Source organism: Bos indicus, chromosome 25, assembly GCF_029378745.1.
Source record: "Bos indicus isolate NIAB-ARS_2022 breed Sahiwal x Tharparkar chromosome 25, NIAB-ARS_B.indTharparkar_mat_pri_1.0, whole genome shotgun sequence".
Classification (NCBI taxonomy): Eukaryota; Metazoa; Chordata; class Mammalia; order Artiodactyla; family Bovidae; genus Bos; species Bos indicus.
In genome coordinates, this window is record NC_091784.1 from 17,726,942 (window position 1) to 18,880,374 (window position 1,153,433).

Below are 1,153,433 nucleotides of genomic sequence, written 5' to 3' on the forward strand. Positions count from 1 at the left end.
AACCTGACAAACCACTTTCCAAAGTGTCTGCATTCCCACCAGCAGGGAAAGAGAGATCCTGTTGCTCCACACCCTCACCACAGTTAGTGTTCTCAGGACTCTGGATTTTGGCCATTCTATTAAGTGTGGCAAGAGTGAACATCCATGTTTTAGGAAACAGTGAGCTAAAAAGGACTGGAATGGGAGAATTTAATTCAGATGACCATTATATCTACTACTGTGGGCAACAATCCCTTAGAAAAAATGGAATAGCCCTCATAGTCAACAAAAGAATCTGAAATGCAGTCCTTGGATGCAATCTCAAAAACGACAGAATGATCTGTGTTCGTTTCCAAGGCAACTCACTTTGTATCACAGTAATCCAACTCTATGTCCCAACCACTAATGCTGAAGAACCTGAAGTTCTATGGTTCTATAAAGACCTACAAGATATTCTAGAACTAACACTAACAAAAGATGTCCTTTTCCTCATAGGGGATTGGAATGCAAAAGTAGGAAGTCAAGAGATACTTGGAGTGATAGGCAAGTTTGGCCTTGGTGTACAAAATAAAGTAAGGCAAAGGCTAACAGAGTTTTGCCAAGAGAATGCACTGGTCATAGCAAACATCCTCTTCCAACAACACAAGAGACAGTTCTACACATGGACATCACCAGATGGTCAATACTGAAATCAGATTGATTATATTCTTTACAGTCGAAGATGGAGAAGCTCTAGACAGTCAGCAAAAATAAGACCAGGAGCTGACAGAGTCTCAGATCATGAACTCCTTATTGCAAAATTCAGACTTAAATTGAAGAAAGTAGGGAAAAACACTAGGCCATTCAGGTATTTCCTAAATCAAATCCCATATGATTATACAATGGAAGTAACAAATAGATTCAAAGGTTTAGATGTGATAGAGTGCCTCAAGAACTATGAACGGAGGTTTGTGACATCGTACAGGAGGCAGTGATCAAAAGCACCCTCAAGGAAAAGAAATGCAAAAAGGCAAAATGGCTGTCTGAGGAGGCCTTACAAATACCTGAGAAAAGAAGACAGGCAAAAGGCAGAGGAGAAAAGGAAAGATATACCCATCTGAATGCAGAGTGCCAAAAAATAGCAAGAAGAGATAAGAAAGCCTTCCTAAGAACAATGCAAAGAAATAGAGGAAAACAATAGGATGGGAAAGACTAGAGATCTCTTAAAAAAATTAGAGACACCAAGGGAACATTTCATGCAAAGATGGGCTCAATAAAGGACAGAAATGGTAGGGTCCTAACAGAAGCAGAAAATATTAAGAAGAGGTGGCAAGAATACACAGAAGAACTGTACAAAAAAGATCTTCATGACCCAGATAATCATGAAGGTGTGCTCACTCACCTAGAGCCAGACATCCTGGAATGCAAAGTCAAGTGGGCCTTAGGAAGCATCACTATGAACAAAGCTAGTGGAGGTGATGGAATTCCAGCTGAGCTATTTCAGATCCTAAAAGATGATGCTGTGAAAGTGCTGCACTCTATATGCCAGCAAATTTGGAAAACTCATGGCATTTGGTCCCATCACTTCATGGCAAACAGATGGGAAAACAATGGAAACAGTGACAGACTTTATTTTCTGGGGCTCCAAAATCACTGAAGATGGTGACTGCAGCCACAAAATTAAAAGATTCTTCCTCCTTTGAAGAAAAACTATGACAAACCTAGACAGCACATTAAAAAGCAGAGACATTACTTGGCCGACAAAGGTCCATCTAGCCAAAGCTATGGTTTTTCCAGTAGTCATGTATGGATGTGAGAGTTGGGCCATAAAGAAGGCTGAGCACCAAAGAATTCATGCTTTTGAGCTGTGGTGTTGGAGAAGACTCTTGAGGGTCCCTTGGACTGCAAGGAGATCAAACCAGTCAATCCCAAAGGAAATCAGTCCTGAATATTCATTGGAAGGACTGATGCTGAAGCTGAAACTTCAATACTTTGGCCACCTGATGTGAAGAGCTGACTCATTGGAAAAGACCCTGATGCTGGGAAAGATTGAAGGCAGGAGGAGAAGGGGGATGACAGAGGATGAGATGGTTGGATGGCATCACCAACTTGATGGACATGAGTTTGAGTAAACTCAGGGAGATGGTGAAGGACAGGAAAACCTGGTGTGCTGCAGTCCATGGGGTCACAAAGAGTTGGACATGATTGAGTGATTGAACAAAAACAAATTAAGTAGGTAGTGATATCTCATTATTGTTTTAATTTGTATTTCCCTCATGACACATGATGGGGATTAAGCATAATGTTTTCCAGGTTGTTTATGTTGTAACATGTATCACTACTTCATTCCTCTTTGTGGTTGAATAAAATTCTCAATTATTTTTAGTAGAAGTGAAGGAAGTAGGACCTGGGTTTTTCAAAGGGCTTCAGCAATTGTACAGGGAAAAGTAAACATCAGTCAGTTCAGTTGTTCAGTCATGTCCGACTCTTTGCAACCTCACGGATTGCAGCACACCAGGCTTCTCTGTCCATCAACTCCCGCTCAAATTCATGTCCATTGAGTCAGCGATGCCCCCCCAACTGTCTCATCTTCTGTCATCCCCCTTCTCCTCCTGCCTTCAATCTTTCCCAGCATCAGGGTCTTTTCCAATGAGTCAGCTCTTCACATCAGGTGGCCAAAGTATTGACATTTCAGCTTCAGCATTAGTCCTTTCAAAGAATATTTAGGACTGATTTCTTTAGGATTGAACTGTTTGATCTCCTTGCAGTCCAAGAGACCCTCAAGAGTCTTCTCCAACACCACAGCTCAAAAACATCAATTCTTTGGCACTCAGCTTTCTTAATAGTCCAACTCTCACATCCATATATGACTACAGGAAAAACCATAGCTTTGACTAGATGGATCTTTGTTGGCAAAGTAATATCTGCTTTTTAATATGCTGTCTAGATTGGTCATAGCTTTTCTTCCAAGAAGCAAGCGTCTTTTAATTTCATGGCTGCAGTCACCATCTGCAGTGATTTTTGGAGCCCAAGAAATAAAGTCTGTCACTGTTTCCATTGTTTCCCCATCTATTTGCTATGGAGTAATGGGACCAGATTCCATGATCTTCATTTTTTGAATGTTGAGTTTTAAGCCAGGTTTTTCACTCTCCTCTTTCACCTTCATCAAGAGGCTCTTTAGTTTCTCTTTGCTTTCTGCCATAAGGGTGGTGTTATCTGCTTATCTGAGGTTACTGCTATTTCTCCTAGCAATCTTGATTCCAGATTGTGCTTCATCCAGCCCAGCATTTTGCATGATGTAGTCTGCACATAAGTTAAACAAGCAGGGTGATAATATACAGCTTTGACAAACTCCTTTTCAAAGTTGGAGCCAGTTGATTGTTCCATGTCTGGTTCTAACTATTGCTTCTTGAGCTGCATACAGATTTCTCAGGAGGCAGGTAAGATGGTCTGGTATTCCCATTCTTTATGGATTTTCCACAGTTTGTTGTGATCCACACAGTCAAAGGCTTTAGTGTAGTCAATGAAGCAGAAGTCTATGTTTTTCTGGAATTCTCTTGCTTTTTCTATGATGCAATGGAGGTTGATAATTTGTTCTCTGGTTCCTCTGCCTTTTCTAAATCCATCTTGAACATCTATAAGTTCTTGGTTCAGGTACTGTTGAAGCTTAACTTGGAGAGTAAGTAAAAGTCACATGTGTCTAATTTTCAGGATGGTGCCATCACCTCCACTGTACAAAGCTGTTCGGTGGCTCTAATATGCTTCTGGCTAAATTAGCTCTGCTGGGAAGAAGTGATTTGGTGTTTTCCGCTTTCACTGGGCCAGTAATTTGGAGCTGACAAATTGTGGTGGATTTGTACTGTGTCAAGTTATCTGCAATGAGATGGCCTTTCTCAGAACTCCCTTTCCAGCAGAGATCCTGGTTGGCTGAGCATGGAGACACTTGTGGAAGATGTGACAGGATGTGGGGTGTCTTCTCCCTATGCAGTGGGGAAGGAGGTGGGGTGTGGGGTGTGGGTTGGAGTCTTCACAGCTATCACTCATTTGCTGTTCCCTTTTTCAAATCTCCTCCTCCTAGCTCACATTTGTTAAACTGTGTGATGAAGAGTTGCGGCTGCTCCTGCAGGACCACGCCCCCACTACCACAAACACCGAGGCCAAGGGAGACCTCCATGATCCCACCTGTCCTCGGGGCTCCAGCCTCGCAGGTTCCCATTGGTCCTTGCCCTCCTCCCCTTCACATCCACGGTCCTTTCCTGCCTGCTCGCCCTGTGGAAACAGGTTCCAGCACAAGACACACAAACAGCAGCCTCTTGTAGCTGGACTGTGTGCCCGGCTCTCAGATCCCTAATGTTAATCCCTTACGATACACATCTCTGGTGGCTTTACTTCTCTAAAGCCCTGACTGGTGTGCAGATTCCCAGACCTCTGTTAACTCATTTAGTATTTACACTCAAGTCCGGATGTAGGCAGGATGTAGGCAGGGGAAGTATCATTGTCTCCTTATTATTGGAGAATAGATAGAAGCTTGAGCAATAGGCAAAATATGCAGAACTAGTAAAGCGGTGGAAGCTGGTGAGAACAGGTTCTTTCTGACTCCCAGCCTGGGCTCCTTCTGCTATGCTCTGGGGCTTTCTCTTACCTTGCCAGGCCCACAGTCCCAAAGGCGAGGCTATGGAAACCCAGTCCATCTACCTCTTTCTGTGCTTCTGTGTTTTGCTCTGTCATAGCCAGATGGGCTTCTGTATGGGAGAACAAGAAAGACCCACACTCAGCGATGGTGAGCAGCCCTGCTGGCCAGCGGGGGCTCTGCAGGACCTCTGAAGGGCCCGACATGACTCCCTGTGGTCCTCTCCTTTGAAGAGGGTGGACATTTAACCCCTTTGCCTGATTCTTTGCTGTCTTCCTTCCTGTTTCTACTTCTCAAAGATGAACTGTCACTGATACAGATAACAAGGCGTCCATTTCTAGTGGCCACAGTCACTGTTCATTGAAAGGTGTGATCAGGGTTCTTTCTCCAGAGCAATAGAACCACAGGATGTGAGTGAAATGAATGAATGAATGAGGGGTTTTTTCTTGTTGTTTTTAAGGAACTGGCTTATCTGACTGTGGAGGCTGGCAAGTCCAAAACCTGCAGTTAAGGCTGGCAGACGGGAGACCCTGGGAAAAGCAGTTGATGTTGCAGTTCAAGTCCAAAGGCAGCCCATTCTCTCTTCCTTGGAGGAAATTGCCAACTGATTGAATGAGGCCCACCCACATAGTAGAGGTATGTTATTCAGGCTTCTCTAGAGAAAGAGAAGCAATTTGTATGTATGTGTGTAGGCATGTATGTACCTATCTCTCTCTCAACCTATCTGTTTATTATAAGGAATTGGCTCACATGATTACAGAGACCCCAAGATTTGGAGGGTGAGTTGCAAGCTGCAGATCCAGGAAGAGCTGATGTTTCAGTCTGAGTCCAAAGGCAGATAAAAAACCAATGTCCCAGCTCAAAGACAGTCAGATAGGAAGAATTCTCTCTTACTCGGGGGAGGATTAGTCTTTTTGTTCTGTTCAGGCCCTCAAGGAGTTGGCTGAGGCCCTCCCACATAAGGGAGGGCCACCTGCTTTACTCAGTCTATTGATTCAAATGTTAATCTCATCCAGAGACACCCAGACTAATGTTCGACCAAATGTCTGGGTATCAAATTGACACATAAAGTTAACCATCATGGACAGTGATGTGAATATGCCTTCTCTCTAGTCCATGTGGGATTGGTAAACAGAGACAGGCTTCTCTTAGGGCCCAACCATCACTCCTTCTTGGTGGCTAAGACGGTAAAGAGTCTGCCTGCAATGCAGGAGACCTGGGTTTGAGCCCTGGGTAGGGAATATCCCCTGGAGAAGGGAATCGCTACCCACTCCAGTAGTCTTGCTTGGAGAATTCCATGGACAGAGGAGCCTGGCAGGCTACAGGGTTGCAAAGAGTCAGACATGACTGAGTAACTAACACTAACACACATCACTCCTTATGCATGCTCACCTCACGTGGCCATTTAAAATATGGTCCCAAGATTGTTTGTCACTTCTCTCATCAGAAGATGGGATGTATGTCATCTTCCCTTGACTACCTAATGCAAAGAATGTGACAGAAACAGTGTCAGTTTCCAGGTCTAAGCCTCAAGAGATCTGAAGCTTTTATTTCCTGTCTTTTAGGATGTTTGTTCTTGGAATCCAGCCATCATGCTGTGAGAAAGTCCAAATGGCCAGTGGAGACCCTCCCACTGAGTGGAACTGACATACAATCTTAGTACTGGCTGCGAGCCCAGCTGAAAGCCAGTACCAGCTTTCCAGCCACGTGAGTGAGCCACCTTAAAGAGCCTCCAGCCCCCAGTCAAACCACTCCTGCTGATGCCTCATGGGGAAGAAACGAACTGTGCCCACTTAGAAAATAAATGATCGTTGTTTTTTAAAAATTAAGTTTCAGAGGGTTTTTTTATGCAGCAGTAGTAACAGGAATGCCTAGGAAGGCTGGCTTTGGACATCAGGAGAAAAAGAAGGCTCCCAGCCCAGTTCCATTAGAGCTCTGCCAGGGGTTATTGGTCCAGCTCATAATCAAGGGGTACTTTGACTTCCGTTCTGCTCTTGTTTGTTCTGTATTCAGCTCCCTTAGGAGCTGCGTGTGTATGGGATAACTAGAAAACTGGCGGAGCAGATGCAGGGCATAGATGCTCCTCAGGCCCCATTGCATCCCCTAGGAGCCTTTCCACCTGTTCAGTAGACCCATTATCCAGCCTCTGCAGGTGTTGCTGCTAATGTAGTTCAGTCACTCAGTCGTGTCCGACTCTTTGCAACCCCATGGACTGCAGCACTCCAGGCTTCCCTGTCCTTCACTATCTCCCAGAGTTTGCTCAAACTCATGTCCATCCAGTTGGTGATGCCATCCAACCATCTCATCCTCTGTCTTCCCTTTCTCCTCCTGCCTTCAATTTTCCCCAGCATCAGGGTCATTTCCAATAAGTTGGCTCTTCGCATCAGGTGGCCAAAGTATTAGGGCTTCAGCTTCAATGTTAGTCCTTCCAGTGACTATTCGTGGTTAATTTCCTTTAGGATTGACTGGTTTGATCTCCTTGCAGTCCAAGGGACTTTAGCTGCTAATGGCTTTTGCTATTATATTCTTGCTGCTAATGGTTCACTTGGAAAACCTTCTCCAAAAATTGCCATGGGTAACTGGAGCTGCCTTAGCTCCCTGGAGGTGCCTGGGAGTTAGGCTCTCCCTCACTAAGGAGCTATAGCCAATGGCTGGCTGGTGTGGGTTTATGGAGGCCCAGTTCCTTACCTCAAAGAAGCTTCCGTCTGGAGCTATCCATGGGGTCAGGCTGGGGCCAGGCTTTAACCTCTTGGTTAATTTCTCCCCAACCCTATCCCGCTTCTCTTCCTCCCATACAAGTCTTCCTGCGAGCACTCCGTCCATAAGTCACTCTCACAAACATCCTTGCTTTACGTCCTGCTTGTAGGATCGTGACCTAAGAAAGCACGAATTCTTGGATGCTCAGAAATCGTACCTCCTTGGTGCTGGTCTGGGGTCTTGAGTAGGTGGTAGATGATAATGACTCTTACCCATCCCTCTGTGAACAGGTGTTAATGTTTCTCAAGTGCCAAATTCTGACATATTTATGTCAGCAGGTCTACATCTATGTCATAAATCCCCCAAACCGTCATGCCCCTTAGATGTTTCTATACTAATAGGATACAGGGGGGGAAAAGTGGGGAGAGTGATGGCACCATACGGTGACTTCATCCTCCTGCCACTCATCTCAGAAAGGTATCTAGGAGCAAGACCGGGGGTGGTTGGGGGAGTGGAAGCTGGAAGCAGAAGAAATATCTGGGGTTTGCATGAACATTCCAGTGGGATAAATTTTCAATGTTGGAAGCAAATTGTGAGATCCATGCGTGGGCAGCGTCTCCGTGATATTTTGACATGTTTAAGCTTATGACTCACATACAATTAAAAAAAAACCACTTGGCTTAGAGCTGGGGTGCTGGAGGGTGATGGCTAAGGGATTTCATTTTGAGGGTAAAGTATTCTAAAAGTGATTATGGTGATAGTTGCACAAATCTGTGAATGCTCTAAAAGCCATTGAAGTATACACTTTATTTTTTTATTTATTTATTTTTATGGACCATTTTAAGTCTTTATTAAATCTTTTATAATATTGTTTTTGCTTTATGTTTTGGGTTTTTGGCCACGAGGCATGCAGGATCTTTGTTCCCTGGTGGTAGTTTTTTTTTTTTTTTTTTAATTTAACTTTACAATATTGTATTGGTTTTGCCATATTTCAAAATGAATCTGTCACAGGTATACATGTGTTCTCCATCCTGAACCCTCCTCCCTCCTCCCTCCCCATACCATCCCTCTGGGTCGTCCCAGTGCACCAGCCCCAAGCATCCAGTATCATGCATCAAACCTGGACTGGCGACTCGTTTCATATATGATTTTATACATATTTCAATGCCATTCTCCCAAATCATCCCACCCTCTCCCTCTCCCACAGAGTCCAAAAGACTGTTCTATACACCTGTGTCTCTTTTGCTGTCTTGCATACAGGGTTATTGTTACCATCTTTCTAAATTCCATATATATGCATTAGTATACTGTATTGGTGTTTTTCTTTCTGGCTTACTTCACTCTGTATAATAGGCTCCAGTTTCATCCACCTCATTAGAACTGATTCAAATGTATTCTTTTTAATGGCTGAGTAATACTCCATTGTGTATATGTACCACAGATTTCTTAGCCATTCATCTGCTGATGGACATCTAGGTTGCTTCCATGTCCTGGCTATTATAAACAGTGCTGCTATGAACACTGGGGTACACGTGTCTCTTTTAATTCTGGTTTCCTCAGTGTGTATGCCCAGCAGTGGGATTGCTGGGTCATAAGGCAGTTCTATTTCCAGTTTTTTAAGGAATCTCCACACTGTTCTCCACAGTGGCTGTACTAGTTTGCATTCCCACCAACAGTGTAAGAGGGTTCCCTTTTCTCCACACCCTCTCCAGCATTTATTGCTTGTAGACTTTTGGATTGTAGCCATTCTGACTGGCGTGAAATGGTACCTCATAGTGGTTTTGATTTGCATTTCTCTGATAATGAGTGATGTTGAGCATCTTTTCATGTGTTTGTTAGCCATCTGTATGTCTTCTTTGGAGAAATGTCTATTTAGTTCTTTGGCCCATTGTTTGATTGGGTCATTTATTTTTCTGGAATTGAGCTGTAGGAGTTGCCTGTATATTTTTGAGATTAGTTGTTTGTCAGTTGCTTCATTTGCTATTATTTTCTCCCATTTTGAAGGCTGTCTTTTCACCTTGCTGATAGTTTCCTTTGTTGTGCAGAAGCTTTTAAGTTTAATTAGGTCCCATTTGTTTATTTTTGCTTTTATTTCCAATATTCTGGGAGGTGGGTCATAGAGGATCCTGCTGTGATGTATGTTGGAGAGTGTTTTGCCTATGTTCTCCTCTAAGAGTTTTATAGTTTCTGGTCTTACGTTGAGATCTTTAATCCATTTTGAGTTTATTTTTGTGTATGGTGTTAGAAAGTGCTCTAGTTTCATTCTTTTACAAGTGGTTGACCAGTTTTCCCAGCACCACTTGTTAAAGAGATTGTCTTTAATCCATTGTATATTCTTGCCTCTTTTGTCAAAGATAAGGTGTCCATATGTGCGTGAATTTATCTCTGGGCTTTCTATTTTGTTCCATTGATCTGTATTTCTGTCTTTGTGTACCATACAAGACAGTACCATACTGTCTTGATGACTGTGGCTTTGTAGTAGAGCCTGAAGTCAGGCAGGTTGATTCCTCCAGTTCCATTCTTCTTTCTCAACATAGCTTTGGCTATTCGAGGTTTTTTGTATTTCCATACAAATTGTGAAATTATTTGTTCTAGCTCTGTGAAGAAGCTTGGTAACTTGATAGGGATTGCATTGAATCTATAGATTGCTTTGGGTAGTATACTCATTTTCACTATATTGATTCTTCTGATCCATGAACATGGTATATTTCTCCATCTATTAGTGTCCTCTTTGATTTCTTTCACCAGTGTTTTATAGTTTTCTATATATAGGTCTTTAGTTTCTTTAGGTAGGTATATTCCTAAATATTTTATTCTTTCTGTTGCAATGGTGAATGGAATTGTTTCCTTAATTTCTCTTTCTATTTTCTCATTATTAGTGTATAGGAATGCAAGGGATTTCTGTGTGTTGATTTAATGTCCTGCAACTTTACTATATTCATTGATTAGTTCTAGTAATTTTCTGGTGGCATCTTTAGGGTTTTCTATGTAGAGGATCATGTCATTTGCAAACAGTGAGAGTTTTACTTCTTCTTTTCCAATGTGGATTCCTTTTATTTCTTTTTCTGCTCTGATTGCTGTGGCCAAAACTTCCAAAACTATGTTGAATAGTAATGGTGAAAGTGGGCACCCTTGTCTTGTTCCTGACTTTAGAGGAAATGTTTTCAATTTTTCACCATTGAGGATAATGTTTGCTGTGGGTTTGTCATATATAGCTTTTATTATGTTGAGGTATGTTCCTTCTATTCCTGCTTTCTGGAGAGTTTTTATCATAAATGGATATTGAATTTTGTCAAAGGCTTTCTCTGCATCTATTGAGATAATCATATGGTTTTTATTTTTCAATTTGTTAATGTGGTGTATTACATTGATTGATTTGCAGATATTGAAGAATCCTTGCATCCCTGGGATGAAGCCCACTTGGTCATGGTGTATGATCTTTTTAATGTATTGTTGGATTCTGATTGCTAGAATTTTGTTAAGGATTTTTCTGGTCTGATGTGTTCTATCTACTGAATGTTTATTGCTGTTGTTTAGTGGCTAAGTTGTGTCCAACTCTTTAATGACCCCATGGACTGTAGCCCACCAGGCTCCTCTGTCCATGGGATTTCCTGGGCAAGAATACTGGAGTGGGTTGCTAATTCCTTTTCCAGGGAATCTTCCCCACCCAAGGATTGAACCCACATCTTCTGCATTGGCAGGCAGATTCATTATCACTGAGCACCAGGGAAACCCAAATGTTTGTGCCCTCTTTAGATTCATATGTTGAAACCTAATCCATCAATATCTCAATGTAATGGTATTTGGAGGTAGAGTCTTCAGCAGGTGATTAGGTCATGAGAATGAAGCCCTCGTGAATGGGATTAGCATCCTTATAAAAGAGACCACAGACAGCTTCCTTGCCTTCTCTACCACTTGAGGACACATCAAGAAAAGTCAGTCATCCGATTAGGATGTGGGCCCTCGCAACACTAAATCTGCCAGTGCCTTGATCCTTACAGCCTTCAGAACATTGGGAAATAAATTTCTTTTGTTTATAAGCCACCCAGTCTATGATGTTCTGTCACAGCAGCCTGAATTAAGACAGTGTATCAATTATAGCTCAGTTCAGTTCAGTTCAGTTCAGTCACTCAGTCGTGTCTGACTCTTTGCGACCCCATGAATAGCAGCACGCCAGACCTCCCTGTCCATCACCAACTCCTGGAGTTCACTCAGACTCATGTCCATTGAGTCAGTGATGCCATCCAGCCATCTCATCCTCTGTCGTCCCCTTTTCCTCCTGCCCCCAATCCCTCCTGCCCCCAATCCCTCCCAGCATCAGAGTCTTTTCCAACGAGTCAACTCTTTGCATGAGGTGGCCAAAGTACTGGAGTTTCAGCTTTAGCATCATTCCTTCCAAAGAAATCCCAGGGCTGATCTCCTTCAGAATGAACTGGTTGGATCTCCTTGCAGTCCAAGGGACTCTCAAGAGTCTTCTCCAACACCACAGTTCAAAAGTATCAATTCTTCAGCGCTCAGCTTTCTTCACAGTCTAACTCTCACATCCATACACAACCAGTGGAAAAACCATAGCCCTGACTAGACGGACCTTTGTTGGCAAAGTAATGTCTCTGCTTTTGAATATACTATCTAGGTTGGTCATGACTTTCCTTCCAAGGAGTAAGCGTCTTTTAATTTCATGGCTGCAGTCACCATCTGCAGTGATTTTGGAGCCCCCCAAAATAAAGTCTGCCACAGTTTCCACTGTTTCCCCATCTATTTCCCATGAAGTGATGGGACCACATGCCATGATCTTCGTTTTCTGAATGTTGAGCTTTAAGCCAACTTTTTCACTCTCCACTTTCACTTTCATCAAGAGGCTTTTTAGTTCCTCTTCATTTTCTGCCATAAGGGTGGTGTCATCTGCATATCTGAGGTTATTGATATTTCTCCCGGCAATCTTGATTCCAGCTTGTGTTTCTTCCAGTCCAGCTCAAATACACATAAATCTTTCTGAAAAAGAAACCCACCCAGATTTATTTCTGGCATACTCCAGTGGTGCTGGCAGCGCTGGCGTGGAGGGTGGGCCACTAAATACATGCAGTCTGTGGCTGGGAATAAATAGTGGGGAGTGTGAACTGTCCCTGAGCTACTGGAGAGCAGCTACTAAGTCTAGGACAGTCTCTATAATAATCAATATACCTAACCAACAATAATGAAATGCTACCCAATCCCTGGGCTTCCCAGGTGGCTCAGAGGTAAAGAACCTGCCTGTCAATGCAGGAGCTGCAGGAGACATGGATTCGATCCCTGGATTGGAAAGATCCCCTGTAGAAGGAAATGGCAACCTACTCCAGTATTCTTGCCTGGAGAATCCCATGAACAGAGGAACCTGGTGGGCTACAGTCCATAGGGTTGCAAAGAGTCGAATATGACTGAAGGACTGAGCACATACCCAACCCCCAACATACTCCAAAGCCATCTTGCTATCATTTGGGGCTTTGCCCCTCTCTGTCCCCTCCCCTGCAACCCTCCCCTACTCCCTGTTCTTTTAGGCTGACATATATCAACCTTCAGAGTAGCTCAGCATGCCAGCCTTTCCCCCAGTCTGTCCTATTTCCAGCAGTTCTGATTGTCCTCTGTCTGCTCAGAGTGAGAAGTCACCTTGTTTCATGAGTATCTTTCAGATCTTCAGTTCTGAAACTCTCTAGAAGGAAGCATTGTTGATCATTTCAGATCACTGTGTTTGTATAACTTAATGATCTTTGTTTTCTAAGTATTAAGAACAACTACCCAAAAGCTTGAAATAAAGTATAAAGATGACTATATAACTTTTCAGAATCAAATGAAAACAGTCTGATTAAAGGTTATCTGACTCTCTAGGAGGTTTCCCAGGTGACTCAACCTAGATAACTCAGTTGGTAGAGAATGACACTCTTAATCTCAGGGTCATGGGTTTGAGCCCCACATTGGGCACATGTTTTAGGGCTTCCCAGGTAGCTCAGTGGTAAAGATGTAGGAGAACCAGGTTCGATCCCTGGGTTGGGAAGATCCCCTGAAATAGGAAATGGCAACCCATTCCAATATTCTTGCCTGGAGAACTCCATGGACAGAGGAGCCTGGTGGGCTCCAGTCCATGGGGTTGCAGAGAGTTGGACATGACCATCGTGACTGAACATGGTGGTTGCACATGACTCTCCAGGGGATGTCACTTTGTTTGACTTTGCTATTGATTAGGTTCAGATTTGATAAAGTTAGATGTTAATGTGTAGAAAATTGATTAAGGTGCAAATAACTTTTGTCCTGTGAAGGTGCAAATGGCTTTTGTCCCGCAGAGAACAGAATCCCCAAGTATTGACATGTTATTATCCTGTCGGTAAGCTTTTCTTGTAAAGCCTCAGAGGATAAACATTCTAGGCTTTGTGGGCTATATAGTCTCTGCCCCAACTACTGAACTCTGCCGTGAACAAGCTTGCCTGAGTTCCAATAAAATTATATTTACAGACATTGAAATTTAAATTTCATGTCATTTTCACATGTTATGAAATATTGTTCTTTATTTTTCTAACTGTTGTAAAATGTAAAAAAAAAAGTTCTTAGCTTGTGGGCAAACAAAAACAGGTGATTGGTGTGATTTGATCAGCAGGTTATAGTTTGTTGATTCTTGGCCTAAAGATTTCATTGCCCTGTAGGTCATTAATTAGTTCCGTATTTAACTTGGACCCTGATTCAGCATTCTCTTTTTGCACTAAATGTGTGTGTGGATGTCGGTGTATATATGGTGGGGTGTGTGTGTGTGTTAGTTTCTTTTATCCTCTTGGAACCTGTTTTGCCATCCTGCTGATCCCTTCATTAATGAGTTAAATAGGTTTGACAGATGCTCGCCATACATTTCCAATTCACTTGAATGTGGAGGAGTTTGAGCATCTCTTTTGTTGCCTTGGCTCTCGTCCCAAGTGATTTATCAAGATGTTGTCCTAAATAAAGACAGGTCTGTTCCTAAGAGAAAGTCTCATGCCTACAGTTTTCCCTACTCTATCATTATGAGGCTCTTTTTGCAACAACATCCTCCTTCACGAGGCCCATGGCTGGGGCTGGCAGTGGGCAGGCCTGCATGGATGAAAGATAATGAGTTAATGACACTGGTGGTGTTGATGCACAGCTGGGCTTGGGTACAGCAAATATCAAGTTGCCAGGGCCCACGTGGAGGAGAACAGTGCACCCAGAGCCTCCGAGGACCCCCGCAGGGTTTCACACCATCTCTATCCTGCATCCATGATTTCAGTGCAGCTGGGGACTCGCCCCTGCGGATATATGGTATCATTAATATGGACCAGTGCTCCCTAGAAGACTTGGCTCTGACAGGGCAATGTTACTGTTGGAGTCTTTCTATTGTAAGAGGAGTAGCAATGACTCCAGTGGGTGTGGGGAAAGTATAGGTTCCTGCAGAGGAAAAGTTCACTGAGTGCCTGGTTCTTGTTTGCTTCCCTGGGAGCAGGTGTTAATTAAATAGTCCCTGGGCTGTGGGAGCTGGGCATTTCCCAGGGAGGAGGAGGTGGAAAAAAGGCACCCCTTCCCTTAGTTTAAGATGCCCAAGAGCACGGTGAAAAAATGCTCACCCTCAGTGGTTGTCAAAGAACTATTGATTGAAACAAGTAACAGCAATGAATATTATTATTTTTGTCATCTTTCCACTGATTGGGGTGGAAATTGGTTTTGCCTTCTTGAAAGCATCTTGGCAATAAGTATATTGAACATACCCGTGTTTGTCCCAATCACTGTCGCCAAGTCCAATCTAGTCCTAAAGGTTTCAGAGAGAATGGGCTGAAATTTATTTTATATTCAAAGTAGCTACATATTTTAAACTCATAATACACAAACATGTGATCATTGTAAAAAAGAAAACATTATGGATAAAACTAAAACTCTCCCTTGGGACCATCACTCCTATCTCTGAAGTTCCCAATTTTGTCAGTTTTGTGTCTGTCCAGACTTTTAATTATGCATTTTCTGATATATGTGTCTGCAGAAATATGAAGTATAATTCTGTGGGGGATAATCTAGGTATATAAATGATATAATATTTTATGCTTTTTCTTGCAACTTTTATCACTCAATAATACACCTAAAACATGTTTCATATCCATACATAAAGGCTGCATAGCATTCCACTGAGCACATATCATAGCTTATTTAACTGATCCTTATTTTATTTAGGGCAATGGGTTTTAACCTTGTTTATCTGCCATACTACTATGCCATCAATGATGGAAGATGTTCACATTTCATTACACATTCTCTAGACATGCAGCATTACACATAATAGCCAGGACCCTCTGCCCTCACTGGGCTTCCCTGGTGGCTCAGCTGGTAAAGAATCTGCCTGCAATGAGGAGACCTGGGTTCAATCCCTGGGTTGGGAAGATCCCCTGGAGAAGGGAAAGACTACTCACTCCAGTGTTCTGGTCTGGAGAATCCCATGGACTGTATAGTCCAGGGGGTCACAAAGAGTCGGACCGGACTGAGCAGCTTGCACTCACTCTGCCCTTACTCTAGCCCTTCCTTTTCCTCTTGGGAATGCACATCAGAAGGTGAGCAAAGAGTGACTGTTGCTATTATTGGGGTAAATTTGAACTCAGTCTTAAAAAGAAAAAGTAAGTTACTGACAGACCTTCCAGTTTAATTGCTATTATTGTTAAGTATCTTGGAACTTAGCTTGTAACTGGTCTCTATATGCTTGTTTTATCCCATCCAATAGGAGAAAGAGGAAAACCTCCCCTCCCACTATGAAACTGAATGCTTCCTTACATGGTAGGCTATCTGGCCATTCTGATTTAGGACTTCAGGCTCCCTCTGTATAGGAAAAAAGAAGTTTCCCAAGTTGCCCATCCCAGCTTATGGAGGTCTATGAGGGTGAGTCTTAGGATTAAGTGAGAAGGCAGTTCAGCTCATGGGGCCTGCAAACTGAGGGAGAGGAGGTGCACCCCGGCACAGGGGTGGTCAATGCTGAGGATCCAGCCGCCACCGCAGGGGTCCCTCACTGAAATGTGGAGCTGAGTCCGCACCACTTGTGGTTGAGGTTCAGGGAGAAGAGAACCGGACTGAGTGGGGCCCACGGGGGCTGAGTGCTCACAGTCTCGCTCGTTGTGGAAAGTGCCTGCCCAGAAGGCTCTGTCGAGATGAGCAGGCAGCTGCCTTGACACCAGGTGTCAGCAGAGTCGTGTGCCCAGGCCCCCACAGGTGGCAGAGGGGAAGGTGGACAGTTCAGGACCCCTGTGTTACAGCAGTGATATCAACAAGTGTCAAGAGAACCAGGATTCCGGGGCTGCTCATGGGGGTGGACAGATTTCTTTCTTTGAAGAGATAATCAATTCGATGAACATCCCTTAGAGATCACAGAGTATTACAGAAGGAAGGGGCTGTGGCAACACAGACATTCTCAAGATGCTGGGGCAAAGTCATCCAGCTTGAAAGCTAAATGCTCTTTCTTTGTCCTCACTGATGAAGCAGGACACCTCAACTACGGTAATAATGAGAGTGAACACTTTCTGAGTGTCTATCACGTGCAAACACGGAACCTCTCACTACCTTACGGGGAGCATCAGCATTCCTAACTGGCAGTGTGGAAGGCTGGAGGAGCCTGTCCAAGGTTACACCTTGCAAGTGGCGCCACTGGGATTTGAGCCATAAGTCTGACTCTGAGCTCACTTTCTCACTTTCCATGACAGGCAGAGAGCCCCTGTGAAGTTGTTGAAAGAAATAAATGAGTTTCCATGGCCAAGGTACCTGGCCCTCAGGAGATGCTAGGAGGAATTGCTGTTTGGCTAAACCTGGGTTGGAAGGGAAAGCACTGGAATCTTCTGTTAACATTTGTGTATTTGTGAGGATTGGGGAGGGAAGATACGGCTTCCTCAAGAAAACCCCCAGCTGGTCGGAGCCTTCTTAAAAAGATGGATGGTGGGCTGTTGGCTCTGAAATTTTCTTCCACATAACAGAAGGCTGACTTCCCTGGTTTTTAAATTTTTTATTATTATTATTATCTTTCAAATTGGGCAAACCACTACACTATGCCCCCAAGTGTGTTTATTTTGACAGTTGATACATCTCCTGATTCTTTTGTAGCTATACAGATAAACAACTTATAAACTGAGAACAGGAGAAAAATACTCCCTCCAAGGACTCCTGATGGCAGCAAGAGGCTGGTCCTGCCCGTCTCTGAGAAGACTGCCCTGAGGTTGCGGTTAGCCCTCCATGTTTTCAGCATTCCCTCCAGTGTGAAATTTAGAGCTGGTTCCTCGTTGCCTTTTTGTAATAGTTTTTTTTTTTTTCAAAATGACTTTCAATATTAACTCTCTTTTGATAAAACAGCACCTCCAGTTCCTTTGGGGAAGTCATCTTCCTTCAGCTTGATTGCATAGACCTGATTGGCTAAAGCAATCAGGCTCTTTTCCTGGCCGGTTGTTTGTTGTTGTTGTTCAGCTGCTAAATCATCTCCAACTCGTTGTGACCCAATGGACTGCAGCAAGCATGCTAGGCTTCCCTGTTCTTCACTATCTCCTGGAGTCTGCTCAAATTCATGTCCATTGAGTCAGAGATGCTATCTAACCATCTCATCCATTGCCACCTCCTTCTCCTTTTGCCTTCAACCTTTCCCAGCATCAGGGTCTTTTCCAATGAGCCAATCTCCCGGCCAGAGTGATTGGTTAAAAGTTGGCCAAGTAACCTGGTCCAGCCAATGAGACAAGAAGAGGTGACTGCTAGGGCTTCTGTAAAATAAACACCCCTCCTTCTCTTGAAGGGTGTAAGATCTAGAGTTACACTGGCCATTTTTGCTTCCCCAAGGGGAGAGAATGCAGCTTCAGGATCAAGCCAACAGCATGGAGGCAGAGCAGGGAGACATTGCCTTTGGTGATATCATTTAAACTCCTGGATCAAGCCGAGCCCGAAGGCAGATGACTCTGGACTTTTCAAGCATATGAGTAAATGAAAGTTCTTTTGTGTTTAAGACCGTTTGGGTTGAGTTTTCTGTCACCAGCCATTAAAACAGTCTCAGTGATGCCCTTGCCAATAGCGTGCCCCTGAGGGCTGTCGAGGGAGTTGAAGGAGTGTCCACCTGCTCATTGGTGGTTCAACTTGAAGGTGGGACCAACGTGTTGGCAAAAATGCAGGGGAAGAGGGGCTCTTGTACACCATGGGTGGAGTATAACTTAGTGCAGACTTTTGGGAGGGCCATCTGACTAAACTATATGTATTACTCTGGGTCCTTTGAGAAGCAGGTGCCAAGATAAATTAAGTGTACAAGGATTTTCTTAGAGGAAATGCCTGTGTGGGGAAAAAAAAAAGCAGGAAGGAAGCCAAGGCTGGTAAAGTCATCAGACTTGGATGCAAGTCTGACCCCCCAGTGAAGGAGAGAAGGTGGAGGCGTCCTAGACAGCCTTGCAGTCTAAGGCAAGTCCTCTCTCTCTCCTCCTTCAAATTATTCTCAGGCTTGGTTGCCTGGCTTCCCAGCCCACAGCATCTCAGTGGCAACAACCTAGAAAAGATGAGGGACTCTGTGGGCTGTCAGAGACTAGCACAGTGACACCCAGATAGGACGAAAGGAGACAAAAATATCTGAAGTTGATGCAGCCCACATGACCCAAAGTCATCAAGAAAAGACTAATCTTCTTGAGTATCTTCTGCTTAAAGGAAGCAGGAAAATGTGTAACATGGTTTAGAAAGATTTCTACCCAAAGTGGAATAAGTAGATACAGTTGTTTTAAGAATGAGATTTAGTTTGCTGGAAAAGTCCCCTATGGAGAACTCTTCATTTCCCAAAGCTGCCTGATGAATTAGTCAAAGCTGGAAGGGTCTACATCTCCATATTACAAAGGAGAAAACCGAATCAGAGAGGTTAAGGCCACTTTCAAGAGGTCACAAAGTAAGTGGCACTGGTGAGATTTGAACCAATATCTTTTTTTTTTTTTTAAGAAAACACCCTGATTATTATCTTTAAATTTATTTTAATTAATTTGCTTATTTGGGTGAGCCGGGCCTTAGCTGTGGCATGCGGGATCTAGTTCCCTGACCAGGGCCCCTTGCATTGGGAGCACGGAGTCTTAGCCACCGGACCACCAGGGAAATCCCTGAAACAATCTCTTTTTGAAAATTTGTTTTGATTGAATTGTAGCTGATTTACAATGCTGTGTCAGTTTCTGGTGTACAGCAAACTGATTCAGTTACATATATATATATAAGAATCTATATTCTTTTTCATATTCTTTTCCATTATAGTTCCTTATAGGATATTGAATACCGTTCCCTGTGCTATATGGTAGGACCTTGCTGTTTATTTATTTTATGTATAGTAGCTTGTATCTGCTAATCCCAGACTCCTAATTTATCCTTCCCTCCACCTTTCCTCTTTGGTAGTCATAGATTTGTTTTCTATGTCTATGAGCCTGCTTCTGTGCTGTAAATAAGTTCATTTATATTTTAGATCCCACATATAAGTAATATCATATGATACTTGTTTTTCTCTGTCTAGTTTACTTCACTTATTATAATAATCTCTAGGTACATCCATGTTGCTGCAAATGACATTATTTCATTCTCTTTTATGGCTGAGCAGTTTTATATATTATATTATATATATATAACACATCTTCTTTATCCATTCATCTATCGATGGGCATTTAGATTATTTCTGTGTTGACTATTGTAAATAGTGCCACTATGAACATAAGGATGCATGTATCTTTTTGAATTATAGTTTTGTTTGGATATATGCTCAGGAGCGGGATTGCTGAATCATATGCAACTCTTATTTTTAGTTTTTTTAAGGAAACTCTAGTGTTTTCCATACTGGCTACACCAGTTTACATTCCCACCAAGAGTGTAGGAGGGTTCCCTTGTCTCCATCCTCTATCTAACACTTATTATTTGTAGACTTTTTAATGATGACCATTCTGACCACCGTGAGGTGATACCCATTGTGATTTTGGTTGCATTGCTCTGATAATTAGCAGTATTGAGCATCTTTTCATGTGCCTATTGGCCATCTGTATGACTTCTTTGGAGAAATATCTATATAGGTCTTCTGCCCATTTTTTGATTGTGAACCCATGTCTTTTATATTCCAGATCTGGTAACACGGAGATGTATCACCCAGCTCTGCTGCTTCAAGGAAGTGGGTGGAGGGGCCTCCAGCTGTCAGCTCCCACAGCGTCAGCCTCAGCTGCAGAGACCTGCCTTAATCGAAGTCACATCCTTTCCAGGGAGCCCACATCAGTGATTCTTGCCTTGGAAATCTCATGGACAGAGGAGCCTGTCAGGCTACAGCCTACGGGGTCGCAAAGAGTCGGACACAACTTAGTGACTAAACCACCACCACCACCACCACATCAGTGACTGAGTGGAATATCGGGCTAAAGGTCTGGCCATTTCAGCTCTATGTGGTCCACTTTGATGGCCACTATTTGCCCCATGGCTTACCCCCAGGCTCAGTGGAGGTGGGCGGAATGACAGTCCCTGGTGTGAGGTAGTGTCCAACTGTTCAGACTTCCATGGAGTGAACTGGGAAGGTGTATGGGGAAGGGACACACTAGCAGGAGCACATATCGGGTAGTGATGGACACAGAAGAGTGCTTATAAGCATCACTAGATTGTGGCTATTGCTAAAAGACTGATTTTCTACAGAAAGTAAACAGCTAGGACAAGTATCAGGCGCTTGGTCAGGAATGAAAGTCAAGAGCCCCTTTGGTTGCAGACAAAGAAGTTCTCATCTTTTGTGGCAGGAGGCAGATGAAGCCTGAGCCTCAGAGTGTCCAAACTTCAAAGGCTGGGGCTTCCCTGGTGGCTCAGCTGGTAAAGAATCTGCCTGCAATGCAGGAGACCCCGGGTTGATGCCTAGGTTGGGATGTTCCCCTGGAGAAGGGAAAGGCTACCCACTCCAGTATTCTTGGGCTTTCCTGGTGGCTCAGACAGTAAAAGATCCACCTGCAATGCAGGAGACGTGGGTTTGATTCCTGGGTTGGGAAGATCCTGAGCTCCCTACCAAGGGAGCATGTTATGCTATAGCCAATAGCTACCAGCTGTTGTGCTACAGCTGGTTGGGACCTTGACAGTGGGGATCGGGTCATCTGGGTGCTCTCCTCAATAATGTTTCCACTTTTGGGGCTACTGTGAGTAATGCGTGTATTACTGTGAGTAATACTATGGCCATTCACATTTGAAAACCTGTTTTCAATTTTGTTGCGTACATGCTGAGAATTGGAATTGCTGGGCCCATGTGGCAATTCTGTGTTTAATTTTTTAAGGAAGTGCTGAACTGTCTTCCAGAATGGTTTCTCCATTTTACATTCCCAGCAGCAATGTATGAGTCTGGTGATATTTTCATTTTCTTTGGGGAACCACCTTCCTATTTGGGCTCATGTGGATTAGACAATATTGACCCCTCTGCCTCAGCCATGTGCATCCAAGCAGAGTCTAGCCAACCAGCATGTGCCAAAGAGACTGCTTCAAGAATGGGCATGTGCCCCAAGTCAGGGCAGTGAGATTCAACTCTGAATCTAGAACAACCCCTGGGCTTTTATTACTTGTACCAATAAATCGACCATCCTTCATGTATCAGGCCAGTCTGAGTTGGGTTTCCTGTCACTGGTGACCAACTGATTACATTGTATCTTAAGATTTGCTTGTAGAAAATCTCTGTCTGGGATATTTGTCTCCACTGTGTGTTGGACATTTATTGAGTGTCGACTTTACATCAGGTACAGCTACAAGTCCATGCTGGAGTTGGGCTCGCACCGTGAAGGTGAGAATGGATCAGTGAATAGTCAGAGCTGCGATCTTGCAGACAAAAGGGAACTTCCGGCTGCAGATGTTATCATTCCATGACCTCAGAGCTGTGGCAGAAAAAGCAGAGACTCTGTGTGAAGGTACACCTACCACAGTAAAAGTAACCCCATCATCCCACCAAAGTAAAAGTCCTCTCCCATAAGCCTGGTGTCTACACTGGCATCCCTTTCTTGCTGATGCTTGATGCGGTTGCTGTCCAGCCTTATTCTCTCTTAAGGCTAGTGTTGACTTGCTATTGTGGAGAGGCAGGACAAGCCTCACTCAGAGGCTTGACCCAGCTCTGACTCCCAGGCTCCCAGACGGCTCCCAGAATAGCAATTTGCTGTTCCATGCCTCCCTCCCCTAATCAGAAGAAGAAAAAGGAGCAGTTCAGTGTTTGGATCTGGAGTAGATATCGAAACCCAGCTCCACAAATTGCTTGCTGTGAAAACTCAAACAAACCACTTAATTTCTCTGAGCCTCAGTTTCTTCATCTATAAAGTGGAAATATTAATAATTTTTATTTCTCAAATTCGTATGAGCAGTGACGATGTTCACGATGATGGTGATGACTGCTAACAGCACATGCAAACCACTGTAGTCGCTTTACGTCCTTTATCTTCTTTTTCCTTCCCATCAACCCTGTGAATTAGGTGTCACTAGCCCGGAGAACCCCAGGGACGGGGGAGCCTGGTGGGCTGCCGTCTATGGGGTCACACAAAGTCGGACACGACTGAAGCGACTTAGCAGCAGCAGCCCCATTTTATGGATGAAGAATCTGAGGCACCAAGAAGTTGGCTACCCAATTTATAAGCGGTGGAGCTGGGGTTCAGACAAGGACATTCAACCCCACAGTCTATGCTCTTGCCACTGGGCGTATCAGCTGTATCTCCTTCAGTGCTCAGAAGAGCCCTGGGGGTAGGACTGATGATTAAATACATTTTATAGACAAGGAAAGCGAATCTCAGAGAGAATAAGCTATTGCCTCAAGGACACAGAGTTAGAACGCAACATGGCCGGGACTTCAGCCTGACTGGGCACTCTTTTCACTACTGAGCCTGCGCCCTCTTCCTGGCTTCTGTTTGTTCTAATGTCCATGAGCGCAAGCCACATTTAGTGCGTTGGTGAGCTGACATAAAAGCACCATCCTTTGGTCTCTGTGCAAGTTTCTTGCTTTCTTTCTTTTCATGCTTCTGTCTCTAATGTCTTTTCATCCAAATCACAGTTTGCATGTCAACAGCACGCCATTAAATATTATTTAAAATGCATCCACCACAGAGAATGGCCACGTCCCTAACACCCACAAGGGACCTCTGGCCACTCTCCAAGGTGTTTAACTCACAGTGCCTTGACCACCCCTGGTGCCTCCCAGCACCCCTGCAAGAACCCTGGTCTCAGGGGCACCCACCGCTGGTGGGCCGGTACCATATCTGCACGCAGTCCTCCTCTTCTGGGTCTGCATGGACGCCGTCATCCGGCTGGCTCCCATCCCAGTAGCTGTAGTCATAGGGTGAGCCGTCTGTCCATTCAAACTTCCCTTCCTGGGGGGGTCGCATCCAGAGGCAAGGAAGCAAGCCAAGGAGAGAAAGATCAGGCATTCAGGCCATGTCCAGCTTGGAGTAACATCTAATGCCTTCATACCTAACAGTGCAGAAGCCCTCACTTTTATCTGATATACTATTATTACCACCATAACTGGTAATGGTGAAACCATGTGGGCACAAAAGCCCCTCCATGTCCCCTGCCTCTTGCTTGTAGAAAAGCTGTAGTCTCCCAGGCCTCTCGTGAGTCACAGAAAAGCAGGTTCAAACAGTTAATGATTAGGACACTGGAATCACAGAATCTTTAGTTCCTCCCTGAAGATATAGATGACAATGTCCAATGCACATTCCTGAGTTGTTTTGCAACTACTGTAATTGGCACAAGAGGGGAAAAGCTGACTGCATGATGACCAGATTGAAACTCTGACAAGCTTCTCCATCCTGTGCAGTACTGGATCTATGGCTAGCACAGTACCCAGAACTGGCTTCAAGGAAACGAGGACAAACTGATCCTGGAGTTGAAGGATCAAGATGATGCTGATCTGACCACTGTGTGACAAGTTTCATGATGACTGTGGGAGCTGCTTGTGCTGTTCTGCATGCAGCCCCCTGCCTGTGCACTCCTGAAACTCCCCTTTGAAACCTTTGCCTCCTAACCAGCAACTGGGAGACAGTTTGGGGGACCCATCCGCCATCTCCCCAGGTTTTCAAAATACAGCATCTTTCTTATCCCACCAACCCTGTCTCTCCAACACTGTCCTTTTTTTTATTTTCAGGGTTTCAATTTTTTTTTTAAATTTTATTTTATTTTTAAACTTTACAATATTGTATTGGTTTTGCAAATATCGAAATGAATCCACCACAGGTATACACATGTTCCCCATCCTGAACCCTCCTCCATCCTCCCTTCCCATACCATCCCTCTGGGTCGTCCCAGTGCACCAGCCCCAAGCATCCTGTATCGTGCATCGAACCTGGACTGGCGACTCGTTTCATATATGATTTTATACATATTTCAATGCCATTCTCCCAAATCATCCCACCCTCTCCCTCTCCCACAGAGTCCAAAAGACTGTTCTATACATCAGTGTCTCTTTTGCTGTCTCATATACAGGGTTATTGTTACCATCTTTCTAAATTCCATATATATGAGTTAGTATACTGTATTGGTGTTTTTCTTTCTGGCTTACTTCACTCTGTATAATAGGCTCCAGTTTCATCCACCTTATTAGAACTGATTCAAATGTATTCTTTTTAATGGCTGAGTAATACTCCATTGTGTATATGTACCACAGCTTTCTTATCCATTCATCTGCTGATGGACATCTAGGTTGCTTCCATGTCCTGGCTATTATAAACAGTGCTGCGATGAACATTGGGGTACACGTGTCTCTTTCAATTCTAGTTTCCTCAGTGTGTATGCCCAGCAGTGGGATTGCTGGATCATAAGGCAGTTCTATTTCCAGTTTTTTAAGGAATCTCCATAATGTTCTCCATAGTGGCTGTACTAGTTTGCATTCCCACCAACAGTGTAAGAGGGTTCCCTTTTCTCCACACTTCTCCAGCATTTATTGCTTGTAGACTTTTGGATTGCAGCCATTCTGACTGGCATCAAACACTGTCTTTTGAACAATGAGCAGTCAAGCCTAAGTTTGGTTCCAGCTCTGGCTGGTAATATTACTAGCTGTTGTTTGTTGAGGGCTTATTATATATTATGACAGGTGGGCATTTTATCCTCACCATCCTGCAAAGCAGAAATTGTCATCTCCATTTTACAGATGAAAAAACTGGGACTTAGTCTACCCAAATTCACATAGTTAATAAAGCATTAGTGCCAGGATTTAAACCCGGGTTATCTGACTCCAGTACTCAAGACCCTATGCTATGCTATGCTAAGTCACTTCAGTCGTGGCCGACTCTGTGTGACCCCATAGACAGTAGCCTACCAGGCTCCCCTGTTCCTGGGATTCTCCAGGCAAGAACACTGGAGTGGGTTGCCATTTCCTTCTCCAATGCATGAAAGTGAAAAGTGAAAGGGAAGTCTCTCAGTCGTGTCTGACTCTTATCGACCCCATGGACTGCAGCCTACCAGGCTCCTCCGTCCATGGATTTTCCAGGCAAGAGTACTGGAGTGGGGCGCCATTGCCTTCTCCGCTCAAGACCCTAACTATTACATTAAAAATTTTTTTCTACCAGTGAATGGAAATCATCCTTCATCATTTTTTCTATCTGTCCAAACAGTGTGTATTTTTCTTGCCTGCTGTGGAACCACTCTGACCAATTACAAGAAAAGTCCTGTTGGGAATCTGATTGGTGTTGCAATAAATGTGCAAATTAACTGTGGAAAGAATGACTTCTTTGCAATGCCCCGGAACAAAAGTCATTTCTCCATTTATTTAAGTTTTTAGAAGAGTCTCTCCTGACGCATCAGTGATTATGGAAGCCACGTTGTATGATGGAAATTGCACACACCTTCTGGGAGAGAGCACCAGAGCCTGGGATTCCAGCTCCTCTCACTTCCTAATGCTGCAATCTAGCCAACTTACTTAACTTCTCTGAGCCTCAGTTTCCACACCTGTAAAATGGACTGAATATCTCCCTCAGAGAATTATTATGAGAACTGAATGAGGTTAAAAGCACTAAGAGACTTAACTAGTGCCTTGCATGTAGTGCCTAGGACTGAAAAGAAAAATATAAAAGCAAGTCCTTTTACTGTCTCACTTGTTATTATTCTTAAGTCTTGTAATACAAGTTCCTTAACTCTAACTGTATTCATAAGCCAACTTTAAAATTACTATTATAATGGGACATTTTGGTTCTTTTTTTAATTTACAACTTCTATACAAGTTCTTGCCAGGTCAATTCTACTGATTGTTAAACTATCTTTACTGAGCCTGGCCACTATTGTTACTTCTGCTCACTGATAGCAAGTTCGACCACCCTAAATGAGCTCTTGTGTCAAGAGAGCTTGTGTCAAGCACAGGCTAAATCTTTGACATATATTGGCCCATTTACTTTGTACAACCAGGCACTGTTATTATCACTCCATTTCATAGCTGAGAAAACTGAAGCCCAGAGATGTAAAAAAAAAAAATTCTCTCAAAGTCACCTGTGTGTGTGTGCTAAGCTGCTTCAGTCGTGTCTGACTCTTTGTGACGCTATGGACTGTAACTCACCAGGCTCCTCTGTCCATGGGATTCTCCAGGCAATAATACTGGAGTGGGTGGCCATGCCCTCCTCCAGGGGATCTTCCCAATCCAGGGATTGAACCCATGTCTCTTACATCTCCTGCATTGGCAGGTGGGTTCTTTACCACTAGCGCCACCTGGGAAGGCCCCAGAGTCTGCTGCTGCTGCTGCTGCTGCTAAGTTGCTTCAGTCATGTCCAACTCTGTGCGACTCCATAGACAGCAGCCCACCAGGCTCCCCCGTCCCTGGGATTCTCCAGGCAAGAACACTGGAGTGGCTTGCCATTTCCTCCTCCAGTGCATGAAAGTGAAAAGTGGAAGTGAAAAGTGAAAGTGAAGTCGCCCAGTCGTGTCCAACTCTTAGCGACCCCATGGACTGCAGCCTACCAGGCTCCTCCATCTATGGGATTTTTCAGGCAAGAGTACTGGAGTGGGGTGCCATTGCCTTCTCTGCCAGAGTCAGCTGCTGCTGCTGCTGCTGCTTAGTCGCTTCAGTCATGTCCGACTCTGTGCGACCCCATAGACCGCAGCCCACCAGGCTCCCCCGTCCCTGGGATTCTCCAGGCAAGAACACTGGAGTGGCTTGCCATTTCCTTCTCCAATGCATGAAAGTGAAAAGTGAAAGTGAAGTCGCCCAGTCGTGTCCAACTCTTAGCGACCCCATGGACTGCAGCCCACCAGGCTCCTCTGTCCATGGGCTTTTCCAGGCAAGAGTACTGGAGTGGGTTGCCATTGCCTTCTCCACCAGAGTCAGCTACCATAAACTAAATGGTAGAACAGGTGCTGGAAGTGGAATCCTATTCCCTGTAGTGCTCCGAGGCAGGTTTGGAGGTGTACATATAGGAGAGATGCTCAGGATGCAGCTTGCCCGGGGTAAGTCAGCAGACAAAATCTCCAGGGGGAGTCTGCTGTGATAGTGCCAGGTATGTGAGCTGGCCCAAGCCAGCCCTCTTTGGCCTTGTTCTCCCATCATCATTCCACCTACTCCTGCCCCACTGCCTCCCAGACACACTGGTCTTTAGTGTCCTTGAATGTGCTGTGACTCTCCCACCTCAAGACCTTTGCCCATGCTGTGCTCTCTGCCTGGAATGTTCTTCCTCTGACTGACTCCTATTTGTCCACTGGACATTAGCTTAAATGTTTCTTATTTAGGGAGGCTGCGGCAGCTGTAGATGTGCCCTGCTCAGAGCTCCTTCAGGAGGACCTGTTGGGGGAGCATGACTGAGTGACAGCTCCTTGGACCCAGCACTGCATTCACAGGGAGAACATGCTTCCTTCATGATCACAGGTATTAGTGCTGGCCCACTCCTGCCCAAGTGGGAGTCCTGGGATGGGCATCCTCTGCCAGGGGACATCCCATTGGCTTAGCCAAGACTTTCCAGAGTGTTCTGCAATCTGAGGCTCTCCCCATCCCGCCCTCCCCCATCTCCTTTCACAGGGCTCATCATGGGCTGAAGGTTTTCCCTCCTGCCACGTACCTGTCTTCTTTTTCTCCTTTGCAGATATTTTCCCTCAAAAGGCTCTTACCCATCTAATCAAGTTTTTGTGTCTGTTTTTTTTGAGAATCCAAACCTAAATGTAGCCCATCACTGCCCATCTGATACGTTTCCATCCTCCTCTCTTTCACAACGCTTATCGTATTCTAACTGGGGTGTCTTGGTGTCTGATTTCTCTGTATGCAGGGCATGTGGCAGGGACCAGGCACGTAGGTTCCACATGAAAAGCTGGTTAAATCAAAGTGGAATCTTGGCTGGAGCTCCCAAGAGGGCCTGATGGCCAGCACTTCCTCACCTGCCTGTGATCATGAAGCCCTGTCCAGATGTCAGCTGGGATCCCAGGAACACAGCTGTTCACAAGGTCGTACACAAAGACATTCTCCTCCCAGCTGCAAAGGTAAGAAACCCAGGTGCATGTTACTCGTTGCCTCTTGGCGCAGGATTGAGTTGCAAATTGACAGCAGCCTTTGTTAACCCTCCTGGATCAAAGTAAATAGAGGATGTGATGCAATCTGGCTTTTCTCCTTTTTCTTTTTTAACTAGGGCACCCACGTGGGCTGTCCTGTCAGGGGCATTTCTGCATTTTTTCCATGCTAGTGCAAAGCAGGACTCAGCACTGTTATTCAGCCTATAAATTTAAGTCTATCTCAAAAACACTAGTAAATAAGGTGGATTATATTGAAGAGACAAAAAAAGGAATTGACATTGTATTGCACATACCAAATAACAAAAATCTCCACTGAATGTTCTTGCTCTTTCTTAAAAGCCCCCCATACAGTGCCAGTCCTTACATAGCCTCCTCTCTCCTAATTCTTTTTCTCACAGAACGTCTTCAAAATCTTTGGGTTTGCTGAAAAATTCAGCTAGAAGCTTGAACTTGCATAGTCGACTCAGCAAAACCAAATCTTGCAATTAACTATCCACCCTCTTCAACAGGTGTCTTAGGCCATTCAGGCTGCTACAACAAAATACCACGGTCTGGGTGGTTTATGAACTATAGGAATTTATTTCTCACAGTTCTGGAGGCTGGGAAATGCAAGATCAGGGTGCCAGCATGGCCAGGTGAGTGGACCTTCTGGGTGCATACTTCTTGCTGTGCCCTCACATGGCAGCAGGGGACAGGGGAGCTCTGTGGAGCTTCTTTTATAAAGGCACTAATCCTATTCATGAGGGCATCACCCTCAGAGCTTAAGCATCTCCCAAAGGCCCCACTTTCTAACACCATCACATGGGGCATTAGAATTTCAACATATGAATCTTGTAGGGACCAAAACATTTAAAACACAGCAGAAAGCATTGGTGAAATTCTCACCTCCTATTTCAAAGAGCTTATAAAGTAATTTACCTAACAAAAGAAATTGGTGGAGGACCCTGGAAGTAGTCTGTACTGACTAAAAAAACACTCAATCCATAACTCCTTTCAAAACAGGATTATGTTGAGGTATCCTTTACGTTGCAACAAATTACATCTGCTCCTAATGGCTTCTTCTAAGTGACCACTCTCTATAGGCTGCCACCTTGTCTAGAACACCTGCCCATCAATTTCATTTTGCTTAAGGTGTTGGTAGCAAGTCAAAGCACACATAATGCTGTGCTGTGTGTGCTTAGTCATGTCTGACTCTTGCAACCCCATAGACTGTAGCCTGCCAGGCTCCTCTGTCCATGGGATTCTCCAGGCAAGAATACTGGAGTGGGTTGCCATTTCCTTCTCCAGGGGATCTTCCTGACCCAGGAATTAAACCCAGGTCTCCTGCATTGCAGGCAGACTCTTTACTGACTGAGCTATAAAGGAAGCCCTAAGCACACATAACAACTCTCCTTAATTATGTGTTTGTGGAAATCCATCCCAGAAGCACTCAGAATTCTAGTTCTCAGAATCTTTCTCAACACAGTGTTCTAGGCAGTCTCATACTAGTAGTTGCTAATCAAAATTGTTATAAATCGAATGTGCCCCTCCTCCAAACTCATATATTGAAATGCTAACTCCTGATGTCACTGTATTAAGAGGTGGGGCCCTTGGGACATGATTAGTTCATGAGGGTGAAGCCCTCATGAATGGGATTAGTGCCCTTATAAAAGAGGCCCTAGAGAGCATCCTTGCCCCTTCTGCCTTGTGAGCTTGCAGCATGAAGATGACCATCTGCAAATTGGGGAGTGAGCCCTCACCAGAACTTGACAGCACAAGGCGCTCTGATCTTGGGCTCCAGAACTGTGAGAAACACATTTCTGTTGTTTATCAGCAACCCGGTCTGTGATATTTTTGTAACAGCAGCCTAAATGGACCAAGATAGATATTATTAGAAGCAGTGGAGAGGAAAGATGGCAGGTGAGGCAAGGCTTACTTGCCCTCAGAAAGAAGATCTGATGTGGGCACACTAAGTAAGTGCTGACCTCTTGATACACCCATGATTAAGTGAAAGTGAAGTCACTCAGTTGTGTCCGACTCTCTGTGACCCCATGGACTATATATATAGCCCACCAGGCTCCTCCGTCCATGGGATTCTCCAGGCAGGAATACTGGAGTGGGGTTGCCATGTCCTTCTCCAGGGGATCTTCCCGACCCAGGGATCGAACCCGGGTCTCCCGCATTGCTTTTGTTTCTGAGCCACCAGGGTAGCCCATAATTACAATTAATAAAAATAATTAACAACTCTCACTATGAAGCATTGTATTACCTGAGTGCTTGTGCAAGAACTTCAGATCCATTATCTCCTCTAAAATCCTCAATCTTAAAAGCTCAGTGTAACTATTGATGTTTCCCAACTGAGGATTCTGACTCGGAGAGTTTATGTGATTGGGTAAGATCACCAGGTAGGAAGTGGTGGAGTGGGGACTAGCCTATGGCCGCCTAACTCTAAAGCCCTCTTAATTTCCTCCTTTATAACATCTGCTGTCCCCATCCCCTAAGCTTCCCAAACCTTCAAGATCCTGATTCAGGACTAGTTCTTCCAGGAAACATTCTGTGAGCACCCTCTGTATAATCCTTGAACACCTGTAGCAGAAAGTTTCCATGCTCCCCAGGCTGGGCTGGTTGGCTTAGTTTTCTGCTTCTTGAGGTTGTGTGTGCATGCTAAGTCACTCCAGTCCTGTCTGACTCTTTGTGACACTGTGGACCTGCCAGGCTCTTCAGTCCATAGGATTCTCCAGGCAAGAATACTGGAGTGGGTTGTCATGCCTTCCTCCAGGGGATCTTCCCAAAGCAGGGATCGAACCCGTGCCTCTTATGTCCCCTGCATTGGCAGGCGGCTTCTTTACCACTAGTGCCACCTGGGAGGCCATTTCTCAAGGTCTCTTCTCTCCAAATGGGCTGCGAGGACCACATGGACCAATCTCACACCTTATTTCTATATGGCATCTTATCTCACACCATCACCAATCTCTGTTGAGTGTTGATGTTCCAAGACCACATGTTTTGTCTAACATTAGAGTGGTATGATTTGGTGGGGGGGGACAAAGTATTCTTCAGTCCAATGTGTCTTTGCTGTTCGTCCTATCCAGCGAAGCACTGGCATCCCCATGTTCCCCTCTCATGCACAGTTCACAGTGTCCTAGATTAACTGCTGAACATGCACGGTAAGCGGCCATCTAGGGGAATGGCTGCCCTGCCATTAAAATGGCACTAGATCCACCTGGGCTGGCTGGACGGATCCAACACTGGGCTGGACAAAGCACAAGCTGGAATCAAGATTGCCAGGAGAAATATCAATAACCTCAGATATGCAGATGACACCACCCTTACAGCAGAAGGTGAAGAAGAACTAAAGAGCCTCTTGATGAAAGTGAAAGAGGAGAGTGAAAAAGTTGGCTTAGAGCTCAACATTCAGAAAACGAAGATCATGGTGTCCGGTCCCATCACTTCATGGGAAATAGATGGGGAAACAGTGGAAACAGTGTCAGACTATTTTGGGGGGCTCCAAAATCACTGTAGATGGTGATTGCAGCCATGAAATTAAAAGACGCTTACTCCTTGGAAGCAAAGTTATGACCAACCTAGACAGAATATTCAAAAGCAGAGACATTACTTTGTCAACAAAGGTCCGTCTAGTCAAGGCTGTGGTTTTTCCAGTAGTCATGTATGGATGTGAGAGTTGGACTATAAGGAAAGCTGAGCGCCAAAAAATTGATGCTTTTGAACTGTGGTGTTGGAGAAGATTCTTGAGAGTCCCTTGGACTGCAAAGAGATTCAACCAGTCCATCCTAAAGGAAATCTGTCCTGGGTGTTCATTGCAAGGACTGATGTTGAAGCTGAAACTCCAACATTTTGGCCACCTGATGTGAAGAGCTAATTCATTTGAAAAGACCCTGATGTTGGGAAAGATTGAAGGCAGGAGGAGAAGGGGATGACAGAGGATGAGATGGTTGGATGGCATCACCGACTCAATGGACATGAGTTTGGGTAAACTCCAGGAGTTGGTGATGGACAGGAGGCCTGGCGTGCTGTGGTTCATGGGGTCACAAAGAGTCAGACACAACTGAGTGACTGAAATGACAGCCACTTTTGTTCAATGGCACCTGCTTGGAAAACAATTTCAATATTTGATTGTATTTTCCCCATATGTGGTCAAAATAACTGGGAGATAGAAATGCCCGAGGTGCTACTGTTAAGTAATAAGGAGCGAAAATCAAATGAACTTAATTCAATTCAACTGTCACTTGAAGCAAAAATGGAAATTATTAGGTAAGCTGAAAGGATGAGAAACTTAAACTTTAATTAGATGCTCCATGAACATAAATTGATTGTGTGTTTAATTGTGAAGGAAAAGAACAAAATTACAAAGCATGAAAAAAAATGCCAGAATTAGAGAATTGGATTGTGTCTCAGAGACAAGATGTAATTAGAGATTTTATAATATTGTCTAGCTTTATGGGAACTGAACTTGGTTTATAACAGATGAATGTGTTGTGCAAATTCAACTTTTCTACATGTTTTCAACAAAGTATCATATGCCAGAGTGGAAAACTACCTGTATAAGAGAGGACATGCTAGCATAACATTTGGGGAACATTTATACAAGAGAAAAAAAAGAAGGATGTCAGGCGTTGAGAAGAGAGAAAGGAGGCAAGTTGAGGCAGAAAAGAACAGAATTTGAGTCAGGGGCTGTTGGAAAACCCCAAATCTACCTGGAATCCTAGTGCCTATTAAACCAAGGGCTCCATGGGGCAGGCTGGGCTGTCCTTCCTGTGGACCAGAGGGAAATCATGTGGAATCACCTTTAAATTTCCTCTTTATTACATATATTTAATTTTCCTCTGCTGCTACTGCTGCTAAGTCGCTTCAGTCGTGTCCGACTCTGTGCGACTCCATAGACAGCAGCCCACCAGGCTCCCCCGTCCCTGGGATTCTCCAGGCAAGAACACTGGAGTGGGTTGCCATTTCCTTCTCCAATGCATGAAAGTGAAAAGTGAAAGTGAAGTCGCTCAGTCATGTCCGACTCTTCGCGACCCCATGGACTGAGTTTTTGGGAATTGATTTTATCCATCTTTATACATGCCAGTCATACACTGCGCTGGACTCTGTATCACAGGAGATTTGACTCTGAACACTGCCTTGCTCAGGCTTCCACATCAGCTGCCCTCCATGCAAGGGGAGGCACTGATGGAAGCTGGGAGGGAGAGAGAAGCCAGGGTGATTCGTTCCCTCTCTGCCTGGGAAGGTGCTGTCAGGGGCTGCCTGGTTTCTGCAGCTCCAGCTCGCATAGGACTGAACTGCCCTCCAGTTAGGGGTAGAGCTAGCTTCCTGCTGGTGTGAATCTTTAGAAAAACTACTTCGTCTTTAAGTTCTCAGAGTCTATCACTTGCGAATATATGAAACTCCATGTTAAATGTTCACAGAGGTTTCTGTTTTCCTGGTCAGATGTTGATTGCCTCACTATATTCTTCAGCACCACCAAGGATATAGTGGATACACTGCTAGATGAATCAATGTGAGTATTCAAGAGGTGTTTTTTTTTTTTTTTTTTAAACTAAGATTGAGGACCCCTTCCCTGTTTGTAACAAAATTCGGCAAGCCTAAAGAACCAACCAGGGTTCTAATTTCAAGGCTTGGAGATTCTTGGAAAATCAGGCAAGATTGTAAATTTGTAGCTGTGGCAATGGAACGCATCACATCTGTCTTCAAAGAACCCACAAATCAGCAAGGAAGTCATATGTGAAAAGAAGTCATGAAAGTGATGAAGAAAGGGCTCCTGGGCAGGTGGATGTGCGTAGTCAGTTGCTACCAAGTCTGGGGTGACTTCAGTGCAGAGATGGCAGAGCTGAGTCTGGAAGGTTAAGGAAGAGTCTACCTGGAGAAGACAGGGATGGGAGTTCCCAGTGGGGGTAACAGAATGTGCAAATATGCAGGAGTAAATGGGCTAGACCACACTGGAGAATGTCAAGATGGTCAGTGTGGCTGGGGCTTGGGAGGCATGGAGGAATGTTGAAGGAGGCTTGGTGGGTGGGCTATGGAACCCAGCTGCTCAGGTTCAAATCCTGGCTCCACGATTTCATAGCAAGATACCTTCTTGGAGCCTTAGGTTCCTATCTGTGACATGAGGGTACCAACCTAATATGGTTTACAGGCACTTGATGCTTAACATGCATGCTAAGTCACTTCAGTTGCGTCTGACTCTTTGCAACCCCATGGACTGTAGCCTGCCAGGCTCCTCTGTCCATGGGATTCTCCAGGCAAGAATGCTGGAGTGGGGTGCCAGGGGATCTTCTCAACCCAGGGATCAAACCTGGATCTCTTGTGTCTCCTGCTTTGGCAGGCAGGTTCTTTACCACTAGTGCCTCCTGGAAAGCCCAAATCTTAGGAAATAAACATCAGTTATTATGCTTTATGTTATGCTATTTACATGTATGTTATATGGATTGTTTCATTGGTTCAACCCCGCTGTGATACTGAAAAAGGCATGGCATAAGTTTGGCACTTATAAAAACGGACTTTCCAGCCTGCTGTTTGCAACCCTTGCTAAATGCTTTGTCCTCTACTGCCAAGGCCAGTTTCAATGACAGTAACAGCTGAAATTACCAAAGAGAAATACCAGTGGAAGACACCATTCTCTACATCCCTTTCCAAGGGGGTGCTTGACTGGGCTACAAAGGACAGAGGAGTCCACTCACCTGTGGATGGAGGCCAGTTTGGCAGACTTCCTGCCGATGGAGAACTCCGAGCAGTAGAAGTCAGCCTCAGCCCAGGTCTTATTGAGAGGGAAAAATCTGTAGCAGTGGCCTTTGAACTCCATCCAGAACAGTGGGCACAGGGAAGCCTGGGGCAGCTCTGGCATGGCTGGGGACAGAGAGAAAACGGACTGGGAAGAAGGCTGGCCATGCAAACATTGATGCTATGGCTTATGACATCTTTTAAAGTATAAAAGTAAAAAGTGATCCCAGTATGAGTAACACAGGCATAAAATTTACAAAATAATAAAGGCAATATGTACTCATTATAGAATCAAGATTGCCGGGAGAAATATCAATAACCTCAGATATGCAGATGACACCACCCTTATGGCAGAAAGTGAAGAAGAACTAAAAAGCCCCTTGATGAAAGTGAAAGTGGAGAGTGAAAAAGTTGGCTTAAAGCTTAACATTCAGAAAACAAAGATCATGGCATCCGGTCCCATCACTTTATGGGAAATAGATGGGGAAACAGTGGAAACAGTGTCAGACTTTATTTTTATGGGCTCCAAAATCACTGCAGATGGTGACTGCAGCCATGAAATTAAAAGACACCTACTCCTTGGAAGGAAAGTTATGACCAACCTAGATAGCATATTCAAAAGCAGAGACATTACTTTGCCAACAAAGGTCCATCTAGTCAAGGCTATGGTTTTTCCTGTGGTCATGTATGGATGTGAGAGTTGGACTGTGAAGAAGGCTGAGTGCTGAAGAATTGATGGTTTTGAACTGTGGTGTTGGAGAAGACTCTTGAGAGTCCCTTGGACTGCAAGGACATCCAACCAGTCCATTCTGCAGGAAATCAGCCCTGGGATTTCTTTGGAAGGAATGATGCTAAAGCTGAAACTCCAGTACTTTGGCCACCTCATGTGAAGAGTTGACTCATTGGAAAAGACTCTGATGCTGGGAGGGATTGGGGGCAGGAGGAGAAGGGGACCACAGAGGATGAGATGGCTGGATGGCATCACTGACTCGATGGACGTGAGTCTGGGTGAACTCCGGGAGTTGGTGATGGACAGGGAGGCCTGGCGTGCTGCGATTCTTGGGGTCGCAAAGAGTCGGACACGACTGAGCGACTGATCTGATCTGATAGAATCCTTGGAAAACGTTACTGCCTTAGAGTGTTTTTCTTCTTGTCATGTTGAAGGCAGTGATTTTTTAAAATGCAATTGTGATTATATTGTCCATAAACCCCTATCTGTATTCTGATTTCTAAAAATTAGAGTATAAGCATTTTCCCTCATATCATTATAAATTTCTGTAAACATTGTTTCAAACAGCTCTTGAATACTCCCCTGAGTGTCCACCCCCCCCCAAGTTTATTTAATCATTCCCCTATTTTGGTCTAATTAGATTGTTTCCCCTTTTTAAAATAAACAATTAGACAAAGTGCTGAGATGAACAGCCTTGTCTACAAAGCTTTTGCAACATTTCTGATTTTCTGGGGAGAGATTTTTAAGGCTTTGATACAATTTGCTAAATTGCCTCCTGAAAGCAATTTCTACTCCCAAGGTGATGTCTGAGAATGCCCACCTCATCACGCCCTTGCCGGCACTGTTCCCACTTTAATGGCACTCTTTGCAAATTTTATAGGCAAAAAAATGGTATCTTATTTCAATCTGCAATTCTGGGCTCTCTGGCGAAAGTGGATATTTCCCTACATGTTTAATGACAAACAGCAGCCAAGACTATTTATATATTTAGCCTATGACTACTGGGGTTCAGGATGTGTTCTTAATTCTGAAAGGGGACAGTAAAGTTCTCCAAAGTCTCAGCCCCTCTGGGGAGCCTCTTCGTGTGGTTTGGAAAACCACGATTGAAGAAGACCAAGCCGGGGAGAAAGGCATGCTGAGAATCTGCCTGGAACTTGGATGTGTGGCTCATCTGTGAGAGCAGGTACTAGGCAGTGGTGAAATTGTTAGACTGGGGCCCAGAAGCCTGGGTCCCAGCCCCAGCTCTGCGTCTCAATGGCATATAATGCTGGCACCTTCCTTTCCTTCTCAGCGGTCAGGCTGGCACCTCTTGAGGTGCCCAGGGTGTGGATCTTTGCCTTCAAAACCACTCTGTTAGTGGGCTGGGCTCATGAATAAGGAAGTAGTGGACTTCGTTTACTGAGCATTTATGATGTGCCAAAGATTTGCTGGGGCTTCCCTGGTGGCTCAGTGGTAAAGAACTCGCCTGCCAATGCAGGAGATGCAGGTTCGATCCCTGGGTGGGGAAGATCCCCCCGAGAAGGAAATGGCAAGCCAATCCAGTAGTCTTGCCTGGGAAATCCCAAGGACAGAGGAGCCTGGTGGGCTACAGTCCGTGGGGTCACAGAGAGTTGGACACGACTGAGGCTCATGAGCACAAGCAGTGTATGTACACGTACAACTCTATGAATTTTTCGGGGAAGGAAACGGACAGTTGCTTTAATCAACAGAGCTGAGTTTCCCTGGTGGCTCAGACAGTAAGGAGTATGCCCGCAATTCAGGAGACCCAAGTTCAATCCCTGGGTCAGGAAGATCCCCTGGAGAAGGAAATGGCAACCCACTCCAGTATTCTTGCCTGGAAAATCCCATGGATGGAGGAGCCTGATGGGCTATAGTCCATGGGGTCGCAAAGAGGTGGACATGACTGAGCGGCAGCTTTCAGCTGGGGGCTATCTGTCCCTGATGAAAACCACTGGGCTTTTCTGTTTGACCAGAACCAGCCCTCCCCTCATCCCAGGCTGCTGTACTGGTCAATCCTGGCTTGTCCCACCCCTCCCCCTCCAGTCCTGGCCAATCGTCTTTCAAAGAGTGCCAGTATCCAAACTGGGGTCAGCTGATCCAAAATCTGCTCTCTTAACCCTCCCTTATATGCAAAGGGAGTTATGGTCTTAGTGGGCTCAGTACCCCTGGCTCTTCCCTGCTCCTCTCTGGACCTCGGTCTCCTCCCTTCTCAGTTGAGAGCACTGGTCTAGAAGGACATTGCCTCGATGCTGAGAGGGCTGAAGGACCCCTTGTGAGGCTGGATGTTGCTGAGCTCCCTGTGGGGACTTTGCCAGTGCCTTCCTCACAGAGAGAGGCAGCTGAATCAGCCTCTCTCAGGGGTCACCTTTTGGAGCACTTCCCCCTTTAGCAGCAGCGGCAGCAGCCCTGTTGCATGAATGAGAAGCAGCAAGTCATTTCCATCTGCTATTCACCCATCACTTATAACCAAGGACACACACTGGTGAGCACTTGGCCATGTCTGTGCAGGAGCTGGCTGGAACAACTGGCCCAAGACGATATTTGCTGATGCTAAATGACTTTCCCCACTCTCACCCACCCTACAATTATTTTACATCCTAAGTATTCATACTAGAGATGGAAGTAAAGGATATAACCATCCCAGTTTGCCCAGGACTGTCCCAGTTCTAAATCTAAAAGCGGCACATCCCAGCCCCCAACCCCCACCCCTTATTTGATCTCCTGGAGCAGTGGTTCTCAACCAGGGTGATTTCGATTCCCAGGGGACAGGAAGCAATGCCCAGAGACATTCTTGGTGGTGGGCCTATTGGTATCCAATGGGTAGAGGCCAGAAATGCTGCTAAACATCCTACAATGCCCAGGACAGCCCCCAAAACAAAGCATTTTCTCACCCGAAATGTCAATAGGGGGACTTCCTGGTGGTCCAGGGGTGGTCCACACTCCCAATCCAGGAAGCCTGGGTTCAATCCCTACTTGCCGCAACTAAATATCCTGCATGACGCAAACAAGAGCAAAGACCTTGCGTGCTGCAACTAAGAGCTGGGGCAGTCAAATAAATAAACAAACATTAAAAAAACCCAAAACCAACAACAAAATGTCAACAGAATTCCTGCCCTAGATGGAAAGCCGAATTCCAAAATGTAAAATAACCCCACGGAGCCACAACACAAAACATCACAGCAAATGTTCACACTCCTCAGCCCATCTGTAGTTTCTTCAACAGAAATGCACCAGAAAACTGGTTAGAAGTAGAGTTCAATTAGAAGTAGAGTTCGGGTTCGTTCTCTAATTTTAGAGTTAAAATGTAAAACTGTCACAAACCCGTGGCTTAAAAGCCCGGTGGCCAGAATACTGTGGTTAAATTTAACAGTACAGACTTCATGGAAGGATGGTGCAGAGGGCAAGCCTTGCTTTTCATCCCGAGTCTGAGATAAAGCAGACAAACTTCTTTGTCATCTCTCCCACGGCAGGAGGATTGCCCGCTATGGGACCCACTCCAGTACTCCTGCTTGGCGAATCCCACAGACAGAGGAGCCTGGTAGGCTGCAGTCCATGGGGTCGCTAAGAGTTGGACATGACTGAGAGACTTCCCTCTCACTTTTCACTTTCATGCATTGGAGAAGGAAATGGCAACCCACTCCAGTGTTCTTGCCTGGAGAATCCCAGGAACGGGGGAGCCTGGTGGGCTGCCGTCTATGGGGTCGCACAGAGTCGGACACGACTGAAGTGACTTAGCAGCAGCAGCAGCAGCATCCGGTGTAATCTTCCCCAGAAGGTGGAACTTTTTACCTTCTCTCTGCTCTATGAGGGGATGCCTCTCTCAATGTTCTGCTTTAAATGGCTCAGCCGTCATCCCTCCGCCCTGGGTGGATGTAAAACCCTAGCCTAGGTATTAGGGAGGCTAACTCCGCACCCGGAGTGCTGCTGCGCATGTGTCCAGTGCTTTGGTTTCTTTCTTTCGTTTCCTGCCCCTGGGCGCCCCAAACACTTTCCTGGAAGCCCAGCTTACTTTTCAGTGGATGTTTGTAAAGTTTATCCGCATATCTAGATGTCTATAGTGGAGCCATTTTCTGCTGTCCAATTTACCATAAGGTCTGATCTGGAAGTTTCCACCCTCGTTGTCCTCTCTTTTCTTTTCCTTCATTAAAAAAAAACCCACAACTTTTAATTTTGGAATAAATTTAGCTTTACAGATAAGTTGCAAAAATGGTATACAGAGTCCTTGAATATACTTCATTCAGTTTCTCCTAATGTTACCATCTTAACATTTCCATGGTACATTTGTCACAACTAAGAAATTAGTATAGATACGTACTCTTCCCAGGTGGTGCTAGTGGTAAAGAACCTGGCTGCCAATGCAGGAGACATAAGAGACTAGGGTTCGACCCCTGGGTGGAGCGGAGCCCTTGGAGGAGGGCACTGGCCACCGGCTCCAGTACTCTTGCCTGGAGAATTCCAGGGACAGAGGAACCTGGCGGACTACAGTCCCTGGGGTGACAGAGTCAGATGCGACTGAAGCAACTTAACACGCATGCACTCTTCACTAAACTACAGGTTTTATTCAGATTTCACCAGTTTTTTCTTTACCTGTTCCCAGATCCAGCCTAGGAAACCCTATATATTCACTCTACCCTTGTGTTTTATTTGATATCAACTATCTTTGATATCAAATACTATCACTATCTTGACTAAAGCAATTGTTCCTTTCTTTCTCTAGAAAAATGCACAGTGATGTGTATACACACACACACACACACACACACACACACACACACACACACACACAGAGTCTCCCCCTATTATTTTTGGCCTCACTGCGTGGCATGTAGGATCTTAGTTCCTGACCAGGCATTGAACCCTTGCCTCCTCAGCGGAAGCAAGGAGTCTTAACCACTGGACTCCCAGGCAAGTCCTATACACACACACTTTTGATTAGACAAAACTGACAACAATTGGCTGGAACTGGCCAGAACTGCCTGGCATTGTTGGATATCTTCCCCAAATCATCTTTACCTCTTCTCTTTCCCTTTCCTCGTATCCAATCAGTTTTTAAGTCTTGTTTATTCCACCTCCCAGTACCTCTCCAATTCCTTTCTCTCTCTCCTTTTTCTTCCTTCCTTCCTTCTTTCCTGTCTTCCTCCCTCCTCATTCTCCTTCCCTCCTTCTCTCTGTCTGTGTCTCTCCCTTCCACATTCTTCCTTCCCCATAGTCTCTCACAGAAACTTCCTCAACTGTCTCTTGGCTGTTCTTTCTGCCTCATCTCACCTTGTAGATCCAGAGAGATCCTTCCAACACCCTGAGCTGGTCCTCACGGACGCCCTCCAGGAGTGCCCGTTGCCTTTGGGAACAGCGCTCCCTCCTACCCCTGCAGCTTATCCCATCCCTCACAACATGTTCCAGATTTGCTTCAGCTCTTGTGTGTTCAGCTCTGCAGATACTTGCCTTGGCCTGTCTTCAGCCGATCTGAGTTTCTTCCTTGAGTCTTAGCTGTGCAGTGGCTTCTTTAGGGAAGACGAGGTAGGAGTTTCTCTGAGAGCCCCTAGAGCCCCTGCACCCACCGTTCACATGTCCCCATCAATTCTTGTTCAGTCTGGCCTCTCCCTGCTCAAGGTCTTCTGTGGTCATCCCTCTCCCTAGTGCTTTGCACATAGGAGGTAACTAGTTTTGAATGACTAAACGCATGCCAGGGAATCAAACACTGCTCCTTTGGGTCAACTGTCCCTTTGCGGGGGCGGGCAGTGGTGAGAAGGGTGTGGGCACCACCCATGTGTCCTGATGCCTCCAAACTGGTCTATCTTGACTCTAGGATGGTGTGCCTGGACTTTTCCAGCTGAGCACTGAGGGCACTGACTGACCCCAGTTTTCCATATTGTTTAGCACAGTGGCTGCTGGACAAGGGGTATCCGCCTCACCAGGGAGCTGTTAGCAATGGAGAGCCTCAGCCCCCACCTTCCCGCCCTCCTCCCCACTCCTGGTCCCTTTGATTTTCTCCACTGAGCAAGTGGTGGTTATGGATGCCTGGGGTGAAACCTACCAGAAAATGGGGCTGTGACAGGTCACTGCTCAATTAATCCCCTTTCCACCTGGGCAGGCACAGGCCTTTAATTGGGAGGACCTGGGAGACACAAATGAGCCGCTTGCCTGCACTGGAATGGTAATGAACTCCACCCTGCCTGGCATCCCACCGCTCTGCCCGCCCCCCACTTCCTTTACCTCTGGGATTTTAGAAACAATCATTAGAAGGGTTTCAGAGGACTTTCATCAACCTGCAGCTCAAAGTAGCCTTGGCTAAGCTGTGTCTCCTTTGTAAAGAGATGTCTATAGCTTTACAGCTTGACAGGGAGTGTTGGCAACATAATGACCAGGGCCCACCCTACTGAGCTTCCACCTGAGCCACACGATGTGTCAGGTATTTTGTGCATAACAATTCATTTCATCTTCCCACATCTTATAAGGTAGGTATCATGATTCCCACCCCCCCCCACCTCCCACCTTTATAGATGAAGAAACCAAAGCACAGAGTTTGAATGACTTGCCTGAGATCACACAGCACCCAAGTGGAAGACCTGCATGGCTCCAGACCTAATTTAGAGATTCCTGCTATATTGAAGCCTATTGCCCTGTCTCAAGCCTGATGGTCTGGTCATTCATTCATTCCCTTATTTGTTCAGAAAGTCTTATTTGAGCACCTATTTGGTCTCAGTAGTTGGTATGTACTGGAGATACTGTGGCATATTATATAGAGGTAACCTCTGGCCTCATGGATCTTACACTCTATGGAGACTGACCTTAAGAAAAATAAACACAGAAATAAAATGTCATTAATACATAGTTAATATGGCTTTCGGAGAAGGCAATGGCACCCCACTCCAGTACTCTTGCCTGGAAAATCCCATGGATGGAGGAGCCTGGTGGGCTGCAGTCCATGAGGTCGCTAAGAGTCGGACACAACTGAGCGACTTCACTTTCACTTTTCACTTTCATGCATTGGAGAAGGAAATGGTAAGCCACTCCAGTGTTCTTGCCTGGAGAATCCCAGGGATGGGGGAGCCTGGTGGGCTGCCATCTATGGGATCACAGAGTCGGACACGACTGAAGCGACTTAGCAGCAGCAGCAGCAGCAATATGGCTTTGTGTTGTACAGGCAAAAACTTGAGGGAGCAGCTCCAAATAATTTCAGAAATTTGTCAATTGTTTGCCCCTTTTCTCTCCCGAGTTGAACTGGGTGTCATCCCCACCCTGCCTGCATGGTGCCCACTGGTGATTACAATGACACCAGAGTGAGTCCCCTTCCTGGATGGGGAAAATGCAGGGTGTATAACACCCATTATACAGGATACAGGATCACCTGAAAGTGGTACATAACCCAGATTTAGAAACCCAGAGAGTTTCCTGGAGGGGGTGATGTGAGACCCCTACTGAGACCTGAAGGATGAGGAAGAGTCAGAAGAGTTCCAAGTGGAGGGCATAGTATGTGCAAAGGCCCAGAGGTATGAGAGAGAAGGGGGCATTTGGAGAATTGCAAATGATTCAGCCTGGCTGGGAATTTGAGAGAGGGATGAAGCTGGAGGTGATGGGGTGGGGGGGAGGGGGTTGGATGTGGGGGCGGGATGCACAAAGAAGCTTGTTGCTCTGGAAACCAAGAGGCCAAACTACATGGTATTTTACCTCAATTAGCAGCACCGAAGGCCCCCAAGGTCTCCCAGCTGGGGTGGGAGTCAAAGCTTTTGGAAGCTTTGAGCTTGTTAAGGAAAGAGGACACGCCAGCAGAGTTTGGGGCTCATTTTTTAAATCTCTCTTTTTTAAAAGAATAAATTGTCACCTTCCCACACGATCTGGCTGTTCGCTCCCCTGGCCCCAATCCAGCCTCCCACAAACACACTACCCTGCTGCCTGCTACCCAGATCAGCCTTGGGAGCCAGCCGGGAGAGAAGGGGGCTCTGGGGGCTACATTTGCCCCGCTCCACATCACTACTGGGCCCCAGATGTCCCAGGGAGTCAGAAGTGTCTCCCAGTGTCTGGGAAGCTGGCCCTTGGGAGAGCTGTCACCTTCAGCACCTCCCTGGTCCATACACCCCACCCCCAGGGGGCCTTCCCACTGAGTCCTGGCTGTGGTGTGCAGAACTACTGGCCCCAGGCCTCTCATGCCTGAGCATTGCTTTCCCTTCTCCAGGGCTGCTCTTGTGGCCATATGATAGAGGAGACAGCACTGGGTGGTTTTTTATTTTGCTCATAAGGGTGGCCATTCATTGCATGCTAAGTATACCTGTTGAGACCAAACTGGGGGTGGGTATCTGCATCATCCTCCCTTTACAGATGCAGAAACTGAGGCTCAAAGAGGTTAAGCCCCCACTGCTAAAAAGTAGCAGTGTCAGGATGAAACTCAGGTCTGAAGCACTCCAGTGCCTATAGGAAATATCTTTTTTTGGTCTTGTTTTCTCATTTGTAAGACAAACATATTAAACACCAAATTTAACAGTGTAATGGATTGAATGTTTGCACCCCACCCTCAGGTTCATATGTTGAAATCTTACCCCCTAATGTGATGGTATTTGGAGATGGAGGCCTCCAGGAAGAAATTAGGGTCATAAGATGTCATAAGGGTGGACCCCTGTGATGGGGTTAGTGCCCTTATGAGAAGAGGAGAGACAGAGCTCTCCTCTCTGTGGCCATTTGCAAGATAGGAGAAGAGCTCTCACCAGGAACTGAATTGGTCAGCACCTCAGTTTCAGAGTTCCCAGACTTTAGAACTGTGAGAAATAAATTCTGGAGTGTTAAGCCTCCCAGTCTATGGTACTAGGTTGCCAAAAAGTTCCTTTGGGTTTTTCCAAAATGTCTTATGGAAAAACATGAATGAACTTTTTGGCCAGCCCAATATTTTGTGATAGCAGCCTGAGCTGACTAAGAGCATCATAATCAAGCAAATAATTCGTTTCCTGGGTGCTTATTTGGCTTGAGGTCTGTGCCCTCAAGTCACAGTCTGGAGGCAGGAACACATGGCACACCTCGCCATGAGTCCTTACATGCTAAGGGACATTCTAGAAGTGTGTAGAGGGCTCTGTGACCATAGACGGGGGACAGGGAATAGGCTAGCATGTCCAGGTCGGGGGGCACTCTAGGATCCAACTCTATGGTCCAGGCTAGAGGGTGCAGAGGGATGTACTCTGGGAAGCAGGGACTCTCTGTTGCCCAAGCCTCTCTGTGTGCCAGCCTCAGAGCTTAGACTCTGGAGTTAGATTACTCTACTTAGAAACTCAACTCTTTGTGCCTCAGTTTTCTTCTCTGTAAAATGGGCATGATGATAGTGTCTACTTCACAGGTAAGCCAGTGTCTGACTCATCGTAGGCATTCTAGTAAACATGAGATATTATTACAGCAGAAACAGCCTCAGCCCTGGAATATTCCTGGAGCTGGGAATATTCCTGGTGCAGGAAAAGAAGACGAACCAGGCCCACTGTCAATAAGGACTGTGTTTTGGCTGTGTGCCCACCTTCATGGTCTGCACAGGCTCACCAAGACCCCAGCTAAGCGCTCTCTAGTTCCACATCAGCACACACACTCACACTTACACACCCAAACACTATTCCACAGTGCCAGCTTTTTGGCGGGGAGAGGAAGAGGCTACAGAACATAACTGATTCTCCCTCCCCAACCCTGAAGCCCTGTAGGAGCAGGCTCTGAGCATCAAAACACTTTGTTAGAATTTCCTTTGCTGTGAAAAGTTCTTGGCTCATGAGCCAAGGAAAGGAAGCTTTTTGATGGTTATGGTTGAAGAATCATAATAGCAAATGTTTTGGTAGACTTTACCAGGTGCCAGGCCCTCTTTTTGGAGAAGGCAATGGAACCCCACTCCAGTAAAATTACCTGGAAAATCCCATGGACAGAGGAGCCTGGTAGGCTGCAGTTCATGGGGTTGCTCAGAGTCGGACACAACTGAGTGACTTCACTTTCACTTTTCACTTTCATGCATTGGAGAAGGAAATGGCAAGCCACTCCAGTGTTCTTGCCTGGAGAATCTCAGGGACGGGGGAGCCTGGTGGGCTCCCGTCTATGGGGTCGCACAGAGTCGGACACAACTGAAGTGACTTAGCAGCAGCAGCAGGCCCTCTTTTAAGCACTTATTATTTGTGAATCCACATAAGGTGATCAAAGCCAGGTTCTGAGAAAGGTTTTAGGAAAAGGATCTAGTCTGGCTAAATCCTCCCAAGTCTCTCAGAATTGTCTTAAGCAGGGAGCAGGGGTCCCCAACCCCTAGACTATGGACCAGAACCAGCCTGTGGCTTGTTAAGAACCAGGCTGCACAGCAGTAGGTGAGCGGTGGGTGAGTGAGCAAAGCTTCATCTATTTACAGCCGCTCGCCATCACTCACACCACTTGAGCTCCACCTCCGGTCAGATCAGCGGCGACATTAGATCCTTATATAAGCACAAACCCAACTCTGTCTGTGAAGGATCTAAGTTTGCGCGCCCCTTATGGGAACCATCCTACCCCTCCCCAACGCTGCCTCACCACTAGTCCATGGGAAAACTGTCTTCCAGGAAACTGGTCCCTGGTGCCAAAAAGATTGGGGACCACTGGTCTAAAGGTTTGTTTCCAAAGCAGATCTAGGGGTATGGCTGAGTTGTACAATTTGCATATATTTGCATGTTCATGAAAGATCCAGAGCAGTGGGATTAAGGGGGAATTTTACACCTAAAGGTTAGGGGTGCAGGAGAAGAAGACGAACCAGGCCCACTCTCATTAAGGACGGGTTTTGGCTGTGTGCCCACCTTCATGGTCTGCATGGGTTCACCAAGACCCCAGCTAAGTGCTCTCTAGTCCCACATCAACACACACACACACTCACACTTACACACCCAAACACTTAGCTCACACATTCTCTTCCAAAATCACTTTGCTCTAGTGGATTTGTCCACTCAGGCTTGAATTGGGCTTTCCGCTGGGCTGGATGGATGATGACCTTGGCCAGATTATTTGGCTTCCATAGGCCTCAGTATGTACAACTGTAATGTGGAAGGATCAGGCTGAGTGGACTTCTGGGACCCATCCTTCCAACTCTAACTCTGAGGTCTCCAAAGTTGCTGGGTTGGCAGGGATCTCAGTCTCCCTATCAGTACAATGGGACTGAGGCATGGGGCTAGATGTCTGGAAGTGCCTTTTTGAAGGCATTTCTGTCACAGCAGAAAACTGTGTCTTTTGGCCAATTCTATCATAACATCAACAACCACAGTGGCAGAAGTAATAAGGTAAAAGCCATTTTTCAAGTGCTTACTATGTGCTAAGTTCTTCACTTGCGTGATCTCCTTGAAGATTCTCTAAAACCATTATTATCTCCACTTTCCAGAGGAGGAAACTTGAAGCTCTGAGAAAGATCCCACGGGCACAAACTAGTGAGAGAGGACTTCCCTAGTTGCTCCCACTCTCAGACTCAGCCTCAGGCCTTTGCACTTATTGCTGGGCAGAAAGGCAAGATCTTGGAACACACAAATATCCTTTGAAGATATTCTGTCCAATTTCCCTCCTGTTCACCCATTGCTCAGATGAGAAAGTTGAGGCACAAGAACAAGGATGCAAAGACACCATTATGGACTGAATGTCTGCGTGCCCTCCCAAATTCCCATGTCAAAGCCCCAACCCACAGTGTGATGGTGTTTGCAGGTGGAGCCTTTGGAAGATGATGAAGGTTAGATAGAGTCCTGGGGTCCCCATGATGGGATTAGTGGCCTTATAAGAAGAGGAAGAGAGACTAGAGCACTCTCTGTCTCTCTACCATGTGGCCACTTGCAAGCCAGGAAGAAGGCCCTCTCGAGGTAACAGATCAGGTGGCATCTTGATCTTAGACACGAAGCTTCCAGAATGCTTCTTGTAGTTGAAGCCACCCAGTCTGTGGTATTTCGTTATGGCAACCTGAGCTGACTAATACAAACACTCAGAGAGTTTATGGCAGACCAGAGCCCCTGATGCTTGCCCAAATGAACTGACCACGCTTTACATCCTTCATCACTAGGGTTGCTAGATTAAAAAATGCCCAGTAGAATTTGAATTTCAGATAAACAAGTAATTTTTAGCATAAGATATGTCCCATGCAATATTTGAGACATATTAAAAAGTGATTTATTGTTTACCTAAAATTCAAGTTTACCTGGACATCAGGTATCTATCTGGTAATCCCATCACCCTTCTATTTAGTTTCACCCCAACACTGTAACAGCTCAGTAATATGGTCTTATGGGGATCTTACGGATGTTTTATTACAGTATTAGTTCTATTTTAATAGGACAGAAATAGTATCTATGCCATAGAGTTATTGTGAGGATTAAATAATTCCATATATAAAAAGTGCTTAAAACAGTGCCTGGCATATAGGGAGGGCTACACAAGTATCAGTTGTTGTTATTGGTATTATTAATAGTTTTAAAACAATGTTTGGAAAGCACCCTCCTGGTAGAGGTGACAGGCAAGATCCTCTGCCTTGAAGGGATTAAAGGACTCAGGACTCTTCCTACCCCAGAGTCAGCACCCTGACCTCCCTATTGAGTTGAAGCCCAGTGTCCTTCAAGTGGGACACTGGGAGGCCACATGCCTGTGTCTGATGGGTCCCAATTCCAGGGGATCCAGAAAATTTGCAGAGCTGAGTGTCACTAGGCCAGGCGCCAGGGAGGTCACTAGAGGGACCCCTGTGTCCTCCTGTGTTACCAACGCTATGGCACAGCAGCAAGTCTGAAAGCTCCCTGGGAACAGCTATCACAGCCAAGGTGAGGGTGGGCAGCTCAGATGCCAAATCCCTAACAAAAACATCATTTTTAGATCTTCTTATAGTGTCAGGCATTTTCCTCACATTATCTCATCTTCCTTGCACAGTAGCCCCAGAAGGGGCCATTGTGACCACTGTTTTCTAAAGGCAACCGAGGCTCAGAGAGGTCAAGAAACTTGTGCCAGGTCACACAGTTTTCAAGATGCAATGCTGGGCTTTTTCACCAGGTCTCTTTGGGTCTGGCCCTAGGACAATGTCCATCGGCTGGAGGGAGAGGAGCTCGAGGGGGGCTGTCAGGAAGCTCGGCTTGGCCCCCCAATATTCCTTGGGTCAGGCAGGCCTGCAGCCTAGTCAGTGAGGCCTCAGTGACAACTCAAGTATTTGCAGATGTCCTCCTCTCCACCTGCTCCCTGCCCTGGCCCCAGTACTCACCTGGGCTGATGTTGATGTCCGTCTGCGGAAAGGCCTGCACAGAGAGAAGGGTCAAGACGGCCACAGTCCATAGGCCCCACTTCTGCATCCTGGGCCCCGAGAAAGCTGCCTCCCGGCTTGAGCAGGGGAAAGAGGCCCTGCCGGGTCCGATGGCTCTCCTGCCCAGAACTCAGGAGGACTGGGTAGAGAGACCCCAGTCTCCGCCCTCTCCCCTCCCCTCCTTCTCCCACCTCCCTCCTTCCCGCACACCGAGGTCAGCTCAGAGTGACAGCCCGAAGGCTGCCCCTGGCCGGCCCGCTTCGGAGAACTAAGAGGAAGCACAGTCCTGCTTCCAAGCCACGAGTGACCTTGGGCCTGGGTTTGCATCCCTTGGGACTGTAAGATGGGACAATAGCAACATGCACGTCCCAGCCTGGCACAGGAGACAAAGCATCTCGGTGCCCTCAGACAAAGTGAAAATATAAGCTCAGTCGTGTCCGACTCTTAGCAACCCCATGGACTGCAGCCCACCAGGCCCCTCCGTCCATGGGATTTTCCAGGCAAGAGTACTGGAGTGGGTTGCCATTGCCTTCCCTGCAATGGACGTGAGTTTGAGTAAACTCCGGGAGTTGATGCTGGACAGGGAGGCCTGGCGTGCTGCAGTCCATGGGGTCGCAAACAGTGGGACACGACTGAGAGACTGAACTGAACTGAACTGAGAGAGGGCGCCCCCTTCAGGCAGGGCCTCAGCACTTGGGCTCAGCCGGTCCCCACCTCATCTGCTGCTGAGCCCTGGATTCCCTGCAGCGAGGAGGAAGGCCAGGTGTGGCAACTCCTCCCCGGTCTTTCAGAGGTTAAAGAAGGCACTGGTAGAAGGTTCTTGATGTAGAGGAAGTGTTCAACAAAGAGAAGCAAATGTTATTGTTAGTGTACGGTTCTAGTGTGTTCAAACTTAAATGATGGTGTTTTATTGGAATCTTGTTGCATTTAAAAATTGATACCTCTAAAAATCAGAGTCTTCCTGTATCCACAGGCAAGTCACTCTGCCTCTCTGAGCCTCTCTTTCCTCCTTTATAAAATAGGGGATAATAACTACCTTAAAGTGTTTGTTGCTCAGTCGTGTCCAACTCTTTGCCACACTATGGACTGTAGCCCCCAGGCTCCTCTGTCCATGGGATTCTCCAGGCAAACATACTGGAGTAGGTTGCCATTTTCTTCTCCAGGGGATCTTCCTGACCCAGTGATTGAACCCAGGTCTCCTGCACTGCAGGCAGATAATCTTGACCATCTGAGCCACCAGGGAAACCCCCACTAACAGTGCCTACCTCACCAAGTTTAAATGTAATCATTTGTCTGTAATACTCAGCATAGAAGCTGGCAAATAGCAGGTGTTGAATGCATGATAGCAAATTTTGCTGTGATTGTCATTGATTCTGTGCAAGTCTTTACCTGGCCTTCTCTGAACACTACCCCCTTTCTCTCCTGAAATGCTCAGCCAGGTGCCCTGACACTTTGTGTGGCTGGCATTCACGGGCACAAACGTGTCCCAATCACTCACTTTCTCTTTGCACCACCCAGCTGTGCCTGCGAGGAATAACTTAACTCGTGCCCACATAGTGTGCTTTGCCAGCCCACGCAGGGCTGAAAGCCTGCCAAGGCCTGACTCATGCTAGGAGCACAGCCCAGGCCCGTTTTCAGCCATAGCAGAACTCTTGTCTACCCCTTGCCTCCAAGCTTTGTGGGGGTGTGCCCTGGAGCATGCACATTTATTCATTTAGAAATGACATGTTTATTATATGTGATATGCACATACAACTTACTGTACTAATATACCCTGTTATAAAACAGTCCTCCCCGAAATTGACTTATTTTAAAAGTTGATATAAAAACATAAACACGGAAGACAGTTGGGATGCTTTCTCCCCACTCTCCATCATCTGGTGTGCTGACTGTCCTTCAGGGGCCCCTGCTGTCATGTCAAACACCCTCTGTGTGAATGGACCAGGTGGACAAGGAGGGTCAGCAGACACAGGGCACCGGAAATGCTTTTGAAAAGTGAAGGGTCCTTTGATTTGGCAAATAAACCTCCTAAATGATCCGTGTTGATAATATGTGGTGGCTGGAGATTTTGGTAAATGGGATCATGACCCTGCTCTGAAGGAAACACCACAAGTATTTGTGACATGCTCAGCCCAGTGTGTGGTTCATGGAGAGCAGCAGTGGCATCTCCTGGGAGCGCATTAAATGCATAATCTCAGGCCCCAGCCCTGACCTGCTGAATTGGAACCTGCATTTTGACTAGATCCCCGGGGAGTCATATGTACATCCATGTTACCTTACTCTAGACAGGGGCAAGCAAACTTTCTTAGAAATTCTGTTTTTTTAAGAAGAATTAAGAATTCTTTTTAGAGAAGGAAATGGCAACCCACTCCAGTGTTCTTGCCTGGAGAATCCCAGGGACGGGGAAGCCTGGTGGGCTGCCGTCTATGGGGTTGCACAGAGTCGGACACGACTGAAGCGACTTAGCAGCAGCAGCAGCAGCAAGAATTCTTTTAAGAAGAATATTTAAGGTGTACAACATGATGATGTACAACATTTCACTATATATATATAGTGAAATGATACAGCAAAATAATTAACATATCATCTCCTTTTGTGTGTGCTGAGTGCACCTGAAATCTACTCTTTGCAAATTTCCAGCATTCAGGACTGTGCTGTTAACTATAACCATCACGCTGTACCTTTGACCCCTAGACTTATTCATCCTACATAACTGCAACTTAATTTTTTTCTGTAAAGAGCCAGATAGTAGTGGCTTTGCAGGCCACAACTCTGAATCTTAGGAATGAGCCTGACTGGGTTCCAGTAAAACTTTATTCACAAAAAAGAGTAGTGGGCTGGATTTGGCCTGTAGGCCATAGTTTGCACCCCCTGCTCCAGACTTCAAGTTTACTGTCTAGAACATAGACAATTTATTCACTTAACATATAGGATCTTTGCTGCCATTTGGAGGTTGTAGAGGTCTCTTCGTAACACAATATATATTTTCTGGTTTCTTAAAGGCATTACTCGCCCCTCGACCCTATACATGCACACATACACCCACTGTGCTCATGGTGACCTGTGGGTTCAGCAAAGATCTATTTCTTTCTTCCTATCATCTATCTATCATCTCCTTTAGTTTCTTACTTTTTAAAAATTGTCATTTATTTACTAGTAAGTAAAATAAAGTTCCCTGCCCCCCACCACCATTATAAAAGGGACAGTAGAAGCTGGTTTATTTCATACTTTCCAATTCAGGCATATCTGTATCTGTGTTTAAATTTCAGACGTGCTTCTGTGTGACCACACACTGATTATTTAATCCCTCTTAACTTTGGTTTCCTCATCTGAAAAATGGAAATAAATCAATACCTTCCCTCATACAAGTGCTTAGAACAATGCCTGACACTTAAGCGCTCAATATACATTAAACTACCATGAGATCACTATAGGACCCTCCAAAACACTGAATTGGAAGGTATAAAATTGTAGCAAAATGACTTCCCAAAAGATAACCCCTGCGACCTTCAGGGCAATGTCTTCCAGTCTTTTTTCTAGGCATAAGTTTAAAATTTTTGCTTAGTGGTGCTCATTCCTAATTATTTTAAATGGTATTTTTGACCCTGAAAAAAGGACAGTGATCCCATTGGCAGTGGAAGACAGGCCACCCAGAAAGGAAAGGAATCAGGAGGCGTGGACGGCTGTGACACCTGTGCTCCGCTGTTCTGTCTATAATCAGCAAGCACTGCCCGATGCGTGTCCAGTAGGAACAGCCAGCAAGTGCAGTGTGTTAAGACCTTGCCGGCATTATCCTGGCTCATCCTCATACCACCTGCAGCCTTGCGGGGTAGAAACTGCCATCCTGTTTTCAGATGAGTCAGTCCAGCACAGTGGTCAGCCACACTGGCTCTGATTTAAGTGTGTTAGGGCTGCTACAACAAAGTTCCAGAGATGGGGTGCCTCAAATAGCACAGCTTCACTGCCTCACAGTTCTGGAGGCCAGAAGTCCCAAGTCCAGGTGTTGGCAGAAGCCGTTCCCGGAAAGGCACTGTCCTTGGCCTGGGTCTCCAGGCCTCTCTCCTTGACTTGTAGATGCCGCCTTCTCCCCATGTCTCCGCACATCACCTTCCCTCAGTGTGTGTCTGTCTCTGTGTCCTCACCTCCCCTTAATGTAAGGACACCAGTTGTATTGGATCAGGGCCCACCCTGATGACTTCATTTAACCTGAATCACCTTTAAGGAGTCCCATCTCTCAACACAGTCACACGCTGAGGTCGTGGGGGTTAAGGTTTCAGTACACGAGCTTGGGGGAGCTACAATTTAGCTCATACCAGGCTCTAGAGTCAGCCAGCTAGAATGCCTGGGCTGGCATTCTATCTCCACTGCTTACTCACCACTTAATCTCATGAAGCCTCAGCCTCCTCATTTATAAGAGGGAACTAACAACATCTCCCATGTGGGTTGCTGCAGGAGGATGAAATGAGACACTTAGCACTTGGCACGGTGCTTGGTCAGCCCTCTGGTTATTGGGAACGAGGGTAGCAGGTGCTGGGGATGCCCCACTTGCAACCCTCATTACCCAAGTGCCCACGAGGCTGCCGTGGGCTGGACCACCCATGGGGACAGCTCATCTGCTCGAGCACACCCTCGTTCTCTGCCCGGGGAGTTCTCTATGCTACCCAAGTTGGCTCAGCCCAACAGGACAGTGCTAAAGTGTCCAACGCTGAATGCCAACGGGGGTACCCCTCAGGCCCTGAGCAATAAGATGCAGTAGTTAAAAAGTCCAGTTTCCCTGTAGTGGTCACTCTCAAGTGTATTCTATTAATATGTGGGTCCCCAGCATGACTGAGCCCTAGCTACTCACAATGCCAATTAAAGCAGGCTTTGATGGTGTTCCTCCTTCCCCTGACTTATCCTTCCGTTTATGATTCCTGGGGTCACCTCCCAAATAAGCCATCATACCCAAGTCCTTGCACCCAAGTCAATTCTAAAGGAAATTAGTCCTGAATATTCATTGGAAGGACTGATGCTGAAGCTGAAACTCCAATACTTTGGTCACCTGATGGGAAGAGCTACCTCGTTTGAAAAGACCCTGGTGCTGGGGAAGATTGAAGGCGGGAGGAGGGCATGACAGAGGACGAGATGATTGGATGGCATCACCAACTTGATGGATATGAGTCTGAGTAAGCTCCAGGAATTGGTGATGGACAGGGAAGCCTGGCGTGCTGCAGTCCATGAGGTCGCAAAGAGTCGGACACGACTGAGTGACTGAACTGCGCTGAACTGAACCCAAGTCCTTGCCTCAACATCAGCTTCAAAAGTGTCCCACCTGAGATAATGAGGAACCTGGGTCCCAGAGCAGCTCTGAGACTTGATGAGGGTGCAGGCAGGGAGTGCTGGGCCTGAGGTCTGAACCGTGGCTTCTCTGGCTCCAAAGCCAATCACCGTGTAACATCTCTAGTCCTGTTTTCCCTCATTCTGTTTATTCTCTCATATTTCTCTCCTCTTCTGTGCAACCATGGGCAGGAAGGTGTTTTATAAAGAAGGAAAAGCTTCTCCTTTTCTCTCCTTAGAAACATAACCTAAGGCAATCTCCCTGTCTTTCCCCCTTGACCTTCATGCCACCTCCACTCCAGAGTGGGAGGCACCAGAGGACCCACGAGGGGATCCTGGAAAGCCCAATGGGGCCAGGAGTGGACCCATCTCAGCCCACGAGGTTTACCTAGGTCAAGCCCCTTTTACTGGACATGGCCAATAGAAAGCTAAGTAGCCATGGCTCTTGTCCTGAACAAATGAACAGTTTTACAGGAAAAAACTCTTCCTTTCCTCACCTGGAAAATGGGGATAATAATAGCTCCCTTGTCAAGAGGTTGTTGTGAGAATTAAATAAGGCTGTGCTGGCATTGGGCTTAGTACGCAGTAAGGCCTTAGTTAGAGGTAGTTGTTGTTAAAAAAGTTAAACAGAAAAGCTTCTTGTGGGCAGGACAGGAAGGAGCTGTCATTTCTGTCTTGGCAATTGAACCTGGGTCTTAACGATGAGTACGAGTTGAAATTATTAAGCTGCTGGTAACCATGATGCTCCCTGAATGGGGAGAGCCTGTCCAGGAGAGCCTCTGGATCCAGCTATGCCTAAAGCCAGGACTTCCTTTGTGGCTTAAACAATTTGGTGTTAAGTTCCCGTTGCTTGGAACAGGAGGGACCTGACATAAATCCTTATCTTCTTTTACACAAGTTCTCCTGTCAGTTGTCAGATAAATATGCCTTAATGTTTTAACTGTCCTTTCTGCCTAGACCACACACAAGTCTAACCAACAATGTCCAGCATGACTGGCTGTCTGGTTACACCCACTGTGGCCCTCGAGTGTCCCAACTGAGATCCTAGGTATCATGGGGCAAGGACAAGCCATCCCTGTGCCTGGTCTGAATTCTGGACCCATGAGATCTGTGAGCATGATAAACACCAGTGCTTTGAGTTTTTACACAGAGACAGTAACTGAAATACCCTCCTACCCTCCATGCCCGTGTTCATGAAGAAAAAGATAACTCAAATGCATGGCACAAATAAACAATCTTTAATTTCAATAAACAGCTCCCCATTATACCAGACAACACGCTGTGGGAAGAGATACAGAAGCATCCAACAGAGAGAGAGAGAGATCTATTCTAACTACACTAATTTCTTAGCACAAGAGAAGTGACTTTGGTTCACACACAAAACACAGCGAGACCCTCAGAGTGTGACAAGAGGGAGACTCTTGGGTGGGGGCGTGGTGGGCGTGGTGGCCTTTTTATTCCATGTAACTGTCCTCTGCAGGTCTTCTGGGAGTCACAATCACCATGGTTTGGTCAAAAAATGTTACTTCTGCTCTATCATATTCTATTAACTTGCTATTCACACACGCTACTGTTACTGAGGTGGGGTCTTGACACACAGGAGGGTGGTGAGTGAAACTTCACTGACAGGCAAGGCAGACAGGAGGAGTGCTCAGGCCTGAGGTCCCGGCCAGTGCCTCGCGCACCAAGGGGACACACAGGCACATACACACATACACACGCTCACCTGAGGGCACACACGCCAGAACATCCACACACATATCCACGGGGAGTCCCCAGGGAGAAGCTAACACAAGGACGGCTTCAGGGAAGCCAGGAGAGGCTTCTGACACTGGACTATTTTTTGTTGCCGTTTGGTTTCTTCAGATAGTCTAATCTATGTATCACACCCACTAAAGAGAAGACAAAGTACTTACACGTTGGGGCAAAGGTAGTTTGAGGAACCTCTGGGAACAGCAGGCTGTTCGGGAGTCACCCAGTGGGTGCGCATTTTGGGTTTGGGGGGGGCGGTTAGGCCTCCCAACACTGGCCAAAGTGAAAGTGAAGTGAAAGTGTCAGTCACTCAGTCATGTCCAACTCTGAGACACTGGCCAGACTCTTGGAAAACTTCATCTCAGTGGAGGTTGGCACCCTCGGGGAGGTCTTTTCTCTGGCTTGAGGGTTGAAAGAGCATTTTAGGGCAGAAGGATCCAGGAGATTAAGCACTGCCCATAAGTCTCATGGCAGAGCCCGCTCAGCTTGCGGCTAATGGATGGATGGGGCTTCTGGAAAGTTCTCAGGCCCCACTCCTCAAGGGCGGCCAGTGTGTGATCAATAGTCAGTGTCCTCTTGGTTCTGAGAGGAGTTGGGTGTGTATGGGTGTGTGTGTGGTGTGTGTGTGCGGATGGAACAGTATACACATATGGCATTTTTTTTGTCCTAAGTTTTCTTCCTTGTTTCCACAGATGACAGCTGCCGTCCCCATGGCCCTCAGGTCACCTCCAGTGAGGCAGGGGACACGCGGTCGCACTCGGCCCGGGACCGCAGGCTGTGCCACTGCTCCACGGCCGTGCGGTGGGCGCTGAGCATCCGCCGCCAGTGGTTCGATTCCGAGGGGCCGGAGGAGTACTGGCCGATGACGATCCTCCCGATGAAGTCGTTGCTGCTCTTCATGTTGTGGCCGAACACTAACCAGAGGGGCAGGGGAGGCAGGACAGAGGCGTTAGTCTCCATACGCCTCGACGGCAGGCGCGAGTCCTTGTTTTCAGAACACTGTTTCTTTTAACCCCGGAAAATTCCCCGATTCCCTCCTCATCCTCCCGTAAGTCCCTTAGCTGCAGCTTTTGACCTCTGACCCTGCAGCCTCACCACGCTGCCCTCAGGGCATGACAGCCGGGTAGTCCCGGTGGACCCGCCCAGCCACCACTGGAGTCCCGCTGAGTGCTCGAACCAGGTTCTGAAGGCCGCACTGCTGAGGCAGGGGCTGGAAATTCTCTGTGGGGGCAGCCTGTGCGCTGTAGGCTGTCCAGCAGCACTTCAGGCCTCTACCACCAGCTGCCATTTTCACCCACAATCCCCAAATCTCCACACAGGGCCCAGTATCTCCAGGGCGTCAATTCACCCCAGATAAGAACCACCTGGTTAAGCTGTAGGTCATGAGAACAGACATCCTAGATGAATCCTAGGGCTTCCTTCATAGCTCAGTTGGTAAAGAGTCTGCCTGCAATGCAGGAGACCCTGGTTCGATTCCTGGGTCGGGAAGAGCCTTTGGAGAAGGGATAGGCTACCTACTCCAGTATTCTCGGGCTTCCCTTGTGGCTCAGCTGGTAAAGAATCCGCTGCAATGTGGGAGGCCTGGGTTCGATCCCTGGATTGGGAAGATCCCCTGGAGAAGTTTGGAAAGGCTACCCACTCCAGTATTCTGGCCTGGAGAATTCCATGGACTATACAGCCCATGGGGTCACAAAGAGTGAATCCTGGCTCTGTCATTGGACAGCTCTGGGACCCCTGAGATAAGCAAAGGAGCCCCTCTGACACTCAGTTTCCTCCTCGGTTACACGGGAATCTTAACTACCTTAGGAGCCTGCACTGAGATTCTGGCACTTAATGTTGTTCGGTTGCTAAGTTGTGTCCGACTCTTTGCAACCCCATGGACTTTAGCACACCCGACTTCCCTGTCCTTCACTGTCTCCCAGAGTTTGCTCAAATTCATGTTCATTGAGTAGGTGATGCTTTCTAACCATCTCATCCTCTGCCACCCTCTTCTTAGTAAGTGCAGCCTTGGCACTTAATAAGTACTCAACAAACACTACACTGCTCTTTCAATCCTCAATTTCTACCTGTTGACCTTTATGAAAGAGACAGGCTGCAGAGGCAAGGTTCCTGAGAGAAAGGGCTCTGGCAATTTCTTCTCCCTTTGTTGCACGGTATGTCCCTTCAGAAGGCTGTTAATTCCCATGCAAGCTTAATTCGTGTCTTTCAAGCCTAATGAGATAGCTTGATTTATCTTTCCAGCCGAGTTCTGCCTAATTCCTTATCTGCATGTGGGGAGTCAGGGCATGCCATCTCGCTGACGGGAAAGCAGGCTGTGTTTGTCTGTGTTATAAATGAAGGACTACAGAATGAGGACTATCAAAGATTCACCCAGCGTGAGCAGAGCACAGGCGAGCAGATCCCAGAAGGGGTGCCCATTATCAAACAAACCAGCTAAAATATGCAACCCAAAACAGAGACTGAACGCTAACAAATCTCTGTTCTCCTCTGTGGGATTCACATCAAGAATTCCAAATGATAAAAATAAGGGGAAAAGAAGAAAAGTGGAAAAACAAAAACCCTATCCATTGTTTTAAGCCCCAAAAGACCAGAGTGAACTGCGGTAAGTTCACTCCATCAACAGTGTCCCATACCTATCAGCTCCACGAACAAAAACTGGACCGCGTTCATTTTTCATACATCTGGTAAAGTGGCCACTATGCGTAGGTAGACCTGATTTATAGGGAAACCCCTTACAGAAGAGAAAAATTAGGACTAGTCTTTGCTTAATAAAGGAAACTGCTGAGAAGCTCTCTGATGCATCTGAAAAAACAAACAAGCACAACTTCTTTGAATAGGCAACATGCAGGACTCTTGAACCACACCTCGTAGGGAATGGAAGGTTAAACTTTCACCAAATGAAAACAAGTTACCAGAGTCCCTTTTCCTGTAGGCCTCACATCTAAAGCAAGATATCAGGAGACCATTTCAGGCCCCATTTGGGCTTTTTCCCTGGGGATAAAATGTTCTATCTTCCTCTGCCTCTGCAAAACTCAAGAATGAAAATGGAGAAACAGCCTAGTGGTTTTGCTTCTTTGGGAAGTGGTTTTAAGAAAAGAAATCTCAAATATTCTCAGGTACTGTTGGTGAAAGAGGAAGCAGTTTCATCTTTTGGGCAGAGTATCTGCTCAAAATAAGAATGTCATTGCTTAAGACCCACCAATTCTACCTCCAGAGATCTGTCCCGTAGAATTACCTGCACGAAGGGACAAAGATACACATAAAAGAATTATCCACCGTAGCAGGGGCTGACAAACTGGAGCCCTCAAGCCAAACCTGGTCTGTACCTGTTTTTTGTAAATAGAGTTTTACTGGAACCCAGTCAAATCTGTTTGTTCACACAATGCCTGCAGCTGCTTTTGTGCTACAGCAGCAGAGTTGAGTAGCTGCAAGAGGGACCGTGTGGCCTTCAACGCTGAAAATATTTACTATCTGGTCCTTTACAAAGATGTTTGCCAACCCCTCCTCTAGAACATCATTTGTGAGCATGAAAAATGGAAACAACAAAAACACTTCACGAGCAAGTGTGAGTGAGGCTGTTGATATCCTGCCCACCATGGAGGCTACCCCTAGCCTTTGTTGCTGACATCCCACGGTGAGCACCTGCTGTGCTCTGCCTGGGACATGCCAGTGTATGCTGACCACGTGACTTTCGCAGGGGCCTTGGGCCACACAAGAGCAACTTGACCTCAGAAAAGGCTGGGGACTAGGGTCAGCCACCCAGACTGTCAGCCATGCTTGCACGACTGACCCCTAAACCAAATTCTAGACACGAAGCCTTCAGTGAGCTTCCCTGGTTGGTGATCCTCCGAGCATGTTGCCACATGTCACTATTGGGAGAATGAAATGCTGTCCACGTGACATTTGTAACTCATGCCTGGTCTCTCCTGGACTCTGCCTTTTGCTGGTTTGAGTCTGTATCTTTTCACTGCAGTGAACTATAACCATGAGTATAACAGCTTTTCCAAGTTCTGTGAGTCCTGGAGGATCAATGAACCTGCCAGTGGTCCCGCCTCCCAAGCTCCAGTTACCCCCTCATGGATCATCCTTCACTCGCCTGCCTCCCTTTCTGGTCTCACTTGCCCAACCTCTTATCAGTATTTCCTGGGATCACCTTCCTAGTAGCCTGCTTGCACCCAAGTCTTGTCTTAGGATCAGCTTTGGGAGCACCCAGACAAACACTGGAGAGGACTAATAATTTCTGATGTGACAATACCATGGAAACCAGCACCATGGTTAAAAATGAGACAGACCTATATATACAAGATGGAAACGTCTCCAAGACATATTGCTAGGAGACAAAATCTAGTTGCAAAAACAGTATATGTAAACACAATCTCTTTTTGCTTAAAAAAAAAAAGAAAAAAAAAATGATATTGGGTTGGCCAAAACATTCGTTCAGATTTTTCCATAAGATCGTATGGAAAAACCCAAATGAATGTTTTGGTCAACCCAATATATAGATTAGAAAACAATATCTGGAAGACTATTCACAAAATTGTTCAGAGCAGCTCTCTCTAGGGAAGGGAAACAGAACTTTCTACTTTCTGTACTTATTATATAAGTATGTACAGTTTGAGCTTCTAACAAGAATATATAATTTTGGGGGAAAAAAAAACAAAGGAAAAAATAAGCCTCTATTAGAGAATCTACATCGAAATCAGCAGAAGGGGCAGAAGTATGAACAGAAATCTGATAGCCTACGCTTCTTATCCCAATGTGCAAAGTAACTTGGCTTGGTGAATCATTCAGCTCTTGAAGGGTGGTCGCTCTTCAGTGATTCAGCCGTTCTGACGGGAAGCAGTCGTTGCTACGGCCATCTGAGCTAATTGGCAGGCTTCGGGACTTGCAAATCACTTGGAAAAGTTATGGCAATCTTAGCAGTCTTTTAAAAGCCAAACATTTAAAATGCAAATTGTAATACCCTGAATAAAACTAATGACTTCTATCATAAACGTTGCCTGGGAGAACATCAAGTTGGCCATCTCTGTCAATTCCAGGGATTGTGTTGGTGGAGAGCATAAGGAATTACACTGGATATTGACTGAATCCAGAGAGCGGCTCAGAGACAGGAGGCTAGATATCCCTGGCCCACTCCACCCTGTACACAAGGAAGCCAAGTCACTGAGCGAGCTGGTGGCAACATGCAGTATTTGCAGCAAAAAAAAAAAAAAAAAAAAAAACAACCCTGTATATGAAGTAAATTCCTCAAAACTAGATCCCTATATTTCTCCCTTTCAAAAACAATAATATCTAGAAATTTTATTGTGAGGCACCCCAAATATCCCCACTGACTGTCATGGGGACTCATTTTACTACCATCATTAGTATATATCTTCACAATGTATATGCTCTAATTTATCCTCATCGTCTGGAGGAATTTTCTGAACAACCTGAATAATCCAGAGAGTGACAGAAAGGCGCAGATGTCAACAAGGACCTATTGTATAGCACAGGGAACTATACTCAATATCTTGAGTAACCTATAATGGAAAATAATCGAAAAGAATGTGTGTGTATGTGTATAACTGAATCATTTTGCTGTACACTTGACTTAACACAACATTGCAAATTAACCATATTCAATTTTTAAAAAGGCATAGATGTCACAAAGTCCAAGCACAAAACCTATGCAGAGGGGGCCTCACATTTTCTCTTAGATCTTATTTATTCTTCATGAATTTAGACATAATTCAAATATACTTGGTCATCGGCTTTCCCCATCTGGAGTAATTTTAATCAATTTAGTGGACCGTGACTACCAGACAGATACCAGAACTTAGAGTAGTACAGGGCCATTTGATGAAGGGGCAAACAATCCTTTCCTCCTTCACAGAGCTCGGGGATGGTCACTGTGTGATCATTTATTTATTTATTTGAACTTTTTATTTTGTGTTCGAGGATAGCCAATTAACAATGCTGTAAGTTTCAGGTGAATAGCAAATAGACTCTGTCATATATATACATGTATCCATTCTCCCCCAAACCCACCTCCCATCCAGGCTGTCACATAACACTGAGCAGAGTTCCATGTGCTATATTAATATAATATGTCCTTTTTGGTTATCCATTTTAAATACAGCTGTGTGTGCCTGTCACCATCCCTTCCAAAGATCCCTTCCACCTAGAAACTGTAAGTTCATTTTCTAAGTTTGTGAGTCTATTTCAGTTTTGTAAATAAGTTCATTTGTATCACTTTTTATTTTTTTTTTTTTTTCACTTCCAATTTTATTTTATTTTTAAACTTTACATAATTGTATTAGTTTTGCCAAATATCAAAGTGAATCCGCCACAGGTATACATGTGTTCCCCATCCCGAACCCTCCTCCCTCCTCCCTCCCCATACCATCCCTCTGGGCCGTCCCAGTGCACCAGCCCCAAGCATCCAGCGTCATGCATCGAACCTGGACTGGTAACTCGTTTCCTACATGATATTTTACATGTTTCATTGCCATTCTCCCACATCTTCCCACCCTCTCCCTCTCCCACAGAGTCTATAAGACTGTTCTATACATCAGTGTCTCTTTTGCTGTCTCGTACACCGGGTTATTGTTACCATCTTTCTAAATTCCATATATATGCGTTAGTATACTGTATTTATGTTTTTCCTTCTGGCTTACTTCACTCTGTATAATGGGCTCCAGTTTCATCCACCTCATTAGAACTGATTCAAATGAATTCTTTTTAATGGCTGAGTAATACTCCATTGTGTATATGTACCACAGCTTTCTTATCCATTCATCTGCTGATGGACATCTAGGTTGCTTCCACGTCTTGGCTATTATAAACAGTGCTGCGATGAACATTGGGGTACACGTGTCTCTTTCCCTTCTGGTTTCCTCAGTGTGTATGCCCAGCAGTGGGGTTGCTGGATCATAAGGCAGTTCTATTTCCAGTTTTTTAAGGAATCTCCACACTGTTCTCCATAGTGGCTGTACTAGTTTGCATTCCCACCAACAGTGTAAGAGGGTTCCCTTTTCTCCACAGACAAGAGATGTCCTATGGTATTTCTCCTTCTCTGTTTGACTTCATTCACTCGGTATGACTCTGATGGTTCACTGTTATGGGGGCTGCTCTGAGCCCCTTGGTCTGTCCATGGTGCTGCAAATGGCATTATTTCATTCCTTTCAATGGCTAAGTAATATTCCATTGAAAGCCTTCCTAAGAGAACAATGGAAAGAAGTAGAGGAAAACAACAGAATAGGAAAGACTAGAGATCTCTTCAAGAAAATTAGAGATACCAAGGGAACACTTCACACAAAGATGCGCACAATAAAGGACAAAAATGGTATGGATCTAACAGAAACAAAAGATATTAAGAAGAGGTGGCAAGAATACCCAGAAGAACTATACAAAAAAGATCTTAATGACCCAGATAACCACGATAGTGTGATCACTCACCTAGAGCCAGACATCCTGGAGTGTGAAGTCCCATTAGGCCTTAGGAAGCATCACTATGAACAAAGCTAATGGAGGTGATAGAATTCCAGCTGAGCTATTCCAGAATCCTAAAAGATGATTCTGTTAAAGTGCTGTAGTTAATATATCAGCAAATTTGGAAAACTCAGCAGTAGCCACAGGACTGGAAAAGGTCAGTTTTCAATCCAATCCCAGAGAAAGGCAATGCCAAAGAATGTTCAAACTACTGCACAACTGCACTCATTTCACATGCTAGCAAGGTCATGCTCAAAATCCTCCAAGCCAGGCTTCAACGTATGTGAAAGCAGAAATTCGAGAGGTACAAGCTGGATTTAGAAAAGGCAAAGGACCAGAGATCAAACTGCCAACATCTGTTGGATCACAGAAAAAGCAAGAGATTCCAGAAAAACATCTGCTTCATTGACTGTGCTAAAGCCCTTAATGGTGTGAATCACAACAAACTGTGGAAAATTCTCCAAGAGATGGGAGTACTAGACCACTTTATCTGTCTCCTGAGAAACCTGTATGCAGGTTAAGAAGCAACAGTTAGAACTGAACATGGAACAGCAGACTAGTTCAAAACTGGGAAAGAAGTATGTCAAGGCTGTATATTGTCATCCTGTTTATTTAACTTATATGCATAGCACATGTTGCAAAACGCTGGGCTGGATGAAGCACACGCTGGAATCAAGATTGCCAGGAGAAATATCAATAACCTCAGATATGCAGATGACACCACCCTATGGCAGAAAGCAAGAGGAACTAAAGAGCCTCATGATGAAGGTGAAAGAGTAGAGTGAAAAAACTGGCTTAAAACTCAGCATTCAGAAAACTAAAATCATGGCATCTGGTCCCATCACTTCATGGCAAATAGATGGGGCAACAATGGAAACAGTGACAGACTTTATTTTTTTGGGCTCCAAAATCACTGCAGATGGTGACTGCAGCCATGAAATTAAAAGACACTTGTTCCTTGGAAGAAAAGCTATGACAATCCTAGACAGCACATTAAAAGGCAGAGATATTACTTTGCTGATAAAGGTCCATATAGTCCAAGCTATGGTTTTTCCAGTAGTCGTGTATGGACCATAAAGAAGGCTGAGCGCCGAAGAATTGATGCTTTTGAACTGTGGTGTTGGAGAAGACTCTTGAGAGTCCCTTGGACTGCAAGGAGATCAAACAAGTCAATCCTAAAGAAAATCAATCCCAAATATTCATTGGAAGGACTGATGCTGAATCTGAAGCTCCAACACGTTGGCCACCTGATGTGAAGAGCTGACTCGTTAAAAAAGACCATGATGCTGGGAAAGATGGAAGGCAAGAGGAGAAGGGGACAACAGAGGACAAGATGGTTGGATGGCATCACCGACTCAATGGACATGAGTTTGAGCAAGCTTTGGGAGCTGGTGATGGACAGGGAGGCCTGGCATGCTGCAGTCCATGGTGTCGCAAAGAGTTGGACACGACTGAGAGACTGAACAACAACAAATATTCCACTGTATATATGTGCTACATCTTCTTTACCCACTCCTCTGTTGATGGACATTTAGGCTGCTTCCATGTCTTGGCTATTGTAAACAGAGCTGCAGTGAACACTGGGATGCATGTATCCTTCCAGATTATGTTTTTCTCCGACATATGCCCAGGAGTATGGTAGCTCTGTCTTTAGTTTTTTAAGAAACCTTCATACTGTTCTCCATAGTGGCTGTACCAATTTACACCCCCACCAACAGTGTAGGAGGGTTCCCTTCTCTCCACACGCTCTCCAGCATTTATAATTTGTGGCTTTTTTTCTGTTAGCTACTCTCGCTTGTGTGGGGTGATATGTCATTGTAGTTCTGATTTGCATTTCTCTAATGAATTAGTGATGTTAACATTTTTTTCATGTGCCTGTTGGTCATCTGTATGTCTTCTTTGGAGAAATATCTGTTCAGGTCTTCTGCCCACTTTCTGAGTGGGTTATTTGTTTTAATGATGTTAAGCATCATGTGATCATTTGTTTTTATAATTTAAGATTCTGAATCTGTAGGAAGGCTCAGTGTCCAGGTTAATGGGTCAAATGAAGTACAAACAGTTTTCTTTCAAACAGTTAAAACTTTAAAGCCTTTTTAAAAGTATAAATGGAAAGCATTTGGGAAGTAGAAAATTTACTCAAACCCCTTTACTTCTCCTCCCTGCCTGATTACGGGAGAGCGCCAGCTATGCCAGGAACATGCTCTGAGCTGTCACACTGCTCTCCCTCCAACCTCGACAGACCTCAAACACCCTGACAGCCACAGTCTCCGAGCATCACCCTCTGTGTGGACCAGTGAGTCACCGAAGTCCATCTCTCTCCATCCTCAGATGCAGAGCGGACACAACCGGCACATTACACTTTCTGGAATTTCTCTCTACAGAATCATCAACATATGTGCCTCTGTGGTGCCAGTCACCACGGCCATGCAGCTGAGGAAGTCCTAACTGGCAAAACCAAAGCAGGATGAGAGGCTCAAGGCTTTGAAGGAGCGTGGAGAGTACCACTTCTCTACTAAGCACCTACTGTGTACATGGCCCAGGACTAAGCACATCACATGGATTAACTCACTTAATCTTCACACCAACCCTCCAGAGTGGCATTGCCCACCCTTTGCACTGCTGACATTTGGGGCCAGATCACTCTCTGTAATGGGGGGGCTCTTCTGAGCACTGCAGGATGCCCTGTAGCGCCCCAGTCTCTGCCCACTGGATGCCACTAGCAGTCCTCTCCCAGCTGTGACAACCCAAAGCAACTCCAGACCCGGCCAAACATAATCTACCCCCTCCCCCTCCACTGAGAACCACTGCTCTAAGGCAGCTGCTGCCATCGGTCCATTTTACAGTTGGGGAGACCGAGGCCCAGAGGTGCAGAGAGATTCCTGCTCCAGTCAACATCTAGGTGCCCCGAGTGAGTCAGGGGCAAGATGAGGCTTGCACATGTTGATATTTGCTGTAAAAACGATTTTGTTCTTTCCTGAAAGAGCTAAACTCTTGGCTGCTAATTTAGTTTGCCAAGGCAGACGATTCTGGAAGGGAAGCTAGATGACTTAAGAGTGTGGGTGTGATAAACACTGCAAATGGGAAAAAAAAAATCTTGATCTTTTACCAGCAGGAGCAGACTTGGCTGCTCCCCACTTTGCATGCTTGGTTCACAAGGTGACGCCCCCATAAGCAGGGAGGGTCCCACTCATGGAACCCCACCTTGTCACTGTTACCTGAAAGCTACCTCTTGGGTGCTGAGTGGAGCTGCTCCCCTGTTTTCGAAAAAACTGCACTAAGTGACCAAAACCCATCCTCGCTGTTCCACAGTCCTCCCAAACTCTTCACTGGGGAGGGATCCTCACGCTTCATCAGGCTAATATGACTTAGCTCTTGGGGGAACCCAAAGCAGTCTACATGTCCCTGCTTCCTCTCCTTCCCCCTCCCCACGGGTCAGCACTGACACCCCACAAATGTGGTACGCATTCAACTTCTGCAAAACCTCCTCAAACTTTAGTTGGTCTCCTGCGTTTGTGGACGTGGAGGCTGAGCGTACCCACCATTTGGTATAAGGGGCCTGAGCAACCACAGAGTTTGGGATTGGAAGTGAGCCTGGAACCAACAGCCTGCAAATACCTCTTTTTTCTTCTCCCTGAGACCTAGAAGCTGTTTCAGGTTTTTCTTTAAAACCAGGTAGATCATTCTTTTCTGGAGCCTTGGTTTCTCCATTTACACAATAAGTGGGGATTTAAGGTCCCTTTCAGCTTTGAGATGTCTTTGGTTCGAAGACGTTTCATCCATGACTTAAGGATGATGTTTTTTACCCTTTCCTGGCTCATTCTGTGATTCACAGCAGCTGCTCGGACAGAACTTTTTCTCCATGTTTTCCCTTCTAACAGTCATCGTGACAATTTAGATAACAGTATTACATAATTTAAAATCAGCAATGCTGAATCCTGACTTCTTTTTACTAGGCACTGAATAAATATCAATACCTTATCGACATTTCTGACTTAACACCACCATCCTGTTAGGGAAGATGCTATTTATACCCCCGTCTTACAGATGGGGAATTAGAGGCTCACAGGGCTTAGGAGGTCGAGTGTCCAAGGTCACACAGGCAGCGTGGGCACAGAGGGAAGTGAAACTCAAAGCTCATTTCGTCTCCTCCCATCTCAGAAAGAAGAGACGTCTCACCCATTCCTCCCTTCCACGGACCCTGACACAAGACAAACACAAGATGAGGAGTGAAAACATTCACGACAGGCCCTCCAGCCAGCATGTCAAGGCCAGAGGAGCTGAGAGTCAGAATGGCCCTAAATCTCCTCATGATGGTGCCTGGTTGGAGACCTTCACACCACCTCTCTGAGGCCCAGCAGGGCCAGGTTCATCTCCAACATCTGAATGGATGGCTGCTTCTTCAGCAGCACAGCAGCCAAGGAAGTTGTCTCATGTTTAGGGACTATTGAAAAGTATAATAATAGCAGTTAACGCTTATATAGAGCTTATCATGGGCTAACCCTGTTCTACAGACTATCGATACACTAAATTACTTTGTCCACACAACTCTAGTTATAAGAAGAGGACTATTATTATCTGCTCGGGTCTAGAGGTCACACACTGGCATCATGGCCTGCCTCCCAGAAGATGGACCTGGAGAAAGCCTTAAGCAGGCTTGGGTCATGTGGGTGGAAAATTCTGGGATACCAGTCCTCTGAAGTGATCTAGAAAGGGAGATGTGGACAGCAGGTGGGGACACCTCCTGGACTCCCTAGACTCCTTGCCTTCAGACCTGTCACCCCATTTAAAGTACAAGGCCTAGGAGAGAGGCTCCTCTTGCCCAGGTGTGCAGGCGACGCTGGCTTAAAGTGTTGGATTCCTTTAATGCAGCGGTTCTCAGCTGAGGCCAATTCTGTCCCCCAAATTTGGCACTGTCAAGAGACAACTGGTTGTCACAAGTAGGGGTGAGGGGTAGCCACTGGCATCTAGAGGGCAGAAGGCAGGGGTGCTCCTAACCATCATACAATGCAAAGGACAACCCCCCAGCAAAGAACTGTGGCCAGAAGCTGGCCCAAAACATCAAGTGCAGGGGTTAAGAAACTCTGCCTTAAGGGAAAAGCATGTGTTTGAGGTTTCCTTTCTTTAAGACTGAATCCATCGACATCAAAGGAAAGTCACTGAGACCCAAGAAGCTACAAAGATCTGCAGGGAAAGAGAGCTGGGAGGGGAGATGGAGGGAGAGAAGCCACCTCATTGAGCTCAGGAGGGTTTGGGAGCTCAGCAGAGAAGAAATTTCAGAAGAAATTCAGGGAAAGAGCAAACTGGGGTGAAGGGGGAAGGTGCTGCTGAGAATGTCGCCGTGGCTTATGAATCAGATCGTCCTCCTTTCCCAAGAGAAAGAAGTCAATGTTGAGATTTGTTTGACAATTCCTTCAGACCACGGCCGGACCACTTCTTCATGCCTACGTGGAAACTGAGCCACGTGGAGCCTGCATTTACAGGGACAACATATGGGTTGGAGAATCACATTCCGATCTGTGTGTGAATCACACCGTCTAGGAGGAAGCATTTAAAAGTGTGACTATAATGTAATGTGCTTGTTTTTAACATGAACAACCAAAACTTACACATCTGAATGAGGATCATCTTTGTACATCTGTCTCAGAGATGCTGGCTCTGCTTTGGGAGAAAATGTTCACAGCAAACTGTCTTCTGAGCTAGTTACGAGACACCTGTTAAAGCTTTAGAAGATGCCCCTTGTCTTCTAAAATAATTGAGGAAATAAAGGAGAAATACCATGAACATGATAATCACTTGGAAGACTTTTAAAGAGACCAGTGCCTGGGCCTCACCCCAAGAAATTTTGTTGACTGGTTCAGGGGTGGGAGACTGGATGCCAGTGTTCTAGAACTGCTCCCCAGAGGATTCTCATGTGTGGTCAGGTTAGACACTCTGCATTAGAAGCAGATCAAAATATCCATTGGATTGGGAGCTGAACTGGGAAAAAAAAATCCCATGTTTGGTGTCAGAAATGTTGTGAGTAGGGAAAGACAGATTTTTGTTTTCACTGTGTTCCAATAAAACTTTATTAATAAAAACAGGAAGTGGGCCAGATTTGACCCAGGGGCTGTGATTTGCCCATCCCTGATCTATATGAGACAGTGATGCTCAAAGTATGGTCCCCAGACCAGCAGCTTCATCATCACCTGGAGCCTGTTAAAAATGCAAGTTCCCAGGCCCCATCATGGATCTACTGAATCAGCCCCTTGTCCTATATAATTTTTCTTATTTCCCACCAGGCACTCTTCCTTAACCTGCAATGTGGGTCAACGCAGCTTGTGTCTTGAATCCTAGAGCAAGACAAGGTATCAAATCCTAGTGACAGGTAGAGGCCCAGGTTGGATCCAGCCAGCATGACAGTGGTAGAGCTGGGGATGAACTCAGGTCCTGATGACCTCCTGGGTCTCTACTCAACTTCTCTTGGCACTTACAACATCCCAAATTATGCTTTGAAAGCCATGACACTAATTTGAATGGGCACATTCCTTTTTTTTTGCCACACCCTGGCATGTGGGATCTTAAGTTTTCTGACCAGGGATCGAACACACTCCCCCTACATTGGAAGCACAGTCTTAACCACTGAACCACCAGGGAAGTCTTAAGGGCACATTCTAGTACGTTTAAATATCACTCTACTTTTAGAATAGATACATAAATTGTTGTATAGTTATACACAAATTGGAGAAGGCAATGGCACCCTACTCCAGTACTCTTGCCTGGAAAATCCCATGGATGGAGGAGCCTAGTGGGCTGCAGTCCATCGGGTTGCTAAGAGTCAGACACGACTGAGCGACTTCCCTTTCACTTTTCACTTTCATGCATTGGAGAAGGAAATGGCAACCCACTCCAGTGTTCTTGCCTGGAGAATCCCAGGGACGGGGGAGCCTGGTGGGCTTCCGTCTATGGGGTCGCACAGAGTCGGACACGACTGAAGCGACTTAGCAGCAGTAGCAGCAGCATACACAGAAATACTATATTAAAAATGTGATGAAAAACTATAAGTACACATAATTATATGAATAAATTTCATAAGGATAATGTCAAGTGAAAGAAGTGGTGATTCCATTTCCATAAAGGTCAAAAAGCAGCAAAATGAATGTATAAGAGAAGTCATCACAGTGGTTCCCCTAGGGGAGAAAGCAGTAACTGAAAGGGGCCCAGGAAAATTTCTGGGAACATTCTCTTTCTTGATCTGAGTGCCAGTCACATGGGGTGTGTTCATTTTATAAAAATTCATGAAATGTATGCTTAAGACTGATGCACTTTTTCTACATGTATATTACACTGCAACAAAAAGTCAATTTTAAAAAACAAGAAATGGGACTAACATCTACAAGTGACCTTGAAACGCATGAAAGAAAATGAATTAAGAGACAGAGAGATGGAGATATGTGATGATAAAGCAAACAGAAATCTAGGTGGTGGGAATATGGATGTTGACTGAAACATTCTTTCAAAATTTTTAAAGTTTCTTAATAAAATGTTGAGATTAAAAAAAAAACAAAACCCAGGGACTTTCCTGGTGGTCCAGTGGCTAAGACTCCTTGCTCCCGATGCAGGGAGCCTAGGTTTGATCCCTGGTCAGGGAACTAACTAAGACCTGGTACAGCCAAATAAATTCAAAAATTAATGAAAGAATTGAAAAAAAAAACCCAAACACATAAACAGCTCAACTGTCGTACTTTTATATTTATAGCCTTTACTTGCTTCTTTAGAGCACAGAAATATCAACTTCCAGGTCTGTATGACCATGTGGTTAGTGGCTGGTCACAGGGCCTCTGGATCCTGCAGCAGAAAGGCAGTGTGGTAACTCACTGGGGACAGACGGGAGCAGGACAAGACTCCCTGGGGAGGCGGTGACACGCCCGCAGTGGGTCCTGCCAGCTTGTCCCAAAGACCACAGTAACCAGACCACACTCTGCCAGAAACACTGTCCTGCGCCTGAACTGAGGGGTCGAACCCCCTGGGGATCTGTCCACTCACACCACCAAACAAAATTCAGGTCAACTTTGGACCACTGACCACAGAGCACACCCCTGCCTTCAGTGTCTTCTTCCTTCCACATGAAAAGCTGATCCACACCACGAATCACTGGGGAACTGCAAATTAAAATCACAGCCACTGTTTCATTCAAAAAAATTACCTACGTAGAATAAAACCCATCCATTTTAAGTATATCAAGTTTTCTCCCTAGCGCTTAACATCATTCTTACTTGGCATAATTCAGCCATTTTGTTTACTGCCTGTTTGGTTTACAACATTGGAGCATTCACCTGGTGAAACTTGGATTTTTGTCCAGTTTGTTCATTGCTGCAAGTACAGCACCTGGCTCACAAGAGCGACTCCATGAATATTTGCTGAATGAATATATACATTAATATGGAAAATGTCCAAGATATATTATGTGCAAAGAGCAAGTTGCAGAAAAATATATTTATATATTCTGGATGTTAACAACAGAGGATGGAGATCTATACACACATATGTGCACACATATCACACACACACACACACACAGGTGCACACATTCCTGGAAAGAAGGCTACAGTAAATTGTTAAGAGTTGTGACCTTTAAGTGGGGGGACTGAGAGATTTTTATTCTACTGTCTCCTGTATGTTTGTATTATATACACATATGTATTATACATACATATATGTATATACATTTATACTTACATATAATAACAACATAAAAAAAACCCTGTATTGGCAAGGGAGAAAGGGAAAGATATACCCAAATGAATGCAGAGTTTCAGAGACAAGAAAGAAGGGATAAGAAGGCCTTCTTAAATGAATGATGCAAAGAAATACAGGAAAACAATAGAATGGGAAAGACTAGAGATCTTTTCAAGAAAATTGGAGCTTTCAAGGGAGTATTTCATGTAAGGATGGGCATGATAAAGGACAGAAATGATAAGGACCTAGCAGAAGCAGAAGAGATTAAGAAGAGGTGGCAGGAATACACAGAAGAACTATGCAATAAAGGTCTTCAGTTCAGTTCAGTTCAGTCGCTCAGTCATGTCCGACTCTTTGTGACCCCATGAATTGCAGCACGCCAGGCCTCCCTGTCCATCACCAACTCCTGGAGTTCACTCAAACTCATGTCCATCGAGTCAGTGATGCCATCCAGCCATCTCATCCTCTGTCGTCCCCTTCTCCTCCTGCCCCCAATCTCTCCCAGCATCAGGGTCTTTTCCAATGAGTCAACTCTTTGCATGAGGTGGCCAAAGTACTGGAGTTTCAGCTTTAGCATCATTCCTTCCAAAGAAATCCCAGGGCTGATCTCCTTCAGAATGGACTGGTTGAATCTCCTTACAGTCCAAGGGACTCTCAAGAGTCTTCTCCAACACCACAGTTCAAAAGCATCAATTCTTCGGCACTCAGCCTTCTTCATAGTCCAACTCTCACATCCATACATGACCACTGGAAAAACCATAGCCTTGACTAGATGAATCTTTGTTGGCAAAGTAATGTCTCTGCTTTTGAATATGCTATCTAGGTTGGTCATAACTTTCCTTCCAAGGAGTAAGCGTCTTTTAATTTCATGGCTGCAGTCACCATCTGCAGTGATTTTGGAGCCCAGAAAAATAAAGTCTGATACTGTTTCCCCATCTATTTCCCATGAAGTGGTGGGACCAGATGCCATGATCTTCGTTTTCTGAATGTTGAGCTTTAAGCCAACTTTTTCACTCTCCACTTTCACCTTCATCAAGAGGCTTTTTAGTTCCTCTTCACTTTCTGCCATGAGGGTGATGTCATCTGCATATCTGAGGTTATTGCTATTTCTCCCGGCAATCTTGATTCCAGCTTGTGTTTCTTCCAGTTCCCAGATAATCACAATGGTGTGGTCACTCACCTAGAGCCAGACATCCTGGAGTGTGAAGTCAAGTGGGCCTTAGGAAGCATTATGACGAACAAAGCTATTGGAGGTGACAGAATTCCAGCTGAACTATTTCAAATCCTAAAAGATGATGCTGTTAAAGTGCTCTAGTTAATATGTCAGCAAATTTAGAAAACTCAGCAATGCCAAAGGACTGGAAAAGGTCAGTTTTCATTCCAATCCCAAAGAAAGTCCAGACTACCATACAACTGTGCTCATTTCACATGCTAGCAAGGTTTGCTCAAAATCCTTCAAGCTGGGCTAAAACAGTATATGAATAGAGAACTTCCAGATGTACAAGCTGGGTTTAGAAAAGGCAGGGGAACCAGAGATCAAATTGCCAACATTCATTGGATCATGGAGAAAGCAGGGATTTCCAGAAATAGCTACTTCTGCTTCATTGACCATACTAAAGCCTTTGACTGTGTGGATCATAACAAATTGTGGAAAATTCTTAAAGAGATGGGAATACCAGACACCTTACCTGCCTCCTGAGAAACCTGTATGTAGGACAAGAAGCAACAGTTAGAACCAGATATGGAACAAGTGACTGGTTCAGAATTGGGAAAGGAGTTAAGACACTGTATATTGTTACCCTGCTTATTCAACTTATATGCAGAGTACATCATAAGAAATGCTAGGTTGGATGAATTACAAGCTGGAATCAAGATTTCCTGGAGCCGTATCAACAACCTCAGATATGCAAATAAAAGCACTCTAATGGCAGAAAGTGAAGAGGAACTAAACAGCTTCTTGATGAGGGTGAAAGAAGAGAGTGAAAAAGCTGGTTTGAAACTCAACATCCAAAAAACTAAGATCATGACCTCTGGTCCCATCACTTCATGGCAAATAGAAGGGGGAAAAGCGGAAGCAGTGACAGAGTTTCTTTTCTTGGGCTCCAAAACCCCTGCAGATGGTGGCTGTAGCCATGAAATTAAAAGAGGCTTGGTACTTGGAAGGAAAGCTATGAAAACCCTAGACAGTGTATTAAAAAGCAGAGACATCACCTTACCGACAAAGGTCTATGTAGTCAAAGCTATGATTTTTCCAGTAGTCATGTATGGGTGTAAGAGTTGGACCATAAAGAAGGCTGAGTGCTGAAGAATTGATGCTTTTGAATTGTGATGCTGGAGAAGCCTCTGGAGAGTTCCTTGGACTGCACAGAGATCAAATCAGTCAATCCTAAAGGAAATCAACTCTGAATGTTCATTGGAAGGATTAATGCTGAAGCTGAAGCTCTAATACTTTGGCCACCTGATACGAAGAGCTAATTCACTGGAAAAGACCCTGATGTTGGGAAAGACTGAAGACAAAAGGAGAAGCGGGCAGCAGAAGATGAGACGGTTAGATAGCATCACTGACTCAACAGACATGACTTTGAGCAAACTCCAGGATATAAAGGAGCCTGGCATACTGCAGTCCATGGGGTCGCAATGAGTTGTACTTAGTGACTGAACAACAACCAACAACATTCCATATCCTGTGTGACCCTGTCCCATCACCACATGAGGGTGACAGGGACCCATAAACCACAAGGTGGGGTGGAGTAGAGACCAGAGTGAAAAGTACTGCACTCATCGTCCCAGAAGGGTCACCCGGCCCCGCCTCCCACTGAGTCAGGCCACACCACCTGTGACATGGGGCTTGTTGGCAGAGTGAGATATTTCTGTCTGACCCAATGTTGATGGGCAGAAACAGGAAAGCCGTTTGCAATTACACAGATGAGCACAAATTCAGCCAACATGCTCTGCCGAGGAACTCTTCACACTCAGATGGCTAAAGCAAAACCTCAAAGAATGATGAGAGGCCACAATGCCATAAGGAGAAGAAACACGCCCCAAACAGGTGCATTACAGGAGCGGACCAGCTCCGAGTCCATGCCAACCTGCCCTTCACAGTTCCTGGAGGCCACAGCCCCACCCACAAACCCCAAGGAGACCAGCAGAGTCACTGACCTCTGCTCAGCGTGTCCCAACCTCAGCACCCCTGATCTCCTGCTCTGTTCTGTGCACTGTAGGATGTTGAGCAGAATCCATGGCCTCTGCCTCCTAGATGCCAATAGCTTCCCCCAAGTTGTGACCACCAAAACTGCCTCTGGACAGCGCCAGATGTCCCCTCAGTGGCAAAAATTAGCTCAGCTGAGAACCAGCAGTCTAACTGCTTTTCGAAGTCAGTAGGTGCCCAGGGCTAGCCAGACAAAATGTATTTGGTGAATTCAGTGCAAGAACTGCTCTTGTTAGGCTGAATTCCCCAAACCTGGAACTTGGTGGTATGGGATCTCCTGCTGACACTGACCATGAACCCAGAAGTAACACGTGGCTTAGGGAGGCAGAGGAGCAAGCTGGTTCAGGGTCTGGCTTGCTCTGTTGTTTGCCTCTTGGTTGCCTGTGGCAGAGATAGCCGTGAGGTCTCCAAAGCCTTTTCTTCCTGGACACGCAACTGGACTACATTTTCCAGCCTCCTCTGCAGGGAGCTGTAGCCAAAAGAGTCTGGGTGGAAGCGGAAGTGATAGTCGTAACTTCAAGGTCCGCCTCATAAAAATTTCCCACACAAAGCTCAATCCTCAACTCTCTCTCTCCCAATCACCAGCTGGAGATGAAACTCTCTAAGGCCTGAGAAGATGGCAGAGCCACAAGATGGAAGGAGTCTGGGTTGCTGAATCATTGCATGGAAGGCCACAGGGGAGAAGACCCACAAAGGACTTGCAAGCAAGAAATAAGGACCACAAAATCTTGGCGGCTGATCTACTGCAGCTGTTACCCTTAAGCCTTTTGAGCGGGTTACTTGAGCTCTCCAAGCTTCAGTTTCCTCCTCTGTAAAATGTGGATAATACCAGTACCTTCCTCATTTGGTTGTTGTGAAGACCAACTGAGAGAGCACTTGGGACAGTGCCTGGAGCACAGTAAGCCTTGATGTGTGCATGCTCAGTCATGTCTGATTCTTTGCAATCCCATGGCCTGTAGCCCGCCAGGCTCCTCTGTTCATGGGGATTTCCCAGGCAAGAATACCACAGTGGGTTGCCATGCCCTGCTCTAGGGGATATTCCCAATCCAGGGATCAAACCCATGTCTCCTGTGGCTCCTGCACTGGCAGGTGAATTCTTCACCACTGAGCCACCTGGGAAGCCCAAGCCTAATGATTAGTACGGAGAAGAGCCACAACTGAACTCTGGCCCCTTGCATTATCCCTTCCATGAATTCTTTTCCAAGTCATACTCAGTCACACTCCAGATCACTGGAGAATGACCTGCCCCATCTTCAAACGCCTTAGGGACACTTTGGCCTTTTAGGGACAATTCTTGGGCTTCCCTTGTAGCTCAGCTGATAAAGAATCTGCCTGTAATGCAGGAGACCTGGGTTCAATCCCTGGGTTGGGAAGATCCCCGGGAGAAGGGAAAGGCTACCCACTCCTGTATCCTGGCCTGGAGAATTCCATGGACTCTATAGTCCATGGGGTCACAAAGAGTTGGACATGACTGAGTGACTTTCAGTTTCACTTTTCTTGTAATGAGGCTAGGGACCCTCATTTTATCACGTGGTTGTCCACGCATTTCTTAAGCATCTTGGCCCCTCTGTACCAAAGGGGCCACTGAGAAGTCAACGTGACCCTGAACAAGGATGGAAGAGAACCCCACCCATGAATCATCCACAGGATGTCTCTCCTCTGCTTCTCCAGCCCCAACAAAATGAGGCAGAATAAAATCTGAAAGCAGACACATAATGGGATCTTTGGCACCAAGCCAATGGACACCCTTCCTGGATCTCTGTAACTTGGGATCCTAAAGGGAGTGGCTGAGAGTTAAGCCCCAAAGACACCCCTCCGCACCCTGCTCCTCCCCTTCTCCAGCCAGTGTAGACACCAGCTCCTGTAGACAGAGGGAAGGCTGAGCCTTTCCACCCACTCTGCCTATTCTTCACCAACTTGTGTGCTTTTTTTTCCCTGGTAAATGATGTCCTTGCCTAAGGCCATCTCTAGACATAATTGCCATTATAAGTCAACTACATTCTGTCCTGATTTAATGCAGGGGGTGGGGGTCAGGCAGACACCCAGGGAGGCAGTTTTCATGTCAACTTACAAGCAGGGAAAGAAAATTACACCCACTGTGCATCTGCTGTGTGCTAAGTGTCCTCCACTCACGTCAGCTCACCCATCCTTCGTGAAGGCAGGAGCCGTATCTGCCTTGCTCATCTCTGTGTCTCCAGTGCTACACCATCTTGGGCATGCGGGAGCTGGTCAGTAAGTACTTATCCCCTAAGCCCCCTCCCATGGCCCCTACGTATCACTGACCTCACTGCATGAGTTACTCCCCTCATTAATGTGCTCTGGTCACTTTACCTTCCTTCTTTTCTTTGAATAAGGTCATTGTTACCTCAGGGCCTTTGCATATGCCATTTCTTCTGCCTAGCATGTCCCTCTCTCCCATCTCTGCAGGGCTGGTCCTCTCTCAGCTTCCCTGGTGGTCTGGTGGCTAAGACTCTGTAGCTCCCAAAACAGGGGGTCTGGGTTCAATTCCTGGTCACGGAACTAGATCCCACATGTCACAACTAAAGATCCTGTGCGCTGCAACTAAGATCCAGCTCAGCTAACTAAATAAATATTAAAAAAATAATAATAAAGTAACGCTCCAGGTCCCCTCTGTTGCCTTCCTTTACTCTTCTTTAGGTGTGTGTTTGTTTTTTGTTTATCTCACCCCAACTAGAATGCCAGCCATGAAAGGATGGATTATTTCTATCTTTCTGTTATTTCTCTAGCAACTAAGCACAGCATTGCAGCACAGTAGGGGCTTGATAAATATTTGAGGCTATCCCAAATCACTGCAGATGGTGATTGTACCCATGAAATTAAGACGCTTACTCCTTGGAAGGAAAGTTATGACCAACATAGATAGCATATTCAAAAGCAGAGACATTACTTTGCCAACAAAGGTCCGTCTAGTCAAAGCTATGGTTGTTCCAGTGGTCATGTATGGATGTGAGAATTGGACTGTGAAGAAAGCTGAGTGCCAAAGAATTGATGCTTTTGAACTGTGGTGTTGGAGAAGACTCTTGAGAGTCCCTTGGACTGCAAGGAGATCCAACCAGTCCATCCTAAAGGAAATCAGTCCTGGGTGTTCTTTGGAAGGACTGATGCTAAAGCTGAAACTCCAGTACTTTGGCCACATCATGCAAAGAGTTGACTCATTGGAAAAGACCCTGATGCTGGGAGGGACTGGGGACAGGAGGAGAAGGGGACGACAGAGGATGAGATGGCTGGATGGCATCACCAACTCGATGGACATGAGTTTGAGTGAACTCCGGGAGTTGGTGATGGACAGGGAGGCCTGGCATGCTGCAATTCATGGGGTCGCAAAGAGTCGGACACGACTGAGCGACTGAACTGAACTGAACTGGGCAGTGGCGAGCCCAGACTCTGGATCGAGACAACCTGAGTCTGAATGCTGGCTCCAGGGTCTTGAACCTGGTGCTCATCTATCACTCAGTCTCCTCACTAACCTGATGACGACACCCACATCATAGTGTTTGCTTGAGGATTAAATAAGTTAATTCAAGTGAAAACAGTTGGAGTAGCTCCTGGCATATAGGAGATGCGATATGTGTCATTATCCTTGTTAAAAACTGAATGAACAGGGTGGGGAGGAGAGGGGTGAGGAAGAAGGCAGTCAAAAGGTACAAACTTCCAGTTGTAAGATAAATAAGTACTGGGCATGTAACGTACAACATGATGACTATAGTTAACACAGTATGATACACAGGAAAGTTAAGAGTTCTCATCACAGGGGGAAATTTTTTTCTTTTATAAAATTGTATCTGTAGGAGATGATAGATGTTAGAAGCCTATTGTGGTGATCGTTTCACAATTTATATGTAAATCAAACCATCCTGCTGTACGTCTTAAACATGCGCACTGATGGACGTCAATTACTTCCCAATAAAACTGGGGAAAAAATAAATTTAAAATAAGAAACCAGGGGGGGAAATGAACACCTCAAAGATAGTTTCTATATGCATCTGGAAAATGAAGAATGGCAGCTCAAAATCACTTAAAAGTGATACAGCAACCAAACTCTGGAATCTGGTTTTCTGATTTTGAAGACACAGCAAATAGCTCTGGAAATACCACTACAGCAAAGGCTATCCTTGAAATATAGAGAGACAGGTAACACTACAGCTTGTGCCCTGCAGGCCCTGACATTTTAAAGGTTAAGCCTTCTCCAGCTGACTGGCAGCTCTGGGTTGGCAGGGCCAGGATGAGGCAACGGACAGAAGGGATGTCTGAAAGGATACTCTCGATTTCTGCCTTTATTCCACACACAAGCCAGCCCCCTCTCCCAGTTGCTGGCCTCAGCTGCCGAGCCTGACTGCTTGCAGCTAGCACTGAGGTACAGGCGAGGCCGAACCTGGCCTCCACTGGCTCCCCTTTCTCAGGCCCTGAGGGACACGGACGACTGGATAAATCCCCAGCCCCCTGATGGTGGCCCTCATGGGGACTTGTCTGGAATGAGGCTTCATCCAAAGGCACCAAAATCATTAAACAGCCACGCAAGTGGAATAAAGGTCCCCAGGAACTCGGGCAGCTGGCCTGGTCTTCAAAGGCTGCCACTGCAACCCAAAATGAATGTTTAAGATCCAGCCAAGTTTTACCCCCTGAGTGGACTCTGGTAGCCTCAAGGAGCTCTCTGGAGGAGAGGTGAGGTGGGGGTGCTGCTGGGGGCTCCATGTTCTGCCAGGGGAGCCCCACTACGGCAGGTCTCCGCCTCCACCTCCTGATGACTTGGCCTCTACCCACGTGCAAGGTCAAAGCCACAATCCACAGAACCCCCACCAAGCACTGTGCCAAGCCTGCGGCAAACACAATTTCCTTTTGTCCCTGCATCACCCTGTGAGGTGGCAGCTGAGATCTACAAACAAGGAAATCCTAGTTCAGAGTCAAGTACCTTGCCAAGATAGGGAACTGTCCTTTACATCTAATCCACTGGTATGTTTTGTTGTCTCTGCCAACGTAATTACATCCTATCATGTCATTTCTCTGAATCCCCTCTGCCACCTCCCTGGCCCAAGCCACCTTTACCTCTCCCCTGGATCATCAGCATACAGCCTCACACATGGACTTCTCACTCCCCTACCAGCTCCCTGAAAGCCCATTCTCGACTCAACAGCTGGAATGAAACTTTAGAACATTATCCAAATCCTATCACTTCCCAGTCAAAACCCCCCCAAAGTATCGCAAAGCACCTGGAAAAAGCCGCAAGCTTCTGGCCCTACAGGTTCTATTTGATCTGCCTCCTCCTGCTTCTCCATATATTGGAGTAACGTGGGAGAACAGAGGAGGGTCTTCTTGCTATTCAGACTGTGGTCCTCATAACAGCACTGGTGCCATGCAACGTATTAGAAATATAGATGCTCAAGTCCTATCTCAGACTGGTTGGGAATCTGCATTTTAACAAGATTCCCCCAGGTGACTCATACACACATAAGTGTATGCTGAAGAGTCAGTTGGAACCAAACAGACTGAGTGGGAAGCTTGGCTCAGCCACTCACCAGCTGGGTGACTTGGCACAAGTGACTAGTGACTTGCTGTGCAATGAAGAATTCACTTACCCAAAGCGAGGTCTGGTCTATGCCCTTGGCTCCCGGGAGGTGATCTCCAAGACCCTGGGATGTCTGGCAGGCATGCCTTTGTGTGCCTGGGGGCTCTGGCTGTGGGACTAACAATGTGATTTATGATGGGAGCTTTCAGTCACTCAGTTCCGTTCAGACCCGTCATGACTGAGGCACAAGTTGGACCTCCAGGTGGTGCTGGAGATGGAAGGTCGGCCATTGGACAGAGTGTGATCAAGCCCCGGTTAAAACTCTAATCAAAGGCTCCTTCGTTGGCAATACTCTATGCACACTGTCACCCCTTGTGTCCAGGAGGAGGTACTGCCACCCATGACTCCACAGGAAGAGGATGACAGGACCCTCTGGACTCTGCCCTGAGCGTCTCTTTCCTCGGTTCAGTTCAGTTGCTCAGTCGCGTCTGACTCTTTGCGACCCCATGAACCGCAGCACACCAGGCCTCCCTGTCCATCACCAACTCCCGGAGTCTACCCAAATCCATGTCCATCGAGTTGGTGGACGGATTCTAATTTGCATCCTTTCGCTATCATAAAACTGTGGTCATAAATAGTGCTTTCCTGAGTCCTGTGTGTCATTCTGGTAAATTATTAAACCTGAGTGTGGTCACAGGGCTTGTGAATTTGTAGCCAACTGGCGTGAAGTGAAGGTGGTTCTGGGGATCCCTGAGCTGGGTGTCTGAATTGAAGACAGAACTTGTGGGGATGCTCTCTCAGTCTTTGCAGTTGATTCAACTCATCGCATTTCCCTTCTCTGAGCTTCAGTTTCCCCAACTGAAAAATAGCCATCAAAGAGATCAGACCTTATACGGTGCTGAAAGATAAGTGAGATAACGAGTACATAGGAGGCTCACGATAACCTCAAATATTACTGTTCCCATTGTTCAGACAAGAAAACTGAGGCTCGGAGAGGTAAAGCAACTTCCCTGCAGCCACACAGAGTGTGAAGCTGGATCGAGCTGACCTTGTCCACATGTAATACTGTCTACTCATGACATATTGATGCTTTCTGGGAAGGGAAGGACAGTACTGGTTCTGTTGAGCTGGAGTCACTCACCCCCATCCCAATGCTCCCCACTGTTTCTCTTCTCTCCTGAGATCCATGTGACATGAACATTAGACTTTTTAATATTTCTCCATAGGTCTTTTTTCTATTCTTTCCCTCTCCCCTGCCACCACTCAGAGAATTTTTTATTCTCTGTTGTTCAGATTGCCTAATTTCTCCTGATCTCGCTTCAAGTTCACAAACTCTTCCCTCTGTTATTTCCATTCTGCTATTGAGTCCATCCAATGAATATTTTATTTCAGTTATTGTACTTTTCAGCTCTAAATTTTCCATTTGGTTCTTTTTTATACCTTCTATTCCTGTATCTGCGGGTCTGTTGATCTTCTCTATCTTATCGTTCTTTTCAAGATGGTTCACCCTTACTTTCTGAAGCATGGTTATAATAGCTGTTTTAATGTCTTTGATAATTTCAATATCTGGGTCATCTTGTGGTTAATGTTTGTTGATTATATTAACTCTAGGAATGTGTCAAATTTTGCTCAGTCTTCATACATCAGGTAATTTGGGATTGCAACCTGGGTATTTCAAATCTTATGACAGTATAGGTGTTGTCCCAATTCTACTGAATATGTTGATCTTTTTTACTTGTAGCAGGCAGCTGATCACAGGTTAGGCTCAGAGCACAAGTTCTAACCTGCCTTCATGTGCCGTTACTCCAGTGACTGGTCAGTTTTCAAAGCCTCTGCAGTGTTATTACTCTCTGCCCGTCACGTGCGTCCCCCAGGGGCCAGCTCAGGGCCTGGTGGTCTACCCTGCGGTTCTGGTCTCAGTCTCTGATACACTGTGTGGGGTCATCTCCACTCCTGCGCAGCCTGAGGATGAGTTTAGCAGTTCACACACAAGCTCACTGCATCCCTTTTGGAGCTGCGTCCTCTCTGCATCTTTCCCACTCTGGCCCTCAGGGATCCACTTTCAAGGCCCTCTGGCTAGAAAGCCGAGGCTCTAGTTTCCCCACTCTGCTGCTCACTGCCCATGACCGGGTCTGGATGGAGCCAAGTGCCCACTGCCAGCTCCTCACATGCTTCCACCCCCAGGGCACTGCAGGCAGCACAAGCTGGCCTGGTTCTGGCGCTGAGTCCACACAGCTTTAGTGTCCAGCCCTGGTTCCCGGACACTGTAGCTTCTGGCAGATGTGGGATGCTGGTGTGTAGGTGAGGAGTCAGGTGCTGGGCTGAGCGGCTAACCTCAAAAGTGTCAGCGTTTTGATTCTCATGCACTTTGCAATGATTAGAACAGCAGGTATGAATTTCCAAGTGGTCATTTCTGGATGGACAGGTCCACAAGCTGACCTGTGTTTAATTCCCATAATAGGAATGACATGCTGGATTTTACACAAGAGAAAGCTGGGATTCAAAGAGGTGGGGTAATTTTCTTGAAGTCACACAGCTGGTTCACAGTGGGGCCAAGGTTCAAACCCAAGTCTGGGTCATTCCAGGGTCCCCTCCTCTATGGCAGATCCATCCATCTCACCATCATCATCATAATCAATCCGGTATTTATTGAGCAACACCCAAGTACAAGGCACTGCCCAAAGCTTTTTACCTGAACTGTTGAGACTGGAAGAAACAGAGGAGGAACCTGAGGCTCAGAAGAGAGATCTCAATTGCCCAAGGTCACACGCACTTGCCGAGTGGTAAAGGTGATATCTGAACCAAATTGCACACTTTAATCCATACTCTGAGCAACCATCTCTCTAGGAGGCAGAGATGGGCCTGCTGCCCAGTGAGTAGGTCCAGGAGGGGAGAAGTCAGAGCATGCAGGAGGCTGCAGAGAGGAGGCAGAGCATAGGTGGGCCAAGGCCAGATGTTGGGGAACATCTGTACCCTGGAACAAATCCATGGCATCTCGATCTCAAGGGAGTTTCTGGCTCTCACAGAATGGCTATGCCCCTCTCAGGCTGGCTTGCCCTCCTCTCCTCCACTGGAAAACCACTGCCCCACATCCCAAACCCTGACACTTTTCCAGCATGTCCTCTGGTGCCCATTCAACTCTGAGGTCTTTCCAGGCAAGAGGGTGGCACACTGTGCCCCAGACCTCCCTTCTCATTCTCCTCCACGCCTCTCTACCCGTCTCATCTCACCAGCAGATTCAATTAACCAATTTGATGCTACAGCTGCAGAAAGCCAAGCAATTATGGAAAACATACCAGGTGCCTTGGAACTCACTCTCAGAGAGGGGTCTGGGAGGCCTCCAAGCAGACAGCGGGATGGGGAGGGAGGCAGAACAGGAAGGCAAATGCTTGCCAGTCCAGACTGCACAAGAGATCCACGTGGGGAGCTTTGAAAGATACACCCACCCCATCCAAGATACAGGTGCTCCAGCTGATATAGTTGTTCCAGGCCTGGGCATCAGGATATTTTTAAGACCCCATGTAATACTAACGTACAGATGGGGTTAGAAAATCTAATGATGTGCAGAGGTTAGGATCACTGCTGGAGAGTTTGATTCTTTCTAACACAGACAGAAAGATGGTCACTCACCCTAAAGCACTTCCTGGGTCTCTATGTATCTGCTCCCCAAAGTGTGGTCTGCAGACCTCAGCATCTGCATCACTTGGGTGCTGTCAGAAATACAGAATCCCAGGCCCCACCCCAGACGGAGTCAGAATCTGCATTTTAACAAACCCCTGGTGGATGCCTGTGCATGTGAAAGTTTGAGGCACCAAGTTTTCTAGTTCTAACTACAGACGCTGAGAGTTGGTAAAAAGCTAGGAGTGTCAGTCATTGCCTGGTTTCCCTTCCCGGGTGCTGTGCAGCTGCTCAGAGCTGGTTATCACTGAAGGCTCCCTTTCTAAGCCTATGCACAGGTCAATTCCTGTAGCGGCTGCCTTGAGAAACTCTAGCAGGGTTGGGGGGTCAGCAGGGCACGGGTCTTCCCTGCTGACCCCTGGCAGCCCGTGAGCACCAGGCTGAAGTGTGAAGTCAGACTCGGTTTCTCCTCCAGCCCTGCCTGACCTCGCCTCCCTCCCTACACCCTACAGTTCCCAGCCCCCACGTTGCCTCCTCTCACTCCCCAGACTGGCTCAGGCACTCTGCAACAGGCCCTGCTCTCCGCCTCATAACCCTCAGACCAATTCACAATGAGTTTGTACTGCTGTGGCATTTGATTAATGTCCCTCTGCTAGAAGTAAGCTCCGTGAGAACATGTGTCATGAACGTCTGGTGGTCTACTGAGTAAGGAGCATCTAGCGGCAGAGGATGAGATGGTTGGATGGCATCACCGATTCAATGGACATGAATTTGAGCAAACTCCGGGAGATAGTGAAAGGCAGGGAAGCCTGGCATGCTGTAGTCCCTGGGGTCACAAAGAGTCGGACATGACATACCGACTGAACAACAACAGCACACAGAATTTGCTCAGAAAAAGTCATTCAGTGGGGACTGATGCCTAGTTAGCTCCTGGCCCAGGGAGCTGGACCCTGCCCGCCCCCAGCTCTGGCATCAGAGGCCACCTGTAGGCAGTGGTCCCTACTCCTGCTGCCCCCAGGTGCTGGGAACCTTTTCTAAGCTAACTGCCTCTTGACTACAGTCACCAGATGAGGTCGAGCTTTGAATGCTTTTCAGAAGGCCAGGCCAGAGGACCAGGACATGAACTTCAGTTACTTCTAATATAGCAAGCACCCCAAAACTTCACCTCCAAGCAGACAGACAGCCTTCTTCTGACACCAGGAAGGAGAGTGACTGGAAGAGACAATACCCAACCCAGGTAAGTCTACAAAATAAGTGCTTCCTTCCCTTTTTGAGCTTTGCACAGAATCTCAGAGTCCAAACTGATAAAGTGGCTAGAACAAAGTATTTATTTATATATAATAACCCATCTTCTTTCAGAAGCTTTAAGATGGCATCTAGCTGCATAAATTTGGTGTCTGTCTAGTAGTAATAATAGTAGCCAATACTTAAGGAGCACTTTCTCTGAGCCAAGCACCATTCTAAGCCTTCATATGTATTAATTCGTTTTGGGCTTGACCACAATCTACTGAAGTCAGGACCACTGTCCCCATTTTACAGATGAGGAAGCTGAGGCAAAGAGAAGCTGAGAAAAGTGCCAAGATCACAGAGTGAACCCTGGGAATCTTGCTCAAGGATCTGGCCCCTAACCACTGTTCTAAACCCCTTAGAGAGGACAGTCTGCGAGGCTCCGGCCTCAGCCTCCAGGAACTACTAGGAAACCCTGGGGTTCTATGGCGCTTAAGCTGCATTTCTTATCTTCTTGCTTTTTAAAATTGTGGTAAAATGCATATAACATAAAATTTACCATTGTAACCATTTTAAGGTATGCGTGCATGCACAGTTGTTTCAGTCAAGTCTGACTCTTTGCAACCCTATGGATTGCAGCCCAGCAGCCTCCTCCGTCCATGGGATTCTGCAGGCAAGAATACTGGAGTGGGTTGCCATGCCCTCCTCCAGGGGCTCTTCCTGACCCAGGGATTGAACTCGCGTCTCCTACATCTCCTGCACTGCTGGCGGACTTTTCACTGCTGAGCCATCCAGGAAGCCCCAAGGTCTACAGTGGCATTAAGACAATCCACATGGTGCAGCCATCACCACCATCCATCTCCAGAATCTTTACATGCTCCCAAACTAAAATTCTCTACCCATTAAACACTAACTTTCCATTCTCCCCTCCCCTCCACCCCTGATAACCTATGCTGCTTTCTGTCTCTTATCAGTTTGATTACTCTAAGTACCTCATATAAGGGGAATGATACAGTATTTGTCCTTTTGTATCTGGCTTATTACTTAGCAATGGCACCCACTCCAGTACTCTTGCCTGGAAAATCCCATGGACGGAGGAGCCTGGTAGGCTGCAGTCCATGGGGTCGCTAAGAGTCGGACACGACTGAGCGACTTCACTTTCACTTTCATTATTACTTAGCATAATGACCTCTAGGCTCACTCATGTTGGATCATGTATCAGTTCCCCTTGTTTTAAGGCTGAGCAACATGCCATTGTATGTATACACCACATTCTGTTTATCCATTTATGCACCGATGAGTGGACACTTAGGTTGGCCACTCCTCAACCCCCATCCCTCCTCCTCTGCTCTTTTTAGCTGTTGTGAATAAGGCTATGAACACGAGTGTGCAAATGTCTTGAATTCTGCTTTCAATTCTTTTGGGCATATACCCAGAAGCAGAAATGCTGGATCATATGGCAATTCTATTTTTAATTTTTCAAAGAGCTGTTATCAAGCTACATTTCTCTTTTTCTTTCTTTTTAGCTTCTACTTCCAATAACAGCCCAATAACCTCAGTGGCCAACTCCACTTTACTTTCTAGAAGGTCTCTGGACCACACGCTGCTGTCTCAGGAATCAAAAAGCCATTTCCCCTCTCTTTTCTTTTAAACTTCAGCTGCAAAAATTACCTGATTGAAAACTGCTGAAGAACCTCATCCCACACAGGAACGAATTGCTCAGAAAGCCCAGCCCACCGGCTAATTACAGGCTTTTACCAGGATTCTCGGCAAACGCTTAAATTGCAGATCAAGCTTCCCTTTGTTAGGAAGTGTTTGGAAACATGCTAATGGGCTGGGTTTCAGATCCTTAGCCTGGAGGTGACAGCTCTTTCCCCAGCTGATAAATAAAGCAAGTTAGAACCTCATGGATTCGAATTCCGGAGAGTCACAGTTTTGCTGAGATAGCTCCCAGCTCAATCCACATTTCTCTATTATTCCAGCCAGTGGTCTTTCTGCAAATGCCACCCCAGCGGGGATTTTCACTCAAAGCTGTGGTTCGGAACCCTGACTGAGCATTAGAAATGTCTGGGGTGCTTTAAAATACATATATTTCTAAAGAGCCCAGGACCGCAGCTAACCTAGCTGAACCAGAGTCTCTGTGGTGGGATCTGGCCACTGGCAGCAGGTGAAAACTCCCAGCTGATTCCAAAGCGCAGCCAGGCTTGAGACTCCCTCGCTTACTGCTGCTAAGTCACTTCAGTCATGTCCAACTCTGTGCGACCCCATAGACAGCAGCCTACCAGGCTTCCCCGTCCCTGGGTTTCTCCAGGCAAGAACACTGGAGTGGGTTGCCATTTCCTTCTCCAATGCATGAAAGTGAAAAGTGAAAGTGAAGTCGCTCAGTCGTGTCGGACTCTAGTGACCCCATGGACTGCAACCTACCAGGCTCCTCCGTCCATGGGATTTTCTAGGCAAAAGTACTGGCTCCCTCGCTTAGGGGGACACAGAAGTCTGCAATCCTTCCTACTCTACAAAGAAAATTTTCAATGGGCTTTTAACCTGAAAAACCTGAACTAAGGCCTTTAAAGGAGAAATGCAGGTCTTCCACGAATGGAGAGTACAGGCCTTGTCTGATGGCCACAGACGACAACAGCCCCCCGGAGCTGGGGGTGGGGGGTGTCAAAACAGGGATGCAGGGTGTGAGCTGGGGTGGGGGATGGGAGTGCCGCTACGGTTTGAGACTTCAGCCATATGGGCTTCACACATGGGACCTAAAGTACCTCAAAAAACAAATAAACTCAAGTCAATGTATGGCAAAACCAATACAATATTGTAAAGTAAAATAAACAAATAAATAAACAGAAGAAAATAAATAAATAAATAAACTCAGAACTGTATGCAATTATTTTCCGTCCTCTGGGGAGGGTCCTGCAGAGTTCCTATTACAGGCTCTGATGCTCTGTCACACACTTCCATCCCTGCTCCTTGGCTTTTTATCATAGTCTGCCACATGATGGTATATGATGTAGTTATTAAAAATAAGGACTTAGATCCATCCATATCTGCATTGACCTGGAGGGACTAAACACATCCACTGTTCCTGAAACAGGAGCAAGTTTCAGAATGATGTCCACAGAATGGTCCAGAAACTTTCACAAGAGAGCAGGGATCGCTAAATACACAGTTTTGGAATTAATGAATAACTGTTTAAAAGAACTGACTCTTCCGTATGTGGATGACATTTGTGTGAACAAGGAGAAAAGTGTGGAGTGGGATACACCAGGGCATTAAAGGTGGTGACTTCAGGGAGAAGGGCCTGGAAGGAAGTGAGGAAGAGAGTATGATTTCCTGAGGGCTGAGGGCTTGCTCTGTGCTTGACACAGTGCTTAGCAGTGATTATGAATGGATCTCTTTTAATCTAGGTAATAGTCCTTTGAGGTCTCCTTGTATGGTTTCCCTGTTTTACAGATTAGAGAACTGAACCACACAGATCTTGCCCAAGGCCACAAAGGACCCAAGCTATGCAGCGCACCCCTCTGTTCTTCTGATTCTCCATTCATACACTTCCTTCAGTTGTATCACTCACAAGCATGTGATACTTTGGTCATAAAATTTTAAGTAAAATATAAAAGTGTCAGGACTTTCCACATGGGCTCTCAATGCCCCACTCCCCCAATCCCTTCCTGATCTAAACATGCAATAGGTCCTTTATTCTCAGGAGGGAGGGAGGAATCGTATTCCATGCTTGGATCCAGTCTTGGTTCAATATGGCTCCCACTGCCTGCTCGCCACCTTTAAGGAGTCAATGGAATCCCTGTCTTCTGTCTTGACCTGAAACACTGTGGAAAGTGGGGTCCCTGTCGGTAACTCAATCTGGACAGAAGCCATCACAGGTTCTATCAGAAATCATGACCTCTGCTAGGGCAGGCGGCCCTGATTGGATGCAGACTCTCGGGGTGACAGGTCTTGACAAACCCCAGACCAGCCTGCCTGGAGGGGTCTTGGACCATGGAATATCTGCAGTCTTGTGGATGAGAGGCAATAAGGTTGTTCAGTGGAAGGACTGCATGCAAGGATTTTTCAGTTACAGCCTGCTTTCTCAGGAGACCTGTAAGCCAAGGATTCTAGACTGGATCTAAACAGATGATGGTTTCCAATTACTCTGGATCAAGACTCCTCAAAATATGAGGTCAGATCCCTAATGCCATCATGACCTTGCTGCTTGAAGAAATGCAGATCCCTTGATCTTAGGAGCCAGCAAGACCAGAGCTTGAATCCTGTCTACCAGCTGGAGCCCCTGGGTTGATTGCTCATGTTTTAAGCCTCAGCTGCTTGCCCTGTAAATTGATGAGGATGATGTTGACTTGACAGGGTGGACTATGATGAATATTAGCAATAATACAGGTGAAGTCTGTGAAAAGGACACAGGATTAGTAACCATTACTTCTTTTTTTTTTTTTTTTTACGGGAAGGAGCGTGTTGCTGTGCGCAGCTCGGGCAGCCGCCGCTCCTCCGCCTTTCACCGAGCGTTCTGGAAAGTTCCGCCATTACTTCTATTAAATCTATGTTGTGGTGGTGGATGAGGGCAGCTTCTAAATGGCTTCAGTGATCCTTACCTCCCAGTATCCACACCCTTGTACAATTCCTGCCTCTTGAATGTGAGCTGGACCTAGTGAGTTGCTTCTAATGAGTGGAATACGGCAAAAGTGATAGGTTGTCACTTCCAAGACTAGGTTACAAAAGGACTATAGCTTCCCTCTTGCTCATCCTCTCTTACCCCCTCATTTGCCCACTGTAAGCCAGTTGCCACACTGTAAGTTGTGCTATGAAGCAGACCATGTGGTAAGTAACTGGGCAAGGTCACTGGCCAACATCCAGGAAGGACCTGAGGCCCCAAGCCAACGTTCTGCAAGGAACTGAATCCTGCCAACAACTATGTTAAGAAGATTGAAAACAGATCCCCACCTGATCTTCAGGTGAGCCTTCAGATGAGACTGAAGCCCAAGCCAATACATTAACTGCAGCCCTGTCAGAGAACCTCAGCCAGAAGCACCGAGCAAAGCTATGCCTGGATTCTTGACCCAGAGCAAATATGAGATAATAAACATTGATTGTTTTGAACCACTAAAGTTTGGGGTGATTTTGCAGCAATAGATAACCAATACATCCTGGAAACAGTAGATTAAATTATACTTTGGAAACAATAGATTCAGCCAGAGTGTGGCACCTGAAGTCTTTACTTAAATGCCATGTCCTCTGGGAAGCCTTTCAAAATCCTCCTCTCTGAGTTAGGTGATCATATTTTCTTATGTTTCCCTATTAGACCATAAGCTACTTGAATCATCATATCATCAAAGCTCTCCTAGTACTTAGGATTATCTCAAAGTCATAAGTCACTTCATCTTCACAACAAACCTATGAAACAAGTACTATTATTGCCCACATTTTGTAGATGACAGAAACTGAAGCTCAGAGAGGCTAAGTAACTTGCCTAAGACTTTAGTAATTATGTGGAAGTGCCAGGAAATCTGGCTTCAAAATTCGCATTTGCAATGATTATACTTTGTGGTTCTATAAATCTTTTCCAAATTCACAAATGGCGAGTTCAAACCCAGGCAGCTAAATACCAGACATGAAGTTCTTAAATATCACCCTCTCGAGATCACCTTCTATCCCTAGGACAATATGTTGAATATGTCTCACCTGTAGTTCTCAATGTCTGGAACACCACCTACCTGTAAACACTAGGCTGGCATTTTCCAGTTCTTCTTGGGGAACTTTGAAGCTGAAGGATTCATTGTAAAAGGGATCGATTGTGCCTCTTAAGAAGGATGTCTTCTTTGTTTTCACAAGCTTGAGTCCATGTACCAGCTGAATTTTCACAAATGGGTCTGAGAATAGAGTGTTGGAGATCGTGAAACCCAATCCATCCATTCACCTAACTTTCCAACCATTCGACCCAGTGACCTACCCATTCTCTCATCTTTCATCAGTCCATCCATTCCAGGTTTCCACTCCTTCTTTCATTCATCCATTTCCCCATCTATCCACATATTTTTTTTCTTTTTCCCATCCAGCTTCTTCTCTGCTCACCCTTTTCTCTCTTTCTCTAGACATGCAAGATTTACTGAGCTCCCCGCATGTGTCAGGCATTGTGTTCATTTTACAGATGAAGAAACTGAGAACTCAAATAGGAAATGATTTGCATTAAGATAAGGCTAGTGAAAGAATAGCTAGACTCAGAGCCTGTCCTAGCTTTTCTGGCCTTAGAAGCCCATCATCATGTCAGTGAGCCCAAAGCCCATACAGGGGAAAATAGAGATGGCAGAATTATAACTATTATTCTTAGATCACTTTACAGCTTACAAAGAAATTCATGTACATTATCTAATTTTATGTTTGTATAAACAACCCAATGAGATAAATGCTGTTATCTCAATTTTTCAGATGGAGAATTGAGGTTTATAGAGGTGAAGTAACTTCCCCAAGGCCACATCATTTATAAGAAGTAGAACTAGGATTTGGTTCCAGGCAGTTTTACTCAGGAGCTCTTAATCATCCTATCATACTGACTCTCCCACTGTGGTGAATCTGAAACTCTCCAGCTTTAATACCATTCCCTCCACTGGCCCCTTCAAAATCTGTTTTTAATATGTGGTTTTTGAGAATACAAGTTGTCTTCCAAATTCAGCTGTCACTTTATAGCAAAAGTAATTTATTTTAGCTATTGCACTTAGAAAAGACTATATTTCCACCACTGAGCTGAAGAGATCCCAGCAACCATGACTGCTTTCAAGATAATATCCTTTGCTGTCATGGGAAAGCTACATAAGGAGGGAATGTAATCTGTTCTATTTCATTAAAAGACACGTTCAAATTGGTGTGTTATAGACACTTGAAATACAGCAGTGTTTTCAGAGCTGATTTATAAAGATGTATGCTACATTTGAAATGAGCTAGAAAAAGAACCTCAGAGGGTGTCCACTGGTCTCACAGACCAGAAAGCGTCGTCAGTGCTCACTACCGCCACCTGGAGCATGGTGTCTCCACTGCAGGCATAGCATCCCGAAAGTGAACATGGCTTACTCATGAACCACTCTTTGCAACCCCGTGGACTATGCAGTCCATGGAATGAATTCTCCAGGCCAGAATACTGGAGTGGGTAGCCATTCCCTTCTCCAGGGAATCTTCCCGACCCAGGAATCGAACCAGGGTCTGCTGCATTGCAGGCAGATTCTTTATCAGCTGAGCTACCAGGGAAGCATAGCATCTGGACAGGCAAGTAACTTCCTCCAGGCTGCATGTGTACAAGGAGGATCTAGAGTTCAATAGTTATCACACCTGGTCTCAATCAAACCCCCACTTCAAATGGAATGGTATCATTTACCTGCCTCATCCCAAGAGACATCTGATCATTTATTTTATCTCTTGAACTAACAGACTAGATCTGGATACTATTTTATCCTCAGAAGGTCCTATTAATTAACAGCATCCAGGATGCAGAAAAAGAAAATCAGGTCCCTTGTGTCAAACAAACATAGACGCCTTGTTAAAGCAATGGCAGAAGGAGGGGCCACACTGTACCTGAACCTTGGCTCACATCTGTCTGAAGAAGTTGCTTGGCTCGAATGACGTCAACATTCAGCCTCCCAGCACTCGGGAGATAATTCAGTGACAGAAGCAGCTCCCCGAGTTCTACCTCATTCTGTGGAGAAAGGATATAATCAGGAAGTTGCATTTTTCTTGTATTTCTTTTGCACCTCTCATGCAGGAAATTGATTCCAGCAGCTCACAAATGGACTTCTATGGGTGGATCAGCTGACAGAAGGTACCTCTTTTTCTGAGTTATTTTAGCCTCTTTCCCCAATTATTTTCTTCCATCCATCTCAGAAAGTTTGTTCTGCTTTTAGAATATTTAAGAGCAGCAACAACATAGTAAGAACAAAAGCATCAATAATGATAATAAATAAATGCCACATGCCAAGTACTCTGCTGAGTACTTTACATGAAATTATTAGTTCAATCTTCACATTTAACAGAAGAGGGAACTGAGGCTTGGAGGAGACAGAGGCTCAGAAACATGTCCCAGGCCACAGAGCTAGAAAGTGGTAGTGCTAACACTTGGACCTAGAGAGGCTGATTCCAGACTCTCTGAGCATCGTGCTATTCTGCCTCCCAGCAGGATACCGGGGAGGCAGACCACCCTGCAGGGAAACCATCCTGCAGTTTCTCATACTGTTTTGAAGTAATTCCCAGACATTATATTATTTATCTGTAATATTTTAGCAGGTTGAGAAATCTGTTCTCAACCTGCAGGCTGAGCCCACAAAAAGCCTGTGCCTCCAACCTCACCACAGCAAGCTCGGACTGTGACGTCACTTGTTGAAGATTATCTGTTCCTTTGCTGTTAATACAACCAAATTGTGGGAAGCTGTGGGAAGTTCACATACGCACCCACTGCGTGACTCCATCCTTCCAACAGTACCAAGAAACAAGAGGCCCCCACTTCTTTATCCCTGTAAACATTTTTTTAATTGTAGAAAATTTCAAATACAAGTTAAATAGTCCAGTTTAATTAATCTCCATATACCCATCACCCAATTATACCAATTATCTACACACTGCAACATGTTTCATCTTGTCTTAGTCCGTACAGGCTGCTATAATAACAAAATACCACAGACTGGGGAGCTTATAAACAACAGCAATTTCTCTCTCACAGTTCTGGACACTGGTAGATCAAGGTGCCTGCATGGTGGGGTGAGGGCCCTCTTCAGGGTGGCAGACTCCTTAGCAGAGGGCTGGGAAGCTCTCTGGAGTTTTAATAAGGGCACTAATCCTATTCATGGGGGGCTCCACCTTCATGACCTAATCACTTCCCAAAGGCTAAGCATTCTAACACCGTTACATTTCATGTTAGGATTCCAACATGTGAACTTCCCAGGGGGTGGGGGGAGTGGACCACAGACATTCAGACCATAGCACATCTATACCCTGACGTGTAAAAAACTTTAGCTGCATATTTTAAACCAAGTCCCAGACATGATGCTATTTCACCTATGTATCTTTTAGAGTGCTTTTCTGATAAGGACATTAAAACAAATATTTTGGACTTCCATCGTGGTTCAGTGGTTGAGAATCTGCCTGCTCATGCGGAGGACACGGGTTCGATCCCTAGTCCAGGAGTCCACATGCCGCAGAGCAACTAAGCCCAAGCACCACAACTACTGCAGCCTGCACCCTAGAGCCTGGGCTCTGCAACAAAAGACATCACAATGAAAAGCCCGTGCACCGCAATGAAGAGTAGCCCCCGTTTGTCTAAACTAGGGAAAGCCCATGAGCAGCAATGAGGACCCAGCACAGCCAGAAATAAATAAATAAAAACCCAAGTATTTTTAGTATGGGAAATTTCCAATCACATTTAAAAGAAAACAGAAGCGTATAAGGGGCTTCCGGATAGCACCATCACTCAACTTCAACAATTCCATCACATGGCCAATCTTGATTCACCTAAACCCTCATCCAACTCCTCATCTTATTCTGAAGTAATTCCCAAATATCATATTATTTTATCTGTAATATTCTAGCGTGTATCTCTCAATGATGAGATTGATCTATCCATCCATCCTTTGTCCACCTACACACTCGCCCAGCCCTAATCTCTATCTCTTTTGGTGTCAGTCATTTGAACAATACCAAGTGGCAGCTCTAGAACAATGCTTGGTACATGCAGATACTCAATAAACATTTGTTGACTGGATGAAGAGTCAAACCAAAATATTTCTGAACCCACTGAGTTAGTCACCAAACATGAAACAACCTTGGAAATCATCTCAGAGCATGCTGACTGGCAGCCTGTAGATATGTTTTGTTTGGTTCACATCACGTTTAAACAGATAATTTGGAGAAGGCAATGGCAACCCACTCCAGTACTCTTGCCTGGAAAATCCCATGGACAGAGGAGCCTGGTAGGCTGCGGTCCTTGGGGTCGCGAAGAGTCGGACACGACTGAGCGACTTCACTTTCACTTTTCACTTTCATGCATTGGAGAAGGAAATGGCAACCCACTCCAGTGTTCTTGCCTGGAGAATCCCAGGGATGGGGGAGCCTGGTGGGCTGATGTCTATGGGGTCGCACAGAGTCAGACATGACTGAAGCGACTTAGCAGCAGCAGCAAACAGATAATTACTTGCTAACATTTATAAAATTCAAGAAACATTTATAAAATTTTTGTGTGATGCCTTTCACACACAAAAAAGCCTAGATTTCTTGCCTTTCTTGAAAAACAGGAAGGTCTGCCAAGGCTGAGCCCACATCCCCACCTGGCAACATCTGGGCACAATGCAGTGCCCTCCAGATGGGATCTGTCTCTTCATGTCATGAGGTTCCCATGTGTCTTCCTTCACCCTTGACATTCTTGCTGTCCAGCTCTGGGCACACAAGCTTGCAGATTTTTCAAGAAATGGCCAACTCAGTGTCTTGAGTAATCAGAGACGTTCAGAGCCCTTTACACATTAGCCAAGGGTTTCCTTCTTGTTCTTGAAGGCCTGGAATACATGTTTGTCCCCAGGCAAGGAGTGCTGTGCATTATGCTGGTGCCCAGGCCAGGGATACGCCATTCGAAAGCCCTGTGGGCTTGGTTTCTCCCAGGTTTGTAAGTCAGAGTGATGCCTTCCCTGCTTCTTAAATGAACCAGCATCTCATCTCATAATGCAACTGTATACACAGGGATCAAGATTTGTAATTCAGTCAGCTGAGCTGCATAAACAGGTTCAACCAGATTTAACCAATCTAGTCATCGAAGGTAGTTTAGAGATGGGCACAATTTTGTCCCCAGGCCACATTTGCCAGTGTCTGAAGAGATCTTGGGTTGTCACAGCTATGGTGGGGGATGCTCCTGGTACACCTCCCTTTGTAGAATACCCATATCTAGTGGACAGCTACCGCCCCAAACAAAGAATGACCCAACCTCAAATGGCAACAGTGCCGAGGTTGAGAAACGCTGGGTACACAAGGGAAAGGGAGACAGCAGTCTCCTTTGCATTAACAAAAAGAGAGTAAATATTCTTTCACCCAACAGTTCCATCTCCAGCAACCTACCCTACAGACATCGTCACACAAAATGTGTCAGGATGTGAGCACACAAGGGTAGTGAGTACTTATCACGGCTTCCACTGATTGCCTGTGGGCCTACTATGTGCCTGGGCTGGAATGAGATATGATGCCTGCATCATGGAATATACATTCTAGAAGTGGAGACAGTAAACTAAAAAAAAAGTCATGAATGAGGTGATTTCAGATAATGCTGAGTACTAGGAAGAAAACTCCAGCAGGGCAAGGGAGATGCAGGCCTTTCTGGGGAAGATAGAAATATTTATATCTTGATTGTGGTAGTTGTTTCACAGGCGCACTTGCCCCCAGATCAATACACTGTATACGTCAAATGTATGTGTTTACGGCATATGGGCTTCCCTGGTGGCTCAGACGGTAAAGAATCTGCCTGCAATGCAGGAGGCTGGGGTTCAGTCCCTGGGTTAGAAAGATTCCCTGGAGAAGGAAATGGCAACCCATTCTAGTATTCTAGCCTGGAGAATTGCATGGACAGAGGAGCCTGGTGGGCTACAGTCCATGGTGCCACAAAGAACTGGACACAACTGAGTGACTAACACTTCCACTTTTCATTTATTGTATATAAATCATAACTCAGTAAAGTAGGGGGCAGAAATCTAAAGCAAGCACGCAGAGCAGAATATTAGCCCTTGTCAAGTCTGGGAGATGTTTAAGTGGGTATTATTGTATTGTTTTCTGTTAGAAATATTTCATTTAAAAACACAAATAAAAATAAACAGTAAAAAAGAAAGCAAGAAAATCAGGCAGAGATGGTGACTGATGGGGCACACACGGGGGCTGCCACATCAGCCAGGGTGGTTGGCGGGCAAGGCCTCTCTGTGAAGGGAGATTGTTCAGTTCAGTCGCTCAGTCGTGTCCAACTCTTGTGACCCCATGAACCACAGCACTCCAGGCCTCCCTGTCCATCACCAACTCCCAGAGTTTACCTAAACTCATGTCCATCGAGTCGGTGATGCCATCCAACCATCTCATCCTCTGTTGTCCCCTTCTCCTCCAGCCCTCAATCTTTCCCAGCATCAGGGTCTTTTTAAATGAGTCAACTCTTCGCATCAGGTGGCTAAAGTATTGGAGTTTCAGCTTCAACATCAGTCCTTCCAATGAATACCCAGTACTGATCTCCTTTAGGATGGACTGGTTGGATCTCCTTGCAGTCCAAGGGACTCTCAAGAGTCTTCTCCAACACCACAGTTCAAAAGCATCGATTCTTCTGCACTCAGCTTTCTTTCTAGTCCAACTCTCACATTCATACATGACTACTGGAAAAACCATAGCCTTGACTAGACGGACCTTTGTTTACAAAGTAATGTCTCTGCTTTTTAATATGCTGTCTAGGTTGGTCATAACTTTCCTTTCAAGCAGTAAGCATCTTTTAATTTCATGGCTGCAATCACCATCTGCAGTGATTTTGGAGCCCAAGAAAATAAAGTCAGCCCCTCTTTCAACTGAGGGGAGATTGGAGGCATGTTAAGTGTGGAGGGGGACACGCCAGGCAGAGAAGAACAAGTGAAAAGAGGGAGGAACAAAGCCAGTGGGTTTGAGGGTGAGAGGAGATGGATTCTGGAAGGGTCCACGGAGCCAGAGAAAGCTGCCCCGTGGCTGACCCAGTGGGACCCTGCTCATGGCCCAACTGCCAGTGCAAAGAGATGGATTAAAAGAGAAGGACCCAAGGCCAGTTCCCAGCCCTCGGCTCCTAAGAGGCCCTCAAGCCCTCTCTAAGTAGAGTGCTTCCTAGAGAGGGCTGCTCGCCTCCTCCCTGGGGCCATTGACTGAACCCTCAACAAGGCAGCTTGCTGATGTCATCACCTTTCTGAGAAGGTTGTTTTTCATCTAAAGGAAAAAAAAAGTCAAGCTCTTTTAGCCTTCACTCCATTAGTAGGATACAAGCTGGCAGCCCTCTCCTGTGCCCCCCACCCCCACCCTACACAAGCACATCAAGGTTTTCATGCTGTTTTTCCAGGAAAGCAGGTCCATTGATCTAGCCATTCTTTCTCTCTGTCTCAGGAGTGATCAACTTGCAAGACAGTTGTCTGGAACTCAGGGAACAGTTGGTAGAAATAAAAAAGGAGACTAACTGAGCAATATCGAAGGCTTGATTTATTTATTCAACATTTATTCAACAGTTACTGGGGCCTGGGCCTGGGAAGTCATGAACATGGTAATTACAGCAAACCTTTACAAAGAAAGCACCCTGGACCAGGCATTGATCTTGACAAGCTAAGGCTCAATCTCATTTCTTCCCCTAATAGCCTAGAGATTTCCATTTTACAGATGAAGAGATTCTAGCTCAGGGACACCAATGAGGAAGGACAGGAAGCAAGCTCAGTCCCTGTATTAACGCTTACATTGTGTTGATGCTAATTAAAGCATGATCCCAGCCATCAACAAGTTAGTCGGCTGGGGAAGACTAGGGAAAATATGAAAAAAAAAAAGAAAAGAATAAGTGTTGGCACAGATGTGGAGAAACTGGAACCCTGTACACTGCTGCTGGGCACGTAAAATGCCATAGCCACTCTTCTACGAAACAGTGCGGCCATTCCATGAAACATACAGATATGGTATGACCCAGCAATTTCACTCCTAGGTATATGCCCAAGAGAACAGAAAAATGTGCACGTGAGTTTCACAGTTGCACCATTCATAGTAGCCAAAGGGGGAAACAGCCCAAATGTCCATCAATGGATGAATAGATTAACAAACTATGATTCATACAGAGGTGTTATTCAGTCATGAAAATGAATGAAGTCGTGATATGTGCTTCGGTATTGTGTAGTAGAGCCTCAAAAACATGATGCCAGGTGAAAGAAGCCAGACACAAAATCACATATTGTGTGGTTCCATTTATGAGATACCCAGAATCAGTAAATCCATAGAAACAAAAATCAGATTAGTGGTTGCCAGGATCTGGGAGGAGGGGAAGATGGGAGTGACTGCTTAGTGGGTATAGGGTCTCCCCTGGAGATAGAAATGTTTTGGAATGAAAGGCGATGGTCTTACAACATCGAGAATGTACTAAGTGCCACTGAAATGTATACTTTTGGATGGTTAAACTGATGTTATGTGAATTTCACCTCAATTAAAAAATATAATATAATATGTCCTAGGTGTTAATTAATTAATTAATTAATTTCTTTGGAAAGAATGATGCTAAAGCTGAAACTCCAGTACTTTGGCCACCTCATGCAAAGAGTTGACTCATTGGAAAAGACTCTGATGCTGGGAGGGATTGGGGGCAGGAGGAGAAGGGGATGACAGAGGATGAGATGGCTGGATGGCATCACTGACTCGATGGACGTGAGTCTGAGTGAACTCTGGGAGTCAGTGATGGACAGGGAGGCCTGGCGTGCTGCGATTCATAGGGTCGCAAAGAGTCGGACATGACTGAGCGACTGAACTGAACTGAACTGAGGTGCTAATAAGCCATATGAACCAGACCAAGTACAAGACTGAAGCACAATCCACTCTGGGAAGGGGCGTGATCAGGGAAGGCTCCTTCACTCAAGATGCATTTGAGTTAATCCCTAACAGACAGGTAGGATGTGTTGACTCAGCTGATCATGGCAGTCACTTCAAAATACATGCAAAATTCTATATATGTCATCACATTGTATACCTTAAACTTACAGTGTTATATGTCAATTATATCTCAATAAAGTTAGAAAAAAGAAAGGGAAGTAGGATTTTGTCCATCAAATGATGCAGGAAGGGGCACCCCTTGCAGATAAAACAGAATGAAGGAATCCTTCACTGCAGCCCTGGCACCCTTTGCTGCTCTGGTCCTGAACAATCTTGATGTAACTAACATAAACTCCCGAGTTGTTGCTGTTGTTCAGTTGTTAAGTCATGTCCAAGTCTTTTGTGACCCCATGGACTGTAGCCCACCAGGCTCCTCTGTCCTTGGATTTCCAAGTAACTTGCTATTAATAACAAAGTAGCCAAAGAGGATTAATAATTTATATTTCTCAAATAAATTACTGAGGATTCTCTTTACAAATGGGGGCTTCCCAGGTGGCTCAGTGGGTAAAGAATCCACCTGCAATGCAGGAGACACAGATGAGGGTTTGATCCCTGTTTGGGAAGATCTCTGGAGAAGGAAATAGCAACCCACTCCAGTATTCTTGTCTAGGAAACCTCATGGACTGAGGAGCCTGGCAGGCTACAGCCTATGGGGTCACAAAGAGTCAGACACGACTAAAGCAAATGAGCATTCATTAGTGCTCACTACAGGTAATATTATCTTCATTCATTTGCATTCTTGGTTTTTGTTTGTCTGTTTTTTAAGTGGGAAAGACAATGCTGGGCTGAAGAGGTGCGCTCTGAACCCCTACAAATGGGGGATGCCCCCCATCTCCACTCCAAGTAAAAAAGACAGAAATATATTTTTTGGCAAGAATTTGATATTTCAGAAGCTATCCTGAAGTGCCCCTTGTGGGGAATTTAGACCACTGCTGGGATAAACAGTTGAGAATAACCATCTTGAACAACAAATGATGAGAGGCTCTATCATTATCTCAAGGTCAAGCCTTAACCCAGCTCTGAAAGTGGAGTGTCTTTGCTACCCTGGGGGCCTCTGCCTGTGAATGTGCCCACATATGGAGAACACGTACTGGACATCAAGTCCAAGGGCGGAATGTTCTTGGAGGGTTCCTGGAGCCAGCGTCCCCTTAGTCCCTCTTCCCTAGAAGTACTTGGTGCTAAATTTAAAAGCTGACCAGCACAGCTGGTAAGGAGCTCAGAACATGGCCACAGAAAAAGCAGGACCACCTACTTCAGTAGCTCCCCAACCTGACCCCCGCCCCGAAGGGTCATGGAATTTATAGCGATATTTGTGGACACCCATGACATACTGACTCATTAAACTTTCATCAATCTTGGGCAATTATGCCTTTCCTGCAACCTAATTCTGCCGTCCCCACAACCTCCCAAGACACCGACAGTGTCTGGAGACATTTTTGGTTATCACAATTGGGGAAAGGGTTGCTACTGACACCTAGTGGGTGGAGGCCAGCGATGCAGCTAAATATCCTACAAAAACACAGGACACCTCCCCTTTGCCCCCACCCCCACAAACACACACACAACAGAGAATGACCTGGCCCAAAATATCAATAGTGCTGAGGCTGAGAAATCATAATAAAACCTACGAACCTTGTCCTGGTTCAGATTCTTCTCTTACCCGTGATTCTAGCCTGAACAAACGTTCAGTTCAGTTCAGTTGCTCAGTCGTGTCCGACTCTGCGACCCCGTGAATCTCAGCACGCCAGGCCTCCCTGTCCATCACCAACTCCCGGAGTTCACTCAGACTCACGTCCATCGAGTCAGTGATGCCATCCAGCCATCTCATCCTCTGTCATCCCCTTCTCCTCCTGCCCCCAATCCCTCCCAGCATCAGAGTCTTTTCCAATGAGTCAACTCTTCACATGAGGTGGCCAAAGTACTGGAGTTTCAGCTTTAGCATCAGTCCTTCCAAAGAAATCCCAGGGCTGATCTCCTTCAGAATGGACTGGTTGGATCTCCTTGCAATCCAAGGGACTCTCAAGAGTCTTCTCCAACACCACAGTTCAAAAGCATCAATTCTTCGGCGCTCAGCCTTCTTCACAGTCCAACTCTCACATCCATACATGACCACAGGAAAAACCATAGCCTTGACTAGACGAACCTTTGTTGGCAAAGTAATGTCTCTGCTTTTCAATATGTTAACAGCAACTAAAGACTTTGAATTTTCCTCCAACGACTAGGAGGAAAGTCCATTCACTGTCTCTGCTGAACTTGTCTTGGGTAGTCTCTCCAGACTGGAAGATGCCACAGCACCAGCTGTAAGTCAAAGATCAAGCTACAATTCCCATCCTTTTCTTCACTGCAAGCAGAAACCCAAGCACCAGATACAAACTCCTTCTGGGAGATGTGTTCAACCAGCTCAAGGAGAATGGATTGCTTACTTTGAGGGGATCTCCAATGCTATGAAGTCTTCTTTCTCCAACTCAAATTTCATCTGATAAGGTTGGCATGTCAGAGCTGGAAGAACTGGATTCAGTTCTCTAGGTTTGTAAAAGAAAACAGAGCCAGGCCTTTCTCTCACTTCCCTGCTTAATACCTTCCATCATTCTTAGAATGAAATTCAAAATTCTTAGCCTAATCTTCAACATGATTTGTCAACCTTGGCACTACTGCCATTTGGGGAAGGATCATTCTGTGTTGATCTCCAATACGTTGGCCACCATATGCAAAAAGCCATCTCACTGGAAAAGACCCTGATGCTGAGAAACATTGAGAGCAGGAGGAGAAGAGGGCAACAGAGGATGAGATGGTTGGATGGCATCATCGACTCAATGGACATGAGTGTGAGCAAACTCCAGGAGATGTTGAAGGACAGGGAAGTCTGGCATGCTGCATCCATGGAGTCACAAAGAGTTGCACACAACTTAGCGATTCAACAATAGCAACATTCTGTGTTGTGGGGCTGTCCTGGCCACCGTAGGATGTTTATCAGCATCCCTGGTCCCCACCCACTAGATGCCAGCAGCACACCACCCCTAACTGTGATAACCCGGAATGTCCTGCTGCTGCTGCTGCTGCTAAGTCACTTCAGTCGTGTCCGACTCTGTGTGACCCCATAGACAGCAGCCCACCAGGCTCCCCCGTCCCTGGGATTCTCCAGGCAAGAACACTGGAGTGGGTTGCCATTTCCTCCTGCAATGCATGAAAGTGAAAAGTGAAAGTGAAGTCGCTTAGTTGTGTCCGACTCTTAGCGACCCCATGGACTGCAGCCCACCAGGCTCCTCCATCCATGGGGTTTTCCAGGCAAGAGTACTGGAGTGGGGCGCCATTGCCTTTTCCTTTCTAGACGCTGCTAAAGGTTCCCTCGGGGCAAAATCACCCAGTTGAGAACCACTTATCTACCAGGATCTAAATAATCCAACCGCTGCTTCTATCTCAGACCTCATCCAGTTGCCACAACTGCCTCTGCTCTACTCCTTGAAAACACAAGGCCAATCCTACCCCAAGGCTTGCTGTTCCCTCAGCCTGGGAATCTCAACTCAAATGTCACCTCCTGCTCTAGGCTTTCCATGACCACCCAGTGGACAAGAGCCCCCCGCCCCCATCAATTTCTACCGCATCACCTTGTTCTCTTTCCTTCATGGCGCTCATCCATGTCCTTCTCTCCACCACTATCTGCAGAGCACCAGGAAGAATTTGAGGCCAGAGGCCATGAGACCAAGCTGTGTGGCCCCAACAGGGAGGCCCCCTGCACCACATCCCGGACAAGAGGGGTCATCGTCACAACGTCTGTCACTGGCCCTACCCAAGAAAACTGAAACGGAGGTGGGAGAAGGAACTGGGTGACTGGTACCACACCTGCCTTCTCCCGATTCAAGGCAACATCACAAATAGGTCTCATTTCCTTTTTAAAGGGCCCGATGAGCTTCATTTGGTTGAACCACGTAGGGTGGGCTTAGGAAAATGCAAAGAGTTCATCTGTAAATTACTCAAATGAATCCAGAAGCCACCCTGCTAGCCCCCCAGAAGCCCTGCTTTCCACCCAGAGAAAAACTCTGCCTGCCTGCAACCTCTGAACACAGCTAAGTCTTCATCAATAAAAGGGAAATCAAAGAAAACCATTTGGAACAAAAGACACTTTCTGGGAAAAAACCGCGGGCTCTCCTCCTGACAGACTTCCTTTGAAGTGCTTTGAGGGCACCCTTGCTCTCACTCACCTAGCAGAGGGTATCGGATGTGTGCACACACTTTTAATGACGCCCAAACACAGCTGCTGTGTGTTCATGCCTTTGTTCCCATGAGTCAGGAGAAACCTTTTGTCTCTTAATTTACTGCACGAACAATATTAAATTAGGAATGGATTTTTTTTAAAGCAAAATTCAGCCACAATCCCAGCACATTACACATTTCATCCAAAGCTTTCTTTTCTCCACCGCCACCCTTTCAGATTCTTCTTCCAGTCCCTATCAATAATCAAAACAATATTTGCATAGCAGCATTGACAACACAGGTGAATTCTGAAATATTGCCCCTGGCCTTTTTAAAACTTAAATAGACACACACGTTTTCCAAGTTACTACCCAGACATCACAAATATCTTTTGTAATGTCTACTTAGAATATCCCATTAGGCTGAAACACTGTAATTTACTTTAACCACTTTCTATTGCTAGGTACTTGGGTTATTTTTAACGACCTAAAATAGGGCACTGTGGCACTTTTTCCTCTTTTAGATTACATCCCTCTAATAAAACCCAAGGGTGATATCACTGGGTCAAAGAATATATTAAACCAGGAAAAACGTCCAGATATTTGTCTGCTGTTCAGTATGAACCACCAGACCGTTTGTCAAAAGGGCTGAACTAACTTCACAGCCACCAGGAAAGGGAGAGGGCAGAAGTGTCTCCACAGCATCACCAGCACCGAGTATTAACATGTGACGGTAGGGTGTGGGATCAGTGTGGCCGCCAAAACAATTTTTGCTTGCGTTTCTTTGATTGACTATCTGGCCACATACTGAATTACATCTCCTCCTCTGCGTGGAAACACTGACTTTCTTTCTATGTGACTTCAGTGCTCCTCCTTGCTATGCTCATGGCATGGCTGACAACATACATTTTACACTGGATTGTATCTGTTACTGTCAGGCTTCCTAATTATTCCTGTCCATGGGATATCTTATGATGGATTCGGTTTGTATTTCTCTGCCTGCTAAAAGGACTGGGCATCTTTTCATGTTCATCAGCTATTCATCTTTTTTCCTCTTCTATGAAGACTCTGTTCATTTCTTTTGGCCCATTTTTCTATTGGCCACCTACTGATTTATAAGAAGGCCTTCAAATATTTGGAAAACTCAGCAGTGGCCACAGGACTGGAAAAGGTCAGCTTTCATTCCAATCCCAAAGAAAGGCAATGCCAAAGAATGCTCAAACTACTGCACAATTACACTCATCTCACATGCTTGCAAAGTAATGCTCAAAATTCTCCAAGTCAGATTTCAACAGTATGTGGACCATGAGCTTCCAGATGTTCAAGCTGGATTTAGAAAAGGCAGAGGAACCAGAGATCAAATTGCCAACATCCACTAGATCATAGAAAAAGCAAGAGTTCCAGAAAAACATCTACTTCTGCTTTATTGACTACACCAAAGCCTTTGACTGTGTGGATCACAACAAACTGTGGAATATTCTTAAAGAGATGGGAATACAGACCACCTGACCTGCCTCCTGAGAAATCTGTATGCAGGTCAAGAAGCAACAGTTAGAACAGGACATGAAACAACAGACTAGTTCCAAATTGGGAAAGGAGTACGTCAAGGCTGTATATTGTCAACCTGCTTATTTAATTTCTATGCAGAGTACATCATGAGAAACGCTGGGCTGGATGAAGCACAAGCTGGAATCAAGATTGCCGGGAGAAATATCAATAACCTCAGATATGCAGATGACACCACCCTTATGGTAGAAAGCAAGAGGAACTAAAGAGCTTCCTGATGAAGGTAAAAGAGTTGAGTGAAAAAGCTGGCTTAAAGCTCAGCATTCAGAAAACTAAGATCATGGCATCTGGTCCCATCACTTCATGGGAAATAGATGGAGAAACAATGTAAACAGTGACAGACTGTATTTTCTTGAGCTCCAAAATCACTGCGGATGGTGACTGCAGCCATGAAATTAAAAGACGCTTATTCCTTGGAAGAAAAGCTATGACCAACCTAGACAGCATATTAAAAAGCAGAGACCTTACTTGGTCGATAAAGGTCGGTCTAGTCAAAGCTATGGTTTTTCCTGTAGTCATGTATGGATATGAGAGTTTAACGATAAAAAAAGCTGAGCGCCGAAGAACTGATGCTTTTGAACTGTGGTGTTGGAGAAGACTCTTGAGAGTCCCTTGGACTGCAAGGAGATCAAACCAGTCAATCCTAAAGGAAATCAGTCCTGAATATTCATTGGAAGGACTGATGCTGAAACTGAAGCTCCAATACTTTGTCCACCTGATGAGAAGAACTGACTCATTGGAAAAGACCCTGATCCTGGGAAAGATTGAAGGCAGGAGGAAAAGGGGACGATAGAGGATGAGATGGCTGGATGGCATCACCGACTCAATGGACATGAGTTTGAACAAGCTCCTGGAGTTGGTGATGGACAGGGAAGCCTGGCATGCTGCAGTCCATGGGGACGCAAAGAGTCAGACATGACTGAGTGACTGAACTGAACCTCAAATATTATGACTACAAAATTTTTCACCAGTTATGGGTTGAACTGTGTCTCTTCCCAAATTCATATACTTAAGTTCCACTTCTGAGAGCCTGAGAATGTGACATTATTTGAGAATAAAGTGTGAAAGTGTTAGTCTCTCAGCCATGTCCAACTCTTTGTAACACTATGAACTGTACCCTGCCATGCTCCTCCGTCCATGGAACTCTCCAGGCAAGAATACTGGAGTGGGTAGCCATTCCCTTCTCCAGAGGATCCTCCCAACCCAAAAATCAAACCCAGGTCTCTTGCACTGTAGGCAGATTCTTCACCATCTGAGTCACAAGAGGAGAACACGGTCACTGCAGAAGTCATTGGTTAAGATGAGGTCGTACAGCAGTAGGGTGGGCCTTTAACCCAATATGACTGGTGTTCTTACAAGGAGGGGAAAGTCTGGACGCTGATATGCACACAGGGAGAATGCCATGATTCTCAAGGAACTACCATGAGCCAGGAGAGAGATCTAGGGTAGATTCTTCCTAGAAATCTTCAGAGGGAGTGACCCTGTTGACCTCTGGATCTTGAAAAATGTGCTATGGTAAATTTCTTTTGTTTAAGCCAGTGTGTGGTATTGTGTTAAAACAGCCTTAGCCAACTAATGCCTGTGTATAGTTCTCCCAGTTTGTGGTTTGTTTTTAAATTTTTTTCTACCACGTTTTCTGATGAGTAGAAGTTCATAGCTTTAAAGTGGCAGAATGCAGTCACCCTTTTCCTCTGTGGTTTACACTCTAGGACCTTTTCAGATATGCTTTGCTCTACTTTGGTCATAAAGATACTCTCCTTTTTTTCCTTCTAAAACTTGAAGCTTGGCTTTTCAAAAGTAAGTGCTTGGACCACCTGGACTTGGCTTTGGTGTGTGGTGTGAGGTAAGGCTCTGTTTTCATTTCTGAGGGAGTGCCCTTCTTTTCTCCTCTCTCTCTTCCTATCAGGTAAGTTCCTTGAAGGTAGTGATTTTATGTTACCTCCGGCCATCTCCCCAGGTACAGAACAGACCCTGAGTGAATGCAAGCCAAGAGAAACATCTGTTTATATCCTGTGTGTGAAGCTAATCCTTTCAGGGAAGATGGGAGAGAGGCTTAATCTTTTGATGTCTGAAGAACTTAAGGCTCAATGGCCATCCAAATTAGTAACCTACTTCAGATCCATTCAAGCATCTTGAAAGAATGAGATACTGACTCTCTTCCAAATTGGGCCCCCAGTGAGCATCTTGCAGCAGGGACAGCTGTTCTAGCAAAGATGGTTCCAGAATATGTAACACTATCAACCCAAACCTGAATGGCAGGCATGAGGCTACCAGAGTCTATAATGAAGGACCAACAGTGGACAGTTAGGGAGAACCGCCTCTAATAGAAGCAGCAGCAGCAGCCATGATAGGCCAGGACACTCACAAGGAAGTGGCTCTGCCAGCTAGGGGAGGGCCTCCGAGTCAGCAGGGTCCAGCCCCTAGACCTTTCTTCCATGAGCTCATTCCACTTCTACATAGAAAGCTCCCCTTTGGCTTCTCTGCATCTTAGTCACCTGATTAGACCACCCCTTACCCAACCATCCAGTCCACAGATATTTAAAGTGTCTACCACATGTTGGGCACAGGGCGAGCATACAGTAGGTGCTCAGTAATGATCTGTTGATTGGGCAGTCGTGCTAGACACAGAGGACACAGCAGTAAGCAAGACATCAAGGTCACTATAATGTAATTCCTGAGAGTAAACATTCGTCAATGAATTATTATGTAGAACTAATTCATTATAAGATGATTTAATTAGCAGTGTGGTGTGTGCCATGAAGAATTACAAGGTGCTGTGGGAACCAACCTTCCTAAAACTCTCCAGCAGAAGCAGATAGAGGGCCAAGGGGGCAGGCCCACTGAACAGTGGAGAAGACCAGCATGGGCAAGTAAAGGGGGTCCAGGGGAGGGCTGGGGCTGGGGCAAAAACAGGTCAGCTCATGCCTTGCAGCCAAGTAATGAGTCTGGATTTATCCTGACAAATAGGGAGCCACTGAAGGCTTTAGACAGTCACCAAATTAGACATGCATGTCAAAGAGATCTCTCTAGGGCACTCCACTGGTGATCCCAGAGGTTAAGACTCCATACTTTCACTGCAGGGAGTGGGTTCACATGCCCCATGGTGCGATCAAAAAATAAAATAAAACACAAGTTCTCTCTGGCTGCACTTCCTTCCTCTTCCAACAGAAGCTGTCTCTCCTTCTGACTCCCCTTTCCACTCATGTTGTTATTAGTTACTTCTCTGCATCTCGGTCACAAACTCTCTTATGAGCCTATTGTACTTTTCATCTGCTATCATTTCTCCAACGCAAGACCACACCTTCCATGTTCTCACTTACTTCTCTTTCCTACTCCAAGTATTTGGAGGTAGGAGGGTTGTTACACGTTGAACTGTATCCCTCAAAAAGATCACGGAACCAAATCTCCCTCAAGGCCTCCAGAAGCAATATGACTCTGCCGACACCTTGACTTTGGACTTCTAGCCTCCAGAACTGGGAGGGAACACATTCCTCTTGTTTTAAGCCACATGATTGGTTGTCATTTATCACAGCCACCACAGGAAACTGATGCCATGATATGCTAATCAGGACTGAGTCACGGCCCTACATCCCAATGCCAGCTCCATCATGGACCTACTGTGTGACCTTGGACATGCTGCTGAACCCCTCTGAGCCTCACTTCCTTTCCTCCTGGGGAAAATGGGGGCCAAACCACAAAGTTCTAGGGGAGACCAGCTCTTCTTTTTTTTCCTTTTCTTATAAACGTTCTTTTTTTAGAGAAATCAACCTGATGGAGTTAACCAGTCACTCCAATAAATTCTCATTTGAAATGTATTTTGAGGAACTGACATAAGCTTGTGATCATTAAATTTCAATCTAGCTTGTTTTGGCTGTTTAAGTTTTTACAAATTGTCCTTATATTTTTAACCTTGATGACTCACATCTTTTATTTTTATTTTTCAAAGTTTCTATTGGAGTATAGAGACCAGCTCTTCTTATGCTTCTGTTGCTATGCATGACAGGGTTCTCGCCTACCTTCCCTCGAAGTCTAGCTTCTGTCTCCTGGTCTTCATCATTCCTAATCCTTTTCCCTTGCCTGCAAAGGCAGTTTTTCCAAGAATTCAACTTGTGGTCCCCTTTTCTTCTCACATTATATATACAGTGTTTCTTATATAAGAATACTGTTGATGCCTAGGGTTTCAACTATCATACTTTCCATGTGTCCCAAACATGCTGATTTCTTTTGAGCTCTAGTCCTGCCTAAGCCTTATATGTTTTCTTTCCTCCTTCTCCTTTTCTTTGTCCCTTACTTGATTCTCTTCCATAAATGCTTTTATTAAACATTTATTATGTAGCAGGCACTGGAGAACCAGCAGTGAACAAGACAGAAAAAAAAAAAAAAAAAAAATCCCCATCCTCTTGATCTTCACATTGTAGAAGAAGAAAGAGACAGTAAAGAAACCAACTTGTAATGTCTGCTAGTGGTAGGTACTGTGAATAAAAATAAAGCTGCCTAAGGGGATAGAAAGTGACAGGGCTGCCCCTAAGAGGGAAGTCAAGGACGGCCTCTCTGAGATGGTGACACTGAGGCCAGAACTGAATGAAGAAAGGAGAGAGCCATGCAGGTATCTGGAGGGACAGCATTCCAAGCAGAGACAGCAAGTGCAAAGGCCCTGAGGCAGGATCATGCTTGGTGTGCTTGAGAAACCCAACAAAGTTGGTATGGCTGGAGCAGAGTGAAGGAGGCCACCAACGGGGTAAAAAGGTTGGAGGGAGGAGGGATTGGGTCTTGTTTCCATTTTTATCTTCAATGAGATGGGAAACCACTGGAAAGTTAGAAGCAAGAGAAAGACCTAAGCTGATACTCGTTTTACTAGCTTCCCCTGGCTGCTCTGTTGAGAATATATTGAGGGAAGCAAAGGGATGAAGCAGACAAACCCATAAGGAGAGTTATGATAACCCGGGTGAGAGGCGATGGTGGGTTGGAGGTGGTCAGAGTGGAGGGGACTGGAGCGGTGGGTACGGCTGGCATGGTTTGCTGATGGGTATAAGATTAGACGGAGAAGGCAATGGCACCCCACTCCAGTACTCTTGCCTGGAAAATCCCATGGACAGAGGAGCCTGGTAGGCTGCAGTCTATGGGGTCGCTAAGAGTCGGACACGACTGAGCGACTTCACTTTCACTTTTCACTTTCATGCATTGGAGAAGGAAATGGCAACCCACTCCAGTGTTCTTGCCTGGAGAATCCCAGGGATGGGGGAGCCTGGTGGGCTGCCGTCTATGGGGTCGCACAGAGTCGGACATGACTGAAGTGACTTAGCAGCAGCAGCAGCAGCATAAGATAAGACTTCTAGGTTTGACAGTAAATGGTGATATCACTGATGGATATGGAGAACATGCAGGCAGAGCAATTTAGTTCAATCTTGAATATGTTCTGAGTGAGGCACCAGCCACCATCCAGGCAGGGGACAGGCCTAGGCTTATAAAGTTCCATGTTTCCATAGCCACCCTCCTCAGAAGCGGAAAACACAGGTTTGTAGGGCCTCCTCAAACCTACTTGACCAGATTCTTCAGAAGAGGAGACTGGGAATTCATATTTTAAACAAGTGCCCAAGAAAAGCTGATAACATGGGTGTTTCTAGTGATGGGATCAGAGCTAAATCAAATCTCTTACGATTATACAGTGGAGGCGACAAATCGATTCAGAGGATTAGATCTGGTAGACAGAGTAACTGAAGAAATATGGACAGAGGTTCATAACATTGTACAGGAGGTGGTGACCAAAACCATCCCAAAGGAAAAGAAATGCAAGAAGGCAAAGCGGTTGTCTACTGAGGCTTTACAAATAGCTGAGGAAAGAAGAGAAGCAAAAAGCAAGGGAGAAAGGAGAAGATATACCCAACTGAAAGCAGAGTTTCAGAGAATAGCAAGGAGAGATAAGAAGGCTTTTAAAATAACAATGCAAAGAAATGGAAGAAAATTATAGAAAGGGAAAGACTAGAGATCTCTTCAAGAAAACTGGAGTATCAGGGGAATATTACATGCAAGGATGGGCATAGTAAAGGACAGAAACATTAAGGACCTAACAGAAGCAGAAGAGATTAAAAAGAGGTAGCAAGAATAAACAGAAGAACTTTACAAAAAAAGGGCCTAATGACCAGGATAACCACGAAGGCATGGTCACTCACCTAGAGTCAGAATTCCTGGAGTGTGAAGTCAAGTGGGCCTTAGGAGGTATTACTATGTACAAATCTAGTGGAGGTGATAGAATTCCAGCTGAGCTATTTCAAATCCTAAAAGATGATTCTGTTAAAGTGCTGAGCTTAATATGTCAGCAAATTTGGAAAACTCAGCAGTAGTCACAGAACTGGAAAAGGTCAGTTTTCATTCCAATACCAAAGAAGGGCAATGCCAAAGAATGTTCAATCTACTATACAATTGCACTTATTTCACATGTTACTAAGGTTATGCTCAAAATTCTTCAAGATAGGCTTTAGTAGTATGTGAACTGATAACTTCTAGATGTACAGGCTGTGTTTAGAAAAGGCAGAGGAACCAGAAATCAAATTGCTAACACTTGCTGCATCATAGAGAAAGCAAGGGAATTCCAGAAAAACATCTACTTCTGCTTCACTGACTACGCTAAAGCCTCTGACTGTGTGGATCACAACAAACTGTGGAAAATTCTTCAAGAGATGGGAATACCAGACCACCTTATCTGTCTCCTGAGAAACCTGTATGCAGGTCAAGAAGCAACAGTTAGAACCGGACATGGAACAGCAGATTGGTTCAAAATTGGGAAAGGAATATGTCAAGGTTGTAAATTGTCACCTTGTTTATTTAACTTATATGCAGAGTACATCATGAAAAATGCCGGGCTGGATGAATCACAGGCTGGAATCAATCCAGGAAAAACATCAACAACCTCAGATATGCAGATGATACCACCTTAAGGGCAGAAAGTGAAGAGGAACTAAAGAGCCTCCTGATATGGATAAAAGAGGAGAGTGAAAAAGCTGGCTTAAAACTCAGCATTCAAGAAACTAAGATCATGGCATCCAGTCCCATCATTTCATGGCAAATAGATGAGGAAAACTGGAAGCAGTGACAGATTTTCTTCTCTTGTTCTTCAGAATCACTGCAGATGGTGCCTGTAGCCATGAAATTAAAAGACGCTTGCTCCTTGGAAGAAAAGCTATGACAAACCTAGACAGAATATTAAAAAGCAGAGGCATTACTTTGCTGACAAAGATCTGTATAGTCTAAGCTAGGGTTTTTCCAGTAGTTATATATGGATGTGACAATTGGACATTAAAGTAGGCTGAACACTGAAGAATTCATGTTTTTGAATCGTGGTGCTGGAAAAGACTCTGGAGAGTCCCTTGGATAGCAAGATTAAACCAGTCAATCCTAAAGGAAATCAAACCTGAGTATTCATTGGAAGGACTGATGCTGAAGCTGAAGCGCCAATACTTTGGCCATCTGATGCAAAGAACTGACTCATTTGAAAAGACCCTGATGCTGGGAAAGATTGAAGGCGGGAGGAGAAGGGAGCAACAGAGGATGAGATGGTTGGATGGCATCACTGACTCAAGGGACATGAGTTTGAACAAACTCCAGGAGACAGTGAAGGACAAGGAAGCCTGGCATGCTGCAGTCCACAGGGTCACAAAGAGCTGGACGGGACTTAGCGGCTGAACAACAACAATGGAGTAACAGAAAACGAACACCGGGTACCAGGCTATGAGCTGGTGAGTGGTTGTCTAACAATAGTTAAGAGTCTATCTGAGTGATGCAGAAAGTGAAAAAGTGGGCCTGGATGACAAGGCTTGAGTCCTTGGATCCGGTTGTGCCTAAAGCTCAGGAAACTCCTGAGGTTCTTAGTTCCCTGAGCCAGAACCTCTCCTTTCATCTCCTACAAAGGACACCTGAATTGGGATTGTGTCCCTGGCGGTCCAAAGGGTCTCAACACACCTCACTAATGTCACAGCAGGCAAGTCCCAGCCCCCATTCCTGCCAGAAGATGAGGGGTGGCAGGTCTCTGTGCTACAGATAAGCAGCCTCCGTTAGCACTGTGTTGCCAACCAGAAACCAATTTCCCGTATCACGCAAGCTCGAAGTGCAGGTTGCATGATCACCTGGACCATCCAGGGGTGGTCAGGGCCACAGTGGGCCTGCTGCTGAAGGGGACCTCTGCCATGGGCCTTGAGAACATGGGAGGGGCCAACAAGAGAGCCCTGGATGGTGAGAATCAGAGCTATTCTCCAGTGGGTTCCCCCAACTGGGAGGTGCAGCCTTTCTTCCAGATGTGTTTGCAAGCTGACCTGACCTTCAGCCTCCACAAACAGACCCGTCTGCCTGGTTTAACTCCTAGGCCAGTACAGAGCCAAAAGAGCTGGAGTTACCAGCATAGGCAGAAACACTTCAGGAAGTGAATCATGTGTCCCATCTCTCCTTCTCTCCTTCCCCCCAGCACTGGATAACACACATCTTGAGGCCAAAGCAGGAATAACTTTCCAGATCAAACAGGACCATGCCTTCTGGGGGCAGCTGACAGCCCCTTATATCCAATGGTGCAGTACAGCTGCCTTCTGTATCCATGGCTTCTCATCCACAGATTCAACCAAATGGATCTGGATTTGGAATTTGTGTATATGCAGAGTTGCCTGTTTGATGATGGAGTCTTAAAGGCAGGGACCAGGTCTCACTCACATTGGTAGCCCTAGAACCTGCATCTGGATGTGTTCAACCAACTGGGACAGTCATGGAAATTTTCAGCCTCTCCCTCTTTGAACAGAGCCCCAGCATCCTTGCTAATTCTCTCTGGAGCTCACCGCCAGATGCCTGGACCACCCACCCTGCTGGCCACTCAGAGCGAGAGCCTCATCTTCTCAACGCCAGCTGGAGAGGATGGATTGCTTGGTTGGCAACAGTTACTTTAATTTCCTTGGTCAATCTGAGTTGCAGTCCTTTGGCTGGGAAGGTTTTAGCACAATCTTCATGGTAACAATGGACAGTGACATTCACTCAGTGTTAACCAGCAGTAAGTGCCAATTAACCGAGGCCCTGCCGTGTGTGGGCCTGTGTAGACAGCACAGGCGTTATCACACGCCACAATCTCTGAGCTCGGGGTTGCTGTGCCTGCCATTTTCCAAAAAAGGAAGGTGAACCTCAATGAGACAGGGTGGCGGCCAAGAGCAGATGCTGGCATCAGAATGGAGCCTCTTTTCCTCACTAACTGCACATGGCCTTGGGCAAGTTACTCAAATTTTGTCTTACTTTCTTTAACTGTTAAATGGGAATACTGATAGTCTCTGGTGGTGGTTTTCAAACTTACATGGAAAGCCCTAGAATGGTATCTGGTCTATGGGAAGCACTCAGGAAGAGTCAATGATTTCATTACCAGTGACCCTGAGTAACTGCCCAAAGTAACCCCACTGGAAGTGGCGGGACTGACTCCAGCCTGAAGATTTTTGGGGACTGCAGGGTCGTGCTCTTGACCACAACATGGCACCACTGTATACATGTGTCGGGCTCTGTGGTTTGAATCTCACGTGAACTAGCTTTATGGCTGCCCATTAAAACATAGAAGTATTACTATGATCAGTGGTATGCTGGTAAATGTTTAATTCTTTGGGGAGGGGAGTGCGAGGGGGGAGGTTCTGACTAAAATACTAGAGTATTTGTCAATATCATACACAATAGCTGATTTTCAATCTACCAACATGAAGTCAGCTGGTTTGTGAAATTCCTGAAAATTCCTCTACAAGCCAGTACAGACTAGTTCTAGCACACCACACAATCCCCATTTTATAGACAAAGAAACGGAGACTTAGAAATGATAAGTTAACTTTCCCAGGCGCCTATCTGTGGAAGGTGGCAAAGCTAGGACTTGAAGCCAGGTCTGTAAGACTTTATGGCCTGTGATCTTAGCCACCATCCCTTCTCTTGTGGGGTGAAGCAGTATGTACTGGTGGTAAGACCTCCTGCCTGGTGATCAGGTGACCTAACTCTAGTCTCCTTTCTGTCACTGAGGGCTGTGTGACCTTGGACAAGTCACTTAACCTCTCTGTGCTGCAGTTTTCTCATCTATAAACTAGGATTGGTTCAAACCATCTCTGGCTCCCCTTCTAGTTCACATTATAACTAGGAATCAAAAGCTTGTGTTAAGGCCTGAAATGTAACCTACATTTCTCTTTTTGGAGGAAGAAACAAGAAGGACCACATAGATAGAAACTTCTAGCTAATGCTACCTTGTAAGGCTCTGGACTGAGTCCAGCCCTGGCTACACAGCGTTGCCAAAAAACAGCTCTTCACCAAACCTGGGCAGGAAACCCTTTTAACAAACACACAGAGGCCAGGATTATGCCAAGAGAATCAAGACTGACAACAGCTCTGGACAAGTTAAAGACGGATTCTCATTAAAAACCTGACATCTGCTTTGTTGAGGGCCTTGCCTGTTATGGTATCAGGCGGTGTGTGTGGGTGTATGCTCAGTCATGTCTGACTCTTTGCGACCCCATGGACTGTAGCCCGCCAGGCTTCTCTGTCCATGGGATTCCTAGGCAAGAATACTGGAGTGGGTTGCCATGCCCTCTTCCAGGGGATCTTTCCAACCCAGGGATCAAACTCTCATCTTTTATGTCTCCCACATTGGCAGGCAGGGTTCTTTACCACTAGCACCATCTGGGAAGCCCCATCAGGGGGTGAGTGATCACCAAATACAGTATGCAACCAAGGGAAGCTGGGGCATGCATGGCCCCCAAGCAGATTCCAGTTACTAGGCCCAATCAACACATGACTCTGGGTGCTTCAAATCATCACCATTTTTGCTATTAAAAGATGTCCTAAATTGGCTGGAGCATGGTTAAGACCAAAGTAAATTATATACTGAAACACCAATTGGATTCTACGGCCAGTTCCTCAGAGCTCAATCTCAATTGCTTCCCAACCTCTTCTGCCTCTTTTTTGGCCTCCTCCCTCCTCAGTTCCCTCTCCCAACCTTCTGGTGCCTTAGTTCCTGGTCACTACTATTCAGTACAATAACATATGCCAGATGCTTTGTCAGCCAGATCTTGGTTTATTAAGAGGCAATGCAGTAAAGTAGCTAAGAGCACAGCCTCTGAAGTGAACCAGCATGGGTTCAAATCCCATTTCTGTGGCCTTGGGCATGTTACTCAATACATGCCTCAGTTTCCACATCCATAAAATGGGATGATGATAATAGTGACTATAACAGAAGCTTTAGCACTGTGCCTAGCACATGGTGAGTGCTCTGTAAGTCAACTCGAATTACTCTTATCGTCACAATACTCCCTCAACTCCCCTCGCAGTAGAATTATCATCCCTAATTTACTGGTGAGGAGTAGGACCCAAGTTTATGCAGCTGGTAGTGAAGCCAGGACCGTAACCAGGTCAGTCTAACTCAAAAGCTAATACTCTTTACACATGATATTTATTCAATAAAAGAAAACCTATCACGTTCCTTTAAGTTCCTTCCTATCAAGTTCCTTCTAAAAAGATACAAAGAATAAATCACAAAAGCTGATGTTACGGAGGGTCTGGCCAAGCCTTTAGCTGTACATGGACAGGATGCAGTGGGGGGTGGGTGGACTTTGCCTATTGACCGCAGAGCTGGCTGCCTGGGCCCAAAGCTGGGGACCAAGTGCCTCCCTTTGGGATTTGTAAGAGGCACAGACTGGGTCCAGCAGTTTTCAAAACCATCCCCCTTCCCCACCTCTATGAGCAGAGGGGAGACACTGGCCAAGTGGGAAGGGCTGGTGACTGTCCCCGCCCACCCACTCAAAATGGAGAGAGATGGTTACCTGGAGGGTCACTTGCAAAGGTCAGGTGCCTCCTCAAGGAGGGGAGACCAGAGCCTTTTTCTCCATGGGCATCTGCTTAGCCAGCGGTCTTGCTCACCTGCTTCACACCTTCCTGCCCAGGGCAAAGGAGAATGGAGAGGGAAGGGGGAACATGGAAGACCCTACACTCGGAGCCCTCAACATGACAAGGCCAAGTGTGGTGATACTATGGGTGCACCATGGCTCCCAGCCCTGGCCAGCCCTCAGACTCTCTGCCCATGGAGTCTCTGGATGCCAGGGTCCTCTTGAGACTGAGTCCCCCCTAAAACCGAGTTCCTCTGCTGAGTTTATGATTAGCCTCTCTATCCAAAACTTTACTTCTTTTCCTGAACCTGCTCCCCTCAAGACTGTGGAGCATCAAAGAAAAGGGGGGACTGAAACCACATAGTAGACCCAGGTCCTTGTCCTTTGAAGTCAAAGTCTCTTGCTTTAGTCTACCAGGCCTCCCCTGAGTCTCTAAAGACTGGCTCAGAAGTTGATGATTAGAAAACTGAAGATGTAGAAACCAAGAAGAGCTACTGGACTTGGAAACTGGTAACAATTTAGACTATAAATCCACAGATCAAAAAACTCTCAATTCCCTGAAAGATATGTAACAGATAAAGACTTGACACACATTCCTAAGTTGTTTTTACGGGAAGTAGACCTCTCCCCCCAGTAGATGGAAAAAGCTGACTGCAAGAACATAGATCTTAGACTGGTTGAAACCAGAAAGCCTGATGATGCTTGAAACTTCGCCTTGATGTCAACCTATCTGAGAATCGTGCACAAACTGATTATTTTCCCTGGAAGCCCCCTCCTTCACAATGCCTTTAAAACTCCTTCCCTGGAAGTCATTGGGAAGTTTGGGTCTATTGAGCATGAGCTGCCCATTCTCCTTGTTTGGTGTCCTGAAATAAAGGCTGTACTTTCCTTTACCACAACCTGATGTTAGTAGACTGCCTTTACTGCCTGTGGGCAAGTGGACCCTAGCTTGGTTCAATAACACACTCTCCTTGGGTATATGGGTTCCTGGAAGCATCCTTCAACCTGTGTCTGTTGGGTGCTGGTGAACATATGCTCCACCACCCTTACCAACCTATACCAAGAGCCCAGGAGAATCATGATCCAGATGCCCACAGTGGTAACTTGCCTGATAACACTGGTTTTTCCCGACAAGACCCCTCAAATAAAATACTTGCACTTAGAATCCTGGTCTCAGGGTCTACTTCTAGGGAACCCAACCTAGCCAAGAGATGACTCTCATAGAGGGTAGTGAGCCCCAGAGAAGGTAGCTGGGATTGGACCATCTGACCAGCACCCACCCTCTAGAGCTGCCCTTCTAGAGAACGGACCCCAACAGTAAGAGGCCATGGGGGATACTCCCAGGGCTAGGAGTCCACCTACTGCCAGGACCTTCCAAACAGCTGACAAGTGCCTGCCACCAGGGCCAGCCCTTGAACCCCAGCCTGCCAAGGTCCTTCAGTGGGGACATCGGCCAGAGAAGAGGCAACAAGAACAAAGAGAAAACTGTGGCCACGGTTGCAGAGTAAGGAGACAGTCATGCTCCTTCTCTGAAACCACAGTCCTTCTCACTTCCAGGCCTCCAAGGGCTGTGATGAGCCAGCCTCCACTGTGCATGAAGAGGGTGAGGTGAGGGGAGCCAGGCCCCTGAGAATCCTCCCTGGGACTTCTGGAACTTTACACAAGTACTGCCCAACTGGAAGGAGGTAAGCCCGGGGCAACTCGCGGCCGCTTTTGCTTCCCCAGGGGAAGTGCCCTCCTGAGAAGAAAGACAACAAAGGGCGGCAGGCTGAAGAACATTCCAGCTGAGGGCTCCTAGGACAACCAGACCCCTCAGACTCGGTGGTAGCTGGAGCTCACACAGCCAGACTTTCGTCTTTGGTGGAAGGAAGTTTGAGACAGGGTTCTGTCAGTTGTAACCAAGATTTGGAGCCATTTAAGAAAGTAAATTTATTTACTTCAGAGTCATGCAATTTTGCTTCTATTGCTCAACTGAAACAGAAGTTCCCACACTGATATTTCTCTTGGTTAACAAATCAGACTGTCCTTTGGCCATTTCCAAAGATCCAATCAGTTTGATGCCCCTAAGGACGGCCACCAGCTCACTCCTTAGACTCTGAAGGCACTTAAGAGGTTCCAAGCAAACAGGATTTTTTTAAGAAAGAAGCAAGATACATACTGAGATAAAAATCTGGGTATACTTATGAGGAATACAGTCTTATCACATTCAAGTTACACTTATCAAGTTAAGTCAGTTTTGAAAGTCCTCAGCCAGGATTTTACCCTTAATTAGATTAATTTGTAGTGGTGGGCTTGGAGTCAGTCTCTGGTTCAAGTCCCTACCACAGCTGTGCAATTTGGGGTAAGCTTCCCTGAGGCTCAGGAAAGTGAAAGTTAGTCACTCAGCCATGTCCAACTCTTTGTGACCCCGTGGACTATACAGTCCATGGAATTCACCAGCCCAGAATGCTGGAGTGGGTAGCTTTTCCCTTCTCCAGGGGATCTTCCCAACCCAGGGAATGATTGCAGGCGGATTCTTTACCAGCTGAGCCATAAGGGAAGCCCTCCTAAGGCTCAGGGTCCCCACCTATAACATGCAGGTGCCAATGGCATCTATCTGGAGGGGTATCATAAGAGTCACACTGAGCCCAGGGTCCGGCACGTGGTGAGAACCAGAACACAATTATTGCTACCACCTCTGACTTTTCTAAGCTCCAGTACTTTGACCACCTAATGAAACTGATTTATTAGAAAAGACCCTGATGCTGGGAAAGATTGAAGGAAGGAGGAGAAAGGGACGACAGAGGATGAGATGGTTGGATGGCATCACTGACTCGATGGACATGAATTTGAGCAAGCTCCGGGAGTTGGTGATGGACAGGGAAGCCTGGCATGCTGCAGTTCATGGGGTCGCAAAGAGTCAGACATGACTGAGTGACTGACTGAACTGAACTGAACTGGACTGACTTTTCTGCAGCAAAGGAAACACACACAGGCTTCACTTTCAAGGCCACGGGGCTCTGAGTTACAGGCATCGAAGATCTAAGAGGGGTTCCTTTGGATAAAACAAGTCTCACATTAAAGTAGTTTTCAAAACATAAATATCCAGCAGCCAGGTGTGCAAATATCACTTTTCACTAAGCACATTTTCTTTTAGGCTCAAAGCAAACATTCTTCCTCAGCAGGCAATCTGGCTTTCTAATAAAAGATACCACACCCCACACGAGTCAGAATTATCTCCCAAGAATGTCTAAGAACACACCACCCTGAGCCTGCTCGAATGGCTCCATAAAATACAATGGTAACAGCAGCCAGACTGGCTCATTAAACCATCATAGCAGCTGACCAGCGAGACCACACCTCAGATGTGTCTGTCCAGCTCTAACAGCCAAGCCCTTTCTGCCTTCCAATGGCCACCCAAGCGCTTCCCAGAATGAGGTCCACAGTTCACCTGCATCAGAATCTCCCAGCACGTTCACTCAAGAGCAGGTTCACTCAAGTCTTAGGAAACTGGAATCTGGGAGGCTGACATCTGGGAGCCCCACGGCCACAGCTCCTGACTGATTCTGATTGCTGGTGAAGACAACAGTGGCACCCCGTGTTTGAAAATCCCCCCTCTGCTTGAAAGCCCTCAGTAACAGCACCCCTGAAGCTGGAGTGTAAAGTCTAAAGGCTGGTTTTGGGCATCAAAGATGTTGCCTTCAAATCATCTCCCAAGCTGGCCACTTGTCTACTCCTCGCTCTCCCCGGGTCCAGCCAGCACCACCTCCCACCTGGAAGCCCGCAGCATATTACTCCTAACTGGTGTTCCCCAACATTTTCTTATGAACTTTATCAAATACAGAGAAGCTGAAATAACTATACTATGGACCTGTTTAAATACATCACCAAGACCCTAAAATGAACAGTTATTAATGTTAATTCTGCAACTAAGATTTTAAAAGCATGCTGTAATTGCTTTACGGCATATCTATTGATCTTTTTTGAGTGCATTTTAAAGTTGCAGGCACTAGGGCCCTGAACACTTCAGCAGGCATATCATTAACCAAAGCGCATTTATGGCTCTTTCATTTCCCAGATAGAATTTATATGCAACGAAGTATGTAAACCTTAAGTGATGAGTTCGAAAGTGCATACACCTATGTACCCAATGCCCTGTCACTATGAGTCCAGAAATTTCCCTTTGGCTCCTTTCCAGTCAGTCCCCTTCTCCAGTCACAACCACCATTTCAATTTTTCACCATAGATTAATTTCGTGATTCTTGAACTTTCAGTTCAGTTCAGTCCCTCAGTCGTGTCCCACTCTGCGACCCCATGAACTGCAGCACGCCAGGCCTCCCTGTCCATCACCAACTCCCAGAGTTCACTCAAACTCATGTCCATCGAGTCAGTGATGCCATCCAGCCATCTCATCCTCTGTCATCCCCTTCTCCTCCTGTCCCCAATCCCTCCCAGCATCAGAGTCTTTTCCAATGAGTCAACTCTTCGCATGAGGTGGCCAAAGTACTGGAGTTTCAGCTTTAGCGTCATTCCTTCCAAAGAAATCCCAGGGCTCATCTCCTTCAGAATGGACTGGTTGGATGTCCTTGCAGTCCAAGGGACTCTCAAGAGTCTTCTCCAACACCACAGTTCAAAAGCATCAATTCTTTGGCGCTCAGCTTTCTTCACAGTCCAACTCTCACATCCATACATGACCACTGGAAAAACCATAGCCTTGACTAGACGGACCTTTGTTGGCAAAGTAATGTCTCTGCTTTTGAATATGCTATCTAGGTTGGTCATAATTTTCCTTCCAAGGAGTAAGCATCTTTTAATTTCATGGCTGCAATCACCATCTGCAGTGATTTTGGAGCCCAAAAAATAAAGTCTGACACTGTTTCTACTGTTTCCCCATCTATTTCCCATGAAGTGATGGGACCAGATGCCATGATCTTCATTTTCTGAATGTTGAGCTTTAAGCCAACTTTTTCACTCTCCACTTTCACTTTCATCAAGAGGCTTTTTAGTTCCTCTTCACTTTCTGCCATAAGGGTGGTGTCATCTGCATAGCTGAGGTTATTGATATTTCTCCAGGCAATCTTGATTCCAGCTTGTGCTTCATCCAGCCCAGCATTTCTCATGATGTACTCTGCATATAAGTTAAATAAGCAGGGTGACAGTATACAGCCTTGACGTACTCAGCAGTGGCCACAGGACTGGAAAAGGTCAGTTTTCATTCCAATCCCAAAGAAAGGCAATGCCAAAGAATGCTCAAACTACCGCACAACTGCACTCATCTCACATGCTAGAAAAGTAATGCTCAAAATTCTCCAAGCCAGACTTCAGCAATACGTGAACCCTGAACTTCCAGATGTTCAAGCTGGTTTTAGAAAAGGCAGAGGAACCAGAGATCAAATTGCCAACATCCGCTGGATCATCGAAAAAGCAAGATAGTTCCATAAAAACATCTATTTCTGCTTTATTGACTATACCAAAGCCTTTGACTGTGTGGGTCACAATAAACTGGAAAATTCTGAAAGAGATGGGAATACCAGACCACCTGACCTGTCTCTTGAGAAACCTATATGCAGGTCAGGAAGCAACAGTTAGAACTGGATATGGAACAATAGACTGGTTCCAAATAGGAAAAGGAGTACGTCAAGGCTGCATACTGTCTTGAACTTTATATATATGCAACTTTATATATATGCAGTTCTTAAACTTTATATATATGCAAGTCATGCTCTCTTGGGTCTGGCTTCTATTTTGCATAATGGTTGTCAGCAGGACGTTCTACTTAGCATAAAGTTTGTGACATTCATCCATGCTGTGTGTATCAATACCTGTGCGTCTCCTTTTTCCTTTATTGCTGAATAATGTTTCATTATATGAATAAACAATAAATTTGTTATCCCTTACTCTGTGGATGAGCACCTGGGCGATTTCTAGTTTGGGGCTATCTATCACATATAGAGTTTTTTTGAATGTGCATGTACAAGTTTTTGTGTAGACATAACATTTTCACTTCTCTTCGGAGTGGCACTGCTGGTTCATGGAGTAGATTTGTTTTGTTTTACAAGCAACTACTAGAATCTCTTCCTAAGGGGTTATATCACACGATGTGCCCACAACACAGTCTGAGAGTTCCGGTGGCTCCACATGCTCACCAACATTGGGTGTTGTCAGTCTCTGTGATTTTAGTCATTCTGATAGGTGTGGTCTCACTAAGGTTTTAACCTGCATTTCTCTAATGGATAATGAAGCTGAGCACTTTTCCATGTGCTTTTAGATCATGTGCATGTTTCTTCTGTGAAACATCTGTTCAAAACTATTGCCCATTTAAAAACTGAACTTTGTCTTTTATTTATGAGTCATTGGAGTACTTTATATATTTTGGAAATTAAGTATGGTGTCTCCCCCAGTGACAGGTCTCTCCAGGCAGCCTGGCTGGGTCACCCCTCCTTCTCAAAACACTCCAGGGCTTCTCACACCCACAGGAATAAAATCCAAGTCTTTAACCCAGCCTACAAGGTCGATGTGATGTGGCCTTTTTTCCCAGTTCAACCTCACCTCCTGATGCTCTCCCCTCACTTACTCTCCAGCCTCACACCCTGCCTCAGGGCCTTTGCACTTTCTGTACTCACTGTTTAAATGCTCATCCCTGAACATCCCCCAGGCTCACTCCCTCAATCCTCCTGGCTCTCTACTTAAATGCCATCTCCTCACCCACCTGGAACAGCTTCCCCACTCTCACCCGGCCACCCCTCTCCAGCCCCTAATCCTGCTTTATTTTTCCTCTTGGCAGAGACAATGCCAAGAGGCATAATGATGTGTTAACTCATTCGCTCACTGCCCACCTCTGTCCACTAGACCATAAGCTCCCTGAGGTCAGCAGCTTTGTTTTGCTTTCTACAGAGAACCAGTCTAATGTCTTGGTTATGACACATCACTTTTTAAGCCAAAGGGCCTCAGTTCTACTACTGAGCATGGACAAATCACTTAACTTTTCTCTGTCTTAAGGGGCTGAGAGAACTTACTGAGGTCTGGGAGACTCACAGCCCATTTCCCCCTTTTGTAAAATGAACGCTTGTGAGATAAACAACCGATCGTGTGTAGAACATTGCCTAGCTCATAGCAGACACTCATGAGTGTAGAGTGAAATTAGTAGCCCCAGCCCCTAGAAAATGACAAGCACCCAACAAATACTCATTGACTAAATATATGGATGGTTTATGTATGTACAATACTTTTACTGCATATTTATAATGTACAGTCTATTTATAATTTTCCTTAATTTGAGGGGCTTTCACAGTCAGAAGTTAATTTCTCTTGAGAAGAGTTTACATCCCGAGAGATGCACTGCAACGGAGTGGGGAGTAGGTACCATGTCTCCACTTGACACGAGCAAACCAAGATCCATGAGGTTACATGACGCCAGTCCTAATGGAACTCGTGAAAGGGCTGGAAGAAGAACTCTGGCTCCTCCTAATGCTCTGTGAGTTTCCAGCATGTCCACGGGGCCTCTGTTCTCTCCAGCTCCCTCCTCCTTCCTTCCCCAAACAACACGATCTCTAGAGAAATGAATATCCTTCATCCTGAATTTTTTTTTCTGACTTAAAAAAACCTGAAAGAAATAACTGTACATCCATGTTCACAGGAGCATTAATCACAATAACCAAAAGGTAGAAACAACCAAGCTTCCATCAATGGATGCATGAAGAAACAATATGTGATCTACCCACACAATGGAATACTACCCAGCCTTCAAAAGGAAATCCTGCCACAGGCGACAACATGGATGAACCTTGCGAACATTATGCTACATGAAATAAATCAGCCTCAAATAGGAAATACTGTGTCATTCCACTTATAAGAAGTACCCAAAAGTAGTCAAACAGAAAGTTGAGTGGTGGCTGCCAGGGGCTGGGGCCAGCAGAATGTGGGGAGCTGCTGTTTAATGAAGACAGCTTTATTTTGTGAAATGAAGAGAGTTTGGATATGAATGGGGATGACGATGTATGTGTATGTACTCAATATCACTGAACTGTACACTTAAAAATGGATAAGATGGTTAATTTTATGTGTGTTTTGTCACAATTATTAATAATTGTTTTAAAAAGAGTTGAGACTACATGGATTTCACCTCTAAATGGCCAAAGCATCAATTCACTTCAATCCACTCGGATGAGAGAATTTCTCTCAGTGTCCAGTATAACTTCATACCACATCAATCATCCCACACACTTCATATCCCTATGTCTTCATTTCCACTATCTTTCGAGCCAACCTTCTCAATGAGGCCCAGTCTGCAGTAGTTCCAGTAGCTGCTGATTTACTGAATGCCAAGATCAAAGACACACTCGTGTCTTGTATTCAAAGGCACAAAACAGCTGAGACATTCTGCCATGAGCCAGAGGATGCCTACAAGCTGGTCCTACAACCAGCAACCCATGTCCGCATGGGGTCCCCACGGTGGAAACTGTAGGACTAACAGATCCTAGGAGGCACTCTGACCCACAAACTGTGAAGTCAGGCTGAAAACGAGAAACTGCTTCCACCCCACACGCAGCTGCATCCTCGGAGTGCTTTGCTGAAGACAGACGCCGCCTCCAGTGGACGCCAGCAGACAGACACCACCTCCAGCGGTGATGCTATGTGACTGCCTGGGCGCACAGTGTGTGGATTTGATTTTCTGTCTCCAAGGCAGGCCTATTTTGCCTGATGTGGATTTTTGTTCAAAACCATTATCTCCTTTCCCACATTTGGAATGAAAAGCAAAGCAGCTCCCTGGAGCTCTGCCCTGTGGCCTGACCCTGACCACTGTCTCTCCCTGGAAAACCCTCCTTCCCAACAGGGAACAGTCCAGCTCCCATCTCACTTTTTCATGGCAGACCCTGTTCTGTCCTCCACCCTGCACCCTCCCCTTCACCCCACAGCAGGCTTTCTGGCCCTCGGCACTACGGACCATCTGGGGCTAGACCTTCTGTGTTGTGGGGTCTGTCTTGCGCATTGCAGGCATTTAGCAGCATTCCTAATCTCCACCCACCAGAACTATCCCATCCATTAAACCCCAAATTTCTCCCAGCACTGCCAAATGTCCTGGGACCAAAACTACCCCTGTTTAGAACCACTGTTTCAAAGAAACAGAGGCTTCAGGGAGGCCCAGGGCTGCCTGGCTAAAAATCAGATTTCCCAGTCCAGTCCCCGCCAGAAACCTGTGATCAGGGCTGGATGGCTCCCTTGTCTAAAGGAAGAAATGCCACAGTGAGTCCAGGATCCAGACTTCCCCTCCCAACCACACACCAGGCAGAGGCTCAGCCTCGCGTGGCGGTCACCCTCACCTAGGCCACTGCAAAACCTGCCTTGCAGGGTTTTCTCCTGCATCCCCTTGTGAGTTGAATTGTGTCCCCTAAAAGTGACCTGACATCCCGGCCCCCAGGACCTCAGAATGTGACCTTCTTTCCAGATGTGATTAGATGAGGTCATCCTGGAACAGGGTGGCCCCTAATCCAACATGACTGATGTCCTTATAAGAAAAGACACAGAAACACACAGAGAGAAGGCCATGGGAGGAGGGAGGCAGAGATCAGAGTGATGCAGCTGTAATCCAAGATTGCCAACAACCTCTAGAAGCTGGAAAGAGGCAAGGAAGGATCCCCTCCAGGCTTCAGAGGAAGCACGGCCCCGCCAGCACCTTGATCTTGGACTCAAAACCTCCAAATTGTAAAACAATAAACTACAGTTTTAAGCCACCCAATTTGTGGTGCTTTGTCACAACAACCCTAAGGAAACTAAGCCACCTCGAAATTCTATCTCAAGCTCTGCTTCTAGACACCCCAACAGACAGCTGACGTGCCCACTCAAAAAGCATATACTCTTGCTTCCTGGGATCACCTCCTAAATTAACGACCTGCACCCACCTCCAGCCCCTGGCCCCAGCTTTCAGGAACTGCACCAGGGGAGGTGCACCCGGAACTTTCCATTTCAGCCAAGATAACACTCAGCCAAGACCTAGAGGAACCAACCTGTGGGCATGCCCAGACCCTCCCCCTCCAGGGCTCTGCCCTGACACAAAGAGTGGAATCTGGAATTCATCATGTTTGGTGGGTCTCCCTCTGTCCACATAATTTTCTTGACAGCTGAAAACCTCGATCTCAAATATCGAGGAGGATACATGACATGATCCCATATATCCTGACTGTGTGATGGGAAGGCAAACTTAGGATTACAGCAGACACTAACTACCTTCTCCCGGCCACAATCATTCCTGCCTACATGGATCTGCCAGCTCTTGTACATATTTTGCATCTGTGGATGTCAAGGGTCTCTGTACCCGCCAATGTCACAAGCCAGAAATACCAGGAAATGAACCTCCCTATCCCCCAGCCCTCGTTCAGTGACTGACAGGAGGTGGTGTATTAACACCCCAGCTCCCTCGCCTCTTGGGAGGAAAGGCTCTTAGGCTTACGTCCAACACTGGCTCCTGGCTCCCCTAGCAGGTTTCTGCTCCAGGCACCACAGTGGTGGCTGGCCTGATACCTGCATCTTTTAAATGACGTTCCTACCTGCTCTTGGTATTTCCTCCAGTGTCACCTCCCTATTAAATGACTCCCTTGCCTGAGAGTCTTCTTTTTCTTGGGGAATCCAAACTAAGAGAGTGATAGCTTTGAAGATGTGTATACACACACATACAATGTAGCAGCCCCTCCAGTCCTCATGTTTAACACGTGCATCCCAAACGTGATGCCGGATCATCAACTCCCTGGCCAGCAGAGCTCAGCTTTAGAAGCACCTTGGTGTATTCGATGCAAAGTAATCCCATTTGCGTTACAAGGATCACTGTCTGTCATGGATGGTCTTGACCAGCCTCCAACTGGGTCTTTTTCCCCTGGACTCCCCCCACATCTTTCCACCCACAGTAAATGCACTGCTGTCCTCCAGCCCACAGAATGCCCCAGGAAGGGACCCTAAAGCCCACTGGGGAGAGGGCTTGGTCCATGGGTAGCTCCCCAGGCAGCCCACTGCGTGTCACTGGGCGGGGAGAGGGAAGGAAGCTAATCTGACAATTCACCTGAAAAACAATCATCCATCATCCCGGTCTTCAGCCCTCATCTTATTTTTCCCAGATCAATTTCTGAAAGTCAAAATGACAGATAGCTTCGTACTCTGGACAATAATTCTCCTTAGTAAATAACCCAGCATCAATGACAAAAAGCTCCCAGGGGTAGTGCTGGTTACCTGAATCCATACATATGATATAATTTCATAGAACTACACACACACACACTTGCATGCACACGCACACAGGAGATGCTGGTGAAGGGACTTCCCTGGTGGTCCAGTGGCTAGGAGTCTGCACTCCCAGTGCAGGGGACCTGGGTTTGACCCTGGCCAGGGAACTAGATTCCACATGCCACAACTAAAGATCCTACATGATGCAATAAAGATTCACGATCTTGTGTGCCGCAACTAACACCCAATGCAGCCAAATAAATAAATAAACATTAAAAAAAAAAAAAAAACTGGTGAAAATTGCGTAAGGTCTAGTTTAGCTACCAACAGCAGTTTCTTGGTATCCTAGTGTACACAGATCGTATGAGATTTACCATCCAGGAAGCTGGATGAAGAACACACAGGACTCCCTGTACTGTTCTTGCAACTTCTTGGAAATCAAAAAATTATTTTAAAATTAAAAGTTTTAAAAATGCAAAAAAAAAACAAAAAACAAAAAAAACACCTCCCCAAACAAACAAAACTTAAATACTGAGATTAAAAAAATAATAATAATCGTTTTTTACAAAGCTCCCAGCAGGAGACACTGCCAACCCACCCCTTACCTGAGAACTGGGAATCAGCGCCTTCCACCAGTGTCCGCCCTTTACCAGGTCGACCTCGCACAAAGGCACAGCCACCTTGCCGATGACGCAGTGGCGTGAGAACTTATCGAAGTCCAGCACGGTCAGGAGCAGGGTCCTCCTCTGAGCCTCCAGGAAGGGGATCTCGAAAGTGTAGCGCTCCTCAAACACCGGCTTCTGGGTCTTGCGTTTGACTCCGGTCTGCTTGGAGTTCTTCTGGTCCGGCAGCAGGCAGATCTTGACGTAGGGGTTGGAGTGCGCCATGTCCTGGCGCGCGCCGTCGTGGGAGATGGGGGGCGGCAGGTCCCGGGCCTCGATCACACGCACGGTCAGGCGGTTATGCAGCAGGTCGTACTGCGTGCTGAAGTGCAGCATGCCCAGCTGGTACTTGGACAGGATCTCCGCGTCCGTCAGGAAGTCCACGTCGTCACTGTTGGAATCGAGGGAGTACAGGCGGGGCTCGAACTTTCTGAAGTAATCATCCGGCGTATAGGTCCGTCTGAGCACCGAGGGCTGGATGGGCTCTTTCTTGGCGCTGAGAACGCCGAACTCGATGGGCTTAATATCAATCAGTGGGGAGCTGGGCCGTCTGGACTCGAGACCTACACACCCAGCAGAAATAACAATTAACACCACCAAGTACTGGACTGGATCTGGGCCGATATGTGAGATCGTAGATTCTCACATTGTTTGCTCTGCTTCATAATGCTCTTTCCATGTGCTCTCCACTCCTGGAAATCCTCTTATTTACTCTATGAGAGGAAGGGCAGCGGCACAAACATCCCCATCTCCACGGCAGCTAATTGCCAGGCACTGCTCTAAATGCCCTGCATACATGGAGAAGGGAATGGTTACCCACTCCAGTATTCTTGCCTGGAGAATTCCATGGACAGAGAAGCCTGGCGGGCTACAGTCCATGGGCTTGCAAAGAGTCGGACATGACTGAGCAACTAACACTTTCACACTCACGGCCTTCACAAGGTATTAGCCAGTGACTATTACCTTCACTTTACAGATGAGGAAACAGAAACTCGAAGTAACTCACCAAAGGAGGAGTTGCCAAAGGAGGAGTTTACTTAGCACACGACTAGGAGGAGGAGGAGCCAGGATCCGAGCCCCACTATCTGGCCCCAGGGTCCGACTCTAACCATTCCCCCATACTGCCTCCACTTTCACAGAGTGGGCTCTGGGGCCCGTGTCTGGGTCAAATTCCAACCTAGCTACTTCCTCGTGAACCACGTGACTCCCTAGTAACGAGCCAAGTGACTCCAGGCACATTTTACACACTCGGTTTTCCCATCTGTAACATGGAGCCAATCATAGCAACCACATCAAAGATAGTGGTGAAAACTCACTGAGCGATGCTTGGAGAGGGCTCAGCACAGAACGTGCACATGGTGAGAGGCACTGAATGGTAACTACTATACATCTCCAAGGATCACATTCACAGCTCATCACTTTCGGGGTGCCTCTCCCCTCCCCGTTAAGCAGAAGAGTTCGCCGCTCCCAGGTTCATTGTTGCTATCTTTGCTCATCTCTCTATTCTAGCAATAACCTCACGGCACTCTTTTCTCTTTTAAAGCACTTAATTGAGGTATGACTGACACACAAGAAGTTGTCCATATTCAATCTACACAACTTGATGGCCTTGATGATAAGTATGCACCCGTGACTCCATCACCACAGTTTATGCCATAAACTATCCATCACTTTCAAAAGCTTCCTCCTGCCTTCTTTATTTACTTACTTTTGTGTGTTTGTTAAGAACATAAGATCTACTCTCTTAGCAAATGTTTAGGTACTCCACATAGTACTGTTAATTTTACACACTCTGCTGGAGTGGATTTCTAGAATTTACTCATCTGGCATAAGTGAAACCAACACCTGCCTGGTTCAAGCTCCCCAGGTAACCATGTCCTACTCTGCAGATGCTTAGGAGTCTGACTATGAGATTCCTCATGTTGTTGGGAAAATGGCATAGTATTTGTTCTTTCATGGCATCTTGTTGATTGCCCAAATACCTGCCTGTTGGCTAAAACCATGAGCCCTTGCCAGTGCACGGTTGCACCCTGATAACTGTGTGCTAAATGCAGTAATCTCTGTATAGAGCTGGAAGCAAGATTTAGGAATCATCTAGACCAGCGCTATCCAAGAGAAAATAAAACGTGAACCAGATACAGACATACAAGGCCACACTTCAGTTCAGTCACTCAGTCATGTCCAACTCTTTGTGACCCCATGGCCTGTAGCATGCCAGGCTTCCCTGTCCATCACCAACTCTCGAAGTGTGCTCAAACTCATGTCCATCGAAGCCCACGAAGGCAACTTAAAATTTTCTTGTAGCCACAATTATGTAAAAGTACAAAGAAGCAGGTGAAGTTAATTTTTATATTTTATTTAAACCAATATATCCAAAATATAATCATTTCAACATGTAACCAATATAAAAACATTTTAGTGAGACATTCTAAATTCTTTTTTCATACTGGCTTCAAAATCCAGTGGGTATGTAACACATACAGTGCATCTCAATTCAGCTACATGCCTGTGGTGGCCACTGTATTGGACAGCGGTCTGCACAGGGCAGACAGGCCCTCTTATTCTACAGTTGAAAAGACGGAGGCTACAGAAGCCAGACACCCGTTCTGTTTCACTATTTCAAGCTCTTGAAATTTACTTCTTTCTTCTTCCCCATCCACTCCCAGAAAAGATCAGAGATCTCAATCATTTCCAGCTGAGTGGATTAGTTTCATGAATTTAAGCCTTTTCCCTCTGTTAAGTGAATTTCAGACATCAGCTGCATGAGACAGAGGAGACACACTTGGCTAGTGACAAGAGGCTGGGAGACTCTAGGCTTTATCCCCCTTTCTCCTCCCCACCCAAATCACACCCTCTGGTCTACACCCAGGCTACAGTGTGTGTGTGTGTGTGTGTGCTGAGTGGCCACTCTAGAGTGGGCCAAGGGCCAAATTCAACCCAGAGATACATTCTGTTTGGGTTGAAAAGTAAGGAAGTTTCATATAAAAACCCAGACTGCCAGTTTCTCTTTAGAAAGGTCAGGTAATACAATCCCACGCGGCTACAGCTGAGTAGCAGCTGCTCCCCTTCAATGAGACACTGGCTTCCCAACTGGCCCCAGTCCCCACCCTGCCCTAGTGCCAGGCCAAGAGTCGACTGCCATTTGTCACTCACTAGGGTGATATTTATCTCCCTCCAGCCCTTGGCACTTAGCCACTGACACAATCCACCTGGCCTCTCAGGTCACTTGAATCTGCAGGCCCTGCTGTGTAACATGGTAACTAACACTTGACTTTCGGGGTCTAAAATGATATATGCTGACAATGTCATCAATTGAGCCAATTCAGTGAAACTTGTGATCAGTGTAAACAAAAATCAGTCAAAATGATTGCTTCTGCCTGAACTTGGCAGAAATCAGGTATGATGCCCTCCTCTGTCACACTGTCGTTACCTCTCTGTCATCCTGTCTCCTGGCTGTCACACCACACTCCACTCCCTCGCCAGAGGCAACCCTGTCTTTCTTGTCTCTCCCTGGGGGTGCTGTTGAGCATCTGGGAATCCCAGCTCTTTCCCTTTATCCTGGGGACCCAGATAACGGGGTTGTACTTCATGGACCCCAAGGGGCAGCTGACTTGAACCAGGACCCCCAACAGTCAGAGCAGAGAGGCTTACTTGAAATCCTCCGGGTCAGGCTGTATGTAGACTTAGATGTGTCTGAGGATGAGCATCTTCTATCTGGGGAGTTGGTCCGTGGGGTCAGCGGGACGTCACTGGCTGTGTGCACAGAGTCCCCGTCCTTGTCACTGCTCCGGCTGGCCAACCTGTAGGAGGGAAGAGGTCTCAGTGACTGTCAGAGAATCCCCAGGGACTGGCACCTCTGTCCCATGGGGGACAGACCAAGGATGAAATTGCTCTCAGGCCCAGTCTACGCAACTTGGAATAATGCAAATTTGAAATAAATTCTCAATAGCCCTTAATTCTTAATAACGTCTTGCTTTTTGCACAAAATGTGATGTGAAGTAAATTAATATTTCTCAATTAGAATGATCTGCCAAGAATTTGCATAATTTCAAAGCTGAGGCTGGGGTGGGGGAAGGGATATGTAAACTTATTCAGGATATTGCCACATGGGCACCACCTGACAAAACCAAGATCAGTTCAGTTCAGTCGCTCAGTCAAGTCTGACTCTTTGCGACTCCATGGACTGCAGCACACCAGGCCTCCCTGTTCATCACCAACTCCCAGAGTTCACTCAAACTCATGTCCATTGAGTTGGTGATGCCATCAAGATGGGACCTCTCAGTCTTCAGTCTGGAAGGAACCACGTGGCTGTTTAAATGCATTAGAACTTCTGCAAGTAATTTTTGGTAAGAATTATCTTGTAGTTTCAACAGTCACTATGTCTATAACATCTTGAAAAAACATCCTGTAACAATGTCACTCAAAGGTTCTTGGGACTTTGGTGGTGATCCAGCAGCTAAGACTTTGTGCTACAAAATGGCCCTGAGAATCAATGATTTAAGAACAACAGTTCGGTGCGTAGAAACACCAGTAAATAGCAGCAACCACAACTCAATGTTCTCCTAATAAAGATTAGAAATGCTGGAAAAATAGAAAGTACACTCTTTGTGGGTTGGGGTACAAAGTAGTACTTAAGGGCTGGCTCAAGGCAAGTCCCTCTCTCTCCCTCCATCTCCCTGTCTGTAAAATGGGACTAATAATAGTACCTGCCTTACATGGTTACTTTGAAGATCGAGCTAACATATATAAAATGATTAGAACAGTGTTTGGTATGTTCTAGGTAGGTGCTTGACTGAGTGACTTCGCTTTCACTTTCCACTTTCATGCATTGGAGAAGGAAATGGCAACCCACTCCAGTGTTCTTGCCTGGAGAATCCCATGGACACAGAAGCCTGGTAGGCTGCAGTCCATGGGGTTGCACAGAGTCGGACACGACTGAAGAGACTTAGCAGCAGCAGCAGCAGCAGGTAGGTGCTCAATACATTTTAGCTGATGTTAGCAATATTATAGCAGAGGTGGCTTTAAGATCCCCCAATACTCACATAGCTAGTGAGGATGCTGGGAGTGGGGGTAAGAGGAGGGGAGAGAGCTGGCAAAGTGGCCGTGAGATTGATGCTGTTGATAACAAGCCCCTCAGCCATCACAGCCACAGACCAGTACCTTCCAAGACTGCATCCCCCAAGTTGACATTTAAACCTGCGGAGAAACCAATCTCGAAAAATGCAAATTTCAAGTTCTGGGAGGTCAGAGGCATCCTGTGCATGACATGAAATGGATCTGATGTTCTTCCAAAACTAGGGTCACAGCTGGGACAAGCAGGCATGTTACAGGGGCAATGCCCAGTGCCTCCCACTCCTGGTCAAGAATAGGAGAACATAGCAGATGAAACGTGGGGCCGGTGGGGGCATGGAAGGGAGACAGGGTCACACTAGATCAGTCTTTCTCTCCAGTAAAGGAAAGCAGCTGCATCTCCCCAGGAAGGCAGCAAAAACATGTGATGGCCCCTGGGGCCCTCCACCTGCATGGCCTGTTTCCCGGCTGTCACACCTCATGGTGGCCACCGCCTCCAGCTGCGAACTCCCATCAGTCTTCAAGGGACAGTTTAAATGCCATTGCTTCCTGAAGCCTTGGCTGCCTCCTCTCAGACATAGTACCAGGGTATACTGGGCCACCCCTGCCTGCTCTGCCACCACCAAACCTCCACGCCCTCTGTCCCTTCTACCTGGAATGCTCGTCCTGCCCCATCACCTGTCTCGTTCCTCCTTATCATTCAGCTCTCAGCTGCAACAGCACCTCCTCAGAGAGGACCCACCAGTCCAGTCACCTCCTCCCAGCCCGTCTCCCCTTACCCCTGCACCTTTTTTTTTGTCCCCTCCAGCACATACCTCTTTTTCAGTGTGGCCTGCCTGCTTCTCCTTTGCATCTGACACTAAGCCAGAGGCCCATGCGGGCAGAGGCAGTGTCTTTTTCGTTCACCACTGCCCTCCTAGCACGGCACCTGGCACGTGTGGGGTGCTCTGATTTATTTTTTCAGTGAATGAATGAATACACATTTCTGGTGGCTTTTATCTGACTTATCTTGTGTCACAGTCACCTGAGTGCATGACTTGTCGCCCCTCCCATAACAGGCTACAAATCTTAATGTCGGCATCTGCTTTATTAGGATCAAAGGTGGCAGCAGCTACTGAGCACCTACTATGTGCCAGGCACTGTGCTAAATGCTCTATCTGAACTGTCATTTCAGGCTTGAAACAATCCAGGAGTTAGTTGTTATGAACCACCCCTACCCCTTTTACAGACAGGGAAAAGGAGCCCTGGTCAGGTGGCGGGAGGGAAGGAGAATGGATCTGCACCACTGAATGGCAGAACCCCAGTGGAATCCAGCAGCACCAGACTCTGGACTACATGCCCCACACTACCGAGCTGGGCATCCCCTAGGAGGCCTGGAAGAACCCTGCACATAGTAGGTATTCAACACATGCTTCTTGGACAAAGAAATAACCTAATTCACTCTTCAGTGGGGGTCTTTCTGGCACTGCCATAGAAGGAGCCAGTCGGATGGTACCATATGGCGAGTTGGTTTTCCTGACTCTCATCAGCCCAGTCCAGCCCAGGAAAGCTGCAGGTCCCACACGACAAAAGCGTACGTGACAATTAATGGTGTGTCCCCTCCGATCACACAGGCAAAGACCCAGCTCACCTGCCACATGCCACCCTACAGAGAGGCACGTTCTGTGGTTCCCTGCTCAAATGGCACAGTAGGAATGTACTGCAAAGCCTGTACTCTTTGACATTTCTGCTCCCTGCCTGTTTGATAACATGCAACTGCCCGCTTGGTAAATAAATCTGGGGAAAGCACAAGCTGTAAATTCTCTTTCTGGAGGATTCAACCTGCCTCCTCCTTACAGATTTTTCTTAACATTTGGTATGATGTTGATTATCAAAAATGTCCTCGGTGCTATCCAGGATTGAAGGAAGACCTGGGTCACCTTGGGAAGCACACAGGTCATATACAGCTGTTCAGACGTGCACTGCACAAGTCTAGGTGGTCTCGCTCATCATGACCACCATGTGAAGGGCGCCCCCTGAAGCTATGTGGTGAGTTGGCTGCTGGAAGTTTCCAGCTCGCTTCTCTGCTTGTAGCATAACCAAAACAAGTGTCTTCCCTGAGGGTGCTATCCCAGATAGAACCCCCTGCTTGCACAAAGGGTCAGCGACCTGAGCAAAACACAACGTCCTCCAGCTTAGTAGACACACATCTGTAACACTCACCATCTGAGGCAAACAGACTGTGATTTTCAGTGTCTATCAGGGGTCTCCTCTGGTTCAGAAGAAAATCCAAATTCCTTAATCTGGCATTTGAGACCCCACAGAACCTGAACTTGCAGGCTCCTTTTGTCTGATTCCCCCAACTGTTCCGAGATGCAGTGTCCCACCTGTGGTGTTTGTGTACGCTGGATCTAGTCACAGCATCCAAATTGTTTATTACCCAGGCCAGCAAACTTGGGGCCCACTGCCTGATTTTGTAGAAGTGTTATTGGAGCATAGCCACGCCCATTCACTAGTGAATTGCCTGTGGTTGCTTTCGCACTATAAGGATGGAAGTGAGTGGCTGCAATAAAAACTAGTCCATGAGGCTAAAATATTTACTCTCTGGCCCTTTATAGGAAAAGTCTGCCAACTCCTGTTCGACTAGCTTAGTTCATGTGTTTCAGGTAGAATAACCCTCTCCTTGGTTTCAGGTCAGGAAACCCAGACATTATCCCAGAGCTTTTTCCTCCAAGCAAAAGTGACTGGATCAAGTGATTGGCATGTGACCCAAACCAGAGCAATGAGAGCCTTTCCTGATATTTTGCTGCTGTCAAACATAATGCAAAGAAAAAAGAAGGCTTAAGAATGAGGGCAATACAGAAGAAACAGAAAGAAAGACAGAGAGAGCACATACACGCACATCCATGACATCATCTGAGCCCCTGGATCCAGTTATGCCTGAAGCCATTTTCCCAGAACTTTTCCATAACAAAATTCTATGCAGAACTGTCATATGTGTGTGCAGGATGTGAATACACAACTAATTTATTTACCTGCTTTATCTCCTATAGTAAAGTGAAAGAAAGTGAAAGTCACTCTGTTGTGTCCGACTCTTTGCAATCCCATGGACTGTACAGTCCGTGGAATTCCCCAGGCCAGCATACTGGAGTGGGTAGCTGTTCCCTTCTCCAGGGGATCTTCCCAACCCAGGGATCGAGCCCAGGTCTTCCAAATTGCAGGTGTATTCTTTACCAGCTGAGCCACAAGGGAAGTTGAAGAATACTGGAGTGGGTAACCTATCCCTTCTCCAGTGGATCTTCCCGACCCAGGAATCAAACTGGGGTCTCCTCCATTGCAGGTGGATTCTTTACCAGCTGAACTACCAGGGAAGCCCTTATCTTCTATACCAGATATTAAATCCCCTGAGCATGGGAACAGGACTCCATCTAGTCTTGTGCCTCCCGTGGTGCCTGGTACATAGGACAACCTCAAGAACTAACTACCAAAAAAACTGAGCTTAACTTTTCAACAGCATAATTGACACTTTCAGGACTCAGTTTCCGCCTTCAGGTTAATCAGCTGGTCAATAACTATTTTTTGGAATGAAAAAAAGACAGATAATTGCCGTGCCGTCACAGAGCTGGAATTCTTTTGAGCATGGCTTTAAAGACACCAGATGGGCTGAGCCAACCTCCATCACTAGAAAATGGGAACAATCCCTTGATTAATGAGCTGGTTTCACCAAACATCTCAACTCTGTGCACAACTGCAGGATTCAGTCTACAACCTGTGAGTCAGGGAAGGTTCTTTCACATAGTCGTTACATCAATTTAAAGAATCTCTCAATAACTTAATAATGATAGAGATGAATACTTACTACTGTGCTAAGCATGTTACATGCATATGTCACTATTATTAATAGCAACCCTATAAAATAAGTTCTATTACTTCCCCTACTTTACAGATGAGGAAACCCAGACCAAAATAGGGTAAAAAGAATCACTTATGTTTATGATTGCCAACAAGGTATTTTTCCATAAACAAATTTATGCAATCATCACAACAACTCTATAAGATAAATACTATTTTTTTTTATCATCCCCATTTGACAGATGGGAAATCAAGGCACAGAGAGATCAAGCAACTTGCCTGAGGTCACAGAACTGGAAAAAATTAGGAGAAGTAGGATTTGAACTCACAGATTGTAACCCAGAGCCATTCTGCTATGAAAATATTTGATACTTGCTTCTCAAAAAAAAAAAAAAATCAGAGGATTGAGGCATGACCCCCAAGGAAAAGATGGGGTGCCAGAGGCTTCTGGAATCTTAGCCCAAGGATTTACCTGAGACAGCACAGGATCCCCACTGAGGCTCCAGCTGTGGGCCCTCATACCATCTTCCTGCCTCCCTGGGCGTCCTTCTCTACATCATGGGAAGCTGCACTGGACGATTCCCAAGCCCTGGCCCTCTAGATTCAACCCAGACTCTGGCCACGCTCCTCTCCCAGCCACAGAGAGGTGGCCCAGACACGTGGCTGAAAAGCTTCAAAACTGCATTCCCAAAATATCTGAGCGACTGGCAGATGGAGATGTTGTATGCAGGCGCGGGAGGAGAACGAATTGGAAATAAAACGAAAGATGCCAGAGAGAGCATAAACAGCGTTGGAGGACACGATGGAGCCTGGAGGTGTGTTCTGCTTCCCTGTTTCTGAAGTTCTTGCTCAGATCAGCAAAGAGGCACCTGTTTGTTCATGTCATCCACACCAAACACTGAGTGTTTAGCATGAGCCGGGTGCTAGGATGGTTCATCATACTGACTTGGATGGAAAACCTTTAGGATCTGGACATCCCTTGAAGAACAGAGATGCTCACAGATCTCTTTTTCCACTTGGAACGACACTCAACATGATTAAAAGCGCCCACATGCTTAGCATTACACGGTTCGTATCTCAGAAGACCAGTTGTGAAAACCAGCTGAACCGAAGCTCCACCCCGAGCTGGTCTTACCAGCTTGCCAAACGCAATGAGGCACACAGCACAACCATCAGCGACTAAGAGGTGAATGGAAACGCAGCCTTTCCCCCCTCCATACCCCTAGTTGTCCCAGACCCCTCGCAGAAACAGAGAAAAGAAAGGTCTTAAGGTGGCTTTCCAGGAAGTTTGGAGCAGTTTTACTTACAGCCAGGGAGGAGTCTGGGCAGGGAAAGGTCCCAGAATCTCAACTTCATCCTCACTCGACTGGCAGCAGCTGGACTCATAGCACTTCTGACAGCAGTGGCGGCAAGTCCATCTGCAGAGCAGCAGGTCGGAGATTCTAGAAAGGAAACCCTGAGCCCATGGCAGGAGGTGGGCAGAGGAGAGATGGGAAGAGGAGGAAGAAGAGGAAAAACACCTACAATTACAAGCAGCCGATCCCTGATGAGAAATAACGACATTCAGGAGGTCTGTCTCCACGGCTGATCTCTTAGAACAAACTGTTTTCCATTTCTATTTACCAACTGCAGGTACGAAGATGGCAAACACCAACCAGCTCAAGCCATTAATAGCAAGCAAAACGTTTGCAGGTATTTTCCTTTGTATATGAACGTCTTTCTTGACATGTGGGTGGTTTATTCAACATCGTGAGGGCTATGCAATATGTTCGCAAAACACAATGGTTATTACTCTGTCTTCTTGAAAGCAAAGCACAAGTTTTTTTTTTTTTTAAGTAATTTCATGACATTAAAGTAAACAGAGATAATCAAATGGAATAAGTAGAGGGTGGGAAGGGAAACCTAGTCTCATTAACTAGTATCTTTTCACCGGGATCTCCCTTCCCTAGAATGGCATGGAAACCGAGCTGTTATCAACATCCGGTTGTTGTTTAATATTCAGCATCCCCACAGCCCCACAAAAGGCTCCAAAATGAAAAGCAAGCATTTCTTGATTACAAGCCAGACGAAACAAATCACTGAATTCACTCACCTCGTTTAAAGGTTCCAACTGCCCTTTTAGAGATCCACGTGAAGCCAAGGGGCACAGGGGGCGAGGGATGACACAGAGAGAGAGACAAGACCAGTTTAGCAATATTCCTGCAACTCAAAAAAAGAAAAAAAAAAAAACAAAACAAAAAACCCTGCTTCTTCCCACTTACCATCCTGGGAAGGGAGCTGACCTCCTAACAAAGTGCTGCTACCTTCAGGGCTGCTGGTAGCCTCCTGGCTAACCAACACCGAATAAATGGGAAACTTTAGCATTTCGATTTGATTTGCACCGTATGCTGTTATGAATCAGAGCGGGTGGATAGATAGTCATGCTATCCAATGCAGCCACACTTCAGGAGAGGAGCAAACCTTCCTATACAGAAATAGCCATGAAGCCAACCCAGAAGGACATGATTAGCTAACTTGCAGGCAGGCACAGCATGGATGTCACTTGGCTCCCCCGCCCTCCCAGAGGCCCTACCTTCCAATTCTGCTCCAATGGTGGGGAGCTTCATATGACCACCCACAAATAGAGGGAGCGGAAAAGAAAGCCATAGTCTGGTCCCCGGGAAGAAGGGAGGGGCTCCCTTCCATCTTCAGTCCCACCCCCACCCCAGCCTCTTCTCATCGGTTCCCAAAGCACAGGCTCACCCCACCCCCTGTCTGGGAAGGGTCTTCACAGTTTTCCAAAAGGCCAAGTAAACCAGATAGGTTAGGAGGAGTCTCCCATGGAACTCAGAACTTTGAGTCAAGGAAAAAGCTAATCATCGTTCTCAATTCTTTTGCGAGGTGAAGAAGGTCTTAATTTGGTACCACTATATGTAACATCTTTCTAACAGTTGCAAATCCCACCCCTGCCTTCCTTTTTAAACAGACAGCAGACCCCAGCTCAGAGCCCTGCAGACAGACTAGCTAGAATCCAAGAAGGTGGCATGATTCTCATTGTACTTTTCCTATTGCCTTCAGTTTCTATCAGGTGACCCTGGTTTTCTATTATGGTAGTGACATGACGTTTCCTTTTCATATTAAAGTTAAAATAAAGCACAAGTCCATTTATAGAAAAGAAATTAAGTAAATAACATCACAGGTGGTACATAGCGCGTGAAAAACTCAAAATCCTTGAAGTGACAAGGGATTTACTACAGTTTGGGGGGAAGAAGTCTTGGACACCAATCACAAGGGGCAGGGGGAGATACAAAACTGGGAAAAGAGGCACTCGTCCTGGCCTCATCAGTGGTCAGTCATGTGACTCAGGCAAGTTGGGAGTCTGAGCCTCAGCTACCTCTTTCCTTTAATGGAAGGGCTAAGCTAGGACACTATGAAAAGGCTCTGTGCTGCCTAGTACCTGCATGCTTTCTGTGGCTTATGAGAACCAGACAGTTTGTCAAGTCCAATTGGATCCTGCCAGGCACTGGGGACTGTCCTGGCCGACAGAGTGGTGAGGCGAAGAAAGCAGCAAGCAGCTATGCCCTCATGGGGCTTACATGAGAAAGTACTTTAACATGCTCACGGTAAAGTGCAGGGTTAAAGGGATGCTTTTTCACAACGATCCAGGCTCACAGGAAGGCATTTCCTGGGTATACAGTGATCAAAAGAGAACCATTTCTAAAAGCATGATGAGCAAAGGCAAAGCTACCTCAGGGGTCCTGCCTAGGTGCAAGGTGAGTGTTAGGGGGCAGAGAAACCAAGGAAGAGGAAGAGGAAAGGGAGATGCACTGAGGCTCCCAAGCGTGCTGAGTCTTTGGGCCTCAGGCTCAGGTGTTTGACCCAATGGAGGAGAACTGATTCGAGCCAGAAAAAAAAAGGAGGAAGGAAAGTCCGGATATTCTAGAACAGGGGGTGCAAGCTATGACTCAAAGACCAAATTCAGCCTGTGACCTGTTTTTCTATGACCCTCCAGCTAAGAAGGGTTTGTATATTTTTAATTGGTTGAAAAAGCTTTAAAGATGAATACTTCTTGACTCGTACAAAGTATATGAAATTCAGTTTCAGTGTCCACAAATAAAGTTTTATTTAAACATAGCCATGCTCATTCATTTACTAGTGTCTCTGTGTAGTGCCATAATAAAGAGGTGAAGTGTTGTGACACAGACCGCTCAGCCCTCGAAGAAAAACAAATATTTACTATGTAGGCCTTTACAGAAAAAGTTAAACACCTTGTTCTAGAAGAAAAGTCAACATCACCGGGCCATCCTCATACCAGATGCTTAACAAATCCCTCACCAATCCCCATCCCACCCACTTCCTAGGCCTCACCACAACCGCTAAGCCCCTGAGTGGCCTTGGGCAAGTCACTTCATTACTCGGTGCGGAAGACAGTCATTAAGAGCCCTAGAAGCCCGTTCTAACGTGGTTCAGGTCTCAGTGCGTGGTCCTTGATGGGCAGGGACCACGCCGCTTTCTCAGCTGTGTTCCCGGTGCCCACACATATTACATGTCACCCAAGTGTTTGCTGAACGTGTTCAGTGGCCACTCCCCCCAACAACATCCCCACAGTAGGTGAACAGTAAATGTGACCTTCATTGAACTTGAAAAGATGACCTAAGGATTCCATGAAAGGGAAGTCAATGGAGCGAATCTAAGGCAGGAGAGGGATGGGGCGGCTATGAGCGGATGGCAGGGCAGAGTTCCCCGGCAGGTGGAAAAGACTAAGGACAGGAGGAGGTGCGTGTGTGAGCCAAAGTGGGAGGAGGTATCAGGAGCCCCTCCAGTGGTGGGCGAGGGCAGAAGCGAGCCCAGAGGCACCCGTCTGCCTCTGGGCAGGCAGAATGTAGGAGCCCGTCGGTATCACTGCCAGGGGCAAAGGACCCAGTGCCAGAACAAGCAGCTCAGCGGGTCTGACCGCATGACCTTGGCGCTGACCCGTCGCCGCTTCCCCCCTCGTACTGAGGAGACAGGTCTCTTAGTCAAGCATGCCCTCCTCAAGAAAAGGAGCCTGGAAATTATTTCAGCCTAAGGATTCTTGCGGGGTGTCCCCAAGATGAAGGGAAGGGGGGTCCACAACTCCCAAGGCAATGGCCCAAAGTAATCGGCTGCCCCCCAACACCACCAGTGCGCCTCCGGGGTGTCCCCCACCCCTCAGCACCCAGTGCCCGGGAGAGACGATGTCCTTGTCCCTCCCGGCCGGAACAGCTGCCTCCGGCTCGCTCCGCCGGCCAATTAGCCAGAGCCGTCACCAAGGCAACGACAGCTGGCGGGCCGGGCGGCTGGCGCGCCCCGGGCCGCCCTCCCCGCGGCCCCTCCCCTGGGGTGGGGTGCCCGAGGGACGGGGTGGGGGAAGGGGGGGAAGAAAAGTCCGCCCCACCCCCAATCCTTCCCCAGGAGGTGAGGGCGCGCGTGCAGAGTCCACTTGGGGCCCTTCATCCCGGGGTGTGGGGGGTCCCCAGCCTCTTCTCCTGGGGCGCACCCCCGCTGCTGCACAGGTTGCCTTGCGCTCAGGCACCCTTTTTCTCGAGGCAAGTTTGTGGCAGCCCAGCCGTGTGCCCTCCCTTCCGCGCGCTCACAGTCAGAGGGGGCGCGGCACCCCCCCACCCCACACCGCGGACCTGGCCCCCCGGCCTCAGCCCTACCTGGATGTACGCCATTTTCGCCCGCGCGCACTCACTCCGGCCCGGGCATGGCGCCGCCACGGCCACTTTGCCCTCGCCAACCGGAGAGAGGGGAGAAAGCAAAGGGGGAAAGGAAGAAAAAGGCAGCCGGGTGGCCCCAGACGTGACTGGCGTGGCTGATGAGCGGCGCCCGCCCCTCCGCCGGCCGCCCCGTCCTTGCCTTCCCCTGCGTTCCGGCTCCGGGAGTCGGGGCCGCCTCCCAGGTTGGGAGAGCTCCGGCGCCCAGGGCCCCCGCCTCGGCCTCCCTCGCCGTCCCGCGCTCCCCCCGAGGCGCTCCCCAGGCGGGATTAAGGCCGGGGCGCCTGGGGAGGGAGCCCGGGGCAGCCGCGGGGACTGCAGCGACCCCAGCGCAGGCGGGGCCGGAGACGCTGGGGCCCGGGCGCGCCAGAGGCGGGGGAGGGGACCGGGACGGGCAAGGAGGTGGGAGGGGGCGGTGCGCGGGTCAGCCCATCCGGTCGGCACCGGGGCTGGCACCTACCGAGAGCAGGGCCCCCGGGGCGGCCGTGAAGCTGAAAGGGCACGGTCCAGCCCGCCGCAGAGTCTGGAGCCGGGAGGGTCCTCCCCATCCAGCCCTTTCCTAGACCGGGTTGGAAAAACTTTATTCCCGCCCCACCCGACGCGCCTAGAACTGTTGCGGTGAGGAATGCAGAGGCTAAGCGAATGGAAGCCTCAAGTTAAGATGGGGCCTTGGGCGCCCCGAGGGAGATGCACTGGCGAGGGCGGCAGGTGCGCGCGGAGAGACCCGAGCGTCCCTTTACCCTAAACCTGCTCGACTTGCGCCCTGGGCGCAACAGGTCTGGCGCGGGGCGGCCCAGCAGCGCCACCCAGCGTCGCGCCCAGCGTCCTGCGCGTCTCTGCCCGCTGGAAGCTCCGCGCCAGCGAGCGTGCGCCCCCGGGCGTGTCCACCCGCCAGCCTGCCTGCCCACGTGGCTGGGGCGCCCTGGGCCTGGAGGCTTCCCCCAAACCGGTCCTCCCACCCCAAAGCCACAGAGCTGGGGCTGACTCTCCACTGCGGTATCTGAGGTGGAACACTGCCCTCTGCAAGTTCTCTTTTTAAAATGTCCAGACATCTTCAGTTGCCAGTTTACCAACCATTTAACCTTCCAGCGACTCTATCTTTTCATCAATAAAAACAGCATAAAATTTGTGCCCTGCCTATCTTCCAGGACTGTTTTTGTGGGAGTAAATGAGGAAATGAACGCGGAAGTTATGAACAAAAGGTGTAATAACATATGTGTAAATATTTCGTGTAAATATCTAGCATACATATACATTTCTAAGTATGATAATATTTCATTTGTAGCACATGGCATGTAACATATGTCGAGTGCTTATAATTTCGCAGGCATCTCGCTCAAGCATTTCGTCTTGTCCTCCCCTGCCTTGCTCATTCCTGTATGTCTGGCAGAGTGCTGGTGTGTGTGGATGCTCAGTCAAGTCCTCTGTCCATGGGATTTTCCAGGCAAGAATACTGGAGTGGGCTGCCATTCCCTCCTCCAAGGGATCTTCCTGACCCAGGGGTTGAACCAGGTCTCTTGTGTCTCCTGCACTGGCAGGTGGATTCTTTACCACTGAACCCACCTAGGAAGCCCAGCAGGGTGCTTGACTCCTCTTACCTTTCTGAGGGGGGCACTGCAGCTCTCCCCAGTTTACAGATGGGGAAATTGAGAGGCACAGAGGGAAAGTCACTACCAAAGCAGGACAGGTGGCAGCTGACGGCACTGGCATTTGAACCCACGTGGTCTGCACTCCTAAAACTTGGTGCGTATCCACGATGTTTCTTTTGCAGTGATGGGAAGTGATGCTTGGTGGGGAGAGGGCTTCACAGAGGGGTTCCTCCTGGGATGGGTGCTCCCCCGGGGTACTTAAGGGAAGTGGAGGAGTTCCCCAGGTGTTCCTGTGAGGAATGGCTAAGCGTTTTGAGACTGTGCCAGTCTCAAACCTTTTAACCTTTTAAAACCTTTCACAATAAATTCAATCTTTTAATTCTCTGATAGGCTTGAGGTGGGTACTGTTACTGTTCCACTCTTTTAGATGAGAAGAAAAAAAAAAAGGAGTCACAAAGCAGTGAAGTTGCCCAGGAGCTGTACATACAGCATCAAGGAGCTAGAATTCAAATCAAGGAGCTGGAATTCAAGCCTAGACTCCCTAAACCTAGCCTTTGCCGGATATTGGGGAGAGGGGGGTGAAATCCTTAGGGTTAGTTTCATACTTTAATCTGTAAAAATTTAAAGCTGTCTCAGAATATCAAACACCCCTCTGCCAATGAAGAAGATTACTTGAAATGGGGATAAGAGAACATACCCCTGGAATTACATCAATAAAACACTTTGATGTATGTCAAGCACCTGGCAGGCAATGGATACGTAATAAATGCTTGTTGAATAAATACATCGATGGTATTATTAGCTAATGTGGGTGCCTCCGACATATGTGTCTTCACATATGTTCTTGTATAATCCTCACCAGAGCCCTACCAAGTGGGTACTGTCATCACCCATTTTACAAGTGAAGAAGTTGAAGTTCCTGGAGGAGAAGGGAGTCATCCAAAGTAAACAGGGAGAAAGTGACAGAGACAGGAGAAAAGTGCAGATCTGGTTGACTGGAAAGGTCCAACTCTTTAGGGCTGCACCGTCCTGCTTCCAGTGAAAGAAGGAACAAAGAAATGGGTCCTGCGTCGTTCAGCAGGGGACTGTCAGAAGTCACTTCAGGGTCCCCAGCTCTGCTAGCCTCTCCCTGCCCTAGAGAGGACCCACAGTCCAGCTTTGAGGTGTAGCCTGGACTCAGACCAAGGCTGAGCCTGTTTGGACAAGGCAGCTGGCACCTTCACGGATCTCAGTAAAGAAGCCCCAGACCAGGACAAATGTGTGGAATTGCATGTGACCTGTGGTGTGATGAAGGGAGGTCCAGGGGGCTATCAGGGTACTGAGTATTTGTGGCCCCAACTAGTGTGGTGAGAGTTAAAGAATGCTTCTTGAGGTGTGACCTTAAGTGTGAAGTGTTAGTCGCTCAATCATGTCCGAGTCTTTGCGACCCCATGAACTGTAGCCCGCCAGGCTCCTCTGTCCATGGAATTCTCCAGGCCAGAATACTGGAGTGGGTAGCCTTTCCCTTCTCCAGGGGATCTTCCCAACCCAGGGATCAAACCCAGGTCTCCCACATTGCAGGTGGATTCTTTACCAGCTGAGCCATAAGGGAAGCCCAAGAATACTGGAGTGGGTAGCCTATCCCTTCTCCAGTGGATCTTTACAACCCAGGAATCAAACTGGGGTTTCCTGAATTGCAGGTGGATTCTTTACCAGCTAAGCTACCAGGGAAACCCTGCCTGGGACTTTATCACCAACAGAAATCATGTATATTCCTGTCACATTACAGTTGTTGCAAATAACTTGACATTTCATTGACACTCTTTACTGTTTGAAAATTACACCCATTATTGGGCCTCCACGCTAGATCTTTCTGTTTAATGCATTAATGAAGAAGCACATGTGCTGTGCTTCATTGCTCAGTTGTGTCTGACTCTGGGACCCCATGGACTGTAGCCCACCAGGCACCTCTGTCTATGGGGATTCTCCAGGCAAGAAAACTGGAGTGGTTTGCCATGCCCTCCTCCAGGGAATCTTCCCAACCCGGGGATCGAACCCAGGTCTCCTGCAATGCAGGCAGATTCTTTACCATCAGAGCCACCAGGAAAGCCCGAGAATACTGGAGTGGGTGAAGTGAAGTGAAGTTGCTCAGTCATGTCTGACTCTTTGCAACCCCATGGACTGTAGCCTGCGAGATTCCTCCCTCCATGGGATTTTCCAGGCAAGAATACTCAAGTGGGTTGCCATTTCCTTCTCCAGGGGATCTTCCTAACCCAGGGATCGAACCCAGGTCTCCTACACTCCGCAGACTCTTTACCATCTGAGCCACCAGGGAAGCCCAAGAATACTGAAGTGGGTAGCCTGTCCCTTTTCCAGGTGATCGAACCAGGGTCTCCTGCATTGCAGGTGGCTTCTTTACCAGCTGAGCTACCAGGGAAGCCTGAAGAAGCACATATATTACCATATTTAAATTTAAATTTGGTTTTAATATTTTGATAAATATATATCAGTATAATTTCACTGTAATCCTATATACTGTCCTCTATATTGAAAAGACATTATTCCAAGGTGGCGTCTATAGACTTCAAAAGACTGGCAGGATGTCCATGGCAGAGAAAGGATTAAGAAGCCCTGGAGGTTGCTTAGAGGTCAGAGGGCAACTCTAAGGAGCTTTTTAGCTAAAGTGAGGGGAGGGAGGTGCCAGGTGAGATTTAACAAGTAGGAGGGGCCAGATGTCTGGTAGCCTTGTCAGTTACCCAGTAGAAGATCAGTATGGTGAGGTTGAGAAAGATTTTGGCATGAGTGTGTGTGTGTGTGTGTGCCTGAAGGCAGAGAGACTGATGCAGCAAACCAGGTAAGAAGCAGTGTGAGTCTAAACCAAGGTCATGGCAATGTATCAATGCCTGAAAGTGAATAGACAATGATAAGGGTGTGGAAGGCAGGAGAGGCTGGAGAAGGGCAGGTTTGCCAGGAGAGGAATTCAGGTTTTGTGTTTGAATATGTTGAACCTCAGATATGTATTGTCTAGGGTTCCTGAAAGAAACCCAGTTCAATTCAACTTGAGCTAAAAAGAACTTACGGGCTCATTAACTTGGAAGGCCAAGGGCAAATCCCAGTCACGGCTGGATTTAGGGCTGCAATGAAATCACTTTCTCTCCATATCTCACCTCTTCACAGCTTCTCTTGGAACTCTGGATTTTTTGCCCCCTGAAGTAGGTTTGATTCACATGGCAGAAAAATGGCTACTCATGCTTTGAGCTTATATTTTGACAGTTTATGCTCCAAAGGGAAGAGAGACTTTGTATGCAATCTTAGGGAAAAACTCTAATTGGTCCTGCTTAGGTCACGTGCTTACCTCTGGACCAAGCACCGTGTCTGGAGGATCCAGCACTGTGTCTGAGTCAGCCTGGACCAGGTGACCGGATATGTGTGGGTATCATGAGCCAGCATGACCTCACAAGGACCCAGAGAGGAGGAGAAGCAGTTCTCTAAGAAAGATTCTGGGAGACAAAACAACAACAAAAAACGCCCATAATGATATGCAGTGGAATATCAGATGGAGACGCCAATGGGCAGGAGATGCCAATGGTTCATGTTCAGCCCCTCCTAACACAGAAGGACAGAGTCGAAGATCAGGAGACGAGGCTTCAGTCACCTCCTGGTGGCACTCCTGGGCTCATCTCTAACTACAGGGTCTAAAAGGAACCTGGCCTCTCACCTTCTTCCCTCAGAGACCCAGCTCTGGATGGCAGAGGCAGGCACATAATAATGATTTTTTCTTTATGATCCCTAAGAAGGTAGTGAGAGGTGGCACTGCAAACCACAGACCTCAGGATACCTATTATAATCAAAAGCACCAGAACAAAAGCAGTCAGTGGCATCCATATGGGCAACACACATCCTGGTTAGGTGACTTTCTATTTCTGCCCTACGGGCTGACGGCATCATCTCCCAAGTCAGTTTTAATTATACAGCTTCCAGAACATGCCATTTAGCGCCAACCCTGGGCAGTGTTTCTGAACACCGTGGAAATAAGAAGTCTCTGGGCTAATTAAACAGCTGGTCTGGAAATAGGAAGGGCGGCCCCAGGGCTGACATCCCAGAGTAACCCTCTGAGGAACCCTGCGTAGGAGTCAGACCTCTTTCATCCCTATCCTCAGCAGGGACAGTATAGTCTGAAAGCTTTGAGTCTAACCTCACCCACAAAATAACTGTGTGGCCTCAGGCAAGCCATTTAATCCCTGGGGAACCTTAGTTTTCCTCTCCTGCAGAATGGGTGTAATGCTTCTCTCCCAGGGAAGATATGAGATGAGGCCAATGAGAAAAATGCATATGAAACACTAGCACATAATTCAAAACTAGTGGCTTCTTTCCCCCATCAGATCACATCAGATCAGTCGCTCAGTCGTGTCCGACTCTTTGCGACCCCATGAATCTCAGCACGCCAGGCCTCCCTGTCCATCACCAACTCCCGGAGTTCACTGAGACTCACGTCCATCGAGTCAGTGATGCCATCCAGCCATCTCATCCTCTGTCGTCCCCTTCTCCTCCTGCCCCCAATCTCTCCCAGCATCAGAGTCTTTTCCAATGAGTCAACTCTTTGCATGAGGTGACCAAAGTACTGGAGTTTCGGCTTTAGCATCATTCCTTCCAAAGAAATCCCAGGGCTGATCTCCTTCAGAATGGACTGGTTGGATCTCCTTGCATCTGCAACCATGGTGCCTCTTCCTGTTTTACAGTTGGAAGGGAAGAGTGTGTTAGGGAGGAGGAAGGGATAACTTGGAGGTTAAAGTCCTCACTTCTGGGGGCAGGTGGACCTGGGTCTAAGTCATACCACTTGCCACTTAGCAGCTGTGTGATTTCACACCTTCTGAGCACCTCCACTCCCTCCTCTGTGAATGGGATGCTAAGAGTCACTGTTTCCTGGAGACGAGGATTCTACAGGCCACCTTCTTTTCATTCCTTAGTACAGTGCCTGCCACCAAGGAAGGTCTCAAGAAATGCTGTTGCTACTTTTTACTTTCAAAATATATACACACCACACAAACAAGTCACTCTATTATTACTAGTCGTTGTACTAGATGTTTTGTCTACCCTGAACCATCGTTGTCCTTTTCTGTTCATGGCCAAGAAAGGGAAGAGAGGGAGCCGGATCACATGCTAGGACATTTGTTCTCAAACCTGACTGCACGGAAGAGTAGGGGAGTGGCTTTCTTGTTAATTTCCCCATTCTTAGACTCCTCACACGAAATTCTGGTGCAGTGGAGTCTGGGGAATGTGCATTTCCTCACAAGCCTCTTAGGGTACGCTGATGCAGGTGGTCCAAAGATTGACCTTGACCTCTGCACACTAGAACAGTATCTTTATGAAGGTCACACACTTCCACTGAAGATGTTCACCATCAGCCAGGCTACCCCGGGAGCGTTGTTACATTGGCTTCAAAGGATCAGTGTGGGAGGTTGCATGGAGGCCTGATGGTGCCCATAAGCCCTGAAGATGTTTGACTCACCAGTGATGCTTGACCTCCAGCTGATCCCTGCATCCCACTGAACATCTCCTTATCTTGCCTGCTGCCTGCTGGCATCACTTCTCAGGCTCTTGCTCAGATGAAGGAGTCTGAAGGTCTAGCCTTTGAAACCCCGCTGAAGCCCCCACCCTGTATCACCTCCAGCCCCCACATGGGTTCAGGAATTTCTACCACATACGCTCCTAACTGAAGCTGGTAGCTATAGTCAGCCCAACCCTCTCCGCCCCATGATTCAGAGAAGGGTAATTATTTAGCCTTCAAGAAGGAAAATCTGAGGGCGATTTAATAATGGGCTGCAAACATATGAAGGGTTGTTAGCAGGGAGCTAGTGACCACCTGTTCCCTCTCTCCGCTGTGACTAGGACACACAGAGATGGGATTTAACTACAGAAATGAAACAGGACGCCAGGGTAAGCATGAGCCTACATCACTGATGTGATTTCAAGGGGCAGCATATAAAATCTACCTTCCTGGAATTTATGGCAGGGAAGGAGCTTTGGATCTGATGTATCATCTCCCTCCCAGAGGCTGGAGAAAGACCTGGGGCTGTGAGCCACGTCAAGACAGGGATTTTATCTTACTTGTCCCTGGGCCCTGGCACTGGGCACATGTAGACCAGCGGTTCTAAAGAAGGACCCCTGGCCTGGCAGCATCAGCATCATCTGGGCTCTTGCTACAAGTGCAGAATTGCAGATCCCACCCCCATCTACTAAATCAGAAACTCGGGGAGTTAGGGGGACCAGCAAGCTGCAGTTCAACAACCGCTCCAGGTGATTCTGACACCACTACTATGCATTCCACTCACCTGGGGCTCTTGTTAAATACAGTTTCTGATGCAGTTGGCCTGGGGTGGGGCTGAGATTCTGCATCGCTAGTGAGCTTTAGTGGGCTTCCCTGGTGGCTCAGTGCTAAGGACCCCGCCTGCCAATGTGGGAGACCCAGGTTCAATCCCTGGGTTGGGAAGATCCCCTGGAGAAGGAAATGGCAACCTGATCCAGTATTCCTGCCTGGGAAATCCCATGGACAGAGGAGCCTGGTGGGCTACAGTCCACGGGGTTGTGAGAGTCGGACACGACTGAATGACTGAACAACAGCAATGCAATGAGCTTTAAGTGATGCCGATGCTACTAGTCCCTGGACCAAAGTTTTGAGTATTGAGGATCCAGAACAATGCCAGCTCATGTCATTGCCCTGCTTCAAATCCTCCAGTGACTCCCTTCTCATTTAAAGTAAAAGTCAAGAGGTCCCATGTAACCTGGCCCCCATTATCTACCCGCTGTGCTCATCTCTGTTCCCCTACCCTTTTCTCACTATACTTCAGCCACACTGGCCTCCTTGCTGTTCCTTGAACACCCCAGCAAGCTCCCACCCAGGACTTTTGTATTTATTCCTTCTGCCTGTAACACTCCTCCACCTGGGCTCCACCGTGGCTCACTCTTTCAGCTCTATGACAGGGAGCTTCTCGGATGGTCCACTGTTACTCTGCCTCCTGCTATTGACACCTTCTCCTCATCTCCTAACCACTGAGTGTGAGTGGGATCTATCATAGGCCTGGAGATGTCAATTCTGTGATTAGGTTACATAAAGCAGTAATTTCTACCTTGGTAGCAGACACTTTTCCTGGCTGGCTTTGATGACAAAAGTTCCCACGTGAGGACTGACGCTGAAGCTCCAATAATTTGCCCATCTGATACGAAGAGCTGACTCATTGGAAAAGACCCTGATGCTGGCAAAGACTGAGGGCAGGAGAAGGGGGCAACAGAGCATGAGATGGTTGGGTGTGGCTTCATTGACTCAATGGACATGAATTTGAGCAAACTCCAGAAGATAGTGAAGGACGGGGAAGCCTGGTGTGCTGCAGTCCATGGGGTCACAAAGTGTCAAACAAAATTGACCAACTGAACAACGACAACAACCTATGTCAGAGAGACCCACGTGACAAGGAAATAAGGGTGATTAGGAAGGAATTAAGACCCTCAGTCCAATTCCCAAGAGGAACTGAAATTCTGACAACAACCATGTGAACTTTGAAGCAGATCCTTCCCCAGCTGAGCTTTTGAGTGAGACCCCCAACCCCATTAGACATTTTGATTAAAGACTTGTAAGAGACCCTGAAGCGGAGGGTCCAGCTAAGCCATGCTCAGCCCCCTGACACATAGAAACTGTGAGATTCAAAATAAATGTTGTTTGAAAGCAGCTTGAGGCTGTGGTAATTTGTTAGCATTAGATACCTTCAGGTTTGGCTCAGATGTCTCCATTTCAGTTGAATCTTCCTGACTTTCCTCTTTATAATAGCAACCTCCACTTTCTGCCAAGAACACCCTATTCCTTTTCACCACTTAATTTTCCCCCATAATACATATCACCATGTGATAGAGCTTATATTTTTCATATTTTTATGGCCTGTCTCTCCCACTGGAAGTAAGCTTTCTGATCTCAGGGTTTGTTTTTTTGTTTGTTTGTTTTCTGTCTTTCTCTCCCATACTCATATCCCTATATCCCTAGTACCTAGAGTAGCGCCTGGCATGTAGAAAGCACTCAGTAATATTGCTGAATGAATGAATGAATTCAGCTGACTGTCTTCCTCCACACAGTGGGGGAAGCCTTACAGTTTTTCACTATAGCAACCCGGTGAAGAAGGAGGTTTTTCCAGACATCTGTACACAGTAGTCCTCCCTTATCTGCAGTTTCAGTTACAGGGGTCAACTGTGTTTCAAAAATATTAAATGAAAAATTCCAGAAATAAACAATCCATCTGTTTCCAATTGCATGCTCTTCCGAGAAGCGTGATGAAATCTTGTGCCGTCACACTCCGTCCTCCTGGGCCAAGAACCATCCCTTTGTCCAGCATCTCCTACCCACTGGTCACTTAGAGGCAGCTCAGTTATCAGGTGGACTGTTGCTGTATGTCAGTGCTTGTGCTCCAGTAACTCTTCTTTTACTTAATAATAATCCCCAAAGCGCCCTTCAAGTCCCCAAAGCCCTGTTGTGGTGAATAGGCTTGCATAACTCAGTGAAGCTATGAGCCATGCCATGCAGGGTCAGCCAAAATAGATCATAGTGAAGAGTTCTGACAAAATGTGGTCCGCTGGAGGAGGAAGTGGCCACCCACTCCAGTATTCTTGCCTGGAGAGCCCCAAGAACAGTAGGAAAAGTTATGACGCCGGAAGATGAGCCCCCCAGGTTGGAAGGTGTCCAGTATGCTACTGGGGAAGAACGGAAGGCAATTACTAATAACTCCAGAAAGAATGAAGTAGCTGAGCCAAAGCAGAAAAAAAGCTCAGCTATGGATGTGTCTGGTGGTGAAAGTAAAGCCTCTTGCTATAAAGAACAATATTGCATAGGCACCTTGAATTTTAGGCCCATGAATCAATTTTAGGTCCATGATATAGTCAAGCAGGAGATGGCAAGGTTGAGTATCAACATTTTAGGAATCAGTGAACTAAAATGGATAGGAATGGGTGAATTTAATTCAGATGACCATTATATCTACTACTGTGGGCAAGAATCCCTTAGAAGAAATGGAGTAGCCCTCATTGTCCACAAAAAAAATATGAAATGTGAAATGTAGTACTTGGGTGCAATCTCGAAAACAACAGAATCATTTCAGTTCCTTCCCAAGGCAAACCATTCAACATCCCAGTAATCCAAGTCTATGCCCCAGCCACTGATGTCAAAGAAGCTGAAGTTGGCCTTGGAGTACAAAATGAAGCAGGGCAAAGGCTAACAGAGTTTTGTCAAGAGAACATGCTGGTCATAGTAAACACCATTTTCAAACAACACACAGGACGACTCTACACATGGACATCACCACACGGTAAATACCGAAATCAGATTATGTCTTTGCAGCTGAAGATGGAGAAGTTCTGTATAGTCAGTAAAATGCAAGACCTGGAGCTGACTATAGCTCAGACCATGACCTCCTTAACGCAAAATATTGGCTTAAATTGAAGAAAGTAGGGAAAACCACAAGGTCATTCAGGTATGACCTAAGTCAAATCTCTTATGATTATATAGTGGAGGGGAAGAATAGATTCAAGGGGTTAGATCTGGTAGACAGAGTGCATGAAGAACTATGGATAGGGTTTTATAACATTGTACAGGAGGCAGTGACCAAAACCATCCCAAAGTTAAAGAAATACAGGAATGCAAAGCGGTTGTCATGAGATGGTTGGATGGCATCACCGACTCGATGGGCGTTAGTTTGAGCAAGCTCTGGGAGTTAGTGATGGACAGGGAAACCTGGCATGCTGCAGTCCATGGGGTTGCAAAGAGTTGGACACTACTGACTGACTGAACTGAACTGATACCCAAATGAATGCACAGTTCCAGAGGAAAGCAAGGAGTGAAGAGAAGGTCTTAAAAAGAATAGTGCAAATAAATACAGGAAAATGATAGAATGGGAATGACTAGAGAGCTCTTCAAGAAAATTGGAGATATCAAGGAAACATTTCATGCAAAGATGGGCATAATAAAGGACAGAAACAGCAAGGACCTAACAGAAGCAGAAAATATTAAGAAGTGGCAAGAATATATAGAAGAATTGTACAAAAAAGGTCTTAATGACCTGAATAACCATGATGGTGTGATCACTCACCTAGAGCCAGACATCCTGGAGTGTGAAGCCAAGTGGACCTTAGGAAGCATTACTACGAACAAAGCTAGTGGAGGCAATGGAATTCCAGCTGAGCAATTTCAAATCCTAAAAAATAATGCTGTGAAAGTGCTGCAAATCAGGAAAACTCAGCAGTGGCCATAGGACTGGAAAAGGTCAGTTTTCATTCCAATCCCAAAGAAGGGCAATGCCAAAGAATATTCAATCTACTGTAAAATTGCATTCATTGCACATGCTACCAAGGTCATGCTCAAAATTCTTCAAGCTAGGCTGTAGCAGTTTGTGAACCAAGAACTTTTAGATGTACAAACTGGTTTCAAAAAGGGAGCAGAACCAGAAATCAAATTGCCAACATCTGTTGAATCATAGAAAAAGCAAGAGAATTTCAGAAAAATATCTATTGCTGCTTCATTGACTGCACTAAAGCCTTTGACTGTGTGGATCACAACAAACTGGAAAATTCTTAAAGAGATGGGAATACCAGACCACATTATCTGTCTCCTGAAAAACCTGTATACAGGTCAAGAAGCAACAGTTAGAACTGGATATGGAAAAACAGACTGGCTCCAAATTGGAAAAGAAGTACATCAAGGCTGTATTTTGTCACCCGCTTATTTAACTTATATGCAGAGTACCTCGTGCAAAATGCTGGGCTGGATGAATCACAAGCTGGAATCAAGATTACTAGGAGAAATACCAATAATCTCAAATAGCAGATGATATCACTCTAATGGCAGAAAGTGAAAAGGAATTAAAGAGCCTCTTAATGAGACTGAAAGAGCAGAGTGAAAAAGCTGACTTAAATCTCGATATTTAAAAAAATTAAGATTATGGCATCCAGTCCCGTGTTTTTTGGAAGTTAGTTCTAGAAGGTCCTGTAGGTCTTCATAGAATCATTCAGCTTCAGCTTTTTCAGCATTACTGATTGAGGCATAGACTTGGATTACTGTGATATTGAATGGTTTGTCTTAGAAACAGATATCATTCTGCCGTTATTGAGACTTCATTCAAGTACTGCATTTTGGACTTTTTGTTGACTATAAGGGCCACTCCATTTCTTCTAAGGGATTCGTGCTCACAGTAGTAGATATAATTTTTTTTTTTAATGTTCTTTTCATTATAGGGGACTGGAATGCAAAAGTAGGAAGTCAAGAGATACCTGGAGTAACAGGCAAATTTGGCCTTGGAGTACAGAATGAAGCAGGGCAAAGGTTAAAATAATTTTGCCAAGAGAATGCACTGGTCACAGCAAACACCCTCTTCCAAAAACACAAGAGATGACTCTACACATGGACATCACCAGATGGTCAATACTGAAATCAGATTGATTATATTTTTTGCAGCTGAAGACGGAGAAGCTGTATACAGTCAGGAAAAAACAAGACTGGGAGCTGACAGTGGCTCAGATCATGAGCTCCTTATTGCAAAATTCAGACTTAAACTGGAGAAAGTAGGGAAAACCACTAGACCATTCATGTATGACCTAAATCAAATCCCTTACAATTATACAGTGGAAGTGAGAAATAGATTCAAGGGATTAGATCTGATAGATAGAGTGCCTGAAGAACTATGGATGGAGGTTCATGACATTGTACAGGAGGCAGTGATCAAGACCATCCCCAAGGAAAAGAAATACAAAAAAGGCCAAATGGTTATCTGATGAGGCCTTACACATAGCTAAGAAAAGAAGAGAAGCTAAAGGCAAAGGAGAAAAGGAAAGACATACCCATCTGAATGCAGAATTCCAAAGAATAGCAAGGAGAGATAAGAAAGCCTTTCTCAGTGATCAGGGCAAAGAAATAGAGAAAAACAACAGAATGGGGAAGACTAGAGATCTCTTCAAGAAAATTAGAGATACCAAGGGAACATTTCATGCAAAGATGGGCATAATAAAGGACAGAAATGGTATGACCTAACAGAGGCAGAAGAGATTAAGAAGAGGTGGCAAGAATACACAGAACTATACAAAAAAGATCTTCATGACTCAGGTTACCAGGATGGTGTGATCACTGACCTAGAGCCAGACATCCTGGAGGGTGAAGTGGGCCTTAGGAAGCATCACTATGAACAAAGCTAGTGGAGGTGATGGAATTCCAGCTGAGCTATTTCAAATCCTGAAAGATGATGCTGTGAAAGTGCTGCACTCAATATGCCAGCAAATTTGGAAAACTCAGCAGTGGCCACAGGAGTGGAAAAGGTCAGTTTTCATTCCAGTCCCAAAGAAAGGCAATGCCAAAGAATGTTCAAACTATCACACAATTGCACTCATCTCATATGCTAGCAAGGAGAAGGCAATGGCAACCCACTCCAGTATTCTTACCTGGAAAATCCCAGGGACGGGGGAGCCTGGTGGGCTGCCATCTATGGGGTCTCACAGAGTCGGACATGACTGAAGTGACTTAGCAGCAGCAGCAGCAGCATATGCTAGCAAAGTAATGCTCAAAATTCTCCAAGCAAGGCTTCAACAGTACATGAACTGTGAATTTCCAGATGTTCAAGCTGAATTTAAAAAAGGCAGAGGAACCAGAGATCAAATTGCCAACATCCGTTGGATTATCAAAAAACCAAGAATTCCAGAAAAGTATCTTCTTCTGCTTTATTGACTGTGTGGATCACAACAAACTGTGGAAAATTCTTAAAGAGATGGGAATACCAGACCACCTGACCTGCCTCTTGAGAAATCTGTATGCAGATCAAGAAGCAACAGTTAGAATCAAACATGGAACAACAGACTGGTTCCAAATCAGGAAAAGAGTAGATCAAGGCTGTATATTGTCACCCTGCTTATTTAACTTCTATGCAGAGTACGTCATGTGAAATGCTGGGCTGGAAGAAGCACAAGCTGGAATCAAGATTGCTGGGAGAAATATCAATAACCTCAGATATGCAGATGACACCACCCTGATGGCAGAACGCAAAGAAGAATTAAAGAGCCTCTTGATGAAAGTGAAAAAGGAGAGTGAAAAAGTTGGCTTAAAATTCACCATTCAGAAAACTAAAATCATGGCATCCAGTCCCATCACTTCATGGCAAATAGATGGGGAAACAATGGAAACAGTGAGAGACTTTATTTTGGGGGGCTCCAAAATCACTACAGATGGTGACTGCAGCCATGAAATTAAAAGATGCTTTCTCCTTGGAAGAAAACCTATGACCAACCTTGACAGCATATTACAAAGTAAAGACATTACTTTCCTGACAAAAGTCTGTCTAGTCAAAGGTATAGTTTTTCTAGTAGTCATATATGGGTGTGACAGTTGGACATTAAATAAAGCTGAACACTGAGGAATTCTTGTTTTTGAATTGTGGTGCTGGAGACTTTTGAGAGTCCCTTGGATCAAGGAGATCAAATCAGTCACTCCTAAGGTAAATCAACCCTGAATGTTGGAAGAACTGTTGCTGAAGCTGAAACTCCAATTCTTTGGCCACCTAATGAGAAGAGCTGATTCATTGGAAAAGACCCTGAAGCTGGGAAAGATTGAAGGCAGGAGGAGAACAGGATGACAGAGGATGAGATGGTTGGATGGCATCACTGACTCTAAGGACATGAGTTTGAGCAAGCTTCAGGAGTTGATAATGGACAGGGAAGCCTGGCGTGCAGTCCATGGTGTTGCAAAGAGTCAGACACCACTGAGCAACTGAACTGAACTGATCAGGTCCCATCATGGCAAATAGAAGTGGAAGCAGTGACAGATTTTCTTTGGTTGGGCTCCCGAATCACTGCGGACAGTGACTGCAGGCATGAAATTCAAGGACACTTGCTCCTTGGAAGGAAAGATATGACAAACCTAGACAGCATATTAAAAAGCAGAGACATCACATTGCTCACAAAGATCTGTATAGTCAGAGCTATGTTTTTCCAGTAGTCATGTATGGATGTTAGAGTCGGACCATAAAGAAGGCTGAGCGCTGAAGAATTCATGCTTTTAAACTGTGGTGCTGGAGAAGACTCTTGAGAGTCCCTTGATTTTGAGAGATCAAATCAGTCAATCCTAAAGAAAATCAACCCTGATTATTCATTGCAAGGACTGTTGCTGAAGGTGAAGCTCCAACACTTTGGCCATCTGATTCAAAGTGCCAACTCATCAGAAAAGACCCTGCTGCTGGGAAAGATCGATGGCAAAAAGAGAAGGCAGAAGATGAGATGGTTAGATAGCATCATTGATTCAAACAAAATGAATTTGTGCAAACTCTAGGAGATTTGAAGGACAGGGGAGCCTGGAGTGCTGCCATCCACAGGGTCGAAAAGAGTTGGACATGACTTAGCAAGTGGACAACAACCACAAATCCTCAAAAAACAATTCATGATGTTGGCGACTGGGATATACCAAAGAGCAGCTGTAAGTGCTTCGTTTAAGAGGAAAGGCGAAAGTCCTTGACTTAACAAGAGAAGAAAAAAAAAATCGTATGGCTAGATTGCTAAGATCCACAGTAAGAATGAATCTTCTCTCCGTGAAATTGTAAAGAAGGAAACAGAAATCTGCTAGTTTTGCTGTCGTACCCCAAACTAAAAAAGTTATGCCACAATGTATAATAAATGCTTAACTAAGGTGTGAAAGGCATTATATTTGTACAATAAGATATTTTGAGAGAGATTAGCCACATTCACATGACTCATTATACTGTATTGTTAAACTTTTTTGTTTCATTATGACTGTTATTAATCTCTTACTGTGCCTAATTCATAAATTACTTATCATATGTATACATAGGAAAAACAGTATACAAAGGGTTTGGTGCTATCTGTGGTTTCAGGGGAATGTACCCCACCCTGCTGACAAGACGGGACGACTGGGTGTTGATCCAGGAAAGGACTAATTGGACCCACCCGGCTTTGGTCCCGCCTTGTTGAGGGAAACATGGCAAAATCTCCTGTACGGTGCCTAAGACCTTCTGACATCTCAGGCACCGTGCATCAGTCTGCCTTCTCAGAAGCAGAGGATCATAACACTCTGCCCATCATTGTCGAGCAAGGCTCACCCAGAGGTCTGGGTATGTTCTCTTCTAAAAAAGAGCTTGCATCTCTGAGGTGAGGAAGGAGAGCTCTCATGGTCTACAGAGCCCTTGTCCTGCACGAAGACTTGTAGGTGGACATTCAGAGCGGCACTCTTCATAATTGCCCCAAAGTGGGAACACTCCGAATACCACTTAGTGGCTGAGTGGGGAAGTAAAGTGAGGGTTAGCCATTCAGTGGCTAACCTTATGGCAATAAAAAGAAAGAGCAAACGACAACATGGATCACCTCAAAAGCATTTTACTAAGGGAAAGAAGCCAGACAAAAATGACCATGTACTGCCTGACTCCATTTATATGAGATGTCCAGACAGGCCACGCCTGCAGAGACAGGAGGGAGATTAGAGGCTGCCTGGGGCAGGCGGTGGGGATGGAAAATGAATGCAGATACAGGGGGAGAGCGAGGGCAGCAGTGATGGAAATGTTCTCAAAGCATATTGTGGTGGTAGTTATATGACTCAGTGAATTCCTAGAAATCACTGAATTTATCCTTAAAAATAAATGGATTTTATGGCATGTCCATCAACAAAGCTTTTTTTTTTTTTTGGCTGAACTGCATCTTCACTACGGCACGTGGTCTTAGCTGCTCCTTGGCATGTGGGATCTTCGATCCCCGAGTGGGGATGGAACTCATGTGCCCTGTATTGAAAGATGGATTCTCAACCATTGGACCACCAGGGAAGTCCTGGCAAAGCTCTTTTTAAGAAGAAAATAAAATGAAAAGCCCTTGAAATCATTTTTTTTTTTTGGTTCAATCTCTAAAGAAACTCCTCTCAAATTCTCTTTGAGAATTACACTTCCCTCACTTTTTAGATGACTGTTTCTATGAAAGGTCAGTGAAAATCCCCGCACTGGTGTCGTAAGTCATATAAATGAAAATAATAAATAATCAGGCCTTGTTTCTGCCCTGAGGCAATAAAAAGGTCATAACATTCAGACCCTTTGAAGTGGTTTTCTGACCATGTGTGCAGACCTTTGTCCACTGACCCTGTCACTGGGTGAACTGTGCCAGCTCCGGGGATCTGTGCCCATCGAGCAACTGAAGAATCCAGATTCACATAGGAACAGGAACAGCACAGTAAAGTCTTCCATTGTGATTACAGGAGACTGATGAGAAAGAGTGAAATACTCCGATTAGTCTGTCTCGGTGACCTGCAATTTCCATCTCAATGCAATCAGAGGACAGAGGTACCTTCGACTTTGGCAGCAAGTGCAGATACAAGGGGGATGTAGCCCTAGGTCTGGCCCAGCCTGGGTCCAGTGCCCATGCCTGCCCTGGGGAGAGCTCACCATGAATGGCAGCCCACTGGAAACACAAGGAAAAGTGAAGGGACGTTCCCACAAAGGAAATAAAGATGGTAGGAAGGTAGAAACACCAGATAGCCGTGGTATTCCTCCTATGTGCTGAAAAATTGTTTTTCAGAGACAGCACAAGATGTCCTCTGAGCAGGGGAACCCAGTGCGGACTTCAGAGAGCACAGATCTAACTGCTGCTCACAGGGAAATGCCCTCCTGGTTATATTCAGATCCACCTCGATCCGGGGCAGCTAGATTTTCCTTTCTTAGAGCCAGCCCCATATGTGTCCAGATCCTCTCTCTCCATTCAAGGGACTTACAAGTGTTGAGGATTCTGGGATAGCCCGTGGTCCAGAGGAGATGGTCTCTGGATGATCCACACAGGCAGTGTGAAAACAGAAGCCCACATCAAAGCATTTATATGAAAAAACAGAATAGGGTGGGACGAACTGAGAAAGTAGCACTGATGTATATACACTACAAAATAGACAGCCAGTGGGAGGCTGCTATAGAACGCGGGGAGCCCGGCCCTAGTTATGACTGATTCATGATACCGTAGGGCAGAAACCAGCACAACATTGTAAAGCTGTTATCGTCGGATTAAAAATTTAAAAAACAAATAAAATAAAATCGAGAGACCAGAAGGGGGCGCTCTCATGCACTGCTGGTCCGTGTCAATTGCCTGCCCCACAGAAAGAAGGCACCTTGCTCTGTGCAACAGGAGACGTCAAGGAAGAATTTCTCCTTGCTCAGCAACCGCCCAGCCAGAGAAGTGTTGCGGCTCAGCTAATGAAAAGCCATCACCGCCCTGAACTCCTGAAAGTGAAAGTGTTAGTCGTGTCCAACTCTTTGCAACCTCATGGGGCTCCTCTGTCCATGGGATACTCCAGGCAAGAATACTAGAGTGGGTTGCCAGAACTCCTACCTTTCCTCCAGTGAATTTTACTTAGAACAGCCTCTTCCAACTCCCCCTGCTCCCCTTTCCCCTTATTTTGTTCTTTGGACATGCTTATGTTTTATCAAAGATTGCATGTCCCCAATCACAATTCTTTGCTGTTCCCAGATAAAGTTGCTTTGCTGGCAAAATAACTTGCTGTTTTAATAATTTAATCTCAAAGATTTTCAAGGTCCACAGCAGACAGCTCAGTGTCTACTGAGTCCCTTCCACCTTTACAGTTATGCAGGACTGGCTATGTATATACTTTTCAGGGCTCAGTGCGAAATGAAAATGAGGGGCCCCTTGACCAAAAATATTAACAATTTTAAGACAATGACCAGCAGAACATGAACGCAAGCACAGGGTCTTTCTGAGCATGGGATCTGTGCCACTGCCATCAAAGCTAACTCTGTCCTTATGACATAAATGTCTTCTTCCTTGTCCTGCTTAGAAGACTCCAGTACTGCCCCACCCCACAAGTCCCACTCATCCTAGTCACTTGTGACCCCCCTCCTCCTTTACCCCAGCCTCACTGTTATCTATTTTGAAAACATATTAAAAAAACAATAAAAACAAAACCAAACACCCACCTCCCCAGTGAGTTTAAATCCAAGTATCTCTGAGGCTAGAGAGCTCTGCCAAGAGAAAGAGTTTTGCATGTTGAGTACCTCTAAGTGTGTGTCTTGCAGTGTTTTTCTTCATCCTTGCCCGGAAACGGCCCTAGCATTTTTCGTGGGCCTCAGGTTGAAAATGGGTAGCTACCTGAATGGAATCCCAATCAGCAGGGCCGTCACCACTTGGTGACGTTTAATAACTACTTCCAGGCTTCCCTGGTGGCTCAGCGGTAAAGAATCCGCTTGCCAATGCAAGAGACCCGGGTTCGATCCCTGATCCAGGAAGATCCCACATGTAGCAGAGCAATTAAGCCCATGCGCCACAACTGTTCACTGTCTGGGGGACCACCTTTTGCATTCCTGACCACCAGAGCCACAGACCTCCCTGAAGAGACCAGAGGCCCCGTCACAGTCCCAGAGTGGATGATATCTGACACATAAGCCTACATGCCCATTGACTGGGGGTATATGATCAGGCCACCCAAGATGGCCACTCTCCTGTTCTCCGTACACCCCCTGCTCCATCAGTCCCTGCTTCACCTACACCCCACTCATAGGACTGACTTTCCCTCTTACCCATGGAGCCTAATTAGAAGATGCCAGCATCCTTGCTCTGACCCCAGCCTGTAATCATTCTGATCTTCAGATGAGAGCTGTCTCCACTATGATAGTCAAAGAGGCGTGCCCCTCTGCTGGTTTGCCTGGCAACTGATGAGCCAAGCTGATTCCAATTCCCTCTATAATGGTAACCACTTCCCTCCCCTCCGCTGCCCCCATAGCAAAGGCTGCTGCTATGTCCTGAACCACTGTGCACCACGCATAGCGGGGTGTCACTCCAGGCCCTTGCTTCAGACCTGTATGATCCCCCATCCATTAAACCACTGAGGTCTCTGTCACTGACTCTGGGCACTTTCTTCAGTCTTGAGGCTGGGCAAAAACAGTAATGTTCAGTCCATAATTTAGGCTTTTCCCTGGATCCAGCAAGACTCAGAGATCGTCCCTGCCACTGCAGGGCCCTCCCTCTCCAAAGAAAATGCTGCTGACTGAGTGAGTAATGAAGTAGTTCCTGAGAGGGCTGGTCTGCTTAATCCAGACCTGCTCTCACACTGGGTGTTCAGCCAGTTTCTCAGAGAGGCGCGTGCACCCCACTATCGCCCCACCTTGCTCAGGCATGTCTGAGCCTCCCAGCAAACCCCTTACCCAAGTCTTCTGAGGATCAAACTCTTTCTTGCCTCAGACAAATTTTCATTTGTCAAAACCTGTTTTCGCAATTACAAAACATTTTTTAAATTGAAGTATCGTTGACGTGGGCTTCTCAGCTGGCGCTAGTGGTAAAGAACTCGCCTGCCAATGCAGGAGAAGGTAAGAGACTTGGGTTCAATCCCTGGGTTGGGAAGATCCCCTGGAAGAGGGCATGGCAACCCACTCCAGTATTCTTGCCTGGAGAACCCATGGACAGAGGAGGCTGGCGGGCTACAGTCCATACCATCCCAAAGAGTTGGACATGACTAAATTAACTAAGCAGGCACCCACGCATAATTGACTTGCAATGCTGCAGCTGTGGGACCTCAGTTTAGCAGGGGTCTCACCTCCCCCCTTGTGTTTGTGTGGGGCCTGGTGTTACAGTGAGCGCTGACCCTGCACTTGAACTACCCTTGAACTTTGGGTACTAAAGTGCCTCCCTTGCTTGACTCTAGTCTTAGCCCTGCTTTGCTCAGCAGCCTCTCTTCTTGCTGCTGTCCTCTGAGGGGTAGCCCATCTACACTCGCCTGGACTGTGCTGTTTCCTAGATTTTGTGCTGGAACCAATGACTGAGAGCTCTGCTTCTGTTTCCATCATCCTGTTCCTGTGGTTGCATCTTTACAATTCCAAGCTTTGTCAACCACAGTGACCTCTGTACCCCCAAGGCTGGGGGGTGGGGGAGGATGTTGTAAACCTTTGGAATGGAGGGAGTTTCTGCAGTGGTCCAGACCCTGGGAGGCCACCCTCAAGTTCACCTTCACCCCGGGTCCTCCTCAATCTTTGTCAATCTACCATTCCAGAGCCACCTTGAGTTAGATTCCCTGTACCAAAGCAGGTTTCTCTTTGGAGACTTATGATCTCCCTAGGCTGTGTCATGGAGAGCTGGTTTCTCTCAGATCTCCCACAGCCTTTCTGGAGACCTCAACAACTCACTGGCCTTTGCCACTTCTTCCAGGAAGTGAGGAGTGAGGACTCTTTGTTCTCTTACCTCACTTCCTTTCTCTCTGTCCCTTCCTCCTCCCAGGGTATTCTACTTCCCCATTCTGTCTGGTAGGAATCTTCTTTCATCATTACCTCATAGTTCTTTTCTTCCTGTGGTCCCAGACCAGCAGCAGCAGCATCTGAGAACTTGTAAAAAACAAAAGGAAAAAAAAAAAAAAAAAAAAACGCAAGTGATTAGGACCCAATCCAAACCTTCTAAATCATAAACTCTGAGAGTGGGACCCAGAAATCTATATTTTAATAAGCGCTCCAGGGAATTCTGCTGCATGTTCAAGTCTGAGAACTACTACTTTAGGGTCTAAATCAATAGTTCTCCATCCTGGTTGCATTAGGACCTCTAAGCCCCATCTGCAGGCCAACTAAATCCCAGGCCCATAAAAAGACCAGATCAAAGTCAGCCCAGCCAGGTGTAAATCAACAGAACTGCCCAACTGACCCACAAACAATAATAACAGGTTTCAGCATTAATAATGGGTCTTGTTTAGGCAACTAGGTTTGGGAGTAGTTTGTTACGCAGCAGTAGCTAACTGACACACAGAACATTGTGAACTTCTGGTGGAAAGGCGATTGATCTCCTTACTTTCCCTAATCCAGCCCTCATTTCTGTTCCATATCTATTTTCCTAGCTGCCCCAGTCGCTGGGATGATCAGATCAGATCAGTCGCTCAGTCGTGTCCGACTCTTTGCGACCCCATGAATCACAGCATGCCAGGCCTCCCTGTCCATCACCAACTCCTGGAGTTCACTAAGACTCACGTCCATCAAGTCAGTGATGCCATCCAACCATCTCATCCTCTGTCGTCCCCTTCTCCTCTTGCCCCCAATCCCTCCCAGCATCAGAGTCTTTTCCAATGAGTCAGCTCTTCACATGAGGTGGCCAAAGTACTGGAGTTTCAGCTTTAGCATCATTCCTTCCAAAGAAATCTCAGGGCTGATCTCCTTCAGAATGGACTGGTTGGATCTCCTTGCAGTCCAAGGGACTCTAAAGAGTCTTCTCCAACACCACAGTTCAAAAGCATCAATCCTTCAGCGCACAGGCTTCTTCACAGTCCAACTCTCACATCCATACATGACCACTGGAAAAACCGTAGCCTTGACTAGACGAATCTTTGTTGGCAAAGTAATGTCTCTGCTTTTGAATATGCTATCTAGGTTGGTCATAACTTTCCTTCCAAGGAGTAAGCGTCTTTTAATTTCATGGCTGCAATCACCATCTGCAGTGATTTTGGAGCCCAGAAAAATAAAGTCTGACACTGTTTCCACTGTTTCCCCATCTATTTCCCATGAAGTGGTGGGACCGGATGCCATGATCTTCGTTTTCTGAATGTTGAGCTTTAAGCCAACTTTTTCACTCTCCACTTTCACTTTCATCAAGAGGCTTTTTAATTCCTCTTCACTTTCTGCCATAAGGGTGGTGTCATCTGCATATCTGAGGTTATTGATATTTCTCCCGGCAATCTTGATTCCAGCTTGTGTTTCTTCCAGTCCAGCGTTTCTCATGATGTATTCTGCACATACGTTAAATAAACAGGGTGACAATATACAGCCTTGACGAACTCCTTTTCCTATTTGGAACCAGTCTGTTGTTCCATGTCCAGTTCTAATTGTTGCTTCCTGACCTGCATACAAATTTCTCAAGAGGCAGATCAGGTGGTCTGGTATTCCCATCTCTTTCAGAATTTTCCACAGCTGGGATGATACCTTATCCTAGACCCCAAGTTGGACCTCCCCACTCACCCTCCCCCAGTCTCAACAAGGCAACCAATCAGGACCAGATGGAGGCTCCAAAACAATAAAAATATAAAATAAGACACATTTAATTTTATATTTGCTACTAGCCACTTTCCTACTCTTAGTTTTCTTTTTTTGGCTGTGCTGGGTCTTTGTTGTGGCATGTGGGCTCTTCTTCGTGGCGCACAGGCTTTTTCATTGTGGCACTCGGACTTAGTTGCAAGTGGGATCTCAGTTCCCCAACCAGAGACTGAACCTATGTCCCTTGCACTGGAAGGCAGATTCTTCCCTCTGGACCACCAGAGAAGTCCCTAGCCACATTTTCTAAAATGGTAAAAGGAAACAGTGGAATTAATTTTAATAATGTATCTTGTTACATATTTTCTTATATAGTTCCTTTAACCCAGTGTATCCAAAATGTTGTCATTTCAACATCTGGCACTAGGCACATTGCAAATGTTGACCAGCCACATACAGCTAGTGTTTTGGACAGAGCAGCTCCATGCTGACCCCTACTCATGTCCCTTCCAGAGCAACAGTCCCAGCAGGAATGAGTAAGAAGCAGAGGAAGTAGAAAGAGCAGAGCCTCCACCAATCCCACGTCACTCTGAATCTTGACCAAAGAACAATTGAGCCCAGCACATTGCCACGTATAAGACATCTGCTCATGCTATCCCCCTGCCCTACACTTCTTCCCATTCTGCCCAACAGCTCACATGTCCCCGTCTCCGTGAAGCCTTCCTTGAATGCCAGTAGCTCTAACTTCAGAATTCTAAAACAGTTCTTAAAGACATACAAATGGCCAATAGGCACATGAAAATTACACTCAACATTGTTAATGATTAGAGAAATGCAAATCAAAACTACAATGAGGTACAACCTCACACTGGTCAGAATGGTTATCATTAAAAAGTCTGGAGCTGGAGCAGAGCCCTCCTATATTGTTGGTGGGAATGCAAACTGGTGCAGCCACTATGGAGAACAGTATGGAGGTTCCTCAAAAAACTGAAAATAGAGTTGCCATATGATCTAGCAATCCCATTCCTGGGCATATATCCAGTCAAAACTATAATTTAAAAAGATACATGCACCCCTATGTTCATAGTAGCACTATTCACAATAGCCAAGACCTGGAAATGACCTAAACGTCCATCAACAGATGAACAGATAAAGAAGACGTGGTACAAATATCCGATGGAATACTACTCAGCCATCAAAAAGAATGAACTAGTGCTATTTCCAGCAACATGGATGGACCTAGACATTATCGTACTAAGTGAAGTCAGCCAGACAAAGACAAATGCCATACAATGTTACATGTGGAATCCAAAATATGACACAGATTAACTTATGAAACAGAAACAGACCCACAGACATAGAAAACAAGACTTGTGGTTGCCAAGGGAAAGAGTGGTAGTAGAGGGGTGGATTGGGAGTGTGGGATTAGCAGATGCAGACTGTTATATGTAGAATGGATAAACGACAAGGTCCTACTGGATAACACAGGGAACTACACTCACTATTCTGTGATAAGCCATAATGAAAAAGATTATATATGTATAACTGAGTCACTTTGTGCTACAGCAGAAAGTAATGCAACATAATAAATCAACTATATTTCAATAAAATGGTTTAAAAATTAAGAATTCTACAAAATGCACAGAAAATTAATTAAAGAGTTCCTGATCGCCTTTCCCAATAACAGCTACGATATAGCGAGCGCTTTATTGTTGCTGTTCAGTCGCTCAGTCATGTCTGACTCTTTGCGACCCCATGGACTGCAGCACGCCAGGCTTCCCTGTCCTTCACTATCACCCAGAGTTTGCCCAAACTCATGTCCATTGAGTCAATGATGCCATTCAACCATCTCATCCTCTGTCATTCCCTTCTCCAGCCCTCAATCTTCCCCAGCATCAGGGTGTTTTCCAGTGAGTCAGCTCTTTGCATCAGGTGGCCAAAATATTGGAGTTTCAGCATCAGTCCTTCCAATGAATATTCAGGACTGATTTCCTTTAGGACGGACTAGTTTGATCTCCCTGCTGTCCAAGGGACTCTCAAGAGTCTTCTCCAGCACCACAGTACAAAAATATCAATTCTTCAGTGCTCGGCTTTCTTTATGGCCCAACTCTCACATCCATATACACTGCTGGAAAAACCATAGCTTTGACTAAACGGACCTTTGTTGGCCAAGTAATGTCTCTGCTTTGTCATATGCTGTCTAGGTTTGTCGTAGCTTTTCTTCCAAGGAGCAAGTGTCTTTTAATTTCGTGGCTGCAGTCACTGTCTGCAGTGATTTTGGAGCCCAAGAAAATAAAATCTGTCACTGTTTCTACTTTTCCCCATCTATTTGCCATGAAGTGATGGGATTGGATGCCATGACCAATTGGATGCTATGACCAGTTTTTGAGTGCTGAGTTTTAAGCCAGCTTTTTCACTCTCCTCTTTCACCTTCATCGAGAGGCTCTTTAGTTCCTCTTTGCCTTCTGTACTTATTGTGCACCAGGTACTGGGCTGAGCTCTTAACCTGAATTATATGATTTGATGCTGACACGACACCCTGAGTAGGAATTATCATCTTCACACAGAAGAGGAAACTGAGGTTTAGGGAGCTAAAGGAACTTCCCCAAACTCACTCAGCTGGTAAGCAGAGGAGTCAGGATTTGAATCCATTTGAGTTAGGCTCCAGACATGATACTTCAAGTGCCTGGCCCCTTGCTAATCAACGTGTGGTCTTTAGCTTGGCAGCAGCAGTAGCATCACCTGGGAGCATGTGAGAAATGCAGATCTCAGGCTCTTTCCCAAATCTACTTCTCAGAGTCTGCATTTTCGGAAGAACCCAGGTATTTCATGTGAATGTTAAATTATGAGAGGTGCTGGCCAAAGCTAGTCAGTATTTTAGCTACTTGTTTTTATGTCTGTTTCATCTCTAGGTCACCAGCCCTGCAAGGACAAACCCGCACCTCTTCCACTTCTGTTTCCTGAACGCCTGTTACAGAACTTGGCACAGTTAACTCCTGGGACCACCTACTTTCTATTAAGTAGATTGTGCATGCTCAGGCATGTCCAACTCTTTGTGACCCCTTGCCAGGCTCCTCTGTCCATGGAATTTTTCAGGGAAGAATACTGGGAGTGAGTTGCCATTTCCTTCTTCAGGGGATCTTTCCCACCCAAGGACTGAACCCACATCTCCTGTCTTACAAGTGGATTCTTAAGCCACCTGGGGTGGCTACTTCCTTTTTTTTTCTTCTTCAAATCCTGCCCAGGGAAAAAGAACAAGAATCTGAATCACAGGGCCGATTTACAACATCTACGTGTGTCCTCAGCAGTAGCCTGTTCCGCTTTAAAAAGCATGACAATGCCCTGGGGTCCCTGGTTGCGGAACTAACCCCACCCCACCCCCCACCCCCGCTAAAGGTGTTGGAAGGCAAGACTCAGCTATATCACTTGGATGTCTGCTTTTGAGGAACGTAGTTTTTCAGAATGGAACCCATTCCGCTCCTTTTGGAAGTGAAAATCTTTGGAGACTCCTCAGCAGAGGTAGCCCCGGGATTTTTATGGAAGGAGAGGAGTTAGGACGCTGGTGGAAAGGAGGTTTGACGATAAGGATGTTGAATGGCACAGTGGATTAAGAAAACGTCAGCTGCCCATATTAAAGAGTGGTGGATGGATGGAAACTGAAGGATGGGGAAAACGAAACTCCCCCCAGTACACACACACACACATATAATGCTGTCCCCTGGGAACCACCAATGGTATTTGGGTCTTAGGAATGGAAACCACAAACCATTGGAAAGATAGCTATTTGGGATTCAGGGTTGATCTCAAATCAATCTAGAAGGATTTTAGGATCTTCACATTATCAGAGCTGACTGGGTCATGGCAAAAGATAAGTGTTTCAGAAATATTTCTTAAAAGTTCAGCGGTGTTTGTGAAACTCGGCCTCTGTTTACCAATGCTGAATAGTAACGCAGAGACAGAGTTTTGGATGAAGTAGAAAAGAACAGCTTTATCGCTTTGCCAGGCAAAGCGGGCCACAGTGGGCTAATGCCCTCAAAACTGTGTGTCCCCTCCTGGAGGGAGTAGTGAAGAGTGTGTTGCAGTGTTCCAGGGGCAGGGTGTGATCAGTTCGTGGACATTCTTCTGATTGGTTAGTGGTGAGGTCATCAGGAGTCAGCACTGTCAACCTTCTAGTTCCAACCGGTCTGGAGTCTACGTGCTTGTGGGCAACACAGTTAACTTATTGCACCTGGTGGGGGTTCGGTATCTAGGAAACAGCTCAAAGGACATGGCTCAGAATATTATCTGTAGCTCTTGAGGGAGACCTAAAGGTCCTTGACTTGGTTTAATGGCTAAAGTATTATTATTTTTTGTCTTGCTTGACAGTTTTCCTTTCTTTCTGCATTTTATCGCTTCTCTGATTGAAGTTTTTCTTTGACTCAAGTTTTCCTACAGACAAAACACAGGCAGTGGACATGGGTGGGGGTATATTCTGGGAAGGCCTCATAGGGTCCTACTTGGTCACAGTAAGTTGAGATTTTGCTCATCTTGTATATGCTATAGAGCCCAGGGATCCAGGAAAGCCTAAATCTTCCCCCTGTCAATCTCCTTTTACCACCCCTCCTCTCCTCCCCGTCCCTCTCAAAGTTACTTAGGAAGCTGCTGTGAAAGTGTTAGTCGCTCAGTCATGTTCGACACTGCGACCCCATGGACTGTAGCCCGACAGGCCCCTCTGTCCGTGGAATTCTCCAGGCAAGAATACTGGAGTGGGTAGCCATTCCCTTCTCCAGGGGATCTTCCCAATACAGGGACTGAACCTGGGTCTCCTACATTGCAGGCAGATTCTTTAGTGTTTGAGCCCCCAGGGAAACCCAGCACTTCTTTACTATAGAGAGTCACAAGCACTTCTTTATTAATAGTTGAACGTAGACCTAATAATCATCAATGTAAAATTTCCTTTAAATATGGCACAAATAAACCTACCTACAAAAGAGAAAAAGACTCACAGACATAGAAGAATAGACATGTGATGGCCAAGGTAGGGGAGAGTGGAGAGGGAGAGGGATGGACTGAGAGTCTGGGGTTGGTAGATGCAAACTATCACATTTCGAATGGATAAGCAACAAGGTCCTACTGTGCAGCATAGGGAATTATATCCAATCACTTGGGATAAACCATAATGCAAAAGAAAATTTAAAAGAAAGTATATATGTGTATAACACTTTGCTGTACAGCAGAAATTAGCATAACATTGTAAATTAACTATATACTTCAATTTTTAAAAAAGGAATAAAAAATTTCCTCTAAAATTTAGATTAGAGCACTCAGTTTAAGCTCTAGAATAAATGGGCTTCTTAATCCCCTATCCCCATTCATGAATATAAATCTTGGAGCTGGCTCAGCCTCAGGGAGCGGGGATAGAGCAGAAGTGCAGCCATTGCCCCACAGTGACCTCTCCCACTAGTGACACATGGCCCAGGGAGTCTTGGATTCTTGGGGAGCTGGCTAGCATCTTCCCCTCATAGAGGGGCTAAAATGGTAATGGGTAGTAGGGCCAGGCAAGGAGTCTGAAGACTGCTTTCTGAAATGAAGTGAACTGAAAGTTGCTCAGTCATGTCCGACTCTTTATGATCCCATGGACTATACAGTCCATGGAATGCTCCAGGCCAGAATACTGGAGTGGGTAGCCTTTCCCTTCTCCAGGGGATCTTTCCAACCCAGGGATCGAACCCAGGTCTCCTTCACTGCAGGCGGATTCTTTACCAGCTGAGCCACAAGGGAAGCCTGTTCTCTGAAGACTTAAATAAATCAATAACCTCTTAGGCACCAAACCCCTTCACTTTGCATGAGAAAACCGAGATCCCCAAAGGAAAAGTGGCTAGCCCAGGGTCACACAACAGGACCCCTGGCACAGCTGGAGTGAGAACTTGCGTTTCTGATTTCTGATTCAGAGCTTGGCAGATGGATTCTCCCAGCTGGCCACAGCCTCCGAGACCTATCAAGTCTATGAAAGAATGAAAGGGGCTCAGGTGTCATCAAATCCCCTGGAAATGAACGCTGCCCTCTCCTCGGCCAAAACAGGATCATCCAGATACCCTTGGGTGCAAAAGAATCTGGGACAGCAGGAAGTAGCATTTCCTGATTGATTTACTGATCCATAGTTCAGGATGAGCCCACTCCTACCTGGAACAAATTCAGAGTAGGCAAAAAAGTAGAAGGATGGATAACTTGTAGGTAACCTTGTCCATGTTACAAATGAATAACCTAATATTACAGAAGTATTCATAAACTGATTTGCCCAAGGTCACAACAAATTAATGATCAAATTACATTTCTCCCTTGATTCCCGAGTCTGAGCTCTTAGTTGCAATGGGATCCTGACTTTCAGAAAGAAAGCAAAAATAATGAGACTCTTAAAAAATTTGAGATTCTAATCTTCTTTAAATCAAGTCAGTTCAAAGATACCTGAAATTTACACACATTTTTCATTCAAAGCAACAGGAGACCATTTTTTCCTCACGATGGAAGGATGTAGGACAATGGAACCATACACCTCCAGGAGGTGCTACTCATGGGGCCTGCGTCATTAACACTGAGTTGTGCAGTGCACAGCCTGCCTGGCCACAGATATTAAATGTTGCTTAATTCAATCTGGACTCCAATTTCCTCATCTGTAAATTAAGCTGGTCATTCTAGAATGATCCTGAGGCCCCTTCTGAGACCTTATGATACTGTGATAAACCATGTGCAGTCACACGGGAGAATAAAAAATAGGCCAATACACGAAGGGGTCTTATGCTTTCCCGGGAGGCCTTCCTGGTACTTTGACAAATGGTAATGCAGAGATGTTTCTGATTTCCCCATATTGCCCATAATACAGTCCTGTTGGTTGTAAAACACCCTCATCAACAACCCAGAACTCTCTGGAGTTTAATTTATCAGAAACAAAGTAAGTCCCTACAGTCACACAAAAGTGATGCCTCTTCCTTGTCAGAACAGCAGGGAGTAGGATGCTGATTCCTGAAGGAATGGTGCCCACTATGAATTGACATGACCTTTCCCCCTCATTTCTGTCTAGTCCCTAAAGGGACAGGCCCTCTTATTACATTTTCTCAGCCTGAAGTTTAGCTCCACAGGCAACCTCCTGTGATTTGTTTGTCTAAAGGGTATTGTTTCTTCTGAAAATCTAGCTAGGATCTTTTTAAAGGGTTCAGCCTGGGTGTGAGGGAATTAAGTATGACTCAGAGTGTGTGCTTTCCAAAGCCAGGTGAAAAGTTAGATGATCATTCGTTTGATTTATTCGTGTATTTATTCAATCCACAAGCCCTGACAATGTACCTTTCATTGTGCCAATCTCTGCTGGGAGTCAGGCAAGTGGATAAAAGGGAATAATTTGTCTCCACCTCGGCACTGTTTAGCCACATATGACAAGGACTCCGCTTAAAGGAAACTAATTTAAACACGTGGCGCGTAACGCCACGGATCCACCAAGTGGTCTTTTTGTTCCCTCTTTTTGGACAGATAAAGGAAGTTAACATTTCACAGCCTCTCTGCAGCTAAGAGAGGCAATGTAATTCTTTCTAGCCAAAACACATAACAGAAATGACCAGTGTCATTTCTGGTGCAACCAGAAGCAGGGTGCAACCTTCCATTCTCTGGTTCTCTGGCCTGGGGACCAAGAATGCAGAGATGGAGGCCTGAACGTCGGTCAGCCTGAGCCTCCATGAGTGACAGAATGGAGCAGAGCTACACCCCTGCTTCCTCTACCCAAATTCATACACCAAGCAGGAATGAGAAAGAAACATTCGTTTTCTTAAGCTACTGAGATTCAGGGACTCACTTATTACCCCTACATAACTTAGCCTTACTTGACTAATTTAAAATCTAAACTTTTAAACCAGTTAAACTGGTGGTGAGGGGCTTGGGGAGAACAATGATATACCTCCTTTATTTGCTAAATGTGTACAGAGCACAGACTATATGCCACATACTATGTCATGGTTCCAAAAACAAGTAAAGGATTGTCTCTGTCCTCATGGGGCTCATGATTTGATCATAATCATAACTTCACAGTTCAATTGCTCAGTCACATCCAACTCTTTGCGACCCCATGGACTGCAGCACGCCAGGCCTCCCTGTCCATCACCAACTCCTGGAGCTTGCTCAAACTCATGTCCATTGAGTCAGTGATGGCATCTAACCATCTCATCCTCTGTTGTCCCCTTCTCCTCCTGCCTTCCATTTTTCCCAGCATCCAGGTCTTTTCCAAGGAGTCAGTTCTTTGCATCAGGGGGCCAACGTATTGAAGCTTGAGCTTCAGCATCAGTCCTTCCAATGAATATTCGGATTGATTCCCTTTAGGATTGACTGGTTTGATCTCCTTGATGTCCAAGGGACTCTCAAGAGTCTTCTCCAACACGACAGTTGAAATGTATCAACTCTTCAGCACTCAGCCTTCTTAATGGTCCAACTCTCACATCCATACATGACTACTGGAAAAACCATAGCTTGAACTAGACGGACCTTTGTTGGTAAAGTCATGTTTCTGCTTTTCAATATGCTGTCTAGGTTTGTCATAGCTTTTCTTCCAAGGAGCACATAGTAATTGCTCAATAAATAATATTATTACTGTTAATATAATTGAAGCTCAGATGTAAAGAGATTCACTCATGAAATGTACTCCCACCAGCATGCCCAGATTGTAACCAAATGAAGATGTATGAGAAAGTAATCTGTGCCTTAGATTATGTTCTTCCTTTAAAGAAAACAATATTTATTTGTTTGGCTGAGCCAGGTCCTAGCTGCGGCAGGCAGGATCTTTAATTGTAACATGTTGGATCTAGTTTCCTGACCGGGGATCAAACCTGGACCCCACGCACTGGGGGTGGGGAGTCTTAACCACGGGACCACCAGGGAAGTCCCCTACCCTTCTCTTTGCTGAGCTTCTCCTATACACATTTCGTCAGCCTGTGAAAACTTAATCATTTTTTTTAAATCATAGAAAGTTGCCCTTATATAAGAAAAGGCAGATAAACACACTCAACCTCACTTCCAAAAACATACAACTTTAAAAGAAAACCAGAGTTATTAAATATGGTGTGTTGCACTCGATTGGATCCTGGAACAGAAAAGGAACATCCGTGGAAAACTTGGTACAATCTGAATAAAGTCTGGAGGTTAGTGAAAACCACTGTGCCAATGTGAATTTTTCAGTTTTGACAAATGCACTATGATTTTGGAAAATTTAATACTGGGGAGCTAGGTGAAGGGTATACTGGAACTTGCTATGCTGTCTTTGCAGCTTTCCATAAATATAAAATTATTACAAAAGATTTTTTAAAACAAGTGATGTTTCCCCAGGTTTGTATTTTACAGGTGATAAAAGCGAGGTGAGTCTGTGTGTAGGGTAGCCAGAAAAAAAATGCAGGAAGCTCAGCTAAACTTTAATTTCAGAAAAACACTGATTTTTAGTATAAATACTCCCCAAATATTGCATGGGGCAATAAATACATTTTTTAAAGTATTCATTGTTCATCTGAAATTCAAATTCGCCTGAATTTTTATTTGCTAAATCTAGCAACGATATCCAGATGTAACATTGATGAAGATGTAGAAATAAACCTTATTATTAAAATGTGTGTGCGTGTTCAGTTGTGTCCAACTCTTTGCAACTCCATCCATGGACTATAGCCTGCCAGGCTCCTCTGTCCATGGGCTTCTCCAGGCAAGACACTGGAGTGGGTTGTCATTTCCTTCTCCAATTATTTAAAATGATAGCACATAAACTGTAGATTCTAACACATGATTATTAATATGAAAAAGTATTCTTCCTTGTTTCATTGTCTGATATTAATTATAACAGTGAGGTATTCTGGTGATTAAAGGAGTTAGTGAAAGAAAGACTGGAAGGAGGAAGAAAGGAAAGAGGCAAGAAAGAGACAAGAATAGGTGAATAAATAAGTAAATGAGTGAGTGAGTGGATTGAATGGGTAGTATGTGTCCCCAAATTCCAAAAGAAAAAAGTTTATAGATGTTAAAAATATGATAAGCTTTCTAAAATATTTAATATATTTAATATTTAATATTAATATACATGTGGGGAACACATGTATACCTGTGGTGGATTCATTTTGATATTTGGCAAAACTAATACAATTATGTAAAGTTTAAAAATAAAATAAAATTAATTTAAAAAATAAATAAATAAAATATTTAATACCTGCAACCCACTTTATAAATTGGGAGAGATTGGGATGAATTGGGAGTCACAGTTCTATTTACAATGGCGCCAAAGATCCAACAGTTTCCTCAAGAAGGAAAAAGAAGGGCTTCCCTGGTGATCCAGTGGTTTAGAATCCACCTGCCAGTGCAGGGGACAAAGGCTCGATTCCTGGTCCAGGAAAATTCCACAGGTCACAGAACAACTAAGCCCGTGCACCCTGGAATCCATGCTTTGCAAAAAGAGAGGCCACTGCAATGAGAAGACTGCACACTGAAACTAGAGAAAGCCCCATGCAGCAACCAAGACCCAGCACAATTGAAAAAAGAGAAATAATTAAAAATACGAAAGGAAAATAAATCAGGAGCTTGGTGAAAACTTTTCTGAAAATGGTACTTCAAGGAACCTGTGTACCCTTCTCCTCAGAAAAGGAGAGAGTGCCTTGCTTATGATTTTTATTCTCCAAAATTTAAAATAAAAATTTCTGAACATACCAAGAAGCCTAAAGAATCTTACAGTGATCACATAAACTCAGCCTTTAGTATTTTATTCCATGTGCTTCATCTTGAATCTGTCCATCTCACTTTCCATCTCTTAATCCATCATGAGTGCTGTCGATACATTTCAGAGGAAGTTGCAGATATCAGTTCACTTCTTCCTAAAGACTTTTCAGCAAGATTATCATTCCCCAGAATCCAGTATTTGTGTATAGGTAAAATTCCAAATGGTAGTTTGCACAGATCTTAAGTACACCCCTTAATGGGTTTTGACAAAGGTACACAGCTGTGTAACCCCAACCCCTATTGAGATACAGAACATCTCTATCACCCTAGAAAGTGCTTTTATGTGCTGCTTTTCTCATCCATGCTGAACTTCCACCTTTGTAAAAATATCTAAATGGGTAAAATTAAAGACAAGTGCATACAATTCTAGAAGAGCAGCTCAAAGTACTGCAAGCCATGGATGGCAAGCCAGGAGGATAAGGGGCGCAGCTTATAGAACATCTTCTGTGAATAAGGCACTGTGAAAGCAGCAGTGAACCAAACAGATAAAAAGAATCCCTGCCTTCATTATGTTTATATCTAAGTGTGTAGGGGGTGGGTGGTGGCAATAGAAATAAGCAAATACATGGGATTCCAGATAGTGGTAAGTGCCACAGAGAACAATGAAGCAGAAAAGGGAACTGATGAGTGTGAAGCAAAGGAATGCGGAGCTGCAGTTTTAAAGAGGGTAGTCAGGAAACCTTGATGAATGACAGCTAAGCAGAGACCTGCAGGGGGCAAGGTGTGTAGGAAAGTATGATGAGGGAATATGTGAACGCATTACTCTGCTGGGACCTCCACAACAAAATCCCAGAGACTGGGGGTCTTACGCAACTAACGTTTTGTTCTGAAAGTTCTGGAAGTCCAAGACCATAGTGTCACCAGGTTCCTCCTGAGGCCTCTCTCTTTAGCTTGCAGATGGCCACCTTCCCGCTGTGCCCTTGCGTGGTCCCCTCTCCATCCGTGTGTTGTCCGTGTCCTCATCTTCTTTCCCTGTAAGGACACCAGTCCTATTGTATTAGGTGCCCCCGCCCCGCATCTGATCTCACTTCACCTTCATTCTCTCTTTAAAGGTCCTCTCTCCAAATGGCAGACACATTCTGATGTACTGGGCGTTAGGAACTTCAACTCAGTTCAGTCATAACACTGAGTGAATGAATGGATGAACCAATGAACCAGTCTACCGCTTTGCTTCTGGGTAGGAGAATGAAGACACATGAAGACTGCAGAAACGGGGGACATGGAGCAAGCATCCACATTAGGAGGAGAGCCAAGGATTTGACATGTGTTGTTTTTCAAATCCCTCTTGGCCAATTCAAAATGTGCTTTTTTCTGGCTCTGGCTCCTAACTATTTCCAGAAGTGGTTTTTATTAACTGCTGGCCTGCAGCAGGAAGTGGTAGAGGAAAACCCCGACCTTGGAACCAGAATAACTGGGTTCTGTATCCACTCTATTGAGTGACCTTGAAAAAGCCACTTAACCCTCTCTTTCACTTCATCTATGCAATGGGGATGAGAACCTGGCCCCTTCACAGAACTGCCAGAGAAGTGAAGTGAGGCAGTCGAGGGCAGATGAGGGCGTGTAGCAATAACGCTTAGTAAACAGGGAAATGTAATACAAATAAAAGCAGAGGTATTACTGCGAGGCTTGCAGTGAAAACCACTGCAGACAGCTCAGAGCTGGGGCCTCCTGGTCATTTCAAGGGGAGTTTATTAAACCGTAGTCCTTGTCCTGGTTGCTTCCACTTCGGTCCCCAGGGCAATTACATAGCTGGAGGAGTGCAGGCCAGGGAAAGGAAAGGCTTATAAAATTGAAAAGAGAGGTTGACCCCATCTCAGGCCCAGAACTGGCCATTTCTGCCTCACCAAGGATTCTTTATACACATATATAAAGTTGTAGGTGTTCAATGTATACAACGAGGTGTGTTTGGAGACAAGTATATACCTATGAAACCATCATCACCGTCAATGCCATAAGTGTATTCATCACCTCCAAAAGTTCCTCCTGCCCCTTTGTTTTTTTCTCTTTTATGGTTAAGAGCGCTTAACATAAGATCTATCCTCTCAATGGATTTTGAAGTATATTATACAACACTGTTAGTCATCAGCCCTATGTTGTACAGCAGATCTCCAGAACTTTATTTTGCATAACTGAAGCCCTTGGCCCGCCACCTCCCAGGCCCTGGCAACCACCATTCTACTCTCTGCTTCAATGAATTTGACTATGTCTAAGTCCGCTTATGAATGAGATCATGCTGTATTTGACTTTCTGTGGTCTGGCTTATTTCACTCAGCATAATATCCTTAAGTTTCATCCATGTTGTTATATATGATAACCTTTCCTTCTTTTTTATAAGGCTAAATAGTAGTCCATCATACGTTTATACCACATTTTCTTTATCATCAAAGACTCTTGGTATCAAAAGTTGATAATGATGAGCACCCTCCTTACCGCTACTGCTGCGAAGTCGCTTCAGTCGTGTCTGAACTCTATGTGACCCCATAGACGGCAGCCCTCCAGGCTCCCCCGTCCCTGGGATTGTCCAGGCAAGAACACTGGAGTGGGTTGCCATTTCCTTCTCCAATGCATGAAAGTGAAAAGTGAAAGTGAAATTGAAGTTGCTCAGTCTCGTCCGACTCCACGACCCCATGGACTGCAGCCTACCAGGCTCCTCCACCCATGGGATTTTCCAGGCAAGAGTACTGGAGTGGGGTGCCATTGCCTTCTCCCTCCTTGCCGCATTTAGTACTAAATCCTCTCCAGGCATAAATTCATGGAATCTGGACAATACCTCCTGATGCTGGGGCTATTATTTACCTATTTTTTAGATGAAGAAACTGAGGCTCAATGGAGTTAAATAATTTGCCCAGATCATATGGCTATTTTTTTAAATTTATTTATTTTTGGTTGCAACAGATTTCAGTTGCCACGCAAGGGCCCAGCTGCCCTGCAACATGTGGAATCTTAGATGCCCAACCAGAGATCAAACCCATGTCCCCCAACCAGGAGATGGACTCCCAACAACTGGACCACCAGGGAAGTCCCTTACAATGCTGTTAAGAGGCAGAACTGAACCCAAATCAACTTCCACCTACATCCCATTACGATTACACAAAATGTGCTAAAGATATTTAAGGCATCTCAATTCTGCTTGAATTCCAGCTCTGACACTTTCCAGCCGTGTGACTTTGGACAAGTAATTTACCTTCCAGAGGACACCCTGCCGACCTGTTACCTCCAGGGCTGGCCAAATGCGAGTTGAGGGTTGTTCCTTAGTTTCTTGTAGACTCAGTTCCTTTACCTGTAAAATAGGGGCAATAACAGCTCATATTCCCAGTGAAAAGCACCTAGCCCAGTACCTGGCAGCAATCATTTTGTGATAGCAAAATGGTGCCTCTACACCAAATTGGGAGAAGGAAGAAGAGCAAAGATAGAAACACAAACAGAAAGAATAAATTTAAAATTTTCACATCCAGCCTGTTTAGAACTTAGGATCAAAAAGTAATTATCTCAGCTAAAGGTGTGTAATTTTCCTTTGATTCAGTTCAGTTCAATCGCTCAGTCGTGACCGACTCTTTGCAACCCCATGGACTGCAGCATGCCAGGCTTCCCTGTCTGTCACCAAATCCCAGAGCTTGCTCAAACTCACCTGCATCTAGTTGGTGATGCCATTCAACCATCTCATCCTCTGTCATCCCCTTCTCCTCCTGCCTTCAACTTTTCCCAGCATCAGAGTCTTTTCAAATGACTCAGTTCTTTGCATCAGGTAGCCAAAGTATTGTAGTTTCAGCTTCAGCATCAGTCCTTACAATGAGTATTCAGGACTGAATTCCTTTAGGGTTGAATTGTTTAATCTCCTTGCAGTCCAAGGGACTCTCAAGAGTCTTCTCCAACACCACAGTTCAAAAGCATCATCTCTTCGGAGCTCAGCTTTCTTTATAGTCCAACTCTCACATCCATACATGACATACTGGAAAAACCATAACTGACTAGACGGACCTTTGTCGGCAAAGTAATGTCTCTGCTTTTTATTGTGCTATCTAGGTTGGTCATAGCTTTTCTCCCAAGGAGCAAGTGTCTTTTAATTTCATGGCTGCAGTCACCATCTGCAGTGATTTTGGAGCCCAAGAAAATAAGGTCTGTCACTCTTTCCATTGTTTCCCCATCTATTTACCATGAAGTGATGGGACCCTATGCCATGATCTTAGTTTTTTGAATGTTGAGTTTAAAACCAGTTTTTTCACTCTCCTCTTTCACTTTCATCAAGAGGCTCTTTAGTTCCTCTTGCTTTTTGCCATAAGGGTGATGTCATCTGTGTATTTGAGGTGGTTGATATTTCTCCCAGCAATCTTGATTGCAGCTTGTGCTTCATCCAGCCTGGCATTTTTCATGATGTACTCTGCGTAGAAGTTAAATAAGCAGGGTGACAGTATACAGCCTTGACATACTCCTTTCCCAAATTGGAACCAGTCTGTTGTTCCATGTCTGGTTCTAATTGTTGCTTCTTGACCTGCATACAGATTTCTCAGAAGGCAGGTCAAGTGATCTGTTATTCCCATCTCTTGAAGAATTTTCCACAGTTTGTTGTGATCCACACAGTCAAGGCTTTGGCATAGTCAATAAAACAGAAGTGGATGCTTTTCTAGAACTCTCTTGCTTTTTCAATGATCCAATGGATGTTGGCAATTTGATCTCTGGTTCCTCTGCCTTTTCTAAATCCAGCTTGAATATCTGGAAATTCTTGGTTCATGTACTGTTGAAGCCTGGCTTGGAGAGCATTGGAAGCCTGGCTGGTTTTGAGCATTACTTTGCTAGCGTATAAGATGAGTGCAATTGTGTGGTAGTTTGAACATTCTTTGCCATTGCCTTTTTTGGGTATTGGAATGAAAACTGACCTTTTCCAGTCCTGTGACCACTGCTGAGTTTTCCAAATTTGTTGGCATATTGAGTGCAGCACCTTCACAGCATCATCTTTTAGGATTTGAAATAGCTCAAATGGAATTCCATCACTTTCACTAGCTTTGTTTGAAGTGATGCTTAAGGGCCACTTGATTTTGCATTCCAGGATGTCTGGCTCTAGGTGAGTGATCACACCATCATGGTTATCTGGGTCATTAAGATCTTTTGTGTACAGTTCTTCTGTGTATTCTTGCCACCTCTTTTTAATATCTTCTGCTTCTGTTAGGTCTATATCATTTCTTTCCTTCATTGTGCCCATCTTTGCATGAAGTGCTCCCTTGGTTTCTCTAATTCTCCTGAAGAGATCTCTAGTCTTTCCCATTCTATTGTGGGTGTGACTGGTGATGGAAGTAAAGTCCGATGCTGTAAAGAACAACACTGCAGAGGAACTTTGAGTGTTAGGTCCATGAATCAAGGTAAACAGGAGATGGCAAGAGTGAACATCAACATTTCAGGAATCACTGAACTAAAATGGACTGGAATGGGTGAATTTAACTCAGATGACCATTATATCTACTACTGTGGGCAAGAATCCCTTAGAAGAAATGGAGTAGACTTCATAGTCAACAAAACAGTTGAAATGCAGTATTTGGGTGCAATCTCAAAACAACAGAATGTCTCTGTTTGTTTCCAAAGCAAACCATTCAATATCACAGTAATCCAAGTCTATGCCCCAACCACTAATGCCAAAGAAGCTGAAGTTGAACAGTTCTATGATGGCCTACAATGCCTTGTAGAATTAGCACCAAAAAAAAAAAAAAAAAAAGATGGCCTTTTCATCATAGGGGACTGTAATGCAAAAGTAGGAAGTCAAGTAGGAAGTCAAAACCTAGAGTAACAGGCAAGTTTAGCCTTGGAGTACAAAACGAAGCAGGGCAAAGGCTAACAACGTTTTGCCAAGAGAACTCACTGGTCATAGCAAACACCCTCTTCCAAGAACACAAGAGACAACTCTACACATGGACATCACCAGATGGTCAATACCAAAATCAGATTGATTATATTCTTTGCAGCCAAAGATGGAGAAGCTCTATACAGTCAGCAAAAACAAGACCGAGATCTGACTATAGCTCAGATCATGAACTCCTTATTGCAAAATTCCCTTGATAAGAAAACAAGAAATTGTGTGAAGTGTGTGTTTCCCTTTTTGCTTTGGCTACCAGAAAATTCAGAGCTAAATTCCATTCCTATTAACAGTACCAGACAGAATAGAATCTAGGCTTAGTCTTCCTTTATGCTATATGCATTAAAAATTTTTTGTTCTATTAACTTTATTGTCCTATGACATTTACTGTCAAAATAATTGTTAATCCAGCTGCTTGAAAAGTAGGTAAAAATAATCAAGACATTTAATATAGTTATTATGAAAATGAATTTCATATTATAAATGAAATCAGTCTGAATATTCATTGGAAGGACTGATGCTGAAGCTGAAACTCCAATATTTTGGCCACCTGATTCAAAGAACTGACTCATTGGAAAAGACCCTGATGCTGGGAAAGATTGAGAGCAGGAGGAGAAGGAGGTGACAGAGGATGAGATGATTGGATGGCATCACCAACTTGATGGACATGAGTTTGAGTAAGCTTCAGGAGTTGGTGATGGACATGGAAGTTTGGCATGCTGCAATCCATGGGATCACAAAGAGTTGGACAGGACTGAGGGACTGAACTGAACTGAATATAGTTACAGGTTGCTGATACTGATACGTCGCTTCAGTCGTGTCCGACTGTGTGACCCCATAGACTGCAGCCCACCAGGTTCCGCTGTCCCTGGGATTCTCCAGGCAAGAACACTGGAATGGGTTGCCATTTCCTTCTCCAATGCATGAAAGTGAAAAGTGAAAGTGAAGTCACTCAGTCGTGTCCAAGAGTACTGGAGTGGGGTGCCATTGCCTTCTCCAAGTTACAGGTTAAGGCAGTGCATTTGAAATCAAAGCATTATCTATTACTTGAATTTTAGACAAAGATAGAAGGCACTGAGAAGCTAGAGATTAATTTAGAAGTGGAATTAGTTCAGATGAAACATTTATGGGAAAAACAATTTGTAAATGATTCCCAGAGTAGGTCAATCCTATTTGCAGGCAGAGAGAAGGGTCAGTTCTGAGTCCCCTGGGCCACCCGGGCTGGCACTCAGCTTTTTCAGATCCCACTTCTTGGAGGAGCAGAGGCCTGCCCTGTTTCCCACACCGTCAGGGGTTTCCTGTTTTCTTTCCAGATCGTGGGTCCACATGCACAAGATGTGAATCCATGGCAGAAGCCAAAATGATTTACATTTCTGTCAGTTCAGTGTCAAACATGCTGGGAGGAAGGAAATTTATATTTAGATGGGAAGAAGGAAATTTAATTTAAATTAAACTAAAATTAAACTAATTTAAATTTAAATTTAATTTAAATATAAAGTTCAGTTGTGTTCCCATTGTACAGAGTCTCCCGAAAAAGTAAATATGTGTGTGTGAGAAAGAGTGGGTATTTGCATTCAAACATGATATTCTCTCAAAGTGACAAAGGGTTGTCATTTCTGGCATTGGTATATTGGCCAAAAGATTGGAAACAATGTAAAGGTAATCAGTGGGACCTGGTAAAATGACCTGCCCATGGGATGAAAGAGGAAGATGCGTGTTTAATAAAGAATGAAGACACAGCCACTTTAGAACTAGTTTGACAAGGTCCGATTACAATGAACTCACAGCAACTCAGGATTTCCTCAACTTCAGTCACTATCAGAATAAAATTCAAAGTTCTCAGCCTGGCCTACAACAGGTTTTTCTCACCATGAGCACTGTTGACGCTTTCGGCCGAATATTCTATGTGTGTGGTGGTGGAAGAGCTGTCTGGTGAGTGCTAGGATATTTATGGGCATTCCTGGGCCTCATCCAGAAATGCCAACATCACCCCCATCCCCAAAAGCCGTGACAGCCAAAAATATCTTCAGACATCGCCAAAATACTGCATGGATAAATCTCACAAACAAAAACACACGTACACACAAAGAGTACATATGGGGAATTCCCTGGTGATTCAGTGATTACGACTTCATGGTTCCATTGCAGGGTCACGAGTTTAATCTCTGGTCTGAGATCTAAAGTCCCGCATGCTGGGTGGTGGAGCCAAAAAAAAAAAAAAAAAAAATGAGAACATATTATTATAAACCTATTTGGGTTGGGAGAAGGAAGACGCAGGCAAGGGGCTTCTGGGATGAGGCTAACAGTCTGTTTTTGGATTGACGTACTGACTACTCGGGTGTTTTAAACTCTGAAAATTCATCATGTTGTGCACTTTTTCATTATTATAATTCAATAAAAATGGTTTTTAAAAAATGAGGCACATCTACACAGTTTGATATGGAAAACTCTCCAGTATACACGGTTAATGGGGGAAAAAAGTTGACTACGAATATTGTAATTCTATGTATAAAGTATTTCCAGAAGCACAGGAAAGCACACGCACTACTGATGGGAGTGTAAGTTGTGAACCACTTCAGAGCGCCCTCACTAACGCTGAAGCTGCCCACACTCCACGACTTGGCACCTATGGACTTCAGGGTGTGCTCTAGGGAAACTCCTGCCCATTGTCCAAGGAGACTCAGACAGGGAATGTACATCATGTGATGACTGAGCCCCAGACAGTTAAGGAACTTGCTGAAGATCACACCGTTTGTGAATCAGAAAGCCAGGATCTGATCCCAGGTGGCTGAGGGCCGCTAGGCGCTCTAACTCTCCAGCACTTCCGCTGGTCCTGCGTGTGGATGAAGGGTCCTGGCTAAGTGTCCTCAGGCAGAGCGGCAGGTATTCACAGGAGGCAGGCTTCGCAGTGAGGAGGTGAGGGCAGCGTCACTACGCAGGGTGCCAGCCCATCCCTACCCCCAGAAGGCACCACAAAATGCCCCCCTTTTATCGTCCCCTCCTTGGAGGTGCCAGCCTTGGGGAAAAGAGGACAGAAAGGAAAAGCCCCTCTCTCCTCCATGCTGTGGGTTAACCTGGAATGGCCCTCCCTCAAGGGGCCTGGCAGCCTTGCCCGCAGCCCCAACCAAGCCAGGAGTGACGGCAGATGGCCCCGGGCTGGCAGATCCCACTGCCTGGTGGCAGGAAGCCAAAGGTGGCTCTTGCCCTTTGGAAGGGAGAAGCTGTGAGCTGACTCAAGAGATCAAAGGCGGCTCCATTCTTTTCAGCTGAAATGAGCTGCTAACACTTTTAAAGAGAGAGCATAAGTAAACATGGGAAAATACCCCTGGGTGAAAAAGGAGTCACATCAGAGACACTCTTGCTAGAATCTGAGGTATTCTCCTGCTTTCTCTTCTCCTGATATGCGATCATCCATAAGAATGAGAGGCTTCCCAGGCAGTGCTGTGGTGAAGAATCCTCTTCCCAATGCAGGAGACGCGAGAGACGCAGGATTGATCCTTGGGTCTGGAAGACTTTCTGGAGGAGGGCATGGCAACCCACTCCCGTATTCTTGCCTGGGAAACCCCATGGACAGAGGAGACCGGTGGGCTACAGCCCAAAAGGTCACAAAGAGTCGGGCACAACTGAGTGCACTCACAACACCAGAAAGTCAAATTCTTTCCCATACTGGTGGTGGTGATGAAGACAGTAACTCGTGAATATAAGTGCTTTACATCTAGTAATTCGTCCAATCCTCCCACTTCCCAAAAGCCTAAGAAAGAGGTTCAGTTAGCCCAGATGAGCCACTCAGGAAACAGAGACAAGTGCCAGCTCCAGGCCAAACCATTTCCAACTCAGCTGATGTCAGAATCCTAAGTTGAAAGTCCGCTTCCCGCCATTGTTTCCGACACTTTGACCTCGAGGCAGGAGATGATGTCATGGGAACTGCTATTTTGGTGGAAAGGGAGAGGCTAGGCTGGGGGAAGGGCCCCCGAGGGCAGCCCTTCTCTCCCCTCCTGGTGGCTCATGGGAGTGTTCAAAGATCTTCCTCACATGCTTCTGTGTTATTTGAACTCTTTACAGTGAGCATGTATTATTTCTAGGATCAAAAATAAACAAGAATTCTATTTTCATTTTGAAAAAAACAACCCAGCGCCAGTGCACTTTTTTAGATCTCCAGGGTCAGTTTCCGACCTATGTGGGTCACTTGCTCATTGGCCTGGCTCTCTGTGAAAATAATCTAACAGACTGGGAGCCGCTTTCTACTTCCTTCAACTGCAGACTGCTCTGAAGTGAGAACACTAGCTGCTTCCGAGACTCAGACGAGTGAGTCACAGACTAAGGACTATCTGGCACAGAGCCGAGTACCTAATGATCACTCAATAAATGCCCCCTTCATTATTATTCATGAGTCTTAACTATGTTCCATGCCAAATACCTTGCTTGCATCCTTGGTTGAGAGACAGGTTCTCACTTCAAACGGATGAGGAAACTGAGGTTCCGAGAGACAAAAGGATGTTCCCAAAGTACTGAAATCAAACCACATTGCACCTGCTGCCTGGCACATCTTTCCGTCAAGCCTGAATTCAGTCCAGCGTCACTTCCCTGAGTGGTCCCTCTATGAGGGACTGATTCTCAATTACCTGGCCGAGGGCTCTTTGCCCCTGGCTTCACATGTGAATCATCTGGGAAGCTTTTAAAAATCCTGTTTCCTAGTTGTTTCTGTATCAATGACATCAGAATCTTCAAGGATGTAAAAGTAACTTGGGGGTATGGTAGAGTATAATACTGGAGGCCTGGCAATAATATTTATTAGCACTCCACCCACTCCAGTATTCTGGCCTGGAGAATTCCACAGACTATATAGTCCACGGGGTCACAAAGAGTCGGACACGACTGAGCGACTTTCACTTTCAGATGTTTCAACATATAGCTAAGATGACTTCCCTGGTAGCTCAGGTGGTAAAGAATCTGCCTACAATGCAGGAGACCTGGGTTCGATCCCTGGGTTGGGAAGATCCCCTAGAGAAGGGAATGGCTACCCACTCCAGTATTCTGGCCTGGAGAATCCCATAGACAGAAGAGCCAGCAGGCTACAGTCCTTGGGGTTGCAGAGTTGGACATAACTGAGCAATTAATAATGAGATTGAGAACTGGTGTTTTAGAGGGATCCATTCACCTGTCTTAACTTTCTTGTAAAAAGAACCAAAGTAGGTTGAATAACTGTTCTGTTTGCCTGGAACCAAGGGTGTTCCAGGGACATGTTATTTTCAGAGCTAAAACTTTCAATGGGCAAACTGAGATGTGTTGATTACTTTGGCCAAAGCCAGGTCCCACTGGTGGTAAAACCAAACATCTCCAGGTATCGAGCCACCTAAATGCGTGAAGTTGCCTGTGATGGGCAGTAGGAGATGGTGTTTAAGAGCAAACAAATGAAGAGAGTGTGTCTGGCTGAGACCCTACACATACTAAACAATGCTGCCCTATCAGACCAGACCCACTTGTTTTAATCTTCCAACAGGCAACCTTCAGCTTCTACTCTGGAGCCATCAGAACCATCGTGTGTCTGCAATAGAGTCTGGTGTGATCTCAGGTGGTCTTGGCCTGCAGCAGCTTGAAGCGGGGTTTTGGTTCCAGCCAAACATTGAAGTCTAGGCCTCGGTGAGAGGGCTGAATCCTAGCCACTAGACCACCAGGGACAGTGGCCAGTGACAAGGCCCTGGCCTGTCAACTGTGTAGAAATGAATTTCCATATAGAGATGGAAAGTAGAGAAGAAAGAAGAAAGTGTTAGTCGCTCAGTCGTGTCCAATTCTTTGCAATCCCATGGACTGCAGCCTGCCAGGCTCCTCTGTCCATGGGAATTCCCAGGCAAGAATACAGAAGTGGGTTGCCATTCCCTTCTCCAGGGGATTTTCCCAACCCAAGGATGGAACCCAGGTCTCCCAAATTGCAGGCAGATTCTTTACCATCTGAGCTACAGGGAAGTTTATTAGAAGGAAAAAGAGTATGTGTGGATAGACACATTGACAGGCTCAGAGAGAGTCATGCCCTTCTGGCAGTTTGAATCGCTTATATGGGGCATCTCTTCTGGGTTTCCTTTGGCCAGTCATCTTGCTTTGCTTGGTTCTGAGTCTGTATTTGGTTTACTTCAGGGTCCTCCCCTGTATGCACATGCATCTCTTAGCCAAGATGGATTCTAGCGAAGCTTATTGGTAGTTGACATCACTTACTCTGGGGTGGTGCCCCCTCCCTTTTTGACCTTGAAGGAGCCTTTCTGTGCGTGTGTAGCTGGTTAGTCGGGAAGGTGTCCTGACTTTTCAAAGAAGGAATATGCAGTCTTTTATCTCTTATCTTGGCAGGACTGAGCTTCCCCTGACTCCTGCTATTTTGGAGCATCCGTCCACAGGGGAAAAAGCCCAGCTGCTCAGCCTGGGGCCCATCTGTCTCCTGCCTCAGGTGGACCTGTAGTTCTCAAGCTTACTTTGCACTTACCTGGTTGGTGCATGGGGGGCTTTAACAAAATCCTGATGCTCAGACCCCACCCCAGAACAATTGATTTATAGTCTCTGTGGGTGGGACCCAGGCCTTGGTATATTTTTGAATCTCCCCAGGTCACTGTAGTGTCTGGCTTGGGCTAAAGATGGATGTAGTGGGTGACTGAATGAAGGCGGAAAGTGGGACGTTTCTTCTTTACACTTGATGTGTCTCTAAAACATCCTTGGTGTCTACTTATAAGATTTGAAGACCTTTTCTATTCTACCTTCTCTGGACAACCACTAATAAAAATCAATTCTGAGGCAACAAAGATGTCCTGCAGTAGGTGAATCAGCTGTGGTACATCCAGATGAAATATTTTTCCACGCTAAAAGGAAATGAGCCATCAAGTCATGAAAAGACTTGGAGGAAACTTCAGTTCAGTTCATTTCAGTCGCTCAGTCGTGTCCGACTCTGCAGCCCCATGAATCACAGCACGCCAGGCCTCCCTGTCCATCACCAACTCCCAGAGTTTACCCAAACTCATGTCCATCGAGTTGATGATACCATCCAGCCATCTCATCTTCTGTCGTCCCCTTCTCCTCCTGCCCCCAATCCCTCCCAGCATCAGAGTCTTTTCCAATGAGTCAACTCTTCGCATGAGGTGGCCAAAGTACTGGAGTTTCGGCTTCAGCATCAGTCCTCCCAATGAACACCCAGGACTGATCTCCTTGCAGTCCAAGGGACTCTCAAGAGTCTTCTCCAACACCACAGTTCAAAAGCATCAATTCTTTGGTGCTCAGCTTTCTTCACAGTCCAACTCTCACATCCATAAATGACCACTGGAAAAACCATAGCCTTGACTAGATGGACCTTTGTTGGCAAAGTAATGTCTCTGCTTTTGAATATGCTATCTACATTGGTCATAACTTTTCTTCCAAGGAGTAAGCGTCTTTTAATTTCATGGCTGCAATCACCATCTGCAGTGATTTTGGAGCCAAAAAAAATAAAGGCTGACACTGTTTCCACTGTGTCCTCATCTATTTCCCATGAAGTGATGGGACCAGATGCCATGATCTTCGTTTTCTGAATGTTGAGCTTTAAGCCGACTTTTACACTCTCCTCTTTCACTTTCATCAAGAGGCTTTTGAGTTCCTCTTCACTTTCTGCCATAAGGGTGGTGTCAGCTGCATATCTGAGGTTATTGATATTTCTCCCAGCAATCTTGATTCCAGCTTGTGCTTCTTCCAACCCAGCGTTTCTCATGATGTACTCTGCATAGAAGTTAAATAAGCAGGGTGACAATATACAGCCTTGATGTACTCCTTTTCCTATTTGGAACCAGTCTGTTGTTCCATGTCCAGTTCTAACTGTTGCTTCCTGACCTGCATATAGGTTTCTCAAGAGGCAGGTCAGGTGGTCTGGTATTCCCATCTCTTTCAGAATTTTCCACAGTTTATTGTGATCCACACTGTCAAAGGCTTTGGCATAGTCAATAAAGCAGAAATGGATGTTTTTCTGGAACTCTCTTGCTTTTCCATGATCCAGCGGATGTTGGCAATTTGATCTCTGATTCCTCTGCCTTTTCTAAAACCAGCTTGAACATCTGGGAGGAAACTTAGGTGCATATTATTAATATAACATGGGAAAAGTCAATCAGAAAAGGCCACATACTGTATAATTCCAACTATAAGACATTCTGGAAAAGGCAAAATATGGAGACAGTAAAAAGATCAGGTGTTGGGGAGGGGAGAGTGATCAACGGGTGGACCACAGAGGAACTTCAGGTCAATGGACATACTCCGTATGCTATAGAATGGTGGGTACACATCGTTAGGCATTTGTCCAAATCCAAAGGATGTACAACCCAAGAGTGAACCCTGATGTAGATTTTGGGTGATAGTGATGTGTCAGTGTAAGTTATGAAATGGAGTATCCCTGCCATATGGTTAAACAAGGATGTCACAGCCATCCTTGGTTCTGGTGCTCCAAATGTGAATTTCTGAGCCCAGGAAGAACAATCGCTGCTATGTGGCAGCCATGGAGCTGCCACCACAAGCCGAGCCACTCCCTATGATGAACAAGGAACTAAGGATGTGAATCATCAAATCGCAGATGCTGGCCCCAGGTAGCTGTTCAGTTCAGTTGCTCAGTCATGTCTGACTCTGCGGTCCCATGAATCACAGCACACCAGGCCTCCCTGTCCATCACCAACTCCCGGAGTTTATCCAAACTCATGTCCATCGAGTCGGTGAAGCCATCCAACCATCTCATCCTCTGTCGTCCCCTTCTCCTCATGCCTTCAATCTTTCCCAGCACTAGGGTGTTTTCAAATGAGTAGCTGAGATACATGTAAAAGGAATGAATGCAGAAAGCCCAGACCCTTGCATCTTCTCATGCATAGAAAAGTGCTAAATTCTTCAAAATATCTGGTTTTCCTTAATTAACAATAATCTTTTGATGTTCAGACTATCTGTCCCTTGCTGCAACTTCTGCATAACCTGACTCCTCCCCCCACCTCCTCAGAACGGTTCTCTCAGGGTCACTTGAGATGCTGCCTCCGGGGCTTGAAGTCCTGAAAATTCCCACCAAATAAAACATAACTCTAAGTCTCTAGGTTGTGACTATTTTTGAAGTTGACAAAGTCCATCAATTGTAACAAATGTACCATCTGGTGAGGGATGTTGATGATGAGGGGGCAGTGGGTACATGGGAATCTCTATAGCATTCAGTCAATTCTGTTGTGTTCCAAAAGAACAAAGTATTTAAAAAACAAAAACAACACTGAACAAGCGCTTCCAATGCAGTCACTCATCAGGCGCCACTGAACCCCAGTGTCTGACCCAACTGCATGCTGGGAGGTCAGGGTGTGCTGCGGGGGGAAGGGGGGATGGCTTCTGCTGTGTGACCCCAGGCTATGTACTTTGCTTTCCTGTTTCTCAGTGATTTCCTCCACATCGAACATCAGCTTGAGGCACCTGGGTCTCAAGTCCTATGGCCACTGCAAGTAGGGCTGGGGACCGAAGGTCCCAGGGCCATAGGCCTTGCTGTGGTAGAGTTAGATTTTGCACAATGGTGGGAAGGCACAGGGCTTTCTGGCATGTGGACAATACCCTGTGCAGAAATGGGGAGGAAAAAGTCCTCTGAATCACTGAAGGAAGTTACTATGGTCAGCGGAGAGGGAGGAAGCTCTGTGTGTGTGTGTGTGTGTGTGTGTGTGTGTGTGGATAGGTGTGATTATGTAAGTGAGATTGGGGGATGGAATCTGTGAGGGGGGGTGTGTGCCAGGAGTGTGTGTATATGAATGTCTGTGCAAATATGAATGTGTGTGTATATGAATTTGCACAAGAATTTGGTGAGAGAATTAGAATGTTTCCTGCCATATCAATAAATATAGATGTTGTAGTTGTCACAGTGGAATCAATGATTCCAGCCCTCTGATCTGAGTTTCTGAGCCCTAAGGGCACGCAGGAAGGGGAAGAATACTTGCGATTCACTCCCTACAGTGAGCCCCAAGGGAGCTCAGGAAGTGAAAAACACAGCATACTGGCCCAGGATAGCCAAGATAAGTGTGAAAGGAATGATCTCAGTGAGCCCACTTTTACATCTTCCCATACATAGAACAGCGCTAAATTCCTTAACTTGTGATGTCTGTTTTTCTTAATTAACAATAATCTTTTGATGTTCAGACTACCTGCCCTTTGTTACAAAACTTCTATATAACCTGGCTCCTCCCCTTGCCTCCTCAGAGCAGTTCTCTCAGGGTTACTTGACATACTGTCTCCCCAGCTTGAAGTTCTAAAAATTCCCACCAGATAAAACATAACTCTCAACTTATAGGCTGTGATTATTTTTCAAGTCGACAGTCTATATGAGGATGTAATTGTGTGCATGTACATGAATTGTGGATACATGTGGTGGATATATGTATGATGTGTGACTATGTATGTACCTCCATATATGTGTGAGTGGGCATGTATGAGGGTGTGTTATGAGCTGGGTGTTGGTGGGCAAGTTACTTAACCTATCTGTGCTTCAGTTTCCCTATGTCTAAAATGAAGATAAGTAATTACTGTGGCGGGTAGAAGGTGGCCACAACTCTTTACCATCCTGGAGAATTCCATGGACAAAGGAGCCTGGCAGGCTACAGTCCATAGGGTCGCAAAGAGTAAGACACGACTGAGCAACTCTCATGCACTCAATCAATTCTAATATTTATGACATTTATTATATGCACTTTTCACTTTCATGCATTGGAGAAGGAAATAGCAACCCACTCCAGTGTTCTTGCCTGGAGAATCCCAGGGACAGGGCAGCCTGGTGGGCTGCCATCCATGGGGTCACCATCCCTGCCATTGACAGGTGGAATCCACATCACTTCCCTTGACCTGGGCTGGACCTGTGGTTTGTTCTGACCTATAGAATCAGAACCAGACCTGCAGTTCTGCATTTGCACACACGGAACTCTTCCGCTCGGAGTCCAGTGGCCTAGTCACGAGAAGCTAGAGCCAAATGGTGAAGCCACATGGAAGGAAACTGAGGCATGCCCGTCCAGTGGATGGGCCTGGATGGCCCTGTGGCCCCAGTTGACGTTACAAGGAGCAGAACTGAACCTGAGAAGTGATCTTGGTGAGGCAGCAGTGAGCAGTGGCATGAAGCAAGATCTTAATTCCCTGCCCAGGAATTGTACCTGCAATGGCACCCCACTCCAGTACTCTTGCCTGGAAAATCCCATGGATGGAGGAGCCTGGTGGGCTGCAGTCCGTGGGGTCTCGAAGAGTCGGACACGACTGAGCGACTTCACTTTCACCTTTCACTTTCATGCATCAGAGAAGGAAATGGCAACCCACTCCAGTGTTCTTGCCTGAAGAGTCCCAGAGATGGGGGAGCCTGGTGGGCTGCCATCTATGGGGTCGCACAGAGTCGGACACGACTGAAGCGACTTAGCGGCAGTAGCAGCCTGGATGAAAGCCAGGAATCCTAGCCTCCAGACCAGCAAGGGTTATAGGCTTTAGAAGCTAATTTTCCCTGGATCTTTGCCCCTGTGAAAAATCCATCTATCACAGAGGCAGAAACTGTAAAGGCAGGTACAGTTTATTGTTAGACATAGTACAACAAGTGGGAGAGCACACAGAGGAACAGTTTAGTTGAGATGGAAGCAAGGCAGGGATGCACACCCATTGAGAAAAGGTGTAGGTGTCCCTCCTAGTGAGGAGGAGTGTAGTAAAGAGGCGGTTAAGTCATATATGTAGGTCAGTCCTTCCCAGTCTTTGTCTCTTTTCAGGCCAATTATCTGGTTTCTTTTTCCACACCTGACCTACCCGAGGGCCCTCTCCTAGGGTGCGCACACACCTCTCAGCCAAGATGGATCTCGAAGTGAAGGTTTCTGGGAGGAGCAAGACTCATTATGGCCTGGAGTTATCCCCTGACTTGACTCTGAGAAGCCTTTCTGCGCCTGTGTAGTGTCTCCCTTATCCTTTACTCAGACAGGGTTTTTGCCTCTCTTAGTCCTTGCCATGATTATTCTCTTGAGATGTTTATAAGAGACAAAGACTGGCTATTTACCCTGCTTCTGTTGTTACTTCCAACAGGGGGCTGGTTGTGAATTCCTCAGCTGGAGTCCACCTGTGTCTTGCCTCAGGAAATGCAAAGAGGAGGCTGATGGATTGTAAAAGTCCAACCTGGAGCCCAGTCTATCTCCTACCTCAGAAGGACTCTGCAGGGCCCTCCTGGGTACAACCCCTTCCACTTCTTGTTTGTAGAAAAAGCTTTAGTCTCTTAGGCTTTCCCTGGGTTCCAAAGAGCGGACTGGAACAGTTAATGATCAGAGAAGGGAGGACAATATGGTTACAGGATTCCTTGTTCCTCCTGAAGGAGTGTAGATAACATTCTGATGCATATCTTTGATGTGTTTTACAGAAACTAAGATACCGCCCACCAGCCTGACGGAGGACGGTGACTGCATGCTGACCACAAGCATGCAGACCCCAGACTGGTTGGAGCCAGAAGGCCCTAAAACACTTCCCTGTTACCTCACTACCAATCAATCAGAAGAAAGTCCACCAGCTGACCACACACCCTGCAACCTTCACTCCTAATACTGTCTTTAAAAACCCTCATCTGAAAGCTGTTGAGGAGCTTTGGCCTTTGAGCACAAACCGCCCATTCTCTTCTCTTGATGTCTTGCAATAAACGTTGCACTTTCCTTCACCACAGCCTGGTGTGGCTTTGCTGTGCTGTGGACCCGAGTTCCGTTCTATAACAGAGCTCAGTTAACAACAGACTCCTGAGAGATAATAATGGTAGTGGCTATTTTTAAACTACTTAGTTTTAGGGTGGTTAGTTATGCAGCAATAGATAAATTTACTTCATAGAGTTTTCAAACACTTAGAACATGGGATCAGCAAACTTTTCCTGTGAAGGGCCAGGTAATAAATATTTTAGATTTGGGGGCCATATAGTCACTGTCAAAACGACTCAGCACTGCTGCTGTGGTGCAAAAGCAACCAAGACAGTGCATTAGTGACCAGGGTGGCTGTGTTCTGATAAAACTTTATTTATACAAACAAACTGGATTTGGCCCAAGGGCAATTGTTGGCCCAGACCCAGAAAACTGCCTAGACATAAAAAGTATCAGCTATGAGTACATGTGTGTAAGGTCAAGTGTGTATGTCTGTGTGTACATGTGAAGCATAATATAAAAGTACATGATATAAACGTATACTTTGTATGTCTGTGTACCCGTGTGTCTTCATGTGAAGCATGCATCTAGATGAGTGGAAATGTGTGTGCAATCTGTTTAGTCCTGTAAAAACACATCAACAAGCTGTAACAGCTGATGTTTCAACGACTGCTCCCCACCCCTCCTTCCTGCTTCTATTCTGAGGAGAAAAGGGAGCATGGGAGAAAATCAAGAGAACAGAAAGAGCTGGCCGGTCCCATCATTTGCATCTGGGCTGAGTTTGGAGGGAAGCCATCGCGGCTGGGCTACTGTAGGGCGGAGTCCACGGCTTCCTGTTGGCGGAAAGGAAAATGAAGTCAGTCCCCTGGGGGGCGGGGCGGGGCAGCGGGGGAGGTGCCGTAGAAATGAAAAAGGAACTCTAGAGCTTTAAGGAGGGGCTTGGGGGTGGTTGTGGGGAGAAAGCTATCCCCCTCCTGCAGCGGGTGGCTCTTCCAGGCAACTTGTAAACATCTGCCTGCTGGTTTCATTTTGATCCCCCACTGTGGGACTCCAGAGGGGCTACTTCCTGCCTGACTAACCTTGGCTCAGTTTGCCGGTGGCCAGAAATGCATCAAGTGTTAGCTTGGGAGCCAGTAGATGTGGGTTCCAATCCCTGTCTGCATTTACTTACTAAGTGGCATCGGGGCGATCAGCCTTCCTTACCGGTATAACGGGGATGCTATTAGCATCACCTCCTAGGACTGTTGCAACGATCAAATGAGGATACTGTGCATCTAGCCTTTGACAAGGAGCTTCCCACACAGTAAATGCTCTGAAAGGTGACACTCTGAGACAAACCCCATGGGTTCCAGTGCTGGGCTCCAAGATTTCCAGTTTGTCTTCCCTAATCCCCACCAGGGCTGCCTTAAACTCCTGATTTATGGAGTCATAGAAACCTGTTTCTTTCCTTCAAAATTGCTACCTCTATTAGTTACGCAGCACTCACTGGCAGGCTTATTTGATAAGCGTCTGTCTCCTCCAGCAGACTGAAAGCTGCAGCCAAATGAGATGGTGTCTGCTTTGCTAGCCACTCTGTCCCGAGAGCCAGTACAGGGCCTGGCACACAGTTGGCACTCGATAATTAGTTACTGAATGAGTGAATGGAGATGCAAAACTTCACAATTTGGGATTATCTGGGGCCTGTGAAGAAAGCTGAGCGCCGAAGAATTGATGCTTTTGAACTGTGGTGTTGGAGAAGACTCTTGAGAGTCCCTTGGACTGCAAGGAGATCCAACCAGTCCATTCTGAAGGAGATCAGCCCTGGGATTTCTTTGGAAGGAATGATGCTAAAGCTGAAACTCCAGTACTTTGGCCACCTCATGTGAAGAGTTGACTCATTGGAAAAGACCCTGATGCTGGGAGGGATTGGGGGCAAGAGGAGAAGGGGACGACAGAGGATGAGATGGCTGGATGGCATCACCGACTCGATGGACATGAGTTTGAGTAAACTCTGGGAGTTGGTGATGGACAGGGAGGCCTGGCGTGCTGTGATTCATGGGGTCGCAAAGAGTCGGACATGACTGAGCCACTGAACTGAACTGAACTGAGGGAAGAACAGCTCCTCATTTTTAATCAACGCATGAATTTGAAAGGCTTTCAATGGGGTCTTCTAAAACGGGGTTAGGCCAGAACAGCCGCTTGTGTTAGTTAAGTCAGGCTGGGCTACGCTGCTGAAACCATGAACCTTGATATTTCCTTTCAGAGGCCCAACATCACAAAGGTGGATTTCTCACTCAAAGCATGAATCAGGTGTCTGGCAAGAGCAGTTGTTCTCAGTTCCTCTCGTGCTGCTGGCTTCTTCATGTGTGGCCTTCACCGCCTCTGCAGGATCACGACCAGTCCCTTCTGCTCCCTGCTCAATGGTCAGAGCCAGCTGCTCAGCCCAGTCAACCTGCCGGGGGCACTGGGAGATACTGGGCTGCTCAGGGATGCTCAGCTAGCAGCAGAAGAGTCTCCGCCACAAATAGGAAAGGCTCAGACTTCCTGGCCGTTCTCACAGGTCTGGGTTTCATGTGAGGATGTCTGAATGCATTTTGAAGGCTTGGAAAGTGGAGATTCCTACTGATTAGACTGCTTTTGAAAATCAGGTATTTATCAGAGGAAGAAAAATAACCAGTCATCACAAATCCTTTGCTTAAAATATTGCACAATGTTTTCAGTGCAGTTTCTTGCTGTACAAGACCCTGAAGGCCCATCTTAAAATGTCACAATCATTTTTCTCCATGGTTGAAATAATTTTTAAAAATATTTTTATTGGAGTACAGTTGTTTTACATTGTTGTGTTAGCTTCTACTGTACAGCAAAGTGAATCCTCTATATGTATACATATATCCCCTCTTTTTTGGATTCCATTCTCCTTTAGGTCACCACAGAGCACTGAGTACAGTTTCCTGTGCTATACTGAAATAGGTTTTAATGGTTTCACTTTGATAAGGATCAACAGCCACCCATCAGAGGCTTAGCTCCGAATTCGAGGAGACCAATAATTCAATAAACCATAAAGATAAACATCTTTTGATAAGGTCCTTAAAAGCTTTTAGTTTGAATCTGCCACATAGTGGGACTCCTAATATTTTTTTTGATGATTGGATGGACTGTGATTGTTCTTCAGTGCTGGCTCAAAGTCACTGCATCCAAGGTGGCAGAGAGGGAGGGGAGACACTGAGACGAAGTGCAGGCAAAACCACTGACTATTCAGGAAAAGAGCCAGCATTTTGTGAACGCAGGCTGTGTATGATGTATGCTCTCTCCAGGCTAGAAGACAAAGAGGATGAGGGAACTATCCCTTCTATTAAAGAGGCATTTCTTCGCGAGAAGTTTCAGGGTGACTCTGATGCCTTTTTAAAAAATATTTCCATATCCCTGGGGTTGTAGATAAAGGGAACTGCTAGTGGCGTTAAATCCTGTGCCCGTTTAGTGATATTCTGCCTTGTACATTCCAGTCGTAGAGTTCTGTCCTTGGGTTTTATTCCCGCACCACCACCTCCACCCTTTCAGCTGCCTATCTCTGTCACAAAGCAAGCCTCACAGATACCAGCTGGTGGCTCCACAGTAGCTGGTGGGGAGATCCCAGTTGCTCTACTGAAAGGTTTCAGAGGAGCCATCTGACCCAAGTCAGTGGTTCACAACCCTGGCTGCATTCTAGAATCATCCGCAGAGTTGTATCCGTGCCTGGGCTGCACCTGGGGGAGTCTCTGATATCACTGGGTCAGGATGGAGTCCTGAGTGTGGATAATTTTACAAAGCCCCTTGTGTAGCCAGGGCCAGGCCTGAGAACTACTAGCCAGAGCTTTCCACCAGGACTCAAATTTCATTTAAGGAATGAAGTGGGGAGAAGCCTTAGAAGATGACACAATTCAGAAGAAAGAGATATAGGTATGGATGGATCTCTCACTGGATGTCCTCTTTTCTAGGAATATGTATAACAAATATTCACAAGTGCACTCACATCATCAAGGAAGCTTGATGATGGGGAGGCAAGAATTCTACCACCAAACCACCAATGCAGAAGTTTGGAATTGGGGAGGCTCTGGGCAGAATGCCTCAGGGTGGCCCCCTCCCTTAAGATATGGATTCACCTTCCTGGGGTACCACTCCTAGGATACAGTAGCTAACATTTGGTAGTATTTCTCAATCCCACATGCATTACTCTTTGATTCTTCCAATAAGCCAATAAAAGGAGGGATTATCAACCTCATTTTGCAAATGAGGAAACTGATGTTCAGACAAGTTGATGGACTTGTCTAAAAGATTATAAGCAGGGAATGGTAAAGCTGGGACTTCTATCCTAATTGGAGAAGGAAATGGCAACCCACTCCAGTATTCTTGCCTGGAGAATTTCATGGACAAAGGAGCCTGGCAGGCTACAGTCCATAGGGTCGCAAAGAGTCAGATACGACTGAGCAACTCTCATGCACTCACTCAATTCTAATATTTATGACCTTTATTATATGCACTTTTCACTTTCATGCATTGGAGAAGGCAATGGCAACCCACTGCAGTGTTCTTGCCTGGAGAATCCCAGGGACAGGGGGGCCTAGTGGGCTGCCGTCCATGGGGTCGCACAGAGTTGGACACTACTAAAGCGACTTAGCAGCAGCAGCAGGCCTCCAGATGGGCATAGATTATATAATTATGGAATTATATGTTCCCCAGCTACTTCTCATTTCATTGACACAATCTTCTGCTATTTGTTTCTAGCATTTCTGTGTCAGAATCTTATTTGTTCACTAATACCCATCCTTCTTTCATATTTTGCTCAGGGCTGCTAAATGCCAGGCTGTTTCCAGCTTCCCTTGCAGCTAAGAGTGGTCATATGACACCATTCTGGCCAATGAGATGTCAGGGAAGTCTACTGCCTTCCTTAACCCAGGCTCTCTTCTCCGTGGCTGAAGTAGCCATTGTGGCAGCTTGAAGAACAGGAATGAGGATAAAAGTGAAAATATCCAGAATGGCAGAGCAAAGAGATGCCTGGGTCCCTGATTCCCTGAACTCCTGGCTGCCTACCTCCAGGCTTCTAGATGATGAGAAAAAATAATTTAAGTCACAATAGGTTAAGTTTTTATAGGTTGTGGCCAAATGTCTTCCTACGTGATAGTTTCCCAACATGCTTTTTATCACTGTTATTGTTTTTTCCTTTACAATTGAACATACCACCCCAAAGTTCAACACCAGCCAGCATCTGACTGAAGCTGAAGCTTAATCATGAGGGGACACTGAATGAGTGTCAGTTGCGTTACTTTTGAGACCTACAGCATGTTGTCACCTGAATCAACATTTGCATTTTCCAGCTTCCATTTGCTTTTCCGAGAGGAGGGCAAATGCAGGGACACAAACAACCGTGTAAACATGCCCCCCAAAAGACGGTGACACTGCCACGACTCAGCCCACCCTCACTGGGCTTCAGCAGATGAGGGAAACCTGGATTCACTGTGGGAAGGTGGTTTCTAGCAAAGTCTGGCTGTCTGAAGGTCAAATGCATAAAAGTCAAGGCTGCCTGTTTACTCCACTGGCAGCCCCTCTTTCCCAATTTTTTTTTTTTTTTTTAGCTTCCAACTCATTCAGGTATTGCTAAGCTACAAACTACCACTAACTCAGCAGCTTAAAACAACGTGTTCAGTTTTGCTTGGTGGCTATAGGCCAGCTGGGCAGTCTTGCTGATCTGGGCTGGTGGCTGGGCTCGGCTGGTCAATTGCTTCAGTCATTCTGTTGTCTGCTTGGTTGTGGGCGGGAAGGGAAAGCTCATCTGGAATGGCCTCCATCACATCTTGAAGGTGGCGGTCACCTCTGGCGACAGGGCCACATGGTCCCTCATTCCCCAGCAGGCCAGTCATTCACATGTTCCAAGAGAACAACTGGAACCAGACAGGCCTAGGCTGGGAATTAGCAAAATGCCCCTTCTACCACATTCTACTGACTAAAGTCACAAAGCTGTTCCAGTTTCAAGCGGTGGGTGAAAAGGCTTCCTTCTGGATGGCAGAGAATGCAGTCACTTCGCCAGGGGCCGAGGGATAGGGAGCTTTGGAGAACAGGGGCGACTTTTATAAGCAGGCTACCATGGTACCTGAGTAACAGCTTTCCCTAGAGGGGAACACCATGGGCATCCAGGAGCAGGAAGAACAAAATCTGGGAGCAGAAATATGGCCAGGTGGACCCTGCTGAGGAGGAAGAATGAGCCCAAAGGGAGCAGACGAAGAAGTTGGAGACAGACTAAAGGGAAATTCCATTCAATAATTAGTTCCACACTGGGTGCTGAATATGTGGCAAGTCCTTTATAGACACAATCAAGTTAATCTCACTCACTCCTATGAGGGAGGTTCTATTACTAATACCATTTTACAGATGAGGGAATTGAGGTTCAGACAGGATTGGATAACTTGCAGACACACAGAGGAGAAGAACAAGACGCAAGACTTGAAGACAGGCCTCTTGAAGATAAAGCCCTGGCCTGAACGTGACACTGGTCTGTCTTCAGAATAACTTGTGTCTCTGTCCCCACCCCTCTGCCTGGCTTGGACCGCTGCAGCATCGGATGACTTCCAGCCAGCGTTTTTTGTAAGAGGCCAGAGAGTGATTCTTTTCAGTGCTGTGTTGCAATTCTCAACCCTGCTGATGGAGAATGGAAGCAGCCAGAGACGGTATGTACATGAATGTGTATGGCCGTGTTCCCATAAAACTTTATTTATAAAAACGGATGAATTGCCACCCTCTTCATTCTCTGCCTTGCAATTCAGAGTGAGTCAAACTCAAATGTGACCCTGCCATTCCTGCCTAAGGTGGATTGCCAGTATCTTGGGGGTCAGTCCAGACTTTCAGTGTGGTTTCCGACCTTGCAATCAAAGTGCAGTGCCTGCATCAGCAGCTTAGCCATCATCTGTGAGGAAAGTGGGCTTTCAGGTTGCACCCAGACCTGTGGAATTAAGAACTTACATTCAAACAAGATGCCCAGGTGGTTTGCACAATGCAGTTTGAGAAGCTCAGGCTTCCGAAGCCCCTGTGCCCTGGTGCCTTCCTACCTCTCCCACCTCATCCTTTGCCCCTGGAGCCCCCTTGCTCCCACCCACCCTCACTTTCCAGCCAAACTGACTGCTCCTGTCACCTCTGTGTCTGAAGCTTTGCTCTCCAGCCCAACTCCCTTTAATCAGCGAATTCCTGTCTATCTTTGGATCTCAACTGCAAATCGCTTCGTTCAAGCAGCCCTCCCTGAAACTTCTTCTGTGCACCCAGGCCCTCCTCCCACCTAGCACCCACCACACTGCATGGAAATGACTTCTTTAAGTGACTGCCTCTCACGGCATCTTGTGAATTCATGAGAGAGACCCTATCTGTTACCTCTGTATGTCCTCACCCCCTGGGGACAGGAGCCACCCAAGAACTAACTGCTGAAAACTAATCAAAACACACCCCTTTCCCTTAGGCAAGTGTTCTACACAACCACTGTTTAACTAGCCAACTTCCACCTGGTTCTAAAGACTTTGAAGAGTCCTAGCGGCCTCTGAGATTCCATCTCTCACAAAGCCTGGTGGTTTTTCTTATTAGCTAATGTTTACCATTTGGAGAGGGCCTGGGGTGGGGGTGGGGGGGCGCTAAGAAATTTCTGGGCAAAATTCTTAAGCTACAAATTAGCCACAGGCCAAGACTTGAGTTGTGTTTGGTGTGTGAGAGGCGAACTGAGGGTAGAGGCGGGTGGAGGTGGGAGGCAGAGAGGAGGGACAGGGCCAGAAGCTTCTTGCTAAAAAAGTTACTTGAAGGCAAGACCCCACGCTGCCCACAGAGCCATGAACTGGCATCCTTCCCCACCTGTGCACGATGTCAATTCTGTACAATGTCCCAGCTTTGCTATGTGGAAAAGCGTCCCATACACCCACTCGCTGAAAGCAGGTGGCCTGTGTAAGGAATCACAAGCCATTATAGCCACACGCTACCCTCCCGGAATATGAGAACTCTCTCTAAATCTGATATTCAGTCCAGAGGTTTCTATAAGTTCCTTTATTAATAAAGCAAAGTATGAAAGAACAACGTCCCCAATGACCCATATGATTAAAAGTGCAAATTTACTTCAACCTGAAATAGAAAACAAATGGCTGGCCTCGACTGTTTGGACCATGGGAATTTGGTGTGATTAAAGCACCTTTTAATCACACAACTGTAGCAGCTGAACCATATCTGATCACCTCTTTGGTCTCTGTTATTGGAACAAAACATATGCTATGACCGCAGCCGATAGACAGCATCATAATACACAGTTTAGGGTCAAAATCCACACTAAAAATAACAATAAAATAAGAGGAATGTTTTAAAGTCAAGTGACTGAATCAAGGCACTTAAAAAAAAAAGTAAACGGTGCTCACAATATTCCTGAATATCTGATACTTAAAAAACGAGATTACATGTGATTTAGCTGCACGTTTTAGTCCATTCTCTCTGTACAGATGATCACATATATCTTCATCCTCTCCCAACGTATACTTGCTCTATTCCCACTGAATCATGTGCTATGAAAGTATAAAAAAAATTAACAGTAGTGTCTAGGAAACAGACAAGCAATTAAAAAAAAAAAATTAACAAATGCCACAATGATAACACTGAACTTTTTTCCCTCCCAAGGGATAATGGAAATGTCCATGAAGTTTATTTTTTCCACCACTGGGGAGGGATAATAATAATCTTCCTCCCCATGTATATGATCAATTAAATCATCATCAAGGTCAAAAGCCACATTTTATAGAAAAAGTGACTGACTTCTTGAGGCTAAAGGAAACACTTTGGAAAGCTATTAGTTTAATTCCTCCAGCTAGGATGTCACTTTTGGTGGGAGCCATTGAGTCCGAAAGAGATAGGAACATCTGATCAGAACAGTGCTCTTAATAGTGGGGCTGGTAACAAGCCTAAGAAGCTTGGCAGGGAGGCCCTGGCATGCTTCTCTGGTGTTCACTGCCACCAACTATCATCCCAAAGGCTAGGAAACGACTAAAAAACAAAACTTAATTTAAAAATAAGAATAACACACAAATAAAGAAGAAACAAGTTATTCTACAATCCTTCCTGATTACTCATCTGCAGACTCTGATAGAGCCAAGGAATTCAGGCCCAACTCACCACGAAGGAAATGCCAAGAGCTGGTCCCCAGGGGCCTGATATCCAGTCTGACTCTTTCGGCTCTAGGATGGAGAATCCTCCTGGGAATTTTAAGTTAAGTGTTACCTGTGGCAGTGTTAATTTGGGGGATTTGTTTCTACAATAAAGCTTAGTTCTGAGAGAGAAAGTAGACTTGAAATATCACCCCCAACCACATAGTACAACATCATACCCATAACAATAAATATAACCTTATTCATACTTGAGGGGTTAACTGTGTAAGGCAGGGATCGCAAACTGGTAGCCCCCAGGCTCATCCAAATGTATTTTTGGCCCACATGTGTTCTGGATTTTTTAAAATTATGTTGTTTAAAAATCAGAAAGCTTCCTTTTTAAAAAACAATCCTGACCTTTTTTATTTCCAGCCGCACCCTACCCTCTTCCCTGCATAGAACTGAGCAATGTGCCCCATGAAGATGGGCAGAGTACCCCCCCACCCCTCCCCTATTTACCTCCCTGTCTTGCTTCTGCAGGCTGCTGAGTTTGCGACCCCTGGTTTGAAATAGCACATATCTAAACAACGTGTTTCCTAACCCAAACCTCTCTCACACCCTCATGTGATTTCACCCCATGGAGTGAATTCTTCTGCCCAGCTCTTCCTTTCACATCCATCTTAAGTCCTCCTTCCTGAAATCTTCAGATTTCTCTTCGTTCGCTCACATTTTCCCTTCTTTCAGCTTCAGTTTCATTTTGCAAAAAAAAAAAAAAATCTCCGTCTCTCAGCCCACAAGCGTTTCGACATGGCTCCCAAGACTGGTCAGTGGGAGTTACTAAAGTGTGTCTTACGGCAAAAAGGCTGAGTCATCTCCCCAAAATATTTTCTTCAGACACTGGCTGGACAGTTAATCTTTTTTTTCAGAGCATGAACAATTTTGAGCCTTCTGGAATGAGAATATTTGCATTTATGAATCTCCAGTACCAAGTATACACCAAAAATGTATATATTTCAGATCAAGGACATGATGGAGCCCTAATAAAATAGAGAATTGAGCTTAATTTAAGTGCCATGGGCAACCATCACACCTGGCTAACATGCCATATTATTTCGTTTGTACACAGTACATGTTTTGGATTACTAAACATTGATCAAAATTGATCGAAATCTCCAAGTTTTTGGTTACCATGTACAGAGAACAATTGTTCAGCATGGCATTTAAATAAAACATTAATAGTTTAAAAATTCACAAACACAACGCCCCATTAATTAAAAAAAATAAAATTTAAAAATCTTGAGGATGGATGAGGCTTTGGGTAATTAACCTAAAAAAAAAAAACAAAACAAAGAAACTACAAGAACAGTAAGTGTGTTACTAGATTCAAACATCAAAATGCTATTCGAAAAAGGAACCTATCAACTTAACTAGAAATATTTGGAAAATTCAGCTTTTAAAGCTTTATAATACCCACCCCCAATAGCCTCGCTTTCCCCTATTCCAACTACAGGGGAAATTGTAGCTGAGTATGGAAACATTATAAATATATATTTATATAAAGATCTACTTACTCTTGAAATTTATTTAAAAAGTAATTAAAAAAAAAAAAACACTGTGCAGTTTATATCTTTGCAGGAAGTTGGTAGACTGATTCCTTTGCTAAATGCAGTACCTTACGACCTAACACTGACCTCAAAAACTAGGAATGACTTTGTGGTATCCAGGGGAAACGTCCCCAGCGCAACCCCAAAGAGACAGCACAACATTTGCAACTGTTTCTCTTGTAGTCCAAGGTTGCAAAGGACTAAGAAATCTCTGCAGTTCTGATGAGAAGGATTCCCTATAAGTCATCTATTCACAACGATTTCCCCACAGTGGCCAAGTAGGGCCCCTAAAAAGTTTTAAAAGTTCCCTCCAAATAGCTCAGAAATTAAACAATGGCCCAATTCACGTGACTACTTCTGTCTTCCAAGTTTTACCTTTAAAAGTCTCTGTTAAAAAAAGAAAAAGTTAAAAAACCTAAAGTGTATCACTGGAACTGGTTGTATTTTCTATTCAGCAGATGATGGCCCATTCTAAACGTCAAGTGAGTTTCATGTTGACTGATGCAATTGAGAGCTATTAGAAAATTGGGAGGACAGAGGGATTTCAGAATGGACGGCCTGCAAAATACACTCAGCCTGGTGATGTTTATGCTCAAAGAGAAGAAAGAGGGTACAGCTGACAAGGGCTGTCTCCCTCCATCTCCCCTTAGCTTGCCCTCCCCTGCTGTCTTTCTCCTGTTGACGGACTGAGAAATAACTGATCTTCAAGCATAGAGCCCAGAGATGCTGAACTCTAAGTGAAATGCATCGCAAGACCTGTGCTGAACCAACTGCTTCTCAAAGGTGGCCTTTGGGCCGCTAAAAGGCTGCTTAGGCAATCAGAGCAAAACGTCCCAACCACGAAGGATCACTGAGATTGGCTGAGAGCAGGCACTGCCTCTTCACTATCTCATTAAACTCAGAAAGAAAAGGAGTTTGCTAAAAAGACTTTAAAACAAAAATGAACAAACAAAAACAGGTTTCTCCCTCTAGCCAGCAGCAAGCCCTGGCGAGTCACCTTGCTAGGCAGAGTGAACTTCATCTTTTTCGAGACTCAACATGTTTTCTGCCCTCACCAGTGCTGTCTGAAGCATTGTCACTCCGCCCTGAGCATGGCTCACAGCAGGGGCTGATGAGCGCTCATCCCAGCGCCTGCCTGGAGCTGTGTTGAGCAAGCCTGCTTTTCAAGACTGCACCTCCCTTCATAGCAAATGTAACTGGCCTCCCTTTCCAATGCCACACGTGGCACTAGCAATTACCCCAAAATGAAAGAACTGATCAATAAAGTGCTGTTTGCTCTGAAAGTTTCGCTAACCAGCTCTTGACTGAGGCTCAACACCTGTGACTTAATCCTTCACAATCCTGTCAAACACCCTTGATGGAACCCTTTAAAAAGACCTTAATATTTATCTGAACAGTGGAAACTACCTCAGAACATGAATTACAGTTCCAGTTGTAGAGAAAGGTCCAGATTTTTAAAAAGACAACCAGGAAACCAGGACCTACCAAGTAGTTATGTAAAAAACAAAACAAAAACAAAAACCATTAGCTTCTTTAAACTGGGGGGCAAGAGAGATCTTCTAAATAACTGGCAGAGGGAACTTTTTCTGCAGCTAGTTCTTGCTTTATTGAACCTCCCTAAAAGCTAAATCTTTCTACAGAATCATTCCACACAAACCAACATTTGGACCAACTCTCAGTTGCCCATGGTGGCTGTCTTTCCATAGCTCATCCAGGACACTCTGGTGGGTGTGAAGATGCCATGATTATCTGGATGGTGGAGCCGGGGTGATGTTTAAGCTGCCAGATGCCACTGCTCTGAATATTCCAACCCCTTCTGCAGGTCATCTTCCTTGACTTAAACAGGCTTCACTGCCATCCCCGCCCCACCTGTGGAGTGGGGCTGCAGGAGCACTGGGCCAGGTGGGGGCTCTAACAGGGTTTATGGTTCATCTTCAGGGAACCCTTGGGTGCGCTGACTCCGGGGTGGCGGACACCTGACGAGGTAGCGGGGACCGCCATAAGCGCGGAGAAGCTGGGGCAGCCTTCGCCACGTGGACAGCAACCGCGCCGCTGCGAGTTCCCGAACCTGCCGGTCGAAAGCCGCCAGGAGGTCAACTGGGGCAGCTTCACGCAGTACCTTGGGTAGCGGGCCCACCTCGGTGGCCGCCCCTCCAGGGCCCAGGACGCAGTGGAAGAGCGTCCGGCGTCGCAGCAGGCAGTCCCTGAGGAACTGCACTAATTCCTCCAGGCGGTCGCCCAGGTGCGCCTCGTCCCAGCCTGGTGCCGGAGCCCCCTCGCGCTGCAGCACCGCCAGCAGCGCCGACTTGAGCACGTATGAGGAGAGGATGCGTCCCCACTGCGCGGCGGCCGTCGGGTCCAGCCCGCGGGCGCCCAGGTCTCGCAGAGCTTTAAGCAACTGCAGGCACTTGAGGTAGCAGGCACCTGGAGGGGCCCTTTCCTGCAGCCAACTCAGCAGCTTCTGCTCCTGGCGCGCTGTGTTCAGCCCCCACAGGGCATCGGCACGCAGGCCTTCCGGGAGCTCCGACAGGGGCCCGGCAGGTGAGGGTGGCGGTGGTGGCGCCACCAGGAAGACGCTGTCGCCCAAATGGACGGCAGGGATGAGTCGCACGGCCATGGAAAGGCGGCAGCAGCCGTAATCGGTGCGGCAGGGCAAGATGTGTAGGGTGGGCGGCTGCTCCAGACCGCCCGGGGTCAGGCTGACCCGACAACGCCCCTCCAGGCTGTAGCGCACGGTGGCCAGGGAGCGCTGCAGGTGCGCCTGGAACCAGCGCAGTACCAGCGTGGCCGAGAGGAGGCGCCGCCCGCGGACATCCACGCAGAAGCCGTCGGAGAAGGGTTTGCAGTCCCGGAGCCAGTGGCTGCCGGAAGCCCCTGGCGGCGCCTTGAGTGCACACACGAAGCAGCCGTGGAAGGCTGGAGCCAGCTCGGGCTCTGAGCCCAGGCTCCGAGGCTCCAGCGCCACCAGGGGAGGGAGGCGCAGCGGCACGAGCACGTCGAAGCCGTCGGGCCGGCGGATTTTATGCTGCTCATAGGCGCTCCCTACCTGGATGAAGTCTCCGCGGAAGGCCAAGGCCAGCGCTCCCCCAGGTATGGGGCCTGGGGACCCTCGGGCACGGCCAGCCCGCACCAACTCGCCCACAATGCGGCTCACGTGTGCCTTGCTGTGGCCCAGCACGTGCGGCGACAGGCGCACCTCGTGTTCGTAGTAACTCTCCAGCAAGATGTCTAGGCTGGGCTCGGGGAAGTGTTTAGCCGAGAAGGTGGAGTGGCCCCCCATGCGGGGAGGCCCGGGCAGAAAGCGCTGTCGGACAGCGTGGCGACAGCGCAGGAGGATGTAGCCAAGGAGGAGTAGGACCGCCACCTTGAGCAGCGGGAAGCCGCCGTCCGCGCCGTCTGGGGGCTCGGTTCGGGCACCCGCGTTTCCCCGCAGAACATGGTAGAGGCACACGAGGGCGGTGCACAGGCCGGTCACCAGGGGCCAGAAGACGCGCAGATTGAGGGTGTAGTGCACCGACATGCCGGGCGCGGGGGGCAGCGACGGCGGAGCAGCCCAGGGCGCGAGCCCCGGCGGCGCCCCCGGCCCAGCATGCGCGCAGCGCCCGGGCAACCCCACTGTCCCGGTCTCCTTCGCCTCCGCGGCGGCTCCCCCGTCGCCGGGCCGGGGAAAGCCGCCCTCCAGCTCGGCCTCCTCTCCCAGCTCAAGCGCTCCTTCCAGCAGCGGCCGGCCCCGCCCGCCCCGGCTCCCGGCCGCGCCCTGTGCCGACTGTGCGCGGCGTCCGGCCCGGCGGCCCTCCCCGCCCCGCCCGCGGCCAGCTTCTGGTCCCGCCGCGCTCGCCGCCTACCCGGGGCTGCCCGCCCGGAGCTGCGGGGCACCGGCTCAGAGATCCCTCGCCGCTCCCCTCCGCGCTTGTTCCCGTTACTCGGCCCCAGGAGTTTCCTCTTCCGAGGGGAGGCGAGACCACGCCAGCTAGCGGGGAGGAAATGCCGGAGTCTGGAAACCGCGCGCCGAGCCGGCGGGCGGGGTCGGCCCCCTCCGGGGCCTCCGCCTTCAAGCGACGCGGGACGGCGGGAGGGACTTCGGGACGCGCTGGCAGCTGGCCTCCCCGGTCCTCCCTGCCCGAAGGCAGATAGGAAGGCTCTGATTGCGGGGCGGTCGCCTGTCCGGGGAGCTTTCTGGAGTTGTGTTCACACAGAGTTGCACTGAGACGTTGAAAGGAAGGAGGTGGAGACGGCGCAGAGGAGCCCGTCCACCCCCCGCCCTCCCCCCGAAACCGCCCCCCTCACCCCAGCAAGCTGCGGCGGCGGGGTGTTGGTGGCGTGGCAGGTCCTGGAGCGGAAGCGGCCCCTGCCAGCGTGCCGCCGGCCTTTATTCAAACCGATACCTCCTGAGCACCTACTGTGTGCCCGGCAGACCAGGGGCTGGTGAAACGGCAGTTGGCGAAATAGATTAGGCTAATGATGCCCTTCCTAAAGCTTAACGGCCTTTTTTAAAAGAGGAAAACAAAAAAAAAAAAAAAAAAAGGAGGCGTCCACAGCAGAAAAATGCTCTGAAAAGGAATAAAACTGTGTGAGGGAGTGACAATGTGGGGGCTGCCCCGCGGAAGCTGGAGGCTCTCTGTGGGGGGTGACGGTGGGTTCCCCAGAGCCGGAATTGAGGAGGAGCCAGCCTTGGAGGGACAATCACAGCCTTTACACAGGTCACACACGCTGGCTCCTCACGTCCTCCTATGAAAGGGGCACTATTATTTCCCGCATTTTTCAGATGAGGAAACTAGGGCACAGACAAAGTTCAGCCCTTGCCCAGGGTCACACAGCTTTTAGCAGAGCTGTGCTTTGAATATCAGCACCTGGCTCCAGGGAAGCAGGACCTGGGAGGCCGTGCCTTCCTGAGAAGGGTCCTTTGTCAGGGCCTACGCTGGCCCCCCAGCCCAGGAATCCTTTTGTTTCATAACAGGGAGCACTCCCTGAAGTTATCAGCATTTATTTAATTATCTGAACTTATAATTTTTAAACAACTTATTTACACTCATTACACCTTCCTTGTTCCCACCACCAGTAAAGGAGAGCAAGGGTAGATATATTAAAAATGTCAGAACTCAAAAGTCATCTGGGAATCAGGACTCAGAGGATGGCTCCTGACTTAAGCCCCAAGATTCCTCCCAGGAAAGCCTCTCAGAGATAAGCAGAACTGTACTCAGATACCTGTCTTCACCTCCTATTAACTTTAACCATGAGATCAAAGTCTATTAAGTCAGGAGTCTTTGAGTTGCAAGTGACAGACATGCAGCTTTAAAAGCATTTATTGTCCATTTATTGTCAGGTTAATTGAGACGTCCTTTAAGATCCTAGAATACTTCAGTATGGCTGGATCTAGGTTTTCTCAAACCACTCCTTAGCTCTGCTTTCTTCTAAGTGGGCTGCGCTCTCTGCCAATCTGTCTGGAGAGGCCCCTGGCTGCTCTAATTTGACCTTGTCCTCATCGCAAAGGAAAAGAAGATTTTGGTTGCCTGAAAGTTGCAGCAAATGTCATGCCTAGGGATAACCCTGAGTCCTATGCTAGAAGTGACCAAGCAAGAGAATGCAGTGGTAAAGAATCCGCCTGCCAAGGAGATGCCAGAGACGCAGGTTCAATCTCTTGGACCGGAAGAGCCCCTGGAGGAGGAAATGGCAACCCACTCCAGTATTCTTGCCTGGAAACGTCCATGGACAGAGGAGCCTGGTGGGCTGCAGTCCATGAGGTTGCTAGAGTCAGACACCACTGAGCGATTGTGCACACGCACAGAAGAGAATGCAATGATTAACCTGGACTGGGGTGGTGCCATAGACTGAAATGTGTGTCCTCAAAATTCACGTGTTGAAGCCCCTTTGTCCCTAAATTAAGTGCATATTCACAGGTTTCAGGGTTAGGATGTGGACAAGTCTTTTGGGGGAGCCACCCTCAGTAAATGATGTACTGTATTACTCTGTGTGTGTGTGTGTGTGTGTGTGTGTGTGTGTGTGTGTGTTAAGTTACTTGGTCATGTCTGACTCCTTGTGACCCTATAGACTGTAGCCCACCAGGGTCCTTGGTCCATGGGATTTAACTGGAGTGGGTTTCCATTTCCTCCTCCAGGGGATCTTCCCACATACAGAGATTGAACCCATGTCTCCCTCATCTCCTGCGTTGTAGAATATTACCATTACTATCATCTTTTCTGCCTATAATCAGTTTCCATAGCTCATTTCCTCCAGAGAGTTCAAGGTACAGACTTTGGAAATTTGCCCTTGGAAAAATCTACTGCATGTTTCAGATCAAATACAAATTCATTTTTTCCTTAATTTATTACCCAACATACAATGTGCCAGGCAGAAGGGGACATGCAGTAAAAGAGTAGGGGCTCTCTACTTACGGACTAATGCTACATGGTGTGGGTAGATTCAGAAAACTGCCACTGTTTCATCAACTTTTGACCATTATTTCATTAAAAATCTTTAATGTTTAATTTTTGACAAAGGCCGCTCTTTTTTTTTTTTTTTCTAATGCTCAGCAAATATATATACACATTTCTGATTCCCTAGAGGTGTGTCCTGTGAAGAAAGAATGGCAGTGACTCACTTCCCAGGAAGGGCCCAGGGAAGGCGCCTGGAGTGGGGAGGAGGGTGACACCCCATCAGGCTTTGGTGGCTGGGAAAGGACAGTGTGTTTGATAATATGTCTGGTGTTTCTGCTGCAGACATTTTCACTGCATACCTAATTGGCCTTCAGGCAATGTTGCTGTAAAAGATAAAATAGTGAAAAATAAAAAAGGGGCATTAAAGGAAATAATGAAACATGAGAAATAAATAACAAAATTTAAAAGACTTTATGGCAAAATACAAATGTATTTGAATACATTTAAAATGTGTGTCAATTTATGGCAATACTTCACAGATAATTGATTCTATTTTGTAGATTGTACCTAAAATCACTGCAGATGGTGACTGCAGCCATGAAATTAAACGACACTTGCTCCTTGGAAGAAAAGTTATGACCAACCTAGACAGCATATTAAAAAGTAGACACATTACTTTGCCAACAAAGGTCCATCTAGTCAAAGCTATGGTTTTTCCAGTAGTCATGTATGGATGTGAGAGTTGGACTATAAAGAAAGCTGAGCACTGAAGAATTGATGCTTTTGAACTGTGGTGTTGGAGAAGACTCTTGAGAGTCCCCTGGACAGCAAGGAGATCAACCCAGTCAATCCTAAAGGAAATCAATTTGAATATTCATTGGAAGGACTAATGCTGAAGCTGAAACTCCAAAAATTTGGTCATCTGATGTGAAGAACTGACTCATTTGAAAAGAGCCTGATGCTGGGAAAGATTAAAGGTGGGAGGGGAAAGGGATGACGGAGGATGAGATGGTTGGATGGCATCACCAACTCAATGGACATGAGTTTGAATAAACCCTGGGAGTTGGTGATAGACAGGGAGGCCTGGCATGCTGCAGTCCATGGGGTCGCAAAGAGTCGGACATGACTGAGTGACTGAACTGAGCTGAAGCATGTGTCCTCCAAGTCTTTTGTTCTTAGTATTTTAAAGGTTTCTTTTGCTTTTGTCTCACCTGCCTGTTCAGCTTTGCTTTTTCTCTAAAATTTCTTTTGTCTTTAAGAGAGGCATCAGCTTCCAAATACTAGGATGCATATTTGTACCTGAGCTTTGTGTCGTGTTAGGAAAGCTGTTTGTTCTTGGCAGGTTGTCACATGTCCCCTGATAGACGTTCCAAAGTTCTGCGGAAGGTGTGGGTTCAACTCTGTGTCTTCAAATCACCAAAGGATCTGCAGACTGACATGTTATCATGTTCTAGTGCAGTCTGGTGGTTTAGTCGCTAAGTCGTGTCCGACTCTTGAGACCCCATGGACTGTAGCCTGCCAGGCTCCTCTGTCCATGGGATTTCCCAGACAAGATTATAAGAGTGGGTTGCCATTTCCTTCAGGGGGTCTTCCCAGGGATCGAACCTGGGTCTCCTACATTGCAGGCCAAGTCTTTACCAACTGAGCCATACAGTACATGCTCTGACTTACTCTCTTACTTCACACTTGCAGTACATTTTATCACCATATTTTCTATCAAGTCCATATACATAGTTGTCATCATCCTCTATTTTAAGACCGCCACGCCTGCTCGTCCCTGTACAGATCATCATGAGGGCTGAGATTGACGGGATGGAAGGACAGTTCTGTGTCAATGGAGAAATGAAACCCAACTGTCAACCAGTTGAAAGCCGCCAGTCAAACCCAACTGTCAACCAGTTATTTTATCTTTTACAGCAAGATTGCCTCATGACCAATTAATTTTGCAGTGAAAATGCTTGTGGAAAAGATGTCTATGCAAAGATGCTTGAGGTTCGAGTACCCAGAGCCCTTCGATAAATACCATGTGCCTCCTGGACTCGGCTCTTGCCCTGTGGTTTCTGCAGAGAAGCTCAGAACCAGCCCAGCTATCAATGCCATTTCACATACGGGCAGAGCAAGGCAGCGACAGGATAAGAAAGTCACACCACTGGTAAGGCTGACTCTGGAGCTGGACTCTGAACCCCTCTGCTTCGCTCCCTTTCACATTGTAAAAGGTTTTATAGGCACACCTTTTATGGCACTTTGCTTTACTTTGCCTCATGGATATTGGGGTTTTTTTTTTTTTGTTTTTTTAAACAAATTGAATGTTTATGGTCACTCTGTGAGCAAGTTTATCAGTGCCTTTTTTTTTCAACAGCATTTCCTCACTTGGTATCTCTGTCACATGTTGGTAATTATCTTAATATCTCAAGCTGTATTATTACTGTTATATTTGTTATGGTGATCTGTGATCCTAAATTTGGTGTTACTCCTTTGACTTACTGAAGGCTAGGATGATGATCAGCAATCAAGTATTTTTAAGCTACGGTGTATACATTGTTTATTTAGACCTAATGTCATCGCACACTTAATAGGCTACAGTATAGTGTGAACATAACTTTTATGTGCACTGGGAAAGCAAAAATAGTTTTGTGACTCACTTTATTGTGATATTTGCTTTATTGCAGTGGGTTGGAACTGAGCCTGCAATATCTCTCGGGTGTGTCTGTGTAGCACAGAAAGGGCACATTCTGGGAAGGCAGGTTAATTTATGGTTGTCTCCAGTTGCCAAGTGCTGACCAGGTTCTGCTGTGTGGCTTCAAAACCTTTTCTGGAAGTTGAGCTCAGAGCCCTTTCCTGCAACTTTTCCAGTGATTCTCAGAGTATCTGTGATAAATGATCTATTGTTGTTTTTCTAAAGCTTTCCTGGGGGTTCTCCCGTGTACTGGACACAGCTCATGGCACACAGCTCAGAATACCCACACGAGAGACACACCTATCAGTCACTTTGGTGAACATCACAGGAAAGTCAAGTTGATGCAAATGTGTCTGAACACTTACTCTCAAGTGACTGGGCCAGGGCAGCCATAACATGGGGGCCTGACACCCAGCTTTGCCAACAGTGTCCCCCCCAGTACTTGATGGTGACCCAGGGACCCAAACCTATCTTCTCTCTTGGGGAGTCTGAATGGGACACAGAAGCCATGAGGAAGCCGAGTTCAGAATTAAACTGAAGCCATGTGTATTTGGGCTTCCCTTGTGGCTCAGCTGGTAAAGAATCGCCTGCAATATGGGAGACCTGGGTTTGACCTGTGGGTTGGGAAGATCCCCTGGAGAAGGGAAAGGCTACCCACTCCAGTATTCTGGCCTGGAGAATTCCATGGACCATATAGTCCATGGGGTAGCAAAAAGTCGGACATGACTGAGCGACATTCACTTCACTTCACTTTGTGTATAAGCAGAAGGATGGAACAGGCAGAGGCCTTAAGGAAACAGAAACCATTTCAGTTCCGAGGAGGGTAAGAAGTCAGGAGAGAGTGCAGCTGACCCAAGAATGGTGGGTATCAGAGTTGATACAGGGGAATTAGAGCTGCCCAGATAAAATTCCAGGCCCCCTTCCTGTTTTAGGAGCAGCTGCCTCAGTTCCCATGAGTCTGATAATACTCCCCACTTGTGAAATACTTGCTATCCCCACTGGGCTCTGAGATCATATGAGTGTGTCTGTTCCCTGCAACCCAGACTCAGGGGTGGAGAGGAGTTTTACCCTGGTTCCCTGAAAAACAGAATCTAAGAGTATAGCTTGCATATGAATGTGTTACTGGGAGTGCAAAACCTAGGAAGCAAGAGTGAGGGCAAAGGGGAAGTGAAGCAGGGAAGGAAGGGGAACAGAGTACGAGGCATACAGAGCTGGTCACAGCACTGCTGCAAACACAACAGGCTCCTCAGCCACCAACGAGGCTGCACAGAGCCCCTTCACAATATCTTCAGTTCAGTTCAGTCCAGTCGCTCAGTCATGTCCGACTCTTTGTGACCCCGGGGACTGCAGCACACCAGGCCTCCCTGTCCATCGCCAACTCCCAGAGTTTACTCAAACTCATGTCCATTGAGTTGGTGATGCCATCTAACTATCTCATCCTCTGTTGTCCCCTTCTCCTCCTGCCTTCAATCTTTCCCAGCATCAGGGTCTTTTCAAACGAGTCAGTTCTTCACATCAGGTGGCCAAAGTATTAGAGTTTCAGCTTCAGCATCAGTCCTTCCAATAAATATTCAGGACTGATGGACTGGTTGGATCTCCTTGGGAGGAAAAAGTCAGACAATTGAAGGGATGGCTCCTTCCCATTACCTGCCCCTCAACTGTGAGAGTATGCCCGTGGGGCACTAGCCACACTTCCCCACCGTGTCATGGGGCTGTTAGAGCAGCCAGGGTCTCTGTGGGTCTTGCCTAATCTGAGCACAGGTGGGCAGTCTTTCCTCAGTCGGCACCGTGCAAAGGAAGTCCGTGGTTGGTGGCAGTGACAGGAACCAGTTCTTTCCAACAGTGAGGATGGAGTGAGTCGTGGCAAGGGCTGTTCTGGGCAAGAAGCGAGGCTGAGGCCCAGGTGTGCAGACAGGGCTGAATGAATCTGGGGAAACTGGGGTCTAGTAAGAAGTCTCCTTGGGGGAAGCATCTGCTAAGCTGATTCTGGAGGATGAATTGATCATTGCCTGATAAAGGGATGGAGGAAGCCAACGGCGCAGAAGTCCCTTCATGTATGGAATCCTGCAGAAATGAAAGCAGGATTTTGATTCCAGTAAGTCTGAAGTTTGGGGCTGAGAAGAGAAATGTTGAGAGATAAGACTGGAGAGCTGGTCACAGCCTTGTGTACCAGGCTATTTGGTTAAAATGTCCTTGGTTACTGGTAACAGAAGACCCCAGTTCAGTTGATTTATTCATAAATATCTAGGGAGAAAAGGGGGCAGACAATTGAAGGGATGGCTCTTTCCCATCTCCTGCCCCTCTTCTGTGAGAGTGTGCCCACAGGGCACTACCTGGCCACACTTCCCCACTGGCTGATAGAGCGTTGGGTCCCCATGGGTTGGCAAGGACGTGTTACCACCTCACAAACTGGAAGTCTGAAGGTGGAATGGCTCTAGGCTCACGTAGTTTACTGACTCAGTCATGCCATCAGATTCCTTCCAGCTACAGGCTAGCTCTCCTCCTGGTTACTAAATAACTGCCACAGATCCAAGAATCATAACCAGATACAATAGCATCCATCAAAAGACGGATCTAACACCCTGCCTGGTACTTTATAGAGGTGGCCGTCTCCCTTGGATCTCTATTTTAGAACAAGGAAAATTTCACAGAAATCCCCCAGGAGAACTTTTGGCAATTTACATGGCCTAGAATTGCATCTTGTCAAGGCCAAGAATTACATCTTGTCCAGGCCCATTGCCCTGATTGGTTTATATTAACAAGGATTTACCTCTGAGTTAGGGGTACAGTCATCTGTGTTAAGAGTTGATCCTTGAATAAATTTGGGGCTGTCTTAATAAGGAAGAAGGGGACTGGGTGATAGATCAATGTATTAGGATGTAAGTTCTGCTGGTGTCACAGAAAAACCTGAAATGACCATGCCTGAAGCAAAATAGCAGTTTGTCTCTCCTGAAACAGTCACGGGGTTGGGAGCCAGACTGCCTCCATCTCACTGACCCACCACACCCAGGCGCTACCCTGACTGCTCTGTGCACCCCCGCCTGTATTCCAGCCCACGGGAAAAAGCAGAAGGACAAAGAGAGGGCATGCTCTTCCTTTTAAGAGCATGACATAAAATTGCACGTGCTGCTTCTGCACATTACCTTGGCCAGGACTTAGACACATGTGTGATATTGTGACTTAGAATAAGAAATATATATTTGGGCTTCATCTCTGGCACAGAGCTCCTAAAATCCTTGGAATATCCTAAGTGATGGAAGCGGCAAAGGTGTCCCGTGTTGTCAGCGAGGCGACTTTTAGAAGCACCTGAGTATGGGAGCTGGTTGCCAGAACCGACCACCTGGTTAGAGCGATGGAACGTTTGGTCCCCCCCCTTGACCTCCACGGAGAGGAGGGGGCTGGAGATTGAGCTCAACCACTAGCGGCCAATGATTCAATCAATTGTGCCTATGTAATAGTTCAGTTCAGTTCAGTCACTCAGTCATGTCTGACTCTTTGCAACCCCATGGACTGCAGCACGCCAGGCCTCCCTGTCCATCACCAACTCCCAGAGCCTACTCAAACTCATGTCCATTGAGTCGGTGATGCCATCCAACCATCTCATCCTCTGTCGTCCCCTTCTTCTCCCGCCTTCAATCTTTCCCAGCACCAGGGCCTGTGTAATCAGGTCTTCATAAAAACTCAAAAGGATGGGGTTTAGAGTTTCCAGCTGAGGAACACATGGAGGTGCAGAGAGCATGGTGTGCTGGGAGGGGGCATGGGAGCTCCGGCCCACACACCCTGCCCTGTGCATCCCTTCCATCTAGCTGTCCCAGAGTTACCGCCTTTTAAATAAGGCACTTCTGGCGAGTAAAAGCTTTCTCTGAGTTCCATGAATTGCTCTAGGAAGCTGACCAAACCCAAAATGGGGATGGGAGTTGTTGGAACATCCGATCCATAGCCAGTCAGTCAGAAGCACAGGTGATAACTTGGACTTGCAACTGGTATCTGATGGGGGAGAGGCAGGGGAAAACTGAGTCCTTAACCTGTGAGATCCAGCACTGTCTCCAGGCAGGTGTCAGAACTGAGTTGAATTGTAGGACATCCAACTGGTGTCTCAAAATTTCTTACAAGTGTGTGTGTGGGGGGGGAAATCCCTCCACACATTAAAATTGTTCCCAGAAAATTCACTGGTGGTCCAGTGGCTAAGACTCCAAGCTCCCAATGCAGGGGACCCAGGTTGGATCCCTGGTCAGGGAACAAATCCTGCATGCCATAACTAAGACCTGGTGCAGTCAAATAAATAAATATTTTTTAAAAAATAAATTAGTCCCAGAATTGTACATGGCCACATATAGCAGCAGAGGAGGCTGGGAAATGTTGTCATTATCATAGAAAGCATCTTGCTAAAAATAAATGTTTCATTATTATGGAAAAGAAAGAATAAATGCTCTGAGACAGTCATCAGACTTTGCCATAGTAGGCAAGCAACAGTATCTGATCAATGGGCTCCATCCTAATTGTGATTCACTATTTGTGTGATTACGAATTACATGTTTATATTTCTAAATATATCCTGAGGTTTTTTTGTGAGCAGGTACTACATCTGTCCAGTTCACTGCCCAGTACTGACACTGAAAACAAGTCAATCTATTTCAGAAGTGCAGCAAAGGAATTCCATACTGATAAAGAGCTTTTCACCAGAAAATGTTCTTTCCTGATCTCCATTTTCAAAGCCTCTGTTGATATAAGAGAGTAGTGAATAATGAAACCAACATCCGTCAAAGGGAAGCTTCTGTCTTGCAGAGATGAAGGGCTAGGAGAGAGCTACTGAGTCTGTAATACAATTTGGTGCCAATAAAATGGTGCAATATTAAATTCAAGGCCGTCGGATTTACACTATAAATCCCACCCAATTAGAGAGCAAGCAACCAACCCCCACCTGCCACAGTTCCTCTAGTTTGAGTCATTTTACGAACACAGACTTCCCCGGACATTGCCTGGTGATGTCATAGAGAGAATTTTGACAGTCATTACATTTCTGGCTGGAGGGCCAAGGAGGCCAAGGAGACTCGGAGCTGAGTGGAACATAAAATGACTGGGTTCAAAAGGCACAAAGTCAATTGTCTATAAAGTTAATGAGTTGGCTGCAGGCCTCTCGTCCCTGCTGCCTGCTCGCAGGGTGGTGATGAGGGTCAGCCTGTCCTGAGAGTTCACCCTTCAGCAGGGGATGTTCTCATTAGGACTTTGCATGATTTAACCCCATTCAGCCTCCACCACACAGAACAACCTGATGAGAGACGGTCTATTTTTACCCACAGTCCCTGGGGAAACTGAGGTGTAGCCATAGGATACATACTTTGCCCAAGGTCATAGAGCTGCTGCTGCTGCTGCTAAGTCGCTTCAGTCGTGTCCGACTCTGTGCGACCCCATAAATGGCAGCCCACCAGGCTCCCCCATCCCTGGGATTCTCCAAGCAAGAACACTGGAGTGGGTTGCCATTTCCTTCTCCAATGCATGAAAGTGAAAAGTGAAAGTGAAGTCGCTTAGTCGTGTCCGACTCTTAGCGACCCCATGGACTGCAGCCCACCAGGCTCTTCCGTCCATGGGATTTTCCAGGCAAGAGTACTGGAGTGGGCTGCCATAGGTCATAGAGCTAGAAAGTAGCAAAGATGAGATTCAAACCCACGCTTCCTGTGCTGGTATTTTTGCCCACCCTACCACCCCCATATGCAAACTGCCTCTTGTTTTCAAATGGGCATGTTTTCCTGGATCTGGGGCAACAGAGCAAAATAAGACATATGGAGGGAATTTTTCATAAAGCTCAATTCACAGGGGACTCTCAACTCATTTGAAAATCAGCACACGGCAAAAGAAAGTCAAATTTAGTTCAAAGTAGATCGGCATAGGGGCTTGGATCACACTTGCATCAAAATTCATTAAGTGATCCTCTTCAAGTTTGGGCATTTCGCTGTATCTAAATTTTGCCTCCAAGAAATCACATACACACACATCAGATTCTAGTAAGTGATACACCTGCTGAAGTGTGCTGCCTCAGCAATTGCCTTTGAAATGTAACAAAAATAAGACGGGGACCTCCCCAGCAGTCCAGTGGTTGAGACTCCGAGCCTCCAATGCAGGGGGCACGCACGGCTCTGGTTCCTGATTGGGGGACTAAGGTCCCCCATGCTGGGTGGTACAGCCCCCAATTTTTTTTCTCAAAAAGCTGAAAAAAATAAGATAGATGGAGAGAGGGATGGAGGAATATACAAATGTGAGAAAGCCATCAAGCTAAACAGTAATGGTAGAACAGAAGAACGGAGAAGGCAATGGCACCCCACTCCAGTACCCTTGCCTGGAAAATCCATGGACGGAGGAGCCTGGTAGGCTGCAGTCCGTGGGGTCGCTAAGAGTCGGACACAACTGAGTGACTTCCATTTCACTTTTCACTTTCATGCATTGGAGAAGGAAATGGCAACCCACTCCAGTGTTCTTGCCTGGAGAATCCCAGGGACAGGGGAGCCTGGTAGGGTCGCTAAGAATCAGACATGACTGAAGCGACTTAGCAGCAGCAGCAGCAGAACAGAAGAAGTGGGTATATCAGTGTTCTTTGTACAGTTCTCTCAATTTCTCTGTGTATTTGAAGATATTTTTAATATAATATTTTTAATATAATGTTGAGAGAGAAAAGGAATATTTGAAAATCTGTTAGGAGGTTGCTGTTGTGGAAACTGATACTCTGTCCCCTGTTGGCCATCACAGTCAGAGTTTTCTCCAGCATTAAAAACCAAATTTTAGTGGTTGAGCACCTGATGAAGCGGTTGGTTTGAGTTTATGGGCCAAGTTGTGGCAATCATATGTATCTTTGGGCACTCGGCTTGAATTAAAGTGATGAACAGGACAGTCCATGCTATTTAAAGAACTTTCTGCCACACCCTGAAGCATTTTTACGTAGCTGTGAACTAAAATTCATATTGTACTGCAAGACAGGAAAAACTTAAACATAAAAGTTTTCTCTGCCCTTTGGCCTCCTCTCTGCCCGCACTGTGCATTGTATATCTGCGTTATTCATCGACCAAACCTCCCCATTGGCAGAAACACCTACTCAGTTCTAAAAAGCAGTATTCTCCCAACATCAACAGGACAACTCCCGAGGAGATAACTTCCCTTCTTGATCCTGTAAGGCGCCATGATGACCCAAGACCCACTACTGTACTGCTAAATTGTGAAGCTGTTGTTATCATTGAAGGTACTTCCCTCTGTCTCAAAAACTTTTATAACCATGCTTGACCTCCAACCAAGAGAACAATTCTTGGAGTTTTCTGAGAGGCTGTTCCTAGGTTATAATCCTCAATCTGGCTCAAATAAAACTTTCCATTTCTTTTTTTTTCCTTTTTAATTATTGTCTTTATTTTTTTTTTAATATAAATTCATTTATTTTAATTGGAGGCTAATTACTTTACAATATTGTATGTTTTCCCATACATCAACATGAATCCACCACAGGTGTTCACGTGTTCCCCATCCTGAACCACCCCCCCCACCTCCCTCCCCCTCCCCTCCCTCTGGGTCATCCCAGTGCACCAGCCCCCAGCATCCTGTATCATGCATTGAACCTGGACTGGCAATTCATTTCACATATGATTTTATACATGTTTCAATTTCTTTCTTACATCAGCTGATTGATTTTTTTGGTCATAGCTGAATCCCAACAATTTAAATTTTCATATGATATGGTTCTAATACAGTCATTTAAAAAGTCTGTCCTTTAAGAGTATGTCCTTCCACTCTGTTCCAGGTTTAAGTAGCCATTTTCTTCTGAGGAGAAATGGATAGAAATGATATTCACAAGAAGGATTTCTTTCTTGAAGTGCTAAGAGCAAAGTGAAAACTCAGCGATCCCAGGCCTCTCAAATGTGGGCACGGCTTTTATCTGCTTCATGCCCCGTTATCTCCCCAGTGCCTGGCACAAGAATCACTCACTGAATAAATATTTGTTGAATTCACTTCACAGGCCTGTGAAATCTGAAGGGCTGGGGAGAATAAAAGCCTGCAGCAAGATACGAGAAGTCCTTACTGACCCCATGGACTGCATGGTACCTGGCCCCAAACAGGTGTCCTGTGATCATCTGCTCAGGACACGGTTGTCAAGGCATTCCCACCAACAGGAGCAGACGGCAACCTGGCAGGGATGCCCCAGGGTCATCCCCCGCTCCGTAAACTTCACTTGGGACATCTTTCCCACAAGGACGGAAAGCATGTGATGCCCCTCGAAAGCCAAGAGGAACTGTGTGTTTTGACCCCCAAGGGAGGGACACTATGGCTTTGCATCTCTGTTGGATGAGGAAAAAAAGACACCAAAAAGAAACAAAGCAGAGAGGAGCCCAGAACTGCCAAGGGTACAGGGTCTTTCAGAAAAGACATCAAGGGTGCTGTAGCTACTGACTTAATGATGAGCCGGTCTGGTGGAACCTTCCGACCTGGAAAAGATGCCCGGTTTTTAATACTGGTCTCTTTTTGGTGGTATCTTAACCCCTCCACAGGCATCCAAATCTCTACCATTTAGTTTTCTTATCAGAGTTGAACAGCAAAGCCCCATCCCTAAACTGAACCTCACAAAGCTTAGAATTTGGCTATTTGTACCTCTAAGATGGTTCAGGAGAATGTACTTGGAAATGAAGTTAAGATATATGGAAATGGGTGGAAACTGTTCAGGTCTGGAATACAGTTGGAGTGCTTTTAATTTATGTGAATTTTGCAGGTAACCTGCCCATCTATGCTTGAGTCTGGAGCACATGCCCCCATCTTGGTGCGTATGAGATGGAAGCTGGTAATCTGCTGTCCCCTTCAACATGGCCCCAAGAAACAACCCCTTACAGTGCTCAACCAGAGAACACAGTGGTGGGATCCAGCTTTGGAAAAAATAAGCTAGGTGTACAGAGAGACTGTACAGGCTTCTCAGGTGGCTCAGTGGTAAAGAATCCGCCTGCAATGCAGGAGACACAGGAGACGCAGGTTCGATCCCTGGGTGGGAAGATCCCTTGGAGGAGGAAATGGCAACCGACTCTAGTGTTCTTGCCTGGGAAATCCCACAGACAGAGGAACCCCAGACGGCCACAGTCCATGGGTTTGCAAAGAGTCAGACACAACTTACTGACTGAGCACATGCAGACAATACAGTGCTGTATATTCCAGGAATTTAAGAAACTAGTCCAAAGGTATCTTTGCCAGTACGTGGATTTCATCGTCCCTGCTGATGCCGGAACCTGCCCTATTGCATCCCCACACGGGAAAGGATGGGGAGAATGAACACACAGCCCATTTTCTGTGAAACTTGCAGCAACTCTCATCCTCTGGGACGTTTTGGTCAATTGCAGCTTGGGGTGCTCTCGTTGGTGGGTCTGGTGGTCTTTGTCTGACCCTATGAACACACCATAGGCGTACATGTGATTTCTGAGTCTTTGAAAGCTGGCATCACCAGTGACCTTGGGAGCAGCCTTCCCAAATGCCTCCTCGGCTCAGTCTGCTGGTGCTGGGGATGGGCATGAAAGGATGCCCCCCCGTACTCCCTGCTGTTGGGCCCTCCCCGACCACACCGGGCTGCCCTGAGCCTGGGCAGCAGCTTGTTTGTGGCAGGGCACTCTGGCCATCAGCTTCACAAAATGCCGAGCTGCTTTTGTGCTCCTTCCACAGAAACAGAGGCCCTTCACTTTCCTCCTTTGTTAAAGGCGCCTGGAGAGGAAAGCAACAGTGAATTAGGCCATCTTTTTATAGCCTCTCCAAAGGTCAGGCTTTCTTCTGCGGCTGAAAGTGGCCCATGACACACTGCGGGCATCAAAGGGATGGATTATCAGCCTGGCCTTCATGTCAGGGCTGTGCTGAGCACATACTCTACCTCGCTTTTCTTTGGCCAAGCCACCCAGGGCTCAGTTTGATGTGTTTCATTTCTGCTCCTGCGTGACACAGCCCACCAACACCCCCAGCCTGTAGGAGGCCTTGAACAATACTCACGCCCTTCCTCTGGGGCGAGCCATCAGGACCATGCCAGATGTGAAGTGGGTGATTCAGTCCCATGAATCAAGTCCCAAATCCAAACTGGGTCCAGCTTGTCACAGCACAGAGAGGGACCAAGAGCCCGGCATCCATGCATGTCCAGTCATTTTACAGGACAGTCCTCATGCTGCGGTGTGGCTTTTGATCACTTGCAGGTGGGTTACTGATGATTCACTTACCATCCATTGACTCAGAACAGACTTATTGACCACCTACTATGTGCCATGCTCTTCTGTAAGTGCCAGAGATGCACTCAGTGGACAAAACACAGATCTCAGCCATCCTGGGCTGACATTGTAGAGAAGATCCTGGAATTTATTGACTCAGACACTCTTGAGGGAAAATGTTGCCACAGATAAGTAGGCAGGGCAACAGGCACTGACCAGGGCATCCTGGCAAACCACAGGGGACATATGTGGTGTTATAAGAGCTTGCTTGTAGTGGACACAGTCAGGTGCTCCTATAGTGGGAAGAACAGGCATTCTGGAGGTAAGCCGTGCTGGGTTTCAGTCCCCACTCAGCGACTTTCTCACTGGGTCTCATCAACTCTGTGTCTCTTGTTTTCTGGTCTTCAGGTTCCCTGGGTAGTAGGATTAAGTGAAGAAACACATGGAGGGCACTTTGCACATGGGTTGGAGTTTAGAATCTATTGGTTTCCCCTAACTCAATTCAATGCCACCCACCCCCCAAACACACACACAACACACCTACACACATGTGTAAATCTAATAAGTCACTCTTGAATACCTAAAGTCGTTCACTTAGATTTGCATGAACCTTTGTTTCTGCTAGAGGAAAAGGAGGATAAGATCAGTGAGAAAATCATAATAAGCACTATATTCATTGAAGGTTTTCTACAAACGCTAAGTGGTTTTCATGTTCATTGTGTTTCATAATCCTTACAATCTCTGTGAAGCAGGTCATGTTTTTGTTGACCCATTTTAAAGATAAGGACAGTAAGGTCTACATCAGGGGTCAGCAAATATTTTCTGTAAAGGGCCAGCCAGAGAGTTAAGTATTTTGGGTTTTGAGGGTCCAACTATTCATTTTGCATGGTACCAAGAAAGCAGTCATGTTTAACTTATATGCAGAGTACATCATGAGAAATGCTGGGCTGGATGAGGCACAAGATGAAATCGAGATTTCCGGGAAATATCAATAACCTCAGATATGCAGATGACACCACCCTTACAGCAGAAAGTGAAGAAGAACTAAAGAGCCTCTTGATGAAAGTGAAAGAGGAGAGTGGAAAAGTTGGCTTAAAACTCAACATTCAGAAAACTAAGATCATGGTACCTGGTGCCATCACTTCATGGCAAATAGATGGGAAAGCAAGGGAAACAAAATCACTGAAGATGGTGACTGCAGCCATGAAATTAAAAGACACTTGCTCCTTGGAATAAAAGTTATGACCAACCTAGACCGCATATTAAAAAGCAGAGACATTACCTTGCTAACAAAGGTCCATCTAGTCAAAGCTTTGGTTTTTCCAGTAGTCATGTATGGATGTGAGAGTTGGACTATAAAGAAAGCTGAGCACTGAAGCATTGGTGCTTTTGAACTGTGGTGTTGGAGAAGACTCTTGAGAGTCCCTTGGACTGCAAGGAGATCCAACCAGTCCATCCTAAAGGAAATCAGTCCTGAATATTCATTGGAAGAACTGATGTTGAAGATGAAACTCCAGTACTTTGGCCACCTGATGTGAATAACTGACTCATTGGAAAAGACCCTGATGCTGGGAAAGATTGAAGGCAGGAGAAGGGGACAACAGAGGATGAGATGGTTGGGTGGCATCACCAACTCAATGGACGTGAAATTGAGTGAACTCCGGGAGTTGGTGATGGACAGGGAGGCCTCCATGGGTTTGCAAAGAGTCAGACACGACTGAGCGACTGAACTGAACTGAACTGAACTGAACTGAAGCAAAAGGTGTGACTGGACTGTGATCCAATAAAACTTTATTTATAACAACAGCTACTCCAGCTCAAGATGGCGGTATAGAAGGATGTGGGCTCATCTCCTCCTGCAAGAGCACAAAAATTGCAGCTAGCTATTGAACAACCATCGACAGGAGGATGCTGGAACCCACCAGAAAAAGATACCGCACATCCAAAGACAAAGAAGAAGCTGCAGCAAGATGGTAGGAGGGGTGCAATCATGATAAAATCAAATCCTATACCCACCAGGTGGGTGACCTACAGACTGAAGAACAATAATACCAAAGAAATTCTCACACTGCTGTGAAGGTTCTGAACCCCACGTCAGGCTTCCCAGCCTGGAGATTTGACAAAGAGACTGGGATTCTCCAGGGAATCTGGCCTTGAGGGCCAGGGGGATTTGATTGTAGGACTTCCAGAAGACTGGGGGAAACAGAGTTTTGTCTTGGAGGGTGCAAACAAAATTTTGCACACACCAAGACCCAGAGAAGAAGAGCAATGACCTCACAGAAGACTGAATCAAAACTACCTGCTAGTGTTGGAGGGCTTCCTGCTGAGGCACGGGTGGGCAGGGGCTCACCACAGAGACAGGCACTTGGCATAAACCCTCTTGGAGTTCACCATTAACCCTACTATAGAGCCTGTAGACCCTAGGGCTGGGTTGCCTCAGGCCAAACAACTACCAGGGAGGGAGAGCAACCCCACTCATCAGCAGATAATTGGATTAAAGCTTTACTGAGCAAGGACCTGCCCACCAGAGCAAGACCCAGTTTTCCCCAGTTACTCCCACTGGGCTTCCCCAGTGTCTCAGCGGTAAAGAATCTGCCTGCAGTGTAGGAGATGCAGTAGAATCAGGTTCGATCCCTGGGTTGGGAAGATCCCTAGAGAAGGAAATGGCAACCTACTCCAGTATTCTTGCCTGGAAAATCCCATGGACAGAGGAGCCTGGTGGGCTACAGTCCATAGGGTGGCGAAGAGTCGGACATGACTGAAGCGACTTAGCATGCACGCATGCAGTCACTCCCATCAAGAACCTTACACAAGCCTCTTAGCCTCAGCCATCAGAGGGCATACAGAAGGAGCAAAGAGAAGCATAGTCTCACAGCGGCTAAAACAAAAACCATATTACAGAAAGTTAATCACGATGAAAAGCAGAAAGTTATATCCCAGATGAAAGGACAAGATAAAACCCCAGAAAAACAACTAAATGTGGTGATAGGCAATCTTCCAGAAAAGGAGTTCAGAATAATGATAATGAAGATGATCCAGGATCTCAGGAAAAGAATGGAGGCAAAGACTGAGAAGATGCAAGAAATGTTTACCAAAGACCTACAAGAACTAAAGAACGAACAAACAGAGATGAATAATACACTAGAAGCTATCAATAGCAGAATAACTGAGGCAGAAGAACAGATAAATGACCTGGAGGATAGAATGGTGGGAATCACTGCTGCAGAACAGAATATAGAAAAAAGAATTAAAAGAAATGAAGACAGCCTAAGAGACCTCTGGGACAACATTAAATACACCAACATTTGCATTATAGGGGTTCCAGAAGGAGAAGAGAGAGAGAGAACCTGAGAAAATATTCAAAGAGATAATAGCCGAAAACTTCCCTATCATGGGAAAGGAAATAGTCAACCAAGTCCAGGAAGCACAGAGAGTGCCAGGCAGGATAAAGCCAAGGAGGAACACACTGAGACACATAGTAATCAAACTAACAAAAATTAAAGACAAAGATAAAATGTTAAAAGCATCAAGGGAAGAAGGACAAATAACACAAGGGAACTCCTGTTAGGCTGTTCAGAGGATTTATCAACAGAAATGCTACAAGGCAGAAGGCAATGGCATGAAATATTTAAAGTGATGAAAGGGAAGAACCTGCAACCAAGAACACTCTACCCAGAAAGACTCCCCTTAAGATTTGATAGAGAAATCAAAAGCTTTCCAGACAAGCAAAAATTAAGAGAATTCAGCACCACCAAACTAGCTTTACAGAAAATGCTAAAGGGACTTCTCTAGGTGGAAACACAAGAGAAAGAAAAGACCTACAGAAAATAAACCCAAAACAATTATGAAAACAAATGGTAATAGGATCATACATATCAATCACTATTTTAAATGTAAATGGATTAAATGCACCTATCAAAATACACAGACTGCCTGAGTGGGTGAAAATTTGTGCATGTATGCACTTCCACTTACCACATCACTCTGCCTAAACCCCCAAATTGTATGTAATTATTTTATATTTTAAGTCAATCATGTTCCCATTATGGCTTGCAATTATAAATATATTTTTAAGTTTATATTTATATATATTTTATTTATATTTTATATTTATATTTTATACTTTTGATTGTAAAAACTGATAAACATCTTTTACTATTGTGATTATAGAGCTATTACTCACTTAATACCATTGTATCATGACTGGTCAACAGAAAAATAATAGAATTCCATATCACCAAAACTAGGATCTAATAGAAAAACCTGCAATCATTTCTTAAAATCCAGATGTATATCATAATTATCTGAGAATCTTTTGAGAAATACAAATGCCCAGGTATTGTTTTTTTTTTTTCTCCAGCACTCCAGTATGTTTCTAATGAACAGTCATGTTGAGAAACCACTGGACTATATGATGATCTTTTACTTTTATCTAGTTTGTTTCTCTTTTTCTATTTCATATTCAGTGCTCCCATTTCATTTAGGTCATGTTCAATTTCTCCATCTCTTCCTTTTTTTATTTTTGATGTTCTTCCTCAAGGTTTATCAAGCATTGTAGAAAAGCTTCTGTATACATATATATATATATATATATATATATAAATATAAAATACATTTTACAAAACATGAATTTTTGCCTAACTAAAAAAATTATGACATTTGGATTCTATTTGTTTGACAGTATGAATAGAATGCTGCTGCTGCTAAGTCGCTTCAGTCATGCCTGACTCTGTGTGACTCCAGAGACGGAAGCCCACCAGGTTCCCCCGTCCCTGGGATTCTCCAGGCAAGAACACTGAAGTGCGTTGCCATTTCCTTCTCCAATGCATGAAAGTGAAAAATGAAAGGGAAGTCGTTCAGTCGTGTCCGACTCTTAGCGACCCCATGGACCACAGCCTACCAGGCTCCTCCATCCATGGGATTTTCCAGGCAAGAGTACTGGAGTGGGGTGCCATTGCCTTCTCTGGGACAGAATGCTAGATTTCTAATTAAAAATAGATATGCAACAAGCAACAATGGTTTACTGTATAGCATAGGGAACTACATTCAATATCTTGTAATAACTTATGATGGAAAATAATTTCAAAAATAATATATGTGTATTTGTATAACTGAATTACCTTGCTGTGTACTTGAAGCATTGTAAGTCAACTATACTTCAATAAATTACATATATATTTAAAAAAAAAAGCTAGATCTGGCTTTTTGGCCATAGTTTGTGGAAACCTTTGACCTACACATGTGACTTCCAGCTCAAGCTCGTCAGGCTGGTGGAGGATGAACAACATTGATACACACTGTTCTGCGTCTTGGTTTTGCTCCACTACTGTGTTTTTTGGGATATGTTTCCATATCACATTAAACAGCCATCTCATTCTTTTTAATTGCTGCAGAGCAATCCCTGGCAGTTAAATCATGGTTTGTTTAGTTGATCCTCTTCTAATCAATGGATGAAGTTCTACCTTCTGGTCTGGAGGTAGGTTACATTTTTTGCTAACACAAATATGATGACACAAATCTTTCACAAAGTCATTTTGCTCCAGGGGAACTGTATCTTCAGAGTAGATTTCTAGGAGGGGGATTGGGGCTTCCAGCTTCTAAGACATGTTGCAGGAAACTAGACTCTTGTGAAGAAGCCGTGTGAAGACGGGCGATCCAAGAACTGTAGAACCTTCCTTCATCCCATGCTTAGCTTGCTGAGCTCCCATGCTGGCAAGCACCAAACACCATGATTAGCCTCCAGATAAAGGTAACTCTAGGAGTCAATGAATTACTAAATTACTATACTGGGACAGGTGAACTTTTATCAATTCTGCCTTCTTGATCTTGAAACTAATTTCTTCACAAATGGCAACCCACTCCAGTATTTTGCCTGGAGAATCCCATGGACAGAGGAGCCTGGCGGGCTACAGTCCACAGGGTCACAAAGAGTCGGACACGACTGAGTGACTTCACACACACACATTCATCTAAAGCAGAAATCTAAACTGTGAGCTTCCTGAGAAAAGAGACTGTCTTAGTCCACAGTGAGTGCCTGATTCATCCATTCATTCACAGATATGTATCAAGTACCCACAATGGGTCCTATGCTGTGCTAGATCAGGGACTACAGTGATAACAGGAGAGACAAGGTCCCTGGTCTTGGGAGGCTAAAGCCTGGTGGGGCTTGGAGACAAGGCTGTGATAAGCACTTTGACATAGGACAGATAGAGCATTACAGGAACCCATAGAAGGGAATTCAGGTGGAGGGTTGGCAATCAGAGAAAGCCTTCTTGAAAAAGGAGGTCTACCCTAAGACTTGAAGCCATTCACTAAAAGTGTCAGTTAGGGTTGATAACTTTCGGCTGCTATTAGCAGAAACCAAAAGTAACAATAGCTTAAACATGATAAGCCATGTTTATAAGCCTGAAAGTCCACCTTTCAGGTCAGAAGGTGGACTGTCCAGAAATGGTGGTGGCAGTATTGTGGTCACCGGGGATCTAGAAGTCTTCTATCTTTTGGGGTTGTCATCCTTAGCCAGGGCTTTCATCCCCAACAATGCCTCATAGTTCACAATAACTTCTGGAGTAAGCCATCATATCCATATTCCAGGCTGGAAGCAAGAGTTAGGAGCAGGTAAAAAGGACCAGGTCCAGCTGTCTGCTCCATTCCTAAGGAGCTTTCTGAAAGTCTCACCTAAGAACTTCTGTTTATATTTCACTGACCTCTGCATAGACCCTGGGCACATCCAGGTGCACTGTAGAGAGAGACAACATCCTTTGCGTTGAGCCCATTAAAGAGACAGTGACATCAGGTAAGAGATGATGGTGGCCACTCCTTGTGAAGAGGTGATGGTGGTGCAGAGAAAATGGAATGGTTTTGCATTTTTTAAAACCTGATAAAACTTCCAGATAATCTCCAGCTTTGCTCAAGTCTACTTAGGAATCAATACCAAAGGCAGAGTCTCCTTTTTAGAGTGATTAATTCCCTCCCTTATCTCTGTTTAGAAGACAAAGAAGGAAATGGAGAAGAGGAAGACAAGACTTCCTGCCACTGGAGAATGGATGACCCCAACCGCTGACCCAAGGTGATTTAATAGTCTGAATGCCCCCCCGGGCTCCTAGGGATGGGTAAACATGATGCTCTATGGAACTGCAAGGAGGCAACCATGGCCCAAGTTGTCCCTTCTTCGAGTGGCTTTCTTAAGATCCCCTTCCCTCAGATGGGAATAAAACATGAGGTAGGGAGTGACCCTTAGGAGTCAGGACTCAGCCTTAGCTGATTCCAGGATGGGTGTCTTTTTCTCCCTGTCTGAAGAGGCTTTCTCTCCCCTTCCCATCTTTTCTATACTTTAGGCCCTGCTTTCCTTAATGGCATTATATTGGAAAATGTAGATAATTTTCCCTTGAATACTATCTTATCCTCCCCAATAAACACTTAACACTGTTAGTATTTAGCACCCTTATCCCCTTGACTTGCTTGGGACTGCAAAAATACTTTATGTCAGTACACCTTGATCAATACCAATAACTTTCTATTTTCTAATTTCATATACAGTAACTCTTCAAATACCTCAAATATTTCCATGGTCCTCCTGAACCTTAAATCGTTATTAAATGTCGTGGATTTTAAAAAGATGGGTGAAAGTGAAGCTGAAAGTGTTAGTTGTTCAGTCGTGTCCAACTCTTTGTGACCCCATGGACTGTAGCCGGCCAGGCTCCTCTGTCCATATAATCCTCCAGGCAAGAATACTGGAGCAGGGTGCCACGCCCTTCTCCGGGGAACCTCCTTGACCCAGGGATGGAACCTGTGTCTCCTGTGGTTCCCGCATTGGCAGGCAGGTTCTTTACCATCGAGAACCACCAAGGGATGGTGATTCCAATGAGAGGCCTCTCCACCTGCCAAGGAAAGGGAGCCAAGAGCAATTCGAGGAGGTTAAATTATACATCTTGAGATTCATTCCATGTTGAGGCTGAGGCTGAAGACAGAGGCAAGGACAGATTTGGCCTCTGATTTTGGCAACTGGTGGAGCTTTTAATCTCCAACAACTGTCACTTTATCTGGCACAGGGCAGACGCTGAATTCGTATTTGTGAATGAAAGAAAACTTCACAAACCAGTCTCTTCCTTGATTTGATTTCCTTATTTTTGTCCTATATTCTGATTGGTTTCCTAGTCATCCAGCCCGAAACTCCCCACTGACTCATCTTTCTTTTCGGTTCTGTGTTAGTCAGGGTTCTCCAGGGAAGCAGAACCAAGAGGACACATAGCAAGAAAGGAAGAGACTCATGTGATTGGGGAGGCTGACGAGGGCCAGGATCTGCAGATAGCAAGTCAGAGACCCGGGAGAGCCAATGGCGCGGTTCTCTGTCGAGTCTGGTGACTCCAGACCCAAGAAGGGCCAGTGTTTCCATCTGAGTCCGAAGGCAGAAGGTTGCTGTCCCAGCTCAGCAGCCAGGCAGGAGGAGTTTCCTCCTTCATTTGGGAGGGTCAGCCTGTTGTTCTAATCAGGCTTTCAGCTGATTGGATGAAGCCCACACACAGGAGGGTGGGCACCTGCTTCACTCATCCAAGTGTTAATCTCAACCAAAAGACCCCTCACAGACACACCCAGAATCACATCTGACCAAATGTCTGGGCACCCCGAGACCCACTCAAGTGGGCACATAAAGTTGACCATCGAGAATCCTTTCTGATTAGCCAACAAGTCCTGCCCTTCTTCTTTCCACGCCGTCGTATCCTGCCAGGAAAGAGGCACACATATTGGTGGAGTGAGAGAAGGGACTGAACGACGGGACTGTTCAGAAAAGTGAGGACCAGACGAAGGGAATTCAGGATGGTGATGCGCCAGGGACCCGGGAGCGTCAGAGTTGCCATGACCTCTGGGATCGTGCCGGTAGAGCAGGTGTGACTGGAACTGCTCAAAACACGTGACACGTATTATCTTTAAAAACCTCCATGGTTGCTTTTATTCACATACCATACAATTCACAGATAAAAGATGTACAATTCACTGACTTTTGGTAGACTCACAGTTGTACAACCATCACCATGATCAATTTTAGAATATTTTCATTACCCGCACTCCCCCCAGCCCCAAGCAATCATGAATCTACCTTCTGTCTTTGTAAATACGCCTATTCTGGACATTTCATGTAAGTGGATCACATATTCTGTGGCCTTTGCGATTGGTTCCTTCCACTTAGCATATTGTTTTCATATTTATCCATGATACCCCCAGTGCCATCTTTTACGAGGGGGAAATTAAGGCCCAAAGAGGTTAGGTAATACTTGGTAAGTGACAGAGCCAGAATTCAGACCCGGGTGGTGCAGACCAGCTTTCTAGGCCGCCTGGCACCCCACAGCCCTGACCCAGGTCCTCGTTCACTGTCAAGGGGAGGTTATCATCATGTTCCCTGGGTCTCAGCCTTCCACCGCATCTGGAACCCTCTGCCCCACTTGCATCCACTTAAGACCTGTCTCCATCACAACTTCCTGGGCTCAGGGGACATCAGGCCTTTTTGTCTGCCCCATATCTGTTCTCCCTTCTGGTGAGGGGACTCTGGTTTCCTTTGGGGGAACCACCTTACCCACTCTTGACCCACGTGGCTTGGCTGGAATTGTCCCCACTCCACTTGCTGCAGGAGCAAGCGTGTAACCAGGCATGGCCAATGAGATTAGTCACAATCCCCCAGGCCAGGTTGAGGGCCAGGAATGTGATCTGATTGGAGAGAAATGAAGCTAGAGGTGGGGGAGGGCTATGCTTTAGATTCTGGGAAAACAAAAATTTCTCCCTCTTCTGCAGAAGCTAGAGGAACAGACCCTCATCCTTCTTTTGGATCGAAAAGTGTTAGGAGGTGATGTATGAAAGTGCTCATGATAACAATATGATCATACTTGAAGAAGACCCCAGGGGCTGCTCTGTCTAATGTCAACACTGTGGAAGCAGAGACAGGAGAGAGAGAAGACAAGTACTTGGTTTGAGCTCCTGGATCAAACCATACCTGAACAAAACATGCTATGGATTTTCCATTTAGCAGAACAAACAACTTCCTACTAAAGCAAACGTGAGATGTTTTGTGTCTCTTCTAAATAATATAAAAACGGAGTATGAATTTCATATCCTAAATTTAGGATATTCCACAGCACTTAGAATAATATGCTACCTTAAAGTATCCAGATAACTGAGATAATTATTCTTTTTAATGCCCATGTTGTCTTATTTAAACGCACATACAGAGAGCGTCAGGAGGTCAGTGTAACAGGTGGCATCTCCATGCAATTTTTTCAGACTGTTTCAATAAAGCCAGCTGGGAGTTAGGCATGGAAAATACCACACAAATGCCACTTACCCAGCAGAACAGGGAGCACGGCTGCTCAGCATTGTTCCCACCTGATGAGGACAACTTGATCTAGAATGTGTTTCCAACTGTCATGGCACTGAATGGGCTGGAGAATACTGCAATTACAAGTCACATCTTAGCAGAAGGCAGTGCAGGAGAAGTGGGACAGAGTAGAAATCCTGAAGCAGCCCAGAAAAGGAGGATGGAAAACGCAGGGAAAGCCCCCTTTGGAGGCAGGTTTAAAATAAAGTCCTTGTGGAATCAAACCACTGATCCTTAACCACGGCTGAGAATCAGAGCCCCTGTATGAATTTTAAAATTATATTTCTCCCTTAGGCCCTTGGAGTGGAAAGTGGCAACCCACTCTGGTGTTCTGGTCTAGAAAGTCCCATGGACAGAGGAGCCTGGTAGGCTCTAGTCCACAGGGTCACAGTCAGACGTGACTGAGCACACACACATTTAGGCCCAGCCCAGAAGTTTCTGCTTCAGCCCAGTTTTCTGCTTCTGGGCAGAGCAGGAACATCTGTAGATTTTTTTTTTTTTTTTAATCTCAAGAGTTTATTCTGATGCACATGTCCAGTTAAAAACTCCAGGATTAAGAAGTAGGAAATTCTGTACAACCTTGGAAATATTGGAGTTGAACCAAAGGGGAAAAAAAAAAGGAAAAATATATAAATGTATCATGAAAAGGACTCCTCAAAAAAAAAAAAAAAAAAAAAAAAAGACAGAGGAATGTATAAAAAGCATTTCAAAAGAGTAGAGACATGGTCACGCATTAAATGTTTGCCAGGTTTTGGGGGTGCAGATGGACAAGAATACTGACTAAAGGGCACTCACTCACAAGCTTGGCCCTCCCTCCCTGTTTCACACTTTCATCCAGAAGTTTCTAGGTGTGTGCATATTGAGATCAGGAGGCTCATTTGTCAATCCTTGTAATTGCTTTTGTTCCATTCCATATGCTTGTTAAAGTTTAGATTAGCTTATCAAAAACATTGACTGAGGGCAAGCTAAACTTCAGGTGTTGGGGTAGCCCTTGACTTTGGGGAGCTCGTGCCAGCTTGGAGAGATGGTAGGGAAGCATTAACGCTGGGGTGCAAGAAGCTGAGGGGCTGGGATGGGAGAGGCCCTGAGGGATGATTTCACCTACGAGATGCAGATGCGGGTTTAGAAGGGCAAACAGCCTTCATCAGGGAAAGCGCTGAGCGTGTGGACCGAAGGGAGGCTTGCGTCCAGCAAGCAGCACTAACTAATGAATAAATAGTCATGACACCCCTCGGACACTGCTTGACGCTTGAAGCCGGTTTCATCGTGTGTTTCCCCTAGAGAGAGGATAATCGACCACCCCTGTGTTTTCCTCTCTCTCTTTTCTGAAACAGAAATTGCATCCTCCTGGTTAAGGACGCTCCCCTCGCAGACCGCAGTGGCCAGGTGTGTCAGCCCACACCTCGCAGTGTGTGAAAGAGACGTGCCACTCCCGTCTGACAGCGGAGTTCACGAGGCCGGATTATCACCATCCGTAGCAAAGACCTGGGAAAGACTGAAGGCAGGAGGAGAAGGGACGACAGAGGATGAGATGGCTGGATGGCATCACCGACTCGATGGACCTGGATTTGAGTAAGCTCCGGGAGTTGGTGATGGACAGGGAGGCCTGGTGTGCTGCAGTCCTTGAGGTCGCAAAGAGTTGGACACGACTGAGCGACTGAGCTGAACTGTGGCAATGACCTGGCCTTGCCCGCCGGGCGTGTCCCGAGACTTCAGGCAGGGCCCGGCGGGCTGGCGGCGGCTGGCGGACTCGGATCGCCGGGGCGAGGGCGCCCTCTGGCGGCGGCAGGTGGCGCGCGCCCTTGCTCGCCCTTGGCGCGCCCAGCGGATCGTCCTCGGCGATCCGGATCAAAGGACCGGGAGGTCCTTTGGCAGAGCCCTGCAGGGCTGCCATTTCGGGAACTGGAGTGGGAGGGATCACGTCCTCGAAGGCAAAAGGAGCCTTTTAAACCTTTGGAAACATTCAGTAGAAAAGTGCTTTGTGTTCCCGTAGAGCCGGAAAGAACGATTTTTGAGGGAAGCTTTCTTTTGTTCCTCGCGATGGGGAAAGGTCATGTTTTCTCAAATCACCCGGATTGACAGGCCTAAAGGAGGCACAGGGGTGAGGGTCCAGAGCTTTTATCATATTGGCAAAGAAGTCTGGGGTCTCCAGAAGGCTTAAGGACGCCAAGGTCCCTCCTCTGGAAATTCCAGAGACTTGTGTTCAGGGGTGGTCCCCGCAGGAAAAGTCCCCCAATTCTGTGTTAATAACCCAGATGCCCCCCGCTGGCGGAAGCGAGGACCTAAGAGGTCTCGGGGAAGAGAGAACAGAAGAGACCTAAGTGGTTAAGTTCCAGCCTCCCCTGCACGGAGCGTCTCCTCCTCTGCTGAGCGGGGATGCGGAGCGTAGTGCAGGCTGCGGGGCGCGTGGTGGCGGTGGCCCTGCTGGGAACTAGCAGCCAGCTGGAGGGATGAGGTGGACCCGTAGGCTGGATCCACAGATTGGAAAGGCAGATATCCCTCACGAAGTCAAAAATGTACACATCAGATCAGGATGCACAGTTTATTATTCCGTTTGAGGAACAACAAACCCCAAGCTGTACAAATATGGATAGAAGATTTTTTGAGTCTGGAAATGAAGGCAGTGAACCAGTAACAGTGGTTACTTTTAGGTAATGGAGCGCTTCCCTGGTGGCTCAGACTATAAAGAATCTGCCTGCAATGGTGAACACGTGGTTTCACTCCCTGGCTCAGGAAAATCACCTGGAGAAGGAAATGGCTACCCACTCCAGGATTCTTGCCTGGAGAACTCCATGGACAGATGAGACTGGCGGGCTATATAGTCCATGGGGTTGCAGAGATTAAGACATGACTGAGCATGTATTATCCTTCATAGTTGCTGAGAGTCGGGTGTGACTCAGCCCGGTGGTTCTGGCTCTCAGCCTCTCATGAGGTTGCAGTCAGGATGTTGGCTTGACTGAGACTGAGGATTCCCTTTAGAGATGTTTCACAACATGACTGTTGGCAGGGGCCTCAGTTCTTGGCCATGTGACCCACTCCACAGGTTAACTGTTCTCACCACAAGGCAGCTGGCTTCCTGGAGAGGGAGAGAGCGATCCTAGAGAGAAATGTGGAGCCTGCAAGGTCTTTTATGACTTAGCAGCCTTGCAGGTCACACTTCACCACTTCTGCCACACTATTTGTTATAAAAAAGTCACTAAGGACAGCCCATACTCAAGACAAGGAGAATTAGGCTCCACCAAACAGAGAAATGGGCTTCCCTGGTAGCTTAGCTGGTAAAGAATCCTCGTGCAATGCAGGAGACCCTGGTTTGATTCCTAGGTTGGGAAGATCTCCTGGAGAAAGGAATGGCAACCCACTCCAGTAGTCTGGCCTGGAGAATTCCACGGACTGTATATAGTCCATGGGGTCGCAAGGAGTTGGACAGGACTGAGTGACTTTCACTTTCACTTTTCAAATGAACACTTGGACTTTCCAGGTGGCTCAGTGGTAAAGAATCCGCCTGCCAGTGTAGGAGCTGAGGGTTTAATCCCTGGGTCAGGAAGATCCCCTGGAGAGGGAAATGGCAACCCACTCCAGTGTTCTTGCCTGGAAAATCCCATGGACAGAGGAGCCTGATGGGCTACAGTCCAAGGGGTCACAAAGAGTTGGACAAACTGAGCGACTAAAACAACCAACAACAAAACAGAGAAATATCAAGGAATCTACAGACATACTTTAAAACCACCAAATCTTGTTAAAATGCAGATTCTGATTAGGCAGGTCCTGGGAGGATTCCCCAAATTCTGCATTTCTAACAAGTTCGCAGGTTACCACTGCTACTGGTCTGTGGACCACTTCTGAGTAGAGAAGGAATCAAAAACACGCAAATAACTATAGCTCAGATGACATCTTTGGGAAGTGGACTGCTTGCAAGAATAATATCCTTCGTCATCCTGGCATCATCTTTGGATGGTGCCCAAATCTAAAGTCACATTTCCCCTGAAAGGTCAGAGCAGTAAAGTAAGAGAAAGACAAGATTACCTTGTTAGTACAGAGGACAAGCTGTAATGGAATTAAAACAATCAAAGGGGGATTCGGCCAAGCTCTCTAGCCTTATATTCAAGAAGCTCTCAGAAAGCACAAAACGTCAGCCATCAATTCTGAAGGGGATGCTAAACAAACAGTAGCAAATCTGGGCTTCCAATAAGGATTGTACAAAATGCCTTCATAGGACTAAGACTACTGACTGCAGTACTTACAAAATTCACTTTGATACAGGAAGGCAAGAAGCAGCATCAGCATCTCAGAAGATCAAGACTTCCACATGCTCTGCTGGCTTGAAGGCTTGTACGTTAAATAAATCATTTCCCATTCAATTGCCTGGACTGAAATTTGCTTTCAAATATAGCATAAAATTGCTATGTGACTCAGATGTAAAGAATCTGCCTGCAAAACAGAAGACTTGGGTTCGATCCCTGGGTCAGGAAGATCCCCTGGAGAAAGTAATGGCTACCCACTCCAGTATTTTTGCCTGGAGAATTCCATGAACAGAGGGGCCTGGTGAGCTACAGTCCATAGGGTCACAAAGAATAGGACACGACTGAGCAACTAACACACACAGCATAAAACTACAAATCCTGTATTTTTTTTAATTGCTATGATTCATACCATAAAATTCACCTTTTTAAAAACCACCTTTCAGTGGTTTTTAGCATGTTCATAGGTTATGCAACCATCACCACCATCTAATTCTAGAACATTCATCACCCCCAAAAAGAAACCCTAAATCCATTAGCAGCAACTCCCCATTCCATCTCTTGTAGTCCTAGGCAACTAGCAGGCTATTCTTTGTCTCTAGATTTGCCTGTTCTGCACATTTCATATAAGTGAGCTCAAAAATTATTGCTGTAAAATATATGTAACCATTTACCATCTTAACCATTTCCATGTGCAGAGTTCAGCGGTATTAAGCATTTTCATATTGTTGTGCAACTATTACCACCATCCCTCTCCAGATCTGTTTTCATCTTCCCATACTGAAACCCTGTAACCAAACATCAAGTTTGTAAGTTTCCCCAATGCTACAACAGGCATCAGTACTTCCTTCCTTTTTACAGGTGACTAACAGAGTCCCTTGGACTGCAAGGAGACCCAACCAGTCCATTCTAAAGGAGATCAGCCCTGGGATTTCTTTGGAAAGAATGATGCTAAAGCTGAAACTCCAGTACTTTGGCCACCTCATGTGAAGAGTTGACTCATTGGAAAAGACTCTGATGCTGGGAGGGATTGGGGGCAAGAGGAGAAGGGGACGACAGAGGATGAGATGGCTGGATGGCATCACTGACTTGATGGATGTGAGTCTGAGTGAATTCGGGGAGTTGGTGATGGACAGGGAGGCCTGGCGTGCTGTGATTCATGGGGTCACAAAGAGTCAGACACGACTGAGTGACTGATCTGATCTGATCTGAACCCACTCCAGCGCTCAAAATTCTCCAAGCCAGGCTTCAGCAATACATGAACTGTAAACTTCCAGAAGTTCAAGCTGGTTTTAGAAAAGGCAGAGGAACCAGAGATCAAATTGCCAACATCCGCTGGATCATCGAAAAAGCAAGAGAGTTCCAGAAAAACATCTATTTATACTTTATGGACTATGCCAAAGCCTTTGACTGTGTAGATCACAATAAACTGTGGAAAATTCTGAGAGATGGGAATACCAGAACACCTGACCTGCCTCTTGAGAAACCTATATGCAGGTCAGGAAGCAACAGTTAGAACTGGACATGGAACAACAGACTGGTTCCAAATAGGAAAAGGAGTACGTCAAGGCTATATATTGTCACCCTGCTTATTTAACTTCTATGCAGAGTACATCATGAGAAATGCTGGGCTGGAGGAAGCACAAGGTGGAATCAAGATTGCCGGGATAAATATCTATAACCTCAGATATGCAGATGACACCACCCTTATGGCAGAAAGTGAAGAGGAACTAAAAAGCCTCTTGATGAAAGTGAAAGAGGAGAGTGAAAAAGTTGACTTAAAGCTCAACATTCAGAAAACTAAGATCATGGCATCTGGTCCCACCACTTCATGGGAAATAGATGGGGAAACAGTGAAAAGAGTGTCAGACTTTATTTTTTGGGGGCTCCAAAATCACTGCAGATGGTGATTGCAGCCATGAAATTAAAAGATGCTTACTCCTTGGAAGGAAAGTTATGACCAACCTAGATAGCATATTGAAAAGCAGAGACATTACTTTGCCAACAAAGGTCCGTCTAGTCAAGGCTATAGATTTTCCAGCAGTCATGTATGGATGTGAGAGTTGGACTGTGAAGAAAGCTGAGCGCCAAAGAATTGATGCTTTTGAACTGTGGTGTTGGAGAAGACTCTTGAGATTCCATCCTCGGACTGCAAGGAGATCCAACCAGTCCATTCTGAAGGAGATCAGCCCTGGGATTTCTTGGAAGGAATGATGCTAAAGCTGAAACTCCAGTACTTTGGCCACCTCATGCGAAGAGTTGACTCATTGGAAAAGACTCTGATGCTGGGAGCGATTGGGGGCAGCAGGAGAAGGGGACGACAGAGGATGAGATGGCTGAATGGCATCACCGACTCTATGGACGTGAGTTTGAGTGAACTCCGGAAGTTGGTGATGGACAGGGAGGCCTGGCGTGCGGCAATTCATGGGGTCGCAGAGAGTCGGACACGACTGAAGCGACTTAGCAGCAGCAGCAGCAGCATTCCATTGTATAGATATACCGCATTTAGTTTATCCATTTATCAGCTGATGGACACTTGGGTTGTTTCTACTTTCTGGCTATCACAATGTTATTAATACTATGAATACAATGTTATTAATACTATGTATATTCATATCCAATTACTTATTTGTATACATTTTCACTTCTTTTAAGTTTATATCTGGGAGAGGAGTTACTGTAGCACAGTAATTCTATGTATAACTACCTGAGGAGATGTCAGACTGTTTTCCAAAGGGGCTGCACCATTCTACAGTCCCACCAGCCCTGTGAGAGGGTTACAATTTCTCCACATCCTCACCAACACTTTTTATTCTCCATGTTTTTGATTGTAGCCATCCTAATGGGTGTGAAGGGGTATCTCGTTGTGGTTTTCTGTAATGACGAACGATGTGGGGCCTTTCTATTCCCCAAATGCTAATTGGCCCTTTGTATATCTTCTTTGGAGACATGTTTGCCTATTTTTAATTAATTTGTCTTAGAGTTGTAAGAGTTCTTCATATTCTAGATACAAATCCTTTGTCAGATACACGATTTGCAAATATTTTCTCCCATTCTGTTGGTTGTCTTCTCACTTTCATGATAGTGTTCTTCCAAGAACAAAAGTTTGTATTTTGATGAAGTTCAGTTTATCTATTTTTTTCTTTCATTGCTTGTGCTTTTGGTGTCATAATTAGACAACTGTTGGCCTAATCCAAAGTCACACAGATTTACTCTTATGTTTTCTTCTAAGAGCTTTAGAAATTTAGCAGTGTGTTTTGAGTTAATTTTTTTATGTGCTGTTAAGTACAGATCTAAATTCATTCTATTGTATGTGAATTCATAGCCAAAACTCCAGTCTTTGTTTTTTTAAATCATCAGCAAGAAACACAGACAAGGGCCTTCCTTTGGTTTCCCGGTACCATCTCCCTATCCCCACCTTCTCTGCATCCGCTGGCTGAAAGATTTTGAATTTTACAGCAAAACAATTTGTACAGACCAGGGCCAGGGGCCCAGTGCAGTTTGGTAGAATCTTTTCAATAAATCTCCACTGAATTTTGCTGGGATGCAAACAGGAGTAGTTCTGACTTACCAGTTATCTGAAAATAACTTCTAATAAGGGAGAACAATTTCTTCATCCAATTCCATCAACTAGTTATGTGTTAGTGATTAAAACAAAGATTTCTACCCTATAGAGCTTATATTCTTGTGGGAGAAAACAGACAAGAAACAGAAGAAGTAAGTACCTTATATAATATGCTAAAGGGTAGTAGTGCTCTGGGGGAAGTGCAGAACAGAGCAAGAGGCATGAGGTTATGTGGTGGGGTGGGCTCTGCAACCTTTTGGAAAGAGGTGTTCAGAGTTGGTGTCCTTTCAAAACTGACATTTGAACAAAACCTTAGGAGTTGGTGAGGGATTTGACCATGGAGATATCTGGGGGAAAGGATTCCGGGCCGAGAGAATAGCCATTGCAAAGGCCACAAGGCAAAAATATGCCTCAGTATTTCAAGGAATAGGAAGGGAGCCAGTGTGACTAGAAGAGTGAGGAAAGGGAAGCTGTCACGGAGGCGAGATTATGTAGGTCTCATAAGCCATCTTGGGGACCATGACCTTTAACCTGTGATAACTGGGAAAAGCCACAGTGAGGTTCTGAGCTGAGCAATAGTACTGGGATCTGACTGACAGTTCAAAGTACGCTCTGGCTGCTGGGTTGAGAAGGGATTGTGGGCAGGAGTAAGGCAGGAAGAATAGTTAAAAGGCTTCTAAAATAGCCTCGGTGAGAGATGGGGGGAAGGGGGAGAGAGACTTGAGTGACGGCCGTTGAGACAGTGAAGAGGATCTGGTAGAGCCCAAAGGATGTCCTGGTTGATGGGAGTGTAACAGAGGCAGGTGTCAAAAGGGACCGTAGAGTTTTTGGCCTGAGAACCAGAAAGGAGTTGCCATTCCCTGTGACGGGGAGGCCACTGGGGAAGCAAGACTAGGGGTGGGAGGGCAGGGAGCTCAGCTTGGGGTGTGTGGAACTTGGGACTTTCTTGACTTCCAAGTGGAGGATCTTGTAGGCAGATAGCTATTTGAAAATGAGAAATCCAGGCTGGAGATATAAATGTGAAGGAGTCAGCCTCAAGGCAGGATGAGATACCAAGAAGAAAATGATGGACAGAACAGGGCCAGGGATGGTACCCTGGGCGCCTCTGGCACTGAGATCCAGAGGAGATGAAGAACACCCACGGAGGCTGTTTTCCTAGCAGTTTGGTAGCTACTTAAGTACATTTTGTCCCTCCCTTCCTTTTCTAATCTCCTTTCCTCCCCTCCCTTTTAATGGGCACCTACTGTGTACTAGGAACTAGAAAAGATGTTTAGCCCTCAATAAACTCATTGTCTTTACAGGAAATAAAATGCATATTTATAAGATAATGGAGATGTGCAACAACTGAGTAGAAACTTGGCCTTTCAACAGACATCTGTTTGTAACCTAGTGCAAGAATTTAGAATTCAGTTGTCTTCAACCCTTCTCTCCCATGTTTAATTTATTGCAACTGGAACCAGAAGACTGATTCACTTGCTCACATAAGATTAAATGCATGTTCGGTTTAGGAAAAAAGAGAGGTCATAGAAGACTAATCCAAACTATCCCAGTGTTGCTGTCCTTCAAAACAGAACGCCCTGAAGCAAGGCGGCGATTAAACACAGGGCGCTAGGCAGGAGGCAAAGACCCAAGGACGTGATTCTTCACCACAAGAAGCGGACAATCTAGTACTCAGCCTAGAATCACCTGGGAGCTTTTGAAACCATTGTGATCCTGGGCTCCCCGCTAATTAAGTCAGAATTTTTGGTTCACAATCCGAAAAATTCTAAAAGGCTCTTTAGGGACCCTAATGTGCAGCCAGAGAAGAGAACCACTAATCTAGGTGTTTTTTTTTTTTCCACAAATTATTTTAAAATTTGTAAATCATAAAGGATTTCAACCAAGTATGAGAATTATAGTTCATTTGGTCTATTCTTTAGGGAACAGACCTAAAGGAAATGATTATAATTCAACTTCACAAATAATCCACAATTTAGTATATTCTCTGATGGGAGTAACCTGCTCTCAAACCACATTTCACAATAAAAAGAATGTCAGTCTTCTGCTTACCTGATGGGCTAGACAGTCTTGCTTTGTCAATTTTAAACATCACTATTTTAAATTACTTTGTGATACCGGTAAACTCATTTTTTTTTCTCTCAAAGATATGTTATCTTTCTTAATGATTCATACTTGTTGCTTTAGAAAAAAATGTATAGACCAAATGAGAACCAGTTTCATTTGCTGTCATCTGAACACACCTGGTAAACTGTCAGCCTTATGGCCATAAAGCAGCACAGAGAACAACCAACACTGGAGAATTTTATTAACGAAAAAACCTCTCATAATTTATTAACAAAGTCACAGGACAATAACTGTACATTTCCTTCTCTGCCACTGTCACCTGTTAAATTACTATTATCTTTACACACAAGGAAAAGTGGACATACTTTAAAGTCTTTCTGATAAATATATCGCCACTTTGCATCCTGCCTGGATAACGCTCTTCAGAACGACATATGCTGGAGCCTGTTTAAAAAAAACAACAGTAAGCAAACCAAAGAAATCCGTTCTATATTCACTTTCCATTGTAAGGCACAAGTCTAGCATGGCAGGGTTGGGACTTCTCTGGATAAATAATAAGATCTAAGAAATGATTTTAACAGGGGGAAAAAAAAATACTTGTCAAAAGATTAGAATGCCTTTGCTACAGCCAAAACATCTGACCCAACCAGCTTCTCACCGGAAACAGCGAATGTGCTGGGGAAAAGGATAAGGAAGCAAGAAATGATTCCCAGCTGGGAGCAAGGCTTTTGCTTGCTTTCTGTCAAGCAGTTCTATTAATGCTCACTTGTGAATGCAACTGGTGATGGAACTAAAGTCGAATGCTGTAAAGAACAGTCTTGCATAGGAACCTGGAAAGCTAGGTCCATGAATCAAGGTAAATGGGAAGCAGTCAAATAGGAGATGGCATTTAGGAATCAGTGAACTAAAATGGACCGGAATGGGCGAATTTAACTCAGATGACCATTATATCTATTACTGTGGGCAAGAATCCCTTAGCAGAAATGGAGTAGCCCTCATAGTCAACAAAAGCGTCTGAAACGTAGTACTTGGGTGCAATCTCAAAAACGATAGAATGATCTCTGTTCATTTCCAAGGCAAACCATTCAATATCGCAGTAATCCAAGCCTTTGCCCCAATCACTAATGCATAAGAATCTGAAGTTGAATGGTTCTATGAAGACCTACAAGACTTTGTAGAACTAACACCAAAAAAAGATGTCCTCTTCATCACAGGGGATTGGAATGCAAAAGTAGGAAGTCAAGAGATACCTAGAGTAACAGGCAAATTTGGCCTTGGAGTACAAAATGAAGCAGGGCAAAGGCTAACAGAGTTTTGCCAAGAGAACACACTGGTTATAGCAAACACTCTCTTCCAACAACACAAGAGACAACTCTACACATGGACATCACCAGATGGTCAATACCGAAATCAGACTGATTATATTCTTTGCAGCCAAAGATGGAGAAGCTCTACACAGTCAGCAAAAACAAGACTGGGAGCTGACTGTGGGTCAGATCATGAACTCCTTATTGCCAAATTCAGACTTAAATTGAAGAAAGCAGGGAAAACTACTAGACCATTCAGGTATGACCTAAATCAAATCTCTTATGATTACACAGTGGAAGTGACAAACAGATTCAAGGGACTAGATCTGATAGACAGAGTGCCTGAAGAACTATGGACGGAGGTTCGTGACATTGTACAGGAGGCAGTGATCAAGACCATCCCCAAGAAAAAGAAATGCAAAAAGGCAAAATAGTTGTCTGAGGATGCCTCACAAATAGCTTAGAAAAGAAGAGAAGTGAAAGGCAAAGGAGAAAAGGAAAGATATTCCCATCTGAATGCAGAATTCCAAAGAATAGCAAGGAGAGATAAGAAAGGCTTTCTCAGTGATCAATGAAAAGAAATAAAGGAAAACAATAGAATGGGAAAGACTAGAGATCTCTTCAAGAAAATCAGAGATACCAAGGGAATATTTCATGCAAAGATGGGCACAATAAAGGACAGAAACGGTATGGATCTAACTGATGCAGAAGATATTAAGAAGAGGTGGCAAGGAGAACTATACACAGAACTATACAAAAAAGATTTTCATGACCCAGATAACCACGATGGTGTGATCACTCACCTAGATCCAGACACCCTGGAATGCGAAGTCAAGTGGGCCTTAGGATACATCACTATGAACAAAGTTAGTGGAGGTGATGGAATTCCAGTTGAGCTATTTCAAATCCTAAAAGATGATGCTTTTAAAGTGCTGTACTCAACATGCCAGCACATTTGGATAACTCAGCAGTGGCCACAGGACTGGAAAAGGTTAGTTTTCATTCCAATCTCAAAGAAACACAATACCAAAGAATGCTCAAACTACCACACAATTGCATTTATCTCACATACTAGCAAAGTGATGCTCAAAATTCACCAAGCCAGGCTTCAACAGTACATGAACCGAGAACTTCCAGATGTTCAAGCTGGATTAAGAAAAGGCAGAGGAACCAAAGATCAAATTGCCAACAGCCGTTGGATCATCGAAAAAGCAAAAGAATTCCAGAAAAACATCTATTTCTGCTTTACTGACTATGCCAAAGCCTTTGGCTGTGTGGATCACAATAAACTGTGGAAAATTCTTCAAGAGATGGGAATACCAGACCACGTGACCTGCCTCCTAAGAAATCTGTATGCAGGTCAGGAAGCAACAGTTAGAACCGGACATAGAACACAGACTGGTTCCAGTTTGGGAAAGGAGTACATCAAGGCTGTATATTGTTACCCTGCTTATTTAACTTATATACAGAGTACATCATGTGAAATGCCAGGCTGAATGAAGCACAAGCTGGAATCAAGATTGCTGGGAGAAATATCAATAACCTCAGATATGCATATGACACCACCCTTATGGCAGAAAACAAAGAAGAACTAAACAGCCTCTTGATGAAAGTGAAAGAGGACAATGAAAAAGCTGGCTTAAAACTCAAGATTCAGAAAACTAAAATCATGGCACCCGGTCCTATCCTGTCATGGCAAATAGATGGGGAAACAATGGAAACAGTGATAGAGTTTATTTTGGGGGGCTCCAAAATCACTGCAGATGGGGAGTGCAGCCGTGAAATTAAAAGATGCTTGTTCCTTGGAAGAAAAGCTATGACCAACCTAAGTAGCATATTAAAAAGTAGAGACAGTACTTTGCCAACAAAGGTCCATCTGGTCAAAGCTATGGTTTTTCCAGTAGTCATGTACGGATGTGAGAGTTGGACTATAAAGAAAGCTGAGCATTGAAGAATTGATGCTTTTGAACTGTGGTGTTGGAGAAGACTCTTGAGAGTCCCTTGGACTGCAAGGAGATCCAACCAGTCCATTCTGAAGGAGATCACTTTGTGGGTGTTCTTTGGAAGGAATGATGCTAAAGCTGAAACTCCAATACTTTGGCTACCTGATGTGAAGAATGATTCTTTGGAAAAGACCCTGATGCTTGATGATGACTGAAGGTGAGAGGAGAAGTGGACGACAGAGGGTGAGATGACTGGATGCCATCACGGCCTGGACATCAATGGACCTGAGCTGAGCACGCTCCGGGAGCTGGTGATGGACAGGGAGGCCTGGCGTGCTGCAGTCCATGGGGTCGCAAAGAGTGGGCACAACTGAGCGACTGAAGTGAACTGACCGATATGGGTTCTCTTTCTCTGACGGTGGTTTTATAACTTTCTGGAAACAGAAATGTTCCTGTGCCTCAACCTTCCAAATAAAGTACCACTACAAGCAAACAGTAAAGATGGGTCCCTACCAGTTCTGCGTCATGTTCGAGGCCTATGTCATGGTGCTCAAGCTCTTCATCCCGAAATTTCTTGATCACCTGGTTAAATAAAAAGAAATTGAAACAAATCAGCCTTCCAACTCCCCACTGTTCAAACTTACTCTGGTGGCCAAAGCCTCATGCTGCCATCTAAGACACGGGTAGGCAGACTTTTCCTGCAAAGGGCCAGAGGCAGTACTTCAGGTTTCTCGGGCTATAAGGTCCCTGTCACAATGACTCAACTCTGCCACCCTAGAGGGGACAACAGCCATGGACACACAGACAAATGAGTGCAGCTGTGTTCCAGAAAAACTTATTTACAGAGACAGGTGGGTGGCCACTGACTTAGACTTAAAAAAAAATTAAACAGTTCCCTTATTTTCTGTAGAAAATTTCTGAGGATATTTACTTATTATTCTGAGTACATTCGTTTATTTAATCTGAAGGATCTGTGCTCATGGCCTTCGCTCAGGATCCAACAATGACCCAGAGGCAGAGAGAATACAGGTGTGGGCTCAGGAAACTCGGGTTTCAGTACCAGCTCCGCCCGAGCACGTGACACGGCCCATAGCTTCAGCTGCCTCAGTGTGCACGCCCTTCAAATGAGGTGCTGCCTCAAGTTTCTAAGGCAGTGCTAGTCCCTAACATTCCATTTTGTTCCTCTTACCAAACTGCGTATCTGCCCTTTCCCCCTGGCAGTCCCTTCCAGAGCGTGGTCCGATACCTGCAGAAGCTCCTCGTATTTTTCAGGCTCCTTCTCCATCAGCGTCCTGATCTGGTTGTTGTAGTGGTGTGCGATGGACTCTTCCACGGCCACTGTGCAGGCCATGGCGCCCTCCTTCCCAAGCAGGGCAGTTCCGGCGCCTGGAATGGTCAGATCCAGAAGGTAAAGGATGGGGTTGATACCACTGGGGATGGAGACCAGGTCAGGGTTTGTCGCCTGGCACCCTGGGGCTGGGCAATTCCTTGTTGTGCAGGAGTGTCCTGAACGTGGTAGGATGCTTAGCGGGATCCCTGACATTTACCCACTAGGTGCCAGTGGCATCCCCAGTTGCAACAACCAAAACTGTCTCTAGATGTTGCCAAGTGTCCTCAGGAGCAACCTGCCATCCTTGAAAACCATGGTGCCAGATGACAGTGTAAGAATGTTCTTTGAGTGCTTTTTCTAACCTTCTGATAATGGCAGGAGCGAGTCTTCACTGGGGTTCTTGGGTTCTTCTGTATCACTGACTCTCCCTTTTTATTTTTGTGTTTTTTTTTTTTTTCTTTTGGCTGTGCCTCAGGGCTTGTGGGATCTTCGTTCCCCAACCAGGGCTGGAACCTGGGCCCTCAGCAATGAAAGCGCTGAGTCCTAACCACTGAACTGCCAGGGAGTTCCCTGACTCTCTTTTTAAGAGTGAGCAGATCCCAAGTTTAGAACCTTCATCAGGGAACTTCATCTGGCCAGTCAAATTACTCTAGCCTTTTCCCTCTCTGTTGTAGTTATTTTCAATGTATCTTCTATTTATAAAAGTACTGATTTTAAGGTTCTATCTTAAATAAATTTAAGCAAAAAAAAATCAATTTAACTTTAGAAAAATATTAAGTAAACTTAAAGGTTGTAAGGGGACACAGCAAGAATTGTAGAGGGGTTATTTAGTGATTCAGCCATCCCAGATCCCTAAGCTCACACGGGCTCTCCGAGATAGACACGCACCCAGCGCAAACCCCACCACGTTCCAAAAGGGCATGAGAACGGTCGGCCGCACCCTGAATGCAACCATCAGCTCATTGAACTTTTTCAAGTGGTCCTTTTCTTGATCCCACATTTTCTGTAAGAAACATAAAAACAAAGACATTTCAGAGAGACCACCTGCTACGTAATAAGGAAGCCACATGCTGTGTTCACGTGGGTAAAGGAAGCACAATGGGGAGAATGATGGGAACTGCTACTTCCCCCAGTCCCCTTGAATCATCAAAGGAAAAGCCCTAAACATCAGATTACGGGGAAGAGAGACAGCAAACCAAGAGAAGTGTCTGTTATCTCCATTCCAGACAAGCAGAGTCCGAACCGCAGAGCCGGCAGAAGCAGCTCAGATCCACAGTGCGCCTATTCAAGGACAAGGGGCCACACCCCAAAGACATGAGATGCGTAGCCCATTTCAGAATTTAGGAGGGCAGAATATTACCCTTTATATGATTTCCTTTCAGACAGCCAGAAATGTATCATTTACATCAAAGGAAAAAGGAAGAATGATCGTAAGAGCTAACACGTAAGAGTATGTCCCATAGCCAGGTACTATCAAATAGCTTTGTGAAGGACAAACTATCATTATCCTCACTATACAGATGAAAGAAGTGAGGCACAGAGAGGTTAGGTAATTTGCCCGAGTACTCAGAGCAGGCCATTTAACTTGTGCTAAGTGGCTACTACATGCCAGGCATGGTATTCGCTGCTCTACACCAGCTCATTTACTCTTCACCAAAACTGAATGACGTTTTGTCAGCTCATTTTGCAGACACGGAACACGTCATGGGACTTCCTCAAGCTCACAGAGGTAGGAGGTGGGACAGAGCTGGAATGGGAACTTCGCTCTGTGTGACTATGAAGCCCAGGCCTGTCCGATCTGCCCCTCAGTATAAAATATCAAATATCCCCACTGGGCTCCACTAGGGGTGGGACCCCAAGGTCTTACAACCGGTGTTTTGAGTTGATGCAGTGACTCTTAGTCCTTTTTTATTGCTCCCCGCCACAAAATTTTAATACTACAGCAAGAGTGTGTATTTGTTTATGTACTATAAATCTGCTTATGTCTGTCTGCGGTTTATAAAAAAGAATATACGCTTTTTACTCCTCCACCGCCATCCCACAACCAATTTTTCCTCTCTTGGGGACAACAGTACCTCCCTTGACATTGCATGACCCGATGTGATTCATCACTGAGATAAAGACGTGCCCACCTGAATGACCGGCCCGACGCTTGTCCGACCCAGGACGGCCATCTGCCCTGCATAGATGCGGTTCGCTCCATATTCACCTGCATGATCCACCCGGATTATTCGATCCACAGCTTTCCTATTGATATTGTCTAAGGTCATTCCCGAACTGCAAAATCTGACACTGATTCTTCTTCCATAAGCTGCAATGCAAGTGTTTATTCTCCGTTACTCTCAGGTAAAATTGAGATGATTCCTTTCATAGAAGAAAGAGGCATCTTACAGCAAAGGTCACAAATAAGCTCCCCATGGAGAGGGCAATGGCACCCCACTTCGGTGCTCTTGCCTGGAAAATCCCATGGACAGAGGGGCCTGGTGGGCTGCAGTCCATGGGGTTGCTGAAAGTCGGACAGGACTGAGTGACTTCAGTTTTATTTTTCTCTTTCATGCATTGGAGAAGGAAATAGCAACCCACTCCAGTGTTCTTGCCTGGAGAATCTCGGGGATGGTGGAGCCTGGTGGGCTGCCGTCTATGGGGTCATACGGAGTCGGACATGACTGAAGCGACTTAGCATAGCATAGCATAGCATAGCATAGCATAGGTTGGGGAAGCCTACAAATGGACTCTGTTTAACCTGCAGTGATTTGTAGCTTTGTTTTTTAAACTTCTTATTTTGTACTGGGGTATAGCCCATTATCAAAAAATGTGATACTTTCAGGTGAACGGGGAAGGGACTCAGCCATACATACACATGTAACCATTCTCCCCCAAACGCCCCACCATCCAGGCTGCCACATAACACTGAGCAGAATTCCATGTGCTATACAGTAGGTCTTTGTGAGTTATCCATTTTAAGTACAGCAGTGTGTAGGTTTTCTTTTTTTTTTTTTAAAGTAAATTAATTACCAGTATTTAAAACACAGAAGATTTAACTAAAGATCTGGAGCCTGGCTTCAGTTGAAGTGTATGTCAATCTAGAAATACTGACGGTGTCTTTTCACCAGACAGCTAACACGGCAGCTGTCTCTGGATGGGCATGTTTCCCCACTTCATACACCTGCTTCTTTTCCAACTCTGGCTGCACACAACCCCTAGGGGGCTCTCAGAATCATGGATGCTCCTCCCCAGTTGATCCCTGGGAGATGATGCTTTTAAAAAGTTCTGTGCACAAATGTTCTCTGCAGCCAAGGTTAAGAACTGTAGATTTAATTTCTCTTATTAAAAGTAACTGTGCCAGTGAGCATCTGACTTTGAGAATTTAGCCTAGCACTTACATTTCATCTCATTCTGGTACTTCATTCAACTGAACTCTTTTTGCTTTCAAAACGTGAATTCTTCAGGATAGATTAGATTTTGTCTTTTAAAAAAATCTCCAAATAGTTAACACCTTGACTATAATCTCTGAGGCTTGTATTAGAGCATTCCCAAAGTTCTCTCCCCTAAGAGAAGAGTTTTATAACATGTTTAGATGTATAAGGTGTTAACTCATTTTGCAGATATGGAAGTAAAGACTTAGACCATTTAGTTGGTAATGTGAACTCTGACTGTATTGGTATCATCTCAAGATGTGTTTCAGGGCTCTTATGTATGACTACCATCTGTTGAATAGATACCTTTCATTTAGGCTAAGGAATACCCACAAAATGTGTAGAAAGTTTCATTCTGATACATCTATAGCCTTTTTTTCCCCCCATTAAAAAAGGCTTGAGTGTTTTGGACACAAAGTGATCGGGTAGGCCTGATGAAATCTGAGATGTGCATTTGAACTTTTCAGGCTGAGGATTTTAAATGCCTCACTCTAGACAAAGGAGCAGTGGATATGGGGGTCTGAAGCATGGTGTCCCAGCTTTGAGCCATTCTTCCACAGAACCTGCTCCATCTCACTGAGCATGCCTGACTTAACTGGGTGGATTCCAAGTTCTGCCAGGTGTAAGGTACCACTCAGATCTATGTCATCAGACAGCAGGTCACTGTGGTCCACGGCCTTTTGCTTTGTTTTGGCCACGCTGCATGCAGGATCTTAGTTCCCCTACTAGGCTTCGAACCTGCGCCCCCTGCAGTGGAAGTGCACAGTCTTAACTGCCAGGGAAGTCCCTCTATGACCATGTTTCCATGTGGAGAACAATTTGAGACATTTGACAAAATCGAGGTAACCTGTCCCAAGTTTTTCCAAGTCCAAGGCCTGGCCTCCTTGTAGAAAGATGTGGTCCAAAAGTTAAAATTAAAAATGATGAGATGGGACTTTCCCTGGCGGTCCAGTGGTTAAGAATCCGTCTGCCAATGCAGGGGACATGGGTTCGATCTCTGGTTCTGGAAAATCCCACGCACCACAGGGCAACTAAGCCTGTGCGTCACAACTACTGAGCCTGCGCTCTAGAGCCTACAAGTCACAGTACTGAAGCCCACCCGCCTACAGCTTGTGTCCACAGCACGAAAAGCCACTGCAGCGAGAAGCCCTCAAACTGCGGTAAGAGCAGCCCCCGCGCTGCGGTGAGAGGAAGCCTGTGCAAAGCAACAGAGACCCAGTACAGCCACGAATAAATAAATAATGAGATGACTCAACTTCTTAAAATAACCTTGTTCTCTCATTTTGTTACTCCAACCACAAAATGTGTTAATAAGAAAGAACTTTTAAAACAACACAATACTCCTTTCTTTTTTTTGTCCAAGCTGAGTGGCTTGTGGGATCTTAATTCCCAGACCAGGGACTGAACCATTGAACTGGGCCCTCACCAGTGAAAGTGCAAAGTTCTAACCACTGAACCATTGGGAAATTCCTCAATATTAATTTTTAAGAAATCATTTACTGAGAAATAGCAAGGGGTTAAGTGCATGAGTTCAAACACACAGCTGACTTTTGATGGGTAGAGTTATAATTCCTATTAAAAACATATTTGACTTTTCCCTAACACTGCAACACTTTTCCAGATTCAGGCACCTAATAAATGCCTTTTTTGAGGTATATATGGAGGGTGAGGTATAGTAATATTTGCCATCCCTATCTTGTTACAACATCTGCAAGGTGGCTTTAAAAAGTATTGGATGGATGCTTTTTAGATTGCAAAGATATCATTTAAATGGCCATACTATCCAAAGTAATCTACAGATTTAATGTGACCCCTATCAAATTACCCATGACATTTTTCACAGAACTAGAAAAAATAATCATGAAATTTGTATGGAACCATAAAGACTTAGAATTGCCAAAGCAAGCCTGAGAAAAAAGAATAAAGCTGGAAGAATAATCCTCCCGGATTTCAGACAATACTCCAAAGCTACAGTAATCAAAAAAATGTGGCACTGGCACAAAAAGAGACAAATGGATCAACTGAACAGAACAGAGAGCCCAGAAATAAACCCACACACCTAGCCAGTTAATCTTTGATAAAGGAGGCAAGACTATACAATGAGAAAAAAACAGTCTCTCCAGCAAGTAGTGTTGGGAAAGCTGGACAGCCACATATAAATCAAGTTAGAACATGCTCTCATAGCATACACAAAAATAACTCAAAATGTAAGTTATAAATAAATAAGACAGGACACCACAAAACTCGTAAAAGAGAAAATAGGCAAAACATTCTCTGATATAAACAGTACCAATGTTTTCTTAGATCAGTCTCCCAAGGCAATAGAAATGAAAGCAAAAACAAATAGGACCTAATCAAACTTATAAGCTTTTGCACAGCAAAGGAAAATGCAAAGACAACCTTCAGACAGAAAATATTTGCAAACAATGCAGCCAACAAGGGCTTAATTTCCAAATTATACCAACAATTCATACAACTCAAAAAAAACACACACACAAAAAAAAAAAAAAAAAACCAAACAACCCACTAAAAAAAACAGGTAGAAGATCTAAATAGACATTTCTCCGAAGAAGATATTACAAATAGCCAATAGACACATGAAAAGACGCTCAACACTGCTAATTAGAAAAACGCAAATCAAAACTACAATGAGGTACTACCTCATACCAGTCAGTCAGAATGGCCATCATTAAAAAGTCTACAAATAACAAATGCTGGAGAGGGTGTGGAAAAAAGGGAACCCTGGTACACTGTTGGTTAAGAATGTAAACTGGTAGAGCCACTATGGAGAACAGTATGCTGGTTCCTCAAAAAACTAAAAACAGTTGCCATATGATCCAGTAATACCACTTCTGGGCATATACCTGGACAAAACTATAACTGGAAAAGACACACGCACCCCAATGTTCAAAGCAGACTATTCACAACAGCCAAGAGATGGAAGCATACTAAACGTCCATTGACAGATGAATGGACAAAGAAGATGTGGTCTATCTACACACACTCACACACACACAATGGAACACTGCTCACTCATAAAGAGTGAAATAATGCCATTTGCAGCAACATGCATGGATCTAGAGATTATCATACTAAATGAAGGCAGAGAAACACAAATACCAGGTGATACCACTTATGTGTGGAATCTAAAATGAGAACTAAGAAATTTACAAAAGAACTTATTTAAGAAACAGACTCACGTAGAAAACAAACTTTTGGTTACCAAAGGGGAGATGGGGTGGGGGAAGGATAAATTAGGAATCTGGAATTAACAGATACAAGCTACTCTCTATAAAATAGATAAGGGCCTTCCCTAGTGGGCCAGTGGTTAAAACTCTGCCTTCCAGTGCAGGGGTGTGGGTTTGAACTCTGGTCAGGGATTTAAGATCTCACATTCCTTCCGCCAAAAACCAAAACATAAGGCAGAAACAATATTGCAACAAATTCAATAAAGACGTAAAAAATGGTCCACACTAAAAAGAATAGATAAACAAGGTCCTACTATATAGCACAGGAAACTATATTCAATATCTAGTAATAAATCATAATGGAAAAAAAAAAGTATGAGATGGACCATAGACAGGGCACAGAACTAGAATCAGAAAATACCTATCTTGTCTCTAACACAGACTTTTGACAATTCCGAATTGCCATTTCTTACATATAAAATTGGGAACAATGTGGTTATATTCTTTTTTGGGGAAACACAATAACAATACCTTTCTGAGTTATCATGAAGATAAAAAGATACAGGACGCAAGTAACTACAAGTGAAAAAGAATGAAGGAGCATTAAAATTCATCTTCAACAATCCTGAGTTTTGCCTGCACTGTCACACACTTTAAAACTGAGAAATAATAAAATTGAGGCCCAGTGCTAAAAGCTCTCAAGTGCATCATTTTCTATTTGTGATTTCCTAAAATGTGAAACATATACCAGTGATGACACCTACGAGATTTCAATTTGTATATGAAAAGATCTTAAGTTGCTATGATTATCTTCCATACACATATAGAAACCTATATGCAGGTCAAGAAGCAACAGTTAGAACTGGACATGGAATAACAGACTGGTTCCAAATTGGGAAAGAAGTATGTCAAGGCTGTATATTGTCACTCTGCTCATTTAACTTAAATGCAGAGTACATTATGCGAAATGCCAGGATGGATGAAGCACAAGCTGGAATCAAGATTGCCAGGAGAAATATCAATAAACTCAGATACACAGACGACACCACCCTTATGGCAGAAAGCAAAGAACTAAAGAGCCTCTTGATGAAAGTGAAAGAGAAGAGTGAAAAAGCTGGCTTAAAACTCAACATTCAGAAAACTAAGATCATGGTTTCTGGTCCCATCACTTCATGGCAAACAGATGTGGAAACAATGGAAACACTGAAAGACTTTATTTTCATGGGCTCCAAAACAACTGCAGATGGTGACTGCAGCCATGAAATTAAAAGACACTTGCTCCTTGGAAGGAAAGCTATGACCAACCTAGACAGCATATTAAAAAGCAGAGAAGTTACCCTGCCAACAAAGGTCTGTCTAGTCAAAGGTATGGTTCTTCCAGTAGTCATGTATGGATGTGAGAGTTGGACCATAAAGAAAGCTGAGCGCTGAAGAATTGATGCTTTTGAACTGTGGTGTTGGAGAAGACTTTTGAGAGTCCCTTGGACTGCAAGGAGATCCAACCAGTCCATCCTAAAGGAAATCAGTAGTGAATATTCATTGGAAGGACAGATGCTGAAGCTGAAACTCCACAATACTTTGGCCACATGATGTGAAGAACTGATTCACTGGAAAGGACCCTGACGCTGGGAAAGACTGAAGGCAGAAGGGGACGACAGAGGATGAGATGATTGGATAACATCACTGACTCAATGGACATGAGTCTAAGCAATCTCCCGGAGTTGGTGATGGACAGGGGAAGCCTGGTGTGCTGCAGTCCATGGGGTCGCAAAGAGTCGCACACACGACTGAGCAACTTAACTGACTCTCTTCCAACTCTTTTGATTTTATCAAGGAGACTGTCTCAGTTTACAGCTGACATATCTTAAAATCTTCCTAACACTTGTTAATTTTCCTTTCTTTCGAGAAAAAAGATGGGCTTGAGTTCAAACCTTGGTAGACAACAGTATCTAATACAATAACTTGTTTTCAGCGTACTTTTATGATTTTTTTCTTGGGACAAGAAATACAGGTTTTCCGTTTACCTAGGGATCTAGTTTCCAGTGTTCTGATTTTAAAAAGGAATATGGTCTAGGGAAATTAAAAAAAAAAAAAAAAAAACACTCTAGTAGTATCAGTGGTAAAATATCAATGGTACAGTTATTAAGCAAAAATCCTGAAGGTGGTACACGCATGGTTTAACTTTGAGAAAATGACCTCACAATTTTCTGAGGCAGCTCAGATAAATGAGGAAAAGACGAGTCAGAATCTAAGCCCAAGTCTCCCTACTCCAATTCGATGCTCCTTCCAACATTCCGGTGCTTCTCTAACTTGCAAATGCACACGAGTCATTCCAAGGTCTTGTTAAGATCCGGTAGGTTAGAGGAGCGATCTGAGAATCTGCGTTTCTAACCGGCTCCGGAGTGGGGCGGGCGTACGGGAGGAAACCCACTCTGCCGGTCGTAGGGCCACCTACAAGGTCATAAGCGAAAGCTACGAGGACTACCCCCCCCCCCCCCACCCCCGCCCTAGGAAACTAAACTTTCAAGGTTGCCAACTCTCCTCAATTCGGAACGCCTACCACACCTGCAGTGACGTCACAGAACAGGCGCGAAATTGCGTCATCCCCCAAACGCACGGACGCCGAATGGGCTCGCCAGAAAACTGAGGAAAACCCACCCCCTTTCCGTCCGGCGGGCTCCGCGGCCGACTGCAGGCCTCGCGCCGCTTTTCCAGCCGCGCAGTCGCCCTCCGTCGCAGCCCTGTGACGTATGAACGTCTGCCCCCCGTGACCTCTACGACCTAAGCCTAAGGCGAAAATTCCTGGGCTCCTCAGCCCCGCGCGCAGTCGCGCTCAGGCTTCCCCTTTACCTGAGAGGGGCTGCAGGGCGCCTGTGCGCAGCCGCCACAGGCAGCAAGCCGCCAACGCCCGGGCACAACTCATTGCCGCGGAAGCAGCACTACTTCTCCTTAAACGGAGGGGGTCAACGGTACCCTTGGCGTAGACTGATGACGCACGGCCTACGGAAGGCAGATGCGGTTGGCTCTCGCACCGGTGGAAACGCCCCTAATCCCCCGCTTCCACTCGATTGGTTGGAAATGTCAAATGAAAAGACTCTAGTGGATGCGGTCGCTATCAATCACTACGTAAAGAGTTGCCATAGAGACGAGAATGCTAACGTGCTCTTTCAAAAATCCAAACAGGTAAAATATTACTCACCTCAATTCCTGAGGAAAAGGACAATGAGGGAATTGTTTACCGGCATAGCCATTGTATTTTGTGCTTTGCCAGTACAGGAAATTTCTATCTGTAGGCTCTTTAAAATAGTAGAAATTACAGTCTGAAATTCAATTCACCACGTGAAAAGTGTTGACTCTAGTTATTGGGATTGACAAACTAAATTTCTTCCTACTCCTTTTCTTTATTTTTAGATTTTCTACAAAGAACATTTATTATTGCTATCCTTATTTGTCCTTTACTGTTAGTGAGAGAGTGTGTTAGTCCCTCAGTTGTGCGGGACACTTTGTGACCCCCATGGGCTGTAGTGTGCCAGGCTCCTCTGTCCATAGAATTCTCCAGGCAAGAATATTGGAGTAGGTAGCGATTCACTTCTCCAGGGGATCTTCCCCAGCCAGGGATCCAATGTGGGTCTCCTTGAGGGGAAGGTTGGGATGAGTAGATTTAGCAACATATTCCATACTTTTGAGTCTGTATCCAGTCTGTCAGGGCAGACTCATTAATTGTAACAAATCGCTGTTCAGGAGGCTGTGTATGTGTGGAGGCATGTTTAATAATGGTAACTTCAGAGTTGAAATTGTGAGAAGGTGACTTTCATTTTTTACTTTACATTCTTGGATTATATATCTTTTATCCATCACTTTTATCCATATTTAAGATAGACTGCTATTGTAAAATAATGTTGCTAGTTGTTTTAAAATTTAACGCACTTTTTTGCTGAAAGTTTTACTTTCAGGTTGGAAGGACTCATTAACACAAGAAACCACATGGTATTACATACATAAACAATTTCAAATTTTTATGAAAGATTATTTGACAATTTCAACATACAGTAATTAAAAGAAGAGAAATAGAAACAATAGAGAGAATTAACAACACATACACCACCAAATTGGTGGTGTCTACATCTAGACTACATCTAGTCTACATTTAGACTTGAACAGGCTGGAAGTCCCTTGTTAACAGCAATCTGGAGTCTCTACTGGGAAAGGGTCCTGGGCTGTGTATCCACCCCAAGGGTGAGACTTCATATTGCAGTTTCAGGGGCTCTTGTTTATAATCCTAGACTGCAGACTGGTATCATTAACAGTTTGCATGAAGAAATGCAGCTCTGTTTTCACTTTCACCTTTTTACAATGCTGTTTGTTTCACTTTGTGAGCCATAGGATTTCGTTGACCCTGCGGGGTTAGCCAGATCTCCAGGGGCTCAAGAATTCTAAGACCCACTCCTTTTCTTATCTAAAGTGCTGCCTGACTTGCTGTGCTTACACACACAGAGTCTGGGTGGTGTCAAGGCTCGTCCAAAGCAGATCAGAGGCCTGCTCTCCTGCTTCTGAAGCCTGAACAAGACTTCCTTCATTTTACTTTCCCTAAAAGCTGGGCTCAGGATTGTTTAGGCTGAAATGCATAGGAATAAGGCAAGATAACACAAGTAGGCTTCTTCATTCTATAAGTCACATAACAATTCCAGATAGTCAATAGAAATAAAGTGATCAAAGAAACAAGTAATGGGTTAAGCAATGCAGGAAATACTTTTTGAGCAGTAGGGGACTTAGTAAAGAAGAAGTTCCACCATGAATGAGAAGTATATTTTGGTACATCAACTCCTACATCCATTAACTTATTGGTAGCAATAGTAGTAACAACAGAATGTTCTATCAAGGTCTGATTACCTGTATCTATGAAATTTTGTAACTCTTTCAGTTCAGTTCAGTGACTCAGTAGTGTCCAACTCTTTGTGATCCCATGAACTGCAGCACGCCAGGCCTCCCTGTCCATCACCAGTTCCTGGAGTTTACTCAAACTTATGTCCATTGAGTCGGTGATGCCATCCAACCATCTCATCCTGTCGTCCCTTTCTCCTCCCACCTTCAATCTTTCCCAGCATCAGGGTCTTTTCAAAGGAGTCAGGTCTTTGCATCAGGTGGCCAAAGTATTGGAGTTTCAGCTTCAGTATCAGTCCTTCCAATGAATATTCAGGACTGATTTCCTTTAGGATTGACTGGTTGGATCTCCTTGCAGTCCAGGCGACTCTTAAGAGTCTTCTCCAACACCACAGTTCAAAAAGTGTCAATTCTTTGGCGCTCAGCTTTCTTCACAGTCCAACTCTCACATCCATACATGACTACTGGAAAAACCATAGCTTTGACTAGATGGACCTTTGTTGGCAAAGTAATGTCTCTGCTTTTTAATATGCTGTCTAGGTTGATCATAACTTTTCTTCCAAGGAGCAAGCATCTTTTAATTTCATGGCTGAAACCCCATGGACTATATATATATATATATATATACAGTGCATGGAATTCTCCAGGCCAGAATATTGGAGTGGGTAGCTTTCCCCTTCTCCAGGAGATCTTCCCAACCCAGGGATCGAACCCAGGTCTCCCGCATTGCAGGTGGATCCTTTACCAGCTGAGCCACAAGGGAAGCCCGTGTAACTCTTTGGTTCCTTGCAAAATCTTTCATAAGGGTTCTAAGGGAAAGCTAATATTGGGAACAGAAAGAATATGGAATAACATTCGAGTCCACAATACCTGAGTTCTCATGGGGAAAGTAATAGGTGGTCCCCTTCCAATATAAATGATTAACATGTGTTAGGCATCTGGAAAAAGGGGTTCCTAACTGATACATGGAAATTGTTTCTACATAATGGGTTACACTACATACAAATTGAGGGCAATCTGAAAAACATACTTCAGGATTTAGGGAAGATAGTCCATTCACAATAGTTAATAGAGTTCTCCAATAAGCAGGATTCCCAAATGCCAGATGTTGGTCCACATAGCAGTCCTTTGGTAGCCTTTCCACAGTTGTATCAGTAAGTGGGTATGATTATTCAAGTCCAAATAATTTCCAGTAAAATGTGGTAATCAATACTCTTCCCCAAATACAATGGGTAACACATGAAGCTGGTATAATCTAGCAGACAGATAAATTTTATCCATAGAAAGTCAAAGTTAAGAAAGGCCAGAACTTGTTTGCAGGGCAGGTGAAATTATCTTGAGTTCAGATCTGTTTCACATTTCTCTAGCTGAAAGTTCTCTGATGATTTCCAATGGCCAGGGGTTGAGGCATGGATGACAATCCACATTATGGTCAAACTTCCAAGAAAAATCTATTCGCAAGAATGACAGTGAGTTAATGGCACGTATTTCCATTTTTCCTGTCTGGTGATCATTACTAATATGGTATTATCCTTCCCCTGCACAGTGACATCAGTAGGTATGGGAGGACCGTTAGCCTCCTTCACCCAGACTTTAGCTCCAATTGCATGTATTTCATTTGTGGATCCAAACCCTCCATCACCTCTATCTGTTAATTAGGTGGGAGGTTCTCCTTTTTGTACTTTGTCAGTTACACACGGATGAATCAGCAATTTGGCAATTCAGTCGTTTATTAATAAATAATTATCTTTTCCTTGATTTTGTAGAATTACTTGATTTCTCCTTGGTAGTCTGGGTCTATAACTTCCCCACAAACACAGATCCCTTTTAATGCTAAACTGGAGTATTCTTTGATTAATCCAAAGTGTCCAGAAGGCATTTTAATTCCAATACCAGTTGAAACAGTACATATCGATCTTTTAGTAAGTCTGTGTTCAGATATAGAGCACAAATTCAGTCCAGCAGCCTCAGGAGGAGCTCCGAAAGGAGCTAGTGCCCCTGGGCTAATTTCCCAATACTCAGTTGTTTAAAGATGGAAGTTGATGTTATGAATTTGTAAATTTGGCATAGTCATTCTCATCAAAGAAATTTCTGATTCTCCTGTAGGTCTGTTATTTGAAATATTCAGGACAGTATTAAAGAATAGTTCTCCAGTTTTTAAGAGTCCTTTCCAAATTATTAATTGCTGTTTAAGCAGACCATTCATTCTCTCAAACAGCAGCTTGAGATAAGGAATATGAAAGGTCCATTGTACATTATGTTCTGGGGTAAACTCTTGTATTAACTTAGCTTTAAAATGTGACCCATTGTCACTCGGACTTTGAAGTGGAACATCATATTAGTTATCTTCAATGTTTTAATAGTATTAGTCTGATCAGATCTGGCTTTCCTGAAGAGAATGGGCACTAAGTATCCAGAATACGTGTCCATAGCAGTACTCACATATTGGCATCCTTTGTTTCAAATGAATGGATGAATATAATCAATTTGCCATATTTTCCTAGGCAGCTTGCCACATGCCAATTGTCCTTTGACTAGCTGTGGCAAGATTCTGGGCTTCCCTGATAGCTCAGTTGGTAAAGAATCCACCTGCAATGCAGGAGACCCTGGTTTGATTTCTGGGTTGGGAAGATTCCCCTGGAGAAGTGAAAGGCTACCCACTCCAGTATTCTGGCCTGGAGAATTACATGGACTGTATAGTCCATGGGGTCGCAAAGCGTCAGACAGGGCAAGCTTCTGTGCTTAATATGTTGACAAGCTGGACACTAAAACAACAGTTTTAATGACATCCATAGTTAAGGAAATAGCTCAGTCCTGGGCCCACCTGTACTTTGCTTTTCCTCCCAGGTGGCTACATTTTTTGTGTACCCACAAAGTCAAACCTTTTATGTCGCAGGAGTCTGGATCGACTTCTGCTTGGATTTGTGTTTGTTCCTTTGTAATAGGTGGCACAGTGATAAAGAACCCACCTGCCAATGCAGGAGTCATGAGAGACATGGGTCTGATCCCTGGGTCGGGAAGATACCTTGGAGTAGAAAATGGCAAGTCACTCCAGTATTCTTGCCTGGAGAATTCTATAGCAGAGGAGCCTGGTGGGCTAGTCCATGGGGTCACAAAGAGTTGGGCATGACTGAGTGACTAACACACACACACATACTGCATATAATTCAGCAAATTGATTACTCTTATTATAATTTTTCCAGCCTCTGGAAATTTCCTATTCCAGAAAGTCAAGGTTAGTGTTTTGTTGTTTTTTCCATAAACTCCAATTACCATACAGTTCACTGATAGATACATGTAATTTTATGATCCCTGGTTGTAGCTAATGGGTATCTAATCTCTATCCAAATATAGATCACTGAAATAAGCTTTAGAATAATTCAGTTAACTTTTTAGCAATAAACATAATAGCAAGAAACTATCTGGGAAGTTCAGTTCAGTTCAGTCGCTCAGTTGTGTCCAACTCTTTGCAACCCCATGGACTGCAGCATGCCAGGCCTCCCTGTCCATCACCAATTCCCGGAGTTTACTCAAACTCATGTCTGCTGAGTCAGTGATGCCATCCATCATCTCATCCTCTGTCATCCCCTTCTCCCACCCTCAATCTTTCCCAGCATCAGGGTCTTTTCAAAGGAGTCAGCTCTTTGCATCAGGTGGCCAAAGTATTGGAGTTTCAACTTCAGTATCAGTCCTTCCAATGAATATTCAGGACTGATTTCCTTTAGGGTGGACTGGTTGGATCTCCTTGCAGTCCAAGGGACTCTCAAGAGTCTTTTCCAACATCACAGTTCAAAAGCATCAATTCTTTGGCGCTCAGCTTTCTTCACAGTCCATCCATACATGACTACTGGAAAAACCATAGCCTTGACTAGACAGACCTTTATTGGCAAAGTAACATCTCTGCTTTTTAATATGCTGTCTAGGTTGGTCATAACTTTCCTTCCAAGGAGTAAGCGTCTTTTAATTTCATGGCTGCATTCACCATCTGCAGTGATTTTGGAGCCTCCTAAAATAATATCTGCCACTGTTTCCACTGTCACCCCATCTATTTGCCATGAAGTGATGGGACCTGATGCCATGTTCTTTGTTTTCTGAATGTTGAGCTTTAAGCCAACTTTTTCACTCTCCTCTTTCACTTTCATCAAGAGGCTCTTTGTTTCTTCTTCACTTTCTGCCATAAGGGTGGTGTCATCTGCATATCTGAGGTTATTGAAATTTCTCTTGGCAATCTTGATTCCAGCTTGTGCTTCATCCAGCCCAGCGTTTCTCATGATGTACTCTGTCTATAAGTTAGTCTTGGTCAACGTCTCAATTAACAAAACCAGAATTTAATATCAGTGAAACATAAAATTTGTCTGTATGTGTTTGTGTGTGTAAGGGTATTAACCCTGCAGCCAAGGGAGACTTTATCCCATCAAATAAAAAGTGAGGTTTGTAAGGGGACTGGGAAAAGCCAAGTGGCCATCTTGGATTTCCTATAGCCTACACTGTTTGATTTATAGCTATTTTAAATAGCTATTTTACATTCTTTGATTGAGAAGTAGACTGTGCCTTGTCCTAAGGACATCAGGATAGCAAAGGTCTGACAATGAGGGGTTAATTTTTTGTAGAAGCAGAATGAGTTTTATTTATGTGTGCCACAATCTTCACAGATGACTGTGAAATAATATTTATTTACTTTCAGTTCAGTTCAGTCGCTCAGTCATGTCCGACTCTTTGCGACCCCATGAATCGCAGCACGCCAGGCCTCCCTGGCCACCACCAACTCCCAGAGTTCACTCAAACTCATGTCCATTGAGTCAGTGATGGTATCCAGCCATCTCATCCTTTGTCATCCCCTTTTTCTCCTGCCCCCAATCCCTCCCAGCATCAGAGTCTTTTCCAATAAGTCAACTCTTCACATGAGGTGGCCAAAGTATTGGAGTTTCAGCTTCAGCATCAGTCCTTCCGAAGAACACCCAGGACTGATCTCCTTTAGAATGGACTGGTTGGATCTCCTTGCAGTCCAAGGGACTCTCAAGAGTCTTCTCCAACACCACAGTTCAAAAGCATCAATTCTTTGGCGCTCAGCTTTCTTCATGCTCCAACTCTCACATCCATATGCATGACTACTGGAAAAACCATAGCCTTGACTAGATGGACCTTTGTTGGCAAAGTAATGTCTCTGCTTTTTAACATGCTGTCTAGGTTGGTCATAACTTTTCTTCCAAGGAGTAAGCGTCTTTTAATTTCATGGCTGCAATCATCATCTGCAGTGATTTTGGAGCCCCCAAAAATAAAGTCTGACACTGTTTCCGCTGTTTCCCCATCTATTTCCCATGAAGTGTTGGGACCAGATGCCATGATCTTAGTTTTTTGAATGTTGAGCTTTAAGCCAACTTTTTCACTCTCCTCTTTCACTTTCATCAAGAGGCTTTTTTTTTTTTTAGTTCCTCTTCACTTTCTGCCATAAGGGTGGTGTCATCTGCATATCTGAGGTTATTGATATTTCTCCCAGCAATCTTGATTCCAGCTTGTGCTTCTTCCAGCCCAGCGTTTCTCATGATGTACTCTGCATATAAGTTAAATAAGCAGGGTGACAATATACAGCCTTGACATACTTCTTTTCCTATTTGGAACCAGTCTGTTGTTCCATGTCCAGTTCTAACTGTTGTTCCATGTCCAGTTCTAACTGTTGCTTCCTGACCTGCATATAGGTTTCTCAAGAGGCAGGTCAGGTGGTCTGGTATTCCCATCTCTTTCAGAATTTTCCACAGTTTATTATTATTCCCTAATTCAATCCTCAAAAATAAAAGTGAATTCAGTTATTTTTTCATTTTAAAAATGAGGGTACTAAAAAAAAATGAGGGTACTTTATCCCAGAAAGGTAAGGAAACCTGTAAAAACTTATGCAACTAAGCAAGTTAGAAAGCCACTCTATAGTCCCAAGCACATCCCATGTTTTGGAAAGAAAATATACCAAATGAAATTTACTAATAAAGTAACACCCTATATAAAGAAGACACATTAAAAAGTTCTATCTTCCTAGAGATCAGACCTTGCTGTGCCATCCCTTTAATTCCTTTCTTCTGCTCTGCTCTTATTAGTCTCTCAGTCGTATCCAACTCTTGCAACCCCATGAACTGTATGTAGCCCGCCAGGCTCCTGACTATGGGGATTCTCTAGGCAAGACTACTGGAGTGGGTTGCCATGCCCTTCTCCAGGGGATCTTCCCAACCCAGATATCAAACCCAGGTCTCCCGCATAGCAGGCAGATTCTTTACTGACTGAGCCTCCAGGAAAGCCCTCTCCAATACTTACTCAAGTGAGTATCTGCAATCAGACATGTAGCTGCAGAAATTTACTTTGCTAACAGAGTTAATACAAATTAAAGACCTGTGTAACTGGATTCTTCTCTATGAGAATATTTTGTGATTGCAAGGAAGTGCAAGGCTGTCTTGATAAAGAACAAGAACCTGAAGCTGGGGTGGGGGGTTGGAAGGGAGGTTTTAAGGTCGGGGGATATATATACACTTATGGTTGATTCACGTTGTTTAACGGCAGAAACCGACACAGCAGTGTAAAGAAACTATCCTCCAATTAAAAATTAAAAAAAGAAAAAAAGAATGTTGAACTCTTAATAAATGCATTATATGTTAAAAAAAAAAAAAAAAAAAAAAAGAACCTGAAGCCAAATGGGGTAGAACAAAGAAAAGAGAAATGTTTGCATGGACTTTCAAAATTCCAATTCCCAGTGTTTATAATGAGGTGTGTGGGGTCAGGGAGGGGGTAGTGACTGAAAACTAAGTATCCAGCACTTGTAAATGATTATGAAAGTATACAATGACATATGGAAGAATGCCATGTTCTTCAAGATATTATTAAGGAGGAAAAAAGGAGAAGCTCAGAAATAAATAAATATCATGCATACAACTACAGATACATATTTGCTTGAATATATATTATATAATTTTCTGGGAGAATAAAATTCCTCTGGGAGGTGGGATAGGGAATGCTTGAAATAACTATGTCTTTTAAGTTTAAAACACACACACACACACACACATCCCTCCTTGGCTTAAAATAGAGTCTTAATTGCACTCATTTGATGACTTTCTAAAATTAAATCTTTCTTCTCTCTGATTCTAGGAAAAGGCAAAGAGTAACCTTACAAACTGTTATAGTTTTCTATGGTCACTAGATTGCTGACAAGACCCCTCCAATCACACACAATCACATTTTAAAACCTTCAAGATACAGTTTAATCAGTAGTTTTAATGCACATTTGTTAGAGAGAGCTGCACTTTAACAATTATACAGACATCTCCTGCAGTTATTAAAATTATCAAAATATAAAAAAAAAATTCAAGTACAAAGTATGCAAATTAGCAGCATTTACCTAAGATGAATATATTAGCATATTTCAGTATAATAACAGGAAAGAAAACAGAGCTTCCAACACACACACACACACACACACACACACACACACACACACACACGCTGCACAGAATACTTGACTGTTCTCAGAAGCATGCTGAAGGCAAGAATGCGCTACATATAAATTCTTTAGGCAAAAATGCCAACAATTTAGAATTTTTTAAGTGAGGATGGAATGAACTTTCATTTGTTCAAAATTCCATACTAGTTATTAGACTTAAATATTCATAAACCTTAAAAAGGTATGAAAAGCTTGAAAAGCTCATCAGTTTTATAGTTTTTAAAAATACCCTGTATGAATACTAACTGTAGAAGAGCAAAAAAAAAAAGTCTGGCAAAGGGACAAGTAGATAGACTTGTGTTAACTGTGGTGAGCTTGCTTTGTTTCTAAGAGCAAGGAGTGAATCATTTTTGAGTAATGGGAGAGTCCTGGGGGTGGGAAATAGTCTTCATAACAGCAGCTTTCTAAAACCTGCACCCACCTTTAAATGCGAGGCAAACCCAAGGAAAGGTTTAACGAGCCAGTGAAAGGAAGGAAAACAGGAGGAGGGCACAGACAGTCCATTACAAAACTACAGTACTTTGGAAAAGATTCTGAAGGTATTAGAATGAAAACTGATTAAACTATAATCAAGGCTTATGTGAAAAGGTTTAAAGCTATTAATTTCAGGTAAGCTTATACTGAGGTATTCATTGCATAAGGTTTTTATGGTAATAGAAGTCTTAAGAGATATCTACATGTTTTGTAAAATGAAATTAAAAATTTTAAGCACAAGAAAAACAAGAGCCTTTAAAACTATGAATATGTACATTTAAAAGCTCCAGCATTCGGTCTAGTTGGGTACACCGCCAAAGGCTGGCCTGATGCTGCAGCCCATGTGCCCCCAACACTCAAACACTCAACAGCCCCTTCCAGCCTGGCTCCGAACCGTGAAGTGCCATTCAGAGAGCTCAGTGCAGGAAGGGACGCGGCCTTTGGCAGAGCGAGATGCACTCTGCCTCTTAATCTTGATGGCACAGAACCCTCTGCCAAATCTCCAAACCCAGGACTAGAAGGGAATGGAAGGTTGTGACTATCCAGGCCCTTAAAGCAGCTTCCCCTGAGTAATGAGGCTGTAGCAACATGCCCAGGAAGCTACGAAATCCAGGCTACCAAGCTGTGGCTGCTCCCCCATCACGGGCTCAATCCAAGGCCCTCGGAGCCTTCCTTATTCACACGGCAGGAAGGGCTTTTCTCTGTCATACAGTATTACTCTCATATTACATATTACCACATAGCTGAAATTACATAACCATCCTCTCCATGCTCCACCACCTGTTTCAAACATCATGATTCCAGGGTTTCTGCATTTTAAGTATACAGAACCATTCACAAGAGTCACTGCTTCTTAAGGGAACACCTCTCAGCCTAAATCCCCAGAACCTGGTTCAAAAGAACGAACCCAGGCTCATGGACTGATGACTTCCACAGTTAACTTTAAAAGACGATACAAGTGAGCTTGTAAAAACATGAGTGGTCTCTCCTCAATTTCAGTTGAAAAGCTTCAAAGTCAGTGTTTTGGTTAAGTTGCCCCTGAGCTGCTGGGTTACAGGCAGAAGACATGGTTTTGAACCTGCTTTACTAATGCCCTAAGGACAGGGACCTGTTAATGTAAACACGGCCACTGGAGCTGCACATTTGGAGCCACTTTCAGGAAAGGCCCAAACTCCAGAAAAATATATTTTAAAATTTCCGCTAAAATCCCCGACGGATATTGTAGGCTGGCAGGTCACCAGGCCAGCCTGTAAGCCACAGGCAGCAGCACTTCCCCGTCAGTCTAGCCGGTTCCTCAGATCCCTCTGGGCTTCTGTGAGTTTCTGGATTAGATAACGCTTGTCACGGCTTTCCTAAAAAAAAAAAAAAAATAGGTTCAACAGCACAGTCAATATATTTGGAAACAAATATTATTTCAACCCAAGAAATTACCTATCAGATTCAAGGCCAAGGATCCAAACTACTGGACCTCCAGTGACCTCCAAACTGTCTTTTTACTCTTGTCCCCCAGACCCCCCCACCCCAGCCCCTGGTCCACAAAGCAGCCTTGTAAAAATGTTCTTTTAAAAATGAACATCAGACTTGGACAACACCCTCCAGTGGCTTCTTATCACACTCAGAATTAAACCCAGACTTCTCACCAGCACCCTCAGGCAGTGCTGTGACTCAAGCTCGCCTTGCCTTTCCCATCATGCACCCTCCGTGCAGAATGCCCTTCCTCCTGGGCCCAGACCTCGCTGTTGTCTCTGCCTGTTACTCTCATACCCAAGACCTCCCATAACTGGCTCCTTCTCATCATTCAAGTCTTGGCTCCATCATCACTTCCTGCTGAAATGGCTGCTATCTCAGCAGCAGATGGTCCACCAGGCACCCTCTAACTAGCTCATCTACGCCATCTTTACAGCAGTTATCGCAGTCGGAATGTATCTCTTTCCTTTAGCCTCTGAGCAGTCCGTCTCCCTTCTTGACCTCTGCATCCCAGCACAGTATGAGGATGGAGCTGCAGGAGTCCAGGCCTGAAGGCAGAGTTCTGGGGGAGTGGTGATGCAGTGTCCCACTCTCTCTCCCCAGGAGAAACTCCCATTCCTTTCCGTGTCCTGCCATAAACATCCCTGGCCCTGACTCCCAGGACCGGAGCTTTCTTACCAGGTTCAGCTGCTCTCGGAGCTGGACGACCACCCGCTTGTGCGCTCCGGCCAGGGCGATGAAGTAAAACATAATGAGGCTGCAACATAAGGCGAGAGGTCACTAGGGAGTTTGTACCATCTGAAGGTCACTGCAAAACGACCCGACCCACTTGGCCTGGAACAGTTTTACTTTTGTTTGAACAGAAGAAAAAAAGAAAACCCACCCCTCTCCCAAGCAGAGAGCATCAGAAATAGCCAGAGAGGTTTTATTTGGCAATGGCAGCAGAGACCGATTCCTACCTTGCTTTCTAAGTTAATACTAAAGCTCTTGAATCTCCGCTGGCACACACAAGAGAGGGGAGAGAGGAGATGGGCCAGAAGCTCAGCTCAACACAGAATAAAGTGACTGTGGATGATCACTGTGGAGCCTCTCTGGCCTCAGCCCCCTCATCTGTAAAATGGGGATAACAGAGTAAAACCCAGTGATAACAAGCCTAACATAATACAATTCTGAGTAAAAGCAGCTGGCAATTGCTCCTGTTTTCTGTGCAGCCCCAGACCTCAATTATGGGTGGTTGAAATTATTATCTTTGAGAAGACGGACAAGTGAAGTGAAGGGCAAGTGCCCAGGTAAACAGCAGGCAACATCATCCATGAAGGGGAGGTGGCTGCCTATTTAATCTCCCCAGAGAAGGCTGAGGAAGTGAGGGACACTGGAATCAGGGATGTCAGTCTTCTCTTCTGGAAGTCCCCATGGCCAAGGTCGAGAGTGACCCCCAATGATGTGGAAGCCAGATCAGGTAACCACCCCAGATGGCGGCAGCCAGACCACAGCTGGAGTGAACCAACAACGATGGAGCCGCTGGATTCCAGGATCCACGGAATTCCAGGCTAATGGGCTACAACTCCCACATCATTGTATTAATATCAACGGTATCTTACCTTTAACAAATAAATTTTTTAACCCTTTTCTTGCATCATTGTGGGATTTTACTGTAGTAATATCTACCTCATAGGATAACTGATGACTGCAGGAGTTAGAACAGGTAAGCTACAATCAACTCAGTGATTTGTGGTAGTTCTATAGGTTCCAGGAAACTGAACCAGTGAATTCTGAAACAATGGTCCCAAAGGAAATACAGAACAGGTTCCTTTGTGCCTCTGGTCACAACATTTTTGTCAGCTGATTGATAGTTTCTTTTATGTTTCTTTTTTTTTTTTTTTTAAAGCTAGAGATTTATTGTTATTTTGTGATTAATAAATTGTCAAACTGGTTATGACACTACCCCACACTGTATACCACCAATTGCTAGTACAAAAGTTTTAAAACCATACTGAGGCATAAGGCAGAGAGAGCAGAGACACACAAATATCATCCTTAACAAGTTCCTCTTAGTCATGCCTCCATCTTAATTAACCTTTGTACCTGTTTTATTCCAGGGGACAGTGTCAAAACAGTGCACGGAATGGTGGGCAACCTGCCTCTTCACCTTTTTAATAGCAAGCAACTTACAGAAGTAATGGAATTCAACTTATATTTCCCTTGATTTTACTGGTCTGAATTAATTTTAGTTACTTTAACATTTTAATTTCCCTTAACTGTACATGAGAGAATATAATGACCTAAGAGAATACTGAACCAGAGTCAGCCAAATATATTACTGACCCCAAAGTTAGGTTTTAATTGGTCCTAAAGGAATGTACCACCCCAATAGTTTGAGAGTTAGGCAAACAGAATTTCCTTGGGGAGGGAAGAAAAAAGCTGTAGAACAGCCAAATGTACTCAACATTGTTAAAACGGCTCTTTGTTTTCACCCCTGAATGATACTTCTTTACTACACTATACGCACAGAAATCCTAACAGAATCTTGGTTGCCAGTATTATTTAGGCTGGCCCAATCCAGGACAGAACCCCACCCCACCCCCAAAATTCCCCTTCTCTCAGGCTCTGAAAGGCACAATATTTAACTATTTCTTAATAGAACTACCAAAACACTTCAGAAACAAGTGGCTCACAAATCATTTTAAATTCGTGTATTGCCTGTGCATGAGAAAACTGATAAATCCTGAAGATAGTTCTATTTTTATATGGCGATTAAAAATAACTGAAACATCAAGACACTTTCAGTGAAAGCAACATTTCAATTACAAATTGTAATGCCTGTTAAACTACCTATGGGAGAAGCTGCAAGTCCTAGGCAAATGCACTTTGGGGTTACACTACAGTGCTCCTTCAGTCTGCACAAAGATTAAGGTAATTTACAGTCAATCTGTGAATGCTGAGACAGTGTTACATCATCTTGTCTGTACAATTAATACGTCCTTAAAGAGATAACCAGAATCAGTTTTTCTACTGTATTTTCAACAAGCCTCACTAACCAGTACTTTTGCTGAGATGTTCATCAAAGATGCTGTAAGATTCTACACAATTAAGAAATACTCTGCTTTGAAGTATTTCCTTATCTTTATTTTTTCCATTACAGATATTTTGCTCAGATGATCTACTGTAGTATGTTTCTAGAGATGCTGTCCCAAATGTGCATACATACATTGTATACAAATAAAGCAAAAACTGTCAGTAGTATAAATCTTACAGCATTTTTGTTTGCAAAAATACATGCCAAAGTCACGATAAGCAATGTTGTATCACAAATTATAAAGCGCAAATGATTTGCTTCTTTTTAATGCTTTTATTCTACATAAATTACTACCAGAGACTAATGTTTAAAAAGCAAATAAACTGGACAGATGCAGGACAAAAATCTGTTCACCCAACTATAAAAGGTAATATGTTTTGTAAAAATTACAATAAATGCAGAAGTGTTTGACGCATGCAGTAGCCTTAAATGAAAAAGCATTGATTCCCACTGTTCCAGGAAAACAAAAAACAAACAAACACAGTGAAACCCACACATCTTACTGCACTCCACCTTAAAATGTATCATATATTGGGTTTGTTTATAACAGCACAGAATTCCAAGAGTCAAAATGAAATAAAGCGGGTATTTTAAAGATTTAAGAGCCGTTATCAAAAATAAATTACATTTTTTTCAAGATACAGAAATGCTGCTATGATGGCTGAGAGCCCAGTAACCTTTCAATAGCCGCATTGATATCCCTCCTGTGGCTATTAGCGCTTGCAAGTTTGCTTCACGGTTCAAAAATCCCATTGCACTGAGCTGTTCCAGTTGCTGCTGAAATCTAACTTCTGGATTCTGTAGCTGAGGATTCACTCCAGCAAGAGCCTGCAGCATTTGTTGGATAAACTGCTGGTGTCCAGGTTCGGTGGTTCCTACTGTGGGACTTGGGTTTTCGCTAGATGTAGAAGTAGAGCCATTGGTTCCTGAAGAGCCTCCAGTACTTCCTAATGCCCCCAGGCCAGGAGTAAACCCTGGGATGAGGCCGGGGGGCTTCAGTTGCTAAGGTCTCTAAACCCTGCTGAATCTGTAATAAGGCCTGCATTGCTCTAGGGTTTGACATAGCCGATAACGTATCAGGATTCTGCATCTGTGCAGCAAGGTCAGGGTTCTGGCTTAGTGACTGCATCATGCTTCTCATGTAGGGGGCAGACAACATGTTTTGCATAAGTTGTGGGTTTTCAGTTATTTGCTGCAACAAGCTCTGCATTCCTGGTGTATTGAACATACTGGCTCCTACTCCAGGTCCCAAATTTGGCGCAGCAGAACTCTGCCCAGCAGTACCACCAGCAGCACTACCACTAGTGCCCCCCACTGAGCTGGTGGTGCCACTGGAAGCTGATGAACTCTGAGAAGCCTGTGGAGCCCACGGATTGGGTAATGGATCTCTATTTTCTGTACGGGAAGGCTGACTACCTTCACCTGACAATGTATTGCTCACTAACGAAGCAAACGGATTACCACCAAACTGTTCTTGTGCAGCACTCAACATGGGTTCCTGAATATCTGTGTACATGCGCCGTAAAGCATTGTATCCCCCTGGGATGCTTTCCAGGTTGCTCAAGGCTCGGTCCTGGTTTCTCATCATTTCCTGCATCATTGCCGGATTCCTAGCAAGTTCCAATGTTTGTCTCATAATATCTGGATTATTTAGCATATGACTAATTTCTGGATTTCTCTGTATCAACTGTTGCATTTGTGGATTGGCCATAATTAACTGCCTCATCAGGTCAGGATTTGAAAGCATGCTCTGGACAAAGGGATTCTCCATGATCTGGACCATCATTTCAGGATTGGACATAAGTTGCCGCTGCATCTGGCTCTGTAGTTCAGAGAAGTTGGTAGTATTCAAACCCAAGCTACTCAGACCTGCAAGTCCTCCAAGGCCACCTAAACCAAAAGGGCTGCTAGTGGCAGAACCAGATGTGGAGTTACTACTAGGAGCTGATGATGTGGTAGCACTGGTTCCACTGGCATTTGTTTGTTGAGCTGAATGATCCTGAGGCCTGTTTTGTGTTTTGATGACAAGGTGAACAGTAAGTCCATCGTGAATTCCATGCTGACTCAAAGTATCTTGATCTTTTAAAATTTTTCCCGCAAATATCAACACAAGTTGGTCGGTATGTGATTTGAAACGTTTCGAGATTTCTTCCTTGAACTGCTGGACGGAGCTGTTCTCGGGCACTGCGAACTCCTCCTTCTCCTTCGGGGTCTTCACGGTGAGTTTCATGATCTTGGGTTCCGTGGAGGCGGTGGCGGCAGGGGCGCCGGCACCTTCGGCCGCGGCGGCGTTGTCCTGGGAACTCGGAGGGCCGCCGCTTTCACTATTCTCGGCCATGGCGGCGGCGGTGACTCAGGCGCAAAGGAGGGAGCGGGTGAGCGAGCGGGAGCCAGGCAACGCCAGAGCCGGCCTGGCCTGGCCGGGCAGCGGAGAATGTGGGGCGCGCTACCTCAGTGACAACTGGCTCAGGGCCGCCCTGGTGGGCGAGGAGCCGCGGAGCTTGGCGTGGGCTCCGGCGCAGGCCCTGGTCGGGTGCTCAGCAGCCGCTGTGTGTTCAGACGGCGATGAGTCGCAGCGACCGTTTCTTTTATGTTTCTTGAGAAACAAAGTTATTAATACACAATAACTGTTTCTATTTAAAGACACCTTATTTAATATCACTGAACTCACAGCCAACAGCACCATGATGTGTGCCCGAATGAAGCTTATCTAACAAGCACAGTTCAGTCGCTCAGTTGTGTCTGACTCTTTGCGACCCCATGAATCGCAGCACGCCAGGCCTCCCTGTCCATCACCAACTCCCGGAGTTCACTCAGACTCACGTCCATCGAGTCAGTGATGCCATCCAGCCATCTCATCCTCTGTCGTCCCCTTCTCCTCCTGCCCCCAATCCCTCCCAGCATCACAGTCTTTTCCAATGAGTCAACTCTTCACATGAGGTGGCCAAAGTACTGGAGTTTCAGTTTTAGCATCATTCCTTCCAAAGAACACCCAGGGCTGATCTCCTTCAGAATGGACTGGTTGGATCTCCTTGCAGTCCAACGGAATCTCAAGAGTCTTCTCCAACACCACAGTTCAAAAGCATCAATTCTTCGGTGCTCAGCTTTCTTCACAGTCCAACTCTCACATCCATACATGACCACTGGAAAAACCATAGCCTTGACTAGACGGACATTTGTTGGCAAAGTAATGTCTCTGCTTTTGAATATGCTATCTAGGTTGGTCATAACTTTCCTTCCAAGGAGTAAGCGTCTTTTAATTTCATGGCTGCAGTCACCATCTGCAGTGATTTTGGAGCCCCCCAAAATAAAGGCTGACACTGTTTCCACTGTTTCCCCATCTATTTCCCATGAAGTGATGGGACCACATGCCATGATCTTAGTTTTCTGAATGTTGAGTTTTAAGCCAACTTTTTCACTCTCCTCTTTTACCTTCATCAAGAGGCTTTTTAGTTCCTCTTCACTTTCTGCCATAAGGGTGGTGTCATCTGCATATCTGAGGTTATTGATATTTCTCCCAGCAATCTTGATTCCAGATTGTGCTTCCTCCAGCCCAGCGTTTCTCATGATGTACTCTTCATATAAGTTAAATAAGCAGAGTGACAATATATAGCCTTGACGTACTCCTTTTCCTATTTGGAACCAGTCAGTTGTTCCATGTCCAGTTCTAACTGTTGCTTCCTGACCTGCATATAGGTTTCTCAAGAGGCAGGTCAGGTGTTCTGGTATTCCCATCTCTTTCAGAATTTTCCACAGTTTATTGTGATCCACACAGTCAAAGGCTTTGGCATAGTCCATAAAGCAGAAATAGATGTTTTTCTGGAACTCTCTTGCTTTTTCCATGATCCAGCGGATGTTGGCAATTTGATCTCTGGTTCCTCTGCCTTTTCTAAAACCAGCTTGAACATCTGGAAGTTCACGGTTCACATATTGCTGAAGCCTGGCTTGGAGAATTTTGAGCATTACTTTACTAGCATGTGAGATGATCTGAGCATTCTTTGGCATTGCCTTTCTTTGGGACTGGAATGAAAACTGACCTTTTCCAGTCCTGTGGCCACTGCTGAGTTATCCAAATTTGCTGGCATATTGAGTGCAGCACTTTCACAGCATCCTCTTTCAGGATTTGAAATAGCTCAACTGGAATTCCATCACCTCCACTAGCTTTGTTCATAGTGATGCTTTCTAAGGCCCACTTGACTTCACATTCCAGGATGTCTGGCTCTAGGTCAGTGATCACACCATCGTGATTATCTGGGTTGTGAAGATCTTTTTTGTACAGTTCTTCTGTGTATTCTTGCCACCTCTTCTTAATATCTTCTGCTTCTGTTAGGTCCATACCATTTCTGTCCTTTATCGAGCCCATCTTTGCATGTAATGTTCCCTTGGTATCTCTAATTTTCTTGAAGAGATCTCTAGTCTTTCCCATTCTGTTGTTTTCCTTTATTTCTTTTCACTGATCAGTGAGGAAGGCTTTCTTATCTCTTCTTGCTATTCTTTGGAACTCTGCATTCAGATGCTTATATCTTTCCTTTTCTCCTTTGCTTCACTTCTCTTCTTTTCACAGCTATTTGTAAGGCCTCCCCAGACAGCCATTTTGCTTTTTTGCATTTCTTTTCCATGGGGATGGTCTTGATCCCTGTCTTCTGTACAATGTCACGAACCTCAGTCCATAGTTCATCAGGTACTCTATCTATCAGATCTAGTCCCTTAAATCTATTTCTCACTTTCACTGTATAATCATAAGGGATTTGATTTAGGTCATACCTGAATGGTCTAGTGGTTTTCCCTACTTTCTTCAATTTAAGTCTGAATTTGGCAACAAGGAGTTCATGATCTGAGCCACAGTCAGCTCCTGGTCTTGTTTTTGTTGACTGTATAGAGCTTCTCCATCTTTGGCTGCAAAGAATATAATTAATCTGATTTCGGTGTTGATCATCTGGTGATGTCCATGTGTAGAGTCTTCTCTTGTGTTGTTGGAAGAGGGTGTTTGCTATGACCAGTGCATTTTCTTGGCAAAACTCTATTAGTCTTTGCCCTGCTTCATTCCATATTCCAAGGCCAAATTTGCCTGTTACTCCAGGTGTTTCTTGACTTCCTGCTTTTGCATTTCAGTCCCCTATAATGAAAAGGACATCTTTTTTGGGTGTTAGTTCTAAAAGGTCTTGTAGGTCTTCATAGAACTGTTCAACTTCAGCTTCTTCAGCGTTACTTGGGGCAAAACTTGGATTACTGTGATACTGAATGGTTTGCCTTGGAAACAAAGAGAGATCATTCTGTCGTTTTTGAGACTGCATCCAAGTACTGCATTTCGGACTCTTTTGTTGACCATGATGGCTACTCCATTTCTTCTGAGGGATTCCTGCCCGCAGTAGTAGATATAATGGTCATCAGAGTTAAATTCACCCACTCCAGTCCATTTTAGTTCGCTGATTCTAACAAGCACAGTCTCTGCATAAAACACATTCCAGCCTTCGTGCACTTAGAAAACCCTAGAAAACACTTCATGTCTGCATGAACAGCAAAATCACCCACCACCAAAAGCATGAAATGCAAGAAACATGGCACTATAAACAGATGATAAAAATTTAGGATACTTAGTTACAGTCTGAGCTATGGTTTGAATACTGCGTCCTGCCAAAGTTCATATAAGTCCTAATCCCAAGGTGATGGTATTAGACAGTAGGCCTGTGGGAGGTGATTAGGTCATGAGGATAAAGCCCTCACAAATGAGACTAGTGCCCCTATTAAAGAGACATCAGAGCGTTCCCTAGCCCCTTCTGCCATTACAGAATACAAGAAGTCTGTAGAGGATCTTCATCTGACCATATTGGAATCTTGATCCCAGACTTCCAGGCTCCAGAACCATGAGAAACAATATTTAGCGACCCAGTCTATGATATTCCACTACAGCAGTGGAATAATAAATACACTGAGACACTGTATGTCAAGGCAACTCATTTTTTGTTACTCAATGCATGAGTAACACACTCCATAAATACCCACAAAAAAGCATCACTAGTATCGACTTTTTGGTTACAAAAATGTTTTAGCTAGTAAGCATTTTTACAATACATAAAAAATATGGAATTTATGAATAATGAGAATGGACAGTAATTAGAACAGTGCCTAATACAAAGTAAGCCCTCAACACACATTTGTGATTAGAATTACTTTAACACGCAAAATGAATCTCTGCACAAAAGCCCTCATCGCCTCTGCACCCAACCCTTGTCATTTACTGAGCCTTCACCATGGGCCGGGTCCTCTGCTAATCACTTCACACGTGTCACCATGTGTCCTTCTTCTTACAGCCCTACAAGGTATGTGCCATTTTTATTCCCATTTTCCAGGTGGGGAAATCAAGACTCAGAGAGGAAATCTGATGACCTGAGGCCACACAGCTTATAAATAGTAGAGCCAGGATTCAAGGGCATGCTCCTACACTGGTACTCTTCTCTCAGCCCAGTTATCAATTCCTTTTCTGAAGAGCAACTAATTTTGTGATACTAATAATATGCAGTAATACTAATAATATGCAGTGTTTATTGGGTTATATTTTATAAGTCCACCATCTGGCTAAGTGCCTTATATTTGGGATCTCCCTGAACCTGTTCAACAATATCCTGAAAGAATTACTATTATTACAACATTTTAGGGATTAGGTAAAGTACAGCCCAGAGAGGTTCAGTAGCACACCAGTGTCTCAGGTAACCTCCATTTCCCAGCGGAGAGCAGCCCACCAGTCTCGATGGAAAACACTTGCAGAGCCCAGGTGGTTCTCACTTACCAGATGATCATGAAAAAAGGCACTGCGAAGGCTTCCGAAGTGATGCCATAAACCAGCGTCTGCAGCGAGTTGGGGAAGGTGCTCACTGTCTTGGGGACCACTTCCCAGGTGGTGTTGAAGTTGGTGAATGGCCCGCAGGCTTTGGAGGACGGGATGCTGCCAGGACACAAAGCATGGGGCTCAGCCCAGGCCTGCAGCACAGGCTGAGCAGCCTCCTCTGCACGCCTGCAAAACTGCATTAACAGGACCCACAAGGAACTGCCTGACCACATGGGCCTTCGGGAAAACCCCAGTCAAAAATGCTTACCCTGAAGTCTCAAGTCCCTAGACTTGATTTCCAGTTTACAAGAAATTGAGGACAGAAGGTCGAGTTAAAAAATAGAGCTACCATATATGATCCTGCACTCTTACTCCTGGGCATATATCCAGAGAAAACTTTAATTTGAATAGATACATGCACCCCAGTGTTCAGTGCACGGAAGCAACCTAAGTATCCATCGAGAGATGAATGAATAGGAAGATGTGGCACACACACACACACAATGGAGTATTACTCAGCCAGAAAAAAGAATGAAACAATACCATTTGCTGCAAATAGATGGACCTAAAGATTATCATATTAAGTGAAATAAGCCAAACAGAGAAATGGTATGTGTAATCTAAAAAATTTAATGAACTTTTTTTACAAAACATAAATAGACCCACAGACATAGAAAACAAACTTATGGTTACCAAAGGAGAAGGTGATGAGTGGGTAGGGATAAATTAGAAGTTTGGGATTAACATATACATACTACTTACATATAAAACAGATAATCAACAAGGACCCATTGTACAGCACAGAGAACTATACTCAGTATTTTATAATAACCTATAAAGGAAAAGAATCTGAAAAAGAATATATTTATATAACTAAATCACTTTGCTGTATACCTGAAACTAACACAACACTGAAAATCAACTATACTTCAGTTAAAAAAAAAAGAATCTGTTACTCAAAGATAGATACTCTGGTGATATTCTAGAACAGCAGTAAATTGAGCATCAGAAATTAAAAAAAAAAGATCAAGATAAATGACACTGTGAGAAAACAGACAGCTCTAGAATGTGGGGAGACCACTCTTCAGCCTATTAATTTAGAGGTGAGGAAACTGGTCTCGACTTTTTTAAGATTAAAAAAGACTAAGGAAACATGGTAACCAAAAGTAATGAGTAAAACCTGAAAAAGAGCCTCATTTACAAAATAAAGCTCTAAAAGACTATTTGCGGACAACTGGAGAAACTTGGCAATGGCGGGAACATGATATTGGCGTTATTTTTCTTAGGTGTGATAATGTTATTGTGGATATATAGGAAGAATGTCCTTACCTTTAGGAAGTGAAGGTTTAGGTATTTAGGAATGAAATGTTATGATGCCTACAAACATGGTGTGGTTCATCTGCACACACACAAAAGGTATGAACAGAGACAGAGTAGACAAATGGAGCAGGATGCAACAGTTGGGACATCCAGGTAAAGGGTATATAAGCTGTCACTGCTGCTATTTTTTTCAACTTTTCCATAGATTTGAAAATTGTTTAAATAAAAAGGGAAAAATAAAATTACAATGGGAAAAAAAATTAAGGCTTACAAGAATTGGCTATAGTCACATCACAAAGTTCTGTGTAGGAAATTTTCTACTGCAGCCCTATTTTACGGATAAAAATTGATTCCTGGAAACAACCTAAATGTTGTTTAAGAAAATGGATGAGCAATTTGTGATCCATTCATACACTGGAATAAAGAACCACCTAGAGGGACACACACATATAGATATGACTGGCTTAGATAGAAGCTAAGTAGCCGGAAACAGAACTGGAGCATGAATTTCCACCACATACTCGTCTATACTTTTCCAAATCTATGCCATGTGAATGCATTTCTTATTTTAAAAATCCAAAGTTAAAAAATTAAAACAACAAGAGTTCTGTATGTGCTGGCCTGGAAAAGGACATAATATAAAAGTGAAACAAATTAAGTTGCCAAACACTATTATTCCATATGCATTTAAAAAATACATTTTTCATAATAAATCTCTTTAATTTATACTCTTTTCTGTACTACTTGAATTTTTCAATGTATAACATACTACCATTACAATAAACATACATAGACTTTGGCCACCTGATGCGAAGAACTGACTCACTGGAAAAGACCCTGATGCTGGGAAAGATGGAAGGCAGGCAAAGAAGGGGATGACAGAGGATGAGATGGTTGGTTGGCATCACCAACTTCATGGACATGAGTCTGAGCAAGCTCTGGGAGTTGGTGATGGACAGGGAATCCGTGCTGCACTCCATGGGGTCACAAAGAGTTAGATACGACTGAGCAACTGAACTGAACTGAACTGACACAGACTCAAATTAGTTTAAAAAATAATAAAACCTGAGAGAGGAATTCAAAGTTCTAGGCTTTTCAATTAAAGATGAAGAAATGTGGCGCAGTGGTAAAGAATCCACCTGCCAACGCAGGAGGTGCAAGAGACGTGGGTTCGATCCCTGGGTCAGGAAGATCCCCTGGTACTGGAAATGGCAACTCACTCCAGTATAAGAAAAAAAAAATGAAGAAATGGGACAAAATAGGATACATAAAATAAAGAAACGGAATTCCATGAGACTAAGTCAAGGGGTGGCAAACTACAGCCCATAGACCAAATCTGGTCCACAGTCTATTTTTCATAAAGTTTTACCGGAACATAGTCTTGCCTACTGGCTTATATACATAGATGCAACATAGGCTGCATAGGTTGCAACATAGATGATATGTAATCAGTTGAGCCAAATAAGTGCTACAGAAACCATATAGCTTGCAAAGGCTAAGTCGTTTACTCTCTTTCCAGAGTCGGTATAAATGGTTATAACAGAAAAAGTGGCACCCCTGGGTTTGGAACCCTCAATTTCTCATCCTCAGGACTGAACATTTCCCTTCTTTCCAAATTCCACACTAGATGACACGCTCCCCCGTGCCGTGTCTGAGTTGTCTTTATACCCTCAGCACCTAGAACAGTGCCTGGTACACAGAAGACACGCCAAATCTTCTCAGTGACCACGCATTATCTTTACAATCAGAAACAAACAATCCCAAAGGCGACCAGAAGAGAGGTCCTAGGAAAAGGGATCGGGTGGAACAGACCCAAACAACACTCTCAAAACCAACGGGAAACCTGCAAGTTCAAGTTCAGAAGTGGACTAAGATATTTCAGCATCCAGAGGGTGATTCCAAAACAAAGGTGGACTTGACACCCAGGAGTAACTTACTGACCTCTGCTGGTGCCAATAAAGAATGCAAAGAAGGCTTTAACACAAAAGAGGGACAAGTCAAGGAGGGAATGTTCTAGAAAGAAAGTCATATTTACCGTGCCATGCTGATTGTCAGAGGTATAATTGCCAAGCACAGTCCAATCAGCAACACCAACAGGAAGAAGAAATTAGAATTGGATGCTCTGAACTGCCTCGGAGAGGGTCTGCAGGTATAAAGAAGACTTATCTAAGGAGAGAAAGGAAGAAAGAGGAAAAATGAAGAGCACTGCTTCTCTGAGGATAAATGAGCACAGTCATGCATTACAGTGGGAATATAAATTGGCTATAACCTTTCTAGAGGGTAGTCAGCAATACAGACCATAGTGAAAAAAATGGCCAAAACACACGCATATGGTATTTACTGCTACAGTTGTTGATAACAGGGAATAACTGAAAGCAACCAAAAAAAAAAAAAAAAAAGGAAGTCGCTCAGTCGTGTCCGACTCTTAGCGATCCCATGGACTACAGCCCACCAGGCTCCTCCATCCATGGGATTTTCCAGGCAAGAGTACTGGAGTGGGGTGCCCATTGCCTTCTCCGGAAAGCAACCAAAGCAGCTATCAATGTAAGCAGCTATCAATGTAGTTCCTTAAAGGTTAAAGTGATTCATACGATGGAAAACCACCTAGCCCTTAGAAAAAACAAGAGAGCTTTACATCGTATAAGGCACTGTCAAATAAAAAGTTGGGACGTCAAAACTTTGTACTGTATGATCTCATTTGTTTTTTAAAAATATGTATTTTTAAACACTTTACCATAAATTTCCTTTCTCAGCTTTACTGAGGTATAATTGACAAATAAAATTATAAGGTAGAGTATACAACGTGATATATTTACAGTACACAGCATGAAGATTTGAAAAGATTCAAAAAGTATTCTCCTTAGGGGTTTAAATATGTATTAAATATATACATACCAGAATAGGAGATACTTTGCTTGCATTTTTACGTGAACATGGATTTTTCCTATATAGTAAGTCTTTACTGAATTTGTTCCAATACTGTTTCTGTTTTTATGCTTTTGGTTTTTTTGGCTATGATACATGGGATTTCAGGCTCTCTGACAGGGGACTGAAACATCACCCTCTGCACTGGACCCCCAGTGCTTAAGTTCCTTTCCTATATATTAAAAATAAATATTTCCAATGAGGTTAAGACTTGAAGGGGAGATCAGGTGGGGAGTGGGGGAGAAAGAGGCATATACTTCCTCCTGAGTATTGCAGAAAGCTATAGTCTCAGGAGCATCAAGCTCCTGTGACCACAGCAGTCAGAGCATCTTGTGAGCCGAGGGACCCTCGTGTCTGGTCAGGGTGTCTGGGGGCAGCTGGCCAGTCAAGCTGGGGTGTCAGAACTCAGTCCAGTGCCTGTGACCCATTCTATTACCCCCACGCTGTCTCTACTGAGCTACACGCTGGGAAGCCACTGCCTGATACTTTCTGGAAGAAGAAAAAGTTCCTACGAGCTTTCTCGTATCCACTTCTCCTGTGGTGACTTCAGCCAACTGAGTTTTCAAATGAAAGCACTGGAACATTCTTCAAAGACCAAAACAGCTGGGTAGAAAGTATGACCCAATGAAAGGCCCGGCCTACTGGATTAAGAGCATAGGCTCTGGAGTGAGGTAAACTTGGGTTCACATCTCAGGAGTCACTGATAAGCTGTGTGATCTTGGATCAGTTACTTAGCCTCTCTGAACTTCAGCTTCCTAATTTATAAAATATGGTTACTAGCAGTACCTACTTTAAAGGATTACATGATCATCTATATAGTGGTTCAGCAGAGTGGGAGGACACAGTATTATTATCACCTGTTAGTACTGTTGTACTTATTAATAATACTATTATTACTTCCATTTTTTAATTCCTAGGGCCTGGTATATTAGGTGCTCAATTATGTTGGGCTTATTAACAGATATATATAAATATATATATATATATATATATATATATATGTATATCTAGAAGAAGGGATGGAATACATACCTGCACTGTTTAAATGTTTAACAGTGAGCATATATTGCATCTATAATTTTAAAAAGTTTGATTAACAAGCCAAGATAAATTAGTCATCTGTAGGGCTACTTCACCCATTGAGCCCTTAGTTCAGGTACAACGCCTACAATCTGTGAGCTGTTTGAGAAGCTACGTAAATAACTGATAACTGAAAATAAATGCACCAGCTCCAAAAGCCAAGCAGAAAATTAAATAATTTTAAGTAATAAACCTTTTCTTAAAATCACCAAAATGAACCACTGTAGATGCTTACTCCTTGGAAGGAAAGTTATGACCAACCTAGATAGCATATTGAAAAGCAGAGATATTACTTTGGCAACTCAACTCTTAGCTACATACAAAAACATTTAAACCATAGGAGCAAGACCATTCTTCAACTCTCAAAATGATAAAAATGTGAAAACCCATTCAAAGTTTTTTTTTTTTTCACAATAAAAAAAATACATATATCAAATAAGGGATGCAATTGTGATACATCTGATGGGATCTGGGTGGGCTCCAGGCATGTGTGTGCTGAATGTCCTGCAAGATCAAGAATGGTCCGGGTTATCGACCCCTCAACCCCACCTCTCCTTACCTCTTTCACGTAAAAGATGATAATGAACTTTAAGGTTGCAATTGCAGGAAGAAGGGGTGAGAAAAAGGCTCCGATCCAGCAAATGGTTTGCCCGTAAACAATCCCCAGAACATTATCAGGGATGGCAAACTCCTGCTCTCCCCAGCACTGAAAAAGCTTCCAGGAGGAACAGTAGGTCACCAGGATCCTGCAAACAAACAGGACAGCTTACCGCCTGGACTACCAGGGTCGGCCGAGGCACAGAACCACATCCACACAATTAGGGCTGTTTCCATGCATACTTCTCATGCAAACTGTTCGTCATATGTCTAGAAGATGCAACATACAGTGAACTCTGGAGTCATTAAGACTAGGGTACAAGTCTCAGATCTATAGTTTACCAGCCAACTAACATTAGACAAGGCTCATTTTTCTCATCTGAAACATAGGGGGATTATAACACAGCTTACTGCACTGCATAGACAGTAAATGACCTGCAGTCTCTGTGTGCTGGCGTGCCACTCAATTCAAAAAGTACAGCGCTATCGTTCATCCACACAGATAATGGCTTACGAGGGACCTATTGCCCTGTATGCCACTCCTGGAATCCTAGAAGCTTCCTACAGAAACCCTAGGACCAGGGGCCTGAGATAAATACACACAGCTATTCACTGTAGCATTATCACATATTAGCAAAAATACTGGGTAACAACCCAAGTGCCCATCAGCAGGGGCTTCATCATCAAATTAGAAGCAATGTGTACAGCAGACTATTACACAGTCTTTAAAACATCTTTAAAACATATGAGGAAAATATATGTGTCCTGACATGTAAAGTCATGGTATTTTGCTTGTGTAGGGGAAAAAGCAAGCTGTGCTGCTACTGCTAAGGCACTTCAGTCGTGTCCGACTCTGTGTGACCCCATAGACGGCAGCCCAACAGGCTGCCCCGTCCCTGGGATTCTCCAGGCAAGAACACTGAGTGGGTTGCCATTTCCTTCTCCAACGCATGAAAGTGAAAAGTGAAAGTGAAGTCGCTCAGTCGTGTCTGACCCTCAGCGACCCCATGGACTGCAGCCTTCCAGGCTCCTCCCGTCCATAGGATTTTCCAGGCAGGAGTACTGGAGTGGGGTGCCATTGCCTTCTCCGAAGCAAGCTGTGGACCCACGTAGATGTAACATGATCCCGTTTGTGGGCGAGAAAAGGACACTTTCAGCAAGACTGTGTGTTTACTTACATGTGTATTTATGCAAATATGCTTTTGTTTTCTTTTTAAGGATGGCTGGATCTACCCGCAGATGTTAACAATGGCCACCTCCGAGGAGTGGGGTGGGTCTGGGGAATTAGGGGTAAGGTAACAAGAGGGCTCTCACTATTCTCAGAATTTCTATATTTATTTAAATATTTAAAAACTGTAATATAAACATTCACATCATATTTGTGTAATTTTTTTAAAAGGACAGTTTCTTTTTTAATGTTTACTTTTATGGGTTTATTGAACTTCTGGCATATGCCAGGAGACTTTGTACATGTGAGTAAAGAAGAATTTGTACATGTGATTAAGTGAACAGTTTCACTTAAGACTCAAGAAGATGCTGAGAAAAAAAAATTTTAATGATGGCATAGTAATGACAGTCCTGATGGTGACAGTTAATGTTTTGTTGAGTTTTGTGGCATGGAGTGTTCTTAGTACTTTTATCTGCATTTTGTCATTTAATCTTCACCAAAGGGGTATGAGATGGGTACTGCCAGTATTCCCATTTCATAGGTAGGAAAACAGGCACAGAGCTTAAGTAATTTGCCCAAGGTCATGTGATGAGGAAATGGGCAGTGCTGGGCTTGAACACAGATTAGGAAATGCAGTGTCCACTGCAGCCTGGAGGACCTCCACTAACAGGGCCCGTGGCTGTGACATGGCAAGAAGTCACCCCGAGGGCATCCCCCAGAAAGCAGCCTCATTTCTGCTCTTTGTGCTGCCTTTCAATGGGGCGCATAATGGACTCAGGATGATGGCCTGGAGCTGTCTGAAAGGCGCCAGTGGTTGTCAAGTGGTTTCCAGGATGTGGAATCATCCAGTACTTAGTGAAGAGCAGCTGTGATGGGGACCTGTTGGGGAGGATGAGGGGTCAGGGGAGATAAGAAGGGTACCCCTCACACTTACTTTCTAGGAAAATCCACAAAAAGTGTCACAGCCAGGATGATGATGAGGTCAAAGATCATCAGCTTGTACATTTCCTGCCCAACTTGGGTCTCCCAGCACTGAAACCAAGAGAGAAATAAGCCTGACTTGGAGCAGCAAAAGCCAGGTTCTACTGAGGTCATTTCCAGCCCCCGATCCTGTGCCTCTGGAGGCCACCAGTCAACACTCCCCTGAGCTCCAGCACAGACTTGGGTTTTCAAACCCTTAGGAGTTCCTGGTGTGACAGATTCAGCTACAGAGCAAGAAAGAGGATCACCTGGGATTCACACCCTTGGCTCCACGGGCTGTTCTCTCGACCTTAATGCTACCGCGCCCCCCCGCCCCCGCCAAATGACCCACCTCGTAGGACGCCCTTCCCCCCAGCCTCACCGGGTAGAGTTTCTGGTTGTAGCCACAGAGCTCACACAAGTAGTTGTCACAGGATGTAATCTTGGAGCCCAGGGTGAACACCAGCACACAGATGGTGGCCAGCCGCATGAAGACGCACCTGCGGGGGAGAGGGGAGGCGGGGAACATGGGATGAGAAGGGCTTGGGGCAAGCTGGCCCCTCGGAACAGGGCTGGGTGCAGAGAAGTGGCCTTTCTTAACAGCAAACCCACAGGTGGGCACCGGGCTTCAGTTTGGGATGATGAGCAGGTTCTGGAAACGGCAGCAGTGATGGTAGTACAACACTGAGTAAGTACTTTGTGCCACTGAATTACACACTTACAAGTGGCTAGGATGGTAACTTTCATGTTATATATATATTTTATCACATTTTTTTAAATGCAAAAGAAAAAAAAATATCAGAAAGCTGGGAAGTCCTGAGTCCATGACGATGTAGCCATGCTCAGAACAACTCCTGAAAAGAACTAACTGAATTTTCTAAGTATCAGTTTTGAGAGATGGCTTAGGATATATTGAGAAGTGGGAAAAAAAAATACATGGCAGAGTCTCAGGTAGAAACAATCCTATTTTTAAAAGAAAACAAAACGTGTGAATATTGGCATGAACAACAGGAACCATGTAGATAAGGGCTGCTGGGGGGAAGTGGATTCAAGACAGGAGGGCAGAGGGCTCGTTTTCTACGAAGATGGTTCATTTATTGTTTGGTTTATAATTTTTAAAAATTAAATGAAATAGAAACATTAAAAGTGTGTGAGTTGGCGGGCAAACCTATACCATCCATCTGATATTCTGTGCTCCTGGGAGATGTGAGTACCCAGCATTGCCAGGGAGGCTTCCATAACTCAAAACTCATTTGGAATCTAACTAAAAAGTCTGAATCCACAGTCATTATTGGTGATGAGGGGATATAGAAAAACAAAAGACACAAACAGCAACAATGATCTAAATCCAAATAAAGAACATTATATAAGACAAATGCCCCAGCTTCTCTCACAAACCAATGGCATAACACAAGGGAAGGGGGATTTTTGAAAGGACAAAAGGGATTTAAGAAACATTAACAACCCAAACCAGCAGGGGGCCTTTCTCTGGATCTTGATTTGAACAAACCAAGACCAACCAATCACAGAAAGCTCTCTGCAGCTCCACCAGGGACCTGACAATTCTATGAGGCATGATGATGGCTATGTTTAAAAAGAAAAGTTCCTGTCACTTTAGAGATACACTGAGCTTTTACAGGTGAAACATGTTGCCTGAAATTTGCTTAAAATATTCCACCAGAGTAGGGGAACCGCATGAAAGAAGACTAGCAAAATGTTTACCGCAGCACTGTTTATAATAGCCAGGACATGGAAGCAACCTAGATGTCCATCAGCAGATGAATGGATAAGAAAGCTGTGGCACATATACACAATGGAGTATTACTCAGCCATTAAAAAGAATACATTTGAATCAGTTCTAATGAGGTGGATGAAACTGGAGCCTATTATACAGAGTGAAGTAAGCCAGAAAGAAAAACACCAATACAGTATACTAACGCATATATATGGAATTTAGAAAGACGGTAACAATAACCCTGTATACGAGACAGCAAAAGAGACACTGATGTATAGAACAGTCTTTTGGACTCTGTGGGAGAGGGAGAGGGTGGGATGATTTGGGAGGATGGCATTGAAACATGTATATTATCATATGTGAAACGAATCGCCAGTCCAGGTTCGATGCATGATTCAGGATGCTCGGGGCTGGTGCACTGGGATGACCCAGAGGGATGGGATGGGGAGGGAGGTGGGAGGGGGGTTCAGGATGGGGAACACACGTACACCCGTGGCAGATTCATGTCAATGTATGTCAAAACCAATACAATATTGTAAAGTAATTAGCCTCCAATTAAAATAAACAAATTTATATTAAAAAAAATTTTTTTAAAGACTAGAAAAATGTTGGTAAATAGTTGAAACTAAGTGATGGACACACATAGGGGGTCACCATACTTTCCTATTTGAAAATTTCCAAAAAAAAAAAACCTTTTTTTTAAAAGATGCAAATACCACCTGAGGCATTTGAGAAGCAGAAAGAAAACGTTCCAGTTTCATACAGCCCCCACCTGGTCCTCCTTAACTCATGTGTGTTAACTTGGGTCCAGCTTTACCTTTGGCATTTTTTTTTTATGAAACTGAATATTTTTCAGTATGAGAAGAGAGATTACAACAAATTCTAAAAAGGCAACAGTAGCACACACAGTCGGTATCTGGGCCACATTTTTCTCAGCATTCACTCCAGCAAAAGTCTCAGGTTCCTACTGCAAGTTCCTAGTGTAACTCTCTTCCCAAGGCCCACGCGCTGGGGCCATGGGATGGAACTTGTGGGGGAGTTAATGCCCTTGGGACTCGGCCACTCTTAGGCAGGGGAGGGTGAACATTTGTTGAAGGACAAACACTCTACTGAGTGGGAAAACCCTAAGATATTTTCCATGCAAACTCCCTGAGCTGTCCCGCAGAACCGAGCCCCAGTTACAACTTCCCAAACAGCATACCCTTTATTAGCTGCCTTCCCTTCTCTCCCACTTCCTCACTCTCCTGCTGGCATACACGTGTCCTTCTAACATCTCCAGAGCAGCATTCCTCCAAGGACCCACCCTATGCCCTCAGCTGTCAGGGTGCTAATACATGACTGAAAATACACCGCAGCCGAGTAGACACTTAAGAGATTTCTCTGCATGTGAAAACTCTGAGTCATTTGTGGAGACTATCTGAAGGCTGAAGAGGATTTCTGACCCAGCAGGGAAAAAGGTACCACAATTGATTAGCAATGTCTGCTGTGGGCAGGGGAGGTGACAAGTGGTGACCTGTTTGCCATGCCTAGGCATTACCTAAGGATTGTCAGCCGGATCTCAAAACCTGGGGAATAATCCTCATAGTGGATGATCTTGGCAAAGATTATCGGGGTGATAAAATTGGCCAGCGTGATCACAATAGAAGGCAGGTACAGAATCAAGAGGTTCTCTCCAAAAACCATCTTGTCAATTTCCTATGAAGATAACAAAACTGGTCAGGAGTATAATAAATTGCATCACAAATGAATTGACCTTAAGAGAACACAACTATACATATGTCAAATCATCATGCTCAACACCTTAAACTCACACAGTGTTGAATGTTAATTATATCTCATTAAACTGTAAGGGGGAAAAACACCCAAACACATTCAGCAAATGAAACAAAACATTTTTTCATTCAACATGGCACCTAAAACTAAGCAATCTTCTCCCTTGGGTGTTCAAACAGAGGAACCATGATCTAGTACCATACTGAAAGAAAAACAAGCTCTACTGGATTTATTAAGGTGAAATATTAAAAAACCCATGCATTCTGGATCAACGGGTAATTTACAGAATTTTCAAGGCTGTAATTTTATTTTTATTCCAGATAGCCATATATGTCATCGAAATTCTATTATGAAAGGAGAGAATGGCTATTCCAGGTCAATTAGTACTAATTGAACATGCTGTAAACTACCCATTGATACACAATCTGTCTCCCTAGGTAAATGGCTATCTATCTGACTAAATTTTGGCCAAAGGCATATAAGTAGAAGTTTTCCATGCAACCTCCATGTGCTGCCCCCCATCTCCTTTACTTCCTCCCCACTGGCTGGTGGGCTACCCTGTGCCATACAGGAGAAGGCCACATCCTAAGGAAGGCAGGGCTGTAAGATGGAAGGAACCTGGGCCCCTGATGGCTGATTTCATGAAGCAGAGCCACTAGACCAACTAGGATTTTTAAAACTACTGTTATTTTAGGTAAACTGAGTCCCCTTTACCTACTTACTAAAGTAGTACAGCTGGGGCTTAAATCCAGGCAGTCCAGCCTAGACGTGAATACTGTAAATTCCAGGAGGAGTAGGTACCCCAAACACACTATTTTGGATGCTTTTTTCCCTACTGAAAATAAAAAACTGGTTGGTTTGATCTTAGTTTTTTTGTCATATCAGCCAAATGTATATTCCCATATGTAAAACAGAATGATGACAGTATCTCCCTTGCAGGTTTGCAATACACTTAGCATACATAACGCCCTACCGGAGTAAAAGTTAAATTAACTTTCACGAAGCACTTACTTTTTTCATGTGTTCTTGAGAGAATATAGTCGCTTTGTAGATTGCATAAAAACATGCTGCTAAAACAGCCAGCACAATACAGTTCAAAAATAGTCTCAAAGAGTAAATTCGTATCGTTTCTTCCGAAGTCCTTTCTGCTATTTTTTGCCGTATTCTTTCCTCCTCCAGATCTGCCTGAGAACCAAAGAAAACTCATTTGTGAGCACTGGGATGAAAGGATATTTAGGGGTGGAAACTGTGACTCATCGTCATACCCTCCCTCTCGATCTTTACAGTTTCCTTTAATACTCATCTCCCCCAGGATACCCTCTCAGACCAAGCCCAACCAGTTTCCAAGTCTACTAAAAGCTTAAGTGAAGGCAGAACTTCCTATTAAGACTGCAATTCCACTTTGCACTATATGTGAAAACTGAACTATAACCCATTCAGGACATTATCTAATGTAGTAATTATGTAGTAGGCATTGTGGGGCTTTCCTGGTGGCTCAGCTGGCAAAGAATTCACCTGCAATGCAGGAGACCTTGGTTAAATTCCTGGGTCAGGAGGATCCCCTAGAGGAGAGCATGGCAACTCACTCCAGTATTCTTGTCTGGAATATTCCCATGGACAGAGAAGCCTGGTGGGCTTCAGGCCATGGGATCACATAGAGTCGGACACAATTGGGTGACTAAGCAGCACAGCAGGCATTATTTCTTTAAACAAATAATACACCTGGTTTGACTCCTTCCATCTCATGTTGTTAATCTTTTGATATCATCTGTCTCTCCTCCTTTTTGGGCAGGTTTGATAAAGATGATATTTGTTACTCCTTTTATCCTAATTAATTTGGAACTTCTGCATTTTCATATTCTCTGCATCCACCTTATCATCATAGCATTCTTAGTTCTATTTGTCCTGTTTTACGTTCTATTTCTCCTGGTTTATGACAGGTTCTCATCAAGTGGAAAATTAAGTACAAACCAACAAGGACCTGCTGTATAACACATGGAACTCTACTCAGTATTCTGTGATAATCTATATTAGAAAATAATCTAAAAGAGAATGGACATATGTAATAACTGAATCACACTGCCATACATCTGAAACTAACACAACTTGGTAAATCAACTATACTCCAACAACTTTTTTTTAAAAAAGAATCAGTTTTCTTCAACTAGGATTAAAATAAGTTTCCTAAATTAAAAAAAAAAAGTTCTGAGAAGGGAAGATACCATCTCTTTCCCCAGCTCCAGTTCACCAGCTTTATGCTTGGAGGTAAAGTGATCAACCTCAGGAAGTGGTTCTTCAAAACGCTCTTGAAAACCTCACAGGGGAAGGTACCTAAGCAGGACAGCCCGCCCCCCACTCGCTCCTCTGCAGGCTGCAACCCCAGCTCCCACCAAGAGAAAGCCGAGCAGCACTCACCCGGAGCTCATAGCGCAGGCTGCTGTGCTTCAGGTCCGCCATGCTGCGGTTGGTGATGCAGAAGTCCCAGCCGGCAAAGACCTTGTTGCAGTAACTCTGGAAGTGCTCCTCACTCCGGATCAGGTTGATTTTGAACCCTTCCACCGACCTGACCCCAAAACATGATTATCCATTTTATTACAACAACAAAACACAGGCCTGTGGATTGGCTTTGTCTAAAATTAAAAGGATATACACGTGACTGCATCTTCCACCGATTTTGACATGCATGGCCCAGCTCTGGACCATTCTAAATATGGAGCAGACAATCAGGCATCTCAGTGTTGAAAATTGGTCCCTTTATCCATTTCAATGACCTTGTTCCACAGCTGGAATATAATCCAAACTCAACACACTTTAGAGTCCTACATGATCCTGCATGGCACCATCTTTCCTCCCAGAGAGCCACTCTGCTGTAATGACAATAGCTTTTTTTCTTTTCCATAAACACCCAAACCTCTCCTGCAGCCTCAGGGCCTCTGCACTTGCAGTTCTCTCTGCCCTCCCCTCTTCCTATGGCTGCCTTCTTATTCCCTGGGGTTTCACTCAAATATCCCTGTATTCCATAGATTCTCCCACTATCCCATCTAAAGTTGTGGTTTCCGACTTCAAGTCAGTCTCTTTACTTTCCCTAACAGCAATAACCTAACCTACAATCATGTTATTTAACGTGTTCACTGTGTTTGTAAGTCCTTATCCTGACTAAATTTTAAATTCCTTGACAAGTACCCTGGCTGTCTTGCTACCTTTATATCCAGAGGGCCTGGATATAATTATAGCCACTATCCATCTGATGAATAAATGTATGAATAAATGACTTAAACAGTAAAATAACCAAATATTTAGTGAGCACCTGCTTAAGTCAGACACAACTCTGTTGCACAAGTTCATAATCAATACTCATTCAAATGCTTTTCTGGAAAACATACTCTGGCACTTGACATAGCAATAAATACATCAAATGCCACACACTCTGTAGACAAACCAGGGTATTTTTAGGATTCACTACTGAGTTGTGAACACAAATAGAAGTGGAAGGAATTATAGCAATCAGTCATTCTGCCAAAGGTTCATAGCAAGGCATTTATGTCAGAACCACCTGGGCTGCTTTTCCAGTGATTCCACATGGAAGCACTCCCAGGTGATTCCATATCCTGAGATTTTTAATTCAGTATGTCTCATGGAGGGTAGTGCATCCAGAATTATGCTATTCATAAAGCTCCATGGTGATTCTGAGGTCCCACTCCAGTTGAACTGGTCTGATTTAGACCAAACCTACATTTTACAGATGAGAAAACTAAGATCTAGAGAAGGGAAAAATTATTTCCTAGGTCCAGAGAGCTAGAGGCAGAACTGGGGCTAGTTGAGTGGTGATGATGATGGTGATAATGATTTTAACATCTACAAGGTGCCAAGCCCAGTGCTAAGTTCTTTACCTGCCCTGTTTCGGTTAATCCTCGCAACAACCCTTCTAGGTGTGCGCATCTCACAGATGAAGAAAATGAGGTCCAAAGAGGTGGAGTGACATTTGAACCTTGGTCTCTGGACCCCAAGTCCACCCTCTTCGCTAACCTATAGCACTTCCTCCCGCCTGGGGAGGCCGCTTCCCATGGGCGCCCTCTCTGCAGGCCTTACCGTTAGGTGAAAGAGCTCAGTCAAGACCTGCAGGTGGATTCACTGTTCAGCTAATAAAGCTTCTTCTTCAGGGCCCCTTTCAAGGCCCCGGAAGCACCTCTAGCAGCATGTTCATGAGGTCTTGTTTTTATTTTGTATAACATGCAAAAGATATTCCCATGCTCTTTGTCTTACAGAAGTTCCCTCCATACTGTCTACACAGAAGGTCCATAAAACTTGGGTCTGCCCCTACCACGAGCACAGACAGCAAAGCCAGAGCCCCACTCAACCAACATTTCTTTACCAAGCATCTTTACGCCCTCAAGAAGAGCAGAAATGACTGCTCTTTCCTGTCAGTACTGTCTGTCTGGTGGGGGATAGACACACATCAGTTCATTTTCATCTCATAGATTCTGACTCAGGACACAAGTACCTAGCTGGGCTCTGGGGTTTTCTCTGTGGTGGCGAACCCTGATCTCCATGGAGGACAAACTCAGACTCTAACAGCCTGGTCTCTTTTATATCTGTAATAAGGAGCTTCACAGCCCCATGGCTTACAGCACTGCCTGGCTCTTATAGGGACAATGAAGTGGGTAAGAGAGGTGTTCATCCAAGCTTCCCACTTGGGCTGGAGACAGTAAGCCATCCATCAGGAACGTGCGGTTCTCCTTCCATAGCGTAGCACAAGTGCTGGGAAGTGGCTGCCAGCCAAGGACAACAGTTCTCAGCCTCCCCTGCAGTGAGTTGTGGTCATGTGACTAAGCTATACTGACGGAATGACAGTGAAGTCCATTCCTCTCAGGCTGAGCCCAGAAACACCTTCCGTGTGATTCTCCTCCAAGGTCGTTTTCCCTTCCAGCCCTTAAGAGGAACAGCAAAGCCACACATGCAGACGACGGCTAAGCTTCAGTCAGCCTGAGCTCTGGCAGGACTGAGAAGGAGTCTTCTACACTAACCTGTGCCCATTAAGAACTCCATGTAAGGAAGTTCACGTATGACTTTCATCGTGTTGGGCCACTGTACTTTCGGGGACAGTTATTTGTTAAAGTAATTTAAAAATAATTAATATTCCTCATTTTTCTTGGAATTGACATCTCCCACTAAAATATCTGTCCACCATGGGAAATGCCACAATCACATATGACCCTAACCCACTGGCCACAACTGAAGGGTCAGGATTGGGCGCCTGAATGAAGCAGAGCCAATGAGTTCTTCAAAGGATTTCTGAGCTTGTGACCCTGGGACTCCACACAAGGAAGCTGCCACCAGCAGAATCAGAAATGCAGGAGCCCGTGCTTTGAGTTGTTTTGAATCCATCTTTGTCCTTCCTGTAATGTGGAGTTTCCTCTCTTCCTTGGTTCTCTCAGCCACTCAATCCCCCTTTATCCCAGTTGTCAGAGTTGGGATTCTGCCACTTGCAACCCAATAGAGACCTGTTAGCATACACACCAGATCAAAGACAATGCTGGGGGAATGTATTCAGTAGTGATTGACTGAAAACTCCAGGCTGCTACTCCAGCTCCCAATTGCTGCCTCCATTTCCTCCAGGTCTCCACAGCTGCCAGCACATTCACAAATCTTGTTTTCCATAAAGCCCACCCTTGGATTCTTCTCATCCTTTGGGCAATGGCTCTCAGAGTCCACAGACCTCCAAGAGACTCCAACCATCAACAGTAATTCAAAAAGAACAAAACGATAAGATAAACTGTACCTTTTCACTATCCAAACAAGGCTCAGAGCCAGGTAGGCAATTGTGCTTAACAAATAAGCCAGAGGCAGATCATAGGTGAAATTCTGAAATTTCACCCCATCAATGGTGTAATGTCCATAAAAGAGGTAGGTATCTTCCAGGAAACCCTGAAATAAAGCCAAGGGCATGGGGTCAGATTGCTGAACTGACTGCAGGAAACCAGTCTCCACCTCAAGGAATTCACATTCCAGTGTCATTGTTCATCCCTGAATTCCCAGAGACTGGAAAAATTCCAGATCTGTAGCAACATGGATACAACTAGAGATTATCAAACTAAGTGAAGTCAGAAAGTCAAATCCCATATGATATCACTTATATGTGGGAGTCTAAAATATGACACAAATAGAAACAGAATCATGAATATAGAGAACAAACTGGTGGTCAAAGATGAGGATGTTGGGAGTTAGCATATGTAAGCTTTTATATAAAAAATGGATAAACAAGCTCTGTGCTGTACAGTAGGAGTATATTATAAAAAAAAATAATGTACTGGACTTCCCTCGTGGTCCAGTTCTTAAGACTCCACACTTTCAACACAGGAGGCGTGGGTTCAATCCCTGGTCAGGGAACTAAGATCTCACATGCTATACAATGTGATTAAAAAAAAAGATATATATACACATATATACAAATATACATATAACTGAATCACTTTGCTGCACAGCAGTAATTAACAACACTGTAAATCAACTAATACTTCAACTTTAAAAAATTAATTTAAAAATTTAGACCAATTCAAAAAAAATTCCAGAAGTATACAGCTGCTCAATTAGGGTTTGGGAAATAAAGCACAGATAAAGTCTGAGCATTAAAAATACATAAGGGTACAATCCAAAAATGAAATTAAGGAAACAATCCCATATGCAATAACAGCAAAAATAATGACATCCTTAGAACAGATTAACAAATCAAGTATAAACCTTATGTTCTTAAAACCATAAAATATTGTTTTAAAAATTAAATAAGAACTAAGTAAATGGGAAAACATCCCTTGTTCATGGATCACGAGATCCATGCCAACATTCCCCAAACTGGTCTACATAATCAATACATCGCTATCGGAATCCCAGCTGACTTCTGTGAGAAACTGCTAAGATAATCCTAAAATTCATATAGAATTGCAGGGGTCTCAGAATACCAAAATAATCTTGAATAAGAAAAATAAAGTTGTTAAGACTGCTACTGCTACTGCTGCCACGTCGCTTCAGTCATGTCCGACCTGTGCGACCCCATAGACGGCAGCCCACTAGGCTCCCCTGTCCCTGGGATTCTCCAGGCAAGAATACTGGAGTGGGTTGCCATTTCCTTCTCCAGTTGTAAGACTAACACATCCCAATTTCAAAACTTACAACAAAACAACACTAACCAAAACAATGTGATATTAGTGTAAGAATAGATGTATAGGTAAATGGAATAGAACTGAGTCCAAAAATGAAACCCATACATCCACGGTCAACTGATTTTTGATAAGGGCAAAAAGAAACAGTGCTGAGATAACTGGACATGCACGCATGCTCAGTTGCTCAGTCGTGTCCAACTCTTTGCAATCTGCCAGGTTCCTCTCTGGATAGCCACATGCAAAAAATAAAATAAAGCTGAGCCCCTGCTGCTGCTGCTGCTGCTGCTAAGTTGCTTCAGTCGTGTCCGACTCTGTGCGACCCCATAGACAGCAGCCCACCAGGCTCCCCCGTCCCTGGGATTCCCCAGGCAAGAACACTGGGGTGGGTTGCCACTTCCTTCTCCAATGCATGAAAGTGAAAAGTGAAAGTGAAGTCGCTTAGTCGTGTCTGACCCTCAGCAACCCAACGGACTGCAGCCTTCCAGCCTCCTCCATCCATAGGATTTTCCAGGCAAGAGTACTGGAGTGGGGTGCCATTGCCTTCTCTGAGCCCCTACCTTACCCTATATGTAAATTTTAACCTAAAATAGACTGCAGGCCTAAATGTAAAAACTAAAGCTATAAAACTCTTAGAAGAGGATAGAGAGTTAAATCCGCATGATTTTGAATCTGGCAATGGATTATTAGATATGACACCAAAAGCACAAGCAATAACAGAAAAAAGAAACTGGACTTCATAAAAAATAAAAACTTTTGTGCTTCTAAGGACACTATCAAGAAAGTGAGAAGACAATCCAGAGAAGGGGAGAAAATATTTATAAATCATATACATGATAAAGTATTTGTATCTATAATATTTGGAGAAGGAAATGGCAACCCACTCCAGTATTCTTGCCTGGCAAGTTCTTTGGACAGAGGAGCCTGGAGGGCTACAGTCCATGGGGTGGCAAAGAGTCAGCCATGACTGAGTGACTGAGCACAGCACATGTAGAATATTGAAAAAAAACTCTTATAACTCAACAATAGAAACACAGATAATCCAATTAACACTAAAAAGAGAATCCAAACAGACATTTATTCTAAGAAGATACACAAAAGACCAATAAGCACATGATCAACACTATTCATTAGAGAAATGCAAATCAAACCACAAAGAAATTCCACCCCACAAACTAGGGTGACTATAATCAAAAGGCCAGGTAACAGTGAGTACTGGCAAGGATGTAGTAGATACATCAGAAGACTTATTCAGTGCTAGTGAAGATGGAAAGCATACAGCCACTGTGGAAAAGTTTGGTAGTCCCTCAAAAAGTTAAACATCTGACCTGGTGATTTCCACTCCTCAAAGAAGTGAAAAGATATATGCACACAAAATCTCGAACATGAATATTTTTAGCATCACATAATAGGAGAAGGCAATGGCAACTCAGTCCAGTACTCTTGCCTGGAAAATGCCATGGACGGAGGAGCCTGGTAGGCTGCAGTCCATGGGGTCTCACAGAGTCAGACACGACTGAAGCGACTTAGCAGCAGCATTCATAACAGACAAAAGGTGAAAACCATCCCGATGTCCATGATGACTGTATAAACAAAACGCAGTATTTCCACACAATGTGCTCTTACTTGGCCACAAGGAATCAAAGACTGACAGATGCTCCAACATGCATGAACCTTAAAAATTTGCCAAGAAGTTAGAGACAAAAGATCTTATATTATACGATTCCACTTACAAGAAATGTCATGAATAAGCATTTCATAGAGACAGAAAGTAGATTAGTGGTTGCTTAGCATTGATTAGCGGAATTGGTAGGTGAGAATGGGTACAGGTTTCTTTTTGAGGTGATAAAAATATTTTAAAATTGATTGTGGCAATGGCTGCATAACTCTATGAATATACTAAAAACCACTGAATTGTACACTTTAAATTGGTGAATTGTACAATATGTGACTTGTACCTCAATAAAGCTATTATCAGAGAAAAATAAAACAAAACAACACCCCACCTCGAAGCCCAAAGGAACCCTATGAGAAAATACAGCAGAGAAAAGTCCATGACTCTTACTGTGGGAATAAATGAGTTCACCTCAGACTCCTCCCTGAATAGCAGGGGTAGCCCATCCTAGGAGAGTGCAGAAGGAAACATACAGAGAACAGAAATAGTATACGCAGCAACTAGATGTTCACTACAGTATTGTTTAGAAAGGGGAAGATGGAAACAATCTGAATGTTCATCAATCAGAGACTGGCTAGATCATGAAAAATCCATATTGTAGAATATTAAGAAGCCCATATAAGTGCATAAGAAAGGTCGAGAAAGCAATGAACCATGGTGTGAAGGGATTAGTGGTCTCTGGGAAGAAGTAATTTTATTTTTCACTCATTAAGTCTTATATTTCTTATGAAAACCATGTATTCTTATACTGAATAGTTCAGTAAATTTTTAATAGGAAAATAAAAGATGTAGAAACACAAGACTCCATCTTTTTTTTGTAACTCTGAGGCACACAGGCCATAAAAACTTGCCCAAGTACACAAAGCCTGTCTTTATTGCCCTGGGTTGGTATCAGGACTGTCCTCAATCAAGTAGCGTAACAGGACAAAGGTCCACTGGGCCCGGAAAATAATTTCTCTGGTGTGATCATGAGCTTGGCTCAATTGTTTTCAGCAAAGACAAGCCACTGCTTAATCTCTGTGGCCAGCTCCCTCCTGGGCCTATTTAAATTTAAATTTACATGTGACACGATAAAGGTTACTAGCTAAAACTACTGTAGTCATCATATAATAATATATAAATGTATCCAAAGGTTGTACATTCTCAAGTGCATACAACACTATGTCAATCAGATCTTAATTTTTAAAACACACACACAATAGATGTAAGAATGCTACTTACTTGCTATGTTGAAAACTGCGTTTTTTAGTGACTAAATGTGACAGGCATACTCTACTACATTAGTGAAGATTTTAAAACCACAGGACAAAAGATGGTTGTCAAAGTGCTACATGCTCAATATGTTCAGAATACTTTTATTTTAGTCAACGCAGGGGATGTCAATTCTGTAATGCGTGTAGAAAACTTTTTAAAAGTCAGTGTGAGAGAAGTTTGTAAGACTGCTACAGACTTGCAACACACATGGAGAAATGAATCCCAGTATTTCCACGAGTGGACGTGACAGTCGTTTTGTAATACATATAGAAATGTTAAAAAACACTTATAAGAAATATGTTAAAGTAGCATGTGCTTACTACATAGAAAATCCTGTAGCACGAGTGGATGCTCTGCTCATTCCATAAACACGAACAGAAGTGTTTAAAAACACATGGAAACTATGTGTAAGTGTGCTACTCGCTTGCATAGTGAGAACAGTGACATCACAGGGAATGTATGTGATGGCCATTCTGTAATGTGTGTAGAATGGTTTTTAAAACACCTATTGAAAACAAATACATTGCAATTGAAATGAACAATAAAATTGAATTAAAATTCAATTTCTTGGTCACAGTAGCCACGTAACTCAAGTACTTAAGAGTTAGTGGCTGTTGAATTTCACAGCATAGATTCAGAACCTTCTCATGGCTATAGAAACTTCATTCTTTGGGGCAGGGCTATTTTTCATCATGCGTAATTTACTGAGCATTTATGATCAAGTGCATCTAAGTCTCCTATCAAGTCTTTTCTATGATGAAGATGATCATGGTGTGCGGAGCTCCACAAGGAGAAACTTCTCTTGTGGGATATGAGCAAACCAAATGGGGTTAACCGCAGTTCTGGGATGTGATCTCACCCGCATTTACCCCAGGTGAGTCACTGACTTGCCTCTCTCTTTGTATAGTTTGCAAGTTTCAGCTTTCCAATTTGCACAGTGGACGTTTTAACACCCACCTGACAATTCCTCTCAGTTGTTCTAAGGAGAACATGAAAGCAGAGATGTAAGAACCACGTTTTCAAAATTGAACGCAGTGGGCAAATGCGAAGCTTTCTATTTGTTAATTTAGAAATGTTTGATGACATGGCATTTTATACCAGTAACCTTCTGAAAGACATTTTAATATAGTTGTGCTTTCCATGGGGTCGCAAAAGACACGACAATTATATATTGTCCACTTAGTGACTAAACAACAGTTTTTAAAAACAGGTAAAGGAGTGGTTCTGAACCTGGGGCAATTCTGTGCCCCAGGACACATCTGGCAATGTCTGGAGGCATGTCTGGTTGTCACAGCTGTAGGGCTGCTACTGGCACTGAGTGGAGGGAAGGCAGGATGCTGTAATGCCCCCCAGGGCACAGGACAAGCCTGTAATACAGGAGTATCAGGTAAGGCTTGAGAAACCCTCATCCAGAAGGCAGAGACAGCCACTTCTCATGGGCACTCTAATTTGCTGAAAAAAAAAATGGGATTAAAAAAATGAAAGCACACACAAAAAATCATTTTTTAGAGTCAAGAATAAAAAGAAAAGAAAACCTTTGGAACTATCATAGGAAGGATGACATTAATTCCATTTCAGAGCATCAGAGTTAACATGGGATTAACAGTCTTTCAGGGCTTCCCTAGTAGTTCAGCTGGTAAAGAATCTGCCTGCAATGCAGGAGACCTGGGTTTGATCCCTGGGTTGGGAAGATTCCCTGGAGGAGGGCATGGCAACCCACTCCAGTACTCGTGCCTGGAGAATCCCCATGGACAGAGAAGCCTGGCGGGCTACAGTTCATAGGGTCACAAAGAGTCGGACACAACTGAGCGACTAAGCACACATCACAACAGTCTTTTAAGAGATTCCATGGAACGTGTATGCGTGTGCACAGTTGTGTGTGTGCGTGCATGTATGTTGTACACGTGTGCGCCACAAATCCTTGTGTGTGTAATTTCTGGGGAGAAGAGTCATAGCTTTCATCCAGGTGGTCTAGGACTACAAAATCTTAAGGGTTTTCAATGTCAGAGAAGTTAAACACATTCTATCTGGGTTTATATTCACTGAAGCTTCCGTCTATGGGGGATCTCAGATTTTGTTACAGGTCAATAAGAAGGCGGCAGGCATTAGGCAAAAGCCAAGGGCTGAAAATGACAAAGCACTTTTCCTGAATATCTAAGCAGGGGTGGATGAACATCATCCTCGCCAAGAAGGTCACTGCAAATACTGTTTTTTCAACCAGTACTTGTGTCAACACTCATGTTTGACTCTCACTGCAGACATTCAGAAACCTATTTCACTGAGGATCCAAATCCAGAATTATGTTAAATACTTACAGTGCCAGAAAGTAAGTCTATGACATAACTGTAAAAGTAAATGAGTCCAGAACTACTTATTGGATACACTGTGCATTGAATATCTGTAAAAAACAAAAACAAGAACATCAGTGGAAACCGCCTCAGTCTTTAGAACCTTATCATAATTTGTGTACATATGCATGTACACGTAGTCATATACAGTTACGTATGGCTGTGTTTATGAATCTATTTGCAACCCAAACCCCAGGGTACCAAGTACAATACCATTTTCCCCTTTCACTATCCTAAGTATCTAGGGATATACGTTTTTCTATACATTTTGTATTATAAGGGTCTATTACAGTACAAGTTTTCTGACTATATTGGCATTTTACGTTTTGGAATTCATGTTTGCACATGTTTTGGAAGATGTGGCTGATATAATTATTATTGCATCTTAAGCATATCCAATTTTAAAAGATCTCTACATGTACGTAAATTAACAAGCTGTTTCACTCTAAAAAAACACATATTTACCTACATAAAACTGATCAAGAAATTTTTTGAACACCAATTTTAGTGACACTACATTGTGCTTGATCAACTAATTCACTTGCTTTGTATCAGTCAGCTACTGCTGTGTAATAAATAGCCCCAAGTCTCAGTGACTTAACCTCCAAATATTTATTTTCTCCTTCATGGTCTGCAGTTTGAGAACATGAAGCTCATTCAGGATAAGCCAGGATGGACACCAGGCTCTCAGTTACATGGAGGCCTTCTCTCTCTGACTCCACTCAGGGGACAGACTGGAGATGCAATGGCTATCTGGGGGGATGCTCTCTTCATGACTCTTCTTATAAGGCAGGACAACCACATAAAGCCATTTCAAGCTAAAATTCCACTGGACAAAACAAGTCACATAGCCAAGTGCAATATCAGTGGGGTCAGAAAGTATTCTTGGCCCGCAGTGGGAGGCTCTGCAAGTCACAATTACAGGAGAGTGAAAAACTGGGGAAAATAATTCAATCTACTACCCCTTCTCTGGGCCTTAGTTTCCCCTTTGTTAAAATAAGAGAGTTGAATCAGTTTCTCCAAGGCCAATCCCAGCTTTTCTATTTTATAATTCTAATGTGAGTGTTTATTTATTCATTCAACAAACATTTCTTAGTTACTATGCATCAGGTAGATGTTGGAGATAAAATGATGAGTAAGTAGAAGTTACTGCCTTTGAAAAGCTTACCATCTAGCACTAGAAAAGGCAAGTAGGAGTCAGGTATGTGTAAGGTGCTCAATGGTTTATGAATACAGTATTAGAGGTAAAGAGGAGGGAGATAGTCACTCTGTTTGGGAGTAGAGTCAGGAAGATGGAATGAGACAGCTGCTTCTCTGCTCATCACCCTGTCAAGCCTAGACATCAGCAAACTGTGGCCCGAGGGCCAAATTTGGCCAGCTGCCTCTTTTTGTCAGTACCGTGTTATCAGAACACAGCCGTGCTCATTCAGGACATCTGTCCACGGCCACTTTCATGCCATCATGGCAGCACTGAGTAGTTGCAACAAAGACCGTATAGCCTACCAATCCTAAAATATTGACTATCCGGCCCTTCCCAGGAAGTGTGCCCACGTCACGATAGGCTTCTCATGTCTCCAGTATGCTGAGTTATTCTCATCTCTGAACCTCTGCAACTGCTGTTCGTCTGCATGAAGATGCTTCCCCAAGTTCTCCAGTGGCTCCTTGTCCTGCTGGGCTCACCTGTCTTCACAGAGGGCTCGGGGACCCCTCCAGAGTCCTGGTGTCCAACCTCTCAGTACCTTATCCTTTCCCCTCCCCACAGGCAAATTCATCCTTCATACGCCTCTTCATGCGATCCCCTCCTAACCCCCACCCTTTGCTAGAGGGCACTACATGGACTCAGCTGTGGTAGCTCCTGCCAGGACCTGAATTAAGGGCTGGCACACAGCAGGTACTCAATAAGCACTGAAAGAATGAAAAAGGGAAGGTAGGTAAGAAAAGGAAGAGAGGGACTTCTGATCCTTTCCTGAAGGAACGAAGTCTAGTAGGTAAGTAAAAAAAAAAGCATGCATGGGAGGACCATGTAGTCAAAGGAAATAATGAGAAAGCAGAGACTCGTGGCATCCACGCTCAGAGTCCAGCTCCATTTCCTCCAAGAGGGTGGCCTCCCTCTGCCCAAGGCCCTGCTCACAGCTGAACGGACCACTGAACAGGCAGTGGTGCCCAGCAAGACAGAATGGTTTTCAGTTCTTCTAGAAAGAAATAATACTAAATAAATAAATAACAGCTGCCATTTATTAAGCACTTTCCATGGGCAAAGTACTGTATTATCTTAATACTCATTTAAAAATTATGAGTATGGCTTAAATAATCATTACTTATACTTAAAATTTTTTCCATATTAAATAATATACTTTATATTATTGTTTTTAATTATTTATAATCTCAATAGTAAACATTTTTTAATGGCCCAAGTATTAAATAGTGTAGTTATTATCTGAATAATGAAACAACTATCTCACTATTTATATCATCACTTTCCACAAATAAGGAAAATGAGGCTCAGACAGTCTAACCAACTAGTGGAGGTGGGCCTTGAAACTGAACCCAGAGTCCTCCCACAGCAGCAGGTGATATTCATCCGTGAAATGGACATATTAGGAAATGAGAATTCAGCATCGGGCATACAGTAGGCACTCAAAGAGTCAGGATTTCCACGTTACTCTCATTTGATTTTTAAGTGTAATAGAACTAAAACAAAACCAAATGTGATGAAAAGGAATGCTGAGGGCCACAGAAGTGACTCTAGAGGGAGTTTTTCTGGGGAAGGAGTCATATGATAGAAGCAAAACATGTTGAGCATTCAGTAAGAAAACACAGGCCCATTACTGCCACAGAGTCTGGCAAATTACTAGTGTTTAATGAATGGCAGCCTGAGCATCACCATTATGGGAGATAAAAGCCTTGAAATAAAAGCCTGAAATAAAGTCACTGGAGTAGATTGTATTATGTTTACTAAGTATTCCACTTTCTACCCTTCACTGCTTCTCCCAAATGCCTTGCTGAATCCAGGAGTGGCGAGTGACTTGCACTGGCTAAAAAGGATGTGTGTCATCTCCAGGCAGAAGCATTAGGAGCCAGCACATGTTTGCCACGACTCTTTTTTCTCTGGACATCGTGACTGCCAGTGGTCCGAAGAGAGGCTGCTCCATCAGCCTGGGCTCCAGAGAGAAGACAATGTGGAACAAAGGCACCACCAAACCATGATGGACACACAGTGTGAATAAGAAAGAACTTGGTGCTTATTAGACACTGTGCTATGGGGTCATTTGTTTCCGCAAACAGCCTAGCCTATCCTAATGCAGTCACCCAAGACTTGGATTATAAAGACCGCTAAAAAAGCAGCACTGAACTAGGTACACAATGAAAAGAACACTCTTCGTGGCAAGCCAGGCCTCTTACACTCACCCACGTCTTGAGATGGAATGAGAATAAAGCTGCTGTTGGTGATCTTGTATCTGGTGAGCAAGACTGGGAGCAAAACCACCATAAAGATGATCAGAAATATTACCAAATTCAGCAACACCAGAAATCGTAAGAAGGAGAAGTAGGACTGAATCCCAGTGCCAAATTTCCCTGGAAAAAAAGAAATTCAGAAATCACTGACCAGGAGTATGGCCCCAGCACCCACTGCAGGTTCAGTCAGCCACGGAGGACCGAACTGAAATTGGAGGATCTTGGTGGGGGAAGGAAGAATCATTTTATATTCTCCATTGTTGGCTTCAAGGCTCTATTTCCTAGTGATTTAAACTTTCACATGTAAATCTACAGTCAATTATAAATTACTAATTTGAAATGGTGTGAGGGAGGGGTCAATATTTACATTTTCTCATAGGAATATCTAATTAACTCAGCACCATTTATTGAACAGGTGATCTTTTCCCTAGTGAACTGCAGTAGTACTTTTGTAATTGACTATATACTTATGAAGGCTTCCCAAGTGGCTCAGTGATAAAGAAACCACCTGTCAAGCAGATGACATGGGTTCGATCCCTGGGTTGGGAAGGTCCCCTGGAGAAGGAAATAGTAGCCCACTCCAGTATTGTTGCCTGGGAAATCCATGGACAGAGGAGCCTGGTGGGCTACAGTAATGGGGTCGCAAAAGAGTCAGACATGAATTAGTGACTAAACAACAACAAATATATTCATGGACCTGTTCCTAAATTCTCTCTTCTGTTCAGTTGGTCTGTTTGTCTATCCTAGGACCAACACCAGACGGTCTCATCACTGCAGACTTAAAATAATATTTGATATATGGTGCTCTAAGTCTTAAAGCTCTCTTCTTCCTCAGGCATCCTTGGTTCTCTGCATTTCTATATAAATATTAAAATCAGCATATTTGTTTTGCACACATACATATGTGTGCAAAATGTGCTGATCTTCTTACCGAGATTATATGGAATATATAGGTCAGTTTGAGAACAAGTGACATCTTTATAATATTGAGCCTTTGAGCCATGAACATGGTATATATATAAGTTAATTTCTCTCAACAACATTTTATAGTTTTCTGTGCACAATTATTTCACACAGTTCTTTAGATGTATTCCTAGGTATAATGACACTATTGTGTAACTTATTTTTTAAATGTTTGTTGTTGGTATATAGGGAAGCCCTGGTGGCTCAGTGGTAAAGAATCCACTTGCCAATGCAGGAGATGCAGGCTCTGTGTCTGGGTTGGGAAGATCCCCTGGAGGAGGAAATGGCAACCCACTCCAGTATTCTTGCCTGGAGAATCCCATGGACAGAAGAGCCTGATGGGCAACAATCCATGGGGTCACAAAGAGTCGAACATAGTGACCAAGCACACACGCTGGTATATAGAAATACAATTGGTTTTATATACAGCTGTTACAACTAGCAACATTGCTAAATTCACATCAGTGCTAATAATTTGTTTTCTACAAATAAATCATGTAACCTGGAAAAAAAAAAGACAAGTTATTTCTTCCTTTCTGGTCATTGTGCCTTTTTAATTTTTTCCCCAATCATTGTACATTAGCTAGGACTTCTGAGATGATGAATAGAATCTGTGATAATTATCAACCTGTTCTTCATTCTCAATCTTAAGAGAAAAGCTTTCAATATCTCACCATTCATAGATCAGCTGGTAAAGAATCTGCCCGCAATGCAGGAGACCCTGGTTCAATTCCTGGGTAGGGAAGATCTGGAGAACGGATAGGCTACCCATTCCAGTATTCTTGGGCTTTCCTTGTGGTTCAGCTGGTAAAGAATCCGCCTGCAATGCGGGAGACCTGGGTTCGATCCCTGGGTTGGGAAGATCCCCTGGAGAAGGGAAAGGCTACCCACTCCAGTATTCTGGCCTGGAGAATTCCATGGACTGTATAGTCCATGGGGTTGCAAAGAGTCGGACACAACTGAGTGACTTTCACGTTCACTTCATTTCACCATTATATATGATGAAAATCTCCAGAAAGGTGGCCCCTTAACAGGAGAGGAAGCTGGGCATGGTGGCAAAAACCTTGGGCTCTGAAGCTTCATTGCCTGGGCTCAAATTCTGGATTTGCCTTATCTTAGAGAATGAACCAGGGCAAGTATTTTAACCTGAGACACACAGATGATAAATGCCGACAGTACTTTTTAATTAAGGTATATACATTATTTTTTAGATACAGTGCTATTGTGCCATAACAGACTACAGTATAGTGTAATCACAACTTTTATATGCACTGGGAAACCGACAAATTGTGTGACTCACTTTATTACTACATTCACTTTATTGATAGTCTGGAACCAAACCCGCAATGACTCCTAGGTCTGCCTGGGCTGTGCTTAGTCACTCAGTCATGTCCGACTCTTTGTGACTCCATGGACTGTAGCCCGCCAGGTTCCTCTGTCCATGGGATTCTCCAGGCAAGAATACTGGAGTGGGTTGCCATTTCCTTCTCCAGGGATCTTCCTGACCCAGGGATCAAACCTGGGTCTCCTGCATTGCAAGCAGATTCTACACCAACTGAGCTACTGGCAAAGCCTGGTCTGTCTGTACTTCATCCCAATTCTGACCATTATGGGGAAGTAAGTGTGTTCAGGGCCATGGCTGCCTCTGCAATCTGATAAGTCCTATTGAACCCCATCTTGCAATAATACTCTTAAATGCACAAAATACAAATGGTTATTTGTCCATATGATATCACAATATTACAAACTAAATTGGCAATAGATTAATACACGAATATCTTCATTAGTATTCAAAAATAAGACCTAGTGGCAGATCTAATCACTGCTGTAATTGCAAAGCCAAGATGAGCACACGACCTATTCCCGGACAACTGCAACACGTAGAAGGGACGGGAAGACACCTCGTGATTTTCCTGGTGATGAAGACACAGGCTCTATTAGCCCTAACTGTGGTGTGCTGCTCGCATTCCCCATGGAAGGAAAGATGACATTTCAGCTGAAGGTGGGTGAGAACAAAGCCGTACTTTCTCTAACGGCAGGCTACTTCTGCAGAGGAGCACAGGCAGTGTGGGCTGCGGTACCTTCTATGCTGCGAATGTCCTCCCGCCACAGCTCCAGGTGGGTCGTCATCTCTCGAGCCTTCTCTATGAACCTCTTCCAAGACTTGCTGCTATATCGTTTCCACTGGTCCCACTCAGACAGGTACTTCATTTGGGTCTCCTGAATGTCCCTGCATTAATAAACAAGCATGAGAATGGCAGGGTCCCCAGCTTCAGCATCAGATAAAGCCCCGACCGAGAGGATGTGGAAAACCTGGAGCCCTCATACACTGCTGGTGGGAATGCAAAACAGTGCGACCACAAGGCAAAAGTTTGACAGCTCCTCAAAAAGTTAAACAAAGAATTGCCATACGACCCAGCAATTCTAGGTAGACACTCCAGAAGAATTGAAAACAAGGTCCAAACAAAAACTTGTACACAAATATTCAGTGCAGCACTAATCACAGTAGCCAGAAGATGCTAACAACTTAAATTTCTATCAAAGGATAAATGAATAAACAAACTGATATAGCCACACAATAGAATATTATTCAGTCATAAAAAGGAAGTACCGATACATGCTACAACTTCGATGAACCTTAAAAACATGCAGCTAAGTGAAAGAAGTCAGACACAAAAGGTCCTGTATTATACGATTGAATTTACATGAAATATCCAGAATGGCAAATCTACAGAGATAGAGAGTAGAATACTGGTTGGCAGGAGCTGGGGGTTAGGGGTGCCTGTAGAAAGCAATGTGGCTTTGGAGGTTGCAGAGCCGTAAGACAGAAAGAGCCTGGGTCCCTGAGTGACTGCAAAGTCTCCCCTTGACCTCAGCCCAGGACCTTTATGTGAGCAAGAAATAAATTTCTAGTACACTGAGATTTTATGTGTGTGGGTATCTTTGTCATAGCAGCTTAGCTTATCCCAAGTAATAAACTTAATTATGTGAACTCGTCAGGAAATGTATTTTATGCCTAAAAGGCCCCCTTTCCCAAAACATACATCATATGCCCTCCAGATGGCGACCGGACAAACCTTAGTCTCCGCTTCTCAGAAATGTTCAGTGCATATTTTCGAATGGATTGGCTATCAAGGTCTTCAGTGAGTTCTCCCTCCAGTTGGAAATTGTAAGAGTCTGTTGGCTTCAGCAAAGTGCCACTTTGCTTGTCCCGGGAAAGGATGGTTGTCCTCTTACGGGCAATGGAGCGGTAACTTGGCAATTCTTGAAGGAAATTCACAGGTGGAGAAGAAAAGCAACTGGAGTCCAAAGAGAGGCTCTCTGGGTAAGAAAGAAGAAAACCATCATTCTCCCCAGTGAACCTGGGAGCCAAAAGCCAAAACTACATAGGACACTTGGATCTCAGAGACCCTAACTAAACCTCACAGACACTCAGGAGCCTAGGGCGCTGACCAAAGGACTCCTTAATTATTTTATTTACCAGGATGGTACTCAAGCTCAGGACAATAAAATCATCTGCAAAAGGGTTCACTTTAAGCAGACGTGTTTGCAAACATACTTTACATTACATGATACTTGCATTCTAGTGTTTGGCTGCAGCCACTTGCTAAGTGTGAGGTTTGGAGTAACCCAACCTGCTTTTCATTTGTCAAATGGGATGCATAGTGACAAGAACATCATCGTCAACAACAACAACACCAACAATAATAATAGGGTTTATGGAGCATTTCCTATGCACCAGGCACTGTGTTAAGAGATTCACACGCACTCATGGGATGTGGACTGGCCTTATGATCTGCCTGGACCGACAGAATGCAACAAAATTGATGCAGTGTCAGTTCTAAGTCCAGCCTCAGGAGGCCTTGCCGGCTTCAGCTGCTCTCTGGACCAGCTGCTGCTTTGTGAACAAGCTGGAGCTAACCTGCTGGAGGTGGAGACCAGGCAGAGAGGGGATGATTGCTCCAGGCCAGCCTACATAGCCTACAGTTGCTCAACTGACCACTGATCCCTCACACATAGGGAGGCAGGTACTATTATCATCCCCATTTTACAGATGAGAAAACAAAGTCACTCATGGTTCCCCAACCCCTTGCCCAAGTCCTCAAAGCCCTGCACAATCTGACTCCTGCCTGCCTGCCAGCTCCTCAGGCCCTGTGCCCTCCAAACTACATTTCTTAGGACCCTTCATACACTAAACTGGGCCTGATCCCTCCTCCTCAGGGCCTTTGCACATGCTGTTCCCTCTGCCTGGACAGAATCTGCTCCATCTCTTAGCTCCTACTTGAAAGTCTCTTCCTCGAGGAAACCATCCCTGCCTCACTGTACTTCTACTGTTACATATTTTCCCATACACAGTAAGCCCTTGACAGCACTTACCACAATCTATAACCTTGTATTTATTTGTATGGCTATGTGAGCACGTCCGTCTTGCCCCGTGGACTCTTGGAGGGTAGGGACCGTGATGATTTCCTCACCACTGCGACCCAGGACCCAGTGTAGTAGTTCAAGAAAATACTTGGCTCAGAGCAGTTCAACACTCACTCACTGATAGATGGATGAGAGGATGACATCTGTACTTTGCCTGTGCTTAGAAAGCGTGTTGGTGGGGAGGGGAGCTGCAAACAGAGCCAGGTCTGCCTACTCAAGACTCTTCACGCTGCTCCATCAGGTCATGGCTGGAGGCCAAGTTTTGCCGCGCCCTGTACAGCAGTCCACAGAGGGAGAGCTTTCCTTTTGGAGGTGAGGAATGAACACCACCATCAGGGTGGATTTTATGCCTGATCTGATCCTAACTGGGGAAGACCATCCTGAATGGAGACAGGACATAGAAGGAGGAGGTAGGAGGCAGCTGTAATAATAAGCAATTCCCCCGACAGGCAGCAAAGCTTCCTTGGATTTGAATCCAGGCTCTGTCAATTACCAGCTGCGTCTCTGGGAAAGTTACTTAAATCTCTCTGAGCTTCAGTTGCCTCACCTCAAAAAGAATTCATTCACCAAGTATACCTATCGTGTGTCAGATGTGGAGCAAGGGATACTGAAGTGAACAAAGTAAACATCTGACTCACACGACACTTGTTTTCTAAGGAGGGGGCATAGCAAGATCAGACAACACACATGCAATAAATATGCCAGGAAGTGTGTGCGTGCTCAGTCACTCAGTCGTGTCTGACTCTTTGCAACCCCATGGACTGTAGCCCGTTATGCTCCTCTGTCCATGGGATTTCCCAGGCAAGAATATTGGAGTGGGTAGTCATTTCCTCCTCCAGGGGATCTTCCTGACTCAGGGATCGAACCCTCATCTCTTGTGCTTCCTACATTGGCAGGTGGGTTCTTTACCACTAGTGCCAGCTCAGAAGCCCATGCCAGGAAGTAATGAGTGCAAAAAAAAAAAAAAAGAATCAGGTAAGGGCACAGAGGTAACAGGCAGGGTACACTGTTTTTTATAAGATCGAGTCAGGTATGGCTTCTCTACTAAGGTAGCATTTAAGCTGAGGCTAAATGGAGGGGTGGTATGTATACCCTGTGGATACTGGTGAAGGGAATTCTGGGAGAGGGAAACAAGTGCAAAAGTCCTGAATCAGGGGTGTGTGCGATGTGTTTGAATTAGAGCACAGAGGCCTGGGTGGCTGGGGAAGAGTGATTGAATGGGAGCCTCGTAGGGTCTTTTGTTGATGGCCCCCAAAGAGCTACACCAGCCCTCTGGGGTCCCCTCCCCTTGAATCTGGGCTGGATCTGTGACTTGCTTTCACCAAAGCTGCAACAGAGGTGACACTCTGCCAGTTCCAGACTCAAGCCTTAAAAAGCCTGGAAGCTTCTACCTCAGATGGTAAAGAATGTGCCTGCAATGCAGGAGACTCTGTTCGATCCTTGGATCAGGAAGATCCCCTGGAGAAGGGAATGGCTACCCACTCCAGCATTCTTGCCTGGAGAATTCCAAGGACAGAGGAGCCTGGTGAGCTATAGACCATGGGGTCACAAAGAATTGGACATGACTGAGCAGCTAACATTTTCACCTGTGCTGCTGGGAGCCTGGGGCTGCTGTGTAAGTTCACCTGTGCTGCGGGCACAACCACGTGGAGAGAAAGAAGCTGCAAGCCTCCAAGGAAGACAGCCAAGGAACTGGATGACAGCGAGAACCAAGGTCCTGGCTTATGAACCCAGTGAGCCAGGGTCCCCAGCCCTCCGGGTCATCCCCGCCATGGGCATGAAAAGGCCACTGGATGCTCAGAGCCAGCAGACATGACACACAGCTGGGCAAACTGTCTCCTCTGTAGCCTGTTCAGTTCCGGATGCATAGGATCAGCAGAAAGATTACAATGGCTTAAGCTATCACGTGTGGCGCAATCTATTAAGCAACAATAGGGAGCTGGGACAGAAAGAGTAGAAAGCAGGGGTCAGAGGTGGCCAGGCCAGACCAGGTCAGACTCTGTGGGCTGGGCTATGACCTTTCGATGTGGCAGATGGGCAGTCACCCAGGGTTCTGGGCCAAAGCATGTTGTGATCTGACCACATTTCAAAGGGTCACTCTGTAGGTTTTGAGGCTAAGGACAAGACCCATCACAGGAGAGCCAGCTTATGAGAATCAAAGGCGATCATGCAGATAGAAACACTGAGCACAGCCCGGCACGCAGCAGGCTCCGTAAATGTACTTATAGAGAGCAGGGCACTGAGAGCGGGGGACTGGCCAAGGCTTGATCCAAGCTGGAGTCTAATGGTGCAGAGCTGTAATCGTCACCTCTCTGATGGGCGTGTTCACACGGTGTAGCAGCTGACCCATTGATGATGACACAGACACGCGTCTGGAGCCCTGCCAGTCGCCAAGTATAAGCCTGTGAATCCCACTCAACCTTTCACTCCCAGGCCCCCGCACTCCCTGAGGGTATGACAGACTTCCATAAACTTCCATTGGTAATGTGGTCCCTAAGCAAACACAAGGGGCGGGGAGGGAGTGGACTGAAGGCTATGGAGTCCAAGCCCAGCTGGAGGCTGCTTCTCCCTCTGGCCAGCAACAAAGGGCTGTTATTAACCAGAACAAAGGTCTTTGCATCTGGAGGGGCAAATTCACTTTATATTCAGTGACCACGAGGTCAGGGACCCAGGGCTGGAGCTGGAAGCTGGCACCCCAGTGGAGACAAAGACCGTCTCTGAGTCACTTGTTTCTCATCTCAGAAACAGGGGATATAATACCCTGATCTCATCAACGTGATCATGAGGACACATTTACCACCAGGATAAATAATACTGGCTGGGAAGATTTGAACTATTTGAAGTACACAGTATGCATCACCACACTCAATTTTCTGAGCTGCTCTTTGAACAGAATTGTCCTATTTTACAGACGAAGAAACTGAGGCTCAGAAGGCTAGGTGTTTTGCCACTCACACAGCTGGAAGTGCTGAAACTAGGAACCTATCACGTGGCAAAGCTATAGGCTTTACTATAATTTGAAAATACTTCATAGACACTACAATGCCATACAAATTAACTATTGGATTATTCTTGCATCCACACCGCAGGAAGGATACATCCTGTCCACATTTCCCAACAACAGTCTCTTGTGGAAAATTCTATTTTCAAAATGGCCAGTGATTCCCACTGGCCAGTGGTCCTCAGAATAGGACCCCGAGCTTCTACTGCAGGGGGCACAGGTTTGATCCCTGGACAGGGAACTAAGATCCCGCATGCCGCAATGTGACCCTCCCCCACAAAGAAAATCCAAAACGGCCATCATTGAAGAGGAATGCTTTTTTCTTTTCAGACATCCCTGGAAGTTCTCCATCTTCAAGTAAAAAAAAAAAAAAAAAAAAATTCACAACCTTTGGACACAGGCATCATTTTTATAGCTGATCTACCTCCAACCCTATGTATCTAGGACCACACACTTTCTACAGCATGATGTCACTGAATTTCTTATGCCAACCTGGGGGAGGTGCCCTGGCTTTCTTCAGGGACCTGAGGCCCAGAGAGATGGCAGCTTGCCCAAGGCTTTGATGCCAAGACAGACTCCTGGTTCTACCGCTTCTTAGAAAGGCAGGTAGCATCACCTCTCCTAGCCGTGGATTTCTCGTTTGAGAGGACAAGAATGTCTCATGAATGTCAGATGTTCTCTTGAGCTGATCATTTAAGCCTGTGGTGTGTGGGCTCCTTGATGACCATTTGCCTGGGAGGCAGGGGCATGTCTCAGATACTGGGGTGCCCCCATCTAGGAAGCTCTAGAATCTATTAGCCACTGGAGCCAGATTTCAGCAAGTAGGTGGTTACTTAGGTGGGAGGACGGCCAGATAATTACAGGAGATATGGAGGCAGGGGAAGGTATAACAATGCTGCCCTTCCAGGTTAAGAACAAAGTTAGCCTCTTTGAAGCTTCAGAGCAATGTCGTGCTCACAGAAAGCCCTCCATCTGAAGAATGAATGAATGAATGGGCAGAGACAGGCACATCTAGAGAGCATCTTCAGGTCCCAATTTCCCTGGCAGCTCTTTCCACAGGACACCAACTCCTACACCAAAGGGCACAAACATTCCCAGAATGTGGGCACAGGCCAAAAGGCACTAAAACCACCACCACCTCCCTCACGAGCTTGCCAAAAACCTAGCCCGACTGGATGGGTGCTGGCTTCCCTTCAGGGTTTTTCTTCCCTCAAAGAATCGTGGGAACTCTAGGAAAGAAGGGACCTTCTGGGTCATCTGGTCCAGGCAACCTGCCAGTTGCTGTGGGAATCAGTTCTGTTTGATACCTTGTATGGGGTCCCTCTCTGGGTGGGACCCTGGGCTGGAGCCCAAGGCTCTGGAGACGATGAAGGTTTGCAGACTTGCTTCCTGCCTGCAAGAGCTTTCCCTCCCTCCTCCAACCAGCACGTGTCTCCTAAGTGTCCAGCCTACTACATCCCTGTCATTATCCCATCCTCCTCCCTAAGGATTTACCTGCATAGTCTCTGACCCTTTCCCTCCACCATTAGACTGTGACCTTCATGAGCAAAGGGACCTCATCTCTCTCCTTTACCACTGAGTCCCCAGGTTCTAGCACAGAGCCTGACTCACAGTGGATGCTTAATAAAAATCTGTTAAATTAATGAACGCAAGCATCAATTGTGAATAAATGAATTTGGTGCTGAGGATACAGGCAACACTGGCTCACCCATCAGGCAGATCAAAGTAAATATTTAGCACACCACCAACACACGGGCACCAAAATTGAGAAAAAGATCTAAGGAATTTAAGCACTTAATATTATTTTCTTTAGACATGATTTTTTTTTCACAACTGAAAAAGTTAGCAAAAAGTATTGAGATGTTGGCCACACACTGCTGGCTGCTGCTATTTAGTCACTAAGTCATGTCTGATTCTTTGCAACCCCATGGACTGTAACCCACCCGGCTTCTCTGTCCATGACATTTCCCAGGCAAGAATACTGGAGTGGGTTAGCCAGTGATCAAACCCGCGTCTCCTGCATTGGCAGGCAGATTCTTTACCACTGAGCCACCTGGGGGGCCCCTGACCATATATTACATCCTTTTCTATTTCAGGTACTTTACATAAGCCAACCCTATTAGACACGTGCATATACACTCAGTTTGACGTTACCAATAAGACAATGTAGACAACAATTTCAGGGTTTCTTAGACTTATTTCCACTTATGTCTATGTGTGTGACATTGTTTTTATTTTGGATGCTAACTGGGGCTAGGCATCTGGATAATCTGCCCAATAACTGGCCAGCTGCCAAAGGTTCTTAATGCAGGGGCTCACGGTCCAGGGGGTCTGGTCAAAGCTGCTATGACATCTCCACCAAGTGCTCAAAAACCTCCGATGCCAGGGACTCATCATGGCCCTACTTCTGGCAAGGCCACCCACCCACCCACCCACCCATCAAGCCATTCACTCACTCACTCACTCAAAAAGATTTACTGAGCAATTGCTATGTGACATGCACTGTTCGAGGACTAGGACGCAGCCTTGAAGATGACCTTAAAAACTCTCCCTGCCTCTGGAGGAAACAGACAATAAAATTTAGTAAGTGTATTTCAAATGGTGATAGATGAATGGAGAAAAATAAAGATGGGCAAGGTAGAGATAGACAGAGAAGAGCAAGTATAAAGGGCCTGGTGGTCCAGTGGTTAAGAATCTGCCTTTCAATGCAAGTGGACACAGGTTCGATCCTGGTCGGGGAACTAAGATTTCACATGCCATCGGGCAACCAAGTCTGTGTGCTGCAATGAAAGATCTTGCATGACGCAATGAAGATCCTGCATGCTGCAACTAAGACCCAACACAGCCAAATAAATACATAAACATTAAAAAAAAAAAAAAAAAAGTTTACAAGGGCCCTGGGGCAGGACCGTGGCTAGTAATTTCAAGGAACAAGAAAGGAGGCCAATGTAGCTGAAGGAGAGTCTGCAAAAAGAGAGGAATGGGGTAGGAGGTTGGGAAAAACAAGTTTGGCCACATAGGGCCTATGGGGAATGGTGTTAACATACTTCGGTGAAGGTAGGAACTGAGGGGGATTCTGAGCAGAAGAATGACATCATCTGACTCAGATTTAACAGAAGAATGACATCATCTGACTCAGGATCTCTCTGAGCAGCCCTGTGGCTATTTTTGTCCTTGAGCTACACAGGTCAGTCTGGCTGTATCCCATGGCAGAACATCACGTATCAGGTCACATTGTCCTGCAGTGATGGAAATGTTCTATAATTGTACCGTTTGATATGGTAACCACGAGTGGCCACTGCATAACTGAAATGTGGCTGGTGAGACTAAGGAAATGAATTTTTAATTTTATCAGACTTTATTCAATTTACACTTTACAGCCACATATAGCTAGTATCTGGGCTTCCCTTGTGGCTCAGCTGGTAAAGAATCCACCCTCAATGCGGAAGACCTGTGTTCAATCCCTGGGCTGGGAAGATCCCCTGGAGAAGGGAAAGGCCAACCCACTCCAGTATTCTGGCCTGGAGAATTTCATGAACTGTATAGTCCATGGGGTTGCAAAGAGTCGGACACGACTGAGTGACTTTCACTTCACTTCACTTCATAGCTAGTAGCTACCGTATTGAACAACACAGAGGGGCCTCGTTCATAGGAGTCCAGAGTCTAGTCCGAGAGGGGAGGAGCCAGGGCCTTGAGAGCTTCCTCCGTCTGCCAGACTTGAGAACTGCAGGGCAGGGAGGACCTGCATGAGTCACACCACTGGGCACCTGGGTGGGGCACCTGGGGAATGACTGGGTCCAAGGCTTTATGACCAGACAAGCAAAAAGCCTTCAGGAGCAGTGACTAACTGCTCAGGGCAATCGGAGTCATGCAGGCCCCAGAACCCAGGTCTCCTGGTTTCCAAGCTTGTAGAGCATCCAGTGGGCTGTCCACAGAGCAGTTACTGTGATCCTGTCTGTCTAAGGAGGTGACAAGACCACCTGGTGGTTAAGTGCACTGGCTCCATAGCCTGCTGCCTGGATTCTAACCCCAGCTCCACTTGCTACCTGTGTGACCTGGCAAGTTTCTTGACCATTCCATGCCTCAGTTTTCCCACCTGTAAAATAGGGGCAGCAGTTCCCACCTCACATAGCCATCTTAAGGATTAAATGGCTATTGTATGTCAAGTGCTTAGAAAAGAGGACAGCAAACCTTTTCTGTAAAGAACCAGATAGTAAATACTATTCACCACACAGTTTCTGCTACAACTATTCAACCTGCCACTGCAGCAGCCATAATCCATAAATGAATGTGCATGACTGTTTTCTAATGAAACTTCATAAAAACAGATGGTGGTTCAGACTAGGCCCATGGGTTGCAGGAGACTCAGGTTCAATTCCTGGGTCAGGAAGATCCTCTAGAGATGGAAATGGCAACCTACTCCAGTGTTCTTGCCTGGGAAATCCCATGGACAGAGAACATCGACGGGCTATAGTTCATGGGGTCGCAGAGTCAGAAATGACTTAGCAACTAAACAACACAACAACAGTAGTTTGCAGACCCCGAGCTGAGAGCAGTGCCCAGCATACTGTGCTATGTACTTGAAGCCAGGACTCTGGTTATTTACTGATGAATTTAACGTAATCTGCAGTTGGGGGAGGAGGTCTTCTTGCTAAGGATTCCCTATGTGGAATTTATCTTCCTTGGCTAGGACCTCTCCAAAAATGATTTCCAACATTCCTGGAAGTGACAATAACCACATTCGCCTTTACTGAGCATTTACCACGTGCCATGATTATGTCAAACCCTTGACATAGTTATCTCCTGTGACCCTCAGGATGGGCTTTTCTTACATTTTGCTCTCATTTTGCAATACAGAAAGTTCAGAGAAGACAAGAGCTTTGTCCAAGGCTGACTTAAGGTCTGAACCATGAGGGCAAAGACCTCAGCAGGTCTTACTCACCCTTATACCCCTGGTGATTAGCATGGGGTTGGCTAAAAAAACATGTCACAGATACACAGATACAGCAGCTCTAGATTTGCAGCATTAACTTCCTTCTGCTTCAGTAGCTTGCCAAGTAACTTCTCAGGGCCTCAGTTTCCAGGGAGGTAAAATGGGCAAGTAATACCACCTACTCGATGGCATCACCGACTCAATGGCATCACCGACTCGATGGACATGAGTTTGAGCAAGCTCCGGGAGTTGCTGATGGACAGGGAGGCCTGGCGTGCTGAAGTCCATGGTGTTGCAAAGAGTCAGATACGACTGAGCGACTCAACTGAAACTGAATACCACCTACGTTGAGTGGCTGTAAGGAATTCCAGAAAGTTATACATGCGAGTCCCAAATTCAACTGCTAAGGGAGTCTGCCAGACCTTCAGGAACTGGTTCCAGCTTGCTGCGCTCATCCCATCTCTTCTCCAAGCTCCAGCCCGAGGCCTCCTCAGATGCACGCAGGTCCTCCCCACCTCTGCCCTCTGCTCCCCTCACTGCCCCTCTTGAACGCTCTTCCCACCTGTTCTTCCCACTCACCTGCACTGGCTCCTCCGAATCCCTGGACCTCAGCTCAGTGGTCCCTCCTGGAGAGTCAGCAGGCAGCCGCTCTCCTCTCTATACCATCACCTGTTTATCTTCTTCTCAGCAGCTATGCTTAGCTGTCTCTGATCCTATTTCCCTCTGTTTAGGGTCTCCCGTGTTGGATTAGAAGCTTCATGAAAGCACGTCCCTCGCCCGCCTCTTTCATCACTGGGCTCACGCCTGGTACATGCTTTTGGCTCAGAGTCAGTTTCTGGCCTCCTCCTGGGAGGAGGGTGGGGGCGGCCCCACAGAAGGACTGGGTGGTCCCACAGCCAAACAATGCTCCTTTTAAAAGCAAGCCAGACTGCAACAAAGTTTACAGCACTGAAAAGTCATTTCCCCCTTTTATACCTTAAATTCTTTACTTCCTGCAAAAAACAAACCAAAAAAAGCCACTGAGGGTGGCCTTTGGGCCTAATCTGGGCCTGAGCTGCTGGGCAGACGGAGCTCTCGGCCTCTCCTAGACAGAGGGGGGAAAAATCACTCAGGTCAGATGGCTGGCTCACCAGAGAACCAACCACTTCAGTCTGTGTCCAGACCTGAACAAGAGTCCTCAGACCCAGGACACCTTTGAGGAGTGACCTGGATGAATGGACCTAGCAGATAAAGTAAAAACATAAAACCAGAAAAACCACTACAGGTCAAATGGTTACTTGTCTTCAAATTTCATACAATCTGTCAGACTAAAATAGCCCACAGAATAGCTGTTTAACTACATAAGTGTCTATCAGGTAATGCTAGAACACCTGCAGTCATCAAACCTTATAATAAGGGGCTAGAAAAGGCCCTAATAAGCGTAATGATAACATGCTAATAATCAAACCAAGAGCTACCATTCAACCCCATTTGACAAGCTTATCTCATTAAATCCTTTCAGTGACACTAGCAGACCAGGGTATGAAGCCATTTTGGAATTAGAGGTGTGATGGTTGTTTCATATTTTGAATGCACTACAAGGTGCTAAATTGCACACTTCAAATTGGGTGATTTTGTTACATGAATTATACCTCCATCCTCCCCTAAAGAAGGCACTGCATGCATGCTAGCTGAAGGACTCCTGACTGGAACAGCATGCAGTTACCCTACACATACTGCACACCTCATTTACTGGCTGGTATGGAGTCGGACATGACTGAGCGACTGAACCGAACGGAATGAAGTCCTGATGGGCTGGAACAGTCTCTCTGGGCATATGTGGTTAGAGTAATTCTGAGTCATGAGAGAGGAAAGGGGAAGGAGCCGTTATGGCTTATTGTAATTTTAGAGGGTCTAAAATATTTGGGAAAAGCTTCTGAGATAGACTTTATGGGACACTGTCTAAACTTCATGGAACAGAGGGAATTTCATAACATGGCCTAAGACTCTCCAGGCCAACCATCCTTTTTCGTTTCGATTATCCCAGAATCATAGTGTCCACTAAAATAAGGGACGCCCAAACAAACCACTATACATACAACTGACTACCAACAAGGATGCAAAACGTGAAGACTCTGGATGTTTGTCATCTTGTAGGAACACAAAGGGACTTCCCAGGTGACCTTAGTGGTAAAGAATCTACCTGCAATGCAGGAGATGTGGGTTTGATCCCTGAGCCAGGAAGATCCTCTGGAGGAGGAAATGGCAACCCAGGCCAGTATTCCTGCCTGGGAAATCCCATGGACAGAGGAGCCTGGCAGGTTACAGTCCATGGGGTTGCAGAGAGTCAGACACAACTGAGGAACTGAACACAGGGGAACAGAGACATCATAACAACAGTTAATGCTTACATGGTCACAGCAGTCAGTCCCCAGAATGCACTCCCTCCCCCCAGGAAGAGTACAATATTCTCCTCCCAACATTCATGCCTTTAAACAGGCCCCACTCACACTGAACAGGGCTGACCCATGGGAACCAAACAAGTAACAGAGTGATTTCTAAGACCAGCTCGTATAAGACACCACAGGTTCCACCTTGCTCTCTCTTGGATCATCTGCTCTGGAAGAAGCCAGCCACTGTGTCTCGAGGACACTTAAGACAGCCCTCTGTGAGGTCCACATGGAGAGGAACTGAGGCCTCCTGTCAACAGCCAGTGTCCGCCCATCCATGTGAGCAAGTCATCCTGGAAGGGATCCGTCAGCCCCAGGCAAGCGTTCAGGTGACTGAGTGGCTACACTGGCTGACCCCACAACTGCAACTTCACAAGAGACTCTGGGCCAGGAAATCTGAGACAGGTCATTTCCCAATTCCTGACCCACAGAAACTGGGAGATACGTGATTATTATTGTTTTAAGCTTCTAAACGTAGGGATAATTTGTTACACAGCATAGATAAATGATATAAGTACTTATTTATGTAAATTATCTGAATCCTTGAAATGACTCCTGAAGTAGGTTTTATCATTATTTAATCCATAAGGAAACTGAGGCACCAAGCACTTACGTGCCTTTCTCAAGGACAAAACCAGTAAACGGGAAAAAGAGGATGGGCATCTGGGAGTCCAAAGTCTAGACTCAAAACCAACTACACTACAGCTCCCATTGTGGCTGCAGGTATGAGGCAGGAGATGGGCCCTAGGCTAGGCATTTACAACTAGCCTCCTGTTCAACCTCCTGGCATAAGAAGATGAACTCCAGTCCCGTTTATATCTCCCAAAGCAAGAGACAATCAGGCTCCAGGACTACCTATTTATGACTAGACTCCTGTCTATATTTCGAGATCTACACCTTGATATAGAAAGCAGCAACTGGAATAGGGTTAATAACCAGACATTAGTCATTTTTGTGGCAGGGACAGAGTGAGATTAAATGCTTTAAAGGGTCATATATTTCCCATCCCTGGGGCAAGGGAGACATTGGGGGTCAAAAAGGAGGAGACATCACCCCATAATATGTGATGCTAAGGGTGTCACATAGGCCTCTGGGCTGAAATCCATCTTGGAAAAAAGTTGCAGACCTATGTAGGGGAGGTCTATATAATGACTTAACCACCTCTTTTCTGCATTCCTCCTCACTAGGGGGGATGTCCAAACCCTTTCTCTATGGGTGTGCATCTCTGCTTTTCTTCCGTCTTAACTAAACCATTTCTCTCTGTTCTCTCCCTCTTGTGGTTGTGATGTATCTCTAATATTAAACATTATACCTGCATTTACAGTTTTTGCCTCTGTGAGAAAAGAATTTCCCCTGGGGGCAAAGATCCAGGGAAAAACAGCTTTTAGCCTCTAGCCCTTGCAGGTCTGGTGGCGGCTAGGATTCCTGGTATTCATCCAGGCTACCCAGGTTCAATTCCTGGGCAGAGAATTAAGATCATGCTTCATGCTACCACTCACTGCTGCCTCAGAGAAATCAGGTACAGCCCATCATTCATTTATTCAATGAATGTTCAGCAGGTACCATGTGCCGGATGCTGTTCTACATCCCAGAGGAACAAGAAAAAGCCTCTGCTTCTCATATCACCCACAGTCTAGAAGGGACAAGAGCTAAATAAATGAGGAAATGTTCAAACCAGATGACTTCAGATGGTGCTAAGTGCTTTTGAAGGCATAAGCAAGGTAACTGGTCAGGGTAAGAGGGATGGGCCACTTCTGCAGACAACAAGACTCCAGAGGTCTGTCTCTCTGATGTGACAAGTGAGCAGAGACCTGGCAGGAAGCAGAAAGAGGTGCCATATGAAGATCAAAGAGAAATGTACTCCAGGCAAAGAGCAGCAGAAGTAAAGGTCCTGAGGCAGAAATGACATTGATATGCTGGAGGAATGACAAGGCAGTCAGCGTAACTGGAGCGAGATGGGCTAAGGTAAGGCTGGAGGTGATGAGAGCCTGCAGAGGTGTGCTAGGGTCCTTGTTGGAGGCCGTAAATTTATTCTCAGAGCAGTGGGAAGCCACTGTAAAGTTTTAATTAAGAAAGGAAGTACTGTTGTTTAGTCACTAAGTGAAAGTTAAGTGAAAGTGTTAGTTGCTCGGTCATGTCTGACTCTGCAGCCCCATGGACAGTAGCCCATCAAGCTCCTCTGCCCATGGAATTCTCCAGACAAGAATAGTGGAGTGGGTAGCCATTCCCTTCTCCAGGGGATCTTCCAGACCCAGGGATCAAAACTGGGTCTCCTGCATTGCAGGCAGATTCTTTACTGTCCAAGCCACTAGGGAAGCCCTGTTTAGCCACCAAGTTGTATCCAGCTCTTTTTCGATCCCATGGACTGTAGACCAATAGGCTCCTCTGTCCATGGGATTTCCCAGGCAGGAATACTGGAGTGAGTTGTCATTCCCTTCTCCAGGGGACCTTCGAGACCCAAGGATCAAACCCTGGTCTTGTGCACTGGCAGGCGAATTCTTTACCACTGAGCCGATCAAGTATATTGTTTATTCAACTATAAGAAAGAAAGAAAGAATGCCATTTGCAGCCACACATATGGACCTAGAGATCATCATACTAAGTGAGGTAAGTCAGAAAAAGAAAGACAAATACCATACAATATAACTTATATGTAGAATCTAAAATACGACACAAACTTACCTATGAAACAGAAACAGATTCACAGACATTGAGAACAGACTTGGGGCTGCCAAAGGGAAAGAGTTTGGGGGAATGATGGATTGGGAGTTTGGGATTAGCAGATGCAAAATATTATATACAGAACGGATAAACAACAGGATCCTTCTGTATAATACAGGAAACTATATTCAATGTAATAAACCATGAGAAAAAAATAAGGCAAGCATTGTGATCTGTTTTATCATTAAGAAGGATACACATTTCCCATTTCTATAAACCAGATGCCCCTTTGTCTCCTGCCTCCCTCCAGCTGTCCTCCCATGATGCTCATACAGTGCGTCATGGCTTACAAAGTGCAACAAAGTTATAAACACAGTCCCTTCTGAGTCCCCCACTCGTGCTTGTGGGTACAAGGTCATAAAATATCATCTGTTCAAGCTAAGGGAAAGTGAAAGTTGCTCAGTTGTGTCTGACTCTTTGCGACCCCTTGGACTATACAGTCCATGGAATTCTCTAGGCCAGAACACTGGAGTGGGTAGCCTTTCCCTTCTCCAGGGGAATCTTGGACTACACAGTCCATGGGATTCTCCAGGCCAGAACACTGGAGTGGGTAGCCGTTCCCTTCTCCAGGGGATCTTCCCAACCCAGGAATCGAACCGTGGTCTCCTGCATTGCAGGCAGAGGGAAGAATCTTTTAATCAGAGGTGCTAGTTATAATACTCATGAAAAGATGCTTAGAGACCCCTGTGAACACCCAGCAAAGATATAAAAAAGATGAATCTCATGCCTTCTGTATGGGAAACCAGTGTTGGCATCTTAAATGTGATGAATTGTGACAAAATAAGAGCAATAAAAAATCAAGTGGAAAGTACTTGAATAGCTATTACTGAAAGGCTGAAATTGAGCTCATAACAACACTATTAATAATGCATTATGTTTGGACGTGAGTCTGAGTGAACTCCAGGAGTTGGTGATGGACAGGGAGGCCTGGCGTGCTTCAATTCATGGGGTCGCAAAGACTCAGACACGACTGAGCAACTGAACTGAACTGAACTGGACTGATGTTATATATATATGCCTCAGTCGTGTCTGACTCTCTGCGACCCCATGGACTGTAGCCCGCCAGGCTTCTCTGTCCATGGGATTCTCCAGGCAAGAATACTGGAGTGGATTGCTGTTCCCTTCTCCAAAGGATCTTCCCAACCCAGGGAGCCAACATTGATCTCCTTCATTTCAGATTCTTAACCATTTGAGCTACAGGGAAGTCATTATAATGCATTAGAAAATGATTAACGTCAATTCCAGGCTGACTTCTTTATTCTGATTCCTGAGCAAGTTCCCAGAGTTTGGGTCTCTCAAGGTGTTTTTCTCTTTTTTTTCTTCTAAATGTTGAGATCAATCCAATTAGAAGGGTCCAATGCCCAAATGCAGCAGCAGCAATGCCCAAATCTACACATATATTTTACTGTAAATCCTTGTAACAAAATCTCTGTTCTCAAACTAAAAGAGAAAAAACGCTGCAGATAAAACTTCACAGTGGGGTCTTGCATTTTGTTAAGGGCAAATATACAAATGCTGGAAGGAAGCCTGCTGGGTGCTGAAAACATCACTGTCTTGACTGAGTAGCAGTTCTACACATTTATGCAAAAATTCACAGAGCTATACACTTTCTTAACTTTTACCTAAGGGAAAAAGGAAAAGCATATAATACGTGGCTGGCTACCACTGATCGTGTCTTTCTTGTATCAAGCACTGCGCTAGGCACTTCACACATTTTTGTCTCAACCAATCCTACCAACAGCTTATTCCCATTTTACTGAAGGAAGCTGAGGTTCAGAGAGGGTAAGTCACTTACCAAAGATCACACAGCGATCAACAGCCCAGGGAGAATTCAGTTCTAAGCCCATCTAATGGTAAAGCCTCATGTGTTTGGGAGGCAGTCACCTCGTATTCCAGTACTCTTGCCTGGAAAGTCCAATGGACGGAGGAGCCTGGTGGGCTGCTGTCCATGGGGTCGCTAAGAGTCGGACACGACTGAGCGACTTCCCTTTCACTTTTCACTTTCATGCATTGGAGAAGGAAATGGCAACCCACTCCAGTGTTCTTGCCTGGAGAATCCCAGGGACAGTGGAGCCTGGTGGGCTGCCGTCTATGGCGTCACACAGAGTCGGACACTACTGAAGCGACTTAACAGCAGCACCTCGTATTAGAATGTGAGGACTAGCTGGGCTCTCATAATCTTTTCGTTTAATTTATAGGATGATTTTGAGGCTAGCTGGTGGCTCCTCGACCAGCTCTGGGAAGACAAACTCACAGCGATCGGGACTCCCACTCCAGTGCTCCTTTTGGCAGAGAGGTCTCTAAATGGGGTCAGGATGGGTTGGAGGAGCGAGAGCAGGAATAAGAAAGATCCGCTTTCCTCCAAGCCGGGAGGTGGGGAGGGGACCCGGCCCGCGCGGAGCTCCCAGCACCGCGCGCCCGGGTGCCCGCGTGCCCGCCCGCCGCCTGGCGCCCGGTCCCCGCCGCCCTACCTTGGTGGATGAAGGGCTGCCTGCTGGGCCTGCCGGGCGGGAGCGCACTGATACTGGATTCGCTCATGACTGCGCCCCGCGCCCCCGAGAGACCGCCAGAGACCCGCTCCGGCAGCTGTCGCCGCCTCCCGGCCTTCCCTCCGGGAGCCGGGATTCCAGGTTCCGGCGCCGACGTCATAGAGGCGGGGGCGGGGCGCCGGCGCCCTTCCCACGCCCGCCGCGCGGGACCCCCGGAGCCGCGCAGAACAGGGTCGCGAGGTACCGGCCAGGATCCGACGGAGGGTGCAGCCCCGCGGCGTCCAGGACCTGGAATGGGAGACGCGGGTGGAGAGCCGGAAGAACCGGGAACGGGCTCCATCCAGCGGCCGCGATAAAGGGCTAACTCCCGGATTTTTAAAAGTGTAATAAAAATAACCAGGACTCAGAACAAGTGTATCTAGTAAGTTACTGTTTGGGTACAAAAAAAAAAAAAAAAAACGAAGAAGAAGGAATATCTTTGTACATATTTATAAACACATAAGATGACTCTCGAGAGGGGAGCTGGGAGGCTGGGTGAGAAAGGTTCAAGGAAAGATTTTTCAGTTTACCTCGTTTATCTTTGAACTTTATCCACGTTTCCTCTCTGCCTCTATCCGTGGATAGTTTAAAAGATAAAATGAAAACGAATTACGAAATATAAATGCCAAATAAAGAAATGTAATCGTATATGCAGAGTTCCGAAGAATAGCAAGGAGAGATTAAAAGAGCCTTCCTCAGTAATCATTGCAAAGAAATAGAGGAAAACAATAGAATGGGAAAGACTAAAGATTGCTTCAAGAAAATTAGAGATACCAAGAGAATATTTCAGGCAAAAATGCGCACAATAAAAGACAGAAGTGGTATGGACCTAACAGAAGCAGAAGATATTAAGAAGAGGTGGCAAGAATACACAGAAGAACTGTACAAAAAAGATCTTCATGATCCAGATAACCACGATGGTGTGATCACTCACCTAGAGCCAGACATCCTGGAATGTGAAGTCAAGTGGGCCTTAGGCAGCATCATTAGGAACAAAGCTAGTGGAGGTGATGGAATTCCAGTTGAGCTATTTCAAATCCTAAAAGATGATGCTGTGAAAGTGCTACACTCAATATGCCAGCAAATTTGGAACACTCAGCAGCGGTCACAGGACTGGAAAAGGTCAGTTTTCATTCCAATTCCAGAGAAAGGCAATGCCAAAGATTGTTCAGACTACCGCACAACCGCACTCATCTCACATGCTAGCAAAGTAATGCTCAAAATTCTCCAAGCCAGGCTTCAACAGCATGCGAACCGAGAACTTCCAGATGTTCAAGCCGGATTTAGAAAAGGCAGAGAAACCAGAGATCAAATTGCAAACATCTGTTGGATCATAGATGAAGAGAGTTACAGAAAAACATCGACTGCTTTATTGACTACTCCAAAGCCTTTGACTGTGGATCACAACAAACTGTGGAAAATTCTGAAAGAGATGGGAATACCAGACCACCTGACACCTCTCCTGAGAAATCTGTATGCAGGTCAAGTAGCAACAACTAGAACTGGACATGGAACGACAGACTGGCTCCATATCAGGAAAGGAGTACATCAAGGCTATATATTGTCACCCTGCTTCTTTAACTTATATGCAGAGTACATCATGCAAAATGCCAGGATGGATGAAGCACAAGCTGGGATCAAGATTGCTGGGAGAAATATCAATAAGCTCAGATATGCAGATGACACTACCCTTATGGCAGAAAGTGAAGAAGAACTAAAGAGCCTCTTGATGAAAGTGAAAGAGGAGAGTGAAAAAATTGGCTTAAAACTCAACATTCGGCAAACTAAGATCAGGGCATCTGGTCCTATCACTTCATGGCAAATAGATGGGGAAACAATGGAAACAATGACAGAGTTTATTTTCTTGGGTCCAAAATCACTGTGGATGGTGACTGCAGCCATGAAATTAAAAGACACTTGCTCCTTGAAAGAAAAACTGTGACCAACCTAGACAGCATATTAAAAAATAGAGACATTACCTTGCCAAAAAGGTCTGTCTAGTCAAAGCTATGGTTTTTCCAGTAGTCAGGTATGGATGTGAGAGTTGGACCATAAAGAAAGCTGAGCACCGAAGAACTGATGCTTTTGAACTGTGGTGTTGGAGAAGACTCTTGAGAGTCCCTTGGACTGCAAGGAGATCTAACCAGTCCATCCCAAAGGAAATCAGTCATGAATATTCCTTGAAAAGACTGATGCTAAAGCTGAAACTCCAGTCCTTCGGCCACCTGATGCGAAGAACTGACTCCTTGGAAAAGACCCTGATGCTGGGAAAGATTGAAGGCGGGAAGAGAAGGGGATGACAGAGGATGAGATGGTTGGATGGCATCACCGACTCGAAGGACACAAGTTTGAGCAAGCTCTGGGAGTTGGTGATGGACAGGGAAGCCTGGTGTGTTGCAGTCCATGGGGTCGCAGAGTGGGACACGACTGAGTGACTGAACTGAATTGAATCATATATAGGTTTGTGTGGGGCTTCCTGGGTGGCACTAGTGGTAGATAATCTACTTGCCAATGCAGGAGACATAACAGACCCGAGTTTGATCCACTCAGCACATAGCACACATACGTTTGTATATAATACAGGTAACTGCCAAATTAAATAAATGGGAAAGTGAAAGTGAAGGTCTCTCAGTCATGTCCGACTCTTTGTGACCCCTTGGACTATACAGTCCATGGAATTCTCTAGACCAGAATACTGGAACGGGTAGCTTTTCCCTTCTCCAGGGGAATCTTCCCGACCAAGGGATCGAACCCAGGTCTTCTGCATTGTGGGAGGATTCTTTACCAGCTGAGCCACAAGGAAGCTCCAGAATACTGGAGTGGGTAGCCTATCCATTCTCCAGTGGATCTTCCCGACCCAGGAATCAAACCGGGGTCTCCTGCATTGCAGGCGGATTCTTTATCAACTGAGCTATGAGGGAAGCCTAAATGGAAAGTGAGGTAAACTGCCTATGCAGAAGAATTCTAATAAGTTATGCAGATACGTCAAGGAGGTGGAGTGTGGCTACCCAGTCTTTAAGTGTGGGCTACACACAGGGCTCCCTTCCAAGGAGGATTATGGAAAGGGAGGGCGGGTTACGGCAAGTAACTACCTGCAAAATACCTGATAAACACTTCCTCAGAGAGATGATCAAGGTCAACATCAACAGCTGACATCTTCCCTTCCTCCCTAGAGTCCACTTCTCAGCCCCTGATCCCAGCCCACAGATTTAGAAGTAGATGGATGGAGGCTCCCAACTCCGGGTACTGTCTTCCTCCTATGTCTCACCTGGCACATGGTCCTGGCTTGGTCTGCATCCTAAGCCAGGAGAGGCCCTGGGTTCTCTCTGGGGCAGGGCAATGAGCCCCGATCCTGAAGGAGTGTGCAACTCATTAGTGTCTGACTCATTAGAAAACACCCTGATGCTGGGAAAGATTGAGGGCAGGAGGAGAAGGGGACTACAGAGGATGAGATGGTTGGATGACATCACCAACTCAATGGACATGAGTTTGAGCAAGCTCGGGGAGATGGTGAAGGACAGAGAAGCCTGGCGTGCTGCAGTCCATGGGGTCGCAAAGAGTCGGACACGACTGAGCAACTGAAAAACAACAACAATCCTGAAGGAGACTCATTCCTTTCAGGTGATCACTGATTTTACAGGAACAGAAATAGGGTAGTTCATTGGGAAAAGGTCACAGAACTCTCCTGTTGGGAGGAAGTAGAAGGGGGAGAAAGGCTGGTAGCCGGAAAAATGGAAATTCAGACGGAAGGATGGCAAGTAGGACAGAAAGGAGAATCCAACATGGAATTCTTGATTCCCTGTCAGTTCAGATCAGTCACTCAGTCGTGTCCAACTCTTTGCGACCCCAGCAACTGCAACACACCAGGCCTCCCTGTCCATCACCAACTCCTGGAGGTTGCTCAAACTCATGTCCACCAAGTCCAAATCTCACATCCATACATGACTACTGGAAAAACCACAGCTTTGGACGGACCTTTGTTGGCAAAGTAATGTCTCTGCTTTTTAATATGCTGTCTAGGTTGGTCATACCTATTCTTCCAAGGAGCAAGCATCTTTTAATTCCCCTTTCAGTTCAGTTCAGTTCAGTTGCTCAGTCATGTCCGACTCTTTGTGACCCTGTGAATCACAGCACGCCAGGCCTCCCTGTCCATTACCAATACCCGGAGTTCATTCAAACTCATGTCCATCGAGTCAGAGATGCCATCCAGCTATCTCATCCTCTGTCGTCCCCTTCTCCTCCTGCCCCCAATCCCTCCCAGCATCAGGGTCTTTTCCAATGAGTCAACTCTTCGAATGAGGTGGCCAAAGTATTGGAGTTTCAGCTTCAGCATCAGTCCTTCCAATGAACACCCAGGACTGATCTCCTTTAGAATGGACTGGTTGGATCTCCTTGCAGTCCAAGGGACTCTCAAGAGTCTTCCTCAACACCACAGTTCAAAAGTATCAATTCTTTGGTGCTCAGCTTTATTCACAGTCCAACTCTCACATCCATACATGACTCCTGGAAAAACTACAGCCTTGACTAGATGGACCTTTGTTGGCAAAGTAAAGTCTCTGCTTTTGAATATGCTATCTAGGTTGGTCATAACTTTCCTTCCAAAGAGTAAGCGTCTTTTAATTTCATGGCTACAGTCACCATCTGCAGTGATTTTGGAGCCCAAAAAAATAAAGTCTGACACTGTTTCCACATCTATTTGCCATGAAGTGATGGAACCAGATGCCATGATCTTCATTTTCTGAGTGTTGAGCTTTAAGCCAACTTTTGCACTCTCCTCTTTCACTCTCATCAAGAGGCTTTTGAGTTCCTCTTCACTTTCTGCCATAAGGGGGGTGTCATCTCTCCCGGCAATCTTGATCCCAGCTTGTGCTTCTTCCAGCCCAGCATTTCTCATGATGTACTCTGCGTAGAAGTTAAATAAGCAGGGTGACAATACACAGGCTTCATGACTCCTTTTCCTATTTGGAACCAGTCTGTTGTTCCATATCCAGTTCTAACTGTTGCTTCCTGACCTGCATATAGGTTTCTCAAGAAGTAGGTCAGTTGGTCTGGTATTCCCATCTCTTTCAGAATTTTCCACAGTTTATTGTGATCCACACAGTCAAAGGCTTTGTTTGGCATAGTCAATAAAGCAGAAATCGATGTTTTTCTGGAACTCTCATGCTTTTTCCATGATCCAGCGGATGTTGGCAATTTGATCTCTGGTTCCTCTGCCTTTTCTAAAACCAGCTTGAACATCTGGAAGTGCACGGTTCACGTACTGCTGAAGCCTGGCTTGGAGAATTTTGAGATTACTTCACTAGCGTGTGAAATGAGTGCAATTGTGCAGTAGTTTGAGCATTCTTTGGCATTGCCTTTCTTTGGGATTGGAATGAAAACTGACCTTTTCCAGTCCTGTGGCCACTGCTGAGTTTTCCAAATTTGCTGGCATATTGAGTGCAGCACTTTCACAGCATCATCTAGCACTTTATTTTTACTACTTGTTTTGTTTCTCACACTAGAATACAATGTGAATAAAACTATGGTGAGGTCTCTCTCTTATTATTAGAATAATAGTAATAAGTGCTGCTTATCGGGGACTTACTCTGTATCAAACTTTTATCATTCATTACCTCATTTAGCTTTCATCTTCCCTAAGAAGACAGGAGGAACCTTCAGTCTCCCTTTTTAGAAAAAAGAACCATGGTGTAGAGAGGCAGAGTGGAATCGGCCCACTGCCCTCCTTCCCCACCAGTGATCACCTAACCCAAAGCACCACCACCTCTACCAAGTCAAGGACTACCTCCTGACTGTCTCCCTGTCTTGTCCAAGCCTTGGTCACCCAGCAGTCAGAGCCAACTTCTCAGAAAGGAACTTGATCTTGTGATTTTCCTGCTTTAACATTCCCTTCTCTGGTTTCCTCTTGCTTGTTAGAACCTGCACTCTCCTTATCATGTGTGGAGCAGGCTTTGCAGGACCTGTCCAGCCCCACTTCCCACCATCACTACTATGGCTGACTTCTGTTCTACTCCTGTCTGTTCCTGCCTACAAGGTTATTTGCTGTTTCCCTCTTCCAGGAGCCACACCTCACACGTGCCCCTGATTTTGTCTGTTTCTGCCTTCACATAGCAAAAGATGGCCACATGGCAGCCCCAGGTTGACATAAAGGCTGAAAAGATTGGTTAGAGATCTCCGAGTCCCCAAATTCTGGCAAGGACAGCCTGATGTGTTTGACTTGAATAAAAAGTAAATTCCTGACCTCGTTGACCATGTTCTTAGTCTAGATTGTCTTGGTGAATCCTGTTCCCTTTCCCCCTTCTTTCCATCCCCAATGACTGTCATTCCACAAATGATCTACTACGACAAGAGAAATGCTTTGTAAACTGCACATCTCTAAATAAATGTTAATATGGTAACTGTGGCTGTGTAAGCCCTAACTGTGGAGTTGCATAATGGGACCAAAAGGAGGGCATTTTGTATATCATAGATGCATGCAAATAAAGCTTTTTTAGTTCATTTATAGAAAAAGAATCAGCCAATACCTTTGCTACTCTGAATTTTCATGGAGAATTTGAGTTTGCTGTTGGTTTGCTTTTTTTTTTTTTAACTCATTTGGATGATTTGTCTAAACAAAGCCTTTAGCAAAACATTTTCCTCATCTTCTAATGTGTTCTCTGTCTTGCACCAAAGTTCTGGCACCTGCTGATTAAAGAAAGGTTATTGTAAGGATCACAGCTCCTGTATTTGCCAATGATGATAACCCAGTCTGTTCTGTCAAGGGATAATGAGAATTTATTAAAAGAATACTGGGCAGGATGTAACTGACCCTCAGAAGAGGATAGGAACCAAGGACTGGAGGGAACCCAGAAAGACCATTCTCTCTCCTCTTTTCTGATTCCGAGGCTGCTTGTTCCTTCTCACACTGCGTCCCAGCTCTCCACCAGCAGGGGTGGAAGATGACTAGCGGTAGCTGTTGGAGCCAACAGATCTTCGTTGTTGCTGTCTCTCTCTACTTTTCTGATTAATTTCCAAATCAGGAATTAAATGTGACACCAGCCTCATTTTAAATCAAGTTTGGGAGATATTTTCATGGAGGACTGTAGAATTTTCCCACATGTATCACCTCAGGAGGAGAAGACAGCTGTGGGTGCAGGTGTCCATTACCATGGACAGAAGAGGGAAGCGTTTGTTGTAAGCTTGTAGAGCTTGCTAAGCCTACAAACTTGTTGTTGTTGCTAAGCCTTGGCCCTACCAGGGATCTTCCTCTGAGAGAGGCTGGAACAGAGCAGTACGTGTTGAAGTGTTGTGGCATACATTTGAGTCCAGGACTTGCTTTTTCTTCTTTGTAAGAAGCGTGTTCAGTAATTGCAAAACAAGTAAACATAAAAATAACAAAATTAGGTATATATTATTCTAAGGAGCCTGTATTAAGAATGTTTTCATTTGCAAGTAACAGAATGCCCATCTTAACCTTTAAGGGCATTTTTAGTTATTTAATAAGATATCTCAAGATGAGTTTGGTAGATCATCAATGCCATCAGAACTTATATTCTATTTTTCTGCTTTGTCCATAGCATGTTTGCTTTTTGTCTTCATGGTTGCAAGATGGCTGCCACAACTCTGAACATCTCATTGATGTTAAAGGTGGTAGAGAGGGATAAAAGACAAAGCCAGCATCAGTTCAGTTCAGTTCAGTTGCTCAGTCATGTCCGACTCTTTGCGACCCTGTGAATCACAGCACGCCAGGCCTCCCTGTCCATCACCAACTTCCAGAGTTCACTCAAACTCACGTCCATCGAGTCAGTGATGCCATCCAGCCATCTCATCCTCTGTCATCCCCTTCTCCTCCTGCCCCCAATCCCTCCCAGCATCAGAGTCTTTTCCAATGAGTCAACTCTTCACATGAGGTGGCCAAAGTATTGGAGTTTCAGCTTTAGCATCATTCCTTCCAAAGAAATCCCAGGGCTGATCTCCTTCAGAATGGACTGGTTGGATCTCCTTACAATCCAAGGGACTCTCAAGAGTCTTCTCCAACACCACAGTTCAAAAGCATCAATTCTTCGGTGCTCTATACTGTCACCCTGCTTATTTAACTTCTATGCAGAGTACATCATGAGAAATGCTGGGCTGGAAGAAGCACAAGCTGGAATCAAGATTGCTGGGAGAAATATCAATAACCTCAGATATGCAGATGACACCCCCCTTATGGCAGAAAGTGAAGAGGAACTCAAAAGCCTCTTGATGAGAGTGAAATAGGAGAGTGAAAAAGTTGGCTTAAAGCTCAACATTCAGAAAGCCAGCATAGTTTGGCATTATGACCACCCTTAGTGTCTAGGAGGATTGGGGAAGTGAGGATCTGGTTTTTTACCTTCTAGAATGGGGTTAGGAATAACTATTGGGTGGTCCAGCCAACATTGTCTTCTCTAGCTCTTCTTCAAAAAAAGTACTACAGGTGTTCATAAGAGGCGGTGATTGCATTAAACCATCTCTGCCCTGACTCCTCTTTTCAATCCTCTCACTTCCTGTTCCTAGAGGAGATGGGAAATCTTGGCATAAAGCAGTTTAAAAGGTTTCCTGGGCAGCAGGCCCTCTCACACTGACTGTGTTTTCTCTGAGGTCACTCTTTCTGGGACGTGCTAGAAACAGTGCTTCCGCTCCTTCTTTTCCTTATTGTGGGATCTTGAAGATGTTCTAGGGTGGTGAATGTAGAATTCCAGGGTGAAACAACCTTGGTACTATTCATGAACATCCGTGTCTGGTAGAACAGAAGCCAGGCTAATGTGGAAGAACATGAGCTCAAAAATACATCTCCAGAACATGTAGATCACTCACAGGGGCCATAGCAGGAAAAGTCAACTCTCCAGCTTGTAATAATTATGATAAATCTCAATTGCTGATCATATCACCAGAGAATATAAAAAGTCCTGTTAGCCTGTTCACTTTATTTTTAGAAATTTGCCTTAAGAAAACATAATGCATGTTCACAAAGAGTTACAAGGAGGAGGAGGATGGTGGCAATGACGGCAATGAAGCCACATTGAGTGACTCTGTTCTGAAGGCTAGACATCATTGTATGTACTTTGTGTGACTAATCCATTTAATCCTTGTAATAGTCCAGTGAGGTAGGGACTTCCGCAATCCCATTTCCAGATGAGAAAAAGGAGCTCCCAGAAGTTAAGTATCCTTTCCAAACTTCTGTAAGGAAGTGATAGAATTGAGCTTGGATCCCAGGAAGTCTGAATCCAGAATTCATAGTCAACCACTGTGTTTTTATGATGATCCCATTTAAAACAGAGAACTCTCTGGAAGCCCAGTGGCTAGGACTCTGTGCTTTCACCACTAAAGGTCCAGGTTCAATCCTTTGTTGGAGAACTAAGACCCCAAAGCCACAAGATTCAGCCAATATCAGTTCAGTTCAGTCACTCAGTCATGTCCGACTCTGCAACCCCACGGACTGCAGCACACCAGGCTTCCCTGTCTGTCACCAACTCCCAGAGCTTGTTCAAACTCTTGTCCATTGAGTCGGTGATGCTATCCAACCATCTAATCCTCTGTCGTCCCCTTTTCCTCTTGCCTTCAGTCTTTCCCAGCATCAGGGTCTTTTCCAATGAGTCAGCTCTTCACATCAGGTGGCCAAAGTATTGAAGTTTCAGCTTCAGCATCAGTCCTTCCAATGAACACCCAGGACTGATCTCCTTTAGAATGGACTGGTTGGATCTCCTTGCAGTCCAAGGGACTCTCAAGAGTCTTCCTCAACACCACAGTTCAAAAGTATCAATTCTTTGGTGCTCAGCTTTATTCACAGTCCAACTCTCACATCCATACATGACTCCTGGAAAAACTACAGCCTTGACTAGATGGACCTTTGTTGGCAAAGTAAAGTCTCTGCTTTTGAATATGCTATCTAGGTTGGTCATAACTTTCCTTCCAAAGAGTAAGCGTCTTTTAATTTCATGGCTACAGTCACCATCTGCAGTGATTTTGGAGCCCAAAAAAATAAAGTCTGACACTGTTTCCACATCTATTTGCCATGAAGTGATGGAACCAGATGCCATGATCTTCATTTTCTGAGTGTTGAGCTTTAAGCCAACTTTTGCACTCTCCTCTTTCACTCTCATCAAGAGGCTTTTGAGTTCCTCTTCACTTTCTGCCATAAGGGGGGTGTCATCTGCATATCTGAGGTTATTGATATTTCTCCCGGCAATCTTGATCCCAGCTTGTGCTTCTTCCAGCCCAGCATTTCTCATGATGTACTCTGCATAGAAGTTAAATAAGCAGGGTGACAATACACAGGCTTCATGACTCCTTTTCCTATTTGGAACCAGTCTGTTGTTCCATATCCAGTTCTAACTGTTGCTTCCTGACCTGCATATAGGTTTCTCAAGAAGTAGGTCAGTTGGTCTGGTATTCCCATCTCTTTCAGAATTTTCCACAGTTTATTGTGATCCACACAGTCAAAGGCTTTGTTTGGCATAGTCCATAAAGCAGAAATCGATGTTTTTCTGGAACTCTCATGCTTTTTCCATGATCCAGCGGATGTTGGCAATTTGATCCCTGGTTCCTCTGCCTTTTCTAAAACCAGCTTGAACATCTGGAAGTGCACGGTTCACGTACTGCTGAAGCCTGGCTTGGAGAATTTTGAGATTACTTCACTAGCGTGTGAAATGAGTGCAATTGTGCAGTAGTTTGAGCATTCTTTGGCATTGCCTTTCTTTGGGATTGGAATGAAAACTGACCTTTTCCAGTCCTGTGGCCACTGCTGAGTTTTCCAAATTTGCTGGCATATTGAGTGCAGCACTTTCACAGCATCATCTAGCACTTTATTTTTACTACTTGTTTTGTTTCTCACACTAGAATACAATGTGAATAAAACTATGGTGAGGTCTCTCTCTTATTATTAGAATAATAGTAATAAGTGCTGCTTATCGGGGACTTACTCTGTATCAAACTTTTATCATTCATTACCTCATTTAGCTTTCATCTTCCCTAAGAAGACAGGAGGAACCTTCAGTCTCCCTTTTTAGAAAAAAGAACCATGGTGTAGAGAGGCAGAGTGGAATCGGCCCACTGCCCTCCTTCCCCACCAGTGATCACCTAACCCAAAGCACCACCACCTCTACCAAGTCAAGGACTACCTCCTGACTGTCTCCCTGTCTTGTCCAAGCCTTGGTCACCCAGCAGTCAGAGCCAACTTCTCAGAAAGGAACTTAATCTTGTGATTTTCCTGCTTTAACATCCCCTTCTCTGGTTTCCTCTTGCTTGTTAGAACCTGCACTCTCCTTATCATGTGTGGAGCAGGCTTTGCAGGACCTGTCCAGCCCCACTTCCCACCATCACTACTATGGCTGACCTCTGTTCTACTCCTGTCTGTTCCTGCCTACAAGGTTATTTGCTGTTTCCCTCTTCCAGGAGCCACACCTCACACGTGCCCCTGATTTTGTCTGTTTCTGCCTTCACATAGCAAAAGATGGCCACATGGCAGCCCCAGATTGACATAAAGGCTGAAAAGATTGGTAAGAGGTCTCCGAGTCCCCACATTCTGGCAAGGACAGCCTGATGTGTTTGACTTGAATAAAAAGTAAATTCCTGGCCTCGTTGACCATGTTCTCAGTCTAGATTGTCTTGGTGCATCCTGTTCCCTTTCCCCCTTCTTTCCATCCCCACTGACTGTCATTCCACAAATGATCTATTATGACAACAGAAATGCTTTGTAAACTGCAAATCTCTAAATAAATGTTAATATGGTAACTGTGGCTATGTAAGCCCTAACTGTGGAGTTGCATAATGGGACCAAAAGGAGGGCATTTTGTATATCATAGATGCATGCAAATAAAGTTCATTTTTAGTTCATTTATAGAAAAAGAATCAGCCAATACCTTTGCTACTCTGAATTTTCATGGAGAATTTGAGTTTGCTGTTGGTTTGCCTTTTTTTTTTTTTTTTAACTCATTTGGATGATTTGTCTAAACAAAGCCTTTAGCAAAACATTTTCCTCATCTTCTAATGTGTTCTCTGTCTTGCACCAAAGTTCTGGCACCTGCTGATTAAAGAAAGGTTATTGTAAGGATCACAGCTCCTGTATTTGCCAATGATGATAACCCAGTCTGTTCTGTCAAGGGATAATGAGAATTTATTAGAAGAATACTGGGCAGGATGTGATTGACCCTCAGGATAGGAACCAAGGGCTGGAGGGAACCCAGAAAGACCATTCTCTCTCCTCTTTTCTGATTCCGAGGCTGCTTGTTCCTTCTCACACTACGCCCCAGCTCTCCACCAGCAGGGGTGGAAGATGACTAGCGGTAGCTGTTGGAGCCAACAGATCTTCGTTGTTGCTGTCTCTCTCTACTTTTCTGATTAATTTCCAAATCAGGAATTAAATGTGACACCAGCCTCATTTTAAATCAAGTTTGGGAGATATTTTCATGGAGGACTGTAGAATTTTCCCACATGTATCACCTCAGGAGGAGAAGACAGCTGTGGGTGCAGGTGTCCATTACCATGGACAGAAGAGGGAAGCGTTTGTTGTAAGCTTGTAGAGCTTGCTAAGCCTACAAGCTTGTTGTTGTTGCTAAGCCTTGGCCCTACCAGGGATCTTCCTCTGAGAGAGGCTGGAACAGAGCAGTACGTGTTGAAGTGTTGTGGCATACATTTGAGTCCAGGACTTGCTTTTTCTTCTTTGTAAGAAGCGTGTTCAGTAATTGCAAAACAAGTAAACATAAAAATAACAAAATTAGGTATATATTATTCTAAGGAGCCTGTATTAAGAATGTTTTCATTTGCAAGTAACAGAATGCCCATCTTAACCTTTAAGGGCATTTTTAGTTATTTAATAAGATATCTCAAGATGAGTTTGGTAGATCATCAATGCCATCAGAACTTATATTCTATTTTTCTGCTTTGTCCATAGCATGTTTGCTTTTTGTCTTCATGGTTGCAAGATGGTTGCCACAACTCCGAACATCTCATTGATGTTAAAGGTGGTAGAGAGGGATAAAAGACAAAGCCAGCATCAGTTCAGTTCAGTTCAGTTGCTCAGTCATGTCTGACTCTTTGCGACCCTGTGAATCACAGCACGCCAGGCCTCCCTGTCCATCACCAACTTCCAGAGTTCACTCAAACTCACGTCCATCGAGTCGGTGATGCCATCCAGCCATCTCATCCTCTGTCATCCCCTTCTCCTCCTGCCCCCAATCCCTCCCAGCATCAGAGTCTTTTCCAATGAGTCAACCCTTCACATGAGGTGGCCAAAGTATTGGAGTTTCAGCTTTAGCATCATTCCTTCCAAAGAAATCCCAGGGCTGATCTCCTTCAGAATGGACTGGTTGGATCTCCTTACAATCCAAGGGACTCTCAAGAGTCTTCTCCAACACCACAGTTCAAAAGCATCAATTCTTCAGTGCTCTATACTGTCACCCTGCTTATTTAACTTCTATGCAGAGTACATCATGAGAAATGCTGGGCTGGAAGAAGCACAAGCTGGAATCAAGATTGCTGGGAGAAATATCAATAACCTCAGATATGCAGATGACACCCCCCTTATGGCAGAAAGTGAAGAGGAACTCAAAAGCCTCTTGATGAGAGTGAAATAGGAGAGTGAAAAAGTTGGCTTAAAGCTCAACATTCAGAAAGCCAGCATAGTTTGGCATTATGACCACCCTTAGTGTCTAGGAGGGTTGGGGAAGTGAGGATCTGGTTTTTTACCTCTAGAACAGGGTTAGGAATGACTATTGGGTGGTCCAGCCAACATTGTCTTCTCTAGCTCTTCTTCAATAAAAAGTACTACAGATGTTCATAAGAGGCGGTGATTGCATTAAACCATCTCTGCCCTGACTCCTCTTTTCAATCCTCTCACTTCCTGTTCCTAGAGGAGATGGGAAATCTTGGCATAAAGCAGTTTAAAAGGTTTCCTGGGCAGCAGGCCCTCTCACACTGACTGTGTTTTCTCTGAGGTCACTCTTTCTGGGACGTGCTAGAAACAGTGCTTCCGCTCCTTCTTTTCCTTCTTGTGGGATCTTGAAGATGTTCTAGGGTGGTGAATGTAGAATTCCAGGGTGAAACAACCTTGGTACTATTCATGAACATCCGTGTCTAGTAGAACAGAAGCCAGGCTAATGTGGAAGAACATGAGCTCAAAAATACATCTCCAGAACATGTAGATCACTCACAGGGGCCATAGCAGGAAAAGTCAACTCTCCAGCTTGTAATAATTACGATAAATCTCAATTGCTGATCATATCACCAGAGAATATAAAAAGTCCTGTTAGCCTGTTCACTTTATTTTTAGAAATTTGCCTTAAGAAAACATAATGCATGTTCACAAAGAGTTACAAGGAGGAGGAGGATGGTGGCAATGACGGCAATGAAGCCACATTGAGTGATTCTGTTCTGAAGGCTAGAGATCATTGTATGTACTTTGTGTTACTAATCCATTTAATCCTTATAATAGTACAGTGAGGTAGGGACTTCCGCAATCCCATTTCCAGATGAGAAAAAGGAGCTCCCGGAAGTTAAGTATCCTTTCCAAACTTCTGTAAGGAAGTGATAGAATTGAGTTGGATCCCAGGAAGTCTGAATCCAGAGTTCACATAGTCAACCACTGTGTTTTTATGATGATCCCATTTAAAACAGAGAACTCTCTGGAAGCCCAGTGGCTAGGACTCTGTGTTTTCACCACTGAAGGTCCAGGTTCCATCCTTTGTTGGAGAACTAAGATCCCAAAGCCACAAGATTCAGCCAATATCAGTTCAGTTCAGTCACTCAGTCATGTCCGACTCTTTGCAACCCCACGGACTGCAGCACACCAGGCTTCCCTGTCCGTCACCAACTCCCAGAGCTTGTTCAAACTCTTGTCCATTGAGTCGGTGATGCTATCCAACCATCTCATCCTCTGTCGTCCCCTTCTCCTCCTGCCTTCAGTCTTTCCCAGCATCAGGGTCTTTTCCAATGAGTCAGTTCTTTGAATCAGGTGGCCAAAGTACTGGAGCTTCAGCATCAGTCCTTCCAATGAATATTCAGGACTGATTTCCTTTAGAATTGACTGGTTGGATCTCCATGCAGTCCAAGAGACTCTCAAGAGTCTTCTCCAACACCACAGTTCAAAAACATCAACTCTTCAGCACTTAGCTTTCCTTATGGTCCAACACTCACATCCATACATGACTAGTGGAAAAACCATAGCTTTGACTAGACAGACCTTTGTCAGCAAAGTAACATCTCTGCTTTTTAATATGCAAGCGTCTTTTGATTTCATGGCTGCAGTCACCATCTGCAGTGATTTTGGAGCCCAAGAAAATAAAGTCTGTCACAGTTTCCAGTGTTTCTCCATCTAAGTCTTCCCAAGTGGTGTTAGAACCTGCCTGCCAATGCAGGAGACATAAGAGACCCGGGTTCAATCCCTGGGTTGGAAAGATCCCCTGGAGGAGGGCATGGCAACCCACTCCAGTATGCATGCCTGGAGAATCCCATGGACAAAGGAGCATGGCAGGTTACTGTACCTAGGGCCACAAAAAGTCAGACAGGACTGAATCAACTTAGTACACACACACACACACACACACACACACACACACACACACATGTATAACAAAAAAGAATGTCCAATAGATCAGTTGGATCAATTATCCTTTGAAAGGAATACTAACCAATCCTTAACAATGATATTTTAAAAGAATTCACATAATGAGGTGAAAAAAAAATTTCACAGTATTTAAGTGAAAAAAAAAAGGAAACCAAATATAAAAAGAAATAAAGACTATAAAAGATATAATCCTATTTTAGTAAAAATGTGTGTGTGTACATGTTTGTATATAAATTAGAACAACCACACCAATACATTAGCAGTTATTTTTAGTAGAAGTCATTTTTTTCTTATTGCTTTTCTGTATTTTCTAACTTTCCTACAAAATTGCATTCATAGTCAAGAATTGAAAGTTATTTTGAAACATATTATTGGACACCTGTGCTTTTAGCCCTATGTTTCATCTTGGATCATACTCGTAATAGAAAAACATGAAAATACTGAACATGTTTTTTTCCTCCCAGTTTTATTGAGATAAATTGACATACAGCACTGTATAAGCTCAAAGTGTACAACATAAGGGTTTGGCTTATATACATCATAAATGATTACAATAGGTTTAGGGCACATCCATCATCTCATATAGATACAGAATTTTAAAAATAGGACAAAAAATTTTTCCTTCCGATGAGAACACTTAGAACTTACTCTCTTAACAACTTGCATTTATGGTATGTACTTGTGTGCTTGCTAAGTCACTTCAGTTGTGTCAGACTCTGCGACCCTATGGACTTTAGCCAGCCAGGTTCCTCTGTCCATGGGATTCTCCAGGCAAGAATACTGGAGTGGGTAGCCTTGTCCTTCTCCAGGGGATCTTCCCAGCCCAGGGATGGAACCCAGGTTTCCCACATTGCAGGCAGATTCTTTACCAGCTGAGCTCCCAGGGAAGCCTAAGAATACTGGAGTGGGTAGCCTATCCCTTCTCCAGTGGATCTTCCCCACCCAGGGATTGAACCAGGGTCTCCTGCATTGCAGACAGATTCTTTGCCAGCTGAGCTACCAGGAAAGCCCCATACTGACTAAATTACTATTGTTTTTGTCCTGTTTGACTGCTTTTCTTTGTCTCTGCATTTCTTACTTCTCTGATTAAACTTATTCCTTGGTTAAAGTTTTTTTCACAGACAAAATGTGGGTTGAGAACATAGGGGCAAGAACCATAAGGTCCTGTTCCTTTTCATTGCCATTTGTAAGATAATAATCTTTCAATCTTTAACTTAGGATGCCCCTCAGAAACATCTGGATTTTCAGCTTAATATTGCCTTTTATTTATTATTTTTTTAATATAAATTTATTTTAATTGGAGGTTAATTACTTTACAATATTGTATTATATCAACATGAATCTTCCATGGGTGTACACATGTTCCCCATCCTGAACCCCCCTCCCACCTCCCTCCCCATACCATCTCTCTGGGTCGTCCCAGTGCACCAGCCCCAAGCATCCTGTATCTGCATTGAACCTGGCAATTCGTTTCATATATGATGTTATACATGTTTCAATGCCATTCTCCCAAATCATTCCACCCTCTCCCTCTCCCACAGAGTCCAAAAGACTGTTCTATACACCTGTGTCTCTTTTGCTGTCTCACATACAGGGTTATTGTTAACATCTTTCTAAATTCCATATATATGTGTTAGTATACTGTATTGGTGTTTTTCTTTCTGGCTTACTTCACTCTGTACAATAGGCTCCAGTTTCATCCACCTCATTAGAACTGATTCAAATGTATTCTTTTTAATGGCTGAGTAATACTCCATTGTGTATATGTACCACAGCTTTCTTATCCATTCATCTGCTGATGGACATCTAGGTTGCTTCCATGTCCTGGCTATTATAAACAGTGCTGCAATGAACATTGGGGTAATATTGCCTTTTAAAATAAAACTGTCTTTTGAATTTATAAAAATAATAATGCTTGTTCATGGACTTCCCTGGTGGCCCAGTGGTAAAGCCTCTGTGCTTTCAAAGCAGAGGACATGGATTCAGTCTCTGGTCCGGGAACTGAGATCCCGCATGCAGTGTGGAGCAGCCAAAAAAAAAAAAGAAAAGAATGTTTGTTCAACTTTTCAGAAATATGTATAAACATACTTGTTTCCAATGACACAGAAACAAGAATAAAAACTAACATCCCTCTTCATACCCTATCCTGTTTCCCTCTCCAGAAGTAACCACTTTTAAGCTTGTGTTCTTCTGACCACTTTATCTTAACTTACACACATGTTATTGTTGTTGTTGTTGTTTAGTTGATAAGTCCTGTCCAACTCCTTGCAACCCCATGGATTGTAGCCCCCCAGGCTCCTCTGTCCATGAGATTTCCCAGGCAAGAATACTGGAGTGAGTTGCCATTTCCTTCTCCAGGGGATCGTCCAGACCCAGGGACTGACTCGTGTCTCCTGATTGGCAGGCAAATTCTTTACCACTGAGCCACCATGCTGGTTTTAAGAAGATGGGATTCTAGTGTATATAAGTCAGTGGTTTAGAAATTGGTGGAACAGTTTATCTTGGAAATCATGCATGTTATGTCAGTGCATTCAGACATCCGTTAGTCTGCTGCTGCTGCTGCTGCTGCTGCTAAGTCACTTCAGTCGTGTCTGACTCTGTGCAACCCCATAGACGGCAGCCCACCAGGCTCCCCCGTCCCTGGGATTCTCCAGGCAAGAACACTGGAGTGGCTTGACATTTCCTTCTCCAATGCATGAAAGTGAAAAGTGAAAGTGAGGTCGCTCTGTCGTGTCTGACTCTTAGCGACCCCATGGACTGCAGCCTACCAGGCTCCTCCGTCCATAGCATTTTCCAGGCAAGAGTACTGGAGTGGGTTGCCATTGCCTAGTCTCATTCTATTCCCTAGTGTCTGACCACTAGGGGATTTTTTTTTCTAGGGATTGGGGGGATGTTTTCATAATTTATGATTCCGTGTGCGATAGAATAATGAAATCGTGACAAAGTTTGATGCCCAAACAGATCACTTGGTTTGACTCCATTTCAAGGCATTGATGTGAGTATTGGGGGAAATCTGTAAGTTCCAAGGTCAAGACAAGCCTGGATTTGAACACTGGCTCTGCTGTTTACTAGTAATGTGTCTTTGGGCAAGTTTCATTTCTCTTTGCATTCCTTCTCTATCCCTCAATCTCCATCTATTTAAAGCTACCTCATGGAGATGTTAAATGGGATCATGAGAGCATGAGTGCTAAGTCACTTCAGTCGTATCTGACTCTTTGTAACCCTATGGACTGTAGCTTGCCAGGCTTCTCTGTCCATGGGAATTCTCCAGGCAAGAATACCGGAGTGGGTTTTCAGCTCCTCTTCCAGGGAATCTTCCCTACCCAGGGATCGAACCTGGGTCTCCTGCACTGGCAGGCAAACACTTTACCACTAGTGCCACCTGGGAAGCCCAAATGAAGTCACACCTGACCTCAAGTGCCTGGTGGGCTCTCAGCCTGAGAAAAGCAGTCTAGGTTGGTTCCCTTTCCCCCGCAGCACCTTCTGGACAGACTGCCGGGACTGCCCACAAGGGGGCACAGGTGAACGAAAGGGAGCGAATAGCAGCCCTTGCGCTGAGCACAGACCTGCTTCTGGAGACTCCCTGCTTCTCTATTCACTGGAAACATCCCTGCAGTGTGTAAACACCTTCCTCTCTGGAGACGGCAGAATAAAATCATGTCTTGGACATAATGAGTGCTCTGGAGGTGGGGTGGGGGAGGGTTGGCGGGCAACAGCTCTGCTTTGACCCTGGGGAGCCTGCCTTCTGGTTCCTATGGAAGTTTCACAGCCACTCTCCCCAAAGCACTGAATCAAATCCCTTTTGTGACCAGGAGGCTTAGTTTCACCACTTTTAAAATAGACGGTGTCATACATTCCAGTCCCTTCCTATCAGATTAGCTGAAGAAATCTGGGCACAGTTGGGGGCAATTCAGAAAAGTACTTGAAGGGACACAAAATAACATGCTTACATTAAAAAAAAAAAAAAAAAAAAACTAGCTAATCATAACATTCCAGATCTCATCCTATTCAACCCACAGAACAACCTTATGAGGCAGGTACTCTTATTAGCCCATTTGGTGATTGAGAAAATGGAGACACAGAGAGGGTTAGCAACTTTCCCAATGTCATACAGCTAGACAGTGTCGGAGGCAAGTTTCAAAGTCTTTTCTGTCCTAACTCCACAGCTTGCAGGTCTAACTCCTGCACACATAGCCTTTCTACTTGAGATGAAGATGCCTTTATCAGAGTTAGAAGACATAGCTGAATCACAGTTCTTTTCTACTGAGTAAATTGGTCCTGAGCAAATCCCCTTGTTTTATCTATTTCTCCATCAGAAATTGGAGTGGAGACAATTTCCACTCCTGGATATGTATCTGAAAAACCAAAACACTAATTTGAAAAGATTCGTGCGCTCCAGTGTTGTAGCAGCATTATTTATAATTGCCAAGATACAGAAGCAAATTAACTGTCCATCAATAGCTGAATGGATAAGAAGATGTGAAATATGCACACACACACCACACACAATGGAATACTACTTGGCCATAAAAAAGAATGAAATTTTGCCATTTGTAGCAACATGGACGGACCTAGAGGGCATTATGCTAAGTGAAATAAGTCAGACAAAGATAGACAAATACTGTATGATATCACTTATATGTGGAGAAGGAAATGGCAACCCACTCCAATGTTCTTGCCTGGAGAATCCCAGGGACAGGGGAGCCTGGTGGGCTGCCGTCTATGGGGTCACAGAGTCAGACACGAATGAAGGGACTTAGCAGCAGCAGCAGCATCACTTATATGTGGAACCTAAAAAACACAACAAACCAGTGACTATAAAATGAAAGAAACAGACTCACAGATTTAGAGAACAAACTAGTGGTTATCAGTGGGGAACAGGAAAGGGGAGGAGCAAGATGCAGCAAAGGAGTAAGAGGTACAAACTATTAGGTATAAAATGAGCTACAAGGATCTGTTGCATAGCATGGGGAATATAGCCAAAATTTTATAACACAAATGAAGTATAACCTTTAAAAATTGTGAATCACTGTATTGTACAGCAACTATACTTCAATTAAAAATATAAAGAAAAACAAAAGGAAATTGGGGCCTGGGGGTAGTGTGACCCCCAGTCCACTAATATCCCTCTCATGGGATTGTGTGTAGGTATCAAATGTGATAAAGGGTGTGAAAGTGCTTTGCAGACTGTAAAGCGATGTAAGGGGCATGCTCACAAAGTTAAAGATGATGATGGTGAGCAAACAATTAATCATGGGCTGCAGGGTCCTTATTGCATTTGGGGGCTAGTTTATTTCCATCTGCAAGATGTAGATGTAACTAGAGGGACAAGGAAGACGGATTTTCGAGTCTGTCGTGAGAGTTGAGGGTGTTGGTGATGTAGATCTCTGCGGAAATGTTGCCTTAGGCAAGGAAACAATGAGTGCAACAGCCCTGTGGCAATCTGGTGCTGGAATGATCAAGAGCAAGGAGGTGCTGGACAGCGCTCTCCAACAGGAAAGGCCACTGTGATGGAGTTGATGAGCCAAGTGGGGAACAGTGGGGGATGAGGTGAGAGGGGTGATGGGTCAGAGCACCGGGGGCCTCTCAGGCCATTGTAGGGACTTTGGTATTTGCTCTGGGTCAGGTGGGAGCCACTACAGGAGTGAGCAGAAGAGGGGCAGGACCTAACTGTGCCTTTGCAGCAGCACTCTGACTGCTGGCTTGAGAACAGACTGTGGAGGATAAGGGTAGTCACAGGGAGACCATGGAGAGGTCGGTGCAGTGATCAAGAGATGATGGCGGCTGGACCAAGGAGGCAGCAGTATGGAAAGAGTGGGAAGCGGTCAGATTCTGACACCACTTAAAGCTGGGCCACCCTGACAGAGCAGATGCTTTTGGTGCTTTAGTTGCTCAGTCATGTCCATCTTGCAACCTCATGCACTATAGCCCACCAGGCTCCTCTGTCCATGGGATTTCCCAGGCAAGAATACTGGAGTGAGTTGCCATTTCCTTCTCCAAACAGAGCAGAAGTGGGGAGCAAAAATTGGAAAGACATAGATGGAGGGGTGATTGAGGAAAGAACATGGTTGAGGAGAGAACTGCAGGGATCGGTGTTCGCTCTGTTGAGCTCAGGATATGCCATACTTTTCTAATTTTTAAAATTAACTTATTTATTTTAATTGGAGGCAAATTACTTTACAATATTACAGTGGTTTTTGCCATACATTGACATGAATTAGCCATAGATGTACATGTGTGCCCCATCCTGAACCCCCTTCCCACTCACCTGAAGCAGTTCTAATGAGGTAGATTAAACTGGAGCCTAGTATACAGAGTGAAGTACGTCAGAAAGAAAAACACCAATACAGTATATTAACACATATATATGGAATTTAGAAAGATGGTAATGATGACCCTATATGCGAGACAGCGAAAGAGGTACAAGTGTAAACAACAGATTTTTGGACTCTGTGGGAGAAAGCAAGGGTGGGATGATTTGAGAGACTAGCATCGAAACATGTATACTACCATATGTGAGATAGATCATCAGTCTAAGTTCGATGCACCCTACTTTTGATTCTGATTCTGAAAGGTCACATTGCAAAAGACTATGCTTATAGGGATGGGAGGAATTAATGACCTTTTTTTTTGCAATGTATCACAGTATGTAAATAAATTTTATTTAACAAGCACTTATATAGCTCTTACTTAGGATACAGTGGGCACTGTATATATACCATAACTTATTATATGTGCTCCCTCATTAGATCCTGGGAAATCCCATGGACAGAAGGAGCCTGGTGGGCTACAGTCATGGGGTGGCAAAAGAGTTGGACATGACTTAGCAGCTAAACCAAGAACAAAAAACTTACTGAATTAGCCACCTTAACCATTTAAAAGTGTATAGTTCAGCAGAGTTAAGTATATTCATATTGTTTAGCAACAGATTTCTGGAACTTTTTCATCTTGTGAAACTGAAAGTCTATACCCGCCAAACTCTATAATTTTCCTTCTCCCCTCCTCTGTCTTCCCAGCACTTTCTACTTTGTTTCTATGATTTGGACTACTGTAGATACTTCATGTGAGGGGAATGATACACTATTTGTCCTTTTGTAACTGGTTTATTTTTTTTTCAATCAGAATAGTGTCCTTGAGGTTCATAAATGTTGTAGCATGTACTAGACTTTCCTTTTTTTTTTCTTTTCTTCATATTTTTTTAATCTAGGGATAACTGATTTACAGTGCTCCAGGTATAGAGCAAAATGATTCATTTATATGTGTGTGTGTGTGTGTGTGCACGTGTATTCTTTTTCAGATTCTTTTTCCATTATAGATTATTAAAGATATTGAATATCATTTCCTCCTTTCTTAAGGAGGAAATGCATAATACTTCATTGTGTGTATATAACACATTTTCTTTATCCATTCATCTGTTGGTGGACATTTGGTTTGCTTCTACCTCTGGCTATTATGAATAAGTGAACATGTGTGTGCAAATACCTCTTTGAAATCCTGCCTTGACTTTTAGATGTGTACCCAGAAGTGAGATTGATGGATCATATGGTAGTTCTACTTTTAATTTTTTAAGGAACTTCTGTGCATGCGTGCTGTGTGCCAAGTCGCTTCAGTCATGTTTGACTCTTTGCGACCCTATGGATTGTAGCACGCCAGGCTCCTCTGTCCTTAGGATTATTCAGGCAAGAATACAGGAGTGGGTTGCCATGCCCTCCTTCAGGGGATCTTCTTGACCCAGGGATTGAACCCACATCGCTTACATCTCCTGCATTGGAAGGCGAGTTCTTTACCACTAGCACCACCTGGGAAACCAAGGAGCTCCCATACAGGTTTCCAAATGCTGCGCCATTTTACATTCTCAGTAACAGTGCACAAGGGCTTTGATTTCTCCATGTCTGACTCAATGGACATGAGTTTGAGCAAGCTCCAGGAGATGGTGAAGGAAAGGGAAGCCTGGCATGCTGCAGTTGTACATGCATGAGTTGGACATGACTGAGCAACTGACCAACAACATCCTCACCAACACTTTTAATTTTCATTCTTTTTTTTTTTTTAACAGTGGCTGTCCTAATAGATACGAGGTGATATCTCATTGTGGTTTTGATTTGCATTTCTTAATGATTAGTGATGTTGAACATACGGCTATTGGCCATTTGTACATCTTCTTCAAACAAATGCCTATCCAAGCTTCTGTCCATTTTTAAATCTGGTTATTTGTTTTTTGTTGTGGTAGTGGTAGTGGTGGTTGAGTTGTAGGACTTCTTTATATGTTCTTGATATTAACTCTTTATCAGGGATATGATTTGCAAATATTTCCCCCACTACTTAGCTTGTCCTTTCCAGTCACTGTGCATTTTATTTGCCAGCCCTCTCTCATCTGACTTGGCAGTCAGCTCTATGAGGCCATTGGTAGCATCTGTTTTGTTCACTACTCTGTTCCTCCAGTGTCTGGCTGTTGGAGGAGGCCACGGAGAGGATGTGATGACTAGATGACCAGAGAGCTGGACCGGACAGTTGGAGGCTTCTCACTTCCCCAGCCCCTGCCACCCTCCCTGCCATCCTTGGAATGAACATTCTGCCTGCCCTTCCCATGGTAGGAGCTGGTTTCAAGAAGGCAACATTGACAGAATACGATGCTGTTGAGACCATCGGGACAGTGCACCTGACTGAAGCTGGTTGAGATTTTTCTATAAACCACTGAGATTCTCGCAGGTACCTGTGGAGATCTTGCAGCGGCCAAGACAATCCTCTATCCACTAAAAAGATAGTCACAACCTAAAAGTTGAGAATTATGTTCTATTTGGTGGGAAATTTTAGGACTTCAAGCTTGGGGACAACATCTCAAGTGACTCTGGAAGAATTGCTCTGAGGAGGCTGGGGGTGGGGGGAAAGGGGGTCAGTTCATACAGAAGTTTGCAACAAAGGGCAGGTAGTCTGAACATCAAAAGTGGTTTTGTGAAGTAAAGAAAACCAGATATCCCAAGTTAAGGAATTTAGCACTTTTCTATGTTTTGGACCATGCAAGTGTCTGGGCTTATTGAAATCACTCCTTTCATATGCATCTCAGCTATCTGGGGCCAGTACCCTGTTTAGCCTGCATTTTTCCTCAGTGCTCACCACGGGGAGTGGCTGCAGCCCAATGGCCTCTGGATTACAGGTATGCTTCTCCAGCCCTGGAGGGCTGGAATCACCGATGACTGTGACAGCCTTATTAGCCTGGCAGGAAATACTCCATTTCTCACCTTCATAGGTGGGTTCTCCTGCTCGTTAGGCCTGCCTGTTTCTCTGGCCTTCTCTTGCCTCTGTGTACCAGGACCAGTTTCAGATTTCACCCTGGAAACTCCTGAGTTTGTGAATCAACACAAGCTTCATGCTTGGTACACACTAGATTTCCCCCATGTGTTTCCTGGAGGAAATAAGGAAGGGCTGAATAAATTCTAGAAGGGAAAATTGGGACAGGTTATTTGGGAACATGCTGTGGAGTCCTGCCCCAGATCAGGATTATCCAATAGAAGTATAATAGGAGACACAGAATTCTAAATATTCAAGCAGCTGTAGTTTATAAAAGGGGAAACAGGTGAGATTAGTAATAATTTCATTTAAAAAACTATATCCAAAATATTATGATTTTAACATTGAATTTAACACTTGTTAATGAGTTGCCTTTTTTTTTTAAACCTCTTTTTTTTTTTTTTGGTCCTACGTCTTAAACACGTCTCTGTTCTTGGAGCCACAATTTCACGTGCTCTATAACCACATGTGGCGAATGGCCAACGTTCTGGAGAGCGGAGCCCTAGCCAGCACACCCTCCGGGTCCCCTGGGTGCCTGAAGCACGCGCGGCATCTGGTGGGCGCTCCGTAAGGTTTGCTCAATGGAAGCAAAGAATAAATGCAGACTCAGGGCAGTGAATAGAGGTTTCGGATACCATCAGGTGTGCTAACCCAGCGCTCAGAAGAACCTGGCTCAATTCCAGGAAAAAAAGTAGTCGGCCCTCCAGGAGGAAGTTCGGCGAGGGTGCAGGGACACACACCCTACCCGCTGCCCGCGGGTCACTCACGCTCCTCGCGGCTGAGCCAACCCGGCGGCGGGAGCGCCGGGCGCAGGGGACGCGAACGCCGGTGGGAGGTGAGGCCAGCTCTCCAGGGCGCGGGGCGGACGCTGGGGCTGCCTTCCCAGGTATCCGCCGAGTCGGGCGGCGTGGAGGAGCCCTCTTCCCGTCTCCGACAGGAGGTAGCCCTCTCCCCAGTGGGGCGTGTCCCTAACGCGGGGCTGCGGCGGCTAGGGCCACAGGTGCAGCCGCGGCGGGGAGAAGGGAGAGAGCTGGGGTGGGATACGAGAAAGGGGAACCATCCGGGGACGGGAACTGGCAGTAGGGACTCAAGACAGTGGCTCTAGCTCCAGGCAGCCGCGCGCGGACTTCCGCGGTAGCAAAGTTTCCCAGGGATCACACTGTTTATGCGCTGTGCGCCTTTAGTTAAATCAGTTACTGTCTCTGCGCGTCTGTTTCCATCTCAGTTTAAAAAAAAAAAAGACGGCCTTCTGCGTGTTGAGAACCCCGTGAACACTTATGAAAAGGCTTCCTAAATAGACTTCATTGTTTCCCCTCGGATAATCTCGCGAGTTAGGATCTCCTGGTTCCATTTTTCCCAGAAGGAGGTTTGGGCTCTGAGAGATTTAGAAGCTTGCCCACAGCCGTGAGATGGAAATAGCAGGATTCGAAGCCAGGAAATCAAACTCCAGAGGCTGGACTTTAAGGTCTAATCCAGGTCCCACTATTTCCTAGAAGGATGAAGTGGAGGTGGGGATAAATGCTTCTGAGACCCCTTCTCGCTGTCTGTGAAATGGGCATAATAGTACCTAACCTATGGGGTTATTGTGAGGATTAACTGAGCTAACATGTAAGTGCCTCCCTGCTAAAGTGTGCATGCCACAGGGGTAGGACTTTCTCCCCCCTGTTTTGTTTGCAGGTACAGCCCTAGTGCCTGGCACACAGTAGATGCTAAATAAACATTTGTCCCATGAGTAAGGAACACATATTACTTTTTATCCTTTACCATAATCCTTGGTGTCCCCATATTCCTGATGAGGATACCGAGGTTCAGGGAGGTTAGGCAACTTAGGGAATGTCAAGCCAGTGGCTGGTAGAGGAGTCAACATTTGAACCCAGGTCTGTTTGATCATAAAGTCTCTGTAGTTCTGATGCCCAGTCCAGGTTCCATCACTTTCTAATAAGGTGAGTGTGGCAAGTTATTTAATTCTTCTCTGCCTCAGTTTCCTTATTCACAAAATAGGAACAATGATGATACCTATCCCATATCGTTTTTGTCTGGATTAAATGAAGATAAAACTGTCAGAATAATGCCTGGCGCTTAACAGGGACTCAATAAACATCTGTTACTGGACAGGGAGGGGTCGCGAAGAGTCGGACACAACTGAGTGACTGAACTGAACTGAACTGAACAGTACATGCTATGTTTGCCCACTAGGGAGTGGGAAGGAGAGTCAGGGGGGCGAGGTTACCAAGGAGCTTTCCTGCCTTCTGTGTGATCCACAGAGTCAGGCTCCTGTTTGCCCTCTGGAATATTCCTGAGAAGCCCCTTTGCTCAGTGCAGAGGGAAAGGTGTCACCTGGCATCCCGCTGCCCATCTAGTATTCAAAGAGACAAAGGCAGGATCTGTTACCATTTTTGTTACACAAAGGGGTGCTGAGTCCTTCCTGCTTCAGTTGATTCCCATGGCAGCAGATGGGCTTTGGGGAGGATTTCAGGTAGCAAGAACAGTTATGTGGTGGTTGTTCTAGCTAGAGCTGCATTCAAATATCATCTTAAAGTGATTTCCAGCTCTGGGACTTTGGCAAGTCACTTTGCGAGCCTCAGTTCCATCATCTGTAGAATGGGCACAATAATAGGACCTCATAGAGTTGTTGAAAGGATAATCTGAACTGTCTCAAAAACATTTTGCACAGTGTCTTGCACATGATAAATGCCAGCTGTTGCTCCTATTATTGGATGTGTGGTGCTCTTTTCTATTCCTAGCCTTAGGATCTGCTGATGTGCAGGTAAAACTCTTCAAGGAAGAATAAATAAAGTGCCCTTTCCTTGACCCCTTCTCATCTTGAGAGTCTCCTGGGATTTTCACCCATCAGATCCTTGAAGAGCTTTTTATTCTGATAGATCAGGTGTTTCCCTTAAGTGTTCCAGGGCAGTTTCTGGGGACAGGAAAGCTGGCATATGATGGGAAGACCACTGTGCTCTCTGCCTGGGGAACTCCATCCTTTGATGTGGGCACTTGGCGGGGGCGGGGATCCTAGCCTTTTGGTATAATCAGTCATCCTTTTATAATCAGAGTCATTAATTTGTTCTGTGCTAGACACTGTGCTAAGCCCCAGCTCTAGTCATCGATGGAACCTGGGCTCCAAAGCCAGCCTGTCTGGGTTCCAGTCCTGCCTCTGACATTTTCTAGCTCTGTGACCTCTGGCCAAGCTACTTGAACACTCTACTTTGGCCACCTGATGTGAAGAGCCAACTCATTGGAAAAGACCTGATGCTGGGAAAAATTGAGAGCAGGGGGAGAAGGGGGCGACAGAGGATGAGATGGTTGGATGGTATCATTGACTCAATGGACATGAGTATGAACAAACTCTGGGAGATAGTGAAGGACAGGGAAGCCTGGTGTGCTTCGGTCCATGGAGTTGCAAAGAGTTGGACATGACTGAACAACAATAACTTCAAAAGATTCATCTGTAAAATGGGATGATTTTAATATACATAAATCACAGGGCTGCCATGAGGATTAAATATAATTAACATATGTAGGATAAAACCAATGTGATAATAAATGTTAGTCCCTTATATAGTTATAATTATCTCATTTTATAGCAAAAGAAACTGAGGGAAATTAATAAAGGGTCAGACAAGACTGAAGGGACTGAGCACGACCTAAAGAATTACTGATTTGTCCTTCTTTTACTTAGTCCAAATTCACTCTGCTTGCTGCACAACAGGCCGATGAATCCGAGAGATGAGATGTTGAGGCAAGGAATACGACTTTATTCAGAAAGCCAGCTGACAGAGAAGATGGCAGACTAATGTCTCATAATAGCCATCTTGTTGGGGTCTGGATACCAAGTTCTTTTGTAGAACCAGAGAGAGAAGTGGTGAAGAACAAAAGTCAAAAGGCGGAATAGAGAGGGAGAGACAGTAAGGAAGTAAAAAGGGCCATCAGTCTTGCAGAGCATCTCCAGGAATGGCCAGCCTTTGGAAGGCACGTGTTAATCTCTTCTTTATTTCAGCCTGTGAGCTGAACAAAGGCACTTTAGTCCAATAGTCAGGCAGAGGGGCACAGTCCTCAGAGGCAAGCCATTATGTATGATTATAATAACAACAGCAGGGAAAAGTGAGTCAAAGAAACAGTTCCATAATGGAGTCAAAATTGGCTCTTCTCTGCAATACTTTCGTCCCGGACTCCAATTTGCTTCAGCTCTATACTGCCTGGCAGGAGCCTGCAGTCCAGTTCTTCCTTGAGTCACATGCTGCCAGGTACTGTCCCTTACCCTAGGAATGAGGGTTCTGGAACAAATAAAGCCCTCTTCCTGGAGATCACCACCTAGCTTCTCTCATTTTTAGTCCTTTCCTCGATCAGACAATTTGTAAAGCCTGTCTCTCTCTAAACAGGAGAAAATTCTCCTTGTCTTTGGAGAGCCATTATTTTGTATTTATTGGGGGGGATGTTAATAACATATCAAAAGCTGGAACCAGTAGCTATGGTCCCCCAATTCCCTTGTGAATTATAAAAACAGGACTTTCTTTTTTTCTTTTAAATGATTCAGATTCAGATACCATAGGAAACTTGTTATGGCATTTGTAAAAATATGGAGATCTTACCCAGCCCTGGATCATTTACTTCTTTCTTTCTTTCCATATGAATAAAGAGTCTCCCTTTTACACCTGGGGTTTCCCTTGTGGCTCAGCTGGTAAAGAATCTGCCTGAAATGCTGGAGACCTGGGTTCAATCCCTGGGTTGGGAAGATCCCTTGGAGAAGGGAAAGGCTACCCACTCCAGTATTCTGGCCTGGAAAATTCCATGGACTGTATAGTCCATGGGGTCCCTAAGAGTTGGACACAACTGAGCGACTTTCATTTTCACTTTCACTGTCTAGACCTGACTGTTCCTGGAGGGTTAGCATTCCTGTGGTGGGAGTTTCTTTGTGGGAACTTGAACCTTCAGTGGCTGTTGCTAACTTGACTATTAAAATGGTCTAGCCTTTCTCAAAGATTAACCCATTAGTGAAAGTGAAAATTTGTCGCTCGGTCATGTCCGATTCTTTCATGGATTGTAGCCCACCAGGCTCCAGGCAAGAATACTGGAGTGGGTAGCCATTCCTTTCTCCAAGGAATCTCCTTGACTCAGGGACTGAACCTGGGTCTCCTGCATTGCAGGCGGATTCTTTACTGTCTGAGCCACCAGGGAAACCCTTAACCCATTTAGGTCTTACCACACTTTCGGGGGTAGATTATATTGTCCCCATTCTGAAGATAAGACAGGGGAAATTGAGTTTCAGAAGGATACACTTGGTTCAGAGTGGGTAGAGTCATAAAGTGCTGGAGTCAAGATGTGATTCAAGTCTGCCTTGAGTGTGAGCTGGTTCCACACTACTCTATGTCCCTGAAAGTCAGACCATCATAATTACGAAGTTAAACCTGTAAGGTCTGAATATATTGCCCCAGGGGCTGAATCTACAGGACAGAGTGGCCAGTGCCTGAGGGTGCCTAGTGGAGCAGTCTGTTCCAGAATGACCTTCTTATAAAAATGAAAAGCTAAGCTTTCTGGGGAAAAAACCAAAACCAAAAACAAACAAACAAAAAAACTAACTTCCTTATAGTGTCCAAGAAATCAAATAACGTGTAGGAAGAACTTTGATCTTTTATTGCACTGATGCTGAAAGAACATTAATGAGAGGGTGGGGCTGGCATTCAGGAAGAAATAAATACACAAAGGCCCTGAGTTAGGGCTCTCCCCACCTTCTCCTCAAACCCAGCTCACAGAGGCCATGGTGCAGCCATGAAGTTGGAAGTCAAGGACTGATCTGTATGTAATGGGTGAGACCCAGTTATCCATTGGCTGACAAGGGGGGAGAAAATAACCAGGGTGGCATAAAACTGCCATAAGCTGGTAGGCCATCCTCTCCCTGGGAGCTCAGAGGCATGACCAAGAGAGCAAGCAGGGCTATGTTTAAGGCAGAAAAAGATGGGTCTTATGAGTTAGTAAGAAAAGAGGACCCTCACTGTCTTTGCAGATTAGAGAGGAAATGCCTGCCTATTCCTGAAAGATGGGGCGCAGGTAAGAGAGGGCACTTTGAAGAAGGGTTGGGGGTGGGTCACAGAAATGATGTGGAATGCTTGGGAACGAGTCTTGGGAGGGGCCAAAACTGGGGCTGTTCTGTTGCTTAGCACCAGATGCTGTGTACAGAATAAATGCACAATAAATATTTGTGAGAGGAAAGAATCACTATGGAGAAGTGGGAGGCAAAGCAGTGTGCTGGCTAAAGAGAAAACTCTAGAGCTGTCTGCCTGCACTGGAATCCCGGCTTCCGGGGTCCTCACTGGGAGACGCTGGGGGAGGTGGACCTTTCTGGCTTCAGCTTGCTTGTCTGTAGGGTGAGTAGTGTGTTCAGAGCTCCCACTCCCATGTGGGGCTGTCAGGGCTAATCGGAACATAGGGGGCCCTGTCGGCACTCAGTAAATGTTACCTCTGACTCTTCCTTCTCATCCTTCCCTTCTTCCTCTGATAACAACGATGATGATGATGATGATTAAAATTCAGGCAGAAAGGAAAGAGTTTGAATTTCATTCTATCTGTAAAAGTGTGACCTTGAGCGAATTACTTAACTTCTCTGGGTCTCGATGTAATCATCATAAAATAGAGATAATAGTACCTCTTCATAGGTTGCTTGAGAATTCAGTTACAAATGCATAGCATGGTGCCTGGTGCTGAGTTAAGCTCTCAACAAAGGGTGCTGTCTTGATGTGTTTTATTAGTTATTGTTGCTATTTTACTAGATTGCTTCTGCACAGATTGGCAAACGGACCTCCAATGGAGTTGGATGTCAAGGGTGGGGTTTAGAGTCCTCTTATGCCAGGAACGGTTCTCTCCTTAGAGGCAGGGTCAGGTTGAACTTTCTGACAGTTCAGTGAGTCATATGATAGATCACGTTTGACAAGAGGTCCCGGAATAGAGTAAAAGGAGACTGTACTGCTCAGGTTATTCCCAGCCGCTGAAGGTTCAATGTTCCCAGAGACACCTACACGCTGATGGAATGCTAATTGTTAGGCAAGGTCATTTCTAGGAAAGACACTTTATTTGTAGGGAAAGAAGAGACTGGGTAAGTCTTCTGGATTTTTTACAAGCCCAAACAAACAAGTTCTGCTTTCTATGGCATTTGAATCAGGGTGGATGGTTTTTAAAAGAAGGAAAGAATGTCCTATTTCTATAATTCAACAGAAGAACTGGGGACAATAGTTACTGCTTCCAATACTTCCTGTTTTTGCATCCCCAATAAATGCCAAATAATGACAAGGCAGACTTTTCTCCTGTGGTGGAGGGTTGACTTAGAATTGTCTGATGAGGGGAAAGACCTTAAAAAGAGAGGAGCTAGGTGGTGATCTCCAGTAAGATGACTTTCTTTGCCCCTAGAACCTCCATTCCTGGGGTGAGACGATGATATGTGGGAGTGTAACTCAGGGATTGTGGGCTCCTGCCTGCCAGGCAGTCCGTACTCAGCCAAATGGGAGCCAGAGGACAATTTAGTAATCCTGACCTGTCTTTACTGAAAATGTTGATTTTTAGTTCATCATGGATTCTTGTATTTTTCCTACTTGAAAAAATATTGCATTAAAATGTTATTGATCCTGCTTACTGGATCTTTTGAACTTTTGGATACCCCTTGAACCTTAGATATGCAGATGACACCACCCTTATGGCAGAAAGTAAAGAGGAACTAAAAAGCCTTTTGAAGAGAGTGAAAGAGGAGAGTGAAAAAGTTGGCTTAAAGCTCAACATTCAGAAAACGAAGATCATGGCATCTGGTCCCATCACTTCATGGGAACTAGATGGGGAAACAGTGGAAACAGTGTCAGACTTTATTTTGGGGGGCTCCAAAATCACTGCATATGGTGACTGCAGCCATGAAATTAAAAGACGCTTACTCCTTGGAAGAAAAGTTATGACCAACCTAGATAGCATATTCAAAAGCAGAGACATTACTTTGCCAACAAAGGTCCATCTAGTCAAGGCTATGGTTCTTCCAGTGGTCATGTATGGATATGAGAGTTGGACTGTGAAGAAAGCTGAGTGCTGAAGAATTGATGCTTTTGAACTGTGGTGTTGAAGAAGACTCTTGAGAGTCCCTTGGACTGCAAGGAGATCCAACCAGTCCATTCTAAAGAAGATCAGCCTTGGGTGTTCTTTGGAAGGAATGATGCTAAAGCTGAAACTCCAGTACTTTGGCCACCTCATGAGAAGAGCTGACTCATTGGAAAAGACTCTGATGCTGGGAGGGATTGGGGGCAGGAGGAAAGGGGGACGACAGAGGATGAGATGGCTGGATGGCATCACCAACTCCATGGACGTGAGTTTGAGTGAACTCCGGGAGATGGTGATGGACAGGCAGGCCTGGCGTGCTGCGATTCATGGGGTCGCAAAGAGTCGGACATGACTGAGTGACTGAACTGACCTGAACTGACCTGAACTGAATGTGTATCCCAGGCCCGGATCTTATTCCCTCACCCGGCTCCTGGCCCTGCTGCAAATTGACCTGAATCTAGAAACTTCCCACGTGTAACTTCATACTTACTCAGCATGGGCAAATAGATGACCATATTCAAAATGTGAATGCTGGACAAGCAAGTTGAAAAAGAGGATTCTCTTCCCTAAGAGGAAGGGCCGTTTATGATACTGCACTTCACTCTGTATTGGCTGTGTTTCTTGGCCAAGTTACTTAGCCTCTCTGTGCCTTTGTGTCCTTCTCAGTAGAATAAGGATAATAATAGCATCTATTACTAAGGCTATGGTGGGGATTTAATGGGTTAACACCTGTGAAGTTCTCATAACATGTCTGGCATATACGTACTTGTTGTTTTGTTCTCATTGGTTTCAGTTTCTCTTTTCCTGTCTGCAAATCTGGAATAATACTTAGATTGTGTTATATAATGTTTGTTTAAATAGGCCTTATAATAGGACTGTTATATTATACAAATCTGAATTAGTCTAAGAAGTAAGCTTCTAGTGCCAAAGGTGGATGAAGCTCAACCTTTACTGGCCCCTCCTGCCTTTCTGACACCCAGTGGTAGAGAAGAGGAAGATCCCCAGCCTCAGAGGGGAGAGGCACCAAGTGTTAGCGGAAGGAGAGCGTGGAGACCTTTCCTCCTGTGGGCCTCAGCTCTTGGTAAGGGGCAAAGCAGAATATAAGGTCTTACCCACCACAAGAAAGTTTATTAATAATGACCAAAGAAAGAACAGGTCAGAAAGGATCGGACATGACTGAGCGACTGAGCTGCACACAAAGAAAGAACAGAGAGAACACCTCAAGAGAGGTGGGCTAGGCCAAGGGAGGCAAATGGCCCTGGAGGACTGGGGTGCCTAGTTGTTAAGGCAGGGTCATTTGCATAATCCAGAGGGGTCATTGATTGACAGCCTTGACTCACAGCTGCAGGTTATATAACAAGATCCTCTAGCATGCCTGGCCTTGCCATAGTTCTGTCTGTTATAATTAGATGTATGTATTCATGGAATATTTATGAGCAGTTAATGAGTCCAATAGCCACCAAAGGTTACTTTTGTACTGGATTAGTGGAAGGTGTGCGCATGTGCTAGAGTAAGGAAAGTCCTCCAGTCCACTGGTAGGGGGTTTTCTCAGCCCCCTCACTATTTTTGGAGTACTGGTGGGGGCATGTGAGGGGCTGGGCTGGTACACTGCTTGGTGGGATTGGGTGGCTATTGGGCGGTTAGCTGAAGGGGTGGCCTCCCATTGCTCTCAGCCAGCTTCCTGGCTGTCACTTAAGTTTATCATTTTTCCCTGCTCTGGGCAGGATTCTGAGCACATTGACAGTAGGGGAGGGGAAGAGGCGGGGTCTCCAAGAAGTGGGGTCCCTCTTTGGGCAGCAGAATCACCCACTCCTCCCAGTGGGTCTTTGCAGGTATAGGAGCCATGGTGGCTCCTTGTGTTGGGTCCAGCTCTCCCAGAAAGGGATCCTTGTTCTTCTGGGAAGGGCTGGGGCAGTCAGCCAGGCAGGAAGGCATGCAACTCTCAAACATCTCCTTTTCTCCTTCCACCTCTCTGCCTGCTCCTTGCTGATCCGTTCCCTGGCTAATTCACAGTGATTCTCAAACCTTCGTGCACGGAACCTGATAAAAAGGCAGCTTCCTAGGTCCCACCCCAGACCCACTGAATCAAAACTTCTGGGGATGGGACCCGAACTAGGGTGGTCTTCCTGGGACTGGCAGGTTTCCAGAACATGGAACTTTCAGTGCTAAAACTGAGAATGTCCTGGGGAAACTTGGATAAGTTGATCACCTGATGATCCACGGGTCCCCATCTCCCTTAGGCTCCTGGGTGACTCTCCTGGGCATCCAGCTTGATGGTCCCCAAAACACACAGATCAGCGATGCTTTAAATGTTGAAGTTCCTTTAGGCTCTATGCTTCACTGTCTTTTCCTTCCCTAGACTTGCACTGGTAATCCCATAATCACTCATGGTTATCTACATTAAAGTTAATGAAGGGTTAGTCACTCAGTCATGTCTCTTTGACCCCATGGATGGTAGCCTGCCAGGCTCCTCAGTCCATGGAATTCTCCAGGCAAGAATACTGGAGTGGGTTGCCATTCCCTTCTCCAGAGGATCTTCCCGACCTAGTGATTGAACCCAGGTCTCTTGCATTGCAGGCATATTCTCTACCATCTGAATAAAATTAAAAATTCAGTTCCTCAGTTGCACAGTTGCACTAGCCACATTTTAAGTACTTGCTAGATACGTGTGGTCAGTGGTTGCTCTATTTGACAGTGTAATATAGAACTATTCCATCATCATAAAAAGTTCTACAAGCACACCTCAATTTATATTGTGTTTTTTTTTACAAATTGAAGGTTTGTGATCACGCTGTATCAAGCAAGTCTATTGGTACTGTTTTTCCAACAGCATTTGCTGACTTTGTGTCTCTGTGTCACATTTTGGTAATTCTTGCATATTTTAAACTTTTTCACTGTTATTTTGTTATGGTGATCTGTGAACAGTGATCTTTGATGTTAGTATTGCAAAAAGATTGACTTGTTGGAGGCTCAGATAACAGTTCCCATTTTTAGCAACTAAATATTTTTAAATTAAAATGTATCCATTGTTTTTAAAGACATAATACTATTGCATACTTAATAGACCACAATATATATAAACATAAATTTTATAGGCACTGGAAAACAAAAAAAATTCACATGACTCACTTTATTGTAATATTCACTTGGTTGCAATGGTCTGGGACTGAACTCAGAAAGTATTAGTCTCTCAGTCGTGTCTGACTCTTTGCAACCCATGGACTGTAGCCCGCCAGACTCCTCTGTCCATGGGATTCTCCAGGCAAGAATACTGGAGTGGATCGCTAGTCCCTTCTCCAGGGCTACCTCAGTGCTACATGTAGCCCGCTAGACCATTCTTTGGATAGATTTTTGCCATGTCACGGTGATGTCCTTCATAGGATGAAAATTCACGTTCATTTTCTAGTCTTTGACACTTTCTTATGTGCTTAACAAGCTAAAAATCTTACATTCTTTTGGGATTCATAAAATACAACCACTGTTCCTTGGGAATTAAGTAAATCTTTTAAAATTTAGTAAATTCCTTGTTGAAAACTTGAAAAAATACAAGATGTTTTGTTATTTTTTTTTTTTCCCCTTCTATTCATAGCAAACCAAATCTTATATTCTAAGGGCTCCAGTGTGTGGTCTTGAATGTGCCTGAGGCAAAGGCAGAAACAGTTTCTAAAATAATTTAGTTCCGGGAGAAGACTCTCATGGGGTGCTAGCTAACAGATATTTAGTTCCGGGATGAATTAGTTAAACGGGTGACTGAAGGATTTTTCCCTCACATGCTTTAAAGAGATTGATTTCCTTGGTTTTATTTCCTTGTTCTGCGCTTTCCCCGCAGATAAAGGATTCTAAGATATTTGTTTACAGTGGCTTCAATGATGACAGCCAAAGTAATCATTAAGCTAACATGACCAGCCCAGAAGAACAACAAGGCACTTGTGAGCAAATAAGATCTACGTCTCTGCTGATACGTGGATGTGTTTGAGCGTGTGGCCTCATGCCTGGACAACCGCTCTCAGACATGTGGCGGTCTTCGTTCTTTGTGTGGGAATTGACTTCCCAAGATCAGGTTCCTGAAAGGAATCGAAGCTTCTAGAACTGCGATTATGAGGGTTTGGCTCAAAAGAGATGCCTGGGAATGAGCAGTGTCTTCTTTTTGAATTCCTTTTCCTTCCCTTTCAGGAATTCTTAGAATTATGGCTGGTATTTCGAATGCATGTGGAGGGAAAGACGAGAGTATGTAATTATATTATTTGTATAATGTCCATTGTTTCCCTAAATATTGTCATTTGCATTCCACCTTCATACTTGTTACCCCCATTTTGTACTATGAATGTTATTATTTATCTTTTTTTTAACTTAATAGATTTATTTTAAAAGGAAATATGTCATTATTGTAAATGGAAAATTTGTATCACTTGCTTGTAGATATAGGTGACTATATAGTCATATTTATTTTATGAACATTATTATATTTATTTACCTTTATATGTATTTATAGACATATATGAAAAAAGTGAAAAGTGTTAGTTGCTCAGTCATGTCCAAGTCTTTGCAGCTGCATGGACTGTAGCCTGCTAGGCTCCTCTGTCCATGGAATTCTCCAGACAAGAGTACTAGAGGGGGAAGTCATTCCCTTCTCCAGCGAATCTTTCTGACCCAGGGATCGAACCCAGGTATCCTGCATTACAAACAGATTCTTTACTGTCTGAGCCACCAGGGAAGCCCATAGACATACATACACAGAAGGAAAACCAAACCATGTTATTAAATTCTAGATTGTGAAAGAAGCATCTCAAAAGCTACATTCTGTATGATTTCATTTATATGACATTTTGAAAAATGCAAAACTATTGGGATGGAGAACAGACGCTTCTTGGGCTAAGGATGGGAGGAGGGGTGATTTCAGGGAATGGCAGAGGGGAGTTTAAGGTGATGAAACTGTCTGTATCCTGACTGTGTGGTTGTGCATGGGCTCACAGAACTATATATCCCAAATATTTTGTTGCTTGTTAATTTAAAAGTGAAATTGTTAGAGTCTAGTCATAAGTTGTAGCCTCATAAAGGTTCTAACTTGAGTTTTGCTCTCTCCTCGTTGAAAAAGAGACAATGGCCCATTCAGAGAGTTGTTGAAGAATCATTAGCACTAATGGAGATGATGTAGTTATTAACCTGAATCATTGAACAAGAAATAAAAAGGAAGGAGCTATCGCTGGGAAATAATAAATAATAAAATCTTGTTATTTTCCATGAGGAAATTTCTCCTTTCTAGAATCCCTGTGATGATCTGAAACCCTCAGTTTATAAATGGAATGTGTTTGTGGCCACAGGGGACCCAGGCCTGAGAAGGTCTGAGTGAACCTTTCCCCACTCCCCACTCTCCCAGGATGGTCCAGCAGATCCCAGTTAGATTGGTTTGCCCTCCCACTGGCTGCCAACAAGATAGGCTCCAGACAATGCATGTGATGAATGAGAACTTTGTGAGACAACCTTCCTTCATTCCTTCAACAAATATTGAGTGTCTCCTTTGTCTCCTGTGTGCCAGGCGTGGTGCTAGATCCTGGGGAGATACTGAACAAAATAGAACAACTCCGACCCTCACAGAGCTCTCAGTCAATGGAAGACACATTTTGAACAATAAGTGCACACAATGAATATATAATTACAAATTGGTAAGTCCTGTGGAAAAGGGGGCAGGATGCTATTAGAGAAACACAAGGAGAATTGTTTGGATGAGGAGGAATAAGGAAGGCCTTTCTGTGAAGGCAGATTTGAAGCTGGCTCCTTAAGGATGAGGAGTTAACCAGACCAGGAGTGGAGGGAAAAGCATTCTAGGTGGAGGGAGCAACATGTACGAAGGTCATGACCCAGGAAAACAGGCCAGGGTGTTTATAAAAGTTTGGCAAACTACCCTCCATAAATGCAACCCCTGTAATTGAGAATGATTTTAAATTATTGAAAAAAAGAAGATTGAGCACTGAAGAATTGATGCTTTTGAACTGTGGTGCTGGAGAAGACTCTTGAGAGTCCCTTGGACAGCAAGGATATCAAACCAGTCAATCCTAAAGGAAATCACCCTGAGTGTTCATTGGAAGGACAGATGCTGAAGCTGAAGCTCCAGTACTCTGGCCACCTGATGCGAAGAGCTGACTCACTGGAAAAGACCCGGAAGCTGGGCAAGACTGAGGGCAAGAGGAAAAGGGGGGCGACAGAGGATGAGATGGTTGGATGGCATTGCTGACTAATGGACTTGAGTTTGAGCAAACTCAGGGAGATAGTGAAGGACAGGGAAGCCTGGTGTGCTGTAGTTCATGGGGTCACAAAGAGTCGGACGCGACTTAGTGAGAACAACAAGAAAATGAGAGCATGAAGAGTCCCCCCGCCAAAACAAGTGAAGACTGAGCGAGCGTATGCCCCTGCTGCCTGGCTCCCAGCAGGCAGGTGGTATTATGTCTCAGAAGTATTGATACATCCCTTCACTTCCTAATCATACAAAATGTCCACTTCTTCCTCTTTAATGAAAAGATCTCACCTCTGTTTCCCTTTCTTTTCCTTTTTTCCTGCAAATTTTTCTTTATATCATGAACTTAGAGAGCTGGAAAAGCCCTTTTTTAGATCTCCTGTGTTAATATCAGTTTAACTCAGCCATTCTCAAACTCAGGGATGAGGTGGGGAGGAGGAACGGCTGATTTATTTCCCAGTGGACTTTGACAATGCCTGACAAGGTACCACAGACTGGGTGGCTTACCAGAAATGTATTGTCTCACAGTTTGCGGGCTGGAAGTCTGAAACCAAGGTGTTGGGAGGGTAATGGTCCCTCCTATACTTATAGTGGAAGGATCCTTGCTTGCCTCTTCCAACTTCTAGTAATCCTTGGCCTGAGGCAGAAGAACACCAATCTTCATGGCATCCTCCAAGTGTCTCTTCACACACTCTTCCCTGTGTGCATGGCTGTGTCCAAAGTTCCCCTGCTAACAAGGACAACAGTCATACTGGACCTCAATGACCTCATTCTAACTTGATTACCTGTTAGATCCTATGTCCTAATAAGGTCACAAACTGGGATACCAAAGGTTAAGTACTTCCGTATATCTTTTATTAGGGACATAATTCAACCCCTAATAGCGGTCAACATATAAACAATATGAAGTGGAAAATCACCAACCAAATTTAGAATCGTGCTGGCTTCTGGACAGAGAAAGGGGGAGGGGGATAGTGGTGGAAAACTGGGTTGAGGGGAAGCTTGAGAGCTTCCATTTTACCAGTCATGCTTTATTTCCTTGAGAAAATAAGCACAAATCTGGAATTAACATGAAAAAGATTAGTATCTGGTAGTATTTATTCTTTCGCTCTCTGTACTTGATTGTTGTCCATTTTTTAAAAGTCGTAAGAGGAAAGAAAATAAGAAGGCATTGAACTAGCGTGTCCTTCCTTCACAGGCACCGGTAAGGGGTGTGGTGTGACACCATCTCTTATAGAAGTCAAAGTCCTGTGTCATCTGATTTTCAGGATATATGGCCTGCAGTCAGCAGCTGGGAATTTTCAGACTTCAGACTCACGTTAAGGACTATAACCTTCTGGAAATCGTCCCGGATCCAGCTTCTATCAACAGCCAGTGGGAGAGAAAACACACATCCATCCAACCCTGTAGTTCCAACAGCATCTGCACGCCAAGTCGCTGTGTGTGAAATTTGCACTCGTTTGGGACAAAGTGAGAAAAACAAGGATAGAGACGTAAGTTTTTAAGAAGGTTAATCTATTCGATGAAATGGACTGTTCTTCCTTTTTAGATTGGGATTTTTTTCCTTTTAAAAACTGTCTATACAATGTTTTATGAAATAACAGTGATCGTAGGTCATGGTAGCTGTTGTTGCTTTTAATGTCTTTAGTTAGCAAAATAAAATGTAGCACCCCACCACCGCCCCAAAAAATAAAAACCTGAAAAATTCGGTTGATCTAAATCAAAATGATGGTGGTTCTTTGGAACTAATTAAAAATTTCTACAGACTCACTTTTTAATAACTTTGGGGATCTTAAATTTGTATGTACTATATACCATTTATAAGCACGTCAGTTTCATTTAGGTTGAAAGGTTGTCTTGTGTTTAAACAACAAAATTCACCTCATTAGAAGACAGAACATGCAGCTGAAATGAGAATTTGTGGCCTCATTTTGCCCCTAATGGGGTGATGTCCTGCATTTGGTGGTGGTCAAGTTAACTTTTACAAGGCTCTGTCCTCTCTTCCCTTGTCTTTCAGGTAATAACTGGCCTTATTAGCAAAATTAACCTTTGTGCAGTTTACGACTGCCTCGTGATTCTAGCGTGGGGTTGGGCAGGAGACGGGAAAAGGAGATTAGAGAGAAGAGCCGTACAAAGCTGGCTGTCTTCTGCTGGAACATGGAGATCTAGAGCATTCCTTTTTAGCTCCATGATATTCCATTATGCAGGTGTGCTGTCACCGATTTGATCCATCCCTTGTTGATGGGTTTTTGGATTGTTTCCATTTTTTCTCATTACACATAAAGCTTGGCCTTAATGACTCCATGTCACTGTTTTGTGAGGTCATTTTGGTGGCTGCAGAACAAAGATCGTGGGTGACTTGCTGTGGCTTATGCTGGTTTAAGTCTGGGAAATATAAGAGGCAGTAGAGATCCAAATACATAGCCTGCCTGTGACCTTATCAAGATTCTAGGATTTAGTTTATCCTTTGAACATTATTGGACTAGCTAAATGCAAGGTTGTTATGATCATCCATTCAAATCAGGAGACTTGCAAGATCAAATAGGGAGCCTGCAATTAACAGATTCAAAAGACATATAATTGTGTGGGAATGTGACTGAAAACCAATGAAATAGTGAAGTAGGAAAACCTAAATAGATGTCAAAAGGAGGACTCAGAATTGATGAATCAATGGCCCTTATTGGGAAGATACTAGAGCAACAAAACTTAGAGGCAAAAAAATATATAATATACTCTATAAAATCTAAAACCCATATTTTATAATAACTATAAATGCAGTATAACAATTAAAATTGTACACCTGTAACTTACATAACTATAACTACATCAACTATATTTCAATAAAAAGGAAAATGTATATGTATTTGAGCTTCTTCCAAGGCACAAAGAGAAATTTTTCCTTGGAAAAGACAAGATGTTTGTACCTCTAATAGTCAGTAGGAAACTATGAGTAAATTTCTCAGAAGACCACTCCCACTTAATTTCCCTGTCAGCTCAAGACTATTTCCTTATAGTTATTTCCTCCTCTCTCTTTCCTTTGAGTCATTTTCTGTGGCTTATCTCTTTGCTTCCTTAGGGATTTGAGGTTACAGCACATTGGTGCCTGGTCTGTGAAAAAGACAAGCACACTGACAAACTCCTGTCAAATGACGTCAGTAGAACAGAGAATTGTACCAGCAGATTGAAACTCATTATTGGCTGATCACATATAGTGTCTATCTATCCATATTTGTGTTATATGAATATATTCATGAACTTACATATTCATAAATACATTCATGAATACATATATTACATATTCATAAATACATTCATGAATACATATATTAAATGTATGTGTTGTATGAATAAGTATGTTCATACAATACATATGCACAAACACACAGAGATAAACAGGTAAATAAGTGAATGATTGATAGATAAGTAGACGGATGTTATATGTGATCAGCCAACAGTTCATTCATTCATGAATATATTCACAAATATATGTATTCATATACTAAACAAAGATATATTTGTCAAAGATTCTAAATGATCTTGTATTGTCAGGCTAGGCTAGACTCTGCTGCATTAAGAAACAAACTCAAAATCTCAATGGCTTAACTTCTGAAAGTTTATCTCTTGCCCATGAAATGCTATTATGGGTTACTGGGGGTGGGTTGTGCCCCATTTAGTCACGCAGTCTATGGGTGAAGAGTGGGTCTCCATCTGAAATGTCACTGGTTGCCATGGCAGCAGAAAGGCACTAAAAGGTTGTGTTTTTGACTCTTAAATTCTTTTGCTTGGAAGTAACACATGCTAACAAAAATAGCCCAATGCCACTGCCTTTATGGAAGGGGGTTGCTCATCTCACAGTGACCTGCAGGGACTCCAGACCTCCCCCCAACTCTCCCCACCCCCAGCCCCAGCAGCTCGTCCTGGAGTTGCTGGAGGGTCTGAGCTCTTTGCTGGTGACCCTGAGCTGTATTTTGTGGTCATCTGATCCCTTTAGAAGGTCCTCCTGACACATTTTTTTTTTTTCCAGAAATTCATCCTGGGGAGAAGCATGGACTTCTTGGAAAACTGACATACTTCCTTTTTTCCCAAGAAATGAGTATCACGTAACTTGTATGATTCTCTTTCAGTCTGCACTAAAAAGAAGCTCACACCAAAATTTAGTTCTCATTTACAGTCACTATGTCAACTGAGGAATTTGCTAGAATTTCTTTTCCTTCTACTTTATTATAAAGGATTTCTATTTTTAAAAATGTCCTAGTTGAATGCCTGAATTTTTAAAAATTGATGTATAAGTTGCTTCACAACATTTTATTAGTTTCTATATATGAATTCATACACACACACACACACACACACACATCAGTTCAGTTCTGTCGCTCAGTCATGTCCAACTCTTTGCGACTCCGTGGACTGCAGCACACCAGGCCTCCCTGTCCATCACCAACTCCTGGAGTTTATTCAAACTCATGTCCATTGAGTCAGTGATGCCACCCAATCATCTCATCCTCTGTCGTCCCCTTCTCCTCCTGCCCTCAATCTTCCCCAGCATCAGGGTCTTTTCAAATGAGTCAGTTCTTGCATTGGGTGGCCAAAGTACTGAAGTTTCAGCTTTCAGCATCAGTCCTTCCAATGAATAATCAGGACTGATTTCCTTTAGGATGTACAGGTTGGATCTCCTTGCAGTCCAAGGGACTCTCAGAGTCTTCTCCAACACCACATTTCAAATGCATCAATTCTTCTGTGCTCAGCTTTCTTTATAGTCCAACTCTCACATCCATACATGACCACTGGAAAAACCATAGCCTTGACTAGATGGACCTTTGCTGGCAAAGTAATGTCTCTGCTTTTTAATATGTTGTCTAGGTTGGTCTCACACACACACACACACACATATTCTGTTTCAGATTCTTTTCAACTATATGTAGCCTATACATATAATGAATAAAGTGGAGTTGCTCAGTTGTGTCTGACTCTTTGCGACCCTATGGACTGTAGCCCACCAGGCCCCCTCATCCATGGGATGTACCAGGCAAGAATACTGGAGTGGGTTGCCATTTTCTTCCCCAGAGGGTCTCCTTGGGTCCAGGGATCAAACTCGGGTCTCCCGCATTGAAGGCAGACTCTTTTACCATCTGAGCCACCAGGGAATTCCATGTAGCTTATTATAAAGATATTAACATAGTTCCCTGTGCTATACAGTAAGACCTTGTCATTTATCTATTTTATACATAGTATTTTGTATCTGCCAATCCCAACTCCTAGTTTATCTTTCCCCCATACCTTTCCCCTTTGGTAACCATAAATTTCTCTGTATCTGTGGGTCTGTTTCTGTTTTGCAAATAAGTTCCTTTGTATCATTTTTTTTTTAGATTCCACATGTAAGTAACATCACATTTGTCTGTCTCTGTTTGACTTACTTCACTTAGTATGATAATCTCTAGGTCCATCCATGGAATGAACTTTTGTTGTCCACCAAGCCTTCTTTCTTGTGAAACCTGCCAGGGTTTTCATTACACATAAATCAAAATAGTGGTAAATAATATCTTCTATTCAGTGAATGTTTCCTTGATGCCAGTTCTTTATGTGCCCCATATTGTTCACTCCTTCCAACTCTATGAGGCATTATTAGTCAGCATTGGATAGATGAGCAAATAGAATCAAAGAGATTAAGTGATTTGCCCAAGTCCACACAGCTAGCAGATAGAAACTAAACCCGATGCCAAGGGCTTGATTCCTAACCATTTCATTGCACAGCATCACATAGTCAAATCTCTTATGATTATGTAGTGGGAGTGACAAACAGACTCAATGGGTTAGATCTGATAGACAGAGTGCCTGACGAACTATGGTTGGAGGTTCGTGACATTGTACAGGAGGCAGTGATCAAGACCATCCCCAAGAAAAAGAAATGCAAGAACACAAAATGCTTGAGCAGGCCTTACAAATAGCTGAGAAAAGAAGAGAAGCAAAAGGTAAAGGAGAAAAGGAAAGATATACTTGTCTGAATGCAGAGTTCCAAAGAATAGCAAGGAGAGGTAAGAAAGCCTTCCTTGGTAATCAATGCAAAGAAATAGAAGAAAACAATAGAATAGAAAGGACTAGAGATCTCTTCAAGAAAATTAGAGATACCAAGGGACAATTTCATGCAAAGATGGGCACAATAAAGGACAGGAATGGTGTTGACCTAACAGAAGCAGAAGATATTAAGAAGAGATGGCAAGAATACACAGAAGAACTGTACAAAAAAGATCTTCATGATCCAGATAACCATGATGGTGTGATCACTCGCTTAGAGCCAGACATCCTGGAATGTGAAGTCAAGTGGGCCTTAGGAAGCATCACTACGAACAAAGCTAGTGGAGGTGATGGAATTCCAGTTGAGCTATTCCAAATCCTGAAAGATGTTGCTGTGAAAGTGCTGCACTCAATATGCCAGCAAATTTGGAAAACTCAGCAGTGGCCACAGGACTGGAAAAGGTCGGTTTTCATTCCAATCCCAAAGAAAGGCAATGCCAAATAATGTTCAAACTACCGCACAACTGCATTCATCTCACATGCTAGCAAAGTAATGCTCAAAATCCTTCAAGTGAGGCTTCAACAGTACGTAAACCAAGACCTTCCAGATATTTCTAAAGCTGAATTTAGAAAAGGCAGAAGAACCAGAGATCAAATTACCAACCTCCACTGGATAATCGAAAAAGCAAGAGAGTTCCAGCAAAACATCTACTTCTGCTTTACTGACTATGTCAAAGCCTTTGACTGTGTGGATTACAACAAACTGTGGAAAAATCTTCAAGAGATGGGAATACCAGACCACCTGACTTGCCTCCCGAGAAATCTATATGCAGGTCAAGAAGCCACTGTTAGAACTGGACATGGAACAATGGACTGGTTCTAAGTTGGGAAAGGAGTACATCAAGGCTGTATGTTGTCACCTTGCTTATTTAACTTATATGAAGAGTACATCATGAGAAATGCTGGGATGGATGAAGCACAAGCTGGAATCAAGATTGCTGGGAGAAATATCAATAACCTCAGATATGCAGATGACACCACCCTTATGGCAGAAAGCAAAGAAGAACTGAAGAATTTCTTGATGAAAGTGAAAGAGGAAAGTGAAAAAGTTGGCTTAAAACTCAATTTAGAAAACTAAGATCATGGCATCCGGTCCCATCACTTCATGGCAAATAGTTGGGGAAACAATGGAAACACTGAGAGACTTTATTTTCCTGGGTTCCAAAATCACTGCAGATGGTGACTGCAGCCACGAAATTAAAAGACGATTGCTCCTTGGAAGAAAAGCTATGACCAACCTAGACAGCATATTAAAAAACAGACGTTACTTTGCCAACAAAGGTCCGTCTAGTCAAGGCTATCGTTTTTCCAGTGGTCATGTACGGATGTGAGAGTTGGACCATAAAGAAAACTGGGCACTGAAGAATTGATGCTTTTGAACTGTGGTGTTGGAGAAGACTCTTGAGAGTCTCCTGGACTGCAAGGATATCCAACCAGTCCATCCTAAAGAAATCAGTCCTGAATATTCATTGGAAGGACTGATGCTGAAGCTGAAACTCCAATACTTTGGCCACCTGATGCAAAGAACTGACTCATTTGAAAAGACCCTGATGCTGGGAAAGACTGAAGACAGGAGGAGAAGGGGAAGACAGAGGGTGAGTTATTTGGATGGCATCACCGACCCGATGGGCATGAGTTTGAGCAGGCTCTGGGCATTGCTGATTGGCAGGGGGGCGGGGCTTGTTGCAGTTCATGGGGTCACAAAGAGTTGGACATGACTGAGGGACTGAACTGAACTGACAACAGATGATTCAATTCAGATAACGTGTCCTGTCCTCGCCTAGTTTTTGCTTTCATCCACTCAGATGTTCTGTGATGCATATGTGAGAAAACTGGTAATGTTTGTGAGCTAGAGCCATTCATTTATTTTCAGCTAGTATAATTAGAAGGAAATAGAAGGGGAAATAGAAAGTTTCACGTTATGGTTTCTGGTTTAGAGCTTTCTCATTTTCTTTTTCTTTTTAAGAGTAAGAGGTTGTATATTTATAGAGAGGTACACAGTTCTTACTACAGTCCATGAGGTTGCAAAGAGTTGGACACAACTGAGCAACCAAGCATGCACGCATCCACACAGTTCTTATGTGTCCTTGATGTGCACACACATGCCACCATGTAGCCACCACCCAGATCAAGAGGAGGACATTTCTAGAATCCCAGAGGCTTGCTCACTCATCTTGTTTCCTGTCTCCTCCCTTCCCCAAGGTAATCGCTATTCTGACTTCTAGTTCCATTATTTAGTTTGCCTGCTCTTGAACTTTGTATAAATGTTATACAGTCTGTAGTCTTTTGTATCTGAATTGCAATCATCATTGCCTCTGTGAGATGAATCCATGTCATTGCATGTCACAGAAGTTCCATCTTTGTTACTGCTGTATAGCGTTTCATTGTATGAATATGCCACAATTCATTTACTTATTCTACTGTTAGCTTGTTTGCAATTTCTGACTCTTATGTAAGAAAAGCATCTATGAGCACTCTCATTACCTCTTGGTGGACATACTTCTTTCTCTTAGGCTGGTATCATACCAGGTTTTATTTTCTTAGATTTAGTAGGCACATTTAGTTTGTTAGATGTAATAGTAATAGCTAAGGTTTTAGTAGGGCACAGAAATCCTAAATCTTAAATATATATTAATTTCCAGTCTTACAATATAAGTAAATCAATGAGTTCATTTTCCATGTAATGAAAAATAAGTTGCCATAAAGCCCAGCATTTAGCCTTTCTAGCACTCAATTTGTGTGAATGTTTCTGTTTGTAAAACTCAGCATATTCATTGAAATTCTCTTTCATTTGTGTACGAGAAAAACCCAACTCAAACAACTGTAAGTCAAAAGGAGAATGTAATGACTCAAGCATCCAGTGGCTGGCTGCCTTCACGCATGGCTGGATTCAGGTGCTTAAACGATGTCGTAGCATTTGATCCTTCTCTCTGTTTATCTCTTGGTTCTGTTGTCTTTGCTGTGGGCACTACTCTCAGGCAGGCCTCCTTCCCTGGTGACCTCTGGCAGCTTCAGGCTTATAACTTTCTAAGTCCCAAGTCCAACCAAAAGAGAGAGCTCTTTTTCAACATTTCTGATAAAACTCCCAGAATTGAGTCTTACTGGCTCTGACTCAATCACTGTGGCCAAGAAGCAAATAATTCTGATTGGGTCACACACTTACACCTGGCTGACATGAATTGAGAGGGAAAATGTTACTACAAAAGAGACAGGTGGATGCTGGACAGGGACACAAATAATGAAAAACTTTCTGCTATGCTGAAAAGGTTGTAGATGACAGTGGCAGAAGGTTAATTCTTTAGCTCTGATTACTCAAAAAAAGTCTAACCCTTTTCGTTTTTATATATAGAGAAATCTGTAAACATTGGCTGAACTTTAAAAGTGGTCTACTTGCTTCTTTCAAAAGTATCACCATTTATCTAATCATGCTGGCTCAAACTGTGAAGTTTATTTCTGATTTTTCCTTAGCTCTCACCCTTCCCATATTAGGTCAGTCCACAAATCCTATTAATCCTTTCTTTAAATTTTCTCCCCTCCTTGTACTGGAGTTTCAGTTTCAGCATCAGTCTTTCCAATGAACATTCAGGGTTGATTTCTTTTAGGATTGACTGACTTGACCTCCTTGTAGTCCAAGGGACTCTCAAGGGTCTTCTCCAGCACCAAGAATTGAAATCATCAATTCTTTGGCCCTCAGGCTTCACATCCATACATGACTACTGGAAAAAAACCATAGCTTTGACTAGACGGACCTTTGTCAGCCTAGTGATGTCTCTGCTTTTTAATACGCTGTCTAGGTTTGTCATAGCTTTCCTTCCAAGGAGCAAGCATCTTTTGATTTCATGGCTGCAGTCATCATCCACAGATGGTCCAAATGGCACCCCATCATTTCCACATTCCAGTCCACGGAAGTGGGAAGACTGAGAAAGGGAGGAATACCCCTACTCTTTTACAGCACAGCCCAGAAGGAATATACACCGCTTCTGCCCACATCTCATTGCCCACTCTCATGGCTGCACCTAGAGGCACAGGGGGTTGGGAGATATAGTCTCTATTTTGGACAGTTGTGTACCTAACTAGGAAGGGAAAAAGAACAGATACTGCAAGGTAACCATCAATTATTGCAGGGAAGACAGGGACAAAAATCTGACGTTTTGTTCCTTTTGTTTTTCAGATAAAGAAAGAGATTGCTGAATAAATGCAGATGCATTTTAATGCTCCAGAGTAAACATGTCTGCCTACAGGAATAGCGCTTATGAGGAAGACCCAGATTACCCTGACTATTCTGGGTCTCAAAACCATACTCAGAGGTATTTGAAATCTCCAGGTCCTCTGAACAACTCAGATGAACCCAGCACCAGGAGCAACCCATACCCAGCAGAGTCCAGAACAAGTCCAGACTATCTTGGGTCTCTAGCAGAACCAGATTATCCTGGATCTCAGAGTAATCCAGACTACCCTGGCACCAGGAGCCATCCATACTCTGCAGGGACAGACTATCCCAAACCTTTGGCAGAACCAGAGTATGTTGGATCTCGGAGGAATCCATACCAACCAGGCTCATCTGGAGACCCAGACTACTCTCAGTTTCAACGAAATCCTGATTTTCCTGGTTCCAAAGGCAGTGGAAACTACACAGGCTCCAGAATAAATCCAGATTATCTCGACTCCTTGGGAGAACCAGACTACCCTGGAGCTCAGGAAAACTTGAACTCTTCTGGCCCCAGGGCCAGTTCAAACCATCCAGGCTCCAGAAGGAATCCGGAGCATGCTAGCCCCAGAGTCAAGGCATACATAGACTCTCTGGGAGAGCCTGATTATCCAGGTGCTGAGAGTCAATCTAACCATCCACACTTTTTTGGAGAACCAGACTATCTGGGTGCTGAAGACCATCGGAACTCTCCAAACTTTTGGGGAGAGCCTGATTACCCAGGTGCTGAGAATGGTCATGATTATGGCTCTTCAGAGGACCCGGAAATGGCCAGGCAGTAAGTGCTGGAATCTCCTTCCAGTGGGGATGGGAGATGAAGGTTAGATCATTAAGTCAATTAATGTTTAACTTAATTGGGATAAGGACACATATGATGATGATTTCCATGATCTGGATTTATGGTGAAACTTTCACGCCTACCTGTATACCTCACCTGGGCCTTGGATTCTCAGCCTGAGGCTTCATGCTCTTAACTGATAATCTTTCATCACTTCTTGCTTGAATAACATCCTTCCCAGTCTCTTATCTCTTCCTGCCTAGTCCCTGCAAAACATTTAGATCGCACTGTTTTGACCCTGCTACTTCACCAATGAGATTAGGGTTAAGGTGATAATTATGAACCCAAACCTTTTAACCAGAACTATATCAACAGGAATGCACTTTAATCAAGAAAATCTTTTGAAAAATCTACCATGGAATCCATTTAACCCAATTATTTTTATACAAGGTGATTGAGCCACTTCTGACTTTTTCTACTTTCATCTTTATTTTGCTGAAATTATTGCCAGAATTGACCACTTTCCATGTGTAGAGCAGATTTGGCTCCTTGATCTTCTCCATTGCTGTTGCTTTCATCAAGTTTTATTGATTATAGTTTTTGCCATTGTTAGGATTCCTCTAAGGAAGTTTCTTTAAGTCTAATTTTTCCTGATTCAGATTCTGTAGATCTAAATTTTGTCAAAAAGATTTTAATCTTCCAACAGTTTTAGTCATTGACAAATTTTATTAGGTACAGTTTGGGCCATTAACAGTGTTAACCTTGGGTGACAGTTCTACCAAATCTAATTTTTCCTGCTTTAAGTTTCTCAACGTTCATGTTGCCAACAGCATGTGATTATTTATTTATTTTTCAGGCTATTTTTGACCTGTAACAAATTTACTATGTGAAATTCTAACCAATGTGAGTTTTATTTTGTATGTACTATTTCTACTAGTAATATTTATGAATTCAACATAAATCCTTCAGGATAGGCTTGAACAGTATGTGAACCGAGAGCTTCCAGATGTACAAGCTGGATTTAGAAAAGGCAGAAGAACCAGAGATCAAATTGCCAACATCCGTTGAATCCAAAAAAAGCAAGGGAATTCTAGAAAAACATTTACTTCTGCTTCATTGACTATGCTAAAGCCTTTGACTGTGTGGCTCACAGTACAGTGTGGAAAATTCTTAAAGAGATGGGAATACCAGACTACCTTCTCCTGAGAAACCTGTATGCAGGTCAAGAAGCAACAGTTAGAACCAGACATGGAACAAGGGACTGGTTCCAAATCAGGAAAGGAGTACATCAAGGCTGTATGTTGTCACCCTGCTTATTTAACTTCTATGCAGAGTACATCATGAGAAACGCTGGGCTGGATGAAGCACAAGCTGGAATCAAGATTACCAGGAGAAATATCAACAACCTCAGATATGCAGATGACACCACCCTTATGGCAGAAAGCGAAGACGAAGAGGCCCAAAAACCAAAATATTAAAAAAACCTAGAAGCAATATTGTAACAAATTCAATAATTACTTTAAAAATATATTCAACATTCAAAAAACTAAGATCATCGCATCTGGTCCCATCACTTCCTGGCAAATAGAAGGGGAAAAAGTGAAAATAGTGACAGATTTTATTTTCTTGGACTCCAAAATCACTGCAGATTCTGGCTGCAGCTACGAAATTAAAAGACACTTAGTCCTTGGAAGGAAAGCTATGACAAACCTAGACAGAATATTAAAAAGCAAAGACATTTCTTTGCTGACAGAGGTCCATCTAGTCAAAGCTATGGTTTTTCCAGTAGGCATGTATGGATGTGAGAGTTGGACCATAAAGAAGGCTGAGTGCCTAAGAATTGATGCTTTTGAATTGTGGTGTTGGAGAAGACTCTTGAGAGTCCCTTGGACTGCAGGGAGATCTAACCAGTCAATCCTAAAGAAAATCAACCCTAAATATTCATTGGAAGAACTGATGCTGAAGCTGAAACTCCAATACTTTGGCCACCTGGTGTGAAGAGCCGACTCACTGGAAAAGACCCTTATGCTGGGATAGATTGAGGACAGGAGGACAAGGGGTGACAGAGGATGAGATGGTTGGATGGCATCACCGTCTCAGTGGACATGAATCTGAGCAAGCTCTGGGAGATAATAAAGGATAGGAAAGCCTGGAATGCTGCAGTCCACAGGGTTGCAAACAGTTAGACATGACTTAGTGACTGAACAACCAGAAACAAAACTATGGGATTTGGGTGTGTAGTGGGATCAAATGTGTTCAGAACCTAAAAAGGAGGATTAAAAGGACTAGGCCAAAATGTCCTCCTTGGTCTTATCCCCCACTGCCTGATTCATTATTGAAAATATACCTTTGACCTGTCACTCCCTTGTTCATTACCCTCCATAGTTCTCCATAATCTTTGGGAGAAGGACTCCGCCACTTCACTTACGATATCCTAAGAATGAGGATGTGCTGGGCCAATGTAAGATGCCAGCCAGAGCCCAGGCTGACTGGCCTCCTCCCGCTTCTGCTATCCCCTCCCTGTTGTTGTTGTTTAGTTGCTAAGTCGTGTCTGACTCTTCTGCGACCCCATGGACTCTAGCCTGCCAGGCTCCTCTGTCCATAGGATTTCCCAGGCAAGAATACTGGAGTGGGTTGCTATTTCTTGTCCAGGGAATCTCCCCAACCCAGGGATCGAACCCACATCTCCTGCACTGGTAGGCAGGTTCTTTACCACTGAGCCACCTGGGAAGCCCATCCTCTCCCTATCTCAACCCTATACTGTAGGTCAGTGGTTCTTAACCTTGGCTGATGCTTATAATTACCTAACTACCTGGGAGGCCTTAAAAATCATACAAATACCTGGGCCCAACTTTCAAAGCTTCTATTTAGTTGTTTGGGGTGAGGCCTGGGAATTGATATATACATAAAATTGAGAATCTTTGTTCCAGGTTAATTGACTTCCATAGCATTCCTTTTATATGTTCAGCACTTTCTGGTCAGCACTTTACTTGTGCTGTTCTTCATCTTTGGATGCCCTACTCCTAACTCTTTATGTATGGATTTATCCTTCCAATCCCAGGGCAGCTGTCTCTTTTCCATGTAGACTCCCTTCAAACTCTCAGCCCAAATTTTCTCTTTCCTGTGAACTCATTGGACCTGACTTCTTATATTCACCAGTTGCTACTTGTATTGTAATTGCTTATGGTTGTGTTTAAGAAGCTCAACCAGACTGTATGGAGGGTCAACAACCCATGTCTTTGTCTTTGTGTTCTCTTCCCCTCGCCCATGCATGGTTGGCATTCAGTGGAATGAATGGATGGGTGGATGGGTGGATGGATGACTGTCCTTACTGTGCTACCAGATGAATACTGATTCATCATTTTGGGATTGCAGAATGCTCAGCAGAACATCTTCAGTCCAGCCCCCGTTTCACTATGAGAGTGTCAGCCCCTTGGGCGTCCTTGGGAGAGAAGATGTTGATTATCCTGAAAGCATTGAAATGAAATCTGTGGGGATGGCAAATCCGTATCCAGGTGCTCCTGGCAATGGCTATGGTAAGCATTTGTTAAGAAGAGGATCATTTCCTGGGAAGAAAATAAAATTCACTGGGCTTGGGACCAGTCATTAAAGATCAGTGAGGGAAGTGGTTTACCCCTCTTCCTTCAAACACCCACTTTACAAGGGCTGAACCCTGAGGGTGTCGAGAAGAGAAGCAGTATCATCATTTATCTGAGCACTTTGGGCAGGAGTGGTGCCCGTGTGTGGAGGCTGATGGTCAGGTTCAAGCCCATGGTGGTTATGTGAGAAAGATGGTCTTAGTATGGCCAGATCCTCAGATTTTTCTAGAGAAGCCAGAAATCTGGGTTTTTACATGTTTCAAAATAACTTTTAAAATGAATAAATAAAATTCCTGTGCTGAGCAAACAAAACAACTGGTAGACTAGATTCAGTTTGCTTGGCTGCCAGTGGGCAGCTTTAGTTAAGCCCCTCCTAAAGGTGTTCACATGGTCAGCATTTGTATTTTTGGAACCTGCTAGGGACATGGAGAGTTAGAAGCAGCTCTGTCCTCATGGTACTTAAAGCCTAGATGAGGAGGTGACAAGAGCACATGAAGACTAAAGAAAATGAGCAAACAGATGGATAATATGTGAAAAATCACATCATTCTCAGAATCTGCTGTGTGTAAAGGTTTAGCTCTGGGAGGTAAAGATGATTCTACCAGTCTTCTGAGAGGAAAAAGGGGGACTTTTCTGATAGAGAAAGCCAGCTCGTGGCACAAGTCGACGTTATAGGAATTCAGAGCTGGAGAAGGGAGTGCTCAGCCTTGAACAGAGCATTGGGTCCAAGTGCTGGTTGGTGCATATGAAAGACTGCTCAGCCCTGACTGGTAGGGAAGAGATTGAAGAAGACGGGGAGGAGGAGATGGGATGCATTGCCACACACTCAGGAAAAATGCGGACTGTTACACATTTGCAGAGAAAACATTCAGCTGGGCTATTCCAAACCTTCATACCAGGCATTCTCAGTGGGGCATGTGTATCTCAAGGGGTGAAAATGTATTGAAAAGGCCAGAAAAAAACCTTCCTCTTTTTATGTATAAAGAAGATACACAAACACGTAGTTATACAGTATAACTATGGTATTAAAATGTCACGGGGGGACTTCCCTGTTGGTCCAGTGTTTAAGAATCCACCTGCCAGTACAAGAGACACAGGTTCAATCCCTGGTCCGTGAAGATCCCACATTCCACTGGCAACTAAGCCCAGGTGCCACAGTACTGAAACCCATGCACCTGGAGCCCACGCCCCACCACAAAAGAAGCCACTGCAATGAGAAGCCTGCAGATCGCAACTGGAGCAGCCCCCACTTGCCACAACTATAGAAAGCCAACTACAGCAGCAACGAAGACCCAGTGCAGCCAAAAATAAATAAATCAATAATGTCGTGAGGAAGGGCAATGAGGAAGAAATATCTTAAAAGACTCCTTAGGCGGCTGGTAATGAAAAAAAAATGGATTGAGAAACACTGCCCCCTCTAATGCAAGCAGAGCTAATAACTGGTTGGGAGTGTTTCCCATGCTCTGCAGACTCTGCTAAGCACTTTACTTTTACAATCTTGTTTTCTCTGCAGCAGACACTACTGTTCTCCCTGTTTACAGAAGGGAAAACTGAGGTTCAGAGAGAAACGTGCTCAAAGTTACCTAGCTACTAAATCAAAAGAGCCTGTATCAGCCAATCTCTCTGACTCCACTTTACTGCTGGGTAGAAGCAGGGAAAATATGGATTGTTGACCACCAAGCTCCACAGAACACTGGAATTAAAAAGCTGTTTTTAAAAGTGGCCACATAAAGTGTGGCTTCATTCTCTGGGCTCCTTTTAGGACCAAGGTTGTAGCCCCAGCGTTCTCTTGTCCAGGGCTATACCATCTTGTTAGACTATGCACTTCTTAAGGAGAACCCATTTCATCTATGCATCTTCCAAGGCTCCATGTGATTTTCCTAATGCTTGGCACACAGTAGGTGCTTGAGCAATGCTAACTGAATTAAAAGCAATAGCTGTAAGGGATGTACCAGTGAGCTGTTGCCACAGGAATGCTGCGTAACAAACAACTCTAAAACCCAGCGTTGCACAATAAGCATCATTTATTTCTCACCCACACATCTGTGGGTTTGCTTGGAGTTTAACTGAACCACATTGGGTTTGGTTGTGTCTGATTTGAGTTCACAGACTCTGTCTAGGCATAGTGTCCTTCTTGACCCAGTGAACTAACCTGGGCCATTTTCATCCCATGGCATAAGCTGGAAACACACAAAGTGGCGAGCAGAAACATATGATGTCTCTGAGTCCTTGGTTTGGAACTAGCAAACTGTCGTTTCTGCTGTGTTTCACGGGTAAAGGCAAGTCACATGACCAGTCCAACCTCAGTGGAGGTGTCCAAAGTGGAGGAAGTGTAATGTTTGCTGAAAACCAACTGGTTTACCACAATAGTATGTATTAAGAGTTTGTGGTGTTCTGGGATTTGTTTCAAGCACTTTTATACATAGTTATATCAGTTACACGTATTAACTGACTCAGTTTCCCCAACAAAAATTAACTGCTTCAGTTTCCTCAACAATCCTATGTGAAGGCCTATTATTATCCTGATTTACAGACTAAGATATTGAAACTCAGACTATTAAGTAACATATGCCAGAGAGCACACAGTTAATAAAGCAGCAAAGCTGGGAACTGATCCTTGGCAAGAAGTTCCAGAACCTCCCACAGTATAATTTCGTACATTTCCATCAAAATGTGCTCCAATTTTTCTGTTATGGAGTTCATTGTTTATCATGAGTTGAATTAGACTTCATTGTTTATCATGAGTTGAATAAAAATATATTGAAATGTGACACTGTCATGTAGATGTCAAAAGTAGACTCTGTCCCTAAGAAAATCATGCCAAATTCCAGATTTATTCATGTGTCATCATAAAAGGCTACAACTAAAAGGAAGCTTTGTAATCATCTCAACAAAATTTCTTTAATTTTTAAAAGCAGGATTTTTTTATAACAGAAGTTTTAGGTTCACAGTAACATCGAGGAAAAGGTGACAGAGTTCTCAACGACCCTGTGCCCCACACGTGCGTGCGTGTGTGCTCAGTCACTCAGTTGTGTCTGACTCCCTGAGACTCCTTGGACCATAGCCCGCCAGGCCCCTCCGTCCATGGAACCCTCCAAGCAAGAACACTGGAATGGATTGCCATTTCTTACTCCAGGGAACACGTGCATGGCCTCACTCATTATCAGGGTCCCCCACCACAGTGGGACATTTGTTACAACTGAACCTACATTGATATATCATTATCACCCAAAGTCCTTAGCTTACATTAAGTTTCACCCTGGGTGGTACATTCTATGGGTTTCAACAAATATATAATGACTTGTATCCATCATAAGGGTATCCTACCGAGTATTTTCACTGTCCTAAACTCCTCTGAAGCTTCCCAGGTGGCACTAGAGGTAAAGAACCTGTCTACCAATGCTGGAGACAGAGACGTGGGTTTGATTGCTGGGTCAGCAAGATTCCTTGGAGGAGGAAACGGCAACTCACTCCAGTATCTTTGCCTGGAGAATCCCATGGACAGAGGAGCCTAGTGGGCTACAGTCCATGGGGTCACAAACAGTGGGACATAACTGAAGCAACTTAGCACACAAACCCCTCTGAGCTCCATCTATTCATCCCTCCAGACAAGTATTTTTCAAACTCTGAGTTATGGCCCACTAACAAGGTCCTGCTGACCATTGTGTGCTCAGTAGTAACTAGTGTGGGATTAATTGTCTTGTCTCTTCATTCCAGTGAATCCTGCTTATGTGGGTGATGAAGGTCCTGGCCCAGCTTATGGAGACCCACCCTTGTCTGGACATGATTGGCTCAGTTCACCCCAAGGTAAGGCTTCAGTGGACAGTGACCAAAAGCATCCGTCCTGCAGAAGGAGCCTGTTCAAGGCAATGCAGACATTGCCACTGCCTCTTGGCCTCTGGTGTAGTAACTGATGCAGCACTTCCTTAATTTATCACAATAGGTTTTATTCTAAACATGCAGAGTTTTTTTCTCCTTTAGATATCAAGGTGTCTTCGCTAGGACTCTTCTGGTTGCAAGTGACAGAAAGCCAGCTCACCCAGGCCCAAGGCTTGTGCTGTGGGAAGGATGTGGGTAAACAAAGAAGAGAAGGTAGAATTACCTTCCAGCACTTTAGTACAGAGCCTGGCATGGCACATAGCAGGTGCTCAGACGTATTTGTTGGATGAGTTACAGGAACCAGGGCCTCTGGGTCTGAAGCCAGGAGCTCAGGGCCATCTGGACTCTCTTTTTCTCCATCTATCTCACAGACAGCTTCTCTTTAAGCTTCACCTCATTCATCTCAACTAGTCAGGCCTTCTCTGCAGCCAGGGAGCTTGACAGGAGACACACACACAGCTCAGCGGTCTCGGGGGAAATCTTCCTTTCTTTCCAGGCCTGTCGGTCATTATTGAGGAACCTCTCTCCAGCCCCATTTGGGACACATGTCTACACATGAACCAGTCACTTTTACGTAGGAAAGAAGGCTGGGTCACATGTCCATCCCATGGCTAATACATGTATTGGTGAGGTGGCATTGCCTTGATCAAAATTTTTCTGAATAATCATAGAATTATTATGATAGTGGAGGATAGGGGCAATCAGCTTGAAGAAGGCTTTGAAATCAGTTAGGAAGCTCTGTAAGGATCGCTGTGTGCTGTGAGGAAGGTCTGATCAGAGGCAGAGGCCTAGGAAATAAAAAAGCATCAGAGGAGAGAGGCCAGGGAATGCTGGAAGCTAGAGGCAAACCTGTGAATACCAAGGAATAAATCAAAGACATCCTCTGTGTAACAACACATATTGTCGGGGCCCGTGACTTGAAACCATCTCTCACCTTCTGACACCCGACCCTGTAGCTTCACTCTTTAAGAGGCTTCTTAAGAAGGCCTGTATCTTTCAAGAGGTTGGTGTTGCCACTTGGGAGAGAAAACCATGGGGATATAAACAATCATGCTCTCTGTCTGTCTTCCACAAGAGCAGGGAATGGCTTTAACTACTGGGGAAAAGAAATGCCTTCACACCTCTTAAGATGCTCTGTGGCCAATATGAAGATGAGTGCCTCTAGGTGGACGAGGAGTCCCCAGAAGGCAGAGAGAAGTAAGGAAATAGAGGACCCAGAGATGAACCTGGGTTTCTCTACCATTTCGCTTTACTAATTCTGATTCTCAAATCATTTACAATTAATTGATGGACAGTCTTCTGATAGAGTGTCCCTTTGGTGGATCATGCTAGCAGCTAGGAAGTGCCTGGTGCGTAGTAGGTACTCACAAATATTCATTTATGAATGAAGGATGTAGTGAATGATACATCAGCATCTGCTTACAGGAAACGACCAGGGTGAAGTAATTAAGGCACTGTGCTTTGGGACCAGACAGACTTCGGTTTGATCCTGAGTTCTTCTACTTGCTGGTTTTGTGGCCTTAAGCAAATTACGTTTTTGGGCCTCAGTTTTCTTAGTTACAAAATAGGGTTTATTACAGTACTTACTTCATGGGGTGATTGTGAAAATCAAACAATATATTCTATTTAAAGTAGTTGGCCTGCAGGTACTGTTACTGATAGTTATCATTTATTGTTTTTTACAAGGAACTTTTTTTTGCAGCTACGCTGGGTCTTTGTAGGTGTGTTCAGGCTTTCTCTAGTTGCGGCCGGGGGGCACAGCTCTCTAGTTCTGGTGCACAGGCTCAGTTGCTGCACGGCATGTGGCATCTTCCTGGACTAGGGATTGAACCCATGTCCCCTGCATTAGCAGGCAGATTCCCAGTACGAGTAATTATCATTGGTGTGGGGAGAAGGAAAGAGTTCTATTATTAGTCCAGTCCTGCCATTTAATGAGAGTATGATTAGGAGGGAGTTTATTCATTCCTTTGCACCTCAATTTCTCCAAATATTAAATAAACGGCACGGTGATTTCCAGATCAGGTCTGCTGGGTAGGGACTGCGTCCAGGTGCCCAGCACTGACATAGGACAGTGGTTTAGCAATAAAGGGATTTATTTTCCTCTTGTGACAAGAAGTATGCCAGGAACGAGTCCAGAGTTTTTATGGCACCTCTGCCTATGATACTGTCAACGCCCGGAGCTCCTTCTGAAGCATCTTTTCCCATGACCCTTGGCTGGTGAACGTTTTACCCTCTTGTTTTCCAAATGGCTGTATCTGGTCAGGAAGAAGGTGAAATGGTGAAATGCCAAAGGTTAAATCAGGCAAACTTTCACCCATTAAAGAGCGTTAATGGAAGCCACAACCTTGTTGACTAGAATGGGGTCACAGATCCATCCTAGGCTGCAAACGGAGCCACCCTTTGCCACGAAGGAAGCTGGGAGAGTTTTAACTGAGCACAGTGGCTGCACAGCAAAGAAGGCATCTGCTGATGTGAGAGAAAGAGAGAATGGGTGTGGGAAGCAGACAGACAGCAGTGGGGCCACCCAGGCAGTCAGGAGAGAGCAGCTGTTTCTCTCCTGGATTTATATAGGCACATAAAACCAAAAATATAACATAAGTCTTGGACCAGAGGCACCAGTTAAAGTGAAGACCTTGCCCTTTGACTGAATCATTTAGAAGAATCTCTGCCTTCTGTTTCTAGAATCCTATTGCTTTAATAAAGAATTCTGTTTCTGGCCTTTTACCTAGCTACTGGGACAGAATCTGCACAGGAAAACAACTCCTCTTCTCAGGGATCCCCCTCTGGTGTAGATGTGGGGAGCTGTACTGTGATTTGTGGGGGACTGGTTTTGTCCATCTCATCCTGGCATTAAAAACTGTGAATGGGGCAGCTCTCTGTGACTGTCATCACTTTTCTGGGCGGTCCCCAACAATGCCAGTGTGACTGCTATGTGAGGTCTTGGGAAGCTCACCTTGGTGGGACCTAAGGCTTGGGGGAACGAGAGATGCTTTCTGGTGGTCAAGTGAATGAAATCATTGTCGAGGTTGAGCATGTCCCTTCTGGGATCCAAAGCCATCCATCTTCAAGTCAGATTGTTCCAGAAAAGACACCGGTGAACTCAAACTCCATCCTGGTCTCCTCCATTTCTGACAGTGATGTGACAGACTCTCAGATTTTCAGCAATCGGAATGACAAAAAGGGCAAGCAGTTATTACAATTTGCAACACCTTTGAAGGAATCGTTTGCTCTGACCCTTCATAACTCAGAAAACACAGGCTTAGATACCCCTCATACTTCACACGAGAACATCCAAGGTGAGACCCTGGGGCAAAGGAGTTAGGATGGGAGCAACCCCTTCCGAGTTGCCCACAAGGCTGTGGTTTTAAAACACTGAATAGGGCAAAGGCTTGGTAGATGACCTGAGGGTGCTTGGGACTCGGAAGGGGTCACTTTGAGAGGATCTGACACCTAAGAAGGAGTTTTACCTTGATCGAGCTCATTTCATGTGCCTGGTGTTCTGCCTTTTTGTTATCCATCGAATTTAGTTTTATTTGCCTGCCACTCTCTGCCCGTGTGATAGAGGCACACCTGTCATTTCCATTTGCTGAGAGACTGAGGCTCAAGGAAATTAAAGATCTGGGGTCAAATGCAGGTCTGCCTGATTCCCAAGCCTGACACCTTAACCACTGTCCCGAACTGCTTTGCACCCAATCCCTAGGTTCAAGTATCATGGGATGCCTCTATTTATCAAGTCCTCCGTGAAACCAGGTCTTAACTGAGACCCTCCCTTGCCTTGCAGCTCCTAACATCAAACACTGGTTTCCCAGATGCTGTTTCTCTTTCATCCCATAATACTCCAGGCATGAAGTCCAGCCATTCTCAGTGACTTCTAAGAAGGGAGGGAAAAAAAAATCTATTCACACCAAAGCATTTTATGAGTTTGGCTCCTTTGTTGAAAGATGGGGCGTCTCTTGTCACATTGCTGTCTCCCCGAATTTCTGGGCTTTTTTCCTCCTTCACCTTTATTCCTCTATCTGTCCCCTTTTCCCTCTCAGGAGACGCTCAAATTCCTCATCTTCAGCCAAGTGATGTGGAGGCCCTCTTCTGGGAATTCTCCCTCTGCCTCAGCTGTGTCATTGAGAGGAGGAGAGGTTCCATGCAGCTCAACAACAGGGCCGGGAGCCAGCTGCTCCTGCCATGGGCCCAGTGACCCCCGCTGCTCCCTCCTGTTATGGATGGGGCACAGTGCCATGCAGACACAACCCACCCAGAGGGAGAAGGCACTGCCTTTTCCTTGTTTTTTGAGTCTTGCTTTTTTGAGGAGGAAGAAACCTTTTTCATGCAACCCCTCAGCAGACCACCTCCCATGTTTGCCAATGTTTCACATGCCTGGAGCTAAACAGGTCGCCTGCTGGGGGCTGGGGCCATCGAGATAGGCTCAGACTCACAGGGACCTGCCTGCTGCAGATGGGCCCTGGAGATGAGAACCTGGAGATGGACCCCACCCTGCAGAAGCCCAGGACCGTGGGAGGGAGGTGGGTAGATGCCTAACCTGAATTGGGATCCTATTAAAAAAGGAGAGATGACTGTGGGGTAGGTGATCACAGCATCTGCCATGTGGACCCAAAGTGTGAATCTGAGTTCTCAGGAGAAGGGAGGAGGACATTCCAGGGTGAAAGAGCAGAAGATAACAGTCAAGAAGAGTAAAGAAGATGCTTGGGCCTGGAGCTCAGAGGGGCAAGAGAAAGCTGTGCAGAAAATTACAGAGAGAAAAGAACCAGGCTGACCACACGTTCTGGCTTTGCTGAATGTACCGTGTCATAGGAAAAAGGAAAACATGGAGCTGGAATTGCATACGAACTGTCACGTGCTTTGGCTTTGCGATGTCACATGTATATGCACCATCTTCTTGTTTTTATTTGTGACTTTTTGGCTCACATATTCTGCATATTCTTTCCTGTGCACTCATAAAAACATGCTCTAGATCTTTAGCACCATATTTTCAAAAGCTATTATTCTGTTAAAATAAAAAAAATTAATCTCCATTTTTTTTTTTCCTGCAGGACAAAAGTTAATCGAGTCTCTGATAACCATGACATCTAGAGACAGAATTAAAGCCATTAGGAATCAGCCAAGGACCATGGAAGAAAAAAGGAACCTTAGGTATGGACCAAATGGTTTTTTCCTTGCACAGATTTCATGGAAATCTTAGTCTTCTACCTTTGTCTCATGTCAGAAAGATAAGAAATAAACGCAAGGGAAGAGGCAATCTTCCTACCGAAGAATTCCACGTAATGGGAGTTGGTCACCTGGACTGTGCGCTGTGCTTAGTCACCTGCTTCTAGAGAGTGGAGGATGGAAAGAGGGGGACATTGATTTCTGGGGTGAAGTCTGGCTAATCCCACCTGGGCCAGATGCTCAAGGCTAACATCCCCGGAGATAAGTCATGTGATCAAAGAGTCACCTCTGTGTGTGTGCGTGCATGCGTGCTTAGTCATGTCTGACTCTTTGTGACCCCATGGACTGTAGCCCACCAGGCTCCTCTGTCCATGAAATTCTCCAGGCAAGAATATTGGAATGTGTTGCCATTTCCTTCTCCAGAGGATCTTTCCAACCCAGGGACTGAACCTGTGTCTCTGCATCTCCTGAATTGGCAGGCGTGTTCTTTGCCAGCTGAGCCACCTGGGAAGCCCCCCACCCCCGTGTACTCTCTCCTAAAACCCACAACCCTAGTCCAACCAGAGGAAAAAAGCAGAGAAACCCTAATCAAGGGACAGTCTTCATAGTATCTGAGCAGTATTCTTCAAAACTGTCAAGGTCATCAAAAAGAAGGAAAGTTTGAGACAAGGTCAGACTGGAGGGTTCTAAAGAGACATGACTACTAATGCGATGTGGTGTCCTGGATGGGTCCTGGAATAGAAAATGGAAACGGAAAAACCAGTCAAGTCAGAACAGTCTGGACTTTAGGTAAAAGTTACACACCAATGTTGGTTCCTTAGTTGCAACTAACCTACCTTGGAAATGTAAGATGTTAGCAGAGGAAATGGTGAGTAGGAGATGGGGGTTTTCTGTATTGTTTTTGTAACTTCTCTGTAAATTTTAAACTCCTCTTAGAAAAAAGGTGTGTGTAAGGGAAGAGTTCCCTGGTGAGCCGGTGGTTAGGACTTGGCACTTTGACTGCTGTGACCTGGGTTCAGTGCCTGGTAGGGGAACTAAGATCCTGCAAGCCACGCTGTAGCAGGCAGGGGCAGGGGTGGAGGTTGGGGTTACAGAAAACTAAAACAAACAAAACCTCAGAAGCTTTCTAAGCCCAGGGGTTCAAAAGCAAGAGCGAGGGCTATTTAAGTCTTCAGCCCTTCTTACATTTATCACTTCTCAGAATTTTACTTTTTGCAATTTGTTGGAGTTGACAGGGCTTCCCAAGTAGTAAAGAATTCGCCTGCCAGTGCAGGAGACAAAAGAGAAAAAGTTTCATTCCCTGGATCGGGAAGATCCTTTGGAGAAGGAAATGGCAACCCACTCCAGTATTCTTGCCTCGAAAATTTCATGGATAGAGGAGCCTGGCGGGCTACAGTCAATGGAGTCACAAAGATTGGACATGGCTGAACACGAGCACAAGGAGCTGGTAGTAGAGTAGATGCAATTGCTAATAAATAATTGTATATATGTAAATAAATGATGCAATTGTTCTGAGGTCCAGAGTCTGGCAGGGAAAGTAGATTGGTCAACAAGTAACTTATAAATGATAGAAAGAATATCAGGCCAAATCAAGGGAGAAGGAGATTGCAGGGGGAGGACTAGGAGATAACAGGACTAGAGATAACGGTCCACTTGGGCAAAGTAGAGGACGTCTGTGAACTGAGCTTTGAAAGATGGTGTTGTGGGGGTGGGCCTTTGGCTGGGCCAAAGAAAAGAGCCCAGAGCAAAGAAGATGTAATGAGTTCATGGAAAAGTAAAGAGAACAACTGCAGCTGGATCTTTTTGAAAATACCCTTACATTTCAAACTCTGCTTGGCTCTGTCTGTCACACAGTGAGGGCCTTGTGGTGATCCAAAAGACTTCACAGCAGGATTTTCAATCTGACATTTGAGTTGGGATTATTCTATGTTTGGGGGGCTGTCCTGTTCACTCTAGGGTATACAGCAGCATCCCTGGTCTCTAGATGTCAGTGCCACTCCCAACCCCCAATCTGACAACCAAAAAAGTCTGCAGACATACCCAAATATCTGTTGAGGCCAAAAAATCTTCCTGGTTGAGAACCACTGACTTATAAGACCCCAGCCACCTACTCACGGTTATCACTCACACTCTCCACCCTTCCCCTGCTCATTTCTGCCCATCTCAGCCTCCTTGGGGCTTCGAGTTGGCTGTTTCCTGTGCTTGGATAGTCCCTTATCCACAGACTAACCCCCTCTTCTCCTTCCAGACTTTGTGCAAATAAGGAGCTATTCAAATCATAACAGGGTCTTCATCCCAGCATTTCCCGCCTCCTTACTCTGCTCTGTTTCCCCCTTCTCTTTCCCATAGTACCACTCACCTTCTATTATCTTATATTGTTTACCTATGTTATGATTACATTTCTTATTTATTTTCTTTCTCTCCCCACTAAGGTGCCAGCTTCATGAGCTGGGGACATCTGTGTCTCACCACCTGGGACTGTGCCTGGCACGTGGCAGGCACTCAAGAAATGTCAAGGGGATGAATGCATTACCACATTGGTGTCTCACTTTCTTCTGCCCTTTGCCACAGGAAAATGGTTGACAAAGAGAAAAGTAAGAAGTCCCGTCGTATCCTGGAGCTCAACTGCTGTGCTCAGTGTCTGAACTCCATTTCACTGGTAAGTTGGTCTTTACTGAGGTCAGTAAATGGGCACAGAGTAGGGTGAAACCAGGGAGCGGGGAGAGTGGTGGTAACAGGGGACTCACAGGAAAGAAAAACCAAAATTCAGGGCTGTTTCCTTGAAAGAACGTAGAAATTGGGTCAGTTTAGGTGTGGGGAAAACATGGGCATAGGAAGGTCTAAGGAGGTGCAGAGTTATTTAGTTATTTGGGCAACCTAGCTACTGTGAGTGTCACCTTCAACAGCAAACCTAGGAAGGTAATAAATAATAGTGATACCGACCTGGGTTCTTGGCCTTCCTTGATCAATAGAAATTGATAAGAGGCCAGACAAGAAAGTCAGGCAAGTCTTTACTAAGGCCACTGCAAAAACAAGTAGCAGGTTCTCTTGCTTGCTCCCCAAGTGGGGGCAGGCTGGTTCCTAATATGGGCTGAGAGTAGGGATATGTCCAGGGGAGGGGCGGTGATGGTGATGCTATCCAACCATCCCATCCTGTCGCCTCCTTCTCCTCCTGCCCTCAGTCTTTCCCAGCATCAGGGTCTTTTCCAATGAGTCAGCTCTTTGCATCAGGTGGTCAAAGTACTGGAGCGTCAGCATCAGCATCTGTCCTTCCAATGAATATTCAGGGTTGATTTCCTTTAGGATGGACTGGCTTGATGTCCAGGGGACTTAGAAGCGGTGGCCTGTTGCTACTGTCAGGCCTGCTCAGTAGATATTTGTTGAGGGGCCGTCCAGCCATGCGCTTTGTGTCTACTCGCAGGCCTACCGAAGGTTCAAGAACAACCTGTCGGAACTGCTCAATTCCATCAGCCTGTGGCAGAAGACACTCAAGGTCATCGGAGGCAAGTTCGGCACCAGCGTCCTCTCCTATTTCAACTTTCTGAGGTGGCTTTTGAAGTTCAACATCTTCTCGTTCATTGTGACCTTCAGTTTCATCATAATCCCTCAGCTAACTGTGATGGAGAAGAACCACCTCCAATTCACGGGACTGGAATTTCTAACCGGGGCGGTAAGTGCTCCCCCCACACCTGGAGTTCATACTTGGAAACCCAGGACATTCCTGCTCGTGCCCGTCCAGGCCTCTCGTTTGCCTGAGAGTCAACTGATGCGAAAGTAGGTGTTTAAAATGCTTTCTCTTTTTCTCCAAAGTGACACACACACAATTTCGGGAGAATTTCTGTCTCCTGAGGTGACCATGTTAACGGTTTCCGTTGTCCAGAATCCTCTTCTCTGCACACCTTTGGGCATGTTATGCACAGACATACACTTCTTATTTTTTTCCAAACAAAAGATGAATTATTCATATAGACTTCCTGTGACTTGCTTCCTTCCACCATCTTATTGGTGTTCATAGATCTACCTTTTCCTTTTTTTTTTTTAATTTTCTTTCTACAAAATACAGTGCTTCTTTAAAAAAAATTTCCTAGTGTAGAAGAGAACAAATTAAGAAAAAGTCTATTTCACCCTTGCTCTTTTGTCTACCTCTCTAGTTTGGAGTGTATCTTTATCCACCATTTTTCTTCCTATACAGTCATAGATACATAGATACACAAGTCGATAATACTAAAGTATTTTTTTAAATAAAAAGAGGGTGAGATAATACAAGTCTTGCTTTGCAACTTTTTTTTGGCTCTACCGTGTATGTTGAGCATGGATATACATTCATGTTATTCTCTTTATTAACAACCACAGTGTATCTACCAAGCTCTCTATTGGAGCACATAGCTCCCACCTTGTGAATTTACTTTCTAGAGGAGGTTTCTGCCACTGAGATTCTATGGATAGACAAGAGCCAAATCTGGCTCACCGCCTGTTTCTACATAGCCTGCAAAATAAGACTGGTTTCCACATTTTTAAATGGTTGGAAAAAAATAAAATAAAAAAATAAAAAGGATAATATTTTTAATTGGAATATAATTGCTTTACAATGTGTTAGTTTCTGCTGTACAATGAAGTGAATCAGTTATATGTATACATATATCCCCTCCCCCGTGGACTTCCCTCTCACCCCCACTGCCATCCTATGCATCTAGGTCATCACGGAGCACTGAGCTGGGCTCCCTGTGCTATACAGCAGTTCCCCACTAGCGGTCTGTTTTATACATTGCAGTGCATACATCTGGAGAAGGCAGTGGCACCCCACTCCAGTACTCTTGCCTGGAAAATCCCATGGATGGAGAAGCCTGGTAGGCTGTAGTCCATGGGGTCGCTAAGAGTCGGACATGACTGAGTGACTTCCTTTTCACTTTTCACTTTCATGCATTGGAGAAGGAAATGGCAACCCACTCCAGTGTTCTTGCCTGGAGAATCCCAGGGATGGGGGAGCCTGGTGGGCTGCAGTCCATGGGGTCGCAGAGAGTCAGACACGACTGAAGCAACGCAGCAACAACAAAGTGTATACATTGGAGAAGGCGATGGCACCCCACTCCAGTACTCTTGCCTGGAAAATCCCATGGACGGAGGAGCCTGGTGGGCTGCAGTCCATGGGGTCGCACAGAGTCGGACACGACTGGTGACTTAGCAGGAGCGGCAGCAGCAGTGTATACTTGTCAATCGTACTCTCCCAATTCATCTCGCCTTCCTCTCCTCTACCCTCATGTCCACATGTCTGTTCTGTATATCTGCCTGTGTATTCTTGCACTGCTAACAAGTTCATCTGTACCATTTTTCTAGATTCCACATATATGCATTAATATACAATATTTGCTCTTCTCTTTCTGACTTACTTCATTCACCCTGTATGACAGACTATATCGATCCACATCTGTACAAATGACCCAATTTTGTTCCGTTTTCTGGCTGAGTAATATTCCATTGTATATATGTACCACATCTTAATCATTCATCTGTTGATGGACATTTGGGTTATTTCCGTATTCTGGTTATTGTAAATAGTGCTGCAATGAACAATGGGGTATATGTATCTTTTTGAATTATGGTTTTCTCAGGGTATATGCCCAGTAGTGGGATTTCTGGGTAATATGGTAGTTCTGTTTTTAGTTTTTTAAGGAAATAAGGGGCCTGTATAAATTAGAGGAACAAATTAGACAGACCCAGAGGAAACAATTAGACAATTGTAGAAGGTAGAACATTGGAATGTACATGTAATTGTTGAATTGTTTCTTCCGGGTCTCTCTAATTTGTTCCTCTGATTTGCACAGGCACCTTATTTCCTATAAATTGAAGTTTAAACCTAAAGACTTGGTTTGTTTCATTTTAAACGTTATACCATAATACTTAATAGATGACAGAGGCACGTAACAGCTAGCTATCCTGCTTTTAGTCACGCTTGGCTTGCTCACTGGGTCCAGGTGGTGATTACTGGGCCCCTCCATTGTAAAGTTGTGCTGCTTTGCAATTCCTTTCCACCTCTAAGAGCCTTGTGATAAGACATCTAGGTTCTCACTGGCCTTGTTTGCCTCTTTCCTGGCAAACAAATGGTCTAAACTGACCAGTGCAGGCTTCTTATATACGGAAAAAGGAAACTCTGCCGCCCATCGTCATTCATTGCTTTCTTGGGAGATCCACCTGACCTGGGATTTATTGTTCTTTTCAGGGTTATTTTACTAACACAGTGATGTACTACGGCTTTTACACCAATTCTACGATCCAGCATGACAACAGCGGGGCCTCCTACAACATGCAGCTGGCCTACATCTTTACAATTGGAGGCTGTTTGGTCGTCTGCTTTTTTAGTTTGCTCTTCAGGTATGGAATGTTTGCATTTTCTGATTCTAAGCTCTTTACAGTTTTAGGAAAAATTTTAGAGACTCAAAAGTTACCGGGAGAATAGTTTCTCCGCAATTTCAACTTTCTACTCCTGTCCAATCCTTTCTTGTCCTAGAACGTAAAGTGTAAGTTTGGACAGAAGAAGAGAAATTTTCATGTGCTTTTAAAGAAATTGGTCGGTCTGAAAATAAGGATGCAATGACTCAGGTAGTTTTGATGAATGGTTGTAAATTGACAGTTGTCAAATGTTCAGTGTTAAACCTGTTCATCTATTAGGTCTTGTAACAAAGTACCACAGACTAGGGGGCTTAATCAACAATTTTTTTTTTTTTTTTTCTCAAATTCCGGATGCTAGAAATCCAAGTTCAAGATGTTTCAGCAGGGTTGGTTTCTCCTGACGCTTCTCTCGCCAGCTTGCTGACAGCCACCTTCCCACTCTGTCCTCATATGATCTACCCTCCATGCATATCTGAGTCCTAATATCCCTTCTTATAAGAACACCAGCCATGTTGGATTGGGCCCACTGAAATGATCTCACTTTAATTTAACTACCTCTGTACAGATCCTATCTCAAAACCCAGTCTATTTCTGAGGTACTAGGGGTTGTGTGTATGTTAGTCTCTCGGTCATGTCTGACTCTGACTTTAGCCCTCCAGGCCCCTCTGTCCATGGGATTCTCCAGGCAAGAATACTGGAGTGGGTAGCCATTCCCTTCTCCAGGGGATCATCACAACCCAAGGATCAAACCCAGGTCTCTTGCACTGTAGTCATAGGACTTCAAAATATTAATTTTTAAGGAATACAGTTCAGCCCATAACAACCTCACTGCCAGCATGATAATCCAAAATAAAACAAGATTTTGTTTTGTCCTATCGAACTAGGAAATGTTTCTGTTTCTTAAGCTGTTATTACTTGATGGTGGCAAACTTTACAAAGGTAGTGTCCATTTTGCTCGGAATTTTTTCACATGCCAGGCTTAGTGCTAAGTGCTTCCTGGACCCAATTTCAATGAATCCTAGACATCTCCATGATAATTACAGCTGCCTTTATTGAGTGCTTACTGTGCTAAGGGCTACATTGACTCTTGCTGTGGGCTGAATAATGCTCCCTCTTCAAAGATGTCCATGATCTAATCCCCAGAAACTGTGACTATGGTGCCTTATCTGGCAAAAGGAATTTTCCAGAAGTGATTAAGTTAAATATCTTAAAATGGGCCATTGCAATCACAAGGGTCCTTTAAAGAGGGAAGCAGGAGAGTCAAAGTCAGGGAAAGAGCAGAAGGTGCTATCTTCTGGCTTTGAAGATGAAGGAGCCACAAGCCAGGGAATGCAGGCAGCATCTAGAAGGTGGAAAAGGCAGGGAAACAGATTCTCCTCTAAAGTCTCCAAAAGGAACATGACTCTGCCAATGCCTTGATTGTTGACCCATTTTCTGATTTCTGACCTCTAGTAAGAAATTGAAAAAAGTGGACAAAACCACTAGACCATTCAGGTATGACCTAAATCAAATCCCTTATGACTATACAGTGGAAGTGAGAAATAAATTTAAGGGACTAGATCTGATAGACAGAGTGCCTGATGAACTATGGATGGAGGTTCGTGACATTGTACAGGAGACAGGAATCAAGATCATCACCAAGAAAAAGAAATGCAAAAAAGCAAAATGGCTGTCTGAGGAGGCCTTACAAATAGCTGTGAAAAGAAGGGAAGCGAAAAGCAAAGGAGAAAAGGAAAAATATACCCATTTGAATGCAGAGTTCCAAAGAATAGCAAGGAGAGATAAGAAAGCCTTCCTCAGCAATCAATGCAAAGAAATAGAGGGAAACAATAGAACGGGAAACACTAGAGATCTCTTCAAGAAAATTAGAGATACCAAGAGAACATTTCATGCAAAGATGGGCTCAATAAAGGACAGAAATGGTATGGACCTAACAGAAGCAGAAGATATTAAGAAGAGGTGGCAAGAATACACAGAAGAACTGTACAAAAAAAGATCTTCATGACCCAGATAACCACGATGGTGTGGTCACTCACCTAGAGCCTGACATCCTGGAATGTGAAGTCAAGTGGGCCTTAGGAAGCATTACTATGAACAAAGCTAGTGGAGGTGATGGAATTCCAGTTGAGCTATTTCAAATCCTGAAAGATGACGCTGTGAAAGTGCTGCACTCAATATGCCAGCAAATTTGGAAAACTCAGCAGTGGCCACAGGACTGGAAAAGGTCAGTTTTCATTCCAATCCCAAAGAAAGGCAATGCCAAAGAATGCTCAAACTACCGCACAATTGCACTCATCTCACACGCTAGTAAAGTAATGCTTAAAATTCTTCAAGCCAGGCTTCAGCAATAAGTGAACCATGAACTTCCAGATGTTCAAGCTGGTTTTAGAAAAGGCAGAGGAACCAGAGATCAAATTGCCAACATCCTCTGGATCATGGAAAAAGCAAGAAAGTTCCAGAAAAACATCTATTTCTGCTTTACTGACTATGCCAAAGCCTTTGACTGTGTGGATCACAATAAACTGTGGAAAATTCTTCAAAAGATGGGGGTACCAGACCACCTGACCTGCCTCTTGAGAAATTTGTGTGCAGGTCAGGAAGCAACAGTTAGAACTGGACATGGAACAACAGACTGGTTCCAAATAAGAAAAGGAGTACGTCAAGGCTGTATATTGTCACCCTGCTTATTTAACTTATATGCAGAGTACATCATGAGAAATGCTGTCCTGGAAGAGTAACAAGCTGGAATCAAGATTTCCAGGAGAAATATCAATAACTTCAGATATGTAGATGACACCACCTTTATGGCAGAAAGTGAAGAGGAACTAAAGAGCTTCTTGATGAAAGTGAAAGTGGAGAGTGAAAAAGTTGGCTTGAAGCTCAACATTCAGAAAACTAAGATCATGGCATCTGGTCCCATCACTTCATGGCAGATAGATGGGGAAACAGTGGAAACAGTGGCTGACTTTATTTTTCTGGGCTCCAAAATCACTGCAGATGGTGATTGCAGCCATGAAATTAAAAGACGCTTACTCCTTGGAAGAAAAGTTATGACCAACTTAGACAGTATATTCAAAAGCAGAGATATTATTTTGCCAACAAAGGTCTGTCTAGTCAAGGCTATGGTTTTTCCAGTGGTCATGTATGGATGTCAGAGTTGGACTATAAAGAAAGCTAAGCGCCGAAGAATTGATGGTTTGGAACTGTGGTGTTGGAGAAGACTCTTGAGAGTCCCTTGTACTGCAAGGAAATCCAACCAGTCCATCCTAAAGGAAATCAGTCCTGGGTGTTCATTGGAAGGACTTATGTTGAGGCTGAAACTCCAATACTTTGGCCACCTGATGCAGAGCTGACTCATTGGAAAAGACCCTGATGTTGGGAAAGATTGAGGGCAGGAGGATAATGGGACGACAGAGGATTAGATGGTTGGATGGCATCATGAACTCGATGGACATGGGTTTGGGTGGACTCCGGGAGTTGGTGATGGACAGGGAGGCCTGTCGTGCTGTGGTTCATGGGATCGCAAAGAGTCGGACACGACTGAGGGACTGAACTGAACTGAAGTAAGAATACATGTTGTTTTAAGCCAGTAAGTTTAGGGCAATTTGTTATAGCAGCAAGAGGAAACTAATACAACTCTCATAGTGAACTAGTATTATCCCCATTATACAGATGTGGAAACTGAGGATTAGGACCCTTAAAATGACAAAATCCCCCAGTTGACAATCAAAGATTGCAAAGTCAGATTGCAAAGTCAGTGCTGCTGACTATCATGTTTGCTGTTGCCCTGTTCGAACTTCAGGCTAACTCGTCCATGCTGCCTTTCACCATTAATGATGAAACTGTTCTTTGTTATAATCCCTGCACCCCCAGTGTCTGCCCCAGTAACGCTTGGGTATTTTGGTTTCTGCCTTTCCTAGTATGGCCAGGTATTTCCGGAACAACTTCATTAACCCCCACATTTACTCCAGAGGGATCGCCAAGCTCATTTTTTGCTGGGACTTCACTGTCACTCATGAAAGTGCAGTAAAGCTGAAACAGAAGAATCTGAGCACTGAAATAAGGGTAAGCAGAGCTAGCTTTAAACCCCTTCCCATGGCCAGTCCTCTTTCCTCCTTCAACATGCCTGTAACTTTTCTTAAAGTAATAACGTTTTATTTTTTATTCTCCACGATATTGGCAAAAAAGAAAAAAAAAACACCCTAAAACTATTTTAAATGCCCAGTGCTGGTGATGGTGTAGGGAAATGAACATTTTCACACAATGTGGTGACTTTGTTATTGACATAAGCTTGCTAAAGGGCAGTTTAACAATTTATGACAAGATGTTAAATACTTATTGACCTCACAGTTCTAGGTTTAAAATGTTATCCAGTGGTTTTTGACTCGAGGCAGATTTGCCCCAGAGACACAGACCAATGTCTGGAGGCTTTTTTGATTGTTGCTGCAGAGGAGTGTGTATTACCAGCATCTAGTGGGTAGAGGCTCAACATCCCACGGTGCACAGGACAAGCCCTCAACACAGATTTATCAACTCTGAATGACAATAGAGCTAAGGTTGACAAACCATGATCTATAGAAAAGTATTTAAGAGAAAAAAAGAGCAAGCAGAATTTATAAACTAATGGGCTTTGACAAGAGGGTTGCAGAGGGATCCTCAGCCTTATTCTTCAAGAAGGCCCTATGGCCTCAGTGTATTCTCTCAAGATCATGGTCCCAATCTCTTTCCCTCTGAGATGGAAAAGGTATTCAATGAAGCGATGGGGGGTTCTTGCCCATTAGAGATTTTCCTAGTGGTCTCCTAATCCAAGCTCATGGTGCTTTTTCCCACTCTCTCGCCTGTGGGTTTGTGTCTCTTTGAGAGCACCAAAGCCTAGGGTGGTCATCTTTGCTGACAGTGTAGGGGTTCTGCGAGTGAACTTGACTTCCTTGTGTTTACAGGAGAACCTGTCAGAAATCCTTCAGGAGAACGTCAAGTTAACATTCAATCAGCAGTTTATCCGCTTCTCTGCCCACGTGGCAGCCTGGGTTGTCTCTTCTGGAGTGGCCATCACCTGCTGTGCAGCCGTTTATTACCTGGCTGAGAACAATTTACAGGTAACCAGAGAGGCCAGAGATCCAGGGTCCAGAGCACAGAGAAGCAGGTGAAGGGACAAGATACAGGAGGGGGTGGGTGGGGTCCTGGTCACCACTCAAAACGAAGTCGTGGCCAGCAGCATCGCCACCAGGAGGAAGTTTGTTTAAAAGTGCAAAATCCTGGGTCCCTCTCTTGGTCCATGGACCCATAATCTGCATCATAAAAACATCCCCAGGGGATGTGTGCGCACAGCTCAGGGTGGAGGCTCTGGGCTAGTGGAGAGATGGGAACTTTGGCCCCAGACCTGGGATCAGGTTCTGGTGTCCTCCTTTATCATTATATCCCTAATGCCTTTTTGGCACCAATTAGACACTTAATAAATATTATGAACCAGTGGAATTTGGCTAGTGATTTACTCTTCCCATGGGCTTCCCTGGTGGCTCAGAGGGTAAAGAATCTGCTGGCAACCCAGGAGACTGAGATTTGATCCATGGGTCTGGAAGATCCCCTGGAGAAGGAAATGGCAACCCACTCCAGTATTCTTGCTTGGAGAATCCATGGATAGAGGAGCCTGGCAGGCTACAGTCCATAGGGTTGCAAAGAGTTGGACATGATTGAGTGACTAACACTTTCACTTTAGTCTTCCCAAGCCCCTAATTCCTTATCTATAAATTGGAATGCCTGTTTTGTAGGTGTGTGGTCTGGACTAGAGAAAAGTTATGTGAAGAGTTTACTTAGTACCTGGACTGTGGGTGATAAAGGAATGTTAGCTTTTTTTTTTTTTTTTTTGATATGAACTCTGAGACTAATTAGCTGGTGGGTGGAAAAGTACTGTTTCTCTGTGATTTTCAGTTACTCTTCTGTAAATAGGGCTAATTGTAGCTGATTTTGCAGACCCCTAGAATTGTGGTACAGGTTGGTCTGATTGTGTCTCTTTCTTTATTGTCTTCTCAGTACTCTAAATATAAAACCTATCCTCCATGGCACGATTGATAGATCTTTTGTGATGTGGCCCCTGCCCATATCTTTAGTCTCAATACCCCACAACCTCCTGTATACCACACCGGCAACACTAAATGATGTGCCCCTAGTTCCCTGAACACACCAGGTTTTCCCTTATCTCTAGATGGGAAACACGCAGTTCATTCTACACTGCCACCCCTCCCCTTCATCTGGCAAACTCCTCCTTTTCTCCATGAGTGACACATCCCCCAGGAAATCTTTTCTCACCATCACCTCTCTTACTAGACTGAATTAGGTGCACCTGACTCTGTAGTCTTTCCCTGTGTGCTTGCCACATGCAGCTTTGAAAATGCTTGTTTACACATTTGCTTCTTCAAAAGAATAGCCAGGCACCTGGCCCAACTCCTGATACATAGTAGGTGCTCAACCCAGTGGAGGAGGAGCCAGCAAGAAATGGGTGTGAAATGGTACAAACCTAAGGGTTCCTATTAAGGTTTGCCCTGAAAGATGAAACTGAGTCCCAGTGCTCCAGGGCCTGGCACTGCCTACCTGGGTTGGAAGCTGTGGCAGGGCAGCTGTAAGTATAAAGATGACTTCTGACTTTCTCCTTGACTCTGAAGGTTTTCTTCACACTCACCTGAAGTGAACGAGGTAGTGAAGGAGGAGGAGAAGAATCATTCCCATTGTTTGAACATCTGTGCCAGACGGGATCAACCCTCTGCACAGCTCGAGGAGGCACGTTCATTGGCAGCTACAATTTCACACGAATGGTGCCCCCAGCTGTGTCATTTAGCCACTCTGCAACTGGACCTTTCCTTATTTGAAAGTGAAAGTGGCTCGGTTGTGTCTGACTCTTTGCAACCCCATGGACTATGCAGTCCATGGAATTCTCTAGGCCAGAATATTGGAGTGAGTAGCCTTTCCCTTCTCCAAGGGATCTTCCCAACCCAGGGATTGAATCCAGGTCACCTGCATTGCAGGTGGATTCTTTACCAGCTGAGCCACCAGAGAAGCCAAGAATACTTGAGTGGATAACCTATCCCTTCTCCAGCAGATCTTCCCAACCCAGGAATCGAACTGGGGTCTCCTGCATTGCAGGAGGATTCTTTACCAACTGAGCTACCAGGGAAGCCCCTTATGCGGTCTCACTTAATTCTTACAGTGTCTCTGTGGGTTATATGATAATCTCCCCATCAGGCAGACTAGGAAAGAGGCTCAGAGAAGCTATGCTTATAGTTCCAAAGCTTCAGCTTATAAGCACAGGGAGGTCGCAGCATTTGACCCTAAATTAATCTGGCTCTAACTGCTGCTGCTACTGCTGCTAAGTCGCTTCAGTCGTGCCCGACTCTGTGCGACCCCATAGACGGCAGCCCACCAGGCTTCCCAGTCCCTGGGATTCTCCAGGCAAGAACAGTGGAGTGGGTTGCCATTTCCTTCTCCAATGCATGAAAGTGAAAAGTGAAAAGTGAAAAGTGAGAGTGAAGTCGCTCAGTCATGTCCGACTCTATCGACCCCATGGACTGCAGCCTACCAGGCTCCTCCATCCATGGGATTTTCTAGGCAAAAGTACTGGAGTGGGGTGCCATTGCCCTCTCCGATCTGGCTCCAAAGATACTGTGAAAGTGCAAGTGGTGTTTTCAAAGCTATCCAGAGGTAAATAGAGGCAGAGTCAGGCTTCAGGGTGGGAAATGAGGGAACTTTCAGACATCAGATAAATCCATTAGAATCTCTTACTCCAAGAGGGGCGGCATAGGCTTCACTCCAGACAAATGCCAGGGTGGTGTCCCCACAAAGGCAGGGGCACCCCTCTGACCCTCATAGAAAAGAGCAGCATGGGCTAGCAGAGGCTCCCTTGCCCCTAATTCAGCACCCAAGGACAGGCAAAGCTTGGTGAAATGAACAAGGGCACGCAGGAGAGCGGAGGAGAAATTCCCTTGAGTTGTAGCTTTGGTAACTCAAGCTTTTCATCCAGCAGCCTGGAGCACATTCTCATGTTTCCAAATCTCTTGGTGAGGAAAGTAAAGTCACAGAATGGCTGTTGGGCCATAGGTCCCTGAGTCTGATAGACCTGGGTTCAAATCTGCCAATTCCTAGCTGGGGAACCCTGGGTAAGCATCTTTGCCTCTCTGAGCCTCAGGTTGTCCATCAGTTAAGTCTATGAACACCCATCTATTGGGCTATAGTGGGAATTAAAGCATCATGTGAGTAATTCTTGGCCAAGGGCAAGTGCTTGGTAAGTGGTCCTTTAATAGCTAATCAGAGGAGCTACTTCTGGGGTTTTCCCACCTTGGGGGATCTTCTGAGTCAGGCAGAGAGGGGTCCAGTGTACGGTCAGCAACTTGATTCTCTCCCTCCATCCCCCTGCAGTTCCTGGCGAACCACAGTAACCCTGGGGCAGTGCTTTTACTGCCTTTCGTCGTGTCCTGCATCAACCTGGTCGTGCCTCGCTTCTACTCCATGTTCAGGCTGGTGGAGCGCTACGAGATGCCGAGGCACGAAGTCTATACCCTCCTGATCCGGTAGGTGTGGCTGTCACTTTTCACTCCAGCCTCAATTTTCACAGAGGGAAATGGGATGGAAACTAGAAAGGGTTACACTCAAGTATCACAGTTCTGTTTTCCAGAAAGAATTTCAAGAGTAGATTATGTTTTTATGGTATGAGTTACTAGCCATAAAGTCCAAAGAGCCCCGAAGAAATACAGTAATTGGGTACATCTGCCCTTTGCTTAAAGTAATGGCTTTTCTTTCCCAGATAAACTTTCCCAGTAATGGCTTATCTTTCCCAGATAAGCTTTCCCAGTAATGGCTTATCTTGCTGCCAGCTTGAGGAGCATGGTTCTCAGTTATGAGATGTATGGGTGAGTAGGTTATGCACTGCACAGACGTTCTTGGCTAAGAAGTCACGTGGGAACTGATCATCCAGAGTTCCATGAGTCTGACTGTGAGGCTGAGTACCCACTGAATCAGCCAGGAGGAACAGGTTCATTTCTGTCATTTAACCATCCAAATGGTTGGTTGGAGGGGGAGGTTGAAGTTGAGGGGATGCTTTTGGCAATTCATTGGCTGGGAAAGGATCCCTTTTTGTGATTCCCAGAAAGGCATTGTATGTGCTGGAAGTGACCCCACAGTCTTGATAAAGTATAAAGCTACCCAAATTGTTTTCTTTATTGCTTCTTCCTGGCTAGTACCCTGACCATTTCCTGGTTATGGTGGTGTTTATAGTGATGAGGCTGAACTACCAGATTGACTTTTTTTTACTGATCAATTTCAGAGTCCTTACTTTACCATTGCCTCTGAGATCTGGCTCCTGGTCAGTTCTTCAGTTTTATTTTCTACCTCTTTCCCCTTCCTCAGTGACCCCAGCCCCCAGCCTCACTCGCCTTCTCATTGTTCACAAACTGTATGCCCACCTCAGCACCTTTGCACTGGCCATTCCTTCTTCCTGGAATAGCAAATCTATACTTCTGTTTATGCTTATAGTTTCTTCACACAAATCTTAAGCATTTCTGTTACCCTTAAATTTGTAACAAGCATATTTTAAAACACACACACACACACATATATATGAAAGTTGAAAAAGTTAAGTCACTCAGTCATGTCCGACTCTTTGCAACCCTGTGGAAAGTAGCCTACCAGGCTCCTCCGTCCATGGGATTCTCCAGGCAAGAATACTGGAGTGGGTTGCCATTTCCTTCTCCAGGGGATCTTCCCAACCCAGGGATCGAACCCAGGTCTCCCACGTTGCAGGCAGACGCTTTAACCTCTGAGCCACCAGCGAAGCGTATATATGTATATATATATATATACTTATTATTTTAGATCAGGAGTTAGCAAACAGCAGCCTGCAGGCCCAGCCTGCCTCCCATTTTCATAAATAAAGTCTCACTGGAATGCAACCATGTCCACTGGTGACATATTATCTATGACTCCTTTCCTGCTACAACTGCAGAGTTGGGACACAAACTGTATGGTTTGCCAGGCCAAAAATATTTACTGTCTGGCCCTTCACAGAAAATGTTGAATGACTTCAGGTTAATGTTTAGGGTTATGTGTATATGTATTTGATATATAGGTCCAGAGTTCATCTTTATTTGAAGAGCTATGAAACATAAGGAATAGAAGATGATGTGTGCGTGCTAAGTCACCATATTCATGTCTGACTCTTTGCAACCCTATGGACTGTAGCCCTTCGGGCTTCTCTGTCCATGGGATTCTCCAGGCAAGATTACTGGAGTGGGTTGCCACGCCTTTCCTCAAGGGCATGTAGGAAATGGCACTCCATTCCAGTATACTCTTGCCTGGAAAACTCCATGGATGGAGGAGCCTGGTGGGCTACAGCCCTTAGGGTTGCAGAGTTGGACATGACGGAGCCACTGAGCACACATAGATACAAGTATCATTTTCCTGAAGAAAAAAATTTTAGAAAGCCTTCCTTTCTACCCACACTACACCTCTGGGCGCCTCCTCTCAATGGTTAGAAACAATCAGGGTTTTTTTTTATTGAGATTAAAAAAAAATTTAAACCATTTTCAGTGCACAGTTCAGCAGCACACTGGCGTCTTTGCTCAGTGTCTGTTAAATGTATCCTACTTACAATGTCCTCCTTTTGTGAGAGAAGATAAGACGTTATTTTAGAGTAGATCTTGGGGTGGTCAACTTTTTAACTACTTCCACGTTCCCACATATTTTTTATTTTGCCTTTCGATTTGAATGTGGATTTGCATAGGCCAAGGACTCCATATTCTAACTACCTCTTCTGAGGCCTACAGGTATGGCTTTGAGGGTTTCTGACATCTGGCATCACCAAACAATCACCCCGTTGTTCTTTCCAGACCCTTTGTATCTGCTGTCTCTAAGTTCCAGGCACTTTCAGAACTACCACCACCTCTGAGGCAGTCTTCTCCCAAATTTGTTTTAAATTGGGTTTTCTCCAGTCTTCTTCACTGACCCCTTTTCATATTTTAATCTTTGCGTCCTTTATTTCTGCTTTCTATTTTCCGTAAATTCCTCTATATTTCTGGTCTGTTCATGATGACTTTTTTGTTTCCCACTGCTTTATGGATCTTTTAGCTTTTGACTTTTTTTTTTCTTTCATCATTTCAGTAGAATGTGGATGTAGAGGTGATAGGTTCAGTATGATAGGTAATAGGCTCCAATGCTCAGCGTGTCATTTTGATCTAATCACTTTATTTAATTTGCATTTTTCTGATCCCAAGAGAAATTTACTCTTTTAATATATATTAGCCCTAGGTATTGCTTCACAAAATATTCAAAATCTTCTCTATATGCAGAGAAAATAAGAAAGCTCAAAAATAGGTTTAACCTGGAGTTACACTGCAGTTAATGTATTTAAGTTCTGACACCAGTTCCAACATGTGGGTTTTCCCACACCACCAAGCCATTCTCCAATACACACAGATGGGTGTCCTACAATTTATTTCAACTCTGACACTATGTACCTGAAGGCAGTGTCAGAATCCCACAGGTAAGGCTCAGCCCCACAGGACTGCCCCCACCCTCCCTTCTGGTACCAGTCGCAAATCCACATTGTCACCTGGGCTTCTGACGGACCAACTATAGCTTGGAGGTTCCAGTGACCCCCTGCTCGAGTTTGAGAATTTGCTAGAACAGCTCACGTGACTCAGAGAAACACTTTACTTATGAGATTACTGCTTTATTATAAAAAGCTATAACTCAAGAACAGCCAGGTAGAAGAGATGTGTAGGGCAAAGTCTGTGTATGTAGAGCTTCATTGCCCTTTCTGAGATTTTCAGTCTTCCAAATACCATCCTGTCACCAAGCCAGAAGCTCACCGAACCCGCCTCCTTTTGAGTTTTTGTGGAGGCTTCATCACGTATGCATGACTAGTTAAATGGCCACTGGTTCTGTGTTTTATCTCAGTTGTGTCTGCCTCTTTGCAACCCCATGGACTGTATGTAGCCTGCCAGGCTTCTCTGTCTATGGGGATTCTCCAGACAAGAATACTGGAGTGGGTTGCCCTGCCCTCCAGGGCATCTTCCCAACCCAGGGATCGAACCCAGGTCTCCTGCATTGCAGGCAAATTCTTTACCCATTGAGCCATCAGAGAAGCCCAATAAATTCAATCTCCAGCCCCTCTCTCCTCCCTGGAGTCTGCAATAGGCATGCTGAGTTCAGATCCTCTAAATCACAGGATTGGTTGTCAAGGCAACCAGCCCCTAACCTTAGTAGACCTAGGGGCTTCCCAACAGTCACATTAATATAACAAAAGACAACTTGATAGCTCTCCTCACTTAGGATATTCCAAAGGTTTCAGGAGCTCAGTGCCAGAAAAGGACAAGAAGACCAAATGTATATTTCTTATCATAAATGACAGTATCACTGTACAGTAAGGCATTAATCCAGTAGATACTGAGAGTCTATTATAGGCTAGGCACTGGATAAGAGATTTGGGATCTAGTGTTGAAAAAGGCAAATCCTGTCTCTTCCTTCACTGTGTTGTTTTGTCTAATGGTTGGTTCTCAACCTTTAACCTGCACCAGAATTGCTGGGCCCTATACTAGAGTGTCTGATTCAGAAGATCTGGGAGAGGGCCAGAAAGTTTGCCTTTCTAACAAGATTACAGATGCTACTGCTGGTCTGCGGACCATACTTTGAAAACGACTGGTGTAGTGGTACATGGTTCTTGGCACATCAATGTTGAAGACCTCTTAGAACCAGCAGTTACTGATTTGGGCAAAGTGACTAGGTTTAAGAACTCAGGCTGTTAAATCAGGTGGTCCTTGTTTTCAACCTTTGTCACGCCCCTAAGCAATCCGTGTGATCTTGTGCAAGTTATTTCATCTCTCTGTGCTTCAGTTTCCTCATCAGTAAGACAGGCATAAAATACTATCTACCTGATGGTAGAGCTGGAATGATTAAGAGGGATGATTCGAAAAAGTGTGTAGCATGTTTTCTGTCCCTGGTGGACCTGATGAATAGTATGTATGTGTACTACCATTACAGGGAGAAGTGAAATCAGGTAGTTTGGATATGCCCAAAAGAGAGTGTATCAGTCAGAATAAATGAGGTTAAACTGTGGTAACAAACATCCCTGCAACCCCCAACCCCCACTCCAAATTCACAGTGGTTTAGAACACAAGTATTTATTTCTTGTTCACGTTGCATGCCCTGTGTGGATTGGCAGGGAAATTTTGCTTACGTTAGTCACTCAGGGATTCAGGCTGATTGTCCTTCCAGAGGGAAGATGGTGAGTCTCACTGGCATTTAAATACTCTAGTCTAGAAGTGACACAAGATAACACACATTGTTTATGTTCACAGCCCATTTGCCAGAACTAGTCATATGCGCCCGGCCCCCACCAACCACAGGGGGCTTCCTTGGTGGCTCAGAGAGTAAAGAATCTGCCTGCAACATGGGAGACCTGGGTTCAATCCCCGGGTCGGGAAGATCCCCTGGAGGAGAAAATGGCAACTCATTCCAGTGTTCTTGCCTGGAGAATCCCCATGGACGGAGGAGCCTGGCAGGCTGCAGTTCATGGGGTCGCAAAGAGTTGGGCACAACCGAGCAACTAGAAGCACATAACTACAGGGGGCAGGAATTTCCATCCTACCATGTGCCCCAAATGAAATATTAGCAAGCATCTCCCATGACTGCCATGGAAGTAATGATAGTTGTTTTCTCTTCATTTTTTAGAAATATCTTTCTGAAAATATCAATCATTGGAATTCTGTGTTACTATTGGCTCAACACTGTGGCCCTGAATAGTGAAGAGGTAAGATTTCTATGCCGTTTTGCTTTAAGCTTGGCTTTGACCATCAGGGAGGAAGTGAGTTTCTCAACAGTTTCTGCCTATGATATTAGAGTAGATACCATGTTATTTTTCCCATCCATCTGTCCATCTACTTATCCATCTATTCATCTATCCATCTATCCATCCATTCACCCTTCCATCCATCCTTGGGCTTCCTACAGAAGTAACTAACTTCAAAAACTGACCATGTCGACCTTCCTGTTTATGCCAATCTGCTAAACCTCTAGGCCACTTTCTTAATCAAGAAGATATAAATTATTTTAAAATTATTGAAAGACACCAAACCATAGAAACAGGAAGCTCAAAGAACACTGAGCAAGAAAACACCCAAAGAAAGAAGTAAATTAAATTAAAAATTTTTAAAAACTCCAACTTGGCACATCAGATAGCATTACAGAAAACTAAAAACAAGGAGTAAGCCTTAAAAAAAACTAGACTATTTTTTAAAACTTTACCTATAGAGGATAAAGAATAGGAAAATGCAGGGGGTTACTTTTCATAGTACTCAAAAATTATTTTTTGAGAGTCTAGGACAATTCTTAAGTGTTGAAATAAAAAATACACCAACCAAGATTTCCATATTTGGTTAAATTATCCCTCAAAAGTGAAAGAAAAATAAAGACCTTCTCAGAAAAACAAATACTGCGGGAAATCATTTCCAGCAGACCTTCCACAAAAGAAAAGTTTAAAGAAGTCCTATAGACAGAGAAAAAATGATATAAATCAGAAGCTTCAATATAAAGAAAAATATAAAGAAAAGAAACATGTCAGAGAAGTATACATAAAAGTAAAATGAAATTAAAAAAATTTTTTAAGATATTGATTTTTCACAAGGTTAATAAGCAAAAGGAATGGAGGCATTATTAGCCATTGACACCTCCTGCTCTTCTTGGCTAAAAAACAGGATCCAGAAGGCATAGGACAAAGTGTTAAAGGGGAGAGGTAGTGAGACAGGAAAGTCTGGGTACATGAGGAGGGCAAGCCTTAATGGAGGAAGAAGGCGCACAGAAAGAGAATAAACACTCAGAAATAAACTCAGCCTAGAGATGCATTTCTGATGAGGGTGGGTCTGCTTTTCTGGGCACTCCAAGGCTCGATCAAACTAAGCTGCCAACTCCATTCTTATGAGACCAGGGGGGCAGCAACAGATGGCAACAGCCTCCTCCCGCATCCCAACCTCTCATTTGCCTTTGCTTTCCAGTGTTGGGAAACCCTCATTGGCCAAGAAATCTACCGGCTCCTGCTGATGGATTTTGTGTTCTCTTTAGCTGATTCCTTGCTGGGGGAGTTCCTGAGAAGGTAAATATTTGTCTGTCTTGAGTAATTAGTACCTGCTGCTGTAACTGAAGCCATAGCATTGGCTGAGCAGGAAGTATGGGTCCCTTCTGTACTCTAAGTGTACATTGTCCTAAGTCTGCCTATTGTCCTTAGGAATATTGTTTTCTTCTGAAGTAACTGAAATTTCACCTTGACAGTTCTGTTGTCAAAGTTCATTTAATTCAAGTGGCCCTTTATAATCTCCTGAGAAAGAAAGTTCTATAAATGAAACACAGAAACGGAGTCGTTTGAAATCGTATCCACCATAGATCATTTTAATCTTCTAGTGTATGTATATTCTTCCGGATTTTCTGTGCATGTCCTGCTCTGTGTGTGTGTGCATGTTTGCGTGCTAAGTTGCAAAACTGCTGTGGAGTTGGTACAGTGAGAATACCTTGTCATCTTTCCATGTTTGTACCTATAGATTTATCTCATTGTTTTCATTGAATTTAATTAATAAATTAATTTTTAATTTAGACCCCAAGTGTGCAGGATTGGGGCAATATCATCATTGGCCCATGTATGGTCCTCTTTTATTTATTTACTCATGTATTTTATAATAATATTATGAGCATCTCATTCCTAATAGACATTTACTTATTTCACAAGCTGCCTTAGTAATAAGATGGCATGACGTAATGCTGATTCCTTCCTCAGTGGGTTGAATGCCAAATTTCCTCACTCAGTCTACCCTAACTCACTTTTAGTTCAGTCTCTGTCCAGAGTCTGGACATAAAGGTGAGAAAGTTTTGTTGTTATTTTTTTGTCTTTTATAGCAGTTTTTTTTTTTTTTTTTGGCAATTCTTCTGTATGAAAAAAAAATCAAAATGGTCTCAACTTTCTTCAGAATAAATGGGGACCTAGGTTTCCTCCTTGTGGATTTAGAAAACAGAAACACCATTAACTCAATAGCTGTAACTGGAAGCTGAGAATTTTTCAGTTTATTTGGGTTCAGAGGTGCTGAGTTTAAATATAGATTTAAACTATATTAAAATAAAGGTTTAAAAGAAAGATTTAAAAGCAAAAAGTGGTATAAAGAAGATAATAGGGTAATTTAAATAATCTCATTTAAATAATACCTATTTTAGTAAACCTATTAATAATTAGTTATCTGTTTAAGTAGTAGGTGGGATAATTTAAATAATGTTCTCTAGAAATTTTTGAACCACTTTAGCAGTATCTCCATTTGAATCCTTTGTGTTAATTCCATTTTCCCTTGATTCCCTCAATTATTTCTTCTAAAACATGCTCATACTTGGAACTTTTCGAAAACTTGCAAGGGTAATCATAACTTTATTCCAAACTGGTGAAAGCTTGTTCTCCTTTGTTGATTGTGGGGAATCTTTTGAAGGAGGGAGTTCATGGTTTGTGTACTAACCTCATCATATTTTCACAGAATCATTGGGATGCGGCTTATCACAAGTCTTGGCTTACAGGAGTTTGATATTGCCAGAAATGTGTTAGAACTCATCTATGCACAAACTCTGGTGTGGTAAGTTTTGAAATTCTTGGTTTGCTCAGTGGTTCCCACCTGACTGTGAACTTGGAGTTTTGGTGGCAATGCCCAGAACCTGTTGTTTTTCAAAGCTGCACAGATGATACCAAATTCAGCCAGTCTGAGGACCATGCATTCATGTCCCAGAGTGTTCTCTTCCTTTATGAGGACTTCAGCCAAGAATTGACACAGAGCAGGGACCCCAACCTGAAGGGCAACCTGGATAAACTTGGATTGTGGGGTTGGCTCTTCTACTCATTGAGGTCACTGAACTCTGAACCTCAGTCTCCTCATCTGTCAAATGCACATAGTAAGAGCTGCCTTCGACTTAGTGGATGATTAAGTCAGGTGATATAAGAAATCTGCTCTTCAATCTCAAATAGGCCATACAACTGTAAAGCACCTTATTTCCCAACTCTTTAAAGTTGCCCTGGGTGATTTGGCTATATGCAAATAACTCAGTAATGTCAATGAATTTATTTTTGGGGATGGTGAAGACTTTTTCTTTATGTAGCTTAGGTGGTACGTTTGCTTACTGCCAAGACGCCACTGGCAACTGGACAGTTTACAAAGTCCTTTTACCCAATGAACAGGATGCCACTGGGCAAGTTATATATAAACTCTCGCTAAACCTTCATTTTCTAATCTGCTAATGGGGGAAATAGTAGCACCTACTTTATAGACTTTTGGTGAGGATTAAATGAGAAAATGCATGCATTAAATGCTTGGCGAGTAACTGACTCAGAAAGGTTTATTATATGACTGTTGTCATCCTTTTAAGGGCTCTTTTTTAAAATTTGTAGTACAAAACACATAACCTAAAATTTACCATCTTAACCAGCCTTCCTGTTTTGTTTGGCTTGTCTATCACTGGACTGTTTTTGACTTTATATTCTCTTTTATGTTGTTTGCTTTTTATAAACTTAAATACATTTAAATGAGTCTTTATCATCATCAATGGAAAATCATGTCATTTGACTTGAAATTCCAAGTCATTTGAAAAATAAAATCAAACCCATCATAAAAAGTAAAACTCTAGCTAGATGCTGCTATCAAGGCTCTCAATCTAAAGACTACCTGTTTTTTTTTGTTTTTTTTTTAAGGAGGTTGGCAAGTGTTAGGATTTAAAGACACCAGCACCCAAGCTGATATTTTCTTCCTTTGGCCTCAGCATTGGGGAGAATTAAAGAGCGAGGGCCCTTCTCCTTTGTAACAATGCAGTTTAATGCTTGTCCTGGCAGGACGTCAGGCCTTCTCGAATGCCAGATGAGTAGGCGGAGTTCACGTCCCGCATTTGGGACACCTGGGCGAGGCCTGCCCGAAGGCCATCTGGTGGTTTAACTAATTGCCAAGTGGGTAACGTTCTCTGCAGAATCTCTTTCCTAGAACTGTGGATTCTGGATATGGTGGGGATTTGCCGGGTTTGCCATATTGGAAGCAGTCCCCCTCTGTATGAGTTTTCTAGCGCTTTGATAATAAAGTACCACAGGTACTTTAAATGGTGGCTATTTATTAAATAATAAACCGCACGAATTTATTTTCTCACAATTCCGGAGGCTTGAAATCCCAGATCAAGGTGTTGGCAGGGTTGACTTCGCCTGAGGCTCCAACCTTGGCCTGTAGATGGCGCCTTCACCCTGGACCCTCACATGTCCTCTTCCCTCTGTGTGTCAGTTAGGGCCCACAGGAGGTGAGTGACCTCATTTTACCTTAATTGTCTCTTTCAAGGCCCTATCTCCAAACACATTCTGAGGTATTGGGGTTACGACTTCAACAAATGAGTTTGGAGGGACACAGTGCAGCCTGTAACACCCTCTCCCTTCCCCCCACACCCGTCGTTAACCCATTCCCTGCACCTTCCCTCCCCACTCTCTCATAGGATTGGAACCTTCTTCTGTCCTCTGCTGCCCTTTATCCAAATGATTACTCTTTTCATCATGTTCTACGTCAAAAATGTGAGTCAGTCTGAAGTTAGAACCAATTGGCTTTGCAGTCCCATATGACCCAGTGGTGGTTGAAATTGGGTGAGGGGGTGGTGGTGCTGGGAAGGGTATCAGGCAACTGGTGTCTAGCTGGAGTCCCCTTGGCCTGCTCCTCTGGCCGCACAAGAGAGGTGACTGCATCTCTTTCTTCAGATCAGCCTGATGATGAATTTCCAGCCTCCGAGCAAAGCATGGCGGGCCTCGCAGATGATGACTTTCTTCATCTTTCTGCTTTTCTTCCCATCCTTCACTGGGGTCCTGTGCACCCTGGCCATCACCATCTGGAGGTAGGAGATGGCAGCCTTGGAGGAGCGGGTGTTTTAAAATGTAGGTTTTTATCATTCTTCAGATATAGTGAGACCAACAGATCAGAAGGCCACTGCCACTGAAAAAATAATTGGTCAAGAAGCAACAGTTAGAACCAGACATGGAACAATGAACTGGTTCAAAATTGGGAAAGGAGTCCATCAAGGCTGTATATTGTTACCTTGTTTGTTTAACTTATATGCAGAGTACATCATGTGAAATGCTGGACTGGATGAATCACAAGCTGGAATCTTAGCCATCTTATTTAAAAGTGTATAGTTCAGTAGAGTTAAATATATTTACATTGTTTAGCTACAGATTTCTGGAACTTCTTCATCTTATGAAATTGAAAGTCTATACTTGCCGAACTCTGTAATTTTCCCTCTCCCCTCCTCTGTCCTCCCAGCACTTTCTACTTTGTTTCAATGATTTGGACTACTTTAGATATGTCAGTGCAGAGTACATCATGAGAAACGCTGGGCTGGATGAAGCACAAGCTGGAATCAAGATTGCCAGGAGAAATATCAATAACTTCAGATAGGCAGATGACACCACCCTTATGGCAGAAAGAGAAGAACTAAAGAGCCGAAAGAGGAGAGTGAAAAAGTTGGCTTAAAACTCAGCATTCAGAAAACTAAGATCATGGCATCTGGTCCCATCACTTCATGGCAAATAGATGGGGAAACAATGGAAACAGTGACAGATTTTATTTTCTGGGCTCCAAAATCACTGCAGTTGGTAACTGCAGCCATGAATTAGAAGATAGTTGCTCCTGGAAAGAAAAGCTATGACCAACCTAGACAGCAAATTAAAAAGCAGAGATATTACATTGTGACAAAAGTCCATGTAGTCAAAGCTATGATTTTTCCAGTAGTCATCTATGGATGTGGGAGTTGGACCATAAAGAATGCTGAACACTGAGGAACTGATGATTTTGAACTGTGTTCCTGGAGAAGACTCTTGAGAGTCCCTTGGACAGCCTCTCTCTTTCTGCCATTAGGGTGGTGTCATCTGCATACCAAGTCCCCTTGGTAGCCAACAGATGCTATGATCTAGGGATTAATACATCCCAGTTTGGTCACCACCTGACAGGTGCCCAGTCTTGACTGGCACAGCCCCCTCACTTCCTCCAGGTCATGCAGGTTCCCAGCTGGGGAGAATCCAGGTCTCCACACAGAGAACAGAACGTCCTCTAATGAACTGAAAGGTCCGTCTGGTCAGGCTTCTTCTTACCCCTCCAACCTCACTTTCACTTTCTTGATGAGAGCTATAACCAACCTCAGTTCAGTCCAGTTCAGTCGCTCAGTCGTGTCCAACTCTTTGTGACCCCACGGACTGCAGCACATGAGGCTTCCCTGTCCATCACCAACTTTCAGAGCTTGCTCAAACTCATGTCCATCAGGTCGGTGATGCCATCCAACCATCCTCTGTCATCCCTTTCTCCTCCTGCCTTCAATCTTTCCCAGCATCGAGGTCTTTACCAATGAGTCAGTTCTTCCCATCAGGTGGCCAAAGTATTGGAGTTTCAGCTTCAACTTCAGTCCTTCCAATGAATATTCAGGACTGATTTCCTTTAGGATTGACTGGTTTGATCTCCTTGCTGTCCAAGGGACTCTCAAGAGTCTTCTCCAACACCACAGTTCAAAAGCATCAATTTTTCAGTACTCAGCTTTCTTTATAGTCCAGTTCTTACATTCATACGTGACTACTGGAAAACCCATAGCTTTGACTAGATGGACCTTTGTTGGTAAAGTAATGTCTCTGCTTTTTATTATGCTGTCTGGTTTTGTCATAGCTTTTCTTCCAAAGAGCAAGCGTCTTTTAATTTCACGGCTGCAGTCATCATCTGCAGTGATTATGGAGCCCCCCCCCCCAAAAAAAAATAAAGTCTCTCACTGTTTCCATTGTTTAGACAGCAAACAATGAGTCCCTTGGACTGGAAGGAGATCCAACCAGTCAATCCTAAAGGAAATCAGTCCTGAATATTCATTGGACGGACTGATGCTGGAGCTGAATCTCCAATACTTTGGCCACCTGATGCGAAGAACTGATTCATTGGTAAAGACCTTGATGCTGGGAAAGATTGAAGGCAGGAGGAGAAGGGGACGACAGAGGATGTGATGGTTGGATGGCATTACCGACCTGATGGATATGAGTATGAGCAAGCTCTGGGAGTTGGTGAAGGACAGGGAAGCCTGGTGTGCTGCAGTCCATGGGGTTGCAAAAAGTTAGACATGACTGAGCGACCAAACTGACTGACTGCACAGCAAAGAGTCAAACCAGTCAATCCTAAAGGAAATCAACTCTGAATATTCATTGGAAGGACTGATGCTTAAGCAGAAGCTCCAATATTTTGGCCACCTGATGTGAAGAGCCGACTCATTGGAAAAGACCCTGATGCTGAGAAAGATTTAAGGCAGGAGGAGAAAGGGATGACAGAGGATGAGATGGTTGGATGGCATCACCGACTCAATGGACATGAGTTTGAGCAAACTCCAGGAGATAATGAAGGACAGGGAAGCCTGGCGTGCTGCAGTCCATGGGGTTGCAAGGAATCGGATGTGGCCGAGCCACTGAACAACAGCAACAATAAATACAGATCCCAAAGGAGGGGACCTGTCCCACCATGGGGGCCACGTGGGGAGGAGGCACCGGCATCTGTCAGAGGCAGAGAGAGAGAGTAGTAAATGTGGGCAGAAGTCTTTACTGTGGTTTCAGTGGGAGGAGAAGGCAAGGCAGGGTCAGCAGGCTTAGGAGGGGCAAATGTGAATAATCTCATTGGGCTCTGGGGTGTAGGGGCCATCTGGGGTAGTCTGGTACCTGGCACTGGTGGTGGGGGCAGAGGAACAATGGCCCAGAGTGTGAAAGCTTGAGAGAGGAGGTGGGGTGGGATGTGGGGTGGGTGTTGGTTTGCATATGAAAGACGTGCTTTGTAGGCTAGCCCTGGGAAAGGCAGTCTCTCTAGCATCAGTAAGGCCCCAGATGTTACAGATCAGAATAAAAAGACATGCTTCATTCAGTGTTTAGCCCAAGTTCCCTTGGTAACCAACAGATGCTATCACCAAGGGAGGAATACATCCGAGTTTGGTCACCACCTGTCAGGTGCCCCATCTTGACTGGCACAGGCCCCTCACTTCCTCCAGGTCCTGCACGTTCCCAGCTGGGGAGAAGCCTGGTCTCCGCACAGAGAACAGAACTTCCTCTAATGAACTGAAAGGCCCCATCTGGTCAGGCTCCCTTTCACCCCTGCAACCTCACTTCCCATGGCTCCATCCTTCCCCAGTCTCTCAGTCTGTTCAGGGTCATCTGTTTGAAGTGCTCTCCCTGCTCTCTTTGCTTGACCTCTCCTCTCTCAGCTCAAAAGTCGTGTTGAAGATCTGCCCTTCGTGACCATCCCCATCTTCTGTGCATTCCCTTCTCCTCCCTTTCTCTCTCAGGGTGGTTTCCTTTCTTCATTTCCTAGTTCACGCCAGAAATGCCTTTGAATCTTTGTTTAGTTGTACCCTCACTGCTTGACCATCTTTCCCATTAGAACCTGGGAGGCAGGTATCATGTCTGTCCTGTTTACTGTGGGCTCGCCAGGGCTTAGTATCTAGCACAGTCCCCACTACTGATCTCGAGGAGACAGCAGTGAGTGGTGGCTTGAAGCAGGATCGTAGTTCCCTGCCCAGGAATTGAACCTGGGTAGCCTGGGTGAAAAGCAGGAATCTTAGCTGCTAGACCAGGAAGGGCTAGAAGCTAGAAGAAAAATTTCCCTGGCTCTTACCATGCTTGAAAGCAAGAGTGTTTTAAGGAGGCAAAAACTGTAAAACTACAGTTTTTTTCCCCTACAAAAAAAAAAACTGTACAAAGTTTATTATTAGAGATGCAGTACAGTAAGTGGGTGAGCACACAGAGAAACAATTTTTTTTAATTTAAGACAAAGGCAAGACAGAGATACACACATGGAGAGAAAGGGTGTGAGCTTCCTCCAGTAAAGAGGATAAATCATTTATCTAGGGCATTTTTTCTGGGTCTTTGTTTACCTTTGGCCAATATCTTGTTTTTCCACAAAATACCTGCCCTGGAAACTTTCTCCAACATGCATGCTCACCTTTTAGCCAAGATGGATTCTAGCACAGAGGTGTGTGGGAGGCTTGGCATCACCTATTATAGGGTGGTGCCCCCTCCTTTTTAACCCCAAGGAGCCTTCTACAGATGTGTAGTTGGGGAGGTCTTCTTGACCTCAAGAATGAGAAAATGTGGTCTCTTTATCTTTTATCTGGGCAAGACTCAGCTCCTCTCTCCCTCTGCCATTGCGGGTGTGCTGTCACTTCAGTCGTGTCCGACTCTTTTGGGATCCCACGGACTGTAGCCCGCCAGGCTTCTCTGTCCATGGGGATTCTCCAGGTGAGAGTACTGGAGTTGGGTTGCCATTTTCTTTTCCAGCCCTTACCATTACTGTTCTCTCAAGTGTCCACTGGAGACAAAGTCCAGCTATTTACCCTGTTCCTGTGGTTATTTCTACCTGGATGTGTAAACAGAAGGCTGAGTGTAAATGTCTCACCTGGAGCCCATCTATGTCTTGCCTCGAGAAATATAAACAGGAGGCTAGTTGTAAATGTCTGGTCTGGAGCCCATCTATCTCCTGCCTCAGTTACAAGTTCAGTGGGCCTTTGTCAAATGAATGAGCAAATGAATGAGCAAATGAATGCACAAGGAAGTTGACTTTTTAGAATACTTGCAGAACTGGAACTTGGCAGCTTCAGGGCAGGCTCCTCAGTTGCAAGATGTTCTCAGTTGTCTCACCGCGTTGGCTCTTTTCTCTCTTCCTATTCAGTTCTTGGTGCCTTCTAGTTTCTGCTTGTTCACAACTGACTTCATGTGGCCATTATTACAGCTCTAGCTTCCCTAGATTACAGCCTCCCCTCTTTGTATTTCCTAGTTCAAGTTCCTAAGGAAGAGAGTCCTATCGCCCCAGTTCATTTCTTTGTGCCAGGACACAGCTAAGGTCACAACCTGGTCTTTGGATTGGATCAAGTTGGATCCAAGTTGGATTAGATCAGTTGGATCAAGTGATCCTGCTGTCCAAAAGCTGGTCCTCAGAATACAGGTCATGAGTACAAAACACACCAGCTGGGCCTGTGAGTGAAAGGGTTTCCTTTGGAAGGGGATATGGATGGAGCAGGCAAGGATCACTGGTTCCAGGTTAAGAGCCCAGAAAGGACTGGGCTAGTCTAGAAAAACTATACCTGAGTCTGGCGCTAGAGATGTTTCCCTGTCCCTTGTTTTATCAGATTGAAACCTTCAGCTGACTGTGGTCCGTTTCGAGGTCTGTCCTTCTTCATTGAGTCCATCTACAGGTGGATCAACACCCTGAATCAAACGCCCAGCTACCTGTGGGTTGTTTGGATCTACAAGAACCTCATCGGGAGCGTGCACTTCTTCTTCATCCTCACCCTCATTGTCTTGTAAGTGGGGTTCTTCGGAAGACTAGAGGGGGAAATACCAACTCAACTCAGCATGCGGGCGGCTAGGCTTGGGAGGGGCGGGTGTTCGGTGGGAAGGCGAAGACTGCAGCACGGCTCAGTGTTCTGCGTCATCCCAACTCTGCTCTTGAATTTTTCTAGGAGTTATTTAATATCTTGTCCTTTTTGGGGGGTCTGTTTATGAATAAAGGAACACCTGCTCTGCTCCCTCTTAAGATTTAACATGAAAACAAAAAGAAAAAAACTGGGTGTGAGAATGCTTAGGGAAATTACTATGTGATTCTTTTTGAGGTTGTGACTATCTTAAAGTGGATTGGGCATTATTGATATATGGGTTAGTGTACTTTCATTTTCAAACTTTAAAATGATTTCTAACTTCTTATGAAAAAGCGGAAGATCTGCCAAGACTGGACTCCTTTTCCTGCAGGAACAGTAGGTCTGCTGACGGCTGCTCCTCTTTAGACCGAGAAGGCAATGGCACCCCACTCCAGTACTCTTGCCTGGAAAATCCCATGGACGGAGGAGCCTGGTAGGCTGCAGTCCATGGGCTCGCTAAGAGTCGGACACGACTAAGCGACTTCACTTTCACTTCTCACTTTCATGCATTGGAGAAGGAAATGGCAACCCACTCCAGTGTTCTTGCCTGGAGAATCCCAGGGACGGGGGAGCCTGGTGGGCTGCCGTCTATGGGGTCGCACAGAGTTGGACACGACTGAAGTGACTTAGCAGCAGCAGCAGCTCCTCTTTAGAAGCCAAATTCTGATGGCTGAGCTTGTCCGTCCTCACACAGAGACACAACTCAACAGCACAGCCTAGTGGAGCCAGCTGATGCCAATTGTTGAGTGACCCCTGGATTTTACAGGTGGAAGTGCTAAGACTTGCAGAGACAGGGATAGTTCCCATGCTGTAGAGTCTATTTATTGTAGAGGAGGCTGGAATCTGGGTCTCCTAGCTCTTGGTCATGCTCTCCCTCCCAACACTGGTTTGCCTTTGGCCTCCTTACTTAAAACCGGAAGTTCTTCTGTCTTGCTCTTCCAAACTTCTAATTCCCTGGGGAGCTTGTGAGAAATGCAAACTCTCAGCCCTACCCTGACCTATTGCATCTGCTTTTTAACAAAATCCCAGTAAGTCTATATCACACGGAAGTTTGAATAGCACTGTCCATATTCCCAAACTCTGGCTACACATTAGAAGCATATACACTGAAAAAATACTGCTCGGGAGTTCCCTGGTAGCCTAGTGGTAGGGATTTTGGGTTTTCACTGCTGTGCCCAGGTTCAGTCCCAGCTCTGAGAACTGAAATCCCACAAGCCAAGAGGCCAAAAAATAAATAAATAAAATAAGTTAAAAATACTGTTAAGGACTTCCCTGGTGGTCCAATGGTTGGGAATCTGCCTGCTAATTCAGGAGACACAGCTTTGATCCCTGGTCTGGGAAGATTCCAAATGCCTTGGGGCAACTAAGCCTGTGTACCACAACTACTGAGATTCGTACTCTGCAACAAGAGAAGCCGTTGCAATGAGAAGCTTGTGCACCGCAACTAGAGAGAAAGCCTTGTGCCGCAACCAAGACCTAACGCAGCCAAAAATAAATAAATGTGTTGTTGTTTGTTGTTTGGTCCCTAAGTTGTGTCTGACTCTTTTGTGACCCAGGGGACGGTAGCCCATGAGGCTTCTCCGTCCATGGGATTTCCCAGGCAAGAATACTGGAGTGGGTTGCAATTTCCTTCCCCAGGCGATTGTCTGGATCCAGGGATTGAACCAGGTCTCCTGCTTGACCAGCAGATTCTTTACCACTGAGCCACCAGGGAAGCCCCCAAATAAATAAATAATAATAAAAATACTGTTAAATGTTTTCAGCACAGAAAAAGAAATAATAATCATGTGACATGAGGGAGTGTTAGCTAACACCATGATAGTAATCATATTGCAATATATAAAGGTGTCAAATCAACACCTTAAGCGTACTCAATGTTGTATATCAATTCTATCTCAATTTAAAAAATTAAAGTAAAACTAGATTGGGGTAAAATTTGCATAACTATATGAAGTAACTAAAACTCATTGAATTACACTCAAAATGAGTACATTTTGTAGTATGTCAACCATGCCTCAACAAAGCTATAAAAAGAAGAAAAGATACTGATGCCTGCCCTCGTGCTCAAAAAAGCTCAATTAATTGATCTGAGGAGGGGCCACGGCAGGAGTCTTTTCTCCACTTCTCAGGTGATTTATGTGTAGAATCCTGAGGACTATTGCTATAATGAAGTTAACCTCTAAGTCACCCAGATACAACTTTGCAGGAACACTGGCTGGGCCAACATCCATCTGTACGCAAATATACGCATTCCTATGTACCCAATTGAAATTAGGAGCCTGCAAAGCATTGGAGAGAGCGTCTGCCATTCTTTCTTTTCTTCTCTTCCAGAATCATCACTTACCTTTACTGGCAGATCACAGAGGGAAGGAAGATTATGATAAGACTACTCCATGAACAGATCATTAATGTAAGTCCCATTGGACCCCTTTTTTACCCTCCCCACCTTTAACATTCTGTAATGAAAATTTTCAAACATCATCCAATCTAGAGTATAGTAGAATGAACCTTCCCACCACCCAGCCCTGACCACCATCAACATTTGTGCACTCTTATGTCCTCTACACTGTCCCTTTGCTGTAAATCTCTGGGTTATTTTCAAGCAAATCCTGGCCTTTATATCATTTTATCTATAGACTCTTTCATATTCTTTTAAAAAACATAACCACAGTACCAATCATCACACCTAAAAAAATTAATAATACCTTACTATCATCTTATAGTCAGTCAAAGGCCAGATTTCCCCAGCTGTCCAGTTAATGTCTTTTTACAGCAGGATTACTCAAGTAAAAAATCTGGAAAAGTGTCACATGTTGCATTTGGTTGATGTGTCTTTACCGTTTCTTTCAATCTCTAACTGTTCACACCTCCTTCTTCTCTTGCCACTTATTGTTGAAGAAACCAGGTCATTTGTCCTGCAGTAGTTCCCTCATTCTGGATATATCTGAGTTTCAACTCTGCAGTGGTGTTTAATAGGTTTTTTTTTTTTTATTTCCTGTAAATGAATGGTGAAATTCAAAGACCTGATTAAGTCCAGATTAAATTTTTTAGCCAGAATAATTCTGGCTTTAAGTCAATATTTCTCATGGGATTATCTCATAACATAAAATGTCTGATCGTCTTCTTTTTTGTATCTTAAGAACAATCAGTGGGTCCATGCTTGGTCAGCTAACCTATCCATCATAAAGCTTCCCAGCAGTCTTTCAGCTAATGGATTTAGCAGCCTTTGATGAGTATAGTCCATAGGGTTGCAAAGAGTCAGACACGACTGAAGTGACTCAGCATGCCCACATGCCTTTTTATTCATTGTCCATTTATTTCATTAGGGATTGCAAAATAGTGGTACTCTAATTCTAGAATTTATTCTGCATTTATTAGCTGGAATTCTTCTATAAAAGAAGAATTTTTACTCATCAACTGTTAGAGCACCTTCAAATACCTTCAGGAGAGGAAAGATGAGGTTAAATACATGACTCCCTTTATTTACCTGTTTTCCAAATGATGATTCAGTCCTCCAGTGTATTTGTTTGCTAGGGCTGCAAAGCAAGTACCATAAATGTGGCAGCTTAAAACAACAGAGATGTATTGCTTCACAGTTCTGGAGGCCGGAAGTCCAAAGCCAAGTTGTCAGCAGGGTTGCTTCCTTCCGAAGCTCAGAGCAAGAGTCTCCTCCCTACCTCTCTCATTTTTTCTGGTGGCTGCTGACTAACCTTTGCGTTTCTTGGCATAACTTCATAACTCCCATCTCTGCCTTCATCTTCACAGGGTCTCTTTCTCTCTTTGTCTGTTTCTCCTTCTCGCCTAAGAACTTCTCACTGAATTTAAGGTTCATCCTCATCCACGATGATCTCATTTAAAAAAAAAAAAAAAAAAACTTTAATTTAATTACATCTGCAAAGACTCTATTTCCAATAAAACTATATTCACAGGTGGTGGGGTTTGAATAAGAATAACTTAAACATATCTTTTAAAAGGAAGACACTATTCAACTCACTAAACCTAGAACCTCCAAATATGGCCAATGAGAAGTTATTATGAATTAATAGATTTAAGTATGTGTTGGCATCTTTCAATTGTAACCATTTGTTTATGCTTAAAATAGTCTCATCCTTTGCTAGAAGAAATCCTTTTGAATTAGCTCCTCAGTTCTTTTGACATGATCCCAGGAGTCTTGGGTTGCTTCCTTGTTCTCTGGAAAGATAAGATGGTCTGGACTCATCTTGTTCATTTCCTGTCCCAGAATAGAAATTAGGCATTTCTTCAAGGAGTCCTGATCAAATGGTATTTAGAGATCAAAGTCTGGACACGGAGAGATGGTCATTGCTACTGGGCTAGTTCCCTTTTCTTCTAAATACCAATGTAACTGTGAGCACTTATGTCTGAAAATATGAGGAAGAAGCAGGACACTATAGGAGTCTATCTGCTTGAATCTTTGGGGCTTCAGATTACTTGAGTTGGCACATTTCATGTTGTAAAGAAAGAGTATTGGTTAGTTGTTGATGTTGGCCAGTCGCTAAGTTGTGTCCCACTCCTGGCAACCCCATGAACTGCAGCATACTAGGCTTCCCTGTCTTTCACTATCTCCTGAAGTTTGCTCAAATTCTTGTCTATTGACTCACTGATGCTATCTAACCATCTCATCCTCTGCTGCTCTCTTCTCCTTTTGTCTTCAATCTTTCCCAGCATCAGGGTCTTTTCCAATGAGTTGGCTCTTCATATCAGGTGGCCAAAGTATTGGAGCTTAAACTTCAGCATCAGTCCTTCCAATGAATATTCAGGGTTGATTTTCCTTTAGGACTGGCTGGTTTGCAAGAAGACTTGTGGTCCAAGGGACTCTCAAGGGTCTTCTCCAACACCACAATTTGAAAGCATCAATTCTTAGGGGCTCAGCCTTCTTCATGGTCCAACTCTCACATCCATACATGACTAGTGGAAAAACCATGGCTTTGACTGTATGGACCTTTGTTGGCAAAATGATGTATCTGCTCTTTAATATGCTGTCTAAGTTTGTCATGGGGCTTCTCAGGTGGCTCTAGTGGTAAAGAACCTGCCTGCCAATACAGGAGAGACATAAGAGATTGAGGTTTGATCCCTGGGTCAGGAAGATCCCCTGGAGGAGGGCATGGAAACCCACTCCAGTGATCTTGCCTGGAGAATCCCATGGACAGAGGAGCCTGGTGGGATATGGTTCATGGATCACAGAGTCAGTCACAACTGAGCCTGCACACATGCTAGATTTGTCGTTCCTTTCCTCCCAAGAAGCAAGCGTCTTTTAATTTCATGGATGCACCCAACATCCACGGTCATTTTGGAGCCCAAGAAAATGAAATCTGTCACTGTTTCAACTTTTTCACCTTCTATTTGCCATGAAGTGATGGGAACCAGATGCCATGATCTTAGTATTTTTGATGGGTTAGTTAGCTAAGCTCTTTCCCACCTATCCCCAGAAGCATTACCCATAGTTTTCTGATGCAACATTGAATGTTTGGGGCAAGTCTTATGATGATTTCAATGTGGGAGGGATTTGATGTTAAAGCTTTCTGTTGTAAGAGTAGTGTCAGGTAAACTCAGGAGTTACTGGGATGACATCATTTCAGGAAGGCACCATAGACATCATGCAGATCTGCCTGCCTGGGAGTCTTGCCCGGAATGTGGACCACAAAGATGGGGTTGCTGTCTCTAAAAGAACTCAAAGAGACTGGGAATAGGCTCAGGAACAGTCCTTTCAAAACTCCTGGTTCCTTGTTAAAATTGCAAATTCTTATTACCCTTCCTTCCTCCAAGCAATAGAGGCAACAGATAACATTTTGTTGAGCACTGATTGATGCCTGGCATTGTGCTAAGTGATGAACAAAGATTCTTATTTAATTTTTACTACTCACTTTATAGCACATTCATTTCTTTAACCTCTATTTTTAAATTAAGGAAATGGATGCTTATAGAGTGAAGCAACCTTCCCAAAGTCACAGGGCTAGTAATAGTGGGATTTGAATCAGGCAGCTCCTAAGTTTATGCTCTCAGCTACAGTGCAACTTTGCCTCCTGAGTCAAAATTCTGTTGGGCAAAGCCTATGAGTTTGTAGTCTTGCAATCTCTCCAGGTAATTCTAATTCACACTTGAGTAAGAAAACAGTTGCTACAGACCAGAGATTTTCAAACAAGTTGGCCACATCCAAGACAGCTGGGGAACTTGTTAAAAGTACCAATTACCATGGACAGCTCTTTCTTACAGAAGAATTCAATTACTAAATATAGAAAGAATCAGGGAAATAGAAGGCCATTATAAACCAAATATCACAGTAATAATTGTTGCAAGCAAGATCCACGGGTGGATGCTAAAATGAGTGGGTGAAAGTTTAGGAAGAAACAAGGGCATGGAAAATGGGATTGACCTAGACTGGACAGACCATGAGGTGAGTGCTAGCTCATCTCAGCACTCTCTTATCTGTAATAGACTCATAGGAAAGTGATTCCCCTCCCTGGGGAAGGCATACCCCATTCCTTTGTTCTCTTTCCCAATTCAGGAATTATTTGTCAGGGTCTACTTCGTTAACACAGATAACTTAAAAAATTTTTTTAATATATTTATTTATTTTTGGCTGTGCTGGGTCTTCACTGATGTGTGGGATTTTCTCTAGTTGCCCGGAGCAGGGGCTACCCTCTTGCTGCTGTGTACGGGCTTCTCATTGCGGTGGGTTCTCTTTTTGTGACTCCCAGTGAAAGGCTGTTGCTGAACCATGAAAGATGCCAGGATTCTTGGCCTCTGGAGGAGAATTCAATCTGGGGCCAGAGATGAGGCTTTATCACTCAGACCTTTTGTGTAATAAAGTTTTATTCAAGTATAAAAGGGATAGAGAAAGCTTCTGACATAGACATCAGAAGGGGGCAGAAAGAGTGCCCCCTCGCTAATGTTAGCAATGGAGTTATATATATTTTTAATTACTTATTACAGTGAATCAAAAGAATGGAGGTTGTAAAGACCTTACTAGCTGCTGCTGCTGCTGCTGCTAAGTTGCTTCAGTTGTGTCCGACTCTGTGCGACCCCATAGACGGCAGCCCACGAGGCTCCCCCATCCCTGGGATTCTCCAGGCGAGAACACTGGAGTGGGTTGCCATTTCCTTCTCCAATGCATGAAAGTGAAAAGTGAAAGTGAAGACGCTCAGTCGTATCCAAATCTGGTCCCACTCCCATAATTGACATTTTAAGAAAACAGGATTAGCAAGGTTTTTTCCAGAGACCATCCTCAAGCAGGATACATTATTGTTATATAATCCTAAGGAATGTGGAGGAAAAAAAGTTTGTCCTTTCTTCCTCCTTGAGAATTCCAGACCCCTCTCTCCTTGGGGACCGCTGGACTTCTTATCAACCTGCCTAGGAACTGACTCTCTCACCAGGCTCTAGAGCACAGGCGCAATAGTTGTGGTGCATGGGCCTAGTTGCTCCATGGCACGTGGGATATTCCCGGGTCGAGGATCGAACCTGCGTTTGCTGCATTGGCAGGTGGATTCTTTATCACTGAGCCACCAGGGATGCCCTAACACAGATAACTTTGACAAATAAAATATATTTGATATTCTTCACTGCAGAGCTATAAGCTTTGACATTCTCAGTGGAAGGACAGGGCAGACCCAGGCAATGCTGGGTGCCCAGAGAGTGCTCCAGGGCAAAGGGCATGCCAAGAGGAGGGATACTATAAACCGTTTGTCCTGGGCCGTCTGACAATGGTGTGTAGGTTGCTTCTCGCGGCAGACTAGAGAAAGCTACTACTCAGCCTGCTAGGATAATTGCTTTAGAGGAGAATATTACAGTTTAGGAAGGCTATGGGGGTTAATTTGGTTTTGCTGTGAGATATTTCTTTTCTCTCATCAATAGTAAACATGGCAGCAGTCTCCAGCCTCCACAGGGTCCAGGACCCTGTGCTGTGTGCTGTGCTTAGATGCTCAGTCATGTCTGACTCTTTGTGACCCCATGGACTGTAGCCCGCCAGGCTCCCCTGTCCATGTGGCTTCTCTAGGCAAGAATCCTGGAGTGGGTTGCCGTGTCCTCCTCCAGGGGATCTTCCCAACCTAGGGATCGAACCCAGGTCTCCCACATTGCAGGTGGATTCTTTACCGTTTGAGCCACCGGGGAAGCCCAAGAACACTGGAGTGGGTAGCCTATCCCTGCTCCAGGGAATCTTCCCAAGATTGAACTGGGGTCTCCTGCACTGCAGGCAGATTCTTTACCAGCTGAGCTCCCAGGGAAGCCCGTCCAGGACCCTACCTGCCTAAAAATCAACATTTCCACCATTTGCTTCTCAACCCCACACCATCATCCATTCTCCATATTTTTGTTTTTGTTTTCCTTCTTGGCAGGAGGGCAAAGACAAAATGTTCCTGATAGATAAGTTGATCAAGCTGCAAGGTATGGAAAAGAGAGCAAACCCCACCTTATTTACGCTGGAAAGAAGAGATTTGGAGGTGAGGCTGCAGGCTGCCTTGGGATCCCTGTGACACGGATGTGCCCTCCTGTGAAAAGTGCATCAGGAGCTAGAATCACATCTGGGCCCTTCACTTTCTGTGTTTTAACATTTCTTTACTTTTATTTAAAAATACAGTATGCATTCACCATATTCTATGCCTGGCCATGTTCTAGGTAATGTAATATCATGGTAATATCGTGGCAACACAGTAAGGCCCTTCCCTCCTGGAGCTTGCATACATCTTCCTATTACCCAGCCATACAGAAGTGTCCCACTGGGATGAAAAATGCCTTGAAACTTCACCCCACTAGGTTAATGCTTCAGTGTATAGTCTTCCAGATCTTTCCCCCAGGCATCTGCATGCATCCATACATCTACTAACATTCTTGTTTATTTATTTATTACAAAAATGGGCTATATTTTATACATAACTTCCCCTCTCCCTGCTTAATACTGTATCTCAAACATTCTTTCAGTTTGTACATACTTGGACATTTGGGTTGCTCCCAGTTTTTTTTTTTTAATACTAAAGACAACGTGTAATGAAACTTTTTTGTTATAGTTTTTGTACGTGAGTGTTTTATCTGCCTCAGGCATATGCATGATAATGTTAATAGATATTGCCATATCATGCTCTTAAAAAGGTTTCGCAAATTTTATTCTTACCAAAAGGGTTTGAGAGATCCCTAGAACCCTGCTCTAGTACCAAAGCCTGCACTGACTTCACTGGTATCCTAGAAAATGTGGATAAACAGTAAACCCATGTTAATTCAAATGCTACTACTTTTGGAAGTTATGATCTTGTCCAAAGAGACTGCCAGGTTGTTTATTGTCTGTGCAAATTAATACCACCAGCACAATACGGGTAAGGGACTTAGAGGCCCAGCTCAAAATTCTATCACCGCAGGGACCATGAATATACCTTTGCAGCCACAGGTCCTAATATATTACCCAGTGTGTTGTAAATGTTCAGTAAATATCTGTGAAATGAAAGATTAAATGAATGGAATCACTGTCCATAGAAAATAGAACATGTTTGATATTTTTGTGACTGAATCTTGACCTTAATCTGTCACCTCTTAATTTTAAAATGGTGGGGCTCGCAAGTCTTATCACCTATGCAGCAGGATCTGAGGTCAACACAATTTTCTAGTGATGAGATTTCTTGTTTTCTTCTTTTTTAGCAATGGGGCCCTCAGCGTGTCAGGCAACATGATGCTCCTCGAGGTGAGTACCTGACTGGCACTGATGAAGGTCTGATTCATCCAGATGATAGATCCCAAGACAGAGGGTCAAAACTACTTCTAGATTAAGTCATCCAGTTGTAAGAACTGACCCAAACTGGCTTCAGCAAAAACTTGAGAATACTTCTTGCCTTAGGCATAGCCAGAAGCACGGACTCACAGGATGTCACAAGACCTGGTTTCCTTCTGTTCAGTTCTCCATGTTATTTCCTTTCTCAAATGATCTCTTGATATTACAAGACAACTTTATTAGCTTCTTGTATCTTTGCAGATTCAAGTCTAGTGGTCAGGAGACCCAGAATTCTCTTTATGTTTCATTTGATCTGAATGGGTGATATACTCATCCATGAATCAGTTGCTGTGATCAAGATACTGTGATGACTTCATTGGCCAGATCTGAGTCACAGGCCTCATCTTTAGGTATAGGCAGTACAACATAGAGACCACAGGGACTGAGAGAATGGATAAAGGTAGTTTTCCAAAGAAAACCTGTGACTGATGCCAGAACAGGAATGAATATTGGGGAGGAAATGGACAAACAAATAAACCCACTCATCTTTTTGGAATAGCATTTCTGATACCTCCGATGGTGGGAATTCAAGGGGCAAAGTTGAAGAAACTTAGAAGGAGGAAGCAGGGAAAGCCTGAGAAGCTGTGGGATCTTGAAAGCCACTTTGGTCTTTCCAGTGGAGATATGGGCCAGTGTGCATCTGTGCTAACATCTCTTCTCTTGTATCAAACCCAGACCTGAGATTCAGGCAATCATTTCAAGAAGATAATCCAAAGGCCTGATAATTATCGTGGCACCCAGACGCCAACCAAAGAAGGGAAGAAGATAAAGATGGAGCATCTTCCTCCGTGCCACCTGGGCCTTTAGGTGCTTCCCAGATGGGGAATTCAAACCTTTAGCCAGAAGTGGAAACTGACTACAATGGAAATACTGAAGTAAAATTGGGCATTCCCTGTTGGGTTTTTTATACCTGAATTGCTGATTTTTCCAGACAAAATATTTTAGATTTTCCAATAAAGACAGTTGTAGTATTTGAACTAGTTCACAAAAACCTGGGAAGAGTTACAGTTTCTCTTTAAGAGCTATGTAATGAATTCTTGGTCCTTAGAAATCTCCCCTCCCAGTACTCCCAGACCTGGCAAAGGTTTGGAGACTGGTGCTAAGACAAGAGGTCCAGCCTGAATAAAAATGTGATCCTCAGTCAAGGATGTGAAGCCTCTAAATTGTGGAACCTGCATTTTTTCATGACTTGGAACTAAAAATAACCCCATGTTACCCCAAAGTGAAAGACAACCAGAGGTCTCATCTATGAACTTTGTTGCGTATTGAGTACATGAGTCTTTCAGATTGGACTGGGGTGGGGATGTGTGGACAGGGATTCTGTCCCTGTGAGGTTTTATACATGATCATCAGAGTCTTAGGTTGAACCAAACATGAAATCAGTGGTGATGTGTGGAATGTACGTGTATGTATATGTGTGTACATAGGAATGCATATTCATTGGAAGGACTGATGCTGAAGCTGAAACTCCAAAGCTTTGGTCACCTGATGCAAAGAACTGACTCATTGGAAAAGACCCTGATGCTGGGAAAGATTGAAGGCAGGAGAAGGGGGTGACAGAGGATGAGATGATTGGATGGCATCACTGAGTTGATGGACATGAGTTTGAGTAAGCTCTGGGAGTTGGTGATGGACAGGGAAGCCTGGCATGCTGCAGTCCATGGGGTAGCAGAGTCAGACATGCTTGAGCAACTGAACTGAATTGAACTGAATGAATGCATATACATATGAAGCATTCTTTTGCATATGCCAAATAATTCACAAGGCATGTGAACTTTACCTAAAACTGAAGGGCCCAGGAGAAAAGAGCAATTACCAAATTACTCCAGAGGAAAAATCTCTTGAGTGATCACTGTCATGAAATCCAAATGGAACTGAATTTAGAAAAAATTTAAGATGAATTTGAAATAAAACATCCAGTCAGTGCTCAATCATTGGTTCACATCATTGACTTATTTGTTCAGTAAGTCATTCATGAGTTTAATTAAGCTCTTTTAGTATCATCTTTGCTAGTGGTTGCTGTAAGTGTTCATTCATTTGTTCCACAAGGATGTGCCAAGTGGTGGTGAACAAGATGCTGCACAAGTCAAGACACAGTCTCCACCCTCACATGCTTATTGTCTAGCAGATCACTTTAATTTTAATTAATTAAACAATAATTATAGCAGGTGTCATGAAGGAGAAGCCCAGGGAATTATGGGAGACAACCTGTCCGTGGGGTCAGTGAAGGCAGTCTGTGGAATTGATATTTGAAGGGATTTTCCCTCTATGTGTTATCCTAATGCTGCTTGTGCCTCTTTGGCTTTTACACTGAAATGTGAACTCCCTCGGAAGCATCATTTTTGCTTACTTCCCATATGCTCAGGGCTTGTATCGGAACTTCTTCTCCATCCACCTCTTGTCTCCACTTCAATGTGGCCCCACTTCTCCTGGAAATTCAAGCCCGGGAGTGTTGTGTGTGCAGGTCTCACACATGGAGTTGAGTGTGCAATATCCTCACACCCATGGTCTCGAGATACATTTGGGGGATACATGAGTTCGCTAGGGCTGCCATAACCTGTACCACAGACTGGAGGTTTCAACAACACACGTTCATTTTTTCCCACAGTTCCAGAGGCTGGAAGTCTAAGATCAAGGCGTCCACAGTTGGTGTCCACAGTTTGGGTTTCCCGCTGAGGCCTCTCCCCTTGGCCTGTAGATGGCCACCTTCTTGCTCTGTCCTCATGTGGTCTTTCCTCTGTGTGCACACATCCTGGTGTGCCTTTGGGTCCCAATTTCCTTTTCTTATAAGGACACCAGTCAGATGGGATGAGGACCCACCTTGATGGCTTCACTTTAACTAACTCACACGTTTAAAGGATTTCTCTCCAAATGTGGTTCATTCTGAGGCACTGGAGGTTAGGTCTTCACGTATGAATTTTGCATCAACACAGTTCAGCCCTCCTGGGGCAACTTGCCCCTGCCAGGCAGGAATTCTCATCAGGCAGCTGGGCTCTCAATGCTGGCTGAGCTCAGGGTCACACAGGGAGCTGGCTGTTCCAATAGCCGGGCCCAGGCCTTGTGCCAGACCAGCTCAGTCAGGCATCAGTGTGTGCTGTGCTAAGTCGCTCAGTCATATCTGACTCTGTGTGACCCTATGGGCTGTAGCCTGCCAGACTCCTCTGCCATAGGATTCTCCAGGCAAGAATACTGGAGAGGGTTGTCATGCCCTCCTCCAGGGGATGGTCCCCATTTTTCCCTTAAAGCTCTCCAGATGGTGTCAGTGGGAACCCAGGGCTGAGAACAACTGAGCTAGGATCTAGAGTAGTTCTGTCTGAACTTGACTGACCATAGAAGTCACCTGAGGCACCTATTAAACATTTAAACAGTGAACTTAGAATATTGCATCAAATATTTCTGGGACCATTGCCCATCTTCCTCTTGCAAAACTTGTCTTAATTAGCTCAAAATGATCAAAGTAACATATGCTTTCCAAGAGTTACCTGAAAGCTGGATAATCCCTGAGGTTTTAAGTATTCAAAAAAGATTGTCTGTCTTGAATTTCTACAGGTTCTGATCCTTCAAATGTCCACAGTGAATCACCCAATTCATTTTTTTACAAGGCAATGAGATGACTTTGTGTGAAGTTCAATTATAAGGATTAAAAAAACCATGACTGACATGTTTTTATAATCTTTGAATTGAGGACAGGTGGTAAGAATTAAACTCATAAATAGGAATTGTCTCAATAGGTAGCACTTGATGGTACCTCCTTAAATTCCCACAGTGTGAACTTTTTCATAGTATTTATGTATCTGATCAGGGCTTCCCTGGTGTCTCAGATGGTAAAGAATCTGTCTGCAATGCAGGAGATCCTGGTTTGATCCCTGGGTCAGAAAGATCCCATGGAGTAGGAAATGGGAACTCACTCCAGTACTCTTGCCAGGAAAATCCCGTGGACAGAGGAGCCTGGTGAGCTACAATCCATGGGGTCGCAAAGAGTCAGACATGACTGAGCAACTGAGACACACATGTGTCTGATCGACAGTGAGACATGGACCACTGGGAGGAGCTCAGGTGTGGAGCAGAGCGGGGCCCTCTATTTCCTTCATGACTACACCTGCCTGATGCAGGTAACACCTTACACCTGTGTGGTGGTCTGATCCATCCAGTGCTTTCCCCATTTCAATCACCCAGGGATCTTGTTATACAGCTTATTCTAGGGAATCCCCTGGTGGTCCCTAGGGACTCGGTTGGGACTTGGCATTCTCACTGCAGGGCCCTAGGTTCTGTCCTTGGTTGGAAAACTAAGATCCTACATGCCTTGCAGTGTGGCAAAAAAAAAAAAAAAAAAAGCAGATTCTAATCTGTGAGTTCAGGGATGAGGCCCAAGAGCCTGCATTTCTATCTAGTGCTGTGGGTCTGAGGTCTACACCCTGAGTATGGTTTTATGGCTCCTCCATACTTTAAAAACTTTTTTCTTTGTAACAACAGTATTATACTGTTGACACATTTCTCAAAACACATTAACATTTTTTCCCTCATTCAAATCTCTTAACATTATTGCTATAGGACAATTGGTACAAGTTTTATAATCTCCATTTGACAGATGGAAACTTAGGCGCACACAGGTTCAGTGATTTTTCTGACGTCTCATAGCAGGTTACTGGCAGAATTGAGCACTTTGTTTTCTTTGGCCCAGTGGTCCACAGACTTCAGCAAAGATCATAACCAACTGGAGAACTTGTTAAAACACATACTGTGAGCCTGACCCAGAGTTTCAGGTTCTAATTGAATGGGCTCTAAGAATTTGCATTTCTAGCAAGTTTCCCTTTAGGCTGATGTTGAATAACTGTCTCCATGATATTGTGATTTATACGAAATGTATAAATATATATCATCTGAATGACCAATATATATACTTGGTCATTCAGATGACCAAAATTTGTCTCATGTCCATATAATCAAAGCTATGGTTTTTCCAGTAGTCTAGCCATGTATGGACGTGAGTTGCACCATCAAGAAGGCTGAGTACTGAAGAATTAATGTTTTTGAACTGTGGTGCTGGATAAGACTTTTGAGAGTCCCTTGGACAGCAAGGAGATCAAACCAGTAAATCCTAAAGGAAATCAACCCTGAATATATATTGGAAGGACAGATGCTGAAGCTGAAACTCCAATACTTTGGTCACTTTATTTGAAGAGCTCACTCATTGGAAAAGACTCTGATGCTGGGAAAGATTGAGGGCAGGAGGAGAAGGGGACAACAGAAGATGAGATGGTTGGATAGCATCACTAGCTCAAATGGACATGAGTTTGAGCAAACTCTGAGAGATAGTGAAGGACAGGGAAGCCTGGCATGCTGCAGTTCTAGCGTCATGAAGAATCGGACATGACTTAGCGACTGACTGAACAACAACAACATTTGGCCTTTGTCTATAGTTTCTGGCTTCAGTCTCCCCAAACTCTTGGAATCTCCTGAGCACTGAGTAATAATATCTTTTTGCTCTGTGAATGAGGTGACTTTTGGAAAGCACCTATGGTTGGGGTTCAGTTGGTCAATGGAGCCAACCACATGATTAGAGAGTTGGAATTTTCACTCCTGACCCCCTTGATTGCTGGGGAGGGGAGAGGAGCTTGAGGTTGAATCAACTGCATTGGCCAGTGATTTAGTCAAACATTGGGCTTCCCAGGTGGCTCAGCAGTAAAGAATCCGCCTGCAGTGCAGGAGACGCGGGTTTGATCCTGGGCTGGGAAGATCCCCTGGACGAGGTCATAGCAACCCACTCCAGTATTCTTGTCTGGAGAATCCCATGGACAGAGAAGCCTTGCAGGCTACGGTCCATAGGGTTGCAGAGTCAAACACGACTGAAGGAGCTGAGCATGCACACATGCAGCTATGTTATGAGCTTGTCTTAGAAACCCAAAAGGATAGCTTTTTGGCCTTCTTTTTGGAGAGCTTCCATGTGAGGGAAACAGAACACTTCTGTGTGCCCCCATGCCTGGCCCCAAGCTCTGCGAGGACAGAAGCTCTTTTGTGGAGGACTTTGCCGGATGTAGCTCTTCATCTGTATCCTTTAACATCCTTTCATAATAAATCCGTGATCTAATGAGTAAGCAAGTTTTCCTGATCATGTGAACCATTCTAGCAAATTAATCAAACCCAAGGAGGGGATCCTGGGAAGGCCTCATTATAGCCAGTCAGTCAGAAGTGCAGGTAACAACCTATGCTTGCAACTGGTGTCTGAAGTGGATGGAGGGTGGTCTTCTGGGACTGAGCCCTTTACCTGTGGAATCTGATTCTGTCTCTGGGTAGACTGTGTCAGAACTGAGTTGAATTCTGGAGGATCCTGCCTGCGACTGAAAACTGTTGCTGATGTGGGAAACTCTCCACACACGTAACACATTGGAGTTGGGTCCAGGAACCCTTTTCAGTCTCAGAGGACAGCATTCTTTGGGAACCCTCTGTCCAGCTGATAACCATCCTCTTAACACCTGGTTTCTGCTGTTAGCGTTTGAGAATGAAGTTAGATAAAGGAACACACAGGGTCATTAATCTTCAGTATTTTTGATCAAAGAAATCAAATAACTTTGACCCACAAGTGGGACAGTGGTAAAGAATCCACCTGCCAAACAGGAGATGCAGGCGGGGCATGGCAGCCCACTCCAGTATTCTTGCCTGGGAAAACCCATGGACAGAGGAGCCTGGAGGGCTAGTCCTTGGGGTTGCAAAAGAACCAGACATGACAACTTAGCAACTCAACGATACATCACTCCATGCTAAAAGCTTGAGTGAACTTAACTTCCACCCTTCTTTGTCCTCAAAGCTGTGGTTAATTGTCCTATTGAAGCATTAGTCCCACTTTAGGAAACAATGTTATTTAGAAATTCATGTCTAATAAAGAGTATTTATGACTTAGTGAAATTCTTGTCAAGATGACTGAAGACACTAATTTCCAAATAAGAAAATGAATAGTTTTATGAAATAAGCAGTGTTTCTCAAGTCTTTTGAAGTAACCCTTCTATGTTATCTGTCTCCAGCATCCAAGGCAGTCCAATGAACAGCAGGGGGTGTGATTTTTATCCCTACTGATTTTCTTGGAAAGTGCTATATTTTGATGGCTCATTGTCAACCCTGATGAATCATTACACTCCCAAATCTTTACCTAACTCTAGCCCTGTTTCCAGTTTCCTAAAGGAAGTTTCCACTTGGGACATTCCACAAACCATTCAACTTTTATTGTCTACTGCGATAGGCACTGTTGGAGTGCTGGGAATGTTTCTCATGATTGAACTCTTGCTAAGAGCCAGACAGGATGATAAACCTGGGTTTAGAGTGGGGGCTCTGGAATTATATAATCTGAGCCCAAATCCTTTTTCTAGTACTGTTGTATGACTCTAAGCAAGTTACTTAACTTCCTGCACAACAGGATTGTAATGGTACTGACCTCATGGTGTTCTAATAGACACACAGAAAGGATCTGAAATAGTGTCTAGTAGATGGTAAGTCAATAAATCCCAGTCATCAGCACTTTACTTGCACTCTTTAATCACACCTACTCCCTGGCACAGTACTAATACTGCCCCTATTTTAGAGATGAAATTAAGACACTAGCTATGTAACTTGCAGAGGTCATATACCCAGTGACTAGAAATTCAGATTTATCTGAGGCCAAATCCTTTTGTTAATCCCTTTACTAAGCTTTCCAAACTTAACACCTTTCTTCATCAGAATTCTCCATTCTTCAAGGCCCATGAACACCTTAAGTAGGCCTGAAGTGCAATACGGATTCGGGCCAAAGTCAAGACAGGAAACTTTGACTCTCAAAGGGTCTTCACACCACAGAAGCGATGCTGTGAACCCTGTACTGCCCCAAGATAATTCCTTCCCTGTCAGTTGCTGTGTGGTCTCTGCAGGTAGGCCAAAGGGGAAATTCAGCCCACAGATGTCTTCTTTGGCCCCCTTCTCATCACTCCAGTCATAACTTGGCATGTGGATCATGCAGCTTAGATATGTTCCAGTCATTGGATCTTTGTTATTTTAAAATTCAAGAAAAATCATTTGTAAACATCCCAAGTGTGATTTACTGCCCTCCTGCCAACACCAACTATAGCAATCATCAGTCTGCTTCTCACCATCTAGCTGTGTGGGCTGATGGCCTTGCTGCTGCATGTGTGAGGCTGGGGACCCATTAGGATTCAGGAGGGAAGTCATGACGAAGCTGTGGGCCTGTGATCAAGGCTGATGGAGCTGAAAGGGGGGTGGAGTGGGGGACGGAGGTAGAGAGAGAACTTTGCAATTTTCACTCAACTTCATTTTAAATATTGCTACTTAAGTTCACAATGTGACGCCTGGGAGCTCTATGTTATAAAGGTAGACAGAGTGACTGGTTCTCTGAACTGACTGACCTGGATTTGAATAGCAGTTACACCAAGGAATGTGAGATGCGGGTAAGTGCCTCAGTTTTTTAACTTCGTAGTGCCTCAATTTCCTTTTCAGTAAAAAGAGGTTAATCTCTCTTAAGATTTTTGTGAAGGCTAATTAAAATAATGCACATTAAACCACTAAAATTACTCACAAATAATAAGCAAGGAATTTTATCATGAGATCAGGCTCTACGTCACCAGCTGTCATTTCTGGGACCCTTCCCTTCCACAGATTTTACTTTTCTCATCTGTAAAATGAGGCTAAGCCTAGATGTTCCTGAAGTTTCTTCAAGTTCTGTCTGAACAGCTGTTGTAGAGTAGCTTGAAAGGGTACAACTCTGCCCCCTAGTGGTTTGAAGCTCTTATTTCTAGATACCATCAACAATCCCTCAGACTGGTGTCAAGACTTCCCTACCATTTTCATTTTCTTCCCTATCATTTGGCTTCCCTTGTAGCTCAGGCAGTAAAGAATCTACCTGCAATGCAGGAGACCTGGGTTTGATTCCTGGGTTTGGAAGATTCCCTAGAGAAGGAAATGGCAACCCACTCCAGGATTCTTGCCGGGAGCATCCCACGGACAGAGGAGCCATAGGGTTCCAATAGTCTGAGAAGACTCAGCAACTGAACAACAATGTCTCATCAGCAGCCCTGGTCACTGGACTGACAATAGCAGCTCCCCTAAATTTTCCAGGTCAGGATATGATGCTTGGTACACGGTTTTCCCTTAGTGCTCCTTTTAATGATTTTATTAGTATGGTCACAAGTTTGATGTCTACAGTACATTGATAATGTAGCTAGATACAAACATCTTAAATAAGCAAATTACATAAGTGTGTCAAGTTTTAAAATGTCTACTCCGAGTGATCATGCATTTCCCATGCATTTGCATCTGCACCCCCAAATTGCACAATACAATCTGTGCTTATCTTCACTGGGTCTTGAAGTGTGCCTCCTCTAAGTCAGGGCAGGAGTGTTGTGCCTTTTGCAGACCCAGACTTTGAAGAGCATCACTTTTGAACTCAGGCATTCCATGGAGCACGGTGGCTACACTGGGTTTTGCTTTGGTTCAGGTGAAAACCCAGTTACGACTATTGCTTATGTGAGCCACCCGATCCCTCAAGGGCTTGGGCTTGTTGATATCCCTGCGTGAGGCCCACAGACAGTTTCTGTAACTGTGTTTCCTCCCTGCGGGGGAAGTCTAGAATTCAGGTGTGCAGTCTTCCAACATGCTGTCAGTGATATAGCTGGAACCAAGATGAGATTCGTAGTAATTTTTTTCATCAAAAGTATTAACAGTCCAAGCAACAACCTGAATGCCTTTAGCTGACCACTTCTTCACATAGTCCCTGGAGAAAGAGGAAAAATCAACCATTAGAATAATGCCAACTGTCTCAGAAATCTCTAATGGTCTCTAAGTATGATGTTCACGGAGGACTAACAGCACCCAGGAGCCTCTTAACCGGCCTCTGCACTGCAGCCAGACTGTTCCAAGCCCAGCATGAGCGCCTCCCCAACACTGCCGCAGCTTTAAACACTTCAGCCACCTCCTAAAAACAATTCCTTGAGGCCACGTGCCCCTACTGGAGGCTGTAAGCAGTGGCCTAGCCCCACCTGTTTCTTTGGCCTCATCTTACGCCACATTCCCTCTTTCTTTTCTGTGTGTGAACTGATTTTTCATGCAATTCCTTGCAAACAACAGGCTCTTTCCTGTCACAACACTTTGGCATGTGTTTTCCTCTGACTTGGATCTCGACCCCTACCCTCCTCAATTCCCTTCAGATCTTAGCTTAGTTGTTTAGCTGTTACTTCCGTAGGGATGTTTTCCCTGACTCCTTTACTAGGAGAAATTGAACAGTATACATGTACTCGTTTCTCCTATATAGCATTTATCTTAGCTGTAATTTAATATTTATTGGGTCGCTTTTTGATTAGCATCTCTCTTTTCCTCTTGACTATAAACTCCATGAGGGCAGGCCATGGCTTCCTTTTTTTCACCACAGCCATCATCAGCTTCTTAATACAGGACCTTGTAATACCATAGGCATACACCAAATATCTACTGAACTGAATGCATGCATGCCTGAAATAATATAAAACTTAAAAACTATAACCACCTGAAATACACAGCCGTAAAATTGCCAAAACAGATTCAGAGAATGCTGACAGTTTAGGGAATGGCAAGTTTCTCAGAAGCAATGAAGTGGAGCCTGTAGGAAAGCTAGGAGATGAGGCAGGCGCCCACAAGACGTCTTCCCTGGATCCTGTGTTGGTTTTTAAAGGCAGCCAATCACAAGGAAATACAATTTCTCTGTTTCTGTTGTCAGAGTTTGACACTACTTCTTTAAAATGCGCTAAAAAACAAGAATAATTGATCAGTATCTTTTGGAGACAGTGAAATAGGCCTGAACTCTTTCCACCTAAGCAGCTATTAGCATTCCAAATTAATAAAGGCATGGCTTGCTCTGTGGGTGGGAACCAATGCAGGTGTCCACTGTTAATCCTCCAAGAAGAACATTCAGGAAATTTGTCAGGAGAAGATAAAATCTTCCAACTTACGGGGATATAAAGTCCTTTTGTGCGAGGAAAGCTGAAACTCCACACAGGTACCACAAGATATTATGCATACTCCAATCGAGCAAAATGTCCAAGGCCACAAACATGGACTGTTTCCAGAAAGATTCAAAGCGTGGTTTCCCATCTCCTGTGTGGCTAAGGCTCCAGGGTCTATGAATTAAAGCCGTTACTACATTCTGATCTGTTTGTCTCATCTGAAAAGAAATTTGGGGAAAGAAAGCCATCATCACATCTTAACTCTAATACCTCTCATTTGCTCTTTAGATTTAGCCAATGTACTCATTCTGAACGAGGAGGTCACGGGTGGTATGCTGCCCCCATGTCTACTAAATACTCTATCATACATCCTTTGAGAAAATAATGTGTGAGATGTAAAGACGTAAATATACAATATAGACAAGAACACTTCCTCCACAATCCTAAAAGAATTGCAATCCTATCTTTAAAATGAGAACATTACAATTTCAGGGTCAAATTTTAACAATGTCACAAAGAGTAACTTTTAATTGGATATGGATTTAAATTATGGCTAGAGATAATCAGAATGCAATTAGGATGAAACCATGACCATGTCAAGATGGGCTGGTTAGTTTTTGATCCTTTTTAGAGAAAATGGCTAAAAAAAGGTGTGGGGTTGGGGAAACTGGCTGAGAGAAGAGAAAAGAGAGCAGTGGGGATAGGGATGAAGACAAAGCAATGGGATGCAGTAGAATTCTTTAGTCTGTGCTCTATGCTGCTCTGGAAAACGTATCACACATTTTAAAGGTCTGCGGTTAAGGAAGTTTGGGAAACGCCGATTCAAATGTCTGAAAGCCCCATTACACTATTCATCTCAATGACACTGTATCTCAGTAGGCGCCACCCTTACTGTAAAATTTTAAATATATGCTATGTTGGCCATTGTTGAGGAACCAACTCTTTGTTTTGGAAACTGGTGAACAAAGGGCAAAATTAAGCATTTATTTGCTACTGAGGAGCTAAATCATAGATGAGAGTGCCTTTCTACAGAAGAATTCTACCTAGCTAATGTGCTTAGTTGCTCAGCCGTGTCTGACTCTTTACGACCCTGTGGACTGTATGTAGCCTGCCAGGCTCCTCTGTCCATGGGGATTCTCCAGGCAAGAATACTGAAGTGGGCTGCCATGCCCTCCTCCAGGGGATCTTCACAATCCAGGGATTGAACCCAGGTCTTCCACATTGCAGGCGCCACCAGGGAAGCCCATGAATACTGGAGTGGGTAGTCTATCCATTCTCCAGGGTATCTTCCCGACACAGGAATCGAACGGGGGTCTCCTGCATTGCAGGCAGATTCTTTACCAGCTGAGCTAACAGGGAAGCCCCTAATCTAGCTATACATGAAGAATATATGACAGACTTAAAATACTGATATTTTACAACTGCTAGTAAATTGCCAGAACTGGCCACTGGCATCAACAGCAGCTGCTGACAACACAAGTCAGTAAGACATTATGTACCTCCTGATGGAAAAAGACCCTCATTTAAGAAATTACCTTGCCAAGAATAATTAAACCTAATCTGATTTATAGCCATCACTACCAACTTAAAGGAAATATACAGAGGAGACAATGTGTTCAATTGTATCATGGCATAATTAGCAAAATTCAGACTTTGGTAAATAAACTCTACAAAACAGTCTGGTTTCTGCAACAAATATATCATGGGGGCGGGGGGGATAAAATTTACAGGTTTTAAGATTTAAATTCTAACATGAAGTTCTTATTTGGGTCCTGATTCAAATTAATAATTTGTAAAAAAAAAACAAAACAAAATAAAAAACTATGATATTTGTGAGACAAATGAAAATTTATACATTGGATATCTGATGATCTTAAGTACTTCCTGTTAATGGTTTTAGATGGGATAATGATATTGTGATTATGTTTTTTAAAGATATTTAATACAATTTTTATGGATGAAATGTCTGGAATCTGCTTCCAAATAACACTGGGGATAAATGGGATTATGGATGAAACAAGGATTATTATTAAGGGAGGGCTCGCTCTACCATCTACATATTTCAAATTAAGGCATCTTTTAAATTGTCTAAGTAATTGACTTATTTTTTAAAAAGGTCTATTCTGCTGTTACTTAGTAAGATGCAGAGATATATAATTCTTTCTGTTCTGAGAATGCTTATCAAAGTAATCTGAATGAGTTATAAACATAAAGTGAAAGTGAAGTCACTCAGTCGTGTCTGACTCTTTGCGACCTCATGGACTGTAGCCCACCAGGCTCCTCCATCCATGGGATTCTCCAGGCAAGAGTACTGGAGTGGGCTGCCATTCCCTTCTCCAGGGGATCTTCCCGATCCAAGGATCGAACCCAGGTCTCCCACATTGCAGGTAGACACTTTAACCTCTGAGCCACCAGGGAAGCCCTTATAAACATAAACACACACACACACACACACACAGAAGTCGCTCAGTCGAGACCGACTCTTTGCGACCCCATGGATTGTAGCCCACCAGGCTCCTCGGTCCATGGGATTTTCCAGGCATGAATACTGGAGTGGGTTGCCATTTCCTTCTCCATATAAACATAAAAGGAGGAGCTAAAAAGGAATCAAGGTACCTTAAAATGGGGTCCAAGTACCCTCCCCTTCCCAAATTTTTGTTACTTTAAAAGAGGGGTTTCTTTAATTGATTCAGTTCACTTTAATAGGCATCTATCTTATACTTATTTAGTCCACTGCTATTATCACCACCAACTAACAAAATATTACATACAACAAAAACCCAGAATTTTACCTTATAGATAACTTCTGGCAAGAAAGAGCAGACGATACTATTATTGTATAGTTTAGGAAATTCCATGTATACTTTTTTTAGAGCATCAGTAGCCTGTAAAACAGAGAGATTCATGTATTTAAAATCTATTACAATGTAGTCCCAGCCAGTAGCTACTGTATTATTAAGTACAACTCTATTAACTACATCAGAAGTTTACTAATATATGGGGATGTTCAAAGGAGTATTGGTAGGTTGCATTATCCACTAGGATGCATTTTAAACTCATACCAGCAGATAAGTAAGCAGCTGGGGTACTGCTGCTTTACTATTTTGTTGAGAGGCTCACCTCCTTCTGTCATACTTTGGAAAACTATGGCAGACTACAGGCCAGTGGAGGCTGCAAGCAAAATTTTAAAAGTCTTTTCCTTATATCCCAGTTTAGCCACTAGGAAAGGTCCTTTTATTCCTACAACTCTATCACGCTCTGCCTTTCCTGGCTGAAGCAGGAGTCAACCAATCTGGGAACTAGAAAGGATAGATTTTCTCAGTCCACAGAGAGAGGAAACGTCTGAGAGGAAATGTCACCCATCACCAGCATGGAGGGAGAAGCAATGGGACAGGGAGAAACTGGGGAGAGCTGGAAGTCTTCCAACTCCTCCCAGGATGAGCAGAAGTTTCTTTTTGTAGCAGTCCAGCTACTAAATGACAAGAAATGACACAAGTAAAATACTGGCATTGTGTAACCTTTATTGAATTAAGAGATCTGGCCATGGAACAACCGTAGCAGCTAACAACAGAGGTGTCCAGATGTTAAGTGGACTGTAATGTTGTTACATCGTAATTGTTGAAATACCCCTAAGTTTTGGAAAATCACATTTAACCTATAACCAAATATAAGCAATGAAATGCAATAAAAAAATAAGAAAGAAATTATTCATGTCATGCTTCCCCTCACTAATACCACAAAGTGCTAGAGAGTTGAGGTCATTTTCAACCAACACGCACTGTGTGTGATGTTTCATCTAGATTCTTTATCTAATTCTCATAATGACCTTACATGGTCATTTCTTATGTTGTTCCCTCTTTGCCCACCAGGAAATTGAACCCGATCAAGGTTAACATTACACTGTAGGAAGCGACAGTTTAGTCATATCTCCATCGCCCGTGATCTCGCTCCTGCACTGCATCTCCAACTGGCTGCTGACACCTGTTGCTTTATATTCCCGTCTTGGTGAATCAGATCACTATGTTCTATCCAAAGCTGCCCAAACCATCTATGAACACCCAGCCAGAAAGCTCAAATGGCAATACCTGGATTAAAAGACAAAATTTCTTCTCCTCCCTCATCTTAGTCTAAGAAAATAAGCAAGGTCAGTACACTGTGGGTGAAACGTAGGGCCTATCAGGGTTTCCAAACGTGGGCCATATCATCAATAAAACCTAAGGTGCCCATTAAAAATAATACATGTTCCTTGAGCCCACAACCTGAGCCATTTTTAGGATTTAATCTCTGAGTGGGATGGCCTAGGAATTTGTATTTTCAATATGTATTCCTGGTGATTCGGATGCAGACTGACTGAAAAACCTAGATATAGAGAACCATCAGTTTACCAAAATAATAAATTAGCCAGAGCACCCTTCTCCTCTTTCTTCAAAAATGGGAGTTTATTGTACTTAAGTTAGAAGTTTATATTTCAGGTTTTAACAATTATTTTCAGTCTTAAACAAAAATTGTTTTCAACATTTTTTATTTTTAATAAAAGTTGGTATCATTAGAACTCTCCAGGATTTTACAGGCAAGGATAATGGAGTAGGTTGCCATTTCCTTCTCCAGGGGATCTTCCTGACCCAGTGATCAAACCTGTGTCTCCTGCTTTGGCAGGTGGATTCTTTACCACTGAGCCACCTGGGAAGCCCCTAGTTGGTCGTAACTGATCATAATCATCACTGGGGGAAAATACCCCAGAATAAATGCAGAAAAATGTATTTGTCCTTGAAAAGTTAAGAGAACAAACATAATATGAACCATATTTTCCCACTGATTTCCACTGCAATAATGTGTTTTTATGTATAAAAGTATATGTTCTAAAAGTTATGCAAATCTCATTTGAAATGTAATATCATATTTAAAAAAATTATAGTAAATAAGTACAACTATTCAAGTCACAGAATAAAAAACTGTATGTAAGGGGGACTTCCCTGGTGGTCCAGAGGTTAAGACCGCCTGTCAATGCAGGGGACATAGTCCACCATCTTCCCTGGCCCAAGAAGATCCCACAGGCTACTGAGCAACTAAGCCTGTGCACCTAGAACCTGTGCTCTGCAGCGAGAGAAGCCACTGCAATGAGAAGTCCGAGTACCGCAATGAAGAGTAGCCCCTGCTCGCTGCAACTAGAGAAAGCCTGTACGCAGTAACGAAGACCGAGTACAGCCAATTAAAAAAAAAAAAAAACTATACATAAGGGACAGAAATCATACAAAAGGGGCAAATCTTTGTAGAAGATAAATATCCTCTTAGCTATCAGAAGCTTTAAATACAGGAGCTTTCTTTAAATTCAGTCCACAGCTCTCTATCTAAGACTCTTATTAGCCAGATCCAACTGGTCTCGTGTTCAACTTCTGAAATTCTTTTTATGAGGTTACTGCTAAGTTGCTTCAGTCGTGTCTGACTCTGTGCGACCCCGTAGATGGCAGCCCACCAGGCTCCCCCGTCCCTGGGATTCTCCAGGCAAGAACACTGGAGTGGGTTGCCATTTCCTTCTCCAATACATGAAAGTGAAAAGTGCAAGTGAAGTCGCTCAGTCGTGTCCGACCCTTAGCGACCCCATGGACTGCAGCCTACCAGGCTCCTCCATCCATGGTATTTTCCAGGCAAGAGTACTGGAGTGGGGTGCCATTGCCTTCTTGCCTCTTTACTATTTATTTAATATCTTTGGTGAATGTTTTATCCAAGTAAGAGAAACCTGACTCTTCCAATTCATGCTAGTTGTTGAGTATGAGGAATTAAACAGTTCCATCAAAGTTTAAAAAGTTAAAAGATTCCATACTTTACTGCTTCCTTGAAGATGTGGATTTTTGCTTTGTAAACTTGCATTACGCAAATAGAATTTGTAAAAATAATTTAAGAAGAAAATATAAATAAGAAAATATACAATTAATTTTCAAACAGACTAGCAAATAAAGAGGTATTTTCAAAAGAGAAGCCTATGGAATAAACTGTACCTTATATGCATGGCCCTTGACATCAAAGAAGATTGTGAGGTTATGGTTTAGGCACTCTGCAACGGCTTCTCTTAGGGTAGGGATCTTTTCATTAGGGAAATCATTCCTACAAGAGAGGGTAAAGGAATAGTACAATGTAGGAAAAAAGAAAAGATAAAAATTAAATGAAACAGACATCTGACAAATGTCTCCCAACCAAAGGAAGAGTGTTTTCACCAACTTCCTTTCTCTAACCACCCCAAAGTCCAAGGACAATTTACGATATCTTAAACCAAATTAAAGATATGCTAGGCCAAAGATCAGCAACAATAAAAATCATTCACTTTTCAGGCATTCACTGGATTTGTAATTAGTAACTTTAAAGGTCAGAGTATATGCCATCTTTGGAGAACTCAGACTTAATTTTAAGATTGTGACTTCCCCAATAGAGTCTTAGGCAGGAGAAATTCCTAGCAATACATATACATCTGTTAACTGTATTGTTGTACATTTAAGTGCAACTTTAAAAAATAATTTTCTAATACATAATTCTTAAAAGAAAAGGAAATTAAGTGCCTGACACACAAGAAACCAGCTTTTCTCACATAATGAAATTTCAGTCTACATGATTTAACGTATGCTAATTCAACCACATTATTCCAGCGTTAAGATCTTGGTTTTAAAAAAGATAAAGATAACTTATCTAAGCATTTTTGCTTTAAGTGTTGACTTTGAACTTTACATCTTAATAGCTGCTGCTGCTGCTGCTAAGTTGCTTCAGTCATGTCCGACTCTGTGCCACCCCAGAGACGGCAGCCCACCAGGCTCCCCCGTCCCTGGGATTTTCCAGGCAAGAACACTAGAGTGGGTTGCCATTTCCTTCTCCAATGCATGAAAGGGAGAAGTGAAAGTGAAGTTGCTCAGTTGTGTCCGACTCTTAGCGACCCCACGGACTGCAGCCCACCAGGCTCCTCTGTCCATGGGATTTTCCAGGCAAGAGTACTGGAGTGGGGTGCCATTGCCTTCTCCACATCTTAATAGCTACATCACTGTAATATGGAAACCAGCCTTTCCCTCCCCTTTGGCAGAGCCATCAAGTAACTGTACTAGTAGACAGCAATTTCAGCAGCCCTGACTCAGAACTTTCAAATGTTATCTCCTTTCTAAAGTATGACTTCCTTTGGCTGACTTTTCCTTTCAGTTCCAAGGAAAACAAAGTCCAAGCCATCTTGTGGGGAGGACTATAACTTAATCACTGGGTCAAATAAATTGACCAGAGAACTGATATAACATGAATTACAGTAAGAACACATTTTTCAGTATTACAAAGACAAGAGGAGAGGGATTTAAATAGTCACATTACAAAGTATATTATCCAGTATACCAATTCCAAGGTTTTTATATAGCTGTTAATGGTGGGATGGGCATGGGTTCTGTGGTCATATACATTTGAGAAACACTAAATTAAAGGTAAGAATTGACTGACAGGGATACACTGACAGATGTATCCCTAAGGGAAACATCTAAAGTATTTGATCTTATTTGATCATAGAACCCTTTTCTTCTGGAACATCTTACAGAACTAGCTCTGATATACATACATACACACACACATATATAAATTTATGACAGTACAAAGTAATTGCCATGTTAGAGTATTGTCTTGAGAACAATTCTGAATCAAATCTGGCCTCAGTGGGAAAAGATGAATAACATCTTATTTCTGTTGTTCCTGGCACGTGCTTGTTACTTGGGAAACCTGTATATAGTAGAAAACAAAACATAACAAAACAACGCTTCCTGGAGCAGAATCAGAAGGTGCCAGTGTCTTTATGTGATCTCCAACACAAGCTGAAAGATATGTTTAGGCGACAGTACACCACTTACCTTAATCTGTGATTTGCTGCAGGATTAAGCTTCCTAATTTGTTCAAATGTCAAATCACACAATCGACCGGTGCCGTCAGTCGTCCTATCTACTGTGCTATCGTGCATTAAGACAGGAATCCCGTCAGCAGTAAACTCAAGGTCCAGTTCCACGCCTGCTGCTCCGTTCTTAGCTGCCTTAACAAAAACACCGACGATTTTACTGTCAAGTGGCCACAGGCGTCATTTTGCAATCTAAGCACTCAAGATGACCGTCAGGGCTGGCTGAGCAGACTGTTTCCTTTACTGATTCTAGTCCCTTCCTATACCAAATAGCAACCCACCCTGTTTTTTTCATGGATGTTAACCTTACTTCAATACAAGTAAGGTTAGGTGGTGCTAGTGGTAAAGAACCCGGCTGTCAAGGCAGGAGACTTAAAGACCAGTCTGGGTCAGGAAGATCCCCTGTAGGAGGGTATGGCAACCCACTCCGGTATTCTACCCAAAGGCTCTCAAGGACAGAGGAGCCTGGCGGGCTACAGTCCATGGGTCACACAGAGTCGGACACGACTTAATGACTTAGTACGGCACAGCACACGTTAAAAATGTCAATGTAAGTAATCCATAAAAACTTTGACTTCCCCACTTTTCTCATACTCAGACTGGCAAATGGGGAGAGTTTTGGAATTTGTTTTCTCTGCTTGCTTTAACTATATGGGCCATTAATGGCTTACAATTACAAATATTTAGTCAAATTTCACTGTTTACCCACACTCTCTGGTATAGACTCTCTGATGATTCCTCTGTGTTTGTTGATTAGTTGGCTACTGCTTTTTTCTTGGTCCATCCTCTAGAGCAGAAACACCTAGCCTGCTTCTAGGAGACACTACATTTGTTAATGTGAGCAGCACTGGCTGTTGGCCAACAAGTTGGTGAGCCAATAAGGCACAGAAGAATTTATCTAAAAATAGAACACGAACATAAAGTTTGAGGGGCCACGCTCCTCTGAGACGCACTGTCCAACATTTGCTTCCTTGGCTTCTTTGAGACAATGAAGATATGAAATGTTCAGTATGATGAAGACCTTAAAGTTAAAATAAATTTCTGTAACTATGCAAAAACATGGAGTAACTTTTTTTAATTAGGCAAAAAAGACTAAATGGATATTAAAATTTTGCCATATTTGCTTCAACCTCTTCTGCCCTAAAACAATAATATGTATTATTTTTAGTCACTATTCTAACTGCTTTAAATGTATTAACTCATTTGCTCATCACAACCCTTTAGAAGGTACTATTAACAGGTTATTTAACTTATACACAGAGTACATCAATGCGCAGTGCTGGACTGGATGAAGCACAAACAGGAATCAAGACCGCCGGGAGAAGCATCAGTAACCTCAGATATGCGATGACACCCTTATGGCGTTAACTGAAGATGAACTAAAGAACCTCTTGATGAAAGTGAAAGAGGAGAGTGAAAAAGCTGGCTTAAAACTCAACATTCAAGAAACTAAGATCATGGCATCCGGTCCCATCACTTCATGGCAAAGACGGGGAAACAATGGAAACAGTGATAGACTTTACTTTCTTGGGCTTCAAAATCACTGCAGATGGTGACTGCAGCCATGAAATTAAAAGATGCTTGCTCCTTGGAAGAAAAGCTATGACAAACCTAGACAGCATATTAAAAAGCAGAGACATTACTATGCTGACAAAGGTCCGTATAGTCAAAGCTATGGTTTTTCCAGTAGCCATGTATGGATATGAGAGTTGGACCATAAAGAAAGCTAAGCGCTGAAGAAGTGATGCTTTTGAACTGTGGTGTTGGAGAAGACTCTTGAGAGTCCCTCGGACTGCAAGGAGATCCAACCAGTCAATCCTAAAGGAAATCAACCCTGAATATTCACTGGAAGGATTGATGCTGAAGCTGAAACTTCAATACCTTAGCCACCTGATGCAAAGAACTGACCAACTGGAAAAGACCCTGATGCTGGGAAAGACTGAACGCAGGAGGAGAAGGGGACGACAGAGGATGAGATGGTTGGAGACCATCACTTGGTGGACATGAGTTTGCACAAGCTCTGGGAATTGCTAATGGACAAGGAAGCGTGGCGTGCTGCAATCCGTGGGGTCGCAAAGAGTCAGACACGACTGAGCAACTGAACTGATTAATAGGCTCATTTTCAGATGAGGAAAACTGACAGATATTAAGAAACTTGCTCTGGGTTACACAAACAAGGATGTGGTAGAGGCTGCACTTTCTTTCTTTTGAAAAAATATTTATTTACTTATTTGACTCCACCAGGTCTTAGGTGTGGCACATGGAATCTTCATCTTCACTGTGGCAATGTTAACTCTTAGCTGTGAGGCATGTGGGATCTAGTTTCCTGACCAAGGATTGAACCTGAGCCCCTTGAATTGGGAGCATGGAATCTTAACCACTGGACTACCAGCAAAGTCCCGAGGCTACACTCTTAACCACATGACCTTACTATCATACTACAGATACAACTAGGCAACCCACTCAAGTACTCTCGCCTGGAAAATCCCATGGACAGAGGAGCCTGGTAGCTACAGTCCATGGGGTCACAAAGAGTCGGATACGACTGAGTGACTTCACTTTCACAGCTAAATTTCTACCCTCTTTTTCTCAAAAGGTAACTGCCAAGTGGATGTGCATTATTTCCATATCAATCCCTTATAGGTCTTTATATATTTACTACACACTTAAGTATAAATAAAAATATATGGCGCTGCAGTAGTGCATAGTAGACGTTCAATAAATATTAGCTATGGTTATGATGTTCTTTTTAATGACTATAGTTGTAATACAGTCAAATTTATTATGTCCTTTATAGGTGGAGATTTGTCTATTTTACTTAAATCCTTTCTTACTTAACCTCACTTATAAAGATAAATAACTGTTTTTTTTTTTAGGCTTCAAAGGTTGATTTTCACATATATTACTAAGTTTTCCCACTCTAAAAATTCCAATCCCAACACTAACTGGCTATGTCATCTAATTACTTACATTACTCTGGCCTGTTTCATCATTTTCATGATGATGCTTTTCTAAGGATCTTAAGAGTTGTTCTGAGAATTTAGAAATAATGCATGTAAATAACCAAGCTTGGTGCCTGGCTCAGAGACAGCACTCGATAAAAGCTATTATGACTAGAAAAACACTTATGCCTCAGCGAAAAAGTCATTATTTAAGATGTAATGCTTCAGTTCAGTTCAGTTCAGTCGCTCAGTCGTGTCTGACTCTTTGCGACCCCAAGAATCACAGCACGCCAGGCCTCCCTGTCCATCACCAACTCCCGGAGTTCACTCAAACTCACGTCAATTGAGTCAGTGATGCCATCCAGACATCTCATCCTCTGTCATCCCCTTTTCCTCCTGCCCCCAATTCCTCCCAGCATCAGAGTCTTTTCCAATGAGTCAGCTCTTCGCATCAGGTGGCCAAAGTACTGGAGTTTCGCTTTAGCATCATTCCTTCCAAAGAAATCTCAAGGCTGATTTCCTTTAGAATGGACTGGTTGGATCTCCCTGCAGTCCAAGGGACTCTCAAGAGTCTTCTCCAACACCACAGTTCAAAATTCTTCTGCGCTCAGCTTTCTTCACAGTCCAACTCTCACATCCACACATGACCACTGGAAAAACCATAGCCTTGACTAGACGGACCTTTGTTAGCAAAGTAATGTCTCTGCTTTTCAATATGCTATCTAGGTTGGTCATAACTTTCCTTCCAAGGAGTAAGCGTCTTTTAATTTCATGGCTGCAGTCACCATCTGCAGTGATTTTGGAGCCCCCCAAAATAAAGTCTGACACTGTTTCCACTGTTTCCCCACCAACTGTACACTAATTAAAGGTACATCTTTTTATAAAAGTGTACCTTTTCTAAGTTAAAGATATTTATTATGCACTGGTAAATCAACACTGGTTACATATTTTATAACATAAAACAAGAACACATTTCCAGTATTCACAGTGCATCTCTCTCACTGTAACACAAATGTTAACCTCATTCTTTGAGGCTAGTAATTAGGTTCAATTATACTTTTATTCATTACGGGCATTTTTATTTGGCTACCACACAAAAAATAACAATGGTGAGAGACTAGTACAGTGTAGTATAGTAACTGATAAATAACCATATAATACAAATTCTTGTATTTTAGCAATAACAATTAATAATAGAATAGTATAGCACAGTATAGTAACAGAAATCAGATCAATGATTGCCTTAGGGCAGAGGCAGGAGTCGAGGTTGACTCCAAAGAGAACACATATGGACATTCTAGGGTGATGGAAATGAACCGAAGTGGTGCCTGCCCAGCTATATGTTTATCAGAAGTCATAGAAGTGTATACTGAAATATACCTTTAATTGTATATAAATTATGCTTGGACCAAACTGACTTTAAAGTATCTGCTTTAATAAAGTCATTGTATCTATTTATTGACCATGCCGTGCAGCTTGTGGGATCTTAGTTCCCCAACGTCCTGTGTTGGAAGCCTGAAGTCTTAACCACTGGACTGCCAAGGAAGTTCCAGTCATCAATATTCATATGGCTTTTGAGATACTATTCACATACCATAAAATTAATCCATTTAAAGTATACAATTCAATTTTTTAAAGCATATTTGCAATTGTGCCACCATCACCACAATGAATTTCCAAACTTCCTCATCACCCCTGCTAAAAAATAAACCATACCCATTAGCAGTCAGTCCCTACTTCCCTCTCCAACCCTCCCAGTCCCTGGCAACTACTAATCTACTTCTCTCTCTGTGGCTTTGCCTACTCTAGACATTTTCTAAATATAGAATTCTAAAATATGCAATATTCTGTGACTAGGTTCTTATACTTAGCATACTGTTTTCAAGGTTCATTAATGTTATAAGTGTATGAGGACTTCATTCCTTTTCCCTGTGAAACAATATTCCATTGTGTGGATACAGCACATTTTATTCACCCTTTCATCAGCTGATGGACATTTCTGTTGTTTCCATTTTTTTGCTATTATGAATAATGCTGTGAACATTTTTTGTGTGTGTGAACATTCTTGTATGTAAAAATGTACGCACATTTTTACACGGTGCATGTTTTCAACTCTTTTGAATATATACCTAGGAGTGGGACCGCTGCTTCATATGGTAATTCTATACTTAACTTTCTGAGGAACTGCCAGACTAGTTTCCCATCATCAGTGTATGAAGGTTCCAACTTCTCCATAATCTTGTCAATACTTCTAGTCTTTTTGCTTATACCTGTCCTAGTAGGTATGACAGGGAAAGGTACACCCAACTAAATGCAGAGTTCCAGAGAATAGCAAGGAGACACAAGAAGGCATTCTTCCATGAACGATGTAAAGAAAGACAGGAAAACAACAGAAGGGGAAACACCAGAGATTTCTTCAAGAAAACTGGAAAAATCCAAGGAGTATTTCATCCAAAGATGGGCACAATAAAGGACAGAAACAGTCAAGACCTAACAGAAGCAGATGAGACCAAGAAGAAATGGAAAGAATACAAAGAAGAACTGTACAAAAAAGATCGTAATGACCCAGATAACCACGATGGTGTGGTCACTCACCCAGAGCCACACATCCTGGAGCATGAAGTCAAGCGGGCCTGAGGAAGCACTGCTGCCAATAAAGCTAGTGGAGGTGATGGGATTCCAGCAGAGCTATTTAAAATCCTAAAAGATGGGAGTGGCAGCTGTGAGACACTGGAGCGACTTTAAGATGTCACAGCACCCCCAGTACCGGAGCTCCAAGTTCCGCCACATCTTTGGCAAACCAGCCAACAAGAACTGCTACGACTCTGTGCCCATCACCCACAGCGTCCCAGACAATCATTTCTGTGCTGTGAACCCCAATTTCATTGCAGTCGTGACTGAGTGTACTGGTGGGGGTGCCTTCCTCGTCATCCCCTTGCACCGGACAGGAAAGTTGGACCCTGACTACCTGAAGGTCTGCGGGCACAGAGGGAATGTCTTAGATGTCAGATGGAACCCTTTCAATGATTTTGAGATCACCTCCTGTTCTGAAGATGCCACGACTAAAATCTGGGGCATCTCCAAATGGCTGCTGACCAAGAACCTCACAGCCTTCAGGAAGGAGCTGGTGGGCCATGCCTGCAGAGAGGGCCTGGTGGAGTGGCACCCCATGGCTACCAACATCCTCTTCAGCTCTGGCTACGACTACAAGATGATGGTCTGGAACCTGGATTCAAAGAAGTCTGTAATCATGAGCCCCATGAAGACAATTAACTGTCACCAAGACGTGATCCTCTCCATGTCCTTCAACACTAATGGCAGCCTGCTGGCCACTGCCTATAAAGACAGCAAGATTCGGGTTCAGGACCCCCGAGCAGGGGCCATCCTCCAGGAAGCCAACTATAAAGGGCACCGGGCCAACAAAGTGCTCTTTCTGGGGAACCTGAAGAAGCTGCTGTCCACAGGCACATCCCGAGGGAGTAACCGGCAGATGGCCCGATGGGACCAGGACGACCTCTCTGTGCCTGTCACAGAAGAGGACCTCGACGGCTCCTCGGCCGCGCTGTTTCCCTTCTATGACGCGGACACCAACATGCTCTAGGTGGTGGGTAAGGGAGAGAGAAACATCCGCTACTATGAGATCAGTGCCAACAAACCTCACCTGAACTACCCAATGGAATACCACTCCATAACCCACAGAAGGGGGTCGGGGTTGTGCCAAAGAGAGGTCTCGACGTGTCCTCCTGTGAGATCTTCCGTTTCTACAAGCTGATCACAACCAAAAGCCTCATCGAGCCCGGATCCATGATTGTATGCAGGCAGTCAGAATCCTACCAAGAGGACATCTACCCGCCTACGGCCAGTGCCCAGCCCTCTCTGACAGCCCAGGAGTGGCTCAGCGGGATGAATAGAACCCGTCCTGATGTCCCTTAGGCCTGGTGCAGAGCTGATGAGCCCACAGCCTCTGCCCTCAGAGAGACCCCTCTCTGTCCCCATGGCCCCCACCTCGCCTCTTCAACCAGACAGAAAGGCTGGTTGCAGAGGATGGCCGGAGGCCCTTCTCCCTGCTAGAGGAGAAGGTGCCAAGGTGGGCGGCAGAACACACACTGGAGAAGAAAACCTGGCTCACAGATGGCTTTGACATCTTCGAATGCCCCCCACCAGAGACAGAGAACGGGCTGCTGCAGATATTCTATTGGCTTTAAGATGAGATCCAAAGGCTCTGGAAGCTGCTGACACAGGACAAGGTCCAGGCCAAACAGCTGGAACTGGAGATCAGAAACTTGTGGGTGAGCTCACAGAGGCTCTGAGCAGAGTCCTCTGCCCTCCTCACCCTCAGGGACACCAATTGGTTCCATGGGGAGGTCCAGAACCAAACCACAGGTCCTCTGAGAACACCTACTGTTTCTATAATTTTTTACTAGAAATGAAACTCTTGGTCACTGAAAGATTCCAGTGGGACCTGCTGCTGATTTTCCATTTGCCTTCTTGAAACAATGGTGTCTGAACTGACTCTCTTTAGATGATACCTGGTAGCTCAGATGGTAAAGCGTCTGCTTACAATGTGGAAGACCCGGGTTCAATCCCTGGGTTTGGAAGATCTGCTGGAGAAGGAAATGGCAACCCACTCCAGTACTCTTGCCTGGAAAATCCCATGGACAGAGGAGGGTGGTAGGCTACAGTCCATGGGGTCACAAAGAATCGGACACGACTGAGCAACGTCACTCACTCACTCACTCACTGCCTTCGGTTTACTTGTTTTGAACGGTCCACGATAACTTCTGAAGGGGAAGACAATACTGTAGAAAGTTAGAGCTGGAAGGACCTAGGGGGTGAAGCCGCCTCTGGTTTTCAAGTTGTGGTTCACAGCAAGGCGGGGTGGGGAAGGTTAAGCCAGGAGGGCTGTTTTGTAATATTGGCTTCTATGAATACATAATTCTGCTACTACAAATTAGAAGTTTGCAAAGCAAATAAATAAATAAATAATCCTAAAAGATGATGCTATTAAAGTGCTGCACTCAATATGTTAGCAAATTTGGAAAACCCAGTAGTGGCCACAGGACAGGAAAAGGTCAGTTTTCAATCCAATTCCAAAGAAAGGCAAAGCCAAAGAATGTTCAAATTACCCTACAATTGCACTCATTTCACATGCTAGCAAGATTATGCTTAAAATCTTTCAAGTTAGGCTTCAGCAGTATGTGGACAGAGAACTTCCAGATATACACTCCGGATTTAGAAAACGCAGAGGAACCAGAAGTCAAGTTGCTGACATCCGCTGGGTCACTGAAAAAGCAAGGGAGTTCCAAAAAAACATCTACTCTTGCTTCACTGACTACACTCAAGCCTTTGACTGTGTGGATCACAGCAAACTGGAAAATTTTTGAAGAGACGGGAATACCAGACCACCTTACCTGCCCCCTGAGAATTCTGTATGCAGGTCAGGAAGCAACAGTTAGAACTGGACATGGAACAACAAACTGGTTCCAAATAGGGAAAGGAGTACATCAAGGCTGTATATTGTACAGCCTTATTATTTAACTTATTTAAATAATATATAACTTATTTAACTTATTTATAAATAAGTTATTATTTATAAATAAGTTTAAATAACATATAACTTATTTAACTTATGTGCAGAGTATATAAGTTAAATCATGAGAAATGCTGGGCTGGAAGAAGCACAAGCTGGAATCAAGATTGCTGGGAGAAATATCAATAACCTTGGATATGCAGATGACACCACTCTAATGGCAGAAAGTGAAGAGGAACTAAAGAGCCTCTTGATGAAAGTGAAAGGGGAGAGTGAAAAGTCTGGCTTAAAACTCAGTATTAAAAAAACTAAGATCATGGCATCAGGTCCCATCACTTCATGACAAATAGAAGGGGAAAAGGTGGAAGCAGCGACAAATTTCCTCTTCTTGAGCTCTAAAATCACTGCGGATGGTGACTGTAGACAGGAAGTTAGAAGACGATTGCTTCTTGGCAAGAAAGCTATGACAGACCCAGACAGTGTGTTAATAAAAAGCAAAGGCATCACTTTGCCAACAAAGGTCCGTATAGTCAAGGCTATGGTCTTTCCAGGAGTCACGTATGGATGCGAGAGCTGGGTCATAAAGAAGGCAGAGCACCGAAGATGCTTTCGAACTGTGGTGCTGGAGAAGACACTTGAGAGTCCCTTGGACAGCAAGGAGATCAAACCAGTTGATCTTAAAGGAAATCAACCCTGAATACTCACTGGAAGGAGATACTGAAGCTGAAACTCCAGTATTTTGGTCATCTGACACGAACAGCTGACTCACTGAAAAAGACCCTGATGCTGGCAAAGACTGATGGCAGAAGGAAGAGAGGGCAACAGGGGATGAGATGGTTGGATGGCATCACCGATTCAATGGCCATCTCCAGATGGTGAGGGACAGAGAAGCCTGGTATGCTGCAGTCCATGGGGCCACAAAGAGTTGGACATGACTTGGCGACTGAACGACAACAAAGGGTGTGTGAAGTAGTATTTCACTGTGGTTTTGATTTGCATTTTTCTGATGGCTGACTCTGTTGATTATCTTTTTTGATGGGCTACTTGTATACCACAATTCTTCCAACAAATGTCAATATTTATCGAGTGCCTACTACGTATCAGGCACTGTTCTAGGTAGTGAGATTGGTGAGCAATGAAAAAAAGGAACATGGATCTTACATTTTAGTGGGGAGAAAGAGATTATCAACATGTTACATGTCCTATGGTAGTGATAAAAGTTTGAAGAAGAAAATGGAGGGTAATGTGAGAGTTAAGGCAGGCAGGAGTCACTAGACAAGACAATCAGGGAAGGCCTGTTTAATATGGTATCTGAGAACAAGACAGAAAGCCCAGAGATAAACCCACACACCTATAGGCATCTTATCTTTGACAAAGGAGGCGAGAACATACAATGGGGCAAAGACAGTCTCTTCTATAAGTGGTACTGGGAAAACTAGACAGCTACATGCAAAAGAATGAAACTAGATAAATCAAAATGGATTAAAGACCTAAATGTATGATCAGAGACTATAAAACTCACAGGCAAAACATTCTATGACATAAATAACAGCAGGATCTTCTATGATCCACCTTCTATAGTAATGGAAATAAAAACAGAAATAAACAGGTGGGACCTAGTGAAACTTAAAAGCTTTTACACAGCAAAGGAAACTATAAACAAGGTGAAAAGACAATCCTCAGAATGAGAAAAAATAACAGCAAATGAAACAACTGACAAAGGATTAATTTCCAAAACAGACAAGCAGCTCATGCAACTCAATACCAGAAAAACAACCCAATCAAAAACGGGCAAAGGCCCTAAACAGACATTTCTCCAGAGAAGACGAACTGCTGGCAATTAAACACAAGAAAAGATGCTGAACATCACTCACTATTAGAGAAATGCAAATCAAAACTACAATGAGACATCACCTTCCATGTTCAGAATGGCCATCATCAAAAAACTCTACAAACAATAAATGCTGGAGAGGGTGTGGAGATAAGGGAACTCTCTTGCACTACTGGTGGGAAATGTAAACTGATTACAGCCAAAATGGAAGACAGCATGGAGATTCCTTAAAAAAACTAGGAATAAAACTACTATATGACCCAATTATCCCACTACTGGGCCTATTCCCTGAGAAAACCATAACTGAAAAAAATACATGTACCCCAAACTTCACTGCAGTACTATTTACTAGGAGTACTAGGACACAGAAGCAACCTAGATGTCCACTGACAGATGAACGGATAAAGAAGCTGTGGTAGATATATACAATGGACTACTGCTAAGCCAGAAAAGAAATGATGTGAGTCAGTGCTAATGAGGTGGATGAACCTAGAGCCTGTTATACAAAATGAAGCTGTTACAGAAACTGTGGTGGCGGAAAGAGACAAGTGGCACTTGGAGATGAAGAACAGGGTTTATTCAGCACCAGTGCGGGCTCAGCAGTCACCTCTAAACTCCCCCCACCCCCGCCTGCTCCCCTGTTCCCCCCAACCCTGGGCTCCACCCCAGGCAGAAGCAATGGGCAAGCAAGATTACAGAAGTAGAGGTGGTGAGTGGTGAGCAAAAGCTGTTTAAGCAAGATAACAGGCAGAAGGCAGAAAGTTGTTAGTCTCGATGGGGGTTGGTATTCCAGTTGAGGGTTCCCACCTCAAACCAAGTCAGAAAGAGAAAAGCAAATATCATATATTAATATATATATATATGTGGAAACTAGAAAAATGGTACAGATGAACCTATTTGCAGGGCAGCAATGGAGATGCAGACACAGAGAAGAGACTTATGGACACTCTGGGTAGTTGGGGAAAGGAAGAGGGTGGGATGAATGGAGAGAGTAGCATGGAAATATATACACTCCCATATGTAAAATCGATAGCCAATGGGAATTTGCTGTATGACTCTGGAACTCCAACCAGGGCTCTGTGACAACCTAGAGGGGTGGGATGGGATGGGAGGTGGGAGGGATGTTCAAGAGGGAGGGGACATGTGTATACCTATGGTTGATTCATGTTGATGTATGGCAGAAACTCACACAATATTGTAAAGCAATTATCCTTCAATTAAAAATAGATAAATTAAGAAAAAAAAGAATATGACATCTGAGCTGAGACTTTAGTGATAAAAGTCAACAATACAAAGATCCAGGAAAAGTTTTCTAAGTAAAAGAAATAGCGAGTATGATACAAACGCCACAAGGTAGAAAGGAGCCACAAAGTACCGACTGCCTACAGGGATCTGTTCCTCTTCTTCTTCCCTGCTATTACCAATCCCTCCTCGGGTGTGTGTGCGCGCGTGTGGGAGACAGAAAGACTGACAGAGAGTGACTGACTTCTGGAAAGACTTATGCAAGAGGGAGTGCAGTCTTTTCTTGAGGTCAGATGGTGATCCATAAGAATATGAGGCCTGGGGTTACAATGGTCACCTGGCAACTATCAATACAATGAGGGCTATCAATATAGTACAAATATGCTACAGGTGGCAGAGCAGACAGAGCTAGAAACTGAGTCCTCCACAATCACAAACTGCACAGCTGAATAAACCATCCTAGAAGTTCTCTCTCCCAGACGTACCTCTTATGGAATAAAGTCCGCTTATTGTTTGAAATATTTGAAGTTAGACTTTCTATTGCATGAAGCTAAAAGCATCATTAATAAACACCCAAGGTAGTTTAACCAGAAAGGTCCGAAATATAAAGTTGTTTTGATTTTACCTAAGTGCAATAGAAAGACAACTGGAGGGTTTCCAAAACTGGCAGGATTTAACTTGAATTATACTTTTAAAGCTTCACTCTGGTCCCTCTGTGGAGACTCAACTGCAGGTTTAATTTCATGCTTCAGTCACTGGTTGTAATTGTGAATCTTTCTGGAATGCATTCATTTCACCTCTCTCAAGTTTCTCCTTCTCTAGCTATTCTATAACCTACCAGAAATTCTACCACTGTCAAAATGTCTTCCCTGAATTTTTACATATTGGAATGTTTAATATAAATTATGAGCTGCAAACAAGCACAGGGAGGAAGAACAGGACAAAAAACAACCCTGAAGGGAATAAACTACATACTTCTTTTGAAGTCAAGAGGGATGTCTTCTGCAGTCTGTAGTAGCTGTCTTCAGCAGCTAAATTCTATCGCGGCTAAACTGTTCACTGACAATGACCTCAAGCTAAGTGACATCTCATTTCCTCTTAAACCAGGAATCAGCTTGGAACAATGTTATTTAATTATAATTACATAAAGACATGTTCAACCTAAACACATAAGGTATGAATGGAATTTAGCTGTAATTCCCTTGCAACACAACAGGATATGACACCCTATCCATGTATGTGTATTTTGCATACACATATTTCCACATTTAATATGGTTTATATTTAGTTGACATGTTCCTGGCCAAACCATGACATCCATTGGTAAATACTTATGAATACCTTCTGTGCTCAACTAACACTGAGTTATACTTTAAGGCATGGACATGAACTTGGGCAAACTCCGGGAGATGGTGAGGGACAGGGAAGCCTAGTGTGCTGTAGTCCATGGGGTTGTGAAGAGTCAGCTATGACTTGGTGACTGAACAACAACATACTTTAAGGCAATTTACATAAAGGTAAGTTGAAATGAAAGCCTGTAACAATTAATTTTTTTTCTATAGTAATTATTCCTTTTCATGACAATTTTATCTGTGTAGTTATGTTACTTCATCCAACCTTTCAGTTTGTTTAGAATGAGAAATACATCCTTCACCATCTTTAGACTTATTTTTGAAATTTATTTCAATTGGAGAATAATTACTTTACAATATTGTGATGGTTTTTGCCATACATTAGCATGAACTGGCCACAGGTACACATGTGTCCCCTCCCTGCTGAACGCCCATCCCACCTCACTCCCCACCTCATCCTTACAGGTTGTTAGAGCTCTGGCTTTGGGTTCCCTGCATCATACATCAACCTCCCACTGGCCTTCTATTTCACATATGGCAATGTATATGTTTCAATGCTATTTTCTCAAATCATCCACCTTCTCCTTCTCCTTCTCCCACTGTGTCCCAAAATCTGTTCTTTCTTTCTTTATTTTTAATTATTTTTGCTTGTTTTTTTTTTTTATTGTTTTAGTTTGTTATGTTTTTATACTTATTTTTAAGCAGAATGCTGAAAGAGCTGCTCTGTCTCCCTTCTGTCACAAAGAACTAAAGGCAAAGAAGCATAAAAGACACAACTTGGTTTATAAACAGATGCCCTTCACCAAATTAAAACTGCCTTCTGACCCTCTTCCTTCTTCAGACTTAAAACTTTTTACCTTTACTCTGTCTTTAGATTCTTGGCCCAAAGAGCTAACATTTGTGGAATCTTATCTTGGGCCGAGCACTTTATGTCGACTACTTTACTGAATCACAACTGATTAGGCGGATATTAACATCATTCCCACTTGACAAATGAGGAAACTAAGGTCAGAGCTAGGATCAGAGTTAGGCAAGGTATGCTATGCTTGCTACATCCTACCCGTGACTCTGACTGGGACACAGAGCACTTAAGCAACTCGCTCACCACACAAAACTGTCTGTCCCCTAGCTGGACAAAGAAAGGTCAGTCCAAATTCAACATCCTGGAACATGGATATTCTAATCTACAACAAAGAGCACTGGGGCTTGGAATCAGAAGGTGATACCACGCAGGGCCCTGTGGAGCTCGTGGGCACAAAGACTTATCTGAGTCCCCCCACTTCTTGTAATCCAGGAAACAGCTTTCAGTCTGCCTCCGTGACCTTCCCTGAGTTCCAAAGGGCAGATTCAAGCAGTTGTTAATCAGGGAAGGGAGTGGATGTGAGACCAGGGGGAAACAGTCAAGAGAAGTCTTGGGGCAAGGTCCTGTTTCCCTATCAACAGATAAATACAGCAGTATCTTTGAGCTATTTACAGGTACTGAAACCCCCTCCAGGTGGGAGCATTTATGATTAATGACAGTATGCTGCCCAGAAGCATGTAGACCCCAGACCAGTTGGACCTGAAGGTTGAAGATGTTGACTCCCACTTACCTCACCACCAACCCATCAGAAGAATGTCCACGAGCTGATCATGCCCTCTTTGAACAATTACTATAAAACTTCTCACTATCTTCCCAAAGTGGGGACACATGGTTTTGAGGGCATTAGCCCACTATGGCTCCCTTTCTCTTTCTACTTCACCCAAAACTCTGCCTCTGAGATTTCACTTGGCACCGGTGTATAGAGAAGCTGAGCTAACAGAATCAAAGGCTGAATTCGAGAAAGAGCTGTGTGTGTTTGAGCCAGTTTTCCTGACTCAATGTTAAAATGTTTCAGAGAAATGAGAGGATCAGATATATTTTCACAGATGCAATAGTGCCTAGACAACTGCAAAGCTCTCTTACTAAGCAAGCTATCATTATGATGAAGTCTGGAGACTGCCAAGAGAAAAGGAGAGGCAGAAATCATCAGGTGTCCTGCTGCCAGGGTTGTCTGACCATGGGGATCCTGATAAGGAGACGACCTGGATACTTTGGAGGACAAATAAAGACAGCCCCTGTGAAAGTGATCCACTTAGAATATATAAGCTAACCACTGACCAAGACTCTCCTTAACCAGGCCAGATTTCCTGCTTCATTCACACACCAGCCTCTGTTTAGCCCCTTGAAGTTAGGCCATATACTATTCTGTTCCCTAAGGATCCCAACATCATTCCCACCTCAGTACCTTTGCACTTGCTGTTTCCATTTCCTGGAGCACTTTTCCCCCAGATTCATGGGTGGCTCTTCATAATTACAGTTTCAGTTCAAAGGTCACTTTCCAACAGGATTTCTGTCTACAGTAGCCTGACTTCTCCATCTAGTCATTCCTTATTGCGCTAGCCTACTTCTTCATTGCACTCATTGCTCTCTTAAAAGTACCTCATTTATGTACTTACTTGTTTAAGGCCTGTCTCCCCTACTCCAACGCCAAGCTCTGTGAAAGCAGGGACCCCTTCTGTCTTGTTCATGACCATCCTCAGTACCTGGCATATAGCAAATACACAGGTATTTGCAGTGTTCCATAAATACTTGGAAGTCCGGAGATTTTCCGGCATTCAGAAGGATTGATGGCCACTTGAACGTATTCTTTGTGGACGAATGGGGAATGCTAAGACCATCATGAAGAGGCTGGGGAACCTTCGGAAAGGCAGGCAAAAAGTCCAAGCTCCCAGGAGGGGCGCAGGGGAGGGAGGCGTGGGGGACTCACCTGCCGAATGGCCGCCAGCGTGTTCTCGGGAGCGTCGTGGCTGCCTCCCCGGTGGGCGATAGCGGAAACGCGGTCCCGGGGCTTGAGCACCTGCATAGCCCTGCGGGAGGGCACTGGCTCAAAGCTGAAGAGGCGCAACAGGAGGTAGAGGCTGCCAGTGAAGAGGCAGGCATTGAAGGGACTGCGCGTTAGCAGCAGCAGCACCAGCAGCAGGAAGGAGAAGGGGCCCATGAGGCCCCCCTGTTCCTCCCACAGCCACATGCCGGCGCCCGCACCGGCACAGATGGGAGGCCCGGACCCGCCGGGCTCCCAGGACAGGAGAACGAGAAACTAAGACGAGAGCCCAAAGCGCCGGCTGCAGCCAGCACCCTTTGAGTGGACCAGCGCCGCACAATGGCGGCGGCCGCTACTTCCGGAGAAGGACACCGAGGCCCAGCCAATCAGGGCCGAGGATATCCAGAGCTCTGGGCGGAGCCGCTGCCACGGCAACGGAGGCGAGCTCAGTCTCCCGGCTGGCATTCCAAAGTGGCTTGGGGTTAATCTGCAGTCCGGACTTTTATCAAGGCTTTCAAACTCTAGAAAGAAGGGGAGGGATATAAGAGCAGTCTTAAGGTCGTAAGATTAGAAAAGATCTTAATGACTCCATTTTGCCATCAAGGGACCTGCCCAGGGTTCCTTTGAAGGGGCACGACGCTTAGACTATTAGTTTAAGATATGCAAACACCGGGGCTTCCCTTGTGACTCAGCTGGTAAAGAATCCGCCTGCAATGCGGGAGACCTGGGTTCCATCCCTAAGTTGGGAAGAGCCCCTGGAGAAGGGAAAGGCTACCCACTCTGGCCTTGGAGAATTCCATGGACTGCATAGTCCATGGGGTCGCAAACAGCCAGACACGACTGAGTGACTTTCACTTCACTTCATGCAAACACCAGTCCAGATGCTCAGGGCAACAGCAAGTGAACAGGACCGGCAGGGTCCTTGCTCTCAATGGTGCTTACATTCTCGTGGGGGAAAATAATAGAGTGTACAGCTAACATTTATAGAGCACATAACCATGTTATATGTTCCATTCCTGCAAGTGCTTTATGTATTATTTATTCTCACAACAGCTTCAGTTGTGTATTTTCTCTGGAGACTGAATTCAGTCGACTTTAGAAGGATGTTTCAGATTCAAAGGGAATAAAAGAACATGGCAAAGTAAACTACTGCAAAGTTGCATTCATTTCATATGCCCGTAAGGTTATGCTCAAAATCCTTCAAGTTAGGCTTCAGCAGTACGTGAACTGAGAACTTCCAGATATACAAACTGGGCTTAGAAAAGGCAGAGGAACCAGAGAGCAAATTGTCAACATCTGTTGGATCATAGAGAAAGCAAGGCAATTCCAGAAAACCATGTACTTCTGCTTCATTGACTATGCTAAATCCTTTGTGTGGATCACAATAAGCTGTGGAAAATTCTTAAAAGAGGTGGGAATACCAGAAAATCTTACCTGTCCTTTGAGAAACTTGTATGCAGGCCAAAAAACAACAGTTAAAACTGGACATAGGACAACGGACTGGTTCCAAATTGGGAAAGGAGTACATCAAGGCTGTATACTGTCACCCTTATTTAACTTATATGTAAAGTATATCACGCAAAATGCCAGGCTGGATGAATCGCAAGCTGGGATCAAGATTACCAGGAGAAACATCAACAACCTTCAGATCAGATCAGATCAGTCGCTCAGTCATGTCTGACTCTTTGTGACCCCATGAATCGCAGCACGCCAGGCCTCCCTGTCCATCACTAACTCCCGGAGTTCACTCAGACTCATGTCCATCGAGTCAGTGATAACATCCAGCCATCTCATCCTCTGTGATCCCCTTCTCCTCTTGCCCCCAATCCCTCCCAGCATCAGAGTCTTTTCCAATGAGTCAACTCTTCTCATGAGGTGGCCGAAGTACTGGAGTTTCAGCTTTAGCATCATTCCTTCCAAAGAAATCCCAGGGCTGATCTGTAGAATGGACTGGTTGGATCTCCTTGCAGTCCAAGGGACTCTCAAGAGTCTTCTCCAACACCACAGTTCAAAAGCATCAATTCTTCGGCACTCAGCTTTCTTTATAGTCCAACTCTCACATCCATACATGACCACAGGAAAAACCATAGCCTTGACTAGAGGGACCTTTGTTGGCAAAGTAATGTCTCTGCTTTTGAATATGCTATCTAGGTTGGTCATAACTTTCCTTCCAAGGAGTAAGTGTCTTTTAATTTCATGGCTGCAATCACCATCTGCAGTGATTTTGGAGCCCCCAAAAATAAAGTCTGACACTGTTTCCACTGTTTCCCCATCTATTTCCCATGAAGTGATGGGACCAGATGCCATGATCTTCGTTTTCTGAATAGATATGCAGATGATACCACTCTAATGGCAGAAAAAGAGCCTCTTAAGAGAGTAAAAAGGGAAAGTAAAAAATGCCGGGAGCCGGCATATTGCATATTGAGTGCATATTGCATATTGAGTGCAGCACTTTTCAGGATCTGGAATAGCTCAACTGGAATTCTATCACTGCCGGTAGCCAGCGTGAGGAACTCCGCCCATGACAAAGGTCATGAGGAAGGAGGCTCGGCATACGCAAAGGCGGGATCGAGCTTCAGGAGTCCCCCTGGAAATTCTCGAGCATATACCCCCAAAACCAGAGTCTGCCTACTTTCTGCTTTGTGTTTTCACCTACACCTCTGACTTTACGGGGGGCTGTCCCCCACTACCTCTCTGAAAAAAGTTAGCTTACAGCTCCAGTTAATAATTCCTGGGTGTGACAGTGTTTAACCTACAAACTCCTTTGGAAATCCTCCAGCCTACCTGAATAGGTTTTTCCGGCCACATGTGATTGTTCAGAGCCTCCCAACTGTGAGAGGCAGGAGATGTTCTAAACTGTCTAAACACAGATTCTTTTGAGTAGTTAAAAGATTGATTAGAAATTGTATTGGTGAAGGGATTTTTACTTGTTGGGCCAATGTGTGCTGCTAAGTTTCCATATCCCTTACCTGCTGTGTCCCTGGCAGTGTATTGATTAATATAATTGGTGTAAGTAGTATCTTTAATGTTTGTAACCTGGGACCCTTGAGTTAATTCTTTTTCTTGTTATAGCCCACCACACCTTTGCGCTGTAGGAATGCAACTTTATCTAATGCTTTTGGAGGGTGGCTCCTGACCAATCACCTTTAGAGAAAAATACGTTTTCTGAAGAAAAGGTCTTAAAATGTTAACAGGCCTCCGGGCCAGAAGATGATGCAAATCACCTAAGCTTTTGCATATGATAAGTTTGCAGGAAGAAAGCCTGGTTTGCTGCAAGACTCTACCCCTTCCCCCATTATCCTCTATGCATAACTTAAGGTATAAAAACTACTTTGGAAAATAAAGTGCGGGCCTTGTTCACCGAAACTTGGTCTCACCATGTCGTTCTTTCTCTTACCTTCTGGCTGAATTATTCAGCCTCTTTTCTCCACTGAATTTCCTCACTGAGCTATCCTTATTTCAGCCTCTTTTCTTCACTGAATTTTACTGAGCTATCCTCATTCTATTACTCTTTATATCCTTAATTAACGTTTAATTAAGCAATTGTTTCCTGATCTTCGCCTACGCCATCTCTCCTTCGAATACCCTGGATCAGCCGGGGCTGGTCCCCGGCAAAAAAAGTTGGCTTAAAACTCAACATTGTAAAAACTAAGATCACGGCATCTGGTCCCATTCAGTTCAGTTCAGTCTCTCAGTCGTGTCCGACTCTTTGAGACCCCATGAATCGCAGCACGCCAGGCCTCCCTGTCCATCACCAACTCCCATTACTTGAAATCAAATAGAAGGAGAAAAAGTAAAAACTGCGGCAGATTTTTGTTTTCTTGGGCTCCAAAATCACTGCACATGGTGACTGCAGCCATGAAATTAAAAGATTCTTGCTCCTTGGAAGGAAAATTATGACAAACCTGGACAGTATATTAAAAAGCAGAGGCATCACTTTGCCGACAAAGTTCTCAATAGTCAAAGCTATGGTTTTTCCATAGTCGTGTACAGAAGTGAGAGTTTCTTCTCACAAAGAAGATTGAGTGCTGAAGAGCTGATGCTTTCAAACTGTGGTGCTGGCAAAGACTCTTGAGAGTGTCTTGGACAGCAAGGAGCTCAAACCAGTCAATCCAAAAGGAAATCAAGCCTGAATATTCATTGGAAGGACTGATGCTGAAGCTGAAACTCCAATTTTTGGCCACCTGATGCAAACAGCTGACTCACTGGAAAAGTCTTTGATGCTGGGAAAGACTAGGCAAAAGGAGAAGGGGGCAGCAGAAGATGAGATGGTTAGATATGCATCACCAATTCAATGAACATGAATTTGAGCAAACTCTGGGAGATGGTGGACAGAGGATCCTGGTGTGCTGCATGCAGTTCATGGGGCTGCAAAGAGTTGGGCAGGATTCAAGGACTGAACAATAACGAAACTGTAAAGCAGGTATAATCAGATTATAAAGCTGGAAGGGATTTCAATAACACCTTCCTTTGATAGACGAGGAAACTGAGGCCAGGAAAAGTGAAATGAAATGAGCTGATAATGGCAGAGTCAGGACTAGCATCATGCTGCCCAGTTTTATGCCATGAAATTTTTACTGCTACTCCTCCTAACCGTACTTCTTCTCCTGCTAACTGCTAAGTCACTTCAGTCGTGTCCGACTCTGTGTGACCCCATAGATGGCAGCCCACCAGGCTCTGCCGTCCCTGGGATTCTCCAGGCAAGAACACTGGAGTGGGTTGCCATTTCCTTCTCCAATGCATGAAAGTGAAAAGTCAAAGTGAAGTCGCTCAGTCGTGTCCGACTCTGTGGGACCCCATGGACTGCAGCCTCCCAGGCTCCTCCGTCCATGGGAGTTTCCAGGCAAGAGTACTGGAGTGGGGTGCCATTGCCTTCTCCAACTTCTTTTCCTACTAAGGTCTGATGATGGGGCTTCTGTACAAGGAACTGCAAGAATTATCTCAAGTATTCCTTACAAGTACTCTTGTGATAGGCACGTTTAAATCTTTTATACATGAGAAAATTGGCATGGGAAAGTGGGTAAAGAGAGGCAGATGGTAAGGCCAATTTAGGAAAGGGGCTAGCTGCTAAATCATATTTTGAAAATGCCAACAAAAATTGGCAGTTGCCTTTGCCTCTGTAAGGGTTAAATTATTAGCCACTGAAGCCACTGACCTTCAACACATCCTGAAAGGAGTTCAGGGTGGAGATCAGGAATAAGGCACTTTGTGCTCCGGGAAAAACTAGGTATTTTCAGATTTTATGAGCCCAATTCTTACATCTACTCCTATCTAGAAAAGCACTAAGATCATTAATGTTGACATCAGCTCCTCGTGACCAGCTGGAAGCCTCTGGCAAAACGTGTGCTTGACTTCACGTATCCCTTTTCGCTAAAATCGTATGTAATACTGACCTCTCCCTGCCTCTCTGGGGGCAGTTTCTCAGAACTATCTGAATTGCTGTCGTCTCCTGAGTAATAGTCCTCATTTTTGTCCCAAATAAAACTTAACCTACAACTCTCATGGTTTTTTTTTAAGTTGACAGAAAACTGGCAATATGTTTGGACAGAGAACTTTGGCAAAACATTCTGAGCTTTTCCTGCCATTCTGAACCTGCTGCCTTCCTTTCTTGGAGGTATTTTCCCTGTGATTTGCAAGAGTAGGGAAGTGTTGAAGCTTAAAATTGTGGCATCTAGGATTCAATCATTTTTTTATTTTAGAGAGAAAAAAATTTTAGTGCCTACTGTATGTATTCCAAGGATTGTACAGAAAGAAGTTATCTCTTTACAAATAAGTGAAAAATAGCAGCTTCAAGGAACATTTCTCGAGGCTTCAGTTCCTAAGGAAATAAAATTTGAAAGCTGTCAGTGAGGACTACGCTTCCCGGCGTGCACCGCGCCTCCCATAGGAAAAACGCCTTCTATCGCTGGGCGGGGACGCGTACCCAGGGGCGCACAGCAGCTCGGGGATTGTAGTTTTCTGAAGGCCCAACCGGTCCAATGGACCCGGAAGCAGCCACCGGAAGTTCCGGCCCTAAGAGGTGGAGTCCGGAGGTGGGGGTGCGGCTGCGGCGGCGGTGGCGGCGGCGGTTGCCAGGAGCCCGCGTTGCCGCCAGAGTACCGTAATATGGCGGGGAGGAGGAGGAGAAGGCGGCGGCGAACGGAGCTGTTTTCAGTCAGTACCAATTGAGCAGTTTGCTTCCTACCAAGGCCAGGAGCTAGGGGAGGAAATCTGCCGGGGCCGTGGGAGAACAGGTGTGTGCCTGAGAGTGGGCTTGACTCAGCGGGTCTCGGCTGCGAGGCCGCAGGGCGGGCTGAATTGGCGCGCTGAGGAGCTGAAAGGAACCCGAGCGCAGGGGCTTCCGGACCTCGAGCCCCTGGAAAGACTCAGGCTGTGTGGAGGCGGGTGCCCCGGGGGCCGGCGGCTTCGGTCGCGGAGGTGATGTTCAGATGCTGGCACCGCCTGGTGGGTCCTCGGGATGGAGCTTTATCAGAGGAGCTGGGGAAGGTGGGCTTGGGGCGCTGGGGAGACGGCAGAGGGTCCCCAGTAAATAAAATCGGACCAGAACTGGGGAACCATCTCCTGTTGATAGAACTGGTTGGGCCATTTTTTTTTTTTTTCCCTGGCAAGGGGAGCGTCCCAGGGTGTGCACTGGCCATTTCTGAATGCCAGTTATCACCAGCTAAAGGGCCTAGGCGCATTCTTCACCCTGCGTTTGTGACTCTCTGGGGGCATAAGGAAAAGGATAAAAAAGCAAATTATCTTTATTGGCCCTCATGCTACTAGGTGGTTTCCACCCTTTGCTTCTACCTGGTTATAACCCCAGTTCCCTGCTCCTAGTTTAAGCAAATGGCAGGCGCCTAGAGTTTGACTTAATGGGGAGGGGTATAAACGCAGCAAAATGAGGAAGCTGAGGTCCCCCTTTCCACGTTTTTTAAAAAAATTTAGTTTTTAATTGAAGGATAATTGCTTTACAGAATTTTGTTGTTTTCTGTCAAACCTCAACATGAATCAGCCATAGGTATACATATGTCCCCTCCCTCTTCAACCCCCACGTTTTTAAGTTCAATTTGAATCTTATCAGAAACCAACTGCCCTCTAGGAATTCATAAACTAGTGGAAAAAAAATAGTCTTCATCATTCTCTTCCTAATGAAAGTTGCTCCCATTCGTTGCTTTCTGCATGTCCTACTAATGAATCCACACAGAATCTCGTCAAAGCGATACTATGATTATACCTATTTTACAGGAAACTGAGGCATAGAGATGGTAAGTGAATTGCCAAGAACATACAGCTCGTGTGTGCCTGAAAAAGAAAGCTTCCCCGTTTTTTTGCCCCTTTGAAAAGACTGATGGGTAAACAAGTAGCTAGGATGTGTAAACAGGACATGTTCTGTGTTCTTTTAACATTCCCTTCAGTGACATTTCTGATGGAGCACTGATGAGCAGGTAGCAGAGTTGTAAGTCTATGGGGTTTGCAAAGAGGCTCATTTGGAGAAGGATCCGAGTTTAAATGGAGAAGACAGGTCATGTCTGAACTTGATGCAGCCAACAAATTATTAATTAAAGTGGACCAGTAATGCCTAGTGATAAAGTATGGGGCAGTAGGTTTGTGGTTGCAGTGGCCTTGTAATCAATGCTCCCTTAAAATAAAACCCTGTTGACAGAGGTAATTGTGGCATGAGAAACGGAGTTCCCTGTTGCTTAATTGTATAGGATTCCGGCTCTCAATTTTTGAATGGTTGCTTTGCAGTTTAGAGGTACCATTTTCTCTGGGAATAGGGTCATCTATGAAACTCCCATTCTCTAAATTCCATTCTTCCTTGCTAGCTTCTTTGCAGTATAGTCCACTGTCTTCTTTTTTCTGATTTACTTTATTGTTTGAGCTAACTATTCTGTTTATTCAATATTTTTATGAAGTGCCTCCTGTGTACAGACTTTGTCCTATGTAATGGGGATTCAGTGGTGAGCAAGACTGAGAAGGTACCTGTGCTTATGGAGATTACATTTTGGTGGAGGAAGACAGACAAAACCCAAGGAAATACACAAGATAATTTCAGATAGGGGTAAGTGCTATGAAAGTTGGGAAACAGCAGGATAGTGTGATAGTGAATGATGCAGGGTTCATGCTGTAGGGTCACTTGGTTATTTTCATCATCATGATATTAGACTTGTATTTGGATGTTTAATGCATTATTATAGGCCATGTTATGCGGAAATGAAAATATATTGCTGTATGACTGCAGTGTGTATGGCAAACATATACTGTTTAAGGGATGTGAATTTAACTTTCTGTAGCAATGGGGCATATTTATATGATGTTGAAAGAAATATAAAGCTATTACCATAAAGATATTTTATTTCCTTAAATTTCCCAGACCTTCCATGCTTTGCTTGTATATCCATTGGAAGTATATTACATTCATTGTATGAATAATCTATTTTTGTTTCTTGTAATGCTGGATGCGTGGGTTGTGTTAAAAATTCTTTTGAAGTATTTTAGTAGAGAGGGGATCATTTAACTTGCTCATATCTTAGCTTCTGCCTATTCTAATTTTTAATATATAATATGGGTTGAAGCCTAGACTAAATGAGGCCTGCTTTGGTTATCATGCAGTAAGCTGTTTTGTATTTTATTTTCTTGTTTTATGAATTTAAGTTTGCAAGATAATCTCATTTATACGCTAGAGAACCATTTCTTTGAAATTAAGCTCAATTTGCATAAATGAATATAGAAATAATTAGAATTGATGGGATGATAGGAAGAAGTTTTGCTATTAATAAGACTACCAGTTTGTCAAAACTAGCAATAGATCTTATTTTCTCATAATGTAGTCATAATTTCATATATGATTTTCCTTCATTTCCATTTGTGCTATTGTTTGTTCCGGATACGTTATAGTACTAAATTTTTAAGTGCCTTGAGGCTTAGGGCAGTATCATATTGTATCTTATTTCATCTTTGCATATCCCACGTCATGAATTGAATTTCACTTCCCTCTCTTTTTTTTGTTGTTAATTGTTTAAAAATGAACACTTAAAGGAATATTATCGTATTAGTTTTTCAGTTTTCACAGTTCATATCCTTGTTGGTTATGAGTCCAGTGATAGCTCTCTTTCCCTTTCCCTTGCTTATTTAGGAAACAATGCCAGACATAATACTGTGAAAACAGGCAATCACATATTTAACACATGCTGGATGAATGAATTGTTAGCTAATCCTTCCTGGTTACCTTATATTTTCATAGCCACCATCACAGTTTTCCAGAAATTGTGAAATTACTGGACTGATTGTTGTAAGTAGTTTGGTGATGGTTCCATTTTTCAACTATAAAGTAGAATTAATATGAGGGCCAATAGATTCTGTTTTTCACTTCTGATTTGGCCAGTTATCATGGAGTCAAATTATATTCTTAAAGATATGCAAGTGATAGACTGGACTTTGTGGTAGAAGAATTTTTGAAAGTAAATATCTTTCTTATTTATCTAGCCCCCACCCCCCTTTTTTGTTTTGCTAAGGATTCCTACCTTTGTATTATATAGTTTTTCCTGTGATGTATAGATAAGTCCTGCTGAAGAAAAGATAATATTGTTTTAAAGTCTAAAGTTAGTTAGGTTGCATAGCGTTTCTTTTCAGAAGGTTTCATTGCTGAATTTTTTGTGCCTTTCTAAATTAATCACATTTAAAGATTGACTATATACAAATCTTCAGAAATATTTAGTACATGAAGCCAGGCTTAATTGGGCAGGGTCTTGAGGTCTTTTTTGTGCCCAAGAATTAGCTCCTGATCAGGAAAACAATTCTGGGAAGCCCAGTTCTAGAAATTGTGAATTCTAGAAATATTTCAGTGCCCTACAGATTTGCCAAATAAACTAAGATCAGCACATTAAAAATGGCTTTTTTCCCCTGCTGTAGTGTGATTGTGGGAAGATGGAGGAGTATGAGAAGTTTTGTGAGAAAAGTCTGTCCAGAATCCAAGAAGCATCATTATCCACAGAGAGCTTTCTACCTGTCCAGTCTGAAAGCATCTCACTTATTCGCTTCCATGGAGTGGCTGTGCTTTCTCCACTGGTAAATGTTCTTTGATTTTAAATAATTTTTTTTTTTTAAATCGTGAATCAGTAGGGTTGTTTACAGAAAAATAAAAGAAAGGCTTATAAATATCTAAAAGATGCCTAACCCTTTTCAAAAGGAGAGACATGTTCACAGAAAAATAAATGAAAGGCTTATAAATACCTAAAAGATGCTTAACCCTTTTCAAAAGGAGAGACATAGCTTTTTTTTTTTTGAGTTCTGATATATGGCATCCATTTAGAACTCACACCAATACAGAACATTTTCATCACCACAGAAAGATCTCACATCTTTAATCCCAGTTATCAACCCCAACCATGGTTCAGATTTCTTTCACTGTAGATAGTTTTACCTGTTGCACACATCTTTAATCATTCTGGTTCAGAACTTCCTGAATTTATGATATTTTTACATTTAAGAGAAGTAATTACATATTTATGATGTTTTTCAGCTTAATATTGAGAAAAGAAAGGAAATGCAACAAGAAAAGCAGAAAGCACTTGATGTCGAAGCAAGAAGGCAGGTTAATAGGAAGAAAGCTTTACTGTCTCGTGTCCAAGAGATTCTTGAAAATGTTCAGGTGTGTAATATAAGCTCTTTTAAATTATAATTAAGAAATCATGAGGTAAGCATTGATGATATTTTTCAGAAATATATTTGCTTTAGTGGTTAATTACCAATATGCAGTTGTGTTTGAGAAGCTTCGTAATTTGCAATATTCCATTTCAGTTACTCTAAAGAAAATTCATTTGCTTGTTAGTGATGCTCAGTACTTGAATCAGAGGGTATTTAGACAGTGGACCCACACACTGAGTATAGTTGCTTATTGTCTGTGTCTTATGACTCTAAAAACATTGAATTCTCAGTGACAAAATGATAGAATTGGCCATTGTAGTTTACCTCTGAACTAATCAGTCTATTGACTCAGTGATCTTATTCTCATTCTCTGCTAAAGTAAATAACAGCTTCCAATATTTTTGGTGAAAATTCTGATCTTAGGTATACAAATGCAATTTAGATTACATAACAAAATTTTCTTGATGCATTTTAGATATAAATTGAAACTATTTAAACCACACGTCTTTACCTTTTGCAGTTACTTTAGATTTGTATAAACAATTGGTTTTAAGTTCTGGATCGTTTCATACTAAGAAGAAAAACTGAGTAATTTAATTTCTGCCATATGTAGCACTGTTTTTCTGGTTACATCTTTTAATTCTTTTATAATCTTAGAGGTTTGTGGTTCATGTAATTCATGCTAGATGATATTTCCCACTAACTCTACCTTCCTTTCGCTGTGGGTAGTTGATCTTAATTTGTAAAGTATAATTACTCCTCATATTGAATTTAAAAACTATAATGAGTAGCACAACAAGGGTGGGTTTTTGATTTATTACATATTTCCTATTTTTGGAACAAAACTAGCATATTATTCTTGGTCCATTGAGGGAACAATTCAAATATATTACTAATGGGATTATCGTTGAGTTTAAAAACTTTCTCTGCATGTACAATATAGAGTAATGAATTAATTATGCAGTTAGAGAAATTTTATCTTACACAAGAAGCTTTCTAAGGTCTGTTTTACCTGTAAAATCTGTGATTTTGTGGTAGATTGTTTTTGTTGTTGTTATTTAAATTGTATAATCAAAGGCTTATATTAGTGATGTATAAAAAGGATGGGTGCTGAATATCACAGATGTGTAATGTTTAGCTATTTTGAGGAAATAATTTTACTTAAACCTGTGAACACGTGTCCTGAGTATGTATTCCTTTTATTTTATTTCAGTTGTGAAGTTGTAAGTATATCTCATTGTATTGTTTATTGCAGAGTACCTGGAAACAATTGCATGTCTTGGGATTTGTAAGCTAAAATAGGAGTGCCATGTTGTCTGAGGAAAAAAAAACACAAAAACAGCTTAAAAATCTTTTAAAATTCAGGATTCTGGAGTCTGTATTCATAAGATAATATGGTGATGATTTTTGCCAGTTTCATGTATGCTTGTATAATCTTTAGAATTATGCTCCGGGAGTTGGTGATGGACAGGGAAGCCTAGTGTGCTGCAGTCCATGGGGTTGCAAAGAGTTGGACCCAACTGAGCCAACTGAACTGAATCTTTAGAAAACATCCTAGTTGACTTTTTACTTAAAAATAATAGATCCAAAATGTAATTTTATTTTTTTTTTCTGTTGAATCTTGTGTATACAATTGTTCTCTTTAAGTTTTTTTTTTTATTAAGTTTTTAACTTTGCTTGTTCAAAAACTCATTCGCAGGCAGTTGTTTTAAGTCATCAGTTAATCAAATTGGAATTTGCTTTAATGTATTGAGTTTTAAGTTTTTATTTTTCAAGCATTAAACTGCATAGCTGAGCTATCATTTACCACAAATTTGTCTCAACATACAGAGGGTTTTAGTTAAAATTGGGAGCAAGCATATGGGAGGCAAGAGTCTTGGTACTGGATTAATGTTGCTTAATCAATATCCTGGGCAAGTTAGTCTTTCTTAAAGAGGAATCATTTAAGTAAGGAATTTAATTACTTGCTATTTATCTTACACATTGTTATCCTTAGATGATAGTTCTCATAGGAGAAGCAGTTGGTGATGTTAATAACATATAACCAGAAGAAAGTTATGGAAAATACTTCTATTCCAAGATTAAATTGCACACTGGTATATGAATATATATGTGTGTGTGTATAGATGTGTACATACATTCATAATTTTATTAGATTATTTAGATGTTACTTTTTTCCTTATAATTTTTTAATAAATAGTCCAGCATGACCAGTAGATGCTTTTTATAGTAATTTGTGCTCCATATGATACAGAATACCATGGAAAATGTCATCTGAGCTTTTGTTTGTGTTTTTAAATATTAGAATTCTGAATCTTCAGTTTCAGTTTTGCTTTAGAAAACAATGAAATCAAAGGCTTTTTGTGTAGTGATGAAATGTTAATTTTTATATTTCCTTTTTCAGGTTAGAAAAGCACCTGATGCCAGTGATTTTCATCAGTGGGAGACTGAAACAGTTTACTCTAATTCAGAAGTCAGAAACTTGAATGTTCCTGCTATACTTCCAAATATCTTGCCAAGCCCTACTGAACACTCTACTTTAGCAAAGTTTGAAAAGATAACTGGAATTTTGCCATTGAATAATGAGGATCGATTTAAATCTAATGGAATAGACTTAGCTAGGGACTCGGAAGAATTGAGTTATCTGAAGCAATGTGATAGTTCAAATATTAGCCAGGCAGAAAATGAAGCTTCTTTAAAGACTTCCTCAACAGCAGCACAGGAGACACTTACTTCTGATGTTCTCTTTCCAACAAATGAAGAACAAGATCCATCACTTTTGGAGGAAGTTACTCCGGATCCCTACATAATGAGTCTTCAGAACCTGATGAAAAAGTCAAAGGAATATATAGAAAGGGAGCAGTCTAGACGTAGTCTGAGAAGTAGTGTAAAGAGGAGTGTTAATGAGAGTCATTCAGACAAAGAAAATGATGCTGTTAAAGTGACTGACAATGGAAAGGAGAAGTCCCCGTTGATAGGCAAACACTGTGGTTCAGTTATTCCTGACAAACCAAGCCTTAATAAATCAAATGTTCTTCTCCAAGGTGCTTTCACTCAAGCAAGCAGCATGAATACATCTGTTTTAGGTAACTTTTCTAAAGTGGACATATCTATACGAACTGGGCATACCACTGTTTTAGAGACTGATTCTAATTTCCAAGGCATTCCCACTTTTGTTACTGAAAATAATGTTATCAAAAGTCTTACTGGTTCATATGCCAAAATACCTAGCCCAGAGCCAAGCCTAAGTCCTAAAATGCATCGAAGGCGTTCTAGGCCATCATCAGCATGTCATATACTTATAAATAACCCAATAAATGCTTCAGAATTAAGTCCTAAAGGGAAAGAACAGGCAGTAGAGTTAGTTGTTCAAGAAACTGATGAAAAAACAAATGTACCTGAAACTGTGCCAAAGTTACCAGTTGATTTATCAGGAGTTTGTTCAAGTAAGGTTTATGTCAGCAAAAATACAGAAGCCATACAGGAAATGGTTTTAGGTAAATCAAATCAGGTATGTCAACCTTCAGGTAATCAATTAGAAAATAAAGTTATTCATGGACTTGCTATCATGGAAGGTCAGTTAATATCTGATGCGAGAGGACCGCACAGAGTGGACAGTACATGTACTGCAGGGGAAAGATTGCATGAGCCATATGCCACCAGAGAGTGTGTTCTGAGTCAAAACTTTGGTAGTGTGAGTGGAGTCAAGTCAACCAATGTGTTAGAGAAAAACTCCTGCAACTTACAGATGGAACTGAATAAGTCTTATGATGTAAAAAACCCATCTCCTTTACTGATGCAGAACCAGAATACCAGACAGCAGATGGATACCCCTACAGTGTCCTGTGGAAAAGAACAATTTTTGGATAACAGTTTTGGGAAAGTTAAACGGAGACTTGATTTAGATATTGATAATTTGCAAAAAGAAAACTACCCTTATGTTGTAACAACTGGAATAGCTGAACAGGAGAGGCAACATTTGCCAGAAAAAAGATATTCTAAAGGATCTGTCTACATCAAGAATAAGATGTTAGAAAGTAGTTCCAAAGGTAAGAAGGCTTTGAAGTGTTTAATATCTGCCAAACAGATGGCATCTTTAATACTTTTAATTGACAATATGCAGAATAATAATAATTGTCTTCACCTGTTCAGGTTACTTTCATTTATCAGAGAGCATAATTAGCTACAGTGTATTACCACTTGATAGGCTTTCTTAAAGGATTTTCTTATTTAAATTATAAATCTTTCATAGTCCATTTAGTATTAATAGAGAATATTGTTAATGACTGAAGGAAAAAGTTCTTGCATGAAGCATCATTCATAGTTTTAATCCATTGTATTGCTGTTATGTCTTCCTTTATTTTCACCAATATTCCTTCCAGTATTTTCACCAGTTTGCCCTTTGATTTGTAATGAGATGCTTATGCAGTTGGCCCTTTGAAAAGTGAAAGTGTAGTTGCTCAGTCGTCTCTGATCTTCGTGACCCCATATGGACTGTATCCCACCAGGCTCCTCTGATCATGGAATTCTCTCTGCAAGAATACTGGAGTGGATTGCCATTTCCTTCTCCAGGAGATCTTCCTGACCCGGTGATTGAACTTGGGTCTCCCGTCTTGCAGGCAGATTGTTTACTGTCTGAGCCACAAGTTGGCCCTTCAGTAAACACTTTAACATCAAATTATTAGAGAAAATAGCACTGATAAGGCTCGGTATATTTAGTAGTGAAAATTATTTCAAAATTTCTGTTGCATCTAGTGTTATATTAACAGCAACTTGTTAAAACAAGTCTTATTACACCTTACTTTGTTGTTATGATTCATAATTCTTCATTACTGATAGTAAAGACTTATAAATCAAGTAAATTAACTTTTTAGACACAGACATTTTAACTAATGTGATATATAGCCTCCTGAAAAAAAACTATATTCTGTAAAATTGCACACTAAAAATAACAAAGTTTATCAGAAAAATAGAGTTGGATTGGGGCAGATCCTTTAATGCATGTGCAGCTTTATCAGAACTCTAATAAAGAAAACAGTTGATACTTGAGAAGCTGGCTTGGCTTCTCTAAATAGATGACACAACAGGCTAAGGCTGTCTTGGTGAATACCAAAAGTACAGGGACTAACTAAGTGGCAATTTTGGCATAAGAGGAAGGCCATGTGTGGGAGATCAGGCTGGTCATGGAGGCAGCTGGGTTGTTGTGGTGGTGGGCATGGGAGGCAGCACAGTGTGCTGAGAGCTGCCCATAGCTTGGCTGTCTTCCTTGGGACACCTCCCAAAGAGGGAGCCCCTGGACAGGCGCTCATTTATAAGTTTTTAAGGTAGAGCTGAACGGACTCCTGCTATTGGCTGAGTGGTTAAGTGGAGAGCCTTTTTCCTTTCTTGCTGAGAGTTAACTATTCTACTGCTTTTCCAGCTCCCCCTGTCAACCTATAAAAAATTGCCCATGTACAAATGCCAATTGTTACAGCTGAATAAAATGGATTTAGGAACAAATTATTGGAATACTACAGGAGTAAGACAAATATAATTATTTTCAATGAAAATCATTGTGTATTTGAAAAGAAGGATTCTTTGAATTTAGGGGAATTACAGTGGATCCCTGAATATCTGTACTACGTCTGTGTAATACTTGGTATTTCAACATTTCAGAGTATCTCACCACTTTCTGTTCAGTAAGTTGCATAGTCATACTGATTTAATATATTTTTTAGTAATTATATGGAATTTTAGTATTTAATCTTTTTTGGAACTTTATACTGAGTAGCTTTACACTATCAAAGCATTTATTTAAAAGAAAAAGCACAGGCTAAGCTATAATACTAGAGACCCTGGAAAAGGACAAGAGTGAAGAGAATAAATGGAGGTGAGGTGCACACGAGAACCACATCTTGAAGTTCATTGGAGTAAGGAGAGTCTGGATGGAACATACAGTCTTGTCTCCATCAGTTCAGATCATGAAGGGATCTGTTGAATAATTGGGTGAGGGTGATAAGATACAGACCTTTAGTAACCTGAAATGAAAGGAGAACAAAAGAGAATGTGGTTCAGAATGGTGATCTGGCTGTATCTTGATTGTACTATATTGGATCCAGGAATATTCTCTGGTTAGAAGCGTAATTGATGGTATAAATCATCAGATATTACTAAATTTTCTAAATTTGAGGGGACATGTTTTTTTTCCAGAAGGCGAGGAGATACTAAAAAGCAAGATACTAGCTTTTGAAGAAATGCGGAAGAGACTAGAAGAACAGCATGCCCAGCAGTTATCACTACTCATAGCTGAGCAGGAAAGGGAACAGGAAAGACTGCAAAAGGTGAGGAATTAAAATGTAGAGATATAGGGCTGGTGAGTGGAATTTTGGTCATGTAGAGGATATTTGTAATTGTTACTTATGTGTATCTTACTCTAAGGGGGTCATTGATTTTGTTACATGGATGGTATTTTTATTGCCAAAGTATGAGTTACAATATTTAGATGCTTATCTAAAAGTAAATGCATAGTTTATCAAAAGGATACTTAATTGAATCCTTGATTCAAAATTTTTAATATTTTAAAAGGTATTTTATAAGTAGATGCTGAAATATGCCTTCTGTAAGGGTGTATTAGAAGAGGAAGGACACTTGTTTTAAGATTATTACATTTTAGAATCAGTTAAACAAATTGTCAATTTTATTTGAGGGAGGAAAACCTAAAGTAATAATTTGCTGATAATCATACATACTTTTAGCTAAGCCTAAAATGATACTCTTTGGAGATGTAATTAAACAAAAGAGCCTACCACATTGTAATAAACTTAATCTGCAGGACATAGAAGAACAGGAGAAAATGTTAAAAGAGAAGACAATAATTACAGCAGAAGCCTCTGAATTGGACATTAGCAATGCTGTGGACTTTGGATGGAGAAAGATAAGTGACTCTGGTTTACTAGACACAGTGCTGTCTCAAGTGGACTCACTCCATACTTCGAATTCAAATAGTTCTGGTAAATATTAAAAAATCATTTAACGTTTAAGAAAATTATCTTATACTAAGATATTTTGTTTGGCACACTTTAAAATTGTACCTCCTTTCTATTAGTCATCGAATGTCCAACCCGCTGCTATTTGCCAGCTGCTTACTAATTGATGAAAAATGAAATGATAGCAGCAAAGACCAGTGAGCAGGTGTTCATGAAGAAAAGCCACCTTAGCAAGGAAAATATCAGGAAATTTGACTCAGAGCCCAGTCTTTGTTCACTCATGCAGCAGGTGATATTCTTCAAGGGAAAACTCAGTTTGCTATCTCCTGGGTGATGTTGAATTACATCTCATTTCCCAGCCCCAGTAAGAGCTTATCTTCAATTATCCTGAAATGCTCTTTGTGTTGAAAAGATCCATCTGGTGTATAAGCTTGAAGTCCATAAATATTTTAAGTCTTCATGTGGATCAATTTCAGAGGAGTTGTTATTCTTAATGAGTGTCATGTTTATTTGGATGTTCTGTGTATTCTAATTGTTTTGACATCAAATACAATACTATGTGTATGTTTCTCAAGGTTTCACAAGTTCTGCCCTACAACATAGCTTTGCTTCTGCAAATGAAGTACCATTCTACCTCTGGGGATCATCAAGTAGTGGCTTGACCAAACTCTCAGTAACAAGGCCTTTTGGAAGGGCCAAAACTAAGTGGTCTCAGGTGGGCAAACTTAATGATATATGCATGCATGTCTGTCTGTCTTTTTAATTTTATTTTGTTTTTGGCTGTACCATATGGCATGTGGGATCTGGCATGCAGGATCTTGTTTCCCTGACCAGGGATTGAACCCAGGCCCCCTGCAGTGGAGGCACAGAATATTAACCACTGGACTGCCAGGGAAGTCCCTAATCTATCTTTTTTAAAGAGCTACATTATCTTAGGTTCTACAAGTGAACCATAAATATTTTGTGATACATCAGAAGCTTAGCTTTTATTAGATATTAAACAACACAGCAAACACATATAGAAGAATTTCATATGTACAAACTATTCATTGTAATAGATAAGAAAACAGTCTTGAGTATAATGTTCAGGTTATTAAATTGTTGTGTCTATACTATTTCTAGGTTTTCAGTCCAGAAGTACAAGCAAAATTGAACAAAGTAACTGCAGTGGCAAAAGGATTCCTTACTCGTAGGCTTATGCAGACAGATAAGCTGAAACAACTTCGACAAACTGTGAAAGTAAGAGGATTGTGTACAAGAAATTGATTAATCTCATTCAGATAATTTTTAAAAATAGGTGAATGAAGTAGGTTGTGCATTTTTTGTCTCACTTTAAAGAGAGTGCTGTTTGACTTCTGATGTAATAGTTTTATTTGCGTACTTACATTTGTTTTGACTGAAAAAAAGAACACAAACTCCAGTGATCGTGAAATCTTCCTAGAAAAATGAAGGAGCATTTCTTTTTTCAGGATACTATGGAATTTATAAGAAGTTTTCAGTCAGAAGCACCTTTAAAGAGAGGAGTTGTTTCAGCACAAGATGCTTCTCTTCAGGAAAGAGTGTTAGCTCAGGTAATGCATGTGTCCTCAAGGCTCTTAGGAGATGGAAATGTTTTATTCTCTCCCTTGATTGAACCACTGAGAGTAGGTTTCAGTTAAAACTTTAACCTTTTTCTTTAAGAGTACATAATATTACTGACCTCTAACCTCATCTTTTTTAAATTGGTATAATATTTTCTTCTTTTGAACTTAGTTGCGAGCTGCCCTGTATGGCATTCATGACATATTCTTTGTAATGGATGCAGCTGAAAGAATGTCTATTCTACATCATGATCGAGAAGTTCGCAAAGAGAAAATGCTCAGGCAAATGGTATGTTTCATGGGTTTTAAATTAGTGAATGATGAAAACACATTGCTTTCCTTTACACTCACAAGATACTTCTCATAGCAAATATGTGAGTTTTCCTCCCACACCAGATCTCTGACACCAGCTGGGTGTCCTATGATTCAGTTCAGTTCTGATACCATCTACCTGGTGTCAGTGTCAGATGCTACAAGATAGGGAGACATTCATATAAGACTGCGCCCCTCTTGAGATGCCAATCTCAGGTTCCATGTTGTATTTCTGACCAGTTGGCTATAAATTGGGGTTCCCATGAACACTTTCTGTACTCTGGTTTGAAGATTTTTCTAGAATGGCTTACAGAACACAGGGAAACCTTTGCTTACATTTAATGGTTTATTATATAATAAAGGATACAGTAACAGAGATGAAGAGCCAGAAGGAGAAATGCACAGGGTGCGGGGTGGAAGGGTCTTGAGAGCAGGAGCTTCCATCCTGTGGAGGCTGTGCGCCACCTTCTCAGCATAGGGACGTGTATTTTGGGTTTTTATGGAGGGTTCATCATGAAGGCATGATTGATTATTGACTCAATTTCTAGCCTCAGTCCTGCCCCAGATGATAGGGGGTGAGACTGAAAGTTCTAAGGCTGTAATCATGTTGGTGTTTCTGGTGACTAGCCCTTATCCAGAGACCCTCAGGTTTGTCTTATTAGAACAGAAGGTGCTTTGGGAAATTCCCTGGCAACCCAGTGGTTAGGGCTTGGTGCTTTTACTGTCAGATCCCAGGTTTGAAAAAAAGGAAAAAAAGAGGATGCTTCTGTCACCCAGGAAATTCCAAAAGATACAGGAGCTCTGTGTCAAGAACCAAAGTCCAAGATTGAGCATTAGGAAAAAAGATGATCCTGTCACTCAGGATATTTGATTACAAGAGTTTTAGGAGCTTTGTGTCAGGAACTGGGTTCAAAGACCAAATATTAATAGGAACTAGGGGTATATTTATTTATCTATCTATAATTACTTCACAATGAGGTTCTTCTGGGTTTGGAGTAATTGATACTAAATATCATTCTTTATTGATTTTAGCACCCTTCCTACAATTCTTAAAACAGAGTTCTCAGGATTACCAAAAATAGTTAAATCTGTAGACAAATTGAAAAGAAACTGGTAAAAGGATTATATACTGTTTTGTGATTAGGTTTTTGAATTAAGCATGGCATGCTGCTTGGATGACTCATTAAAAAACTATTGACTGTTCTTGATTAAATATCCTTGAAACTATCATGTGCATAGTTCCTCTTTTATAAATGAGAATTAGAAAACAGGCTCCAAATTAATTTGAAATACAGTTGCTCCTTGAACAATGTGGGGGTTTAGGGGTGGCCCACTGGCAAAAATCTGAGTATAACTTTTGACTTCCCAACAACTTAACTACTTAATAGCCTACTGTTGATCAGAAGCCTCACCACTAGCATGAACAATCAACACGTATTTTGTATATTATATGTCTTATATACTGTATCCTTACAGTAAAATAAGCTAAAGAAAATAATAAAGAGAACGTATATTTACCATACTGTACTGTATCAATACCATAAATTTATGTTGTTTGTTTACAAGATGAATCCTGTCTTGCAGTACCTACAGCAGTATTGTCTTTTATGATACAAAACACTGAAGATGCTATATGTATTACTAACATTAGACATAAAAAATGAAAAGATAACATGTAACATGAAGAAGAAATTCATGTTTATTTACAGGTATAATGATTCATGCATTGATAATGAAGAGACAGCAATATGTTTGATTTCTGGGAGCCTAGTATAAGCACTGTGATTACTTCATAGTAGACTGGCCTGTGCACTAAATAATGTGCTGCTGTGCTGTGCTAAGTCGCTTCAGTTGTGTCCGACTCTTTGCGACCCCATGGACTATAATCTACCAGGCTTCTCTGTCCATGGGAGTCTCCAGGCAAGAATACTAGAGTGGGTTGTCTTTGCTGTCTTCCAGGGGATCTTCTCAACCCAGGGATCAAACCTGAGTCTCTTATGTCTCCTGCAGTGGCAAGTAGGTTCTTTACCACTAGCACCACCTGGGAAGCCCACACTAAAGAATAAATCGTTATAATTATGACCTACAGTGTTACAGCTATGTTCATAATACAGTATTGGAAACTGTTAGCCTTTTTCTTTTTTAACACCATTTACCTGTTATGATATGCTGCAGTTGAAAGAGAAGAGAGCAGGAGGGAGGGATAAAGAGAGAGAGGCTGGCATATTATATGGTAATGTAACTTTGAAAGCAAAGTTATAAAACAGAAAATAAACATTGATTTTATGTGAAATAGTCACACCTTATGCTTATAAGGATAGACCAGTAGATACATATATTTTATGCATTAATGACATACTTAATTTTTTTGGACATTTCTAGGTTATACAGTTCATCTTTGAATTTTTAAAAATTATCACAAATCTCAAAAAAATTTCCAATACATTTGTTGAAAAAATTCTGGATATATGTCACCTGGGCAGTTTAAACCTGTGTTGTTCAAGGGTCAGCTGTATATTAGAGTGTTGGAAATCTGTGGTTTGAATCAGTGATCTTAGTGGGGTTGGCAAAAGAGAAACAAGCCAAATTTATATTATTGGGAAAAATAATTTTAATTAATTTTGAAAAATCAGATTGTTTCAATTGTAAAGACTAGGTTAAAGTTCAAAATGTTAATAAGAGAAGTCTTTCCATACAATTTGAGATCATCCTATACTATAATACAGTGGTATTACTGATACCACTAGAGCTTCATGTTACTTTTGTCTTAAAGGATAAAATGAAAAGTCCACGAGTGGCTCTTTCAGCTGCAACACAGAAGTCTCTTGATAGGAAGAAGTACATGAAGTAAGTTTTTCATGCCTTGTCACATTCTAATTTCATTATTATCAGGCCAATTGATTTTAAGCATCTGTTGGTTTGTATTTTCAAATTAGAAATAAAGAACAATTGACTCTTCTTCAACTAGGGTGATAGAAGTTCCCTTGTATAGAGAGTTTTATTAAAATCAGGTGGGAAAATCTGGTTTTATCTGTAGATAAATGTATTAATAAAGTATGTCAACGTCAGCTTGTATAATTGATAGCTAGTCAAATAATCTTAAAAATACTTAATCCTTATGTTCAATGTTAATTTTATCTTTTAAATACATTCTTTTTCAAATATTCTAAAGACTTCATAGTGGGAAAAACTTAATGCAAAGAATATTCTGAAACTATCCTATTAAAACTCTTCTTTCTTAAAATTTGTCTTTAATATGCTTATTATAGGTCTTCCAGTAGTATACTGACTTTGAAATGATTTGTTTCTGTCATCCTGTATCACATTTGTAATCATGTATTTTCTCCCTTTCTAAAAACATTATTTGTATGTCCTTATTTTTATATTGTGTTAGGGCTGCAGAAATGGGAATGCCAAGTAAGAAATTTCTGGTTAAGCAAAATCCTTCTGAAACAAGGTGAGAAAAATCACAGTCTCACTGAGAGACTATTTTTTAACTATTAAGGAGAAGAAAATTTTATAAATCCCAAGCTTTTTATTAGCTTTGTTCTCCTTTACATCAGTAAATCTCTCCCTGTTGAGTTGGAGGCCGAGAGGATCAGAATCCACAGTAATACCTGATCATGTGCAAGGTCATGTGTCAGACCAGATGTTCCTGGAGCTTTCTGTAGGACATAGAAATTTGAGCCCCATATGTCTTTGAGTTCAGTTTGCAGTCTCAGGGATCTTGGATATTTACTTTAAAACCTTAGAAGGTTAAACTTAATTGTGACCTGTTTTGTGCTCTTTGTTTTATTTCTCAGATGTTTGAAAGGAAAAATTGGCTTTTGTAAAGTACACAAATAAATTATCTAAAAGCACAGGGTTAATACTTATGTTAGATATCTCCTGATAAAAAAACCAAGGTTTGGCCTCTTGGTGAGCATTTAGGCACCATATTAATATGCTTTAATCACTTCGTTTTCCTTTGTGGTAAAGTATAGGCCAGATCATTGCATAGTTGACTTCTTCCTCACTGTTTCTTTCATCTATTGAAAGATAATAGGAGAAAAACTGAATTTATCCTGTTGATTAATTTTTATTTACTTTGTCAACAGAGTCCTTCAGCCAAATCAAGGACAGAATGCACCTGTTCATAGGCTACTGAGTAGACAAGGGTAAGAATTCAACACACATGGGTATTTAAAAATATTCAAATCGAGATTAGATCTGAGAGGGAAAAATAACGTAGTGCTTTTTATGTAAAAGATAATTATTTTAAAATATGGTCTTTTTATAGCATTAGGAAGAGCTTTTAATGTTTTGTTCAAAGATAACCCTTTGGTGTACTGTTGTGTATTATATTTTAATTATCATCTTTTGTTGGTGTGTTTTTACTTTTCATTTCATACCATTTTGCTCATTAAATATTGTAAACATCCATATAGTACGTTCAGCATCACCAAAGTGATTCTCCAACAAAGCATAAGCTATAGTTTAGTGGTTATTGTCTCCTGCTGAAGCAAAAGTATAGTTTTCTTACTGTGCGCATGCATGAGACTTAAATTCTCTTCAAGCTTATTTGTGCTTTGAACAGTTGATGCAGTATGGTTGCTTTTTTTGAATGTTGAACATTTAGAACTTAATACAAGTGACTTATTAATTTTTTTATATTCAATTAGAACCCCTAAGACATCAGTGAAGGGGGTTGTGCAAAATAGACAGAAGTCTTCACAGAGCAGAGTGCCTAGCAGAGCGCCTGTTTCAGGTGTGTAACCAATTCCTGAAACCTGTTCGATAGAAAGACGTGCACAAGCTGCCCCGTAACGCAGGCCATACCAGGGGGATGCGGTGTCTTTCCTTGCCACCATGATTTTGGCATATTCACAGTCGTTCCTACTGGTGATCATTTCTATTAGTATCTTATGGCAGCAGGAGGTCTGAGTAAAATGGTGGTTCAGTGTAAATTCCATGAAGATACTATGTATTTTTTAATTTGAAAAATTTGTAGAATTATACACACTTAATTCAGAAGAGTTTTTATAAATGAGTAAAATATAATGATCTATCCAAATCTGTGCATGTCTATTCAGTTTTGGGGCAGTGCATCCCCCAGGAATATTTGTATCTGCACATAAGGGGAAGAATTTTTCCCTCTGACTACAGGGTCACATGTGAATATGCCAAGTGCGAGGGGGTAAGGGCTTAATCTTTTGCTCAATAAGAAGCTTGAGCTAAATGTCTTTATATTCATTACTTGAGAATTATTTAAGGATTAAACAAAAAAATGTGTTTTGAAATCCTATTTATGGTGGCAGAAAGACAAATTCGTTGTTGAGCTAATGCAAAACCTTTAAGCTAATGTTTTAATATTTTTAGCTACCTTTGTTAAGACACTATGATAAGCTCACCAAAAATTATGTGATCCATTAAAAATACTTTCAAACTGTTTTGCTTTAACTAGACTGCTTTCTAAACTTTTAAAAGACATCTAATCACCAGGCAAGGAAAATTAAATCTTTAACAGTTCTAATCTTCCTCTTAATATATTTTAGAGCTTTTATTGCTGAGTGATTTCCTCCAAATTAGGAGGGAACAAGCAACAAATTTTTTCATGTTATTCACATAAGTTCAAAGAAGGAACAAGATATTGATCACAACTTTGAATTGATTGCTCACCTTTTGCATGTATAATAGTTTAATTCATAATGTTGAATATGTAGATAATTTAAAAGGTCATCTTTTGGAATTCACTGCGAGTGACAGTCAATGGAGCTGTTTTAAAGGGATTAGAGAGTTGAAAATCCTGCTTATTCCAGAGGTTGATCAGCTTGTTTGAAAGATAACCATTTGGACCAAACACCAGATCTGTTGCTTGTGAAGTTTTGTGAAATTTTAAGACATTTTCAGTTTTTTATCATGTTAGCATTAAATAATTTGATAAATCTAGCTAGTTGGCAAGTTATTGAAGAATAAGTTTTGTTTTGCTTAGTATTATCTATTCCCACAGTGACTACTTTCCATATTCTTTTCTCATGCATTTCATCTCCACTATTTGTCACTTGTGAACCTATAAGAAAAATAGCAACTACTGTTTTCTTTTCAGTAATACGCAACAGTATAAGGGATGAAAAGAAAGTCATTGCAGTTAATGTGTACAATGAAGTTCAGTACTTAGAACTATTGTGGTTTAAGTGCATTGCAACATAATTATTAATAAAAATATACTTAACCCTTAATTATACATGTTCATTCAAACATGTATAATTAATATGTATCTAACAAGTACAAAAATTCTTTCCTATTTTTTCCTAAAGATTTATTTATACAAGAGTGCATATTTAGACAATTGAAAAAGACTAAAGAATTTTATCCTTTTAAAATTTCTGTTATGACTGACTAAAATTCTGTGAATCTCAACACAGGGATCCGTAGTTGCTTTTGAAAAGACTATTCTGTCTTCCTTAAATTTTTAATGGCCTGGATTATGTTTCAAGGAAATTTGAAATTATGCATTGATTTTACCTACATTACATGTTCTAATAAAAGAACATACCTTTTATTAAGCATTTTACAGAAAGTTCAGTTTTGTTAGACTATCAATCTCTCAGCTTGAAGTAGAGTTCTGAGGTGTTTGAACTGCAGTTTGCTGCAAAGCAGTTAAAGTTGTTTATAGTTTTTACAAACTAAATTGCAATCTCTGATCTCACATATTTTAAGACATAATTGTTTTTTGTCTTGTGCTTTAGAGTTTACACTGAAATTCAAAAACTGATTAGAGTAGGAGACAGTAATGCAAAATGGTTAAATAAAATAATGAATCAGGTGGAATTGGGTTCTCAGAGTTTCTACTTCTTATTCTGTTGTTTATACAAGTGACTGGTACCCTTAAAATAGTATAACAATTTTGACCTCATGATTATTTTACATAAGGATTAAATATGTTAATGTATTTTGCTTAGTTCAGTGCCTGGTACATAGTGAGCAGTCATTAAATGGTATCATTATAGAAAAACCGACATTGAGAAATAATATTAGTTTTGCTCTGTTTCCAGGAGTATATGCAGGAAAAATCCAAAGAAAGCGGCCAAATGTTGCGACAATTTAAGAAGACAACATTCATTAGGATAAAAACGGGGGGAAAGGTTAGGATTCGTATTATTTTTCCTGCTCATGATTTTTTATTTAACTCTGGCCTCTGTTTACACAGGCAAAGTGATGTCAAAGGGCTGAGAAATCATCTGGATATTTTGGTCTCTTTCTAACCACCTCCCCCCACCCCCCCCACCCCACCTCAAATTTTCCTCTTAGTATCAGTTTTTTGTTGTTGTTCAGGCACAAAGTTGCGTCTGGCTCCTTGAGACCCTGTGGAATATACCCCCCAGGCTTCCCTGTCCTTCACTGTCTCCTGGAGTTTGCTCAAATTCATGTCCATTGAGTCAGTGATGCCATCCAACCATCTTACCCTTTGTCTCCTCCTCCTGCCCTCAGTCTTTTCCCACATCAGGGTCTTTTCCAATGAGTCTGCTCTTCAGTTTTGGGTGAAGACAAATTAGTGCTTAGTAACTGACTCATTTTTGTCCTTAACCTGTATAAGTTTATTTTATTACTCAGGTGTCTGTTGAGAACCTTTTTGTAAACTCAAAGGACATTTGGGTTTATTTCTATAAAATATTGAAAAGGTGTGATAAATTATAAATAAGTTCTGAAATACAAAGTTCATTCATCTTAGCACACTATTTGATAAATTAGATACTGTTCTGTTTAAGAGGAAATTATTGCAGAAGAATGTTTTTCTTTTGTTTTATTACTGCAAAAACTGATTAATCTCTCATATTCTTGGATTTATGATGTAATCTCATAGGATAACACACTTGCCTGCCTATTGTGGTCTACCTAAAATGTACCACAGAAGTAGCTGGGTGTCATCATTTTGGTCACAAGTGTACATTCTTCTCAAAAACTAGTTGTCTTACAGAAATGTTAGGCTTAATGTACGTTACCCCAGTAATATCAGAAACATTTCTACTAAACTATGAAATCTGTTGAGGGTAACAAATTTGGGGAAGATAGCACAATCTTGAATGTAGTAGTGCTTAGGAATGAATGCATTATTAAATCTATTTCTGTAAAATAGAATAACATGTTGCATGCAGTTACATTTTCTATTTAGTCTGTTTATTTCTTCATACTCTGCTTTTTTTTTTAGCATGCTTGATTTAGGAGAGGAATAAAGGGCTATCTAATATGATAAATTCAGATTTTCAAATGGGATGATAATACTCTAGTTGAAAGGCTGCATTACATGAGACACTTATATTTAAGGTTTTTCATCACTAACATATTCATTTAAAATATAAACCAAAAAAGGTTACCAAGGGAACATGACTTTATAAAAAGAATATCGTTGTTAATTTATCAAGCTATTTCCAAAAGGGCTTTGTGCTTCTCACGTAAAATTGGGAACATTTATGTGTGCATTTAATCTTTCTGACTTGAATATTAAAAAGATACTGGTATTTTGAAAATGCAGACTGTATGTATTCTTAGTATTCTCTTAAGGATTTTGAGATAAGGATGGTTTTCTTCGATTTTCCACTCCTTTTAAAATTTAACTTTTCCATCCAACTGTAGACAGAAAATTGTAATCTACTCTGGGTGAAAACTTGATTTTCTTTATTGAAATGTATCATTTATTTAAGGAGTGAATCAGAAAATTAGAAATAGAACACAGTCAAAAACGTCTGAATTACCAATTTATATTTTTGGGCAAAGTATATCAAAATGATCTTAATATGATAAATTGTGCTTTATCATTCTGAAAACTCAGGATACAGATTACTTATTATCATTGTGGGTCTTTCCAGTATGAAAGATAGATGCTAAATGTTTTGTGTACAGTAATGCAGATTGGCTATAACAAATAGTGTGTTTCAGAGAAAGTTAAAACTAGTTTTGGATTAAGGATGCAGAACTTGAGTTTTTTTTTTTAAGGGTAAAGCTTGCATGTTTTACGAATTTTTTAATGTTCACAGCTTTTTCTCATAAAAGTGCCAGACATTGTTTTGTGCTTTTAATGTGCTTTTTATTTATATATATTATTTTTATTATTTTTACTTTGAGTGGAATGTCCATTAATGTAAATTATATTTATTTTTATACTTTAATTTTCACTAGTTTTGCTTCTAGGCAAAAGGCAAAATAAATTTTTCATTGTAAAAGAAATTTGGTGTGATTTTTTTTTTTTTTTATTACCAAAGAAAGGACTTTTGAAAAGTATGTGACCAAGACATTAATACTTTAATACGATGATTTTTTACAAGACCCGTGAAAAATATGTCACACTGTTTAATATGTAACCTGTAACAGTGCTTAGCCCAGCATCTGATTTTACATGAATTGGACTTCACAGAGGGCAGAAGTTTACTGGAGCTGGAAATGTCTTCAGCTGGAGCTGAGCCAGTGGGAGAGAACGCTAAGGTTGAAGCTCACATCAAGCTGCTAATTTTGCAGTGTTAAGACTCCAGCTCCTGATGCTGCCTGACTGTCTAATGTGAGGATAATCCAATGGTCCTTGTTTTTACCTCTTATTGAGGAGATACTGTGATAACCTGCATGGCAGTGTGAGAAGAGCCCCTCCCTTTTCCTATGGCTACCCTTTATTGTTTATTTCATATATTGGGAATAATGAGATGGCTGGGAACTCTTTATTATTCATATTGAGCTGAAAACAAGGATCCATTTTGGAGATGAAGATCTTTTTTTTGTTAGGTGTCACTGTCCCATGAACAACCACACACAACTCCCCTTCTTTCCCTGAAATGAAGAGTAGTAGTTATAAAAAAAAAAAAAGTGAAGTTGGAAAGGTATTCCTAACAGACCATAGTGAGCATACATATAGGTTTAAAAATAATTTTGAAAAACAAAGGAGACTTTCAGTCATGGAATACAGCAAATCAGATTGGGATATGGTACAGTGGTGTCACATTGGTTAGGTTTTAAAAACAGGTCTGAGAACAAATGGTTAGGTTTTAAAAACAGCTCTGAGAACAAACACATTTAACCAAAGTTATACTTAACAGTAAAATAATACCTTTTCATTTGTTTAATCTGTTTTTCGTCAGTTTCTTGAGGTGGTACATAGTGTAGCCACCAGAACTATGGTTTTGCTTCTCACCTACAGTGGGAAAAACCTCTCATTCACATTTTACATAACAGCCTGTTTCAGGATTACTTCCATTATTTGTGTAATACACTTGATAAAACAGGGTTAAGATTCAGTGATTGAATATGCTAAGGAGCAAATGATGTTGGTCTGCTCTACTGCCTCCTGAGTTATATGCTGCCCCTCTCAGCCCCCCACCCCACAACTTAGAGTCCCTTCTGTATCGAGAGACCAGCAGCAGGGCCATGTGGGGACTTGTTAGAAATGTAGAAGCCAAAGCACTGCTCCAGACCTGAATTAGAACCTGCATTTAACAAGATGCCCAGGTGAATCTGTGCAATTCAAATGGGAGAAGCTCTGCTTTATGATACACTGCATAGTCTGCTGCCATGAAAAGTAAAGCTCTGAAGACAGGAAGGTCACAGAAGGTACAATAAGATTTTTTAGCCTCCAAGTGAGTGATGTACTGCTTAACTGAGTGCTGATCATTTATTTGCTGGGCATTTTATAATCGTTTCCCTTCACCTCGGTCAGAATTATCATAATTTCAAATATGAAGAAACTAGGACTCAGCGTGGTAAACAACATATTCCGTTAGAGGGTTAGGGGTATGTTCTATTGTGTTTTCCTGAGGAGGTTTTTGAGAATGTAGTTTTCTGACCTCTTTATGTCAGAAAAGGACAAAAACTTGAAAAGGGAAAGTGAGGATCTGTTGCTGCCTTGTGATTAACCAACTGTTAACCAACAGTCTCCCCCATTAGATCTCTGTTAGATTAAACTAGTAGTCAGGTTTGGAGTCAGGTCAAATCCCAGTTGGGGCACTTAGTAACCATACTAGGTCATTCAATCAGTTCAGTTACTCAGTCACGTCTGACTCTTTGGGACCCCGTGGACTGCAGCACTCCAGGATTCCCTGTCCATCACCAACTCCCAGAGCTTGCTCAAACTCATGTTCATCGAGTCGGTGATGCCATCCAAACATCTCATCTGTCATCCCCTTCTCCTCCTGCCTTCAAGCTTTCCCAGCATCAGGGTCTTTTCCAGTGACTCAGTTCTTCCCATCAGGTGGCCAAAGGATTGGAGCTTCAGCATCAGTCCTTCCAATGAATATTCAGGGTTGATTTCCTTTAGGTTTGACTGGTTTGATCTTGCTGTCCAAAGGACCGACTCTTAAGTGTCTTCTCCAACACCACAGTTCAAAAGCATCAATTCTGTGCTCAGCTTTATGGTCCAAATCTCACATCCATACATGACTACTGGAAAAACCATAGCTTTGCATATATGGACATTTGCCAGCAAAGTAATGTCTGTAATACGCTGTCTAGGTTTGTCATAGCTTTTCTTCAAAGGAGCGTCTTCTAATTTCATGGTTCAGTCACCATCTGCAGTGATTTTGGAGCCCAAGAAAATAGTCTCTCACTGTTTCCATTTTTTCCCCATATATTTGCTGTGAAGTGATGGGACCAGGTGATAATGGTGTTTGTTTCAGAGGTTTCAGTTCAGTTGCTCAGTCATGTCCGACTCTTTTTGACCCCATGAATCGCAGCATGCCAGGCCTCCCTGTCCATCACCAACTCCCGGAGTTCACCCAAACTCATGGCAGCCCTTAGAGACGCACGTTATTATTCCTGGGAGGGAGCAGAATATCGGAAGTGCCTAACTTTTTTGGTGCACGGAGCGGGGCGTGGTTGGCTGGCAGAGGGGGCGTGGCTTAGCCAGCCAAATAGAATTAGCCTCAAAAGCCAGCCTAGGGGCACCTTCCCATCCTCTGCTGGGGTTACCATCTTCCCTCGGTCAGTCGCTCAGTCGTGTCTGACTCTTGGCGACCCCACTGACTGCAGCATGCCAGGCTCCCCTGTCCTCCACAAACTTATGTCCATTGAATCCCTGATGCCATCCAACCATCTAGTCCTCTCTTTTGTCCCTTTCCCAGTTCAGTTCAGTCGCTCAGTCGTGTCCGACTCTTTGCGACCCCATGAATCGCAGTACGCCAGGCCTCCCTGTCCATCACCAACTCCCGGAGTTCACTCAGACTCACGTCCATCGAGTCAGTGATGCCATCCAGCCATCTCATCCTCTGTCATCCCCTTCTCCTCTTGCCCCCAATCCCTCCCAGCATCAGAGTCTTTTCCAATGAGTCAACTCTTCACATGAGGTGGCCAAAGTACTGGAGTTTCAGCTTCAGCATCAGTCCTTCCAAAGAAATCCCAGGGCTGATCTCCTTCTGAATGGACTGGTTGGATCTCCTTGCAGTCCAAGGGACTCTCAAGAGTCTTCTCCAACACCACAGTTCAAAAGCATCAATTCTTCGGCGCTCAGCTTTCTTCACAGTCCAACTCTCACATCCATACATGACCACAGGAAAAACCATAGCCTTGACTAGACGGACCTTTGTTGGCAAAGTAATGTTTCTGCTTTTCAATATGCTATCTAGGTTGGTCACAACTTTTCTTCCAAGGAGTAAGCGTCTTTTAATTTCATGGCTGCAGTCACCATCTGCAGTAGGCGTCTGGATTCTTCACCGCCTCCAGAGGGCGCTGCGGACCAGACGTTCACCTGCCACAAAAGTCCCCACTGACGTCAGCGCAACTTCGGCGGCCCCGGCGCGTCAGGAGTGAGCCGGCCCCTCGCAAACATGGCGGCTGGGAGGGGCGGGGTCTGAGAGGGTGAATTGGGCGGGCGGTTTCAGACCCACCGGTCATGTGACTGGGAAGATGGCCGCCTTTCCCTGGTAAGGAAGAAGCGGCGAGTGGGCTTTAGGGAGGTAGTGGCCTTGGTTGTCTTTCGGACTCTTGTTTCTGGGTGTGTGTCTCCGCGAGGGAGTGTATGAACTGTTCTCCGTTGGGTTTGGTGAAGTCTCCCACCCAGTCTCCGGGTGGGGCGGCTATCCGGATTCAGAGGACATTCCTAATGCCGGACCGGTGGGGTCCTGGTCCTCTCCTCCTATCGCCCTCCCCGCTCCTTTCTCCACTCGTTTTCTTAAAAAAAACTCAAGTTCCCCGGCTTCCGCTTTCCCAGAAGTTGCCGTGGGTTCTGGGGGCGCGGATGCAGAGAATGGTGGACTCAGTTCTGGTCTGGACAACTCGGAGGGCCTGGCTGTGTTCTGAATGACTGGCTTCTTGTACAGGAGACTTGCCATTCATCCGATTCTGTGTAGGGCTCTCTCCCTGCACCGGGCGGGTGCAGAACTCGAGGATACAGAACCCTTAGATATACTCCTTGGATTCAAGGAGCTGCTGTTTAGCGGAGCAGATACGCAGAATAGAAGAATGACCAAAGAAGGCTTTGGGATGAGGCACACCTGACGGCTTGGGGAAGGCTTGAGAGAGGAAGAGTCATAGATTTGAGTTTTGCAGGATGAGTAGGAGTTCATCGAGAAGGAGCTGTGGGCGTGTGCGTAGGCTAATGAGTCCGTAGGGGCCGTTCTGGCTGGAGTAGCTAGGAGAAATTGGCGCTTCAGCAGTAGCTGAAGCCTTATGGCTCCTCTCTTTGTAAAGTGATATATGTATATAGTTTAGTCACTAAGTGTCAACAACTAGTTCCTAGGACAGTTATGTGAAGAACTGGAGCAAGTTGTGATAGTGGTGCAATCACATGGGCACGTGAGCTCTCCTCTACGTCTCAGAAAGGGAAATTACTTTCTAATCTTTCTCTGCAAGTTATGGGAAGTGGTTTACGTTAAATGAGCGAGTAAGTGAACAAATGAAAAAATACACAGCCCTGGACCTTAGAAATAATCAGATACATACTTCTGGTTTGTATTTCCTTCACCTGGATAACTCTTTAAAGAGCCTTCCTTCAAAGGCTTGGTACACTAAATTAGAATTAGATGACAGTGAGTCCTTATACGTCCTGCCCTGAGTTTTCTTTGACCTGGTCACGCAAAAGTCCTTTTAGGGAATTCAGTTCAGTTCAGTCGCTCAGTCGTGTCCGACTCTTTGCGACCCCATGAATCGCAGCACGCCAGGCCTCCCTGTCCATCACCAACTCCCGGAGTTCACTCAGACTCACGTCCATCGAGTCAGTGATGCCATCCAGCCATCTCATCCTCTGTCGTCCCCTTCTCCTCCTGCCCCCAATCCCTCCCAGCATCAGAGTCTTTTCCAATGAGTCAACTCTTCGCATGAGGTGGCCAAAGTACTGGAGTTTCAGCTTTAGCATTATTCCTTCCAAAGAAATCCCAGGGCTGATCTCCTTCTGAATGGACTGGTTGGATCTCCTTGCAGTCCAAGGGACTCTCAAGAGTCTTCTCCAACACCACAGTTCAAAAGCATCAATTCTTTGGCGCTCAGCTTTCTTCACAGTCCAACTCTCACATCCATACATGACCACAGGAAAAACCATAGCCTTGACTAGAGGGACCTTTGTTGGCAAAGTAAGGTCTCTGCTTTTCAATATGCTATCTAGGTTGGTCAAAGCTTTTCTTATTACTAAGACTTAAATGCCATAACATAAGGCTTCAGTGAACTTAGTTGGCTGGGGTTTTGTAATTAGAAGTTCCAGGAAGATGCTGTTTAATTTCAGAGCATTTTTACCTTTGGTAGATTTTACGTTGGGGCTTCCCAGGTGGCTCAGTGGTAAAGAATCTGCCTGCCAATGCAAGAGTTCGATCCCTGGGTCAGGAAGATCCCCTGGAGAGGGAAATAGCAACCCATTCCAGTATTCTTCATTAGAACTGACTCAAATACATGCCTTTTTATACCTAATATTCCATTGTGTATACGTACCACAACTTCCTTTTCCATTCATCTGCCAGTGGACATCTGTGTTGCTTCCATGTCCTAGCTACTGTAGTTAGTCTGCAATGAACATCGGGATACATGTGTCTTTTTCAGTTCTGGTTTCCTCAGGGTGTATGCCCAGTAGTGGGATTGCTGTGTCATATGGTAGATTTATCAGTCCTGTGATCTTAATCATTATTGTCAGCTGGTCCTTCAGCCTAGGTCGTGGGCTGAGGTTCTTGGGTTGTGCGGCTCCTGAATTCTGCTGTGTTGTCATGGGTCTCCCCAGAATACCTCTTTTTACCCACACTTTTTGTTACCACTGACTTCACTTGTGAGATGTCCAGTGCACTGTGGATGGCATTTCCTGTTCAATGCTGTGGTCATAGCACTGTTAAAAATACTGTTCTTTGGAGTCAGAATTTTTACATCATTTTAAGACTGTTAGGGAAGGGGAGTACGTTGTAATTGGGGGATAAAAAGCTGTGTGGCCAGATTATGTCATTAGCAATTTAAAAATCACTTGAGAATTAAAATGCAGTTAGTTGGAGCTTCTGTGATCTTTCAGTGTTGAAGAATCCACCTGCCAGTGCAGGAGACATGGGTTCAATCCCCGATCCAGGAGGATCCCACATAGCTTGGAGCAACTAAGCCTGTGTGCCACACAACTGTTGAGCCTGTGCTCTAGAGCCCGGGAGCTGCAACTGCTGAGCCCACAACTACCCAAGCCCGCGACACGAGAAGCCACCACATTGAGAAGCCTGAGCACCAAAACTAGAGAGTAACCCCTGCTTGCTGCAACTAGAGAAAAGCCAGAGCAGCAGCAAAGACCCAGCACTGCCAAAAATAAATAATTAAATAAAATTATTAAAAAAAAAAGGAGTTAGTGGATTTTACTGTTTCCAGTATAAGGAGATTCATTTAGTAACTGGTAATAGGATTTATATGCATTCATGTTATTCATTGTAAATAATTTAAAAACAGGGCAGTGTTAATCTTTAATGTGCATTTAAATCACTTGGGCATTTTGGTGAAATACAGACCCTGATTCTGTAGGTCGGGATATTTTAACACTCCCCAGTGAAGCCCTTGCTGATGATCTGTGGGCCGTACTTGGAGTAGCCAGAGGTCTGACCAAGCTCAGAGTGGAGATATGAAATGTTGGCCTTTTTTCTGCGGCAGTGCCAAAGAACCTGACTAACTTTTTGCATTGCTGGGAGCTGGGATTTGGGGGGATTTTAACAGTTTATCAGGTGCATTCACAGGAAGAAGAAAAGCAAGGCTTTTTGAGAAAATGCCCACTAGAGGTCACTGTGAGCCTTATCAAAGGCCTAGGCTTTGGAGAAAACGCTTTTGTAGGAAATGGCAACCCACTCCAGTATTCTTGCCTGGAAAATTCCGTGAACAGAGGCGCCTGGTGGGCTGCAGTCCATGTGGCAACAAAGAGTCACACACGACTAAGTGCACATGCACGCATGCGCGCACACACACGCGCAGAAGGAACTGAGAGCAAAGCTGAGGACATGATGGAAGTAACAGAAGATGTGATTGAAAAATCAAAATAGCAACTTGACATGGACTTTCAGGAAGGGTAAATGTTTCTTCTCCTTTTTTTTTTTTAAAGATTTTGTTTTCATCAGAAGCAGTATTTTTTCCCTGAAAGAATCCTTCCCTCAAACTTAAAAAAAAAAATCATTTCAAAGCTCAATCCTTAAAATGACAATTGCTTTTTCAGATTCTCAAGGTGACCTGTGGATGATCTATAGAACTGCTGAATCCTAGAGGCAGGCTGCCTCTATATACATCTGTCTTTGTCACATGCTCACCTGTCCCAAGTTAACCAACAGCATCAGCTTCTCCATCTGAGAAATGGACGTAATCATAGTGCCTACCTCATAAAGTTGATTAAATGTGGTTCAGTTCAGTTGCTCAGTCGTGTCCGATTCTTTGCGACCCCATGAACCGCAGCACGCCAGGCCTGCCTGTCCGTCACCAACTCCCGGAGTCCACCCAAACCCATTTCCATCAAGTCGGTGATGCCATCCAGCCATCTCATCCTCTGTCGTCCCCTTCTCCTCCTGCCCTCAATCTTTCCCAGCATCAGGGTCTTTTCCAGTGAGTCAGCTCTTCGCATCAGGTGGCCAAAGTATTAAATGTGGTAATAGAGGTTAAGGGCCTTGGCCTGCATCCTGATGTATAGTGTCAGGGAGGGGAAATCCCCCTCTGCCCCCACTCTCTTGATTTCTTGTGGCTGCACTAATAAAACTGACACAAGATAAATCAATGGGAGAAAAGTTTTAATTTATGTGTCTTGGAGGTCTCATAGAAATGAGACCTAAGAAGTGGTCACAATAGGCAGCTCTTATAGTTTTTTAGACAAAGAAACTATAAACTTGTGAGGAATTGACAGAACAAAGAAAGTTAGGCTTTCAGTCAGTTCAGTTCAGTCGCTCAGTCTTGTCAGACTCTTTGTGACCCCATGGACTGCAGCATGCCAGGCATCCCTGTCCATCACCAACTCCTGGAGCCTACTCAAATGCATTTCCATTGCGTCGGTGATGCCATCCAACCATCTCATCCTCTGTTGTCCCCTTCTCTTCCTGCCTTCAGTCTTTACCAGCCTCAGGGTCTTTTCCAATGAGTTGGTTCTTGTCATCAGGTGGCCAAAATATTGGACTTTAAGCTTCAGCATCAGTCCTTCCAATGAATATTCAGTACTGATTTCCTTTAGGATTGACTGGTTGGATCTCCTTGCAGTCCAAGGGACTCTCAAGGGTCTTCTCCAACACCACAGTTCAGAAGCATTAATTCTTCAGCACTCAGCTTTCTTTATAGTCCAACTCTGATTTCCATACATGACTACTGGAAAAACCATAGCCTTGACTAGATGGACCTTTGTTGGCAAAGTAATGTCTCTGCTTTTTAATATGCTGTCTAGGTTGGTCACAGCTTTTCTTCCAAGGGGCAAGTGTCTTTTAATTTCATGGCTGCAGTCACCATCTGCAGTGATTTTGGAGCCCAGGAAAATAAAGTCTGTCACTGTTTCCATTGTTTCCCCGTCTATTTGCAATGAAGTGATGGGACCAGATGCCATGATCTTTGTTTTCTGAATGTTGAGTTTTAAGCCAACTTTTTCACTCTCCTCTTTCACTTTCATCAAGAGACTCTTTAGTTCTTCGCTTTCTGCCATAAGGGTGATGTCATCTGCGCATCTGAGGTTATTGATATTTCTTCTGGCAATCTTGACTCCAGCTTGTGTTTCATCCAGCCCAGCATTTCACATGATGTACACTGCATAGAAGTTAAATAAGTAGGGTAACAATATATAGCCTTGATGTACTCCTTTCTCGATTTGGAACCAGTCTGTTGTTTCATGTCCAGTTCTAACTGTTGCTTCTTGAACTGAATATAGATTTCTCAGGAGGCAGGTCAGGTCGTCTGGTATTCACATCTCTTGAAGAATTTTCCACAGTTTGTTGTGATCCACATAGTCAAAGGCTTTGGCATCATCAGTAAAGCAGAAGTAGATGTTTTTCTGGAACTGTCTTGCTTTTTCGATGATCCAGCGGATGTTGGCAATTTGATCTCTGGTTCCTCTGCCTTTTCTAAATCCAGCTTGAATATTGGAAGTTCATGGTTCACGTACTGTTGAAGCCTGGCTTGGAGAATTTTGAACAATGCTTTGCTAGCATGTGAGATGAGTGCAGTTGTGTGGTAGTCTGAGAATTCTTTGTCATTGCCTTTCTTTGGGATTAGAATGAAAACTAACCTTTTCCAGTCCTGTGGCCACTGCTGAGTTTTCCAAATTTGCTGACATGTTGCGTGCGGCACTTTCACAGCATCATCTTTTAGGATTTGAAGTAGCTCAACTGGAAATTCATCATCTCCACTAGCTTTGTAGTGACTAAGGGTCACTTGACTTCGCATTCCAGGATGTCTGGCTCTAGGTGAGTGATCATACCATCGTGATTATCTTGGTTGTGAAGATCTTTTTTGTACAGTTCTTCTGTGTATTCTTGCCACCTCTTCTTAATATCTTCTGCTTCTGTTAGGTCCATACCATTTCTCTCCTTTATTGTGCTCATCTTTGCATGAAATATTCCCTTGATATCTTTAATTTTCTTGAAGAGATCTCTAGCCTTTCCTAGTTAGGAAGGAAGAAAGATTAGTTCTCTAGTCTTTCCAAGTTAGGCTTTGGGTGCTTAATTAGTGAAGAATCTAAACAGCAGACCTGTGGTAGTAAAGAGATAATGAGGTTCATTTTATACACTGGAGAAGGGGACGACAGAGGATGAGATGGCTGGATGGCATCACTGACTCGATGGACATGAGTCTGAGTGAACTCTGGGATTTGGTGATGGACAGGGAGGCCTGGCGTGCTGCGATTCATGGGGTCACGAAGAGTTGGACACGACTGAGCAACTGAAGTGAACTGAACTGGCCCTGAATTCCCTGTCTCTGATGACAAGGGTGTCCTTCTACCTTCAGATTCAGGGAGAGCACTTCTCACATGGGAGACTTATTTCCTGCTTTCAGGAAGACAGAGAGGAGGGTCAAACTGTCCCTTTTTATATCATCTTTTTCTTAAGTAACTGTAATTCAAAATAATCAATATGCCATATTTTGGGGTGGCCTACTGTGGGCCCCAACATTAATAAGCACATAATAAATGAGAACAGATATTTAGTTGTATATCACATCATCTTGTTGTTTTGACTTTGTGCTTTTTGCAGCTGTTGATTTGCTAATAATTATTATAGAGGTGAAAAACACATTTGCAGTTAAATTTCAGGTCAGATTATATTTCTACTCATTCAATTAGCTTTGCAGAATTCTACTGATAAAGTTAAGAGTGATCTGAAAGGAGGAAAAGTATAATTTGATTTTTAAAACTGCATTAGGGCTGTTGATGACTAGTCTTCCAATTTATTCTTCAGGGTTTTGTTTGTTTTATTAATCAAGACTTGGTTGGTGGCATATTAAAAGGAGCTTGGAAGACTATTTCAGCAATGAATTCATCTGCAGTATTTTTGGAAGATGAAGGCAGTATATGATTAGTAAATGTGACCCAAAGGAACTAGGCAGTATATTGTGGTAGGAGTTTTCGTTTAAAAACAAAAACAAGCAGAGGCTGGTCTGTATTGTTCACTAGTTTTTCTCCTTTCCTACACCCAAAGTGAAATTTATTTGGAAAGGGATAGAAGTGAAATGACATGGGGTTTCATTTCTTTGGTACTGTGTTAGATTTCTGGGTTGGTGGGGCTTACTAAGTAAAGCCAGTTAACTGCTGACTAGATTTGGGGTTCATACAAATATTAATAAAGTTAAGAAGCTGCGAATGGGGGTGGGTTTGAGGGGGGAGGGATGAATTCAAGGCATTTGGAGGCCAAGGAAACAAAGAGGCCGGCTTCCTGTGCTGTGACAATTTTCTGAGTTTTTAAGTAGTATCTCTTCTGCCTTTTATGTTCTAGTTGTCATGCATTCTTACTCTGTGTATACTGTAAACACCATAAGAAGTTATTTTTTGTAGTTGATTTAGTTTTACCTGTACCTTGATCTTTTGTGCTCTTTTGTACATATTGCATATATGCATTGTTGTTGTTGTTCAGAAGCTCAGCCGTGTGCAACTCTTTGTGACCCCATGAACTGTAGCACACCAGCCCTCCCTGTCCATCACCAACTCCTGGAGCTTGCTTAAACTCATGTCCATCAAGTCAGTGATGCCATCCAACCATCTCATCCTCTCTTGTCCCCTTTCTCCTCCTGCCTTTAATCTGTCCCAGCATCAGGGTCTTTTCCAGTTAGTCGGTTCTTCGCATTAGGTGGCCAAAGTATTGGAGCTTCAGCTTCAGCATCAGTCCTTCCGATGAATATTCAGGACCGATTCATTTTATATATATATACATATATATATATATAAACACATATACATGTGTATCAGATATGCAGATAACACCACCCTTATGGCAGAAAGAGAAGAGAAACTAAAGAGCTTCTTGAAAGTGAAAGAGGAGAGAGAAAAAGCTGGCTTAAAACTCAACATTCAGTAAACTAAGATAATGGTATCCAGTCCCATCACTTCATGGCAAATAAATGGGGAAACAGGGGAAACAGTGACAGACTTTATTTTCTTGGGCTGCAAAATCACTGCAGATGGTGATTGCAGCTATGAAATTAAAAGATGTGCACTTCTTGGAAGAAAAGCTATGACCAACCTAGACAGCATATTAAAAAGCAGAGATATTACTTGGCCAACAAAGGTCTGTCTAGTCAAAGCTATGGTTTTTCCAGTAGTCATGTATGGATGCAGTCCATGGGGTCACAAAGAGTCGGACATGACTCAGTGACTGAACTGAACTGAAATACATATTGTTGCTAAGTCACTTCAGTCGTGTCCGACTCTGTGCGACCCCATGGATGGCAGCCCACCAGGCTCCTCCGTCCCTGGGATTCTCCAGGCAAGAACACTGGAGTGGGTTGCCATTTCCTTCTCCAATGCATGAAAGTGAAAAATGAAAGTGATGTCTCTCAGTTGTGTCCGACTCTGTGGGACCCCATGGACTGCAGCCTACGAGGCTCCTCCATCCATGGGATTTGCCAGGCAGGAGTACTGGAGTGGGGTGCCATTTCCTTCTCCAGAAATACATACACACATGCATATTTTTTGCTTTCAGCTGGGATAATTTTCCTTCTACTTTCAGCATTTAAAAAAAAATGTTTGGTTCTGCTACTGCTGCTTTTCTCCCTTTTCTTTGACGGGAAACTTCTTTGTTTTGCTATAATGTTTGCAAGATAGTTTAACTAGGTCTAAAATTCTTGGTTAGCAATTATTTTCTTTCAGTACTGTAATACTCCAGTATCCCTTTTCTGGATCCTTGTTCTGGATCCTTATTCTGGATCTCATTTTATGCAGAGATAATAATCTTAGTGTTGTCCTTTGGTAATAACGTATCTTTATTTCTCTTAAGAAATTCTCATTTTAGTTTTTAGCCATTTTACTATGAAGGCCCTAAGTATGGTTGTTTTTTGTTTTGTTTTTATACTCGTCTTGCTTGGGGCACAAGTGTTTCTTGAATCTCAGAATTGATGTCTTTAGTTTGGGAATATTATCTGTTCAAATGCTGCTTCTGCCTGTTCTTTCTCTCTCCTTCAAGATTCAGATATGTGTGTTAGGCGTTTCTTCGTGTCATTTTCGTCTTTTCCACTCTTTGGTGCTTTTCATGTTTTCTCCTTTCCGTGCCTCAATGTGAATAATCTCTCCCCCTTTATTTTTCTTTTCACTAATCCCTTCACTTGTTGGTTCTCCACCAGACTGATGAAACTGTCTGCTCTTCATCTATTTGGCCTCTTCCTCTTGCTCCATACAGCTTAACTGGTGACTACTTTGAAGGGAAACCAGGACCAAATCTCTCACTTCTCAGCCTTCCCTTTTCTTCAGAAGCTCTTCCATTAAGCCCTGGCTGTCTCCATAGCCCTGAACCCCAGTTTCTGTCTCCAGCCTTGTGAGTTTTCCTTAAAGCTCTTTGGCTGCTCTGCCTCCTAGCAGCCGCCCTCTGCCTGGCTTCAGCCTCACGTCCCATGTCAAGAATCAACAGTGCCCAGCCAGAGATAGCCAGCAAGAAGTTGGCTTCACCTCACTGAGCTTCCCTTTGTTCTGGTGTCTGGCCTCATGGGTTTTGTTTGCCTTGGCAGCTCTTTATACCTTCAAACCATTAAAAAATTAAAAAAAATTTACCATTACTTACTGGTCTTGGTAGAAATACTGTTCCACTGTCAATTGTCTCATCAAAAACAATTTTTTTTTTTTTTTAGCAAAAAGTTTTTAATATGTATGCATCTCCAACTAAATTGGTTTCTGGGTTTTGCTGTTTACCAGGCATTCCAGGAATAGGAACTACAAGGCTGAGTTTGCGTCATGCCGATTGGAGGCTGTACCGCTGGAGTTTGGGGACTATCACCCACTGAAACCAATAACGGTAAGTTTTGTCAAGGGTCCCCCTGTGACATTCCTGTTCCATAAAATTACAGACAGCGTTCCTGGTTCTTTCTCATTTTGTCAGCGGTAGCTGATTTTGGATTTTTAAATCTACCAGTTTGTTCTCTGCCCCATTTTTTTGTGGAGGTTTCACCCACCATCATTTTGATTCCCTTTGTCATGTTAGTGAGGTGGTCACGAGTGTGGGATGCCTTTGTTCCTGATTTGGAGGCTCCTATTTAAGTATTGAGGTCACTGTAATTACTGTTACCTCCATTGTACGGGTGTACCATATTTTGTTTATCCAGTCACCCAACTGACGTTTTTGACTATTTGTACTTTTTTGACTGACGTTTTTGACTATTTGTACTTTTTGCTTTTTTAAAAAAGTTCATTTATTTAGTTTTTGGTTGCACTGAGTCTTCGTTGCTTTGTGCCAGCTTTCTCTGGTTGTGGTGAGTGGGGGCTGCTCTAGTTTTGGCGCACAGGCTTCTTATTGCAGTGGTTTCTCTTCTTGTGGGGCACAGGCTCTCGGTGCACAGGCTTCAGTAGTTACAGCGTGTTGGCTTCAGAAGTTCCAGCACATTGGCTCAGTACTTTTGGTCCACAGGCTTTGGTGTTCTGCGGCATGTGGAATCTTCCCGGAGCAGGGATTGAACCCACGTCCCCTGCATTGGATTCTTATCCACTGTACTACCAGGGAAGTTTCTGTTTATAGTTTTTTATTATTATGAATAATGCTGCTGTAAACATTCATTATGTCTTAATTTCTTTCAGGCAGGTTTATGGGAGAGATCAGAAAGTTGTAAAAGTTTTGATTCCTCCTGCTGTTAGTTTTCTAGCAATAAGTTGTTTATTTATTTCACTAAATGAAGCTAGGGTGCCAGTAGGGGTTTTGAGGCAAGGAATATGGTTAGGCTTCATATTCTAAGGGAAGTGGGAAAGAGAGCAGACCAAGGGCTTGTAAAAGGAATGTTAAGTGGCATACAGATGCCTGCTGAAATTGGAGACCCTTGGATCTTTGTGGTTGTGAGATATTCTTAGATGCACTAGCTGCCTGGTGGAAGAAGCAGAGAAGTCTCTGAGCTCAGAGAACAGATTTGGTCAGAGTGAGAGTGTGAGAGCTGGAAGCGAAGGAAATTGTGATCAGAATATTATATTGTTGTTAAGATTCTGACAGGGTACAGTTTTGGGGTTGAAAATGTTGTGAATTTGTCATATGGACATTATTTAACTGAGGCTTCTTTTTGCAGAGTCGCAAAGAGTAGGATAAAGCATGGAAAATTAGATAAATGTCCAGAGCAAAAATAAGGCAGGTAGTAGAGGAAATAACCACATGTCATTGGCAAGGCAGATCAGTCAGTCAGAGGCCAAGTCAGGCAACAGAAACGATAGAAGATTTTTGAACAGAGAAATTTAAAGAATTGTTAATTAGTAAAAGATAGTTAATTACTATAAAGGATGAAACAGGGCTAAAGCAGGAGTTGGCATTATTACAGCCAGTAGCCCAGTTTTGTAAATAAAGTTTTATTGGAACACAGCCATAATCATTCATTTATATATTATCTGTTTTCATGCAGAGTTGAATTTGGACAGATTGTTTGGCCCACAAAGCCTAAAATATTTGCCTTATAACAGTGCCAGCCTTGTTGTAAGAGGCCCAAAAGTACCAGGTACAAAGATGCAGACGTCAACTCCAGGTTGAGGAACAGTGGCTAGTGAAGGAACTTTGAGGACTTATGATAGAGCCTCTCCCCCAACCCCAGGCTGAAATTCAGCATCGTTGAAGAGGGTATGGCTGTCACAGGAACACGCAGGTTGCCTATGTCAAAGAAACTTGATAGAGCTGTCAGATGGGAAGAGCGTGGCCTGAGGGTACAGCTGGAACTGGTCTTTGAGGACCACTGGGCTTCTATACTGAATTTTAAAATGGAGGACTGGAACCCTGATGAGAATATCTTCCTGCTGCTGTTGCCTTTGAGTGCCCTCTATTCACGAAATCTAACACTGTGCTAGCTGGCAAGGAGGAATGTTTATAAGGTCTAGTTCTAGTATCACAACGTACAGCAAAGGGTGGATTTGGAACTGATACACAATAAATTGATAACTGGTGCATAAAAATGATGAACAGTATAGGAGAATGGCATGAGCCTCAAAGGTTTTTGCGTGAAAGTGGAAGGATAAAAGAAAGCAGAAACATAAGTAAGTAAAAATGGGGAGCTTCAGGATCTGAGGACTACAAGGTAATTAGGTGTTTGAGAAAATGAGGTGGTTTCATTTAAGCATGAACATAAGAGAAAGAATATTTGGTTTATGGTAGCTAAGCCTCAAAGGTGAAAAATTTAAAAATTTTAAGGGATTGTACAGTACTGAATTTCAGCCCTTCCTTGCAGTACTTGGCGTTTAAGTTTGGTGTAATACTTGATGAATTAATTAATTATATAAACACTTGCCAGGTGATGCTAGTGGTAAAGAACCGGCCTGCCAACGCAGGAGACGTTAGAGGTGTGGGTCAAACCCTGGGTCGTGAGATCCCTGGAAGAGGGCATGGCAACCGGCTCCGGTATTCTTGCCTGGAGAATCCCCTGGCAGGCTACAGTCCATAGGGTCACAAAGAGTGGGACGTGACTGAAGTGACTTAGCACAAACACTAATTACTAATATGGAGTGCTGTCTTAAATAGCATCTTAGTCTATTTGTGAGTTTATTTAAAAAACAAAACAAAAAGCAGGCAAGAGATATAGATGGTCCCTCTTGGGTTAGCACTTTTTTTATTAGCAAGTAATAGATGCCGTGTGGTTGTCATCTTGGGTGGGATGAGGTTGACAGATGCCAGTGGATATTAAGGACGTTAAGTTTCTGAATGACAGAGAACCTGAAAACGTGGGCGTGATTCCATAAAGCAGGCGATCATAAGACTGAGCTTCAACCTCACAGGGCCCTCAAATCCCCATGGGCTTATGTGGCTGCAGCTGACCCACCAGTGAGTTGGTTCCAATCTCAGGAGCTCAAACCCAGCAGCAAGGAGAGTCTTCTCTGCGGTTTCTGTGTGCTCAGTTGGGATACATGTCCTTCCCCGAATCAACCCTGGTGACTGGGGTGTAGAATATGCTGGTTGATTGGGTTGGGGCTCGTGCCCACCATGGGAACCGGGAGTCCACTCCACCAGGCCTGTAAGAGCTGAGAGTCAGTTAGGGCTACTTTCATTTCCAAAGAAAATCGAGACTGTTGAGCCTGGGAGATGGGGGAATGGATGCCAGGCAGGCAGGAACTACAGACACGCCCCAGTGGAGGTACTTCACCCGACTCCCTGCAGTTAGACCACAGGGTTAGGGCAGGGCCTTCAGTCAAGCAGCCCTAGCTTCAGACTCCAGCAGCAAATTTGGGGGTCCCTTGGCCACCCACACTTCTGATCAACTGGCTCCAAATCCATGGTTTCTGGAGATCTCCCTTTTTTTTATGAGTCAACTTTTCATTTCCCTGACCAATACTTCCAGTTGTGTCTCTGATGCTGTGTTTAAAATCTTTAGAGTCCCTCAAAACAGCATTCAGGCTTCCTGTATCCAGAGACAGGGACCCAGAGGCAAAAATGGTTGGGCTCCAGGCTGTTTTCAGGTGGGACAGTGGCAGACATTCCTGTGCAAGTCTGTGTCAGCTTTTAACTGAAATGCCTTTAAGTTCTCCATCCCGAAAGTCTTCTGTGGCATCTGTGACAGAAATACACCATCCTCATATACACAGCTCCGTGGGGGTGGGGGCAAGGTGCGGGCATTACATCAGTACCAGCCAGACTTCTTATTCAGCTGGAAACTGGACTTCTGGTTCAATTTAATAACAAGAAGATGTGCAAAACTGTGGTGAGTATCCTGGCTCTTCCTCGAGCTAGAGCTCAGTGTGAATGGAAGCACTACCCACGATAAACGTGAATTAGGCTCTATTAAAAAAAATAAAAATAAAGTTGCTGCTGTCTCTGTGAGTACTTCTAAAAATCCAGGGATGCCACATCTCATTCCTCATCCAGATGTGGCCAGTTCCTCAGGCAAAGCTACATGGGAAGCATAAAAACCTTTTGTTAACTTTTGAGGGATATAGATTTTTTTTTTTTTTTTAATTATTTAGTTAGCCGTACTGGGTCTTAGTTTCGGCATATGGGATCTTTTATCTTTAGTTGCAGCATGTGGAATCTAGTTCCCTGACCAGGGATCGAACCCCAGGCCCCCGGCATTGGAAGCATGGAGACCTCACCACTGGACCACCCGGGAAGTCCCTATAGGAAGGATTTTTTATTCCCCCAACCAACAAAAATTATGTATCCACACACACACTCAGACACATACATATCCATATTTAAGGAAGGTTTTCTTCCATGAGTTCAGGACTCCAGAATCTGGCCTCCCCCAGGCCGAGAGACACTGCCTATTAACTGCACAGATCCGATAAACTAACGTACTGTATGTGGCTCCTCACAACTGAGAGGGCAGGGGCAAAGAGAGTGGCTACTTCTGGGGGACTTGCTTTTTGTCTGAAATCCAGTCTGCTCAGCAACACTCCAGGGTCTGGGAGAGGTTCTGTGGGTGTGAGATGGTGGATGACCTGATGGTCCCAGCCCACTGTGATTGGGTACCAAGTAGCATCTCTCACAAAGTCTCTGTGGACTTGGCTTCTAAACACTCTGGAAAGGCCTCAGTCCATAGCGAGTGAGCAGTGCTCACTGACAAAAGCTAGGAAGGAGAACCGAGTGGGGAGAACACCAGCCCAGTGACACCCTGGGAGTGCGCAGCTAGCTGAGGGCACAGCTCGCACTCTTGGTGTCTGCAAGGGAGACAGTCCCATTCTCAGCACCGAAGACAACTTCGTTCTGCTGAGGAGGCCCAGCCAGCGAGGTAGGAAGGTAGCCAGAGGCACTGCAGTCCTTCTGTGGTGCTGGCTTGAGACAGCCGGTATCCTGCAGTAAAATTCCATTGTCCTCACCACCTGGAAGAATCCTTGTGGGGAGAGGCAGCAGCGCAGGTGACCTGCCCAGAGTGAGCTCGGAATGAATTCAAAACTTTGATGCAGAAGTCTTCTACTGCGGACTTTTCTGCTGTGTGCTAGAACTCAGGTCACTGACTGTAGACACAGTGTCATCGTGCTCACACTTGCAGAACTTGCTGACAACAAGTGTCTCCTTCTCATCCAGCTCCTCCAGTTCAACAGTGCCTGAATCAGAAGCCACTAGGATACCCCTGTCCTGTACCCAAGTGAGGCCAGCCTCCCTGGCCTCCGTTTGGGGGTTTGGGGGTGAGGTTTCCTTCCTCATCTCCACAATTCCAACTCCAACCTAGAGTCAGACTGGATGCCCATTGGAGATTCAGCTCTGTGACCCCCGTGTCCCTCAGGTTTGATAATTTTCTAGAACAACTCACAGAACTGAGACAAGTGCAGTACTTACGCTTACAGTTTTGTTATAAAAGATGCACATGAGGACTAACCAAATATAGGGCAAGGTCTGGCAGGGTCCCAAACACAGAGCTTCCGTGCCTTCTGCCTGTGCAGTCAGGGTGCATCACCTCCCAGCACATCATCTACTTGACTGGGAAGCTCCACTGAGCTTTGGTGTCCAAACTTTCTGTTGGGGTTTTGTTTACATAGGCATGATTGGCTGATTCCTTGGCCGCATGATCGAACTTTATCTCCAGCTTCCCCCAGCCTCCACTGGGGTGGGGCTTGGGAGTCTACATAAGCCACCAGGTGCAATGGATGCTGCTTGTCCAGAGACCACACTTTTGAGTAAGAAGGCCCCATGAAAAATCAGTTATATCATCACCTCCTAATCTACAGAGGCCCCGTCTCTCCCTTCCTAATCCTAGCTTCTCAGCTTCTCTTCCTCAACAGCTGGGATTCTGAGTCATGTCAGCTTTTCATGAAAAATAAGGGTCTCTGCTGCAAAGGAATGGTCAGTTCATAATGAAACAAGGGAAAACCCATTTGAGTATCTCATTGGGAGAAGTCATAGGAGACTTCCATTTTACCTCCCCAATTTTTCTCCACAGGTCACAGAGTCAAAGACAAAGAAAGTGAGCCGGAAGGGAAGCACTTCTTCCACATCCTCTTCATCCTCCAGCTCCGTGGTGGACCCGCTGAGCAGCGTCCTGGATGGGACTGACCCCCTCTCCATGTTTGCAGCCTCTGCTGACCCTGCAACCCTGGCGGCTGCCATGGTAACGCTGTCAGCTGGATGGGTCCTGTGGGTGCCAGGATGGGGGTTTTCATTCAACAAGTAATGCGCAGCAGAGTCTGATGGCACTGCTGCTGAGAGGCCAGAGTAGATCCTGGAAACTACTGCAACTGCTTTTTTTTAAAGTGTTTAAAATTCTTCATTTCACTCTTTTTATGTTCTTTCCTTTGGATTTTATGTAATTATATGAGTAATTCACTAATTTTTCATTTAAAAAATCAAATATTATCAGTGAAGTCAACCCATCCTCACTCTGTTCTCCACTCTGGAGGTCAGCAGTATTACCAGTGTAAATGCATATCATTAAACTTTTTGTTTGTATTTTCATAGATATTTATGACAGTAGTTTCTGAGCATTTACATACATACTCATATATAAATAATAGCCACAACAGTAATAACAGTATCGGCTAACAGCATGGCTGGAGTTTTACAGTAAATTCCAAGTTTAGTTCCCATGCTGCCTTGTGCAAGAGGTATTATAAGCCTCATTTAAAGAGGACCACACAGAGGAACAAATAAGTTAAGTCACATCCAAGCTAGAATTCAAGTCCTGGCCTGACTTCACCATCACTCTTTGCTGGCATTGCATACATCTGTTTACTTTCTTTTTCTTTTTTAACATATATATATATTTTTTTAACTTGACCACATGTCTTGGAGAACTTTCTATATTAGTACTTATAGAACAACTTTCTTATTTTGAATCCGGCATTGTATCATAAGGAGCAGGACATGCTTTAATTTGCCACGATGGACACGTCAACTGTGCATGTGGTGTTTGGTGGTACAGGCAGTGGTGCATTGGTCCTTGAACGGACGTAGATCTTGGTGCCCACGCACAAGGGTTTCTATAGGGTAACTTGTTAGGAGTTCATTACTGGGTTAAGGCAATGTGTGTATAAGATTTTGATGGCTACTGCCAGATTGTTCTCCAGAAAGGGCTTACCAGTTTACACTTTCATTAGCATAGCAGTATTTTGGAGTGCCTGTCCCCTGTATCCTTGCCAACTAGGATTATTATGAGTCATTGAAAACCTTGTTTTTAAATCTTTGGCCACACCTTGTGGCATGCGGAACTTCCCTGACCAGGGATCGAACCTGCACCTTCTGCCATGGAAATGTGGAGTCTTAACCCCTGGACCACCTGCAAAGTCCTAAATCTTGCCATTCTGATTGTTGAAAAATAATCTCTTTTACTTTGCCTTTCCTTCATTCTTAATGAGTTTGAGCATCTGTTGATAGGTTTGTTGGCCTTTTGTGGTGAATTAACTTGAAAATTTTTTATCATAGTAAACCTTTAGATATATCTATTATCAGTTCAGTTTAGTTGCTCATTCATGTCCGACTCCTTGTGACCCCATGAACTGCAGCACGCCAGGCTTCCCTGTCCTACACCAACTCTCTTGCTCAAACTCATGTCTATTGAGTCAGGGATGCCATCCAATCATCTTATCCTCTGTGGTCCCCTCCTTCTGCTTTCAATCTTTCCTAGCATCAGGGCCTTCAAATGAGTCAATTCTTCCCATCATGTAGTCAAAGTATTGAAGTTTCAGCTTCAGCATCAGTACTTCCAATGAATATTTGGGACTGATTTCCTTTAGGATTGACTGGTTGGATCTCCTTGCAGTCCAAGGGACTCTCAAGAATCTTCTCCAGTACCACAATTCAAAAGCATCAATTCTTCGGCGCTCAGCTTTCTTCACAGTCCAACTCTCACATCCATACATGACTACTGGAAAAACCATAGCTTTGACTATAGGGACCTTTGTTGACAAAATAATGTCTCTGCTTTTTCATATGCTGTCTAGCTTAGTCATAGCTTTTCTTCTAAGGAGCAAGCTTTTTTTTAATTTGATGACTGCAGTCACCGTCTGTAGTGATTTTGGAGCCCCCCCAAAATAAAGTCTCTCACTGTTTCCATTGTTTCCCCATCTGTTTGCCATGAAGTGATGGGACCAGATGCCACTATCTTAGTTTTCTTAATGCTGAGTTTTAAGCCAACTTTTTGACTTTCCTATTTCACTTTCATCAAGAGACTGTTTAGTTCTTCTTTGCTTTCTGCCATCAGGGTGGTGTCATCTATGTATCTGAGGTTATTGATATTTCTCCCAGCAGTCTTGATTCTAGCTTGTGCTTCATCCAGCCTGGCATTTCACATGATGTACTCTGCATATAAGTCACATCAGCAGGGTGACAATATACAGCCTTGACATACTCCTTTCCCAATTTGAAACCAGTCTGTTATTCCATGTCCAGTTCTAACAATTGCTTCTTGACCTGCATACAGATTTCTCAAGAGGCAGGTCAAGTGGTCTGGTATTCCCATCTCTTTCAGAATTTTCCACAATTTGTTGTTATCCACACATTCAAAGGCTTTGGCATAGTCAGTAAAGCAAAAGTAGATGTTTTTCTGGAACTCTTGCTTTTTCAACGATCCAACAGATATTGGCAATTTGATCTCTGGTTCCTCTGCCTTTTCTAAATCCAGCTTGAGCATTTGGACATTCACTGTTCACATATTTTTGAAGCCTGACTTGAAGAATTTTGAGCACTACTTTGCTAGCGTGTGAGATGAGTGCAATTGTGTGGTAGTTTGAGCACTCTTTGGCATTGCCCTTCTTTGGGATTGAAATGAACACTGACCTTTTCCAGTCCTGTGGCTACCTTTGAGTTTTCCACATTTGCTGGCATATTGAGTGTAGCACTTTCACAGCATCATCTTTTAGGATGTGAAATAGCTCAACTGGAATTCTATCACCTCCACTAGCTTTGTTCATTGTGATGTTTCCTAAGGCCCACTTGACTTCATACTCCAGGATGTCTGGCTCTAGGTGGATGATCACACTGTTGTGATTACCTGGGTCACGAAGGTCTGTTTTGTCTAGTTTTTCTGTGTACTCTTGCCACCTCTTCTAATATCTTCTGCTTCTGTTAGGTCCATAACCATTTCTGTCCTTTATTATGCCCATCTTTGCATGAAATATTCCCTTGGTATCTCTAATTTTCTTGAAGCGATCTCTAGTCTTTCCCATTCTATTGTTTTCCTATATTTGCATTGATCACTGAGGAAGACTTTCTTATCTCTCCTTGCTACTCTTTGGAACTTTGCATTCAAATGGTTATATCTTTCCTTTTCTCCTTCACCTTTCTCTTCTTTTCTCAGCTATATGTAAGGCTTCCTCACAAATAAGGAGGTCTCCTCCTTGTAAGGCTCAGAGGGTAAAGTGTCTGCCTGCAATGTGGGAGACCCAGGTTCGATCCCTGGGTTGGGAAGATCCCCTGGAGAAGGAAATGGCAGCCCACTCCAGTACTCTTGCCTGGAAAATCCCATGGACGGAAGAGCCTGGTAGGCTACAGTCCATGGGGTCACAAAGAGTTGGACACGACTGAGTGACTTCACTTTCACTTTCTTTCCTCCTTGTAAGGATCTATTATATTCTACAGTAAAGGACTATCTGCCTTCTGTTCATGCCTTTTTTTTTTTTTTTAACCTTGTTGAGGCATAATTGACAAATAAAATTGAAATGTATTTAAAATAGCCAGTGTGATGGTTTGATACACATATACATTGTGAAAACATTCCGTACATTGAGTTAACTTGTCTATCACCTCACATATTTACCCTTTGGTTTTTTTTATGAGAACATTTAAGTTCTACTGTCTTAGCAAATTTCAGTTATCCAATACTGTTATCAACTATTATCACCATGGTTACTTATACTTTTTAAGACAATTGCTACTGAAGAGATTGTCTTGCCTTTCCTTAGGACAGCTCCAGAAAGAAACGTGACAGGGATGATAACTCCATTGTAGGATCAGATTTTGAGCCTTGGGCCAGCAAACGAGGAGAAATCCTTGCCCGGTACACTACCACGGAAAAGCTCTCTATTGTAAGTACCAGTACACTTTTCTCCCAGTGTCTACTTCAGATGTAGTAGTCATTTCTTTTTGTTACTACGATTCTACGCCTGATTCCAGCATATAGGTTCCCAGTCCTCTGCCCCTGACCCCGCCAGCAATTCTTCAGTACAGCTCAGTGTCCTGTAAATCAACTCAATTGTGATCCTGGAGAAGGCAATGGATCCCACAGGTTAAGGGCTCAGTCCCACATCCGACTCCAGTCAAAAGTCCATGTTGTTACTCTGCTTCTGACCAACTAGCTATAAATCAGAGGTTCCCATGACCACCCTTTGGGTTCACTTATTATTAATTCCCTAATGATTCAGATGGTAAAGTATCTGTCCAATCCCTGGGTTGGGAAGATCCCCTGGAGAAGGGAATGGCAACCCACTCCAGTTTTCTTGCCTGGAGAATTCCATGGACAGAGGAGCCTAGTTGGGCTAAAGTCCCTGGAGTTGCAAAGAGTTGGACACAACTGAGCATCTAACACTTTGGGCTTCCCTGAAGGCTCAGTGGGTAAAGAATCTACCTGCAGTGCAGAAGATACAGGAGTGGTGGGTTTGATCCCTTGGTTGGGAAGATCCCCTGGAGGAGGGAAATGCCAATGCATTCTTGTATTCTTGCCTGAAAAATCCCATGGACAAGAAGAGCCTGGTGGGCTACTGTCCAAAGGGTCGCAAAGACCCAGACACAAGGACTAACCACACAATAATTTGTTAGAATGTCTCACAGAACTGAGAAATCGGTTGATTCACTAGATTACTGGTTTATTACTAGGAATATTAAAGGATATGAGCCAATAAGCAGACGAGGAGATAACCTAGAGTGAGGTCCTGAACAAAGGAGCATCTGTTCACATGGAGTTTGGGGTGCAGCATGGCAGCATGTGGGTGTGTTCTGGTTCACCAACCTGGAAGCTCTCTGAACCCCATCTTTCTGGGTTTCTATGGAGGCTTCATTACATAGGAGGATTTGTTAAGTTGTTGGCCACTGGTAATTGCCCCTAGTCCCTCTCTCCTTTTGGGAAATCAGGGAGGTGGGACTGAAAGGTTGCTTCCCCTGATAAACAGCCCTCATCTTTTGGTGCTGCAATAAACCCACCTCATTAACATAACAAAAGACTCCTGGATTGTTCTCATCTAGGAAATTCCAAGGATTAGGAGTTTTGTGCCAGGTATCTAGACAAAGACTAAGCATGTGTTTCTTATTATAAGTCACAGTATTCTTATTATAAATTATCTCTCTTCATAACTCGTCTGGTTATTGGTTCATATCTTTTAATATCCTTAGTAATAAACCAGTCATCTAGTGAGTCAACTGATTTCTCAGTTCTGTGAGCCGTTGTAACAAATTAATTTCTTTTTTTTTGCCTAGTTTCTTTTTCTTTTTGCCTAGTTTCTTTTTCAGTTGGTATGTCATTATTAGTTAGGAAAAACATGTTGATTGGTTGCTCAAAAAATGTGTTAAGAATTAGGTATCAGGCACAGTTCAGAAAAAGAATTGGAGTCACACAGTCCCATCTCGGGGGGAGGTGAGAGTTATGAAGGGTGGAGAGAGCCATCCTGAAGGTTAACTTCTTACTGTTCTTCATAGAGTCCCACTGGTGGATTTTCTGCCAGGGCCAGAAGTTCACTGTTTCTTTAGATGATGGCCACTGGGTCAAGTTGTTGGCTCGTGACCGGAGTTTACCCCGTACTCTGCAAGTTGCTCAACTGGGGTAAGCAGGTTAATGCTTACGTACTTGAGGACTAGATTGTAACTTAAGCCTTCCCTAAGGCTTCATCTCTCTCCACACTGGAAAGATGCCTGCAGGCTGGTGGTCCAGGGCTGTGTGGCACCTCTGAAGTCATTAGGAACCCGACTCTTTCTGTCTTGCTGCTCTGTCTTGTTCAGTGTCACCTCATGTCCAAATTGTTAGACAGTGGAAGGGAAGAAGTGGGATGCACCCTCTCACATTCAGGAACACTTCCTGAGTTCACTCAACACGTCCAGTTACATTTGTCTTGAAGGTCGTCATGGGCTGTTCACAGTGCATCCATCAGAAATTGGGTCTGTGAGCAGGGAGGAAGGGGTGAACTCAGCAGCTAGGACGGTTCAAGTCCCTTCTTCCAGAGTCTGTACTTGTTAAAAAGAATGGTGGCAGAATTGCTGGTCTATTTAAAATTTTTTCTTACTGTTTTCTGATAGCATTGAGTTAATGTAGAGCCATGATTCTTAACCAGGTGACATGTGGCAATGTCTGGAGACATTTTGGTTGTCATAGCCATGGCGTGCTACTGGTATCTATGTGGAGAAAACAGAGATCATGCTAAACATCCTGCAGTGCGCAGGACAGCCCCCCCACAACAGTTTTCCACCCATTAGCGTCAGTATTGCCAAGGTTATGAAACCTTGATTTATTAGAGTGCGCTGAAGGCTGTCACGTGCCACCATTGTTCTCAAAATCTTGCTCTTTGTTGTCTCGCTTTGAGAGTCTTGAATTGACTAGAAATTTGAATCTCTAGTAGTTTCTAGTGAGCAGTATTTTCTTCCTTTGAATGAATATTTCTGTTTTTCATTTGGATAAGTAAATGGTTTTATCACATAATGATGACTCCTGTGGAATAATTTTTTTTTTTTTTTTTTTTTTGCCTCTGCAGAATCTTTTTATGGGATCTGAAAAAGGTGAGTTTTTGATGTTGTTACTGTTTTGGTGGAGAATTCTCCCATTACCTTTGAAATAGCTTTCCAAAGAAAAAAAGTTTGTAGTATCCAATCCTGATGTTTAATTCAGTTCAAGCTATTATTTCCTAGATTATATATAAAGCAGTAGAATTGAAATACATACTTAGATGATGAATGAAAGAAAAAAAGACCAAAGAAGCTACTACTAGGAGTAAAACAGAAACCTTGATTTTGGGGTTACAGAGCGGTAGTCACCCCTCTTGTATGCCTCCTCACTGGCTGGGGAATGGTTGAAATTCTCCTTTTTAGAGATTCTTTCCTTTGCTTTACATCTTCATCCCTTTTGAAAACACAGATCTGCCAATAAGGGGAATCACACATTCAGTTTTACCAGCCACTGGTTCCTAAACACAGCAGTTCTCAATTTATTCTGCCAGGAGACATTGTCTGGACCAGAGCATCTCATACTAGCTTTGCAGCAGGGTCATCTGGGGATAAATATATATTTATATATGTATATAAATAAAATATATATTGCATATATAATTATATATATATAAATATATATATAAATAAAATATATATTGCATATATAATTATATATATATAAATATATATTTATATTTCATGCAAATATAGACCACTGGGTCCTACTCTGCTTATCAAAGTAATCTTGGAGAATGGATCCCAGGAATTCCATTTCTGAAGCTCCTGGGTGATTCTGAAGCCACTGACTTAGCTTCTATATCACTGGGGCGCAGAGGAGCACAGGCGTGCTGTATTGCAAATTGCTGGTATGGCAGCTACAACTCTGTGTGTTCTCTGCAGATTGAAACAGCACATTAGAAATCAAGAGAGTGGGGGCACCTTTGTTATAGGCGTAACTTTCACCCCAAACCATTAAAAAAGTAATTCATAGCGTTGCATATCTACCAGTTTGGAGAGCTCAAAAAGTGACCCTATCACTAGCTGATGAGAATGTAGAGCAACAGGAACTGTCATGTGGTGCTGCTGGGAGTATAAAATGGCACAGCCACTGTGTGAAGCGCTTTCATATTATCTGTTAAAATTGAAGATGGCCCAGCCTTTTTTCTTAGCGGTTCCACTATTAGAATATACCCTAGATCAGAAAGTGGCAAACTGTATCCTCAAGGCCACATCTGGCCCAAATCTGGTTTAATTTTGTAAATTATGTTTTATCGGAACAAAGCCATGCCACCTTGTGTGCACACTGTCTGTGGCTGCTTTTGTACTCTGATATCATAGTTGAGAAGTTGGGGCAGAGACTGCATGGCTCACAAAACCTAAAATACTTATATATGGCCTTCGAGAGAATGCATTTTTTCAACTCTGCCCAAGTCCATGTTTCTTAAAGTGTGGTCAGTGATATCACCTGGGAGCTCATTAGATATGCAGAGTCACAGGCCCTGCTGGACCTGCTAAAAATCAGAACCTGCATGTTAACACATTCTTAAGTGATTATTGTAAAAGCTTGAGCCGCACTGCCCTGAGGAAATGCATGCATATAGGAACCAGGAGACACGCACAGAAGTGTTCATAGCGGTGTTGTTCACAGTAGCCCCAAACAGGATACAACCCAAACATCCGTTGATGGTAAAATAAGAAATAATTTGTGATGTATTCACACCACGGAAAATACTAAGCAGCAATGAAAATGTGTTAGCTGCAGTTCTGTGCAACGACGTGGGTAAACTTCATGAACTAAAGTTAGCAGTGAGTGAAAGAAGCAAGAGAATATACTATTTGGGTGGTGGCCGCAAAGGTTTTATGTTGTTATTGTTCAGTCACTAAGTTGTGTCCAACTCTTTGCCACCCTATGAACTGCAGCACACTAGGCTTAACCTGTCCTTTGCTATCTCCTGGACTTGGCTCAAACTCATGTCCACTGAGTTAGTGACGCCATGCAACCGTCTCATCCTCTGTCGCCCTCTTCTCTTACCCTCAATCTCTCCCAGTATCAGGATCATTTCCAGTGAGTCAGTTCTTTGCATCAGGTGGCCAAAGGATTGGCGCTTCAGCTTCAGTGTCAGTCCTCCCAATGAAGGGTTGATTTCCTTTAGGACTGACTGGTTTGAACTCCTTGCTGTCCAAGGGACTCTTTACAAAGGGTGTATGATGGTCCGCTAAAATGTACATATATGCACGTTCTGTGACATATTTCAAAATGAAGGGGAAAGTAGAAACCAGGTCAAAAAATCAAATTATTTGGAATCTTAGTAGTTGTTAGTAATTGAATAATTGTACCATGCTCTCAGCTGATCCCAGCAAATCTGTGCTTTAACACCAGAGCTACGAAACCAATGCCTTAAAAGAGTAAACTTTAGTTCCTGAGAGTGAGTTCGGTAGGCAGGAGCAAGCGGGCCTCTGGTCTAGAACAGAAACCCCCTTAAGATGGAGAAAGGGTTCTGAAATAGAAGGCTCCGGAGGACAACAGGCTGCTGGGCAGAGAGCCCCGCCCTGTGAGTGGCCTATGGCCTGGGGTCCTTTCCTTCTCCTCCCTCCAGTCCCTGCTGATGAGAATCGTTCGTTGTGTTGATGGACGAGGAAGGGCGGCTCACAAGTCCTGTTTGCTTGAAGAGAGGGCTTTGAAGCCCTAGTGTTTCCACTTCTGGACAGTGGGATTGTTGTTCTGTTAATTGTTAGTACAACAATTCTACACTGTGAGTAAAGCCTGAGAGGGCCTTTTGTTTGAGGAAAACAACTAAATGATGGATTCTTGGCATCCTTATCTGGACTGCCTTTCTTTAGGAATAAACAAATGATTTAGTGAAAAGTTTGTAAATATCAAATGTCATGGAACCCTTTTGAGGTTGGCCCGCTGCGTTCCCACGAACAGCTCCTGGGCAGAAATGTTTCTAATGAAACTTGGGTTTCGTAAGGATGTTGCTTTCAAAATCTCAGGGAGTTGTCTGTAATAAAATTGTTCCCCAGCCTGTTTATTCATGATGAAGCGTAGAGTGACCGATGCATTCTTTTGGGGGTATTGGTGACAGAGGAAAGCCACCTGTGTGACATAAATCCGTTCTGTCTAGGCAAAGCTGGGACCGCCACATCTGCAATGTCAGAGAAGGTTCGGACCAGGCTGGAGGAGCTGGATGACTTCGAGGAGGTGAGCGAGTCATTTGCTGAATCCCAGGAGCAGTGATGCTGCCGGTGCTTCTGCCAAGCGAAGTCAATCTTGGTGGCTGCTCTCTGATTAGTCCTCGAGCTGCGCATTGTGTTCAGGCCTCCTGAGGCACTAACCAATCTGGGGAAAGATGCCAGCGGTGTGGTTGGCTGAGCTTGCAGGAGTCTGCCTCGAGCTGGTTTTCCAAAGGCATCCTTCTCACTGTGATACTTGAGCAAACCTGGGGCATCTGGGGACGGAGGTTAACTGGGGAAGCCGACTGGAACCATCTTCTGGGAAGCCGCCTTGCGTAGTGTGGCATGGTCATGCCTACTGCAGAGGCTGCTCGTAGCTGCTCTGCTGCTGGAATCTTTCATAAGCCTGCCCGTGCTTTTAAAGAACACGACTCCTTTGCCAACTCATAAAAATTAGTAAATTTAACGTATGAATCTAGATTTCTGGATTCTCTTAAATTCCACCTAACTGTGGGCTCACAGTCTCATGTTTAACATGGATGTGCACCATCCAGATTGCGTAGTTCTCCCTGGCAGAGTTCACTCATAAACATTTCTAGCCTGGTTCCTGGGGAGGGGTGAGACTGGTAGGTAAGAGGGGAAACTCTGGAGCCAGACCTTGGGTTTGAATCCTGGCTCTACTATTTGGTAATTCTGTAATTTGGGACAAGGTGCTTAAGAACTTGAGCTCTGTGCCTCAGTTTACTAATCTGTAAGGTGGAGGTGCTACCTAGTATCTGCCTCTTAGAGTGAATACAGAGGATTACATGAGTTAATGCATGTGAAGTGCTTAGACCAGCACCTAGCACATTCTACACGCTTTGCAAGTGTTAGCTGATGTCATTACCATTCTGAGTCTAGAGGCCTTAGCTTGACTGCTTATTAACAGGGTAGCCTCAGGCATTCATCTTACTGTTCTCATTTCCTCATCTGTAAAATGGAGATAATACAGTTGTGTGGGCTGAATGGGAATGCCTTGAAATTGCAAAGGTCCATGTAATAGCTGCTTCCTTGGTGGCTCAGATGGTAAAGCATCTGCCTGCAATGCAAGAGACCTGGGTTCAATCCCTAGGTTGGGAAGATCTCCTGGAGAAGGCAATGGCCACCCACTCCAGTATTCTTGCATGGAAAATCCCATGGACAGAGGAACCTGATAGGTTACAGTCCATGGGGTCGCAAAGAGGTGGACACGACTGAGCAACTTCACTTTCACTTTTTCTTTCCATGTAATAGCAGTTGCCATTGCTCTGTTCTATATTTTGCCTCTCGTTTCTGGGTCCTTCTAGCCCTGAGACCAGAGTTGTTAGCTGCTCAGCAGAGTCTCATAGTCCAGTATTTTTATTTCTCAATTCAGTAATGATGTTTTGAATTAGGGTGCCGGAGAGCCCCAGTCTGCATGTCACCAGCCAGCCTTGGCTGGTAGGGAAATGCCAAGGGTTTTATCAAAGCTCTGTTGTCTGTTGAGTAACTGAAACTCACTTGAACTGGTTTATGTGGAAAATAAGGCCTGTATTGAAGGGTACACTGCAAGGGCACACAGGCCTGGAGGCGGGAACTGAAAAACTGCCCGGAACCCCGGCAGCTGTCTGCTGTCTCTCTTGGTTCTGTGTAGCCTCCAGATTTTCCTAGTTCTCCTTTTTTTGTTTTTGTCTTTGTTTTTCTGCAGACTGGTTACCTGGCTTCTCCCTGCTCACAGCAGCAGATGGCATGGCTTCCAGGTTAACATGGCATATTTGCCAGGACAAGGCAAGGTTGAAAACAAATGAACCCCAATGTCTCAGTGGCTTAATAAAGGTTTATTTCTTCTCGCATTACTCATCCAGTGTAGGTGACAGGCATACCACCATCTCATGGTGCTGCCATCTCAACAGATGGTTCCAGGGTTGTCAACAGCAGAACTGGAGATGGGGGTCACTTCTCATTGCCTCAGCCCAGAAGGGACACGTGCAGCTCGGTTCACCACCCGTTTGTCCAAACTAGTCATGTGGCTCCTCCTATACCAAAGGGGCAGGGAGAATCCTGTCTCATTGTTCAAGTGACCAGTTGGGATCAGTTCACATTTCCTGAACCTCCTACTTGTATTTCTTTAATAAAGAGTTGTTCCACCAATCCCACTCCTGGGCATGTATCTGGAGAAAACTCTTAATTCGAAAAGATACATACACCCCAGCGTTCATAGCAACACTATTTACAATATCGAAGACATGCAAGCAGTGTCCACCAACAGATCAATGGATAAAGAAAATGAGGTACATATACACAACGGCATACTACTCAGCCATAAAAAGAATTAAATAACCATATGCAGCAGCGTGGATGGACCGAGAGAGTATCGTACTAAGTGAAGTAAGTCAGGCAGAAAAAGATAAATATCATATGATACCACCTATACGTGGAATCTAAAATATACAAATGAACTTATTTGCAAAACAAAAACCAGCTCTAGACTTAGAAAAAACATTTTTTTCCCCCTTATGGTTACCAAAAGGAAAAGGGTGGGGGGATAAATTAGGAGTTTAGGATTAGCAGATACAAACTACTATATGTAACATAGAGAAACAACGAAGACTTACTGTACAGCACAGTAAGCAACTATACTCAGTATCTTATAATACACTGTAATGGAAAAGAATATGAAGAAGAATATATATACATACGTGATATAACTGCATCACTTTACTGTACACCAGAAATGAACTCCATGTTGTAAAGCAGACGTGATGACCACACTACAGAACCCTTGCCAGAAATGAACTCAATGTTGTAAATTAACTATACTTCAATTGAAAAAAAAAAAAAAAGAGTTTTTCACTTTGGATTCCAGGGAACATTCATATAAAAAGGATTTGGTTCCCTGTCTCCTCATGTGGGTTGTTAGCATGACTTTCACTCCTGTGAACTGTGTAATCAGCATCTTAACAATAAGCCAACGATTAATAAGCATGTACTGTGTGCCAGTGGTACTGGTCTTTACATATGTTGTTATTTCATCCCAGTGATGACCTCACCCGCTTCTGCCATGGGTTTTTGCTCAGAGTCAGCTCTCTGTCCTGAATGCACTCTCTTGGTCTAGTTAATACCCCTCCACGGCCTAGTTAATACCTGCACCCCACTGAGAATTTGTTTCAAGCATCACTTGCTCCAGGAAACCATTCTTGACCACCAGTCTAGACTAAGGTGAACCTTTTCCTCAATATTTGTGTATCCCTGAAATTGAGCTGTCTCTCTCAACTGGTGGATGTCCACCATCAGCATTTTTTCCTCCTTAGTGATACATAAAACAGTTGTGCTTCTTACAGTGGACACCTCAGATTTAGGTACACTGTGATATGTATCTTCGTAGAATTGGTTTCCCTGAATATTTGTCTCTGTATTAGGGTCCATCTTGTCCTCTGTACCTTAAACTCTGTTAGTCCTGAAGTAATGTCTTTTTGCACAACTTTGTATCTGGGACATCTAGTATACCATACTTGCCTAGCGCAAAACATGCCCCATTAACTATGTGTTGAGTAAAGGTAAGTCCTGTTATCACTGTTCACAAAAGAGACTTAGAGAGGAAAGCAGCTGATCTTGAGTCATATGGCTAGAATGTGACTGAGCTGGGAGTGGGCTCAGGTCTGACTTACGTTCCAGGCCAGTCTCCCAATCATTGCCCTCTGCCCATCTTTGCAGAAAACTCAAAGAACTTCTTTGATCACAAGACAGAACTGTCGATCTTGCTTGGGATATGAGGACAACCTACAGATCAAAACTAATATCATGGGGGTGGGGAGTCCAAAATGTTTTTCTTCTGTACATGTACCTTTCTACTTTCTGCCCACAGGGATCCCAAAAGGAGCTGTTGAATTTGACTCAACAGGATTATGTGAACCGCATAGAGGAGCTCAACCAGTCATTGAAGGACGCCTGGGCCTCGGACCAGAAAGTGAAGGCTCTAAAAATAGTCATCCAGGTCAGGTTGAGTGATTTTTTTTTTTTTTTTCCTCCAGAATTTCCTTTGTAAAACTCCTTTGTGGATAATTAGGGTTTTCAAAGGCCTGCCTTCAGGGTCTTACCCTAATTTTTTCACCTGTTCCATTTTCACCTACCTCCTGTGAAAGTCCATGATTATGAGTCCGTGTTTTTTAAGAGATGGCTAATCCCAGGGCCACCATGTGCAGCTGTATAGATTATGCACAGTGTAATTCCAGGAAATTTCACCCTAGATTACAGAATTACTGATGTCCCCCTAGGGTTGTGCAGTTTGTTGGCCCTGTTATAGCCCCTGACATATTTATGATCTGTATAGACTAAAGATTGAGCAACTAACTGTGTTTTGGGTTTTCTTAACCAGATTTTCTTTGTATCTTTGGGACCAATGGTTGTATGTTCCTGATGTATGCATTTTGGGGTCATGTTCTGTATGATGATGTGGCATAGACAATGTGTTTATAGTGTCAAAGGTGCATTTGCTGAGTCCTGTTTGTTGATCCATGAGAAGCTTTGGATTACAAGAGCAAGTTCTGTAGGGAAAACAGCTTATCCTGTCTCTTGAATCATAAAAACATCCTGTCTTGGCAAAACATGTCCAGAAGTACACTATACAAGGACTGATGTATGCGTTATGATTTTCAGAGCAGAGGTAACAGAATTGCTGAACAGCCATTTTAGTTCAGAAGTACTAGCTCTCATTCTTGTTTATTGTCATGGGAATGTGACATTTGTTTTCTTGCCTTTTTTTCTGAAGGAGGATTAGGAGAATCTGAGAGTCTTTACACTGGGTACTTGAAAGTGTTTAGGATGACACTTTGTGTGGCTGCTGCTGCTGCTAAGTCGCTTCAGTCGTGTCCGACTCTGTGCGACCCCATAGACGGCAGCCCACCAGGCTCCCCCGTCCCTGGGATTCTCCAGGCAAGAACACTGGAGTGGGTTGCCATTTCCTTCTCTAATGCATGAAAGTGAAAAGTGGAAGTGAAGTCGCTCAGTCGTGTCCGACTCCCAGCGACCCCATGGACTGCACCCTACCAGGCTCCTCCATCCATGGGATTTTCCAGGCAAGAGTACTGGAGTGGGGTGCCATTGCCTTCTCCACTTTGTGTGGCAGGTACTGCTTATTTTAGTGTTCATGATAGAGGCAAACCCAAGCCCATTTCCCTTCCATCACAGTTGTTGACAAAGTAAATATCTGAAGGTTTCTCTCATCTTGGAGGCACTTGATGGAAGTTGCTTGCTGAGTGATTCAAGTGAGAAAATAGCTAAACTAACAAGAGCTTCTTCAAAATGTTTTCGTTGGCAGCATCTCTCCATAGAGTTTTGTAGCACAGAACTGTGACTTCTAAGAGGTTTACATCTGGAGATTTGATTCATGCGTATCCAAAGAAAAGAACCATAAAAGTGTTTAATTAACTCCACATCTGGTTAATAGTAATTATTTGACTTTCAGTACTTTAAAGGCTACCTTCTTTATCCAAAAAAGCTGGTGAAGGCGCAGAGTATGGAGAAAGGAAGCGCAGTTCCCTTTATTTGCTCTGTAGTAAGATTTTATTTTGTTTTGTTTTTTCAGCTTTATTGAGATAATTTACATGTCCTAAAACCCACCATTGTAAATGTACGATTCAGTAAGTTTTAGTGAGCTTACAGAGTTGCACAGCTGCTCCACAGTCCAGTTTTAGAACATTTTCCTAGCTACTGCCACTTTCCGCTCCAGAAAAACCACTGATCTGCTTTCTGAGTCTGTGAATTTACCTTTCCTGGACATTTCATATACGTGGGGTCATTCTTTTGCCTCTGGCTTCTTTCACTTACCATGTTTTTGATGTCCATCCATGTTGTTAAATCAGCACTTTTTTTTTCCTGCAGGGTAGTATTCCACCGCAGGCATAACCACATTTTTCTTATCTATTAGTAAGTTGGTGGCCATTTAGATCATCTTCACTCTGACCGTGATGAGTAATGCTGCTGGTCACAGTTGCATACAAGTCTTCGTGTGGACATATATTTTCATTTTTCTTGAATTAGATTCCTAAGAATGGAATTGCTAAATAATATGGTAAGTTTATGTTTACCTTTTTGAGGAATGGCCAGCTTGCTTTCCAAAATAGCTGCGGCATTTGCATTCCCACCAGCAGTGTACGAGGATTCCAGTTCCTCTGTATCTTCTCCATCACTCGTTTCATTATTGTCTGTCTTTTTGGTTATAGCCATCTGATTGGGTGTGAAGAGGTATCTCATGCCATTTTAATTTGCATATCCCACCTGACTAATGATGTTGAGCATCTTTTCATGTTTATTGGTCATTTTTATATCTTCTTTTAGTGAACTGTCCATTCAAGACTCGCCCATTTAAAAAGTCATTTCGTTTATCTTCTTTCCCGAGTTGTAACAATTTTTTATCCTTGATATAAATTCTTTATCAAATACATGAGGTACATGTATTTTTCTCCTAGTCTGTGGCTTGTCTTTTCATTTTCATAATGTTATCTTTTAAAATGTGGAAGTTTTTAATTTTAATAAAGTTCAGTTTGTCAGTTTTCTCCTTTTTGGCCCATGCTTTTAGAGTTGTATCCAAGAACTGTTTGCATAACCCAGGGTCATGAGAATTTCTTCCTATTTTTTCTACTGAGTTTTATAGTTTTAGCTCTTACATCTAGGTTTATGGTCCATTTTGAATTATTATTTTGTATGTATGGTGTGAGTCTCTAAATTTATTAATTTTTTTTTGCTTTTGGATATCCAGTTGTCTCAGCAGTATTTGCTGAAAAGACTTTTTCCTGTTGACTTATCTTGGCATCATTGTTAAGTCAGTTGGCCATAAATGTAAGGGTTTATTTCTGAACTTTCAATTCTATTCCATAGATCTCTAAGTGTATCCTTAAGCCAGTACCACCTGTCTTGATCTATAGCTAGTTTTAAGTTTTGGAACTAGGTAGTATAAGTCTTTTAACTTCTTTTTCAAAATTGTTTTGGCTCTTCTGGGTCTTTTGTGTATCCATGTGAATTTTAGGGTCAATTTCTACCAAAAAAACAAAACCAAAAAACCTTCTGAGATTTTGATAGGGATTGTGCTGACCCTATAGATCAGATGGAGAGGTTTGCCATTTCCTTCTCCAGGAGAATTCATCTACTGGTGCATGAATTATGTATCATTCATTCTGTTGATGAGTTTCCAGTTCTTTCCTTTTCTTTTTCCTTTTTCATTATTATGAACCATGTGAACACTAGTCAAGTCAGCTGGTGGCCATATAAAGTGTTTCTCTAATGAAGGCCCATACCTAAAAGTAGAATAGCTCAGGTGTGTGATGTGTGCCTCGTCCACTTTGCCAGATGATGCCAAGTTATGTTCTGCAGTAGCTGTGCTAGCCTGCACCGTAGTGGCAGAGTGTGAGAGTCTGCTGTTCGGCAGCCTACCAACATTTGGTATGAGCAGACTTGCTATTTTAATTGTTTCAATTTAGGAGGTAATAAAATCATATTTTATTGTGATTTTAATTTGCAATTCCCTGATTGTAATAAGATTGAGCATCTCTTCAAATGTTTATTGGCCACTGGAGTTTCTTTTTCTGTAAGATGCCTTTTGTTGATTGCTTTTGCTCATTTTTCCATTATGTTATTTGTATCTTTCTTACTGATTTTTAGGATTTAAAAAATATATGTTCTAGGCGATAATTGTCCTCTGATTAGTCTGCTTCCTTCCTTCTTTGCTCCCATCCATCCATCCATATAGTCATGGTTTTTTAGTACTCAATCATAGGTTATCTTTTAATTTATTCATTTGCTTTGGTTTAAATTTTTGTTTTTTTAATTACAACTTAGTTTTTGAAATTGTTAGTTTCTTTCTAGAATATCATTAATTGGCAACAAATGAAAAACATTCCTTTAGTATTTTTTCTGCAGTGTTGATAAATTCGATAGCAAGTATTTCAGGCAGGTAATTGACCAGTCAGTTGCTCAGGAAATGTTTATAACAATGGTTCTCAACCTTGGCTGCACATTAGAATCACTTGGGAGCTTTAAGAAATCCTGTTTTCCAAGCTGAACACTGGAGCTGCTCGATCAGAATCCCAGGCACTGTTATTTCACAGAGTTCCCCAGGTTATTCTGAAGCTGAGAACCCCTGGTTTGTAGAGCGCTTATTCCATTCAGAGGGTAGAACAGATTGTGGATTTCACGAGCCCAGTGTCACGGGCTTGTGTTAGTGCAGCACCTGGAGCCCTTGTTTAAAATGCTGATTCCCTGGTGCCTCCATGGGTGGTTTTGACCAGTAGGTTTGGAGAGGAGCAGGAACTCTGTTTTTAATACATACCACGGGGTGCCTGATTTTTATTAGTTTAGGAAACTGCAGCAAAGCTTTAAAAAAATAGCTGTGGAATCTTCAAAATAGTGACTTCAGTGTATAACATTATATGACTTTAACTTTGGATTAAAAAAACCTTACATTCTGTGACACCAGCTGGGGAGACAAATCAATGCAGTGTTGGGAATCGCCAGCTGTGTTTAATTTGAAATCTGTTTGAATTCTCTCTCCCTCCCTCCTCCCCACGGGCAGTGACTCATCTCTGAGGGGCTCTGGTCGAAACTCAGGAGATGTCACATCGCTAGGAACCAAGTGCTGTGTACTGTAAACAGTCTCTAAGATTCAGAGCTGTTTGTTTTCTCCAAGCCCTGAAGTCTCATGGGGTAATTGTTTAAGTTGGAGCTCTCATAAAGGGCATGTGAAAAACACAAAGCAAGGTGTCAGGAAATGGAGTTCTGTGTAGATACAAATGCCACGCTTGGTGTCGATGCCATTGTTTTCACAGCTTACGTTCCCCTCACCTCCAACCCCCAAGTAACATTTGGGCTATGAGAGGTTGCTTCACAAATTGGACACATTATTTACTTTTAATTAGATAATGCTAAAGAGAAACTTGATAAATCTAATAATTTAGATATTGGGTAACAAAGCCAAACTGAAAACACATGCCAGTCTACCTCTTGATGAACTTTCTAGCCATTCACTGCACGTTGAAAGTGCATACATATGAAAGGACTCTTTCTAAATGTCCAAATAGTCTTGGTTTTTACGTGACATTTTTTATCTCTGATAAACTATGGCAAGGTTATCTAGTTACTTATCCAGACTTTTGAATCTGTCAAGACTTCAGGGTATCACTTTGCATTCTTCAAAATAGAGATAGATTTTTGTTTTTGATTATACGAGATGACTTCATCTGGGGTGTTTGGGGCCACGTTGTGTGGCTGTAATCTGTTTTGAGTCCTGAACGTGTCAATGGCCTTCTGGCGTAGGTGATGCTGGAGGGATTGAGCAATTTCCTGCAAACCCAAAATGTTCCTGGTGTTGCAGAGCACAGTTCCAGAGAAACATGTAACTCTTTGAAACTTGTCGAGTTTCCTTTTAGAAGGAAATTTAAGAGTGAGTATAAATAATAGATGCTAGTTAAGAAGCCCTGGAGAACCTATGGGGTCATTTCGTAGAAAAGAACATTTAAGAATCAAGACCATTCTGAAATAAACCAGAGGAGGCCATACTGAAAAGATGGAGTCACCTGCAAGGATGCTGGCTGACTTTCCTGGTGACTACATACTGATCCTAGTTCAGACCCTCTGGATAAGATTCCTGAGTTGTGGCTTTTCTGGAGGCAGATGATGGTGCCATTCCTTAAGAGGCTCTGTTAGGAGCAGAGTCGATTCCCTTTGTCAAAAGCACAGTGGTATTTCTTGTAATTATACCTCCAGAGATTAGCACCAGGCCTGGCCCATGGTAAAAACCTGTGCTTGTCTGTAGAAATCCTTTCCTTTCCAGGCTTGGAGTGTTTCAACCCGGTCAGACATGACAGAGTGACTTTTCCCTTCTCTTTTTCTAGTGCTCAAAGCTTCTTTCGGACACAAGTGTTATTCAGTTCTACCCAAGCAAATTTGTCCTTATCACTGATATACTCGATACATTTGGTAAGTACTAGTTTTATTCATCTTAAATCTAAGAAGTAGTTTGTTTTGCCAGAAGTTGGATGGTCGAGTTGCTTTAAAATACGTTCTGTTGTGGTTTCATTTTTGAGGTAAGTCACGAAGGAAATCAAAACCCTCACCCTTACCCTTGCTCACCTGCTCATTAATAAGAGTGCTGTTTTTGAAAGAATTTTATTTTTTTAACTTAATTTTTATTGGCGTATAGCTGCTTCATAACATTGTGCTTGTTTCTGCTGTGCGGCAAAGCAAATTAGCTACACATATACATGTATCCACTCTTTCCCAGATTGCCTTCCTATTTAAGTCACCACAGAGCAGTGAGTAGAGGCCCTGTGCTACACGGCGGGTTCTCTTTAGCTGTCTGTTTTATATATAGGTGTGTGTGTGTGCATGTGCACATGTGTGTGCTCACGCTCTCATTTGCTCAATTGTGTCTGACTCCTTGTGACCCCGTGGACAGACTGTAGCTCGCCCGGCTTCTCTCCTCAGGTCATTTCCCAGGCAAGAATACTGGAGTGGGTTGCCATTTCCTCCTCCAGAAAGAATTTTACATTACTTGTTTCCCACCTTCTGATAGGCTAGTAAGGTGAGTGAGCGAAGTGAGGCGGGCTGGGGAGCACACGTCCTATCTAGGCCTTGATCCGTTGCCAGCCAGCTCATGGCATCTGGAACCCACTTTGTTCAGAACTCAGCCCGGCATCTCTTCCCAGCCCTTCCCCACCCATGCTGGGTTTCTGTCCTAGGGAATGGCAGTACCATGCACCCTGTTGCCCACTCTGGAAATCTGAGCATCTTCTCGCCATGCCCCACGTACAGTCCATCACCAGGTTCTTCTCTTCAGCCTCCTCAGTTTCTCCCCAGAAGACAGTTTCTGTCTTCTCTGTTGAAACCTTAGTCTAAGCCTCCAGTCTCTGTCCCGTGGATGATGGCTGCAGCTCCTATGAGGTCTTCCTGCATCATTGTGGCTGCCCCTTGTCACATGCTCAACCCCTCAAGCCAAATGATCTTTGGGAGCCCAGCAGAGAGATCTAGATGGAAGAGATTAATTAACCAGGAGTCCCTTGGAGAAACAGGAGGTCTCCATGCTGCTTGTGATGGTCAGTGGCCAAGACATCATGCCATTAGCAGTTTGCCCAGACCAGGCAGCCTGTGGGTTGTATGTGACGTTCAGCAGTGGGGTGCCCTGCAAGAACTAGGAGACAGTCTCCTTCTGAGAACTGAATGCAGAGGATGTTGGCACATAACGTTAGCTGCCTTGCCAGTGGGCTCCCAACCTGGCAAGTCTAGCCTGTAACCCATTGAAAGGTCAAATGTGTTAGGAAACAAAATGTCATTCAGAGTGACCATATATTTCTGCATAGGAGACCAAAGACCTGAGTGTATTAACTGGAACAAGTGATAGAGAAACTAACTCATACTAGTCTTGGAGAAGGGAGGGTATTTATTGGCTTATGTTGAAACGTCCAGGGGTCATTTCTGGCTTCAGGTACAGCTGGATTCAAGAACTCAACCAATATCTTCAGAACTGTGTCTTTTTCTAGTACTTTTTCTTGGGTTGACTTCATTCTCAAGCTCCACAAGGTGTCCCCAGCTTCTATCAGCTTTGCTGCTAGTAGTCCCAGGAGAAGGAAGGGAATTCTAGCCACACTTTCCAGCAGAAGTCTTGGAATTCATTTCATTGATTTGGCTTGGATCACTCGTCAGTCCCTGAGCCAGTTATGGGCTCTGGAGGAGGGAATATGCAGATAATCCAGAGCTGGGATACCCCAAAGAAGAAAGGTTGATGCTCTTTCCAGGAGAAAAGGGAATAGGAGCTAACTGAGGCAGAAAGAGACATCTAGGATCTCTGGGTTCAGATGATCTGGGGAGGTGGTGTCGGGCGCTCTGCTAGGCGCTGAGGATGTCAGCAAATAGGAAACAAAAATCCAGGCCTTTGTGGGCTGTGCCACAAAGAGGAGATTCACAGAATACATAAGTAAACCTGATTGTATATTAGATGAGGACTGGTGCTATGGAGGGAAAAAAAAACCCAAATCAGAGCAGTGGGTGGCGGTGGGCTGCACTTTTAAATAGGGTGGTTGGAGGAGGCCTCACTGAGAAGTTGATGTGTGAGCAATTACTTGAAGTACATGAGAGATGAACCACATGCTGGCAACGTGGGGCCAGTTAGGACCAAGGAATAGCCAGTGCAAAGGCCCTGGGGTAGGAGCAGTCCTGGCAGGTTTGGAGAACTGAGGCCAGGGTGCTGCAGGTGGTGTGGAGTGGTAGTGAGTGGGGATGGGGACATGGCCAGAAACCTGGTGGGCCATGTAGGCCTTTGAGACAACTTGGGCTTTGACCTGGAGGATGTGAGGAGCCACTGAGGTGTTACGTAGAGTAAGTGGAAGTTCTGATTTAATTTTTAATATGCTTCCTCTGACTGCTGTGTTGAGACTAGATTATAGGGCAAGGGCGGGGCAAGGGGCCCAGTTGTGAGTCCAATGCAACATTTCAGGTAAAAAATGAGGGTGGCAGGGACCTGGGGAGGCAGTGGGGATGGAGAGGGGAGTGATCCAGAACACACAGACGCTTTAGGCTCTCAGAATAGACATCAATTACACACCCCTTGGGCCTCAGCTTGTCCTCATGCCCAGCTTGCCTTCAGGGAGCTAGGGTGTGAGTCAGCCAGAGAGGCTGGTGGCTGTGTCTGTTTCTCCTGATGGTTCTGTTCTCATGGTGAATTGACACATTGACCTTCTGGTTTCCCTCTCCAGCCTCCTGCAAGTCTCTTTTGCCTGAGTCAGCATCCCTGGGTGAGACTAGTTCCAAGAGGCTGATGAGCCCGCAAACCTGGCCAGATCCAGACATTAACCCTGTGAGAATTTGGGGCAGTCATTCTGTCAGCCTCTGTGGTGGCAGCCCAGCCCCACACCTCAGCCAGCAGGACTGAGGTATGGTGTAGATGCCTGCTGTCCTTCCTGTATTCTAGGAATTAGCTGGGCTGGCGGTTGAGAATAACAGTGAGAAATCCTCAGCAAATTTGGGCCTGACTGTTTTAGGTTCTTTAGTGATATTCAGTCACGCTGTCTTTGTAACAGCTCTATGAGGTAGGGTCTGTGATTATCCCGGAGAAGGCAATGGCACCCCACTCCAGTACTCTTGCCTGGAAAATCCCATGGATGGAAGAGCCTGGTAGGCTGCAGTCCATGGGGCCGTGAAGAGTCAGACACGACTGAAGCGACTTAGCAGCAGCAGCTATAATTATCCTCACTTCACAGATGAGGAGGTTGAGGCACAAGGAAGTAAAGCAGCTCATCTACTTCCCCAGGGTAATGAGTGGCAGAGCTGGGGCTCAAATTGAGTTCTCTCTGAGCAGTCAGAGCACCTGCTTTCTTGCTCTCCAGTTCAGTTCAATCACTCAGTCATGTCCGACTCTTTGCTACCCCATGAATCACAGCACGCCAGGCCTCCCTGTCCATCACCAACTCCCGGAGTCCACCCAAACCCATATCCCTCACTTGGCTTATGGAGGAAATTCTCTCTGTGAAAACTACAAGTGGGTGTAGCTTTGACCCAGCAACTCACCTCTGGGAATTCATCCCAGCAACCCGAGTGACGGACCAGAGGGGACCAGTTAAACAGAAGATGACACGTCTGTGCACTGCAGCTCTAGGAGCCTCTGAGAAGGAGTGAAGCCGTGCTGTGTTCCGGTGTGGAAAGTACCCAGGTTATGTCATTGGGTGAAAAACTCAAGATGCAGAACAGCTGTGAGAGTATGTTCCATTTTGTGTAAGAAAGAAGGGAAAGTTAGAACACTTGCTTGTTGTCACTTGTGTTTGCCTGAAGAAACATTAGGAGGATACTCAAGAAACTAGTAAAAGTGCCTCTCTGCACCCCAGCCCCCCCAAACGAGGGTGGTCCAGGCAGTGAGCATCATTCGGTGCCTCCCGTAGCCTTTTTGAATTTGGAACGGTGGGCATGTTTCACCTATTCAAAGGATTCCCAGAGGCAACCTTGTCTGGATCTGTTGTGAATAGCTTTCCTCAGGCCTGCGAGGCAGCCTGCGTGTTCAGGGGCTGGAGGATACTGTGTTAACACTTTGGGGCTAGAAAGCCACTCTCACCTTTTACAAAGGGGGCGGGACTGGCCTTGCTTGAGTGGCAGCTCGGAGTGCTGAGGTCCACTGTGCATGTGTCACTGTTACCCTTGGCTCCACAGGAACACGTGCTACTGTTGGGGGGCAGGTGGTTTGTGGTGGTGGACGAGGCTGACGGAGCGCAGGAGCATCTAGCTGGGCGGGGATGCGGAACACCGCCCTGGGCGTCTGCAGCGCACAGGTGTGGCGGTGCTTTTGCTGGGACTTCCCTGGAGGCAGTGAGCGCCGAGCTGGGAGCTGGGAGCTGGGCTCTGGCATCTCTCTGCCTGCATTCCTTGCCTCTCCTCCAGGGTGGTGTGAACCTGAGCCTTGATCTCTTCACTTGTGGAATGGGAAGTGGAACTTCCCATTGTGAAGTTCCCACAACTTCACTTGTGAAACGTAGACTTTGCCTCTGGGAACTTCTGGGGAGAATTTTAATTGGGAGAATGTGCAGGAAACACATGATGTCTGTCCCTCTCTAGGAACTGGCAGGGTCAGTGTCAAAGTAAGGTGCTCAGAAAATGTTAACTGTTGTCCCTTGTTGTTACTGATCTCTTGTATTTCAGTGTCCTTGGTTTATAAGAAAGTGAATCAAGAAAGGAAAGGAATCTAGGATCAGGTGTTATTTCTCAAAATAGTTGTCCACTAACTTAACAGTGATGTTGAAGCTGAAACTCCAATACTTTGGCCACCTGATGTGAAGAGTTGACTCATTTGAAAAGACCCTTGATGCTGGGAAGGATTGAGGGCAGGAGGAGAAGGGGACGACAGAGGATAAGATGGTTGGATGGCATCACCGACTCGATGGACATGAGTTTGGGTAAACTCTGGGAGTTGGTGGACAGGGAGGCCTGGCCTGCTGTGGTTCATGGGATCGCAAAGAGCTGGACACGACTGAGCGACTGAACTGGACTGAAGTTAACGAAGGGAAATAAATGTTCACCAATCTCTTTGGGCCAAAAATGGTTTAATAGTTAAAGGCCCCTTAGAATATGAAGATGAAATACAAAAAGTCTTTTTAAAAAAAAAAAGGCCGGTTTTGGAGAGATGGTAAGCTTTTCGTGGAGGAGTAAAGGCATTGGGTTCTCTGAAGTTGGGTCCACACACCTGAGGAGGTGTGAGAAGTCACACAGCGCCCAGCGTGGCCTGCTGTGCTGTGCGCATACAGTCCCAGTGCTTGGAGTTCTGTGCTTATCTCAGGAGGCCTCTCTCCACATCAGGTGTGGCTGCCTTGGAGAGCCTGTGACTGCCGGTAACCAAATGCTTCCTGCCAGGAGGTCAAAGGCAGATAGCTTTGAGAACTGGGGCTCGATCCCTGAGGCTTCCTAGGAACTTCTAAATTGAATCCATGGTTTGGGGCCGTGGTTCTTATCTTCAGTTACATGCCTGGAGAGCTTTAAGAACACTTCCAGTGGCCAAGCTGTGCCCCAGACCATTTACATTAGAACCTCTGAGGACAGATTCCACACGAGCATATTTTCAAGTGCCTCAGGGGCTTCCCTCGTGGCTTAGTGGTAAAGAATCCACCTGCAGTGCAGAAGATCGGGAGACCTGGGTTCTATCCCTGGGTTGGGAAGATCCCCTGGAGAAGGAAATGGCAACCCACTCCAGTATTCTTATCTGAAGAATTCCATGGACAGAGGAGCCTGGTAGGCTACAGTCCATGGGCTTACAAAGAGTTGGACAACTAAGTGGCTAACACTCTCACTTTCAGCCTATAAAGATATGCCTGCTAGTATTGGAGAGTCTCCTGTGGAGACCTCGGAGGAGGTGGCTCACCTTGGGGATGGGTACTGGCCGCTGCAGTCCTGGAAGGTGCCCCTTGGCGTAAGCCCTCTTGGAGGTCGCCATTGACCCCACCATAGAGCCTGTAGATCCCAGGCTCTGCTTGTTTCTTTTTGAAGTATAACTGACCTGTGTTAGTTCCTGTTACATAACACAGTGATTTCAAAATGATCACCACAATAAGTCATTAGTATTTGTCATGATATAAAGATAATACGTAGTTATTGACTATATTCCCCATAACTACATTTCATACCCATGAGTCATTTATCTCTCTCACTGTTTCATTCCTTCCCCTCCTCCCTGGCAACCACGTTTGTTCTTTGTATCTATTACTCTGTTACTTTTTTAATTTCTTTTTAGATTTCACATATAAGTGAAATCATATAAGCGAAAGACAGTATTTGTCTTTCTCTGTCTGACTTACTTTGCCTGGCATAAGTGAAGGATCACTTTTCTGCCTCTTCACAGAAAGTGTTAAGTTCAAAAGAATCATGGCTTAAAAATTTGGTCCACTAGGTGGCAGCATACTCTCACAAGTTGAAGCTCATCCTGGCGCTGTCTCCATCTCTGTCCCTAATTAAGAAATGTTAATTTAGTGTTTGCACCTGAAGGGCATGATGCTGACACCATATGTCCTTTTCTCCCCAGGGAAGCTGGTGTACGAGCGCATCTTTTCCATGTGTGTGGATAACCGCAGTGTCTTACCAGGTAACGTCATAGCTGTTCCAGCGGGTTTCATTCTGCCCTCAAGTCAGGGTTAGAAGGTTTATATCAAGTTAGGATTTATTGAGACCTGAAATTTTTTGTGTGTGGAAAGTTAAAGAAACACTCTTACTGATCATCTCAGTCTTTGAAAAGCAGATTTTTCCAACAGCCAGCTAGGGATTTGAGCAAGTAATTTGAATCTGCAAGAATGAAAAGGTCCTATGATTAGATTCAACTGAACTTTTATACCAACTTAAATTTCTCTGGTGCTTGACATTTTAATATTTTTCCTGTATATCTTTCCTAAGAAGCAAATTGCTTTATAGAGCTAATTTTATATTAAAGAACAATATCAAATAAATCAATAATAACAGATGCTTTGCATCTACAGTATATGCCCAAGTGATGTTTGCATTAAATTTATTGCTGCTCAATTTGAACTCTCAGGAGGTTATAATGGGACAATGAGATCACAAATTTATTTTGTCACATAAATGAAAGATGACAGTGAGGCTAGCATGGAACTCGCAGCAACAGCATCCATTCTCTCTTACTCCTCCTTCTGAGTTCCTAGCACTGCTGGGAGGAAGTGCGCTCATCTGTTCAAGTTAGAACAACAGGCTGTCTTCACTTTCATCCCACCTCCTCCTGCTCCTGCTTCCCTGGAGGATGAAGAGATGGCATCGGACAGACCTGTAATTTGACTTTTTGTCTGTTAATCTGTCTTGTCTTGTCTTTCGGGTTTTCTTTTTTTTTTGTCTTTCTCTCTCTGTGTCTCTTTCTCTTTTGCTATTTCTTTCATTGTCTCTTTTTTCTCTCTTCTCTTTCTGTTTCCGTCTTTTCCTTCCTTCCATCATCTGTATTGTTAAAACTAGTTAATATGCACATTTCTCAGAAAGCAAGACAGAACTCTACAGACCTTTAGGGCTAGAAAAGCTCTTTGGAATCACTGCGTCTCATTTTAGGGGGGCCCACCCAGTGGGAAAGAGCCAGGAACTTGGCACAGTCTTGCCACCAGCAAGTGAGAGCCTGGCTCTAGGTGCTGGACCTGCACCATCCATTATGCTGGCCACTTGGTCCCATGAGGCTCTTGTGCACTAGAGATTGGCCAGTCCAAACTGAGATATGCTGTGAGTAAAAAAAAAAAAATGTTGGATTTCAGAGGCTTAATGCAAATAAGAGACCATGAAATATCTCACTGATTTTTAAGTTTACATGTTTACATGTAGAAATGATATTTAGATGAATTAGATTAAATGAAGTATATTTTAAAATTACACGTTTTTGTTTTAGCTCTTTGAATGGGGCTCACATGGTATTTCCATTGAATAGCACTGCATTCCACCCTCCCCTCCACCACATTCCCACCTGCAGTGGTTTTTAACAGCTCCTCACACATTCTACGGAGAAGGCAATGGCACCCCACTTCAGTACTCTTGCCTGGAAAATCCCATGGACGGAGGAGCCTGGTAGGCTGCAGTCCATGGGGTCGCTAAGAGTTGGACACGACTAAGGGAATTCACTTTCACTTTTCACTTTGATGCATTGGAGAAGGAAATGGCAACCCACTCCTGTGTTCTTGCCTGGAGAATCCCAGGGAGCGGGGAGCCTGGTGGGCTGCCGTCTATGGGGTCGCACAGAGTCGGACACGACTGAAGCGACTTAGCAGCAGCAGCACACATTCTAGGCTTCTCAGGACTGGGAGGCAGGGGCCAGCCTGATGGAAAGGCCTTCTCTGTCAGCTTAAGGATTTGGCAAATTTGGTGCATTTATTTTACACTTGCCAGTGTTTCTTCCACGTGCTATATCAGCAGCGGTAAACTCTCAGCCCGCAGGCAGAATTAAACCCAGTTAGGTGTTTTCTTTGGCTACCAGAGTAATTTTTAAAATGCTATTTGGTATAGTTTCTACTTCCTCCTATTGTTGTATACCTAACTATTGTTTATATCACCTGCCTGGCCCCTAGGGGCATTTATGTTCATACCTCCTGCAATAATTTTCCTTCCTGTCAGTTTTCACTAACTATACCAACAACATTTTAGGGCTAGTTAAGGAAAAACTGGGCTTCCCAGGTGGCTCTAGTGGTAAAAAACCTGCCTGCCCATACAAGGGACGTAAGAGATGCAGGTTCGAGCCCTGGGTTGGGAAGATCCTCTGGAGGAGGGCATGGCAACCCACGCCAGTATTCTTGCCTGGAAAGTCTCATGGACAGAGGGCCTGGTGGGTCCATAGGGTTCCAAAGAGTCCAGTACAACTAAAGCAACTTAGTATGAATGAATGCAAGGAAAAATTACTAATAGCTTTCTCCCTACTTGAACTATAAAACTATAAGTTCAAAATAAAAGGCTATTTTCATATTCACTTTTAGTGCTTGTCTAAATGTGCTAATTAGCATGTTTATTACTAAATTCTTGCTTTCCCAAATACTTGCTGTTTTTTAACCTTGAATTAGGCTTTTGTTTTCTTGAAAAGAATTTCATTTCTCCCCTTTCAGTTAAAATCTTTATCTGCATGTATCTTCTGTTTCCTAGAACCTGAAAAGGAGAGGGGCAAACTTTTCTCAAAAATGTATTTAATCTTGGGGATGACTCTTAACAATATTTATAAAGAAAACTTACGAAATCTACTATGCAGAATTCTGCCTAAAGAAATTATGTGTAGAGAGAAGTCTGGTGGCATGTGTGCTGATTCTTTCCATTTGAATCAAGTTCAGACTGTGATCTTAGTATTTGAGCCCTTTACCTTCAGGAGCTTTAACTGAAGCATAGCTCTTACCGGTTTGGAAAGATACTGATGTCCTTTGGGTTCACAGAAAGTACATGTTGCTAGATATGGTAATTTTCCCCCAACATTTCTTCATCCAGCATATGAGGGAAGAGAGCTTGTACTCTAAGTGGTAAAACAATTTCATTTCCATCTTGGGATGAGTGACTTGGGTTTCTTGTGTTGTGGTTCTCCTCATTAGCCATGGGCATTCCTGTCTTTGGCTTTCCCTGTGGCTGATACAGCCGCCTCTGGATAAGCAGTGTCCTTAGCTGACCTGGCCTTTCAGGTCATCATATTAAGATGACGTGGCACCCCTATGAGCCCTGTTACGTAAAAAGATGTCTCACTGCCATGGTCGAGACTTGACAAATGGAAGAGAACCAGACTCACTGGTCTCCTCCCTTCTCTTAAAATATCCACAGAAGTTCAGGGTTGAAAAAAGGAGCCCATAAAGGAAAAATAAGTGGGAACTGGAAGAAAATGTCTCAGCTCTTCTTTACATTGAAGCTTCTTCTGAATTAATTTCCAGATTCTAAATTCATTTTCCATGTAGCAGCCCAGGCGCTGAAGTGTAATTGATGTCATGTCATTCCTTTGCTCAGAGCTCTTCAGGCAGCTTCCGTCACACTTAGAAGAACGCCCAGACTCCTCGCCAAGGCTGCAGCCCCTCCTAACCTGGCTACTTCTCCCTTTCCTCTCACATCTCTTTGGCTCACTTTCTTGTTCTTTGACCAGACCCACTGGAATGTAAGCTTCATGAGGGGAGGGTCTCTCTTATGTGCTGTGCTCTCTTATCTTCTAATTGGTTCCTGAGACGTTTGTCGTGAGCAGACGAAGTAATGAAATGTACTGTTGAGCTTGCTATAACATTTTTTTCTTCCCATTTCATTTATTTACTTTTTTCTGTAAGATTTTAAAGTCCTGTATGACATAATCCTTTTCCTAAATGATCTCTTGAACTGGAAGGAAAATATAAAGCCTTTGTATTGCATATGTGGATTATTGCATAGCTGGCTGTTGGTGTGTACACGCAGAACAACTTGCCTTGGTGTGATGTCCCACTTTCCCTGGCAGCCAGATTCCGTGTCATCCCACCCTTTGTTGCACCTCCGTTCCCTCAGCTGGAAAGCAAAAGTTTTTAGTAGATGACCTCAGAGACTTATTTTTGCTTTTGGATCTCAAGTCACATGATTCAGTCACATTAAGGGAAATTAACCTCACCCCTCCTCTGTTTTCCAAAAGGCAAGACTGACAAATGAATTTAAGAATAGCCCTTATCTTTTCCTATCTAGATCTCTTGGAACTTGAAAAAAAGTTACTTTTAAGTACATGGATTCAGGCCAGGAGAGGAAAAATGGTAATTTCCCTTCTCTTAGAAAATGGCAAGTGAATAATTCTCCAATGAATGAAGCATGCCAGAACATCCAAAAATAGATAAATACTTGATATTGCAGTTCTGAAATATCTGCAGTTGTGATTACTGACTGTTCTCTGCTAGTGAAGTACCTAGAATTTTATTTTTTGCTGATTCCGTAGATATTTTAATCACTTTAATGGTGTACCACCAAGTAGCAGAAAGTAGAACCAGGGATGAAAAATGACTCACTGAGCAACATGATGAGGGCGACAGGCTAACATTCGTTTCTTATGTTCTATAGTAATCAGTTTCTCCCTTTTTGGTTGAATCATAAAAGTGTAAAGCACACCGAGGGGTGGGATCGGGCTCCAGTTTGTGCAGAAATCATTTAAATGTGAGAGTTCAAGAGTAGCCTTCTTGGTGTTGAATAGTTTTTTTGTTTGTTTTCATTTTTCCGTATTCTTATCCATTTCTTACTAAGACGTATGTCATTGATTGGGCTTGGTCATCAGTTCCAGAAAACACAAAATCACAGTAAAGAGAATCACAGCTGGCAGGCAGCCTGTGGTGCCAGCCGTCTTGACTTCTCTTGCTCTTGTGGTTCAAGATGGTTATGGAGGTTCCGGCCTTTGTATCTGCATTCTTGCCAGCGGGAAGGAAGAAGAAATGAAGATCACGCCCCTTCCCTTGGAGCTGATTCCTTGCACTCCTGTGTATGTCCTGGGACCTGAACTTGGTCACATGGCCACACTGAGCTGCAAGGATGGCCGTTTGCCCAGCAGAAAATGAGAGTCTTATTATTAAAGAAGAAGAGAGCAGATAGTAGGGGAAAGTAGCATTTTTGTCACAAGGTGACTCAAGTCTTCAAGTGGTATGGCAGCCTAACTCTGATTTCTCACCTCAGGGTCTTGACTTACCATACACGTCAGGTCCATGTGATGGACCATCGCATTTCATGTTACAGTTGCAGATTCCTCAAGCATCTGGAATTCTCAGCAGTATCTCTGTAGTTACTGGTGGGTACACCAAGAGCCTCTGGATTAAATTAAGGGCAGTGGCTAAGAATATAGGCTGTGGAGCCAGACTGCCTGAGTTGAATTCTAGCTCTTACGTCTACTTGCAGCGTGCCCTGGGCAAGTCCCTAAACTTGGCAGTGCCTCACTCTCTGTGTCTGTGAAAGAGGACCGTATGAGTACATGACTTGGAGGGCTTTTGTGGGGACCGAGTGAGCTGATGTCTGTAAAGCGCTCTGAGTGGCGCCTGGCCCTTAGAAAGCCTCTGTGTGTCCGCTCTCATCGTCACTGGTTGTTTCCTAATAATGATATTTGCAAGGAAAGCCATGGAAGGACTGGGCGCCCCACCCTTCTGCTGCACTGTAACTGTTTTTTGTCCCAGGACTCAGAGCAGCTGTAACAGATCCCAAGAATTAGGAAGGCTGATGGGTATTATTTTTGTTTTACAGATCACTTCTCTCCAGAGAATGTAAATGACACAGCCAAAGAAACATGCTTAAATTGGTTTTTCAAGATTGCTTCCATCAGGGAACTCATTCCAAGATTGTATCCTTTTTTTCTGTCTGATGATTTTAAAGATAGGCTGCAAGAGTTGCACTGTTAATAGAGGCGGTGTGAGGGGCTGCCCTGAGATTCCTGTTGAAAATGGGATCCTGTCAGGGTTGCTCTCCTGGAAGCACAGCACCAGCCACAATGTCCAAGAAGCCCTTGGATCTGGCTCTCTCCAGTTCTCTGGAGAGAGAGACTTTGACTGTGGTGCTGTGTACCAGGCTTTTGTTTCCCTGAAGAACATTCCCACATTAATTTTCTTAATTAAAATGCTTTGGGGTTTTTTTTGTGTATGTTTTCTCTGGTCCCAAGACCTTGAAAAGAGCAGGGTCCAGCTTCTCTGCACAAACACCAGTGTTGAAGAACAGACAGTCCAGCTTATACACAAAAGGAATCTTAGTTCTCTAAGTTTCATCCTTTCCCCATAAAGCTTCAGTTGGAAGTGCTCAAAACCCAGTTTAAATTTCAGCACATAAACATAAATCAGCGTATAACGTTTTCCAAATTTTATTTTAAATAAGAATAAAATCTTGAAAACCAAATGTAGAACCCACAAGCCACTCACTGATTGAATTCTTTGGATTGTCAAGAGCTGTCGTGGCCCCTCTCCTGAAGACACACCTAGCTCTCTGCGTGAACAGTTAGGCTTTTCCCCGTGGGGAACAGGCAGTCTGGAAAATGTCTTCCTTAACGGAATGTTTCTGTAGCTACGTGGAAGCTTCCATCCTGAAGTGTAACAAGTTCCTCTCCAAAACGTAAGGCTCTTCTTAAATGTCCAGAGCCATACATTTCCAAAAAATTTCTCTCTTGCACACGCCCTTGTGAATGGCGCTGCAGTAGCAGCTATCATTCTTTGACTGCTTAGTGTGTAGCAGATCTGGTGCTAAGCACCTTCCGTCCATTTTCTCATTTAATCCAAATGAAAACTTAATGAAGTAGATATCACTTTTTAATCTCCGTTTTACGGAGAAGAAAACTCAAGCTGGGAGAGGTTGGTTGATTAGTTCATGGAAGATCAACTGGATTTGACATCCTAGCTCTGCTGTTACTGGCTGTGTGGTCCAGAGAAACTTATTTAGCATCTCTGACCCCCAGTCTCCTCCGTGTGCAAGCCCTGTGAAGGGGTCTGTGAGCATTCATTGAGCTGCACACACCAGACTGGGAGCGGCACCCACGAGCCCTCATTCAGTGTCTTTGTGGCTGCTGTCCAAGATGATGAAGAGGTCAGAGATGTCAGAAGGCAAAGCCCTTACCCCTGAGCCCCCTGCTACTCTGGGTCACCTCGGACGTTGTTTTGAGAGTAGTTTTGCGGAGCCAGGAGAAACCAGATCCGCTTTCTGAGTGGCGTTGGAAACCATCTAGATAACTCCTCAGAGCCACGGGCTGACTTGTGCTCTGAGTTGGATTTAAAATGTGTACCAAGTGTGTTTGATCGAGGTCTGGTGATGCCTGGGGGAGTTTTCGTTCACCAGCTGGGGGAGAATAAGGCTTGGGGCAGAGGGAAGTCCCATGTGGCTGGAAGAATAAGGAAGTCACAGTTCACTTTGAGGGGGATGCTGGGGTCAGGCGTTAAGAATGGGTGGAGCACGGGGCAGTAAATCCATGCCAAAGGGATATAGATAACAGCCGAAATATTGAGAAGGGTGAGGAGTGACCTAGTGACCTGTCAATGGACGATAACTGGGGATGGGACAAAAATAGTTAAATTAGTAAAAGTGACCTCAAACAGGAAAAAAGTAAAGATTAGACTCCAGCACTGAAAAGATGGTAGAGATGAAAGAAACCATTCAAAAAAATGAATAATGGCAAGAGAGAAAGACTTGGTACATGGCCTTAGAAAACATCAACTTTGACCTTGGTTTGTTTCTGAAACCTGATTTTGCCCCCCTACCTTTAGGAAGTCGAAACGTAGACTTTTGGGTGTAAATGCTGCTGTCTTTTCATCTCTCGCAGGGGGATTTCAGAGTGTCTGCCGCGGCTGACGTGCATGGTCCGGGGCATCGGGGACCCACTGGTGTCAGTGTATGCCAGGGCCTACCTATGCAGGGTGAGACCACCACATCCTGCCTCCTCCAGCGTTTGTGCTTCTCCCTCCCTGCCACCTCACGAGTCACTGGACGAAGGACTTCATTAGCTGCTAATTTTAGAGCACAGCTTGTCCACAGAAAGCAGGGCTGTAGGATTTCTGTTTAAAATTAATTTCTAAGTAGACCCACTTACCCGTAACTCTAATTAGGGTCATCATCTCACAAATGAACTGGGTTTCAGAACTAATTGTTTCTCCCTTCTTGCTGGGAAGGAGGCTCCCAAGGCCTTTCGGGTGATAGGTTAACTTCTCATTGACTCAAAATGTGCTTTCCCTTTGTCTTTGAATTTGATTGTTTTATCAGATTTGTGGTCTCTGTATTAAAGAGCTGGCTCAGAGTGCGAGTTGGTGAGGGCTGTCTGGCAGGGAGAGGCACTCCTGGTGATGGCAGGCATCAGGGTCTGTGTTGCCTGGCCTTGGAGGGCTGCTCTGATGGGTTCAGATTGTGGGTCACTCAGCCTTTTTCTCCTCAAAGCACCGTGAAGCTCCTGCTTAAAACTGCTACTACTACTACTATTACTAAGTCACTTCAGTCGTGTCCGACTCTGTGCGACCCCATAGACGGCAGCTCACCAGGCTCCTCCGTCCCTGGGATTCTCCAGGCAAGAACACTGGAGTTGCCATTTCCTTCTCCAATGCATGAAAGTGAAAAGTGAAAGTGAAGTCACTCAGTTGTGTCTGACTCAGCAACCCCATGGACTGCAGCCTACCAGGCTCCTACATCCATGGGATTTTCCAGGCAAGAGTACTGGAGTGGGGTGCCATTGCCTTCTCCACTTAAAACTACTAAGTTTTCATTTATGAAAAATGCACCCTGTGGAGAGTTTACAGTCATTTTTCTTCAACTCACCTGGGGCCATTGCCTCTGTCAGCTTTCATGGGAGTCCCCCTTACTGGTTCCTTGGGCATCGTTTACCTTCAGAGGGGTTATTTCCCCTATTCTGTAGGGTCCTGGACCTGTAGGGTCCAGACTTCTTGAAGACAAAGCTACTCTTAGAGACATATCTCTCCCCTACTGTGAAAGTGAAAGTCGTTCAGTCATGTCCGACTCTTTGCGACCCCATGGACTATATAGTCCATGGAGTTCTCCAGGCCACAATACTGGAGTGGGTAGCCATTCCCTTCTCCAGGGGATCTTCCCAATCCAGGGATCAAACCTAGGTCTCCCACATTGCGGGTGAATTCTTTACCAGCTGAGCCACTAGGGAAGCCCAAGAATGCTGGAGTGGGTAGCCTATCCCTTCTCCAGGTGATCTTCCTGACGCAGAAATCGAACCAGGGTCTCCTGCATTGCTGGTGGGTTCTTACCAGCTGAGCTACTAGTGATCATCAGTACTATGAAATTAGAAGGTGAGGACTGCAGCCTTTGATCAGCTTCTTTTACCTGACATCTAGCATATGATAGAAGCCCTGTGGTCTCCAGCATCTCAAAGAAATCAAAATCATTTCCCTCAGAGTGAGAAGCAGACATCCTTAGGAAGAACACTTTTTATAGGTCTATTCCCTAATAAAGGAGAAAAGAAAAAAAAAAGAAAAAGCTTTCCAATTAAGGGCACCTGCTCCCTTGTAGTAACTGAGGCCAAAATATTTATGCATTGCCATCTGCTTGAAACTGGCATAGATTTTTCATAGAAGAATATCAGATATATTTCCTCCAGCTTCAACTCTGTAGTATCATGAAGTTTGAATGCTCCTCCCTTGTCAAAGTTTGCTAAGGGCCTAAGCTTCAACTCCAGTATCACGAAGTTTGAATGCTCCTCCCTTGTCAAAGTTTGCTGAGGGCCTTTGTGTGCAAAATTGGACTGGATCCTGTGGGGTGGGGTGGGGAGGATGTAAAGATAGCCTTGTTTGTGTATTTGTGCTCAATGGCAACCTACTCCAGTACTCTTGCCTGGAAAATCCCATGGATGGAGGAGCCTGGTAGGCTGCAGTCCATGGGGTCGCTAAGGGTCGGGCACGTCTGAGCGACTTCACTTTCACGCATTGGAGAAGGAAATGGCAACCCACTCCAGTGTTCTTGCCTGGAGAATCCCAGGGACAGGGGAGCCTGGTGGTCTATGGGGTCGCACAGAGTCGGACACGACTGAAGCGACTTAGCAGCAGCAGCCTTTCCTCTTATAGCATTCTTTGAACTTACCTTCACATCAGTAATAAAGACCCAGAATCTTAGTGTGTCTAATGACACACAATTATTATATAGAAATCAGAAAGTGAGGGGAAAATTCATTCCCTGCAAACCTCCTCAGTTTTAAAGTTTGAAGGAAGGTACACAAGCTGGTGAAAGATGATATTTGTTGCGTATAAAGTGCCTCACCTGTTGGCTCAAATGGTAAAGAAGCAGCCTGCAATGCAGGAGAAATTGGGTTTGATCCCTGAGTTGAGATGATTCCTGGGAGAAGGGAATGGCAACCCACTCCAGTATTCTTGCCTGGAGAATCCCATGGACAGAAGAGCCCGGCAGGCTACAGTCCATGGGATCGCAAAAGAGTTGGACAGGGCTGAGTTACTAACGCTTTCGTTCACTTTCACATTCAAAGTACCTTTGCATGGCAGATGCAGCTCTATAACTCAGTGGCAATGAGGAGAGATTATAGACATACCCCAGGAAAGCTGGGTGAGATGTCCTGTATCTGAAATCAATTGTGCCAATTCAGGCAGAGCACCCTTTCCTCTGGTTGGGTAGTTACTGAAAATCTTTTGATATAAAAAGAATAAGAGACAGTGTGCATTAGTAAGGACTCTTTCCATTCCAAATGGCAAAACCCCAGTTCATAGTACTCTGAAACAAAGGTGGAGATTTGTTGGCGCTCGCATCTGAGGAGCCTGGGGTAGTCCCGGCATGGCGGACGCAGGGACCCTGAGCTGTGTCGGGAGCTGTCTCCTTCCTTGTGGCTCAGCTCGGCTCTCCTCTGGGTGACTTCAGTCTGCAGCTTTCTCTTTCCATATGGTGGAAAGTCTTCCAGCCTCTCAACTTAGGAACCTCAGTGACAAGATTATCTTTTCGCCAGTGGTTCTAGCCAGTTTCTGGGCAGAATCTCATGGAACCACCTTGGGTCCTTAGTCCGTACATATGCCAGTTGCCTGCTGACTGAGCCTGGGTCATGCACCCACCCTGGCAACCCAGGGTTGGCTGGGTCCAGCTGCCGCAAACCTCTTTATCTGAGAGGTAGGTTTGAGTCCCCAAAGAGAAATCCACTTTGCTGATTCCAGAGACAGAGAGAATGAGTGCCAGGGAGGCAGAAACAACAGATGGGTATCATGAGTAACTACCCTTGCTACTCTAGGTAGAAATTTTTTCGACCTGAGCAGATTTCCCAGCTGCTCATTTGGTTTTATGGAAAGAGATAAACAAAACACAAAGGCAGTGAGTAGGCAGGGCGTGGGGGGTGCTCAGAGCTGTTTATTAAGGGAAAGTATGATTAACTCCTCTTCTAAGTCACAGCCCCTTCAATTCATCTCCACTGCTCGTCCACTGGGCCTTTCTTTGCTGTCGCCTAACAGGTAATTATTGCTTTTTCTACGGAATGATTAGTAGAAGGAAACAATAGAATCAGAACACAGTAAAAAATGGATCTGACAGTTGTTGTTAATATTTTTTTAAATCCCTGTACTTGTCCTTGGAAGCATCTCCAACAGCTCTAGAGAGCTGCCCCTGGAATTTACCGCCCCAGTGGATCTTGCATAATTTCCCTCAGAGGAATTCCTTACAGACATCTAAAAACCACCATTATCGTTAATCTTCATGACTTCTGGGTAGCTGTGGGGGGAGGTGAGTGGTGGAAATCTGTCTTCCTTGGAAGAAACCAGGTCCCAGAAAGCAACTCCTCTTACAAAGTTGTTTCTGTGCTAAAGCAGCTGTGTGGAATTGAGGTGCATTTGAGGAACTCAGTTTAAGGAACCTTATGATGCTTTGTTTTAAATCCATGTAGTCCCTGCCATATTTGTGACCTGTACTCTTCCATCCGACTCTGGAGCCCTGGCCACCTACTCTGTGATTAGCAAATTGTTTTCTAGTAAATATTCTGAAAATATTACATATCTTTTTAAAACAATGAGTGAAGGAGTCGATGGATTATAGTTTTGTTAGGCTTCATGCTTGTGTAATAAAAAATTTGCTTAAAATACATCAAAATTTATGTCTGCTTCCCTGACTGCCCAGCAAAGAATGAATCCGTATATTTTAACAATGCCACAGTGAAGTCTCAGCTGACTCTCTTACATACCAGAATCTTTTTGCTTCATTTAATAAGTACAGCCACGTGTGTGTGTATCATTTTGTAGAGAGGAAAAGAATGTCGTATACACTGTCTTGAGAGTACATTTCTCCTTAGTGCTGTATTGATTTGTTCCCTTGGTCATCTGTTCAGAAATACTTTCATTACCTTTGGGAAACTGCGAAGATGATTACTGCAAATATTGCCCTTTTTTTCATTAAAAATAGCTCCTGTGGTTTTTCTTATAAAAGCAAGATATGCTTGTTGAATAAGAAAATAAACAAAAAGACTGAAAGTTAACTTTCTGGACCTCTCTATGCTTATATCTACCTATATGTATATTTTTAATTTACAAAAATGCATCACACTGTATATGTTATTTGCAACCTGGTTTTCCACCGTCAAGGTTATTTCATTTTGTTTGGCTACAGGTGGGCATGGAAGTGGCTCCACATCTCAAAGAAAGCCTAAATAAGAACTTTTTTGATTTTCTCCTCACATTCAAACAGGTAAGAGAATATTATCAGAAGAGCCAATTGATGTGATAGTTACATGATCACAGATTCGTAAAACCCAGTTGGTTTTCCAAGTCGAGATTGCCTTAAAGCTCTTTAGATGTGTAAACCCTACAAAATTACACTCGTGTCTGTTACAGACAATTAAAATGTGTTGATTGTACTGAAGAAGCAAAGAGGATTAATATGCATGTGTTAATAAGAAACGTCTCCGGTTGATCAGACTTTCTTCTTCGTGTCTGCTGGGTCCATTTTATCAGGTTGCCTCTCTTCACAGCACACATTCCCAGAACAGCTCAGCCTGGTGACATGGGAAACTGTGTGAGTTTTTTTCTAGTTTAAAAAAACCTGAGAAACCAAGCAGTTTCTCTCGGGGCCATTCAGGTGCTTGCAGATACGCTCACATGTTCTTTGTTCTGTGACTTCCCTTCCTTTTCTGAGTGTTTATTTGGTCTCCTATAGATTCACGGGGATACGGTCCAGAACCAGCTGGTGCTCCAGGGCGTGGAGCTTCCGTCCTACCTCCCCTTGTACTCGCCTGCCATGGACTGGGTCTTCCAGTGTGTTTCCTACCACGCCCCCGAGGTAACTGCCCTGGGCTTCAGTGTGAAGTTCACTCCCCTCTTCTGCGTCGTAAGGACCCTGACACCTGAGTGCCCGGTAACGCCATCATCAGGGCCCTTTCATGGCGATTCACTGTGGGGTCTGGTTCCGTGCTCAGCCCTTGTCCTGCACCGTGTGTATCCTAAGTGGTGGTTTGGGCTGCTGTTCACGCCTGAGCCCTGGGCTCAGGGAGCCTGAGTCTGAATCGCAGCTCTGTCGCTTGCAGCTGTTGTTACTAAAGCAGAGCTCAAGTCACTTGTCCCTAACTGCGCAGCTTTTTTTCTTTATCAGTGAAATGGGAGCAGTAGTAATTCCTGTCTTCTGGTCTTTTGCGTGGATCAAACATGACGGTTCACGTATGGTGCTTGGGTGAGGAGGGCCCCACACACGGTGCTTGAATGTTTGTTGTGTCATTGGGATTGCAAATGTGGTTTTTATATCTGCACGAGAGGACCAGGAAAGAGATAAGACAAAGTGTCACTGGAGGGCAGAGTTTGGATTGTTTTAACTTATTTTTCTTGCCAAATCTGTTTTTTAACTTTTCAGCAAGTATAATGCCTTGCTTATATTTTAATTTTTGCAAATCCTAAAGTATGAGGAGAAAAATAGGGCCATCTTGTATTCACGTAAAAAATAGGTGAATTTTTTATCAAGTAAATTGATTTTAAATAAAATCAGTTTAATAGAAGATTCTTTGAAAACGTGTGGCCATTCTCTCTGATTATAAGGGTAGTCTCAGCCACCACATGCTTGCCCAGGCTCCCAGGAAGAAAAACCAATGACTTGACTGATTCAGCTTAATGACTGAAACCCATGAGCAAAACTGATGCATTTGAAAATAAGAACACTTATTCTTTTTCTCCTTAAAGAACAGCAAAATTGGATTAAAAACAAAAAGTACATGTCATAAGGCGTTCTTCCTTTATTTTAAGTGGCAGTAATCTCAGAGGATGGCAGAAGCTGGGAATAGAGCTTTCCTGGGGAGTAAAACTCTAGGAAATCATTATTGCACCAGAAGAAGTGATTAAAAAAATTAGGTCACCTGAATAATAACAAACTCTGATTCTTGGGGCATTTAAACAAGGAACTTAGAGTGTCTCATAAAAAAAAAATCATTTTCAAAATGTGGAAGAATTAATGTCAGTGTGGAGGGTGGTGTTGAAAAGGTGTGTGACAAAGTGATACCTAAAAAGCTCTTTGACGGTGGCTGGGATGTGTCCCCCAGGGAGTTGGAGATATGTGTGTCTTTAAGGGGCCACACCTCTAGAATGTAGGCATTTGTCTGCAGCTGTTAGTAACACCCAGGACAGGCAAGTGAGAGGGGAAGGGAGAATCATCTAGATGAGAGAGGGGAGAAATGCCTCGAGCTGCAAATACCTGACATACGAAATTTCATACTGAAATCCCCAGTTCCCTCCCTCCCCAAATCAGGGAATGATTATTCAAAAATGGTTCTTGTTGTTGTTTAAAGATAAGATTCCCCCCGCCCCCACCATTTATACAGTTAAAATTAAGTAAAAAAATCTTTATGCCCCCAGTTTTAGGAACACTTTGCAGAGAAAAGCAACTGTTTCATAAAACATGCTTTGTGCAATGAAAACAAATCCCTGTAAGCTTGCCATTTTCAGCAGCTTGTTGTCTGGGTCTGGTACGGAATCCTGTAATGCAGCTGTGTGATGCAGGTTGTCACAGTTGAAGGAAAGAAGAGGAAGGTGGTAGAGGCTGGGGCAGGTAGTGAGGTAGAACTGAGTTCAGATTGTGACTGTGTTGCCTTGGGCTGCTTGACCTCTTTGTGCCTCAGTTTCATCAGCAGTAAAATGGGGCTAATGAATGGACCCTTCCTCAAAGGGCTCTCATGAGATGACTGTAATAGTGCACGTCAGCACGTGACCAAGAGCTGGTGTGAAAGGCAGCAGGCAGATGGGGGTGGTCATCATCGTTATCTTTGGTCTTAACAGGAGATGGGGCCTGGACTGATTTGAAGGCCAGGAGATGAGTCAGGGCAGTAAGGAGGGGTTGAGGGACGAGACCTGTATAGACCGACAGGCAAGAGGCATAGTTAGGAGACGAGCATGACTGGAGAAGAGTGAGGAACTAGGCCGCCTGGGAGTGGCCCAGGCTGCAGAGGCTGTTGATCATTGTGTCATGGAGACCAGGCAGCTCTTAAAGATTTTTGATCAGGGAGATGATTTGAAAAAAGTGGTGCTTGAAGATCAGACTGGCAGAAGCATACCAGATGGATTAGAAGAGTACCAGTTGGCAGCCATGGAAAAAACAAGAGGCAGAATGGATAGGAGAGGATTTTCATAACCAGAAAACATTGTTTAATAAGTACATATTCATTGGAAAGACTTTGGAAAAGATAGGTTAAAAGGAGAAAAAGAGCCGCCTAAAATTCTGTCACGAGTAACTGGCCATTGTTAACAGTCTGGTGCATTTTCTTTTTAATGCTTCTCTCTCCACTTTCACTCTTGCTCTGTTATTACAATTGTGTTTTGCACATGAGAAATTTTTCCCGTATGCCTTTATGATGCTTTCCCCTCGCTTAACATTATAACAAATGCACTTTGTTAGAGTTTTGTGACCTTTTGGGTAGAGAGTAGAAGGCAGTGTTGGTTGGCTGTGAAGAAACGGAGCATGGAGTTGGGTCAGAGATGCTGCTGAGCTTGGAGCCCGTAACACAACTGCCTCTTTCTGAGGCTCCCTCTGCGCTGCGCCCCACAGGCAGCCCTGGGTTTGCAGCACTGTGCTGTGTTGCTCTGTGCAGACAGTTCCTTTTTTCCACCTCTGCATTAAGCAAGTCTGTTGGTGCCATTTTTCCGACAGCATTTGCTCACTTCATGTCTCTGTGTCATTGTGGTAATTCTCACAACATTTCAGACTTTTTCGTTTTATTTGTTATGGTGATCAATGATCAGTGATCTTTAATGTTACTGTTGCAAAAAAAAATTACGACTCACTGAAGGTTCAGATGATGGTTATCATTTTTTAGCAATAAAGTGTTTTTTAATTATGGGGTGTGTGTGTGTGTGTATATATATATATATATATATACACACTTATTTTTAGACATAATGCCATTGCACATTTAATAGTGTACAGAATAGTATAAAGCATAGTTTTCATATATACTGAGAAACCAAAAACCTTGTGTGACTTGCTTTATTGGGATATTTACTTCCTTGCAGTGGTCTGGAACAGAACCTGCAATACCTCTGAGGTCTGCCCGTGTTAGGTACTTCATTTGTGTCCGTGGCTCAGTTGTTCAGTCGTGTCTGACTCTTTGCGCCCCCATGGACTGTAGCCCTCCAAGTGCCTCTGTCAATGGGATTTTTCAGGCAAGAATACTAGAGTGGGTTGCCATTTCCTCCTCTAGGTGATCGTCCTAACCCAGGGATTGAACCTGAGTCCCCTGCATCTCTTGCACTGCAGATGGATTCTTTACTGTTGAGCCATTGGGGAAGCCCAGTTACTTTACTTGGCTGTGTTACTTCACTTTCAAAGCTTCCCCAAGCTAGGTGTTGCTGTTATTGCCATTTACAGATGAGGCACCTGAGGCTTAGAAACTTGTTACAGTCACACAGTTAGAAGGAAGCCGTGTAGCCATTTTCAGTGACTCTGAAACCAGCAGATTTGTTTGCTTGACTACTTTGCTTTAGACTTTCATTCTAGGTCTCTCCTGTTAACTGCTATACTGCCAAAGTGAGACTTAAACAAATTGACCCATGGACTGCTGTTCCAGTGGTCTTACTATTAATATAAGTACAGTTCAGTTCAGTCGCTCAGTCGTGTCTGATTCTTTGTGACCCCATGGACTGCAGCACGCCAGGCTTCCCTGTCCTTCACCAACTCCTGGAGCTTGCTCAAACTCATGTCCATCGAGTCAGTAATACCATTTAACCATCTCATCCTCTGTCGTCCCCTTCTCATCCTGCCTTTGATCTTTCCCAGGATCAGGGTCTTTTCCAATGAGTCAGTTTTTCGTGTCAGGTGGCCAGAGTATTGCAGTTTCAACGTCAGCATCAGTCCTTCCAATGAATATTCAGGACTGATTTCTGTAGGATTGAGTGGTTTGATCTCCTTGCAGTCCAAGGGACTCTCAAGAATCTTCTTCAGCACCACAGTTCAAACATCAGTTCTTCAGGTCTCAGTTTTCTTTGTAGTCCAACTCTCTCATCCATACATGACTACTGGAAAAACCATATCTTTGACTAAATGGACCTGTGTCGGCAAAGTAATGTCTCTGCTTTTTAATATGCTGTCCAGGTTGGTCATAGCTTTTCTTCCAAGGAGTAAGCGTCCTTTAATTTCATGGCTGCAGTCACCATCTGCAGTGATTTTGGAGCCCAAGAAAATAAAGTCTGTCACTGTTTCCGTTGTTTCCCCATCTATTTGCCATGAAGTGATGGGACCAAATGACAGGATCTTAGTTTTCTGAATGTTGAGCTTTAAGCCAACTTTTTCACTCTCCTCTTTCACTGTCATCAAGAGGCTCTTTAGTCCCTCTTCACTTTCTGCCATAAAGGTGGTGTCATCTGCGTATCTGAAGTTATTGATATTTCTCTCAGCAATCTTGATTCAAGCTTGTGCTTTATCCAGCCAGCATTTTGCATGATGTACTTTGCATATAAGTTAAACAAACAGGGTGACAATATACAGCCTTGACATACTCCTTTCCTGATTTGGAACCAGTCTGTTATTCCCTGTCTGGTTCTAATTGTTTTTTCTTGACCTGCATATAGATTTCTCAGGAGGCAGGTAAGGTGGTCTGGTATTCCCATCTCTTTCAGAATATTCCACAATTTGTTGTGATCTATACAATTGCACTCATCTCACACGCTAGTAAAGTAATGTTCAAAATTCTCCAAGCCAGGCTTCAGCAATACGTGAACCGTGAACTTCCTGATGTTTAAGCTGGTTTTAGAAAAGGCAGAGGAACCAGAGATCAAATTGCCAACATCCATAGGATCATTGAAAAAGCAAGAGAGTTCAGAAAAACATCTATTTCTGCTTTATGGACTATGCCAAAGCCTTTGACTGTGTGGATCACAATAAACTGTGGAAAATTCTGAAAGAGATGGGCATACCAGACCACCTGACCTGCCTCTTGAGAAACCTATATGCTGGTCCGGAAGCAACAGTTAGAACTGGACATGGAACAACAGACTGGTTCCAAATAGGAAAAGGAGTCCATCAAGGCTGTATATTGTCACCCTGTTTATTTAACTTCTATGCAGAGTACATCATGAGAAATGCTGGGCTGGAAGAAGCACAAGCTGGAATCAAGATTGCCAGGAGAAATATCAATAACCTCAGCTATGCGGATGACACCACCCTTATGGCAGAAAGTGAAGAGGAACTAAAAAGCCTCTTGATGAGAGTGAAAGAGGAGAGTGAAAAAGTTGGCTTAAAGCTCAGTATTCAGAAAATGAAGATCATGGCATCTGGTCCCATCACTTCATGGCAAATAGATAGGGAAACAGTGGAAGCAGTGTCAGACTTTATTTTTGGGGGCTCCAAAATCACTGCAGATGGTGACTGCAGCTATGAAATTAAAAGACGCTTACTCCTTGGAAGAAAAGTTATGACCAACCTAGACAGCATATTGAAAAGCAGAGACCTTACTTTGCCAACAAAAGTCCGTCTAGTCAAGGCTATGGTTTTTCCAGTAGTCATGTATGGATGCGAGAGTTGGACTGTGAAGAAAGCTGAGTGCCGAAGAATTGATGCTTTTGAACTGTGGTGTTGGAGAAGACCCTTGAGAGTCCCTTGGACTGCAAGGAGATCCAACCAGTCCATTCTGAAGGAGATCAGTCCTGGGTGTTCTTTGGAAGGAATGATGCTAAAGCTGAAACTCCAGTACTTTGGCCACCTCATGCGAAGAGTTGACTCATTGGAAAAGACTCTGATGCTGGGAGGGATTGGGGGCAGGAGGAAAAGGGGACGACAGAGGATGAGATGGCTGGATGGCATCACTGACTCGATGGACATGAGTTTGAGTAGACTCCAGGAGTTGGTGATGGACAGGGAGGCCTGGTGTGCTGCGATTCATGGGGTCGCAAAGAGTGGGACACGACTGAGTGACTGAACTGAACTGAACTGAACACAGTCAAAGGCTTTGGTATAGTCAGTAAAGCAGAAATAGATGTTTTTCTGGAACTCTCTTGCTTTTTCTGTTGTCCAACGGATGTTGGCAATTTGATCTCTGGTTCCTCTGCCTTTTCTAAATTCAGCTTGAACATCTGGAAGTTCACGGCTCACGTGCTGTTGAAGCCTGGCTTGGAGAATTTTGAGTGTTACTTTGCTAGCGTGTGAGAAGAGTGCAGTTGTGTGGTAGTTTGAAGATTTTTGGCATTGCCCTTCTTTGGGATTAGAATGAAAACTGACCTTTTCCAGTCCTGTGGCCACTGCTGAGTTTTCCACATTTACTGGCATATTGAGTGCAGCACTTTCACAGCATCATCTTCTAGGATTTGAAATAGCTCAACTGGAATTCCATCACCTCCACTAGCTTTGTTTGTAGTGATGCTTCCTAAGGCCCACTTGACTTCACACTCCAGATGTCTGGCTCTAGGTGAATGATCACACCATCATGGTTATCTGGGTCATGAAGATCTTTTTTGTACAGTTCTTTTGTATATTCTTGCCACCTCTTCTTAATATCTTCTGCTTCTGTTAGATCCATACCATTTCTGTCCTTTAAGTGCTCATCTTTGCATTTAATGTTCCCTTGGTATCTCTAAATTTCTTGTAGAGATCTCTAGTCTTTCCCATTCTATTGTTTCCCTTTATTTCTTTACAATGATCACTGAGGAAGTCTCTCTTATCTCTCTTTGCTATTCTTTGGAATTCTGCATTCAGATGGGTCTATCTTTCCTTTTCTCCATTGCTTTTCACTTCTCTTTTCTCGGCTATTTGTAAGGCCTGCTCAGTCAACCATTTTGCCTTTTTCCATTTCTTTTTCTTGAGGATGGTCTTGATCACTGCCTCCTGTACAATGTCATGAACCTCCATCCATAGTTCTTCAGGCATTCTGTCTATCAGATCTAATCCTTTGAATCTATTTGTCACTTCCACTGTATAAAGCATCTGCCTGCAACGCATGAGACCTGGGTTCTATCCCTGGGTCAGGAAGATCCCCTGGAGAAGGAAATGGCAACCCACTCTAGTACTCTTGCCTGGAAAACCCCATGGACAGAGAAACTTGGTAGACTACAGTCCATGGGATCGCAAAGAGTTGGACATGACTGAGCAACTTCACTTTCACTGTATAATCATAAGGGATTTGATTTAGGTCATACCTGAATGGTCTAGTGGTTTTCTCCACTTTCTTCAATTTAAGTCTGAGTTTGGCAATAAGGAGTTCATGATCTGAGCCGCAGTCAGGTCCCGGTCTTGTTTTTGCTGACTGTATGGAGCTTCTCCATCTTTGGCTGCAAAGAATATAATCAATCTTATTTCAGTATTGACAGTCTGGTGATGTCCATGTGTAGAGTCTTCTCTTGTGTTGTTGGAAGAGGGTGTTTGCTATGACCAGTGCGTACTCTTCGCAAAACTCTATTAGCCTTATCCCTGCTTCATTTTATACTCCAAAGCCTAATTTGCCAGTTACTCCAGGTATCTCTTGACTTCCTACTTTTGCATTCCAGTCCCCTATGATGAAAAGAACATCTTTTTTGGGGTGTTAGTTCTAGAAGGTCTTGTAGGTCTTCATAGAACCCTTTCAACTTCAGCTTCTTCAGCATTACTGGTTGGGGCATAGACTTGGATTACTGTGATATTGAATGGTTTGCCTTGAAAATGAACAGAGATCATTCTGTCATTTTTGAAATTGCACCCAAGTACTCCATTTCAGACTGTTTTGTTGGCTATTAATATAAACTGCCCTTTAAACATTCTAAAATACAATTCAACTAGCAATTCACATCTAAGACCAGTGTTGGTGATTGATAAATCCCTCTAAAGCATACTTGTGTGTTATTTTCATTCTTTTGAATTAGGGAAGAAACCCCAGAGAAAGGTAAATAATAGAAAAAAGAATAAAAAATTCTCCTTTTAATGCCTGTGGTATAAAAGTTCTTTTTATTCACATTGACATATTTTATTCCTTTGAGAATTAATCACATTAACTCTGGTTTAGAGGAAAGAGGTTTTATCTTTTAAGATTAGTTTATGATTTTGGCTACAGTTTACATGTTTGTTTCATCTAGAAAAACAATGAAAATATGATATATGTATTATTTAGTTTACTTTTTAATGGGGCAATAATTATAAAGACTGATTGTAAGCATATTTACTTATTAAAAGTAGAATTACACATCTCTAGAGCAGTCTGGGCTTCATATGAGTTAATCTTAGCTTAGAAAATATATTATTTTTTCAAGATAATTTAATTATTTATTATTATTTGCTTTTTGCTGAGTTGTGCCGTGTGGGATCCTAGTTCCCAGATCAGGGATCAAACCCATAGCCCCTGCAGTTGGAAGCGCAGAGTTCTAACCACAAGTTCCGTCCCTGTTAGAAAACAGAAATGTGTTATTGACCCAACTTCTTTTTTCTTTTCCTGTACTTTGGGAGTGGGTGAATAACCCTAATCTGGAGACAACCTTAGATATAATGGTGGCTATGCAAAGCAAAATATGTTAATAAAATATCACAAAGATGTATCCTTTCCGCCACAAAAAAAGGTACATGAAGAGTCTGGTGAAACAGTCTGGTTACTTATATTAATATTATACCAATGTCACTTTGTCAACTTTGACCGTACACCATAGTTACGTACGATGTCACCACTGGGGGAAGCTTAGTGATGGGTAACCAGCACCTGTACTATTTTTGCAGTTTCTCATGAGTCTGTAGTTGATGACAAATAAAACTTGTCAAAAACTTCATCAATTTGGAGCAGTTTGAAAAATAATGTTATAAACATGGTATGGAATCCTCAGGCACTAGAGAGATGGATTTATGAGTACTAACATGGGAGGAGGGAGCCCCGTGCCAGATTCTAGAGCAAAAAAGGCAAGTTGTCTCTCCATATTGATAGTCCATATAGCGAGTGTCCATTTTTGTAAAACAAAAGTCTTCTACAACAAAAGCTGTATATTCATAGAGCATAGACAAAGGCCTTGAAAGATTAGACACCAAATGTTGACACTGATGATCCCTAGGAAGAGGGAGTTGGGAATGAGGGCATGCATATTTTACTTGATACATGATGGTATTGTTTGAACTTCTGTCCAAAGGCACTTCTTATTTTTATAATTTTTATAAAAAGCAAATATATAACCAAATAAGTGTAGGGGCCTAGTGAAACTTTAAGTTCTGATGTGTCTGTAAATATATATTCTGAGCTGCAAGTTTTTTAGTGTTTTATCTCAGCCAACAATAGGCTTGTTTCGATCTCAGACTGGTTTGAACTGTTGTTTCTCTTGTTCTTGCCAAAAGTAGTCAATTCTGTCACTTCTCTGGAAAAAAAAATTAATAACCGCTAATAGATCTTCCTGGGGTCTATAGGCATTTGGCTCTGTGGACACTTAGGGTAATGACAGTGGAGCCTTTTTTGTTTTTTGATTTATATTCTTGGATGCATTTTTAATGTATTCATCTCCTGTGAAAAGAGAGCTTTTAAGGCATTTGTCTTAATGGCCAGAGCATTTTGTCCCTATGTTAGCATTTGTCCTATTTTGTCTTTTCAGAAGTGCTGGACCAAGGTTTTCTCATCCGTGTGTGTGTGTGTGTGTGTGTGTGTGTGTGTGTGCATGTGCACACACATGTGTGTGTATGAGATAGAGAATAAGCCGCCCAAGGGCATGGATTTCTGTCTTGATTTCCTCACTGCCCTATTCCCAGTGCCTAGAATAGTGGCTTATTGGAAATTACCCTGATGCTGGAAAAGATTGAGGGCAGGAGGAGAAGGGGGCAGCAGAGGATGAGATGGTTGGATGGCATCACTGATGCGATGAACATGAGTTTGAGCAAACTCAGGGACATGATGAAGGACAGGGAATCCTGGTGTGCTGCAGTCCATGGGGTTGCGAAGAGTCGGACACAACTTAGTGACTGAACAACAGCAATAACATCACTGTTGCTTCACAGGCAGGTGTTGAATGAGTAATTATTTGTGTGTGTTGAGGAGTATCAATGTGATCGTTATAAGAGTATCTCTTTTTCAGCTTTCCCAGGAACCACTTTGATACTGTTCTTCCTGAATGACTTTTCAAATATTGAATCCCCTATGAATGGGTTAGGGAGGCCTTTTGTGACATTGTCAATTTTATCATCAGTTGGGATGCTCTGGCTGCAACTTAACTGGCCTTACAGAGATAACTCAATGTGTTCTCTTGAATAACAAATGGCCCTGGGCCAGGCAGGTTCTGTTCTCTCTGCTCTGCCATCACCAGATAGCAGCATGGTGGCTGTAGCCATTCCAGGCATCATGCCCAGACATGGCAGAATCCAGAGGCAGGAAGATCAGGAGTCTTCAGTTCCTCCAGTTCCTGTTTAAGAACAGGAAGACTTTCCTCTAAGCCCCCATCTCAGTAGCAAGAAATCGGTCATGTGCCCTGTCTAAACCCACCACTTGCAAGGGGAAATGAGACCACCGTGACTGACTTGGGGCTGTGTTAGTTTGCTTAGTATATTCAGGCAGCTGTAACAAAATACCACATAGTGGGTGTATTATAAACAACAGAAGTTTATTTCTAATGGTTCTGGAGGCTGGGAGTCCAAGATCAGGATGCTGGCAGATACAGTATCTGGTGACGGCCTACTTCCTGGTTCATAGATTTTATCTTCTGGCTGTGTGCTCACATGGCAGAAGGGACAAGAGAGCTTTCTAGGGCTGCTTTTATAAGGGCACTGATTCCATTTATGAGGGCTACACCCTTAAGACCTAATCACCTCCAAAGGCTCCACCTTCTAACACCACTAACTTGGGAGTTAGTGGTGATTCAGATATTAGCAGGCTTCCTTGATAGACTGAGTGGCTTTAAACAACAGAAAGTTATCTTCTCACAGTTTTGGAGGCTGGAAAGTCCAAGATCAAGGTCCCAGCAGGGTTGGTTTGTGGCGAGACTTTTCTCCTTGGCTTGCAGACCAGTCTTCTCACTGTGTCCTCGCCTGGTCTTGTCATCTCTGCACGTGTGTCCCTAGCCTCTCTTCCTCTTCTTATAAGGACAGCAGTCCTATTGGATTAGGGCTGCGCCCTTATGACCTCACCTGGTATTAACTCCTTTAAAAACCCTATCTCCAAACACAGTCACATTGCGGGTTAGGGCTTCAACATATGAATGGGGGGAACATAATTCACTCCAGAACAGGACCCAACCTGATTTTTGTTGGACAGAGACAGAAATCTGAATAAAATAGGGGTTCTAGGGTATTGATAGTATCCCCACAATCAACAGTCACCTTAATTATTCAGGGACGCCCAGGACACAGCTGAAAAGAGTGGAATTGCACTAAAAAAGACTCATTTTATTTTTTGATATCCAGGCCAGACTTAGGTACAAATCTCATTTCTGCCACTTAGTAGGAAGTGGCTCAACCCAGCTGAGTTTTGGCTTCCTCATCTGTAAAGTAGGGATAACAGACATGGTCTCAAAGGCCATTGTGAAGAGTGAATGGGAAAAGGTATATACAAGTGAAAGTGAAAGTCGTTCAGTTGTGTCTGACTCTTTGCGACCCCATGGACTATCAGTCCATGGGATTCTCCAGGCCAGAATATTGGATTGGGTAGCCTATCCCTTCTCCAGGGGATCTTCCCGACCCAGGAATTGAACCAGGGTCTCCTGCATTGCAGGTGGATTCTTTACCCATTGAGCTACCAGGGAAGCCCCGTGCCTAGTGCTGGGTGCCTGGTGAGTGCTCAGTGTCAAGGCTACTGTTCTCAGCTCTTTTGTCTTGGGATTGACCTTGTCTGTGCTGTTTGAAACTTTCCCCAAACCACTGCACTACGGGATACTTCTTTCTATTGATTTTCTTAACAACAAGAGCTCTTTTAAAGATGCATAATTGTCCTAAGATAGCTCTAAAGCCATTAATAGTATTCCAATGAGTAAAACATTTATTTTCTTTTGGGGAAAAAAATGCTTCAAAATGCACTTGAGAGGAAGTGTAGTGAAGCGCATGGCCTTTGATGCCAGACTTCCCAGGTCACGTCCAGCCCACCATAACTAGCCATGTCATCGTGGGCCAGCCATGTTGCTGTTCAGTAGCTTGGTTTCTCATCTGTGAAATGGGAGAATTGAAGCCTGCCTCATAGGGGTTGTGAGAAGTGGCAGCATGACTGTCAAGTGCTTCTCCCTGTGACTGGCCCAGTGTTATTCATTTTACTTAGAGTTCCACAGGCACCTCGTGAAAGGGGAGGAACACTGGGGGTCTAGAAGAGGTGGAAAGTAAAAATGAAAGTCGCTCAGTTGTGTCTGACTCTGTGCAACCCCATGGACTATACAGTCCATGGAATTCTCCAGGCCAGAATACTGGAGTGGGTAAGCTGTTCCCTTCTCCAGGGGATCTTAGGAGAGGTGGGGAGTAAAGCAAATTTCATTCTTACTGGTACCCTAGAGCACAGGCGGTACCACTCTCATTGTCCTGTAGGAATCTGCAGGTGGCATGGTACCACCTGTATCATCTGCCTACAGATGAAGAAAAAGTAGTTGGTGAGACTGGATTTGAACCCAGCGGTGCATGAGCCCAGGGCCCTAGCTCTTACCCATTATGCTAAATGCCACAAGAGTGAACTTGTTTTCTCCTCCATCCTCCCCATGCTACCAAACACTGAGAATTATAGAAATGGGTATGTAAATGACTACCTTTATTTTAGAGTATTACTTTGCAAATCTGCTCATGAGAAGTGTTACTTTAGATCCCCCAACTTGATGGTTTTTATTATTTTTTTTTAATTAGGCTCTGCTAACAGAGATGATGGAGAGATGTAAGAAGCTAGGAAACAAGTAAGTATTTTGAAATTCATAAAGCCTGTGTTTGAAAATAGAGTCAGTTGCTTTTTTTTTTTGAGCTTGGCATGCTTGCATGGGCAAGAAGCCTACAGAGCAGCAGGATAGCCCCTGACCTCAAGAATGCTGGAGTCCAGTTGCCTGGCTTCTGATATTGGCTCCACTCTTTCTTAGCTTTATGACCTTGGGTCACTTGCTTTGACCTTTCTGTGTCTTCATCTCTTCATCTGTAAATTGGGTATAATAGCAGTGCTTTCCCTGTGGGGCTGTGATAAGTGATAAAGTCAGGATAAACTTGAGTTCTTATCTTCTAGGCATAAGAGGTTTCTCCTCCACTCTGCTTTCAGTGGTAGATGGGGAGCCTGGAGTGGGTTTTCTTTACCACTGTGTCCCTAGGTCCTGGAACAGTGCTTTTCATAGGAGATGTGGATGTATATTTGCAGCTTGGATCAGTATTGTTACTTAATGTTTAGTTTTATTAGTGCACTGAAGGCTCCCTCCATTTCTTCTGTTTAAATGGATTTGATTACTTTCTTATTTACTATCCATCCATTGATCTGTGCACCCATTCACACATCCATCCACCCATCTTCCATTCTTCCAGCCAATTGAATATTTATCAAGCTCTGAATATGCACAAAACCCTGTGTCAGTCTCTAGAGGTTGCTTTTTTACTGCAATCTTTTTTTTCCCCCAACGCTACCATTAAAGGGCTGTCAGTCATCTTTTCTAACAGCATACATCCTAAAATGAAAGCGACTTTCTTAAAGGAAAGCTCTGCTGACGTGGGGCATATGTGTCTTGCAGTGCCTTGCTGTTGAACTCCGTGATGTCGGCTTTCCGGGCTGAGTTCATTGCTACAAGGTCCATGGATTTCATTGGCATGATTAAGGAGTGCGATGAGTCTGGTTTCCCCAAGGTAGGCTCTTGACTTAATCCTTGGTGGAGAATAGATAGGCAGCGTTTGCCTGACAGCTCTCCAGGGAGAGGGAATCTGGTGTCGGGGGCAGCTCGGGCCAAGAGGAAACCAGGTGAAGTCTGTGTTTCTGAAGAGTGCAGAGGAAGACGAGTGAGCGACGGGTTGAGAGACACATGTAATTGCTGAGAGTCAGGGTTCTGTGAGTCCTAAATCTACCCAGTTAGCTCACTATGAAGTATTTGGGAAAAACTTTGGTCTTACGCCTTTAAAACTGTATCTTCATCCATTAATTATGCAAAACTTTGTCCAGGAGAATAGTATCGCCCACAGGTTGGACCCGTACACAGAGCCAGCTCTTTGTTCTGACCTTCTCAGTCTAACTTGCATAAGTTTGTGATAGAACTTCAGAAAATGGTCGTTGGAAGATTAACCTTGAGATAGGCCGACTGTGACAGCCTTTTCCTTTATTTTCTTAAGTTACTCTGATTTTTAATTTCTGAGATCATAATGTTTGCTATATTTCTTAGCATCTCCTTTTTCGCTCCCTGGGGTTAAACTTGGCCTTGGCTGATCCTCCTGAGAGTGATCGACTTCAGATTCTCAATGAAGCTTGGAAAGTTATCACTAAATTGAAAAATCCACAGGTGGGTGACAATTTAGACCTTGTTTTGACTGCTTTGTGCCCAAGTTATGTAGTATGCTCTTTCTTTAAAAAGTTTCTCTGTCAACTAATCATCCTTACTTTTTAAAAAATGAAATCTACTCCGTTTAATTGTATTGTTTGTCAACCTGTAATGGAGAACTTACAACTTTAAAGATGTATTTCTTGATTTTTGTGTCCCTATTATGTCTTATTCTTGTAGCCTTAAGATGAATGAGAAATGTAAAATTATGAATACTTGAAACTTGAAAAGACCTGTAGCTCTGCAAAGAGCATTCTAAGTGCAGCAATCGATAGCACCGTTGACCCTTGAACAAGATGGATTTGGACTGCACAGATCCACTTATACGTGGATTATTTTTTTTCAGTGGTAAATACCATGATATTATACAACTGTTGGTTGGTTAAATGCATAGAAGCGAAATTGCAAATACAGAGGAATCATGGATACAGAAGGCTGACTATAAGTTATACATAATTTTTGACTGCATAGAGGATCAGTGTCCCTAAACCCTGTATTGTTTAAAGGTCAAATTATATTTGGATTTGAAAAAACAATTTATTGAGATAACCCTATATTGCAGATCAGCAGTCAAGCCAGTAATTAGCAAAAGGGAATTCCAATTTCCATCCCTTGAATGGACAGCTGAAGCCTCTTTCTCCCCATACTTCTGACATGGAAAGTCTTAGGAGGAGGAACCAACTGATTTTAGTTGCTATAATGCATGTAGTCAGAGAAGGCAATGGCACCCCACTCCAGTACTCTTGCCTGGAAGATCCCATGGACGGAGGAGCTTGGTAGGCTGTAGTGCATGAGGTCGCTAAGAGTCGGACATGACTGAGCGACTTCACTTTGACTTTTCACTTTCATGCATTGGAGAAGGAAATGGCAACCCACTCCAGTACTCTTGCCTGGAAAATCCCATGGATGGAGGAGCCTGGTGGGCTGCCGTCTATGGGGTCACACAGAGTTGGACACGACTGCAGCGACTTAGCAGCAGCAGCAGCAATGCATGTAGTGCTGGTCATCATTTTGTAGGTTTGGTTTTTATGCCTCACTTCCTTTTAGGGACCATGCCAGCAATTTATGTGGGTGCCACTAGGGAATGGTATTGGCTGTCTTTGTGTCCAAAGTTCACCACACTCTGCACTTCTTCTGTCCTATGTACCTGTTCATTTGGTTGTGGCTTCTATACAATAGAAATTTATTTCTCACAGTTCTGAAGGCTAGAAGTACAGAGTCAGGGGGCCAGCATGGTTGGTTGGAGAAGGAAATGGCAGCCCACTCCAAGATTCTTGCCTGAGAAATTCTGTGGACACAGCAGCCTGGCGGGCTACAGCCCGTGGGGTTGTAAAGAGTCAGACATGACGCAGCAGCTCAACAGCAGCAACATAGCATGGTTGGGTTCTGATGAGGACCCTCTTCCCGGTTGCAGACTGCCAGCTTCTCCTCGTCACATGGCAGAAAGAGGGAGGAAGACCTCTGGGGTCCCTTTTACAAGGGCACTAATTCCATTCACAGGGTCTTCACCCTCGTGACCTAACCACTGCCCCAAAACCCTACATTCTAATATCATCACATCAGGGGCTAAGATTTCAACATATGTGTTCAAGGGGGATACAAACATTCAGACCATAACACAACAAGTAAGTGAATATTGGAGGTAGCATTTGATTGGATCATTTATTGAGAAGGAAGTGTTAAAATGAACCCCGTTATAAACCCCTTACTGGGTATTTCCCTGGTGGTCCAGTGGCTAAGACTATGTTCTCCCAATGTGGGGGGCCCGGGGTTTGATCCTTGGTCAGGGAACTAAATCCCACATTGCACAATTAAAAGATCCACATGCTGCAACTAAGACCCGGTCAAATAAATAAATTTTAAAATAAGCCCTTGTTAATCACCACATTTATGATAGTGTATTAAGAACAGTGGTATAATTTAGAAAAATTAGAAGCTTATTTACACAATTGTGTACCTATGTTGTGCTCAGCCATGTCTGACTGACTGCTCCATGGAGTATAGCCTGCCAGGCTCCTCTGTCCATGGAATTTTCCAGGCAAGAATACTGGAGTGGGTTGCCATTTCCTATACCTATGTTCAGCAAAATCCTTGCTAAACTCCAGCTATTGAAATTCCCTGTTTAACTTAAACTGATTGATAATGAAAACAGCTTATTTAGGATATTTAAGTCAAAAGCCTCTGGGCCTCTGGTGCCTGTACTGCAGGACTTAAAAGCAACCTTGCATCAAAAGCTCATAATAACAATTTTCTCCATATTTTAACTTCATACTCTCCTCATTAAGTCCTTCTTAGCACTTCTGTTAGACCTTAGAATGTTCTTGTCTTTACTTGTGTGAATGAGATAACTGTTTTCTCCCCTCCACTTTCTTCTTTCTTTTCCGTGGAGTGTCAGAACAGAAGAGGCATCCTTGCAGACTCTTATTTTTCCTTTCTTTTTTGTTGGCTGCACCTTGTGGCATGTGGGATCTTAGTTCCCTGACCAGGGTTCGAACACATGGCTTCTGCATTGGGAGCATGGAGTCTTAACCATTGGACTGCCAGGGAAGTCCGAGATTCTGTTTTTCCCTGGACATTTTTTCCCATTTGCCTGTTTTCTGGAGCACACAGCCTTACTAAGTTGATCATCACTGTTTCCATGGCCATCTCATTATCTTTCCTACTTGAATCTAACACATCCTTTCTTACCTAAAACCTTTGTGCTTTCTTAACCCTTTTACAACATATATACATCTCCCCTCTCTAGGACAAATGGTTTGTTTTTAAAGGCAGGAGGCCTTTTTTTCCTCAGGACATTCAAATGTCACATCTTAAATAATGTTTGAATTTTCAACCAGATCTGTGGTCCTTGAGATGTGATGAGTACTCCCCACCGTTATCTCTGCTCCCCTGCGGTTCTTCCCATTCTCCAGGTGGGGCAGAGCTTCCCAGATTTCTGTTTGGGCCCAAGTAGTCATTCTGGAATGAAAGTCTAATTAGTTTCAGGCAACTCATGTTTTCTCATCTCACCTCTCAGGGGTAGAATCTATCAATGGGCCAGGGTTTTCTGTATGTGACTGTTGAAATCCCTATCAGTAGTTTCAGAGCCCTTGAAGGAATTGGTACATTATGAGTTTTTGCCATATGGTGAATTGTAAAGCCGTCTTTGCTTTTTCTTTGTAGGACTACATTAATTGTGCTGAAGTGTGGGTGGAGTACACCTGCAGGCATTTCACGGTATGTGTACTGTGGTATTGTTTTTGTGGTATTGTGTGCTGAATATTTTTTTCATGTTCATAATTGTGACTAAGTCTAGCATAGACCTTTATGCATTTTGTGACGCTAATTATCCTTAATTTATGAAAATTGCACCTTTTTCAGTATAATGTAATGAAGTATTAATATGTGAACTATAACAAAAGGGTTCACACTTAAATGTAAGTTTGGGAAATACTACATTTTACAAAGTTAAGCAGATTTTTTTTTTTTCACCACCATACACCTTAGATGCTTAAAGTTCATTGTGACTTTCCATGGAAGTCTAATCAGCAGTGTTTCCCAAACATATTTGATTTGCTTGTAATTTAATTTTTTTCTAAGCAAGCAAAGATGCTGCTTTCCCTAGGCCCAGACTGGAAGCTCAGCTTGGAAAATACTGGTCTTGTCAATGAGCAGAGACTTTAGAAGCAGGTGGAAGTGGTTTCAAATCCTGTTGCCAGGTGTTTATTTTAATCAACTTTAAAAAATATTGAAGTTTAACCTATATGAAGAAAGCTTACAGAAACAGTAAGTTTGCTTTTCAGTGAATCTTTACTGATATACCCAGGGAATCATGGTCTAGATGAAGAAATAACTCCCCATCCCCACCCCAGCCTGAAGCCCCCCCATACTTTCCTCTCAGTCATGGCTTTAGAAGTTGAACATAAACACTATCTGGCCTCTTATCTCCAGAAATGGTTTTGCCTCATTTTGAGCATTATTGTAAATGTTAGTCTGTTAATTTTCTTTCTTTCATCCAGTTTTTGTTTCATGGAAACTTCTAGCACATGATCTCCCTTGTATTCATTACCCAGAAGTGACCAACTTATGACAAATGTTGTTTCATTTGTGCCTTACCCCTTCTCCCCACCCCTGGATTATTTTGAAGAACAGCTTAATCATCGTGTTTCACCAGTCAGTATCTCAGTGTATGGCTCTGATATAGAATTTCCTTTTCTGAAACAAAATCTCAATATGTTATCCTAACCGAGAAAATTAATAATCTTTTAATACCATTGAAACCTGATATTCCGATTTCCCCTAGTTTTCTCATAAGTTTTTCATACTTTGTTCAGTCAGGATTAAAATGGGCCAAGCACATACATTGTAAAACACTTTGAGGCCTTTTAACCTTTAAGTTTCCCTCTTTTCCCCTCTTTCTTTCCTTCCCTCCCTGTTCCCCTCCTTTTTGACTCTGTTATTTATTTATTGAAGAAATCGGGTCCTTTGTCCTGCAGAGTTTCCCAGTCTGGACTGGCCAAAGGCATCCCTGTGGTGGTGTTAGCATGTTCTTCTGCCTCCAGCCTTCCTGTAAATCGGCTGTTAGTTCTGGAAACAGGAGACTTCATCAGCCTTATATTTGACTTTCGGATACCATGGCTGCTGATGTGGTGCTTCTCCTGGAAGGCTCATGGTATCTGGTTGTTTCTCCATAACACGAGCGGCCACCAAAATGCATTCATCTCATGGTTTATCATGGGTTGCAAAATAGTGGTTTTCAGAATTATTATCATTTCTCCTATATTTGTTAGCTGGGATACGTATTGATATGAAGAGAAACTTTTCACACCACATATTTGGTTACCCTGAGGTACAGTTTGTACAGAAAGGCAAGATGCTCATTTTTGTCCTTGTTACTTACTAGTTGTTAGAGTGAGTCAATCTCCTAGCATCCCCAGAGGTGACCAGTGAGTGGTAGTTGCTGTTGGTATCTTTAGGGATTCTTGGGTTGAAATATATTTGCTCTGTATCAATCCTCGCAATTATATTATTCTTACTGATGCTCAGTGGTCCCATCTTGATCCAGTGAGTGCTTTATTAGGTTGGCTTCTGAGTCCTCACATATTCTCTGTAGTCCTTGATACCTTCTTTGGTTTCTATATAAGATGCTCCAGCCTCCCTTGTACTTTCTTATCCCACATTTGGAATCAGCCCTTTCTCTAAGAAGCTTTGGTTCCTTTCATTGCCAGTGTCAGATTTTATTTTAGTGCTGTGACACTGGCTAAGCCATTTAACTTCTCTGAGCCTTAACTTCCTCATCTGTAAAATGGGGATAATGATGTCCATGCTGGGGAGTTTAATGAGCATTAAACGAGTACTTACTGGCGACTGTTTAGATGGTGTGCTATGTGCCAGGCATCTTACCTCTACGCTGCACGGCTTCGTATCGACCTTGTCAGTAAACTTCACTGTTCCGGTTATACAGACCAGACATCAGCTTGCTTTTTCTGTAGAAGGCCACTATTCCTGTATTTGAGACTCTGTGGACCATGTGATCTCTGTTATGGTACACGCGTCCGTCATTGCCACTCACTGTACATGAAGCAACCGTAGACCAAACATGAGTGAGTGTGTTCTAGTAAGTTTTATTTATGCGCACTGAAAGTTGAAGCTCATACCTTACAATTTTGCCTTACAATTTTCCTTGTCACCAAATATTATTCTTTTAATGTGAATATAAAAATCATTCTCTGCTCCTGGGTTGTATGAAAACAGGTACCAGGGTGGATTTAGGCTGTAGTTGGCCGGCCCCTAACACAGCTGAGAAAAGTGCGGTGCAGTGGGCAGTGGGTCACCCAGCCCGTGTTCTTCTCGCAGAGCCTCGCTGCTCTTTGCAGCACCGGGGAGGGGCCCAGGGTGGGCGGGCAGAGAGTGGCACGTTGGATTTCACCAGCACTCAGGGAAAGCTGGGACAGTAATACTCCAGAACCCTGAGATTGGTGTTTCAGTCCTGACTTGGTGCAGACATAGATGTCTTTAGGGCTGTAATATGGGTGGAATTTTCCCTCTGACATTACTTGTAGCAGAGTAGTTGAAACTGTTCCCTGGAAGGTGTGTGCTATGCTCTGAAAATGTTAGTTCTTTCTACCAGAAAAATGGTCAACAACTGTCATTCAGTGTCTAATACAGGTCTGCTTTTTCCCCCTCTTAGAAACGAGAGGTGAATACCGTTTTGGCCGATGTCATCAAGCACATGACTCCAGATCGTGCCTTTGAAGACTCCTATCCTCAGGTGACAGCTTTATATTTCTCATTTCTACATTGTTAGGAATTTTATTCTGTTGCATTAAGTAAGTATTTTGCATGGGGGTCAGGCTGTCAAGTCTGCCACGTCCCAGCCATGTGCCCTTTAATCAGTTACTTTGTCTTGCTGTGCCTGAGTTTTCTTACCTGTAAAAATGGGAAAAATAGCAGTCCTATCGGAGTGGTTGTGAGAATTGAGTGAGGTGTGATGTGGGATGTACAGCTGCTTGGCATGAGTAAGTAAGATGGCTATGTTCTTCAGTTAAGCTAACCTTTTATTTGGAAATAAATTCAAATTTTATTGGGAAGTTAAAAGAATAGCTCAGAAAACTCCCATTATCTTTTACCCAGATTCACTAACTGTGAATATTTTCCATGTTTACTGTATCATTATCATTGTCTGTATACATATGCACACATATTCCTACATGGTGTATGTAAAATTTTTTAAAACCAGTTGAGGGTAAATTGCATACGTCATGCCATTTTTGCCTCTAAAGAGTTCAATTAGTATTTCCTAAGAACAAGGACATCCTCCTTTATAACCAGAGTTTAGTTTATCAACTTCAGGGAATTTAACATTAATATCTTACTTTTGCCTGTCCACAGTCCATATTCCAATTCTGTCAGTGGATTCAGTGTCCTTAATAGCAGATTTTTTGTTTCCCCTCTAGTACGAATCCAGCTCAACTGTAAAGTAACTTCAAACCTAATTAAGATTTTATTTTTTATTTGAAAACATGATGTTCTGTACTTATCGCCTATGATTGGTTGGTGTCCTGAGTCACTTAATATAAGAAAATTAGTTCCATATTCTTGTACAATTTTAGAATTCTTACATTTTACTCATTTAAGAATTGTTCACCACTTGCTAATTAAAATGGCTCACTATTACAATTTACTGAGCAGCCACTAACTATTTGTTGATGGAATGAAAAACGACACAGGTGTGCACAGCAGGCTTTGGTCAGTACAGTAGGGTAAATAAAATGTGTAGAGAAGATAGGTCATGATTTTGTGGGTGGTCAGGGTCTCGGGCTCATATGAAGACTGATGTGCATTAAAATTTTAGTTGGGGAATTCCGATAAGACCTTAACTGCCAGTGACCCAATTCACCAAAACTTGAACATAATAATTTTAATGCCGTTCATTCCTAAGAGACAAGGGAATTATACTATACTGTGATTCTGTTATATGCAAAAGCAACTTATAAAAGATGCCCAGGGGTGAGCCTATGTTCCAGACAGCTACCCATATTGGTTGTGAGCCCTTTGTCTTCAGTGGGGGCCACATCAGGAGAATAAAACTGCAAGAGTCTGTGAAGAATTAGCTTACTCCAGGTCTAGGATAGGGAAGGTGCAAGGTGAGCCTGAAACATTTTCTTGTGCCAGGAAGTAAGGAAGAACTGCTGCGGGCAGGTGAAATGAGCACAGGAGCAACTTTAAAGGGGCTGTCATGGGCCCCGATTGAACATCAAAAGAAATAAATACAGTAACGAATTATAATCCGTTGAGTAAAATAGGAATGCAGGAGTTGGCCTCTATGATGAATAGGTAAATAAATAGATTAGGGGTAAGGCGGATAAAGGTGCCATCAGCGAAATGTGAAAGAAATGGTAGAGTTGAAAAATCACTGTTTGCAGCCATCTCAGTAAAGACAAGAGTCATTCTTCATCCTCAGGCAAGAATCATCAATGAATGCTAAATCTGGAGGGGATGTTTGATGAGGAGCAGGATATTTTCGTATCTCTTCCTGTAGAATGAGTGTTAGTTGTAAGGGGGAAAATATTGACTCTATGGTGGAGAATTTGGACAGCCATTGACAGTCAAAATCCATATCAGCAAGTGGGATATCACGTGCTTCCAGATACAGTACCCTGAGAAAGACACAGCATCATCCATGTAGCATTCCAGTCAAGAATGCATGGCTGACTCTAATCAGGAGGTAACACTAGTCACGTCCAAATTGAGTTGCATGCTAAAAAGTAATAGCCAAAGCATTACCAAATCATTGGCATCAGCGCTACAAAGGTTAAGGAACTGTTTCAAATCAACTATAGAGACATGAAAACAGAATGCATTGCATGATCCTGAACGGAATCCTGTGCTGCAGAGTGGAAAAAATAATGCTGTGAAGAACGTACTGACACAACTGACAAGACTGGAATACAGATGAATGATTAAAGTGTTAAAGTTATATCAGCATTAACTTTTCTGAATTTGATAATGGCAAAATGGAAGTATCAGAGAATATGTTTATTCTTGGGAAATACAAATGAAGTATTCAGGGGTGAGGGACATGACACATGCAAGCTACTTTAACATGGTTCAGGAAAAATGTAATACGTCTTACTACATAGATAGGATAATAGAACAAAGTTCAGTTCAGTTCAGTTCAGTCGCTCAGTCATGTCCGACTCTTAGCGACCCCATGAATCGCAGCATGCCAGGCCTCCCTGTCCATCACCATCTCCCGGAGTTCACTCAAACTCACGTCCATTGAGTCGGTGATGGCATCCAGCCATCTCATCCTCTGTCGTCCCCTTCTCCTCCTGCCCCCAATCCCTCCCAGCATCAGAGTCTTTTCCAATGAGTCAACTCTTCACATGAGGTGGCCAAAGCACTGGAGTCTCAGCTTTAGCATCATTCCTTCCAAAGAACACCCAGGACTGATCTCCTTTAGAATGGACTGGTTGGAACTCCTTGCAGTCCAAGCAAAATACTAAAAATCAATGACTTTGGATAAAGAGAGCATGGGAGTTTTTTTAAAGCGTTTTTAAAAATTATGAAAGTATAAAAACACATTTATTGGAAACTTGGAAAATGTAGAACAAAGTTATATATAGTTCCACTGTATATTACAGTTGTTTTTTTAAGTAGATAAGTTAAGATTTTTAGTTGGAGTTTTAATATCAAACTCTCAAAAATTAGTAGAATGAATACACAGAAAAATAGAAGGATATAATAGACCTGAAAAACACTATGAACCAATTCAACATAATTAAGATGTATATAATTTTCACACAACAGCAGGATACAAATTCAAGTTCCCATAGACTGTAAATCAGGAGACACTGGAACATATCCAGGAATGTAAAACAAGGGGCAAAAATTTCAGAGTCTAAAGGTATTGAAATCGTACAGAGTCTGTTCTCTTATCACTGTGGAATTATGTTAGAAATCAGTATCAAAAAATATTTGAAAATAACCCACATATTTTCAAGTATAATGTAACATTTACCAAGAGAGATCTTTGGCTTAGCCACTGAAAGCCTCAGAAAAAAAAAGACTGAAAAAATGCAGAAGGTGATTGCAGAGAAGAAAGCACTTAAATGAGAAATAAACATCAAAATGAGAAATTAATATCAAAGGATACTTAAAAAAAAAACCCCAAAATTTAGAAATTAAATGTCCACTTTTAATTAGTGGATGTATCTAAGAAACTATAACAAGGAAAATTAGAAAATATTTGTAACAATAAAAGTGAAAAGAGAATTTATCAGAATTTGTTGTATGCAGCTGAAGTTGCTCAATGCAGCTAAATACAATGTGGAATCATGATTAAGGTATCATGAAAACAAATAATGGACACTAGCATAAAATTTTGTAAAATTTGAACAAAATCTGTATTTTAGTTAATAAAACTATATTACATGTTAGTTTCCTGTTTGGAGTTTTTTTTTTTTTTTTATGACGTAGTATTTCTTTAGAGAATTTGTGAGTTTTTTTATACTGTTCTTTCAACATTTCTGTAAGTTTGAAATGATTTCATGGTAAAAAGTTATAAATACACAATCTACACATATTTTAAAAATTCTACCACTGGATCAATTAGATAGGTGAGGAGATAAAGCAAATAGAGCAAAACGTTAGCCCTTGTAGAATCTCAGTGCTAAGTGGGTGTTTTCTATATTTTCATTGAATTTTCTTTGTGTTTCAGCATTTCATAATGAAATACTGAAGGAAAAAAAAATCTCTTAAACATTATTTGTAAGTGTGTTAGTGTTAGTCACTTAGTTGTCTCTGACTCTTTGACCCCCGCCAAGGGCTATAGCCTGCCAGGCTCCTCTGTCCATGTAACTCTACAGGCAAGAATACTGAAGTGGGTAGCCATTCCCTTCTCCAGGGCATCTTCCAGACCCAGGAATTGAACCCAGTTTTCCTGCATTGCAGGCAAGTGCTTTACTATCTGAGCCACTAGGGAAGCTCATTTGTAAGTGTACTTAAGTAGTAAAAAAAGATTTCTTGTTCTAAAGGGTTTGTTGCTGTGGAGAAGGTTTCAGGAGCTATTTCAACCAGACCATATTGCACTATCTTTGAATGCTCTGTGTCAGAACATTGTCATGATGTTTTGAAGTCCTTTTGCTTGATGATCTAGTCAAGTGTTTAATTATGAAACAGGGTGTGTACTATTAGTATTCTGTATTTTTGACCATGAGCCATTTACTTTGCAGATGATTTAAACACCAGTGTTTTTAGTATAAGCAGAATAGTTGTCAGTAAATTTTCCCTCCTTGGTTCTCCCATGTCAAGGCTGTGTCACTAGACTCTATGCGTGTCAGGGTGAGGGGTGGTGGACATCAGTATCTGGGTATCCAGGACAGGCCTCACAGAGTGTGCCATCATCTGTGGTTAGTGCCAGGGCCTTTGACCCCACTGTCAGACTCAGACCAGTGTCTCTCCACTGAAGTAGTCAAAAAACCCAGGACTACCATGGGCTAGAATTGTTGTTGTTCAGTTGCTAAATCGTATCCAACTTTCTGCGACCCTATAAATTGCAACACCCCAGGCTTCCCTGTCCTTTACTATCTCCCCAAGTTTGGTCAAACTCATGTCCATTGCATCCGTGATGCTGTCCAACCATCTCATCCTCTGTCGTCCCCTTCTCCTCCTGCCTTCAGTCTTTCCTAGCATCAGGGTCTTTTCTAAGGAGTCAGTTCTTTGCATCAGGTGGCCAAAGTGCTGGAGCTTCAGCTTTAGCACTAGCCCTTCCAATGAATATTCAGGGTTGATTTCCTTTAGGATTGACTGGTTTGATCTCCTTGTATCCAAGGGGCTCTCAAGAGTCTTCTCTAACACCATAGTTCAAAAGCATCAATTCTTTGGCACTCAGCCTTCTTTATTGGCTAGAATAGGGATCTATAAATCATGGCCCATGTAGCCCAAATAGTTTTATCGGAACTCACACACAGCCATCTGTTTACATATTGTCAGTGGCTGCTTTCCAGCTACAGTAGCAGAATTGAGTAGTTGTGATGACTTGTATGGCCCTTGATAGAAAAAGTTTGCCCACCTCTTGAATATTCATAGCTGACTTGATCAGAGAACTTAGAAGGGCAGGCACTGCTCTAAGCACTGTAGCCGAGCCATCCCATTTAATCCTCCCAGTGAGCACGATACTGCTTTGGAGAAGAGGAGGTTGAGGCTGAGAAGTTCTTCCTCTAAGTCTAGAATAAAATGGGTAAACTCAGATTGAGACAAGACTTAACCTAACCGAGTAATTCCCTGTTCTTGTGCACTCCAGATTTCCCTAATTGTAATTGTGATTGCATGTGATGAGACAGGGTTGCCTTTTTAAAAATATCCAAGTTTTGTTAAAGATGTGTGTTTCATTTTGTTTTGCAGCTTCAGTCAATAATTAAGAAAGTAATTGCACACTTTCACGATTTCTCAGTTCTTTTCTCAGTGGTAAGTAACTATCTTTAACTATTTTAAAAATTTTATATCTGAGTCAGAGGTTCCTTTAATGTCTCAGTAAATTTTTCATGGTATCCTCGACCAAAAAAAACTTAACAGTTCCTTTTTTTATTAAAAAAAAAAAGTTGGTCTAAACAGTTCAAATATTTATATCATAATGACTTAAGCAGCTTAAGCAATAATATTTCTATTATTGTGAAAATAATGGGCATAGACTGATAGAAAAATATTGTTTTTATTTCATTCATGACTTTCTATGGGATGTGTGTGCCTACTGGGTATCATACAACTTCTGAAACCTTGGAACTAAACTGAACATTGATTTTTTTTTTTTGCATTGTATCTACTTTTTATCATACAATTTAATGTTGAAACTCAGAAATATATCAAGCTTATAGTTGTCTCAGTGTCTTGACAGAGTTGAGATTTATTATATTTCCTTAGAAATTGAAAATATCCTGTGACACCCTTTTCATTTGCTGCAGTGCCCTGGGTACGTACCAGTCTAGTGCATACCAATCTAGTTACATACTTCTCTGCAGTAACACTCTCTGGCCCTTCCTTCAGCTTCCCTCTTCCTTCTTCCTGTTTCTGCTTCTGTTCTCTCACAGGGCTGTAAGCTTTTGTTTATTTAATAATAGAAATTGTTATTTATTGGATTTTTGCCACACTCCACGCCCTATGCTAGAGCTTTTATAATTTTTTTTAATTGAAATATAGTTGGTTTGCAGTGTTGTGTTAGTTTCAGGTGTATGGTAAAGTGATTCAGTTACACATAGACACATATTCATTCTTTTTCAGATTTCTTTTCCCATGTAGTTTCTTATAGAATACTGAGCAGAGTTCCATGTGCTATACAGTAGATCCTTGTTGGTTATCTATTTTATATATAGTAATGTGTATGTTTTAATCCCAAACTCCTAATTGATCCCTCTCACCTCCTCCCCTTTGGTAGCTATAGTTTGTTTTCTCTGTGAGTCTATTTCTGTTTGTAAATAAGTTCATTTTTATCTTTTTTTAGATTCCAGGTATAAGTGATGTCAAGTAGTATTTGTCTTTCTCTGTCTGGCTGACTTCACTCAGTATGACAATCTCTAGATCCATCCATGTTGCTGCAAATGGCATTATGTCATTCCTGTTTATGGCTGAAATATTCCATTATATATATGTACCACCTCTTCTTTATTCATTTATCTGTTGATGGGCATTTAGATTGCCCCCATTTCTTGGGTATTGTAAGTAGTGCTGCAATGAACATATTGGGGTACATGTGTTTTCTGAATTATGGTTTTCTCAGGTTATATGCCCAGCAGTGGGATTGCTGGGTTATATGGTAGTTTTATTTTTAGTTTTTTAAGGAACCTCCATACTGTTCTCTGTCGTGGCTGTACCAATTTACATTCCCAACAGTTTAGGAGGGTTCCTGTTTCTCCACACTCTATCCAGCATTTATTATTTGTAGGCTTTTTGATGATGGCCATTCTGACCATTGTGAGGTGATGGCTCATTGTAGTTTGATTAGCATTTCTCTAAGAATTAGCAGTGTTGAACATCTTTTCATGTGTGTTTTGGCCATCTGTATGTCTTTAGAGAAATATCTTTTTAGATTTTCTGCCCATTTTTAAATTGGATTATTTGTTTTTTGATGCTGAGCTGTATGAGCTGTTTGTATATTTTGGAGATTAATCCCTTATCAGTCGCATTGTTTGCAAATATTTCCTCCCATTCTGTAGGTTGTCTTTTCATTTTGTCTATGGTTTCTTTGCTGTGCAAAAACTTTTAAGTTTAGTTAGGTCTCATTTGTTTATTTTTGCTTTTATTTCCATTACTCTGGAAACAGATCCAAAAAGATATTGCTACAATTTATGTCAAAGAGTGTTCTGCCTGTATTCTCCTCTAGGAATTTTATAGTACTTAGCCTTACATTTAGGTCTTTAATTGATTTGGAGTTTTTTTGTGTGTATAGTGTTTTCAGTTCAGTTGCTCAGTGTCCGATTCTCTGTGACCCCATGGACTGCAGCTCGCCAAGCTTCCCTGTCCATCACCAACTCCCAGAGCTTGCTCAAACTCATGTCCATTGCATCTGTGATGCCATCCAACCATCTTATCCTCTGTTGTCCCCTTCTCCTCCTGCCTTTCCCAGCATCAGGGTCTTTTCTAATGAGTCAGCTCTTCATATCAGGTGACCAAAGTATTGGAGCTTCAGCATCAGTTCTTCCAGTGAATATTCAGGATTGATTTCCTTTAGGATTGACTGGTTTAATCTCTGCAGTCCAAGGGACTCTCAAGAGTCTTCTCCAACACCACTGTTCAAAAGCATCAATAGGATGTTCTAATTTCATTCTTTTACATGTAGCTGTCCAGTTTTCCCAGCACTGCTTATTGAAGAGACTGTCTTTTCTCCATTGTATATTGCCTTCTCTGTTGTAGATTAATTGACCATATGTGCTTGGCTTTATTTCTGGGCTTTCTATGCTGTTCCATTGATCGGTATTTCTTTGTGCCAGAACCATACTTTTTTGATGACTGTAGCTTTGTGTATAGTCTGAAGTCAGGGAGCCTGTTTCCTCCAGCTCTGTTTTTCTTTCTCAAGATTGCTTTGGCTATCTGGGGTCCTTTTGTGTTTCTATACAAATTAAAAATTTTTTTGTTTCTAGTTCTAGTGAAAAATGCAATTTGGTAATTTGATAGAAATTGCATTGAGTCTGTTGGTTGCCTTGGGTAGTATAGTCATTCTGACAATAATGATTCTTCCAGTCCAAGAACATGGCCTGTCTTTTCTTTTGTGTCATTTTTGATTTCTTTCATTAGCATCTTATAGTTTTTGGAGTACTAGTCTTTTGCCTTCTTAGGTAGGTTTATTCCTAGGTATTTTATTCTTTTTGATGGCAGTGGTAAATGAGATTGTTTCCTTAATTTCTCTTTCTGACCTTTCATTGTGTATAGAAATACAACAGATTTCTGTGTATAATTTTTTATCCTGCAACTTTACCAAATTCATCGATGAGCTCCAGTAGTTTTCTGCAGTGTCTTTAGGATTTTCTCTCTGTAGTATTGTGTCATCTACAAACAGTGACAGTTTTGCTTCTTTCCCAGTTTGGATTCCTTTTTTTTTTTCTTTTTCCTTTTCTGATTGCTGTTAGGACTTCCAAAACTGTGTTGAATAGAAGTGACAAGAATGGACATCCTTGTTTTGTTCCTGAACTTAGAGGAAATACTTTCGCTTTTCCCTGTTGAGTATGATGTTAGCTGTGCGTTTGTCATACATAGCCTTTATTAGGTTGAGGTAGGTTCCCTCTGCCCACTTTCTGGAGAGTTTTTTTTAATCATAAATGGATGGTAAATTTTATCAAAAGCTTTTTCTTCATCTGTTGAAATGATTGTATGGGTTTTATTTTTCCATTTGTTAATGTGGTGTATCACACTGATTGATTTGCAGATACTGAAAAATCCTGGCATCCTTGGAGTAACTCTCACTTGATTCACGGTGTATGATCCTTTTAATGTATTGTTGGATTTGGTTTGCTAGTATTTTGTTAAGGATTTTTGCATCTATGTTAATCAGTGATATTAGCCTGTAATTTTTTTGTATGTGTTGTGTCTTTGTCTGGTTTTGGTATCAGGGTGATGGTGACCTCATAGAATGAGTTTGAAAGTGTTCCTTCCTTTGCAATTTTTTGGAATAGCTTCAGAAGGATAGATGTTAGCTTTACTCTAGATAGTGGATAGAATTCACCTGTGAACCCATCTGGTCCTGGACGTTTCTTTTTTGGGAGTTTCTTAATCACAGATTCAGTTTCAGTGCTTGTGATTGGTCTATTCATATTTCTGTTTCTTCCTGGTTCGGTCTTGGGAGATTGCACCTTCCTAAGAAGTTCTCCATTTCTTCTAGGTTGTCCATTATGTCGGCATATAATTGCTTATAGTAGTCTCTTACAGCCCTTTGTATTTCTGTGGTGTTGGTTGTAACCTCACTTCTTCATTCCTAATTTTATTGATTTAGACTCTCCCCCACTTTTTTTTTTGATGAGTCTGACTAAAGGTTTATCAGTTTTGTTTATCTTTTTCAAAGAACCAGCTTTTGGTTTCATTGATCTTTTCTATTTACTTTTCTGCATTGCCTCAGGTCATTTTTAGACCAGCACTGGGAAGCAAGGGTAGAAATGAGTCCCACTTTACAAATGAAACTAATGCAAGAAGGGGTGGAGAGCCGTGCTTAAGGTCACACCGGCACTGAATGTGGAGGCTGGATGCAGAAGTCACTGTGTGAACAACTCTGACTCTGCTTTCTCTGTTCCCCTGTACAATCGTAAAAAGCCTGCCTTGCCTTCGGGTACTAAGAAGAGCTTTGTTGCTGTTCAGTCACTAAGTTGTGTCCAACTCTTTGCGACCCCATGGACTGCAGCACGCCAGGCTCCTCTGTCCTTCACTGTCTCTTGGAGTTTGCTCAAATTCATGTCCATTGAGTCGGTGATGCCATCCAACCATCTCATCCTCTGTTGCCCCCTTCTTCTGCCCTGAATCTTTCCCAGCATCAGGGTCTTTTCCAGTGAGTCGGCTCTTCACATCAGGTGGCCAAAATATTGGAGCTTCAGCTTCAGCATCAGTCCTTCCAATGAATATTCAGGGCTGATTTCCTTTAGGATTGATTGACTGATTTGATCTGTTTGTTGTTCAGGGATCTCAAGAGTCTTCTCCAGCACCACAGTTGAAAGCATCAATTCTTCAGCAGTCAGCATTCTTTATAATCCAACTCTTACATCCATACATGACTACCGGAAAAACCATAGCTTTGACTAGACAGACCTTTGTCAAAAAAGTGATGTCTCTGCTTTTAATACACTGAGTTTTATAGCTTTCCTTCCAAGGAGCAAGTGTCTTTTAATTTCATGGCTACAGTCACCATCTGCAGTGATTTTGGAGCCCAAAGAAAATAAAATCTGTCACTGCCTCCACTTTTTGTCCTTCTGTTTGTCATGAAGTGATGGGACTGGATGCCATGATCTTAGTTTTTTGAATGTTGAGTTTTCAGTCAGTTTTTACCCTCTTTCACCCTCATCAAGAGGCTCTTTAGTTCTCTTTCATGGATCACAGCCTTGTCATGGTGAAGGGGCTTGCATAACTCACTGAAGCTATGAGCCATGCTCTGCAGGGTCACCCAAGACGGACAGGTCATGGTGAAGAGTTCTGACAGAATTGGTTCACTGGAGGAGGAAATGGCAAACCCACTGCAAGTATTCTTGCTGTGAGATCCCCATGAACATTATGAGCTTATACTTACCTAAAGGTTTTCCAGGACTTCCCCGGTTGTACAGTGGATAAACATCTGCCTACCAATGCAGGGAAGACAAGTTCAATCCCTAGACCACAGCACATGCCACGAAGCAACTGAAGCCTGAGTTGTGTGCCACAACTGCTGAGCCCTTGTGCTGTAACTACTGAAGCCTGCACACCTAGAGCCTGTTCTCCGCAACAAGAGATGCCACTTTAATGAGAAGCCTCTACGCTGCAACGAAGAGTAGCTCCTGCTCTCTGCAACTAGAGAAAGCCCATGGCAGCAATGAAAATGCAGCACAACCAAAAATGAATAAATAAATAATTTTTTAAAAAGGATTGCCCAGGTGATTCACCAAAATAGTAACTGGTCCCAGCCCTGATCCCTGGGCACATGTAATTTATTTTAATAGTAATAGTTTTAAAAAACCTCAGGGTCTGGGACTTCCCTGGTGGTACAGTGGTTAAGAATCCACCTGCCAGTGCAGGGAACACAGGTTCAATCCCTGGTCCGGGATGATCCCACGTGCCACAGAGCAGCTAAGCCGTGTGCCACAATTACTGACTTGAGCCCTCTAGCTTCAACTACTGAGCCTATGTGCCACAAGTACTGAAGCCTGCATTCTCTAGGGCCTGCGAGCCGCAACTAATGAGCTCCTACGCTGCAACTGCTGAACGCCCAAGCCCTGGAGCCAGCAAGTTGCAACCACTGAGCCTGGGTGCTGTGACTATGAAGCCTGCACTCCACAGCAAGAGAAGCCACCACAATGAGAAGCCTGCACTCCACAGCTCAAGAGTAGCTCCCCACTTTCCACAACTAGAGAAAGCCCATGTGCAGCAACAAGACCCAGTGTAGCCGAAAATGAATAAATAAATAAAGCAGTGTGTGCGTGTAAAAAATAAGAAATGATTAAAATGGCTGGTGTTCTGTGACAACTGGAAGGGTGGGATGGGCTGGGAGGTGAGATAGAGGTCTAAGAGGACACAGGTGCACCTGTGCCTGACTCGTGTTGATGTATGGCAGAAACCAACACGCTATTGTAAAGCAATTATCCTTCACTTACAAATAAATAACTTTTTTTCAAAAAAAGGCCCATGTTATGTTAGAAAAAAAAGTAATAAAAACACCTCAGAGTCTTCTCCTTGCTTCCACGAGTCCTGATTAGACCTGCCTCAGAAAGACAAAAAAACTCCTCTTCCTCTGTTTTGACCTTCAAAGAAAAAGTAACCTATAAATCTCTTCTAGTAACTTGTGTAAATTGCAAGTAGAGTGCTTTTTTTTTTTTAGGAAAAATTTCTGCCATTTCTGGACATGTTCCAAAAAGAGAGTGTCCGGGTGGAGGTTTGCAAATGCATCATGGAAGTTTTTATCAAGTAAGTATAGCACAAAGTAATCAGAAGCTTCGATTCCCACTGCCCTTGTGAAACCTGTTGATAAGAAATCAATTTATACACTTTGAGGCCCTATGATGTAATGATGTGTTTATACCTAAAATAACATTGAGAGGAGAACCACATTAAAAGGAGTAGTCATGATAAAAGTTTATAATTAGCTCTTAAGAAGACAAAGTAATAAATATAAATATTAGATGGGCTGACCATCACCCACAGTATCTCATTCCTGTGAGTTTTGGGAAGGAGCAATCTATTGATGTACTATTTATTTAGGGAGTTTTAAGATTTTAAGATAGTCATACTTATCTTCTCTCATACCAGAGCTTGAAAGATTTCTATCTTCAATGTGTAGATTTATGATAGGTTTTCAGTTTAATTCCTTTCCTTTTATTGATTAAATCTCTTTCCCAAAACTATTGCTGGTGGTACATGAAATACTTTGATAGTACATGGAAGAGAAACTTTTATTTTAAGAATGTATATTTATTTTAAAGTATATTAGATAATATATAACTAGTTTAATCAGTGACTTCTAATGTATTTTTCTTTAGAACAGGGTTAAGTTAAAAGTTAAACTGACTTTAAACATTAAGTATGTAGATATGATTAAAAAAAAAATGTGTGTTAAAATGAAGCTCAAATAGCAGAGTTTGGAAAATTGAGTTAGAAGTTAGTTGAGTATATGTTTTAAGCTTTCCTTGTATTTTCTTTCTAAAAGACTAATTCCATATGCTTGAAATGAGTATACCTACTTTACTTTCATGAAGATTTGTTGTAAGAGCTTGTCTTTTGAGAAACTAAATTAATAATTTTGTCTGCACTTAACACAGTTGTAGACAGCTTCAGGGGTTCAAGAAACATGGTAAGAACACAGATTTGCTGTTGGGAGAAGTTACGTTAGAAGAGCAAACTTGTTAGTTAAAGAAAAATTCAGAGAAAACTAGAACATTGCCCATTGCTGGTGAGCTGAGCTATGTTAGATGCCAACCAGATAATTTACTGCTTCTCACATATGTCCCGTAGATGAGAACTAATTCCATGCTTTTAGTGCTTGGTGTAGATGACTTTCACTCTTATCCCCAAATGTCTCCCAGGCATCAACAGGAGCCCACCAAGGACCCCGTGATTCTGAACGCCCTTTTGCACGTTTGCAAGACCATGCACGACTCTGTGAAGTAAGCCATGCTTAAGGCTGAAACGAGCCTGGATTGAGTCTTAATGCCACATAATAGTGCATTAGGGAATTACTGCTTTAAGCGGCCGCTGTGAATAATATTATTTTATGGGGTCTATTAAGATTCTTGTTAACAAGGACATTCCAATCCAGGGGAGGAGGGAGGCTGAACTGAGGGTAATCTTCCTGAGAAAATGAGATGGCAGATGTTTTTACAAAGGGATTTCTGTTGGGAGGAAAAGGCTGGTTTCATCCAAATGAACTCATGCTACGTGTCTCCTGGAGATTTCTGAGAGCAGCAGATAGTATAAGAATGAGTTCACTCATCCAGTAACATAGCCTTTAAATTTTTTCTCATTATTAGCCAGTTATTTGAAATTCAAATGAAGTTGCATATATTCCTTACATGAAGGACCTTATTTGTTCAGTATACTTGAGGCTCAGACCTAGTCACCGGCCTTACCTTTGGGTCAAAAGCCAGATTATCTCCTTTGCTTTCTAGTTTGATGTATTTCTTTTTTTTTTTTTTTCTTTTTCATTACATGTTTCCATTTGACTGTGCTTGAGGCAACTCCTGCTTCTCTGTGGCTGAAATTTTGATCCCTAAAGAATTTTTAAACACAGCAGCTTGATTCACTGGAAACTGTTACAAGTACTGAGAAAATTGTTTTGGAACTTAACCATCAGCTAGATGAATTGAGTTTCTTTTGTTTTATTTTTTTCCCCCTGAATTGTAGAATCTTTATTTTCATGACTTGTGCTTTCAACTTCGTTAGTTATCAAAATCAAAATATCAAGAGTTTTCATAATAAGTAGAACTGCTAGACTTTTGTTGCACAAAAATACGTAAAAACCCAAAAGACATTTAGGAAAGTACTTGTATTAGTAGGACATGTGTTTTTGGCCTAAATAAAATAGCAGATGTATTTCTCTTGTGAGAAGTGGAGCCAGAAGGTCAGGGTAGGGTAGCTCTGCTCTGGAACATCATCCAGGAGCCCAGGTTTCTTGTCCTCCAGCTCTCCTGTCCCTCTAGGGTGTTGTTCTTGTCTTCCTGGTAGAGATGGCACCTCAGCCACATTCATGGTGCAGCCTGCAGGCATCAGAGGACAGCAGCTTCCTTTTAGGGACACGGTTTGGGAGGCTTTGTACATCACTTGCATTCGCATCCCATTGGCCGGAAGTGTCATGTGGCTTCTTGTAGCCTCAAAGGAGCTTTGGGAAATGTAGTCTCAAAGAATGAAGGGGACGTTGCATATTGGAGGACAGAATGCTGATTTTGCCAATACAGACTTGTTTTAGAACAAGAACCTTTGTCTTTGACTCTTAAATTAAAAAAAAAATAAATTTGGGAAACCATTTATAAACCTTCACATATATTATCAAAACTATAAGGACTTGACATTTTCTCATTTATATTTATACTAACTTTGCTATCAAACCGAAGCAGCTGAGATCTGTGGTTTACTTTAAGCTATATTTCCAGAATAAGGTAGATTGATGAGTGGAGGGTGGAATGGAGAGTTATGTGATAAAGCAAATATTATAAAATGATAAGATAATAGTAGGGTGTATTGGTGTTGACTATATAATTTTCAACTTTGCTACATTTAAACCTTTTTATAGTAAACTGTTGAATGAAAGTTCTCTGGAATACAAAATTTGAAGTTGAACTTTGCTATCCAAATTCCAAAGAAGGGAGAATTACCTTCTCTTTTGCTATTAATGAATATATCTTGAGAACAGTGTCTCTAAGAGAGATGAGGAACACATTTAAATTATGTTAATTTAGGTTACATATTTTCATCAAAAGAAACACAAATATGGAAGTTTTTTAAATCTAGAAAATGCAGAATGTTCTTACCTGTTAAATTACTTATTTCTCATTTATTTTTTCCTTTGGAAACTTTATTACCTCAATGTCAATTATGTACAATTATTGATTTTAGTGCACTCACTCTTGAAGATGAGAAAAGAATGCTGGCATATTTGATTAATGGATTTATAAAAATGGTAAGTATTGGGGAAGAAGTTTCAGTGTACTTAGAAATGTGATGTAATTGTTTATCCTTCCTCTGGTGAAAGCAGTTAACATTATGTTCCCTGGTGCTTTTCATTTTTATGGAGATAAGATGAAATTAGAAAACAACTTATATTAGCCAGCACTCCCCTGGGGGCAAGAAGAGCCAAGACAAACTGGCTTAAGGAAAAAATAAAAAGGGGACGGTGGGAGGGGGACTGGCTGATGTGACATAAAGTCCAGGGGTGGACCTCTCGGAAGGAGCAGCTGGACTTGGGGTCTCCGTAGTGTCATCAAGAACTGCTGTGTGTGTCTTTGGCTCATGGCTCTTCTCTCCTGGCATCCCTCCCAGGCAGGCTTGCTCCCCACGAGAGCCCCGGGTTTCCATTCCTTCCAGTTCTGCAGTGCAGCAGGAAGAGCTCCAGCAGAAGTTCTAGGGCTGAGTCTTTGGAGTAATTTGGGCCACTGGCTCGTCCCTGAGCAGATTGCTGCTGTGAGAAGGAAGGAACACACCGGCCAGGCCAGGGAGACAGGCTCCCCTGGGCGGCCAAACCATGGGGACCCAGAGTGGGAGAAGAGGCCTCCTCTTTTTCTTTTTTCAGTGAAGCCAATTTAAATTCTTTCATTTGTATTTTTTAAATTATTGTTACATTTTTTGGCTGTGCCATATGGCTTGCAGAATCCTCAGTTCCCTGACCCGGGATTGAACCTGGGCCACGAAAGTGAGAGCCCAGAATTCTAAGCTGTAGGCTACTGGGGGACCCGTGGAGAAGGGGCTTCCTGAAGCACCTGATGTGCTGCTCTTCAGATGCTGCTGAAAACGATTTGGGGAGTGGGTGAGGGTGAAATGTCAGGTGTCCACTCTCCATTCATCCTCGTTACTCAGCGCTACACGACAACTCATCCCAGACTTAGTGGCTTAACATGACAATGTTTTATTCTTACAAGTCTTTGGGTTGACTGGGTAACCAGGCCTCTCCTTGTGATGTCAGAAGTGTGGCAGAACTGGGGCTGGAGGATCCAGGACAGTCTTGAGCATGTGTTTGGGGTCTTAGTGCTGGCTGTTGACTGGGGCAGCTCATTTCTCAGTCATGGGACCTCTTTCTCTCCACCATTCTCTCAACATTTGCTCACGTCTGGGCTTTTGCCTGGTGAGGGCAGAATCAGAAGCTGCCGGGCCTTTGGAGGTTTAAAAATCACACAGTGACCAGTGCTGCCTCCTGCTTCATTCTGTTAGTCAGAGCAAGTCCCAGGGCCAGCTGTCTGGAGGGGAGGGAAAGCAGACCCACCTCCGGCTGGGAAGAGTCCACAGGGACACTGGGGAGGGACGAGCGAAGTGGGCAGCATTGTTGCAGGTTTCATCAGGAACAACCACCTTTCCATCCTAGCCAGAACAACCTTTGCCTTAAATCTTGGTGCACGAAACTAAAATACCCACTTCAGCCAGTATCTCCTGTTAGAAATGTCAAGACAAAAGCTGACTGAGATGAAAATAAGTAGGTCACTTTGAAAATCACCTTGAAAAACGTGACTCATTCAGTTACAGAGGTTGATTTAACTATGGTAAAATACCAATTTTGATGAAAATTCAGGATAAGCCTTTTAATTCCCATGTTAGGAAATGTACCTATGATTGATACTAGGTGCCTCTCTTGTTCCCTTAATTTATATGCTGCTCTTGTGATATTTATCCTTTTATGGGTTTGTCTGAAAACCAACAAGTTTTAATGGGAAAGAATATGAGAAAATAAGATGTGAAACTTGATAGCTGTAGTGGAAATTATGACTTTAAACCTCTTCTGGACAAAAATGATTGTTGTAGCAGTAAAGTTTGTCCTTCCAACCAGCTGTTCATAAATTTGAAGAAATAGGAGAAGAAGAAGTTTTTAATGGTGGATTAACATCCATCAATGGCTCCAGCAGCCACCAGTGAGCTGCTAAAGGTTGGAATCCCCATCATGAAGCAGAAATGTGTGGCCCTTATTAGAGAATCCCTCTGACAAATGACTCCCAGTCGCCAAATCTATGTGAAAAGGCTGCAGCTGACACCCAAAATGCCACAATTTCCTTTCCAGTGGTTTCCTTCTAGCCTAGGAAATCCTCTTTGCATTTTGAGATTCTGTTTTATACCCTTTGGTCTTTTTATGTTCTGCTCCAATGGCCATGTCATGAAGATGAGGTGGTAGTAGTAACATTTCCGCTGTATGCTGGGTAAGGTAATGTAACATGTGGTTAGAGTTGTATTTCCAGTTCACAGATGTGTGTTTGCTTACATACCCTTGAGATACCACCTATCTATATCTGTGGAATTTTTGGTGTCTTGTCATCGCAGCACCTCCCCTGTCCCCACAAAACTCCAGAGGAACTTTTCCAATTGTGTGCTTACAGCTGCCTAGAGATAACATTGTCACTTCTTATTCCTTGATTCTAGGTATCCTTTGGCCGTGATTTTGAACAACAGCTGAGTTTTTATGTTGAGGCCAGGTCAATGTTTTGCAATCTGGAACCTGTTCTTGTGCAGTTGATTCACGTAAGGATTTTCACTCATTCATTTATTCTCTCAATACATGTTTATTGATCATTGATAGGCCACACACCAGTTTTAATCTGAGATTCTTCTGGCCCCATATTGCTTCTGTTCCCAAGGCATGAAAGATGTTTTCTCAAAGGTTAATAAAATCTACAACTTTGCTTGAGCCTTAGAGTGGTTTCATTGGCCTCTTTTTCTCTGAAATTTGCATATTCTCACTCCTGCATGTCAACAGCAAAGAGCTGAGTGAGTTGTAGTGATTATTTAGTTACAGAAATTAATCTAGTTGGAATTCCGTGTTGCCTAACCAGAGTCCCAGTTTTCTTGGTTCACAGTGCCTTGCAGTAACTTTTCAGGATGCCCTTAGGCAAAAAGGAAGAGAACAATTCTGTTTACTAAGAAATTAGGTTCAAGCAACTTAAGAATTTGTGCTCTAACAGCTTGCTCTCTGAACCAATACTTGATGTAAATTGAAAGAAAAATAGTATATATTTGCATTCCGTTTAAAATCATCATAATTACTTACTAATGAAGTATATGTACCTCTAGGCATTGCTTGACTTCTCAAACCTTGAAATCAGATGGGACACCACTACCCAATTTCCTGTTCCAGATAGATTTTTTTCCCCCTACATTAATGTTTGCACAGTACTTTTTGTCATAGCAGTTGCTAAAAACCCAGTTTTGCAAAGATATGCCATCACTGCAAGGAAGATACCATGTCTGTGAGCTACCGTACACAAGAGCTTTGCATAGTGTTCAACAGTTGAGTCCTTCTGTGGTTGTCCAAAACGTGGGATGCCCCTCTGATTTTCCTGTAACACCCTGGGGTGACATGGTACACATTTTGGGAACCATAGGTCCAAACTTTTAATTGTTGTGAAAAGATTCCCCAAGGCTCTTGAGTTGCTTCATGTAAATTTAAGGAAAATGACTTTTTAATATATTTGTTTGCTGATTATCAGATTTTGTAGCATTAGTAAACTTAAGACCTAAATGTAGAGACTTGTAAGTCAGGGGAGTTAATAGTACTCAGCCTGTAAAGTCATGAGGAGTAAATGAGCTTAAGAATGTACAGCACCTAGAAGGGCACCTGCTGTGCTATAAGTGATAACGTGGCTGCTGTTACTTTCTTACGGTTAGCGTCAGTGTGGCAGAGGTATTTTGTATGGTTTATCTTCAGGTTTGGAGGTATCTCTTAAGATCTCTAAGATCTTAAGCTTACTTAGTGTGTGGGATTTCTGGAAATGGAATAAGTGAACCCTGGCTATTCATTAAGCCAGAAAATGGTCATTTATCATGCTGGTTGATAGGCATGACTTAACTCAGTGAGTGCCCCTTGGAGATGTTTGCTCAAGCTGAGATTGATTCTGGCCTGATGGCCCCTTTGCCATTTCAGGGTTTGGTGCTCACCAGTTTTGGTTCCGGAACCAGTCTGGGTTCTGGTTAGCTTATTCTCATTAACTTGTATACAGTCAGCGTTCAAATCTCTTTGGAAGATGTTTAATCTGAATTAACCATCATTTCATTCCCATTTCTGTTTTACTTTTTAATCTAGAGTGTGAACCGGTTGGCAATGGAAACAAGGAAAGTAATGAAGGGAAATCATTCTAGAAAGACTGCTGCATTTGTCCGGGTATGTTTCAAAGATAAGATTTACTTTGAACTCCAGTGGGCTGTTTCTTACACAAGTTTCTGAATTGTTCCTCCCAGAAAAAGATTAAGGGTGATTTAATATTGATTTTCCAGATTTTTCCTTATATATTCATGGACTGACCGATTTTCTTAATGTTTTCAAAAGAAACAATCAAAGGAGTCTGAATTTTGATATGCATTAGGGGAGGTGGTTGAGATGGATTTGCATTTTTGTATGCCAGCTGAATTATATCTGGCTCATGCCAGTAACTGGGAAGCCTAGGACTTTTTTTCCTCTTGTCAAGTTCCCAGCTTTGGAAGAAATTTGTTTCTTGAGTAAGCTGCTCAAAATTTTATCAAAACAATACATATCCATGCTTTAAAAATAAAATCATACTGAAAAAATTATAGTGAAAATAAGCTTCCCAGCCTTGCCCTTTCTCACCATATACCTCTCTCCTCACAGTCTCTTTTTAGCAGTTTCTTCTTCAAATTACCAATTAATTCATTTTTAATTGGTTTTAAAAATGGTTTTAAATTTTGGTTTTAACAACTGCTTCTTTAAATGATCAATATTAGGTGTTATCTATTCACTTCCTGTGATGACAGATGAAGATTTATTTTTGTACACCATTACTGTCCTTGGTTGCACCTCCTGTTCCTCCCCAAAAGGGAAATACAGCAGAGGCAAGGGGGAGAAATTGGGGTTCATAATGGGGAGATGAATTAAGTGTTTTTACTTGAAAATATATGATGGATGAAAATGAGAATATTAATCCACTGTGATGGCATTGCCGCCTAACCTGCTGTTCGTCCCCTTTCTTCTAGGCCTGCGTTGCCTACTGCTTCATTACCATTCCCTCCCTGGTGGGGATCTTCACCCGCCTCAATCTCTACCTGCATTCTGGTCAGGTGGCTCTGGCCAACCAGTGCCTCTCCCAAGGTGAGCCCGTCACTCACTCTCTTCTCTCAGACTCTCCCTGGCTCCTTAGGAAAGCTGACTCAGCAGTGTGTGAATGTGTGCAGAGAGCTTCCTTTAAGGAGGAAAGAAAAGAAAAAGTGATCAATAAGTGATGAATTTTTTCTTTAGTAGGAAGCACCTCGGACACATACACATTTATAGAGTCAGACAGATTACAGAGCCTGGGTTATTTCCTGTAAGGACCTTCCTACATCTGTCTCAGGCATGTCAGGTCAGGTGGCTCAGACATCCCTAGAGAGTTTTAGAACTTAGGCCTGTTCATTCACAGCAGATTCAAGATTATTTATTGTTGTCAGAGTTTGAAATTCCAGAGATACAGGAGTAGCATCTAAGCAGTATGGAATGAATACTCTCTATAGTTTGCTGTTAGGGATAAAAATTCTGCCTAAAACCTGTTTCTGTAAGATGTACAGAGCTGTCCTGGAACCAGGATTGTGTGAGCGGTTTATTTGGGAGGTGAATCTAAGAAGTGTCAGGAGGGTGAGGTGAGGTGAGATGAGGGAGGGAAGGATGCCAGTGAAGGGTGTGCTGGTGGAGGGTTAGGGTTCATGGCAGCTGGGTCCTTCCCATCGGACCCTCAGTGTCACCAAAGTCTTCAAACATGATTGCTGTCTAAAAACCTTTTCAGACTCTGCTTGGTTTTATTCTCAACTCCTGGGTGTTCCAGTAGCCACTCAGCACCTTTGGGATCAAACCAAAGACACCAGACAAAGACACCAGACACCTGGCCTGAAGTCCCCACGTGATCTGCTGTATCTAGCAGCTGCCTTCTGTCCTTAGCTCAAACCATGCCTTAGCTGCACTGGCTTTTTTTCTGTCCTTTGAACATACTAAGCCATCTACCAGTTCAGAGCCTTTGCCCTTGCTGTTCCCTCTTTCTAGAATGATCATCCTCCCAGATATTTGTATTTTCTAAGATTACTGGGCCAGAGATGAGATGCGAAGCCTCGCCTCTTTTGGTGTCCTTTCCTGTCCACCCTCTCTAAAGTAACCCCACCTTCCCAATCATACTCCGTACCATCCTCCTCATGTCGTCATTGCACTTGCTGTCATCTGATGCTTTCTTACTGTGTGTATCTGTTTGCTTATTGTCTGGACGCTCCCTTCCCCAACGAGGACTGCAAATCCCATTCTTACTATGTGTATTTGTTTTCTTATTGTCTGGACACTCCCTTCCTCCACGAGGACTGCAAATCCCACAAGAGCCGGTATGTCCTTATTACTCGTCAGCAGATGCGGAACTTATTCCTAATGCCTGCTTTGGTAAGGATGATGGGTTTTCAGGAAACAAAACGAAAATTAACAGCTTCTGCCAATAACCCAGTGATGTGCAAAATGAAGGTTAGATTAAATTAATTAATTAGATTAAATTGATGTTCAGTTCAGTTCAGTTGCTCAGTCATGTCCGACTCTTTGCAACCCCATGAATCGCAGCACGCCAGGCCTCCCTGTCCATCACCAACTCCTGGAGTTCACTTAGACTCACGTCCATTGAGTCAGTGACGCCATCCAGCCATCTCATCCTCTGTCTTCCCCTTCTCCTCCTGCCCCCAATCCATCCCAGCATCAGAGCCTTTTCCAATGAGTCAACTCTTCGCATGAGGTGGCCAAAGTACTGGACTTTCAGCTTTAGCATCATTCCTTCCAAAGAAATCCCAAGGCTGATCTCCTTCAGAATGGACTGGTTGGATGTCCTTGCAGTCCAAGGGACTCTCAAGAGTCTTCTCCAACACCACAGTTCAAAAGCATCAATTCTTCGGCGCTCAGCTTTCTTTACTGTCCAACTCTCACATTCACACATGACCACTGGAAAACCATAGCCTTGACTAGACAGACGTTTGTTGGCAAAGTAATGTCTCTGCTGTTGAATATGCTATCTAGGTTGGTCATAACTTTCCTTCCAAGGAGTAAGCGTCTTTTAATTTCATGGCTGCAGTCACCATCTGCAGTGATTTTGGAGCCCCCCAAAATAAAGTCTGACACTGTTTCCACTGTTTCCCCATTTATTTCCCATGAAATGATGGGACTGGATGCCATGATGTTAGGAAAGTTTAAATCTTATGAACTGATGCCCTCTTAGAAAGGTCAAGAATAGTGTGTGGGGACCCCTGTGTGGGGGACCCCTGAGTTTGATGTCACCTGTAGCATTAGGAATGAGTTGTGAGCTGGAGATGCCAGAGCTGTGAGCTGCATGTGGAGGCCCCAGAAGCCTAGATCTTCTCCCAGCTTGATAAGCTCAGGGCCACGTCTTGAATGTTACAGATCCCAAACAAACTCAGCGCCCCTGTGTTAGAGCTCTGGCCTCCTCCTCTGCCTCCCCTGCACTTTAAACTGCTACAAGGTGGGGGGCAGGAATTCAGTGTCCACTTCATGCTTAATAATTTATCCAATGATTTTGCTCAAGTCTCTAAATGCTGTGATGCTAAACCTTAAAAGCTTATTGTTGTTGTTCTGAAAGCCACATGTGGCAGTTGCTGGCCAAAATAAATAATATATTCAATTACTGAGAAGGGGAAAGCTAAATATAAATTAAGTGAAGCTTGTGGAAGTGGGCTGATTGGGTTTGTTTGCCTCCTTAAACATCCCCCCCACCCCAGCTGGTTATAAAACATCCCCCCCACCCCAGCTGGTTATAAAACATCCCCTCCCCCTTATTCATTTTCTGGCCTCCCTTGATCCAGCCTCTGCTGTACCTTCTTTATCAGCTGCAGCTTTGCCAGGGCTGGCTCAGCCCAACAAGTAAACTCCAGTTGAACCCTGAGCCAAGCCAGCGTGGAGTGCTGATGAAGGCTTATTACAGGGAGGCCCGTTCTGGTCCTTTGGACACATTGATTCAGCATGTAGGCTGGATCATGCAGGGGGTTGGTCTAGGACCATCCATTGCTCCCAGATCTTTAGGAGAAATGAAGGACTTGCAAATCAGTTGTCAGTCACATCTTCTGACCCAGAGATGCCTGTTCACTGTCACTGGGGCTAGCTCCTTGTCCTTGTTAGTCAGTGATTCTTTCTGGAAGGTTATCACCAAGCCACAGCAAGAGTGAATTCTTTTCTGTCTATCTTGGTTCCTTTATCTTTACAGTTCCTCACCTCAGAAAGGAGGATGTTTTATAATGAAAGTATTATTGTTAAAGGTGGCTTCCCTGGTGGCTCAGTGGTAAAGGATCCACCTGCCAATGCAGGAGCCACGGGTTTGATCCCTGGGTCGGGAAGATCCTCTGGAGAAGGAAATGGCAACCTGCTCCAGTATTCTTGCCTGGAAGATCCCTTGGATAGAGAAGCCTGGTGGGCTACAGTCCATGGGGTCGCAAGAGTCGGACACAACGACTAAACAACAACAACAGATGTTAAAAGTGGGTCTTGAGAGAAGAGCATTTGTTTATCAGGGAAGGACTGTGGGGAAAGGAAGAAGGAATAGTTAGCGTTCAGGTAGAGGAGCCGGCCTGAGCAAAAGAGGGGATGTGTGGGATCATATGATGTATTAGGGATGAGGCCCTAATGACTGGTGAGTTTCAAACCTCCTGAGTGTGCTGGTCCCAGTCCTGATTCTGCTGCTTATGAGTTGTATGCTTTGGACTGATTGGCTGGATGGTGCCTCGGTTTCTCCATCTGTAAAGTGGAGATGATGGCGGTGGTTCCTGTGTTGGACTTTCTTTTTTTAATTCTTGGCTGTACTTGGTTTTCCTTGCTGTGCAAGGGCTTCTCTCTAGCTGCAGCTGTCAGGAGCTACTCTCTAGTTGCAGTGTGCATGCATCTCACTGCGGTGGCTTCTCCTGTTGCAGAGCAGGGGTGTAGGTGCGAGGGCTTCAGTGGTTGTGGTGTATGGGTTCAGTTGCCCCATTGCATGTGGAATCTTTCTGGACCAGAGATCCAACCCATGTCCCCTGCATAGCAGTCAGACTCTTAATTAAAAAAAAAAAAAAAATTATTTAGTTGATTTATTTGGCTGTGCCAGGTCTTACTTGTGGCATGCAGGATCTTTTGTCTCCGTTACAGCACCTGGGATCTTTAATTGAGGCATGGGGCCAGGGGTGGGGTGGGGGCGGGCCAATCTTCCTTTCCTAGGGTTTGAATCCAGGCCTCCTGCATTGGGAGCACAAAGTCTTAACCGCTGCACCACCAGGGAAGTCCCTGTGTAGATTAACTGAGAGAAAGTGCTTGGGCACTCGGTCCACTGGCACATGGTGGTGGTTCAGAAAGATTAACTTAGTGTAACCATCCCTCACAAGATGAGAGTATGCTGTGGGGTTTAGGTGCTAACTGCATACAGTGCAGCTCTGCAGCTCCAGAATTCTGAAAGCCAGTTCTCATACTCAGAAGCTTGAGAAATCTGCAGGAAAGCTGTTCATTTCAAGACTGACCTGCTGAATTATCCTGAAAATAACAAATCTGCAGTTCCTCCAAAGATGAAACTTATAGTGAGAACAGTTAGAGCGAAATAGTGGTGAAAAGAATGATTTGTGTTCTTATCGTTAATAATAATGCTTTTTCCCTCCTATAGAATTCTCTCCCCCTCCTTTGTTTGAAAACATTTTTTCCTTCCAGTTTTTTTTTTTTTGAGATACGATTGACATACAGCACTGTGTAAGTTTAAGGTGTACAGCATAATGATTTGACTTAAATACAGCATGAACTGCTTACCACAGTAAGTTTAGTGAACACCCGTCAGCTCATATAAGTACAAAATTAAAGAAACTTTTAAAAGTATTTTTTCTTTGTGATGAGAACTCTTAAAATTTACTCTCTTAACAACTTTCATATATAACGTACAGCAGTGTTAATTATATTTATCATGTTGTACAGTACATACGTAGTACTTACCTTATAACTGGACGTTTATTCCTTTTGACTGCCTTCATCCAGTTCCTCCTCCCCCCATCCCTCACTTCTGGTCACCCCAAAGCTGACCTACTTTTCTAGGAGTATTTTTGTTTTTGTTTTTTTTAAACTATAATTGACCTACAACACAGCATGTCGTTCAGTCACCAAGTCATGTCTGACTCTCTTTGACCCCATAAACTGTAGCACGTCAGGCTTCCCTGTCCTTCACTATCTCCCTGAGTTTGCTCAAACTCATGTCCACTGAGTCAGTGGTGCCATCTAACCATCTCATCCTCTGTCGCCCCCTTCTCCTCCTGCCCTCATTCTTGTCCAGCATCAGTGTCTTTTCCAATGATTCAGCACTTTGCATCAGGTGGCCATAGTATTGGAGCTTCAGCTTCAGTCCTTCCAATGAATACTCAGGGTTGATTTCCTAACTTGCCATACACAGGTACTACATCGTAATTTGCCATATTCCCTACACTGTGTGTTTCATACCCTTGACTCATTTACTTTGCAGCTGAAAGATTGTACCTCTTTATCTCCCTCCCCTAATTTCTCTCTTCCCCTCTCCACACTCCTGTCTGGCAACCACTTGTTTGTTCTCTGTATCTTACTTTATTTCCATTTCATGTTTGTTCATTTGCTTTCTTTTTTAGATTCTACCTATTTCTTTCCTCCTCTCAATGCATCCGCCCTTAAAAATCTAACTTTGTTTTACTAATTTTTTTACATCTTCATCTTGGAGAGCTGTGCTCACAAACCATGTCTTAAGCAAAAGCCCCAAACAAAGTTAGGTCAGATTCTTCTGTAAGACATACTATCCTCACACTATGCACTTTCCCTCATTGCACTTATTACTGTTGTTATTTAACAAATAAATATGTAAAGAATTGTACGCTTCCCTCCCCTGAAGAGTGTCAGCTCCACGAGGTCTCATCTTCCTTATTCCCTGTGCTGTGCCTGGCTCCTGGCACATTGCCTACTACATGGGCACTCAGTAAATGATGAAGGAATGAATGACACCACGTGGTAATACTGGTTGATAACTCTTTACAGTATTGATGAATGTAAAATGGTACCAAACCTTTTATGGTATGGACCTAACTCTTAAGCAACCCTGTTGTTCAGAAGAGTTTCATCAAAGTCCTCTTGGTAGGTTTTAAATAATTCATTTTCCTATTCATAGAAAAAAGAAAACAAGGTAAGCTCAAACATATGTCGAAGCTCATAGACATGTTGAATGCAGCCATTGTGCTGGTTTGGTCCATGAGGAACATGGGGATGCACAGAGGAGAGGCTAAAGCCAGCTGTTATGCAGCCCACTGGCTACTGTGAATTGTAACTACTGATGGAGGAAACCAGGGCAGTAGAATGGACGAGAAGATAATTTTGTATTTCTGCCTTTTGGAGAGTAAGGAGTGGCTTGTAATGGAGAAAAATGATCTCTATCCACTTAACAAGTCTTTGGAGTTTATGCTTAAGGTCATATTTATTTGTTCTGTTGACAAACCATCTTCTGAAGAACGTGTTTGATGTGACTCTTTTCTCTAACTTAAGGCCACTCTGGTGATTATGGATGAAGTAGGTTAATTTTGCTGTAACAGTTCACAGGTGGGCAGATGGCATGAAGTTTGTCTGAATGCACATGATCCATCCACCTTAGGGGAGGTAAGGGCTGGAATGGAACCCACAGAAAAGACTAGGGTGTGCCCCCCACCCCTTAAGTTCACTCAGCTCCTTACAATTGTAAATGCCTGTGATTTGGTTCCTCCTGCTAGTAGTTCTTGGCCATTTTTCACATGCAAACCACTGTGCCAAGCGTTGTGCTAAAACAGGAATTCATTTAAAGAGACTTCATGCTCACAGGGGAGAGTGGGTCTGTTTACAGTTATTGCAGCACGTGATGAGTGTCATGCAAGATGTTCATAACATGTACCAGGGAATTTTAGAAATGACCCTTGACTTGGAAGAGGAATTAAAAAAAAAAAAAGAGTTGGCATTGAAAAGTCTGGAAGGTAAGGGGGATCTGTAGATGTTGAAGTGAGGCAAGGGGGTGGGAGGAGGGCATTCTGGCCTAGGCAACAGCAAGAGCAGAGGCCTAGAGGCTGGAAAAATGGTGCTTCTGGAAGGACTAAGTGGAAGGTCAAGTTAGGAAGACTAGTTGTTGAGAGAACTGAATTCCAAGCAAAGCAGTTTAGTTTTATTCAATACATGTTATTAGCTGGGTGGCTGATCTTTTTACAAAAGAGGAAACTGAAGCTCAGAGGTGTGCAATGACTTGCCCAGGAGCACCTAGCTAATAAGTGACTTCAAGTGCTCTTTCCACCACTGTGTTTCTCTATAGTTAGGTTGGTTCCTCTAAACATAATCTGGTGGGGTTTTTCTGTTGGTTTTTTTAAGTATTTATTTATTTGTGGCTGCACTAGGTCTTTGCTGCATGTGGGATTTCTCTAGTTGCAGAGCATGCAGGCTTTTCATTGCAGTGGTTTCTCTTGTGGTGGAACATGGGCTTTAGTAGCTGAGCACATGGGCTCAGTAGCTGTGGCTCTCGGGCTCTAGAGCGCAGGCTCAGTAGTTGTTGTACATGGGCTTAGTTTCTTGGCAGCATGTGGGATCTTCACGGATCAGGGATTGAACTGCTGTCCCCTGCATTGCAAGGCAGATTCTCAACCACTAGACCACCAGGTAATCCCCTAATCCAGTGTTTTATTTCTAAGGATTGAGAAACCACAATCCTTGGTGTGTGTGGTTACTAGAGACCAGTGAGTATAGACTGAATAGATAACTTATTTAGGAGACAGTCAGAATTAAGGTAAGGAATGCCTAATCCTTTCTGCTTAGGGAAACCCAAGCTTAATATCCACAGAAAGACCTTCACAGCTTCCTGTGAACTCATGCAGGGTCAGCAGTAAAGTGTGTTACCCTTGCAGGACCCAGAGATGTGAGTCAGGTGAAACATGGGCTGAGTGTGCTCGACTCGGAGAGAGGCTTTGCCTATCGGAGAAGAAGAGAGAACTTACAGGCACCTCCTATGGTGCTGCCGAAACTGAGAAGTCATCTGTGTGTCTGGGTGGACTTTTCACATTAAGAGTCGACATTCTGCATAAACCAGGTGGCAAAGTCAAGGGTAAATTAATGCATAAGTGTTACCACTGACAGTTTCATGTATAAGGTATTAAATTGTCCTTTGGCATTCATTATTTCTTTAAATTTTGCTCTTTACACGTATCATCAAAGCAATGGTCCTTAAATCCTCAAACTTAATTCCTGTAATGACAAGTTCTATTATAAAAACATAGTTTAGTAATAAATGGTATTGAATATCTATAAATAACTTGCCTATGGATAATAACTGGGCCATTTGGACTATGAGGCTTTAGCCAAAGACACCCCTATCACCTGGTGGTGGCACACCTTCATGGCAGACTGCCTTAGTCTGTTTGGGCTGCTGTAACAAAAATACCATGGACCAGGTGGCTTAATCAACAAACGTTTGTTGCTCACAGCTCTGGAGACTGGAAGTCCAAGATCAGGCTATGACTGATTCATTGTCTAGTGAGGACTTCCTGATTCATAGACTGTGATCTCATTGTGTCCTCACATGGCAGAAGGGAGGAAGGAACTCTCTGGGGTCCTTTTATAAGGGCACTAATCCCATTCATGAGGGCGACACCCTCATGACCTAATCACCTCCCAAAGTTCCTACCTCCTGATACCATCACCTCAGTGTTTAGGATCTCAGCATATGAATTGGTGGGGGAGAAACATTTAGTCCCATAACAGAGTGAGAGAGAGTAGACCATGCCCTGTTGTGGCATTTTATACGGTAGTTTCCACTATATAGATATTGTCCAGTCCAAACCTAAACTTATCCAGAGACGGAAAATGCTGAAGACTGGTGAAAATGTTCAGCAGCGGAGCTGATAGGACTTGAGAGAGAGTGAACCGTTCTTGTAGCCTGAACCCTGCTTTAATAAGGTATACTCAAGGCACAGGAATCTTTCAACCACTCATGACATTTTTCCTTAAGAAACGTGATGTTTCCTTTCTTGACATTCCCTGGATTAGGACAGCTGTCCTTCTGAGTTGTCCAGGAGGGCATATGATAGCTGAAGGTCTGGGAATGGAATGGGGTAGATTACTCTGAGGACTTGTTTAGGAGTTTATGACCCTGAAAAGTAGTAAAGATTTCCATTAGCACTGACTCACTGCACTGTTTAAAAAATAAAACGCCACCTCTGAAGGTGGCCTGCATTATCACTTCCTGATCCTCTCTTATGACTCAGGTACTGAGTCGTATTCTGTATTGACAATGCCAAGGACATAGAGGATGAACTTACTGTCAGAGATCACAGTTAAACTTGAGTTTTATCATGTATGACATGTGTTTGAGGAGACTGTCCTGTATCCTGTTGAAAAATAGACAGCCTGTACTTTATTTTAAATCTTAATGATTTTTATTTTAATATTCCATGCTCATTTGAAAAAAATTCTGACAATATAGAATTGCAGATCTTAAAGAAAGTAAAAAGCCCCCAGATAAAAGTTACTTGTTACTATACTCTTTCTCCTCACTTCTGAAAAGTCCACTGTTTACAGTTTGTATGTTTGTCTTGATTTTTTCCTTCTATATATCCATTTGAAAATGCCCTTTTATTCTCATACACTCTCTGCCTCTCTCCTCTATTCTTCTCCCTATATGCTCTTCTAATCTATCTATATTCTTATATAAACATGCAGTCCCACCAAGCCCCACCTTAGAAATGGGAATGTGACTTCCCCAGTGTTTTTCAACTTGCTTTTTTTGCTGATCAATAAATTTTGGCCCCTGTCCTCACACCTTCTTCCTGCCCACCATGTTCATACATGTAGATTCACCCCATTCTTTGTAATGATTATTCAGTATCTATTTCTTTTCTTTCTTTCTTTTTTTTGGCAGAGCAGGGTGGGCTATACATTATTTCCCCAAACCTCGCTTCCGTTTTTTTCCCCCAAACTCCTATTGAAAAACATTTGAACTCTTTCTAGTTTTTTGCTCCTATAGACAGTGAGCAACCTGCATCCTAACTGAGCATTTTGAAACTTTCTGACCATTTTCTGATTGACTTATACGTTCCTCTCTTAGAACCTGAAACCTTGTTCAGAGAGTCCTATGCAGAGCTTCAGTGCACAGAACAGATAGCAGTGGGGCTCCTCAGGTGGGCATGTGTGTGGGAGGCTGCTGGCCCCTTAGTTTCTGCAGGAGCTGGAAGATGCCTCAAAGCATAGGGTGAACAAAGCCTTTTCAAGCCTTGAGAAGAAATGAAGCTGTCTAGTGAGCATGCTTTAACTCCCTTTGTAGAGCAGAGAATCACTGACTGTGGAGTGCAGTGCAGCACCCGGAGCCCTGGGGGCCCCGGAACCTGTGTGTTACCCTCAGCCTAGTGCCTGGCCTTACGCAGACGAAGGGGGTGGGCGACCCTCAGGGCGTGACAGGGGTGCTAGAGTCCACAGTGATCCTTCCCCAGCTCTATCCTCAGCGTGCCCTGCTCTAGTAAAGAAGGAAGGGGCTACTCTTCAGAACGCCCTTTGACGTCCTGCCTGTCTACCTCACTGCCCCTTCTGTCGTGTACATTTCCGTGACTGAAAATTTTGTAATAAAATTGTATTGACTTTGCTAAAGAAAAATTATTTTTGGAAATCTATAAATAAAAATTCCAAAACAGTAACCTAGCAGTACATGAAAGATCCTGGTTTTCTTCGCTGTCAGCCAACACTCCTGGATAACACTTTGTAGTTTGGCATTATCTTGGAAATGGAAATGGCAACCCACTCCAGTATTCTTGCCTGGGAAATCCCATGGGCAGAGGAGCCTGGCAGGCTGTAGTCCATGGGATCACAAGGAATTGGACATGACTTAGCGACTAAACACAAAAACAACAAAAATACATGTGTATATATACTTCTTTTCTTATAAAGATAGTATCACGCTATATACAGTTGTATAACATTTTTCTTTAATATATCATAGGTATAATGTATTATACTTCAAAACATACCAAAGTATTATTCTCTTTATTAATGATATCATTTCCACAGTGTGGCAGTGCAATAATTCTTTAACTAGTCACTTATGGTTGAATGGAGAAGGCAATGGCACCCCACTCCAGTATTCTTGCCTGGAAAATCCCACGGAAGGAGGAGCCTGGTAGGCTGCAGTCCATGGGGTCGCTAAGAGTCGGACGCGACTGAACGACTTCACTTTCACTTTTCACTTTCATGCACTGGAGAAGGAAATGACAACCCACTCCAGTGTTCTTGCCTGGAGAATCCCAGGGATGGGGGAGCCTGGTGGGCTGCTGTCTATGGGATCGCACAGAGTCGGACACGACTGAAGTGACTTAGCAGTATGGTTGAATTGTTTTCAGTTTTTCTCCAGTCAAGCTAAATTGATGTAAAGAAACCTTCATGCATGGAGAACCGTTGACTCAGTTATTCTCAGTAGCAAGGCAGCATGGGTAATACAGGTAATCCCAACATACCCAGTTTACTAGTGCCTTCAGCTGAGCCCTTATTTTCAGCTTCTCCCAGGGTTTGCTAGTGGCAGATACTTTAGTGACCGTTCTGTAGTTTCAGTGGCTGTGTGTTTGGGTGTGTTTGATTTCTCCTCGTCCTGGTAGAGGGTTCTAGAATAACATCCTCCTTTGGTATTCTGCAGACCCTTTGACTCCCCAGGTTGGGAAACAAGAACTTGTAACTTCAAACAGAAAATCATCAAAAGTTCAATGCTAGGCCTCCCTGGGAAATAAGGAGGTAGCCTGCCCTGGCTGAATTTCATTGTTGCTTACTACTTCTATTTGCTTCTGGCAGAATGTCTCCGGATTAAACCTTTCAGAATGTGCCATTTGCTGTTAGAAAGTCATATTCTGCATTTAGCTGAAGGATTTAGAACGATTTTTTGCAAACCCATTGAATCATAAAATTCACTGGAGAAACTTGTTTCTTTAAAAAAAAGATGAATCAAATGATCAGGATGGTAAATTTGATGTTGTGTGCTTTTTATCTCTTTAAAAAAAAAATGGAGGAAAAAAGGAAATGGACCAAATACCACTTTTTGGCTGTAAAAGAGAACAAAAATGTGCTTTATATAGATGAAGGATTAATCTCCAAGACTGTTATTAAGTAGTGGGTGAGGAGTTGCACAATGGTGTCTACTGTATGTTAACTCTGTAAAAAGAGGAAGAAAGAAAGAAAAAATAAAAGGAAAACGTATTTGTTTCTGTATACTTGGAAGCATACCCAAGCAGCAGATAACAGTCTTTGCCTTTGAGAAGGGAAACTGGATGGCCAGAGGCAGGAGTGAGAGGAGAATTACGTGACTCTGTCAGTTATTGAAAGATAAATATATTTTTTTTAAGTTAGGTTTCTGAGTCTCTGTCTTGGATGGTCTGATTTAATATCATACATTTAAGGTGGAGCCTGGGAACCCATATATGTATTTTAAATAATAGCTTTATTGAGAATTGATTCATGTAGCATAAAATCCATCCTCTTAAGGTGTACAATTCAATAGTTTTTAGTATATTTGGAATTTTGTGATCATGGTCATTAATTCCAGAACATTTCCATCTCCCCAAAAACCCCAAATCCATTAAGCAGTTATTCCCCACTCTGCCAACCACCAGTCTTCTTTTTGTTTTGATGGATTTGCTCATTCCAGTCATTTCATATAGAGTCGTACAATGCAGATCTTTTATGACTAGCTCCATTCATTTAGCATAATGATTTTCAAGAGTCATTCACATGGTAACGTGTGTGTCCGTATATATGCAGCATCCATGTAGAACTGGAGGAGCCACCAAATTATTTTGCAATATGGCTTTACCATGTTCCATTCCCCTCAGATTGCAGATGGTTGTTTGGGGGCCTGGGAGCTGTATTTTTTTTTTTTCTTACAAGGATCTTGTAAGGATTCTTATGGGATTTTTTCTTACAAGGATTCTTATGATCAAGCGGTTTTGGAAAACACCGTCTCTGAGAGTAGCACGGTCCCTCTTACTGTGACTGCTGGGATGGTGGCTGTGTTTCTCCTCCACCAGTGCCCCGCAGTGCTTGAAGGACATGCTGGTTACTGTGCAGGGAACAGCAGCAGAATGCCTGTCTGCAGAGCAGTCAGCACCTCAAGAAAAAGGATCTCAAACAGAGTGAACTCGGGTGAGATCAACCAGGCCTGAGTCTATTTTTTCCTTTGTTTTAATTTTTTTTTTTTTTGAAGATGAAATATGGAAAAGAAATCTAGGTATCCCTTGAAACCTCAGAAGATTCAGATGGAGGAAGGCATAGCATGGCGAAGCCAGTGCATATATTGGGTTGGCCAAAAAGCCTGTTCAGGTTTTTCTGTAAGATCTTATGGAAAAACCTGAATGAACCTTTTGGCCAACCCAATACATGCTTTTTCTTCCCCCAGTGGAACAAGGGTAATAATAGTCTTTATGAATTGGAATCTGATTTCTCCTTTTCCTAGAGGTCTTTAAAAATTTTTTTTAACCCATTTTATCTGTAATTGTCTTCTCTGACTTTTAATAGCCACAATGAGTCAAGTGTTACTATGTGCTGTAGGTTATATAGAAATAGAGGTATAATGTTGTATACATGAAAAACTCACATAATGTTATAAACAAACTTCAGTTTTTTAAATGTTATGTTATGATTATTCTGAACTCTAAACTATGAGAAGAAAACTGTTTTCATACACACTAGAATGGCACCCCACTGCAGTACTCTTGCCTGGAAAATCCCATGGACAGAGGAGCCTGGAAGGCTGCAGTCCATGGGGTCGCTGAGGGTTGGACACCACTGAGCGACTTCACTTTCACTTTTCACTTTCATGCATTGGAGAAGGAAATGGCAGCCCACTCAGGTGTTCTTGCCTGGGGAATCGCAGGGACAGGGGAGCCTGGTGGGCTGCCGTCTATGGGGTTGCACAGAGTCAGACATGACTGAAGTGACTTAGCAGCAGCAGCAGCAGCAGCAGCAGCAGCATTTGAGTTCTAATTACTAAGACAAAATTAAGAAGTCTCCTAGACAAGACTATATATGGGGCAAGTCTTCTGAGGTTAGACATCTGCTTTGGAGCATTTCCCGCCTCAACCCTTAAGTAAGTATTTCTTGTAGCTCCCTCCTCTGGATGGGGCTTCAGTGGGGCGACTGTGAGGAGCAGAGCACTCAGCACATAGTGGCCCCCTCCTTAATGAGTCATAATAAGGGGCACTTTTCTCAGGGCCACTTGGTAACAAGCACATAAATAGAATAAATAGTCTTTCAAGTTGTTCTGAGCAGAATTTTAGTTCCTGCCAAGAGAAGCTCTTCACCTTGTTTTCTAATGGACTTAATGTCCTCACCGGAAAGCGGTGCCTGTGGAGCCAGGAGGAAAATGCCAGACGTGGTGGAGTCCGGACCTACCTGTGCTCTCAGGGCGGGGGCAGGGGGTAATGTCAAGAGCAGGCTCAGCTCTTTTTTAAAATTTTTTTATTGTAGTTAAGTTTACACAACATGAAATTTACCATTGTAACCATTTTTGAGTGTACACTTCAGTGGCTTTAAGTACATTCACAACCCTGTGCAACCATCACCACTGTCTGTTTCCAGAACTATTTCATCATCCCAAAGAGAATGAAACTCTGTACCCGTTAAGTGATAATGTTCCCTCCTTCCCATTCTTCTTTATCTCTCAGAATTTGACCACTCTGAATACTTCATACAAGTGAAATCAGATACTGTTCGTCCTTTGGTCTGACCTATTTCGTTTCATTTCAGTTCAGTTCAGTCACTCAGTTGTGTCCTACTCTTGGTGACCCCATGGACTGCAGCACTCCTGTCCATCACGAACTCCTGGAACTTGCTCAGAGTCATGTCCATTGAGTCAGTAATGCCATCCAACCATCTCATCCTCTGCCGTCCCCTTCTCCTCCTGCCCTCAATCTTTCCTACCATCAGGGTCTTTTCTAATGAGTTGGTTCTTTGCATCAGGTGGCCAAAGTATTGGAGCTTCAGCTTCAGCATCAGCCCTTCCAACGAATATTCAGGACTGATTTTTTTTAGGATTGACTTGTTTGATCTCCTTGCTGCCCAAGGAACTCTCAAGAGTCTTCTCTAACACCACAGTTCAAAAGCATCCATTCTTCGGCACTCAGCTTTCTTTATTGTCCAACTCTCACATCCATATATGACTACTGGAAACACCATTGCCTTGACTAGACAGACCTTTGTTGGCAAAGTAATGTCCCTGCCTTTTAGTATGCTGTCTAGGTTTGTCATAGCTTTTCTTCCAAGGAGCAAGTGTCTTTTAATTTCAGGGCTGCAGTCACCATCTGCAGTGATTTTGGAGCCCCCCAAAATAAAGTCTGTCACTCTTTCCATTGATTCCACATCTATTTGCTATGAAGCGATGGGACTGGATGCCATGATCATAGTTTTCTGAATGTTGAGTTTTAAGCCAGCTGTTTCACTCTCCTCTTTCACTTTCATCAAGAGGCTCTTTAGTTCCTCTTCACTTTCTGCCATAAGGGTGGTGTCATCTGCATATCTGAGGTTTTTGACATTTCTCCCAGCAATCTTGATTCCAGCTTGTGCTTCATCCAGCCTGGCATTTCTCATGATGTACTCTACATATAAGTTAAATAAGCAGGGTGACAATATACAGCCTTGACATAACTCCTTTCCCCATTTGGAACATTTTCAAACTTTGTCCATACTTCTAGCACATGTAAGAATTTCCTTCCTTCCTAAGGCCTTGTAATACCCCTTTGTGTATATGTACCATGTTTTGTTGGGCTTCTGCTGTGACACTAGTGATAAAGAACCTGCCAGCCAGCGCCAGAAACATAAAGGGACTCGGGTTCTATACCTGAATCGGAAAGATCCCCTGGAGGAGGACTTGGCAACCCTATCCAGTGTTCTTGCCTGGAGAATCCCATGGACAGAGGAGCCTGGCAGGCTACATTCAGTATGTAGGGTTGTGAAGCGTCGGACATGACTGAAGTGACTTAGCATGCACACACATGTACTGTGTTTTGTTTATGTGTTCATTGGGTTGTTTCCACCTTTTGACTTTGTGAATATTGCTGCTGTGAGCATTCATGTATAAATATCTGTTTGAGTCCCTGCTTTCATTTCTTTGGGGTAGACCCCTAGAAGTGGCATTGCTAGTAGATGGTAATTCTATGTTTACCTTTTTGAGGAATCACCAGGCTGTCTTCTACAGCAACTGCACCAGTTTAGATTCCCACCAGCAGTACGTAAGAAACTTCAGTTTCTTTGCTAACACTTGTTATTTCCTGGCTTTTGTTTCTGTTTTTTGTTGTGGTGGGCATGCTCATGGGTGTGAGATGATATTTCACTGTGTTTTTGATTAGCACGTCTCGTGATGAATGATTTGAGCATCTGTTCATATGCTTGATGACCATTCGTGTATTTTCTTTGGAAAAAAATGTCTATTCAGGGTAACCTTTAGTCAGGTAACTTGTTTTCTCATTGTTGTAGAATTTCTTTTTGTGTTCTGGATGTATGACAGCTAGCATTTGCAGACTTGGGTTTCTGTTAAAAAACGCAAATCTGATTGTATTGCTCAGCGTTTGTGCTAGTAATGGCCTTTAAATTCTGCTCAGCTCAGTCTTTTACCATCCACGGGTTACTTTCACCTGGCCACTCACTTTTTGAGCTTGGCTTGTTATCTGGGTGTGGAAATAATTGTACCTTCCCCATAGGCCTGCTTGAGGACTGAGAATGTAAGTTGCCTTAAGACACAGCCTAGGAGTTCCTCTGGTTTCCATGAATAGTGGCACTTACTACTGTCTGGAGGCCAAGGCAGAAGATCCTGCAGCTCTGACTCTTTCTGGGAGGTTCATCTACCAGAACCCCTATATTAGGATGAGATCAGCTGCTCTGCATCCCCCTTAGAGCAGAGCACAGAGCAGGTTCCCAGCGGATCGGTGTTAACGAGTGTGATCACATTGGGCTCACCACCACACTGCGTGTTGTCAACTCTTGACCCTCTGTATTGATGAACGTGCTAGGGTACCACTGCAGGGTCCCAGAAGCAGCCTGGGAGGCAAGTTTCTGGAGCAGAGGGAACTTCAGGTAGTAAACCTGGTGTCTTTCCGTATTGTGATTTTTTCCCCCCTTTGGAAGAAGGAAGAGAAGGCAAAACCCCACTCTCCAGCTTCAGACGCAGACTCTTCTCATTAAGGGCTGGCCTCTGTCCCCGGCCAGCCTGGGCGTCTGTTGTTGCATCTGCCCCTCTGCTGCGCTGGCTGGGCTCCAGTTTGAACTCGGGGTGCTGCTGGCCAGAGAGCTGTTCTCTCTGCATCACTGCAGGCCATTTCAGAGTGGAAGTGTATTTGGACCATGCAAACGTTTGATCTTGTCGGGTAGTTTAAAATTTCATTTGTCGGGTCAGTGTTCTGTCTGCTTTGACCCTGAGGCTCTTTCTCATGGTTAATACTTTGGCAGTTCTAGAAGGAACTGTCTCTCTCCCTCTCCATCTCACTGCCCCCCTCACCTCCAATCCTCCCCCTTCACCCCTTCCTCCCGCTCTGTGTCCTCCTGTTGCTCCCTCTTTCTCTGCACCCCACTTCCTCTTCATCCCTCCTCCTCTCTTCCCCCATCCTCTTCCTTCCTCTCACCCTTGGAGGTCTTCTTGGTTTATAGACTATTACATATTTCTTAAAATGCCTTCATTTTCCAGATGATTCCCTGGAACTGTCACCTAATCAGAGGTCTTTAAAGCTATATGCGCGTGTGTGCACGCACACACACTTTGCTTCAGACATTTCCATTGTTATTTCCTCAACAAATACAGCATGCATTAGAGTAGATTCAGACAAACCAAAGCTTGACCTGGGCTCCACCAGCGTGGCTGGACCCTCCTGCATGCATTGGCTCTGTCATAGGACCAGGCACGTCTTGTTCCACAGCTGTGGAGTGGGCCTTCGGACAGCACTGTCCTCCTGGGCTGGACAGGAGGGTTGACCGAGCCAGTTCAGATGAAGCCTTCAATCCCTACAACTGACTTCTGTACTCTCTGTGATAATTTGCTGTGTACTTTTTTTGCTTACTATCTAAAGCCAGTTTGACTGAAATTCTTGGAGCCAAATTGCTCCAAGAAAGAAGGAGGAGAAGAGAAGAGCTGGGAGGCAGCAGCAGCGCCTCTAACCCAAATGTTCCACTGAGTCAGTCACGGTGCAGAAACCCTCTTCGAAGACCCGCCAGCTGTCTTGGGCCCTCGGTGTGGCCTGACTTCCACATACCTCTCTCAGGCTTGGCTTCTGGGCTGCGTGAAGAAGAAAGCAGACCCTGAATTTTTCGACATTCTCATATGTGGACTTCTCTTCTGTCTTGCAGCTGATGCCTTTTTCAAAGCCGCCATAAGCCTCGTTCCAGAAGTTCCCAAGATGATTAATATTGATGGAAAGATGCGGCCCTCAGAATCATTCCTTCTGGAATTCCTCTGCAATTTCTTTTCTACATTATTAATAGTTCCGGTACGTTTCCCCAGAAGACCTGTAGGTGATGTCTTTCTTTGACCTGTTTTATATACATTCTTTGCCCTAGAAGTGCAGGGATGTTCTATCTGTATCTTTGTTGGTTTTGTAGTCAGATATTTGCATTTCTCAATGCATTTCTATTCATCTATGTCCAGGGTGTATAGTCAAGGCTCTCTATATGGCGAAAGAGGTACTACTTGTTCAGGGCTCGAGCCACTGGATGAACAAAACACCCAGGGTGAAATCCCTTCCTTCCAGCTCTGCAGTGTCAGGTGATTCTGTAACATCACCAGGCTGCAGTTTCCTCATTTACAAAATGGGCATAATAATAGCATCTACATGTCTAGGTTGAGGTGAGGATTAAGTGAGCAAATATACGTAGGTGGTTACAACAGTGCCTTGTGGTGTGCTTAGTCACTCCGTCATGTCCAACTCTTCATGACCTCATGGACTGCAGCCGGCCAGGCCTCTCTGTCCATGGGGATACTCCAGGCAAGAATGCTGGAGTGGGTTGCCATCTCCCTTCTCCATCAGTGCCTTTGTACATAGTAAGCACTTGAAGAGGTAATGGTGATGTTATTTTGATGGCAAAGACCAGAATACACAACAAGATAGTGAAAGTCAAAGGGCTATTGTTGGAAGATGCTGGGGTTTCTTGTGGAATATAGGGAATGAGTAGTCAGATTTGGGCTGGAAGGAATCAGGGGCACTCCCAGGATCCAGCATTAGGGCCCTCACCCTAGTTGGGGTTCTTAACTTGGGGTCTGCCTAACCCATGGGGATCTGGCAGAGCAACCACGAATTCAGATGAAAAAAAAACCCTTTTTTTTTTTACAAACCTCAGTGAAATTTAGCCTTTCACTTCATTACAAATCACAGGCAATGAACCACAGTACTAGTTGTAGTAACTGGGACTTTGTCACCAAAGTAATCAGCAGTATGTTCACATAACATTTCAGGTGTGAGAGATATTTTAGAGGACTATCTACATGTTTCCTTCCTTTACAAGTGCAATAGTTATTAGGCCCATTGGCTAGGTCTGTTATTTAAATGTATTCACCAAGAAGTAATAGATTACAGTATAACAGATACGTTGAAAAAATATTTTGACAACTGTATTTTAGCATAATTGATTTCCTTTGTGGTCTTATGTATTTTATTTTCTGCTTTAGAAATAGAACTCTGAGCTGTGTGTAGGCTTCACCAGGTCATAAAAAGTCCAGGCACAAAATGGGTTGGCTCATGGTGAAGCCAAATGTGTGTAGGAACCACGGATGCCCATCCCCACTTCCGTACTGAGAGTCTCACTCCCTAGGTAAGATTGGCCCTGGAATCAGCATGTTTGAAAGCTTCCTTGAGTCAAGTATAGGTGGTCCTAGGACCACACTTTAAGAAACGTCCCTCTGGTCTCAGGCCATGAACCATTCAGCTCCCACAGGTATGGGCTTACTTTGGGGTGATGAAAATGTTCTAAAATTGTGATGATGATTGTGAATATATGAACTCTGAATATACGAACAACCAACGAATTGTGCATTTTACGTGGGTGAATTGTTGGGTGTGTGAATCATCTCAGTGACGTTGAGAGAACAAAAACTGAGTTGCTCCCAACTTTCCAAATTCAAATCCCAAATTCTCTGGAGAGAGCCTGGGATGTTCGGGAGGCAGGCTTGGTGCTCCACTTCAGTGTGTTCTGGTATTCTTCTTAGTAGTTTATAATCAATCTCTCTCGTTTTCTGATAGTCTAGTTATTTATCAGGTGATAAAATCAGGGTTTCTAATGAAGAAGTGGATCAGTGTCACTGTTTACTGATTAATTGGCTTGCCTTTTCCTTCTGCATATGGGGTTTTCTCTGTTAAAAATCACTGGAGCCTTGTGCTTGGAGTCAGAAACTTGTGTTAGTCCTGAGCCAGTGACCAAACAACCTTGTGGCCTTGAGAAAGTTTTGTAGCTTTCAGAGTCTCCATTGTCACCTTTCTAAAACATCATCCAGATACACACCTAGCAGAGCTGCTTGAGGGTCGACTGAAAAGATCGCTGTGAAAGTGCTTCATGAACCGGACGCTTGGTCCCTGGGATCACAAGCTGATGACCAGTGGGTGGAATCTAGCCTGGAGACACACTTGTTGGCTGCATCATGATGGAAAACATTTGGAACGAATTACCCCCATTTAAAATTTGTAGATCACAGAGAAACCCAGATTTCCAGTTCCTTGAGAAAAAATCAGGTCCAGCCCTATGAGGCCTGCATTCCCTGCCTGGCCAGTTGTCCTCAGCTGGAGAGCAGCTGCCTGTCCTAGGGGGGCACATGTACTCTGTCCAGGTCCCTGGGCGCCTCTGGGTCCATTAAATCCTTTTCTGTTGCTTACCTGTTCCCTTAGGCATTCAGGTAACCCCACCCCTGCCAGACTTCATTGTTCCTGATAGTGCTCTGGCTTTTGCCAGGATTTCTCAAGCTGTTAAGATGGGTCTAGCCACAGTTCAGGACTTCTTACTAGGTGCTCCGTCCCATGCTAGCTCCCTTTGTCAATACACAGTCTCTAGGATCCTGCAAAGCAGGACCTGGGAGGTTTGCCTGGGGTTGCACCGCTGGTGAGAAGCAGAGCTGGGAAGTCTGTGCTACCCCAGCCTGAAACATTCGCAGGAGGCTTTATTGCTCAAGATAGTTGGGACTTTACAACCCTACATCCCTCCTATGGGACACAGTGTAGTAACTACTGGCTGGTTCTCCGGGTGCCATGAGATGTTAAGTCTAAAGAGCCAAGGTTGAGTGCTCACCCAGCTCAGAGGCCAGAGGCTGCGTGCGAGCCCCACTGTGGTCAGTAGGTTCAGCAGTAGATGACTCCCGTATCCCTCTTTTACCTGGTTCACATTGCTACCTTTCTTGTCATAACTTTTATAATTTTACTTTTAAAATTTAATTCTTTCATTGTAAGGACACTTAACCATATCTGCCCTCTTAACACATTTTTAAGTGTATGACGTAACTGTTGACTCAAGGCCCAACGCTGTACAGCAGATCCCTACAGCTTATTCATCTTCCTTAATTGAACCTTTAAACTCATTGATTAGTGACTCCCTGTTTTCCTCCCCCTCCAGCCCTTGAATTCCACTCTTTGAAAGGACTGTTCTAGATGCCTTATGTAAGTGGAATCATAGTGTATTTGTCTTTCTGGCCTATTTAACTCACCATAATATCCTCAAGGTTCATCCATGTTGTCATATATGATGGCATTTCCTTCTTTTTTATACAGCTGAGTAACAGTCTGTTGTATGTGTATGGCACATTTTCTTTATCCATTTATCTGTCAGTGGACATTTTGTTTGTTTCTACCTCTTGGCTGTTGTGACGGCGCTACAGTGAACATGAGAGCACTAGTATCTCTTTGAGATATTAGTGATTTCAAACGTTTTGAATAAGTACCCAGAGGAGGGACCTGCTGCATTACATCACAGTTCCACTTGTAATCTTTGAAGTACCTGTGTACTGCTTTCTGCAGTGGCTACACCATTTTGCATTCCCACTCCAGAGCACAAGACTTTTTTAAAGAATGGGTTTGAAAAGTTTTGACTCATTTTATTTGTTTAGAAAAAAAAAATGGATGCCATTTTTAGGCCAAATAAAATAACGGGTCCACTTTATTCATACTTACGAATACAGAGGTGAACATTCCCCCAGGACAGCCGTCTCTCCTTAGCAAGCAGCCCCACTCTTGGAGCATTCTGAAGCATTCTGCTCTGGTATTAGCAGTGGTCAGCTTCTTGGTGGACTGCAGAACAGTTTTCTCCATAATCTTGAACTAACATATTTCTTTTAACAACATTTGGTAGGACAAGGAAACAAGAATGAATTGAACAAGTTTGGTGTGAACCACTGCAGATGCCTAATTTTGATTCAGTTGAAATTTGTAGGCAATGGAAATGTTCTCCCTCAGTTTTCTGGCACTGATCACCAGGACACAGCAGGGAAATGTCTTCTCTCCTTCTTATCTTAGTGAAAAGGTCCAGCCGTCAGCATAACATGGTATCCAGATGCAAAGCTTCATTCATTCCATCTACCCTGCAAATATTTGTTGATCTGGGAATGGAGGAGTGAACAGAAATGTATGCTTCCATGCAAGGAGACAGACTCTAAGCAAATCAATACTTAACTCCAGTTGCATAAAGTGTCATAAAGAACTACAGGCACTTCTGAGAGCCTCAAATTTTGAAGGGAAGTGGGTCAGGGAAGTGCCCTGAGAATGTGTGATTTGAGCTGAGCTCAGAGGAAGACTGGTAGTTCTCTTAAGTGCGGGGGGTGTGGTGACATTCGGGGTGGAGGCAACAGCATGGGTAAGGCCTTGAGGTGGGCAGGGGCACCCAGCAGCACTGGACTGGAAGAGAGCCGTGGTGATGAGAGCCTAGAGGGGCACGAGCTGGCAGGACAGGTAGGCTGGCAGCAGTGAGGCCAGGGAGCGCCACCGACCCCAGACTCACCCACAGCTTCCCGTCTCCACGGTCATCTGTTTCCTGCCCTCCACCTGCTCTGTGGCTCCCTGCCCCCACCCCACCAATGCTCCACTTCTCTTTCCTGCACTTCCTCCCAGCCCCTCTGTGTTCTGGCTCCTTTTGTAAAGGACTTGGATATTTATTTAACACACAGAGAGCCAGCCAGCAGTTCACCAGTATTCACTCCAAACATCCCTATAATTATCCTCCTCTCACAGAAGCATGCCCTGGCACAGAGAGGTCAAGTGACTTGCCCAGGGTCACCAGCCAGTGAGCGGCCAAGATAGAATTCAAAGCCAGGATGTGTATGCTCGGTGCTGTCTTCGCTGCCCCTCAGCTTTCCTGGGAAGTTAGTTGTTTCCAGGGTATTCTTTCTCCCAAACAGTGATGTTTAATAGAAGGATTCCCGCAGACCAAGGACCCAGAGGGACACTGCAAATGGTGGGAGCCAGGCCCCCTTTCCTCCAGCTGAGAGAGAGAGGGCTGCCCTCCCAGGTGCCCCTTGGGAGCCACCTCCTGGGCGTTTGCTTGCTGCCAGGGAGGCACCCTTGGCAGAGACCCCGGGAAAACCTTTTCCCACTTGGATTGCCTACTGAATCCAGGATCTTTTCTTATTTTCTTTTTTAAATCTGTATTTGCCTTGCTTCAGTTGCTGGCACTGATACAATTTCTTTTGAAAATGTTACAACCACTGAAGCATGGCTGTCATGTGGAAAATGTTTTCCTTGTAGAGAAGGTTGGAAATAATCTGTCTCTTCGGTTTAAAGCTCGCGGGAACGGCTTCCTACAAACCTTCACGTCTCCGTTACCCCTTCTTCCACCTTTTTGAAGGTGTGTCGAATGCTCTCTCACGATAGTTATGGCAGTTTGTATTGAAAGTTACTGGACCATTCACATTGTTGTCTCTTTCCAGGGCAGATCCTGAAATAAAATATATTTTGAGCATCCACATAGCGGAACAAAATAGCCTAGTTAGAAACAGCTGCTAGCAAAGAAAGGCAGTAGTAAGCTGCCAGCTGAGCCTGACTCTGGCAATGGAAGGCGGACCACAGCATGGGCAATTTTACTGTGTATCGTTTGAGGCATTCAGATGTTGGAGCATGATGTGTCTTCTTTCGTGCCGATACCGTAACAGCAATTCCTGTAGATGTTATCAGCAGTACAAATCATCTCAGGCCCCTCTACCCTCATTCTTACCCACTGGAAGCATTTCTGCTGTGGATCCACACTTAGGATTACGAAGCCATGAACTCCCACCCACCTTGGTTATCACACTTCTACCCCAGGCCTGAATTTAAGAGAGCCGACTAAGTGCATGCCTTTCCCCAACTAGCCCACTCCATAAAGTCTAGTTCATGCCTAAGTCATCTGTAGAGAGGCATTATATAGAGTATTAGCACTTAGGAATGTCCGCTCTGGAGCCAGACTCCCAGGGCTCAAATCCTGGTTCCCCCATGTCCCAGCAGTGTGGCTGATTTCCCATCTGTGAAATGGGGTGGGGGGTGGTCATAAAAGTATCTTTCTGAAACAGAGAAAAGCTATGGTAGCCATGATAGCTACCATAAAAGTTAGCTACTGTTTTTGTAGCCACCTCAGTACCTAGTACATGGAAGGTGCTCGAAAAATGGTATCCTTTCAACATCATTTACCTACCAAGTGCCTGCTGTGTGCCCCGCACTGTCCCAGCAAGCAGACAGGAATAAGGGCACCATGCACAGTACGTTCCCTGGGTCGTCCTAGAACTGTATTATTGGCAAACTCAGAAGATAAACTACCTGCCCTCCTAGAGGTTTTTAGGCCAGGAGGCAAAAAAGATCAAGAGATATTGTTCACTAAAAGAGTAGATAAAATCAGATGCTGAGAACTGCTCTGAAAATATGAGATGGTTGACTTGACACAAAGACTAGGAGAAGGTGCTAGGGGCTCTGGATTAACTATCACAGGAGGAGCTAACATGTAAGGTGAAGTACAGCAGCTGTCAAAGGAACCAGTGTGGCCAAGTCTCGCAGATAAAGGTTCCAGCAGGGAGAGCAGCAGAGCTGGGAGGCCAGAACCCCCTTGGCCTATGCCTGCCCTCTGGAGCATCCTGTGTCCTGTCTGGTCTGTGTGGGAAACTGGCCTCTGGGCACTGAGCCATTGGGGCTTCCTTCCTACTGGCTTCCAACTGATTCAGTCCTTGGGAGGCACTCACATGGACTGCGAGGCAGGAGGAGGCTTTCTGGGCCCTGGTTCGGCAGGGGCTTTGTTCTTCCATCCAAGACTGCGGGCTCCAGCTGTAGTTCCTCGCTCCCCATCATGTGCTTTCCACCCGAGGATGGTACCGGCTTCCCTGTGTTGCCAGGCCCCGGGTGCCTCACTTTGCTCACTAATTGCCTTCATCCTGAGAATCCTTTGTTAAAGAACCTCATTTAACCCTTGTGAGCATGCCCTCTGTGTCCTGCCAGGCCCCTGAGCAGTCTAGCTGGTCCCAGGAGCAATAGAGGTGGTGCTGGACCGAGTGAGGGGCAGGCTGCACCAGCTGCGTCAGTGGGTGACGGTGGCAGGAGCCGGGGGAGGGGGAGTCTTTGGAGAGTGTTCAGCAGGGGAGCCACAGCATCACCTAGACCTTTTTGGAACAGAATTGAAGCTGCTGACTTTTTCTTTGCATCCCAGCATTAATTCAGTTTAGCATCTGAGAAACACTGTTATAAACTCTGTGTTTTTTTCTCTGCCAAGAGATGGGCCTTCCCTGGTAGCTCAGTGGAAAAGAATCCACCTGCAAATTCAGGAGACTCAGGAGACTCGGGTTCCATCCCTGGGTTGGGGAGATTCCCAGGAGGAGGAAGTGGCAACCCACTCCAATACCCTTGCCTGGAAAATCCTGTGGACAGAGTAGTCTGGGGGGCTGCAGTGCATGGGGTCACAGAGAGTTAAGCAACCTAGCACAAGCATGATCTCCCAAGAGAGGATCCTCAATTTAGCTGCTAATGTTGCTGAACGCCCTAAAGAGCAAGGCTGTGTTTAAAGTCGGTGCCTTTGGTGGTGACGGTGATCATTTGGGGGTTTACCCGAGGTAGGTGGCTTCTACTGTGCCATCTGCTGCGAGACCTGCAATCTAGCTTTTGTAGTTGGAAAAACAGGGCTTTTTACTGTTACACACATAAGAGCAAGGTTGTAATTTTGGAAACAGGCCATTAAACTGACAGGTAACTTTGCTTTCTTTTCTCAGACTGTAGGCTCTCAAACCTTGTCTCCCCAGACTAGTGTGCTGTTTAGTAAAGTTAACAGCGTTTTGCCACTTTTCTCTCTATTGTTTAACCACAGCTGGCAGTTCAGTTACTCTGTAGCTGCTAAAGGGAGGGACCTGGGTTTCTGTCTTGATTTTTTCCCCCCTTCTGCTTCACATTTAGGATTATTTATTCTTTTGTTTTGGTTCTCCACTAGGACCACCCTGAACACGGAGTCCTGTTTCTTGTTCGAGAGCTGCTCAACGTGGTCCAGGACTACACCTGGGAGGAGAACAGCGATGAGAAAATCCGCATCTACACCTGCGTCCTGCACCTGCTGTCCGCCATGAGCCAGGAGACCTATCTCTACCACGTAGACAAAGGTAGCCAGGTCCCCCCGCCAGACTGCACTGTGTTTGAACTCCTGAGCAGCAAGTGCGCAGTTTTCATTTTCTCTTGTGTTTACCCACCGTGAACTTCTAGTCCAGGGCCTTGATAAATTTGTCCAATGTAAGAATTACCTGGGGCAACTCAAAACACAGATTCCTGGGTCCTATCTATCTCTTGTAAATTAGATTGCCCAGGAAGAGACCTGAGAATTTGTATCTTTCATGAGCATCCAAGATCATTTTGACACACAGATGAGTTTGGAGAAGCACTCTTGGATCGGTGATGCCTTGCGTGTGCCACAGAATTTCTAGAACGGTGGTTACCTATGCACATGTGTGACCTTCACCCTGGGCCTATTCCTTTCCAGTCTCACTTGGGTCCTGGCCTTAGAGCAGTTGCTTGGAGGAAGGAGATGGCCTTGTTCCCTCATGTGCAACCAGCCGTTTTGAGGTTGCTGTTGCAGGTTTGGGGGCAGCCTCTTCACGTCATGGAGATAACATGGGACAGTCCCAATTCCAGATTGACACCCACTGAACCTCAGCATCTCCCTACTTGTCAGAGCCTCAGTTCCTATTTTTGGTTTCCAAAAAAATGGACCTATTGTTAAAAGTGCTTTGGCCAATACATATATACTTTAGGGTTTAAGCAACTATCTCTACACTCGGAAATTTTAGGGAATGGATTTGGAGTGCTGAGAGTGGCCTCCTGTCATAACTCTCAGGGGGTTCCTCAGGCTGGGATTTAGGGGCTGAGGTTTTGTAAGGACGTAACTTGGGGAGGCTGGGTACCATTGGAGATAATAGTTTCCATGGTCTCAGCTCCTCCTGCATGCCAGGTACGGCCCCAGGCTTGGTGGGCCTCTTTCTCCTCTGATCCTGACAGCGCTGTAAGGAGAAGAAGCAAGGTGTCCCCTTGCCCCACCTGAGCAAGGGGAGACTCCAGAAGACAACAGGATTTTACCAGCCACGTGGTTTCCAGAACTCGGGGCCAGTCGGTGCTGTGAGTGGAACTCACTGTGGCACATGAGTTATGCTGCCTCCTTGATTGCAGAATAACAGTGTTTTAATTAAAGTATATGGTTGTGCATGGGTGCCTCAGTGGCAGTCTCCCTGCCTGTGTAGGAGACATGGGTTTGACCCCTGAGTCAGGAAGATCCCCTGGAGAAGGAAATGGCAACCCATTCCAGTGTTCCTTCCTGAGAAATCCCATTGACAGTAGAGCCTGGTGGGCTACAGTTCATGGGGTTGCAAAGAGTCAGACCCAACTTAGCAACTAAACAACAGCAATGGTTGCATACACAGACAGTAAACCATAGAGCTGTGAATTACCACGTAATGAATACCACCTGGTAACCACCACGCAGATCAAGATATCAAACATGACGAGCTCTCCAGAAGTTCCCTGTGTGCCCCTGTCCAGTCAGCACCACCACTTGCCTCGCTATGGGTATACTGCTCTCCTGACTAATATTACACATTAGTTTGTTAGTTTTTTACTTTTCCATAAATGGACTCATTCAGCAAGCATTCTAAATGAGAGTCTGGCTTCTTTAACTCAGTGTTATGTCTGTGAGATTCTTCTGTGTTGTGTGTAGCTGTTGTTCGTCCTTTTGCTTTGCCGCATAGTATTCCACTGTATGAATATGCCAGAATTTATTCCTTCCCCTGTGGACGGAGTTACGGACTGTTTACGAGGAGTGCTGCTGTGAACATTCCTGAATATGTAACTCTCAGGGTTCATGTCTGTTGGGCATATCCCTGGGGTGAAATTCCTGGCTTGTGGGATTTCCTTGTGTTCTGGTAGGTACTGTCTCACAGTTTTCCAAAATATTTACACCAGTTTACACTCTCACTAGGCATAAATGAGGTTTCCAGTTGTTTCCTTGATGTGGTCCGTCTTGTTCATTTTGGCTCTTCTGATGAGTGTAATTTGCATTTCTCTCGGAGAAGGCAATGGCAACCCATTCCAGTGTTCTTGCCTGGAGAATCCCAGGGACAGAGAAGCCTAGTGAGCTGCCGTCTGTGGGGTCACACAGGGTCGGACACGACTGACGTGACTCAGCAGCAGCAGCAGCAGCAGCAGCATGGCTAATGAGGCTGAGCTTTTCTTGTATTTCTTGGCACTTTTATTTTCTCTCTTGTGAAGGATTCATGGAGGACTCAAAACAGTAGAGAAACTTTTGAAGACCAAACGCCATGGAAGTAGGTCTGGAAATCCTGGGCCCCGTCAGAGGAGCAAGCCCTCTCCTCGCTTTTTGCTTCCTTCAGTGGATTCCCTGAATCCTATCTCTACAGAACTCAGCAGGGCAGACTGTAGGAGCTGGAGCGCCAGCAGAGGAGGAATCTAGTTTTCTAGCTTTTAGAAATGAAAAGAGAAGGGTGGGTTTTCTCTGCTGCCTTCTTGGCCCAGCTCTGTTCACTCCAGATGCACAGTTGTGACCTGACAGTTGTCTTAGTAGGAGGGAGAGTCCTGGGGGGCCATATGAGGCCCCCAAGATGGGGGCCCCATTTTCCTGTCTCTCTCTTATTGGAGGCAGCCTTTTTAGACAGTGTTAACAAACGTTCGAACTTTTGAAAAACTGGGGTCAGATTTTTTTTTTTGTTTTGCATATGAAGTATGCCTAGGCTGTTTTCTTTCCAGATGAAGAAGAAGAGAATGTTCTGAAATTACCTGCAGCCATAACTCCAGTGCTTTCATGCGAGCGAATGAGAGAGCATGCTTGCTGTGGAGAGGCAGGGCACTCCTGACACTGATGTTTAACGTGCAGATAGACATCCAGTTGGAAGAGTACAACCCAGGGGCCCGTGGGAGGTCGTCACAGCCCTTTCACTCCTCCGCATCGCCTGCCAGCCCTTGAAGCATTCGGGGTCGTGACCCCAAGGCCAAACAGATGCAGAGATCCTGGGCTATTTTTAGTGGCCATTTGCCAGGGATTTCATTTCTCCCCATTGCGAGCACCCTGTCTGGATTCTCCAAGTGTTAGAACAGAAACGGAGGGAGGGGGAGAAGGGTGACGCGGAGAGTCAGGAGCTACTTGGCCGGAATGCAGCGCGGGTCCGAGTTCAGGTGTGGCATTCTTAGCACTCCTGACCCTATTTTTCACTTTCTCTGTGAATTTTCTACCTTCAGGGTTCAGCCTAGATCTCACTGATTCTGTAATTCCATCCCAAGCCTGGATTTTAGGATCTGGAGCCCCCAGGGTTGCTGTCTCCGGACCTGCAGTGCATATGGTGGCGATCGTCCGTTTGTTCGTCTGCATCTCCTCATGGGCTGTGTGCTCTGTGAGGGCAGGGCCGGGTCGGCCCACCCCCCACCCATCAGGTCTCCAGCTCCTGGAACCTGGCGCAGAGCAGGTTCTCGCCCAGGCCACGCTCTGTGTGTGTGAGTGGCCTGCTCCGAGCACGCCTCTGGCCCCTCTGGGCAGGGTGCCTGCAGCTTGGGTGGTTGGCCACAGGCGGGCCTAGGCCTTCTGTCTTCTCCGCTGCTGCTGGGCTAATCTGAATGAGAGTAGGTTCCAGCTCGGACTGAAGACGGGGAGTTTATGCCAGGAACTATCCTAGTCCTCAGCAGCAGGTGTGAGAAATTCCTTCACCAGCTGCAGTTTTGCCATCCCGCAAAATCTGATGGTGGTGAATGGCTGAATCAAATTCTTTCTCTTCTTACAAGAATAACTGCCATCTTCTGCATCATGGACCGTTGAGACACAGCAGCCAGAGCTGACTCAGAAATCCTAGGACGGTTGGTTGCCTGCAGCCCAGGGCAGTTCACTACCAACCTGTGTTATGGTAACAGCTACAGAGCCAGCAGCCGGCCTAGGAGAGCACCCCAGGACAGTCCCCACCAACGGGCAGTTCAGAACTGGAGTGGAGGCTTCATGCGGACAGAGAAGCAGGGGAAAAAGACCAGCTGTTGTCCTTATTTGCAGGCAATATGTCTGCAGCCTGCTTACAAAAGTTTCAGCCCCCAAAATGGCATGTATGTCTGTGTGTATGTGAAAGTGTGGAGAGAGCAAGCGAGAGCTTCACAGAAGGGCTAAATGGCGTCAAGTGATGCTGGGCGAGAGAGGGCGTTGGCCAGTGTCCTGTTATCCTCCTGTTGCACAGCCTTGACATTTAAGTAAGAATCTGGGGATAAACGGAGTTAATTATTCTTGAAGTAGCAATCAGAAATGTACATGAAGCATCTCTGAAGTTACTTTACCAATTAGTTAATCACTGTGTACCTGTCCCATTCCCCCAAAAATTCAAGACAGTTTACAGGAAATATATAAAATAATGAAATATACTTGTCTTTTATTGAAAAAGTTGGTTCTTAGAAGTTATAAATGAGGAAATACATGGATTTAATGTCTATGTGTGATATATATGGGGCTCCACTATGTATACTGTTTTGTCACTTTACTGATAGTATATTATAAGTATTTTTAAGTAGTAGTAGCCGTAGTATAGTGCAGTGTAGTACATGGTAGTTAACTGTAGATCATATAGTTTTATTGTCTTCATAATATTTTATTTAATGCTAATGCCACAGAGCATTGAGTCAAAACTCTTGGTATACATTTCCATTGCTTCTCTTCTCACCTTTATACACATTTATGATGAACATAAATTAAACATACAATGAGCATTGTTCTCTATAATGTGACAGTGACTATCACATACATACATCTTTGTGCACCTGTTGGATTATTTTCTTAGAGTGGGTTTCCCCAAGTCAAAGATCTGGCCTTTTTGTAAGACCTTTTTTTTTTTGGAGTAAAATAGATATAAAGTTTACCATTTTGGCTATTTTTAAATAGACAGTTCCATTTTATTAAGCATATTTGCAGTGTTGTGCAACCATCACCATTATCCATTTCCAGAGTTTTTTCATCTCCCCAAACAACTCTGTATCCAGTGAACAATAACTGCCCACGTCCCCCTCCCCCAGCCTCTGGTGGCCTCTGTTCTATTTCCTGTCTTCATGAATTTACCTCTTCTAGGTACTTCATACGAGTGGAGTCATACAGTAGATGTCCTTTTGTGTCTGGTACATTTCCCTTCCCGTAATGCTTTCAGAGTTTACCCATGTTGTAGTATGTATTAGAATTTCATTCCTTTTCAGGATTGGATAATATTCCATTGTACGGATAAGCCACATTTTGCCTACCCATTCATCCATCAGTGGATACTTGCATTGTTTCCACCTTTTGGCTCTTGTGAATAAGGCTGCTATGAACATTCATGTACAAGTATCTGTTTGAGTCTCTGCTTTCGGTTTCTTTGAGCATATCTAGCATTGGAATTGCCAGATCCTGGGCAGTTCTCTTTAACTTTTTGAGGAACCACTGAGCTTTTCCACAGCAGCTGTACCATTTTACATCCCCACCAGCAGTGTACGAGGCTTCTAGTTTCTCCACACCTTCATCAACACTTTGTATTTTCCTTTTTGTAGTTGCTGTTGTTTTTAAATAATAGTGATCCTAATAGATGTGAAGTAGTATTAGACATTTCTCAAGGCTTTTCTTACTGATTTCCAAACTATGATACTCCCACCAGTCGCTTCCCCAGGCCTACATCAAAGCCAGGTATTCTTTTTCACCTTTGTTAATCCGATAGGCGATTTTTTTTTTTAAGTCCTTCTGTGGTGTTAGTTTTCTGTTCTTTGATTTCTAATGAAATCAAACTTTTTTTCCATAAAATTATAGGCCATTTAGATGTATATCTGATACATTGACTATTAATGTATTTGCCAATTTTCCTGTAAGTGACCCTAATGGGGTCACTTTTTTAAAAGTTCAGAAGCCATCCCTGCACATTGTCCCTTGACTGTTCTTGTCCTCGTGGCCAGTACCTATTGAATGTGCTGCCTTGGTTCTGTAGCCTGTTGTTAGCAGTCCAGGAACAGTTCTATGCAGACCCTGTCCTGTCCACAGCTGGTGACTTTGACCATGATAGGACTGGCATTCCCATCTCTTTAAGAATTTTCCAGTTTGTTGTGACATCCATTTATGCTTATACGAAAATAGCTCCAAGAATCATTAAATGGAAAAAAAAATGCAAAACAGCACCCTGTAGAGTCTCTCTCCTTCCTGACCCAGAGGTCATGCTCCGTGTAAAGGTCAACAGGAAAGAGGGAGAGGGAGGTCAGACTCAGGCTGTTCTTGTGTCTGGTCTTTCTACAGACAGCAGCTGTGATAGGAGGTGCCCAAGGAGAGAGGGGACTTTGGTGAGAAGATTCAGGTTTGCAGGAAGACATAAGAGAACCTTCCATGCCGCCTGCGGGAGTTTTGAGGAGGAGCGACAGGACAGGGGGCTGGGGGTGGTGCCAGGCTTGAAAGGAGCCTCCTCCTTTGGGATCCTGGCCGGGGTGGGCTCTGAGCCTCCATGGCCCCATCTGTTATCTCTTGCCTGTGCTAGTTATGAGAACCCTGTAATAATGGCCTGTGAAGTCCTGAGCCCGGTGCCTGGCCCACGGTGCTCAGTATTCACAACCATTCTGATGGTCACTGCAATGCTTGCTATCCCCTCCATGCCAGGCCAGAGGGGACAGATAGACTTCCATGCTCCTGCTGTCTGGCTCCATCATCCAGAAGGCCAGGTAGTTTTTCTGTGATTCCCAAGGGCCCAAGTCATCAGGAGATTCTGGCCATTTCCATTTGCCGTGCCGTGCATTCCTGCCATGTGCTGATACTGGTGCCACGCGGCTGCCTCTCCCTGGCCTTGGGAATGTCTCACAGCTCTTGTTTCTTCCATCAGTCGACTCCAACGACAGCCTGTATGGGGGAGACTCCAAGTTTCTGGCTGAGAACAACAAGCTGTGCGAGACGGTGATGGCTCAGATCCTGGAGCATCTGAAAACCCTGGCCAAGGATGAGGTAGGTGCCCACTGTGGCCCCCCACCCCTGCCACTTGCCCCCAGATCACAAGTTCCCAGGGTGCTTGGACACTGTTTCGTCCTGAGAGTAATGTGCTTGTGTGAAGACTGTTCGTCGAGGGCTCAGGGGCCTTTGTTGCCGCTGTTTTCTCTGCCTGCACTGCGCCTCCCAACCCGGGGTTCCCCTGGCTGCCCCGCTCATCATTCTAGTCACAACTCAAGTACCTCCTCAGAGTGGCCTTCCCTGACCCCTGTCTCAAGCAGCCACGCCCTCCTGCATCCCTCTGAATCTCTGCATGTGTCCCTGTGACGCTTGGGTGTGCTCTGAAACATTGTGTGTGTGTGTTCACTTGTTAGTCACCCGCTGACCCCACCAGAATGGAAGCTCCACGTAGCTAGGCCCTGGAGACCTGGGTCTTGGAGACCTGCCTGTGCTGGAGACGGGGTCCTGGGATCCCTCTGTCCCTCACCTCAGCATCCTCCCCTGAAACCTGGTGTGCAGCGGGCACCCACTTGCACACCTTAGCTCTTTTGACGCCCTCAACAGGCCTATGATGTGGTGCTGTGTTTATTCTCCTTGGATGGGAAAGAAAACCGAGGCTCAGAGAGGTTTCCAGAGCCCCCGGTTTCCTCTGGTTGTGACAGAATAGGGTTCCTGGCCCAACCCCCAGGCCTGAACCCTTAGCCACTGCACTGCCCTTCCCCTTATGGAAGTGGAAAGTGGCGTATGGTGTCACCCAGCCACAGCAACGGGCTGTGCTTTCCTAGCCTTTCTGTTTTGTTTTCCTTTGCCTTGGCTGCACATTGCAGATTGCTAGTTCCCCAACCAGGGATTGAACCCAGGCCCTTGACAGCAAAAGCTCGGAGTCCTAACCACTGGACCACCAGGGGATTCCCATTCCAGCCTCTCTTACACAAAAGTGTAGTGTGGAGAACTTTGTGTGCATTGTTTCAACTGATTCTCATGACGGTCCGGTGAGTGGGGACAGCTGTTATTCCTTTATACTGTAGAGAAACTGAGTCCGAGAGTGGCAGTGTGGTCAAGGCAGTCTTGTAGAACTCGTGCTCTGATCCCTGAATATGTTCTTTTATCAGATGTTGCCTTTTCAGAGTGGTTTTTTCCATATTTTCCATATAGATAGATGGTTGATTGATTTCAAAATAATTTCCAAATTATCCTACAGTCTAAATAACTACCTGGTACCCTTCCCCAGTATTCCATTTTTGCAGCTTCAGCTCAAACATGTGGGTGACAGATGGATCCCAGAAGCCCTGTCTTAGGCTTGGTGGGGATGGTTGTTCAGACATTAAGACTAATTCCTGTTGTGTAATCAAGGTGGGGAGGTTGGCAGGGTAACTCAGATGGTAAAGAATCTGCCTGCAATGCAGGAGACCTGGGTTCGATCCCTGGGTTGAGAAGATCCCCTGAAGAAGGGAATGGCAACCCACTCCTGTTTTCTTGCCTGGAGAATTCCACAGACGGAGGAACTTGGGGTCGCAAAGAGTCAGACCCACAGCTGAGCGACTAACAGACACTTTGACTTCACTTTAGGTCAAAGCCAGTTCCTGACCTTTCTCTGTGTCCTTCTCTGGTTCAGTTGTTGCCAGACTTTCTGCTTCTGTGTTCCCCTGCCATACCCCCTTCCCACCCCAAACTTTGTTACTCCAGGCTGTCTGCTTACATCTCTGAGCATTTCAGTTTTTAAAAATCCCATCTAGCAAGAAACAACCTGAGCCCTCGTTCCTGATCCCCCCTGCAGCAGACCCTGTTTCCTCTCACTGCCACTCACCCCTACCCCACTCCCGTTCCCTTTCCCAGACCCAGGACAGACTTCAGACTGCCTGGTTCCCAGCCCTCCCCTTCCTTCCACAGACTTCCCCAGCTCCCTCTTTCCCAACTTGAAGTCTCACTTTCCTCGGATTTGCTTCTATACCCCCATCCACCAAATCCTTTGAAGACAAAATAAGATCAAACTGGATTTTTAATTTAATTCTTATTCACTTCTAGGACTGTATAGCATGCTACCATTGCCCTTACTGCCCTTCCCCACCCCAACACAAAGCCACAAGAATATTGTGTAGCTGTGAGTGCACACACACACAACACACATATATGTCCTGGGTTCTTATTCTCTCCAGGGTATTCAAGCAGGTCCGAGAAAGAGTGGAGCGTTTTGCGGACTCCATTCCCCAGTGACCACTGCCAAGGTCGGGGGTACAGCATAAAGGGCCAGCCTTACGGTTAGCAGTCCAGAGGGCAGATGGAAAACCCAGAACCATGCCACCCTGGGGGCCCTGAGTGCCTCCTAGGGCCCTCTATAGGGATGGGAGGGTTATAGGTGGGTCCCACTGGCACGGGACCCATGGGGTGCAGGGCTGCAGAACTCTGGGGAAGTTCATGCATGAAGGGCGTTGGCTGTCAGTGGAGGGGGCAGCATTAGAACCCCAGTTAGAAGAGGTAACTCCCCTCCTTCAACTGAAAGGCCTTTTTTTGAATGGATGTCAACTTGGTCTCTGCACTTGGCAGTCAGAGAGAGCTCTCACCGCCCTGCAGAAGAAAGGGGAGTTCTTCACCTTCAGTCTGCAATGACCACACTGATCACATCCCTTCTGCTTCCCGGCTCTGAAGGATCCTTAGCACCTTCCCGATCCCTGCAAACATGGGCTCTGGCTCTTGCTTCCTGCCAGAGCAAGGCTGTGTATTTAATTGAAAATACCTTTCTTCACTCAGATGCCACAGGCTAGGTCTAATCAGAGGTGGCTGCTGACAGCATAAATGACCACAGTATAGGACCTCCAGGCTTACAATAAAAATGAGCCCCAAACCATATAACCTGGAACTATTTTAACCTTTGTCTCTTTTTCTCTTGGGGGAGGAGGCATTGACGGTGATAACAGCTGAAATACTTCTGAAGGAATAGCAGGGCTGGAATGTTTCCAAAGAACATTTCAACTCATAAATACCAGGGATGCTCACTGGAAGTGTCTGTCCATATATGCACATTTATTAGGAAAAACACGGGTGGACCAAGCTAAGAGGGAACATGTCATCCTTCATTTTAACAATGTGCTGTGAGATTCGGCACAGGCGGCCCTGGGGGGTGGAGGCTTCTAGAGCCTGGAGCAGAAGTGCTCTGAACTCTCCGCTGCAGGGGAGCCGGGCTTGGTGCCGTGAAAGCCGTGCGCCGGCGCCTGAGCTGAGTGTCTCACTTCTCAGCACTGACTGGTGTCAGCCCTGCCTCCAAACTGCCCTCTACCTGCACGTGAAGGAGCCAGCCCTGCTCTAGTCAAGAGCTTCACGAAGCTGTTTTTTTGGGTGTGGTGAAGCTGGGAACCACGCCAGACCCTTACAACTTCCTGGAAGTGACAGTTCCCCTAGGCAAAGAATCAGAAGGAGCCCCTTTCTATTGAAAAACTCTGTGGAGACAGGAGGGGCTTGAGGCCTGGGTTTGGTCCTGTCTTGTGTTCAGTTTCCTGGGTCTCTCTGCACGTCGGCCGGCCTGCCTGCTCATTCCCAGACCCTTCTCTAATGATTTCATTGTTAATGGGCGGTGCATTTAAAACACCCAAACTGGGCTTTTAGGGTAAAATGCTTGAGAAGACACAGAACAGAGAAAAAGCCAGGGAGATACTGTTTTCCTTGTTTGACTTTTTAAAACTCTGCTCTGCTTCAAGGAAATGTAGTTAAAAGGCACCTCTCAGAAGAGTTATTTGAGAGCTTTCTATGAGGTTGGTCCTCTGGATCTGAGTAGAAATTAGGGCCCTCGTTTTCAGGCATCTCTGGTTTAAAGGGAGAGCAGGATAGGCTGGAGCCCACTGAATGATCTCTGCCTGGTTGCTGGCTGGGGCAAGCTCATTGTCTGATTAAACAAAGGAGCCCAAAGTAGGCAGTGGCCAGCCAGTGGTCTGCTGGCCAGGTGGTTGCCGCCTTCCCTCCACACCTGCAGCTGGGGACCTCACAGCACGACCCCACCCCTGGACGGCAGTGTTTTTCCTGCTTCTGTGATGGTCACCTGGTCCAGACTGTTGCCAAGGCAGGCTCAATTTTGGGGGGCCTGAGTCTCTTCACTGTCACACAGACACGCTCACCCAACTGCATTCTTAGCTGCTCCTTGGCAGTTTTACTGTCTTGCTTTTTTTCCTCCAGTAGATTTGAAATTCTCACCTGGGAGAGGGCAACAGGAGGGGATGACTAAGTTGGCTCAGCAGTTAACTTAGAGTCTGTTGCTCTGTAGGCTCCACACATGGAAGGATGGACAGTTAATAGGTTGTTTGAAGAAAGCAGGAAAAATATGTATTGGTCTAAACCACCTCAGACCATTCCCACTTCCCTGGATAAATCTGTAGCTGCACTGGGCAAATCTCTTGCCCACTTCAGAGTTCGATCCCTGATCTGTGCTGTGTGTGGTCCTGTCGACTCTTTGCAACCCTATGGACTGTAGCCCACCAGGCTCCTCTGTCCATTGAATTTTCCAGGCAAGAATACTGGAGTGGGTTGCCATTCCCTCCTTCAGGGGATCTTCCTTCCCGCCCCAGGGATCAAGCCTGCATCTGTTGCATCTCCTGCATTGACAGGTAGATTCACTGCACCACCTGGGAAGCTCTTTGGATCCATAATGTGATGCTAGCCATGGGTTTGTGGGAATATCTTATAATCTGGGGTGGGTGTGAATTGCACAGGCTCAGAATTGGACAACTGGAGCTCAGAGTCTCACTCTGCATTTGCTAGCTGCTGTCCTTGAACAAGTTCCTGAAGCTTTCTGATCTCATCAGCAAAATGGGAATGTAGTGGTTTCCTGTCAGGGCTTTGAGTCACCCCAAACTTAAAACCACCATTTATTATCTCACAGTTTGGGAGGTCAGAAGTCAGTGTTGGCTGGAGCAGTTTCTGTGCTCCTGGTTTCACAAGGCCAAAATCAAGGTGTTGACTGGCTGGGCTCTAACGAGGAGGCACCAGGAAGAATTTACTTCCCAGCTCATTCGAGTTGGGCGCCTCAGTTCATCCTAAAAGCCAGCAGTGGTGGGTCATGTCCTTTTCAAGCTTTGAATCTCTTTAGTCTCCCTTTCTGCAGCACCTTTCCTCTGCTGCTGGCTTGTCTCTGACTCCAGCCTGAGAAATTTCTCTGCTTTTTAGGGCTCTAATGATTAGATTGGGCCCACCCAGATAATCCAGGATTATCTCCCTAAGGTCCATAACCTTAATTACACCTGCAGAGTCTTTTCACAGTAGCACCTAGATTACTGTCTGAATAGCCAGGGGGTGAGATCCTGGAGGACAGCTCTAGAATCCTACCTACCTACAAAGAGTTGTTGTGAAGATGGAATAAGTTGTGTAAAGCACAGAGCTCATACCTGGCACAGTGTAGGGCCCTATACCCTACATTGTGCAAAGCAGACCCTCAAGGCTCCTGGCAGCACTGATGTTTGCAGTGCCAGCCAAGAGCGCCCAGCAAAGGCCCAGGCATCAGCTTTCCAGGGCCCACACAGACCTGTGATCTGACCTGGTCCCTGCTCAGGCCCACCTGCTGACTTGGGCCTTCCCAGTGCCTCTGTTTACCTTTGGGAGCTGGCATCCTTGGTCCTGGGCCTGCTGCATTTTGGAGATTTAGTTTCCGTTTTTCCTTTACTACTTAAAGCTGGGGTTCAGGCTTGGTCTACTCTGACATTTTGGTTAGACTTTCCTTGTTTGAGTACCTCTTATATCAGATCATCGAGCAAGAGAGGAAAGATCTGGTGTTAAGCATATCCAGTGGTTCTTATGGGCTTCCCTGGTGGCTGAGACAGTAAAGAATCTGCCTGCAGTGCTAGAGACCCAGGTTTGATCCCTGGGTCGGGAAGATCCAGGAAAGAAGGGAATGGCAACCCACTCTAGTATTCCTGCCTGTTCTTATAAGAGCTGGGTATCAGGGTGCATTGTTCATGGGAAGCTGAGGTCTTTTGTCTTTATTCCTGGCAGCCAGAGGGTAGGAATAATGACAGAAACTTTGGGTGGCTTGAGGACACATCTGTGAGAGACATATTTTACCTCCTGTACTGGCATTAAAGCAAGAAGGCTGGTCTCTGGTGGCCTATGTCATTCCTCTAACCCCACTGAGCACTGAGTCTCATGCAGCCCTGCCTTCTGCTTCCAGCCCATGAGTAATGCCCAGGTGGGCTTCACACACAGCATCTCGTTTTAGTCTCATTTACCCTGTGAGCTGGTATTACCTTAATTCTCCTACAGATGAAGCTGGGAGGTTAAGCAGCTTGCCCTCCAGAAGATCCATGGCAGAGCTGGCCGTGGCACCCCAGGCAGCGTCAACACTGGGATGAGTATGAGCCCAGTGCCCGGTAGTAACCTCTTTTTTCTATTTCAGGCCTTAAAGCGCCAGAGCTCGTTGGGCCTTTCCTTCTTTAACAGCATCTTGGCCCACGGCGACCTGCGCAACAACAGGCTCAACCAGCTGTCCGTCAACCTGTGGCACCTGGCACAGAGGCACGGCTGTGTGGACACCAGGACCATGGTGAGGTGCGGGGTGGGGCAGGGCGGCCCTCAACAGGCCCAGCGGGCACGGCTGTCCCGGCGAGTGGTGCACGCCCGCTGGCCAGGCACAGGCGGTCTCAGTGCAGCCTCAGGGCCTGGACAGCAAACGGCCCCCATCTCCCCTTCTAGAAAGGTGCCGGGCCCTACAAAGGACAAACAGCTGTCCATAACTATAGGTTCAGCACCCTCAGATTCAACCAACCACGGCTCAGAAATATTCAGGGGGAAAAAAGCTCCAGAAAGTTTCCAAAACCTGAATTTGTCATGTATCTGCAACTACTGACATAGTGTTTACATTATAGTAGGTATTATAAGTAATCTGGAGATGATTTCAATATACAGGACGGTATATGAAAGTTACATTCAAATACTACCCCAATTTCTATAAAGGATTGTGTACCCTTGGTTTGGTATCAGCTGGGGATCCTAGAACCAAGGGACCACTGGGTAGTATTAATTCCCTGTAAATAAAAGCCACACATATGAAAACATCAGTAATTCTTGGTGATTTTAAGAGCAAGTTGTAATCTAAGAAGTCTTATTTAAAAACTGCTGGCTTCTCCTCTACTCTAAGAAAAAAAAGCCTAAGATTTGTCAGAGCCTTGAGAATTATGAACCACAAAGGAGATGAGTCTTTCTCTTTCCTCCTAGGTGAAAACTCTGGAATACATCAAGAAGCAGAGCAAGCAGCCAGACATGGGGCATCTGACTGAGCTGGCCCTCAGGCTCCCTCTGCAGACAAGGACCTGACTCCAGGGTCTCTGATGCCAATGCAGAAAGACCTGTTTTGTATTTTTGTTTTCATTTTTATGCACATACAGATTGGTTTCTCTGCTCTTCTGCCAGTGAAGTGAAGAAGTGGGAGCTGTCAAGAGTATTTGAATCTATTCCTGCTCACTGAGCACGAAGTCTGCTTCTTTGCACAACTGGCCTTCACATGGGCCTTTAGAGAAAAACAGAGGAATGCAAGTAACATCTCTCTTTTCGGGAAGGTTTAACTGAAAGTTAATTGAAAAAAGAACCTTGAAAAGCAGTCCACTTTGAAAGAGCCGCTGTGCCCTTTCCCTGATTTGCTTTATGTCAAAACCAGCTCTTGACTGGATTTTAAATATGCTGATAGATTAAAGGAGAAAACAAGTCAGAGTTGAGATTCTCTGGGGCTTCGATGGAAAATATACTGTAACTGAATAAACCTCCCGGAAGGAATATTTATGTTCATGACTGTTCATTTAATTACCACTGACTCTCACTCATCCAGAAGAGAATGTGTCTCAACATCCTCAGTATGTGTCTAAACATATGCCTGGTTTTCTTGCAGCTGTAACCCTAAACAGCATGTGATTCAGTCTGCTTTTTTACTAGTTTGGTGGAGTTTGATTCTTGGATTACCAATAATGAGCTTCCACTAACATTTTATTTTGAATCCGTAAGATCATGAATATTGGTCATAGTGGTGACTCACAGCCTAGAATCCTTTGTGTAGGAAAATGGATCCAAGTTGTGGATTGAAAGTGGCCCCAAACCATTATATTTTTGGAAGGTATCCACTGAACAGACTACATTTCACTTCTACTCTGTGAAAAGCCTGATTACAGTTCACACAGTAGAAGTAGCTAACATAATTTTTTAAAATTTATATAAACTCATGCTTTAACTGAATAGTTTGGGACCAAGAATATGCTGTGGATTTACTGCCAGCTTAACAGTGAACCCCACCCCACCCCCAATCCAAGAAAATGGCCTCCATTGAAGAACAGTGTGTACTGAACAAAACACATTGAGAAAGCATGGTGGCGTTGCTCAAATATTCCCAAGTGGCCTTTATTACACAAGATTATTCCATTAAAACCATTTCCTATACCACTTTTACTATATGATACTGTTCAAATGAAAAATCAATTGGCAGATGAATGGTTAAGAAAGCTGTGGTACATATACACAATGGAGTATTACTCAGCCACTAAAAAGACATTTGAATCAGTTCTAATGAGGTGGATGAAACTGGAGCTGATTATACAGAGTGAAGTAAGCCAGAAAGAAAAGCACCAATAGAGTATATTAATGCATATATATGGAATTTAGAAAGATGGTAACAATAACCCTGTATGCAAGACAGCAAAAGAGACACAGATGTATAGAACAGTCTTTTGGACTCTGTGGGAGAGGCAGGTGGGGGATGACTTGGGAGAATGGCATTGAAATATGTATAATATCATATAAGAAATGAATCACCAGGCCAGGTTTGATGCAGGATACAGGAAGCTTGGGGCTGGTGCACTGGGATGACCCAGAGGGATGGGATGGGGAGAGAGGTGGGAGGGGGGTTCAGGATGGGAAACGTGTACACCCGTGGCAGATTCATGTTGATGTATGGCAAAACCAATACAATATTGTAAAGTAATTAGCCTCTAATTAAAATAAATTTTAAAAAATCAATTGGCAAATTCAAATTATGCACTTTTAAGTCATTTCTTCTGAGTCTGTATACATCAGATGGCATCAGTGCCCAAGCCGGAGTCAGTGAATTCCTACTGCTCTTCCATTAACCTGGACTTGGACTTTCACATTAGGTCAGAGATACGTTACACCAAAGCAGCTTCTGATTCACATTTCACTCTGGCCCAGGTGAAAGCTGAGATTTTCAGTGTTCTCATGTGGGTTCCCCAGCCTGTTAACTAAATTAGCCAGTCTCTGAAGACTGCGGCCTACATGGCGTGAGGTCTATGATCGTGAAGAATGATGGAACCAGAAGAATAAGAAAATTTTTAGGAAATAAGGTAAAAATGAAAACTTCTGCATGAGACCTGTATTAATTTTGTTATTGCTGCTTTAAACTGCCATACCTAGGGGTTTAAAATGTCACAGTTTTATCACCTTACAGCTCTACTGGTCTGAAGTCCAGTGGCCTTTCCTTCAAAATGAAGGTGTTGGCCAGGCTGCGTTCTTCTGGAGTCTCTAGGGGAAAATTGGTTTTCCTGCCTTTCCCAGCTTCTAGAGGCCCCCTGCACGCCTTGGCATGGGATCCCTTCGTCTTCAAACTAGTGACAGCTTGTTGAGTGTTTCTTACAAATCTCTTGACTCTTCTCTGTCTTCTATTGATACTTTTAATGCTGGATTATCTGGGTAGGCCCAGTCAAATCATACTACTGATTAGCAACCTTAATTCCATCTGCTACCTTAAACTCCTGTTGGTTATCACAACATATTAACAGGTTCCAATGAGGACTGGGGTGGGCGGGGGGTTGGGGGAGTGCATAGAACCTGAACAGTTCTGTTTGTAGAGCTAAACACACACATTTTTAAGGGAAGAACTCTAATCTCGCAAATACTTTTGATGGGCCAATCTAGTTGCAGAAGGGTGGCCTCAGGGAGGAACTTAGTGGGAAACAGCAGGAAATCACCTCAAGGAATAAAGTGGTTAAGAATCCTGAGGTTTGGGGAACAGCTGGATAAAGGCAATTGTAAGGAGGGAAGGCCCTTGCCATACATAGGAGGGTCAGTCTGTGAGAAATCCCCAAGGGAGAAAAGGCCAACGCTTTTGAGAGCAGGGTGGTTATATATTCAACTAAGACCTTGGCTGTGCTTACATACCAGACACCCCCACCCACCTCTCCCAGATTCTGAGTAAAAATCCAAAAACTGCCTTGTTCCAGTGGAGGCAGGCTGTGTTACACAGAATCAACAAAGAACATGGGAAATCACACCAAAAAAAAACTTGCAGACAGCTTGAGGAGGACCCAGGACACGGGGCAAAGTGGAGAGGGGTGACTCAAGACAGTGTTCAATTTACAAAAGGACAGAGGTCCAGTTAACCTCAGGGCTGGAGCCGTCACTAGGGCAGCATGGTCTGCACCTACGAGAGCAGCCGAGACAAGGCCAAGTTCAATCTGAGGACACCTGGCATCCTGCCGTCTTGGCTGTCCAACCTTCTCTGCTTAGACCCTGCTTCAGGAACAGACTAATAAGCCTTCCCAAGCCAAGTGGAATCTTCAGCCACATTGTGCTAGAAAGTCAAATCCTATCAGAGAGAGACTATACCCTGAACGGCAAGAGGGGAACGGCCTGACCATCACAGCCCTAACGAGAGGGACCATGATGGGGACAGGTGGGGGACAACTGCTCATCCACTCTCCAGAATCACACAGTAGACGGGTGAGCACGGTCCTTACTGGCAGCCAAGCAGGCCCAAACTGTGATGTGAGCTCTCAGCAAGACACAGGGATCAGAGACGTGGTTGGTCCTTTCACACTGGGCCAAGTTCCTATAGGGTGAATTAAGACCACCCCTGTTGGAAGAGGACATGCCCTGAAGAGCTAACTCAATGCAGAACCTTACCGTGTAGGCCTCTTCTGTTATGTATCTCAGGACTGAATCCGTGGAGGGCCACGTTCAGGTTCTGAGGGAGGTGGCCCACCAGAATCATGGCTAACGCAGGTATCAGGACTCTAGACCTGGCCAATGGTTGCTGGCCTCCCCTCTGCCGCTGGGGCAGTAGTGCACCCACACTCACCTCGCCAGCATCTGAACCTGTCTTCCTTCCTGACTGGCCTGAGTATTTCCCTCCACATGCCAGGGGCTGGCTCAAGAATGGCTGGGCAACGCTGGGCACCCAATGCTGGGCACCAAGTTATGGCAAAAGGGCTTCTGGAAGTTTCCTTGAACCACAAGAAGCTTTCTCTTCTCCCTCTGGAATGGTCCAGTGTCTTGGTTTGCTGCATGGAATTGCTATAGCCATCTTTCCACCAAGCTGATGAAGCCAAGGTAGGATGGTGGAGCAAAGAGGAAACATTTGTTTCCTTCATGGAAAGCTGAACCAGCTCCCTACACAGGACTCCCTTCCATGTGAGACTGAATTTCCTGGCTGTCCAGGCCTGCCTGAGATAGCATGTCTGGTGGGGCAGTTCAAGCCAAGTGGCATGAAAAAGGCCCATGCAGAACTTATATTCTGGGAAGCAGAATGTTATGTGAATGGAGAGAAGGTAGTCACATGTCACTCGGGAGGGTGGTACCGGGAGTTTGTGGGGCTGGCTGCTGCATCAAAGCTTTGGAAACACTGTTCCCAGGCTGATGAGGCAGCGCCCTGTCACCCCCATGTCTGTGCCTCCTGACATTCCACCTCCTCCATGCAAGTCACTTAGGATTCTCTTCCTTGTGGTTGGAGAGAATCCACCAATCACGTCCCTGGGAATGAACGTGCCATTCGTGCATGTGGAAGATTAGCCAACTGCTTTCTTAAATGCCTTGCTCAGAATCCAGTTAAAGCAGAAAGATTAAGTCCCAGCACAGCCCTGGGGATGGAAGGAACACAGACTGCAGAAGGCAAGATGGGTTTAGAAACAGTTTTCCAGCAGCGGAGGCAGCTCAGCCACATCTGTTTGGTGGGAATCCTCTCTGCCTGTGACTACTCCAACCAGGGTGAGGGGAAACAAGCTTGCTCTTGCCCGTTTACATTAATCCTACTTCCTGTATGAGGTGTAGACATGTAATATGCCTCTGTTTCTTCAATCAAAAGACATTTTAATCCCCATGAGTATTTTGGGTGAAATTCCCTAGAGGGGACATTCAGTGTAGGGAATAGTTGACACAGGCCTTGGGGCACAAAAGTGCACTTGGCACTTACTCGTTGAGTGACCCAAGGCAGTATTATTACTTTATCCCTAAACCCCAGTTTCCTCATCCCAGAACCCCATTTCCTAAGATGAGGATAATAATAGCACCTGTTTCAGAATCATGACAATCAAATACATGAATGCAGGGGAGACAGGTAAGTGCCTGGCACACAGGAAACACTGGGTAACTGTGAGCTACTGCTAGTTACACTGTCTTCAGCAGGAATGGAAGCATCACACGGGAAACAGTAGCCACTCGACACGTTCTCCTGCTCTTGAAGGGAGCTGCCCTCACCCCAGTCTGTCCAAGCACATCAACACAGTTGTCCTTAGTCTTCGCAGGAGTTCGATTCGAGACAACTGTCCTATGGCTTCCATCTGCCTGACAGAACAATAAAAGCAACGTTGGGTGACTTGGGGGACGAGACAGCAGAGTTTAATCTTCAAACTTGATTGACTTGGATGCGTTCCTGTCAATATAAAAGACTTTGGCCGGGGCGGTGGAGAAGCCGAGGCCGGCCCCCCGGCTGTACTTCCAGCTCAGGGCCCGGTCGTAGTCCTGCTGCAGGTTCCGCTGCAGGGTGTCGGCCGCCTTCTTGCTGAGAGCCATGCTGGGCCTGGCCACCGTGGGAGAGGGGCGACTGAAGGAAGGGGGCAGATTTTTAAAGCCACCCATGAGTTTGAGAAATTTCAGTTTCTGTTCCTCATTTTCAAAACCAGCAGTATCCCATTGGCCAAACTGGGTTCCCTGTGGTAAGAGAAAACAGGTGGTTACTCTCCTGGCTTCCAAAGCCTGGTCTTTCCCCAGTCCCCAGCCAGGGAGGATCCAGATGATCAAAGGCTTACTGGAACTACTTCTTAATTCCAACCAGAGCCCTGTGAGGAGTGCTGTTGGTTCCCACTCCACTGATGAGGAAATGGAGGTCTGCAGCTGGAGGGGACTCAGGCCTACTCAGTAATCCTGCTGGAACTGCGTCTTGGGTCTGGCCCTCACCAAAGCCACCTTTCACACTGAGCTGCCTGTCTGCTTAACTCCTTCTCCCCCGGTTCATGGCAGTCAGTACGACACACCTCACCAGCTAGCTACTCATCCGTCAGCCTAAGGTGGAAGTGGAGAGCGCAAGCAGGAGTCTGAAATGCATTTATCTTTGCAGAAGCACTGCATTTTCTAGCAGGAAAGGCATGGAGGCCTGGAGAAGTAAAGGGTCACAGGAGTCGGAGGCAGAGTCAGCCCAGGAACCTGGGGTTCCAATTCCTCTCCAGAACACTCTACCACCCATGCACTAATCACCCATGTTCGAGAAAACGCAAAACAGCACCTTGGAGAAGTGGCCCAACAGAAGACTCCCTTCCCAAAGAAACTCTCTTCCCAAAGAAACCCCATGAAGACTGACTTTGAAGACTCAGGATCAAACCCCACCTGTGTTACCACGGTCAAGTTACTTAACCTCTCTGAACCTTAATGTCTTCATCTATAAAGTGGGGGTGTAACACTCCCCCCATCCCTGACAGGGCTTCAGTGAGGCTCAGATCAGACTTGATACCAACAACCCAGAGCAGGATTCCTGGTTGGTTTTAAATCCTCAAGAATTGGCTGTTCTACCTCACCTCCTACCCACCCACCCCACCAGGACTGCTGACCTCCGTGCCACCCGGGAACTTTCCGCTTGTAAGCCAAACGCTAGCGGAGCTCTTAATTCTAGGTCAGCTTTGAGAGAATAATAGGAACCAGTCATCACTACAGCTGCCCTGAGTGAACTGGTGACAAGTTCCCCCAGCTTTACAGTGGCCCCAATACAGGACCAAAGACAGCTTCCCAGGCCTTCAATTTCTAGAATAAGGCCACATCTGACAACCTCACGCTCGGTCTGAGGAGAGAGCTGCCAGACGCTGACCAGTCCTGGGAGCCAGCTCCTGGAGGGGACCCGGTCTCACATGCCCACCGTGTGCCTCAGCAGGCAAGTGGCCCTGGGCCCTGGGGCAGTGCCACTAAAGCATGTGCGGAGGACCCCAGCCCCCGAGCAGCCCCCTGTGGTCAGGCCCACCAGTGGAGCTGCTGGGCTGCGGCTCGGGGTGGCGCCGGCCTGCTTCTGACCTTCCTCATTCAATCATGGACTCATATCAGCTCTGCCCAGCTCAAGTGGGTGGAGAGAAAGGAGGCCCTAGAGGAACGACACGCGACAAGCCGCATTCCATACTCCACTGGGCCAGGGCACCAGTCCCATTTTACAGGTGCGGAAACTGAAGGTCACAGGAGGGAAGTTACTTGCTCAAGTCTCATAGCTACAGAAAGTGGCCGAGCTCAGAACGGATCTCGGGTCTTTAGATTCAAATCAACTGTCCTTTTCTGTGTTACGCTATGAAAGCTTCAAACAGCACAAGCAGACACGCCTTCCTGTCATCTGGATCCTCTTCCCCCAGATCCACGTCTGTTAACAAGTTCTTTTCCCTCCCCTCTGCCCCCTCCTAGGCCTCAGGCCTGCACACTGAGCCTTCTACACCAGCTCCCTGCTTCCCCACACACATACCCTCCAGCAGTGCCCACCACACCCTCCCATCCCCCGCTTCAGCCAGATCACGTGCCCCATGCTATACACTCTCCTGTCCCATCTCCTCAGCCCTGGTTTGGAAATTTCCTATTCCAACTGGACCAGAGGCCTGCCACACACACCCCCACCTCTGCCCCCTCCATCTGTGTCAGCAGCCTTCTGAGGGCACCGCCCACTGCTGGGAAGGGCTCGCCATCATGTGCCCCAAGAAACTGGTGCCCAGGACATCCTGCCCATCCAGAGGAGGAGACAAAGGTCCAGGCAGCTTATCTCAAGCAGCCAGCTCTCCAGGAGGGAGGCAAGCGCCTCTTGCAGAAGGAAGGAAATGAGCTGAGGACGAGCTCTGTGGAGAGGGAGCCAGATGGCGGGCTGGGGCTGCCCCTGGGCCAGATGGACTCGGCCTCCTGTCCCTCCACTCCACAAGGTGAGAAGGAGGGACGCTGGAGCACCCCTCAAAGAGCCCAGTGGCGAACTTACTGTCCACTTCTTGGTGTCATAAGCTTCTGTTTTACCCGACTCACGATCAATCTCTTCTTGCAAGGCTTTTCGCCTCACCTGAGCAAGGGAAAGGAAAGGGAAGAGAGCAATGAGACAGACAGTTTCCTCTGAGCTTCAAAGCCAGGACAGAGATGCGGTGGGAGTCGGGGGGAGACTGAAGGGATCTTCACCTGAGGGATCTGGTGGTATCTCAGGCAGCTTTGTTCTGCTGCAGACTGTGGGAGGTATGGCAGCTCCAAGCCCCCTGCCCTGTGAATCTCATTCTTCCGGCTGCCCCTGAGTTATATCCCTTTAGAATAAACCAGTGATCTATCGAGTAAAGTGCCTCTGTGAGTTCTGAGTTGCTCTGGCACATTAATTGAACCCGAGGAGGAAGTCTTTGGAACCTCTGATCTGTAGCTGGTTGGTCTGAGGCACAGCTGACAACCTGGCTTAAGACTGACATCTGAATGTGGGGGGTGGGGGTGGGGAGCAGTCTGGTGGGACTGAGCCCTTCAGCTGAGGGATCTGACAGTATCTCCAGGCAGACAGCGGCAGACTGAGCTGAACTGCAGGACACTGAGTATGTCAGGGACTTACTGGTTGGTGTGAGAGTCCCCCGCTCTCACAATGAACTGTGGTACGGAACGTAAGACTATCAGCCCCCGGCACAGCAGGGACCTCACACACTGTGAGCAGAGCGGCTCAAGGCCACAGTCAGCGCACTAATGATGCTGCAGTTGGATACAGAAGCTTCGAGGGCCTGCCCCTTCCCCCCAAGGGTTCAGTTGTAATTTAGCTGCCCCGAGTTTGTGGCCTTTCCTCCTCTCTTCTCATCTGCCACAGGCTGAAACGAGGTGACTGTTTATGTAGTTCAAAACTACATAAAACAAAGTCGAGTGGCAGCTGCAGGGATGAAAGAGAAAGTGATGGCAGATTCCTCCAGGGGAGTCAAGCTGCCAGCGGGGAACCATGTGGAACTCAGTGGATGTGCACTCAGTGAAGCGGAAAGCAGTTCACCTGCTAAGTGATAAAAGTGAAAAGAACAGTATACGGCTCATGACTGCATGCTGCTCTGAGATCACAGGTATACTGTTACAAAGGAAAAGCCTGGAAGAATAGAACGACAAAGCGGTAACAGTGATTATTATTAGGTCGTAGGATTTCAGGTTGCTTCCCCCACCTTTTTTTTTTTTTTTAACATAATGAACTTTTTACAGGAGAAATAGAGGTGAGGCAGAAAGCTTCACTTACATTGAGGCCATCTGTCACCCAAAACAGTTTTCTTAGAAACTGTGAAGTATTTAACAGGCACAGATTCATAGGAAGCAAAGAGGTGGCTGGTGAGCTTTGCATGGACAAGTGGCATGTGAGTGGCTGGGACACCTGGGAGAAGAGGAGGGCAGGGGCTGGGCCTAGACGAGTCAGTGCCCACCTGTCTTCTCTGTGAGGCCCCACCAGCCCCTGCAGCCCAGCCTCCCTGCTCGCCGCCAATGACTGTGCCCTGCAGGAGGCTGGGCCTCCCCGCCCCCAGAGACTCTGCCCTGCAGGAGGCTGGGGCGCTCCTGGTTCTGGGAGGCCCGTGCTCTGTGCCAGGCCTTGGAGCGGGCTCTGGCAGCAGCAACCTACTGATCCTCTCTGCTCCTCCTCCAGGGAGAAGGGCCCCAAAGGCATCAGGTTGGGAATTCTCCATGAAACATCTGGCAGGCCTCCCTCCTCGTACACGGCTGGCTTGCCAGCACTCCTCCATTTCTCTCTCCTGGAGCAGCGGGGCCACCCCCGGGCTGTGCCCACCTCACACCCTGCGGCTTCTGTCCAGCAGTGCCTCCCTGACGCGGCCTGAGGACACAGGCAGGTGAATGGCTCCCGCTTACTAAGCACAGATCCTGGGCCAGCCCTTGCTGAGCGCCTCCCCAGTGCAGCCTCGTCTGGTCGTCACAGCCCCCTACATGGGGTCGTGAGGCTGGTGACTGCCAAGGTCACCTCACCAGCAATGGCCCAAGGCCACATTTATGTGGTTATTTACTATGCTGTTCTGATAAGCCTTGGGGTCCAGGATCACAAAATACCCAATTCCAAAAGTCCGGCTCCCACATAGGATCTGGGCGTGATAAAAGCAGAAGCTGGTCCACAATAAAACCACCCATCCTAAAGCTTCTGTACAAGAGTTGTATTTCTACAGACTAGCAATAAAGGCAACAATGGAAAACTGAACTAAAATACTATTTACAACGGCACCAACAATATAAAATAATTAAGGAAAACTTGACCAAAGATGTGTAGAACCTGTACACTGAAAACCATAAAACATTACTGAGAGAAATTAAAGAACACCTAAACAAAAGCATGACAAAGATGCCATGCTTATGGGTCACAGGGCTTCATACTGTTAAGATGTTAATTCTTCCCAAATTAGTCTAAAGATTCAAGGCAATCCTAATAAAAAACCCAGCGGTATTTTCTGGTAGCACTCAACAAGTTAATTTTAAAATTTATATAGAATCATAAAGGCCATGAAATAGCCAAAGTAACTTAAAAAAGAATGACGCTAGAGACTTACACTACGTGCTTGAAGACTTATTATACAGTTACAGTAATCTGGACAACGAGGTACTAGTGTAAAGACAGACACACAGAGCAGTGAATCTCAATGGAGAGCCTAGAAATAGAGCCACACCACACATCAGACACACACAGAGTCAAATGATTTTTGCCAAAGGCAATCTAGGCAATTCAGTTGAGAACTGAAAATGTTTTTAACATCAAAACAAATAGAACTAGGAATACTGGACAGCCAATAACAACGAATAAATTATTGATACATGCAACAATATAGATAAATCTCAAAATGATTAAGTGAAAGAAGCCTGTTTAAAAAAGAACACTGCTGTATAATCCCAATTATATACAAATTCTAGAAAACATAAACTAATTCACAGTCACAGAGTAGAAGCAGTTACCCGGGGATGGGGAAGGGTGGGATGGATTACCAAGGGGCACGAGGAAACTTCTGGAAACGGTGGGTATGTTTGTTATTTTAATTGCTTAGCTGGTTTCCTAGATGCATACATATGTTAAAACTCATCAAACTGTACACCTTAAATATGTGTAATTTTTGTATGTCAATTATATTTAAATAAAGTTGAAAAAGAAAAAAAAAACAAACAAAAAACACTGCTGCCAGGAGCCTAGGAGGTGGCACATGGGCCAGGCAGAGACTGTCTCCCCTGCCCAGCCTGTGGGTTCTGGGGACACGTCCCCTCCTCCCCCTGCGGCAGTTAGGAGGAGGACAACCTCAGCCTGGGATGCTGCAGGACCGGATGCTCCTCAGCCAAGGCCGTGGCAGTCAAGGGCTCTCCCAGCATTAAGGGTAGCCACAGGCTCCCTGCCCCTGCAGATGGGGCAGAGGCCGGCCTGGGGGCCCGTGGAATCCCCAGCGCCTCTGGGACCAGGCTCCTGTGGCCAGTTAGGAGGCAAGCCTGTTTCTGGGGGTCTGGGGGAGGTGGGGGATGACGGGGACCGCCCATACCTGGTCTATGTGCGCCTCGTCCATGTTGCCCTTCTTTTCCAACACCACCTCCAAGTCCGTGTCGGGCTCCTGCAGAGAAGGCGGAGGAAGTAAGGCTCAAGTGGACCATGGCCTCCACTGGGGCAGCCCAGCAGGTGAGACTGTGCGAGTCCAGAAAAGATGGAAGACAGCAGCACCACCCCTCTTCCAGCCCCCCACCCCCGCCAGAACACCTGCTTTCCCCTCTCTTCCACTAGTGCTAAGTCGTAGCGGACTCTTTGCGACCCTATGGGCTGTAGCCCACCAGGCTCCCCTGTCCATGCAATTTTCCAGACAAGAAGATTACAGTGGGTTGCCATTTCCAACTCCAGGGGATCTTCCCAACCCAGGGATCAAACCCACGTCTCCTGCATTGGCAGGTGGATTCTTGACCACTCAGCTACCTGCGAAGCCCTTCTCTTCCACCACGCTCCCCAATTCTGGCCTCAGAACTGTGGCACTGACCTATTTGCCAGATGAAGAAACTAAGGCTCAGAGCAGTGAAGGGGCTATCACGAGGTCACCGCACAGCTCAGGGACAGGACTCACACTAACCCAGATCTCCTGACTCAAGGCGAGAGCGCGACCTTCCCTGCCAGACGACACCTCACTTCCCAGGTGACGCCAAACCAGCCAGGAGCAAGGCCAGGGCCCCACTGATGGTGGGGGAGGGGCGGGCAGAGGCAGGGGATGGCGGCCCTGCAGCGAACCTGAATCCCCCCAGTCCCCTCTTCAATACCATGCCCCACGCCCCCCAACTCTGAGTTCCTTCTCTCCTGCCTGAACCACTAGGACAGGCTCTGCCGCTGCTTCCCCACCCCCAACACCGGTCCATTCCACACAGCAGCTCAGGGACATCCTGAACTTACAGAATGCCCTATGTCAGCTCTATCTCAATTAAAACGTAGTAAAACCACCACACCTGGACCACACCACCCCATCCTCCCAAACCCTCCCGGGGCTCCCATCTTATTTACATGAAAATCCAGACCCCTGCAGCTGCTGCAGTCAGCCAAGCCCCAGCAGTCCCAGCCCCTGCCACCCCTGCCCCTTCGCTCCTCCCAGGTCTCCGCACCTGCTGCTCCCCGAGCTCAGCCGGCCCCTCACAGGTCTCAGCTCGCACACGGTGTCCTTGCCGGGCCTGCATGGGCCACGCTCTCTCAGTGACCTCAGCCCCTTGCAGACCCTGTGACAGTGAGATTTGGGGTGGCCACTTTCCACGAGGTCTTCAGCAGTGACAACTGCTACTTCCGTGCTTCGGGTGTGCTCTGCCTGGCCCCCCAAGTCCCATGTGCTGAGCCCTGGAGGGCTCTGTTCGCTCACATCACCCCCGGGCCCCTGTGCTCAGCCCACCTCCTCCCTCCCCGCCCGCATCCCGGAAGCTGGTCTGGATGGACAGCACATCTCTGCCGTCTCCACCAGGTGGCCATCCCTTCCCTTCCTCCTGGTAACAGGACCACCACCTCCCCCCAGCTTTGGACAGCGGGGTGCCAGTGGGTCGGACGCTGTCAGCCTCTGCCCACGGGCTTCAGACCAGGGCTTCTGGTTTGTGCGACCCAATGGAGAGCTGGGAGAGCAGTGCCAGGACGCTTCCTGTAATCGTTTTGGAGGGGCTGCCCTTCTCCCTGTGCCGGTGGCTTAACTACTATGATGAAAGCCTGGAGGTGCTGGGACCATCTCACCTCGGGGTTGGGGTGGGGAGGAGCCTGAGACTAAAACCAGCACATAAAGATACAAAGGCCAGAGCGAGGAAAAGCCACATAGGCATCTTCTGGGATCCAAATTTAATTTGATCCCTAAACTGTGTATCTTGAGCTCAGATAGCTCTGGACATCGTATTATCTCAGGAACTATTTGGGTCCTGAGCTTTAGATAGCAAGTAGTAAGAGTTTAGAAAGAGGAATTGATCTGAAAAACTTATTCCTATTAATAAAATTTTAATAATTAATATTAATTAAATCCTATTAATAATTCAAAAACTTAATCCTATTAATCCAGATCCTGAGTGCAGAATAGTGAAAACTTGGGTAAAGTTTCAATAGCAAGGGATATATACCTGTACTACTGAGGATATTACACTAGTGCCCAGATCCAGCCATACCTGAAGCTAGACAGTTATCAAACTTTCTAGTTATCTGTGTCAATAAATCCCCGTTTCCTGACTGATTACACACACGAAAACACTCCGAACTTCCATCCTTATTGTCCCCAAGCAGTTGGCTTCTGAAGGAAAGCCTACCTCTTCCCAAGGCTCCTCTGCTACTTCGCTCTGCTGCCTCTTCTTCTTCTTCTTCTTCCTCTTCAGAGCTGGCTCCTCAGTGTCTGCCTGCTCCACCCTTTTCTTGGACTTCACTTTCTTCTTCACAGAAGCCCTGGAGCCATCTCCTATGGGGATGTATTCTGGAGCTTCAACTCTGACTGGCTTCTTTTTACTTCCTTTCGTAGGGCTGCTCTCCAGGGACCAGGAGCACTCAGGGTGCCCCAGTGGGGGATCTCCCTCCCAGTGGATTTTCTTCTTCTTCTTCATCTTCACGCTGTGTTCCCTGGGACTCCCTTGCTTTTGTTTCTGTCCCAAGGCTGCCTGCTCCCGGACGCCATCCTTCCCAACTGAGTGAGTATACACTGTATTCCCAGCCTCGCAGAACCAAGGATCCCTGCCTGAGAAAGCTGTAGCTTCCTTGGCCTTTTTCTCCTTCTTGTGTTTTTTGAGCTTCTTGCCAACTCTGGTCACTTCCTCGTCCTGTCTGGGGTCTGGAGAGGTCTTCACCCTTGAGCCAGGGGACATGGACTTCCTCTTCTCTGCACTGAGGGACTTAGACAGACCAAGTGCCTGTGTCCTGGGGCTGTGTGACCGCTCAGTCCGTCCAGCGCGTAATGTGATCTCAGGTTCAAGGTGCTCCTCACAGATGGTGCTGTGACCCTTCTTTTTCTTCTTTTTCTTCACGAGAGGCATTCTGGGTGCCTGTTCTTGGATCACACCCTTCAAGGGTGGTGTGGCTCTTGGACAAACCTCTGCGAAATAATTGTCACTGTTTAAAACTGAGTATTGAGTCTTTGGTTCTTTAACCACTTTCTTTTTCTTCTTCTTTTTCTCTGGGAGCCCAAGGCCCACCTCTCCTTTGTGAGCCTTAGTGATCATTCCTGAAAAAAAAAAAATGGTTCTAATTATCCCACGTGAAGTGGCCTTGAGTACAACTCCACTAGGTATGACCGTGAGTCACGCTTCTTGGAGTGGATGGTCTGAAAGGTTAGGGGCTAGGAAAATGGGCACGATTCCTGGGGAGCAAAGGGAAATATGATGGAAGAAGCAGTGCATGCGACGTGGCTTCAGTTGTGTCCGACTCTGTGACCCAATGGACTGTAGCCCACCAGGCTCCTCTGTCCATGGGATTCTCCAGGCAAGAATACTGGGGTGGGTTGCCATGACTTCTCCAGGGGATCTTCCCAACCCAGGGATCGAACCTGAGTCTCTTAGGTCTCCTGCGTTGGCAGGCAGGTTCTTTACTACTAGGAAACCCCCAGAAGTTTAAATCCTGACAGCCTCAGGTTCAAATAAATCCATGTTGCTCCCTCATCTTAAGTCAATCACCTATCCTCCCCAGGCCTTAACTTCCCCATCTGAAAAGGAGATAACCTGTCCTTTCTCAGAGAGCTGTTGGAAAGAATAAACAATAATCCATGGAAAGTGCTTGGCAGATTGTTGATTGCTTTCCTAACCCCCTTCCTCAAGCCTCTTAAGCCTAATCATTCATTCCACAGAAATGGACCCTGTGCCAGCCACTGAAACACCTGCACTCAAGCCACAGGCCAGGCATTGCCCCTGGTGTCTTACCTTTTACTGGATGAAGGGGACAGGAATCTTAGGTTAACTCTTCTTGCTGATTCTCACCAGAGGTAGTAACTGTGATATCACTAACCCTTGCTTCATCTGAAGAGCTCTGTTGCTTTGCATCTGGAAATTAACTGCCCCAGCCTACACCTAGGGTAACTCTCTTCTAATTACCTTCCTAAGAATGAGAGCAAAAGTGAGGTATGGTGAGGAGCCCCAGTTGGGGCTCAGAATGGCTGTGTTCAAATGGTGATTCATGTAGTCTTGCCACCCAGCAGTGGCTTCTCTGGGCCTCAGTTTCCCCATCCATAAGAGGCAATGAACCAGATGAGATCAAAGGCTCACAGGTGGTGGTGGGAGCCATATCCAGTCTACAAGTCTGTTTCAATGTTTTTAATTTTTCAAACAAATTGGCAACATTTAATGACCTTGAATGCTCAGCTTTTTTTTTTTTTGGAGGGAGGCTGTCATGGAGGCACCTATGAGAAGGCGCTGGGTGGGCCCTCAAATACATTTCAGCTTCCAGTTGGACTAGTCTCTCACTCCAGTCACCAGCCCAGGTCCTGGTTCCTGGACTAGATGACATGGAGACACTCAGGGAATCCAGAAACAAATGGCTCCTCACAGGAGCTTTGGACAGTGGGCAGGAAAGGCCAGGAGCTGCTTCAGTTTTCCTCAGCCTCAGAGCCCAGAGGCTGGGCATGCCTCACTCTAAACTGTTTCAAAGAGCCAGGCCAGCCCTGTTCTGTAGCTCAAGTTTACTCATAATTGGCTCCTATAGCACCTGGAGATCTGAGGGATCAACCACAGGCTTCCTCCTGGCTGGCTGGCTTTCTGCTGTATTCCCAGGGCCCAGCTTTGTACCTAGCAGGGTGGGTGCTCAGTAGATGCTCACTGGATGAAGGAAGGGATGCTAGAGACACACAGATGAACAAAAGATGACCCTGCCATCAAGAAGCAAGTAAGTGTGGATGGAAAAGAGTTGTGGTAACAGTGATACATGTGATAAAAGCAAGCACAGTGGTAAGGTCAGAGTAAGAGAGGTCATTAAATCTGGCCTACTAGTTGCCAGCAAACTTTCTGAAGAGGTTTCCAGCTTGGGCAAGCACAGGATGGAAATGCTAAGACCTAAGACAAAAAAACTGAAGTGTAAGGTGACTGCGGAGAGGTGACTGAAGGCAACAGGCTGGTTGGAATAGTTCAGTCACTCAGTCACGTCTGACTCTCTGTGACGCCAGACACCTTGAGACATCCATGGGGAGATGTTGGTGGACTGCTGGCTGTATGAGTCTGAGGCTCAGAGGTGACTGGGCTGATATGGGTGAAATACATTCAGAAATATATGGATGGTATATAAGCTTTGAACAGAACGAGCCTGAGACAGAACCTCAGAGAATACTAACGTTTAAATGGGTGGGCAGAGGAAGAGGGGCCTGCAAAGGAGAGAGAGAAGGTGCCAAACCGGAGAGGGTGGAGTCAAGGGCGCCTCAAGTGGAGGAGTGGTCTAGAGATCTGTAACAATGAAGAAGTCAAAGGGAGTTGGTCGCCAAATTAATCCCTTTCTCTTCCTATCTCCGTTTAAAACACTGCAGCACTGTCCTCTTCGGCAGTGAAGAAGAGCCTTCCCTTCAAACCCGACATCCCAAGTGTATTCATTCCTTCAAGAAGGGAAGAGGAAATAAACCTTACAGCGTCTCCTGCGAACGCAAAATGCTTTCTCCAAAAGCGCTTTTAAATTCTCGAAGAAGCCCCATGAGGATCGGTGTAAATAACCCATCTCAGAGACGTGCAAACCGAGACTTGGAGACTTTAATTCACTTGTCCTGCGTCCCAAAGCCAGCAAGGGGTAAAACAAGGATTCGAACCTAGCCCGCAGAACTTCGGAGCCCGTGCTCCAAAACCCAACTCCCACCGCAGGCTCACTAACAGGAAGCAAGGGAGCCGCGAGGGGAGACTGCCCCCTCAAACACCCGACCGCACCAAGGTTTCCGCACAGAGGGAGGGATTACGCCGGGTCCCAGGTCCGCTCCAAGGCGGGAGAACTTCCTGAAGATGGCGCCTCAGACCGGCGACGAGAGGAACGTGGATCTGAGGGTGTAAGTCATCCTTGTCCGGTCCCTCGGATCGCCGCGCAAATCCCCAGACCCAGTCTGCACTCCTGGTTCCGTCCCGCCCACGACGCGCTATCCGAACTCACCCAAAGGCCAATGTTCCCCGCCTCCACGTGAAAGCCCGCGCCGCCGTGACCCGGAAGTCAATCTCGACTCGCTGGCCCGTCCCCGCAAGAGACGGTTTCTTCCGGGTCGCGGCCTTTTTGGGCGCGCGGTTGCCGTGGAAACGGCGGCCATGGCGGCGCCCGGACCTGTGGGCCGAACCGCCCAGCGCTTGGAAGGGACAGTCTCCAACGAGTCGTCCATCACTGCCAGGACGCCAGTGACCGTAGTGTCTCCCGAGCCCCTCGATCTGCCCGCCTCGCCGGTGCAGGTTTCGGACCTACCCAGCAAGAACCTGTGGGAGCAGATCTGCGAGGGTAGGCAGCCCGGGCCGGCCGAGAGGGATGGGACTCGGGCCGCCCGGCAGGGCTCGCGCTTGCTGGGCGCCTACTGTGCGCCAGGCGGCTGACGTGCGAGGCCTCTAGGCAGCCTCGCCGCGGGCCCGCCGGGCTCCCCGTGTTATGTGCCGGGAAACTGAGACTCTTGAGAGGCTTGCCCGAGGTTACGCAGCGCAGCCTCCAGCCTAAATCCATAGTCAGGTCGAAGGCAAGAGAAAGAAGGGAATAAACGGGACCTTGGCCTGAACCAGTGATGCTGAAAACTCCTTTCGGTTCAGTCGCTCTTGGCGACCCGTGGACTGCAGCACGCCAGGCTTCCCTGTCCATCACCAACTTCTGGAGTTTGCTGAAGCACATTTTCATGATGCTTCGGTCGGTGATGCCATCCAACCACCTCATCCTCTGTCGTCCCCTTCTTCTCCTGCCTTCAATCATTCCAGCATCAGGGTCTTTTCCAGGGAGTCAGTTCTTCTCATCAGGTGGCCAAAGTGTTGGAGCTTCAGCTTCAGCATCAGTCTTTCCAATGAACATTTCCTTTAGGATTGACAGGTTTGATCTCCTGTAGTCCAAGGGACTTTCAAGAGTCTTCTCCAACACCACAGTTCAAAAGCATCAGTTCTTCAGTGCTTAGCTTTCTTTATAGTCCAACTCTCACATCCATACATGATTACTGGAAAAACCACAGCTCTGACTAGATGGACCTTTGCTGGCAAAGTATTGTCTCTGCTTTTTAATATGCTGTCTAGGTTGGTCATAGCTTTTCCAAAGAGCAAGCATCTTTTAATTTCATGGCTGCAGTCACTATCTGCAGTGATTTTTGCAGTCCAAGAAAATAAAATCTGTTTCCACTGTTTCCCCATCTATTTGCCATGAAGTGATGGGACCAGATGCCAGGATCTTAGTTTTCTGAATGTTGAGTTTTAAGCCAACTTTTTCACTCTACTCCTTTCACTTTCATCAAGAGGCTCTTTAGTTGTTCTTCTCTTTCTGCCCTAAGGGTGGTGTCATCTGTGTGTTTGAGGTTATTGATATTTCTCTCAGCAATCTTGATTCCAGCTTGTGCTTCATCCAACTGGCATTTTGCATGGTGTACTCTGCATATAAGTTAAATAAGCAGGGTGAAAATATACAGCCTTGATGTACTCCCTTTCCAATTTGGAACCAGCCTGTTTTTCCATGTCCAGTTCTAACTATTGGTTCTTGACCTGCATATACATTTCTCAGGAGGCAGGTAAGGTGATCTGGTATTCCCATCTCTTTAAGAAGTTCCTACAGTTTGTTGTGATCCACGCAGTCAAAGGCTTTGGTGTAGTTGGATAAAGCAGAAGTAGATGTTTTTCTGGAACTCTCTTGCTTTTTCGATGACCCAGTGGTTGTTGGCAATTTGATCTCTGGTTCCTCTGCCTTTTCTAAAACCAGCTTGAACATCTGGAAGTTCACAGTAAACGCACTCTTTAAGCCCAGCTTGGAGAATTTTGAGTATTACTTTGCTAGCATGTGAGATGAGTGCAACTGTGTGGTAGTTTGAACATTCTTTGACATTGCCTTTCTTTGGGATTGGAATGAAAACTGAGATTTTTCCAGTCCTGTGGCTGCTGCTGAATTTTCCACATTTGCTGGCCTATTGAGTGCAGCACTTTCACAGCATCATCTTTTAGGATTTGGAATAGCTCAACTGGAATTCCATCACCTCCACTAACTTTGTTTGTAGTGATCCTTCCTTAGGCCCACTTGACTTCACATTCCAGGATGGCTGACTCTAGGTGAGTGATCAAACCATCATGATTATCTGGGTTGTGAAGATATTTTTTGTCTAGATCTTCTGTGTATTCTTGCCACCTCTTCTTAGTATCTTCTGCTTCTGTTAGATCCATACCATTTCTGTCCTTTATTGTGCCCATCTTTGCATGAAATGTTCCCTTGGTATCTCTAATTTTCTTGAAGAGATCTCTAGTCTTTCCCATTCTATTATTTTCCTCTATTTCTTTGCACTGATTGCTGAGGAAGGCTTTCTTATCTCTCCTTGCTATTCTTTGGAACTCTGCTTTCAAATGGGTGTATCTTTCCTTTTCTCCTTTGCCTTTTGCTTCTCTTCTTTTCTCAGCTATTTGTAAGTCCTGGTCACACAACCATTTTGCCTTTTTGCATTTCTTTTTCTTGGGGATGGTCTTGATCCCTGCCTCCTATACAGCGTCACATACCTCCCTCCATAGTTCTCCAGGCACACTGTCTATCAGATCTAATCCCTTGAATCTATTTGTCATGTCCACTGTATAATCGTAAGGGATTTGATTTAGGTCATACCTGAATGGTCTAGTGGTTTTCCCTACTTTCTTCAATTTAAGTCTGAATTTGGCAATAAGGAGTTCTTGATTGGAGCCACAGTCAGCTCCCGGTCTTGTTTTTGCTGACTGTATACAGCTTCTCCATCTTTGGCTGCAAATAATAGAATCAGTCTGATTTCAGTATTGACCAACTGGTGATGTCCATGTGTAGAGTTGTCTCTTGTGTTGTTGGAAGAGGGTGTTTGCTATGAACCATGCGTTCTGTTGGCAAAACTCTTAGCCTTTGCCCTACTTCATTTTGTACTCCAAGGCCAAACTTGCCTGTTACTCCAGGTATCTCTTGACTTCCTACTTTTGCATTCCAATCTCCTATAATGAAAAGGACATCTTTTTTGGGTATCAGTTTTGAAAGGTCTTGTAAGTCTTCATAGAACTGTTCAACTTCAGCTTTTTCAGCATTACTGATTGGGGTGTAGACTTCGATTACTGTGATATTGAAGGCTTGCCTTGGAAACGAACAGAGATTATTCTGTCGTTTTTGAGATTGCACCCAAGAATTGCATTTTGAACTCTTTTGTTGACTATGAAGGCTACTCCATTTCTTCTAAGGGATTCTTGCCCACAATAATAGATATAATGGTCATCTGAGTTAAATTCGCCCATTTCAGTCCATTTTAGTTCACTGATTCCTAAAATGTCAGTGTTCACTGTTCACTCTTACCATCTTCTGTTTGACCATTTCCAATTTACCTTGATTCATGGACCTAGTATACTAGGGTTCTATGTAGTATTGTTCTTTACAGCAAGGAAGGAGGTTGCCATTATTCATTAACTCCACCATAGTTTGGTCTCAGATCAAACAGCGGGGAGGGAACACAGCCCTGCCCAGCAACAGAAAATTGGATTAAAGATTTACTTAGCATGGCCCCGCCCATAAGTACAAAACCCAGTTTCCCCCACAGTCAGTCTCTCCCATCAGGAAGCTTCCATAAGCCTCATATCCTTATCCCTCAGAGGGAAGACAGAATGAAACCCACAATCACAGAAAACTAATCAAACTGATCACATGGACCACAGCCTTGTCTAACTCAATGAAACTATGAGCCATGCCGTGTAGGGCCACCCAAGACAGATGGGTCATGGTGGAGAGTTCTGGCAAAATGTGGTCCACTGGAGAAGGCCATGGCAAACCACTTCAGTATTCTTGCCTTGAGAACCTCATAAACAGTATGAAAAGGCAAAAAGATAATGACACTGAAAAATGAACTCCCCAGGTCCATAGGTGCCCAATATGCTACTGGAGAAGAGTAGAGAAAAAACTCCAGAAAGAATGAAACCTCCTTTAGTGAGCAGGAAAGAAGCACTGAGATGGAGACAGGAAGCTTCTTTGAAACAAAGTTCCCCAGGCCCGGCCCACAGGGCTCCTAATGGGGTGTAGGAGGTTTGCACTTTTAAGGAGCACCCCAGGTAATTCTGATGTAGGTAATCTGTGGCCCACGTGTTGAGCAACCATGGTCTAGACAGATTTGGTTTTAATCCTTCTCTACTTCTGTGGTGGTGGTGGTTTAATTGCTAAGTCGTTTCTACTCTTGCAACCCCATGGGCTGTAGCCCACCAGGCTCCTCTGTCCATGAGATTTTCCAGGCAAGAATACTGGAGTGGATTGCCATTTCCTTCTCTAGGGGATTTTCCCAACCCACGAATCGAACCCGGATCTCCTGCATTGCAGTCAGATTCTTTACCAACTGAGTTATGAGGGAAGCCCTGTCTACTTCTGACCTTCCTTAAAATCCCCAAATGGCGTTTAGCTCACCTTCCTTTGTTGGCCTGCAATGTTCCCTTGGTCTTGCTGCCCCATATTACTCTTTACACACCTTGAACAAGTTAAGTATACCTGGCATACTTCCGAGTTACTGGATTCCAGACCACAGCAATAAACAGACTCACAGGAATTTTTTTGTCTTCCTATGCCACTCCAGTACTCTTGCCTGGAAAATCCCATGGACAGAGGAGCCTGGTAGGCTGCAGTCCATGAGGTCGCTAAGAGTTGGACACGACTGAACGACTTCACTTTGACTTTTCACTTTCATGCATTGGAGAAGGAAATGGCAACCCACTCCAGTGTTCTTGCCTGGAGAATCCCAGGGACGGGGGAGCCTGGTGGGCTGCCGTCTGTGGGGTCGCACAGAGTTGGACACGACTGAAGTGACTTAGCAGCAGCAGCAGCAGTACCCATAAAAGTTCATTTACACAATCCTGTAGTCTATTAAGTGCGTGATAGCATTATATCTAAAAAAACACTCCGTATATGTCTTAATTTAAAATACTTTATTGCTGGGGAATTCCCTGGTGGTCCAGTGGTTAGGACTCCGAGCTTTCACTGGAAAGGGTCCGGGGTTCAATCCTGGTAGGGAAACTAAAATCCCACAAGCCAGGGTGGCCAAAAGTAAAAATACTTTATTGCTTAAAAAAAACGCTGTCACCATCATCTGAGTATTCCATGAGTTATGGTCTTTTTGCAGTACTAATGTCAAAGAGCACATATCACCTTGACAAATACAAAATAAAGAAAAAGTTAGAAATATTGTGAGAATTCCCAAAATGTGACACAGACACAAAGTGAGCAAATACCGTTGAGAAATGACTTGCTTGACGTAGGTGGGATTGCCACAAATCTTCAACTTGTAAAGAAGAAAAAGTCTACAGCTTCTAAGTGCAAAAAGTGAAGCACAGTAAAACAAGATGTACCTGCATCTCATCCTGTCAGTAAAATAAGGATAATAACAGCACCTATTTCTGGTGTTAGGAGGATGCAGCTAAAGGGCCATTTCCGAAAGGGCTTAGCAAAGTGCCCGTTTTGCAGCAAGGGCTCAGTGTGTGTTACTCTTAATAAATAATGCTGGATGTTCCATTTTCCTCTCTAAGATTGTGTACTCCTCAAGGTCAGGAACTCAGATTTTTCATTCTTGTGGCTACCGTCACTACCTCAACTGTCTGAAAGAGTGCTGTCCAATAGAACTTTCACAGATGGGTATTGAGCACTTGAAATGTGATTAGTGCAACCTTGGAACTGAATTTTTTGTTTTGCTTCTAATAAGTTCTGATAAGCTAACACAGCTGCATGTGGCTAATGACCACTATATTGGACAGTGCAGGTCAATAAATGTTGAATGGAGAAAAGACTGAATGTGCCGGTATATTGGACTAGGTAGCGGGAGAGAGTGGTGAGTTGAGAGAAGTGGAAAATTCAAAGAAAGAAGAGAATAATGGACTCAGAGGTGATAGATATCTATTTGACCATAGAAATAGATGAAATAGATCTCCAGTCTATTTCAACTCCTACCCAGTGCTTAAATTCCTTCTCCCATATTGCATTGTATCTAGAAAAATCTTTTTCATCTTGGATGTTTTCCTTGTAACGTTTGCCTCTTGGTCCTTACCCTCCTGGTGCTGTGATCCAAGTTGCTAATCACAGTACCATTATGAAAACACTCAAATGTCAATAGAAGGTTGTTATTGCGGCTGTCTTTTCCCAGGAGTGTGCCCTTCTTCAGGGCAAACAGCTCTTCACAATGCAATTGACTAGTGGTGTTTTGTTGGGGAAGCTGCTCAACAACTCAAAGAGGGGATAATCCTTGTACCTACCACACAGGGCTGTTGTGACGATGGCTTAAGATGACATATGCAAAGGTGCTTGGCACTGCCTGGCATTTACAAAGTGCTCAATAAATGTTCTGATATTGACAAAGAAGCATGCTTTGCATTTGTTTTAGAATCATGGAATTTATTTTTGTCACACAGGCCTGTAGCAAGAAGGTAAAGACAAGTGTTTTGTTGCTCTCAAAAGCAGCTAATTTGATGTCACTTAGAAAGTGGTAGAGTTACAAATATAAGTTAATGAGGTCAAAGACGGTGAGTTTATATACACAGGCCCTGAAATGATTTTTATAACATGGATGATAGATCCAGTTTCTTAAAACAAACATTCTAACAAATGTAATTTTCTATAACAAACATAGTAAATTCAGTTTCTTGCAGCAAACATGAAAAGCAGGCTTGTTTGAGGTTAAGTATTACATTTTGTAAGGATATCTCCATTTAAAAAGCAAATCATCACAGCTAACAGAACTGTCAGAAACTCAATTTCATGAAAATGAGATTAGGTGTTAAGACCTTTATTCTATCTGGCTAGTCCTGTGCGTGTGTGTGTCTGTACGATGACTTACTTTCAATATTCTTCAGTTTTCTCATCTTTCCAGTGACAGCTAATCCAGGGCTTTTTATTTTCAAAAGCACCTGCATTAGTATCAATAAACGTCTTTCCTGCTAAGGCTTCTAATTAAATCTTGTGATTGCTTATGACTTAATAATTTTTAACTATGGTTTTAGCCAAGACTGAGTCAAATTATTTGCAGCTTCATTTCAGTTCAGTTCAGTCGCTCAGTCGTGTCCGACTCTTTGTGACCCCATGAATCACAGCACTCCAGGCCTCCCTGTCCATCACCAACTCCCGGAGTTCACTCAAACTCATATCCATTGAGTCGGTGATGCCATCCAGCCATCTCATCCTCTGTCGTCCACTTCTCCTCCTGCTCCCAGTCCCTCCCAGCATCAGGGTCTTTTCCAATAGGTCAACTCTTCGCATGAGGTGGCCAAAGTATTGGAGTTTCAGCTTTAGCAATGAACACCCAGGACTGATCTCCTTTCAGATGGACTGGTTGGATCTCCTTGCAGTCCAAGGGACTCTCAAGAGTCTTCTCCAACACCACAGTTCAAAAGCATCAATTCTTCAGCGCTCAGCTTTCTTCACAGTCCAACTCTCACATCCATACATGACCACTGGAAAAACCATAGTCTTGACTAGACAGTCCTTTGTTGGCAAAATAATATCTCTGCTTTTCAATATCCTATCTAAGTTGGTCATAATTTTCCTTCTAAGGAGTAAGCGTCTTTTAATTTCATGGCTGCAGTCACCATCTGCAGTGATTTTGGAGCCCCCAAAAATAAAGTCTGACACTGTTTCCACTGTTTTCCCCCATCTATTTGCCATGAAGTGATGGGACCAGATGCCATGATCTTAGTTTTCTGAATGTTGAGTTTTAAGCCAACTTTTTCACTCTCCTCTTTCACTTTCATCATGAGGCTTTTTAGCTCCTCTTCACTTTCTGCCATAAGGGTGGTGTCATCTGCATATCTGAGGTTATTGATATTTCTCCCAGCAATCTTGATTCCAGCTTGTGCTTCTTCCAGCCCAGCGTTTCTCATGATGTACTCTGCATTTAAGTTAAATAAGCAGGGTGACAATATACAGCCTTGACGTACTCCTTTTCCTATTTGGAACCAGTCTGTGGTTCCATGTCCAGTTCTAACTGTTGCTTCCTGACCTGCATATAGGTTTCTCAAGAGGCAGGTCAGGTGGTCTGGTATTCCCATCTCTTGAAGAATTTCCCACAGTTGATTGTGAGCCACACAGTCAAAGGCTTTGGCATAGTCAATAAAGCAGAAATAGATGTTTTTCTGGAACTCTCTTGCTTTTTCCATGATCCAGCAGATGTTGGCAATTTGATCTCTGGTTCCTCTGTCTTTTCTAAAACCAGCTTGAACATCTGGAAGTTCACGGTTCACATACTGCTGAAGCCTGGCTTGGAGAATTTTGAGCATTACTTTACTAGCGTGTGAGATGAGTGCAATTGTGCAGTATTTGGAGCTTACAGTCTTCTATTCTGATATTGCTGTTATTATCATTTTGCCATTGGCATCCTCATTATTGCCGTTAGTTCATCATTCCAAAGCTAGTCGCTGGCCTCAGCTCTCAATGCTTTTGTGAAACCAGGTCCCTCATGGCACCTGCTAGGTAACAACATGGACCAGTTCTGAGTCAGTGCTTGTTCCCCCAGCACAGCCGCTGAGCAGCTGGAGAAAAATGGCAGCAGATGGCTTGTCAGCAGTGCTTATCAGGCAGCATCCATCAGCGCCTTCTTACGTTGCCTACGTGTGCTGGTCCCAAGTGTTTCCTCCACTCCTCTGACTTGGTGAAACCATTTGACAGATGAAGGAGGCATTCACTGAAACTAGGCAGGTGATCAGGAGTAGGGAGAGAATCCTCCAACTTGCAAATACCAGCAGACAGATTTGTGTCTGCATACACAGAAGAAGTATTTATCTCGCTTCCCACACAGCTCAGCCCTGCATCTGTGCTTTGGTACCTTCCTCTTGGTGTCCTCGGATCCTGCTCTATCACTCATCTCTCCTACATCTTTTAACTCCACTGCTGGCTTTTCCCTCCAAGCATCCTGTAGTCAGTTAGCTTGGGGAAAGCCTCTCCCTTGGCCCCTGTCGTCTTCTAGCTCTTGTCTGTCCCTCATGCCCTCTCAGCTGAACTTCCAAAAAGAACTCTTGTTTGCACTGCCACCAGAAGTGGGGTCTGGCTACTCATCACTCAAAAGCCAATAAAGAGGCAAGTTTGGTGGAAAGGAAAGTATGCTTTATTTTGGATGCTGGCAGCCTGTGGGTGGGGGGTGGGGGCCGTGGGGGAGGCAGACTCCTGTCCAAAGGCCAACTCCCTACCTCTGCCCCCCACCCCTGCCCAACCAGTAGGCTGAGGGAGAGGGCTACATGCAGAAATAGCACAATCAGCTGTGACAGTCATCTTGAAATTGGTCACCAGTGGTCAGGCCAGGATCATCTTGATTGTTTGGTAGAGTACAGTTAATCTTCAGTTCCAGGGTCGGTTTGTTCCCATTTGCTTGAGGTCAGTTCTTGGAATTGTGGCAGCTTATGGCTGCAGTCTGGTCATCATATAGTTAACTTCTTCCCCTGCGTGGTGGGTATATCAGTACTTGTAAGACAGCTTACAGAATATGGGTCAGAATATTATCTATAGTCCTTCTTGAGATGGAACTAAAGGTCCCTGACTACGCTTAATGACTAAACCATTATTATTTAGTTTTGTTGGACTGCTTTCCTCCGTTTCTGCATTTTCTCACTTCTCTGATTATTTTTTGGCTAAAGTTTGTCCACAAACAGAAGGAAAGTGGAGGAGATGGTGGGCTAATACCATAGAGTCTTGCTTGATTTCAACACCGCTGTCATTCCCATTCCTCTATAAGCCCATCAGCTCCTATTTCACGGCTCTGATGAAATCGTTCTCATACGTCAGTCATCATATCTACCCGTGTTGGGCCAGGCATTGACCCCAGGCACTGTTCAAGACACCAACAATTATTTTCCATCATAGACTGCCAGTTCAGAAATCAGCAGTTCCTCTTATATGTGTCCCTTTCACTTTTCATGGTCCCTGCATTGATTCTCTAATCCCTATAGATCCTACTGACTCCACATCTCCTGTGAGCCCCAACTCCCCACCCCCTGGTTCTCATGGGCCCTTACCACTGCCTGTTTAGATCACTGCTGTAGCTTTATAATTGGGAAGGGCTTCCTTCCAGACTATCTTTCCACAAGAAGCTCTCTCAAAATCTGATCACATCATCCCATGACCTAGAATGATTATCACAGCTTTCATGGTGAATATAAGCTTTTTAGCTTAACATCTAAGCCCTTTAATAATTTGGTCTCAGACTTCCTTGGTGGCTCAGTGGTAAAGAATCCACCAGCCAGGGCAGGAGGCATGGGTTCCATCCCTGATCGAACATGTGGGAAGATCCCATGTGCTGTGGAGCAAGTAAGCCCATGAGCCACAACTGTTGAGCCTGTGCTCTAGAGCCTGGAAGCCACAACTACTGAGCCCACGTGCCGCAACTGCCGAAGCACATGGGCCCGAGAGCCTGAGCTCCACAGCAAGAGAAGCCACCACGACGAGAAGCCAGCGCCCCGCAACCAGAGGGTAGCCCCTGCTCACTGCAACTAGAGAAAAGCCCTCGAAGCAACGAAGACCCAGCCAATAATAAAGAAAATCAAAAAACAATAATTTGGTCTCTGTCTCTCTTTTTTTAGGTTCATCACCTATCATTTATCTGAATCATCCTAATGGTTAACATTTACAGAGCTGCCCTTTATGTGCCAGGCACTGTGCTAGGTGCTTGATTTTCCTCTTGTCTAAACCTCATAGCAACTTGGTGGTTTAAACAGATAAGGAAATTGAGGCATAGAGAGCTTAAACTTGCCCCAAGTGAGTGGTGGAATCAGACTCCAACTCGGATATGTGCGACATTCAAGTTTAAGCCCTTAAGCAACACACCAGCGTGGTTCGAAAGGTAGACCTGGGGCACCTATGTCACAATCTCCCAGACACTTGCTAATGTGCAAGTTCCTTTGGTGTGATGACTCACCCCTGTTCCTTGGGGGTGAGTCCCTAAGCTCTGCATTTTAAATAAGCTCTCCTGGCAAGTGACTAAGCCCCAGTACCACTGTCCTGTGCTGTGTACCTTTAGCCATAGGAAACCATGCCTTCCAACACACTGTGCTGTTCCATTCCTCTGAGCCTTTGCACAAGCTTTGCCTCTCACTGGACAATCTCTGCTTTCTTCTATCTTTATCTTTTAAGACTCAAGCCCAAGTGACCTCTCTTCTGGAAAGCCTTCTATTATTCTTCACACTGATTTTGAAGCCTCTTCTTGGTGCTTCCTGAGTGCAGCCCTCTACAACTTTGCTTTCACACCTCGTAACTGCTGGCTCTTACCATCCATCCCCTCACCAAACCAGCTCATCTGCCGTCTTCATCTGTCCCTCCAGCACCTTGCTCAGCCCTTTACCACAGTGTATGCTGGCCAAGTGTTCACTGGATTCACTTCCAGCCTCCACCTTCCTGGTTCATCCATTTCCAGTAGGCCACTGTTGGGGAACATTGCATTTTAATGGCTGTTTCAGTTAGAAACATGTTCAGCTGCAAATCACAGAAAGCCCTACCAATAGTGGCCTGAGCAATAAAGACATTTCATTATGTCACATCCCTCGAGCATGGCAGGGTGGGGAGCAGGATCCAATTTGAGCGCAAGGGTTCTGTTCCACCAACAGAGTTACAGGCTGTTTCTGCTCTGCCTCTTGCATAATGTTGCCTTCATTGTGTAAAATGAACATCTACTTTTATTTGTTCTTGGATTACTGTTTGTTTAACAAATATGTAACATCAAATTCTCCTAACAATTTCAGGTTTCCCCTGCTATCCAAAAGTAGAGAGAATTCCTATGCAACCTTTCAGAAGCCAAAACGGCATAAGTGAAGAAGTAATTATACCTTAGGTCACATTTTGCTAAAGGATGCATAAAATAAATCGAGAAAAAGCACAGTGTTCACAGAGAATTCAAAGCTATGGCAGCTTGATGCTGAGTTCAGTGTAGTCCCAGGGAAGAAGCATGGCATCACCGACTTAATGGACATGAGTTTGGGTAAACTCCGGGAGTTGGTGATGGACAGGGAGGCCTGATGTGCTGCGGTTCAAGGGGTCGCGGAGTCAGACACGACTGAGCAACTGAACTGAACTGAACTGAACTCCACTGCTTGGGGTACACACTTCCTCTACAACAGTTCACTGCACAACAAACTGAATGTTCTTTTTCAGTTTTCATCTTTTCTCATAAAAACAACAATGCTCTTTGGACTAATTTTGGTTAGTGAACACAGGTAGATCTTTTGTCAAAGTGAAGTGCAAAAAGCAAACTTGAAAAGTGGGAGAGACCTGGAATCCAGTTTATAAGCTTAAGTAACTAAAAGATTGTAAACATTAGTATACTGTATTGGTGTTTTTCTTTCTGGCATACTTCACTCTGCATAATAGACTCCAGTTTCATCCACCTCATTAGAATTGATTCAAATGTATTCTTTTTAATGGCTGAGTAATACTCCATTATGTATATGTACCACAGCTTTCTTGTCCATTCATCTGCTGAATACAGTATACTAATGCATATATATGGAATTTAGAAAGATGGTAACGACAGCCCTGTATGTGAGACAGCAAAAGAGACACAGATGTATAGAACAGTCTTTTGGACTCTGTGGGAGAGGCGGGGGGCAGGGGGGATGATTTGGGAAAATGGCATTGAAACATGTATAATATCATATAAGAAACGAATCACCAGTCCAGGTTTGATGCAGGATACAGGATGCTTGGGGCTGGTGCACTGGGATGACCCAGAGGGATGGTATGGGGAGGGAGGTGGGAGGGGGGTTCAGGATTGGAAACGTGTACACCCGTGGCAGATTCATGTTGATGTATGGCAAAACCAATACAATATTGTAAAGTAATTAGCCTCTAATTAAATAAATTTAAATTAAAAAGATTGTAAACATTTATACACATAATACACCTGATTTTCTTAAAAATTTCTAATGCCAAACCAGCAAATTTTTCTTCAGTTCTCTTTACAAAGTTAATCAAATTCATAAAGCTTTCAATGTAAAAAGCATCAGTCTTTAATCAATTATGTTTTAATTGAAATCACAAAGTGATAGCAGTGTTAAATTCTCAAATATGCCAAATTCTCTTAAACATTACAGAGGCTTGAAATAAAAACATCAGATCATCCTGAAGCTAATTATTTCCCCATACTTCTGCAGAATCATATGCAGAATCATAACTATATCTTTCGTGGTTGTATGATGAAAAAGTTTGTATATTTTCCATCAAATTTCTGCTTGGGAAAAATATAAATGGCAAATAAGTAATGGTTAAAGAAATATAGATAAAAGTAAAATATAATTTATATATGTGTAAGATAGATTATACCTGAGAAGAACAGACAGGTTTAGGAGTATGAATTACTGTAAACCTTTTGGAGGGCAATTTGGCCCAAAATTTAAATCATTTTTTCATTTGAAAGAACAATTTCACATCTAAGAGTTAATTCTACAAAAGCACTTCCTTTCTGATCGATGGTATAATGTATAAAGATGCTTATAGTGGCATTGTAATAATGAAAAATTGGAAGCAATCTAAAAGCCCACTAAGTACACTGGTTGAATAAATGAGGCACACTGTATAGTAGCAGCACTGAAAGAATTCCACATCAGGACATAGAATGGATCCTGGCACACAATGGGCTCTCACAAATACAGTGAATTGACAAAGAGTCAGAAGTAACTTGCTGTAATATTTGCTTTGTTCATGCATTCATTGATTGCATCATTCATTCAGTTTCAGAATTCTCTGGTAGTCCAGTGGTTAAGACTTGGCACTTCTAATGCAGGGGCATGTGTTTGATGCTTGGTAGGGGAACTAAGATCCCGCATGCTGTGCAGAATGGCCACAGTTTTTCTTAAAAAAAAATATATTCATTCAGCTTCATATTCTTTGGGAATATGATGGTGAGCACAAACAGACCAGGTACATCCCTGCCCGCCCCCAAAGAAAACCAGTCTATTAAAAGAGATATTCGATAATTTTTATAAATTTCAAATAAGAATAAGACTTGATATAAGCTTTGCAGAATAAGGACATGGTGTTTATCAGGTTCTATGCTTGGATGATTTGACCTAGTCTAGGAGATATAAAGTAAATGAATGTATTTGTGAAATATGTACAAATGTTAGTAAATGCACTGAAAAAGACTTGGATGAATCTATGCCAATTCCAACAATATTTATGAGTCGGAGACGACTGAGCGACTTAACTTTCACTTTTCACTTTCACGCATTGGAGAAGGAAATGGCAACCCACTCCAGTGTTCTTGCCTGGAGAATCCCAGGGACGGCAGAGCCTGGTGGGCTGCTGTCTATGGGGTCGCACAGAGTCGGACACGACTGAAGTGACTTAGCAACAGCAGCAGCAGCAGCCATAATGGGATTAGGTGTGATAAGACAACTCTGTGTTATTTGGAATTTTTCTCACAATAAACGTGTTGCTTTTGTAATCAAAGCTATAAATATATGCTATGCTGTGCTTTGTCACTCAGCCGTGTCTGTCTCTTTGTGACCCCGTGGACTGAAGCCAGCCAGGCTCCTCTGTCCATGGGGATTCTCCAGGCAAGAATACTGGACTGGGTTGCCATGCCCTCCTCCAGGGGATCTCCCCAACCCAAGGATTGAACCCAGGTCTCCCACATTGCAGGCGGATTCTTTACCAGCTGAGCTACCGGGAAACCTGTAACTGTATATGTATCTTAAATCCAAACAAACAATTTTTACACCACATTGGTGATTCTCAAAATGTTGGAGGACGACAGTGAATTTACATTTTTTGCTTGAGAGGAAAAAATAAAGTGGCAGAACTAGAGCTACTGTGGTGGGCAGAATTCTCAGATGGTCCCCAAGATTCCTGCCCCTAGTGCACATACCTCCCAGTTGTCCAGTCAGATACTAATCCAGGGATTAGTGTCAAAGGATTTTCTATATCTAATTTAAGTGTATAATCTATTGAGATTATCTTTTTTTTCTAAATTGAATCTGTAGTTTTGTTTTGTTTTTGGCTGCACCATGCAGCTTATGGAATCTTAGTTCCCCTGGCCAGGGATTGAACCCAGAGCTCTGGCACTGGAAGCTCAGAGTCCTCACCACTGAACCACCAGGGAATTCCCTCAATTGACTCTAAATTGGGGAGATTATTGTAGGTGGGCCTGGCTTAATCAGGTGAGTCCTTAAAAGAAGTCAGATTCAAGCAGAAGAGACTTCTGCTTGCTTTGAATACGCAAATAACCATGAGTGAGCTATTGTGGCAAGGATCTGAGGGTAGCAAGCCTTTAGAAGCTGAGAGCAGTTTTCATAACAACCCAAAAGAAAACTGGGACTTCAGACCTATATCCACAAGAAACTGAATCCCACCAACTGTCAGTGAACTTGGAAGAGGACTCCAGCTGTCAGATGAGATCACAGTCATGGCTCACACCTTGATTTCAATCTGATGAAACCCTGACCCTCGGGAAGTGTGAGATAATAAATCTGCATTATTTAAAGTTGCTAAGTTTGTGGTAGTTTGTTAGACAGCACTAGAAACCTATTAAATTGCTAATAACCTGCATCCTGACGTACTTGTTCCCAGTCTGATACCTAAGAGTTAAAAAAAAGTTGAGAATTTCTCTACTACTTGATAAGGAACTGCTGCTGCTAAGTCTCTTCAGTCGTGTCTGACTCTGTGCGACCCCATAGACGGCAGCCCACCAGGCTCCCCCTTCCCTGGGATTCTCCAGGCAAGAACACTGGAGTGGGTTGCCATTTCCTTCTCCAATGCGTGAAAGTGAAAAGTGAAAGTGAAGTCAGTCGTGTCTGACTCTTAGCGACCCCATGGACTGCAGCCTACCAGGTTCCTCCGTCCATGGGATTTTCCAGGCAAGAGTACTGGAGTGGGGTGCCATTGCCTTCTCCAGATAAGGAACTAGATGATGGAATAAAATTTGCCTCCAGTACAACTGCAACAGTTCCATTTTACCCAGAAATTTTGTTTTCCTTCATCACTACAAAGCAACTATGTGATTGCCTTTGAAACACTGACCTTTCCAGAAATATTTTACCGGTCTTTCCCTTGGGGGCGGAACTAATACAGCCATGGGCATTTTCTGTTTCAGCAATAGCTGTCGTAGAACTTGTGCAGAATGTTCTTTGCATTGAGCTCCGCAGCAGGTTAACTGTGATCAGTCTTGAAACCTGGCAATCATTCTCCATCTCACTGCATGTTAGAATCAGCTGACGACTATAAAAATATTGATCTTCTGATTCTTGCCTCAGACCTATTGGAATAAAAATTTCTGGGGTTGGGCCAAGACATTAGCATTTTCAAAGAGCTACCAGGTGATTCTAATGTATAGCAAAGATGGAAACTTAATGGAGGTTGCGGTAGGACCTCTCCAACTTTAGTTTCATTATATATATATTATATGTGTACATATGTAATATATATATAATTTTTATTTATTTATTTTTGTCTGTGCTGGGTCTCCGTTGTTACCTGAGGGCGTTCTCTACTTGCAGTGAGCAGGGGCTACTCCCCTGTTGCAGTTGCACAGGCTCTAGGGCACAAACTTAATAATTGTGGCACACGGGCTTAATTGCCTCAAGGTGTATGGAATCTTCCCAGATCAGGGATTGAACCTCTGTCTCCTGCCCTGGCGGGCAGATTCTTTACCATTGAGCCATCAGGGAAGTCCCTTAGCTGTGTTTTTAATTCCCCAGGAATGCTGATGCTGCTGGTCTGTGGACAATGCTTTGACTAGCAAGGGTTTATGGGATTGCTTTTCTAGCTGTGTGTCCGGATCTGGCAGTCTTAACTTCACGCCCATCCCCAGAAATGCCTGAGATGGCTCATCTTGCCTCTGTCTCTTTTATTCTGCCCTCCTATACACAACATTTTCTTCTTCCTTTTCTCCCCTCTCCTTCCTGTATGCTGAGCCATGCTCTTCATTTTCTTCCTCTTTTATCCCTTGTCATTAGCATAACTTGGGAGGCAAAATCTAAATCTACCTGCTTAGGAAGAGTCTCAAACTCTTATATAAAGCCTAGACTATTTCATGCAAGAGAAGAATCATCTCTCAGCCATTTAAATAAACACCCTGTTTGTTGTTTTTTCACTTTTGTAAACCACTAACCAAAATAAAATTTAAGAATATTTTATTCAGAGGAAACGAAATAACATCAAGCTTTAATGAAGTATGGAATTGAGGGTCTTTTTTTTTTTTTTTTCCTCCACTCCCTGCAGAGTATGAAGCTGAGCTTCCTCCCTTTCCTGAAGGATATAAAGTCAAACAAGACGCTGTGGTTACTGTGAGTATCACCTGGGCCCCAACCTAACTGAAAGGTTCTAACTGGAGAACAGCATTGACAACTGGTGAGCATCAGACAGTGTCATGAATCGGGAAGTGGGGAAAGGAAAGGCCCTGGAACCAGAACCAGAAGTGGCCAGTCCCAACTCTGCTGCTTAAAGGGCATCACATAACCACTCTGAGTCTCAGTTTCTGCATCCGTTAAATGGAGCAGGTCATCCTTGACTGACTCACAGGGCCTTTGTAGGGCTCAAATGAGATCCTAGATGAAGAAGACCTTTCCAGTGAATTCAGTGTCGCTTCCATGTTGGGGGCAGTTTTGCAGATGGAGCAGATTTCTTTTTGCATAGCTGGGTGGGCTAAAGTTGTACTAAGGAAGAGAGAGGGCCAAGGACAGGGCATCAGAAAGGGAGGCCCTAAGGCAATATTGATGCTTCCCTTGTAGCTCAGTCGGTAAAGAATCTGCCTGCAGTGCAGGAGACCTGGGTTTGATTCCTGGGTTGGGAAGATTCCCTGGAGAAGGAAATGACACAGAGGAGCTTCATGGGCTGCAGTCCATGGGGTCGAGAAGAGTCGGGCACGACTGAGTGACTAATACTTACTTAAGGCAATATACTTGGGAATAAAATAGGTCTTAATGGAGTTTAAAATAAAAAGGTAAGGCTATGAGGGATGAGCAGTGTCACTGGAATGGGTCCAAAACCTAGTCTCCTGGAAAATCCCATGGACAGAGGAGCCTGGTAGGCTGCAGTCCATGGGGTCGCTAAGGGTCGGACACGACTGAATGACTTCACTTTCACTTTTCACTTTCATGCATTGGAGAAGGAAATGGCAACCCACTCCAGTGTTCTTGCCTGGAGAATCCCAGGGAAGGGGGAGCCTGGTGGGCTGCCGTCTATGGGGTCGCACAGAGTTGGACACAACTGAAGTGACTTAGCAGCAGCAGCAGACTTCCAGTATCTCACTACAGCTGCCCCTGTTAGAGATTCTGTGTCTAAGAACTTGCATGGCCTGTGATTTTTCCTTTTTCCTAGCATCCTGTTCTTGCTTTATGGATGCAGTGCTTTTTCAAGTTTCTCCGCAAATACTAATTGCAGTTTTCTTCCCTGAATTATTTGTGCCTTTTCACAAATATTCTTTATAGATCTTGATCTTTGTCTTTTATGCTGTTGATGTTCCTCACCTATGTAGAAAGTTCTGCTTTTTTTATTCAAAATTTAAAATGCAGGCCTTGGTGGATTTTCCTACAAAGAGGTGGGTTTTTTTTTTTTTCCCTGCCATACAGGTAGGTTTGTTTTCTGGATGGGTCACTTCTATGAATAGAAACACTGACTGGGAGCTCATGGTGGAAGATTGTCCTCTGGAGGACTTTTCTTCAGGGTTGGCAGGCAGGGAGTCCCTATTTGGGAACTGAGCTGGGAGACTCCAAATCAATGTTGGGGTTTGTGTTTTTTTTTTTTTTTTTTATCTTTTGACTGCGGACCTGGCACCCTGAGTAGTTGTACTCTTTCCCAGGCTGTTTGTTTAAATTGGTTACAAAAGATTCATTGGAAAGGAGGGAGAGCAAGATACAACGGGCTGCTGTGAATGTAGCGTTATGTACGCTGACCGGGGCAGGGGGAGGGGTGACGGAGGGGCAGGGAACCCCAGCCGGATTTTCACATAACCTCACCTGTATATTGCTTCATTGCTCATCTCCACACTCTGTGGAGTTGAATTTTGGAGCACTGAAGCCTCTGAGCATTCTGGTGGGAACATGGACTCTTGCCTTCTGAGGGCAGTTTCCTCCTGTGGATTCTGAGCTGCCGCTCCTCCATTATCGGACAACAGGCTTTATCCTGCTTCTTTTGGAAATGTTTGAAGATCTCTCACCTACTGACAGCCCTCCTATTCTTTCTTGTTGTTTAGTTGCTAAGTCATGTCCGACTCTTGGCGACCCCATGGACTGCACCACACCAGGCTCCTCTGTCCTTTACTGTCTTCCAGAGTTTGATCAAACTCATGTCCCTCGGGTCGATGATGCCATCCAACCATCTCATTCTCTGTCACCCCTTTCTCCTCCTGCCTTCAATCTTTCCCAGCATCAGGGTCTTTCCCAATGAGTCAGTTCTTCGCATCAGGTGGCCAAAGTATTGGAGCTTCAGCTTCAGCATCAGTCCTTCCAATGAAGATTTGGATTGATTTCTTTTAGGATTGACTGGTTTGATCTCCTTGCAGTCCAAGGGACTCTCAGGAGACTTCTCCAGGACCACAATTTGAAAGCATAAATTCTTCAGCACTCAGCCTTCTGTATGGTCCAGCTCTCACATCCATACATGACTAGTGGAAAAACCATAGCTTTGACTAGACGGACCTTTGTCAGCAAAGTGATGTTTCTGCTTTTTTGTTCTTTGTTGGGGGTTTATTTCTTGATTGTCATTTATAGGTGTCTTGGGAGAGAAGAAATAGAAAGATTTGTGCTCAGTATGCCCCCTCGAATCTAAAGTCTGACACAGAATTTTATTCTTTGTTAGATTATAAAAGAAAATACAGTTATTTAAACAATGTGAATTGATTCTCGCACCACCACCCCAGGTGTCGCCATTGGAGGAAATGGTTTTCCATGGCTTCAATGCAGAACACCTTTATCCAGTTCCTCGTCTAACCGTGGCCTCACAAGCATCCTGTTCTCAAGTGAAACGGGAAACAGTTGACCCAAAAACATGTACGTAAGGAAGTGAGATCTCAGGTCTATGGTTTGGGACTTGTAACTTTGGGAAATCATGGGGTGGGGACCGGGTGGACAGATAGAACTCAGGGAGACCACATAATAAGAAAGAATGTGTTCTTGTTTTAATTAAAGTGTCCTTTATTCCACTGATGTATCTTTAAGGTTGAAATGTATTAATATAAAGATGATCAATAACAAGCATACCTAGGTTCTACGTTAAATACAAAGGGGGAAAACGTACAGAGTAAAAGAAAATATCATGCTGTCTTGCTTGGTGTGTAGAAGCCAGAGACGTAGGTGTCCTTGTCTTCCTCCCTGAGTTCCCATTCCTCCTCCCCCCTGGTGCCAGGCCCTCTCCTGCTGGCTTGTTCTGTTCCCTCAGCCAGTGTACTTTGGGCCTTGGCAACCACCATCACTGTGCCCTAAGGAGCCGAACCTCGTACCCTGCCCTGTTCCCCTGTGGCCTCAGTTCCCACCATGCCCCCCTTGTGTATTTCCCTCCAGCTGAGCTGGGCCCCTGGCTGTGCCTGTGACCCCAACCCTGAGTGGGACCCGGTCTACAGCCCCACCAGACTCGGGGATATTTTAAGTTTCTTCAGTAATAGAGCCCAACTCAGCAGTCTGGAGTCAAATGTAACATTTATGGTCATGTTGTTTAATGGAGAGTACCTTTTTTTGGTTCAGAAGCAAATGTTCCTCCCAGATTAACTTGGGCCATTTGGGATTTGGGATGGGAATGTTTTGTTTTTTTTTTAGGTTCCCCCAAAGAGTTTTTGGAAATGTTCATCTTTCCAGTTCTGCTGCCCGGAATGGCTAGCCTGCTTCACCAAGCAAAGAAAGAAAAATGTTTTGAGGTCAGTTGTTTGTTTATTTCTAAATAATAATTCATTTTTATCAGATGATAGCTCATTATACCATCAGGTGGTTGTTTTCAAAACAATCCCTTTGGGAGAGAAAGCCTGTGTTTTGGTCACTTACCCAGCTCCAGCCAGGACGTCTAGCTGTGCACACACACGCACTGCCATCTGTCTGGCCGCTTGGCTATGGGGAGGTTTTCTGCTTTGCTTGGCCTCCCTGCCTGCCCTTCTCCTGGGCATTTGGCATCTGCCAGGTTTCTTGAGTTGCCTGCTTCTGTTAGGACAAGCCCATATTATAGCTCTCCTTACCTCTTATCTGGCTCCAGATTGACCTTCCCAGCTTGGGCCTCTTCCTACTCCACTTCATGCCAAATGCCATGAATGTACTTGCTTCTTGCCATGCTTCCCCTGGCGCAAATCGAGTCCTCAGTGACCAGTCATTATCACACTGTAGCTAGCTAGCTATCTGTATGTATCAAGTTCCAATTCTGGTGCCCCCCCACATGAATACCCCAAAGTGAATACTCTCTTCTGCTGTTGACAGGATACATTGGGTATGTGTGTTCGCTGCACAGGACTAGAATTTTGGATGGCCTGCACGCAGAGAATAAAACAACAATTAACGTTGATCAAGTGCTTGCTCTATGCTGGGAACTCTGCTTCAGCTGCTAAGTCGCTTCAGTCGGGTCCGACTCTGTGCGACCCCATGGACTGCAGCCTACCAGGCACCAGTCCATGGGATTTTCCAGGCAAGAGTACTGGAGTAGGGTGCCATTGCCTTCTCTGCTGGGAACTCTGCTAAGGGCTTAATCATCAATGACCTCATTTACTTCTCTCAACAGTCCTTTGAGGTTCCTGTAATTCATATCATCTGCATATTTGCAGATGAGAAAACAGAGGAATGGAGAGATTCAGAAAGTTGATCAAGGGTGAATAGCAGAGCTAGGATTCAGATCCAGATCAAATGATTCAAAACGATGTTTTAAAATATTGGCCATAACTACAATGCAAACCCCAATCTGCTGGACAGATGTCTTTAAAGCATTCACAGTTGATGTTATCATCTGCTTGGTTGCCCTTCAGCATGGGATCTCTGTAAGAATAGGAGATATACTGTCCTGATAATTTTATATGTTGAAGAGAGAACATTTTCACATGCTCTAGCAAACACTCAATTTTGCTTTAGCACTGCCCCTCCTTGTCTTCATTTCTTAGCCTAATTCACTACAACTTGATCCATTCAGCATAACATTCCTTCTGACAGGCCTCACCGTGACAGTTGTGTCTTCAGTAGGAGAAGAAATGAATTATGAGGCATTGATCCGAAACCAGGCAGCGTACCTGTGAAGGAAGAGTTTAGGGCACACTGCTGGGCCATGGCACACCATTTGAGAACCATGGATCCACATAAGGAGGCCAAGACCCCTCAGCCTGTCTTTCAGGACCCTCCACAGGTTTTCCCCTCTTTCCTTCCAGCCTCATCACTCTGTTCTCCTTCCTGGATTATACCCTCCATTCCAGCAGATAGACCCACTTGGAGGTCCCTGTACCAGTCCCACACTTCTCTGAATATGTTCCTTCTTCTTCTTTTTTTTTAGGAAAAAATCCTTGAGTTCTTTTTCTCTGCATATTTAAGTTTTGCTTGTTTTTCCAAACTCAGTACTGTGGCTTCTCTTTCAGGCCTACTATTCCAAAACTGGAAGCAATTGAACCCAGCCCTCAGATTTCAGAGTATTTCATCTATTTCTCTTCTTGTGGAAAATTAAGACATCCTTAATTAAGACATTCTTGATCCATAAATGCACTTCATATTTTAAATGTCTGTTTCTCCAGCATTTTAAGTTCCTTGAGGACAGATACTCGGATTTATTTTTGTATCTCTATTTAGTGCCTCGTATATTCTACCCAGAACCATAGCCCCTGGTGAACATACAGTTGGCCCTCACTAAATGAGTGCATGGTTGGACATCAGGGGAGCACCTCCACTACTATGTCCTTGACCAAGACTCAGCTCTCCTCTGCCTAGGAAGGCTGTTCTCCTGGGCACATCCCTGGGGGGACACCATGAAGTGGGAGTGAGAGAAGACTTCCATCCACTTGATGAGTTTAGTCAATATAAGAAAGCAGTTGGTGGCAAATTGCACTACCTAACCCTCATTATATGTTAATTATGCAATTAACAAGTAAATTGGGCTTTGGTTTGTAGCATCATGGCTCAGAACTCATCTTTGGAGTCAGGGTTACCTGGTTTTGACATTTACCTCCACCTTAGCTGGCTGTACAGACTTGGGTAAGTCATTTCATCCTTCCGAGTCACCATCTTTTCCTTACATGTAAACTGAAGAATAGCACTCGCTCGTGGTGTCACTGAACCCGGTTCATCTGCCTGATGCACAGCAAGGCAAACAGTAAGATGCCAGTGTTTACAGCAGAGAAGGGGTTTCTTCACAAGGCAGCCAAGCACGGAGATGGGAGAACAAGGCTCAGATTCACCTCCCCAAAGGCAAGGGGCTTGGGATATTTATCAGTGAAGAGTAGTGGGCCTTAGAAAGCATCACTACGAACAAAGCTAGTGGAGGTGATAGAATTCCAGTTGAGCTATTTCAAATCCTGAAAGATGATGCTGTGAAAGTGCTGCACTCAATATGCCAGCAAATTTGGAAAACTCAGCAGTGGCCACAGGACTGGAAAAGGTCAGTTTTCATTCCAATCCCAAAGAAAGGCAATGCCAAAGAATGCTCAAACTACCGCACAGTTGCACTCATCTCACACGCTAGTAAAGTAATGCTCAAAATTCTCCAAGCCAGGCCTCAGCAATACGTGAACTGTGAACTTTCAGTTGTTCAAGCTGGTTTTAGAAAAGGCAGAGGAACCAGAGATCAAATTGCCAACATCCGCTGGATCATCAAAAAAGCAAGAGAGTTCCAGAAAAACATCTATTTCTGCTTTATTGACTATGCCAAAGCCTTTGACTGTGTGGATCACAATCAACTGGAAAATTCTGAAAAAGATGGGAATACCAGACCACCTGATCTACCTCTTGAGAAATTTGTATGCAGGTCAGGAAGCAACAGTTAGAACTGGACATGGAACCACAGACTGGTTCCAAATAGGAAAAGGAGTCTGTCAAGGCTGTATATTGTCACCCTTCTTATTTAACTTATATGCAGAGTACATCATGAGAAACGCTGGACTGGAAGAAGCACACGCTGGAATCAAGATTGCTGGGAGAAATATCAATAACCTCAGATATGCAGATGACACCACCTTTATGGTAGAAAGTGAAGAGGAACTAAAGAGCCTCTGGATGAAAGTGAAAGAGGAGAGTGAAAAAGTTGGCTTAAAACTCAACATTCAGAAAACAAAGATCATGGCATCTGGTTCCATCACTTCATGGGAAATAGATGGGGAAACAGTGGAAACAGTGTCAGACTTTATTTTTTTGGGCTCCAAAATCACTGCAGATGGTGACTGCAGCCATGAATTAAAAGATGCTTACTCCTTTCAAGGAAAGTTATGACCAACCTAGATAGCATATTGAAAAGCAGAGATATTACTCTGCCAACTAAGGTCTGTCTAGTCAAGGCTATGGTTTTTCCTGTGGTCATGTATGGATGTGAGAGTTGGACGGTGAAGAAAGCTGAGCACCAAAGAATTGATGGTTTTGAACTGTGGTGTTGGAGAAGACTCTTGAGAGTCCCTTGGACTGCAAGGAGATCCAACCAGTCCATTCTGAAGGAGATCAGCCCTGAGATTTCTTTGGAAGGAATGATGCTAAAGCTGAGACTCAAGTACTTTGGCCACCTCATGCGAAGAGTTGACTCATTGGAAAAGACTCTGATGCTGGGAGGGATTGGGGGCAGGAGGAGAAGGGGACGACAGAGGATGAGATGGCTGGATGGCATCACTGACCCGATGGACGTGAGTCTGAGTGATCTCCGGGAGTTGGTGGTGGACAGGGAGGCCTGGCGTGCTGTGACTCATGGGGTCACAAAGAGTCGGACACGACTGAGCGACTGAACTGAACTGAACTGATAGGGTCAGAGGTATGGGGCAGGTGACTGGAGGCAGGAAAAGGGAGATTGAATTTTTATTTCTTTGATATTCGACACAGTGTAGACATTTTGCAAATACTGGATTTGATTTTCCATCCCATAATACTAATAATGCTAACATTGGGCACTTACTATGTGTGTAGGCAGTATAAGTGCTTTCCATGCATGTCAGTCTTAATTTTCCCTAACAGGATTAAGAGTATTTACCTCTCTTTCACAAATAAGACAATGAAATTCAGAGAGTTTAAGTCCCTTGCCTAAAATCATAGCCAGTAAATCATAGAGCCAATTTTAACCCAGACAGACTACTCACTTCAGTTTAGACTCTTAATGCTTTGGCCTACTAACTTTGTTAAATGGTATTTTTAATTTTAGTAAGACCATGCTGGGCTTCCCTGGTGGCTCAGTGGTAAAGAATCCACCTGCCAAGCAGGAGAGTTGGGTTTGATCCCTGGGTTAGGAAGATCCACTGGAGAAGGAAATAGCAACTTACTCTAGTATTTTTGCCTGGAGAATCCTATGGACAGAGGAGCCTGGTGGGCTATGTCCATGGGGTTGCAAATGAGTCAGACACAACTTAGTGACTAAACAAGAACAAGACAAAAGACAGTCACTGTTCTACACAGGTATATCTGAGTTATATGCTTCTTCATGTGACACATGTTCAGAAAATAGAGGTGGTAGCCTGATCTGAGGGTAGAGTGTTTGGCTCTCTGACATCAAAAGGTCATTCACTGGACACCTGTGTAGGTGCAGTTTTAGCGTTGGCTTGAACTGGACAAAAACTGACTCCAAATTTCTGAAAAACAGCTCAAGCCACTGTTATTATAGCAACTTGTACATCAGAGGTGTTATCTACAGGGAGCAGTGATGAAGTCTTCTGATATATTATCTAGGCTAAATGAAGCTTGGAGGATATGCAATCTGCAAAAATAATTAAGGCAAGCTTGATCAGTGAAAGCAGGTTCTAAGCAGAGGAGGTTTTCACAAGTAGTTCCCTTATCTGCTCAAGACAAGCTCAAGAATTTCTATTAGTCACCAGTTTCTGTTAACCCTATGGAGCACAGTTTCACTGGGATATCATGCTGATGAAATGAGGTAGTGCATACAAAGTGCTTAGAGCAGTCCCAGGAATGTGGGAAGAACTCAGTAAATGTTAACTGACTGATCATTAGTATTACTGGGCTACAGGTACTCCCGAGATAGGATGGGTTATACACGTTACCTGTTACCTAAGTGGGCTTGCTTTTATTCCTTGGCTACCTGAGGCCTCATTTAGCACTTGGTCCCAGCTTCCCTCAAACATCTAATTACACAAGGACTTCAAGAAGGTTTATTTTGCTGGTAATTTCATAGGGATGTGGGAAGAGGGCTTTGTTGGCATCTCTTAAGCAATTCTTATTTAATCCTCTCTAAAGCCATGTCTGTTCTCTCCAGTCACCTCCTCCCACGCAAGCCTCTCCAGACCCCTTGGATCCTGAACAATTCAGATCTGGCTGCGTGACCATGTCATGTCAGGCTGCTTGACCCACTCAGCAAAAAAAAAGTCCAGCATTCGGCTTACCCTTCCTTCCTTGAAATGCAATTAAACCGATACTTGGAGCCTTTGGTGGGTGGGGTAGTGGAAGGAAGCTTCTCACCTCTCACCCAAACAAAGACAGAATTGTAAGGTTTTCTTCATATTGCTCCAGCAGAAATGCTTGGTTGTGAGACACAGGCCTAGTGAATTCAAATCTGGGAAACCTTGATCCTACATCGTTCTCCTGATATGCTGGTGCAGACCAGTTGCCCTGACTGAACCAGAAAAACTGTAGTGAGCAGATCCCTATTTTAATTAACTTGAGAAGTTGCTCTGCTGAAGGGTCTATAAACAGAAAAAGCTGGTAAAACGAATGTCAGCAGTTCAGTACTGACTATCCGTATTCATCCAGGTCATGGCACTCTTGAATGTCAATTTCCTACCCCACCTTCCTGCAGTCTTCATCTGGAAGCTTGGTATCTCAAATAGGCAAGATGGGTGAATTGTTATTACTTCTTTCATTTCTTGATTCAAGATTTTAGAATTTCTTAATTAAATTTAATTCCCTCCCCTCTCCACCCCCATGTCACATGCTGGGTTATTTTTTGTGGGTTATTTTTGCAGGCTTAAAAATTACATTATTGCCATCTCAACATTTGTCAGATCCTAGTGGAGCTCCTCTTATCCAGATATGCACAACAGATTTGCATTTTCTCCATTCAGCTGTTCCTCACATCCTGTCGTCGGGAATAGATGCTTAAACCGAATGATAACCAGCCTCCAGCCAGAATTACATAACCGGAGCATTCTTATCTGTAACCTACAATTGAACTTGCCTCCAAATGACTCTGAAACAGCAGCATAATTCATTGTTTATTAGGGCCATTCAAATTATATCTTGAACAGCAGCTTACAAGTAATTGCTGACTTGTGTTTTGCCTTTAAAATGCTGAGTTCTAGTTATTTCTTCTTGCTTTCCTTATTTTCTGTTTTGTTCTATGATATTGTTTCAGCAGTGCCTGGAACATAGTTGTTGTTCAGTCGCTAAGTCATGTCTGACTCTGCGTCCCCATGGAATGAAGCATGCCAGGCTTCCCTGTCCTTCACTATCTCCCGGAGTTTGCTCAAACTCATGTCCATTGAGTCAGTGATGCCATCTAACCATCTCATTCTCTGTCGCCCCCTTCTCCTCTCCTTAGTCTTTCCCAGCATCTGGGTCTTTACCAATGACCCTGGTCATTGGTAAAGCTCTTTGCATCAGGCTTAAGTATTGGAGCTTCAGGCCAAAATATTAGAGCTTCAGCTTCAGCATCTGAGCTCTGCATCAGGCTGAAGTATTAGAGCTTCAGCTTCAGCATCTGTCCTTCTGATGAATATTCAGAATCCTTTAGGATTGACTGGTTTGGTTTCCTCACTGTCCAAGGGACTCTCAGTCTTCTTCTTCAGCACCACAGTTTGAAAGCATCAATTCTCCAGCACTCAATCTTCTTTATGGTCCAATTCTCATATCTGTACACATGGATATGAGAAAAACCATAGCTTTGACTATACGGATCTTTGTCAGCAAAGTGATGTTTCTGCTTTTTAATATGCTGTCTAGGTTTGTCATAACTTTTCTTCCAAGGAGCAAGCATCTTTTAATTTCATGGCTGCAGTCACCACCTGCAGTGATTTTGGAACCCAGAAAGGTAGGGACTCACTAAATATTTGTGAGATAAATATATGAATATGCGAGCATGCTAAGTCACTTCAGTCATGTCCGACTCCGTAACTCTTTGGACTGAAGCCCAGCAGGCTCCTCTGTCCATGGAATTCTCTGAGCAAGACTACTGGAGTGGGTTGCCATGCATTCCTCCAGGGGATCTTCCCAACCTGGAGATCAAACCCATATCTCTTATGTCTCCTGCTTTGGCAGGAGTGTTCTTTGCCACTGCACCACTGATTGTGCAAAAGTCAGAGTTTACTTTTCAGATGGCAATTAAGTTATAGGAGCACATAGCTGTTACATGCAAGAGGTTGTTTACTAATTGTACCTGCTCTGTCTGGATTTGCCACCCCTGGAGGGAGGTAGACCATGGGGAGGCTGCTCTGATCTGTCCAGTGCCCTGGAGCTAGAGCTGAGTAAGGAGCAAATCCTCTAAAATTGAAGAAGCCTCATAGCCAGTAGAGAGCCAGAGTTGAAAAAGAGACTGGAATTCAAGAATAGTAGTTTTCCAGCACATTGAGAGCCAGTACTTTGTGCCAGACATTGTTCTAAGCACCTTAGCCATAGAAGTTCATTTAATCCTCCCAATAGTCTTCTGATGTGGGTGCTATTCTCGATGTCTTACAGATGAGGGCCATGCAGCACCAGGGTTAATCAACAAACCAAGTGCACAACTAAGTAAGTGGCTGAGCCGAGATTCAAACTGAGCAGCCTGTTTCCTGGGTCTAGGAGTTTGGCCCCTGCACCACACTGCCAGCCACTCTAACGGCTTCCAAAAGCAGAGGCCAGGTTCGAATAGGAAAGATGACCTGGAGGCTCTGGAGAAGGAGACTGAGGCACTAGACAGGCCTGGGGCAGGCACCTCGTGGAGCCGAGCCCTTGATTAGATTGTCATATGGGCACCAGGACACTTCATGGGAAACCAGAGAGTAAAACAGCGAAAGGGATGTGGGGCGAGAAAGAGACAGCAAGAGGCGACACCTGAAGACTAGGCCATAGAGCATTTGGCCAATTACACACATGCCTGGTGCTTGTGTGTGTGTCTACGTGAGTAAGGAGGTCTGTGCTACATGGTCCAGTGGTTCAGGACCTGGCCTATGGAAGCAAACAGACTCTGCCTGGGACAGAGTGTGTAAGCTTGATAATTTTGACTTTGATTCATAATAACATAATAACTTTGAGTCATGTAATTCATTATATATGTCATTTCAAATTTTAATTTTTAAAAACATGTACTTATTTTTATTTGGCTGCATCAGGTCTTAACTGTGGCACACGGAAACTTTTAGTTATGGCATGCAAACTCTTAGTAGTGGCTTATGGGATCTAGTTTCCTGATTGAACCCGGGCCCCGCTGCTCTGGGAGTGCAGAGTCTTAGCCAATGGACCTCCAGGAAGTCTCTACAGCATTTTAGATATTATCAGTTAGGCTGATGAATTTCATAACCAAATAGTTTGTTTGTCATTAGATGTTTAAATCTTTCAAATGTTGAGAATAAAATCCAGATTATTTAATAAGCAGATATTTCTCTGTTCTTTAACTTTTGGAGAACATAGTTGGGGGGCTAAACCATAAGTTTATGATTTCCCTCAATTATCTCAGCCTTAGAATTAGATGAAGACCGTGCTCATTGCATGATATGAATTTAGCAAGTGAAATAGATTTCTTTAACCCTTTCCCAGATAGTTGTTTTCAACTCTGTGTAAAAAGATCAGGCTGTCGTTGTTGTTTTTGTTGTTCAGTTGTGAAGTCATGTCCCACCTGTTGTGACCCCATGCACTGCAACATGCCAGGCTCCTCTGTCCTTCACTGTCTCCCAAAGTCTGCTCAAATTCATGTCCATTGAGCTGATGATGCTATCTAACCATCTCACCCTCTGCTGCCCTCTTCTCCTTTTGCCTTCAATCTTTCCCAGCATCAGGGTCTTTTCCAGTGAGTTAGCTCTTCGCATCAGGTGGGCAAAGTATTGAAGCTTCAACATCAATCCCTCCAATGAATATTCAGTGTTGATTTCCTTTAGAATTGATTCGTTTAAAATTAAATCATCCATACTTTGCCAAAAGGTCATTCTAAAAGTTTAAAGTCAATAAAATGTTTATGTTGTTATGATTTTGTAAAAAAAAAAAAAAAAAAAGAAAGAACTGACTGGTTTGATCTCCCTGCAGTCCAAGGGACTCTCAGATTCTTTTCCAGCACCACAATTCAGAAGCATCAGTTCTTTGGTGCTTATCCTTCTATATGGTCCTACTCTCACATCTGTACATGACTACGGGAAAAGCATACCTTTGACTAGAGGGACCTTTGTCAGAAAAGTTATGTCTCTGCTTTTTAATATGCTGTCTAGGTTTGTCATAGCTTTCCTTCCAAGGAGTAAGCGTCTTTTAATTTCATGGCTGCAGTCACCATCTGCAGTGATTTTGGAGCCCAAGAAAATAAAGTCTGTCATTGCTTCCATTGTCTCCCTACCTATTTGTGATGAAGTGATGAGACCGGATGCCATGATCTTAGTTTTTTGAATGTTGAGTTTTAAGCCAACTTTTTCACTCTCCTCCTTCATCTTCATCAAGAGGCTCTTTAGTTCCTCTTCACTTTCTGCCATTAGACTGTTATCATCTGCATATCTGAGACTGCATTTTTCCTGGCAGTCTTGATACTGGCTTGTGGTTCATCCAGCCTGGCATTTCACATGATGTACTCTGCATATAAGTTAAATAAACCTGGTGACAATATATAGATCATAGAGAAAACTTAAGTGGCATCTGTACATAAAGTCAATGAGTCTTTTAGTTTTGCTGTGAAATTGGCTGGGTACTAGCAGTGGTTTTGTTCTTCAGTCACTCAGTCGTGTCTGACTCTTTGCGACCCCATGGACTGCAGCACGCCAGCCTTCCCTGTCCTTCACTATCTCTCGGAGTTTGCTCAAACTCATGTCCATTGAGTCGGCGATGCCATCCAACCATTTCATCCTCTGTATAAATGGGGCTTTATATGTTGTTAAACAACTATACTCTGTGAGAGATAATGACTGGAAATGATTAGTTTGTACAAATAGCTGGTGGAAGCATATCTGTGGGCCAACAATAGATATTGTACAGGCACTTTCTGAATTTAGATAATAGTATCCAAATCTGTTAGCCAGTAAGTGAAAAATCACATGTAAGTCAGGGGAGAGAGGACACGTTTGGAGCCTTTGCTCCCCTATATTATTTTCCAGTATAGCCATGGCAAGGTTGCTCTGCAGCAGCCTTATCATACAGGCCAGTGAAGAGTGTGGGTTTTACTTTAAGAACATGGGAAATCCTCATGGGAAATCAACCTTGTTGGGGCCTTGTCATCATATTTCATGGTGCCCTCCTTACTATTCTGAAATGAAATGCTTAGTAATACTGCATATTTATCAATTACCTGACTGATATATTACGGACAGTAAACTACCTGAAAACCCCATAGGTTTTCAATGATTATTATTTCTGTGGGCTGACTGGGCAGTTCCTCTGTTGGTCTCACCTCAGCTCCCTCATGTGGTTGCTCTCAGCTGGTGTCGGGGCTGTGCTGAGAGGTCCAGGCTGCCCTCACTCCCCTATCCGGGGCCTCTCTGCTGGCTCTTGGCTGCAGCTTTTCAGCTCCCTTCCACATGGCTCTCATCCTCGAGGAGGCCAGACCAGCTGCTTCACAGCCTGCTGGTTTCAGGCCCGCCTTTCAGGAGGACAAAGGCTAAAGCCTAAGGCCTGGGCTCCAAAACTCCAACAATATCACTTCCACTGCATTCCATTGGTCAAAACAGCTCACAAGGCCAGCAACTCACAAAGCAACTCAGAAGTGGGTGAGAAACGGACTCCATGTAGAAGTAGCAAAGTCACATTGCTAAGGGGCGTGGTCCCAGGAGGCATGATCACTTAGGGGCCATTGTCATCATGATCTATTCATACAATAAACTCAAACATGTATGTATAGTGGTCATTTAATTATCATGGACCATTATATAAGGGAGAAATGAAAAAAATTATTTGTAATATAGGTAATATGTATTTCCTTTTTTAAAGCTCAAATAAAACTACACTAGAAAAGGGACTTCCCTGGTGGTCCAGTGGCTAAGACTGTGCTTCCAATGCAGGGGGCCTGGGTTTGAGCCCTGTATCAGGGAACTAGATCCCACATGCCACAATAAAAGATCCTGCACACCATAATGCAGGTGAAAGGTCTCGCATGCCACAACTAAGACCTGGCACAGCCAAGTAAATAAGTTTGCTGTTGTTTAGTTGCTAAGTCGTGACCAACTCTTTTGCGACCCCGTGGATTGTAGCCTGCCAGGTCCATGGGATTTCCCAGGCAAGAATACTCAAGTGGGTTGCCATTTTCTTCTCCAAGGGATTTTCCCCATGCAGGGATTGAACCTGGTTCTCTTGCATTGGCAGGGGGATTCTTTACCACTGAGCCACCAGAGAAGCCCAAACATATAAATAAAGATTAAAATAAACTACACTACCAATAAAGGTCCATCTAGTCAAGGCTATGGTTTTTCCAGTAGTCATGTATGGATGTGAGAGTTGGGCTATAAAGAAAGCTGAGTGCTGAAGAATTGATGGTTTTGAGCTGTGGTGTTGGAGAAGACTCTTGAGAGTCCTTTGGACTGCAAGGAGATCCAACCACTCCATCCTAAAGGAAATCAGTCCTGAATATTCATTGGAAAAACTGATGCTGAAGCTGAAACCTCAATGCTTTGGCCACCTGATGGGAAGAACCGACACACTGGAAAAGACCCTGAGGCTGAGAAAGATTGAAGGCGAGAGAAGGGGATGACAGAGGATGAGATAGTTGGATGGCATCGCTGACTCGATGGACACGAGTTTGAGTAAACTCCAGGAGTTGGTGAAGGACAGGGAAGCCTGGTGTGCTACAGTCCATGGGGTTGCAAAGAGTCTGACACAACTGAGCAACTGAACTGAACTGAACACCAGAAGATACTGTGAGATGGTCAGAGAATCACCATGAGCACAACATCTACAGAAAGCAGAATCACGTGTGTTCTATCAGTCACTCAAATAATGTGATGTTTTCCCTGGTGATGTGATTTTCTGAAATGGTGAGAAACTCAGGTTCTGAATTAAAAAAATAAAAAGTACAATTTTCTCTTAATATACATAGTAGTTGCTCTTCTGAAAAAAAAAATCAATGTTTATTATTAAAACCATGCAGAAAGTCTTGGTGTGTACATATTAAATGGAGCTAAGTTCCAGATTCAGATCACTGTAAACAGTTTTTTACCTGATAAGCATCCAGTGAGATATCTGAAAATATTTAGTCTTAAGGAGAGGTTTTTTTTTTTTTTTTTTGTATGCAGGACTCGTAATCAGAGTATAGAGTATCTCTGGTTCAGAAATCTAAACTGGGTCTGCAGGACTGTGTTCCTTCTAGAGGGCCTCGGGAGGATATGTTTCTGTGCCTTTTTCAACTTCTAGAGGCTGCTGCATTCCTGGGCTTGTGGCCTTCATCTGTTTTCAAAGCCTGCGATAGTATCATTTTTACGTCTGCTCCCATCTTCATATCTCCTGGTCTGACTCACCCTCTCTCCTCCCTTACAAAAACTCTTGTGATTACATTGATCCCACCTGGATAAGCTCCCCATCTCAAGAGCCTTAATTTAATCACATCTGCAAAGTTCTTTTGCCATGTAAGGCTTTGGGGGATTAAGACATGGACATCTTTGTGGGGTAATTATTCAACCTACTATACCCAGTGCATCAACACAGTTTATCTTAAGGGACAAACATTCAAAGGGCTGCAGGGCCAGATAGATATTGAAACAGGCATGGAATAACAAGGCGACACCAGGGAGTGGTCAGGACTGTGGCCACCACAGAAGCTCACCCACTACAGGGGTGGCTGCCCCATTTCTCATTGCCTACTGTGGGCTCCATGCTGACTGTGGGCTCAGTGTGTCCATATCTCCTGAGTTTTCAATAGAAGCCCCCGGTTCAGACTTTGCCATGAACTGTCCTGATCAATTTTTAATAAAATTGTTGACAGTTTTCAAAAAGATTAGACACAGCATGCTAAACATTAGAGCACATTTGTGAGCTGGATCTCAACAACTGGTGATCTCTGGTTTGTACCCTTAGCTTCTCCTATGAGTTCCTGGTCTGCATTTCTTCCCTATTTACTATCACCCTGCCTTGGGCCCATCAGGACTTACTGAACCCCACCCTCTGACCAGACTACACCCTTAGGAATATAACTACTTCCCTTTAGGATGTCCCCTTTATGCCAGGCTCTGTGATGCTCAACATTTGTTTACAAGGTCTCACCAATTTTTAAGAACAGTCTTCTGCTGTAGGTGGTGGTCTTTATCATTTTATAAATGTGGAAACTGCAGACTAGAAAGAACAAAATTCACTTGCACACACAAGGTCGCTGAGCTAGTTCGAGGCATAGCCAGGATGCTAATCTGTCCTTCTGACTCTAAGGCTTAGCCCTTAACCACTCCAGGAAGTCGACTCTTGACCCAAATGATGGAGGCTCACGTACACCCTCCCCTACCCCCAGGCTGTTTGCAGTGCCCCATGGGGCTCCTGCCCTCCCACCGGACTGGACTACATCAGCTTGATCTGGATTCAGGCCCCGAGCTTGTCTCACCTTCCCTTTTTTTTTTTTTTTTTCTAATTTTATTTTATTTTTAAACTTTACATAATTGTATTAGTTTTGCCAAATATCAAAATGAATCCATCACAGGTATACATGTGTTCCCCATCCCGAACCCTCCTCCCTCCTCCCTCCCCATACCATCCCTCTGGGCCGTCCCAGTGCACCAGCCCCAAGCATCCAGCATCGTACATCGAACCTGGACTGGCAACTCGTTTCCTACATGATATTTTACATGTTTCAATGCCATTCTCCCAAATCTTCCCACCCTCTCCCTCTCCCACAGAGTCCATAAGACTGTTCTATACATCAGTGTCTCTTTTGCTGTCTCGTACACCGGGTTATTGTTACCATCTTTCTAAATTCCATATATATGCGTTAGTATACTGTATTTATGTTTTTCCTTCTGGCTTACTTCACTCTGTATAATAGGCTCCAGTTTCATCCACCTCATTAGAACTGATTCAAATGTATTCTTTTTAATGGCTGAGTAATACTCCATTGTGTATATGTACCACAGCTTTCTTATCCATTCATCTGCCGATGGACATCTAGGTTGCTTCCATGTCTTGGCTATTATAAACAGTGCTGCGATGAACATTGCCCTTTGGATTTGGAATTTGTTCTTGAGATCTCTTGCTTTGAAACCCAACTCCTTTAAAGGACTCTAAGCCTTTGCCCTTTTTTAAAAAGAGAAAAGAAGGGAATGGTTATTGTGCGAGCAATACTTACTCTGTGTAGAAAAATTAGAAACTACCAATAAGAAAACCAAACAAACAGAAACCTTGCATCAGTCATAATTCTAGCCCTGTTAGTGTTAAATAGCTTTGTAGGCTTTTAAAAATTAATATAAACTCATACATACATATTTAGTACATATTAATGTGGCTAATACCTGGCACATAGCAAGTGCTCAGTAAATAACTTGATATTGTCATGATTACTCTTGGGCCCTGGGGGAAGCACATGGGGAATAACAGCAGTGGGTATCGAAGTGGCTCTGATGTCAGGCTATCTACTTCCCATCTCATATTGATCTCTGCTCTTATTGACTCTTATCTCTTAATGTTTGCTACCTACTTGCACCATAGACAACAGGTTAGTATCCAGGCTTTAAGGAATTCCTATAAATCAATAAGAAAAAAGAGAACAACAACACATTAGAACTATGAAATAGAAAAATAAACAAGGATAAGATCAGGAAGTTCACAAAAAAGGAGACCCAGAGAGCCAACAGCAAATCGAAAGATGCTCAGTCTCACTAATGTTGAAGGAAATAAAAGTAATAGATCATGTCTCACTGTTGTTTAGTCTCATCTGATTCTTGGTGACCCCATGGACTGTCGCCTGCTCGGCTCCTCTGTCTGTGGGATTTCCCAGGCAAGAATACTGGAGTGGGTTGCCATCTCCCCCTTCAGGAGATCTTCCTGATGCTAGGGTCTAGTAGACCTGAGTCTCCTGCATTGGCAGGTGGATTCTTTTTGCCACTGAGTTACCAGGGAAGCTCATCATGTCTCATAGATTAGCAAAAATATAAATGTTTGGCAATATTAGAAATGGATGAACCTGGAGCAGAGAGAACTTTCATGTACCAATGCATAACTAGTATCCCCCGCTTCTGGAGAGAAAGCCAGCAGAACCTAATAAAACAGAGAATAAATGTACTCTTTGGCCTAGAGACTTCTCTTCTAAGGTTGTATGCTGTTACAAAAACTCTCAGTAGTTGTATAGAAAGTGCTCTGAGGAAGGATATTAAATGCAGCATTGTTTGAAATATAAAGAAATGAAATTGACTTCAAGATGCTTTAACAGGATAATATATAAATAAAGAAAACTGAGTCCTGAAGAATTGATGCTTTTGAACTGTGGTGTTGGAGAAGACTCTTGAAGTCTTGAAGACTCAAGAAGTCCCTTGGACTCCAAGGAGATCCAGTCAATCTTAAAGGAAGTCAGTCCTGAATATTCATTGGAGGGACTGATGCTGAAGCTGAAACTCCAATACTTTGGCCACCTGATGTGAAAAACTGACTCATTAGAAAAGACCCTCATGCTGGGAAAGCTTGAAGGTAGGAGGAGAGGGGATGAAAGAGGATGAAATGGTTGGATGGCATCACTGATTCGATGGACATGAGTCTGAGCAAGCTCCAGGAGTTGGTGATGGACAGGAAAGCCTGGTGTGCTGCAGTCCATGGGGTCACAAAGAGTCAGACACGACTGAGCAACTGAACTGAACCATAAATAAAACTTTTTGGAACAGCTTTGTTGAAGTACAATTTACATACCATAAAATCCACTATTTCCATAGGTGTCCATCATAGATGAATGGATAAACAAAATATTTATCCATACAATGTAATATAATTCAGTCTTAAATGAAAAGGAAATTCTGTCACATGCTACTACATGAATAAAACCTGAGGATATTATACTGAGTGAAATAGTGCAGTGTAATGCTCAGTCATGTCCAGGCCTTTTCAACCCCAAGGACTGTAGCCCACCTGGCTCCTCTGTCCCTGGAATTTTCCAGGCAAGAATACTGGAACGGGTTGCCATTTCCTACTCCAGAGGATTGTCCTGACCCAGGAATCAAACTCACGTCCCTTGCATCTCCTGCATTGGCTGGTGGATTCTTTACCACTGCACCATCTGCAAAGTCCTGAGTGAAGTAAGCCAGTCACAGGAAAAGACAGACATAGTATGATTCTGCTTATATGAGACACCTAGAGTTGCAAAATGAAAGGAATTCTGGAGATTGGTTACACAATTATGTGAATGTACTCAACACTAGTGCATTATACACTAAAAAATGTTTTAGATGATAAATTTTATGTTGTGTGTTTTACCATATGTTTAAAGAAGTCCACTCATTTTAAGTGGAGCAAATTTACAGAGCTGTGCAAACCATCACCACCACCTAATTTTAGAACATTCTCATTGTCACAAAAAGACCTCTAAGTGATCATTTGCCATCACTTCTCATTCCTACTCCTGCCCTCAGGCAACCGCTACTCTGTTCTTTATCGCCATAGATTTACCTTTTTGGAGGTTTCATGTAAATAGAACCACACATGATAAAGTCTTTTGCATCTGTTCTATTTCACTTAGTAGTGTTTTTTTAAATTAATTTATTTTAATTGGAGGCTAATTACTTTACAATATTGTAGTGGTTTTTGCCATACATTGACATGAATCCACCATGGGTGTACATGTGTCCCCCATCCTGAACCCCCCTCCCACCTCCCTCCCCAACCCATCCCTCAGGGTTATCTCAGTGCACCAGCTCTGAGCACCCTATCTCATGCATCGAACCTGGACTGGCAATCTGTTTCACATATGGTAATATACATGTTTCAGTGCTATTCAGTAGTGTTTTTTGAGGTCCATTTTTGTTGTACCAGAGAGTAGCATGTTATTCATTTTTTTGTTGTTGAATAATTTTTTATTGCATGGATTTTGTTTCAGTGTTTTTACATTTTTGGCTATTACGAATAAAGCTGCTATGAACGTGTGCATACAAATCTTTGTGTAGACATATGTTTTCATTTCTCTTTGATAGGTACCTAGGAGTGGAGGAAACTGAGTTTTAAACCTTATCTTATTACATTTGATTGCATGTCATGACATTTTATTAAATGTTCAGACAGCGGATCTCCATTTCACATTTTGAATTTAGAACCTAAATAGGATATTTGGCTCCAAGTTAAGGGCTGTTTCATAATGACCTATTGTTACCAAACAGTGCCCATCTATGTGATTAATCAATAGTGATTGATGGCAATTACTGATAGTGTGCATGAGTGTGCTCGTGTGTGCATGTGTGTGCTCAGTCGTGTCTCTTTGTGACCCCATGGATTATAGCCCAACAGGCTACTCTGTCCATGGGATTTCCCAAGCAAGAATACTGGAGTGGGTTGCCATTTCTTTCTCCAGGGGATCTTCCAAGCCAGGGACCAAACCCGAGTCTGTCTCCAACATTGGCAGGTGTAGTCTTCACCACTGAGCCACCTAGGAAACCCCCAATCACTGATAGAATATTTCTTAAATGCCAGACATTACTTTACATTGAGATCTCACTTAATCATTACAGTAACACTTTGAGCAGATGCTTTTATTGTTCCATTTTGTTGCTGAGGAAACTTGAGACTGAGAAGCTCATATGACTCCTAAAAGGAAGAGCCCGAATTTGAACAAGGAGTTGGGCTTCGGAGCTTGGCACCCAGTTCTACTATGTCAATAAGGCTGCTGGTTCTGAAAAGACTTCCCTTTGCAACTCTTGGAATTGCTGTCAGATCCAGTTTGTAAACCATGCAAGAAAATCTTATAGCTTTATAGTCATGCTTCTTTTCTTTCTTCTTTTTAACAAAAGCGGCATTGATCTCTTCATTCTCCAAGCTTGGCTAGGAGTTGCTTTTGTTTCTAAAGATCAAAGTTATCCTTAAAAGACAAGACTTTAAAAAGAAAGTCAACAGACTCTGACCTGAGGGTGACCCCATGGTTGTCCTACAAAATAAAGGCTGTGGCTTTGTGACAGAATTTTCCTTCTTTGCTTTTAAACTTTGTCCTCTTGCCTGAAAGCATGGTTCTGTGCCAGGCGGCTGTGGTAGCAGTCTTGACTGGCCGCTTGATAGGGAGAACATTATCATTTGACCATAAATTGTATATCATTTTTTGTACTTGGGCATCAGTTAACTTTTTGCTACATAACAAACTACCTCAAAAGCTAGTGTCTTGAAACAACAATTTATTTAGCTCATTGTTCTGCAAGTCAACGATTTGGACTGGGCTCAGCTGGGAGGTTCTTCTGGCTTTGGCTGGGTTTGTTCATTTGTCTGTGCTCAGCTACCAGGTAGGCTGGGTGTTGCCTGGTCTAGAATGGCCTCAGCTGGGATGGATCATCTCTGTCCCACTTGGTTTCTCATCATCCATCAGATTAACCCTGGATTGCTCAACATGGCAGCTGGGCAGAGTTGCAAGAATTTGAGTCACAGTCCTCAAGATCTTGAATCTGAGGCCTGGATTTGGTAGAGTGTCACTTTTGCTGTGTCACATTGGCCAAAGCAAGGCGTGAAAAGCAGCCCAGATTCAGGAGTGAGGAAACTGAGTCCATCTCTTGGTGGGAAGACACATATACAGAGACAGGTGGGAATGGTGGCCTTTTTTGCAATTTACCTTTTACAGTGTATGGTCACAAAGAGTTGGACATGACTGAAGTGACTTAGCAGCAACAGCAGCAGAAGAAGAAATAAAATGGGTTTGGCAGTAGATGGCAGATTTGACGCCTGACTCTAGCCTAGCATCTTAAACTTCCTCCTTTCCTCATCTGTAAATCATAGGCAGGATGACTGAGGGAATGGCATGAGGTAATAGGTGAAGAAGTTAGCTCTAGAGTCCAGCTGGGTTCTAATTCTTATACTTCCATTTACTCTTTTTTAAAATATATTGTTAGAATGCAATACTTTATTTATTTTTTATTTATTATTGTTGGTTGCAGTAGCCTTCATTGCTGTGTGAGTTTTCTCGAGTTGCAGTGAACAGAGGATACTCTTCATTTTGGTGCTCAAGCTTCTCATTGCAGTGGTTTCTCTTGTTGTGAAGCACAGCCTCTAGGCACGTGGGCTTTGGTAGTTGCAGCATGTGGGCTTAGTAACTGTGGGGCATGGGCTTAGTTCCTCCTTGGCATGTGGTATCTTCCCTGACTGGGGATCGAACCCATGTCCCCTACATTGGGAGGCAGATTCTTATTCACTGCACCACCAGGAAAGTCCCTGTTCCATTTACTCTTAAATAATTTTGAGGACAGTATTTAGCCTTTCTGTGCCTCCATTTCCTAATCTGTAAAGTGGGAATAATAAAAAAACAAACTTAATAATATGTATTTGTTGGAGGATAAATGAGTTAAGTAAAATTTAAGTAAAATTTAAAAGGGTGGCTGGCACTTAGAAGGCATTCATTATGTGTTAACTGTTGTTGACACTATTAACGTTATCTTGGAAAATAGCAACTCTATAAAAGGAATGTCATTCTCCATGGCCCCTTCAGGATCACCAACTGTTCTTTTGGATGAGTGGAGTTACTTTCTGGATATTACGCATGGCAAAGAATGGACTTCCCTCATCCTTAAAATACTAGTACCTTAAAGAAATTTAAAATCCTGAAAAATGATGCTGTGAAAGTGCTGCACTCAATATGCCAGCAAATTTGGAAAACTCAGCAGTAGCCACAGGATTGGAAAAGGTCAGTTTTCATTCCAATCCCAAAGAAAGGTAATGTCAAAGAATGCTCAAACTACCGCACGATTGCACTCATCTCACATGCTAGCAAAGTAATGCTCAAAATTCTCCAAGCCAGGCTTCAGCAGTATGTGAACCATGAACTTCCAGATGTTCAAGCTGGTTTTAGAAAAGGCAGAGGAACCAGAGATCAAATTGCCAACATCCGCTGGATCATCAAAAAAGCAAGAGAGTTCCAGAAAAACATCTATTTCTGCTTTATTGACTATGCCAAAGCCTTTGACTGTGTGGATCACAATCAACTGTGGAAAATTCTGAAAGAGATGGGAATACCAGACCACCTGACCTGCCTCTTGAGAAACCTATATGCAGGTCAGGAAGCAACAGTTAGAACTGGACATGGAACAACAGACTGGTTCCAAATAGGAGAAGGAGTCCATCAAGGCTGTATATTGTCACCCTGCTTATTTAACTTAAATGCAGAGTACATCATGAGAAACGCTGGGCTGGAAGAAGCACAAGGTGGAATCAAGATTGCTGGGAGAAATATCAATAACCTCAGATATGCAGATGACACCACCCTTATGGCAGAAAGTGAAGAGGAACTCAAAAGCCTCTTGATGAAAGTGAAAGTGGAGAGTGAAAAAGTTGGCTCAAAACTCAACATTCAGAAAATGAAGATCATGGCATCTGGTCCCATCACTTCATAGGAAATAGATGGGGAAACAGTGGAAACAGTGTCAGACTTTATTTTGGGGGGCTCCAAAATCACTGCAGATGGTGACTGCAGCCATGAAATTAAAAGACGCTTACTCCTTGGAAGGAAAGTTATGACCAACCTAGATAGCATATTGAAAAGCAGAGATATTACTTTGCCAACAAAGGTCCGTCTAGTCAAGGCTATGGTTTTTCCAGTGGTCATGTATGGATGTGAGAGTTGGACTGTGAAGAAAGCTGAGCGCCGAAGAATTGATGCTTTTGAACTGTGGTGTTGGAGAAGACTCTTGAGAGTCCCTTGGACTGCAAGGAGATCCAACCAGTCCATCCTAAAGGAGATCAGTCCTGGGTGTTGTTTGGAAGGACTGATGCTGAAGCTGAAACTCCAGTACTTTGGCCACCTGATGCAAAGAGTTGACTCATTGGAAAAGACTCTGATGCTGGGAGGGATTGGGGTCAGGAGAAGGGGACGACAGAGGATGAGATGGCTGGATGGCATCACCAACTCAATCAACATGAGTTTGAGTGAACTCTGGGAGTTGGTGGTGGACAGGGAGGCCTGGTGTGCTGTGATTCATGGGGTCACAAAGAGTCGTACACGACTGAGTGACTGAACTGAACTGAAATAAATGATATTTATATGTAAAAATCTAAACATAACTCTTAGAAATTATGGTGGGCTCAGAACCTGACAATGAAATATAAAGTTAAGACTTCCAATGATTAAAGAGATGCTAGAATCACAATTAGTGCGAAAGAAAGAGAGAGAGAGAAAGGAAGGAGGGAAGGAAGGAAAGAAGGGACAGGAAAGGAAGGAAGACAACCAGCATGTATCCAAGACTTCTCTTGAGAACTTATGTCTTAAAGAACTGAAGCCATTTTTTAAAACAAGGGAAAATAGATTCAGTTGCTTGGTTTTTCACAAGAACATATCTTAAAATAAGTCAGTGAGTCTCTTGATTATTTTATAGAGAGCTGCATTTTTGCTGCCACTTTTTAGGAACAGAAAACCCAAGTCATAAACTAGCGTTAGACTTAAAAGATGTTTAAACTGTTAGTCCCTTAGAATAAAGGGTTACTGTGCGACCCCACAGACAGTAGCCCAGAGGAGCCTAGTGGGCTGCTGTCTGTGGGGTCGCATAGAGTCGGACACGACTGAAGCGACTTAGCAGCAGCAGCAGCGGCAGGAAACAAAAGAGGTGAAACAGAGCCTTTTTTTTTTTTTTTAGTTGTAATAATAAGTACTTAATAAAATGTACTTGTTGTGAGGATAAAGAGTTAGTCAGCCTAATTAACTAATCACATAGCATGTGAGATCTTAATTCCCAAACCAGGGATCAAAGCCATGCCCCCTGCAGTGGAAATAGATTCTTAACCACTGGACCACCAGGCAAGTCCCAAAGCAGAGCTTTCCTGAAGTCAAACATCTGTGTCAGAAACCAAATACAATGGATTTTTCCATGAATCCATGTGAAAGAGTAATTTACCTGTAACTGATAATGTTCTGAAGCACAGGGCTGAAAACTACAGCCCCTGGGGTCCACCCTCTGTTTTTGTAAGGGAAGTTTGATTGGAACACAGTCTCACCCATTGCTTTCCATACTCTATGGCCAAATTTGTACTATGGTGGCAAAGCTGAAGAGTGTAACACAAGGCTAAAATATTTACTCTCTGACTCAGAAAAAGTTTGCTGACCTCTGTTCTGAAATCCTGGAACTAATCAGATTTCTTTTTCTTTTTACATGATAACTGCTGTTGTCACATGGAAGGCAGTTTACGGGAAACTTAGCATAGAATCTTTTAGGGCCATGCTCACCTGAATTCAGGACCAGCTCTACCTCTTCCCAGATATGCGGCCTTGGACCTTGCCAGCAAGGCAGCCTTGTAACCTCAACCTTTCTAAGCCTCAGTTTCTCCGCTTGTAAAATGGAAATAATGATAACAGTAATTGCTTCATGTAGGGAATTTATGAGAATTATAAAGATAATGCATTTAAGCATTTAGCCCAGTAACTGGTACAGCTATAGTGAAAAGTAGCAATAAAATAAAAAACAAAATTAAATTGGGGAAAAGTTCCTTAGACCTGTAATGGAATACTGAGGGCAGTGTGTAAGGAAGAGGTGGGCCAAATCAGGCTACGTGGGACTTGCATGGTGGAAGATTAGACTGAGAAAGGTGGATACTCTGGCAGGACAGGGGTGCTGAATTGCCCTCTGGGCCCCTAGAGAGATTCCTCATTCTGTAAGCCTCAGTTTTCTTATCTGTTAAATGGGAGGGTGATGATCATAGTGCCCAACTCCCCGTGACTGTTGGAGGACTGCATGAGATGATGTAGTTACTGCACTGAGCTCATAAAGGGTTAGCTGTTGTTGCTAAGAATTGTGCTTGAAGGAGGGATTCATAAAAGAGGCAGATGTCAGCAAGTAAAAAGCCAGAGAGAGGAGAGTTGGGTCCAGGTGGATGGTGAAAGAATAAATCCAGTTTCAGGCAGGAATAGTGAGACCAGGACAGACATACCATCAGAGCCTCTGCCGGAAGCTTCCTTTTGCATAGGCCCTGACACACCTTCTCCATCTTCTCTGAGCAGAGGGCATATCTTGAAGTGACTATTCCAGACCCTTTGGTCTGTTGGAGATATGACTGTAAAGCTAGGTTTGCAGGTAATTCTGGTACTAAGATAGGAGTTTTCATGGGAGCAGAGTTTTCATGAAGACCTGCCTGTTCCTCATGGAGTCTCTGTTGACCTTGAAGTTCCTGATCCTCCATTTATAGTGATAACTGCCTTCCCTGGTTCCCCTGGGCTGCCACAGTCTCTGTGAGTAGGAAGGAGAAAGGTTTTAAGGCAGGAGATCAAGTGGGCAATTGTTAAGATAGACCAGCAGTCTCTTTAGACAGATGGTTGATTAATAGGCTATAATACCATTCCTGTTCTCTCCTGAAGTGGGTCGTATTCCGCTGGAGCAAACTAAGTTTGAGACATGTAAATATCATTATAAAGATTAGACATTACAGTTGATGATGTTCTTAACTGATCCCCTGACATTCAGCCATGCCTTTGGATTAGCATAATTGGAACATGAGAGGTCAGACCTTAATTAGAGCTTAATTGGACTGCTATATTAAACATAACTGGCTTAGTGGCTGTGTTGTAAACTACACTTGGAAATTCTTTCCAGTGCTTCTCTAAATATATTTTGGGTACTCAGAGTAAAGTTAATGATTTTTTTTAGTTCAGTTCAGTTCAGTCGCTCAGTCGTGTACGACTCTTTACAGCCCCATGGACTGCAGCACACCAGGCATCCCTGTCCTTCACCAACTCCCAGAGCTTGTTCAAACTCATGTCCATCAAGTCGGTGATGCCATCCAACTATCTCATCCTCTGTCCCCTTCTCCTCTTGCCTTCGATCTTTCCCAGCATCAGGGTCTTTTCAAATGAGTCAGTTCTTCGCATCAGGTGGCCAAAGTATTGGAGTTTCAGCTTCAGCATCAGTCCTGCCAATGAACATTCAGGACTGATCTCCTCCAGGATTGACTGGTTTGATCTCCTTGCAGTCCAAGGAACTCTCAAGAGTCTTCTCCAACACCACGGTTCAAAAGCATCAATTCTCTGGCACTCAGCTGTCTTTATGGTCCAACTCTCACATCCATACATGACCGCTGGAAAAACCATAGTGGAAAAACATAATGATTTTTACTGTAAGCAATTTTTGATATGAGGTTTTCTGTTAGCAGTAAAAAGTAGTATGAACTGAAGGGTTTATTTCAGCTGGATATGTGAAGAATGCAAATCTAATATTCCTATATTTGCTGAGGCTGAGCAAGAACAACAAAAACTCCTTGAGGCAGCTCATGCAAGTGAAACAAAGTCCCCATCCAAACTGACTTAGGTAGAAAAGGATTTCTTTTGTTGTTCATTTATATAGACAAGAGGCCCATGGGGAGACCTTCCTTTACAACTTGATCTGGGGGCCCAGTGAAGGCTTCACGACTTAGTTCCCCCTCCATCTCTTGATTCTGTTTCCTCTGGCTTTGCTCCACCCTCAAACCTTCCCTCTCCTTGTGACACCAGCCCATGTTTCATAAGGCTTGAAGGTAGCAGAAGAAGAGAGTCTCTCCCAGAGTTTCTCTCATCAAACTAGCTCAGGTCAATGACCTAGTTTGGAATCAGCCCTTGGAACTAGGAGGATTCAGTGGGATATTCGGCAAATGGAAGGAGACTTATCCAAGGCACACAGCTTTTGAGTTGAGAAGGGTGGACCCCAGTAGGAACTTGGGGCACTGTTGGACAAAGAAGGCAGAAGGGATAGTGGGCAGCTATCTTAGCTATGGTTCATTATGTTGAAACTAGCGGGAAAGTGGCTTAAATAATAAAGGGGATTTATTGGCTTAGGAAATTAGAAGTTAGAAGTTTCTGAGATGAAAGAAGGCTTCGGGATTGGATTGATTCAGGTGCTCGATGATGCAATCGAACACTTGGTTCTCTTCTTGGTTCTCTTCTCTGTCTCTCTGCTTGATCTCTTAGAGAGTCAGTTTTATCCATAAGTTGGCTTCTCTGAAAATAGTAGCACAGCAATGGCCACTGGCTTAGGTTTTGCCTCAGCCAGAAGGAGAGAATGCTCAAAATATTTCAGAAAAGCAAACAAAATGGCTTCCCAGGAGCCCCAACACATCTCTTATCATGATGGAATTGATTACATGCCCATCCTGAGTCAGTGAATCCCTTTGGACAGGGTAAATGTGGACCTCGTTGGTTTAGGTGTAGGTGGCAGGTGAGGTGGGATTACCTGTACTGCTTTATCAGGGTTCGTACCTGGAGCTGGAGAGGGGTTCATCCTGCATACTCGCTGCAGTCACTGCTCACCTTGGGGAGGGAGGGCGGGTTGCTGGACATTGTGCGGTGTGCGGCTGTGGCCTACTCATTTCTTCATCTCTAAGATTTAGCACGGGGCCTAGAACATAGTAGGTGTTCGTGTTAGTAGCTCAATCGTGTCTGACTCTTTGTGACCCTTGGATTGTAGCCCACCAGGCTCCTATGTCCATGGAATTCTTCAGGTAAGAATACTAGAGTGGGTTGCCATTCCCTTCTCCAGGCAATCTTCCTGACCCAGGGATTGAACCTGGGTCTCCCACATTGCACGCAGATTTTTTTACCTGAGCCACCAGGGAAGCACATAGTATGACTTCATTAAATGTGTACTGAACAGGGCCAAATTGGAACAGCATACCTTGCTTAATTTGGAAAGAAATCAGGAGTTTTATACATGAATAAAATGATGGCTGAAAATAAATCTTATCTCAGCTTTAAATACAGATTACATGCAGAGTCTGGATAGAGGTGATAAGACTTTCCGCCTCTTTCCCCATCCTATCCCACACAACGTAAAATTTTCCCTTTTGGCTTTTGGTTACTCATCAAATTCCATTACGGTGAAGAGAATTGTAAACAATTGTTGGTATCAGGAAACTATTTCTAACTCCTGATAAGTCCTCTGATGATCTCATGACATTAAAATTTGTTACTATGAATAATTCAGTAAAGCAAAACCTTTTTTTTTCTTTTTATATACCTTGCTTATGTAATAGTCATTTATTCTAGTGTTTTTTTTTTTAAATAAAATACCTGAATGTCTTTTTAAAAAGTGCAAGGACTCTGGTCACTGAAGGAAGAAACTCCATTTCCTGGCCTTGACCAATAAGGGAAATTAGACATACCATCAGCTTTTGTTTGAAAACAAATTTCTAAGCAGTGGAAAAAATAGATTCTTGCAGGAAAGGTGTGGTAGAATTACGTTAGTGTTACCAAATTTTAAAATCTAAAACACTTTTAGAAATGACCACGTGGCCTGTGCTGGAAGCCTTGGTCAATATTTTGGGTTACAAGTATATGATTTTAACTTCTTTTTAGAAGTATTATTTTTTGCTAATGAAATTCTAATGCAATGGGAGAAATAACGAACCCCTGTTTGAAGTTTGCCGTGATAAGCGTTTTGGCAGCTGATTATAGTTCACGTGTGTACATTTCTAGATTATAGCTACTGTTCAGTATTGTCATGTTTGGAGAGGGTCTCAGATATCTGGAAGTTTCTTGTGGAGACTATCTATGTGACACATTCTAAGTGGGTACCATGCCCACAGCCTTAACTGCAGCCCCTTGCCCCTACTTTGTCCATATCCCCATCACTCTGGCCACAAATGAATGAGCCAGGAACAAGTGTCAGGCCATCTGGGCAGCCACTCAGGGATGGCAAGTGGCATTGAAATGGGCTGGCATTGCTCTGCCCAACAGGGATGGTCCATCCGGGGTAGTGTCTAACCAGTCCAATCAGATTCTCCAGTCTGGGGATTGAGGATGTCAGACAAAGAGAGAAAGGGCAGCTCACAGTGTGGGTAGAAGGGGAGAGATACCAGAGAAGAGGAGAAAGCTTGAAAATTCATAAGTCAGGAGACCCCGAAGCAGAGAAACACCCAGATAGGAGAGAGCAGCAGAAAAAGCAGCAGCAAGTTGAAAAAGAAGCCACAGTCAAAAACAAAAGAGTCCCTTGGACAGTAAGGAGTTGAAACCTGTCAATCCTAAAAGAAATCAACCCTGAATATTCACTGGAAGGACTGATGCTGAAACTGAAGCTCCAATACTTTGACCACCTGATGCAAAGAGCCGACTCATTTGAAAAGACCCTGATGCTGGGAAAGATCGAAGGCAGGAGGAGAAGGGGACGACAGAGAATGAGATGGTTGGATGGCATCATCAAATCAAAGAATATGAGTTTGAGCAAACTCCAGAAGATAATGAAGGACAGGGAAGCCTTGTGTGCTGCAGTCCATGGGGTCGCAGAGTCAGACACGACCGAGTGACTGAACAACAACTCCCTTAGGGGATCTTGACATCACTGATTTGGTCAGCGGAATGAATGCATGTGTCACTTCAAACGTGCTTTAAGGGTCAAAACATAGTTCATCATATTTGTTTCATTTGCCATGACAATCAGCAACATCTTAGGGCAAAGACCACATGGAGCAGAGAACCACAGCTGGTGGAAATGTGCATTTTTCATGTAACACAAGTGAGAAACCATCAATGTTACAAGCTTCTCAGATTTGAGGGGCTTTTGTTACAGCCTAAACTTTTTTTTTTAAAGCCTAGGACTTCCCTGGTGGCACAGTAGATAAGAATCCACCTGCCAATGCAGAGGACTTGGGTTCTATCCCTGGTCCAGAAAGATTTGACATACAGAAGAGCAACTAAACTCATGCTCTAGGGCCCACGAGCTGCAACAAGAGACTCCACCACAGTGAGAAGCCCGTGCACCCCAACGGAGAGCAGCCCCCTCTCACGGCAGCGAGGCAAAGCCCTCCCAAAGCAACAAAAACCCAGCAAGCCAAAAACAAAAAGATAAATAAAAAGTGAAAAATAAATATCAGTATCTAAAATAAATAAATAAAATAGGTTTTCTTTCTTTTTTTTTTTTTAACAAAGCCCAGTAACCAAGGTAACCCAAGCATCTTCTTCTCTCTTGCAAACCCAAAGAGCCTCAACACAATGCTATAGGCAGCCAAGCTTCACTAACCTCACAGCCTATTCTTTTGACCTTGGTGGAGTAAAATTGCACTCATTACTGGAAGAGAGTCAGTGACTTTCTAATGCAAGTTGTTCCTCATCCCTGTCTTCAATCCTCGAGTCTTTCTCCTATGTGTGTATCCAGCATAAAAACTGGTACAAAATACAGTCTAATTTCTGCCTTTTTGTCTTTGGGGTTTGTCTTTTATCATTTGTTCTCCTCCCCCATTGCCCCTCCCCTCAATGTTGTTACAAACTTTTTCCCAGCATGTAGAAGAATGGGAAGAATTTCAGACTAAACACCCAGGTTTTTGCCACCTAGATTTCATGGTTACCACTTTGCTTTGTTTGCTTCATCACTATCCCTAGCCCTGGCCTCAGGCGTGGGGAGCTCCTCCCGGCCTCTGCCCCTGGCCATCACCTTATCCCATTTTCCATCCATCTTGCTTTCTTGGATGCAGAACAAAGTAACTCGCAGGTTCCTGATGGCATGATGATGTCTTATCCCTTGACACTCAGTCTTTTTCCTTTTAATTCTGGACTTTTTTAAAAAAATTGTTTCTTAACTTTGTATAAGGTTGCCTTAACTGATCACCCTGCTTGCCCAAACTTGGACATTTTTTACCGTTTAACAATCATGAACTCAGTGTATTTGTCTACATTACATTAACCTGGGTGCCCATACTTTCTTAATCTCACTCTTTAATTTTTCTCTGTATTACTTCCTCTCTTATCTCTTCACTCACCACAACTTTTCATTTGCTTTCCCTTCTCCCTTTCAGCTCCCCGAAGATAATTTTTAAACTAAACAACAGCTGAACAATATCCCCACTGTTCCATGTGTCTGAGTATGCACAGCACGTCCACACTTGCCCAGGACAGAAGGAAAACACAATTTCTTCCATTTTATTTCTTTGCATCAAAATGATTAGATCTGTCTGCATGACCTTCATACATCAGACCATTTGGCTATTTTAAAAGCCTTTTTAATGGAGTAAGTCAAGCTGCATTCCCTTCATAGAAAGAATCTTTACCACCAAAGGGTGCACTAAATGCCAAGGGAACAATGAATCTTTTGTAGGGAGAGAGGGAGAGACACTGCCATCCTACAATTGCTGGATTGTTTAAATTATTAGATGGCAATTCATGCTAAATACATATTTGCATTGTTGTACAAGTATTTTCTTATTTTGGTGAAAGATAGCTTTTCAAAGGGAATCCTACTCTTGCAGTGCAAACTTAGAAGACCCCATTACATGGTCGAGTGCATTTAATTTTATTACTGTGGCCAGCAGTGTTTCAATTTTTTAATAAAAGTCTATCAGCAGTGAAGGAAAAGACTGCAGACAATCTCCAGCAACTCAGGCACCTCTATATTTTATTTACTAACAGCTGTAGTAAAACTTTCAGTGAAAAATCTTAAGTGGCACTTTCCTTTGTGGTGAGAATCAATTGCACAACAATCTTTTAAACCTTATTTAAGCCTATAAAGCTAATTTGGCTACTTCAAAGTAAAGGGGGGGGGGGAGAAAAACAGAAGAAAAATATTTCTCCTAATAAATAAAATATTAGAAGAAGAAAATGAAGAGGAATTGTCCAGAATTTATTAGCAATGCCTACTTAATAAATGTCAGAATTCTTGTACAGGAGTTTTTTCTTGCTTTTTTTGCTTGAGTTGCATGGGGAATGCATTCATTCACTTACTCACCAGTCATTGATCACCTGCTCTGTGCCAGATACTCAGTTAAGCACTGGGAAGATAGAGAAGACACATGTCCTGTGCTCAGAGAGTTTATAGTTTGGTAGAGGGGTTGGACATGTGGGCTAGCAGTTATATTACAGTTATACCTGAGGTGCTATAACAGAGGGGCACGTAGAACCAGTGGTGGCCGGGAGAGGAGAGCTTACTCTAAATTGAATAGGGTAAGAATGCTCAGAAAGGCTTCCAGGAGGCATCTTGAAAGACAAATGGAGTTAGCCAATGAGAGAAGAAAGGAATTAGTTAAGAAATTAGTTAAAACTCTTTCTGTTGGAAGCTATAAACAAAACAAATTGGCTGAGTAAGAAAGGGGGAATATATTGGCTTATGAAAGGCTTCAGGCATAGTTGGATCAAGGGTCTGGTACAATGTCATTAGGGATCTGCCATTGGTGGTCTGTTCTTCTTCCTTACTAATAAAGCCCCAGATTTGTTCACTCTCATTAGACTTGTTGTGCCCTTCAGGAGTGGCAGGGCTTAACTAATTTTATTTGTACTGATCCAATTTTGAAACAAAGTCACGTTCTGAAGTGTTAGAGGTTAGGACTTCAATATATGAACATGGGGCAGAGGGTGGGGGAGGAGACACAGTTCAGCTCATTACCCCCTGCCTCTCTCTCTTTCCCCTCTTGGATTTCTTGCTGGTACCTCTAGTGACTGGACCCAACAAAAGAGTAAGCAAGCCTGGTTGATACGAACCATAAAATCAGCCTCATAAGGCACAGAGTGAGGTGGAGAAGGGTACACCTGGGAAGGGAAAAGAGAGAATTTCCATCAGAGTCTGTCTTGCCTTCACTCTTGGAAAGGATCTTTTCACATGGTAACCAACAATCGGGTCTTAGCCCCTGCTATTTAAAGGAGAAGCAGATGGGCCTTCTATCTCCCAGTTTCCATAATAATCTTCTAAAAGGGATTAAATAGTTCTCTTTGGGTTATAGGACATTTTAAACGGGACTAGGAGGCAGGGCAAGCAATGCTCTACCCCATATCTGTCCTGTGAGCCTTCAGCCCTGTTACTCCAGGATGTTCTTCCCCTTGTGGCTCGTTAGCTACCTATCACCTAGGAACCACACTGAGCTGCATGTTATGAAAAATCAAGAACAGTGGCAATAATCCAAATGAAGTTGATTTTCCTTTACATATCAAGATATCCAGAGTAGGTCAGCTGCAAGCTGGTGCATTGACTTAAGGAAGTCATCAGAGGCCCAGGTTCTTTCTAATCTCCTGTTTTTTGGCCTGTTGGCTTGTAAGTGCTGCTTTGCTTCCAGCCCCACATCTGTGTTCCAGATGGAAACAAGCGAAGGAAACTTTAAGGAAGAGAGCAGTAGAAATTGGGAAAGTAGCATTGTCCCGTGGATGGAGGAGCCTGGTAGGCTGCAGTCCATGGGGTCGCTAGAGTCGGACATGACTGAGCGACTTCACTTTCTCTTTTCACTTTCATGCATTGGAGAAGGAAATGGCAACCCACTCCAGTGTTCTTGCCTGGAGAATCCCAGGGACGGGGAAGCCTGGTGGGCTGCCATCTATGGGGTCGCACAGAGCCAGACATGACTGAAGTGACTTAGCAGCAGCAGCATTGTCTCAGAAATCTATGAGGTACGTCAATTTCTATCTCAAATATCAGAACTATGTCTTATGGTTGTCCCTTGCTACTTGCTGTTGTTCTGTTGTCTGACTCTGTGACTCCATGAAGTCTGCAGCACGCCAGACTTCCCTGTCCTTCACTATCTCCCTGAATTTGCTGAAACTCATGTCCATTGAGTCAGTCATGCCATCCAGTCCTCTCATCCCCTGTCGCCCCTTTCTCCTCTTGCCCTCAATCTTTTCCAGCATCAGGGTCTTTTCCAATGAGTCAGCTCTTCACATCAGGTGGCCAAAGTATTGGAGCTTGATGGAAGGCTGGGAAATGTAGTTTTCCCCCTGGACTGATTGTTGTTGCTGCTGCTGCTAAGTCGCTTCAGTCGTTTCCGACTCTGTGCCACCCCATAGACGGCAGCCCACCAGGGGCTTCTGGTAATAAGGATGAAGTGGAGAGGGGCTATATGGGTGGGCAGAAAGGCAGGGTCAATGCACTGGCCAATGGCACCCGGACCTGATGTACTGACTTCTGAGGATTTGAGCGGAATGGGGGAAAGCAATAAATATATTTACTCCAAGATAATGTCTAGATTTAAATAAATCCTTCTGAGGCGAGTCCAAAATACATGTAATAAGGCTCCTACTGTGTGCCTTATATTTTATTAGTTCCTGCTAATATAGTCAGAAAAGATGCTTACCCCAAGATGACTGGAGAAATGTCATCAGTATTCTTTACTTTGCCTGAGTTATTGTTTCTTGATGTACTTATAAGCCTCATCAAGGACTTATGCATATTTCATCTAACACAAGCAATAAATTAACCCCTATTCCTTTGTCCTACTTAACTATGTGGGCAAAGAATATAATTTAATTCTCTCTTCTCTCTTTAGAGGAAAAGAACCAAATTCATTGCCTGCGATTTTCTGACTGAATGGTTATACAAGTAAGTTTTTCAGTCTTTGAATATTCAATGACCCTAAGAATTCAATAGCATTAATTTGCCAGCAGAATAGCAACAATTGACTTGAGTTCTTGTTTATTGTTTTCTTGTCAATCAAACATATGGTGTCGTGACCAGTCAAAATCCAAAGAGGATAGGGGAGCCATTCACAGAATTCTTCTCCATTCCATTTGTGGAAGAGTGGCTGAAACTGCAGTAAGTAATGGCACAAGTCTTTGAATAATTTATTCCTAACTTTAAGATTGTGTTAATGATCATTTCCTCTTTAATGATAGTTCTCCTAAGAGAACTAATTTATGTAATCCATCCAGGACCCCGGGTCAGTTATACAGGTAGGTCTTTTCTCCGGTTAATTTTAGCTAAGGGCATCCTACCCAGGCAGTGATTATTCAAGAAGCACTTCAGAAATCAAATAGAAAACCTAGAACATTTCTTATCCTAAGTAATTAATCTTTCCATTTTCTCTTGCTCTCCAGTTCAGTTCAGTTCATTCACTCAGTTGTGTCCGGCTGGCCTCCCTGTCCATCACCAACTCCTGGAGTTCACTCAGACTCACATCCATCGAGTCAGTGATGCCATCCAGCCATCTCATCCTCTGTCGTCCCCTTCTCCTCCTGCCCCAATCCCTCCCAGCATCAGAGTCTTTTCCAATGAGTCAACTCTTCGCATGAGGTGGCCAAAGTACTGGACTTTCAGCTTTAGCATCATTCCTTCCAAAGAAATCCCAGGGCTGATCTCCTTCAGAATGGACTGGTTGGATGTCCTTGCAGTCCAAGGGACTCTCAAGAGTCTTCTCCAACACCACAGTTCAAAACCATCAATTCTTCGGCACTCAGCTTTCTTCACAGTCCAGCTCTCACATCCACACATGACCACTGGAAAAACCATAGCCTTGACGAGACGGACCTTAGTTGGCAAAGTAATGTCCCTGCTTTTGAATATGCTATCTAGCTTGGTCATAACTTTCCTTCCAAGGAGTAAGCGTCTTTTAATTTCATGGCTGCAGTCACCATCTGCAGTGATTTTGGAGCCCCCAAAATAAAGTCTGACACTGTTTCCACTGTTTCCCCATCTATTTCCCATGAAGTGATGGGACCAGATGCCATGATCTTTGTTTTCCGAATGCTGAGTTTTAAGCCAACTTTTTCAGTCTCCTCTTTCACTTTCATCAAGAGGCTTTTTAGTTCCTCTTCACTTTCTGCCATAAGGGTGGTGTCATCTGCATATCTGAGGTTATTGATATTTCTCCTGGCAATCTTGATTCCAGCTTGTGCTTCCTCCAGCCCAGCGTTTCTCATGATGTACTCTGCACAGAAGTTAAATAAGCAGGGTGACAATATACAGCCTTGATGTACTCCTTTTCCTATTTGGAACCAGTCTGTTGTTCCATGTCCAGTCCTAACTGTTGCTTCCTGACCTGCATATAGGTTTCTCAAGAGGCAGGTCAGGTGGTCTGGTATTCCCATCTCTTGAAGAATTTCCCACAGTTGATTGTGATCCACACAGTCAAAGGCTTTGGCATAGTCAATAAAACAGAAATAGATGTTTTTCTGGAACTCTAGCTTTTTTGATGATCCAGCGGATGTTGGCAATTTGATCTCTGGTTCCTTTGCCTTTTCTAAAACTAGCTTGAATATCTGGAAGTTTATAGTTCATGTATTGCTGAAGCCTAGCTTGGAGAATTTTGAGCATTACTTTACTAGCGTGTGAGATGAGTCAGTTGTGCAGTAGTTTGAGCATTCTTTGACATTGCCTTTCTTTGGGATTGGAATGAAAACAGACCTTTTCCAATCCTGTGGCCACTGCTGAGTTTTCCAAATTTGCTGGCATACTGAGTGCAGCACTTTCACAGCATCATCTTTCAGGATTTGAAATAGCTCAGTTGGAATTCCGTCACCTCCACTAGCTTTGTTCATAGTGTTGCTTCCTAAGGCCCACTTGACTTCACACTCCAGGATGTCTGGCTCTAGGTGAATGATCACACCATCGTGATTATCTAGGTCGTGAAGATCTTTTTCGTATAGTTCTTCTGTGTATTCTTGTCGCCTCTTCTTAATATCTTCTGCTTCTGTTAAGTCCATACCATTTCTGTCCTTCATCGAGCCCATCTTTGCATGAAATGTTCCCTTGGTATCTCTAATTTTCTTGAAGAGATCTCTAGTCTTTCCCATTCTGTTGTTTTCCTCTATTTCTTTGCATTGATTGCTGAGGAAGGCTTTCTTATCTCTTCTTGCTATTCTTTGGAACTCTGCATTCAGAAGCTTGTATCTTTCCTTTTCTCCTTTGCTTTTCACTTCTCTTCTTTTCACAGCTATTTGTAAGGCCTCCCCAGACAGCCATTTTGCTTTTTTGCATTTCTTTTCCATGGGGATGGTCTTGATCCCTGTCTCCTGTACAATGTCACGAACCTCAGTCCATAGTTCATCAGGCACTCACTGTGTCTATCAGATCTAGGCCCTTAAATCTATTTCTCACTTCCACTGTATAATCATAAGGGATTTGATTTAGGTCATACCCGAATGGTCTAGTGGTTTTCCCTACTTTCTTCAATTTAAGTCTGAATTTGGCAACAAGGAGTTCATGGTCTGAGCCATAGTCAGCTCCTGGTCTTGTTTTTGGTGACTGTATAGAGCTTCTCCATCTTTGGCTGCAAAGAATATAATCAATCTGATTTCGGTGTTGACCATCTGGTGATGTCCGTGTGTAGAGTCTTCTCTTGTGTTGTTGGAAGAGGGTGTTTGCTATGACCAGTGCCTTTTCTTGGCAAAACTCTATTATTTGCCCTGCTTCATTCCGTATTCCAAGGCCAAATTTGCCTGTTACTCCAGGTGTTTCTTGATTTCCTACTTTTGCATTCCAGTCCCCTATAATGAAAAGGACATCTTTTTTGGGTGTTAGTTCTAAAAGGTCTTGTAGTATTTATAGAACCGTTCAACTTCAGCTTCTTCAGTGTTACTGGTTGGGGTATAGACTTGGATTACTATGATACTGAATGGTTTGCCTTGGAAACAAACAGAGATCATTCTGTCGTTTTTGAGATTGCATCCAAGTACTGCATTTTGGACTCTTTTGTTGACCATGATGGCTACTCCATTTCTTCTGAGGGATTCCTGCCCGCAGTAGTAGATATAATGGTCATCTGAGTTAAATTCACCCATTCCAGTCCATTTGAGTTCGCTGATTCCTAGAATGTCAGTGTTCACTCTTGCCATCTCTTGTTTGACCACTTCCAATTTGCCTTGATTCATGGACCTGACATTCCAGGCTGCTATGCAGTATTGCTCTTTACAGCATCAGACCTTGCTTCTATCACCAGTCACATCCACAACTGAGTATTCTTTTTGCTTTGGCTACATCCCTTCATTCTTTCTGGAGTTATTTCTCCACTGATCTCCAGTAGCATATTGGGCATCTACTGACCTGGGGAGTTCCTCCTTCAGTATCTTGCTCTCCACCTAGCCCCAAAGGTCATTATGTCTTATAACCAAACTTTTCTAAATTTTAACTTTTAGTTATATGCATCAATTCTACATTTAAAATATTAGAACATGACAGATAAAGTTAACACTCTCTTTGACCACCATTCTAATCCGAGTCTTATCACAGAATTAATGTTTGGTCTATATTTCATCCCTCCATATTCTTAAAATTAGTTATTTAACTATATAAACAGATTATATCATACAAAATTAGTAGTATTATTTTATGGGAACTGTTTATCATCAATGATAAAGCAATAATGACCAAAGTGTGAAGTGAAAGGGTTAATTGGTCAGTCATATCCGACTCTCTGACCCCATGGATTGTAACCTGCAAAGTTGCTCTGTCCATGGAATTCTCCAGGCAAAAATACTGGAGTGAGTTGCCATTCCCTTATCCAGGGGATATTCCCAACCCAGAGATCGAACCCAGGTCTCTTGCATTGCAGGCAGACTTTTTGCTATCTGAGCCACCAGGGAAGCCCTAATAATGATGACAACTAACATTTATTGAGTGCTATATCACTGGTCTCAGCATTTAATACTAATGAACTAACTTGATCCTTGTAACAATGCTATTACCAGCCCTATTTTGCAGATGAGAAAATTTATGCATTATCCTGCAACTTGCTTTTATTTGACTAAAATACATTTTGAGATCTAGCCATGTTTATTTAATTACATCTGATTCATGCCTTTGATATCTTTATAGTATATGTCATTTCTAGATTTGCATTATTTGTTCATTCATATAATACATGTTTATTGAGTACTACTGTGTGCCAAACATCATTCTAGGTGTTGGAGATAGAGTGGTGAACAAAGCAGCTAAAACTCCTGCCTTAATGGAGCTTATGTTCTGGTGGAGGATGATAGACAATTAGCAAATAAATAAGTGTACTATAAATAGTTGCTTATAGGGAAAAATAAAGCAGAGTGGGATAAAGCAGATGGGGATAGAGTATTGAGGGGGACCTAACTTTATATCACGTGGTCAGGAAACACCTTACTTGGAAGATGACATTTAAGTAATGAACCATAATTTTAAGCCAAAAGTGGAAGAATGACTACTCAATTTAGAGAGAATAATATTTAACCTATTCTTTGGAAATGTTTTCACATCAGCCCTTTGTAAGAACAATGTCAGGAAACTGAGGCACCAGGAAATTAAGCAAGATTTGTAAAATCCCGTATCAAACAGAGTATGAAACACGAAATTAGACACTTAGCCCACAAATATCACATCTTTTGCTTAAATCCACCTTTCTGGGGAATGCTAAATTGAATAGATTCTTGGCTGACTTTCTCAGTTTTGAGAGTTTGAAAGACTCCAGGTATTACTAGTTTTTAAAAATCTGAAACTATACATTAAAAGGAGTATGATACTAGAAGATCTTGTTTCTTATTAAGCTTCTAAGCTTGTACCTAATTTAGTCCACTATGAAAATGAAAAGCCTTTGTTGACTATAAATGATCAGTAAGTGAAGGATTTACATATGTTTTTCTAAGACAAGGGTTTTTGATATCATTCTCCAAGTTGAAAATGAAACATTTTTTCACTTGCAATAACCAATGAAAAAGAATCTGAAAAATAAGAGAATTTCTCCAACTGAGTTCTCTCAAATCCCTAGTTATTTACTGTACAAATAACCTAAATTTAAAATTGTTGCTAACTTCCGCTGGCAGCTCATATAAATATACTGCAAAGTAGCAATTGCAAGCATATCAACTGGACTCCACAGGAACAAAAACATAAGAGCTCTTGATTTAAATGGTGTTTGTTCTCTGCTTTACAAAGGGATGCCCAGAGCATGATAAAAATTTAAATGATACTAATCTAATTTGATGCAATAAATATTTATTGAACACCTCCCAAATGCAACGCAGAGCTTGGTGCTGTGGAGAAACAGAGATAAATAAAATATGGCTCCGACCCTTGGGGTGAGAGAGAGGTGTTTACAACTAGCTATAGATTCTGTAGTGAGTGTTGTAAAACAGATGTTAACAAAGCATTATAGGGAAATGCAGATGTACAAGACCATGTATGCTCCACCCACTCCACCCCCCCAGCAGGCCTGGCACCAGTCACGTGGGGCTAGTGCTGGTTGGTGCCCAGGATTGGTCTTGAAGAGGCCAGACCTCAGGGGCTACATCCTTCTTGGGAATGCTCGTGAGCAGGGAGAGCAGAGAGCCAGGTAAGGTAGGAGATGATCTCTACTCCAGGTTTCCCCAGCCTCAGCCTTACTGACATTTGATTGTTGTTGTTGTCATTTGTGTGTGTGTGTGTGGTCAATCGCTCAGTCCGGTTGGACTCTTTGTGACTCTATGGGCCACCAGGCTCCTCTGTCTGTGGGATTCTCCAGGCAAGAATACTGGAGTGGGTTGCCATTTCCTACTCCAAGGGATCTTCCCAACCCAGGGATCGAACCTGCATCTCCTGCATTGCCAGGCAGATTCTTTACCGCTGAGCCACCTGGGCAGCCCTGCTGACACTTAGCACTGGGTAATTCTTCTTTGGTGGGGGGAAGGGTGGCCTGTACACAATAGCATGTTGCACAGCATCTCCAGCACCCCCACCGCATGCTGGTAGCGCCCCCTGCAGTCATCACCATCGCGCCTGTCTCCATGTGCTGCCAAATGTGGGATGCGGGGAGACAGAAGGGCCCCTGGCTGAGAACTTGTGATTGCATCCAGAGGGAAAAGTGAGAGGAATCTGAGCGGGGAGGGAGAAAAGCTGAGAAAGTTCATGGTCGGTGCTGTCCTGGTCATTCATGTGGATGTGAAGGCATCTGCTGAGAGGGAGGCCCAGGCAGGTTCCGAGGCTCGTGGGGGTGGGGAGGAGACAGCAGCAGCTGCTATGGTGAAACTGATAGGGAACCAACTAGGATAAATAGAGATGGCCCAGCTGATGGTCTGAATTTGTGATGCATACAGCAGCCTGTTTAGGAGATTATTTCCAACAACCCTCTGCAATCCTGGAAAGCGGGTGGAGGAAACAGATGGTTGGGAAGACTCAGGATTGAAGACTGGCAAAGCTAATATAGCAAAAGGTCTAGACTAGGCCCAGAGGATCCTCGGGGAGGGAGAAATTTCCCCCTACCCTTCTAGGTTCTTCTCACTGGTGTAAGAATTAAATTGACAGGAGACAGATTATCAGGAGGAAATCAGACAAAAGTTTCATAACATGTGTCCACGGGAGAGACCTAGAAGAACTGAGTAACTTACTAAAATGGCTGAGACCCTCACCTTAAATACCATCTTCAGCTAAAGACAAAAGAAGATGTTAAGGGTAGGGATCTGGGACTTCAAAGGGGAGGAAGGCAATTGACGCAAAGCTGGAAAAGCAAATGTTTGGTAAATAAATGTTGGAGCAGCCCTGCAGAGACAATGGGCCAGAGAGTGACCTCTGATCTCTATGTTTCCCCACCACACCCCACTCACATTCTCTGCAGACTTATCTGGTGATTAACTCTATTCCAGGCACAGGCCCTCTATCTAAATTCTTTGAGTAGTTAGGAGGAAGGTTGAAGTTTCTTCCTGAGTCTTCTGGGCCTTGATTGTTTTCAGCTCAGAATAACCCTCACGGCACATGGCAAAGAGACATTTTGGGGCTGCAAATTTTATTTGCAGGATCTTAGGGATGGGAAAACATTGTTAACATTTCTAAGAATAATGTCTTACAGTTTTCTCATGAAATACCATATCTTCTGAATTATGTTAATGTTTAACAATCAATTTTTGGAAAGAGAAGGAGCACTACGTGACGTGTTCATGTTGGAAGTAACCAACTTGGAAGCACTAAAATGGGAGTGGTAGGGTCCATACAGTTTTAGAAATTTCAATGAATCTTATTTGAGCCCTGATTCAAAGAAACAAATTAGAAAGAAAAAGTAGGAGGCAACTGGAAATCTGAACACTTAATAAATAATTGATGATATAGGGAATTGTTACACACAATGATTGCATAGTCATGATTAAAAAGTTTACTTTTTAGAGAAACATGCTGAAATACTTATGAACTTATGAATGAAATATGTAACCTTATGATGTCAATGGATGGAGCTGGGGGAAGTTACACTGAGTGACTGAAATGGAGAAGAATATAATTAAGTTTGGATGGTGACCTGGGTTAATTTTTTTTTCTGCTTACTTTAAATATATATATATATATATATATATATATATATATATATTTTTTTTTTTTTTTTGGCCTCACTGTGTGGTATGTGGGATCCTAGTTCCTCAACCAGGGATCGAACCCACACTGGCAACAGGGCAGTCCCAACCACTGGACCACCAAGGAAGTCCTTCTGCCTACTTTTTATATCTGAAATGTTTGATAATAAAACACTAAAAGGAAGAGAAATAACAAGATGCTTCAAAGCTCCTCGTGAGCAGCTGATTGAATAGCGGATGGGCTGTGTCAAGGAGGCATCTATTGACTGGTGGTTAACCGGGAGGGCTGTGGGCTTTTCTCCACTGGAGATGGCTGGAGTGATGGCGGAGGAGACCGAGTTTTCAGGAAAATGGCCCTGGGGTGGGGAGGGGAAGAGTGACAAGTGTGAGCCCAAGTGAGAAGCCTCACGGTGTGAGGAGGCCCCGGTTACCCAGGTTGAGACCTGGCTCCGATCAGACACAGCTCACCAGCCAGTTCCCTTACCTCAGCCTCGTTCTCCCTCCCTGCGGCCCTCCAGTGCCAAATCCAATTTTCCCAGTGACAAGGAGGAGGATTAATATAATCAGAGCCATGGGCTTGCCCTAAAAACATGGCTCCTGGGGAACAAGGAAATGACTTTCTAGGTCAGGTCAGCATAGTAAATCTTTTAGGCTTTGCAGGCCACATCATTTGGTCTCTGTTGTAACAACTCAGCTCCAGACTCGTAGCATGAAAGCAGCCATAGACAATATGCGACACAGGGGCATGGCTGTGTTCCAACACAGCTCTCTTTACAAAAGTAGGTGCTGGGCCATATTTGGCCCCGGGCTCTGGTTTGCTGAGCCCTGTTCTAGATGGACACCAATAACCCAAGTCATAGTCTCATGCAGGAGCGACAAATAATATAAATAGAAGTGAGTAGGTGGAAAAGATGAAAGGACAGGGAAGGTTATGATCAGATCAGGAATTTGGGAAGTTGAGATGTGACGGTCTTCAGGGGCGACCCATTCTAAGATGTGACCGTTCTGTTGGGGGACTGTCACAAAGGAAGATGGGGGTCATGCAATCACACGGCCTGGAGGCCTTGGTGTCGGAGGTGTCATCAGTATGAATAACGACGTATCTGAGAGGCTTATGGGGTGGGTTGAAGAAGATGCTGCATGTGAAATCCAGGGGCTGTCAAGGGTGGAGTAATAATGGTCTGGAAGTCAAAGTGGAGATAGTGCAGTGTAGGGGTTGGGACCCTGGGCTCTGGAATCACAGTTCTGCATACTAAACCGTGCTCTACCATTTCCAGCCATGTGACTCAGCACACATGACTTAAGCTTTCAGAGCCTCAGTTTTTCCATCTGTAAAATGGTCTTTCATCTAAACAAAGCTGGTTCCTTACCTAGGAGAAACTCTGGTGCCAGCTATTAAGGAAATACATCTTTCCCCACTATTGACACATATATGAATGGGTACATTTCAGTTGTTTTGAAGGGAGTTATTTTTAATTTAATTGCTTATCTATTCAGCTAATATTTATTATATGCTTAATTGTGCTCTAAAATCATGAGGCAGGCATTTTCATAAATTGGCTGGCTACCATTTACTGGATGCCTACTATGTGTCATGGAACCATGACACAGACTAACATGGTCATTTGTCTTCATGGACAGATTTTATGCACAGTTGGAATTGCAATGTATGTGGACTTATTTATGCTAATTCAATGTGCTTTTGGCGGAAGGAGAGATAGGGAGAGGGAGAGAAATAGAGAGAAACAAGATCTTTTAAAAATGCAGGCAATTTCCCCTGCATTTACTCTGGAGGTGAAGCATAAAATGGGACACAGTATTTAGCTCTCTCCTTAGTGTCTTCAGTTTTATGTGACACTTACCATATGAGCAGCCTAGAAGGCGACTGCTTCCTTCTGTGTCTGTCTGTCTGCCTACATAACCGACCTACCTACCTACCTACCAACCAAGCATCTATATAGTGTTTATGTGTGTGCTCAGTCGTGTCAGACTCTTTGTGGCCCCACAGACTGTAGCCTGTCAGGCTCCTCTGTCCATGGAATTTTCCAGGCAAGAATACTGGAGTGGGTAGCCATTCCCTTCTCCAGGGGAATCTTCCTCACCGGAGGGTCAAACCCGAGTCTCTCGCTTTGCACACAGTTTCTTTACTGTCTGAGCCACCAGGGAAGCCCTGCTGTTTACTCAGGTACTATTTGAACAGTATATAAATATTACCTAATTTAACCCCCATGACAACCCTACAAAGTGGGAACTATTATTTACCCACTGTGTTAATCAAGTTAGCCTAGACTAGGTTGCAGTTACAAACAACAGCAGAAAGAACAGTTTATTTCATACTTATGCAAAGACTGATACAGGTTGGACAGCCTCTTATAATAAATTAAATTATATTTGGAACATCTCATTTTTGAAGTCACTAAAACAAAAAGAAGAAAAGAATGGAGGAACCACCCTCGTTCTTAATCTTCTCGCCTCTCCTCACAGAGCAAGGCCTCAAAACAGCTGTAAGGAAGGGTGAGATATGTAAGGAAACACTGGAGAGCCCATGGGTTCTAGCTGTGCCGGCAGCAGCCGTATGTCAGAGAAAAAGCTGAGGCGCAGCGATGTACGTTACTTCCCAAGGTCGAAAGCTAGGAAATAGCAGGGGTAGGATTCGGACCGAGGCTGCCTGGCTCCAGAGTCAGTGCTTGTTGGAGCACGACTGCTTACTCCGCCCTTCTGCCTATCACCTGGTACTTAGCGATCAGTACTAAGATGGAAAACACAGGCTACCTGAGACCACTGGAAAGATGCCACGTCTTTATATGGGTAATTTAACGTGTGCCAAGGGAAGGTTTTGGCTAAGTGTGATTTTCATTTTAGGTGTTCATTTTAGAGTCAGCTCCTGTGTCAGATGCCGCTCCTTTGTATATATTATGTGTCGTAGCATTTATTGCCTCAAATAATCTTAACTACCAGCCGAGGGAGCCATCTAAAGTATGAGCCTGGATTTATTTTAATGTTCTGCTTAAATAAATTCTCCCAAGTCCAGCTGTCTTTGAGACTTGACATCATCATATTGTCAGATCACAGCTGGGAGGTCGCGATCATTTCTCACCGGCGGACCAGTAGCTGCCTATTGCTTATCACATAAATGATGGGTCCTTGTCCCATAGGTCCCAATAATTTAATAAGCTCTTCACGCTGCCCATCGCTTTTCAGCTACTCATTTCTTTTCCATGACTCTTTGCTTTAAGATCTGCACTTTTATGTAGCTGTTTTATATAAACATTGACCACCCTTTAAAAATTCTTAGGTTTATACAAATAATGAAATTTTACAATATATAATCTATACATATCTGTTAAACTATACAGTGAAAGGAAACATTTTAAGTCAAGGATCATCATAGAATTAAATAACTCTAGATCTAAGTTCTTTCAAAGGGATGTTTCACTCCAAATGGCAAGACTATGGCTTTTGTCTTCCCCTCTTCATTATTTTGTAGTTTTCATATTGTCTACAGAGTTACATTAAGAACTAAAAAGAATTGCAAAATGAAAGAGTATTTATTCTATTTCATTTCATTCCATTTTCTTGTTGTATTTTAGACATTATGTTTTTTCCAGCCCTGCACTGATTTCCCCCTTCTTTTGGTTACAGTACTCCCTGTGTTTTTGGAAGGATCATCCCTCTCCCCTTCTCAGTTCAAGCACAAAGTGAACTGACTCCACCTCTGGCTCTGGGCTGAGTTTGTGACCCAGTATGTGACCAGAGCAGTGAATTCCCCTGACCACCACGGTTAAATGAGAGACAAGCCCAGAGACAGCCCCAAGATTTTTCAAGAAGCAACCAGGAAAACTTTTCTGTCTTTTCCTCTAGATTTCAAACTTTGAGGTTATAAGCCTTGAGCAGCTGAGGGCAATTATCTAAAGAGACTGTACCTGGGGTAACAGCAGAACTGAGAGGCGGCCAGAGTCTGAGTCCCTACGGCACTGTTTTGAACCTCTCTGACCTCATCTAAAGCGAACTCTACCCCTATTAGTAAAGTGAATTAATAAATACCTTTTTTCTTTTCCTTTTTCAAGATAAATACTCCCCCCCTTTTATTCTGTTTTTGCTTAAGCCATTCTGAGTAAGAGTTATGATACTTGCACGTGAAAGAGCCCTGATATGTTCTCCTACATAATATTTACCCAGCTACCCTCTTGAATTCCATATTAGTCAGCTCTCTCTAGATTTTGCTGTAGTAACAAACAACCCTTACATCTCAATACCTTATAACAACAAAGATTTATTCTTCACCCAGTTTTGTTGGCTATGTTTCCTCTTTGCCCTGCTCCAAGTCTCTTTTCATTCTGGGGCCTGGGAAGGAGGAACAGCACCTTCCTCAGTCCCACGGCAGAGGGAGAAGGGCAACGAGCAACCCAGGCCAATATTACTTCTGCTCACACTTCATTGTTCAGTACAGGGCCCGTGAGAAAGCTCAATATCAGTGTTATAGGGAATTGACACCACCTGCTTCGGGAAAAACTGCAGGCGAATGGAAGAGCAGGGATGCACGATTCTCTTATAGACAAAGGAGTGATAGTTGGGAGAAATGAAACAATCTGCGCATGTTCCAATCAGCCTGAGGAGGGGGGTCTTCATCCCCACCTTTCAGCAGCGGCAGATTACATCATTTCTCCTCTTTTCCTTGCTCCTGTTTGTGAATCCAGTGCTGTCCTCTTTTATTGAATGGAGTCCTGATTTAACCAGCCCATAAGAAACAGTGAAATTGTTTGCTATCATACTAAGAACAGGAAACATTTAACTTTTTATTTTGACCAAAAAGTATTAGTCCAGTTTGCTTGCACAGATCAATCACTAAATAAATACAAGGAACAAAAAGCACGCTGCTGCCTCTCTGGCCCGGTGTCCCTGGGGAAAAGGCTCATGAAAAACATCATTAAAACTGAGACCTTCAATGAAACAAAGATTATGTTATAGAAGAGAAAAGAAAAGTTTGCTTTGGGCGAAATCTCTTTTCAGCTAAGTTCTACCGTTGGATAAAAGAAAAGAAAAATCCTCAATACTTTCAGATTGGTGAAAGGTATCTTATGACCAAAACCCGAGATGAAAACAGAAGACTCACTGTGCCGTTTGAGGACAAACACCAGCGTTTGTAGGATGGTCTGTGCTGAGCTTAAGCGTTTTGTGAGACCCAAAACGCTCATGCCTTCAGAACGGCACAGGAAACGGCATGTATTCTGCACTAAAGATCATAGTTAGATGGTAGCCTGGCAGAAAATTTGTTGTCATGCCCTGTTGAAAGGAAAAAATCCTTTAGATTCATTTTGTCTTATAGAAGATTTCTGTCTCAGTAATTCCAAAGGCCAGAGTATCCTGATAATCTTTTTTTTTTTTTTTTGCTCTTTATGTTAACTTTCATCTTCAAACAGGAAGGAAAGAGAGCTGCTTCCTGAATTCAGGACATGCTGAGTGCCTCCCTCTCACTGGAGGTGTGTCGTGGGGGTGGCCCTTTCCCTGGGGCACACAGTCTGCTTCCTCTCCTTTTTCCTGTCGTTTCTGTGTGGCTCTTTGGGGACAAGCTCTGGGAGCCTGCGTGAGGCAGCATGGCAGACACTTCTGGGTTCCAGTCTGAGCTCTGACATTTAGGAGTTGGAGTATTAGTTTCCTATGACTGTTTGGTAAATTACCACAACCTTGGTGGCTTAAAGCAGCACAGATTTATCTTTTTACAGTTCTGGAGGCTGATGGGACTGCTGCTAAGTCTCTTCAGTCGTGTGTCCGGCTCTGTGTGATCCCATAGACAGCAGCCCACCAGGCTCCCCCGTCCCTGGAGTGGGTTGCCATTTCCTTCTCCAATGCATGAAAGTGAAAAGTGAAAGTGAAGTCGCTCAGTCATGTCTGACCCTCAGCAATCCCATGGCCTACAGCCTTCCAGGCTCCTCCGTCCATGGGATTTTCCAGGCAAGAGTACTGGAGTGGTGTGCCATTGCCTTCGTTCTGGAGGCGGAGGCTAGAAGCCCAAAATCAGTTTCACAGGGCTCAGGTCTGTGTTGACAAGGCTGGTCCCTTCTCGAGACTCTAGGGGAGAATTCTTTTCTTGTCTTTTCTGGTATCTGGAGGCTGCCTGCATCCTGGAAGGCTCCTGACCCTTTCCTTGCATTGCTCTGACCTCTTGTTCCTGTTGTCATGGGGCCTGCTTCTGTAGCAGTATCTCCATTTGCTTCCCTCTCATAAGGACCCTTGTGATTATATCATTAGGCCCACCTAGATAATCCAGGATAATCTCAAAACTATTCATTTAATCACAGCTACAAAGCCTTTTTTGCCATATAAGGGAGTATATGTACACACACACACACACACATATATATATATTCACAGAGTCTGGGGATTGGAGGTGGATGTCTTGGGACCTGTATGCAGCCAACATAATGTATGATGTTAGGTGACCTGGAGCTATCCCTTCACACCTCTGGACCTTACTTCTCTCTTCTGTACTATGGGGATGGTAATAAAACCTACATCATAGGGTTGCTGTGACAGTTAAAAGATGGCATCAGAGTTTTTTTGTTGCAAGCAATGGAAAGTTAAAAGCTACTTGAGAAAAAGGGAATGTATTGAAGGTAAAAAGGTAACCCACAGACACAAAAGGAAATGTAAGGGTCTGGCCTAAGAAGCAGGTTTAGGGACCCAGGGTGTATAGACCCCTCTAGTCTCTGACATTCCACTCAAGATTCCTGTTCCAGGGAAAGGGCATCTGCTTGGCTCACCCTGGGTTTCAGATGCACACCTTGGCCTGGGGATGGCAAGGCGCCGTAACCCACGTTACCCCTGACATGGGGTGGGGAGCAGTCAGAACAAAATCTGAGGGCTGATACCACAAGAAGGGGGAGGGTACGAAAGGCAAATAAAAATGAAAGACAGTCTTACTGCAGAGGGCTTGCGGTAGGTATTCAAAGAATGATAGCTTTTATCTTATCCTTAATCTTAAGAGAATAGTAACCGTTGCTTTGGCAAGATGAAACATGGGGAGCAGCATGACCAGGCAAGAGGAAGACAGAGTTATCTGCCTTTAACCTCAGCTCTGCCACTGATACATTCTGACATTAAGGGAAGCCCTCTGTTTTCTTATCTATAATAATACTTATTCACTCAAAAATGCTTATTGAATGCCTGCCTTTTTCCAGGCACTTTTTCTAGGTACCACAGATACAAGATACCATAGGTACAAGAGACAGAAAGTCTTGGCTCCTGTGGAATTTACCTTGTAAGGACAGACAATAACCAAACTCACAAATAAACATATTGTATAATGTAAAGAAGACCCAAGTGCTTTGAAGAAAAATAAAGCCGAGTAAGTGGATTGAGAGTCACAGGCCTGGGGTAAGAGGTACTAGTGTTTTTAGGGAAGGCAGGGAAGCTCACTTCTCCAAGGAGGTGACACTGACACCTGAATGACACGCGGAGGGAGCCAACTTTATGAAGACTGGAAGGAAGAGTGTTCCAGGCAGAGGAAACAGCCACTGCGAAGTCCCAGAGACAGGAACATGGCCAGTGAGGCACAAAGAGATGAGGGAGGCCGAGAGAATGGGAGGACAAGAGACAGAGAGGCTAGAGAGGCTGCCTCTTTGGTGGGGCCTCGGATGCAGTGATGAAGAGTTTGGATTCTTCTTTTTTTTCTTTTGAGCATGATAGGAAACCACTGGAGGGTTCTGAGCAGAAGAGTGAAGTAATCCAATTTATCTTTTAAAAAGATCACCCTGGCAGCTGGATGGGGAGTTGCATTACTAGTGCGAACAGGGAGGCCAGTGAGCAGGCGCTTGCAGGCAGGAGATGATTGTGGCTTGCAGCGGAGAAGGTGAGAAGAGGTCGGATTTGGGATCTATTTTGATGTTGGATGCGGAGTGACAGAGAGCTAAGGCAAGAATGACTTGGAGATTTCAGGCCCAAGCAAGTAGCTGAATGGGAAACCATTTACTGAAATGCTTTGGGGAAAATTAGAGTTAGATATTGAAAGTTAATAGGTTTACTGAAGAATCACAACTTACTGGGAATAAAAACATGAAACCTTTTTTTCTCCAATAACTACATCACCATATTCCATTGAATCTCTCTTCCCTCTAGGAAGTAGCCCTTTAATAACCTTTTGGTCAAATTCCATAACTTCCTACTCACTGTTTTTAGATAGTCTAATTTCACTGTTTGGGTTCATCTTGTTTATTTTTAAATCCTGAGTCTTTAGTCTCATCCTGTATGCAAAACTCATCTTTCCTGGTTCCCAGCTCCAGCCACAATTGTCTATGATTCAGGGGTCCTTGACCTTGGACGATAGAGAAATTACCTCTTTATTTTCACTGATCTCTAACTGAAATTTAGCCTCTCTTTTACTTATGAATGTAGGACACAAACTTCAATAGTATCCACAGTAACTGTAACTTTGTCTCTAATAGCAACCATCAGATGTTTTCACATCCAGCTATGGTTGTTACAGTGATCTTGAAATATCATTTACACTTGTCTCTTTCTTCAAATTAAATTAGTTAATGGAACTGCCATTAGCAGTTTTATTTACAGTATGATTTAGAAGCAAGTACATTAGTATTTTACCAACAGTTTTAAAAAATCTTTTGATAACTATTGTTGTTGTGTTCAGTCACTCAGTCGTGTTCAATTCTCTGCAACCCCATGGAGTGCAGCCCACCAGGCTCCTCTGTCCATGGATTTTCCAGGCAAGAATACTGGAGTGGGTTGCCATTTCCTCCTCCAAGGGATCTTCCCAACCCAGAGACTGAAACTGTGTCCTCTGTGTCTCCTGCATTGATAGGCTGATTCTTTACCACTGCACCATCTGGGAATCCCATTTTGATAACTATATTTTAATATAATTGGTTTGCTTAAAAATCTTATGTATTTACTATTGTATTTTTAAAAATATTATTCAGAGAAGAAATCCAAATTTCCAAAATGTAAAGGGATTATGGCACAAAACAAGCTAAGATCCACTGTAAGAAGTTTGGAAGAGATGAGGAAGGAGGTGGTCTGCTCTTCTCAGACACCCCTGGAGCAGGAAGAAGGACACAGGAAGAGACAGGTCTCCTTAAGTTTCTCCTTAAACCAGTTTGGAGAAAACATGTACTCAGTTACGAAGAGACTAAATAACACAGCAATCTGGGCATATTTATCGAACAGCATAAAATAACCAGCCCTGGTCTTGAAGATGGTTAAACCTGCAGCCCAAGGGTGAGCACAAGGTCTCGCAGTGTATTGTTAGGGAGCACTGTTGACTGGACCCTTATGTGGCTTCCGATGATGGGGTTGGTAAACTGGGACTTGACCCTGTGTTTATGTGGGAGAATGATTCAGCCCCATGCTGGGTAATAACTGTTTTGTTCGTCTCTCAGAGTGGAGTTGGTGGGCGGGTAAGCAAGAGGTTTCTTGGAGCCATTCCTCATGTCATGAAAGGCTGGATTAAAAGAATCCTAGGAGATTCTGGACCTAATGACTAGTCTGGAAGTCCCATTCCAGATAACTTCTACTGCAGGGGTCCCCAACGTCCAGGATCTAATGCCTGGAGGCATTACTAATCACTGATCTGAAGCGGAGCTGATGTAATAATAATAGAAATAAAGTGCACAGTAAAGGTAACACACTTGAATCAAACCACCTCCTACCCCTGGCCCATGGAAAACTGTCATCCACGAAACCAGGCTCTGGTGCCAAAAAAGTTGGGGACCACTACTCTATTGTACTTCTTCCAAATATTTGAGGTTCATTACTCAAGATGGTGATGCCTCCAACATAGAATGTCTGGGAAACCAATTAAGGCTGAGGGCAGGGACTGGGTAATCTCTTGCTGAATACCATGAGTAGAGATTTTCAAATGCCGGCCCTATGAATTGGTGAAAGGTTTTATGAATGATGGTTGATTTAAGGCCTGTGTCATTTTGTAAATGACTGCATCTAGCTTGTTCTTTCATGTTACAAGAAAACAGCTTTATCTTTTACCTAATGAAAAGTGGAACAAATTTTGATTTCAAGATTCAGTTTCAATATAAAGCAAGCCATTCTCCTTTCTGCTTTCTTCTTCATAAATGCCATTTCGGACGAGATCAGGCGCATTTAGAGTGGAATGGCCATAGACCATAAATGCCATTTCAGATGGTAACTTTCATCTTGCAACTGGATGGAGAAATTAATAAAGACTAACTTCTCAGATTCTCTTGTGCATTTTGTGAGTATGCTATAACTTTTCTAGGTCCTGAAAAAGTTTACTGATCCTCCCAAAATTGTGGGGAGCGGGGGAAGAATTGTGTGTGTGTGTGCATGCACATGTGTGTGTATTTATACACACATGTGTACACAGTCAGAAGAATAAATTCTTGTTCCTTCTCAAAATTACAGAATCAATTGTGATTCAAATAGATTTAATTCAGGTTTGAGGGGAAAAAAAAGAGAGGACCTGACAAATGTGCCAATAAGACAATTCTTGGAAACACTCGGCAGTGCTGTTGCCCCGCTGGAATAGTCAAACCTGTTTGCTCAGGGGTGGGGGTCGGGGGTCCAGTTTAAGCCCCTGGGAGCCTCAGCTGCCTTCTCCTGGGATTGACACTCTTGTTTCCCCTCGCCTCCCCAGTTCCCCAAAGATGAGCAGTCACCTCTACTCCATCTCAATTTTTATTTGACCTGAAGCCAGTTGCACTGATTCCAAGAGAGAGAAAAGGGCTTGGCATGGCTTCTATCCTTTTGAGCTGGGCTGCTGAAATGACTAATAATTCATAGGGACTCCTCTCCAAAGATTAAGTTCTCTTCATCTGCCCTGATTCACACTTATTCTTGGTTTGGGAACTAGACAGTTCAGTTCAGTCACTCAGTTGTGTCTGACTCTTTGCAACCCCATGGACTGCAGCACACCAAGCTTCCCTGTCCTTCATCAACTCCCAGAGTTTACTCAAACTCATGTCCATTGTGTTGGTGATACCATCCAATCATCTCATCCTCTGTCGTCCCCTTCTCCTCCTGCCTTCAATCTTTCCCAGCATCAGGGTCTTTTCCAATGAGTCGGTTCTTCGCATAAGATGGCCAAAGTATTGGAATTTCAGCTTCAGCATCAGTCCTTCCAATGAATATTCAGGACTGATTTCCTTTAGGATGGACTGATTTGATCTCCTTGCAGTCCAAGGGACTCTCAAGAATCTTCTCCAACACCACAGTTCAAAAGCATTAATTCTTCAGCACTCAGCTTTCTTTATAGTCCACCTCTAACATCCATACATGACTACTGGAAAAACCATAGCTTTGACTAAACAGACCTTTGTTGGCAAAGAAATATCTCTGCTTTTTAATCTGTCTAGGTTGGTAATAGTTTTTCTTCCAAGGATCAAGTGTCTTTTAGTTTCATGGCTATGGTCACCCTCTGCAGTGATTTTGGAGCCCCCCAAAATAAACTCTTTCACTGTTTCCATTGTTCCCCCATCTATTTGCCATGAAGTGATGGGACCTCATGCCATGATCTCAGTTTTCTGAATGTTGAGTTTGTAAGCCAACTTTTTCACTTTCCTCTCTCACTTTCATCAAGAACTAGACAGAGCCCCATTATTTCATCATGAAAGCCGGGGTGTCATTAAAGGTGGCCTCACATTACTGCTTAAAGGCCTAGTAGAAATCTCATTTCACTTTTTGGAGATGCCATTGTGATGCAAAGTGATTTGGGGTCTCATTATTACCGGAAGCCCTTTGTTGGACTGACTGGGCCTGTCGTGTCCCCAGATTCTCCGTCTCCTCTCCTATCCTACGATTATTCCAAAATGGGAATACAGATACTTTGAGGATTTCTTGGTGTCAGTGCAGAGAAACATACTGAAAACAGGAAAATTGCGGCTCCACAGAAAGGCCCCAGCAAGCCTGCCCTCAGATACCCATGACACACTCCACGTTGTTCTGCTGTCCTGACACTGGATTTCTCAGGCAAATGAACACCTGCCAAGTTATTGCTGTAAGAATTAATCAAGAGAGCATTTTCAATGATTACAACTTCTCCTTGCTCATTTTTTTTCCTTCCAGGCAAATGGCTGTGCTTTCCTCTGTTGAACACTCACAGCTGCTAGACCCTGAATTCTATGTGAAAGAATTTTTGAGTTGTCCTCCTCTTTTCTGTGGACCACTTCCTGTGGCCCCTTTCCTGGGCAGTTTAAATTCTCAGCAGGAAAGGGTCAGTGACCTTGAATGACCCGTGTCACCCCTCTATGCCTGAGTTTCTTCACTCTAAAAGAAGGACAACAACAGCTCATTATTAACGTGAGGATTTAATGAAACAGTGCGTGGAAAGAGCCCAGCACACTGGGCCAAGCAGAGGCTCATCCCACAAGGATTTATTGAGTGTCTTCTATGTGCCAGACATGCTCCCAACTGCTGGAAATGCCAGAGGAGCAAACGCAGGCCCAGTTTCTGCTCTCATGGAGCTTTCAGTCCAGTTGAGGATTTGGGTGTTAATTAAACAATCACACAGATTTGTAACTCCAAATTGGGCCAAGAACTAGGAAGGAAAATTATACAGTGGCCCTGATCTAATCAAAGCACATCGTTTCATAACGTTTGAGTGGTGATTAGAAGAAAGAATACGAGTAAACTGGGAGAAAGAGGTCTCAGCCCCAACGCGCCTTTGAGCACATTAGGAAAAAGGGCCTCTGCCCTGGAACAGAAGTGGCAGAGCATGTGCTGGGGCTTCAGTGCCTCTGGCCCATCTGCCAGGAGCCCTTGAGCAGAGAACAACTTGTACAACTATATGCCGTGATCTGGCTGGAAGTAAGAGGATATTGGAGACAGAAGAAAGCCCCTCTGCCAAGGCCCTGAGGTGGGAGGGCACACTGGGGGAGATGAAAGGGGCCCCTCTGGTTGGAGCCAAGGAGCAAGGCTGGTGGGAGGGGAGTCAGGGTGCTCTGAGCACATGTCAGCTGGCATTGATGCATGATAGCATTATTCTCACGAAGTCACTGCCAGCCCACCAAGGTCTCCTCAGAAACACCAAGGTTTCTCTAGACGCTGTTGATTTTTAACTAGTGAAAGCAAATTCATTCAGGGGTGTGATTTGCTGGCGTCACAACTGAGATTTATAGAATAAGGGCAATGTACAAGGAGGGACGTTTAATGGGAAAGCAGGGAGACCGTGTGCCTCCAGAAAGACAGAAATGCTCTCTTAAAGCCCAGAAAACTAGATATTAGGCAAAAAGAAGTGGGAACAAAAAACAGAACAAACAAACAAAAAAGCAAATAACAGCACAGCATTAGGGAAAGGTTTCTCACAGCACTATCATTTGGAGGTTGTAATTCTCTCTCCAAAGAAGTAGACTCTCCTTTCCTTGGCCTCTTAAAAAAGACCCGCCCAGCTGGAGACCCAGGACCTGGCAACACTGCCTTTGCTAGAAATGGTCCTGATCGCCCCTCAGGTTCTTTCTGGCTTTGATGTCTTTGATTTTGGAGTAATCCAAAAGAGTATTCATTAATTCACACAAATATACTGTATCAAGGGTGGAATTTTTTGTTGTTGTTTTTAAGTCTGAGTGTAGTGGGAAATAAAACCCCAGATCCTAGAGAATTGTGCATTGTTGCCTGTTAGCTCTGGAGTCTGTCGGGCTGGACATCTGCAAACGGTGGCCCAGCAGAGTTCTGGTGTCAGCACAAATTGTGAGGGAAGCCTGGGCTTGGGGAACTGGGTGAGTCTGGATCCAGATGCTGATAGGCCACTTACAAGCTGTGTGACCCTGAGCAGGTTCGTCAACCTCTCTCCATACTCAGTGAGAGTGGCTGTAAACGCAAGTGATGGCTGTCATTAGGGAGAGCCTTGCAGCCAGGACTCTCAGGGATCCCCCACATGCAAAGTCATTTCTGGGGATCCTGCCTGGAAAGCAGCCTCCATGCCACCTACATTCTTTCAGGGATTTATTTCTTTGCATTATATCTGAAAAGTCTTGACTTTGGGTCTTTCAGAGATAGCAGTGCTTTGGGGAAACATAAGGAATCAGAATTAAGTCAAACTTGTAAAATCTTGTCAGCAGTTAGTAATCTCTAAACAGCTTTTAGGAAATAAACAACAACAAAAAAAAGAGCATTTAGTCATTTTAAATGTGGTATCCATGATCAGAAATCCCATCATAGTCATAGAATTCCACAAGAGCAGACACTGTCAATTTATCCAGCATTTGAGATATTTTATTGCTCGTTAAGATGTAATAGAACTTAACTTTAAAATGTGCTTGACTTAAAACCATATTAAACCGGAATGTACATCAATCAGACAAAATTGAAATATTTCAGGAAAGAAATGAGCTACTTAATTTCCCTCCCAAAAGAGCCCTTTTTTATGTCTCAGTCATGATGCTATATCTAAAGGTGGCTTCTGCTTTTTCTTTTACTTTATGGTCACATATGCAGCTTTCCAGGAGAAGGAAATGGCAACCCACTCCAGTATTCTTGCTTGGAGAATCCTGTGGACAGAGGAGCCTGGCAGGCTACTGTCCATAGGGTCACACAGAGTCGGGCACAACTGAAGCGCCTTAGCATGCATGCATGCATTGGAAAAGGCAATGGCAACCCACTCCAATATTCTTGCCTGGAGAATCCCAGGGACAGAGGAGACTGATGGGCTGCCGTCTATGGGGTCGCACTGAGTCAGACATGACTAAAGCGACTTAGCAGCAGCAGCAGCATGCAGCTTTCCAACCTGAGGCCTTCAAAGCAGAGCAGGCTAATAGTGATTTAAGAGTATGCTGGAGGGTATGCTGCTAGTAAGAGCCTAGCAGAGCAGGCTAATAGTGATTTAAGAGTTAAAAAAAAAAAAAATTCCATCCAAGATTTTAAAACAAAGAAATGCTAACTCAAGCCTAAACTTTTCTATGAAAAATGACATTGTTGCTTTCTAAGAATGGGACTGGATGAGGCACTTAAATCAGAGAGGCCATTATGTTGTCAAAGGCTCTGCTGAGGCTGTAAGACAGATTCTCATGGGCTTATGATCATTTTATTGCCTTTCAGCCCACGGCCGGCAATCCCACTCTCCCTCCTGCTGACAGAATCGGAAGCGGCACTCTACATTCAGTCCTTCTGGAGAGCCTATCTGGTAAGCGTCATGTGCAATTTTGGCATTTCGTCTGATGGGGAGTTTGTGTACTGTGAAGGACTCAAGGGAAAACCTGTAGATGAATTTGAAACACAGGTTAGGATAGCTAACATCCAGACCTTGGAAATAGGATTCTCTGTAAAACAGGTCTTAAAGAGTAATTTAGAATTTCTACCAAAACTTATTTCACAATTGTCATTAAAGCTACCCTGCAACCTTTTTAAAATTTTACTTTTTATTGAGGTAAGGGTTGACTCATTGGAAAAGACTCTGATGCTGGGAGGGATTGGGGGCAGGAGGAGAAGGGGATGACAGAGGATGAGATGGCTGGATGGCACCACTGACTTGATGCCATGATGGACTCGATGGACGTGAGTCTGAGTGACCTCCAGGAGTTGGTGATGGACAGGGAGGCCTGGCGTGCTGCGATTCATGGGGTCGCAAAGAGTCGGACACGACTGAGCGACTGAACTGAACTGAACTGAACTTTAGTTTATAACACTTTTTATGTTTCGTGTGTATGACATATTCCTGCCTTATATGCACTACAGCATGCTCACCAACAGAAATTTTGTTTCCATCCATCACCCTACAGTTGATCTCCTTTACCCTCTTCACCCTCCCCCAGCCTCTTCCCCTCTGGTAATCTATATCAACATATTGGTTTGGTTTGGTTCATTTATTTTATGTTTTGGTTTGCCTGGTTTTTTTTTTTTTTTTATTCCACATATAAGTGAAATTATACAAAATTTGTCTTCATCTTACTTAGCGTAATACCCTCAAGGTCTAACCATGTTATTGCAAGTGGCAGGATTTCTTTTTTTGTGTGACTGAGTAATATTTCAGTGTGTGTGTGTGTGTATTACATCTTTACCCATTCATCCATTGATGGGCACTTATTTTGTTTCCCTATCTTGGCTATTGTGAACAATGCTGTGGTGAAAATAGAGGTGTGTATATATATATGTGTGTGTGTGTATATATATATATATATATATTCAAATTAGTGTTTTCATATTCTTTGGATAATTACCCAGAAGTGGAATAGCGGGATCATATGATGTTCTATTTTTATGTTTTTGAGGGATCCTAATGTGTTCCACAGTGGTTTCACCAGTTTACATTCTCACCAACAGGGCACAAGGTTTCCCTTTTCTCCACATCCTTATCAACACTCATTATTTCTTGACTTTTTGATGATACCCATTACAATAAGGATGCTGAACATCTTTGCATGAGCCTATTGACCATATTTATGTCTTCTTTGTAAAATATCTATTCATCTCTCTGTCTTTTTAAAAAGAGTTTTGCTGTTGTCATTGTTGAATTGTGTAAGTTCTTTGTATATTTTGGATATTAACCCCTTATCAGATATATGATTTGCAAATACCATCTCTCATTCGGAAGATTATCTTTTTGTTTTGTTGATGGTTTCCTTCTCTGTGCAAAAGCTTTTGAGTTTGATGTAGTACCATTTTTTTTTTTCTTTTGTCTCCCTTGCCTGAGGAGACATATCCAGAAATATATTGCTAAGACCAAAGTCAAAGATCATACTTCCTATATTTTTTCCTAGGAGTTTTATCATTTCAAGTCTTGCATTCATTCAAGTATTTAGTTCATTTTGAGTTGATTTTTGTGTGTGGTGAATATTGGACTACTTTCCTTTTTTAGTATGTGACCATTCAGTTTTCCCAACAATGTTTATTGAAGAGACTATCCTTTCTCCACTGGATGTTCTTTGCTCCTTTTTTTTTTTAAATTTATTTATTTATTTTACTTTACAATATTGTATTGGTTTTGCCATACATTGACTTGAATCCGCCATGAATATACATGTGTTCTCCATCCTGAACCCCCCTCCCACCTCCCTCCCCATCCCATCCCTCTGGGTCATCCCAGTGCACCAGACCCGAGCACCCTGTCTCATGCATCAAACCTGGACTGGCGATTCATTTCACATATGATATTTTACATGTTTCAATGCCATTCTCCCATATCATCCCACCCTCGCCCTCTTCCACAGAGTCCAAAAGACTGTTCAATGTATCTGTGTCTCTTTTGCTGTCTCGCATACAGGGTTATCATTACCATCTTTCTAAATACCATATATATGTGTTAGTATACTGTATTGGTGTTTTTCTTTCTGGCTTACTTCACTCTGTATAATAGGCTCCAGTTTCATCCACCTCATTAGAACTGATTCAAATGTATTCTTTTTAATGGCTGAGTAATATTCCATTGTGTATATGTACCACAGCTTTCTTATCCATTCATCTGCTGATGGACATCTAGGTTGCTTCCATGTCCTTGCTATTATAAACAGTGCTGCGATGAACATTGGGGTACACGTGTCTCTTTCCCTTCTGGTTTCCTCAGTGTGTATGCCCAGCAGTGGGATTGCTGGGTCATCTGGCAGTTCTATTTCCAGTTTTTTAAGGAATCTCCACACTGTTCTCCATAGTGGCTGTACTAGTTTGCATTCCCACCAACAGTGTAAGAAGGTTCCCTTTTCTCCACACCCTCTCTAGCATTTATTGCTTGTAGACTTTTGGATCGTAGCCATTCTGACTGGTGTGAAATGGTACCTCATTGTGGTTTTGATTTGCATTTCTCTGATAATGAGTGATGTTGAGCATCTTTTCATGTGTTTGTTAGCCATCTGTATGTCTTCTTTGGAGAAATGTCTGTTTAGTTCTTTGGCCCATTTTTTGACTGGGTCTTTTATTTTTCTGGAATTGAGCTGCAGGAGTTGCTTGTATATTTTTGAGATTAATTCTTTGTCAGTTGCTTCATTTGCTATTATTTTCTCCCATTCTGAAGGCTGTCTTTTCACCTTGCTTATAGTTTTCTTTGTTGTGCAGAAGCTTTTAAGTTTAATTAGGTCCCATTTGTTTATTTTTGCTTTTATTTCCAATATTCTGGGAGGTGGGTCATAGAGGATCCTGCTGTGGTTTATGTCGGAGAGTGTTTTGCCTATGTTCTCCTCTAGGAGTTTTATAGTTTCTGGTCTTACATTTAGATCTTTAATCCATTTTGAGTTTATTTTTGTGTATAGTGTTAGAAAGTGTTCTAGTTTCATTCTTTTACAAGTGGTTGACCAGTTTTCCCAGCACCACTTGTTAAAGAGATTGTCTTTTCTCCATTGTATATTCTTGACTCCTTTGTCAAAGATAAGGTGTCCAAAGGTGTGTGGATTTATCTCTGGGCTTTCTATTTTTTTCCATTGATCTATATTTCTGTCTTTGTGCCAGTACCAAACTGTCTTGATGACTGTGGCTTTGTAGTAGAGCCTGAAGTTAGGCAGGTTGATTCCTCCAGTTCCATTCTTCTTTCTCAAGATTGCTTTGGCTATTCGAGGTTTTTTGTTTTTCCATACAAATTGTGAAATTATTTGTTCTAGTTCTCTGAAAAATACCGTTGGTAGCTTGATGGGGATTGCATTGAATCTATAGATTGCTTTGGGTAGTATACTCATTTTCACTACATTGATTTTTCTGATCCACGAACACGGTGTATTTCTCCATCTATTTGTGTCCTCTTTGATTTCTTTCGCCAGTGTTTTATAGTTTTCTATATATAGGTCTTTTGTTTCTTTAGGTGAATATATTCCTAAGTATTTTATTCTTTTTGTTGCAATGGTGAATGAAATTGTTTCCTTAATTTCTCTTTCTGTTTTTTCATTGTTAGTGTATAAGAATGCAAGGGATTTCTGTGTGTTGATTTTATATCTTGCAACTTTACTATACTCATTGATTAGCTCTAGTAATTTTCTGGTGGAGTCTTTAGGGTTTTCTATGTAGAGGATCATGTCATCTGTAAACAGTGAGAGTTTTACTTCTTCTTTTCCAATCTGGTTTCCTTTTATTTCTTTTTCTGCTCTGATTGCTGTGGCCAAAACTTCCAAAGCTATGTTGAATAGTAGTGGTGAGAGTGGGCACCCTTTTCTTGTTCCTGATTTTAGGGGAAATGCTTTCAATTTTTCACCATTGAGGATAATGTTTGCTGAGGGTTTGTCATATATAGCTTTTATTATGTTGAGGTATGTTCCTTCTATTCCTGCTTTCTGGAGGGCTTTTATCATAAATGGATGTTGAATTTTGTCAAAGGCTTTCTATGCATCTATTGAGATAATCATATGGCTTTTATTTTTCAATTTGTTAATGTGGTGTATTACATTGATTAATTTGCGGATATTGAAGAATCCTTGCATCTCTGGGATAAAGCCCACTTGGTCATGATGTATGGTCTTTTTAATATGTTCTTGGATTCTGTTTGCTAGAATTTTGTTAAGGATTTTTGCATCTATGTTCATCAGTGATATTGGCCTGTAGTTTTCTTTCTTTCTTTCTTTCTTTTTTTTTGTGGCATCTTTGTCAGGTTTTGGTATTAGGGTGATGGTGACCTCATAGAATGAGTTTGGAAGTTGACCTTCCTCTGCAATTTTCTGGAAGAGTTTGAGTAGGATAGGTGTTAGTTCTCTAAATTTTTGGTAGAATTCAGCTGTGAAGCCATCTGGTCCTGGGCTTTTTGTTTGTTGGAAGATTTCTGATTACAGTTTTAATTTCTGTGCTTGTGATGGGTCTGTTAAGATTTTCTATTTCTTCCTGGTTCAATTTTGGAAAGTTGTATTTTTCTAAGAATGTGTCCATTTCTTCCAAGTTGTCCATTTTATTTGCATATAGTTGCTGGTAATAGTCTCTTATGATCCTTTGTATTTCTGTGTTGTCTCTTGTGATCTCTCCATTTTCATTTCTAATTTTGTTGATTTGATTTTTCTCCCTTTGTTTCTTGATGAGTCTGGCTAAGTCAATTTTATATATCTTCTCAAAGAACCAGCTTTTGGTTTTGTTGATTTTTACTATGACATCTTTTGTTTCCTTTGCATTTATTTCTGCCCTAAGTTTTAAGATTTCTTTCCTTCTACTAGCCCTGGGGTTCTTCATTTCTTCCTTTTCAAGTTGCTTTAGATTTGGGTTATTTATTTGATCTGTTTCTTGTTTCTTGAGGTAAGCCTGTATTGCTATGAACCTTCCCCTTAGTACTGCTTTTACAGTGTCCCATAGGTTTTGGGTTGTTGTGTTTTCTTTTTCATTCGTTTCTATGCATATTTTGATTTCTTTTTTATTTCTTCTGTGATTTGTTGGTTATTCAGCAGCGTATTGTTCAGCCTCCATATGTTGGGATTTTTAATAGTTTTTCTCCTGTAATTGACATATAATCTTACTGCATTGTGGTCAGAAAAGATGCTTAGAATGATTTCAATTTTTTTGAATTTACTAAGCCTAGATTTATGGCCCAGGATGTGATCTATCCTGGAGAAGGTTCTGTGTGTGCTTGAGAAAAAGGTGAAATTCATTATTTTGAGGTGAAATGTCCTATAGATATCAATTAGATCTGACTCATCTATTGTATCAAGTTTGTGTTTTCTTGTTAATTTTCTGTTTAGTTGATCTATCCATAGGTGTGAGTAGGGTATTAAAGTCTCCCACTATTATTGTGTTATTGTTAATTTCCCCTTTCATACTTGTTAGCATTTGTCTTACATATTGTGGTGCTCCTATGTTGGGTGCATATATATTTATGATTGTTATATCTTCTTCTTGGATTGATCCTTTGATCATTATGTAGTGTCCATCTTTGTCTCTTTTCACAGCCTTTGTTTTAAAGTCTATTTTATCTGATATGAGTATTGCTTTCTTTTGGTCTCTATTTGCATGGAATTTATTTTTCCAGCCCTTCACTTTCAGTCTGTATGTGTCCCTTGTTTCGAGGTGCATCTCTTGTAGACAACATATATAGGGGTCTTGTTTTTGTATCTATTCAGCCAGTCTTTGTCTTTCGGTTGGGGCATTCAACCCATTTACATTTAAGGTAATTATTGATACATATGATTCCTTTGCCATTTACTTTATTGTTTTGGGTTTGAGTTAATACACCCTTTCTGTGTTTTCTGTATAGAGAAGATCCTTTAGCATTTGTTGGAGAGCTGGTTTGGTGGTGCTGAATTCTCTCAGCTTTTGCTTGTCTGTAAAGCTTTTGATTTCTCCTTCATATTTGAATGAGATCCTTGCTGGGTACAGTAATCTGGGCTGTAGGTTATTTTCTTTCATCACTTTAAGTATGTCCTGCCATTCCCTTCTGGCCTGAAGAGTTTCTATTGAAAGATCAGGTGTTATCCTGATGGGAATCCCCTTGTGTGTTATTTGTTGTTTTTCCCTTGCTGCTTTTAATATTTGTCCTTTGTGTTTGATCTTTGTTAATTTGATTAATATGTGTCTTGGGGTGTTTCACCTTGGGTTTATCCTGTTTGGGACTCTCTGGGTTTCTTGGACTTGGGTGATTATTTCCTTCCCGATTTTAGGGAAGTTTTCAACTATTATCTCCTCAAGTATTTTCTCATAGTCTTTCTTTTTGTCTTCTTCTTCTGGGACTCCTATGATTCGAATGTTGGGGTGTTTAACATTGTCCCAGAGGTCTCTGAGGTTGTCCTCATTTCTTTTAATTATTTTTTCTTTTTTCCTCTCTGTTTCATTTTTTTCTACCATTCTATCTTCTACCTCACTTGTTCTATCTTCTGCCTCTGTTATTCTACTGTTGGTTCCCTCCAGAGTGTTTTTGATCTCATCTATTACATTATTCATTATATATTGACTCTTTTTTATTTCTTCTAGGTCCTTGTTAAACCTTTCTTGCATCTTCTTGATCCTTGTCTCCAGGCTATTTATCTGTAACTCCAATTTGTTTTCAAGATTTTGGATCATTTTCACTATCATTATTCTGAATTCTTTATCTGGTAGATTCCCTATCTCTTCCTCTTTTGTTTGGTTTGGTGGGCATTTATCCTGTTCCTTTACCTGCTGAGTATTTCTCTGCCTTTTCATCTTGTTTATATTGCTGTGTTTGGGGTGGCCTTTCTATATTCTGGCAGTGGTGGTTTCTCTTTATTGTGGAGGTTCCTCACTGTGGGTGGGGTTGGATAGGTGGCTTGTCAAGGTTTTCTGTTTAGGGAAGCTTGTGTCAGTGTTCTGGTGGGTGAAGCTGGATATCTTCTTTCTGGAGTGCAATGAAGTGTCCAGTAATAAGTTTTGAGATGTCAGTGGGTTTGGTGTGACTTTGGTCAGCCTGTGTATTGAGGCTCAGGGTTATGTTCCTGTGTTGCTGGAGAATTTGCATGGGATGTCTTGCTCTGGAGCTTGTTGGCCCTTGGGTGGTACTTGGTTTCAGTGTAGGTATGGAGGCATTTGATTAGCTCCTATTGATTAATGTTCCCTAGATTCAGGAGTTCTCAGGATTTGGACTTAAGCCTCCTCCCTCTGGTTTTCAGTCTTATTCTTACGGTAGCCTCAAGACTTCTCCATCTATACAGCACTGATGATAAAACATCTAGGTTAATGATGAAAAGTTTCTCCACAGTGAGGGACACCCAGAGAGGTACACAGACTTACATGGAGAAGAGAAGAGGGAGGAGGGAGATAGAGGTGACCAGGAAGATAAAGGGGGAATCAAAAAGGGAGAGATCAAGCTAGCTAGTAATCACTTCCCTATGTGCTTTCCACAATCTGGATCCCTCAGAGATGTTCATGGAGTTACACAGAGAAGAGAATAGGGAGGAAGGAGACAGAGGTAGCCAGGAGGATAAAAGGGGGAATCAAAAGAAGAGAGACAGATCCAGCCAGTAATCAGTTCCCTAAGTGTTCTCCACAGCCCAGAACACCGAGTTGGGTAGAGAAGAAAAGGGGGAGGGGGGAGATAGAGGCGACCTGGTGGAGAAAAAGGAGAGTCAAAAAAAGGGGAGAGAGCAATCAGGCCAGTGATCTCGCTCCCAAGTAAAAATCGGTATTGAAGATTGGGTTCTTAAAGGTACAAATTTGATAACAAATACCAACAAACAAAGAATAAAAATCTTGAGTAGAGCTTAGATTCTCAAAAATACAATAAAAACAAACAAAAACAAACAACAACAAAAACACAAAGTCACAGAAGTTATGAAATATATATATATGAAGTTTGCTTTAAAAATGAGGTCTTTTTTTTGCAAGGTAATAGTAGGTTATAAAAATGAAAATTAAAGGAGTAATGGGGACTTAAAAATAACAAATAAAATAAAAAAAAATAAAATGATAGTAGTAAAAGTATATCTAAGACTTTTTCTGGAGCTGTTGCTTACAGTGTGGGGTCAGTTCATTTGCAGATAGTTCCTTGGTCCAGCTTGTACTTCTCATGGTCTGTAGGTCCCTTCCTATGTAGTCGGTGTTAAGTACAGGGTTTTAATCTATTGCACCTGTCACTTCCAAAGCAGTTCCCTCTGCTTATTTTAGCTTCTTCTGTTTGCTGGTCTCTTAAGTGTCTAATTTCCGCCCTAACACAAAGGGCGCGATGGTGGTCACTTTTTTTTAGGCTCGCTTGTTCAGTTGTGCTTTGGGGAGGGAAGAACACTGCAAACAAATATCACTGGTGTGTGTTCACAGTGATTCAGCCACACTGGGTTTGCCCCCGCTCATGGCGTGTGCGCTTTCCCAGTCTACACTGCTCAGACTCTAGGTTGCTCTGCCAGGAACTGTCTGATGCAGGCCCTGGTTTTCATGCACTTCTCAGGTCTAAGCTACTCAGGTTCAGGTTCTCAGGTACTCCACAAAGGCACAGACTTGGTTGGGCCTGCGTTTTGCTCCCGTCCCAGGTCCAAGTAGGTTAGGTGACCAGTTCCTTGGCGTGCGTAGTCGCCCCCAGTTGAAGTCTGTGACTTATCCCTTCCCCTATCCCAGCCACTTGGTTTTCTGGGTATACAATGGGCACACCTTGTGTCTCTTCTGGGAAGCTGATCTCTGGCTGTGACCCTCCTGGCAGATGTGGACCCTCCAGAATCCCAAGAAGTCTTGGTTAGCAATGAAGTCTGCTTGCAGTTTGATATACGATGCCTCTCTGGGGCCGCGATTGCCCCCTTCTGGCTCTGGCTGCCCTCACCTGCCTGTCTCTGGTGAGGGATGGGCCAGTCCACAGCCGGCTGGCTCTGCTCAGTCCTTTGTTCTGTGAGCATGCCTGGCGGCGGTTAGGGCTTTTCGCGGGATCGTAGGATAGCTATCCCACAGTCTGGATTGCTATCTCAAGCTAGTTCCCTCAGATTGCCCTCAGGGCATTCAGGCCTGGTCCTTATCGTAAGCAATGCTGCCCGCTCCTCCCTGTCTCTCCCCCACTTGCTAGTGGGAGATGCGAGCATCTGGGCTGTTGCACTGCTGAGAGTTGCTGTTAGGCACGTAATCTGTGGGTTTTAATTATTTATTTATTTTTCCTCCTGGTTATTTTGCCCTCTGAGATTCCAAGGCTTGCCACAGACCCGCTGGAGAGAGTGTTTCCTGGTGTTTGGAAACTTCTCTCTTTTTCAAGACTCCCTTCCCGGGACGAATCTCCGTCCCTACCTCTTTTGTCTCTCTTTTTACCTTTTATATTTTGTCCTACCTCCTTGCGAAGACAATGGGCTGTTTTTCTGGGTGCCTGATGTCCTATGCCAGCATTCAGAAGTTGTTCTGTGGAATTTGCTTGGCGCTCAAATGTTCTTTCGATGAATTTGTGGGGGAGAAAGTGGTCTCCCATCCTATTCTTCTGCCATCTTAGGACCCCTACCTGCTCCTTTGTTGTAAATTAGTTATCCATATATGTATGGTTTTATTTCTGGGCTCTCATTTATGTTCCATTGATCTGTGTAACTGTCTTTCTGCCAACACCATGCTGTTTTGATTACTATAACTTTGTAATATAGCTTGAAATCAGCTTTGTTCATTTTTCTCAGGATTGCTTTGGCTATTTGGAGTCTTTTGTGATTCCATATAAATTTTAGGATTTTAAATTCTATTTCTGTGAAAAATGTCCTTGGAATTTTGATAAGGATCATATTGAATCTGTCTGCATAGGTAATATTGACATTTTAACCATGTTAATGCTTCCAATCCATAAGCATGAAAATCTGTCCATTTATTTGTGTATTATTCAATTTCTTTCAACAATCTCTTATAGTTTTTAGACTACAAGTCTTTTGCCTCTTCAGTTAAATTTATTCCAAGATATTTTATCCTTTTTGTTGTTATCTTAAATGGGATTGTTTTCTTAATTTCTCTTCCTGCTACCTAATTGTTTGCATGTAGAAATGCAATAGATTTTTGTATATTGATTTTGTACCCTGTAACTTTACTGTATTCATTTATTTTTTTATTTATTATTTTTTAATATTTTTTGTAGCATCTTCAGGATTTTCTATATATAAAATCATGCCATCCTCATATTGTAGCAGTTTTACTTCATCCTTTCCAATTAGAATGTCTTTTATTTCTTTTTCTTGCCTAGTTGCTTGGGTTAGGACTTCTAATACTATGTTGAATAAAAGTGGTGAGAACGGGCATCCTTGTCTTGTTCTTGATTTTAGAGGGGGAGTGTTACTAATCCAAACTCAGGTTTTCTCACCAGACGCACAGCAAAACCAGTCTACTGGTACTGGGCTGTGGTGAAGGAGAGTACAGTATTTATTGCAGGGAACCGAACAAAGGGAATGGGCAGCTAATGCTCAAAGACCCGGACTCCCTGGGAAAGATTTATAGAGACAGTGTTAGAGGTGAAAGTCGCAGGGAACCTAATCAGCTCATAGGCAATTTTCTGATTGGTAGACAGCGAGGGTGGAATTTCAGGAAGCTCCATCATCAGTTTTCCAACTCCAGCTGGGGTCTATGAGTATAGGGCCAGTGGTTTTGACCTGGTGGGGATCTAGTTTTTACTACCTTTAATATTAATTTTTTCTTAAAATTAACAAAAACCTTTACTTCCTTAAACACTCTGAAGGAAAAATATAGTCTCCCACTATAGGAAGTAAAAAATTCCTGAGTGTAGTATTGTATACATAAGATTTACCATTTTAACCAATTTTGTGTACAGTTCAGTGGCATTAAGTACACTTGCATTGTTTTGCAATCATCACTACCGTTCATCTTTCTAAACTGAAACTCTGTATCCATTAACTCCCTATTCTTCCCTCTCCCAGCCTCTGGCAACCACTTTTCTACTTTCTGTCTCTATGACTACTCTAAGAACCTCAGGTAAAAGTGGAGTCATATAGAATTTATCCTTTTGGTTTATTTCACTTGGCAAAATGTCCTCAAGTTTCATCTATATTGTAGCATGTGTCAGAACCTCCTCCCTTTTTAAAGTCTGAATAATATTCTTGCCAGGAAGTTTTAAAATCCAGAAATCTGATACCCTCACTTGTTGTCATAAAACCATCCAGACATTCATGAAATATTTTTAAACTGACCACATGAACAGAAATGTCACATGGTATGAAGAACTATTTGTAGTAAACCATTCTTGAGAGTTGTGATGATATAATCAGCATTATAAATAGGTTCTGATAGTTACTTCTTGACATTAAGCACTTCTGTAGAAGCAGACATTTTCTTCTTTCAAAATACTACATTAATGGTTAGAAAGCCAGATTGTTTCAACATGCAAAACTGGAGTTTTTAAAAATCTATTTGGATATTGTGAATGAAATCTGGTCCTTTCATAGTCTCCTTTCTGAAGTATGTTTGGTGATAAGCCAAACTACCACATCAGTGGTGCCCTTCTGCTTATGAAATATTGGATGCAATAGGTACCAACTGATAGAGAAAACTGTTCTTTTGCGATGTTCATATGAGGTTCTCATGGGCCATAACGACTGAAATTTCTTTAATGATTTAGGAGGCAGAGACCAGATAAATCCACTGAATATTTATTCTGTCTAAATAAGCACCTGGTGTCATGCCTTCTGCCCATTTGTTTTGTTTTATTCTGTCTAACTCAGCCTAGACACAAGCGTGGCATGTAGTCTTCCCTTCCTCCCAACATCAATTCCCCCTCCACTGTGACAACTGAGAATCGCAGAGGTCATCAATCATTAACATTATTTGATGAACAATACAATGCAAAGTTGCTCCAGCAGCTACCTTTGTGGCTTTGCAAAGTTAAAAAATCAGAGATCCTGCAAAGAACAATGAGAATCTGTGCAGTTATCCCTTTGTTAATAGTGAACTGACCTGGGGCAAATGAGGTGCCCCTAAAGAAAAACATCTTGGTGTAAACAAAGCATAAAAAATCTAGAGTTGTACAGGGTCCCCCTTCCCCTCTGGCCTGAGACAGCTTGGGTGCAATTCATTCAGGAACATGGACACTCAAGTATTGCATTCCCCTGGCTACAGGGGTTAGTTCGCGATAAGCAGGGGAGGGCCAGTCACGCCGAGTGAAACTCCATTCTGGGATTCTACTAGGAGTTGTTGCGACAGAGCAGCTTGATAGCCTGCTAAGAGACTAGGCTATTAACAACCATCTCACCACTGTGTGAAGAGCCTTCAGGAGAAGTGACCGCAGAGGCAAGCAAAGCTGAGAGACCAAGGAAGGGGCCTGAGTAGTCTGGACGAGGATGTGGCTGAAACATCTAGATTCAGCTGTGCCACTGAATCCTCTCCCAGATGGATTTCTGTCACAGCTAAAGTCCTCACAATTACAATTTTCAACATAAAATTTCTAGACTGTTGATTACTTGCACATGAAAGAGGTTCTTAGCACAAAATAAAAATCTGGGTTCACTTGTGCAGAGTTACCATCCCAGTTTGTCCCAGGGAAAGACTGGCCTGTATCAACTGGAGGCTTGACTAGAGAGGGAACACTTACCCCAAGGAAAACCTATCTATTTTTTTATTGTGTAAGTAATACTTTGCTATTGTGGAAAAAGATAATACTTAAACTTTTAAAAATTTATGATTCATTCATCCTTTTAGAATTTTTCCTATCCATATAAAAAGATTTTTTAAAAACCCCAAAAAAACTGTGCTGATAAACACTGTTTTGTGCCTGCTCTCTTCCTTTAAAAACATATTGGGAATATCTTTGCCATTGCACCAAGTTCTATCGCACACATTTAAATGACTCTGTGATAGTCCTTTCTGTAAGTGCACCAAACCATGATTTAACCATAGTTGTTTGGACATTCTAGTTTTCTCTCATTTATAAGATATATTATGAAAAGCATCCTTGCTCATATGTCTTTGCATACATATCTGATTTTCTCTGTAAGAATAATTACTTGAAGTGGAATAGATGGCTCCAAAAGTAAGCACCTTTTTTAGGAGCTTTGGTTATTATTGCTAAATTATTCTCCAGAGAGGCTAGAGTTTTATTAGCCTCTAGACCTACTTTCATGCAGCAACAATGTATGCAAGTATGCACTAAGTATAGGTTTTGATGGCAGAGTGGAGAGAGGAAGAAGAAAGATATTGGGAGCATGAAGCGCTCCTGAGAAGGATAATGTTGCATGGCTATTGTACTGGAAGAAAATATTTTAAATCATATATCTGATAAGGAATTAATATTTAGAATGTATAGAGAACTCACAAAACTCAACAACAGCAACAACCAAAAGAACAACCTGGTTCAAAAATGGGCAAACCACTTGAATGGACTTTTCTCCAAAGAAGATATATGAATGGCCAACAGGTACATGAAAATATTCTCAACATCACTAATCATTAGAGAAATGCAAATCAAAACCACATTGAAAAGCAATCTCACACTCATTAGGATGGCCATTATTAGAAAAATGGAAAACAATAAATGTTGGCAAGGATATAGAGAAACTGGGATCCTGTGCACTACTGGTGTGAATTTAAGATGGTACAGTCATTATGAAAAAAGAGTATGGAGGCTCAAAAAACTAAAAATAGAATTACCATGCTGCTAAAGTCGCTTCAGTTGTGTCTGACTCTGTGCGACCCCATAGACGGCAGCCCACCAGGTTCCCCCATCCCTGGGATTCTCCAGGCAAGAACACTGGAGTGGGTTGCCATTTCCTTCTCCAATGCATGAAAGTGAAAAAGTGAAAGTGAAGTCGCTCAGTTGTGTCCAACTCTTCGCGACCACATGGACTGCAGCCTACCGGGCTCCTCCATCCATGGGATTTTCCAGGCAAGAGTACTGGAGTGGGGTGCCATCACCTTCTCCTAGAATTACCATATAACCCAGCAATTCCATTTCCAGGTATGTATCCAAAAGAATTGAAAGCAAGATCTTTTTTATTAATTTATTTATTTTTAATTGGAGGATCAGTTCAGTTCGGTTCAGTCGCTCAGTTGTGTCCGACTCTTTGTGACCCCATGAACTGCAGCATGCCAGGCCTCCCTGTCCATCACCAACTCCCGGAGTTCATCCGAACTCATGTCCATCGAGTTGGTGATGCCATCCAGCCATCTCATCTTCTGTCTTCCCCTTCTCCTCCTGCCCCCAATCCCTCCCAGCATCAGAGTCTTTTCCAATGAGTCAACCCTTCACATGAGGTGGCCAAAGTACTGGAGTTTCAGCTTTAGCATCAGTCCTTCCAAAGAACACCCAGGACTGATCTCCTTTAGAATGGACTGGTTGGATCTCCTTGCAGTCCAAGGGACCCTCAAGAGTATTCTCCAACACCACAATTCAAAACCATCAATTCTTCAGTGCTCAACTTTCTTCACAGTCCAACTTTCACATCCATACATGACCACTGGAAAAACCATAGCCTTGACCAAATGGACCTTTGTTGGCAAAGTAATGTCTCTGCTTTTCAGTATGCTATCTAGGTTGGTCATAACTTCCCTTCCAAGGAGTAAGCATCTTTTAATTTCATGGCTGCAGTCACCATCTGCAGTGATTTTGGAGCCCAGAAAAATAAAGTCTGACACTGTTTCCACTGTTTCCCCATCTATTTGCCATGAAGTGATGGGACCAGATGCCATGATCTTCGTTTTCTGAATGTTGAGCTTTAAGCCAACTTTTTCACTCTGCTCTTTCACTTTCATCAAGAGGCTTTTGAGTTCCTCTTCACTTTCTGCCATAAGGGTGGTGTCATCTGCATATCTGAGGTTATTGATATTTCTCCCGGCAATCTTGATTCCAGCTTGTGCTTCTTCCAGCCCAGCGTTTCTCATGATGTACTCTGCATATAAGTTAAATAAGCAGGGTGACAATATACAGCCTTGATATACTCCTTTTCCTATTTGGAACCAGTCTGCTGTTCCATGTCCAGTTCTAACTGTTGCTTCCTGACCTGCATATAGGTTTCTCAAGAAGCAGGTCAGGTGGTCTGGTATTCCCATCTCTTGAAGAATTTTCCACAATTTATTGTGATCCACACAATCAAAGGCTTTGGCATAGTCAATAAAGCAGAAATAGATGTTTTTCTGGAACTCTCTTGCTTTTTCCATGATCCAGCAGATGTTGGCAATTTGGTCTCTGGTTCCTCTGCCTTTTCTAAAACCAGCAGAACATCTGGAAATTCACAGTTCACATACTGCTGAAGCCTGGCTTGGAGAATTTTGAACATTACTTTACTAGCGTGTGAGATGAGTGTTGGTTTCTGCCATATATCAACATGAATCAGCATTGGTATATATATGTCCCCTCCCTCTGGAGCCTCTGTCCCACCTCCCATTCCATTCCACCCCTCTAGGCTGTCACAGAGCACTAGGTTTGAGCTCCCTGCATCCTACAGAAAATTCCCACTGGCTACTTATTATACATATGGTAATGTATGTTTCAGTGTTGAAAGCAAGGTCTTGAAGTCACATTTGTACACCCAGGTTTGTAGCATTATTCACAGATGCTAAAATGTGGAAGCAATGCAAGTGCCCATTGGTGGGTAAATGAATAAGCAAAATGTTGTACTATACTTACAATGGAATGTTACTCAGACTTAAAAAGGAAGGAAGTTGTGATATATGCTACAACATGGGTGAGCCTTGAGGACGTTATACTGAGTGAAATAAGCCAGTCACAAAAGGACAAATACTGTATGATTCCACTTATATGAGGTGGTTAAAATAGTCAAAATCATAAAGACAGAAAATACGATGGTAACTGCCAAGAAGGAGGGGTGAATGGAAAGTTATTGTTTAGTGAGTACAGAGTTTAAGTTTTTCAAGATGAAAGGATTATGAGGGTGATGGTGGTGATGGTTGCACAATATTATGTGGTATTTAATATCACTGCACTGTACACTTAAAAATGGTTAAGATGGTAAATGTTATGTAATATATATTTTACCACAGTAAAGAAAAGCAAACAAACAAACGAAAGATATGGCTGTTCCAGGGTGTTTTAATTTGATTTGTCTTGACTTTTTCCCCTAAGGAAACACTTCTTTCTTAGGTCATTCAGTTCAGTTCAGTTCAGTCGCTCAGTTGTGTCCAACTCTTTGTGACCCCATGAATCGCAGCACACCAGGCCTCCCTGTCCATCACCAACTCCTGGAGTTCATTCAACTCACGTCCATCAAGTCAGTGATGCCATCCAGCCATCTCATCCTCTGTCGTCCCCTTCTCCTCCTGCCCCCAATCCCTCCCAGCATCAGAGTCTTTTCCAATGAGTCAACTCTTCTCATGAGGTGGCCAAAGTACTGGAGTTTCAGCTTTAGCATCATTCCTTCCAATTAGAGATGACCTAATGGAGAAGGCAGTGGCAACCCACTCCAGTACTTTTGATTGGAAAATCCCATGGACGGAGGAGCCTCGTAGGGTGCAGTCCATGGGGTCGCTAGGAGTCGGGCACGACTGAGCGACTTCACTTTCACTTTTCACTTTCACTTTTCACTTTCATGCATTGGAGAAGGAAATGGCAACCCACTCCAGTATTCTTGCCTGGAGTATCCCAGAGACAGAGGAGCCTAGTGGGCTGCCATCTATGGGGTCACAGAGTTGTACACGACTGAAGTGACTTAGCAGCAATAGCAGCAGCATATAGTTAGATAGAAAATGAATGATGAAAACAGCCGAAGATAAAACCGAACAACTATGAAAAGGCTTTTCAAAGACGTCAAAGGAATGGTTTTGTAGTTCCTCCTATATTTTTCTGCAGAAATTCCAACTTGAGTCTCTGTACTTGAAGGAAGAGAAAATTTTCTCCACTCCAGACAGCTGGCTGGGCTATTAAGCATGACAGCCTTTTTTTGAAAGATCACTTGAAGTTCTCATTATTAACCCTAACTTTTTTATTCTTGAATGTTATGGATGAATGGAAGGACTTTATTTATCTTTCAGTGTAAAACATGCCCTATGGCAACTTGTTAAAAATGTGGGCTCTCCTGGTATGTCTTGTCAGATTATTAATAACTCTGTGTAGGTTATTTAACTTCTGGGCCACAATTTCCTGTCTGCCAAATGCTAATAATAATAATAGCTCCTGCTTATGAAGATTGAATCAGATAATTTGTCCACATGAGGGAGGTTTGCATGGTGCCAGGTACCTAATAAATATACAACTAATATTAGCTGTTGTTGTTGGTGGTGGTGGTGGTTCTGTTTTCCTTATTAGAGAATCATTCAGAAAAGCTAGCTTGTGGCTTCCTTGTAGCTCCTCGGGGAGCTACATGCTCCTGGCTCAGGGCCTTTGCACTTGCTGTGTATTTGTTGCATCAACAGCTGTCAATCACATTACCCTCCCTGCCTCATTCAGGGTTCTTCTTGGATGTCTCTCCCCATCACCATTTCCCAGATAGCACCCCATCATCACTCTGCAGCCTCTTCCTATGCTTTATTTCCTGCTGATCACTTACCAACTATGACATTGTGTTGGATATTCACTTGTCTACTGCCTGTCACCTTGACTAGAATGTGAGTTCCAGGAAGGTAAAAGTTGCTTGACTTATTCATCCTGTATCCCAAGCCCCTAGAACACTGTCTAGAACATATATTAGGCACTTCATAAGTATTTTAGTGACTAACTGAATCCCTTAAATGATCTCTCTAACCAGGATATCTGAAAACAAAGAGGAGCAAACTGGATTATTCTATTTTATAAGCCCTTCTCGGGGGCTTAAACAGGCATTTAAATGTGGACTTTTGGGGGAGTTGCTTGTGTATCAGAATCCTTGAACTCAAAAGCTTGCTTCTTATCAATAATTACCCAGAGGTTATACTTGAGAAAAATGTATTCATTTTATCACTGACCTTCATGAACTAGCCCTTCACCAGGCCTTGTAATGTGAAGAAATGAAGTTTGCTATGAGAAATTATTGCAATAAAGAGCTCATGATCTGAGCCACAGTCAGCTCCAGGTCTTGTTTTTGCTAATTGTATAGGGCTTCTCCATCTTCGGCTGCAAAGAATATAATCAATCTGATTTCGGTATTGACTATCTGGTGATGTCTATGTGCAGAGTCGTCTCTTGTGTTGTTGGAAGAGGATGTTTGCTATGACCAGTGTATTCTCTTGGCAAAACTCTGTTAGCCTTTGCCCTGCTTCACTTTGTACTCCAAGACCAAACTTGCCTGGTTCTCCAGGTTTCTCTTGACGTCTTACTTTTTCATTCTAATCCCCTATGATGAAGAGAACGTCTTTTTTTTTTGGTGTTAGTTCTAGAAGATCTTGTAGGTCTTCATAGAACCAGTCAACTTCAGCTTCTTCAGCATTAGTGGTTGGGGCATAGACTTGGATTACTGTGATATTGAATGGTTTGCCTTGGAAATGAATAGAGATCTTTCAGTCATTTTTGAGATTGCACCCAAGTACTGCATTTTGGACTCTTTTGTTGGCTATGAGGGCTATTGCATTTCTTCTAAGGAATTATTGCCCACAGTAGTAGATAAAAAGGTAATCTGAATTAAATTTTCCCACTCCATTCCATTTTAATTCAGATTCCTAAAATATCGATATTCATTCTTGCCGTCTCTTGCTTGACCATGTCCAATTTACCTTGATTCATGGACCTAACATTCCATGTTCTTATGTAATATTGTTCTTTACAGCATCAGATTTACTTTCACCATCAAGAACGTCCACAACCAAATATTGTTTCCATTTTGTCCCAGCCTCTTCGTTCTTTCTGGAGCATATTGGGCACCTACTGACCTGGGGGGCTCATCTTCTGGGGTCATATCTTTTTGCCTTTTCATACTGTCCATGGGGTTCTCAAGTCAAGAATACTGGAGTGGTTTGTCATTTCCTTCTCCAGTGGACAACGTTTTATCAGAACTCTCCTCTATGACCCATCTGTCTTCAATGGCCCTGCAAGGCATGGCTCATAGCTTCATTGAGTTACACAAGGCTGTGATCCATGTGATCATTTTGGTTAGCTTTTGGCCATTGTGGTTTTCATTCTGGAGTCTGTGGGATTGTGATCCTTGCTTCTTCTCTTTTCTGATGGATGAGGATAAGAGGCTTGTGCAAGCTTCCTGATGGGAAGGACTGGCTGTGAGGACAACTGGGTCTTGTTGTGGTGGGCAGGACCATGCTTAGTAAATCTTTAATTCAATTTTCTGTTGATGGGTGGAGCTTTGATCTCTCCCTGTTAGCCATAGTCAGCAAAACCAAGACCTGGAGCTGACTGTGATTCAGATCATGAGCTCGTTATTACAAAATTCAGGCTTAAATTGAAGCCTATGGTCTAGAATGGTCTAGACCACTAGACCATTCAGGTTTGACCCAAATCAAATCTCTTATGATTATACAGTAGAAGTGATGAACAGATTTAAGAAATTAGATCTGATAGACAGAGTGCCTGAAGGACTATGGACAGAGGCTGGTAACATTGTATAGGAGATGGTGACCAAAACCGTCTCCAAGAAAAAGAAATGCAAGAAGGAAAAGTGGTTGTCTGAGGAGGGCTTCTCAGCTCCTCCAAATAGCTGAGAAAAGAAGAGAGGCAAAAAGCAAAGGAAAAAGAGAAAGATACACCCAACTGAATGCAGAATTCCAGAGGATAGCAAGGAGATATAAGAAAGCTTTCTTAAGTGAAAAATGCAAATAAAAAAAAGAGAGGAAAATAATAGAATGGGAAAGACTAGAGATCTCTTCAAGAAAATTAGAGATACCAAGGGAATATTTCATGCAAAGATGGGCACAATAAATGACAAAAATGGCAAGGACCCAACAGAAGCAGAGGAGCTTAAGAAGAGGTGGCAAGAATACACAGAAGAGCTATACACAAAAGGTCTTAGTGACCCGAATAACCACAATGGTGTGGTCACTTAACCTAGAGCCAGACACCCTGGAATGTGAAGTCAAGTAGGCCTAAGGAAGCATTACTATGAACAAAGCTAGTGGAGGTGATAGAATTTCAGCTGAGCTATTTCAAATCCTAAAAGATGATGCTGTTAAAATGCTACACTCAATATGCCAGCAAATTTGGAAAACTCAACAGTGGGCACAGGTCTGGAAAAGGTCAGTTTTCATTCCAATCCCAAAGACAAGCAATGCCAAATAATGTTCAAACAAGGAGTACGTCAGGCTGTATATTGTCATCCTGTTTATTTAACTTATATGCAGAGTATATCATGATATGCTGGCTGGATGAATCACAAGCTGACATCAAGACCCTGATGCTTGAAAAGGTTGAGGGCTGAAAGAGAAGGGGGCAACAGAGAAAGAGATGGTTGGATGGCATCATTGATTCAAAGGGCATGAGTTTGAGTAAACTTCTTGAGATAGGGAAGGACAGAGAAGCCTGTGTGCTGCAGTCCATGGGGTCGCAAAGAGTTGGATACAACAATGAGAAATTATGATCCCCAAGCAGGCTTTTTATTTTATTTATTTAGTTGAAAACTTTATTCTGGCTGCTCTGGGTCTTTGTTGCTGCTCACGGGCTTTCTTTAGCTGCAGCGAGCGAGGGTTACTCTCTAGCTGTGGTGTGCGAGCTTCTCATTGCAGCGGCTTCTCTTGTTGTGGAGCACAGGCTTTAAGACACACTGGCTCAGTAGTCGTAGCACACAAGCTTAGCTTCCCCATGGCAAGTGGAATCTTCCTGGAGCGGGGATCAAACCCATGTACCTTGCATTAGAAGGCAGATCCTTAACTACTGGACCACCAGGGAAGTCCCCCAAGCAGGCTTTTTAAAAGAGAGCATCAGCTGAAGTTGTGTTCTGTGCTTAGTTGCTAAGACGTGACCAACTCTTTGTGACTCCATGGACTGTAGTCCACCAGACTCCTCTGTCCATGGGATTTTCCTGCATTGTCAGGCAGATTCTTTACCACTGAACCTCAGGGAAGCCCAGTGAAGGCATACTGACAGTGAAAGTTACTCAGTTGTGTCTGACTCTTTGCAACCCCATGGATTATACAGTCCATGGAATTCTTCAGGCCAGAATACTGGAGTAGGTAGCCATTCCCTTCTCCAGGGGATCTTTCCAACCCAGGGATCGAACCCAGGTCTCCCACACTGCAGGCAAATTCTTTACCAACTGTACCAGAAAGCCCGAAGGCATACTGGGCATGTCTAATTCATCTGAGAATTGACAGAAAAGATTTTCTTCATTAGGAATTTCTCTTCCAGTTGCTGATATCTACTGGCAGGTGAGCAGACTTTGCCAGGAAAAGTCAGACATTGTTTTGTACAAAAGGAATGCTAGAAATGGGGCATTGCATCAGATTATCACCAGTTCCCCCTCTTGATGGTGCACAGTCACTTCCAGTTATCCTCAGAGGGGTTGGCTGTGCCCTTTGTGATTTGATGAGAGCTCCCAGGGCTCCCCTAGTGGGAGCTTCCATGTGGAAAGATCTGTCTTCTCTTTGGAATGTTCTTGCTTGTTGGCTCATGAATCCAGTTTCAGTCCATTTTTTATTGCCACATTACCAAGCAAAAGACTCAGTCCCCAAGAATCTTTTTGTTAGGCCATCCTAGAGTAATTGTGAAACCCACATATTTGAAATTGATTTTTAACATTTTCTAACATGTGGAAAATGTTTATAGGCTTTTAGGGAAGCTGAGACCACCTATACAAATTCCACTGAACAGGTAGAATAAAACTCCTGATCTTCTCAATGATGTAGAAGTCCTGGTTTTGGCTGGGGATTCAGACATTACGCCTGGGACACTCTAAGCGGAATGCTCCCAAGGACGGGTGGTGCCAACTCTTCTGCCATTCTACTCAGACAGAGACCTTCTGTCTTCCATTGCATGCAACTTCATTTGTTCATCCTCTCATTTGACAAACATGTTGAGGGCTCTCTACTTGCCAAGAACTGGAGACACAGAATCCCTCCATTTCTGGAGGAACCCAGAGACAGCTATACCAAGGAGAATGATAATAATATTAAGAGTAGCCAAATCTGATATTTTTGGTCACTTGCTATATGCCAGGCACTGTGCTAGCACTTCACAAACAACATCTCCTTTATGCCTTATGCTGATTGTATAAAATAGGCAGGAATGTACTTCTATTATCACATATATATATATATATATATATATATATATGAACCAACCAAGGCCTAAAATCCTGTAGTGATTTGGCCAACATACAGTGATAAGTGACAGAGTCTGACTGTCCTCAGAACCCCATCTCTCCTTTTTTTTTTCTTTTTAAAAACTATTACTACCAGCAATATCTGAGAGTTTCCATTGCTCCATGTCCTGATCTATTGATCTTGATATGATCAGTCTTTTTAATTTTAGCTGTTTTAGTGCATGTATAGTGGTATTGCATTGTGTGTGTGTGTGTGTGTGTGTGTGTGTGTGCGTGTGTTCCAGTCAAGCTTACTGAGATAGATAGATAGATAGATATATATATATATTACATACAATAAAATTTACCCTTTTCAGTGTTGTTGTTCAGTTACTAAGTCATGTCCATCTCTTTGTGACCCCATGGATTGTAGCACACTGGGCTCCTCTGTCCCCTGCTGTCTCCCAGAGTTGGCCCATATTCATGTCTGTTGAGTCAGTGGTGCTATCTAACGATCTCATCCTCTGCCATCTCAATCTTTTACCTTCAGTCTTTCCCAGCAACAAGGTTTTTTTTTTTTCCAGTGAGTCAGCTCTTAACATCAGGTAGCCAAAGGATTGGCGCTTCAGCTTTAACAACAGTCCTTCCAGTGAAAATTCAGGGTTGATTTCCTTTAAATTGACTGGATGTGTATAGTCTCTCAATTTTGCCAAATCCATACAGCCTACTTGCTCCCACAATCAAGATACAGAAATGTCATCCCCCAAATTCCTGCATGCTTCCCTTTGTACTTAACCTCTGCTTCCCTTACCAGGGCCTGGCACTCACTGATCTATTTACCCCTATGGTTCTGCCTTTCCAGAATGGCATACAAATGGAACCATAAAGTGTGTAGCCCTTGAGTCTGACTTCTGTCGCTTGGCCTGATGCATTTGAAGGTCTTCCGTGTGGTTGCATGTATCAGCAGCCCCTTCCTGTTTATTACTGTGCAGTATTCCATCAGGAGGGAGGCCCTCACCTGGTGATGAATAAACAATGTGAGTAACATGAGACTGGCTTCTTTATCCCTATGGATTGCAGTGGTCTCAAGCTCACTATGCATCAAAGTCATCTGTGGAAAGATTTCGTTTAAAAGTTCTAATATTCAGGGCCTCATTCTCTGAGATTCTTGTTCAGGTGGCCATGGTGAGAACAGGAGCTGGGCATTTGTTTAAAGCACCAAGGGTTTAGACCCACTGATGAACTGGAATCATCTTTGCTACCTACTAGTTGAATGGTCCAGGACAAGTCACTGAACTCAGAATCTCAATTTCTTTTTCTTTAAGTCAAGAATAATAGTAGCTGCCCAGTCTATTTCACTAGGTTATCAGAAAGATCAAAATGATTTTTAGTGGCAATGCTAGAGAAAGTGTTCTGTGAACTGTAGATGCATAAATATGGATGTCATTACGTATCAGTGTCTTTCCTCTTGGAAAAATACCAGAAGTTCTAGTTCTGAAACAAATGAGAGGTTTTAAAGACCAAAGGGAAAGAGCAGGCTTTCTTTGCCACTTCTGTGTGTGCCTCAGATGATTGCTTGATGTGTGACAGTAAGTATAATGCCAACACACAGAAGGAGAGAAGACTGGGATAAATACACTCCTTCTTGAGACTGTGGTGATGTTGGCAGAACTGGGTACCACTGTAGACCACGAATCCTTGGCTGGATAGGTTAAGTCACTGTGTTTGCAGAAAGTAAACACTGATGTAACTGGAAGGACAGGCAAGCAGGTATGTGTTGCCAAGGATACAATTACAGAGCAGCTCATGATCCAGTCCTTCCCTCAAGGCAAGTGAGAGGAGGTCTGCTTCTCAGAGAAGGGCCCCTTGTCCCTGGCAAGCATCATATGAAGCAAGAATCCTGTTACAACCACATCTGACCACCTTTGAAAATATTGCAAGGAGTGGCATGTCACCTCTGGTACAGAAAAAATATGGCCGTCTTTGGACGAAAAATTCTTTTATTGGTATTTTTATTGTAAAAGGGCCAATACTCCTTGTAAGAAAAAGTGAAGCCATATAGAAATAATGTCTTAGTTCAGGCTGCTCTAACAACACCACAGACTGAGTGGCTTAAACAACAAACATTTATTTTCCACAGTTCTGGAGGTTGAGAGGTTCAAGATCAAGCTTCTGGCAGATGCAGAGTCTGCTAAGAGCCCTCCTGTAGGCTTACAGATGGCTGCCTTCTCACTGTGTCCCCCCATGGCAGAGAGAAAAAACAAGCACTTGATGGTGACTGCAGCCATGAAATTAAAAGACGCTTACTCCTTGGAAGGAAAGTTATGACCAACCTAGATAGCATATTCAAAAGCAGAGACATTACTTTGCCAACAAAGGTCCGTCTAGTCAAGGCTATGGTTTTTCCAGTGGTCATGTATGGATGTGAGAGTTGGACTGTGAAGAAAGCTGAATGCTGAAGAATTGATGCTTTGAACTGTGGTATTGGAGAAGACTCTTGAGGGTCCCTTGGACTGCAAGGAGATCCAACCAGTCCATTCTGAAGGAGATCAGCCCTGGGATTTCTTTGGAAGGAATGATGCTGAAGCTGAAACTCCAGTACTTTGGCCACCTCATGCAAAGAGTTGACTCACTGGAAAAGACTCTGATGCTGGGAGGGATTGGGGGCAGGAGGAGAAGGGGACGACAGAGGATGAGATGGCTGGATGGCATCACTGACTCGATGGACGTGAGTCTGAGTGAACTCCGGGAGTTGGTGATGGACAGGGAGGCCTGGAGTGCTGTGATTCATGGGGTCGCAAAGAGTCGGACACGACTGAGTGACTGAACTGAACTGAATCACACCATGAGAACCCCACCCTCATGACGTCATCTAACCTTAATCACCTCGCAAAGGCTCCGTCCCCTAATACCATCGTGTTGGGAACTAGGACTTCAATACAGGAATTTTGGAGGGACATAAACATTCAGTCTATAACAAATAATTTAAAATAAAATGTGAAATCTCATGTCCTGTCCTACTCTAAACCTGTTTCCCAGATGAAACCATTGTTGACAGTTGCGTGTGTGTATTTTCAGTGTTTTTCCACTGTGTATGTGAACATTTCTGTATATTTATTGCACTTTTTACAAATATGGTATATTTTTATAAATATGGGCTCACACTTCACAGCCTGCATCCGGACCTTTCATTTAACATCAAGGCTAGCTTTCCACAGGAGCACAGGTAGATCTTTGCAGAGCATTTGTGTTTTAAAGAAAACACATTTCTAATGTAGTTTGCAGGTAAGAATTTGGTCAAACATTTCTCATTGAAAATACTCCCAATTCAAAGTGTTCTGAGGTGGCAGGACTGAAGAAAACTTTCGGGTTAGTGTTGCTTTTTATTTCCTCAGCAAGTCCCGACAGTGTGTGATCTAAGGACCAGCTTCTTTTTCCCTTCTGCTTTCTCGTGAGTGTTGGCTTCCCCAGATTGTTGGTCAGCTCTGTAGCTTTGCTGACTTCCTCTTCCTCCTCTCCAGAAAGGGGTGTCTCCTGGTGCAGCTGTTCTGGGGGTGGGGGGCATTTCCTCTCTTTGTGTGTGTTGCTAGCTGTCTCCCTGGCCTCCCTCTAGGGACAACGGCCCAACCAGGTGAGCAAGTGTCGTTTAAAGCAGCACTTCCGTTCTCAGGCAGGGGCGGGTTGTCGTTTCTGGATGGCTCCAGATGTGGCCCAGGTGAAGAGGGATGGCACCTGGCACAGAGACAAGGCTGACACCTCGGGGTGAGTCACATGCTCCTCATGACGGATACGCTGCTTAGAGCTCCTATTCAAGACAATTAAAAAAACTACTTGGCAAATTTTTGAACTGCTCTGAAAGCAATCTAGCATAAGCAAGCAGGCTCTACAGTGAGATCAATTCACTCACTGATATTTGTTCACTCTTGTTTATGGAGTACCTATGATGTAGAAGGTGGGCACTGGTCTAGATGCTGAACATGTTGTAGGGAATAAGACCAAGACCCTATCCTCCTGGAATTTGCACTCCTATCATTGACTATCAACAGAAATATATATATATATATGTGTGTGCGCGCACATGCGTGTGTGCTTGTTGTTGTTTTAAACCACTCGGTTTTGGGGTTCATTTTCATTTATTATACACAATGGAAACTAACCCAATAATTCAGGTTGCTGTGGAGAAAGCAGATTGTAGGAGGTTGAAAGTAGAAGCAGGAACACTCATCCTTGCTGCTCAAAGTGTGGTCCTTGGACCAGTGGTATCATCTTCAAGTGGCAGCTGGTTGGAAACGCAGAATTTAGGCCCCACCACAGACCTCCTGAATCAGAATCTGTATCTTCACAAGACTCCCAGGTGAGTCTTAAACGTCAGCGTTGACGAAGCAGTGCAGTAGGTGATGGCCTGGGCATATGGAGTGCTGTGATGCGAGTTTGAATCCTGGCTTATCAACCCTGTGACCTTCAATCAATTACTTAATTTTCCCAAGCCTCAATTTCCTTTCCTGTAAAATGGGGATAATAATAGTGCTGCCCTCATAAGGTTGTATGCTGCTGCTAAGTCACTTCAGTCGTGTCCAGCTCTGTGTGACCCATAGACGGCAGCCCATCAGGCTCCCCAGTCCCTGGGATTCTCCAGGCAAGAACACTGGAGTGGGTCGCCATTTCCTTCTCCAATGCATGAAAGTGAAAGTGAAGTTGCTCAGTCATGTCTGACTCCTAGCGACCCCATGGACTGCAGCCTACCAGGCTCCTCCATCCATGGGATTTTCCAGGCAAGAGTACTGGAGTGGGGTGCCATTGCGTGAGGATGTAAATGAGATGGTACATGTCAACCACTTTGCACAGTGCCTGATGAACTGTTAGGTCTTTATTGACTTGATGAGATCCATGCATTTTCTTCCCTAAGATTGTGTTCCTGGTCATGGCCTGACACTTCCTTAATTTTTAAAAAATTCTCTTTCAACGAAAATCCTGTTTTTCAAAATGTCCTTGAGCTCATCAGAAAGGCCTTTGTCTGTGCCCAGTGTGATTCCAGCCACATCCCAGAATGAAGGCGCCTGGTTTCCAGCATCAGTTCCAGGCCCAGTTCTCAGGGCAATTTTCAGGGCCACCCAGCAGGCCAAAATAGGCCACAGCACTATAAATAGGGAGTCTGGGCTGCTCAGAGCCTAGCTTCCCAGGCCAGGCCCTTCCCCTTCCCCCCTGCCTGGGCCTGTAGTTGTTTAAATATACTCTGGATTTTATCAGCAAGGGGATTCTCCTTAATATGCCCCGTAAATGCTTTGCCAACTTGCCAGACTATCTGCAAAGCCCCTCTTTTTATTTGCTCACAGCATATCCCAAATATGTGATGAAAGCTGATAAACCCAATTCCTAGGATTTTTGTGAGGAATAGATGAAAAGGCTGCATTTAACAGGACTGGTTACATAATCTGCAGGGCCCTTTGTTGAAAGTTATTATGAATTTCCAGATGGCAACAGCGGAGCCTTAGAACAAGTGTGAAGCCCTTCGAAGCGCAATGTGACAGCAATGCAGGGAAGTGCCCAGGAGCCAGCCCTGCCCCGAGGCACCCAGTACCCTGTGGGCAGTCGGGACCGGCCACATTCCCCACTTCCCGAGAGACTTTTGCTTTAAAGGGCTGACTGAGTTCCCTTCAAGGCAAAGTTTAGGGGTAAATTGCACAGCGGCTACTTAGTCCCAGTGACTTAAAATCCTAGCAGTTGATTATCTTTCTTGATTCTGTGGGTCAGCGATGTGGTTCCTCTGCTGGTTTCTTCTTGGCTCACTCACTGCATTCAGTCATTGTGTTTGATAGTGGACACCGCGTTCAGGAGCCTCAGCTGCAGGGTATCCATGCTGGGCTGCGGGTTCAGCTTCCTCTGCATCCCCTTTAGCAGGGGTTCTTCCCTGGAAGGCCTCTCGGCTGCCCTAGAAGGTCCAGGGTGGTCTCATGCATGTGTTTGGGATGTTGGTGCCGCTCTTGGCTAGGGCACTTTAGTTCTCCTCCACGTGGCCTAAGTTGGCCAGACCAGCTTCCTTGCATCATGGAACATTCTAAGAGGGCAGAAAATGGGAGTTTCAGGCCTTCTTGAGACTGAGACTCTGGAATTGGCACAGCAGCACTCCAGTTCCCTGCTATTGGTCAAAACAAGTCACAAGGCTCACCCAGATTCAAGAGTGGGGGGAATAGACTCCTCACTTAATAAGGAGAGTGGCAAGTTTTCAAAGGAGCAGGGACACACTGGGGGCACAGTGCAACAATTCTCAAACATTAGCCTGCATCAGAATTACCTGGAAGGCTTGTTAACACATGGCGTGCTGGGCCCCAAGCCCAGAGTCCCTGAGTCAGTAAGAGTGGAGTGGGACATTTCAAACGAGTCCTCAAATGATGCTGATGCTGTTGGTTAGGGATAGTACTTTGAGAGCCACTTGTGGAGGGGAGCAGTGGTCCTCAACCTTGGCTGCACGTTAGAGGCATCTGGGCAGCATAAATGTCAGATCTGGGTGTTGATAGGAAGGAGATCAAAGCTTTGTGTAATAATGTGGTCCATAGCATAGCAAACTATGCTGTAATTTTACCCTATAAATCATTGGAAGGTTCATCAAATACCTTAAATGCTTTTGCAACTTACTCATTCCCTGATTATTTGAGTAAACAAGTACCAAGAAAAGTTGGATGAACTTTATCTCAACTGTCATCAACGAGCTGTTGGGGGAAATTCCATTTTTCCAAGTATGTACTGTGATATGGCTTTATTATTAAAGGGACTTGATTTAAAAGATATAGGTGTGGCTTCCTGAGAGAAGGACTTTCTAGAATTGCACTGAAAGGATTATCCTGCAAAAAGCAGCTGCTATTCATGAGTCACACAGATCCTGCCTCCTGACCACACACTGAGAGGCTGAACTGTCCTTCCTGACTCTGATTTTAAGGACTTGCAGTAATCAACGTGGCATTGTGTGAGTAAGAACTGAGACTAAGTTGCACGGTCTTGTAACATTAAGTTCATTCTTCACCTTCTCTTCCATTAGAGTGGGTTTCGCAAACTTTTTGAATCATTAGATTACCTGGGGTTCTTACTAAATATATTCATGTTTTTTTTCCACCTCGCACGGATTGAATCAGAACCTACAGGGCAACAACCTGTGTAGTTAAAGAAATGATCTTAAAACAATAATATTTATGAACTACACAGAAGAAGTAATTAGGGAGCTATATTAAAACATGCCCACTCAAGGATAAGAGCAGCGATGGGCAAACCATAGCCTGTGGACCAAATCTGGCCCATTTTCTATTTTTATAAAGTTTTATTGAAACAGTCATGCCCATGTTTTTAAAACAAGTTGGCTATGGCTGCTTTTGTGTATAATGGCAGAGTTGAGTCACTAGGAAAGAGACTATATTGTCCATAAGCCCAAAAATATTTACTATCTGACCTTTAACCAAAAAAAGTCGACTGATTCAGATAAAAGACATGACCTCAGACCTGAGCAAACTTGAAACTGAAACTAGGGCCCTCAGTGATTATGAACTCATATAAAAAAATAAACCAACAAGGAAGGAGATAATCAGTAAATACAGCCAACTGCAGAATCCAGGCCCCCGTGAGTGGCCATTTGAAACATGAAATAATATGTTTAAGACGATTATAGAGAGCTACAAAATTATTTTTAAAAGAATGTAAACTTTGCTGAAAGAACAGGGCTATAAGGAAAAAAAGATCAGGTTTGAAAAAGAACTAAGTACCTCCTGTAGAAATAAAAATAATTTAGTGAATTGCCAGTCAGAATGGCTGTGATCCAAAAGTCTACAAGCAATAAATGCTGGAGAGGATGTGGAGAAAAGGGAACCCTCTTACACTGTTGGTGGGAATGCAAACTAGTACAGCCACTATGGAGAACAGTGTGGAGATTCCTTAAAAAACTGGAAATAGAACTGCCATACGACCCAGCAACCCCACTGCTGGGCATACACACTGAGGAAACCAGAACTGAAAGAGACACGTGTACCCCAATGTTCATCGCAGCACTGTTTATAATAGCCAGGACATGGAAGCAACCTAGATGTCCATCAGCAGATGAATGGATAAGAAAGCTGTGGTACATATACACAATGGAATATTACTCAGCCATTAAAAAGAACACATTTGAATCAGTTCTAATGAGATGGATGAAACTGGAACCGATAATACAGAATGAAGTAAGCCAGAAAGAAAAACACCAATACAGTATACTAAGGCATATATATGGAATTTAGAAAGATGGTAATGATAACCCTGTATGCGAGACAGCAAAAGAGACACTGATGTATAGAACAGTTTTTTGGACTCTGTGAGAGAGAGAGGGGGGTGATGATTTGGGAGAATGGCATTGAAACATATATAGTATCATATATGAAACGAATCGCTAGTCCAGGTTCGATGCAGGATACAGGATGCTTGGAGCTGGTGCACTGGGATGACCCAGAGAGATGGTATGGGGAGGAAGGAGGGAGGGGGCTTCAGGATTGGGAACACGTGTACACCCTTGGTGGATTCATGTTGAAGTATGGCAAAACCAATACAATATTGTAAAGTAATTAGCCTCTAATTAAAATAAATAAATTTAAATTAAAAAAAAGAAAATAATTTAGTGAATGAGCTAAAGCAGTGCCTCTCAAACTTCAGTGAGCATCAGAATCACCTGGAGTGTTTTTTTTTTTAAATAAGAAAATTTAATAATCAAAGATTTGTATGTTAGTACCATAAATTAATATATCTCTCAAATATCACACAACTTATATTTAGGGATCCAACCTAAGTCACATTCTTAAGCTATCAGGAATCTACTCATAAAAATCTTAACGTAAGGATTTGGTAGCACCAGCCAAGAGATCTTTCTCAAAGCATCTATTCCTTGGTCTGAGAGCAGTTTAGGAGAAAGTTCAGTACTGCTTAAACTATCATAATGTATTCACAGCATTGTCTAATAGTCACAAATTTGAATAAAAGAAAGACCAACTTATGAAAGGTACTACAGTGAGATAACTACTCCAAGTGACAAATCTTTCTATCATACTCATGATCGGGCTTCCCTGATAGCTCAGCTGGTAAAGAATCCACCTGCAGTGCAGGAGACCCCAATTTGATTCATGGTTTGGGAAGATCCACTGGAGAAGGGACAGGCTACCCCTCCAGTACTCCTGAGCTTCCCTTGTGGCTCAGCTGGTAACGAATCTGCCTGCAAGGCGGAAGATGAGTGTTTGTTAAAACACTGATTTCTGGGCCCCCATTGCTAATTCAATTCTGACTTCATAGGTCTCAGGTGGAGCCCATGAATTAACATTTCTAACAAATCCTAGGTGATGCTGATGTTGCTGATGCATGAGCCGTATTTTGGGTATGAGTTAAGTAGCAGATAAACACAGCTGGAAGAGTAATTAGTAAGCTGGGGGATAGATCTGGGAGACAGAATGTAGCAGAGAGAGAGAGGTGGGAAATGTGGAAAAGCATTGAGACAGAGATAGAGTGAGAAAAGGTTCAACATAGGTCTAATAGAAGTTTCAGAGGGTGACAACAGAATGAATGGAAAGAGGCCACTTTCTGAGTTGAGATACTGAGTGAGAATATTACAAAGTTGAAGGAAAGTGAATCTTGGACTGGATAGAACGTGACAAAACCACATCAAAATGTTTCGTGGTGAAACTAGAATACCAAAAGCAAAGAAGCCTTAAAGCTATCTTGAAGGAAGCATTACCTACGAAGGAAAAACAATGACGCTGAGACTTCTCATCAGCGGTAGTATGTGCCAGAAGACAGAGAAGTGTATTATCATCTAATCCTAAAGGAAAGTAACATTCAACCTAGAATTATATGCCCCGTGAAATTATCATTCAAGAGCAAGAGTAAATACATTTCCAAACACATCTCTTACTGAAAGAACTGCTAAATGAGGTTCTTCAGTTAGAAGAAAATTGAACCCATAAGGAAAGAGTGAGAATGGGATGCAAGAAACAATGGTGAATGAAAAAACTGTTAAATCTAAATAGGCACTGACTATTATATATGCATATATGTGTAATACAACATTTATACACTATGTAATATATAAAATACACATACACACACACATGCACTCACACACACACACACAGATCCCAATGGGGGATAAGTTAGAGGAAATGGAAATTCTAGACAACAATCATAGGAAAGTTGAGAGCAGAAAGATTGGAGTTAGTGTTCTAAAGTTCTAAAGAGTGTCCTTAATGATAAAAGAAAATTAATTTTCTATCAGATTAGACTGATATATAAAAATGCTATTCAACCCATTAAATTGAATTTACTACTTACTAATGTGCTACTCACCCACCATTTAAAAAATAATTTTTTAATGGAAGCAATCTAAGGGCCCATCAAAAGATGAATGGATGAAGAAAATGTGTATATACATATATACAATGGAATATTACTCAGCCATAAGAAAGAATGGAATCTTTCCATGTGCAACAACATGGATGGACGTAGAGAATATTAAGTGAAATAAGTCGGGGAAAGACAAATACCCTATAATTTCACTTATATATGGAATCTTAGAAAACAAAATACATGAATAAACAAAAGGGAAAGAGAGTCATAGATACAGAGAACCAGCAGGTGGTTGCCAGAGGGGAGGTGGGTGGCCAGAGGAGAGAAATAGCTGAAGGAGATTAGGAGGTACAAGCTTCCAGTTGCAAAGTAAATAAATTAGGGATATAAATGTACAGTCTGGGGAATGTAATGAGTCATTCGGTTCAGTTCAGTCGCTCAGTTGTGTCCAACTCTTTGTGACCCCATGGACCGCAGCATGCCAGGCCTCCCTGTCCATCACCAACTCCTGGAGTTCAGCAAAACTCATGTCCATTGAGTCGGTGATGCCATCCAACTATCTCACCCTCGTCCTTCAATCTTTCCCAGCATCAGGGTCTTTTGCAATGAATCAGTTCTTCACATCAGGTGGCCAAAATATTGGTGTTTCAGCTTCAGCATCAGTCCTTCCAATGAATATTCAGGACTGATTTCCTCTAGGATTGACTGGTTAGATCTCCTTGCAGTCCAAGGGTCTCTCAAAAGTCTTTTTCAACACCACAGTTCAAAAGCATCAATTCTTTGGTGCTCAGCTTTCTTTATGGTCCAACTCTCACATCCGTACGTGACTACTGGAAAAACCATAACTTTGACAATATGGACTTTGTCAGTAAAGTGGTAATGTCTCTGCTTTCTAATATGCTGACTAGGTTGGTCATAGCTTTTCTTCCAAGGAGCAAGTTTCTTTTAATTTCATGGCTACAGTCACCATCTGTAGTGATTTTGGAGCCAAGAAAGTAAAGTCTGTCACTGTTTCCATTGTCTCCCCATCTATTTGTCAGGAAGTGATGGGACTGGATGCCATGATTTTAGTTTTCTGAATGTTGAGTTTTAAACCGGCTTTTTCACTGTCCTCTTTCACTGTCTTAGTTCCTCTTTGCTTTCTGCCATAAGGGTGGTGTCATCTACATATCTGAGGTTATTGATATGTAATCAATAATTATGTAATATCTGTGATGAAAGATCATAATATAAACTTATCACGATTAGTTTGAAATGCATAGAAATATTGAATCACTATGTAATAGGAACTAAAATAGTGTTGTAGATCAATTATGCTTCAAAAACCAACTTATAGAAAAAGAGATCAGATTTGTGGTTACCATAGGTGGAGGTGGGGGAGGGGGAATTGGATGAAGGATGTTCAAACTCCAGTTATAAGATTAAATAAGCACTGGGGATGTCATGTACAACATGATAAATATAATTAACACTGCTGTATATTCTGTATGCAGAGAAGGCAACGGCACCCCACTCCGGTACTCTTGCCTGGAAAATCCCATGGACGGAGGAGCCTGGAAGGCTGTAGGCCATGGGATTGCTGAGGGTCGGACATGACTGAGCGACTTCACTTTCACCTTTCACTTTCATGCATTGGAGAAGGAAATGGCAACCCACTCCAGGGACGGGGGAGCCTGGTGGGCTGCTGTCTATGGGATCGCACAGAGTCGGACACGACTGAAGTGACTTAGTAGTAGTAGTAGTATATTCTGTATGAAAGTGAAGAGAGTAAATCCTGAGTTCTCATCACAAGGAAAAAACTTTTTCTGTTTCTTTTATTTTGTGTCTATATGAGATGATGGATGCTCACTGAACTTATCATGGTAATCAGTTCATGATACATGTAAGTCACACCATTGTGCGATATACCTTAAACTTACACAGTACTATAGGTCAATTATATTTCAACAAAACTGAAAGACAACAATTTTTAAATAAAAATGCTGCTCTAAACACACTTCTAATTCTCCCTGAAAGCCCAAGTAACTCCTAAGAAGCATATTGTCATACCACAGATGAATATCTGTATTTCTACAATACCAGAAAATATGTGAAATCTGTGGGTTTTTATAACTAGTTCCTAAAGACAATAAGGAACACTCATAACCACCAGAATGAAACCAAATTTGTTTTGTTTTGCCAAATATCTGAGAAGTCACAAAACTTACCTACATGAGAGAGTTGGGAACTCAGAATATTTCAGTAGGTAATTGAAAGAGATTTCAAAAATGTATGTTTCCTTGATGTTGAAATCTGTCTTTCTAGAGCATAAAACCTTTCAATGTAGTCATTAGGATGTCACGTCATGGCAAAGATGTAGTAAGGACTTGTGGGCACCATGGGAGGGCTGCCCACCGTACTACTTCTCTGGCATCTTAGCAGCAACTGTAATGCATTATCTTGCTCCAGAGTAATTAGCAAGTCTCCAGGGAATCATCCAGAGAGGCTCGTTATTGCCATGTTTTTGCCAAGAAGCAAGGAAAACAACTGAGCTAAGAGGAATTAAGAAGTATAGTTATGAAGGGTAGTGTCAATCTCAGACAGCCTCTCTCTCTCTGCCTGCAGTCGCCACCTCACAGATCCATTACCTGTCTACCAGCTGACCAATGCCTAAAGTGATGCAATTATGAAATCCTTTATGTATTCAATATGTTGTAAACCCTTGGGAGAAGGTCTCACTTTCAATTTTATGAATCACTGGCTCTTCAGTCTCTTGGCTCCTAAACAGCAATTTTATGATGCAACCTCAGAGCAGGATTCAGATTATTCTCATTACTTTATTAATTGATTTAAGAAATTGCTAATACCTTGAGAGCTTACTATGTGCCAGACAATATATCATCTTGTTTTCATAATGACCCAATGAGGGAAATATTTGCATTACTCTATTTTATAAATAAGGAAATGGAGGCTCAGAGAGTTTAAACAACATGTTCAAAGATGTCTCAATTTATAATTTTCAGAGCTGAGATTCAGCTTCAGGCTTTCTGGTCCAGAATTGGCGATCTTCACCCTATGTTGGCTTTCATTGAAATAATATATAATTAAGAGAATTTGATTGCTTCATGGGCATTTGGGAGGGGGGATTTTATTTCTGTTTCTTTTCTTTTTTTCTTCCAGTTTTATTGAGATGTCATTGACATACAACATTGAATAAGTTTAAGGTGTATAGTATAATGATTTGACTTACATACATTGTGGAATGATGACCGCAATAAGTTTAGTGAACATACATTATCTCATATATATATATACAAAATTAAATAGAAAAAAATTTTTTTCCTTGTGATGAGAACTCAGGATTTGCTCTTTTAATGGGCATTAAAAAAAAAATTCACATCCACATAATGGTGTTTTCTTCCTAGTCTTACCCAAAGTCAAGTACACAATAATGTGTATAAAACTCAGTGTGCCTATCCTGGAAGAGCAGACGGACTCCGCGTGGTAATTTAAAGAAGTAAAAGTAGAAAGCCACTCGAAAGGGAGCCTTTGTTTGCAATGAAATTGTTTATGTGTTAAACATTACTCTGCACTCTGTGGTATTTGCTGATTGGTGCAACCACCACCATTTAAATGGATTCCCTAATCATGACGATAATGACCAGGATTAGCCCAGTTCAATGGGTGCATACTTTCCCCAGAGCTTACAAAAGCCTTCTCTAGGGATCCAGGCTTTCCTGGTAATAAGTTAACTACAAGGCTGCTGTATTCTGCGCTGGTAAACAGCAGTCCTCAACTAAAAATGATGGAAGTCAAAGAAAAGATGAAGGACTCGGCCCAGACAGAGGAAAATCGCCCTAACCTGTTCAGCAGAACCCTGAGAACAACTGCAGGCTTCCTGAGTGGTGCGCAAATGGGTGTTTGTTTGTTGAGTACTTAAGTGATTGAGAATTCAAGGGATTATAGCAAAAAATCCATCAATGATTTTTAAGTTAAAGAACTCTTGTTTGCCTCTCAGCAGCCTGCTATTTAAAATTAAAACACGTGTATTCCTAAAACAATATATGGTCATTGTAAACATCCCAAACAATTCAATCCAGAAAAACATGTAGTGAAAAATGAAAGTCCCTCTCCCCACCAATTTCATTTTCTCCCTAGTCAGTTCAGTTCAGTTCAGTTGCTCAGTCGTGTCCGACTCTTTGTGACCTCATGAATTGCAGCACGCCAGGCCTCCCTGCCCATCACCAACTCCCGGAGTTCACTCAGACTCACGTCCATCGAGTCGGTGATGCCATCCAGCCATCTCATCCTCTGTCGTCCCCTTCTCCTCCTGCCCCCAATCCCTCCCAGCATCAGAGTCTTTTCCAATGAGTCAACTCTTCGCATGACCAAGTACTGGAGTTTCAGCTTTAGCATCATTCCTTCCAAAGAACTGGAGAAGGAAATGGCAGTCCACTCCAGTGTTCTTGCCTGGAGAATCCCAGGGATAGGGGAGCCTGGTGGGCTGCCGTCTATGGGGTCGCACAGAGTCGGACACAACTGAAGCGATTTAGCAGCAGCAGCAGGAGCTTCCAAAGAACACCCAGGACTGATCTCCTTTAGAATGGACTGGTTGGATCTCCTTGCAGTCCAAGGGACTCTCAAGAGTCTTCTCCAACACCACAGTTCAAAAGCATCAATTCTCCAGCACTCAGCTTTCTTCACAGTCCAACTCTCATATCCATATATGACCACTGGAAAAACCATAGCCTTGACTAGATAGACCTTTGTTGGCAAAGTAATGTCTCTGCTTTGGAATATGCTATCTAGGTTGGTCACAACTTTCCTTCCAAAGAGTAAACATCTTTTAATTTCATGGCTGCAGCCACCATCTGCAGTGATTTTGGAGCCCCCCAAAATAAAGTCTGACACTGTTTCCCCATCTATTTCCCATGAAGTGATGGGACCAGATGCCATGAGCTTCGTTTTCTGAATGTTGAGCTTTAAGCCAACTTTTTTCACTCTGCTCTTTCACTTTCATCAACAGGCTTTTGAGTTCCTCTTCACTTTCTGCCATAAGGGTGGTGTCATCTGCGTATCTGAGGTTATTGATATTTTTCCCAGCAATCTTGATTCCAGCTTGTGCTTCTTCCAGCCCAGTGTTTCTCATGATGTACTCTGCATATAAGCTAGATAAGCAGGGTGACAATATACAGCCTTGACGTATTCCTTTTCCTATTTGGAACCAGTCTGTTGTTCCATGTCCAGTTCTAACTGTTGCTTCCTGACCTGCATATAGGTTTCTCCCTAGAGGAACCCACAACTCCTTACAAATTTTAAGAATAAACCAACTGTAAAGAAATAATTTGACTATAGTAAAGCAACTTGCTGATTATAATTAGTATTAACCCTTCTTTAGTGATTCAGAAGATTCTCCAAGTTTATTCTCATTTAGGGTATGAGTTGTCACAGGGAAGAAATGTAAGGATATCTGTGTTCTTGGATCCTGATAAACAGAAGCTTGTGGGAAAGTTGTGGATAACCCTCTTTTTGGCCTTCTGGAAGAATTTGAGCTTGCTCAGACCACAGCTGATAATCTTCCTATCGAGAACAAAGATGTTGAAGGTACCTAACCTTATGAAATAAGACTTTGGGGAACACTATAAAAGTGTTGATTTGTAACTTAAAAGATTTGGGGGATTATTTCTATGACATAAATATTGGGTCATTTTTATTCTCTGAAATTTGCATCACTTTATAATTTATAGGTAGATACATATATAGTACTTTATATGTATGTATAATTTTTAAAATATATGTTTATAGACAAATTGTATTTGTTTAAGCAAGAATAGTTTTCATTTATAAACTCAACTGAAAACAGTCAGTCTTCTTTATTTTGGAAAAAGAAAATTACTTGAGTAGTTATCTTAAAATAAGTGAGGCACACTATACCCCATGCCCTGGGAGAGGAAGTAACAGGAAGAATTTTATTTTTCTTGAATTTGATCAGGGCAGTTCTCCAAATTCCTCTTGGTGAGTAGAGCTCTGGGGTGCTTTGGATTGATCTGCATAAAGAAACTAGAAACTTTCTGGAAGGGAAGGGATAGAAATCATCCCAACCCCAACATTTCTCAAGATTCCTAGTTATAAAAATCCATGGGAGAATCCTTCTGGAAGACAGCAGGACTGTTGGGAAACTAATCCAGGAAGGTAAAAGGTTAAAGGATGTTCATGACAGCAAGTTTGCCATGACTGGGCTCCCTGCCAATTTAAAGTGGTTGTTTTTGCTTTGAAACTGGAAAAAAAAAAAAAAGTACAGTCATCCCTCAGTATCTACAGGGGATTGGCTCCAGAACCTGCATAGATACCAGAATGGGAGGAAACTCAAGTCCCACAGATGCTGCTTGGTATCTGAAGTTCCACATCTATGGATTCAACCTACTGTGGATTGTGTAGTACTGAACGGTGTAAGTGGATACAAGCAGTTCAAACCCATGTTGCTCATGGGTTAACTGTACTTCCATATGTTAGTGGTGGATCTGGATCTGAATAGATTTTGCTGCTTGTTCTTTTGTTTCAACTTCAACTTTTATTTTTCCAAAATAAAGAAGACTGTTTCTAGTTGAATTTGTAAATGAAAACTACTCTTGCTTAAAAAAAATATAATTTGTTTATAAATATATATTTTAAAAATTACATATACATGCAAAGTACTATATATGTATATACCTATAAAGTTATGCAAATTTCAGAGAATAAAAATGACCCTATATTTATGTCATAGAACATAATCCCCCAATTTGCAAGAGGTATGCAAATCTCTTTGGATATCTAGGAGACTTATAATGTGCTATATTCAACTAAACCACATTGCCACATTTAAATAATAATCTTTCAATCCAGCTGTGATGAGCATTTTGGGAAGAAATTCATATGCTAAACTGTAAGCAGCATTAAATATGTCAGGATTTAATAAGTGTATACTAAGCTTTATTCACAATCCCTGTACCTTATTTAGGAGGTGAATAAATTTTAACTTAAAGAAAAAAGCATTAGGGGAATAGAATTGAGAGGTTGGAAATGAAACCATACAACTGTGGTCAGATGATTTCTAACAAGGATACCAAGACTATTCAATGGGGGGAGTGACTGTCTCTTTAACAAATGATGCTGGGAAAACTGGATGTCTACATGGAGAAGAATTAAGTTGGACTGTAGTTTTATGGGCTTCCCTGGTGGCTGAGACACTAAAGAATCTGCCTGCAATGCAAGAGACCCAGCTTTTGAAAGATTGTTGCTGACACACAAAAAGATGCTGGGATTCTTGGCCTCCAGAGGAGAAGAATTCAATCCAGGACCAGAGATGAGGCTTGATCGCTCAGAGCTTTTGTGTAACAAAGAACTAGAGCTCCAAGCATCCTTACCTTGTCCTGAAGAATCCCGGAGGAGCCCCCAAGATGAAAGGTTGTTGCTGAGCCACGCAAAGATGCCAGGATTTTTGGCCTCCAGAGGAGAAGAATTCAATCCAGGGTCAGAGACGAGGCTTGATCACTCAGAGCTTTTGTGTAATAAAGTTCCATTAAAGTATAAAGGAGATAGAAAAAGCTTCTGACATAGGCATCAGAAGGGGGTAGAAAGAGCACCCCTTTGCTAGTGTTAGCCATGGAGTTATATACTCTCTAATTAGTTATTACAGTGAATCAAAAGAATGTCTAGAGGTTGTAAAGACCTCACTAGACCTACTCCCATAATTTACAACCTTAAAATAACAGGATTAGCTGGAAGGTTTTTTCCAGAGACTGTCCTCAAGCAGGATACATTATTGTTATATAATCCTAAGAAATGTAGAGGGACAAAAAAAGTTTGTCCTTTCTTCCTCCTTGAGAATTCCAGACCCCTCTCTCCTTGGGGACCCCTGGACTTCTTATCAATCTGCCTAGGAATTGACTCTCTCACTTTGATCCCTGGGTCAGGAAGATCCCCTGGAGAAGGAAATGGCAACCCACTCCAGTATTCTTGCCTGGAAAATCCTGTGGATGGAGGATCCTGGCAGGCTACAGTCCATGGGGTCGCAAAGAGTCGAACACAACTGAGCGACTTCACTTTCTTTCACTTCCTAATGCTATACTGTGTAAAAAATTAACTCAGAATGGATCATAGAGCTAAATACAAGGTCTAAAGCTATACAACTCTTGTAAGAAAACATACAAGTAAATCTTTAAGGTCTTGAATTCAATAGTGATTTCTTAGATGTGACACCCAAAGCACTAGCAACAAAGGAAAAATATTCAATTGGACTTCATCAAAATTAAAACCTTTGTGCATCAAAGGACACTATCAAGAGAGTTAAAAGACATTTTACAGAATGGGAGAAAATATTAACAAGCATGTATCAAGTAAGAGTCTAATATCCAGAATATATAAAAAATATAATTCGACAAGAAAAAGACAACTCCATTTTATAAAGAGCAAAGAACTTCAGTAGATATTTCTCTGAAGAAGATATACCAGTGGCCAACAAACACATGAAAAAATGCTCAATGTCATAGTCATCCAGTTCAGTTCAGTTCAGTTCAGTCGCTCAGTCGTGTCCGACTCTTTGTGACCCCATGCATCACAGCACGCCAGGCCTCCCTGTCCATCACCAACTCCCGGAGTTCACCCAGACTCACATCCATCAAGTCAGTGATGCCATCCAGCCATCTCATCCTCTGTCGTCCCCTTCTCCTCCTGCCCCCAATCCCTCCCAGCATCAGAGTCTTTTCCAATGAGTCAGCTCTTTGCATGAGGTGGCCAAAGTACTGGAGTTTCAGCTTTAGCATCATTCCTTCCAAAGAACACCCAGGACCGATCTCCTTCAGAATGGACTGGTTGGATCTCCTTGCAGTCCAAGGGACTCTCAAGAGTCTTCTCCAACACCACAGTTCAAAAGCATCAATTCTTCAGCGCTCAGCCTTCTTCACAGTCCAACTCTCACATCCATACACAACCACAGGAAAAACCACAGCCTTGACTAGATGAACCTTTGTTGGCAAAGTAATGTCTCTGCTTTTGAATATGCTATCTAGGTTGGTCATAACTTTCCTTCCAAGGAGTAAGTGTCTTTTAATTTCATGGCTGCAGTCACCATCTGTAATGATTTTGGAGCCCAGAAAAATAAAGTCTGACACTGTTTCCACTGTTTCCCCATCTATTTCCCATGAAGTGATGGGACCGGATGCCATGACCTTCGTTTTCTGAATGTTGAGCTTTAAGCCAAAGGAAAAGCAAATCAAAACCAAAGTGAGATACCATTTTACATCCACTAGGATGGGTATGATAATAAAATTTTTTAAATGGAAAATAAGTATTGGCAAGGATGTGAAGAAATTAGAACCCTCATGCATTGCTGATGAGAATATAAAATGATGTAGCTACTGTGAAAAACAATTGATGACTTCTAAATAAGTTAATCATAAACTTACCATACAACCCAGCAATTCCACTCCTAGGTATATACTAAAAAAAAATTGAAAATAGATGCTCAAGCAAAAACTCATAAACTTATGTTTGTAGCAGCTCTATTAAGAATAGCCAAAAAGGTAGACACAACTCAAATGTTCATCAGCTAATGAATGGATAAACAAAATGTGGCATGACTATGCCATGGAATATTATTCAGGAAGGAAGTACTGAAAATGTTATAAAGTGAATGAACCTTGAAAATATTAAATCCTAAGTGAAAGAATCCCCTTCATGGATCACAGCCGTGGGATCATAAACAAAGGGGCTTATGTAATTCAAATAAGCTAAGAGCCAAGCTGGTCAGGGCCACACAAGACAGATGGGTCATAGTAAAGAGTTCTGACAACATGTGGTCCCCTGGAGGAGGAAATAGCAACCCACTCCAGTATTCTTGCCTGGAGAACCCCATGGACAGTATGAAAAGGCAAAAAAGATATAACACTGGAAGAGGAGCCTCCCCAGGTTGGAAGGTGTGCAATATGCTGGGGAAGAGTGGAGAGCAATTATTAATAGCTCCAGAAAGGAAGAAGTGGCTGGGCCAAAGTGAAAATGATGCTCAGCTGTGGATGTGTCTGCTGGCAAAAGTAAATCTGATGCTGTAAAGAACAATATTGTATAGGAACATGGAATGTTAGGTCCGTGAATCAAGGTAAATTGGACATGGTCAAGCAGGAGATGGTGAGACTGAACATTGATATCTTAGGAATCAGTGAGTTAAAATGGGTGAATTTAATTCGTATAACCATTTTATCTACCACTGTGGGCAAGAATCCCTTAGAAGAAATGCAGTAGCCCTCATAGTCACCAAAAGAGTCCAAAATACAGTATTTTGGTACACTCTCAAAAACAACAGAATGATCTTGGTTCATTTCCAAGGCAAACCATTTGACATCACAGTAATCCAAGTCTATGCCCCAACCACTGATGCCAAAGAAAATTAAGTTGAATGGTTCTATAAAGACTGACAAGACCTTCTAGAACTAACACCAAAAAAAAAAAAAAAAAGGTGTCCTTTTCATTTTAGGGGATTGGAATGCAAAAGTAGGAAATGAAGAGATACCAGGAATGACAGGCAAGTTTTGTCTTGGAGTACAAAATGAAGTAGGTCAAAGGCTAACAAAATTTTGTCAAAAGAACACACTGGTCATAACAAACACCCTCTTCCAACAGCACAAGAGATGAGTCTACACATGTACATCACCAGATTGGTCTACACCAAAATCAGATTGATTATGTTCTTTGCAGCCAAAGATAGAGAAGCTCTATACAGTCAGTAAACACAAGATCTGGAGCTGACTGTGGCTCAGATCACAACCTCCTTATTGCAAAATTCAGGTTTAAACTGAAGAAAGTAGGGAAAGCACCAGGCCATTCAGGTATGGCCTAAATCAAATCTCTTATAATTATACAGTGAAGATAAATAAATTCAAGGAATTAAATCTGATAGACAGAGAGCCTGAAGAACAATGAAAGGTTCATAGCATTGTGCAGGAGGCAGTGACCAAAATCATCCCAAAGAAAAAGAAATGCAAGAAGGCAAAGTGGTTGTCTGAGGAGGCTTTACAAATAGCTGAGGAAAGAAGAGAAATGAAAGGCGAGGGAGAAAACGAAAGATATACCCAACCGAATGCAGAGTTCCAGAGAACAGCAAGGAGGGATAAGAAGGCCTTCTTAAATGAACAATGCAAAAAAGTAAAAGAAAACAATAGAATGGGAAAGACTAGAGATATCTTCAAGAAAATTGGAGATATCAATGGAACATTTCATGCATGGATGGGAACAATAAAGGACAGAAAAGATAAGGACCTAACAGAAGCAGAAGAGGTTAAGAAGAGGTGGCAAGAATATGCAGAAGAACTATACAAAAATGATCTTAATGACCCAGATAACCACAATGGTGTGGTTAGTGGTCACTCACCTAGAGCCAGACATCCTGGAATGTGAAGTCAAATGGGCCTTAGGAAGCATCAGTACGAACAAAGCTAGTGGAGGTGATGAAATTTCAGCTGAGCTATTTCAAATCCTAAAAGATGATGTTGTTAAAGTGTTATGCTTAATATGCCAGCAAATTTGGAAAACTCAGAGGTAGCCCCAGGACTGGAAAAGGTCAGTTTTCATTCCAATCCCAAAGACAAGCAATGCCAAAGAATGTTCAAAGTACTGCAGAGTTGTGCTCATGTCATATTCGAGCAAGGTAATGCTCAAAATCCTTCAAGCTATGCTTCAGCAGTACATGAACCGAAAGCTTCCAGGTGTACAAGCTGGGTTTCAAAGAGACAGAGGAACCAGAGATCGAATTGCCAGCATTCATTGGATCATGGAGAAAGCAAGGGAGTTCCAGAAGAACATCTTCTGCTTCATTGACCATGCTAGAGCTTTTGAAGGGGGGCAAGCAGAGGATGAGATGGTTAGATGGCATCACCAGCTCAAAGGACATGAATTTGAGCAAACTCCGGGAGACAGTGGAGGACAGAGAGCCTGGCGTGCTGCTGCTCATGGGGTTGCAAAGAGTTGAACACAACTTAGTGGCTGAACAACAACAATAAATGAAAGAATCCAGACACAAAATGCTACCTACTAATGAGTTTATTTATATAAAATATCCAGAATAGGAAATCCATAGAGACTGTGAATCTACAGATTAAGATGAGACTGTGGAGACTACGGGCTTCCCTGGTAGCTCAGCTGGTAAAGAATCTGCCTGCAATGCAGGAAACCCCGGTTTGATTCCTGGGTTTGGAAGATCCCCTGGAGAAGCGATAGGCTACCCACTCCAGTATTCTTGGGCTTCCCTTGTGGCTCAGTTGGTAAAGAATCTGCCTGCAATGTGGGAGACCTGGGTTCAGCCCTTGGGTTGGGAAGATTCCCTGGAGGAGGTAATGGCACCCCACTCCAGTACTCTTACCTGGAAAATCCCATGGACAGAGGAGCCTGGTGGGCTGCAGTCCATGGGGTCGCTAAGAGTCGGACACGACTGAGCGACTTCATTTTCACTTTTCACTTTCATGCATTGGAGAAGGCAATGGCACCCCACTCCAATACTCTTGCCTGGAGAATCCCAGGAACGGGGGAGCCTGTTGGGCTGCCGTCTATGGGGTCACACAGAGTCGGACACGACTGAAGCGACTTAACAGTAGCAGCGACTAAGCACAACACCACACATGGAGACTACAGCAGATTAGTGGGTGCCAGGGGCTGGGGAGAGGGGAGAATTGCAAGTGACTGCTTAATGCATTTGTGATTTCTTTTTTGGATGATGACGATCTTCTGGAATTAGATAGTGGTGATGTTTGTACAATATTGTAAATACACTCATGCCACTGAATTTTATACTTTGGTTAAAATGATAGATTTTATGTTATGTGCATTTTACCATAATTTATAAGAACTGGAGTTCCTGGTGACTTGACTGAAAATCTAATGGGAGGGAAGGGCAACAGGCTCCCAAAGTCAAGTTACTATGAGAGAAGTAAGAGGTAGACTCTCCCGATGGGGGAGGAACACAGAGGAATGGCAATGAGGTGGCTGGTACTGTGAGTTGGGACTCAGTGTAGCTCTTTCGAGGACCGTGTTCTTGCCCTGGAAAGGTGGATGTGTGAGTGACTTTGAATGGTTCAAATCAAAGGATTGCAGTGATCACAGTAGGAAGCCTGGGTTCCAATGATCAGAGTAGGAAGTCTGAAGACCCAGTGGTGTCCGGGAAAATCGGGAGGTTGGGTTCTGGCTTGGAGGCGTCGCCTGGATCAGCAGAGCTGGGGGCAGCTGCCCCTTTAGAGGAGCCTGTGCTCTCCCACTTGCCCGCTTCCTGGGCTTTCTTTACTCATTTTCCTTAAATGCCAGGTCCCCAGGACGCCATGACACTCCACTCGCCTCCTCTCCACAGCCAACTCCAGGTTGTCCTTCCACACTCAGCCCAGAGGCGATCTCCTCCATGAAGGCTTTCCCGACCTCTCCAGGCTGAGTTCGCTTCCCGCTCTGTGTCCCCTTGTACTCACTGATATCCTTACTCTTACCACACCTTACTGATCTTGCTCCTGTGAATCCTGTGTCTCTCAAGGGAAACTGGAACATCTTGCCTATGTTTGAATCCATTTCCTAGCTGTGAGATTACACAAACCACTTAAACTTGGTTTCCTTATCTGTAAGATGGGGATAATCTGCTTTTGATGGTTAAAATATATAAAAACCTAAACAATGACTGAGACATAAATGTTCAATAATTATGAGTTATATTAATGGTTTAATAATTATTATTATAATTACCACTAGTTATTTCTTTATTCCCAATGCCTTGTACAAAGCCCAGTATGCAGTAGGCACTCAATCAAATAAAACTGTTTTGTCTAGAACTCTGCTGTCCTGTACAATAGCCACCAGCTACATGCAGCTATTGAGCACTTAAAAATATCCAAATTTAAATATTCTGTAAGTGAAATACATATCAGAGGTTGGATACTTAGTATGGAAAACAGCAAAATAGTTCATAAAAATATTTTATATTGATTATGTGTTGAAATGATATTATTTTGGATCTTTCAAGTTAGATAAAATGTATTCCTTTTTAAATATTTATTTATTTGGCTGCATCAGGTCTTAGTTGCAGCACTCAGGATCTTTGATCTTCATTGCACCATGTGGGGTATTTAGTTGAGCCATGTGGGATCTAGTTCCCTGACCAGGAATCAAATCCAGGCCCCACTGAATTGGGAGTGTAGAGTTTTAGCCACTGGACCATGAGGGAAGTCCAACAAAATGTATTCTTAAAATAACCTTGCCAGTTTATTTTCACTTTTTGAAATGAGATTGCAATAGAACTATCATGTAATCCAGCAATTTCACTTCTGGGTATTTACCCTAAGAAAACAAAAACACTAATTCAGAAAGATACAGGAATTCCTGGTGCTCCAATGGTTAGGACTTGTGTTTTCACTGCCAAGGGCCTGCATTTGATCCCTGGTTGGGGAACTATGTTCACTGCAGCATTATTTACAATAGCTAAGATTATGGAAGCAACTGAAGTGTCCATGGATGGATTAATGAATCAAGATGTGTTATATATATATATACTGGAGAAGGCAATGGCACCCCACTCCAGTACTCTTGCCTGGAAAATTCCATGGACGGAGGAGCCTGGTAGGCTGCAGTCCATGGGGTCGTGAAGAGTCAGACACAAATGAGTGACTTCACTTTCACTTTTCACTTTCCTGCATCGGAGAAGGAAATGGCAACCCACTCCAGTGTTCTTGCCTGGAGAATCCCAGGGACAGAGGAACCTGGTAGGCTGCCGTCTATGGGGTCGCACAGAGTCGAACACAACTGAAGTGACTTAGCAGTAGCAGCATACATGTGTTTCAGTTCGGTTCAGTCGCTCAGTCGTGTCTGACTCTGTGCGACCCCGTGGACTGCAGCACGCCAGGCCTCCCTGTCCATCACCAACTCCCAGAGCTTGCACAAACTCATGTGCATTGAATCAGTGATGCCACCCAAACATCTCATCCTCTGTCGTCCCCTTCACCTCCTGCCTTCAATCTTCCCCAGCATCAGGGTCTTTTCCAATGAATCAGTTCTTCAAATCAGGTGGCTAAAGTATTGGAGTTTCAGCTTCAACATCAGACCTTCCAATGAATATTCAGGACTGATTTCTTTTAGGATTGACTGGATCTCCTTGCAGTCCAAGGGACTTCTTGAGTCTTCAAGACTTCAAGAGTCTTCTCCAACACCACAGTTCAAAAGCATACATTTTTTGGTGCCCAGCTTTCTTTATAGTCCAACTCTCACATTCATACATGACTACTGGAAAACCATAGCCTTGACCAGATGGACCTTTGTTGGCTTTTTAATATGCCTGCCTAGGTCAGTCACAACTTTTCTTCCAAAGAGCAAGTATCTTTTAATTTCATGGCTGCAGTCACCATCTTCAGTGATTTTTGGAGCCCCCCCCAAAAAAATAAAGTCTGCCACTGTTTCCCCATATTTGCCATGGAGTGATGGGGCCAGATGACATGATCTTAGTTTTCTGAATGTTGACCTTTAAGCCAACGTTTCCCCCTCTCATCTTTCATCAAGAAGCTCTTTAGTTCTTCACTTTCTGCCATAAGGGTGGTGTCATCTGCATATCTGAGGTTATTGATATTTCTCCTGGCAATCTTGATTCTAGCTTGTGCTTCCTCCAGCCCAGCATTTCTCATGATGTACGCTGCATATAAGTTAAATAAGCAGGGTGACAATATACAGCCTTGACATACTACTCCTTTTCCTAGTTTGAACCAGTCTGTTGTTCCAGTTCTAACTGTTGCTTCCTGACCTGCATATAGATTTCTCAAGAGGCAGGTCAGGTGGTCTGGTGTTCCCATCTCTTTCAGAGTATTACTGAATCATAAAAAAAGAATGAAATCTTGCCATTTGTGACAACGTGGATAATTCTAAAGGATATTAGGCTAAGTAAAATAAGTCAAAGAAAGACAAATACTGTAAAATTTCACTTATATATGGAATCTAAAAAAACAAATGAACAAATAAAACAGACTCACAGATAGGGAGAACAAACTGGTGGCTGCCAGAGGGGAGGTGAGTGGGGGAATGTGCAAAGAGGTGAAGGTGACTGAGAGGTACAAAAACTTCCAGTTATAAAATAAATGTCATAGGGATGTAACTTACAGCCTAAGGAATATAGCCAATAATACTGTAACAATTTTGTATGTGACAGATGGTTACTAGACTTATGGTGATCATTTCATAAGGTATTTAAATGTCAAATCACCTGGAACTAACATATTGTATGTCAATTATCCTTCAATAAATAAAGAAATATTTTTTAAAAATAAGATGAGACTTCAAGGAAATTTATAATTACACATGTAGTTTCATTATATTTCTGTTGAACAGCACAGATCTAGAAAGTTCTCAGCCTGCCATTAGTATAGCAAACCTTCATCCAGCCTCATTTACTCTTGAATATTACGTGAGCTTTAGGAGTATAGTTAATTCATTTAGAACAATGATTAATTTGGAATCAAAAGTAATCCAGGTGATTTACAAAGGATTTTCCTTGCAGGGCTAGCAAGTTAATGTGTAGAAGTGTGTAGAAAGGGAACTAAAGCTTTGCGGGAATTTTCCAGGTTCGCTGCGATCCTGAGATTCAAGAATTGCGTCAGTGGCAGAAGAAGCTCCGTGAGGACAAGCATATTCGCCAGCGAGTCAAAATCTTCTGGGCCAAACAAGAACAAAAAGGTCAGTTGTATGATTCACAACCTGTGGTTTATTCAGGAAAAGCCTGAGTCTTGCTCCAGGATCAAGAAGGAAGCCCTGCGCGGTTTCCTGGGGTCCTTGTTCTGCACGGAACTCCACTGGGGTAAGGGAGGGGGCGGCATGTTAAAGAGTCGGCTCCTGAATGACAGCGGTGACGCGATGTAACTGTTCCAGCTGTTCCCCTCACTTAGGTACACGTCAGTGTCATCCCGCGTTTGCAGCTCTCTCTCTCTCTCTCTCTCTCTCTTTTTAGCTACAAACAAAAAGAATAACCCATCATTTTGGAAACACAGTGCCCATCAGTGTGATGGGTAGTTATCATCTAAGCTGTTGATTGTGTGTCTGAACTTAAGTGCTGTTTTATGCCATCCTAGCCCCTTTTCTGAGAAATTAAACACATGTACAGAGTGAAGCGCTAGGAATAACAGAGCAAGCACCCTTCACCTGTCTTGTATATGTCACAATTTTGTCCTATTTGCCTCCCTTTTTTTTTTTTTAAACTTTGTTACTACATATTTGTGGTAGAAAAATTAGGAAAAAAATAACCAAAAAAGGAGAAAAGTCAGAAATGTCACCACTGTTAAAATTTTGGTGCACATCCTGCTATACTTTTTCCAGTACAAAATGATGCAAATAAATATCCATTTGTATATTATTAAATGTGGGTTTTTGCATTCTACTTCCCATATATCTGTTCATTCTATTGTGTCATCTACACTGTCACTGAACACACTCAGAACGTCATTCTGGTCAGCCCTAGAGAGTGGTATTGTGATGTCTAATAGCTGTGTGGTATTGATTTAGTGTCATTTATTTAACCAACAACATGGAATGAGACTCATGATGGATTGTCAAGGGGAAAATAACTGTAGGACAATAAATTTTCATTAAGAAAATTAAGATTCATTAAGAATCCCCTTGCAAAGCAGGAGACCAGGGTTCCGTCCCTGGGGTGGGAAGATCCCCTGGAGAAGTGAATGGCTACTCACTCCAGTATTTTTGCCTGGAGAATCCTATGGACAGAGGAGCCTGGTGGGCTCCAGTCCATGGGGTCACAGAGTTGAACACGAGTGGCTGACTAACACTCACTAACTAAAATACGTGCTTGGAAATAGAGATGTCTAAAAAGCCTGGAGAATACGTTAGTGTTAGTTTCCTTTAGGAATCAGGACTAGGGAAAATCTTGCATTTTGGGAATTTTTTAAATTATGAAAGCCAACGGGAAAAAATGATCATACCTCCCTCAACAGACCACCATCCTCTCACTGTCCATGCTCTGACCTCCCCATCCTCCCCGTTCCTTGTCCCTTTTCACTAGACTGCAGTCCCCCTAGTCTCTCTTGTTTTGCTGTATGTCAACACCTTCCTCACCTCGCGGACTGCACTTTCAATCCCTTTCCTGGCAAATCATCCTCCCCAGGCCGCTCTGTGGCCATTGCTTCTCACCCTCGGCTTAGGGGCATTAATGCCTCAGAGGGGCTGCCCCCACTCGCCTCTCCTAAGGGGACCAGGAACAATATGGAGCAATCTCAACATGGTGGAATCTAGAAAAAAGTCTTCTTTTTTTGCCCAGAGACTGTCTTCAATTCTGTTCTCTCAAATCTCTCTTTCCACTTCCTTCATGGCATGTCTCTGAAGTATGTTCTGATTTCATGAAGTCCAGCCTACTTAAAAATCTCAATCTCAGCTCCGATTTAATGCTCTGACTCAGTGGGGTTGGGAGTGGGAGGGAGGGAGATCCGGGGGCATCGTCCCCTCACTTCCTATGTGGTCCTCTCTTGGCTGCTGTTGCTTCTCTGGCTGAGACTGTGTGGCCATCCGTGTCCTGTGGGCAGGCGTCCCCACGCTGGCTCTCTGACTCCTACGTTTCACATGAGCAGTTCCTCAGAGCTCACAGGGCAGAAGCTTTGGGGGTCTGGTTCTGCCGCTCCCTCTTCTCCTTCCACTCAGACCCTACTTCTGCCAGCGCTCTCCCAGCGCTCCTGGGGTCTCCTTAGCCAGTGGCCGGCCCTCTTGAACCCAATGGAACAGTGTTCACTTGACACAGAGGAAACCGGGAGCCGACACGCAGACTTCTCCACTGCCCCCTTTTCTCCACCTCGCACGTCTCCCCAGTTCACACTGAACTTCCTCTCCCAGGCACGGTAGATTGAAGTGTGTGGAAATCTACCCTTAAAGGAGATGACCAATCAGATAATGAGGAGCCCCTAATCTTTCTGAGTTGTTCTCTTGGATCTTCCCTCCCCTGCCTTGGGCTTGGATGGGGGAAGCACCCACTTCTGTCTAAGGGAAGATAGAAAAATACAGCATTCTCCTTTAGGCCAGCAAGTCTCAACATTTTTGGATTGTGAACCAGAAAGAAATAGTTTTATGTCACAATCTATGACATATGAATATACTGATGGTTTCATATATACATAGCTAAAACAAAAGTTTTATAAAAAATGACCTTATTATATGGGCTTCCCTGGTAGCTCAGCTGGTAAAGAATCTGCCTGCAATGCAGGAGACCCCTGTTCGATTCTTGGTCGGGAAGATTCCCTGGAGATGGATAGACTGCTCCCTCCAGTATTCTTGGGCTTCCCAGGTGGCTCAGCTGGTAAAGAATCCACCTGCAATGTGGGAGACCTGGGTTTGATCCCTGGGTTGAAAAGATCCCCTGGAGAAGGGAATGGCTACCCACTCTAGTATTCTGGCCTGGAGAATTCCATGGACTGAATAGTCCATGGGGTCCCAAAGAGTTCGACATGACTGAGTGACTTTCACATACAAACCTATTATATGTAATGCCCTCTGGTATTTTCTAGTCTCTTGAGTTTTTAATTTAAGCATCAAAATTAACTGACAGCAATGAATGGACTAAAATAAATATCCAAATTTCCATAGGTATACAGAAATAACCAAATAAATAAATGTGGGAGAAGAGGAGGCTTTTCTCCCACATTAGAATGACAACTAACATGTTTAGAAGATATAATGGAATTTAAAAGTCACCATTTTGTAACCATATTAATAAATCAGTTGACTAAAGCAAGAATCATCAGTAGATGCTAAACCTCTGGGTGAAAGTTTATTGAGGGACATGATAGTCATAGTCTTAAAATATCTCTCCACAAGAGAAGGGAACCTCCTACACTATTGGTGGGAATGTAAACTGGTACAACCTTTATGGAGAACAGTATGGATGTTCCTTAAAAAACTAAAGCAGAGCTGCCACGTGTCTCTGACATCCCACTCCTGGGCATGTATCTGGAGAAAAACATGATCTGAAAGGATACATGCACCCCAGTGTTCACTGCTGCACTGTTTACAATAGTCGAGACGTGGAAGCCACCTAAATGTCCATTGACAGAGGAATGGATAAAGAAGATGTGGTAAATATATACAACGGAATATTACTCAGCCATTAAAAGAAGGAAATAATGCATTTGCAGCAACAGATGGACCTAAAGATTGTCATACTCAGTAAAGTAAGTCAGAGAAAGAGGAATATCAGATGACATCCCTTGTATGTAGAATCTGAAAGCAAATGATACAAATGAACTTATGAAACAGTAAGAGACTCACAGACTTCAAGAACAAACTTTTGGTTGCCAAGGGGGGAAGGGATATGGAGTTTAGGATCGATGTGTACACACTGTTATATTTAAAATGGTTAACCAACAAAGACCTCCTGCATGGCACATGCTACTCTGCTCAACGTTATGTGGCAGCCTAGATGGGAGGGGAGCTTGGGGGAGAATGGATGCATGTGCATGTATATGGCTGAGTCCCTTTGCTGTTCACTTGAAAGTATCACAACATTGTTAATCGGCTACGCCGCAATTCAAAATAAAAAGCTTTAAAAAATATCTAAGAAAATAATAACTTTGCACTAAAGAAACCTGGCAGACCCACCTTAACCAAGTGCTGAAGATTAATGTTACCAATATTGGGAAAAACTGACATCACCTGCCTCCTGATGTGATGTACTGAGGAAGACACACATCACACATTCTTACACACAACTCCTGTCAAAAATGCATGAGTGGAACCTATCTAATTGCGAGGGAACATCAGATCAACCCAAACTGAGGACATGCTTCAAAATAACTGGTGTGGACTCTTCAAAAATGCCAATGTTGAGAAAAACAAAGATTAAAGGAGACCAAAGAGATGTGATAGCTGAATGCTGTGCCTGATCTTAGATTGGATCTTGGATGGGGGAAAATTCTATAAAAGACATTACTGAAACAGCAAACTTTGAATATGGCTTTATGTTAATTAATGGTACATAGTATTATTAAGTTTCCTGATGTTGATCAATGTTCTTGGCCAATATCAGAAACCTCCTATTCTCTTTGTTTGTTTGTTTTTTTTGGATATGGATCATTTTTTTAAAGTCTTTATTGAATTTGTTACAGTATTGCTTCTGTTTTATGTTTTGATTTTATTGGGGGGATGTGGGATCTTAGCTCCTCAACCAGGGATCAAACCCACGCCCCCCTGCATTGGAAAGTGAAGTCTTAACCACGGGACCATGTCTTAACCACTTAACCACTGGACCATCTATTTGCCATGCTATTTCATGGCAAGTAGATGGGGGAACAACGGAAACAGTGAGAGACTTTATTTTGGGGGGCTCCAAAATCACTGCAGATGGTGACTGCAGCCATGAAATTAAATGATGCTTGCTCCTTGGAAGAAAAGCTGTGATCAACCTAGACAGCATATTAAAAAGTGGAGACATTACTTTGCCAACAAAGGTCCATCTAGTCAAAGCTATGGTTTTTCCAGTAGTTATGTATGGACTATAAAGAAAGCTGAGCACTGAAGAATTGATGCTTTTGAACTGTGGTGTTGGAGAAGACTCTTGAGAGTCCCTTGGACTGCAAGGAGATCCAACCAGTCCATCCTAAAGGAAATCAGTCCTGAATATTCATTGGAAGGACTGATGCTGAAGCTGAAACTCCAACATTTTGGCCACCTGATGGGAAGAACTGACCCATTGGCAAAGACCCTGATGCTGGGAAAGATTGAAGGCAGGAGGAGAAGGGGACGACAGAGGGTGAGATGGTTGGATGGCATCATGGACTCAATGGACATGAGTTTGAGCAAGCTCCGGGAGTTGGTGATGGACAGGGAAGCCTGGCATGCTGTAGTGCATGGGATCGCAAAGAATTGGACATGACTGAGTGACTGGACTGAACCCCTGGACCACAAGGAAAGTCCCAGAAACCTATTCTTAAGTTGCATGCTGAAGGTTTTATGCAACTTAAACTCCAATGATACAGAAAAAAACAATAACACACATGCACACATATCCATACACATAGAAAATGATCAAGTATAAACAATGTTGAATCTGAGAGTTCTTTGGATGATTATTATGATTATGAATGAATGGACAGATGGGTGGAGTTCTGAGCTTTGTATGAGTTCACATACAGAGCCTGGTGCAGAGCAGGGGCTCATCACATCGGTGTTCTTAGTGTCCCTTTTTAAGAAGTAGGTTGAGCTGTAACTGTTTTGACAGGCTCATCTCTGGACAACTGCTGGCTCCTTTCATTTCAAAACTAGAAGACAATCAGAACTGTAATCAGATTAAAGATCAAGGAACATGCGGCAGTGTGCCTATTTATTTCTGATTTTACTTATTATTATTATTTTTTTTAGTTGATTTGCCACTGGCTCACTGATTAGTCTGGCTTGCTATGTGACAGTGAGTGCAGGCTGGACTTAATGCAGTGATCCAGCCAGCAGCAGAGGGCAGAATGACTGGTCCCATCTCGGCCACCTGCTGCCCATGTCCCTTGCCGTCTTTCCACCTTCCGAGGGTTCCAAAAGGAGCAGTGCTTTCCAAACAAGATGAGGTTTTCCGTAAACGCCCCATTGTGAACTTGTGGGTAAATTTCTCATTTGCAATGAAACTGTAGACATGGCCCTTGGGAAAGAAAACTGTTCTAAACACGGTCCCCAGATCTGTGGTCAGTTCAGAAGAAAGTCAGTGCAGAACAGTGGAGTTTTGGAGTTGGCAAGACTTGCCCTTGGAATCTTTTTGCTTTTATCTGTGTGACCCTGATCTAGTTCACTTCATTCAATCTCAGTATTCCCACGTGCAAGATGGAACTATTAATAGTCCTGTCTCATACAGTTGTTAAAGGATTGCAAGAGATGATCTTTGGAATAAGTCCTGGCACATAGTTCCCATACATGTTGGTTATTGTCATTTTAAAATATGTCTATGCTTCAAGCAGTTTTGCATTGATTTCCTCTACTAGACTCTAAGCTCGAAGGGGTTTCGTGCAGGGACTGAGTGTCTTATTCATCATTTAGCACAGAGCCTGGCACAGAGCAGACAGCCTATACATATTTGGTGGATGGAGCTCTGGTTTTCATTTTAAAGATGAATAAGTAGAGGGCCTGGAAGGTCGAGGGCTTGCCAAGGTCACACAGCCGGGGAGGCCCTAGGGCTGGGACTCAGGCATGCCCTTTCTTTGTCCTGTGTTCTGACACATCCCAGAGGAGAGATGCAGCGAGACAAGACACTCTCTTGGATTCTACCATCAGACCCAAAGCTCTCAGGAATCCTCCCGAATATGATACACGGCTTGTCTGATTTCTTATGACCTATGGTTTCTTGCTGTTTGTGTTTGCGATGACTGAGGCCCTTGCGTAGCGGCTGAATTGCCAGGACCAGGGTACAACCTGCTGCCCATAAAGTGAAGTAAAACTTTCTGTCTCCTTCAAGTGTCACTGAGCTGATTTACTTTGTTAAGTTCATGTACAACAGATTTATTCCTGTTGAAGGCCTTATGAATCTGGGTAGTGTGGAGGTTTTGACAATCAACTCCTTCCAGCCAAGGTGACATTGTAATTAGACCCCCAAAGAGCTCTGATGAAACAATTTGAAGATGAATGTTAAACACACGTAGTTCTTTAGATTTGTGGTAAAGAAAAAAAGTGGAGTGATTGCAAATAAAAATGGGTTTCATCTTCATGTAAAAAAAAGGCACTACAGACTCATCTATGTACAAATCCATCATACAAGCATAAGATTTTTTTTTTTTAGTGGATGCCATTTTATCCATATTGTTCTCTGGTATTTATAGTATGAATGAGTTTTGCCAAGTTCATTCCTTGGAGCAACCTTGGTGCAGACAGGAGGTCTGAAGGAGAGGAGCGTCAGCTGTTAGGGTAGAACCGTGGTCATTTATAGCCTGTCTCATGTTACACTGAGTCAGAGGCTGTCCTGCAGGATTTTCTTCTAGGACAGAGCGGTGTGAAGTTATTCTTAAGTCTCTATCCATCAGGACAGTTGCAGGAATTATTTTTAAAGCGTTTATGACAAGAATTATAGCCAATATAATCCAAAAGAAGATGCCAAAGTCATTTTTGAGATATGGTCAAAAATCTCTTCTTGATTAATAGCATATTTTTAGCTTCATATAATTGGTAATTGTTTTCAAATGTGCTTTGTAACTGAATATTCATATTTTATTTGGAAATCTGGTATGAGTAAGGAGAAAGAAACCATAGAAACTGTTCCATAACATCAGATTACATTTTTTATGTATACAACATCAGATTACGTATATATACAGCATCTGATAACAATTTTCATATGTGTGTGTGTATTCTGCATATTTGTATAAATACTCTTTGAATAACTTTTATCTCTTCTTGATATTTTTTTGTGATTTTATTTCTATCATTGTAAGATTGACAGTATTTTAATCTTTAAGAGTGGGATGAATTGGGAGATTGGGATGTATACACACTACTATGTATAAAATAGAGAACTAATTAGAACCTGCTGTATAGCACAGGGAGCTCTACCCAATGCTCTGTGGTGACCCAGATGGAAAGGAAATCCAAAAAAGAGGATATATGTATACATATAGCTGATTCACTTTGCTGTAGAGCAGAAACTAACAACACTGGAAAGCGACCATATCCCAGTTTTAAATAATAGTCATTTACCTATAACTTTCTTTTTGGAATTTTTGCTGTTTTAAATATCACTTCTTGATATTAAAGGAAAGGGTGGGGGAAGCTGACCTGTCAAAGGAAACAGATTCTTTACTTTGGTTTGCTCACCTTTTTATTCCCTATGTCAGTCCAAGAGTGGTTTATAGTCATTTACAGAAACACATAATATAACATTTTAAGGTAAATGTGTAATTGGATTAAGGAAAAATTAAAATTAGAGAAAAAATAAAGCCATTAAATATAGTAAGCAAAATACGTACTCCAAGTCTGTATTTGCTAGAGATTTCTTAGGGACAAAGTAAAGAGGGAAATAAGGTCTATTACATAATTCACAGTATCCACAAGGAAAAAAAAAAAAGTGAGCCAGTGGTTCAGGAAATACTGGGTCCTTCCCTATACATTATGCAATGTGAATAATAACCTCAAAAATGTTCCTACAATAAATAGAAATGTCTGAGCTTCCTAGAAGCTACAGCAATGAATGAAATAGGATCATGACATTGTTCATTGTCCTCAAATTTAAAAAGTTTCTTGGAAGCACGCTTATTCCTGGAGCTAATTTTTCTCTCATAAAGAAGACACTATAATGAGGTGAACATTATCTTTTCCCTAAATATAATGAGTTTCTTAGTAGGGCATGGCTTCTGGAGGAAAAAGATAAAAGCCTGAGTGCAGGGTGGGGTAGAAAGCAGAGAAATTTCTTTTCTTGATTTTAAATCTAGTATTTAAGTTTAGATTGTAATGACAAATCTTAACTATTAGGATTAGGGTTTTAGGATATTCTTAAAATGAGTGCCTTGTCTTGGTCACACCCTGGAAGTTGGTTCTTAGAACAGAGAAGGCTGTCTGGAGCTCAGGAACAGTTATGAGTGGACGAGCATATGCTGCGTGCCAGGCCCTGTACTAAGCACCTGTGTTCCCATGTAGCCCTCATACTTCTCTCCCAGAGGAAAGATATTACCTCCATCGTACAGGTGAGGAAACTGGAGCTGGAGGTTACATGACTCACCCAGGTCACACAGCCAGGAAGGCCAGAGACCAGGGATTTGAACCCAGATCTGCCTGATGCCAGGGAATCTCTGGCCATCTCCTGCCATAGTGTCCAGTTATTGATACCTTAAGCTGTGTGTCCAGTAGGGCTGATCGGCCCCCTGCAAATCTTCCTATCAGGGTACCAGGACCCCCAGGCTGGACAGTGGGCAGCATCTGGCTGTACCTTCCACTTGACACTAGCTGAATCAATGGCAGGCCGCTGGAATAGGGGATATCTGAGGGTAGGGAAGGCCTAGTCCCCAGTCTGAAGGATGCAGGATCTATAACTATGTTTCTAGGAGACATTTCCATTAGAACTGGAAGCCAGGGGTGAGAAGATGAGGATGAGGATGCTTTGTCTCCCTCCTTCCATACTCCCTTCCCATCTACAGATGAACAGAGAAGGCCTTGACCACAAAAGAGGGGCCCAGGTGCAGAGAACACTCTGGCCTGAGGCTCAGGAGGTGGGTTCTGGCATTAGGTGTGACCTTTTATGATTGACAAACATGATCTATCATATAACAGAAAGGGGCAAATTTTCAGTGACTTATTTTCCAGAGACAACCACTGTTGAGTGTATCAGCTCATAGAGTTTCTTCATCTATTAATATTTAAATATATATACACATATTTATGTTTATAAACATGAGCTATGTTATATATAGTATCCTGTAACTTGCTTTTTTCTTCACTTGACAACATATCATTGACATCTTTTCATGCCACATATACAGAGACCTCTCTCATGATTTTTTGTGGTTCCGTAAAAATGATAAATCTATGCTGCATGCTGTGTTGCTTATTTCTGTCTGACTCTTTGTGACTTTATGAACTGTAGTCTGCCAGGACTCTCTGTCCGTGGGATTCTCCAGGCAAAAATACTGGAGTGGGGTGCCATGCCCTCCTCCAGGGGATCTTCCCAACCCAGGGATCAAACCTGCATCTCCTGATCTCCTTGCATTGGCAGGCAAATTCTTTACCACTGAGCCACCTGGGAAGCCCATTGATAAATCTGTACCATATTTTTTTAAAAACAATTCTCAATGAACGGATATTTGGCTTGTATTATGAACAATGTAGGGGCTTCCCTGGTAGCTTCAGCTGGTAAAGAATCCAGCCTCAATGCAGGAGAGCCCGGTTCGATTCCTGGGTCTGGAAGATCCCCCGGAGAAGGGATAGGCTACCCACTCCAGTATTCTTGGTCTTTCCTGTTGGCTCAGATGGTAAAGAATATACCTGCATTGCGGGAGACCTGGGTTTGATCCCTGGGTTGGGAAGATCCCCTGGAGGACGGCATGGCAACCCACTGCGGTATTCTTCCTGAAGAATCCCCATGGAAATAGGAGCCTGGTGGGCTACAGTACATGGGGTCAGAAAGAGTCGGATACGTTGAGCGACTAAGTGCAATGCAGCACAGCATGACTAATGTATTGAAAGGCTTTTGTAGATATATTCCTGCTTACTTATAAAAGTATTTCTATAGGATAAATTCCTAGAAATGGAGTTGCTGAGTCAAAGGATATAAATATATTAAGTTTAGACAGGGATCACCGTACTGTCATCCAAAAACACTACAACAATTTATGCTTAATGCATAACCAAGTCACTTTGGAACTTTTGATGGGTGATGTAATCTTTGTATTTCATTTTCCCCACTTGTAAAATGAGAATGATTATGCCTCAGGAATAATTCTAAATGAGGTCATTGCTTTGATATCACCATGGGTCTTTAAGAAGAAATACACTGTTGGGAAATCTAAGGTGTCATTTTCATTTTAATTTTTTCTCTCATATCTCCTCAAACCGTAGTTCCTTTTCTATTTTAACCAGCAGAAGAAATAAAAATTTGATTAAAAGAAGTCTAGTGACTTCATGCCTTGAGATTACTTTCATCAGTTCTATTTTTAAGACTCACCAGTGGGTGAGGATATTAGGATGACATCAACTTTCATACATATCTTTTCATTTAAAATTTGCAAAAGTCTGCACAACCCGGACATGCCTTTGCTTAAAATGCTTGATGTTCCCCTACTATTCTACTGAAATGTAAAGTAAAATAAAAGATGACTTCCTTTATTAAATGATCTGCTCCTAAAGTTTTAGTCCCCAGTTTAAACTTTTGTAAATGGATGCTTCCGACCAGTAGCTTCATTCTGTCATCTGACTTTTCAGCATTCTTTGCAGTTATATAGACGCAGAATGCTCTTGTAAGATCTAGATGTATCCACAAACACCTGGAAGGCTCAAGGAACCAGACTGGATAAAGTTTCCCATTTATCGGCTGTATAACCTTGTGCTGGTTGCATAACCTCTCAGTGACTCAATTTGCATGGCAATAAAATAGAAACACTAATGTTAGTAACCACTCCATAGGGTTTTTATAAGGATTAAATGAACTGGAATAGTGCCTGGCTCAAAAAAAAAAAAAAAAAAAAAGTGCAATAAATGATAACTATTATTAGTAATATAAATGCTCAACATATGGCTAATATATGTTATTATTAAGAATACTTGCTCTGAGGTCTGAATGAATCCTGCCTCTAACATCAGCATGGGCAGGGCTCATTCTCTTGAAGCCCAGTTTCCTCCTCTGTTATGTGGGGACAGTTAGGGCCCATCACACAGAGCTCCTGTGAGAATTAAATAATATTTAATATCATGGATGCTATTAAATAGATCCTGGTACAAAGGGAATGATCAATAACTGGTGGCTGGTTTCTGTAATATTTTTTGAACTGTCAAGAAAGAGAAAAAAAATGTATTCCAGGTGATCCACTCCAGTACTCTTGCCTGGAAAATCCCATGGACGGAGGAGCCTGGTGGGCTGCAGTCCATGGGGTCACTTGGGGTTGGACACGACTGAGCGACTTCACTTTCACTTTTCACTTTCATGCATTGGAGGGGGAAATGGCAACCCACTCCGGTGTTCTTGCCTGGAGAGTCCCGGGTAGGGGGGAGCCTGGTGGGCTGCCGTCTCTGGGGTCACACAGAGTCGGACATGACTGAAGCGACTTAGCAGTGGTTCTCAATCCTGGCTGCAGGTTAGAACCCCCTGGGGGAAATTTACAAGGATGTGTCAGGCCAGAGGCCAGAGAAAGCGATTACATGGGTTTATTCTTAGAAGAGAATGTGTTGTAACCACATCAGCACAATCCTAATACTATGGATTAGCTGGAGGATCCCAGTAATAGCTTTGGATTCAAAATCTTCCTTTGTGGGGCTCTTCTCACTAATGCAATTTCATTTGTATTAAAATTCAGGGGATCTGAGTTCCTTCAGTTTACCAACTAGCTGGACTTTGCTTTCCCCTTTGAAAAGTGGAAGGAGTGAGCAAGGAAATCTCTATAAAATAGGAAATCTGATACGTGTTTTGCTATAGAATCTCCTGCCTACAGGGCTAAGAGACCTATTGTTGACCAAATCCAAAGCCTGGAAACCTATTGCTGTTGTCTTGGTGGTGGTTGTTGGTTTGGGGAGTTTGGTTTTAAGATTGAAGCCAGGAACAATATATGAGGAACATTCTGGGTTTTGCTGTGAAGAATGAGGTTAGATAGGGCCAGAGAGTAACTGGGGAGGGGAGAAGAGCAAAGGGTATTTTGGGGATTTGGCAGTTTGAGAGAATTTGAGGGGAAAGAGTAGGGATGTTTAAAGGCGCTTTCTGTTTGGTCATATACTTGAAGAGTTGGAAGATGTCTCCTAGACTGAGGGATTTCTGTCATACCCAGGGTGACTCCCTGAGTGAAGATCAAGCTCACAGAGGGAGGGCCATGGGAAACTGCTCCTGCTGTGGTGTCCAGCCTACAGGATAGCGTTGTCCTTACCCTTAGCTGCCACACCTTGGTGTCTGCAAAGATCCATGGTCTTTATGAATGCCTACCACATGCCTTAAATATATTATTTTAATCTTCATAACAAATGTAATGAGAATAACCTATTGTTACCCCATCTCTTGTCTCAGATGTTAAGTCACTTGCTTTTGGTCGACAGCTGCTAAGGAGCAGAACTGAGGACGTTTAGACTTCCACAGCATCATACTGCCTTGCTGTCCTCATACCCTTTCTTTCTGACAGTCCCCCCGATTAGGCTGAGGGAGAGGTCTGGAATTCATGCTCTCAAAAGTGCAACAGATGTTCAATGCAGACATGAAGGCCACCCCATAAAAAGCAATGAAGGACTGATAATGCTTGAATGTGGATGAACCTTGAGAACTTGAAAATTTGCTAAGTACAAGAAGCCAGACACAAAAGACCACATATTATGTGATTCCCTTTATGTGAAATGTCCAGAATAGGAAAATCTGTAGAGATACAAAGCAGATTAGTGCTTGCCTGGGCCTGGGAGGCTGAGGGAATGGGGGTGACAGCTGAGAGGTAATGGGATTCTTTAGGGGAATATGAAGATGTTGTGAAGTTGACTGTGGTGATGGTTGCACCTGTCTGGGAATATGCTAAAAATCATTGAATTGTGTACTTTAAATGAGTGAATTGTATGGCATGTGAGTTATATTTCATAAAGCTGTCATATAAATAAAAATGAAGGCACAGACTACCTTACACCCATTAAGATGGATACTATGAAAAAATAGAAAATAATAAGTATTGATGAGAATGTGGAAAAAATGGACCATTTTGCATTATTGCTAGGAATGTAAAATGATATAGATAAAGTGGTTCCTTAAAAAATTTTTTAAAGGAATTACCCATGAGCCAGAAATTCCACTTTGGGGCATATACAAGAAAGAAGGCAGGGCCTCGATGAGATGTTTGTACACACATGTTAATGGCAGCATTAGTCACAATAGCCAAAGGTAGAAGTAACCCAAGTGTCCATCAATGGATAGGACATATATGGTGTGTCCATACAGTAGAATATTGTTCAGTCCTAAGGACGTTCTGACACATGCCATAACGTGGATGAGCCTTGAGGACATTTCGCTAAGTGAAATAAGCCGGTCACAAAAAGATAAATACTGAATGATCCCACTGAAATCAGACACTTAGAATAGTAACATCCATAGAGACAAAAAGGAAGATGGTGGTTTGCACAAGCTGGGTGGAGGGGAGAAAGGGACGTTCTTGTTTAATGAGTGCCGAGTTTCTGTTTTGCAAGATGAGGAGTTCTAGAGATGGATCGTGGTGATGGTATGAGTGTACTTAATACCTCCAAATGGTACACTTTAAGGTGGTTAGGATGGTAAATTTTATCTTATGTGTATTTTATCACAGTAAAAAAATTAGGAGGAAAAAAGTGAAGGCGCAGACCCCAGATTCCCTCATGGCTCTCTCCCTCACCTCCATCAGACTCTGCTTAATTGTTACCTTCTCAGTGCCTTCTCCCTGACCACCCCCATCCCTCTGCCCTGCTCATCTCCATCTAACATGTTATCTACAGGGTGATTCAAAAGGAACTGGCCACTTCCAGACTTGTATTAAAACACGCATGGACATAGATGAAGAACTTAGTGTTGGTGCCATTTCTTCTTTGCCACTTTGGAGAAATAAAGTGATTGCCCTTCAACTCTGATTGTGATGAAGGATATAGGACAAAGCCAGCTCCAGGATGACGGGGTGCCCTGAGTCCAGTGTATGTTCTGGGGGCTGCACCATAGAGAATCGATTATATTGTAATCACTGTATTTCCTTTACAAACTGTCTTTGACTATGTGATGTATTTAATTATATTTAGTCACTGGTTAATAATTTTTCAAGTTTTTAATTCTTCTGACTTGCCCAGAATTTTAATAATTTATTTTGTTTATTGCATATTATTTGCTTATTGTGACTACACTGGAACATGGACGCTTCCTGTGGCAGCTTGGGGATTTTTTCCTTTCTGTGTCATTTACTGCTCTATCCAAGCTCCTAGCACAGTGCCCAGCATACATGTGATAGATGTTCAAGAAGTATTTGATTCAGTGAATGAATCTGTGTTACACAATCCCCTTCCCAAATCATCCAGCTTGACAAACACCCTATGGACAAGGTCAGTCTAAGGTAATCAGAGTTGTTTCCAAGCAACCAACCAAACAAATAAATAAAAGGAAATATATTATCCATCTTTTCTAAAATAATAAAAAGGACTGTTCACACTCCCATATGCTTCCTATGAAGCAACCACTGTTCTAAGCACATCCTTAGTAGGGACTCAGTCTTCTCAGCAGCCCTTTGACCTAGGTACTGTATGGTCTCCACTCTATAGATGAAGAAACTGAGGAACAGAGAGGTTGAACAATGTACCCAGGGTCACTCAGAAAGGAAGAGGGCTTAGAAATCCTTCCTTTTCCCCACCTCCTTATGCTGCAATGCACAGATGTTATTTATGGAGTTAAGCTCTGGAGAAATCTGCTGGTGTTTGGTTTTTTGCGAAATCCATCAGGACCCACCCTCTGATTAAACTGCTGAGGGCATGAAGCACATGTTCCTTTACACCCGTTAGCCTGGTTTAAAAGGCAATGGTTCCACCCACCTAATTGTCCCGTCTTCTCTCTGTAAGCACAAGTCCAACCCTGGCTGATGCATGGTATTCACCCTGAGGATCTAAATTTAGGATCTGAGCAGCTAAAATGTCTTCCCAATTTTTAGATTAAACTCTCATTAGTCCAGGACATGGAAAAATTTAAAGGTGTAGAGCTATGGAGGCTAATCTGATTCTTTTTAGAACTATAATTTAAAAACTGTCCCGTATTCTCATTCTGAAAAATACAGAAAAGTTTCAAGAGATCAAACAAAACAAAACTACCCACTGTGCTGTCCCTGATAATATTTTGGTGTATAGGAAGACTTAGAAAGACTTTTTAGAAAGTGTTTTATTTATCCCATCTGAGCAGGTGGGAGGTAGAGGAGACTGAGTCTTTTGCATGTATTATACTTTTGCCATGTGTATGGGAGTTGCCCTCATTTGCTTTTTGTGGCATCTGAAGACTTGTCATTTAAGAGGCTTTGGAATGATATTTGAAGCTGTTCCAGAGTGAGCAGCTTATAACAGCAGGAAAAGTCCTGGGCCTGGAGTCCCAAGCTTTATATTCAAACCCTGATTGGAAGTATCCTAGCTGTGTATCCTTGAGCAAAGCACTTAACTGATCTTTTAACCATCTTTTAACTATAAAATGAAACTAACATCCTCCTAAAGGTCCAACTTAGAGACAAGGTTATTTGAGTTAAAAAGACTTGAGCTAATGCTCATCTGTCAATTCTCACTGATTGTGGGATCTTGAGAAAGTTATTTAACCTCTCTGACCTTTAGTTTCTTCATCTGTACAATAGAAATGATAAAAGTACTCCCATCAATGGATCCTAGAGAAACTCATATGAAATGGTGCATGTAACATGTTCAGTCCAATGCCTCCCAGACAGTAAGGGTTCAATGATGATCAGTGACTATTGTAAGTCATACAGTTTTTGACTCCTGTTAGAGCAGTGTTCTTCCCACTGTGGATGGTGAAATCAATTAGTGGGTTACCATATGCATTTTAAAAACTGAAGTAATTTTAGGTCTTAAATAAGTCATCTTTAATCCGTTTTGAATTTATTTTTGCATATGGTGTGACAAAGTAGTCCAGTTTTATTCTTTTAAATGTAAGACCTAAAACTACTAGAAGAAAACATAGGCAGTACATTCTTTGACATCAGGCTAAGTGATTTGGGAGGGGGCAGTATGTCTCCTCAGGCAAGGGAAATAAAAGCAAAAAAAACCCAAATGAGACCACTTTAAACTAAAAAGTTTTTGCACAGAGAAGGAAACTTGAAAAAATGAAAACACCACCCAGTGAATCTGATAAGGGGTTAGTATCTAAAAGATACCAATAATTCATATAACTCAACATCAAAAAAAGAAAAACCTCAAACATTTAAAAACGGGCAGAGGATCTGAATAGATATTTCCCCTCAGGTAACCACCAACCAACCAGCTTAGTGCCAACATTACCGTTATTTGTGAAGGCTCCTCCATACCCATCCCAGTCAATCCACCCCACCCACCTTCCTAACCTCTCACCTCCCTGACCCCCCTAGATAATCACTGTTTTGATTTTTATCATCCTCAACTAGGTTTACTGTGTTTTGATCATCATTTAAATAAAACTCATGTAGTGTGTTCTCTTTTATATCTGGCTTCCTCACTCCGTATTTTGTGTGACTCGGCCATCTTGGATATATCAGTAATTTGTTCTTTTTCACTGGTGGTATAGCATTCCATTGTATAAACATATTACAGTTGTTTATCACTCTACTCTTGAAGGATATTTGAATTATTTCCAACTTTTAGCTATGACGAATGTAACTGCTATGAACATTCTAGGTATATATCTAAGAGTGTCTCTTGAGTATACACCTAGGAGTAGTATTCCTGGGTCGTGGGCCATAAAATCCTTTTACAAAAATAAATTTCCGCATGAGAAATGTTATCTGGCAAACAGTACCAAGAAAAATGTAGCTCCCCTTGGGAAATGGTTCTTTATTCCCTAACTTTTCCTTTTTGCCTTGTCTGCCAGGAAGCTCAGAGTTCAATTTAAAGCTCATTTATAGCAACTTATTGACTCTTCCTGGTTAGCATATCTAAGTTCTCCATTTCTCTTTAGATCTGCCTTTTTGTTTTCTGTTTTTGTTAACTGTATTTTATTGTACTGGGTTGGCCAAAATTTTCATTCAGATGAAATGAAAGGACGTTTTGGCCAGCCTCCAAAATTATCTGAAATCCTTTTAGGGAGGAAAAGGACATAAATAGATTCAGAAAGAAAATAGGTATTTGCCTTGCTTACAACACAGAGAAGGTGTGAATCTCACAAGAGATAATGTACATGAGAGAACATGAAACCCTGAGAAGCCTGCCCTGGAGGAGTTATCATTAGTGTGCATTCAACTCTTGCAGAGGTGTAAGCTTTATCAGCTTTGTAGAAAAGGAATATGAACACTGCTAGCACTTGTTCTAACAGAATTTTAAAAAATAACTTTCTTCTTAACTTTCTTTCTGGAAGGTTGAACAAAAAGAGTATTGGGTTGGCCAAAAAGTTCATTTGGCTTGTTTCCCATAAGATGGCTCTAGTGGTGCTTGCTGTTGTTTAGTCTCTAAGTTGTGTCCGACTCTGCGACCCCATGGACAGCAGGCCTCGCTGCCCCTCACCATCTCCTGGAGTTTGCCCAAGTTCATGTCCATTGAATTGGTGGTGACATCTTACCATCTCGTTCTCTGTCACCCCCTTCTCTTCCTGCTCTCAATCTTTCCCAGTACTAGAGTCTTGTCCAATGAATCAGCTCTTTGCATCTAGTGGGCAAAGTATTGGAGCTTCAGATTCTGGATTAGTCCTTCTAAATGAGTATTCAGGGTTTATTTCCTCTAAGATTGACTGGTTTGATCTTTTTGCTGTCCAAGGGACTCTCAAGAGTCTTCTCCAGCACCACAGTTTGAAAGCATCAATTCTTTGGCAGTTGGTTGGCCTTCTTTATGGTTCAGCTTTGTCTTTAACTTCATTTGAAGTGATTTCATTATATTGTACTATGATAGCTGTCATACCTGTGTGCATTTTTTTTTTAAAAAAACAACTTATCAAAATTGGTGAATTTTGTGTAGCCATTTTAATATTGAAGAAGGAAGAAAAAACATTTTGGCATAATATGCTTTATTATTTCACTAAAGGTAAAAACACAACTGAAACACAAAAAGATTTCTGCAGCTTTTATTTTCTCGGGCTCCAAAATCACTGCAGATGGTGACTGCAGTCATGAAGTTAAAAGGTTCTTGCTCTTTGGAAGGAAAGCTATGACAAACCTAGACAGCATATTAAAAAGCAGAAACATCACTTTACCAATAACGATCTATAGGTCAAAGGTCAAAGCTATAGTTTTTCCAGTAGTCATGTACAGATGTGAGAATTGGACCATAAAGAAGGCTGAGCACTGAAGAATCAATTCTTTCTAATTGTGGTGCTGGAGAAGAATCTTGAGAGTCCCTTGGACAGCAAAGAGATGAAACCAGTCAATCCTAAAGGGAATCAGCACTGAATACTCATTGGAAGGACTGATGCTGAAGCTGAAGCTCCAGTACTTTGGCCATCTGATGTGAAGAGCCAACTCATTGGAAAAGACCCGGATGCTGGGAAAGATTGAGGGCAGGAGGAGAAGGGGGCAGCAGAGGATGAGATGGTTAGATAGCATCACCGACTCAATGGACATGAATTTGAGCAGACTCCGGGAGATAGTGGGGGACCAAGGACCTGGTGTGCTATAGTCTGTGGGGTCCCAAAGAGTCAGACACGACTTAGCAACTGAGCAACAACAGCAATGAATTGAGAAGGTGCTGTGACTGACAGAACATGTCAAAAGTGTTTTGCAAAGTTTTGTGCTGGAGATTTCTCGCTGGATAACACTCCACAGTTGTGTAGACAAGTTGATGGTGATCAAATTGAGACATTAATTGAAAGCAATCAACATTATACCATGCAGGAGATAGCCGACCTACTCAAAATATCCAAATCAACTGTTGAAAATCATTTGCACCAGCTAGGTAATGTTAGTCACTTTGACGTTTGGGTTCCACATAAGTGAAGAAAAAAAGCCTTCTTGACCATATTTCCACGTGTGACTTTCTACTTAAAGGTAATGAAAATGTTCTGTTTTTAAAACAAATTGGAATGGGTGATGAAAAGTGGATACTATACAGTAATGTGGAATGGAAGAGATTGTGGGGTATGCGAAATGAACCACCACCAACCACACCAAAGGTGGGTCTTCATCCAAAGACAGTGATGTTGTGTATATGGTGGGATTGAAGGGAGTCCTCTATTGTGAGCTCCTTCTGGAAAACCAAACGGTTAATTTCAACAAGGACTGCTCCCAGTTAGACCAACTGTAGGTGAATTAGTCAACAAAAAATGCATAATCTTCCATCAGGGTAACACAGGACAGTATGTTTCTTTGATGACCAGGCAAAAAATGTTACAGTTTGACTGGGAAGTTCTGATTAATCCACTGTATTCACCAGACATCACATCTTCGGATTTCCATTCATTTCAGTCTTTACAAAATTTTTTTAATGAAAAAAATTTCAATTCCCTGGAAGACTATACAAGGCACCTGGAACAAGTGAATTATTTGCTCAGAAAAATAAAAGCTTTGGGAAGATAAAATTGCCTGAAAAATGGCAGAAGGTAATAGAACAAAACAGTAAATATGTTGTTCAGTAAATTTCTGGTGAAAATGAAAAACTTGTTTTTTATTTTTTACTTGAAAACCAAAGAAACTTTTTAACCAAGGCAATAGATCATTCTAAGTCTCACCATCCAGCGATGATTGCTATTAAAATGTGATCTTTCTTTTGTAAAAATAACTTTAGATATAATTCAGGGACTTGCTTGATGGCTCAGATGTTAAAGAATCTGCCTGTAATGGAAGAGACCCACGTTCAGTCCCTGAGTCGGGAAGATCCCCTGGAGAAGGGAATGGCTACCTGCTCCAGTATTCTTGACTGGAGAATCTGGCAAGCTCCAGGACAGAGGATCCTCATGGGCTACAGTCCCTGGGGTCGAAAAGAGTCGGACATGACTTAGCAACTAACACACAACACAGATGTAATTCATGTATCATACAATTCAGTGACTTTTGGTATAATTCACAGAATTTGCAACCATTACTGCAATCAATTTCAGCACATCTTCATCACCCTCAAAGGGAACCCTACTCAGCTTAACCATAGCTTAACCATAAGACTCCCATTCTTCCCAGCCCCAGACGACTACTAACAGACTCTCTGTCTCTATAGATTTGTCCTTGTGACAGGCTTCTTCACTTTGCACAATGTTCTCAAGCTTCATCCATGTTGTAACATCATTTCTCTTTATGGCTTGATTACATGGCTGCAAAAAACTGTAGACTGGGGGACTCAAAACAGCAGACATCTTTTCCCCCAGAGTTCTGGAGGCTGGATTTCCAAGATCAAGGTGCCAGCATGAGTGGGTTTAGTGAGAGCTCTCCTGGCTTGCAGAAGCTGCCTTCTAGCTGTTACCCGCACAGTGTAGAGAGAGTTCTGGTATCTTCTCCTCTTCTTATAAGGGTTCCCGTTCTTTCAATTTACATCTTATGACCTTATTTAACTTTAATCACCTCCTTAAAAGCTCTGTCTTCAATTCATTCACATGTGGGGGATTAGGGCTTCAACATATGAATCTGAGGAAGACACAACTCATGTTTCCAAATAGTATTCCAGTATATGGATGTATCACACCTTTGCATCCGTTTATCAGTGGACAGATATCTGAATTGTTTCCATATTTTGGCTACTATGAGTAATGCTGCTATAAACATTCATGTGAGAGATTTTATGTGGACACATGTTTTCATCTCTCTTGGGTGTATAACCAGGAGTGGAATTGCTGGGTCATATGGTAACTCTACGTTCAATTGGCTGAGGACATGTCAGATTGTTTTCACAGTGGTTGCACCATTTTATATTCCCACCAGCAGTGGATCAGGGTTCCGGTTCTTGCACATCCTCACCAACGCATGTTATTAACCGTGTGCTGGATTATAGTCATCCTTGTGGATGTGAAGTGGTATCAGTATGGTTTGAATTATGTTTTTCTCATGCTTAACTGTGGAAAATTCTTAAAGAGATGGGAATACCGGAACACCTTACCTGCCTCCTAAGAAACCTGTATTCAGGGTCAAGAAGTGACAGTTAGAACTGGACATGGAACAATGGACTGGTTCCAAATTGGGAAAGGAGTACATCAAGGCCGTATATTGTCACCCTGCTTATTTAACTTCCATGCAGAGTACATCATGTGAAATTCCAGGCTGGATGAAGCACAAGCTGGAATCAAAATTGCCAGGAGAAATATCAACAACCTCAGATATGCAGATGACACCACCCTAATGGCAGAAAGCAAAGAGGAACTAAAGAGCTCTTGATGGAGGTGAAAGAGGAGAGTGAAAAAGCTGGCTTAAAACTCAAATCATGGCATCTTGCCCCATCACTTCATGGCAAATAGATGGGAAAACAATGGAAACAGTGACAGATTTAATTTTCTTGGGCTCCAAAATCACTGAAGATGGTGACTTCAGCCATGAAATTAAAAGATGCTTGCTCCTTGGAAGAAAAGGCAATGACAAACCTAGATAGCATATTAAAAAGCAGAGACATTACATTGCTGACAAAGGTCTGTTTAGTCAAAGCTATGGTTTTTCTAGTAGTCATGTACGGATGTGAGAGTTGGACATAAAGAAGGCTGAGCATCAAAGAATCAATGCTTTTGAACTGTGGTGTTGGAGAAGACTCTTGAGAGTCCCTTGGACTGCTGCTGAAGCTGAAGCTCCTATAGTTTGGCCACCTGATTCGAAGAACCAGCTCTTTAGAAAAGACCCTGATGCTGAGCCAGATTGAGGGCAGAAGGAGAAGGGGAAAACAGGGATGAGATGTTTGGATGGCATCACTGACTCAATCGACATGAGTTTGAGCAAGCTCTGGGAGATGGTGATGCACAGGGAAGCCTGGCATGCTGCTGCAGTCCATGGGGTTGCAAAGAGTTGGACACGACTGAAGGGCTGAACAGCAACATGCCTAATGAAATGATTGAGCGTCTTTTCAGGTATTTATTGGCTGTTTGTGTAGCTTCTTTGGAGAAATGTCTATTCAGATCCTCCACCTTTTTAAATTAGATTGTCTTTAAATTAGATTGGAGAATGAAATGGCAACCCACTCCAGTGTTCTTGCCTGGAGAATCCCAGGGATGGGGAGCCTGGTGGGCTGCCGTCTATGGGGTCGCACAGAGTCGGACACGACTGAAGTGACTTAGCTTATTGAATAGTAAGGATTTTTTAATGTATTTTTTTAATTAATTTCTTTTTTTTTTGCTGCAGCCTATGCATTTTCTCTGATTGTGACACAAGGGCTCCTTGTTGCAGTCTGTGGGCTTCTCTAGTTGCACAGCACAGGCTTGAGCACAAAGGCTGCAAGTCTATACCAATGAGATACTTCATAGCACTTATTTCATGTATCCCTGCTTTTTATCATCTAACTTTATGTGGTAGACCTATCCCCCTATATTATAAAGTTGTTTTACATGATTAGCTACATAATTTAATTATTTTCTTATTGGAAACTTCTTTTTCAGTTTCACCATTATAAATATTGCTGCCACGGCTGCCTTCACTCCTAAGGGTTTAATTTCGTTTGTGCAGCTTTTGAAGATATTTTTACATATTGAAAACATGAATCTTTTAATTCAAACTTTGAGTTGATTTTCTTAAAAGCAGTAGAACAGGAACAGGCAAATGAGGTGTCGAATCCCACACTTGCACCTTAGGGAAGTCACTTAACTTTCAGAGCCTCGGTGTTCTCATCTGAAAAATGGAGATAATGATACCTTCAGAGAGTTGTTTTGAAGGTTAAAGACAACATAGGGATGTATGTGCTTGCATATATTTTAAGAACTCAATAAATAGTACTTATAATGATTATCATTATTTTCATCATTGTTGTTCTTGTTGCTAGCACTATTAAATTTGCAACAGGCAGTGGAAACAGAGCAGAATACCTGTGAGGAGATGGTGGGGGGATGTGCAGGTCCTTCCTACCAGCCTGGGAACTGCAATCAGAATAAGCAGACATTAAATGTTTTCTCACCTCAGCCAAACAGAAGTGTTTTGGTATCACACACCAGATAAGTGTCCACACTCTTAAATCTTTGTATGTATCTAAGATCAGTTTCTTTGGATCATTGCCCAGCAATGTCTGTGAGAGGGTTTAACCCAATTCATGTAACTGTTGAAGATATTGTCTGCATATTGAAAACACTTACCTTTTAGTTGAAACATAGATTAGCTCCAAGAGAGCATGGCTCTGTCTGGTATGTTCGTCATTTTATGTCTTGCATCAACAAACACACGAGAGGTGGTGGCCGAGGAAGGTAAGAAGGAAGGCAGCAGCCCCTGGTTACATTTTGTTATATTTTGCCTAGAAGACCAGAGAAATAGCCATCTGAATCCTGAGAAGAACCGCCATTTATTAAGCGTCTGTCGCATCTGCTGTGTGCCAGGTACTCTTCTGGTGGATTTGTGTATGTAATCTCAGTTAATGTATTTAAATATCAAGATAACCATGTGCAATACGATCCACAAAACCCCCAGTTTGAGGGTTAGTGACTAGGCCAAGGGTGTGCTGGTAGTAAGAGCTGGAGCCTGGATGCAAATACTTCAAACACTTGCCTCTCCGATGCTAAAGTCTGGGTATCCCCACTGAACTAGAGCATCCTTTCCGTTGCTGGTAAGCATGTGTGTCCTTTTGATAGTCTGGAGGGAGGCTGAGAGAGAAAGGCCTGGGGGCTTCCAATTGACTGAGCGCCTGCTCTGGGTACAGGACTGGGCCTGCCTGACGCTGGAGGTTCAGTGGCGAACAGAAGTGAACATCTTGCTCTCCTGGAAACTTAAGCCAGTTGGGGAAGCTAGATGCTGTTCCAGTAATCACGTGCATCCTTGATTACAGACTGTGACCAGCGCTCTAAAGAAGTTCTGAGGCATCAGATGGATGCTTTGAGAGACTTTAACAGGAGGTTTGAATAGGTTCCCCTAGTAATTAACTAGACATGAGTGGCAGTGAGGGCTTTCAGATGAGGAAAGGATGGAGGCAAAGACCTTGAGCCTGGAAGGGGGACTGAAAGAAGGCTTAAGTGATGAAAGCAGGTGTGAGGTGATGGGGAGCTGGGAGAGAGCAGTGGCCTCAGGGGCCTGGTTAAGGACTTTGGCCTTGATCCTAGGGGCAGCAGGCAGCATTTAAAGGGCTTTAGCTGGGCATTGGCATCATCAGATGGGCTTTATAGAAGGATGAGCATGGCTGGAGGTGGGGGCTGGATCGGATGACCTGGTGGCAGTGGAATTCGACAGAAGTGGATGGGTTTAGGAGACGTTTAGAGGGTAAAAATGACATAGGTGATATGAAAGATCCTTTCTAAAAAGTAGCTTTGTTTAGGAGTCAGTATGTTTCTCTCCAAGGTCAGAGGTTGAGAATATTTGATTTTTTATTTTCAGTACACCAGAGAGCTTCCTTTTAGAACTCTGTGCTGAAACTCTTGGAATGCTACTTCCCATCTCCTTCTTTTAAGGTTTGATAAAACTGTCTTCCTAGTCCTGGATGATTCTTGTCTAGAGCTGTGTCAGCCCAGGGTTCCAGACTGACCACCAGATAATAAGTGAATACTGTCACGGTGCCTAAGTACAGACTGAAATAGTTTCTCAGTTAGTTATTAACTTGTTATACTTACAGAGGAGCTGTGTAAAAATAAACTGGGGGATCTGTTTCCATTTCACTTAAAGACAGCATTCAATATACAGAGCTTCTGCCAGTCTGAACTGGATGAGAACTGTTTATACCCCAAGTTCATTCAGAATGCCTGGGATATTTCTAAAGGTTCAGTCTTGGCGGCAGCAGCTGAGAATGCAGAGATAAATAAAAAAGTCATGAGACACGGCTGACAGGGTTCGTCTGTGTTCATTCACACCCCGGACTCACTAGGCTTTTGAAGATGCAGAATTTCGAAGGACAGCCTACTACATAGAGGCTGTTTAAACTGCTGTGCTAAATCTCCAGTCTTGATAACTTCAGAATGGAACTGCTTTTGTAAATTCTGATGTAGAAAGAAAATACTAATTGATATATAAATACATATGAGTAGCACAAAAGCTCACCTACATAATTTAAAGAAAATTTGTTTAAATATTTATTTCCAGTTGTTCTAAAGTCACCACATTGTTGCTGTTCAGTTGTCCAGTGGTGTCCGACTGCGACCCTACGGACTGTAGCATGCCAGGCCTCCCTGTTCCTCACCATCTCCTGGAGTTTGCCTGGAGTTTGCATTACCTGAATAATTGAGAAATAATTTTATTGGGCATCAACCACGTGCCAGGCAGGCTCCATCTCTTCACCCTTTGCACTCTATTACTAACCCTATTTTATGAGTGAGGGAGCTGAAGCTTCAAAGAGGTTGGTTAAGAAACTTGCTCAGGTGATTTAGTTGGTAAATGATGGTGGGATTCAAAGCCAGGGCCCCTGGTTTCAGAAGCTGTGCCCTGAACAACTAAGCCGCGCTCCGATGGCCCCATCCCTTCCCCTGGTGGAGCCTCAGTTTCTGTTATCTATGAAAAACAAGTCTTTTATTGATGGTCTCCCTTTCCAGGGTCAAAACTTTATATTGAGATTCTGTCTCAAAATAACTAATATTGTCACTTCCAGCACCAAATATTTCCACTTACAAAATGCTGCCTCCCAGGAGACTTCATTCGGAGTTTACATTGTTTAGAAGTCAATACCAGTAATTACTGCACATTCAAGACTGTCCACCCCAGTCCCTTGTGGCTTCCAAGTTGGCTCAACTTTCCTCAAAAATAACACAACCCAACATCTGGCACCATTAGGAAAGGGAGGGAAACGTACCAGAGCACTCACATTACCCTCTGCATGTCAGCATCTTCCAGCGGGGACATGTGGAGTTTTTTTCACGTTTTTTTCCTATATTTTTCAGACTTTCTATAATGACTGTGAACTGCTTTTATAATCAAAAAGCAGTCTTATTTTAAAAATTCAGCCCAGTAAAACAGAAAAGAAATAGAACCTTGGTAATATATATTGCACAGTCCCCTGCCTTCCTAACTGGAAAGTCTGGAACATGACTTTAAGCTCTGTCAGCTGATTCTGGGTCATAATCAGGGGCCCGGTTCTTACTCTACACTGGTATGAATTGTGGTTAAGACCATGGATTTTGGACTCAGATAGACCAGGCTTAGAGTTCTGGCAGGGCCATTTCTTTTAGCTCTGTGACCTTGGGCAAGTTGCTTAGTGTCTCTGGGCCTTAATTTTCTCATCAGTAAATGGAAATAATACTAGAAATCTATCTCCCGGAATGACTAGGAATATTAAGTGAGGTGATAAATTTGTGTAAAGCCTGAACATAATGTCTAGCATTCAGTAAATGCAAATTTTCTAATTAATTCTGTGATATTGTTAATAATCTGTTGCAAGTGTGGAGCCCTCAGGGACTACCGAGGCACCTCAGACTCTGCCCTGGATCTGAATGAAAAAGTCCCCAGATTCTGGTGCCTGTTCTCTTCCTCCCTGTTTTCCTATTTTGTTTTATTTTATCTTTTGTTGAGGTGACACTCAGCAGGATGTACTAATTCTCAGCGTACAGCGCAATGAACTCGTCTGTATGTACATACATCGTAACAGCACCCAGATGGTTGAAGAATGGGCCCCACCTTCCAGGGGCCTCTCTCAGGCCCCCACCAGGCAGCAGCTGATCCCAAGGCAAACTGTATTTGGATTTCTATCACTGTGGAAAAGGTTTTGCTTATTCTTAAACTCCATATAAATGGAAACTCAATATAGATTCTGTGTCTGGTTTCTTTTGCTGGACATTGCATCTGGGAGACTCAACCAAATTGTGGAGGGCAGCAGCAGTTTGCTCTTTTTCCCTAAACTGTAGCATTCTTTCCCTTGAATACCATCACAGTTTGTATATCACTTATGGATAGACAGTTGAGTTGTATCCAGCTTTTACGAACATTCTAAGCGGGTCTCCTGCATTGCAGGCAGACTCTTTACCGTCTGAGCCACCAGGGAAGCCCATGTGTTTTTTGGTGGATGTCAGTACTCACTTCAGTTGAGGATTAGCCAGGAGTGGAATTGATGGGCCTGAGAGTGTATAATAATATTTAATTTGGCAAGATACTTTCAAATAGTTTGCTAAAGTGGTGGGACGGTTTCCCATCTCCATAGCGATGCCTGAGCATTAAGTTGTCCTGCATCCTTGTCAACACTTAGTGTGATGAGACATTTTCATTGTAATCATTCTGGTGGGTGTGTCGTGGCTGTCCCACTGTGGACCCTCACATTTTCATGTGCTTATCAGCCACTGGGACACTGTGTATGTGTGTGTGTGTGTGTGTGTGTGTGTGTGTGTTAATCGCTCAGTCATGTTCAACTCTTTGCAACCCCATGGACTGTAGCCTGCCAGGCTCTGCTGTCCAGGGAATTCTCCAGTCAAGGATACTGGAGTGAGTTGCCATTCCCTTATCCAGGGAATCTTCCTGACCCAAGGATTGAACCTGGGTCTCCTGCATTGCAGGCAGATTCGTTACTGTCTGAGCCACCAGGGAAGCCCATTGGGAAACTAATTCATTCCTAAATTCAGTTATGCTCCAAGGATAAATCAGCTTGCCAGTATGATGCTTTAGGAATGGGCACACTGCTCTGAGAGGGGTCTCAGAGACTCTCTTGTGACTAATATACCAGAGTTTGGGGAACACATTCCAAAGCATCTACACGGCTTCTGCTTACTTTCAGGCCCTTGACTGTGTTTGATAGCTGAGCTTGAAGATAAATAACTTTCAAATGAGTGACATGAGTTTTAATGATGCTGAGTGAACTCTTTTTTTGGGCTCCAAAATCACTGCAAATGGTGACTGCAGCCATGAAATTAAAGGACGCTTACTCCTTGGAAGAAAAGTTATAACCAACCTAGATAGCATATTGAAAAGCAGAGACATTACTTTGCCAACAAAGTCCATCTAGTCAAGGCTATGGTTTTTCCTGTGGTCATGTATGATGTGAGAGTTGGACTGTGAAGAAGGCTGAGCGCCAAAGAATTGATGCTTTTGAACTGTGGTGTTGGAGAAGACTCTTGAGAGTCCCTTGGACTGCAAGGAGATCCAACCAGTCCATTCTGAAGGAGATCAGCCCTGGGATTTCTTTGGAAGGAATGATGCTAAAGCTGAAACTCCAGTACTTTGGCCACCTCATGCAAAGAGTTGACTCATTGGAAAAGACTCTGATGCTGGGAGGGATTGGGGGCAGGAGGAGAAGGGGACGACAGAGGATGAGATGGCTGGATGGCATCACTGACTCAGTGGACGTGAGTCTGGGTGAACTTTGGGAGTTGGTGATGGACAGGGAGGCCTGGCGTGCTGCGATTCATGGGGTTGCAAAGAGTCGGACACGACTGAGCGACTGAACTGAACTAAACTGAAGTGAACTCTTTAGCAGCACTTCAGCTTGTATTTCTACAGGCCACTCAGGAGAGAAGAAGTTACATTTGTTGAGTACCTGCTACATATCAATTCCTGCACTGGCACTTTAAGTACATTATCTCCCTAATCTTCCTAAGGACTCTGTGAGGGCAAGATTATTTCACTTATTTCAAATGAGGAAATGAGGCTGAGACTGGGTCACCCAGCTATTAGATGGAAGAGCCAGGATTCAAACACTGGATCCACTTGTCTCCAAAATCGTCCCTTCTGTGAACAAGCAAATTGTTCCTAGCATACATTTCATTAATATTTTTTGATTGGTCACCTCTACTAAGGCTTCCATGAAGACTCATTTGGTAAAGAATCTGCCTGCAATGTGGGAGACCTGGGTTCAATCCCTGGATTGGGAAGATCCCCTGGAGAAGGAAATGGCAACCCACTCCAGTATTCTTATCTGAAGAATTCCATGGACAGAGGAGCCTGGTGGGCTACAGTCCATGGGGTCACAAGAGCTGGACATGACTTAGCGACTAAACCACCACCACCACTCTACTAAGGCAACTCCACCCTGGGTAGAGCTCTCCCTGGGGTCTCCCAACATCCTAACACTGGGTCTGCTGATACCAGGAGGCCAACACCCCGCCCCTCCAAACTCCGCAGCTCCTCACCTTCCTCCTCTTTTCCTCTCCCCACCTCTGTGCTCTGCCTGATCACAGTAACACCACGCACCTGTTGATGCTCTGACAGTCTGTTTTCCTTCTGCCGGGTATATTTTCTGATAATTCTTTTAGAAAAATTTTCCCAACAGTATAGCAATGCATGTATATTGTAGACATTTGGGAAAACGAAAATTCACCCATTTCTTTTCAATCATTTAATCTATGTTTAGTTTTTTGTTGTTGTTTAGACAGTTAAAAAGCTGGGCTACAACTTAGTTATGAATGTAACTTTTTTTTATAGGGCAGTCACATTTAAAGGATGTACTATGAACAGCTCACTCAGGGACAAACGTAAACTAGGAGTCACGTGTTTTAATTTTTTTTCACTTGTGTTTTTAAAAAAATTTTTTTCAGAAAGGCAAGAGGGAAAACTGGGGCAGAGATGGCTGAGTGGAAGAAACTAAATTCTGCTTTACTTTCAGAGGAATCAGCTTGGTTGGCTTTCGACACCACCAGACAGAAGCCACAGTGTCCCCTCTGGGGACATTGTTAACTTTGGGAATGGAGCAATAAATTTGCATAATCAAAATGTACAGGAATTTTATAAATTCCACTGTATTTTGCCCTTGGCTTGTCTCCTTGTTCCTTTAGACTTTGCAGAAGCACATTTGCAATGGCAGCCTCCTGTTTTATGAAGTTTATAAAGTATCAGGTATCTATTCATTCCCCAGGGGTTGGGCATTGTGGTTGTTCCTAAACTGTCTATGGGGGAAGCGAACTTTATTATGTCTTTATTACAGAAATCATCTCGCTAGGGGGAGACCAAGACCCTGGAGAGGGTAAGGGCGTGAATGCGGGAGCCAGGCAGCCCACAGTGTGACCCCAGGCCCCTCGTGCATGCCTCCGTTTCCTCATCCGTACGATCACTGGGAAAAGAATAGCATGTACCTCACTGCTCCTTTGTATGTGCAAAGGGCCCAATGAGCACCAGAGAAGTGCTGTTTTATTATTTACCTGGAATCCTAAAAACTGAGTGCTAACCAGATTTAAAAAACATTTTTTAATGTTTTTAATGTTCTGAAGTGCTGACTTGAGAGTGTGAACCAGTCTCTGCTTTGTAACCTCAGGGCCCATCTCTGCGATGGGCAGAGATGAAGCAGCTTCTCTCTCTGGTCTGTAAGCATCTCTGTGCTGTACTGTGTGCTGTGCTCAGTCGCTCAGTCGTGTCCGACTCTTTGCAACCCCATGGACTGTATTCCGCCAGGTTCCTCTGTCCACGGGATTCTCCAGGCAAGAATACTGGAGTGGGTTACCGTGCCCTACTCCAGGAGATCTTCCTCATCCAGGGGTCGAACCCAGGTCTCCTGCATTGCAGGCAGATTTTTTTTTACTGTATGAGCCACCAGGGAAGCCCATGAGTACTGGAGTGGGTAGCCTATCCCGTCTCCAAGGGATCTTCCTGACCCAGGAATCAAATCCTCCTGCATTGCAGGTGGATTCTTTACTAGCTGAGCTACCAGGGAAGCATCTCTAATTCCTTGTTAATTTTCCTGCCTCTCCCTCTAGGCTGTGAGCTCCTTGAGGTCAGAGACTGTGCCCTGAAAATAGTAATGGCTAATGTGCAGTGCGTGTTTCTGTGGATCTGACTCAGTGCTGAGTGACCCCTTTGCGGGTCTTGTCTCAATTGCCGACCCCCAAGCCTTTAGGAGGCAGGGCACCTCTCAAACGTGGACCCTCGGGAAACAGGCCCTGAGTGATGGCTGAGCGATACCGTGCTCTTTCCCAAACTTGTCACATCCAGAAGGATCACTCAAAGCACAGTGGTGTGAGCAGTCCTGATTCCCAGGCCTCACTCTCCGAGATTCTAATTGTCAAGGTCTGGGACCCTTTGCACTGAGGCCACACGTGGGCAACTCTGAATGAGCATCTGGGTGACCCTCCCTGCATCTTAGGCAGCTTCTCTAACCACGTCTGGAGTTCTCAGCTCTGTGACCGGCTGGAACCGGAGAGTGTAGGGGGGTGATCGAGAGGCAGAGAGTGTAAGCGGGTCTCATTAATATGCGAGGCCTTTCTTGTCACAGTTCCTTTGACTGAAGCTGAAGGGCTGGCGCATCACCCGGGATTTTCCACTCTCTCAAGCCCTTCCGGAACTGGCTGCTCACCAGCCTGCCGAAGGGAGACAAGGACAGCACAGGGGCACGGAGGCAGCCGTCCATTCGTGATGGAAGCCAACCTCAGGATGTCTCTAAACTAAGGTGGAAACTGGGGTCTCTCATCTCCCCGCCTGCTCCTCCCCGCTGCCTCTTCCCTTGCTCTGTCCTTCTCCTGAATAACCTATCTGTGCAAGGTTCTGTTCCATCAAGACCAGGAGGAGAAAAACCACTAGGGAGAGGTTTTATGTTTCTTAGTTTTTCAGCAAAGTCATCCTTGTACATGGTTCCCCTGGCTACGGGTATATAGGATAAAGCAGGAGGCTGAATGAGCATCAGTGCCGTCGCCGTCTTCTCTGGCAGTCACTTTGAGCTCACAGCTGTCTCTCTGGGTGGTTAAGGGTGTTAGGGTCAGGAGGCGTTTAGACACTGTCTCCTGATTTCCTGCTGTGACTGACACATGAGAATCAGCTTGCTTCCACCCCATTCACGCCCTCCCAAAAGGCTTAAATTGCTCCTTTCCATTCCTTTATTAGTTGACTTTGTAATTTCAAGTAATACCCTGCCATCTTCTTACCTTTTATTTGAGGAGGGAGACATATACATAATAACAGCTACGATAAAACACATATAACTTATAAAGCAATTACTCATGTAACCATCATCCCAGTTAAGCAAGTGGAACTCTGTGGGCACTTTTAAGGCTCCCCTCCCCCTACGAAGCCACTCACCCTAACCTTAGTGATGATCATGATCTTGCTTTTCTTTAGAGTTCTTCTCATCTTTATAGGTATCCCTTAACATCTAGATGTGTTAAAAGTAGGATCACACTCTGTGTTACTCTGTGCCTCGCACCCTTTCCTTCAATACTGTAAGTAACACAAGCTGACATGAGTAGTTTCATTCGGGTTCACTGCTGTATATTCACCAATCCAGGAAATCAGCGTTTATTGATGCAGTCAGCTGGTGATGGACTTTTGGGCTGTTTCCAGTTTTTTCTGCTGTCATGAACATCTTCATTCATGTGTGCCAGTGAGCAAGGGCTTCTCTAGGGGCTGGATAAAGAAGTGGAATCACTGCCTTGTGGGGGATGCACACACTGTTTCACTTTAAAATGTCAGTTTGCCAGTGTGTTTGCACCAGTGGACTGTCCCGACCTCCAGAGAGTCTGACTCGATCGGCCAGCGTGAGGCTGGGCACCAGGAGTGTTCAGAGTTCCAGGTGATCCCATCAACTCCAGTTAGTGTCTTGACACTCCAACTTGGAAGGATTGTCCCGAGCATCCCTTTTGACTCTTCTCCCTCAAGATTTTTGTATAATGATCTGAAAGAGAGAGGAGCTTTACCCAGGCAAGGTCAAAATGTGGAGCTGGGGAAGAGCATCTCAAGGCGTGACAGGACTGGTTAAAATCCTGGGACAAAGGAAAGGCATGCGGGTGGATTCTCCCAGCAGGGTTGAGGAATTAAAGAGCTCCCAAGGGCTGGGAACTCCTCCTGTCAGCCAGCTCCTCCTTCCTCCCATGCTACCAGTAGCCTGAAGTGTCTGTCTGACACTTGTAGGCCAGAGAGAATGTCATTCATACGGCTTATATATTGAGACATTGAGGCTCCTGTGACCTGCTCTTAGGGTCTTTGTAGTCACGTTTCCTTAAAGAAACCCTGGTTTGGGTTTCTTGACCCTGCCTGAATCTTAGCAATATACAAGAGCTTTGAATGAATACTGATGCCTAGGCTCCAGACCAATTACATCAGAATGTCTGGGGAGAGACCTAGGTACCAACAGGCTTCAGAATCTACCCAGGTAATTCTTAAATGCAGCCAGGATAGAGAACCAGTAGTCAGTGGGTCTCAGCTTTATCCAGTGTCCAACAGAATCACCAGGGGACTTGTTAAGAACACACATGGCTGGGCTCCGCTTGCCTGGGGTAGGGGTCTGGATGTGTATTTCTAGTAGGTTCCCGGTAATGCAAACATTTCTGGTCCCCAACCACATGTGGAAAACCACTGTACACTGAGGGTTTCCCTGCGTATTTCGTGGGGATCCAGGGCTGCCATGTGCTGAGCTGCTCCATCTGGCTGTGTGAGCCCCCTTCTACCTCAGTATTACGTTATCAGGCTGGTAGCTTGAAATCAGCCATGGAAACTGGCAAATGCTACAAATCAAAACTCTGCCACCCCAGTCTGTTGCTAAACATTTCATATCCTAGTTCATGTTATGGGCCCGCAGGATAATTTTCCCATGCCTATAGGTTGCTAATAGTAAAAATATTTTTCTGGTTTGAGTTATTAATACAACTAATAGTAGTTCACAAAGCCAATTAAACACATTCTAAAACTTGGTAGTTATTACATATGGAAAGTGAAGAAGACTCTGGGGGACACCAGCATTTCAAACTGCATCCCTGTTTGGCCCCTGGGGATTTTTTACGCCCTGGGCAATGCCAGGATGGGGAAACTAACACTGTAGGCTCATTCAAGGAAGCCAAGATTTGGAAATTGATTGTCTTTGAATAAAACATGACCAAGAACTCTTGGGAAGTCTTCGTGTAGCCCCAGTCTGAAGACCGCTGGGCTAGCCTGTCTAGCCCACTACACTGCATGTGATGGGGTCCATGGCCAGCCTGTGACCTCAATCACTGGGAGGTCAGGCTTGATTGAATCTCTGCTGTACATGGTACCAACCCCCCAAATACCCTTTCCAACTTGAACACTGCTCTCCACACATGACCAGAGCCTGTGGCCTTGCTCTGAATAACCCTTTAGGCCTTAACATTGGGGGCAAGCACTTGGACACTAGAAGCAAAGATTTATTAAAAAGAGAGGGTCTTTCCAAATGGATCCCCACCTGCCAGGAGATTGGATTTCCGTGCATCTTGGAGGAGGGCTTTTTATCTATCGGGACAATTTCCCTTACAAAACAGTCCCCGTTGTGTGTTCACCTAACTTTCCTGTTTGGCCAACTCAGGAAATCACCCGGATCACATTCTCGTCCGGTCCATGAAAGACAAGAAAAGGTTCTCTTCTGGCCGTGCATTGACCCCAGTGTTGTCCTGAGTTTTTAATTTTGGGTGGTGGGGGGAACAGGGTGAGTGGTGATAGATTCGGTTGAATCGAGAGCTTCGAATCTGTCATCATCTTTAGTGAAACTTCCCTTAGTGCCCCTGACCTGCCAAGCATACTTTTGACCTTCTTCTGAACTGAACTCAGAACAGCTGTGAACATTTTGTGCAGTTTCTTTGAAACCTCAGGTGCTGCCAGGGGAGGACAATGGCCCTGTGTTCTTCCCCGGTGGATCTGTGGGCTCAGAACCATTGCAGGAGCTCAGTGGGATTCAAAGCAGCTGACTTCCGTGTATCAAAGTTTGCGGTGTCCAGGTGCCACTTCTGTCTAGGTGTGTGTTGATAAATCAGCCCTGACTTTCTCCTTCTTTTCTTTGCAGTGAAATGCAAAATGGAGGATGAGGAAGAGGCCGCAGCTAAGACTCCACAACCTTAACAGCTGTCGGCGTCTCTCCCACTCTAAGCTCCAGTTACCCACCTGGAGGACAGTGTTCTAGCTATGCTTCCACTGTCATGTTTTCTTGAAGGACTAGATCTGGTATATTCGGATAAGGGTCTTTTTGTTGCAAACATATTGTAGTGCAAATAGTTTATCATAAAAAAGTAGTAGTTTTAACTTTCTACCTTATCCCCCGATTTTATTCTTTCATCTATTTCTTCAGCAATCTACTTCTGCACCACCCACTGCTAAACTGTACAACGGACTCTATTTCCAAGGGATGTTGAAAGGTTCTAGTTACCAGCTCCCCACTTTTGGTCGCCTTTGCAAAGATCCATGTTTAAAACAAAGTCCCAAACCTCTGCAGCGGGTTTAAGTTTATCCGCTGAGCATGCTTAAAAAAAAAAAAGAAGACATCATTGCCTGTGATCCTTTCACAAGGAGGTTGACCCTGAACTTTGACTGCAAACCTAGCAAGATGAGGTGCTTAAATACAGGCACCTATAACAGATAAATAAGTTTTGTTGTCTATGCTCCAAAACATTATAGAAAATTCCTCATTTCATGGGTAAACTGAATTATTATCTTCAATTGTCCCACAGTTTGCTGTTACCCAGTTTTGAACGGGTTTTCCCATTCAAAATGCCACAGACTTAGCCTCCAGGCGGATCTGAAAGCCAAACAGTTGTATGGAGTTGTTTTGACAAGCTACCACACGTCTTAAGTAAATAGTAAAGCCTTTATTTTTTTGTGTTAAGAATAGCATTTTGAAAATAAAACCTATCTGCCCATGCTTTACAACCTTTTAAATCTGTAATATTTATTATATACAGTCATTTATGATACATGTTGATTGTCTTGAAATTTCTTTAACGATGTTTTTTTTTAAGTATGCAACAGTCAGCCAGGGGAGGATAAAGGTACATTATAAAACACACATTAATACATTTAATAAATATATATTATCTATCAAAAACGAGCCTTAGCTCTTTATCCATTAATAAAAAGCACCTGCTGAGAACTCCTGTAAGCTGGTATAATCATTGCATCATTGGATTATAAAAGCCACAATGCTCCCTTTCGGTTCAGGGTTCAACTCGGCCTTGCCTAACCAGGAAGACCACCCCAACTTTGCCCATGATCCCTGGACTCTGACAGAAACTGTGCTAAAACAATGGATCCCCAGCTTGCAACAACCAAATCTGCAACCCTTGAGACACACAGAACTTCCCAGTCTGTCCTTCCCTCCTTCCCTCCCCGCTTCCATCTCCAGGGGAGGAGTCCAGCACAGAATAACCATTTCCTATTAAAGGGGAGGAAGAGTGGCTGTTACAGTCCCAAGGCGATTTTGATAACTGGATCTGGAAAGCGTTGTGCTTACAATGAGGTCTTTTGATCACAGAAGCTCTCCTTCCCGGTCATTCTCCCCAACGTCTTGTTTACAACAGATCTGAAACAGCGGTGCCATTTAATTTTGTATTTAAACTTCACTCAGTGGGGGCGGGGGCTGCCACCGTCTCTTGGCAAAGATGTCTCTTCATACCCTTCAGGTGAAGTCCTTAGAAAGAGAACAGTTTACTGCCCTCCCCCTCACTCCCTGCCTCCCACCCACCTCCACTGGGAGAGCACTCAGCCCCTTCTTGACCTTAAAGCCAAAATAAAATAAAACCCAGAAGCGCAAAAAACTATCAGAAACTTGAAAAGAAAAAGGTCTCATTAAGTGAGGTTTCCTGTGGCTCAAAGCCAGTTCTATTTTTGCGGTGGTGAAACATTGCTTTCCGCTTGGAGTCATCTCTGCTGTGTTCACCGTGCATGCTTAGACCACCAAGAACTTAGAACACGATCGTGTGAGTTCTCCGCTTTGCAAGGGTGGGGGCTCTTGCAGCCTGAGCCCCTGATGGGATCAGAGAGCTCCGAAGGACTCCAGGGAGCGGGGGTGAGCCACTGTTTCCTGGCATGAGAACATGTATCGTGGCCGCTTTTCACCGGACTGGACCGAGGTGTTCAGAGAGTTCTGTGATTTTCAGAATTCTAGGTCCACATGCATCCTCCCGCACTCCCAACCCCAGCCCAGGTCTTAGCTTCTCCCCTCTACCCCAATACTTCCCGTGGCAGTCCCCCACCCCACCCCCGCCCCCGACCCCAGAGGCATTCCTGGCACGGAGGTCTCGGATCTGACTCTCTAGAAGCAAGCACGTGCTCCGGGTGGGTGGGTGCTTCCCTGCTTCCCCGGGTCGGGTATGCCCCCTCTTCCCCTTGCTGGCAACATGTGGAAATGGGCTACCTTGGAGGAGGGCCACACGGGGGCCAGATTGGCCTCCCTACCTGGGTGCTTTGCAAGGATGGGGACAGGGGAGGGCGAGGATGGGACACAGCAGACTAGGGCCTCAAGAAAAATCAGAAGGTTTATTAAAACATAGTCAGCTCAGACATATTGGCTTTTGAAGAGGTCAGTTTCCCCCCAAACACTAACCTTTTTCATTTTCTGTAAAGGTTAAAGGCTTATGGGTTGTTTTATAGAAAAAAAAAAAAAAGCAATACAGTGACTAGAGTATATGCAAAAAGACCCACCCTCATTTATACATTCCATGCCGTCAGGTTAAAACTCTTTGCTTTGAATCATTGCCTGCGATTATGCTGGCCAAACAGTGCAGAGAACATGGGGCTTTTAATGGCCGAGATGTCTGAAATGCCAAAGAAAGGAATGACTTGCTTAGGACAGATGGAAACCATGACAGAAACAATGGGCTTGGAAGAGAACCATTTTCATGAGACTTGCAGAAAACCGAGACAAAAATGTCCCCCACGCCCTCCCAAAGCAGCAAGAAACCCTCATGAGCTCCACCCGACCCTGGACCTTTCACTACGTCCGCAGAGAAGACCCAAGAACTCACTGCTTGCTAGGCAGCAGGCATTGCCTCTCCACCCTGGGGTACCCCTGCCACGTGACAGCATTGTGGAAAATCCACCCCGGCATCCACCCCCTGGCCAAGCCACGGGGCTTTGAGCTGCTGGCTCCACGTGAGCCTTGAAATGGACATGGCGGGACAGGTGGGGAAGGGCTGGAGGAATACTCATGAGGTGGGAAGAGGGAAGGGTGATCAGGGGAGAGACGGCTGCTCCAGTCGGAAACTGCCCCTTGGAGGCAGGCAGGCTTGCTTCCTGGCGATGCCAGAGCAAGAGGCCCAGAGAAGGAGCAAAGGCTGGGTGCTACTTTCTAAGTGTGACGGTCCCTTCAACTCCCAGACTGCCTTCTCTTCTTTGGCACATGCCAGGCTTCCTCCACCACTGTTCATAAAGCTCTTCCCCTGATACAGCTGGGCTGGGCCTCGGAATCACATGCACCAGCTCCTCCACTGCTCCTGACCCCCCTGAAATGTGAAAACCCACAGGCAGGGCAGTGGGAAAGCCCCTATTCGCCTTCCTCAGTGAAATGACTGTCTCCAAGAGGCCACCTGGGGTCTAGCCCTTGCTGGGGAGGGGTGATGGTGTGGGGCTCTCCGTGCTCAACCAACACTGGCCTGGCCTGCTGGCTGTGAACGCAGTTCTGCTCTTACCCCAGAGGATGAAACAGTCTTCCCAGCCACATTTTCGAGTGAGCCTAATCCTATTTGCAATTAGCTTTGCTTTAGTTTGCGGGGTTTGAGGTTGGTTTGGTATTATGTGTGTGTGTGTGTGTGTGTGTGTGTGTGTGGCAGGGGCGGGGAGGGCAGTTGGTGTTAGCTTTTCAGTTCAGCAGTGTTCACATTTACACGAAATCCCCTTGTCTAGGATTTCCAAATCTCCTGGCTGCGAGGCGGCCTTGTTCAGCTACTGTTACTGATTTCTCCCTCAAGAAAGACACGACCAGGGAATAAAATTGGTAAGAGAGACTCTTATTCTCTGGAACTTAAAGTCTTTCACCAGAGGTGTCTTCCAGTGTAACTTGGCGGAGCGGTTGGGATCTGGAAACAGGAATAACACACTAAGAACTCAGCTTTGCAAAGTCAATGTCAGAAACCCATTTGTTAACAATGTACCAAAGCTAAGTTAGCTTGCCTTTTCCTAAAGCGCTGAATAATTCCCAAGAAAAGCAGCAACCCCTGTGTGTTACCTACAATACTCTGCTCCTGGGAAGGCTGTCTGCCCCTTTTCTATAATCGTGCACCCGCACAAATACGTTTCCTTACCCAGAACCCACATCGCTTTCTAAGTCCAGGGTGTTTTTATGCACATTGGCCTTGACTGGACACAGAGGGTTTACGAATGACTGGTGGGGCTGTTTTCTAACAAAATTTATTAAAACCCACAGGTCAAATGCTTGAAATTCAGCATTTTCTTGGTACCCAATGACAAACAGGCCCACGGATGGCTGGTGCTCTTCATGACTGCAACCCGTGAGCCTACTGCTTTGAGCCCCTGCCATACCAGTGCAAATGATGCCTCTCATACCAGTCAAAGGCCAGGAAAACCCAAGTTTCCTCTAGAGACCAAAGACCATCTCTGACTCACACTGAAAATAAAAAAGTTCAGGTTGAGTTATGGAATTGGCACATGATATAAAGAATGGAAATCCAATTTACACATGTAAACTGGTTCATGTGTTGTTTGTGAAAGAAGCATGTAGCTATGTTTGAAAATTAAATGTGGGAATGAGAGTGCAATTTTGGACCGCTAGAGAAACAAAATGATGTAATTGCACAGAGGCAAAATGTAAATGATGACGATTCTGCTGAAGGTCTGTTTGGCATCAGATAGTATCTGTTTTTGTGTTTGTGGGAGAGAAATGATAATCACGTCAATTTCTTAAGAAATCTTTTAAGGATTGGGGGTTGGGGGGAACCTGGTACCCAGCTGGGGCATGGGGCAGGAGGCTCAACTAGGTTGGATGCCAGCAAAACCTGCCAGGGTTTTGTAACTCTGGGCTTTTCCTAAAAGTCACTTCCCAAGGAAAGCGTGGGTAGGGGCACCTCATGTACGATGAAAAATAGAGAATTCACTGGGTACAAGAGCCCCAAGAAACAGGGACTCGTTCAAATGATCTACAGATGGTCAACTAACTACAGGGAAATGTCTCATGCATGGAGAAAGTGGGTGGAGAGGAAAGAAGAGAAATGGAACACTGCATGCATCCTAGCTGCGAGGGGTGTCGACGTTAGCTGCTCTCTTTGCAGCCCCGTGAGCAGCCTCCACAGAGTGGTGTGTCCCTGTCGAAGCTGCCCCCCAACGCTGACCACTCCAAGGCTTCCTGCCAGAACATCACCTCCTGATACTTACAGTCCCCCCGTTGAGCACAACGGCCATCTCAGTTGGCTGATACACGTTGCTTCTGAACGGAGCGCTGGGTCTGTTTCCCAAGCTGCCATTGCGAAATCCTGCAGTTCGGAGAGCTGAGGGAGGGACAGGCAACACCACACACAAAAAAGACACAGTTTTGAGTTTTGTTTTCTTCCCTTGCATCAACACCATGCTCCAGGCACACGCCCCCTCCCCGCTCCTCCCCTTTGTCACAAGCCAGATTCAAAACAAAGTCACAAAGGCGCTTTGTTCTCGGGTTCTCTTGGAGCCTGACCCATCTCAGTGGGGTTGGGGAGTCTGCCGAATCCAGGGCGCAGGCAGCTCTCGGGGAGGGGACCCGGGGTGGAGCCTCTCCCCGCACCCCCTGAGGGCCATGGGGGACAAAGACAGCGCCTGCATCTCTCACAAGGTCTCTTCCGACAAAAGACCTGCTCACTGCTGAGTGCCATCCACGTCAGGTTCAACACCATACTGTGCAACACGGTTTCTGGATACACACAGAGGTGGGCAAGCCTGAGATGCTGGGCCCCAGGCTCATGGTCGAGGTCGGACATCTTCCTGGGAAAGTGACGCGGGAGAGGACGGAGGGGCCCCAGGCCTATAGATGGGGTCATTTCTAGACAGGAAAAAAGGGAGATCTGAAGCAAAGGCAGCAAAATAGGTCTGTTCGTTTTACCTCTGAAAGGTAAATGATGTTTCTTATTTGCAATGTATTTTTATACATCTAAATTTCCTCTTTTGGTGAAGAAAAATCAAATGACACAAAAAGACTTGGATGAATGTGTATTACTAAGTGAAAGCAGTGGGCTATAAAATCTCACATTATATGATTCCGACTATAATATTCTGCAAAAGTATAAACTGTAGAGGCAGTGAGAAGATTAGTGATTGGCAGGGGTTTGAGGGGAGCACAAATGGGGACTTTCCTGGTGGCTCAGACGGTAAAGAGTCTGTCTACAATGTGAGAGACCTGGGTTCGATCCCTGGGTCAGGAAGTTCCCTGGAGAAGGAAAAGGCAACCCACTCCAGTACTCTTGCCTAGAAAATCCCATGGACGGGGGAGCCTGGTGTCCATGGGGTCGCAGAGTCGGACATGACTGAGCGACTTCACTCACTCACTGGGGGGAGCACAAGGCATTTTTAGGGCATCGGAACTCCTCTGGGTGATACTGTAACAGTGGAGACATGACCTCATGGATTTGTCCAAGCCCACAGAACTGTACAAAGCGACCTCTAGAAGGCCAATTATGGACTTGAGTTAATAATAATGTATCAATATTGATTCATCCATTGCAACAAATGTAACATCAATGCAAGTTGTTAATAACAGGGAAAACCAGGAGGGATGGGGCAGGTGGGGACTCCATGTACTTCCTGTTCAATTTCTCTCTACCTAAAACTGCTCTAAAAAATAGTCTATTAAAAGATAACAGAGAAAGAAGAAGCACTGTTAAAAAATCAAAACAAAAGTCTGTCTCAATTGCGAGCTGTCGCCTTCATTATCTTCCTTCTCACTGAAGGCACTTATCTTACTTTGCTGAGAAAAACCTCAATTAAAATCCTCCCTGAAGACAGTCTTTTTTTTTTTTTTTTCTGACTAAAAAGTAGTAAGAGGACTTGGGATTTTTACAAATTAAATTACTTGGGGAAGGGACCAAAATCACCTTGATAGTACAGTTAACCTTCACAGAGTGCCAACCAAGAGCCAGGGCTGGTTATAAAAATACTTTATATGTCTTATCTTATTTAATTTTTATAGCATAGTAGGTTCTTTTAGTATTTCCATTTTACATGGGGCACAGAGTGATTAGGTAACTTGCCTGAGGTCACACAGCTGGTAAGAACCAGCATTTGAATCCAAGTAGAGAGAATTGGTTTCCTTGACCATCACACTATTTTGGGTCCAAATATGATGTTTTTAATGACTGCACTCAGTTACTTAGGAGCAATTTGAATTTAAGTGACATTTGGGGGCAGATCGGCCCAGACTGAACCAAGAAAACATAGGCAGAGTGGTTAACGCATGTTCTAAAAGACTTGTGAAAACCTCTTTGCTTTAGCATCTCCAAGCCTTCAATAGCTCCCACGCACACACTGACAAGGACATGCCCTTCCTGGGGCCCTGAGAAGAGGGGACAGGGTCCCGGGGACATAGAGTCCTTGGACTCTCACCCTCACTAGTCCCAATTCCTAGCCAAGACCTCCTCCAAAAGAGGGAGAACCCTGCAGCACAGCTTTCCTCATAAAGCAGAGACTGGCCAGCTGCAGTGGGGGAATGTGGCTCTCACATTCTCTTCAAAGAAACAAAGTCTCAGCCGGGTCGGTGTCTGTGGGGTGCCCTGGCCCAGCGATCCCTCTGTGTAGTGGTTATTTGGACTGGTTCTCCTCTGGTAAACATCCCTCCCACATTCTGGGTCCTGAGTACTGGCTACAACTGCCTCCTCCCCGCTTGAGGTGGGCATGGGATTTAAGCCTGGCCAATCAGGTCCAGTCAGAGCTAACGCTAGGATTTTATACTCAAGCATCCTGGGAAACGTTCCTTTTCTCCAGTGGGACTCTGTGTGAGTCCAGAGCTGCTGTGATTCTAACAGAGCCAAGAGATGGAGAGAGACCAGATCTTGGCATCACTTGAGCCTCCTGGATCTATCCGTTTCTGAAGCCTGATCCCCAGTACATTAGTTTTGCTGTTGTTTTGTTTACTTAAATTGCTTCAGATGAGATTATGTTTTTTTAATTAACTTGCATTTTCAAGAATCCCAACTGACAGCCCACTCTGACCAAGAGGTGAGCCCTCTGAAAGGCAAGCAGGGCTCACCCACAAGGAGTCCCAAGAGGAATCTAAGGGCATAGGCTAAATGCCAGCCCTCTCCTGCCAGCCCTCACTGCAAGTGAGGCAAGATTGGGTCCTGTCCCCAAAGCTGACACAAGGCCTTCTGCTGGGCAGCAAAAGGGCAGAGTTTAAATCGCCCTTGGCCTAATGAGATCAGAAAGCCCAAATCCCCTCATGGAGGAAAGAACACTTTTCCTTCCTGCTCCTTTGGAAGGTGAACATTCAATGCGCCTTGTTAGCGCTTTCCAAATGTGATCTGAAGTGCTATATCCTTCAGTGTATTTTCATCTTCTGTCACATACCTCATGCCTTGTTGATACGTATTAAGAAACAGCAGGCTGGTGAAGTCCTACATATCTGGGGTCCCACTGGGGGAGGGAAACAGGCAGCAGAGGCTGAGCTGCAGGCCAGCCTGGGGCATATTCCTCCCGTCTCTTGACCTCAGGGCTGGACTCCCAAGGGTAGAGAGCCTGAAGGGCTGGCTGGTTAAAATGCAGGAGAAACAGCGCCAGCTGTAGCTCCCGGGTAAGGCCCCGTGTAGGGCCTGGTTCCCTAAAATACAGCTGGCTGAGGTCAGACCAAAGATGACAACAGCTGTTCTCACCATGGCCAGGAAGGGTGCCCAGGCATTCCCCAGCCAGCAAAGTAGGATTTCTCGAACAAAGGCAATCCTAGCCAGGATGACTATTTATTCTCTCTCTGTGAGCCTTCCGAGGGGATTGACTTTGCCTGGTGCCCACGTGAATTTTGGTGGACACACATTTGGGAGAATGCAAAACAGGGCTATTAAAAAAAAGTCTGACAATATCCAAGGTTGGTGAAGAAGTGGGGATGGGGGCTCTCATACAATTATTCAGGGAAGACTAAATCAGTCCACCTTTCTGTGGGGAGGGGGGGATCTGGCAGTATATATGTGGATTGAAAGGTACAGATTCTGATGCACGTCTAGGAATTTTTTTGCAAGGAGGTAATTGATCAAGGACACAAAGATGAACGGATAAGAATGGTTATTACAGCATAACTTGTATGGAAAGCCAGAAACAAGCAGAATACTCACCAGCTAAGATCAGAAATAGCTCAGCTGGTAAATCATCTGCCTGCAATGCAGGAGACCCGGGTTCAATTACTGGGTCGGGAAGATCCCCTGGAGGAGGAAATGGCAACCCACTCCAGTATGCTTGCCTAGAGAATCCCAGAGACAGAGGAGCCTGACAGGCTACAGTCCATGGGATTGCAAGAGTCGGACATGACTTAGTGACTAAACCACCACCAAGATCAGGAAAACAAATTATGGTGCCTCCTGGAAAGCTCTGTTTCGTGAAAAGGACAGCTCTGCAGTTGTTGACCTGGAAAGGCCTCCCTCTGCGATACACTGTCAATTTAAGCAAGCGCATTGCAGATAGCCTCTTAGATAACCAGTGCTTTCAACCTGGTTACATCCTAGAAGCACTTGGAGGGCCTACAGTACTTGAGCCCAAACAGACTTACTCAGTCAGATTGAGGGGGCAGGCGCTGGTAATTTGTTTAAAGCTGCCCAAGAGACTATAATGTGCAGACAGGTTAAGAGCTGCTCTGCTGGATTGAGGTGTGTGTGTGTGTGTGTGTGTGTGTGTGCGCGCGCGCGCGCAGGGTGGGGGTACTGTGTCTGGCAAGACAGGAGCAAACAGTCAGCAGTAGTTGCCTTTGGGCAATGGGATTCTGAGCAATTTTCATTATTTTCACTTGCTGAACTCCTGATTATTGTTGATCTTCTGTCATCAGAAAGGAATAAAAAAGTTATTTTTGCTTTGGAAAATAAAGAGGGGAATGGGGGACATTGTCCTTGGCTCTGGAACCCAGAGTAAGCCCCATCACCCCCTGTGCCAGTCCAGGCACTGCTGGTTCTGACATGGGTCCCAAATCACTTTGATCTGTAGATCTTACAAGGATATGACATACTGACTGCATTTTCTCAAGAAAGGATGCAGGGCATTCAGAAAACCAACCTTCCTTCTCCCTGCTCCACTGTGAACCTGAACAAGTTGCTGGACACTCCTAGACTCAGTTTCCCACTCTGTAAAATGGGACTGATAATCCCTGTCTTCTCAAGGCACAGAGTTGCTCTGACACACCTGTGAGACGAGGGACGCTGAAGGGCTTTGAGAAGTTCTGTGGCAGAGTGGGCTCTGGAGCCAGGCTGGCTGTTCAAACCCTGGCTCTGCCTCTTAGGCAAATTATTCAGCCTCTCCATGTCTCAGTTTCCTGTCTGCAAGATGGACCTCACTGGATTATTGCAAGGATTAAATGAGATTAGTCACTAAAATGCTCAGAATGGTACCTGTCCATTGTAAGCACCCAGTAAAGGTTAGCCGTCTTTAACTTCTGACGCCCCTAATACTTGTAGGTAGTTCTAGCACCCCACTCCTCCTTGTACTGCAGGTAAACCAGACCATGAGGTTCAACAAAAATGATTCTTAACCTTCTAGGGATCATAAATGGCTTTGAGAAGTTGACAAAGCAATAGACTAATTGCCCAGTGAATGTATAAAGCTCTACAACCATTTCAGGAGTTCCTGTTACCTTTAAGGTCCAAGGGGAGTTTGTGAGTGTCAGATAAAGAGGATGCTATTCCAGGAGAGGCCAGGGAAGAGGTGGCTCCACCAGGACCCCAAGAACTGGTCAGGTGCCTGGCCTCTGCTTATCATATGCCCTGAGGGACCCTCTGGGCTCCCGGTAATGACCCCCATCTCCTGGCAACCAGGAGAGTCAGCCCACCAGAGCTGTGGCTCATCCCTGTCAAATCTCTTGACAAAGACAAGCTTGCTGGTCTGGGGCTTCCAGTAAGAAGGAGACTGCTCTGATAAAGGCCACCCCAGCACTGTGATTCTACCCATGGTGGGGAGGGGGAACGAGCAGGGTGCAGGTCTGTCATTCTCCCGGGGGTCTGAGCAGGAGCAGGGTGCAGAGGCAGCTGGGCACCTCCAGTGGTGGGAGGGCTGCAGGTGGCCTTGGAGGACCTGGGGGCTTGATGTGTTTCCCCCTGCCTATGGGGGTGGGCGGCTGTGCTGAACCCAAAAAGGCCAACTCTGCAGTATGACCAGACCACCGCCCAGGAACCTGGGTGAGCGTCACAGAAAAGAGGACTCAAGCATTCGGAAGGGGCCACCTCCTATGTCACTGGGCAAGACTGAATCTCTTACAGCCTCTACTTACTCCTCTGTGAGATGGGGATAATAACAGACCCTACCTCGTCAGCTGGAGGGATGAAGTAATGCGATAATGCAGGTTAAGGAGTAGGGTCTGGCATGTAGCTAGTGTTCAAAAAATGACGATTATACTAGGTAATTATTACTACTGCGGCTGCTACTGCTACTATTATTATTATAGCTCCTGATAAATCTTTAGGTAACTGAGAAAAGGCACTTTTAATTAATCTCAAGTACTGGGAATGCAGCCGACTTGCTTTAAGCAACAACTGTAAGAGACACTTCTCCAGCATCTCTAGCAGGGGTAGCTGGGGCCTGCTGCTTCTTCTCGGCTCACCTGGGGATCCCACCTCTGCCTGAAGTGCCTGTCGAATCTCTGCTTTTCTGTTGACGGAGCTAATAGAACTTGATTAGCCCATTTATGGGAGCCCTGGAGGACATTCATGGCAGCAGGAGATAGGAGTTGATGGACAGATGCTGCAGCCTCCTGTCCTCCAAGGATCAATTCTGAGGCTCGTTCTACATGTGTCCATGGCAGGAATGAGCCCCAGCTCCCCAAGGTGGTAACCAGCTCTTGACACTCTTGTTCTGGCGTTTCTGCCTTCCTGGTCTCCTTCTCCCGGGCAGGGGCGACCTCCTAAGCAACAAGTTTCAGGCTCTGCTTTCAGGGGAACCCAACCAAGATACACATTCAACAAGTCAGGCGCCGTGGGGGCCCCTTGGTACATCAGGACTCACAGCAGCTTTATGGGGTACACAAAGCCTACATCTGGGAAGGGGCAGGATCCCAACCCAGACTCTGACTCCAGGGCCCAAATTCATCCACTCCTGGAGACAGAGCTAGAGGAGAGAGCGTGAGCATTGCCTCTTGCCATACCCTGCATCCAGCTAGCACAGGGGCTGCAAACTCAAACAGGCAGGAAGCAGGGAGCTGATGTTGATATGCTATAGTGGCTGGGACAGGGAGCCACGGGAAGTGTGAAAAGTGAAAGTCGCTTAGTCACGTCTGACTCTTTGCGACCCCAGGTACCATACAGTCCATGGAATTCTCCAGGCCAGAATACTGGATTGGGTAGCCGTGCTCTACTCCAGGGGATCTTCCCAACGCAGGGATCGAACCCAGCTCTCCTGCATTGCAGACAGATTCTTTACCAGCTGAGCCACCGGGGAAGCCCAAGGGGAGTGTAGTGAAAAGAAAATGGATGCCCACCTAAAAGTCCACCACCACCTGGGAGAGTAAGAGACAGGGCCTTCCAGCCAGCTGCAGACAACTGGTGCCCGGTGGGAATGGCAGCCCAGCACTGCCAGATCCAACTTTTCAAAAAAGGCCAGGAGCCTGACTTTTTACATTAAATTAGTTGAAAGTGCTAATTAAGTCTCTTCCCAGGTGGCTCAGTGGTAAAGAATCTGCCTGCCAATGTAGGAGACACAGGAGATGCGGGTTTGATCCCTGGCTCAGGAAGATGCCCCGGAGAAGGAAATAGCAACCCACTCCAGTATTCTTGCCTGGAGAATCCCATGGACAGAGGAACTTGGAGGGTCACAGTCCATGAGGTTGCAAAGAGTCAGATACGACTGAACACACATGCAGGCATGCATGCTGAATAAATTGATAATGCTGAATCTCTGGGGGCCAGTTTCAGCACAGGGGTCAGTGTTTGTGGGCTCTGATTTGCCAGGACTACCCCCGAGGCCCCTGATCCCCAGTGGGGGAAAAGGAGCTCTTTTGGGAGGAACAGCCTAACCCAGTGGGACGGTGTCCCCTTTACCTGCATTGTGTTCATCCATTGAGAAGGCTTTGTTCTCCATGTAGGTCCGTGGCAGCTGCACGTCCTCCTCAAACGCCGTCTCCCGCATCCTTGGCTGTGACGTGTCGAAGTAGTTGGGCGTGTTTTCCTGCGGGGCTGGCAGAATGGTGCAGTGGATCTCCGGGATGGCATGGAAGATGACGAAGACCCAGCCACTGGCCACCAGCGTGATGGCCAAGGTGGGGTCGCCCCAGGCATCTCCCTGTCGTAGCTCAGCGTTGCCAAAGAGGTACATGGTCATCCAAGCCACCCAGATGAGCACGGAGAGGAAGGCCGTGACCAAGATGCAGACTCCATTCTGCTTCCACTTCTTGAACTTGCCACACAGTGAGAAAAAGGCCAGCGCCAGGGTGGCCACGAGCAGTACCATGTCGTAGATGAGGGCCATCGCGAAGTCCATGGGCTCGTAGGCACAGGCCGGCTTCGCGTCTCGAAGCACGGTCAGCACCAGCCACTCGATGGCGATGATGACCTGCACCAGCATCAGGCACAGGGCCATGCCCACCAGCTGCCAGCCCGAGGGGCTCTTGCCGTGGCGCACCAGCCTCCTCACTCGCCATGCCTGACTCAGCAGGCAGGAGAAGCAGAGTGCGAAGAGGACGCCCCAGAGGAACCGGCGGACCGAGCAGATGGTCTCGTCCTCCCGGATGATAAAGGCGAAGGTCAGCCCAAAGAGACCCAGGGTCCCCAGGAGGAAGAGGAAGTGGAGGCCCACAGGGTCCTTTTTCTCCTTGTCCTTGATGAACGGCAGCCGCACCAGCAGGATGAGCATCAGGAGCAGTGTGATCAGGGCGCCTGCCCCGGCCACCGCCTCCACCACGATGCCCCAGATGGTGTCCAGGTCGCACAGGGACACGTACTGAGGGAGAAGGTCCAGCCCGCAGCCCCGGGATGTGCTGGCGTTCTCAGAGGCCCCGGAGGCAATCACGAAGAGCAGGAGGAAGGCGAGCGCCTGGTGGGTTCTCATCTTTCTCTCTGATGCCACCACGAAGGTTCCAGAAAAGTTGGGGGGAGAAGACCAATTCATGGTGAGACTTCCACTCCCCTGACTTCTTTAAGGAGACCCTACGTCCCTTCAAACCCACCACCAGCCCCTTTCTCCAGGCAGCACAGCCTGGCACCAGGAGTGGGTGAGGATTTCTGTCCCCATCTGCCCCCTTGGCTGGGCCCGGTAAACAACCATGAATCGTCAGTGCTAGTGGCTGGAGGAGAGGGTGGGAGGGAGACTCCCTTTCTCTGAATACCCTGTCATCTTCTTTGAACGTGAGGCCTGTCTGACCTCTTTAAAAATAAGGGAGTAAAATGAGACTCAAAGAGATGCTCATGGACGGAGCGCTCGCTGGGAGAAGGACATGCATTGTGGTTTTGGTCCCTCGGTGCTAACAGCTGACACTCACCGATGACTCAGCCTCGGCCAGGGACCCAACACAGCCAGTTCTCACGCCGGTGACAACTGTCTTGAGGAGGCTGGGACACTTGCCCAAGGTCACACACTCAGCTCCTAGAAGCACCCCCTCTTAGAAGCTTCCCAGCATATCAAACACAGTGTCAACTGTCTTCCTGGGCTCCACCTTTTCCCCCTCCCCTCACACATCCTACCCTTCTCACAAAGATCTGAGAATCCATCCTCTTGCTCCAGGGAGCCCCCCCTCTCCTGGAGATGCCTGCAGGACACCCCCAAGGACTGTACCCAGCAGCCAGAGACGGGCTTATTAACCCAAGTCTCCTCTTCCCCCACTGCTTCCTCTGCCTAGACCCCTCCCACCCCCGCTTTCATGGAAAACTGCTCCTCCGCACACTGGTCTCAGCTCTCATGTCATCCACTCACACCCTGGCCAAGGTCACACCCCCCGCCCCCCCAGCGTCTCTCGTCTATTTCTTAGGTCTAATCGCATCTGTCATCCTTTCGCCTGCTTACTTTGTTTCTCTGGTCCCTTCCTCCTCTCCTCCCTTCCTGTCGTTCTTCATCAAGAGCTGCAGGAGGACAGGGACACTGTCTTGTTCATCAGCACAAACCAGGGTGTCCCGGGATAACGGACACTTTGGGTCTAAGCCTCCCTTGTTTGGGGGTCTGTCCTGTGCATTGCAGGAGGTGGAGCAGCACCCCTGGCCTCCACCAACTAGGTGCCTGAAGCACACCCTCTCCCCTAGCAGCGACAACCCCTCAAATTCTTAGACACTGCCAACATTCCCTGCGGGGTGGGAAATCACAGAATGAGCACCACTGGTGAAGAACTAACACCAAGTAGATGCTTCTTAAATACTGTGGGAATGAGACTTCTCAGTAGGGCTCTCCTATACCCACTGCCTCCAGGTCCTTGCTTTTGGAGGGAGCCTGGCCTTGGGAAAGCCCTGCCTGCCCAGCTCTGCTGTGCTGTGTTTCTGAGCATCTTAAGCCAGACTTAGCTCCGCCCACAATGAGGCTGTAACCAGCCACCTCTCAGGCAGTTCAGCACATCCCTGGGGCTTTCTTAAGTAAATGTGGTATCGACCACTTCTCTCTCTCAGCTACTTGATGGGATATAGTGAGCAGCTCTGATCCTGCCTTGGCCGCAAGGCCATTGACCGGGATAAATTATTGATACCACAGAATGAGAAGGAGCATGGTGCTACAGGGTGATCCTTCCTTTGCCAGAGATGAGAGGAGGCAGGAACAGAGGGTATCTGACAAGACATGCTCCTGAAACAAGCACTCAGACATTGATAACCAGGCTCCTGGTCCCATCACTCTTCATGCCGTGTCAGTCACGAGAGGGCCACCTCAGCTATTTAAGCTTTGTCTACATACTCCCTGTAAGTTATTTACTTAACTGACTCACCAAGGTCTTGAAATTGACTCAGAAGAAAGCTCAACACATTGGAATACCTGTTGATGGAACTCCTGTTGCATCCCCATTGCCATATCCCAATGTACCACCTTTGGAAAAAAATGCTGTCCTAGTCAGAGCTGCTTATCACAAGAGCACACTTGGAATCAAAATTTAAGAACCAACAAGCCCAGAAAAAAAAAAAATTAAGAACTGGATATGCTGGAACAAAATGCCATTGGCCCCTGACACAGTATAGTGGATTTCCTCTAGGCTTCTCATCAATGGCAAATGTGTTTAAGAGACTTCTCAGCAAGTGACAATGGAACACACCCCATGCAGACTTTCTAGTTCACACAGTGGCCAACAACCCCCAGGGCGGCTGGGAGGAGACAGGGAGGATGGTGCTTCTGGAGTCTTGACCATCAGTCCTCTCACCAACTCTCCCCACACACCTCCAGGCCAGTGGTTCTCAACCAGGGTGATTGTGATCCCAGGGAACACTGGGGCATATCTAGGGACAGTTCTGCTTGTCACAAATGGGGAGGGAAGTGCAACTGGCCTCTAGCAGGTAGAGTCCAGGGTAGCCGCTAAGCAGCCTGTGCTGGAGAAGACTCTTTAGAGTCCTCTGGACTGCAAGGAGATCAAACAAGTCAATTCTAAAGGAAATCAACCCTGAATATTCACTGGAAGGACTGATGCTGAAGCTGAAGCTCCAATACTTTGGCCACCTCATGCGAAGAGCTGACTCATTAGAAAAGACCCTGATGCTGGGAAAGACTGAAGGCAGGAGGAGAAGCGGATGACAGAGAATGAGATGGTTGGGTAGCATCATCGACTCAATGGACATGAGTTTGAGTAAACTCCGGGAGATGGTGAAGGGCAGGGAAGCCTGGTGTGCTACAGTCCATGCGGTCACAAAGAGTTGGACACGACTGAGTGACTGAACAACATGCCTGAGATGGCCCTCAAACACTAAGAGTGATCTGGCCCCACATGTCAGCAGTGCTGAGGATGAGAAAGCCTGGTTTATACACTTGAGAACAGACTTGATGAGGAAGAAGCCAGGAAACCAGCCAGGTCTCTCAACCTCATGCCTGCACCCCAGGTCCTTTCCTTGCAAGAACTAGACTTTCTTTAGCTGCCTCCACTCACTCTCAGAGGACTCTCCTCTCTCCAGACCTGCCTACAAGTTGGAACTTGGTTCTGCCAGTTCATTCCTCGGTTCTGCCGGCTCATCTCTCTTCCTGACTGACCTTCCACAACAACAGGAAACCAATGTGAAGAAAATATAAAGATGGCAACCAAGCTTCTGAAATTGTGTGGTTTCTTCTGGCTGCGGTTCCGTCTCTAGCTCCCACTCCTTTCTGACACGGGAAATAGATACACTCTTGCTTTCTGCTTTCATTCCTGAGGATGGAACCCTCTCCTTCCTCCAGTTCTGAAAAGAGCTCCTGATTTTCCTCTGCAGAGCCCCCTTCAGCCCCAGCTGTGAGCCTCAGACCCAGCCTGGCCAATCGAAGCATTTGTCCCACCCTCTGGCCGCACTGATTGGCTCAGGGACAGGCACTTGGCCTCATCCAGACCCATGAGGATCACTCTTAGGATTTTTGCTAGCATTAACTGGGAAGGAGTTTTTCTCCTGTTACCGGGGTTAATAAGCTGAAAGGAAGGCAAAAGGAGAAGAGGGCGGCAGAGGATGAGACGGCTGTATGGCGTCACTGACAAAATGGACGTGAACTTCGGCAAATTCCAGGAGACACTGAGGGACAGGGAGGCCTGACGTGCTGCAGTCCACGGGGTTCCAAAGAGTCAGACGCAACTGAGCGACTGAACAACAACAAGCTAAAAGGATATAAACCTGGAGCTGGAGAGGGCACATTTACCATCACAGGGAAAGAACCTGCCTGGGAGGAAAGCTGGCCCACAGGAAATCGTCACGCGATGCACAGGAGTCCCAGTACACTGCAAGGCTGGATTCAGTTATGCCTGAAGCCAGATACCCTGGTCTTTGCACCTCCAGCAGTCAATTAACTTCTCTTTTTTGGACTAAGCCATTTTGAGATGGGTTTATGTAACTTGTTAACAAAGACGTTCTATGATGTATCCCACATGAAGTGGTCCTCTTCTTCCAGGAAGTCCTCGCTAATCAACATCTAGGCACCACGGGCTTTGGAAGGCTTCAGTTGTCCTGAGTAGGTCATATCATTGCAAGGGATGCCCATGAGGTGACAGTCATTGTTCTACAGAACTCTGTCCGGGATGATCGGAAGGAGGGCTATACCACCTCACATAATGAAGCAGAGTCCAGCTCATCTAGGCTTTCTGGGGAATTCAGAATTGCCCTGTGGAGTTCTCTATTACTGCCATAGTGAATATAATAATGACTGTTAACTCTCACAGTGCTTACTATGCTCTAGGCCCTCTGCTGTGCACTTCACATACATTAACACCTAATCATCTGGACAATGACACCATGAGGCAAGTGGTATCACTATCTGCATTTTACAGGAAATAAAACAGACAGGCCAGTTGGCTTGTCCAAGCTAGGACAAGCTATACAGCTAGAAAGTCGTGGAATCAGGAGACAAATGTACTATTGTTACTGGGGTCTTCAGACAAACCAGGGCTCTGGAAATGTCACCGGCTGAGCCCTTTGCTAGCCAGTCTATCTAAATTAGGTTCCTTTTGCCCCTTTATGCTCTATACCAATACTCCTGATCTTTATCTTTGCAGCATGTACCACAATTTACATTGTTTTATTTTATTACTCTTTTGGTCTGTCTCCCCCACACCCAGGCTCCTGTCTGTTTTGTTCTGCATCGATTCCCCAGCACCTGGCACGTGGGCAGTGCTCACGGCCCAGCTGCTGAATGAACTGATTAAATATGGTCTCCAACCCTCATGTCACAGGGTAGGAAGATGCTCTCACGGTCATCTTATAGAGGAGGGGACTGAGGCTTAAGCCAAAGTTTGATCCTCAGGCTGGCAACAGCAGCAGCATTGCCTGGGAGCTTGTAAGAAATGCAGACTCTCCAGAGTGGGCCCGGCCACCTGTGTTTCCACAGCCCTCCGATAAGCTCCAGGTGTGCTCAGATGCTTGCGTGCACTGAGGTTTGAGAAGCAGGAACATATGCAGCTGGGGAGCCAGAACCATGGCCCTGCACCTTCTGCCTTCCTACCACTTCCCCAGACCCCACTCAGGCTCCAGTGCATCCACTGTCAGGTAAGCCCCATCCAGCTCCACCTGAGGCCTCCCCCTGCCAAGTAGGGAGCTCTCCAGGATCCCCAAACTGCACAAAACCTGATTAGAGGTTTGGAGTCAGCCCCAGGGCAAGGCTGACTGAGATGGGATGAATATATGGCAACAAACCCATGGGATGTAGGCATGCAGCTCCTCAAAAGGAGTAATGAATAAAGTGATGAATGTGCAAGACTCGGCTCACATACTAATTACTTTGCTGCCGGCCAGGCTCCCAGAAATGTGACTCATTCAGATGCTCTTAAATACCCTGCGTCGCACACGCACGCGCACACACGCTCTCTCTCCCCACTGAGGGGCCAGAAACTGCCGGCAGGTGGTGGAGCAGCACGCTCCATTTCTCACAAGCTGGGGCCTGCAGAGGCTGGAAAGAATGCAGGCAAGATTCCTTGTGTGAGGACAGTGCTGCTGCCTGCCTGCAGGCCACAAGCAGGGCTGGTTCTCCCAGCCTTGATCTTCACCAAGCAGCATGAACTTTGGGTTTCCGATTCTGCCCCTGGTATTTGCTAGAACCTTGTGACCGGGGGCAGCAGACTTAACCTTACTTGCCTGTTTCTTCATGTGCAAAATGGGAGTGATAACACCCGACTTGCGGGGTTCTTGTGAAGATTAAAATAATAAGTAGGGTTTAGGACTATAGCCTGGCATGCTGCGGTTCATGGGGTCGCAAAGAGTTGGACACAACTGAGTGACTGAACTGAACTGAACTGAAGCACTCATATAAAGTGTCTGTCAAACAAATAACAGACTGGCAAATGCCCTGAGGTTACGAACTTTTCTGACTTTCCTGTTCCAGGAGGGGCAGTTGCCATGGTGATGGGACTGAAACCGGCTCACCCAAGTGTGAGTCCACCACTGTTTCCAGCCTCCACCATCACACACTGAGAAAAGAAGTCCCTGAGGGGGTGGGAAGGGGAGAAGCCTCTGGGGTGTTCTACCTTCAGTCAATTCAGTTCAGTCGCTCAGTTGTGTCCGACTCTTTGTGACCCCATGGACTGCAGCACACCAGGCTTCCCAGTCCATCACCAAGTCCTGGAGCCTACTCAAACTCATGTGGTCTACCTTGAAAACTCCCAAACTCTCCTGATTCCCGCAGCAGGTGCTCTAAATGGTGGCCTGACTGCACAGGTGGTTTTCCAGAGGGGAACTGGGCGCTGGAAGACCGGAGGCCAGTCTGCATGCCCTAAAACTGGGTGCCCCTGCTGAGGAGTCAGAGGCAGACACCCAGAAACCAGACACCAGCCATTCTCCTGGGAACCAGCATCCTCACCTTCCCACCCACCCAGATGACAGGAGATACAAGACGTACAAAACTTCTCTGGAACATGCCATTCTGACCTGCTTCCCCTTGGCTACTGCCAACAGAGGCACCTTTAACCCACCTTCTCTAAAGAAGTGGGGAGGAGGCGGTGGAGCATGGACGGGAGAGAAAAACTAAGCAGGTCTGGAGGGCCTTTCCTAGCCCTGGGCATGTCTAAAGTACCAATGAATACCTGGCAGAGAATTTACACTCCCATCCGTGTCCTCAGGAGTGGAAGACCTCAGCTGGAGGAAGTCAGACAGAACTGAGTGACACAGGGCATTACTTAACCTCTCTGACCTTCAGTCTCTTCTGTAAAACAATGATAGTAACAGTGCTGCTTTCTCAAAGCTGACGTGCAAAGTGCTTAGAAAGTACCCAGCCCGGTGCCTGGCAGACAGGGAGCAGTGGGTCCTAACTTGTTACAAAAACAATGACAATTCTCAGCGTCCTGTTGGGAACAGGAAGTGGTAATGACACTTGGCCAGAGGCTTCCTAGAAGTGACGGATGAGCTGGGACTAGAACCCACTGCTCCGGACTCCTGACCTCAAGGCCGCTGCGCCCCAGTTGGACTCCCCCATGGTCGGCAGAGGGCCAGGATGAGGCTGCGGAGCCTGTCTCCCACGCACCCCAACACACTCTGTCCTTGCCCACTCCCCTTAGAGCCGCTGGTGCATTTCCTGCTCCTGAAGGATTAAACTGTTACAAGGTTTCCTGACATTAAAACTCTTTCCCAGACCTGCAATCTTATCCTTTGATCTCTTTTCCAAGTTATACCATCTCATAATCTTTAGTTCCCAGCACCATCCAGACCACCAGACTATCTGGGAGCCCTTGAATTTAATAACCCTCACACGTTAGTAAACAGGGTTGTCAGAACACAGGCTCCGTGATCCATGAATATGCAAAGCAGCTCCAATCCTGTAAATAAAAGCAATCATTTAAATGCAAATTGAATCCTTGGCTGCCCGTTCCAGGGTGGATGGTTCCTCTCAGGCTGTAATTCCGAGAAGAAAATGTGACTAACTCAGAACCCCCAGGAAGCTCTTGCGTGGACGTGTTTATGGAGCCGTGGGCTCTGGGTGGGGGCTGCTTAGGGTGGACAGAAACTGCCTAAAAGCGAGAAGTGGGTTTTAAAACCTGACCCATCCCTGGCATAGGCTCATTCAAAGCAGTCCCCACAGGTCCGCTTCGGCGGCTCCCGGCGCCTTGCCATCCCCAGAGGCAGAATGAAAGGGGAGCTGCTTTTCCTCTCCTTGTTGAGGTCAGGGGAGCTTTTAAAAATCAGATCTCATGGCTTTGTACTCCAAACCCTCCCTCCAAGGATTCATTGAAGAGAATAAAACCTAAGCTCATTTCCATGGCCCCCCAAATAGTGGTTTGGCTGGTCCCTGCCATCCCCTTTCAGACCCCCACTCTCAACATCTGCCTATGAGCTCCAGCCACAATGGCCTTTGTTCAGTTCCTCTAAGCTCATTCCCACCTCCCAGTCTTTGCACTTGCAGTGCCCTCTGCCTGGTTCAGTCTTCCCCCAACATCTGCCAGTGGCGGGGGATGGGGGGGTGGGGCGGCCCTATCTTGCAAAGCTCCACTAAAATTTCACTGCGCAGAACTCTTGTCACTTTATTTTACATCACCCTGTTTTATTTTCCTGGCAGCACTTATCCCAATTGGAAGTTCTATCCACTTACTATTTATTTACTTATTTAGTGTTCACCCAACTCCCCAGTGCTCTGAGAGCAGGGGCTTATCTGCCAGTTGTGTAGCTGGCCCATTTACCAAAATAATACATTAACCGATCAAGATTTTAAGCTTCTCTCTCTAACAAGAATGCTTGTCTCGCTGCTTGTGCCCTAAATGGCGACTCCTTCCCACTTACATTTTTCCCCTTCCCAACTCAGTTGACCCCTTTTCAGACAGAGCAGGAACAGATAGGAAACAGTTCACTCCACAGTCCAGATACAAAACTGGCCGGGTGGAGGGCTCCCAACCAACAGACACCGATTTGCATTCTATTTACATCCTATTTGCATGCAGTTTAACTCAACGTCTTGAGTCCTCCAGAAAGCCTCCATCCCTGGGGAAACTTATGAACCAAGGTTCCTCGGCAGAAGTTCCAAAGCTTTTGTGCCAAGCCCCTCCCCCACTTCTCGCCTCTTTGCGAGGACCCCCAGTTCCTCCTGGGCTCTGTTCATGTCCCCCCCACCCCCCATACTGGCGCAGTTGGGCAGCCAATGTGGCGCGTGGCCCGGGGCCCCAGGCGGGGACGCCGCTGCCCGCCACACTCCAGGGGCCTTTGTCCGCGCTCCAAGGAGCCGCCCCCTTAGAGAACTGGGGACAAGTTGCGTTGGGGGGTGGGGGGGGGGGGACGATTGGCTAGGCCTGGGAGTGACATAGCCGGGGAATGAACCCACAGGCTGCGCTGGACCCGTCCTCGGTGGCAACGGTAGCCCCTCCCTGGCTAGTTAACCAGCCCTCCGGCCGAGGCGGGTGCGGGCGGTAGGGGTCCCGGGATGCTTGGGACTGGAAGCCTGTGTCCCCCAAAGGGTGGGGACGCAGCACAGGGCTGATCATCGCCTCTAGCCTGGCCGGAACACAAACGCTAACCCTCGCGCCATTGTATGCAGCCGCCCCTCACTTGTACCCCAGCTCCAGGTCCCAGTTCTGCCTCTTTTCGCCCGCAGTGTCCCCTCCTTGTCCGGCAGTGCGTAGCCGCGACCCGCTGAGAGCTTGACCCCCAGTCCCTACGGCAGGTGCCGCAGCTCACCTCCAAAGCTCTCCCCTTGTGCCCCCGGCTCCGCCTGCCCTGTCTGCGGTCAGGCCCCGCGCCTGCCACGCAGCCCCCAGACCTGCCCGCGGCTGCCCTCACACGAGTCACTCGGGCACGCCTGAAGTCCCTTACAGTTCCAACGGCCCTTTGCCTGATCTGCGATCGCCTCCAGACCCTCCTCTGAGACTTTGATCTCAGCCTGGTCCGGGAACACCGCCCCCGCCCCATTAAGGTCCCAACCTTCTCCGCCCTCTGCCCCGCGGTCTGCGGGCTCCTCTCTCCCGCCAAACTGTGGTCCTCCAACCCGGAAACCCCAACTCTCCCAGCAGACTAACCCCTTGGGGAAGAGGGGGGACTCAGAAAAGCCCAAGAAGCAGACCCCATCCCAACGCTCCCAAGTCCACCGGGGGAAAAGTTTCTGGGGTCACCGCAGGGCCCTCCACCCCCGCCGGCGCGGCTGGCACTCACCGACCCCCGCGGCCCCGCAGCGCCGACGCTCCCGCTGGCCCTCGGCCCGAGTCACATCTCTGCAGCGCCGCCGTGGCCCTAGCCCAGCGATCCCGCCCGCCCGCCCGTCCGGCCTCACTGCATCGTAGTCGCGAGCCGCAGCCGCGCGAGGCGCCCCCTGGCCCGGCCCGTGCTGCTGCAGCCGCCGCGGCCCCGCCCCCTGAGGCCCCGCCCCCAGAGCCTCCGAACCCCGCCCCCGTCCCGGCAAGGGCTGATTGTTCCAAGCAGAACCCCGCGCACGCTCCTTTCTCCCCGCTTGCAGCGCCGAGACGAGCCCCCTCCAGTGTCCTCATTTAGGGACCACCACCCCCACATCCACAGTGTGTCCAAAAGCACTCTGGATGCGCCGGACACTTTCCTCCGTTGATTCACTTGCAGAAAAACACATAGAGAGGTTTTCTAACTGTGGGTTCCTAAACAGCTGTTGTTCTGTCGCCCAGTCTTGTCCGACTCTTTGCAACCCCCTGGACTGCAGCACGCCAGGCCTCCCTCCTCCCTGTCCCTCACCATCTCCTTTAGTTTGCCCAAGTTCATGTCCATTGCATCGGTGTTGCCATCCAGCCATCTCATCCTCTGACGCCCTCTTCTCCTTCTGCCTTCAATCTTCTCCAGCATCAGGGACTTTTCCAATGAGTCCGCTGTTCGCATCAGGTGACCAAACTACTGGAGCTTCAGCTTCAGCATCAGTCTTTCCAACGAGTATTCAGGGTTAATTTCCCTTAAGATTGACTGGTTTGATCTCCTTGCTGTCCAAGGGACTTTCAGAAGTCTTCTCCAGCACCACATTTCGAAGGCATCAATTCCTTGGCGTTTTGCTTTCTTTCCGGTCAGTCCAGCTCTCACAAGAGTACCCAACCACTAGGAAGACCATAGCCTTGACTATACGACCTTTGTCGGCAGAGTAGTGTTTCTGCTTTTCAACATACTAAGTTTGTCATAGCTTTCCTGCCAAGAAGTAATCATCTTCTGATTTCATGGCTGCAGTCACCATCCACAGTGATGTTAGAGCCCAAGAAGAAGAAATCTGTCTCTACTTCCACCTTTTCCCCTTCTATTTGCCATTAAGTAATGGGGCCTGATGCCACGATCTTAGTTTTTTGTAATATTTAGTTTTAAACGGGCTCTTGCACTCTCCCCCTTCACCCTCATCAAGAGGCTCTTTAGTTCCTCTTCACTTTCTGCCATTAGAGTGGTATCATCCACATACCTAAGGTTGTTGATGTTTCTCCCGCCTATCTTGATTCCAGCTTGTACCTTATCCAGCCCGGCATATCTCATGATGTGCTCGGTAGATAGGTCAGACAAACAGGGTGCCAGCAGACAGCCCTGTTGGACTCCTTTCTCAATCTTGAATTCTAAACAGTTACTTCCCCACAGTATACCAGTGCTGGATCCAGGGTGCAGAGAGGATTCTGCTGAGACTGTTCCAGAATCACTAACACCCCAACTTCAGCCATGCAGCTCTTCCTGCCTGGGCACACTCCAATCCTGCCACCTCCTGCCACGTGTCTTTGTCCCTTTATGCACCATGAGCCCCACATCCGTGTTCTTGGCCACCCCAAACATACTCATACGTCTACCACAAGCATATTCACAAGTCCACTCACCCCTCACATGGATCTGCGTGCAGGATCCCACCACCGCTACCGCCCTCATCACTCACATACATACGCACATTTCCACGATTGCCCCGAGCACACACTTGGGGGCCTGGGGCCGCCAGTCTGGCGCTCAGCCGACACTCAGAGCTCAGGCTGCTCACCCGCCCACAGCGCAACCGTGAAACGCTCCTTACGAAAAGGGTCTGGGCCAGCTCGTACCTCAACACTGAGTATGGCTCCTAGTCCACCTGGGCTATCTGAGGTCTGCATTGCCTCAACCCTGCCTGGGGGCTGCACTCCAGCTTCAGGCCAGCTTTTCCCAGTCGTCTCTCCACAATCCCCCTCTCCCCAGAACTTTAAGGACCCCGCTGTGGTGTGGGTAAGACCCCTCACCCCATCCCAGCCCTACATGACAGAGAGATGACTCCTGTTCCCCTGCTTCCTGTGTGGGGAAAGGGGGTTGTGGAGAGGCAAGCAAGATGGGTTGTGGAATAGCACTTCCTTCTGGGCGAAGCTGCAGGCCTTGATCTTTGGGGATGGTGGAACTTTTGGATATTCTCACACCTTCCTGCGAGTTTCCTGCCCTGCCCAAACTATTTTCTCCCAGGCAGGCCACATATCTTTGGGTAGGCCTCTCTCCAAATACCTTATATTAATTTTAAGAAAAAATGGAGGAGAGAAAGCACGAAAACTAAAAAAGTTCCCAGTTTCATTGGCAGACGTATTCTCAGAGCCTAGAACATGCCTGGCACTCTGTAGGCCATCTTTAAATGTTTGTGAGACAACATTTAAAGTGGTCCCCCAGACTGTGGAACGGAAAATGGGTGGGCACTGCCACCTGGTGTTGTGTAGTGGAACTGACATCAAGATGCTTTTCCTTCCCTCTGTGCCTGCATGCTAAATCCCTGCAGTCCTGTCTCTTTCCCACCCTATGGACTGTAGCCCACCAGGCTCCTCTGTCCATGAGATTCTCCAGGCAAGAACACTGGAGTGGGTTGCCATGCCCTCCTCTAGGGAATCTTCCCGACCTAGCGATCGAACCTGCATCTCTGACGTCTCCTGCATTGGCAGGTGGATTCTTTACCACTAGGACCACCTGGGAAGCCCCTCTTTCCCTCTGTAAAGGTGGGGAAATTCAGCTTTGTAAGTTTCAATTTCCTCATATGCAAAATGGAGGATAATTTTAGCAATGCATGCTTATTGGTGTTGTTGTGAAGATTAAACACATATTACAGGGAATCCCTTGGTGGCCCAGTGTTTAGGACTTGGCACGATCACTGTCAACGGCCCAGCTTCCATCATTGGTCAGGGAACTAAAGTCCCACAAGACTTGCCTAATGGCCAAGAAAAAAACAATACCTCACATAAGAAAAAAGGGCTTCACACTGAGCCCGGCCTGGAAAGCTGTTAGTGTAAGTTGGTTAATATTACAATTACGGTTATATTCCCCTTCCTGGCTCATTTTACAGAGGGATCTGACCGTGGCGATCAATTTAGCTTTGAGTGATGATACTTTGAGAAGTAAAGGGTGAAAATGAAGGCGGTTGTTGAGACGCAGGTGCATCCCCCCAAAAAGGTTCAAAGGCCCCAATGACCCATCATCACTGTGAGCCAGAACTCTTCTAAGTGCTTTATATTCTTTAGAGTACTTAATCCTCCCAGCAACTCTCTATGCCAGATACTGTTATTTACCCGTTTTATAAATGGAGGCACTGAGGCCCAAGGTGTTAATTACCTCCCACAGTTATATAGTTGGCAGAGCTAGGATTCCACCTACACCCTTCTTCTCAACCAGTGGCTAAACTTGTGTCATTTGCTGCAAAGTCAGCTATCGTCCTAGACAAGCCTTATGTCCATGGAGGGCTTCCCTGGGCTCCAGCTCGAGAGAACAGCTCTAGGAGGTGCTGAGAGCTACATCAGGCTCTCAGATGCTCAGTCCACTTTGAGCTAATTGCTTGCCAGGCTCTGTTTCTCTGAAAAATGGCAAGAGCACTGCCTGTGACTTTTCTACTGACAAATGTCCTGGTGCGTAATTAGGTGTTTGTGTGGCTCTTTTTTTAGTGTCTGTCTGCCTACTAGGCTGTATCTCAGTGCTTTCCAATAAGAACTTTCTACAATGATGGGAGTGTTCTCTACCTGTGCTGTCTGATATGGTAGCCTCCAGCCACATGTGGCCATTGAGCACTTTATATGTGACTGATATGACTGTAAAACTCAACTTTCAGTTTTACATGTTCCTAATTAATTTAAATTTCAGTAACCAGAGGCTCTAAGCACAAAGAAAACAGGAACGATGTCCATTGTCATCCCCGTATCCCGTGCCCAGTACAGGGCATCGTTCACTAGATATTTGTTGGCTAAATGAATAAATTCCAGCCTTGCTTTCCCCTTGGAGGTATGTCTATTCTTCATCCAAACCCGTAAATAACCTCTTTTCTCCGCTAAATAGATCATTTTCCAAAGGAAGGTGCCACTCAGGATTCTGGAGTCACCGCGTCCACTTCTGTGGATCAACCAGCTCTAACCAAGGAACTTTCTGAGGTAGATATTGGTGTCTTGCTGTGACAGCATTGAGTCTTGGAAAGGCTGAATGACTTCTCTGAGGTCTTATGGCTGGTACGTGAGCAGAGGCAGGATGTGAACTTAGCTACACGTGCTCTTCCCATCCACTGCACTGCCTCACAGGTGAGAATTCTGGAAACATCAGGAAACTCCATGGAGAAGTGAATTTGAATGGTGTGGATGCAGACACCAGGTGACCGCCTGAATATCAGACCTTGATGGATCACTAACACTTTCCTTGGGTGTCTGTTAACTAAGTGCCGGGCTTTGTACCTGATCTTATTGTGATTCACAGATGGACACGAGGTGGATCCTACCTCAGGGAGCTCCAGTGAGCAGAGGAGGCAGGCTGTCTCACTAGAGTGTGAGAGAGAGGTGGTTAGTCCAAAGCATGTGGGAGTACCTCAAATTAATGGAGTCCTGGGAGCCCTTGTTTGGGGGCTCAGCTTCCCCAGAGACTTCAGAACTTGACTTTCCCTCCAGAGTGGGAATGAGGGACTTTGAGGCCATTATCATGTCTGGATGTGTTTTTTGGAGTGAGCATTCAGGAGTAAGCGAGTGTGGGATGCATCATTCTGTGGGTTTGTGCCTGTGACAGACATCACTAACTGATCATCACACTCTTTCTTCTCTCAGTGTAACTTATACTGCTCATTATGTGTTAGAAGATTCGGTCACTCTTGCAAAGTGCTCCTCCGTTATTTCTGGAGTCCCTATCAGGGTGCCTCACAGGTGTCCACAAACCAGGATATCAGCTGCCATCACCGTATGGCAACCACCTGCTCTTTCTTTCCTGCATTGGCTTCCACAGGTCCTTGTCTGTGGTCCATAAATTACTTGGAATAGTCTCATAATGGCCCCTCTGGTTCCCTGTGAGGTCAACATGGGGACATTCTCCAAATGCCCCTAAAGCTGTCAGTTAGGCAGTATTCAAGTATTAATACAGAATAAAAAATGGCCTGAACAATAGAGATTCTTGTTATCACACAACAGTAAATTAGGATGAGTGATCTCTCAGTTGGTTCACAGCTCAACAATGTCAACAGTGGCCCAGACTCTTCTCAGTCTTCTGTTCTGCCATACTCAAGTTGGCACCTCATGGTCACAAGATGGTTGCCAAAGCCCCTCAAGTCTTCACTTGATAGTCTCCAAATGTAGGAAAGAGGGAGTCATGAGAGAGCTCTCCTTATGAGCCTCATGTTAACCAGGAAAGAAATCATTCCTAGAACTGCCCCTCTCCCCTTCGCCTTTCAACTATAAACTGGCCCTTATATTTCATTGGCCAGAAATGGCCTAAGCTAGGTGGGAGGAGACATTAGAACTCCATGTTTCAGAGCAGGAGCTCCTAAATCAGAAACACTGGGTACTGAATAGCCAGATCACTATGCGTCCTTGGAAAAGTCACCTAGTGTCTCTGTGTCTAGGTTGGTTTCTGATGATAACAGGTCCCACTGATTGAAGCTGAATGAGCAGTAACTGAGCTGATGCCTGTCAAGGGCTTTGTATCATTGCCTTGTCAGAGCTGGTGCCCAGTGAACCTTCACAGATTGGGAGAAGACATGAAAATATACCTGTTTTCCCTGCTTTCTTCCTCTCCTCAATATACCAGGTGGTTCCCAAAATGAATTCCAGGGAACCTTTCACAGGGTCTGCCAGATCAAAACTGTATTCATAATAGTCAGTTCAGTCGCTCAGTCATGTCTGACGCTTTTTGACCCCATGGACTGCAGCATGCCAGGCTTCCCTGTCCATCACCAACTCCCAGAGCTTGATAATAGTGCTAAGATCTTATTTGTCCTTTTCATTGTCACTCTCTCACAAGTATATAGCGGAATTTCCTAGCATCTTCAAGACATGTGATATTGCAATAGGCTGAATGCAGTGGCAGATGTGGCATTCAGCTGCATTCTATTAAGTCAGATCTAACAGATTTTTAAAAACATAATATCACTACGCTTTTCACTAGTGCTTTTTGTTTTGGGAAATATAGGAGTGTTTTTTTTTTTTTTTTGTAAGATTTTGTGTTAACATGTAATGAATTTATTATTGTTATTTTTAGATGAATGAGTAAATATTTAAAAAAACTGTTTGGCTTTAATTTAAAATATGATAAATACTGATAGGTAAAACCCATCTGCTGCTGCTGCTAAGTCGCTTCAGTCGTGTCCAACTCTGTGCGACCCCATAGACGGCAGCCCACCAGGCTCCCCCGTCCCTGGGATTCTCCAGGCAAGAACACATCTAGACAAAAACTTTTTGAAGTCTTCTATCAATTTTAAGAGTGTAAAGGAGTTCTGAGAAATAAAGTTTGAGAACCACTGATCAAGACACAATTATTTAGAATCCATTTCTCCCTTCTTCCCAAAAGCAAATAGTTCTTTAGTATTTTATTGAGTGTCAGGCAATGTTCTAAATTAATTATATATATCAGTTCAGTTCAGTCATTCAGTCATGTCCAACTCTTTGCAACCCCATGGACTGCAGCATGCCAGGGTTCCCTGTCCATCACCAATTCCCGGAGCTTGCACAAACTCATGTCCATCGAGTCGGTGATGCCATCCAACCATTTCATCCCATCTGTCATCTCGTTCTCCTCCTGCCTGCAATCTTTCCCAGCATCATGGTCTTTTCCAGTGACTCAGTTCTTCCAATCAGTTGGCCAAAGCATTGGAGTTTCAGCTTCAGCATCAGTCCTTCCAATGAATATCCAGGGCTGCTTTCCTTTAGAATGGACTGGTTGGATCTCCTAGCAGTCCAAGGGACTCTCAAGAGTCTTCTCCAACACCACAGTTCAAAAGCATCAATTCTTCAGCGCTCAACTTTCCTTATAGTCCAACTCTTACATCTGTAAATGACTACTGGAAAACCATAGCTTTGACTAGATGGAGCTTTGTTGGTAAAGTAATGTCTCTGCTTTTTAATATGCTGTCTAGGTTGGTTATAACTTTTCTTCCAAGAAGCAAGTGTCTTTTGACTTCATGGCTGCAGTCACCATCTGCCATGATTTTTGAAGCCCAAGAAAATAAAGTCTGTCACTGTGTCCATTCTTTCCCTTTCTGTTTACTTTGAAGTGATGGGACCAGATGCCAGGATCATAGTTTTTTGAATGTTGAGTTTTTCACTGTCCTCTTTCACTATCATCAAGAGGCTCTTCAGTTCTTCACTTTCTGCCATAAGGGTGGTGTCATCCGGATATCTGAGGTTATTGATATTTCTCCCAGCAATCTTGATTCCAATTTGTGCTACATCCAGCCCAGCATTTCACATAATGTACTCTGCATGTAAGTTAAATAAGCAGGGTGACAATATACAGCCTTGATGTACTCCTTTCCCAATTTGGAACCAATCTGTTGTTCCATGTCCAGTTCTAACTGTTGCTTCATGACCTGCATATAAATTTCTCAGGAGGCAGGTCAGGTGGTCTGGTATTCCCATTTCTTTCAGAATTTTCCACAGTTTATTGTGATCCACACAGTCAAAGGCTTTGGAGTAGTCAATAAAGCAGAAGTAGATGTTTTTCTGGAACTCTCTTGCTTTTTTGATGATCCAGCGGATGTTGGCAATTTGATCTCTGGTTCCTCTGCCTTTTCTAAATCCAGCTTGAACATCTGGAATTTCTTGGTTCTTGTAGTGTTGAAGGCTCACTTGGAGAATTTTGAGCATTACTTTACTAGCATGTGAGATGAGTGCAATTGTGCGGTAGTTTGAGCATTCTTTGGCATTGCCTTTCTTTGGGATTGGAATGAAAACTGACTTTTTCCAGTCCTATGGCCACTGCTGAGTTTTCCAAATGTGCTGTCATATTGAGTGCAGCACTTTCACAGCATCATCTTTCAGGATTTGAAATAGCTCAACTGGAATTCCATCACTTCCACTAGCTTTGTTCATAGTGATGCCTCCTAAAGCCCACTTGACTTTATATTCCAGGATATCTGGCTCTAGCTGAGTGATTACATCATCGTGATTATCTGGGTCATGAAGATCTTTTTTGTACAGTTCTTCTGTGTATTCTTGCCATCTCTTCTTAATATCTTCTGCTTCTGTAAGGTCCACACCATTTCCATCCTTTATTGTGCCCATCTTTGCATGAAATGTTCCCTTGGTATCTCTAATTTTCTTGAAGAGATCTCTAGTGCTTCCCATTCTATTGTTTTCCTTTATTTCTTTGCATTGATCACTGAGGACGGCTTTCTTATCTCCCCTTGCTATTCTTTGGAACTCTGCATTCAAAGAGGTATATCTTTCCTTTTCTCCTTTCTTTTCATTTCTTTTCTTAGCTATTTGTAAGGCCTCCTCAGACAACCATTTTGCCATTTTGCATTTCTTTTTCTTGAGGAGGGTCTTGACCACTGCCTCCTATATGATGTCACAAACCTACATCCATAGTTCTTTAGGCACTCTGTCTATCAGATCTAATCCCTTGAATTTATTTGTCACTTGCACTGTATAATCATAAGGGATTTGATTTAGGTTATACCTGAATGGTCTAGTGGTTTTCCCTACTTTCTTCAATTTAAGTCTGAATTTTGGAATAAGGATTTCATGATCTGAGCCACAGTCAGCTCCCAGTATTGTTTTTGCTGACTGTATAGAGCTTCTCCATCTTTGGGTGCAAAGCATATAATCGATCTGATTCTAGTATTGAGCATCTGGTGATGTCCATGTGTAGAGTTGTCTCTTTGTGTTGTTGGAAGAGGGTGTTTGCTATGGCCGGTGAGTCCTCTTGGCAAAACTCTGTTAGTCTTGCCCTACTTCATTTTGTACTCCAAGGCCAAACTTGCCTGGTACTCTGGGTATCTCTTGAGTTCCTACTTTTGCATCCAATCCCCTATGATGAAGAGAACATTTTTTTGGTGTTAGTTCTAGAAGGTCTTGTAGGTCTTCATAGAACCATTCAACTTCAGCTTTTTCGGCATTAGTAGTTGGGGCATAGACTTGGATTAATGTGATATTGAATGATTTTGTCTTGGAAATGAACAGACATCATTTGGTCATTTTTGAGATTGCTCCCAAGTACTGCATTTTGGACTCTTTTGTTGACTGTGAGTGCTACTCCATTTCTTCTAAGGGATTCTTGCTCACAGTAGTAGATATAATGGTCATCTGAATTAAATTCACCCATTCCAGTCCATTTCAGTTCACTGATTCCTAAAATATCGACTTTCATTCCTGCCATCTCCTGTTTGACCACTTCCAATTTACCTTGATTCATGGACCTACCATTCCAGGTTCCTATGCAATATTCTTCTTTACAGCATCGGACTTTACTTCCATCACCAGTTACATCCACAACTGGGTGTTGTTTTCTCTTTGGCTCCGTCTCTTCATTCTTTCTGGAGTTATTTCTCCACGTTTCTCCAGTAGCATATTGGGCACCTACTGACCTGGGGAGTTCATATTTCAGTGTCCTATATTTTTGCCTTGTACTGTTCATGGGGTTCTCAAGGCAAGAATACTGAACTGTTTGTTGTTCCCTTCACCAGTGGACCACGTTTTGTCAGAACTCTCTTCTATGACCCGTCTGTCTTGGGTGGCCCTACATGGCATGGCTCATAGTTTCATTGAGTTAGACAAGGCTGTGGTCCATGTGATCAGTTTGATTAGTTTTCTGTGTTTGTGGTTTTTATTCTGTCTGCCCTCTGACAGATAAGATTAAGAGGCTTATGGAAGCTTCCTGATGGGAGAAATGACTGTGGGGGAAACTGGGTCTTGTTCTGATGGGCTGGGCCATACTCAGTTCAGTTCAGTCAGTTCAGTCGCTCAGTCGTGTCCGATTCTTTGCGACCCCATGAATCGCAGCACCCCAGGCCTTCCTGTTCATCACCAACTCCCAGAGTTTACTCATGTCCATCAAGTCGGTGACACCATCCAGCCCTTTCATCCTCTGTTGTCCCCTTCTCCTCCTGCCCCAATCCCCCCAAGCATCAGGGTTTTTTCCAATGCGTCAACTCTTCGCATGAGATGGCCAAAGTATTGGGGTTTCAATTTAGCATCCGTCCTTCCAATGAACACCCAGGACTGATCTCCTTTAGAACGGACTGGTTGAATCTCCTTGCAGTCCAAGGGACTTACAAGAGTCTGCTCCAACACCACAGTTCAAAAGCATCAATTCTTTAGCACTCAGCTTTCTTCACAATCCAACTCTCACATCCATACATGACCACTGCAAAAACCATAGCCTTGACTAGACAGATCTTTGTTGGCAAAGTAATGTCTCTGCTTTTGAATATGCTATCTAGGTTGGTCATAACTTTTCTTCCAAGGAGCAAGCGTCTTTTAATTTCATGGCTGCAGTCACCATCTGCAGTGATTTTGGAGCCCCCCAAAATAAAGTCTGACACTGTTTCCATTGTTTCCCCATCTATTTGCCATGAAGTGATGGGACCAGATGCCATGATCTTCGTTTTCTGAATGTTGAGCTTTAAGCCAACTTTTTCACTCTCCTCTTTCACTTTCATCAAGAGGATTTTGAGTTCCTCTTCACTTTCTGCCATAAGGGTGGTGTCATCTGCATATCTGAGGTTATTGAGATTTCTCCCGGCAATCTTGATTCCAGCTTGTGCTTCTTCCAGCCCAACATCTCTCATGATGTACTCTGCATAGAAGTTAAATAAACAGGTGACAATATACAGCCTTGACGTACTCCTTTTCCTATTTGGAACCAGTCTCTTGTTCCACGTCCAGTTCTAACTGTTGTTTCCTGACCTGCATATAGATTTCTCAAGAGGCAGGTCAGGTGGTCTGGTATTCCCATCTCTTTCAGAATTTCCCACAGTTTATTGTGATCCACACAGTCAAAGGCTTTGGCATAGTCAATAAAGCAGAAATAGATGTTTTTTTTTTTTTTGGAACTCTCTTGCATTTTTGATGATCCAGCAGATGTTGGCAATTTGATCTCTGGTTCCTCTGCCTTTTCTAAATCCAGTTTGAACATCTGGAAGTTCATGGTTCATGTATTACTGAGGCCTGGCTTAGAGAATTTTGAGCATTACTTTACTAATGTGTGAGATGAGTGCAATTGTGTGGTAATTTGAGCACTCTTTGGCATTGCCTTTCTTTGGGACTGGAATGAAAACTGACCTTTTCCAGTCCTGTGGCCAATGCTGAGTTTTCTAAATTTGCTGGCATATTGAGGGCAGCACTTTCACAGCATCATCTTTCAGGATTTGAAATAGCTCAGTTGGAATTCCATCACCTCCACTAGCTTTGTTCATAGTGATGCTTTCTAAGGCCCACTTGACTTCACATTCCAGGATGTCTGGCTCTAGGTGAGTGATCACACCATCGTGATTATCTGGGTCATGAAGATCTTTTTTGTACAGTTCTTCTGTGTATTCTTGCCACCTCTTCTTAATATCTTCTGCTTCTGTTAGGTCCACACCATTTCTGTCCTTTATTGAGCCCATCTTTGCATGAAAATTTCCCTTGGTATCTCTAATTTTCTTGAAGAGATCTCTAGTCTTTCCCATTCTGTTGTTTTCCTCTATTTGTTTGCATTGATCGCTGAGGAAGGCTTTCTTATCTCTCCTTGCTATTCTTTGAAGCTCTGCATTCAGATGCTTATATCTTCTCTTTTCACCTTTGCTTTTCACTTCTCTTCTTTTCACAGCTATTGTAAGGCCTCCTCAGACAGCCATTTTGCTCTTTTGCATTTCTTTCCCATGGGGATGGTCTTGATCCCTGTCTCCTGTGCAATGTCACGAATCTCTGTCCAAAGTTCATCAGGCACTCTGTCTATCAGATCTAGTCCCTTAAATCTATTTCTCACTTCCACTGTATAATCATAAGGGATTTGATTTAGGTCATACCTGAATGGTCTAGTGGTTTTCCCTACTTTCTTCAATTTCATTCTGAATTTGGCAATAAGGAGTTCATGATCTGAGCCACAGTCAGCTCCCAGTCTTGTTTTTGCTGACTGTATAGAGCTTCTCCATCTTTGGCTGCAAAGAATATAATCAATCTGATTTTGGTGTTGGCCATCTGGTGATGTCCATGTGTAGAGTCTTCTCTTGTGTTGTTTGAAGAGGGTGTTTGCTATGACCAGTGTGTTCTCTTGGCAAAACTCTCTTAGCCTTTGCCCTGCTTCATTCCGTATTCCAAGGCCAAATTTGCCTGTTACTCCAGGTGTTTCTTGACTTACTACTTTTGCATTCCAGTCCCCTATAATGAAAAGGACATCTTTTTTTGGTGTTAGTTCTAAAAGGTCTTGTAGGTCTTCATAGAACTGTTCAACTTCAGCTTCTTCAGCGTTACTGGTTGGGGCATAGGCTTGGATTACCGTGATATTGAATGGTTTGTCTTGGAAACAAACAGAGATCATTATGTCATTTTTGAGATTGCATCCAAGTACTGCATTTCAGACTCTTTTGTTGACCATGATGGCTACTCCATTTCTTCTAAGGGATTCCTGCCACAGTAGTAGATATAATGGTCATCTGAGTTAAATTCACCCATTCCAGTCCATTTTAGTTATAATGGTCATCTGACTTAAATTCACCCATTCCAGTCCATTTTAGTTCGTTGATTCCTAGAATGCCGACGTTCACTCTTGCCGTTTCCTGTTTGACCACTTCCAATTTGCCTTGATTAATGGACCAAACATTCCAGGTTCCTACGCAATCTTGCTCTTTACAGCATCAGACCTTATCTCTATCACCAGTCACATCCACAAGTGTGTATTGTTTTTGCTTTGGCTCCATCCCTTCATTCTTTCTGGAGTTGTTTCTCCACTGATCTCTAGTAGCATATTGGGCACTTACTGACCTGGGGAGTTCCTCTTTCAGTATCCTATTATTTTGCCTCTTCATACTGTTCATGGGGTTCTCAAGGCAAGAATACTGAAGTGGTTTGCCATTCCCTTCTCTGGTGGACCACATTCTGTCAGACCTCTCCACCATGACCCTCCCATCTTGGGTGCCCCCACATGGGATGGCTTAGTTTCCTTGAGTTAGAAAAAGCTGTAGTCCATGTGATCAGATTGACTAGTTTTCTGTGATTACGGTTTCAGTGTGTCTGCCCTCTGATGTCCTCTCGCAACACCTACCATCTTACTTGGGTTTGTCTTGCCTTGGACGTGGGGTATCTCTTCACAGCTGCTCCAGCAAAGCACAGCTGCTGCTCCTTACCTTGGAGGAGGGGTATCTCAGTAAATACTTTATCCAATTTTCTGTTGATGGGCCGGGTTGTGTCCCTTCCCTCTTGTTTGACCTGAGACCAAACTATGGTAGGGATAATGAAGATAATGGTGACCTCCTTCAAAAGGACTTGACGTATTTAGTGCCTCTGATGCTGCAGCAGGCCACTTTCAATGCCTCCGCTGTAGACTCCTGGACTGTCTGGGTCACAGGCATGTCTGGGTGAGTCTCTTGTGGGGTCACTGGTCCTTTCTCCTGGGTTCTAGTGGGCACAAGGTTTTGTTTGTGCCCTCCAAGAGTTTGTTTCCCCAGTCCTGTGTAAGTTCTGTAGTCACACTCTTGGAGGGCACAAATCACACACACACACACACACACACACACACACACACATATATATGTGGTTTTCTCAGGTCAAACCACTCAATCCTAAAGGAAATCAGTCCTGAATATTCACTGGAAGGACTGATGCTGAAGCTGAAGCTTCAATACTTTGGCCACCTGATGCAAAGAATTTACTCATTGGAAAAGACCCCCAGGCTGGGAAAAACTGAAGGCATGAGGAGAATGGGACGATGGAAGATGAGGTGGTTGGATGGCATCACTGACTTGATGGACATGAGTTTGAGCATCTCTGGGAGTTGATGATGGACAGGGAAGCCTGGCGTGCTGCAGCCCATGGGATTGCAAAGAGTCAGGCGCGACTGAGTGACTGAACTGAACTGAAATAGATGCATACATATACACATACAGTTTTCTGATCCTGTGGACATCTTATGAAGCAAACTATGTCCACATTTAACTTTATCAAAAATTTTCCCCAGCTTTTTTGAGGTACAGTTGGCAAAGAAAATTGCACTTGAGGCATACAACATGATGATTTGATATATGTATACATTGTGAAAAGATTACCATAATGAAGCAAATTAACACTCTATCACCTTACATATCACCTTGCAGTTATCATTTCTTCTTGAGGGTGTCTGAGACCACTTGAGATCTATTCTCTTAGTAAATTTCAAGTATACAATTCAGCATCATTAACCACATCTCTAGCCTCACTTTGCAGAGGTGGGAGTTGAGGCACAGAAAGCCAGCTTGAGTCTGTTGACAACAGGCCATGGGCCAGGGCTTCCCTTGCAGAACCAGCCCCTCCAGAGCTCCTGCCTGCCAGGGAGCCTCGTCCAGCCCCTGCTGGGGAGAGGAGTGGCCTCTCCCTCCCTCTCACGGGCTCCCTCTCTCCACATTCCTCTTGAGGGCTTGGCCCAGCCAACTGTGAAGGATTGTACCTGACAGGCGAGGCCGAGGTGGGAGCTGTGAGGTGGGGAAGGGAGCCCGAGGTGACTTGGTTACATAAGCACTCCTGGGACAGGGGACAGTTACATAAGGGGGAGGCAGGCAGGGACGAAAGTGAGTTAGGGCAGAGGAAGACGCCAGGAGCAGAGGGAGAAGAAAGAGGACAGAGCAGAGGAAACATGTCCATCACTGGCTGGGCAGCTGCCTTGCAAGGGGGACACCAGAAACAGCCCAGGGTGGACCTTCCTCTGGCCTGTCCCTTCCCCAGTTCCTCTGCCTGGGGAGACCCCAACTTCTCTTGTCTGGGCCCCATTGGGGGGCCAGATGATTCCAAAACCCCTCGAATAATTTTCTTTTTTTAACTTTACAATATTGTATTGGTTTTGCCATATATCAACATGAATCCGCCACAGGTATACACGTGTTCCACATCCTGAACCCTCCACCCTCTTCCCTCCCCGTACCATGCCTCTGGGTCGTCCCAGTGCACCAGTGCCCCCTCCAATAACTTTTGACCAAACACCTTTATTGCTTAATTAACCAGAGCCAGGTTCTGTTGCTTGAGCAACACAGAGCCCTTTCCTCCCCAAATACCAGAATCCAAGGGGGTCTAGAAACTTCTAGGCACATGGTAGTTATTCAATATGCATGTTAAGTGAATAAGTGAACAATGGCTACTTAATACATTCTCTTGTAATAGTTTTACTGTCATATTTTTTCAACCTGAAGGTCACTTTGGTGGGCAAGTAGCCCAGTGGGTTATTCTCACCTATCTCTTCTCTGCCACCAACAGGACCACAGTCTCACTCTGACAGCCGTTTCATCTGTGGACAAACGTTACCCAGGTACTGCACTGGGAGCCAAGGAGGCAGAGAATAGGATGCTAGAACTGTTGACCCAATATTTCCAGCTTGCTGCATTCTGCATGCATGGTGGAATCTGCACATCAGTCTCTTTGTGGGTGGGTGTGGGAGTCCTGATCATTCCTGGCCAGTGAGTTTATAGCGGGAATGGCTGGTGTCACTTCCAGGAGAAAGATTGCATGGTTGTCACGAGGCCCTCCGGGCTTTCTTAGATTAACACTACAAAACTGTGGCTTCCCTGCCAGCCTTGGGACCTCTGGGGTCTCTGGGTGCCTGGGTGACCATGGTGAGCAGACATCCATGAGGTACATATGCATGAACAAGAAATAAACTTCATTTTTTCATGCAACTGAATGTCAAACATTGTGTGTTTCTGCAAACAGCCTGGCCTCACTTGACTGATTAAATGTGCTGTCTTCCAGGAGTTTACAGTCTGGAGGCAAGGTGGACACATATGCTGCATCTCTCTGTCCCCCCAGATCCACTCCCCACCCCCTTTTTGTTCCAGGAAGCTGAACTGTGTAGATTCCTCAATGGGCTCCCTGCCGTCTGGCTTCTGATTGGGTTTGTTCAAGTGGGAGCCCCAGCAGGACATTGGACAGAGATTGGCAACAAAGGCCAGGGTATTTATCCCAGTGCTTTGGGCCGGTGATGGCCCTCAACTGAAAGGCACTCTTCTTTGTGAGGCAACCATTTCCATGCAAATCTCTCTCCTTTGGATTCCGGTAACCACTCTTTCCCCATGACCACTAACCCTGGGTGACACACTGCCCCATAGGGCGCCCCTGCACCTACACTTACATAACAGTCCCTTTGTGAACAAACATTTGTAGTGGATTAGCAACCTTGAGGGCATTATATTCAGGCAGAAAGGTAAATCAGATGGAGAAAGACAAATACTGCATGAAGTCACTTATGTGTGGAATTGAAAAAAGCCAAATTCGTGAGAGCAGAGTCAATTGGTAGTTACCAGGGGCTGGCGGCTGGAGGGATAGAAAAGATGATGTTTAAGGGCACAAACGTGCAGTGAGTAGTAATTAAGTCCTATGGATCTAATGCACAGGACTGTGACTCTGTGTGTGCGTGCATGCTGAGATGCTTCAGTTGTGTCCAACTCTTTGGGACCCCATGGACTGTAGCCCACCAGGCTCCTCTGTCTCTGGCATTCTCCAGCAAGAATGTTGGAGGGGGTTGCCATGCCCTCCTCCAGGGGATCTTCCCTACCCAGGGATCAAACCTGTGTCTCTTACATCTCCTGCAATGGCAGGCGGGTTCTTTACCACTAGCATCACCTGGGAAGCCCGTGTGACTCCATAGATGACTAAATTGTGTTATCATCATTAAACTTGATGAGAGACTAGAATTTAATTATTCCAGTCACTAAAAGGGAATGATAATTATGTGATGTGATAGAGGTACCAATTATCTCTACAATGGCAATCATGTTGCTAAATATAAATGTATCAAACAAATACCTTGTACACCTTAAATATACACAACGTTATATGTCACATGCATTTCTTTTTTAAAATTATTTACTAATTTTTTTCATTGCACTGGGTCTTTATTGCTTCGTCTGGGCTTTCTCTAGCTACAGTGAGTGGGGGCTACTCTTCGTTTTGGAGCACTGGCTCTAGGGTGAGTGGGCTTCAGTAATTGTGGCACAGGGGTGCAGTTGCTCTATAGAAAGTGGAATCTTCCCAGACCAGGGATTAAACTCATGTCCCCTGTATTGGCAGGTGGATTCTTAACTACTATACCACCAGGGAAGTCAATATCAAATGTATTTCAATTTAAAAAAATAGGTAAGCTGTAAATTCCCGCTATTCCTTCTGTCAGGAGGTGGAGTCTATTTCCCGAATCAGGGCTGGCCTCATGAATCTCTGCCCAGTGGAATGTGGTAGTAGTGATGCTGTGTATTGTTCAAGGCGGGATCAGTAGAGATCTGTAACTTCTGCTTCTACATGCTTGGGAACTTTTTTTTCTTAGAACCTAGCTGCCGGGCCGTGAGAACCCAAGTTGCATGGAGAGGCCACAGTTTGGAGAGCTGCAGTACTCTGATCGGCAGCACCAGTTGAGCTTGAAGCCATCAGCCATGTGAGCGAGCCACTGGACATCCAGCCTGAGCACTCAGATGATTGCAGCTCCAGGTGACAACATGTATAGCAGAAGAGTTGCCAGCTGAGCCCAGTCAATCCCTAGAGTCAAAAGAGATACTAAAACTTTATCATTAAGTCACTACATTTTGGGGTCCTTTGCTACTTGGCAATATTAACCCAAACAATATTTTCTGCTAATACATTGTCCTGTTTTGAGAGTATCATCTCTTCTGTTGGGACTGACTCATTTGTTGTGGTTTTTCAGTTGCTCAGTCATGTCCGACTTTTTGTGACCCCATGGACTGCAGCACACTAGGCTTCCCTGTCCTTCACTATCTTCCGGCGTTTGTACAAACTCATGTCCATTGAGTCAGTGATGCCATCCAACTTTCTCATCCTCTTTCATCCTGTTCTCCTCATTGTCCTCGATCTTCCCCAGAATCAGGGTCTTTTCCAATGAGTCAGCTCTTCACATCAGGCGACTGAAGTATTGGAGCTTCAGCTTCAGCATCAGTGCTTCCAATAAATACTCAGGATTGATTTCCTTTAGAATTGACTGGTTTCATCTCCTTGCAACCCAAGCGACTCTCAAGAATCCTCTCCAGCACCACAGTTCAAAAGCATCAGTTCTTTGGTGCTCAGTCTTTATGGTCCAACTCTCACATCAGTATGTGACTACTGGAAAAACCATAGCTTTGACTATGCGGACCTTTGTTGGCAAAGTAATGCCTCTGCTTTTCAATATGCTGTCCGGGTTTGTCATAGCTTTTATTCCAAAGAGCAAGTATCTTTTAATTTCATGGCTGCAGTCCACGGGGTCACAAAGAGTTGGACATGACTGAGTGACTGAACTGGATTGAACTGGAAACAAACTAGATAAAAGTAAAACAACATCATATAATACAGTTGTTTTTAAATAAGGCTGCTCATTGGAAGCATATCTGGAGCTTTTTGGTAAAAAAAAGCAAGAGCCGAACATTAGTACTTTTCAAAAAATTCCAAAATAATTCTGATATTCCTCTGGATTTTAAAACGTGATTACAGGTTTTTCTATCAAATGGTAGTTTTGGTGATATCAGATCAGATCAGATCAGTCGCTCAGTCGTGTCCGACTCTTTGCGACCCCATGAATCGCAGCACACCAGGCCTCCCTGTCCATCACCATCTCCTGGAGTTCACTCAGAGTCACGTCCATCGAGTCAGTGATGCCATCCAGCCATCTCATCCTCTGTCGTCCCCTTCTCCTCCTGCCCCCAATCCCTCCCAGCATCAGAGTCTTTTCCAATGAGACAACTCTTTGCATGAGGTGGCCAAAGTACTGGAGTTTCAGCTTTAGCATCATTCCTTCCAAAGAAATCCCAGGCCTGATCTCTTTCAGAATGGACTGGTTGGATCTCCTTGCAGTCCAAGGGACTCTCAAGAGTCTTCAACACCACAGTTCAAAAGCATCAATTCTTCAGCGCTCAGCCTTCTTCACAGTCCAACTCTCACATCCATACATGACCACAGGAAAAACCATAGCCTTGACTAGATGAACCTTTGTTGGCAAAGTAATGTCTCTGCTTTTGAATATGCTGTCTAGGTTGGTTATAACTTTCCTTCCAAGGAGTAAGTGTCTTTTAATTTCATGGCTGCAGTCACCATCTGCAGTGATTTTGGAGCCCAGAAAAATAAAGTCTGACACTGTTTCCACTGTTTCCCCATCTATTTGCCATGAAGTGATGGGACCAGTTGCCATGATCTTCGTTTTCTGAATGTTGAGCTTTAAGCCAACTTTTTCACTCTCTACTTCCACTTTCATCAAGAGGCTTTTTAGTTCCTCTTCACTTTCTGCCATAAGGGTGGTGTCATCTGCGTATCTGAGGTTATTGATATTTCTCCCGGCAATATTGATTCCAGCTTGTGTTTCTTCCAGTCTATTATTTTTCTGTTGACTAATCATTATACAATGGTATTAAGTGAATAATAGTTACATAATCACAATGGTAAAAGATGTTTATAACTTTTCACAATCAATAGCCAGGCAAAAAAAAAACCATAATGCAATTGTAAGCCATAATGGGAACATGATTAACCTAACAATATAAAATAATTGCATTCAATTTTGGGGGGTCAAGCAGAATGATGTGGTAAGTGGAAGTGCATACATGTTTACATGTTTACAACAGGCATACATGTTTTCATCCACCCAGCCAGCCTATGTCTTTTGGTTGGTGCATTTAAACCATTTACATTCAAGGTAATTATCAATATGTATGATCCTATTACCATTTTCTTAATTGTTTTGGGTTTATTTTCTGTAGGTCTTTTCCTTCTCTTGTGTTTCCTGCCTAGAGAAGTTCCTTTAGTATTTGTTGTAAAGCTGGTCTGGTGGTGCTGAATTCTCTTAACTTTGCTTTTAACTTCTCCATCAAATCTGAATGAGAGTCTTGCTGGGTAAAGTATTCTTGGTTGTAGGTTTTTCCCTTTCATTACTTTAAATATATTGTGCCATTCCCTGCTGGCTTGTAGAATTTCTGTTAAGAAATCAGCTGATAACCTGAGAGGAATTCCCTTGTGTGTTATTTGTGGGTTTTCCTCTGTTGATTTTAATATTTTTTTCTTTGTCTTTAATTTTTGTCATTTGATTACTATATGTCTAAGTATGTTCCTCCTTTGGTTTATCCTTCCTGGGACTCTCTGTGCTTCCTGAACTTCGTTGACTATTTTTTTCCTATGTTAGGGAAGTTTTCAGCTATTATCTCTTCAGATATTTTCTCAGGGCCTTTCTCTCTCTCTTCTCCTTTTGGGATCCCTATAATGTGAATGTTGTCCCAGAGGTCTCTTAGGTGGTCTTCATTTCCTTTGATTCCTTGTTCTATATTCTGTTCTGTGGCAGTAATTGCCACCATTCTGTCCTCCAGGTTACGTATCCCTTCATCTTCCCCAGAATAGTCATTCTGCTATTGATTCCTTCTAGTATATTATCCATCGCTGTTCATTTGTTCTTCAGTTTTTAGTCAACATTTCTTGCATCTTCTCCATTGTTTTCCTGAGATCCTGAGTCTTCTTCAACTATTCATTATTCTGAATCCTTTTTCTGGAAGCTGCTTATCTCCAGTTCATTTAGATGTTTTTCTTGGGTTTTATCTTGTCCCTTTATCTGTGACGTAACTTTCTGCTTTTTCAACCTGATTAACTTTTGTAATGTGGCTTTTTTTTCTTTAAGAGGGCTCACATCAAGGGGGACCTTCCCAGACTGCTACTGTCAGTGCCCCCGTCCCTGTGGTGAGCGCCTGCTGACCCATGCTTCCACGGGAGGCCCTTCAACACTAGCAGTAGGCTTTATTCAGTCCCCTTTGGGGTCACGTCTCATTTCCTCTTGGCCATTGCATGCAAGATTTTGTTTTTACCCTCCAAGACTGGAGTCTCTGTTTCCCCTAGTTTGTAGAAGTCCTATAATCAAATCCCACTGGCCTTCAAGGCCAGATTCCCTGGGGACTCCCAGTCCCTTTGTCAGATCCTCAGGCTGGGAAGGTTCAGAACCTTCACAACGAGGGAGAACTTCTTTGGTATTATTGTTCTCCAGTTTGTGGGTCACCCACCTGGCAGGTGTGGGATCTGATTTGATTGTGATTACATCCCTCCTACCATCTCACTGTGGCTTCTTGTCTTTGGGTGTTGGGTCTCTATTTTGGGTTTCAGCCTCCTCCTGTCAATTGTTGTTCAAGAGATGGTTGCAATTTTGGTCCTCTCAAAGGAGGAGATGAGCACAGGTCCTTCTACTTTGCCATCTGGAACTAGAAGCTTGTAGATATTTCTTATCATTGTGCAATCAGATTATTTCTAGATTCCCACTGCTCATCAACAGTCCTACAGGAAATGTACTTATTTGCATTTTTCAAAAACTTATTTCCTTAAGCTTGATTTTCGTTGGCCACACCTCACAGCATATGGTTCCCTGACCAGGGATCAAACCTGCACCCCTTGCAGTGGAAGCATGGAGTCTTAACCATTGGATGGCCAGGGAAGTCTCTAAGCTTGATTTTTAAAAGCAGATTTTTAATATTGAGACGTATGAAGACTTGTTGGCAACCCACTCCAGTGTTCTTGCCTGGAGAATCCTGAGGACAGAGGAGCCTGGTAGGCTATAGTCTGTATGGTCACAAAGAGTCAAGTGTGACTGAAGCAACTTGGCACGCATGCATGAAGATTTGTAAGATTCAGAAAGTTTGTAATAGTATACGTACACGCTAAAATGAGGTTGTTTTTAAAATTTATTTCTTGTTGGATAATATGTTCAAGTGGTTAACAAACAGCAATGCAAATGTTACTGAGTCCAAGCTTGCTCTGTTTGCCACACGACAGGCCAATAAATCCAGGAGAAGACGAGGTGTTAAGGCAAGGAATACAACTTTATTCAGAAGGCCAGCTGACGAGAAGATGGCAGACTAACATCTCAAAATAACCACCTTGTTGAAGCCCAGATGCCAGGTTCTTTTATGGATCAGAGATGGAGGGAGGTGAAGAAACAAAGGAAAAAGACCATTTAATTCTTGCAAATATCTCCTAGAATGGCAAGTCTCAGGCAGGGGGATGTGTTAGTTTCGCTTCCTTACAGTCATTTCATGGGTGGTGTGAAATGGAATATCTCCTGCCATATTAATAAACAAGGATGCCACAGCTACCTGCAATTATGGTCCCCCAGGTGTGAATTTCTGAGCCATGTTGGTAAACAGCAAACAAGGGGACACCCTTTCCCACACAAAGAACTCAAGAATGTCACAGTCCCTCCTAGGTGGGCAGGGCCAGATGATCTCCCTGAGAGGTAAACACGAAGCACTTTAGTTTAAGGATCAGGTGGAGGAGGGCTAGGGTTCTCTGAGGCAGGTGCTATGTATGCCTATAATAACAAAAGCGGCAAAATAAGAGTTCAAGTCACAGAAGTAGATTCAGCATGGGGTCAAAATTGACTCTTTCTGGTTCCACAAAATGATACCCAGTGTAAAACCCCATCTGCAGGGGCCTGCAGGGAGCTTTCCATGGACGAGGACAGGTGTCACCTCTGGTGGGTGCAGCCAGGGGCTCAGTGAGAGGAAAGTGGCATTTCTTCCTCTTGGGTCAGTGACTCTGGTGTGGTGGATGCCCTCCAGCCTCCATCTCAGCCCCTGTCTCCCCTCAGCCTATCCTTCTTCCTACAGCCATGCACCCAGGTCATCTCCCACATGGGTAACCACTGCTCTTCGTATCTTCTGCAGGCTTCCTGAAGTTTTCATTTTTAAAAATTCAAGTCCAAGGTGTGATGCTGTGACTGGTAATACGAAATATATATTTGGTCCTCATCTCTGCTCCTGGCACAGATCTCCTAAAAAACCATGGCTTTTCCTGTGATGAGAGGAGAAAGAAGTCTTTTGTTATGCTAGGCACCTAGGGGCGGGGCTGGTGGTCAGGGGAAGCAACCACATGTTAGAGGATAGAAACTTTCAGTCGCACTTTTCTGAAGGGAGAGGGGCTGGACTGAATCAATCACCAGTGTCTAGTGATTTAATCAACCATGCTTCTATAAAAAAGTCTTCATAGAAACCCCAAAAGGATGGGTTTCAGAGAGCTTCTGGGATGGTGAACTTAAGAAGATTGGAGAGAGAGGTGTCCTCGGAGACGGCACGGAAGCTCCACACCCCTTCCTCCATACCCTACGTATCTTCCACCTGGCTATTCCTGAGTTGTATGCTTTTGTAATAAGCCCAAAATGTTTCTCTGAGTTCTGTGAGCTACTCTAGCAAATAAATCAAACACGAGGAAGCTCCAATTTCTAGTAGAGCACTCAGAAAGAAGCAAAGAGACAACCTGGATATACTATTGGTATCTTGGCAAAGGGCGTAGGGGTGAGGGGGTCTTGTAGGACTGAGCCCACAACTTGTGGGACCTGGTGCTATCTCCAGGTGGGTTGCGACAGAATTGAGTTGAACTGTACGACATGCAGGTGGTATCAAAGAATTGCTTGGTGGTGTGAGGAAAAAAACATTGTAATTGGTGCAGAATCACTACAGGCAAATATGAACAGAGTCACACTTTTCACCTAATATATCCTTTCTGCACGATTGCAAGAAAACTTCTCCCGTGTACTGGAATGGTCTTCCATGAAACTGGAGTCTGAGTTGTGTACTGGGTTCTATGTTAGGGCTGGGATTTTGAGGTGGTGGTGGAATCTTCTGACCCAGTGAGCGGCTGGAGCTGGGAGCCCCTCTGGACTCAGCTCCCCTGGCTGGTGCAGTACCTGGGGGAGCAGTGGCTGATCAGGTAGGGGCATGGGTGAAGGGAATGGGGTGAGGAAGGGTCACCCCTCATGTGTGGTGGTGGAGGATGGGGGCAAGAGTTCTTGATGAGTTTTCTCTCTTTACTCAGAAAACAAAACAGAAGCAAAATTCCTTCCACCCCTTCCATCGCCCATAAACTCTGTCCTTGCTTAATCAATCCCACTTCCCTTGGTTGCAGGCTAAAGGAGGGGATATTAACATTTCCTTTGGTAGAGGGAAGAGCTGTGTGAGGGGAAGGCCTACCTGACAGCGGCCTGTGTCCCCTGGGAGGGCACTTTGTCCTCCACTGTATCTCTTGGGAGGTGTTGTATGAAGCCCAGGAGTGAAGGCAATGGTGTCTGAACAGACTTCTAGGCTTCAGAGCCCATTGAGAAGCAGTTAAATTGTATGAAAGGTGTCTAAGCTTGGGTTGCTAAAATACCACAGCCTGGGTGTCTTAAACAACAGACATTTATTTTTCACAGTTCTGGAGGCTGGGAAGTTTGAGATTAGGATGTCAGCAGATTGGGTTCCTGAAGAGATCTCTTCCTGGCTTGCAGATAGCCACATGCAGATGGAGAGAAAAGGAGGGCTATGGTCTCTTCAGCTCCCATGAGGGGGCCCCACCCCCATGACCTCATTACCTCCCTGGGCTCCACCTCCAAACACCATCACACGGGAGGTTAGGACTTAAATGTATGAATCTGGGGGAAGGACATAAACATTTAATCCATGACAGAAGGACCACAGTCCGTATGCAGAGGACCCTGGCTGGGCAAGAGGAGAGGGCTGTACACTGGGGAGAGTTAGGTTGAGAAAGCCAGGCAGCTCTACCTGGACTTGAGGGGCAGAGGTGAGTGCATTCAGGCAAATACCCACAGGTGGCAACTAGCACCTAGGAAGTCAGAGGGGGGTGTTCTTGGGGGCACCGCTCAGGGAACAAGGAGGGAGCAACAGGCAGAGGGAGAACGGGGCCCTCTGTGCTTTACCAGGGGCCCCAGCCCACCTCACAGGAGCAGAGCTGTCCCATGCTGGGGCCAGGACTGGGCCTCTGCACCCCATGTCAGCTGGCTGACTGCAGACTCTGGGTGCATCTGCCTACCTGCTTCCCGAAGGGAAGAGGCTGGGGGGGAGACTCAGCTTCCAGCAGGCATTCAGTGTCTCTGTTCTCTCTTATCCACTCTCCATCTCCTTGTCTGGGCGGTGTCCCTTGCCGGTCTCAAGGCTTTACTTGGGGGCTGGCCAAGACCTTCATTTTCGAGGTCTCCACTCCCTACCTAGGCTGTGACTACTGTACTATTTCCCACGTGCCATGGACTGAGTTATTTGTGTCCCTCTAGATTCATATGCGACTTAGCAGCAGCAGCAGATTCATATGCTGACATCCTAGCTCCCAGTGTGATGATATTAGGAGGTGATTAAGTCATGAGGATGGAGTCCTCAGGGATGGGATTAGTGCCCTTATAAAACATCCCCAGAGACCCCCCTCTTTCTGCCATGTAGGGATACAATGAAGAGTTGACATCTGCAATCCAGAGAGGCCCTTACTAGACTACAACTCTGCTCTCAACCTGATCTTGGCATTTCCAGGCTCCAAAACTGTGAGAAAAAGATTTCTGTTGGTGAAAAGCCAGTCTGTAGTACTTTGTTACCACAGCTGAACTAACTAAGACGCTATCAGAGGCTGGCACGAGGTGCCCAGCTGTTGTCATGGGGACGCTAAGCATACTCGCCCCTGACCCCTTGGCAGGAAGGCACGCTGCCTCTCCCACTAATCCGAGGTGGTTCCTCCTGTCCAGATGGGCTCCTTTCTTTGCCTGCTCGTCTCTCACCACTAGGAGCTCAAAGGGACCAGATGGCAGCTGTAGTTTGAAATTTAATGGGACCTTTGCTGTCCCCTAGTGGAAATGTCCCCTCTGAGATCAAGGCCCTGCCATCCTGCAGAGCCCAGAGCTGGAGCTGAGTGGGAGAGCTGCCCTGCCCCCCAGGTTTCACCCAGCCGGCTCCCAGGATCCACCCCCTCACCTGCCCCGGGGCACTTGAGTTTGCAACTTGATCATGACTGTTTTCCGGCTTCACTTGCAAGTTCTCACTCGGAACAATTTGCACAAGACTCCCTTTCTCCTTCCTCCAGACGGCATTTCCTGAGACTCCCACTAGGGGGCGACGTCTCTTCATTCTGTTACATTTGTTTGGGGCCAGACATGTTTTGATTCTGACAGTGTCTCTGGCGGGCCCCATGCTTTGGGATTTGTTATAAAATCCGAGTACCCTGACAGCTTTCCGAACTGACAGCCCCGCACCTCCCAGGGGCCCCTGTGGCCCTTGGACCCCTGGAATCTGACACACCACATGGGACACATTTTTAAAGGTGTGTGAGAACTTTGAGGATTAATGATGTTATTTACAACGTGTGTGCATATGTATTTGTTTGTTAATTCATTCAATTATTCATTCATTCTTGGTCCTATTCTTTCAAGAACCAAGGTAAATCTATTATTTATCCAGCAGCTTTGTAAACAGCATCATAAACACAAGAGTCAGCCTGCTTGCAGCTGAATTTGCTTGGGGTCTGAGCTGTCAGAATTGCATAATAAACTACTACAAATTTATTGCAAAATAAACTACTACAAAGCCATTGGTTTGCTCACAGCTGTGTCACAGGTCAGGGCTTGTCTGTGCTCTGGGCTGGAGTGTCCGAGGTGGCCTCTGGAGCTCCGAGGCTCTGTTCACATGGGTTTTCTCTGCATTAGAGCAGTTGCCCTGTTTCTTACCATGAGGCTGGGTTCCCAAAGGAACCAATCCAAAGGTCCCACAAAGCAAGCATCAAGCTTGCCGACATCCTATTGGCTGAAGCGAGTCCCATGACCACGGCCAGTGAGTGTGGAAGGAACTGCACAAGGGCATAGCAGTGGGGGCCACCAAGGCTACATCACTTTCATCTTTCTTGCAGTGCTGCGTGTCCCACAGCCCTGGGTTTGAATCCCGCCTTTGCTACATGCTAGATTGTCTGGGTTGACATCCTCCCACACTCCTATTTCATATGCTGAAGTCCTAACACCCAAGACTGCAGAATGTGGCCCATTCGAAGACAGGGTCTTTACAGAGGTAATCAGGTTGAAGTGAGGTCATCAGGGGCCCTAATCCAATCTGACAGGTGTCCCAATAAAAGGGGGAAATTTGGACATGGACACACAAGAGGGAAGAAGTGAAGACAGAGGGAGATGCAGCATCCACAGCTGAGGAGAGAGGTCCGGGACGCCTGCTTTCTCACAGCTCGCAGGAGGAGCCACGCCTGCTGACACTGTGATCTTGGACTCGTAGCTTCCAGCACTTCCAGAATTTAAACCCAGGATATGGTACTTTGTTCCGGATAGCTCTGCAACCTTGGACAACTTATAGAACTTCTATGTACCACAGTTTTCTCCTCAGTAAGATATGAGTAGTAATAATACTTGTAAGTATTATTACCTTTGAGGCTTGTTGATACAACAGGCGATTAACAAGCACCTCTTACTTGCCAAACAGAGTGGTCAGCATTGGGGCTGCTGCAGCAAAGAAGGCAGGGGAGGCTCCCAATCTCCCGGAGCTTACCTTTCGTACAGATAGAAGGTAAACAAGTAAATAAAATAGTTGAGATGACTCCAGATAGTGATCAGTGCTGTGAAGAAAAAACAATAAAATCATGTGATGGAAAACAATGGGCATGATGGGGGCTCCTTTGGAAACGGTGGTCAGAGAGTGCCTCTGTGAGTGGAGACCTGCCACACAAAAAGGAGCCATGGGGCGAAGGTGAGAGGGAAGAGCAGTTCATACAGTGGAAACAGCAGGTGCAAAGGGCCTGAGGTGGGAATGGCCTTCTGTGTTTGAGGAACAGAAAGAAGGAAAGAATGGTTGGAGCACAGGTAGCATGCTGGAGAGTGTTGGGGCCACGATGTCAAGTGAAGTGGCCAACGTCAGATCTATAGGACCTTGTCGTCAGAAGTTTGGATTTTATTCTGAGTGGTGAGAAGATGTGGGAGGTTGCCAACGAGGCAGAGGCATAATCTGTTCTGTGAACTGAGGCACTCCTTCTGGCTGCTGGGCCAGAGAGAATGCTCTGAGGGGCCGTGGGGAATGTCAGAGGGCTTCTGTCTGACCCAGACTGTGTGCTGGTCTTGACCCTCTTTGTCCTTGCACTACTGAGGTCAGCAAAATGATGTCCCCCTTCTCCAAGGATGCCAATGCACTAATCTCTAGAATGTTACCTTACGTGGCAAAGGGACTCTGCAGACATAATTAAGTTGAGGATCTTGATATGGGAGATGATCCTGCATTATCCAGGTGGACACCATGGACTCACAAGGGTCCTTATAAGGGAAAGAGGGAGACAGGAGGGCCAGAGTCAGAGAAGGAGATGTAACAATGGGAGCAGAGGTTGGAGTGTGCGGGCTGCTCCCCGGATGGGGCCACAAGCCAAGGAATGTGGGCAGCCTCTAGAAGCTGGAAAAGTCAAGGCAACATATTGTCCCCTAGAAGCTCCACAAAGAACCAGCTCTACCAACATGTTGACTTTTAACCTGTTTAAGACTCCTGATCTCCAGAACTGTGAGATGATAAATAAGTGTGGTTTTACTCATTTTCTTCCAACTATTTTTTAATAATTTTGTTTACTTATTTATTCATTTCATGCTCATTATTTTTGGCTATGCTGGATCTTTGTTGCTGCACGAGCTTTACTCTGGTTGTGGCAAGTGGGGGCTCCTCTCTAGTTGCGGTGTGCAGGCTTCTCATTGCAGTGGCTTCTCTTATTGTGGCGCACAGGCTCTAGGGCCTGTGGGCTTCAGTAGTTGCCACACATGGGCTCAGTAGTTGTGAGTCTGTGGCTCCTGGGCTTCAGAGCACAGGCTTTAGTTGCTCTGTGCAGCGCACGGGCTTTAGCTGCTTTGTGACATAAAGAATCTTCCCAGACCAAGAATCAAACCTGTATCTCCTGCACTGGCAGGCGGACTCTTTACCACTGAGCCTCCAGGGAGGCCTAAGTGTGGTTTCAAGTCATAAATTTCCAACTTGTCATAGCAGCAGTGGGAAACTGACACACCCATTTCCTTGGAGAACCCTGGAGCTGGTAGAAAATGTCACCTCCCTATTAGGCCTGGCTTTCTCACCAGTGTACCCCTGATGCTCCACGACAGGTCAGAATCATCCACCAAACCCAACAGAAGCAGGAGAAGGAGAGGTGGGTGCAGAGTGAGCCATAACCAACGGGGAATCTGCACCTCAGGAGCGCCCCTGGAGCCTCCTCTTTGGAGACCACTTGCAGCGAGAGCTGCTCAAGCACCTTGGCTAAGAGTGTGGAGCCCCGCCTGATGCCCAAGCTCACTGGCTATGTGCACATTTGTATTCAGCATGGATAAATAACTAATGCAAAGGGATTTATTTTTAAAAGAAAACATTTCAGAGAAAAATACATATAAAGAAACCATGCTGGCTCGACTGTGGGGAACAGAGTATGCTTGTAATTCAACCACAAGCATCTGCTTCGAGCCTTCCAGTGTGTTAAATAGGAAGCTGCCTAGTTTCCTGTGGCTGCCACAGCGAAGTGCCACAAAATAGGTGGCTTAACATGGCAGACACTTGTTCTCTCACAGTTCTGGAGGTGAGCAGTCCAAAATCACGGTGTTGGTGGAGCCACGCTCCTGCTGAAGGGGGCACTGTTCTTGCCCCTCCCGCTCTTGGTGGGCCCAGGCGGCCCTTGTCTGGAGGCAGCACCACGGCCATCTCTACTTCTGTCTTCACACAGCCTTCTTCCCTGTGTGCCGTTGGAGTTAGGGCTCGTTCTAACCCAGGATGAGCCCCTGTTAAATAATCACATCTACAAATTTCCAACTAAGATCATATTCTGAGGTTCTGAGTGGACATGAACTTTTGAGGGACACGTTCAACTCACTGGTTCAGATGCTCAGCTGTGCCCCACTCTTTGCAACCCCATGGACTGTAGCACGCCCAGCTTCCCTGTCCATCACCAACCCCCGGAGCTTGCTCAAACTCATGTCCTTTGACTCGGTGATGCCATCCAACCATCTCATCCTCTGTCATCCCCTTCTCTTTCTGCCTTCAGTCTTTCCCAGAGTCAGGGTCTTTTCCAATGAGTCCATTCTTCGCATCAGGTGGCCAAAGTATTGCAGATTCAGCTTCAGCATCAGTCCTTCCAATTAGGATTGACTGTTTTGATCTCCTTGCAGTCCAGGGACTCTCAAGAGTCTTCTCCAACACCACAGTTCAAAAGCATCAATTCTTCGGTGCTCAGCCTTTTTTATGGTCCAACTCTCACATCCATATATGATTACTGGAAAAACCATAGCTTTGACTAGATGGAGCTTTGTTGGCAAAGTAATGTCTCTGCTGTTTAATATGCTGTCTAGGTTGGTCATAAGTTTTCTTCCAAGGAGCAAGCGTCTTTTAATTTCATGGCTGCAGTCACCATCTGCAGTGATTTTGGAGCCCAAGAAAATAAAATCTGTCACTGTTTCCATTATTTCCTCATCTATTTGCCATAAAGTGGTGGGAATGAATGCCATGATCTTCGTTTTTTGAATGTTGAATTTTAAGCCAACTCACTATAGAATCCATGGAGTAGGAACTCATTTGATCTTCACTGCAATCCTTTGATGCAAATAAAGAAGGGATTGCTTTGTCCTTATTTTACAATTGAGGAAACTGAGGTTCAGAGTGCCTTAGCAGCTTGCCTTAGCGACTGAACCCATTCATTCAATTAAAAAATAAGTGTTATAGGGACCAGGCACTGTCCTAGGTGCTGGCAATACAGTCACCAGCAAGACCGAAAAACTTCTTGTCCTGTTAGAATACACTTTCTAGCTAGGGAGAGACAATTAGCAAGACCTGTGGTCTAAGGCACTAAAGCATGTAGCCCTTTAGTTGGAGCGAGTGCTACAGTGAAATGCAGAGCAGGGGGCCGGGAGGTGTGCTGATGTTGCTATTCTAGATAGGGCATGGAGAGACACTGCAAGCTGAGGCTTGGAGGAGTGAGAGGAAGCCTGTCTTTATATGGTGAAGAGCATTCCAGGGAAACAGCCTTTGCACTTCCCAGCATGCCATGTTGCCTTCTCTCTCCTCTGGGCCAGGTTGAATTTTGCCACCCCTAAGGGTCGAAGGTGCCCTCCTCTCCACCATTTGAAATGCAGCCCTTGAGCATCTGGCGGACCACTTGCAAATCCCTGAAAGTGGCTTGCAGTGGAGCCCAGTGGCCACAGGGTGGCAGAGCTTCCCGCAGAGATGGCTCCTCACCCAGCTCGGGGGCGGTTGTAGAATAAGCGGTTAACCTAGAATCCGTTTCTCTTTGTCCTTGAAAGGACAGCAACTTTGGGCGCCAATGAGCAGGCTTCTTTGTGTCTTATGGCTCCTTGTGTCTACACCTCTGAGGGTGAGGGTGAGGAATGGAGGGTCAGGGTATGAGAGGAGAGTGGGACTCTCCCAGGGGACTGTTGAGATGACCGCAGATGCAGGGTGAGATGAGGAATCTGGGGCTTAGAGAGGGCAAGTTAGTGACCCAAGATCACACAGCTGATTGTGCCAGAACCGCATCTTCTGGTCCCCGGACCAGTTCTCCAGTGTCACTCCGCTTGCTTCCCCAGGCCTGGGGCTCAGTATTGGCTCAGTGCGGTGGGGAGCGGGGGTGGGGGGTCGGGGAAGGGTTTCAAGGCTGAGTGGGGAGAGGAGTGGAATGAGCACCGGATGGTGAGTCCAGAGATATGAGCTTCACACTCAGCTCATGGGATGTGGGATCAGAAAGGAGATCCATCTCTGCTGGTGGGATAGACCGTAGGACTCAGCTTTCTTATTTGCAGAATGGGAATAAAAAATTGGGTGATACCTGTGTGCAGAGACCAAATGTGGGCTTGTCTTTGGGATGAGATCTTTATTCTGAACTTTCAATGCCTATGGTAGGAGAACTTTTACAATGACTCCAACTTTGGGGAATCAGGTACACCTGGTTTCAAAGCCCATCTGGTAGGTGTACAGCCTTAACTTCTCTGAGCCTCAGAGAAGTAAAATGGATCTAATAATATCATGGATTAAATGAGATAATCCAGGTAAAGAGCCCAGCCCAGTTTTTGACATTATAAATGCTCACTCTGTATTAATCCTGGGGTTGGTTGGGGAGGGGAGGGCAGCTAAGAGCAGAATGGAGGTGAGGACACTCAGAAATATAGTCAGGGTAAAAGCTTGAGAACACCTAGTCATTTTGCTGGGTGGCAAGGGGAAGCTGAGAGTCCAGGTTTTAGACTTAAAGTAAAGATAAAATAGCCACAGTATCTACTGTTTGTTAAGCACACATGTAACTTTATTTGTTTCTTACAATCATGTATAATCATGTTCTTAAAGTGCTGCACTCCATATGCCAGCAAACTGGAAAACTCAGCAATGGCCACAGGACTGGAAAAGGTCACTTTTCTTTCCAATCCCAAAGAAGGGCAATGCCAAAGAATTTTCAAACTACCATACAATTGCACTCATTTCACATGCTAGCAAGGTAATGCTCAAAATCCTTCATGCTGGGCTTCAACAGTACATGAATCAAGAGCTTCCAGATGTTCAAGCTAGATTTGGAAAAGGCAGAGATCAGATTGCCAACATTCGTTGGATCATAGAAAAAGCAAGAGAATTCCAGAAAAACATCTGGTTCATTGACTACGTTAAAGCCATTGTGGATGGCTATGAGCCACTATGCGGATCACAACAAACTGGAAAATTCTTAAAGAGAAAGGAATACCAGACCACCTTACCTGCCTTCTGAGAAACCTGTATGCAGGTCAAGAAACAAGTTAGAACTGAACATGGAACACTGGATTGGTTCAAAACTGGGAAAGAAGTACATCAAGGCTGTATATTGTCACCCTGCTTATTTAACTTCAATGCAGAGTACGTCATGCAAAATGCAGAGCTGGATGAATCACAAGCTGGAATCAGGATTGCCAGAAGAAATAACAACCTCAGATATGCAGATGACACCACACTAATGGCAGAAAGTGAAGAAGGACTACTAAAGCGCCTGCTGATGAAGGTGAAAACGGAGAGGAAAAAGCTAGCTTAAAACTCAACATTCAAAAAGCTAAGATCATGGAATCCAGTCCCATCACTTTATGGCAAATAGATGGGGAAAAAAATGGAAATAATGGCAGATTTAATTTTCTTGGACTTGAATAACTGTGGACAGTGACTGCAGCCATGAAATTAAAAGATGCTTGCTTATTTGGAGAAAAGCTATGGCCAACCCAGACAACGTATTAAAAGGCAGAGACATCACTTAGGTGACAAATGTCCATCTAGTCAAAGCTATGGTTTTTCCAGTAGTCATGTACGGATGTGAGAGTTGGACCATAAAGAAGGCGAGCATTAAAGAATTGATGCTTTTGAACTGTGGTGTTGGACAAGACTCTTGAGGGTCCCTTGGACAGCAGGGAGATCAAACCAGTCAGACCTAAAAAAAATCAACCCTGATTATTCATTGGAAGGACTGATGCTGAAGCTGAAGCTCCGATAATTTGGCCACCTGATGTGAAGAGCCAGCTCACTGGAAAAGACCCTGACGCAGGGAAAGGTTAAGGGCAGGAGGAGAAGGGGGCAACAGAGGATGAGATGGACATCAACTCAATGGACATGAGTTTAAGAAAACTGCAGGAGATAGTGAGGGACAAAAGCCTGGTGTAAGGCAGTCCCTGGGGTCAGAAAGAGTCAGACATGACTTAGCAACTGAACATCAATCATACAAGAGGAGGGCGCTGTTATTAAACTCATTTGTAGACGTGGTGACTGAGGCTTAGAGAGGTTAGTAACGGGCCTGAGGTCACACACTTGATAAATAGCAGAGCCTTAAGTTTTAGCTGTCAAATCACTGGGCTCAGCCATGGGGCTGTAATGTCTCTTGGCTTCTCTGATATTCCATTACCCTCATCTGTACTCTTGGGATGATAAAATCTACAGGAACCTACTTTGTGATGCAGGTTCCAACCCTCCAGGATAGTTTCCAATATTTCTAAAAAAATCCCAATAAGAATTATAGCCTAGCTCCAGGAGAGAAGTGAATCAACTTTTAAAAAACAATTACCCTTCTAAAATTTCACATATTTTCACCTTTCTACTATGATAATTTTTACAATGGTATACAAATATTATGTGTAGTAGATTCATTGCCCAGCTTCAATGGCTATCAACATTTGCCATCTTGTTTCATCTATCCCCACAGCTGAAATTCATTTTTTTTTTCTCAAGAGGGATTTCTCAAGATTTATCCTAAAAGAAAATCTTGTCAACTCCACCCTATTCCTCCCGTAGCACAATTTCCCCCTCAACCTGATTGTTATATTATTGACAGATGACATTGTGTAAGTGTCAAGTGTAATGTAATGATTTGATATATGTTAATATTGAAAAGTTATTGCCACAATAAGGTTAGTTGACACATTCATCACTTCACATAGGTTTTTTTTTTTTTTTTTTTCTGGGGGAGGAGAACTTTAAAAATCTACTTTCTTAGCAACTTAGTAACTTTCAAATGTACAGTACAGGATTATATAGTCACAATGCTATATATTACAGCCTCAAAACTTATTCATCTTATAACTGGAAGTCATTTTGTTTGTTTTTTGCTGGGAGTATTTAAAATCTGAGGCATCATATCATTTTATGGCCTGGATCTTTTGTATCTGCCTTATTGACTCATGCTGGCCTGTGGAGGTCTACCTCTAACAGTAAAGGTGTGTTCCATTGCAAGAAAGAGAAGATTCAAATAATAGAGCTTAACCAATAAAGGCATTTGATTGATTTGTATCATGCGAAGCCTGAAAGTAGGCGGTTAAAGGATTGGGGAAGTGACTCACTGATTGTTAGGCACTAGAGTGTTATCTCTATGAAGTCTTAGTCTTTACCTCATGGCCCCAAGATGGCTGCCAAAGCTCTAAGCATATGTCCTCACACGATAGCATTCAGAACACAAAGCGTAGGAGGAAGAGATCAAGAGATCAAGGTATTTTCTTATTGGAACCTGCAGGAATAGTAATGATCCCACAGAGTGTTTTTGAAAAATGTATGCAAACATTGATGTCGTCACAAAGACCTGGGGGTGCCCAGGGCGTTCAGAGCATGGGGGCCAGAGACGCTGCGTATCCTGCAGTGCTTGGGACAGTCCCCCTAGTGAAGAATGTTCCCACTAGACATTCATTATAATCATCTGAAACTAGAAACTAACTCTACTTTCCATGTAAACACGACATGCTTTGAGGGTTTTAATGTTGACCAATTTTTCCAGGGATGCAGCTACAGGCTGTCACAGAGATAGCCTGGACTTTGTTTTATTGAGAATGTTAACAAGAATTGCTCCCTGTCTTCTTCAGGAGCTCACATTACTGGTGGCAACCAGCTCAGTGTGTTTGAGGGACTCCCCACGGCCCATGCCTGTCCATTCTTGTGGTGTTTATGGTCATTCCCTTTATGGTGATTTTGCGTCTTGCTGTCAGCACATGGTGGCTTCATCCTGATGACTTCCAAGTGGTGGTGTCTGGGTATCAATATATTGAAATGCCTATTATTTTTTAGTATAGATATCATTTAATTTTTTTCTTTGTATTGCAACTAGCTTATTGTTCTGATTTAATGAAAAAATTACGTGTATGGGTATCCTTGAATGTCCCTTCATGGTAGTAATATAGGGACAACAAACATTTTTATTATAATAAAGGAACTATTGGGTCTGAAAGGTTGTGGCCTCTTAGCTTGGAAGCTTCTCCTGGAGTTGAGCCACCTTCCTTGAGAGCTTGGCCATTCCATCCTGCACAAGACTGGGGAGCTGTTGGCAAGGAAGAAGTGGTGGCTGTTGGGAGGAGACCACTGGTGTCTATTCTCTACTGACCATGGGCTGCAGAATCTCAGCAAATTTCCTGGGGTCCAGGGTGGCTCAGAAAGAACAAAGCTCCTAACAACTGAGTAGGAGCAGCAGCGGGGAAGAGAGGTGTACGTGTGTGCAGGGTAGGGCAGGAGGTAGTGTTCAGGAAGTGTTGCTGCTGCTGCTGCTGCTGCTAAGTTGCTTCAGTCGTGTCTGACTCTGTGTGACCCCATAGACGGCAGCCCACTAGGCCCTGCTGTCCCTGGGATTCTCCAGGCAAGAACACTGGAGTGGGTTGCCATTTCCTCCTCCAATGCATGAAAGTGAAAAGTGAAAGTGAAGTCACTCAGTCGTGTCCGGCTCAAGTATTATGAGTGGCTAAATATGTAGGTGTACATGGTATATACTTGTATGTGTGCCATGTATCTGTATATATGGCACGTGTACACATGTATTATATATGCATTTGTGGTATGTATGTGTATGTGGTATATATATGTATGTATGCAGTATGTATATATGTGCATGGTATGTATAAATGTATGTGGTATGCACCTGTATATGTGGCATGCATATGAATGTGTGGTATATAAATGTATATATGTTGTATGTATATATTTTTATTTTATTATTTATTAAAATTTTTATTATATGTTGAAGTACAGTTGATTTACAATGTTGTGTTAGTTTCAGGTGTACAACAAAGTGATTCAGGTATACATATACATATATCTATTCTTTTTCAGGTTCTTCTCCAATTAGGTTATTACAGAATACTGAGGAGACTTCCTTGTGCTTTATAGTAAGTTCTTATTGACTGTCTATTTTATATGTATTAGAGTGTATATGTTAATCCCAAACTCCTAGTTACTTTTCCCACCTTTTCCCCTTTGATAATCATAATTTGCTTTCTATGTCTGTAAGTCTGTTTCTGTTTTGTAAATAGATACATTTGTATCATTTTTTTAAGATTCTACATATAAGTGATATGATATGATATTTGTCTTTGTCTGGCTTGCTTAACCTAGTATGATAAACTCTAGGTCCATCCATGTTATTGCAAATGGCATTATTTCATTTTTCATGGCTGAGTAGTATTCCACTGTATTTATGTATAACATCTTTTTAATCCATTCCTCTGTCGATGGACATTTAGGTTGTTTCCATGTCTTGGTTATTGTAAACAGTGCTGCAGTGAACACTGGGGTGCATGTATGTTTTTGAATTATGGTTTTCTCTGGATATATGCCCAGGAGTGGGTTGTTGGATCATAATGGCAACTCAATTTTTAGATTTTTTTAATAATTAAAAATTATTTATTTGGATGCATTGAGTCTTAGTTGTGGCATGTAGGCTCTTCTTTGTGGCACAGGCTTCTGTCTAGTTGTAGCGAGTGGGCTGTAGAGCTCGTGGGCTCTGTAGTTGTGGCTCATGGGCTTAGTTGTGCCACAGCATGTGGGACCTTAGTTTCCTGACCAGGGATGGAACCCATGTCTCCTTCAGTGGAAGGCAGATTCTTAACTACTGGACCACCAGGGAAGTTCTGATTTTTATTTTTTAAATTTTATTTTATTTTTAATTTGTCAACAAAGGTCCATCTAGTCAAGGCTATGGTTTTTCCAGTGGTCATGTATGGATGTGAGAATTGGACTATAAAGAAAGCTGAGCACTGAAAAATTGATGCTTTTGAACTGTGGTGTTGGAGAAGACTCTTGAGAGTCCCTTGGATTGCAAGGAGATCCAACCAGTCCATCCTAAAGGAGATCAGTCCTGGGTGTTCATTGGAAGGACTGATGTTGAAGCTGAATCTCCAGTACTTTGGCTACCTGATGCGAGGGGCTGACTCATTGAAAAGACAAAGATTGAAGGCAGGAGGAGAAGGGGACGACAGAAGATGAGATGTTTGGATGGCATCACCAACTCAATGGACATGGATTTGGGTGGACTCCAAGAGTTGGTGATGGACAGGGAGGCCTGGCGTGCTGTAGTTCATGGGGTTGCAAAGAGTTGGACACGACTGAGCAACTGAACTGAACTGAATTTATGGCCCAAGATGTGATCTTTCCTGGAGAATGCTTCATGTGCACTTGAGAAAAAAGTGAAATCTAATGTTTTTGGATAAAATGCCCTGTAGATATCAATTAGGTCCAACTTGTCCAATGTATTGTTTAAAGCTTGTGTTTCTTTATTAATTTTCTGTTTAAATGAGCTGCCCATTGATGTGAGTGGGGTATTAAAGTTCCCCACTACTACTGTGTTACCATCGATTTCCCCTTTAACAGTTGTTAACATTTGCCTTATGTATTGACATGCTCCTATGTTGGGTGCATATATATTTATAATTGTTATATCTTCTTTTTGGATTGATTTCTTGATCATTATATAGTGTCCTTCTTTGTCTCTTTTAACACTCTTTATTTTAAAGTCTATTTTATCTGATATGAGTATTGCTACTCCTGCTTTCTTTTGATTTTTGTTTGCATGGAATATCTTTTTCCAGCCCCTCACTTTTAGTCTGTATGTATTCCTAGATCTGAGATGGGTCTTGTTTTTGCATCCATTCAGCCAGTCTGTGTTTTTTGGTTGGAGCATTTAGCCCATTTACATTTAAGGTAATTATTGATATTTGTGATCTTGTTATCATTTACTTTATTGTTTGAGATTTGTTTTTGTAGGCCTTTTCTTTTTATGTTTCCTGTCTAGAGAAGTTCCTTTAGCATTTGTTGAAGAGCTAGTTTGGTGGTGCTGAATTCTCTTAACTTTTGCTTCTCTGTAAAGCTTTTGATTTATCCTTTGAGTCAGAATGAGATCCTTGCTGGATAGAGTAATCTTGGTCGTAGATTTTCCCTTTTATCACTTTGAGTATATCTTGCCATTCTCTTCTGTCCTGTAGAGTTTCTGTTGAAAGATCCGCTGTTAGCCTTATGGGGACCACTTTGTATGTTATTTGTTGCTTTTCCCTTGCTACTTGTGATATTTGCTCTTTGTGTTTAATTTTTGTTAGCTTGATTAATACGTGTCTTGGCATGTTTTTCCTTGAATTTATCCTCGTATGGGACTCTCTGGGCTTCCTGGACTTGGGTGGCTATTTCCTTTCCTGTTTTAGGGAAGTTTTCAACTAGAATCACATCAAATATTTTCTCCTGCCCTTTTATTTTGTCTCTTCTTCTGGGACCTTTTTGATTTGAATGCTGGGGCTCTTAATGTTGTCTCAGAGGGGTCTCTGAGATTGTCCTTATTACTTTTTATTCTTTTTTCTTTACTGTGTTCTGCTTCAGTTATTTCCACCATTCTGTCTTCCAGCTCACTTATCCCTCTTCTGCTTCAGTTACTCTACCATTGGTTCTCTCCAGAGTATTTTTAATCTCAGTTATTGCACTGTTCATTGTTGATTGTTTATTTTTTAATTCTTCTAGGTCCTTGTTAAACATTTCTCATATCTTATCTATCCATTTATCTTATATCTTATCTTATATCTTATATCTCATATCTTATCGATTTATCTGTGTGTACATTTTATTTTCAAGATTTTGGGATCATCTTTATTATCATTACTCTGAATTCTTTTTCAGTTAGACTGCCTATTTCCTCTTCATTTTTTTGGTCTTCTGTTTTTTTTTTTTTTTTTTTTTTTTAACCATGCTCCTTCATGTGCTGTATATTTCTATGACTTTTCATTTTGTTTAATTTACTATGTTTGGAGTCCTTTCTGCAGGCTGGAAGGTCGTAGTTCCTCTTAATGGTGGCGTCTGCCCCTTGTTGGTGGGGTTGGGCCAGTGCCTTGTCAAAATTTCCTGGTTGTGGTGTGGGAAGGACTCATGCTTGTATTCTGCTGGATGCTTGGGTCTGGCCTCTCTTGAAGGCAGTGCCGTGTCCAGTGGTGTGTTTTGGGGTATCTGTGGGTTTGGTATGGCTTTGGCCAGCCTGTATGCTAATGTGCAGGGTTGTGCTCCTGTTTTGCTGAGGGATTGGTGTGGGGTATCTGGCACTGAAGCTTACTGACTTTTAGGTGTGGCTTGGTCTTAGTGTTGAGATGGAGGCTTTTGGGAGGGCTCTCTCATACTCATGTTCTGTGGGGTTGGGAGTTCTCTGGTGGTACAAAGTCCTGGAGTTGAGTCTCCTGCATCTGGGGTTTGGGCCTGACCTCTTACAGTAGCATCAAGACTTAGAGGCCACACAGCACAGAAAACAAAACCCCGAGACTAATGGTGAAACAGTTGTCAACAGCCAAGATCACCCAAAGAGATTCACACACCTATACAGGGAAAAGAAGGAAGAAGGAGAAAGTAGAATAAAAAAGGACAAGAAGAGGAGTCAAAAGAGAAGAGAGCAATCAAGCCAATAATCAAACCCCTAAGTGAAAACCAATACTAAAAATTAGACTCTCAAAAATACAAAATTAAAAACAAAGGATCAAAAAACAAAATCAAAAACATGGGGGGAAAATTAGGCCCTCAAAAATATAAAATCAAAAGCAAAAATAAAAAACATGGAATCGTTTTAAAATAGGATTTTTTTAGAAAAGGAAAAAGTAGGTTATAAGGAATAATAAATAACCATGTTATACAATATGAGGGAAAAAAAGGGGGAAAAGGGAGAGACTATATATAGAGTGGTAGTGAGAGGAATGTCTATAATTCTTCCATTTTCCCTGCTCCAATTGATTGACAGAAAGTCCTTCAGTATATCTAGAAAGTCTCTGGATCTGTTGTGGCAGTGTGGGGTCAGCTCAGACTCAGATCTTCCCTTGCTCCAGACTGTACTTGCTTTCAAAGTCTATGATTACCCCTAAAGTGCATAGTCTCAGGCTAATTGTGGGAGTGTAAGCCATCGCACCTGCCACTTCTGGGGCAGTTTCCCCTTCTTTCCTTAGTGTACATAGCCCCTGGCATTCTGCTTTGGTTTTGGGTCTGCCTCTGCTTTTAAGTCTCTCTCCAGTGTCTGTTCTCTACCCAGACACGAGGGGGCAAAAATAGCCACTTATTAGGGCTCACTTGCTCCGTTGTGCTCAGCAGGGCGGGTGGTACAGCAGACACTGCTAGGGTGTGTGGGGAGTGCCCACTGTGCCTGGTCCCTGGGGCAGGCTGCCACCGTCTGAGGCAGGCCACACATTTCCCCAGGGAGTTGGTCCTGGGTTGTGGGACCCTTGGCAGAGCCAAGCCAGGCTTCCAGGAAGACATGGGTAGCAACCTATGGCGGTTCACAGCTTGGTGGTAGCTGCAATCTCTGGAGTTGGGACCCTGCCTTCCGCCTCTGGTACTTGCACCTGCTTCTCTGTCTCTGGGCTATAGACCACAGTCGATTCGCTCCCCCTTTAGCATTCGCTAGAAATGGCAACCCACTGCAGTACTCTTGCCTGGAAAATCCCATGGACGGAGGAGCCTGGTAGGCTGCAGTCCATGGGGTCGCTAAGAGTCAGACACAACTGAGCGACTTCACTTTCACTTTTCACTTTCATGCGTTGGAGAAGGAAATGGCAGCCCACTCCAGTATTCTTGCCTGGAGAATCTCAGGGACGGTGGGCTGGCGTCTATGGGGTCGCACAGAGTTGGACATGACTGAAGCGACTTAGCAGCAGCAGCAGCAGAGCACCATTCTTTGTTCTGTGAGAGAGTGGGGGCAGAGCACGGTGCTAGAATCTTCCTTCACGAATGATCTTTTGCTTCTCTGGCAGTCCCACGGTTTTTCCTGGCCTGTCTCTGCAGCGTCACATTAGCTCCCTCACACCATTTTCATGGCCATCAACCTTGGTCCTTTCCCTGAGGACTGACCCCCAAAGGCCTGAGCCTCCATAGCCAGCCCCGGCTTGCTGTGGACGGACGTGAGCACGTGAACTGCTTCTTGGCTGGGAAATGCCATTCGATGTGATCTCTGCAGTGAATTTTCGCTCTTTGCCTTTGGAGCACTCCCCTCTGAGATTCTGAAGTTCCCCCTGACCCTGCCTGTGAGGGGGTTTCCTAGTGTGAGAAAACTTCCTGCTTCACCACTCCCTCCCCAGGCACAGGTGCCTGTCCCAAACTCCTTTGTCTCCTTTTTTTGTCTTTATCTTTTGCCCTACCTCATTTGGGGGAGTTCAGTTTGCCTTCCTGGGATTCGGGGATCCTCTGCCAGTGTTCAGAAGATGTTCTGTGGAAATTGTTCCACGTACAGGTGATATTTTGATACATTTGTGGGGGAGGAAGGTGGTCTCCCCATCCTGTTCCTCCACCATCTTGAAGGTTCCCCAGTCCTGATTTTTAGAGTCTTAAGGAATCTCCATACTGTTCTCTACCATGGCTGTACCAGTTTACATTCCCACCAACAGTGCAGAAGGGCACCCCCTCTTCAGAATTCATTGTGTATAGACTTTATGATGATGGCCATTTTAATTGGTGTGAAGTGATACCTCATTGCAGTTTTGATTTGCATTTCTCTAATGATTAGTGATGTTGAGCATCTTTTCATGTGACTTTTGGCAATCTGTATGTCTTCTTTGGGGAAATGTCTATTTAGATCTTCTGTCCATTTTTGTGATTGAGTTGTTTGCTTTTTGTTATTGAGTTGTATTAGCTTTTTGTATACTTTGGAAATTAAGCCCTTGTCGCTTGCATCATTTGCAAATATTTCCTCCCTTTCTGTAGGTTGTCTTTTCTTTTTGTTTATGGCTTCCTTTAGGTCCCAATTGTTTATTTTTGTTTTTATTTTCATTACTCTGAGAGGTGGATCCCCAGGTAGATCAACAACCTCAGATATGCAGATGATACCACCCTAATGGCAGAAAGTGAAGAGGAACTAAAGAGCCTCTTGATGAAGGTGAAAGAGGAGACTGAAAAAGCTGTCTTGAAACTCAACATTAAAAAGACTAAGATCATGGCATTTGGTCTCATCACCTCATGGCAAATGGAAGGGGAAGAAGTGTTAGTAATGACAGATTTTTTTCTTGGGCTCCAAAATCACTGTGGATGGTTACTGCAGGCATGAAATTAGAAGATGCTTGCTCTTTGGGATGAAAGCTATGACAAAGTTAAATAACATAATAGAAAACAGAGATATCACTTTGCTGACAAATGTTCGTAAGTCATGTACGGATATGACAATTGGACCATAAAGTAGGCTGAGCACTGAAGAACTGATGCTTTTGAACTGTGGTGTTGGAGAAGACTCTTGAGCGTCCTTGGACTGCAAGGAGATCCAACCAGTCCATCCTAATGGAAACCAGTCCTGAATATTCACTGGAAGGACTGATGCTGAAGCTGAAACTCCAATACTTTGGCCACCTGATGTGAAGAGCTGACTCATTGTAAAAGACACTGATACTGGGAAATCTAAGGCAAAACGAGAAGGAGGTGGCAGAGGATGAGATGGTTAGATAACATCACTGACTCAGAGGACATGCTTTTGAACAAACTCTGGGAGATAGTGGAAGACTGAGGAGCCTGGGATGCTGCAGTCCATAGGGTCACAAAGAATCAGACACAACTCAGTGTCTGAACAACAGCAATGATATGCATGTACGGTATGAATGTATATGTTATATACATATGCATGTGTAGTGTGTATATGCATGTGTTGTATGTAAATATATATTTGTGGTATGTATATATATTTCAATATTCTCTGATTTAGTTTATTGTCTAAATAAACAGGTGACAGAGGAAATGTTAGTTTGGATGTAATTAGTTAGAGAAGCTCTTCAGGGAAGCTGTGTGCCGTGTTCTGTGGTTCCTCAAACAGCATCTGGAACGGAATAGTAAAAACCAGGAGGTGAGAGCCTGGTGGTGGAGGTAAGGGGTGGGGTTTTTGGTTCCCGATATGATATTTCTTTTACCCAGTGTTGCCCTGATTTGCCTGAGGCTCAGAAAGTAGTGGGCTGAGGAGAGGATTTTGGATTTAATTCAAAATTAAATGGGAGTTATTGGTAGTTTGAGCAGGAGAGTAAAGTGTACTTGGTAAAAATGTACACTCCCAGGCCCCAGTCCAGCCTCTGAGAATCAGAATCTGGGTGGGGAGGTGTCTAGGGATGATAAGCACCGCCCCCCTCGCCCCCGCAGTGATTCTTATCATCATGCACGTTAGAGGAGACTGTGCCGCATAGTGGAGGCTCTTACATTTAAATCTGCTTCAGAATCTGCCAAAGGGCTTATTGAACCACCACCGTGTGCTGGTCCCACCCCCAGAGTTCCTGACTCGTAGGTTGGGGAAGGACAGACCAAGAATTTGCATTTTTAATGAGTTCCTAGTGATACTGATGCTGTGGGTCTCTGGACCACGTTTAAAAGCACTGGCTCATACCTGGGGTTCTCAACACTGGCTGTACATTGCAATTAACTGGGAGCTTGAAAAATAATCCTAATGTTCTGGCCACAGGAAGGCCCCAAGAAATCAGAATCTCTGGGGGTAGGATCTAGCATTATAAAAAAAGGAAAAACAAAACCCCTAACCTTTCCCAGGTGATTCTAGTGTGTAGCCAGGACTGAAAATCGTGGTTTTGAAAGTCTTAAACCCTGAATTGGTTATCAAAAATGCAGTGTCGTCAGTCTCCCTGTTGAACACAAAACGCTGGGGCTGGGTCCTTGCATTAACAAGTGTCCAGGTGCACTGAATTTTTTTTTGCATTAGTCTTTTTTTTTTGTTTACTTTATTTTATATTGGAGTATAACTGATAAGCAATTTTGTGACAGTTTCAGGGGGACAGCAAAGGGACTCAGCCATCCATATACATGTATCCAATCTCCCACAAAGCGCTGAAATTTTAAGACATTTCTCAGGTCCCATGGTCATCACTGGGGAAATGCTGTGGAAATGACCCAACTCGTCTAAGATGACAGCTGCCATGTGCTGAGCCCCAGTGCAAACCACAACATTCAAATTCAGCATCTCCTAGTTCCCAGGATAACCGTGCAAGAGGTAGAAGTTATTAGCTCCACTTGACACGTGGGTAAACTGTGGCTCAGAGAAATGAAGTGTCCCCTTGAGGCCACTTGTCATAAGTGGCAGAGCCAGGATATGACCTCAGATTTCTCCAGCTTTAGTGTCTACGTCCTTTGTGCTAAGCCTTCTCGCCTTCTCCTTGGAGTCTGTTTTGTGCAGGAGTGGGATAGAAATTGGGGAGACTTGCAGGAGAACAAATTATTTTGTATTGATGAAATAAAAATGCATGACCGCCAGCCATCTTGCCTCTTTCTTCTGGAACTGGCTCAGTGGTATTAAAAGGTGAGTGGGCCTCACTCAGGCAGTTGTGATTAACTCGCTGACTGCTGAGAATGCCATAAAGCATTGTTTAATGCGGCATGTCTGTTATGCTGCTCTGGCTCTCAGGCTTGGGAAGAGCCAGCCCTAGGCTTGGGTGGTCAGCAGAAATGAAGGCCTGTTGGCATGTGCAAACCGTCGGCTGTTAGCGTTTCCTTGCCCGGCCTGGCATCAGGTCCAGAAGCTTGATTAATGGAGACTGAGGGAAGCAAGGCATTTGGGACGTTAAGTGGAGTTTGGGTTTGTAACCACATGAGCTGCTTTGAATGTGGTAATTAAGACTTTGGATCAGAGAGCCTGAGGTTAAATCCCTGCTCTGCCTCTCTCTTAAAAAATTGAGATATAATTCATTTAGCATACAATCACCATATTAAAGCACACAGTTCAGTGGATTTTAGTATATTCATTGTATTGTACAGCCTTGATCACTATCTATGCTGTGCTGCTCGCCGTGTCCGATTCTTTGTGACTGGGCTGCAGGCGGCCAGGCTGCCAGGCTCTTCTACCCATGGGATTTTTCAGGCAAGTATACTGGAGTGGGTTGCCATTTCCTCCTCCACTATCTATTGCAGAACACTTTTATCACCCCTAGAGGAACCCCATCTCCCCATTCCCTTCGATCCCCCAGCCCTTGGCAACCACCGACTGCTTTCTGTCCCGATGGGTTTTCCTGTTCTGCATTTCATATCAATGGACTCATACAATGTGTGGCATTTTTTCACTGAGCATCATGTTTACACGGTTCATCCACGTTGCAGCCTGCATCAGTATCTCATTCATTTTTATGGCTCAGTGAGATCCCGTTGTGCGGATATGTAACATTTTGTTTACCCATTTGCCTGGTGATGGATATCTGGACTTTTCCTACTTTTTGACTATTGTGACTGGTGCTTCCGTGAACATTCACGGGCACATTTTTGTGTAGCTGTATGTCTTCATTGCTTTTGTGTAGATACCTAGGACTGAAATTCCTGGGTCATACGGCAACTACATGTTTAATGTTTTTTCGGAGCTACCAGAGTGTTTCCATAGCATCTACTCTGCTCACCACCTCTTTGCACCTTGGTCTCCTCTTCTGTCAAATGGAGATCATTAGAGTGCCAGCCTTATTGGGTTCTCGTGATGGAATGAAATATTGTAGGCAGAGTCCTCCAGCATCATCCCTGGCCCTACACCAGTCACTTAATGAATGTTAACTCTTAGTATTAGTATTTACCAACATATTTACTTATTTATGAAAGGAACACAGTCCCCAAATATATACAGCCCTCACCGGGAAGAGGAATAATAAAAATAGGCTTAGAAAATCGATGGGGATATAAATGGCGATGGTTCCTGGAGTCTAAACAAAAGGTTTTATTAAAGTTCAGTGCAGTAAGCATTTATGCAGCAGGGCTGAGCCAATTCACTCTCAAAGCTTGAGCAGAAGGGGGAGACTGGGCTCTACCCAGGCACCTGAGGGTCTATTAGCTTCCTGGGGTGGCAACTTTCAACCCTGGCACTCTCACTTCTGGTTTGCTAGGTGGGTAACCTGAAGACTGGATTGATCTGTGATTGGCTGGCGTAGGGGGAAGCAGTCAAGAAAGAGGCTGGAAAGAATTCTGATGAGCTGTCTACTGTCCTTGGCAATAGTCACAAGAGGAACAGCTATCATTTTTCCGAGCAGTAACTATGTGCCAGGTGATTGGTTGAAGTCTGGAGATAAAACCTTGACTGTTGACTGTCACAGTTACACAAGTCTTTTCGGTCAAGGATGTAATTAACAAATAATAATGTGTGCTAAATATGTGCTAGGTACTGTGCTAGCTTCCTTCCCTAATGCATTTTCTCATTTAAGTCACATAATAAATCTGTAGATTGTTTCTGTGCAATTCCTGTTTTGCAGATAAGGAAACAGAGGCTCAGACAAGAGAAATGACTTACTCAAGGGTTCTCAGTGAGTAGTAAGTGAAGTTAGAATAGGAGCATGGGTCTGTTTGACTCCAAGGCTTTGCCCAAAGAGGGAGGTAGGCACCTGGGTTTGCACATGTGTGTAAGGGGGCTGGGTCCTTCTCCTTTTCCTGGTTCCTCATCTCCTCCCATTCAATGTACCCCACCTCGGCCTCCTTTCAGTTTTGAGAACACACCAACATCCTTCTCTTCTTAGAGTCTTTGTACTTACTATTCCTTCTACCTGGAACCTGCTCCCCACAAACTCTCAATTAACTCCTGTTATTCTTGAGTTTATAGCAGGGGGCACTCATTGCCTCTCAATAACAATTCCCCCCTTTTAGTAACAACTCTGGGAAACACCTTAGAGACTGCATTTCCCAGCCTCTCTTGCAGTATGATATGTTCATATGACCAACTTTTGGCCAATGAGATAGAAATGGAATGTTCTATAAGACACAGCTCCTTAAGTAGGTGGAGGTGTAGTCCCTTAATTTTTTAATGCTCTTGCCCTGTCCTGTTGCCTGTGATGTAGATTTGGTGGCTGGTGCTCTAGCAATCATTTTGGACTATGAGGCAACCTTGAGAATGAAAGTCACATATTAAGGAATGTGAAGCAGAAAGACAGAAGGAAGCTGGACTCCTGATAACTGGTGGAGTTATCAAATCTGTCCTGTGTTTATTATGGCTTTTCATGGAATGAGAGAAAAAGGAAACTGTTTTGTTAAAGCTACTAAGTTGTTCCTAGCAACTAAATGAAATTCCTAACTAATACAATTTCTAGTTTAAAAATGACTTTCTCAGAATGACTTATGTGAAGCTCAAAATAGTTCCCTCTTTTTGTTTTCTCTCATACACCTAGTTTTTTTCTTTCATTGCCCTGATTCCAATAAAAAGAAATACATGCTGCTTTATTGGAGAAGGCAATGGCACCCCACTCCAGTGCTCTTGCCTGGAGAATCCCATGGATGGAGGAGCCTGATGGGCCGAAGTCCATGGGGTCACCAAGAGTCGGACACGACCGAGCAACTTCACTTTCACTTTTCACTTTCATGCATTGGAGAAGGAAATGGCAACCCACTCCAGTGTTCCTGCTTGGAGGATCCCAGGGACGGGGGAGCCTGGTGGGCTGCTGCCTATGAGGTCGCACAGAGTCGGACACAACTGAAGCGACTTAGCAGCATGCTGCTTTATTTATCTTCTCCCCTGGACTATTGGACACATGGACAGTGCCACTAGGTATAGACAGGTTGTGTACTGCACAAATCCAGGGGTACCAGTTAAGTAATAGTCTATGTGAGTGGCACTTCCTAAAATTCTATAATGCACAGCCTCTGTGGCTGTATATAGCAGCTCTGTCTACAAGGCCAGGAGGGACTTTGACCATGAGTTTATTCAGTGAACTCTTGGCTCTTAGCCAGAATGTCTCAACAAATATTGGTTGCAAGATGAATAAAAATGATGGATTCCTTGATCTGGGTACTGAGGGTGCAGAGATGGGCAAAGCATGGAAATGATGGCAACAAGGTGTGGTCAGTGCTTTAACCCAGGGAAGAGAGAAGGATTCTGGGCTCAGAGGGAGCTTGGTGGGGACAGAGGGGGCCGGGAGAGGGGCTGGAAGCTTTGTGGGCAGGAGGCCCTCCCCTTTTGGCCTCAGATTTCCATCTGTAAAATGTAGGCCTTGTTGCAGAAAAGTGGTTTTGTTTAACATTTAATTTTCTCTTTTATTTTACATCTTTATTTGTTTTATGTAGGCCATGCTTGCATGATAAAAGATGCAAATAGTACAAAAGGCATAGGAAGAAAAGTAAATTTCTTTTCACTCCAAATTCCCCAAATCTGCCCCCTACATACCCTCTGTGCCTGCCTTTTCTTAAAAAAAAACTGGTCACCACTGTAATCAGTTTTTTTTTAAAGGGAATGTATTCATTTTATTTCATGAAGCTATTTTTATTTTTTTGGTGTGTGCTTGGTCTTTTTTATTTTAATTAGAGGCTAATTACTTCACTATATTTTAGTAGTTTTTGCCATACATTGACAGGAATCAGCCATGGGTGTACATGTGTTCCCCATCCTGGCATCCACCCCCCCCACCTCCTTCCCCATCCCATCCCTCAGGGTCATCCCAGTGCACCAGCCCTGAGCACCCTGTCTCATGCATCGAACCTGGACTGGTGATCTATTTCACATATGTTAATATACATGTTTCAATGCTATTCTCTCAAATCATCCCACCCTCACCCTCTCCCACAGAGTCCACAAGTCTGTTCTCTACATCTGGGTCTTGTTTGCCGTCTCATATACAGGTTCATCGTTACCATCTTTCTAAATTCCATATATATGTGTTAATGTACTGTATTGGTGTTTTTCTTTCTGACTTACTTCGCTCTGTATAATAAGCTCCAGTTTCATCCACCTCATTAGAACTGATTCAAATGCATTCTTTTTAATAGCTGAGTAATAGTCCATTGTGTATATGTACCACAGCTTTCTTATCCACTCATCTGTCACTGGACATCTAGGTTGTCATGAAGCTATTTTTAAAGAGGAGCAGTGTGTGAGGTGAGGCTGTAGCTCAGTGGTAAAGGACATGCTCAGCATGCATGAGGTTCTGGGTTCAGTCCCCAGCATCTCCATTCTGTCATGTCCTTCTTCGAGACACATTTTTCTTCTCCGTTGCTGTTATATTATAGCCCATTCCTGTAGAATCTGGAAAATTAATGACCTTGCTTCCAAGTACTTATATGTTCCTCTGGTTATGCTTGTTAACTTTCTGTTTTATTTTCAAACTTTAAATTGACTTAAAATTGTATGTCTTCTTTGTAAAAGTGTCTATTCAGATCCTCTGCCCCATAACCAATTATCTTTGTATTTGCACCTTTCCAGAATTATGTGTATAATGCAAGTATACATATGCTATACATGCATATACTGAATTAGAGTATCCCCTTCATGGATCGCGATCTTGTCATGGCAAAAGGGCTTGTGTAACTCAATGAAACTATGAGTCATGCCATCCAGGGTCCCCCAAGACAGACAGGGCATAGCGAAGCGTTCTGACAAAATGTCGTCCACTGGTGGAGAGTGAAACGGCAAGCCATTCCAGTATTCTTGCCTGGAGAACCCCATGAACAGTAAGAAAAGGCAAAAAGATATGACACTAGAAGATGAGACACCCTTCCTACTCCCAGGTCAGAAGGTGTCCAATATGCTACTAGGGAAGAACAGAGGGTAATTACTAATAGATCCAGAAAGAAAGAAGTGACTGGGCCAAAGCAGAAACAATGCTCAGCTGTGGATGTGTCTGGTGGTGAAAATAAAGTCCGATGCTGTAAAGAACAATATTGCATAGAAACTTGGAATGTTAGGTCCATGAATCATGGTAAATTGGACGTGGTCAAGCAGGAGGCAAGAGTGAATACTGACATCTTAGAAATCAGTGAACTAAAATGGACAGGAATGGGTGAATATAATTCAGGTGACGGTTATATCTACTACTGTGGGTAAGAATCCTTTAGAAGAAATGGAGTAGCCCTCATAGTCAACAGAAGAGTGTGAAATGCAGTACTCAGGTACACTTTCAAAAATGATAGAATGATGTCATTTCATTTCCAAGGCAAACCATTCAAAATCACAATCCAAGTTTATGCCCCAACCACTGATGCTGAAGAAGCTGAAGACCAGTTCTATGAAGACCTAAAACACCTTCTATGTTTTTGCTGTTTAGTCACTAAATTGTGTCCCAACTCTTTTGCAACCCCGTGGACTGAGGCCTGCCAGTTCTTCTATCCATGGGATTTCCCAGGCAAGAATATTGGAGTAGGTTGCAATTATCTTCTGCAGGGAATCTTCACTAACATAAAAAAAAAAGTTTTCATTTTCATCATAGGAGATTAGACTGCAAAAGTAAAAAGTCAAGAGATAACTGGAATAACAGGCAAGTTTGGCCTTGGAGTACAAAACAAAGCAGGGCAAAGTCTAACAGAATTTTTCAATGGAACACACTGGTCATAGCAAACATTCTTTTTCAACAACCCAAGAGATGACTTTACACATGGACATCAACAGATGGTGAATACCAATATCAGATTGATTATGTTCTTGTAGCCAAAGATGGAGAAGCTGTATATAGTCAGCAAAAACAAGACTGAGAGCTGACTATGGCTCAGATCATGAACTCCTTACTACAAAATTCAGGCTTAAATTGAACAAAGTAGGGAAAACCACTAGGCCATTCAGGTATGACCTAAATGAAATCCCTTATGATTATACAGTGAAGGTAATGAACAGTTTAAAGGGAGTAGATCTAGTAGACAGAGTCCCTGAAGAACTATGGACAGAGGTTCATAATATTGTACAGGAGTCTGTCTAAAACCATCCCAAAGAAAAAGAAGTGCAAGATGGCAAAGTGATTGTCTGAGAAGGCTTTACAAATAGCTGAGGAAAGAAGAGAAGTGAAAGGCAAAGGAGAAATGGAAAGATATACCCAACTGAATGCAGAATTGCAGAGAACAGCAAGGAGAGATAAGAAGGTCTTCTTCAATGAACAATGCAAAGAAATAAAGGGAAATAATAGAATGGGAAAGACTTAAAGATCTCTTCAAGAAAATTGAAGATTTCAAGGGAATATTTCATGCAAGGATGTGCATGATAAAGGACATAAATGATAAGAACCAACAGGAGCAGAACAGATTAAAAAGAGGTGGCAAGAACACACAGAACTTCTAATATAAGAAAGGTCTTAATAAACAGGAAAACCACAATGGTGTGGTCATTCATCTACAGCTGGACATCCTGGAGTGTGAGGTCAAGTGGGTCTTAGGAAGCATTACTATGAACAAAGCTGGTGAAGGTGATGGAATTCCAGCTGAGCTATTTAAAATCCCCAAAGATGATCCTGTTAAGGTGCTGCACTCAATATGTCAGCAAATTGGAAAGCACAACAGGGGCCACAGGACTGGAAAAGGTCAGTTTTCATTCCAATTCCAAATAAGGGAAATGCTAAAGAATGTTTGAACTACCATACAATTGTGCTCATTTCACATACTAGCAAGATTATGCTTAAAATCCTTCAGGCTAGGTTTCAGCAGTACGTGAACTAAGAAATTCCAGATGCACAAGTACCAGAGATCAAATTGCCAACATTTGTTGGATCATGGAGAAAGCAAAGGAGTTCCAGAAAAAGATCAACTTCTTCTTCCTCAACTGTGTCAAAACCTTTGACTGTGTGGATCACAACTTGCTGTGGAAAATTCTTAAAGAGATGAGAGTACCAGACCACCTTTCCTGTCTCCTGAGTAACCTGTATGTGGGTCAAGAAGCAACAGTTAGAACTGGACATGGAACAATGGACTGGTTCAAAATTTGGAAAGCAGTGTGACAAAGCTATATGTTGTCACTTTGCTTACTTAACTTATATACAGAGTGCATCATGCGAAATGCTGGGCTGGATGAAGCACAGGCTGTAATCAAGATTGTTGGGAGAAATAGCAACAACCTCGGATATGCAGATGATCCCACTCTAATGACAGTGAAGAGGAACTAAAGAGCCTCTTGATGAAGGTGAAAAAGAGTGAAAACCTTGAAACTCAACATTAAAAATATTATTACTTCCTGGCAAATATAAGGAGAAAATTTGGAAGCAGTGACAGATTTTCTTTCCTTGGGCTCCAAAATCACCGTGGACAGTGACTGCAGCCATGAAATTAGAAGATGCTTACTCCTCGGAAGGAAAGCTATAACAAACCTAGACAGCATATTGAAAAGCAGAGATATCACTTTGCCACAAAGGTCTGTATAGTCAAAGCTATGGTTTACCCAGTAGTCACGTGTATACATGAGATTGGACCATGAAAAAGGCTGAGAGCCAAAGAATCGATGCTTTTGAATTATGGTGCTGGAGGACTTTTGAGAGTCCCTCAGACAGCAAGAAGATCAAATGAATCAATTCTAAAGGAAGTCAACCCTGAATATTCATTGGAAGTATTGATTCTGAAGCTGAAGCTTCAATACTTTGGCCACCTGATACAGATGACTCATTGGAAAAGACCCCTATGCTGGGAAAGATTGAGGGCAAAAGGAGAAGGGGGTGGAAGAGGATGAGGTGGTTAGATAGCGTGGTCGACTCAATGGATACGAATGTGAACAAACTCCGGGAGATGGTGGAGCACAGAGAATCCTGGTGTACTGCAGTCCATGGGGTCTCAAAGAACTGGACTCTACTTAGTGACTGAGCAATAACAAAATCAACAATCTTTAAAATAGAAGCTTATTATTTTATAATAGTTAAATATTTATTTTAAAATCTAAAGTATAAATTGAGAAAAGTGATTAGTAGTGAAAATAATATTGTCATTAATCACACACTATTTTTCACCTTGTAATTTTTTTCATTTAATAAAATGTCTTGGGATTGTTTTATGGATAAGACCTTTCTTTCATTTAAATGGTTGTCTAGTAGAGTATTCTACTATATGGCTCTACTCTGATTTAACTGGTCTTCTGTTGGGAAGTGGGCTTCCCTGGTGGCTCAGATGGTAAAGAATCTGCCTGCAATGCAGAAGACCTGGATTCGATCCCTGGATTGGGAAGATTCCCTGAAGGAGGGCATGGCAAACCACTCCGGCATTCTTTCCTGGAGAATTCTCATGGACAGGGAGCCTGGCGGGCTACAGTGCATGGAGTCACAAAGAGTCGGACACGACTCAGTGACTTTTACTTCACTTCACTTCACTTCTGTTGGGAAATGGGTTATTTCTGATCTTTTGCTGCTACAGACAGCACTGAAAAAATGAATATTCTTGTACTGAAATCTTTTCACACATGTGCAATTACATCAGATGGTTAGATTCCTAGGAGAGGCATTGATGGCTCAAAGAGTAATTGCACTTGTCATATTATAGATATTGTCTGCATAGGGCCCTGTCTGTCTGTCTTCTCACCAGCCTGCTCCTGGATGACCTTATCAGACTACTACCAAACTATTTGATTAGATTTTTTGGTTACATACGAAAAGATCATCTTTTCATATTCTTGAGTCAGTCGTATTTCCCTTTGTGTCAGCTATCTGTTTTCTCTGCCCCTTTCCTATTGAATTGGATTATTGGTCTTTTCATTATTTATCTGTAGAAGTACTTTATAATCCAGAGGGATTAGCCCTTTGTCTACAAGTATCAAACTTTTGATCTTTGCCAATCTGATAGGTGAAAAATATGATTGCATTGCAGGGTTCCTGTCTCTGGGTGAGATTAGCATCTTGTGTCTGAAATCCCTTGGTCGTTCTCCTGTAAACTCTACTCATGCTGTATACAGCAGTGGATCTTAACTGTTTCTTAACTTTATCACTTAAGTGGTTCCTAACTGCATGAAACTCACCTGGCGGGACATCTTTTAAATACCTGAATGCAGTCCTAGCCTTGGGTATTTTCACGCACATGCCTGTGTGTGCTCTGTTGCTTCAGTTGTCCTACTCTGAGACCCTGTGAGCTGTTGTCTGCCAAGCTCCTCTGTCCATGGGGAATCCCCAGACAAGGACACAGGAGTTGGTTGCCATGCCTTCCTCCAGGAATCTTCCTGACCCAGGGACTGAACCTGAGTCTCTTATGTCTCCTGCATTGGCAGGCGGGTTCTTTACCACAAGTGCCACTTGGGAAGCCCTTTCATGCCATGCTGCTGCTGCTGCTAAGTCGCTTCAGTCATGTCTGACTTTGTGCGACCCCATAGACGGAAGCCCACCAGGCTCCCCTGTCCCTGGGATTCTCCAGGCAAGAACACTGGAGTGGGTTGCCATTTTCTTCTCCAATGCATGAAAGTGAAAATTGAAAGTGAATTCGCTCAGTCGTGTCCGACTCTTAGCGACCCCATGGACTGCAGCCTACCAGGCTCCTCCGTCCATGGGATTTTCCAGGCAAGAGTACTGGAGTGGGGTGCCATTGCCTTCTCTGTTTTATGCCATCAGTTCAGTTCAGTTCAGTCGCTCAGTCGTGTCCGACTCTTTTTGACCCCATGAATCGCAGCACGCCAGGCCTCCCTGTCCATCACCAACCCTCGGAGTTCACTCAGACTCACGTCCATCGAGTCAGTGATGCCATCCAGCCATCTCATCCTCTGTCGTCCCCTTCTCCTCCTGCCCCCAATCCCTCCCAGCATCAGAGTCTTTTCTAATGAGTCAACTCTTCGCATGAGGTGGCCAAAGTACTGGAGTTTCAGCTTCAGCATCATTCCCTCCAAAGAAATGCCATAGGTCAGTGCAATTCTAAAGAGCACCTGAGCTGACACCGAGGTGCTCCCTTAGTTATGAATCCAAGCATTGATGATTCAGGGTCCCTTTTCTGCTCGGTATGGCTGTGGAGTAAGTATGCAGCAGTGGCAGGAAGGCGAATTATGCAGGAGAGAGTCGATAACCCTCCTCCCTGTGGAGTCCAGCAGGCGTGGCTCAGCTCGCGTTGCCATGGTAGCTGGTCAATATGTGGCACTTTGTTTGGGAATCAGTGCCCCTGTGTGCCCACCCTGGGGTTCATAGCCTGATAGGCATGTGGTTGACAGACAGTGGGTCTTCAGAAAGATCTTGGAAGACAGTCACAGGCGGGGGAAGCCTCCAGTCACAGGGACCATGGCTGGAAGCTCTGTGAAGGAAAAGGTCCCCCTACACGCCTCAGCTCTTTCTCTTTGGGGGAATTTAGTGCTTTCATCATTTTATTTTAGAAGAAGCAGCCAAAAAGAGAAGGTTTAAGGAACTTAAATTCCCAGTACTGCTGTTTTGTCTTAAGAGGAAAGCTCGAAATAAAGTCTGCACAGAAAGGTTGAAGGAAATTAAGTTAGGGAGGACATGATTAGAGAAGGGAATTTTGCAACTAAAATTAGACCTATTCTGTATTTCTTTGTGCTGTTTGACTTCAAATTGCTTTAATATATTGAATAAACAATAGAATGAGGACAAATCTAATGTTACCATCACTGAGTGTACTCCCCAGTGGCACACCTAATATTTTACACTCAGGGTATATTATTTTATACTACTTCCCTCTTGTATTCAACAAAGCTACTTTGAGTAAGGATCATTTACTACTTAGTAAAAATTTTTCTGATTCATATTTAGATTTAGAATAAACAATTAAAAAAGAAATACATTTCTATTTTAAATGCATTATTCAAATTAAAAAATATTTAATATATTTATCAGAAATTGGAAATACTAAAAAATTTAACCTTTGTGAATTTTTTTTTCAAAAAATTTTTTTCACTGTTTAAATTTTAAACACAAATAAAAACTCCAAGTTGTCAGAGAGAAGGACAGAAGTGACAAACTCAGAGAGATTAGAGATATGAAATGTACCTGAAACAAACCCAAACTAATTTAAACTGTTACTAATTTACAACTGAAAATAAGAAGATGTCACTGAATCTGCTGTGTATGTTAAAGACTGACTGTGTAACTAATTCTTCAAATTAACTTCCATATAAAAGGTACATGAACCACAGTGGTCACAGCAGCACTGTTTACAATAGCCAAGACGAGGAAGCAACCTAAGTGTCCATTGACAGATGAATGGATAAAGAAAATGTGTTTTATGTATATATATGTGTGTGTGTGTATAAGTGCAATACTACTCAGCCATAATAAAGAATGAAATAATGCCATTTGCAGCAATAAGAATGGACCTAGAGATTATCATACTAAGTGAAGCAAGTCAGACAAACACAAATATAATATGATGTAACTCATATGTGGGATCTAAAAAAATGATACAAAGGAACATATTTACAAAACAAAAACAGGTTTACAGACACAGGAAACAAACTATGGTTATCAAAGGGCCAAAGAGGGAAGGGGAGAGGGGAGGAATAAATTAGGAGTTTGGGATTAACAGATATAAACTACTATTAATATATATAAAATAGATAAACAACAAAATCCTACTGCAGAGCATAGGGAACTATATTCAATATCTTGTAATAAACCATAATGGAAAAGAATATGAAAAAGAATATATATGTGTAACTGATTCACTTTGCTGTATACCAGAAACTAACCAAGCATGGTAAATCAATTGTACCTCAATAAAAAAATAAACAAATTAACTTCCCTGTAGAACACAAAGTTTATTAATGATTCTGCCCACCAGGGACCACTCAGATGACAATTACCACATCAGTAATTTGTATAGGGAAAATTTTATTAAAAATTATTAACTACAAGAAGGGATTAACTACAAAGAGGGGTAAAGAAACTGTAAACAATAAGGGACTAGTAGATGGAAGCAGTTATGATTTCTTGAGCTGAGAGAGAATACGCAAGTGTATTAGTTTTCTATTGCTGAATAACAAATTAGCAAGAAGGCAATGGCACCCCACTCCAATACTCTTGCCTGGAAAATCCCATGGACGGAGGAGCCTGGTGGGCTGCAGTCCATGGGGTCGCTAAGAGTCAGACACGACTTCACTTTTACTTTTCACTTTCATACATTGGAGAAGGAAATGGCAACCCACTCCAGTGTTCTTGCCTGGAGAGTCCCAGCGATGGAGGAGCCTGGTGGGCTGCCATCTATGGGGTTGCATAGAGTTGGTCATGACTGAAGCGACGCAGCAGCAGCAGCAACAGTTTAAAACAACCTCTTTAAGCTGCCATGGAAAACAGTATGGTGATTCTTCAAAAAATTAGACATAGAATTACCATATGATCCAGCAATTCTCCTTCTGGGTATATACCCCAAATAATTGAAAATAGAGACTTAGAGATATTTGTGTACCTATTTTCATAGCAGCATTATTCACAGTAGCCAAAAAGTGAAAGCAACCCCAGCATCCATCAATAGATGAATGGCTAAACAAGACGTGGTATAACGAACTATACTATGGAATATTCTTCAGCCTTCAAAAGGAAGGCTCTTACATAGGACTCATGATACAGCAACCTCGAAAATACGTTAAGTGAAATAAGTTCAGTTGCAGAAGGACAAATAGTGTATGACCCCACTGATGTGAAGTATCTAATAGTCAGATTCATAGAGACAGAAGGAATATTGGTTGCCAGAGGCTAGAAGGAGAAGGCATGAGGATTTATTATTTAATAGGTTCAGAGTTTCAGTTTGGGATGATGAAAAGTTTTGCAAGTGGATGGGGGAGATGGTTGTACAACAATGTGAATGTATTTAATCCCACTGGTCTGTACACTTAAAAATGGTTGCAATGGTAAATTTTATATTATGTGTATTTTACCACAATAAAGAATATATATATATATATATTTTAAAAAAGCATTTATTTGTTAGCTCACAATTATGTAGGTTATCAGTTCTTTGCCTAGGATATAGCAAGACTGCATCAAGGTGTCTGCAGGACTGACTTCTCATATGGAGGCTCATTCTGGTTCTTGGCTGAGTTCAATTCCTAGTAGTTGTTTGTAGGACTGATGTCTTTATTTCCTGCTGCCTCTCAGCTGGGGGCCACCCTCAGCTCCTAGCTGCCACTCACATCCTTGCCAAGTGGCCCCATCTATCCTCAAGCCAGCAATAGCAGGTTAGATCCTCTGTGCTTTGAATCTTTATTTTTCCCTGTCTCTGACCTGTAGACCCAGACTTAAAAGGGCTCATGTGATTAGGTCAGGCAATTATGGTTTATGCCATAAAACACTATCTAACCACAGGATTTGTCATAAGGATTATACAGGGCAGGGACACAAGGGGGAATCCTTAGAATTCCACCTACCACACCAAGGAAGGAACAGATTGGAAGATGCTGCTTTTAGACTAGGGGAGAGGAAGGGCTGAGGTTCACTACACAGTTCACTCATGTACTTGCACGACAGGGCTGGTGGCAGCAAATGATCAGTCAGGACCAGCAGAACTCACAGGGAAGCCTCCTGGAGGCCTCCTGAAACCCCCTGGAACACCTCCTGCTGGAACCAGGGAAAGGAAGCAAGCTCCTTCCTTCTGCAGTGTCCCTCCAGCACCTTCTACTGACAGGCAACATTGTGTCAGCTGAGAAATGTTTCCAGTCCCAGCTCCAAAATCCCAAAACAAGTGAGAGAAGAATGGATTTGGAACTGAGAGATCAAAACGAAAACAAATAAAAAAAATTGATAACTGGCTCAAAGTATAAGGGATAAAATGTGAAAATTTGAAGTTTACACATACATATATATGTATGTATGTATATCCCTTATGATTATACAGTGGAAGTGAGAAATAGATTTAAGGGCCTAGATCTGATAGAGTGCCTGATGAACTATGGAATGAGGTTCATGACATTGTACAGGAGACAGGGATCAAGACCATCCCCATGGAAAAGAAATGCAAAAAAGCAAAATGGCTGTCTGGGGAGGCCTTACAAATAGCTGTGAAAAGAAGAGAAGCGAAAAGCAAAGGAGAAAAGGAAAGATATAAACATCTGAATGCAGAGTTCCAAAGAATAGCAAGAAGAGATAAGAAAGCCTTCTTCAGCGATCAATGCAAAGAAATAGAGGAAAACAACAGAATGGGAAAGACTAGGGATCTCTTCAAGAAAATCAGAGATACCAAAGGAACATTTCATGCAAAGATGGGCTCGATAAAGGACAGAAATGGTATGGACCTAACAGAAGCAGAAGATATTAAGAAGAGATGGCAAGAATACACAGAAGAACTGTACAAAAAAGATCTTCACGACCCAGATAATCACGATGGTGTGATCACTGACCTAGAGCCAGACATCCTGGAGTGTGAAATCAAGTGGGCCTTAGAAAGCATCACTATGAACAAAGCTAGTGGAGGTGATGGAATTCCAGTTGAGCTATTCCAAATCCTGAAAGACGATGCTGTGAAAGTGCTGCACTCAATATGCCAGCAAATTTGGAAAACTCAGCAGTGGCCACAGGACTGGAAAAAGTCAGTCATTCCGATCCCAAAGAAAGGCAATGCCAAAGAATGCTCAAACTACCGCACAATTGCACTCATCTCACACGTTAGTAAAGTAATGCTCAAAATTCTCCAAGCCAGGCTTCAGCAATTTGTGAACTGTGAACTTCCCGATGTTCAAGCTGGTTTTAGAAAAGGCAGAGGAACCAGAGATCAAATTGCTAACATCCGCTGGATCACGGAAAAAGCAAGAGAGTTCCAGAAAAACATCTATTTCTGCTTTATTGACTATGCCAAAGCCTTTGACTGTGTAGATCACAACAAACTGTGGAAAAATCTGAAAGAGATGGGAATGCCAGACACCTGATCTGCCTCTTGAGAAATTTGTATGCAGGTCAGGAAGCAACAGTTAGAACTGGACATGGAACAACAGACTGGTTCCAAATAGGAAAAGGAGTACGTCAAGGCTGTATATCGTCACCCTGTTTATTTAACTTCTATGCAGAGTACATCATGAGAAACGCTGGACTGGAAGAGACACAAGCCGGAATCAAGATTGCCGGGAAAAATATCAATAACCTCAGATATACAGATGACACCACCCTTATGGCAGAAAGTGAAGGGGAACTCAAAAGCCTCTTGATGAAAGTGAAAGTGGAGAGTGAAAAAGTTGGCTTAAAGCTCAACATTCAGAAAACGAAGATCATGGCATCTGGTCCCACCACTTCATGGGAAATAAATGGGGAAACAGTGGAAACAGTGTCAGACTTTATTTTTCTGGGCTCCAAAATCACTACAGATGGTGACTGCAGCCATGAAATTAAAAGACGCTTACTCCTTGGAAGGACAGTTATGACCAACCTAGATAGCATATTCAAAAGCAGAGACATTACTTTGCCAACAAAGGTTCGTCTAGTCAAGGCTATGGTTTTTCCTGTGGTCATGTATGGATGTGAGAGTTGGACTGTGAAGAAGGCTGAGCGCGGAAGAATTGATGCTTTTGAACTGTGGTGTTGGAGAAGACTCTTGAGAGTCCCTTGGACTGCAAGGAGATTCAACCAGTCCATTCTGAAGGAGATCAGCCCTGGGATTTCTTTGGAAGGAATGATGCTAAAGCTGAAACTCCAGTACTTTGGCCACGTCATGCGAAAAGTTGACTCATTGGAAAAGACTCTGATGCTGGGAAGGATTGGGGGCAAGAGGAGAAGGGGACGACAGAGGATGAGATGGCTGGATGGCATCACTGACTCGATGGACGTGACTCTGAGTGAACTCCAGGAGATGGTGATGGACAGGGAGGCCTGGTGTGCTGCGATTCATGGGGTCGCAAAGAGTTGGACACAACTGAGTGACTGATCTGATCTGATCTGATATGCTGCTACTGCTGCTGCTAAATCGCTTCAGTCGTGTCCGACTCTGTGTGACCCCATAGAAGGCAGCCACCAGGCTCCCCCATCCCTGGGATTCTCCAGGCAAGAACACTGGAGTGGGTTGCCATTTTCTTCTCCAATGCATGAAAGTGAAAAGTGAAAGTGAAGTCGCTCAGTCGTGTCTGACTCTTCGCGACCCCATGGACTGCAGCCTACCAGGCTCCTCCATCCATGGGATTTATATACATATATAAAGGCACCCCACCCCAGTACTCTTGCCTGGAAAATCCCACAAACGCTGGAGCTTGGTGAAAGGAAAAAACAGACTGAGTTTTAGTTTGTTTTAATGTTTTGAAGTTCTCCACAGCCGTGCACCCCATGCCTGTGCCCAGGGTGGGCTGCACTGTCCCTCCCTTACCTCCTTCTCTTCCCTCAGAAGTCACTATTATTGTGAATTTTGAGTCTATCATTCTGTTGCCTTTTTTTTTTTTTTTTGGTTTTACCTAGTATGTCTAGTTAAGACTATGGTTTTTCCAGTGGTCATGTATGGATGTGAGAGTTGGACTGTGAAGAAAGCTGAGAGCCGAAGAATTGATGCTTTTGAACTGTGGTGTTGGAGAAGACTCTTGAGGGTCCCTTGGACTGCAAGGAGATCCAACCAGTCCATTCTGAAGGAGATCAGCCCTGGGATTTCTTTGGAAGGAATAATGCTAAAGCTGAAACTCCAGTACTTTGGCCACCTCATGGGAAGAGTTGACTCATTGGAAAAGACTCTGATACTGGGAGGGATTGGAGGCAGGAGGAGAAGGGGATGACAGAGGATGAGATGGCTGGATGGCATCACTGACTCGATGGATGTAAGTCTGAGTGAACTCCGGGAGTTGGTGATGGACAGGGAGGCCTGGCATGCTGCGATTCATGGGGTCGCAAAGAGTCGGACACGACTGAGTGACTGAACTGAACTGAACTGAGTATGTTTGTAGCTGTAAACAATATATTGTTTAGCTGTGCTAATTTCTTTTTTTAAAATTTGAATTTTGTGTAATTTTTTTTCTTTTAATTTATTTGGCTGACTGAGTCTAAGTTACAGCATGTGGGACATTTAGCTGTGGCTCGTGGGATCTAGTTCCCTGACCAGGGGTTGAATCCAGGCCCCCTGCGTTGGGAGCTTGGAATCTTAGCCACTGGACCCCGAGGGGAGTCCCAGTTGTGCTGGTTTCTGAGTTTATATCAATGGACTCAAAGTGTATGCATCGATCCACAACTTGCTTTTCCATTTTACACATAGCCCATCCATATCTGTGCACTGCTCTGACTTGAACTCCGCGCCTGGGGCTCTCCCCTTATTATTCCCCGTCATTTACTGTCTGAGTCATCCCTGATTGCCCCCTCAGTTAGGTGACACCTGTGACTCTTACCTCTCCATCCTCCTAGTATGGGCATGCTTGCCCCTGATTGCCTCTGGGGAAACACGTCTCACTAATGTCTAATTCCAGGCAGAGAGAGTTGTTGTTCTAAACCCCTGGGAGGTAGAGAACGTGGCGTGCTTGAAATCCAAGTACTGTGCTAATAGGATAGCTACTAAGCACACATGGCTATTTAAGTTTAAATGAATGGAAATTACCTAAAATTAAAAAAAAAATTGGCCTCTCGCTTGCTTTTGCATTACTCACATTTGAAGTCTTCAGTAACCACGTGTGGCTGAGAGGACCCCTGTTGCTAGTGTTGATATTGAACATTTTCAGTAACCCAGAAACTTCTGCTGCATGGGGCTGGTCTAGGAGGACTGGAGATTAGTGACCAAAGCCGGGAGAGGAGGCGAAGACGGGAGCAGGAATGAGACCGTGCTGACCCTCTCGATGTCTTGATGATGAGGAGTTTGGATTCCAAGTCCAGTTGGAAGTCATTGATGGTTTTTAATTCAAGGCACGCAGTGTCTGTTTTGTGTATTAAAAGGATCGCTGGTTGTTTGACAGAAAACAACAAAATTCTGTAAAGCAATTATCCTTCAATTAAGAAGAAAAAAAAATATCACTGACTGCTGTGTGGAGAAGCATCCAGAGGGGAACAAAAGGAAGTGGGGAGTAGGGCGAGGAGAGAAGGGGAGGTCTAATGAGGAGGCTTCCAGAATGGTCGGGACATGTGGTGGTGGTGCCTCGTGCTGAGGGATAGCAATGAAGCAGGAGTCAGATGGGCAGGGCCTGGAGATGTTCAGAAGGAGGAATGGCAGAGCTTGCTACTGGCGATGGTAGGAAGGCCGCTGCGGTAGTGCGAGAATGGCCTTGCAGAGCTTCAGTGAGTGGAACTGATTCAGGGACTGACCTCACTCCAAACCAGTGGTCACAACCCTGAATGTACCTCTAGCATCTTCTGTAGCAGCTTTAAAAATACAAATCAATCTCCTCTCTTCAGGACTCACATTAGGGTTAGGATTAGGCGTCGAGTGAAGTCTGGACATCTGTATTGCTTGGAAAAGCTCCTCAGGTAATTCCAAAGTGCAATCCAGGCTGAGAACCACCTTTCTAAATCAGAGGACTCCAAGGAGCATGTGCTGGGTTCCAACACAGTAACTGGAGCAGAAGCTGATGAGTTTCATGGTACTGTTCATGGGACAGTCTGTCATGCAGCCCATTCAGAATAATAGTTGATTTCTAAGGCCAGAAATGAAATAAAATGTCCATAAAAAGGTAAAAATGTACCTTAAGGCACCGATTAAGAGTTTCAGCTTCAGTAGGAGACTGACCTTGGCAATGGCATTGGTACTCACTGTCCTAGCACAGTCACCCATGGGAACTATCAGGGCAGATATCTTTAATAGTAATGGGCTAACTATTTTGACATCAGCAGAAGACATCACTGCAGCTAACAGGAGTGGGAGTTAGATAAGCATTGAGGTCACTGTATTTGACATTGCTTTTGTCTGCCAGTGTTATTTTCTTGGGAGGACCTCTCTCCGTCTCCTTCCTTTGCAAGTGGAGTTGTCATCATGGTGCCCTATTTGAGTTACTGACTGAGCCCATCATGGAATAGTTTTCTCCTGGATTCTGTGATTTGTCCAGAGGCATACACACCTCAGAGAGTACCAATCCCAGTCCTTCCAAAAGATTTTATATCTAGCTGCTGCATGAGATGCCATCATTTAGGTTCGTTCTCTATTAGTTATCAACTGTTGCAAATCATTCCAGAACACAACGCTTAAATAACACTAATTTTTATTATCTCTCACAGTTTCTGTAGGTCAGGACTTTAGACAGGGCATAATGAATGGGATGGATTGTCCTTATTCTATGAGGTCTGTGTCTTTGGCTGGAAAACTTGAAGGCTGGAGACCAGAATCATTTGGACTCATCCCTCTCTCTGTTTGGTTTTTGATTTGTCAGCTGAGCCTAACAGACCACTATTGCATGCCTCTCGCCTTAGGAGGTGGCTGAGCCACAGATCGAAGTCTAATCACCTTCATGCCACTGGGAAACCAGCTGTCATGGGGCCAGATTCACCAGGCCACTCCTGCAAGGTGACTCTCACAGGGACTCAGAGTTGCTGAACACAAAATAGACTGTTTTCTGATCCTGAGAAGGCAGGATGTCATTTAGCCAGCTCAAGAGAAAAAGTTCAGCCCAAAGATAAATGGAAACTAAATTTGTCCACCTTTCATATAAGTCCCAAGGTTGGGGAAAGATCCGGGGAAGGGAGCTGGTTTAGACATCGAGCAAGTTGTTAATTACCTTGAATGGGTCCCACGTGATGCTTTTAAGCAGGCGGATTTTGCCCAGGGAGGATGGAGTGAGCAGTTTGGTTTGGGCCAGGGGCAGGACGTGAGTGAGGTTTTATAGATCCACATCCCCGGCTGTTCTGAGCTCATCCTTGTGCTGATGAGGCCGGTGTGCTCAGTGGGGCAGAGGGTGTGAGCATGGTCAGACCCAAACAGTGAGTGCGATTTCGTGTTCCTCCCTCTTTTACCATAACCTAGAAGGGCTGAGATGGGGGGTGTAGCAGGGGCTGTGATTTCTTCCCCTGGGTAGGTTTTCCAACAATTTGCTAAAGCTAGGTGGTTGTATGATTCATCTGCCAACCTGGGACACACTGTTAGTAATTACACTGAGACAACAGGTACAAATTGAAGACTTTTCTGGGCAAACAGAGTTGTATAATCATCCTAGGTAATAGTGGCAACATGCTTGTGAAACGGTGTTAGCAGAAGTGAGATAAAGGTCAGACTTACAGGCATGTAGAGAGGAGAGTCAGAGGCTGGAGGCCTCTTAACTGAGCTGGCTCCTGCCAGGTCCCTATGGCCTCATGGTGCAGTTGGGCCATTTCTCTTCCATAAGCAGCATCCTGTCCTCTTCTAGGCTGCGGACATGTCTGTGGGATTTAGGGGTAACTGTTCGAAAAGGTATGGTTAGGACATTCACCGTGACTTTTTGACTTTTTAATTGATGTGTAATGCAAATGTAGTAAAGAGAATTTTACACATGTTAACATGTATCTACACTACCAGCCAGATCAAGATTTAGAAGTGTTTTCTGTCTGGAGCATTTGAAGTTCCTCCATCCTGCTGGGAGCAGGAGTTGTTTGCTGTGTTCACTTCAGCCTCCAAATCATGCTATATTAGTTTCCTGCGGCTGCTGTAACAAGTTACCGCAAACGGAATGGCGTAAAACAACACAGATTTAATAACTTACAGTTACGGAGGTCAGACATCTGAAATGGGTCTCACAGAGCTGAAGCCAAGGTGCTGGCAGGGCTGCATTCCTCCTGGAAGCTCTATGAGAGAAACTGCTTTCCTGCCTTTTCCAGATCGGCTGCACATTCCTTGGCTTGTGCCCCTTTCCCTCTTCAAACCAGCGATGCTCACGTGACTGTTCCTCTCGTAGCATCCTCTGACATCCACTTTCCCTCCTTCCTTTTCCACACTTAAAGACCACGGTGATTCCAGTGGGCCCACCCATGTAATCTGGATTAATCTCCCATCTCAAGATCAGCTATTGAGCAATCTTAATTCCATCTGCGCCCCTCCTAGCTCAGTTGGTAAAGAATCCACCTGCAATGCAGGAGACCCTGGTTCAATTCCTGGGTTGGGAAGATTCCCCTGGAGAAGGGATAGGCTACCCACTCCCAGTATTCTTGGGCTTCCCTTGTGGCTCAGCTGGTAAAGAATCTGCCTGCAATGCGGGAGACCTGGGTTCAATCCCTGGGTTGGGAAGATCCCCTGGAGAAGGGAACGGCTACCCACTCCAGTATTCTGGCCTGGAGAGTTCCATGGACTGTATAGTCCATTGGGTTGCAAAGAGTCAGACATGACTGAGCAACTTAAAAAAAAATTCCACCTGCAATCTTAATCCTCTCTTGTCATGAGCATATATTTACAAGTTCTAGGGACTCGAATATGGCCATCTTTGGGTGGGGGAACATTATTTTGGCTACTATAAATACCTACATTACCTATTCATTAATTAGGAGGAAAAATCCACTTCAACACATCATACTGTTCTCACTGTTAGAGGGTCCAGATTCCTGCAAGGGGGCTTGGGAGGACAGCACTTACATGCACTGACCGCCACATTGTGTGTCTGGCACACAGTTTAATTTTATGATTTCACGAAGATTATCAGTCTCACTCCTCCTAGAAGTCTGTGCTGGTGGGTAGCTAGGGATGTTTTCAGCTATAAGGAACTTAGAGTCTGACTCACAGAGGCCCAAGCAAACAGGGAGTTATTTCTTTCATAGACGTCTGGAGGTAGGCAGCTCCTGAGTTTGGTTTAGCCAAACCAATGTGTCAGGGACAGTATTTCTGAGTTCCTTCAACTTTTTTTTAATTGCTTGTTGTCTCATGGTCAAAAGAGGGCTGCCCCTGCTCCAGGTATCATATCTGTTTTCAATGTAAGAAGGAGGGAGGGAGAAGGATGTAACCAGCTACAACTGTTTATTTTTAGCTAGAAATGTAAAGTATCTCTGACATCTATCTATATATTTTGATATCTGATCATATGACCACTCCCAGCTATGAGGGAGGCTGGGAAAGTGAATATTTGGTTTTCATTCCTCTTCAGTCAGAGTCAGCTTGGGAGAAAGAAATTGGGCAGCTCAGCAATTGTGTTCACGATGGTGATATTGTTCCCAATTCCACAGACCTCCTGCCCCCTTGCCTAAGATCTCTAAAGCTGAAAGTAGAGGAGTCAAGACTCAAATTCCTAAGCTCACACATATTCCACCACCTCACACTTCCTCTTGACAACTTTTTAAGAAAAATTAGTGGTTAAAAATGTTTTTTATTGAAGTAAAATTCCCATAGAGTAAAATACACAGATCTTAACTGGATAGCTTGATGAGTTCTGACAAATGTGTATATCTATGCAACCATAACCAAGTTAAGGCACAGAACATTCACACCACTCCAGAAAGTTCTGTCAGGATCCTTTCCAGTCATCATCCTCCTTCCACCACAGAGACAACCACTATTCTAGCTTATTTCACCATATCTTTGTTTTGCATTTTAAAGGAGTTTCATAGAAACTTCCTCCAGCATGTATGCTTTTGTGTTTGGCTTTTTTCCCTCAGCATAAAGAAAAATTTTGAGATTCATCCATGTTTTTCATAGATCAGTAGTTTGTTCCCTTTTATTGCTGAGATGTATTCCATTGAATGGGTGTACCATAATTCTCTTATCCTTTTTTCTGCTGATGGTCATTTGAGTTGTTTCCAGTTTGAGCTATTATGAAAAATGATATTTTGAGTGTTTTCATACAAATCTTTTTGTGGGCATGTGCATTTGCTTCTGTTGGATGTAAATCTAGGAGTGGAATTTCTGGGGCATGTATTGCATGCATATTTACTTAATTAGAAATTGCTTGGCTGCATCTTGTTAATGGCCTTCCTAAAAGAGGGAGAGATGGGGAAGGGAGGGAGAGGGTCCCAGGAGTAGATGAGCTTCAGGGACATCAAGTATGTAAATAGGTCAGGCAACCCAGGCATGTGGTACCTGGCAGATTAAGAAAATGCATGGCAAGGCCAGGTGAGGTTAGGGAATGCCTCCTCATCCCTGGTCCCTTTTGCCTTTTGGGAACAGGAATTCAGTATTGCTGGACATTCTGACTTAATCTACTGGTTCTTGACCTTGGTCACCCTCTGGACTCACCTGGGAGCTTTAAATATACAGATGCCTAGGTCTGACCCCTAGAGATTCTGAATGAAAGGGGTGGAGTGTGGCTGAATGTATGGGTTTTTAAAAACTCTTCAGATGAGTCTGAAGTGCAGCCAGGGGTGAAGACCACTGTTTTAAAGCAAGTTTTGTCAAACTTTAACATTAGAATATTAATTCTGGTCCAGAATATCCAGGGTGGGATCTGAGGTTCTGCATTTCTGATAAGTTCCCACTTGGTGCCGTTGCTGCTGTTCCATGGGCCTCACTTTGACTAGTATTTAAAAGTGTGAGCTGCTCAGTCATGTTCGAGTCTTTGTGACCCCAAGGACTGTAGCCTGCCAGCCTCCTTTATCCATGGAATTTTCTAGGCAAGAATACTGGAGTGGGTTGCCATTGCCTTCTCCAGGGGATCTTCCTGACCCAGGGATTAACCCAGGTCTCCCGCATTGCAGACAGGTTCTTTATTGTCTGAGCCACCAGGGAAGCCTAAGAATACTGGAGTGGCTAGCCTATCCCTTCTCCAGGGGATCTTCCTGACCCCGGAATCGAACCAGGGTCTCCTGCATTGCAGGCAGATTCTTTACTAGCAGAGCTACCAGGGAAGCCCCTGGTAGCTTCTTTAATATTCTTTATATTAATTATGTATTTATATATTAACTAATTAATATATTAATATATTCTTTAAATAGCAGTATAGATTTTAAAATGGGAAGTCTCCTAATTAAAATAGCAAACCTGTAGGCTGGGATCTCCCTATGGGCTGCTGGTTTAATCTTTCTTTGTTTCTTAATACCTCTTTTTTAGGGTCCTGTAGTGGCCAGGACACAGGGGTCTTGTGAGGTCTGAGATGAGGTCCCGGACTTGCAGGGGCTCAGAATCGGGTTCATCTGGAGACAGGGGTGGACGGGAAGGTGGGCGGGCTGCCAGTCTGTTTTGGGACATGTAATCTGGTAAATGCCTTGGCAACAGTCTTCCCCACACCACCCCAGGGCAATCTCACCCTTAATTGGCATAACTGGTTTTCCTGCAGATGAGAGGAGGCTAGACGAGGTCCAGACAGCTCCTCGTCACACCCCAGCCTTAGGAGCACGTATTTCTACTCTCCTTTTATCGGATCAAAGTCTTCCATCAAGCTGTCTGGTTCTGTCTTATTCAATTAAATTTTTTAATTCAATTTGACCCATGCATTCATCTTCTTTGAAATCTGAGGGACGACAGCATCCGCTACAAATTGAGAGTAAATGGCTGAATTAGCTTTCAGAGAGGATTCAACAAGACTGCTTCTTCCCAGAGACCAACAGGCTCTTTGGAGGCAGCTGGGGCAGGGAGGAAGGAACTGGGGGAGGGGAGCTCTTCACCTGGGGATCCTTGGAGAGACAGCTTGTCACATGTCCCCTGGAGCCAGAGTGTCTGGGCTCAAATCCAGTGGGACGATGCCAGGCAAATGCTTGAAATCTCATGCCTCAGTTTCCCCATCTGTAAGATGAGAATCACAATAACAGTACCTGCCTCCCAGGACTGATGGATTAAGTGCAGCCACCCGTGTGAAACACAGAGCGCTGCCTGACGCATGGTAAGAGACAGGTAACGGTTAGGCAGCATTGTCACGATGCAGCAAATCCACACACACAACGGTGGAACCGCATTACGCACCCATTTAATTTAGTGGGATTAAACCGTGCAAGCTTGGCCTAGATAACACCCAGCAAAACAACCCCCAGCCAGGTGCTTTTTCGGTGTTTTGCTAAAGGATCAGCATTCTGTTTCAATGCTGGAGGATAAACTGGCTGGGTGAGGTCGTACAGTAGTATTTACAACCATGCCTTATGGATGATATAAGGGATTTTCAAGGTGAATTTTGGATTAAATATGAGTTTTGCTTGAGTACTGATTTTACCGGTTTTCAACTGAATGTCCTTGTGCTTTTGGACTTTACTATTTGATCCTTGCCCAACCTAATGAGGTAAGCAGGGTGTGTAAACATAATAAGTATGACTGAGAGTTTGGGAGTCTGAGTGCCTGGGTTCAGACCCCAACTCTGCTATGTAACTCTCTGAGATACCGCAGAGAAATTAACCTCCTTTCATTTCCATATTTGTAAATGAGAAAGTTATGCTAATAGTAATTAAAATAAATTATAATAACACTCATCTCACAGGGTTGTTTGAGGATTAGATGTATTAATCAAGTACTTAGAATAGTGCTGGCCCACTGTGCTTAATAAATGTTCATTTAAAGTCATAGTAGTAGTAATAAAATGATGATTAGTGCCAAACCTTGTGTGATGCATTTGGTACCCAGTAGTCCATGAGGTCGCTAAGAGTCAGACATGACTGAGTGACTTCACTTTGACTTTTCACTTTCATGCATTGGAGAAGGAAATGGCAACCCACTCCAGTATTCTTGTTTGGAGAATCCCAGGGATGGGGGAGCCTGGTGGGCTGCTGTCTTTGAGGTTGCACAGAGTCGGACATGACTGAAGCGACTTAGCAGCAGCAGCAGCAGCAGCAGTGCATTTGAACTTGGTAGTGATGCAGTGACCATGGTCCACAGCCACGGAGCCAGCTCTGCAGCCCATGCGAGCCTTTAGCTTCAGCTGACACCCTCTGAGAATGTATTAATCATATAAGCCTGTTCCTTCTAAGGATATATACCAGAACTTCAGTTTATTTAACACCTTCTATTTACAGGGCTTTGTGCCAGATCTCATTTAATCTTTTCCACTGTACTCTGTGAAGCAGGCATTGTCATTAGTACCACTTCCATAGAGAGAAATTGAAGCACAGAGGCTTGTGTCTTATCTAGTTCTGAAGTCCTGTGTCCATCCTGAGTTTGTTGGCTATAACTGCTGAATGAAAGATGACTTTGGCTTCTGGGACTAACATATAGTCTGTTTTATCCAGCGTGGGACACGGAGGGGAAGAGCTGAGTGGGGTTTTGAGGGGAAAACACTTAGGAGAGCCCTGGAGAGGCTGGCTGGGGAGGCTGTGGGTTCCGTCTCACAGCCCGTAAGTGCTGGTGGGCAACTGTCTGAAGAAACTCAACCAGACAGCGATTTGTGAAGCTCACCCTAAGGTGTCTGATCAAGAGTGAGGCCAGCTTGAGGACATTTGGGGTGTCTCTCACATCCAGAGATGTTTGGCTTCTTGGAGGACTGGGGGGCAGGGTGTGTGTGTGTGTGTGTGCAGAGAAAGATCTTGGATGGTCCCAAAGGAGTTTGCTTATGACCTTGACATGACATTCACTTTTGCCTTGGGAAGAGATCACTTGCAAAGCATTCGTAGGGCTTATATCTCATTCTGTGTGTGAAGATATGAAAAAGGCAGGACATAAACTGGATTTAAATCTGGCTCAGTAACCTTGAGTGATCTTGAGGTCACTGGTGGTCTTCTTGAAGGGCTACTTTAGAGCGTGTAGTGGGACTGCAGGGGGCTGAGGAGTGGATGAGAGGAGAGAAAAAGGAAAATGTAGATTGCAAAGGGGCCAAGTACCTTGTGGTTTTAATTTGCCATTCCCTAGTCACTGATGAAGCGTAGCCTCTTCTTCATGATTGATAAGACATTTGGATATTCCAGACATTGCAGTTTAAATGTGGGGTGAAGGGAGAGCCTCACCAGGAGCTGACACCTGGGTACAGATATGAAAGACACAAGGGAGAGGGTTCAGGAGGGAGGGGGGTGGTCAGGGTCCGGGCATGCAGAGGCTTCTGTCCTACATGGGAGGAGGAGGTGGGCACAAGATGTGCATCAACTTCTTCAATCGTTCCAAACAATGGGCCAAGAGGAGCATGCAGGTCAGAGACGTTAAGTGACTTGTGCCTGAAGTCATACAGCTGGCAGGTGACAGCTGGGTGTGAACCCAGAGCCATCCTCACGGAGCCTCAGCTCTACTTCATGGAGTGTCAGGGAGACCACCCAGTCTCCTTCAGAGCAACCCACTTCCGCCAAGTTAGCTCTCACAAATCTACTTCACTCTGAGGTCTGGGGAGCTCTGAGTTCTAAGTACAGTGACTGCGTGAGCCCAAAGGACTCTTTGTGCCAATAAATTGATTTCTTTATGTCCTCATGCTGCTGGATTACAAGAAATGAGCCCAGCCTGCTGCTGCCCCGGGAGTCCCTCGGGAGGTTTTTGGAAGCCCCTGTTTCCATGGCAACCCAGGCCACCTCTGGAAGTGCCTGGTCCTGCTCTCGCTCCTGTCTGTCTGGACCCAGCTGGCTGTTTGGACCCTAGCCAGCCTTCCTGGCAGGAGTAGTAGACAGAGTGTAGCAAGAGAATTCAGGGGTTCCCTGTGACAAGGCTTCATCCAGTGCCTGCTCACTCCTCTACTTAAAACCCTGCAGTGCTCCCATCTCACCCACAAGACTTCTTGGTCCAGCCTCCCTTTGCCTCCTTGGCGTTATCACTTGTCACCTTCTCTGCGCTTCAGTCCAGGCACTCTTGTGGTCCTCAATACTCTAGTCCTACTTCCACCTCAGGGCTTTTGCGCTTCCTGTTCTCTCTGCTTAGAAGGCTCTGTGCCCAGATTCTAGCCAGCCTTATGCCTTGGAAAGCAAAGAGATCAAACCAATCAGTCCTGAAGGAAATCAACCCTGAATATTCATTGGAAGGGCTTATGCTGAAGCTGAAGCTCCAATACTTTGGCCACCTGATGCAAAGAGCTGACTCATTGGAAAAGACCCCGATGCTGGGAAAGATAGAAGGCAGGAGGAGAAGGGGATGACAGAGGATGAGATGGTTGGATAGAATCACGGACTCAATGGATATGAGTTTGAGCAAACTCTGGGAGATGGCAAAGTACAGGGAAACCCAGAGTGCTGCAGTTCATGGGGCTGCAGAGTCAGACATGACTGAGAGACTGAACAACAAATGCCATCACCTCCTTCTACTCTTTACTGGAAAGCAGCCTTCTCAGCAAAGACTTGACTGATTACTTAACCTTATATCTCTATGTTTCCCATCCCTATTCCTTACTATGTGTGCTAAGTTGCTTCAGTCATGTCTGATTCTTCATGACTCCACTGAACATTGCCAACTAGGCTCCTCTGTCCATGGGATTCTCCAGACAAGGATATTTCAGTGGGTTGCTGTGCCCTACCCAAGGGGATCTTCCCAACCCAGGGACTGAACCCGCATGTCATAGGTCTCCTGCATTGACAAGTAGGGTTTTTTTTACACCACTAGTGCAACCTGGGAAGCCCATTTCTTACTATATTTCCCCCTGTCTATACTATACCTTATACACTAATTTGGTTTACTTGTTTTTCTTACACCGTCTTGCTCTCTGGGCAGTCAGCCTCTGAAAAGTCCCCCAGTGGTCCCCTCCTTCTAGTACTCTGTCCTTGTATAATCCCCTCCCAGGGAGTAACTTGCTTCTAGCCAATAGATCAGGGCTAGAAGCAAATTACTTTCTTTGCTGACCAAAGTCATGTAGTCATAGCAGTAGTCATGTATGGATGTGAGAACTGAATCATAAAGAAGGCTGAGTGCCAAATTGATGGTTTCAAATTGTGGTGCTGAAGAAGACTCTTGAGAGCCCCTTGGACAGCAAAGAGGTTAAACCAGTCAAACCAAAAGGAAATCAACTCTGAATATTCATTGTAAGGACTGATGCTCAAGCTGAAGCTCCAATGTTTTGGTCACCTGATGCGAAGAGCCAACTCAGTGGAAAAGACCCTGATGTTGGGAAAGATTAATGGCAGGAGGAGAATGGGGAAACAGAGGATGAATTAGTTGGATGGCATCACTGACACAATGGACATGAGTTTGCACAGACTCCGGGAGATAGTGAAGGACAGGGAAGCCTGGCGTGCTCCAGTCCACGGGGTTGCAAAGAGTCAGACATGACTAGTGACTGAACAACAACAACAAGCCAATAGACCAGGACCACAGATCCAATCACAGAATTAGACTGTGACTTCTATCTTGGTAGCCAGCTCTTTCCCTACTGCCTTCTTAGCTGGCATGTTTTGATGAAGCCAACAGCCATATGGAGGGGCCCAGTGGCAAGGAATTGAGAGAGACCAGCAGCCAACACTCCACAAGGAGCTGAGACCCTCAGTCCAACAGTCTTTCATGGAACTGAATTCTGCCAATAACCATGTGGGGTTGGAATCACATCCTTCCCCAGTCGAGTCTTCAGATGACACCCCAGTCTGGCCTACACCTCAATACAGCTTGTGAGAGACCCTGAGCACAGGACCTAGCTAAACTATGTCCAGACTCCTTGACCCACAGAAATTGAAACGTGTGATCCAATCCCAAAGAAAGGCAATGCCAAAGAATGCTCAAACTACCACACAATTGCACACATCTCACATGCTAGTAAAGTAATGCTCAAAATTCTCCAAGCCAGGCTACAGCAATATGTGAACTGTGAACTTCCTGATGTTCAAGCTGGTTTTAGAAAAGACAGAGGAACCAGAGATCAAATTGCCAACATCTGCTGGATCATGGAAAAAGCAAGAGAGTTCCAGAAAAACATCTATTTCTGCTTTATTGACTATGCCAAAGCCTTTGACTGTGTGGATCACAACAAACTGTGGAAAATTCTTCAAGAGATGGGAATACCAGACCACCTGATCTGCCTCTTGAGAAATTTGTATGCAGGTCAGGAAGCAACAGTTACAACTGGACATGGAACAACAGACTGGTTCCAAATAGGAAAAGGAGTACATCAAGGCTGTATATTGTCACCCTGTTTATTTAACTTATATGCAGAGTACGTCATGAGAAACGCTGGCCTGGAAGAAACACAAGCTGGAATCAAGATTGCCGGGAGAAATCTCAATAACCTCAGATATGCAGATGACACCACCCTTATGGCAGAAAGTGAAGAGGAACTCAAAATCCTCTTGATGAAAGTGAAAGTGGAGAGTGAAAAAGTTGGCTTAAAGCTCAACATTCAGAAAACGAAGATCATGGCATCTGGTCCCACCACTTCATGGGAAATAGATGGGGAAACAGTGGAAACAGTGTCAGACTTTATTTTTTAGGGCTCCAGAATCACTGCAGATGGTGACTGCATCCATGAAATTAAAAGATGCTTACTCCTTGGGAGGAAAGTTATGACCAACCTAGATAGCATATTCAAAAGCAGAGACATTACTTTGCCAACAAAGGTTCGTCTAGTCAAGGCTATGGTTTTTCCTGTGGTCATGCATGGATGTGAGAGTTGGACTGTGAAGAAGGCTGAGCGCCAAAGAATTGATGCTTTTGAACTATGGTGTTGGAGAAGAGTCTTGAGAGTCCCTTGGACTGCAAGGAGATCCAACCAGTCCATTCTGAAGATCAGCCCTGGGATTTTTTTGGAAGGAATAATGCTAAAGCTGAAACTCCAGTACTTTGGCCACCTCATGCGAAGAGTTGACTCATTGGAAAAGACTCTGATGCTGGGAGGGATTGGGGGTAGGAGGAGAAGGGGATGACAGAGGATGAGATGGCTGGATGGCATCACTGACTCAATGGATGTGAGTCTTAGTGAACTCCGGGAGTTGGTGATGGACAGGGAGGCCTGGTGTGCTGCGATTCATGGGGTCACAAAGAGTCGGACACGACTGAGGGACTGATCTGATCTGATCTGATCTGATGTTTCAAGCTGCTACATTTTATGGTAATTGGTTACATAGCTGCTGCTGCTGCTGCTAAGTCGCTTCAGTCGTGTCCGACTCCATGCGACCCCATAGACGGCAGTCCACCAGGCACCGCTGTTCCTGGGATTCTCCAGGCAAGAACACTGGAGTGGGGTGCCAGTGCCTTCTCCGTGTTACATAGCAACAGATAAGGAATAAACTCCTTTCCTAGGATGTAAGCCCCACATTCTTGTTAAGTTTGCTCCTGACCTTAGTGTCTGAAATCCAATAGATGTGTCTTCTGCTTGACCTTGCATGAGAGAACTGCTCCCCCCAGTACCAGGCCTGGGTCCCTGCCTGGTTGGCCAGCTGCCCCCACAGTGAGCAAAAAGCCTCTAGACACACACTGAAAGCACTTGCTGCGACCTTGTTTTCTAGGGACTGTCTGATCCATCTGGAGAGAGACTTCCAATACATGGCTTGTTTGGAACCTTGGAGAGTGCCCAGGGGAGAGGGTCTGGAGGGGACCAAAGAACATGTTACTTCCTTTAAGAAAACAAATCCCAGACCCCCATTGGAGGGAGGGGCTCTGTGGGGGAAGGATCAGGGTGGCTTCTAGAAGCTGTGGCCACGTGACTGGATTCAAGGGTGACAATGGTCTCCTTTTAGCCTTTTTTAAAAGCAGTTTTATTGAGGCATCATCTATACACTATAAAGTTTACCCATTTAAAGTGTACCATTCAATGATTTTTAACAAATGTATAGCATTGACACCATTATCAGAGTTCGGTTTTAGATCATTTTTACCATCCCCAAAGATCCTTTATGCGCATTTACAGTTAATCTTCATCATCACCTCCAGCCCCAGCCACCACTGGTGCGTATCCATGGTTTTCTGGACATTTCAGATAAATGAGATCACACAGTTATGTGGTTTTTTGTGTTTTTCACTTAGCACAATGTTTTCAGGATTCATCCACGTGGTAGCGTGTCTTAGTGTTTTGTACCTTTTCACTGTGAGTAGTCTCCCAGTGCGTGTATGTAACTTACCTATTTGTGTCTCTATTCACCACTTGATAGGCACTTACATCACCTCCTCTTCTCGATCATTTATGAATAGCACGGCTGTAATCATTCATGGGAAATCTGTGGGTGTATATCTTCATTTCTTTTGAGTTTCTACTTTGGAGACCCTATTCCTTGTATCCTCAGTAGTGGGGCTGAGATGAGGCTGGACTCTTTAGGAGAGATTTTATGAAAAGGCTCAGGAACCACCATAAAAGCCGAGAGCCACGGCAGGAACTTGCAAACTGACCTTGGTTTCCTTCACTTCAGAATGGCGTTCTCTAACGCGTGGCCTGGCGCTGCTTCCACTCCACCAAGGCATCACACTGTCATGCTAGCAGTGGGCCTGGCAGTCGCTCTGTCTGGGATTCAGTCCCACCTGTGCGACCCTGGGCTTTGTGCCCAAGTGACTTAAATTTGGTGCCTCTGCTTCCTCGTCTGTGGAATGAGACGCCTTCATGGGCTTGGGTAGAAGGGATGTGATCATGCTCACACAGGGGGCAGGTTTGGCACTCACTTACAGGCCTCTCATTCGTGTTTGCTTCATCTTCTGCCCCAGGACATGGACCTGGAGATGGGGGAGCCTGGACAATGCCAGCTGGCCCACATTCCACTGGATGCTGGGTGTGGACCTGAAAGTGTAGAGAAGCAGGATTCAGATGAGAACTGGAGACCAAAAGGAGGATGGGTCAAGGTCGGGGCAGGAGGCTGGACGGAGCTGGGTCAAAGCCCCATTCCACCTCCTCGGTATTCCTGGGATGATGACCCCCCACCCCAAAGGGTTATTGTGAGACGAAGATGCACAGAAAGCATCCAGCTGGTCAGATGTGGCCAATGATCTGGGATGAATCCTCTGGGCTTTGGAGTGAAACAGACCTGGGTTTGAATCAAGCTCTGTTATTCCCAAGGACAGGGGAGCCTGGTGGGCTGCCGTCTAGGGGGTCACACAGAGTCGGACACAACTGAAGCGACTTAGCAGCAGCTGCTTTCCCTAGCTGTGTGGCCCTTCTGAAGCCCCCCTTTCCTCCCTACATTTTAGTTTCCCCATCTATAATATGGGGAAAAGAGTATACACTTCACAGATTTGATGTAATGTGAGATGTTAGTTTGTCCCCAGCTTACTTGGTCAGCTGGTCACTTTGCTGTTTTTCAAAATGCAACTTCTTGGCTTTACCTCTGAGTCAATAAAACTGCAGTGGGGTCCAAGAATTGTAATGTCAATAAACAAGTTTGGGAAACACCAAGATAAGTATGTAAAGTGCTTAGCTTTCTTTGTACTTATGATCATTTTGTTAATTATAGTGCCATGACACATAGCGTTATTGTAGTTACATTTTTCTTTTGCAAAGAACAGAACCTGGCTGTGGGGGTGTCCATGCAGCCTCTAAGGATAGCACTTCTCCCCCCATCTGCCCTCCCTCCTCACTCCCTTCCTATGTCCTTTCCACGGCAGCCAACTGGTGCAGTTTTCCCTGCACACACCATCCATCAGCTCAGGTCAAGCACTGCTGAAAGGTTCACTCTCAAAGCAAAGTGCTTTCTCTGCTAAACTCATTATTTCTTCCAACAGAGCCAGGAAAGGATAGCATCTTTAAAACCTGCTCAGGCCCAGCCAGCAATGTTTCTCAGCACTCTTTGCTTTTGGAGAACAAAGGCATAATCATTGCCTCCTGGATTAGCCAGATCCAACTGGGGTGTGGGCTGAGAAATAGAAAAGAAACTACTCCAAGTTTTTTAAACTGAGGGAGTTTATATACACAGAGGTGTGGTAACACAGGAGAAGAAAAAGCTTTGGAAGCCAAGTGGAGGACTGTGCTGAAACCCAAAGCAGGAAGGCTGGAAGGATAAAGGGAGGGAGTGGGGTTGGCAGAGCCCAGGGCTGGGGCTTCTAGAAGAAGCTGGAACTGGGGCACACATGTCTTGTAGGGGCTGAAACCTTGGAGAAGGCAGAGATGCTGTCTGAGAGGTTGACTGAATCTGGGGACAGGGACAGGGAAATTTCCTGGCTTTGCTCTTTCTCCTACCATCCAATGTCCTGCTAACCTGCTGGCTGCTCACTGATTCAGGAGCCTGGGAAACACAGCCTGCAAGGGAGGGGACAGGTGTCTAAAACCAGCCTACTCCTGTTCCCTCAAATGCCCTAGAGCAAGGGCTGGCACTCTATGGCCCAGGGGCCAAATCCAGACTGCAGCATGTCTTTATAAATAAAGTTTTATTGTCACACAGCCACGCCCATATGTCTATACATTGTCTTTGACTGCATTTGTGCTACAACAGCAGAGTTGAACAGGTGTAACATATGGTCTGCAAAGCCTAAAACGTTTACTATCTGGCCCTTTACAGAAAACATTTGCAGATCTCTACTTTAGGGGAATGTACATCTATGGTAAAAATGCCTCCTCAGGGAGGGCGTCTGCTTGGGCCTGGGGACTTGCAGGGGAAGGCAGAGAGAGGATGAATGGGGGTCCTGGAGAATCTCCCCCTCTGTCACTAGCTTTGGCCACAGAAGCTGTGATTTGATTGGAAGAGGTTTGAGTCTTCCAGCTAGATTGAGAGTTCCATGAGGGTAGGGACTCTGGAACCCCAGGATCCATTAGTACTGGTTGAAATCGGTCAGTTCTCATCCTTGGAAAGCAGCAAAATGTTCCCATCATGCACCGTGTGGTAATTGCTTATTTTAACTGCAGGAGGCCCTACTTATCCAAAGATAATTTACACGAGGGTCAGCCTGCCCACTCCAGTATTTGTGGGCTTCCCTGGTGGCTCAGCTGGTAAAGAATCTGTCTGCAATGCGGGAGATTGCAGGGAGACCTGGATTCAATCCCTGGGGTGGAAAGATCCCCTGGAGAAGGGAACGGCTAACCACTCCAGTATTCTGACCTGGAGAATTCCATGGACTGTATAGTCCATGGGGTTGCAAGGAGTTGGACACGACTGAGCGACTTTCACTTCACAGCCTGCTGAAAGTCAATCTCCTTTAAAAGGGGACCAAGATTTCATTGTAGATGAAGGGGAAAAATATGGAAAGATAGATTTATAACATTGGAAAAGTTAAGTTATTTTATATTGGGTTTGATGTATTTAATATAATTTCAGTTTTGCTAATGACTCTGCACTAAATCTTAGGATAAATAAAAAATGAATCACCTTTTTTAGCACGTATTTTTCAACCAAAATTAAGTGACAGCATGATGTGACATCCTTCTGTTCATATTTGACTGACAACATGATTATGGAGATTATTATTATTTTATTTTGCAAAGTTTGAGAGCTTCACACAGCTTTTCAAGGCCCTCTCTATCCATTGAAATTCAAATCTAAATTTCAGTGCCCTGGAGCATGTCTCCATCACCTCATTCTAGTTATAACTTGGACTGACACATGCTAGATACTCTGCAGATATTTCAGAATGGATTCAAATCTAGAGCGAACAGGAGAAGCCATAATTGGCACTAGTTGATGATCTGTTGGAAACCAAGAAGCATGAATGCCTTGGTTTGGTTGAAAGTGACAGAAACCCAACTAGAAGTTACCAAGGACAGTAGGGAGTTTTGGCACATGGAATCCAAGCAAGGGTTAAGCAACCACAGGAAGGGCTATGGGCAGCGGGGCCTGATGAATTATTGCAGGCAGGACCACTATTCTGCTACTTGGTTCCTCTGGAAGTGTTAGCTTCCCTCTCTTGTGATGGATGAGTTTACTCCATGTGGCAGGAAACATGGCAGTCACAGGTGTTGACTTTTTCAAATCATGGTTGTACCAGCTAGAGAGAGGCCACTCTTGGCTTCTGATTGACCCCTCCTTGGGTCAAGTTCCCGTCCCACCAAATGATTGTAGCTTGAGGCCAAAGAACTTGGCAGGTCTTGTGGAAATGTTATGGATAGTGTTGGGAAAGGAACAATGACCAGGAGAGAGAGCTCTGGGGAAGATGAAATAATAGATCCCCTCTACAATAGGCATATCTGCTATGCTCAGTGCTGGTCCTCCTACCCAGACTTTGCAGCAAAAATAGTTTCTTGGATTGCTGTGAGGCTCAGACTTTGGCATAGTTGATCCCGAGTGTTGTCTGCTCTACCTGGCACTCATTTGCTCATCTTTCAGGCATGTCTCCTCTGTGAAGCTGTCCCAAGCTCTCCACTCTGAAAAGAGTTGTTAGCTTTCTTCTTTGTGAGTTGACGTTTAATTTTACTTATGTGCCTACACATTTAATGTACCTATGTGCCTATGTAGCTGTGAATCCTATGAATATTTGAGGGTGGAGATTATGGGTACCCAGCAATGGACATGTGCGCAGCATTTGGTAAACATTCAGTGCATTTTTGCTGATTGAAGGGGGGCTTCCAGAGAGTTACCATCACATGAAGACAGCCCCTGGCATTACCATTTGTGTGAGTTTTAGAAAAGGAGGCAGCATAACACAGGGGTTAAAAACCCAAACTTTGGAATCAGTGTGTGAATTCCAGCTCTGGTTGCAAGAATTTGGGAAAGTTGCTTCATTTCTTTGAGCCTCAGAGGTTAAAACAGGCATGATGATGGTAATAATAGTATCTTCAGGCAACACATATTGGCACATAGTAAGCACTCAACAAATGGCAGATATTATGATTGCCAGGTAGTTAACCTGTCCTCCTTTTTTTCTTTTCTATGAAATAAAGATGCTTCCGAATGGTAAAACTGAGGCAATAAACCAAACAAAAGAATTCTTCAGAGGAAAACTTCCTCATAACTTCACAACTCACTTTTTGGGAATCTTGAATTTCATTGGGGCAACAGTATGTCAGATAGTGGCTTACTTGGATTTCATATTATCCACGTAAATGATGTTGATCTACAAAGCAGTGTTTCCAGGGCAGGCTGGATGCATTCAATTAGAGTGAATGAGCAGCACATGCTCACCAATCAGGCCCTGTGAATGGCAGACCCCAGTTCAAACTTCTAAAGCCAAAGCTTCCCTTGTGAACAATTTATTCTATCTTCCTTACAAGCCCTGTTTGTGATTTCATTACATTTGCAATAGGACTGATGCTTTACGTAAAAATATCATATTCATTCTATTAATCAACGATCATGGGAAAAAAAAATAACCTTTGTTCCCCTTTGGAAGTGAAGGTAGTCACTGAAGTGAGTGTCGACCTACTGGTGGCGAATGCCCAGGTTAGATGGTGTTCCCACTGCCCCCCATCCTTTCCCACCCTGTAACCTTGACCTTTGTGAGGTGTGTGCACAGGTCAGAGGATGGTTGTTACCTGTTTGGCTTGATGCTTGCCTTCCCATGTACTCCTGCTCCCTTTAGCCTCTTCATTTTCAGAAGGGAAGAGGCTTTCCTATGGCTAGATGTGCTGTGCTGTGCTCAGTCATGTCCAACTCTTTGCGACCCTACATACTGAAGTCTGCCAGGCTTCTCTGTCCATGGGATTTTCCTGGCAAGAATACTGGAGTGGGTTGCCATCTCCTCCTCTAAGGGATCTTCCTGACCCAGGGATCAAACCCGCATCTCCTGCATTACAGGTGGATTCTTGAACCATTCTTGAACCATTGAGCCACCCAGCTAGAACTCCTTTAAAGCAGCAGTTCCCAACTTGCCTGATTTGAGAATTAGCTGGCTCTTGCAAAAATGCCAATTCCTAGGCCCTGCCCCAGAGGGCTCTGGTTCAGGAGGTCTGGAGTACGACTGAAAGATGTAAATTTATTCACCATCACGGGTGATTCTGATGATTAGGGGATTTTTTTAAAAATTAATTTTAATCAGAGGATATTGATTTATAATGTCATATTGGTTTCTGCTATACAACAATGCAAACCAGCCATAAGTATACATGTGTCCCCTCCCTCTTGAACCTCCCTCTCATCCCCCTACACCATTGCACCACTCTAGGTTGTCACAGAGTGCAAAGTTGAGCTCCCCATGTTGTACCGCAACTTCCCATTAGCTATTTGTTTTACACATGGTAATGTATAAGCTTCAATGCTACTCTCTCATTGAGAAACAGTGTTGTAGTTCAATGTTTGTCAAGACTCACCTGGGTACCTCTTCACGTGCAGATGCTGACTCTGCAGATCTGGAATGGTGCCTGAGATCCTGTTTCTTTTTTTTTTTTAATTTACTTATTTTAATTGGAGTGTAATTACTTTACAATATTGTGATGGTTTTTGCCATACATCAATATGAATTTGCCTTAGGTATACATGTGTCCTTCCATCCTGAACCCCCCTCTCACCTCCCCCTCTGGCCTATCCCTCTGGGTTGTCACAGGACACCAGCTTTATTTGTCCTGCTTCACGCAGCAAACTTGCACTGGTTATCTCTTTTATGTATGGCAGTGTACATGTTTCAATGCTATTCTCTCAAATCCTCCCTCCCTCTCCTTCTCCCATTGAGTGCAAAAGTCTATTCTTGTTGGCTGTGTCTCCTTCACTGCCTGTATGTAAGATCTCAGTGTCATCTTTCTAGATTCCATCAGTTCAGTTCAGTCGCTCAGTCGTGTCCGACTCTTTGCAACCCCATGAATTGCAGCACGCCAGGCCTCCCTGTCCATCACCAACTCCCGGAGTTCACTCAGACTCATGTCCATCGAGTCAGTGATGCCATCCAGCCATCTCATCCTCTGTCGTCCCCTTCTCTTCCTGCCCCCAATCCCTTCCAGCATCAGAGTCTTTTCCAATGAGTCAACTCTTCGCATGAGGTGGCCAAAGTACTGGAGTTTCAGCTTCAACATCATTCCTTCCAAAGAAATCCCAGGGCTGATCTCCTTCAGAATGGACTGGTTGGATCTCCTTGCAGTCCAAGGGACTCTCAAGAGTCTTCCCCAGTTAATATTTGACTTTCTCGCTTAATTCTAATGTGCTCCCAGTTGTTGCCAATGCTTCTGGCTCACAGACAACACTTACGCAGCTGCAGCTGCTAAACTGCTGGGTCTTTATAATAGTTTGCATAAGAGATTTAAGAAGCTGATGATTTGGATAGATTATTTATTAGGGGTTAGGTAGTTCAGAATCTCCTTAAGGTATATTGTTTTACATAGATGACAATGTCATATTCAAATTTTCTTTAAGCTACCTTCATTATTTAGGGCAATGGACTTCTAAATTGACACATCTCTTAGGGTGTAGGGAGAAAACTTAGACTTCTTCTGGTTATTTTTCATCTCATCCTTAACTCCCCCTTTCCACCATGGATATTTTATAATCATCCCACACTTTCATATAATAAGACATATGTATAATCTATGTAAATGTGTATATATACTGGGGGTATATGCTCAAAAACATTTTAGGTGTGCAGTAAGAAAGGTAGAATCCTTGGCTTTAGATTCTTATAAAGGGAATGAGTTTCAGATGGAGCTGTGGTTTCTAAAATGATGAGGTCTTTGTGTCGGAAAGAAGAGAAGGGACTGAGCAACCAATACTCCTTCCACAGGGCTAACAGGTCATAGCAGTAAAGGTCATTCAAAGGGCAGAAGGTCAAATAGTAGTGTGTTCCCTGGACCTTTATTGTAGGGTGGGGGGGAGGGTCTCTTTCTTTCCTATTCCCTCTTGTCTCTCCACTTCAGTCCCTCCCCTGGAAAAAGTTCACACCCAGGTGGCACAAAGACAGGGCTGGGCAGGATGAGCTGGTAAACATTTCCTGGAGCACAGGAGTAAGAACTCTGGACAGGACCTGTAACTTCATCTCTCCTTGATTTACTGCTGCCCCTCATCCTCACCATCTAATTTCTTGTCTTCTCTCCTTCCTAACTGAGTGGTGCTGAAAGGTTTGACAATCATCAACGTGATGAATATACTCAAAAGAGTGAAAGTGGTGGATTCGGGCCACTGATTTATGTCTCCTTAAAGCCAAGGGTGGAGGTTCAGTGATTGAAATTGCCTAGTAACTCAAAGATAAGGCACCAGGGATTCAGCCAGATGCATCATCATTGCTTTCCAGATCAGTCCCCATTCCCAAGGACACTGTGTTCCAGTAGGTCTTCCAGGGTCCTTGGGGCAAGGTACTAACTTATTAATACTATAGAGACCATAGGAGATTTTATTAGGCCAACAGTGTGTCTTATAGGAGTCAAGTAATGTTCAGGACCAAGCCTGACTCATGGTCCAATGGTGTGCTCTTTTGCATAATGTGATGGGTTTCCAGTATCTGCTGATTACATGTTCACTAGATAAATAGGAGATGTTGATTCTGCTACTTTCAGATGCTCCTGGTAGCTAAATCACCGTCAACAGATCATTTTCAGGACCAAATATTGCTCTAGGGGGTGTATCCAGGGACATGGCATTGAACGAGACAGAAAGGGGACTTCTCCAATGGCTTGCCGGTGAAGAATCTGCCTTCAATGCAAGAGCCACAGGAGACATGGGTTCAATCCCTGAGGAGGAAATGGCAACCCAATCTAGTATTCTTGCCTGAAAAATCCCAGGGACAGAGGAGCCTGGAGGTCTACCGCTCAAAGGTTCACAAAGAGTCGGACACGACTGAGTGACTGAGTGAAACACACAAGACGAAAAGGAACTTGTCCTCTTGGGTTCATCTTGGAGTCAAATAATAAATAATCAAGTAAATAAAGGAGATATTTCCTGATACTGGTAAGGATTATGAAGAAACCAAAGCGTGATAATGGGATCGAGAGTGACAGAAGAAGTGACCGTAGACAAGAAGGTCAGGTCACATTTGAGCTCAGACTGAATGAAGAGATCTGGACAAGAACCTTCCAGGCAGAGAGAACTCACTTGGCCTCATCAAAGAATGGAGAGAGGGGTAGAACGGACACAGAGATGAAAAGCAGGAACTAGTAATAAAGCATTGACATTAAGACTGTTCTTCAGGGTTGGAGATGCTCATGGATTTCCTGACTCTCAGGGACACAGAATGCTTATAGCCTCAGCCATTCAGTGAGATAAGATGGTACACCAGGTGGCAGTGGCTGGATGATTCCTGATGCCGACCATGATGTTCCCTTTTCTCTGGAGAAACCCATATAGTTGGTACTCCCAGCTCGCTCAGAAGCAATGTCTCATGGATATACAATTCACTTGGGATTCTGAACCCTAAGGGTATGAGATTCCAGCTTTGGCAAAGATTTCCATGCCCCTCTCTTGGGCAGAATCGGAGAAACCCAGGAATTCAAAGGTCTTGTGTTGGTTTAAACCCAGAGTCAGCAAACTCTGGCTTGCTACCTGTTTTATGTAAATAAAATTTAACTGAAGCACAGCCATGACCATACGTTTGTATAGCCTATGGCTGCTTTTGTAACACAGCAGCAGAGCTGAGTAGTTGTAACAGAGGCTGTATGGTCTGAAAGGTCAAAGTATTTATTATACAGCCATTTACAAAAGTCCTTGCTGACTGGCTTGAACAATGTACATGTCAGCAGTGATAGCATGGGCCAAAAATCTCACACGTACTACCTGAAGAATTTGGGCTAAGACTTTGGGACTTTTGTATGATCATCAGGGATGGTGGGCTGTGATGCTCAGGAAAGGTGTTCTGATAATGACTGAGGTCAACTTTCCTACCAGTACAGTAGGATGGGGACCCAGAGTTGGGTTTAAGTTGATTTAAGGAAAACAGAGGAATGGAATGATCTGGCATGCTGAAGATTTGCCTCTGCTTTGGTTAAAATGGTATCATATTATAAACCACTTTTCAGTACTTTCCACCACTTTTGAAAATTCCTTGTATCACTGTCTTCCTCATCTCATTCCATTCTCTTTCCACCTTTATCACCCTCAGAGAATGGTCATAACAACAGGAATGCATGGAGGAAGAAGAAAAAAGACGATACTTAGCTTTTGAGTTTCCAAACAGGCTTTTGAAATTCCTGGCGCTTGACAGTAATTTTGAAAGCAAAGGCTTGGTTTAGAAGAGCCAGGGTTGTTTTTTTTTTTTTTTTAACAGTTTCAAGAGCCTGAGTTCTAAAGAACTTGAGGTATAAGTTTTATGCCATAATAAAATAATTGGAAAGCGTAGATGAAGAGTCAGTTTTATCAGTATAGAATTGATGAAAAAATCTCTTTGGGAAGAGAGAGAAACAAAGAAAAATAAGAGAAATAGGTGCTGATAAGTATTGAATCAGTTATTTATTGCTGCATAGCAAATCATCCCTAAACTTAGTGGTTTAAAGCAATCATACTCATTTGTTTTGGCCAGTATTCTGCCATTTGGGCTGAGTGTGATGTAGAAAGCGCCTCAGCTGAAATGGCATGGGTGGATGGGGAGTGGAGCGGTGAGGAGGATCCATTTTCAAGATGGTTTATTCATTTGGCTGGCAGGTTGGTGCTGGTTATTGGTGGGGAGCTCAGCTGGGGCAGTGGCCATGGATCTGGTTCCTCTCAAGAGTCCCTTCTTGGGTGGTTTAAACTTTTCATAGAATGGGGTTTGGGTTCCAAGAGCCAAGTGGAACCCAAGTGGTACCAGGTGAAGAAGGTGGAAATGCATAGCATTGAGGTGATCTGATCTTGGGAGTCACATAAGGTCTTGTCTACCCTTATTCTATTGGCTGAGGCAGTCATAGATTTCTGCTTAGGTTCAAGGGAAGGGAATGCAGATCTACTGCTCAGTAGATGGATTGTCAAGATCACACTGTAAGCAGAGATATGGCCTCCCTTTTGGAAAGTCAAACTTTCACAAGTGTTTTAGAGAAGGGACTGTGTCTCCTGCCTCCTCCACACTAAGCCTCAAGGGGGAGGATGTTGAACAAATTCTAGGTAGGTTTAGGGGACCTGAACCTCATCTGTTCAGCCTCATAGAAGCTCCCGTGCAGCCCAGCTTGGAATGGTGGATAAGGGGTGGCTGAGGGTGTTGTCTGAGCAGACTGGTTAGTGGCAGGCTCACTGAGTCCTCAACATCCACAGCCTCTTCCAGGGAGCATAGAACACACTTTCGGTACCCAAGGTCGTCCAAGGTCAGCATGGTTAAGACACTGAGAGCCTTGCAGTGGGAGTAAGGGGGAATGGTCATCAGTGACTGATACCAGACAACATTAAGCCCCAGTGGATGTCAACAAGGAATAACAATGCTGATTAAACACCAGACAAGACAAGGGGCTCCTTTGTGGATACCAAAGGGATAACCAAGGGTCAGATAATTCTCCTACCAATAAGCCTCCCAGAAATTAGATGCAACTGGAAGAAGAAGGCAGAGGGGAACAGATCATGAAATAATCAATGAAACCTTGAATTTGCTGAGTTCTTCCTGAATTGTCCAAGTTTATCCTGAATTGAACAGGATAAGGTTTACTGCAGCCAGATAGAATGCGGACACAGGGAAACAATAAATCCAGTTAGAAGGAAATAAGAAAGATTATATTTTTGCTCACTGGAGCTTGTCACTTTTAAATGTTATACCAGCTATCAGGAGATATACAGTGGCTACAAAAGGCAGTCCAGACCCACACAATTTGAAAGTAGGGATGGGTCAGGGCTTGATGGTGAGTGAGTCAGTTGGGGGTCCTGACAAGTGACTCCAGGAGCACCCAGCATGGTAAAGTGGCCGTCTTTTCCTGAATCTTTGTAGAATGGAGGGGTTGTCTGCAACAGATACAGCTTTAATACTCCTCTTTTTGAAATGTAAGACAGAGTTGCAAAATTGAACAAAAAAAATGACGGACACTTCTGCATCGCTGTCCAATTTGGCCAAGGCTGTATCGGCTGTGCAAGCAAACAAGTACTTGGCATCCCTTGGCAGGTTTTTCCTCGAGTCTCATTAGTTCCCCAAATGGAACAGCTGCTGCCAAAGCAGTTGCTCCACCAGCCCTGTGAGCACTGCCTGCCCGCTCAGCTCTCTCAGCTCTGGAGGAATTAATTTCATCTGTAGCAGAGCTCAGGCACCACGGTGATTTCTACTGGCGGCCAAGGGGCTCAAAACAGCCAAGCTAAACATGGTGGGGAGGTGAGCTCTGTTGTCCCTCCCAATGACCAGCATGCCAGGACCCCATTAGTTACAAGCACCTTCCCTGGTGCTGGGCAGGACTGGGAGGCTGCTGAACAGACATTGCATTCTGAGGGTGGGAGGGGGGCCTATGGAGCAGGAAGAAGTGATCAGAGCTCCTCCCACTTATTTTTTGCTTTTAGGCCGATGTCATACTTTTCCCTGTTCTCAGCCGTCCCTGCAAGTACTTCTTTGTATCTGGTGGCTGTGCATTCTGCTGGCTGGGCTTCTCCAGTTTTAATGTGCAGGCATGTACGTAGGGAACTTGTTAAAAAGGCAGGGCCTGGGCTAGTCTTGGACGTGGCCCCAAACTGCATTTTGGGGGGGAAAATTAAGTATTAATTTTTTATTGTGGTAAAATATACATAACATAAAATTTACAGTTCAGTGGCATTAAGTATCTTCATATTGTTATGCAACCGTTACCACCAGTCATCTCCAGAAATTTTTCCTCTTCCCAAATTGAAACTCTGTACTCATACTGGTGTGGGTAGCCATTCCCTTTTCCAGGGGATCTTCCCAACCCAGGGACTGAACCCAGGTCTCCCACATTGCAAGCAGATTCTTGCATCTGAGCCATCTGAGCCAGCAGGGATGCCCAACACTCATCAGACTACAACTCTTCCCTTCCCCCACCCCCAGCTTTTGGAAACTACCATTCTACTTCCTGTCTCTGTGAACTGACTACTCTAGGAATTTCATATAAATGGAATCACACAGTATTTGTACTTTTGTGTCCAACTGACATTTCACGTGGCATAATATTTTAAAGGTTCATTGAGATGGTAGCATGTGTCAAAATTTCATTCCTATTAAAGGCCAAATAATATTCCCTTGTTACCACATTTGTCTGTCCATTTATCTGTGGATGGACTTTTAGGTTCTTCTCATCTTTCTTGGCTCTTATGGATAATGTAGTTATGAACATGGGTAGGCAAACGAGACTGCATTTTAAACAAATCCCTAGGAGGTGCTGTTGCTGCTGGTTCTTGAACCTCCCTTTGAGTAGCCACTGGCTAAGGGCCTAGTTCTTGGATTAAGACCCCCAGGATGAATTGAGAGAGTAGCATTGAAACATATACATTACCATATATAAAATTAGATAGCCAGTGGAAATTTATTGTATGACCCAGGGAGTTCAAATCTGATGCTCTGTGATAACCTAGAGGGCTAGAGTGGGGCGGAAGGCAGGAGGGAGGTTCACGCATGAAGGGACATGCGTACACATATGGCTGATTCATGTTGATATATGGCAGAAACCAACACAATCTTGTAAAGCAATTATCCTCCAATTAAAAATAAATAAATTTTCAAAAAGGATATCAATCCTAAAACAAAACAAAACAAAAACCCTGGATTTATGTCTTACGTTGGCACCTTGGGCAAATAATTTAACTTCACTTGTCTTAGTTTACTCCTTTGTAAAATGGAGATAACAATCGACCCTTTTAGAAAGTTGGAGTGAGTATTAAATGAGATGATACATGTTAATTTTTAGTATGATGCCTGGCATATATTAGGTTGAACCATAAGAGATTGCCATTCTGACAGGTTAGAACTGGTTAGATATCACATATTTCATATGGCTCAACCTAAAAGCAAGCTTTTAGTACGGTTTTAATAACTGTTATTAAATAATATTTATGTGAACTCTCATCTCCAAACTATAGGACTCATCTCCTTACTCATGAAGGCATGAGTTGTCTTCAGAGGGCTCCTGTGGGTAAAAGTCATCATCCCCTGATTTCTCTCTTCACCTCATCTGACCCCAGCCAGCAGTTGCAGCTGCCACCTTGGCCTACCTTTTGCAATGTGCCCTCTTCCTCAAGCCTGCCAAGGAGAGGAAAAGCCTGTGAGTGTCAAGTGATGATTACCGCATTTTTCTGTGTAGAGACTTTTTTTTATTTGTGTATATTTGTCCTTACCTATGTATAGTTTTCCTGTGAAGTGAAAGTTGCTCAGTCATGTCTGAGCGACTATGCAACCCCATGGACTGTAGCCTGCCAGTCTCCTCTGTCCATGGAATTCTCCAGGCCAGAATACTGGAGTGGGTCGCTGTTTCCTTCTGCAGGGGATTTTCCCAACCCAGGGATCGAACCCAGGTCTCCCACATTGCCAGCAGATTTTTTACCATCTGAGCCACTAGGGAAGCCCAAGAATACTGGAGTGGGTAGCCTATTCCTTCTCCAGGGGATCTTCCCGACCCAGAAATCCAACTGCGGTCTCCTGCATTGCAGGCGGATTCTTTACCCACTGAGCTACCTGATTTTACAGGGCTCAGCAGACTTTTGCAGTCAATGGGGCCTTATTTTCTGAGACAGTGTTGTTTTTGCTGACTCATGGCTTTACCTGCATAGCGCAGAATTCCCCTGGGTCTTTCTCTGAGTCTCCCAGCAGTCCTGCAGTCCTGGGCATCTCACATGACCCTGACCAGTCCTCTTGGTTGCCTCTCTGTGTCATCTGGCTTACCTTGGCTGTCTGACAGGGCACAAGAGGAGGGGACATTCACTGTGGCTGCTGAGCTTGTACCTTTAATAATGCCAGCACCTCGCCCCTCAACCCCATCATGGAGGTGTTGCCCATCCTCCCCCGAAAGACAAATCCTTGAGATGCTGAAATAGCACAGCATCTGAGCCCATCCTTGCTGAATCCTGGTCACAATGCAGAGAGAGGCTCTTTCTTGGTGCTTGGGAACATATTTAATTTTGTGGACCTAAAACTGTGCTTGGGTCTCTGTATCTAAGAACCCATTTGAAACTGGCTTCTGTGGCTGCTGCTTCCAGCCCTGACCTCCAAGTGGCCAGGAGGGGACAGACCCCAAACCATCCTCACCATCCTTCCCTGTATCTTTGCCCTTAAGAGCCCAGCATCTCCTTGCTGCCCGCTTCTGCTGTGTCTGAAAATCATAACGGCTAACTTTTACTGAAGGCTGTATTAGAATTTATATATTTTTTCCCTATTATTTGCTTCTCCCACTGGAATCATATTCCTGCCCCACTGATTTTGAGCTTGGCCATGTGACTTGCTTTGACTAATGGCATGTGAGTGGAGGTGATGCTTTAAAGCTGTTGCCTGTTTCTACCAGCTCTCTTGTTCTTTTCCTTCTGCCTGAGGAATGGCTCATCTCAGGGTTTATCTCTTCCCACCATGAGACTGGGAAGTAAGCTTTTGTGGTGGTAAGCCACTGAAATTTGGGGGTTATTTGCTATCTCACAAAGCTGACTAATACAAAGGCTTACCAAGTTCTAGGTACTGTTCTATGCCACCCGCCCTGTGCCCCGCTCCACCCCTCCATCATGTGTGCTCAGTCATATCTGACTCTTTGAGACCCTACGGACTGTAGCCCACCAGGATCCTCCATCCATGGGATTTCCCAGGCAAGGATACTGGAGTGAATTGCCATTCCCTTCTTCAGGGGATCTTCCTGACCCAGGGATCAAACCCATGTCTTCTCTATTGGCAGGCGGACTCTTTACCATCATGTCATCTGGGAAGCCCACTGTTCTACATGTATTTTTAAATTAGTTTAGCTCTCACAATGGCTTTATGAAATACATACCAGTCAGGATAAGGTAGGTTTTGCTACAGTAACAAAACCCCTCAAACACTCAATGGCTCCCCAAGAACTTACTATTTTTTTTCCAGTTAAGAAATTATTTTTGACTCATGCCATGTGTCTGCTAATGTTCAGCAGGGGAAACTGTTCCTTCTAGTTACTGAGGGTCCCAGAATGATGGCGGTTCCAATTTTGGCATGAAGCCATAGTACAGGAAAGAGCATACAGCAAATGGTGCATTGGCTCTTATAGCTTCTGCTTCGAGGCAATATACATCACTGTGCTCACGTTTCATTAGTCAAAGCAAGTCAGATGTTGGATCTTGCATTGAACTCAGGTCTGTCTGACTTCACCACGTATATTCTTAACTAATAAGTCCACTGCCTTGCAAAATGGCTTGTGGTTCTACCAGATAGATTTTCAGACTCTCAGCTTCTCCTTGCCTAAAAATTGCAAGCTGGTGGCCTAAGAGCTGTATTTGACCTCTAGATGTAACTTGTTTGGCTTTCACGGTGTTAAAAACATTCTTAAAGATTAATCGCAGATATTTAAAATTAAGACATTTCATACATGCACACACAGACACACACACAAACCCCTTTTCTGGGTTCCTGGAACACTGAAGATCTGATCACCCTGGGGTCCCATTTGCAAATGTCAACAAGAGATGGGGGCTGAGTTGGCCATCCCCTTTGATGGCGCTTCCTTATCCCCTCCTGTGTTCTGCCCACCAGCCCAATACCCTCATCTGTCACACCTGCAGGTCCTGACAGCATATGAATTTAGACTCTGCCCTAACTCTCCCATACTCAGACAGTTGCTAATCAGAAAACCCTCTAGTGCTCAACCAACAGAGATAGGTGTTGGTGTTGGTGTGTGTGTGTGTGTGTGTGACTTCTTGTCCAAAGAAATGAGCATCAATAAAACTCTAACACAATAATCCAGGGTGGTCCCAACCACCAGGACAAGCAGGTTAGACATGCAGGAGCAGCCTCAGGGACAAATTCAATACATATGAATTTTATATTAGCAAGTTTTTGCCACCAGCTTATTAAACTGGGGTAATAAGTATGGGGCTGAGTACCCACTTAACATACTGCAGCCAGAAGGAGGGTTGATGAGGAACCAGGCAAGGGCCTCACTGGGGGAATCGATACAGGCAATGAGAAGACATTCATCACAGCCATGAAGAGGCCCAAGAGCACCCCACCCGGCACCGGAGGAGGAGGAGGGGAGGCAGAATACGGAACGCCAAGTGTTCAAGCCAGGCCAATTTACCAGTGGTCCTGGTGAAATTAAGGGGTTCCTAGCCATCACCTTGCTTCCTGTTCCTTCCTATAGGAAAGCTTTTTCTCCTTATCCTAGCACAGGTTTCTGCACACGGTTGTGTAACTGCATAATCGTAGTGGGTACCATTTCCACCATGTCTATGTGGAAGGTATCCCCAGGACTTGTGTGCTATGTACGGTCTACACAGATGCCCATGCAGCCTGGTTCTTGCACCACCAAGTCCTACTCATCCATCCAAGTAGGGTTCAAATATCATGGCCTTTCAGAAACCTCTCCCAACCCCTCCTCTGAACTGCCTCTAATTTGCTGTCTCAATTTTGGTACATGTCCCATTTCTCCAGAGAGTTCTTCCCTGACCATCCCCTGCCCCTCAATCTCAGTGTGTTTTCTCTTGTTATTCTCTCTTACAGCATCATGTTCTTTCCCTTCATGGCATTTATCCCAATTTGTAATTAAATATTTATCTGTGTGATTATTATTTCATGTTCTTTTCTGCAACTGAGCTAAAAGCAGGGGACCAAACCTTGATTTTGTCCACTGCTGTTGTCTCACTCCCAGCACATAGTAGGTGCTCGATATTTAATGACCAAAAGAAAGTGCATACATATCACTTCATTTACTTCTCAGCAGGTGAAGCGAGGCCAGAGACCAGCCTTATTCATGCATAGGTCCCCTGGGTACTTCGCAAAATCCTAGCACATAATCAATGCTCAGTGAGGACCTACTTGAGAAAATAAATCACATGAGCTTCCATAATCAGATTGGATCAGTTTGCTCCAGCCTTCCTTTTGCAAAGCAAACACCTCTTCCTGGACCATCACCATTTCTACTACTCCTCTTTCTCCAACTTTTTGTCTGGAAGATTTGGGTATGTAGTGGACAAAGCTTCCATAGATCAATACCTAACTCAGGGGTTTACAACTTTTGCCTACTGCCTGCTATGTAAATAAAACTTTGCTGGGACCTGGTCAAGGCTGTCTGTTTCCATGCTGTAGATTTTGTGCTGTCATGGTGGAGTGGAATAGCTGCCACGGAGACCATATGACCTGTGGATGTAAAATATCCGTGAACTGAGACTTTACAGAAAGACTTTGGTGATTCCTGCTTTGGCTTAATAGCCTTGAACAAATAGTTTACAACTTTCTGAAACTCAGATTTCTTATTTGTAAAAGGATTTATAATACCCGCTTTGTAAGGTGGTTGTGAAGGTTTACATATGGTAGTTCGATAAATGTTTTTTTTTTTTTCCCTCCCTCTCTTTTTTTGTAAAGAGAATTCTGGTCCCTCTTCTGGATTCTTAACAGAACCCCCATTTGTAGTCACTTATTCAACAAACAGTTATTAAGCACCAACTATGTGCTAAGTATTTTGTTTGAGGATTCAGTGGTGAACAAGACACAGTCTCTGGCCTCAGGGATCTCCTGGTCTGTGAGGGGAGAAAATAAACAGGTAGCCCAACCCCAACGTGATAACTGCTAGAGAGCAGACACCCAGGAAAGTGAGAGCAGCTTCTGTGGGCCTAGGAGGCATCCTAGAGGAAGTGATGGTTAAGCTGGAACCTGAAGAAGAGAAGGTGGGTTAGCCAGGGGAAGAGACCTTAAAGAACCAGTCCCGGAATGATCACTATGCTTGTATTTCCATGATGGTGTGATGACTGGGTAATTATACCAATCCTCCTGGAGATGAAGCTATGGACGGAGAGCAGTGAGCCATGAGGCTGGGCAGGGCAGCAGGAATTTGTCTTGAAGACGTCTCTTGCTCTAGGTCCATACCCAGGAATGTGGGTGCTGAGTCCTGGGGTGGCCCCTGGCTGGGTGTGGCTTGGGCTGGTGCTATGGGATGAGGAGTTTGGAGCCCCGACTCCTGGGGGTGGGGTGAGCATGTCTTGCATTTCAAAAAGAGGAGTATTAAAACTGTATCTGTTGCAGACAACCCCTCCATTCTACAAAGATTCAGGAAAAGACATGCGTTTTCCATAAGACTTCAGTGTCACCAATGCAAGAGCCTGCAGTGACAGCTGAAGAATCCTCATGAGGGATGACCAGGTGACTAAGTGCTATTTGGGGTGACTACACCCTCCCCCCAAGCCCACCACCTGGATCCAGCTATGTGTTACCATGGGTAAATCAAGAAAACCTAGACAACTGCATTTTGATATTGACAGCTAACCTTCATTGAGTGTTTACTCTCTGCTAGACACTCTTCTATAAGCTTTCTATTGGTGAGTGTATTTCAGATTTTCACAGGTCAGTCTACCTGTGAGAAATGAACTATTACTATCCCATTTGGCATTTGAGGAAGCTGAGATCCAGAGTATGTAAGAGGCACAGCTGGAGCCAGGATTTGAATCCAGGAGCCCTGACTGGATTCTTTATGAAACGCTAGGTGAGGAGTGGGGATAGGGGAATAGGGGATAGGGAGACTAAACAGCTGGCAAAAGAAAGACTCTAGGCTGCCAAATTTAGACCTCTGATTAAGGGGATGAAAATGAACTTCATAAATGTAAAATGATGATGGATTAAAAAATTTGAAACATTGCTCTTTCAAAAGCTGCCTTGTCCTTTCTTGGATCAAGATGTACCAGGCATTAGGCAAGGATGCCTGTGATATGGTTCTCAAGCTTCAGTGTGCATAAGACCTTTCCCAGGATGTTTGTTTAAAATGCAGAGTCCTGATCTTGTGGTGAGAGCATTTGATTCAAAGACTGGGACAGGGCCCTGGAATATGCATTTTAGCATGCACTGCAGTTTGATTCCACTGTGAGTGAATCCAGGACCACCTTTCAAAAAGCAGTGCAATATAGTAGATCAGGAAAAGTCCAATCCAGCCTCCAAGAGGGTGATTAACAAGGTGAGATTCTGCTTCTGTCTCTGAGCATCAAATCAAGGAAAGAACTCTGCATTTTAGATCAGAAATAATGACCACACCACTTCCCAGCCACATGCATTTCCCTGGGGAAGCCACTTAATCTCTCAGGCTTGGATTCATCAGTTTCTTCATCAGTTAAGTGGGCATAATAATGTGACTGCTAAGTCACTTCAGTCGTGTCCCACTCTGTGCGACCCCAGAGACCGCAGCCCACCAGGCTCCCCCGTCCCTGGGATTCTCCAGGCAAGAACACTGGAGTGGGTTGCCATTTCCTTCTCCAATGCATGAAAGTGAAAAGTGAAAGTGAAGTCGCTCAGTCGTGTCCGACTCTTCGCGACCCCATGGACTGCAGCCTACCAGGCTCCTCCGTCCATGGGATTTTCCAGGCAAGAGTACTGGAGTGGGGAGCCATTGCCTTCTCCGAATAATGTGACAAGGACCAAATTTATTAGCTTCTTAGCTATGTAGTATTGGGAACATCATAGAACCTCTTTGAACCTCAGTTTTCTCATCTGTAAAATGGTAAATAATAATAGTGAAGACATTATGAGGCTGTATAATAAAATTATTTTATTATATAATAAATCATATATTTTATTAAATAATAAAAAATAATTTACAAAAAGACTATTGGGGAAATTAAATGGGAGGGAAGGGGAAATAGGTGATTAAGAGACTGTTGATAAATGTTTCTGCTCTGCTCCCTCCTACCTTTATTGGTCCAGTTAATTGCTTCCTCTGGGTGAATTTATCGCTTTGAAAGGAGGTGCTCATTCACAGTATGCATTTAGGTTGGTTGGTTAAGATGTGGAGTTAGTGAGATCCCAATTGTGGTTTGATCCCTAAGGTGTTGGGGGATTTCGTTGTTTCTGTTCAGAAGTTCCCCTCACACATAGTGGGTTTCCTCATTCCGGCCAGCAGCCCCTGCCAACCTGAAAAGCTGGCAGATGAGGGTAGACAAGGGAGGCCAGGCAAGGGAGGAGGTCATCCATCACCAGTACTGGCCAACCCCCTTCATAGGACACAGGTTTCTCTCAGCAGCAATCAGCAGTGCATCCTTAAATGGGAAGACAGTTCCTTATCATGAGTTTATTAATGGAAGGTTTAGCAGGGCTGGAAGAGCTCACTGGGCATTCTGGAAGGCCAGTCAGATCAGGCTGGCAAGTGGCCCCAGCCATCCCTCTGGGTCCCTGGGGAACTTTGGAAGCAGCCCTGGGCCCGTTGCCTAGTCTCTCAGGAGGATCTTCATCTATCTGGGCAGGGGGAGTCTGGGACAGTATCCTGGTCTTCAGGAAAAAACTGACAGAGGAAAACTTGTGTGTGGAGAAAATGTCAGTGGAAGGGGTGATCCAGAGTATGCCATGCGCTCCATGCAGCCTGCCTTGATACCATCCCCACCTTCAGGGGACACAGACTACTTCAGGGGGCCTGTTCTGTTTCACTGTACCTAACTGACTATTCATGGGGATGGTTGGTTACATGATACTTGAAATACTATCCTTGAAAAAAATAGAAAATTATAGATAGGTCTCAGGACCACTTTGTCCTCCATTCTCAATCCAGTACCCTTCTGAGGCAGTCATTGTTTTTACTCTTGTGTATATCTTTCCAGATGTATAATAGTAATAATAATTATTATTGCGTTAGTATTGATACTAGCAAACATCCATTGAACACTGACTATGTACCAGTCTTATATTAGCTCACTTAATCTTCACAACAACTCCATTTTACAGATGAGGAAACTGAGGCTCCAAGGATCTCAGAAATGTTCCCAAGGTTGTACAACCAATAAATGGGATAATTAGGTGAGTCCTGGAAGCATGAGTCTAGAATCTTGCCCTTTGCCATTGTGTTACACTGTCTTCTACATACTTATTTATATGTTTGTTGAAGATAAATGCTGTGTGTGTGTCCATGTGAATGTGTGGGCAGAGTGGATTATTTTTAAATCATAAGTGGTATCATCCCCAAGTTCAACTAGCAATGTGTCTTGGAATTTTTGCCATGTCAGTAGAAATAGACTTACCTCATTATCTTTGATGTCTGTTAAGCACTTCATGGATTGCAAAAATATAATCATGGATTTTTTTTTAAATTACCCTGCTGATAGAATACATTTAGGCTTTTCCTTTTCTTCTTTATTTTAATTTAAATTTTATCTTTATGATATAATTTAAAATTTACATATTTAAAGACAGGATTTACATTTCGACAAAGGACGCATGTTGACCATGCATTCTTTCTTGGGTCTGCGTATCTTGCCTCATGTAGAAGCACATCTGATCTGTACTAGATCAGGATGCAGACCATGACCTAGTTCTTTCTGTGTCCCCATGCTAGAGCTGTGCCTGGTGTGTAGTAGGGGCTTCGTGACTTGATGAATCAATGACTGAATGATGTATTAGTTCTACTGTCGCTTAATAAGCTACCATGACACTTAGCGACTTAGAAGAGCATATGCTTATCGTCACACAGTTCTGATGGATCAGGAATTCAAGCAGAGCTCAGGTCTTGGGTCTCAGGGACTCTCCTGGCTTGTAATCATGGTGTCAATGGGGGCTCACAGGTCTCAAGTCTCAACTGGTGAAGCATCTGCTTTCAAACTTGTGTTGCTGTTGGTAGAATTAAATTCCTTATGACTGTTGGAAAGAGAGCTTCAGTTCCTCTCGTCTATTGACAAATAGGCCTCTCCAACATGGCCATTTGCCTGATCAAAGTGTGCAAGCTGAGAGGATAACAGAGTCTTCTGGCAAAACAGGAGCTACAATCTTCTGTAATCTAATCACAGGAGTGACTTTCCCATCACTTTTGTTGTGTTCTATCGATCAGAAGCAAGTCACAGTCCTATCTACACGCAAAGGGAGTTTACATATGGGATGAATACCAGGAAGTGTGAATCACTCAGAGAGGTTAAGTGCTTAAAATCACACAGCCAGCAAGAGGAAGAGCCAGGATTTGAATCTAGGAATTATCCTGAGTTTAAGCATTAAAACAGGCCATTAGGACCTAAGGTTTGCTTGACATATTCTCAAATACAAGGGGCTGTGATGGCAGTGTTACAAAGAAGCACCCTGGTGTGGTGGAAAGAGAAGAGGATGTTAGCAGCAAGAGAGCTAAGTTTGAATCCTAGCCATGCAACTTTTGCTCTATGACTCTAGGCCCTGCCTCCAGTAACAGTTACTGAGTCTCAGTTTTCTAATCTGCAAATGGGTTTGTCATGAAGGTTAAACATGATAATAAATGGATGTAAAGTCCTGTTCAGAATGCTCAGCAAGAAGTCTGCACCCCATGGATGCAGCTGCTATTTGCATGGAAGCTGGCTGGGCAATGGCATTGTTTATAAACCTATATTACACATTTTTGAGAGGTTCTTCAAAACCCAGTTATTAACTGTTAATGGTCTCAGTCTGGGGCACTCCTTCTGAGGTGTCATTTCTGATGGCTGTTTTCTGTTTGTTGATTTTGCACACACAAACCCACTTGATTAACAACTGATGAAAAAAATAGTAATTCAAGCAAATGAAAGGATGTTCCATGAGAGGAAATCTTGACAACCGTGAAATTAGTGCATGAGTATGGTTGCCATGGTTAATCATGACTGAATAACTGGCTTCAGTGGGAAACTGCCACATTAGACAATGAATATCAAGAGAACTTACTCACTGGGCTCTGAGGACAACACCCAGAGTGTGCACACTGGGTGGGGCGCTTAGGCAGATGGTCACCCCTTGTACGATGGGTTTCAGACCAACTGAGAAGTTAATAGACATAGGAGTGAGACAGGGGTCAAAATATCAAACTTGTTGCTGGCTCCTCTAGATTGAAGAATATAGCTTGGACTTGTGACTCTAATCAATTTTCTTAATACTCCTCCTCTGGTCTAGAACTTGAAACCTTCTTGAAGGGAGGGCTGGGAATGAAGCGAGGGCAGGGTGGTGTGTAAAGAAAGTGTAGGGGGATGATGAAAGGATAAGAGTAGGGGAAAGGGAGGCAAAGAGAAGAGGAGAGAGGAGGAAGTGGAGGAGGAGGGAGATATTAAATGTCAAAAGGTAACAGTGGGCCAGTGGAGCTCAGATGCTTGTCAACTAACCAGTGATCCGCCTCTCAGGAGGAGGAGTCAGTGAGAGGCAGAAGGGAAGGTACAGTCTTATTCACCCAGTGACGGTACAACTACTTTATGAATCAGTCTAGACACTTCGTGAAGGAGGTGCTAGTTCCCCTCTTTCATCAGAGAATGATCGTTGTAATTATACCAAATATTTACTGAGTTTATACTATGTGTCAGGCATCCCACCAAGTCTTTTAAATGAATTATCTCTTTTAGTCCTCACAGGAATCCTTTGAAAGGGAGAATAAAATTAGACCCATTTTATAAGTGAGGGTGTCCCTGGGATTGTGACATCTTGTCAACTAGCCAAGGTCCCACAGCGAGTAAAGGTCAGACTGAGCACCAAATCCAGGTCTATCTGCTCTGAAATCTGTGTTTTTAAAATGGCAGTTTCTAGAAAGATGATCCATGTGCTTCCTGACTCAGAATCATCAGGATGTGTTTAAAATGTGCCGATTTCCAGCCTGCCTGACTCAGGAGGTCTTGAGGACTAGCACAGGGATGTGCACTTTAAGCAAGGACACTTGGTGATTCTAATGCACACCAAAATTTGACTATGATTGCACTGGAAGGATGGATTTCCAATTCAGCTTTTGCTAATTTACCTTTGGGACAAGAAAATGGGTACTTGTTTGCAAAGAGGATCTTTCCTTACTGATGTTTACTAATTTATTGAATCTGGCAGCTCACTGGGAGCTGGATAAGCTCAGCCTCCCTCCTGTTAGATATCTGAACTCCTGCAAAGGTCTCAATGTCACTTCTCATATATCTTTTCTTTACAATATTCAATATAGAGGTTTGTTTCCTTTTGCATAGTGGTGATCTTTATACCAACAGAGGATAAGAAAAGCGGCACTGCCTTCTGAAAAGCTGACCCTCCCCCACTTTTGCTTTTCAATACATGACTATTTACATAGACCGGCATAGTTGAATACATTCATTTGCGTAGATTTGCATTCACTGGGGATGTGCTTGCATTCTTTTTATTCATTTGAATCTATGCTTGAGTGTGTTCTGTATATCACAACTTCCTAGCCTCCCACTGGACCTAATTTAACTCTGATTTCAATGGTTTTACTTACTTTTTTTCAGTTAAAATCGTTTTCCCCATGGTGGATAGTTAGCTTTGGGAATCTAACTTGATAACTGGGACAGATGCAGTTTCTTTTATTGGCCAATGGGAGACAGTGTAGAGCAGTGATGAACAGCATGGATTCTGCAGTTAAATCTGGGTCCAAATCCTGCTTTATACAGTTGCTAGCTATATAACATTGAGTAGGTCACTTGACTGCCCCAAAGCTTTGTTTTCTCAGTGATATTAGGGAATAATAATAGTACTTACCTAATAATGCTGTGGGGATTAAATGCATATAAAGCATTTGCCTGGCGCATGGTTCATACTACCTGGCACATGACTTAAAAAATGGGAGCTCCTGAAAAGTATGATTTAACCTGGCTGGATACCCATCTCATTTCCTCTTCCTGGGAATATAGGAAGAAGGTGTTCCAGCCTCTATACAAGGAGATTGGGGCCATATGCCTGGATTCTGTCCAGTGGAACTGGATTAAAGTGATATGACCCTCTTCTCGTTGCTGTTGCTCAGTCGCTCTGTTGTGTCTGACTCTTTGCGACCCCATGGACTGCAGCACGCCGGGCTTCCCTGTCTTTCACTATCTCCCGGAGTTTGCTCAAACTCAAGTCCATTGAGTTGATGATGCCATCCAACCATCTCATCCTCTGTTGCCCGTTTCCTCCTACCCTCAATCTTTCCCAGCAACAGGGTCTTTTCCAGTGAGTCAGCTCTTCACATCAGGTGGCTGAAATATTGGAGCTTCAGTTTCAGCATCATTCCTTCCAATGAATATTCAGGACTGATTTCCTGTAGAATTGACTGGTTTGATCTCCTTGCTTTCCAAGGTACTCTCAAGCGTCTTCTCCAGCACTGCAGTTAGAAAGCATCAATTCTTTGGTGCTCAACCTTCTTTATGGTCCAACTCTCACATCTGTACATGAGTACTGGAAAAACCATAGCTTTGACTATTTGGATCTTTGTCAGCAAAGTGATGTCTCTGCTTTTTAATATGCTGTCTAGGTTTGTCATAGCTTTTCTTCCAAGGAGCAAGCGTCTCTTAATTTCATGGCTGCAGTCACCATCCAGAGTGATTTTGGAGCCACCAGAAATAAAGTCTGTCACTGTTTCTATTGTTTCCCCTTCTATTTGCTATGAAGTGATGGGACCGGATGCCATGATCTTAGTTTTTTGTATGTTGAGTTTTAAGCCAACTTTTTCACTCTCCTCTTTCACATTCATTAAGAGGCTCTTTAGTTCCTTTTTGCTTTCTGCCATTAGGGTGGTGTCATCTGCATATCTGAGGTTATTGACATTTCTCCAGATAATCTTGATTCCAGCTTGAGCATCATCCAGCCCGGCATTTTGCATGATGTACTCTGCATAGAAGTTAAATAAGCAGGGTGACAATATACAGCCTTGAAGTACTCCTTTCCCAATTTTGAACTAGTTTGTTGTTCCATGTCTGGTTCTGTTGTTTCTTGACCTGCAGACAGGGTTTCTCAGGAGGCAGGTAATCTGGTCTGGTGTTCCCATCTTTTTAAGAGTTTTCCAGAGTTTGTTGTAATCCATACAGTCAAAGGTTTTAGTGTAGTCAATGAAAGAGATGTTTTTCTGGCATCCTCTTGCTTTTTCTCTGATCCAGCAGATGCTGGCAATTTGATCTCTGGTTCTTCTGCCTTTTCTTAATCCAGCTTCTACATCTGGAAATTCTCAGTTCATGTACTATTGAAGGAATTTGAGCATTACCTTGCTAGCATGTGAAATGAGTAAAATTGTGTGGTAGTTTGAACATTCTTTGGCATTGCCCTTCCTTGGGATTGAAATAAAAACTGACCTTTTCCAGTCCTGTGGCCACTGCTGGGTTTTCCAAATTTGCTGACATATTGAATGCAGCCCTTTAACAGCATTACCATTTAGGATTTGAAATAGCTCAGCTGGAATTCCATCACCTCCACTAGCTTTGTTCATCATGATGCTTCCGAAGGCCCACTTGGCTTCGCACTCCAGGATGTCTGTCTCTAGGTGAATGATCACACTATTGTGGTTATCTGGGTCACTAACACCTTTTTCGTACAGTTCTTCTGCATATACTTGTCACCTCTTCTTAGTATTTTTTGCTTCTGTTAGGTCTATACCATTTCTGTCCTTTATTGTGCCCATCTTTGCATGAAATATTCCCTTGGTATCTCTAATTTTCTCAAAGAGATCTCTAGTCTTTCACATTCTATTAATTTCCTCTATTTCTTTGCATTGTTCACTTAGGAAGGCTTTTTTCTCTCTCCTTGCTGTTCTTTGGAACTCTGCATTCATATGGGCTTGGCCACAAACTCCCCTATAAATTGTTCATGATCTCTCTTTGACTTTTGTAGTGACTATTCAGGTCACATTTTGAAGTTTATACACTATACTATGCAATGAACCATGACCTGTGAAAAGGAGCTTTCCAGGAGAGCTTCTCAACCTTCATTGGACTGTGATGTCTATAAGACATGAACCTTTGTTTGTTAAGGCACTGGGATTTTGGAGATATTTGTTACAGCAGCTATTGTCAACTACCCTGACTGATACAGCCAGGTATTCTCTGTCCCCCAGGACGATGAGGGCAGGAGAAAGAGGGACCAAGTAAGCAGGAATTATGGTGTCTAGGAGAAGATGTGGCCTTTGGGTCAGACATGGTTACTGGCTGCATATCCAGTATATACAACAGTATACACAAAAGTCAGCTTTGAATTTATAAAAGACTGTTTTCTCAAATGTACAAGACTATGTCTAAAACTTAACTTTCAGGGTTAATTTGAGAGTTAGGAATAATGTATGTGAAAGCCTAACATAGAGTAGATGCTCAATAAGTGGTGTTATTGTAGTTATTTTTCAACAGCCTTAAACCTTTTGCCCAAGTGTTAGCAGTTCTGATGTCCTAGGGTTAGGATGTGCCAGGGAGTGAAGGGTTGGCCAAGCTGCTGGCATCTAGCTAGTGCCACAGTAGAACATTCTACTTTTGATGGGCCAGAGCCAGGGGGGTGGGTCCACACTGGAATCCCTTAGGACAAACCAACAGGCAAACCCAGAGACTAATATGTATGATCTATAGACTGCCCTTTTGTATAGTCCTGGGGTACTGTTAAAAAATGACTATCCATGGGCCCAACCCCAGTCAACTAAATCAGACTCTAGAGTTGTGCGTCCCATTAGCTGTATTTTTAGTGAGATCCCCCAAGTGGTTTTGAATACCCTAAAGTTAGCATCACTGATATAGGACAGTCACTAATCAGAGACTGTCTAAGATAAGACTAGAAGGACAGTTGGTTAACAGTAGTAATGGTTGCCATTTCTTGTCAACCATGAAAGTAAGTGCACCTTATAGGTGTCCCCTACTATTCAAACCTATTTATTCCCTTACTTTCCATAGTGAGAATTCTGCTAGAGAAAGTTGCCTACATTAACTCATTCAGTCACCACTCAGCAAGAGCTCTATATTAGTTTCCTGGGGTTGCCAACAAATGACCACAAAATGGTGGCTTAAAACAACAGAAACTTATTCTCTCAAAGTCTTGGAGATCAGAAGTCTGAAATCAAGGTATTGTCAGGGCCCTGCTCCCTCCAAACACTCCAGGGAAAAATCCTTCCTTGCCTCTCTTAGCTTCAGGTAGTTGCCAGCAACCCTTGATACTTCTTGACTTGTGGCAGCATAACTCCAATCTCTGTCTCTGCCTTCACATGGCCATCTTCCTTCTGTCTGTCTGTGTCTTTGTGTCTATATGCCCCTCTTCTCATAAGGACACCAATAGTATTAGACTTAGGACCCAACTCAATTCAGTAGAATTTCATCTTAGCTTGATTACATCTGCAAAGACTGTTTCCAATCAGGAGATTAAGGAGAATAGTATTCAACCCAATATAGACTATTATTAACCCACTTTACATAGTAGGCTCAGAGAGATCACTCAGCTTGTAGATAGGGGTGCGTGCATTCATTCTCAGTCTCTCCAGTCACATCTGTCTCTTTGCAACCCTATGAATGGTAGCCCGCTAGGCTCCTCTGTCCATGAGATTTCCCAGGCAAGAATACTGGAGTGGGTTGCCATGCCCTCCTCCAGGGGATCTTCCCGACCCAGGGGCTGAACCTGCGTCTTTTATGTCTCGTGCATTGGCATGTGGGTTCTTTACCACTAGTGCCACCTGGGAAGCCCGTAGGTAGGGGTACTGGGGTTCAAACCAAGGCAGGCTCAGTCTAGAGCTCATATTCTCTGCTGCCTTTCTGGGATACAGAAAGAGACCTCAAGGATATTGTTCTGAATATCCTTGAGGTATCCTTGTCTGAATATGTGTCAGTGGCTATGTGCTTGGTGGGCAGATTGAACTGGTTTGAAAGTAGCCACTGAGCATGTGACTCATAGCGAAGAACAGGCTGTGGCAAGCTGGGGTGACTGGACTTATCTAATGACCTCTTTTTCAGCTCAGCCCTGTTGTTTCACTTTTCTATTGGTATTAAGTCCAAACTTAGTGGCTTAAAGCAATAACAATTTCTTATTTCTCATGATTCTGTGAACTGACTAGGCAAAGCTGTTTACATAGTGTTGATTGGGTCACTCACGCTGGTGTGTTCAGCTGGGAGCTCTTTTGTACCTGGACTCTCTCGGCACATTTCTCACCTTTTAGGCCCTCTCCATGTGGAGGACAGCCTGGACTTCCTTACAGCATGGTGGCTAGGTTCCAAGAGGAGTGTTCCAAGAAGGTAAGCCCATTGTTTAAATGCTTATTAAACCTCCTTGCATTGCACTTGCTTTGGTCTCATTGGTCAATTTCAGAGCCAAGGATATAGACCAAAAGGCACTGGTGGCCGCAATGGAATAGTTTACGAGCCCTGCATTTCGGGGTGAGTCGGCAGCTGCTACATGCTTCCCTAAGGCCAGATAACCAGTCAGTCTCTTGGCCAAAGTCCTTCTCACTCACTGGTCAGCTTTCTGTGTTTGGAGACCTACCAATTAATTCGTGTATAGTATTTGAACTATTATTCAAACTCAAGCAATCCCAGAAGGCCAAGTTCCTGTCTGATGTGGGCACGATCCACCACTTTGGCCTTGTTTACTTCTAATGCCAGAGACAGACTTGCCTCTGGCCTTGATGCAATTGAGGACTGATGACTTCTTTTCTTCTGGTAGCTTTTCCCCCTGCTGCACAAGTGATATGGATTAATCATAACCCACATAGACAAACAAAAGGAACAGAATTAAAATCACCTGTAGGGGCATACGCTGTACCCACCCCTCAGATTCTCCTAAAGAAGCATGTGTTGCCCAGATGCTGGGTCTGGGGTGGCCAGCCTTCCAGTACCATCCAGTGACTGATGAATGCAGAGGCATAAAGGTCTCAGCCCAACTTGGAACCCTCTGAAGGACTGACTGTTCTAGATCTATAGCTCCCTGTAGCGAAGTCCAAGCTCTCCCTCTGCCTGCTTCCCGCTTCCTCTTTCTCCCAAAGGTGTTGGTCCTAAGAGTCCTTCTCAATAAGCATGCTTTGTGGTAAACTCCATTTCAGAGGCTGCTTCCTGGGGAACCCACAGCAACATTGCCCTTCATCAATCACAGTCTCAGGAGATAACCACTCTGACCATTCTGGCCATATCAATGTGATGTTTTAAAACTCTCCATCTTTCATGTGTATAGTTTTGCTTTGTTTTTATAAAACCAGGGTTACAAATGCTTCTGTTTGATACAGGGCTGTATGATGGTTAAGAATGTATACCCTAAAGACCAATGGCTTGGGTTCTAATTCCAGCTCTGCCATGGCCTGGGCTTGTCATCTTGGACACGTTATATAATCTCTCTGAGCCTTAGTCTCCTCATCTGTAAAATGGTAGATAATAGTGTACCCTGTTTCTAAGGTTGTTTTGAGGAATCAATGAGTTAATATATGTAAAGTGCTTAGAACTATAGAATAGAGTAATTCATCAGTACACGTTAGTTGCTACTATGATTTTCATAACTGGGTTTTTTCAATATATTGTATCATTTTCCATGGCACCTAATATTTTTCTCTATCGTTGTTGTTAATGGCTTCATGACACTCTGTTGTAAGAGTGTACCATGGTTTATTGCACTGATCATCTATCATGCAAGGACATTCTTGGTGTACAGATCAGCATATGCAAAGGCCAGGAGGCTAAAGAGCATGTGGATCTGAAACTGATTCAGTGTGGGGGAAATTGACGGAGGAGAGCAGAATCAGACACTGTAAGCCTTGGCTGAGGTTTGGGCTTTACCCTGTGGTTGGTGGTCCTAGTGGACAATGCCTCTGTCTGATAGAGCTGCAGACAGTAGACTATTGCGTCTAGGACAGATTTTATCAGAAAGAAGAGTCTTCTTGGGAACACATTAGGGTCAGCCTGGTCTTGATTCTTCATGCTTTTATTCTGGAGACAGAAGGCAGGGCAAGAGGATGATGTGCTGTTTGCCCAGGTGCCTCCGGAGAAGCAGTTTTTGTCTGACCCTTTCATAAAACCCTCACATCCTGAGCGGTCAGGATGCTGCAAACTCCCTTATTTGGAGCATACAATAGACCCCTCAAATTGGATTCCTGGAGCAGGCAAACAAACCATCAGCTCATTGTTAGCTATTGTGGGCAGAGTCAATTCACTTGTGGTGAGGAATCATTAGCAAGGGCGAGGAACTCAAGTGCTGGGCCAGAGGGAAGTGAGCTCATGGGGAGGAGACCTTGCTTGCTCCTTCTTCACTTTTAAAAACCAATAAGCAAACAACATCCACTAACTCCTTCTTGGAAGAAAGAAAAGAGGTTCTTGGTGGAGACTGTTTTGGATTTTGAATTTGATGAAACCTTTATACCTTGGAGCAGGCTAGGCTGTGGGAGCAGGAGAGTGTCACCACATATGGTTGTGTAGGTTGGGCACTGAAAAACTCATTCACATTATAACTGATGGAGTTGACAGCCCCTAGGGCTGTGCAGTGTTCAACTGGAGTGGTTTCCTGCAGCAGCCCTTATGTAGGTGCCCAGGAGATGGCTGAATCCTCAACTAATTACTTCCGGGGCTGGGAAGGAAGCAAGCACTGGCCTTCTGATTCCTGAAAGGAGAGAAAATAGAATTTCTCAAGTGTTTTTCAAGGGAGGGAATATATGATTGGAGATCCTCTTCCCTAATAGTTATTAAGCTGGCCAACTTAAAAAAAAATGTATATTTTTATATTTGAATATGCAACATTTCCACATGGTTCAAAATTCAAAAGGCTTGAAAAGGTTTTCAATGACAAGCCTCCCTTCTATTGTGTCCTCTAGATGTTACCTATCATGGGCTGAGGGTATAAGCATTACAAAAAGCCAAACTGTTGACAGTAGGTATTTGCAGCAAAACAAGGGCATATTTGCAGGACAGCAGGCAAGAAGAATGGACAGCTCATGCTCCCCAGGCAAACTCCTTTCAGGCAGGAGTTTTTAAAGACTGTTAGGGGAGAGGGCTATAGGCTGGTCATCAGCTGTTAACATTCTTCTGATTGGCTGGTGGTGAGGTAATACGGTGATGTTTCAGGAATCTCAGCCTCCAGGCAGGTTAATTATAAAGGCAAGGAAACTTGGTTTTAAGGGGCCTCGGTTTCATAGACACTGAGGCCCATATGTGTCTCAGTGAGACCTCGAGATCCTTCGAGGCAGCTGACAGTGCTGGCTTGCCTTTCTCCTTGGCCAACTCTTGATCTTATGTCAAGACTCCAAAAAACTTTCTCAGCCCACCTTATCCCTGCATCCAATCATCATTCTTGGTAGATAGAATTTGTCATTCATTTAACAGCTATCTGACAGCCATCCAGCCTCCCTCTTTCTTTTCTTTCCCTCTTTCCTCTGCACCAGCTTTTTTTTTTTTTTTTTGATCCCAGGGGACAGGATTGAGTTTTTCATCCTCTTTTTCCTGGAGATTTCATGGATGTGGGAATGTGATTCACATTACACTCCATTCTGCAGAAACCCAAATATATTCTGCCTTAAACATCTGTAGTTTTGCCCATCAAGTTTTCTTCCCAATACAGGCAGGGTCTCTGCCTGTATTCTCTTCTTTCCCCTTCCTCTCCCTCCTTTTCTTCTCCCATTCTGCAGCCTCAAAAAGCCCCTCAAGTGTGTTAAGGAATTCTACTCCCACATTCAGCATCCCTTCTAAAGCAGGAGAGAAGCTGGAGATTAGCTACAAAGGCCACGCTTGTCAGGGGTAGGGGTGAGGATAGGGCTAAAGGTGAAGATGACTTATCAAAGGGAGGGGTGATGTGAGCAGTTTGCCCCAGTAGTACTTCCAAAATCTTGGCTCTCTGTGTACCAATTCAAAATAGAAATAGGGACACAGAGTTATGGAGGAGAAAGAAAGAGTGCTTTATTTCTCTGCCAGGAAAGGGGAAGCACAGTAGGCTAGCACCTCAAGAACTGAGCCCCACTCCCTGGTTAATAGAGAGAGATTATATAGTCAGGCAGGGGCACATGATAAGGGTCAAGGCTGTAACAGTCTTGTATTCTTGCTTCTGCAAAGTTTCAAAGTGGTGGGGTTGCTGACAAGATTTTCCAACACAAGAGATGACTCTACACATGTACATCACCAAATAGCCAATAGCGGAATCAGATTGATTATATTCTTTGCAGTCAAAGAAGGAGAAGCTCTATATAGTCAGCAAAAACAAGACCTGGAGATGATTATGGCTCAGATCATTGGCTCCTTATTGCAAAATTCAGGCTTAAATTGAAGAGAGTAGGGGAAACCACTAGTCCATTCAGGTATGACCTAAGTCAAATCCCTTATGATTATTCAGAGAAGGTATTGAATAGATTCAAGGGATCTGGTAGACAGAGTGCCTCAAGAACTATGGATGGAGGTTCATAACATTGTACAGGAGGCAGTGACCAAGACCATCCCCAAGAAAAAGAAATGCAAGTATGCAAAGTGGTTTTCTGAGGAGGCTTTACAAATAGCTGAGGAAAGAAGAGAAGTGAAAAGCAAGGGAGAAAAGGAAAGATGTACCCAACTGAATGCAGAGTTCCAGAGAACAGCAAGGAGGGATAAGAAGGCTTTCTTCAATAAACAATGCAAAGTAATAGAAGAAAACAGTTGAATGGGAAAGATGAAAGATCTCTTCAAGAAGATTGGAAAGATCGAGGGAACATTTTATGCAAGGATGGGCAAGATAAAGGACAAACAATAAGGATGTAACAGATGCAGAAGAGATTAAGAAGAGGTGGAAAGAATACACAGAAGAACTGTACGAAAAAGATCTTCATGACCCAGATAACCGTAATTGTGTGGTCACTCAGCTAGAGTCAGACATCCTGACTTCCTTGGTGGTTCAGATGGTAAAGCGTCTGCCTGCAATACGGGAGACCCAGGTTCAATCCCTGGATTGGGAAGATCTCCTGGAGAAGGAAATGGCAAACCACTCCAGTATTCCTGCCTGGAGAATCCCACGGATGGAGGAGCCTGGTAGGCTACAGTCCATGGGGTCGCAAAGAGTCGGACACGACTGAGCAACTTCACTTCACTTCACTTCACTTCATTTCAGCTAGAGTCAGACATCCTGGAGTGTGAAATTTGTGGGTTTTAGGAAGCATTACTACAAAAAAAGCTACTGGAAGTGATGGAATTCCAGCCGATCTATTTCAAATCCTAAAAGACAATGCTGTTAAAGGGCTGCACTCAATATATCAGCAAATTTGGAAAACTCAGCAGTGGCCATGGGACTGGAAAGGATCAAATTTCATTCCAGTCCCAAAGTAGGGCAATGCCAAAGAATGTTCAAACTACCATATAATTGTGCTCATTTTGCATGCTAGTAAGGTTATGCTCAAAATCCTTCAAGCTAGGATTTAGCAGTATACAAACATGAACTGAGAACTTCCAAATGTACAAGCTGGATTTAGAAAAGGCAGAGGAACCGGAGATCAAATTGCTAACATCCATTGGATCATAGAGAAAGCAAGGGAATTCCGGAATAAAACATCTACTACTGCTTCTGTGCCAAACCTTTTACTGTGTGGCTCACAATAAACTGTGGAACATCCTTAAAGAGATGGGAATACCAGACCACCTTATCTGTCTCTTGAGAAACCTGTACGTGGGTCAAGAAATGACAATTAGAACCTTACATGGGACAACAAACTGGTTCAAAATTGGGAACGGAGTAAGACAAGGCTGTATACGGTCACCCTGTTTATTTAACTTATATGCAGAGTACATCATGTGACATGCCAGTCTGGATGAATCACAGGCTGGAATTAAGATTGTGCGAACAAATATCAACAACCTCAGATATGCAGATGACACCACTCTAAAGGCTGGAAGTGAAGAGGAACTAAAGAGCCTCTTGATGAGAGTGAAAGAGGAGAGTGAAAAAGCTGGTTTAAAACTCAACACTCAAAAAACTAGGATCATGGCATCTGGTCCCATCACTTCATGGCAAGTAAATGGGGAAACAATGGAAACAGTGACAGATTTTCTCTTTTTGGGCTTCAAAATTACTGCAGATGGTGACTGTAGCCATGAAATTAAAAGATGCTTGTTTTTTAAAGGAAAGCTATGACAAACCAAGACAGCATATTAAAAAGCAAAGACATCACTTTGCTGACAAAGGTCCATATATTCAAAGCTATGGTCTTTTCAGTAGTCATGTACAGATGTGAGAGTTGGACTGTAAAAAAGGCTGAGTGCCAAAGAATTTATGCTTTCAAATTGTGGTGCTGAAGAAGATTCTTGAGAGTCCCTTGGATAGCAAGAAGATCAAACCAGTCAATCCTAAAGGAAATCAACCATGGATATTCATTGGAAGAACTGATGTTGAAGCTGAAAATCCAATACTTTGGCCACCTGATTCAAAGAGCCAATTCACTGGAAAAGACCTTGATACTGGGAAAGATTGAAGGCAAAAGGAGAAGAGGGCAACAGTGGATGAGATGGTTAGATAGAATCACTGATTCAATGGACATGAATTAGAGCAAACTCCAGGAGTAATGAAGGACAAGGAAGCCTGGTGTGCTGCAGTCCACAGGGTTGCAGAGTCAGACATGACTCGGTGATTGAACAACAACAACCACAGGGCCTTAGTTGGTCCAGCCTCTTAATCTTGATGAGCCTCTCTAGTCCCTTTAATTTTGCCTCAAGTCCCTGCTCCTGCCTTGATTAGCAAGTGTTCTGCCCTTTGGATCTCAGAGAAGGTCAGGGAGGCTAGGGTCTTGCCTGTAAGAAGCAAGACCATCTCTTTGCGACTCCGTGGACTGTAGCCTGTCAGGCTCTTCTGTCCATGGGATTCTCCAGACAGGAATACTGGAGTGGGTTGACTATAACATGTACACCTGTGGCTGATTCATGTTGATGTATGGCAAAAACCACCACAATATTGTAAAGTAATTAGACTCCAATTAAAATAAATAAATAAATTAAAAAAAAAAAGAAATGAAAGACAAAAAGGCCTCCATGCCCAGGTGCCCTATAGGGACTTGCTCAGCATTTGTAGGAAATGGGAGGGGGTGTCATTGTCAGCAGAGAATTCAAATCAATATTGAAACTATGGTGGGCATCCTTTTTCCTTTTTTATTATTGACAAGCTTTGGCCAGAAATTTTAAACAATGTCTGTGATAAAAGAGTTTCCCTTCCCCACATGCAACTACAAAGTAGATTGGGAGCTAGGGAATACAAGAAGGGAAAAATTTTAAATCTAGGGTGGGACAGCCAGGCTTGAATCCCAGCTTCAGTGTTTACTGGCTGTTGTGACCTTGGGTGAATTACACCACTTCACAGACCTCGTGAACTGAGTATTGTACAACTTCAGGCATTGTTGGTAGCTTTATACAAGTTATGCCTGCCATTTGCTTGGAGCTGTTATTAATAGTAAGCACTTAACAAACGTTGTTAAGACAAGACTAGGTTTCCTCGCTAGTGCACGTTTCTGGGTGATCTTGACCTTTCATAGGCTTCCCAGGTGGCTCAAGTGGTAAAGAATTCACCCGCCAATGCAGGAGACGCAGGAGATGCGGGTTCGATGAGATCCCCTAGAGGAGGAAATGGCAATCCACTTCAGTATTCTTGCTCAGAAAATCCCATGCACAGAGGAGCCTGGAGGGCTATAGTCCATGGAGCCTCAAAGAGTTGGACGTGACTAAGCACACACTCAAGCATGATGCCCAACTTTCATTGTCTTTGAGCTATTTTACAACTTTGCAACTTGCAGAAAACTGATAATAATGCAAATGATTCTTGTCCATTGAAATGCAAATGAGCTGTGTCTAGTAGAATGCAATTGATTATGATTATGTGAATATTGAGTTTTGCATTTATTAAGCAAATTTTATTTCTGGAATCCTGATTATGCCCAAGTGTCTGCTCTTTGGCTTCTCCTTTGAACCACTGCGAACATATTTCTGACTTTCTCATTAATGAATGAGTTAAATAAAATCTTTGACATGTGTTTACATTTGTATGAGGGTCAATATTTCACTTGTTTTATTTATTTATTTTTCTTCTTTTTTTTATAAAATAATTTTCCTGAAATAATTTTATAATTTCAGGAAATTATAAAATTTCCCACCTCCCTCCCCATCCCATCCCTCTGGGTCATCACAGTGCACCGGCCCCGATTCACTTGTTTTAAAAACATCATCTTTTAACATTTGTGCTATTTTTGTTCCATTTCATAATGAAAGAAACCACAGCTCAGCTCCCCTCCTCACATCCTAGATCCCCAAACACAAGAAAGTTCTTTGGGGCTGTGTGTGTGTGCACGCGTGCTCATTAGTGCTGGCTTCAAGGAGGCAGAGCCGGCCAGTGGTGGAAAGAGGTCTGTGCGGCCTCGGAGGCCTCGTGCTTCCCCGGTTTCTCTCTCTCTGATCTCCTCGTGTGTTACCACTAGCTGGGTGGGCTGTCTGCCTTTTCTCTATTGGCTTCTCTGCTCTCTGCCCCAGTCTGCTTTCTTTTCTAGATTTCCTTTCCTTTCTTTCCTTTTACTGTTTTGGCTACAAAAACAAGAGACGCTTAACTGTAACGATTATGTTGACTGAATGATTTAAACCTGTTGTTGATTTAAAAATCAAGGGACTTGAGAAAAAAATGATAAAGTTAAGTGCTTTTAAGTGGGAGTGTGGCTCACTCCCACTTAAAGTGCTTTTAAATGGTTGTGATTTTTGCCTCTAATGTTTTCAGTAAGGCAAAGTTCTGTGCCCCACTGGAGATCTTCTGCACCGAGATGCTCAAGCTCTATTCTAGATGTGTCTGAGCCTTGGATTCGTATGGTCTGGATTTCCACTGCAACATGACCAGGAATCAATTCCCTGCTCTCTGACTTCCTAGCTTTCAATCTACTTTCCCCCCAAGCTATTGATCAATCTCTTTCATGTGGGCAAGTTGATTCAGCACGGTGAGCTTTCCTTATCAGAAAAATGAGGCTGACAGTTTCTATCTGATAAGGATATAATAAAATTTATACACTTGTGCGTTCATTTGCTCATTTGACATTTATTGAGCATTTCCTATACACTAAGAACTCTGCCTTGGGGAATATAGAAGTGGAACACATACGTACAACACACACCCTGTGTGCCCACCTGGAGCTTATACTCTGGGGCAGAAGTTGGCATACATTTTCATTAAAAGACCAGACTAAATTTTTAGACTTTGACACAGAATATGTTTCCATTATATATTTTTTATTGTTTTATCTAAAACCCTTAAAAGATGTAAAAACCATCTTATTAGTTCATGAGCCATAAAAAGACAGGTCACCAGCTGGATTTGGCTGACTCCTGTTGTAGTGGATTCAGTGAGATAATAGCTATAAAGTATTTTAGCAGACATGATGATGATGTAAAGTGCTTAGCACAGCTCCTGGCCCAGAGTCCGGGCTCAGTAGATAGTTAGCTGTATTACTTGCCAACCTCAACCCCCTACACCACTCCCTCGCGCTCCTTTTTGTGTCTCAGACCCAGAGCTTCTGGCTGCCCTGCCTGCCTTGTGGAAGTGAGCAAGGCCCTCCCAGTGGCTCTCCTCCTCCCCACAAGGTCAGCAGGTGGCTGTAGGCATCCATCCTCCCCTCGGGCCACAGCCACGCCTGGCAGCCCCTGGCAGGCAGGCCATTGATCTCCTGCCTGGCCTCGCCAAGACATGGTTCTGCTGGCCCTCTGGCATCCCAGGGAAAAAAGCCAGAACCTGCTGGGATGACTCATGATGTTGCAGCCTCCTGGCTCAGCTCTCTGCAGGCTCACAGCCATGAGGTGCCACCGGGGTGTGGTGGAAGTGGACTGGTCATTGCTCAAGATATCCTCCTCTCACCAGGACTGCATGACCCGAGGATGTCTCTCAGCTGCTGGAAGCTTTGTGAACATGGGATGAAATAGGTCCAGATCTAGGTTAAATTCCCCCACTGGGCAGTCAGCTGTCAGCTCTCACATCGTGGGCAGAAGCAGGGACTGGGAACCTCTCTGGGGGTCCACTGGTTAATAATCTGCCTTGCAGTGTAGGGGGCGCTGGTTTGATCCCCGGTCGGGAAACTAAGATCCTACATGTGTGAAGCAACTAAGCCCCATGTGCCACAACCACTGAACCCGCGTGCCACAACTAGAGAGCCAGCTACTGAGCCTATGTGCTCTGGAGCCTGCCCATTGCAACTAGAGAGAAACCCATCACAACTAAGAGTTCACATGCCACAATTAAAGATCCCTCCTGCAGCAACAAAAGAACCCACATGCCGCAAAGAATATCGAAGATCCTGTGTACCACAAGCAAGACCTGATGCAGCCAAATAAAAAATAAACATTAAAGAAAATAGCAGGGACTGAGTCTGCTTTAACACCATCAGGAGCCCCTGAGCTCCTGGTCTCCCTGGATTGGCATGTTCTGCTCTTGATGCCACCCTGATGTCTTGTTAGTGCAAACGCTGACCCCAAGAAGACAAACTCTCCATGTCTGGCCTGAATGATGGCAGCAGCCTCTTAATCAGTCTCCTTGTTCCCCGACCCCTTCCTCTTTATAATCTATTCTCCCCGCTGCAACCAGTAGCAACTTTGATCTTGGATTTCCCGCTTAAAAGCCCTTCAATGGCTCCTCATCACTTTTAGGATAGAGTTGAGAGTCTCAGCTAGGATGAGGAACTGTTGTGATCCTGCCATGCCCCTCTCCAGTCTCATCTGTCTCATTTTGCACTTAAAACATGCAGAGTTACATACACGGGTTCCCAGAAATTTCATGTCTTCACAGCGCCATGGCTTTGTTCATACTAATTTCTTTGGTTGGAATTCCCTCTTCCTCCTTGTCCACTGGAAATTGTTTGCTCTTTTTGATGCCACTCAGTTGTCACTTCCTTGTGGAGTCTTTCCTGAGGTCCTCAATTGAATCCTTTGCTCCTTCCTCAAAGATACCATTTGCACGAATTTTAATCCTGTCTCCTGGACAGAGGAGCCTGGTGGGCTATAGACCATAGGGTCACAAAGAATTGGTCGCAACTAGGAGACTGAGCACACACACACGCACTCCTGAGTGTAGGGTGAAAGCTAACCAGCCTGGTTTTGAATTCCAGTTCAAACTATTGCTAGCTGTCTGAATTCAGATGAGTTGCTTAACCTCTCTGAGCCTCAGTCTCATCTGTAAAGTGAGGCTCATAGGTGTGCTTGCCTCATAAAGCGCTTTTTGTGAAGGTTGGCTCTGGTAATGCATGCCAATATCATTACCCTGAATGGCCCACAGTAGATGCTCATTAAATTTATCAACATTATCATTGGAAGGCACTGTAGGCTCTTTGAGGACAGGGACCATGATTTATTCACCTCTGTAGCCCAGTACCTAATGCAGTGCTTGGCTCATTTCAGGCGTTAGATCAACTGTTGTCTGAATGATGTTCAATGAAGGCCATGGAAGAAACCAGTCCATATGGTATATCATTTTGGAGAGTGAAATACTGAATGTCACTGAAAGTTTAGCAATAAATTGTGGTACCTCCTTTGGAGGAGGGCATGGCCACATTCCAGTATTCCTTGCCTGGAGAATTCCATGGACAGAGGAGCCTGGGGTTGCAAAGAGTTGGACATGACTCAAGTGACTGAGCACAGCACAGCATGGTATTGTCTTACTACAGAATACTTTGTTTGCCCCATATGTGCTGGCATAAAAAGATATCCAGGATATACTAAGTGAAAAAAGCAAGTATATGTCAACAGGTGCAGTATGATACCATTGTGTGTGTGTGTGTGTGTGTACTTTAAAGGATATTTGTGTGTAGAAAATGATTTGAGGGCCATGTGAAAAACTGTATATCCCAGATGGGAGAGAGGAAAAAGAAAGACCTTCCTGTTTATTTTTATTTTTAAATTTAAATATAGTTGGTGTGTAATACTGTATAAGTGTAAAGTGTGAAACATACATCTACACATTTATATATTGTAATATGATTGTTACAGGGTGTTAGCCAACACCTCGATCATGCCATGTAATTATCCTTTCTTTTTTGTGGTGAGAACAGTTAAGACCTAGTCTCTTAGGGACTTTGAAGTTTATCAGACAGTATTGTTGAGTGTAGTCATTCTGCTGTGCATTTAAATTAGAGCTCCAGAACTTATTTATCTGCTAGTTGCGAGTTTGTGCCTTTAAACTATATTGCCCCTGGCTGTGCGCCAATAAAGCTTTGTTTACAGAAACAGGCAGCCTGCTGATCTGGCTGTTGTTTGCCAGCCCCTGACTCTTACTGGTAGCAAATGTTGCCGTATATCCCACCCTGGGACTTTTGAGACAGAGTGAGGTCTAATGAAAGATTTTTTTCTCCCTGTTTCTTTGTATTTAAAGCAGTCAAAAGGTGGGGGGTGGGGGAGGCACGGATCTTCCCGAGCTCTGAAGGGTGTTGGAGGAGGTCATCAAGAGGACATGATCACAAGTTGACCCTTGAGATGGACCCAGGCAATGAGAGGCTCCTCAGTCCTTCACTGTCCTTGGAATGTATACTCCACCTACTGTTCCCACAGTGGGAGCTGTTTTCAAGGATGCAGGCTTCAGAGAGTAACGTGTTGATGAGACCATCTGGATTGTATATGTGACTGAACTACATTAAGGCCTCTATAAGCTATTAAGATTCTGACGGGCACATGTGGAGATCTGCTCATCTTGTGGTGCCTAGGACAAGCCTTAGATTATTGTAAGTTCCCCTTGCTTGTTAAACCTGCCTCCTCCTGCCAATCTGGAGTGGCTGTTTCTTTCTTTGGTCTTTCCTTGTTCTCCGTGTACAGAGGCCAGTTTGCAAACCAACAGAGGGTGATGGGGAGGTCTCTTTTGGCTTGAAATCCTTCATGTTCCTCTGCTTGTAAATACATCTGTACTCCTATAATCACATGTCATTCTTCTTATGTGTCTCTTCTTAGGACACCAGTGACTAGACTTCAGGCCTACCCTAACCAGTATAATTTTGTCTTAATTCACATCTTGATGACATCTGTAAAGATCCTATTTCCAAACAAGGTCACATTTTTAGGTACTAAGGTGTAGGACCTGGGCTTCCCAGGTGGTAAAAAATCTGCCTACCAATGCAGAAGACACGGGTTCGATCCCTGGATTGGGAAGATCCCCTGGAGGAAGAAATGGGAGCACACTCCAGTGTTATTTCCTGGAAAATCCATGGGGAGCCTGGTGAGCTACAGTCCATAGAGTTGCAGTCCAAAGAAGGTGAAAGTGAAAGTCACTCAGTGGTGTCCAACTCTTTGGGACCCTATGGACTTCTCCAGTCCATGGTATTCTCCCGGCTAGAATACTGGAGTGGATATCCTTTCTCTTCTCCCGGGAATCTTCTCAACCCAGGAATCGAATGCAGGTCTCTCACGTTGCAGGCTGATTCTTTACCAGCTGAGCCACAAGAGAAGTCCAAGAATACTGGAGTGGGTAGTCTATCCCTTCTCCAGGGGATCCTCCCAACCCAGGAATTTAACTGGGGTCTCCCACATTGCAGGTGGATTCTTCACCAACTGAGCTATCAGGGAAGCAAATAGTTGGACACAATTGAGCAACTGAGCGCGCACACACATACAGAGTTTAGGGCGTATCTTTTCAGGAGACAAAATTCAGCCCATCAAAGGAGCAGAATAAGATCAATGTGTTAAGAAATGGTTTTATTTTCCATGAGAAAGCAAACTTACAGGGGAATGTGAGCCATGATTAATTCCCCATGAATGGAGAGACATTTCTCAAGAAAAAGATAACCTAAGGTCCCAGTTTAAGAAACTGGGTGGATGCTAAGGTCTTTCTTTCAAAGTAATGGCCATCATCAAAAAGTCTACAAACAAATGCTGGAGAGGGAATGGATAAACGGGAACTGTTGGTGGGAATGCAAACTGATATAACCACTGTGGAGAACAGTATGGAGACTCTTTAAAAAACTAGGAATAAAACTATCCATACAACCCAGCAATCCCACTGCTGGGCATATAGTAGTGGGAAACCAGAATTGAAAAAGACACAATGTTCATTGCAGCACTGTTTACAATAGCTAGGACATGGAAGCAGCCTAGATATCCATCCTCAGATGAATGGATAAGGAAGTTGTGGTACATATACACAATGAAATATTGCTCAGCTATAAAAAGGCACACGTTTGAGTCAGTTCTAATGAGGTGGATGAACCAAGAGCCTATTATACACAGTGAAGTAAGTCAGATACAGAAAGGCAGATATTATATATTAATGCATATATATAGAATCTAGAAAAATAGTACTGATGATCCTATGTACAGGGCAGCAAAGGGGACGCAGACACAAAGGACAGACTTTTGGATACAGCAGGAGAATGAGAAGATGGGATGATTGGAGAGAGTCGCACTGAAACATATATATTACCATATGTAAAAACACATAGCCAGTGGGAGTTTGATGTACGGTGCAGGGAACCCAAAGCTAGAAGGATAGTGTGGGGAGGGGGGTTCAGGAGGGAGGGGTCACATATATGCCTATGGCTGATTCATGTTGATGTATGACAGAGGCCATCACAGTATTATAATTATCCTCCAATTAAGATAAATAAATATAGAAAGGCCATAAATAAAGCAGAGCACCAAAGAATTGATGCTTTTGAACTGTGGTGTTGGAGAAGACTCTTGAGAGTACCTTGGAAAGCAAGGAGATCAAACCAGTCAATCCTACAGGAAATCAGTCCTGAGTATTCTTTGGAAGGACTGATGCTGAAGCTGAAGCTCCAATATTTTGGCCACCTGATGTGAAGAACTGACTCATTAGAAAAGACCCTGATGCTGGGAAAGATTGAAGGAGGAGGAGAAGGGGATGAAAGAGGATGAGATGGTTGGATAGCATTACCGACTCGATGGACTTGAGTTTGAGCAAGCTCTGGGAGTTGGTGATGGACGGGGAAGCCTGGCATGCTGCAGTCCATGGGGTCACAAAGAGTTGGACATGACTGAGCAACTGAGCTGACTGAAATAAAGATAGAGTCTGCTGCTGCTGCTGCTGCTAAGTCACTTCAGTCGTGTCCAACTCTGTGCGACCCCATAGACGGCAGCCCACCAGGCTCCCCCGTCCCTGGGATTCTCCAGGCAAGAACACTGGAGTGGGTTGCCATTTCCTTCTCCAATGCATGAAAGTGAAAAGTGAAAGTGAATTCACTCAGTTGTGTCCGACTCTTAGCAATCCCATGGACTGTAGCCTTCCAGGTTCCTCCGTCCATGGGATTTTCCAGGCAAGAGTACTTGAGTGGGGTGCCACTGCCTTCTCCGAAGATAGAGTCTACTTTCCTCTAAAGAACTCTCCACTGCACCCAGATGTCTCTGTTTATACTCACCAGCCTGGTTCAACCTGCATCATCTTTTGCCTGGACTCCTGTAATTGCCTCTTCATCTGCATTCCTGCAGCCACTTTTGCTCATCTTCAATCTGTTCTGCATCTAACAGTCAGAGAGATCTTTGTAAAATGTGAACTTGACCCTTTTCTAGCCAAACCCTCCAGTGGCTTTTCCCTTTGCATGTAGAATGAAATCCAAACTCACTGCCCTTAATGATTTGGCTCTTGCCCCCTCTCTCCAGCTCATCTCGTGTCTCTCACCAGTTCATTCACTTTGCTTCAACTCCATGTATCTTCTTGAAGTTTCTAGCCAAGTAAATAATTTTCCTACCTCGGGGCCTTTGCACACACAGCTTCCTCTACCGAGAATGCTCACCTGCCTGACTGTTAGCTGGCTGACCATTGTTGGGGCCAGGAAGGATTTTCCTTACTTTTTAGTTTAAGCCAGAACTAGTCACTCCTTTGGTACTTTATTGGTATTGGTTTACTTCGTGGTTTCTGACTATGTAGAATGCATCAGTTGTCTTTGATAGTTTCTTAATAGTACCTGTGTCCCCACTAGACTAAGAGTGACAGGAGGGTGGAATCTGTGTGGTTAGCTGCAAATCCTCAATGCCCTTGACTGGTACAGTGCCTAGCAAAGAGCTGGCTCTGTTCCTTAAATGACTGTATGAGTCAAGTTGGGAACAGTTGGTTTTGGTGAACGATGCTGTCCTTCAAATACAGAGAAGAGGCAACTGATTGGAGCAAACTGGATATCAGGTGGAATTATGGAACTCCTCCCCACAATTCCAGAGTCCTTGTTTCTAAATATTTCCTTTACTTTTGGGTCACTACTGAAGGTTCTGACTCCTATTCAAGAATGATAGAGGCATCATTTAATTCCTCCTCTAATCTCAGAGCCACCACTTCTCAGTCAAGCCCACCACTATGAGAAATAGCTTCATAGCCCTCCAGGTCCTCCTCCACAAACCACCCCAGGTGGTCCTTCTAAAATGCAAATCTATGTCCCTCTCTGACCTCAAGTCCTTTATGGCCCCTTATTGACTATAGGATAAATCTGAGCTTCAGGTTTCCAAGTTCTGAGCTGATGGTTATTTCCTTACTCTTTGCTCTTACATTTTCTGTCCTTAAACTTTTATTACTTCAGTAAACTCTACTGGTTTGAGTTTCCCTCCAACACCATTTCACCGACTTTCCTTCTCTGCCCACAAAGTCATCTGTATCTTATCCAAAAGGAAAAATTTGTATTCATCCTTCAACATCCATCTTGGACATCTTTTCCTCCAGGAGTCTTATATGAAAGTTCCCTTCTCTCCAGAAAGAGTCTGGTCTCCCTCTCTTTACTAGTCTGGAGGTGTGCATGCATTTTAAGTTCTACTTAGCTCACCATGTTGAAATTTACTCTATTTAATGGCAATATATCTTGTTAGAAAGTCAGTACTGGGTAGAATGATCAACTGTCCTGGTTTGCCCAGATCTGAGGGGCTTTCCAAAGACCTGAGGCCTCCAACACTAAATCAAGGATGGCTCCAGGCAAATCGGGGTGGGTGGGCACACTGCTGCCAGTTAAGATCATGAGCTGCAGAACCTGTCAAGGTTCTGTCAAGGTTTGAATCTTGTGAGTGAGTGAAAGTTGCTCAGTTGTGTCTGACACTTTGCGACCCCATGGACTATAATTCTCCACACCAGAATAGTGGAATGGGTAGCCTTTCCCTTCTCCAGGGGATCTTCCCGACCCAGGGATTGAACTAGGGTCTCTTGCATTGCAGATGGATTCTTTACCAACTGAGTGATCAGGGAAGCCCAGCCTGGCTCTGCTACTTACTAGCTGTGTGATCCTTGGGCAAGTTACTTGATCATTTTGATATCTTCACTTTCCCTTTCTGTAAAATGGGGGTGCTGCTGCTGCTGAGTCACTTCAGTCGTGTCTGACTCTGTGCGATCCCATAGACGGCAGCCCACCAGGATGCCCCGTCCCTGGGATTCTCCAGGCAAGGACACTGGAGTGGGTTGCCATTTCCTTCTCCAAAATGGGGTAAAAATAAGTATAAATACTATTACATGAGTTAATATGTTAATGGTGTAGAAGAGCTGAGTAAGAACTTAACAAATGTCATGGTTCTTGTTGCTTCTGTCAGCAGGTGTTTACTGATTACGTTCTACCTTCCAGACCCTGGGCTTGGAGCTTGGGATATAGGGAGGTCTCAGGCATGGAAGGCAACAGCCATCTCATTTTACCTTTTGTGTTTTCCAGTATCCAGCCTACTTCCTGCTGCATGGAGATGCTCAGGAAATATTGGTAGAGTGGATGAAGCAGTCTTAGACTACATTTTATGGAAAATTAATCTGCTCCCTCTGCATCAGAACCCTGAAACATTTAAAGACCTTCAAGATTGATCCCAGTTCTTGTGAGCCTGAATGAATGGTGGTAGCTGTGGTTTATAGGATGTTCTTTGCCACCTCTGCACCGGATGACTGAGAGATTGCTTCAGGGCCTTTGTACTTGCTGTTCCTTCTGCTTGAAACACACTACAGTCTGTCTTTTCATAGTTGCCAAACACGTTCTCCTTCAGGTGCCCCAGAGAACACTTTCATGAACATCCTGTGTTATTTCCTTCAGAGAACTTATCCTAGGCTAAATTTATCTAGTTGGTTTGCATGCTTATTTTCCTCTGCCCTACAAGAATATAAGCTCTGTACGGGCAGAGACTTGGTCTCTGGAACTGACACTTGGCAAAAGCTGTATCTGACACATGGCAAAAGCTGAACCAATGTTTGCCCAATAAATGAATGAACTGTCCTGATTATAATGGCTGCAGTTAATCGGGCACCTGCCACATGTCAGGTATTGGCTGAGCACCTTAGATACATCACCCCACACAGGCCTGCAAATGTTACCATTTCAAGTCTTACAGCAGAGGAAACTGGTTCTCTGCCGAGTCTGTAACTCCTGCTTACTTCGCACTGCTAGTGACGTCAGAGCTTGATTTGGAGTTTGCCTCCTCCATTTTAAAGCCCTCTGTTCTCTGCAACAGGCTTGTATTCTGCCTTCCAGGGTGTTGGGAAAATGTTTACACTCCCTTCCCCCACCCCCCACCCCACCCCGCCTTCAGCCCCTGGGGGCCCTTGAAAAGGGGATTAGTTGCAAAATTCCAGACTGCCCCAAGCCTTGCACAGGAAGTCGTGTTTCCGCAGTGGGGACAGCAGTTGGGAGGGCATCCAGGGGTCTGGCTACATCTCAGGTCCCAGAGCCCCCGAATTTGCAGGCTGCCTGTGCCACTGCTGCCTGCACGACAGCCCTGGTGTCACGTAGCGCTGGACCGCAGGTGTTCTGCACCAGACCCTCTTTCAGGAAGGAAATGCAATTAGGGCTGCACAGTTGGCAGACTCCATCTCCATTCCTGCCTTGGGAGACGAATCATAGGGCAGTGCGTGGGGCTGCGTGTGCCTGCGCTTGTGACCATGTGCACGCGTGCGTGTCTTGGGCTAACCCTTGCAGGGCTCACGGGGCATTGTTGGGAGGGGGAAATTCAGGCTTTTCATCCCTGCCAATGACTCTGGCCTCCTCCTTCAGTAATAATAGTTACATTTCTTGAGGGCTTACCCTGTGCCTGGTGCAAAGTCAAGTAGTTTATGCGTAAAGTACCATTTAAAACTTGTAACCACTCTATGAGGTCAGTGTTACTGTCAATCCTATGTTGCTGATGAGAAAACGGACTCAGAGAGGCTGGGTCTACCCAGTTGGTGAGTGTCCAAGACCAGAATTAATCCCAGGGTGGTCAGACAACTCTCCTCTACCACCTCGTGCCATCCTTTCAAAAGGTTTGATTTTGCTGCTCTTTTTTAAGCAGACTGAAAAATGCTCTCTTTGATTTAACATCCATGAATAGATTCTTCAATGCAAACATTGTTGCCTACATTTCAGTTTTTACAAGTACCACCGCTTTGTAACACTTTCATAGCTATTGTCCTGTTATACAAGGTAGGGAAAATGATGCTGCAGTAACAAACGTCTTCAAAAGTATAGTTGCTTAACACAAATTTATTTCTTAGTCATTGAAAATTCACTGTGGGTTTGGGTGCCTGACCTCCATGTATTGGCTTGGCCCAGATTTTTTCAACAATGACTTGGCAAGGAGAGAGTGCAGACAACTACTGAATAGCTCTAAAATATCGAAAAGTGGTAAATGTAACTTGTGCTCACATTCTACTGGCCAAAGAAAGTCGTATGCCTATGCCAAGATTTGGGGCAGGGAGCCCCAAATCTTGGTGAGTCCTAGTAATATCTCCCACAATGTCTCTTATCTCTTTCCCTCTTTCTACTTTCTGTGTCTGATTGATTATTTTCAAACACCTCTGAAATCTATTAATCACAATCATATAAGAGATGAGATGGTTGGATGGCATCACTGACTCAATGGGCATGCATTTGAGCAAACTTTGGAAGATAGTGGGGCTTCCCTGGTGGCTCAGCTGGTAAAGAATCCGCCTGCAGTGTGGGAGACCTGGGTTCAATCCCTGGGTTGGGAAGATCCCCTGGAGAAGGGAAAGGATACCCACTCCAGTATTCTGGCCTGGAGAATCCCATGGACTGTATAGTCCATGGGGTTCCAAAGAGTCGGATATGACTTCACTTTCACTGGAAGACAGTGAAGGACAGGGAAACCTGGCGTGCTACAGTCCATGGGGTTACAAAGAGCTGGACATGACTTAGCAACTGAACAATAGCAACATATAAGGGACAGACCTCAGATTTTGGGGACAAATAGATTTGGACAAAGGTCTTGGCTCTACAATTCTCTTTATTAGATTAGTGATTCTGAGTAAGATTCTTGGCCTCTCTAGGTTTTAGTTTTCTCATCTGTAAAGTGGGGTTGATAAGAGGTCCTGCCTTGAGGCATACTGAGGATTACATGGGATAACCTAGCATTGTGCCTGGTGTTCAGTAAAACTAGTGATAGTAGCAACAGTTAACATCATTAATATCCACTGAGTGCTTATAGTAAGTTCTTAGTAAATGCTGTCTAATAGAGTGGTTTTGACTATTCCCACTTTTTAATCGTAGCATTGTTATTTATGAATACTTCTTATTGCTCTTCCATTCATTCATTTCTTTAAAAGATATGCAAGGAGAGTCATCCCTGTGCCATGTACTATCTTACCTGTTGTGGAAATATTGGGAAAGATGTTAGAAACAGTCCCTGCCTGCACAGAAATTACAGCCTCCACTTTCTCACTTCTCCCCTTTGTGTTTCTTCCTCTCCTCTCTCCCTCCCCTTTTCCTTTCTTTCTTGCTCCAGGCTCACTTTTGTTAGACATTTAGCAGATTTTCATTGAGTGTCTACTACCTGCTAAGACATAGGGATATAGTAGAGAACAAAACAAGAACCACTCACGCCCAACAGCACAGCAGCAATTTTCATTTAAGATGTGGGCAGTGGGCTTTGTCCTTAAGTTCTGAGTGGGCCTGGCCCCTTGGTCTCCAGAAACCCCTACCTGGATCAAGTTTCACTGCCCTTTCCAGACCCTCAGCATTCCCTTCAAATGTCCCTTACATTTTCTCATCAGCACCAGTGGCTGCTGGAGCATCTTGATTCCTCCTGAGACTCTGGGATAAAGCTCCCTGAGCTCCAGCCCCTGACTAGCTGCTTCCCCACGAGTATCAGGGTGCAGCTCCACTTGCCTGCATGAAAAGCCAGAGCTGATGGACAGGAATCCTTTGGTCCACCATACTGACTGGTGACTGTATCCTAGCAGGGTGCACCTCTGAGAAGAGAGAGTGAAAGTGTTACTGATGGGGTTTCAGCTTTGGGCTGTACAATACAAGTAATGGAAGCTGTTCAGTGAGGCCGAGGCCTGGTTTACCAGTAAGACTAAGAAACTGGGCACAGAGAGGTCTGGTGTTTGATTCGAGCTCAGCCTCTAGCATGCTGTGTGATCTGGGGGAAATTCCTTTCCTTCTCTGGGGGGTGGGGGCGCCTATCTGTGATGTCAGATTCTTTCAACAACTTCATTGTTTTTTCCCTATCTGTGCACTACCTCAAGATTTAGTTATTTGTTTTTTTTTCTATTAAATGGACTCACCATAAATTTACTTTAAAAGGAAAAATTACGTAATATTTATATCATGAATGAAAAGCCAATCAGTTGCTATAAGTAGAAGATAGCCATGAAAATAAATAGGAGGAAAACAAACCCACTATTAAATTCCATTCAGGGCAAGCTCTGAATCAGGTGATTCAAATCATGATTTGTTAAATAGGAAATTAGCACGTGTTAAGAGAGGTGTTACAGACATGCCAGTACAAATGGGGACTTTTGATGTGAGGTCCTATGATTAGGACCTATGATTTCCTATGATTAGGAAAGTAGGAATAGAAGAGAGAAAGAAGGTACTGCCCCACTATATGAATTGGTATTATTTATTGTCATGGTTGGGCACCAGGAAAAACAATCCCTACCCTCATCAGTGGATAAAGTCATCGGGGAGGTTCTCCTTTATAACCAAGCATTTTTTCCCTCTCCTTAGGGTCCAAGAGGTGTCTCACCTGTGCTCTGGAATACCCCCTTTTGGGTTCTCAGGGTCTTTGCTCCATCAATTACCCCCAATCTTTCCAGTTGTTTCAACTTCTGTCCTGTATTGATTCCTTTCCACCAACATCAATTAGAGTATCTCAAAAGTTGTTTCCCATATAAATGTACAATTTATTGGGCAATAAATAAGACTCCAAGGAAAAAGATTACTTGGAAAAATATTTAAAAATATTAAAAAAAACTTTTTATTTTGTTTTGGAGTATAGTCGATTATCAATGCTGTGTTTCAGGTGAACAACAAAGGGACTCAGCCGTACATACACATGTATCTATTCCCCTCCCAAACTCCCCTCCCATCCAGGCTGCCACGTAACACATAACACTGAGCAGAGTTCCATATGCTATGCAGTAGGTCCTTGTTGATTATCCACTTGAAATATGTGCTGTGCTGTGCTTAGACCTGTCTGACTCTTTGTGACCCCATGGACTATAGCCCACGAGGCTCCTCTGTCCATGGGGATTCTCCAGGCAAGAATACTGGAGTGGGTTGCCATTCCTTTCTTCAGGGGACCTTCCCAGCCCAGGAATAGAATGCAGGTCTCCTGCATTGCAAGCAGATTGTTTATCATCTGAGCCACCATATAGCAGTGTGTAAATGTCCATCCCAAACTCCCTAATTTCCCTTCCCCTCAATAACCATAAATTCATTCTCTTAAGTCTGTACATCTATTTCTGTTTTGTAAGTTCATGTGTATAATTTCTTTTTAGATTCCACGTATAAAGGACGTCGTATGGTATCCCTGCTTCTCTATCTGGCTTACTTCATTATGACAGTCTCTAGGTCCATCCAGGTTGTTGCATACTTATTCACTTATTTGGCTGAGCACATCTTAGTTGTGGCACATGGGATCTTGGTCTTTGTTGCAGCACGTGAGCTCTGTAGTTGCAGCATATGAACTTTTAATTGTGGCACATGGGATCTAGTTCCCTGACCAGGGATGGCCAGGCCCCCCTGCACTAGACCACCAGGGAAATCCCCTCCTATGTTGTTTTCATCACTGATTACCTATCTTTTGACAGATAGTTCAATCTGCTGAAACAGGGCTTTGGTAAACTACAGCCCATGACCCAAGTATAGCTTCTGCCTGTATTTTTGTAAATAAAGGTTTATTGGCACACAGCCATACTCATTGATTTATGTACTGTCTATGGCTGCTTTCATGCTACTATGGCAGAGCTGAGTAACTGATGAAAGTGGTATGATTCTCAAAGTCAAAACCATCATCTGGCCCTTTACAGAAAAAGTTTGTTGAGTCTTATGCTACAGAAGAACCAATGTGTATTTCAAGGTGAATAACTGATATGAGCTGCATGATAACTGACATGATAACATATCAAAATTGTCACATGTTGGGAACTATCACCTATATAGAAATGAAGCTACAGGCCAGAACAACCATAGCTTAATGGCTCAAGGTATGGATCATGCCCTGGATGTGGAGTCTGGCCCATCCAATTCTTAGACTTTTGCCTGTGTTAGTGAGCTGGGGCAGTGTGCAGTTTTGAATGAGAAAAGCTGGGTGAGGTTGATGATATTTCATAACAGCCCACACCCACTAAGCATGATAATCACAGCACAGCCATCTGAATGATGTCCAAGCTAAAACCCAGTGCCTTAACACCTTGAGCATGCCTTTCCCTTTAAGGTAACACATCCCTTTACTTGTGTCTTTACCTGGAAGTAACACACACCCTCAAATCACAACTGGGTCATTACACATCCTGGTTGCTTCAGACAGCCAACAAAGATGAAATCATAGATGGTTCATATGGTTCAGTCAGCTCATCTCAGATTTTGGGATGAGTGCCCAAAGCTGGAATAAATGGGGGCCAAGGATCCTTATATTTAAAAGTGAGGTGCTAGACTCTTGAGAGGACCTTCGTGGGCCCCCAGATAGTTTTCTAGCATTATCTCATCCCCAGCCTCCAGGCATAGAGGCTAAAGTTTCATTCAGAAGTTAAAGACAGTAGAGGGTAAAGAAACCAAAGACTTAAGATGTTTTTTGGAGAGAATTTTTAGACTGTTGATAAATTTATCCCTCCTCTTCCAGCCACGGGGCAGCAGGGGGTGGTAGTAGAATTAAAGATATCTGCTTGGATAGGTTGAATTAAATCCCCTGAAACTTGAGGAATAGAGCAACTCTTACCTGTTGCATTCTTAACAATCCAGAGCCAAGATGCTGGTTCAAAGCAGAGTACGAGATGAGATTTCCTTTGTATTCCCCCAGTCTCACAGCCAAGGTCACCTCACTTTATTCATGGAAAAGAGCTGGCTGTGAGTCATCCTCAAAGGCATGTCACACATGAGGATCATCCAGAGAGAGGACATTGCCCCAATAGAAGGATAGACTCCCAGGAGCCAGGACCTGGGGACAAATGAGGTGAAAAAGTTTCTTTAATGGAACAGTGGTAAGAAAAAAGAAGTTTACGATTGATATCCACTTCCACTTTCAGTCTCAGGTAACCATTAATCTACTTTCTGTCTCTATAAAATTGTCTTTTTGAGTATGACATTTTATATAAATAAGATCAAACAGTATGTGGTCTTTTGGGTCTGGTTTCCTTCATTTGACATGACGTTTGTGAGGTTCATCCATGTTGTAGCATATATTCATATTTTATTAATAACAGTATTTTGTAGCATTGGTATACACTAGATATGGGCAGATTTCAGAGACATTGTGGCTTTGGTTCCAGGTCACTGTACTAAAGCCAATATCTCCATAAAATGAGTTACATGAATCTTTTGTTTTCCAGTGCAGATGTAAGTTATGGTTATACTAAAGTGTGCAGTAGCAATTATGTCTAAAAATGTACATCAGTTCAGTTTAGTCGCTCAGTCATGTCCGACTCTTTGCGACCCCATGAATTGCAGCACGCCAGGCCTCCCTGTCCATCACTAACTCCTGGAGTTCACTCAGACTCACATCTATCTAGTCAGTGATCCCATCCAGCCATCTCATCCTCTGTCGTCCCCTTCTCCTCCTGCCCCCAATCCTTCCCAGCATCAGAGTCTTTTCCAGTGAGTCAACTCTTCGCATGAGGTGGCCAAAGTACTGGAGTTTCAGCTTTAGCATCATTCCTTCCAAAGAAATCCCAGGGCTGATCTCCTTCAGAATGGACTGGTTGGATCTCCTTGCAGTCCGAGGGACTCTCAAGAGTCTTCTCCAACACCACAGTTCAAAAGCATCAATTCTTCGGTGCTCAGCTTTCTTCACAGTCCAACTCTCGCATCCATACATGACCACTGGAAAAACCATAGCCTTGACTAGCCGGACCTTTGTTGGCAAAGTAATGTCTCTGCTTTTGAATACGCCATCTAGGTTGGTCATAACTTTCCTTCCAAGCAGTAAGCGTCTTTTAATATACATAGCTTGGATAAAAAATACTTTATTGCTAAAAAAATGCTAACCATCCTCTGAGCCTTCCATGAGTGGTAGTAGTAACATCAAAGATCATTGTTCACAGGTCACCAAATATAACAATAACAATAACATTTGTTATTTCTATAACAAATATAGAAATGAAAAAGTTTGAAGCATTTTGAGAATTACCAAAATGTGACTCAGAGACACAAAGTGAGCAGATGCACAAAGTGAGGAAAAAAGCATGAATAGATTTACTCAATGCAGGGTTGCCGCAAACCTTGTTTACAAAAATGAAACTGAGAAGTGTAATAAGGCAAAGTGAAATAAAATGAGATATACCTGTATACACCATCCCATTATAAATTAGAAACTTTTTCTGGTCTATATAAAAAAAAAAAAAAACGAAACCCAGCAAGCTTCCTTCAGCCTCACCCCTCCATGCAGCAAGAGCCTCCCTCCCTCTCAGCCTTCCTTCCTAATACACTTCTTAGTTAGCTGTCTCTAACTCCTCACTTCCTTCTCACCTCTCAACCCACTGGCACTCAGCCTCGGACCCACCCACTGGTTTGAAACTAAAGCCAAGGAAATGTCTTGGTCATCCCCTACTTTAGTCTGACAACATTTGTTTGGCTAAGCACTTCCTTCTTCTTGAGACCTAAATGTTGTGATGTAGCAGTTTTATGGTTTTCCTCTAAACTCCTGTTTCTTTTCATGAATATTTTATTTCTATTAGCTTTTTACCACTGTGTAACAAGTTTTGCAAATCTAGTAGTTTAGCAATTAGGTTTAAAACAACATAGCCTTATGGTCTCTGTTTCTGTGGGTCAGGAATGCAGATATAGCTCTTCTGAGTCCTCTGCTTGGATCCCAGAATGCTAGACTCAAAAGACTGGCTGGGTGTGTTCCCATCTGGAATCCTGACTGGGAAAAATTCAGACCTGTGGGTGGTCAAGCCACTGCCATTTCCTCGTGACTGTATCACTGAAGGTTCATGCTTCTTGCAGGGTGCCTCCACAGGCAGCTCTTAGGTCCTAGAGGGCCCTCACAGTTCCTTGTTGTGTGGCTTTCCCACAACATGGCAGCTTATTTGTCAAAGCCAGCAAGAGTCTCTCACTCTCATCTTCTAAGACAGAGTCTTATATAATGTAATGAAATCATAACAGTGACACCCTATCACCTTTGCCATAAGACATAACCCAATCATGAGAATGACAATCCATCCTCTTTACTGTATTCTATTGGTTATAATCAAGTCACAGGTTCTGCTTGAACTCATAGGGAGGGTATCTTTAAGGACTTGACTCACTGAAGTTTACTTTAGGATGTATCTGCCACATTATTATAAAATATGATAAACGCACAGAAAATCAAAGGAAGTGACAGAAAGGATACTCATCTGTATAATATCTTGATAGTTTGCCTTGTTTGTGTCAGAGTTTTTTTTAAAGTAATGAAACAGAGTTTCAGCCCCTGGAAATGTTTGTCCCTTATTAATTTCTTTCTGTTATCCAAGTAGTACTCAGTCTCAGAAATTGGTAATTTCCCATCTCTGTTCATGATTTTTTATACCGTTTCTATTTGTTTGTATGCAGAGAAACTCCATATACATGGAATCATATGGTACATAGGTGTCAACTTTCAACATTCCCTTTTGGAGGCCTATCCTTATTAACACATGTGGCCTTAGTACATCCATTTGCTTTGGGGTAGAGTATTTTATTTATCTGTTCTCCTCTTCATGGGCATATAGGTTGCTTCTAGTTTGTTGCTAATGCAGTAAGGGGAAATAAACATTGCTGTATCCATCTCTTCAGCACATATGAGGTTTTTACCTTTCAGCAAACACATGGAAATAGAATCATTTGGTTGCAAGGTAATGCATCATTTATTTTTCTATATGTTGCCCAGTTTCTCTTCAAAGTGGCTGTATCCATTTTCACTCTCACCAGAAGCCCGTGTCTTTTTTACATCCACCCAATACTTAAGGTTGTCTATTTCTTTTAATTATTACCAGTCTGATAGATGTGAACATTGTTGATGTCTTAATATTCACATTTCTGATTTTTAGTGAACTAGGGCTTGCTTTTATTATTAGTCATCTGAGTTTCTCTTTTATTAACTGCCTATTCATAGTCAGAACTTTCACATATTTTTTCCCCCAAATGTGTGCCTATGTGACTTGACCAGGAAGAGGGCCTATTTCCAACCTCTACTTGGAAGGGGCCCTGCTCCAGCTCCTTGGTGGCCTTTTCATGTGGCCTCTGTCAGCAGTGTCAGCAATGAAGTCCCTGAAGTTCTTTATTATTGGGAGACAGCAACAAGGAGGACGTGAGGCAAGAGAAGAGGAATGGGTGTGTCGGAGGCTGGGTGGCAGTGGGTTGAGAAGTGAGGAGGAGGTGAGGAGCTGGAGAGAATTAGCCAGGACCCCACATAGACATGGTAACGGACAGATTGAGAATATGGGAAGTGACTACAGAGACTCCCAGAACATTGAAGGAGGGACCTGTGTGAACACAGGCAAGATATAAACATTTTGGAACATTGAGATTCATGCAGCATCTCAGTGTAGTTCTTTGTGTGTCTGTAAGATGATGAAGCAGGAACATATTCGGATTATTAAACATGTTAGCCTTTTCTGGGCTGTGGGTAATATGGCACCCATTAAATCCTTTTATACCCCTAAGAGGATGTGTGTAAACCAAAGGGAGAAGTAAATCTCTCAAAGATACTGCTGCTTCCCCAGGCAGGGCATCTCTTATCATAAAGATCTGATCCTGCTCACTTTCTCTTTGGGAGGGGTGGGGGAGGTCTATAGTTGTGCTGGCCTTGTCTGAGAGTATATTTTTGTTTGAGATTTCAGTTCAACTGAGACAAAATGGAATATTTAAACAGGGCTTTGCTAAAATCCTGGGATTATAGCAGGAAACTAACCAAGAGAAGCACAAGGAGCTGGTCAAGCTTTAAGTAGAGTTGCTGCTCCAAGTACACCTTTCTCATCAACGGGGCCTCAGGAAAAATGGCCCATCCCAGTCGTTTTCCTTCTGGCTTCACCCCTTATCTTTAACATCTCTGCCCCAGGAAAACCACTGCTGATATCGAAACTGTCCAAGTGAAGACAAAGATAATCTGAGCCCTTTCTCCTACCTTCCCAGGCACATTTCCTTTCTCCTTGTGTGATGACCTGCTTCTTCCCCAGATGACTGATGCTATGATGACCCTGTCCTTTCCCCTCATGGCTGTGGCCTTTCCCTCGCAGACCTCACTGGCACAGCAATGTCAAAACACATCACCATGCCCCAGCAATCAGATGCACTAAGAGGCACACATGTATGGCAGTAGGGAGTCATTTCCTTACAAATCCTTAGAAATCAGATATTTACAAGATTAATTTACAATAACAAGGAGCCCTTGTCTCCAGCTGAGGAATATTTGTATCCTCTCTCAGAGCCCTAGAGACATACTTGACATAGTGGGGACATACAGGTCATCTGAACCAACCTCCATCCACCAAGAGGAAGGACTATTTCCATTTTTCTCATCATTAGAACCAAGTGATAGCAATTCTAATAAGATGGGCAAGTGGCCTTTATGCAATCGCCATCATATTGCCCCTAAAGGCTGAGGTTTTGCTCTAGACATTGGCAGGGGATGCAAACTGTCTGAGAGAAGGAATTAAGGTAAAACTAGAGGCCACATTTAAATGAAAATTGGAATTGAGTATGGAGTGAGTATGGTCTTCCCTGATGGCTCAGTTGGAAAAGAATCTGCCTGCAGTGCAGGAGAATGCCTGCAATGGACCTGGGTTCAATCCTTGGGTTGGGAAGTTCCCCTGGAGAAGGAGATGGTAACCCACTCTAGTATTCTTGCCTGGAAAATCCCATGGACAGAGGAACTTGGCAGGCTAAAGTCCATAAGGTCACAAAGAATCGGACATGACAAAGTGACTAAACCACCATGGAATAACTGGGGGTTTCCATGGTGGCTCAGTGGTAAAGAATCTACCTGCAATGCAGAAGATGCAGGAAATGCAGGTTCAGTTGCTGAGTCAGGAAGATCCCCTGGAGGAGGGCATGGCAACCCATTCCAGTATTCTTGCCTGGAGAATCCCATGGACAGAGGAGCCTGGCAGCTACAGTCCACAGGGTCACAAAGAGTCAGACATGACTGAAGTGACTGAGGACAAGCATGCATGGAGTGACTGATGGCTTGGCTCTAGTCTTCCAGATCTTTGATGATGATCTTTTTCAGGGACTGCCACTGGATGACTGCAATGAATGATATGCTTTTTCTACATTGGAAAAAGGAGAGAGCTAGAAAATAACACAGCTAAACCCCTTTTTCCTGGGAGGGTCCTCATCATTGTAAAGGTAACCAAGTTTCCCAGAGAAGTCCTGGAATATGCCATGTTCTTCTTGTCCTTGCCAAAGGGACCTAAATAATAATGATAATAATACAGTTTATTAATAATACAAATATTTTCTAGACACTTAATAATATTATAAATATTTCAATATTTCCCACTATTGTTATTTCATTTGACACCCTATCCAGCAGTAGCTCAGAGACTGGGAGTAACTTGCCCGATGTCACTCATCAAGTGATGGAATCAGGATTTGAATCCAGATCTGCACAATCCATATCCTTGCAAACCAGAAATATGGGGGCTTGGAGGTGGCAAAGTTATGAAGATGTCTGGTATTGACACCATTTTTTTTCACTCCTAAACGTGCTATTTGGCATCCTTATTTTAATTAAAGTCAATTAAAATTATTTTTGATTTCAGAGCTTTTAGGTACCCGTGTGCCAGCTCGATATACCAGGGTCTGGAATCTCAGACCCTGAAGATTGAATCATGCCTTTGGATGTGCCCAGTAGCCCTAATTTGAAGACAGTGAAGCCCTAGGTAGATCAGAAGAATCTTTTCTTGCCTTTTCTCAAAGTATTTTAACAGTACGGCACACCTGACTGTCTGTCTCCTTAAGGGTTGTGAAATTCCCTGAGTCACAATTATAAAATTCCCTAGGTCATGAGGAAGTGAGTATAGGGGAATTGTTTTTTCTAATAGTTCTATTTTAGCCCATAATTTAGGAATTCTTAATCTTACAGTCAGAAGTATTTGGAATATAACTTCTCTCAACCCTTCTCTTTCATTCCATCCTTGATGGGGAAGGAAAGCCTTGACTGATTTGTAGGACTGGAAGAAGGAGCACAACATATGTGAGAAAACCCCCTTCCCTCTGTTTCTCAGGCCTCTAGAAGGGAGAAATTCTTTCTGTGCCCCCATCTCCCATATTGGAACCCTAACTGCATTGTGATCCAAGCTTGGCTTCTAGAGGAGGCTATGGATGTCCATCTCGAATTGTCCCCACTAGTAGCGATCTACTTGGGGAACAGAAACTCTGCCTGCAATCATCTGGGTAACTGTCTTGTACACAGTTCCAGATTCCCTCAGGGATGTTTGAACCAAGATCTAAACTGGTTGGGTAGGAAATTCACTGACCCTGAATTCAACTGACGTTTTCCAACCTACCCTTCTAGTAATACAGCTGATAATTGATCTTCACTAGTATATTTCTTGAATCAGTTTCTCAGTTGGTTCCACAATGAGAGTAAGGGGATAGATGGATATGACTTGTCAGCCCCCTCAAACAGTGAGAAGTGCGAATGCCATGAAACCTCAACAAACTGTGGAGAGTTTGAATGAGGGAACTGGCCTGATGACAGATTATTTGGGAAAGCGATGTTGTAATTTCTCAGTTCTTATAGTTCTTCAAGTGTTACCAAGTAGGCAAGCAGATTCTCAATTCTGGATGTACATCAGAAGCACCTGGAAGTGTTCTAGAACATTTTAATGCCTTGGGCCCATTCCCAGAGGTTCTGATTTAAAGCATCTGGGGGTAGAGTCAGGACATAGGCATAAAAACTCTAGGTGAGTCTAAAGTGCACCTGATGTTGGGAATCACTGAAATAAAGAAACTGCTGCAGACTCCCACGTTTCTCAAAGTTTAGTGTTCATAACACAAAGGGTGTATGAGCGGACTGAGATGGCCATTACACTGAAGCACACTGCGAAAAAAAATTCTACCTTTCTATTTTGCTATTAATTCTTCTGCTTAGGTTAAAGAAAATTCTGAAAATCACATACATATTTATTGTAGAAAATAATACTTACTGCAGAAAACTCACAAAATACAAATAAGTAAACAGAATAAAAATTAAATAAGTAAATAACAAAAAATCATAAAGAGATGAATATCATTAATATTTTGCTCTGTTATATCTGTGTGCTTATAAAAAGATTTTATTATACATTTATTATTTTGCTATGAGTTAGTACATAACTTTTGTGAAACAAAAATTAAAATCTACAAAAGTATGCATCTCCAAGTCTAGCTTTCATTCTTGTCTCTGTTTTTTTGATAACTCAGATCTGCTTTTATTAGATTTGTGTGTATTCTTCCACTGTTTTTTAAAATAAAAAACCTTAAAAGAAAAAAAAAAAAAAAAGAAAATTCTCAATATGGTGGTAGTAGGCCCTTAACATCTACCTTTTCTAAAAAAAAAAAACCAGAGAGTAGATATCAGTTTCTGATAGTTATGTAAGGTAAGAATTACTGACAGTCTTTGACCTTTTTCTTTAATGGTGGCTATCTGTTTATGGCAGGTGATACCAGTTTTCATTTATGATAGTGACATAAAGTTTTCTTTGGGAAGAATCTTCCCCTGAGAAAAGGAAACCCTCATACACTGTTGGTGGGAATGTAAATTTGTGCAGCATCTGTTGAAAACAGTATAGAGATTTCCCCAAAAAACTAAAAATATAACTACCATATGATCCAGCAATTCTACTCCTGGGAATATATCCAAAAATCTAATTAAAAAAAGATACACACACCTTAATTTTCATAGCAGCATTATTTACAACTGCCAAGATATGGAAGTGTTCATGATGAATGGATAAAGAAGATGTGCCATATATGTATATGCACATACATACACATGGTGAAACATTGCTCAGTCTTAAAAAGAGTGAAAACATGCCATTTGCAACAATATGGATGACCTTGGAGGATATTGTGCTAAGTGAAATATGTCACACAGAGAAAGGCAAATAATTATGATATCACTCATATGAAGAATCTAAAATATAAAACAAACTAATAAATGTAACAAAAAAGAAATAGACTCACAGGTATAGAGAACGAACTAGTGGCTACCAGTGGAGAGAGGGAAGAGGGTAGGGGCAAGATAGGGGTAGGAGAATAAGAGGTATAAACTACTATGTATAAAATAAGCTGCAAGAATACAACACAATAGAGTACAACACAGGAAATATAGCCAATACTTTATAAGTGGAGTGTAAACTTAAAAAATTGTGAATCACTATATTGCATACCTGTAACTTATATAATAATTGTACATCAGCTATACTTCAGTATAAAAAAAAATCTCCTTCTTGGCTGAACACTAGAATTATCTGAAGAACTTTAAAAAATACTGCTCTCTGGATCTCATCTTGGGATTGGGATTTTTCAAAAGCTTCTCAATGGTGTGAAACCACTGTTTAAAAGTGTAACAGTGTAGTGCGCCTCAAACTTTAATATGTGTATGAATCATCTTGGGATTGTATTGAAATTCAGATTCTGGTTCAGCAAGCCCATTGAGGTCTGTGATTCTACATTTTTTACACACTCTGCCCATGCAATGCTCCTGTGAGGTAGAAGAGCAAGACCACAGTGGATTTTGTTTCTGTAAGAAATCCGATTTAAAATTGCTTCATAAGGTAAATAATGTTGTCCCAATACCTTTTTTTAATGAAGGGGGGACAAAATCTGAATCTTCATACATAAAATCTTCTTAACATATGCTTAATGTTAAATGAAACACTTGTTACATTAAGTGTTAATGCTTAAACCAAATTTGTGGCCCAATCGCATCAGCACCTTGGACAGAAGCATTGGCTTTTTTTTTTTTTTTTGGAAAGACCAGTACTTAAACTGGAGAAAGATTAAGAGTTGAAATCTGCACACAAAACCACTTACAAGACAATGACATCGAAAATATTACTGAGGGTGGTTCAAGAAAGTTTTAAAAAGTATGTACTTAATGCCTTGCCCTCTAGTAGAGCCTATATCATTTCATTCATAATCTTGTTTGGCTGATACTCTGTCAGATTTCATGAGACACATGATTTGGATCATGAAATAGACCATATGATAATATGACCTGGTGGTTTCTGAATCCCCATTACTGGAATTAGAGGATGACTTTAGCTGAAATAGCAACCTTGGATGGTGAAAATGCTAATGGGAACAAACTGCTAATTCAGGAGAGTGTTGGGATGTCAAGAAAAATGTGTCACAGTGGCCTGATGAAGTGTTTCATGGAACTAGACAGGACTGGGCTTAAATAACAATTTGTAAGTTACTCACTATGACCTTGTATTAAAACAAGCTTAATTTAATCCCCAGAGATTTAGCTTTCTCATCTGAAAAATGGAGGTAACAACATTTTCAGAGTTATGCTGATTAAATGAAATAAGATCACATCAACTTTTTGATTAAAATTCTACCCTGTCTTCCCACAAATTCCTTACCAGGGCCCACAAAGCTCTACATGATTTTGCTTCTGCCCACCCCTCCTTGTCTTTTTCAACACCATTCTCTACTGGATCACTATGCTTCAGCAATGCTAGTCTTCTCTTTGTTCCTTGAGTACTCAGTTATTCCCATTTCAAGGACTCTGTCCTTTCCCCCTTAGCCTGGAATGCTCTTTATATGGCTGTTTCCTTTTAATTTGGATTCCAGTTCTGTTACCTTCTCAAAAAGACCTTCCCTGATTAACTTGTCTGCTGTTCTTTCTATGTGACCTGAGTCACTTACTTTTATTTATTTCCTAGAATATATCACTATCTGAAATTATTTTATTGGCTTCTTTGTGTATTGTCTCCCCTACTAGGGCAGAGACCCTATCTGTCTTGTTCACTGAATCTGTCTTGAATCACTATGCCTAGAATAGATCTTGGCACACAGTGTATTTCAATAAATATTAGTCAAATAAATCAATGACCATGGGAGTGCCTGGGACACGTGGATATTGAATAAATGCCCACTGTCTTGATATTCTTCATTTGCATTCCTAGACATATTCAAGTTGACAGTCTAGTCATTGGAGATGCTAAAGATTAATGAAAGAAATTTCTAATGATGAAGTTTAGAAAGCAAGCTTGTAAAGGTCTATAACATATGTTTCTGGGAATGTGCTAGGAAATCATTGGATACTGGACTTGCCAAACATCTAGGTCATGTAATCTTGGACAAAGGGATCTCTTAGCTTTCTTTCTTTTGATATTTGAGTGAAGTAATCTCTAAGATCTTGTCCAGCATTGGTGATAGTAAAATAAGAATTTAACCTTTGCTTGTTATTCTGTAATTGTTTCCTATCTCACTTCACCTTTGATTTTTCACTGCCCTGTGCCTTGGGATCTGGCCGCTATGGACTATATCACCTGCACTTTTCCTGGCTGACTTCTCTTTGAGATCAGCCAGTGGAGTCATCTGTATGATATCAGTGGGAAGGAAAAAAGAGGTTGGGGTGTCACTTCCTTCCTCTCTGGCATTATATCTCTGGCAGCAGCATGGGACCTGCTTGCTGGAGGGCCCCTTCTACAAAGCACAGCCTACTTTGAACTGCAGTAACAATTGTTTCCTCTCATTACCCCATCAGGCCTAGGAAGGTAAGTCTTCCTATTATCTCTAGTTCCTGGGTTCCACAATAGCTCTTTTTAGAGTTGCCATGATCTTGCTCAGACCATTATTTAATAGTCTCTTTGTTAAAGTCTTTTTATTGAAATCATCTGAGTGAGATTTGCTTCTCTCCAAGACTCTAATTATTGTACAATTCATTTGGAAATACATCCAGAGAAGCAGATTCTAAGAATCCCAATGGAAAACCATTTGTGGAGTTAATAGACATCACTGCAAAAATTTCTTCTTTGGTTTGATCTGGATCCTTTGTACTGCAGTTTAAGTCTCATTCCCTCTTGTTCTATCCCCAGTGGAGAAAAATATTATGTTTCTGCCATTCACTAGGTAACAAAGCCCCATAGACAAGGTAATGCCTCATGCAGAGTTGGTCAGATGGCATCTTTCTTCCCTGTAGACTTGTTGTGCTCTTTTTGAATCAGAAAAGTTTTCTTTCTCTTTTTCTGGCATGACGGTGACAAATTCTCTCAATAAACCCAGGAAATTCAGTGTCTATTTATCCCATAGACATGAAACTCTTATCCCCCTTGTTGTGTCTGGCAAGTACTCAGATTAATTGTACACCCTCACAGAGGTTGAGCCATCACATTTAACCAAGTGTACTACTAAAAGGATTATTATTTAGCAGTTCAACCTCCTTCAACTCACTTTTATTTTGCCTCCCTGAGTTGGTGAACAAAATTAATGAGAATAACGAGGTCATGCCTATCAGCTTCTGTTTGCAACCTTCTTAGCAAAATCTTTGCTTTTTTGTACTTCCCTCTCAACTTGTAAGTTACTTTCATTCTTCAGGTTGATGCAAAGATAGGTTATGACAATAGTTTGTCGGTGGCTGTCAGAATTGATGGTGGTATGTATGGGAAATGCATAGCTAGTTTGAGAGCTGTGGTTAGGATTCCTGATAGAGTCAATGAAAAAAATCCTACCTCACAGGGAAAGGTCAAATTAAGTGTTTTAATTATGATGCTGTTTAATATATCTCATGCTTGGATGACCTGTATTTGAAGAGTTGGAAAACTAGGTAATATACCCAACTCTAAAAAGGGCACAAAAATGATGTGAACTTTGGAAGGGATGAGTCAGAATCTTGCAGAGGTGCAATGAGGTAGAGTGGAAAGGATAAAGTGTTGGGTGGCTTGGGTTCTACTCTGGACAAATCATTGATGTCTTTGGGCCTCGCATCCTCACCTGTAAGAGAATGTACAATGGAGGCTCTTTTTAACTGTACTATTAATAATTATCATCCCATAAAGTATATACTAGAATTACTATTAGCCCTGTTTTATGAAGAGAAAACTGAGACTCCAAAAGATTGAAAACATTGCCCAAGGCTACACAGCTAGAAAGTGGTAGAGCCTGCAAAGTTGTAGCCAACAATGACTCACTCCAAACCTTGGTTTCCTGACCTTGAGAGTGTCTGCTTACCTTGCAGTTACCTGGGAAAAGTTAACTTTTACACCACTTTCTGCATGAGGACGATATTTCAGAGATCTTCAAGGACTTGTTCAAGGCAACCCAGATAGTATTTGGAGAAACAAGGACTTGAACTTGTGACCCTCTGACTTCAGAGCCTAAATTCTTAGCCATTCTGCTAGATTTCCACCATGGTTATAGCCCTCCCTATCTCAAAGATGCCTAGGGGATGTTATCAGAGAGAATTCAGATTTACTCCCAGTAAGATACCTAATTTAGGATTTAAAAAAATGCTTGTTTATTTATTTATTTGGCTGCATCTGGGCTTCCCTGCGACACGGGGAACCTTTCGTTATGTCTCACGCTGGGTCAGTAGTGGCAACTCAGTAGTCGCAGTGCTCAGGTTCTGGAGTGCGCAGGCTCAGTAGTACAGCGTGTGGGCTTAGTTGCTTCATGGCATGTGGGGTCTTAGTTCTCTGAACCTGTGTTTCCTGCATTGCAAGGTGGATGCTCAACCACTGGACTACCGGGGAAATCCCTAGTTTAGGATTATAGAAAGCAGAGTTCAATAGTCTTCAATTCTGGAATATACCTGGATAACCAGGGGCAGGTGGGATGCAGATTTCATTCTAGCACCAGCACAAAGTATAAGGAAGATACTTATTTCAAAATTTTAATTTGAGTTCTGCCATCTCTTGAGCATATATGCATATACGAAACCCCAATTGTGCACCATATTAGAATTTATTATAATACAAACAAGTCCAAACACAATATAATATCTAATTAAGAAAATATGAACATTTACTATTTTTTTATGGTAACATTTTTTCCATTCTTCGAACTGGAATAACCAACATTTGAGTCTCTTATTCAGTTCAGATAGGCCCCTCAGGTTGGACCAGTGGGCACCAACTGTGCAAAGTAAGTTTCCACTTGCAGAGTGTTTGCAAGATGGAACTTCGTGCCTTCTCATGGTCTGTCTTTTACGGTTTCTTTGTCATCCTCCTTATTTCCTTCCCATTAGGCAGCTCAGTCCTTGAGTTGTTCAGTAGAAAGACACAGTGTGTACATGTGTAGCATCACTGCATGTCCAACCAAGGACACAGATCATACAGGAGGGACGCTAGTTAACAGTCTTTGAAAGGGGCATCACAAAAACCTGATATAAGGCAATTGCTTATGTGCCATCAACAGCAGCTGTTTATGTGACAGGCTTCAAAACTCAAAGCTATATTTCCAAAACTGGCCTCAAAGAAAAGGCTTAAAAGTTTGTTTTCTCTTTAAAAAGCTTTTAAATTTTGTCCACAATTATTACTATAAATAAGAATAAATTAAAAGTCCTTATATTATTTGAGATAAATTTTAGGAGATATGTATCAACCTAAGCCAACAGGCATTTGTATGCATGATAACCAGAAGACAACTCCTCATGGACTGCCTTCAAAAATCAGACCTCTTTTAAATATTATTGTATCAAAATATAAAATACAGTCAGAAGGACAAGAGATCAAATACTAATTGGTATAGCCTCTATTATTAAGAGAAGTAATAAATGAGTGTATGAGGAAAACATTCCAAATACACACTCAGCTTTTACTTTTTAAACATCAATAATTAATTTTTACACACACCTAAAAATGTGGAGCAGAGAGCACTGAGATCCACATACATATTTTTCATCTTACATTCATTCTCAAAAAGGAATTGCTTAACCATTATAGATATTGCACAGTGACTCATTCATGTATAGCTCAAACTAGCATTTTTCAGACCTATTGTTTAAAAATAAATAATCAAATAAATACTTATATATATTAGGTGTAGGTAGCCTTTGGTTCATTCACAAAGGGGTGTGATGGAGTCATATCATACACACAGTTAATGAACAGGTACCTGACTACACATGCTTGGCAAAAAAAGAAACAGAAATGCAACTTAACGGGAAATCTGCCCATTCTCCCACACGATGCACACTGCCCTGGGGAGAGTGTGACCTGGAAAATACGAATCTGCTCTTCCCTCATTCAAACTTCCATGAACATCTTTTAGTGGGAGCACCTTGCTGCACCAGTGTGATCCTAACGTTCTCAAATACAATGGAGTCACACAATACGGTCTCTAAATGTAAGTCAATTCTGTCCTGTCTTCAGTGGAAGAAACAGCAAACTGTTCCAATGCTGGGGTAAAAAAAACTTATCTGAGTTAGGAATTTTAAGGGATAGAATATGGTCTCCAACATGGATCCTTCCTGAGAACTTTGCAGAGGTAACTTTGGCTCTGCCAGATTTTTTCCACTGACTTCAGAACTAATCTTTGGGTGAGACGAGACTCTTCTGCAATCATTTAAACAGAGTAGGAATTAGGATCTTTAGGGTGAACGTAACCTAAAGTTGTACTGATTTAATGCTGAGGGTATTGGCTGAAGTTTCGGGATTATGTGGCATTGGAGCCTTTTCTACCCTGCTCATTTATTGCAAGTTCCCTTTAAAAGGGTAGATGTGTCTTCCAATTTAGGGACAAAAGTGCAGTAAAAATCCAGCCCGAGGAACCAAGTGTTTCAAGTGGACTCTCTGCTTTTTGTTGGGTCACCAAAAATATCATACAATTCCAAAATCATGTTGGAATACTTCTTTCAGAACAGGGATAACTTCAAATACTGGTAATCTGGAAGAAGGTTAAAAAAAAAAAACTGAGAAAAACTCCAGCATAGATTTTTCTTTCAAAACACACCATGGTGTACACAGGAGCCTAATGTATTCAAGTCTGTGTGTATGCACACATGAGTGGTAATTCCCAGGGAAACCTCCATTAATTATACCCTAGAACTGTTCTTGCCTTGTACAGGCAAGGGAAGAATAAATAAATTCATATTGTATTATTTTGCAAAGGATCTGGGTTAAATAGCATCACTGAAAACTGGCACCACCCTTTTGAGCCATGTGCATCAAAGGGCAGACATGCAGACAACATGGGCACCTTCTCATCACCATTTGCGACCAAATGGCAATGCCAGCTGGGCTGCGGGGTGGAGCTGAGACTGCCTCCTTTCACACCTGGAGAGCTACTGTTCCTGACCCTCGAAAATTAAATCCAGTTCAAAAGTCACTTCAAATAAAACAGTTTGGTGAGGGCTTCAGCAAGCAGGGTGGCAGGGTTGGCAACACTACACATAAAGGCTTCTCCAGGAAGCTTGAGTGGCACAGCAAGAAGAAGCTATTTCAGTAAAGAGATCATACACAGCTGACTCAAGGGTGGATTGAAACTATGGCAAGAGTGGGCTTATTTTTTGTTTTTCTGGGCTCAAGAATTCCTCCTATGGCCCTGCACACCAGGCAGGGTCTTTGTTTTGGAGGTGTTAGATAAAACCTATACATGATGGCAAATAGAAAGACTGGATCTTAGACCCCTGAGGGTCTGAGGGTCATGGTTATGTTGGTTGGAGCATTTTCACGGAAACTCTGGCCAGAGTTTGTGCAGGATTCAATCCTCCCCTGCCCCCTCAGTGTCATTCTGCAGATAGGTATGTCAGGGCCACTTCAAGACCAAAACCCTCCCTAGGACAAAGGGAGCCTTGGACAATTCCCGAATCGGTCTGCATTGTTAGCTGCTGGTAACAACACAGGGAAATGATGGATGATCTCAGTTCTCAGAAGAAGAGTGTGGGCTCAGCTATGTGTTACTGTGGCTTGATGTGTCACGTAAATGAGCAGTTCCCAGTGACTGGATGATGCCAAGCTTAAGTCCATAGACTATTTCTCTCTGGTGTGTCCTTACAGGCAACAGGAGAATGACACAACCTCCAATGACATCTTCAAGCTGGTAGAGACTTTTGCTGTCTACATGACTTGGTGGAAACAAATGCATAAATGAAAACAAGATTCAAGCTTTTGTTGTTTTTCTCCTCCATCTTTTCTCATCTACCAGTCTGAAAGGTGCTCAGTCTGTGGAGACAGGAAATCAGGTTAGCACTCTTAAGGAGAGCTCTTCAGCCACAGGATGGGCCACATTCCCATCTGGCAATGGATTATGCAGAGGCACTAGGTGTCAAACCTATGGGGTCATGGGGATACTTTTATAGGTTTTCCATTTTTGTCATACTGGTACACCAGCATCTTGATACAGTGTGAGTTGGCCGGTGAGATCCAGGGGCTACTTGTTATGGAAAAGTTATGGTTGGTGTAGAACTGAACGGGTTGCTTCTGGCACTTGAAGAAGGCCTTGAGAGTAGCGGCTGCCATGGCACGGAACCGCTTGCTGATGAAGCAATAGAGGAAGAAGTTGATGGCCGTGTTCAGAAGGGCCAGCATGTTGGCAACATCGGACATGACGTGCACCAGCCAGCGGTTCTGGATGGGTGTCCCGTAAAGGTGGTAGAGGATCATGATGATGCGTGGGGCCCAGAGGGTGGCAAAGATGGAGGTGATGGTAAACAAGATGGCAGTGGTTTTCCCCGTGGAGTAGCCACGGAGGCGAAAATTGCTCTTCCTCCTGAGCTTGTACACAATGATGGAGTTCAAGATGAAGAAGATGGAACAGGGTACCAAGTACACAGTGAAGCAGTGAATCCAGATAAGGACATGATGCATGGACGTGCTGATGTAGTCTTCAGTCCAGAGGTTGGGCCACCAGTAGTAGGGGATACTGGTCAGGAAGCAGGTGATGTAAACACTTACGATGACTTTCCGGGTTCGGGCTGGGTAGGAGAGCGTGTGGTACTTGAGCGGGTGGCATACTGCAATATACCGGTCAATAGTTAATGGGACAGTAATCCAGATGGAAGTGTGGATGGATGAGAATTCCAGCACTTCTATGATCTTGTCGGGTACCTGAGGCATCTGCATGTTCAAGATGAAATCTTCCAATAGGAAGTCCACGAACACAATGAAAAAGAGGACCAAGATGTCAGCAGCAGCAAGTGCCAAGAGATAGTTGTACGAAGACTTCTGTCTCCTAGCCACCAGCTGAGAGAGGATGATCACGGTTAGGATATTTGCTGTGGAGAGAAGAGAATCTGGTTTACATCTGAAGCAAGGTGACTTTATTGGTTACTAGGGGCCCCTTAGGAATAGTGTCTTGGGCACTCCCACGGAAATCAAAGGGACTGAACCCATGTTCTTGAGGGAAACTTCTGCACTGCAGTTGCATCTCATATAAACATCCTGATACTATATGACAAAATTTCATGTTCACATTGTACTTTTTCTGTCCTCACACAGTCACAACAGTGGTGCTGCGGTTGTCCTCATTTCTGAAATGAAACTGAGGTTCAGAGAACGCAAGGAACTCGCTTAGAGTCAAGAGTTAGTAATTCATGTGACAGGAAACAAACTCAGATCTCCTAATCCTTAATCCTGTGCTCTTTCTTTCGTTTGACTTCAAGGAGGATATGGGGCTGGAATGGCATTTCCTGTGCTCAGGTAGGAGATTGGACTCTATGACCTCTAGAGAATCTTTAGAACTTAGATTTTAAGACCTTTCCTTTGTAAGTGGGTTTAGAATGGAGAAGATTATGACCTTTAAATTATTTTTTAAATAAATTATATTTATTTTTAGAATAAGTAGTTTATACACATGGTACATAATTAAAGTTAATATGAGAGAAAGATAAAATTTCCTTCCACTCTTATACTCCAACCACCCAATTACCCCTCCCTCAGGGCAATCATAGTTAAATAATTAGTGCTTTACATGTCTGTGTAATACATGTTGTATATAGTTTTGCAAAAAGAATAGTAATACATTATTTTTCTGGAGATCAGAATTGTTTTGAAATGCATCCACATAATTTCTGATCAATTTTAAGAAGCAAATATCTCTCTGAGTAAGATACATCTGCAAAGTCATTAGGGACTCATTCTAAAAGGATATCCCAATGGATAACATCTGAAAGTCATTCTACACTTGACTCTCATTAACTTACAACCAACTCTGAAATTTGAACATTGTTAATCATAGTTTTCGGAGAAGGCAATGGCACCCCACTCCAGTACTCTTGCCTGGAAAATCCCATGGATGGAGGAGCCTGGTGGGCTGCAGTCCATGGGGTCGCTAAGAGTCGGACATGACTGAGCAACTTCACTTTCACTTTTCCCTTTCATGCATTGGAGAAGGAAATGGCAATCCACTCCAGTGTTCTTGCCTGGAGAATCCCAGGGACGGGGGAGCCTGGTGGGCTGCCATCTCTGGGGTCGCACAGAGTCGGACACGACTGAAGTGACTTAGCAGTCATAGTTTGCAAACAAGGGTCTCAGAGAATTTATGTCCCTTGTTTGAAGTGCAGTGGCAGGGCTGGTATCCAGGGCTGTCTTGCATGCATCTTTAAAATTATTTCACAATAGTTCACAAGTGAAAATGTAGTATACACACCCTGGCGTATTCATCACTCAGATTAAACAAATGTTAACATCTTGCCACATATGCTTTAATTTTGTTTTTAAAGAAGGAATGATGCTATATTCACAGTTGAAGTCTTCTTTGAAATTGTTCCAGCTCATCCTTTCCTTCTCCCATTCCCTCCCTAGAGGCAGCCACAGTGCTGTCGTCTCTGGGGCCACATTTGCATAATCTTAACTTTCTTTTATGCAGAACCTGCCACTCTACATGATGCTGTTTTTCACTCAACAAGATGCTTTTGAGATCTATTTTTACTGATACATGTAGATCTGTTTGACTCATCTTAATGACTATAGAGCAATCCCATTAATAAATTTGCCAGAATTTATTTATTCACTTATCCATAGACATATTTATGCATATACAAACGTATGTCTATATATGTCTCTATGTATATATACACGTATTGCATAGACATATACATCTAGCTGTCTACAGTGTATATATATACTGACATATTATATGGACATCTATATGTGTATATATATACACACACACGCATTTAAACTGGTTTCAGGATTTTGCTCTCACAATCTGCTATAGTTAATACCTTGATATGGCTCTCCATGAGAAGTAGCTACATGTGAGAGTTTCTCTCAGGTAGTATATACATATTAGAAGTGTGTTTCCTATGTTTCAGAGTATGTGCACCTTCGCCTTTACCGGATATTGCTGAACTGCTCCGTAGAGTGGTGTTACTAACCTGCACTCCCAGCAGTAGACTATGAGTGTTCCAGTTGCTCATGACCTCTCTGTACTTGGCATTGTCAGGTTTTTGATTTATTTGTTTAAGTCTGTGCTGTCCTTGTTCTTGTTCAAGGCACTTGGAAATTACATTTTGAAGTGGTGGAGAGTTAAGGTACCAATTATATTAATTATCCAGTATTCAAACCCAGGACTAATACCCAAGCTCAAAACCACTTGATAATATCAATACTTCTAAACAGGGGTGGGAGTACCATGCAGGTATGCTACACCCTGTATAATGAAGAAACATTATAAATAAACTTTAAGTCAACACCTAAGAAAAGAGGCCCATTAAAGCAAAATTCTTTGTTTTATTAATCCTGAAATTTCAAAAATTTACTTATCCAGCTTTGTCTGACTTTATGGCATATCACGTTCCACTTTGTTTCCAGCCAGAGAAAAGTGATTTCTGTTCTCTAGGTTGCCTCTGACTTAGAAAAGTGCCATTATTTCTCAGAACCTCTTTTTCCATTCATTAAATAATGCCCACGCTCTCTCTCATGTCCCTGCTCTGCTCCCGCCTTATAAGGGAAGACAGAATGAATAAATGCTGAGGTCTCCCCAGAAAAAAATGTCATACAGTCATCCTTTAGTATCCACAGGGTATTGGTTCCAGGACCCCCCTGTGATACCAAAATCTGCCACTGCTCTAGTCCTGTGTATAAAATTGTAGAGTACAGATGGCTCTCTGACTCTCTGGGTTGCCATTCACAAATACAGAGAGCTGACTGTATATATTCTGCAGAGAGTGACTCTTCACCACCATCTCTTACTTCTTCATCGAAACCTATTTGTAGTGTGGTGCTAAAAATCTTTCATAACTAAACTCTTTAAAAATATTCAAGCTCCATCTAATTAGTCCTTTAAGCCAGGCAAGTCATCAACTTCAGATGAAATTGCCAGCTATTCATATTTGACATTTCCTTAAGTTCCTAGTAATTGCATCTCTCGAGAAACTAACCCGCAGCCATTGAGTTTCCCATTTCTTTCATGCAGGTAGATTTGCCCCCAAGGCAACATCAAGAACACTTAAGACATCCTTGGGATGAGAGAGATGTGTGAGCCACAGAGACCCAGAGGGGAATGGAACAGTGCCTGTGTATTGATTTTCTGAAAAAGAAATCAGAAAGTAGAATTTTCAACTCTTAAGGTTTGACATTTGCTATAATTCCTCACACTGAAAAATCCTTTCATTTCCACTGTGACAGTTTTTTCCCCAAAGAAAAGGAGCGGTGTTGACAGGCCCTGTATTTATAAAGGTTGAATAAGTGAAGGAACCCGAGTCATCACCACCTGAAATTCCATTTCTTAGTTTTTTCCTCAAACTAACTGGCCCAAGAATCTGTTGTGTGGAAACCCAACCAAATCCCATCCAAGCAAGTCCCCATGAACTTCATGATCAAAATGTCAATGCTTCTAAAAAACAAATCCTTTCTGTCAATGTTGTCTTTGGACAGGTTTAAGCTCCTGGGTAATATAAAGCCCATGTTTTGTGATTGCAAAGCTTCTTGGTTATATTATTGGGGGGATTCGTTTCCTATACTTTGCAGCTTACCGTACACAAATTTGAGAGGATTTGGGGAACAGCTAAAAGAACAACACAGGTCGGGCTGTCAGACCCCACCACTGGACGGTTGACTGGAGCAGAGGGGAAGGGTAAAGGTCTTTCCGAGGTATTTTCTATGTCTATGAGGTCTAAGAGTCCCTTCAGATTCCTCAGAAGAGCCCTGACTGGGAGTTCTGAGTTTACATCTCTTAATTCTGCTACATGTCTCTTTTTTTTGGTCTTTGAAAATTATTTTTTTCAATTATAAAAGTAAAATATACTTGCAAAAATTAAACATATCACTGCATAATAATATTATTAACTTACTTTTATTGAACATTTATTTTTAAGCATCTTACACACAATACTTCAATTTAATCTTTACAACCACCCTGTGAGGTCTTAACAGTTATCTGAAAGCTTTGAGGCTCAGAGAGGTTATAAGTAACTTGTTTGAGGTCACTCAGAAAGCGAGTGGTGAGCCAGGACAGCCAGGCTTTTTGTCTCCTGCATTTGTACATTTAACTATTACATCAGACCCTGGAAAGTGAAAGTCTGTCCAAATCCTATTTCCTAGAAATATTACAATATCTAGTTGCTTAGATGGCCCTCAGTGAACCACCTCCTGGTATTCATGCCTTTGTGTAGTCTCTTCCGTTTGATTCAGAGTTGGTCCCGTGACTCCCTTTTAACCAGTAGACTATTGTGGGAGTGACATTGCACAACTAGACTGTAAGTTTTTCAAAAGAATACTTGCTTTGGGAAGCTCTGTCTTGGAGTCCAACTGTGAGAAGTCCATGTCACTTCCAGAGGCCGTGTGTAGGGACTCTGATTGAAAGCCCCAGGTGAGTTCATAGCTGACATCCAACACCAGTTGTCATGTGAGTGAGCACTCTTGGATGTCCAGCTCAGTGGAACCCCCGATAACTGCAGTCCCAGCTGCGCCTCTGCTGCAACTGCTAGAGACCTGGAGCAAGAGCCATCCAGCTGAGCCCAGTCAGCCTAAGAACCAGGACAAACAATCCCAAACTGTTGTGTTAAGGCTCTAAGTACTGGTTTACAATAGTTTACGATGCTGCAACCAGAACAGAGGTTAAGCATTTGGTGTTTGTTTCTCCAGGATATTTATATGCCTATAATTATAAATATAATTAGTAATATGATCATCACCGCAAAATGAGATCATACACTAATACTGTCATGCAAGCTGGTTTTTTTTTTTTTAATTAGAAATTAGAATCTTCCTATGTCAACAATAGAGAAGGCAATGGCACCCCACTCCAGTACTCTTGCCTGGAAAATCCCATGGATGGAGGAGCCTGGTAGGCTGCAGTCCATGGGGTCGCTAAGAGTCAGACATGACTGAGCAACTTCACTTTCACTTTTCACTTTCATGCATTGGAGAAGGAAATAGCAACCCACTCCAGTGTTCTTGCCTGGAACACTGCCTGCCCAGGGACAGGGGAGCCTGGTGGGCTGCCGTCTATGGGGTTGCACAGAGTCGGACACGACTGAAGCGACTTAGCAGCAGCAGCAGCATGTCAACAATATTCATGAAATATTCACCTATGGATGGACATTACTTGTTTTATTATTTTGGCCGCTACAGAGTTTTTATTATTTTGGCCACTACAGTTTTGGCCACTACAGATGTTTACAAATATATAAACATCTTTGCATATTTCTGTGGAATAAGTTCTCCAAAGTAGAAATGCTGGTTTAAAGGATAACACATTTTTTCTCTTCCCCTCTCTCTCCTTCCTTCCCTTTCTCCCTTTTCGCTTTCTTCTTCTCTCTTTCCCTCCCTGTCTGCCTCCTCTCTTCCTAAAGACAGCTAATAGAATTTGTAAGAAGGAAAGGAGCTCAAGTTGAAGCTACAAAAAGATTTAGGTTAGACAGCAAAGAGCACTTTCTGACTGCAGTGGCAGTTACGTGAACTAGAGCAGGCCATTGATACCACAGACGTTTGGTCCATGCAGGTCTTCCAAAAAGAACAGAGTTGTGTATTTGGGCTGATTAAATTCCTGGGATTACCTTCTATAAATCCTCTCTCTCTGCATTCTAAATCATGTTCTTGTGAATTTCCCAAAAGAGAACCATTCAACCCTTTCAGCCACCATCCCCTGTGACTTAAATGAATCCTCCTCTCCTTCAGATGCCCATGTTTTGCACTAGAAGAGGCAGTCCACATGTCCTACAGATACAGCAGGACCCCTGACATTGTGAGCAATTCTGGTCATGTTATTTATGTGGCTGCTGGAAGGTACCTCAAGGACAGATTTTTAGGAAAAGCAATTTCCAAGTCCTGCAAGCAAGAAATCAGCAGTGTCCTTGTTTAGTCAGCTGTGGGGGCTGAATTGTGTGATGGGACATTGCCTCTTTTGGGCTGTCACTTTCCTACTGTTACCTTTTCAATTACAGATCTTGGAGTGGAGAAAGGGGAAACAAAATGATGCTAGCTCTGGAATCCTGAACCAGGCTGGTGCTACTGCCCTGGTTCCCTTGTGGTGGGGAGGGCACCAGGTTGCTGCATCTAGAGGGTCCAGAAGAGGAAGGAGGCATTGTTTCCATTGCAGCTGCCACACCTGCGATGCAGAGTATCAGGTGTGTGGTGGGGGGTGATGGGGCTCAGAGCTACACAACTGATGCCTTCCCCAAGGAGTACAGCTCTGCAGTGTTTGATGATTATAGTGCCCTGAGTGCATGGTGGGCCCAAACCTGTGGGATGCAGGGCCAGGGGGAGTATGACCCTCTTGTATACTCTCCCACCCTTGGGCCAATGTCTTTGTCATCTGTGCCTCCACTGCAGAGAATGTGTGGCATCAGTGGCATCCGGAAGTGGGTTACCACTACCCGGAGGTGCCCAGCCTCCTGGTGGACATCAGGGAAGACCCGAGAGCCCAGCCTGATACCTGTGGCTTCTCAAGGAGCAGAGCAGACCCATGCTGTGTGCTAGGAGGGGGGCTCAACTTGGCGGCAGGACAGCACTCAGCTTGGGACATCCCCTGCCTCTGACGAGTTGTGCCTTGAGTGCCCCAGCTGAGCCTAAAGGACAATTCTGAACCCCCTGGAGGTGTTTCCTGAATGCCTTTAAAAAAGGCCCACAGGAAAGGGCTTTGGGCTCTGCTCCACGCTGCTTGGGAACACCAGGTACTCTTGAGAGCTCAAGGTTGTGCCCCTCCCCAAGAAGCAGCCCGGTGCCCCTCCCTGCTTTCCCACAGACACTGCTGCCTAGGTGCTGCGTCCTGTTAGGTTAAGAGCTCTCAGCTGTCCTGTCCTTAACTGCTCCCTCACTGCTCTTCAAACTCTTCCCTGCTCAAGATGCTCTCTCCTTTCCCCAAAGAAGGAGCCACAAAACCCAAGGAAAACAAATGCATCCTAACCTACCCCCACGTGCCCAGGCTGCTTCTGCATCTGCTGACTGACTCCGCCCCCACCCCCTCTGGACCTTTCCCACCCCATCAGCATCAGGAAAATCTGTCTCCAGTGGGGGTGGGGTGGTGGGGAAGATGATGCTGACAAGACTTGGTATTCAGGTTTTTTGACCTCTGTGGATGGTGTCAGGAGGTCTTCAGGAGGTTGTGCCCTCCTGAGGGCTCCTAGGAGAGGAGCAGGGAAGGGTTTCCAACCCCAGGCACTGCCTGCTGGCCAGTGGCCATCCTTGTTTCCTGTTGTTCCACTTGGTTCAGAGCAGAAGCCAGGGAATGTGGAATGTCCTTCCTGAAGTTGGTTGTTAGAGGCATAAAACTGACTGTGGCTGGTGGAGTGGAGATCAGGTGGCGGGGCCCCACCTCATAGGAAGGTAATCCCTGAGAGATGCCTTCAAGATTCCTGGAAGGGCCGTTTGTTCCTTTTGCTCTTTACAGGCTAAAAGTTGCAAATCGTAGTGGAAGAAGTTATGAAGTAGAGTGACTAATCTCCCTGAGCCTCATTTCCTACATCTGTGAATTTGGCATCAATATAAATGATACCATCATAGACTGATGGAAAGATAGAGGAAATACAGTGTGTAAAATGCTCCCAGAACATGATGAGCACTCTGTAAATGTTAGTTGTTACTTTTCACATCTGGCCTGAACACACTGTTCAGTTCAGCAGACAATATTGAGCTGGAGGCCAGACCCCGTGCTGGAAGTACAGCTGAATAGGAGAGAGTCCGAGCTCTCAACGAATCCATAGAAGAGTCCTGTTTACCTCTATGGATCATTCTGGGCATTACAGTCCTGTCACCTTATCTGGAAATTCTTCATTCCCAATCCCTCTAGCTGCATCTGTATTTCACCTCCAGCCTCCTCTTTGTTTCTCTGTTTGGTGGAGGAAAAACATTGTGCTTTACTACTTGATGATTCAGTTGTCTCTTCCGTTCTCTGAAACAGCCTCTGTTCTTTTTAAATTCTAGTTCTTATTTTGATAGCCCCTTAATTTTCTTTGTAACTTTACTATCATGTCCTTCACTGTTATACTACTTGTCGCCACACATAGCATTTGAATGTATTCTTTTCATAGTAGGATCAGTGTTTCCTGCTTTCTTTGAATCACTCTAGGATCTCATGCCTAGCATGAGAGCAGAGCTTGAGGCAGGGATGACAAAAATATTAAATCTTCAATTGATTGGTAGGGGCTGCTGGGCACCATATTGAAACTTTCCCCAAAATCACACCTGTGTTTGGTAGTGCTGTGATGGATTGGTGATGTCTACCATCATGGGAGAAAAAAAACAAAAACGCTGTGGGGATTTGCCCTGAGGAAGTCTTAGGACCTGGATCCATGGTGCAGCTTTCCTTTCCCTCAGAACTTAAGGAAGTAGTCATTTCCGGTGTTGACCAGGACTAGTTGAGACCTAGCAAGACAACCCACTCCAATATTCTTGCCTGGAGAATTTCATGGACAGAGGAGCCTGGCGGGCTACAGTCCATGGAGTCACAAGAGTCAGACACGACTTAGCGACTAAACCACTGTCAACCAAGCCTGCCTTTGCAGTTGCCTAGTCAGCAAGAGCTAAGATGGCTGCCACCCCAGGCCAGTCAGTCTGACTCAGGGCAATGGGGAGAAGGGAGTCAGCATCTAGGCCAAGGGCCAATCAGTTGGCCTTCTCTTGTCAGTAAAATTGATTCTGGCTTTTTGACCAGGGGCAGCTTCTTTGGGTAACCACGACAACTACTAGATTCTCAACTGGGAAACCACATTCAAGTTGGCCAACTACTCAAATGTCTCCAAACCACACTTCTCAGTGCCAAGCTTCATTGTCTTATGACTGCCATATATTGAGCATCTACTGTGTGCTGGGTGGCTTTGTATAGATGAGATGATTTTATGAGATTTGCTGGTGAACATTTTTACTTTCAAAGTTATGCATTTAATTTAAATGGTATTAGAGGAATGTTATTTTTCCATTTAGGGCAGTGATCAAAGCCTGTGTATAAAATAACTTTATTTAAAAAGTGAGTTGATTTAAAGAAGTATATAAAATGGCAGTGCAAGCATTCTCTGATCTCCACTTTACAAATGAGGAGAAACTAATATTCGGGAAGGGTGAGCCACCTGCCCAAGATGGCACAGCTGGGAAGTCTAAGAAGCATTTTGAGAGCACTTGATGGTGCCATTCTGGGTCAAGTTTTGTACCAAGTGAGGGATGCAGCTGTGTTTTCTCAGCTCTGAGGCTTTTGTCACAGAGACAGATGTGGGCAGGGCTTGAGGTGACTGGCCAGAAAACACAGAGCAGAAGAGTTATCAGAAAGGATGGGCTTGGGTTAAAGTGAGAGGCATGAATTTTGGAGTCTGGAGGAGCTGGGTTAGCGCTCCAGATCCTCACATTTCTCATGGCACCCTTGGGCAAGTAAATGCAGGGGGAACTGATAAATGAGGGTAACAGTGGTGTCTGGTCCAGAGGGCTATTTTGAGGATTAGAGGGAATCACACACAGATAAAGCTCTTGGCATGGTGCCTGGTACAGGGAGAGCGTGTGGTAAATGGTCTCAGTTAGTGTCTTTGAGTGTGATGACCAGTCCTGTGAAGGCGACAAACTGAACCAGGCAAAAGCCTGATGCAGAGGCAACAGCACGAATCCAGGTGGGGCTTCTCCTGGTGTAGTTCTTGAGGTTTGGAGAACTGGCTCTAGAAGAGACCTCTGACTTATTTTTCTTACTTGGTCAGTAAAAGTGTCCTTCATGCTGCTGTATGTTACACATGAAAGTTGTTAAGAGAGTAAATCCTAAGAGTTCTCATCACAAGGAAAACTATTTTTGTTTCCTTCTCTGCTTTCTCTTTTTCTTGTATTGCATCTGTATGAGATGACGATGTCAACTAAACTTATTGGAGTAATCATTTCATACTATATGTAAGTCAGCCATCATACTGTACATCTTACACTTATGCCAATGATATCTTGATAAAACTGAAGAAAGAAAGCATCCTTAGCCTTTCCAATTTTTTTAGGAGACTCCTTGGGATTAGACTGAGTTCTCACATAGACACTTCTGTGCTCCTGGACAAGTCGCTTCCCTTCTCAGAGCTTCAATTTCCAGATCTGCAAAGTGAGCTAGTTAATAAAGCAATAATTTAAAAAATAGCATCATAGCTCCCATTTGGTAAAGGTGAGCAGGGGTTTAACACAAGGTACACAAGAAAAGGGAGGGCTCCCAGAGAGTGTGACCAGTATGTGCCAAGGCAAAGAGAAGGAAAAAGGAAGATCCCTCACCATCCTCTCAGAGCTGCTGCTGCTGCTGCTTGGTTGCTTAGTCGTGTCCAACTCTGTGCGACCCCAGAGACGGCAGCCCACCAGGCTCCCCCGTCCCTGGGATTCTCTCAGGGCAGCTAACAGTTACTGAGTGTTTACATGTGTCAGACTCTGAACTCAGTTCTTCATCTACGAAGAATATTTCATGTCTATAATATCAAACATTATCTAATATTAAATATCCAACAGGGCTTCCCTAGTGGCTCAGATAGTAAAGAATCTGCCCACAATGTAGGAAGCCTGGGTTCGATTCCTGGGTCGGGAAGATCCCCTGGAGAACAGAACGGCAACCCACTCCGGTATTCTTGCCTGGAAAATTTTATGGACAGAGGATCCTGGCAGACTACAGTCCGTGGTATTGCAAAGAGTCAGACATGACTGAGTGACTAACACTTTCACTTTCAAATATCCAATATAAAATATTTGCTAATAAAGTAAATACTCTTTTCATCCCTTTATTATAGATGAGAGAGACTGAGGCTCAGAGGGTGAAGAAGTTGACTGAAGTTGGATGCAAAAGTGTCAAATGCCTCTCCCAGTTCTTCCACTCACACAGATCTGTAATACAAGGGCTGAGCATATGCAGTAATAATTGGGACATTTATTAATAATGATTCCCTTTACTAGGCACTTGCTATTGTGGCCCACTTGTTACAGGTTTTACTGGAATCAGATTTAATCCTTACACAACATTAAGAGATAGATACTATTTATTAATAGGCCCATTATAGAGTTGAGAACACTGAGGCTCAGTGGGTTAAGAGACTGGCCCACTACATGTGCGCTGGACCTAGGATCCAAAAACAATTTATTAGACTTTAGAGTATGTTTGATTAGCTCAAGGGAACTGACCATTAAGTAGAAAGGGGTCAATTCTTTCTCTGTTTCTTTCTTTTTTTTTTTAACAGTGGGTATGAGCTGGCATGTATATAGCATGAGGTAGCTGAGGGAAAAATTCCCTACAGAGGATTTGTAAGTCCTTCAAGAATACTCACCAACTGGTATAGCCACTATGGAGAATGGTATGGAGGTTCCTTAAAAAACTAAAAATAGAGCAGTGCCACCTCTGGGCATATATCCAGAGAAAAACATGATCCCAAAGGGTACATGCACCCCAGTGTTCATTGCAGCACTGTTTACAGTAGCCAAGACACGGAAGCAACCTAAATGTCCATCAACAGAGGGATGAATAAAGAAGATGTAGTACATATATACAATGAACTATTACTCTGCCATTAAAAAGAATGAAATAGAGCCAACATGAATGGACCTAGAGATTAGAGATTGTCATACTAAGTGCTAAGTCACTTCAGTCATGTCTAACTCTTTGTGACCCCGTGGACTATAGCCCATGAGGATCCTCTGCCCATGGGATTTTTCAGGCAACAATACTGGAGTGAGTTGCCATCCTCCTCCAGAGGATCTCTTCCCAACCCAGAGATCAAACCTGGGTCTCTTATATCTCCTGCATTGGCAGGTGGGTTCTTTACCTCTAGCGCCACCTGGGAAGCCCTGAGATTGTCATACTGAGTGAAGTAAATCAGACAGAGAAGGCAAAATATCATATGACATCCCTTATATGTGGAATCTAAAAAGAAATGATACAAATGAACTTACAAAATAGAAAGGGACTCAGAGACATAGTGAACAATCATGGTTGCCAGGGGGAAAGAAGGGGAGGGAGTGATGGGGAGTTTGGGATGGACATGTACACTGCTGTATTTAAAATGAGGACATACTGCATAGCACATGGAACTCTGCTCAATGATGTGCAACAGTCTGGATGGGAAGGGAGTTTGGGGGAGAATGGAAACAGGTATACATATGGCTGAACTCTTTCACTGTTCACCTGCAATTATCACAGCATTGTTAACTGGCTATACCCCAATACAAAGTAAGAAGTTATTTTTTTTAAAAAAGGACACCTACCACTCCCAGCCCCTGGGAATAAACAAGGGTAAAGAGACAGGGGGTTCATCTCTGCCTCTGAGGGTCTAATTTCTTCCTTCAAGTACAAGGCTTATGACTGGGGCCCTCTCCATGGCTCCTCCGGATATGGAATGGTGCTCGCACCGGCTAATCCTCCCTGGGATTCACCCCAGGTGCTTGCCACTGGTGGCTGCTGTGTACACAGGATGCTCATTTGCTTGACAGTTTTGTGGACCCAGAGTGATGGTCACTGGGTGTCAGGGGACCAACAGGAAATCAGAGGCTTCTGGGCTCTTCATCTGGAGTTCACTTGGGTGTCAGAGGCTAATTGTGGCTGTGCTCAGGTTGTCACTGTTTGATTAAACATCTTGCGCTAAGCACCATCTGTCTCCCAATGGCTGCTGGGGGTAGGTATTTGCAGCTATGGGCAAATTTCTTATCAATCATGCATATAAAACACAGCCAGTATGAAAGCTTCATTTCTGTTGCCTGTCTTCTTCTGTGCAGTCAAGGACAATGGGACAATTAAAGGAGGCTGGCACTCATTTACACACTTCACAAACATTTACTGAGCAACTCACCCTGTGCCAGGCACGGGGCCATGCACTGCAGATGCAGTGCTGTGCAAACACATAGGTGGAACGAGTCCACAAGGGGCTTACGATCTATTTTAACCAAGTAGAGGTCTGTTCTGCTACCTACTAGCTCTGAGGCCTTGGGTGAATCACGCGTTTCTCTGGACCTTTTCTCATTCAAAAAGCATGTGCTGGGCAGGTGCTAAGTGGCATTCACAGTACTGAGGCTGCTGGAGTGAGGAGGCAAGTCTCTCCCCACTGGCAAGGGGGGCAGAAAGGGAAAGAGGTTGCATGACTGAGAAGCGAGTGTGATCTAGAGGGCCCAGGTATTTTCTTGGTCCCACAGGGAGAAGGTGGGAATGAATTCTGACTTTGGGGCCTGGGAAAGCTGCATGAAAGTGTGAAGAGGAGCTGGGATCCAGGACCTGCATGAGCAAAGGAAATGGGGTCATAGGTGACACAGTCAAGAACGAGGAACATAATAGATAAATTAAACAAATAATTCTTCAGCTAATAACCCAAGCTGTCTTTCTAGCCTGAAGGCTCTCTTCCCAGGGGCCATTTCCTAGGGACAGCTGATTGCCCTGCAGCTAAAGCCAGGTATAACCTGCAGCAATCAGCTGTCGACTTTGCACCTCCGGCTGCTTTCTAGAATAAGGTCTGCATCAAATGTCTCCAAGTTAAAAGAAGGAAAAGCAATACCAGGTGATGCCAAGAAACAAATCCCACTCACTAGGATAACAAAAGTCCCAGGACACGTTGTAAAGGTTAATCTACTTACCCAGGGTTCCACTGCTATAGACACCACCAACCTGAGCACAACTCTCGCAACCACTTCTTTGATGATTTGGGAGGCACTTCAGGGATTCCCAGTGTCATCCCAGAATGAAAAGAGGCAAAGAGTAAAGATTCTGGAGACTTGCTGCTAGGGTGCAACCCTGTTTCTGCCACTTTCTAGCTGTGTGAACTTGGACAATTTACTTAACCTTTCTGTGCTTCACTTGGTACATCTATGTAAAAGATGATACAGTACAGGCTTTTGTGAGCATTAAATGAATTAATACATGGAAAGTGTCAAGCACAGTGCATGGTACCATATAGGCCATATAATTTTAACACCATAACTATTAGGTTAGAAGTCCAGAAGGGCATGAAGTGTATTTGCTTATTACTATTCACGTATTGCCAACCTCTTACACAGTCCCAAGCATATGGTTGTTGTTTAATCACTAAGTTGTGCCTGACTCTTTTGTGACCCATATGTACTGTAACTCGGGCTTCCAAGGTGGCTCAGTGGGTAAAGAACCCGCCTGCCAATGCAGGAGACATAAGAGACACGGGTTTAGTCCCTCAGTAGGGAAGATCCCCTGGAGGAGGGCATGACACCCACTCCAGTATTCTTGCCTGGAGAATCCCCATGGACAGAGGAGCCTGGTGGGCTACAGGCCATTGGGTCACAAAGAGTTGGACACAACTGCAACAACTTAGCAAGCATGTGCTGTAACCCACTAGGCTCCTCTGTTGATGGGATTTCCCAGGCAAGAATACACAAGTGGGTCGCCATTTCCTTTTCCAGGGGATCTTCCCAACCCAGGGGTCTAACCTGCATCTCCTGCATTGGCAGGTGGATTCTTTACCACTGAGCCATGAAAGAAGCCCTAGGCATATGGTAGGTACTCTAAATGGTACTCTAAATATCTATTGAATGAATGATTATGAATATAGATTAATGTGGCATTGTAGACATGCAGAAAAGGGCTTTGTCATAGTTTTGAATAGACTAGAAGATTGCTAAGTGTTTACTGTGGAAAATAAGTCAGGTGATGTGATCAAGGGTAATTGGAAATTAATTTAGTGTTCAGTGGGAGAGAGATCTTTTAAAGACTATCAGCTTCTCCACGTTTTGTGCCAGAATCTTCCATGTGACTCCAATTTCGGTTCAGTATAAATTTAGTGATGCCTAACTATGTGCCAAGCCTGGATCAGTCTCTCAAGGAGTACAGGACCCTGGGCTCAGGGCACTGAGATCTTACTGAATAACTCATCCCAAGGCAACATGAGGAATCATTCAAACTCCTTGCTCCCTTCAATGACTATGCCATGGCTTATAAACTCAGATGGCACAAGATACCAGGCAGGTGACATCAATGTGTGAGGTGAGCCTGCAGGGGCCTTTAGTCGACTCCCTAGCTTATATCCCCTTTCAAGAGAGCGGCCACTGTTCAGTTTCACCTACTGGCTTCCGTGATGCTGGGAAAGATTGCAGGCAGGAGAGTGGGGAGACAGAAGATGAGATGGTTGGATGGCATCATCGACTCAATGGACATTAGTTTGAATAAACTCCAGGCGTACTGCAGTCCATGGGGTTGCAAAGAGTCAGACATGACTGAGAAACAACAGCAACAACAACAAGTGGTTTCCCAGGAGGGAATGACAACCAACTGTGGCTGTGCTCAGTTGCTCAGTCATGTCCGACTCTTTGCAACCCTGTGGACTGCAGCACGCCAGGCTCCTCTGTCCATGGGATTTTCTAGGCAAGAATACTGGAGTGGGCTGCCATTTCTGTTTCCAGGGGATCCTTCTGACCCAGGGGTCAAACTGCAGGTGGATTCTTTACCAGTGAGCCACCAGGGAAGCCAACTGTGGCTCGGTTATCCAATAATTCAAGAGAGACTTGCAAGCAACACACACATACAAAAACACACAGTGACCCATGGTCTCGGATTTGAGACCTCTGCTCTATAGCAAAATCCCGTGTCTTTGCACCGACACCCAGATACCTTCCATATCATTAGCTCCCTTCTGCATCCCATGCAAATGCTCTTCACTCCATGAGCTGTTGCCCCAGGGTGCAGTGCTCTTTTCTAGCTTTGTAGCACACTATGGGCTATTTCTTCTGCCTGGAATCCTTTCCCTGCTTATACCACTTGGCGTGGCAGACTTTTTATTTTTAAAGCCTTTCCTGTTCTCAAGGCACTGAGGTAAGCACCTTATTGGATAGAGTATTTAGAACCTTTTTATAATCTTTACCATCCATTAACTGGGAGTCCCTGGGAGGCAGAGACTGTATTTCTTTTCTGTGAACCTTGGGGGCCTATCACAGGGCAGACAAAGAGTATGCACTCTGTCAATGTTAGAGAAATAAACGAGTGACAGGTGGATGGATGGATGGATGAGTGGATGAATGGATTCCCCAAGGCAGTCTCTGTGGAGCATTCATCTGCTGGCTGTCACTTCTGAGGTGCTCCATTCTGTCCATGATGACATGATCTTATCCCATCCCTCTGTCTTCTCTCTAAACCCTGTATCTCTAGGTAGCCTCTTGGGAAAATTTTCTTGTTTCTTCCTAAGACGGTTGATGGATCTGTGTTCAGATTACCCATTTACTTGTCCAGGCATGATCTTAACTCAGTTTCCTCATCCGTGCAATGGGGATAATACTATTTCCCAAAGGACTTCTTAAGAAGACTGAGTCAGACTTCTCTGGTAGTCCAGTGGATAGGAATCAGGCTGCCAGTGCATGCAACCTGGGTTCAGTTCCTGATCCTGGAAGATTTCACATGCCATGGGGCAACTGAGCCCATGTGCCACAATTACTAAGTCTGCACTCTAGAGCCTGTGCTCCCTAACAAGAGAAGCTACCACAGTGAGAAGCCTGTGCACCGCGACTAGAGAGTACTCCCCACTTGCTGCACCTAGAGAAAGCCCATGTGCAGCAATGAAGGCAAAAGTGCAAAGCCCAGGGCAGCCAAAAATAAATAAATACATTTTAAAAAAAGAAGACTGAGTAACCTCATACAGTAGAGCATTCATACTATGCCTAGCATTTAGTAGGTGCTCAAAAGTATTATTCATCCCAGGTGGCTCAGTGGTAAAGAATCTGCCTGTCAAGGCAGGAGATGCAAGAGACATAGGTTTGATCCCTAGGTAGGAAAGATACCTGGGAGGAGAAAATGGCAACCCACTGCAGTATTCTTGCCTAGAAAATTCTGTGGACAGCGGAGCCTGGTGGGATATAGTTCATGGGTCACAAAGAGTTGACACGACTGAGCACACACACACACTTGTACATTGGATGTGATAGCTTCTTTCTTAGAGCATCAACTCTTTCCCTTGTCGGAAAGCGGGGAGCACCAATTCAGAAACCAGACTTTGTGGACTTAAATCCCAAGTTTGTCAATTCCTAGCTTTGTGGTCTTGGCTGAGTTACTTAAATAATCCGTGCCTTAAAGTTCCTCATTTGTAAAGTGGGGATAAATAATTCCTGTCTCCTAGGGTTCTTGAGGGAATTAAATCAAGGGCTGAGAAGCGTGTTTGGCACACAGTGAGTGCTCAGTAAGTGGTCATTTTGTTGCTTGCCAGCTCAACGAAAGAGACTCAGGGGTGAAGAGGACTTTGTGTGTTCACCAGGACTCCTTACTCAGTCTAGCTTCCTGCCCTTTCCTACCTCTGGGTTGGCCAAAAAGTTCCTTTAGTTTTTTAAGTAAAAATAAAAGACACATTTTCCATTTTCACCAAGAAATTTACTGAACAATATATTTACCATTTTGTTCCACTACCTTCTGCCATTTTTCAGGCAACTTCATAATTCCATCTTCCCAATACTTTTATTTTTTTGAGCAAAGAACTGTTCTAAGTGCCATTTACATTCTTCTAGGGAATTGAAATTTTTTCCATTAAGAGAATTTTGTAAAGGCCAAAATAAATGAAAAGCTGAAGATGTAATGTCTGGTGAATACAGCAGATGAATCAGAACTTCCCAGCCAAGCTGTAACAGTTTTTGCCTGGTCATCAAAGAAACACACGGTCTTGTGTTATCCTGATGGAAGATTATGTATTTTCTGTTGACTAATTCTGAATGGTTTTCATCAAGCGCTACCTACAGTTGGTCTAGGTGGGAGCAGTACTGTTGGAAGTAATTGTTTGGTTTCGAGAAGGAGCTCATAACAGAGGACTCACTTCCAATCCCACCATATACACAACATCACTTTCTTTGAATAAAGATCTGTCTTTGGCATTGTTGGTGGTGGTTCATTTCACTTGTCCCATGTTCCATTCCACATTATTGTACAATATCCACTTTTCATTACCCATTACAATTTGTTTTAAAAATAGAACATTTTTGTTATGTTTAAGGAGAGAATTACATGTGGAAATACAGTCAAGGAGGTTTTTTTCCTTTTCATTTAACTTGCTATGCTAAGTCACTTCAGTCGTGTCCGACGCTGTGCGACCCCATAGACAGCAGCCCACCAGGCTCCCCCGTCCCTGGGATTCTCCAGGCAAGAAGACTGGAGTGGGCTGCCATTTCCTTCTCCAATGCATGAAAGCGAAAAGTGAAAGTGAAGTCGCTCAGTCGTGTCCGACTCTTAGCGACCCCATGGATTGCAGCCTAACAGGCTCCTCCATCCATGGGATTTTCCAAGCAAGAGTACTGGAGTGGGGTGCCATTGCCTTCTCCGTTCGTTTAACTTATGTGAACCCAAACATCAAAGTGATTAATATAACCAAACTGGTGCAAATGGTTTTCAACACTTGAATTGCATATTTTGAGTATATTAGCTATCTCCTGTGTAGTATGTTGATTGTTCTCAATTAATATCTCAATTTGATCACTATCAACTTCAACTGTTCTAGCAAGGTCTTCAGCAAGAAAATTCATAAACCATTTTTGACACGTTCAATCAGTCATAATCTCTTCTCCATACACTGCACAATTTTTTTTTTGCATTTCAGTTGTGTTTTTACCTTTCTTGAAATAATAAAGCATAATATGCCAAAAATGTTGCTTTTTTCCCTTCCATCTTCAGTAATAAAATGGTTACACAAAAATTGACCAATTTTGATACTTTTTTGAAAAATGCATCCTGATATGTCAGCCGTCACAATACTATCTAAGAAAATTGTTCTGAATGAAGTTAAAGACAACTAAGTTCTATTAGAGCCATCTTACAGAGGAAGGTGAGCTTCCCTGGTGGCTCAGTGGAAAGAATCCGTCTGCAATGCAGGAGCCACAGGAGATGTGGGTTTGATCCCTGGGTGGGGAAGATCCCCTGGAGAAGGAAACAGCGACCCACTCCAGTATTCTTGCCTGGAGAATCCCATGAACAGAGGAGCCTGGTGGGCTATAGTCCACAGGGTTGCAAAGAGTCCGACACAACTGAAGTGACTTTTCGTGCATGCCCACATGGAAAAACCCAAATGAACCTTTTGGCCAACCCTTAGAGATACTGACTTCCTGCTGGATTCAGGCACCTTGCTACAGCCATGGATGCCCTAGTAAATCAGAGGAAATAGTTTCTTCCTTCCTGGAGCTCCTAGCCTGGCAGAAGCCAGATCAATCCCCAGAGACAAGCTCCACAATAGCAGGAGGAAGCATGCTTTGGATGTGCTTAGGAAGGGGTGATGACTTTGACCTAGAGAATCACAGACTGGGGGCCCAAGGGGCTGATTTCAGGCTGCAGGTGTGTCTTTGAGGTTTTTGAATCAGTTGCCATGTTTACAAATTGGAATATTTCATGTCCAATCAAAGATTTGACCTCTTTGAGGGAGGCTCTTGGAGGCGGGCCACACTGGGCCCACATTTCCACTTGGGGCTAGCCTCCAGCTCAGCAAGTCCCCCATGGGCCTCACTCATGTCTGCCATCTGCCTGCCCCAGCCCAGAGCTGGACTGGGAGCTGGAGGGAGCCCTGGTGGGAGAAGAGGTAGAGAAGTAATAGCACTTGATTCTAATGATTTAAACTGGGTTTGAGTTGAATTTGTCCTGAGGCAATGGAGATTCACTGAAGGGCTTTAAGCACTAAAGGGTTTTACTAAGGAAGAGGACTGTTATTTCTGTACCTAACCACAGACATCCCTGAAGGTAGATGAAGGGGTGGTGGAGAACAGTTTCCTTTACGTACTTCGTTGAAACTTTCAAACATGGGTTGGCACTGTAGCTTCCTGTTTTTTTCTTCCCATGTCCCCCTCCCTCCTGAACCTCCCTCCCATCTCCCTCCCCACCCCGCCCCTCTAGACTGTCACAGAGCCCCCATTTGAGTTCCCTGAGTCATATAGCAAATTTCCACTGGCTATCTATTTTACATATAGTATTGTAAGTTTCCATGTTACTCTCTTCATATATGCAATAACTCTCCTCCTATATACAATTTGACAGCAGCAGCAGAAATGTTTAGAGGTACCATCTTCCTGCATAATGTGTCCCCTTCTCCTCTTAGGCTAGCAGGGGAAACTTCCACAGGATCTGGATGTTCAAGAACATGGAAAATTCTCTGATGTACACCCCCCATACGCTGCACGCTCTTCAAGGCCACCGTCCTGGTGGATGTTCTGTTCCACGAGGGGACCTGTATCCCCTGAGCAGATGCGGGACTGAAGTGGCAGCACCTGTGCCAGGGGACGTGGACGGACAGGGAACAGGCCATGCCCGGAAGACAATGTCTAATTACCCGGGGGCCTCAGGAAGCAATTTTCTCTGCTTGGAGAAATTGGTTTTTATGCCTCCAGCCCATGTACACAGCTGAACGACATGTAGGTCAAGGAGCTATAATTATATGGAAATGGATTTATGTTTGGGAACTTCTAAAGACCCACCTCTGCACACAGGGAGGTGGCAGAGAGAGAGATTAGCTACCATTCTGCCCAAGCTGGGTTCAGCAGGTGAAGGACAGTTTGCTTCTTTGTGATTTTGAGGGGGCCTGTATCTTTTATGGTTTGGGGACACCTGCCTGAACATCACAGAAGAAAAGAAACCAGTAGTGCCCTTACTAGTGCTGTGATGATGAGCATGGGCACGGGATCCAGATCTGACTCCTACTTGCTGTGTGACCCTGGGCAAATCACTTAACTTCTCTGTGCCTCCATGTACGCATCTTGAAATGGAGACAACTGTGAGGACTAAATAAGTCAATGCATCGAAAGTGCTTAGAAAAGTGCATAGTAGACACCACTGGAATTATGACCTCAGCTCCCTTGTCCATCCCATTTCACTCACCACTCTTTCCTTCCCTGTTTCCCAGTTTAGAGGAATCGTGGCACCTGCAGCACCCCAAACAAGCCCATTGTCTCCAGCTTTGAGCCTTTGCCTATGGAGTTCTCCCTTCCTGTAATGCTCCTCATCCATTTCATTAGGATGACCCCTGTCCTTGACCCTTAAGGAGCCAGCTGGTCTAGTCCACCCCTCCCCCCATTGATGCTCCAATGGTCTCCCTATGACAAAATAATCTGCCTCTGCCTCTCTTTCTTTTCTTAGCAGAAATACCATTTCCAAGAGATGATAGGGAAAATGTCAGTAAAAAATGCAAGTCTTTTTTTTCCCTTTTAGATATAAGAGAAAATGTAAATAATAATAGCAGCAGTAGTAGTAACAGTGATGATGATGATGATGACAATGAATGATTCTGTATATTTTTCTGTCATGAAGGAAGTGGTCTTTTTAAAAAATAATATTACTATATTTCTCCAGGTTTCCACACTGTTTCCATTTTCTTTTTTTTGGCTGGCCACATCACATGGCTTGTGGGATCTTAGTTCTCCGACCAGGGACTGAACCCAGGTCCTTGGCAGTGAAAGTGCAGTCTTAACCACTGGACTGCCAGGGAATGCCTGGAAGTGGTCTTAATAATAAAAAGGATAACTTCTACTTAGCAATCTTATGATAAGTGTTTTATACTCAATTTTCATTGCTGCTTCCCTCACTTTATAGGTGGGTATTATCAGATCCATCCTATAGAGGAGGGTATTGTACTGGATTTAAAGAGTTGCCCAAGTTTACACAGCTAGTAAGTCACAAAGCCAGGATTTGAATTCAGGTCTGTCCAACTGCAAAATGTTAACTGCTACACTTTTTAAGAAGTCAGAGGGCCTTGGGACCATTGCTTCTACTGACACCAAATCAGCTGCAGGACAGACTCTGTGTTCACTAGTCTGCTGGTCTGCCACTGACATGGGCACCATCCTGGGGTGCTCCCAACTCCAAGGTACTGGACCTTCCTTGCTGCCCCAGGGTAAAAGGTCTTTCCCTACCTGCCCAGGGTTTCCCAGAATGCAGAGGGCCCTCCTTGGTTGGACAGAGAAGGGATGGGCTTCTTTCTTGGCAGAGGGAACCACAAGTACAAAATCAAGCAAGTGTGAAACCATGCTGTGTTTGCAGAACTGTAAAATGACAGGCTTGGCTAGCATATGGACCGTGGGGAAATGAGGTTTGAGAATTCAAGACTGCAGAGTGAGAACCTCAGTGAAATTGCTTTGCAAACTCCCAAGGTCGTTGTGGGGACTGAAGGAGACAATGCATGGGAAGCGGCTTTGCAACTGGAAGAGCGCTAGGCAAATGTTAATTATCACGAGATATTTCAGAGGAGCCTCATTGGTATCAGGAATGAGATAGCAGAAAATTAAAATGCCTGTTAATTTCTCTTGAATCCATATTTTCAAAAGCATTCATAAATGAAAAATTCCCATTTCCTTGTTCTCATCTTTTTTTTTTTTTCAGGTGAGTAGATTGTAATAGATTTTGGAAGCTAATAAAAATATCAGTTGATTTCCTAGTGATTATCAATTATATACTACCAGATTTTGAGGCTTGAAATAATTTTTGTTGCTCACCCGTAAGACCACATCCAGCTAGTTCTTTACCCAAATACTTCCTAGATACACCCTGTCTTTTCTCTTTCCTCAGGCAGCCTGATACTGGGAGCTCTGGGGTAGGGGACAGGTGTATGTCTGCCTCATTTTGTGTCTCTAGCACAGTTTCTGACAGATAGTAGACACTTGACAAATATTTGTTTAGTGCAGCAACCACGTATAGATGGCATCATATTATACCTGAGTTACTGCAGGACTTCTCAGCTCCACCCTGGCTCTTGCCCTTCTGTTCCTGAAGCCATTTGTCTACATATGCTCAAAACCTCAATCCATTTTCCTCAGTCTAATGAAATTGGTAAAACTAACTTAACTAATGTTACATACTAATACTACTACTAATACAAATCTACAGTTTAAACAAAATGCTAAGGTAGGAAACTAAACAAAGAGGTGAAACTATTCAAGAAAGCATAACTTATTATTCTTATTTGGAGATATACAATAGTATGCTTAGAGAACTCAAGAAAGTAGTCAAAACATTATTGGGACCAGCAGCTGAGACCTCAAGAGGACCAAAGTCAAATGTAATAACAATAGTTGATTAGAAAATGGAACAGAAATAAGATTCTATCCACAGCATTCTAAGCTCCCAACGGTGGGGAGAATGGTCTCCTTTCCAACTCTGGTTTGTACTTTGTCCCCTGGGTTCCCAAGCAGCCCTGCTTGTGCCTGAAATCTCCCTAAATCTCTCACAAAACTGGTGGAAAGTACCATGGAAATCTCCATCTCTTGCTGCAGCTGATAGATGGGCACACAGGCTCTGGCTCCTGGTGTCTGGGTCAGAGGTCTGTCTTTGCAGTAGCACTAACTGCGTGACCTTGAGCCACTTAATCCCTTACCTTGTGCCTCAGTTTCCTTACCTGTAAAATGAGGGGTAATAACAGCACCTACTTGATTAGGATTAAATTAGTTAATTCATGGAAAGTGCTGGAAACAATGTCTAACAGGTAGCAGGCACTCAAAGTTCGTTATGATTCTACCATCAAGGTTTCAGTGGTCCTGCTTTCCAAGCTGCAGCTGTGGATTCTGCCACAGGGGGATGGTGGAGGAAGAAGTGTGCTGAGGGTTTGGGACTTTCACATCATCCTGAGTTTTTCTTTAGTACAGCAAGTTATTACATTATTGAGTAATCGATTGAACCATACAGAATGGACTTCTTAAAAGCTAAGAAGTGGCCAAATATTGGCAATTTCATATGATACAACCTAATCATTTTCAATTTACTTGTTTTGTGTGCTGGACAGTGTAGTGCATGTCTTGAAAGCATGGGAAAAGTTCATTCTCCTTTCTCATCCCCAGTCCTTGGCAGTGGTTCTGACGCTGAAGGAGACGCTTAGTGTGTGTGTGATGAAGAAACAGACTTGTGATCAGAACACACGTAGCATGTCAGATCCCAGAGGGGAAGAGGGGATTTTCCAGGTAGTGGTAAATATCTGCCCTGACAGCTCCACCCCATCTCCAGCACTGCCATCCCCCATCCCAGGACTGCAGTTGATACCTTCCTCTGTGTCCCATGGTATACCACACCCCACAGATGTATACCACACAGATGTACCTGCTTTTTCATCTCTTCAACTAGACTGTGCTCTCCCCAAGGACAGGAGCACAGATCTATTTGTGGCACCAGTAGGGAGCACTCTGTTTTCAAATGAATGAATACTGTACAGTCCTAGCAAGATTCAGAGGGGTGGCTCCATTTTGGGTAGGGGTCATTCCCGTCTTTCATAGCTTTGTGCATTTAGTGGAACATGGAGCCCTGGGTTTGAGGTTCAAGGATGTAGTTTTATTTTTCCAAGCCTGCCTATTGGGAGTAACTTGGGAAAGCTGTTTGACTCCTCCTAACTTCAGTTTCATAATGGATGAGCAAGCCCTCTGTAAATTTTAATTCACTTTGTATATTGGCCAACACTATATTAACATTAATGGCTATTACTGATGACTATTTTTAAGGACTAGGAACAGAGCCTGGCACATAATAGGTGGTCAATAAACATTCACCACATAAATTGGATTTGGAATTCTGAGCACTTGACTGAAGTGAGTTTGCTTCTGACTGATAAAGGACACCTTGGAAGTCTCTGGAAGATGGCAGAGTTTTTCAGGAAGTCATTTCATCACAATATGCTACTTAAAAAAAAAGCAACTCAATTTCCATTTTGTAGGTTAGGTGTGGGGTGGATAGGGAATTCACCTTCCTGTCCTTGCTTAAAAATAATTTCAAGTAATTAAAGCATCTGCTTGGGGAAAAGGCAATAGGGACACCAGGAAGTGTCTTCAATCAGAAAGAAAGACTTAGTCCCTCAAAATGCCTGCAAAGACCAGGCTGGGAGGGTGAATCAAGGCAGAGGTCTGTAGACACAGCATTTGTCCTTTCTTATACTCTGAATACCAATGTCCACGGCAGGCCCAGTGGCAGCTCAGGCACAAGCAGGGGTGCACAGGATTGTCACAGCTCAGATCTGCTGCTCAGTGGCTGAATTCTCTCAGGTGGCTCACTGTATTTCTCAGAGCCTCAGTTTCCCCTCCTGCCACAGAAGTTCCAAGCTCATAGCCACTGCTGTGAGGATTAAATGAGGCATTGTGGAGCAAAATGTTTGATCTGGTGTTTGTCTCAGAGTAAGGGCTCAGTAATGGTAGTGGTGGTGATGATGATGTTATGGTCAAGATGTGTTTTAAGTCTCTTCAAGATTATTAAGGAAGTTATACTTATGGCATTGAGATGGCAGTCGTCTGTTTATTCATCCATCCATCCATCCATCTATTCATCCACCCACCCAATACTTACCAAAGCCATTGGCATGTGCCAAAACCAGAGGGCACTGGAATCAAAGAGAGGACTCAGACTCTGTGCCTACTGTCAAGGGCACATTGCCTAACTCAGTATCTTTTTGCTGCTCCCAGGCAGAGGTAAGTTTGGGTTCACACATGAATTTCAATGCCTCCCCCTCATTTCTGTTAAAGAATGTGTCACATTATATTATGATATTGATTTAAGGGACCATTTCACTGTATCTTTTTCTTTCCCTCCATCATTATCCCCTATAATCTTCTGCACAAATTAGGACCTCATGAAGTGGAGCCTGATACTTTATGCAGCCTAAGAGCCCAAGTGGGGATCAGATAGGAAATCCTTATCAGCCTTATTTATTAAGCACCTGCTACACCCTTGATGTACATGATGTCATGTATTCTCAGCAAGGTGGGTACTCTTAACCTTTTGTAATAGATCTGGAAATAGAGGCTCAAAGAGGTTAACTACATACACCTAGAAAGTCCAGTGGGTCTCAGATCCAGGTCTTAGCAACTTTTCTTGCAATAAAGTGTGCAAGAAAAGTGTGCAAAAAATGTAACTATGTATACACTACACACACACCCATGTCCATTTACACCCTCACACTTTACATGGGTGTGTGTGTGTAGTATATATATAGTTACATTTGAGGAAAGGCATTAACACAGAAAACTCAAAATCCTAGAGGGGCCAGGCAGAGGACTTAAGTGAGAGATTCAGGCCAGGTAGAAGGAAAAAAATCTTTGTATTGAGCGAGTAAGGAGATCAGCCCTGGGATTTCTTTGGAAGGAATGATGCTAAAGCTGAAACTCCAGTACTTTGGCCACCTCATGCGAAGAGCTGACTCATTGGAAAAGACTCTGATGCTGGGAGGGATTGGGGGCAGGAGGACAAGGGGACGACAAAGGATGAGATGGCTGGATGGCATCACTGACTCGATGGACGTGAGTCTGAGTGAACTCCGGGAGTTGGTGATGGACAGGGAGGCCTGGCGTGCTGCGATTCATGGGGTCGCAACAGTCGGACACGGCTGAGCGACTGAACTGAACTGAAGGAGAGGTGGGGCTGCGGTAAACTGCACAGCACCAGCTCCTGCAAAGGTGGTCAGGCTTCCTGGTTCTGGCCGCTTGATAACAGTCAGGGAGAGCTTAGTTTGGCCAGACTTTAAAATTTCTCAAGAGTCATGAGAAATGTAAATTGTTATGAACTTCTCTCTGAAAGTTAATAGAGAAGTTGCTACTTTTTAAGAAAACCTTGAATAGGCTTCTCTCATATTCTGAAAGGTCTGAGTTTCCAGTCGGCCGCCGGAAGCTGTGACCCCCAGTCTAGACCTCTTCCGGAAGTGAAACAAGGAGCTTGAGGAGGGTGTTAACCAGCAAGCATCTGACCAGCATTTAGTGCTGGCAGTGATTAAGGAAAAAAAAAGGTCATCTCATTTCTCAGACTCCTCCTCTTCTGGCCAGAAGGCCTCCTCTGAGACGATCCAAGAGCCCTTTCTTCCGTCTTCCACACACCTCTCCGTCCGTGGTCACAATGTCTTCAGCGTCTCCACCACAGCCCTGGGGACATTACTCCCTTCCTCCCACTGGACCCTCGGCCTCAGAGCTGAGTGCAGCCACGATGACGACGTCCTGCTGCCACGCCGGCCACAACTCGCTCCCGTTCCTTTGTCAAGTGATAGAGCTGAAGGTGACTTACTGTTCTCACCCAGGCATTCGCCTCCTCTCTGGTCAGAACTCTCCGCAACTGACAGCTGGGTCATCAGCGGGACTTGCTCGGGGCCACGACCCTGATCAGGGATCTTCCAGCACAGGGTCCCACACCGCCCCGGAGCAGGCACATGTCCGAAGACATCCTCAGTTGGCTCACTTCTCTTGGCTGCTTGTTTTACTTAGAGACAGAGGAGATGGTGGATGGGGCAGGAGTGGGATGTGGGGCAGGCTGTACACATGACCTTTGACCCACACTCCCACCGCGTGCCCTGCCCTGTGCCAGCTCCCGGAGGCCCTTCACACCCCGTTCGATGGCAGCCACCTCCTCAGCCTCTCCCCTCCCACCACCTTCCCTCCATTCTTCTCACAGCATCCAGACAGGTCTTTGAAAAACTCAAATTAGGTCATGTCACCTGCTTAGTGTGTCTTGCAACACTTAGAGTAAAACCCAAGCGCCTCATCGACCCCAAAGGCCCACACCGTCCAGCCTGCGACTCCCTGATCCCCACCTCTCAGCGTCACATTCCAGCCCCCCAGCCCTGCCTTCCAGCTCGAGCAGCACACCCCCTCCCCCGCTTTCACATTCTGCCTGCCCCTTCCTTTCCCGCTGCCATGCCCCTCCTTCTTGTCATTCCAGCCTCTGCTCAGACATAGTTCTCTGGGGAGCCCTGTCCTGAACCCCTCCCTCTACCACTTCTTACCCTCTCAGACTGTATCAGCATCTAACGTGACTTTGTGGCAACACTGTTTTCTCGCTCACTGCTGTCTGCCTCCTGGAGGGCCTGCTGCCTCCCTCAGTGCCCACAGGGGTACCTGGCACCTGACGGGGTCTCCACAGACACATGCACAGTGGGAGACTGAGGCTTGAAGATGGGGAAAGACCTCACAACTGGCAAGATGGCACTTAATTCCTAAACCAGTGTTATTTCTGTGATCCCTCTGGCCGTGAGCAGTGGAGTTCTGGAAGGATCCTGGGTGTGGAGGGCGGACATGTGTGAGAACCGTGCTCTGTGAAGATCAAGAGCTCGTGGGGCCTGTGATTCCTTTAAGGCACATCCATCCCCTCCTCGGAGAAGGCAGTGGCAACTGACCCCAGTACTCTTGCCTGGAAAATCCCATGGACGGAGGAGCCATGGACTGTAGACTAGTCTACAGTTGCGAAGAGTTGGACATGACTGAGTGACTTCAGTTTCACTTTTCACTTTCATGCATTGGAGAAGGAAATGGCAACCCACTCCAGTGTTCTTGCCTGGAGAATCCCAGGGACAGAGGAGCCTGGTAGGCTGCCGTCTACGGGGTCACACAGAGTCGGACATGACTGAAGTGACTTAGCAGCAGCAGCAGCAGCACCCCCTCCTCACAGCACTGGCCCCTGCAATCACCACTCTGTTCTACCACCTTCTAGGGACGCCGCTGCTTTTTTTTTAAGAGGCAGATGATGGCCCTTGTCAGCAGGTTCTGTGGAGCTGAACCGTGGGGTGAGGCCAGGAATGCTAAAAGCAAGGGTTGCAGCCAGAAGAGAATCACAGGCCTTCTTTTCCTTTGACTATGGAGTATATGTCTGTGTGGGGGGTGTATATGTGTGCATGTCTGTATGTGTCTGTCTATGTGTCTGTTCGTGAGTGTGTGTGTGTGTAGAGGCCCTCAGTTGAAGAGATACGGCTGATAGCTTGCTCTGCACTTAGCTGAAAATGATAAGAAATGTCTGTGGCAGAAAAGCAACTCCCTGAGCTCTAGCAAGAGCAAACGATGGGGAAGGATAGAAGTTGCTGGTGGACACACCAGTCCTCACACTGCAGAGTGTGTTGTCCCAGCTCAGGATCGGTGTGCATGGTTTTAATGAAGCTCTGGCTTTCTGTTCCCTTCTGCTTGCACCTCACACCGTGCTCTCGCCTTGCCTCAGCCACCTTACTCCCAGACTTGGGTGCCTTTTCTGTTCAGCTGTGCGGGCACCGGGTCCCCTCCTGAAGGGTGGCTTCACAGCCCACTCCCGTTGCCCTCATCCTTCCATCCTTTCTTTCCTCAGCCTCGGGTTTCAGCTGTTCCCCTTGAGGCTCCCTATATGTGCAGGTCACCACGTGCCCCTCTCTGCTTCAAGATCTTTTCACAGGTGACTGTTTACATTTATTAGGATTTCTGATCATGCTGGTTTTCCCCATCTCTTTATGTACATGTGTGTGTGTGTGTGTGTGTGTGTGTGTGTGTGTGTGTGGTTGTGTGCACATGCACACAAAGGCAAGGCGGGGATCTCTTTTGGTTTACGGCATGCCAGTACAGTGCCTGGCACTTGGCATTGCCCGTCACATGGACAGGTGGATGGATGGAGGGATGGGTGGATTAGTGAATCAATGAGTGCAGATGCTCTCTGAATGGAACTGTGCTGTCTGATTTCTTATCTCATCCTTCTTTGTCATGGGGCAAAATGAATACTTATCTTTGGGATAAAAGCCTACTTTGCCCTAAATGTAGTTCAGCTGGTCATGTCTTTCCTCAAGAGAAGTCCCAATCATTCTGCTTTCACTTGGTAGGAAGGCCAAGCTCCTAAGTCATCCATACAAAGAGGTTCCTTCCCTTTGAATTCCACTGGGACTCAGGGTAGCCACCTCCTCCCCACACGGTGATCCATCTTTCCTTATGTTTCCTTTGGTGGAGGTGGAGATGGAAGGGTTATTCCCCTTGCTGTGGTCAAAGCTTACTTACTTTGGAATCTGGAAGGTTTGGGGTCAAGGTCACCCCTAATTAGCTATGAAACTTTGGGGGAACTTGCCCTCTCCGGGTCTCAGTTTCTTCATCAAGAACATTCTATTAGATCAGTGTTCCCCATATTTTAGTACCTGACCCATTAATGTTGTGACTTTTGCCATATTCTGTGTCCTGTGTACTATTATTTATTTGGCATCTTGTTTTAAAGTGATATGCTTTTTTCTTGAATTTATACTTTATACAATACTACTCTCCGATATAAATGTAATGTGAACCACATATGCACTCTCATTGTTTCTAGAAGCCACATTAGAAAAAAATAAGAAGAAACAGGTGACATTAATTTTAACAATATATTTTATTTAACCTTGTTCATCCAAAATGTAATCAATGGAAATTATCCAGATATTTAACTCTTTTTTCACACTAAATGTCCAAAGTCTGCTGTATTTTTTTATACTTCCTGCACATCTCTCTATGGATGCTAAATTTTCACTGAAAATCCTTGATCTGTTTAGATGTCATGAAATGTACAGTTGAAAGGATAGACTTACATACTCACGTTGTTCCACAGTTATTTTCTAATAACTGAGTCGAGTATCAGATTTTAATTGTAAATTAATTGAAATGAAATGAAATAAAAAACTCAGTTCTGCAAGTTGTACTAGTTAAATGTCAAGTGCTCGAGAGCCACATGTGGCTGGCGGTGACTATACTGGACAGCATGGACATGTGACCATCGTACACGTCACAAACAAACCCACCTCCCTGTTGTAAACAGAAGGTAGCCTTAAAAATAAATACAATAACAATACAAGAGTGACATTAAATTCTCGCCAGATACTGCTTCCTGCCGAGGTGCTGAGCTCTAGGTCTGCTCTGTGTCTGCTAGAAAGGGAGAGTTTTAGCACATGTGAAAAGGTGTTAAAGACACACTGGCACCTAGCTGAGACTCTCCCTTTGATGGAATTAGAAGGATTAAGAAAACTGAAAAGGGATTTTGATGCTGCAGCCTTGTACCACCTAAAATAATCCTACATAAAACAACAACAGGACCAGCGCCGCCCCCCACCCCCCCTCCTCTGCATCTAGATGATCACTCTTCGCTCTAAAAGCAGCCTTTTGCTCCTTTACTCTTTTCACTTTGTTTCCTCTTCAGAGACCACTAGCATGTGACCTTGTAAGAAGTGAACTAAGTAAGACTTGGAAAAACCAAGCTCTGGTTCAGACTCGGCCATTCCCAGCACTGCGATTTTGGGTGAGGTCTCAGTTTCCTCATTTTGGGAAATGGGAGTGTTTAGATTCACCAAAACCCAGCAACCGTGGAGTGGCAGGCTCTGGGCCCTGGCTAGTCTCAAATTATCTCATTTTGTCCATACCATCAACCCTGTGAGAAAGGCACTGTTCCACTCTCTCTGCAGAGAGGAATGTGGAGGCTCAGAGAGCTTTGAGCAATCTGCTAGAGCCCCACCTATAGAAGCCACGAATTTAGAACCTGAATCCATGTCTGGGGACCACTGAGCGATCATTGTCAGATTCGCAGGGCATTTCCCTTCCCCCTAAATGGTAGGCTTTCAAGACACTGTCAGCATAAAGTTTGTGGATTTCTTGGAACTTTTCCTTCCAGTTTATGCCAAGTCCCTGGTTTTCTGAGTTGGTATGCTTTTTTGATTTACCCACACTTTCTTTTGGTTTCCATCTCTATTATTTCTTGCTCCTCCCTTCAGCTTGTTTTTATTCTCAATTCACTGTGACCTGCTTGATGTTTCTTGGTCCTTCTTGAAGTTCTGCCCACTTTGGAGTTTGTGAATTGGCAGCCTGGTGGGCTGCATCAAGCCTGCAGACATGTTTGATTTGGCTCTGGTGGTGCTGGCTCATACAGTGATTTAAAATTTTTTGAATTTCAGTGCCAACATTGAAACATTGGGCATTTCATGTAAATATCTGGATTTCTAGAGTTTTTAGAACAATTTACAACCCTGGACAATTGGCTGGTAAACTGAGTGGTGGTTCAGTTCAGTCGCTTGGTAGTGTCGGACTCTTTGCGACCCCATGAATTGCGGCACGTCAGGCCTCCCTGTCCATCACCAACTCCCGGAGTTCACTCAGACTCATGTCCATCGAGTCAGTGATGCCATCCAGCCATCTCATCCTCTGTCGTCCCCTTCTCCTCCTGCCCCCAATCCCTCCCAGCATCAGGGTCTTTTCCAATGAGTCAACTCTTCACAGGTCCTCCTCCTCCCTATGTCTATCACCCCCACCTCTCAGTCCAGCCTGAGTGTCAATTGTCAGCTGTCATTGCACACCTGCTGCTATTTTCTTATAATAAACCTGGACAGCAGTACCAAATATTGCTCTATCATTTTCTACTTGTGTGACCTTGGGTAAGTGTCTCAATGTTCTCATCTGAAAATGGGCATAATCATTGTCCATGCCTCAAAGGGTTGTCATGAGAATTAAATAAGCTAGACTGGTTCCAAATCGGGAAAGGAGTATGTCAAGGCTGTATATTGTCACCCTGCTTATTTAACTTATATGCAGAGTACATCATGAGAAATGCTGGGCTGGATGAAGCACAGGCTGGAATCAAGATTGCTGGGAGAAATATCAATAACCTCAGATATGCAGATGACAACACCCTTATGGCAGAAAGCGAAGAAGGACTAAGAGCCTCTTGATGAAAGTGAAAGAGGAGAGTGAAAAAGTTGACTTAAAACTCAACATTCAGAAAACTAAGATCATGGCATCTGGTCCCATCACTTCATGGCAAATAGATGGGGAAACAATGGAAACAGTGACAGAATTTATTTTTTGGGCTCCAAAATCACTGCAGATGGTGACTACAGCCACGAAATTAAAAGACCCTTGCTCCTTGGAAGAAATGTTCTGACCAATCTAGACAGCTTATTAAAAAGCAGAGACGTTACTTTGCCAACAAAGGTCTGTCTAGTCAAAGCTTTGGTTTTTCCAGTAGTCATGTATGGATGTGAGGGTTGGACTATAAAGAATTGATGCTTTTGAACTGTGGTGTTGGAGAAGACTCTTGAGAGTGCCTTGGACTGTGAGGAGATCCAACCAGTCCATCCTAAAGGAAATCAGCCCTGAGTGTTCATTGGAAGGACTGATGCTGAAGCTGAAGCTCCAATACTTTGGCCACCTGATGCGAAGAACTCAATCATTTGAAAAGACTCTGATGAAAAGACTGATGCTCAATCATTGAAAAGATTGAAGGTGGGAGGAGAAGGGGATGACAGAGGATGAGAGGGTTGGATGGCATCACTGACTCAATGGGCATGAGTTTGAGTAAGCTCTGGGAGCTGGTGATGGACAGGGAAGCTGGGCGTGCTGCAGTCCATGGGGTCACAAAGAGTCAGACATGACTGAGTGACTGAATTGAACTGAATGTATGTAAAGTGCTTTGAAGAATCTCCAGCACAAAGTAAGTGCTACATAAGTGTTAGCAATCATTAAGAGGAAAGGGCAGTGTTTTTGGTACATATGTCTCCATTGATAAAAAAGGAAATAGACTGAAAGAGTCACATGTTTTCAGCAAAACAGCAGGGAAGCACAATTCTTTGGATAAGTGAAACAGTTCTTAAAACTGGCCCATTTTGTTTATTTACACTGTTGGGCTGCCCCATGCAGGTATCTGAATTCAAGACACCTGCACTGCCCCACCCCTAGCACTGCAGAGCTGCATCTCCTATAAACATCATCCACATATTTCAGATCCACATAGAGGCTGAGTGGCAGGATCTGTGTTCACTTCTCTTCCCTCGTCTGTTCACCATCCTAGCTGTAGCACGTAGTGTGAACTTGCTGGTGGTGCTTATCATTCTCTTCACAAATTTTAGCTGAAGACCATATCATGACCTGGACTGATATTATTTCTGGAGGCTTCACTGAGCCACAGGCAACTCTCTTAGGGGTACAAATTCCCTAGGCTTATGATGGCACTGATTGCTTAATCCATTGGATCATTCTCTCCTAGTTTGCCAGGACGTGGGGCTTCATGCCTGGTGGGTACACTTGGAGTGGAATTGTGCATTTATAGAAAAGTCCTATGTACAAAGCAGTCTGTGGCTTAGGGGATTTACAGTGCTTGAACACACTGATATGTTAGGCAATAAAAACAATCTGAGCTACTATTTATTGAGCTTCTACAATGTGTGAAGGACCATGCGAAGCCTTTGCATGTTTTACTTCAAATTACCACAAAACAATGCAGGGAATAGAAGGTTAATAACATTTATTGAACTCTTAGTCAGAGGCAAGGATTACAAAGCTATTGTTCTGGACTCCAGCCCAAGGCCAGCCCAGACAGCCTCCAGCATAGCTACCTCATTGGTCTGTGCTTAAATCCCATCAATGGGGAATATCTCCAACTGAGCAACACAAGCAGAGTTCAGCTCTCCTGGGCCTTTAACAAACTCATTAAGAATGACTTGTCCAAGGTCACACAGTGGGTTATTACCAGAACCAAGCCTGGAATTCAGGACTCCTCATGCAAAGCTCTTTCTCCCACTGTTACAACGAGGATCCTAAGCCCAAATGAGAATTAAGAGGGGCCAGACAGGTTACAGAGAATTAGGTGCACCACATAGGGACTGTCTCGAGCTGGGGTGCCTGTGTCCTTTTGAAGGGGTAACCATTCAATAGATTGTACAAATATACAATGGAATCCTACATCACTTCATTAAAAAAGGAAAACGCATTATATATACTGTTTTGGGTTATCGATATATGAAGTGAGAAAACAGCAAGATATAGGATGGTGTATATTATGTGCTCAAGAGAATAAAAAAAAAAAGGAGACTTGAAATCCCCTATTCATATTTGCTTGTATATATACACTAAAAAACCTTGAAATAAATTGGAAACTAGACACTTTTTTAAAATTAAATAAGCAGACACATCACGTTGCTGACAAAGGTCCGTATAGTCAAAGCTATGGTTTTTCCAGCAGTCATGTACAGATGTAAGAGTTGGACCATAAAGTAGGCTGAGCACTGCAGAATTGATGCTTTTGAATTATGATGCTGGAGAAGACTCTTGAGAGTTCCTTGGACAGCAAGATCAAACCAGTCACTCCTAATGGAAATCAATCCTGAATATTCATTGGAAGGACTGAGGCTGAAGCTGAAGCTCCAATACTTTGGCCACCTGATGTGAAGAGCCGACTCATTGAAAAAGACCCTGAGGCTGGAAAAGATTGTAGGCAAGAGGAAAAGGGAGTGACAGAGGATGAGATGGTTGGATGGAACCATAGACTCAGTGGACATGAGTTTGAGCAAGCTCCGGGAGATAGCAGAACACAGGGAGGCCTGGTATGCTGGAGTTCATGGGGTCACAAAGAGTCAGGACTTAGTGACTGAAACACGACAACAAAGACACTAATACAGAGATTACTTATGTGTGGTGGTCATGGTGGGATGGTTTTGGGTATTGATGAGCAGGGGAAAGGGAACGGGAGGGAGACTTTGCAATGTGTGCCTTTTCTATACTATTAGGTTTTCAAGTACTATGAATGTTATTACCTGTTAATGTGCGTGTACACACACATACACACACACACACACACATAATTGCATAGGAAAGGCAAAGCAGCCTATTGCTCAGCTCTAGCTGACTGCTACTTTTTGGGAACAAGAGTCTAATGTTTTCAGTTGTTTTTTTTTAAGGGAACCTGGAAATATATATTTTTTAATCCCATTTTATTTTTTTACAGTAGAGAGTTGAAATTAAGTGTTTTTAAAGTGTTTTTTTTTTTTTTCAGTTTTATTTATTTATTTATTTTTGGCTGTACTGGGTCGCCACTGCTGTGAGAGAGCTTTCCCCAGTTGCGGTGAGCTGGGGCTACTCTCTAGTTGCGGTGCTTGGGCTTCTCATTGTGGTGGCTTCTCTGGTTGCAGAGCACAGGCTCGAGGCGTGTGGGCTCCAGTGGTTGCAGCATGGGCTCAGTAGCTGCGGCTCTTGCTTTCTAGAGCACAGGCTCAACAGTAGTTGTGCACAGGCTTAGTTGTTCTGGGGGATGTGGGATTTTCCTGGACCAGGGATTGAACCTGTGTCTCCTGCATTGGTCTGTGGATTCTTTACCACTGAGCCACCAGCTGCTGCTGCTGCTAAGTTGCTTCAGTCGTGTCCGACTCTGTGCGACCCCATAGACGGCAGCCCACTAGGCTCCTTTGTCGCTGGGATTCTCCAGGCAAGAATACTGGAGTGGGTTGCCATTTCCTTCTCCAATGCATGAAAGTGAAAAGTGAAAGTGAAGTCGCTCAGTCGTGTCCGACTCTTAGCGACCCCATGGACTGCAGCCTACCAGGCTCCTCCGTCCATGGGATTTTCCAGGCAAAAGTACTGAAGTGGGTTGCCATTGCCCTCTCCAGGGAAGCCCCTAATTCCAATTTTTAATTTCAAATTGTCCATTGCTAATATGTAGAAATACAATAGGGTTTTTGCATATTAACAATGTGCAAACATGTTAACTCATTAATTTTGTCCTTAGAAGCTTCTATTGTGGAGTCTTTGTAATTTTCTATGAAGGCAATTATATCATCTGTGAATAGAAACAATTTAATTTCTTCCTCCATGTACACCTTCTTCTCCCCTTTTCTTGCCTTATTGCACTGGCTAAAATGTCCAGTATTATGCTGAATAGGAGTGATGAGAACATCCTTGCCTTGTTCTAGATCTTAGGAGAAAAGCATTCCATCTTTCATCATTAAATGTGATGTTAGCTGTAGGTAATAGATGTTCTTTATCAGATTCAAGAAGTTCTCTCTCTGTTCCTAGTTTGATAAGTTTTTTATCAAATGGAAGGATACTGAATTTTGTCAAGTACTTCCTGCATCTATTAAAATGATAATACAGAATTTCTTTTTTAGTTTGTCAGTATGGTGAATCACATTGTTAATATGGTGAATGATTTTCAACTATTGAACTATTTTATAACTATATATAACTATATTATATTCCTGGGATAAATCCAATTTGGTCTTGTGTATTATGTTGGCTCACATGTTCATTTGGGTTTTCCATAAGGTGTTATGGAAAAACCTGAACAAACTTTTTGGCCAACTCAATATTGTCCTTCTGATATATTGCCAGATTAGAGTTGCTAATATTTTGTTAAGGATTTTTATGTCTATGTTCATGAAGACTATTGGTTGCTAGTTTTCCTATAATGTCTTTGTCTTGTTTTGATATTAGGGTAAAGTCGATGTCATATAACAAGTCAGGAATTTTCCCTTGATTTCCCTAATTTTTAAATGATGAAAAAATGACTTATAGAGTGCTTGCTGTGTGCCAGGCACTGTGTTAAGTGCTTATTTAATCCTTACAGGAACGCTATGACTCCATTATTGTCATCATCCTCACGTTACAAATGGGGAAACTGAGGCACAGAGGAGTTAAAGTCACTTGTCTAAAGTCACACAGCTTCTAAGTACCAAAGCCAAGACTCAAACTCCACAAGTCCAGCTTCAGACTGGGTACTCTTAATCTGTTTACTACACTTTCTCCAAAGATGTTTAGAGGCAAAAGAGAACACGTCTAGAAGGCTCAGAACAGTTTGCTGCTGCTAAGTCGCTTCAGTCGTGTCTGACTCTGTGCGACCCCATAGACGGCAGCCCACCATGCTCCCCTGTCCCTGGGATTCTCCAGGCAAGAATACTGGAGTGGGTTGCCATTTCCTTCTCCAATGCATGAAAGTGAAGAGTGAAAGTGAAGTTGCTCAGTCGTGTCCAACTCTTCACGACCCCATGGACTGCAGCCTACCAGGCTCCTCCATCCATGGGATTTTCCAGGCAAGAGTACTGGAGTGGGGTGCCATTGCCTTCTCCGACGACAGTAACTAGCACATGTCAAAGCACTTACTACCTGATAGGCTACAGCCTCATCATCTCCTTTCATCCTGCACCAACCCCCAGAGGCAGACAGGCAATTGGGCAAACGCTCCCGTCTGCTGTGTGGCATGTAGTTTCAGGCTTCATCTCCCTCACTTTGTCTCCCTTAACATCCATTGTGCCTTTTAGCAGGAAAAGTTTTAAAAATATCTCTTTCAAATCTCAGTATAATTTTGCGTTTCTCCTTCCTTATCAGGCAGGCTCACTGGTCCTCTCTCCTGCTCTCTTTCCTCAAGCATTTCAGGCTCATCTTTTCCTCCTGCACTGCCTTCTGCTGTGCACTGTCTTGTCCCAGCTGGCCCAATCAGGGTCCCCAACTCGATTTTGTTGGCTTATTGTATGTGTTTTGAAAAGTTGGAAATATCTTGCTTATTTTAAAAGGAGGAGGAAAGAGACAGAGTTTTAGGAACAGCTGGGACACCGATTTTCTCCACTGAGCACACAGCAAGGACTGAAGTGAGTGAAATAACTTCTCAACAGTAATGAAGGTACTGGATGCAAGGGAAAGGACAGGTGTTCACATGCTAGTTGGACTGCTCAACTATAGACGAGATGCTCCACTTCTCAGAACCTCAGTTTGCTCCTCCGTAAAACACGTTCAGGATATGGACACATCATGAGGAGATTCAGTGCAACAATATAAGCATATAATACAGGAAAAAGATCCAGTGTGGAGAAGGTATTGAGTGACAGTGCTTTCCACAGTCTGGGCACTGTGGTAAGCCATTTTAACATAGGTTATCTTAACATAAACTGCCTGTGTGCTCCGCCCATTTTATGGGTGGGGAAAACTGTGGTGCAGAGAGTAAGAATTCTCAAGTGGCAGAGCTTTGCCTATACTCCACGTTAGAAACCCCTGTATGCTCCACCAGACCAGTTAAATCAGACTGTCTGGGGGCAATTCCTAGAGGCAGGGGATTGGACCATTTGGACTTTCTCAAGCTCTTCCTATCAATCTAGAGGCTGACGGGGCTAAGAAACAGCCTTGCTTTCTCCTAGTTACTGGCTCCCCTGTTGCCAACACACAGCCACTCCCTAACCCTCTACCACCACAGTGAGAATTTGAAATTGGGGTGAGTCCACTGCCAGGAAAGTGATTCAATTAAAATCTCAGTTTTCACAATATTACCAAGCTCTTCGGTCTGTTACTTCACACCCAGCATAGCTCAGCCTCGGAGGCAGGGTTTGCTAATTGTTGGGGGCTGGGGGCAGGGCGGGGAATACCGAAGTGAGCTCTGCCGGAGGAGCCGGCATTGAGCCCAATGCTCTTCTCAGCATGCCTCCAAGTCCTTCCTCCAGCTCAGGCATGGCTAAGCAGCCCCCATCCTTCCTACAACTGAATCAGCTTCATGATAACCACAACTGCAGCAGCACACACAGCAGCAATCAATGCGTGGTGTGTTGGGCACTGAGCTGAGCGCTTGACTTGCACCCTCATCTCCATCAACATCTTTACTTCTCACCACAATTTCAAGGGTGAAAAGTGAAAGTGAAGTCGCTCAGTTGTGTCCGACTCTTTGCGACACCATAGACTGTAGCCTACCAGGCTCCTCTGTCCATGGGATTTTCCAGGCAATAGTACTGGAGTGGATTGCCATTTCCTTCTCCAGAGGATCCTTCTAACCCAGAGCTCGAACTCGGGTCTCCCACATTGTAGACAGACGCTTTACCGTCTGAGCCAGCAGGGAAGTACTCTCATAATGCCCATTTCACAGAAGGGGAAACTGAGGCACGGAGACATTAAAAAGTTCATAGATTAACAGCCAACTCTGCTTCATTCTACAGTCTGCACTCTTAGTCACTAGGTCGTATTTTTTGTCCTTACAGTTTTAAGAGAATGACTTAAGGATGTCACCCTTGAACTACCTTGCAAGCCATTAACCAAGCTGTTACCAGCCCATGATCTTCCTGCAAGCCTGGCCTCTCCAGTGGTTCTTCTCCAGGATGTTTGGTCCCTCTGCGTCCATCTCTGAGCTCCCTGATCTCAGAGACTGTGTCTTAGGGGTCTCTGAGTCACCTCTTCATACCTCCTCAGCTCTTGGCACAACAGTAGGTGGTCATAACTCTGAATGTATGAACACATCAATGTCCTCCAAGTTCTAATCAAAATTCCTCACTCTTTTAAATCTCCAAGCCCTGGGCTCAGCCTTGAAGAGTCTGTGCCTGGCATAAGACAGGTGCCAATGCTAGGGCCAGGAAGGTCCTGGCAGGCATGGGAGTTAATCTGTAAATGTGTGCAGTACCTTGACTCCCACCCTGAGGAGTTTGAAGATACGAGCTTTCCCTCATTCTCCCCACCCTCATTTCCCTGCTCTGGACCCTTAGAGCCTTTCCTTGTCTCTATGGTTCTATGCCTCAAGGGGTTTTCAGAAGAAAAGCCTAAGAGAGTGGTAACTTCAGTCTAAAGAGGAGATGGAGAGGTGACTGATGGGAGTCAGATATACTCTGTTATGAGGGCTAAAAGGAAAGGGGGCTCTGTCATTTCTGTGGTTCATCAAATAAGCAACCTTCTCAAAAACACTCCCCAAAGGACAGTTCTGGAGAGGTTCAGGAGGGCCAGGGGGTGGGGGTGGGGAGGTGGGAGCTGGGCCTAAATCGATCCCAGCTTGGGGTAATTACAGGACACGTGCCCGCCACCCCAGCAGTGCGAATCAGGCTAGCTCTCTGCCAGGGCAGTCAGAGCAATTAGTTAGTAATAAAAGCCTCATCACTCACTGACAGAGAGGCTCAGTCTTAGCAAACTTATGCTTTCTCCTACCTGCCAAATTTGGGAGAGGGGTGATTTATTTAAATACGGCAGAGGCTGTGGCTACCAAGTTGAATGTTTTGGAAAGGAAATCTCAGCCAGGCTCTTCAGAAATCCAGCTCCCAAGTTCCCAGGATCCTGAAGGCAGTAGGGTAGATGATGCTATGATTCTAGGCTTTAGGTAGGACTGGATTTTTTTTTTTTTTTTTTCCTATTTCTTTCTGTCCCTCTCTCCCATCTGCCCGCAAGTGATCTTCAGGAATATTTCTGCCACAGAGATTCAGGGACTGTCGCAGGGACTATCTGGGAGAAATGTCCATCTCCAGCTGGAGCCCCCCAAACCCTTCCTTGCCTCAGGTGCCCTGGCAAGCACCAACTCCCCACTTCCCCGCGTCGGCAACGCCCCCTGCCGCCCTCCCCGCCCCCCCAAGCTCTCTTCAGGAATTCAGTACAAGTCTCAGCTACACTTCGGACAGCAGGCTAAGATGTGAACCAGACAGACATCTGCAGCAGCAGTGAGCTGCCCAGGGTCGGTGAACTGGGAGGCAAAGCCAAGGGGTGAGGCAGGTCCTCAAGGAGACTGTGACCCCCTGCGGTGGCGGCCTCGGTAGCCCGCATGTCCCTCCGCACCCTTGCCCTGTCCAGGGCATGGTCCTGGAGCCACCCTGACTCTTCCTAGCCGGCCTCGCCTTCCTCAGGGTGGCAGCGGGGGGCTCATCCCTTGCTCCATCCCAGCACCCCCCGGAACAAGACAGTGCCCAGGATCAGGGTTTCCAGCGTCCTCTGGGGTTAGGCGGCGCGGGGCAGAGGTGCCCCTAGTCTGGGTGGACGTGGGGGGCGACGGGAGAGAGGAGGCCCCCATGACACCATCTGTCCGGACTTGCAGTCGAGTCACACACACACACACACACACACACGGCCCTCCCTGGAGCCCCTCACGGACGCCTGACCGAGCCCTTCAGTCGCGCACACAAATACACACCGAGGAGCTCAAAGTCCCCTCGCTCGCACCGACCCCCCACACATCCTGGCCCATCGCCCACCGCGCATACTCTTGAGAAGCACACACACACACACACACACACACACACGCACCGTCCCCGCCAGGCCACCGCAACTTCCTCTCACCCCCCAGAGTCTGGAAATGTCCGCAGTTGCCCGGAAAGGCGTAAACTTTTTGCAGAGGGGGCGCCAGGGATCTCACCGAGAAGGTGGCCCGGCCCGGGGGCCCTGGGCAGGATTCGCCCCGCACTCTCTGGGCTCCCGGCTTCCCTCCCTCTCCCCCACGCCCCTCACCTGGTAAACCGAGGCACAGCAAGAGGCTGTAGTAGACCACGGGCACGAAGCCCAAGCCGCAGGCCGAGCCGGGGGACCAGGACTGCGAGCTGTTGGCTACGAGGTGGGCGTGCGTGTGCTCCATGAGCGCGCCCCTCGCTCCCCGCGGCTCGGCGCCCGGCCTGCCAGCCCCGCTCCGGACGCCGGCTCGGTGGTGGCGACCGCCTAGGCAGCAGCCGGAGCAGCAGCGCCTCTCTTCCCGCAGGACTTGCTTCTACCCTTGGCCGCGGTCCCCTCCGCTCCCTCCGCACCTGCCCGCCTGGAATCCCGGCTCAGCCCTCCCGCAGGGCGCTGGGCGCTGGGACTCGGGAGGGGCTCCCGGAGCCCATTTGTGCGCCTCCCACCTCGGGCTCGGTCGGCTCCCGCCTCGGAGCCGGGGGGCTGGGACGCCGGTCCCCGCAGCCAATCAGCAACTGCCTGGACCCGGTGGAAGGAAGGGGTGGCGGGGTCGGGTGAGATGCCCTGGAGGAAGGGGTCCCAGCTGCCCCTTTCTGCTCCAGATTCTGGAGGAGATATGAACTTAGACCTGAGAACCCCAAAGGAACACTGGGTGGAAACAGGCTACCTACATCTCCAACCCTCCGTCCCCCGCCCTGAGTGGGAGGGGCGTGGTGTGGGTGGGACCTGCTTCTCCAGCAAAGGTTCTGTATCGAGGCGGCGGCGTGTCCTCAGTTTGCCTTTCTCGACCTTCCCCTCATCCAGCTCTCTTCTCCCCCTTTACCTCCCGCTCCCCCTCCTCCCTCCCGCCAGTGCTTCAAGTCCATCTCCTACAGAAGACTCTCCACTCAGGGCAGGGGGTGAGAAGAGGAGGCTGTAGTAGAAGCAAGGATGCTCTCAGTTCAGTTCAGTTCAGTCGCTGAGTCGTGTCCAACTCTTTGTGACCCCATGGACTGCAGCACGCCAGGCTTCCCTGTCCATCACCAACTCCCGGAGTTTGCTCAAACTCATGTCCATTGAGTCGGTGATGCTATCCAACCATCTCATCCTCTGTCATCCACTTCTCCTCCTGCCTTCAATCTTTCCCAGCATCAGGGTCTTTTCCAGTGAGTAAGTTCTTCCCATCAGGTGGCCAAAGTATTGGAGCTTCAGCTCCAGCATCAGTCCTTCCAATGAATATTCAGGACTGATTTCCTTTAGGATGGACTGGTTTGATCTCCTTGCAGTCCAAAGGATTCTCAAGAGTCTTCTCCAACACCACAGTTCAAAAGCATCGATTGTTTGGTGCTCAACTTTCTTTATAGTTCAACTCTCACATCCATACATGAGGATGCTCTAGGGTTCTCTGTTTTCCTGGTCCAGAGGGCCTGAGTTTAAAAGAAAGAGTGTGTGCAGCTGAGTGTGTGTGCTGACTCTGGGGGAGGCCGGAGGTGGGCTGTACCTGAGCTGAGTGCCTTTGAATGGGATGCGGGCAGGGTAGCAGAAGCCCTCCACACAGGAGCCCTCCTGCCAGAGATAGGATGGCAGCCACACAGGCAGACTCATCCATGCTCACAAACGTAGTACCTCATCACGGGGGCGCACTCATACACTCAGGCCTGCACGTGGAGACCCTTTCATCCCACATCTAGACATGTGAAAATGGAGGGGCACCCTCATCAACATGCACAATGACCACACTCAGGGGGCACCCAGACAGATGCACGTGGAAACTATCTGCAGGGTGGACTAATGTTTGAAGGTTGAGTGAAAGATAAAAGAAATGAAGCTGGTGGGGATATCAGCAATCTTGGAGAGTTGGGGTCAACAGGCACTCCCATGTCACAGTAGGCAGAGGGAGAGTTCTCCATGTGGCTCTTTTGTGGGCCACAACAGAGTTGGTAAAGGAGATATGCCTGTCCAGGACTCAAGACAGTGTGTGTGAGAGAGTTAGAGATTCTATAGAAATCCCAAGGAGATGGGTGAGGGAGGTAGGTGGGGGGTTCAGGATGGGGAACACATGTACTCCCATGGCTGATTCATGTCAATGTATGGCAAAAACCACTACAATATTGTAAAGTAATTAGCCTCCAATTAAAATTAAAAATAAATCCCAAGGAGAGGTGGGGATGAACAGCTGCCATGGCAGGAGCATATGATGAGCTGAGAGAAGACTAAGTCTCCCCTCTGTGTCCCACTCTCCTTCAACATTTATTGCAAGAGGGAAGGGAATTGGGTGCACTCCAGGTGGCCCAAGATAAAGAGGCTCCTGGCCCCTCTATCTTGCCTCTCCCCTGCCCAACAAGCAACCTGTGTCCAGTTCCCATCATTAGATTTGTTAGATGATTACATGTCATTGTTAGATTATTACAGAGTCATGTGGGCCCGGTGAGGCCACATGATAACTCAAGCCAAGTTGGATATTAAAACTTTTCTGTGAACTCTCCCATTTAAATGTGATTACCCCAAATAAAAACAAAACAAAACAAAACAAAACCTTCCAGGTTGTTAATAAATAAAGCATGCCATCATAGAGGTTTGGCAAATAATTGTTCAAGAACCTATAGATTAGATTTGTCTGCAGGCGACCAGACTGAGATGAGAAACTGGGGTTCGGGAAGGGCAGGTGTGTGTGATTTGACAAAGCTTCCAGGCTATTTAGAGATTTCCTTACCTTGTGACCCATGGATAATGCCTCAGGGCTTTTGCACTGGCTCTTTCCTCAGCTTGTAGTGCTCTTTCTCCAGAAAACTGTGTTAACCTGCTTCTTCACCTTCTTCAGGTTTTTGCTTATATGTGTCCTTCTCACTGAAGCATTCCCTAACATTCCTATTTAAAATTGAGATCTTCACCCTACTCCTGGCCAAAATGCTTACTCCTCTGGCCCTCCCCTGCTCGATTTTCTCTCTAAGCTTGGCACCATGGACATACTATATACAATTTGTTTTTTAGCTTGTTTCTTATCTGTGCTTCTACACAGTGCTTGCATTTTGCAGCTTCTCAACAAACACTGAAAGAATGGAGGGCCCTGGCAGCACTGACCTGGGGCATGCAGGGTATAGGGAAATGAGTTTGTCTTTGTGGAATAGAGGGTCAAAAAATTGGGCCCCAGTAGGGTTGGGGAGGGCACAGCTCAGGTTTAGCATGTAATTATCATGTATGACTGATACTTTAAAAATAATTTATGTGGTTGGATTCTGGGACTCCAGTTCAGTTCAGTCGCTCAGTTGTGTCCGACTCTGCTGCAGCATGAGCTTTGTCCGACCCCATGAACCGCAGCACGCCAGGCCTCCCTGTCCATCATCAACTCCCAGAGTCCACCCAAACTCATGTCCATTGAGTCGGTGATGCCAGCCAACCATCTCATCCTCTGTTGTCCCCTTCTCCTCCTGCCCTCAATCTTTCCCAGCATCAGGGTCTTTTCAAATGAGTCAGCTCTTCACATCAGATGGCCAAAGTATTGGAGCTTTAGCTTCAACATCAGTCCTTCCAATGAACACCCAGGACTGATCTACTTTAGGATGGACTGGTTGGATCTCCTTGAAGTCCAAGGGACTCTCAAGAGTTTTCTCCAACACCACAGTTCAAAAACATCAGTTCTTTGGCGCTCAGCTTTCTTTATAGTCCAACTCTCACATCCATACATGATCACTGGAAAAACCGTAGCCTTGACTAGAAGAACGAGGACTCTGGTTAGAGACTCTTTATAAAACCAGAAACTTGACTGAGCAGAGGAACTGTGCTACATGGGGAATTTTAATGGGCCTTGTTTCTGAGCCTGCATCTCTCCATCTATAAAATGGGGATGAAGGAAACTAGGTATGCCTCATTTGAAGGATGCTGAGGAGGGAGAGAGGGTGTGGAACAGCAGAGACAGTGCAGAGTACAATTTTGGAGAACAGAGAATTGGACTGGATTCTCTGTGGCTCTATCAAGAGCCTTGGCAGCTTGTCAAAGTCCAAGTTTCCTGGGAAATGGGTGGGTTGGATGAGAAAGCCTTTCAGTCCTAGGTCAGGCCTTGGGTATTCTTGGTTCTGGGAGAGGGACGTGATGAGTCAACAACAAGGTCTGACCCACTTTGTTCAAGTGCTGACCCACTTGACTGGTTCTCTAAGACAATGGTGTATGCGAGCTGACAACTGTGGTTGGTGAAAATTATATACTTATTCATTTTTCAACAGACTTTTGCTGGACATTTGATGTATGTCGACCAGGACTGGCCACATAATTGCACAGCCTGATGCAAAAATGAATACGTAGGGCCTTTGTTAAAAAATTAAGAATTTTAGGGTTATTAAAATTCTTTAATTTTAATTAAAGACAGCAGAGCATTAAACCAAATAAGGAGCTCTTCTAAGAAAGGGGCCTATGTGACAGCATGCCTGTGAAGCTGGTACTGCTTAGGATACAGAGGTGAGTAATGAAAATTAACGTTGATTGGGGGTTTATGAAACAGCTATGTCTTAACCCATTTTATCCTCATGGTAACACTGGAAGGAAGGTGCAATGATCAGCGCCATTTCACAGGTGAGAAAACCAAAGCACAGAGAAGTTTAGTAATTTGCCAAGGCCACCTGGGTGGGATTAGGTTGAGGGTAGTCTGGCTTCAGAGCCTGTGCTATAACAGTTGGGAGGAGCTTAGTTTAGTGGAAGGACAAGTATCCAACAGAAAACTGTCACATAATGTAACTTGGACTCCACGTGACACCAGGGCAGTGATTTCCTCTGTCTTGTCCCCTGCTGTGTTGCAGCGCACAGTGCCAGGGAGATGTCCAGCAACAAATCTTAAATAATAGAACAGAAATATATGGAGAATGTTAGGGGAGAGAGTTGCAAACTCAAATGCCTATAAGCCTGGGGAGGTAATAAACATGAGTGGAGCAGAACTATGGTTTATTCTTCACTTCCATAAGGAAATGTGCCATTTTCCTGGTGACACCTGGCCCTCTTGGTCTAGCTTTCATTTCTCCTCCCTTTACAGGGACAGGGATATGAAGTAATGATTCTTTACTCTGAGAAAAACAGTTGCAAAAATATAATACATATTGTAACTAACACTTTTTCAGTGTTGGGAAAATCATAGGAAGAGGTGAGGACTGTAAAAAAAAAAAAAAACTAAAGGTATGTGCCAGCCACTGTACTGAGTTCAGGGTATATAGTTATTTAAAAAAGTTGGTCTCTGCTTTCCTGGATCTTAAGTGCACAAGATAGGCATGAATTAATCTATCTGATACCTTAAAGAAGCAGACAGACACATACACACTCACACATATAATAATAAACTTGAATAAATTCTTTAAAGAAAAAGTCAAAGGAATGAGAGAGCATATAACAGTGATATCTGATGTGGCTTGGCAATCAGGGAAGGTTCTCTGAGGAAGTGATATTTGGACCTGAAAGAAGATGGGAAGGATGAATAATAGTTACTCAGGAAAGAGATGGCAGGTTGGGAGTGAGGAGAGCATTTCAAGGGAGAAAGAAGAACAAGAGCAAAGGTCCTGGGGCGGGAGTGAGACGGACCCTTTGAGAAGAGGTGGGAGTCTGGGGTGCAGTGAGCCAGGGTGCACGGACCTGGCTGTGCTTGGAGAGTGGGAAGGGCCTTGTAGCCTGTGCTGAGAAGTTCGGTCTTTATCCCTGGTTGTAAGCAGGGGAGTGCCAGAGTTAGATTTGCATTTTAAAACATTTGCTTTGTCAGGAGGTGGAGGATTGATGGAAAGGAGGCAAGAATGAGGGTGGGAAGACAAGTTTGAGGCTATTGAGTTGGACACGTGAAAAATGATGCTCCGTTGAACTCCAGTGGTGTTGGTGATAGAGCCGACTGCCTCCCAGAAGTTAGGAGAGAGTGGGTGAAGCAGAGGGAGGAGGAGGAAGGGGAGGGAGACGGGGCCACACCAGACAAAGAGGGAGAGGGAGGGAGAGGTTGAGAGGAAAATAAGGAAGAGACAGTGAGGGAGAGACAAAGATGCGGAGAGAGACATGGAGAGACGAGGGATGGATGTATGGAAAGACAGACGGATAGAGAGAGAGACCCACAGTGATTATGACTGAGATGGTTCAAGCTGGGCGGGTTGGAGTAAAAGGGCTTGGAGTGCTGGAGGCCCCACCTGCTCTCCCCCACCTCCCATAAGAGTGTAACTTGACCACTGGTCCCTCCTCACTTTTTGAGACTCTTCATCCCCAAAGCCTTTCCTGCCCAGCACACCCCCTGCAGCTCCCTGACCACACTCCTCCTCTGCAACACCTACCGTGTTATGCTGCCACTCAGGCATTACCTGTCACCTGCAGTTCTGGACTTGGATTACCTCATGGGCAGGGTCGGTTTTCTTCCTTATAGAGGAAGAGGAAGGAAGTCTTAATCTTTTGTTAAGACCTCGCTGCAGGGTGTGTAGTGGCTCCTTGAACCCAGTTCAGTTCAGTTCAGTCACTCAGTCGTGTCCAGCTCTTTGTGACCCGATGAATCGCAGCACGCCAGGCCTCCCTGTCCATCACCAACTCCCGGAGTTCACTCAAACTCACGTCCATCGAGTTGGTGATGCCATCCAGCCATCTCATCCTCTGTCGTCCCCTTCTCCTCCTGCCCCCAATCCCTCCCAGCATCAGGGTCTTTTCCAATGAGTCAACTCTTCGCATGAGGTGGCCAAAGTATTGGCGTTTCAGCTTCAGCAGCAGTCCTTCCAATGAACACCCAGGACTAATCTCCTTTAGGATGGACTGGTTGGATCTCCTTGCAGTCCAAGGGACTCTCAAGAGTCTTCTCCAACACCACACTTCAAAAGCATCAATTCTTCAGTGCTCAGCTTTCTTCACAGTCTAACTCTCACATCCATACATGACCACTGGAAAAACCATAGCCTTGACTAGACAGACCTTTGTTGGTAAGGTAATATCTCTGCTTTTCAATATGCCATCTAGATTGGTCATAACTTTCCTTCCAAGGAGTAAGTGTCTTTTAATTTCATGGTTGCAGTCACCATCTGCAGTGATTTTTGGAGCCCTAAAAAATAAAGTCTGACACTGTTTCCACTGTTGGGACCAGATGTCATGATCTTTGTTTTCTGAATGTTGAGCTTTAAGCCAACTTTTTCACTCTCCACTTTCACTTTCATCAAGAGGCTTTTGAGTTCCTCTTCACTTTCTGCCATAAGTGTGGTGTCATCTGCATATATGAGGTTATTGATATTTCTCCTGGCAATCTTGATTCCAGCTTGTGTTTCTTCCAGCCCAGCGTTTCTCATGATGTACTCTGCATATAAGTTAAATAAGCAGGGTGACAATATACAGCCTTGACATACTTGTTTTCCTATTTGGAACCAGTCTGTTGTTCCATGTCCAGTTCTAACTGTTGCTTCCTGACCTGCATATAGGTTTCTCAAGAGGCAGGTTTGGTGTAGTCTTGAACCCAGACCTGGATGCATATCGCAGATCAGCTCACTACTGTGTATTCATCAGAAATCTTTTTATTGAAATCAACATAAAAAAGCTCAAACTAGCTTAATTTTTAAAATTTTATTTGTTTTTAATTGAATGATAATTGCTTTACAATATTACGTTGGTTTCGGCCATATGTCAACATGAATCAATCATAGGTACACATATGTCCCCTTACTCTTGAGCCTCCCTCCCACCTTCCACCCCTCCCTATCCCTCCAAGTTGTTACAGAGCCCCATCAAACCAGCTTCATTTTTTTTAAAGGAATGTATTGAGTCATAACTGGAAAGTATGGATGTTTGCTGAACTTTAGGCCTGGCTGGATCCAGGAGCAAAAAGTACCCATCCCTTTCCACCAATGGACTCTGCTTTGCTTTGGATTAGCTGCATTCTCTTATAGGCTCTTACAGCATCATAATAAGATGGACATCCTTGGATGTATCCTAACAGGTTAGTAACTTGAGCTAAAAGAGAAGCTTGACTCTTGTTGGACCAGCCGTTCTTGTGTATCCATGTCAACCAAACTCACCAGTTTGCATTGGACTTCTGAAGTCAGCCAAAAATGTACCCATTGGTCATCTGGGGCTCATGGGTCCAGCGATGGAGCCAAGAGAAGCAGTAAATTCCTCCCTAACCACTTGGACTGTGAAATAAGATAGACCACTTATCCAAAGGAAAGTTGAGATTCTGTAGCAGAAGGAATGGGAATAGATGCTGGGCAGGTAAAGCCAGCACATCTGGAAGCTGAATTCAGCCCATGGGATACCAGTCTGTTAGTCCTCTCTTAGAGCTAAGTCATATGTTTTGTTTCATTTAAAAATTATTTATGTAATTTAAAAACCAGACTTAAGTTTTTTTAGAGCAGTTTTTGGTTCACAGCAAAATTGTGCATAAAGTAGGGTGATTTCCCATATCTCTTCTGCCCTTACATGAGTGGATCCTCCCTGATTCCTCACCAGAGTGGTGCATTTGTTACAACTGATGAACATGCACACACATTATCATCCAAAGTTCATGTTTTACACTAGCCTTCACTCTTGGTGGTGCACATTCTATGGGTCTATACAAATATTTAAGGACATTATCCATCATTATAGCATCATAAAGGATATTTTCCTTGCCCTAAAAGTTCTCTGTGCTTCACCTATTCATCCTTTCCTTTTCCTAGGCCCCCTTTAAAAATTTTTATTTTAAATTGGAGGATAATTGCTTTACAATATTTTGTTGGTTTCTGCCATATAGCAACATGAATCAGCCATAGGTACATGCATGTCCCCTGCATCTTGAACCTCCCTCCCACCTGCCACCCTGTCATCTCAGAGCACTGGATTTGAGGTCCCTGTGTCATATGGCAAATTTCCACCGGCTATCAAATTTTAAATATGGTTATGTATATGTTTTAATGTGACTCTCTCAATTCAGCCCTCCTGTCCTTCCCCTCATGCCCACAAGTCTGTTCCCTACATCTGAGTCTCCATTGCTGCTCTGTGGACAGGTTCGTCAGTATTCTCTTTCTAGAGTCCATGTATGTAAATGTGTTAATACAAAATATTTGTCTATCTCTTTCTAACTCACCTCACTCTGTAGAATAGGCTCTAGGCTCATCCACCTCATTAGAACTGAGTCAAATGAGTTTCTTTTTAGGGCTGAGTAACATTCCTTTGTATTATAATGTATCACAACTTCTTTATCCATTCATCTGTCAATGGACCTCTAGGTTGCTTCCATGTCCCAGTCATTGTAAATACTGATGCAATGAACATGGGGCTATGTGTGTCTTTTCCAACTTTGCTTAACCCTCCTTTTTAATATCAAAAGTATCTTGTGTGTGAACCATAAACAAACACTGAACTCTAGTTAATGACATGCCTGCTGAAGTTCTGGAGTGAGAACTCAGTGTGCCACTGTAACATGCATCAGAAATTGAAATGCATTGATGACTAGAGAGAAGGGTGGATAGATATGTGTTTAAGCAAGGTGATATTAACAGTGGAGTCTAGGTCATGGGTATATGAGTTTTCATTGTGAAACCTCTTTCAATTTTTATGTATCCTTGAAAATTCTTATAGTAATACATAGGAAAAAATGCCTTGTGTAAAGTCTCTTGGCCAAGCAGGTTATTACAAGCTATTGTTGAAATCAACACCTCCTTGTGGTGTTGCAGCTCCTTAGACACCCAGCCTTCAGACGTGTTACAGAAGACCATTCCTTCCCTGCTATTAGGCTGTCAGAATGGTACCTGACGTATCCCCCTGATTATCCTGGTTCTCTGCTGCCCTTGGCCAGCTCCGATAGATCCCTTACCAGTTTGTCTTTGTCTGCAGCCTCTTGTTTGCTTTCCTTGAGTTCCTAGGCAGTGTTGGTTTTACTCCACAGGCACGGCTTATGGTTGAGGACATCTTGGTGGGCTGCTGAGGACTCATTACAGCACTGCTTGTAATAGCCATGCACTAGGTTCTTTGAGGAGCATATCAATTCTCATGGAATTTGGGTAAAGTCTTTTGTTTCTTGTTATTGACCTGTCAAGTGGTCAGTGCAGGAAGAGAATATTTCCATAACTGTGTGCCTCTCTCTCCCCTATGGCTCTGTGGGGGGAAAAGGTAAATTTCATCAACAGGAGACGAGTGGCTGTGGATGAGGGAAAGGAAATGGGCTTTTGTCTGAGAGGAAAGGATTTGAAAGTTAGGGGTGTGTGTGTGTGTGTGTGTGTATTTGACCTGTGTGCATGAACATGTATATATAAGTACAAGCATTTGTATGTGCGTGCACGTGTGTGCAGGCCTCTGTGATGTACCCGCACATGTGTATTTGTGTATTTCTTCACATATGTGTGTGTTCATGTGTGTATGTGTGCACACATAGGTGTACATTAGATTGTGCTTGTTAGATTGAGGGAAGGCATGTGCATGTGTGTGGTAGAATGAGGGAGGTTGTAATTGGTCGGGATGTTGAAACTGGAGAACAGTCTTTTCTCTTGTTCAGAGAGACCTACAAGACTACTAAATAGCCTTTAAGGCTCATTTTGCTCCTGTCACCATACCTGACAGAAGTGAGGTGAGGGAGAGAGAGAAAAGAGGAGGGGAAGGACAGGAAGCAAGGGGAGGAGTGAGGAGAGGAGAAAAGAGAGAGGAGATGGAGGTAAGAGACAACCAGTCTGTCTCATCAAATGACCTCTTTCTTATAAGGTGGGGAAACATGCAACAGCAAAAGGTAAAAAAAGAAATCATATCTGAGGGTGACATGTTGTGATTGCCAATACTTAAGCATTTAAGTGACCTCTGGGAAGTGGCTATTTCACACTTGGAGGCTGCACAGAATCTTATTCCCTTTCCTAACAGATCCTGATTTCCTTTTGAAGAGTGATCCTCCCCGCTGGATGTGTTCTCAGAAGGAGCGTGAATTCAGGAAGTTGTCACCCCTTTACAGAAGCAGAAGAGGCCAGATCCTTTGAATCGGGACAGTGGGGGCCGGTCAGGTACCCTAAAGTTGGTCAGTTAGATTCTGTCTGCTGGGGCTTAGAATCTTGAATGAGTGGAACATGGGCAGAAGAGATGGATTTTACTCATCTCTGTGGGGACAGCCCAACAGGACTCATCTGCTCTGGGGACATTTCTGTGATTCATGCTTTCTGCCCATTCCAGATTTGTGACTTCTTGCTTCCCCGTGAACCCTCTAGTATCTCCTCATGCCCATGTTTGTGGCAGCATTATTCACAATCTCCAAGATGTGGCCACAACCTAATGTTCACTGATGGATAAATGGACAAAGAAAATGTGTTATATATATATATATATATACACACATATGTACATACATATATAATAATGGAATGTTATTCAGCTTTTAAAAAAGAAGAAATTCCTGTCATTGTGATAATATGGATGAATCTGGAGGACATTAGGCTGAATGAAACAAGCCAGTCACGGAGAGACAAACACTGCATGATTCTCCTTACATAAACAAAGCAAACTCATTAAAGCAGAAGTAGAATGGTGATTGCCAGGGGCTGGGGAGTGGGTGGGAAGGGAGAGTTGCTACTCAAAGGGCATAAACTTTTAGTTATGCCAGACAAATAAATCCTAGAGATCTTATCTTTAACATCGTGCCTATAATTAACAATATTGTATTATACACTTAAAATTTATTAAAGGGCAGATCTTATGTTAAATGTTCTTATGTGCAAAGTCACTTCTGTTTCTGACTCTTTGAGACCCTATGGACTGTCGCTTGCCAGGCTCCTCTGTCCATGGGATTCTCCAGGCAAAAACAGTGGAGTGTGTTGCCATGCCCTCCTCCAAGGGATCTTCCCAACCCAGGGATCAAACCTGTGTCTCTTATGTCTCCTGCATTGGTAGATGGATTCTTTACCTCTAGTGCTGCCTGGGAAGCCCAAATGTTCTTCCTACAATTTAAAAATAATCTTCTAGAGACAAAGATGGTCTAGATAAAGCTCTGTAATGACGAGAGGAGTACGTCTCAAAAACACCCCTAATACTCTGCCTTTCCTTTAAAAGACACACATTGATCAGCCAAAGATCTTTATTCTCATTACAGTAACACTTCACAATTGATAGGACTTTTAACAAAGTACAGGCATATCTTGTTTTATTGGGCTTTGCAGATACTGCATTTTTAACAAATTGAAAGTTTGTGGCAACTCTGCATTAAGCACATCCATCAGGGCACTATCTTTCCAACTGAATTTTGTCACTTGATGTCTCTGTGTCGCATTGTGGTAATTCTCAAAATATTTCAAATCCTCCACCAAGCAAAAAGATTATGACTAGTTGAAGGCTCAGGCGACGGTTGGCATCTTTTAGCTAAGGTATCTTTTATTTAATGTGTTTTTTTAGACATAACGCTATTGCACACCTGATAGATTGCAGTATAGTGTAAACATAACTTTCGTGTGCACTGGGATATAAAAACATTTGAGTGACTCACTTTATTGTGATATTTACTTTATTGCTATAGTTTGGAACCAAATCCACAATATCTTCAAGGTATGCCTGTATAGCCACATAAACCATTCTATTTTAATCATCATTATTCTGTGAAGTGACCAGGGCTTAATTAGCTCATTTTGCATATGGGAAATCTGTGGCTCAGAGAGAGGAAGCAGTGTGCCTACAATGACCTAGTGTTTGAGAGCTGTGGGACCCACAGAGAGAATTCTATCCAAGTGCCCCACTTTACAGATGAGAGAATTGAGATCCAGAGAAGTTCAGTGATATGTCCATGACCACACACTGCATTAGCATCAGAGCTGGGACATAAACACAGCTTGTACAACTCAAAGCTGAAGCCATTCTCAGCACAACTGAGAATTGGCTCCAAAAGAGACAATAATAGTAGAGTTACCATCATGTCTGTGTGTTGTATGAATAAAAAGTTACCAACTGTCATTTTCCTTTGATTTGTGGAGTTTCAGAGACCAAGAATTCTCACATACTGTGTAATACCTAGAACATTCGAGGTACTTAAGTTGTGAAACTAGAAGAAGAGAGACGGTTTGAATATTCTTTCCAGCCAGCTAATCATGAGACCACCGCCCCCTGCCCCACCCCAATCTTTGAGCTTTTTCCCATTCCCAATCATTGCCAAAAAGTTCAATTTTCTTTAAGAGTCTTAGAAATAGTCCTAAGAGGGAGACATGGGGTATTAAGAACAGTGAGAGTGAAGATACTTACCAGAATCTTCCCTGCAGGGATAAAACATTGAAATGTACAGAAGCATGACTCATCAATGTCTGGATAAGGCCAGTTCCACTAGGCAGCAATGGGCACAGAAGAAGAACAGCTAGAAAGGACAGCAGGCAGGCCATCTAATGGCTGAACCAGGCTAGGTGGGGCAGAAGAATGATCTGTCCTGTTCAGGGAAATTTCACAGTGTCCTGAATACCTGAGCACTGAAGGCTGCTTTCTCCGGAACAAGGTTGTTTTCCCAGGGACTCTGCATTACTGATCTAAGAGATCAATTCATAATGTAACATCTGGTTCTAGTGTTGCTCTGCCTTTCTCTTTAGCTGTGATATGGGAGGAGAAGCTGCTGGAGACTTGAAGAGAGAATTATGTGCTTTGCCCAGGCTTCCCAGGTGAGGGTTACCCAGACTCCTGGCTGCTAATTTCTAAAGACAGCAGGTCCCTTAGCTTCCTTAAGAGAGACATAGGAGGCTTTCCCAAATTGATAACTTCTGATTCTGGAAACAAACACCCTGATTTATCAGTGTGGTGAGATCTCAAACTCTGGAGCCAGATGGAACTGGGTTGCAGAGGCTTGTGTGACCTTGGCTGAGTCATTTCCCCTTTTTGTGTCCCGGTTTCCTATAGGTAAACCAGAGATCAATACGGCGTCTGCCTCATGAGGATGCCACTGAGATAAAGGAAAGAATCTAGTATTTCCTGTGTGTGTATACCATGTGCGTGATTTTTGCTGCTTGTACTATTATTAACATAGTGTTTCTTTTTAAGCCGATTCACTTAGAAATACTTCTATTTAAAAATTAGATATTTAAAATTAATTTTTAAATTAATTTTTATCACATGTAGTCACACTAGTCTCTCTTGCTTTGTAAAGAAGGAAATCATTTAAGAAATAAAGGGGGGGGAGGCAAAACCAATACAATATTGTAAAGTAATTAGCCTCCAATTAAAATAAATAAATTTATATTTAAAAAAAGGAATCAAAGGGGAAACACCAATATCATTAGAATTCTAGCTAGTATTGTAGCCTGCCAAGGCTCCGAGTCTTCTTTGTTGAAGGGGGAGATTAGTGTTAGAGAGGCATTAAGGAATGCTAGGGCCCGCTTCGGAGAAGGCAATGGCACCCCACTCCAGTACTTTTGCCTAGAAAATCCCATGGACAGAGGAGCCTGGAAGGCTGCAGACCATGGGGTCGCTAGAGTTGGACACGACTGAGTGACTTCACTTTCACTTTTCACTTTCATGCATTGGAGAAGGAAATGGCAACCCACTCCAGTGTTCTTGCCTGGAGAATCTCAGGGATGGGGGAGCCTGGTGGGCTGCTGTCTATGTGGTTGCACAGAGTCGGACATGACTAAAGCGACGCAGCAGCAGCAGGGCCCTTTTCTTGGGACTTTTTCTTGCTGCAGTTGGAAAGGTGGGAAAGGGATTAATTCTCACTTCAGGTGATTCAATGCCATTTAATATTGGGTCTAGGGATCTCTAAAATTATCTTTTCCATGGTGCCTTGGTTTGTCAGGCTGCTATAATAGAATACCACAGAATGGGTGGCTTATAAACCACAGAAATTTCTCAGAGTTCTGGAGGCTGAGAAGCCTAAGATCATGGTGCCAGCAGATGTGGTGTGGTGGCTGGTGAGACCTCACGTCCTGGCTCATAACAGAGCCCTCTCATTGTGTCTTTATCCGATGGAAAGGGACTAGGAAGCTCTGTGGGGCACTAATTTATAAGGGCACTAATTTTATTCATGAGGTTTCCACCCTTGACCTGCTGCTGCTGCTGCTGCTGCTAAGTCGCTTCAGTCGTGTCCAACTCTGTGCGACCCCATAGACGGCAGCCCACCAGGCTCCCCCGTCCCTGGGATTCTCCAGGCAAGAACACTGAGTGGGTTGCCATTTTCTTCTCCAATGCATGAAAGTGAAAAGTGAAAGTGAAGTCCCTCAGTCGTGTCCGACTCTTCGAGACCCCATGGACTGCAGCCCACCAGGCTCCTCCGTCCATGGGATTTTCCAGGCAAGAGTGCTGGAGTGGGGTGCCATTGCCTTCTCTGACACTTGACCTAATCAATGTCAAAGCTCCTACCTTCTAACTCCTTCATCTTTTTAGGTTAGGATTTCAGCACAAGATTTGAAATATGGGTACAATGGTCAGACCATAGCATCTTTTGTGACTGTATTTGGGGAAACACTGTGATGATGGACATCTTACACATGGCTTGACCTATAACATACACTCAACAAATGTTTATTCTCTTTCCCTTGCCCTGTTGTTCTCACTACTTTAAAAAAAATAATTAATTTATTTTAATTGGAGGCTAATTACTTTACAATATTGTGGTGGTTTTTGCCATACACTGACATGAATAAGTCATGGGTGCACATGTGTCCCCCATTCCGAAATCCCCCTCCCACCTCTCTCCCCATCCCATCCCTCTGGGTTGTCCCAATGCACTGGCTTTGAATGCCCTGTTTAATGCATCGAACTCGGACTGGTCATCTATTTCACATATGGTAATATACATGTCTCAATGTTATTCTCTCAAATCATCCCACCGTCTTTTTAAGTAACTGTCAGAGGTTCAAATATGGTGGCAATATCTAACAATGAATATACTAAAAAAATCATATGTCAGGGCTGATTTGATATGTGGGAAGTAAAACTTTGTTATCAGTTTAAAATGCAGGTCAGAACCCATTTGCTATAGGGTATTTTCTGGTCTGAATACATCATTAGAGGTCAAAATGTGTTGTAGCAGGAAAGGGAAAGAAATAAAAATTTTGAGTGCTTTCTATGTTTTAAGTTCTTTGCATACATTGTACAATAATTGTCCACAATTTTTCAAAATAGGAGGCATTGCCCTCATCTCTATTAGATAATACTGCTGCTGCTACTGCTGCTAAGTCACTTCAGTCGTGTCCAACTCTGTGCGACCCCATAGACGGCAGCCCACCAGGCTCCCCCGTCCCTGGGATTCTCTGGGAAAGAACACTGGAGTGGGTTGCCATTTCCTTCTCTGATTAGATAATACTAATGGATATCAATTATGAAAAACTTGTTATATGATAATGTATTGGATATAACTTCCTTATTTTCTGTATTCTTGATGTTTTGACATCTAGGGCCTTGATGCTAGAGAGATGGCCTTCTCAGGGCTAGCCAATTCCTAGAAATGGCCAACTTCTCTTGGTGAGTGTGCTTTTGATGTACAAACCAACTAGTAAAGAACCCATACTCTCCAATCATTTCCTTTATCAAACTCTCACACACAGAACCAATGTTTCCCCTGCCCTAAATCACCCCAGGGCCAGGAACTAGACAGCTAGGGACTGTCACTAGAGTCCAGAGCCCATCAAAATTATTCAAACCATCCAGCTTTAAAGTTACTCAACAAGCATCCCCTGCCTCACCCTTTCTTTCCTGCAAGCACCCCAATGGAGACCCTGGGCCACACTCTGCCCTAACCCACCTCTGCCTCCTGGCTGAACCTGGTGCTTCCCTGTGTTGGCCTGGCTCCTGTGAAGGATCCCTCCTTCTAGGCATCTGTGAGTATGAACTTCCCTCATAACAGTCGCTTCCATGTCTGCGTGTCGAACCATACCTCATTCAAACAAATCCTGGGAATGAATTTTAGAATGGATGGCACTCTGCTAAGGATTGTTTTGCTTTAAAACCTCCACCAATGTCTTCCTTTCTCAAGTAAACCCCAAAATAAGAGTAACAAGGCTTCCTGGGGTCCAACCCTTGGCTATCTCTTGCACTGCCCTTCCCTTTGCTCAGTCCAGACACTCTGGTCCTTTCCTCCATGATTGTGCCAAACTCTGCTTTGTCTCTGGGCCTTTGTACCTGCTGTTGCCCCTGGTCAACCAATACTCAACTTTGGTTCAGGCCTCCCTTTCTGTGTCCAGAGCAGCTCTATTTTGATCGCTGCTTAATATTATTTTCTTATTTCAATTATCTCTGTATCATCTCTTCATTCTCACTCCAGTGTGAGCTCCACAAGAACAGGGATCTTGCCTATCTTGTCACCACCAGACCCTGACAGGCATTTAGAAGGTTCTCAGCAACTACTCGTTGAATATAGGACTTACATAATTTCATCTAAACCTCTCTAACAGGTAGGTAAACTTATCTTCCCCATTTTACAGATGAGGAAACAGCTTCAGAGAGCTTATCAGTGATTTATTTGAGGTTACACAGCCAGTAGGTGGCAACCCAAGATTTGAATATGGATAGTCTGACTCTCGAACCATCATTCTGAGGGCCCAAGAGGCAAGCATTGTGCTTAAGATCACCTAGTAAGAAGGATTCCAGACCACCTCTGCCTGGCCCCAAACTTCCTACTGTAGCCACTTGATCATGTTTTTTGTTGTTGTTTTTTCTTTTTAGAATAAGATAGTTTGAGACATCAAACACCCTCTTCCAACAACACAAGAGATGACTCTACACTTGGACATCATCAGATGGTTGATATCAAAATCAGATTAATTATGTTATTTGCAACTGAAGTTGGAGAAACTGTATATGGTCAGCAAAAATAAGACTAGGAGCTGACTATGGCTCAGATCATGAATTGTTTATTGCCAAATTCAGACTTAATTGAAGAAAGTAGGGAAAACTACTAGACCATTCAGGTATGAAATAAATCAAATCCCTTATGATTATACAGTAGAAATGACAAATAGATTCAAGGGATTAGATCTGATAGAGTACCTGAAGAATCATGGATGGAGGGTCATAACATCGTATAGGAGGCAGAGATCAAAATCATCTCTAAGAAAAAGAAATGCAAAAAGGCAAAATGGTTGTCTGAGGAGGACTTACAAGCAGCTGAGAAAACAAGAGAAGTGAAAGGCAAAGGAAAAATATTCCCGTCTGAATGCAGAGTTCCAGAGACTAGCAAGGAGGAATAAGAAAGCCTTCCTAAGTGAACAATGCAAAGAAATAGAGAGAAATAATAGAATGGGAAAAACGAGAGATCTCTTCAAGAAAATCAGAGATACTGAGGGAACATTTCATGCAAAGATGGGAAGGATAAAGGACAAAAATGGTATGGACCTAACAGATGCAGAAGATATTAAGAAGAGGTGGCAAGGATACACAGAACTATACAGAAAAGATCTTAATGACCCAGAAAACCATAATGGTGTAATTACTCATCTAAAGCCAGGTATCCTGGAGTGTGAAGCCAAGTGGGCCTTAGGAAGCATCACTACGAACAAAGCTAGTGGAGGTGATGGAATTCCAGCTGAGCTATTTCAAATTCTAAAAGATGATGTTGTTAAAGTGCTGCATTCAATATGCCAGCAAATTTGGAAAATTCAGCAGTGGCCACAGGACTGGAAAAGGTCAGTTTTCATTCCATTTTCAAAGAAAGGCAAAGCCAAAGAATGTGCAAATTGCAGCACAATTGCACTCATTTCATATGCTAGCAAGATCATGCTCAAAATCCTCAAAGCTAGGCTTCAGCAGTACATGAACCAAGAACTTCCAGATGTACAAGCTGGATTCAGAAAAGGCAGAGGAACCAGAGATCAAATTGCCAACATCTGTTGGATCATAGAAAAAGCAAGAGAATTCCAGAAAAACATCTAATTCTTGATTGACTACACTAAAGCCTTTGACTATGTGGATCACAACAAACTGTGGAAAATTCTTCAAGAGATGGGAATTCCAGACCACCTAACCTGCCTCCTGAGAAATCTGTATGCAGATCAAGAAGCAACAGTTAGAACTGGATGTGAAACAACAGACTGGCTCCAAATTGGGAAAGGAATATGTCAAGGCTGTATACTGTCACTGTGCTTATTTAACTTATATGCAGAGTACTTCTTGAGAAATGCTGGGCTGGATGAAGCACAAGCTGGAATCAGGATTGCCGGGAGAAATATCAAAACCTAGATATGCAGATGACACCACCCTTATGGCAGAAAGTGAAGAGGAACTAAAGAGCCTCTTGATGAAAGTGAAAGAGGAGAGGGAAAAAGCTCATTTAAAACTTAACATTCAAAAAAAATAAATAAATAAAACTCAACATTCAAAAGACTAATATAATGGCATATGGTTCCATTACTTCATGGCAAATAGATAGGGAAACAATGGAAACAGTGACAGACTTAATTTTCTTGGGCTCCAAGATCACTGCAGATGGTGACTGCAGCCATGAAATTAAAAGACCCTTGTTCCTTGGAAGAAAAGCTATGACCAGCCTAGACAGTATATTAAAAAGCAGAGACATTACTTTGCCAACAAAGGTCTGTATAGTCAAAGCTATGGTTTTTCCAGTAGTCGTGTATGGATGTAGATGTGGACCATAAAGAAGGCTGAGTGCTCAAGAACTGATACTTTCAAGAACTGATGCTTTCAAATGGATGCTTTCCTCCAACTGTTGTTGGAGGAGACTCTTGAGAGTCCCTTGGACTGCAAGGAGATCCAACCAGTCAGTCCTAAAGGAGATCAACCCTGAATATTCTTTGGAAGGACTGATGCTAAAGCTGAAACTCCCAATACTTTGGCCACCTGATGCGAAGAACAGACTCATTGGAAAAGACCCTGATACTGGGAGAGATTGAAGGTGGGAGGGAAGGGGGACGACAGAGGATGAGATGGCTGAATGGACATGAGTTTGAGTAAGCTCTGGGAGAAGGGAAGCCTGGCGTGCTGCAGTCCATGTGGTCGCAAAGAGTTAGACAGCACTGAGTGGCTCAACAAATTTGAGACTTCATAGCCCTGATTGCCCAAATGCTTGAGGTGAGTTTGTGCCCATGTTGGCTGATGGTGAGGTGACTGAACTGTAACAATCGGTAACATCTCAAGGATTTTTGGCAACAAAGGTGCATAATATTCTGACACTGTTTCAATATGTGATTTTTTTCCTATACACCAAGCAATTCTACAATACCAGTTGGGTGTCCTACAACTGAGCTCAATTCTGACACCACCTACTTGGAGACAATGTCAGGTCCCACAGGTTATGGGCTCAGTCCCACAAGGATGTCCCCCACTCCTATTCTGTCCTACTTCAGATGTCTATTGGTCATCCAGGTTTTTACCTGTGCTTCTGACCAACTGACTATAGATCAGAGGTTCCAACAACCCCCTTTTCAGGCTCAATTAATTTGCTAGAGTGACTCACAAAAATCAGAGAAACATTTTACTTACTAGATTGCCAGTTTATTATAAGAGTATAACTCAGGAATAGCCAGGTAGAAGAAATACAAAGAGTAAGGTATGGGGAGAGGGGAATTGGAGCTCAGTACCTCCACATGTTTGCTAACATGGCAGCTCTCTGGACACCCTTCTTTTGGGTTTTTATTGGAGGCTTCCTTACGTAATCATAATTGGTTAAGCCATTGGCCACTGGCTATTGATTCAGTTTCCAGCACCTCTCTCCTCCTGCTATGGGACTGAAAGTTCCAACCTTCTAATCATGGGGTTGGTTACTTGGACAACCATCCCTCATCTGGGTGTGGTCCCAAACTCACCTCATTTACATAACAGAAGACACCAAAATCACTCCCTATACTTAGGAAATTCTAAACATTTTAGGAGCTCTGTGCCAGAAACAGGACAGAGACAAATACATATGTCTTATTAAAATTCACAATATCACAATGCACAAGGCAAATCTAAAAATGAATGAGGTGATCCCATAGCCATCCTTGGAGAGTGTATCCCCAGAGACTGGCTGCATATCTGTAGATGGAGTGTCACCCATCTGGCAATTCTTCCCTTCTCCTGCTCTCCACTGCCAGATCTAGACCTTGCTGCCTTCTTCTTCTCACACCAATGTGTTCCCTGCTTTCCTTGAAAAAGCACAAAGAGCTCTTCACAGCCTGTGTTTAGTTCATCCCCCAGCTCTCTGTCCCAACCTTGGACCCAAACAACCTTTGTCATGTAACTATACCATTTTCTTTGAAACTAAAAGAAGCCTAATTGGATTTGGATCCCAGCACCCTGCTTATTAACAATAACAATAGAATTTGACAAATAATTTTACCTCTTTAAACCTGTTTCCTCATTTACATAAATGGAGGTAGTATTTCCCCCCCTTGCAAAATTAAGGGAAATATTAAATCATACACACAGTATTTGTTGATTCAATGAATTTGATTTCATCCAATAACACTTTCAGATGGATGCAATTATCATGTCAATTTAAGGAAACAGGCTCAAAGATAATATTTTGTAAGTACATGCCCAAGATCTGTGATCTGGGCTGGTACGAGATTAAAAACTATTTGAACAGAGATGGTCTGACTCAGGAGTCTGCACTCTGAGTCATGTTCTCAATGTCCCAGGAAGTTACATAGGTATGTTTGTAACCTACAAATGCTAGTTTCTTTTCTTCTACTTTATTACATATCTGCAAAATGGAATTAATAATAGTATCTACTTTATGAATTTGTTATAGGAATGAAACATGAAATATTTCAAAGGAAATACCTGAAAAGCTTAGTACAGTATCTGAAATGTAGTAAGTGTACAATAAATCTTATTAGTAGTAATAAGACATCAGTTATCATAGTAAGATACAGATATCATTATGGCTAATTTTATCAGGCATTTCACTGCAAATAACAGAAAATCTGATTCAAATGGTTAAAATGTAATAGAAATTAATTTTCTCCCATGAAAACAAAGCTGACATAGAGCTCCCAGGTCTGTTAAATCAGTACTTTCTTGAGTGACATCATCAATGGCCCAGATGTCTTTGTCATCTGCTCTGCTGTCTTTGATGTTTCATCTTTCCTCTCTGGTTTGTTCTTCTCATGCTTGCAAGATGGTGGCAGCTATTCATTCTGTGCATATTACACAAAAGAAGGGCCATTTCTTCCCCTATGCATCTTTACTTTTTTATGAAGAAAAGCTTTTTTAAAAGGTCCCCTAGTCTTTGAGAAGAAGGTAATGGCACCCCACTCCAGTACTCTTGCCTGGTAACTCCCATGGACAGAGGAGCCTGGTAGGCTGCAGTCCATGGGGTCGCTAAGGGTCAGACACGACTGAGCGACTTCATTTTCACTTTTCACTTTCATGCATTGGAGAAGGAAATGGCAACCCACTCCAGTGTTCTTGCCTGGAGAATCCCAGGGATGGCAGAGCCTGGTGGGCTGCCTTCTATGGGGTCACACAGAGTCGGACACGACTGAAGTGACTTAGCAGGAGTAGCAGCAGCAGTCTTTGAGACTTTTCAGATTTTCATGGGCAGGATTATCTTGCCATTCCACACTTCAATCAGTCGCTAGAACTGCAAAACAATGAGTGGTAGGGCTTCATACTGTTGCTGCTGCTGCTAAGTCACTGCAGTCGTGTCCGACTCTGTGTGACCTGATAGACAGCAGCCCACCAGGCTCCCCTGTCCCTGGGATTCTCCAGGCAAGAACACTGGAGTGGGTTGCCATTTCCTTCTCCAATGCATGAAAGTGAAAAGTGAAAGTGAAGTCACTTAGTCGTGTCCGACTCTTCACTACCCCATGGACTGCAGCCTACCAGGCTCCTCCGTCCATGGGATTCTCTAGGCAAAAGTACTAGAATGGGGTGCCATTGCCTTCTCCACTTCATACTGTTAGGGAGAAAGAAAGTTCAGTCACTCAGTTGTGTCCAATTCTTTGCGACCCCATGGACTGCAGCATGCCAGGCTTCCCTGTCCATCACCAACTCCTGGAGCTTGCTCAAACTCGTGTCTATCGAGTTGGTGATGCCATCCAACCATCTCATCCTCTGTTGTTTCCTTCTCCTCCTGCCTTCAATCTTTCCCAGCATCAGGGTCTTTCCCAATGAGTCAGTTGTTTACATCAGGTGGCCAAGTATTGGAGTTTCAGCTTCAACATCAGTCCTTCCAATGAATATTCAGGACTGATTTCCTTTAGGTTTGACTGGTTTGATCTCTTTGCAGTCCAAGGGACTGTTAGGGAACTGTTGATCAAAACCACCCACCTTGACCAGGCCTGCTTCCCTGAGTTGCCTGAGTTATAAGGAGCATAGTGCTGCCACCAACAGCTAACCGGGATAATTCGGGAGGGATCAAAAGAGAGAGGAGATGACCAACCTCCCAGAGTCCTTCTTGCTGGAATCCATCTTGGTTGAGAGATAGGCTTGCCACCAGGAAGTCTTCATGAAAAGCTAACAACAGGATTGTTTACTGAGTGAACTGGTGAATATGGTTATAATTTTTATGGGTTTCATCTTGGAGTATTACTGGTTTTGAATTGTGTCTTCCAAATATGGGGAAACATTTCCCCTCAAGTTACTTATGACTTACAGCACTTTGGTAAATGACACCACTGTGAATAAAATTGAAACTTTTCTCTTTTCTTTCTACTTGATCTTTCCAGAGATTGGAAACTCTTAGGTTCCCAGCAGCATTATAAGATAAATTAAGTAAGGAAGGCCACTCTCTAATAGGTGCAGGAGTCTGAAGGTATGTTGTGGATCTCAAAAAGGGAGGGATTCACTTAAATCTGCAAGGCAAAATTGGTGCAAACCTCTGACATGGCTTTCCTGCTCGTAGGGGATCTTTTATCAATTAATCAGACACTTCGCAGACAAATTAATCTTGATTTGACCATATTTGATAAAAACAGAACATACTTTTAGAGAGAAAGAGACATGTCAATGGATGGTGGTGGTTTAGTCACTTAATCGTGTCCTACTCTTGTGACCCCATGGACTGTCCTGTCCATGGGATTCTCCAGGCAAGAATACTGAAGTGGGTTGCCAAGTCCTTCTCCAGAGGATCTTCCTGACCCAGGGACTAAACCTGGGTCTCCCACATTGGAGGCAGACTCTTTACTGACTGAGCCAACAGGGAAGCCCCAGTGGGCTTCAGTTCAGTTCAGTTCAGTCGCTCAGTCATGTCTGACTCTTTGCGACCCCATGAACTGCAGCAGGCCAGGCCTCCCTGTCCATCACCAACTCCCGGAGTCCACCCAAACTCACGTCCATCGAGTCGGTGATGCCATTCAGCCATCTCATCCTCTGTCGTCCCCTTCTCCTGTCTTCAATTTTTCCCAGCATCAGGGTCTTTTCTGGATATCAAATTCTAATTCTGTTTTTTGGTGTCTCTATTTACTGACTCACTTCCCAGATAGTTCTTTGTTGTTAGGTTATATTGTTGTAAACTTTAATTGAATTACTAAAAGAACACTCTAAATTTGTTTCTGAAGCTTAACTCAGTAATCTTTGGATGAAGATCAGATGCTTCATGATCTGCAACCAGGGGATTAACATTAGGCTATGGTCATTTAAATTTAAAGTCTCCCTTATGTTGGGAACAATCAAACTGTACTAGGAATAGCCAGACTAGTAGCACTAGAAAATTGGGCTGGGTGCTTTATGGACAATACCAATATGTAATTTTCCTTAAATACAAAAGTTGGTACAGAACAGACTGTCAGATGACCTGGAATATAGTGGGCTATAGCCATGGAAGTTCTTGACTTAAGTTCTTGCTTATGACCTTACTAGTACTCCTAGCTGTTATATTTTTTGTATTGCCTGTTTTAAAAAATTGTTGTTTCTTGCATTACCAAGTGTGTGACTGAGCCTCCAATAAACTGATGATATACAGTTCTATATGAGATCAATAGTTGTAATAGTGAGGGTCCTTTGGACTGCAAGGAGATCCAACCAGTCCATTCTGAAGGAGATCAGCCCTGGGATTTCTTTGGAAGGAATGATGCTAAAGCTGAAACTCCAGTACTTTGGCCACCTCATGCGAAGAGTTGACTTATTGGAAAAGACTCTGATGCTGGGAGGGATTGGAGGCAGGAGGAGAAGGGGACAACAGAGGATGAGATGGCTGGATGGCATCACTGATTCGATGGACATGAGTCTGAGGGAACTCCGGGAGTTGGTGATGGACAGGAAGGCCTGGCGTGCTGCGATTCATGGGGTCACAAAGAGTCGGACATGACTGAGAGACTGAACTGAACTGAACTGAACTCTAGATACAGGAATAAGCAACAAGAGGGAATATTTCCTAGACTCATAAGACATGTGGTCCAGAAACTTTTGGCCTCTTGAATTCTCCCAGTTAATCTTCAGTGTCAGCACCGTGTTCCTTACAGGAGCCTCCTTTTGTGAGACAACCAAGGTAAACCAGCCTGGCCAACACAAGTAGTTTTGGTCAACAGTTCCCTAATAACTGCCCCCCTTCCCCCAACCCCGAGAGACCTCACTTAAGATACATCTTGGGAACTGTGGTAGACATCTCTTTCTTCTGTAACTACTTTCTTCTGGGAGTGGGTGCTGTCCTGTCTAATAGAGTAGAAGATTCTCCCCACCTGATCTAAATTAAGGTATTAGATTTATGTTCTGAAAGGGGTCCCTCTTCTTGCAACAATACTACAAAACTGATGATCCAACCCTACTCTCAACCTGGGTGACAGGGGCAAGTTATTTCTCTAAATCTCAAATTTTGTTTCTTGTGAAACAGAGATTCCATTGACTGATTCTCTAACACAGTGAGGTTAAGTAAGGTAATGTAAATAGTGAATAATCAGTCTCTATCTCCTTACTCAATCTGTTATCACAGAATATTAAAATGATACCAGATGTTCAAAAGTTGATTTTAAGGACGTGACCCATCCTTTACAGGCTGTGAGACTCTGGCTATATTGGTATATTTTCATTTTTCTTGGAATTTCAGTGATGATATTGATAACTATGATTACAATACCTGCTATCTTTTGTTATGTGCTTACTAAGTGTCAGGTACCATAGTAGATACTTTACCTGCATTAATCAACCTAGTTCTCATGACAACCTGTATTACCTAGGCATTGACTACATTTTACAGATGAAGTATTAAGTAACATGACAAGATCAAATAACTAGCAAGTTGTGGAACCAAGAATTGAAGTCTGATTTGTCTGTATTAAAAGCTCCATACTTTTAGTGCCCATGTGATAGTGTCTCTATTTCCTATATAGTGGATATCAGTTTTCTCATGGGAGTAACAAGATATTACCTTGCCCACTTCGAGGGTTTAGAGGAGAATCAAAGAAGACTGGGTCTGAAAAGCCTAATGAAAACTCTAAATTACAAGTGATCTCTTTTGTTAGTATGGATAACAATTGGTAGTAGACTCAAGAAAAAATCCAGTACCTTCACAAGAAACACAGTCCAGGACCCTCAGGTTGTGGTCACTGATGCTGAACTATCACCATCTACTTAATTAAGGATTCTGAATCCTTAGTCCATTCTTTCCTCCCCACATCCCCAGGTTGAAGTATTCATATGCTTCATTCTGCTTCAGAAGCCCTGGGATCCTAGCTCTTCTTCCAAGGTGACAGCTAGATAACATGATAAATTAATTGGTTCCCAGGGGCTAATGGCAGAGAAGGCAATGGCAATCCACTCCAGTGTTCTTGCCTGGAGAATCCCAGGGATGCGGGAGCCTGGTGGGCTGCTGTCTATGGGGTCGCACAGAGTCGGACATGACTGAAGTGACTTAGCAGCAGCAGCAGCAGCAGCAGCAGCAGGGCCTAATGGGAAGATGGTAAATGAGATGGAGGGTGCTGGAAGCACTGCTGTCTCAATCCTTCTTCTTTCCCTTTTTCCATGTTATTCTCCTTATCTTCCCCTCACCCTCAAGATGCACATTTTGGTAATAGCTTCTGGGAAAAGGCCCTCTGTTCTCCCAATGTCACATTCCTTTACTGCAGTGACTGTGCTGGGAGCAGTTTTGTTTCCCAGGGTACACTTGGCAACATCTGGAGATAGTTTTGGTTGTTGCAAATGGGAGATGGAGCACTGCTCCTGGCATCTAGTAGGCAGAGAGACCAGGGATGCTATCCAACATCCTACCGTGCACAGGGCAGGCCCCTACAACAAAGGCTTATTTGGCAACTAACATCAGTAGAGCTGAGGCAGAGAAACCCTGCCTTGCTATGATCAGATTCCTTAAGGATTTTTAGGGAAGATACATTTAGTGGGAGAAGAATAGTCAAGCCTTGCTTTGATTCAATGCTTTTTAAGTGTTTCACAAGCATCAAAACTCTCTTTTGGTAAAAGATCCCACCCTGTAGGCATAGATTTAAAAAATTGGTCAAAAGGGAAGAAAATTCTCAGAAATAACAAGAGTTCTTTCCTAAGACTTTGCTTTTTTACTTTTTGGCCGTGCTGGGCAGCTTGCAAGATCTTAGTTCCTTGACCATGGATTGAACCTGGGCCCTGGCAGCGAAAGCATTGAGTCCTAATCACTGGACTGCAAGAGATTTCCAAAGATATTTTTTTCTCAAATGAGAGGCAGAGGAAAAAATATTTTTCTACTCTGGTCCAGGGCTCTCAGGATGTAAATTCAGAGAAAGCCCAGACAGGACATCATGAAATTGGTATGCAGAAAGAAGTGCAAGAGACAGAGATGGAAGGTAAGTTGATGGCATTGGAGACACCTATTCTAGTCATTTTTTAGCACCAGGCCTGACCTTCCTATTGTTTGACTTAAAAAAGTTCAAACTGAGTATTTGTTACTTGCAATCAAAGAGTTCTAATTTAGCCATGCTTAAGGAAGGTTTCTAGAGAAACAAAGGAGAATTTTCTGGGTGCTAGGCACATTGTGCCTTACCTGGGTGGAATTTGATCAGGAAGAAGTGAAACATGACAGATAGATCTTCTTGGCATTTGGAGTTTTTAGAGGGGAAATGAAAAATGAAGTTTTTGGATATTCTAAATAATACAGATATTAAGATATTCTATTTGAAAATTTCCAAAATTTTTATTAGTTCCAATATTTTTTCTCTTCTTATAATGACAATTTATCTATTTTTTCTCCAACCATTAAACCTTGTTTAGAAAACACAATAGAAAAAGGAAAAACTATTATATTTATTTATATTTTATTTATTGTGTTTTTTCTTCCTTTTTGATGGTCCAATAAAAAAAAAATATTACCTTTCTGTTCAGAGAGCCTTCTTTAGCCACTCTTTAGGCTTCTGGTGACAAATTCTCTTATTTTTTTCACCTGAGGATATACTGATTTCCTCTTTATTCCTAAAGGACGTTTTCACTGAGTATAGGATTCTGGACTGACAGTTCTTTCTTTCAACACCTGAATATATTGTGCCATTTCCTTTCAGCTTGCATGGTTTCTAATAGTAAATCTGATGTTATCTGAACTTTTTCTTCCCTATTGGTAAGGTATCATTTTTCTTTTACTGGCTGTTCTCAAAATTTTTTATTTGTTTTTCTTTAGTTTCCAGAAGGTTGTTCATGATGTGTAATTCTCTTTGGGTTTGGGAGTAGCTTAACTTCTTGAATCTGAAGGTCTCTTTCTCTTGCCAAATTTGGAAAGACTTGGCCATTATTTCTTTGAGTATTTTTTCAAACTCAATCTCTTTCTCCTTTTCAGACTCTAATGACTTGAGTCTTAGACCTTTTAGAGTCCCATAGGTCCATGAGGCTTTTTCACTTTTCTTTTTTTCAGCATATTTTCTCTATTATTTAGATTGAGTTCAATTCAGTTCAGTTTAGTCACTCAGTCGTGTCCAACTCTGCGACCCCATAAACTGCAGCACGCCAGGCCTCCCTGTCCATCACCAACTCCTGGAGTTCACCCAAACCCATGTCCATCGAGTCAGTGATGCCATCCAACCATCTCATCCTCTGTCATCCCCTTTTCCTCCTGCCCTCAATCTTTTCCAGCATCAGGGTCTTTTCAAATGAGTCATCTCTTCGCATCAGGTGGCCAAAGAATTGGAGTTTCAGCTTTAGCATCAGTCCTTCCAATGACCACCCAGGACTGATCTCCTTTAGGATGGACTGGTTGGATCTCCTTGCAGTCCAAGGGACTCCCAAGAGTCTTCTCCAACACCACAGTTCAAAAGCATCAATTCTTCTGCGTTCAGCTTTCTTTATAGTCCAACTCTCACATCCATACATGACCACTGGAAAAACCATAGCCTTCACTAGATGGACCTTTGTTGGCAAAGTAATGTCTCTGGTTTTTAATATGCTGTCTAGGTTGGTCATAAGTTTCCTTCCAAGGAGTAAGCGTCTTTTAATTTCATGGCTGCAGTCACCATCTGCAGTGATTTTGGAGCCCAGAAAAATAAAGTCAGCCACTGTTTCCACTGTTTCCCCATCTATTTGGCATGAAGTGATTGAGTAATTGCTATTATTCTATCTTCCAGTCCACTGATTATTTCCTCTCTCCCATCCTTTATGTTTCTGATCACATTCACTGACTTTTAAAATTTTTGTTATTGTATTTTTCATTTTTTAAAATGTCATTTGGTTCTTTTTCATATCTTCTACCTGTTTCTGACAGTTTCTATCCTATTTCTATAAATAGTTGCTACTTATTAATGGAGATTTTCAATCTTTTTATTTGTCTCATGTATTTGTAATTGCTCATTAAAGCAATTTTACAATGGTTGCTTTAAATTTCTTGTCAGATCATTTTAGCATTTCTGACGTCTTGGTGTTGGCATCCATTAATTGCATTTTTCATTCAATTTAAGATATTCTCAGTTGTATTTTTTTCCTAACTTTAATGTTTAAAATTTTTGATTGGAAGATAATTGCTTTACAATGTTGTTTTAGCTTTTTTGCTGAACAACATGAATCAGCTATAAGTATATATATATATATCCCCTCCCTCTGGAGCTTCCCTTCCAAACTCTCATCCCACCTCTATGTCATCACAGAGCACCAAGCTGAGCTCCCTGTGTTATGCAGCAGCTTCCCACTAGCTGTCTATTTTACACATGGTAATGTGTATATGTCACTACTACTGTCTCAATTCGTCCGACTGTCTCCTGTAAATGTGTTCACTACATCTGTGTCTCTATTCTTGACCTGCAAATAAGTTCATCAGTACCATTTTCTAGATTCCATATACATGCATTAATATACAATATTTATTTTTCTCTTTCCGACTTACTTCACTCTGTGTGATAGACTCTAGGTTTATCCAACTCACTACAACTGAATCAACTTAATTCCTTTTTTATGACTAATATTCCATTGTATATATGTACCAAAACTTCTTTATTCATTCATCTATCTATGAATGAATGTCCCTTTCCCAACTCGGACTCCAGATGTGCTGTGACACGGGACTTCCCAGAGCTGTTTAAGTCTGGATGCTGGTCAAAACCCCATTTGGTGATGTACTCTCTGCTCTTTCTATTTCTCTTTTCTTTTAATGTTAGTATATTGAAGGTAAGATAGGCTATTGTAAATTGTGCTGCTGTGAACATTAGGGTACATGTGTTGTTTTGCATTATGGTTTCCTCAGTGTGTATGCCCCAGTAGTGGGGTTGCTGGGTCATAAGGTAGTTTTATTCCTAGTCTCTTAGGGAATCTCCATACCATTCTGCATAGTGACTATCAATTTACATTCCCACCAACAGTGCGAGAGGCTTCACCTTTCTCCATAACCTCTCCAGCATTTATTGTTTGTAGATTTTTTGTTGATGGCCACTCTGACTGGTGTGAGATGATAACTCCTTCTAGTTTTGATTTGCATTTCTATAATAATGAGCAATGCTGAATATCTTTTCATGTGTTTGTTTGCCATCTGTATGTCGTATTCTTTGGAGAAATGTCTGGTCTGCTCTTTTTTTTTTTTTTTTTGGGATTGGGTTGCTTGTTTTTTTTTTTGATATTGGGTTGCATGAACTGCTTTTGGGTTGCATGATTTTGGAGATTAATCTTTTGTCAGTTGCTTTGTTTGCAATTATTTTCTCCCATTCTGAGTGTTGTCTTTTCATCTTGTTTATAGTTTCCTTTTCTGTATAAAAGCCTTTAAGTTTGATGAGGGCCCATTTGCTCATTTTTGCTTTTATTTCCATTACTCTAGAAGGCTGGTCAAAGAGGATCTTGTTGGGTTTATGTCAAAGAGTGTTCTGCCTATGTTTTCCTCTAAAACTGCAGATGGTGACTGCAGCCATGAAATTAAAAGACACTTGCTCCTTGGAAGAAAAGTTATGACCAACCTAGACAGCATATTAAAAAGCAGAGACAACAAGGTCTGTCTAGGCAAAGCTGTGGTTTTTCTAGTAGTCATGTTATGGATGTGAGAGTTGGACTAAAAAGAAAACTGAGTACCATAGAATTGATGCCTTTAAACTGTGGTGTTGGAGAAGACTCTTGAGAGTCCCTTGGACTGCAAGGAGATCCAACCAGTCCATCCTAAAGGAAATCAGTCCTGAATATTCATTGGAAAGACTGGTGCTGAAGCTGAAACTCCAATACTTTGGCCACCTGATGCGAAGAACTGACTCATTTGAAAAAACCCCAATGCTGGGAAAGATTTGCCTGAAGGAAAGATCCTTCAGGCAGGAGGAGAAACAGATGACAGAGGATGAGATGGTTGGATGGCATCACTGACTCAATGGGCATGCTACTACTGCTAAGTCACTGCAGTCGTGTCCGACTCTGTGTGACCCGATAGACGGCAGCCCACCAGGCTCCCCCGTCCCTGGGATTCTCCAGGCAAGAACACCGGAGTGGGTTGCCATTTCCTTCTCCAATGCATGAAAGTGAAAAGTGAAAGTGAAGTCACTCAAGTCGTGCCCGACCCTCAGCGACCCCATGGACTGCAGCCTACCAGGCTCCTCCATCCACAGGATTTTCCAGGCAGGAGTACTGGAGTGGGCGCCATTGCCTTACTCTGGGAGTTGGTGATGGACACAGAAGCCTGGCATGCTGCAGTCCATGGGGTCGCAAAGAGTTGGACATGACTGGGTGACTGAACTGAACTAACTGAATCATTAGTACAGTTACATTATCATTGGTACAGAGCTTAAGGAAAAATATATCTTTTAGCCATTAGCTCTGGGCTTATAGAAAGTTAGTCTTAAAGATTGTTGTCATAACAACTCAGAGTTTAAGAAAAAATGTCTTATGTGACTAAAACAAAGGAATGTAGAAAAAAAAGTTTGTCTCTTTCTCCTCCTCGACATCTCTGGACCCTTTAGTCCTTCTTGAGATCCCTGGACTCCTTATCAACCTACCTAAGAATTAACTCTCTCTCTCTCCCCATGTTCTTCCCAGTCCCCACATGCACCAGTGGATGCAAGTCCCAGTCTGGAGCACTTAGGGCCATGGCATGGATTGTCTGTGTGTTTCTCACTCTATCCAGACTGTCACAGGTCAGCTGCTTCACCCTTCTCTGGTACCTTCAAATGCTTCCCTTCTGTCTCAACCAATTTCCTCAGATGCAGGAATCTCTCGCTTAATTAAGCTCCCTCACCCCAGGGTATGGATTGGTCCTGCTTGCTCCCCTCCTTCCTTCTTTCTTTCATCACAGCCAGTTATGCATGGATCCATATGATCAGGACTCCTGCTAGTATTCAGTCAGTGTTCTGTGAGAACTGTTGCATCTGTAGATGTATTCCGGATGCATCTATGGAGAGGGACGTACTCTATATCCACCTACTCCTCTGCCATCTAGAAAAAACTCTGGTTTTTTGGTTTTATGAGTGATTTTTAATTGAAGTGTGTACATTTTTGTATTATGCTGGAGACCCTGGATATTCCTGAAGCATTTGGGTTGAGTGTTTTTTTTTTTTTTCCTGACACTGTTCTGGCAGCGGGGAGGGGTGGTGCTGCCTTGTACTTTCAGGTAGAAGTAGAAGTTGTACTTACATTTGTTTTATATATAATGTCCAGGGATTTTAGTTGGACTTAGCAGGAGGAATAGAGAAAAGTACATCTACTTGACCTTCTTGGAAGCTAATTTATTTGTTGCTGCTGCTGCTGCTGCTAAGTCGCTTCAGTCGTGTCCAACTCTGTGCGACCCCAGAGACAGCAGCCCACCAGGCTCCCCCGTCCCTAGGATTCTCCAGACAAGAACACTGGAGTGGGTTGCCATTTCCTTCTCCAATGCATGAAAGTGAAAAGTGAAAGTGAAGTCGCTCAGTCATGTCCGACTCCTAGTGACCCCATGGACTGCAGCCCACCAGGCTCCTCCGTCCATGGGATTTTCCAGGTGAGAGTACTGGAGTGGGGTGCCATTGCCTTCCCGAATTTATTTGTTAATCATCAACTAAGTGCCAGAAATGTAGTGCAAAGCACATATACATTGCCATCAGGTCCAGCTAAGTCTGAGTCCTGATTCTATCACTTATACTCTGTTCTGAAAATCAAAGGCAATATATAGCGTTTCTTGAAGTGCTTTCACTTAACTTCTCTCCTTTGGTTCTTACATCAAATCCACGAAGTTGGCTTTCTCAAGATCATTTACGGTTGGGAAAACAGACTCAGTGAAGAAAGGCAAAGTAGTTTTCTCAAATAATTTGGCCCTCAACTTGTGACCCCATGATGGGTGAGGAAGAGAGAAAGTAACACACGGAAAGAGAACTATAGGGTGGCAGTTTGGTGTTAGGTGGCATAAGAAATTACAGGAGTAGGCATCATGGTAGGCTGGAAGTAACCTTGGAATACGCTTTGCAATACCTTGGATCAGATCTCAATTGAGTCACAAGGCTAGTTGTGTGATCTCAGACAACTCACTTAACCTCTCTGGGCCTTTTCTTCTAGTGAGTGTAGAAGTGTAGGGTAGATGGTACCTAAGGTACTTTTCATTGCTGTAATTTTATGATGTATCTAAGATATATTAAGATCCAAGTACATTCTAGATGCAGTATATGGAAGAATGAAGCTCTGTTAAACTCAAAAACAGACACAGGATATTAGCACAGAACCAGGGTGTTAAAAATACTTTGGCAGAGACCTTGGTCAAGGGGAGGAGAGAGGTGATTACTCGTAAAGTCATTTTAAATGCCTCAAGGTCATCAAGTAATTCAGGATGTATCTTCTCTTGGAAGAGGTACCTTTTTATTAGAAAAAAAGCTGGGATCTTTCTCTTTCTTGATGCCTTAATGCCTCAGGCTGATTTTATTTACTTCCCGCCACTTGGTCTCTTATCACAAGTCTTAACTTATTTACAAGTGTGCCTTCCTGTGAGTTCCTCCAGGGCAGGAACTGGCTTTATAATAACAATGCTAGCTGAGGGTGTTTGTGCACTGACTGTATGCTTCATCTTGTCTTCTCCTCACAAGTAACTTTAGGTGTCATGAACTACCTCCCCCCATTTTATTTAAGTGGAAGCTGAGATTCAGAGAGGCTCAGACAATTGTAATTGTCACTTGCAAGTCAGATTGTCAGTGACAGAGCCCAGATGTTAACTCAGTTCTCTCTCTTTGCTGACCCCTTTCTTGACTACCATGCTATATCATGTGTGTGTCTTACCTTTGTAAACCTAGAGCCCAGTACAATGTTGGAAACACAGTAGTGGGATTATTATGTGTGGGTGAAAAATGCTACCTGCCACACCAGTAATCAAAGGACTTTGTGGCCATCAAGTGTCAGTCACTGCACCTGCCCCGTACTGCACCCTGAAGAGGTTTAGGATGGACAACAGCAGGAGACTGGTCTTAGATAGTTATGGTGTATATCAAAGGAATAATTTCAGTGAGCCCAGATTCTTGTATTTTCCCATACATAGAAAAGTGCTAAATTCACTAACTTAAGATATCTGGTTTTATTTAATTAACAGCAATGTTTCGATGTTCTGACTACCTGGATGTATTTTTTTTTTTTTTTTTTTGCAAAACCTCTTATATGTCCTAGCTCTTCCCTTGCCTCTTCAGAAGAGTCCCTCAGAGGTATCTGAGAGGCTTCCCCCAGGCTTTAGTCTTCAGTCTGTTTCCTGAGTAAGAGACAGTTCTCAACTTTTAGATGGTGCATTTTTGTTTTCAGTTGACAATTGTTTAGTAGACAATTCCTGAGTAGATGGATTGAAGGAAGAAAGGAAGCAATGAACGAAGGAAGAAGGAAAGATGATGGAATGTACATTGTTAAAAGGATGGATAAAAGAAAGTAAAGGATACAAGTTTGATGGATTGATGGATAGATTTAAAAAGGAATGGGTTGGGTTGATGTATGGCAAAACCAATACAATATTGTAAAGTAATTAACCTCCAATTAAAATAAATAAATTTATATTAAAAAAAAGGGAATGGGTGCATAAATGAATGGATGGATGGATGGAACATCTTGAAATATATAGTCACAATATAAGATGTGTTACAGATCCCAGTTCAGTTCAGTTCAGTCATTCAGTCATGTCCGACTCTTTGCAGCCCCATGAATCACAGCACGCCAGGCCGCCCTGTCCATCACCAACTCCCAGAGTTCATCCAAACTCATGTCCATTGAGTTGGTGATGCCATCCAGCCATCTCATCCTCTGTTGTCCCCTTCTCCTCTGGCCCCCAATCCCTCCTAGCATCAGAGTATTTTCCAATGAGTCAACTCTTCACATGAGGTGGCCAAAGAATTGAAGTTTAAGCCTCAGCATCAGTCCTTCCAATGAACACCCAGGACTGGTCTCCTTTCAGATGGACTGGTTGGATGTCCTTGCAGTCCAAGGGACTCTCAAGAGTCTTCTCCAACACCACAGTTCAAAAGCATCAATTCTTTGGTGCTCAGCTTTCTTCACAGTCCAACTCTCACATCCATACATGACCACTGGAAAGACCACAGCCTTCACTAGATGGACCTTTGTTGGCAAAATAATGTCTCTGCTTTTGAATATGCTACCTAGGTTGGTCATAACTTTCCTTCTAAGGAGTAAGCGTCTTTTAATTTCATGGCTGCAATCACCATCTGCAGTGATTTTGGAGCCCCCTAAAATAAAATCTGACACTGTTTCCACTGTTTCCCCATCTATTTCCCATGAAGTTATGGGACTTGATGCCATGATCTTTGTTTTCTGAATTTTGAGCTTTAAGCCAACTTTTTCACTCTCCTCTCTCACCTTCATCAAGAGGCTTTTGAGTTCCTCTTCACTTTCTGCCATAAGCGTGGTGTCATCTGCATATCTGAGGTTATTGATATTTCTCCCAGCAATCTTGATTCCAGCTTGTGCTTATTCCAGCCCAGCGTTTCTCATGATGTACTCTGCATATAAGTTAAATAAGCAGGGTGACAATATATAGCCTTGACATACTCCTTTTCCTATTTGGAACCAGTCTGTTGTTCTATGTCCAGTTCTGACTGTTGCTTGCTGACCTGCATACAAGTTTCTCAGGAGGCAAGTCAGGTGGTCTGGTATTCCCATCTCTTTCAGAATTTTCCACAGTTGATTGTGATCCACACAGTCAAAGGCTTTGGCATAGTCAATAAAGCAGAAATAGATGTTTTTCTGGAACTCTCTTGCTTTTTCCATGATTCAGCGGATGTTGGCAGTTTGATCTCTGTTTCCTCTGCCTTTTCTAAAACCAGCTCGAATATCTGGAAGTTCACAGTTCACATATTGCTGAAGCCTGGCTTGGAGAACTTTGAGCATTGCTTTACTAACCTGTGAGATGAGTGCAATTGTGCTGTAGTTTGAGTATTCTTTGGCATTGCCTGTCTTTGGGATTGGAATGAAAAGTGACTTTTTCCAGTCCTGTGGCCACTGCTGAGTTTTCCAAATTTGCTAGCATATTGAGTGCAGCACTTTCACAGCATCATCTTTCAGGATTTGAAATAGCTCCACTGGAATTCCATCACCTCCACTAGCTTTGTTCATAGTGATGCTTCCTAAGGCCCACTTTACTTCACATTCCAGGATGTCTGGCTCTAGGTGAGTGATCACACCATCGTGGTTATCTGGGTCATGAAGATCTTTTTTGTATAGTTTCTGTGTATTCTTGCCACCTCTTCTTAATATCTTCTGCTTCTGTTAGGTCCATACCATTTCTGTCCTTTATTGAGCCCATCTTTGCATGAAATATTCCCTTGGTATCTCTAATGTTCTTTAAGAGATCTCTAGTCTTTCCCATTTGTTGTTTCCCTCTATTTCTTTGCATTGATCGCTGAGGAAGGCTTTCTTATCTCTTCTTGCTATTCTTTGGAACTCTGCATTCAGATGCTTATATCTTTCCTTTTCTCCTTTGCTTTTTGCTTCTCATCTTTTCACAGCTATTTGTAAGGCCTCCTCAGACAGCCATTTTGCTTTTTGGCATTTCTTTTCCATGGGGATGGGCTTGATCCCTATCTCCTATACAATGTCACGAACCTCAGTCCATAGTTCATCAGGCACTCTGTCTATCAGATCTAGTCCCTTAAATCTATTTCTCACTTCCACTGTATAATTATAAAGGATTTGATTTAGGTCATGCCTGAATGGTCTAGTGGTTTTCCCTATTTTCTTCAATTTAAGTCTAAATTTGGCAATAAGGAGTTCATGATCTGAACCACAGTCAGCTCCCGGTCTTGTTTTTGCTGACCATCTTTGGCTGCAAAGAATATAATCTCTCTGAAGACCACACTAAATAGAGAAATAATAGCCTGCAGTAAGTCCTTTCTTTCTTCTAACTACTTATGCAGCTAGAAAGCAGCAGAGCATTGGAACGTGGTCTGCCTGGTGCAGAAGCTCCTGCTACTGGCCCCTCTGGTATAATTCTGAGGAGCATTCTTCTTATCTAAGGGGCTTCCTCTGGAGGTGGAACTCCATCTCAGCTCCATCTGAGTAGTGAGGTTCTTATAGTCAAATGTGGAAAGTCATGGTTTGGAAAGATTCAATCAGCTTGGAACAGTTACAGAGACTGGGTCCAACTCTCAGAGAAGTAAGGTGTGAAGTGTTAAGTCACCCAGATATGACAAACTGAGTCTTTGATTTTAGTTAGCTGGGTGATCTTGGGCAAGTTATTTAATCTCATTGAGTCTCTGTTTCAAAATGAGGGTATTATTATACCCATTTCACAAGGTTATTTCAATAATTAAATGAAACAGTGTAGGCATAAAAATGCTTGACGTGAGTTCTCAATAAATGATAGCTATCATTATTGTTATTCCCATTACTATTATTGCAAAGTTTTTGGATTCAAAACTCTGAGTCTCAAGTCAGGGAGCTACTGGGTCTGTGACTGTGGGCAGGTCATTTAAAGTCTCACTCACTCTTCCTTTTTTGTGTGTCATCTATCACATATATACTGTTGGAGGTGTCAGGCACCGTGCTTGCTGGGAAGAGTGTTATGGCTCGGTCTTTGCCTAGAGGAGCTCATAATCTAGTAGAGAAGACAGACATATACATAACAAAAATAACTCAATTACTATTCAAATTCTACTAAGCTAAGAAATATATAGCACCTTAGAGTCAGACAGACAGGGGTTCAATTTGTGGCTCTAAGTCTTCCTATCTTATGGGTCAAAGCAAGTCACTTCATCTTTTTAGGCCTCAGAGTCCTCAGTAGTAAAATAGACACAATGGTAGGTAATAGAAAATGCCTCAGAGTAGTTTTGAGCTTTGAATGAAATAATGCATACAAAGTTCATAGCATCAGTTCAGTTCAGTTCAGTTGCTCAGTTGTATCCGACTCTTTGTGACCCCGTGAATTGCAGCACACCAGGCCTCCCTGTCCATCACCATCTCCCGGAGTTCACTTAAACTCACGTCCATCGAGTTGGTGATGCCATCCAGCCATCTCATCCTCTGTCGTCCCCTTTTCCTCCTGCCCCCAATCCCTCCCAGCATCAGGGTCTTTTCAAATGAGTCAACTCTTCGCATGAGGTGGCCAAAGTACTGGAGTTTCAGCTTTAGCATCATTCCTTCCAAAGAACACCCAGGGCTGATCTCCTTTAGAATGGACTGGTTGGATCTCCTTGAAGTCCAAGGGACTCTCAAGAGTCTTCTCCAACACCACAGTTCAAAAGCATCAATTCTTTGGCGCTCAGCTTTCTTCCCAGTCCAACTCTCGCATCCATGCATGACCACTGGAAAAACCATAGTCTTGACTAGACAGACCTTTGTTGGCAAAGTAATGTCTCTGCTTTTCAATATGCTATCTAGGTTGGTCATAACTTTCCTTCCAAGGAGTAAGTGTCTTTTAATTTCATGGCTGCAATCACCATCTGCAGTGATTTTGGAGCCCCCCAAAAATAAAGTCTGACACTGTTTCGCCATCTATTTCCCATGAAGTGATGGGACCAGATGCCGTGATCTTCGTTTTCTGAATGTTGGGCTTTAAGCCAACTTTTTCACTCTCCTCTTTCACTTTCATCAAGAGGCTTTTGAGTTCCTCTTCACTTTCTGCCATAAGGGTGGTGTCATCTGCATATATGAGGTTATTGATATTTCTCCCGGCAATCTTGATTCCAGCTTGTGCTTCTTCCAGCCCAGCGTTTCTCATGATGTACTCTGCATATAAGTTAAATAAACAGGGTGACAATATACAGTCTTGACGTACTCCTTTTCCTGTTTGGAACCAGTCTGTTGTTCCATGTCCAGTTCTAACTGTTGCTTCCTGACCTGCATACAGGTTTCTCAAGAGGCATAGTGCCTGGCGTATATAAAGCAAAAATTTGAGAACTTTTTGCATCTGTGTAATGCCTCTATCCCTATCCTGCCTGCATATTACCACATGGGTGTTTCAATATCATATGGGATTTTCAAGCTGTGATCTAAAATACAAGTTGTTAATATTCACATTCCTGGACAAGAAGGCATACATAGAAATTGCTCAGCATCCACTATTATCTAAGCTAGTCACGTAATAAATATTTGGTGATGCATGATTTTGAAGGTAGATTTTGTTCTGTTCTTCCTCTTGCCAATGGAACTCTGTTTCCAGGGCATTGTGCAACCAAGAGAAGGAAGCAGAAGCAGGGACTCCAAGAGCAGTTTCCAGGTGAGATTTGAGTAGGAGTAGCAGTTGGTTCCATGCAATTTATTTTCCAAGCAGCTTCTTTAACTATGTGCCTATCTCTTACTGCCAATTCCACATGTCACTTCCTACTGTCCTTTGCACAGGTATGGGCCATGACAGCATGGGAGATAAGGGAGATCTGAGTCCAACTGGAGAGGGTATTGTAGGAGAAATCTGAACTGCAAGGCTAAGAGTTGGTGATAGGTAGGGCTGGTGCTGCCATTAAGGAGTGTGGTGCGGTAGAGTTGGCCTGTCTCATCTCTTTTGCAGTTTACATGGATTCTTTCTATTGCTGTAATTCATTCACGAGCAAATGTGCTCAAAACATGTTTTGAACATCCACCATGGGCCCAGCACTGTGGTAGGTCTTGCAGATAAAGGAGTGAGCAAGATATCATCTCTGTTTTCCAAAAGCTTATGCCCAGATATGTGTGCATATATGTGTGTTAGTCACTCAGTTGTGTCCAACTCTGGGATCCTATGGACTGTAGCCCACCAGGCTCCTCTGTCCATGTAATTCTCCAGGCAAAAGTACTGGAGTTGGTATTCATTCCCTTCTCCAGGGGATCTTCCTGACCCAGGGACTGAACCTGAGTCTCCAGCATTGCTGGTGGATTCTTTACCATCTGAGCTACCAGCAAAACCCTATGCAGGGGTACCAAATTCAAATGCCTTATGGAGGCTGTCTTAGAGTAACATTAACTGCTGTGAAAAATAAAACCCAACATTTCAGTGGCTTTCACACAATAAGAATGTTTTACTCTCTAATGAAACAGTCCCAAATGGGTGTTCCTGGTGGGCAGCAGTTAGGTGGGGAAGTTTCTACCCAATCTTTCAGGAACCTAGGCTGATGAGGTTTTTCCATCTTTAACATGTGCCTTCCAGAATTGCCCTGAATATAAATATTCAGATGACAGATGAGGGAAGAGAGAGAAAACCTTGCATAGGAGTTTTTTATGGGCTGGGACCGGAAGTGATCTTCATCACATGGTATCAGAATTCATTGGCTAGTACTCAGTCACGTGGCCATACCTACCCACAAGGCAGGCAGCAAAATGTAATATAGCTCTGAGCTCAGGGAGAAGAGGAAAATGTTTGGTGATGGAATGTTACTCTCAGCCACAGGCATGTAATGGAAGGAGTGAGATAGAGTAGATCAGGACAGTGGTGGGCAGAGCAAGTGAGCACTCTGTAGGAGTGGATGCATCTCAGCTCAGAGAAGCATTGCAGTGTGAAAATGTTACCAGATCTTTAGTTTTTTCAGGACAAGACAAAAACCTGGATTTTTAAAGTGTGATTTCCCAGTGTGTAAACATTGGCAGTTAATTCAAAAATTTAAAGACATGGTGTTGGCAGTATTTTGCAGGACAAACTAATCAAACTGCAGGCCACTTTTAGCCCAGGGTTTGCCAGTTTGGGGCCTCAGGCTCATGATATGACTGGAAAGACCTAAATAAGCAATTCCAATTCAGTTTGGTTGGAGCTGCTGCTCTGCCCAGTTATTGGTTTAGTTGAATGACATTTACTGAGAATCTGATGTATACTGTGTTCTCTTCCAGGTGCTAGAGAGAAAGGTGTCAACAAGACAGACCCAGTCTCTACCTTCAAGGAGCTTACAGTCTACTGGGGATGGCAGATATTGAACTAAAACATACAAAAGAGGTTGTATAGTATACATGATAAAAGAAGTTGATGGGTATACATGATAAAGGAACACAGCCAGGAACCAAGGAGGCTTCCTAAAGAGTGAGAAGTTTAAGCTGACATATAAAGTGTGAGAGGCTTCCCTGGTGGCTCAGATGGTAAGAAGTCTGCCTGAAATGGAGGAGACCCAGGTTCAATCTCTGAGTCAGAAAGATCCCCTGGAGAAGGGAATGCCTACCCACTCCAATATTTTTGCCTGGAGAATTCCATGGACAGAGAAGCCTGCAGGGTTACAGTCCATGGGGTCGCAAAGAGTGGGCCGTGACTGAGTGACTTTCACCCACTCACTCATAAACTGTGAGAGGAGTTGTCCAGAAGTGTACTGAGGGGAAGTATGACCCAAGTGAGGGAAGCTACATGTGCAAAGGCCTGAGGTAAGAAAGAGGACATTGCACTTGAGGAACTCAAGGGATTCTACTGAGATTGATATTATATGAATATCAAAATACAAATCAAAATGATTTAAATAAAGCAAATCAAGGCTTTAAGAACTTAAATAGAAAGGCTTCTCTGGTGGCTCAGCCGTAAAGAATTTGCCTGCCAATGCAGGAGACAAGGGTTTGGTCCTTGGCCTGGGAAGATCCCACGTGCTGTGAGCAAGTAAGCTCATGCCCCACAACTATTGACTGTGCTCTAGAGCCCAGGAACTGCAACTCCCAAGCCTGCTGTCACACCTACTGAAGCCCATGTCACACCTACTGAAGCCCATGTCACACCTACTAAAACCCATGTGCCCTAGAGCCCGTGCTCCGCAACAAGAGAAGCCACCACACTGAGTAGCCTGCCCACCATAATGAAAAGTAGACCCCATTAGACACAGCAAGAGAAAAGCCTGTGCAGCAATGAAGACACAGCACAGCTAAGAAAGTAAAATAAATAAGATTATTTAAAAAGAACTTAAATTCAAACTCATTAACTAATTTTAGCATTCAAGGTTCAGCAAGTTATCCATGTAAAGATTAGATATCACGCTTTATGCTTGCCTTGAATAGAATCTAGACCTACATATAAACTTCAGGGTAATATACATCATTTAATATTGCTAAATATTTCTGAGCTATCATGTCCAACCATTGCAAATACTGTGCTAATCTGTGAGTACCTCTGGATTCATGAATTGAAACATGAAGGGAAGCAAGAAAATGGCTGCTTGACATTATTAGGAAACACTGCTTCATTTTGTAAGAATGTATTGCATTTGTGTTATCTGAGAGGAAGGATGTGACGAGTCAACTAATTCATTTTCTCTTACCTAAGTGAAATGCTGAAATCTCTGACTTCCAAGCAGTGTTTGTTTCCAAAATCAGCAGGGACATCAGAGACAATCCTTCAAGGCATTTGGAAGCAGTTGCCTCTTTAAAGATACTGAGCAAAAGATGCAGGGAGCATTTCCCTGGGGCTTGAATAGTGTTAGTCAAAAGAGCGCATCTTTAAGGGTATAGGCCCCCGTGTGCTGAAATTGAATGACAGATCTCAAGTGGTTTTAAGAGTTGTCCTAGTGTTCTTTAAAAATTTATTTTTCTGTGTTTGTGGGCTGTGTACACTGTGAGGACACAGCCCTAGGATGAGGACTCCTCTTTTTCCAGATCTAAGGGTGATACTTACTTACGAAGAAGCATCAGAGAATATGTAAGAAGAAGGCAGGGACCCAATCATGTGGAACTTCACAGGCCATGTTAACAAGTTTGGAATTTATCATAATGCAATGGGAGGTCACTGAAAGCTTTAAGCAGAATAATGACATAATCCAATTTGGATTTTTTAAAAACATCACTCTGAAGGTTGTGTGGAAGATCAGTTTGACTGAGGTGAGAGTAGATGTGAATGCTCAATCAACAGAGAATTCGAATGAGCAGTTAGAAGGCCATCACCACTAACTGTGGTGATGCTTTTCTGTAGATGAATTAACTTTGATTGGGGTTCTGTATATGGGAGGACATGTTAATGTTCATTCTGGATTTGTTGTCAGTTGGGAAATAGGCTTAGCAGTTTTACATGAGAGAGAAGCTCCTCCTTAATATTCAAATATTTAGTCCAAAAGATTCTTCAGCTTTGGAGGAGACAGGGAGTTGAGGTGGGAGGAACTGTGTTACGCCCTAAGAAGAATGGTCAGTTCCATGAGATGAAATGGAGGTAAAGATGGTGAGATGAAATGAGAGTGTGTGTGGATGTCAGGTGAGTAATAGCATCTGGGGAATGGGTGGGAGGAGGGTGTGTTTCCCAGGCCTCTCCAGTGGGTAAAAGATGTTGCAGGCTCTTTTGGCCATCTTCCCATGGACCTGGGATATTTTATTTGGAGGTGGTTGCCTCTGATCTCACTTATATTCCTTCTGGAAATTATTGTAAACATTAGGGAGAAGGACGTGGAGGAAGAGGATGCTATGTAATTGAACAGGATCCCCTGTGATTGAAAGTGTTCTTTCTCCAACCCTTGGAAATTCAATGCTAAGCAATTAACTTTGACAAAGATGATGAGTCACTTGACCATGCTTAACAGTGGTCAACTTTAAATTTCAGAATGACCTTTAATATTGCCTTTGCAATATTAAAGAAAGACCCAGACTGGCAGATTCTCCTTCTGTGAGGTCTCTATTTATCTCCTTTATCATTTCTTTTGCTGTTCAGGACATTATCATCTTTTGTGTCATATTGTAAGATGGGCTTGGGTTCTGCTGTAGTACCAGAGGGGATCTGAGTCTCAGCTGTCTTTGGGGAATTGATATCACCTTGATCCCCTGGAGAAGGGAAAGGCTACCCATTCCAGTATTCTGGCCTGCAAAATTCCGTGGACTGTATAGTCTATGGGGTCGTGAAGAGTCGGACACGACTGAGCAACTTTCACTTTCACTTTACAAACCACACATTACTCATCTGTATAGTGAGAACAATGACAGGACCTATTTGAGGAAGAAGTGAGATCAGGTGGTTCAAGCACCGAACAAAATCAGTTCCCTTCCTTCCTGTACTATTATGAGGACAGGCAATAGATCAGAACTAGCACTTGGGTACCCAGACACTAGCAGAGGAATCATTTCCTCCTTTAGACCCTCCCTTCTTTGAGGCAATGACTGCTCTCTCTTGAGAGACATGTCCCTCATTTCATGAGTGTCAGGGCTTTGTGAATAGAGTCTACTCTTCCAGTCCAGATGTGTCTGACACTGTTGGTGTCCCATCCAATAACCATTTCCATCTTCCTTGATAATATAGCCTATGGCCATGTGCTCTGGGAAAGTGAGCCATATCCCCTGGTCTGGGGATAAACCAGAACTGGCCCAGCTCTGTCACTTACCTGATGGATAACCTTGTGAAAGTTGCATTACCTCTCTGAGTCTCAGTGCTGAATCTGGAAAGTGGGAGAAGGGAAGTGGATTATCCTTGGTATGCCAGGGGCCCTTGATAAATGTAGCTGTCCTGATTCTTTCATAAACGTATGACTGCTTTGCCTTTAGTTAAGTCTACAGTGATGTGTTTCCAGCTATGCACATGAGTTCAGAGGCTGTGATTCATTCCAAACCATGCCTCTCACATTGTGATGTGCCCAAGAATCACCTGGGATCTTGCTTAATACAGATTTTGATTCAGCAAGGCTGGGATAAGGCCTAAGATTCTGCATTTCTAACAAGTTCCTAGATGATGCTACCACTGCTTTTCCATGGACCATGATTTGAACAACCAAGGTCTTTAACGACTGCAACAAGTGGAAATCCCATTGACAGAAGAGGGAGGAGGAAGCATGAGACTCATTCTGTCTTCTCCTGGCTTTGAGATTCTTATGCTGGCTTCTCTGGTTCCTGGCCCCAGTGCATGGGGTCTTTGTTTAGTCAACAAAAATGTTATTAGACCCTGAACCTTGGAAGCCCCATGTCTCAAGGTCATCCAATCTAAGTAGAGCAATGCAGGAGCCACAGGTGATGGCCTTGATTCTTCAAATCCGGTCAGTGCATTTCTGAGTGAAAGCTCCAAATCCAGTTAGTGCATTTCTGAGTGATAGCTCCGTATGAGTGGCAAATTGTTTTCTGAATTTGGGTCTCTGCTCAACTGCTTCAGGCAAACCTAACACTTCAAGCACAAGCAGTGTCTGTCTGCGTGTACTGAGGCACTCAAGGCCCTGGGAGGATGTTACTCCAATCAAGGGAGTTGCATTTAAGATGACACTTCTGATTGGTCCCTGCAAATAGCATCTGTGCCAAAATGGATGTGGAGGATGTGGCTGGAAATTCAGTCTTGTTGTGTGTGCCATCCAATGTCTCCAAGTGAAGTCATCTGGGCTGTAATAACAGACTTGCTGAAAAACGGCTGTAGACTGTAGGGGCTAAGCTGATGGGCCTTGGGTTGGCAGGGGCTGCCTCTTCATCTGCCTGTCTGGGGCTCTCCTCTCCCTGGTGTCCAGCACATGCTTGGCAAAGAGTGGGTTCCAAAGTTAATGTCTGTGTCTTTTGATGTACTATCCTCCCTGATGCCCTTGCCCAATTTGGGGAATATTCTCTTCTCTGACTTTGTATCCCTCTCTATCTTCAAAACCCATCTTAGAAGTCCCTTCTTCCTGGAAGGGACTCCTCTTCCCCACCTCCACCTCCTCCTCCTCCTTCCTCATCACTGGTATCATCAACATCGTTATCATAACTGCCATTCTAGCTACTGCTTTTATTATTATGATTAACACCATTTATTGCCATTACACCAGGTCCTGTGTGCTGAGTTAGGGGCTGTAACATTTGCCTCTCTCCACAATTGATTGTCACCTCTAGCTTACTGAGTCCCAGAAGAACAAAGTTACTTGACTGAGATCACAGAGTTAGAAAGTGTTGGAGCTGGGATCTGGGGTTAAGTTTTTCTCTCTCCAGAGCTCTTGCTCTTAACCTTCATGTTACCTGTTTCCCAATCTTAGAAAGAAAAAGTGAGGTCCTGTTGTGCCAATTCCTAGGATTGTTCCTTCACTCCGTATCCCATCCAGACACTAGGTAATACAGCACTTAAATACTTGGCCTGTGGAACCAAGTGACATACTGAGTTTAAATGCTGACTTTGCCACTTCCTAGGCAATTAACAGAGCAAACATCCGAACTTTTCTGGCTTTGGCTTTTTCATCTGTAGAACAGAGACAGCATATCTCTTAGGGTTTGTCTGGGGATTAGATGAGTCTAGTTCTAAAACAATTTTGGCACATGCCGGCTATTATTGTTATCCAGTTTTATTTCAATTGGATTTTACTGAGAAGTTACCTATTTTGTTCATTCAGTCATCAATTCAACACATATGTATTAACCACCTACCCTGTGTCAAATATATAGTCGGTGCTATAAATGTTCTTTAACCATTTCTCACTAATTGTGATCTAAAACAATTTGTTGTAATCCTGTAGCCTCAGTTTCTTTCTCTGTTAGGTGGAAGTATTGAAGCCTGTCTCATAGGGTAATTTGGACAATTTGTTGCCTGATTAACGTTTGCTAGACAGAATATGAGTGAACATGTTTAGCAAAGCCTTACCTATAAATGGCATTCAGATTCAAGAAATATATTATCATTATTACTGCAACAAATCAAATCGATCCTCAAAGCTCATCTGTTTGGTTGGTGGAGTTCAGTCTGTCTTCCCACTGGGATTTTAAAAGAACTCCACAGGCTAAAGAAAATTGAAGAAAGGCTCATTCTTGATCCTCAGAGATCTCCATCTGAGGTTGCTTTTGTGGGTACCCTAGCTGACAGTTGGTCCTCTGATCGCTGGAGGCGCTTGGGAATTAGCTATGCTCACCTAGCCTGCCCAGGCTCAAAGGAAGAGACTCCGGAAGTTGTTTTTTTTTTCTGGGTGGGGTCTTGATTCCTTAGGGTGGAGTGACTTGATTCCTTAGGGTCCAGGACTCGTCTCTTGAGGATAGCCTCCCCGCCCCTCACCGGGTGCTCCCAGTTTTAGGATACTCCCCTCTCTGCTCTTAGTGCTCCCTTCACTCTCGTTACACCTCTCTAAGATCACTTCAGCTTGATTCCTTGATGGGGCTGCATTTTTCCCCCAACAAAGTCCTTTTATTCCAGCATGGGTGGAGGCGGGGAAAGTATCGTGTTTTTTTTTTTTTTTTTTGCTGTGACAGTAACAAGGTGAAGAACACGATAAATCAGCATGCAAATTCCGGTCCATTGTAAACATAATACAAATGGCTTCTCTGTGTATCTTATTTTCTCTCCTAGAAAATCAGCTCCCACCTGTGGGCAGAGGAGTTCTAACATTGTTCTTAACTAAATTCTAGATATTTTCAGGCATTATCTCACTGAATCTTCAAAATCATACTGTTAGATAGGGACAGTTTTCATTTTCTTGATGAGGTTAGATAACCAGTCCAAAGTCACACATTCAAAAGGTAGTAGAGTTGGGGGAAAAAAAGTTCTAGAGCTGGGCTCTGAATTCACACTGATCACTGCATTTCCTCATCTTCCGTCTCTTCTATTTCTTTTGTGACCTCTACAGCACCTAGTGTAATAGATTATAATAAATGCTGACAGAAAGAAGCACTTCACAGCAAAAGAAGTTTAAAACTTACCTAGTTGAAGTCTTGCATTCTTTAAAGCAAACAGGCTATGAGACAGCCTCTTTTATAGACCCCCTTAGACACAGCTCGTGTGTTTATCAACCTTCTCTTCAGTGGCTTAACACCTAAGTCATGGGGGCATTTTCAATAAGGGAATAATATTGAGATTCAAAAATTATTTGTTACTACTTGGGAGCCTATCAACTGGGAGCCCCAGTGCTAAAATTCTTTGTATTTTCTCAAACCATTATTCTCTGGGAAGAAGTGCTGTTATTATTCCCAGCACATAGATATGAAACTTAAGTTCAGAGACATTAAAAGAGATATGCTCAGAGCCACTCAGCTAGAAAGTGGTAGTGATGGGATGTATACCCAGGTCTATCCGAACCCAAGGACTGCAAGGAGATTAAACCAGTCAATCCTAAAAGAAATCAGTCCTAAATATTCATTAGAAGGTTTTAGTCTGGGTTCTGTAAACCTGAAGCTGAAGCTCCAATACTTTGGCTACCTGATGGGAAAAGGGGACTCACTGGAAAAGACCCTGATTCTGGGAAAGATTTAAGGAAGGAGGAGAAGAGGATGAGAGAAGATGAGATAGTTGGATGGCATCACCGACTTGATGGACATATTTGAGCAGACTCTGGGAGTTGGTGATGGACAGGGAAGTCTGGTGTGCTGCAGTCCATGGGGTTGCAAAGAGTTGGACACGACTGAGTGACTGAACTGACCTGAACTGATCCAAACTCAAAAGCTGAGTTCTTATTTTGTTATGCTAACCCTCTGGATGAAGACATCCAGCATAAAAACATCAAATTTCTGATATTCAGTGGTGCAACCTAAGAATCACTCCACTCACTTGGAATCCAAACATGAGGAAGTGAGGAGGATTGAACTTGTGTGATATTTCTCTACAGAACTCCACTATAAAATGCATAATATAAGGTCTCAGACTAATATACTGTTGCTGAACACTTGGAATATAGGGGAAGTAGCTTCTTTGATACTTAATTTTATGTGTCAACTTGACTGAGCCATGGGGGTGCCCAGACATTAGGTTAAACACTTCTGGGTGAGTCTGTGAAGGTGTTTTTGTATGAGATTAGCATTTGAATAATAAGACAGTAGAGCAGAATGCCCTCCCCAAAGTAGGTGGGCCTCATCCAATCTGCTGAAAGCCTGAATAAATAATTGAGTAAGAAAGAAAGCATCCTTTCTACTGGGCTGTCTTTGAGCTGGGACACCAGTCTTCTGCCTCTGGATTCAGATTAAAAATTATACAATCAACCCTCAGACTTGGACTGGAACTTAAATCACTGAGTTTTATGGATCTCCAGTTTGCCAATGGCTTATCTTAAAATTTTTATCTTTCATAATCATGTGAGCCAATTCTTCATCATAAATATCTATCAGTTCAGTTCAATTCAGTTCAGTCACTCAGTCGTGTCTGACTCTTTGTGACCCCATGAACTGCTGCACGCCAGGCCTCCCTGTCCATCACCAACTCCTGGAGTTTACACAAACTCAAGTCCATCGTGTTGGTCATGCCGTCCAGCCATCTCATCCTCTGTCATCCCCTTCTCCTCCTGCCCCCAATCCCTCCCAGCATCAGAGTCTTTTCCAATGAATCAACTCTTCACATGAGGTTGCTGAAGTATTGGAGTTTCAGCTTTGGCATCAGTCCTTCAATGAACAACCTGGACTCATCTCCTTTAGGATGGACTGGTTGGATCTCCTTGCAGTCCAATGGACTCTCAAGAGTCTTCTCCAACACTACAGTTCAAAAGCATCAATTCTTCGGTGCTCAGCTTTCTTCATAGTCCAACTCTCGCATCCATACATGACCACTGGAAAAACCATAGCCTTGACTAGACGGACCTTTGTTGGCAAAGTAATGTCTCTGCTTTTGAATATGCTATCTAGGTTGGTCATAACTTTCCTTCCAAGGAGTTCAGTTCAGTTCAGTTCAGTCCAGTTGCTCAGTCATGTCCGATTCTTTGTGACCCCATTAATAGCAGCACGCCAGACCTCCCTGTCCATCACCATCTCCCAGAGTTCACTCAAACTCACGTCCATTGAGTCAGTGATGCCATCCAGCCATCTCATCCTCTGTTGTCCCCTTTTCCTCCTTCCCCCAATCCCTCCCAGCATCAGAGTCTTTTCCAGTGAGTCAACTCTTCACATGAGGTGGCCAAAGTACTGGAGTTTCAGCTTTAGCATCATTCCTTCCAAAGAACACCCAGGGCTGATCTCCTTTAGAATGAACTGGTTGGCTCTCCTTGCAGTCCAAGGGACTCTCAAGAGTCTTCTCTAACACTACAGTTCAAAAGCATCAATTCTTCAGCGCTCAGCTTTCTTCACAGTCCAACTCTCACATCCATACATGACCACAGGAAAAACCATAGCCTTTACTAGACGGACCTTTGTTGGCAAAGTAATGTCTCTGCTTTTCAATATGCTATCTAGGTTGGTCATAACTTTCCTTCCAAGGAGTAAGCGTCTTTTAATTTCATGGCTGCAATCACCATCTGCAGTGATTTTGGAGCCCCCCAAAAATAAAGTCTGACACTGTTTCCACTGTTTCCCCATCTATTTCTCATGAAGTGATGGGACCAGATGCCATGATCTTCATTTTCTGAATGTTGAGCTTTAAGCCAACTTTTTCACTCTCCTCTTTCACTTTCATCAAGAAGCTTTTGAGTTGCTCTTCACTTTCTGCCATAAGGATGGTGTCATCTGCATAACTGAGGTTATTGTTATTTCTCCCAGCAATCTTGATTCCAGCTTGTGCTTCTTCCAGCTCAGCGTTTCTCATGATGTACTCTGCATATAAGTTAAATAAGCAGGGTGATGATATACAACCTTGATGTACTCCTTTTCCTATTTGGAACCATTCTGTTGTTCTATGTCCAGTTCTAACTATTGCTTCCTGGCCTGCATATAGGTTTCTCAAAAGGCAGGTCAGGTGGTCTGGTATTCCCATCTCTTTCAGAATTTTCCACAGTTGATTGTGATCCACACAGTCAAAGGCTTTGACATAGTCAATACAGCATAAATAGATGTTTTTCTGGAACTCTCTTGCTTTTTCCATGATCCAGCAGATGTTGGCAATTTGATCTCTGGTTCCTCTGCCTTTTCTAAAACCAGCTTGAACATCTGGAAGTTCACAGTTCACATATTGCTGAAGCCTGGCTTGGAGAATTTTGAGCATTCCTTTACTAGCATGTGAGATGAGTGCAATTGTGCAGTAGTTTGAGCATTCTTTGGCATTGCCTTTCTTTGGGATTGGAATAAAACCTGACCTTTTCCAGTCCTGTGGCCACTGCTGAGTTTTCCAAATGTGCTGGCATATTGAGTGCAGCACTTTCACAGCATCATCTTTTAGGATTTGAAATAGTTCAACTGGTATCCATATCTATCTCCTATTGATTCTATTTCTCTGAGAACCCAGACTAATACAGCTACCTCCACGTTTGCAATATGCATTGCACTTCCTGGTACTCATGGTTGTTATGGTGAGTTCTCATCTGCCTGCCCATTTAAGGAAACATCTCAGTTTCTTAAATGTTGTTTAGAAGAACTTGGCCATGGTGTCTCTTTGCTGTTAATTTGAGCAAGATGGGAAATAGCTTGGGTCTGAGTGGTTTCTAACCAGTGACAACAGATATTCACAGAAAGCAGAATCTTCTTTGAATTGGTGTTTTGATAATAACATTAAACCCAAATCCTAAGGTAGAAAGAGGAGCTTTAGTGTGGGCAATAAGTGTTGTTGTGGAGAGATTCTGCATAAATGGATGGTGGAGCTTCTGACAGTATCTGAAGAATTAGAACTGGTTACCCTGAGGTCACTGGAGCTGTCACCTGCTTCTCCCTGAGCTCTAGGGATTAGAGGAAGGACATCTTCTCAGAGTATACTTACACTTTTATTTAATAAAATACCAAATATAAAAGGGATTAAGAAATCCCTTTCCTATTATAAATACCTCCTCTCTGAAGGGTTCTTCTCTTCTTCCTTTGGAGGATGTAGTGGCATGATGAAGTCACCTCTGACTTGCTTAAGAGAACACACTGCTAAATATTAGGGAATTTTAGAAGGAGTTGTTAAACTGTTGGTAGCTTAAAATTAGCCATGGTGAGATTATTTACATCAATGACATCTTCAAATGTTATAAATCAGGGTCTGTTTGTTTTCTGAGAGCCAGTTTACCTGCATACTGGTCATAACACCCACAGTTGATGTTTGTGGGTTTTGTCTGTTCTTTTGCCTCCCCTTGGAGAAGGCAATGGCACCCCACTCCAGTACTCTTGCCTGGAAAATCCTATGGATGGAGGAGCCTGGTAGGCTGCAGTCCATGGGGTCACTAAGAGTCAGGCACGACTGAGCGACTTCACTTTCACTTTTCACTGTCATGCACTGGAGAAGGAAACGGCAACCCACTCCATTGTTCTTGCCTGGAGAATCCCAGGGGCAGAGGAGCCTGGTGGGCTGCCGTCTATGGGGTCGCACAGAGTCAGACACGACTGAAGCAACTTAGCAGCAGCAGCAGTTGCCTCCCCTGGTAACAGCAGATTTCCTTTGAGGAATTACTCCTCCCTCAATTCAGGCCAGTGGTTTGAGTGGGACTGATTATATTCCCCAGGTCAGAGTGAACATGTGATCTAGTTTGGCCAGCCAGAGCATTTCATTCTGCTTGCCACAAAGAGTTCATAAATGAACACATGACTCACAGCCAATCAGAGCTAATTATGAAGCTTTGGCAGCATCTCTAGGGAAGTGAGGTCTCCCAGGAGGTGCAGTGGTAAAAAATCCATCTGCAATGTAGAAGACCCAAGAGACACAGGTTTGATCTCTGGGTTGGGAAGATTCCCTGGAGTAGGAAATGGCAACAATGCCAGTATTGTTGTCTGGAAAATCCCATGGACAGAGGAGCCTGGCGGTCACAGAGTCAGACACTACTGAGCGCACACCCAGCAGCAGGTAGGGAAGGGAAGTCTTACTGCTATGAAGGATAGAAGCTGTAGGATCATAGAGCACAGGAGAGGGAATCAGGAGAACAAGATGCCAAGAAATGGATAGATAACCAGGGCCTGATGACATGGGTTGAACTACTGCAAGCTATGCTGGCAGCCAAATATCCATAAACTTTGTAATTGCTGAGGCAATAATTCTGACTCTGTCTCCATCTTTGTTTGGCTTAAATCAGGGTATGTTGGATTTTCCATCCTTTGTAAGCTACAAGTTGTAAGAGAAAAAGTCCCATTTGTTTCAGGATTCTTAACAGCTTTCATGCTCTGGATCAAATTCCAACAGAGAAGGCAAGAATATCTAATGGAGTGTCCAGTAGAGGGAAAGGAAGAAGAGTTTTTTCCTCCAATTCTACTTGGGTTTAATGACACATGCTATGGTTTTCAGCCCTCCTCTCCTCCACATCTGTACAATTCAAGAACCAGTTTTAGTATTTTACGCTGTGTGAACTTGGACAGTTGCTAAACTTCTTTGAATGTCAGTTCCTTCATCTGAAAAGCCAATATATTAATGTTAAACTCTCATGGTTGATTTGAAAATTAAATGAGACAATTCTTAAAAATGTATAGTGTTTGCAGAATAATAATATATTACTGTAATTATCAATTAAAAAATATAGTCGTCTAAGGCCTATATTTCACGTTTTACAATGGAACGTCTATGGAAAAACATTTCTCAAGTTCCAAGACTCTGACTTCGTGTTTGGACCACAAGTGGAGGAATTCTAGATTGTGCAACTGAAAATTGAAGGTTTGAGGTGACTTGAATATTTTAGAAATAGAAGGGATCATAAAGTTCTTCTGGATCCAGCCCTGAGGGTGGGTTCTATGTTATTTCATTCACGCCAAATCCCTAGTACCAGTTGTATTGTGAAGTTCCAGAACTGTTTGTCAAAGGAACAACCCCCTCTTACTTTATCACTGGGAAAATAAACTATGAGAAGATGAACTTTTGTGTTACAGTGTTTTCACCGTATAGTGTACGAAGGGGAGAAAGATATTAAACATCACTTTAAAACCTGGCATTGGAATTTTTCCTGAGAAAACAACTGCCATTGGTGAGCCCAGTGGTGTAGATAAATGCTATCTAATAGAAATATAATTTAGGTTACATACAAAGTTTTAAATTTTCTAGTAACCACATCAAAAATTAGAAAAAAAGTGAAATAATTTAATTTAATATATCCAAATATTATCATATTAAAATTATCAATGATATCTTTGCATTCTTTTTGTGTATGAAGTTTTTGAAATTTAGTGTGTTTTCTACATTTATGGCAAATCTTCATTTGGACTGGCCACATTTCAAGTGTTCAGTAGTTGTATGTGGCTACTGGCTAACATTTTCGATGGGATTTGTTAGGCTGTTTTGCAAGATATAAGGAGGGTGAGTGTGAAGGGCATCTAAATGCAGAATGTTCCAGAAAAGTGGCAGAAGGATATGTGCTTCTACATAGCATCTTGAAATACCTCTCTTGGTGCATGTGTTAGTTGCTCAGTTGTGTCCAACTCCGCAAACCCATGGACTGTAGCCTGCAAGGTTCCTTTGCCCATGGACTTATCCAGGCAAGAATACTGGTGTGAGTTGTCATTTCCTTCTACAGAGGATCTTCCTGACCCAGAGATTGAACCTGGGTCTCCTGCACTGCAGCAGATTCTTTACCATCTGAGCCACAGGCCCCAAACTCCCTCTATGGGAACCTCCAAATATTATAGGACAGTCAAACGATCCCTTTTGTATCAGTGAGACTGGTTTTCTAATGTGAAAACTGGAGAAAAGCTTGAGTTTCCCAGTGGGCACAATGTGGTCTGTCAGAGGAACCTATGAAGTTATATTGCCCTGGAATTCAGAGTATTTGGAAGTGCTTTGGGAAGGAGTAAAATTCATTGAGAAATAGTGGCTCAATGCAACCTTATTTAGCTCTCACAGCTGGTGATGGGACCATGTAAATAGCAACAAGTGTTGAATGCATGAATAAGGGGATTGCAAGAACAAGGGAAAGTTGAGTCTGAGATATTTGTGACGAGTCTTGGAGAATAGGATGATATAGAAGGGAAGCAGGCCTTGGGGAACAGAATGATATAGAGAGGAGGGGACAATGTGTGTGAAGGGTCAGAGGTAAGAGAGGGCAGGGAACACTCTAGAAATTTCAAGGACTTCTCTGTGGTGGGAATGTATGAGAGGATGGTAGTCAGAGAGGAAGTCAGGAGGGCAGAGGGCAGATCTTGAAGGGCCAGTGGGTCATGTGAAGAGTTTGGATTCTCTCCAAGGCTATGAGAAGAGTTTATATTCCATCTTAAGGTGATGACATAGAATATATATATATATATATTTAAAAGACCACTGAGAATGTGGGGAATTGTCAGAGCAGCTAGGATGGAAGGAAAGCGGTCAATCAGAAAATTGAAGTCATCCAGATGGGAAGTGATGGTGTCCTCATCTACTGCAGGAATGGTAGAGACGGACAAAAAGTTTCTAGAGATGATCTAGAGGAAGAATGGACAAAACTTGGTGACTGGTTTGTGAATGCACATGCCAGAGTGGAATAATGTGTGGGCTATGGACTGGAGGGGCATAAGACACAAGGAGGAACCCAGGATAATTTCCAGATTTCTAGATTGGACAATGGTATAGAAGATGATGCCATTTACCTCTTATAGTAGAGCAAATATCCACTCTGGAATGAACACTGAGGAACACTGACAATGATGGCATTTTTCCAAATCCCTAAATCAAGATGCCAGATTTCTGAGGAAGGGAAAGAATAACTGAAATAAAGTTTCTTCTAGAAATTCCAGACAGGCCACTGGCTTGCAGAATTGTAAAAATTGAATTTCCTTTATCAGCCTCAATTTTTTTTCCATTTGCAAAATGAAAATAATAACTCTTGCTTTTATAAGGGTGCTGACAGAATAAAATGAAATGATAGATGTTAAGGTCTTTTCAAAGTAAAGCATTCAATTATTATTATTGTTATGTTTATCGGAAAGGGTTGGAAAGTCCTCATTATTGTTATTGAAAACCAAGCTAGTGGCCCTGGGCCAGTGGATTATACAGATAATTATTCCAAAAGAAATTTGCATCAGAGACAATAACCCTGAGTTCTGGAAGCTTAAAATAGTCCCAGACATGCAACCCATTCATTCATACATTTGTTCATTCATTTGGTTGTTCAGCATTTATTGAGTACCTACGATGTGCCAGTCATTGTGTTGGGTACTGGGGGACTACTAACAAAGCAAACTCTTCTTCCTGTTAATAATAAGAATAGAGGATATGTCCCTAAGTAACTCTAATTACACACATTTAAAAAGTTTGTTTCTATCTGTAGAATGCTGCTGCTAAGTCACTTCAGTCGTGTCCGACTCTGTGTGACCCCATTGATGGAAGACCACCAGGCTCCCCTGTCCTTGGGATTCTCCAGGCAAGAACACTGGAGTGGGTTGCCATTTCCTTCTCCAATGCATGAAAGTGAAAAGTGAAAGTGAAGTCGCTCAGTCGTGTCCGACCCTCAGTGACCCCACGGACTACAGCCTTCCAGGCTTCTCCGTCCATGGGATTTTCCAGGCAGGAGTACTGGAGTGGGGTGCCATTGCCTTCTCCGATCTGTAGAGTATTTTTATACATTAGTCAATGCTTTTAGAAAAATCCTCTGCAGTGACCATCATTATCCCCATGTTGTTGATTAAGGCATAGATAGTTCAGCTGCCCTGGCTGAGGCTGCTACCCAGGAGACCCAGAACTCAAACCAGGAACTTCTTCATCCATGTTCAATGCCGATGGTGGGTGACTTGAAATACTATTAACAGCTAAGATTATTTGAAAGTTTTCTTTGTGCAAGATGCTATCCTGACTGGAAGTATGTTATTTTAGTCAGTTCTCTTGGTACCAAAGGAGTTAATGTTATCTCTGTTTTAGGTAGGCACACACCATATTTGTACATGCATATACATACTGGCATATACACAACTGACTGAGCATATGCCAAGGCAAGCACTTCACATGTATCGCATTGTTTAATTTTTACAACAACCCAAGGGAGTTGGCACTTTGTTATCTTTATACTTTGGATGGGAGCAATGACACTCAGAGAGGTTAAATAACTTGCCTGAGTTCACACAGTGAGAGTTCAAAAGACAGTCATTTAGTGGTTGACTTAAAAAGGTAGGGGAAGGCTTTCAAACCCACAGATGTGAATATGCATCAGGTGGATATAGGTAATAAATAAATAAAATATCTTAGTAAAGCATGAGACAGTGGGCAGGGCTGACCTGTGGCAAATATTTTGAAGTCTGAACACTGGCTTTCCGCTGCCATCTGGAAATGATATCATTCTCTAATTTCTGTACTCAGTGATCTGGGGACCCTCCTGTCCACTGTCAGCTCCCAGAGGACCCTAGGGCATATTCCTCCCCCATCTCTGGATAAAATGGAGCCATCAGTGTCTCATGACATAGAGTCAGTTCTCTGCTGTGAAAATGAGAAAATGTTCCTTAATTTCACTGACCTCAGTTCCCTTCTTGGTAAGATGGGCTTACTAATATTGTTTATGGTTATTATGAGGTGTATCTGAGATAAGGCATTAGCAATGCTTAACACAGTGTGTGGCACAAGAAAGCTCTCAGAAATGGTGAATATTATTATGGATAGTACCTCCTAGGTTAATTCCCCACAAGCTTTTCCTTTATGGCAATTTTGAAGTCACAGCAATTCATTTGTAGGTGGAATATCTATCTCTCAAATCCCTGGAGCAGCCAAGTTCATTTTATTCATTTGGTCCACTTTATCATAGGAATTGGATTCTCCAGATGCTGAATCAAATCCTGAAATCCAGTAGATTAATACTACAAAAGTATATTTCTTGCTCATATATTGGCCTAACATAGGTATTCCTAGTCACTGAGATGATTGTGCATGGGATGATTCCTGGCCCAGATTCTTTTCATCTTCAGGCTCTTTTCTCTCATCTAGGGCCTTGGAGTCTCCTGTATCCACTCAGAGGATGGGGGAGAGAACATGAAGTAGAAGTAGATGTTTTTCTGGAACTCTCTTTTTCTATGATCCAATGCATGTTGGCAATTTGATCTCGGTTCCTCTGCTTTTTCTAAATCCAACTTATGCATCTGCTGCTGCTGCTGCTGCTAAGTCGCTTCAGTCCTGTCTGACTCTGTGTGACCCCATAGACGGCAGCCTACCAGGCTCCCCTGTCCTTGGGATTTTCCAGGCAAGAACACTGGAGTGGGTTGCCATTTCCTTCTCCAATGCATTAAAGTGAAAAGGGAAAGGGAAGTCGCTCAGTCGTGTTTGACTCTTAGCGACCCCATGGACTACAGCCCACCAGGCTCCTCCATCCATGGGATTTTCCAGGCAAGAATACTGGAGTGGGGTGCCATTGCCTTCTCCACTTATGCATCTGGAAGTTCTCAATTCACATACTGCTGAAGCCTCACTTGGAGGATTTTGAGCATTACCTTGCTAGTATGTGAAATAAGTGCGATTGTACAGTAGTTTGAACACTTTTTGGCATTGCCTTTCTTTGGGATTGGAATGAAGCTGACATTTTCCAGACCTGTGACCACTGCTGAGTTTTCTAAATTTGCTGACATTTTGAATGCAGCACTGTAATAGTATCATCATTTAGGATTTTAAATAGCTCAGCTGGAATTCCTCGGTCCATGGAATTCTTTAGGCAAGAAAACTGGAGTGGTTAGCCACTCCTTTCTCCAGGAGATCTTCCTGACCCAGGGATCAAACCCAGGTCTCCTGCATTGCAGGTGGATTCTTTAATATCTGAGCTACCAGCGGAACCTGATAAATATCCAGCAACTATTTATTGAGGGCCTACTGTGTGCTATGTACCTTGCTTTACATGTTGATCTTGTTTTTTAGCCTCACAAAATCCTGCCAAGTAGGCATCAGTTTGTACCATTTTATGTTGAGAAAATTAAGGCCTAGTTGTATAAGGTGACTTTCCCAAGGACACACAGCTGGTGTGTGGCTGAACTGGGTCTTGGGATTGACTTCTGTTTTTGACCCCAGGGTTCTAGTTCTTTCCACTGGTGTTTGGAAAGAAGCCCTTATCTAAGATTTCTTTAAACACAGGACAGATTTCATCTTGGACATCCTAACCCCAGCTGCCGTCCCCTGAAGAGGGGACCGCTCTGGAGCAAGTGGGGATTTCTAGCAACCAAGGAAAGATGGAATAGTTGGGGTTTTTTTCAGACCAGACTCTGCTTCTGGGTTCAGTTTCTCTCCTAATCTAACCTCTGTTACATGCCAAGCAGTGACTAAGCCATTGACTCATTTCTATTATGGCCTGAGGAGTCAGGCTCTGAGGAAATCTGCAGTGCCCAGAAGTCAGCTCACATCTGGGCCCAACGTTCTGGCCCACCTTTGGGTGTTTGAGGTGGAGGTACCTGGGAGTACCATTTGGAGTGATTTTCCACACCTTGCACAATCAGCATTCATTGGTACCCTTTGCAGGTCATTGTGTTGGCAGGTTTTTGTTTTGTTTTAAATCTTATTTCAAATCTCTGTTTAGTCTTTAAATAGTTTATATCTCCTGCATTGTCAGGGGGGTTCTTTACCACTACTGCCACCTGGGAATCCCCAACAGTTTAGGTAACAGAAATTCTTGCAGTTTTTTAAATTCAGTTAGCCTTATACTGCTAATTCTAACAATAACACTAATACCACAACAGTCAATGTTTATTAAGTACTTATTATGTACCAGGCTCTTAAGCTAGTCATTATTCTGTTTCATCTGTACAACTCTCTCAGGGGAGTTCTAATATTATCCCCTTTTTGAAGAAGAGGAGACTGCGTTTCAGAAAGTTTAAATAATATATCCAAGGTCATGGGATTAGAGTTCGGTTACAGACCTGAAGAGACTAGCTCCAGATCCCATTCTTGACTGAAAGGTCTAAACTGAGGAACATTCAAGATTTTAATAATGTGCTTTTATTGTCTGCTTCTTGAAAAAAAAAATCATGAGGAAGCTGAGGGTCAGAGAGCCTCAGAGATGAACTTGACTTGAACTCTAAGAATAGTCACTAGATGTGTTGGTTATCTATTGCTGTGTAACAAGTTACTCCAAAACTTTGCAACTTAAAACAACAGACATTTGTTGTCTCACAGTTTTGATGTGTCAGGAATTGTGGGTCAGCTAGTCAGTGGTTCTGGCTCAGGGTCTCCTGTGTGCCTGGGGCTGCACTCAGCTGAAGGCTTAAGTAGAGAGGCTTTGTTTCCCTGCTCAGTCCTGTGGTTGTTGGCAGCCTCAGTTCTCGGCTGGCTATTGAATGGGAATCTCACTCCTTTGCCACGTGGACCTCTCTACAGGGTGCCTGAGTGTCCTCATAGTACAGCACCCAGATTCTTCAGAGTGGGTGACCCAAGAGAAACAGCAAGCCCAGACAAAAGTCAAAGTATCATCTATATCTAATTTGGAAGTGACCAGGTTACCATTATTTACCATCAATAAATATTGATGGTAATATTTCTGTCATTATTCTGTCATTATATAGGCCACACAGACCAACACTGGTACATTATCAGAGGGGACTGTAGAGGGTGTGAATACCTGGAGGTGAGGATCATTAAATGCCATCTTGGAAGTTAGCTATCACCCCAGGGACTGGACTCCTATCACGTACCAGACATTTTGTGCCAGATACTTTACCAGATATACTTTTCTTAGAGGTCAGAAGAAAATGATTTAGGTTCTGAGTCCCTCACTCTGGGTGAGTCATGGCTCATTCTGGCTCTCTGTTTTTCTCCTTGAGCCCTACCTGGGCAGCATAGTGAAGAGACTATGACCACAGGCATTGGTGTTCACCTGTATGCAAATCCTGGTTCTAGCCTCATTATTTCTGTGACCCTGTAATTATTAGGTATTAATCTAGGTATTTAACCCTGTACGTGTCAATTTACCCTTCCTTAAAACAGAGATAATTAGAGTAGCTCCCAGGGGTGTTGTGAGAATCAAATGAGGTAATGATAGAAAAGATAATGTATGAAAAGAATGTGCTTGTTCTTAACATAGGTGTCCATAATAAGTTTGAGCTGTTACATTTTAAGTGAGAGTGTCAAACTCAGATCTCTCCGGCCATAATCTGAGCCTCATGGTCACCCAGAATTGTTCTGTCACTAAAATAAAACATGTGAACACCACCTTGCACTCAGGTCACACCCTCTTGTCCTTGAAGTTTTTACTCAGTTACTCCTACTAAAGCTGGCTGTTGGCTCTTCAATATTTTTATGCTTATCAACTTCCGCTTGTCTTCACTTCCTCCCCTGTCAAGTCCAGGAAGCATAGTCCATCATTTGAGCTACTTTCTTAAAGATTCATTTACTTGACTGTGTTGGGTCTTAGTCGTGGCACGAGGGATCTTCGTTGTGACCTGTGGGCTTCTCTGCAGTTGTAGTATGCAGGCTTACTTGCCCCACAGCATGTGAGAGCTTAGTTCCCTGACCAGGGATCAAACCTGCATCCTCTGTGTTAGAAGGCATATTCTCAACTACTGGATCACCCGGGAAGTCCCTGAGCTACTTTCTTAGCAATATCTTCAACTTCTTGCTTCATTCTCTCTCTCTTGTACCATTGGTGAATTCCCCATCTTTCTGACTACCTGCACATACATCTGTTCTGGTGAGCTGTCTTGGATTAAATCCTATAAAGTTCTTTGTTGGCACCACTATAATTCAAGAGATCCACTTTCAGCATAGCCTAGAATTCCTTTTCTGTTACTATAGTCAACACTCTTATTTCCAACTTTTTAAACTTGTCTTAAACCTCCTTCCCTACCACCATTTTCCCACTTCTTTTTCCTTTTGTCCTTTCTTTCACCAAATACTTATCGAGCATCTAGTATGTGGCAGATATATTTATAGAGAATTCCATGGGCAGAGGAGCCTCTAGGGCTACAGTTCATGGGGTTGCAAAGAAGTGGACATGACTGAAGCGACATAGCATGCACGGAGAATTAGCAGTGACCAAAACAAGAAGGGTATGGCTCCTGCATTCTAAAAGTTTCACAGAGAAAATACAAGCCATCAGATGGGCACTTCATATCTTTACTTCCTGTTTTAACAGGAAGTTGTAGTTATAGCCACCATTAGATTTATATGGTTATAGACACCATCCTCTTCATCTTCTTCCTTCTCTTCTTCTTCACCCTCAATATCATCATCACAATCTCTTTTATTAATGCCAACTATGTGTCAGAGACTGTTTTAAATAATTTACATTCATTAACCCATTTAATACATTACATATATTAACTCACAGCAGGTATTCATATCATCTCCAAAAACACATGAGGAAATAAAGCCCAGAGAGAGGTTAAGTAACTTGCACAAGACACACTGCATTTAGTGTGAAAAAACCACCACAAAATTGTAAAGTAATTAGCCTCCAATTAAAATAAATTAATTAACTAAAAAAAAGAAAACTCATCCTCTACTCTTACAATGGAAGACATGTTATATTCCTGGTTGAAGGTTAATCTATTTATACTTGTGGATCAAGGGTTGCCAGATTTAGCAAATAAAAATATAGAATGTCCATTTAAATTTGAATTTCAAATGTCCCATGTAAAATTTGGGGCATATTTATATTAAAAATTATGTATTGCTTATCTGAAATTCAGAGTTACCTGGGCTATATTTGATCTGGAAACCCTATCTGGACCCCAGGACCTCTCCTCAAGGGATTTCACTACATCAGGTACTTACCACTCCCATCCCTCTGAGAGTGTCTTGGTTGCTTTGCACCTCTGTGTCGGGTGGCTGATAGTACTCTGGGAGTGATGTGATGGAACATGAACAAAACACTTTGAGGCTGCCCTTTGGGACAGTGTGCCTGAGGAGGGAAGAGTTTAGAGGCAAAGAGATCAGGTATGGTAATGATTTGGGTACCTGACGATCCTATTATAGAGAATCAAGGCTTGTCTACCCCAGGACCCCAGGAGCTGGAGGAGAGAGGAACCCGAAGTCTTCCTTATCAACGAGGTGCAAACAGGGGCTTCCATTTCCTCTTTAGTGCTCCTGGGCAGAAAGCAGTACCTTCAATGAGAAACGAGGTCAGCAGGGTGGAGGGAAACTCTCTCTGGCTCTTTATTGAATCCAATCATTTACATCTCATTGAATCCAATCAAATTAGCCACTTATGACATTAAAATGGCAAAAGAGGGATTGTATCATGCAGTGCTAATTCAATAGGAAAGAGGGGCTGACTGAGAGCACAGTGTCATAAGACTCTGACACCCACTTTCAAGAGGTAGAAGTCTGATGGCCTCCCATGCCCACAGGGGTCATGATGACCTTCCTCAGTTTTGCTAGATGCCAGGCATTGGTAAAGGGGAGGAAAACGGAAGTCCTGAGCCCTGCAGAGATACAGGCTGGGGAGCCCTGCAGAGATACAGGCTGGGGAGATACAAAAGAGGAATGGTGAAATGGTACCTTCAGGGAGAGATAATTTCAAGATACAGTGTTGGCTGGGACTTGGAGTCAGACTCCAGAGCTTACCAAACTCTGTGACTTTGGGCGAGTTACTTGACTTTTCCGATGCTTAGTTTTCTTATTCGTTAAATGGAGGTTGGTAATATTTGCCAAGGCAATGTTTCCCACATTTAATCCTTTTCTTTACATTGAAGAGAAATACTCCATTTGGCTGTCTTTAACACCTCTTCAATACTTGCAAGAACTCTCTGATACTTTCTTGGGAGCTAGAGTGTTAAGGTATGGTTGAAAGTTGGAATCATCCAGGCTTGCATTCGAATCTCCCTGCCATCCTTAATAGCTGTGTGATCTTGAATAAAGAGGCTTAATCATTTTGTGCATCAATTTCCTCAAATGTAAAACAGGAATAACCATACTCACCTAATAAGTTTGTTATTGAACATAAACAATTTCATGAATGTGAAATGCTTAGTACAGAGCCTGGCTGATACGAAACTGTACATACTAGTGATTCCCCTCCTTCTTCTCCTTTTCCTCTTCCCTTCTCCTCCTTCTCTTCTTCATTTCACTCTTTTCTCTGCCACTTCCTTTCCCAGAACTTAATGCCCTCTGCACTCTACCCATTATGACAATTTGTCCACCCCAACTATACCATGTTTTCCCTTGCCTCAGGGCCTTTGCACATGTTTTCTCTTTGATTGGAATATTCTTCATCCAGGCTCTTTGCTGGACAACTCTTACTCAGCTGATATGTTTCTTCTTCCAAGAAGCCTGCATTGACTTATATCCTCCCTTCCTACAAATGGTTCTTCCCTATTGTAATATTTTAGAATTTGTTTCTTTTCTCTTCTGAGAAGCCTAAAAGTCTCATAAGGGCAGGATTCAAGACCCCATCTGTCTTGTGTTCTCTTGTACTCCCAGTACCTAGTACAGAATCTGACACCTACTAATGGTTGCCTGAGAGCTTGCTGGGGGCCTGATCTGGTTCTATGTACTTCACATGTATCAACTTGTTTAATTCTCACAACTTTCTGAAATAATTTTTCCTTATTTTTAATGGCTTTATTGAACTATGTTTGACATACAATAAAGTACATCTATTTACAGTGTACACTTTGATAAATTTTGACAAGTATACACCTATGAGAACTAAACCACAATCAAGACAATGAATATTGCCATCAACCCCGAACTTCCCTTGTTCCCCTTTATAATCCTTCTATTCCAGCCCTCTTGGCAATGCCCCCTTACTAGACAAATGTTGTATGCTCCTTTTTTGGTCTGGCTAATTTAAAGAGTGTAATTATTCTGAGATTCATTCATTTTGTTGAATGTATCAATGTTCATTCCTCTTTATTATTGAGTAGTGTTCCATTGTGGCACTTCCCTGGTGGTTCAGTGGTAAAGAATTGCCTGCCAATATAGGAGACACAGGTCCAATCCTTGGGTCAGGAAAATCCCCTGGAGAAGGAAATGGCAGCACATTCTAGCATTCTTGCCTGGGATATCCCAGGGACAGAGGAGCCTGGGCAGGCTATGGAGTCCATAGAGTCACAAAGAGTTGGATATGACTTAGCGACTAAACAAAAACACAAGTATTCCATTGTATAGGTGCATCACAATTTATTTATCTATTTACCTGTTGATGGGCATATGGTTGTCTCTGGTTTTGAGCTATTAAAAGAAAGATAGTATGGACAAGTTTTATTTTGTCCTATTTTTTTACAGATGAGGGAACTGAGGAAGGGGGTATATCAATTGCTCAAGGACACAGAGCTCATAAATGGCAAAGCCACATCCAGACAAAAGTACTGTCAGTCCAGAGTCCAAGCTCTTCCTTCCACCTCTGTATTAAGGAGAATTCCAAACATAAACAAAATAGGAAGAGTAGAATAGAATAACACACAACCATGGCTCCATCAGTTAACTCCAGAAATTAGGTCACAGCTTTATCATTTAATCTTTCCTCTATTTTATATCTTTTTGCTTGAAAGTTTTAAAGTGAATCCCAGACATAATGTTATTTCACATATATGTTAGTTTGTATCTCTAACTTATGCAAACATAAGAAAACCCTATTGTGGGAAATTTTAAACCCATGTACCCAAAGTAGAGACCATAATATAATAACTTCCCTCATGTATATCACAGGCTTTGACAGTTATCAAATATTGGTTGGTCTTGTTGCATTACACCCTCATCTATATTTTGTTTTCTCTCTCCTGTCAGTTATTTTGAAGCAAGTCTTGGATATTTTATCATTTCATCTGTAAATATTTCAGCATGTGTCTATAAAAGATAAGGTCTCTTTAAAAATAGCCATAATACAATTCTCACACCTAAACATTTTACAATCTTTTTATTCATATCCTCAAACATTCAGTTGATACTCACCTATTTCTGATCCTGTCATACTATTTTATTGTTTTTCTTCTCTCTACCTCTCTTTCTGCATCCTTCTCTCCCTCTTTCTTCACCTTTTCTCTTTTTACAGTCTGTCTGAGTCAGTGTAGCTGCAAGGACCATATGTCGCAGTTGATCTGTTTTAACCAATGGCGTCGCTCTTTCTCTCCCTTGCAGTTTATTTGTTAGAGAAACCAGGCTATCAAAGTCATGTTTTACATACCAGGATCACTCTCACTAAATTAACAATAATGCTCAGTATCTTCTATACCCACCTGCATTCACATTCCCCGTTGTCTTGAACAAGTCTGTGAGATTTTTCAAATCAAGATCTGTTTGCATCTCCCATTGCATTTGGTGGGGATGGTTCTGAGATCTCCTCTGCCCCAAGAACCCATCTTCTGTTTGTCAGGCTGTTGCTGTGTCCTACAGAGTGCTCCCTGGGCTATACTCCCATTCGACCCTGTGGAAATTGTTGAATGAATGAATGAACAACTGACTGAGTAGGGAGAAGCAGCTGAGAGAGCAAGGGATCCTAATATTCCTTAAATGTTGTCTGAAGTAGTTTATCCTCTTGTAGACTAGATCAATGATTTCCATGTGTGTTCATGTTGAGTACACACACACCGGTGCATATGTGTGCCTTCGAGTGTGTGCACACAGATGGCAATAAAATGGAATCTCACACAGAAATCTGCACAAATAAAGATAAAACCTGAGTGTTTAAGAGCCCACACGGTCTGGGTCAGAGTCCTGGACTTGCTGCTTACAGCTGGGTGACCTTGTACTCAGCTTGCTACTTAACCTCTCTGAGCCTTGGTTCCCTTTTCTTTGAAAAGGGATTTATGATAGCACCCACCCCTGGGAGCTCTTGTAAGGATGTAACGCCTCAGCCTGTGCAAAGTGCTTAGAACTATGTTCAGCACAGTGTGAGCACAGTAAACTGGCCCTGATCATGATGATAACTGATGCTATTAAAAGGGAGGGGGAGCTGACAGGGCCCATGGGCCCCCTTCCAGAGCTCTGTGGAGCACAGTTTGACAACCTCTGCCCTTGAGGCTTCTTCCTCTGCTCTCACTTTATTTGGGGCTCTTTGTAGCCGCCAGTGTCCTTCCTCTTCCATCCTGCAATCTGTGTCTAGGTCACTAGGTGGGTAGGACACCAAGGGGTCACTCCCCTGGGCATGTTCTAATTAATCCAGAAAATGCTACAACTGTCTCCTACCTCCCATCCCCAACTCTGCTCATGTTTGCTTCCAGAGACTGTCTTGTAATCATGAAACAATCCCGTGCCAATGTTGTGTTTTGAAACCTAAAACCTGAAACCAATCTCCTGCAACTTGGCTGGCAAACCAAGTACATCTGCTTTAGAGCAATTAAGAAATTGCAGCCCAAGAAAGGAAAACATGCTGCTGGAACAGGCTTCTGTGTTCCATTAAACATTCACGGCCCACTGGTGGGGTGTGACAACAGACCAGGAGGGAAGCTTGGTGATGAGTCTGGGGACAGAGCCATCAATACCCCCAGGCCTTCTTGTAAGTAGTGACAGGGTTGTAACCAACCTTTATTGAGGTCCTACTCTATGCCCCGCACTGTGCTAAGCTGAAGTTGGCTTTCCATTATTTGATTTCCACAGCTCCTTTATGAGTTACAGTAGAATTGTTCCCATTTTACAGATAATGAGGCTTAGATAGGTTAGTCCTTTTAAAGATTTCCATAGGCACAGTGTTGGGATTTCAACTCCGTTCTGTTTAGAGTTTTAACCACACCACTAAGCTTCCTCTTAGCCAGGAAGTATGTCAGATGATAGAACATCTTATGCATCAAGCTTAGAATTTTTGGTCACTTGTGGTTAGAAGACATTATTTTTCTTTCTGTGATAGGACATGCCTGTGTCTATCAAAATGCCTTGATTCCAAAGATAAATTCAATATACTGTGAAACAGCATTGCAAATCTATAGGGGGAGAAATCTATTCCAGCTTGATGGTTAATGGGTTAACATCTAAAGATGTTTCCCTAGAGACAAGTGTTTAAGGTGTGTGTTTGTGTATTAGCAGATTTGAGATAGATGTTTTTGTTTTAAATTCCTTTCTTAGTACCCAACTATTTGTTAATTTGCTGTCTTAAATCCAAAGGTCTAACCCCTCTCATTCTAGCTCTGCTTTTCTTTCTATTCCACAGTTTTCTCCTAATTTCAGCATATTCTGAGAAACTGTATAATACACACAGACATACATCTACATACACTCCTAGCCTGTAGCGCCTGTGTGCATTTACAAACCTTTAACTAATGGACTGACAGTATTTAAGCAGTATATGGAATTTTTGTCTGGGATAGTGAACCAGAAATTTTTATTTTTATTTGAAATTGGCTCTCAGGAAAATAACACCTTTGTGTGCCTGGGACAGGGGCTGGGCAGGCAGTGAGAGATCTTATTAGTGATCTGAAAATACAGCAGGCATCTTTTAGGGAGGAGATGCACTATTTTGGAGAAGGAAATGGAAACCCACTCCAGTGTTCTTGCCTGGAGAATCCCAGGGACGGGGGAGCCTGGTGGGTGCCGTCTATGGGGTCGCACAGAGTCGGACACGACTGAAGCGACTTAGCAGCTGCAGCACTATTTTGAGCTGCAAAGATCCTTTGAGGTTTTTAAGTTATAAACAAATTGACTTCAAGCTGGCCTTGTTAAAGAAAAAAGAAAATATATAATGGGAAAGAACAACTTCTCTTTAGGCTGGCGGCCTGGCCAGCTTTGAGGTGACTTGAGCTGCACTGTCTCACTTGGAAGTTTAAAGTTCAGAGGAAGTGAACTTCAGGCCATGCTGGGGAGCTGCCTGGACACTTCTCTTTCTCTCTTATATGCCACATCAATTTCGTTGCTTCTATTTTTATGAGGAAGGAAGAGAAATACATCCATCTCCTCTGCCACCATTCAGGTTCAAACCACAGCAGCTCCCACTAGATTACTGCAGCAGCCTACTAACTGTTTCCTGGCTTCCTTGCTGGGTGTCTCTTTGCTGCACCACAGTCAGAATGTTGCTGTGAAGACATATTCAGATCATGTCACTCTTCTACTGCCTTCAGCCTCACCCAGAGTAAAGGCCAAAAGTCCTCACCTTGGCTGTCAGTGCCTTCCAGGACTGGCTCAGGGCTCTCCCACCTCCACTGCTCTGCCTCTCCTCCACTCACCTTCCTGACAATGGCCTCACTGGGCCGTGAGCATCCTGTGGTCAGGCTCCAACCTCAGTTTCTTTGCTTGTGCTGTTCCTTCTGCCTGGGATGTTGTTCCTCAGACACTGACATACTACTTCACTTCCTTTTGTACTTTATTCAGGTGACTCTTATATGGATCTCCTCCTGCCCAATCTAAAATTTTAACTCCTTGCCTTCAACATTTTGAAGAATTGATGCTTTAGAATTACGGTTCTGGAGAAGACTTTTGAGAGTCCCTTGGATAGCAAGGAGATCAAACCAGTCAGTCCTAAAGGAAATCAACACTGAATGTTCACTGGAAAGACTGATGCTAAAAGCTGAATCTCTAATACTTTGGCCATCTGATACGAAGAGCCGACTCACTGGAAAAGACCCTGATGCTGGGAAAGATTGAGGGTAAGAGGAGAAGGGGGTGGCAGAAGATGAGATGATTGTGTAGCATCACCAACCCAATGGACACAAGTTTGAACAAACTCCAGGAGATAGTGAAGGACAGGGAAGCCTGGCATGCTATAGTCCATGGGATAACGAAATGTCAGATGCAACTTAGCAACTGAATGATAACAACTTCAACACTTTACATTCATCATCCCTTTTAATTTTTTTCCCCAGAGAACTTTACTTATCTTTCTTGTTTGCTGCCTGTCTCACTTCCCCATTCTGCATCCAGAATTTTATTTGATTGTTTTCTTACCTACTTCACCCCATGCCTAAAACTCAGTTCTCAGTTCAGTCACTCAGTCATGTCCTACTCTTTGCCTAAAATGTTTCTAATGTTTTTGCCTGAAACAGTTCTTAGCAAATATTTCTCACACGATCAAATGAGTATCTTGGCCAATTTGGGCTTCTATAACAGAACACTATTAACAAGGTAACTTATAAACATCAGAAATTGATTTCTTACATTTCTAAAGGCTAGGAAGTTCAAGATCTAGGTGCTGGAAGTTTTGGTATCTGGTGAGATCCCACTTCTTTGTTCATAGATTGCCTTCTTGCTGCACCTCACATGGAAGAAGGGATAAAAGAGTTCTCTGGGGTCTTTCTTATAAGGGCAATAATCCCATTTATGAGAGGTCCACCCTCATGACCTAATCACCTCCCAAAGGGCTCACCTCCTAACAACATCACATTGGGGATTAAGTTTCAACATATAAGTTTATACTTTTCTGATAGTTTGTAAAAATCCACATTATCTACACAAAGGATGCAAGTTTTATGATGAAGCTTTGTTTGTTATGATAACTAGACTCTTATATGAGACCACAGTAAACAGTTTGGCTCTTGAATTCTATTTTGTGGTTGGTGCATGGGTGCTGACTTTAAAATCAGGTGGCTCACTAAGAGATAACTGCAGATGGGAGATACTTAGATGAAACTAGAGGGGTAGTCACCTTCATGAGACCCTATGGTTACAGGACAGGGGAAGACTCAAATGCCTGCAGATGCTGATGAGGCAAGATGGTGTCCAATTGAAGAGCATAGGCTCCTGCTTTAAATCTTCTGCATTCAAATCTTGGCTTCATCTCTAACTAGTGGTGTGTTGAAATTAATGTCACCAAATCTTAGTTTCTCCATCAGAACAATAAGGACAATGACAGTAGTGCCCACCACAAGAAGCTTCAAAGATTCAGAGAAATGAGGCATGTATGATGGGTAGCAGGCTGACAGGCCTGCAGTGATGATTCTGTGAGTGTGGGCTGTGATTGTTAGCTGAAGAAAGAGGGATCACTAACTGGTGTTACTGAGACAAGAGGCAAGGTAGGCTTATAGATGGCTTAGTGTGTGATCCTTGGAGCTTCACATACTGAACTGCAGAAAGGGCTAAAAAGATCTTAATGACGCAGATGACCACAATGGTGTGATCACTCATCTAGAGCCAGACATACTGGAGTCCGAAGTCAAGTGGGCCTTAGGAAGCATCACTATGGACAAAGCTAGTGGATGTGATGGAATTCCAGCTTAGCTATTTCAAGTCCTAAAAGCTAATGCTGTTAAAGTTCTGCATTCAATTTGTCAGCAAATTTGGAAAACTCAGCAGTGGTCGCAGGACTGGAAAAGGTCAGTTTTCATTCCAAACCCAAACAAAGGCACTGCCAAAGAATGTTCAAGCTAGAGCACAATTCCACTCATCTCACACGCTAGCAAAATAATACTCAAAATTCTCCTAGCCAGGCTTCAACAGTACATGAACCAAGAACTTCCAGATGTTCAAACTGGATTTAGAAAAGGCAGAGGAACCAGAGATCAAATTGCCAACATCTGTTGGATCATAGAAAAAGAGAGAGTTCCAGAAAAGCATCTACTTCTGCTTTATTGACTATGCCAAAGCCTTTGACTGTGCAGATCACAATGAACTGTGAAAAATTCTTAAAGAGATGGGAATACCAGACCACCTTATCTGCCTCCTGAGAAATCTGTATGCAGGTCATAGGTCTGATGAGGTCTTTACAACCTCCAGACACTCTTTGGATTCTATAACCTCATTGTTAACACTAGCAAGTGGGTACTCTTTCTACCCCCTTCTGATGCCTATGTCAGAAGCTTTCTGTATCTCCTTTATACTTTAATAAAACTTTATTACACACACACACACACACACACACACACACACAAAGAAGCAACAGTTAGAACCAGACATAGAACAACAGACTGCTTCCAAATTGGGAAAAGAGTACGTCAAGGCTATATACTGTCACCTTGCTTATTTAACTTCTATGCAGAGTACATCATGTGAAATGCTGGGCTGGATGAATCACAGATTGAAATCAAGATTGCTGGGAGAACTATCAATAACCTCAGATATGCAGATGACACCACCCTTATAAGTGAAGAGGAACTAAAGAGCATCTTGATGAAAGTGAAAGAGGGGAGTGAAAAAGTTGGCTTAAAACTCAACATTCAAAAAATGAAGATCATGGCATCCAATCCCATCACTTCATTGCAAATAGATGAGAAAACAATGGAAACAGTGACAGACTTTATTTTGGGGGGCTCCAAAATCACTGCAGATGGTGACTGCAGCCATGAAATTAAAAGATGCTTGCTCCTTGGAAGAAAAGCTATGAACAACCTAGACAGCATATTAAAAAGCAGAGGCATTACTTTGCTGACAAAGGTTCATCTAATCAAAGCTATGGTTTTTCCAGTAGTCGTGTATGGATGTAAAAGTTGGACCATAAAGAAAGCCGAGCGCCAAAAAATTGATGCTTTTGAACTGTGGTGTTGGAGAAGACTCTTGAGAGTCCCTTAGACTGCAGGGAAATCAAACCCATCAGTCCTAAAGGAAATCAGTCCTGAATATTCATTAGAAGGATTGGTGCTGAAGCTGAAGCTCCAATACTTTGGCCACCTGATCCAAAGAACTGACTCATTGGAAAAGACCCTAATGCTGGGAAAGATTGAAGGCAGGAGGAGAAGGGAATGACAGAAGATGAGATGGTAAATGGCATTACCGACTCAATGGACATGAGTTTGAGTAAACTCTGGGAGTTGATGATGGACAGGGAGGCCTGGCATGCTGCAGTCCATGGGATTGCAAAGAGTCGGACATGACTGAGTGACTGAACTGAACTGATGATTCCAGAACACAGAGCCTCCAAAGTCTGAATCATTATCCAGTTCTCAACTCTGCTTCTAGGCAGAGGGTGTGTTCCGGGGGTGCTGGCTCAGGTAGGTCTCCCTTTCTTGAAACTTATTTTCTCTCTTCAGTGGGGAGGCCCTATGGACAGGTGTGTATTGCCTGATTCTGCCCTTAGGCTAAAGCTGATTATACTTGACCCTGATTGGAGCAATCAGATGAAAGCTTCTGAAAATTTAGAATCAATTTCTACAGCTCTTGAGCTGGGAGAATGTGTGAACTCAGGGGCTGTCGGACAACCATATTGGGCTTTGTATAATGAGAATGTCTAGAGGAGGAGAGAGACTGGTGGGGGGCATGTGGCATTTGGGGGCTGTCTATTGTCTCACCATCTTCCCCATATCTGGGGAGCCTTCCTTTCTGTCAGCTTGGTGGGAGCAAAGAAACACATTACAGAAGTCGTCAAAGCCAGATCCTTGGCCCCTTGACTTCCTGGCTGCTGGTGCAGGGGCAAGTGGTCCTTGGCCAGATGGGATCAGCAGCTCCAGTCTGGGCTGGAGTCTGGAGACAGGGTGGTCAGGAAGTGGGGACACACTAGAAGGAACTAAGGCTCCTTTGAGAAATGTCTGATTCCTGATCAGGGGCAGGAAATGTACACAATGAATCTGCAATATATATATATATATATATTTTTTTTTTTTCCATATCAGGAACCAGGGAGCTGCCCAGGACTGGAGTCTGCCAAAGGACTTGCGAGCCAACTTGAAGGGGCTCCTACTGGCCAGAGTTGGAACAATTGAGCATCAAAAGGAATATAACTGCAAGGGACTGAAAACATTTCTATTTTGTTTTATCTCATGAATTCAAGATTGTATCAATAACAACAAAGCTCACAGGTTTCCTTTGGAGAATGCTGGCTTCCAAATGAATTATTTTGAAAACTGATAAATAAAGGAAACAAATCATTCTGCTTTCCCTTTAGAAACTGTCGAGGTAACCCTACAATTGAAAGGCAAGTTTATCTTTTTAAGTATTCCAGCTAATAAATGAAGAAGGAATGATAGAAGTTCACTGTTGTTAATACCTAATGGAATTTAGGAAGGGATTGCCTATTGCTGCTGGTATCCAACAAAAGAGGCAAGTGGTCATCAGGGCTTTCTAATAGAAGTGTGCTCCATGACCTTGAGGCAGGGAATGATAGAACCTGCATTGGATCAAGCCTCTAGATCTAACAGCTGGTTTCCAGGATGTACAGGAAACAGGAACACGGTAGGTTAAACCATGGGGAAATAATCAGTAAAATTCAGACTGAGGGAAATTCTATAGGAACTGATGTCTTAAACAAACAGGTTGAAAAGGGCAAATAGAAACCTGTAGTTGAAAAAGGCTTGTGAGACTCTTTTATTGTATATTATAATATTATTAATATATTATATATTAATCAACTGCAAGATATCATCCTTATTTCAACCCAGCATTTAACAAATAAATATTGTAAAAATATTTATGAGACTATTGGATAACTTTGAAATCTGACTTAATACTTAATGATATTGAGGAATTATTTTAACACTTTGAAGAGTGATAATAGTTTGGTGAATATATATATACATTTCTCAATCAAGGGCAGTTTTGCTCTTGTCAATGTCTAGGGGGTGATTAAGGATGAGATGATTGAATGGCACCATTGACTCAATGGACATGAGTTTGAGTAAATTTTGGGTGATAGTGAAGGACAGTGAAGCCTGGTGTGCTACAGTCCATGGGATCACAAAGAGTCAGACACGATTGAACAGCCAAACAACAAGAGACATATTTAGGGGTGAGGAGAGTACTGCCACTTGGTACTAGGGATAAGACCAGGGATGCTGCTAAACATCCTATTACACACAGGACAGTGACAACAAAAAATGATCTGGTTGAAAATGTTGATAATGCTGATGTTGCAAAAGCTTCTTCTAGAGATACACACTGACATAGTTATACCTTGATCCTGTAGTTTTATAAGATCAAGGTGTTTGCTTCAAGATATCATTGGCAGAAGAGGGCAGAAAGAAGTATATAGGGTGCAGATAAAACAAGATGGGCCACAAGTTGAGAATTATTTAAGTTGGTAAGGAGAATTCATTATACTAGTCTCTCTCCTTGCAAGCATGTCTATATCTATCAATCTATGCACATGTATATACCACATATATAGTATGTATATATATATGCATGTGTGTGTGCATGTATATATTTTCATAACAAAAGCTAACACACATGATCCAGGCGTAGTGGAGACTGGTCTGGCAGCAGTGCCCCAGCAGCACACAATACCCCGGCCAGTGGGGGAGGGATGCCAGCTGAGAATTTGGTTTTTCTCCAAAGCCTCAGCAGTGAGGATGTACATCCTCACTCTGCATGGGCTGTAGCATGATTTTGGCTGGGTCTGGCTGTCTAGCCCTTCCTTGTTCTTGTTTTTATTTTTTCTTGTTCTTTGGGCTTCCTGGAGATTCTGAGTCTTCTGATATCCTTTCAATATATTCTCTTTCTGTTTAGATTAACCAGAGTCAGTTACTGTGCAGCAAATATTTCTGACTGATACAAGAAAAGAATAAAGCTGATGTACAGAGAGAAGCTAAGATGACGGGATGACAAATATGGGTGGAAAGAGACAGAGAGCAGGAGAGAAAGAAACATACCGCACGCGCGCGTGCACACACACACACACACACACACACAGTATTTCCTATTCTTAATTTCTATCCCCCTCTTGAGATGAAAGTTTAATTCCTGTCCTTGGATTCCAAGAGACACTCCTATATTTAAGGGGAGGAGGGGAATAAACTGATCCTTCCATTTAAGCAAATATAAGTGGCCTTCTCTTACCTACAACCCAAACAATCTGTGTCCGTTTGCTGATTACATGCTCACCATCAACCTTCTTTTTGCTATGTCTGATTCTGTTCACCCCAGTGCATCTGTTTCATAAATATTTGTTTAATGAATAAATGATTACAACTTGGCTCCAGACAAGGAATGAATGTTCTGTTAATGCCAGCAGATGCATTCTGGTCCTCTTGGCAATTCTAATAATCATTATAAATGAAGGCATTTACTATATGTTCATTTTAGTATATATGTCTGTCTCTTGTGAGTTTTGCAAGCACGTTTCAGTCTCCTTGAACGTCACTGACTCTAGGGTGCTGAATCCTTGTGCCTTGCCAAGAATGAATGACCAAGGTAAGGTCATCCCACGTGGCCCCTTGAGAGACAGTTCTATATCCTCTCCTAGTGGTAGTCTTATATTGATGGACACAGTCCATTCAAGCTTCATTGATTAATATTGCATGTAGGAAGCCCACATGGGCAGGGTAGCCTAGGTTTACAGAGAACAAACTTTGAGTCAAACAGATTAACTCTGTCACTTGCTACTGTATTATCTCAGCCAGTTTGTTTAACCTCTCTGTACTTCAGTTTCCTCATCTCTAAAATGGATCATTTTAAGGATTAAGTTTGAAAAATGTAGCCATTCTTTTCTCCAGAGGATCTTCCCTACCTAGGGACTGAACCCAGGTCTCCTGCATTGCAGGCAGATTCTTTACCATCTGAGCCACCAGGGAAGCACCTCCCCCCACCCCACTCTCCCTACCCGCCCCCCCACACACAGAAGATGGTACATAAGGAGCACTCCATAAACAGTACCTTTATTATTATCATTTTTATTACCATAAGGAAGTTCTAATGGAATAGAGACCATCAACCAGGAAGTGTAAGTATAGGATGGTAAAGCTTGGGCTACTTCAAGGTCCCATGGTTCCCATTATGCCATTTACTCAGTGACCTCAGATTTGGTTGAGCCAGTTTGGGCCACCACACTAATTATGCAGCCCTGGCAATGTCAAGGGCCTTGTCTGGTGGGGAGGGCTGTGTGTGTGGGCTTTGGGGTCCTGTCCACCTGGACTCCACCACCTTCTCCCTGTGTGAAATCAGGCACAGCATCTAACTGCTCTGAGGAGCAATATATTTGCTTGTGATGGGAAGGCAATACTGCTCATGCCATGGAGTTGTTGGTGAGAATTAGATGCAATAATACATGTAAAATGCCTGGCACATGATGAGAGGTGTGTCGACAAATGTTTCACTTAATTCCACTTATTTTTTCCCAGCTCTCACAATTGGTGACTACTCATTTCTACCAAAGAGGTCTTTTGTCTGGTACCCGTTGTTTCCTGTTCTGAGGAGGGGAGCTCAAAAGTTCCTTCAAGGTCACCCAGTCTGAAGGAATGAGGGGCAGACTTCTTGCTCTGTTATCACAAAGCACTTCACATAATTTATCAAGAGTCAATGAGTGAAAAAAAAATCCACAGGTCTTTCCCACTTTGGCTCATACAGTGTTTTTAAAATTGGGCAACTGCTAAAAATTCTACATTTCACTTGAGCTAAATTATGGATGGTCCTTTCAGACAGAGAAAGAGGCTCTATTGCCCTACAGTTCCCATCACTCCTGTTAAACACTCACCCACGTCTGCCTCACTTCTTAGACCTGGCTAGTTGCTACAGCCGTCTGAGATCATGTCTGTGGTTTAAAACATGGTCTCAAGTTCTTTAATGCTCCTCCCTTCAAGAGATAAGATCCATGTCCCCCCTTGTACCTGGGTGGGCAGGTGGCTACTCGACTAATAGAGTATAGCAGAAGTGACCCTGTGTGACTTTACATCAATAAAAGGCAAAGCTTCTGCCTTGTCACCTTGGGGCACTTGCTTTGGGGGAAGCCAACTGCCATGTAAGAGATCTGACTGCCCTTGAGACTGCCATGCTGGAGAGGTCATGGTAGTTATGCCTGGGGTCAGCCCCAGCTGAGCTCCTAGCTGAGGCCAGCATCAGCTGCCAGCCATGTGTGTAAGTCATCTTGGAACTGGATCTCCAGCCCTAGTTGAGCCTTCAGATGGTTGCAGCCCAGCCAACATCTGACGGTAGCTGCTTGTGACACCAGAATTTCTGTCTGGAAAAGTCATGAGAAAAACAGAGTGGGGCTTTTCTGGTGGCTCAGATGGTAGACAATCTGTCTGCAATGCAGGAAACCCAGGTTTGATCCCTGGGTTGGGAATATTCCCTAGAGAAGGGAATGGTTACCCACTCCAGTATTCTTGCCTGGGAAATCCCATTGACAGCGGAGCCTGGCGGACTACAGTCCACGGGGTCACAAAGAGTTGGCTGTGACTGAGCAACTAATACTGCACAGTTTAAGCTTAGGGTCATTAAATTTGGGGTGGTTTATTTCACAGCAAACACATCTATAATCAATATTCTGGTTTAGTCTACTTTGACAGTCATTGAGTTTGCAGAGGGTACACAAGAAGAAGATGTGATTCTTCCTTTTCTGAAGGCTAGAGTGAGAACTAGAGATCAGAGTACAATATGGGTTCATTTATTTATCCATCCAGAAAATATTTATTGAGTATCTGCTATGTGCCATGCATTTGATAAGCACTGGAATTTTGGCAATGAGACAAAGTAGACCTAGCTTTTTGCCCCCAGGAGTTTACATTCCCCATGAGGAAAGGTGACAAGTACAAATTCAGAATTTTTTTTTTTTTTAACATCAGGTGCTGATAAGGGCTACAGAGAAAAACCAAGCAGGAGAGGGAAATGACAGGGCTGAGGCACAGACAGGGATCCTAGGATTCTTACTGGTGGCTACTGGAGTATTTTAAGTATGTTCAAGTGTAATAACAGCAGCAGCAACAGTATCAATCATTGGTAGAGTGCCTACCACACATTCCCTTGCCATACGTATGCCTCCATTTAAATTTCACAACAATCCTGAGTGGTAGGCAGATTATAACCACTTTACAAATGAGGAGGCTGTGGCTTGGAAAGGTTAATATCTTGCCAGAGAACACATCGCTGGAGACTTGGTTGGAATGGGAATGGGCACTGGCTGCTTCTTCTACCTCTGCTTTCCTTGAACCTCTTTGTCCCTCTTCTCCACTATCACGGTGTTGAATCATAAATCAAACTGGTGATCTCTGACTCTTCCATGCAGTGTTACACAGGAGAGAAAAAGAGAAAGAAAAGGGAAAATGGTTCCCTTCAGAGAAGAAACAGTCAGGAAATGAAGGGACACACTTGAATGATTATGAATTTAATGTTTATGCCTCTTCCTCTTGTCTCCCAAGTTCAGTTTAACATTCAACTGTTGAAGCCGACAATTTATGAGAATCTTGGGCGGGTAACTGCTCAAAACCTCCCTGTGGCTCTAGGCATGGCAGACAATTCATCCAGATGACTGCAGGGCTTTTAGGGTAAAATACTTCTGTAATATTTTTTCCCTTCTGCTCATGCTTTTCCCAAAGGGTGACAAATACTAGTAGTTTGCCAAGAAAGTGCAGTCTATGGTCTTGAATGAGACTGTCCTTATGCCTCAAGTCACTCTCAAAGAGAAAGGGACGTGATCAGCCTCCTGCCACCTATCCCCCAGCTTGAGCCTGAGTCTCTAGCACTCCAGGGACCAGCCCCAAATTCTCTCCTCCTGGGCTCTCTGTCCCTCCCCATCCCTTCTCCCTTGTCCACAGGAGAGAAAAATGTACCACTTTACTTTGTTCCCTATAAATCATCAGGGTTAGCTTTTCTGGGGGAAAAAAGCCTTCAGTAGAGGTAATGATGATGTGAGAAGCTTCCTTGGAAAAGTATATAATTTCCTAGGGGATATTGGAAAGGAGGATTTTGACCAAGGAACAGACTCCTCCCGCCATAGCTAGGTGGGATGCTAATGGCTGTCAGGTCCTGTTTGGGACATTTACCCATCTTGCTTTCCTTAATTGTCTAACCACTTGTGAGGGAAGCATGACTATTAGCTCACCATAGTGGTGGGCTGCCGTCTATGGGGTCTCACAGAGTCGGAAATGACTGAAGTGACTTAGCATAGCATAGCATAGTGAGGTGTCAGTTGAATTTCAGAGAAAGGAGGTGACTTGCTGAAAGCCACACTGCTAAGTTGATATGTTGAGGAGAGGATCATCCAGGAAATGGCATAAGTAAAAGTGAGGAAGTGAGGACCAACATGGGATTGCTGCAAGTAACTGGATGTGGTTGGAGAGTGGCTGTGGGTGAAGGAGGGTAGGAGATGAGTTTGGAAAATATTTTAGATGCTCTGACCCAAAAGACAGTGGGAGACCCCGAGGGATAGTTAAGCTGAGTGATATCACTTAAATCTCCAAAATTCTCCAAGCCAGGCTTCAACAGTATGTGAACCGTGAACTTCTAGATGTTCAAGCAGGATTTAGAAAGGCAGAGGAACCGGAGATCAAATTGCCAACATCCGTTGGATCCTTGAAAAAGCAAGAGAGTTCCAGAAAAACATCTACTTCTGCTTTATTGACTATGCCAAAGCCTTTGACTGTGTGAACCACAACAAACTCTGGAAAATTCTTCAAGAGGTAAGACTACCTCTTGAGAGGTAGTCTCCCAACCTGACTTGCCTCTTGAGAAATCTGTATGCAGGTCAGGAAGCAATAGTTAGAACTGGACATGGAACAACAGACTGGTTCCAAATAGGAAAAGGAGTACATCAAGGCTGTATATTGTCACCCTCCTTATTTAACTTATATGCAGAATACATCATGAGAAACACTGGGCTGGATGAAGCACAAGCTGAAATCAAGATTGCTGGGAGAAATATCAATAACCTCAGATATGCAGATGACACCACTCTTATGGCAGAAAGTGAAGAAGAATTAAAGAGGCTCTTGATGAAAGTGAAAGAGGGGAGTGAAAAAGTTGGCTTAAAGCTCAACATTCAGAAAATGAAGATCATGGCATCTGGTCCCATCACTTCATGGCAAATAGATGGGGAAACAGTGGAAACAGTGACAGACTTTATTTCTGGGGGCTCCAAAATCACTGCAGATGGTGATTGCAGCTGTGAAATTGAAAGATGCTTGTTTCTTGGAAGAGAAGTTATGACCAACCTAGACAGTGTATTAAAAAGCAGAGACATTACTTTGCTAACAAAGGGCCATCTAGTCAAGGCTATGGTTTTCCCAGTGGTCATGTATGGATGTGAGAGTTGGACTATAAAGAAAGCTGAGCACTTAAGAGTTGATGCTTTTGAACTGTGGTGTTGGAGAAGACTCTTGAGAATCCCTTGGAGTGCAAGGAGATCCAGCCAGTCCATCCTAAAGGAAATCAGTCCTGAATATTCATTGGAAGGACTGATTTTGAAGCTGAAATTTCAATACTTTGGCCACATGATGTGAAGAACTGACTCATTGGGAAAGACCCTGATGCTGGGAAAGATTGAAGGCAAGAGGAGAAGCGGGCGACAGAGGATGAGATGGTTAGATGGCATCACCGACTCAATGGACATGAGTTTAAGTAAACTCCGTGAGTTGGTGATGGACAGGGAGGTCTGGCGTGCAGCAGTCCATGAGGTCGCAAAGAGTCAGACGTGACTGGGCGACTGAACTGAACTGACTGTACTAATTAATTAATTGCATAAATTAATTTCAGAGGTCATTGCAGAGGGTAGGCTGAAGGAGTCCAGTGCAGAGTGACAACAGAGAGAGGATCTTGTCTCATGGACTCTGAGGAGGTCTGGGTCCTCAAGGAAGACACCACCCAGTGGGGAAGAGGAACTCACACAGGAGGGGAGATGGTGCCAAGCCTTATCTGTATAGGGCATTCAGCTGGAGCACCTGGTCACCAAGCTTCCTGTGCCAAGTATAACATGCATGGAGCAGTGATTAAGATTAGATCCACAATTCCTTCCAGTTCTGCCTTGGTCAGTAGCTCACATGAGTCAGCTTCCTAAATTCCTGCTTCATTCATACTTTCACTTTCCCAAGATGTGTGTGCATGTGAATGTGTGTGTTTAAACTGAACCAAGGAAGAAATCTTGTTTTATTGTGAGATGATATCCCCCTCTGACCCCAGTCAGACTCCGTCAAGTCTTAAAATTCATTTCAGCACAGTCTTTGTCATGAGGAAGATCTGAATTCAAGTTGGAGCCTTACTACTTTACTGTGTGACCTTGAGCAGACACCTGATCTCTGTGTACCTCAGTTTCTTTATCTGTAAAGTAAGGATAATTAGGCTGCCTTTTCCCTAGGGCTATTGTAGGGATGAGATAACACATATTTATACATTTACCTTAGAACGTAGCATGGAGCAAGTGTGTAATGAGCATTAACCATTGTTTCTCACCTTGTTATCTATAGCATTATTTCTAGGTATGACAGCTTTGGTTCACATCTTGACATAATCCCAAAGTCTTTAGAGCCATTTTTTTTTTCTACACAGGTCTCAATGAACAGAAGAAAGTCAAGAATATGACCAAACAGACTTGAACTGTCCTCAGTAGCCAAGAGCATTTGATTCCCAAGCATGGTCCAAGGACTGCCCCCCTTTCCCACTATGAGGACCAGCCCAAGTGGAACCAGCTCAGAAAACTTCTGGGACTCAGTGCTTCGTGACTCTTCTTATTGTCAGAAGCCCTCAGTAGAATTTCCCAGCTGCTGCTCCTGCTGCTAAGTCGCTTTAGTCGTGTCCGACTCTGTGCAGCCCCATAGACAGCAGCCCACCAGGCTCCCCCATCCATGGGATTTTCCAGGCAAGAGTACTGGAGTGGGTTGCCATTTCCTTCTCCAATGCATAAAAGTGAAAAGTGAAAGTGAAGTCACTCAGTCGTGTCTGATTCCTAGCGACCCCATGGACTGCAGCCCACCAGGCTCCTCTATCCATGGGATTTTCCAGGCAAGAGTACTGGAATGGGGTGCCATTGCCTTCTCCAGAATTTCCCAGCAAGAATCATCAGTCATGCTAGCCACTGATACTACAAAGTGTGTGACTGATGCTACTTGCCAGGCATCTAATACAAATATGGTTCTTGATTCTATATTTGGTTCCAACCCACTGGGAGAGAAGGAGAAGCAAAGTCCTAACTTTCTATGGAGCAGTAATTGGTAGAGGCAGACCATGAGTTAGCTTCAGACCTCAGTTAACTCAGAAGCTCAGTCCTTCCTTTCTTCCATGTAGCCGATGCTTACACTAAATGGCAGAAAATGCTGCTTTTGCAGGGGAGTGTTTGATGAGGCTGAGCAGGAGGCATATTTCCCATGACTTCTCACATAATCACCATCCGTTAACTCCAGGTTTCTTTCACCGAATGTTCACAAACACCCTACAATATAGGTATTAGCATTCCCATTCTCACTTTAATTTTAAGTGAAGACACTAACATTTGGTGAGGGGACATGTCTTAAGACATACAGCTAGTGAGGGACTCAAAGAGACTCAAATGCTGCTATATTGTACTTTTTGCTATTGGTTGTTACAATTGTCCCATAATTCCATTTTAACAGATGGGAAAGCTGAGGCTAGAGGGTGTTAGATAGTTTACTCAAAGACCCACAAAAAAGTGATAGAAAAGGGTTTGAATCTAGGTCTGCTACTCCACTGTATAATCTACATCCTTGCTACTCAAACTGTGATCTGTGACTCAGCAGCATCAGCAGCCTCCTGAAAATGTAGCCTTTTAGGACTCACTTAGATTTACTGAATCTAAATCCGCAGGGAATTGCGGGAACCCTGGGGTTTGAGAAACAAAGGTCTGTATAGCCCATCTTTGCTGTGGAAAGACACTCTTGCAGAGGCACTGTGGCAACTACTCTCCAAAGAGGTGCCCAAGAATCCACCCCCTCCCTTAATGCATACACCACTCCTTCCATTCAGGGGTGAAACTTATTTCTCTTAAGCCTGTGTGGTTCTTATGACTGGCTTTAACCACTAAAATGTACCAGAAATAATGTCTTGGGATTTCCAAGCAGCTTCTATTTCTACTTCTTGCCTCTTGGAACCCAGCGGCCCTGATCAAGCTACACAGAGAAGACACATGGGTAAGAATTGAGGTTCTGGTCGATAGCCTCATCTGAGCATCTAGAAGACCCCAACTGCCAGTCAAATAAGTAAACCACCTTGGATGTTACATCCCCATTAAGACAAGTGTATCCCCAGCCAACACCACATTGAGCAGAAGAGTCACCCAGCTGAACCCTGTCAACCCACAGAATCAGGAAAGATACTAAAAACGGGTGTTGATTTAAGTCACTCAGGTAGTTAGTTATGCAGCAGTACATAACTGAAAGAGAACTCAGTAGCCAGAAGTACGGTGCTGCTGAAACGTAAATCTAAAATGCATGGCAATGACCTTGGAACCAGGCAGTAGGTGGAGGCCTGAGGCACCTTTAGGAGACTGTTAATGAAGCCTGGAAGGGTGAGTTTGGAGGCTATTGGAGGCAGGAGAAAATGAGACTTAAATAATGAACTGCCAGAATGATTAGCAAAATGTCACCCGCAGTAACATGGAAACAGAAATAGTACCTAATGAACCTGTCAATCTGGTTAAGGAAATTTCCAGGCAGAATGCTGAGAGTGCCAACTGACTTTTATTAGTTTAGAGCTAATTATCTTTATTAATGAAAACTCAATAAAATTAAAAATCCAGTTCGTCAGTGCACTTGGTGCATTTCAAGGGCTTGCAAGCCATATGTAGCTACCCCACTGGAGAGTGAAGAATATTATAGAGCATTTTCGCCATCAGAAAAACTTCTGTTGAACTGCCCTCATCAAGTATTGGTAGGAGCTTTCAGGAAGTAGAAGGTTTACCCAAAGAGTTAACCAAGAGACTGCCTCTCAAAGTGTGGTCCTCGGACTGGCAATATAAGCAACCGCCGAGACCTGAGAGCTTGTTAGAAATGAAACTTCTCAGGCTCCACCCTAGACCTACTGAATCAGACTCTAGGGGTGGGAGTGGGGGTGCAGGGGTGGGCAGAAACCTGTGTTTTAACTAGCCCTGCAGGGGATTCTTGTGCCCATTAAACTTTAATTAGTACTAAGAAGAGTTTAATAAAGAGACTTGTACTATAGAGTTGAGGGCAGGGTTAAGAGAAGCAGCAAAGGACTGCAAAACAGCAGGAACTAGTAGAGGGGAACTGAACAGTATAAAGGGGACCCAAGTGCCCTGGGGCCCTGGAAGAGAGCCTGTCTGACAGACCCTCAGGCACTGGGGGACACAGCTTCTTCAGAGTTGGGGCAAGGCCAGAAGGGTTAGGGGGAGGGCAGCAACTACTGTCACCCCTCTCTCCTCTGCCCTCTATAATTTAACTGAAGTCCCTGTTGGCTCCAACCAACCCAAAGCCAGAGGACAAAGGAGCCTTCTCTGAACAGAGCAGGGCAGAGGCAGTGGGCAAATGGATCAGGGCGAATGAAATTGAACCAGCACATATAGTTTTAATACATTAGTTATATTTCAAAAAATACACATTTGAACTATGAATGCATAGCTATTAACACTAAATGCCTTTGAAGACAATCTTATTTACAACATCTTGGGGGAAATTTTGCTGTTAGCAATGAAGTCTCTCAGTACAGTTTTAAGGAGGGAAATGACTATTGCTAACACTTCCTTCCACTTTATTTTCCCCTCCTATCCCCTCTTGTCCCCTGTTTTGTCTCCTTCTCTCTCAGTCTCTCTCTTCCTTCTCCCTTTCCCCATCCATCTTTATATTATGTAACAATATGATAGTAAATAAAGTGTCTTGTCTGGTCTTTTTCATTTAAAGTTACATTTTGAGAATTTCCTTGTGCCATTAAGGCTGAAAACATGATTTTTGTGGCTGTGCAGATGGTTTAAAGATGATTGTTATTGTAAAACTGTCTCAAATCTTTTTGGGAAGTACGTGGTGTATAACGCATAAATTTTAGATGAAAAGCAAGTTGTTCTTAATTTTACCCTGACCTCTAAAGTGCAGTTGCTTTTTGTGGATCTACTTCTCCAAAACCACAGAGACTGAAGGGATAATGATAATAACTTTCAAATTTTATACTATGTGCAAAAAAGTAAATCATATATATATATGTATATATACACACACACATAGACACTTTTCCACCTCGTGGTGCCTTTTTATACATATATATATATATATAAAGTGTTGAACTGGAGGGTTCATTCCAGGATCTGTTCAGTTTCTACCTTCGCAGCCTTGGAGAAATCTCATCTTGGAATCAGAGTGCTTGGACCAGCTATGATGTCACTCTCTCTGTCACTCATCTTTCCATTCCCTTAAGTCACCTCCTAAAGACTCCTCCCTGTATCTCCCTCCAACTCTTTGCCTAAGTTCTAATACTCCTCTTTCTCATCCCTGTCCCACCTAGTGGTCTCAGATTCCCTCTACATCTCACAGACTGTGGCAATACTAATCTTTCCTGTTTTCACAGAATTTAATGGTGTATAATGCATTCTACTGCATGCAATCTCCTTAATTCCACTATAGTTCCTGGAGGTAGGCACTAATGTCTTCATTTAATCATTTGCTCAAGCCACACAATTTATTGAACACCTACCCTGGTGGGGACTTGGGGAGAGTCATGAACAGGCAGATATAGTTCCTACTGTCATCCATTTTAAAATCCAGCAGGGGAGACAGACAGAAGACACAAAATAAAATAAATATATCCTAAAATTACAATTGTCCTAAGTGTTATGAAGGGGAAACAGGTATCACTTTTTGAGTATCTCCATATCTTATGAGAGTTAGTCTTTCTTGGGACAGATAAGAGTTAGTCTTATCTTGACATCAGTCCCCCTGATGTGAGGGGTATAAATGTCTATATACATATATATATATACATAATATATAGACATATGACTTTATGTACATCATATGTATGTGTATAGATATATAGACATGTATGGTTGTCCCTCAGTGTCCCTGAGGGATTGGTTCCAGGACCCCTGTGGATACCAAAAATCTACAGATATTGAAGTCCTTTAGTCAGCCCTCCATACCCACAGATTCTGCATAAGCAGCCACAGAGGGCCAACTGTATACATACACAAATATACAATTTATATGTAATATAAATGTTATATATAGTATAATATATAGTATATAATATATATGTCATATAAAATAGTTATTATTTCTATACGGATGAGAGTGCAAAAGCTATGCCCCAGGATAACGGGGTGATTTGTCCAAGGTCTTGCAGCTTGTGTATGAATGCATTTGGGATTAGAGCCCAGGTTTCTGACTCCAGAGCTGGTGGTGCTTCCAGCCCTGGCACCTCCAGCCCCTGCCCTCGCGTCCAGAAGAGGAGAAAATCCTTCTCAGGATTAATGGAAGAAGAGCTGCCTTGTTCTGTCACAAGGCACCACAGTGCACACGTTGTCCCTGTGTTACAAACATTAATTCATTAATTGAAACAAACTCGACCCCAGAGCACCTGGCGGTCTGGTCGGCATTATTGCACCCATCACTCAACACTCCGTACAGACCTTGCCTCCTCCCAGATCCCTGCCTCAACGCTGGGCAGGAGGAGGAAGCTCCAGCTTCCCGTTCCGCGACAACCTCTGCTGTTATCCGTGCCTAGTCGGGTCCACCTTCAGCTCCGTTATTCACTGTCCACACTCTGGGCTGAGCATGGCCTCTCTCCCTCAGATCGATCTGATTGGAACTGCCAGCAGAGTTGATCATCCAGGACTCCAGGGAGCCTCCATCAGAGGATGTGCTATGCTGAGGGTGGAATTCAGAACCTGACTGCTAGGCTGGGAGCCAGCGAGGAAGGGGCTAGTGTCTTGAGAGTCCACTGTGAATCAGGAAGTGAGAAGAGTTGAGCCCAATGAATCGAGGTGGTAGATAACAGATTTTGATTTTCACACAGTCCTCCAGACACCTAGACATTGGATGGCATATTTTATGATTTTATCTTATAATACATATGCATACTGTATTTTCATATATATACGTATGTACTTTAGTTTTCTACACACACGTATATACAGATATATCCATGTACGTTTTTTTCTACGGTGATTATGGCATTAAGGCAATATGCAATGAATGTGTATAAAAGGCATGATGAACTGGCAAGAGGATTTAGAATTTGAAGACTAATCATAGAATCCTAGCTCTGCTTCATACCTCTATATTTAAGATGTATAAGTCTTCTGGACGTCTCTTTTCCCTTCTACAAAGTGGGAATTATATAAGCAATATAATAAAATATAATATTACAATACAATATAATACAGCAATGCAAGCTATTGCTCTTTGGGTATCTATCATTAGATACAAGGGCTTCCCAGGTGGCTCAGTGGTAAAGAATCCACCTCTCCTTGCAGAAAATGCAAGTTCAATCCCTGGGTCAGGAAGATCCTGGAGGAAGAGCTGGCAACCCACTCCACTATTCTTGCCTGGAGAATCTCACTGTCTATAGGGTCACAGAGAGATGGACACAACTGAGCATGCACACAAGAATTAGATGCAAAGTAACTGGATCCGTGCTCTTATCTCTACTTTCCTGCATATGGTCATCATACAATGTACCTTTACACACTGAACGAAAGCCAGTTGGGAGAAAGAGAGCTGGGTAGAAGTCAGTCAAAGAACACTGGATGGAAGGGAATGGTGGACCTACCTTCCACACTGGGTGCAGGAAGGCTGGCTTTGACTTTGCCTGTTGGCTGTCTATATGGAGGCACAGGGAAAAAGAAAATGAAAAAGAATAGGGAATGTATCTGCTTCCCTATTCATTGAGGCTAGCATATAATTCAGCCTACCCTGAGAAGTAACACCCTTCATCTACCTTGCAGAGGGAGCTGAAGAAAATGCAAAGGAAGAGCTGCTAGGACCAGCCATACTGAATCTGTCACATATAGTGGGAGAAAATGGTTTTCCTTTCAGTGTTGTGATCTGCAGCAAAGCTTGGCTCAGAGAATGTTAGACTGGTGATTTCTCCTTCTGTGGGACTGCATGACAGGCAGATAATAGGGTACAGGACAAGAATTCTCTTTTCCTTTGAAGAAGAGTCTAGAAATGTGAGCAGAAAGGAAGAAATGCACCTCTGAAATGTTGTCTAGTTTTGAAAGGCTTCTCTACTCTTGGGTTAAAAAGTTTAGTCAGTGGTCAACTGGAGTAGAGTTTTCCTCCTTGGGGGAGGACTGGAAACATAAGTAGGCAGTTCTGCTTGTACTTTCCAGAGAATTCCCTCCTAACAGAACCGGAGGTGTTTTCCTGGAACCTGAGGGATATATGGTTCAACTCTAGCCCACCAGAATCCTTTGACATAAATTCTGACAACTCATTCATTAAGTGAAGCCTCCTTGCACCCACAGAGAATAAAGATTAATTCTCTTTTTCAATGACTATCTCAAATTATACCCAGTGATGTTTCTAGCATAGCTTCCTAGTGATCATGCCTTGTCCCATTCTCCTTCTAAATTAAAGTTCAAAGAAGTTAAAGTCTGCAGTTCTCCCCTTCCCAATTTTAACTCTGATTTATCTTAGTCTGAGTAGTTTCATTCAACTGTGTTAATAGTGATAACGACAGTGGTAGTAGTAGTCATAGGAACAGTGATCATTGCTACCATGTGCTGATCACTTACTACGAGTCAAGAACTCTCCTAAGCACTTTCAATATTAATTTGATATTCACAACCACCCTTCTAGGGTTACGTGATTTAGACAGGGTCACATGGCAGGCATTTCCTGAATCCTGATCATTAAATTACATATCTGTATCTTTGGCGGAGAAGGCAATGGCACCCCACTCCAGTACTCTTGCCTGGAAAATCCCATGGATGGAGGAGCCTGGTAGGCTCCAGTCCATGGGGTCGCTAAGAGTCGGACACGACTGAGTGACTTCATTTTCACTTCTCACTTTCATGCATTGGAGAAGGAAATGGCAACCCACTCCAGTGTTCTTGCCTGGAGAATCCCAGGGACGGGGGAGCCTGGTGGGCTACTGTCTATGGGGTCGCACAGAGTCGGACACGACTGAAGCGACTCAGCAGCAGCAGTATCTTTGGAGGTCAATTAAAGTCTTATCTGGGGAAGGTGGAGACAGAAAATACGAGGAAAATGAAGACAACTTCCATAACTTATGCTTCACTTGGATGCTGGACACTTTATACCAGTTGTGTGGAATTTAAGAACCATGAATTTAAGTTCAGTTGGGAAAAACCTCCCATGTAGAGGTTGTGAACCTCTGCTTTCCTTATTCTGGGGGAGAATCCACCTCTGTGTTGTAACCTACCTCCTCTTTCAGAGCATGGGACTTAACAAATTCACACTGGTTTCCTTGTCACATTCGGATGGTTTCTGAGGCGGCGTCCAGTCTCCAGCTTTTGCTTGAGGATTTCTTCCTCCCTTAAGAATTATTCCTAAATATTTAAAGCCTTTGATAGCCAGTTCCCTTTGGGCCTATTGAGGACAAATCCCCCCACCGCCTCTCAGTCACAGGTACCTCTTAATGAACAACTCTCTAAGCAATACTTGATAGCTCATGCTCTCCAAGGGCCTCGTTGCCTGCACTTGTCTCTCTTTTTCTTATCTTCAGCTATACCTCAAAGATTTAGGTAAATTCAAGGAAAGTCAATTGCTAAGTGGGAAATTTCAAAAATTAGCATTCAGGGAATTGGCTGTTGTGGAATTGGTGTTTGGTGTACCAATTTGTCTGTGTGTTGACCTGAGCTATATCTTATTGTTCATTAACCGTCGGTCTTTCTTTCATGAAAAGAAGGAAAGAAGTAGAGAATGAAAGAAAGAAATGAGGGAGAGAGAAGAGGGGGGATGAGGTAGAAAGGAAGGATGGAAAGACATCAATCCTGAAGTAAAACTAATTAACTGACATTGACTAACTCCCAGCTCCAATTTAAAAATTAAAAAGTGTTGTATGAACACATCTCATCCCCCAAACACATCAAAAAGCTCAGGTTTGTGCTCAGGATGACCTCTTCTCAGTTCATTCTTTCTGTTTTGCTTTGCCATCCTCCATATCCAACTGCAAGACCAAAATCTTTTAAAAGTGATGCCTGAGCTTCTGAGGAAAATTGGTGCCTGACACACCCTTTAGATCCTTGAATTTCCCCCTTCACCATAACCCAAGACACTCAAGTGTCTATAAACTGCTCTGCAAAGAACTGGACACTGTAAAGGCTCAGTGATGTTGTTGTTGATGATGATGATGAAGACAATGCTGATGGTATCAAATTCTATTAAACAACTATTTATTGAACTCTAGTCATGTGCTGGGCTATATTCTCAGCTCAGTGGATGTAGAACTGAATAATACTAAGTACAATTAATTTTTATGGAGTACTTAGTACATGCCAACCCCTGCTCCACATGCTGTCCATAACTTAACTCACTCAGTGTCACAAGTACCCTGTGAGGAGTCCCTATGAGTGTCACTCCATGTGGTCACATGTCTAGCAGGTGGAAGAATGGCTTTCCCCATGGGTCCCTGTCACCCCTTCTCAGCTCCACCAAAGGCTGTGGTCTAGCCCAGGGTAGCAGTAGGGGGGAGTAGGGCTGAGTAGAAAGGGGTGTGGGGATCCACAGTAAAGGGGGACTGTTCACATCTTCTCTAAATCACTTGTGTCTGAGAAAGTTCTTGAGACATCACTAAAGTGAATTGCACCTCCCCAGGTTCCACTTACTCAGCCTCCATCAATAATTTATCATCCAAACAGCCAGGTTGGGAAGGGGGTGGCTTGTTGCTACTGCTGCACCATCTGTGTTTCTCCATTAATCTTAATGTGTCTTCCCGGGAAACTCAAAAAGGACATGTCTTCCCATCCACTCTCTGGGCAGGGCTGAAAGCTGGACCCTGGAAACTTCATCTGATGGTCACTGGAAACTTCATCTGATGGTCACTGGGGACACTGACAGTCCCACTCACATGTCAAAGCCATGCCTCACTCTGCACCTTTACCCACCTGGTTGCCATGATGCTATCTGTGCTTCCTTGTTTCTTCCTCTTCCTTCAGTACAGAATGCCAAATGTCCAGTGCCCTACCTCTTTAAATAACCCTAGGTGAAATACCTTTGCAGGCACCCTGGTCCAAGGATTCCTACAGATCACTGCTTCCTCATCCTTTCATACTAATCCTAATCCCTTGTTCTTTCAGTTCAGTTCAGTTGCTCAGTCGTGTCTGACTCTGTGACCCCATGAGTCACAGCAAGCCAGGCCTCCCTGTCCATCACCAATTCCCGGAGTTCACCCAAACTCACGTCCATCGAGTCGGTGATGCCATCCAACCATCTCATCCTCTGTCGTCCCCTTCTCCTCCTGCCCCCAATCCCTCCCAGCATCAGAGTCTTTTCCAATGAGTCAGCTCTTTGCATGAGGTGGCAAAAGTATTGGAGTTTCGGCTTCAGCATCAGTGCTTCCAATGAACACCCAGGACTGGTCTCCTTTAGGATGGACTAGTTGGATCTCCTTGCAGTCCAAGGGACGCTCAAGAGTCTTCTCCAGCACCACAGTTCAAAAGCATTAATTCTTTGGTGCTGAGCTTTCTTGACAGTCCAACTCTCACATCCATACATGACTACTGAAAAAACTGTAGCCTTGACTAGACAGACCTTTGTTGGCAAAGTAATGTCTCTGCTTTTTAATGTGCTATCTAGGTTGGTCATAACTTTCCTTCCAAGGAGCAAGCATCTTTTAATTTCATGGCTGCAGTCACCATCTGCAGTGATTCTGGAGCCCCCCAGAAAGAAAGTCTGACACTGTTTCCACTGTTTCCCAATCTATTTGCCATGAAGTAATGGGACCAGATGCCATGATCTTTGTTTTCTGAATGTTTAGCTTTAAGCCAACTTTTTCACTCTCCTCTTTCACTTTCATCAAGAGGATTTTTAGTTCCTCTTCACTTTCTGCCATAAGGGTGGTGTCATCTGCATATCTGAGGTTATTGATATTTCTCCCGGCAATCTTGATTTCAGTTTGTGCTTCTTCCAGCCCAGCGTTTCTCATGATGTACTCTGCATAGAAGTTAAATAAACAGGGTGACAATATACAGCCTTGATGTACTCCTTTTCCTATTTGGAACCGGTCTGTTGTTCCATGTCCAGTTCTAACTGTTGCTTCCTGACCTGCATACAGATTTCTCAAGAGGCAGGTCAGGTGGTCTGGTATTCCCATCTCTTTCAGAATTTTCCACAGTTTGTTGTGATCCACACAGTCAAAGGCTTTGGCATAGTCAATAAAACAGAAGTAGATGTTTTTCTGGAACTCCCTTGCTTTTTTGATGAATCAACGGATGTTGGCAATTTGATCTCTGGTTCCTCTGCCTTTACTAAATCCAGTTTGAACATCTGGAAGTTCACGGTTCATGTATTGCTGAAGCCTGGCTTGGAGGATTTTGAGCATTACTTTCCTAGCATGTGAGATGAGTGCAATTGTGCGGTAGTTTGAGCATTCTTTGGCATTGCCTTTCTTTGGGATTGGAATGAAAACTGACCTTTTCCAGACCTGTGGCCACTGCTGAACTTTCCAAATTTGCTGGCATATTGAGTGCAGCACTTTCACAGCATCATCTTTCAGGATTTGAAATAGCTCCACTGGAATTCCATCACCTCCACTAGCTTTGTTCATAGTGATGCTTCCTAAGGCCCACTTGACTTCACATTCCAGGATGTCTGGCTCTAGGTGAATGATCACACCATTGTGATTATCTGGGTCATGAAGATCTTTTTTGTCCAATTCTTATGTGTATTCTTGCCACCTCTTCTTAATATCTTCTGCTTCTGTTAGGTCCATACCATTTCTGTCCTTAATCGAGCCCATCTTTGCATGAAATGTTCCCTTGGTATCTCCGATTTTCTTGAAGAGATCTCTAGTCTTTCCCATTCTGTTGTTTTCCTCTATTTCTTTGCATTGATCACTGAGGAAGGCTTTCTTATCTCTCCTTACTATATCTTTCCTTTTCTCCTTTGCTTTTCGCTTCTCTTCTTTTCACAGCTATTTGTAAGGCCTCCTCAGACAGCATTTTGCTTTTTTTACATTTCTTTTCCATGGGGATGGTCTTGATCCCTGTCTCCTGTACAATGTCATGAACCTCCGTCCATAGTTCATCAGGCACTCTATCTATCAGATCTAGTCCCTTAAATCTATTTCTCACTTCCACTGTATAATCATAAGGGATTTGATTTAGATCATACCTGAATGGGCTAGTGGTTTTCCCCACTTTCTTGAATTTAAGTCTGAATTTGGCAATAAGGAGTTCATGATCTGAGCCACAGTCAGCTCCTGGTCTTGTTTTTGCTGACTGTATAGAGCTTCTCCATCTTTGGCTGCAAAGAATATAATCAATCTGATTTTGGTGTTGACCGTCTGGTGATGTCCATGTGTAGAGTCTTCTCTTGTGTTGTTGGAAGAGGGTTTTTGCTATGACCAGTGCATTTTCTTGGCAAAACTCTATTAGCCTTTGCCCTGCTTCATTCTGTATTCCAAGGCCAAATTTGCCTGTTCCTCCAGGTGTTTCTTGATTTCCTACTTTTGCATTGCAGTCCCCTATAATGCAAAGGACATCTTTTTTGGGGTGTTAGTTCTACAAGGTCTTGTAGGTCTTCATAGAACCATTCAACTTCAGCTTCTTCAGCATTACTAGTTGGGGCATAGACTTGGATTACCGTGATATTGGTTTGCCTTGGAAACAAACCGAGATCATTCTGTCGTTTTTGAGATTGCATCCAAGTATCGCATTTCAGACTCTTTTGTTGACCATGATGGCTACCCCATTTCTTCTGAGGGATTCCTGCCCGCAGTAGTAGATATAATGATCATCTGAGTTAAATTCACCCATTCCAGTCCATTTTAGTTCGCTGATTCCTAGAATCTCGACATTCACTCTTGCTATCTCCTGTTTGACCACTTCCAATTTGCCTTGATTCATGGACCCAACATTCCAGGTTCCTATGCAATATTGCTCTTTACAGCATTGGATCTTGCTTCTATCACCAATCACATCCACAACTGGGTATTGTTTTTGCTTTGGCTCCATCCCTTCATTCTTCCTGGAGTTATTTCTCCACTGATATGTAGTATATTGGGCACCCTCCGACCTGGGGAGTTCATCTTTCTGTGCCCTATGATTTTTCCTTTTTTAAAATATGGATAAGAAAGCTGTGGTACATATACACAATGGAGTATTACTCAGCCATTAAAAAGAATTCATTTGAATCAGTTCTAATGAGGTGGATGAAACTGGAGCCTATTATACAGAGTGAAGTAAGCCAGAAGGAAAAACACCAATACAGTATACTAACGCATATATATGGAATTTAGAAAGATGATAACAATAACCCTGTATACGAGACAGCAAAAGAGACACTGATGTATGGAACAGTCTTATGGACTCTGTGGGAGAGGGAGAGGGTGGGAAGATTTGGGAGAATGACATTGAAACATGTAAAATATCATGTAAGAAATGAGTTGCCAGTCCAGGTTTGATGCACGATACTGGATGCTTGGGGCTGGTGCACTGGGACGACCCAGAGGGATGGTATGGGGAGGGAGGAGGGAGGACGGTTCAGGATGGGGAGCACATGTATACCTGTGATGGATTCATTTTGATATTTGGCAAAACTAATACAATTATGTAAAGTTTAAAAATAAAATAAAATTAAAAAAAAAAAATCTAGCCCTGTTTACAGCCTTGACCTGATATGACTCAGTTCATGTATCTGCATCAGGTGAGAAGACTCATTCATTATCCTTCCTTCACCCTCTAGGCCCCTCCCCAAATGTCAGGAGGGAGACTTCACTCTCCTCAGTTTTCTCTCGCTCCCTCTCTTCCTCCCCCTTGGTTAAAGGCAGTTCCCTCCTTATGGATGTTTAAACCAAACACCTCAGTGCTCTCCTCCTAACTCACATTCAATCTGTCAGCAAGTCCTATTGGCGTCCTCTTCAAATACATCCAGAATCTGACTGCTCCTGTCATCATCTCCTGGTTCAAGCCATTATGGCTGGTGCACTGGGATGACCCAGAGGGAAGGTACAGGGATGGAGGTGGGAGGGGGTTTCAGGATGGGGAACACGTGTACACCCGTGGCAGATTCATGTTGATCTATGGCAAAACCAACACAATATAGTAAAGCAATTAGCCTCCAATTAAAATAAAGAAATTTAAATTAAAAAAAATGAATCCCTGGACTGTTACAACAGCTTTCTAAATGTTCTCTCTGCTCCCATCTTCACTTCTTAAAGGCAGAGTGAGACTTTAAAAACATGGCACATTCCATCACTCTTCTCCTCACTGCCCCTGGGGCTCCTCATCTATGCAAAGGGCAATCCCAGGTCTCCACCTTTATTTACAAGGCTGTGCATCATGTGCCTCTTGAAACCTTCAAACCAAGGCTCCCACCACATCTTCTCACTCCTCCAAGGTCAATGCCTTCTTGGAAGGGCCTTGAATTTAGTAAGAACTTTCCTACCTCAAAGCCTGGATGCTGTCACTGCTTCCTGGGATAACCTCTGACCTGCTCACAAAAATTCTTTACATCTCTGCTCAAGACTAGCTTATCCAAGAGCCTCCATCAGTTTCTACCCTCTTCCATGATCTATTTCTCTGTATGACCTTAATAACCTTCTACATTTATGTTTTGTTGTTGTTCAGTCACTCAGTCATGTCTGACTCTGCAACTCCATGGACTGCAGCAAGCCAGGCTTCCCTGTCCTTCACAATCTCCTGGAGCTTGCTCAAACTCATGTCCATTGAGTAGGTGATGTTTGTCTTTGTTTCTCTCCACCAGGAAAGCTCCACAAGAGTAGGGATTTTGTTTCTGTCTCTGCTTTATCCCAGGACCAAGAACAGTGCTTCACACCTGGTGGATCCTCAGTAAAGATGTAATAAGCACTTTGATTTAAGAGGTAGGATGGCAAGGTGGCTAGGAGGTGAAGCTCTGCAGCAAATATCCTAGAGTTTTAATCACAGCTCTGCTGGTTAATAGTTAATGATCTTGGACAAGTTATTTAACCTTTTTGTACTTCAATTTCTTCATTGTAGAAAGGATATGATAATACTCCAGAGAGTTTTTGGCAGGATTAAATGAATTACTATTTGTAGAACATTTAGACCAGTGTCAAGTACATTCTTACTGGGTTTTATCAGTGATTGTTGTTGCTCAGTTGTGTCCAACTCTTTGCACCCTCATGAACTGCCTCATGCCAGGCTTCCCTGATTTTTACTATCTCTTGGAGTTTGCTCAGACTCATGTCTGTTGAGTTGGTGATGCCATCCAACCATCTCATCCTCTGTCATCCCGTTCTCCTCCTGCCCTCAATCTTTCCCAGCATCAGGGTCTTTTCCAGTGAGTCAGCCCTTCCCATCAGGTGGCCAAAGTATTGGAGCTTCAGCTTCAGCATCTGTCCTTCCAATGAATATTCAGGGTTTATTTCCCTTTAGGATTGATTGGTTGGATCTCCTTGCTGTTCAAGGGACTCTCAAGAGTCTTCTCCAGCACCACAGTTTGAAAGCATCAATTCTTCCATGCTCAGCCTTCTTTATGGTCCAACTCTCAATGTTTACTTTTATTATTTTTGAATTCTAGTCTCACCATGGGTGAGTTAGTTGGGGAAACCACTTTAACCTCTTTGGGTTACAGCTTCCTTCCTTCCTTACTTCAGACCCAAGTACTTGAAATGGCTAAATGCTTCTTGTGTGATCTACCCCTGCTTCATCTCACACTGCTCTCTCCTTCAAGTATGAAGTTCCAGTTACATCAGACTTTCAGTTTCTGGACTGCATCTTTCACATCAGGAACTCTGCACACACAGATTTCTCTGCCTCTGGCCCTTACTAATCACTGAGATTTCTTCAAGGAGGCTTTCCTGGTTCCTAAACTATGTTGAATCTCTCTGCTAAAGCCCCCCCCCCCCCCCCCCCCCCACCGCCCATGGTCTGAATAATTGACATGATGAATCCTAAATCCCCAATGAGATGGTGTTAGGAGGTGGTGCGTTTTGGAGGTGATTAGGTCATGAGGTTGGAGCACTCTTAAATGAGATTACTGCCCTTATAAAGCAATGGCACTCCACTCCAGTACTCTTGCCTGGAAAATCCCATGGACAGAGGAGCCTGGTAGGCTGCAGTTCATGGGGTCGCTAAGAGTTGGACACGACTGAGCAACTTCACTTTCACTTTTCACTTTCATGCATTGGAGAAGGAAATGGCAACCCACTCCAGTGTTCTTGCTGGAGAATCCCAGGGATGGGGGAGGGTGAGCTGGTGAGCTTCCATCCATGGAGAGAGAGAGCACAGAGTCACAGATGACTGAAGTGACTTAGCAGTAGCAGCAGCCCTTATAAAAGAGACTTCTTGACTCTGTATGCAGGTCAAGAAGCAACAGTTAGAACTGGACATGGAACAACAGACTGGTTCCAAATCGGGAAAGGAGTACATCAAGGCTGTATACTGTCACCCTGCTTATTTAACTTATATGCAGAGTACATCATGAGAAATGCTGGACTGGATGAAGCACAAGCTGGAATCAAGATTGCTGGGAGAAATTTCAATAACCTCAAATATGCAGATGACACTACACTTATGGAAGAAAGCAAAGATGAACTAAAGAGCCTCTTGATGAAAGTGAAAGAGGAGAGTGAAAAAGTTGGCTTAAAGCTCAACATTCAGAAAATGAAGATCATGGCATCTGGTCCCATTACTTCATGGCAAATAGGTGGGAAAACAGTGGAAACAATGATGGACTTTATTTTGGGGGGTTCCAAAATACTGCAGATGGTGACTACAGCCATGAATTTAAAAGACAGTCGCTCCTTGGAAGTTATGACCAACATAGACAGCATATTAAAAAGAAGAGACATTACTTTGCCAACAAAGGTCCATCTTGTCAAGGTTATGGTTTTTCCAGTGGTCATGTATGGACATGAGAGTTGGACTGTGAAGAATGCCGAGTGCCAAAAAAGTAATGCTTTTGAACTATGAGGTTGGAGAAGACTCTTGAGAGTTCCTTGGACAGCAAAGAGATATAACCAGTCCATCCTAAAGGAAATCAGTCCTGAATATTCACTGCAAGGTACTAGTCTGGGTTGTGTTCAGCTTCAGCTGAAGCTCCAATACTTTGGCCACCTGATGCAAAGAACTGACTCACTGGAAAAGACCCTGATGCTGGGAAAGACTGAAGGCAGGAGGAGAAGGAGACAACAGAGGATGAGATGGTTGGATGGCATCACTGACTCAATGGACATGAATTTGAGTAAACTCCCTGAGTTGGTGATGGATAGGGAGGCCTCACATGCTGCAGTCCATGGGGTCGCAAATAGTTGGACATGACTGAGCGACTGAACTGAACTGAACTGAACTGAAAAGAGACTCCACAGAGCTCCCTTGTCTCTTCCAGTGTGTGTGAATATGACCTAGAAGATAGCCCTCCCTCAACCTTGGTGGCACATGGGTCTTGGTGCCACCAAGTCTCTAGAACTATGAGACATAAATTTCTATTGATAAGTCACCCATCTGTGGCCCAAAAAGGATTAAGACACCCTCTGTGAGTTTTGCATTTCTCCCTCTTAGCACTTATTATGCTGTATTATACTGGACAGTACTTATTAATATATTGTGGACTTAGTTGTTGAGGATTTCTGAGTTCTCAGCTGGGCTACAAGTCTCATAAGGACGGTGACCTTCTCTGGGTTACCCACCACCATATTATTTCTTACGGCTGGCACAGCACTTGCCATTGAGTAGACAGTGAATAAACATGTAGTGAATGAATGTTGAAGGCATGTAAGTTTAAGCTAAAGTATTTAAAATTCTCCTTTATAACTAAAATGCACTGTTTAGGAACAATTGGAAAAGAATTCAAACCATCTTCTCACTTAGATGGTGCCCGATTGTTGAAAGCAGTGAAAACAAGCCACTGGCACCACTGGTTTTTGCTTTCCACTTGGGAATTCTGCATCATTCCTGGGGATAGGTGATTTTCCTTAAGCTGGTCAAATTTGAAACCACCCAGTACTGCTTAAGCCCACTGCTACCTCTTCCTTCAGTCTGGCCCTAACAATCATCTCTCTATGTTCAGGCAGCAGTTAATTTAAGGTAGCAATTAAATGAAACCAAATTGCTCTTTGAATACCATAAATCATTTAACAGAATAGCTTTTTGTCTGCCAAACAGAATTAATCCTCAAAGCTGGAAAAATACACCAAGTGTATATATGTGTGTGTGCATTTTTTCCCTTCTGGAAACAAATAGAAAGATTTTATTTTAACCTTTTGCTTTTCAATGAAAACTTTCCAGCTTACTTAATATGGAACTCCCATGCACCCAACACCCAGCCCCAACAACTATAAGCAGGTTTCCCAGCTTGTTTCGTCTAAATCCCTAAATTCCTTTTATATTTTCCTCACTGAAATTTTCCAAAGTAAATCCTAGATGTGATATCATTCTATTACAAACATCAAAGACAGAGACCTTTCTTTCTCTACTGGGACACAGAGCTCTTAGCATACCCAGCAGACCAACAACACTTCTCCAATAGCTTTTGGTACATAATCCATACTCATTCTGGTGCAGTGGGAAGTTATGAAAGCCCAGTGTGAATTTATGTGGTTACACTTTGGAGAGAGGAGCAGCCTCTTCCAATCACCCCTAGGGACGGAGATGATTTGGCAAGGATGCCTGTGGCCCAGCATGGGAGGAAGGTGAGATGCCTGTTTCATGAGCCAGATGTGCAAGATCAACAGTCAATTATTCCAGCAGCAGATGCTATTGTCAGAGCACTCAAGGTGCCATTTGTGACAATCTGTTTAGGTCTGTCTGTCTGCCTGACTCTCTAATTCATCCATCTGTCACTCTACTGGTCTACCCATCATATGGATCTATCCAGGCATCCACCCATCTAGCTAGTGTTCACCCTCTCTTAAATCTATTTAAGTGATTGCTGTAAGCTGTCCATTGGTGCATGTAATTCATTCCATTGCCAATAATAACGCAAAGCTGTTTGGTTTTTGCCCTACCTGCTCATGCAGAATCTCAACCTCCTGAAATTCTCCCTGTCTTCAAACATACTCTACAATGTATTTCCTTAATTTATTGCCTCTTGTCTCTCTTGAATGAGAGCAGGAATTTTGATCTGTTTTGTTCACTGTTGTATCCCAGAACTTTGCCCAAGGCCTGGAATAGTGAAGGTACTCAATTCATATTTGATGAATGAATGAATAATTCATTATCATCCCCATTTTACAGATGAGTTACTGAACTCAAGGAGGTTAAAGAATTTGCTCAAAGTCACACATCCAAAAAAGGGAAAAGCTGAGCTTTGAAAACAGATTTGTCTATGGTCTTCATCCTTTTAGCAGATTGTCATACAGTCTCCAGTAAATTACATATTCCATAGCAGAAGATATACTTTGGCTGCATTCTGTCATCTTTTCTGGAAGTTAATGTTATTGTCAAATCTAAAATCCTCTGAGCTGGTTTTTATTCTATCCCATAGAGGGCATGATTTTAAAAACTTGGATTATTGATAGCCCCACTTTTTTCCTTTTGATTTGTGCATTTGTATATCTTGGTTAGGGGGCTTCCCTGGTAGCTCAGACAGTAAAGAATCTAACCTCAAGGCAGGATTGTGTTCGATCCCTGGGTCAGGAAGATCCCCTGGAGAAGGGAATGGCAACCTACTCCAGTATTCTTGCCTAAAGAATTCTATGGACAGAGAATCCTGGTGGGCTTCAGTCTATGGGGTCACAAAGAGTTGGACAGGACTGAGCGACTAATACACACATGTCTTGGTTAGATGGAGGAAAGTTGATTTGAGTGTGATATAAACACGGAAAAATGCAACAAAAATAATCTGGAAATTTCTTTTACAAACAAAAGAACTCAGGGATATATATTTTGGGAATGGAGTGATCTATTTGCCAAAATTCCTGATCATTTGCTTATTTTAGCAGATATTTCTTGAGCACTTACTATATTTCTAGCAGTCTACTCGCTATTGGAAATGTACCCATAAAGGACATAAATGTTCACCTCTGGTTGTGAGATGATCTTCAGGAAAATATTGGGCCACCTTGAAAATGTATGTATCTGAACTATTAGTTAAAATATTTTGCATACTTGATATTTAAACCAATTATATAACTAATTTTAATGTATTTAATTAAATTAATTATTTAAGTAATGATTTGTGCTTGTCTATTAAATTTTTCTGACTTTTCAAAAGAAACAGTCATCTTACTTTATAGTAACTGTATGGAATGTTGAGGGAAGTGTGAAATGATCCAATTTTACTTTCTGAGCTTTATATTTTGTTCGTAAAAAATGAACATTGGCAACTTCATATAGTTCAGTTTAATAAGTTTATCTAACTATAAGCTAAAATGCTGGGCTGTCCTGTTTAATCCTGGGAATCATATACTGGAAATAATATCATAGTCTAGTATTGAAGCTATTAGTGAGGCATGTCCTTGAAACTTGATCATTGTGGTAGGGTTGCCTTTTGGAGGCCATTGTGAGAGAGACTGGTAACCTCATAAACGGTCAGAGAAGTGATGTGAAAAATCACCTTAAAAAGACTGAATAGGTATTAGGCCTGTAGAATGTTAATGTAACCTGACTGAATGTGTTAACAGACTTAAATAAAGAAAGTGTCAGTCAAAAAGAGACAGCAAGTGATTGCTCAGCCATGGAGACAAAAGAAGGAAGAGAGACCACTGTCACACTCAGCCCAGAACTGTCCAGCTGAAAGGAAATACTAACGAACAGAATTCTTCTTATTTTGTGTGTGTGTGGTACAATTTACATATGCTAAAATGTTCAGTGTTCAATTAAATGAATTTTGACAGTTATAAATAACCACCAAAAACAAGATATAATACATTTCCTTCTTTCAGTTTTGGTGCCTTTAGCAAACCACAGTATTGATTTAGATTTTAATGATATTTCTTATTTTTATTTTATTTTGCTTTTTATTTTTGGCAAGTAATACAGATTTTCCACTACTTATTTTATGTCTGTAAAATAATCACAGAGATATAAAGCTTTATTTGAAAAATAAGTGTATTCAGATAATATAAAAGAGAGTTGACCTTTAAAAAGTTGTATAAATGTATCAGTTTGATTAAGGACTAACTTTCTGGCACTAAACAAGGTGTTAGAAGAGGAGTTGGTTCTTTTTCCTCCAAATGAATGGGGCTTTGCATGGGGAATGCAGATATGCAAGGGGCAGATTTAATAGATGTGAACTTCAATAGTACTACAACTTCCCTAAAACCAGGAGGAAGAAAGTGTGGGAGTCCTTAGTCAAAGAAGGGAGTAAAGAGCTACAATTTCTTAATCTTCAGATTGAGCACTCTAACAGTTTGTGAGTTCCTTAGGAAGCTTTTGTTTTATCTATATGCTGTCAATTAAAATCGGAATTTCTATCAGGGGCTGTCAGCAAAGCAATAGCAGCAGAATGGACTGGGTGGGAATCCCATTGTTTCTGGCTGCTCTGGAGTGCTGGCCATCGGAGCATTGTTGTTGTTCAGGAGCTAAGTTGTGTCCACCTCTTTATTAATGGCGACAAGGTTTCCAGAGTGGGACTACCCAGGCATATTAAAACCACCAATCCTTCAGTTCAGTTCAGTGCATTTCAGTCGCTCAGTCGTGTCCAACTCTTTGTGACACCATGAATCGCAGCACGCCAGACCTCCCTGTCCATCACCAACTCCTGGAGTTCACTCAATCTCATGTCCATTGAGTCAGTGATGCCATCCAGTCATCTCATCTTCTGTCATCTCTTTCTGCTCCTGCCCCCAATCCCTCCCAGAATCAGAGTCTTTTCCAATGAGTCAACTCTTCACATGAGGTGGCCAAAGTGCTGGAGTTTCAGCTTTAGCATCATTCCTTCTAAAGAAATCCCAGGGCTGATCTCCTTCAGAATGGACTGGTTGGATCTCCTTGCAGTCCAAGGGACTCTCAAGAGTCTTCTCCAACACCACAGTTCAAAAGCATCAATTCTTCGGCACTCAGCCTTCTTCACAGTCCAACTCTCACATCCATACATGACCACAGGAAAAACCATAGCCTTGACTAGACGAACCTTTGTTGGCAAAGTAATGTCTCTGCTTTTGAATATGCTATCTAGGTTGGTCATAACTTTCCTTCCAAGGAGTAAGTGTCTTTTAATTTCATGGCTTCAATCACCATCCGCAGTGATTTTGGAGCCCCCCAAAATAAAGTCTGACACTGTTTCCACTGTTTCCCCCTCTATTTCCCATGAAGTGATGGGACCAGATGCCATGATCTTCGTTTTCTGAATGTTGAGCTTAAAGCCAACTTTTTCACTCTTCTCTTTCACTTTCATCAAGAGGCTTTTGAGTTCCTCTTCACTTTCTGCCATAAGGGTGGTATCATCTGCATATCTGAGGTTATCGATATTTTCCCCAGCAATCTTGATTCCAGCTTGTGTTTCTTCCAGTCCAGCGTTTCTCATGATGTACTCTGCTGCTGCTGCTGCTGCTAAGTTGCTTCAGTCGTGTCCGACTCTGTGCAACCCCATAGATGGCAGCCCACCAGGCCCGGCCGTCCCTGGGACTCTCCAGGCAAGAACACTGGAGTGGGTTGCCATTTCCTCCTCCAATGCATGAAAGTGAAAAGTGAAAGTGAAGTTGCTCGGTCGTGTCCGACTCTTATCGACCCCATGGACTGCAGCCTACCAGGCTCCTCCGTCCATGGGATTTTCCAGGCAAGAGTACTGGAGTAGGGTGCCATTGCCTTCTCCCATGATGTACTCTGCATATAAGTTAAATAAGCAGGGTGACAATATACAGCCTTGATGTACTCCTTTTCCTATTTGGAACCAGTCTGTTGTTCCATGTCCAGTTCTAACTATTGCTTCCTGACCTGCATACAGATTTCTCAAGAGGCAGATCAGGTGGTCTGGTATTCCCATCTCTTTCATAATTCTGAAAAGGAAGCACTTTCTTACATTTCAACATACAACTGAAATCTCCTCTCAATGTGTTGTTCATTGTTTAGTTGCTAAGTTATGTTCAACTCTTTACAACCCCATGGACTGCTGCACACCAGGCTTCCCTGTTCTTCACTATCTCCCTGAGTTTGCTCAAACTCATGTCCATTGAGTAGGTAATGCCATTCAACCATCTCATCTTCTGTTGTCCCCTTCTCCTGCCTTCAATCTTTCCCAGCATCAGGGTCTTTTCCAATGAGTCAGTTTTTCAATCCGATGGCCAAAGTATTGAAGCTTCAGCTTCAGCATCAGTCCTTCCAATGAATATTCAGGGTTTATTTTCTTTAGGACTGACTGGTTTGATTTCCTTGCCATCCAAGGGACTCTCAAGAGTCTTCTCCAGCATCACAATTAGAAAGCATCAATTCTTCAGCACTCAGTCTTCTTTATGGTCCAACTCTCACATCCATACATGACTACTGGAAATACCATAGCTTTGACTAGATGGACCTTTGGCAGTAAAGTTATGTCTCTGTTTTTCAATATGCTATTTAGGTTTGTCGTAGTTGTTCTTCCAGGGAGCAAGGTCTTTTAATTCCATGACTGCAGTCACTATCTGCAGTGATTTTGGAGTCCAAGAAAATAAAGTCTGCCACTGCTTCCATTTTTTTCCCATCTATTTGCCATAAAGTAATGGGACCAGATGCCATGACCTTAGTTTTCTGAATGTTGAGTTTTAAACCAACTTTTTCACCCTCCTGTTTGACTTTCATCAAGAGGATCTTTAGTTCCTCTTTGCTTTCTGCCATTAGGATAGTATCATCTACACATCTGAGGTTGTTGATATTTCTCCTGGCAATCTTGATTCCAGTTTGAGTCATCCAGGCTTGATTCCAGTTTGAGTCATCCATCATTTTCCATGATGCACCATGCATATAAATTAAATAAGTAGAGTGAAAATACACAGCCTTGATGTACTCCTTTCTCAATTTTGAACCAATCCATTGTTCCATGTCTGGATGTAACTGTTGCTTCTTGATCTGCATACAGGTTTCTCAGGAGCCAGGTAAGGTGGTCTGGTATTCTCATCTCTTTAAAAATTTTCCACAGTTTGTTGTGATCCATACAGTCAAAGGCTTTAGGGTAGTCAGTGAAGCAGAAGTGGATGTTTTTCTGGAATTCTCTTGCTTTTTCAATGATCCAATAGATTGACAACTTGATCTCTGGTTCCTCTGCCTTTTCTAAATCCAGCTTGTACGTCTGGATATTTTCAATTCATGTACTGTTGAAGCCTCGCTTGAAGGATTTTGAGAATTACCTTGCTGGCACGTGGAATGAGCATAGTTGTAGGGTAGTTTGAACCTTGTTTGGCATTGCCCTTCTTTGGGATTGGAACAAAAACTGACCTTTTCCAGTCCTGTGGCCATTGCTAAATTTTCCTCTCAATTACCATTTGATAAAAAAAAAAATAAGGTTGTAAAAGCAGTTTTGCCTTTAAGAAAGACCTATAGTCTTTAGCTCTATTAGGAACTATCTGGTGGCAAAAGAGAAAAACTCTTGATATAAAAAAGTGTTTTCTTGAGGACTCCTAGTCCCACCCAACAAGGGGATTGTCTAGGAACCCCTTATCAAGGTAGTAGATAATAGTACCAGTAGGTATAGTGAAAAGTCATATAGGTGGTACCAGAATGCCTGAAATTTAAGAGCTGTGAGGCAAGGTCTTCTGTTACTGTGAGATGAATTCATCAGTCCATCTTATCCTGATGCTGCTGAACTTTTGATTCATCTAACTCCTCTAGCTCTGAGTGTCTAATCATCAGATGACCTTTGAATATTACTTGGTTGTGGACAAGAAGAGAAAATACTGGTCACATGGAGTTAGAGGAATCCAACCTGTGTGATGATGAGTTTGTATTAAAAGCTTTTCAATTAAGTTTTAGATTTTAAACATTAATCTTGAGAACTTGGATAATGTGAATGTGCAACTGAAAACAGATTCATTGTTGGTTTGTTGGCAAAATGAGGATTCAGTCTGCAAGCATGAGGTTTACATGTGGGACTACAGGATGAGCACTGAGTTGACAACTGGTTTTCCCTGGGCTGAGGGGAACTGGCTGCCTCTGAAGGATCCAGGTCCATTGTAGGCAGTCATTCTGTGCTAGTCAATGCATATTTCAAGTAATGGCTAATGTGTCCTTGTCCCCCTCTCCAAATAACAAATAGCAAACTCAACATAAGGAATTATGAAATATTTGATGGTTGAGAATAGTTACTGTGGCACAATGGTAAAGCATCCTCTTTCCAATGCAGAAGACACAAGAGACATGAGTTTGATCCCTGGTCAGAAAGATCTCCTGGAGTAGGAAATGGCAACCCACTCCAGTATTCTTACCTGGAAAACCCCATGGACAGAGGAGCCTGGGGGGCTATAGCCCACGGAGTCGCAAAAAGTCAGACACAACTGAGCGTGCTAGAACACACACACAGATGATTTTGGCAAACTAATAAAGCGTGATTCTGTCCCACTTGGGTGGATCTGGATATATGTGGCTTTCTTTAGTTCTAGATAATTTTCTACTTACAACATTATATGTTACAAATAAACAACTTTCAAGGCTCTCCTCCTCTTCCCTCTCCTCTTCTCTCCTCCCTTCCTCACTCCTTTCCTCCCTCTCTTCTCTTTCTTCCTTCCACATATATTTACAGAGGACCTGCTTTGGGTTATATCCTGTGCTGAGGGCAAAGGATAAACAATACAGGTAACCACTATTCTCTTGCATCTTAAAACCCAGAGGAGTGGGGAGGGAGATTCAGATTAGTAGTCAGACTAACCATGGCTAGTGCTTATTGAAAAGTTCTGTGTACCAGGCACTATTCCCAGAGCAGTACAAGTGCTGATTCATTTAGCCTTCATAACAACACCATGAGAAAAACATTAGCATTATCCATTGCACAGACAGGGAAACCAAAGTACAGAGAGACTGAGTAACTTGGCTGGCATCACACAACTAATAAATGGAAAATGTGGACTTGAGCTTAAGTCATCTGGTTCTTGAATCCATATCCTTTAGTACTAACCATGTCCAACCTGAGAAGGCCCATAACAGGGGAAATAAGAGGGTGACACAGGACTTAGAAGAGAGAGGCTCCATGTGCTGTAATGGAGGTGACAGTGATGTGCTTGGAGGAAAGAATGCCATATGTCACAGGTAAAGGATGCAAGATCTTATTGAACAAGTAAAAAACTGCACAGGACATATACATTCCAAATCCCCATGAAGATACTCAGCTACCAATAATACTGCCTGGGAGGGGAGAGGAACCCATCTGATTCTCAGAGGAACTTCTTTTGGCCTCTCATCATTGTGGGTACCCTGTTCCCTCCTGACAGGTTGGGAGATGCTGACACATTGCCTGCCTGCCCACCAAGGGTGAGTCTCAAGTGACAGCCAGCACAGTCCTGTGTGTGTACAATCAGGGCGAGGGGAATTGAAGGGCAGTTTCCCAGGAGTGTCATCCCTGGCAGGGCTGAGCCTCACGCCTGTGTGGAGACTTCCTTCTGCTGCCTCTAATCCAGTCTTCCCCGCCTGATGGGGAGGTAGGAGAGGGTTCCGGAGAGGGTGACCTCTGAAGGGTGAGTGAGCATTTGTATGTGACAGCAGTGATGGGGAGGGGAAAAGGAAGGAGGGACACCTGGGAAACTTCAGGCAGTTGAACAGGGATGGGGAGGGGGGGCGATGGGGCCTAAAGCAAGAGGCGAGGCTGGAGGAACAATCAGAAGCCAGAGTATGCAGGGCCTTGCAAGTACGATTGAGTTTGAGCCTTGCTTTGTGAGCAATGGAACATTCTGGACACCTTTGGAAAGGCCCTATATAATAGTTCTGATTCAATTACTAAGCATTTTCTATATACCATGGGCTGCACTAACTACATGCTATTTATTCCCCACAACAGCTAATAGTATAGGTTCTATCATTCACCCTATTTTACAGATGAGAAAACTAAGGAACAGTGAAATAAAGAAACTTGCTCAAGGATACTCATCTATCAAGTGGGGGAGCTGAGTTTGAAATTCTAACTTCAGAGTCTGAATGTCTACCCCGTATGTCATGTCCCTGAATGGATGGGTTGGAGTGGCCCAGGCTGTTGGCAGTTGCCCCCATCATGGGTAGATTTCTGAACGTTTGTCCAGGTCTCCCTCACCTTTGTCTTGAATCAGCTGAGAAGCTGAAAATTCCATTCCCTGCAATTCGGTTTCAGGGCGCGTCTGACTGAGACGAGATGAATTTGAGTTTAATCTTGCATGCCTAACGAAGTCGCCGAGGTATCTCAAAAATTCTCCTGCTTCTATTAGTGAGATAGTGTGTGAGGCTTATTTCCACTGACAGGCAGTTTTATCATTATTTTTTAAAGCAGGGACTTGTCTCGAATAGTTCAGGCGGTGTCAAAAGGAGAGATAACAAACCTCCTAGAATAAAATGTCAGTGCTGGAAAGGAGCTAAACATCAGCTGGTCCAACCCCCTCAATATACAGAGGACAGGGGTTGTCCCATGGCCCCTTCCACTACACTCACAGCTGGCTATGGCAGTTGCCCTTCTGGCTGCCCAGGGAACAGTGTGAGAAGACAAAGGGATTTGGTTGGGGGCCATGGGTGGCAGGCTGAGCTTGAATTCTGGTTCTTGCCAAAGTTTTTTTGCTTGTTGTGGGACATCACCTTTCTGAAATTCAAAATTCTCACTTCTAAAATGAGATAAGAGAAATGCTTTCCCAGGGTGGTTGTGAAGATTAAGTGCTTATTGCAATGCCTGGGGGAAAGTAGTGTTAGTCTCTTAGTCGTGTCTGACTCTTTGTGACCCCATGAACTGTAGGTCGCCAGGCTCTTCTGTCCATGGAATTCTCCAGACCAGAATACTGGAATGGGCAGCTATTTCGTTCTCCAGGGGATCTTCCCAACCCAGGGATCAAAGCCAGGTCTCCTGCATTGCAGACAGAGTCTTTACTGTCTGAGCCACCAGGGGCAGAGAAGGCACCCAATAAATAAAGTTTCCTTTCCCCAAGGTAGCTGAAAGATAGGAAGGAGAACAAGACCTGACCTTGAGGAACTGACTACTCAGCAAGGGAGACAGCTCTGCAAACAAATGTGCTCCTTGCTGGGACAGAGGGACATAGAAAATGTTGGGAAAGCAGAGAGGAGGAAGGACCTAGGGAAGTGAGGGACTGCTCTGAATAGGTAATATTTACTGGGGCTTTAAGGGATGGGTAGGAGTTCACCTTGTCAGTGTTAGAGAAAAGATTTCCAAGAGAAAGAGGCAAGGTGATGACCATGATGACGATGATGACAATAATAAAGGAGGAAAGGAAGAGTTGAAAACTCCTCAGCAGGTTGAATCCTGTCCACAGATGAGCTTTCTTTGTCTAGTTTAAGAGGTTTAAATGTGAATGCATGGCTTCTCCAGTTCCCCACAAGCCCCACCCCTGCCCCGGTTCCTTCCTCCTTCCATCCTTCAGTCCAACATCTCAGGCATTTGCATTTGGAATCCCTAAGAACATAATGGTGAAGAACATAGACTTTGGGACAAAAGAGACCTAGGTCTGAGTTCCAACTCCCCCATGTGATGATGTAAGATCCATAAAATGATGAGCGTGTTTGTAACTACTTATTTGGATGGCTGTGAGAGTGAAGTGACACCATGGCACCTGGCCAGGAAGGGAGCCCCTCCCCTGCTGGATTTTGCGCCAAATGATTTCATGTTTTAGGGTGATTTTGGTGAAGCCCATGTTTGTAGGACAATTCTGTGTTTCATTCCAAGTTCTTATCATGGCATATGTGTCAGTTTGGATCACCCGAGAACTAGACACCAACATGGGATAAGAGACACAAGATTTATTTGGGGAAATGCTTGTGAAGGAGAAAGGGTGGGAGCAGGTGTCCAGAGGGAGAGACTTCAGTCTGACGTGGGTCTGACATCTGTGAAAGGAGAGGGGAAAGGACAAGCCTCAGGTCATAGCGTGGTTCTCAGGGAGCCTTGGTCAGGCTGCTGGGGAGACTTAGAGCCAAAGCTGCCTGTTAGAGGAGCCTAGTCATAGCAACAGCTGGGATCTTGTGCCCCTGGCCTTCCCCCATTCCCTCAGTGCTCAGCCACTGACTGGGAACAGCCCAGGGCACATGGCCTGGTAGGGATGCTGCGGTATGTACACAGGTGCCAAGTTTGGAGAATGTCAACCAAGTCCTCTTGAAGGAAGATGTGAGCAGAGCACCTCCATGATTGCTACAGGAAGCCTCTGCAGTAAGTTCTTGTTCAGTAAATAGAATTGTCTCTGTAAGTTGAAGGTTAAGGCTCTGATGCTTCAGTAAAATAAGCATTTATCAACATTGTTATGGGTGGTATTGTGTCCCTTCAAAATCCGTATGTTGAAGTCTTAACCCCCAGTATATCAGAGTGGGATTGTGTTTAGAGATAGGGCCCTAAGTGAGATAAATATGTTAAAATGGGCCACAGGAAATGGGCCTTAATCCAATATGATGGATATCTTTATAAGAAGAAGAAATTTGGGCACAGACACATACAAAGGATGACATGAAGACACAGGGAGAATTCAGCCATCTACAGAGTAAAGTGAGACACTGAGAAGAAATCAACTTTACCAATACCTTGACCTTGGACTTCTAGTTCCCAGAATAGTGAGAAAATAAACGTCTGTTGTTGAGGCCACCCAGTCTGTGGTACTCTGTTATAGCAGCCCCAGGAAACCAATACAAACATCTAGCTAGATGCTACCTAGGATCCCCAGGAATATAGGGCAGGGGCCTTGCTCTTTATTAACAGGGAGAACAATTTACTAATTTTTAAAAATCCATTTATTGAGCATGGGCCCTTACTAAATATATGTTTTCCCTATGGCTTCCATAACATTACCACAGACTAGGTGGCTTAAAACAATAGAAATGTATCCTCTCACAGTTAGGAAGCCAGGAGTCTGAAATTTAAAGTGTTTGTAGGGTTGATTCCTTCTGGAGGTTCTGAGAGACCAACTATGCCACGACTGTCCCCCAGCTTGTGGAGGCTGCTGGCCGTCCTTGGTGTTTCTTGGCTTGTGTACACACCACTCCAGTGTCTGCCTTCATCATCACACCACTTCTTTGTGTCTCTGTGTGTTCTTTTCTGTCTCTTTTATGGACATTCTCGTTGGATTTAGGGCCCACGCTAACCCAGTATAATCTCATCTTGACCCTTGTCCTAATTATACCTGCAAAGACCCTATTTCCAAATAAGGTCATATTCCAAGGTCTGAGTGGATATGAAATTTTAAGGGGACACTATTCACCCTATTACACCATATTTTATTTAGTTATCTTATTTTTTAAAATTTACCTTATTTTTTAAAAATGGTATTTAGTTTTTGAACATTCCTATATGGTAAGCAAAGTCAATACAGGTGAAGAAATGGAAGTTCAGAGAGGTGGTTATTTGTCCAAGGTCACACCTCTGGCATGTCATGGTAATGTCTGGTAATGCACATGAATGGTGCATTCCAGTTCCAAGTTTCCATGTTCATGCTATTACTCTGCTGTTTTCTGCTATTGTGATGTTATATGCCGTGTATCTGTTACACTTCTTCAGGAAGAAAGCAATCCTAATAGGGTCATCCTACACTCTTGCCCAAACACCCATTGTGCAAATTTATACCACCATAGCTTAATTTTGCCTTCATTAGAACTTTACATAATGGAATCCAACAACATGTAGTCTTTTGTGTCTAGGCTTCTTTCAGTCAACATAATGCTTTTGAGATCCATATATGTTATTGTATGTATCAGTTCTTTGCTCTTTTTTATTGATGTGAACCATGAACTTCCTGATGTTCAAGCTGGTTTTAGAAAAGGCAGAGGAACCAGAGATCAAATTGCCAACATCTGCTGGATCATGGAAGGAGCAAGAGAGTTCCAGAAAAACATCTATTTCTGCTTTATTGACTATGCCAAAGCCTTTGACTGTGTGGATCACAGTCAACTGTGGAAAATTCTGAAAGAGATGGGAATACCAGACCACCTGATCTGCCTCTTGAGAAATTTGTATGCAGGTCAAGAAGCAACAGTTAGAACTGGGCATGGAACACCAAACTGGTTCCAAATAGGAAAAGGAGTTCGTCAAGGCTGTATATTGTCACCCTGTTTATTTAACTTATATGCAGAGTACATCATGAGAAATGCTGGACTGGAAGAAACACAAGCTGGAATCAAGATTGCCGGGAGAAATATCAATAACCTCAGATATGCAGATGACACCACCCTTATGGTTGCAGAAAGTGAAGAGGAACTCAAAAGCCTCTTGATGAAAGTGAAAGTGGAGAGTGAAAAGTTGGCTTAAAGCTCAATATTCAGAAAACAAAGATCATGGCATCTGGTCCCACCACTTCATGGGAAACAGATGGGGAAACAGTGGAAACAGTGTCAGATTTTATTGTTTTGGGCTCCAAAATCACTACAGATGGTGACTGCAGCCATGAAATTAAAAGATGCTTACTCCTTGGAAGGAAAGTTATGACCAACCTAGATAGCATATTGAAAAGCAGAGACATTCCTTTGCCAACAAAGGTTCGTCTAGTCAAGGCTATGGTTTTTCCTGTGGTCACATATGGATGTGAGAGTTGGACTGAGAAGAAGGCTGAGCACTGAAGAATTGATGCTCTTGAAGTGTGGTGTTGGAGAAGACTCTTGAGAGTCCCTTGGACTGCAAGGAGATCAGCCCTGGGATTTCTTTGGAAGGAATGATGCTAAAGCTGAAACTCCAGTACTTTGGCCACCTCATGAGAAGAGTTGACTCATTGGAAAAGGCCCTGATGCTGGGAGGGATTGGGGGCAGGAGGAGAAGGGGATGACAGAGGATGAGATGGCTGGATGGCATCACTGACTCGATGAACGTGAGTCTGAGTGAACTCTGGGAGTTGGTGATAGACAGGGAGGCCTGGCGTGCTGCAATTCATGCGGTTGCAAAGAGTCGGATATGACTGAGCGACTGATCTGATCTGATCTGATTATTATCCTATAGAAATATACTATGATTTGTTTTTGATGAACATTTGGATAATTTTCAGGTTTTGGTTGTTATTAATAGAGCTGCTATGAGCATTCTTATGAAAGCCCTTTTGTGGGCCCAGGTTTTTGTTTCTCTTTCATCCTCAGGAGTGAAATTGTTGGATTATTTCAAGTGTGTGTTTTAACTAACTGCTAAACCGTTTTCCAGAGAGGTTGCTAACATTTTACCAATAATGTATGAGAGTTCCAATGGTATACTCACCAGTATTTGAGGTTCGGTTCAGTTCAGTTCAGTTAAGTCGCTCAGTCGTGTCCGACTCTTTGCAACCCCATAAATTGCAGCATGCCAGGCCTCCCTGTCCATCACTAACTCCTGGAGTTTACTCAGACTTATGTCCATTGAGTCAGTGATGCCATCCAGCCATTTCATCCTTTGTCATCCCTTTCTCCTCCTGCCTCCAATCCCTCCCAGCATCAGAGTCTTTTCCAATGAGTCAACTCTTCACATGAGGTGGCCAAAGTACTGGAGTTTCAGCTTTAGCATCATTCCTTCCAAAGAAATCCCAGGGCTGATCTCCTTCAGAATGGACTGGTTGGATCTCCTTGTAGTCCAAGGGACTCTCAAGAATCTTCTCCAACACCACAATTCAAAAGCATCAATTCTTTGGCGCTCAGCCTTCTTCACAGTCCAACTCTCACATCCATACGTGACCACTGGAAAAACCATAGCCTTGACTAGACGGACCTTTGTTGGCAAAGTACCAGTCTTCAATTCTAGCCTTTCCAGTAGGTATGAAGTGGTATTTCATTGCAAATTTAACTTGCATTTCCAAGAAGATTAATAATCTAGAGCATCTTTTCATATAGCTTGTTGGCTATTTGAATATCTTTTTTGTGAAATATACTGTTAAGCCTATTGCCATTAACATTTTTTTTATTATGGGTGCTATAACTTGTTTATGGATGCTGGATACAAGTTCCTTGTCAGATATATGTATTGTGAATATTTTCTCCCAGCCCGTGACTTGCGTTTTCATGTTAATGATGCCTTTTGAAGAATAGAAGTTTTTAGTTTCAATAAAGTTTAATCTGTCATTTAAAACATTTTATGATTATTATTTTTTTGTCTTGTCTGTGGAATCTTTGTTTAAATCAAGTTTCAAATATATTGTCCGATGTTTTGTTTGAGAAGTTTTTATATTTTTAGCTTTTAGGTTTGGTTAGGTCTGTGATCCATCTGGAATTAAGTTTTGTGTTTGGTATAAGGTAAAGTTTGAGGGTCCTCTAAATCCACAATTAAATGATTTATTCATGTGCTGTGAATAATGATGTTAATAATAAAGAGAAAAATAACAACAGCAATATAAAGCTAATAGGTGCTCAGATTCTTGCAGATACAAATGACAGAAAAATCCAACTCATAGTTTAATAAGAAAAGGAAGATATATTGGCTCATGTAAGTGCAAAAGTTCAGGAGAAAATTTAACAGTTCATAGTTGATTTTTATAAGTACTAGGACATGGAAGAATTGGATAGCAATTGATTCAAGAAATTTCTAAAGAGTGGTGAACATACAGGTCTGGTTAGATCTAGGGGCTTGAATGGTGAGATTGTTTAGTTTCACTCTCTCCCCTCATCTCAGATCTTCTCTCTTCAATGTGGTCTTCAGTTTCTTCCCTCGTGGTGGTAAGATAATAATGAGCAAGTCCAGGCTTACATCTCATCCTATCAGCAACTGCAACTCCTCAATAGTTTGGTGGATTACATTTTAATGATTTTTAAAAACCGAGCTTCTAAAATGCTTTGGTCTAGAGTAATGCCATCTTTCAGCTTGCAGCTGATGCCCCAGAAGGCTTGGAAGATCCTGCTGTAAGGTTATCCAGGTGTGAGTTTGTATTCTCTCCATCTCTCCATCCTTTCCATGAAAAAGCCCTGAGTTTTTGGTAGGTCCCTGGGAAGAAGTGATTCAGAGCTCTGGAGTCAGATATATTCAGTTTCTACTTTCACATTGTACTGGTTGTGTGACTTTGGGCAAACTGTTTGACCTCTCTGAGATGCAATTTCCTTAACTGAAAAAAAGGGAATAATAATAGTACAGCTTTGAGGATTGTTGTAGAAGGAAAATGGGATTTCCACGGGGGAGATAAACATACAACTTCAAGCTTCAGGACTTCAGACTAATCATGGCAAAGATAATTTGGAAATATCTAAATTATAGACTTCAAGAGAGGTTCAGGGAGCCACTCTTCCGCTAGCTCTTGGATGCTCTGTCCAGCAGATACTGTATACAAGCATCACCAGCCAAATGAGAAATGATGCTTTGAATATATGAAAGCACTCGGCTCATCCCCTCCCCCAAATTCAGGGTTCTCAGATAAAAATTGGAATGAGAACACAAATTGGGGGTTCCTTAATCCCTAACTTGAAGGCAGCTATTTGGTCAAGGGAAGGTCATTCAGACTTACCACCCAGGCGGGAGCATGCAGGCAAGGAGCACAAACAAAAATTCTGGCTGGTAGGGAGGGGTGCTTCCCACTTGTAGATAGAAGAGGAGAGATGGGACTGCAATGCTGAAGGGCTGCTATTTGGAAAAACAAATAAAGAGGGAAAGAGGCAAAGAGGGTGGGCTGTGCATTGTGCATTGGCAGCGGCTGTTAACAGCATTACCTGCTCACTAGGAAAATTTGATCTCATTCATCATTGAAGCAGCAAGTGCGGCAACTGAGGTTTGACCAGAAGCTCTCTACTCAGAACTTCCTTGTAATAGGTGAAGGAGAAAAGGGGAAACAACTGTCTCTTAAAAAAATAAAACAACAGAAAAAAAAAAACCCTTTTAATTCAAAGCAGTTTTATGACCTTTGAAAGCCAAACTCAAATTAACATAGTGTTGCTAAGTAGAGAGAATTTCCTGCTGGGTCTTCTATAATGAATAAACACCCTTCATTTGTAATTAGCAGCACCCAGCTGCATAAAGGCAATTAATATGCTAACATGAATTAAAACAGTAGGTCTCCTTAAGAAGGCAAAACATCAAGGCTTTCTTGGTTTACTCCTGTTATGTGACGCTGAAATAGCAGGAGCTTTTTCCTCAGCTTTTCTGTGATATTACTGTACCCGTGTGTGGAATATCAAGGTTTCCATAATGCAAGGGCATTGCCAGGGAATGCACTGCCCTGGCCACGGCCATCTTCCCTTCTGCACCCTTGGGTTTTTATTCTCTATCCAGAGGCACTATTGGCTCATGTAATTGGAAAGTCCAGGAGATTTATCTCACTGCACATTTTACTTTGGTTTCATTAACAATTTGTGATTTGTTCTTGCCTCTTTGAAGAAAGCGTTCTAAGTAATCTATTATGTGGGAAAGCTCGGATTCCCAAACGTCTTTGATAGCCCTATCTGGGAGAAGCTGACCTCAGGCTGGGAGTTAGCTTTGCCATCCTTCCAAGGGGACCCAGGGATTTGGGGTTGGCAGTATCTTTTATCTGTGGGATGGACTCAACTAGCCTCACCAGCTTCTGATGTTAGCATTTTATAGCTGAAACTGGGCCCCCGAAGTCCTCTCCCAATTGTTCTGGGGGACGGTTTCTTTAAAAAGATGCAATTTTCAGATGTATGGGCTTTTGTAAGAATACATGCCTTGCATATGCCAACAAGAGCCTATGATCTTATTTTCATCCTTCATTTGCTGAACCAATCCTTTTTTATCACATGCAGGGAAACTTCAGTTTTGGTCAAAGTATTAAGAATTCTGAATTACAGTACAAACATCCAAATCAATGACCCACCAAGGCACAGCCACCAAGTGACCAGGGAGGAGGTTGTGACAATTTCATCATTGCAGGAGGCCTGTGGCCTCGGCAGCTCCATGTCATCGGGACAGGACACACACTGGGGAGACTGCAGATCCGAGTTCCAGTCCTGACTCTACCACTTAGGAGCTGCACATTTAGCTCCTCAAACCTCAGTTTCCTGAGGATGACATGCCCTGCACAAAGGATGCTATGACAGTTGTACTTTGCCTGGGACATAAAATAAAGCTCAACAAATAGCTTTAATTATTACAAGAGGCAGTGAGGCACAGTGAAGTGAGTGTTTGAAGTCAAACTGACCTGGATTTAAAGACCAATTGCTCTTATTACCACCATGACCTTCAGCGCTTGATGTAACCTCTCTGAGAGTCAATTTCTTCATGTGCTAGTTGAGGATGATGTATCAGACTTTAGAGGACTGTTGGGAGATAATTGAAACTGTATATTCATAAGCATCAAGCTTGGTTTCTGAAACATTAATAGGTGTTTAATAAACCTTGGAAGGAAAGTTATGACCGACCTAGATAGCATATTAAAAAGCAGAGATTTTACTTTGCCAACAAAGGTCCATCTAGTCAAGGCTATGGTTGTTCCAGTGGTCATGTATGGATGTGAGAGTTGGACTGTGAAGAAAGCTGAGTGCCGAAGAATTGATGCTTTTGAACTGTGGTGTTGGAGAAGACTCTTGAGAGTCCCTTGGACTGCAAGGAGATCCAACCAGTCCATCCTAAATGAGATCAGTCCTGGGTGTTCTTTGGAAGGACCAATGCTAAAACTGAAACTCCAATACTTTGGCCACCTCATGCAAAGAGTTGACTCATTAGAAAAGATTCTGATGCTGGGAGGGATTGGGGGCAAGAGGAGAAGGGGACGACAGAGGATGAGATGGCTGGATGGCATCACCGACTCGATGGACATGAGTTTGAGTGAACTCTGGGAGTTGGTGATGGACAAGGAGGCCTGGCGTGCTGTGATTCATGGGGTTGCAAAGAGTCAGACACGACTGAGCAACGAACTGAATTGAACTGAATAAACCTTGGTTTTCTTTGATTGCTAGTTTTGGAGAAGCAAAATAGTAGAGTAGGGCAGAAAGATAAGGCTTGGATCTTGGCCACATCCCTGATGAGCTGTTTAATCCATGGCCAATTATACACCCTCTATTAGCCCAAGTTCCTTTCTCTGTAAGCAGGAGAATGTAATATCATTTATGACAGGATTAAATGAGAAAGTATGGTTAGTATGTGGCACAAAGCAAGAACCACTCATACTCACTGAGTGCTTACTCTGTATCACAGTCTATTCTAAGTACTTTATATATATTAATCTATTGGCTCCTTCCCTCTGAATTACACAACATGCAACCCAGTGGCTGTTCAAATGTGTGTGTGCACAGTCGTGTCTGACTCTTTGTGACACCATGGACTGACTCTAGACCACCAGGCTCCTCTGTCCATGGAATTTTCCAGGCAAGAATACTGGAGCTGGTTGCCATTTCCTACTCCAGGAGATCTTCCCCTCCCACCCGCACCTCTTGCATCTCCTGCATTGGCAAGTGGATTGTTTACCAGTAGTGGCACCTTGGAAGCCCATGAATTCATTAAATCTGCATAAAAATCTTGGTGCTGTTATTAGGCCCATTGTACAAATAAGGAAATTAGAGCTCTGAGAGTTATATCCAAGGTCATTTGCTAGTGAGTACTGGGGATTGAATTTAAAATAAAGGCAATCTGGTTCCAGATTCCAAATTCTTAACTATTGGGTTATATATGAGTTTGTTCTCATCTTGGAACTTTTAAAGATTTGTAAGTGGATTTGGAAGGGAATTGACAAAAAGAGCTCTCTGGCCATGTTGAATCACTGTGTCATGGACTGGATGTAGGCATGGCCTTCATCCTTCAAGCCTCTTTTCCCCCAGCCACTCAGAGCCCAGTCTCCAACACTGGCCCTTAAAAGATGCCCTGATCACACCAGGAAGGCCATGCCTATATCCAGTCCACGACACAGTGATTCAACATGTTCAGAGAGCTCTTTTTGTCAACTCCTTCCAAATCCATTTACAAATCTTTAAAAGTTACAAGATGAGAACAAACTCATATATAACCCAATAGTTAAGAGTTTGGGATCTGGAGCCAGATCGCCTATCTAAGGTCATGCAGGGGGCAGAATCTCTAGGTTTGGCAGACAGGTAAATGGCAGGGAGGCCAGGTTTAGGGAGTAAGTCCCAGAAATCAGAGTAGGATCAAAGTTGGGATAGTGGGGTTGAAAATTCAGAGTCATGTTGCCCAGACTTTCAAAGAACAGAACCCAGGTTCCATCAGAGGTTCCTGGAAGCAGGAACTGCTGGGCAGTCTCTTCAGGGAAACTTGGCTGGATGAATTAGAACCAAGGCTTTTCTATTTCTCTCTATCCTGAGAGCGTCCCATTGGTTTGAATCAAATAGGAGCAGCAGTCTGCTTTGGTTGACACTTGCACTGAAATAATCAGGAAAGGCTAGCTATGCTACAGTAACAACCCCTTAACCCCACACCCACCCCCAAGTCTCAGTTTCTTAGACAATAAAGGCTTATTTCTTACTCATATCATGGTCTGGGTAGCTCTCCAGGTAGTTGTCTTCTAAGCAGCAATTCAGGGATCCTGCCCACCTCCGTCATGTGACCCTGCCACCTTCAACATGGCACCTTAATGGTTGCTATAGAAGGGGGAAAGATAATGTGGGTGCAACTTGGGTTTTTTGGGGGGGCTATACTTGAAGATGGCATTCATCAGTGCCCTATACCTTCCACTGACAGAACCTAGTAATATGGGTTCAACTTCCTAGCAAAGAAGGCTAGAAAATGTAGTCTCCCCTTATATCAAGGAAGAGGAAATATATAGGGGAACTGTCTAGCTATTTTCTGCCATACTCACCAAAGTGCGTGCAGTGGGGTAGAGTACTTCCTCAAAGAAAAATCATGGCTGTGCATAACCAAAGCATAGGAATGCTGTAGGCAGAAACAAGAAAATGTAAGAGGGCTTCCTGGTGGAGATGGTGCTTAAACTTCAACAATAGGAAGTAGCTCAGTGAAGAGGGAGGGGCAGAGGAAGCAGTCTCAGATGGAGTGAATAGCATGCAGGAAGGCCTGAGCAAGGGAGAAAACATTTCCCTTCCTTTTGGGGAGCATGTTTGGTTCATTGTGGCTGGTACACAGAGTGGGGAAGGGTTGGGGAGAGATGACCAGAGGGCAGATTATGAAGGGCTGACTACGTTCCTCTAAGGAGATAGGGCATTGCTGCATGAGAAATAGGGGGCTATAGGAGAATTCAGGAATAGGGGAGCATGATCAGCTTATCAGTTCAGAGCTCTTTGGCTCTGGTGAGTTGCACAGGGGCAGGGTGAGAGGAAGCTGACAAAGCCCTCACCTTTCCTTGTCCTAGCTGAGTGATGCTGAATGAATACAGGTGGCCTGAAGTGGGATATGAACCCTCCTTTGAACGCACGACTTAGAGCGAACCTGACATCGCAACCTAAAGGCACATGTCCGGTCTCCGGCTTATAGATATGCCCTACAGAAAGATCTTTTAAGTTTATTTTAAAAATTTAAAACAGTGGACAGCCTTTATGAAGGTTTCACATAAAAATCCAGGTGCCCAGATGTATTAGTTTGCTTGGGCTGGCATAACAAAATACCATACACTGGGTGATTTAAAGAAGAGCAATTTATTATCTGGCAGTTCTAGAGGCTGTGAGTCCAAGATCAGGGTGTCAGCAGGGTTGGTTTCTGAGGCAGCCGCTCTCCTTTGCTGGCAGAAGGCTACCTTCGTGCTGTGTCCTCACGTGACCTTTTCTCTGCACATGGTATCTGTTCCTCTTCTTACAGGGACATCAGTCCGATTGGATTAGGGTCACCCTTATGACCTCATTAAACCTTAGTTACTGCCTTAAATAGCTCTGTCTCCAAATATGGTCACATTAGGGGTTAGGGCTTCAATGTACAGCTTTCACCGTAATTTTAATTCATAACAGCAGATTTCAGTTATCCATTGAACAAATGTTTATTGAGCACTCATTACATGCCAGGCATGGCTCCAGGTAATTAGGATATAGCAGTAAATAAAATAAAACCTGCCTTTGTGGGCAATATAAGTTAGAGGTGATAGATGCTATAAGAAAGAATATGAAGCAGAGTAAAAAAGAAGGTCCTGGAGGGCTGGGGTATGAGGAGGGCAGATAGGAAGAGGGTAGTTAGTTGGAGTGAACCTCATTAAGAGAGTATAGATTGGAGCAAACAACACCTGAAGGTAGTGAGGGAATGAGCCATGGGGATGTCTGGGGCAAGAGCTTGTCAGGGAGCATGTGCAAAGGCCCAGAGATGAGAGTGTGGCTGGTGTGTTTCAGAATCAGCAGGATGACAGCGTGCATGGGACAGAGCAAGTGGGGTGGGAGTGACAGGAAATGAGGACACAGAAATGGTGGCAACAGGGAAAGAGGAGCAGATCATGAGAGTCTTTAAAGCTTTGGCCAGGACTTCAGCTCTTACTCTGAGTGAAATGGGCTCCTAAAAAAATCAGACTAGGCTACACTGGGCCCAATTCCTCCAGGGCAGCAGGTGACTGGAACTCAGTATCAGCTTTCTCCTTGGCATTTCTCCTCCTATTTGCCACAGTCTCTGCTACTCCCTACCACACCCACCCTAGCAAGCTTCATTCATGGATGATTCTCATATGGCCCCTCAAGGCTTTAAAGAATGTAGTTCCTGTTTTGCAGATTAATGTGTCCCAGGCAATGGCATTCTTAGGAATTCCTTTGAGTGAAACTTTAGCTCTGTTTGCAGAGAAAACACATGCATCACGGGGGCCCCTTCTAGTCTGGATTGATGCTGGCTGGATCACAAGTCGTTAGAGGCAAATTGAATCTGGTGTGGAAAGATCCATCACGACC

The 1,153,433-nt window shown here is 43.9% G+C and overlaps 13 protein-coding genes and 3 pseudogenes across 47 annotated transcripts; 5 read left to right on the forward strand and 11 right to left on the reverse strand.

Annotated features, from left to right (window-relative positions):
- Positions 1-21,778: 21,778 nt before the first annotated feature.
- CLEC19A (C-type lectin domain containing 19A) lies at positions 21,779-49,453 on the reverse strand. Its single transcript, XM_019987510.2, has 5 exons — positions 49,366-49,453; positions 35,410-35,575; positions 28,601-28,694; positions 23,490-23,622; positions 21,779-22,149 (listed from the first exon to the last, which is right to left on the reverse strand). The coding sequence occupies exons 1-5, from the start codon at positions 49,451-49,453 to the stop codon at positions 22,070-22,072; spliced, it is 561 nt and encodes a 186-aa protein (XP_019843069.1). The 3' UTR covers positions 21,779-22,069.
- A 6,482-nt stretch (positions 49,454-55,935) lies between these two features.
- SYT17 (synaptotagmin 17) lies at positions 55,936-145,049 on the reverse strand. Of its 2 annotated transcripts, none has more exons than XM_019988357.2 (8): positions 144,902-145,049; positions 141,334-141,351; positions 140,549-140,697; positions 133,992-134,140; positions 130,284-130,903; positions 93,804-93,924; positions 91,955-92,110; positions 55,936-57,386 (listed from the first exon to the last, which is right to left on the reverse strand). In XM_019988357.2, exons 1-8 carry the CDS (start codon positions 144,914-144,916, stop codon positions 57,190-57,192), a joined length of 1,425 nt encoding a protein of 474 aa, XP_019843916.2. In that variant the 5' UTR covers positions 144,917-145,049; the 3' UTR covers positions 55,936-57,189. The 2 variants fall into 2 exon arrangements, with proteins under 2 accessions (XP_019843916.2, XP_070635825.1); XM_070779724.1 differs by lacking the exon at positions 144,902-145,049 and adding an exon at positions 141,503-141,790.
- Positions 145,050-205,772: 60,723 nt separating this feature from the next.
- Positions 205,773-212,734, reverse strand: ITPRIPL2 (ITPRIP like 2). The gene is made up of 2 exons (XM_070779725.1): positions 208,441-212,734; positions 205,773-207,817 (listed from the first exon to the last, which is right to left on the reverse strand). The coding sequence occupies exon 1, from the start codon at positions 211,991-211,993 to the stop codon at positions 210,395-210,397; it is 1,599 nt and encodes a 532-aa protein (XP_070635826.1). The 5' UTR covers positions 211,994-212,734; the 3' UTR covers positions 205,773-207,817; positions 208,441-210,394.
- A 35,443-nt stretch (positions 212,735-248,177) lies between these two features.
- On the reverse strand, positions 248,178-262,139 carry COQ7 (coenzyme Q7, hydroxylase). 3 transcript variants are annotated; one of them, XM_019988285.2, is made up of 6 exons: positions 261,988-262,139; positions 254,666-254,844; positions 253,422-253,536; positions 252,450-252,589; positions 251,717-251,785; positions 248,178-248,397 (listed from the first exon to the last, which is right to left on the reverse strand). In XM_019988285.2, exons 1-6 carry the CDS (start codon positions 262,058-262,060, stop codon positions 248,320-248,322), a joined length of 654 nt encoding a protein of 217 aa, XP_019843844.2. In that variant the 5' UTR covers positions 262,061-262,139; the 3' UTR covers positions 248,178-248,319. The 3 variants fall into 3 exon arrangements, with proteins under 3 accessions (XP_019843844.2, XP_019843846.2, XP_019843845.2); XM_019988287.2 differs by lacking the exon at positions 261,988-262,139 and adding an exon at positions 261,796-261,927; XM_019988286.2 differs by lacking the exon at positions 261,988-262,139 and adding an exon at positions 261,703-261,861.
- A 7,273-nt stretch (positions 262,140-269,412) lies between these two features.
- Positions 269,413-332,040, reverse strand: TMC7 (transmembrane channel like 7). 3 transcript variants are annotated; one of them, XM_019987920.2, is made up of 16 exons: positions 331,733-332,039; positions 314,827-315,070; positions 313,831-313,979; positions 310,739-310,906; positions 307,298-307,380; positions 300,679-300,824; positions 297,315-297,462; positions 295,911-296,084; positions 294,664-294,821; positions 291,774-291,891; positions 291,366-291,463; positions 289,226-289,412; positions 286,697-286,827; positions 283,303-283,458; positions 274,118-274,196; positions 269,413-273,324 (listed from the first exon to the last, which is right to left on the reverse strand). In XM_019987920.2, exons 1-16 carry the CDS (start codon positions 331,908-331,910, stop codon positions 273,250-273,252), a joined length of 2,292 nt encoding a protein of 763 aa, XP_019843479.2. In that variant the 5' UTR covers positions 331,911-332,039; the 3' UTR covers positions 269,413-273,249. The 3 variants fall into 3 exon arrangements, with proteins under 3 accessions (XP_019843479.2, XP_070635827.1, XP_019843480.2); XM_070779726.1 differs by lacking the exon at positions 331,733-332,039 and adding an exon at positions 331,057-331,364; XM_019987921.2 differs by lacking the exon at positions 286,697-286,827 and having other exon boundaries at positions 331,733-332,040.
- On the reverse strand, positions 276,539-279,076 carry LOC109578575 (ubiquilin-1 pseudogene; annotated as a pseudogene).
- A 25,216-nt stretch (positions 332,041-357,256) lies between the features above and the next one.
- TMC5 (transmembrane channel like 5) lies at positions 357,257-436,450 on the forward strand. Of its 9 annotated transcripts, none has more exons than XM_070779727.1 (23): positions 357,257-357,468; positions 370,240-370,366; positions 372,204-372,428; positions 381,179-381,992; positions 385,368-385,528; positions 389,309-389,398; positions 394,516-394,615; positions 397,202-397,289; positions 398,052-398,300; positions 400,848-400,999; positions 404,938-405,082; positions 405,958-406,113; positions 409,424-409,575; positions 414,731-414,809; positions 416,050-416,147; positions 417,562-417,657; positions 419,540-419,615; positions 419,796-419,929; positions 425,225-425,398; positions 427,844-427,922; positions 433,867-433,971; positions 435,158-435,200; positions 435,963-436,450. In XM_070779727.1, exons 4-23 carry the CDS (start codon positions 381,235-381,237, stop codon positions 436,007-436,009), a joined length of 2,982 nt encoding a protein of 993 aa, XP_070635828.1. In that variant the 5' UTR covers positions 357,257-357,468; positions 370,240-370,366; positions 372,204-372,428; positions 381,179-381,234; the 3' UTR covers positions 436,010-436,450. The 9 variants fall into 9 exon arrangements, with proteins under 9 accessions (XP_070635828.1, XP_070635833.1, XP_070635831.1 ...); XM_070779730.1 differs by lacking the exon at positions 357,257-357,468 and adding an exon at positions 358,559-358,576; XM_070779729.1 differs by lacking the exon at positions 357,257-357,468 and adding an exon at positions 362,376-362,429.
- Positions 436,451-444,423: 7,973 nt separating this feature from the next.
- GDE1 (glycerophosphodiester phosphodiesterase 1) lies at positions 444,424-470,240 on the reverse strand. Of its 3 annotated transcripts, XM_019988163.2 has the most exons (7): positions 469,832-470,240; positions 469,521-469,607; positions 454,105-454,280; positions 452,239-452,344; positions 449,035-449,127; positions 446,249-446,460; positions 444,424-445,038 (listed from the first exon to the last, which is right to left on the reverse strand). In XM_019988163.2, exons 1-7 carry the CDS (start codon positions 470,090-470,092, stop codon positions 444,891-444,893), a joined length of 1,083 nt encoding a protein of 360 aa, XP_019843722.2. In that variant the 5' UTR covers positions 470,093-470,240; the 3' UTR covers positions 444,424-444,890. The 3 variants fall into 3 exon arrangements, with proteins under 3 accessions (XP_019843722.2, XP_019843723.2, XP_019843724.2); XM_019988164.2 differs by lacking the exon at positions 469,521-469,607 and having other exon boundaries at positions 469,832-470,238; XM_019988165.2 differs by lacking the exon at positions 469,521-469,607 and having other exon boundaries at positions 454,105-454,276; positions 469,832-469,972.
- On the forward strand, positions 459,834-461,477 carry LOC109578707 (coronin-2A pseudogene; annotated as a pseudogene).
- Positions 470,241-475,919: 5,679 nt separating the features above from the next.
- On the forward strand, positions 475,920-498,575 carry CCP110 (centriolar coiled-coil protein 110). Of its 10 annotated transcripts, none has more exons than XM_070779735.1 (18): positions 475,921-476,118; positions 477,784-477,929; positions 479,004-479,159; positions 479,780-479,935; positions 480,390-480,518; positions 482,919-484,563; positions 486,704-486,834; positions 487,326-487,503; positions 488,055-488,194; positions 488,602-488,718; positions 488,949-489,050; positions 489,232-489,348; positions 491,331-491,387; positions 492,145-492,218; positions 492,766-492,828; positions 493,469-493,528; positions 494,033-494,118; positions 496,406-498,575. In XM_070779735.1, exons 4-18 carry the CDS (start codon positions 479,795-479,797, stop codon positions 496,456-496,458), a joined length of 3,093 nt encoding a protein of 1,030 aa, XP_070635836.1. In that variant the 5' UTR covers positions 475,921-476,118; positions 477,784-477,929; positions 479,004-479,159; positions 479,780-479,794; the 3' UTR covers positions 496,459-498,575. The 10 variants fall into 10 exon arrangements, with proteins under 10 accessions (XP_070635841.1, XP_070635836.1, XP_070635837.1 ...); XM_070779736.1 differs by having other exon boundaries at positions 479,112-479,159; XM_070779740.1 differs by lacking the exon at positions 479,004-479,159 and having other exon boundaries at positions 475,920-476,118; positions 486,707-486,834.
- A 3,539-nt stretch (positions 498,576-502,114) lies between these two features.
- Positions 502,115-640,330, forward strand: VPS35L (VPS35 endosomal protein sorting factor like). Of its 4 annotated transcripts, none has more exons than XM_019987901.2 (31): positions 502,115-502,246; positions 512,113-512,212; positions 518,244-518,411; positions 522,199-522,321; positions 524,971-524,995; positions 528,049-528,125; positions 531,960-532,088; positions 537,979-538,063; positions 544,635-544,694; positions 550,277-550,373; positions 551,084-551,131; positions 552,330-552,423; positions 557,108-557,185; positions 557,654-557,776; positions 570,701-570,747; positions 571,558-571,669; positions 572,197-572,313; positions 575,515-575,568; positions 578,522-578,602; positions 584,239-584,301; positions 590,873-590,958; positions 592,074-592,154; positions 594,100-594,163; positions 596,602-596,700; positions 598,259-598,336; positions 599,164-599,278; positions 617,519-617,658; positions 625,574-625,739; positions 632,484-632,602; positions 638,958-639,109; positions 639,776-640,330. In XM_019987901.2, exons 1-31 carry the CDS (start codon positions 502,230-502,232, stop codon positions 639,777-639,779), a joined length of 2,802 nt encoding a protein of 933 aa, XP_019843460.1. In that variant the 5' UTR covers positions 502,115-502,229; the 3' UTR covers positions 639,780-640,330. The 4 variants fall into 4 exon arrangements, with proteins under 4 accessions (XP_019843460.1, XP_019843458.1, XP_019843461.1 ...); XM_019987899.2 differs by having other exon boundaries at positions 638,958-639,104; XM_019987902.2 differs by having other exon boundaries at positions 502,228-502,279; positions 638,958-639,104.
- On the reverse strand, positions 516,631-517,510 carry LOC109578035 (methylosome protein WDR77 pseudogene; annotated as a pseudogene).
- A 585-nt stretch (positions 640,331-640,915) lies between the features above and the next one.
- On the reverse strand, positions 640,916-657,560 carry KNOP1 (lysine rich nucleolar protein 1). 6 transcript variants are annotated; one of them, XM_070779745.1, is made up of 6 exons: positions 657,333-657,560; positions 653,546-654,447; positions 652,382-652,492; positions 651,289-651,357; positions 647,760-647,837; positions 640,916-645,481 (listed from the first exon to the last, which is right to left on the reverse strand). In XM_070779745.1, the coding sequence occupies exons 1-6, from the start codon at positions 657,550-657,552 to the stop codon at positions 645,170-645,172; spliced, it is 1,692 nt and encodes a 563-aa protein (XP_070635846.1). In that variant the 5' UTR covers positions 657,553-657,560; the 3' UTR covers positions 640,916-645,169. The 6 variants fall into 6 exon arrangements, with proteins under 6 accessions (XP_070635846.1, XP_019843201.2, XP_070635844.1 ...); XM_019987642.2 differs by lacking the exon at positions 657,333-657,560 and adding an exon at positions 657,130-657,322; XM_070779743.1 differs by lacking the exon at positions 657,333-657,560 and adding an exon at positions 657,116-657,322.
- On the forward strand, positions 657,544-819,042 carry IQCK (IQ motif containing K). Of its 2 annotated transcripts, none has more exons than XM_070779747.1 (10): positions 657,544-657,665; positions 659,412-659,449; positions 674,553-674,681; positions 677,191-677,320; positions 678,083-678,180; positions 710,831-710,883; positions 711,019-711,096; positions 733,575-733,659; positions 782,788-782,899; positions 818,174-819,042. In XM_070779747.1, exons 4-10 carry the CDS (start codon positions 677,209-677,211, stop codon positions 818,227-818,229), a joined length of 594 nt encoding a protein of 197 aa, XP_070635848.1. In that variant the 5' UTR covers positions 657,544-657,665; positions 659,412-659,449; positions 674,553-674,681; positions 677,191-677,208; the 3' UTR covers positions 818,230-819,042. The 2 variants fall into 2 exon arrangements, with proteins under 2 accessions (XP_070635848.1, XP_070635847.1); XM_070779746.1 differs by having other exon boundaries at positions 674,553-674,617.
- Positions 819,043-820,619: 1,577 nt separating this feature from the next.
- GPRC5B (G protein-coupled receptor class C group 5 member B) lies at positions 820,620-842,068 on the reverse strand. Of its 2 annotated transcripts, none has more exons than XM_019987644.2 (4): positions 841,941-842,068; positions 831,294-832,307; positions 823,489-823,601; positions 820,620-822,176 (listed from the first exon to the last, which is right to left on the reverse strand). In XM_019987644.2, the coding sequence occupies exons 2-4, from the start codon at positions 832,297-832,299 to the stop codon at positions 822,132-822,134; spliced, it is 1,164 nt and encodes a 387-aa protein (XP_019843203.2). In that variant the 5' UTR covers positions 832,300-832,307; positions 841,941-842,068; the 3' UTR covers positions 820,620-822,131. The 2 variants fall into 2 exon arrangements, with proteins under 2 accessions (XP_019843203.2, XP_019843204.2); XM_019987645.2 differs by lacking the exon at positions 841,941-842,068 and adding an exon at positions 832,730-832,845.
- Positions 842,069-985,313: 143,245 nt separating this feature from the next.
- Positions 985,314-1,031,657, reverse strand: GPR139 (G protein-coupled receptor 139). The gene is made up of 2 exons (XM_019987272.2): positions 1,031,293-1,031,657; positions 985,314-989,564 (listed from the first exon to the last, which is right to left on the reverse strand). Exons 1-2 carry the CDS (start codon positions 1,031,414-1,031,416, stop codon positions 988,630-988,632), a joined length of 1,059 nt encoding a protein of 352 aa, XP_019842831.1. The 5' UTR covers positions 1,031,417-1,031,657; the 3' UTR covers positions 985,314-988,629.
- Between the last annotated feature and the right edge of the window lie 121,776 nt (positions 1,031,658-1,153,433).

Excerpts from the sequence above, each read along its gene's own strand:
- CCP110 (XM_070779735.1), top strand. The coding sequence starts at position 479,795 with ATGGAGGAGTATGAGAAGTTTTGTGAGAAAAGTCTGTCCAGAATCCAA. Across the intron at positions 479,936-480,389 it reads TGGCTGTGCTTTCTCCACTG|CTTAATATTGAGAAAAGAAA; the intron begins GTAAATGTTCTT and ends GATGTTTTTCAG. Across the intron at positions 494,119-496,405 it reads TAGCAGAGCGCCTGTTTCAG|GAGTATATGCAGGAAAAATC; the intron begins GTGTGTAACCAA and ends CTCTGTTTCCAG.
- GPR139 (XM_019987272.2), bottom strand. The coding sequence starts at position 1,031,416 with ATGGAGCACACGCACGCCCACCTCGTAGCCAACAGCTCGCAGTCCTGG. Across the intron at positions 989,565-1,031,292 it reads GCTGTGCCTCGGTTTACCAG|CAAATATCCTAACCGTGATC; the intron begins GTGAGGGGCGTG and ends TTCTCTCCACAG.
- IQCK (XM_070779747.1), top strand. The coding sequence starts at position 677,209 with ATGGTTTTCCATGGCTTCAATGCAGAACACCTTTATCCAGTTCCTCGT. Across the intron at positions 710,884-711,018 it reads CTGACTGAATGGTTATACAA|TCAAAATCCAAAGAGGATAG; the intron begins GTAAGTTTTTCA and ends TGTCGTGACCAG. Across the intron at positions 711,097-733,574 it reads GAAGAGTGGCTGAAACTGCA|CCCACGGCCGGCAATCCCAC; the intron begins GTAAGTAATGGC and ends ATTGCCTTTCAG.
- VPS35L (XM_019987899.2), top strand. Across the intron at positions 532,089-537,978 it reads CTCTAAAAATAGTCATCCAG|TGCTCAAAGCTTCTTTCGGA; the intron begins GTCAGGTTGAGT and ends CTCTTTTTCTAG. Across the intron at positions 584,302-590,872 it reads TCTCAGTTCTTTTCTCAGTG|GAAAAATTTCTGCCATTTCT; the intron begins GTAAGTAACTAT and ends TTTTTTTTTTAG.
- TMC7 (XM_019987920.2), bottom strand. The coding sequence starts at position 331,910 with ATGACGTCGGCGCCGGAACCTGGAATCCCGGCTCCCGGAGGGAAGGCC. Across the intron at positions 274,197-283,302 it reads CCTTTTTTCATGATCATCTG|CCTCATTATGTTTTACTTCA; the intron begins GTAAGTGAGAAC and ends CTTATGTTGCAG. Across the intron at positions 273,325-274,117 it reads TCCGAGAGCAGCTGAACCTG|GAAAGCCGTGACAAGCGTTA; the intron begins GTAAGAAAGCTC and ends TTTTTTTTTTAG.
- SYT17 (XM_019988357.2), bottom strand. Across the intron at positions 130,904-133,991 it reads CCTGACCCGGAGGATTTCAA|GTCTCGAGTCCAGACGGCCC; the intron begins GTAAGCCTCTCT and ends CTGGGTGTGTAG. Across the intron at positions 57,387-91,954 it reads TGCCAGCCTAGTGTTTACAG|TGTTCGGCCACAACATGAAG; the intron begins GTAGGTGGTGTT and ends CCCTCTGGTTAG.
- KNOP1 (XM_070779745.1), bottom strand. The coding sequence starts at position 657,552 with ATGGACGACTCGTTGGAGACTGTCCCTTCCAAGCGCTGGGCGGTTCGG. Across the intron at positions 652,493-653,545 it reads CAGAGGAGCCTTGGGAAGAG|GGTCTGCAAGGGGCTGAGGT; the intron begins GTAGGCTTTCCT and ends TCACTGTCACAG. Across the intron at positions 651,358-652,381 it reads CTGAGCTCGGGGAGCAGCAG|GAGCCCGACACGGACTTGGA; the intron begins GTGCGGAGACCT and ends CCTTCTCTGCAG.
- COQ7 (XM_019988285.2), bottom strand. The coding sequence starts at position 262,060 with ATGAGTTGTGCCCGGGCGTTGGCGGCTTGCTGCCTGTGGCGGCTGCGC. Across the intron at positions 252,590-253,421 it reads CGTGGTGGGGTTTGCGCTGG|GCGCCGGAACTGCCCTGCTT; the intron begins GTGCGTGTCTAT and ends TGACCATTCCAG. Across the intron at positions 248,398-251,716 it reads TCGAACATGACGCAGAACTG|GCTCCAGCATATGTCGTTCT; the intron begins GTAGGGACCCAT and ends TTTTTTAAACAG.
- ITPRIPL2 (XM_070779725.1), bottom strand. The coding sequence starts at position 211,993 with ATGTCGGTGCACTACACCCTCAATCTGCGCGTCTTCTGGCCCCTGGTG.
- CLEC19A (XM_019987510.2), bottom strand. The coding sequence starts at position 49,453 with ATGCAGAAGTGGGGCCTATGGACTGTGGCCGTCTTGACCCTTCTCTCT. Across the intron at positions 23,623-28,600 it reads GGCTTCATGATCACAGGCAG|GAAGGGAAGTTTGAATGGAC; the intron begins GTGAGGAAGTGC and ends CGACCCCCCCAG. Across the intron at positions 22,150-23,489 it reads ATGGTACCGGCCCACCAGCG|CTCTGAGGTCATGGAATGAT; the intron begins GTGGGTGCCCCT and ends TTTCTGCCACAG.
- GDE1 (XM_019988163.2), bottom strand. The coding sequence starts at position 470,092 with ATGTGGCTGTGGGAGGAACAGGGGGGCCTCATGGGCCCCTTCTCCTTC. Across the intron at positions 452,345-454,104 it reads GCAGCAAATCACAGATTAAG|GAATGATTTCCCTAATGAAA; the intron begins GTAAGTGGTGTA and ends CCTCTCTTGTAG. Across the intron at positions 449,128-452,238 it reads TCAAGGGCCATGCATATAAG|GCTACTGATGCTCTAAAAAA; the intron begins GTACAGTTTATT and ends TCTGTTTTACAG.
- GPRC5B (XM_019987644.2), bottom strand. The coding sequence starts at position 832,299 with ATGAGAACCCACCAGGCGCTCGCCTTCCTCCTGCTCTTCGTGATTGCC. Across the intron at positions 823,602-831,293 it reads AATGGATGAACACAATGCAG|CTCTCCGAACTGCAGGATTT; the intron begins GTAAAGGGGACA and ends TCCCTCCCTCAG. Across the intron at positions 822,177-823,488 it reads TTGTGCTCAACGGGGGGACT|ATCCCAACCGCTCCGCCAAG; the intron begins GTAAGTATCAGG and ends TCCTGTTTCCAG.
- TMC5 (XM_070779727.1), top strand. The coding sequence starts at position 381,235 with ATGTCTGCCTACAGGAATAGCGCTTATGAGGAAGACCCAGATTACCCT. Across the intron at positions 389,399-394,515 it reads TTGGCTCAGTTCACCCCAAG|GACAAAAGTTAATCGAGTCT; the intron begins GTAAGGCTTCAG and ends TTTTTCCTGCAG. Across the intron at positions 401,000-404,937 it reads TTTTTTAGTTTGCTCTTCAG|TATGGCCAGGTATTTCCGGA; the intron begins GTATGGAATGTT and ends TGCCTTTCCTAG.